The sequence below is a fragment of the Rhinolophus hipposideros genome, assembly GCF_964194185.1.
Source record: "Rhinolophus hipposideros genome assembly, chromosome: 8".
NCBI lineage: Eukaryota > Metazoa > Chordata > Mammalia > Chiroptera > Rhinolophidae > Rhinolophus > Rhinolophus hipposideros.
In genome coordinates this window covers 91,362,665-92,290,164 of record NC_138054.1, presented here as the reverse complement: position 1 = coordinate 92,290,164, position 927,500 = coordinate 91,362,665, and the positions used below count along the sequence as shown (strand labels likewise).

At 52.1% G+C, this 927,500-nt stretch overlaps 22 protein-coding genes and 1 pseudogene across 60 annotated transcripts in view; 10 read left to right on the top strand and 13 right to left on the bottom strand.

Moving 5' to 3' along the window:
- Window positions 1-32,831: 32,831 nt before the first annotated feature.
- Window positions 32,832-139,835, bottom strand: NPHP4 (nephrocystin 4). Of its 4 annotated transcripts, none has more exons than XM_081057247.1 (30): window positions 139,626-139,835; window positions 135,196-135,368; window positions 131,263-131,415; window positions 123,070-123,248; window positions 122,317-122,381; window positions 119,682-119,837; window positions 114,168-114,304; window positions 112,033-112,214; window positions 111,176-111,302; window positions 93,290-93,472; window positions 85,287-85,404; window positions 67,958-68,019; window positions 66,034-66,141; window positions 64,609-64,760; window positions 64,257-64,448; window positions 63,610-63,797; window positions 60,535-60,695; window positions 56,199-56,379; window positions 50,619-50,744; window positions 47,733-47,944; window positions 44,279-44,505; window positions 43,974-44,145; window positions 43,092-43,175; window positions 37,660-37,816; window positions 37,049-37,134; window positions 36,408-36,493; window positions 35,327-35,498; window positions 34,336-34,515; window positions 33,925-34,068; window positions 32,832-33,317 (listed from the first exon to the last, which is right to left on the bottom strand). In XM_081057247.1, exons 1-30 carry the CDS (start codon window positions 139,828-139,830, stop codon window positions 33,177-33,179), a joined length of 4,509 nt encoding a protein of 1,502 aa, XP_080913373.1. In that variant the 5' UTR covers window positions 139,831-139,835; the 3' UTR covers window positions 32,832-33,176. The 4 variants fall into 4 exon arrangements, with proteins under 4 accessions (XP_080913373.1, XP_080913374.1, XP_080913376.1 ...); XM_081057248.1 differs by having other exon boundaries at window positions 47,733-47,941; XM_081057250.1 differs by having other exon boundaries at window positions 47,733-47,941; window positions 64,609-64,757.
- LOC308500939 (ATP synthase subunit g, mitochondrial-like) lies at window positions 87,656-89,862 on the bottom strand (annotated as a pseudogene). The gene is made up of 2 exons: window positions 89,782-89,862; window positions 87,656-87,961 (listed from the first exon to the last, which is right to left on the bottom strand). The product of its transcript is annotated as an ATP synthase subunit g, mitochondrial-like (transcript).
- A 1,141-nt stretch (window positions 139,836-140,976) lies between the features above and the next one.
- Window positions 140,977-225,368, top strand: KCNAB2 (potassium voltage-gated channel subfamily A regulatory beta subunit 2). Of its 2 annotated transcripts, none has more exons than XM_081057251.1 (16): window positions 140,977-141,129; window positions 175,129-175,257; window positions 176,398-176,439; window positions 199,372-199,415; window positions 200,098-200,135; window positions 206,124-206,203; window positions 208,817-208,861; window positions 211,248-211,292; window positions 212,059-212,102; window positions 213,045-213,131; window positions 216,878-216,963; window positions 219,624-219,744; window positions 219,846-219,940; window positions 220,978-221,098; window positions 221,384-221,472; window positions 222,612-225,368. In XM_081057251.1, the coding sequence occupies exons 2-16, from the start codon at window positions 175,181-175,183 to the stop codon at window positions 222,699-222,701; spliced, it is 1,104 nt and encodes a 367-aa protein (XP_080913377.1). In that variant the 5' UTR covers window positions 140,977-141,129; window positions 175,129-175,180; the 3' UTR covers window positions 222,702-225,368. The 2 variants fall into 2 exon arrangements, with proteins under 2 accessions (XP_080913377.1, XP_080913378.1); XM_081057252.1 differs by lacking the exon at window positions 140,977-141,129 and adding an exon at window positions 154,495-154,626.
- Window positions 225,369-225,895: 527 nt separating this feature from the next.
- Window positions 225,896-288,936, bottom strand: CHD5 (chromodomain helicase DNA binding protein 5). Of its 2 annotated transcripts, XM_081056266.1 has the most exons (42): window positions 288,738-288,936; window positions 277,643-277,770; window positions 270,808-270,987; window positions 268,485-268,603; window positions 267,697-267,935; window positions 265,951-266,075; window positions 264,411-264,534; window positions 263,719-263,885; window positions 263,318-263,539; window positions 261,980-262,186; window positions 261,570-261,781; window positions 259,360-259,491; window positions 259,167-259,275; window positions 257,702-257,893; window positions 257,419-257,619; window positions 254,580-254,717; window positions 254,380-254,501; window positions 253,412-253,585; window positions 252,877-253,018; window positions 251,479-251,610; window positions 249,122-249,239; window positions 247,767-247,891; window positions 246,473-246,704; window positions 246,179-246,289; window positions 245,665-245,837; window positions 244,782-244,956; window positions 244,220-244,312; window positions 243,912-244,000; window positions 243,472-243,605; window positions 242,878-243,022; window positions 242,336-242,495; window positions 240,443-240,522; window positions 240,086-240,218; window positions 235,309-235,398; window positions 234,552-234,689; window positions 234,178-234,286; window positions 232,092-232,224; window positions 231,506-231,701; window positions 230,606-230,769; window positions 230,398-230,512; window positions 230,241-230,294; window positions 225,896-229,455 (listed from the first exon to the last, which is right to left on the bottom strand). In XM_081056266.1, exons 1-41 carry the CDS (start codon window positions 288,814-288,816, stop codon window positions 230,287-230,289), a joined length of 5,865 nt encoding a protein of 1,954 aa, XP_080912392.1. In that variant the 5' UTR covers window positions 288,817-288,936; the 3' UTR covers window positions 225,896-229,455; window positions 230,241-230,286. The 2 variants fall into 2 exon arrangements, with proteins under 2 accessions (XP_080912392.1, XP_080912393.1); XM_081056267.1 differs by lacking the exon at window positions 230,398-230,512.
- Window positions 288,937-293,315: 4,379 nt separating this feature from the next.
- Window positions 293,316-301,358, bottom strand: RPL22 (ribosomal protein L22). Its single transcript, XM_081054708.1, has 4 exons — window positions 301,327-301,358; window positions 299,313-299,417; window positions 297,281-297,405; window positions 293,316-295,244 (listed from the first exon to the last, which is right to left on the bottom strand). Exons 1-4 carry the CDS (start codon window positions 301,336-301,338, stop codon window positions 295,100-295,102), a joined length of 387 nt encoding a protein of 128 aa, XP_080910834.1. The 5' UTR covers window positions 301,339-301,358; the 3' UTR covers window positions 293,316-295,099.
- A 2,819-nt stretch (window positions 301,359-304,177) lies between these two features.
- RNF207 (ring finger protein 207) lies at window positions 304,178-317,078 on the top strand. Of its 2 annotated transcripts, none has more exons than XM_081054705.1 (19): window positions 304,178-304,767; window positions 304,928-305,205; window positions 305,865-305,997; window positions 307,191-307,335; window positions 307,429-307,510; window positions 307,586-307,661; window positions 307,754-307,879; window positions 308,298-308,344; window positions 308,598-308,670; window positions 308,752-308,820; window positions 309,246-309,314; window positions 309,391-309,488; window positions 310,137-310,323; window positions 310,492-310,677; window positions 310,948-310,999; window positions 311,319-311,436; window positions 315,398-315,478; window positions 316,330-316,463; window positions 316,637-317,078. In XM_081054705.1, exons 1-19 carry the CDS (start codon window positions 304,330-304,332, stop codon window positions 316,648-316,650), a joined length of 2,406 nt encoding a protein of 801 aa, XP_080910831.1. In that variant the 5' UTR covers window positions 304,178-304,329; the 3' UTR covers window positions 316,651-317,078. The 2 variants fall into 2 exon arrangements, with proteins under 2 accessions (XP_080910831.1, XP_080910832.1); XM_081054706.1 differs by having other exon boundaries at window positions 304,764-304,825.
- Window positions 317,079-317,554: 476 nt separating this feature from the next.
- Window positions 317,555-326,602, bottom strand: ICMT (isoprenylcysteine carboxyl methyltransferase). Its single transcript, XM_081054707.1, has 5 exons — window positions 326,282-326,602; window positions 325,388-325,476; window positions 323,956-324,125; window positions 322,977-323,194; window positions 317,555-320,899 (listed from the first exon to the last, which is right to left on the bottom strand). Exons 1-5 carry the CDS (start codon window positions 326,474-326,476, stop codon window positions 320,717-320,719), a joined length of 855 nt encoding a protein of 284 aa, XP_080910833.1. The 5' UTR covers window positions 326,477-326,602; the 3' UTR covers window positions 317,555-320,716.
- Window positions 326,603-333,816: 7,214 nt separating this feature from the next.
- HES3 (hes family bHLH transcription factor 3) lies at window positions 333,817-336,610 on the top strand. Its single transcript, XM_081056719.1, has 5 exons — window positions 333,817-333,906; window positions 334,218-334,368; window positions 334,487-334,582; window positions 334,685-334,766; window positions 335,174-336,610. Exons 2-5 carry the CDS (start codon window positions 334,309-334,311, stop codon window positions 335,545-335,547), a joined length of 612 nt encoding a protein of 203 aa, XP_080912845.1. The 5' UTR covers window positions 333,817-333,906; window positions 334,218-334,308; the 3' UTR covers window positions 335,548-336,610.
- Window positions 336,611-337,370: 760 nt separating this feature from the next.
- GPR153 (G protein-coupled receptor 153) lies at window positions 337,371-348,481 on the bottom strand. The gene is made up of 6 exons (XM_081056461.1): window positions 348,263-348,481; window positions 343,920-344,387; window positions 343,034-343,463; window positions 341,130-341,322; window positions 340,362-340,543; window positions 337,371-339,947 (listed from the first exon to the last, which is right to left on the bottom strand). The coding sequence occupies exons 2-6, from the start codon at window positions 344,273-344,275 to the stop codon at window positions 339,276-339,278; spliced, it is 1,833 nt and encodes a 610-aa protein (XP_080912587.1). The 5' UTR covers window positions 344,276-344,387; window positions 348,263-348,481; the 3' UTR covers window positions 337,371-339,275.
- Window positions 348,482-351,568: 3,087 nt separating this feature from the next.
- ACOT7 (acyl-CoA thioesterase 7) lies at window positions 351,569-443,372 on the bottom strand. Its single transcript, XM_081057353.1, has 9 exons — window positions 442,776-443,372; window positions 413,187-413,304; window positions 408,484-408,640; window positions 403,565-403,656; window positions 397,662-397,776; window positions 391,289-391,375; window positions 378,364-378,480; window positions 367,924-368,108; window positions 351,569-351,972 (listed from the first exon to the last, which is right to left on the bottom strand). The coding sequence occupies exons 1-9, from the start codon at window positions 442,934-442,936 to the stop codon at window positions 351,874-351,876; spliced, it is 1,131 nt and encodes a 376-aa protein (XP_080913479.1). The 5' UTR covers window positions 442,937-443,372; the 3' UTR covers window positions 351,569-351,873.
- Window positions 443,373-453,112: 9,740 nt separating this feature from the next.
- On the bottom strand, window positions 453,113-455,550 carry HES2 (hes family bHLH transcription factor 2). Its single transcript, XM_081055864.1, has 4 exons — window positions 455,388-455,550; window positions 455,197-455,292; window positions 454,830-454,929; window positions 453,113-454,755 (listed from the first exon to the last, which is right to left on the bottom strand). Exons 1-4 carry the CDS (start codon window positions 455,430-455,432, stop codon window positions 454,499-454,501), a joined length of 498 nt encoding a protein of 165 aa, XP_080911990.1. The 5' UTR covers window positions 455,433-455,550; the 3' UTR covers window positions 453,113-454,498.
- A 4,303-nt stretch (window positions 455,551-459,853) lies between these two features.
- Window positions 459,854-491,074, top strand: LOC308500878 (espin-like). Of its 2 annotated transcripts, XM_081056397.1 has the most exons (14): window positions 459,854-460,331; window positions 463,399-463,592; window positions 473,494-473,680; window positions 473,801-473,983; window positions 474,153-474,284; window positions 476,830-477,031; window positions 478,005-478,276; window positions 480,958-481,119; window positions 481,210-481,405; window positions 483,814-483,959; window positions 484,037-484,300; window positions 488,841-488,920; window positions 489,019-489,030; window positions 490,149-491,074. In XM_081056397.1, the coding sequence occupies exons 1-14, from the start codon at window positions 460,038-460,040 to the stop codon at window positions 490,294-490,296; spliced, it is 2,472 nt and encodes an 823-aa protein (XP_080912523.1). In that variant the 5' UTR covers window positions 459,854-460,037; the 3' UTR covers window positions 490,297-491,074. The 2 variants fall into 2 exon arrangements, with proteins under 2 accessions (XP_080912523.1, XP_080912522.1); XM_081056396.1 differs by having other exon boundaries at window positions 480,958-481,405.
- LOC308500938 (espin-like protein) lies at window positions 485,733-487,894 on the top strand (the record flags this gene model as incomplete). Its single annotated transcript, XM_081056437.1, has 2 exons — window positions 485,733-485,903; window positions 486,041-487,894. The coding sequence occupies 2 exons, from the start codon at window positions 485,733-485,735 to the stop codon at window positions 487,892-487,894; spliced, it is 2,025 nt and encodes a 674-aa protein (XP_080912563.1).
- A 214-nt stretch (window positions 491,075-491,288) lies between the features above and the next one.
- TNFRSF25 (TNF receptor superfamily member 25) lies at window positions 491,289-495,882 on the bottom strand (the record flags this gene model as incomplete). The annotated part of the gene is made up of 11 exons (XM_081058078.1): window positions 491,289-491,878; window positions 492,072-492,252; window positions 492,675-492,712; window positions 492,949-493,056; window positions 493,155-493,210; window positions 493,888-493,966; window positions 494,053-494,220; window positions 494,583-494,717; window positions 494,923-495,112; window positions 495,571-495,733; window positions 495,824-495,882. The coding sequence occupies 11 exons, from the start codon at window positions 495,880-495,882 to the stop codon at window positions 491,547-491,549; spliced, it is 1,509 nt and encodes a 502-aa protein (XP_080914204.1). The 3' UTR covers window positions 491,289-491,546.
- Window positions 495,883-496,345: 463 nt separating this feature from the next.
- Window positions 496,346-540,851, bottom strand: PLEKHG5 (pleckstrin homology and RhoGEF domain containing G5; the record flags this gene model as incomplete). 10 transcript variants are annotated; one of them, XM_081056580.1, is made up of 23 exons in its annotated part: window positions 540,650-540,851; window positions 522,290-522,367; window positions 521,023-521,099; window positions 506,337-506,466; window positions 505,278-505,380; window positions 504,815-504,875; window positions 504,380-504,471; window positions 503,784-503,920; window positions 503,371-503,516; window positions 502,585-502,779; window positions 502,319-502,507; window positions 501,921-502,016; window positions 501,229-501,279; window positions 500,895-501,044; window positions 500,446-500,556; window positions 500,158-500,307; window positions 499,934-500,071; window positions 499,674-499,793; window positions 498,879-499,011; window positions 498,672-498,787; window positions 498,382-498,578; window positions 497,140-497,907; window positions 496,346-496,870 (listed from the first exon to the last, which is right to left on the bottom strand). In XM_081056580.1, the coding sequence occupies exons 1-23, from the start codon at window positions 540,714-540,716 to the stop codon at window positions 496,861-496,863; spliced, it is 3,315 nt and encodes a 1,104-aa protein (XP_080912706.1). In that variant the 5' UTR covers window positions 540,717-540,851. The 10 variants fall into 10 exon arrangements, with proteins under 10 accessions (XP_080912706.1, XP_080912711.1, XP_080912710.1 ...); XM_081056585.1 differs by having other exon boundaries at window positions 503,371-503,438; XM_081056584.1 differs by lacking the exon at window positions 522,290-522,367.
- An 870-nt stretch (window positions 540,852-541,721) lies between these two features.
- On the bottom strand, window positions 541,722-559,680 carry NOL9 (nucleolar protein 9). 2 transcript variants are annotated; one of them, XM_081055420.1, is made up of 12 exons: window positions 559,258-559,680; window positions 558,241-558,460; window positions 557,730-557,857; window positions 555,654-555,789; window positions 555,457-555,553; window positions 554,827-554,924; window positions 550,196-550,357; window positions 549,688-549,985; window positions 549,217-549,328; window positions 547,430-547,607; window positions 545,945-546,078; window positions 541,722-545,313 (listed from the first exon to the last, which is right to left on the bottom strand). In XM_081055420.1, exons 1-12 carry the CDS (start codon window positions 559,633-559,635, stop codon window positions 545,164-545,166), a joined length of 2,091 nt encoding a protein of 696 aa, XP_080911546.1. In that variant the 5' UTR covers window positions 559,636-559,680; the 3' UTR covers window positions 541,722-545,163. The 2 variants fall into 2 exon arrangements, with proteins under 2 accessions (XP_080911546.1, XP_080911547.1); XM_081055421.1 differs by having other exon boundaries at window positions 542,027-545,313; window positions 555,457-555,550; window positions 559,258-559,660.
- TAS1R1 (taste 1 receptor member 1) lies at window positions 559,637-563,848 on the top strand (the record flags this gene model as incomplete). The annotated part of the gene is given in 9 exon segments (XM_081058077.1): window positions 559,637-559,766; window positions 563,004-563,126; window positions 563,129-563,190; window positions 563,192-563,214; window positions 563,216-563,259; window positions 563,262-563,622; window positions 563,624-563,736; window positions 563,739-563,761; window positions 563,765-563,848. Coding segments are annotated over 9 exon segments (963 nt in total).
- Window positions 563,849-564,326: 478 nt separating this feature from the next.
- On the top strand, window positions 564,327-571,511 carry ZBTB48 (zinc finger and BTB domain containing 48). Of its 3 annotated transcripts, none has more exons than XM_081056352.1 (11): window positions 564,327-564,383; window positions 564,998-565,688; window positions 566,185-566,426; window positions 568,361-568,472; window positions 569,064-569,156; window positions 569,440-569,526; window positions 569,681-569,835; window positions 570,248-570,384; window positions 570,456-570,620; window positions 570,970-571,058; window positions 571,155-571,511. In XM_081056352.1, the coding sequence occupies exons 2-11, from the start codon at window positions 565,005-565,007 to the stop codon at window positions 571,449-571,451; spliced, it is 2,061 nt and encodes a 686-aa protein (XP_080912478.1). In that variant the 5' UTR covers window positions 564,327-564,383; window positions 564,998-565,004; the 3' UTR covers window positions 571,452-571,511. The 3 variants fall into 3 exon arrangements, with proteins under 3 accessions (XP_080912478.1, XP_080912477.1, XP_080912479.1); XM_081056351.1 differs by having other exon boundaries at window positions 564,327-564,456; XM_081056353.1 differs by having other exon boundaries at window positions 564,362-564,456; window positions 565,002-565,688.
- Window positions 571,512-573,137: 1,626 nt separating this feature from the next.
- KLHL21 (kelch like family member 21) lies at window positions 573,138-584,325 on the bottom strand. The gene is made up of 4 exons (XM_081055419.1): window positions 583,206-584,325; window positions 580,692-581,097; window positions 577,538-577,610; window positions 573,138-576,320 (listed from the first exon to the last, which is right to left on the bottom strand). Exons 1-4 carry the CDS (start codon window positions 584,224-584,226, stop codon window positions 576,027-576,029), a joined length of 1,794 nt encoding a protein of 597 aa, XP_080911545.1. The 5' UTR covers window positions 584,227-584,325; the 3' UTR covers window positions 573,138-576,026.
- Window positions 584,326-592,038: 7,713 nt separating this feature from the next.
- On the top strand, window positions 592,039-599,692 carry PHF13 (PHD finger protein 13). Its single transcript, XM_081055794.1, has 4 exons — window positions 592,039-592,401; window positions 594,714-594,815; window positions 596,093-596,627; window positions 597,109-599,692. The coding sequence occupies exons 1-4, from the start codon at window positions 592,363-592,365 to the stop codon at window positions 597,333-597,335; spliced, it is 903 nt and encodes a 300-aa protein (XP_080911920.1). The 5' UTR covers window positions 592,039-592,362; the 3' UTR covers window positions 597,336-599,692.
- A 1,005-nt stretch (window positions 599,693-600,697) lies between these two features.
- On the top strand, window positions 600,698-608,165 carry THAP3 (THAP domain containing 3). Of its 2 annotated transcripts, none has more exons than XM_081055548.1 (5): window positions 600,698-600,837; window positions 604,059-604,251; window positions 606,619-606,698; window positions 607,061-607,165; window positions 607,466-608,165. In XM_081055548.1, exons 1-5 carry the CDS (start codon window positions 600,790-600,792, stop codon window positions 607,724-607,726), a joined length of 687 nt encoding a protein of 228 aa, XP_080911674.1. In that variant the 5' UTR covers window positions 600,698-600,789; the 3' UTR covers window positions 607,727-608,165. The 2 variants fall into 2 exon arrangements, with proteins under 2 accessions (XP_080911674.1, XP_080911673.1); XM_081055547.1 differs by having other exon boundaries at window positions 600,704-600,837; window positions 606,639-606,698; window positions 607,466-608,164.
- Window positions 608,166-608,523: 358 nt separating this feature from the next.
- On the bottom strand, window positions 608,524-667,618 carry DNAJC11 (DnaJ heat shock protein family (Hsp40) member C11). Its single transcript, XM_081055293.1, has 16 exons — window positions 667,516-667,618; window positions 646,508-646,637; window positions 644,368-644,441; window positions 638,328-638,429; window positions 627,016-627,144; window positions 626,023-626,145; window positions 625,015-625,088; window positions 621,647-621,836; window positions 620,967-621,052; window positions 620,544-620,660; window positions 613,516-613,671; window positions 611,914-611,983; window positions 611,359-611,416; window positions 611,078-611,220; window positions 610,309-610,438; window positions 608,524-609,917 (listed from the first exon to the last, which is right to left on the bottom strand). Exons 1-16 carry the CDS (start codon window positions 667,585-667,587, stop codon window positions 609,892-609,894), a joined length of 1,680 nt encoding a protein of 559 aa, XP_080911419.1. The 5' UTR covers window positions 667,588-667,618; the 3' UTR covers window positions 608,524-609,891.
- A 56,128-nt stretch (window positions 667,619-723,746) lies between these two features.
- The window catches only part of CAMTA1 (calmodulin binding transcription activator 1), an 807,730-nt gene continuing 603,976 nt past the window's right edge, over window positions 723,747-927,500 (top strand). For 14 of the 18 annotated variants that reach the window (XM_081054796.1, XM_081054795.1, XM_081054794.1 and 11 more), the window contains exons 1-3: window positions 723,769-723,884; window positions 751,031-751,100; window positions 756,118-756,236. In XM_081054796.1, the coding sequence (XP_080910922.1) occupies window positions 723,840-723,884; window positions 751,031-751,100; window positions 756,118-756,236 (234 nt within the window). In that variant the 5' untranslated portion in view covers window positions 723,769-723,839. Of the gene's footprint in view, window positions 723,885-751,030; window positions 751,101-756,117; window positions 756,237-797,319; window positions 797,603-927,500 lie in introns of those variants that run through there. The other 4 variants (XM_081054804.1, XM_081054811.1, XM_081054789.1 and 1 more) reach the window with 4 other exon arrangements.

Sequence of the window (927,500 nt, the reverse complement as noted above, 5' to 3'; positions counted from 1 at the left end):
GCAGAATCTTCCCTAGACAAAAATCACTTCTGCCTGTTCACTTCAAGAAAGCTGGAGAGACAATGAGCATAAGTAGTGTCTCTTCCTACACAAAGAGTATGCAGGTTGGTCTTTGCCCACCTAGAAATCATCTTTTCCTCTCTGGTAACAAAGCTGTTAACGAGGGAAGGGCCAGCATGTTCAGTACCATGGACAGAGCACCGGGTCGCCCATTGACCAAGTTGCCTAAAGGGGGAAAAAAAAATTTTTTTGGTTTTTTTTTTTTTTACAGGTGGTATTTTCTTTATTTAAATTTTTTTTTTTTTTCAGGAAGAGAGAAAATTTTAACCAGCTATCTGTCCACTTTCTTCCAGAAAGGGGGGAAAAAGTCGTAAGTTAAATCTGACTTAGACTATTTTTTTTTTATTTCAGTGCTTTAAACTGTAAGTCAACAAGTATTTTCTTAAAGGACCATGTAAATATTTTGGCTTTGCAGACATATGTTCTCTGTCAAAACTACTTAACTCTTCCTTGTAGCCCCAAAGCAGCCAAAGACTACATGTAAATTAATGGGTGTGGCTGTTCCATTAAAGCTGAATTTACAAAAGCAGGAAGATTTGTTCTGTGGGCTACGGTTTGCTAATGCCCACTTTTAAGTTAGCAGTGTCAAACCTATGGGAATTCTAGGGTGTCTAGAATTTTAGGGCCCTGATTGTGTAGCCAGGTCATAACTCAGCAGGAACCTACAGATTGTGTAGCCAGCTCATAACTCAGCAGGAACCTACTTTCCAGTAAGAAACCAGCTTTGCATCTCCTGATACTGAATGAGGACCTATCAGTAAAGTTTCCTTAGTTCATCCTGAGATTTGACCTTACGCTTTGCTTCCCAACCTTGACAATTAGAAGTAAGAACTGAAACAACGGAGAAGATTTGAGGTCCCAGGGAGCATCTCTTTACAGGTCACTCCTCTACCTTCTACTCAGGAGGTCTTCCTGGAGCCAGAAAGAGCCCCTGAAGGAGGGTCAGTACTCAGCTACTGGTCCCTCGCTAGCATCCCGGGGACGGAGCAGCACTGAGGCCCCCACCTTGCCTCAGAAATGGCACAGGTCTCAACAGAGGGTTGGTAAGGGAAACTGTGCTTTAGAAAATAAAACGGGGAAAACAAGGGAAGTGCAGGCAGAACTGGGCTGAAAAGCAGCTTTAGGAAGGCTCTACTGAATTGTAGATCTGAGTGCCTCGCCCATAATTAAACACTTTAGCAGCTAATTGGCTTCAGCAATTGTAAAAAAGACTAAGATTCAATTTCCACTCCCTTAAAATGCAATCTAGACAATTTATGAAGAGCAACCAAATATACTGCAGAGATGAACAGGCTTTTTTTTGGCCATAACCTTCACTAAAAGCACTTGGAGAGGTAAAAATATTCTTAAATCAAAAGGAATGCCATACTTAATAAAATGAAGGTTGGCATAATTAATTTAGTGGCTCCTTTATTATAAAGGACAAATAAAAGAGTTCTGTTTCCACCCATCAGGTTTCTTCCTAGACGAATCCATTTAGAATGGGCAATTATGAAATAAAGAAGGATCAAGCTGCTAAAGAGATCTCCAGACCCCATATTGAACCTCCCGCTATTCAGAAAATGCACATGACCTTGGCAGGAAACACAGCCCTTGAGGAGAGTGAGGCTGAGAGGAATGGCCTCAGGAGGACTGAAGAAAGGCAGGGCGAGAGGGACAGGGGTCTACAAAATCAAGTGCACAGCTGAGGTGGAAGTTTCTAGAAGAGGGACAAGGAGACCTATCAATAGGAGAGACAGAAGGCACTGAGGGAGACAGTGAGGGGTGAGGAGCCACCCTCCAGGAATCGCCACAGTTCTCCTATCAGTCACGATGAACACGCATGTATACAGCACGCCCGTGACACACTCGCACACACACAAACACCACAGAGGTGCACAGACACACATACAGACACACGCCTCACACAGTCGCCAACACACGTGAGCACACGGAGGCACACAGACACAGAACAGGCCAAAATACAAACATTCAGAGACACACACACACAGACATGCTTACATGCCGACACAAAGTACACCCAGCTGAAGACCAAGACAAATTTCCTTCCCAGGCCCAGGTTCAGCATCAAGGATGTCTCTCAAGGTGATTAGAAAAACTTGGCGTAAAGAAGAAGCAAACAGCGTTATCCACATCTTGCGAAGTGCTATGTTCTGAAGATGAGGAACTATGTATATGTCCCCAGCGCTCAGCTCATGGCCTGGCGCGGAGTAGGTGCTCAGTGTGTGCTGCAAGAAGTATAAATTGTCTATCGTTTCAGTCTAGAATCTAATGGCGGTAACCTAAAGCGCTGGCTCGTGACTCCCTCCCAGCCCTTCCACACAGAGCAGAGCGTTTGGGGGTGCCCTTCTGAGCTGACCGCTCCTCCCCACACACAGCCTTTCCGGGCAGGGTCAGCATGCCCCCTGCCTTGCTAGCATCTGGTTTCACGCCTTCCTTCTGCAGAAGCCAGCAAAGGACGTGGCCGAGCGTGTGGCCCACCTGCTGTTGACTCAGCTCCACCCCCCGCCCCCGAACTTGGCAACCTCAGGAAGGTTGCTCGGGCTCCCTTGCCCCCATTCCTGGTTGGTGACACGGGGAATTTGAGTGTTAGACGAGATGAACCCCATGAAGCTCTTGGGGATGTGTCTGCCAGTCACGCCGGACCTGCCTCCGAGACACATCCGGAATCCACGCTCTTCCCCCAGCTCCAGTCCATCACCCGCCTCGCACCTGCAGCGCCTCCCACCTGACGACCCCTCTGCCCTGGCCCCCCCTGTGGTGAGTCCGTGACTCGGCCACCACAGTGATGCCACAACCTCCAGCTCGTCTGTATTTCAGCCAGAGGAAAAGCACCCTGCGCCACAGCCCCACATGTTCTGCCACCATCATTCTGGTCTCACGCCAGCCTCCTCCTTTCCGTTCCCTGAACACAGCACGCAGGTGCCCCCCTGGGTCCATGCCAATGGCTGCTCTCTCTGCCTGGAATCTCCTCCTCAGACATCTGTAACCGATTTCCTATCCCTCTCACGTATTTGCTCAAAGGCCATCTTCCCGGAGCCCTGGCGTGGCCGCCACGCCGCATGCCCACCCTGGCACTAATATGCCCTCGGCTTTCCTTTCTCCCACAGCATCATCAGCTTCTCACCTGGTAGATCCCTCCCTGCTATCTTATATCAATCTGTCCTTTTTGTTCCCCGGTGTGTCCCAAGGCCTTAGAACAATGGCTGATAGATGGGAAGCACTCAGTGAGGACTGAGGGAATAGATGAATGAATGGTCGGTGGGTGAGAGGCCTCATCTGTGCGCTGTTCTCCGCAGGGCGCGCAAAGAGCCAGGGAGAAAACGGGGGTGCCCAGCACCTCCCCCATGAGGCCGTCTTTCTCTATCTTCACAACAGCTCTGTGCAGTAAGACAATCAGAGTTCTCCCCGTCTTAGGGGCTTGCCCAAGGCACTCAGTAAGTAGCGGAACAAGAACTCAATACCTCCACTGCAGACCCTGTGCACCATCATTAAGCCGCTCGGGAAAGGTCAAGGGGCCGTGAGCAGGCTCGGTCAATGCCAACAGCACCCCAAAATTACTGCAGTTAATAAAGACGCCCCTCCTTCTGAATCTACGTGGTTAAACTCATAACAAGCACCGTCTCGGAGCGGAGCGAAAGCAGAGGCGGGGATCTGAAGTTGGCTGAAAGCATCTGAAGGAACATTTAAATAATTCACCGATTCATTTCCCTCCATTCTTCACACACGCCTGAGCTTCAAGACGTATTGTTAAAAATTCATTATGAGCTCAAAGAAGAAGAAAAACCTAATCCCGGGAAACAGGAGATCCCTCTGTTTTGCTCTAAGCATGGATATTTTTTATGAAAACAAGCTGTGACCCAGGAGTGAGAGAGAGCCCTAGACTCCAAAGGGCACCTGTGGGGTTGGGGGGGGGGCCCTGGGGAACCTCCTCCTGCAGCACAGGATGAGGACGGGAAGGGGGGCTGGTGGTTTCACTCACCACGAGGAAGGGCCGCGTCCCCTCCTCTTCATGCTGTGGGGACAGCACACTGGAGGAAGCATGTTCATGTCACGTTTCCCGAAGGGGAAACACCTCCCTTTAAGCCAATGTCCTTGTCATTACCCTTGATCCACAGGCAGCCCGCTAGTTCTCCATCATAAGGCACCCTCCACTTAAAAGCCCTGTGGCCTTGGGCAGGTCACTTAACCTCTCTGAGCTTCTGTGTATTTCCCTGCTCTACTCAGAGGGTTGCTGGCAGGGTGCAAGGGAGCACCTCAGTCATCCTTCAACTTCCCGCAGGCTGACCAACACCCTTCTTTAACTTCTGGAACCCAGTTCCAGGCCTTCAGCTGCTTTCCTGTGACGGTTCCTCTATGGTTTCTCCGTGCTTCTTGCACATGCACCTACACTCACACACACACACACAGTCTCACGCCCATATACTCCCATGCCCATATCCACCTCTATAGACACACTCACACTCACACTTATACACGCTCTCACACACTTACACACCCATACACACTCACACACACACCCATACAGTCATATACAAACCCGTGTACACACTCACACATTGTCACATACACAATGCTCTCTCACACCCATACACACGCCCCCACACACACACACCCATATACACCCTCTCACACACTGTAACGTGCAGGTGTTTGCGCACACTCTAGCCTCTCCCCTCCAGAACGTGAAGCACCAGCCAGGTAAGAGGTTCGCCCTCCAACATGCCTACCAGATGTTTCTGCCTGAAGAGGACTGCAAAAGGTGATGCCTCCTTTCTAATTGTACATTTGCAAAGAATCTCCTCCCTCTGGGTAGCAGACTGACCTTAAGACAAATAAGGTGGTCTCTTGCCCAGCAGGGATGGAGCCCATTAGGAACCTGGAGAATCACGGCCACAGCATGTCCAGCCTGGTGAGGAAGGAAGAACCCACCTTCCTCCCAGCCGCTGACTCCATAAATACTCATTACCCATGTCTGGGACCAGGCGGTCAGCCACTGCTAATGACCCCCAACAGGATCAACAGACAATAGCACAGCGAGCCTGAGGGCTCAGAAACAGTGCCCTCAGCCATTTCAGAGCTATTACCACTTTCCAAAAGGCAAGGCTCCCTCCCGGGGGCGGCAGGTGCCTCTGGAACCCACAGAAGTCAGAAATCTCGTATAAGCAGAGCAGAAGGGAGGCACCTTCTGCCACTCCCAGATGATGTCTAACCGGGTCTGTCTGCTCCCAGCTTTGCACAGGTGCTTCACGACCATTTTAATAAGGAAGGCAGCTCGGGAGAGCTGGTGGGGTCCTCGCAACTAGAACCCCCTGAGGGAATCGTGACTCCATTTGCCTCCTCTGGGTCAAAGGGCGTGAAGACACCTTTTGCAGATTTGAGTTTGGGAAGTGACAATTTCTAAGTCAAGACCACATGAGAAGAGAAAGCAATTGTGCACAGCTCTGAGAAGACACCTTACCCAACCCTAAGTCTCGACTATCACCCCCAGGGATCTAAAGAGACAAACCCCGTGCCTGAGAATGAGGTCACTCCACTGGAAGTGCCCTCAGAAGACATTCTGAGATTGAGGTGATAGCGGGTATCGGTCGGATCAACTGGAGACCCGAAATTCAGCTTCATTGACTCCAAATGTGAAATAAGCTGAAAAGGCAGCCAGGAAAGGGACGGGCTTTAACCAAGAGCTAAAGTCTCCACTGGGAAAAACTAAATGTCAGATGAGCTGGGCGAGAACTCAGACGTCTGATGAACGCTCTTGCCCACAGTGGGGCTGTCCATGCCTCATCTAAGGTAATTCTTAGATCCCCACAGCAGATGCCATCCAGAAAGGGTTTCACCGGAATTCTCCAGAACCCTTTGATCCAGCACCTCCCCTCCCCTCGTGCCTTTGCATAGGCACCAAGGGTACACACGATTCTTTCCTCCAGAATACCTCCATGACATGTCCCGATTAGAAAAACAAGTATATCTGGCCTGATGACAAGAAGATACACCTGGAATCGGACCGGCGAACTCCAGCCCTCCCTCTACGGCCTGGGTAAACCCTGCTGAGCCCTCATGTTCTCATCTGTAAAATGGACAGATTAGTGCCCACTGCGCCTCAAGTTGTCCTGGAGATTAAATACAATTGATGTAAGACAGCCTTTACCACAGTGCCTGACCTGGTAATAAGTGCAAATAAATAAGAAGTATTTCAGTACAGTCAGCACTGCCCACAGCTTCTCAATCTGTATGAACAATGGTGATTGGAGAGGAGAGGTTTCTGGTTAACAGGATTCTCTGGCTAAGGCGACATCTCGGGCATTAGCATTGGCTGCTACAGCGATCACCACCAGCATCTCAGCATTCACATACCAACACTTCCTTCCCCTCTCGTGTCATAGTCCAAAGCAGGCCAGGTGGTCCCTTGGAGTCTCCTCCAAGCAGCAACTCAGCACTCCAGCCTCCTTTCATCTTGTCATAATGTCATCTTGATACTGGCCTCTGAGGTTGCCAAGGAGAAGGACAAGCATGCGCAGCCATGGGCAGGCCTGAAAGTGAAACACATCACTCCTGCCCTGGGCTAGAAGCCTTCCCAAGAACCCAGTCATGGACCCTAATCCAGCACAAGGGAAGCTGGGAACTGTAGGCACAAACTTGTGCACACAAGCTCTGTGTGCACAAGAGGAGGAAATGAATTAATTAATGATCAGGTCTGCCATCAAAGATCAAATAAAAAAATTCTTTTTGTTCAACCATTGTGTTTTTAAGGTTTTCTTTCCTTCTTTCTTGTTTCTCTTTTAATGCACATAGATGTCCTTTGGCTTTAGTAAGCGAAGTCTTCTGAATATAGTCCAGTCTTTCTCTGATGACTGCAGGGTCCTCATTCAAAACATCAACGGAGATTTTTGAGATTTGGTCTAGGAATATTAACAAGTGCACATTCTATAGAAAAATTGTTATGAAAACCTTGATAGAGACTGAGTTTGTTTTCTAGACATTTTCAAGAGGGGAGCAGTGGTTCATTTAAATGTTGTTGTTTTTCCGATCTAACTTGAACTTAGAAATTTTATATAGAAATCAGCTATATCGGGAACTGATTTTCCTCTTCAGAAAGCTAACCAGGAAGTCAGGTGGCCACAAAGAAGGGGTCACGCGTTGTGCCTGGAATGAGAGAGCACGGCATGGGTCACTGGCCAGCTCACCTGGACAGGTACCAGAACCTCTACACCTCGTTAAGGTGCAGATGTCTGAATGTCCTCCCTCATGACTGGAAACGAGGCCAAGGTAGCTCTACCAGTGACGGGGCTCGGCAAAGGCTGAGAGTCCACTAACGGTGTAGAAAGAAAACAGCCTCTGGAATTAGAAAGTCCTGGGTGTTGATCCGAGCTCTACCTCTTACAAGACACGCTCCCTGGGTGGAGGTACTTCCACATCTGAATCTGCTTTCCCATCCATGAAAGGGAGGTGACGCGCCCTCCCCCATGGGTCACTGAGACGAGTTAGCGAGACACTGAACGTGAGACAGTAAGTTCAGAGTCTGGCACACGGCAGGGGCACAGGCACCCGCGGCTTCTCCCATTGAGAAGAGTGATCTCCGCACGTTGCCACTGTCCACTGAAAACCAAGTTTCTAGCCTGGAAAATAAGGACTATAAAGTTGGTTTGCTTTTACCTGAAAATGTCCCAAAATGTCCATGATGAACAAGAAAGGGAAAAAGAAAGAGAGAGAGAGACATGGAAGGCTGCCATTTTTTCTCCAAATGCCTGTGAGGGGAATCACCATAAAGGCAGAACCACCCCAAATGACACTGATAAGCCAGTGGTGAGAAGGGGGGCACCTCTCAGCGCTCCAAAGCCAACCGCCCCCCAGAAAACCCCAACAGGCAGCGAAAAGCAACTCCCAGACCAGCTAAAACCGGGTGTCCCAAAGTGGTGTGAGGGGGTGTAGTGAAGGGCTGGGAGGAGGAGAGGTAGAGAGGAGGAGCTGAGCAAGTGTTCCCCTCCTTGCTGAGTGTTGGCTCTGGGGCACGTGCCCCCAAAGAGTGGGGCACCACAGGCCCAGGGGAGACCGGGGTGGGGAAGCCATGCCCACACCCTTCTCTGAGCCTTGACTCCCAACTGCTGTGCTGAGAGAGCTTGGGGGTCCAGAGAAGACCCCTGCCTGGTGAGAATGTGTCTTTAACAGCTCTCTCTCACCAGTGCCGCTCTCCCTTCTCAATGAGAGAGAGAGGAGGAGAGGAGGAGAAGAAAGAACAAAATAAAAGCTGCTCTCAGGTTAAAAAAAAGCCAGTATTTGCTACAGTTAAAAGCATTATTTTAGTCTCTTCTTTTTACAGTTCCCTTTTATTTTTGAAAAGTGGATTCTGGTGTTTCATTTAGGGCAATGATACACGTTTCCCTTTTGAAATGTATTTAGCTAAAAAGCCGAGTGCATTTAAAGAATAATAACAATAATAGGGTATAAGCATTAAGAGTATAAGGCAAAAACTGTGATGGTAAGAAATGATGGCGGTTTGAACCACGCTGCCTGGGGGAGGGTGTCCCCGCCTCTAGAGGACAGCAGATCTGACTGGTCAGAAGCCTGGTCACCTGTGGAGCCGCCCCTACCCACATGCCTTGTACCTGAGTATAAAATGGCTATAAATATTCCTCTAAGTATGAACCCCAGGTGTCTCTCCTGCTGACACTGGCAGATGAGGCTTTTCATCCCACCCAAGTGAAAAGGTCCGAGACTCGGGTTTCGGGGTTTGGGGAGAAGACGGAGGTGTGTACACTGCCAGCCCAGCTGCCCAGAGCAGCAGCAGCTAAGAAAGCGGCTGTCTGCTCCCTTTGCCTCCTTCAGGCGTCTTCCTGGGGGCTTTGCAGGGAAGAAGGAACTGGACAAAGCAGAACGCCGGGGTCCAAGCTCCCTAACCAACAACACATTGTCCTAATCACTCCCCTTCCCCCACTTTTTACACTATGTGACGGGCCCTGCATTAGCTGCTTCTGGGTATTTCTCAGTTAAGCACGTCCACATTCTCCAAAACTGGTTCAGGGGAACATGGGTTGCCATGCACAGGTTCAACTCAGTTGGAAAATTGACCAGGGAAGAAGAAAGCTGAGCACAGCCCATCACCCGCCAACATTTTCCTTCATCAGCCGGCTGGTCAGAACTTGCTCCCCTGCGCCATCATAAGTGGAGGCTCATCAGAACCAGGGATACTACCTCTGCCCAGGAGCCACCATGCATGACGCCCACCCACACAGCACATCCCAATATCATGTCCCTTCTCTCCCAGGTGACAGCAAACCCAGGAGCCCCACGGCAGGGGCACAGCCGCCCGGTCATCTTACGGGATTTTTTCCTCTCTGTCCATAAGATGGGCAGGAATTTCATACATGCACTAAAAAGGTATCCCAGACTTGGGAGAAGGAAATACGATGACCTGGGCTTTGCTGATCTCCTGCCTGCGCGTTTTCTAAGTCTGCCTGAGTGTCAGGTTCTCTGCCTCCCTAACTGCACAATGGCGAAGATCCCAGACATTCTGCAGGCAGCCCTGTGACGTAAGGGGTTTTAACCTGTAGGAACCGGCCAGGAGTGATGGTTTTATAGCCCAGGGAAGAAGACGGCCCACAGGTTATGCTTTTACTGCCCTCCTAGGCCATTAACCAGTTTTGAATCGAACTTAGCAAGCTGATTTCAGCTTGTCTCTCCCCATCGACTTATAAACCCTTGCTCCTGACTTGCTCTTCAAATCAGCTACTTTTAACTTCCTGCTGGTTCATTAATTCATGCATCACTGAACTAAATGAAACTTTAACATGGTTTCACCATCTATTTGTACGAGAAGTCTGTTTTAAGCAACATATTGATGTAGACCATTACTTGTAAGGACAGATATGGCTAATAATAATAATAATAAAATAATAATAAACAAAAATTAACATTTATTAAATGCATGCTCTCTACCAGGCAATGGGTTTGCTGCTTTGTAAGTATTACCACTGAAATCTTCATAAAAGCTCTGTAATGTGTGTAATACAATTTTGCCCATTTTACAGATTAAAAACAGCAATGAAATAACTTTCCTAAGATCACGCCTCCAGCGGAGACACGCTAGGATTCAAAACCAGGCAGTATGGGGCTCCTGCAAAAAAAATAGGTAAATAAATAAAAGAGTGAAGATGCGTTTGACACGGCACAAGTGAGGAAATCCTTTATCCCATGACGATTTTGCAAACTTGACAATTCACAGAAGCATGCAGTGGATACGAGAAACTCCAAGTGGTCATGGATGAGCCGCCGCCAAGATGCTGTTGCCAGCCTGGCTCGAACTGGATGTCTTACGATCAGTCACAAGTTTCAGTGGCCAACTGTCCCCTGCTCTGACAGGGTGGGAGATAAGGGCAATATGGCGTGTAGTCCATGCCGTTGTTAGGAAATGCAATGTCCGAGGACTTACTGGGTGTGTGGCTGATGTGGTGTCCTGGCTCCCTCTACCTGGTACACCATCTTCCAGAATGGACTATGGACGCTGGAACGCTAAACACTACATTTCCCAGCAACCCTTGCAGCTGAGTGCCGGGTGCAGGGTAGGTTCCGCCAATCAAGAGCACTCAGGTGGGACTCAGTTCAGAACTGTGGGCTCCCTTGGCTGCAGGGCAGCTCCTTGGCCAGTCAGTTCTGTGCTGTCACTATAAAAGTCTTTCCTGGGAACTTAGCCTTGAGTTTCTTCAGGCCTCCTCGTGATTCCTTAAATCATTTGAATCCCTGTACACTTCCACTAACTGGAATAGATCTTTTCTCTTCCACTGAAAGCTGAGCCTCACAGAAATCGGTACCAGGAGTGAAATCTGGGATTGGTTATCTGACCCGACTACAGCTAACGGGAGCCAAGGGTTGACGAGGAGGGAGCCCGTGGGAGTGGGTCCATGGTACGCACAGGTGAAGCTATTGCCCTAGATGTCAGAGCGGTGGCACTGTCCTCCTAGAGGCCAGGGGGCATGGTGACCCCAATGAGCCGCACAGCCAGAACGTATACCAGCATGGCTTACCTCACAGAGTCAACTGATCACAGCGCCCCTGGGGCTGAAATAGGTGGCCCGCCTGCTATGGTCCTGCTCCATCTGTATAACCAAAAACCACATAAAATCTTTGAGGTGTGACTTGAGGCACCAGGATAGTCACAGCTCCTGATCCAATCCCCAGAGTCAGCTCATGGACCCTGAGCGCTTTGAAAGAAGAAGAGGCCAGGTTCCCCCAGGCACCAGCACTGAACTCTCCCCTGTATCTGCCAGCCATTGCCACATAACAAAGCAACCAAAACCTAGTGGCTTCAGACATTTATTACTGCTCGTGAGTGGGTAGGTCAGCTGGGAAGTTCTGCTTAACTAACCCGGGCTCAGCTCATCATGACAGGCCTCTCCCACGTGGGGAGGCACGTCAGCCGGGCCGGGCTGTCTCTGCTCCACATGCTCTCTGCTCCCCCCACGAGTAAACGAGGGCTCGTTCTTATGGAGGAAGCAGGCTTCCAAGGGAAAGAACAGAAGCAGCCAAGGCCTCTGGAGGCCTTGGCTCAGAGCTGGCACAATGTCATTTACTCTACATTCTGTTGATCGATGGGAGTCCCAAGGCCACCCAGATTCAAGGACAAATAGTCTCCACCTCTTGATGGGAGGAGCTACAATGGGGTGTGGATACAGGAAATAATAGCGGGCATTTTTACAAATGACCTCCTGCAGCCTCCGTCACGTGTGCCTGAGGTCAATCTTCCTCCTCGCCTGTCCCAAAGGGACCTCTGGCCACTGGCCAGTGCGCTGCCCACAGAGGAGGGAATATTCAGACCTTTGGGGTTGTTAGACACTGGCTTTGAGCTAATGCTCATTCCTGAGACCCTGGATCCACTGTGGCCCCAGTCAGAGTGGGGACTTTTCGAGTCAGATCATGTTGGGACTTGAGCCTGAGTCATGTCTTGGGGGGCTTGAGGGGCTCTCGAACCACATTGGTTCCTAAATGTATGGTTGGAAGACACGAGCTCTGAGACTGGCGCAACCTGTGCAGCAGGAGTCATTCTGGAGGAAGGGCAGGGAGAAGCCTCTGAGACTATCCTTTCTACCAAAATAGCAAGTGAAAGCAACCCTGCCTCCTTGGGGGAGATTCAGGTCCCATGTCACCATCAGAGACTTGGGAGAGTCTTCCCACATCCCCGTGAAGCTCACCTGCCTGAGCCACGAGGGGACAGGTGGGTCTGGAGAGTGATTGGGATCATCACACTTGCTCAGGTGGTGACTCCAATCAAAGCCACAGCCCAGACGTGGTCTCCTTGCTGAGCACTGATACTCGGCTGTGATCTGGGAGGTGCTTTTTTTCCTCTGTCACATTTAGATACACTTTGCTAACCCTGACAAAGGCAGCCACACAATTCCATTGTCATACCTGGAGCCATGTCAGCTCTCTGTCTCAGAGTCCCAAGCCCATCCATCGGGGCCTTGCTTCCCCCGGCATCCCACAACACCACTGCATTGAGGAACCCATGTGACAAGACCTTGGAGCAAGAAGTCTTGGGCAGACACTCTGCTACCTTACTAAGACCCAGGGGTGCAAGAATGTAGGAGACAAACCTCTTGAAAATTCAGGGACCTGATCTGGGGTATGTGTGGATATCCCCTCCAAAGGTGGGCAGACAAGGTTGCTACACCTTGCAATGCATCAGAAAAACAGAGGCACCAGTCTCCCTCTCTGACCCGGAAGCCATCGTCTGCCCCTCTGAGAGGGGCCCAGAGTGGCCAAGGGCTCGCTGGCTGATCTGGACACAGTACGAGCAGCTTTGCCTCTGGGCACTTACGATTTCAGAGGTCCAGCAGGGCTCAAAGTTTCTGTGGCAGATGGGAGGCTCCATAGGGAATTACAGTGCCTGCCCCCTGCATTTTGAAGCAAAGTCCCAGCCTCATCAGCAAGCAACGATCTGCTTTAGAGACACAGTACGGCCATTCTAGCAGACCTAACAGGGGCTGTGCCTCTAGTCCCGGGTCCCTAAGGAGCACCAGGGACCCAGTGTAACGAGATGGGATCCAGTCTCCCAGCCCACACCCAGGGCCATGCCTAAGGAGTACGTACACAGGACGTCGTCAGGAGGTGACTCCCGCACCAGCACACCTACTCCAGTGGCTCAGCCACCTCTCCCTCCAGCCACTCCTACCCCAGGGGTCTCCCTATGACCAGCTGGACGAGGAATAAGGGGCGCAAGCCTGGTTTTCAGCCTCTGCACAAATGCTGACACCAGCCAAAGGCAGATGCCATCACCACACAGCCCCACCCTGGGGAGGCCCTGAAGTACAGAGCAAAGGGGAAGTCTTGCCAGTGGGCAGAACCCCAGTGGCACAGCTGATTCTCTGCTGGGTCCTGGAAGGAGCCATGAGAGCACATGTGCACAGCAAACTGGGAGGAATGTCTAATGGTTTGGCCCAGCGGGTACAGCTTAGGGAGAACAAGGCTGGGGAATGTGGGGGCCAGGCCTCCCAGAACGGGCTCAGAGTGGATGGATAGCTGGTCCCCGCAGCAGACAGACAAGCTGTCCCTTTCTGAGGACGTCACAGAGCCTCTTTCCCCTCCAGCCCCTTGCTCCGGGGGCTGTGGACACAGACGCGTGGGGGCAGGAGTGGAGCCTACAGCGGGAGCTCAGGGACCTGCTGTGCCCTCCCCAGGGCAGGTCTGGCTGCCCCTCCAAGTGCAGCAGAGGTGTCAGTGGAGCCCCACAGGAGCCCACGCCCTGGGAGAGCCAGGCCCTTTCCAGTCGCCGGAACAGATGTTTATCCAAAACCCAGGCTTGCTTTCCTTCTGCTCGTCTGTAGAATCGTTGACTGCCTTCCCCGGTATGCCACACAGCAATGCTTCTGGCAAAGGAACTCATCTCACAGACAAAGAAGGCAGGCAGTGGCTTGAAGCCTGGCATTCACTGGGCTTACCCTGCATCCATCACCCACAACTGTGGAGCGAGGTAGAAAGACCTCATAAAGACTAGTTTTCACGCCAGGTGGAAGCCAGTGACAGGGGAGGTTAAGTGCTGTCTCGTCGGGAGCAGTGTGTCCTCTGAACTAGCAAACTCAGGGAACGAACACCCGGTCAGGAAAGCAAGGGGTGTACACACCCCAAGACTATTTATAAAATTGTTGACTCTTGCTTCTCTTCTCCACAGCCTGCCCCTGTGCCAGTGTAGAGGGCTCACGGCCCAAGGGAAGACATAACCAGAAGGCACAGCAACTCACCTAACGGCATGAAGCTACCACCTGACCTTTGGGGGCTAATTGTGCCACTGAATCAACCAAGAAAATGTTGGCTGGTGTACTCAAGCCTGAAAATCCAGGGAAAGAGGGCTGCTCACTTCAGTGGGGTGGAGGGAGAGGCCAGATCCCACAGACCTAGGGGGATGTGACCGGTACTCCAATGCCTCACGTGAGAGAACTGACAAAGTCTCCGGTAACCCCCTGCGGGTGGGATCTCCAAGAGCGCACACCCAACGGGGAGAACGCCGTGAGTCACTCCTCCGGTTACAAGCCCAGCCCGCTGAGAACACAGAATAAGCAGCAGAAGACGGAGGCGGCCACCACCAACTGGACGGCCCCAGGCCAGCTGCACACACGAGGACTCTGTCCTGGATTTGCTTCCCCCTCCCTTGGCGCCCCTACTTTAAGTCGGGTGTGTGGTAGGCAGTTGGTTGTAGAACTGGGAGCATGGTGATGGGTGGGATGGGGTCCTCCTTTCTGGGAAGGATGAGTGTGTTTTTTTTTTTGTTTTTTTTTTAATTAATTTTATTGGGGTGACAATTGTTAGTAAATTTACATAGATTTCAGGTGTACAATTCTGTATTACATCGTCTATAAATCCCATTGTGTGTTCACCACCCAGAGTCAGTTCTCCTTCCATCACCATATATTTGATCCCCTTTACCCTCATCACCCACCCCCCACCCCCTTACCCTCTGGTAACCACTAAATTATTGTCTGTGTCTATGAGTTTTTGTTTCTCATTTGTTTGTCTTGTTCTTTTTGGTTTATATACCACATATCAGTGAAATCATAGGGTTCTCTGCTTTTTCTGTCTGACTTGTTTCACTTAGCATTATTCTCTCGAGATCCATCCATGTTGTCACAAATGTTCCTATATCATCTTTCCTTAACGCCGAATAGTATTCCATTGTGTATATGTACCACAACTTCTTTATCCATTCATCTATCGAAGGACATTTTGGTTGTTTCCATGTCTTGGCCACCGTAAATAAAGCTGCAATGAACATTGGCGTACACGTGTCTCTATAGAGAAATGCTTTTATATTTTTGGGGTAGATACCCAGGAGAGCGATTGCTGGGTCACATGATAGTTCTATTCGTAATTTCTTGAGGAACCTCCACGCTGCCTTCCATAGCGGCTGCACCAGTCTGCATGGATGAGTGTGTTTTTACGAGGGCTGTGCAGGGCAGCCGGTGGCCGGGTTGTTGTTTAGGAGTTGAAGTCTGGGGAGGAATTGGGTTGGGAACATTGACTGCAAAGAGTGGACCATGACTCCCCTGTGCCTGGGCCTGAAGGTGTCTGCTCCAGAAGACAATGGTCGGTGAAACTACATCTCCCAGACTCCTTTGCAGCCCAGGCCCCAAGTTTAGTTTAGGGTCTGTAGGGAGCGGGCTGTAGGTTGACAAGGGCCTAGCAGCCTGCAAGGGCATTCCCATGGGAAGCCTCGACTCAACATCTTCCCAGAAAGTACAAGGTAAGACTAATGCAGCCACAGACGTACAAACTTTCCAATACACAAAACAAAATGTTCTACAGATACCTGCTTGTTCTGCTAATACTTGTTTGTATAGACAACAGTTCTCAGATGGTTTGTAAACTGTATGTGAAAAAAAGACCGCACCACTGCTCCACCATCCGTGGACGGTGGACGTCCCGATCCCAGCTTTCCTGTCTCGGCGTCTTTCCTCAATCTCCTCACTCCTGCCCCTCAGGCCGAGCCCTCCTGGCAGCTCAGGCTGCGGCAAGTTTGGCAAGTTTCTACCATCAATGGGATGCGTTCCTGCCAGGCAAGGGACTCGGACCTGAGATCTGGGGATGGAGTGGGGTGATATCTACTTGCTGGTGTCTCTCAGAACGGGGAGCTCTGTGCTTCTGGGGCCTGTGGTTGTAGGCGGAGGGGGGCTCCTGGTTCAACAAAAACAACTGCCTGACCATGTCTCAAAGCTCTGAGTGGAGTTTGCTTCTCTGCCCTCCCAGTAGTTTACGAAGCCATTTAATACCCTGTAATCAACTGCTTTCTGCGAAACTCCCAGAGTAAAATCTGTCCCCGGCAGCTGGACCTGATGGATGTGCTGGCATCTTTTTGTGCTAATTTACTGCTTAGAAATCGAAGGGGTATGATAATAAACTGAAGAGGCATGGAAAAGGCAGGTATAGAAATGGATTTAGGCCATTTAACTCGCATTTCCCCACTGAGACCCCCTTTCCTTGGGTTCTCTATAGATTCAATGGTAAATCATCGGCTTGAAAAAGAGACACAGACACACAGAGAATAGCTTTAAAGAAGACACCTTTGAGCCCTTGAGACACATGATTTTGGATGTCAGATTCACAAGTCAGGTCAGAGGCTAAATTGGGAAGTAAGTAAAGTGGTTCTTCCTGCTGTCCCCCCACCCTACCCCCAGCACCAGCCACAGGTGCCCTGGGACCTGCCTCTCTGAACCAAGCTCACTCTATACTTAATCACGGTCACTCTCTCTCTGCAGCCCTTTCCAGACTCTGCAGGGCTGGGCAGGAGCCCAAGTCCCAGAGAACAATGGCAAGAAAATACCAGCGCTCATGGTGCCTGACGAGAGCTATTCTGACACCCTTTGGAACAACAGGATAGTTCCCTCAATGCCTCGAGGCCTTTCCTCCAAATGACAGTGATTTCCTTAGATGGTGGATCCTGGCTGAATTAAGGACCTTCTCAGTCGGATAAAAACACAACTCCAACTTGGTCAGTCATCATGGGGACTTTTTTGGCTCACATAACTGGCAATTCCAGGGCACATCTGAGAAGGCTGGTACTGGCACTGAAAGGATGTCATCGGGACTCAGTTTCCCTCCCATTTTTCAGCCTGCCCCCTGCTCCCTGCCCTCACTGGCTTTATCCCCAGGAGGCTCACCCCTTGGACCAGCCCCTGATGCTGTAAGCCTACATTCCACGAGCTTCTAGATCAGAGCAAAGAAATTTTCTCTTTCCAAAAATAATGCTAGCAAGAGTTTCAGTATTGAAGCTTCTTGAATCAACTTGGGTCATACCTCCAATTATTTTGGAGATTCCCAAAGGAAACTTCCCAATGGCTAGGCTGGGTGCCATTCCTGCTCTAGAACAAGGTTATGTAGCAGGGAAGGGTGTCCAGGCTACACGACACACACAGCCTGAGTGAAGGAAGGTAATCTTCCCACTAAAAGAAAAAAGAAACAGAAGGGGGAAAGACGCCAGACAAAAATCAACAGATATGTCCCTGGCTGGCTGAGGGGGACCGTCATCCTTCCAAAGGGACTACAGAGAGCCAGATGGTCACATCCTATGAAGTAAGGGCAGAGCGGTGAGGGCAGGACGAGGTCCCAGAGCACGAGGTAGCCTGGGTGGCCGCTGGGCGCGGGGCTGGACCTCTGCAGCGCAGTGCACACCTTCTTCCAGCCCGTAAATCAGACACACTGTTAGCTGCTTGAAATGAACACCACAGAGCCCGCTCAACTGTTAACATGGCATTAAATAAAAGCCACAGATGGGCATCGTGTTCCCAGCAAGAAGAATTCCTCATCCTTCCCAGGCAAAGAGGGCCTCACTGACGTGCTGGTGGGAGGGCCTCTATTTGGGCTTCTCTTCCCAGGATGGAGGGGGCTGAGCACTCAGTTATCCCTCCTCTTCGAGGAGCTTGAGCATCACAGCCCAGGAAACGTGCCCGCGCAGGGCAGCGCTGGCCACGAGGCGGCCTGTTGGGCACTCGCTGTCCAAGGCTGCCGTTGTGCCTCCCTTCTTGAGAGTTCCCACGAGTCAACCCTCAAGGTAAGAGAAATGGTGGTGGAAATGCTGCTTGGAGAAATCCCACAGCAAATTATTTTGTGCTGTGAGAAGTCACCCTATTTGTATTTGTGGAAAGCATTTATTCTTCCAAGCGGGACTCCTTTTATTATAAAAATCATCATTCCCAAGTAATCTTGCCTTTTGTCCATCACAAAGAACTTTTATGCCATTTGAAGCTCAGAGAAGTCCTATCTGGTAAATGGTAGCAGTGGTGGTGACGGTGACATGGTCCGGTTAGGGTTAGGTGACAGGGAGGTGGTGGGTGGCATGCGGGAGGTAATGCCTGGAGGACAGGCGGTAATGGTGGCCATGATAATGTTAATCCCGTTTTGCTGACAATGAATGTGACTTGAGATTCTTCAATCTCAAAATGTTTTGTTCAGAAGAGATGGAAAGGTGTCTTTCCTCTACTCCAGCAAACACCCAGGCGGGGCTGCTCTGGTGGTGTTTAAACCATTAGGCACCGCATTTCACGTGAGCCAAGCATTCTGAGCCTCCTGAGTAGCTGAAATGTGTGAGACCATGTGTTTGGTCCTCCTGGGAACTCACCCTTGGAACCGAGCCGCCCTGCTGTGAGGACACTCTGAGCATTCACATCTATGCCGGGAGGGGTTGCAAGCACAGCAGGGCGTTTTAATCTGCTCTGTATGGCAATCAGAAGCTCCTTGAATGTCCTGGAAGCGTCTGCAAAAGTGGGTGAAAGTGTGTTTCTAGGACAGGAGTCCACATGTGTTACTTAGTTACCTATCACAATATAATAAATCATCCAAATTGGACAGCAAAAGACATGTTATCTCACAGTTTCTGAGGGTCAGGAATCTGGGAGTGGCTTAGCTGAGCAGTTCTGGCTCAGAATCTGTCATGAGGTGAGGTCAAGCTGTTACCTGGGGCTGCAGACCTCGGAAGGCTAGCCTGGAGCTGGAGGACCCCGTTCCAAAATGGCACACTCACATGGTTGTGAGCAGGAGGCCTCCATTCCTCGCTGGCTTTTGGCAGGAGCCCTAGTTTTGCACCATATGGGTCGGCTTGAGTGTGGGACTGCTTGAGTGTCCTCACAGCGTGGCAGCTGGCTTCTCCCAGAGCAAGTGATGCAAGAGAATACAAGGCAAAAGCTGTAATGATCTTTCTGACCCAGCCTCAGATATCACATTTCTGAAGTATCCCATCGTTTACACAGGTCGGCTCTATTCAGTGTGAGACGGGACCACACAAGGGCATGAATATCAGGCAGCCAACTCAGAGGCTGGCTACCATAGCTTTCACCATTCGCAAAGAAGTCCTGACACTGCCCCCCAAACGGGTTAAGAACCTCTGAGTTCTCCTTCAAATCCGGAGTTACAAGGGTCTATTGCTACAGACAAGTCCCTCTGCTTCCCTTAGAAATGGAACCAACAGGGAAACTGACAGTGGCCAGAAATAGAATAGTGCATTCCCTCCTGAACTGTCCCAACTGTCAAGCCCCGCGTTTAGAAGCCACTGCCCACTCCTTCTTACCCACGCCCAGCTGGTCAGTTTCCCCAACCAGCCCAGGCCTGAGTCCTGCCCAGTGTGGACACCACAAAGCAGTATCCCAGGCTGTGAGCCCACACGATGAGGTAGAGGTGTGGAGGGGCCCTGAGGCTGGGGGCACCTGGCAATCACCGACTGGTAAGCTCCATGGGGCAGGACCTCTCCTCTGCCATGTGCCCTGCACCCAGTGCCCAGAGCAGCAGCGGACACAGAGAACACATTCAGACATCACCCTGGGGAACAGGAGGGCGGCTGTGGGAAAGGATGGGTCCCAGAGCAGACGGCGCGCATGCTGCCAGGACGCTGCAGGTAACTGGCACGTGCTATGTGGAGAGGCCTCAGGACCTGGCCGACCCTGCTTCCCCACCAGGGCATGTCTGCTCAGAATCCCAAGGCTCCCACCATGCAGGGGTTGTGAAGGGACAGCTGGCTGGCGTAGTGGAGAGCTCAGAGGACAGCGGGGACCTCCTCCAGGCAGGAATCACCTGAATGTCTGGGAAATGCCACTCAAAGAGACAAACGTCTTTGCAAAGAGGAGCCAGGAGGGTTTCCACAATGACAGAATTCCCGAGGGAGGCAGTCAGGAAAGGCAGCCATGGAAAGGCAGCCTGGCATGCTGCTGTGCCCGGCTCCCTGGCTGGTATTGTGAGAGTCGGGTGGTCCAAGCCTCAGGGAGCCCTGAGCCCCGAGTCTGTGCCTGGCCAGGGCCACGTGCTCCTCTGTTCAGTCGAGGGCTCACTCCTTCTCCCAGACCCCTCACCTGTCGGTTCTGTAGAGACCCACCTGCACCCGTCTGCTCAAAGGGGCGTCGGACCAGGCTCTGGCTGGGCCACGACTGGAGAAACGAGAAGTAAAGCCAAGGAAGAAAAGGAAGCCACGAGGCCTCTGGGTCCCTGAGCCTCATCCAGCATGGGGTCCCCTCCCCCTCAGCAGGGCCACTCCCCTGCAGCCTCCCATCAGCTCCGTGCCCCTGTGCCCCCACCGCAGCCCATTTCAGCTGCCTCTCTCAGCTCCTCCCTGAAGGCTCTGAAGCAAAGCCTCGGCTTACCTGGCACCAGGGCGTCTTCCTGTGGGCCAGCTTCAGAGCCCGTCCTCTGGTTTGTACAGACCCTCCAAGGCCCCGGAGGGGGGGCAGCCCCAGCTGTGTGAAGCCCCCTTTCTAGAAGGACCTGTTCTTCCCCCTTCTCCACCCACTTGGGGGAGACTCTAAACGGCCCCTCCCCTTCCTCCCAGGCAGGGCGCTGAGTGGAGGGTCCTGTGACACTGACAAGGCCCGTGGGTGCTGTGTGCTCAGGTGCTGTTTCTTAGAGAAAGCAGGGCTTCGAGCCCCAGCTGACAGCCTGACCCAGGGGAGTGAGATTCCCCTCTGAGCCTCGTTCCATGTTTCATTTTCCCCCAGGCTGGAGCCTGCCTGGGGCCCAAAAAGCTAAGTCTGGCCCCACACCTTCCCAGCACCAGGGCTAAAACCCCACAGAAAATCAATCCGCTTCCTGAATTGAAGGCGGCAGCTCTGTTCTCCCCACCCCCTCCTCCCTCCTCATCCCACTCATGGGCATCAGAATCACCGGTGGGGGGAAGGGGTGAGGGTGTGCCAAGGCTGTGGTGGCCGCCAAGCTGGAGGTGGGAATGCCCTGGACCCCTGGCCCAGCCTCACCTCCATCTCTCTCCCTTCCTTCTAGCACCTTCCAGGAACTGTCTGCCCAAACCACTCAGCAGAGGCTCAGGTCAGGGCTCCCCCTGTCCTGGGTGGGGCACCAAGGCCCACCAGCCATCCAAGAACTGAGGTGATATATAGACTGAATATGTCCCCCAAAATCCTTATGCTGAAGCCCTGACCCCCAAGGTGATGGTATTAGGAGGTGGGGCCTCTGGGAGGTGATGAGGTCATGTGGGTGGGGCCCTCAGGAAGGGGATCAGCGCCCTTAGAGAAGGGGCCCCAGAGAGCTCCCTCCCCCTTCTGCCCTGTGAGGACACAGCAAGAAGACGCCATCTGAGGACCAGGAAGCGGGTCCTCACCAGACACCGAATCAGCCCGAGCCCGCATCTTACATCCCCAGTCTCCGGAAATGGGAGCAGTGAAAGCTCCCCGCACGCCCCCACCCCGGTCTCTGGGGTTCTGTTACTACAGCCCGACCGAGACGGGTGAGGGAGCGAGAGGTGTCCCTTCCAATTGACGTGTTCCGTGTATAGGGTCATCCTTTATTCTGGAACGTGTCCCTCCTAAATTTAAGGGCTTAGATGTTCTTTATTTTATGAAATGATGGTGATAATAGTAGTTCAGGTTTAGAAGGCATTGTTTTAATGCTCTTACTTGGCAAATAAAAAATGTGCAATTCTAAATTAATTCTGATTTTTTAAATTATTTTTTTACTGACCCATAAAATCCAGGGGGTGAAACTTCTCAGCCCAAGAATGACCCACACAGAGGCCTTCAGTGGGGACCCTGAGGCCTTGTTATCTTGTTCCCTTGCTTAATCCTTGGCTACTAAAATGCAAAATCATGAAGCCGGGACCGGATGGCGCCCTTACTGCCAGGTGGCGTGAAGGTGAGGGGGAGCTGTGCTTTATAATTTCCATGAGCTGAGCTCAACTTATAGCAATAAAAATAAAATTAGAAAAAGTCTCTTCAGAGGCAAGCTAGTGTCAAAGCCAGCACGATATTTTATTACGTCTGAACCACTAACGTGCCTCTTTGCACCCTCGGGCCCTCTGAGGAGAGGAGATGGACGCTGGGGGGCCGGGCTAGGCGTGGCCAGGGGGACCATACCGGGGGCTGTGAGCACTGGCTGAGCACTTGGGGCTGCGTCCCTGGGCAGAGATGCTGGGCACAGACAGTACATGGGGACAGCTCAGCTCCTGAGCCTGGCAGACTCCCCTCCCACCCTTCCTGGGGGCAGGGCATGGGGACGTCCCATCTGTGAATTTGTGTGATCTCATCAGAATCCAGTTTTGCTCCCAATGTAGAGAAAATAGAATAATAAGATAGGTAAGCAGTGAGCAGTGTCATTAGGGGGGACATCTTCCTCTGCCAGCCTGAGCAGAACAAAGATCACCCTCGCTCCTCCCAGGCCAGTGCCAGTGGGCGACCCCTTCTTCCCTCCATCAAGCTGGCTGATCCCGGGATACGCAGCTGGCATGTGTCGTGGGTCTGACCATGGGACATCACAGCCAGGACCTGAGTGGTCAGGTCACACCCCAAAGCTCTAAGGCATCTTGCGGCTAAAAAGTGGCCCCTCGACTGAGACACAAACTTGCAGCAATGGCCCAGAGCACTCAGACTGTAGAACAGAAGCTCTCCCGAGCTCTCAGCATGGCCCCTGGCAGGAACAGGTGGGCCCTCCTGCTCAGAGGACAGCACAAGGCCAGGGGCCCTGGGCCTGGGGGCAGCTCCGGGAAGGGCTATGCTGGGCATGGCCAGAAGGGGGTCTGGGCTGATGCCACTGGTGGAGGGAGCTCCCTGCCTGGACAGTGCCCCCCCCGGCCCCCTCCCCGGCATCGGTGAAGTCAGTAGACCAGGGTTCGCTGCCCCCCACAGTAGTCAGGACTGTGCGGGCCCCTGGGAGTGAGACAGGCCCTGCTCTCCTAGCTCCCAGGCCCAGGAAAGGGCAGGAGGTAACTGAGTGTAGGTGGCACCTGACAGGGAGGTTGGCTCTTCCTAATACGCTCACTGGCTCATTCACTTCCTACAGGTGGAGAACCTGGTGGGTGTCAGATGAGCCCCTGCCCCCCCCCCGGATCAGGGCTGGCTGCCCTGAGTGAGCTCCGCGGGCCCCAGGGCCCCACCCGGAAAGGCGTTGCTGAAGGCAAGATGCACTCAGGGGTCTCGCTTGGCTCCTCTCCTGCACAGAAAGTCTCCTGGCCTGCAGCGGCTTTCAACCCAGCTTCCGTCCAGTGCTCATTAACTGGCATATGTGTTTATGGGGAAAAAAAGGCCTCCCTAATTAAAGCTGTCACATTGTCGCTTTATGAATCTCGCCCAGGCTGAATGCAGCCAGGGCCTTAACTGCCTGTTACGCCAGCCTACACCATCCCAGGAAGCCCAAGTGTGGCCGGACGGCCTCTGCCCCGACTCGGGGGCAGCTGAGCCCCCTAGATTAGCCCCCTTCCCTGCTCCAGGCTCCTGTAGAGTGGGGGTCCTTACACCCTACCCCGCTGGGCCCCAAACAACCTGTGAGCCCAAGACTGGGCAGGACCTGCTGTTTTCTCCTCGTGAGTTCTGGGGAGCCTCACACTGTGTCCCCACAAATGTTGGGTGAGTGATTAGCTCACCTGGCCTCTCCGCCTCAGTGTCCTTTCCTGCCCACCCACCCACTCACCATTCTCACCCCTTACAGCTCCGATCAGGCTCTTCTCCTCCAGGAAGACCCCTGCCCCTAATCCCTGCTCCAAGGTCCCCCAGCCCCCAGGCTCATGGCTCCATGTTGAGGGGGCGTGTTTCTCCCACTGCCCGTGAGCCACTTGGAGCAGCGGCCTGTCTTGCTGTCCCCCAGCCCCCAGCACAGAGCACCCCTCAGGCACACTGGGCCTTTGCCCCGAGTGACTGTGGCCGAAAGCAGCATTGCTGGCGTGTTCTCCAAACCAGAGACCCCAAGGCAGGCGTTCTCAGCAGCCCCACACAGCTGCGTCACTACTTAGCCGGCCTCGGGGTTCAAGGGTCTTTCTAAAACATTCTAGAAACCCAATCTTGACTCTGATGTTGGGACTCGAGGGGCTCAGCACACAAGCCCTGCGGTGCGTTGGGTTGTCGCTGAAGCTCTTGCCTCCCTCCCTGCGGCAGACTCGGCGGCGTGCCCTTTGCCCTGTGGCTTTGCGGGGCCTCCCACCCGGCCAACAGGGGACACCGCCCGCCCCAGCAACAGCTGGCTTGTTCACCGACTTGGTCAGCGGAATATGAGCAGGTGTGCCATGAGATGAGCTACAAAGTGTGTTGCTGCCATCCCTGAAAGAGGCCCTGGGGGCTGCTGGTCCCCAAGTGACCGTGACCTGCAGCCTGAAGCAGAGCCCCACCACTGTGACCACAGAACAGTGAGCAGAAAAGAAACGTTGCTGTTGTAAGCCACTGCGTTTGGGGGTGTTGTCAGCATTATTGTTACAGGAAACTGCCTAATGTACCCCCCTTTTATCCACCATGCTCTGAATTGAGGTAAAGGAAGTATGGGACTGAGGGAGACTAAGGTCAGGTTTCTGCTGATGAAGGTGACTTCATAGCCAGTGGCTCAGGTGGGTGGCAGCAAGGGCGTCCTAACAGTCCCCAGACTTAGGTAGGATTGCCTCCCTGTCACAGGTAAGGGTGTGAAGACCAGAGCACGGGCTCACTGCAGGCTGGCAAGTCCCAAAGAGGGGGCCGTGGGGGCAAGCGAAGCCGCACAGACTCAGGGCTCTTCCCAAAGACCCAGGGCTCTTCCCAAACTCTCCAACCAGGGGTTCTTGCCACCTTCCTGGGGAACCCCCACCCCCACTTCCAACCCCCGCAGAGGAATTGGAAACAGGACCCTCTGCTTAGTTTGCAGGAACCGGTGCAAAATGAAAACACTGAGCCCCTTGTTAAAAATTATTAAGAATTTCAAGACAGCAACAGCAGAGCATTTCAGCAGGTGTGGGGTATTCCCAAGCACAGGGCCCCACGTGACATGCCCACAAAGCCAGCTGTGGGGGGAGAAGTGTCCCTACCGCCATGGTCTTGACGACTGGCTGACTTTCTGCAGAGCGGGTCTCAGAACCACAGGCCCTCAGAGGCCGGGGCGGGTTCAGCTGACCTGGGGGTCGATCCCTGGCCGGGAAAGCAATGGAGCTGCTCCGGTCTCCCAGGCCAGATGGGCATCTTCCAAGGACGGGGCCCAGGAAGTCACTAGCTAACACCTCCTGCAGGTGCTGGGACCCTGCTCAGCTCCGGCCTCCACCTGCCAAAGGCCACTGGCATCGGGGGGCAGCACCCCTCCCATACACCACCCGCCACCTCCAGCCCGGCACACGGCAGACAGCTCAGCAGAATCCCACCCAGGACACCCGGAAGTCCCTGGTGGGGTGGCCCCTGACCCAAGTCAGCCTCCTGGTCCAAGCTGACAAACCCCAAGGCCCAGAAGGGACAGATCATTGCCCAGCCCCCAACATGGCAGCGACTTCCTTAGCTACTGTGCCTAGGAAACCTTCATATCTGGAGTGAGTGCCTGGAAATTTGTTTCCAATCACGTTGAACCTCCACGTGACTCTGCCGCTCCGTCAAACTCTGGTCCCTGCACCAGCACTTGTGCCCTCACAGAAACCTAGTGGCTCTGCAGCCCAAAACATGACACGGACCCAACCCAGGACGTTTCTGGCTCACAGCAGCTAAGGAAAGACCAGGGCTCATCCATAGTCCTTAAGAAATATTAGTATTCTAGGCAAATTATTCAGTTAATCTCCTTTAATAACTCTGTGTAGGGCCCTTGATAGACCATAGTCTTTACAGTATTCATTCCAGAAATATTAGCTGTCACTTTCTATCCAAGTGAAGCAACAGCGAGGCACCCAGCATGGGCTCTGAAGGGGGTGCCTGTCCGTCAGCTTAATATGCCATAAAGAGAGGTAACGTAAACCTCCCCGAGCTTGCAGAGGGCTTTGGGGTGCAGAAAAGAGCGGCGTCCAAGGCGGGAGAGAGAGCAGCCCCTTCCTGTCCAGTGTGGCCCCCTCTAAGTGTACCTGGGGGCCACCTCACCCCCCAGGCCACCTTCTGCCTGACACCCAGGGAGCCCAGGGCTTGCCTCCGTCTGCACGCTGACCTCAGGGACTGTAACTGAGGAGTGGGACCCATTGTGCTCCAGGGACAAGGAGGTGGGACAGTGCGTTGGGACGATGGACACTGCCGGGCACACTGGAGGTCCCAGACACAGTGATTGATGGATGAATGGACCACTGACACCGCCCCCTGGGAGGGCCGCAAATACCTACTTGCTGGCCGAGAGGACCGCGTGCCCAGGGGATCTGCAGGTGCTGAGACGTGCCCCATCCTCACACCTGCCCCCCTCCATCCTAAAGCCCACTGTCCCTCTCAGCCGCAGCCCCCCAGCCCCAGGACTGGCTGTTACAGCTGAAGCCCAGGCCCTGTGGGAGCCCAGAGGGCCCAGGAGAGGTTCTGGGGGAGGGAAGCGTTCCCTGGGACTCGGGGCTCCTCTGACCCAGGCACCCCTCAGGGTGTTGACTTCATCTCTCCTCCAGGCCATGCTGCTCATGGAAATAAACTGCTTCCAGCAGTGTCTGTTTCCAAATCATCACCGATTTTTGTCTGTTTTCCCAGCTCCCTGCCAAGCGGTTTACTGCGGGCAATGGATGGAACTCTCTCTGCACAAACCGCCTCTTCAAAGCAGGACCCTGGCTGGGGCACCCAATGGCTTCAGGGAGGGGCCGATGGGGTGCATGGAGGTCTCTCCCTGTACTCCCCGAGGAGACAGCGCCCGACGTGGAACCCCACAAGATGAGCAGTGTGGTGAAACGTGGCTGGCCACCCACGGTGGGCCTCCAGGCATGGCGAGAGGCTCCTTTGCTCTGCCCGACTTCCCATGGACCAGCTCAGACCTGGCTTTGCCTTAGGGTCCGGAGAGCTAGAGGGGCCCACGTGGCATTGCCAGCAAATGTGTCCTAACCAGTAAGGTTTTGACCGTGTGTGGAGCTCGGCACACCCCCACTAGCAGGAAGAGCCTCCGAATCCATTGCCCGTCCACCGGACTTGAGGGCAGTGACCCCACCACGTTCAGGCCACACCAGACATGGACCGGCTCGAACTACTGCTCAAGGCAGGCCACTGACTGTTCCCTGCCTCTCTCTCCTTCTTGTCTCGTTCTTTGTAAAAGTCTCAGCGCACACCTCCGAAAATTAAACTGAAACTGCTACATTCAGATTGTTGGGGGTCAGAGTTGCAGACACCCCGGCCCTGCACACTGGGAGAAAAACAGGTCATTACGGAAACATAATGGTTGTTTTCCCCAATCTCTTAGAACCGGAGGCAACAACTTTTAAAGGCACCTTAATTTATTTCTAAATAGAGACAAACATTGCATTAAATCATTATCAGACACGAGAAAGCCAACCAGCTAATCTGGTTTTCAATTGCCTCCATTTAGTTAAAAGTAGCTTTCAACAGAGGTGGGAGGAGGAAGAGCAGGAAGGGAGGAGAGCACTAATACTAAAAAACACCCTTGATAGAAATGATAAGGTTCCCTTTGACTACCCTGCGTCTGTGTGCACAGAGGCAGCAGCTCGCAGCGTCCCACCGAGGGCCGCTTTCTCATCAATCACCTGGTTCGAGCGGATGCCAGCTGGACCTGGGGCTGACGGCCACCAAGTCAGAAGTAAAACCAAAACACTGGCCCAAGGCTAGGGCATCGGCTCAGCACACTTTTGGGTCCACAAGGCAGGGAGAAGGCCCCTCTCTGGCAACCCCGAGTGCACAGCATACCTGACCTCGGCTTCGGGCCCCAGCAGCAGGGCCCTGAGACGCCCAGGCCTCAGCCACCGTACTGGCTTTTATTTAACATCGAAAATTTATCAGAAAAGAAATCTCTGTTCTTTGTGAGAAGAGAAAAAGAAAGGGAGGGAAGAGGGGAGGAAAGAAACTGCTCAGAATGGCAACAAGTTTTAAAAAGCACAAGCCCCCATCTTGGGCCTGATTCTCACTCCCCCGAGGGGCTTCAAATCCTTATGTGGGCCCAGGACAGGGCTTTGTGCCCCAGAGTGACCAGAACGCCACTGTCCTGCTAGGGGAGAAGACCTAGGGGAGGGATGGGAATAAGGGGCAGAGGGAAAAAACGTGTGTCGAGAAGCTGCTTTTCTGACTTAAAGCACAGACACCCCCACTGGCAGAGCCCAGCTTCACCAGCCCCGTGGGCAGCATGGTCCTGCTGGCAGTGCACAGCCCAAATGAGCACTGGGCCAGGTCACTGAAGAGGGGCAGGTCACTAATTCGGCCCCTGGTCCTGGTCCACCCCAGCCCATCAGCCCCTCACCACCCCAAGAATGAAGCCTGAAGCCCACGAGGCCTGTGACCCGGCCAGGCCCCTCCGCTCCCAGCTCTTCCTGTCCAATCCACCCTCTGTCCAAGTGGCACCTCCTCAGGGAGGCCTCGGCCCCCTCCCTAAACAGACCCCCTTCTCCAGGCCCTTCCCCTGCTTCCCCTCTTCACAGACTGCATAACAACCTGAATGTGATGGGCCCATTCTTACTCTCTGGGCGCCACTAGGAGGTCAGTTCCTGGGGCAGTGACCGTGTCTGTCTCATGGCACTAGATGTCCTTGCCTCGACACAGTACCCAGCAGAGGGGCACCCAAAAGTCTAGGTCAGATGGATCAATGAATGAATGAGTGGTGAATAAGTGAATATGTGAAGTTCTTCTGCTGATCAAACCTCTCCTGCCCCAGGCCGGGCCTCTGCTTCCTGTGTGCCCGACGTCCTGGGCTCCAGGCAGTGTGCTGCCCGCAGGCCCGCCCTGGCACTGTGGTGCCACCTGCACCTCCTCCGACGGGGGCAGGGGAGCCATTGTCACTTGGTGCTGCACTTCCCTCCTCCACACATGGGGGACAGTACCCACCAGGGGCTGTGCAGGGGTGTGCACCCAGCCTGTAGGGGACGGTGGCGTGTCACGACAGCACACGTCCCGGAGCAACGTCAGGACAACTTGCCCGGCTTTTTACCCAAGCACTCAGAGCAGAAGAGCCCAAATGGCCCCCATGAGTTTTTGTCTTTAGACCAGGCATGAGGTAAGGAACCCCTGGGGCTTCGCCTCAGTGCAGGGGCAACGGGACTCCCCACGGAGCTGCCTCTAGGGGGAAAGCGCCAGCGCCTTGAAAGCATCTGGAAGTAGGAGATGGAGGTGAAAGGGTCCCATGCTTCCCCTCCCTCGTGTGTGTCCCCCCCACCCCATCTCGGCCAGGACAGCCAGCAGGAAGGCCTCCCGAACCTGCATCCCTTTACAAGGCGCCCGAGCGGCACGGGTGGCTTTGCAAAGCACTGCGGGTCCAGAAGAGAGCCACGCTGGGGGAGTGGGTCAGCGCTGCGCCTGCCTCCCTCCGTGAACACATGACAATTACAACTGAATTACAGAACAGTCACCCAGGAGAACCATCTGGAGGCCGGCTGAACAGAAGCCCCCGAAGGATATAAAGAAGCCACATCAAGACTGGGAGGAGGGGCAGAGGCGCAAACGGTCCCGAACCCGCGTGTGGTAAATGGAAACCAGCACAGGCATCTCGGCCACGGAGTTTTCCCGGGGCAGCGAGGGACCCCAGGCCCCACACCGACCTCCCCAGCCTGGAGTACTGGTGCCGGAAGGGGAGGCCCCACAGCATCTGACTGAAAAACAGCGAGGATTCCAACCATCCGGTGGGACAGGAGGCGCGGGAACCCCGGCGTCCTCGTAAAGGGCCGGCGCACAGACTCCCTCACTCGCAGGCGCTCACCTTGGGCTCTGACGGAGGGACGCTGCCTCGTGGGACATCGGAGGCACACAGGGGGCAGACTGAGGTGTGTGACTTCGGGGCAGAACTAGAGGGACAGTCCCCATTCTCCCTGGGTGAGCCCTCCTCCACGCAGCCGGCAGGCAGGCGCCATGTTTCCTGTGTTGAGCCCGCCCCCAACGGCCAAACCTGAATCTGATTGGCCTGGTGAGCTCCACTGCTCCACGCTGCTGACTCCCTGAGACCCTGCCTCACCCAGCTGCCAACTGCATGAGGCTTTACCGGTGGCTGAACCTTAAGGGAGCCGGCAGGCGGCAGCAGGCCGCGGGATGTCCGGGCTTTTTGCAGAGCTCCCTCAGGCCCAGTACTGGTGGCAGCCATCCTGTTTATTGCATGGCCTCTCCTACACGCCTCCAGGGTTAGCACAGGCAGCAAACCACCACAGATCACTTTGTAGCTTCTACCAAGTAGTCCCTGACCGGTCACAGGCAGTGGGTGACCTGGGCATGCACCACAGCCCCTCCCAAGAGGCCCCAGAACCAACATACTTGGGGGTTAGCTTCAGACCACAGCAGAGCACTGCCCAATTAGCCCCACACTGGCACACCCAAAGGGAGGTCTCAAGAGGCCCCAGAGCCCATTGCGGTGAATCCCACATGGGGGTAAGCCGCCTGTAAGCTATGGATGTTGCCAAACCCCACAGCCAATCAGCCTCAGGATCAACTCCACCCACTCACATGCCAATAGCCATCAAGGCTCAACTATAACAGGAGGGCACACACAACCCACACAAGGGACACTGCTGGAGCAACTGGAACAGGTGACCAGGGAGACTGTGCGAGGGCCCCACAGGACACCTATTACATAAGGCCACCCGGTAAAAACTGGGGACACAGCAGATCTACCTAATACATAGAAACACAAAGAAGCAACCAGAATGAGGAAACAAAGAAATATGTCCCAAATGAAAGAAAAGGAGAAAACTCCAAAGTAGAACTAAGCAAAATGGAGGAAAGCAACCTACCAGGGACAGAGTGCAAAACACTGGTTACAAGGATGCTCAAGGAACTTAGTGAGAACTTCAAAAAAGAGATAGCAAGTATAATAAAAGGACACAGAATCCATAAAAAATAACATCAGAAGTGAAGACTATGCAATATGGAAGACAAGGTAGCAGAAAACACCCAATCAGAACAGCAAAGGGAAAAAAGAATTTTTAAAAATGAGGACAGTTTAAGAGGCCTCTGGGACAATATCAAGCGTTAACAACATTCACATCATACATGTAGGGGCACCAGAAGGAGAAGAGAGAGCAAGGGATTGAGAACCTACTTGAAGAAATAGGGACTGAAAACTTCCTAACCTTGAGAAGGGAATAGACACACAAGCCCAGGAAGCACAGAGAGTCCCAAACAGGATGAACCCAAACAGGCCCACACCAAGACACATTATAATTAAAATGGCAAAAGTTAAAGGCAAAGGGAGAATCCTAAAAGCAGCAAGAGAAAGGCAACTAGTAACTTATAAGGGAGCTCCCATAAGACTGTCAACTGATTCCTCAGCAGGAACTTTGCAGGCCAGAAGGGATGGGCACAAAAAATTCAACGTGATGAAAAGCAAGGAACTACAACCAGGACTGCTCTCCCCAGCAAGGGCTACCATTTAAAATCGAAGGACAGATAAAGAGCTTCCCAGACAAGAAAAAGCTAACGGAGTTCATCACTACCAAACCAGTATTACAAGGAATGTTAGAGGGACTTCTTTAAAATTGAAAAAAAAAAACAACACCAAAAATATGAATAATAAAATGGCATAACTATCAACAATTACATGTACTTTAAATAAAAATAAAATGAATTAAATGATCCATTTAAAAACAGACGGTGTCTAAATAGATTAAGAAAATAAAACTGTTACATATGCTGCCTACAAGAGACTCACCTCAGATTGAAAGATACACACAGACGGAAAGTAAAGGGACGAGAAAAACTTATTTCATGAAAATGGAAAAAAAAAAAAAGCCCGGGTAGCAGAACTTATACCAGCTCCACCCTGGTGCCCGGTGCCGGAGATACCCTCCCGCCTCAGGCTTCCTTCCAGGGCCAGTCTGGCTTCCCCCTCATGTCCCAAGGCTGACGACCCCTCTGCTGCTGTCTTCTACCCCTGGATCAGGAAGGCATTGAATGCTGGCCACCGGGGCTCACGCTCCCCCCTTTTCTTTTTATTCTAATTTCCAACAGACTGAGATAAAGTTTTTAGTTATAAGACATCATGATGCTGTCTCCTGGGTTACCGCCCATGGCCGAGTTCTGATCGGCCCACTGCTCAGCATCTCTACCAGCAACACGGCAACAAAGATTGCTGGGTGTCCCCCCCAAACCTGCTCACACCCTGCTCAGCGATACCATCCCAAGTTATCTGGACACATGACCACCCAAAAGAAGAACGACATTTCCCAGGCCCCTTGGAGCTAGCTGTGGCCACGTGACGAGCTTCTGGTCCGGATGTCCCCATCCTCATACCTGGAACCTATGACTATGTCACTTAACATGGGAAAGGGGACTTTGCAGATGGGATTCAGTTACAGACCTTGAGAAGGAGCGGCTATCCTGGATCTCCCTGGTGGGAACAGAACCAGAAGGAGATCTGACTACAGAAGCAGAGCTCATAGTCTCTCCTCCCCACCCCCACCCCATCAGGCCTATCCCTCAGCCACGCTGTCCTCAAGGGAAATCCAGGCTTGTGCTGTAGACAACGGAGAAAACAGCAGAAAATACTCACGAAAACTATCAAAAGAGCAAACGTGTCCATGTTTAGTGTTTCATACATAATTTTTAAAAAGATATAATACCAATAGAAAACATTGCATAGCAAATAATGTGTTTGTACAAAATCCAGTAAGAAACATAATTCTATCATTTAAGATGACTCATAAAAAACATTTTGCGAAAAGCAAATCAAAACATCACAGACAGTGACAGTCTCTCGTGTGCAACAGAGCTCAACAGGCTTTACGCATCCTGAGGACGCCTGGGGCCGCGGCTTGGCTGGACTGGGGCCTCGGTGGGCCCGTCGGGGCTCAGGTGATGTCCTCCCCCCTTAGCCAGGCTGCAGGGCCGCCCCTCGAGGCCGCTCCTTTACTGGTAGATGACCTTCACGCAAAACGTTTCCTCATTTTTGTCTTCGTGGTCGTTGATGTAAATCAGGACCTCCTTCTCCCCAGCTCTCCGACTGGGTGCAAACCGCAGGCCGATGGTGTAGGTCTCTCCTCCCCCGACCTGCACACAAGCACCACAATCCTAGAGCCCACCCCAGCCGCTCCTCTCCCTCCCAGTAACTTCTATGCACAAGGCATGTGTTTTCTCAAGCGCAGCAGGTCACTCGGCTGACAGAGAACCTTCAGCCTGGGGCTCCTGCTCAATCCCTGGGGCAGGTGGGAGCGGGCAGCGCCCTGTCAAGACTGGCAGACTGGGCACACTGAGGCTCCGAGCCCCATTTCCCCATGTTACCTGCTGTCCCCACATTCTCGGGAGACGCTCGCTCCCCACCTGCAGCAACACCCTCCACAAACTGACAGCCTGTGATCTGCCACTCTTTCCTTAAAATGTTCACAATGGACAAAGGGCAGATTTGTGTGGCAGTTCTGGGTGCTATAGAGAAATCGCAGGGAAGGCCCTCTCACCCCCAAAATGGGGCCTACACATGGAGGGTCCCCGAGTCCGAGGCAGAGGAGCTGAACACAGGGTGGCCCCTCCCCGTGGAGCACGGCTCCGGAGCGCGGGAAGGCTCGGCTCGCCGGCAGGATCCCTGAGGACTGCCCATCACTGGATGGAACGGCTCCCAGCACCCTGCCAGCCCCTGCCCCCGGGAAGCACCGCCCCGCACCTGGAAGGTGTCCTCCTTGAACTGCAGCAGATCAGGGTGGTCGCTGTGCAGGTGGTAGGTCCTCCGGGAGGGGTAGGGGTTGGTGTAGGTGATACGCTTGTTCGCGCCCTTGCCCTCCCCCACAGCCAGTGTGATCTCAAAGGCCTGTGGGGGGAGGGCAGCGGTCAGCCTGGGCTCCTTCTCCAGGCGCTTCCTGAGCCCGCTCCGGACGTGGGGCCCCAGGCACTGGACATCGCCATAACCAGGACAGACGAGCCCTCTGAGCTCCTGGAGGATAAGCTCACAGCACAGGAGCAACCCCACCCCGACCCGGCCAGAGAAGACGGGAGGGGGACCCGGGTCGGGGAGCAGATGACAATCAGGTGACTCACCACCCGTACCACGGGGCCCACCCACAGGGCCCCTCCAGACCTTGGAAATGAGAGGCAGGCGGCAGGAGAGGCACACGAGCCACGAGGCCACCCGCTCGTGACGATCCACGTCCACCACGCTGAGGTGGACAAAGCGGCTGCCCGCCCTGAGGGGCCTCACGCCCACGTGCAGGTCCTGCACCCCGTGGGGAGGCAGCACGAACACTCCTTTGGGGTCCGTCTTCAAGAAGAACAGAGGAGGAGGCAGGTGAAGGTGCAGCCCCTCCCATGGGGCCAGAGAGGGGTGTCCTGGCGCCTTGACCCACGGGACCAAGACAACCCAGGGCAGCAGCTGCTCAAGGGTGACAACCCGTGTGGCCAGCATGAGGTCACAGGGGCTGGAGTGAAACGCCAGATCTGAAGCCAGAGCCAAGCTGTGTGCCACAGCGTGTCACGGTCTGTCACTGTCGCGGTCTGTGTCACCATCTGGGTCACCGTGTTACGGTGTGTGTCAGGCTGTGTGTCACCATCTGGGTCACCGTGTTGGTCTGTGTCACTGTGTTATGGTCTGTGCCATGGTCGGTCCCCATCCGATCAGTGTCATGGGGTGTGTCATGGTCTGTGTCACCGCCTGTCACCGTGTCAGTCTGTGTCACTATCTGCGTCGGGCAACTTCCCCTCCCATGTGACGACGACCCCCTAAGTGCCAGCGCTGCCTCAGCAGAGGGAGTTTAACGAGTTCTGGCTCTAAGCGCCGGCCGCTGGCAGGGAGTCTGGAGGGCCTCGTGCGGGTGGGTAATTGTGGCTGCGTTAATTCCAAAGTTACTATTAATATTTATCTTCCAACAATTCTAAAAATTGGCCTTCGGGATTTATATGTCACTCATCTCACGACAGCACCTCTAATAAGGGAGATTTGAATGAAGACTCTGCCAAAAACTGCTGTCATCCTGAACGTCCTGCGAGCCTATCAGGACCAACACTGAGCCGTCCCTGGGTGGGGTGAGGACGGGGAGGACCAAAGTGACCCGAAAGGACCCAGAAAGCCATACCGTCAGCTCCTGGGGGTGCGAGGTGAAAGCTCTCACGTTCCTAAGTATCTGTGTCCCCCGAAGGACAAGGGACAGGTGGGTCTGCTGGCCGGTGACACAGGAGACGTCCACACGCTGCAGGGAGTGGAGGTGGACCTGCCATATCTGGATGGGCGTCGCCAGCCAGCGATCCCTGCGAGACAGAAGCCACTGGCAGCATCGAGGAGGATGGCAGTTCTGACCCATGAGCCAGGGAGAGGCAGGGGCCGGGGACCCAGGGGCACAGCTGCGCCACTTCTGCAGCCGTCTCCCACACTAAGCACAAGGCGCTCGGGGGGGACTGGAGCTTAGGTATCACTTCAGCCCTGCACCGGGACACCGGGAATGAGTGACAAGGTAGGCTTTGGCCTGAAATGCACCCTGGGCCAGCTTAAATCCCAAACCAGGTCTGAGGCAAGGGCTGTGGGCAGCACGGCATGGAAGAGAAGGAAGGTAGACTTGGAGGTCACACAGGCCGGGCTTTTTGCAAGGTGGGCTCAGTGACGCGTCCCGCAGGTAGTGCTGAGGACTCTGCACTGCGTGTCCGCCCATGACGGGCACCGAGGTAGGCCAGGCCTGCACATCACCCCCCACCTCCCACCAGCTCTAAAGGCTCCCAAAGGGCTGGGGGACACCACAGCAAGGGTGAGACAAGGGGAGTGAACCCGGGTTATTTCCACCGGGTGAGGGACGCAAAGGGGCGAGTCAACAGTCTTCAGCATCAAAGGACATTGACTGCACTTTCCCTCTGCCCTGGGAGGGGCCGGGGCTTAAATTCCCTCAGATTCAAGGAGGAAACTGCTATGACAGGCGTCCTAGCACTGTTCTGGGGCAGAAGCTCCTTGGTGGAGTCCCGATGCGGCATCCCTCAGGCCGCTGGCCTGCTCGGAGCAGAGGGCACCCTTTGCCAGGCCCCTGCCAGCCCTACGGTGTCCCCTCACACCGCAAAAGGCTCGATCATTGCCCCGGCCGTGAGACAGAACCAGGACTGGCCCATTTCAATGCCCCTGGCTGCCTGCTCACCTCCCCCCACGGCTCCAGACGGCCAGGCTGCCATACTCACGTGTAAATGATGACAAAGAAGTCTTTGATCTCCGGGCTGCGACCACTGGCCACCTTCAGGAACACGTCCCTCGGCTCCCCAGGGCCCTGCCAGACAGGGGGGTGTATCACTCGAACGCTGCCCGCCTCCCCCACTCTGCCCTCTGCTCCCTAAGTTCCGACAAAACGAAAACACGCATGAACCAGGCCCCCGACACATTGCTAACTTTCTGTCCTAGTCAGAATTCACTTTTTTTTTTTTCACTGCAAAAGAGAAAATCATTAACTTCTTGATTTTATATGGAGGTCAATAATTATATTCTTCATGAGACTGTAACCAGTTTCCTAACCAGTCATAATACAATTACGGCCGTTCTTTCCACAATGGCAATTAACAAGTGCCTCAATTACCACTCTCACTTCACTCATTTTGCCTCATGCTTTTTTTTAATTTAAAATTCAGATAATCAACTAACTGATCTGCTGGCAGAAAAAATGAAAACTCATTCATGACGCTCTCACAAAGGTGCAAAGCAGTCCTGCAGCACCTTAGACAGAGACCACTGAGCTGAAACCCACCACGAGGACGCTCCGGAGACCGGGACGCAGGGACGGGGGCACCGTGCTGCAAAGGACTGGCCTGAGGCACAGCTGAGCACTCACCACGTTCTGGGTCTCACAGATGACATTCGGGTCACTACAGCGGACGTGGAGCGGGGGGGCCTCGCCAGGCATTCCCACGGGAGCACCTGGAGTGGGAAGTACCAAAACTATCATCTTTCCCGATCGGCCTGGGCCGGAACAGGGGCTAAGCTGACGGGGACGCCCATGCCGGCAGGGACACTGGTGCTTCATGCTTGGCCACCATCTGGGGACTCAGCCACCTCCTGGGGGCTCATCCAAAGGGAGTCGCCAAAACGTACGCGCAAGTGCTACTTAGCAAGGTGCCAGACATGGAAGATGTTGCTTTGTTCTAAACGCACAAAATAGAAAAAAGTGTTGGCAGGGGAGGAAGTGGTGTCACCGGGCATGAACTCCGGGCTGTGGATCTTAGGAGAGTGCACTCAGCCGGCCATGGTCACACCCTGCCATCTCAGAGGAAGCAAGAAGGTGGCCATTTCAAATGAAAAGGGCAGGTGGTAGAATTTACAGACGTGTCACGTGTTGTTGGAGTAAGAGCATCACGAGACGACATAATGACGACCCTTGGGGAAAAACCTTTTCCCATCTGTTGAGCCCACAAAATGCCAGCCCCGGGGACAGATGGGACCTGCCTGGCAGCGTGTGCCAGGGAGGCAGGCGGATGGCCTTCTTCAGGAAGGTGAGCTCTGGGTGATAGAAGCGGAAGACCTGGTCCACCACGTGGGGCTGGGGCTCCACCGTCAGGCGCAGCACGGCGAGGGGCTTGCCACCGCTGGCCCGAAACAAGACCTGCCGACAGAGCAGACGGGGTGGCGTCAGGACACACAGGCTGGCGGGCAGCTGCATGCAGCAGGCCTCCTTACAGACAGGGACGGGGGTCTCTGCAGCGCACTCGCCTCCCATGACACGGAAGGACTGGCACGGTCAGAAATGGGGGACAGTCTGCAGCAGCAGGTGCCCACACGGAGGGGACGGCACCCAGCACAGGGTCCGCACGTGGACGTGTGTCCCTTCCGTGGGTATTAGGTGTGGCTGCTGCTACTGCTATTTCTCCTAAGTGAAGCACACACCTCGAATACCAGTGGAAAAGGTTTGCAGCCCAACATCAAATACTACTTCAGCCATTATTCCACCTTTCAACACGCCTGCGGTGTGCGTGCTGGGGGGTCGTTCCAGAGGACCTGGCATGAACCTCACCAGATCCTCGTGGGTGGAACGGAGCACGTTAGCTCTTTGATTCCAGGCGGTAAAATGAGGCTGTGCCTAAACCAAGGGGCTAGAAATACAAACTCCCTTTTGTAAACAAGGTACGTACTAAAAAGCCGATTGGTCCAAAGACGTCCTAGTTTGGACGCTGGTAGACTGGGAATCTACTCCACGACCCAGTCTGGCCCAGTGAGCCCTCCAGGCCCAGGAACGAGGATGGCACGCAGCCGTACCCTGAGGCCAGGGCACTGTCCCCTGTCCACATAAGACCTGGTCCACAGACAAACGCTCCACATGTGAAGGACATTCTTCTTTGGTAAGTTTTATTATGAAATCTTTTAGGTGTACGTATATAAGACGATACGTGTGTAAAACGACGTTTAGCTCACAAATTATAAGAGGACAGCCACCCAGGAGCCCAGGACCCCACTTGGAACAGGCACACCGCCCACAGCTGGGCTCCCACGCCCTCCAGCCGACTCTGACACACCCCTCCTGAACTCCGTGCTCACCGTCCCCCTGCTTTTCTTTGCCATTTCCCCACCTTTGTCTTCAAGCAACACTGTGGTTTTGCCTTTTGGAGCTCCGTCTGAAGCCATCCCACACGAGTCTATTCCCTCACCTGATGTCCCAACTCAACCCCACGTCCTGGCTCGGAGAGAAGCCCCCACGCCCGCTCCCACGTTCCCATCACCTGTGCCCTGACACCCTTGCCAGAATTTTCCCGCTACGCTGAGACTTCAATTCTAAAATGATCGACTGTTTCTTCAGCTGCTGTGCCCAGTGACCGGGGTCTGTGCCCCAGGCCCGTCCCGCCCGGCTCGGCTCCCAGGCCCCTGCAGACCCCCTTTCGGCTCCACCAGCCGCTCCTGGAGGCTCTGACCATGGCGGATGGCCAGTCGGGAGTCGGGGTTGAGGGGACGCTCCAGCCTGTGTGCTCCGCTCCCGTCAGCCCACCGGCCATCGTCCCAGCAGGGGCAGCTCCTCCTCAGAGGGGCCGTCTGCACCTGAACAGCACAGACGCAGCCTCAAGGCTCCCGGGCGGACCCTGCATCAGCCCAGCCGGGGACGCCCTCCTCGGAGGCCTGAGCTCAGGCCCACGGCCCCTCCTCTAAGCCTCTAAGTCATGGTTCCCTGCTCTGTTCCCTGCTCTGTCCCTGGTGCCCCGGGATGGGCGTGGCAGGCAGTGGCTTCCCATGTCTCCACCTCCTAAAACCTGGAGCTCATTTGACTCTTCCGGCCACCTGGTTAACAACATCACGCCTAGTTAACAATCCCTGATACCAAGTTCTCCGTTCTCTCTTCTGTCTCCCAAGTGCTGGTCTCCCAGGGGACTCAGGCTGAGAGAGCAGCTGGGGGAGGCCAAGCTGCAGGCACAAAACACATTTTCTTCTCTACAGTTTCACAGGCACAACTGCCTAATTCCTGATGACGCCCCACGGCTCTCTCCTCTCGGCTTGGTTTTCTCCACTGCATGACGACTGCCCACGTCACGCTTCATGTGTTTGGCACAGTCAGTCTCTCCACCAGAATGGAAGGCAATTTGGCTGCCTGTTCCCTGCGGGGTCCCAGGGCTGCACACAGGAGCCCCACCTGCTGTCCCAGCAGCCGAGGGTCCAGGAAGCAAGCACCCAGCAAAGCCGTCTGCACCTCAGACCCACAGAACCTGTGACTGGGAGAGCCCACTGGGCTGAAACTTCTAGAACTTAGAGCGGACGTGAGCAGCTCCACGGGCACCGCTGAGGCAGCAGTGCTGCCTCTGAGAACTTGCAAATGTAACTGGGACTCTCAGACTGAGCTTTTACATGGATCTCTGCAGTTTTCCGACATTAAGACGGAAAGAATGGACATTCGTAGTCAGCCAAAGCTTTAAAAACAGTCTATCAGTGCAAAATGGGCCTTTTGGAGAGGGATTTAGCAAAACTGAACATGTATAAGACTAGTCACAACAGCAAAAGGCTGGACACAACCGTAGAGCCCATTCATGGGGAGGCACATCCGTCCACATGACAGGGGCTCTGACCGAAGAGTAAACGAGCACGAGCTCCGTGTGCTGTCAGGGGGTGTCGGGACCCACATTCACACGCTACACACAGAGACAGACATACACACCCAACACAGAGACACACACACACACACACACACACACACACACACAGACACACAGATACACACACACGGGGGGGGGGAGGGACAGGAAAGGAAGGAGGATCTTTCTACAAATACCTCATTTTATAGTTTGATTTTGGACTCATGTAAACGTGTTCAGTTAGTTTAAAACAAATTTTTCTATGTAGTAAAAACAAATGAAACAAACAAATCTGCCTATATGTCAAGTTGATGATGTAACTACCCAGAGAAGAATTCTTGAAGTGAATGTGAAACAGGACAAAAAGAAACACTCAGAAATCTTAGACTACAACGTCCTGTTTGTGGCTGGTACTGAAATTCGCACCTCACACACACACATCTAACAGCCAGCGTGGCCAGCGGCATCAGGGCCACACCAGTGTGGTCAGTAGTCAGTTACGGACCGGGGGACTGAGGAAGTAAGTAAATATGTTGACAATAACAGAGCCGGGCTTCTCACCTCCAGTAACAGGCATGACAAACATGAGGCAAAGGGCAGCTAGGTAAGGCCCACGATGTCACACGGCTGTTGGGAGCCCCTGTGTTAATCCGTGGTCTTGAATACATATGGATAGTCTGCGCACATGTGTGTTACACACAGACACATGCGCCATAGCTCTCTCAGCTAAGACCCCAAGAGCTCTGAGCACACCCAGCGCCCACATTTGGGTTTCTAAATGCCATTCTCCACCAAGAGGAACCTCAGAGAAATGGCCGATTCCAGGGCTGGAGTGAGGAAAGCCTAAGGTGACTCTGGGACTTCCTGTTTGCCAGGCAGTAAGGAGGTGCTCCAAGAATGACAGGGCCATGTCAAAAGGACACAGGAGCCTGCCTGAAGCAGCTGCCACCGGTCAGTGTGGGGCAAACGAGCAGCGAAACAATGACAGCAACAAGTTATAACCCACTGAATAAAACAGGAATTCATGTCCATAAGGTACAAAAGTAAGTCAAATAAACGAATGGGATGCAGGCAGAGCTCTACCTTACTTAGAATACCAGCTAACACGAGTGGAAGGAGTGATGACATCTGAACGTCACCAACCACCGGCAACCACCATGCTAAGCACCCATGCCAGGGGGTTCCTAGAGGCTGCTAAGCAAGGGGGCGGGCGGTGTCTGATGAGGAACACAGTATTTACATGGCCTCAGTCTCTTCCGGCAAAGTACTTTCTCGTTCCTTTCTGATTCTCAAATACGAAATGCCTCTTCCTTAACTTTACAGCGCAGAAGCCTGGCAGACACCTTCTTTAACTAGGTAAGAGTTAGTATCTCCAGAAACAGAGCAATCAACACTGCGTCCCTCCCATTAAGAGGTTCTGAGAAGAACACAGCAAAACCTCTGCCATCTTCCTGCCCAGAATGTTCTGCCCAACTTGAACCTACTCCCCAGCAAACATGGGACAAACCCAAACTGACGGACTTTCTGTGAGGTCACGGCCTGCACACTTCAAAGTACCACGGCCATGACAGGCGAGGATGGCCTGGGCGGGACGCCAGCAGGAGGAGAAGAGAGTTGGGACCCCTCTCGCCCTTGAACCTGAGTGCGGAAGTGGTCCCGTATCAGGACGTTTGGTGATATGCAAATGGGGCCTGATGAGACACGTATCAGTTCCCCGATTTTCGTGGTTCTACTGTGGTTATGGCGGGGTCCATCCCTATATTCAGGACCATGAGCTCTAAGTTTCATGTCGTCAACTTATTATCAAATGGTTCAGAGAAAATACGGATAAATATAGAGAGAATGATAAGGCAGCTGTACAATGTCAACAACTAGGAAATCTGGGGGAATAATGTATGGAATTCTTTGCACTATTCTTGTAATGTTTCTTTTTTTGTTTGTTTGTTTTTTGAGATTATTTCAAAGCAAAACGTTTGGTAAGAAATGCACAGGAGCTAACTTGAAAGGGACGGCAGTGGCCAGAGAGGGGCACTTTGTCACAGACGAGAAACCCAGCGAATAACAACTGGGCATCCATAATGAGATGCCAAAACGGCCCAGCTTTGGAGGTTGCCAGGGCACCGCTGGATATTTTAAAAATCAATGACTAAAGAGCAAGAATCCAGCACTTACCCCAACTCTCTAGCATAAGGCATGTTTCAGGGCAGCCAAACCGCTGATGGGGGAGAATCTGATTTATAGGAGCATCACAGCTGAGAAGTACAGGAACGTGAGAGAAGTCAAGTTCACCATTTTCCACCCCGATGGGAGGATGGCTGTGGACAGCGACCCTCAAGTGATCAGGTCATGCCACATGAACAGCCAGGCACCCTCCCTCGCGTCTGCAGGGCACAGGGATCGGCCCACCGAGGTCGGCCCCTGGCAGTCGGCCCCTGCTCAGCGACTGCAGAGACAGAGGGTGAGGACAGCAGCACGTTTAGGGCGGTGCAGTGGGCTGGGGTGGCTAGCTTCACACCCAGCGTGCCCAAGGGCTGTGCACTGGGCAGGGGCGGGGAGACATTTCCATGTTCGACACCCACCTGGCGCCATACCAGCATCTGGCTGAAGCTGTCACTGTCCTGTTAAGACATGAAATGTCCACCTCCAAGGGCCGGGCTCCCAGCCCCGAGCCTTCCCTCCAGGAGGCACAAAGAAGCGCTGAGGGGCCAGGGCCAAGCAGCCTGGGAACTGGACTCCTGACACACCTCACTCGATCCCTTCAGGACACAGTCGCACCACCAGACCTCGTGTGTGCCCAGGATCGGAAGTCGGGCATCTTCTGCCCCCTACCTTGGCGTGTCTGGTGGGCATCATGCTGGACCTCCCCGGCGATCCGGTGTCCGTGTCGTCCTCAGGTCTCAGCACAGCAGAGGCCTATGGGAAGCCAATCAGCACTGGGTGTCACGGGACAGAGTCCTGGGAGGACAGGCACTTCTTTCTACCTGCAGGACCTTCCGCCTGCAAGAACAGCTGCCACCCTGCATCTCATTTACCCTCACAGTGACCCTCTGGGCAGCTACTTGTAACCAGCCTCACTGCCCCCAAGAGGCCTCGGAGGCTGTGGGAGCTGTGAAGGGACGTCCTGCACACTAAGCCAGCCCGGCCTGAGCCAAAGGCCTGCTGTCCCTACGACCTCTCGTCCCCAAGCGCATCTCAGAGCCGGCAGGGAAACCTTGAGCCTCTAGATCCCTTAAGCCATTTCAGGGATCACCATTACCCACAGAACTGACCTCAAAGGTCGTTCCAGAAACAGAAACACATGCCTGTGCCCTCCCGCATCTCTCATACACACACACACACACACACACACACACACACACACACACACACACACACGCGAGGAAACCGCAGTCCTTGCATTTCCCTGGAGAGTGACAGAAGCTAAGGAAGTCAGCCTGACAGTTCTTCTGAGGTCTAAGAGGCCCTTTTACCAACTTTAGTAAAGAGATTCAGAGACGACCTAGCCATTCATGACGCCCACGACGTCTGCAGGAGACCTGAAGCATCGGGCCCACCACACACTGCGCAGGTGGAGGGCCGTGAGGACAAGTGGGGCACGTGACAGCCCGAAGGCTAATCGGTTGGCCACCACATGGGGAGGCATCTGTAAAACGGGTGGAGACGCCCCAGGTCCCCAGCGCTGTGTCCCCGGCTGACACGCAGCAGACCCACCTGCACGGCAGAGAAGGTCTGGTACTTGAAGGGGACATGGGCGGTCTCCCGAGGGCGCAGGAAGAGCTGGGGGGCGAGGCCGCCCCGCACGTGGAACATGTCCTCCTCCACGGGCGTGTGCAGGTTGGCCGCGTCCTTGAAGTGTCTCCACTCCTGACTGTCCAGGACGAGGCTGCAGGGAGGGCGGACGCAGCGCAGAGGCCAACGTGCTTCCCGCGGCGAGCCCCACCCGCTCGCTGGGAGCCGGAGCCCGGGATGGGAGCACCTCGGCTTTCGGCAAACCCGTCCCCGCCCTGGCCCCGCACCTCAGCTCTGGGGTGTCCACCTCAATGGTCACTGTGTGCTGCGTGTTGTGAGGGTTCCTGAGCACGAACTCGAAGAACTCGGCGGTGCCCAGCGTGGCGTAGATGGTGTGCTCCGTGGTGATGGCCAGGCTGAGCGCGCTGGCGATGCTCTGGGCCTTTGTTCGCTCCCGGTAGGCGGCAATGACCTGCAGGTCCCTGGCGTGCTGTGCACGGACGCCCTGCTGAGCCTGTGGGACACGAGCACCCAGCCCGGGCCACAGTCCTGGGGTGTGGGCCTCCAATGCTGTCCTCTGGTCAGTCTCCCACCCCCGCACCCTACACACCAAGTTTCTGGAATACCACCACCCCCTTCCTCGACACGTGGGCTGGGTGGGGCTGGCTGGCGTCTAGCGCCAGCGAACAGAATAGGGCACGCCTGTCTCTCCACGTGGGGTTCTGCAGGCACTCCTGGCTTGTCTCTGCCCCATAGCTGGGAGACAAGGCCTACCCTGCAAGCTCTTAAGCAACTACAGCCAACAGCCAACTACTGCCAGCCTTCCCCACAGCTGCCAGGCTGGCACCAGGTGCAGTGGGGAATTAAAAGCAGAGGTTCCCAACAAAAGAGAAAAGAACGGCCTGGAAAATAGAGCAGGTGCCCAGCTCGCCAGCCAGGCCCTCAGTGTGGTGGCAGGAGCCCCGTCTATGAGCAGAGCCCCTGGGAGGTAACGTGTCCAGCCCTGGTTGACCTCAAGCTGGGTCAGGGGGCAGACAACTGCCTTGGTGGGATTTGGACACAAGTCCCTCGTCCATCTCCTTCCTCACATGCCCTGTGACTCAGTGGGCCTAGCCATCCCAGACGTGTTTTAGACGCTGGAGATTGGCTTGTTTTCCTTGTGAGCCCATCGGAAACTGGTCTGCAAGATCTAAGAACTAGAAGGGCAGCCCCTAGGCTGGGGGGTCAGCCAGGCCCAGCGCTGAGGACCTTCGAACACTGAGGAGGCCTGGACATCAGAAGGAAAGGGGCATACAATGCCTTCGGACTTCAACTCAAAAAGTGAGGACGAAATTTGATTTCTGACTTACATTGCTTTGGACATTGTCTTTGACCTTCCCCTAGCAAGGGGACTGAAGCCGAGCCTTTCATTTCTCCCTGGGATTTGAAAATGGGAGGGTGGTCATGTGCACATTCAAGGCTTCCCTCTGTGGACATTTTATTAGAGCGTCTCAGTGGAGTGGGTCCTTTGACAGGCTGTGCTGGACAACATGGCCAGACACAATGCGAATGAGAAGCAGGACAGAGACGGCTTTGCCACCTGGAAATGGACTCCCGGATAACCATGGTCCAGACGGTGAAAAGCAATGGGTAGAGACACATGGCCCTGGACTTGTTAGGCCATAACTGCTGGCCCTCTCCTGCCTCCTCCCAGACCACAGACAAGGTAGGTGGTTAGTCCCACACCCCTGGCCTCCCTCCACCCCAAGAAAGATGGGGCAACTTATCTGAAAGAAAGTTCCAGAGCTTGAACCAGGCAGGCACAGCTCTGGCCTCCCTCTTCCCTTCCCATCTTCCTGAAGATGGCATTGGGCTCACACTGCTTGGCCAGCTGGTCAGGTTTCCTGGGATTTCTGTCACTTGAGGCCCCCACAGAACAATTCGCACAAGTAGCTAACCTGCCAGCCCTGCTTCCCAGGCCCAGGGTCCAGCCCCAGAGCAGGAGCTCAGACCAAGGCCTGCCTGGGCCAGCAGCTTCCCATGCACAGCAGCTGATGCTGACCAATGGCGGTCACTAGGGCCAGCCACTGCCCCGACAGCGGACAAAGGTGAAGCTGAGCGACCCTCACGAGAGGCCTGTGACTGTCCCAAAGCACAGCAGGAACATAAACACAGGCATCGGCCCCACACTCTGTGCTCCTGGCCCCTGGGCCAAGTCACCTTCCCCAAGGAGCCCTGAGACACGTGGCCTCCCTCAAGTCCATAAGAACTGCCGTAAGAACGGCTCGGGGAGGGAGAGGAAGCCGGACGCCAGGCTGGCTGTCCCCTGCTCCCAGTGCGTGACCCCCAGCGTGGACACTTCACCACGAAGCCATGCACTCGGCTGGCTCAGCACCGGAGCTCCACCGCGTTCCCCGGCCTCCCGACCAAAGGACCCACTGACTTCACAGAATTCTCATCTTTCTTCGAAAGCAGGATGTAAAAGCTCTAAAGGGATAGAAACTACCACATATTTGATAAATCGAGTTACTTTCATCTCAAAATTTTCTAGGGCTACTGACCCAGGAAATCATTAGAATTTAGTAGAAAATGCTCTTGTATTTAGAAATCCAATTACTTCTCAATTCACTGCTGTATTCAAGATGAGGTTTCTGAGCTGTAGACTTCTCTCTCAGAACACATTAAGTAAGAGGAAAGGAGCAAAGTAAGAATAATAATACTGCTAACAACAACACTGGCAGCCTTCCTGACTAAGGACTTGCCATGTGCCCAGCCCAACCACTGAGGCAGGGTCTCCTGAGTCCCCAGGCGACGCTGACAGTCGGCTCCAGGGGCCCCACCCTCAGCAGCTACACAGCCGGGAGCACTGTACACTGGGGCCCGGGGAGAAGGCCCGTCCCAACCACGGCCCCACTAGCCTCCCTTCAATCCGTCCCCACAGCCACAGCGGCTCCTCTGCGGCCAGACTCTGCCCACCGACCCCACTCGTCCCACCTGGGCCCATGCTCTCGCATGTCCTCTCCTTTGCCCGTTAGACTAACAGTCTCTGCTGGTTCATTTATTTCTGCCTCCCTTTCTACACTCCACACCTGAGGGCAGGAGCCCTTCCCCACCCACTGTGACCCGAGGGCCACACACACTAGGGGGGCAACAGGTGACCACTGACCACTGGCACAGGCTTTGCCCCTGAGGAAGGGACATCATCTGTTCAGACACCTGCCTTAATGTAAAGGGTGGTCTTGAAAGCTCTCCCTCAAGGCCCCTTGGCTTCTTTATTCTGTAAACCCAGAAGGTACAACCCTTCTCTCCTATTTCTAAGTTGCAAAATATTACAGACTCATATTTAGATTTTCAGCCCAAATTGGGAATTTTTCTGGTCAGAATGATGCCTCTAACAGCCCAGGATATAGAAGCCGGTCATAGCTTTACTTTACTCCTGAAACCTTACGGACTCTCAGAATTCCCTGCAGAGCTTTCTTAAAGACTGGGGTCCCAGGACCCCCCCCAAACCCACTGGAAACAGAATCTCCAGGGGTGGCGCCCAAGACTTGCTTTTCATCAAAAGCTCTCCAGGTCATTCTGACTCGAAAACTTCTCTTGGGGGCTGAAAAGTCCAGTTCTCTTACATTCCCCAAGTAGGATTTGGGAGGACGCGAGGACCACACAGGAGAAGAGGAGAGACGGGGTTCAGGCTGCTCCCACTCAGTGACCCCTGGTCCCACTCGGAGCCTGGGGAAAGCGCAGAGAGGACAGAGCACCCACCAGCAGCCCGGCCCTGTGGCAGCCGAGCCCTCCTCCGGACTCCTGCAGGCGCACGGCCCTCATCCGCTCCAGCTTACGCCTGCGCACGGCGTCCGCCTCCGGGCCGGATCCCTGGCGCCCCTTGGCCCCCAGCCGCGAGTGGGTGAAGAGCATGGCAGCCAGCTCGCTGTCCACGTCGGCCAGCTTCTGCGCCTGGACCACATTTTTCACTGCTAGAAGGTTCAAAGCGGAAGCAGAGGTTAAAGTGTGGAGATCTGTTTTCTAAGCAGACGTGGCAAGTGGCTACGAGTCTCCCAGAGCCACCTGACCCAGCGAGGGGCACAAAGTGTGCTGCTCTTTTCTGCATATTCTAAGGTTCTGATGAAGGTGCTATTTATATAACCTGGTCTCCACAGCGCTCCTTCTTTACCAGCCTCTCACTAAAAGGAATTCAGATCTTGGTCCTTAGACCAAATTTATTATAATAATACACCACCAGGTGATTTTCCAGGGGAAAAGGTCAGTGCTCCAGCTCAGGCTCCCAAGGTGCCCCAGGGCCCAGTGACAGCCTCCCCAGCACAGGTGACTCTGCTCCCACGCAGTCCCTCCCGAAGCCCCACTCTGAGCTCTCAGGAACACCGTCCTTCATGTCCTCAAACACACCCTGGGTGGGGGTGTCACGTGCCCCAAGCTCAGACTGGGATCCAGGGGCTCTGACAGTTGTGCTGCTGGGCCAGAGACCCCGGGCCCGTCACAGCAGACAGAGTTCAGACCAGGCCTGGCTCCCGAGCTCACAGCCTCCACTCTGCACCCAGCTGCCTGCAGGTGTCCTGGGCCCCCAGGGACCGTCTCCTGGGAGGGGCTCTATTCAAACCCTGGACGCACACAAAAGCCCTGTAGCAGACAAACAGAAGCTGAAATGGGCCAGGCAGGCAGAAGAGCTGCGTTTTCTGCTTCCGTCAGTGGCTGCACCAGTGACAAAGCCACGCATGGCCCATGCCACATCACAAGCTGACCTGTAAGATTCCCAAAGAACCACACAACTCAGCACAGGCAGGCACGGAAGAGAGAGAGCACCGCAACTTAGGACCAGGCCCTTGTTCTCAGGCACCCCCAGAACCCCTGGGAAATCAGCACCAGCCTGAATTCAGCCGGCCTGGTACCTACTCTGTCCTCGCATCTGCAGTCTCCTAGGGCAGTGCTCCACAGGGTCGTAAGGCACTCTCCCCCTGCTCACCCATCTCTTCCTCCATCTTCGCAAGTAAACAAGTGCTGTTTCCAGGTTCCCTGCCACCACTCTATTTTAAAGCCATTAAGTGCTTTCTGATGCCATGAGTTCGTGTGGACATCTTAACTGGCCGCCCAGACAGAGCATTTCCCGTGTCACTGGGGAGCAGGAGTGCGGGGTGGGAGGTCCAGTCTGGATGGGTTGCAGAGCCAGGCCCACAGTCCCCAGGGGAGGGGCCTGGGGAGGAGCCAAGCAAGGCTGGGGGTTAGTCTACGATCACAAGATCATACGTTCAGCTGCATCACCCAACAAACGACTCCCGGCTCTGAAGTAACCAGAAACACAACTCCAGAGTGACTGTGGGGCCACACTGCTGAGCCAGGAAGCACTTAGAACCTTTGTAAAACTGCACAACTTCCTACCTCCACAACCTCGCCCCGTGGGGGACACAGGCCTTCCGATGGAGCACCTGTCCTCCAGAGGCCCGTGACTCCCTCAGCAAGCCCTCACTGCTGACCACTCCCCCGCTGCCTGGCGGAACCCCTGACCCACCGGGCCACACGCTTCACGAACACTCTTAGCCTCGGTCCTGGAGTACAGGACTCCTCACTCTGACTCTCCATCCACTCTCGGTGGCCAAAGGGACCAGCTGGGGATGGAGGAGCACTGGCCTCAAAGCAAGAAATGCACATTCCAGTTCAAATTCACTCCCCTTAACCACACAACCGGCCAAGTCACCTGGCCTCTCTTGCCTCGGTTTCCTGAACATTAACATGAGAAAGCTGGCCCAGACAGACTCAGCCTGCCTGGATCATGGTCACATCTGAGCGTACAGGGCCCCCTCCCCAAGAGAACGTGCAAGGACCCACAAACTACTGGCTAGAGTTTCAGGGGACTCGTGGGACCCTAGAGTCCTTCCAAGATGGAACCAAAGGCCTCCCAGGTCCAACCAACCACAGCCCTGGGACTCTCTTCCGGAGCACAGGTTCAAGGTCAACAAAGTCGGATGGCGGCAACATAGGAAGCTGGTGACATTGTGGGGTTCATTGCAATGTGTGGGGTTCACTGCAACGTGTGGGGTTCACTGCAACGTGGAGGGGGGCGCTACTTAACGGGCACTTCCCACTTTTCATTCCAATGACAAGTATTTTACAGTCAGGTCCGTGTGTCATTTTAAGGGGACAGGAAAACTTCCCTGCTGTGAAAAATATTTCCACCAAGGCCAGGTCTCTATTTCCCAAGCTTCATAATTAGTTTATTCCTCCCTTTCCCAACACGGGGAGTTTCAAATTTGTTTTTACAAATCAGTCTGTGTTCAACCTGACCTTCTCTTCATTCCCTCTTCCCCTGCAGAAGAGGAGCTAACCAAAACCAAATGCCACTCATAGGACTGTCATTTCTCTACAAAACAGCAGCACAGGTGGCTTCCACAGAGCCCGGGCTAGAGCACCTGATGGCCGTGGTGAATCGAGGTGGCCCCAACTCCACTGGCAGCCACCGCTCCGCCCTCAGTTCCGGGGGGGCGTGGACACCACCACACATGCTCACACGCATGCACGTGCGCACACACACATACACCCACAGCCTCCCCCCATCGGTTTGCTCCATCCCACCCCCACGCCAGTCACACCCAGCAGGACCCACCCACTCACAGGGGCAGCGTCCTGCCTGTCACTCACGTCTCAGGCCCCCACGCGTAAGTAGGCTGCCTCCCTCGAAGTGGCTGGCTCCGTCATTCGAGATGACCCGCGACCTGGATGGCGGCAGCGACCTGGAATCTCTCACTCTCTGTTCACACAAGTGACCTAAATTAAAAGCAGAAGACATTAAGACACTAATAGCAAACGAGTGTGATGAGACACATCCGTCTGCTTACGAGGAGGTCCGGCTTTCACGGCCCAGCCACACCTCACCGCGGGCATCCCCACCTTCCACTGTTGTCCGAACGTGCAGCAGAGGGGTGCCGGGTGAGAGCGTATGCCTCTGCTCCTCCCTTCTCTCTAGGCTCCCATCCCCTCCTTCCCGGCCCTGCTTCCCAGCGGAATTAAAGCTGGGTCCTCAGTGTGCGCCTCACTTATCCTTGTGTCTGCCCAGCAGCAGCACCACGTGCCCCGGTTCTCACACCCCAGGCTCGACCTTCTGAACGCCACGCTGTTGAAGGAGGGCCTGTGTGCACCTGTGCTGACGTCTGGCTCCAAATGCACCTGAGGGCACAAGAGCCCCCACAACCTGGACTCTTCTCACGCTGTTTCCACAGAGAAGCCTTTGAAGGGAGGAGACGCCCCCGCAGATGGATTCACGCCCAGAGCCAGAAGCACTGGCGCGCGTGCCCAGGGCTGAGCGGAGGCAGCGCCCGCGGACCGGCCAGCAGCTGAGTGTCCCGGGGGGAACAGGAAGTGTTTCCACAGAAATGCTTCTCCAGAGGACGGCATCCTACCTTGGTGCCCACGGCCTCTCCGCGTGGACTTGGCTTCCACCTTGAGATGAGACAACACACAGCTAAGGAAGTCGCATTCCGGAATGAACCACACAAGTTGCACGCTGCTCATTTCCTGTTCCCGCAGGCAGGGGCATCCTGGCGAGCCTGCTGGGGGCTGCCAGAAGTGCCCGGTTCACCGTTCCTGCTCAGCTCAGCCTCTTCTGCTTCCTCAGACCTACCTGCCGCTCCTGGCCTCATGTCAGGTGTAGCACCTGCCGGCAGGCTGCAGTTTGCCAGGGCAAGCTCAGTGCTGGGCCGGCAGCACACTCACCTGCCCGCAGGTGTGCTCTCTGTCTTCTCGGTGACAAAGGTGGTATTTTTGTGCCCAGTTGCCTGAAAGAAATGTCCCTCTCGAGACCGGTCTGAGCCGAGGCTGCACAGGGAGTGCCATCCTTCCAAGGGAGGTTAGGTTGGACGGTCTCTGAGCTGCTCCAAATGGGCTGCCCTCTCCAGACCCCAGGGGACAGCAGCCGGGTCCTGCAACTGCAGCAGGAGGCCGTCCCCCAAAGCCTAGTGAGGACAAAGGCCCAATCTGGGGGTGCGGAAAGGCCCGGTTCAGAAGCAGCAGGCTGAAATCATCTGTGGCCAAGCGGTAGCCATTTGTCTGACATGGTTTCAAGGCTGGTGACAGATACACAGAGAGCGGTGAGGGTTCTCCTCTCCGAGAACATCCATGCTCGTTGTCCGTAAATTCCTTCAGTTGTCTTCAGTGTTTTCTGAGCCTCAGCTCGTGCTGGCCTTCCTGCCACAGAAGACTGTCTTGTCACCTGTCTTGTCACCTGCCCTGCGTTAGGCTCTCAGCTCAGAAAGCAGCCCTGGCCAACGCTGCACTGTCAGTGGCCTCCCGCCTCCTCTCTCAGGGCCATCACCACCGGCAGCGGCAGGAGCCTGTTCAGAGCCGCCCCCGAGGCCCGGGCCTGAACGCTGGCTCCAGTCCCCTGCCCAGAACAAGCTGAGAAGCCAGCCTGGAGCCCACTTCTGCCTGCCTGGCGCCCATGCCACCACGCCTGGACACCAGATGGCAGGCAGGGCTGCGTCTTCCCACCCGGCCAGTGAGTTCCCCACTTCCTCTGCCAAGGCCAGTGACAGGCCACCAGGTCTCCCTGGGGGAGCCTCAGCGCCAGTCCCCTGCAGTTGCGCCCCTCCCCTCCTGCTGTTCCATCTCAGTCTGGTCACATGCAGTGGACCTGCCTGCCCCATCTGCAGGTCTGCTCGCCTTACGAAGACACGACCGCTGCTTCCCCTCGCCACGTCGCCCAAGCGCCGCGACGCTCCCACTTCAGGCTCACGTCTCCTGGTGAACACCTACGCTTGCCACCATCACCTCTCCCTCTGGCCCTGCCTCTGAATCAGAACCACCAGAAACCCTCCTCTGCCCCACACGCCACCCACCCACAGAGGCCCCCATTCTCTGCCAAAGGGTTCTCCCTCTTCCCCTGTGGACTGAGGCTGGTAAGTCTTCGGCCAAAACACATTCTTCTTGTCCCCATGGGACCTATTTTTGACCCCTGCCAGCAGCTCATCGTCATCGGATTGCGAAGCTCGTCCCAAAGGAAAAGAACCAGGTGTCAACACCCAGACTCATGGATGAGCTGCTTGAACACCTGAAGTCCGAGAAAGAGCTCTGAGGCCCACTGGGCTCCAAGACTTGCTCATCAATCCATCCATGAATCTTCCCACCAACCTGCTAGGTCACTGTGGTCACTGCTGGGACAAACATGGAAACAAGGAAGAACCAGCAGAGTCCTTGAGGAGCCCCAGATCCCTAAGTGAGACAGAAGAGCAAACAAGCAGGACGGAGAAGGGACAGAAAGCCTGGCCCAGCAGAGAAGGGACAGCAGCCAGCCTGCTCCAGGGCCCAGAAGCCAGCCAGAACTGCCCCGGGTCTCTCGCACCTCCCTGCTTGCCACGTGGGAGGGGCATGACACGCCCCTAACCCAGGCCCTCCGTTTCTGCCAGCAGCTCAGAGGCTATCTGGGCTCCTGGCTCTGCACTGTTTCTCCCACATCAGGAGGCCTGCATGGGCACATAGGTCTTGGCAAGCTCTCCGCCTAGTCCCCAGGACCCAGAGCCCAGTCACCGGGCAGGTAGGTATGTGCCACCCGCACTCGCTGTGGGCACGATGGCTTCATGCCACACCGAGGGAAGCTGGAATCTCCTGTAACTCGTCCATCCTCTTAATCCAACGGCTAGGGGTCCCTGCTAGGCAGGTGAAGCCACCTTTGGTCCCTACATCTAACTGAAAGGAGCACCAGCCTATTTTAAGCGTCTGAGAGACACGCAGAAACCAAGGTGAGGCTCTGGTCCAGACACTGCAGCGAGGCAGGTGACCGGCGTCCTTGGAGCTTGGGCTCTCAGGACTGACAACCATCACTGCAGCCTGTGGGACCAGAAGGACCACGTGGTCCCCTGCCAGACAGACAAGGGGCGTCCCCAGGTTTCATGACCATCTCTTTCTGCATTTGTATTCAGAGTCCCAGTTTGCTTAGAAGGGACAGTAAACTAGACAAGCTGAGTTTACGTGCACAATGACTCTTGGCCCTGTGGGGCCCTGTGGGGGCAAGGAGGCTGCATTTATTCGGGGTGCCACTGGCATCTGAAAGTGCTGCGGGTCTCGTCCCCTTTGGTGAGACTGAAGGTTACAGCTGGGACCAACACACCTGCTAAGGGAGCTGAAACCCTTCAGACACGCAGGGCTCCTGACGCAGCCACACACCTGTCCCACACTCCGCCGTGGAAGCAGAGCATGGCACCACTGTCTGACCCCAAGCCCTGGAGTCATGGTCTACACCAGCTGGTCCTCCTTCAACCCTGAGAGCAAGGGTCCCTGACCGTGAGCCAGGGTCGGGGCCACCCTGCCGCCCCCAGGGAGGACCCTAGGGAGGGCTGCACATACAAGTGACAGTGCAGCTCCCAGCCGAACCATGCTCACACAGCGCAGCCAGGGTCAGTGGGAGAACAGAACAGAAAATAACTCAGGTCCTGCGACGTCCGCATGACGGAAGACCACTGAAAGAGCTGCAAGGAGGCTGTCGAGAGCGTCAAAGAGCTTGTCTCAGCCAAGAAGCCACCAAGCACGAGGACGGCCCTCTCCCACGGAGAGTCACAGGAGACCTGGGGCAGACCCGCCTCCCGTGGCCTCCCAGCTGGTCACGCACCCTGAAGGCAGAAGGCAGGGAGCGCTGTCCAGGCCGCACTGGGCACGGTGACGCTGGCCCGTACTGCTTGTCACCCTCAGGGCTCACACAGCCACCACCCAATCTGCTGGCCTGCGCCTGCTGCTCGGTGCATACCAACCCGTTTTATAAAGAAACAAAAGCCACAACACTTTTGTTTTTCAAGAAACGCAGAATTTACAGGGGAAACCGCAGTGCGGCCGCACCGGGACGGCGTGGGGCATGCGGCGTGTGTCCTTTGGTAATCGCTCCCCTGCACACGTGCGGCACCGCCTCTCAAGCTGGGTATCTCAGACTCTCGTACCCATGAGCTTATCTCTCCCTTGCAGGCAAAGTATGAAAATGACAATTTAAGATAACATATAATGGCGCTAATCTTTCTTCTGAAGATAAGATTTTAACACACAGAGTCACTGCACATTTGTGGGCTGGTGAATTAAATACAAAAATAACCAACACACTCTCAAAAGCAGAATGCTTCCTGCAACTTCCTCAGTCCTATGAGCTTTTGAATAATGCCTGCTTCTCACACGTGGCTCATTTATTTCTCCAGAACCTAATTGAGTTTTGCAGTTTCCATATTGTCTACTTTCCAGGCTGCCTCGGATCCCGCATTTGTAAACAAGCAGGCAGAAACCTCAAACCCGACGTAATGAGCTGTGTGCGCTCCTGCTGCCCCAGCTCTGCCCGCCTCCGTGCTGTGGCCCATGGGACTCCTGAGCCTTTAAACTCAGGCTGGGTTCTGAGGAACGGAAAATCCCGATTAAGCGACAGAGGTCTGTGTGCGTCCCACCCAGACAGACACGGCCCCACAGCCCTCTGACGGCTTGGTTTTGTCCAGCTTTCAGTTTTGCCCAGAAGAGTTCCAGTCCCTCCACAGCCGCGTCAAAGGAGACTGTGGCTTTGTCACGGGCCCACAGGAGCTCGCACTGGCCCTCGGCCCCGAGGCGGCCTCAGTCACGCCTCCAGGATGTCCACCCCAGCCATAGGCAGCCCAGGCCCTGCCCACCCTGCACGCGGGAGGAGAAGGACCAGGGCCTCTCGAGCAGTAACTGAGGACACCGTGTGACAAACGGTCAAGGCTCTCAGCTCTAACAAGTGTGCTTCTCTGCTCCCCTCCCCTTCTCTGTTCCCCAGAGAAGCACACTTGTTAGAGCTGAGAGCCTTGACCCCAGGCTGTATGGAAGCTCAGGAATCTCTCTTTTCTCTCCTCTGTAATGAGGCAGTTCTGTGGGCTGATACTACCAAAGTAAACCTCTCCTGAAACCGGTCCCTTCCTTGAGGATTGTCACAGTGGTGCCCCAGGGACAGCACCAAGAAGCAAAACGTGGGCAAGACCTAGGCAACTAATGATCCCAAATCCTGATCAGAAATCAGAAACACCAAACAAGTGGTGCCAGGACAGACTCAGTGGTCAAGTACAGGTGCCCAGTGGTCAAGGGCAGACTCAGTGGTCAAGCTACTAAGAGTTTGTCTGAATTCCTATGAGTATGTGAGGCCCACAGTGCAGCCACTGCCCTGAGGGAGCTCATGCTCCAGCTGGGAGGATACGTGGCTGCCCAGGAAACGACATGAGACCAGACAAAGCCACCGGGCACTCTTACCCACGTTGGCCAAGGTCAGGTGCAGCCGGCCCTTCACCACCGTGTGGACGCCGATGGGCTTGACGCTGCCAAATCTGGTCACGTCCCCACTCACCACCATCGCCTCCTGTTCATATTCGGTTGCCACGACCTCGAGCTCATGCGCGACCTGCACGGCTGGCCGCCCCTGGCGGAGGAGGTGCTGCGGAGAGAAGGGTGCCAATCAGGGCGGCCGAGGCAGAGCCCACCTTCTTCTGAAAACCTGGGTCCTGGATGCAGGGTCTTTTCCACAATTCTTTAATGACGTGCATCCCAATTCACACACTGAGTGAATACCAGGGATGCAGAAATGGGCCTGGGAGCGGCCCTCGTGGGGTCTCCTCTGTAGGGAGACAGATGAGATAGAGCGACAGAACAAGGCAGGGGACACTGGGAAGAGCCCATCTCTGGGTCAGTGAGAGTTCCAAGGTCTGAGCCGGACCTTCCTATGGAGAGGGAAGGCTGGGGGCCACTCCAGGCCCGGGGTACAGAGTGCAGAGCCCCTTACCCCAGGGGCTGGGAGCAGAGGGCTTCAGTATGGCTGAAAGATGGGCCACAGGGTCAGAGGAGGGGCTGTGAGACGGCTGGAGCCAAATGGCCAGGATCTCCACAGGCCTGGGCTGGTCAGAGCGGGGCGAGAGCAGACCCACGCAGTGTCAGGACTTTGCTGACCACGGTTTTCTCGGCTAATCTAGGTTAGCCCGTCAGTCCTCTGCGAGAGCCAAGGGCTACTGAGACCCACAAAGGAATGACGGAACCACAGGTCACCTCCGGGCCCAGGCGGGCCCCTCTTCCTGTGAGGCCTTGGGAAAGTCACCTGACTTCTCAACTAGTGCTTCTTGCATAACCAGAGCGTGGGACCACATTACGTCTACATCCTGGGTTTTGGAATGCTTGCACTGCCACAGCAGCGACAGTGCCTGGCCCAGGAGTGGAGGTGCCCAGACGTGACCCCTGCTCGTGGGTCCAGGCCCAGGCCTTTCAGCTGCCTTAGGCCCTGCTCGTGTAGCAGCGCTTGCCCACATTCCCACATAACCGTACCAAGTTCATGGTTCAGAGCCTCAGCAGCTGGACTACACACAGACCTCCTCTGGAGAACGGCCGATCAATGCAAGAAGGGACCCCCAGCCATGCCAGGAAGCAAAGAAACACCCAAACAGGTATTGCTTCTCACCTGGGACACCGCAAAGATTTGTTTAGAGCTACGAGGTATGATCAAACAATACGGTAAATGTTTAAATAAAAAAATTTATTACAGTAAAAGACACACTGCCATTAACCCCCCCCCCAAAATCCTCCCCCTGCTTCGAGCACGAACCCCATCGTCCTGCCACTTTCTCAAGCAGTTCTGGACGTCCTCTTATGTGCGTATCTTTAGTTGTGCTGTCGTGGCTGCCTGCATGCCCTGAATCAATCGAAAATATTTACCTTTCATGGTGATTTTGACTTTGGGGAAGAACCAGAAGTCACATGGTGCCAGACCAGGTGAGTAAGGTGGCTGAGGACACACCATAATGTTTTTATTCAAAAGAAACTGCCGTACCAGAAGTGATGTGTGACAAGGACCCTTTCCATTGTGATCAAAACGTACAGTGAAAGCTGCTGCCCAGTGCCAGCCAACGAGAAGGCAGGGAGCTTCAACGTGGGAAGTGGCGCATCGAACCTCAGGAACAGTGTGTGACAAGTGTCAACTTGTTCAGTGCAGTCAGTCGGTGTGAGCTGCGGTTGAGAGAAGCGGTATTTTAGTGGGCCATCAATCACCTTCCATCATGACCACGCTCCGCGTCACACATCGCTTCTGGTGCAGCAATTTCTGTCAGATAAAGACATTATGGTGTGTTCTCAGCCACCTTGCTCATCAGATCTGGCACCGCGGGACTTCTGGCTCTTCCCCAAAGTCAAAATGACCATGAAAGGTAAACGTTTTGAATGGATTCAGGACATCGAGGCAGCCATAACAGCGCAACTAAAGATACTCACGAAAGAGGACTTGCAGAACTTGCTTCAGAAAGTGGCGAGAACAATGGGATACGTGTGTTAGAAGCAGGGGAGTGTGGGTCGGGGTATTTTGAGGGAGATTAATGGCAATGTGTCTTTTACTGTAGTAAGTTGTTGGTTTTTATTTAAACAGTCACCGTGTCGGTTGACCAGACCTCATACCACCTCGTGAAGGCTCGGGAATGGGAGGCAGCAAGGCCCTCACCTCGGCTCCCCGGAGGAGCAGCCTCGCCAACAGCAGCTCTGATGCTGAGGCTGTCACGTCGGCACCTCTGACCCAGAAACGACGCGTCTGAGGAGTTGGCACAGTTCCGAGTCAGAACTGTGCTGAAAGCCTGGCTCTGCTACTGTTACTGTGACCCCAGGCTTGGGCTGAGGACACAGTCAGTGAAGCGGAGGAGCAATCCGGCGTGGGTGGCACCAGCACTGTGACCCTATCGAGGTGACACTGTCGTCACCCTCAGGAAACGAGCTGCAGATGTGAGCAAATGTAACATCAAGATGTTCCCGCAAAGATTGTAACAGGGAAAGAGCACCTGAGTGTCCACTAGCAGGGGACAGGTGAAATGAGCTATGAGGCACCGACGTGAGGCAGAAAATAAGTCTGTCCGAGGCTAAAGATAATACCTTAACTATCTCTGGATCAGGGATGACAAGGGATTGTCTTTTCTTAGATAAATTATCCCTCTTTTCTATGTAAATTTTATATTAAGGAATATTTTACTGTTAAAAAGTAAAATTTAATTTTAATTTACCCAAGTCTGTGCCAACAGACTTAACAGTGTTTGCTTAAGATCTCCTCGTCGAGGAAGAGATCAACTAGCTCCACCTCCAGGTGTGGCAGCTCACAAGGGACACGAGGGCTCAGCTGAGATGAGCAGGGCTGAGGGTCCCAAAGGCTCCACAGCAGGGGCTCCCCTCTGCCCTCCCAGTACCCCCTGCACTGCCACCGGCATCCCTGGGTCCATCTGTCCACTTTCCTCATCCCTCCCTCCACCCATTTACCTCTTCCCTCCCTCCATTCATTCATTCATTCACCTCATCCCTCTGTCTGTTCGTTCTCGGCCATGCAGTGCCCACTGTGGCTTAGGACCATGCAAGAGATGGTCCTTGCATCCCATTCCCACCCTCCAGGACATCACCGGTCAGTGAGGGAGACAAGCAGTAGACTCAATGACCCCCTGGGGCCTGAGCCATGGCCCGGGCGGGGACTGAGGGACCAGGATGAGCTGACACTGCTATCCTCCACACGTGTGGGCCCCCACCCCGGCCATATGCACACTGCCACCCCGAATCCTCCCAATGCCCTCAGGGGTGGACATGAGTCCTGGGGGGCGGAGGAATACAGCCCAGGTCAGCCATCAGGTAGGGAGGGAGGGCGAGGAGGCAGTGGCCCGAAGAGGAGGACACGGTGTCGGCGGTGGGGGACCACACACGCAGCCTGGCCATCACGGTACAGGAGCCATGAGCTCGTCATGGTGAAGGGGTGCTGGGGAGCAAGGAGGAGGAGCTCGGACCTGTAGGTCTCGGAGATGACGCTGCTGTTGAGCGGGCTAGGCTAAGGCAGGGAAACTGAGGTGGGGGCGCGGGGGTCTCGGCTGACGTCCAGAAGGAAAACAGCCACATGGGACTGAAGACTGGATGAAAGTGAGAGACTCAGGAGCGGCCGGCACGGTGCTGTCTCCTCTCCACCCCACCCACGGCTGGGAGCAAGACTCTCAGGCCCTCACACTGCGTGGCCAGTGGAAGTGGCCCCAGTCCCTGGCCCAGGAGCTGCCATGTCAACTCTCCATTGACCGTCTGGGACCCCGGTCACGGAACAGAGAAGGTCTGGAGAGACCCCAGGGAAGAACCGCATGAACACGTGCACTTAGGCGCCAGTATGAGGGGAAGGGGCAGTTCAGCTGGAGGAAGAACTCAGCCTAACTCTAACTGGAAGTAGAAAAGCACAGCTCATCACCAACGGGCATAAAGTCACATTTTCACACCCCAACCCCTTCCTTCCACACTGACGATATCCAGCCAGGTCCTCAGGTAATGAGGCCAACCTGGCGCTGCTCTCAGGGACCTCACAGCCTCCACATCGATGGGGCAGAAGGTGACATTACCTGGGCAGTCTGTGAAAATATGACCCAGCATCACAGAATGTAGATTCCATGAAAACTGTTTCCTTTTAGGAAGGAGACCGCTCGGCAGCGTTTTGAATTTATGAACTGGAAGCCGACCACCGTCCAGCTGGACAACGGCCAGCACCACGAACAGACAACCTTCTTGGAGGACAGTCCCCCCCAAGCCGTGCTCGGCCTGCACAGCCTGCTACCTTCATCTGAACGGCGGCAGATCCGATGAGAAGCAATGAGTCCCCGTCCCAGACGTCAACCTGCAGCGTCTGCACGGCCAGGTAGCGGCTGAACCAGCGCCTCTCGCCGGGCTTCAGGAATCCGGGGTCTACCAGGTACCTCATCTGGAAGCCGGGAGAGCCTGTCCGAAGAAGCCCCAAATGAGCCCAAAGGCAGCTGGAGGCATTTATCATCTTCACACTCTGAAGAGATTTCTGCTCTGGTCACAATTGCTAATTTCTGCTTCCATCATAGCTCCAGTTCAATAAACACATTCGTTAAAAACAGCATAAAACATCCAAATTAACAAAATGAAGAGTGGTGTTCAGAAGACTACATGTCTTTCCAACATACACGACAAACTCCTCCCAAAATAAGATGTATGGTTTCCACCAGTCCCTGGGAAACAGTCCACACTGGGCAGGAAGAACAAGGCCCTGACAGGCTGGCCAGGGAGTTTGTTCTGCTGGGTGCACAGGATTTAAGGAGAAATTAGGCAACATCTCCTGTCAAAACTGAGATTCCATACTCACACATGCAGAGCTCAGCACACGCCACCGAGGGGGCCCAGATCCCCCCACCCCACGCCCCAAACATGCTGCAGGAGAACATCCTCCATCCATCCCGGCCACAGGCTCCCAGGCAAGAACAGCTCATGGGCTGCAGGGTTTGGGGAAAGGAACAGGGCCTGAGGTGCTCACCCCTTCCCCTGTCTCTTCTTTTCACATTTGCCCGCAGGAAGAGAGGGCGCTAGGGTCCCCAGCTCTGCCCCACGGTCCGAGGCTGGCCACTGCTGTCCGGCCTACTCTGCCTGCAGCAGTCAGCCTGGGGGTGAGAGCGAGCAAGCACGTGTGGCTCTCAGAGGGACCCCATTCCCACAACAGCTCTGACTCTCTGGACTGAGTGTGACCTTCTGACCTTGGACAGGGAAAGGGGCAGTACCTTCTGTACCCATGATGCCTCACGCCTAACTAGTTGGCTCACCCTTCCTGTGGCTTCTTTGTTGTCTCAGCATTTCTGCTCATTTTTAAATTCCTCTTTTCTACTTTTATTGGGTTTGTTCTGTTTTTTTTCATCAAACCTCTTGAGTTGAACAATTAGATCAGCATTTTAGAAGATATTCTCCTCTCCCAATATACACATTTAAAGCTGTAAATCTCCCTGTAATTGCCATTTTACTTGTATCTCATTAGCTTTGATATGCAATGTTATTTTGTCTTTCAGTTTTCAACAGTCATTTCTATTTTGATTTCTTAATTTACCTGTGGAATAATTAGAAATATGTTTTAAAATTCAAAAATACTCAGCAGTCTGGACCCTTCTGGGGGGAGGCAGTGATATTAATAGAATTCTGTCCCTGTGGCATGATAAGCAGAGACCACCATACAGTCAGACTTGATGTAGAGTTTTTTCGGTCTAAGGTGACACCTGCTTGGTGGTCCAACATGTATATATTTGAATGAGTAGTTTTTATAAGTTTCAAAGTATGCTTGAAAATAACGCATGTTCTCTAAATTTGTGATACCGGTTTTTATAAGATCACCTTTTTAAATTGTATTTTGTAATATAATATCTACTAAGTTTTTCTCCTTGATCTATCAGTTTACTGAGACAGGCTTGTCAAAATCTCCTATGATTGTAGGTTTGTCAATTTCCTTATAAAGTCTGTCGATTTTTGCTTTATATTTCAAGGTTGCGTTTATTAGTTCACAGATTAAGAACTGTTTCTTTTCCTAGTGGCTTATTCCCTTGACTGTTATTTAATAAGCTTCTTTATCCCAGCACTGCATTGGCCTTTTGTCTGACGTTACTATTGTTAAACTACTCACTTAACATTTTGATATGTCTTTTTGCACCTGTTACTTTCTCTCAAAAGGCAACAGAGGTTCAGATCCCAGCTCTGTCCCTTAGAAGGCACGTGACTGGACAAAGATGGGACAACTGACCATCTGAAAAAACAACAATATATTTGGTATGTTTCGATCCACTGCAGTTTAAATCCATTAGTTTATAATGATACCAGAAAAGAAAAGGGGGGGAAAAAGCCACTAGACCCATCATGAAAAGATGCTGGGAAATGTCTCATTATTTTGAAAATTAGTAAACAAAAGTGAAGAATCCAGCATTATGCTACCTTTGCTATATGACAGCACCTCAAGGTAACCAGGAAGGTGGGGAGGGGAAGTGTTTCTTTATGGAGGATTCCAGCTGAAAAACAAAGGAGGTGTTCCAGAACTAAAACGTCACCATAGTGCAACTTCGCATGACAGAATCACTCTAAGTGGCAGCCCTGATGGCCACTGACGCAGCGTAATAGAAGTAACAGGGCGTTGTGCCACTGCAGAACTGGTGTGTACACCGCCGGCCGCAGAAAATCCTTGCTCCAAACAAAAAGCACACATCAGATCACGCGCTGAGCTCTAACTACCAATTTACAGGGAAACGGGAGGGAGGGACACCGTTGATTTCACCACTAGGGTGTAAAACCAAAGTGCAGACTGTGGGAAGCTCGAGGGGACAAGCAACGTGGTTACTTCAACAAATAAAATGAAAAACGGGGCTGGGGATGGGATGGCAGCTACAGAGAGAGAGAGAAGAGAGAGAGAGAGAGAGAGAGAGAGAGAGAGAGAGAGAGAGAGAGAGAGAGACGTGAGAGTCCTCATTCCATCGCGTGGACCTTCTGAAGTTATTGGGAAAATTGTAGTATTGGCTAGGCATTTGATATTAAGGAATTATTATTAATTTTGAGGTGAGATAATATTATTGAGTTTAAGTTTCTCAGAAAAGACTTAGGTTTTCAAGCTATACATAAGGAAATGCTTACAGATGACACTATATGCTGTCTGGGCTGGGCTTCAAAATAAGCCTGGTTTGGAAAGAGGTCTGGGTGGGGATACAGCAGGTAACTGTGGGAGCTCACTGGCAGCGGCTGGTTCATTCCAGTGTTCTCTCAAATCCTGTATATGTTTGAAAATGTTCCTCGTACAATATTGAACAAGGAAACTGACAAAGCTTAGCACCGGATTCCTCAGGGTCACCAGCGGCACAGCTCTCACCAGCATCAAAGGAGCCGTCCTTATCTATCAGAACCAGGATGTGTGACACGTGGCCAGCGCTGGTCTGCCCAGTCTCGTCCAGCTTGACCAGCTGCAGTCGCGGTGTTGTCGTGGGCGGGAAGCGGTAGAACTGGAAGGTGAAATACACAGTCTGGGGCCACGGCGTTCCCTGGCGGTCCTGGGGCACCCTGAGTGCAACAAAGCTCTGAATGAATCAGGTACCCACAGCAGCGAGCCGGGCTTCCGGGACCCACTTGCACGGGGGCCATGGGTAAGACACGGCCTCCTTCACCCACACAGACAGCTCTCCTGTGACCTCGGGGAGCCCGCCAGACATCAACCCACTTGAGGTGTGGCTGGAGACCCTGCTCTCAGAGCCACACCCATTCCTGAGAGCTGGCCAACGACATACTGTGCCCGTTTTTATTAAGGACCACAGACAATGGGGCAAAGCAGGCTGTATAGCATTTAGAAATGGCTGTGAATGGGGCCGAGCCAAACCAAAGTAAAAACAGATGGCATCCCTTAATCTAACGAGCCTGAACATAGAGCGTGCTGCCAAGTCAGAACCACACAGGACTTTTTCTTCAATGCAAGAAACGAAAAAGCCAGGTAAAGAGTAACAGACAGAAGATTCAAGAATTTACCTGCTAAAGGCAAGAAACTGTAGCACTATTTCGTTGCTTTGCAGACAATCTGATTCTTCCTTTTGAGGGTTGAATTTCACAGGATCTGTAGGACTTACAGCCTCGACTGGTTGCTTACTGGCATCCAGAATCTCAGGAAAGCCGGAGGACTGCAGAAGCACCATTGAGGCTCGCGAGAGCTTACTTCCAGAGCTGAGACAGAAAGACGTCCTCAGCCAGCCTGCTCCGGGAGAGGCCGGGCAGAGAAGCGGGGCCTGGAAACCCACCTCTCTGGGGAAAGCCTGCTGTTCAGAGAGCCAAACGGTCTTGGTCACACAGCACTGCCCGGGGCCCCCCTAGGCCCACCCCTCACCTCCGGGTCTGGGCTCCCACGACAATCGGTGCATGCACCGGTGCAAAAGGCAGCTCCTGCAAATGTTCGGCGAACGACGTTCCCGGGACCGAGGACGTCTGGCTCAGGTCTGCTTCCAGGTGAGAGATCCTGCCCTCCGAGGGGAGCTCCTGCTGAACAACACGAGGCCCCACGTGAGGCCAGCAAGGACCCCCACCTGCAACCCGGGCGCTCGGGTGTGGGGGCTCCTCAATAACCCACTGTCAGCGTTAGCAAATGAAAACACAGGACGCTCCGCTGCCTTCTCACGGCAGGAAAACAATGACTGGTTCTAGAATAAATACGTCCCGCGTAATACTTAGCTTACACTAAAAAGTCATCGTTTACCTGAAATACTGTTTATCTGGGCATCCTGTATTTTATGTTGATTTGAAAAGAAAAGCAACGAGGAAGGAATCGTCCATTTTACGAACAACTCAGTGGGAAGACAGGTGATGTCTGAAAAGGTGAATTAACTTCAAAACCATGTTTATGAAAAAGGAAGATGAAACCTCCTTCAACACTGCAAGACAGACTGTGCTACCGAGCCCCTGGCTGGTGTGTACAGACGCCTCTCTTGTCCCCATGGCACGCGTACTACGCCTTCCACTGTCCTCCAAGGCAGGAAATAAATGCATGTCTAAATGAAGAGCTTGTTTGGGCATCCAGGACGCTCTCTTTCAAGCTTGTTTCCCGCCCTTCCTGTTTTAGTTCTAAAGGAACAGCTCGTAAGCGGAGGCCACCCCAACACGTGTCTCAGATGCCAATAAGAGACGCAAGCTCTTCATGAAGCCACGGACCCCAGTTACATTCTAGAATAAGCACTTCAGGGCACCGTGAGTGCCTGCAAACAAGTAATTACATGGAGGTACTTTTCCTCCATGGACTTCCAGCACAAGACTGGAGCTGAACCACTTTGCAGGGGAACCAGAATGCTTTTGAGGTCAAACTCTGTGTGGATTCCCCAAGGTCAGTGGAAACACAGGCCTATGTGGGGCCATCGGCTTCACTGGAACCCAGGACAGTGGGCCGCACTGATTCTCCTTCACCTGCTGACAGCAAGGAGAGGGTCCTGCAGAGCTGGCGGCTTGGATCAGCTTCTATTTTAATCTCTGTGGAAACTTAGTTTCTCCTCCATGTGCAGAGAGCTAACTAAGGGAAGTTCTACTTTGTTTCTCAGACAGAGCAAAAGCGTAAATCAAGGAGCTCCCGGACCAAACGCTCCTTGGGCACCAAGACAGAATGGTGGCAAATTTCTGATGCCTGGAAGGTCCCCATGCGCGTATCGCAGAGAACCCACGGTGGTCTCGGTCACCTAACCAATGACCAGTGTGCTCATAAAGCCGAAAGACTTCACGGAAGTCAGAAATCTGGGGCGATGCCTGGAGGGACGTGGGGTGCACTCACCACTTGGGCCCAGGAGGGATCAGAGCCGTCGGGCTGCTGTGAAGGCAGTTTGGCCGAGTGGCGCCAAGCTGGGGACTGTGGGGAAGCTGCCAGCTGGGAAAGTGACAACTGAAGGGAAGAAATCTTGGGTGAGACGATGAAAGGCACCCCAATGATGTCACGAAGGCCCTCCCACCCATGCTGGCACACTCATTGAAGGACGGAGGACTCTGGATGCAGCCAAAGACAGCAGAGAGGTCTGCCATCCCCTGGTCAAGCTGGTCTGGACCCCAAACTGCTTCTGATTTCCTTTATTTGAATTATCGAGAGAGACGATTCTGTGGTCTCTCCTAGATTGCAGTATCTGAGTAAAAATATTAAGAAGGAGAAGCAAGAGGAGGAGGGTAGAGGGCCAGGGAAGCCAAGCTCCCTGCCACTCACAGGCGGGAGGGCTGGCTGGTCTTCAGCCCTCTGTGGGTCTCACCTCCATCCCTGGACTGACCGTCTCCCAGACCCCGTCCGGTTCTAACCACCTGTGCTCCTATGACATGGGCCAGCCGGCGTGGGCTCTGGGAACACTCAGCTGGGGAAGGACTCTCCAGTCTGTCCCTTCATTACCATGTGACTGTGGGCAAGTCACCTAACCTTGTGTGCCTCGGTCTCCTCACCTGTAAAATGGGGATGATAATCGTACCTAAATCCAGGACTATCATGAGAATTAACTGCAAAGGGCCTGGCATGGTACCCGGCACATGGTAAACCTTCTGTGCATGTTACAAACTTGGAAAATGGACGCTGCTATGAAAGGACGGTGTGGAAGGATGCAGGGCCCACGATCCACGACTGTGGGTCCATCTCTCAGACTGTAGGCTCTGTTTATAACACACATTATAAATAGGACATCTGCTGCCAACAATGGCAGCTGGCCCAAGGCAGGTGCTGGTACAGAGGACTCAGTATGTGAAGAGGGGTCCAAAGGACTGGTGAGGGGGTGCTGGTAGCAATGGGGGATCCCGGCAGCATCTTCAGGAGGCAGAAAGGCTCTTTAGAGACTGTGTGGTTCCCCGTGGAAACTGCTGGAGGGAAAATGCTGGGATAAGCTGTTACTAAACATGTTTCCACAGGGGAATACATCTCTTCTGGTCCCGTTTCCAAGCTGCACGGCACACATTAAAGCTGCTTCTTGGGGACAGCCTTTGATACTGAATTATTCAACTTTTCTAGAAAGTCAGTTTCCAGGGTGATGCTAGCAGACGACGTCATCAGGGGGACAAGCCAATTGTGACCTTGTTCAAATTCATTCCAGAGTGGCAGCAGTGGCAGCCAGCCAACGGCCAAGCAGCCCAGACCCTCCCTTCCCACACAGGGACCCTGAATGTGGACACGTCAGCTCTCTGACAGGTAGTGGACAATGAGCCAGGTCTCTGCTGCGGCCCTGTGTCCACCAGCACCTGCTCCTGGTACCCAAGGAAGCCAGGGCCCGGCTCCCTGGGCAGCAGTGACTGCCAGGTGCCCTGTCCTGGCAGAGGGGGTTGGGAGAGGAGTGGGTGGAGACCACACCTCGGTGTCTCAGAAAGACAACAAAGGTAGTTCAGTCCTGATGCTTCTCAACCCTTAGACAAAACACTAGGGAGAATGCATCATTTTTAAAAGTGGGGAAAAGTGCCTTTCATGGCAGCCTCGAAAGTCACTAACCATCTCGGGAAGCCACCGTCCTGGAAGCAAGCGGTGCTTCGAGCAGCATGTTAGGAACCGAATGCACAAAGGACGGGAGGGATACTAGGACACCTGCCCCCCCCCTCTGGCTCCTGGGACCCTTCCCAGCCCCAGGAAAGCAAACAAGACATCAACTGTCCTTAGAGATGCAAAGAGAATGTCCCTGCACCCAGAGCCTTTACAAAATTGGTTTTGGAATTCTCAAAAGGCCCATTGAGCCTGGACTTACCCCTGGTCCCACAGGCGAGTCCTGGGGGGCAACGTGCCCCTGGGGTGGTGGCACTGGCGGGCCTGGGAGGAAGCATAGGGACAAGAGGGGCCATCAGCCTCAGAGGGGCCGGGCCACGTGGAGGCCCAGCACACCAGGGCCTGACACGTGTCTTCCTGAGGTGGTGAGCAGTGCTGCCACCCAGCACTGGGCTGTAGTGGCCATGTAACCCCAGTGCTTAGTGGTTTGAGAGGACTCAGGTGTGCGTGACACACAGCAAGGGCAGATCCCCAGTCGCTGTCGCTGCCTCTGAGAAGAGAACCCGAGCTCAATCTGCTGCGGCTCCGGCTCGCCCCTCACTTTGCAGGGCCCCATCTCTCTGGCTGTGCAGTCTAAGTGTGGGCCTAACGAGACGTGCGTGTGGGACACTCCAAGTTCTCACGTGCTTACCCCATGGCTTTTCCGTCTTTACATCTGCTCAGACACCGTGCCTTCAAAGAGTGGGGCTCTGACATCTGCCTGGGCTGGTGCTTTCCTGGCTGGGGCCCACTTGCCATTTCGTTAAATAAGAAACTTCTAAACAGACCCGCGTGGCAGACGCCGCTGGCCAGGCTGCATGGAACTCTGCTTCTCCGATCACTCACACCCCTGCTAATGCCCGCTAAGCCAGCCCGGCCTGAGTCCTCCTCCGTCCAGGTGTGGCCACGTGGGACCAGGAGTCCAGCCCAGTCCTTCACGGGCTCCTCCTCAGACAGGCTAAGGGCGGCCTCTGGCCTTGGTTCCCGCAGGGTCCTGGTGCCCATGTGCAACGAGCAGCCTCTGCCTCGATGAAGCCACCTGTCAAGCATGGGCCCCACACAGGTCCAGGGAGGGGGTGGACTGCCTGCACCCCGATCCCCAGGCCTGTGGAAACACCATGGCTGAGCAGCCCCCAGGGCCCCGGGCCCCTGGCCCCCGCACAGGAGCCCCAGGCATCGCTCGAGCCTGCGGTGCCTCCCCAACGCTCCGCACTAGGCTTGGGCGTCGGGCACCCTTCGCGTCCCATCATGTCACACGTACTACACAGCTTCTGCCTTCACTCACCAACGTCACTACTCCAGGCAACAGTGCAGCCGCCCCAGCCTGACCCCGGGCCCATCCTCACGGGGCCCCCTGTGCCCACCCGAAGGCCCAGGTGTGACTGGGCACGTGCCTGCCCTAGGTGACCCGCCTGGACTCCCTGAGGACCAGAGCCTATGCTCAGGCCTTGGGGCCCTGTCCTGCCTCGTTCATCACAGTTCTACTCACAGAGACCAGACTGTCCACGGTGTGACCACCCCCCGCTACTGAACTTCAGGACGGCCTGGACCCCTGAGAAACCGCAGCCCACCCCGGGCGGCCACGCCTGCCTCCTGCGACCCTCACGGGGCCCTGGCCGCTGGCCCGTGGCTCTCCCTCCCTCCTCTGTGGCACCTGAGCCAGAGAACAGACAGGCACCAGCGAACGTGCGCCAAGCCGATGAGCCTGTCATACTCCATGCAGCTCCGAGTCCCCAGGGCGCACCGTGCAGGCTGAGTTCTCAGCACCTGCTGACCCGCCAAGTGCCCAGCGGGGCCGACACCAGAGACACTGAACCGTCAGCAGAGAATGCCGGCACCTCCCTGTGCAGCTCTGTTCAGCATAAAGTGAAAATCACAGCAGCAACGCCTGCGTCCACCACGGAGGGACTGAACACACGAAGTGCACCCTGAACCCGGCCCTGCTGTACCCTGGGGCCCACGGCCACCAAAGCCCCTGCCAGCTGCTAGAGTCTACCTGGAGAAGGCGCTGCAGGTTCATTCCAGGCTGAAGGACTGGGCAGAAAGGGGTGAGGGGGCAAGGACAGGAAGGGGGACAGACAGAGCTCCCCCTCAGGTGGTCCAACCTGTCCCACCCCAGCCCCTTCCTAAGAAGCCAGGAACCCGCGACACTCTAGTCCCAGGAGCCTTCGGGTTTTGAAATGAGCTCACGGCCGGGGTGGGGGACGTGGGGTGCAAGCTCTGCCTCCCAGGAAAGATGTGATCTCACTAGGAGCAAAACCCAGATGAGGATTCTGCTGCCCCAACTCTCCTGGAACTGCGTGCCTCTCCCAGACACTTCCATAGCTCGGCAGCCACTCACTGTCCCCAACCAACCCCTCCCCCGAAGTGGTCTACAAGATGAAACAGAAGAGCAGCAGCAGAGTCTGCTTTGTTCTACTGTAAATGGAGACTGAAAACTCCACAGGCTGATTTTGGTAACGAGGAAAAAATTGCAGGGAATGGCTCCATTTTCCTCTGCTAAGAGAAACCTGGGCTTAGAGCCAGAGCCTCCGCGTGTCGTCGGGATGAGTAAAATCTGAATGGAAAGCTGTGGAAAGTTAAGCCATCGAAGCACATTAAAACTTCTCACCTTCTCCAAGTGGGGTGTTGTACAGTATGTTTTAAGGTAATGCTTTACATCATGACCTATGCAATCTTCCTAGAGCATAAAAGCACCAAAAATAAAGCTTTGGTAGTGATTAAAAAGATGCCTGCTGGCGATCCAAGAGCCACGTCGGCCCAATTCCACACACACCAGGGAGGCACGGACTGAGAGAAAGTACACCCAAACCACAGCATAACTCAGGTTCGGATCTTTTTGTTTTAATGTTCCAGATGGTAATCGTTGGCTGCTTCTCAACCTACACCACCTAATTGTCACTCCCAAAGAACATCAGGTCCTCCAGAGACCACCGATTTTAATTCCTCCAAGAGTCTCCCAAAAGCCAGGATGAGGGTGGGTGCCTAGGAAGCCCAACTTCTGCCACAGAGCATGACTGGGGCAACACGCATGTGTGCAAAAAACACATGTGTAATAACATCTGTGGTGTGCAAAGACTCACACAAATGTCCGCGGCTGTACTAGGTCGTGTGCATAAACATCTGTGGCTGCACCGCGGAAAACAGCAACCCATCAGAATGATACAAGCTCCTGGAACGGAAGCTCTGAAATAAAAGCTGGCTCACCCACGTGGGGAACATGGAAGCAATGAAGAAGGGGCGGGTCGACTGCTGGGTCCTGACACGGAAAGGCTGCCAAGGCAAGTTACACAGTAGAGAAAGCAAGGCACGAAACAACCACATAATGCAATCCCATCTGCGTTAAAGAAAGAAGAAAGAAAACTGCACGTGGATGCGAGTATGCAGGTAAATTCACTGAAATTCACGGAGGGGTAAGGGCTACAGCGTCACCCTTTGTACGGGTGAGTCAGCGTGTATTCAGGTATTACTAACTGTGGAATGAAAATCATTTCAGTTTCACGATCACTAAAGGTGTGTCTTCAAGTCCTGCCAGAACTTGCAAGCTCTCCTGGCTGGACCAGTGACACCAGTCATCAGCACTGAGAAATGAGCTTTCCAGGGCATGTAGCTATTGACTCCAGGGGCTGCTCCCCAGATGGAGCCCCTTTGCTCACACCCCTCTGCCCACCCCCCTCCGCGCTCACCCCTCAGCTCACCTCCCCTCCGTGCTCACCCCTCTGCCCACACCCCCTCCACCCACACCCCTCAGCTCACCCCCCCCTCCGCCCACACCCCTCCTCTGGGCTCCTTCCTGGAGGAACATCAGTGTTGCCGAGCCACCACAGGGCTCTGGTTTCAGGTAAATAACCTGGAAGTTAAAAAGAATACAGAAACTCAGAAAGGACAGCTCTGCAGGGGCGCTGGGGGCAGCTCTGGGGCCCCAGGCTCCCTGGAATAGGTATCACAAAGGCTCAGTCTCGAGTCGTCAACAAGAACAGTGCAAGGGACTAAGTCAGTGGTTCCCAGTCCACCAGAGCGAACTGCAATGCCGACAGAGTACATACCAATGGCTTGAGACAAAGGAGAAAGTTCCATTTTCCAACTGTGGCAGGTGTGGCCTCCTGTCTGAAAATTAATTTCCCTGACACTCTATTACTCCCCAGTCAGTCTCCACTCACTGGAAATCCTGGTCAACAAAAGCTCGACTGTCTCCAACTCAAACACCCCACACTTAAAGGCCCTTTTAAGGCAAGCAAGGCCGGGGCTTGCAGGCTGCCCAGCACCCGGGCTGTCCAGGTCCTACAGGGTCAGAAGAAGACCGGCTCCTCCTGCTTTCCCTGCATCCTGCAAATCTGAAGTGCCTTCTATACTCTAGGAAAGGGGGACTACTTTTCAAGTCAGACAGCATTTTTGGTGAGTCACAGAAAGACACAAAAATAAGTAGACAGGTCAATGAAAGATGGGGCAATCATCCTCCCGCTGGAGAGAGCAAAGGTCTGCCAGCACCCTTTCTGGAAACACTGGCGGGGGTCCCTGCAGCAGGAACCACCTTCCTGCAATCTCAGGAGTGGCCTGTGTAGGCCTGTGTAGATTGAAGCACTTTATCCCAAAATGCAAGCTGTCTTCCTGGGAATGTGTGTGTTTGAACATAGCTGTGCATTAATTCTGTGGGGAGACTGAGGAAAGGAGAGGCAGCAGGCAAGGCACGGCGAGGGGCGTTCAGAGTAAAACGCTCCCCTGTGGAACACACCTGCCATGTGTAACTGGAGGGTCAGCTGGGAGGACGGCTGTTGCTTAGTAACCTGCGGCAGCTTGGGCCAAGGCAGGGAAGGGCCAGGCCCTGGACCAGGAGGGAGGGGCTCTGGCGATGTTACAGGATAGGAGCCAACAGCTGGCCCCAAAAGGCCAGGGAAAGGAAGGGGTCGTCACGGCTCAAGACACAGTAGGTGTGATTTCAAGAAAGATGGTGAAAAACAGCCATCCTCATCAGACCTTGAAAGTGAAAAATTAATCAGTATTTACTGGTACTCCAGACACTAAGAATTCGTAAGGCAAACCCATTTGAAAGGCCCTCATTCCTACTGACCTGGGAGTAAAAAGTCATTCTCCCTACGATTCTGATCACAGGAATGAGGGAAATGAGCGAAATCTAGGAAGAGAGAAAGGGACAGCTGGATGCGGGAGTGGGCTGGGGTCTCCGTGCTGAAGTTCAGAGCCCAGGCACAGGGGCTGCCCCATCCTGGTTAATGGCCCGGGAGGCCTGGGAGTAAGTGCCGTGCTATGTGTGCCCAGAGCCCCAGGCTGGGTCACCTTCAAGGGCCGGGCTCAGAACATCACATCCCTCAATCAGCCTTTGTCACTAACGATCCAGCACGACGAGCCATCAGATGCCTTTAAAGGTGCAAGCTAACTTGCGTTTCCCCACTGCTGCCTAATTTCCTGGATGGCAAGGATGCTGCCTGTCGGAGAGGACATTCCCACCAGTGTCCACAGCACAGAAGGTCACAGCCACGTCAAGAATCTAATGTGATATATTCTGGGAAACACCATGATTACACATTTCCAATGACCCCTTCCACGTGGCTGTTTTTAAACCTATTAAGCAAACAACGAAATTCTGACAACCACCACAACATTCAACAGCAAAATATGGGTCAGGGAAATTCCAAGTTACAAAAAATAAAGACTGAGTGCCCTCTAGTGGCTCCCGGCACACTTTCATGGATGGTGATGGATGGACCTTTGCTCCCTTGTCATTTTATAGGAGAAATAAAAAGGATAATTCATAACAGAAAGCCAAAGTACCTCCCTTAAAGTGACAGCCGCATGTCATTAAGATTTCCAAAGGACCCATATAAGTTGGTAAAATATTGAAGTAAGAAAAGTTTCCATCATAAGTTAAACACCAGTGGATACTTAAGTCTCTTATTCTGGGTCTCGGGAGGCAGTGTCTTCAAATGCTCGGAAGCTGGGATGAGGGCGACCACATTCATGTTATGTGAAGGCAGCCATGAATCCAAACTAAATAAACCCAATGAGATCAGGTTCCATCTATGCGGATCTGCTGGCCCCAAACGGCAGCTGAAAAGCAGATGGCGCTGCTGCCGAGTGTCTGCACAGAGTTCAATCCCTGATCCTTCCAGCCACCAAAGGACCTGCTGCTGCCAGCCAAGGAGGTGATGGTGAGTCTTCCAGTAAAGAACTAACAGCGTGTACCCAACAGCTCTGACCTTAAGACGTCACACCAACTCGGTGCACCCACGAAAGGGAGAATGACACCCTCAGCCAGTCCTCCAGAGACAGGCTGATCTCAGCGGGAGCAGAGCCGAGCTGCCCCTGTGAGGAGGCCCCTGGCAGCGCCCCCCGAATCTCTGCCCGTCTCCCAGCTGTAGGTCGGGGTGGAGTTCCCGGAGGAAAAGCGCCACTCACAGTTCATCCTTTGCACACAGCATAGCAGTGGCAGGAACGACTAATGTCTACTCATTTGAAGATCTCGAAATACAGGACAAGCTGGTCCAAGCTGGGACGTGACCAGCAGTGGAAGCAGCAGCATGGGGAAGGCTGGGACTGGCCATCAGGACACAGGCCCTGGATGCCGGGCGGCCACGTCACCAGTGTAGCCCCCCCGAGTCCACACGCTCCTCCGAGAGCAGCACCCGCGGGTTCCCGCTGGGGACTGACCTCCCAGCCCCAGCCATGCGGTCAGGGTGGGTGACCCACCCCCACACCAAGACAGGGTGTGTGACCAGGGGCGACCTCATGGCCCTGTCCTCATGGCCTTCTTACCGGGTTCCAGCAGGTGACGCAGCAGAGTGAGGAATTTTATTGGAACAAGTGAATAAAAGACGTCCTTTCTGCTGGGATGCCTAAGCCTGAAGATAAGTGTGGAGCCCCTGGGCCACCACGTGAAGAAGCCTTTCCAGAAAGAAGTCAACACAGAGCTGGAGGGCAAGCGGACGGGGTGCGGGAGGGAGACGGACACGGAGTTTTCATGATGCAGCCAGGCCTCCTATCGGCTCGACCGCCGGGCTTTCCCGTCCCACGAGCCCACAAAGTCCTGCTCTTGTTTCAGACCTGGGTTCCTGCCCCGTGTGTGTAAGAGTCCCCACTACTCAACAATCACGGCTGAAAGCTGTACGCTGGGCCAGGACTCTGGGGCAACAGAACGGTGAACAGACACAGGCCCCGCTGGTGAGACGTTCCTACGAGAGACCTGCACCTCTCACCTTCTGGAGCAGAAATAGGACATTTCCCGGCCCTGCAACCAGGTGGGACCACCTGGCTCACTGTAGCCCAGGAGCTGGGACAAGCAATGTGTGTCACCTCTGCTCCAGAACATTTAACTGAGGGCACACAGTCTCTCGAGGTCTCCCTTTCTTTCCGGCACAGAGGCAAGCAATACTCAAGATGACAACTGCCATCATGTGACTACAATGAGCAGAACTGCCACCAATCCGCAATGAACGTATAGCAAGAGTAGGGAACAAACCTTTTTGTTTAAGCCAGTGAGACTGGGGAATTATCTGTTACAAATAGCAAACCTGACTCATACACTCCAGGAGCAGTAGGGGAAGGAAGATATGTGGAAAACAAACAATAACACAAAATAAACAGCAGCCCCCACCAAGGCTGTGGGATGTGGGAGAGAAGGCTCTGCCAGAGATAAGACATCTGAGCTGGGCTTTAAAGAAGAGTCCAAGTTTCCATGTGAAAGAGCAACAAAAGTTTAAGATACATTTTTAAATGTGGGAATATCTTTAAAATACTTCCAAGACTTTTTATTATTCGACAGATAAATTGAAAACACACTAAGCATTCAACTTTTTTAGAACTTGAAAAAATTAAGAGGATGAAATGAATAACGATAAAAACATATAAAATTAAATTTTAATTAATTAAAATTAAAGATACAATTAGAAACTTAAAGACAAAGAACAAGAGAAGCAATAAGTAAAACTAATAACGAATTCTTTGAAGAGAATAATGAAATATAAAAACTTGGATAAGCCTAAGCAAGAAAAGGAGAGACCCACCAAACATCAGGGATGAAGGAGGGAATCTAGTCATAGATACAAATTGGAATTTTTCTGCTTTTTCTTTTTTGTTTTTATCCTTTCTTCACCCTTCCCACCCAGCCCTTCACGGTGCTTCCATCCAGCAACGATCAAAATGGTCTCTGTGTCTATGAGTCTGTTTCTCTTTTGTTTGTTTGTTTATAGTGTATCTTAGATTCCACATATAAGTGAAATCATATGGTATTTGTCCTTCCCTGACTTATTTCACCTTCTAGGTCCACCTTCTGTTGTTGCAGATGTCCAAAACAAATTAGAATTCTTAAATTAGACACCATTTTATCCCAATGTCTTTATGGACTAAATGAAACTGACCATTTTGCTAAAGAACAGTTAGTTAACACAAGATGAGGTAGAAAACCCAAATAGATCAGTAACCATAAACAGAAATTTAATGGTTGTCAATTGCCTTCAAAAGACACCAAGTTCCTGATGGTTTTATGGGTAAGTTTTATCGGACCTACAACAGGCCCTGCCTTTTGGTTAAACAATTTTAAAGCACAGAAAAAGACTGGAGAGCTTCCTAACTTGTGACAGGTAATCTTGTGTCAACTTGACCGATCACAGGTGCCAGGCACCTGGGTAACCGTTACTCTGGGTGAGTCGTTATCTGTGAGGGTGTTTCCTCGATGGGTGACTTGGGAAAGCTGGCCCTCCCCAGACCTGCTGAGGGAACAAGGAAGGAAAAGTGTGCCCTTCCTGTCTGACTGCCCCGCTGGGCCCTGGTCTTCTCCTGCCTGTGGTCTCCTGGTGCCCAGGCCTTCACACCTGGACTGGAATCTACATCACAGGCACCGCAGCTCCCAGATGGCACCACGCCACCGACTGTCCTGGGTCTCCAGCTGGCAGGACTGTGGGACTTCTCAGCCTCCATAACTGTGTGAGCCAATTTCGTATAATAAATCTCTTCCGATATGTATATCCCATCGACCTGTTTCTCTAGAGAACCCTGACTAAACACGCATTTTACAAAACTAGCATGCTCTTAATACCAAGACCTGATAAACACATGACAAAAAGAAAGCTATAGATCAGGAATCTGCGTATCATGACCCACCGGTCCAATTCGGCCCACAACCTGTGTTTGTAAATAAAGTTTTATTGGAACACAGCCACGCTCATTTGTTCACATGTCATCTATGGCTTCACAATACACCAGCAAAGATGAGTAGTTGCGACAGAGGTCATCTGGCCCATGAAGCCTAAAATGTTTGCTATCTGGTCTTAAAGTCAGCTGACCTCTGCCACAGACAAACCTCTTTTGTGAACTAGAAACAGAAATCCTGAACACAAGTTAACCTAATCAAGGCAGGCATAACTGAAGTTCCATACTAGGCATTCTCTAGCCGACTTTTTCCAATAGACTTTAGTTTTTAGAGCAGTTTTATGTTCACAGTAATATCGAGGAGAACGTACAGAGATTTCCCATGTACCCCTCATATGCCCAGCTTCCCCCACTTTCAACATCCCATACCAGAGTGGGGCATTGTTCCTTTTGCTGCCTAAAATATTTGGTAATTTATTCGTTTATGGTCTCTTTCCAAAATGTGCGCTCCATGACGACAGGAGCCTAAAAAGCACCTGGCACATCACAGACTGTCAGTATTTGCCGGATGGATGAGGGAGGGGTGGGGGAGAGGGGGTGTTATGGGGTAGACACTGCTCGCTGCGCCATTTGTCATGCAGGGTGGCCTGTGGGGTCTCTAGTCCTGCTCCCCACATAAGAACGCAGGACATGGTGAGGCCAAAAAGGAACACCCAGGGAGCCATAGGTAGGGGAGTCACACCACTATAGTCTCCCTGGAGGCTGAAACCTGCTGTCCGCTTCTCTGCTGCCGACCAACCGACTCACCAACCAGTGTAGCCGCTGCAGGTATATCAGTGGCTAATTAGCTAACTGGTTACAGCTAACAGCCAACTAGCCACAGCTGACGGCCATCTACTACCCGGGCCAGCACCTTTCCACGTGAGGCCGAGAGCCTGGAAACTGCTCTCTGGGACTATGTCCCCACAGGGGAGCCCTCTGAGAAGACAGTCCCGTAAGCACCTCCAGAATGGCTAATGTAACATGGCAGGAGCAGAGCCACCACAGCTCTCTGGGCTCAGGGAGAACCCACTTCCCCTGGACAGTGTCACAGGCACGGGTTTGCACATCAAGGACTTTGGGGTGAAAAGAATCTCCGTGGAGGACTGCTACCTTTATCCTGCCCTGCCGTCACCTTGTCTCTCGTAAGAGTTTGCGTCTGTGTTGAACTAAATCAGTGCTTGAAAGGAGCATGTTTACGTGGCTACCGCCCCCGCCCATACTGCCAGAGGGATACCATGGTGACAAGGTTACAGACGCCCGTAGCAACCACGATGGATTTGCCCCGGGCCAGGCAGTCCTGAGCATTCTGACCAGTCTTCACTCACTCAATCCTCCCTACAGCCCTGGACGTCCTCCACCCATTTTTCTTTCTGGTTGTTTATCTACTTCTTATTGACCAGGAGGAGCTCTTTGGATAATCTTTCTTTCTAATCTAATTCCTTCAATTCATTTTTAATGGTTCTGTTTTGCAAGTATCTTTCAGTCTGAGGTTTATCTTTTAACTTTGTGTATGGAATCTGGTGGGGACAGAGTCCGGGAGAGCAGTTTCCAGGCTCTCGGCCTCACGTGGAAAGGTGCTGGCTCGGTTATTAGATGGCCATCAGCTGTGATCAGATGGCCATCCACTGTGGCTGGGTGGCCATCAGCTGTTACCCGTTAGCCATTAGCCACTAATATAACTGCTGTGGCTACACTAGGGAGTTGGTTGGCAGAGAAGCGGATGGTGGATTGCAGATGAAACGGTTAGCAAGAGTGGTTAGCAAGCGCGGATTGCAGCTAGTAAGTGTGGTTAGCGAGCAGATTGTGGATTGCGGATCGTGTGGATCCTACTTCCCGTGTCTCCCCTGGCCACCAGGGAGACTGGGGTGCAGGAAGACCCCTCGTTGGGGTACAGGCGGAGGTTTGCTTTTGTGTCTCGACCAGCCCATCGAGACTATAGTGGTATGACTCCCCTATCTATGGCTCCGTTGTTGTTCCTTTTTGGCCTCACCATGTCCTGCGTTCCTGTGTGGGTACAGAGAGCTGAGACCCTGCATTACAAACCTTCTCTCACACACGCAAGTTTCATATTTTAGCACAACCGTATTTCTCAACCTTCTCCTTTCGCTTTCTGCTTCGTCTGTCTTGCTAAAGAAAGCCTTCCTAACCCCAAGGTCATAAAAACAGTGCCCCAATGTTTTCCAAAGAGCTCACAAGTTTTGCTTTTCACAGTTAGATGTTTAAGCCATCCCATCTTGCGGCTAAGGAAACGGAAGGGCAGAGACATTGAGCGACTGGTCTGAGATTTCCAATCAGCAAGTCTGAATTCATAAACACACACACCTGTGCTCAGTTACTCACACATCACCATGTTGTACATACCCCTTTAGAACTTGCTGTTCTCACGCAATGTACTGTCGTGGGGCGTTACGCACAGCGCTACGTAAAGATCTAGTTCACGCATTTAACTGCTTATCTAGCATTCCGTTGTCCAAATAAATCGGCTTACTTACCCATTCCCCGATGCTTCTGTACCTCCCCTACTAGAAGCACAATTGTCGTGAAATGAACATCCTCGTAGGGGTCCCCTGTATGTATGAACTAGCTGTCCTCTGCAACTGGCATCTAGAAATGGCATTGCTGGGTTGAAGGGTATTAACTAAATATTACGAAATTTCTCTTCGAAGCAGCTGCCTGTTTCCATCGTGCTAAGAGTTTTCCCAAAAACTCATTAACCTTCGCTAGATTTTTCCAATTGAGGGGGATAAAATTATTTCTTTTCCATTCATTTTATTTTGCATTTCTCTGATTACTGGTAAAACTGAGCACCTTTTCATATATTTATTGGGTATCCTGCCCATTTTTCTTCCCTGATGTTCATTAGTTCTTATTGATTTGGAGCAGCTCTTTCTATCATCTTTCCTCTCGCCATGAAATTAGGATCTCATTTTATATTTTACATATGGGCAGCCATTCCAGCCCTACTAATGGATGGGTCCACCCTTGCTCCTTGTAGTAGACGAAATAATGCTGCACCCCAAAACATCCACATCCAAGGAAAGTAAGGTTGCTCGTCAGCTGACAAAGATGGGGAGATGTCCTGGGTGACCTGGGCGGGCCCAACACAATCACCAGAGTCCTTATAAGTGAAAGGGAAGCAAGGGCTCAGAGCCGGAGAGAGATTTGGAAACGCTACACTGCCGCCGTGGAGACGCAAGGAGGAGCCAAGGATGCAGGCGGCCCGGAGCAGCTGGCAGAGGCCAGGAAACCCAGAGCCCCCAGAAGGAACAGCCCTGCCCACACCTGGATGTGAGCCCCTAAGACCATTTAGGACTTCTGACCTCCAGAACTGTATGCCAGTAAGTTCATGATGTTTTAAGCCATTCAGTTGGTGGGCATTTGTTATAACAGTAACAGGAAACTAATCCACTGCATCTGAACACCACGCTGTTCCAGTCACCATGACTTTATGGCAAGTTTACAAATCAGGAAAGAGAAAGCCTCTTCTTCAAAATTGTCCTGGCTATTCTTGACTACTCATATGTAATTTTTTAATTAAAGCAAGAAGATATATCTTAAAAGAAAATAAATGCAGGGCACGAGGGAGACACGGTCCAGGCAGAGCACATGGGCCAGGAGTCCGGCCACGAGAACTCACGACGCGGTTAGTGAGATGGCAGCAGCAGGAAGCAGCTGGGAAAGGTTTCCAAACCACTGCACTGCCAGCACTGGGGGTGGGTGATTTCAATAGCCCACAAGTCCTTCACAGCAGCAACGGCTTCTGCGTCTGGCCACGATGGGGCAATAGTCCCCGGATTTATTCTCCCATCCGAAACCAATTTTTTAAAAACTGAACAAATATATAAAGCAATGGTCACCAAGACACTGGAATTCAGGCAACAAAGAGTGGTCCTGAGCAACAGCAAACAAAAGAGGTGAGCATGGCAACGGGCGTTTCTTGAGTCTGCAGGTCGCGGTGCAGGGCGAGGAGACCCAGACAGAGCGCGGTGAACCCTGATTTGAGAAGACAGAACCGAGAGCCCAAGGAGACCAAGGAAGCTGCAATTTACAGGGCCAAGCGCCAGGATGAGGTGCACACAGAGAGGGCTCCTGTCACTTATGTCCCTCTAGGATTCGGCAGGTTACTGATCAGGAAACCACCCAAGGCCGGGAAAGAGCCACCTGAACAGTACTTTGTGCTCACACGGGGCTAGGAATCAGCCAACTGGTAAACCTCATAATTCAAGGGCCATCGGGCAGAGTACTCAAAGAGTCTTGTCACATCATGGGGAATAATTAGGCCTAGACTAAATGCACTTCTGATCCCATCTAACAAATCTCAAGGGCAAGACCTGAAAGGATCAAATTCCTGAGCTCCAGAGCATTTATCACATACCAAAATATTCAGCACCCAGTAGGAGAAAGTTCACAATACCTGGAATCCAATAAAAAATTAGCAGGCATGCAAAGAAGCAGGAAAATACAACCCAAATTAGGACAAAACTCAATCAATCAAAATGGACCCAGAACTGATGGAGGTACTAGAATTAGCAAACAAGGATATTGTAATAGTTGTAAGTATTTCCTATGTTCAGAATTAGAGGAAATGCTGAACATACTGAGTCAACACATGGAAAATATAAAAAAGACCCAGGCAGCCTTTGTGCAGATGAAAACTACCATATCTGAGAAGAAAAACACACCAGATGGGATTGATGACAGCCCAGACACTGCAGACAAGATGAGTGAACATGAAGACGCAGCGGTGGAAACCACCTAAAATAGAACAATCAAAGAGAGGTGAACGGAGTATGGGTGAGCTGTGGGACAACTGATACATGTGGAATTCGGGGCCCCAAAAGAGGAGAGAGAGAAAGGAAGACGGAAGAAAATATTTGAAGAAATAATGATCAAAATTTTTCCAATTTTTCCAACATGAAAACCATAAACCCAGAGATCCAAGAATTCTGCTCAGTGAACCCCAAGCAAAAAATGAGTTCAAGGACAATTCTGGGAAGTGGAGGCAAAAGCCCCTCAAATCCCCTCATGAAAACAGACAGGACAAACCCGGAAAGCAAAAGCAAAAGCCCACAGACCACACCCCAGCTGATCCAGGACAAAAGAAGCCAAGGATAGGGTCATCCCATCATAGTTTATAATTGATATGACTAGAAGGTTTACCAACACAACTAGCTGTACGTCTCCAGTGCCGTAACCACATCATAAATTAAACATCTGAAAGTTCCGTTCCAGAAAAGGTAATTACATTTTCTCCTTAGAGCTAGCTCTACAGGTTCCTTCTCTAAGATAGTGGTCTATTCAGCCTCTTCAATAAATGGTGCTGGCAGAATTGGATAGCTACATGCAAAAGAATGAAACTGGACTGCTATCTGTCACCATGTACCAAAATTAATTCAAAATGGATCAAAGACTTAAGCATAAGACCTGACACAATAAACTGCATTGAAGAAAACATAGGTACTAAACTTATGGACCTTGGGTTCAAAGAGCATTTTATGAATTTGACTCCAAAGGCAATGGAAGTAAAAACTAAAATAAACAAATGGGATTATATGAAACTGAAAAGCTTCTGCACAGCAAAAGAAACTATTGACAAAATAATGAGGCAACCAACTGAATGGGAGAAGATTTTCGCAAACAGTTCCTCTGATAAGGGGCTAATATCCAAAATATACAAGGAACTCATGAAACTCAACAACAAAAAAACAAACAACCCAATTGAAAAATGGACAGAGGACCTGAAGAGACATTTCTCCAAAGAGGACATACAAATGGCAAATAGACATATGAAAAAATGCTCCACATCGCTAATCATCAGAGAAATGCAAATCAAAACCACAATGAGATATCACCTCACCCCAGTCAGAATGGCTTTCATCAACAAAACAAATAGTAACAAGTGTTGGAGAGGCTGTGGAGAAAAAGGAACTCTCATACACTGTTGGTGGGAATGCAGACTGGTGCAGCCGCTATGGAAGGCAGTGTGGAGGTTCCTCAAGAAATTACGAATAGAATTACCATATGACCCAGCAATCGCTCTCCTGGGTATCTACCCCCAAAATATAAAAGCATTTCTCTATAGAGACACGTGTACGCCAATGTTCATTGCAGCTTTGTTTACGGTGGCCAAGACATGGAAACAACCAAAATGTCCTTCGATAGATGAATGGATAAAGAAGTTGTGGTACATATACACAATGGAATACTATTCGGCGTTAAGGAAAGATGATATAGGAACATTTGTGACAACATGGATGGATCTCGAGAGAATAATGCTAAGTGAAACAAGTCAGACAGAAAAAGCAGAGAACCCTATGATTTCACTGATATGTGGTATATAAACCAAAAAGAACAAGACAAACAAATGAGAAACAAAAACTCATAGACACAGACAATAATTTAGTGGTTACCAGAGGGTAAGGGGGCGGGGGGTGGGTGATGAGGGTAAAGGGGATCAAATATATGGTGATGGAAGGAGAACTGACTCTGGGTGGTGAACACACAATGGGATTTATAGACGATGTAATACAGAATTGTACACCTGAAATCTATGTAAATTTACTAACAATTGTCACCCCAATAAAATTAATTAAAAAAAAAAAAAAAAAAAAAGATAGTGGTCTATTTCCACAGACACAGGTAAACTATGTTTATCACGTTTCACTAGTGTCTTTTTAAGTAACTTAATCAGGAACCAGAGTAATCCTGTTCATTTTAAATCACAAAATATGCCTATTTTCATAATCTAGGACACTATCCTTCTTTCACATTTATGTTTCCCAGAGATTGATATTTGTTTTATTCTTACAATGTAAATAGATGTCAAGATGTCAAAAAAGGAAAGATACTAGATTGAAAACGGGATGGGTTAGAAATAAATTTGGCCCTTGGTTTGGCATTTTTTAAACTATGTATTCTATCCCATCAATGCGTTCAACTTTATCAAATAAAATTGGAAATTTACTCTAAACTGACTGACAGAAAAATGCATGCCTACCACCCACCACCGCGAGGGACTCTAGCAGATATTCTGGCAATTTCTCAAGGACAAGCGCTGCTGTACATTTCAGTACCACGTACGTATGGTGGTTTTTAATGCACACATCGGTGGTAAGCACATGTCCTGAGAACAGGCTGGTAAGTGCAATGCACAAAAACTGAAAGAACAAAACAGTTAAAACCATCAGATGTACTGCTTTTTTGAAAGGACTATTAGGTGTTGGTACCTGAATGTTTTTAGATATCAAGTGTGCTGCTTCCACCAACTGCAAAATTAAATGCAACAAGACCAGTTTTCATAAACTATAATCTCAGCTCATAAGAAAATCACTCCCATGGGGGGAGGGGGGTTCACGGTGTGAGGGATGTAAACATAACATAACATAACATAACATAACATAACATAACATAAATAAAATAAATAAAAATAAAAATAAAAATAAAAAAAAGAAAATCACTCCCAAATGAGACTCGCTGGTGTGTCTGCACCAGCAGGACCGACAGGGAGACCCCGCATCATCTGCCACGGGAAAGCCATCAGGAGGGGGACACCTACAGAGCTCCCCTCTACTGGCTTATACGTTTGTTCATTCCCTACCTTTCTAACTTTCTAAGAGTCTAACCACTGTGATCTACAACATTCTTTCAGCTGGCGAGATCTCGAGAAGCTTCGAGCCAAGGGTTCCATGCTCATTCACAGTGAACTTCTCCAACACTCCCTTTTAACTTCCGCGCCCCTTTTCACCATGGGTGGAATTCACCATCAGGACGTTGGCTTGCTGGTCCTTAGGCACACACAAGGAGGCCCCAAACACAAGGTACTGGCCTCGGCAGAAGGTGCTGAGCCAGCCCAACACGAAGCTGAGGTGGGAGTCACTCCTTAGCCACCGACATGTACGTGGCTGCATGCCCACCCACAGGAAGGACATGACTCCACTGGTAACCTTACTCCTTTTCTTAAAGCCACATCCTGAGATCACAGACTCCCTACTCTTGGACAGGGATTCAAGGGAGTGGAAAGCATTTCTGAAAAACAACCAACTCATGGCTACATTCGTAACGCAAAATAGAGCTGGCAGTCTGTGGCTTTCAGCCAATTTCTAATTTCCTGAGCCCCATGTTTGCAGGACAGCCATGTGAAGGACCCGTTAGGTGTCATGAACAGAACCTTCCCCGGCCCTCTGTCCGGGAGCTGCAAGTACCTGGGCTGGCCAATGACGACTGCCGGGTCGTGCGTCAGCACCACCCAATGCTCCACCCCACAGAAGGAAAAACACTCGACCAAGTGATTCGAATTCAAGCAATCTGTGTCGCTTCTGTGATGAATGCTTTGTACGGACTCAGCACTTTCCCTCAGGAACAGATGGAAGCCGTGCTGTGTGACTGAAAGCCAGCTTTCTGCAAACACTTACTTGAAGGGGACGTGGGTGTCTTCCTGGAGGGCCGCCTCTCTGCCTTGGGGCTGCTGCTGTGCCCTTCAGGGCTCAGTGAGTACTGGAAGTGGACTGTCCCTGACTCCACCTGCTTCACCTGCAATTGAACACAGCGAGCGCAGTGAGGGTCTTCCATCAGAATGTTCATCCAGGAACAACGCACCCAGCTCCACACGTCTACGTCGAGTCAGGGATTTCTGAAGCCATGAGTAATTTTCTGAGCAGAAAACAGCTGGCTGTGGCGTTAAAACCCTGGAAGACCACATTACCACAGAACAGCCCTTACGCAAGTAGGAATCACAACATTTCTCTAGTTTTGGATGTGCTTTCCTTAATTAACTACTGTGTAAAACTCACTTTTAAAATTCTGGTGTACAGTAACCACCACCTCAGTCGGGGCACAGGATAGCTCCAGCTCCCCAAACACTCCCTCATGCGGTCCCCGTGTGCAATCACCGAGCTGTTCTCTGTCCCTGCAGCCTGGTCTTCTCGAGAACGTCATCTACCTGGCATCGTATGGTTATATAAGTGTCTTTTGAGACTGGCTTCTTTCAATCAACACAATGCTGATGAGATTCATCCAGGTCATAATACATAGCAACAGTTCGTTCCTTTTTATTGCTGAGTAGTATTCTACTTTTGATGTCCTGCTGTTTATCTATCCACCCATTTAAGAACATCTGGGCTGCTTCCAGCTCCTGCAATTATAAAGAGAACTGCTGCACATATTTCTGTGGGAGTGTAAGTTTTTATTTCTGTAAGTTTCATTTCCCTAAGAAGAGTATTGCTGCATCATATGGTACGCATATATTTAATTTTATAGGAAACTGCCAAGCTGTGATTTACTTCTGCACTCTATTCTATTCCATTAATCTATGTGCCATTCCGCCACCCACAGCACTTTATATTATCACAGCTTTGCTGTAACTTAAAACTGTGCAATAGGATTCCTCCAATTTTACTGTTCTTTTCAAAATTGTTTTGACTCTTCTAATTCTTCTCCCTTCCTATGTAAGGTTTAGAATCAGCTTGTCTATACCTACAAAAAAAAATTAAAAATCCTGCTTGGATTTTGATTAAAATTGCATTGTCTATTGATCAATTAGGGAAGAATTTCTATCTTTGTTGAGTCTTCAAATCCATAAAGACGTTATGCCTCTCTGCTTATTTAGGTCTTTGATTTCACCAAAGAGAAACCACAATGAGTACAAATGACATGCAGCTAAAGGAATGTTTTATTATATTGTAGTCATCATCCAGATCTGTATATATTTTGTTAGATTTATTTCATTGAGGGAAGGCCTCTGAAATAACACTGTTTTTTTTTAAATTTTGCTTTCTAACTTTTCATTGCTACTATACAGAAGTATGGTTGATTTTTTTTCATATTTGACCCCCTCTTGTATCCTGCAACCTTGATAAACTCAAGGTTTTTTGTAGCTCCCTTGCAGTTTTCTGCGTACACAAGCATGTTGTCTGCATGTAGAGACAGTTTTGTTTCTTCCTTTCCAATCCGTATGTCTTTTATTTTCTTTTCTTCCCTTATTGCACTGGCTAGAACTTACAGTACAATGCTGAACGAGATTTTGAATGCTATGAGTGGACATCCTTCACTTGTTCCTGATCTTAAGTGGAAAGCATTCAATTCTTCCTCATTAAGTATGATGTTAAAGGGATTTTGTAGATGCCCTTGATCAGATTGAGGAAATGCTCTTCTACTGCTAACCTGCTCAGCTTTTGTCACAAATGGATGTTAAATTTTGTCAAATGCTTTTTCTGCATCTATTGCTATGATCACATGGTTTTCCTTCTTTAGGCTGTTACTGTGGTGAATTACATTTATTGATTTTCAAAAAGAAAATAGCTTCACATTCCTGGGATAAACCCCTACTTGGTCATGGTGTATTGTTTTTTTCCACATTGTTGGGTTCAATTTGCTAGTATTTTGCTGAGTATTTTTCATCTGTGTGCATGAGGAATACGTGTACACAGTTTTCTTTTACTGGTTCTGACACTAGGGTAATATAGGTCTCATTATATGAATTGGGAATTGTTCCTATCTCTGTTATTTTCTGGAAGAGGTTACATAAAATTGGTATTATTTCTTCTTTAAATGTTTAGTAGACTTCATAGTGAATAGGCCTGGACATTTCTTTTTCAAAAGTTTTTTAACTATGAATTCAATTTCTATAATAATTACAGGACTACTCAGGTTATCTACTTTTGCTTGGGTGATTTTTTTTTTTTTTTTACTTTGACACATTTTATTCAAATACCAGTCTGATCACACATGGTCCAAGTACATTCAAATAATAAACCCCAAAGAAACAGATGTTAACGATTGGTCTTCAAACCTTATAGCCAATGACGCCACGCTTGCCTATGATCTCGCTGACATAAAACCACATCCACGTCTCAGTGGCCACCAAACCATTCAGCGGAGCTTCCTTAACTATGAGCTGTTTGAAGCCACCAGTCTGAGCACTACTGACTATTATTTTCACGCTCTGAACAGCTGTAGGGGTCTCAGCAGGGGTTGGAGGAACCAGCTCAACCTCGGCACAGTGCCAAAATGTGGCCAATCGAGTGAGTCTCCGAGTAAGTCACAGCAGCACTTACCAACACAGGGCCTTCTCTGTGACATTACGGACAAACTAGACCATGGTTCTAAGATGGAAAGTCCGTGGCCTCAAACAGCCAGCCGAATGTCGAGCTTGGGTGATTTTTGATAGTTTGTTGTTTAGGATGAATTGATCCATTTCATCTAAATTGTCAAATTTATGGGCACAGAGTTGTTCATGGTATTCCCTTAATATCCTTTTAATAGCTGCGTGGTCTATAGTGACATCCCTTCTTTCATTTCATATTAGTAGTTGTGTCCTCCTTTTTCCGTCTTGCTAGAGGTTTATCAATTCTATTGATCTTTTCAGAGAATCAGTTTTGGGTTTCACTGGTTTTCTCCATTTTTTCTCTACTGTTTTTCTGTTCTCAATTTCACTGGTTTCTGCTTTTATCTTTATTATTGACTTTTTTCTGCTTGCTTTAGGTTTATTTTGCTCTTCTTTTTCCAGTTTCTAAAGGTGGAAGATTAGATTATTGATTTGAGACCTTTCTGTTGTAATATAAGCACTTAATGCTACAAATTCCCACGTAAGCACATTTTAGCTGCTTCCTACAAATTTTGGTATGTTGTATTTTCATTTTTGTTCAGCTCAAAATATCATCTATTTCTTCCTTTAGGTTTCCACTTTGACTGTGGAATACTTAGAAGTGTATTGTTTCCTTTCCAAATGTTTGTAATTTTTATGTTATCTTTTTTACTGATTTCTACTTTAATTCCATTACGATCACAGAACATACCTTGTATAATTTCAATTCTTTTAAAATTGTCAAAGTTTGTGTTATGACCCGGGATATGGTCTATTTTGGTGAATGTTCCATGTGCACTAGAAAAGAATGTGTATTCTGCTGGTGGTGGGTGGAGTGTTTCATAAATGTCTTTTAGATGCAGATGGTCCGTGACGACGTTCAGCTCTTCTATGTTCTTAGTGATTTTCTATCCATGTGTAACACAGTTTACCCCAAGAGGACTGCAGAAGCCTCAGATTACCACTGTGAATTTGTCTATGTCTCCTTTCAGTTCTAGTAGTTTCGGCTTGGTGTGTTTTGAAGCTCTGTCAATCTTAGATCGACATATACCCTTTTAGGGTTATATGTCTGCTTGGTGAACTGACTCTTGTCACATGTAATATCTTCTTAACTCCTGGAAATGTCCTTTGCTCCAAAGTCTATTTGGTCCGGTATTAATATGGCCACCCTGGTTATCTTCCTATTAGTGTTTACATGGAATGTTTCCATTCTTTCACTTTGAACCTGCCTGCAATTTCTGTCTTTAAATTGGTGTGTTTAGACTATTTACATTTTATGTAATTATTGGTATTTTTAGATTCAGGACTACCATTTTATTATCTGTTCCTTCTGTTTTTCATTTCTGTTTCCCCTCTCCTGTCTTCTTTTCAATTATTCCATTTTGTCTATCAGGTTTTTCACTATTTCTTTGTATTGTATTTTTAGTGATTGCTCTGGGTTACAATATATATTTGACTTTTCACAAGTCTGCTCACAAATGATAGCTTATTACTTCAAGTGGAATGTAGAAAACATATCACCATATAGGTCTCTTTACTCTCCTTTATATTGTAGTTATGTTACCTATTATACCTAAATACCTTACAAATCCTATCACCTATAATTTTTGCTTCAACCATCAAACATAGTTTAAAGAACTCAAGAGGAGGAGAATACTGTATTAGGTTTATCATTTCTATTGTGCTTTCTTCATTCCTAATGTGCAAGTTTTCAACTGGTATCACTTCTCTTCAGTCTGAAAAAATTCCTTTAACAATTCTTTCAGAGCATGTCTACTAACAATAAATTCCCAGTGTTAGTTCATCTGAGAATGTCTTTGTTTTACCTTGTGGATACGGAATACTGAGTTCTGGAGTCTTTCTGCTACTGCTTTTAAAATGCTGTTGCATTTCCTTCTAGCCTCCATGGTTTCCGCTGAGGAATCCAGAGTCACAGTTACTGTTTCTCTGTAAGTAATGCATAATTTTTCTATGGCTATTTTCAATTATTTTTCTTTGCATTTATTTTTCAGCAGTTTGATTATCATGTGTCTGGGTGTAAATTTCTTTATTTAGCTCTAGGGTCACTGAACCTCTTCAATCTGTAGGTTTATGCCTTTTGCCAAACCTGGGAAGTTTTCAGCCATTATTTCTTCAAATATTTTGTATGCACTATACTCTTTCTCCTCTACTGGGACTCTGGTGACACAGATGTTAGCCTGTGTACTGTCCCACAGGTCCCCTAGACTTCGTCCATTGTCTCCCACCCATGTTTCTCTCTGTGGTTCAGATTGGATAAAGTCTATTGATTTATCTTCAAGTTCACTGACTCTTTCTTCTGTCATCTCCATTTTGATATTGACCCCATTTAGCGAATTTGTTTATTTTGGCGATTTTACTTTTCAGTTCTAAAATTTCAATCTGCTCTTCTTTATCTCTTTGCTGAGACGTTCTATCTTTCCATTTGTTTCAAAAGTGTTCCCTCTTACATAGTGGAGCATTTTTATAATGCCTGCTTTAAAATCTTTGTCTGATAATTCCAACATTTGCATCATCTCACTGCTGTCTTTTCCACACAAGCTGGGATTTTCCTGGTTCTTGGTATGTCAATTAAGTTTAGATTATATTATGGACATTTTGAATATTATATTATGAGACTCTGAGTCATATTTAAATCCTATGAAGAATGTTGATATTTTGTTTACTCAGGAATCAACCCAGTTGGGTTCAGGCCACAGTTTCCAATCAGCCTTCTGTGGGCAGTGGTTTCAATGTCAATTTTATTTTCAAAGCCTGTGCTATGCTTTCAGATTTCTCCTGCATGTGACTCACCCAGGGGGCCACTTTGGGATTGGGTGGCAATCTATCCCACAGGTCAGTTCTCTAAGCCTTTGGTATGCTGTTTAGGGTGAGATTCAGGGGTAGGAGTGCACTTTGGGGGTTAACCCAGAATTTCTAAAACAATTTCATTGAACAGCTTTCTAAGCTCCTTCATCTCCACAACCTCCCTAGTACTTTCCAGTTCCCTGGGGCCCCCGTTTCAATCCTCCAACCAGACCCCACTGTGTTGCACACTTCTGGAGACTATACTTGAATCCAAGGCCAAGCAGTGGCAGGACAGAGTGCTTTTTTTAAAACATTCAGGAGTGTACAAAAGAGCTAAAAAACTCATCTATGATTATTGGAAGTCAACATATAATGTCGAAAATTGATAAACCAAGAAATAGCAGTAGAAGCACAATATTTAGGAAGCAACGTAAATACCGTAAGTCACAGCTAAGAGTTGAAAGTAGCTGCCTCTAGAGATATAATATTTTTGAAAAGACAACGGTTTGCTCAAGGGAAAAAAATACAGGAGTTGTTTAAGAAAGGAAACATAATATAATATACTACCTACTTACCTTCACAGTAAATAACATGGAAATAATCATAACACAAACCCCAAAATTTATTAGCCAAAAATTGTGGGATTTACTCAGTCAAAAATCTGGTCTGTTTATAATATTTATACTTTTCTTTGATGAATATCTGCCACTCGCACTCAACTCTAAGTTCCAGGGGGTCAGGGACACCTTTCCTAGAATATGTATGGGTGCTCAATAAAAACTCATTAAATGAATGAATCAGATAAAGAATTAACTGGGGAAGGGGCACAGAATAAGCACGCCTTGGTTTCCAACCTATCCGACTTGGTAGATGATGGCACTGTTATATAAGGTAAGAAATACTGGAAGATGCAAACTAGAGCTTTTAGAGTGTGCAGAGTCACTCGAGTTTGTGACCAGTTTTAGTTCACAATTTAATTCACCACTGTTTAGAGTAGTGGTCCTCAGCTAGGGGCACTTTTGCCCGACGGGAGACATTTGGCAATGAATACTGACATTGTGATCTGTCACAACTCGGGGCGAGGGGGGGGGGGTGCTACTGACATCTAGTGGGTAAGCCCAGGGCTGCTGCTGACCTCCCCAGGACAGCCTCACAGCAAAGAATTTTCTGGCCCAAAATGTCAACAGTGCTTGCTGATGATGAGAAACTCTGATTAGAAGTGACCATCCTTGTGAAGAATGACAGTATTTGACTATGTGTGTCCTTCAGGCAATCAAACCTTCAAAGGCTTATGCCCCAATATCATTTACATACCTAAAAAAATGAATGAAATGTAGTGGCCTGGGAATCATAAAATTAATCATAATTTATTATGATTAGATCATATTTATTTAACAAAATTAAATAAATACTTAGAGATATACATAGATGGACAGAGAGAGAATGAATGAAAGACTGGTAATGGCTGTAGGCTTTCTACTGGCAATTTTATTACAAGGGCTCAAACCAGACCATGTGGGAATGCAGCAAAATGTGGTCCCATCACGAGACATTCTACATAATAAGAAAAGCTGCACGATCAGCTGCTCCCTTATTCAGGTCCCCAACGCATTGTCCAAATCATAAATAGCAACACTGAAAACAATGTCCATTGCTAGAGTCAGCACACAAGTGACATGCTGAAGTAACAGGTATGGTCCCTTTACCTAAGAAAAATGAGACAACTGAGTCCGAACATGTTCCTGTTTGCCTGCTGAGATAGGCCGGGCATATTTCAGGGATGGAAGCAGTAGAATCAAACCACATACATAGACAGAAACTCTGCCCCGACACATCAGACACATCGAGGACTACAGATATCAGCAGGGCACAGGCATCACACGGAGTCAGTGGCACCCTGGGTCACCGCTACACATCCTGCAAGGCCACCAGCAACACTTCAACTGGCCCTGCCCCACCTTTCTTTGCTTTCTGGACGGGGGTTCAGAGAACATTCCATTTCAAAAGTGGATTTTTTAAAATCCTGCTGTGGCCCCACCTCTCTGCACACAGCTGGAGAGAGCCCAGGTCCAGCGGGCATGAGTGACAAGTCACAAAGATGGGCCAGGGCTGGACGCTGACCACCTGACTCCCTCCACAGCACTCAGGCCACACAAGGCCCATCCTCCAGTGCACCAAATGTTTCAAGAGCCCTTTTTAAAAGACACATCAGCACAGAAGTGGATCTCATTGCTAAGTGTGGACACATAAGAGTCACAGGCCCTGCAGGTCACCAGGAGAGACTGACACGTGAACAGGGATGTTATAAGACCCGAAATAAAGCTGGTCTCTGTGAGTTCCCAGCTAAACGTGTGACTCAGCAATCACACATATTTTAAGGGCAGATCCGTGACATGAACAAATTCTGCTCATGAGACATCTGTAAACACATCTGTCAACTGGTGAAAGCATATAAACTTTTCTACAGTGTATGAACATGCCGGATACTCCCGGCACAACAATCATACTTAGGAACTCTGAACAACTTACCTCTGCGGAGCTCGAGCTGGCTGGGGGCACCTTGTAGACCAGACAGCGCGAGGGGTTGGGCCGGATCCCCCCCTGCAGAGGTAACACCACCTTCCCAGAGCTGGCTTCCAGCGGCGGGCTCCAAACGGCCCAGCGAACCATGTGCATACAGGCCAAGCTGGACGAGGAGGGGACGGGAGCTGCCTAGAACGGAAACAAAGCACAGGAGGGCGTGCGTTATCATCAAACCTACCCGGTCAGGAATCCATGGTGCTTTCATCATGAAGTATAACTGGAGAGGAGGGCGGTGAGGCAGGCGACCATCACTTGCATTTTACAAAAACAGGACAGCATCGCACTGATGGCACAAGGCACAAGGTAGCTGGCCTCCCGATCCGACTCCCCACTGGCTTAGCTGCACCCCTCCCCCATACGGAGGATTCTGAACCATGGGGATGACATGGGAGGAAAAACAGCCGGAAGGTGGGAAGTGCCCAAAGGGACCATGAGCACAGCCTCTCACTTCCTAATGCTCTCTTCATGGGGATCAGGGGGGCCCCCGCCCCCGCTGGGATGAGAAAAGCAAAAGAATGGGGTGCACCGTCAGTGTCTCTGGGCAGCAGAGGGTGCATGCAAGGGGCTGCTCCATCCCTCTCGACCACTGGCGGCGTGTCCCCAGGCAGCCCTACCAAGTGCGGGCCGTGGTCACAGGGAGGGCAAACAGCCTGCCAGGAGGGCCCCACATCTGTGGCCCATGCCCTGCCTCCGAGGGTGAAGCACGCCGCCCCAAGGGAGGGGGGCCAGGGGACCCGCTGACTCCGGCTGCGTCAGCACAGGAAGGCATGGCTCCCACAGTGTGGCTGGGCGTCCGACACACCTGCTGATCTGGCTGGACACAGGGAACCGCCTGCCATTGTCACAGCCAGCAGTTGACTGCCCTCAGGTCCAAGGCAGGTGGCCACTCGCACAGAGGACTCGGACACAGGCAGCTCATGGCTGCTCCTGGGCGTGAGTGGGTCCCAATATAGAAAAGGAAACACCTGCTTCACCCAGGCCAGTCTTCCCAGACCGTTCCTTACCGAATGAGGTTATAGCCTGTTCTAGCCTTTATACCCACGTGGGAAACATCCAGAATCAGCATGTGGTTTTGAATTGACCCCGCCTCCCCGAGTCCCCGCTGTAACTGGACCTCAGACCACCTGCAGATCCTTTACTGGAGCCGAAGTTCAGATCACAGGTGAAGCTAGGGCCATATTGCTGCCCGTCATGGGATAGCAGAGATTTGGGTTCCTGTCAATTTCATGAGGAAAAGACCCACGTCCTGGAAGGACAAGCAAAGAATTGGTGAAGTACGAGGCCCCAGTATGTGACCTTGAGCATCTGCCAAAGACAAAGACAGTGTCAGCCTTTGCCCTTCCAGTGGCAGCGGCCACAGTGGACCCAGAAAGAGGTGATTATAGATCCACTGTTTTTAAAAAAAATAAAGGTTTCATAAATGCAGTAGGAAAGCTGGCTGCTAAAGAAACTATAAGGACTCGGCGATACCTGGACTACTTTGTAAACAGTCATCTATAAAAGCCAGGAGGTTATTACGGGATCAAAACAAAATAAAGTACGCATCCAAGTGTTCATGCTGTTTGTGTTCCTTCTGCTTTAATTTTTCAAATTAGGCGATTCTGATACCTAATTTTCCAATTTCACAGTTCCTTGTGGTTTTTACTTCTCAATCAATACGGCTCTCTCCTGTGTGAAATATCTATCCGTTACACACTACCCGCTCTCCCTCCCTTTTGTTTTGAACAGCCCAACAAGAAGAGATGGCTAGTGAGTTATTGATCGCTCCTCCACGAAGACTTCAGTGGGCCAATTAGGGCCTGGTGGCCAATTGTCAGTCTGCATCCTCCCCCAAGCAGCCAGGGTGACACCCGCAGGCACACACCTCCCCAACCAGCCCCTTCCCCAGCTCCTAGGAGAAGGCCAGGCGCGTCCAGCATGCAGGGAGAGTACGAGCGACCCACTATTTGGCCAACGGGACAAAGGTCCTCCTAGGAGGGAATTCCAGTGGCTAAGACCACATCTGGTTCTTTATAATAATGCCTTAACCTGCCAAACTGGGCTTGATTTTCATGCCAACTGAAAAGAAAAGAAAAAAACCACACTGACTTGGTCCCTTTGAGGCTTTTCATTGTAATCCCAAACAATATACAAAAGGCCAAAGGCCTACACCTGGATTAGGAGCCAGGTTTGTCATGGAACAGAAGTGCCACACGACATTAATGAGGCAAAGCACAAACAGAAAACTGACACCTGACCCCTAAGAGCGCTACAACCCAGGGTCCCTGTGGTGAGCTGAATGGTGGCCCCAAAAAGACACGTCCACAGCCTAATCCCTGGACTCTGTGACTGTGGGCTCATTTGGAAAAGGGTCCACACAGACGAAACTGAATTATTCGTAAGTACTAATTGCCTAGGGCGCCCCTAAATCCAACGACAAGTGTCCTAGTAAGAGCAGGACAGAGACAGAGGGAAGGCCACGTGCAGAGGCAGGAAGAGGCTGGAGTGATGGCGGCCACAAGCCAAGGGACGCCGGCAGCCACTAGAAACTGGAAGGGGAAGGAGGGTCCTGCCTAGAGCCTCTGGAGGGAGCATGGCCCTGGCCAGCAGAACTGGGTTGGGAGTTGTGGCCTCCAGAACTGTGCAAGAATAAGTGTCTCTTGTTTTAAGCCCCACTGTTCATGGCAATTTGTTCTGGCAGCCCCAGGATACAGATGAAGTCCCCTTGGCTTCTATCCTCAGACCAATTCGAAACTCACTTAGGGGCAGGAAAAAAACTTCATTTTAATCATGAGATTGATTTTCTTCAGATTTGCAGTGAGAACTTTTCCCTCCTGCCCAGGGCCCGACGCCAGCCGCCTGGGCCCAATCCACAACCACTCTGGGCACTGCAGCCCCAATGCCCAGAAACACACTGCAGAGGTGACAGTGGCACCTACTGAGGCCACCACCAGAGACAGACCAGGCCCAAAGGACAAACCCTGGATAGGGACAACCATCCTGGGGCACTTCGCTGGACACACATGGGGAAAAAAATAACTGGGGTGTCAAAACATCTCCAAATGTCCCCGATATCGCACAGATCACACACAAAAATAAATAAGTTAGCAGATACAAAAAGACACATTACTGATGAAGGGAGGGCAGGGAGGTGTGAGGCCCCAGAAAAGGGCAGCTGAGGCCCCAGCCGGGCACAGGCATGTTCCATATTCACACGTGTCCTTTACGTGCACTGCTCACGTGACCCTCACCACGGCCGGGGACGCCAGCCACCGAGGGCCTGTAGCCGAATGCGGAGGGTGGCACAGCCCATGTGTAGCCAGTGGCTCTGGATACTCAGAGCCGGACACGGGACACAGGCAGAGGCAGGATTCTCCTCAGGTGGCTCGTTTCCTGGCTTCTCCTTAAAAGGACGTTGGGTTCTTGGCCACTGAGGTGAACTGCCTGAACCCCACCGAGGGGAAGAGATAGGAGAGTAACGGGCACCCAGGGTCCCAGCAAAATCACTGGGCAAAGCAGAGGTTCACTCCTTCCAGAAATGGATCCAATATCTGCCGACGCCTTTTCCAGATTAGACACACAGCAGCGTCGGCAGCTGCTGCAGGCTAATTTGCTCCATGCACATTCACAGTGGAAAAGGAAACCTAACAACACGTAATTCAAGTTTCACGTGCCCCTCTATGACACCTGTGCCGCGTCCTTTACAAGCAAAGTAATCATCTGACGGGCAATATTTTCATCCTGTTCTACCGAGTAAAGTAATTATTTTTAAACATGTACATGAGCAATGAAAAACAAAGGAGGATGGTTTAAAAAACTTCTGTAACCAGTATAACTCTTCGTGCTGGCCAAAGGGCTCATAACACTGTGGCCTTCTTTGCACCAAAGGTGCCGACTTGACTGATTGAAAGCAGCAGTGGTGAAAGCCTCGTGCGCCTGGCGCTGTGACCGGCGGAGGGGGCAGCATGTGGGTGCCCCCACCCTTTGGAGGCGGAGTCTGGATCCCCGCAGCCGGTGTCTGGGCTCCCCAGGGCCTGCGCACCTGCTTCCTCTGGAGACCCTGCCCCTTGCCTGGTTCTGCTTCCCCCGTCCGCGAGTGGGTCCTGCAGAGCCTTGCCCACGGGGCTCCGGCGTGGGGGCTGGGCGTCCTTTCCTGCGGGCACTGCCCGTCCTCTCCATGGGGAATTCCATGCCCGGGAACAGTGAGAGTCCAGGGCAGGGATGCATGTGGAGCCAGTCCTCGTCTCGCCACGAGGGCGTCCCCAGGGGCCTTTGGAGAAAGCGGCTCTCCCATTGGGAGTCACCACCCGGGGGAAGCAGTAAACCTGAAACAACCCAAAGCCACAGCCCGCCCGCCCTCCATGGCCCCGAGAAGTCTGGGCACCACAGGACAGAGCAGAGCTACAGACAAAGGCGCATGGGGAAGAGAGGAACAGGCAGGCGGAGGTCGTGGAGGGGACTCAAAGGTACCAGACGTGAAAGAGAAAGTCAACCAGCTGGACTTAAATTCAGGACCTTTTGCTCATCAAAAGACAGTGCTACCATTGGGACAACCATTAAGGACACACAGATGGGCTCTCTGCTTGTTTCTTATAACTGCATATAAACCTGTAATTACCTTAAAATAAAGCTTAATTTAAAAAACAGTGTGTGGCATATGATAAGAGCTATACAAAGTGCTGTTAAAAAATTTTTAAATGACTATCCACACACAAAAAAATTCCTACAATGTTAGAAGATGTAATGGAAAAGAAAATCCCATTTACAATAGCAGCACAAAAATTAAATATCTATGAATAAACTTAATGAGTACTGTCCGACTGTTTAAAATCTACATTTCAAAAATACAAAAGGAAATCACTCTTGAAAGACACAAAAATAGACTGGAACAAATGGAAAGACATCCCTTGTTCTTGGTTAGGACATAACAACATACTTAAGATGTCAAATCTCTCTAAATTAACTTATAAATTTAATGCACTCCAAATAAAAATGCCAATAGGCTTTCTGGAGCTAGACCGGTTGATACTGGAAAACCAAACCAGCAAGGAAAGCTCCACAAGCAAGGAAAGGGGGGCTATAAGGCTCCACCAGGCCTGCCGGGTGGTCCACACACTGCAGAGACTCCTGGCATTGGAACAAACAGAGCAGCCCACAGAGAGAATAAAGGTCTACAGTCAGATACAACTGTAAACAGAGATCGAGTGTGTGATAAAGGGGTGTCTTAAATCACTGTGGCATACGAGGACGTTCTAGTAAGTGGTATTGGGCCAACTGGACAGCCATTGGAAAAGGATAAAATTAGATCCATTCCTCACACGACAAACAAGAGACCTAAACATAAAAGATGAAACTATTCGAGGACTGGGAGAACACAAGGAGGAAGTCCTCTGCATAAGTAAAGAAAGACTTTTTAACTACAACTCAAAACCCAGACGCAACGAAAGACAAGACTGATACATCTGACTACATTACAAAACGTTTTCAAATTACCATGGGCTATAAACTGAATGTTTCTGATGCCCCAAAATTCTTTTTTTTCTTTTTTTCATCAGTTTGGCTCAAATGATTCCCCCAAATTCTTATGTTGAAGCTCTAACTCCCATAATGCCATGGTACTTGAAGGTGGGGTCTCTGGGAGGTGATTAGGGTTAGATGAAGTCATGAGGGTGAGGCCCCACAATGGGATTAGTGACCTTATAAGAAGTAGAGAAAGCGATTTCCCTCTCTACACACACACACACACACACACACACACACACACACACAACCAAGGAAAGGTCATGTGAAGACACAGCCAGAAGGCGGCGTCTACAAGCCAGGAAGCAGGCCCTCACCATTAACCAAATCTGTGTCACCCTGATCTTGGACTGTCCAACCTTCAGAACTGAGAGAAATCAATGTCTGTTGCTAAGTTACCCAGTACATGGTATTTTGTTACAGCAGCCTGAGCTATAAGATACGTGGCCCAAAATGGAGGGGCAGGGAATAAAATGTCAAATGACCAAACTAGGAGAAAATACCCACAGTATACAGCACAGAAAAAGAGCAAATGCCCTTAAAAAATGAAAACTTCTTAACATATGATGAAAAATGGCAAAACTTCCTAGAAAGAGCCAAATACCTCACAAACATGAAAGCATGTTCAACTTCACTTAAAATCAGAGAAACGCAAATGAAAACTATACTGTGACACCATTTCTCACCCATCAGACTAGCAGAGTTCAAAAGCCTGACGATGTAAACTACAGTCAGCCGGAGGGGTAGCCAGCCCCTCATACATTGCCAGTGGGACTAAAATACCACACAGCCCCTCTGGGGAAATCAGACAACATCTAACAAAATGATGTTTGCACCCTTCCTTCCAGCACGTCCACATCTAGGGACTCACCCTGAAGACTCACCTCCCACAATACAAACGTGCTCACACATGAGATCACACAGCTGAGAGAGGAATGCGGAGGCGCCCTGCGGACTGGCAGGTCAGGCCGCGGAGATGTACAAAAACGCCCGTGTGTCACCTGCTCCCTTCGTGCACGAAGGAGAACTAAGAAAACACACACATCGTCACAAACGCAAGCGGGAAGGATGGCTGGGAGCGACAGCACTGGTTCCCACCCAGGCCCGGGGCAGTGGACAGGACAGTGGAAAGGACACGGAGGGTGCGATACTTTTCTCACATCACCTTTCGGAAGAATTCTGATTTTTAAAAGCATATGAGTGTTCTATCTATTTAAAAAATAACATTCTATCAATAAGGATGGGGAGGGGAAATAACTATAAAACTGAACGCAAACAGAAATGCACAGAGTAACCACGCTGAAGGGGCCCAAGCCAGGAGACTTGGGAAAAGCCTCCCTAACGATTCCCTTCGGGCATGGCCACAAACGAACCCCGAACTCTTTGGCATATTTACTCTCGTAGCGGTATGGAGGCAGCAATTCCGACATTATGTGCTCCAGGGCTGGGTGAATGAGTACGTGTGCTGAGGGGCCCGGGAGCCAAGGTTCTCTCTGCGGGAGGAGACACGTACAAACGTGGATGGTGAGGCACGGAGAGCCTGCCAGCATGGGCTAGGATCAAAGGATCCGTGAGAACTCAACTTCTGAGCCATGTGTGCACATGGAGGGGGGTGTGTATGTGTGTGTGTGTGTGTGTGTGTGTGTTTGCATGTGCATACATGTAATTTATGTTTCCACATGTAAAATTTCACGGCTCTGTCCACTGAAGGGGCTTAGACAGACCTAGAGCCCAGGTCTGGATTCTAACACCACCTCCCCTCCGCCCCCACCTCAACAAGAACCAGGATTCATCAAAAACAAGGAAAGTCTGAGAAACTGTCACAGCCCAGAGGAGCCTAAGGAGACATGACGACTAAATGTAATGTGGCGTCCTGATGGGTTCCCAGAACAGAAAAGGACATTAGGTAAGGAAATTTGAATAAAGTACGGGTTTCAGTTAGTAATAATATATCAATATTGGTTCATTAGTCATGACAAATGTACCATACTAATGAGGTTACTACCAGGGGAAACTGGGTGTGGGTATATCTGTACTAGCTTCACAGTTTTTATGTAAGTATAAAACTTGTCTAAAATAAAAAGTCGATTTAGGGAAATGTTGGTTCCAGGGCTGGAACAAAGAAGGTGCAAGATGAGCCTGGAGCAGAAAGTAAGAAAACGCTCAAAAACCAAACAAGATGGAGGATGTCACCTGAAGGGCCTCTGGCCGAATCTGGGACAATTTAAGCAACAAAAAATTAGGGCAGTAAGTTTACAATAGGGACCTGGGGGTCCTCACCAACATGGGCTCAATGGCCAAATCAGTCAGTCAGTCCGGTCATGGGGGGGAAGGGGCGGGTCCTGGACTCAGAATGCTGCATGGAGGGAACGCTGGAGTTGGAGGTCACCCCTCATAAATGCCAGGGGACATTCAGACGGGGAGGAGGTAAATGCATGGCGTAAGGGGTCTCCCCACGGACTGCAGATTAGCTGCAGGCAGGAAACTACTAACTCTGCAGTGGTGACATCACACAACACCTGAGCAGATGATCCAAGTTAGTAAGACAAAGGTGCAGATGGACACGGCAGACCTCCAGGTGTGAGACGCTCACGTACACGACCTCACTTAGCGTTCCCGCCAGGGCTGCATAGCCTGGCTCCATCAGGGAAGACACGTCAGCAAACCAAAATAAAGAGCATTCCACTCAAAGCAGGTTTTAAAGGAGGGGGGATGATACTATTAAAAAAATAAAAGCACAGATGACAAAGAAAGGCAGAGGAACATTTGCAGACTAGAGGAGACCAGAGACGTAGAACCGGACAGGACATATGACCCTGCGCATACCGCGTTTCCCCGAAAATAAGACCTAGCCGACAATCAGCTCTAATGCGTCATTTGGAGCAAAAATTAATATAAGACCCGGTCTTATACTGTATTATATAAGACCCAGTCTTTTGGAGCAAAAATTATATTAATTTTTGCTCCAAAAGATGCATTAGAGCTGACTGTCCAGCTAGGTCTTATTTTGGGGGAAACAGGGTCTGACCCTGTACAGGCCAGAAATGCTGGAAAGGACAGGCTGGATCGATGGGCAGAACTGGAGTACGGATGGGAGACTGAGGTACATTCAACACTGAATGAACTGAGGTTGATCACTGTGCTGTGGTCACATGAGGGAACATCCTTTTTCTCAAGAAATACACACTGAGCATTGAGGGGTCAAGGGCCATGATGTCTGCAACTTATTCTCAACTTGTTCAGAAAGAATGTGTGTGAATCTACACACAACACAGGAAAGGGGGGAGGGAGAAAACATGAACAAGGAGTGCACATTTTAAAAAATGGGGCAAATGTGGACCATGCGTGAGTCTGGAACATCAAGGAATGCATATGAACACACATTCACACCCACCAGAATGGCTAACATTGAAAAGACGGACAACACCAAAAGCTGGGCAGGATGGGGAGCGGCCGTGACTCTCAAACAGCGCTGGTTTCACTCCTTCGGAAGCTGGCACTTTTCAGAAAGACAGCCTACATCTACCTATGACCCAACAACCTGCTCCTGGTATTTACCAAACAGAAATGAAAATATATGTGCACAAAAAGATTTGCCCAAGAACGTTTAGAGCAGCTTTACTCTTTAACTGGAAAAGTCCACCAACAGGAAAATGAAGAAACTCATGTGACTGAAAGACAATGAATATAAACATCAAAGAAGCCCAATGAATTCCGAGTAAGATGAACCCAAAGAGACCCTATATTATAATCAAACTTCCAAAAGACAAAGAGAGACCCTTGAAAGCAACAAGACGGAAGTAAATAGTCACAAGTGAGGGGTCCTCACTCACATCATGAGCAGATTCATCAGAACTTTGGAAGCCAGAGGCAACAGACCGATATACTCACAGTACCAAAAGGAAAAAACTGTCAGCCAAGAATCCTGTATCAGGCAAAACTGTCCTTCAAGAGTGAGGGAGAAATCAAGACATTCCTAGATAAGCAAAAGCTGAGGGAACTCATAGCCCAGCACCAGCCCTGCCCCACAAGAAATGCTTAAGGGAGTCCTGCAAGGTGAAACAAAAGGACACTGGAGAGTAACTCAAAATCATGTCAATAAATAAAGATCTCAATGAAGGTAAACAAAGGGGCAATTATAAAAGCTAATATTGTAACAATATTTTTGTAGTTTGTGACTACACAAAACACGTTTTGTTTTCTACATGGTTTTTAAAAATTAATATATTTAAAGAAAAAAATTTTGGTGCAAAACTAGTATTATCGTAACTTTGGTTTGTAAGTCCAAATCTTGTTTCCTACAATAATTTAAGAGAGTAATACATTTTAAACAATTATTAGTTTATGTTTTAGCACACACACTGTATGAAGATGTAATTTTATGACATCAATAACCAAAAGGAGTGGGGACAGAGCTAGAAAGGAACAAAGTTTTTGTATGTTATTGACATTAAGCCAGTATAAATTCAAATTAGTGTTATAACTTTAGGATGTGCATGCACAATTGGCCATAAAATATACACAAAAGGAAATGAGAAAGGAATTTAAACATTTGATACAAAAAAATCAACTACACACAAAAGACAGTAGTACAAAAAACGAAGGACAAAAAATCTGCAAGGCATACAGAAAACACCACAATGACAGAAGTAAGTCCCTCCTCAACAGTAACTACTTTAAATGCAAATGGGTTAAGCTGTCTAATCAAAAGACGGAGATTGGCAGAATGGATAAAATATGTGATCCAACTACATGCTGCCTATAAGAGACTCTATTTGAGATCCAAAGACACAAACAAGGTGAAAATGAATGGATGGGGGGAAAAAATCCATGCAAATAGTAACCAAAAGAGAGCAGCAGTGGCTACATTAATATCAGACAAAATAGACTTTAAGTCAGAAAAGGTTAAAACAAAGAAGAACATTATGTATCAATAAAAGGCTCAATACAGCAAGAAGATACTATATATAACTACATGTAGTTATATATATATAGTTATATATATAGATAACTATAAACATTTACATACCTAAAGAGACCATCAAAATATATGAAGCAAAAACTGACAGAATTGAAGGGAGAAATATACAGTCCTACAATGGTTGGAGAGTTCAAACCCCACTCACAATGATGGACAAAACAACCAGACAGAAGATAAGTAAGGAAATAGAGAACTTAAACTACACAATAAACCAACTAGTTGATATAACAGACATACACAGAACACTCCACCAAACCGCAAGGGACACATTATTCTCAAGTGCACATGGGACATTTTCTAGGATAGACCACGTATTAGGCAACAAAATTAATCATAAATAGATTTTAAAAGACGGATATTACACGAAGTATCTTCTCTGACCAGGATGAAGTTAGAAATCAGTAACAAAGGCAAACTGGAAAATACATCAAACTGTGGAAATTAAACAACACAATTTTAAACAGCCAGTGTATCAAAGAAGAAATTACAAAGAAAATCAGAAAATACTTAGAAATAGATGAAAACAAAAACACAACATACCAAAACTTACAGGACACAGCAAAAGTGGTGCTAAGGGGGAAATTTATAGCTATAAAAGCTTACATTAAAAAACAAGAAAGATCTCAAATCAACAACCTAATGAAACAACTTAAGGAACCAGAAAAAGAACTAACTAAACTTAAAGCTAGCAAATAATAAAGATTAGAGCAGAGATAAATGAAATAGAGAAGAGAAAACAACAAAGAACTTCAGTAACACCAAAAGTTGGTTCTTCAAAAACATCAACAAAATTGGACTAAGGAAAAAAAGTGAGAAGACTCAAATTACTAAAATCAGAAATGAAAGTGAAAACATTACTACTGATTCTACAGAAATAAAATAAGTATGATAAGAGAGTAATATGACACCAACTAATTAGTACAATTAATTAGTACACCAACTAATGTATGGATACCTAGATGAAATGGACAAATTCCTAGAAACACAAAACCTACCAAGACTAAATCACAAAAAAATAGGAAATCTGATCCGACACATAACTGGTCAGCACACTCAATCAGTAATCAAAAATCTCCCAACAAAGAAATGCCCTAGACCTGATAGTTTCACTGGTGAAGTCTGCCAAACTTTTAAAAAAGAACTAAGACCCATCCTTCTCAAACTTTTCCATAAAAACAAAGAGGAAGGAACACTTCCTAACTCATTCTATGGGGTCAGCATAACTCTGATACCAAAGCCAGACAAAGACACCACAAAGAAACTACAGACCAATATCCTCTATGAATATAAATGCAAAAATACTCAACAAAATACTAACAAAAAGAATTCAGCAGCATACCGTGTTTCATTGAAAATAAGACCTAACTGGAAAATAAGCCCTAGCATGATTTTTCAGGAGGGCATCCCCTGAACATAAGCCCTAATGTGTCTTTTGGAGGAAAATTTAATATAAGACCTGGTCTTATTTTCGGGGAAACACGATATTAAAATGATTATATACCACGACCAAAAGGAGTTTATTCCTGGATGCAAGGATGGTTCAACATATGAAACTTGATCAGTGTAATATGCCACATCAACAGAATAAAGGGAAAAAACACATGATCTTCTCAAGTGGTGCAGAAAAAGAATTTGACAAAATTCAACACCCTTTTGTGATAAAAACAATCAACAAATTAGGACTAAAAGGAAACTACCTCAACATAATAAAAGCAATATATGAAAAACCCACATGCAAATATCATACTCAGTGAAAGACTAAAAGCTCTTCCTCTCAGGTAAGGAAGAAAGTAAGCATGCCACTTTCACCACTTCTATTCGTCATGGTACTGGAAGAATTAACTCAACCAAAGAGGTGAAAGACTTAACTTATACAATGGAAACTACAGATATTGCTGAAAGAAATTAAATAAAACACAAATAAATGGAAACACATCCCATGTTCATGGATTGGAAGGCCTCATACTATTAAAATGATGTCAATACTACCCAAAGCAATCTACAGATTCAGTGCAATGCCTATCAAAATCCCAATGATGTATACTGCAGAAATAGGAAAACCCATCCTAAAATTCATATGGAATCTGAAGGGCCACGAATAACCAAACACTCTTGGAAAAGAAGAACAAAACTGGAAGATTCATGCTTCCTGATTTCAAAACTTACTACAAAGCTACAATAATCAAAACAGTGTGGTTTTTGCATAAAGACAGACATATAGACCCATGGAATAGAATAGAGACCCCAGAAATAAACAATCAAATGATTTTCAACAAGGGTATCTACACAATTCAATGAGCAAAGGAGAGTCTTCTCAACAAATGATGCTGGGATAACTGGATCTCCACAAACAAAGAATGAAGTTGGGCCCTTACCTATCACTATATACAAAAATTAACTCAAAATGGATCAAGTACCTAAATATAAGGCCTAAAACAATAAAACTCTTAGAAGAAAATATAGGACCAAGCTTCATGACATTGGATTTGGCAATACGTTCTAGGATATGATGCCAAAAGGCACATGTAACAAAAGAAAAAATTGGATTTCATGAAAATTTTAAAATATTCAAAAGATACTATCAACAGAGTAAAAAGGCAACTCACAGAATGGAAGAAAATATTTGCAAACCATATATCTAGACCTAATAAGAGACTAATATCCAGAATGTATAGAGAACGCCTAAAACTCGATGACAAAGAAACAAAGCAACCTGACTTAAAAAAAAAAAAGAACTTAAATAGACATTTCTCCAAAGAAGATAGCGGAATGGCCAATAAGCACATGAAAAGATGCTCAACATCACTAATCATAATTATCAAAACTACAATGAGATACCCCATCAGGATAGCTAATCAAAAATACTATTAAAAACAAACAAGCAAAACAAACAAACAGTGAGTGTTGACAAGTATGTGGAGAAATTAGAACTCTGTGCACTGTTGGTGGGAATGTAAAATAGTGCAGCTGCTGTGCAAAATGGTATGGTGTTTCCTTAAAAAAGTTAAAAATAGAATTATCGTATGATTCAGTAATTCCACTTCTGGGTGTCACCAAAAAACTGAAAGCACGGTCTTAAACAGATAGTTGTATACCCACGTTCGTATCACCATTATTCACAATGGCTAAAACACGGAAGCAACACAAGTCATCAATGGATGAATGGATAAACAAAATGCGGTGCACTCCTACAATGGAACATTATTCAGCCTTAAGAAGGAAGGGAATGCTCCAATATGCTACAACATGGAAAAACCTCGAGGACGTTATGCTCAGTGAAATAAGCCAGTCACCAAAGGACAAATACTGTGCGATTCCACATACATGGGTCACTGAGAGTAAGACAGAAAGTGTGTGGAGGTTGCCAGGGGCTACGGGCAGGTACACGGGGAGTGAGTGTTTAACAGGCACAGACTTTCAGTTGTACGAGAGGAAAAGAGCTCTGGGGATGGATTAGTGGTCACGGCTGCACAACAATGTGAATGTATTTAATACACTGAACTGGACAGTTAAAACGGGTTAAGATGTTAAGTTTTATGTTATGTGTATTTTACCTCAAGAAAAAAGACATCAAAAACAAGTAAGTCAGAATGCCACTGAGCTATACACTTGAAAATCGGTTTAGGTTATATGAATTGCTCCTCAATAAATACAACATTTTTTAAAAGAAGAATCAAAACAACCATTTTTTAAAATGGAGTGAGTCAATATCTTTCCTAAAACCACAAAGGAAACCCAACGTTGGAACACAGTAAAAGATTCAGCCCCAGGTTCTCCCTTCTTTCCAGCCCCCAGTGTGAAGTGTTCGCATCCACGTGTGACAGTCCACCCCTCCACGGGCCCTGCCTGCTTGGGGACGGGGGTGGGCAAACCCCAGGCTGCAGCAGACACAGCTGTGGCTGATCCGTGCATGGGGCTGCACGGTGACGCGCTGGGACACGCTCTGCGTTCCCGGGGACGAGTCACGGTTATTTCGAAAGATCACCAGAACATCCTCAAGACGTCTTAATTTCCAAGTTCTACGAAGTTTAGGTTTATATAATTTTCAGAATAATTCAAGGCATGGTACTTTTGTTCCAAGTACAGAGATTCAAAACATGGAGCTCTGATGTGTCCTGGGCACCCAGACCAGCTCTTCGCACATGGTAAGCACTCAAATCTGTTGTGTGACCCTGTTTTGTTCAAAGAATAATGGCAAGTACATAAATAATCAATCTTTCCCCCTAGCGATTTGGGAGAGGGTTATTTTGCTGCGTGAGTCCCACAAAAAGACTGTTTTGACTGCTGGCGGTCTGGGTTGCGGGAGGTGGGGGAGGGTCTGCACTTATTTTGACTTTCAAATGCAGCAAAGGACACTGGGTCTGGCTATTTTTACAGCTGCCTTCACTGCAAGTTGCTCTCTTAGGTTCTAGGGAGGTTCTGCTTTATAGACTTGATTCAATCAGAAAAGCGTTTGCAGAGCCCACGCTTGCACAGCTCACAGCATTTCCAAATGGGCTGCACTGTCCCCACATCGTCAAATTTCTGGAAAGGAAGTTCTCTGGATGGAAAGAACTACTTCCTTTGGCTCTCCAAGGACAACCCAAAGACAAATTACAAAGGCTTTGGTCGTTCTGCCTAACTAAAAAGACGCAAACATTGCACAACAGATTAAAAACAAGGAGTGTGCTTGCCTCCTCAAAACTTTTTTCTAGGTTGTTCCTAATACTCCTAATTCCTAATATTGTTCCTAATACTCCTAATTAGGATTGTTCCAAAATACTCAGGACCAAGAAAATCCCCTCAGACTCACGTACCAGGGTACAAACTGTATACACTATGAGCGCAGATGGCCGCTCACGATCTAAACAAACCACTTAAAGATGAACAGTTTCACAAAGCAACCGAGGAGGCCAAGGCTTTAGCTCCTGGTCACAAGGCTGAACAAAGTTACGCAATGGCCGGAAGCCTGGCCCATTTTGGTCCCTCAAGCTTAAGCCATGAAGAAGCAGAGACGTAAGGGGCCAGGTCAGGCCAGCTGCAGAACAGGCCAGCTGCCCAGCTCATGGACGAAGACTTTGTTTAGGAATCATGGTCCACAGAAATGTATATTTTCTGACTTCTCTATTTTTGACAAACACTTAAAGCAATGTACACCCAGGTTGACTGGATAGTGGATGATATTGAGAAATTCATTTTCATTTTTTAGGTGTGAGGATGGTATGACAGTGATGTTTTTCTTTTTAAGCCCCTACGTTTTGGAGATAACATACTGACCTACCCACAGGTGAAATGATGCGATGTCCAGGATAAGCTCTAAACTATTCTGGGAGGAAGGAGGATGGAGAGAAAGAACTGAGACGAAACCCACCATGAGCTGGGAACTTCTGAGGTTGGCGATGGGTACACTGGGTTCCTCAGATGTTTCTCCCTAGCATCACACTGGAAATGTTCCATAGTAAAACAAGTTTTTAAAACGGAATGTACATGCCAAAATGTTTACAGTAATCATGCAATTGTGGTAAGAATTTGCTTCAAAATAAGCAAAATGGGTTGTGGGGGAGGGTTTCAACAACAGGACTGTACACGAAGTTGAAAAGCACTGAAGCTCCATGGGCGGGGGGGGGGGGGGGGGGAGGGAACGTGCATTTTACTATCTCCAGTCTGCTTTTGTTTATATTGAAATTTCTATCATATAAAGTTTTTTTTAAAGGACAGAAAAGGGAGAAAGAAATTTGCAGTTCGGATGCAGTTAGAGATGTTCCACAAGCATGCTGAGTGTGAGCTGCCCCTCCCTGACCTTGCAGGAGGCCCCTGAGAGTTGGGGGGAGGGGGGGCGACGAGAGCCCACACCACCCCTGGCATTGCTGTTTTCTCTGCCAACATCTCAACTTGCTGGTAATGGGGATGTTCGATCAGGTGTCACCCGCTGGTGCCTGACCCCTTTCCTTGTTCCACCCGGCAAGGAATCTGGGTGGAAAATCATTTCACACTGGAACATGTCCTTTCCAGATTACACTGAGGAAAGTATGCTCGAAGACAGTAAGATGGAACCCAGTGTTCTGTGTTAAGATAAACCTCCACATCAAAGAGGATGAGCTATTATTACACAGCCACATTCCAAAAGCTCCGTGAAGCACGCAGAAACCAACCGCCACTGGTGAAGCATTTCAATGAAGAATTATTAAAAAAAATGATAAAGTGTCACCCAAGACATATCAGTTTCAGCATGCGGGCTTTATCATCGCAAATTATAATTAAGGTGTGGAGGGGACATTAGCTAAATGTACGTGAGGAACGGAGGGCTGTGTGGGGCTCCCGCCGAGGTGCCAGGCCCTCCGAAGCCCCACAACCCCCAGAAGACAGCCAGGGTGCGGGACCTGAGCCCACACCTCTTCCCCCGGGCTCAGCGCGCAGCTCCAGACACCCCACAGCCCTGGTGATGGGCCACACCTGGCCCAGAGTGCCTGCCCCACACAGCCAGGTGCATTCATGCACAGTGACGTTTCAGATGACATTTCTGGTAATAAAGGAAAACCAAAGTGACATCAGAATGACGGTGGCTGTGGGTTCCGCCATAATCAGAAAACCTGCCTGGCCACCTAGTGTTCACCTACTAGGACTCAGTCACACCGACCTGCGGTGTGGACGGCGGAGAACTCCGCTCGCTGCTCCCGGAGTAGATGGGAAAATTCAGTGGCCTCTGCGCCCAACACCCCGTTGCCCTTCCCAGGCTCCCCCCGACACCACTCTCAGCCCTTCTGCTCTTCCCTCGGCCACACATCAACACTGGCAGACTGACCACCACGGAAGGTGTCTTATGGACCATTTTCCAATTTATAATTGACTTGTTGATGTCTCCTCTTCCAAACAGAAAAATAAATCTTAAGAACAGCATGACTGGGGTTTTCCAAAGAATCTACATCAATGATGTCCATGCATTATATTTCTTCCAACTGAATCCTATGAATTCTCACTCTTACGTATGCTACAGCCACCTAGCAGGCTCACTGTAAGAAAGCATTCATCACTTGTGCAGATGGAGTCAAGACCTACGATGCTTAATATCAGATGAAAAATGCATTAAAGTGGCCTCGTTTTTCAAAATAATTATCAGTTGGATGCTATCACGATGCGTGCCTACTGAAATCCTTATGACCCTCAGCCAGCAGGATGTACTCTTACCCGGAAGACGGGAAATGATTATAACAAACACTGTCACTAGGAAGAAGTGTTTTCTAGAATCATATTCCACACTTGTTATTCATCTCGCTAATATAATTACGCTGCATTTAATGGGAAAACGTTAATGGCAACTATTAGTTGGTGAGCCCCCCACCAAGTGGGACCTGAACCGACACGGTGGCACTTACGCTGCCATCCACTCCGGAAGGGCTGTTAAACACGTACTCCAGCTGGAAGACGATGGCGAACACAGGGTGACGGACCATCTCGGGGAGTCGGAGGCGGCTTCGCAAAACGAGAGCCTGGCTTCCGGAGCTGGGTCAAGGACACAAAGCGGGGGCCCGTCAGGCAGTGGCTCACACTGCCCATGCCCACCTCTACCACCGGCACGGCAGGCACTGGGCATGGCTATGCAGCAAGTCCCCCTTCTTGGGCAACACCACTGAGCTCGTCTGCGCTTGGGCCCCAAGGTAATTCCCCAAACCAGAGCCTTTTCAGGTGCCACAATCAATACTTTTCCCCAATTGCTAGGGCTTGTGTCAGTCAGCAGGATGGAATGTCCACCTAGGTCTCCAGAAAGGCCCCACCTCCAGGGCCAGCCTCTGCCCAGCTGTCCCTGTGGCGCCCTGAGGAGATGTCTCTGGTAGGCATAGGGATGCCTGGGAGGCATAGGGATGAGCAGAGCAGCAGGACCTAGTGCCCGATGGTTCTCCATTGTATGACAAACAGAGCACAGGGCTCATCTGGAAGAAGGCATGCCAGGGTGCCCACAGACCCTAAGCAGCTGTGGCTGGAGTTAATGTTAACCCCAAAATGGTCACAGCACAGAAACAGGATTTTTCCAACCTCACAACACTGGGGTGTACTCCTAACAGCGGCACCGCAGCCAGAGGAGACAAGGGAGCCAGGGAAGAGCCCCGCCCAGATGGGGGAGTGCACAGCTCACGGGCAAGAAAGACCTCGTGTCGCTTGGGTCCCCGGTGACGTGCCCACTCACACCTCCTGACTCTATGGGGGCCAGTACTCGGGACCCTGGGGAGAATACCTGGCCTTCGAAGAGGAGACAACTTTCCTGCTGAAACTGGCGGAGCGCGTCAAGGCCACCTCCATCTCAGGTACCAGCACCACAACCTGTGGTCTCTGCACGAAGCCCAGACCGTTGTGCACGCCCACGTGCAGGCGCCGCTCCAGGACCTCCAGGGCACCAGCGTCCAGCGGGCTGCCCGCCTAGAGAAAGCACACATCAGACAGAACCGGGTCCTGGGCAGAGGGGAAGGGAGCTCGCCGGCTAAGTTCCCAGCGGAGGGGAGACTGTAACAGCAGTTTCAGACCCTTCCGGATCCCATGGTGCTTAGTGAGAATGAGTCCCAGCTAAGGCCAGGCAAGTCAAGCAGCCTTAGGGCATGTCTTGGGGAGTCTGGGGTTTGCTCACACAGCACGGTCTTCTCAGAGCCGTCACCCAGTGCACCCCCGCAGAGGCCTGGTCACCACACGCCTGCCCTAGGCTTCCAAGGCACGTTCTCAAGAGGCAGCAAACTAGCAGCCAGGGACCTCGGCTCCTCCCACAGGACCCAGGGCTCAGGGTGCAGCCCTGCTCCCCACAGCGGGAGGCAATGACGGAGGCACCTGAGGACAGCAGGCGGGCTTCACCACCTCTGCCCTCTGCAGCTCTCAGACACTTGGGGCAGAACGGGCAGCAGGACGAGGGGGCATATTCAGGCAGTAAGTCAGAAACCAATAAAGACGGAATCTGCCCCAAAGTGATCACAGGATATTAAAGTGTTTCATCTTAACAAAAAACTGTGCAGGCACTCTAACAAATGAGCAAAGACTTTCCTCCGGGCTATTCCTGTTTATTAAATTATGTGATCGTTGCAAAATGATCCCTGAATTTTCAAGTTTTCTTCATTGCCCATTAATCAAGCCGAACGGACCTGAATTCAGCCTATTAGTCCTTGAGTAATGAAAATAAAGCGGTGGAGATGACTGAGTATCTGCCAGTTGAATAGGACTAAAATTACAAAGACAGTAAAAGTACATAATAAAGTCATTTTATGGGAACGTATAAAATTCAACAATGATACTCTTAAAGCCTCTCTACCTGCATACAATCCACTCTGAGCAACAAGGGAACAGCAGGAACTACACCAGAAAATGGATGTTGCCATTTCAGTCCTCTTCTCTGCTTTGTGTTTCTATGTCATGTGAGACCACATTATGTGAAACTACCCATTTTCAAGAATGGGTAGAAAGAAAAAAACAATCCATCTCATTCGTGTGTCTGTGTGTGTAATTAACAATTTGCTAACTGTACAGACACCTACGATGGGCACCAAATAACTGACTCATTCAATCTCACCTCAAATAAATATTAAAGACCTAACGTATGTTGACACTGTTTTACGCACATTAGGTGCAGCGCTGAACCAAACCACATGTCCATCCTCCAGGTGCAAACACACCAAGAGGGACCAACAACAAACCCGTCCACCCGTAAGGAAAGGAGGGCTCCCAGTGAGGGCCAAGCCCCTGGAGAGACTCAGCGGCTGCTGCCCAGAGAGGGTCTGCTGGGGAGGAGGGAGGGCGCCGCCTGAGCAGCAGGCAGGGTGCCCCGCAGGGCAGGCAGGAGTGCACGGACCTGGACGAAGATGGTACAGGAAAGTGAGCTACGTATTCAACGGCCCCAGGTGGGAGGGGAGTCGGCACGTCTACCAAGTGCTCCACACACCGGCTTTAGTTGAAGAGTTTATAACAAAGGAACGTGTTCACACAGGGGCTGCACCTGACAGCTTCAGAGGGAGCGCCTTTCCCAGAAAACTGCTTTCATGGGGTAACATGATTGTGACTTCTAGTCATCTCCTTGGAATGAGCCGAATATCCTCAAAATGTCCTTTGTAAATGTATTTTATGGGTTTCCCTATGCTCATTTGGTGACGTAACTTCATTTTAAATGAGGACTGTTTCAAGATGTATCAAAATTAATATTAATTAATGTCTCAGGATCACACGACCTTCGTCACCATCAAAGCTAACATAACAGGCTAGCGTGTCCCTCTTCAGCCACAAAGAGGGAAAAGACAGGACCAGGGGCTGGACCGCCCACCTCGGCAGCACCAGAGACGCGGCCCTGCCGCTGGCATCGCCACTATGCAGATTAAGTTCTGTGACGGGAGACAGTACCTCCCGGAAGCGATCGCTGATAAGGAGTTCCAGAAGCTCTTCCTCAAATTTCTCCAGGGAAGGATACAGCGTGAAGAATAAATCATCCAAGTACCACGTGGCCGGCTTCTGAAGTCGAGGCTTTCGAAGGGCATCACCTGAAACAACCAGAGCGCTCAGGTGGGTTATTCATGGAAATGCAACCACCAGGCATGTCCGATGGCTCTCACCACCCAAGGTCCAGGCCGTGGTGACGGGACCTGCAGGCAGAGAAGAAAGCGCGGGCACCCCACTCAGACCAGACACTAAATCAGAACCCATCTTGTTTCAAGCCCAGACGCTGAACTGATTCAACAAATGCAACGTTTCATTTGAGGTCCAAAATTTACCCCAAACTTCCTCCAGGAACCAATTTTACAATCGGCGCACGGATTGCAGAATACAGAGTAACATCCGTCCCCTTCGGCTCGGCTCCCCTTATCACTTCCTCTCTGGGAAGAACACAGTCAATCATGCTGTTTCTCATTTGATTGCATTTACCTACAGCCACCTGGAAACATGAAGGAACCCTCATGAGCACGTTAAGGCAAAAACACAGTCTGGGTGGCCACCCCAGGAGAAAGTCCCTGTCCTGCTCGAGAAGCGTCCCCAGACAGAGGGGAACAATAGCTCCTGGCATCCAGCTCAGGGCCCAGTGTGGAGCAAGTGCATGAAAACTCTCACTGCGAGGGGAGAATCCACCTGTTTGGAGAGGCCTGCTCCTCAGGCTGCGGGCAGAGGCCAGCACAGGAGGAAGCCGGCAGAGCCAGCCGCTTCCCGAAAACACAGCCCTGTGGGGACCGCATGTCCCCATCACTGGAACCTGGTTCTGGTCCTCTGTTTCTTTTTGAGTTTTTATGATTTTTTAAATATTTAGGTTCAAGGTCTTCGATTTGAAAAGCCAATTTCAAAGTTAAAAAAAGAACACAATTGACATAAGACTCAGCGATGGTGAAACTGCTGTGAGGAGAACACACCACTTCCTGGCCAGAAGGTTTTAGGTCAGAACAGCTAAAAGGCAGTTTTGTCTTTTGCCTTCCTATGTATTGAGAGCCTTAAAAATATCCATATCTACCTTCTACCCCAGTAATTCCACTGTGGAACCTATTCAGCAAAATAAGCAAAGCATTCATTGGAACATTATTTATAATAGAGAAAAATCAGAAACAAGCAAATGTTCCAAAATAGGGAAATTTAAGTAAGCCGTTCATCCATATAAAATGAGAACAAAAATCATATCATTAAAGATTATTTAATGATTGAAAAAGAATCATGATACCGTAGAAGAAAAGCATTTAAAACTGTGTATTAGTCCATTTGATACCAATTTTATTTAAAAACATATTACGTGTTTTTACATATTACATGTACACGTGTGTACCTGCAGGCAGTAATCACAGATTATTTCTTTCTTTCTCCATGGTTTTCTGCATCTTCCCTATCACAGACATGCATTAGGTTTGATGCTTCTAAGTAAGTTTACGTATTCCTTTCATAACTTTTTTCTTTTTTTTTTCATAAATTTTTTAAAAAGTGCTTACAGCAGGCCAGCTGATGGATCAGAACCAATCAAAGGTGCAGGCAGCACTATTCAGAATCGCCAAGAAGTGGAACCAACCCAAGTATCCATCAATCATGAACAGATAACAAAGGGTGGTCCATCTACACAACGAAATATTATTCGGCCTCAGAAAGGAAGGAGCTCCTGACACACAGATGAACCTTGAAGACGTTATGTGAAGTGAAACATTCCGGTCACTAAAGGACAGATACTGGACAATCCCACTTACATGAGGTCCCCAGAGTCATCAAGTTCAGAGACAGAAAGTAGAAGGGTGGGTGCCAGGGACTGGGGGTCGGGGAGAAATGAGGAGCGAGTGTTTAATGGGGACAGCTTCAGCTCACAAGAGGAAAAGCCATCCAAAGCCCCTGAGTGACGGGTCCCTGCGAACACGATATGGAGCTGGAACTCGCACCAGGTCTCCCCAGAGGCTCCACCGCTCCTGGAGCTGGGCCAGTTCACAGTGCACCCCTACAGCGCACCCCGAGCAGACGCTTCTGTGGATGTCGGCCCGGTTCAGGAGCGTTCTCAGGTGTCCGGGAGACGCTCCACTTTGCACCAGAGCTGACGGTGCTGTGAGAAGTGGGCCTGGACCCCTGTACCTCCCTGAGCAGCACCAGGACGCCCGGCTCAGGACTCTGTTCAGAGCCTTCCATTCTAGGAAACGGGCTTCTGGCTGACATGTGTGACTCAGCTTCCACGGCACCCGGTCACTTCATGCGAGGTTCCACTGCAGGCTGGGCGGCTGGAGCCTTCTCCCGCAAGACCTGCAGGGCCCAGAACTCTTTCTGGTCCCCCTTCACCGATAACATAGGTTACAGGCAGAGCACAAGGATGGGGGTCTGACGGACACACAGGTGTGTGACGCCGAGAGTGGCCAAGGAGCCCCAGCGCGGAGGCGTGCTCCGAGCCAGGGTGCGGGACCCCTCCTTGAAAGAAGCAGCTGCGTGAGCCACAGCACGGGACAATGACCAGGTGGCGGTGTGGGGGCTCACTGTCCAGGAGGCTCAGAAGTGAGTGAAGAACAGAGGGCGTGTGAGAGGGAGGCGGATGGACCTCCCACTTGCAAGGAAAATATCCTATGGAATCAACATTTCCAAACTGGAATGATTCTGAGCTTCCCTCTAAAAAGCTGCTCGAGGAGAAAGGACTGCTTCCTTCTGGGGAGTGACAAAGAGCTGCCGGAATGACAAGAATTAAGAACTGTCATTTCTAGTCATTCCCGAGTGAAAAATTACTCTTAGGAATTCAATCCTCACACACAAGAGTGAGAGTCAAACCAGGGGACGAGAAGAAGGTCTGTGGGCTGTACGGATGTCAGCGTCCTGGTTGTGACCTTGTACTGCAGTCTGGGGACACTGGGCAAAGGGTACATGGGACCTCTCTATGTTATTTACTAAAACCACAGGCAATCACGACCTCAGTGAGAATTTCAACTAAAAACAACTCCATCCTTCTATATTGCGGCATTTTACAAATGAACAAATAGCCAGCTCCTACTACAGCATCACCACAAAGGCAAACCCTCTACAAATTCATCAGATAACTTGCCAGGAAGTCAGTCCAGTTCCGCTTTGGCTCTTCCAGGGTTATAAAATACTATCCAGCAAAGAGGGAGTCACAAAAGCCCACAGGTAACAGCCCCGAAAGCAGCTGGGTGCCTGCAAGGCTGCGAGGTACACTTTCCATGTGGCATCTCGTGCAGAAGCGCAGGCTGAGCAAAACGAGTTCCCTCTCTTCTCAGGATAGTCACCAGGGGACTCGGGGAGAAGCTGTGCTGGTCCAGTCTCCCAGAAGAGGGAGCGGGGCTCCCTCCCGCCCTCCAGAACGCACTCAGGCTGGGCTTCCAGAATCCCTGCTCATTAGTTTTTAAATGGCATAAATTGTTGTCCGTTTCTGCAGTTTTACAGGTACCACCTGCCTCTGTGACGTTTGGCACAGTGGGGCCAAACAGAGGCCAGCAGGGTTCAGACCTCTCCTGAAAACATGACCTTTAAGGATAGGAGCTGGAATCGTGCTCCTTTACATCGAAACTCCACTCTGTAACACGGCCCCTGGGCTCCCCAGTCTGACGTGAGATACTAAAAACCAAACACAGAAGCCATCTCGGCATCTAAGTTTGCTCTACGGTAAAGACACGGGAGCTCCCGGCTAAGCTTCAGAATTTCAATGTTTCATCTGCAGTTGTGCTGACACAAGTCACAAAGTGATGGCTACTGTCAGGCCCCAAGAACATTCTGTGTCGGCACCCAGGGTCCCCGGTCAGAAAGACTGACAGAGGCTGACGTGAGCAGGGGAGCATGGAGTGTCTTCATCAGCATCCAGCACAGCGGTGCTTACGTGCCCCCGACCAACGGGGCCCCGGCCAGGGGCGGGGGCCACAGCCGAGCTGTCAGCCCCAGGTTTTCACGTCCTCTTAACTCAATCCCAACACATGACCATGAGGCTCTCTCCCTGTAACTCTAGCCCTTCTTCCCTCTCGCGAGAACGCGGGTAAATTATAGAGAGTAATGAGCCTTCCGATGGGGGCTCCATGGGCGTTTAAGCTCGGTGACCCACGGCAAATCCAAACCTGGGGTCCTCCTGCTCATCGTTCATCACTTCTCATGTATCGTCTGTTCTCTGGGGACCTCGTGATGGTGCCGACCACTGGGGACCGGTCCCAGAAATGCAGGCGCTCAGATAACAACGTCTGCATCCCAGCACGGACCAGAACACCTATGCCCTGCACAGGGACAGCACGCTGAGACCTCGTGCTGGAGCCGGGCTACGGCCTTTTCCTCAGGGTCTGGGCCAAACAGCCCATCACAGCTTGGCAGCCCCACTGCGTAACCCAATGCCGAGTCTGCTCTCCCCAGAACGAATCAGGGAGTCACTCCACCCGAGACAAGAGGTTCCAGCAGTGCCAGGACGGGAGGGCTGGTGTGGTCCCTTCTCCTGGATTTCTCCAGACAGCCAGACAAAAAGCCTCCAAAAGTGCCCAGAAAGAGCACAAGGCCCAGGTCACGAGGCCCGTCAGCAGGACCCTGGACCGACTCCTGCTGTGATCTCAGCTGTGAGGGGCTGCCCAACCACCACGGGAGAAACATCTTCTGAAACACCAAGATAGAGCCCCGGCCTTTCATGCGAATTTCAGTTTTCAAAAGTAATCCAGCACCGCACACCCGCGTTCACAACAGTCAAAAGGTGGAAACCCAAGTGCCCACTGATGATGATGGATAAACAGCGTGTGGTCCAGCCACACAGTGGAACATGACTCAGCCCTGAAAAGGAAGGACATTGGGACACAGGGGTGAACCTTGAGGACATCACGCCTGTGCAACACGCCAGTCAGAGGACAAGCACTGTGATTCCACGCCTGTGAAGTACCCAGAACAGTTATATTCAGCGACAGAGAGAGAGAGGATGGTGGTGCCAGGGGCCGAGGGTGGTGAAATGGGGTGTCAGGGTTTAACGGGACAGGGTTTCAGTCGGGGAAGATGGAAACGTCCTGAGGACGGATGGTGGTGACGGCTGCATAACAGAGTGAATCTACTTAATGCCACCGAACTGCACACGTGAAAATGGGGAAGATGGTACATTTTACGTGGCACCTATTTTACCACAATTGAAAACAACACTCAAACCACTGATGTGGTGGCCCAGTAAGGGAAAGACCTAGCGACAGTGGTTTTCCTGGCCACACTCATCAAAATAGCAACTAGTTCTCTTATTTCCCCAGGAAGACAGAAGGGACTGGGGGACCGTGAGGGAGGGGAGGCACAGCTCAGGGAGGGATGACAACCAGGCCGCCCCCCCCCCGCCCCTAGCCAGGTGCTGGCTGAAAGGTGCTGGCCACAGCCACTGGCACTCACCCCTTGGAGCCCAATTCCTGTGAGGTCTGACCGTGAACTGCCTGGGACTCATCAAGAAGAGAGAAACAAAGCAGCCCTTACCCGTTTCTCCGTGAGCTGGAAGGAGGCCAGGTATGTGCTGAAGACCAGACACCAGAAGGTTCTCCGGCAGGAGGTGGAAGACAGGCTCCAGAAGCGGGTGTGGCCTCAGGGTGAACTGCAGGCTGCAGCTCTCAATGAGGGTCATGTGTTTGTTTTCTGGGGGAGAAAACACCTTATGTGACAGCTGAGACCAAAGGCACCTTTAGTCAAGGCAGCCAATAAACTGAGAAACTTAGACATAAACACCACAAGCAGGAAACATTTTCCTAGGGAGACAGGGAATTACTGTTAGTTCAAGCCAAAAAGTGGAAAAAAAAAAATCAATCCTTAATAATTCTCTCTGGTAAAACTGCAAGGAAAGAGATGCTTGTTTTTAATACAACGTAACAAAATCTCTCAGGCAGCCCAGAGCGGAGAAGCCCAGGCATCCTCGCCAGTGATCAGAGGCAGGATGGAAGGCGCTCTAGCCAGGAGCTTGCCTCTCTCGGCCTCAACACTTGCTTCCATGGAACCCCACAAAGCAGCAGGACCAGGCACTGGGGGGCCAGGGCCTCGAGTTGGGGGCTGTTCTGGGCAGTGGCGATGACACAACACGCCGATATCCATAACACATGGGAGGACGGGATCCAAAGCCCAAAAGAGGTTCAGGTAACGCATTGGGAAAAGCAGAAGAAGGGCGAGGTCCTGGAGGAAGTGACAAGTGGGAGGAGCTCAGACACAGAGCCCAGGGGAAGGTGGAGGGAACGGTTCCATCCACGGGACCTGGGGCACAGGAAGGGGCACACACCACAATCACAGGGCCTAGGGTTGAGAGTGACGAGACATGCCCTCTGCACATTCCTACCAAATGGGCGTTCTCGCCTGGGCTTGATTTCCTCCAGTGACAGGGACCTCAATACCTCCTGAGGCCAGCTACACGATTTCTTAAGAAAAGAGCTAAATACGATTCACTTGATTCGCTAGAAAAAGAAGTTAATGAAAACTGTAGTTTTAATGCCTAACCACTCCAAGCATGGGATCTGCTTACTTTAAAATTTAAGATGTCCTGCAAGGCACTCTCCCACGTAGCCGGCTGGAGAGCAAATTGTCCCACCTCTGTGGAGGGCATACAGGAGAAATACCACAGAACTGACTGCAGAGCCCGGGGCCCAGCAATCCCACTTCCAGGCATTTACCCCGGACTCGCTCGCACATGTGCAAAAGGCCGACGATGTCCAGTGAGGCCAAGCTTGCAAGCTTCATTCTCACAGAAAGAAACTCCCAAGTGTCCACTGTGCGGACTGAATCCGTCACGCACAGCAATTCTACCAAATACCACACAGCCGTGAAAAACATGAGGGGACTTCTATGCACTGATGTGAAACATCCCCAAGACAAGTCATTGCAGGACAAAACCAATGTCTGGGACGAGTCACAAGGGCAAAAGTTAGACTGGGGACATGTGCAAATGCTTCTGTGTTTGGCAAAAGTCCCTGGAGGGACCCACAGGAATCAGAGGTCACTTGGGGTGAGTGGCAGGGGCTCAGAAAGGAGACCTCACTCTGCACCTTTTTATACTTTTGGAATTCTGAACCACGTAAATCTCTGCCCATTCAAAAAAGCACCCATCCATTGTGCCAACCGAGGAGACGAGCTCACAGCACAGCCCACGGCCGGGCCTCCTCGGCCTCCTTGTGCTCACGCACAGCCTGCCATGGACATTCCGAAAGTGCCCAAGAATGACAGACATGCTGTGCACGATCCTAAGGACACCTCAGGGGGGAGCATGCTGGCAAATTAATGATTAAACTCAACTGAGAAACGACCTAAAAGCCAATCTTGATCAATAAAATTAAGTTTCTGACTGACTGTTCCCCTCTCAAAATTCCGTGGGGAGTTGTGGGGTGGGGTTGATTTGACTGTAACACGGGCTACATGGCAAATACGAAATCCCTGTCACAGAATCCAGGCAATCTCGAAGAGACGGAAAGTCACGCTCCCAAACAGACACACACCCACCCACCCAGTCAGCACCGATCTCCGCCCTGGGCCTCCGAAATGGCCTGTGGGCCCACCCACCCCCACTTCCACTGGTGGCCCTCCTGTCCGTCTTCCCCTCAGCCACAGCCAGAGTGGGCCGGCCACACAGCCCTCCCAGCTGGTGCCCTCCAGACAAGCACCCCGGCTGCTCTAAAGCAGGCCCCTCGGCCAAGACGGGAGCCCAGAGCTTCCACCATGTGGCGGTGCTCCTAGAGATCCTTCTTCAGCGAGGCACAGCCGGGAGGCCTGGCCGAGTCCGAGATGACCCATGGACTTCATGGTCCGCGGGTTTCTGTGACAGCCGGTGCCCAGTGCTGGACAGCAACCACCTCATTGGTGCAGAGCTGTCACCCTGGAGGTGAGGAGGCCAACAGCCCTCCCAGCAGGCGGCTCCCACGGGCCATACCTCTCCCGCTGTCACAGAGCAGTGCCACCTGTCAGGCACGTGTGTTTCAGCTCTTTAAATGATGTCAGAAACTCAAGCCCATGATAGAGTTTGCCTAAATCAATTAACTAAACGGGTACTGTTCACAAGACAGAAGTGAACGTGGATACTGCTCAGGAGAGTCGTAAGGTGCACGAGAGGCGCCGAGGACGGCCAGGCCCGGTCCCTTACGTTCAATGGGCTCCTGGAGCAGCGGGTGCAGCAGGGCCCTGGGGGTGCCGTGGTACAGTCTCAACCTGCAAAACAAGACCCAGGGACACACGTCACCTCTAGGCATCTTTCTTCAGCCACTGAACCAGCTCCTCTTCTCAAAAGGAAAGCGTGTGGGGCCCCCAACCACCATCACACGTACTAGAGCTTTCTAAATGCTACCCAATCTGGTCCTCTGCAGGAACAGAGACCGCTGGGGGAAGCGTCGGCCGTCCATGCCTGTGCTTCTGGCCAAGCACCTCCAGCACACGCACAGCACCGTACTAATGTAGCTCGAGAACCTAGGCCCTCGGGAGTATCGCCAGGGAAATCTCTCACGCTCCATAATATCCCAAGAAAGACAACGTTTGAGCAATCTCCAGTGCTTATCAACCAGGGACGATTCTGTCCCGCAGGGGACATTCGGTCGTGTCTGGAGACATTGTCACGGTGGGGGAAATGCCGCTGGCATCTAGTAGGCAGAGGCCAGGGACACTGCTATATTACCCGACACTCACAGGATGGCCCCACAGCCTATCCTGCCCCAAATGCCTCGGCTTACTTAGAAGACTGAGGAAGCAAACCCAATTCCAACTTGAAGCGAAAATATCCCCTATACACAATAACGTACGCTGACAAGTGTAAAGCTTTCTATTATGGTCAAATGAGCAGAAAACTCCACACAGAAAAATGCTGGAAAAGCCCGAGGACGGAGAGAATCAGGCAGGCACCTACCGTCTGTCCTCGGAGGCGGAGGTAGAGGTGGGAGATTCCGGTTTGCTGCTGAAGAGCCGAAGAATTCCAAACCCACAGGACAAGGTTTGGAGGGTCCCATCCCTTTTCCTGCCTTCAGCAACCACTTCCACCACAGCCACGATAGCAGGGTGGGTTAAGGAGGTGTGAAAATACACAGGCTGGAAAACAGAAATCACACACCAGGTGACGGACTGGATGGTCACAACCTGTAGCGCAGGAAACAGAACAGGACACAGCTGCACTCCCCCTGCACCCCTGGACCATCGCCATAGGAACGCCACAAACACTCCGTGTGGAGCACCGCACCCCTTCCAGGACGCCTACGAGACAACAGGCGCAGGGAAAACCCTCCCTCAGCGTCGCAGCTTCTCATCCCAGAGCGCCTACCAACCAGGAGCGACCGTTGCTTCTGCCCCAGGCATTTCCCATCTACAAAAATGCCAACGGATGCCGAGCCCTCTAGAGCAGAAGCTGAGTGGCCCCACGCTACCCTCACCACCAGGCAGGACCCCAGGTAAATAAGGTACAGACAGGCCACGTCCAAGGCAAACATCTGCTGAGCCATTTACATAACGCTTGCTGTACGGAAACGTCAACCACAGCCCGCCAATATTGACTCTGGGCCCTGGTCTTTCTATGCAACTATTATTTAGTCGCATCTGAACTAATTTTGTTTAAGCAGGATCCTTACATAATTATCCCCAGTTCAGAGCCCACCTAACATCGTGTTATGACAAAAACTGCCTTGAGATCATTTTCCTACAAGATTTTTTGGGACCCAAGCCAAGCAGATGATATTTAAATTGTTCTTGAGAGGTTTTCCACATGTGACCTTTACATTCCCTAACATGCAAAAGGCAGCCCTGGGCTCTCACCAGAGGAGGGCGACGAGAAAGACAACACAGGTGAGTCGAATCCATCTCGTGGGAATGAAAGCACCTTCACTCTGCTGCTGTTTTTCTATTTCAATGCAGTTGCTTTTATTTAAAACTAGTAAACACCACATACAGAGGAGACAGAGATGGAGGTGTGCAAATTGACAGGAAACAAGCGACTACAGGGGCTCAGCTGTGGCTCTGGACTCGGAGTGGTCCTGGAACCCGGAACTCGGAGTGGTCTGTGCTGGGAGCAAAACTCAGGTGTAGAGTCACCAGCTGAGCACAAAGACCACCCCTGCCTCAAGGCAGGAAGAGGTAAGGCAGGGCCAGGTGGGGCTGCTGCAAGGTGATTTAAACTTGGAATAATCCCTGTTAACGAGTCATTACCATGGTGTCACCCAGAAAACGTTTACTGTAATCACAGACTGTCAGCCCAGGATAATAGAGAGACACATTAAAACATCAGCCATGAGATATAAATCGTTATTCTATTATCTTTTATTGCAAAATGATGAAATAATGACCACTTACAGCTGACAGGTGGTTGGACCAAGGGAGAATTATGTTTCCGTATCCGGGACTCAAGACTGCTTTTAAAGCCCCACTGCGAAGCCAAGTTTGTCATTGTCTCACCTTTCGTATCTATACCTGCGCATGTGGGTTTAGGAGCACTTCTCACTTGCGCACGTGGGTTTAGGAGCACTTCCCACTCTTCCTTTCAGCAGGGAAACAAACATTTTAAACTCTGATGGAAGCAAACAATCATCCCCACAGTTTAGAGGTCACCTTGAAAGTGGTGTACCCGCACGCAGTGGGACGGGCTGCTTTGGCTTGTCCCAAGAACAAATTACGGCTCTTGCCTCTCCCTTTCCTTTACCACCAAAAACAATTATTCTGAGACAAAACAAGCACAGCAGACTCCCATCCATGTTTATCTCCAGAGACTGCACTCTACGCGGGAGGGACAGACACTGGACGTGGTGTATGGAAAGGGGACACGAGGTCAGGCGGCTGTGATCCTGTTAAGTGCTGAACAGCGAGGCTGCTAAACATCACTTATGACCATCCAGGTGGGAACAGCACCATGCTAACGAATTCCTAAAGACCTGGAAAATTCAGCCCTCAAGGAGTTCCAAGTTCAAAGGTAAGGGCTCGGTTAGTGTCGGGACAGAGCCAGGAGAGCAGTTTCCAGGCTCTCTGCCTCACGTGGAAAGCTGCTGGCTCGGTTATTAGATGGCCATCAGCTGTGATCAGATGGCCATCTGCTGTGGCTGGGTGGCCGTCAGCTATAACCGGTTAGCCATTAGCCACTAATATAGCTGCCTTGGCTACGCCAGGGAGTTGGTTGGCAGAGAAGCGGATGGTGGATTGCGGCTAGCAAGTGGGGTTAGCAAGCGTGGATGGCAGATTGCGGATCGTGTGGATCCTACTTCCTGTGTCGTCCAGCGCCAGTGAGATGGGGGTGCAGGAAGACCCCCTGTTGGGGTACTGGCGATGTTTGCTTTTGTGTCTCTACCAGCGGCCAGCGAGAATATAGTGGTACGACTCCCCTATCTGTGGCTCCATTGGTGTTCTTTTCTGGCCTCACCATTTCCTGCGGGGAGAGTGTGGGGAGCGGGAGCTGAGTCCGTGAATGACAGTTAGGCAGCTACAAAATACAAACTCGGCTCAAGACCGAAAGCTGGAAGGTCTTGGGGAGGTAAAAGCCACCCGGGGATGAAAATAACGGGACTGCACAGCACCCATCCTCCGTCACCTGACAGAGAGTCCCCAGGAGGCGCACCTAGAACCCAGGTGCCATTCCCACCTTACAGCAGACACATCTGCTGCGCCAGAAATCTCCATCATGCTCAGCTGAGCAAAACCTGCAAACAAGCCCTTGAGTCTGAGGACAGTTAATTAATGTCACACTGTACACTCGGGTAGGAAAATCCTATCCATCAACTGAAATTACATGATTAAAAGTTTGAGTCAAGCCCATCAAATTACCAGCAAGAGAGGGCCACGTGAGAAAGAAGAGTGGGGCTCTCCCCGCACATCGCATCTAACTTATCTACATTTGACAAGTTTCCGCCCTGACAGGATGAACAGATTAATAAATCACTGAAATGCCCTGTCTTAATGCCTTCATCTTCAAAACCACAGGCACCATTTTATGGCAGGGCCAAGTTTCCATTTTTCACTCACACGACAGAATCAAAAGTGGGCCTGTGATGATGTGCCCTTATGGAGGGGATCAGCCCTACGTTCCCAGCTGCACTGCCACTTGACCTGCCCTAAGTGACACATGGCTCTTCCGTCCCAAGCAGGAGACAAAGCTGGGCCACCAGGCCAGGAATGAGAGGGGCAGAAACTAAGCTAGTCCCTTCCAGAGAATTTTTTAAAATAAACCTTTAGTAGAATATCTTCAGGAAGGCAGAGGATTCACAAATACTTCCCACCGCTTCTATCTGCCAGCTCACCCTGCCCCTTGCAGCTCAGGGCGGTTTCCTGGACACAACCCGTCCCGCGACTGAATGCTCCCAACACGGTGGACTCTGCTACTCCAAACTCCTCTGGGAAGTGCAAAATCTCTAATTCCAGGAGCTCCTCCTCATCTGGGTGGAGCCCATCCTTATCCACACACAACACCACCACTACGAACAGAGACCCCCCCCCGAGAGAATTATCTGGGCCAAAACGCCAGTGATGCCAAGGCTAAGAAAGCCTCACCTGGGGTGACAAGGGAAACTTCAACCGGGGCTGAAATGATCACACACCACCTTATCCATCTTGGCGTCTCCAGCTCCTGACCAGAACCTGACCCAGAGCAGACACCCAGCCAATGTTTGCTGAATAAGCACCTACTGCTAACTGGGTGCCCGTTGGGGAAAAACATACTATTTAATACTCACGTGACCCTTAAGAGGTGCGTACTGTTAGTCCTCCTGCACAGATGATTGAATCCAGAGTCAAGGGTTTAATACGTGGCCTGAAATCCCACAGCAATAAGTGATAGAACAGGACTTTAGCCCATATCCATCTTATATCAATCAGATCCTACAACCACAGCCAACGCTAGTCCCACGCCGGCCAAAGAACAATTCCTCGGTTTACTTAGAAAAATAAGTGAGCAGACCCAATGATAACTCGAAGGAAAAATGTCCACTGGTACACGTCAGGAACACACAGCCACACACTTGGACAGACTGAAAGCTTTCTAGTGTCCCCAAACGGTAGGCAGTTAAATCACCACACGGCTAAGTGCCACCACTGGCACATCACAGAGAGGTATCATTTCTCCTTCTAGAAACCACTTCTGTCATCCCCCCATTTCTGGCTCAGAGTCCCCCGCAGTGGCTTCCGCTGAGCTGGAGAAGAAAGGCCCTTGCTCAGAGGGACACGGCTGAGCAGATGGGCTCTCTCCCGCTTTCCTGCCTCTGGCGTCTGCGATCACACCTAGGGCAGCATAAAGACGGTGTGACAGAAGGCGCAGAGGGCAGGGACTGCTCGGGGCGTCTGGACGGATTCCTGGAGTTCCACTGATGCTCCTTCAGCACTCACCTTTCAGGGGGAAATTACATCGCGCTCAAACGAGGAAGGGCATTCAAGGCGGTGTCTCACAGCTTCCAGGAAAGGGAAGCAATCCAATTACCTCTGTGGCACACAGAGCAGCTGACCTACCTGTTACCTTAGCAACACCTGGGCTGAGGTGAGCTCTGGGAGGAACGACTCCCTGGTCTGGGTTCCGCTGCCTGGGGAGAACCACCAGGATTCCTGCCCAGCTGCTCTCATAAAATAAAGCGGGAAAAATGAGCCTGTCACCGAAAGGCTGAGCAGGGTTCATTAAGGATGGAATTTAAGGGAGAATCATGTTCATTTCAGAAAGAAAATGTAAAAGCTGCACGGTATTTTGGTCTACCGCATTATTTTTTAAAAGATCCTTTTTGAGAGGCTGAACCATGAGCCGTCTCCGTGGGAGTGAAAGGCAGGGCCCCCCAGAAGGGAAGGTCTGGAAGGAGAGCCCTGATCTGACTGAGAGTGGCCTGGGGCTGACCACTGCGCCCGCCAGCAGAGCTCAGGAGCCCGACGCCAGGGAACCTGAGTCTGGGGCCAGGAATTCATCATTTACAGAAACGCACCCAGCTCAGGTTCAAGGCAAGACTTCTTTTTTGAAAGTCTTTCCTCAGGACCTCGTTGGCAACGTAATGAAATAACAACTTCTTCCAGGGCTGTGCATCACATCAACAAATCAGTACAAACCCAGAGCACACAAGGACGATTTATTCATCCACGTTTAGCGGGACAGTCACACAGAATCCAAACGAGGTCCCCTGTTCCTGGCAGCCAGCCGCCTCAAAGCAGCTCACCCCCACGCCACTGCCGATTGGTAAAGCCAGGGAAACACAGGCAATGAGTAAAATCAGAAAGCGATCACCACCAAATTTCTGAACCACCTCTGCTAAGGGCAGACTGTATTTATCCGTTTCCACACGTGTGTGGGCAGAGCAGCCCCTCAGCATGACGCAGCCACCAGGGAGAGCTCCACACTGCGACAGCACGTGCACGTGCCAACTCGTGACACGCGCACACACGGCGAGGGGGACGCTCCTCAGCTAACTGAACTTAAACAAAACCTATTTTTCTGTATTCTGACCGTCAAGGAAATGAGAGGGGAGTGCTGGGCTCAGAGGGCGGCGGGCTCGTTCCTGGGGCATCACTGGCCTCTGCTGCTCGCCGAGGGCATAGCAGCCGGAGCATAGCTGCCTCCCTAAGTGATTCTGGACTCTGCCATTGCCATCACCTCCCACCCAGAAAGGCTCTATTTACCCCACACTGACCTGGCTGCATGCTTCAGCTCAGCAACTCCAAGACTGAAGGGGGCAGATTTTTCCAGAAACTTTAAGAATGGTGGTCCTCACTAACCCACCATCCCGTCCCCACACCCAGCTCAGCAGGAGACAAAGGATGAGAGCGGCTGAGGCTGAGCTGGAGCAGTGCTCGGCTCCACACTTGGAACACGGCACCGGGTCTCGGTTTTCCTAACTCAGACCCGCACTGCGAGCTCAGGGCCCCACACAGCGTCCAGGATGCAGTGACAGCATGTGCGGCCACAGAAGGCTCCCAGGCACGGATGCCAAAGCCTGGACAGTCCAGGAGGAGGGGCGGCACGCTGAAGGCGTTCTCACAATGCACGGCTATTCTGCAGGGATCGCCAGAGCCAAGTGCACCAGCGCAGACGGCAGGCCCTGCGCTCGCGGCCTGTGGGCTGTGACGACCACAGTGACAAGGCCCGGCCCCAGCCACTCTGAGGGGGAGGGCGCAGACGGGGCAAAGACAGTCTGTACTGACTGCAGAACAGTCCCATCCGGCAACATGCCCACGGGGACACTGCAGGCCCCTCTGACACACGGGGCTACACGGTGCCTGTGGACATCACTGCGGTCACAGTCCAGGCTGTGGGACCAGCCTGACCAAGCCCACCACTCACACCGCACACATGTCCCTGTGACCGGCTGGATTACTCTAAGGAGGGGACATAATAATACCGACCTCAGGAGGACAATTCTGAGGACAAATGACATAGATGAGCTTCCGTGCCAATGCCTGGCCTGCTGGAACTCCACAGTGGGGGACAGGCATGTCACACCTTCATCAGTCACTGTCACAATACTGGGCTTCCTTGGGCCTGACTGTCCACAGGAGAAGAGCCAAGCAGCTGGCCCTAGAAGACCCCAGAAGGCCAGCCCCCAAGGCAGTGCAAGCTGAGCCCAGGCCAGGTTACCAGCGACAGCAGGGCCACGCCGCTCCTGACACAGGCAACGAATGGCCTGTGCTGAGACAGCACTGTAAGGAGTTGCCCAGTCACACACGTGACTTACAACGCAAACCTTTCTGATAAGACTGACCAGAGACCTTCAAGAAGCATTTGCACAAGCTGTCTGACAACCTTAGTATCAGACACATTTTTAGTGCCCAGGACACACACTTTCCCACAGCTTACTTTAATCTTCCCGACCTCCACGGGTATCATCTCCGCCTCCTACCGTGTTAAGTTAGGGCACCCGTCAGCATCAACCCACATGAGCCCCACAGCCCTCACCCGGGGAGACAGACAAACGCAGAGGGCAGCACTGCTCAGCCAGCTGCCCGCAGCTTCAGAGCTGGGCCAGGACAGTCCCCAGCAAACAGGGGCACTAGGACTGTGGTTATGCACGGTGCCATCTCCAAGGATGGCGAGGGTCCTCCCCACCTTCGTTATTCACTGTACTAACCGTCAAAATACCAGGCTTCCGTGGGCCTCACTCTGTACTCACGAGAAAGAGACCAGCACAGCCAGGGCCTCTCAACACCTGGGACCATCGCGCAAGGCTGCACCGTGCACACATGCTGTGTCAGGATGCCCACCCCACCCCCAGGCTCTTCTCCTCGCAGCTTGCCTCCTTCACCTGCCACCTGCCTGTACACCCGTAAGGCCGCCCTCTCTTTCTTCTCCAGTTTAGATGTCAGCTCCCTAGACAGCCCCCCCCCCCATATCACCCGCCTAAAGCAGGTTCTCGGCCTTCTCTGGGACAGCAGCGTACGGGTCTCCTTCCGAGAATGTGTCACCCCCTGCAGTTACTCTGCTACTGCTTTTTAGTGAGGCTCCCAGCGGATCACAAGTCCTGTGCAGTGAGTACCATGCCCAGGTCACCCACCATCAGCACCCAGCGCCAAGCCCAATGGCTGGCAGACAGCAGACCCAGAACAAACATTTGTGGGTCTGGTGCAGCCGAACAGGATGGAAAATACCCATCTGCAGGGTGGCCAAGCACAGAGCTCCATGGGCCGGATGGCGCTATTGACCAATGGCAATGCAACAGCCTGCTCTGGGGGCAGAAGGCATAGGTCTGAGTCCGTGCTCTGCCACCTGCCACCTGGCAGCTCACTTTACTTCTAAGCCTCAATTTGCTCTTCTTCCAAGAAAAGAAACTAAAAGGAGGTGTGGGAGGAAAACTGGGGCAATCGAATGAGATCAATAATTTCCTAGCTTTGTTCCAAGTGCCCCAAGGTTCCTCGAAGGTGACAGACCCTAAGTGTACCCCTCCACCCACTGCTCCAACAGAGCCTCAAACTCTCACCTGTTTAGGACACTTGGCTTCCGCACACGATTGCTTGGAAATGCAGAGCCCACGCTAAGACCAGCTCTGCGATGACGGGGTCTGCTGCTCAGTGGCATTCCTGGGGTCTGAGAGGCACTGGTCGTATCCCCAGGTCAGGCTGTACCCTGCACGCCCCACAGCCCCGCACACCTGCTCTCCGTCATCATGCCCACCTCATTAAAGACGATCCTCGATGGCTGCCTTGGGAGGGGCTCCACAGGCCTCCCCGTGGTCTTCCACGTCCTCCCGAAGAAATGTCGGTAGGTGACATCAAAGAGAGACATGCGAAGATGGCACCCCACCTCCGACAGCACTTCCAGCACTCCCTAGGAGACAGAAGGGATCAGCTCTGAAGGGTTCTCAATGTTATGAGCCATCCCCACAAGTGCCGGTGGACCGTTCTGGTAAAACTGGCCATGCAGCATCCATCCCCCGTTCAGGTATCAATATCCTTGATAACTGAACTCTCACTCAGGACACTGAAGTCCCCCAGCACAGACACAAGCCTAAGACTCACCCAGAGCCATGGGGACACAAGAGGCGGGGGCTGCAGAGACACACGCATCCGACACCATGTGGAGCCAAGAAGGAAGTCCAGGAGACACCACATGAGACCCTGGATCAAGCCACACCTGAAGCCTATCCTATGGCTTTGTCTGATGTGAGTTAATAAATCACCTCTAGCTTAAGCTCTTTTTGATGGGTATTTTTAGCATGTACAACCAAATGAATCCGTCCTGATATAACCACAAACTCTAAATTCTCAACTTGCCAGAATTATTTCGGGGTGATATTAGCAAAGGAACATTTCTGAGGACTGAAAAATCATGGCTCCAAAGATGGCAAGGCAAACGGAGACCACAGAGACCTGCCCTTGTCCCAGAGCTGCACACCTGCAGTGAGGTTCTGCTTTGGTCTTTAATGCTTTTGCTACTGGTGCAACGGGCAATGAATTTATTGGCACGTAAGTTATTCATAACATCCACTGATTAAATTTTTACTGTCTGTAGAATATGTAGTGAAGCTCTTTGTTTCCTTCCTAATATTGGTAATCTTTGTTTTCCCTTTTCTTGTGATCAATCTTCCTAGGGGTTTATCAATGTTATTAATCTTTTCAAAACACCAACTTCCAGCTTTTCTCTGTTATTTGTCCTTTACTTTAGATTTCTGTCCATATATTTACTACTTCCTACTTCTAATTTCTTTGTGTTTCATTTGGTCTTTCTATCTGGATTCTTAAGGAGGAAGCAGAGGTCATTGATTTTATACCCTTTTTCTTTGCAATTATAGCCACATAAAGCTATAATTTTAGTCCTCACAGGACTGCTTTAGCTGCATACCACAAATTGATATGTTCTTCCATTACACAATTCAAATTATTTTATCATTTCTCTATTAATTTTTTTGACCCATGGGCTAGTTAGCAGTATGTTAATTTCATACTATTTGAATACGTTCTAGTTATCTTATTGCTATTGATTTCTAATTTAATAACATGTTAGTCAGTGAACATACTCTGTCTATTTTCAATCCTTTTAAACTTATTGAGTCTTATTTTTGTGGTCTATCTCAGGGAATGTTCCACGTGCCCTTGAGAAGAATGTGTGGTCTATTTGCTGGGTATAGTGTTTTCGAGATGACAGTTAGGTCCAAATCCTTGTGATGTTTTTGTCCATTTATCAGTTATTGAAAGAAGAGAATTAAAAGTCTCCAATTATGATGGTGACCTGAATGTAGTTCCCTTTAGTTCTACACTTTTGCTTCACGTATTTGGAAGCTGTGTTATTGGGTGCTGTACACAAGACTTATCACAGCAGGCCTGTTATGTTCTGAAAGGCTGGCCCACAAAGCTGGCCCTTGGCTGGAGTTTGGGAACTTACATTTCGGGAGGGTTCCCAGCACCCTAACTGATAAGCAAGGCTCACTGTGCTAAACTGTTTGTACAAGTGATTTATGCCAAACATCTGCTTCCCTTCTAGGAACCCGGACTTTTGATACGTACTAAGCAGAAAGCGCCTACATGACCAATCCCCCCAAAAAAACTCCGATTTTTTTTAGAGACCCAGGGCACTGAGTCTCTAACGAGCTTCCTCTGTTGGCAGCATTTCACATGTGTCGTCACAACTCATTGCTGGAAAATTCAGTGCATCCTGTGGGACCCCTCGGGCAGAGGACCCTGGACGCTCGTGCCCGTTGCCCCCGACTTACCCTGCAGGTACCCTTCCCTCAGCTGAGCTTGCTCTGTATCCTGTCACCATAATAAGTCTCTCCTGTGAGGATGGCTATATGCTGAGTCATGTTGAGTCCTGCCAGCAAATCACCAAACCTTGGAGTGGCCTTGGGGACCCCAACACAGATGCATACACATTTAGAACGGTCATGTCTTCCAGATTAGATCCTCATTATGAAGTGCCCCTTCATCTCGGGTAATACCCTTCACCTTGACATCTATTTTGTCTGATATCAGTACAGCCACAAAGCTTCCTTATGCCTAGTGTTTACGCAGCGTATCTTCTTTCCATCCTTTTGCTTTCATGCATATAGCTTACATCTTTATGTTTAAAGTGTGCTTTTGTGTAAGCAACCTAGGATTGGGTATTACATAACCCTTAACATGACTTTGGATCAGGATTTCCACTTGTAGGAATTATTCTACAGACATATGTGTACACGGAAACAAATGATCGTAAATGAAGTTATTCACTTTGGAGTGTCTACAATAGCAAATGACTAGAAAGAGCCTGAAGGTTCACCCATAAGGGCCTGGGTAGATAAACGGTGGTTCATACATCCAAAGACATACTACGATGTCTTAAGAAAGAGTAAGAAATTCCTCATGTAATGACATGAACAAGCTATAACGCATACTAAGAATATTTTTCACAGTGAAGTAATACAGGCATATTTATTTGTTCTATTTCCTTCGGAATTCTGGGAAGTTGTACAAAAAACAGGTAACGCTGGCGGTATCTAGGGGGGGACAGTGGGGGCTTTGGGGACTCTGGGATGACGCACTTTCCTGTGTGCCTTTGTGAATTTTGAGCCACGGGAATTACCTTTCCAAAAACAAATAAATAAAACAAAATGGGAAAACACATTTTCCTGCATAAAATTCCTAGGGACCAGGAGACGGCTGTCCGCTACCTTGAGCTGCCAGGGGGCGGGGGCCGCTGGAGGCAGTCTCTGTGGGTCGGAGTCCCCGCTGGCCCGCCAGAGCTGTGTCACTCTGGGGACTCCACGTGTCTCAGATTCCATCCCCTCCTCTGCGAAAGAGGTGATGACGGTCCCTATTTCACAGCACGGTTGTGACAATGAGGCGAATTCGTACAAGTGCCAGGAAGTGAGGCTGTAAGAGCAGAAGCCACCGCAGGACCTCACGAAGCAGCAGATGCGCAGCGGGCACTGTCACGGCAAAGGGCCTGCACCGTGTGGGGGTGAGCAGTTCAACAACAGTACGTTCTTCACACACCCAGCGCTCCAGCACTTGGCGTGCCCACAGAATGGCTCTGCCACCGCAGGGGAGGGCCGTCTTGCCCAGCCAGACCGACTAGGCAGCCGCGTGTCTACACCGGCAGGCCTGGACATCCCCACGGGCCACTGGGCCTCACTAGGACACTCCATCACATGCGATCCTGTGGGCAGCCCAGGTGCCCTACCGGCTGAAGGCACAGATGGGTGCAGAGCCACAGAACCAGGGCCTGAGTGTGCCAGAGGCTGTGGTACGCCCAAGCACAGGGCTTCTGCCGGGCTGCCCCAGGCTCTGCCCCTGCAGTTCTAACTGCCAGGCCGAAAGCAGGCAGGGCTAAGCAGTGCACAAGGCCACCTCTTGCAAACAACCTGTCTCAGAAATACTCCCGGAAATCAGATTACCAGGGTTTTAAAACTGTTCCACTGTGGGCAGAAAGGGTCCTTAGTGTCAAAAGTGCTGACCAAGTCGCTGAGTCATGTATTCTCTTTGCTGATGAGCCACTTGGCCTCTGAATACGGCTAAAGCCCAAGGTAATGGGTACAGCGATGAGACAAATAAATAAGCAAAATCAATAACCTCCCAGCTAGCGGAGAGCAGGAACAACGTGTGTTTGACAATAAACAGCAAATTTCTTTACCTGCTTAATGAGTGGCCCATCCAGCCTCTTCAGGACACACTGAAACGCTGTTGATTCCTTTGAAGGCTGGCGTGCTCTCTGTGGGTGGGGGGGGACCAGCACGTTTTCATCGAAAACCCTCTGCCAGTCATGCATTCTGCGGGTCTGAGGGTCACTTGGGCCTCTAGGATCACCTGCACCATTTGTGTTCGAATAAATAAAAACGGTGTAAGGACCACAGTGCTCAGAGCAATTCTGCAAGTCTCCTACTTCCCACTGACTCCCAGAGGAACCACCATCCCCGAAACCCATCCCTGCAATCCCACACGCCAAACCCCAGTGCAGGAGACTGGCACCCATACCACCTTCTCCTGGTACACATGCCTGTCTCGCTCCAGAGACCCTCTCTGCCCCTCCTCCGCCCAGAAGCCAACCAGAGCACGACCGTCCTGGCCCCCGTGACTGGTTTGGGGATACACATGCAGGGCTGCTCTGTGCAGTGGTGGAGGTGCAGCCCTGCGGCCTTGGGGACTGGGACTGTCTTAGAAGGAACTGGGGAACGTGTTCCTGTCAAAGCTATTGAGATGCAAATCTCAGAGCTTCTGCTGGTTCTGTGGAGGGGGAAACACTCTTTCCTACAGCCCGTGGAGCAGAGGTCATGAGCTTGAAGCTGCCACGGCCCACTGCGGGAGCATTTACCTTGAGACATAAAACGCAGGCAGAACAAAAACCAGAGCAGGAGCACAGTGTCATCAAGTGGACCCTAGTCACCCAGGACAGTCGTGAAATGTCTTATTCCTGAAGCCAGCTGGGAACAGGTTTTGAGTGTTACAGGCTTCTAGGAGACCTGGCTCACTGAGGATGTCATCTGCCTCCCAGCCAGACAGGCATCTAAACCTTCTCGAGACTCTTTTCAGCTGACACAGAATCTTAAGATCTTGGCTTTGATAAGAGGCCGGATTCTATACACTAAAATGACAAGCATGGAGAAAAGGCAGCGGTTTGGTCTCCTAACACTGCAGTTTTCTAAATGTGGTCCCCAAGCCCCTGCGGTTCCCCCAGGGTTTTCAAGGGCTCCACAAGGTCAAAGCTATTTTCATAATATCCAGGTGAAAGTGCCTTTCTCACTGTGTTGCCATTTGCACTGATGGAGCAAGAGCAGTGACGGGCGAAGCTGTGGGGGCCTCAGCACAACCCGGGACCATCCTGAAGCACCCAGCCCTGAAGGCCGTCCTGTGTCCTTCACCACTCAGGGCTTCACTTCAGAATGTCCTTCATGAGACTGTGAGAACTATGAATTCTATTCCATCTCAGCCCTTGAGTATATGCATTTTTTAATAATCTGTGATAGACCAGGAAATACCAAAAAAAAAAAGAAAGAAAGAGAGAGAGAAACCTGCTGGGAAATGAAGGGCAGTGGTCACCTCCAGCGGGGTAAGCCCTGCTGTGACAATTTGGACTGCAAGCTGAACTAGCTGCTTTGGTCGCATAGCACCACCATTTTTACTAAAAAGGACGGCTGAGAAAAACACTTACCCAGATTTGTACTTGGCAGATCTCCCTCCAACATGAACAAAATGAGCCTGTCACTTCAAGGAAGATGTGTAATAAAAATCAAGCTTTCCGGCAAAAATTAGAATTGGAAAAACCTGTATCTTCCATCAAGCCTGGCAACTTCATACTTCTCCAACACATGTCTGATGAGACAGGCCAGTAACGAAAGTGATCTTTTGAAATTGTATGATTAAATGTGTCAATACTTGGAAGATCTGCATAACTCAGAACGAGTATTTCGCAACTGAACAATGCATAATGATACAAACTCGTGAAGGAGGGAAAAAATGTATTCAGATGCAAGGCAGACCAACTGACTTGAATGTAACAAAGGGTAACAGAGCATGAAAGGCTCCTGGGCAGATTGTTTCAACACTGCATTTGTATCACTCACAGATGTGATCAGTGTTAAGAACCCCGGGGTGAGGACATTATCCTGGATTATCCAGGTGGGCCTGATATAGTCAGAAGGGTCCTTAGAAGAGAGAGGCAGGAGGCGTGCGAGGAAAGGTGACTATGGAACCAAGGAAAGATGTGAGGATGGAGGAAGGGGCCACAAGCCAATAAATGCCGGCAGTCTCTAGCCACTGGAAAACACAAGGAAATGGATTGTGTCCTAGAGCCTCCAGAAGAAACCAGCCCTGCCCACACCTGACTCCAGCCCACTTGAGACCGATTCTGACCTCTGGCCTCCAGTACTGGAAGAGAACAAATGTGTGTAAGCCACCCGGTTTGTGGTCATTTGTTACAGAAGCCACGGAACTCATACAGGTGTCCACACCTATAAGCAGAAGAGGCCTGACCAATACCCAGCGGGACATCCACCTGGCCAGGAGGGCTTCTGGGGGGCTCCAGGGTCCAGCCCAAGTCCACGTGGGAAGCCCGTGCTTCTCTCGGTCAAGGCAAATGCCACCTGTCCTGTACTCATCTGCTCACTGGCCAACTGCTTACACAAGGGAGCTTACATTCCTGTGTCCCTGGCACATGGCTCTTCCACCAGAACTCAATATTCACAAAAGCAAATGAAAGTTTCCATAAAGTTGACTCCCACGCATTTTTTCCCCAGAGAAATTTGTTTGCCCGTTGACTTTTGTTATAAAGTTGGAATATTTATTCATACGAAGTGAGCGCCATAAGGGAGTGAGAGGGCCATCTGTACAGAGGAAGTGTGTCCTGCCTCGGAGGCCCTGGCAGAGCACAAATCACACCCTGAGAGCCCTCTGGAAGGAAGCGCACATGTCCCCCCACCCCTATCCCCCACCCCCATCCAGGACGGCGCCTCCTATAATTATGGCCGCTCCAAACCTTGCGGATTCGCCCAACTCCTGACCCAGAACCTCTTTCCTCCCTTCCCAGTGACTGTGGGACCCAATACCACACTGGGCCAGTAGATGTTACTGAAGAACCTCACAGGGGAAACGAGGGCATGGCTCCGGGCTGTACCAGTCAGACACAAGCTGGGAAGAAGGAACGGCCACCCAAAATCAAACCACTGAGCTGGGCAGGTGGAGGCAGTCTCAGTGGGTGCTGGAGGGAGAGGTGACACCTGAGACACAGGCTCCCGGAGGTGAGAGCCAGGTAGCCGCAGGGGCTGTGACACCCAGAGCTCTTCCTTTTCCCCAAACGCCACCAAGCAGCTGCCACCTGGCCCTCCCTTGTTTCCACCTCTACTCTGCCCCTGCTTCAGCTCCTCAGACACCATGCGCCCCCCCCCACCCTCTAGCCAGACACACACACACCCTTGGGTACTTCCTACCTGTCCTTCAGGAGTCAGAGCAAATGCCACGTCCTCAGGGTGAGCACCCCACCCCTCACCAGGGGCACCCCCACGTGGGATCCTGTCACAGAAGTCACCACACTGCGCAGTTACAGTTGTGCTACATGCCCGAGCGGCGTGAGGTCAGGTAGTAAACAGCTGTTTGATGACTAAGTAAATCCATACATCATGCAGCGGAGGAAGGGGAGAGGGCCCTTTGGGACTAGATGAACGATAGAGAGAAACGGGGAGGGTTCTGTGCTTTGAGCCCAGAAAGGGGTGTAAGGGGCTGGGGCAGGACCATGGCAGAAAATGTGCCCACTTCTGTCGAGCTCCCTTGTGAGCCAGGCACCCACAACACCTTCCTATGTGTTATTCCAACAACTCTGTGAGATAAGTACCATCATCATCCCCATCGTACAGTGAGGAAAGGGAGACTCAGAGGTGGAATGGGCAGGCCAAGGTCACACAACCAGCCGTGACTAACCTCAAAGCCACTATGAGCATGCCTGCCCCTGCTACCCCTCCAAAGCCAGGAGGGGCAAAGGGACAGGAGGCCCCAGAGGGAGGGGCCGGAGTGCTGGCCGACGGCTCCCCTCTCTCCTCTGACTGCCGGAAAGTCTCCTACCCTCCCTGCATCCTCCCTGCATGGGCTTCTCACCTACACAATGAGGGGCTGTGAGGTTTCCTTGAGGTCTTAGGTGCTGCACACCTATCCAGCAAGTGTTTACCAAGCACCTGTTCTGTTCCAGAACACACGACGGTGAAGACTGGCCAATGCCCTGTCTTCAAGAATCTCAAGATCCAGTGGGAGAGAAAGACAAGCGGCGAGTGTGAGCAGCACAGAGACGACAAGCCTGACCCAGCCTCTTCTCTGGGGGGGCCTGAAAGTGGGGGTGAGGGAAAGAGGAGGGAACCAGGAGCTGAAGAGGTGAGCTGCGCGCAGTCTCTCAAAGGGAAAGGGAGCGACAGGAGCCCTGAGGAGTGATCCAGGCACAGCAAAGCTTCCTTTCCAGAAATGAACAAGACCTTCAACGCCTGAGACCCAAAAGTTTTGCAGAGCTTTTGGGGGAGTGAGTGGAGGTCTAATCGAGCACTGCCTGGAACTCCCTCATTCAAGAAATAGTGTCTAAGTACGTACCACGTGCCAGGACCTGGAGAACCCAGGCTGAGCACAGCAGCCAAGCTCTCCGCCTCCATGGACTGTGTCTGGAGGAGGCAGAAGGACGGATACAGGCCAGCAGGCACAGCCGTGGTTGTGACCTGTGGAAATGGTAGAGAGGAGCGGAGGGTGCGGCGAGCTGTGACTGGAGAGCGGGGGCAGCACCCGGCTGGCCCTCCACCATCCTCTGAAGTACTCCTTCTCTAACCGCACAAGCGTGAGGCCGGAGTTCCTTCACATGCTTCAACCGAACTGGACAGTGCCACTGTGAAGGGAGGAGTGGAGCCGAGAACACAGCCGTCTCGTACGGAGACAGGCCCTGGAGACACGTGCACGGCTGGGCCGCGGAAGGGCCGGCGCGGGGGCTTGGAACCGCTCAGGAGCGCCGCCGGCTGGACGGCGGAGGCTGAAGGCGGGAGCCCGTCCAGAGCGCAGCCTCCTGCGCGGGCCAGCGAGCCTGACATCGTCCTGGGGGCGGCGCTGCGACAGGCCAGCAGGGCCAGCTGGGGACAGGATCCAACAGGGGCCGGGCACCCAGCAGGAGTCCCCCGCACAAGTCTGGTCGGGGAGAGGCGGCGGGACGCCGAGCGGAGCAGGGCCAACGCCGGGGTCTCGGCAAAGCCCGCGTCGGCCCCGCGCTCGCCCGAAGCCAGCGGGTGTAACAGGAGCTGGAGGCCCAGCAGGACGCGAGGGACTCGCAGTCCGGGCCAAACCAAGTGTCACGGCGGGGGGTGAAATGCGACTAACGTGGCCACAGCCCTGCGCCTCGCCCGGCCGCCAGGCCCTGCAGGCACCGCGTCCCCGCAGAGCGACGTACGGAGCATCCTTACCCTGAGCGCGAGAACCCCGCCCGCTCTGCTGCCCTCGCGTCCCGAAGCCGCGTCCAGCCCCCCCCGCGCCGCCAGCCAACGTGGTTCCGTCCGCCGCAAGCGGCGTTACCTAGGAGACCGGCCCGTCGCGCCCGCGCCAACCCCGGATTTACGAGGCCCACGCTGTCGACGAAGTGCCCCACGACGGACCCAGAGCCGCGGCAGCTGGCCGATGCCTACCGGAGCCGCAGGGCTAGCGGACCGAGCCCCGGCTAAAGGGCGCCCCGGCTGCTGCCGCCGCAGGAGGAGGCTCGCAAGGCGGCGCGGCGCGCCCTCGGGCCGAGAACCCACGCCGCGTCACCGTTTTCGGCAGGGCCGCGGGACCAATCAGAGCCCAAGTCAGGGAGCTCCGCTCCGCCAGCCCCAGCCAATCAGCGCGGCGGTGGGCCCGTCTGATTTGCATCCCGGCGGCCACTCAGCCAATGGGAATGTGATTGACATGAAGGCCAGCCAATGATGACCTAGGAGAGGCGTGGCCCCGGGTGTCCCACGAGGTGAAGATGCTGCGGGCGGAACCTGGCCGAGCGAGCGGGATTCGGGGGCGCTAAAGTCGCTGGGGCAAGGCGGGAAGGAAGATCCGGAGCAGGGCACAGGATTCGGAGCTGGACCCCCAGGTGAGTGCAGGGGGAGACCCCGGCGGGCCGCGCTGTCCGGTGCTGTGCACTGGGAGAGCGGCGGCGGGGACCCGCCAGGCCCGCGCTGATTCCCCATCTCCTCTTCCCCAGCGCGTCCCCGCGCCCGCCTCCGTCCTCACCTCCTCTCCAGCCGGCTGGCTCACCTCCGTCCCCAACATCTCCCTTCCCCCAACCCGTCCTCCTCTGCCTGCCTCATCGGCATCCCGCCCGAACCCCCATCCCCGACCCCTGCCCCCAAACTTCATCCCTCCCCCGTCCTTGTGCCTCTCTGCCCGGCCTCGAACCCCTCGGCTTCCCGCAGCTTCTCCTCCCCCTGCCCCTAGTCCTCCTCCCCATCCCATCTCCTGGCCGCTGCGCAACCCCCTCGGAGCGCTGCTGGTCCCGGTTCTCCCCATCGCTGCTCCTTTTTGCTCCTGAAGGCTCCCCCTGCCTCTCCCTCCTGGTCCCCATCCCCATCTTCTCACCCATTCTGCTCTCAGGTCCTCCGGTCTCTCTCCCCGTGGGCGCTCTCTCCGTCTTGCCCCACTGCCCAGGACCCTGGCACTCCAATCCTACACCAGCTACCTACACCCCTCCTCCCCGGTGCCCCTACCCCATCTTCTGCTTCTCTTCTCTTCCCACCTCCCTACCTGCTGCTGCTCCCACAAGGAACGCAGCGACCCAATGGTTGCCCTGCTGTCTGCTGCAGTAGCAGCAGCCAGTGTACTTGCCCACCTTCCCGCCCAGGCTCACCGGACTCTGCTCTTGGCATCAGTCCTGGAGGCTCCTGTGGGGGCTACACTTTGCCTAGAGCGTGGGGGGGGGGCTCCAGGTAGGAAGTCCCTTAGCACCCTTTCCTGCCTTGCTCCCTGGCCACCCTCTCCCTCCCCACTCCACCCCCACTTTCCTGCTTAGCCTCACTTTGTGATTCAGCATTTTTGGGGCTGGTAACTTTCTTTGCTTCCTGGTATGATAGGGGCCAGGCTGTGGGGCTGCAGGCTGGGGGTCTTGATCCTACACCACCTAAGGAAACAGACTGGAGCGGCCTGGGTGGGGAGCAGGGTGGAGAGTGGAGACCCGCTGGTGGAGGCTGCCTCTTCCTCCCTTTCATTTGTCTGCCCTGTGTTGAACCACATCCCGGGGGAGATGACATAAGTAATAGCTCTTGGGGAAATGGGCTATTAGCATTTATGGAAATTAATACGTCCGCATCCGGGGAGCAGGAACACCAACTTCAGGCCACAGCTGTCCCACTGTCTGCTGTTTCAGGATTTCTTCTCTCTCTGCAACTTGTCCTCCCCCTCAAAACAACTCCAGCCCCCTTCCAATGGCAAAAGCAAGCCCCAGCTCTGCTGAGAACTGCATTGAGGCCCCATGTTGCAGGGCTTGGGGACGTGCGTGTGGAGAGTCCCATCTGCCTTCCTGATTGTTGCTTGGCAAACGCATCTACCTGCAGAGTCCAGGCTCACATGCCCCCTGTGCCCTCGCAGTGGGGGCCCCCGAGAGCATTGCCCCCCCCCAGGTCATGTCTATAGGGATGCCCTCCAAGTCCATACCCGGCCTCAGTGTGGCACCGAGTGGGTCTGGGCTGGCGCACATTCCTGCTTCAAAGGCAGCCTGCTGGAGGCTTCCCATAAAAAACCCAGGTCCGGCTCCTTGTGCCTCCTCTCTGCTGTCTGGGTCCACAGATACTGTGGGCACTGCTCAGAGCCTGGGGACTGAGCCAGGCCCCCGGGGACGTGAAAAGTGTGGAACCTGGTCTCAAGCTCAAAACCCTTTTGAGTCTGGATGTGGAGCCTGGATGGGAAGAAGTGGGCACAGAAGTGATTGCGTTCACACCACAGGAGGTGTGGCAAGATGGAACACCGCTTCTTGTCGTGGGCACGGGGAGACCAGAGGGGCAGCCAGCTCTGGGTGCGGCTTTATACCATGGGCTTTCTCGCTTTCCTTTTTCAGTGATCTTCTACACCCCAAATGATTCAGGAGGAAGTGAGAGTTTTGATTTGGCAGTTTCCGGGAGGGGCGGCGAGGGAGGGGCCTCCTCTGGACTTGCCTGTTTGTTGGAGCTGGGTCTGTGGCAAATGGGCAGCAGGCGTGTAGCGTGTGGCGTAGGAAGGCCCTGCTGTTAGAACATCGGGGAACGGGTTTCATTTGTGGAGACTCTGGCTGGAAGCAGTGTGTCTTTAGTCCTTGACTAAATTCTCAGTGACCTTCACGTCACCAAAGGTCCCAGAGCCAGAGAGAGCAGTGTCCTGAGGTTCCTGAATAACAGGGCAGAAGAGCGGCAGCTGTAGGAGTATTCAGGGAGGACTGCCTCTGAGGGTGTGTAGGACCAGAGACCCCACGCCTCCCTCCACCCCCCTCCCAGCAGCTGGGGGTCTCGCCTCATAGAGCTGCAAGGGTCTTGGCCACCTGCCTTCTCAGAGGAGTCATCGGAAGCCCAGGGGCAGTGACTTCTCCAAGGTCACTCAGAGGCAGGGGTGGGGCCAGGGTAGACCTGTCCCTTCCCGCTAGTTGCAGCCGTCACTTTGGCCCTCCCACTTGGGGGAAGCCAGCCAGCCCCTGTGGACATGCCCAACCTTGGCCGTCCTGTGGGAAGGCCCCTTTGGAGGTGTTGCAGTGCCCTGGGGTGCGTCTGAGTCACTGGGAGGGCTGTTGGGAGCAGGAGATGCTGCCAACCACAGAGAATTCTGGCAACACCTTCCTGCCCAGCCTGGGTGGCCCCCAGAGTGAGGACATTTGTTCCGAGAAGTCCAAGAGATAGCAGGGCCCCAGCCACTGAGCGGGATGAAGGGGAGAAGGGACTCTGTCCATGTTCGACCTGCACTTTCTACTTTGCTTTGAGGTGGGTCTTGTAAATACCACGGCGAGGTGGGCCGGTTAGCCTGGATGAGGGGGAGACTGAGGCAGTGGGCAGTGGAGAGGCCGACCCCACCTCCTGGCTCTTGCAGAAACCTTGATTCTGTTCCTGCTGTATCTGGACTCTGAGGCAGGTGCCCCCTCTTTGTAAATGCTTACCCCTCCCCCATGGATGTGTCTCCTCAGACTCGCAGGAGGGTCAGGGTTCAATCCCTGTTCCTGAGGACGCGAACACCTTCCTTTTTCATTGAATAGGAGCCCCCAGCACACTCAGCCCCCCATTCACTGCATGCTGCCTTTCTTTGGGGCGACTGTGAAAAGATGTGGTCCTTGGCTCAGACAGTTCAGGGGAGTAAAAGGGAGCAGGGCCTCCCCTGGAGAGGGCACAGCCTGGGCCACGTGGGAATGTCACCCACCTGGTCGTCCTGTCACTGCAGGGGTAGCTTGAGGCTTTCTGTTCCGTCTGTCCATGGCAGGTACCAGAGTCTCCCTGCCGAGTGGATATGAACAGGGCTGTTTCTTCTTACCCTCTGCCACATCCCATGGGGCTCAGAGAGCCAGACTTCCTCCCTCTGTATCCAGGGATGAGCTCTGGGCCCAGCACCCCTAGCCTGAGCTTGCCCTGTGCCCGCTGTCTAGCTCATAGCCTGGAGGGCGGGGTCTCATAAGGCCACGCCCTGCTTTACCAAACGGCCATGTGGTTACCTAGTGAGGGGGGCATGGGTGCCAGCTTGTGCGTGTCCCTCCTCACAGAGTCAACCCCCAATTCCTGTCTCACCCACATCGCTGCCTTCCTGAGTTCCTTTTTGCAGGCAGCCCCTCTTCCCTCTTACTCTACCACACAGGCCCTTGCAGAACCGACTGTCTCAGTGCCATGCAGGGTGCAGATAAAATAGGACTGGGGAAAGGGAAACAGCCGAGAGGGGGTGAGACCATCTCACTCGGCCGAACATGCATGCTGCAGACCCTGTTAGTGCATTTTCCCCACCGAGACCTTGAGCCCTGCCTGCTGAGCAGTTGAGATCCATGATCGAACTCAAGGCTGGAAGCCAGGTATACGCTTTCCTTCTCAGATCCTTGCACCGGGTTCGAAGAGAAACCAACCATCTATTCATGATTGGGCTGGCTTCCCCAGTAAGCAAGCAACATCTTGGGCCCCCGTAAACAACGCGTCTTGTCCACCGGGCCCTCTGTCACCGGCGTGGCCTGTGGCCCCTGGTGCACAGTTAGCTCTCTGTGTCTGGCTCTCTCCCTCTCCGCCACTTGGCTCCATTCTTCAGTCTTCCTTTTTCTGGATCGGTGACATGAAGTGACTCGCGTCGACACATAGGGACAATCCCTGTCAGATATGGGCACTCAGTAAATGTCACTGAGTCTGTGACCTCCATTCATAGATTGAGCCCAAACCATTGCCTACCTGGAGCCCAGGTGGCTCCCAGGAAACTTCAAGTACAGTGGCTTGATTCCCTTTCTGAGGCATTTCATGATCCCACTCGGAACTCCTAGAAAGGGGACATCCATGGAGGGAGAGTGGAGGGCCTGTTGCCATCTGTCTGTAGAGAACAGCCTCCCTGTGAGTGGAGGGACACCCCTCGCCCTGTCCTCCCTTACCTCAGGCCTCCTGGAGGGCCGGGCGAGCCTGCCAGTCGCCCTCTGCACACCTGCGCGTCTGCCCAGCGGCCCCTGGGCACTGAAGGGCTGCAGAGCCCCACTCTGAGCACGCCCACTCCCCTTCACCACGACATGTTTTCCTGTTCCATCGCTTGGCAGGTGTTTGATCTTTCAGAGCCAACTGCCACCCTGATGTCCACAAGCTGTCAAATGCAGCTCAGGGCAGAAGGATCTAGAGTTCTTCCGGGGAGCCTTGCCCTCCTGAGCCGGGGAGCCTTGCGCTCCGTAGCGGCAGGCCCTGTCTAGGAACTGCTCTTCCCGGCTCTTCTAGATAGAGGAGAAGCAGAAATAATAAAAATGCGTGGACAAGGAGACTCTGATGAATCTGTGCATTAAAAAATAAATTAGAATTTAAACACTGTTTAGAACCTACAAATCCTGATGATGGGTGAAGGCCTTTGAGGCAGACGATGAGCAGGACCCACCTATCTACCTCCAGGGACCAAGAGCCAGAAAGAGGATGGAGTGACCACACCTAGAACGCAGATAAGCTCTGCTGATGGAGAAGGAGAGATGGGGGAGGGGGTATGACATCTGACTGAGCCCTTGAAAGAAGGCAGGGTTGTGATAGCGGAGCTGGGAAAGGACCGTCTGGGAGAGGACCCTGCACGGGCATAACCACGAAAGGAGGATGGGATGGGCTGGACAGTGGCCGAGGCCCAGGGGAAAGCACAAGCGGGCCGTGAATGTGACAGTCATTGAGACTGAGCAGAAACAGGTCCTGGGAGACCAAACATTGGGCCCCTGGGGGCTTTGGAACAGGTCAGTGCCGTGTCCGTGCCAGGATGGAGAAAGTGGAATGTTTCCATAGTGAGGGACAAGAACTGGTGGGCCGTGGGGAGACCATGTGCGCGTCCTGAAGGCAGGGCCCGTTGTCCGTTTCACTCGCTGCTGGAGCCCCAGCGACTCACGCAGAGTGGGACCCCACAAATATGTCTTGAGTGGAGACTAGGAAGGAGGCATGGAGGCAAAGCCGCTGTGGAGCTGGGCCACGATGGGATGTAGGAGGTGAGAGGAGAGTCCAGCCCCCCACCCCCCAGGCGGCGTGGCTGGGTGCACACAGGCTATACCTGGAAGCCCCGTGCTGGGCCTGCCTCCCTGGGTCTGAGGGCCGTGCTCCGGCCAGTCGTGTCCACAGGCATTGAGAGGATAGGCCTGGGGTTCAAATGAGAGGTGATTGCCAAGCACCCACTAGTGACAGCTCTGACAGCAGACAAGGTCACTGGGAACTGGGGCCTAGAGGGAAGGGGGCAGAAGACAGAGCCAGGAGCAGCCACGAGTGCAGGATTTGAGAGGGAAGGTGAAGGTCAAAACAGACAGGAGGAAACTGGATTATCCTGGGGCCTGGGAGGAGAGGAAATAGAGGATGGGTCCGGTGTCCACTGCACCGGTGGGCACGCTGCTGGGGAGGCAGTCTATGCTGAGGGGAGGAAAGGCTGGGCTCCCAGGTATAGCTGGCATGGCCACAGAGGCACTCTCTTAGTAAAAGGGGCACCTGCCGTCTCATCCTCCCAGTAAGAGGGCACCTGCCGTCTCACCCTCCAGTAACAGGGGCACCTGCGTCTCACTCTCCAGTAACAGGTGCACATGCCGTTTTGGCCCTCCTCTGTGTCAGCTTGTTCACCCCTCACTGTCCATGGGCAAAGAGGTCCCCATTTTACTGGTGCAGAAACAGGCGCTGGAAAGCGAAATGACTGCCCTAAGGTCACAGAGAGCTTACAAGGATGAGCCAGGATCCGAACCCAGGCTGTTTGGCACCAAAGCCCCCTCTCTTAACGTTTGTGCTCTGCTGTCCAAATGGCTCTTGAGAAATCTGACAGTAAGAAACACAGGAAGCTGAGAGAATTGCTATGCACTCGAGGGGGTCGCAGGTTCTTGGGAAGAAAGGTCATTTTTCTGGGTAACTGGGCCTATCGCCAGCATGCCCGGTCTGTTCTTTTGTAGACAATTTCTGTGGTGCGTGATTGTTTCCTGCCCTAATGGGGATTTTTCTGGGGACACCTGTGAAATACGGGGTCAGGGCTCATCCTTCCAGCTTCACTGATGGGTCAGCATGTGTTGTGATTGCAAAGAGTATAAAAACGGGGGATGTGTTGGGACGGAGGGGAGTGGTGCCTGAAAACAGCCCCCCGGAGGGTCCTGGTCCAGCTCAGCGAGCGCCTTCCCTCACCAGCCGCTGGTCCAAGGGTTCCAAGGCCACACTTTGAGAAACACTTCCCAGCTGTTTGAGGTCATGGGTGAACTTTCCCACGTCCTCTTCTCCTTAAAGCGGCACATGAGGAAACGCGTTTTGATGGCTGACAGCCCTGACGGGGAGGGCTTCACCGCGCTTTCTTCAGTTCTCTGGAACAGAGAAGGCTGCGTTCTGCTGAAAGAAAGGACCTGCTGCTTTTGTCGGCTTTGAATCTCAAACTGAGTGCGTGGTGACATGCTATTGTTAGCAGCGCCCAGTCCTCTTGGAAGGAGGTTTGGCTGGGGTGCTGACTCTCCCGTGTCGTGTGGAGGACGTGAGGAGGCAGCCGGTGGCATGTTACCCGCCCTCTGGGATCCTCTTCCCACCCCCTGCTCAGTGGCTGTCTCACCCCCCAGGGGGTATTGCCTTTCCCTCTCTGTGAGGAGAAGGTATTTTTAGTCACCCAGGCCAGGAGGTGTTCAGGTGTCAGGGACAGGAAGCCTGGAGCCATTTCTGTCCCTTTGCTCCTGCAGAGGATGAACAATGCCGAAATAAGCATTGCAAATCCCAAGCAAAAATCTCCACCTTTCAGCTGGCCAAGCCTCCAGGACACAGGGCATTCAGGGCAGCTCCCGTGGGACATGGACCCACTGTCCTAACAAAAGGACCTATTCAGATGGGACGTCAGCCATCCTGGGCCCCATGGTGTCTGTAGAAGACACGTGCTCCCGACCCTTTGTGCAAGTGGGGACCGTGCACTCCTTCCCTCACTGACCAAGAAGCAGGGGTGGGATCAGAGCAGTGGAGACATGGGGTCTAGCACAGGGAGGTGCCACTCGGGCAGCAGAAGTGTCTGCAGGCCCAGCGGGCAGGACGGGCCAGTGTCGTCCTATGTGTTCAGGAAAAAGGGAGACGAGGCTGGGGCCAGGCCCAAAACCAGGTGGGGCTGTGTACAAAAGGCGCCGACATAGCTTGGGGTATTGGAGGGACCGCAGGGACAGGGACATCGGTCTGAGTGAGGATCTTTGGGAAGCTGCTCATCTTTAGAAGATGCCTCCTGCCCCCTCTGTGGGGCTGAGCTGGGTCATCTGTCCAGGGTCGGGGGAGGGAAGCTGACCGAGTCCCTTGAGGCACCCAGCCATGGTTCCCTCAGGAAGTCCTGAGCTGCTCCAACTGCCATCGTCACCACCATGCCCCCAAACACACACACGCACATACACACGCACACACGCACACACAGCCCGTGTGCCTGGCAGGGTATCTGCCCCCGCCTCACCCAGGTTTTGGCAGAGCCCACTGGTGTGTCGCTGGGCAGGATGTGGAGGAGAAGGTTTCTCCCCATCCTCCCGCAGCCTGGTAACCATGGTAACCCTGGGAGCTGCTGGAGGCGCCCAGCCACCTGCTGGGCTGTATGGGTGCTGAGCTTTAACAGTGGACCCCTGGATAGCGGCCTGGGGAAGGTGTAGTCCCAGGCACTCACCCAGCACTCTGCAAGCTAGGTGTCAAAGGCCAGGGGACCCTGACCCTGCAGGCCCTCGAGATGAGAAGGCACGTGTCCCCAGGCTCAGGCAGAATCCCTGCCCTCTAAAGCAGCCCAGAGCAGGTGGGCATTGAACCAATATGGGGCTTTATCTCATCTGGTGTTGCGGGGCTAAGGTCCTGAGCTCCTCCAGCCTGCGGGCCTCAGGAAAGCCCCTTAGCCTTCTCATTCTTGGACGCCGTTTAGTCCAGCCTCCTCGTTTTAGGGAGAGGGAGACTGAGGCTCCAGGAGGAATCGTACTTGTTGGCAGAGCTGGAGTCACTGTGGCCCAGTGGGGTCCTGCTGACCGCTGTCCTGTGTTCACTCCCAACTTCCTCACCAGTGTCCTGCAGGTCTCAGCAAGCACGCGCCGCAGTGGTCATTGTAGCTGACATCCAGGCCCTCCTAGACAGTGTGTGCCATGAGGACGGGGCATGTCTGTCCCACCTCCTCTGTACCTCAGCTCAGCCCTCGGCAGGCACACGGCAGGAGCAAACTCTCAGCAACAGTCAGAAATGATGGACTCTCTCAGCAGGCGGAGTCACATGGGACACAGCACATGTAGGGCCCATCCACCCAGCTAGAGCCACTGTCTGCAGAGCTGGGAAGGGGTGTGGGGCCCTAACCCCAGCTTGGGCAGCTTCCACCCGACTCAGGACGATCAAAGAACAGAACCCCCAGGCAGAAACCAAATTTTGTGCCAAACCCTGTTCCGTGCATCAGAGCACCTTTTGGGGTCCACCACACACATTGTGCCCCCCAACCTAGGCCTCCCCCTTCCTAAGCCAGACAGCCTGTGCCGGGTCCTTCAGGGAGACGTACTGGGGAATTTTGTTGGTGCCAGAGGCAGGACCACCATGAAATGCTACAGGCATCAGCCTGCCTCAGGCCAGAGGTTCACTCACCTGTCCCAGGCCAGCCTCACAGACTCCAGAGTGCCCACAGTCCTTTGAGAGCCAGCACACTACAAGCTTCGGACAGATGACCTCACCCCCAGCTCCCTGGGGATGTTGCTGTCCAGGGCTCAGAGCTGTGGGGAGAGGTAAATGATACAGTCCTGATGAGTCCGCAGGTTCTCTGTGGGGCTTGACTCAGGAATGAGGTCCGGTGGCCCTGTGGCTGTCCTCTGCCGGGACTGCTCTCCCACTTCGCCTTCTGTCTGCATGTCCCTCCCAGGAATCTTCAGGGGCCCCACTTGGAGGAGCTGGGCTGCAATGCACCTGCCACCTCATGAGCTGTAGGTCCTGAAGCTGAAGCCATGCAACCAAGCCTAGGATCTGCGGGGACAGGCAAAGGCCTTCCCCACCACGGGGCTCCTGATTTCATCTTTCCCAGTCTGGCCATTCTGCTGATGGCCCTTAATGCCCCTAGGGCACACTCCTGCCACACCCTGAACAGCAGGCAATGTTCCAGGGAGGGCAGAGTAGCCCTGGCCTCTGGAACATGGCATCCAGCCAGGAATGGCAGCAGGCGGGAACAGTCCCTGCAGCTGAGACAAAGCCAGGTGCACCGAGCCTGTGTGCTGAGGCAGCTGTGGTCCTTGGGCTGGCATCAGGCTGATGGCCACAGGCTCCTAGCCACCTGGCATCTGGACACATCCTGCCCCTCAGCCTCCCTGAACAGACCGCATGCCAGTCCCGGAAGCCAGGACGCTCGCTGCTCATGTTTTCACAGCCAAGTCACTTAATTATGTGGAGATAGTTCCTCCGAACTGCAGAAACTATCCAGGGCATCCAGATGGAGTGGTCCCAGGTGGCAGAGAAGGCCGTGGCCCACGAGCAGATTTCCAGGGGAGAGGGGAGCATCCAAGGGGAAGGCTGAGCTGCTGAAAGCCTTTGCCCCACTGCAGGAATGGGCAGGCACTTCATCTGAAGCTGGAAGATGATGACGATGATGGTGGTGATGGTGACAGCAATGACTACCATTGTTTGTATCAGCAGCTGCCATTTGTCACGGTTCTGCTCTTTGGCAGGCCCCTGCCAGGACCTTGCAAGCATCACTGCTCATGCCCCAGCCACCCAGAGTTGGTTCCATGATGATCTGTGTTTCCAGGGTGAGAACAGGTGTGAGCTTCACTTCTGGCCACACGGCTACCAGAGGGCAGAGCTAGCATGTGACTGCCAGAGACTCCCGACCCGCGTCCTAGACCACCTCATTAGCGGGGCAGATGGTCACCCTTAGCCTCACTCCTGGAGTAGGGTCAACAGGACGCCTGGGGAGGGGAAGCCATGTGGGGCGCAGCCCGGCCCCCAGCTGGCCGCCCTGCTCAGCTCAGTGCCGGCAGAGCCTCCCGTGGGCTTCCTCATGCTACCGAGGGGGTCTTCCTGTGCCTACCTGCCACACACGGGCCTCCCCTGAGTCTGAGGCAGGAGCCATGTGGTTCAGAGGAGGGACTCTCCCTCTCACCGGAGGCCTTCCTGTTCTGTCAGCAGATGTGGGTGCTCTCTGCTTTCCCCACTGGACATTACAGCACGAGCACCAGGCCAAACAGGTGGGCAGTCACCGTGAGTGACCGCATTATATCCTGTTGTTTTTCCGTAATTCGCCGAAACAGTATTTCCTTAGAGATTGAGCGTCTGTTCACTCTTCCCAGCAAGTCTGTAGTGAACTTTCGTGTGTGTGTCTAGGTTTGTTGCCTCTCTTGCACCGTCCCATAGTAGGATTTCTGGACCCCAGCTTAGGGGCCTTTCCTACCGACCAGATGTACCACGTGCCCCAGCAGCAGCAGCGTCTCATGGAGTAGTGGTTTCATGGCAGCCTCCCCAGCAAGGAGTATCTGCAGATAGAATCCTGTTTTTCCTGTTAATTATATGACTGCGAAGGTGCAGTGCCTGCTGCTTCCCTTTTGCATATACTTTAATTCAGCAGCGCCTTTCATGGATGTGGAGTAAAGCTGGTGTTGCTGCATGGGCAGGCTGTGAAGCTTTCCTGACCATCACGTGGCCCTGGGACGTAATCCTCTTTGGGACCATTTGTTCCTTATTCTTACAGGGGAGCCCCACAAGCCAGTCACTGGTGCTAACGGAGGGAGCAGCAGACATTTCCATGCCCCTCACCCCAAGGTGTGGAACTGAGCCAGGGCTAGAGACCCCAGGCCCAGGCCCCCAGCCAAGGGTCACTTCCCCCGAGAGAAGGCCGCTTCTCTGCTTCCCATACAGCCCGCTACGGTTAGAGGTTTAAAAGGTTAGGTGGGTATGCTAGTCTCCGGGACTGGCAGAACAAAGTCCCACAGACGGGGCGGCTCAAAATAGCCATATTTATTCTCTCACGGGTCTGAGGCCAAAGGTCCAAAATCAAGGTGTGGACAGGTTGGTTCCTCCTGGGGGCTCTGAGGGAGAATCGGCCCGGCCTCTCCCCGCTCCCGGCATTCGCCAGCGATCCTCGGCATTCCTCGGCTTATAGATACATCTCTCCGATCTCTGCCTCTGTCCTCACATTGCCTATCTTTCGGTATCTGTGTCCTCACTAATAACTTAACCTGTCATTGAATTCAGGACCCGCCCTAATCCAGGATGACCGCACTGCAGGATCCTCACCTTAATAACACTGACCACAACCCCTCTAGCTCATTAGGTCATATTCACAGGTGCCGGGAATTAGACTTTGGCGTATCTCTTGGGGTGGGGGGGACATAATTCAACGCACTTCAGTGGGTGTCTGCCACCGACGCCCACCCCTTACCCCAGTGCCCCTCTGGAGGCTTCTGTGGCTTTCTTTCTAGTCAGCTGATTCTTGCCCCCGTGGCCAGTGCCCCATCAGGTGTTGCTGGTCAAGGGCTGAGCGGGCGAGAGGGTGGAGCAGATATGGGTCCAGGTGGGTCTTGTTGGGTCACTTTGCCAGAACGCCAGCTGTGACACCTGGAGCCGGGGCTTTGCGCTCACATAAAGAGGAGTGGGGCTGAGTGGGGGCCTCCTCTGGCCACACTTGAGGGCACTTGCAGGCAGAGCCCCCTCCTTGCTCAGCAATGGGCTTAACAGCCTGGGGAGGCCGCGGGCAGCCCGGGTCTGCCACCTGTTCCTGGAGCTCACCTGAGGGTAACAAAGCAAGCAGGTCCCGCTGGGGGTGAGGGGTAAACCCCCTGTCAGGATGCCAGGCTGTGCCGCCCCCGGGAAGGTGGGTTTGTGCTGTGGACATCAGGGAGCCCCAGACCCTTCAGACGTGCTGCTGGTGCTTTTGGCTGCCCTCTGTAACTGGAACCAGGGTCTGTCCCCCAGCTTCTTCCAAAGGTCCTATGGAAATCCTCTGAAGTGCAAGGATAGGAGCACTGCCATGTGTGGGGACACTGGAGACAGCCAGCCTCATGCTGTGCCAGGCACTGTGCTAGGCACAGGGGAGGGGCCCTGGCTAAACACAGGACCAGAGTGTCCCCGCGTGGGGCTGGCCAGGAGTGCGCTGCTTCCATTGCCCACAGCCCAACCAGCCCCTCTGATGTTGCCACAGAAATGCGCATCAGCCAGGAGACAGCCCCCCACTCCCCGAGCAGGCTTCACTGCCCAGTCACTCACGCCACCTCCCCACCCCCACCCCTGGTCTGGGTTCATTCAGGACTCTGGAGAGGGAGAGACCCAACCACACCTGAGGGAAAGCCCTGTCCAGGGAACGTGGCCACTTCGTGTGGAGAAACCGTCTCTGAAATGGCCCATCTAGGAAACCCCAGAATGCCGGCCGGCCTCTCTTCTCCCATTGTGGGGCTGAAGTGGTTAAAACCCGCTCCTCTGTCCAGGAAGCGAGGAAAGCAGCTTGGCGCCTGGCCATCTGTCCATCCCCTGAGAGCTGGGGCCGCCTCTGCTGCCTCCCGTATCAGCTGCACCCGACTGCTGCGTCAGGCTTTGAGACGCAGTAATCACCTTCAAGGGCTGCTTGCTGCCTCTGCACCCGCTGAACTCTCTGGATTTCTTCTTACCTTGGCTCTGTTTAAAAGATTTCAGTCTGGCTCTGAGAGGAGACGCAGCATTTCTTTATTCCTCCCTATTGCGGACACCCCCAAAGGGGTGGGCTAAACCAGGCCCTCCCCACAGACACTGCATCACTGTAGTTCTTACTGCTGCAGGAAGGGGAGGGAGCGTTCCACAGCCTCCCCCCACCCGCCATCTCTCGCTGTTTCTGACGCTCCAGGCAGGTACTCAAGCCACTGCAGCTGTAGTTGCAGACCCCGAGGGTGGGAGATGCGGCCGCTGTGATGGTGATGGCAGCCGCAGCGAGCCCTCGGCTCAGTGTGGCCTGCAGGTGCTGCCTGGAGACCTCTGGGGTTGCATGGCCGCCCCCCAGGGAGCTGGTGAGTGGGGGGGGGGGTCAGGAGCCACTGCCTCACCGGGTTCCTCTCATTGGCACCATTGGGGGGGAAATCTTAGAGGTGGGCCATTAAAACCTGCAGGCTGCTTTCTACTTGGTGTGAAGGGCAGGGCTTGGTTTTCATAAAGGAAACGCCCCTGCATCAATGTGGGTAGTGAGTGGGCCGCAGACTGCTTGGCTGATAGAAGGATGGAGGGGCCTGTGTGTGTGCACACACCTTCAGATGCACAACTCCGCGTAGACCCCCCATCGGAACTTGTCACCAGGACCAGCCTGGACCGCGCCATCCTGCGGGGAAGGAACCCTGCCAAGTTTTCACCAAAGGGGACGTAAAATTGGTTTTAAAGGAAAGAAAGAACTGAGTGTTGACCTGGAATTCACTTTTGCCCTGGGGTTCCTTCTGCTGTGGAGTCTCTGCACCTTCTGGAATTCCTGGGGATGAGATTAGAGGCCTGCAGGTTACAGGGGCTCTTTCTCACACCCTGGGCTCGTTCTGTCTCTCTCTCTCTCTCTTTCTCTCTCTCTCTCTCTCTCTCTCTCTCTCTCTCTCTCTCTCTCTCTCTCTCTCTCTCTCTGTCTTTAGCAAGTATTCCCACACTTCAGGCTTTGACCTTTCATCCTAGGATTTGGGTCAGATGTGCACATGACCCGTCGTGCTTCTCAGTTTGTATTTTTCTTTTAGGTGGTTAAACTTTTCGTGAGTAAGCTTATTTTGAAATGAAACTGAACACCCTGTAATAAAGACAAACCCAGCATTACCTGTCATAATTCTAAGGTAACCGAAAAAACAAGTAGCTAACTAGATTCAAGGACCATCTCAGGTGTGACTGGGGTGTGCAGACTTTGAAATCCCTGCCTTAATGAATCCAGGATGAACCCTCAGCTAATTTTCTGGGGATTGGGGAGTGTGCTGCCTGCCCCTCCCCCTCCAGACAACCCTAGCCTCCCCCCCCCCTCAGTTGACAGGTGGAATGCCTGGTAGAGGGTTATTCCCATCCCTGCTTAGGTGACTATAAGCGGGGCAGGATGGCAGCCCTGTATATATCCCCCAGTGGGATTTAGGCTGGGGTAGTGTAATTGGGGACGGAGTGACCATGGCCTGGGGTGGCATTCAGATGTTGAAGATTTAAACCAGAAAGGTGTAGGGCGCATTCTTCTGCAGAAACCGTCATGGAAGTCGGGGACAAATGGATGAGGTCACCTAAAAGTATTGTTGGCTTTGCATTGGGCAGACCTACCCCAGCTCTTTGCTTCTTCGAGTTGTGTGACTGCAGGCAGGAATTTAGAAGCTGTACCTGACAGGTGTTAGAAATGGACAGCGCCAACCTCTCCCTGCTATGCTGTCGCCCACCGCAGGGTAACCACTGTGAGTAGGAGGGGGTGACCCGTCCGGGCCTGGGAAATGGCCTCTGCATTGAACCGTGAGGCTGGTGAACTCCCAGCCAATGGGAACATGCAGCACCTCTTCCCCCACACCAACAGGTAGAGCAAGGGCGGGGGCTGCCATGGGCACAGGAGTGTGAGGGAGCGTGACGGAAAAGACGTCAGGTGTGAGGGGAAGCTGGGAAGTGGACAGGTCAGCTGTGAATGGTTCCGCCAAGCCGAGGTACTCGGACCCTGATGCTGGAGGCCCCAGGCAGCCACTGAGGGCTGTAGAGTCAGGCATGACCTGGTAGGTCTGAGGCTGACAAATAGGAATGGGACTCTCGTGACAGGTGGACCCCCTGAGACCAGCAGCGGAGGTCGGCAAAAGAGGGTTGTTCCAGGGCTAGCCATGTGGACGGAGCTAACAGGTAGCCAAAGTCTGGCCTGGAGCTCAGAGCAGAGGAGTGGGCAGTTCTGGGGCTCATAGGTATGAAGGTGAGAACCTGTCGTGCAGGGTGTCATGCAGGGTCTCAGCTCCCGCTCCCCACATAAGAACGCAGCACATGGTGAGGCCAAAAGGAACACCCGCGGAGCCACAGGTAGGGGAGTCATACCACTATGTTCTCGCTGGCAGCTGGGTTGGAGACAGAGGAAGCAGGAGCCACATGATCCGCAACCTGCCTCCGCTTCTCTACCAACCAACCAACCCCACTTGCTAACTGCAGTCCGCGCTTGCTAACTCAGCCACCATCTTGCTAGCCCCCCATTTTGCTGCTAGCGTAGCCACAGCAGTAATATTAGTGGCCAGTGGCTCACTGGTTACAGCTGACGGCCAACTAGCCACAGCTGATGGCCATCTAATCACCGTTGATGGCCATTTACTACCCGAGTGAGCACCTTTCCACGTGAGGGCGAGAGCCTGGAAACGGCACTCCTGGTTCTGTCCCCACAGAACCAAAGCTCAGAGAGAGGCCGAAGAATTGCCCTTGAGGGTCGCTCAGGGGGGCACAATTCCAAGAGCAGACACTTAAGGCAAGAGTGCTTGGAGATGGAGGTAGAGAGGGAGAAGTGATGTGTGTGTCGGTGGGTGGCTATGCCTGTGTCTATACGCCTGGCCACCCCTGCCCATGAGAGACTTCTGGTTCCGTGCATGCTTCATAAGCAGGGCATCGTCCTAGTGGGGACTCCAGAGCTGGAGGAGACTGCTGGCTTGAGCCACACCCCGAGATCCCGCGGTGAGCCCTTGCGGGCTGCCTCTTCCACCACGAAACCCTTGGGGGAGGCTGCCCCCGCTGCAGGACCACCTCTTTCTCCCTGGGGGAAGCAGAGGGGTGATGAACGCATTCAGCCTCCCACCACGCTGCTTGGCTCAGCATTGCCTGCGGTCTGTGTTAACTAGAAGGAAAGTGCAACCTGTCCTGAGCCGGCGTCACATACCTCCATGCATTCAGCCAAAGCCCTGTCCTGGGCACGAGGGGTCCTGCAGGGAGCGAGACAGTCTCAGCCACTACCCTCTGGGGCTCACTGTCTGGTTGGGGAAAGCCAGGTGAACAGTCGCCACAGGTTGAGGTGGGCGCTCCACAGCAAATGTATGTGCTGACCCGATAGACAGGACACTTTGGAGAGAGCTCTCCAGGACGGCCTTTCTGGGAAGGTGACATTTGATCAGTGACATAAAGGAAGAGTGTTCCAGGCAGAGGGACCCCAGGAAGAGTGTTCCAGGGAGGAGGAGGAGCCCGGAGGAGGACACCACCAGCCTCCCACCTGGATGTGCAATGGGCATTTCAGACCAGAGGCAGCCATTGCCCGGCTCCAGGGCTCCCCCAGCCTACTGCACCCAACCATCCCCCCATCTCAGGAACTGGCAACTGCTCTCCAGAAACCTGCACCCTGTCTTCCCTTAACACCCACATCCACCTGCCAGCAGACACTTTGGTCTCCCCCTCCCAACTCCACCAGTCACGGCCCAGGCCACCAGCTAGCACCTGGGCCATGGCATGGTCTCCTAACGAGACCCCTGCCCCTGGGCCCCAGTTGTTCCCCTGGGCCGCCCGGAGATCTAGGACCGCATCGGTGAGCTCACCCGCTTAGGAGGAGGCCTTTCCAGCTCCTTCTCTGCTGGTGGCAGCAGAGGGCTGTGGTTCAGAAAATGGACTCCCAGGACTGCCGCCTACGCACACGCCTAGCCTGTTTCCTTAGCTGTCAGTGGGTAGCAATAAATAATGCCAACTTCTCCGGTTTGGGGGAGAGGATTAAGTGAGTGAGTTCACGTGAAAACACTTATTCCTAGCGCCTCACACACCTGGGACTTGTTACCAGCAGCTTGGACTGGCCCAGGGCTGCTGCTCAGCTGGGCGCCTTGCACCTCCTCAGCCCACAGCACTAGGACACTCAGATGTCCCTCGACCCCCAAGCCCTCAAAGGCCAGCTTCGGGGCAGGACCCTGAAGGCCCAGCGTGTGTCCCAAGACTGGACAGGTCACCACGTGCAGGAGAGCAAGAGCATTTCTGTCCTGCAGTTTTCACAGCAGAGACTGAGGGCCAGGGGGAGAGGGCAAGTGGCCCCACCTTGGACGGCGCTCTCCAGGGGCCGTGGCTCGTTGGCACTGACCATGAGGCAACACAAACAGGGCTGGGAAATACTACACTTATTTCATTCCACTGCAGGAGCGAGAAAAAGGACATAGAGTGTGGGGACAAAGCCCCAAAAAGCAGTTTCCAGGCTCTCGGCCTCACATAGAAAGGTGCTGGCTCGGGTATTAAATGGCCATCAACTGTGATCAGATGGCCAGCAGCTGTGGCTAGTTGGCCATCAGCTGTAACCCGTAAGCCATTGGCCACTAATATAACTGCTGTGGCTACGCTAGCAGAGAGATGGTGGCTGGCAAGCCCGGACTGCTGTTAGGCAGATTATGCAGATCCTGCTTCCTGTGTCTCCAGCCCAGCCGCCAGCGAGGATATATTGGTTTGACTCCCCTATCTGTGGCTCCGTGGGTGTTCCTTTTTGGCCTCACCATGTCCTGCGTTCTTATGTGGGGAGCAGGACCAGAGACCCCGCCAGACGGCCCGCACAACAAATGGCGCAGCGAGCAGGGTCCCCCGCACGACACATGGCGTAGTCGGCAGGATACGGTGCTGGCCAGAGCTCTCCGAAGGGCAGTGGAGCAGTTTGTGCGTATGAAAGCTCAGTCTCAGGAAGACCAGGAGGAGCAGCTGCCGGAGAGCTCGATCCCCGTGGAGGGGTGGGAAGATGTGGATGGTTCCCCAACCAGCAGAGGCCGGAGAAAGCGAAGGTTGTTGCCACCCTGTGGGCTGGGAACTGCTTACTGACGCAGCCTGGATGCGGGACTTGGCTGCGGGACTTGTCCCAGGAGGAAACGCTTGCTGAGTCCTCCTTGGGAGATGAGGGTGAGGTCAAGGTCGTCCCTCACCCCCAGGACAGCCCTGGAGAATGACTATGGACTATGAGGAATTGCCTTCCATCCCTGATTTAATGGACGCTTGACTGTTTGGGAACAGACCACCATGTAGTGGGACTGGCGGATGTTTGCTTTTGTGTCTTGACTGGCCGCCATTGAGAATATGTAAGCACCTTGATGTGAGTCGTTGTTGTTCCAGCACAGTACCCCGAGAGGCCCAGAGAGAGTGGCAGTGCCCTGAGAGGCTCTGGCTGAGCCCAGGAAGTCTGGCTGTGTCCAGAGAGAGTGGCAGTGCCCTGAGAAACTCTGGCTGTGCCCGAGGAGACAGGTAGTACCCTAAGAAGCCCAGGAAGTCTGGTTGTGCCCAGAAGTACTGGTGGTGCCTTGAGAAACCTTGGCTGTGCCCGGAGGGATTGGTGGTACCCTAAGAAGCCCAGGAAGTCTGGCTGTGCCCAGAGAGAGTGGCAGTGCCCTGAGAAACCCTGGCTGTGCCCGGGGAGACTGGTGGTACCCTAAGAAGCCCAGGAAGTCTGGCTGTGCCCAGAAGTACTGGTGGTGCCCTGAGAAACCCTGGCTGTGCTCAGAGAGCCTGGCTGTGTCCAGGATATTGCATTCACCTCCAGGCTCCTCGCACAGGGACCCTCGCGGAAGACACTTGTCACGTAGATTGTGAGGCAAGACCCTGTAGGGGTGGAGTGTGGGGACAAAGCCCCAAAAAGCAGTTTCCAGGCTCTCGGCCTCACATAGAAAGGTGCTGGCTCGGGTAGTAAATGGCCATCAATTGTGATCAGATGGCCAGCAGCTGTGGCTAGTTGGCCGTCAGCTGTGACCCGTGAGCCATTGGCCACTAATATAACAGCTGTGGCTGCGCTAGCAGAGAGAATGGGGGCTAGCAAGAAGATGGTGGCTGGCAAGCGCGGACTGCTGTTAGGCACATTATGTAGATCCTGCTTCCTGTGTCTCCAGCCCAGCCGCCAGCGAGAATATATTGGTGTGACTCCCCTATCTATGGCTCCGTGGGTGTTCCTGTTTGGCCTCACCATGTCCTGCGTTCTTATGTGGGGAGCGGGACCAGAGACCTCGCCAGACGGCCCGCACGACAAATGGCGCAGCGAGCAGGGTACCCCACACGACATAGAGTCTGTATGAGCAACCCAAATCAAAAATAAATGAAGCAAAAACAGTAACCAAAAATAGTCCGGCATCAGAAGCAGCAGTCTCATCCCTCAGCCAGCTGTCCCCGGCTAGTGGTATCGCAGAGAGCAGAGCGGCTGGGAGGATGGCTTTCAGTGTTTACTCCGGAATAGATTAATCAGGCCATGATAAATCAGAATTACTGGCAAAGAAAAAGCTGGTTAATGAGGACTCGGGACACACAGGGTCTTCTCTCCTTCCCTGACACCCCCCTCCTCACAGCTCCCCCCGGCAGTGGGACCAGGGACTCTGCCAGCATGCAACACGGGGTTGTCTTTGACCTGGGGCTCCCCTTCCTCACACACTGTCCCCAAAAGGACAGGACCCCAGCTCCCTGCAGAAGGAGCTGTGAGTGCTGTAGCCATTGTGAGGATCTGGACTTCTGTCTTAATTTCAAAGATGGATGTCCCCCTTTTTCTTAATGTCATAGATCAGGTCCGCAAACTGTGGCCCGCCAGCCAAATCTGACTCCCCACCTGTTTTTGTGAATAAAATTTTGTCGGCACATAGCCTCCCTCTTCAGTTGACATTGTCTCTACTGCTTTGACACAGCAGAGATGAAGAGTTGTGGCCGATAAAGCCTAAAAGATTGACTGTGGCCCTTTGCTGCACAAGCTTGCAGTCCCCTCCCATAGGTGTGTTTATCCTGTGCTCGAGCGTCCTAGGGAAGTACCCAGCCCACATAAAGACAGCTACTAACGATGGGGATTTTTTGTTTGGTGGCGTTTCATGTGCTCGTGTTGATTTGGGGCTTTAGAGAGATTATTTTAAAAGGAAAAGAGTCTGCAATAATTAGGTTTCTCTTATGTAAGGACATCTTTTCAGCGGGGACATTGAGTCACGCGATTAGCCTCCCCGAAAGGGAGACGCGTGACTGACACCCACCTGCCACCTGTGTACAACTGCAGCTGTCAGAACTAACGGGGCCCCGATGACTCCCAGGACCCCCGCTGACTCCCCGTATGAGCAACCTTCCCTACTCTGCTCCCCATTCAGCTGAGGGGGAGGAGCAGATGGGACCCCACAGAGCAGGGCTGGGTAGGGACGGGAGGGTCCTCCCTCTTGAGGGTCCCTTTCCCTGTGACATGTAAGCTCTCACACCCACACCCCCGGGTTCCATGACTCATAGTGGAGCCATTTCAAAACTTCAGGGTTGTGACAGCACATCCACTCCCTCCGGTGCCACAGGCCTTCAGGGGAAGGGAACCTTCCATTAACCATGGAGCCAAGTCCTGAATTCAATCAGGTGTTTTTAGCCTCTCTTGAATGCTTGGAAAATTTGTATAACATGTCACCATGGAGGTGTCTCCCAGAAAAAAAATGCAGGGAGCTTTTCAACCTGGAAGTCTTGCCTTTGTATGAAGGCTCCAGGAGACCTCTCACGCACAGGACGTAACTGGGGTGGGAGCCGTAGGGGTGGCGGTGGCAATGCTGAGCCTGCATCAACAATAAATCGTGCCGGACACCGGCGTTTGCCTCCCGCCCCCATAGTGAAGTTTCGAGTGGGGGTGGGCAAAATGCCACAGACCAGACAGCAGCCGAGGCCAGTCTGCCTTTTGGTGTCAGTTATTCAGGTGGGTTAGCATGTCCTGTCCCCGAGAGCAGGCTGTGAGCTCGTGACATGTGAGCTCCGAATCCCGGGGTTGGCTTCAAAGTCGTTAAAACCACCTGAGGTCCGCCCGAACGGAAGAGGAACAAAACCCCAGAGATAGACAGCGTGTATCTGGGAGCCCGGTGCTGGATGCTGCGTGGGGTGACACTCAGCTGAAGCACCGCACAGAGAGAGCTAGGGTCCTCGAAGGGCCCAGGAAACAAGCGTGGGCAGTGGGGGCAGGGAGGTGTGTGTGAAGCGGATGGGTGTCTGAGGCCCTCTCCCTGCAGGAATGAGGTGACAGAGGGAGTATTGTCCTAGGGCAGGGCCTGGCAAGTTCCCCCTGCAGAGAACCAGAGGGTACGTGTGTGGTTAGGCTTGCGGGCAAAGCAGTCTCTGTCTGTCACAGCTCCTCAGCTCTGCCAGTTGCCCGAAAGCAGTAAGTGGTGTGGACTGAATGCTTGTGTCCCCCACAATTCATATACTGAAACCCTAATTCCCAATGGGATGGTGTTAGGAGGTGGGGCCTTTGGGAGGTGATTAGGGTTAGATGAGGTCATGAGGGTGGGGCCCATGATGGGATCAGTGCCTTTTTATAAGAAGAGGAAGAAACCAGAGCTCACTGTCCACCATGTGAGGACATAGCAAGTTGGTGGCCGTCTTCAAGGCAGGAAGCGGGCTCTCTTTAGACACCCAGTCTGCTGGCACCTTGATCTTGGATGTCCAGCCTCCAGAACTGGGAAGGTAAATGTCCGCTCTTCAAGCCCTGTATCTGTGGCGTTTTGTTATGGCAACCTGAGCTGACCAAGACAAGTGAGGGTTGGTCTGTGCCAGTGAGGCTCTATGTGTGGACACTGAAATGTGAATTCTATAGTTTTCACAGGCCACGAAATCTTCCTTTCTATTTCTCCCACTCAACATGAAAACCATTCTTAGCTCAGGGCCATGCAGACAGGACAGGCTGGACCAGGCCTGAGAGCCATGGCAGTTTGGCCAGCCCAGTCCCAGAGTGAGGAGGGAGGCCGCCTGGCGTCGCTCACTGCTGACCACGACAGGAGATACTACTCTCGGTCTGGGCACCTCCAGACAAAACCAAAACACCTGGGAAGGAGGTGACCTGGGTGTTGTTCCAGAAAGAGGCCACACTGAGGATGGCTACTCAAGTGCCAGACGCTGAGTCAGACCCTCGAGCATCAAATCCCTGCTCTGCCACTTGCCAGCCGGCTGACCTCGGCCTTGGCATCCTCGTGGGCACAGACACCTGGCCGCCTTTAAGGTTGCATAAGAGTTCCGTGTGACAGCCATGTGAAGCGTGTTGCATGACTTTGCCCAAATTGTCACTTAAGTTGGAAACCTTGTGTGGAAGCTTCAGAAGAAACAACAGTGTTCACGGTCTGTGGGGTGAGCGTCAGATGTCCTCAGATTCTCAAACGAAGACCGTGCAACAGAGAGATTGGTTTACTTGTCTCCAGAGAGTGGAAGTAGGCCCGCCGGATAGAAGTTACAAGGGAGCTCATTTTACATCCACATAAGAGAACCTTTTTTGTGATTTCGGTTGTCCCCAGGGGAATGATCTGCTCAGCATCTCCCCAGGTGGAGATGTGCAGACCCCCAGCATGAGAATCTTGCAAAGGGAGCCAGCGTTTGGACCCAGACTGGCTCTCTGCTTCTCACACTGGAGAGTCCAGGACACGTGAACTCAGTTCTTGTGCTACACTCGGGGACATGCCCCCCACCCCCACCCTGGGTCCCGGCCCAAAGGAACAAGAATTACATCGAGGCAGATTCATTCAGTACTTGCTGCTTAAGTTGTAAAAATATCTGGAAGCGCTGTGAGGTCCGCACTTAGCAGGAGGAGATTTTTGGTGGTTCCCAGCCTGGCCTGGTACACACTCGTGTTCTGTGGCTGAGCTGGGTGGGGGACAGCACGACACAAGGCTATTGCTGCAGCAGGCCACCCCCCACGGGCCTCGTGCTGCCTCCTCCCATCCTCTGCTCTGGCCTGAGATGCACCCCCCCAGCATCACTTCTGCTGAAATGGAGGCAGAGTTGGATCGGCAGCCTCCTCCGTGAGGAAGTACGTGCCAGATGTCTGTCCCTCTCCATCAGGAAACAAAACTTTCCTGGACGCCCCACCCACCAGGACTCTGCTGAGAGACTGTGCCCCAGGCCACACCGGCTGGAAGATAAGGCTCATGGGTGGCCACTGGGCCGGTCACCAGCTCTCTGCCATGTTTGCTGGTCTGGCTGAAATCTCTGGTCCAGATGTATTGAGGCAGAAGGGGAGCTGCGTGTTGACCACATGAGGCGTTTCTAACTTTGCCAGCCAGCATTTAACAACCACCTGCCCTCCTGGCCCACGTAAGTTTTGGAAAGAGTTAGCGGACACCTGAAGAAACACAATTTACGTTCAGGGGCCAGGACTGAAGCTGCGGGTTGAGGGTGGGCTCCCCGTGGCTAATGCCGTAGGCAGCCGGCGAGGTTGTAGGTCTTGGTCTGAGATGCTTAACTGTTACCTGCTGCTGGGGGAATCTGTGATGTGAGGACACACAGGGTCACGGCAACGTCTCCTGCTGGCGGGTGGAGGCGGGTACCTGTCCTGAGCCAGGCTGAGGGAACTTGCAGGGCAGGAGTGGGGGGTCGCCGTAGGGGTGGAGGTAAGAACCCCAGTCTGGAGCCTGACCCACCAGTTCTGTCCCAGTTCTGCCGCTGATGGGCTGCGTGGCTGTGGGGAGTATGGAGTATCCGTGGGCCTTGATTGTCTCATCTGTAAAAGTGCCCTTGCCTGCGAGGGTTAAAGGTGGAGAGGGCTAGGAGGGGCTCGGCTGTGGGGGTCCCCCCACTGCCCCCCATGGTCTCTCTTTTCTTCCATTTTCCCAATTGCGCTTCTTACCTCCTCTCCCTTCTTTTTTCTCCCTCCTGTGCACCTCTCGATGCCTCTGCTTTCTTCAATCGGTTACAAATGGGTACTGAGCACCTCAAACTATTCACTTCTCCCTTCTCTTCCTCTTTGTGCCCCCACCACCCCATCGGGCTGCACAACAGCACCCCCCACCCCCATCAATGATCGATGACAGGCGCCAAGCTGGCTGACTTCCCACAGGAGCTTCAGAGCCCCCGTCACAGATGGGGGCAGATGGAATGTTCCGTTGTCATCCCTTTGCCTCACACGCCCCCAGGAGACCCCCCCAGGAAGGAAGGAAGGGCAGAGCAGGGAGAAGCTACAGAGGAAGAAGGAAACCTCCCCACTAAGGGGCCCCCTCACCTGCGCAGCCACCCCACCCCATGTCCACTTGCACCTCCTACGTCCCAGTGCAGGGCCTGGGAATGGGACTTGGGTGAGGCAGAGCCCTGTCTGGGCTCGCTGTCCAGTTGGGGGGCATCTTAGCTGTGCCCAGCTCAGAGCACAGCTTTGGAGTCAGCCAGTCCTGGGTTGGAATCCTAGCCCGACCTCTCTGACCCTCAGTGTCGTCATCTGTAGACTTGGGGGAGCAGCAGCACCACTCCCTGGGCGGTGGGGACAGCCCTGGCGTGAAGCCAGCTCAGTGATCAGGAACTCTAACATCACTAGGACTAGCTGGTAGCTGCGGTCCCTGCCCCCCTCCCTCTCTGAGGATGCCCCCCCACCCCAGGCTGCTGCACCGCCGGAGGCTGGGTGCCTGGGGCCCTCTTCCGGGCTCCCGGGACAGGAGGCCACACCCCAGCTCTCTGGGGCCATGGCTTACTGAGCGCCCTCCACTCTCTGGCACTTGCTGCCCCCAACTTCCTCGTCAACGCTGTGGTCCCTTGGCCGTTCGCCTTCTACCAAAATGGTCTTGTCGCTGGCCGTTCTGATCCAGGAGCAGGTACGAGGGGTGTTTCAGGGACCCTGTTTCCCGAGATGGGTTCTGTGCTTGAGGGGATGACGGCACCCCAGCTCCCTGAGCAGGGCTTGAGTGCTCCCCTAACATCCAGGGTTTATAGACCAGCAGCCCCCTAGGCTGCTCACCCCCAGAGGACTGGCTGAAGCCAGGTGGGAACTGCCCCGCAGACGCCTGCTGGACCCGGGCAGAGCCTGCGTGGCCGCCTGCGACTGCCTATGGCTGCCTGTTGGCAGAGCAACTGCAGGTATCCTTTCTGCAAGGAGACATTGCAGGCCCCGCACGGCCCAGTGACTAGGCAGTGGGTGGGCGGGAGGCAGCAGCCTGGCAGCCAGCAGAGGTGTCTGACCATGACACAGTTCTGCCACTGGAGCTGCTGGCTTCTGCTTTCATCCCTGGGGCACAGAGGCGCCTGGAGATCAACAGCACTGCAGGGCCACCTCTGTCCCCACAGTGGGGGAGCGGGAGGAGGGGTGGAGGGTGCCAGCTGCCAAGCAGCCCGAGGGATCCCTGCCCATCTGCTGTCCCCAGGAACCCCTGGCCTGGGATTTCCCATCCCCAAGTGGAAAGCAGTTTCCCAGGACAAGAAGTGAGGGTCCCTGCCTTAAAAACAAAATGAATGCCCCCCCCTTCCTCTCCGCTGCAGGGCTGAGTGTAGAGCAAGTGGCAGGGCAGCTAGAGGACCCTTGGAAGCCCTTCCCTGTCCTGCTCTTGTGTCCTGGGAGGATGGCCTGCAGCCCCAGGACCACAGCACGACCTCCCATGGGCACCATGGGGGTGGGGAGAGGCAGTGGGGGAGGGGCAGGGAGCTCCCTGGTGCCTCAAGGGCTCCTCCCTGCCCAGAAAAGCCAGGTGTGTCTCCTCAGCATCTCCTCCCTCCCCCCTCCCCCCAGCTCTTCACCAGTGGGCCCCAGCAGGATGTTGGTGCAGGGTGTGGTCACAGTGGGAGACCAGGGTAACTGGAGGAGACAGTGGGGCAGAGGCTGGGTGCTCTGGCACATTTGCCAAGTGAATGCCTGACAGCCCTATGCCCTGGGCACTGGGAATGGTTATGGGGATGGCAGAGCACGTGTGGGCTTCCATTTCCCACGTCTTGCCCTGACTAAAGCGCTGAGGTCCCCTCTGCCTGGCACCAGGTGAGGGCTCTGCTTGGTATCCTTCCACATGGGGCTGCTGGGATCAGGGTGGAGCTGGGGGAGCCACGGCCAGCAGACGAGGCCCCCACCTTGTGGTCTGAGTCTCTGTTCCCTCTCAGGGAGAGAGGGCGGCTGTTCCCAACACTGGGGCCTTTGGCCACTGACCCCCGGGGGACGGACACCCCCCGCCCCCCCGCCATCGCTGTGCACAGCCCTGGCGTTGGCATAGCCGGGGGGCCACAGCAAGGCTTCTGCTTCTGTTGGGAGGCATCCAGACCAGAGGTGCATGAGAAAGGGGTGTAGTCTGGGTGGGCTGTGTAAGGGATTTCAGCGTCGCTTTGGGAAAGTTGGAATTCTTTGGCCGTGACTTTTTTTATTTTGTTTTATTGGGGAATATTGGGGAACAGTGTGTTTCTCCAGGGCCCATCAGCTCCAAGTCGTTGTCCTTCAGTCTAGTTGTGGAGGGCGCAGCTCCGCTCCAAGTCCAGTCGCCGTTTTCAATCTTTAGTTGCAGGGAGCACAGCCCACCATCCCATGCGGGAACTGAACCGGCAACCTTGTTGTTGAGAGCTCGCGCTCTAACCACCTGAGCCATCCGGCTGCCCGTTTACTTTTTTTTAATTGTGACATTAATAGATGTGAACAGAGCCTCTCCCTGCAGCAGTCAGACCTGGGCTCTGTGCTGGGTTAACTTGTTTGTAATCAGGGGATGGCCATTTGAATGTTGCTTTGAAAAGATTGAAATTTTCAGTGTGTGACTTCGTTAAGAAATTCTTACTGGGGCTCCGTGGTCCAGACTCATCGGCTGTTCTGACCACGGGAGGTCCATGCTGTTTACTGTCAGGCTGGTGGGTCACCATACTCCTCAGCTCCCCTGGCTCGGGACTCAGGAGCTTAGAAGAAAGACAGGTCTCTCTGTGGCAAAGAGCAGGGTCTTGGTTGTAACACCCACCCCTGGTGACGCTGGCACCGTTCACTCTTGCCCCATCTGAATTTGAGCCGGAGCTGAGGGTGCTACTTGGGAACTCGGCAGTTGACCCTTCCCACAACTGGGCCCCCGATGACTCCACAGGCAGAACCGATACCCCACGTGCATTCACACTCAACCACCGCCTTCGTCAGTGGCTCAGTCTTTGCCCCAGTCTTGCTCATAGGAGAGGAGTGGGTCCTGTCTCAGGGCGCCTGGCTTCTGGGGGAGAGAGGAAGGGTGTGTTGTGCAAGCACCCTTGCGGATCTGTGTGGTTTCGAGCAGTTATACCTCTTCCTGTCTCTTCGAGACACAGTCACCCCTCTGGCTCCTGCAGGCTGTGGCCATAAAAGGCGGAGGGTCTGTGCCATGCGGTAGTCATAGCAGTACTTCTGGGCTGTGGCAGGAGGGATTTCAAGGCTGCGAGAAGCAACATGCAAAGTAACATCAGCTCAGAAAGCAGGGGCTGGAGGCCTCGCTCTGAGCCCTGAGTCTTCCCCAGGGGTCACTGTCGTCTGTGACACCCAGGCAGCACCAGCCTCTGCTCTCTGCTTCCCCTCTCCCCCCATCCGCATCAGTGATCACTGAGCACCTTCATTGTGGCAGGTGCTGCTCTGGGACCTGGGGTCCATCTGTGATCGAAAGAGACAAACTCCTGCCCTGGAGGGCTGATACCCCAGTGGTCTCAGGGCTCATTGTGAGGGGGAGTAACGGTGGGGAACAATCCAGTCCTGACCTCCAGGATAGCCCCAGTGGCCCCATCTCCTGGTCTTACTCCCCCATCGTATTAGAGTTGATCTTTGCAACCAATAAAACAAAACTTCTGATACTTATGATAGTCACAAAAGCCATCGCAACTTCTCTCTCTCGATTGCTCGCTCTGGGGAAAGCCAGCTGTCTTGACGTGAGAGATCCAGGTGGCCAGAAATAGCCACATGCATGAGACGACTAAGAAGCGGGGCCCGGGGCCCCAGTCCAGCCTTCAGATGAGATGCAGCCGCTGCCGACATCCTGACTGCAGTGTTAGGAGGAACCCTGAGCCAGAGCCACCAGCCCAATCAATCCCGATTCTTCACTCTCCAGAACCTTTATAACAAAGGTTCTCTGTTTTAAGCTGCTAACCCTTGTCACGTGGCAACAGACAACTCAGACCAGGTTGTCATTCTTCAGACCTCAGCTATTGAGTGGCAAGCCTCCTGGAAACTTGAGCTTCCAGGACGATGCAGACTTTGGATGTGCAGCCACAGAGGGTCTAAGAAGCACAGGTCCCCTGTGACACAGTCATACCTATGTGCGATGGTCACCTCCATAAGCATTAAACCAGTTTCGATGGAAGTGGGAAAGACGAGCGGCCTTCTGCGAGCAAACAGAGGCAGCAAAGGCACAGCAGATGTTGTAGCAAGTCTGAGGACCTTAAGGAGTGAGCTCCTGGAAGGTAAGGCCACTGCCAGGAAGTAGGCCACCTCGGGGACACATCTGTGCAGGGACAGCTTTGTAAGCTTTTTGCACATGGTGCAAAGGTTCCAGAAGAGCTGTGATCAGCAGCTTTCCCAGAAGCCCTGCCAGGCCTTGGACGGCCACTTCCCTCCACGAGGGCCAGGCTCAGGCCCAGCCCAGCCCCCACTTCGCCCCCACCTGTTAGCACATGGATCCTTGCCCACACAACTCCTGATATCATTTCACAGATGGAAAAAACCGACATTAGGGAAGATTGAGAGATTTGCCCAAGTTCATATACCAATAATACTCTAACCCTGGGCAAGGTGTGAACCCAGACTGAGCCTCACCACCCTCCCCAGCACCTGGAAGGGTCTCCTTGGGTCACCCAAAGAGGGTGGAATTATGTCATCCACCCAGCCCAAGAAGAAGATAGAAGACGTGTGTGTGCAGTGGGTTCTGGCAAGATTTCCACTTAGAAACAGTTACCTCTTCAGTGCTCAAAGTGCTAACTTTGGATCAAGACATCTCGCTAAATGAAGGTTCCTGCCACCCAAGTTCTTCTGAGCTCCAGCATCTACTGTGGAGAGATGAACGCATCTCCTTCTCCAGTCACTGGAGGTAGCTCCCGCCACTCACCGGAGTTACGATTTTACATAACAAGGATGACCCCGGAGATTGAAGCCCAGAACCTGCTCCCCGGAGCACTGAAGTGAGAAGTCTGTTCCCGTCCTGCAGGACAGTAGTCCTGGAGGCAGGCCACCACAGTGACCTTTCACTTACCACGCATTGCTCGGTCGGCTGGCGGCACGTCCCAGTCTAGGCTGGGTGGCTCTGGCACGTGCAGCCCTTTGGACCAGTGGGGTGTTCTGGGACACGTTTCTCCATGGTGATGGCAGAGTTTCCAGGCTAGTGTCCCATGGCCGAGGCTAGGGCTGGCACATCATCATTCTGCTCGCACTCCATTGGTGTGTGTGTGCGTGTGTGTGCGTGCGTGAGTGTGCGTGTGTGTGCGTGTGTGGGGGGGAGATGCAGTAAAGTCACCCAGCAAAGGATGTGGATACTGGGAGAAGTAAGGGCTCGGGGCCCACAATTCAATCTCCTGTGCCCTCATACCCTCCTATGCAAATCAGATGCCAGCTCAGTCACCCAGGAACATCTGGGTGACCAGCACTGTCCCCAACGAGGCCCAATGAGAAAGTGTCTTCTCTTATTTTGTGTCTCCATCCTGGACTCGCAGGCTCAGGTTTGACCTTGGTGGTCTTTGATTTACAGTGCACGTTTATTTTGTTCTCTGTCCGAATACACAGAATTCTTCCCATCTCGTGCAAGTGCCTCTGGTGGGGGGGGGGGGAAGAAGGAAGGAAGGAAGGAGGGAGGGGGAAGGGATGCAGAGTGAGAAGGAGAGAGAGAGAGGGAGGGAGAGAAAGGGAAAGAGACAGAGGGAGGGAGGGAGGGAGGGAGAGAGGGAAAGAAGGAGGGAGAAGGAAAGAGAGGGAAGGAAGAAGGGAGGAAGAGGGAGAGAGAACACCACTAGTAGCTGTGACTGGGACACCCCCGGGCATATTTCCCCCACAATAATATAGTCATTTATCTTTAGCTCCAGCAGAGAAATTGAAGGTCATCTAGGCCAGGCCCCATGTTGCAGGCGAGGAAACGAAGGCTCAAGGAGAGAGAGGGCTCTTGTGTCTGGTCAAGGGTGCCTCGCCTTGGTACATGGTGACCCAGGACTTTCTGCATGGATCACCTGGTTGATTCTGCTGCTTTCCCTCTACGTGTGTATAAATGAGTTTGTCCGTGTTAACATCATGCCATGGGTCCTGTTTTCCAGAAGGCGGCCACCCAGCGTCCAATGGCCAATCCCAGGACCCAGAGTTACACAGAAGGTCCCCGTGTAACTCCAGTCAGTCCCTGGAGTCTAAACAGGGAGGCCTTGCCAGGGCTGCAGTCTGAGACCTCCAGGAATTCTTTTTGTGTTTCTGTTTAACTCACTTCCTGTCCTCTCCCGTCCTCTGCTCTCAGAGCTCTAACTGGCAGCATACTGGCCTTTCTGGAAAAACTGAAGCTGAGAAAACACCCACAGTGAGAGGGTGCAGGGGACTGGATACGTCCACAAAGCCCAGAACCCTCCCCGAAATGACTGGTTGATTATGAAGGAGGAAACGTGCCATGTCAAGGCGGAAGCCACCTCAACCAAATGACTGGAGCCTGACTCTGCCCGTGAAGGATATACATGTGCCTGGGTGCCCACAGAGGACACAGCCTCACCCAAAAGGCTTAGCCAAATCGAATCGTGAGGCAGCAGACAAATCTGAAATGTGGGGCCGTCTGCAAGATAAATGGCCTCAGCTTTTTAAAATGTGTCCTGAAAAAACAAAAACAAAAACATGGTGGGGAGCTAGATAAGAGGAAAGTGGGGGAAATAACCAATGCCGTTCATGAACCTTGAGTGGACCCTGGGTTATTTTAAAGCTATAAAATATATTTTTGGCATAGGGGAAATTTGAATATAGGCTACATGTCAGGTGACATTGAATAAGCACCTTAGGTGTGCCCTGGCGTGATGAAGGACAGAGCTGTTATTCTCAGAAGAGGCATGCTGCATTGTGGAGGGGGGAAGCCCCTGAGAGGGCAACTTTCAATGACTCCAGAAAAAATGCGTGTGTGTGTGTGTGTGTGTGTAAGTATGAATGTGTGAAAGAGTGTGAGTGTGTGTAGAGACTGAGACTGAGGGAGGAAGGACAGAGGAGAGAAAGGAGGGGAGGGGAGAGAGAATGCATGTAAATGAGGCAAAATGTAGACCATTGGTGAATAGAATGAAGAATATAGGGGTGTTTGTTGCTGTTCTGATTTTTTACAACTTCTCTGACGTGTGAAAATGTTTCAGAACAGTAAGTTGGGGAGAAGAAAGACAGTGCGCACAGACGGAGCCTCCTGACCTTTGGGGTGCCCTGGCGTCACCATCAGCTCACCTTGTAAAGGGTGAGAGCTGGGACTTACTCAACAGCTTTCCTCCTGGGCTCAGCATTTTCGTGTCTTACTTCTCTTTGCTCCCGGGAGAAGGTCTGGGCAGGCTTTCTGAGTGCTGCCTGCTTCATTTTCTCCAAGTATAGATTGGGGTGTTTGCTCAAGGTCACACACAGACCAGGTACAAGTGCAGGAGACGGAGGGACCCAGGCTTCGGACCCCAAGTCAGCTGTCTCTCCGGAAGCTGCGAGAGGGTGCGGGGTGCACGTCTCTCCCAGTGCCTAAGATTGGCAGCATCCCGCTAGCATGTCATTTCCTCCGTGATTGGCCACTGGATGGATGCCGTTGCTCCTGATTGGACGGTGGCGGCTGCAGAGCCCAGAGGTGGGCTCTGGGCCAGAAGCTGGCCGCTGGTTCGGAGGAAGCCTGACCTTCAGAGTCCAAGCTAGGTAGGGGGGAGGAGTAGGCCAGGTGGCCTCCCCAGGGACGCCTTGCTAAGTGCAGCAGGTGCTACCAGTTGTCCCTGCACCTGTAGTTGCCCTGAGCACCCCCCTGGACAGAGAGGGCGTTGCACCCTCCAGAGAAGTCTGCCCTTGTCCCTGGTGGAGGCGGAGTCCCCACACCCCGCCCCTCCCCTGTGCTTGCTCTGGGTGAGCCTTCAGCAGGCTAAGCCTCAGAGTCAGTCATTCACTCACTCATTCAGCAAGTATTTGAGTGTTTAGGAGGGAAACACGATAACAAATGAGACAGTAAGTGAAGTATGAGGTATATTAGACGGTGACCAGTGCTAGGGAGAAAAATTCTGCAGGGAAGGGACTAGAGGAGTGTGTGGGAGAAAGGGCTTGCAGTTTCAGGTAAGGTATCTGGGAAAGACTCCAGGAGAAGGCAGCCTTTGTATAAGGAGGCAAAGTTGGGGGCAGGGGGCCCTCAGGTGGGTCTCAGTGGTCAAAGAGCGCAGGTGGAAAAAGCAGGTGCAAAAGCCCTGAGGTTGCGGGTGGCAGGTTAGCTCAGTTGGTTAGAGCCTGGTGATGGTAGCACCAAGGTTGCTGGTTCAATCCCCGCATGGACCACCGTGAGCTGCGCCCTTCTTAAAAAAAAAAAAGAAAAAAAACGTCCTGAGGTTGGAGTGTCTGCAGGTTTATGGGACCCCCAAGGAGCCAGTGTGTGGGAGTGGGGTGAGCAAGGGGGAGGCAGGGGATGATGTCCCACGGATCATGGGCAGGTGGGGTGGGGCACAAGGCCACTGTTGAGATTTGGGCTTTCACTCTGGGTGGATTGGGAAACCATCGGAAGGTTTTAAGCAAAGTAATGACATCATCTGATTTATGTTCTAGAAGGTTCACTCTGGCTCCTGTAAAGTAGATGGTAAAGGGTAAAGGTGGAAGCCTCACAAGGCAGGAGACACATCACACAGCTGTGTGTGTGTGTGTGTGTGTGTGTGACTGGAGGGAAGGGGGAACCTGCGAGAGAGAAGGAGGTGGCCCAGACCCACAGGGATCACCGCAAGAAGCTCGGGATTCTGGGTGTTTCTAAAGATGAATAGTGATGGATATTTTACTGAGCTGGGAACAGCAGTGGGAAGAACCGGCTGCGGACACGATCAGGAGCTGAGCGTGATCTGTTGCCGCCTAAAATATTACCTCAAACTTAAAACAACTTTTATTACCTCAGTTTCTTCTGTGGGTCAGAAGTTGGGGCACAGCTTTCCTGGGTGGTGCCTCTGGCCTCACAAGGCAGCGATTAAGGTTTTGGTGGGACTGGGCTCTTATTGGAAGGTTTCACTGGGGAGGGATCCCCTCCAAGCTCCCTGGTGGTGTGAAGAATTCCTTCTTGTGGGTTGTTGGCCAGAGGCCACCGTCAGTCCCTTGCCACGAGGGGCTCTCTAACATGGCAGCTTGCTTCATCAAGAAGCTTCATCAAGAACCAGCAATTGAGAGAGTCTGATAGCAAGACAGAAGGCACGGTCTACGTCGCCTAATCACGGAAGTGACATCCCGTCACCTGTGCCACATTCTGGTGTTCGAAGCCAGTCACTAGGTCTAGTGTACGCTCAGGGGGAGAGGGTTACACAAGGGTGTTGGGTCCCAGGAGCTGGGGTCATGGGGTGTCTGAAAAGCTGCTTCCTTAAAGCTCAGCAGTGGCACCATCGGCTGGAGTAGGGGTCAGGGAAGGTGAGGCAGCAAGGATGCCCTGGGTGACAGTGACACCACCTCCTGGGATGGGAAGACAGTCCAGAGTACCAAGTCCACAGATGCCCTCTCGGACCATTTCTGCAGAGTTTGGGCAATGAAAAAATGCTCTGACAGCCTCAGAAAAGCAGCCATGGGGGTGGACCACCGCGGAGCATTGCGGGGATGGAGAGATGGAAATCCTTCACAATCCTTGGACCTGACCGTCAGCCTCATCCAAGCACCCATGGTTCGGTCTGTCTGTGCAATAAGGGACATGCTGATGCCCCCACAAACTGGGCCTTCACCCTCACAGAGCCTCCTGGCCAAACCTGACTGGTCTTTCTTAACCACCTCCCCTCCTCTTTTGCTTTTCTTCCAGAATCTTCCGTCTGTGAAGAAGAGAGCAGGTCAGGACGAGTGAGGCCGGCTCCATGTATCCAGAATCAACCACGGGCTCCCCAGCTCGGCTCTCCCTGCGGCAGACGGGCTCCCCCGGCATGATCTACAGGTGACCCCCAGCCCCAGGCCTCCCCAGAGTCACCCCGCCTCTGGGAGGGATCCCCGAGGCCACTGTGTTTCCTCCCCTGGACCCAGAGGACACTGAGGTGCAGCGGGGGTGCGTTTTCTCCAAGGAAAGGGACGGAAGCCTTTAAGACCAAAATGGGAAAGAAAAATCCAGGATTTTCTGGGTAGGATGGAGCCAGGATTAGACTGCCACCTCTCCTGGAATAATTCAGGAGTGGAATAATTTAGGAGAGGTGGGAGTCTAATTCCACGGAAGCCCAAGAGTGGGGGCGGGGTGTCCTTCCTGGCCTCTGTTTCTCTCATCTTACACATTGAGGCTCCCGGAGCCCCCTGTGGCCCCTCCAGCTCCCCCAACAGCCTGAGTGAGGCTCAAAGCCTTGCAGGCCTGTGGGGAACCGTGTCTGCCCATCTTCAAACGCCGGGGAGGACAGGGGTGGCCAGGTGCTCACTAGGCACCCTGGACCTCCTCCTTGAAGAGGCCAGCTCTGGGTCTTTCTGTTTGCTTGCGTCGCAGTTGGACCCAGGCAGACAGGCAGGAGGCACTGGGTGAGAGCTGCTGGCACCCCCACCGGAGCACAGAGCCCAGCTGGCAGTCACCAAGGGCTGGGGCCCAGGTGGAACCCTGGGGGCCCATCAGTGCTTGAGCGATTGGACCTTTCTAGATAATTGTCGGGGCCTGAGCCTCGGCGAGTATCCATGGAAACCACAGGGAAAAGGGGTGTGCCCCCTTCATCAAGGTCCTAAAACGCACAGTCACATGAAGATTTGCCAGTGAGTGGGATGACAGGCACTTCTTGGTTTGAGGATTTTCAGCTGTTGTTCTCAAGCATATTTCATTAAAATCCAAACAGATTGTCCCCCAGGGTTTCCCTCCTGTCTTCAGTTCCCACTCTGCTGTCCCAACAGAATGGGCGTCTGCCTCCTTGCGCCACTGGGTGGCGCTTCTGCCGAGCACTTGGGACCCAGCGAGCATCCTCCCCGCCAGCCCTGAGCAGAGCGGGGTGGGGCTGGGGCTGTGGGGTGTCGCTGGTGGTTCTGGCTGGCACCTCCCTGTGGTTAATGCCAATTGTGGACTCTCTTTCTTCTCTCCCTCCTTTTCTCTCTCCTCCGTTGCTGTCCGCAGTACTCGGTATGGGAGTCCCAAAAGACAGCTCCAGTTTTACAGGTAACGAGCCCTCCATTTCCCTAAATCCACAAGCTAAAGGCAGGGGAGTGGGTGGGAGGGCTGTGTGCCCAGGTTGGGTGTGCTGGTGGTTTCTCAGGAGCAAAAGCCCCCCGACGAAGTCCAGGCTCCGGTTTTCTCTGGGCACCCACCCATGAGGCATCTGTAATGTCCCGATGAAAAAAACGTGACGTTGGGTTCATTGTGCTGATCTTCTAGAATTTGCTTTGATTGGAGCAAAGGGACTTGTGATACCTGCTTCGCTCTCGCAGGCTCTACCTTTGAGCCCCCTCCTCAGGCAGCGGTTTGTGCCTCTTGGGTTCTCAGAGTCAAAGACACTGTGGCCCATCCGTTCTCCCCATTTCCTTGGATGTGAACTGATGTGTATGCAGCCTGCCGCGCTCTCAGGGTAACCCAAAGCCAGCCTCACCTGGGGGGTGCGGCTCCAATGTGACCTGGACGGGGTCGGGGAGACGTGCTAGCGTCTTTCTGATGCCTAGCCCTGCTTGGCGAGAGGTTGTGTCCCTGCGAGATGACATGGTGTCCAGGGAACAGACAAGTCAGTCAGCGGCGTCCTCTCGGGCTGTCCCTTCCTCCCTCTAGGCGGCCTCTTCCTAACCTATACTGTAGGGGGTACCCCACGAGGACACATGCTTCCCGGAAAGTCTCTAACTCTAGGAGTTTACTTTGGCATTTTCTTCCTGTCGGCAAAATGTCAGGGGATGGAACTTGCAGGTGAGCTCCGCCAGCCTTGGGACTCTGTGGGGACTCGGCGTGGCTCTCGGGGGCAGGGTCCTGTGTCTCCTGCGCATCTTGGCATTCAGGCCTGGCAGGTGTCGCTCTCCGGCGTCGCGCACCCACCACTGATGGGGCCGTGGGGCAGTTACTGGCACCTCTGACGTGACCATGGGCCTGGGTCCTCAGGCTAATTTTGCCAGCACTTCAGTGTCTCACTTCTTACAGAGGGCTCGAGAGAGATGACTGAGTCTTTCATTCCACTCAAATTTTTGCTCGGTAAGGTTTTTCCTGAAATAGATCTGAATGTGGGCTTGCAAATGCGTTCGTTGGGTAAAATGGTCATCCCTGTGCATGTATGCAATGGTATGTAACATGTCACTGCAAACGTGTGACACTCATCCCAGCAGGATCTGAGCAGTGAAACCCAACTTGCACTTGGACTGCGTCCTCACATATCCCGAGCCCACCTCACTCCCGGAAGGAAAGGAATGAGGTGAGACAAACAGGCAGAAAAGTCCAGGCCCAGCCCGGCCCGCTGAGAGGGCGTGGCCTGGGAGAGGGGCCGTGGAAGTTGTGGGGTGTAACCAAGTTGAAGCGAGACTGTGTTCCACGCCGCTCGCCGGCCCTTGGAACGCCACGGATCCAATGTCTTGTCCACCCCTCTGGGGCCCCTCTGGATGAGAATCCGGTCTCCACCAGGCCTTCCTGCCCTGAGGACAAGTTCTGTTGGAGAAGTGCATTCCCACGTCCCTCTCTGCCTCTCAGCTCCCTCTCAGCTCCCCATGCAATGCCACAGGCTCTGGCTGCCCTGCCTTTGGATCTCCAGGGTGGTGGCTTCACACTCGGTGTCTCTTGTGGGGCCCCTGATGATGACCTCTAAGGGGGTGGGATCTTTGTCCAGCATCCAGGGTGCCACTCCCAGTGGGGCGTCCTTGTCACCCAGGCGCTGACATGGCTCTCAGAGGGTGAAGTCAGCAGTGTGGAGCCTCTCCTATAACAGGGCAAAGGTTTTCCAGGCGTGCCCCGCCCTCAGGCAGGATGTGACCGGTGGATCTGACAGACAGGAAGGGAGCTAAGACCCGGTACCCATCAGCTGTTACGCAGAATGCCACCTAACAAACAGCCCCCAAAACTCAGTGCTGTACAGCAAGGAGCATTCATTTCTCGCTTATATGTCAGTGGTTGACCAGAGTCAGTTCATCCAGGCTGGGCTCAAGGCAGCACTGGGGCTTTCAGCTGGACCTTGATGTCTCGACAGGATTTAACACAGAAATCAGGAGGAACGTTCCAGGAGATACAACAGCCTGAGAACAGGAAGTGGTATTTACACAGACGGGCCATCAGGGCCATCGAGGTGGACGGGGGTCTGATGAGGGAGGGCCTGATGCTAAGCTAAGGAGCTTGGGCTGCACGGAGTGGACACTGGGGAGCCATCGGTGGAGTTTGAGCAGGGCAGCGATCAGGATGCCCGGTCTCAGGGAGTAAGATGGAGGACAGAGGCTGGATGTGGAGACCAGGAGAGATGAAGGGCTGGCCCCCAGGGACCACAGGAAGAGGGAGTGAAGGGTGCAGGGCACAGGAACCATGGACCAGGGTGCCAGGACCATGTCCCCAGGCTTGTCAACCAACAGGCACTGAGGGGGACGTTGTGCTGACAGAGAGGAGCAGTGACCCAGGTGGTCATGCTGATGACCACCACCCAACAGTGAGGGCCAGGGCCACCTCCAGCCAAGGGGGACATGAGACATAACGGGCGTGGGCCTTTGAGAGAAAACGTCCCATTTCCATCACTCAGGCCTTTCCAAATAATAACGACTGCCTGTCACCTCCAGTCCTCTCCTGGCCTCGCATTGTGTGTGCTTTCTACTCTGGGCCTGGGGCGGTGATTCCTCCCTACCCCTGGTGGCGGGGGGCAGCCACCTGTTTTCAGGTTTATTGTGGGGTAAACAGCTCAGCCTCCACCCAAAATCCCACATGCACTGGCCTTTTTAGCTGGAAGGTAATGTCATGCTGACACTTTGGAGCATCCTGGGGTAACCCAAAGTGCCCCTGGGGTCATGACCTTGGAAAGAGGGCTCAGCACAGCCTCACCCCAGAGCTCAGCCTCAAAGCATTTCCCAAACCCTGGGTCAGGGCATGTACTGTGAGGAAGGGTCCCTGCACCCCTACCTGGGGGGAGGGGCAGAGGTGTCAGCAGGCTTCCGGAAACTTCCAGCCATTTATAGGTACTGGGTACCAATCTGGGACACATCCCCAGTGGGAGGGAGGAAGGGTTTCTGTCTACGTGTGCTTAGGGAAGGTCTCCTCAGACTCCAACCCCTTCATGTGGGTGATGGTCACATGGGGACCCCGGCTCCCCCACCACAGACATTAAGGAACATGGGGGGGTGGGAGCTGCAAGCTCGGGTCCCATCCTGAAATAACAAACAGCCCGGCCTGCCCCTCTCCACCTGTGGTTCCCAGGGTCGTGTCCCTGGCACTGGGGCAGTGGAGGGCAGGGAGTGGGCCCGAGGGAATGGCAGGACCCCGGCCAGTGCCCCTGCCTAGCCCAGTGCCAGTCGGCTGGGCCAGATGCACCACGGATCTGCATTTCCAGGGCTTTTAGGGGCATAGCTCTCGTGAATAATTCAGCCTCTTTCACGGAGATGAAACGGCCCTAATAGGACTAATGGACTTGCTGCCTCCAAGCCCGACCCCTGGGGGACTCTTCCATTCACCAGCTGCCTCTGACGCTCGCAGTGACACTCCCTAATGAAAACACTGCTGCACCAGCTCCTTAGAGCGGCTGGTGAACCCTAATAAACTGGACTGTGTCCTTTTGAACGAGCAGACTCCAGGAAGGCAGGTGAGTGGCCCCTTCAGCTCCTGGAGTTAGTGGCAGCACTTTCTTTGGGGGTGCCACTTGTGGACCAGTGTCCGGGGAGTGGAATAACAGAGGGACTGTATTTGGGGGTGCATTTGGCTGATCGGAAATTAGACCCTCTGTATTTGTTTTGAAGCGGAAAACCTCCCCACATGCCGGCCCTGCCTAGCTGTGAGATGAGCGCTGGGGGAAGGAGGGTGGGCTTCCTGCCGCTCCCTCTGCTTGCTCCCAGGCCTGCAGCTGTGAGCTGCCTTCCCGTCCAGGGAGGCCTAGGCATCCAGCTCGCTTCTTGTCGGGCTCACCAGTGAGATTCGGCATTTTCCGTTTTCCCAGGAATGGCAGCAGGACGTTTGGTGGCTGTCTGGAAACATGCGGGCCTGAGCAGGCCGGGCTGCATGGTTGGGCCTTGGCTAGCTGACTGTTGTCGGACAAAACTAATTTCGTTTCTGCCCTAATGCTTGCCGTGCATTGTAGAGCTGAGCTCCAGAACGAAGCCGCTTGCAGCATTCCCCCTTTCAGGAACTTTGGCTGGTGTCCTCCGATATTGAGAGGAATGCCGCTGTTTAAAAGAGACATTCGGGCTTCCTCCCAAACCTCCTGGTTTGGTGGCTTTCCGTAAACAGACCACAGTTCAGAAATTCCAGGTGAAGCGTCTTCAGGGAGGTCGTACTGCCCATGGACTTGATGAGGTGCACGGCTTCCTTTCCTCTTCCCTTGTCTCCTGCTCCTTTGCAGTGAATTCCCCCAGGCCCCTGGCCTCCACGAGAACAAATCTGCAAGTGGGAAGAACCTGTAGGGGCTGCGTAATTAGCAATGGCTAGTGGGGAGGAGAGGGCTGATTTTTCTTGATATGGGGGGTGGGGGAGCAGGGCGTATGGAGGAGGGAGAGGTTGGGAGGAGCGGTGGGGGGCTGGCAGGAGCCCCAAGGATGGGCTTGCCCTCCCTTCTCCCGGAGCATCTTCCTGGGGCCCCTTGGTCCAAGGACCCGGCCCTGCTCCAGGTGCCTTCAGAGGAAGCGGGCTGCTCCGTCCTCTCCTGCTGGCAGCACTGGCACCATCAGGGTCCCTTGTGCCATGTTTGTCCTTCCTCCTTCGTGGACCTTAGGGGGGAATCGTGTCCCAGCTCCTGCAGTTCTCCCTGGCTGTGTGTGGCCCTCCACAGACCCCCTCAGGGCGCCAGGTCCTCACCCCTCCACCCTTGGCCAGGGACCACCATGCTCGCCCACACCCCACTTCTCCCAGCAGCCCCTGGCCCCAGCCTGCTCAGCACCACAGGACATTCACAGCAGGAGACTCTGGGCTCCCTCCACACAGGCCTGCTCCCAAAGCTGCAATAAGGAAGGGTCACAGACAGGGGAGACCCTGGACCCCACAGAGAGGCCACACCCCAGCCTGCACCCATCTCATTAGGAACATATGTGCCCTGCAGGACCAGGGCTAGTATTAATGTCTGCATTTCCTCCTAGTGAGGATTTCCTAGTCATCCTGGTACCTGACGGCTCCCTCGTGTCATTCAAGGACATGTTGAAGTCTCCAGAGGCCTGCCCTGCCAGCCAGCTCCTGTCCATTTGTCTCCACGCCACTTATTACTGGTGTCATATCCCACACCTTGTTGCTGGCGGCTGCCTCCCCATACAGGGCACGCTTCATCTGCAGCACTAGCCCCTGCCCAGCTGTCCAGACTGGGCCCAGGCAGCCCGTTGCAGCCTGTGTAAGAGGCCTCTGCTCATCCCACTTCACCAACATGGAGACTGAGGCCTAGAGCAGCCAGGTGCCTGCCTGGGTCACACTGAGGCGGTGACAGACAGGGCTGCTCCTGTCCAGAAGCTGGGCACTTAGCCACACTAAATTTCCAGAGCCAAACCAAACCAGAGTGCTTTTTTGTGGGTAATGTCTTGAAAGCTAATGGCTATTGATCTTGGCCCGGCTGGGCCTGCCTGGGCCCGAATGCCGGAGACGGGCTCTGTGTTTTGGGAAGAACCCCTGCAGCTGGCCTGCTGGTCTTCTCCCTGAACACGGACCCCAGGGAAGACAGGACTGGCCTGCTTTCACCCCACACAGGGCTGGCAGCAGACCACACAGCCGCATCTGAAGCAGCTGCCTGCCGTTGTCCTGCATGCACTTGGTGTTGGGGAGGGAAGGACGGAGCGGGTGCTGCCATCTTTCCTAAGACAAACCCTCACCCTGGAGCCCCAGGCCCCTCTCCTGCCCCCAGAGTGATTCTCCTGGAAGGTGGGGGTTTTCGTGCCAGGGGCATCACTGTTTCTTTTCGCATCCATCAGAGACCTCAGTCCAAACCTTTGGGGCGAGAGGTCCTGGGCCCCACTGATCTGAGCCAGGGGAATGAAAGTCCTGGCCTGGAAGCCCCACCCACCCTCTGCACAGAGCCTGGGCCTGAGTCAGGGAGCCAGCCCAGCCCCAAGAGGTGCTGTGGGGCACTGCCAAGGACACACCCAGTCAGCGCTGGGCACTGAGCGGGCAGTGGTGACAGCACACAGGAGAACTGCCGCCCTAGACCCGACCTTCAGGCAGCTCAAACGCAGCAAACAACATGATTAGAGAAGACGCTAGCATGTTAGATGATGACAGTGCCATGGAGAAAATTGCAGCAGAAAAAGGGGATATGAAGTGTCCGGTGGGGGTGGAGAGCTCTCTCAGGGAAGGGGCTGGCCTGGGGCGACTCCAGTGCCACCTCCACCCTCAGGGACTGAGCAGCAGCCCCCAGAGCTGCCTCGCTCCCCCTCTACCCTCCCAGCCCTGCCCAGCGAAAACTGCACTTGTCCTCTCTTGAGGGCACCTGGAGAGGGGACAGTGCTGGTTGCCCCACCTCCCACGGCTGGGCGCCAGGGACCCACTCCGCAGCTGACCCAGCTGGAACGGCAACTCCCCAGCTCCGCGTCTCTCCTTGGTGACGGTGAGGACGCTGTGCCCACTGTGCTGGCGTCGGGGCTAGGGCAGAGGGCTGTGGTCAGGTGCAGGGGAGGTGTCCCTGGAGTGTAGGCCACCCCGACCCCTGTGACCGTGTCCTTGTTGCCGCTTAAGGATGCCGCCGGGAGTGTAGACTACCCCGACCCCGGTGACCGTGTCCTTGTTGCCGCTTAAGGATGCCGCCGGGAGTGTAGACTACCCCGACCCCGGTGACCGTGTCCTTGTTGCCGCTTAAGGATGCCGCCGGCTCTGGACGCGCAGGCGTAATGCACCCTGCACTCATTCACTCACTGCGCCGGAATTCACACGAATGGCCGTGTTCTGTACACATGCCTGTCCCCTTGCCTTTACCCACTCTCTCGTAGGACTCCTTGTGTGTCAGTGCACATGGAGACGTCTCCCTCTTGAAGGCGGCACAGATTTCCATTATCCAATGGACTGTCGTTTACATCACCCGCTTCCCTGTTGATGGACGTTTATGTTGTTTTCAGGTTCCAAGGGAGCGTTGCCATCATTTAGCGTGACTACTAGCCATGGTTCTTAACGTTTAAGCTTTGACATTTCCCTTCTAAACCTATGCTGCCTGTCACTGCCCCTTAAGTGCAAGAATGCGTGGATTGTGACATACTCAGTGATCACAGAGCGTGAGGCCCAGAGAGCTCTGCTGGTGCAATGGGGCTTTCTGCGAGCCGAGAGTGTGTGGGGGGATGGCATCCGCTTTACAAGGCTTGTGAACAAATATGGCCTTCCTGTGGAGGGCCCCCCAGCTCATGGGCATGATCACGCTGGAGTTTGCTTCAACGTCAGCCGTGCTCATGCTGCTTCCAGGGCAGGTCTCTTGCCCTGATCTTCCCCGAAGACACCTCCAGAGGGTGCCATGCCACTGTGTCTTCTGCTCCGGGGCTCACGCTCTCTGCATGCTCTCCATACCCCTATTTTCATTTGGGGCACCTTCAGCTCTCCTGCCTGGAGTGCAGCTTTGCCTATGCTTGACCCGCAATACGGGGAGGCAGACAGGGGAGCTTAGCAAGAGTCCCCAGCCAGTGCAGCCTTGAGGACCCAGACTCTCACGCCAAGAGGTATTACCAGGGGCCACGCCGCATCCCCAGGCACCAGCGCCCCCTTGGTGGCCGCTCTTGTTGGAGGATGTGTCTCGTCATCCCCTCCACCCCGGGGCCAGCGTCCAGCCTGGGCACCGGGGACAACAGCACGCTCTCTAACCCGTCACCACTCGGCGTTTCCCGTCTGGACAGCGGCGGCTCCCAGGCCAGACGGTACCATGTTGTCCATGACGTACAGCGAGAGCCTGAGGAGCGTGAGCAGCCGGTGTCACTCTGACTGGGCCCTGCACCCAGTCCGTCAGCCCGACACGCTGGAGCTGCAGCGGCTGTGGGAGGTACGGGCGGCCGCCCAGGCCAGGAACATGGAGCGCTTCCTCTGCATGCACGGCCTCTCCCTGGACGGCTGCACCTCCCGGCGCACCGGCATGAAGTACCGGTAAGGGCCGCGTGGGGTGAGGCGGGGCAGGAAGTACACTGGGCACATGGCAGGAGGCAGGTCCTGCAGGGGGCTGCCGCCGGGAAGCCCCGATAACAACTTTACTGTGCGTTGAGGTACATATTTTGTGTTTGAAAATTCCAGCCCCATAGAATCGTATAAAAGAAGAAACTGGAAGTCTGCATAGGCCTATCCCCCACGGGTCAGCACTGTTCAGTTTGGTACATTCTCCCGGGGAGCGGGGCGCTATGTGGTTTCTTGGGAAAAACTGCAGCAGGGATGGATGTGCTCTTTCATTTGTCTTCTTGCAGTGTCATTGGGACAAAGTAATTATTAGGGGTTGATGACACATGAATTAGTAAAAAAGCTCAATTCATTGACAAATCCATCTTGGCACCAGAAACCCAGGGTGGGTCCTGGGGGCAAAGATGTGCTCCCCTCCTTTCAGTCCCTATATCGGGCTGTCCTCTGTCCTTGCGGGAAGGGGTCTTCAACAGGTGGCCTCTGTTGTAACTGTGGTACCAAAGGCTGTGGATTAAATGTCCCCTGTGTTCTCCAGATGACAGGCATCTAGGCCGGGCTGTATGGAACTTTAGAAGGACATTCTGATGAGCTTGCTGGTCTTTGAAATCAGCGTCTGGGGCGGCTCTCTGGCTGACCCACTTTCTCCTCTGAAACTCTTAGAAAGTGGCCAGAGCCCCAGAGTGCGTGTGTTCATTTGTAATTTGCATGTATGCAGCTTTGTCCTGTACCTCCCAGGGACAAGTCCTTACAGAGCCAGTCAGCCAGAGAGGATCCTCGCTGCCCAGTCTGTGTGCTGTTGCCAGATTTAGCAAATTAAAATACAGGATCCCCAGTTGAATTTCAAATAAACAACTATTTTTTTATTATTATTATTATTTTAGTATAAGTATGTCATGTCGTATTTGGAACATACTTCTACTAAAAACTTATTCGTTGTTTACCTGAAGTTCAGATTTAACTGGGTGTTCTATATTTGATGTAACACCCAAATCTTTAGTTCCCACCGGACACCGTCCCAGGGGTTGTCTTGCTGGTCTCTGGAGAGCAGAGCAGAGACCGGCCCTGTTGCTTTAACAATTTCTCCTATGAAGGATGTGTTGGGGCCTTCTGCTCATTATTTGAACAAGTGGTTGTGGTTTCAAGAAACAAAACACTTCTGCGGTGTGTCCATTAGATGGCAGAATTCTGAAGGCTTTGTGTTCTGAATCCAGCTGTAAGGGAAGGACAGAGTGACGGTCAGCTAGTCTGGCCCCAAGAGCTCCTAATTCTGATGGAAATTTTTCAAGAGGGAGATGAGACTGTATTTTTGTATTTTTCTGGCTAGTTATTGATCCTTTTCATTAATTCAGCAAATGCTCATGGAGGGTCTACTTGGCTCCCGGCAACTAGCTAGGTGCTGCATGGATTAGGAGGACAGGGTCCCCACCCTCTTGGATTGGACGTTACATCCTAGTAGAGGAGGCAGAGAAAAAGCCAGTAAACACCTAAGCAGTAAAGGGAGGCCAGGGACAGCGGAGACGCGAACCATCGGAAGGGTCTGAAAGATGTGGGGAAGAACCTTCCAGGCCCAGGGGACAGGGGCACATTTGAGGAAAGGAGAGAAGGTCCGGGAGCTGGCCCAGAGAGAGGAAGCAAGAGAAATAGGATGAGGCAGGATGGCCAGAGCTTGTCCTGCGCCCCCTGGGAAGACCCTAGCTCCCTCCATTGTGGATACAACCTGCGATGGGGGGTGCACCAGAGTGAATCGTGTCCCCCAAACTTTCATGAACCTCAGAATGTAACCTTATTTGGAAATGTTGTCATTGAAGATGCAATTAGTTAAGATGAGGTCACACTGGAGTAGGGGAACCTTAGACTGGCGTCCTCATAAGAAAGCCATGTGAAGACACACAAGGAAGAGGCCATGTGATGACGGTGGAGACAGACTGGAGTGATAAGAACAGAAGCCAATGGGTGCTGGCAGCCCCCGAAATTGGGAGAGGTGGGAAGGACCCTCCCCTAGAGTCCTCAGAGGAAGCACGGCCCCTGCGAAACCTCGATCTGAGACTCTGGCCTCCAGAACTGGGAGAGAATCGATTTCTGTTGTTTGAAGCCCCTCGGTTTGCGGCACTTTGTTATGGAAACCCCAAGAAACTAACATAGGCAGGCAGACAGGGACAAATCTCTTATTTGCCTGGCACCCCAAGGAAAATCTGCCGCATGTGAAACGTGCTGAACTAACTGTGGGGCTGAAGGACCCTGGGAAACTTGCTGCCTGAGGCATGGAGTTGACAGAAAAACCACCCACGCCTGTAGCATTTGATGAACCAAAGGTTGTCACATCCCTGGGGCCCTGTCTTTATCTGGCGGATTTCATCTTCCTGCATCCAGGGGACGTTGCCACGACTAACCCCACCAGTTATTAAAGATCCCAGATAAATGCCGTCCCGCAGTTAACGCTCCCCGTCAGCAGCTGGGCCAGGACCCACTTAAACTCGGGCTTAAATATTCATATAAAAAAGATAACACCTCTAGCTAAGTGCTGCTCGGTCGGCTCTGGCATTTAATCAGGGCGCCTGCAGCCTGGGAAAAGCTTGCTTGTTAACTTCCCCCAGTTTCTTTCAACTGTCTTCAATTCTTGCGATTTAAAGTAAACGCACTGAATTTTTAAGGCCGCACAGTCTCCGTGTGAGCTGCCTCTCCCCAGGGCCACCTGGCCATAATGATAGAGGGCCCAGACATGTGGCCGCAGAAGGGGCAGCAGCTGCGGCCGCAGAACGCTGGAAGCTGTGGCCTGGGCCCCCGCAGTGCCCACGGACACCAGACCTTGGCTCTGCGTATTCCTCCTCTGCTCCCCCATGGCTCCGGGAATGAACCCAAACTCCCCACCAGGCCCTGCGTGGCCTAGGCCCGCCTCTGATTCTGGCTTGGACCCCTGTCCCTCCCAGTCAGGATGCTCCAATGTGCCAACCGCATTCCATCCTCAGGGTCTGTTCCCTCGCATATTCTGTTCCCTCTGCCTGGAAGATACATCCCCCCCCGATTTCCATGCAGTTGTCTCACTCCCGTCATTGACACCTGAGTTCTCGAAGAGGTTTTCCTGGCCACCCAATTTGAATAAATGCCTCATGAGTCATTTCCAGGCCCTGTCCTGTCTCGTTGTCATTCTCACCCCTCCCACTGTGTCTCTCACCTTGGCTTTGCCCCTCTGCACCCCACTGAGAGCAGGGCCTTTGTTCCCAGCACCTAGAACATTCCAAGCCTCTGCAAGTACTGGTGGATGGCATTGAGTGATCTTGATCTTAATGTACTTTCCCGAATATTCCCTTGTGAAATGTGTCTCCTCCTGGTGCTTCCTGGACAGCAGAACTGGAAACTGCATCTGATCCTCTCCCGCAGCCCAGACGGGGCAGGGAGCCCTGGCCAGTGAGCCCTGGCCGTGAGCTTCCAGCAGGGCAAGGAGGCCTGCGTGGGCTCTTACCACAAGTTGAGAAGACCACGAGGCAGGGTCTGATTTGTGGTCAAGTCTTTTGAACAGGCTCTACCGTGTTGCTCGGTTATTCACAGGAGATCCCTTCCAGCTAGAACGTCATGGAAGAGCTGGGAACTTGGGTGTGTCTTAAAGGACGGTGGGAAAGAGAACACTGTGGCAGGAGGAGAGGCAGGAAAGGAACAGCAGAGGCCAAAGAGAGATGGTGGCAGTGGACCAGTGTAAGTAAGAGGCTACGCAGGGACGGGTCCACCTGAGAACAGGTCCTGGACCAGGGTCCTGAGGCCACCTTGATAAAGGATTGTACCACAAACGGTGGCTGAAAACAACAGAAATGATTCTCTCCCAGTCTGGAGGCCAGAAGACTGATCCAGGTGTGGGCAGGGCCACGCACCCTCTCGAGGCTCTAGGGGCGGATTCTTCCTGCCTCTTCCAGCTTCTGAAGGAGGCACCCCGGCCCCTCCCCAGTTTGTGGCGGTGCAGACACCCCTGGCACTCCTTGGTTTGTAGACTCCAGTCCCCGCCTCCATCTTCACGTGGCTGTTTTCCCTCTGTGTGTGTCTGTCTGTCTCCAAATGTCTCTCTTTAGAAGGACAGCGGTCCTTGAATTAGGGCTCATCCTACTCCCATATGACCTCATCTTAATTACATCTACAAAGACCCCATTTCCAAATAAGGTCACAGCCACCTTTTCAGGCCAGTAGCTCTGGACCTGACTGGGATGTGTGCTCCTGAAAGAAGCCACAGCCACAGCCCTCTGCCCCTGAGGGGTCTTCCTTCAGCTCTTACCTACCAGATGACACCTCCTCCAGAAAGGCCACCGGTCTGATGCCCTTTGCTCTTAGAAAGTTCAGTGGCTGAGGACCTCCTGTCCCACTGCTCCACTGCGCAGCCCCCAACTCTCCAGCATCTGCTCTTCCTCCTTGGGCAGGAAGTGACCTTTGGGTGCAGCCCTGCTCCGTTCAGCAGTCAGGGCAGCCTGCCAGGTACGGGGCAGTACTGGCCTCTGCAGGGCACAGCCATTCATCCTCACTCTTGAGTTGCCGCTTCAGCCTGTGCTTTTAAAGTCGTCTATAAAACTTCTGCGGGCCTGAAGCCTCCCTGGGCCTCATTCTGTGCAGGGAGAGTGTCCGTTCCCTCCCACGGAGAGCCTTTCCCCATCTTGGGGAAGGACCTGGCTAGGCCCAGCTTTCCTGTCTCTCCAAGCCATCCTAGAGGAGGTGGGGTGGGAGGTGGGTCCCAGGCAGCTGGCTGGAAGGCCCTGTTCCAGGAAGCTCTCTGCAGTGGCAGTCTGTGGACACACAGCAGAGCTGATAATTGGGGTGGCCGCGTATCTGGTTAATCACAGCAGGAGCCAACTGCTGGCTGTAACTACAGCAGGTACTAGGGAGGCAGGAAAAGAACCCAAAAGTCGGTTGTGGATCCGTGAACAGTCCATGCTCAATGCTTCTTCCTGAAGCCCACTTCACCCTCCTGTCCATCTAAGCACATTTGAAAGGAGAGACCCTTTTGGAGTGACATTTGACTGGGGCAAGCTCAGGTCAAGGTTTTAAGGTTTCAGCTTCCTACTCTTGTCAATTCTTGTGAACTTTCTAAGACTATAAGGAATCATGACCCCTTTTTGGGACAAGTGGAAAGTGACAGACTGGCCGGCCTTTAACACCCCACCTGCCCACCTTCTCCGCTTTGCAGTTCTCTCCTGGAATCAGCATGTTTGTCCAGGATTCCCCAGGACAGTTCTGAGGTCAGGTGTCCATTCCCATGGTCCCCACAACACGCCCCAATAGGATGGGTGCTGGGATTCCGTCCCAAGCGCTAGGACAGTGAAGTCTTGACTCCTGCTGATGTTTAGGGGAACCAGCAAAGGGTTCCCAGCCCCCTGCTGTCACTGGGGAGGGTGTGGCCGGTGGCACTGGAGAAGAGAGGTTACTGGTGCTTGGGGGCTGGCTTCACAGCCCGCAGGTCCCATCTGATGAGTTCAAAGGCAGAGAAACGGGAAGGGCACTCCCACAGGAAACAGTAAGAGTGAAGTCCCAGAGGCTTTTCCGGTAGATGACTTTTTTTTTATTGGAAGCAGCCTTATTGAGAGATAATTCACGTACCACACAGCCATTTAAAGTGTATAATTCAGTCGTGTTAGTATACCATAGAGTTGTGCAGAAGTCGTCACAATCCATTTTAGAACATTTCCATCACCCCAAAAAGAAACCCTGCACCCACATTAGCTCCCCCGTGTCCCCCGCCCCCAGCCCCTGGCAACCACCCGTCTACTTTCTGTCTCTATGGATTTGCCTGCTCTGAACATCCCATGTAAATGGAGTCCTGTGCTCTGTGGCCTTCTGTGACTGGCTTCTCACTCAGCACCGTGTTTGCAGGTCCATCTGTGCTGCAGCCTGTGTCGTCGGTACTGCGTTCCTTTGTGTGGCTGAGTAACATTCCACTCTGTGGATGGACCTCGTTTTGTTTAGCCATTTGTCAGTTGATGGACGTTTGGGTGGTTTCCACTTTTTCCGCTATTGTGATTAATGCTACTGTGGGCATCTGTGTTCAAGTTTTTGTGTGGGTGTGTGTTTTCAGCTCTCTGGGCACAGACCTAGGAGTGGAATTGCTGGGTCGTGCAATAAGGCAGGAGACTAAGTCTTTGTGGCTCTCACTTAACTCGGTGGCGCTTGGAGCACACGACGTGGGGGAGAGCAGCCCCTGAGAACCAGTAAGATGCCAGCTCTGTGAGATCCGAGAGTTTGCCAGAGCACAGGGAGATGTGTAAGAAAGAACAAAGTAGGAGATTCCCACATCCCCGGGCCAGGTGCATAAACACTGGAAGCTCTTGATGAAAATACAGCTTCCCAGGCCCAGCCCCTGAATGGCTGATTCCGTTGGTCTGGGTGGGGCCCAGGAATCTGCATTTGTAACACGCTCTCTGGTGCCCTGGTACGATGTTGAGCAACTCTGCCTGGGACTATGAGCTCCGTGAGCCCTGGGGAGGGGCTGGAGGCAGAGTCGGCCGTCTCCGGCCTCTTCAGCAGGCCAGTGGTTTCCCTGAACACTGGAGCCCCTTGTCCTCAAGTGGCAGGATCCAGCTCATGGAGGGTCGGGCCGCTGGTGAGTCGGGTCAGCATTGCAGACCGCCCTCCCACCTTCCCATCGCTGCCACCAGGGGGCTCACGGAGGCTCAGGGACCGAGGCCGGCCAAGCCCCAAGGCTGACATGGTCAGGTGGAAGAGGTAGGCAGAGCTGGGCCTGTGGGTCCCAGGGGCTCCCGCTGGCCTCTGTAAGTGGCATCTGTGACCTACCAGGGCCCCCTTGGCAAAGGCCCCAGCTCTGCCCTTCCAGACCCTGTGTCCCGAGGTCACCCTCAGGAAGTAGCTCCTGCAGCCAAGTCAGACTGCTGTTTGTGGGGAAGTTGATAGGGGTACACTTACTTGGGGGCACGGGGAGAATCTCGCACATGGGCCTACACTGACTCCCACCCCCAGAAAGCCATTCCTTTATGCTGGGGGGCCATGGACGCACGTGCTACCTGTGAGCATTTCCCGAGGACCAGACCCCACGTGAGCACTTTGCAGGTGTGACCTAACCGTGCCTTTGACCTGGACTGTGGTCTGAGCAGACCCTGAGGATTGAGGCTCAGAGTGGAAGTTGCTGCCCAGCTCACGAGCAGGGAGCCCAAGAGCCAACAAGATTTCCTTCCTAACTTCTGTGTCAAAAACAGAGGGCCGGGCTGAGAGCAACTTCAACCACCATCTGTTGTGCGAAGTTCTGGATGGATTCTTCTCTTGGTCCTGCCGGAGCAGAGGGTGGACAGCCAGCGGGTGTGGAAGGCCCCTGCAGGTCCCAGCTGGCAGGGACAGAGTGGCTCCTCTGGCCACGTCCCTCTTTTTGTCAGTGGAGGCCTAGAGGCCCAGAGAGGGCAGGACACCCACACAGGGAATGAACAGCGGAGCCTGAGCTAGACCGCTGACCACCTGCTTCCTGCTTTCTCAGCCCCTCCTAAAGGGCAAGAAAGGACCCAAAGGCAGCTTTGGCCAGGGGCCCCCTGAAGGTCAAGAGTGGCATGTTGGGGTCAGAGTGCAATACCAGCCCCTCCTGCTAACGGGGATCTTTCTGGGTTTCAGGGAACCCCAGAGCCATGAGTGTGGGAAAGCAGGATGAGACTGGGGTGGGGGGGGTCTTCACTCATTCATTCATTCATCCCTCCATCCATGCATTCATTCATTCCAGAAGTATTTATTGAGTGTCTGCTATGACCTAGTAAGTTCTGTGTAAGTGCTGGAACCGCCCAGGTCTCTGGTCCCTGACCCCCGGGTTCCTTTCCTCAGGCCATCTGTGTCACTGTCATCTAAATAGTGGCCTTTTGTCCTCCACATTTATGGTGATTTGGCTTCTCCTTGTGCCAAGCCCCAGTGGAAGCCCCACTTTCCTGGGTGAGAATCACGAGCGGATAGAGTTGGCAGGGGCTGCTGCCTGCGAGCTGAGCCGTCTGCCGGCTACACTGCCTGCCTGGCTCGGTGCTGGCCCAGTGGCTGTCAGTGCCGCGCCCCCCACCCCCACCCCCAGCATCCCCCCTCATTAATGATGAGTCACCGGGGGCCTCCTGCTCCTCTCACCGGTTACCTAATTGACTCGGTGGGAGTCCCAACAGCCCACAGTGTGACACCAGGAGTCACACTCCAGGCTCCCTCGGAGAGACTCAGGGAAGCCTGGAGACACAGCTGCTCCCCGAGCTGCCAGGCCGCTGCCCCAGGAGAGCAGCCCCAGCTCAGCCCCCAGGCCGCTGCCCCGACGGAGGGGCCGTCCCTCCTCCTTCTCCCGTCAGAGGCCACGGTGTTGCTCATTGGTCAGGAGTAGCTGGTAGCCCAGCCCTGCTGGACACTGCTGGGCTGGGGGCCGGGCAGCCAGAGCCAGACCAGCGTGGGGGCAGAGGAGGGACCCCCAGAGACAAGGAAGATGTGAATGGGACAGCAAATGGCACCGCCACATGGTCTCCGCGTCCTCTGTGATACGGTCTTTACTCACACGCTTCTGGAAATTTGATTCCCTTCCCTGGGAGGCTGCACAGGCATTTTCTCCGTCATCTCCGTCGTCGTCGTTGCCTTCGGGAACCGTCGCTCCTGAAGGAAGGCCTCGCAGCTCCTTGGCTCCTAGGATAAAGCCTTGTGGGGGCGGAGAAGGGCTTCCAGGGGCAGATGACTTCGAAACCCAGAAGGAGAGGGGACGCGGCCTGGCACTGAGTGTCAGCCCGACCTCAGCATGCAGGTGTCCTTCGCGTGCTCGGAGCACGGCCTCAAGGGCCGGGGCCCTGACGAGCGGCTGGGACGGCCGGCGGCCAGCAGCCCCAGCCTGGCCACCCGCGGCCGCTTCCGCACTGTGGCCATGGTGGCCCGGAGCCTGGGACAGCTGTCAGCACAGAGCCACCCGAGCACTGGTGACGCCAGCGTGAAGCAGCCGGGGATGAAATATAGGTACGAGGCTCGGTGGCTTTGTGGTGCAGGGGGCTCCCCGAGCCGATCTGGGGGAGCTGGTAAATCTGCAGATCCCTTCAGACTTGGGTGGTTCGCAAGCTGAGAGGCTGGGGAGGGGGGTGCTTTTTCTCACCTTAGTAGACTGAGGAGAAATAAAATCGAGGCTCAGGGTCAGCCCCAAGTTTTTTCATGACGGTAGGGACAGAAGGTGCATGATGGCTCCTCTTCCTTCTGCCCGTTTGTTTCTGTTCCGAGGTGGGGGGTGGGGGGTTACAATAGCCAAGTCCCCCACGTTGGACTCTGTGATGATTTCTCTTCCTGGGGACCCCGGGCATTGGCTACAGACCCCCTGCCCTACCCCTGGACACACAGGGCCCCAGAAGCTGCCCTGTGGGTAGTCGTCTGTTGTCTTTGCAGTTAGGCCACGATGACAAGCATTGGTCTGATAGTCAGGGACCATTGGGGGAACCATGGCATGGAATTAATTCCCCCCTCCCCAACCTGAGCCAGAACCCAGGCGCCAGTTCCTCTAGGCGGGACAGACACTCCACAGGCCACAGAGCCACATCTGGAGTCTCCCGCTGATGGCTCAGCCCCAGGGTGATGATGACACAGGCTGTCCTATGTGCCTCTGCCTGGGCTCAGTCCCCCAGGGCTGCAGGTTGTCTTGCTGTGACTTGTATGTGGAGAGAGTGCAAAGCTCGAGTGTAAGGTGCAGGGACCCTCCTGCTACCCCTTGCACTCCCACCCCACTGCCCCACCCAGGGCCCTGCTCAGATGCTCAGCAGATGTACCAGGTGGAAAAGGAGGGTCCAGCTTTGTACAAAGGGCCCCTGGGGCAGGGGCAGGGGGCACCCTGCTGGAGGTCTGGCCTTTCTTATCCCCCATGAGTCTCTCTGCGCCCAGAGCCCCTTGTTGCTTCAAGAACATTGTTCCTGGGAGAAGGGGGTCCTTACAACAAACTGCCTGCGTAAACTGGAAAAGCTAGGTTAGGTTTCTGGTTCCCGGGTTTCCCAGGAAAGTGTTCCCAAGTCTTCTCTCTGTGACTCAGTCACATGGCTACCAGCCTCTGAAAAGGCCACAGACATTTCTAGTTGTATTTGAGGAGACTGGTTAACAGCTGGTGTTTGGTGGCAACTCAAAAGTGAGAGAATTCTGACAACCGAGACGCATAGCTCAAACCTCCCCAAAACCAAAGCCCCAAAGTAGGACCTCATGGAAAGAACCGAGTCGTAAGTCCCATGCCTCCTCCAGAATTCTGGAATAACTGAGTCCTGGGGCGAGGTTTGGCATTCTGTAATGAACCTCGGGGGTCAAAAGGTTTTGTCCTATCCTCTAAGCTCAGCGAGGACAATGCAGCATGGAATTAGCTATTCTGGAATCTCTGGGGATTTGTATCTTTTAAGTGGGGATCAAAAGCTACTGTGTTTCCCCGAAAATAAGACCTAACCGGAAAATAAGCCCTGGCATGATTTTTCAGGGTGACATCCCCTGAACATAAGCCCTAATGCGTCTTTTGGAGCAAAACTTAGTATAAGACCCGGTCTTATTTTCAGGGAAACACGGTAGGAGTAAACACTTTTTTAGTTTGATACCTGGTCCCTGCTACGATTTTTAAGTCAATCCTAGGATCCTCAAAGGAGTTCATACAAGAGACCATTTCTAAAACTGTAAAGTACCGTGTCAGTGGAAAGCGTGGCTGTTAACGTGCTTTCCCTCCTGAGATCCTAAGACCCACTGAGGAGTAGATCGCAAAGAGCCTGATAACAGTGTGTGCCCAGGATGACTGTGTGTGCATCTGTGTGTGTGCACATACGTGTGTGCATGCGTGCGTGTGTGACGCATGCTGGAGGCCGGAGGGCGAGACCGACGATAAGGAGCGACACTCGTTGGACTGGAGGGGTTTGCAGTCTGAGGACCTGGGTTCAGATCCCAGCCCCAGCACTTCCTAACTGCTAGCCCTTGTGTGTCCTTACATGTGGCTGGGCCAGGAGGGCTTCACTTGGGATGTGGGAAGGGGAGGTGGGTTCATACCCCGGAAGGATGTTTCATACCAGCTGAGATGGATGTCAGAATCCAAACCCCCGGGTGCCCTTGCTGAGCGGGGGGGGGGGGTTCCTGCTCATGGGTACCTGCCTCACAGACCCTTGCCCCAGGGGGTTGCTCCATAATGACTGTCCCAGGGCCATAGCCAGGATGCTGGTGGAGGCTGCAGGGGGCCTGATCTCAGTCTGTGCCCCCCCATCTCCTTAGGAAGCTGGCCCCTCCCAGCGGTGCCCTTCAGGGCCAGGCGGCGGCCTCCAGCCACACCTGTCAGTGTTAAGGGAACTAAAGGTGTGTGGCCAGCCCCAGGCTGCCACATTCTTGCCGGAGGGACTAAGAGGTGCTCAGTGTGAGGGGAGCTGGGAGACCAAGCACAGTGAGTAAAGGGAGGAGCCAGCATTGGGTCCCCAGGTCTGCTCCAGGGTCTGGGCCTCTCACCCAGAGTTACACCCTCGGGACCCTGCCACTGCCAGCTGCAATCTAAAGAAGAAATCCTGGAAACCCAGGCCCGTGCTTAGGGAGCCTGGAATCTGGGAGCAGCACAGACCTGTAAACAGGTAGTCACCCCACAGTGACCGCAAAGCATCCTGGTCCCTTCTTCGTCAAACCAGATCATCAACGCCATGTTTCTTTCCATCACTTGATCAGATTTTTGTCCTCAATCCAGATGGCTGCAGTGAAAGGCCCTGAACTATTTTAAAGGATCTGTAATTGCCCAGAGTGTGAGGTGCAGTGTTTGGGGGTGAGTGAGGGGGGCTGCTTGACGGGCCTCTCAGAGCTTTTCTTGGCAAAGGTTAAACCTGCAAGTCCTCATTAGAGGGTTTCCAGACCCTAGAAGAGACATGAGTCAAATTAACGAAGACTAACGTTATTTGGGTGTAGAGATTTAGCCAACTATTTTATCGTTGTGTCAGGTTCTAATTAGGGGAGAAAAGTCTGTAGGAAGTGCCTTTGGCCTCTTGAAAGTTTCGAATGGCAGCGAGTGTGTCACCAGCCGCGGTCCAGACCAGGCTGTGATTTCTTGAGAGCCCCACCCCCACTGAACAGCATATCTCTAAAGGTTTTAGCCCGGAGACACCCTGTCCTTTCTCATTCATTCTCTTGAGGCCTGGCAGTGGATGGCAGAACTAATACTGTCATTTTAATGGGGAAACAGCTCGAGCGGGGGAATTGAGGCATCACGCGGTGCCCTAGTTTTGTTAAATCATTCCTGTTGGGCAGTGGGTGGAGAAGCAGCTAGTCAGCCAGGCGCCCTGGGTCCTGCCCTGGCTTGGGAGGAAATGCAGCCCATTCTGGTGGTGAGAGGCCGCGTGCATTTTCAGCCACAGACACATACGAGTTCACCCTGGCGTTCTGTTGTCACCACTAGTCTACTGCCAAATCCACTCGTCCCCTGAGCACGTAGCACGTCCTGGCACTTGGTTCCACACTGATGAAAGGGAAAATGCAGGAGGACACTCAAAAGCCTGGCCTTCCTCAGTGCCTGGCCAGGAAATTGATTCCCCATGGTCCAACATGGGGGTGGTTGTGCAGGAGGGAGGCTCAGCCCTACTCCAGCACCTGGACTTATCTAGACCAGGTGCCCTATGGCTCTGCGAACACCTGGGCGTCGCAAACGAGGTTCTGAGGGCTTTTGTGTTTGAGCACATGTTCACAGAGTGGTCTGTTTTAGTCCCCAGAACAGTTAAGATCCACTGATCAGAAAGAACATGCAGTCCTTTTGCTTCATTACCAGACTGCTTATGAGCAATGTTCTGATTTCTCGTCACAGGTACTTTCTAGGTAGCGTGGGAAAAATTACCTCAACTGCTAAGTACACCTGGCCTGATGTGAGTGGATAGGTGATGAGTCAGGCCTGCCTTTCCAGCCGTCGCAAACGAGGTTCTTCTAGGCTGGAGCATATAAGCCATGCTGCGGCATCTTAACGATTATTTCACCGACTTACAGGGGAAAAGACGAGGGCAGACTTCCTCGTGTTCCCTTTTTCACACCGTGATATGTAAAGCCTTTTGTATCTGTCTGTTGTTTTTCATATGAGGAGCCAGGCCTCTGTCCTGTCTGTGCTGCCTCTCGGAGTGACACCCGGCACGTGTGTTATGTCATCCTCACGGCCACCCCGAGAGGTGCCCTGGTGAGCCCTTTTTGCCGATGAGCACAGGGGAGCCCCGGCTCTTACCTTACCTGACCTGCGCAGGGGCACACAGGCTGCACCAGGATTTGCACTCCGGCCTCTGAACCTCTGCCTTGCCTCTCCCCGCCCCAAAGAGAAATCAGCTGCTATTGCATCCTCATTTAGGAGGGTCCCCTTCAGTCCTGTAAGGACAGTGAGCTGGCAGCTGGGCTGCTTTGAATGGGAAATTCGACAAGAAAGCCTGGTAATTTCAACCTACCTTAAGTTCGGTAACACATCAAACAGTGTTCAAACTGCTTCCAAGTTTAGTCCGCCCTCCCCCCACCACCGACAGCCTGTGATATGGGTGGGGTCCAAGGGTCTTGTACCCAGGGAAACTAAGGCTGCAGAAGGTCAGAGTGGGCCTGTATCAGAGAGCAGCCGCTCGGGCTCGCGCCCCACACCTCCTTCCCAGGGGACTGGGTTTGGGTAGAGGAACTGAGGACACATTACCCACTAAAGTTAAAAGTGGGGTAGCACAGGGAAACAGTGGGGGGCCCTTGGGGAAGGAGGCTGGGGTTCTCCCTCTGTGTCTCGCAGCAGTCTGACTTCCCACTGCCTAGAAGGATATCACACCCGGGCTGGTCCCAGGACTAGGTTGCCAGCAGGGATCCCAGGAGGGAAATGGAGTCCAACACGAAAAGTCAGCGCCCAGCTATGGCTGGGACACCCGCCCTGCCACTTATCAACTTCACCATCTGGGCAGCTCACATCCTGTGTCACCAGAAAATGCGGGGTGGGAGGCATGCCACCGTGGCTGGGAGTATGCTTCCCAAGCCAGCTGCTGGGTGGAACCCAGCTCCTCCACTCCTGGACATGTTTAGTGTGTTCTTCCATAAAGTGGGAATCACAGTATCAGGAAAAGGCAGGTGCCAGCCCCACCTGCTGTCGGGGGACTGGTGACAGGATACTTGAGGGCCACCCGGCCTGCTGTTGCCCCCCAAGCTCCCAGCCAGCCTGTGTCAGGATGGACTGGCCTCCCAGGGCTCAGCGGGGCGCTGCCACCCTCCATGACCCCCTGAGGACATTAGTGATGGCCCCTGGCCCATTCATGGGGACCTGGCATGTGCCTCATGGAGGGGCGCTTCAGTGGGCCCATGACAGAGCCCTGGGCAGCCTGTATGCTAGAAGGGAGTCTGGATCTCCCCCTACTGAGTGGCCCCGGCTCAGGGCTCGGCTCACGGCTCAGCCCAGGGCAGGAACCAGCACCCCACGATGGAGCTCTTGTCTCCCCCCTTTCCCACTACTGAGGGACAAGTCCCTGGGTCACGTGGCCCGTGAAGTGGGACTAACTTCTGCTCAGCTTCTCAGACAGCAGTAAAGATACACAAAATCACAAATGTGACACTAAAGAAACGGAAAGAGGAATTTGTTATAGGAGGACGTCCCGTCGCCGGTACCATAGGCCTGAGTCAGTTTGTTTCAGCCTGTGAGATACGACGTGTCCATTTCATCATTCTCTCCCTGAGGTGGTCCTCCAGCATTGTCACCAGCATGGCCTGTCCCAACAGTGCGGCGAATCCCTGGTGTGTGTGTGGAGGGGGGACAATTGGCCCTGGACCCTCAGGGACAAGAGAGCAGCAGGCCTTCCCCTGAACGTCCCTCTTGCTTTCAGAGCCTCCAAACGAGCATTAGCTGGGATGGGGAGCTCTGGGGGCTGGCACTGGGAGCAGTGGAGGGCCCAAGCCGGCTGGCAGGTCCTGCACTGGCTGCTGAGAACTCACACAGCGTTTTGTTTTCAGGAACCTGGGCAAGTCGGGCCTGCGGGTGTCCTGCCTGGGGCTTGGTGAGTATGGAGGCCCCTTGGTCCAGTGCCCCCCAAGGAAGCAGGGGACTGTGGGAGGGCTGGGCAAGAACTGAAGGGGGCCCCCCCAGGGGACAGGGAGGGAGCAGCACCCAGAACTAGGATGTCTGTCAATCTGTCTGTTGCCATGGTAACCAGGAAGCAAGGGGGATGGCAAAGAGAGGGAGGGGGACAGAGATGCGGGCTTTTTCCTCTTTTCCAAGGTGTGAGCTCCATTCCAAAATCACGCTGTCCCTCCTCCTCTACAATGCACACCATATCTGTTCCACACACACACACACACACACGCACACACGCACGCACGCACACACACGCCATGTGGCAAACACGAAGACAAGGCCGTCAGACCTTCCCCATTTTCGGGGAGACGCCCCTTGTCCTGCTCCCTGCGGCCTGTCCCTGGAACGGGAGCCGCAACCAGCGTTTCAAAGCCCTTCGGCCTGCTGCCTGCTCTGGGCACATCCTGTCCCCTTGGTTTGGTGGCCCCAAGAGAGGGACACTTGCCCTAAGGCCAGGTATCCACACATGCCAAGAACATGTTCACCACAGAGCAGAGCCTGTGGCTGTTGCCCTGTACCCCAGCCTCAGGTCCCAGCACCCAGGGAGGGGACATGTGGGCTTCCTGGGGAGGTCCTCTGACTTGAGCCTGTGTGTCTCCTTCCAGGAACATGGGTGACCTTCGGAGGCCAGATCACCGACGAGGTAAGACAGGGCTCTCTCATTCCCCCAGACCCCAAGAAGGGCAGCCCCCGCCAAGCACGTGGTGACGGCGCTGAGTGCCCCAGTGGGTCTGTGCCCTGCAGCTGCCTCGGCTCCCCTCTTCCTGGCCTTGTGGGAGCCCCAGCAGCCAGACCACACTTAGCAGCCGGGTGCCTTGGGGCTTCAGCAAGTCTCCTCAAGTCCCAGCACCTCGGGTTGGTCCTCTGCAGTGGTCCAGGAACATTCAGGGAGGGCAGGTTTTCCAAATTATAAAGCCCCGTGCCTCTGTAAGCTGCTGCTACGGAGCATGCCCATGCGAATTTGCAACTTCAGTAACTGTCTGCTGAGGCGGCTGAGAGAGCAAGTTCCGCAGACTCTGCTCCCAGCTGAGGCCTGAGCAGATTTACGTCTCCCCAGGCTCCTGCTGCACAGCCCCCAGGGCTGGCGTCAGTTGTGTGCACTAGCGTCATGACACACACTTGCTGGGGCGGCTCTCTTCACAACTGAGATGCTTGTGTCCCTGGGTCTGTCCCGGAGAGCGCTGTGTGCGTTCCTAGAACAGTGGCATTTGCTCGGCGACCTCTGGATGTCTGCACAAGAAGCCATGTTCACATTTGTCCTACTTACTGTTGCGTTAAAAATTAATACGTGAGTTCATTTGAGACCCTGTTAAGCTGTGGTTGCTCGGTTAGTTTTCAAAGGAAAAGCTTTGCTTCGGTCACGATCTAAATGCATTTAGTTTGTGTTTCTGTTCCTTTTTCTTGTTATGATGGCATGGGTTCGAGAATTCTTGGGCCTTGCTTTGAGGGGTTGGGGCTGGGCTGTCTCGGGGTGAAGGCGGCAGTGTTTAAGGCGCAAGGGACCAGCCGATTGGTCCCAAGCACTGAGACTGGAAGCGGGAGCCCCAACACCCACCAGGACGTGGTCACCCGGAGGGGTCGAGTCTGACTCGCCTGTTTCCCTCTCCATGTAGTCACTAAATTCATACACGGGAGAATTCTGGGAGGGCGTGACTTCATTTCCACACAGCACTGGCTACACTGCATGTGGTGTCCTTGTGGGAAAGACGGAGAGAAGTGGCGGATGGCGACCATCCAATTAGGTGACCTTTTCACCAGCAGATCATCGTCCCCAGAGGGTATTGATTAGTGATCTGATGGCAGCCCCGGCTGCCTCTGCCATGTCCCCGTCAGGGACACAGCGACATGTATGGAAACATTAGAAGTCGTTTTCAGGTGACGCAAAGCTGGGAGGACAGCAGATACAATAGATGACAGATTCAGGACTCTAAAAGGTCTTGGCGGGTGCAAATGATTGAGTTTAGGAGCAAGCCGAATTTTCACTTACAGGTAGTGCCCCAAGCAATCAGTATGTGTAGGATAAGGGGCCCAACTCGCCACGTTCAGATGAAGAATGCCTGCGTTTTAGTCTTCAGCTGGCTGCCTGCTGGGCCTGAGCCAACCGGGTTGGTGCCACGAGGAAGCCAGAACTATCCCAGGCTCAGAGGGACATGAGTGCTGCCCAACCCCAGGGAAGCCCCACGGCCCCACTGGGCATTCCAGACAGGAAGCCCCGTCTAGAGCGCCGTGTTCCTTGTTAAGCCTATGTCCAAAGGAAGGCAACATGCCCAGGAATCCAGAGTTACCTCTTGTGTGCCAAACACTGTGCGCAGGTGCCAGGGAGGTACAGAAACAAGCCGCTGTTGGATTTACTGTGGCACATGGGTGTTCCATGGTGGGACGCTGCAAATGTCAGCGCGAGAGAGCCAGCGGGCCAAATGTGGCCCCCCACCTATTATTTTTTTTCTTTTTAGCTTTTTCTTTTTTATTAGCTATTTGAAACATAAGATTTGCCATTTGAACCATTTTTACTATGGTTAAAACACGCATAACATAAAATTTACCATGCTAACCATTTCTAAGTGTACAGGTCAGTGACATTAAGTACATTCATTTGCTATGCGACCATCACCACGGTCCATTTCCAGAATTTTTCATCACTCTGTACCCATTAAGCAACAACTCCCCAGCCCCTGGTTAACCTCTAATGTAGTCTCTGACTCTGAATTCCACAGCCAGTTTTTGTAAATAAAGTTTTATTGGCAGGCACCATACCTACTCACCTTCATATTGTCTGTGGCTGCTTGCACGACACAAAGCAGACTTGAGTATCGGCCAGAGAGACCATCTGGCCCGCACAGCCTAGAATATTTACCTTCTAGGCCTTTACAGAAAAGGTTTGCCGTTCCCTGTCCTGCGGGGTCTCAGCAGCTGTCACCTGTAGGGCTGTCATCCCAGGCAGGGAGGCCCCAGTGGGCCGGGCGAAGAGGAACCAGCCACAGAGGAAGCAGACAATGTTAGTAAAACTCAGATCACACGGCCAGGTCTCAGAGCTGCCCTAGTCAGAGTCAGGTTCCCCCCTCAGGTTTAGTGCCCCTTCTGTGACCTCACAGGGCTGCTCAGGTGGAAGGAGGAGAAGGCCTCTCTGGGGTGATAGAGCGGAGAGAGGAGTGGCCAGGGGCAGTGAGGAGGCGGTTGCAGCAGTTGGTCTAGGAACCACCGGAGCCAGCTGGAAGACAGGATCCACTCGACTCATGCCTGCTGAGCAGCTACCGAGTGCTGGGTCCCAGGTCCCTGCCCCCAGGCTGCTCTCTCTGGTGAGGGGGACAGACAGCAAGCTCGTCTTATCCCTGAGGGTTCAACGTGCCATGGAGGGTGCATTCGTGTCCTGTGGGTGCTGTAACAAGTGACCACCAACGGCGTGGTCTAGAAACACCAGAGATTTGTTCTCTCACAGTGTGGAGTCCAGAAGTCTAAAATCAGTATCAGCGGCTGAGAGCAAGGTGAGGGCAAAGCCACACTCGCCGTGGAGGCTCCTGGGAGGAATGCCTTTTGCCTCTTCGGCCATGCTCACGTGTGGACACACCAGTCCAGCCCCAGTGGTCACACCCCCTTCTGTTCCTCCTGTGCAAATCTCCCCCTGCCTCTCTCTCGTAAAGACACGTGTGATGATGGCATTTAGGACCCACTTAGGTGATCCAGGATAATCTCCCCCTCTTGATACCCTAAATTTAATCGGTCCTGCTGGGGACTTTGGCTTTGACCATCCATGGCATGGAAGCCACTGGGGGCTTTTAGCAAAGAAGAAATTTGACCCTAAAAGGCTCACTGGCTGTTACATGTGAGGAGGCCACTCAGAGGGCTGCTTCTCAAACTAACATGTGCAGGACCCCGTGGAGATTTGCCGAGTCTGACGTGGCAGGTCCGGACAGAGCCTGATGCATTTCTCATGCTGACGTTGCTGGTCCCTGGGCCACACTTGGCCGGGGGGAGCGGGGGGAGAGGAGGAGAGGAGACAGGGAGAGGGGCAGCGAGTTGTGGGTCTACAGCAAAAACCCAGCTGAAGGACGCCCTAGCTTGGACCGGGTGGGCAGAGTGGATGTGGCAGGAGTGCTCAGACGCTGGATCGGTTTGCAAGGGGAAGCAGACAGGACTGGCTGAAGGTTTCCGTGCCAGATTGAGAGAAAGGTGACTGAGTGAGGAGGCCTAGGTGTGTGACCTGGGCCCAGGTGGGCAAGACTGCAGGTACAGCAGGCATACACTGGTCCCTCTGCCTGCAACGCCCCCTCCTCCACCCACTCTCCCCCAGCCTGCCTGATGATCTCCTGATTGCCTGTCAAAACTCAGCCCTGTAAATCCTGTCACATGCTACAGCATGAGTGAACCTTGAGGGTATCATGCCAAGTGAAATAAGTAAGCCAGTCACAGAAGGACAAGTACTGTATGATTCCATTCGTGTGAGCTCCTCAGTGGAGTCAGATGCGTAGAGACTGAAAGTAGACTGGTGGGTGTCAGGGGCTGGGGGTGGTGCAATGGGGTGTTAGTGTTTACGGGGACAGGGTTTCAGTCGGGGAAGATAAAAGAGTTCTGGAAATGGATGGTGGGGCTGCTTGCACAACAGCGTGAATCTACTTAATGCCACAGAACTGCACACGTGAAAATGGTTAAAATGATCATTTTACGTATATTTTATCACCGTTTTTCATTTTTTAATACATTTAAAAAAAAAAAAAACCACGTAATGCAGGAGGTCTCCGTGACCTGACATGGACTGATTTCCAGGTTGTATTGTAAGTGACAAAAACAAAGTGCAGAATCCTGTAGCACGCTTCCCTCGGTGTAAGAAACTATGCGTGTGTCTGAAATACAACAAGAGGAGCCTTGCCCTGAGTCACCTCTGCCCAGAGCCCTCCCCAGGAGACAGCTTGCTCCCTGAAGCGTCTGTACGGCCCCATCAGGGTAGGGTCCGGCGGCCTGGTGGGACGTATCGGGAAAAGTTGGGATGAAGACAGAACCCATCAAGGAACCTCGTGTGCCTGGAGCACCAAAGACAAGAAAGGGGCCCTAGGGTAGAGGGAGATGCGCGGGAGGGGTGCAGCAGCAGGAGGAGGGCGTGGGGGCAGGAGAACGTGTACGATACACTTGACACACTTACACTAGAGCTGCAGAGTCCAGAGAACTCCTCCAGCAATGGCATTACCATGCCCTGGCCTTGGATTCAGGCGGCGGCAGCTAACTGCTCAGGATCTGAAATCTTTAGGGTTCATCGCAGACATTAGAAAACCAGATGCCCTCCCCCCCAAAAAAGAAAGAATCCTGGATTTCTCGCTTCTCTTAAAAAAACCAAAAGATGTGGTCGCACCTGACCGCCTTCCCTCGGGCAGCGTGTGAGCCCCTCATCCACCCCACTGATCCCCACCGGCCACCAACCTCGCTCTCCATACCTGTCTGGTGGGGGGAGCTTCTAAGTTTGGAATTGGGAGAAGCTCTGTGAAGCTTCTGTCCTGCAGCTTTTTAGGGTTTAAGTATCGTTCACCGCACCCTGCGCTAGCTGGGGAGGGGGCTTGGTGCTCTGAGCTGAGCTTGGAGAAGTGGGGGATGGGGGAGTTTGGATCCGTGACACTCAGAGGGACACCTGCCCTGTCCAGAGTGCCAGGAGAATTCGGGGGCCCCTTCTCTACTACCTCTTGGAGGGGGCTGTCAGTTGTAGGCTGTCTTCCCCCGATCCTTTCTCTTCACCCCCATTACCAGTTGGAGGCTAGTCGTCAGCCCCTGCCTGCAAGGCATTGGAGAACCGGGCCAAAGCCAGAGTGCTAGCTGAGGATGGCCGTTTCTCCATCTGCAAACAATAATAATATCGTTTTCATGCCATTGCTGGGAAGGATTCAGTGGGCTACGGCATCACAGGATGCATTCTAGCCGTAGCTTTAAAATATTCATTCTGCCATGATCTTGTGCACTCCTGCTGTGGGCTGTTCCTTTCCCCAGTCGGCCATGACAAAGCCCTACAGCTGAGTGCCTTAGAAACCAGAAATTTATTCTCTCACAGTCCTGGATGCCAGAAATCCAAAATCAAGGTGTCAGGAGGGCTGCGTTCCCACCCAGACCCTGAAGGGGTCCGTTCCATTCCTCAGCCCCCGCTCTGCTGGGAGCCGGTGATCCTGGGCAGACTTGGCGTGTAGACACGCCACCCCCGTTCTGCTCCATCTCCACATGGCGTCTTCCTTGTATGTCTGCGTCTGTTCTTATAAGGACACCCCTCCTAGTGGATTTAGGGTCCACCCCAAAGCAGTGTGACCTCGACTTAAATAAACTGATGACATCTGCAAAGCCCCATGTGCGCATAAGATCACATCCTAAAGCTCTGGGTAGACCTGAACTTGAAAAGACACTAATCCAGCACAGGTGCAAAGCCTGCCCAGAGGACCCAACAGATGGAGTCCCTGCTCGACAGAAACTCACAGTCCCTAGGCTGTTTCTTCATTCGTTTTGTTTTCTTTCTTCTTTTTTCTCTACGGGTCTGTTCCTGAGTGCTGCCTCCATGCCCGTCCATCCTGTGGCAGAAGAGGACGAGGGGAGCCCCAATACAGGCACTGCCCCCAGGCTGGTAGGACAGTGCCACCTGAGAGCTGCCCCGGTTGTCTCGTTTCAGATGGCGGAGCAGCTAATGACCTTGGCCTACGACAATGGCATCAACCTCTTCGATACCGCGGAAGTCTACGCGGCGGGCAAGTACGTGTCTTTTCTCGTGGGAAAGAGCCAGACGAGCCACTGCTCCCCTGGGAAGAGCCTGTGGCTCTGCTTCCCCAGACACTTCACGCCTCCCACTCTGCCCACTTTTCTCAATTCTGAATGGCCCGAGGGCGTGTTGTTTTCATGGGGCCAGAATCGCAGCACACTTAGACACTGGTCACTTGCCAAACTCCCCATGTGTCCACGCACCGAAATGACCTCAGCCTCTCTGGTGCCAAAGAAGCTGTGTGGGGCCACGATTAAGCTGTCATCCGGGGCTCTCCTGCTGTGCCCGTGACCTGTGGCCAGCACCACACACTGGACATTTTCACGTCTTAATGGTGCGATTAGGGCGGCAGAGAATCAGGGCCTCTGGAGCTGGGGAGAGTGGGGTCCCGTGAGCCGAGCCGAGCTCTGTAAAAAGCACTTCATATTTGGCAGTGAACTTTCCTACTCAATTATGTAAAAGCCCTCTTCAGCCAAGGCTGCTGGCTTCAGTTTTAAAGACGGGCTGTAATCAAATCATCCACTCTCCTGCATCAGGTTTCCAAAAGTCAGCTTTGTTTGTGAAGTCATTTGTTGGCTCTCTTTCCTCCTCCCTCTGGCCCCTCCTGCCTGGAGCGAGCCACATTCCCTTCAGCTGGGCTGGAAGCAGCCTGGCCTGCTATGCACCCAGGCCACAGGGCAAGCACCTGCCATGCTAGGCTCCGGGTTAGTGCCTGCAGCCTGCAGTGGGGCCCAAATCAGGAAACCCAGCTGGGCCTCTGCTCAAGTCCTGACCCAGGGTCTGAGGATCGGACAGCCCTGGGGGTCTCCACTGGGACCCCTAAATTTCCTCTAACCGACTTCAGCAGCCCTCTGCCCCTCCTGACGCCACAGCCCCTCCCAACGCCTCCAAACTGGCAGCCGCTTCCCATGAAAGTGAACCGCTTTCTGGTCAGACGAGCTAGCCAAAGGTCCGAGGTGGAGAAGCCCAGTGCAAAGGCACAGGAGCCCTCCCCCGTCTCGTTCTGAGCACCGCAGCCTGTGCCTTACCATTGCACCCACGTGCGGGAGGCAGCCCTGTGCAGCTCGCTGTGCAGGGGCCCGCACGCTCCATTTCACGGCAGCCACACTCTCGGTGTCTCTTTCTTCACTACCCCCTGATTAAGGGGCACCCAGGGCTGGTATACTAGGGCAAGCACACTGGGTCCCGGGGAGCCTCAGTGCGTCTTGGAATCCCCTTGCCAGAAACCGAGAACTTGGGGAGAGGCCTCGTGGGTTGTTGCCCCTGGAGCCCACTGCCCTCATCCTGCCCTCCACTCCTCTCCGGACACTGAATCTGCCTACTCGCCCATCAATGCCTCGTGCCAGCAGTCGCCCACCCGGGGAAGCTGGGTACTATATGCCAAGGGACAGGCAGGGAGAGGCTGCACGCGGCAAAGGGCTGCCGGGTAGCTCCAGCGGTGATAGGCCAGGTGCTGTCCCTTTCAATAAGCAGGGTACCAACCACATAACTTGCTGAGTCCCCCTGCTTCTCATGCTAATGTGAATTTGGGCGCTTCCCAGAGAGCTGCAGGATTTGTGCCCCCTTGGACAGGTGCCAGCCTCACCAACCCCACAGCCACAAGAATCCACGGCCACCAGCAACAGGCGGTGGTTACCTCTGTCTACAGTTCCTGTAACCCCAGGACCACGGCTTACTTTTCTCTCTTCTTCCTTTCCTGATCCTTTGTCCCACAAGTGAGGGACCAAGGAATGAAAGGAAGAGGCCCAGGGCTGAGTGAATCTGTGCATCTTGACCAAAAATGAAGAGCATTCAGAATGTATTCTAAACAGCTTGCAAATTAGAGCCTGTTGTCTCTGAGTGGATGACTCAGGCGCTTATATAATTGAATGTGGTACTGAGTGTGGCTCATTCTCTCTCCCTTGTTCTCGCTCAGAAACATTTTGCTACAAGCAAAAAGTTCTTAAAAGTTAAAACGTTAAAAAATTAAAAATCCAGCACTGCAGTGCCAAATGAGGCTGGAACAGCTCACCTGTGACTCTGGCTGGCCCGATTTTGGTGCAGGGCCCTGAGTGGGGCCAAACAGGACAGACAGCGGTCAGCATGGTGTCTGTCTGTCTGTTGTTCAAAAGCAAGAAGCAAGAGGAGCACACGCGTACACACGCACACCCTCTGCTGCAGATTCAGCCCCTGCCCCTGAAGACAGGTTCATTGTCTCTGAAAACAGATGAATAATTTACCTTTTAAAAAACATACTTCTCTGGAAACTTCGCCCACATGATGCTGCATTTTCCCCGGTGAGTTTGCCGCCAGCCGGGGAGATGGGGTGCTACGGTCCAGCTGAGCAGGACGTGGGCTCCTTCCTCCTCTGAGAGCCGGACCCACTGCTGCTTGGACAATGCCTGTGGGGACATGTGCCCACGGCGAGCTCCGTGAGCGAGTAGCACAGCTGCTCCCAGGCTCGCTGTCTCAAGTGAGCTGCCTGAGCCACGGCGGGCATTGACAGCCTGGCTCTCTGGCCCCAGGGGCACCTTCACAGAGGGGCCAAGTGGCCGATTGTCACGGTGGAGTGAGGTTTGATGTTTCTGTTACGCTGTAATGAAATCTCCTGTCTGTCTCTTTTGCAGGGCGGAAGTTGTTTTAGGGAACATCATTAAGAAGAAGGGATGGAGGTAATGACTGCTCTCTGTGTGGTTGGTGTCCAGGGTGCACACACAGGAAGAGCCTGGAGAAGGCCAGGGGGAAGGGAGGGCTCCGTGAGGGCAGATGCGTTCTGGGGTCTGGGATGGGGTGGGCAGGTAGCCCAGGGCAAGCGCTGGCTTGGGTCCCGGTTGCTGTCCTTTCCTGTTTGCCAGGAGAGTGTCCGGGGTTTGCTTCGTCGGCCCTTGTCCAGCCTGCCCATCTTCCTAAGGCCTGGAAGTCCCAGAATATGTCTCATTGGGAAGGGAAGACTGTCCCAGAATGGAGGTAGCCCCATGCAGGCGTGCGGCCCCTGGGAGCCAGGGGCTGTGAGGAGGTGAGGGAGCTTCCACTGAGTCAGTCGCCAAGTCAGGCGCACGCTTCAGTTCTCCAAGTCAGGAGGCATCTCCGTGAGAATGAGTCAAGTGGAGGCCCTGGCCCCCCAGCTCGGCCCCTCCACCTCTCACCTAGCTTGTTTGCAGGGGTGTAGAGGGCCAGGTCCCAGGCTGCAAAGCTGACTTAGGCCAGAAAGAGCTGGACGTGAGAACTCCCCAGATGGCCCCCGTACGGCAGAAGTGCTGCCAAGAAGAGAGGGACTCAGGGTCCTTCCCAGGGGCTGGAATCCACCGTTCTGCCCTGTCCACAGGACTTGGCAAGTGTCTCACCTCTCTGGAGCTTATGTCCCCACCTCCCTGGTAGGGCTGTCCTGAGGCTCCAATGGCCCAAGTCTGTAAAACACCCGCCCAGCCCAGAGCCGGACGTGTCACACTCACCAGGGAAGGGGCAGCTTTTAGGACACCCCCGTGTCCCTCTGGGCTGACCCCCTGGGACGCAGGTCAGGAGCCTGCTGTCCCTTGTCAGGCCGTTCCCACCCTCCTCGGACCGCCAGGCTGAGCGCTTGCTTGCACTTTGGGGCCCCCTAGCCCCAGCCCCCAGCTTCCTCTGAAGTGGCAGACACACCCTGGGCCCAACTGTCTTTATTTTCAGGAGCACTAGAAGCTGTTATAAAGCTGGGCTGCCCCCCCCCCGCTCCCCCCCAGGCCCCTAGCAAATGCCATTCAGCATCAGGCCTCCACATGGGTGAAATACACCCCTCCTCTTGCCCCACCGAAGTTGTTTCTTCCTGGCTCTAATGACGCCAAAATAAATCCCTCCTCACTCCCTAATTAAAGTAAATCGTGTGTATGAGCAAGTCCTCTGATTAAGTCAGGTGAATACACAGGGACCCTTATATTAGGTCATTCCTCCTGCCTGGAGGTGACCCCAGCTGCCTGTGCTTGTGGCCCTGAGCTGTTTCCTGAGCAGCTGGGGTGGGGGGCAGGGGGAGGGACCCCCAACCACGGGGGTCATTCTCACCCCCTCCCTTGGGAAGGGTCAAGGTCAAATGTAGCCAGGAACAGCCGTCATTATCCCCCCCCCCCCGTACACCCCCTCCAAGAGAGAGAGTCATGGGGTCTGCATTTGTCTCGTGGATTTAAAGCAGGAGAACTGAGTCTCTGCACTTCCCCTCCCACCCCCCGTCTCTCAGATGCCCCAGCCCAGACCCCCCCTCAGCACCGCTGAGCTCCCCTCACAATCCAGGCCTTACCCCCACCCCAACCTCTCCCTCACTCAGTAGGCCCCCCAGCTCCCTGCCTGCTGTCCACACAATTTTCTGAAACACTGCCTCCTTCCATCTTTTGCTCCTGTCACCCACCAGAGCCCCGGTGTGGCCTCCACTTGACCTTCACCAGTCTCTGCCCGACCACTCCCTCAATCTGTTTCATATATGCTGAGCCCCATCCCCTGAGACCCCCCTCTACCTAATGCTGAATGCACCTCCTCCTCCGGGTTCATCTGTCAGACCCCCACTGCCAGACTTACAGTTACATGGTTAGTTACCGTGTTTCCCCGAAAATAAGACCTACCCGGAAAATAAGCTTCGGTTAATTAAGATCGTCAGCCACACGGACGCATTTAATACATTATAACAATGTTCCAGAGACGATGACATGACTATATTTGAATACATGTAGATTGTTGTACATGAAAAACATAAGACATCCCCTGAAACTACGCCCTAATGCGTCTTTTGGAGTAAAAAGTAATATAAGACCCGGTCTTATTCTCGGGGACACATGGTAGTTGCCTCCATGGAATGATGGTTAGTTTGGTTAGTTACTTGCATCTGTGAGTTGTCTCCTGACTCCACGGGAACCCCAGGACCCAGGCTCAGCACACTGCGAACATCAAATAATAGAGAGGTGCCCCATTTCACAGCCGTGCTCCCACATGAGGAGGGTATTAGGACCCCTGTATGAGAGCGGAAGACGGTCAGAGGGAAGACGGGACCCCTGAGGGGCCACGCCCAGTAACACCCCCGTTCTCTTCTGTCTACAGAAGATCCAGCCTGGTCATCACCACGAAGATCTTCTGGGGAGGAAAGTAGGTGCAGCCGTGGGTGATGCTGTCGGCGGGGAGGTCAGGTCCAGCGGCCACAGCCCCACCTCCTGCAGACACCTCTGATTTAGGAGGCTTCTGGCTGGGGGGAGGACGGTCGTCCTGGGGGAACAGAGGGTGCAGGGGCCTGTCCTGGACAGACCGGCCATGGCTGGGAGCCCAGTGCAGTTTCTTGTCCCCTGGTGCCCGCAGCGGGAGTGGGCTGGCCTTTGTGCCACTGTCTGTCCTGGCCGGTGCCCATCTCTGTTAAAGGACATCAAGTTCCAAAAAAGCTGTTTCAGCTGAGTTTGTCTTCTACTCAAACCCTATTTAATTTTTAATTTTTCTTTCCTGGGTTTGTCATTTTCTCTGATGACATCTTAAAAATTCTGCGACACAGAAAATTCTTGAACTGTCCAAACCACTGCACCTTCCCTGGGCCTCAGAACAGCCCTGCCGGGCTCCAGCTGCCTGGTCCCATATTCTCTCTAGGGCTGGACAAAATTGGCTTCCTAGAAATTATAAATATGTTTCATTCTTAAACTCAAAAAAGAAAATCCAAGCCAAGCAGAAGAACACACTGAAAACCAGAAGCGTCCCCCCACCCCCCCAGGCCTCCTCCCGCCCAGCCTGCATGAGCACGCCCCTGCAGCCTCGTGCTTTTGTCCCCAGAGTGTGTGCTGACCTCCTTCGCTTTGCCTAAGGTCGCATCACAAACATTTTCCCCAAAACCACTTTTAGCATCACTCATGCTGTCGGCCTGTGTTTTCAGAGCGGAGACTGAGCGAGGTCTTTCCAGGAAGCACATCATTGAAGGTGAGGGGGGCTCTGGCCCCATGTGGACCCCTCAACCCACGCCATCCTCCCTGGGTGCAAAGGCGAACAAAGCAGTGCCCTCACCCCCACCAGTGATAGGGCGCAGGGTCCCCAGCCGGGGACCCCCGGAGCTCTGCTCCGACCTTCTCCTCCCACCCAGGCTCACACGGGGGACACTCTATGTCATGAGGGAGGGGGCAGGGGTATGGGCAGGGCAGGGCAGTGTCACCCAGTGTCCTGGGGAGGACACAGACAGGCCTGGGTTTCCCTCCAGTGCTGACTGGGTGACCGTGAGGGACATCACTTCCGCAAGCCTCTGCGGCAGCATCTGTAGAATGGGCGTAGGAGAGCACCCACCTCTGGGGCACTGGGATCCTGGAAGACGCCTGGTGAGGGTGGGTCTCAGATCCACAGCGCAGGGCTCAGCACACAGGAGCGCGGGGAGAGGCGTCAGCTTATTCTGTGTTTTTACTGTCCCGGCCTCTTCTATCCATGTTCATTTTCGTCAAGGTAATACACTCCCTGCACTAACTGAGGTGCTTAGGGGGCCTTGCCGCCCACCCCTCCCCGTCCCCCAGCGCCAACTCTCCACACAGAGCTCTGCTCTGTACTGGTTCATGCTGGTGCGTTTCAGACACCGTCGGCCTTGGGTATGACAGACACTACATCCAGCCCTCCCAGTCATCCCGGGGCCACCAGGAAGCCGAGGAGGGCTCCCTTTTCATTCAGTCTCAGGACATTCGGCTTATGTATTCCCCCCAGTCTTCCTGAACGGGCAGAACCCTTTTTGGTGGTGTGCCCCCACTCCTATCCCGGCTTTCCGCGACCCCACGTGGCACGTGCTCCGGGTGCCAGGGGCCGCATGCCTTTCATCACTGGCTCAGGAGATGGCCCAGTAAAGTGTGTGAAGATGGTGACAGTCCCTCCTGACTCCTCCCCCAGGTCTGAAGGCCTCCCTGGAGCGGCTGCAGCTGGAATACGTGGATGTGGTGTTTGCCAACCGCCCAGACCCCAATACGCCCATGGAAGGTAGGTACTCTACCATCTGACTGGGCCTGGTGCCGCCCCCAGCAGGTGCTGAGCCTGAGACTGATGGCCGCCGGCACAGGCCTCTAGGCTGGGCCCCCAGGCCAGCAGTCAGAAGAGGCCAGGCCCGGTGGGAAGGAAAGGCCAGGCCTTCCTGGTGGGGGGCGGGGCTGGGCAGGCGGGGAGGGCCTGAGCTCAGCCTCTGACTGTCCTCCCCTGCCCCCCAGGTGTGCCCTGGCCCCTCGTGGCTGAGTCCCCACCCTTGCTCTGGGTCAACACCCAGTTCGGCGTCCTGGGTTTAGAACGGCTGGAATGTTCTCTCAGCTGTTAATATTCTGTGGCTAAATGAAGTCACAGTTGGATGACTCAGTTGCAACTTCTTCCTTCCTTTCCATCACTTTGCACTGGGAGGTTACGGGTCTTTTGTTCTGGGGGGTGCACTACTAACTCGGCACAGAAAAGGACGGCAGTTTTGGTTTCTTAGGCCCTAGTTATTCTTCTGACTTCATCTCCATCCTCAGTCTCCCCCGACTTCCTGCCTCAGGCATCTTCTCGTTTGTGCTTTCCTGCTTTGGGGACTTGGAAAATTAAGTTGTGTTCAAATTAATTTTTTCATGTGTTTATATGTATACACCATTGCACGTGCGTGTGTGTGTCGTGTGTGTGTGTGTGTGTGTGTGTTTTTATTTTTTTTAACAAAACGAGTATTCTGCGAGAAGTGATTTGTGCCTCCCTGCCGTGCCCTTTGTCATCCCATGCCTGACCGTGCTCCCACAGCTATAAACTCTGGTCTCTTTAAATCTTTCTTTTGTCACCAGGGGACCCATTTAGTTCTTCCAAGTCCAGGACATTCATCATAGAAGGTACACAGTACCCTCGGCCCGACTATTGACTTCTGTGTCCAAGCTGCATTTTATGAGACAGTGATTTTATTTACACGACTCTCCCCCTGATAACAAACTTCTCCATAAAATGCATAAGGGAAAAATAAGTGCCCTATGAGAACATCTTGCAAGTGAAGGAAAAGGCCTCCCGCCCAGGCCACGCTGTCATCTCATCCCTCCCGTCTGTCCTCCCGTGTGCATGTTCCTGCCCCGCCTGGCATTGCTGTGATCCTCGGGGGGCCGGCCGGCTGTCTGCCGGGGCCTCCTCTTGAGTTGGGGATGCTGTGGTCAGCGCCTGAAACCTTGACCCTGGATGGAGTGGGAGAGGGCTGGGGGAGACCCAGTTCCCACTGGAGCGAACACATTGGGGACCCCAGCCCATGTGGCCCCAACAAGTTGTGGCTTCTCTGTAGTTCATGTTTGCCAAGCTCCTGCCCCACCCAGAAGCAGTAAACCCCAGTGTGAGCCGCCCCCTCCATGGCCCACTGGTTCTGCCATGAGCATCTTGGCTGGGTGGTACTCACGTCCCCCAGGCGGGCCGGGCCACCTGCCATGCTCACCCCTTGCCGTGTGGCCTGACCTCTCCACTGAAATGGAATCATTCTCACCCTTGAAGAATACCTACGTGAGCCAGGGAGACTCAGGACCTGGGCAGCCTCTGCCCCTGCTTGTCTCTACCCACCCCTAAGCTAAGGGCACCCAGAGCCCCACCCCACAGGCAGGCCTAGGTCTCCCTGGGCCTGGGCTGTGTTCCATGTTGGCAGGGCTTCTGCCTGCCAACTGGCACTGCCACCTGACCCCTCCCATGTATTATTTGTGACATGGCAGGAGATACCATGGGGTTTGGCAGCAGCTGCAAGGATGTGGTCCCCCTGCTTCTGTCCAGCAGCATTAAATATTGAGGCGAAGGACAGTTGTCCTTGTTTCTGGGGCCACTGACATCACGCTTGGGCAGAAGTGCAAAGTGCTCCTGTGTGGGCCCCACACCCAGCCTGCCACTGCCTGGGACCCTCGGGGAACCCCGGAGCCTTTGCACAGGACCCCCTTCCCTCAGAGACCAGCCACAGGTTCTGGAAGGGCCCGCCCATGGCCTTGTCCCCCAAGCACCGTGCACTTCCTTCTCTGCATGAGAGGGGCACTGCCGTGCGCTGTGTGGTTTCCCCGTGAGGAGAGAGCGGTGCCAGGGAGCCAGGCTGGTGAACGGGGTGTCCTCTGGCTTCCCTCTCTCCAGCATGTAGACCTGAGCCTTGGCTGAAAAGAATCGGGCAGTGTCGCTGCATGGTCGCAGGTGCCCCCAAGAGTGTTTCTAAAGAACCCAACAAGGAGAGCCCGGCTGGGAGCTTGGGTTCAGGGTCTGGATGTGGGCAGATATCTTCCCGGGACCCTCCGGCCTCTCCAACCAGGTGCTATCCTCCTTCACGTCAAATGGCGTTGGCAGTTAAAGCAGTGGCCCATTAGTGGTCCCAGCAGAGTTCAGGCTCACCTGCCAGCCAGCCCTCCTCCCTGAGATGGGCAGAGAGGAGCCACGTCCTTGACCTTGGAAGGAAGGAGAGGGCAGGGCGTGGCTTGCAGGCATGGAAGTCCAGTTGTGATTTTTTTTTAGGGGTTCTGGGGAAACCCTCTGAGACCACCACCCCAGAAGCCCCAGCTACCTTAGCTTTCTACTAAGAGGGGACCTCGGGCAAGATCAGTGTCATGCTTTGTTTTAGAAACACTTGTTCTTCAACTCTACTTCCCACGCTGCCTTGGGCAGCCGAACTTGCAAGCACTGTATGGGGCCTGGGAGAAACCTGGGCAAGCAGTCCTCCCCCGCAAAGCTAAGGGCATTGGACATTTAAAAATTTGAGGCCAAGTGCTGTTTGAAAACCCACAACATCCCCATGAGGCTGAAACAGCCTAGGAAGGAACTATACCTGGCAGATTTTTATTTCTCAAAACCTTTTCTTGAGTGCTAGGGAGAATCTACTATGTTAGGTGGGGGAGGGTCCCTTCTCTCCTACTTAAAAGGAAGGCCTGGGGTTTCAGCCATTTACTTCTTAGGACATTGCGATTCTCAACTGCCCAGTATTCAGGTTGTTTCCAGAGCACGTGGAGACTGAGCCTATTGTCCTGGGGGCGGAAACCACCACCGTCTCGTGCTGGGGGCCCACTCTAGCCCAGGGCGGGACTGACTTGAGAAGCTGGGGCCTGGCCCAAACGGGGCTGTCCACGTCTCCTTTGGGCTCTCCTTTGGGACACATGGGGAGCTCCAGCCTGCAGCCCCCACTCTGGGACCACCCAGGGCCCCACGCCATGCCCTTTGTCCCTACAGATGCCATCATCACCTCTGCCTTCAGTTCTCCAGATCCCACTGAGAATTGGGAATGGCCCGAAGTAGCAGGCCAGAAACAGCAAAAATTGTGTTTACTTCCTGTTGCCTTCCGCTAATCTGATTGGAACCTTACTCTGTATCTGGTTCTTCCTGAGGCTCAGGGTCCCTGATTCTTCCCCAACTAGAGAACTGCCCCGTTCTAGAGTCTAGAATCACATACTTTGGTCTCCCCTGCCCTCATCCCTCTAACCTGCCACAGAAACATCCCAGTCCATCCATAACCCATTTTTCAAATACTCCATAAGACCTGTAACTATTCGGGGAAGTGGTTTTCAAGACCAACTTCTAGGGTGGAGGTTCACTTTTTTCTGCCGTCCCGGAGATTCCCCTGCCACACCCGACTTCGGAGCCAGGAAGTACACTGCTTGCAAGCCGTCTCCGCAGCACCCCTCCCCTGCTCCCGGCGCCCCGCCTGTATTTGCAGAATGTCCCCAGGCTGGGCCCTGTGCCCCTGGCCGCCCTCCCACCTGCGGTTTCCCCTTCTCTCATGACAGAGACCGTTCGCGCCATGACGCACGTCATCAACCAGGGGATGGCCATGTACTGGGGCACGTCACGCTGGAGTTCCATGGAGATCATGGTATGGTGACTTCTTACTGTGTGTGCGTCCCGAGCGTGTGCTCCCTGTCCCCACTCTGTTGCTCCCGGGGCTCTGGCAGATCCAGAGCCATTGGTCATAATTACACCGATGACTGTGACGTCTGGTAGTCATGGCCGCAGGCCTCGCAGACAGGGGAGTCTTCGCTTCAGGCCTGGGTGGGATTTGTCTGTGTTGACAGGAGGCGTCACCTCTCTGAGCCTCACTTTCCCCACCTAGAACACAAGACCACTAGGCTGACCGCCCCCTCATGAGGCTGTTCTGAAACTACCTGAGAGCAGGTGTGAGCTCTTAGCAGAGGTCCTGGAGCTCAGGTGACAGCGATGGCGGGCCCTCCCGCTGAGCTCTCGTGGTCTTCCAGGTGCTGTTAGATTCAAAGGCTTCCTGTGGACTAACTCCCACTTAATCCTCACAGCGCCTGTGAGGTAAGTGCTGCTGTCATCCTGGTTTTCAGATGTGCATGTTGAAGCACAGAGAGGTTACACGCCCAAGGTCACACAGTTCATTCTGAGATGAGTGCCCAGCCGTGCGGCTCAGAGTCTGGGCAGCCTCGGAATGTGAGCAGCTGTTGGGACCCCGGGTGTCCATCTCATAATCCATGATGTTTCCTCCTCACCTACACTTTCAGGAAAGTGTCCCCTTCATTGTCATTTCCCTCCACGGGAGCCATTTGAGGCCGAGGGCAGCAGATGCTTCTTGCTGTTTCTGGAGTACCCCAGAAGGGTCAGCAGAGTGGCTGTGTGCTCCTCAGAGGCAGGCACCTGAGGGGAGAATGGAGGGCAGAGGCCAGGGGACTGCCCCCTCCCAGTGTCCCCTCTGAGGCTGACCACCACCACCCTTGCTGCCAGGACCCCTCTCAGCTTTAGCCCTTACTGCTCCCCCTCCCAGAATTCCCATATCTCAGTACCCCTGGAAGGGGGTTTCTCCTCTAATGAGTCCCTGATTTCCACTTCATCAAAGAAATTAAGCAGTATCTTCAAGTTAAACACACCCTAGCTGAGGCGACCCATTAGCTCACTTGGTTGGAGCTCAGAGGTCTGAACAGCAGGGTTGCCAGTTCAATCCCCACATGGGCCACTGTGAACTGCGCCCTTCACAACTAGGTTGAAACAACCACTGGGCTTGGAGTTGATGGAAAAACACTTAAAATAAATAAAAAGTTGTGCTCGCTTCGGCAGCACATATACTAAAATAAATAAAAAGTTGAAATTAAAAAAAAAACTACCCTAGCAGTCCCTGGCACTAATCGGCTTTGGCATTTGTGGCATTAATGAGCATTTGGCATCTTTCTGAAGCTGCCTGGAGCCAGCAGCATCTTCTCCCCATTTCACACCCATTTCACAGATGTGAAAGCTGAGTCTATAGCTAAAGGGAAAAGGGCCTCCCAGGTTGGCAGACAGGGCTTTCCCAGGGGTCTGTCTGCCAACATCAGCCCTGGCTCACACCCATCTGGTCTGTGGAGTGGAGGCATGAGCACCAAGTCCCAGAAATGGACTGATGCCAGCCACTCTCCCTCCTGACCTAGCCTTTCCTGCTGCTGCCATGGTCCTGGGTCCAGGGCCCTGGAGTGACCATCATGATAAAGGCAGTAACTGCACAGGTGACAGACACTGAATGCCCACCCATGTAGGCACCGCCTGTCCAGGGCTGTAAACACTGTTGGCTCATTTGACCCTCACAACAGATGGGGAAACTGAGGCACAGAGGGGTGAGCCCCTTGCACAAAATCTCCCAGCAGGGCTAGCCCAGTGGCTCAGGCGGTTGGAACGCCATGCTCCTAACTCTGAAGGCCGCCGGTTCGATTCCCACATGGGCCAGTGAACTGCGCCCTCTACAGCTAAGATTGTGAACAACAGCTCTCCCTGGAGCTGGGCTGCCCTGAACAGCCAGAGGTTGGTGTGGGCTGCCATGTGCTGCCATGAGTGGCCGGCAGCCAGCGTGAGTGGCCGGCAAGCAGCGTGAGCTGCCATGGGCTACTGTGTGCTGCCATGAGTGGCCAGCAGCCAGCGTGAGTGGCCGGCAAGCAGCGTGAGTGGCCGGCAGCCAGCGTGAGTGGCCGGCAAGCAGCGTGAGCTGCCATGGGCTACTGTGTGCTGCCATGAGTGGCCAGCAGCCAGCGTGAGTGGCCGGCAAGCAGCGTGAGTGGCCAGCAGCCAGCGTGAGCTGCCATGGGCTACTGTGTGCTGCCATGAGTGGCCGGCAGCCAGTGTGAGTGGCTGGCAGCCGGTGACAGCTTCTGTGAGCTGCTGTGAGCAGCCAACTGACGACCTAATGCTTCAGCCGAGGGGGGGCACAAGGCTCGTAACACCAGCCTGGGCCAGGGAGCTGTGTCCTACACAACTAGACTGAGAAACAACGGCTTGAACCGGAGTGGAGCGGGGGAGAAGCGGAAGAAGGGGGGGGGAAGCCTCCCAGCTAAAAAATGCCAAACCGAGGTCTCACTACTGGGTGTGCTCCCCCCTCAGTCCCTTCAGCCTCGGGGTCTGACAGCCCACCCCCTTTTTCCAGGCTCCCAGGAAAGCTGTGAGAAGGGGGCGGGGCAGGTGGGCCCTCTCCCTCTGTGTCTCCCTGCTGCGCGCGCACGCAGTGCCCCCAGACCTGCTGACAGTCAGAGCCCATCAAGCCCCCCCTCGCACCCACAGGAGGCCTACTCTGTGGCCCGGCAGTTCAACCTGATCCCGCCCATCTGCGAGCAAGCAGAGTACCACATGTTCCAGCGCGAGAAGGTGGAGGTGCAGCTGCCGGAGCTCTTCCACAAGATAGGTGGGCTCCTCGGCCCGCCCCACCCCACCCTGCACAGCCCTCTCCCCACCCCCCGCCCCCCAGGGCCCAGGGCTTGACCTCCACGGGCTTTCCTCTCTCAGGAGTGGGTGCCATGACCTGGTCCCCTCTGGCCTGCGGCATCGTTTCTGGAAAGTACGACGGTGGCGTCCCACCCTACTCCAGAGCCTCCTTGAAGGTAAAGGAGTGGCTGGGGGAGGGGCGGGGACGGGCAGGGGACAGGCATTTTGGATAGGTGGGGTCTTTGGGCAGGCTGCCTGGACGCTGGTGCGAGGCCCCTGTCTGCTGGATGCTTCCAGGCTGTGGGAACTTGGAGCCCCTGCTGGGCTGAGGCCATCCCAGGGGACATGCCCCAGGACAGGCCTCTGCACTCCGAGCGCCACCACCTCCCCACCCCAGTTCAGTATTCACAACCTTGGCTGGGTCCACACGTGCCATTTGGGATGTGGGGTGCTCCTCCCTCCATACACACACACACACACTTAGTCACACACATACACACACGCTCACACACACTCTGGCCCGTCACTGAGGGCTCTGGGCTGAGCTCAGGGCCAGGGGCTGCAGACCTTCTTCAGTTGTCACTCAAAGGTGACTCCCCGGGACAAGCCCCACACACACACACACACACACTTCTGGAGAGGGGACTCAGAGAGAGTCCCCAGAATGCAGGGTTTGGGGGACGAGGAGCAGGCAGGTAAAGGCCTGCCCAGGCCAGGGCAGGTCCAGCACTGGAACCCCCGCCCCAGGTTTGAGGTCAGGATTGGCTGTCTCCCCCCACTCCTCCCCTCCCCTGAAAGCAAGGTCAGGTTGCCCCTGGGAGACACTGCAACCGCAGGGGTGGAGGCAGGGAGACGACCCCCGGTCCCCACCCCAGGTCTGGGCCAAAGGCAGCAGCAGCCCTCCCAGGGACGCCAGGCCTCCTGGGAGAAGGGAAGTCAGCGTGTCCACCTCCTTGTGCTGCCTCAGGGGCCCTGCCTCAGACTCCAGGGTCAGAGTGCAGCAGGTCTCACCCTTTCAACTCTGCCCACAGCCTGCCATGTTTAGGTTGGGGGAGTGCTGGGGGCAGGGGCGGTGCTGCCTTTAAGTGCAGGTGAGAGCTGCTGTTTGGGGAGAAGGATCTGGAAGGCGCACAAGTCATCAGCCAGGGCATACAGAGGTCCAGGTGACCCACCCTCACCTGTGGGCTGCGCTCTCTCCCCCACCCCCAACCAGGGCTACCAGTGGCTGAAGGACAAGATCCTGAGTGAGGAGGGCCGACGCCAGCAGGCCAAGCTGAAGGAGCTGCAGGCCATCGCAGAGCGCCTGGGCTGCACCCTCCCGCAGCTGGCCATAGGTAACAGGGCTGGGGGGATCCCTGGTGCCTGGGCCACCCCCTCGATCAGCCAGCTATGGGCATGGGGTCCCTGAGCACTTGGGCCACCTCTCCACACGGGGGCAGTTTGGGCCAGGTCTCCCCCAGCACCCCTGAGCACTAGGCTTGCCAGGCTCCTCCTAGGCAGCCCCAGCTCCCATAACAAGAGGCCAGGTATCTCTGGACCAGTGAGGGGCAGGGCAGAACCAGAAGGAACCCTGCAGTGGGTATGCCTGCCTCACCTGTGGTCTTGCTGCCCCCCCCCAGCCTGGTGCCTGAGGAACGAGGGTGTCAGCTCCGTGCTCCTGGGCGCTTCTAGCACAGACCAGCTAATGGAGAACATTGGAGCAATACAGGTGAGCGCCAGCCCCCCAAGGCCCTTGAGCAGAGGTCAGGAGTCCTTGATGGGACCCCCATTTGTCCAGCACATATTTGTTGAGCACTTACTGCGTGCCAAGCACTGTCCTCGGCACTTGGGCTCCATCGGTGAGCCACCAAAGAGCACCCCCGGAAGAGCTGGCATTCTAGCCGGAACAGACAGTAAACGCTGAATTCAAGAATTAAGGGAATTAGAGTATTTGTCAAATAAGCACTATGGAAAAACACTAGAGCAAGGTCAGGGTGTCTGGCGGGGCAGAGGGGAGGTAGAGCCGTGGGCCCAGGGTGAAGGGGCTCTCAGGCTGGGCTTGGGGAGAAAGAGACGTGAGCAAAGGCTTGGAGGATGAGGACTGGGCCATGCAAACACTTGGGGAAGAACGTTCCAGGCAGTGGGACAGCCGATGGAAGATCCAAGGTAGGCGCAAGCCCAGGGGCCAGCAGGGGGGTGGGGCAGGAGCTGAGTGGATCCCACAGGACACTGCACACTGTCTGAGGACTTCGGTGACGATTGAGAGTGAGATGGGTGCTCTGTGATGCTGACGGCGTGGTCTGACTTGGGTTTTCAACGCATTCCCCTCTGGCTGCTGTGGAGGGAAACTGGGCGGCAGAAGCAGAGGCAGAGAGATGTGCTGGGAAGCCACAGTGGGGGAGTGAGTGGGGGAGGGGGAGATGGGAGGGGTCCATGCATCCGGGATGTTTGGAAGGTAGGCCAGAGGGACTGGCTGAAAACTGGATGTGAGGCTGAAGGGGCGCGAGTCAGAGATGGCGCCTGGGGTTTTGTCACCTGGTAGGGTGAGGTAGGAAAGGCTGGGAAAACCAGTGTAGGGGTGTGGAAATCAGGCTCCTGGCCCTGCAGTCTGCATTGGATGCCTTCCCGAAGGTTCTAAAGCATTCTGGAGTTTGAGGGGCAGAGTATAAACCAGGGCAGGTTTCCTCTCTGCTCCAAACCTTCTGGAATGAAAAGGCACTGTGGCCCCCATCTGCTTCAGCTGGAGCTCTATGCAACGGGCAGGAGCGGCCTGGACCAGCGGGGCTGCCCGAACGTCACCCTCCTGCCTCCTGAGCAGGCTGGGCCAGTCTTGGTGGGGTTCTGATTCGCTCTCGTCTTCCCACACAGGTCCTTCCCAAGTTGTCATCTTCCATCATCCACGAGATCGATAGTATTTTGGGCAATAAACCCTACAGCAAAAAGGACTACCGGTCCTAAGAAGCCCCGCCGCTGGCCCGGACACTTTCCTTCCCCTCCTAGTCTTTCTGTTCGCTGGTCGCTTAAGCTGTTCTGAAGCCAAGAGTGTGGTTTGCATCAAAAAGAAAACAAGGCACCAAGATAATGTCATTGGGAAAACTGTCTCAAAAGTCATTGCAACACACCATCCACTGCTTCCAGGGACCCATGTGGCTTCCGGGTACCCATATCGTGGCGGGGACATTGATTATTAGGACGATAAAGTGGTCCCACCCAAGCCTGCAGCCTCTGCTCATCCTCCAAGAAGAAACCACCACGTTTTCTCCCAGCTGCAACCCTTCTCGGAGACTCCTCAAGTCCAGGCCAGGCCAGACCAGTTGGGCTCTGGCAGCAGGCAGGGCTGGCCGCTCCTCTGCCAAGAGCCCCCGCCTGGTGTTGGTCTTTCCGTGGCCGCCTCTGCAGGGCCTGGACGTTGGGGGTCTCCCTCTGGCCAGGGGCTCCAGGTACTTTCCAATGGGCCTGACCTCAGATGCTTCCCCCACCCCTTTTCCACAGCCACCTGCCCCAGGGGGTTTCTGGGGCCTCCCATGCTGTACCTTGACCCCTACCTCCTCCCTTGCTGGCAGGGGCAGGGATCCAGGGGGACTGGCTCTGCAATTTGGGACCCACAGAAAGTTTGGGGATCTGATTTCAAGCTCATCACCCCACCGTCATGCTCCCTGCACAATGAGCCCCATACCAGGGCAGACCAGAGCACTTGTCAGGGGGCCTCGTGGAGCGGGCTCCAGCCCAGGTCCCTCCAGGGCCCCACCTGCCCTCCCTGCCGGGACCCCAGTCTGCTGCCCCATGCATGCCCCAGAAGGCCCTGAGGTCATGCATGCTTAGCTGGACTGTGGCCTCTGACCACTCTCGAGAGAGGTTGGTGTCTGTTCTGCCTGGGGTGGTGGCATTGGGTCTGCAGGGAGAACGTGCTTAGATATTTCCAGTGAGGGAGGGTCCCTGGGGTTGTCTGTACTGTGTGCCCAGGGCTGGGAGGCCTGACACCCAACAGCACCCCCCACAATGTGGGAACACATCCCAGGAGCCTCTCCTTAGAGAGGTGCCCCCGCAAGGCCTCAAATCAGGCAAGGCTGGGGTGTTCCGTCTTGGGCTGCTAAATGTCAATGAGCCCAGAGCTTGTGACCTGGACAGATGGGCCCTGGGACCCTCCCACACCCTGTGAAAAGTGGGGATGGCTAGAGTTGGTCATTCCCTTTCACAGCCTGGAACAGATTGGAGACAGGGAGGAAGGGCAGGACAGAACTGTCAGCTTCTTTGCAGCCCCAGCCTGTCGGGGGGAGGTCTGCAGCCAGGAGCCCCATTCCAAGGTCCTGAGAGGTACCCCAGCCTCTGCTGGCTATGTGGGGGGCAGGAGCCAGGCTCTACAGCTGTGCCAACCCACTCGGGGGGGCCCAGTGCCGGCCAGCCTTACCTGGGTGCCTCACACCCTCACACTCACCCTGGAAGGTGGGCACAATTGGTCCTGCTTTCATAGAAGCTGCTGTTACCAGAAGCTTCCCCTGTCATTCTCGAAGGCTCCCATCAGTCCTGGCTGGGCTGAGGCCTGGAACAGCAGCTTTGAGAAAGCCACAAAGGCAAGGCGAGGACAGCCTTCTCCACTCCTGACCTTTGTGCTGGCCTGGAGTCTAGAACCTTCCCCCTCCTCATAGGCCAGGCCCTTGGGGGTCCTCTCCACCCAGTCTCCTGCAGGCTTCGCCCTGTGGGTGTGGGCAGGGGGCAACACCTGTCCTAGCAGAGGTGCCCAGCCAGCGGCCACTCCCCGTCACCCGGGGTGGAGGAGTCCTGCCCTGAGGACAGGGCCCTGCCCTGGGCACTTTGTCCGGTCCACGCAGTGGGCCGAATCGCCTCCCCCTCCTGGGGAGACTGGCTGGGCCCTCTCCACACCTGCCCCCAGACCAAGCACTGTTGGAACAGGGACCAGGACTTGTAGTGGGGCCCGAGGTGGGGGCTGTGCCCCCAGGAGCCACAGCCAGGAAGGCCGAGCCCCTGTTGGCTGCATGTTTGCCCAACAGGGAGAAAAGGGCCCCCAAGGCTGAGCGCAGCCAAGGCAGAAATGGCCAGTGCCAGGACCCAGCTGCCTTGGCCCCGAGGGTCTGTCCTAGTCTCCTACACCCACTGCAGGGAAGACAGGCTCTGCTTCCTGGCGGAGGGTCCCTTGACTTAGGAGGGGGCTGGAGTAGGGCAGAGGATGTTGGATGGATGGCCAAGGGCAGTCAGAGCCTGAAAAGAGCTGGGCAGCGGCAGGCCTGAAAGGGCCAGGGCCTACCCCCAGCCTCTCCCGGTCCCCTTGAAGCAGAATTTGCCCCATGGGTCCCTCAGGAGTGCCCTACACAGGAAGTAGGCCTGGTCTGGGGACAGGGCTGGGATCATTCTTTCTTATTAATGACACACGGAGCCCCCACCATTTCTCAGCCCACATCTGTGGTAAAATCCAAGGAGCGACGCAGGACTTGATCTGTTTTCTGTTCTCTTCCAGTCATGTAAATAATGTGCTGCTTTCTCTCCCTTTTTTAAATGACTGTGGTTCCTCAGCTAACGGCACTCACTCTGTCTCTCGAGGCGAGACTGCCATACGTCTTGCGCTTCCGTATTTATGGAATGACAAAATAAAACCCAAGCCCGAAGGGTCCTGGGCTTTCTGCTCCTCTCATTTCCAGGGCACACCGTGCTCTAGGTCAGGACTGGGGGGAGGGCAGTGGGGGAAGCAGGGAGAAGGCTGCCACCATTCAGAGGCCCCCGAATCCTGACCCTGGAGCCAATAGTGGGTTGGGAGAAATGGGCCCTGGAGGAGAGGCAGAGATTGAGGACGGCGACCCCCTCGTTTCTCCATTCGGAATGGAGGTGCCCCCAACACACTCTGGTTGCTGGGAAGCTGCTATGCCCTCTGTGGACAGAGGTTGGGGTCCGAGGAGGGCTGCTGGCTGTCCCTGGGGGGTCCGTGTTTGATGCGATGGGGTGTGAGTTCAAGGGTGCAGGTAGGAAGGGCAGGCACCATCCCTACACAACCCTTCCTGGGTTGTCACTCCTCCCCAGCAAGCCCCTCAGCCCGATGCGGCTAGGTCTCGGTGAGAGGTGGCTTTCGGTGACACCCCACGTCCTGCCCCCCGCCCTCACCCCCTTCCTAGATCAGTGAGAATCTCAGGAAAACACCTTAATTCAGTCCTTTCCCAAAGGATTTATTAAAACACAGAAAACCAAGACATACACACAGAGTACAAAGTGAAGGGGATGGTGTCAGCGACAGTCTCTGTCTTAGGTCCCACAGGTCTTCCCGAGGGCCCCACAGGTCACTACTTACAGGAGCTCAGCTTCCAAAGCTCCAGCCCCACCCCCAGCAGGAACCCTCCCTGCTGGGACCCTCCCACTGGCTGGAAGTGTTCCCAGCCAAGATCTTGGCTGACCTGGGGCTGTCACAAGGCAAGTGACCTGGCCCCACAGCTGGGCCACATGCCACCTGGATGCCGGCCTGCACCCTAATAGCCCCATTCTGATGCATGGGAAATGGGACCCTTCCCTCATCTCCAGGCTCGGGGCTCAGGCTCCTATCTCGATGTCAGGGGTTCAGGACACACGCACACACCCAACGGGCCCTTTCTGGGTTATCACACCTAAAAAAATACTTTGCTTAAAAAAAATCTGAAAACAAAGGAAAAAATCCAAAACACAACACCAATGACTTTGGGCTGATATACCACAACCTGTAAACTTCCGGAAATAGAAAATGGGGCTGGAGTCGGCTCCCTCGACGGAGGGCACAGGCGGAGGGTACAGGCCGTGGGGGGGCCCTAGACCATGGCCACGCCAAGACCTCAGCCCCTGCATCCCGCCCAAGGCCCTTCCCCTGCCACCATGCTCCGGGCTGCCTGCTCCCACGTCCCTGAGCCCACCCTCTACACAAGAGCCCTGGGACCCACACCTGCGAACAGGACAACAGGTGTTCCTGGGGCAAGCCCCCGACCTGGGCAGGGGACCCCCAGAGGGTCCTGCCCTGGAAGGGGCCCCAACAAGCAGGAGGGTGGTGCCTGCACCAGCTGTGGTATCAGCAGGACCTCGGTCATCATTTGTAGAGAACAAAGAGCTTCTGAAGGTGGCTTGCAGGGCGGGTCTCTTCACACAGAATCTTGGGATGTGCTTCCGTGTGCGAGTGTCTGTTGAGCGTCCCACATGCCCTCTGGATACGGTCCATCCAACCCAAACTCCCCTCGTCCGTCACCTGGGAGCCCAGCCCGTGATGCTTTCGGAGACCGGAGCCCAAAGGTGGTTCAACAGAAAGCCTACTTGGCACTGGCCTAAATAATAAGGTGGCCGCAAACAAAACTGCAGGCGGGCACTTTGGGGTTCTGCTTGCACACGACAACCCTCACTCTGCCAGCAGCGAAAACCAAAGCTAGCCTGAAGATGCCCAAGATAGTGAACACCCCCACCCACCGCTTTTGGGGGGAGATAACTTATAACTAAGAAGAAAACATTCTTAAGATTCTTTTGCCTCTCCCAAACCAGTCAACCAGAAACCGGCTCCTCACTGTGTCCACAGCACACCGTCCTGGGCGTCCGGGGTGCTGGTCATGGAGAGCAGAACGCATCCTGGGACCAGCAGTACCAGGGGCCAGGCCGTCTGGGGGTGCCTGGCTCTGGCATGGTGAGAAGGGCAAAGGGGAGCCTGGCAAGGCCTGGGACGGGCATGGGGACGTTAGGGACAAAGGAAGGCTCCCTGGGGAGGATGGGCTGAAAGGGGAGGGACAATGGGCCTCTGGGTTGGAGCAGTGGAGAATCAGACCCTGTCCTACTGCTGCATGCCTCCCAGCCTGACACTTGAGACCATCCACTGTGGCCAGGGAAGGCTGGCACTGTTCCCAACAAGGCCAAACACAGGGCTGACAGCCGTCTGGGAGGGCAGCTTCTCAGGGCCCTGGGGGCAGGTGGTCTCGTGGCTGTCACCTCGCCTGTGGTCTGAGCCAGGAGCCTTCGCAGGGAGGCACTGACGAGGACACACGTGCACGTGAACCACAGGACTGGAATGACCCCACCCCTCCCGGAAGGCGGGTCAGCCGCTGCTGCATGCGTGTCCTAGAAACTTGCACGCCACTGCCAAGACACTCCCCGTTCTACCCACACACAATTGCGGGGCTCGGTTGGCCTTGGAGATTTTGATCAAGATAGAGTGTGGGGCTGCCAAGATGGAAGGGGCCTTGGGGGCCCAGCCCTCCAGGATTCAGAAAGAGCCATTTACAGATGAGGAGATCCGGGGCTCTATGAGGGCCGGCCAATCGCCCAACTGTCCCAAGATGAACCACCAAATCCTGGCTCCAATCCTGGCCCGGGGAGCTGAGCCCAGGCCCCTCTTAGCACCTCCAACCCCAGACCCAGCTTGCCTGTCACAAACAGGATTCTTACCCAGGGCACACACCCCGCCCCCCAGGAAGCCCAAGGCTCGGAAATCCCTTCCAGGCTGAGCTGGAGCCAGAGGGAGCATTGGACATGGGCCCAGGCCTGGCCCACTCTCCCCACCCCCACACCTGGGGCCGTTACAGGGCACCACCAGCTGGGTGGAGGGGCGCCAAGACCATGTTCCTGGCCAGACAGCCGACAGGAAGCCTGCGGTGCTGTGGCAGGGAGTTATGGAGAGGCCATCAGGTCCAGTCCCCTGCCTCCAAGCAGAGCTCCCCACAAGGCACAGCGAGGGCAGCTATGGCCTTGCCCTGGGTGGGTGGCAAGTGCCTAGACAGGCCTCACCACTGACAGGAGGGCAAGGAGAAGTCCAGGCTCCAGGGGGTGGCCTGCTTACTCCATGTCTGCAGCCCATGAGACCACGCGAGGCAGGGTGTATGAGGTGGGTGTGATGGACATCCCAGGGCACCGGGCAGGGCCAGGGGCTTCTGGGCCATCTTCAGTGCTGCTGTGACCTCTCTGCTGAGATGCTAACTACCACCTGTTCATAATCCCACCTGGAGGAGGCCGAGATGAAGGCCTCACAGCCCCTGGGCCACCACACACGCAGGCCTCGTGCCCCACTCCCGGGAGCACACCTAGGCCTGCCACAGGCCCTACGCTGGTGCCAACAGAGCCCCCTCCCCAAGGAGACCGCACATACCTGGTGACTCCAGCCCTGGCAGGAAGGGGGTGGAATAAACACTCTGCTCTGAGTCAGGCATCAGCCAGGTCTCCACCATTGTGCCAGGCAGCTGCTCTGCCCCACCCCGCCTGGCCCTGGGGGGCCCCATGCGTCCAGGGGGCAGAGCAGAGGGCGGTCAGGCAGTGCACACGGGACTGGGTGATGGGGGCACAGCGAGGGCTACGGGGCAGATGCTGCATCCTCCCTGCTGGCCGCGGGCATGAGCAGCAGCAGGGCTTCCAGGAGCTTCCCTCCCGTAGGAGCACGTGCACAGACGGAGGTGGCACTGCAGGTCAGTCTCCTCCGCACATCACTCAACTTTATCAAGACGAACTTGTTCAAGTCTTCAATAGGAAAGTGCAAAAGATGGACAAATAAATGAAATCTCCTCTAAGAAGTCGTTCTGGCAAAGGTGGCCCGGGGCACATCTCGTGCTGTGGGTGTGACGCTGTGTGGAACACTTGGGTTATGATGAGGTGGCACTTCCGGGCTCCGGCCCTGTCCCCCAGGTGATGGCATTCCCTTTCCGTCTCAAGGTGGCAGCAACTCCTAAAAAGGCTTTTCTCTCTTGTGGGGGTCAGGCAAGTGACCCAGCAGGCGTGGCTGCAAGAAGCAGATCACGGTGATGCTGGTGGGTGGTCAGGTCTCCCCTGGGGGAGCACCCCACACCCTGGAGCCTCCCCACCCACTGCCTGTCACAGGCAGCTGCAATCAGAGGGGGATCCCTAGCCATGCCCGCCCAGCCCCACCCAGAGTGCAGGAGGGCACCCTAGAAGTGGCAGCCTGCGGGGCAGCCATTCTGCAAACCACCTCCGCTCCTGTACCTGCACCCTAAAGTGCCAGACTGGGCTTGGTGGCGGCCAGGGTGAACTGGCAGTTCCTCAGAAATAAGCTCCCCGCTCCTAGCTAGTAACACTTACCGCCCTCAACCCTGAGCCAACCCTCCTGGTCCTAGGCAGGGACTGGGGTAAGACAAGAGGTGATATCCTGGGGTACCGCACCCCCCTAGCAGGACACGCAGGCAGGACAGTGGAGACAGGGGTCCCAGCTGGGAGTGATGGCCTCTGACTCACTGCCACAGACACACGTGTCCACGGAGGAGCATGCCCAAGTGCACCCGCCCTTCGTGTCCCATTTCCCAGCCTCGCAGGGAAGTATCTGGAAGCCTGGGAAGACGTGCTGGCCCCGAGACGTCCCCAGGGCAGCGGGGGCCGGGGCAAGGGGCTCCAGGAAAGTGCGTGAGACCCTCGGAGCCCAAGAAGGCAGTGATGACCCCAACGCTCAGGAGCACAAATCCATCGCGGGGACCAGGGCTGCTTCTGATTAGGCCTGACCTGCAGAGCCACGGGAGGGACAAGGGACAGCGGAGCAGCCACAAGTGGCCTCACCTCAGCTGGAAATGAGCGCTGCAACAGAGGGACGTCGCGGGGACGGCTAGATATCTGTCAGAAACAGAGAAAACCTCGGCTTGCCGGGGGTGGCGATGGGCAGGAGGGGCCCGCGCGGTGCCCCTGTACATGCTGCCCGGAGCAGGCGGGCACCTACCGGTCACATAGGGCCCCAGGGGCATCTGGTTGTAGTTGACAATCCCTCCCGGTCCAGGGCCCCGGAAGTTGGGCCCAAAGTTGTTGTTGTACATCTGGGAGGAGCCGAAAGACCCCTGGAGGCAAGGACTCAGGTTGAAAGGTCGCAGTCCCACACCCGGTCCCAAGCCCCGGGGTCTCAGGCTCCCGGCCCGCAGGCAGAAGCTGACCTGCTGGATGGTGGGGTCACCGGCTCTGTTGGTCAGTCGGCTGAGGATGCTGCGCTCCGACATCTGGAGGCGGGCGGCCACCGGGGGAATGCGGGACAGCATGGAGGGCAGGCGCGTCACATCGGCCTTCATGTCACTCAGCAGCTCCTCCAGCTGGTTCAAGACTGTGGGGGAAGGGCACGGGAGGGGAGCGGCTGTGACGGGCTGGTGCTTATTTACCAGGGGGTGTTACTGCTCTCTCCAGGCAGCAGACACCAGGAGGCGCTCCTCACCGGCCCGAGAAGCCACCTGGGAGAAGAATCGGGTTTCCCAAAGCACTTCTCCTAGGCGCCTGCCGGCTGCAGAAATGAGGGCCAGAAATTCGAAGCCAACGCTGGACTTCCCTCCAGGCCCTCAGTCAGCCTCCTGGCTCGCAGGGAGGCCTGCAGCCCCTGCCCCCCACTGGGGACAGGGTGGGGGGCTCACAGGCAGAGCTGCCTCGGGAAACATCTCCCACACAGAGCAGGGCCAGGAAGGCCATGAGGCCCTCCCCCCAACCAGCCTTGGGGCTTTCTGAAGATTTGGAGCACAGGGGTCAAAGGTCTGAATCGGGAAGTCTTGGGTGATGCCTTCACCTCCCTGAGTTTCAAAGTCCCCATCTTGAAAACGGGATAATAAACCTCCCCACTTAAGGACATCACCGGGATTACAGTGATCATGCATTTAAGGCACGCAGTCAGGGCTTGAGGGAATGGACTACAGACTGTCCCATCCTGGCCAGGAGGCTCCGGCCTCCAGGCTGCCATCTGTCTCCAGTCCTAGGCCCCCATCAGCGCCCTCATCTACGGCCAAGGAACCCCTGGGCAGGAGGAGGGCAGCAGGATGGCAGGAGGGCCAGATTTGGGGAGCGGGGTGACTCACCTTTGTGCAGGACGGCGTTGGCCGGCTTGTTCCCAGCGAGGGACTCCTTGGACAAGTGCTGGTGGCTCTCGGCAAGGCACTCCACCTCGGCTAGGCGGGCATTGAGGGCCATGGCTGGGTGGTTGGGGTCCTGGGTCATGTTGAGGTATGCGGCCCTCCGGAGCTGCTCCTCTATGACCAGTGCCTGCTCCAGCAGCTGGAGGGCGGGGGTGACTGAGTGTTGGTCCCCTTCTCCACCACCCTCCCCCCAGGCCAGGGCTCTGGGCAGAAAGAGAAGAAAGGAGACGTTCCCACCCACAAGGCCATCGTCATCTGATCCTGGCCACCTCTTGAGCACTCACCAAGCTGGATTCTCTGCACCTATCACCCAGGGCACCAACACTCGCCCAGTGGGGTCGGTCGGACCCAGTGCAAGGACCCAGCACCCGGTTTGCTGACTGACTAAATTGCTCCCCTGTGTGGACAGCCTGGCCCGCTCCCAGATACAGGCGGAGGGGGTCGCTGCTCACTAGCTCCTTTGCCCCAGGTCCTCGTGTATCCTGTCCCTCTTGCAGCCCCCGCCCCCAAAGGCCTACCATGGACTGACCTTGAACCTGCGGGCCAGGAACTTGTTCTTCATCTCCAGGTAGTTGCCCTTGTGGGTCTCAGACTTGAACGGCTCGTTGAGGATCACGTACCTCGGGTCATTCTGGATGTCCTGCCAGCGAGCGTAGCCATGCCTGCGTGGGCACCGTTAAGGGCAAACCTGGCCAGGAGCAGGAGGCGGGGGCAGGGACAGTGTGTGTTCAGGATCCTGACAGTGTTTTCTCAGGCAACTCGTTAACCTTGGCTCCAGGATGAGTGTGGTGATAATGTGTGACAACTAGTGGACACTAACAGGCTTCCCCCGGGCCGGAGGCTTCACAGCATGAACTCCTTTACCCACAGTCAAGTCCTAACCTCAATGCCTGTGACAGACCTCATTCGGAATAGGGTCTTTGCAAGTGCACTCGAGTTAAGAAAGGGTCATACTGGGGGCGGCCGGATGGCTCAGGTGGTTAGAGCACGAATGCTTAACAACAGGGTTGCGGGTTCGATTCCCGCATGGGATGGTGGGCTGCACCCTCCAAACTAGATTGAAAACAACGAGCTGCCGCTGAGCTGCCGGAGGGGCAGACGGATGACTCAGCTGGTTAGAGGCAAGCTTTTTACAACAAGGTTGCCGGTTCAATTCCCACAGGGGATGGTGGGCTGCGCCCCCCACAACTAGATTGAAAACGGTGACTGGACTTGGAGCTGAGCTGCATCCTCCGCAACTAGATTGAAGGACAGCGACTTGGAGCTGATGGGTCCTAGAGAAACACTGTTCCCCAATATTCCCCAATAAAAAATAAAAAAAGTCCTTTGCTTTGTTTAAAAAAAACAAATGGTCCTACTGGTTAGGGCAGGCGCTGATCCAGTGATGAGTATCCTTCTGAGGGGAAATTTGGTCACAGACACCAGGAAGAAGGCCATGTGAAACGGAGACAGAGATTGGGGTGATGCAGCTATAAGGGAAGGGACCCAAGGACGAATGGCCACCACCAGAAGCTGGGGAGAAGCAAGGAAGGATCCTTCCCTAAAGCTTCCAGAGGGAACAGGAGACACAATACAATGATGCTGCCCAAGGTCCCACAGTTATGAGAGGCAGAGTCAGGATGTGAACCCAGGCTCTCTACCTTAGTCTCCATGACAGCATCAGGAAACTCTGGCCCACAGCCTGCTTTTGTAAATAAAGTTTTATTGGAACACAGCCCGGTACTGTCTGGGGCTATTTTTGCTACCACAGCAGAGTGGAGTGGTCACTCTGCAAACCCTAAAACATTCATTCTCTGGCCCCTCGCAGGAATGGTCTACCAACCCCTGTCCACAAAACCCTGCCTCTCGTTACAACAGGCAGCCCCCCTCAAGGCTGTCATGAAGGCCAACCTTGCTGGGGGGCTCTCCTGAGTTAACTGTGTGGCCCTCTCCTTGCCTCTGGGAGGTCTGTGCTCAAATGTCACCTGCTCTGACCATCATACTGGAAACGCAACCCCCGCCCCCAAAGCTCCCTGTGCCTCGTCCCTGCTTTATCACGTCCCATTGAACCTTCATTTTGCTAACTTCTGGTGCTCACCATCTACCCCCCATAGGATGGGAACTCCAGGTAGACCAGGACTGGGGGCTGTTTAGTTCACAGCTGCGCCCTCCATGCCTGGCACAGGGGGCTGATCGATAAAGACTGAAGATTGAATGAGTGAGTGAGTGAATGAAGGAAGGAAGGAATGAAAGCCCTTGTAAATAGTGAAGCACCCGTGAGGGGGTCATTACTGGGAGGAGGTGAGGTTTGTGTCGTGTAGGAGGAGGGAGCATTTGCTGTGGAGCCAGGTGGATGGGTTGTGACTTATTAGCCGTGTGTTCCTGGGCGAGTCACTTGGCCTCCCTGAGCATTCGTTTCCTCCTCTGTATAACGGGGATCATAGCGGTGCCCCTTCTGGAAAGCTGCTGTGAGGATGGAGTGAGTACTGAGTGTAAAGGGACAAGCTGCTGCCATTGTCATCATCACCAGGAAAGGGTCCTGGGCACCTCACCCCACACGCCCCACGTCCCTGCCTCCCTGAGATGCACAGAGAAACAGGCCAGAGTCCTGCCCAGCCTGGCTTGGCCAAGGATACGTCACAATGCCTGCCAGCAACCAGTAGTCATGGCGCCGGTGCCAGATGTCGTAGATTTTCCCCGAGGTCACAGCGGCACGTTCCTCATTCTGCCACAGTGTGTGCAGCTCTAGGAAGCCACCAAGGGGAGCAGAATGAGGTGCCCCAGTTCCTCCCAGAGGTGGGCCTAGCAAGCCTCTTCCTCACTACCTGCCATCTGCCCACCCCTGGAGGCTCAGTTCTAGTGTCATAGGAAAGGTTATACAGTGGATGTTTATCAACCATTCACACTTTAGTATAAAACGACCACCTGCCCAGACTCCCAGGACCCCCACAGACAGGAAGCCTGTGACCCCAGCCACCCCAGCTCTCGGCCCACCAGCACACCCCAATACCTGTGAAGCCCCCATCTGCGATGTTGAACATGAATTTGAACTTCCCATTCTTATCTTCCTTCTTCCCCTCTTCATCTTCCTCTTTGTCACCATTTTGCTGCGTTTCAATGGGCTCCTTCTCTTCAGCTTTGGTATCATCTGTGGCAGGACAGACCCATATTCATTCATCCATCCAAAAGGCACTGTCCAGGGGCCTCTCTCTGCCAAGTGCTGGGGACCCCAAGACAAGCAGGAAACACATCTCCCCATCTTCCAGGGGCTAACTGCCAACAGGTATTTTAAACAGACACCCGAGTAACCCCCTCTCTCCGTCTGCGTAGGCAGAGCTGGCTCCAGCTCAGGTTCCCCTTCCCCACCAAGTAAGGAACACTGGGAACAAGGGGAGAGCACTGTGAAAAGTGCAGCTTAAGTTCAAGGAAGGTAGATTTCGGGGTCTGATTGGAGGATGGTCATTCCAGAACATTCCAGCACCTAGAGGTACACAAGGCTTCCAGCTGAGCCCCAAATGCTCCAGGCCAAGCTCTACGGCCAGCTCTCCTTCCTCCTAGAAGTGACTGGGGCCACAGGAGGGGCAGGACAGGGACGGGGGTCTGTCCCCTAAAGGGCTGCTGAGTCTAGATTCCCACCCACTAGCTCCAATCAGGGCCTAGGGCCGAGGAGATGGTGCCCAGGAGACTGCAGAAGGCCCAACATGGTCCAGATGGCACCCCCGAGAAACCAAGGGACACAGGACAGAGCACACGCAAGAGCCCCAAACCTGGCCTGAAATCGCTGTCATCCCCTCTGCTGTGAATCAAGCTTAGCTCCAGCTTGTCCAGAATTTTCTCCTTCTCTGGAAACATCTCTTCTGCAAGACGAAGGGTATTTATGAGGTTGGGAGGGGTCCCAGAAGGGCAGAGGGGACTCCGGGCTGGTGGTTTTCCAACTCTGCCTTAGCTATGCACAGAACACTACCCATCATTTTACTCGAGAGTCCAACATGTGCCATCAAGGAGAGCACCTCCACCACCCATCATCGCCTTACCTCTTCTCTTTCACCCCCATTTCAGCAGCACCCAAACTCCTCAAGGCACCGTCTCAAAATCCTCCCTACCATAATGATAACCAGAGCACTGGAAGTTCTGGCAACGTGGTAGGCCTCTGTTAACACAGAACCCTTCTTCCAAATACCCAGAAATGTCAGGCAAACTCTATCACACTGAACACACGCACGTGTGAGCTCCCAAGAAGAAAAGGAAAACTGTCAGGTGCCACAAATTAAGGGAAAGTAAAAGCTCAAGAAGCAGAAGCCAGGGCCCGGGCAGGGCAGAATGGATATGAGAAAGAGGCCTGGGGGGTTCGGCTGTGTCTCGACACCCAGACAGGAAGGAGGAGGCCTCGAGCCCCAGAGACACAGACAACTGGAATTAAACCAACACCCTCCAACCACTGAGCTCTCTGCGAGAGAAAGTTCTGCCCACCAGTCCAAGGCCACGCAGAGGAGCCTGGCTCCCATGTGGAATCTAGGGGCATGACGTCTCCAATGAGGGCTCCAAACCCAACACAAAGGTCATGCGGGCTGTGGAATCTGAGCAGTCCCCACCACGAGCAGAGAGAGTGCCATAAACACTGGTCCCAGCCCAGCAAAACCACCAGTGAGACTGGTGGGCCCAGGGCTCCTGGAAACCGGGGGGGAGGGGAGAGCATTCCCATTACCCAGGTGACATGGGATCCCATCACAAGAAAAACAAGACTCAGGACTGTAGACGAGCTGGATTCTACTCCTGTGAGCACGCCATGTGTGGGGCACAGAGGACTTTACAATTATCTGTGTGGCCCTGACATCATCACGCCAGCCCTTTAAAAGCAGGGTTTTCTCATACCGGTCACAGAAAAAGACGTCAGATTCAAAGCATGAGGGCAGTTGGCGTACCATTCCTGGCTTGAAGATGGAGTGGGCCCATAGCAAGGAATATAGGCAGCTTCTAGGTGCAGAGAACAGCCCTTAGCTGACAGCCAGACAGGAAATGAGGCCTCAATCCTCCGACCCCAAGGAGTTGAAGTCAACCAACAACAAGAATAGGCTCGGAAGTCAATTTTCCCTCCAGCCTCCAGACGAGAACTTGATTTCAGTCTTACAAGACCCTTAGCGGAGAATCCAGCCATCCCACACCCGGCTTCTGACTCACAAATCTCTGAACTAACAAATGGGTGTTGTTTTACACTGCTAAATTTGTAATATTTTGGTTAGCAGCCATAGAAAATAAGACAGATGGGTAGATTAAAAACAGCTAGATAAAGAAAGTGCAAACTGAAGCTAGATCTGAAGATGACTCCAAAAGCCTTACAGAGAGAGAGGGAATGAAAAAAGAAGCACAAGCCGTGAAAGACACATCAGCCCCTTTTGCTAACTTTTACCTGCTTTCTTTTCTTCAGTGCATTTGGAGCCTGTTGTCAAACAAGACATACTTCTGTTTATTGTTGTTTGCCCGTCTCCCCACTAGAATCCAATTCCATGTGATGGCTTTGCTCTTTGGGTTCATTTTTGTGCCCCCAAAGCCTAGGACAGCACCCAACACACAGCAGGCCTTCCATAAACATGGGCTGGATGAATGAATGAAGGAATCGATGAGTAATAGGAATGCCAGGAAAAAACAATGGGACAAAGCAATATTCAAAGAGCAATGGACTGAGAATCTGCCTGTCATCGATGAAAGACAATAATAAGAATCACAGTGGCAAGCAGGATAAAAACAAAATTCATTTCAGTGAGAGTGCACATCACCAAAGACAAACAGACTATCTTACAAGCGGTCTTTCAACTAATATAAAATAATATTGAATGTCAACTATAATTGAAAAACAAATAAATAAAAATACCTAAATTTTAAAAAAAGTGGTCTTTCAATGTTAGAAAAGATAGAAAAGGCAGATTTCCTAAAGGAGCAACAATTACCCTCAGAGCAGTCCTTCACAGCAGTGTAATAGAAGCCAGAATAGGAATAACATTTTCAGTGGGGAGGGGATAACCCTATCCCACCTCGAATTTTGCTAACTATTACTCAAGAGTAAAGGAAAAATAACACACAATGAGAAAATCTGCCCTTCACAGAAATTTGCTGAAAGCATCAAGGGTGTACTTTAGGAAGAAGGACATTGAACAAAGCAATGATGAACAAATTAGCAAACACAAAACTGCTAAGAATGTGGGAAGATCTCAATAAGGATTAAAGATTTAGGAATAAGCATAATAACAAATTTAGGGAATTAAAACAAATTGAAATGAAAACACTGGGCAACAGCACTTGGAAGAAGGGAAGAAGGAAAGGAAATGGGTTAGAACTGAAGTTGTCTGCAGTCCTGACAGTATTCAGAAGGGATACATGCAAAAAAATCACAATTATAAAATAGAATTGACTATAAACTTTCCAAAGGAGTTGAGGGGGAAAAAGGGTAAATATAAAGAAAATTTGATCAATCCAAGAGATGGCAGGAAAAGGGTGGGGGGGGGAAGAAAAGGCAAGGGTAATAATATAAAGCACAAAATAAGACAGTAAAAATTTATCCAAATATTCAGCTATTACAATAAATGTAAAGAGATTAAACTTGCCAGCTAAAAAGCAGAGATTCTATGATTAAAAATAACAAACAGTTTAAAAGAGATATACCTATAACATTATTACATAGATTATAGGTGAAGGAATGAAAGAAAATACTTGCAAATCATATCTCTGATAAGATACATGTATCTATAAAGAACTCTTACAACTCAAAACTGAAAAGACAAATAGTCTAATTAAAAAATGGGCAAAGGATCTGAAAAGACATTTTTCCGACAAAGATATACACAAATGGCCAATAAGCACATGAAAAGATATTCAACATTTTTATGCATAAGGGAAATACAAATCAAAACCACAATGAGATACCACTTCCCAACCATTAGGATGGTTATAATCAAAAAGACAGATAATAAGTGTTGGCGAGAATGTTGAGAAATTGGAACCTCACACATTGCTGGTGAGAATATAAAACTGCTCTAGTGCAGCTGCGATAGAAAACAATCAAAATATTAAACATAGAGTCACCATACAATCCACCAATCCCACTTCTAGGTATATACCCAAAGAACTGAAACCTATGTCCACACAAAAACATGTACATAAATGTTCACAGAAGCATTACTCACAATAGCCAAAAACTCAGAAACAACCCTAATGTCCATCAGCTGACAAATGGATAAACAAAATGTGGTATAGCCATACCATAGAAGGTTATTCCACCATAAAAAGAAATGAAGTACCAATGCATGCCACACCATGGATGAACCTTGAAAACATTATACTAAGGGAGAGGAGCCAGATACAGAAGGGCATATATTTTACAATTCCATCTGTATGAAATGTCCAGAATAAGCAAATCCATAGAGACAGAAAGTAGATTACTGTTTCCAGGGGTTGGCAGGAGGAGGAAATGGAGAATGACTGCTAGTGGGTACGGGGTTTCTTTTGGGAGTGATAGAAATGTTCTAAAATTCATTTTGCTGATGGTTACACAACTCTGTGAATATACTAAAAACAATTGAATGGTACATTTTAAATGGGTCAAGTATATGGTATGTGAATTATATAATAATAAAGTTAATGTAACATAATATAATACAATACAATGCAATATTATATATATACATATGTGTATATATATATATGTATGTATGTGTGTGTATATATATATATATATATATATATATATATATATATATACTTTTTTAACTATAGGGCTAGAAACAGATATACTGAGTGTATACCAAACAAAAGTAAGATTAATCCAAATCAGCCTAAATAAACCTTAAAGTAAGAAGTATCAGGAGGGATAAGAAGGTCATTACATAATAATTAGAGGCACACTTCATCAGAAAAATATAACAATCCTGAACCAATATGCACCTAATAACCTAGTCTCAAACAATATGAAGCAAAATCTGGCTTCACAAGGAGAATGAGACTAACGCACAACCACAGTGAGAGAGTTTAGCCCAAGTCTCTCAGACGTGACTGAACAATGCAAAATGAGTCAGTATATAAAAAATTTGAACGACATAATTAACAAGCATTATCTAACGACCATATTTGGAACCTTACGTACATTTAGAACCTTACACCCCAAAATTAGAGAACAGGTGTCCTTTTAAGCACACGTGAGCATTTACAAAATCTGACCACATTAAGCCAGAAAGCAGGTTTCGACAATATCATACAGCAACAGTCTCATACAGACTCACGTTTCCAGACCACAACGGAAACTGAGTTAGAAATCACTAAGAAAAAGAAAGCCCACTAACCCCCAAACTGTGTACCTCGGAAAAGTAACAGTGGAGAGCTGAGTCCCTGGCTCTCCCCTCATCCTGGGGCCTCTGGTGCTAGGACAGAGCAGTGCACAGTCCCCGACTCGGCCAGGGGGAGATGGAATGAGGCACAGCCTGGCCAGCCTTCCCTGGCCCAGGGCTGAGGAGGGCAGAGACTACATTTGGGTGGGTGCCCAAGGAAAGCCCGCACCTTTTGGCAACTGCTCTGGGGAAAGCTGGGCCTTCTCCATTTCCTGCAGTCGCTCCTCTCGGGCCCTCTCCTTGCCTTCTGAGCTCTCGTGCTTGTCCTCACCTTCCACTCTGTCCAGGGCAGTTGGCAGGACCTACGGAAGACAGGCTAGGGGAGTTGCAGAGCCTGGGGCCTCAATAGGAATGAAAGGCAGGGAACCGGCACTGGGCTGGGAACCCACTCTCCTGGTTCCCATCGTTGCTCCCAATCTGTATCCCCAGACCCAGAGGTCTTAACTTGAAGCCAGAAGTTCTGGGTGAGACCTAAGAAGGCCCCCAGATCCAACCCCCACCCCACATCCACCAGCATCTTCCAGACCTGGATTTCTGGGGGCTTCTTTGGCTTCTGCACCCCCAGCTCCTTCTCATCCATGTACCCCAGCTGGGTTTCCATTTTGTCTGAAAGATCAAGGGAGAGGTGAGACAGTTGGGCTCAGGCAGGGAGCAGGGAGAGGGCAGGAAGTCGATGCCAGAGAGGACAGGTAGGGTCTGGCCTTCAGGAGGCCCCGTCTGGGCCAGGCACCTCCAGGAGAAGGACAGAACCCCCAGGTGAGCCAGAGACCCGACGCAACGCCTGCAATGTGGGGATCCTTGGAGGACCTTGGGCCCAGTGAGGCCAAAGCGAGGGCCGACAGGACAAGGCTGGACACCCAGGGGCTCCCGTCTGGAAGCGAGATGGGTGCAGGCCTGGACTGGGAGCCAGGATCCCGGGTGAGCCCGACTTTCAGGCCAGCTGATTGGCCACGTGTCTCCTCCACCCCAAACCAGTTCCCAACACACTGCCAAGTGCCAATGACTCATGTGCTCCAAGTAGCCCTGAAGGTGGGCACTACCTCACCCATATCACAGAGAAGAAAACTGGGCCTACAGGGTATGACTTGCCCAAGGTTACACAGGGAGGGCCGGGAAGCAGAGTGCCCACCTCCAGAGGGCACACTGTGCCCAGAAGCAGGATGTCCTCCGAGGCTCCAAACCTCTCAGGGCGTCACGAGTCACCTGGGGGAGGTAGGTCTGCCCCAGCCAGAGAGGTCCTTTGCCCATGTAAATACATGGATCGCTAATAAGCCACTAACCCAATTAAAGATGGGCAAAAGATTTGAAAAGACCTTTCTCCAAAGATGTATGAATGGCCCTTTGTATATTGGAAGATGTTCGCTGCCTCCGCCTTCAGAAAAATGCAAAGCCAGACCACAATGAGAACCACTTCCTACCCACTAAGATGGCCTGAAGCCAAAAGTCAAGATCACAAGTGCTGGAGAAGATGTGGAGAAACTGGAACGCTCAGACACTGAGACAGTAAAATGGTGTGGTCACCGTGAAAACCAGTTTGGCAGTTCCTCAAAAAGTTATACCGTGTGACCCAGCAATGCCACTTCTCACTACCGACCCAAGAGAGAAAAACACCCACGTCCACATAAAAACTTGAACACCAATGTTCATTGCAACGTTATTCACAAGAGCCAGAAAGAAGAAACAACCCCAAACCCATCGGCTGATGAATGGATGAACAAAATGTGGTATACACACAAAGCGGAATGTTGCTCAGCCATAAAAAGGAATGCAGCACTGACGCACACTACAACACGGACGGACCTTGAAAACATGGTGCTGAGTAACAGAAGCCAGTCACAAAGACCAGCTACCACGTTTCCCCGAAAATAAGACCTAACCGGAAAATGAGCCCTAGCATGATTTTCAGGAGGACATCCCTTGAACATAAGCCCTAATGTATCTTTTGGAGCAAAAATTAATGTAAGACCCGGTCTTATTTTCAGGGAGACACGGTATTGTATGATTTCATTTACATGAAATGCCCAGAACAGACAAATTCGTAGACACAGAAAGTAGATTAGTGGTTGCCAGAGCCTTGGGGGCTGGGGGGAGGAGATATGGGGAGTGACCGCTAACAGGTACATGTGTCTTTGGGGGGTGATGAAAATGTTCTGGAATTAGAAGCAATGGCAGCACATTCCTGTGAATATCCTAGAAACCACCAATAGTACACTTTTAAAGACTGAATGTTATGTTCCTGACTAATATCTCAAAGCTGTCATTGAAAAGAAAAAGTCTCAGCAGAGCAGCACTTCTGCAGGCAGAAGCTCCAGGGGAAAGGGAGTCTGTCCTTTGCGGGGTGTGCAGAGGACTGAGGGTCTCCTAGGGCCTTGCCGCCTCCCATGACCCAGGTGCCAGCCCCACTTTTCCGAGTCCAGACCTGGCAGGCCCAGTGGGGTGGGCAAGAGGTGAGCAGGGCTGGCAGGCACTGGCGTGTTAGGATCCGAGGAGATGACCTCGCCTGGCTTCTTGCCCTCGGGTCCCTCAGGAATCAAATCCGGGGTGCTATACTTCCCATTGACGTGCTCAAACTCCTGAACCTAGTCCGTTGGGAGAGCAGGAGGGAGGAAAGTGGTCACAGTTCAGCTGTGAGGGCCTCAGAGCTGCCAGTGGGACTGGGGGTGTCCCAGGCTTGGCGTAGATGCCACCTCTGCATGAGGCTGGCCAAGCCAGATGTACTTTTGACCCCACCCCAATCCGTTTCCCTGTGTCCTCTGCTTTGTGGCCCGTCCTCCTGGCCTCCAGCCCCTTCCCGCCAATCCCCATCCAGAGAGGCATTGGGGGCCGGTCCCTCTGGCCTGGCTCAGACCCTGGGCAGCTGTGTGGCCCAGCACTTGTCCTCTGCCCACTGACCCCCTGCAGGAGCACGCCAGGGCCGTGGGAATCTGCCAGGGAGGGCCCAGATAAGGCCGACTCACCCACCTTCTTCCTAACTAGTGACATGACTCCGATGCGAGTGAGCACGTGCTGCCGCGAGAGGCCCTCCCGGGGCACGCCATCCGCGAAGGTCTCCGCGCCATCAGCCCCCGGCTCACACAGGTGCCGCATGAAGAGGGACACATAGGCTCTGGGGTGGGGGGGACTGGGGCTCAGGGAGTGGGGGGGCAAGGACCCTCTATGAGGGCTGGTAGGACCCCCGGGGACCTCCTGGCTGGGATTCTCCTCCATCACCTGCCTCCCAACCAAGTCTGCTGCGTGAGATTCCCAGAGACGGACAGAGGGGCCTCCCCTGGCAGGGGAACCTCTTAGGACAGCCTTTGCCCTGGGTAACCCAGATCCTTTTTGCCCCCGTTCACACCAGCTGCCCTGGCAGAGGTGGCTACTCAGCGTTCTCTGTAAATCAGCCCTGCCCAGGCCTGGACCCCAGCCCCCAAGGACCAGATGGCAGTGAATTCTCCGGACGCCCGTAGCCTGGTGGGAGTAGAAACACTGCCCGTTGTGCTGGCTCGCCCAGCTGGAGCCTGCCCACTCCGGGGTGGGCAGCCACACCCTGGGCCACCAACTCAGCCCCTTTACCTAAATTCCTTCTCGCTCTTTCCTCGAAGGTCCCGCACCAGCCAGTGGGAGTTGAAGGCGTCCTGGGGGGGCATGCCCCAGCGCATGATGGCATTCAGAAAAGCCTTCCGTTGTCGGGCATTGAAGCCCAGCACCTGAGCAGGGCAGGGAGTGGGGTGGGGGGCAGAGAACTCAGGGATAAGGGGAGGAGGCAGGGAGGGGACACGGAGAGGGCAGGCGCCTCCAGCTGGGACAGGACACAGAAGGTGGCACCCAGACCCCAGGTCTGTCTCAGCCCCACCTCTACCTGGCATGTGACCCTGGGCAGGACCCAGCCCTCCCGCCTCCTGACTGCTCTCCATACCCCAGGGGTAGCAGCAGGGGTGAGCTCTCTGCTCTGAGAGGGGACAAGATAAAGCAGGAAAGGGGAGGTGGAATGTGTGGGTGCAGCTGGGCCCCACCTCGATGTTGCCACCAACGCGGGCAAGAAGAGGTGGCAGGGGCTTGTCCCTGTCACTCTTCAGCTGCCTCCTGGATTGTCGCCGACCACCTGGGGAGCAGTCCCGCCACAGCCTTTCAGAGGGGCCCAGAGCATCCTGCCCCCATCCCATCCACCAACCCCCCAGGACAGTGGGACCCCTCAAGACGATCTCCGAAGCTGCCCTCGAACCTGTCCTGATGCCCCCGGGGGGGGGGTACCCCCGCTGGCCATTAGCTCCCCAACACATGGCCTGGGCCCCAGCCCACGGTCACCAGCGCTGAGACTCACTCTGCCCTTCGGGCCTTTCCTCAAAGTCTTCGTCCTCATCCTCAGAGCCAATGGAATATTCAGACTGATTGTCCGAGAGCTCGTCCTGCCACTCTGGGGGGCCCGGCAGAGGGGTGCAGAATGAGTTGTGCATGCAGAAGCCCACCCGAGGCCTCCACACTCTGGGCCACGCCCAGGCCCTACACCCCAGCCCCAAAGCAGTGACAATGGAAATGGCCACCACGTACTTCTTCCCGTGAGCTCACTTAGTAATCCCAACAACCTGACACTGTTTCCCAAGGCGTTAGACTACCTCATCCGTGTCTACAGAGGGGGAAACTGAGGCTTGCGCAAGGTCGCACCCTGGCAGTGAAGTCACTGGACCACTGCCCACCTTGTCCCCCAAACACCCAACACCCCACACCTGTCCCCAAGCCCCCCTTCGCCAGGAAACCTCCCAGCTCAGGCCGTTCCCCCACAGCTCCTGCTGGCCTGGCCCAGAGCTTCCTGCCGTGGGATGCCCTCCCCACCAGGCCTCGCCCCCTGGCAGCACGCAGCCCCCCCCCCCAGCCTGCACACTCACCCTGGTCCTCCTGGGAGGCGTCGTTGTAGTTGACCTGCTTGCGGATGCGCTTGCCCTTGCCCAGGTTGCGGGCCAGGTCCTCCTGCTGCTGCTCGTAGTGATGCCGGAGCAGCTTCTCCCAGTAGTCGGGGTCCACGTTCTCCTCCTGCTTGATGATCTCCCGCTCCACCTCCTCCTGGGGCACAGAAACCACAGGACTCAGCAATGCGGGGCCAACTGGTGGGCATCTCTTCCCCCAGGGAAGCCTCATGCTAATTCCACCACACCTCACCTTCTAGGGGCTCAAGAACGAACTGAAAAGCCTGCCTATTCCAGGAAGCCTTCCCTGGTCACCCAGTGCCAGCTGCCTTCCTCTTCCTGGCCCTGTCCCATTCATTCATTCATTCATTCATTCACTCCCCAAGTACATCCTGGCCTTGTGCCAGGCGCTGGGGTGACCTGAGTGTAATAAGCCCCACCCCTGCCTTCAGGTGACTCCGGTTTCAAAAGAAGAACTGGCACGCAAAAGATCAATTAGCACCCAGGGTCTGCGTGGAGGGTGGTGGAAGCTGAGGAGGAAGTGGAGAAGGCCCCCTGGGAGAGACTCCTGGCTTTGGGGACAATGGGGGGGTTGGGGGTGGAAAAGGAAAAAGGTGCAGTGGGTGGAGCGCAGGCGTGTCCAGGAAGAGGGAGTGGGGGGGGGGCCTGATGAAGGCCCTGAGGCACAGGGGTGGTGGGGGGCACTGGGCAAGGCTGGGAAGGGCTGGAACGCCAGACCCCTGGGCAGGGCTGTACGCAGGAGGATCAGGGGATTGGTGTGGGGGCGGGGCGGGGGGGCGGGGCCGCGTGGGGCGGGGCGGGGCGGGGGCGGGGCCGTGGGGGCGGGGCGGGGCCCAGGGCTTACCACGCCGTCCTCCTCGCGCACCACGTACTGCGCCACTTTGAAGGAGCTCAAGTACTCGTTCATGTTCTGCAGCTCCGTGTCGTCCGTGGCATCCTGATTCCGATCCAGCAGCTTGGAGATGGCCGCGTCGTCATAGTGGATCACACTGCTGTCCTCCACGTCCTTGTTGTCACCTGGGGGCAGAGAGGGTGCCGAGTGGGGGGACAGACGGGGGCGGAGGGTGTGCCCAGGTGGGGCCGCGGGGTCCCACCGGGACAGACTACTGACCATGGTTCTTCCCAGTCACTGACAGGGGCTGCAGCAGAGAAGCATGGTGACCAGAGTGCGGAAGCCACACTGTGACAACCCCACTGCCCACCCACGGCAGTCCACCGGCAAGCAAGTGGGAGTCCAGAGGGGCTGGGCAAGGAAGCCCAAAAAACACAAACGGGCGAAGCAGAGTGAGGGGAACCCCTTCCTCTCCAGGGGCAGCCGCCAAAGCACAGGAGGAGCTGGGGGCTGGATTGGCCCCTACCTGGCGGGGTGCTGCCATGCTTTTTCTTCATGCTGGCAGCCAGCGCGCCCCCTTTGGAGGACTGGACATCAGGGATGGGCGTGATGGGCCTCTGGCCCTGGGACATCATACCTGTAAGGCAGAGGTGGAGGGGCCGCAGGGCTGGGGGCAGCACCGAGGCACCACCCTGGCCCTGCCCACCCTGGCCAGGAGTCAGGGAGGGAGGAGCAGACGAGAGAGGCTGGGGCTGGGGCAGGCCCTGGGATGGGGGTGTCTCAGCAGCTCCCCCGCATTCCTCTGGCCCTGGACACCCACCCTCCACGTCATCCTTGAAGAGCTCCTCTGTGCCAAACTTGAGGATGTCGTCCAGCTCCTGCTTGGTCATGGAGCCCGACTTGGAGCCGAGGCCAGGCCGTACCACCAGGTGCGTGAGCATCATCTTGCGCTTGGCCACCTGCGTGATGCGCTCCTCCACTGAGGCCCGTGTCACGAAGCGGTAAATCATCACCTTCTTGTTCTGCCCGATGCGGTGGGCTCGGCTGAAGGCCTGGAGGTGACCTGCAGCTCAGCACTCAGGGCTCCACCGAGGGCTGGGGAGCAGGGCCAGGCACCACGTGGGGGGGGCGCGTGCCAGTGTGCTCGTGAGCGTGTTCTGCGTGGGACTGGCCAGAGACTGTGTGCAGACGGGCACGCAGCAGGCTCGCTGTGCTCACTTCCTGACTGTGTGTAGTCTCGTGTGGGCCTGGGCTCCTGTGCAGGTGTGCAGGGGGTTGTGAGGGGCAGTGGGCTGGATGTAACTAAGCCACCTGGGACTCACGGTGGTGATGGGCAGACGGGGGCTGCAGCTCCCTGGGAGTGAGCCAGTCATGGGGCTGCAAGCCCACGTGTTGTAGACACACAGCCACCATGCGAGGGCAGCGAGGCCCGGAAGCTGCCCTGCGTGACGAGGACAGGCCTGAGGCCCTCTGCATTGGGTCCCCGCATGATGTGACTCAGTGTAATTATCTGTGTGGGTGACTGTGCATAGACACACACCTGGCATGAGATACATTTGTGTGCCCCTAAGAGTGTAAGTGTTCAGTGTGTGTGTGTGTGTGTGTGTGTGTCCCTGTCCCTAGTGGGGTGGCCAGGGGACATCAGAGTGTATCTCTGCTCCCACAACATCTAGCCCCCCAATCTTCCCATCCTCCCTCATCAGCTTCATTTGCCCCTCCTCCATCTCTCCCTCTCCCAAGCCTCCAACAGGCCTTGTCCCCCCACTCTGTTCTCCTTGTCCCCTCCCAAACTGCCCCCCTCCAGTGTCTCAGGACTGACTCCCTCATCCTGCCCCCCTCCATAGCCTTGGTCCTGAGGGTGATGGGACAGACACCAGATTGCTGTGTGTCCTTGGACACATCCCCTGCCCTCTCTGGGCCTGTTTCCTCCTTTGTACAATGAGGAGCTAGAGGGGCAGGCAAAGCCTCCACTCACCTCCCAATACCCATCTTGGGGTTGAGAATCCCCAGGGCTGGCCCAGGAGAAGGTGAAGTTCTGAGACATTGGGCAGGGGAGGCCCACAGAACTAGGGGAGGTGAGGAGCCCAGGGGGGTTTGGTGTCAGAGCCACAGACCTGGATGTCATTGTGCGGATTCCAGTCTGAGTCGTAGATGATAACTGTGTCTGCCGTGGCCAGGTTGATGCCCAGGCCGCCCGCCCGAGTTGACAGGAGGAAGCAGAACTGCTGGGCCCCAGGGGCTGAAGAAGAGAGGTGGGTAAGGGACAAACCCAGAGAGACGGGGGTGGGGAGAGGTGGACGGCAGACAGGAAGGCAGGAGGGGAGACAAGTGAAAAGCAGGGGTGTGAACTGTAACCCCATTACAGACAAGGGCCAAACCTGCACTCAGTGAAGCCAGAGGGGGCCTGAGTCCAGTGTGGGGACAGCAGCCCACCTGAGCCCCACTTAGCCAGCTGGGCTCTAAGCCCTGACCCAACAGGAAGAGCCAGAATGAGAAGGAAGTCAACTTCCTAAGGCCAGATGAGCAAAAACCACATTGCAGTCAGTAAATACGGACAGAGCCCCTGATGAGGTCCTGGAGACCTCGGTCCTCTGAGCCCTCCCAGCTCCCCCAGCCCATGATGCTGTCAAGGCGGCCAAGACCACTCAGGGTCACAGCTCCAGGGCCCGGGCTGCCCCACAGCAATTCTGACTGGTTTTGAGGCCCATCAGGGCCCTTCGTTAAGTGACCTGGGACTGACCACAGCACCCACTAGAGCTACAAACAGGTCCCGATCTGCCCAAAGCTTCAGCCATTCCCGCTTGCATGTGTGGCCGGGGCCATGTCTAGACGTGTTGTACTTGTTTTACATCTGACATAAGTGGGCAACAGAAATTGCTGCTTGGGGCGTTTGGGCAGTGGGGCCCCAGCCCTGTTCTGAGGGTGGATGCCAGGAAAAGGCCACGAGCCCCAGGGAAAGAGCCCGGGGCTAACTGCTGCAAATGTGCCACTGAAGAGGCACCGGTCCAGCTGACACTTCCCCACTGCACATGCTTCCTTCACTAAGAGCTCGCTGCTGGCCTCTCCACTCTCAAAGAGCAGACTGGCAAGTGTGGGAGTGTAGCCTTGCCTCTTCCTCTCTCAGTCCTCTAGTCCTACAGGGAGCTCGCGCTCAGCTCTGTCCTACACTGCTTGTTACTAGTGGTTTATCTGGTGTCAATATTAGAAGCCCACAGGAGCCAGCCAGCCAGCCCCTTGGCACCAGCTTCATTAGTAACAGAGGTGATACCTTCCTTCCCCTCTGCCTTTCTCCTTGTGCTTCAGTTCTGAGCAGGTGTTATTACCTGGGCCCCTTAGCGCCCTGCTGGCCCTCTGAAGGTTCCATGGAATGAACTCCTTTTAGCATAAAACTAAGGGGCAGCTTTTAGGACCTAAGCACGGTCCGCTTTCATGAGGTCCCATGCAAGAACCCCTCGGTAAGGCGTGATACCATTGAATCTGTCGATCGCCTCTTGCCGGAGGCCTCCTGTGATGCCACCATCAATCCGCTCGTACTTGTAGCCCTCATACTCCAGGAAGTCCTCGAGGAGGTCCAACATCTTGGTCATCTGCAAGAGACATGGTTTGCCTGAGGGGCTGCCAAAGAGCAAGGCACCCCCCCCAACCAGGGCCATGGGCAGGGACCTCACGACAGGTGGGGGAGGACAGAGCAGCCTGCTGAGTGAGGAGACAGATGGGCCCCAGGCAGACCTGATGGGCTCTCTGGGGAAGAACACAGCCTCCAACCGTGACCCGTAGAAGCCCTCACTCCATCCCCCACACCAGCCCCACAGCCATCTGCCTAAAACACAACTCTGAGCATCAGCCTCACTGCTCTTACCTCACAGAATAAAATCTCAACCCCTCACCCTGGCATTCCAGGTTGGCAGGACTTGGTGCCCAATCCATCTGGGCTTCACTTCTGAATGTTTCCTTCATACTCCCCAGTCATTCCAAATTACCTGGACTCTCTTCCTGGAATGCCCACCCCCGTACCATCTAGAGAACTCAAACAGCACCACCTTTGTGAAGTCTTCCTTGATTTCACTCCTCCCTATGAGAAAGGCAACCCCCTCTGCTCCCATAATCCTGTATATTTCCTTTCATTCTTGAGAGATAGTTTAGCTGGATATAAAATTATCAGTAGCCATTTTCCTGCAGCATGTGGACGATTTTGCAATTGTCTCCTGCCACCTATTATTGCTGATAACAGTGACTGTCACTCCTTTGTAGGGAAGAGGTCTGAACTGCTGCAGCTTCGCTGTGATGTGCCGAGGAGCTCGTTTACTTATATTTATACTTCTCTTGCATGGTATTCCAGAGTGCACTTCAGATCTGAGAGCTCATGTCTTTCCAAGGTCTGCAAACTCTCATTGAATCTGACTTCATCATTTTCTGTTTTTTCTGCAATTCCTATTAGATGGCTGTTGGAGCCTCTCAGAGTGTCCTCCATGCTTCTGCTCATTTTCATCTTTGTCTCTCTATGCTGTACTCTGGGGAAATTCCTCAGTGCCGTGTTCCCATTCATCCATGTTCTCTTCAACAGTGTTGAGAGTTTATCCACTCTGTTGAAAATGCTTTATTTCAGTTCCATGCAGATCGTTTTCCTATCCAACTATTCTTGTTTCATTTCCTCCTGCTTGTGTTTGATTTCTTCTTGATTTATGGGCATTACTCCATTATTTCGAGTATCCTAAGCATGTTTATATAGTCTTTTTCTATTATTCATTTCATTTGGGTTCTACTTAATGTTTTGTGGGATGTCTTTACATTCGGTTTTGCCACGAGTTTTGGAATTGGGTTTGTAGGGTCCTTTTGGATGGGAGGGTTCTGTCTGCGACTTTCCCTCTGTGCTTATGTCTAGGGGTTGTACAGTTCCCTCTACTCCATCCCTCGAGGCCTCAGCCCAGAATCATGTCTTATGTTGGAAAAGGGGTTGGAGGCACTGTGGATCCCGTCTTTAGGCCAGCCAACAGTCTCAGCCTTGGTCAGCTTTCCCCAGATTCCTTGGCTGCTACAGGCCCAGGGTGGGCTCAGGGCTGCTGGCGGCAGCAGCTGTTTCCAGTTGTGCACACAGGAGCCACATGCCAGCCTCTGGCTTTGAGCCAGTCCCCCCCATAAGGAAGCATTGTTAGCACCAGGACCCTACAAGACCGTCAACTGTGACCTCTGTCACAGAGCTGACCACAGGGTCAGATAACTATCTCTTTACCCTGACTCCCACAGGAACTATGAGTGTCTTGAGGACAGGGACATGCTTCCTCCCGTGCCCAGCACAGAGCCTGATGCATGAAGGGACGAAGGAACACTGAGTGCACAGATGTACAAACCTTAAAGGCTGCTGGCCATGCCTCTGACCAACCAAATGCAATGCTGGAAACGCAAACAGCAGGACTGGGCTGGAGAGAGGGCCGCCGGGAGCTGCCCCCACCTGCAGGCCCCTCCCAAACCAACTCCAGAGCCCTATGTTCATGAGAAGCCAGGCTGCAGAGGTGAGGGGTGGGGCTATCATACCAGCCAGGACACGAACGCAGGCTCTGCATTGCTTCAGGAGCACACCAGAAGGGGCAGGTGGTTTGTATAACCACTGTGGCCTGAGTGCCTTGAGCTTGGCACCCAGCCAGCTTTCCTTGGCTGTGTCATGCCAGGGCACAGAGGAATGACCTGACATGCAACACACAAGGGAACAGCACCAGCCCTGAGGGGCTGCCAGCAGGTGGTGCCCTCGGCCACCAGGGGCAGTAGGCCCTCTGCGGGGGGTGGAATTGGAGCTGGGAGAGGCCAGGCAGCCACCTGGCGGTAACTCACCTGGGAGAAGATGAGCACACGATGTCCTTCATCCCGCAGCTTTTTGAGCATCTTCTGGAGCAGCATTAGCTTCCCTGAAGACTTGACCAGGGAGTTGCCGTCATAGGAGCCATTGGGCAAGACAGGGGCCTCCTGTACACAGGGCAGAAGGTGGGGGATGGGGTGCACCCTCTTCTCCACGGCTCTGCACCAAAGAGGCCCCCTAGGAACGGACAAGGGCTGTGATGGGCTGAGCACCACGCCCACGCCCGGGTCAGGCCAGGCTCAGCAGGGGCAGATGTGCCCAGGTCACACGCACCCAGCACCACGGTCCCAGGCAGGGCTCACACTTGCCGGCCCTGCCCTGTCTCCCTGCTGCTGGCACTCCACCAAGACCAGAGACATCAGTGACTGACAACTGACACAACGAGCATTCTGCTAAGCCAGCTTTCCCAGTAGGAATGTGGCCTGGTCTCTGCAGTCACTGTAGGCCCCATCCAAACAAGGCTGACCCCTGAACCCCAGTTGGGTAGAACGTCAGTGAGAAGGCCTCCACCATGCCAGAGCTGTGAGAGCAATGTGGGCTGACCCAGAGCACGGCCTCCCACCCCTGACTCTGCACTGGCCTTTTTGTTGAGGGCAGGGGTAAACTGTGGAGGGTTTAAATCAGAACCAGAATAGCAGAGATGACAATGACGATGGCTAACGTTTCCTGAGAACTGATGTGCCAGGCTCTCTGTGAGGGCACTTTATGTGCACCACCTCATCTGGTCCTCACGCTTCCAGGTAGGTGCTATTATTGTCCCATTTTATAGAGGAAAAACTGAGGCTCAGAGAGGATTTAACTTTCCTGAGACCACAGGGCTAGAGCTCGGTGTGTAACCCAGGGTCCATTCTCTCCCCCAGAGCTACACATCAGAATCACCTGGGGGCCCACCTAGGCCTTCCCGATTCCCTTGGTGATTGAGTGCAGCCAGGTCCCTGTCCCCTCAGAACCCTGGCCTGGGAGGACCTTGAGATGACCCACTGCCCCCATTACGTTATGGGTCACAAGGAGGAGCAACAGAAGGAGAGATCCTGCCTAAGCAGTGGACAGAAGCAGGCTTTCAGAAACTTCTGGAACAATGGGGACCTGCATCACCTCCAGGTTCTCATACTCAGGAAGGACTAAGGCCTGACGACCTGAGCACCTGCCACAGCAGCCAGGGGCACCACGGCAGCCAAGGACACTTTACCACGATGGCCACAGGGATCCTTCCATCGCAGCCACGGGACCTCCCACGGCAGCCACGGGACCTACCACAGCAGCCACGGGTCCTCCCACGGCAGCCACAGGTCCTTCCACGGCAGCCACTGGACGAACCACAGGTCCCCTCCCAAGGCAGCCATGGGACCTCCCACAGCAGCCACGGGACCTACCACGGCAGCCACCGGGAAGAGGTAGGGATGGTTGCAACACTTCTTCAGGTCCATCATGATATTGAGTAGCGACACCTGGTTCCCGCCCCCCTTGGAGTTCAGCGCCTCGAAGTTCCGCGTGAGGATGAACTTGTAGTACTTCCTGCAGCAGGGCACCGAGGAGAGGCAGCTGCACACGCCCAGCCCACACCAGCCTCTTCAGGGAGGCTGGGGGCTGGGGGCCAAGCACCCATTTACAGAGAGAGACAAGGGCAGCCCTGAGAGGTGAAGCCACAGGCCTAGAGTCACCCAACAAGTTGCTGGGGACACTGGGAGAACTCAGGCAGCCCAAGACCCTGGTCATTGAAATGGGAAAAAAGGCCTCAAGAAGGAAGTGTGTGCAAAAGGGCCTCAGCAAGGCTGAAGAGCCCTCCACCCACCTGGGAAATGGCCCCGGAAGGCCAGGGGCTCTCTGGGGAAGGGGGGCCGAGGAGACAAGCCCAGGGAGGATGCGCAGCTGCTCCAGGGCAGGCCCCCCAGGCCGAGCCCCACTCACTTCTGCATCTGACTCAGCTCCACGCGGACGATGAGCTCGGTCTTGGCCGGCATGTTCTTGAACACATCAGCCTTGAGCCGCCGCAGCATGTGCGGCCCCAGCAGGTCGTGCAGCTTCTTGATCTGGTCTTCCTTGGAGATGTCAGCAAACTCCTCCAGGAAGCCCTCCAGGTTGCTGCAACAAAGAGCTGGGATGAGAGACCGAAGCAGGAGACGGGAGCAGGACAAAGCCCCTCTGCAGGGAAAGTCGGGATTGTGGTGAGGGAGCGGCCAGCCAGCCCCCTGCCACCTGCCAGAGGGTCACAGGAAAAACAGGGGCTCTGAGGCTAGGTCCCTGCCCTGGGTATCCTTTCAGTCTCCATCTCTGCCTGTGTCACCCACACATCACAGCTCTCAGCCACATACAATAACATCCTAGCCACAAAGCCATCCTAGACATGAGCTCTTGGATGCACTCACCCATTTTACAGGTAAGAAAACTGAGGCTGATGGGTGCCCAAGGCTCTATGGCCCAGACTGCCCTCCAATCTACATATCCTGATTCCAAAATCAGCAATCCCACCTGAAACCCCCATTCTGAGCAGGAAAATGGGGGTTAGGTGAAGACAAGGAGGTCAGGGAAGGAGATTCCGCTGACCAACACTCAGTCTTTGTCCCCCTCTTTTGCCCATGTGGTCACTTTAGGTCTTTGTGGAGGGAAAGAAATGAGCCAGGGGCGTGAGCACAGCGACAGGAGCCCTGGAGGACCTCAGAGGTCATCTAGGGCAGAGCTAAGGAAAAATCAGGATTTTTCTAGAGTTCTCTGCCTGTGCGGGTGCCGTGTCCCCTCCACGCAGGTCATTTGAGGTAGGCACCGCTAACACTCCCATTTTACTGATGAGAAATCCAGGCCCAGCGAGATCTCCGCGGATGGACCCTGGCCACCTGCTGCCCTGCCGCCCACTTTCTCGGCCAGACCCACTGGCTCACTTGAACCGCTCTGGAGTCAGGAAGTTGAGGAGATGGAACAGCTCCTCCAGGTTGTTCTGCAGGGGCGTCCCCGTCAGCAGCAGCTTGTAATCGATCTTGTAGCTGTTCAAGACCCTGAAGAACTTAGGGGAGAACAGAGGCCGTGAGGGGGCGCAGTGGCAGGCCGCGCGAGACGCTCGGGCCCAGTCAGCACCGCCTACCTTGGACTGGTTGTTCTTGAGCCGGTGGGCCTCGTCCACCACGAGGCAGGCCCACTCGATGGAGCCCAGGATGGCCTGGTCAATGGTGATGAGCTCGTAGGACGTGAGCAGGACATGGAATTTGATCTGCACTTCTTTCTGGAGGAAAAGAGGCGCCTTTGGGGACAGAGCTGGGAGGCAAGCGGGTCAAGGTCTCCAGAGACAGAGGTGAGGACACATGGACAGGAACCCCCAGGGACCCCAGGGAGCCCCTGCGACTGAGAAGACACTGGCCAATGAACAGAGGGTTCGCCGAGGCCCAGAGCACTCACCATCCCCGAGAGAGGTGCTGCTGAGAATGGAGCTACCGCCATCATCACACTCAGAACGGCAAGAGTGGCCATGTACGAAACGGGCTGCATGGGGCAGGTCCTGTGCCTCGACCTCACTTACACTTCTCTCATGCTCACAAGCCAGTCCAGCTATGTTGTCACTGTCCCCAGCTACAGCTCATGCAGTCTCGGGCTGGATAACTTCCCCAGGTCCCCATGGCCCACAAATGGCAGAGCCAGGATTCAAATAGAGAAGGGGACCTCACACTTAGGGCTTAGTGCTCTGCAGTTCTGATTTGAAATTCTTAATAATGTTACTGTTGAATCTGTTTTGTAAGACAAGGCCCGTGGAACAATGGTGTGTGTGCCGGGAGCATGGAGCACAGGCTCCCACACCCTGGGGCAGTTCCTCAGCTCCTTTCCCAACGAGCGAACACTGCCGCCCCTGCCAGGGCTGGGCATGGGGGAGGGGGTACTCACCCCGCAAGCATCCCCCAACTGAGGAAACATAACATCAGCAAATAAAAAAATAGCACGGCAGGTCAAGAGAGAGACCACAGAAGGAAAAAGCCATTTCCTGTATTTCATTCTGCACTGGGCCTCACATATGATGGAGTCCGTCCTGGCCAAATGAACAACCCCGTAGGAAGGGATAAGAGACGGGTAGAGGGGAGCCTCGGGGCACAAGCTTTGCCTAGAGGCGGTGCCTGGGTTGGCCCTGCCCTTTTGAGCCAGACCTTGGTCAAGTTAACTAATCTCCAGCCTCAGTCTTTTCACCTGTAAAAAGGGAGCAATGCCATCCACAGGAGGAATGCTGTGAGGATTAACAGAGCTAAGTCTATTCCTCAAAAAATTACATGGAGAATTACCATACGTTCCAGCAATTATGGCATAGACCCAAAGGAAGTGAAAACAGGGAACTGAACGAATATTTGCACACCCGTGTTCATAGTATTATCCACAATAGCCAAAAGGTGGAGACAACCCGATGTCCACAGGCAGAGGGATGGATAAATGACACATGGTCTATTCGTACAAAGGAATATTATTCGGCCTTAAAAAGGAAAGAGATTCTGACACATGCGACAACATAGATTAACCTTGAGGACATTATGCTCAGTGAAATAAGCCAGTCACAAAAGAACAAATACTGTGTGACTCCACTCACATGAGGTATTCAGAGTAGTAAAATGCACAGAGACAGGGAGCAGAATGGAAGCTGCCAGGGGTTGGGGGAGGGGAGTGAGTGTTTAATGGGGACAGAGTTTTAGTTTTGCAAGATAAAAGGGTGCTGGAGATGGATGGATGGTGGTGGTTGTACAACGGTGTGAATGTACTTAATGCCCCTGAATTGTACACTTGAAAATGGTTAAGATGGTCAATTTTATGTTTATGTGTATTTTACCACAAGTTTTAAAAATAAATAAGAGCTGTGTCTGCGGAGTATCCAGCCTACGGCAGGACCCCAGTGTGAGCTCAGCAAAGTTCTGTGACTAACTGTCCCACAATCACCTCTGGGATCACTAAATCACCCCCTCATTCAAAATTCACGGGCATCTCTGGGGCCATGACTGTTCTGAGCCAGTGGAGAAACTGAGTAAGAAACTCCGAGGAGCCCAGGAGATGACCCACCACCCACCAGCCCCTGTACTGCAGAGAGCTTGAGCACTATTCACGAGGGCCTGCCGCGGCCAGGCGCTGTCTGGAGTGCTTCTCAAAGTGTGGTCCAGGGACCAGAAGTGTCTGGGACTTTGTGCAGTCTCAGGCCCCCCACTGGAGCTGCTGGACCGGAAGCTGCCCTTCAGCAAGGCCTCTGTGAGCCGTGGGCACAGGAAGTCTGGGAGGGCCTCCTCATTCACCACTCCACGGCGCTGCACAGTGGATCGCTTATGTCCACTTTACTGAGAAGACGGAGGCACAGAGTGACTTGCCAGAGGTCACACAGCTGGTGTACAAGGTGGAACCATGTCCCTCCAAAATTCGTATCTACCCAGAACTTCAGAATGGGAACTTATTTGGAGCTAGGGTCTTTGCAGGTGTAATCAGTTAAGATGAGGTCACAATGGAGTAGGATGGGCCCTAAAATCCAATGACTGGTGTCTTCCTGAGACACAGACACAAAGGGGAGATGGCCATGTGACAGTCAAGGCACAGCGTGAGGGATGCCACAAGCCCAGGAATGCCTGCAGCCCCAGAGGCTGGAAGAGGCAGGAAGGATGGATCCTCCCTTGGAGTCCTCAGAGAGAGCGTGACCCTGCAACACCTTGATTTCAAACTTGGTTCCAGAACTCGGAGAGAGTGAGTTTCTGCTGTTTTACACCCCTTTTTACACCTCCAGTCTGTGGTGCTTTGTTTCAGCAGCCCCAGGACTCAGACACAGCTTGTAACCCTGCCAGCCACTGGCCCCCACAGTCGCCAGAGCAGAGCGACCCTAAGGGAGGGCTTCCCGATGGAACCTCAGGGCCCTGTGTCCACGGGACAGACCGGGCACCTCCCCAGGGTCCTCCCCCGGGAAGAGGGCTGCTCACCTTCATGCGGAACACCTTCTTCCCACTGCGAATAGCGCTGTCCTCGAAGGAAAACTCATTCTCCCGGATCACAGAGCGGCTCTCCTTGTCCCCCGTGTAGGTGACCACATAGAAGTCGGGCGCCCACATCTCAAACTCACGTTCCCAGTTGATAATGGTGGACAGGGGCGCACTGACCAGGTAGGGACCCTTGGAGTGCCCCTGGAGAGGGAGACAGATGCCGTGAGGCTGCCTGCCCAAGGCCAGGGCCGGCCCCCCTCCCCACCACCCACCCAGCCCGCACCTCCTTGTACAGGGAGTAGAGGAAGACGATGGTCTGCACCGTCTTGCCCAGACCCATCTCATCAGCCAGGATGGTGTCAGTGCCCTGGGCCCAGGAGAAGCGTAGCCAGTTGAGGCCCTCCAGCTGGTATGGGTGCAGCGTGCCACCAGTGGAGTCGATGTACCACGGCTGCTTGTCAAACTTGACCGTGGGCTGCCGGGAAGGCAAAGGTTCAGACACACCCTGAATCGTGGGCCACCGGAGCCCAGCCTCCCATCTGCACACAGTTCCTTCTGCCTGGAATAGTCTTCCCACTTCTCTCATTCCTGCTAATTTAATCATCCTTCAGGTCTCAGCTGGAACGCCTCTTCCTCCAGGAAGCCCTCCCTGACTCCTAGCCTGGCTTAGATGTTCCCACTGTGTGCTACCGTGGCAGCCCAGTGCTACTTCTATCTGGGCAGTTTCGCAATTTTTAGGTTCTCTGACTTTGAGCCCAGGTTACCGGCACTATGCTGGTCCTGCTCAAAACTGCTCCTTCTGAGTCCCATACAGTGCCTGGGATACAGGAGGCATTTAGTCAGCACTTGTTCGATTCACACCTAGGGTGCTTCCTCTGCTTGACCCAGAACATCACCCTCCTTACTTTTTTTATCCTGCAGCTCAAGGCCACCTCCCCCATGAAGTTCTCCTGATATCCAGACCCATTCCACTGCCCTGGCATCCCACAGTCCCAGGCCAAACCCCCATGTTCTGTATGTACACGCCATGGTCCCTGGGAGATGGGCACTTCTCGAAACAGGGCCAGGGCCCTCGTCCCCGCAGGGCCAGCCCAGGATCGGATGCTGGCAGACACCCCAGAGAGGTTTGCTAAATGAATAAAAGTCAACCTTCCACTCTAACGAGTGCAAAACTCCCAGGGGCAAATTGGGGGTCTCCTCGCAGTGAACAGGTAAGAATGATGCGTGATTCACATAACAGCTGTGGTGCTCCTGAAGTTAGAGAGGCTTTTTGATTTAAACCCTGGTAATTAGCTCATCTAAAGTAATGTAAATTCATGAGCGAGTAGAGACTATTTGCGCCCTCTCCCCCAGTCTGAGCAAGAATAACCCACATTTCAAACTAATAAATAAATTAAAAAAAAAAAAAAAAAAAAAAAAAAAAAAAGAATAACCCACATTTCAACTCGCACAGGAAGCCAAGGCCTCAATCCCCTAAGAGCGGCCCCTTTTCCTGAGGCTGGGGGACCAAGACCCCAGGGTATGAGCTCTGCCCTGCAGGGAAGAGCTGGCCTGTCATCCTTGTCCCATCAGGTGCCACTGGCATTTGTGGTCTGGACAGCAGGGCCCCTGGCAAGTCCCCGACTGCACAGGCCATGAAGGCCCAAAGTAGAGTCTGCTGGAGAACATAACTGGCCCCGCAGCCAAGCCTAGGGTGACAGGCGTTGGTGGCCCTACCATGCTGCCCTGCCCCCCAGCCCCTTGCTCACATCCACAATCGGTGTGTCCGGTGGCTTCTCCTGTTTATCATCCTTGAGCTTCTTGCCCTTCTTGACCAGCCTCTTGGGCAGCCTGGCGTCCTCACCCAGCATCAGCTCCCTGGGGAAGGGCATGGGGTGCAGGTGAGCAAAGCTCAGGCTGCAGGAGGCGTGCCCCGGGGAGCGGCCCGGCCCAGCGGCCCACCTGTGGCCCCAGTAGGCTTGCTTCAGGTTGTCGTAGCAGGGAATGTCGATGTCGTCCATCTCCCAGGTGCACTGGTCATAGGGCAGGTCTTTCCACTTAATCAGGTAGTGCACATCCCCCTTTTTGTCGAAGCTGCAACACAGCAGACACAGGGGAGAGGGGGGCGGGTCACTCGGGCGGCAGCCATGGTGAAGAGTCCAGGAAACGCAACTTGCAAGGTGCAAACCCCCCACTCCCACTGTTCCCCGGAACCCTGGCCCCAGGCAGGAGGGCACAGAAGGGCAGAGAGAGGAGGCGGCTTGTCCCCGGCCACACAGCTAGTGAGAGGGAGGGAGGGAGGGAGCGCCATGGAGGCTGTGCTCACGGAGGAGCAGAGCCAGCGTCCACCCGGTTCGCATCCTGTCATGGGGTGTGGACGCCAAAACTCTGAACTTCTGAGTTGCACAGTTCTCTCCCCTGACCAGGGGCCTTTGTTTTCTAATTAAGAAGTCAAAGGCCTAGAGTGGTGCCCACCCTGGCAGGGCAGTCTCCACAAAGCACCCAAGGACAGGATTCCTGCAGGTGGAGCGCCCTCTTCGGGCACCCCCGGAGACACAGGGGCCTGAGGACCAAGCCGGCAGCACGGCGGCAGCCAGCGAGCTCCAGAGAAGCACCGTGCACTGCAGCTGGATTCTGGATGCTGGGAGGGGCCTGGGGCCTCCCACCCAACCAGAGTTCATCGGGACCAAGCCCAGGGCCGGGAATGTGGCTCCCGAAATGGCAGTGGCAGCGACAAGCCTGGGGACCATTAAGAGAAAGACCAATCCCCAGTCACCATGGAAATTGATGGATTTTTTTTTCTCAATAAATAATTGGTTGTTACTCATATCTCGTTCTGGTAAAAATTTGGGGGTGCAGGAGAGGAGGTAGAATTCACCTGCCTTGCTTTTGAGGCAGGGAGAAAAACTGCCATTTTAACATGAAGTTTAATAAAAGTAAAAATCTGTGCATCAGTCCAATGGGAGGCTTGCGTTCCCATAGGAACTGACCTCCGTTTTAAGGGTCATTCTCAGTGAGGGCTCCGGATGGGAAGAGGGGATGTTTCACAGTCGAGGGGGCAGCGTTTTCAAATTCTCCCGCCCCTCTGGCCCCTCTGACGGAAGGAAGCCTGCAGTAGCAAGCATTGGCACGTTCCCTTAGCCCCCACAACAGCCTTGCAGGGTGCTCTCATTATCCCACTTAACATGACAAACACAGAGGCACAGAGCCCAGAACGTGGTAGCCAGATTTGGAATCTGAGCGCTGGCTCAGGTTCCTAACCTCTGCTCCACCCAGCTGCTGCCTGAGGATGTCTGTGGTCTGCCGGAGCCCTAAGTCCCTCCAAGACAGCGCCCACGTGTCCAGAGGTGGCAAGTTCAAGGTCCAGAGCCTGCAACTATGCAGCAGGTGCCCAGGGCCCCACCCTGCACCCACCTGTTGGCCCCCACCAGTTCTCTAGCACCTGCGCTCCCACCACCCACCAAACCAAAGCCAGACTCTCAGAATGCATGGGCCTCCTGCCTCGGCCCCTTCCTCAGCCTTCTTCACCCTCCGATCACTGTTCCCTGGGGACTTTCCAGATTGCTCAACAAAGAGTTGTCACAGGGGTGCTTGGGTTTGGAGCAGTGGTCAAGGAAGCAAGTCCTGCCATCAGACAGCACTGGGTTCAAATCAAGCCTCTACCACCTCTTGGCTGTGTGACTTTAGGCAAGTGGCTTAAACTTGCTGTGCCTGCTCTTGAATCCATAAAACAGAGGCAGAAATAAAGCACCCACCTCTTGGGATAGACAGTGCTCAGTGCTGCTGGCTGTTGTTATAAAAGAAGGACAAATAGGACCCTCCAACAGGTATCAAGCACTAAGTTCGGCAGGAGCCCAGGAGCACCGGGTGTGGAACCACTGAGTGGCCCACCTTGTGCTAGTTTCACAAGCCCATCATTCATTTGCACCTTCGTATTTGTGACTCTGGAACTCTTCTCCCACCACAAATGTGACGTGCGTGCTTGCGTGTGTATGACAACCCTCCAGGTAGACAGTCAAATTGCCGACCGTGGGGGCCCTCGGCCTCTTCCTGCTGCCCCCACTGCACCCTCCGTGGCCCTGGGCCCATTCCACAGAGCCACGGAGCGGCCTGTCCCAGCTGCAGGCACCACCTCCAGTGGGGCTCAGGGCCACCCCCCGCCAGGAACTCACCTGTGGTTCAGGATACGGTGGATCATCATCCACTCGGGCTTGATGCCGTAGCGGTAGAAGCGCTCCTCCATCTTGGCATAGAGAGGGTCCTTGCTCTTCCTCTTCTCACTCTTGCTGTCCTCGTCACCGGAGCCGTAGTCGAAGGGCGGTGGTTCGTCCATATCATTCTTTCTTTGGTAGTTGCGATACATCACCGTGTGGTACAGCTCCAGCTGCTCCCGGAGGGGGTGAGGTTACGAGAGGGAGATGGGCTGTGGCTCGCGTGACCCCTGACCCAGCTTCCCCCAAACTCTAGCCAGGCTCCCAGGCAGGACAGTCCTCACCTTCAGCCTCCCCCTCCCCAACTCGCAACAATGTCCCTCACTCAGGGGCTGAGCCTTAGCACAGCCACACCTGCCCAGGTGCCTCACCTGTAGCTCCTTCACCCAGGAGCAGTGCCAGTAGGAGAGCCCAGCCCACTTGACAAAAAACTCCCTCTCCGGGAGGCCCTCGAGGGGCTTGGGTGGGGGGAGGCTGGGCTCCACTTCGGGTCCTGACAGCCCTACGAGGAAGGGGGCCGGGGGCTCCGTCCACCGCCAATGCAGGATCCGCTGGACTTTGCCCTTCAGTGGGGGACACTGTGGACAGAGGAGAGTCCCCAAGTTCAGGGCTTAGCCCCAGGGCCCCACCTTGAGGCTCCCATGACAGCAGGCAGGGAGCCGCACTGCTCTCCCAGTCAGACGGCAGCGCTGTGACTCTGTGACACGGCCCTGTCCTCAGGAGCCCGCGTGTGCTCTGCACACAGGAGATGGGCAATGAGGGTCTGCACGTGAGCACACACGTGCGCACACATGCACACATGCATACATGTGCACACATACACATGTGCACATGCACACACACGCACACTCACACACACACGCGCGCACAAGTGCATACACACAACAGAAACCCAGATACACGCGGGTAACCAAGGACTGGCCCAGAGCACAGCCCGGGACCCAGAGGTGGGGGTATCCAGCACTGGGGGGGCCTAGGGGATACCTCAGAGCATGGGGGCGCCAGTGCAGGGTGCTCTCCTCTCCCTGCAGAAACTGAGGCCCCAGCCCCAGGGGACTCCTACCCTCCCACCACCCCCAGCCCTGCGACAGGAGCCAGGTCCAGAGTGGGTCTGAGTGGACAGTTCTGCCGTTGTGTGGCCTTAGGCAAGTCACTTTAGCTCCCTGAGCTAAGGTTTTCTCATCTAAAAACGGTACTAACAAAAGGACTGATACTTGCAAACTCAGTACGGGTTCAGGGATGCCCGGTAAACAGTGGCAGTGTTGGTTGGTGAGGATTGTCACCACCTGTCTCTTTTCATAAAGGCTCCTTTTTCAGGTTTCGGGTGAGAAAACTGCATCTGAGTCTTTAGGGAATTGTGAGCAGAGCAGGTCTGGGGGAGGCAGTGGGCGGGACTCCGGACGAGGGGGGAGCTGTGGCGGGCGGTGGGCGGGGCTCAGACCACGGCTAGTGGCTGGCAGGGCGGGGCCGCGAGGGGCGTGGCTTGGTGGGGCCTGAAGCGTCGCAGGTGGGCCCTCGTGGGCGGGGTGGCACTGGGGGGCGTGGCCTGGCGTGTGGTGGGCCAGGCCTGTGGGTCGGGCGGGGCCTGGGCTGGCGGAGGCGGGGCCTTGGTGAGCAGGGTCCTGCCAGGCAGGGACAGGCCTGGCCGTGATGGGCGGGGCCTGGCCGGCGGGGCGGGGCGTTCGGCGCGGGGCGGGCAGAACACTCACAGTACAGCGCGGGCAGAGCCATTCACCGTTTGGGATCTCGGGCAGTGGCGGGTTGAGGCAGTGCAGGTGGTAGGAGGAGGGGCAGGCGTCGCAGCAGAGCAACTCGCCACCGTCCTTGCACACTCGGCAGAACTCCATGTGGTCGTCCTCCTCTTCCTCGCAGCCGCCCTCCTCCTCCTCCTCTTCCTCGTCCTTCGGCTCCCACTGAACCCCCTCCTTCTCCTGGAGAGAGGAGTACAGATGGAGGCACCCTGCACCCAGGGCCAGGGGCCTGGACCACCAGGAAGGGACTCCCTCCGTCCCACTCAGCACCCCCCACGTCTGCCCCAACATGACCCGCACAGGTGTACAGGCAGCCAGGCACAGGCCGCACCCCACCCAGGTCTCTGCCAAGGGCTTACACAGTGGGGACAGCTCCACTTGCCCTCGGGAGCCTTCTCCAGCTCTGGGTCCAGGCAGACGAGGTGGTAGGCCCGCGGGCAGGTGTCACACAGGATGATTTCCCCTCCCTGCTGGCACACCTCACAGTAGTCCTGGTGGTCAGTCTCATAGCCATCACCATCATCAGCTGGGGAGGGGCAGAGGCAGCCATGCACGCCTTGTCTCCACTCCCAATGCCCAACCAATCTCCACCCCAGGCTGCACGGGCACGTAGTAGCTGCTTAATAGATGTTGGATGAATGGATGGTGGGTAGACACACAGGGTGAACGAATGTCAAAGGTAATGGCTAAGGGAGTAAAGGCGTGAAGAGATGGATAAAAGTAAAGTAGGAAAGGAGGAGGGATGGAGACAGGGAGGATGGGTAAGGGAATAGGGATGAGGGGATAGATGATGGCTAGAGGAGTGGATGATTGAATGGGTGGATGGTGGACGAGGTTACGAAGCACTGCCTTCTGCCCTCTCTGCTGGTGCCAATGCCCTGCGGTGGCTCACACCACAGCTCTGGAATTTAGCCTCCCTGGACCGGGACCCTCCCCTCCTGACAGCAGACCAGGGTGGCTGAGGAAGCACGGGGGACTGCCTGGCTGAGGCCAGGAGCGGCTGCGGCATAAGGATGGTGGCCGTGGGAACCCTGCACACAGGAAGTCCTACCCCTCTTCTTCTTGCGTCTCCTCTTGCTCTTCTTCCCTAGGGCGGCAGAACACTCGGAGCGCACAGAGGCGCTGTGGATGCTGGCGCTGTCGAAGTCTGACTCTTCCCGGTCATCTTCCTCGCTCTGCAGGGGGTGGGGAGGGCCCTGTGAGCCCAGAGCCTGCCCTGGGAGCTCATCCCAAGGGCTTCCCTGGCCTGGGCAGAGAGGGTGTGGGGCAGGGCACGGTGCTTGCCGTGGTTCATCTTCTCTCCACCTAGCCAGAAACCCACCAGGCCAACCTGATGTCCCACCACTGTCCCCAAGCCCTGCTCTCCAGCCCTCACACAGTTCCCACATTTTCTACCTCAGTACCTCTCCCTAGGCCACGACCTCCGCCCTGCCAAACTCCAAACTTCTACACATCCCTCAAGAGGAAACCCTAAGGACACCACCCCCAAGAAGCCTTCCCAGATCCCTGCTTAACAGAACCTGTTGCACAGCCTGTGTGCCAGGTCTGGCCTGTCCCATCTGCCTGTCGCTGGCTCTCTCCCAGTGTACTTGCCCAAACCCCTTGCAGACTGTAAGCCTCTGGAGCAGGGTGGACCATGGCTGAGCAGAGAGCCTAGACAATTAGTGTGTGCTCAACAAATATTTGCTGGGCTGACCTGGACCACCAACTCCAGGCTGGGCCACACCTGCTGCTCTATGCTCCCCTCCAGCTAAACTCAAGACCTGTCACTTGCCTCAACCAAGGGACAGAGAAATGGCTTCCATTTCTGACCCTCTACAGGGCTGGGAGAAGGTGAGGTAAACAGGTACCCTGTACAAGTGGGGGGTATGAATGTCACCCCTATGGAGAAGCGATAAAAAGTGCTCCTGAGGTGGGTTCCCTTAGGGTCAATCTGAACCTGGTGCCAGAGCTGGCCCTGGAGGGGTCAGGGCTCCAGCCCAGTCTCATCCTGCCTACATGCCACCTTCCTGGGGTCCAGCCTCCCAGCAGACATGGGCGTCCAGGCCCCATTAGGACTCTGAAGGGCCCTCTGGCCCTCCCATCTGCTGCCCAGATGGAGTGGCAGCTAGGGACAGCAGAGCTAGGACTGAGCCCCCAGATCAGCCGGGTGGGTTCCACATCCAGAGTCCAAGCTGCAAGGGCTCTGGGGAGGATTCAGTCTGAACCCCTCACCAATTAGGTTGGGAAACTCAGGCCCAGCAGGCCTGCATGGAGCGTGGGAGGAGAGATGGGGGAGAGGCGGGACCTGCCCCCAGGCCAGGTCAGGAAAACCAACAGCCCGGCTTTCTTCCCACAGTCACCCCGACCTTCACATGGCACGCACACGCATCAACACACATGCTTCTCAGGCCTGGTCCCGTACACACACCCACAGACACGCTTAAGTGCATGGGGTCTCGCTGTCTCACAGCCACTCATACTCACATACCCTCTCATACTCCAACGTACTCTAACACTCACACTCACATGTACACTCACTACACGCCCAGGCTCACACTCTCACATGCTCACACACATGCCCACACTCGCACACACACGCACACGCTCACCGAGGAGCCTTTCTTCCTCTTGTTGCTGACCCCTCCGAAGCGGAACTTGAGCCCGGCCACCTTTTTCCCCTTGCCCTTTTTCTTGGCGTCCTTGGAGCCCTTGATCTTCTTTCTCACTCCAGGCCCTGGAAGGTCACATGGAATAAGCAACACGGCTGCTCACTGCGGCCACGATTCACTCAACCATCGGGGTAGCTCGACAAGGACAGGGTGGGTTCTACCCCCGCCCTTTTCAGAGAAGGCGGAGGCTCAGAGAGGTCAAGTTCTATTTACAGTTACACAGCATGTCGGGCCCATGGGGGTGCGGGGCGACAATAATCCAGGCTCAGGCTCTGCCCTGACCACCACACTGCCCCTCTTCTGTTATACAAACAGCAGAAACACTGGTCATCTTGGGAACAGCCCTGCCCTGTCCCCTCTCCCAGGATAGGAGCTATCCCTGATGGAGCCATGGCTAGCTAGCAGGGCCACCAAGGGCACAGCCACCCACCTGTGGGCCACACCTGTGCCCTGGAGGGATGTTCGGAGCCAGGAAGCCCTTCCCCTAGTTGTCAGCCTCTGGGTTATCCCCAGGCCCAGGCAATGCTGGCACTACTCGAGACCACCCCCGTCTCTGCCAATTCCCCTGGGAAATGCTGGCTCCCCAGTAGGCAGTAGGGTGGAGGCTGTTTTTATGGCCCTGGCCACAGAACAATTAGCCACCTGAGGAGTAATGACCCCCCATCAGCCTCTGCCACTGGGCTTAGCAGGGAAGCTGGGGGCTGGAGGCAAGTGGCCATACCCCGGGCTCTCCAACAGCATCTGTTTGCACAGAGGTGGGGCTGGGGGCCCAGCTGTAACCTTGGCGCCACCACGGAAAATCTATTTCAATTTTTCAGGCACTGAATAGGCAGCCCACGGAATCAATAGCTCAGCTGCTGGAGCCAGAGAGGAAACGAGAAAGCCAGGGCAGAGGCCAGCAAGGGACCCGAGCAGAAGCAGGCTCTCACCCCTGTCACTCTACCCACCGGCCCTGCAGGGACCTGGCAAAAGGGCACATTGTCCCAGAAACCAAAGCTCCTTAGGACTGAAACAAGGGGTCCCTAAGCCCCCATCAGAATCCAATCAGCGTACCCAGAAAGGCTGAGCTGCCGACCCCACCACCACTGAGAGCCCTGGAGAGGTTAACATCCCTACCTGCAGTGAGGCCAGAAACCCTCCACCCAGGAGAGGTCCCTCCCCCGGGACTTCAAGTCACAGAGCGCCACTGCTGTCCCTATTATCCCCATCAAGACACCCGCCACTGAGTCCAACTTTGCGGGTTGGACTCCTTCCGGGCCTCCCCAGAAACCGGCCTTGCCCACGCCCCTGCACGACTGTTACCCCAAGGGCCCCGTGCTCAGGCAAGAGGGGTCACAGGCTAACCCTGGCCCCTTCTCCCTGGAGATGGTGCAGCCCCAAACTCAAGAGACTTCCCTCAGCCTGGGGCTCCCCTCTCCTCTCCTCCATGCCCAAGTCGGAGGGGGACAGGGCAAGCCCCCCAGAGCTCTGAGCACCATCTCCTCCACTTATCCCCCAGCCCTGCAAGAGAGAGGCAGGACAGAAGCTATGAAACTGCTGCAATGTAGCCGAGAAAGCCATGTGGGTCAAGGTCAGCTAAGGGTCTAGGTCCTTGAGAGACTGTCCCAGCTGCCCAGCTGCCCGAGGCCACAGGACCAAGGCAGGCCCCTGCCAGCAGGGCTGGGTGCCCAACCACCGCAGCCTTACCCTTGCCCTCCTTGGTCTTGGCCTTGCGAATGGGCACGGGCTGGGGTGCCTGCTGGGGGCTGACGGCCAGTGGAGGGGCGATGGTAACTGTCTCCACAGCCGCAGCCACTGCCGCAGCGGCTGCCGCCGCTGAGCTGCCCTTGAAGGGGTTGTTGGCGCTGAACTCCCGCCACTTGGCGCCCAGGACAGTCATCATTTTGGACATGGGAATCTTCGGGTTCTTCTTGGCAATGAGTGGCCTGTGTAGGGGGAGAGGTGGGAGGTGAGAGCAGTGCCATGGAGGGGATGAGACCCCCCACGTGACCCCGCAGGGCCCACCCCTTCTTCTCCCACACCTGGAATAGGTAGCACCAGCCCCATGCTCCAGGTTGGGAAACCCAGGCAGAAAGGGGGGGCAGGGGAGAGGACAAAGGTGAGAGAGCAGTCCACCCCTAAAATGCTCCTGAGTCCCTGTTTATGGGGTTGGCAATCTTCTAATTAATGGGGTTTCCAGACCCTGCAAGACCTAAGGGGCCAGAGCAAGGGGCCTGCAGCAGGCATCAGTATCTTCCAGAGCTGAGAGGGGCGTGGGGGCTTAAAGCTCCCTGAGACTGACTGGGACCTCCAGCCCCAGGCATAGGACAAACGAGGGAGGCAGGGCCATCTGCTAACACGGAAGGGGTCCCACCATCCTGCCAGCTCTGCCCAGGGTCACACTCAGCCTGACCGCCACACCTCACCCCAGAAGCCGGGCTCTGTCCCTCTGACCACACGTGGACACACAGCTGTGGCCGCTGGCCGCAGCTCACCTGAGGAACTGGCTGAAGGCCTTGTAGTTGGTCAGCGTGTGGTAGTCGGCCTCCGAGAACAGATAGTCCACGTCATCCAGGCCCCACTCGGCCATGAGCTGCCCTGAGGACTTGGGCTCCTGCAGAGACATGGGCGGGAGGTAGGATGGGAGGTGGGGTGGTTCTAACCTACACCCCTATCCCCAGGGCCCCTACCCAGGAGGCCTGGGAACAAGGGGAAGGGGAGCGGTCATGCCTGCCACCTAACGAGAGCAGCTCTCAGCCACCGCTGAAACACCCACTGATCAGCATGGCTCAGATGCCAGTTTATGAGGAGGTGCAGGGCCAAGTGGGGGCCTTGGGAGGGGGGCAAGAATAGTCACAGTGTCTCTCTCCGGGAGGAATGTTTGGGGAATCTGAGCACTGGGACAGAACAGTGGCCTGGAGATGGGTTTTGGAGGCACATGTCCCCAGGGAGCCAGCAGGTTCAAGGCTGCCTGAGGCATGTGGGGGACAACAGAGACCATCCCAGACGTCCCCGGTACAGACACACATGGACCCCGTATAAAAGGACAGGCCACTGCCTCGTTCCAGGGCCAGCCAGGTGTGCCCTGGCCAGGGTAAGGACCTGGCACAACCCCAAGAGGGTCCCTCAGCTACTGTTTCACCTTCTGGATGGGACACTGAGGCCCAGGGAGGCGTGTGACTTCCCAGGGGCACAGAGTGAGCTTGTCAGACAGTCAGCCTGGGTGTCAGATCTCAGAACAGGCCCGAGCTGGCTGGGATGGGGTGGGGGTGGGGGTGCTAGACTCTGGAGCCAGACAGACGCCGGTTCTATTCCAGGCTCTGCCACATACCTGCAGTGAGAGGTGGACAAGCTACTTCACCTCTCTACGCCTTAATTTCCCCATCGATAAAATGGGGAAAACAGCACCTGCCTCACCAGAGGGAACGAGTCAGCACTGGAGCTTGGAAGCACAGGGCCTTGATTTCCCACTTGTTCCGGACCGCTGCTCCAGCCCCACCCACTGATCCTTTCAGCCAATCAGCACGTGCCACTCCAGGCAGCAGTCCCTGATCAAGATGGGCATGTGACTCGAGCCAGTCCAGTCAAGGGACCCGCTGGGTCTCCACGTGGACAACCAGAACCCAGGCCTGCTTCCTGCCTGCTGGAGGCAGCAGTGGGTGACCAAGAAGCCCTGAGCTGCTGCTACGCCCATTCTCCCACCTGCCCAGAGCTCTGCACCTCCTGTTCTCTGTGACATTTCGGAGGTGCTCCTATGTGGGACCCCCTCCCGCGGCTGAACTGCCCCCATGACACACAGCCATTCCTGGAGGCACATCGGGCCTCCACTCGGCTCCCACCAGGAAGCAGAGCAGCATGTGAGTGAGCGTGAGCGGCTGACATTGTTACAAAATAACCCTGAATCACTCTTTCAACTGCTGTCAGCCCCACAGCTATTATCAGTCACAGATGACGCATAACACAACTGCCGACTAGTGACATCCCTCTGGGTGCTGGGACAGCACGGGGACTTCCTAACATCAGTCGCTGCCAGTCACCATTTCTGCCTCAGTCACTGTATTAATATTTACAGAGCACTTATCCTTAAATCCAGTCCAGCCCAAACTGAGCCTGGGTGCCCCAGTGGAAGGACGAAGGGAGCAGGCTAGTCCTGGGTGACTCGCGGTCCTGTGCCCTGCTCAAGCGCCATCCACAGGCCTTACCCTGGGCCCCCTCCCTGAGGAGCCCCGATGGTGCGGCCTCAGAGGCTTCTTCACATCACGCCCCATAGGCTTGGAGAGGACGCTTTGCCCAGGGGAGCTGTGGGCCCCTCGCTACAGCTTTCCTGGTCGTGCTCCTGTGAGCAGAATGTCAGAACCCGCGCCCAGTAACAAAGTTCCTCTCCTGCTCTGAGTGGGGCTGCCCAGCCTTCTTGCTGGCAAAGGTTTGAGTTGCTGGGGTATTTGCCCAAACTGCTCCAAGCAAGAGATGCATGACACGAAACTTGAGCTCAGACATCACTCTCTTCAGAAGAGTGTCGTGCCCCATTGCGGAGTTGAGATCCAGATGGCAGACCACACATCAAAGAGGCTGCACACCTTCCTCCCCACACTCCCAGCTCTGTCCGTCATTATTTCAAATGTGGCTACAGTGTTTCGCACAAACATACGTTCAACCTCCACATGTACACACACACACACACACACACACACACACACACACACCCATCGGGCCCTGACCGCCGCCCATGGGAAAGGATGGTCTGGCCCTTTCACTCAGGGCTCCCTGGCTCGGCTGTCCCAGCGGCTGTGCCCTCCCTCCAGCCGCCTCCGTCGTTACCTTTAGGCACCCATCGTCATTCTCATCCTCGTCATCGCCCTTCTTTTTTCGCTTGGCTTTTTTCTCCTTCTTGTCCTTGAGTTTCTTCTTCTTCTTTTTGTTAGGGGAGTAGTCACTGCCCTCACTCTCCGACTTCTCTTCCAAGTCCTCCTCATTTTCCGACAGCTCATCGTGGCTCCCCTGGAAAAGAAAGGCGGACAGTGAGAGCAACAGGGGCCCGAAGAAAGCCTGAGCCTTGGGCAGCAGGACTGCCCTGAGAACAGCCTCCTGGCACGGTCAGCCACACCTCCTGGATCGTGTAGCGTCCCGGTGCTCACAGCTCAGCACCAACTCCGGGGTTGCCCCAAGCCAGCAGGGTCAGGGGTCTTGCCCCAGTGACCTGTCGCCGCAGTGAGGGTACCCGGGGGAGGCCTCTGTGAAGTTAGGCTTCTCCACCAGGCCAGCTCAGTGCAGCCTGCTGGACGGCCCTGGGCTGAGGCGCAGGCTCTGCTCCAATCAGAGTCAGGTTTCTGTGGACTTGAGGATTTTAACAAGTGGTACACGATGGCACTTGGGCCCAGGAGCTCAAAGCAGAGGACGTGACGTCCAGAGCGAGCCAAAAAGCAAAGTGCATGGAAACACCACGGGAGCCGCTGGCTCTCTGCTGGGTCTGCATTTGAGGGAATCGCATGTGTGGAGCGCAACCGGTAATAATGTCGGGTGTACAGCCCAGCTTTATCCGCCTGTGGGCTCTCCAGAGGCTGCTATGCAGCAGCACGTCTTCCCTGCCCACCCCGGCCCCTACATCTCAACACAAGACTAGGTCATTTAGGCAGCTTTTAAGCTTGGCTTCCTTGATTTAGTTTCCCCTTCGACACAGGCACAAAATGCCCATTTATATGGAGATAAGGGTGGTTACAGCCAGAGCATCCCCACTAGAAGGCACTGCCCCTGGAGAAAGCTGTTTATTCTCAGCCTTTCAAGATGCTAGTGGACTGGTAAGGCCCTTCCCAGCCCCTCCTGGCTAGGTCTGGTCTGCAGGGAGACAGGCTGGGTGCTGACACTCCAGTTACCAGCAGGCTTCTCATCTTCCTGCTGGCTGTTTACTGTTTTCAAGGTGGGCATAAAAGACATGGAGAGAGAACTGGAGAGATGAAAAATGAGCTCGGGAAACAGCAATGGGGGAGAGAGGCAAAAGAGAATGTGGGGAGGGAGAAAGGGGAGGAAGAGAGAAGGAAAGGGAAAGGAAGGAGGGAGGGAGGAAGAAAGGGAGGAGGAAGGGAGAAAGGGGAGGGAGGGAGGGAAAAGAAAGGGAGGGAAGAGAAGAGAGGAGGAGGGAAACAGGAGGAAGGGAAGGGAGCAGGTGGGAGAAAGGAGGAGGAGGGCAGCAAGGGCAGTGAGAGCAGTGGGATGTCGGGAGGACCTTGGGAGGCCCCCAGCCCGATCTCTGCTCTGCCCTTTGCCTCCGCACGGTAAGTAGGGAGGCTCTCCCTGAGATCCAACTGGGAAGGGGCCCACCCACAGGCTCCCGCACTTCCTGACTCCTGGATGCTCAGCTCCCTGTTCCCTCTTCCTTTTGTGCCCACTAGGCCACTGGGTCAGAGTGCTGGCTGGCATAAAAGGGCCTCTGTGCCTTTCTGGAGCCATGGTGCTTCCCAGAATACTGACTGGCTACGCCGGGCCCCAGGGACAGTGCAGATCTGGCTGCTGCCACAGCCTGCGGGGAGCAGGACAGACTTACAGGCGCTCCTGCTCCCAGGGCTGGTGGCCACAGCTCCCAGCTCTGCCTTAGTCCTTTGGGGAGGCGGGGGTCAGACCGGGACACCCATCTCCCCTGAGGGTACAGGGGTCCACCAGCTTGGATAGACCATCCTTTGAGAGACCTGAGAGACCAGCTCCACCCCAGACTTCACCCCAGCCAAGGTAAGGATGGGAGGACGAGGCCACAAACTTCAGCACCAAGGACAGCGGCTGTGGCACAGATGGAGGTTGGGGGTCAGGACTGGCCCTCAGCTGCCTTGGGACCGACCCCACAAAGCAGACAGGGATGAGGAAGGAGGACCCAGGGTGGGTTCTGGGGATCCCTGGGGAGGCTGCAGGACAGAAGGCCTCAGGCTCTGACCCTTGCTAGCCTGGGAACTACGCAAGTCACCGCAGCACCCTGACCTCAGCTGCCTCACCTGCTACGTGGGGTGCCACAGAGGTGGTAAGAGTAGCAAAGGAGATCATGCAAGAGAAGGCCTTAAACATTTTGCAAATGGGAGCGTCCCAAATACCCACAACGATGACCCCAACTCTGCTTGGAAGCCAAAGATGGAGCCGGGGAGACAAACCGGAGGAAACTACCAGCCTCACGCCCCTCATTTCTACAAATCAGGACTGAGCTGAGCCAACTGCATGGAGGGTGCCTGCTGCTGGGCGACGACGACGGTGCAGATGACGCTGACAGGGGGCTGTTGTGGCCACACCTGAGGGGGAAGCAGGCACCGCCTCACCAAGTGTAGGAGAGGCCAAGAGCAGCCAGCACGGGCCCCAATGCAGGGACCAGAGGGAGCTGCATGGGAGGAGGGAGGAGGGGAAGGCGCCTGCAGCCGGTCTCATGTTAGTGTGTGCACAGTGCAGGGGGAGCAGGTCTGGCAGAAGATCCCAACACAGGCACTGCCAGGAGGGCTGGCCCGGCATCCACTCCAGGGCTCGGTGGGAGAACAAGAAGGCCAAAACCCTCCTTGAGAAATGAGCTAGGCCTTCTGCAGAGCCCCTCATTTCCAGGAAGGGGGAGACTATTCTCTCCGCTGTCACCCACACCGGGGCAAGCCCAGTCCAAGAGAAAGCTCTGATTCCCCAATTACCCCGAACCCCGTCTGTCCCCTGATCCTCTCTGTAGCCTGCCTTCTCCCTCCACCAAATGCAGCTCACACTCCCTGGGCGCACCCCCACCTGTGCCGCAATCTCATCCAAGCCCTGCTGCCCACACTGTAGGCTGCAGAACAGGTCTTTGGAGATTGGTTTCCCACTGGTACCATGTCTGTACCCATAGCACATTTCTGCATCCAGCTGTTTGGACACTTCTAGACCTGGGCCTCCTTTTTTCCCCAAAAATCTTTCCTTGCTGAGAAGGGATGAGGGGAAAGACAACCAATGGTTCTGAAAACAACTTGAGGAGGCCTGACCCATCAGTGGGACCTGAGGGGATACAGTGGCCAAAAGGGAAGGAATGACTGAGAAGCAGGGTAGTTCAGTATCTTGCAACTTATGGAGGTGGGTGCAAGCCAAGCCACACTCATGGGAGAAGACACAGGCACGAAACAATAACGCCCTAATAAAGACCTGAACCCACCTCAACCCCCACCCCAGCTACACCGTGGGCTCTGACCCTCAGGGACCTTTGACCTTGAGGCGATCCTTTGGGCTGTGGCAGCCTTGGGTGTGACTATGGGGAAAGCACCTGGTGAGAGAGAACCTTAGTGGCCTTGAAGTCCCCACCAGAATCCATCTGCAGAGCTGCTGTAACCACTACCCCCTGGGCTGTGCGTGCGAGCGGCTGGGGCAGGTACGAGGGGTCTCTGCCCTGAGGCCCAGACCCAGAGGACAGAGCATGCCACCAGTGCTGGCCTTGGGGACCTCAGTGGGTAGTCCCAGCCTGCCCTTCCTCCTCACAGCTCTGCAGATGCTTCTCCATCCAGGCCTCCCATCTCCTCCCTCTCCCTTCCCTCCATGCCCAGCACTCAGCGCACATCGCATTTTGAAAAAGGAGGCATTTAAACTCAAATGGAAGGAATCGGAGAGTTGGTCATTCTCGATTTGGGGTCCTTCAAGATTGAGAGGGAAAAAGAAAGAATGAAATATGAGCCTTCCCATTCACGACTGTTATAAACAGTTATAATTTAGCACTGAATAATTGGTTGCTATGGTAACCGCTGCAGTACAGGTTGAAATCATTTCTCCCTCCTGCGCTGGGTCTGACAAGGAGCTTCATCTACATATGCTCTGGTCAGAGTCCGGTTATTTTATGTAAATCAGGATCCGTGACTTGCTGCCTGTCCTCTTCCTCACCCCAAAACACCAAACCAAAACAAAAGACAAACTGCTGCATGGGTCCCACTGCCTAGGCCCCCTGCTGCCTCCGCCCAGTGCCTTGTCCTGGGGCCACCTGGGTGGAGATGGAGAGAAGCAAAGGGCTGAAACTCCCCTCTCCACACCTGAGGACCCCCAGCCCTCTGCAGCGGGCAGGGCAGGGCATGGCGGCCAGGATCCTGTCCCCCGGCTGCAGCTCGCTCCAGACCCTCTAAGATCTGACAGCTGGCTAAGCCAGGCTCTCAGAAATGCAGAGGAGGAGGCTGCAATGGTCCAGGAGTCACCTTGGGGGCCTGTCGGTCATCTGCAGGCTCCACCCCCTCGGAGAACCCCATACTGCACCTCAGTAGAGAGAGGAAGGAAAGAGGGTGAGGAAGTGAGGGGAGGGAGTGAGGAGAATGGAACAGGAGAGGGAGGGAAGGAAGGAGGGAGGGAAATGAGGAGGAAGAAGAAATGGAAAGAAGTGAGAAAGAGGGCTAGGGAGACAGGAGATGGCAAGAGATGGATAAGGCAGAGAAGCCCAGCTCAGGCCAATACAGTGAAGGAGACACAGAGACAGACAGACAAGAGCCAGAGAGAAGGCCCAGAGGCAAAAACGAAAGCAAACGTGTGTTCAGTTGGTCCAGAGGAAGAAGGGAGGGAGGAGACCTGGGAGATCATGGCGCTGGGTACGGGGGAGGCGAGCATCGGCTCCCGCACCCCTACACCCCCACTGCCAGACTCCCTTCACCCCAGGCGCCAGCCTACCACTGTCCAGACACTGCCCATCTCCAGCCCTCTTCCTGGCCAGGGCAGTGGAGAGGATCCTACTGTACCCTGTGCCCTGGGGGCAGGGAGATGAAGAGGGTGTTCGCACAGGCCCACACACTCTGGTGGCCCTTCACTTGGGAACTGGGGAGACCCAGCCTCAAGGAGGAGACGGCATGGCCTGTCCTAATCTAACCCCCAGCCCAGAAGCTGGGGGAGAGAAAACGGAGGAGTGGGGAGATGGATGCAGGAAGCCCTCGCCGCTAAGCCCCAGGACACCAGACTCCACCTCCAGGCCAATATCCACAGAGCCTCGGAGCTGGGGCGTGCGAGCAGTAGTGGCAGCAGAACATTTCACAGCCCCAACCAGGACGCCATTCCCTGTATCCCAGGACACTGCCAGCCCCGAGTCATCCATCCTCTGCCTACAAGGGCAGACCTGCAGGGCCAGGGTCTAGTGTCAGCAGGTGGGGAGTGAGTCGGGAATTCAGAGACCCATCCCCACCCCATGGCCAGGTGAGAAATGCTGACCCCCACCCGCATCAGGAGCACAGAGGCGGGATGTACTGCGCTGGCCCCAGCCTGCCAGAGAGGCAGACGCTGACACCTCCCAGCCCTGGGCCCTCACCACCACGGGGACGGGGACACAATCTAGGGCAGGCCCTGCCCTCCAGGCACGTCCAGGCTGATACCCTGATGTCTCCAACGCCTTACCCCACTGCCACCATGGCACCTCTCACATGAAAGCTCCCTGTTCGTCCACATCTGATCCCGCCCCCATAGAAACAAGCAGGGGAGATGGATGGACAGGAGGTGGCCCCCCTTCTGCAGACAGAAGTGAGGGTCAGACAGGTACAGGCAGTGGCTACAGAGACAGATTCTCGCCTGGCCACCTTCCTGGGCCCTCTGCCCGCAGAGGTCTCCTCTGCGCAAAGCTTTCCAGAGACCCCATCTCACTCAGGGGACAAGCGAGAAGCCCTCCTGGCCTTGAGTCACCCCAGCAGCCCCATCCTGAACACCTGTGCCCTCAGCCAGGGAGGTGCAGCCCCCTCCTCGCCTTAGCCAGTTAGGAGGCCCGGGTCTCAGGGCCACCGCGGGCCATCGCACGTCCCCTGGGTCTCCTCCCTGCAAGGCTAGGCCAGATGGGTCCCTGTCTGGACAAGGGAGGTGAAAAGGTTGGCGAACAGACAGCATGTCCCCTCGGGCAGGCTGGCTGGGGGAGGACCAGGCCTGAGGGGGCAGCTGGACATGGCGGATAGCGTCAGGGTCCAGATCTCGGCTGCGTCACTGTGTGACTCTGGGCAAGTCCATCTCTGAGCCTCCACTGCCTCATCTGTGAAGCGGGGTGCACACCACCACTTCCCCACAGGGCCGCCTGGACAGCTAGTGTACGGTGAGAAGGTGGGAGCCGTCCCGTCGTCCTACTATTGTCCCGCCCCCTCCAATTGCCTCTCACCCTCAGCTTACCCCCTGCCCGCTGCTGCTCATCATCCCACCCCTCCGACTCCCAGAGTTGATCGGAGAGTAAAGTGAGTCCGCCTGGGGGCATTCTGGAAGTGCGGCCACAGAGCTCACCCACGTTATCCATTGGAAGTGACCCATCCCCCACCAGGGCCTGTTTTCTCCCACTTTTATCGTTTTCATCAGGATTCCAACTCACAACAGACTGGAAGCAGCAAACCAGAAGGACACAGGCCTGCCAAAGAGGGGACAGGAGTGGACAGGAGACGGTGGACACAGTGCCAGCAGGAACATGGGTCCTCCAGTGAAGGGGTATGCTGGGGACCCCAGTTGTCATGGCTCACGACAGCCACGACCAATAGAAGGACTAATGACCCTTAAACATTCTGCTCAAGGAGACAGGACACTTGAGACTCATCTTGGAAGGGTGTTTGTACACACAGCTCAGCACCGTGGTTCTCACTCACTCGGGTCTCAGGACCCCCACCCTGGAGGGCCCGGGAGCCCAGGTCTTGCTCTGCAGGCCCGGGGAGCCACCATGGCCTCAGCGAAGCCCTTCCCCAGCCCCACACACCTCTTTCTTCTTCCGCTTCCCTTTGGACCTGTTCTCCTTGAGCTTCTTGGATTTCTTCTTCTTGGGAAGGCTCACAGGCTCCTCAGGGAAAAAGTCATCGAAGCCTTCAAGGCCACCATCTTCTTCTTCTGGAGGAATCAGAAGGGGAAAGGGTTACTCTGCCATGTCCCCCGGGGGAGACCCCCTCCCAGAGACATAGAGCGAGAGACGGGGCTCCTGGAACAGCCAGTTCCTCTGCCATCCAACCCTGCCAGGTCAGCCATCCTGCCTCCCCACCCCCACCCTCACCCTTCCTGCCCCCACTTTTAATCCCCAGCCCTCCCACCACTCCTTTTTACTCTGGACGGTTCCCCTGCCCAAGCCTCCTCCCAATTCCTCAAAGCCAACCCCTAGACCCAGTGAATGGAATCCCAGCTCTGGTGGGCTGTGTCTCATCCCTCACTTCTGGACCTCTCCTTTCCTCATCTGTAAAATGGGATGTTACTACCACCCACCCTGGTAGGACAGTGCTCAGGAAACATGCTCAGCCAAAGTGAGAGACTATTAGGAGGCCTTGTTGACATGGCTCCTGGGGAAGATGACAGCCCCATGGGACCACAAAGCGATCACCAGCTAGCCCAGGAGGGGCCCAGACCCATCTCTGCCCTCCAGAGGCCCATGGTGTGGCCGGGAGAAAACTCGTGAATGCATGATGACAAGGACACACAGGTCACACACCTCAGAACCACAGGGAGTTGAACAGTAAGTGACTGGGGATTTGGAGAAGAGACCAACAAAAAAGATGCCGGGACCCCCTAATGGGGAATCAAAGACCACACAGCCTCTCCCGCTCCATCCTGTACATGCAGCCACACAGGCACACACACGCCCAGTCACACCCACACAGGTACACATACCCAGTCACACCCACACAGGCACACACCCAGTCACACTCACACAGGCACACACCCAGTCACACCCACATAGGTACACACACAGCCAGCCACACCCACACAGGTACACACACCCAGCCACACCCACACAGGTACACACACACGCCCAGTCACACCCACACAGGTACACATACCCAGTCAAACCCACACAGGTACACACACCCAGCCACACCCACACAGGCACACACCCAGTCACACTCACACAGGCACACACCCAGTCACACCCACACAGGCACACACACACCCAGCCACACCCACACAGGTACACACACCCAGTCACACCCACACAGGCACACACCCAGTCACACCCACATAGGTACACACACAGCCAGCCACACCCACACAGGCACACACACCCAGTCACACCCACACAGGCACACACCCAGTCACACCCACACAGGCACACACACAGCCAGCCACACCCACACAGGTACACACACACCCAGTCACACCCACACAGGCACACACACAGCCAGCCACACACACACAGGCACACACACACACAGCCACACACACACACAGGCACACACACCCAGTCACACCCACACAGGCACACACCAAGTCACACCCACACAGGTACACACCCAGTCACACCCACACAGGCACACACCCAGTCACACCCACACAGGCACACACACAGCCAGCCACACCCACACAGGCACACACCCAGTCACACCCACACAGGCACACACCCAGTCACACCCACACAGGCACACACACAGCCAGCCACACCCACACAGGCACACACACCCAGTCACACCCACACAGGCACACACCCAGTCACACCCACATAGGTACACACACAGCCAGCCACACCCACACAGGTACACACCCAGCCACACCCACACAAGCACACATCCAGTCACCCCACACAGGCACACACCTCAGTCACACCCACACAGGCACACACCCAGCCACACCCACACAAGCACACATCCAGTCACCCCACACAGGCACACACCTCAGTCACACCCACACAGGTACACACCCAGCCACACCCTCACAGGCACACACCCAGCCACACCCACACAGGCACACACCCAGTCACACCCACACAGGCACACACCCAGTCACACCCACACAAGCACACACACCCAGTCACACCCACACAGGCACACACCCAGTCACACCCACACAGGTACACACCCAGCCACACCCACACAGGTACACACACCACAGTGACACCCACACAGGCACACACCCCAGTCACACCCACAGAGGCACACATACCCAGACACACCCACACAAGTACTCATACCCACACAGGCACACACCCAGTCACACCCACACAGGCACACACATCCCCCCAGCCATACCCACACAGGTACACACACACCCCATTCACACCCACACAGGCACACACACTCAGCCATACCCAAACAGGCACACACACCCAGTCACACCCACACAGGCACACACACCCCATTCACACCCACACAGGCACACACATCCCCCCAGTCACACCTACACAGGTACACACACCCGTCACACTCACACAGGAACACACACACCTTCCCCACCCACACAGGCACACGCAACCCCAGTCACACACCCACAGGCACAGGCACAGGATGACAAACACTCCAGCTGGGCACCCAGGAAGATGTGAAATTCCACAGAGATGCTGCCCACCATTCCTGAATCTCCTCACTCCTTCCTGAGTTTCAAATGCCGAGAGGCGAGCAGAGCAGGTGTGTGAGGTGGGATGTTATTGAAGAAGCAGCTGGCTGTGAGCATCTTGCCACCCCACAAAGGGGAGAGGGCCTGACATGTGGCCCCTTCCTTGGGGTCCCCTCCAGGGTGGCCATGGGCCTGTGGCCTTCCCACCCAGGGAGCAAGTGTTCAAGAAATCAGGATGAGAAAGGGAAGAGAGCCCTACATTACTGGGGACCACATGTGGGTCACAGAGGGGAGAGTAGGGTGGGTCCTCTTGGGGGAAAACACAGCAAGAAGACAAAGAAGACACTGCAACAACAAACCACCCAGAGTGGAGTTACATCCGTCCTCAAGGGCAAAGGAAGCTTCTGGAAGGAACAGCTGAACCTCCAAAGAGTCCCCAGAAGGGGCCCATGAGAGAGCTGGCGCTCCATGCCAGCTGCCCCCACCTCCCATAGTGCAACAGCCAGCTTGTCCTACCCCAACCCCCTCACTTCCCTCCATGTGCCCAGAGGGAAAAGAGGAGAGAGCCAACCAGGTTTTGGGGGGACATAACGGGGAGTTATATCCCCCACACACTGCAGGGCTGCCACCCGGGAGACCCTGAGAAGGGTGAGAAGTCCCAGGGCCACCAGGAGACTTTACCTAGGAAAGGATCAGGGCTTCCCAGTGAACCAAGTTTAAAGAGACAGGGCAGCCACCGCCACCCAGGAAGACTTTACCACAGTGGTTTTTGAATGTCTCAGACCCACACACCACAGATGCTGGGACACAAGTGTGCACACTCAGGGCACACCAACATCCAGCCCCCTGGTCTCCCCACGGGTCACTCCCCACCTGTCTGGGACCTCCTGCCCCTTCCCTAGTCCCACCCTGGGTCTCCTGGCTCCCATTGCCACACTCTGAAATCCAGCGAAAAGCACTGGTGACTCTGGTGGCCCCGTGGATGCCCCTCCCACACCCAAGGCCCCACAGGGCCAGTCCCCACACATACCACCCCCTCCCAGAGGAAGGTGGGGCTGCACCACTGTCTGGGCACTCCTCCGCACTGGGGAGCCCTCCAGGGTGGCCAGGAACCTGTGGGCTCCCCTCCCAGGGAGCAAGTGCCCTCCCTGTCTTGTGCAGCCCCCCAAGAGCCCACTCCCCATTCTGCTGGGCAGACAGACTTGGAGAGAAGCTGACTCCAGGTAGGACGGGCATCTGCCCGGGAGACAGTTGCCTGAGAGTGGACTGAGTGTTGGCCATCCCTGGGGGCCCGCTCGTCACTGCTAAGGTCAGGACCACGTGGAAGGCACAGCTGCTGGGGCTTTGGCTAGAGCTATGGCACACAGGGCCGGGCAGTAAGGGCTGGGCGATGTGGGCAGACCTCACCTAAGGAAAGCCAGGCTGAGGCTGCACAAATAACCCTGTCCTGCGCCCCTGAACCCTGACATGGGAGGGGCAGGAATTTGGGGGGCCAGTTGAAAATGTGCCCATGGACCCCCAGAGTTGTCCTGGAGTGGAGGAGTCTGGGCGGCAGTGATGGGGCTGGTGGGGAGCTGGGCTGGGGATCGATGCCCGTCCACACCTGCCCAAACCCCCAGCCACCCCCGCCCCCGCACCCGGGGAATGCCCAGCACCAGTTATATAACAGGTTCGGCCTGATGCAATCGCGAGGGGGCCTCACCGTCCTACCTCCTGCCTCCTCCTGCCCATGTCCCTGTCCCCCTCTGCAGGGCAGTCCCCAGACTGGGAAGGTCAGGCCAGCGCACGGTCACTCAGTGACCAGCAGAACACACGTGGCTATGCACAGGTGGCTGCAGGAGGTTCTAGAAGTAAGCCTGTCACCTGCCTGAGCTGTGCCCCGCCCTGCCTGGGAGGAGGGGGAACACTCTAACCCTAATCCACACCCAGAAGAGCCTCAGAGGATAAGGCCCCAAACCCTCTGCCCACAAGCAGACCCCGCCCTCCGTTCCTGAAGACCTCTCGGCCCCAAACCATCTGCCTGATGAAACCCCTCCTCCAGGAACGTTCCCAGGGCTGGCACACAAGGATGAGGACCCCACCTGCCCACTCCCATCTGAAAGGCTCTTTCTCTTCCCTCTGCTTCTGGTGGCCCTGAGGACACCCCAGGGCTGACTTTCTGTGACACTATCCCCCCAACCCCTTGATTCCCACTCACCTCTCCTCCCCTTCAGCACTGGGCCCTGAGCCTTTGAAAGCCAGACCTGGCGAGTCACATCCGAGCAACCCTTCCCATGCCCATCACCCCTCCTGAGCTCCGGCCTTGTGCCCCCTGCCTCAGAGCACACAGCCAGTGGTAAGGCGGGACCTGCCCACCCTGGGGTGAGTGTCCCAGGGAGAAGAGTCCTCAGGACTCCTTGCCCTGCCAGGTCCTGGCCCCTCCTGGCTGCCCTGCAGCCCTCTGGCCAGCCTGGTAGCCTGCCCTTCCGCACCAGCCTGCCCTGCAGTCAAGGCTCCATTGATCTAAGACAAGCTATAATTAGGACCCATTAGCCTTGTTATCTCTGCTACCTGCTGGGCCCCCAGGTCAGAGCAGGCCTGCGGAGGAGGCAAAGGGAAGGGGGGGACAGGCAGGGGGACCAGTAGGGACAGAGTTTGCAGGGGCGAAGAGAGGTACTGCGTTTTCCTAAATTCACCCCCAGCCCCTTGCCACCTCCCTGCACAGGCTGCAGCCCAGGGCACCCCTCGGTCTTGCAGGCTGCAGCCCAGGCGAGCTGGGTGGGCCTTTCTCAGGGTAACACATTATAACAGTGGAAGTTCCTATGTACTACTTGCGACGCACAAAGCAGGTAGCGTATGTGGATTTATATGAAGTCATACAGCGACCTGGGAGGTAGTACTACTGTTATCCCATGTACAGATGGGGAAACTGAGGCTCAGAGGATCTCCTCACTTGCCCACATCTCAGTTTCACAGCTGGCAGGTGGTAGAGCCAAGATGGACCTTAGGCAGGTGGTTTCCACGAGTGGTCCCCGCTGCTGCCCCTCCTTCCAGGCATAGGACTCTCCCAGAATTCAGACTTTCCCCACATTTACTATATTTAAACTTAAACAGCATGGCCTATGTGCCAAGCTCAGGGCCGTGCCCTGGGAACCCTGAGGTGACTCAGGCCAGCCCCTGGTCTGCGAGGTCATACGGGGTCCCTCGGGGACATGAGGGCTCGTCCACCACAAGTCCCCATGCTTACCCCACAGGTTATGCTCTGCCCAGCTCCTCCTCGCTCCTCTGGGAGGGGCAGCAGCAGAGCCCAGCCCACAGGGCCCTGGGCAAGAATGCAGCCCCCCAGGGAGCTTTGAAAACACAGAGTCATCAGAGTAAAAGACAAACATGGTTGTGGAGAGAAAAGTTAGGTCATCTGATTTGGAGTGGTCAAAGGATTTGGAGGTGGTGAGCCAGGGGCCAGAGAGACCAGCAAACCTGCCGGCGATGGGGACGAAGTTCAGTGTCCACCACCTTCTCTCCTCTCTCTGGGACTGGGGAGAGGGGCTTCTTCCATTCCCCACCCCCAGCCCAGCACCAAGCACAAGACCACTAGGTGGCTGGCAGGGGTAGGGGGGGACAGGCATAGGGGAGCACAGACTTCCGCCCACAACCCTCCCCAGCATGGTCACCCCCCTCCCTGAGCCCACTTCATCCTTAAAATGGGCCTGATGCTGCCTTTCTCACAGGTGACGGAGAACTTGAAACTGGGAGTGAAAAGTACCAACAAGACGCCCAGTGTGCTTGGTAATAGCAGGCAGATCTAGGGAGGCCCCAAGAGGATGCGGATGGCAGGTAGCGAAGGGCTCGGTGGCAGAAGGTGAGGGTCTCTGGTTCAGGCACTGCTGGGCCAAGAGTTCTCAGGGCCACCCTAAGGCTGGCCAAGGAGGGGGTGCCAAGACTAAGGTTCCCATCAGACCTTGGAGTGCCCCCCCACATCACAGGCGCCCTGCTGAAAATGGGGGGCTGTACTCCCACCCAACAGAGAATTAATAATTTATTAATTTATGACATTTAACAAAACCCAGACATCACCTCATTGGCATCTCATCAAAGAAAGCATCAGCCCTGAGCACTCGGGGCAGGCGGGCGGGCAGGAAAAGGGAGGTAGAAGAGGTGGGTGGGGAGTGACGATGGGGAAGGATGGGGACCCAGGTCAGGCAAGGAGAGGCCCCCATTCAAACCCAGAGAACTGGTAGGGAGGAGGAGGAACAAGAGGAGATGGTGACACACTAGGAGGGCCAGGGAGAGACAGGGACAAAAGAGGGAAACAGAGGGACAGCCAGAAAGAGAGAAGCAGAGGCAAGGACTTGGGGAAAACAGGCAGGCAGATTATGAGACATACTGGGACAGAGTGAAAGAAAGAGACAGAGAGAGGTAAATAAGGACAGAGAAAAAGAGATAAAGCAGAAAGTCTCAAAAGTTATCTGTAAAAGCCCCAGAAAGTTATACGCCACACACTGTATTTAGTACCTGGCTCAGAGAAGATACTCCAGAAATCTATGTTGGGTGGGTGGGTAGATGGACGGATGGATGGATGGATGGACGGATGGGTAGGATGGATGGATGGGTGTGTAGATGGATGGTTGGATGATAGAGAGTGGGTAGTATGGATGGATGGATGGATGGACAGAGGAATGGTGAATGGGTTGGATGGATGGATGGATGGTGGGTGGTGAGAGGATGGTTGGTTGGTTTTATGGTTGGATGGGTAGATGTTTGGTGGGAGGGTGGATACATGGGTGGGTGGATTAATAGGTGGGTAAACGATGGAATCAACTGATGAAATGATAGACGGATCTTAGTCTCTGATCAACGTAAAGTGAGGTGACTCTCCCCCAGGCCAAGCCACTGGGCAAACTGTGCTGGTCACTTTGCCCCCCTCCTCCCAGCAGAGTATTAAATACCATCAGGCTCCCTGAGAGCTCCCCAAACCTAGCTTCCCCAACAGGGAGGAGGGGACGAGCTACGAAGGCATGGGCCTTGGGAACCATGTCTATCACTCCCTCCTCAGCTCAAGGAAGCGTAAGATGTTCACGTGGCTGGGGCCAGTCCTCTGCATGTGGGGGCACAGGACACCAGGGCTCTCTGAGGTCAACATGGTCACACTGCCCGGACAGGGGAGAGGCTTGACTCACCAGCTCTGGGAAACCCACCTTTGGCTGTGTGTGAGTGAGGAAGGGCTGGGTCAACCAGGCAGGGAACTTCTGAGGAAAAGGCCCAGGTGCCACGCCCCACCCTCCTGCCCTCCCTCCCTCCCGCCCCACCATGGGTCTCACAGTCCCAGCCCTTCTCCAGCCCAGTCTCCCAAGTCCCCCAGCTTACTGGATGAGGGTATAAGTCTCGGAAGCATTTCCTTGGGAAAGGCAGGCAAACTGCCCCCCTTGGATGGTGCTAATAGTAACAGTCACAGTTTCTTGGGCACCTATTATGTGCTGGGCACTGTGACCTAAATGTTCCATGTCCTCCATCTCGCCCATCCTCATAATAACCCTCTGTGATGTAGCCATTTCACAAGTGGGGACACTGAGACCAAGGCGCTGGGGGGACTTCCCAGGTCAGGCAGCCACCAAGCAGAACCACCAGCACCCATCTGACCCAAGCGCTCATGGGCCTACCCTTCTGAACCCCCAGGAGAATTTGGCAGCTGCCGGTCCAAGAGCCAGAGGCAGGTACCCACCCTGCCCTCCTCCTGGAAGCAGGCTCACCGACCTGCCTCTACACGAGAGAGCTGGTCGGGCAAAGTCCTGTGTGGGAAGCAAGAACAGTGCTGAGGGGGAGGTGGGAGACGGGCAGAGTGAAAAGAAAGTGAAGTTGACAAGTAACAAGTCCAACTGCTACAGAGCCAAAAATTAGCATGCCAGCGCCCAACACGCTAACTCCTCCAGCCACAGACTGCGGTGTTTTAGAACCCACTGGCTCTAGGTCCACACGGGCCACGGCCACGGGCTCAGGCTGAGGGCTGCAGAACGGCTGCAATGAAGGGCTAGAGGATCTGCTGAGGTCGCCTCAGGAGTGACCGAGGCCTGGGCTGAGGCTGTCATTGCGTCCAGGGGTCAGGGGGGACCTAGGACTCCCAACCCTCAGACACTGAGCTCCACAGTGCCAGGTGCTGGGCACGGCTGGTGACCAAGGGAGTCACACTGTGTCAGGGAGCCCACTGACACAGAAGTAAGCTGGTGACGGACTTTCAGGGAGTAGAAAGTGCTGCCAAGAAATTAAAGCATGAAAATGGGTCTGAGTGCAACAGAGGTGAGGCCTCACTTGAGCCCAGAGGTCAAGGAGGGCTTCCCAGTGGTGACACTGAGCTGGACCTAAATGACAGGACGGAGGCGGAGGAAAGAGCAGGGGAGGCAGAGGTCATAGCCAGGGCTCAAGGGCAGGATGCAATTTAGGGGACTCCAGAAGCAGCGAGGCCAGTGTGACTGTAGAATGTGAACTGGGGGAGTGTGGGGGGTGGAACAGAATAGGGGCTTCACAAGCGATCCAAGCTGTGGGGTGTGGGCTCTGATTGTGTCACCCTGGCAGGTGGTCAGTGAGGACTGGGTAGGAAGCTCTGGAGTGGACCAGCAGGAGGAGACAGTGGCTTGAACTGGGGACGTGGAGAGGAGCTGGGAGCCTGGGGAAGCCCAGGATATGCTCCAGAGGTAGAGCATATGGTCTTGCTGAAGGAGCGGCTGCAGTCGCCAGGCCACCAGGGCCAAAGCAGAACCGCTCCTCTGTAGGGCTTTGAGGGAGCTCCTAGAGGCTCTGGGGACAACCCCCACCCCACCCCTGGAGCAATGGGTGGAAGAAGGGGACAGAGGGAGGATAAGTGGTGGGCAGGTGACTGAGTGAGCCCAGAGTGAGTTGGGTGCCCACCAGCCTGAGGGCACTTCCCGGGGCTCCTCCCCACCCCACCCCCCATGCTCCACACCCTGACACAACCAAGGAATGGCAGAGTATTCCGCAGTGGGAGACAGGGGACACCATCGGAGGAGCGGTGAAGTCCTGGAAATAAACCTATTAATGCATGTCCAGCTGTCCACTGCCCCTATCAGTGCCACAAAGGGGCCACGCCCAGAGCACCACCAAGAACCACTTACTGAGGAAGCCTGCGAACCGCTCTCCAATGAGCCAGCCTCCTGGGAAAAAAACAGCCATGGTTTCCACACCTGTGCTGGGCCTCTGTGTTCCCTTCCAGAAAATGGGCCTAGTTCCCTGGACCCAGATGTAACAGTCAACTATTGTCCAAGCGACCCCGCCCATGTGGGCCACCTCGCCCCACTGCTCTCACCCCAGCAGGCACTTTGCAAAGTTGGCCAGACTGTCTGAAGGGTAGGGTGAGGCCAGGCTCCTGGAGAGACCCCAGCCATAGTGTCAAAGCAAGCAAACAAGTGGGGAGGGGGCGGAGGCCCCCCCATCAGGCATGGCCACCTGGTGGGAATCCCCTCAGTAGGAAGACACAGATCAGCCGGGGAGCTGCTGCCTGCTGGGGTCCCCTCCTCTCACCTCCTACACATAGGAGTTGGGGTGCCAATTTGTGGAATATCCTTCCCCGCAGGGAAAGGCACTCCTGGGGCAGACAGCACACTGCTGGGCCGGCGGGGCCCCTGGACCTCCCACAAGTCTCTTGGGAGCCCAGCAGGGGCCAGAGACTTGGTGCAGGACACTAAGAAGTAACAGTCCCCCAGAAGGGAGGGAGGGAGGCTGGTTGACAGAGTGAGGCCCTGCCCAGCTGTGTCAGGAGGGGACCCGTCCCAAACAGACGGTGAGCAGTTAACTAAAGGATGATCTTGTCCTGCGAGGTTACCCTGACGCACGCGCTGGGTGCTGAGAGGGGCGGCACGGGCAGGGGCGGTGGCCGGGGCGGCAGGCCCTCGGCCGGAGCAGAGTGGGCTGGGCCGCCACTGCCCCCGAGATCGGGGTCTGGAGGCGGCGGCGAAGGCGCCCCAGGACGACGCCCGCGGCCCGCAAAGTGCTGAGGGGAAGCGGTCACAGCACCCAGCGGCCGGGGGACCGGCGAGCCCCAGCCCGGAGCCCTGGCTGGCCCTAAAGGAAGCCACCAAGCCAGGGCACTTGCCGGGTCCCCAAGCATGGCCGTTGGAGCCCCGCTCCAGGCCCCACCCAGCCCGCACCGGGGCTGCGTTGGGCCGGGGCCCAGGGCCCGAGCTCCCGGGACGCAAGAGGCGCGAGGTGCGGGGGCAAAGCTCGGGGTGTCCGCGCCTGCAGCCGAGCTCGATGCCCGCGCCCTTCAAGGGCACGCGGGCTGACCCGGCGGCGCCGCGCCCCTCCCCGTCCGGGGCGCCCAGCGCGGCCCACCCCCGCCGGTGGTGCCCTGCCCGCCAGGCCCGGTGGCCCCAGCCGTACCCCGCCCTGGCCGCCCACGCCCGCGCCCTTGGCCGCGGCGCCAGCAGGGCGGGAAGGCGGCCCCAGCGCAGCGCCCCCCGCGCGCCGCCAGCAACGCCGGCGCGGTCCGGCCCCCGGGCCCCAGCGGCCCCCTGGCCCCGAGGCGCCCGGCCCGGCGCGGCCGGCACCCAGCTCACCTGACATCTCGTCCTCGTTCTCCATCTCGTCCGCAAACAGCCGCGGCAGCTCCTCCTCGGTGCCCAGTGGGCCCCGCATGCCCGGCGCGGGGGGAGGGGAGGTGGGCGCCCCCCTCCCGCCGGGCGCGGTGCCAGCCTTAACCCGTGAGCTGCCGGACTGGTGCGCGCGGCGGGCGAGGCGGCCTCGGCGAGAAGATGGCGGCCGCCTGCCCCCCACCCCCCCAAGCCCACCCCCTGTCCCGACCCCCTCCTCTAGGCTGTTTCCACTCGGCTCCCGCAAAGCCGGGGCCGCTCCGCCCCCCGCGCCCCGCAGTCGGAGTCCGCAGCCTGCCGAGGGTGGCGGCGGCAGCGCCCGCGGCACGGCTGCACAGCGGGGGGGCGGCACACATGCCCGGATTGTGACGTCCAGTCTGGTTGCTGTGGCAACCCCATCCCATCGTTCCGGCAGCGCGACTAGTTAACAGCGGAGAACAAGTTGGGAGACTAGTCCCGAGCCGCCGGGGGCAGCGTGGGGGCAGGGTGGGGGCAGGGGGAGCCGTCGAGGCGCCCTCGCGCCCGGGGACCCGACGGCCGGGCGGGCAGCGGGCCTCCGGCGAGCTGGGCCCCGTGGGAGGCGGGGAAAGCCGCCCGCGAGCACCCCGGGCAGGGCCCGCTGCCTCTCCCACCCGGGAGGCGTGCGGCCCCGGGCTCCTCGCCCGCCGTCTGCTCCCACGCAGCGGGACCCTCGCCTCTCCGCACACAGCCCCGGCCTCTACACGCCCCTTCCGAAAGAGGGTTGGAAGAAAAATGCGTTCCGCCCTTGGGGAAGTGCCGCTCTGGGGACAGCGGGGTCTGATGCCTCCAGAAGAGCCGTGCAGGCTGGCTCCTCCCTGACCCCATCGCACCCCGCGCCCACCACCCCCGTGCCCGCTGCCAAAACGCCCCTCCAGGCTGGGCTCCGACGCCTGGGGGTGCTCGGGATCTACATTCTGTGCCCGAAACTCCCGCTCAGAAGCGACACCTGTCGCGGAGAGCGAAGGAGCCGCCGCTACCAGCCCTCGGTTGTTAAAGGTGAAGATGGAGGCCAAAGCCCTCGGGAGCAAGGCTGGAATTTTAAGTGAGCGCAGCCAAGCCACTCTCGCAGCAGCAAATCTTAAGGCTACGCTCACACGCGAAAGTTTCCGTGGCGGGCAGGATGGCCAGCTCTCTTAACCTACCATGGCCAGTAAAGCAAGCGCACCCACACCTCAGTGCGTCTGCGGGAACCCACTGGGGCCCCACGTCGCTGCCAGAGACCCACAGGACCTGCCTGACTTGGGAAGTCAAAAACAGAGGGCGTGGCGATCTTGTCTGTAGCACCAACCCGTGGTCTTGGCTGAGCACTGGTGCGCCCCATCCAGGCAGGCATTCACCAGCATCCTGCCACACTGACATCGCCAGGACTCCTGTCCTGGGGCCTTTGGGGAACCAGGAGAGTTGTGCCTGCGCAGGGACAGCACCCTGTGCAAGATCTCCTGGGGAGGTGGCCACAACCTAAGCAGTGGTGAGAATAAGCAGCGTCCAAGCTGAACCCTGGAGGTGATGGATGGCGGGGGTCAGGGGGTGCTGGAAAAATATGTAGCCAATTTCCCCTCCCCCTTCCCATCCAAATTAATTGCCAGCGAGCCCCAAACAAAAGCTTCTCTTCATTCATCCTTGAGCATGGGCAGGTCTGTACAGCCCCCTGGATCAGTGTGGGGCACTGGGAACCCCTTGTCCTCCCAGGTCACTTTAAACCACACGAGAGACTGAAGGAGCCCGGAGCAGATGGCCTGCAAGGGCCAAGGAAAAGGCATCAGGGCGGTGGGCTTCTGCTGGTCCAAGGCTGGGTGTCACATCGCTGGGCATCTGGCCGAGGGGGCCCGGGATTACTGGTCTTCTAGCTGGCCTGCATTTTCCCTGACAAGGCTGCCTTGCACTTTCAGGACCTGTTAACCATCCAGGAAAAAAACCCTAAGCACCATCAAACATGCCCACCACCCATTACCAGCCCTGCCCAGCCCCTCCCAGCTGGCAGGATGAGGTCAGGACACTTCCACGGGTTCCCGTACCACTTTAGAGAAACTGACTTACTGTATGGCCCATCACCAGAATGCCCCCACACACACACCACATACACACACCACACACACCACATACACACACACCCCCCCACACACACACACACTACATACGCACACACACCACATATACACACACACACACACAACACCACCACCACCACCATTAAACTTGGCTCCAATTCCAAGGCCAGGCTGAGAAAGTAAAGACATCGTTCAAGACTGAACAGTTCCAACTGCTCCACTTGGCAAAAATTCGAGTTGACGCTCATCATTCGTGATCCTCTCCCCCATCGAGTTCTTGCCCATGCTGCTGCTAGGTAACATTACTGAATGACCAAAAGCAAAACAAAACAAAAAGTGGAGTGGCAGAAACAAATGGATTTTTGACTAGAAATCTCCAGTGATATTTAAAAGGGGAGCTCTTGTTATTGTTGAACTGTGTGCGTTTTAATGACAATGGACCAAAAATGCCTGAAGTTAAAAGCAATCCCTCAAAAAGTGAAAGTTCAATAAACTGCAATTCTGAGAACAAGGAGTTAAGTAATTAAGGTTACAGTTTCAGGAGACAAGGTTCTCGTGTGTGCTGATCACAGAGCTTCTAATCACCTCAGTGATAATTCAAAAATCAAAACATATTGTTAAAATATATTAGTTGCAAAAGCCCCAAGGGAAAATGTTTTTCCGAGAGGAGAGCTGCAATAGGTAGTATCTCAGACACAAACCCTATTCTGTCTCTGAATTGCTCCTACAGGGCCAAGTCCTGCGAGGACCGTTCCTTCAGCAGCAGATCCCAGCATGGCCATCTCATGGCCCTATGACACTGGGCCTCTCAAGGGCAGTGAAGTTCTTGTTCCTGCGCCCCTCCCAGCCAGTCAAGCAGGTCACAGCTCTGACTGGGCCTCCTCAAAGGTGGCTGAGACTGTCACTGGCAGGATAGCCGTATCCCATGAAACGAAGGGTTGAGTGCCCATGTACCGAGACCTCACTTGTACTTGAAGCTTGTTTCTCAAGAGTCTTGCCCCCCTGGAATCCAAATCACTTGGGGCTGCTGGGGAGGGGCAGGGAGCTTGTCAGAAAGGCAGACTCCTGGACACAGCCCTGAACCTGAGGAAGCCTTAAATGAAAGCATAGTATGGTTCTAGCAATGGTATCAGCACAGCCTTTACATTTCAGCTTAGCCTGAAATAGCCTAGGAAAGAGAATGTGGAGTCTCCAATCCTCCCAGAGGTAGGAAAATGTCTGGATTACAAATTCTTAGGTTTTTGTTCCCTGAGATAAGCACCCTTAGGGCATCATCTAAAAGGCAGAGTCCCCGCTTCCTTCAGCACCGCCTCCTTGCTGGGACCAGAACTGTTCCTTACCTTCCAGAAAGAACCCACCACCAGTTCACTTCCCCAGAGAAGAGGCTCTTTACCAGGACTCAGCCACCGCCTGCAGCAGCTCTCCGTCGAGGCGGCTTCTGACCCCAGCCAGCCCTGTGCTCTGTCCAAGGTGTCACCAAGGGGAGGTCTGTCTCCATGGTACTGCCAAATCTGTCGTCTCCTCAGGGACTCCCATCCTAGTTGTGTGCCCCCCCCCTCACAAGGAGGGGCCAGCGCCCGGCTATGCCTCCAACATGTGATAAGCTTGGGAGGTGAGTCAGGAAGGACCACGGCAGTAAGAGGAAGGAAATGGATGTGGGCCACTGAAGCCAAGTTCCAGGCTCGCCTGAGGTCATCAGTGACTTGACCAGGGGACCATTCTAGCCTCACTGAGGTCCTGCTCACCTTCCAAGAAATCAAGTGTCCCCGAAAAAAGGCTTGAAGTCCAAATACATAGTTCAGACCTATGTATTTCAACTCTTGGCTCTTCCTGGAGAGCTAGGAGCACACCACCACTCAGAAAAGAAAGGCACTTGCACGACTGTCAAAGTCACGGGGAGGGGGGTCACCGAGGCTTTTGAAAGGAAAACAAGATAGTAAACCTTCAATCAGAGCCAGTGTTGCTCAAGCCAAGGCAGACGTGGTGTTGGTAACCAGAGTCCACTGAGAACGACTGTGCCAACTTCCTATTTCCCTTCTTTTATGATCTTAAATCCCAGCTTAAAACTCCCCATGACCCAGTCCGTTCCTGTGCCTCGAATATTTCAGATCGGATAGGTGAGTCATGAGGCGAGAGATACAAAGGAAATCGGTCTAAAATGTGGCTCAGGCACAGCTGGTGCAATGGGTGTAATGGAATTCAGGTTCACACTATTATCGCCCCATCAGAAAAAGTCATTTGTTAGCAAGATCTGAAGAAATTCTACACCGAGAGTTCAGTTCTGTCAACTGCGGAATCTCACTGAGGCACAGCGAGGTAACTAAAGGAAATGGGACGGAAGGACTTTATCTTCTCAAGATTAATGAAGACCAAGGTCATTGTCAGTACAGGAATTAATCAGTGAGGGCAAACAAAATTTTTGTTGCTAAACAGATTAACATCCTTTAAAAAAAACAAAAGCCTTGCACAATAACAGTAGCCAAGTGTTAGCCACTTTAATATAAAATGTGATCAAAACTCAATTACAAGAGTTCAAAAAGCATAGAAAAACCAATTAAGTCTCAATTTTATTACAAGGTTTAAAATCTGGGAGTGGTTTTAAAAAAAATGTATATGCTAATCTCAGCCCAGGGTTAATATTTTACAGCCACACTAAGAATTACTACAGGGGAACATCAATGTAACAAACAAGTAAAATTTGCAAAGGCAAGTCATAAACTTAGTAACAGTAACTAATCATGGTTAAGGGCCCGGCAGAAAGCCACTGATGCCTCAGTTATTTGAAAAGAAACCCTGCCTTCTATGAGGGCGGAGAAACGTGTAAACAATTCTGCTCCAGGAAATTTGCATAGAAATAGAAAATGCTAGAGCCTTTACCACAGATGAAATTGCCAAGCCTCACTCAACACTCAATTCGATCCAAGGAGCACCAAATGTTACATTGGAGCCAAGGCAGGGCTCGAACCATTTCATTTCCAGCTATGCATCGAGCAGAGCGCACATTTCAGGTGTGGAAATTAGCTGTAGACCAGCTCCTTAAAACATGAATTTTCTACAACGTAATTTTAAGACGACGCAGACATTTCCACAGAATTGTTTAAAAGATTTTACAAGGACACCCTAAGGCATCAGGGTCTCTTTCCAAAGCCACTCGCAAACTCTTCGCAAACTCTTCGTGTTGTTAGCAACAATTCCATCTTTACAGCCTCTTAGATAACCTTCCGCAGATCTCTAGCCCCTGCGCACAGGGCAACAAAATCCCAAGATGAGACATCATGTTCATTTTCCGCCCCCAAATCATGCAGAACATTTGCGGTTTGGTCCTGCTTAATGTCAGTTTGTAGAATACTTGACATTTAATCCAGTCACGGCCTAAATGGCCTGGAAGCGACTATTCCCTGGGCATCTCAATACTCCTTTCAGCCTGAACTGTCCCCGAATCACGTCCTTCATGCCTGGCCCCTGTGAAGAGACTCAGCTCTGGGGAGCAAAGAATTCCCACCCAGGACACACACACATGCTGACTTCTGGGCGCTCTAGAATCCTCACCTCCAGCTCCCCCTGCTGGAGACCAAAGTGACAGTCTGTTGGCAAGTCTTGGAGAAAGGAGCACTGACAAATTCATTTTTGTGCACTTTAAATTTAAAACCTGGGACTTTTACAGTCGCTCTCCAAACCCTTTCCGGGGGGCAGTAGAATATGCAGCGACGCCAAAGGACCACACCTTATTTCTAGAGAAAGAAAACAGATTAACATACATGATAATTATGGGCATCAAGAGTAATTTGTAATCAAACACTGAAAAGACAAATGCCCTAGGACCCTGCATTTTTATCGACGCTGCCGTTTCCCCACAAGAGAACCTCAGAAAGAAGTCTCTGGTTTTGCTTTCACTGAATCAGGCGTCTCCACACTCGCACTCCTGAATCTGAGAAAAGCACCAGATAGAACTGTCACTTTTTAAAGTAAAACAGTGACTAACTGAAGCTCACGTCTCCACACCCTTAATCCAGCTGCTCGATGTCACACATGGTCGTCAGTTCCCTCACAGGAGACTGACTCTTCTAGTTTGGTATTACTATCAGGAGAACTGAAAGTTTCAAGCAGAGAAAAAGTCTAATTACAAAGAAGGGAGTGGCAGCCCAAATGAAGCCCGTTTACTACGATTTCCAATTTTCTGCAGAGATACAAGGAAAACCACCAATTTGGTTCCCATGTTTTATTCAAGAACTGATACAGAACAATCCAGAGTAAGGAGTCTTAATCCTCATCTTCCTCCTCTTCTTCGTCCTGGTTAATCTGGAAGTAACGCAATTCGTAACTTTCTTTGCTGTTAGCAACTACACGCAACCAATCACGGAGATTGTTCTTCTTCAAATACTTTTTGGTGAGATATTTCAAATACCTGCAGAGAAAGAACACTTGAGAACTCCACTAGACACACGGCCTTCTTGCATTTGGAAACACTGTAACTTTTATGAAACCCTTGCATTCAAAAATCAAGCTGTTTCCCACCTTTCAAAATTGGCAAAGATAAGGCAAATACACTCAGCCAATGGTCTAACAAGAAAACATAGCCACAGTTCATCTAAACTGGCAATAAAAATGAGAACAGGTTAAGCTGTAAGAGTTGTCCATGAAACAATAGCAAACACCTAGAAAACCGTTTTCAGTGACCACTAGAGAAAGAGCCCGGTGGTTGTTTGACAATTAAGCACACGACCATGATCCCTTTCGTTGAGGAAGCAATGGGCTCCCGGCACTCCCTCCCCCATGTCACTCACTGCCTCAGACCTCCTACCTCCTTTCCAGGTTGTTCAGCTTATGGGGATTGCTCCTTGGGGCTCTTATATACACACTCTCATTCTGCGGTGGGACAGGTGCCTCCCCGCCCCCTGGCTCCAGCTCTGCACAGAGGGCACATTTCTCCTCTGGCCTGGCTACTCCAGCATCTTCCCAAAGCCATAAAGAGAAGACGAGGGAATAGAGTGCCAAGCAAACCCACTGCTGGGCAGGTAACCTTTCCAAACCTCAGGTTCTCCCTCTAACAACCGGCCTCATGACACTTACCATCCCTTCAGACCGTTAGGACTGAATGAGACGCACAAGCAAACTGGCTTATCAGCCAGGACCCAAATGTCCGCGGACCAACCAAGTCACACGTCCAAGAAGTGAACACAACCGTGCAACAGTGTTACTTATGCCAACCAAGCAACCTTCCCAAAGAATATGAAGATCTCAGTTCAATTTTACCCACTTTTCCCTACATAAAAATAAATCAATTCAGTCGCTCCATCTAAAACGTTTTTTTCATTTATTATTTCTATCATATTGTATTCAGATGAGATGGGTTGACAATTTTCATAATAGAATGTTGAAGGAAAGCTAGGTGAACAGCTGCAGAAGTTCAGAGGCCAGCAAGAAAAAGTTCATTAGGAACATCTTAAATGTTTCAAAAAAATAAAACTTATCATCAAGATAGGAAAGCTGTAATAGAAGATTAAGGCTCCTTTCTTTCTCTACTGGGTAAAGAAGAGAAAATTTGTGAAAACGGAAGTAGGCTGTGTCAGGAGAGTCTCTGGAAAACGAGGAAACGGGTCACAGGAAGATTACAGAACCTTCCCCAAGGGCTCTGCGAAAGCCCACGAGTTTGACATTTTGTACTCCCTGGAGTCCCTCCCCATAGGTGCACTGACCTATCTAACTGCCTGCTGCACACATGAAATAACAGCCAGGCAGGAGTCCTTCACTCAAGCCTTCAAGTCCTCTCCGGACTGATCTCATTAAAAGTAAAAGCGAAGCTGAACTATAACCAGTCGGTCCTAACACACCTTCAGATTTCCCACTATTTGATTCAGTTTGATTAAAAGCGCCTAAGAAGATTCCAGGCTCTGGGCTAGAAGCTAGGTATAAATATGCCCAATTCTTTAGTGACTTGTAAAATGTTTTAACCTCATCCTCACAACCAAAAGTGTGTAACACAGCAGGGCAAGTGAATCAATGTGCCTCAGAACAGGAAAATGACCCCCAGAAATAAAATGGAACGGCTTCCGTCTAAACGGAAATTTCAGATTCCTCATGATTCTAGTAACACAGGGAAAACAAATAATAGAATTAAAATGGAACGTTGTCACTGTCATCTAGAGGCAGTAGAAGCAATAGCTTCATTTTGAAGAATGCAATCTAAGCAAGTTTTTACTGCTTGAAATACTTTGGCCTATGAAAAAGAAATGTTCTAAAACTATCAAAAGTTGAATCCTTGTACCTAGGGTAACAACATTCATTCATTCCCTCACTGCCCCCTCGTACTGGGCACCGTTCCAGAAATTACCAGATGCAAGCACAAAGCAAAGCCCAGGCAGCAAAATCATGGCTGTCCTGGGTGAGGGTGCGCATCTCAGCACTGGGACACCGGCAGCTGATACTCATCCCTCCCCGTACCTTTTGGAAAAAGGCACCTCAGAAGTGACCGTGATCTTGCTCTTGCTCCTTTCAATGGTTACAACCCCTCCACCGAGATTCCCAGCTTTTCCATTCACTTTGATTCGCTCCTGAAGAAACTGCTCCTGTAAAAATCGTCAAAGGGACCAATTAGTGAAGTGACAAGTTCACCTGTCTCACCAACAGAATATTTCCATACTCCTTACACTGAACAAATGTAGTTCAAATGTTCAATCTTAAAAAAAAAAAGACAGCAAATCTTTAGCTATGATTATAGGTCTAAAAACTAGGAACAGCAATTGGAAAATGGCACGATTTGGCTTTATGAAAACAAAATCCTAGCAGGAACATACTTGACTGCTCCACACGAGGTCAAATGTGCCTCGACATGAAGGTCTGACTCGTGGGTCAAAGGTAAAGAGAAGACAGGAAACCCAGGGCCAAACAGCTAGAAGCTTGGTACAGCCAACCAAGGTTGCAAGCAACTTCTAAACCTAAGGGGTATAAAGCACTGTCCTCAGTACAACCAGAAAAAAGAAAGCCTTCACCCTAGTTAAGAAGCAAACACAGTGACTAAAATAATTATCATCCACTCGGGGGCCCTGTGCATGGTGCAGGGCCAGCAGCCCAGGAGCCCAGAGGCGAACACCTGGCAAAGCGCTGTGGCCGCCTGGGCTGCTCATTCATCTCTGTGGGCCTCAGGGGTCTCTGTCCAAAAAGGAGGACACTTCAGTTTTCTTTCTATCCCAATGATTTGAAGTCTCTCCCTTTCAGCTCCACACTCCTAGAACCCTCTATTTAAAACCTCCAACAAGGATTTGGTCAGAAATCTTGACTTTTCTACCATCTGTGGGATTATAACTATTTAAAAAAAAAAAAGAAATCTTGACTTTTGCACCTTAACACTCATAAAAGTTTTCTATCCTAAAAAGATTTCTAGAAGGAAAGACAATCACATGTACAGATGAGTGTAGAGGAAGGGAAGAGGTAACAATGGACAGCGCCACAAAACACAAACGGAAGGAGTCACAGAGTTGAGGAGTGGAAAGAAGCCACAGAGAAAAGCAAGAAGTCACTGCATAGAAAAGGAATTAAGGAGCCAAATGAGGGACCTCGTACAGGACAGGGACACAAACGGCACCTCCACAAGGGCAGTAAACTACAAGAGGTTACCCGCATTGCATTCTGTGTAATAATCAATGGCCAGAAGCCGAGCTACTTTTTTTATTTGAAAATTATTCTTGTTGTAGTGATATTATCTTGCCAACAGTTGACCTCTGAAGACTGAAGAACAAATGTAAATTTAGAAGGCTTCTGTACAACGAGAAGCCTGAATTCCCCAAGCGTGGTTATCAGAGAGGAAAAGAGTGAAATGCCAAAACCAAGGTGCAGAGTCAAAATGTGGCAATGAGGCTGCTTTTTCTAAATTTAAGTGAAACAGAGGAATACCGGGGAATGAGCAGACATAAGGGCAAAAAAAGTCAGTACAGAGCAAGGTCTGAAAAAACCAAGCTCCAATTACAAGTCAGCATGCAGGACACTTGAACACAAACGCTGCAGCTGTGACGCTTAGTAACGTGGAAAGCTCGAGGAGGTGCTGCCATCTGCCCAGGGCTCTCCAGGCCAGCAGTCGGGCCCAGGCCGGAGGCAGCCCCTTGTCCACGGGCACCAGGACCCATCGCGGATGTGTTAACACACCAAAGTGCAAACGGGATGCGGGGGCTCAGCATGTTTGCCTGTTTCCTGGTAACTTCTAAGTCATTTTCTGGACACTTAAAAGAGGAAAAGAAGGTAGTTCTCTAGCACCAATGTGCTAAAGCACCACTCGTGTTTTCCTCACACCTGTTGTTACACACGAGAGAACTCAAGACTGAGAAACAAGTAACTAGACCACAGTCCAGACAGAGTTCGACACAGAGCCAGAACTGCCGAGTTGCCTATGAGCCCAAAGTAGAAACGTGTTCCAGTGTTTGCTCAGCAACATCTCAAAAGGTTCATTACTGTCCTGAGTGGCATCAAGGGTGTAACTTACAAAATTGGCAGCATCCATGATTCCATCTTCTACTGGATGGGTGCAGTCAAGGGTAAACTTCAGAACCTGCTTCTTTTTTTTGCCTCCCTTAGCCACAAGCTTTTTCTAAGAAAGTATACAAACAGAGATGAAAGCATAACCAGTCTCCCCTACACCCCCCCAAAAAATTAAAAGCACCAAAACGGAGATGTAAAAGTCCATACAAATATGAAATCCATGGAATTGTGTTCCCCTGCAAGGGCTCCAAGAGCCCTGCTCTGCCCGAGAATAGAGGTGGGAAAATACCTGGGTTCATGACCCTCGGAAAGGGAAATCATTCCAGCACTTTTTTTTAAACGCGTCTAAAACTGTATCATTCAAGCAGTGAAAATACACGGTTAATATGTCTTGAGTAGAAAAACTGAATTTTGGACATAGCATTCAACTTTAAAACGAAAACCTTTTGCATTGTTTCATTTTGCTACTCCACCATCATGGCTGGAAAGCGGAAGTCATCGAATCACTCTGGCACCCTTGGAACCATTTACACTCTGCTGCCTCCTCCACCTCTGTGAGCACGAAGGTCTGTTAGCTTACGAACCACCATACCAGGAACTTTCCTATTTATTTGCCACAAAATTTCCAAAACGAAAGTTTCAAGGAATGCGCGTTTTATTCCAGGATCCGGGCACAGGCATACACGTGCCTGGCGCACCTAAACCAGTCTTAATCTGCAAGCAACACTTGTCCTAACTCTCGGGACTCGGGTCCTTGATCCGGCTTCGCTGTTCTGCCTCAGTGCGTCTCACCTGCTTCTCTCAGACCCGCACATCTTCGCGGCTGGAACAACGGTGAAGCTGAAACTTGGATTTTAACTACAAAACTACCGTCAACTATTTCTGGCCTTTTGACTAAATCGAGCCTATGAATTAGTAGCTTCAAACCTCAGCTGGCGTGTCTCCTACAAGGTCCCCTGACTCTCACAAAGCTTAATCTTCTCCCTCTACACACTCCAACACCATCAAAAGAAGCAGCGTCTGTACGAGCACAGCCTACTTACCTGTACCTCCCCCTGAAACACCTGCAAACGCTAAGGCCTTTCCGAGAACACCTCTTAGCGCCCCTCCTGTACGTGTACAAGAACTTCACCTACGACTCGTGCTCCTTGGGCCAGCTTTGCAAACCTCCAGCTACTGCAGGAACCGCGGACGTTTTTCTCTCGGAGACGTCCCTCCCCGTTGCAAGCCAAGGGCTGCTGTAGCCTCCAGCCCGGGGACGTACACCAGCGAGTCAAGGACCTGCTCGCCACGCGCTCGGGACCCCCCGTCCCGCTTTTAAACCAAGCACGGAAAGGCGCGGATGCACTCAAAGCCCACCCAGGAGCACGAGCCGGTGCACCAGCCCGTGAACGGGGTGCCCGGCGCCAGGGGAGGCAGGGAAGCACGTTCCCCAGGCCGGGCGGGCGGGGACCCGAGGCCGCCGCCGGGAAGCGCAGGAGCCGCGCGCCAAGGCCGGGACGCGGGCGCCCCGGGGACCTCACTGGCCCCGCGCACGCGACAGGACCTCAGCCTCGAGCCCCTCTCCGAAACCGGACCGTCCACCCACGGACAGGCCCACCGGCCCCCGAGCGCTGGCCACCGGCGTCCGGACGCGCGCGTCCCACGGGCGGCAGGTCCCCTTCCCCTTCCCCGCTCTGCGCCCGGGTCGCCAGGCCGAGACCCTGGCTGCCGCACGCCCGCCGGGCCGCCCAGGCCGGACCCCGACAGTGCAGCTCCGCGCGGGCCGCAGCCAGGGGCCCGAGCCGGCGCCCCGGCCTCTCAAAGGCGCGGATCTCGCACTCCGGCCCCAGGCCGCGGCCTCCTCCGCCCACAACGTGCCGAGCCCGGCGGCGGCCCGGGCCCGATCCGGCCGGCGTGCCAGCCCAGCCCCGGGCGGACGCTGCAGAGTGCCGCCCCGCGCGAGCCGGGCAAGAGCCAGGCGGGCGAGGACCACGTGCACGTCGCGGAGCCGAGGCCTCACGCGGAGCCATACTAACCACGGGAGCCATGGCGCTAGCCGAGACAGAAAAGGAGGGGCGCGCACTGCGCAGACGCAAAGAGTCCCCAGCGCGCAGAGCACGTAGGGCCTCAGGCCGTACAATCGCTCGGCCACGCCCCTCGGTCGCGAGCGTCTCGCCCGGTGCCGGACGATCGGGGATCGATTGGTTTTCCCTGCTTGCAAATCACATCCTGTCTCCGGCGTGGAGGGTGATGGAGAGGAAAGACGCCGGGCGGCCTGAGTCACTTCGCAGGATGGGAGTGAGGGAGCCGGAGCGCACTGGCCCGGAGGAAAACAAAGGCGTGCGCTCCGCTTTTGAAAGGCACGTAAAGAACCAGAAAGAAAGTCATTAAACCATAAATTGCCAGCTGATAAGATGGAGTCAAACCCTCTAACTCGGGGCGGTGAGGCCCGCCTGGCCCCGGGGTCCTCGTGCCCGACGCGGCTTGGGCTTCTCTGCGCCTAATTCTCCGCCAGGCGGTGCCCGGAGGCCGCGCCGCAGCCCTTGGAGGCTCCAGTGCGACCCCGCGACCCCAGAGCCACGCTGCGCACCCGCCCACCCCGGCTTCCCGGCGCGCGCCTCCTCCTGTGTCTCCCGCGCCGCGCGGACGGGGCCGCCTGGGGACCCGGCTCCCACGCAGTGGGATCCGCCGCGTGACATTCCGCGTCTCTCGCAGAACGTGCGCCCGGGACGTGTGCTGCTGGCCCCTGGCCCTGACCTACGCTGAGGACGGAGGGTCTTCCTCCCCAGGCCTGCCATCGACGGCCCTGGGACCGGAAAAGAATTCGGGGACGTTCCCAGTGACAGCCACCGCGGCTGGAGAGTGGGCGACAGCACAGCCACCCTGTCCACAGCTGGGGACCGGTTCTGACGACAGGCTGCTCGCGGGCCCCTCTGCCTGTTGGAATTGGGGTTAATTTCCTGGGGGCTATTTCTCGGACTGGGGCGCCCCAGGAGCCCCGCTTCTTAGTCCCCATGAACTTGCCCATCTGCTGCTCACAGCCCACCCGCCCGAGTGACACGTCTTTCTTTCAACCCTACAGGACAGGCCCGTTTGTTTGTTAGTTTGTTTTGGGGGGTTGTTTGTTTTGGGGGGGGTTGTTTTTTTCCTAGCCGTAGCCTGTCTTTTAAAAAGAAATTCAGCCATGGAAGCTCGAGCTTTTGTTTAACAACGGGAATACTTGCCATCCACCGTCACCCTCCTACCCTGACCCATTACACTCCAGCGCCCTGCACTGCAAGCACCCAGCCACCGCCGCTGCCTTTACCTGGCTGTCATGTGCTCTCCCAGCCAAAGCCCAGTCCGGCCTACAGTGGTTGCAGGAAACACCCCGCTGACCGGCTAGGTTTGAAGTCAGGCCGACTGCACCAGGTGACCAATCTCCACGCCCTCCCTCCTGTTCCAGACTGTGAACCAGTCTCTGCTTTGCCAGCTGCTCCGGGTTAGGTTCTCTCAATAGGGTCTAGAGGGGACACTGCAGGCTGCAAGAGAGAGAAGAGACTTTTCCCTGTTTGCTTCCTGCTTGTTTCTGTTCTGTCAGGTGTCACCCCTCTTGCTGCTTCATCTGGGTAGTGGCAGTTGGAACATTCCAGAAGCAGCATTTGAATCCAGTTTGTACTGATTCCCAATCTTTCTACCCCTGCCCCTTGGCATGACCCAGGCTCGTGCCTTTATGACTCCCCAAATCTGTGCGTGCAGCCTCAACCCCTCCCTGGGCGCCCGACTCACAGCCAGTGGCCTCCTGACATCTCCCCTCGCACCCACGACCCCACTCTCACCCTCCCCACGCCCACCCTGAGTCCCTTCATCTCCACCCACATTGGCCTTCTTTTCTTTCCTCTAAATTTCTTCTGGGACCTTGTATTTGTGTTCCCTCTGCTTTGAACTCTTCCTGGATTTTCTTGTGTCTGATTTCTTCTCCTCCTCCAGGGTCTCAGGCTCAGTGCCCCTCTCTACCCACGGCTATTTAGGGTGCCTTCTGCTCCACCCCTTCCTAGCTGCCCTTTATCACCTCATCCTGATTATTTTCTTTGGGAGCATTTGACACAGTCGGCCATTGCTGTACCTGTTTATGTGTGTACCTGGTTAATCCTGGCTGGTGTGTTCCTTCTACGTGTATGGCCCGTGGCTGGTGCTCAATAAATCCTATTCAAATAGATGAAGACAGGAATGGATGAATTAAACAAGTCTGAGTATCAGGAAGAACACGCCTCCCTCCCACAGCCCCTCCAGAGGGAAACTAATGTGTCATTCATTTATAAAGCACCCACCTGGCTTTGTACAGCAGCTTTACCACGTACTAGGACAGCATTTTCTACCTCCTAAGGTTGTTGTCAGGATTGGATGAGTTAATTCAAGTAAAAGAACTGTGAGTAGTACTTTGGCCCATAAACATTAGCCTTTGTTGTTACTGTTACCATGACTTGCAGCACAAGTGGAACCAGGGTTCGGGAGGACCCTTACAAGAACAGTAGTTTCACTTCCTTTCTTCCCCCTGGCAAACACTTGCACATTCTTCAAAGCCCAGGTGGAATATTATCTCCCCGTTTGTTTCCGGTTAGTCAGACTTGATTGAGTACCTTCTGTGGGTCAGGCTCTGGGCTTGGCTCTTTGATTTCAAGAGGGGCAAGGACAGGGGCTGTTTTCCCAGAGCTCAGATGATGTGTGGAACAAGGCAGATAATACCCTAGATAACGACCTCGGGATGGAGGGCACTCTGGAGAAACTCATACTGGGGTAAACAAGCTTTCTCCAGGCCGAGAACAGCAGATGGGGGGCCCACTGGAAAGGCTCTGAGCTTCTTTCCTACCCTCCCACCCAAACCTACCGTTCGTGGGCACTCTCCTGATGAAGAGGGGAGGCCTACTTATTTGGAAGCCTGGTTTGTGCATTTCACTTCATGCAAGTGTCACCTCATCTCTGAGAACCCCGCCCTTTTTACCCGAGCTCGGAGGCTCCGAGAAGCCAAGAGCCCCCAACCAGCCAAAGCGAGGCCCTGGATGACAAGCCCTGTCACTGCCTCTCCCCAGCACTGGGGTGTCTGCGGAGGGGCGTCCACTGCTTTTTGTCGCCCGCAAGTGGCCATTGAGGACACGGGGCCGCGCGGACCCACTCGAGTGCCCGCTCAAGTTCCGTGGGTGCAGGCCCCGACGCTGCTGCGGCTGCCTACTTGGGGCTCTGTCATCCCGGGCGGGGTTCAGTCCGAGCCTCCGGAGCCAGCCGGGCGCCCTCCTTCGCAGTTGCAGCGTTCCTGCTTCTCCTCCTCCCAGACTGGGGATGGAGTGGCCGTGACAGGAACCCGCCGCGAGGCAGCGGGTGGCCTAAGGCTGGTGGCACCGGCACCGCGCCTGATCAAGATGCGGCCCAGCGAGGAAGGGGTGTCGCCTACGGGTCACCCAGAGGACACTGGGAGGAGAATTCCTGGGGTGGGAGAGAAGGTTGGTTGGAGAGGTGAAGATAGGGCGAGGCTGGCAGTTGGGCAGGAAGCTTTGCCGGGTCCGTGGCCTGACCTAGGACCACCGCGGGGTGCGGGAGAGGCCGGGAGCGCGGGTGCCAGTCCCGCCCTCCGCACCCTCACTGCCCATTCTCCTGCCCCAGGCGCTCCAAGACCCAGCCCTCGGCCCCTGCTGCTCCCCGTTTCGTGGCCGCAGGACGCCTCGCCGCCGTCCTAAGCTGTCCCCGCAGATGTCAGGAGCTATCTTTGCGCCCCTGGAGGGCCCAGGCGCCCTGGACGCTGCGAGTGGCCACCCGCTCGTGTGCCCGCTGTGCCACGCGCAGTACGAGAAGCCGTGCCTGCTTGACTGCTTCCACCACTTCTGCGCCGGGTGCCTACGCGGCCGCGCCGCCGACGGTCGCCTCTCCTGCCCGCTGTGCCAGTGAGTGCCTCAAAGCCCCAAAGACGCCTCCCCCCTGGAGGGGAGACTGGCTCCGCCTGGGCAGGGACCTCAGTGCAGGGAGGGCAAGGCTCTGACTCGCAGCACAGGCGGTGGGGGAGGCTTCACCCAGCCCGAACTTAGCGCGACGATGCGCAGGCTCCGCCCATTTTCCAGGTCTGGCTAACTGAGGCCTGGGGTTACTGGTCCAACGCCTCCTACAGAAAGTCAGGGGGCAAGGGTGGGGCTAGAGCGTAAGTGATGTCGGAACTTAGTGCTACTGCACAGCGTCAGGACACTCCCAGTAACTCACTTGGGGATCCCTGAAGTCTTAGGTCGGCATAAGGGGGTGATGTTGGCTCAAGTTAGGGGAGTGGCACGGCCATTAATTTGCCCAATGCAATGAGAGGGGCTTGAGGGCAGGCTTCTGCTTTGTCACACCAAGTCGCCAACCACATGACCTCCCAGGACTTGCCCAGGACTGGGCAGGGGGAGGGATAGGGTCAGAGTGAGCACTGGCTGCGGTATTTATAGCAGATGCCAGCCTGTTGGGCACCCCACCCCCCACCCTATTTTTAGTTCCCGCCTGGAATGTGGAGGTGGGAATGGGTAGGGAGCCATGGGGAAGGGGCATCTGGATGTTGGCTGCAGCTTCTCCGCAGACACCAGACGGTGGTGAAGGGCCCCAGCGGGCTTCCTCCGGTGGACCGGCTGCTGCAGTTCCTCGTGGACAGCTCAGGGGAGGGCCTGGAGGTGGTGCGCTGTGCCAACTGTGACCTGGAGTGCAGCAAGCAGGCAGGGGCACCTGGGGGGCGGCAAGGGGTCCAGGTCACAGGGTCGTGATGCTGGCAGAATGTACCCAACATGTCCTCAGAGGATCAATCATCAGTGGATCCGCCAATACCTTCCTAGGGTACCCTGAATTCCAAACGTGGCCCCATTGTATAAATGGGGAAACTGAGGTCCAGAATGAGAGACTTGAGCCAGTAGCCAGATAGTGGCTGAGGTTAAGTCCATTTGATTTGAGGAGGGCTTACTGGCCCCAACTCAGAGTGGAGTTATGAACTGGCATAGGAAAGGAGGTCCATTGCACAGAACTAGGCCATCCCCTGAGCTGCCTGGGTAGCAGTGGGCCATACCCACTGCTGCCTGGGTAGCTGTGAGCTGCTGCCTACAGCCCTAAGGGAACTGAGGACAGTGTGCTGTTGGGGCAGAGTGACCCTGCCCCTGAGTCTAGGAAAGACTAAGGAATGGAGGCCAGGCTTCAGGCCTTGCTGTCAAGGGCAGTCAGGACTCTGGCCAGTGGAGGCTGAACTGATTCCCAATTCCGGGAGGATGTCCATGCGGGAACAAAAGGTTGGGGGTGCTGGGCAAACAGGGACATGCAGCACTGCAGCAGAGGTGACTAGCTGGAGGTAGGGAGAGCAGGGGAGGAAAGGACCTTGAATGCCAGTAAGGTTGGGGGTCTGCTTTTATAGCCATGGCTGGGGTCAGTGTCATGCCCTGGACTCTCAGCCCTGGGTCTGGCCTGGGAAAGGAAACTGCAAGCCCTTACTCCCTTTCCCCTCCCAGCCCGATTTGGCCACCATGTGGCCAGGGTGGGCAGCCATTTGGCTACTGTGGAGGGTGTCAAGGAGGGCTTGAGAGATCTTCACTCACACACACACACACACACACACACACACACACACACACACACATTTTTGTTTGCAGGTACAATGTTTTGCAAATGCAGCTTCTGTCCTCCTCCCAACCCCACGTAACTGTCTCTCCCAGCCCCTTCCAAATACCTGCTCTTACTGCCCCTTACCTGCACCTCTCACCTACTCTCTGCGCCCTGGGTATGTTATTAGAGCGTGGGGATTACACGAAGGGGCTACACTGAGCCCAGTACCTGCGCCAGGCCGTGACTGACGCACTTAGGGACACGTGGGGACTGCCGTTCCCGCGCGGGCAGTGGTGGGGCTGAGCCTGCGCTGCGCCCGCAGGGTGCGGAGACCACGTACTTCTGCAACACGTGCGGGCAGCCGCTTTGTGCGCGCTGCCGCGACGAGACGCACCGGGCTCGCATGTTCGCGCGCCACGACATCGTGGCCCTGGGCCAGCGCAGCCGTGATGTGCTGCAGAAGTGCAGTGAGTGCAGCGTGCCGGGTGGGGGCCGCGCCGGGGCGGGGGTGGGGACCAGGGCGGGCGCGGCCGCAGCCCTCACCGCCGCCCCTTCCGCAGCGCTGCATGCTGAGCCCTACCTCATGTTCTCCACCGAGAAGAAGTCGCTGCTGTGCATTGGCTGCTTCCGGGACATGCAAGGGTGCGTAGCGGAGGGAGCCCGGGGCGAGGGTGCCGAGGAGGAGCGGAGCCGGGCTCACCCGTGGGCTCCCTGCAGAGAGAGCCGGGCCCACTGCGTGGATCTCGAGTCGGCCTACGTGCAGGGCTGCGAGCGGCTGGAGCAGGCGGTGCTGGTGAGCGAAGGGCGCCCCGCCAGCGCGCCGGGGTGGGGGCCGGGGCGGCTTCGGGGATGCGTGCCGGCAGGCTGAGGCTGCCTTTTCCCCAGGACGTGAAGGCCCTGCAGGTGGCCACTCGGGAGGCCATCGCGCTGCTGCAGGCCATGGTGGAGGAGGTGCGGCGCAGCGCGGCCGAGGAGGAGGCCGCCATCCACGCGCTGTTCAGCAGCATGCAGGTGAGACTGGACAGTTACAGGCTGAGCAGCCTCCTCCCCCAGGGCCAGGTGCCCACGACATAGGGCAGGCCCCCGGAGCCCTTGTGGAGCTGCCAGTGCCAGGGCAGCAGGCTTGGAACTGCCTTCCAGGAGTTAGTCAGTGTTCCAGGAGAGTTCCAGAAGGGAGGCCAGGGCCTGTGCCAGCTGGTGTTGGTGCTGGGGGGTGATCCGGGAAGACTTCCCCCAGGAAGTGATCTTGAAGCTGAGAGCACTGGGGCTCTCAGGCAGGGGGATGCAGGAAGGTCGGCCAGGAAGGCCCCTGACTCAGCTAGTGGGCTGGCAGGTTGGAGAGAGAGCCCACGTAACCAGCGTGTGGCTAGGGCCCAGGGAGTGGGAGAGGGCTGGCCATGCGCCGTCAGTGGCAGACTGTCCCTCCCAGGACAAACTGGCAGAGAGGAAAGCGCTGCTGCTGCAGGCTGTGCAGAGGTGAGTGGCAGTGGGGTCTCCATCCCTGCCCACTGATCTCCATGTACTTGGATTACAGCCTGGACCTGGATAGGTACCGCCCCACCCTGGGGAGCCAAACATCCAGATGTCCACCTGGTGAGGAGGGCAAGGGATCCCGGGCACAGGGAGGGGCAGAAAAGGGTACACCAAGCTGGTGGGGCGATGCAGTGGCCTGGTCCTGAGGCCCCTGGGGGGGTGGGCAGCCCAATGAGGCTGCCGGCCCCTCCCCCAGCCAGTATGAGGAGAAGGATAAGGCTTTCAAGGAGCAGCTGTCCCACTTGGCCACCCTGCTACCCACCCTGCAGGTAAGGGCTGCTGGGGTGGGGCTGGGCACCCAGCCCACAGGGCCCCTCCGGGCCAGGCACTGAGCAGTGTCCCCCCTGCAGGTTCACCTGGTCATCTGCTCCTCCTTCCTCAGTTTGGCCAACAAGGCCGAGTTCTTGGACCTGGGCTACGTGAGTCCCCCCAACTCCTGTGGCGTCTCCCGGCTGTCACCTCTGGGCTTGGCAGCCTGTCACCTGGAGGCTGACCAAGGGGCCTGTGGGTTTACCTTCTTCCCCTCCTTCACACCATCATCTCTAAGCCATTTAGGGGCCCCCTGAGTCCCTTTTAAAAGGACAGGGAAACCTGCAAGGGAGCATAAGCCTCCGTTCCCCCAAAGTATGGAGTGTCTACTGGAGTCCAGCCTCCCCAACCTTTCCTATGGATTTTGGACAGGGGTGGGGTGTGTGGGGGGTTCCCAGCCAGTCCCAGGGAAAGGCTGAAGCCTCCAACGGACGCCAGGTAAAGTGCTAAAGGTACACTTGCCCTCAGACCACCGCCTCACTGTCACCACCCCCACCGGCCTGAGCGCCCCCCTTCCCTGTCCGCTCTGCCACAGGAGCTGATGGAGAGGCTGCAGGGCATCGCCAAGCGACCGCATCGCCTCCGACCGGCTCAGAGCAGCAAGGTGAGCAGGCGCCGAGTGGGCCGGGAGCGGGGCCGCGGGGCCTGGAGGCCGCATCGCGACCTGTTCTGCCTCCCAGATCGCCTGTGACCACCGCGCTGAGTTCGCGCGCTGCCTGGAGCCGCTGCTGATGCTGGGTCAGCGCCGGGCGGCCGGAGCGGGCGGCGGGACCAACATGTGAGCAGCAAGGTCCTGTCAGGGTTGGGGGCCACCAGGCGCCAGAGGCCCCGACAGGCAGTGCGTTGCCCTTCCCAGTTCGCTGAGTCTCAGCGCTGACAATGTCAACAGGGAGGGGAAGTGTGCCTGCTGGGAAGCAGCCGTCCGGGGTGCCCCAAATCCGAAGCCTGGGCACACCTGGCCCAGAGTCTGCTCAAGGGAAGATAGGGAGGACTCCGGGGCTGCCCCCAACCACATCGCTCCCCTGGCCAGGGCGCCTCGGCACTAAAGGGAAGGGGCAGCAGGCGGTGGGCTCTGACTTCTGGCCCGAGTCTGCAGAGCCCCAGACCGGGAGGAGTTAGGAGAAATGCACGTGCCAAGGGCCCAGGGCCCAGCGTGTTTGAGGATCCATGGCATTTCCTCAGGACCAGTCCTGATGAAATCCTGATGGACTGTATTCTACACATTGGCATCACCCTGGGGGCTTTAAAAAAGACAGTGTCCATGTTGGTTTTGGGTGCAACCTGCATCAGACTTTCTCCAAGTTCCCATGGTGGTTCTGGGGTGCAGTGTGGGGTAAGAGGGCTGAGAGAGCACTGGGAGGCTGGGGGAGGGGAAGGCCCTCCCACCCCCATCCCCCATCTGCATCCACACTGGCTCTCTCCCCAGGCTGGCAGGGGTCTCAGGCCCCAAGGTGCTGATGGGGACCAGCTGCCCTTCCCCAGTGGGGAAAATGTTGGGATCGCCGGTCCAGAAGCCCACGCCACACCGGTCCATCAGCACCAAGGTGTTGCTGGCAGAGGGCGAGGATACGCCTTTTGCAGAACACTGCCGCCACTATGAGGGCTCCTACCGGGTAAGGGGGACCGGGGAGCTGTGTGCTGGGAAAGACCCCACACCTTCCTCACCAAGGGGCAGTGGCCAAATCTAGTCCTGGCCACCCTGGAGGCCGGCCCTCCCCTGAGGCCCCAGCGGGGAACACAGCCTGCAGGAACCATAGGCACTCCCAGGGTCCCTCTCACAGTACCTGCAGGCGGAGATGCAGAGCCTGAAGGACCAGGTCCAGGAGTTGCACCGGGACCTCACCAAGCACCACTCACTCATCAAGGCCGAGATCATGGGAGACATCCTGCAGAAGTCTCTGCAAGTAGACGCACAGATTGCCTCGGAGCTGGCTTCCGTGGAGGGGCTGAGAGCAGTCTTCCAGGAGGTAGCCCCTTCTGACCACCTGACTCCCCTTCAGCCCACCTGGCAGCATACACATGGGTTACCCCAAGACAACAAGGGGGAGAAAGAGAACCTTGGCCAGTGCCCCATGAAGCCCTGCAGTGGCAGGCTCTGGAATTTGGATCTTTGCTGCCTGGAACCACGGGAACTGGCTGGGATGCCATGTAGCCCTGAGTAACTAGAGGACAAAAATGCCACCAATAGAAATTCCAATGAATACCTCATGCGATGTCCAATTTACTTTCTCTTTCAGATGTGGGAAGAATCCTATCAGCGGGTGGCTAATGAGCAGGAGATTTATGAAGGTTTCAGGCAACCGCTGCTGGGTGCACCCCCGTCCTGGAGCTAACCCACATACAAGCAGGGGCAGGAAGGCAGTTACCCACTAACCAGATACAAACCTCCACACTCTTCCCCTCAGCCCTGGACTTTGCCTCACAGCTGCTTACTGGCCCCAAAACGATGCATCTGAGGTCAGGATTCAGTGAGTAGAATGCCCTCACAAGTCTAACTTCACTCTAATTAAAGAGGTAATTATTGAAATAGCTGGAGTATTGAGATGGCATGAGGCTTGTAAGAATCTAAAGCCAACAAGACCCAACACTCTGGCTTTTGTCCCCACAGCCCAGCTCCATGACCTTCTCCAGCTGAAGCAGGAGAATGCCTACTTGACCACCATCACCAAGCAGATCACGCCCTATGTCCGCTCCATTGCCAAGGTGAAGGAGCGGCTAGAGCCTAGGTGAGACCAGAGGGCGTCCCCAGGGGAGCCAAGACATTTCAGAATGTGTGTGGAAAAGGTGCCATACATGTATTCAGAAGAGCCCCTTTTGGAAGTCGGTGGGCCAGGTCATGAGGGTTTAATCAGGGCACCTGGGCAGACCAAGTGCTGGACATCTGTGAAAACACTGAATGAGTGGGCTGAGTTTCTGCTTCTAGGCACACAATTGCCCACCTCTAGTAGGTGGAAATAGAAGACACCTCTTGGGAGTATCATGAGGGTTTTTAGCTGATCCAGGCAGCAGAACACACAGGGTAAAGCAGAACTTCCTCAGTGCATGGTAAAGTCAAGTCTAGACAAGGACCTGGACCAGGCTCTCAGTACCACACATGGGCATCAAAAGGTATTAGTGGCAGAGGGATGTTGGTGCCAGGTCCTCAGTGTGCCTGTCTCTTGAGTCACTCAGCCCCAAGGTGGGCTAGTAATCCTGTAGGTTTGGTGCACAGCAGTCATCCTGGGCTCTCCCTCCACCACCCTCCTGGGGACTATATTTGCCTTATTCCTGTCAGATCTCCTGTTTCCTATGCCCCATGCTGCCTCTTTCATGGTGTGGTGGAGTCCATCCCTCAATAGCTCCTTGAAAAAGGGTGCACAGGAGGTATGTTTTGGACAGCACACATCTGAAATGTCCATTCTGCCTCCACACTTGACTGATAGTTTTGCTGGGTATCAAATTCTAGATTGAAATTCTAGATTGGAGATTATTTTCCTTTGAAGACATCATTCTGTTGTCTTCTAGCTTCTGGGGTTGTCTTTGAGAAGTTTGAACACATTCTGATTCCTAATTCTTGTAATGTGACCTACTGATTCTTTTTAGAAGCTTGTGGAATCTTCTCTGCTCCTAGTGTTCTGAAATTTCACATTAGAAAGGGCCATCCATAGGTTGGGTACCATTCAATCTGGAAATTCATGTCCTTCATTTGGGCACCTTTTTTTTCTTAAACTTGTTAATTGATTTCTCTCTGATTTGCCTTTCCTTTTTAGTTCTGCTTTCAATCTCTATGTCTTTTTGATGTACTTTCTTTGGCAGTTTCCTCACTTATCTTCCATCCATTCTATTGAGTTCATTTTTTAAAAAATTTTATTGGGAAATATTGGAGAACAGTGCATTTCTCCAGGGCCCATCAGCTCCAAATCCAGTCGCTGTTTTCAATCTTTAGTTGCAGCCCATCATCCCATGCAGAAATTGAACCAGCACCCTTGTTGCTAAGAGCTTGCACTCTAACCGAGCCATTAGGCCAACCCCTATTGAGTTCATTTTTGAAGAAAATTTCATAGAGCTCTTTTTAAATTTAAAAATTGTTAATCTCCAGTTTTTAAAATTTTAATTGTTTTTAATTTCCAAGAACTCTTTTTTTTCTTTTCTTTTTTTTACACAGCCTTCTGTTGTTTCATAGACATGATGTCTTACCTGAGGCTGATAGGTGTTTGTTTTGTGTTTTAATCTCCTCCCTTAAGTCTGTTCCCTCCAAGTTACCCTTTGTTTAGCTTTCTGTCTTCCATGTTAAAGACTTTTCTCAGATACCAAGAAAACGTTGATTATCTGCTCACTTTCGGATGGGGGGGTAAACTGGAAGCTCTGAGCACATGGATGGTACTTCACTATAGGGGTCTGGGTGGGCAGAGTGTTTTGTTTTCTTGAATGCCCCAATGTCAGGTCTCTTCCCAGTTTCCTTCCTGGATGGTCACTGTGTGGAGCACTTGTATGCACACCTCGTTTTCTGGTTTTTAGTAGTTCTCCCCTGAGAATTTACCCTTTCAGAAACAAACCCTTCAGACTCCTGTGGGGTGGCGGAAGGACAGCTGCTCAGGGGTAAGGATCTTGACTATCACTGTCCTCCCTGTGTCAGTCTCACCCTCTCTGTTGCTGCCAGTTCCTGGGCCCCTGAGGATTCTGTGGAATGAACCTGGTGGGACCTGAGCTTGTCCTGCTGTGCACTTTGAATGAAAGTTTCTTGGGTCTGCCAAGTTAGCTACCAAGAGCCTGCATACTCTCCAGCTTCCAAAAGTGTGGGGTTATCCTTTCTTGTTCTCAACATGGAGAGGATTTTTTCCCCCTTGTTCTTCTGGTCCCTTTTTCTAGAGTTTTAGTGAGTTTGGGGAAGAAGGGAAATTAGTGTGTGTGTGTGTGTGTGTGTGTGTGTGTGTGTGTGTGTGTGTGGTCGCCACATTAATCCAGAACTGCCAGGTCACCTGGTAAGTGGCTATTTCAACGTGTCACACTGAGAAGTTAAACTTGCACAATTTTAATCAAATCCCTGTGTACCTAGGACTAGTGTGTTTCCTCCTAAGCTGACATTCAGAGTAGTTTATTCCAGATATTCTGTGATTCTATTTATAAAACCTCAAAACCAGGTGGAGCTAACCTCTAGTGTTAGCAGTTGGGATGGTGATGGATTACCCTGGGGGGCTCTGGGTGGAGGTGACACTCTGGGTGCTGCCTGCCCAGCTTGTTCATGCTGTGCACACATATGAAGCTGCCCTCTCATTTGCAGGCTTTCCCCTCTGTGTGCTCTGCTTCAGTGAGAGTGTGGCTTCCAGTAGTGTGCTCCTTGAGGGGTAATACGGGGGGCAGAGCCGCATCTCTGCAGGGAAATGGCATCAGTGATTAGCTCAGCAAAAGGAAAGGAGCCCCGGCTGCAGCCCCACTGCTGGAGGTTTGGGGTGAGGGAGGCCGACTCTACCTACCTTCATTTCCCAGGTGTCTGGAGTTGCTGCCTCTGCTCCCTCCTCCCCTCCCCCTGCTGGCAGCCCACTCCAACCCCAGCCACCAAATCTGCTCATGTTCCCATCATTAATGACCTTTTGGCCACATCCCTTGGCCTCTCAGCCGCACTCATGAGAGTGGACCGGTCTGTCGTGTTCACGCTCTTCTCTTGCTTCTGAGACCCCCACACTCCCGGGTTCCCTCCTGCCTCTCCAGCCATTCCCTTTGTCTCTGGCTGGCTCTGCCTCCCCGGCCCAATGCCCAAATGTTAAGGGGCTTCCTTCAGGGGCTTCACCCAGTCCCCTGGCTTTAAATCCCCAAGGCAATGCAGAGGACCCCAGTCCTTCTCCCGAGCTCCAGACTCATTTCCAACCGCCCCTTCCTGGGCTCTCTGCTCGGCTGTCTCACGGGCACCTCACATCCCACAATGGCAGAACTCGATTTCCTCTCCCTGATCACACTAATCCCATTTTCTCTCAGTAAATGTCACCAGTCACCCAGGTGCTCAAGTAAAAAGCCTGGAGCACATCCTGGATTCCTTTCTTCCCCTCACCGTATGTCCAACCCACCCCCAAGACCTGCTGACTCCATTGTCTCAATCTACTTGCTCTGTCTCCATTGCTGCCCCCAATTCAAGCCGCCGTTACCGCCCCCCAACCCCCCTGCCCTCCCGTATGTCACACAGCCAGTGGTCATTTTGAAGCCTATACTTCCCATCACACTGAGTCCTGACAGCCCTTTCGGGGCCCTCCTTGCCCACCTGGGACCACGCTGGTCCCTCACCACAGCCCAGGCACAGAGCCTTTCAGTTCCCCACAGGAGCTAGCCTGGCTCCCACTTCCCAGCCTCTTGCCTGACATGTTCTTCCTCCAGACTGTCCCATGGGTCCTGGTTACTCAGGTCTCAGCTGCAGTGCCGTCAGAGGCCTTCCCAAACCACCCTACTGAAAGCAGGTCTCCGCTCACTGTCACTCCCTGCCACCGGGCCCTGCTGTGCCCCCTTCCTGACCTTGGTGGTCTCCCCGACCACAGTGCAGGGGCTGGCCTCTCTTATCCACTACCACAGCCCTGGCCTCGGTAACTGCTGGAGGACCACAGCCCTAGGCGGGCCCTCGAGCGTTTGCTCAGATTTGCTTTTGTGCAGAGTTGGCTTCGGGACACAGTGGGCTGGCTCTGCTGCGTGGCAGCCTCCCAGGACCTGCTCGCTCCCACACAGGTTCCAGGTACCTGTGGATGAAGACTCCCAGCACCTACAGAACACCTACGATGGCAGCGTGGATGGCGAGACCCAGGCCAGGTAAAGCACGTCTTTCCAACCTGAGCGGGGAAACGATTTCATCTCAGAGACACATGCAGACAACACAGATTGACCCCCAGTTTTCTTTTGCCCTTTGGTCCCGGCTCACCGCTGGCAGCTTGGCCCTCACTGGTAAGATACGGGGACAGAGAGGTTCGTCATCTGGGCAGTACTTCATAGGTGCCAGACGTGACTTTGACAGACCTGACCCACATTTTATAACCATCAATGGCGTGCTTGCTGCCTGCACCACTGACAACACCGACAGCTGCTGGCTGGCACCACGTGACTCAAATTCACTTCAATGAGCAAAAGTGACTGAGGATTATGTCTCTGTGTGAGAGCATTACTAGTCATTGGAGCCACAGTGTTTGCCAAAATACTTGCCAGAGGGAGCAAAGCACGTGCCATATCAGACACGTGACTGTCACAGGCTGGCCCTTCAGTACTGCACTCTCAGTAAAATGTGTTAGTCACGGGCAGACAGCGGAGCTGGAGGGCCTGCGCAGCCCTGCCGCTGTGGTCAGTGAGGGGACATGACCTGGTCCCACGCGCACTGCTCCCTCCCCCACCGCACCCCCCACTTGGCTCAGATGCTTCAGGGGAGTCAGTGTCAACTCAAAGCTCCCTGTCACCACAAGCTGCTGAAATGGCCTGCACTACAGTTCGGGCAACTCAGTATCAGAAATGAGAAAACCACCCTTAAGGAGACCATACGGTTCTGGTGGTCACCTGGTGCCTTCCGAAAGGCCTTCTGCTCCGAAACCCTTGGCCCGGGTGGATTTTAGTGCTGGGACAGTGACAGGGGGGAATGTCGTGGAGTGGAAGAGCTCATGTTCATGTTCCTTTAGGAATGATCCAGTAAGTGTCACGGAAAAGAGAGAGACCTCAGAGCCAAGAGGAAGCAGCCGGGCTCTGAACAGCCTCACAGAAGAGCCTCCAGTGAACAACAAAGACCCTCACAGACCCAAACAGAAAAGCGGAGGTGACGCCCCCCCACGGAGGGAGCGCCCCGCGTAGCAAACGGGGCTGGTCTGTGGCGTCGCATTTTACAACATGCACATCAAGACTGGGGCGTTAAGAAAAGGGCTGTTCCTGACATGATTTTTTAAAAGGGTAATCGTTTCCTAGCAGTAAAACCCAGGAACTCTCTGCCAGGTGCTTCCCGGTGACAGGGGCCAACGTCCCAGTCCACATGGAAACTGTTACACGAGGGAACTCGCAGCGTCAAGCCCCTCCGTCGCCCAGCAGCTCCCCATGCCTGTGCGTGGCCTGTGCCCAGATGATCTGCCTGCCTGTCAGGACGAGCCTCTCTGACTTGAGATAACAAGACTCCACCCACCTCTGTGATACACCTGCACCTGCCCTGCCCGTTTCTCCGGAACCACAGCCCCACTGGAAAGTTCCACCCCATCATCTGAGCAAGGACCTGTGCTCCAGCTTTCTCCCTTCACGGCCAGGACTGAGCTCAGAAAGCAAAGGGAGAGCATCTGGCAGCACGCATGACAGGAAACGGTCCCCTTCACACCTCCACTACTTTTCCAGCCTGCTGTCACTCTCCTGGGTTCCTTCCATTGATTATTAAAGTACGGTTCAGCCACTTCTCTCTCGTCGTTTTCCACTCCTACACAGCACCCTTTTAATCAAGTGGAACTTAGTAAATGCTTTTTAAAAATTAACCTGAATGACCTAAAATGTACAGTTATGGAGGCAAAATGATGCCCAGTCCCACTTTCAGCAAGTATCCACCTTGATTCAGTGGTTCAAACAGCAAATGGGTCCTCCTTACCGGTGCAGCAACCCGCGAGCGTGTCACACGGCGCCACGCCACGGCCCTGCTCTTGACGTTCCCACTGCCGAGGCCTCACAGCTTCGGCAGGAACCTGCCGCGCGTGCTGATGTCCCGATAGGCATGTTCACGCCTGAGGAAGCCTGCCCACTGGTGAGAGGGAGGAATGCAGAACTGCATCGGACGGGCAAAACACATCTGGCTTTACGCTGCAGCTTCTGGACGTTTCATACCTGGAAGGGGCATGACCTTAGAGTTCCTAGGTTCCATGCACTCACACTATTATTCGTAGTGAAGTCAAGTCATTTTATTTAAGAATTGGAAAGAGTATCAGTATCTGTGAAAGAAAATCCAATTTAAAATATTTAAATAAACATTTCTGCATGTAAAAAGAAGAGTAGAATAATTACTCCATTAAGGTCCTCTCCTAGCTATAGACGGCTTCCCGAGAGCAAGTGCTTGGGACCCCTCCTGAGGGCCGGTCTTCCAGGCCCAGGGCAGGCGTCAAGCTGTCATAGCAGGGCAGAGAGCAAGGCTCTCCCACCATGCTGGCCATGCCAAGGCTGCCTAACCTCACCAGGTCACTACAGAAGCTAACTCGGTGGGACAGCACAACTACCTAAGGCAGTAAGAAAGTGCAGAGAAGGGACGCGCTAATGTACCTATGAGAGGGACGGCTACCAAAATGAGCTGTGGCCAAGGCCCTCCGAGCCTCGTCTATTAACACAATGTATTGGCTTAGGAATATTTCCCCTATCATGTCATCACCAAGAGTGTGAAACGGATGGAAGGGATTCATCAAGTTTACGTTTAGGCTCAAAAAGAGATTCACACCCGTGCCAGACCGTGGGGTATGCTGCCTTTTGCTTTCTGCCAGGCTCATCCCACTCCCTGCCCTGTAAAATGTTTCATTTTATACCGCTTCAAAGCAGCTTTGTTCTGTGCAGTGCCTGTGTGCCACTTAAGAATTTCCACTTTAAAACCTGCAGTGGAAAACAAAATCTCCTGACAGTTTCTTAATTTGAGGGAACTGGGGACGTGGCCTTTACCCAAAAGGCTTTTGGGAATAACAGGAAGCGTGTACCTCATTAACCTGATTCTCTGCCGTGCACACTGTCACTACTAAATTTATACAGTTAAAAATCATCTGAAGATCTCAGGACTAGATGAAAGTCAATCACTTGCCAAGCCCTGCCCTAAATAGTTCATCTTTTATCCATAAGTAACTGCTGACTTCCGCCCTGGGATTACAAATGGGGGGGGGGGTGAATGTTCTCACCACCCCCGCCCACAGAATTGCTCTTTAAAGTGGAGCAGAACACCTAGAGCCCAGGTGGCGAGCCCCAGGTGGCCCAGCCACCCAACACTAAGGCCTACCTTCTGTGCGCCTGGCCCTGCAGGCAGGTGGAGGAAGGTCAAATTCAACACCTTTGACTTCCCACCTGCAAAGCCAGGGCCGTCACCAGCTGCTCGCACCTATTAAAAACACAACTTCACTGCCCCCAGGAATGTCATTAAAGCCGAGGCGTACAGCAAGAAAGAAGTTGCCGTCAAGCACCCGGGGATGGGGGGGGGGCTGCCAATCCCCAGCCACCCCCTTCCACTCTGCAGTCCTACTCAGTGGCGTGTACTTAGCTATGGTGGTCTGCATACATTTAGAACCAATCCGACTGGAGTTCGCCACGTAAGTGCATGCTGACAGCCCGCTGGGCGTGGTCACGCCCCAGGAAGCCGCTGCCCAGGGCTGTGGCAGTGGCCTCGGCCAGTCTGACTGCACCACCCTCCTGGGCGCTGCCGCTCGGGTCTCTCCTTCTCACACCAGCAAGCGTCATGCCAGAAATCAATAAAACCGTAAAGCTCTTTGGTACATACAATAAAGAAAAAATGAATTAGGCCATGAACTCTAGAAATTAGTACTATTTTGCGTTGGTGAAATGCTCTTTTGAACACACGTTTCCAGTATCTGGTACAGTTAACCAAATGTTCACTTTTGTGTAACTCTCATACAGTATAGATTTCATGTATGTCAACTCTCATCTACATGTTAAAAACGTTTGACATCGTTCTTCTAAGTCTTCACAACACCCCTGTGAGGTAGGTGGTATTGACCCCATTCTACAGATGGGGAGGTCTAGGCACAGAAAGGTGACGTGGCTCCTGGAAAGCCGCGTGGCGTGGCGCGGCGTGGCAGCAGAGCTGTGCTCCGGCCAGGGCCTCCCGCTGCGGTCACATTCACACACCCTCAGTGCCACCGCAGACTGCATGGAAAGGTTCCACACTGAGACCTAGTTCCCATCCAGTCCAAAATTAAACACGGGTCTTTACAGTGTGTCTGTTTGACTCAAAGCCGACCACTCTCCCCAAATGTGAAAAACAAAAATATGACTAATTCTCACTTGGGATTATTTGCTCTATTTAAGACCTTCGTGAGTCGATTTGCTTGAATTTTGTAGTTGTGAATGCTCTCAAAGCCCTCTGGAAGACAGTTAGAAATGGCATCAGGGACGATGACGTTTTGAGAACAGAACACAGAAGTCAATAGTTAATAGATTTAAATCAATACATAAATCTATAGGCTATGGTTAAATGCTAAAATCCCCAATAAATGGAGAGCAGTATTTCTCAGTGTTGAACTGTGCCAGGCACAGAGCCTGTCACTGATGACAGACCCTCTTGGGAGAAGGGCAGGACCCCAGAAAAGCCACCGGGGCCTGCGGTCTCCCTGGCCCCGAGTGCCCTGGTAACACAAAGCCACTCAGCCAAATTGTTTGTGTGTCGATGCTTCCTTCCTGCCAATTAAAAGTTGGGGTTATAACCACCGAGTCCTCTTTGAATTTATATACTGCTATTTATAAAAAATAGATATGTAAATACGATTAAATAGAGGAAGGGCCAAAGTGCCTTCTAAGGAGGTGTCTTTAAAACTGTAGATGCTCATGCACTTTTTAAAGGCAGAAATGAGGAGGTTAAGCTGTGCTGTGGATGATTTCTGGTTTAAGATTGTGAATGTGTTTCTAACTCTAAAAAGCACTGATGCCCACAGCTCCCCTCCTGCTGACGAAGCCTTACTCAGGGAACGAGTCCGCCTCTCCTGAGGGGTCTTGGTTTCAGCCTAAACACACAGTGGCCTCGAAGGGATGCCATGTGACCTGGGCTCACAGCGGGCACTTCTGGAGGGCACTGATGAATATTGCTGTTGTTTGCTCCTTGTCCATCTTTACCCCACATCTCAACTTGATTCAGCCCACGACAGATTGCTCCGGGACGTTGGGGGGTGGGGTCCTCTGGTCCTACGGACTTCTGACCATTTGGTCTTGAGCGATATTCCCGAGGAGTACCGGGTGACATATAAATTGATTAAGGAGATGCACTCCGCAGAGTGGCCGACCAGAGGCAGGTCCGTCCTGGGTTGCACAGAGCGGGAGGGAGGCCCCTTGGCCCCCGGCCTGTCATAGCTCCACCTTGACTCCTTTGATGAAAGGCAGGCCGGTGGGTACCCGCTTCTTATACTCTAGGTACTCCTCTCCAAAAAAGTGAATTAATGAGACCTCCTCTTCTTCTGTCCGGTCGCGGAAGAACCGCCACACCGTCAGAGCGTAGCCAATGCCGCAGACAGGGTTGCACAGCACCACCTGCCAGGGGACAGAGTTGGGCAGGATCAGTGGGACCTCTGTGGGCTTGAGCGGCACCTGCTTCTGCCGAACCCCCCCAAAGGACTTCCTGCCAAGGGCCCCAGAGAGTCTCACAATTAGATTAGGGTCTTTGATCACCACCAAGGTGCCATTAAGTGAAATTGCACCATCGCTTTCACATTAGAACTAAACACTCGTCACTGGAGCTTTTTCTCATGCACTTGACTGTTGTTCCTCTTACCTGAAGGACATCTAAATATCAAAAGGAAACATCAACCTCCTGGATTCCAACCATCAGGTCGGGGTGACAGCAACTCCTGCTCCCACCCGTGCCGCGCATGCATTCAGTGCACACTGCCGACCCACAGGGCTCCCAGGCCGAGACTTCCTGTCCCTTCCACCCCACGCTGTCTGGTCCCTGCCTCTGGCCCTCACAGCCTGCCGCTGTGTACCCGACATACTGCTACCTCATCAAACCCCCCACCCCACAAAGCTCCAAGGCCTAACCCCGTCTCCCTGGCCTGGCGGAGAAGCAGCACCTCGGCCCACTTCCTCCAGCCTCCTCTTTCCCCAGGCCCAGCTGTATCCAGCTTGACTGCCTCTTGCCCCCCTTCTCATCCCACTTTCGAGAACATCTTGTCCACAGTCCTTCCAGGCCAAGAGCATCACTCAGCTCTTGGGGAGCTTCCTGTGCTGCTCGGAGAACCCACTAACCCACTCCCCAGACATGTGTCTCCCCCAAGTGGGTGACTTCCACCGAGAGAAGCCGGCACACCCCTTCAACTTCTTATCCTCACTACTGTTTAGTTCCCAGCACAGGCTCAGCCCTTTACAACCAACAAGCCATTCAACACCCACAGCAAACCTGGGGTGCCACTGCAGTGCCCACTTAAGTCGTGAGGAAAGGGAGGCTAATCAGTTAACCTTAGAGCCACGACTGGCCGGGTCAGCGACCCCAGAGCCTGTGCCCACAGAGCTGGCAGGTGCGTGCAGCTTCTCGGCATGCCCTATGGCAGGATTTCCCAATCGCAGGCCACAATCTTTTACTGAGCCATGAAATCAATCTGTGCATTACAAAGAATAAGATAGAAAATAGGCTGTTTTGTACACAGTGAAGGTACGTGTTGTTCCGGGAAAGACTTGTTCTGTTTTCACACACACGTGTGTGCTGGGTCACAGTGTGTGTAATTTGCCATAAATCTTTTGACCAAAGATGTAGGGTCAAAAAAATATAAAAACCCTTTGGTCCTTAGGTGTACAGGTAGCATTTATGGCAAATTACACGATTCAACTATAATCGATTTGTTCACAGGGAATACGATTGTGAATGAGGGACTCTTAAGTTTCAGAAAAGCAAGTTTTAAAATAAATGCTGTGCAGTAACCTGCCCCTACTACACCACTGGGGGGGAGGGGTCCCAGAGAGTCCCCACGGACCATGCATTTGGGATGTAATGCCTGGAGGCCCAGAATGCATTTTCCCCAAGAGGTGGTGAGTTTTCTAAGCTCTATGCATGTTCTCTGGCCACGTCCTCCTAGGACCAAGAGAACAGAACCAAGAGACAACTGTCAAGAAACAGGCTCAGGCTGCAGCTTCAGACAGAACAAACCTCTGTAGCTCCGGTGAAACCGAATGCATGACCTTGGCCTCATCACTAGCAGCTTCTAGTGAAAATCAGCTAAGCAAGCGGGCACTTGAGGGGCAGCCCCATCTCCGTCCTCACCCCACAGGGGCGCTCCAGATCGAAGTTAAAGAGGCAGAGAAGGGGTACGGTAGATGGGGTAACAGCACACAGAATCACCAAGAGCTTACAAATTTAAGACACCCAGATTTTAAGTACCTGGTAAAAAATGTTAAGGACTAAATCAGTCCTTTTGACTCTTATTTAGTTATCAATTGAAACATGACAGGGAGCACAGGTACCTATTTCAAGAGGGCCAACAACCTTGTGAACACACTGAAACCCACTGAACGGTACACTTTGAAATGGTGAATCTTGTGGCATGTGAATTATACGTCAATTAAAAACATGGAATACAAAATTTAAAGGAGATCAGCATAATGTCTGATACTATACCTGGGTGCCAATACTCCAGTAAAACCACCCAACGTAAGAAGGATGCCGGAACCAAGCGTACACTCCACTTGTCACCAGAGTATGGGTTTCGGATTTTTCATTCTGCACCACATGGTTGAAATTGGAACCAGCTGTAAACATGGCCGCTTTCCTCAAACATTCTCCAAAGACCACCATCAGCAGGCCGGTGGCACTGAGCCAGGTGATCTGCTTTAGTTCTGCGGGAGACATGGTGACAAATGGGAAGTGAAGACACTGGCTGTCGATTTCCCCCTCTGGATGCTGAAAATTAACCTATTTTCCAAAGACAGGTACGATAGAAACAATGCTAGTGGGCAATTAGAATTTGTTATCACATTAAAATTTAAGTACAAGCAAAACACCTTCCCCTAAGTTCTGCTGTGAATCCATTTACTTTAAAGTGCCAACAACCCCATTAGAGGGTCACAGCAGAGAAAGGATGGCTGTCAGTCCGTGGCCCCCTGCCAGATGCTCCTGTCTTTCCCTTGGGGACAAGGACAGCTAAGTGAAACAGAGAAGGACCGTGTTTCCCACCTGGGCCCTTTACTGAATTATGGGAACTACATAGATTTAACTTGGTGTGCAAAGTTCAACTTGAGAAGGTTCCCGATGCAGAAGGCTTTTGCTAATGAACTCTTCATATGAAATGTCTCAAGTCACAGGACATGAACAGATCCAAGTCTCCTCTGACTGTAAAATGAGGATTACAGCTATCAAAGGTAGGGACTTCCTATCAGATGGAGCACCATGTTATGCAAGGCTTACAGCCAAAGGTCATCGTGTCCTCAATTCAAAATCCAGAAGCGGAATTCACAAGCCCAGCTTAGTGAGGACAGAGGCCCTAAGGGGAAAATCACTCAAGGAGATTAGACTCGGGAGGTGAAGCCACATCACTGTCCTCGGGCCCCTGTGAAAGCCACCCAAATCCCCTCCGGAGGAAAGAGCAGGGCACACTGACCTGGCCAAAAGATATTTTCAAGTGTGAACTCTATCCAAGAAGAAAGAGCAGCTACTGTGTACTCCAGACTGTGATTCAGGAGAAAGGAGTCCAAAGACAGACTTTTGGGGTTGTTGACGGCTGTGACCAAGTATTCAGAATAGTGGAACAATGACAGGGAGCACATATACCTATTTAAGACAAAAAGAAAGAGAGGGAAGTTGGAGCAAGAGAGTCAGGCTAGCCCTAAGTCAAAATACAGATTTGGGTCTGCGGAACTGTCCCTGAATTCTAGAGGTCCTGCTGTCATCTGAGGGCACCCATATGGAGCATTATTCCTTCAGGTTTGCAGAAAGTGAGGTTTTAAAGGTACTACACTTTTTTTTTTTTAATTTTATTGGGGAACAGTGTGTTTCTCCAGGGCCCATCAGCTCCAAGTCGTTGGTGGAGGGCACAGCTCAGCTCCAAGTCCTGTTGCTGTTTTCAATCTTTAGTTGCAGGGGGCACAGCCCACCATCCCATGTGGGAATTGAACCGACAACCTAGTTGTTCAGAGCTCACACTCTAACCAGCTGAGCCATCCAGCCACCCCCACCAGGAGCTCAGCAGCAGCTCTTTGCCTTCAATCTAGTTGTGGAGGGCACAGCTCTGTGCCCATGTGAGAATCGGACCGGCAATCCTGTTGTTCAGAGCTCCCGCTATAACCAACTGAACCATCTGGACGCCACAGGGACTACACTTTTGAATGTCATAAACAAAAAACAAACGTAAGTTAGGAAGGCATTATGGGTCTTTCAGACTTTTAAAAATGACACTACACACAGTAAAACATGACAGAAGGAAATAGCAAACAAAAGCAGTGATGTATGTGAAATACAAAAATTCAAAAACCCGAAATAATCCCAGCCACAAAGGATTAGATGGCTCAGAGTGTTCATAATAGGAGATAAAGCTTTTTACCTTGAAGCCACTGGTTCAAATCCAGGTCAGGGACTAGAAGGCTCAAGGGACTCAAATCACAGTGTAGGGAAAAATCCTACACTGGCCGTGGGGGGTGCACTAGATGTGACCTGACAGAAATTAGAGATGGAAGAGGTCTGTGAAGAGGAGCCAGAGCCAGAGCCTTGGCCCTTCTTGTCACGGAGGAACTGTACCCTCTTCTGGGAAGGGCTCAGCACATTACTGTGTCACAGCAGCTGCAGCTTCGGGTGAGGACACCTGCGGGGAGGGTGTCAGGGAGACCTGTTTCTGCCTGCAACAGAAGCAACCCATGGGCACGAGTTGTCAAGGTCCGAAATGTGGGAATCTAGGTGGGAGACAGAGACCTCATTTCCACAGGATCCGAAACAGCCTTCAGCCAGAGATGAGACACAGAGATGATGAAATGCCACCACTGATCCCTCTGATCTGCCCACCCTAGGCTCAAACCCACTGTTCCCAAAGTACTTCTTACCAGCCAAAGTGATTCCAAGAAGACTGGCTAAAACTTAGCAGCACCCCACAGCCGAACACAAAGCCAAGGAAGCAAGCTCGGACGGCTATCTAAAAGGGACCCAAAAGAAACTCAGTTACCTGGCTATTCTGGGGGCACACATCCTACTTGCTGGGATAAGGAGGCCACTAGCAAGCATGCAATTTGCTCAGAGGTTAAGAGGGTGGTGAGGGACGGTGGCCTGGCTTCAAATCCCGCACTCACCACTCTCTGCCTGTGTGGCCTTGGGCAAGTTACTTAACCTCAGTGGACCTCGGTTTCCCCATCTACATAATGGGGATAACAGCAGTACCTACCTTTTAGAATGGCCCTGAGGGTTACCCCTGTAAAGCCCTTAAGAATAAACGCTACATAACTTTTAGCCGCCATTACGATTATTGTTGCTATTATTATTCGGGGCTGTGGGTAAGCTGCGTGAACCTAATTTATTGGCAGGATTCTCCCAAGTCCACGCAGCGAAATCTTGTCGGGGCGCCCGAGACTCTGAGCCCGGCCACCTCCACATACGTGCGGGGCCTGACTTGGCAGCAGGTAGGTGTCCACACCTTAAATTACATAAAAGAACTCGTAGGCTCGCTCATTCCCCTCCCCGCTCGCCTATGCCGCAGGTGCCGAACCACACCAACCGCAACCTCCCACCTGCTCCGCGGGGACGACGGGGCCCGCGCCCCACGCCCCCGAGCCTGGAGAGGCGGGGTCCCTCCTGTCACCTGAACTCACGGCTGAAGAACACGCCGGACGCAGGAGCCCGTCCCCGGCCCACCCCGACCCGGACCCCGGGGGCAGGGGCCCGCGCGCAGCGCCCGGCCCTCGCCCGACCCCGACCCCGGCCCCGGCCCCGGCCCCGGCCCGTACCTGGTAGCGCGGCGGCCGATAGAGCAGCAGCAGCAGCGCGTTGAGCCCGGCCACGTAGAGCGCCAGCCCGGTGCGGCCCTGCAGGCCGGCGCGCGTGAGCAGCGGCAGCGCGAGCACCGAGGCGCCCAGCAGGAAGGTGGCCAGGCTGAGGCGCGCCTCGGAGCCCGGCGGAGCCCGCGCCGCGCAGCCCGCCATGGCGCAGGGCGGCGGACCAGCGGGCGGCCGCGCCGGCTGTAGCCAGGGGAAACCCGCCCGCCACGCCTGCGCACTGAGCTGCCGACGCCGGCAGGAAGGAGCTGCCCGCCGCCCCTGAGCTCTCGCGATAGCACCGCGCCGCGGGGCTGGGACCGGACTTCGGCGGGAACGCCCCGCCCCGCGGCCCGGCCCCGCCCCGCCCCGCGGCCCCGCCCCGCCCCGCGGCCCCGCCCCGCCCCGCCCCGCGGCCCCGCCCCGCCCCGCGGCCCCGCCCCGCCCCGCCGGCCCCTCGGGGACCTCCTGACCTGACCCCGCAGCGGCCGGTGGGGCGGCCCCGCACGGCGCCTGGGTTCCAGGCGGAGACGTCCCTACTGCCGTCTGCCGGAAGTTGGTCCCAAACTCCAGAATGTCCACGATCGAAGAAATCATGTGAAATATCAAGAGACCCCAGCGTCGGCGGGCCCCGCGCGGTCCTCCACAAAACTGACATCCTTCGGCGCGCAGCCGTGAGCGGGACCTGTCCCATCCCCCACCCCGAGCGGTTCGCGCCGGGACCCAGCCCCGTGACCCCCCCCACCCGCGCCCTCCCGCGGCGGCGTCCCCGACTTCACGCTGGGAGCCCACGCCGCGCCGGCCGGGGTCCACTGCCCTTGGGGCACCCTAAAACCCAGCATTGGGCGTCCACGCAGCGGGAGCACCGCCCACTTCAGTTTCTTGGCCCATGGTGGAACCACTCAGGAAATGTGAGGTTTTTTAAAAGGCAGAATTCAAAACTTTACAGTGTGTGATCCTGACTTCACTTGGGAAAAACAAAATCATGTGTGAGCCTGGGAAAATGATTGAAATAGAAGCCAAAGTTATTTAACAGCGGTTATCTTCAGGGGGTAACACTCTGGACGACGTGATATGTTTTGTATTTTTTATATTGCCCACAATCAACATAGATTACTTTTATAATTCAGAAACTGTTCTTATTTTTTTAAAGGGTAATGCCCCCACCTGGGGAGCTACAGAGCAATGGTGGAGGAGAAAAGCAAGCCAGGAAATAACTAGAAAAAACTATGGTGGGGTGGGATTGAGGCAGGAGCCAAGTTAAGGATGGAGAGAGAGGGACACCAAGGAGAGACCGTGGGTGGGAGGGCCAGAGGGTTAGGAGACGCTGCAGCTAGGTTTGGGGGCCCTCGGGGACCCGCAGCCCGCCTGCCACTGAAAATGAGAGCAACGGTGTGTAAGGAAAGGGAGGGAGGGAAGGGACCGAATTTGCAGTCACAGGCAGGAGGCAGCAAATCTGAGGCAGGATAGGGGACAGCCCCCGGGGGAGGCTGGAGCCCAGAGTAGTGGGTCAGACAGCGCTGAGGCCAGGCCGGCTGTGAGCTACAGTTACACAGGTTCCACATCTGAGCCCCTGGCTGCCCCATTCTCCTTTGTCCCTGCAGGACCTGGCAGGAGGCCTGGTGTTTGGGTAGCTGGGCTCAGGGAAGGATGGAGAGCTTGGGCTGGAATCTGGGCCCCAGCGCTGTTGCAGTCCAGCTTTGTGACCTCGGGCAAATCAACTCTATGAGCCTCAGTTTCTATAAAATGGGGATCTTGATTTCACTGTCAGGTATAGATAACATTCTGTAGAGCCCAGTACCATGTTTAAATGGTGCTCAGAAGACATTTGCTAAACTCGGTTGTTGGTAATTGAAAGGAGATTTAAAAGTTTTTGTCGGTGCCTGCCGACGAGAAGAACAGTCCCTGAAGTGGGGAGTGAGGATTGAGAAAAAAGAAGAGAGACAAAGATGGGATCGGGAGGGCAGGCAATTCTAAGTAGACTGATGCAGTTCTAAGTAGAATGCCTCAGTTCTAAGTAGAATGCCTCAGCCCAAGTTTATTTTTGCAGCTTATATACTCTGGGCCTCAAAAAAGTAACAGAACTGTATGCAATCTAATAGTTACAATGAAGGTAATACACAAGGGCTTGTTTCCTGGCCAGCTCCGCATGTCCTGACCTTGTCAGTTTCTGTGTTCTCAAAGTAGCAAGTTGTGCCTTGCTGGGAGCACAAACCACTCAAGGAAGTCAAAGGTTCAACATTACACAAAACAACACCTGCTAGCACTTCAGCACGGTTTCCCACACGTTTTAAAATCTAAAGCCGCCCAGTTGCACTGCCATGTGGGAAGGAGGCCTGGGCATTCTGCTGAGCTCCTGCTTCTGCCCCAGTTTCTCAGTCTCCCACAGACTCAAGACTTCTCCCTCTGCACCAGGCCACGTCGGGGCCACTAGAGGGCACTCCTTGAATTGTTTATTTATTTGTTTGTTTGTTTGTTTATTTTAAGGAGGGCAGGGCTCACGGTGGCCCATGCGGGAATAGAACCTGCAACCTTGGTGTTATTAGCACCATGCTCTAAGCAACTGAGCTAACCGGCCACCCTCCACTCCTTTCATCTTTACTCCTGGGAGTGAGTCTGGTCCTGAAGCACAGAGCTACTCCCAGGAATCCCTGTGTCTGGCCTTGGGCTTCTGCTCTCCATGCTGACTTATGGCTCTGACCACCCTCTCCCACTGCGATCATCCCTGTTCTGGGGACACAGAGTAACGTAATCCAGCCTGAGCAATCCTCTCTCCTCTGACCATCACTTCCCCTTAGGCTCTACTAGTTCCGTCTTGGAGAAGGGAGAAAAAAAGGGCAGGCAGTCCCCTCCCAGATAGGGATAAACCAGAGGGAAGGAGAATTTTTAGGAGACACTAGAGTTGCTGGGTATATCAGGGCCCAGGGCTCATAGGCCAGTGATGGGAGGCAAAACCCAAGACGCACACACTGGCATAGACCCAGAGAAACATAGTAACACCGAGATACACACAGGCACACAGAAATAGTAATTCACTCAGAGGTGCAGACGGACACACACACGCTGGAAAGCAATCTGATCTGACAAATCCACTCTGCATCTAGTGTCATCCCAGTTTGTCATACTGTAGTACAGGGGAACAAGAAGCCGACAAAAATATAAGGAAATAAAAGAAAACTGCTCAGCCCTGGGATGCCTGGCTCGCTTTTCTTTTTTCTTTTCTTTTTTTTTTTTTTTTGTAAATAAGCATTTGAATGTGTTTTGTTCTAGGAGCTGCGAGGCAAGCACAAAGGGAGCCCTTTCTTATGCAGGAAGGTCCCTCTGCCGCCCCCCTCCCCCCTCATCCTGACATCCGCCCACCAGCTGAGGTGGCTTTCCATCCTGTGCTGAAGTCAGGATTCCTCCTGTCTAAAGAGTCCTAAGAACCATCTTGACTTTTCCAAGTTAAACTGCAGGCTAAGATGAAATTAGGCGTCCTTTTCTTAAACGGGGTTGCTTTATTGAGCAAGAGAGAATGGGGTAGGGGGCCTACTTCAGAGCAAGCAGGAATCAGGTGCAAGAATGGGCATTAGCGAAGCTCTCAGCCCACACCAGCTTCCCAGGAGAAAGCTTTGTTCCTCGTGCTCATTTCGGCAGCACAGATACTAAAATCAGAACGATACACAGATTAGCACGGCTCCTGCACAACGATAATACCCAGGTTCGTGAAGCATTCCATATTTAAAAAAAAAAGTTTGCTCCTCTCCAAGCTTGACTCCAAGCGGGGGAAAAAGTCCCAGAATCCGGCCTTTCCCTCTTCCCTGGTGGTGGGTCCCCAGTCAGTTGTTGTTAGAGTGGCCTTCTGGGCCCCTTGTCACTCACGTATCTTAGCCCGTCCAGTTCCCACGTGCAGGCCTGGAGGGGCCTGTCCAGGGTGGCTGCCGCTCTTCCCAGGAGGAACTACTGGTCCTCCAAAAGTTTTCTTTTCCCTCCCCTGGCCATTCTGAGTTCCAGGCATGAAAGCCTCCTCTCTCTGGTCTGGAAATGGGTAAATGACGCGTGATTTATGAGCACATCAACCCAAAAGTGCATAAGTCATATGTGCACAAAGTGGCCGGGTAAATATTTAAAGATTAGAGCCAGCTGGGGAGAAACACAAAAGGCTGGGACAAAAGGTGTCTCTCTGAATTCACTCTCCCCAAGCTGGGCCAGTCCGGTTCAGTGTTGATGCACTCACTGGAGTCCCAGCCTTTGTCTCCAGAGGACCCTTGGCTGACCGGCTATTTGGAGTCCCAACACAGCTAAAGAGAGTTAAACAATCGCAGCCTCTCCAACCCCATCTGGAGACAATTGGCTGAGTCATTCCAGGGCTCTTGCAGTGTCCCAATAGTTAATTACAGGAGCAATCTCTTCATTCCACTTTGAGATGCATCTTTTGAGAGAGAGATGGTGCATATCTCCCAACAGTCACCACACCCGCAGTGGCCTTCTGGGCACTCACTAGTGAGCGTTGCTTTAAATGCCTGGGGCTGCAGGAAGGAAGGGGCTCCCGTCTAGGGCTGAGAGGCTGCACAGGGCTGTCTCCTGGGACGGCTGGTGGACCGTCTAATAGGGCCCTCATTGCCACACCTGACTCGTTCTGTAGTGTTCTTTCTTTTGTCAAAGTCAAGAAAGCCAAAAGGGGAAAGGGAGGACAAAGGCACAAGTCACTTTGCGCCTTAAATCCCCCAACGTGAAGAAGCAGCAGGCTCTAACTAGTCCTGGAAGCCCCCAGAGCCCTCCGGCGGGCCGCGAGAGCAGCGCCGAGGGCCATTGGTTTGCTAATGCGCCAGAGTTGAAAGGCGCGGACGGCGGTTTATGGGAAGGGATCATAATCAGAGGACAAATTGCCCCACTGCTCTCGAGGCTCAAGAAGGCATTTGTTCCTTGAATAAGCAACTGGCGGCCTGGGTCTCCCCAGTATTCTGCCTGGACTTGGGCTCCTTTCCAGGCGTCCTGGGGACCCCAGATCCTAAAGATGGAAAAGGAGTCGGTGGCCTACATCCCAGGTTGCGTAAGTCCGGCTTCTGAGTTGATCCAGGCTCTTCGGAGAGCGCTTCGGTCCTGCTTTCTGTCAGATGACGCAGGGTGAATCGGCCGCCGTTCCCCCACCTCGGAAAACACGTCCCCCGCCCATGCGCCCCTTCCGAGCCAGGCTTGCCCGAGTATGCGTCGGACGCCCAGACACAGGACTGGCCACCGGCGTCGGGGAGGGGTGGAACTGGGTCCCCCGCCTGGGTCCCGGAGAAGGATCTTGGCGGAGATTTACGTACTACCTCCTCCAATGACCTCGCGACGCAAACATCTGCCTTTAACTTAGTGGGGGAAGTAGCTGCCCAGAAGAAGGAACCTAACTTGGGGTAAAGTGGGGGTGGGGTACACGAAGCTGTCTTCGAGCACGGGGAAAAGGGAGGATGGAACTTGCGTGGGACCGCTGTCAAACGTGAGTGCTGCGCGACCCTCCGCGGGCTTAAGGCGAGGTTGGTGGCGAGGTAGCCGCGCTAGGAGAGGGGAAGCTCGGAAAGTGAGTTGGGGAATCGGCCTAGGTGAGGAGAACCCGGTGAGAGGCCGTGCCGAGCGGGGGAGGGGAGCAGCGGGCGGTGCCGGGTGGGGACGCGGGGCGGCGGAGGCGGAGGCCCATGAAGTGGGCGGGGCCGGAGCTTGTTGTCTGCAAATCCCTCTCGGGCGGCCCGGGCCTCCCCTCCCGCCCCCAAAGCAGAACATTGCGAATTAGCGCGTTTTGCGGTCAATTTTCCACTGCTTAAGAAACACTAAACCACCCATGTCAGCCGTCCCCCCCAGTGCGGGGCGGGATCCCTGGGCACTGGCTGGAGAGGAGTGGAGGCCCAGGGCGCTGCGGGTGCGCGGGTGCGGGCGGGAGCAGCCTGTGGGCCCCTTGGTGGCGGCCTAACTCCGAGAGGGGGCGGCCCCCGCCCTCCCGCGGCGGGCCTCCAGAGCAGCGCCGAGGGCCGTTGGTTTCCTAATGCGCCCGAGTTGAAAGGCGCGTCGGCGGTTTATGGGAAGGGATCATAATCAGAGGACAAATTGCCCCGCTGCTCGGGAGGCTCAAGAGCGGGGGCGGGGGGGCGGGGAGGGGCGGCTGGACCGCCGGAGCGAGGCGCGCGCCCAGCCTCCGTGCAGATGTGCAGCAGCTGGAAGCCTGCGCTCAGCGGGGCGCCCGGAGTTCGGCCCCGAGGGGGCGGGCGCGGGCGCGGCTTTGTGGGGTCGGCACAATGCCCTTAACACTCGGTTGCCCCCTTTGTGCGGGGCCGCGCCGCCCGTCCGCCCAGCGGCACCTTTGTTGTGCAGCGCCGCCGCCCCAAGCCCGAGCCGGCGCTCGCAGGCCGCTCGGCCGAGCCGGGCCCGGCGCTTCAAAGCTGCCCGGCGCGTGCCAGGGCCTGCCGTCCGGCCTCGGCCTGGGCCCGGCCCGCACCTGCCCCGCGGGCCCTGCGGCCGGGACAGAGGAGCACGCTGCTTGGTGCCTGGGAGCGCCGCTGCTGCCGCCCGGCCCTTCAGCATCCCGGGCGGGGGCGGGAGAGATGCTCTGGCTGGAGGGAACTGGGTGTTTCACCCAGAATTTAGCAACTTCCCCTCCCCTTGACGCTGCAAAGACCAGTTTGTTCATTCCTCCGCTGCAGGGCTCAACGACAGAACTGTTGCGTCCGTGCGATTTCCCCATCGCCCTCGCACGCAGCTGTGGGGGCCTTCAACTTTACAAACCCTGAAACTGAGACTATGAGAGCCCAGTAATGGGAGATGTGTAGGTTTGAACCCAGGGTCTCCCCTGGGCTGCAGCCTTGCTGTCAGTCTCGGTTACTGGAGTCCCATCCTTGGGGCCAAACCCGTGACTGCACCGGAGTCTTGCTGTGGGGCCTAGCCCGTCCTGAGGCAGTTTCCTCTTCCACTGAGCTCCCTGGGTCTCCAGCTACAGCTGGAATGATGAAAAGGGGTTGGGTTCCCGGACCTCCAAAGGTACAGAATGGTGCTCTCCCCAGATGATCAGTCGTCTTCCTCACACTCACCTCCCCATTTGTTGGGACCCAGAAAAGGCCAGTGGGAATCAACTCCCAGGCCTCAGAACCTGAGTTGTCCAGCCTGGAAACCCAGGACTGGAGGTGGGAAAGGCCTTTCTGACTCGCCTTGGGCCTGCTGCTGCTGCAGCTTGCCCCCACCCCCAGGTGGAAGAGTGTGGGTTGGGTGGTAACGGGGCCAGAGGGCATCTGAGCCCAGGCTGCACCCTGGCACACGAGCGCTCCCAGTCTCGAGGCCCTAGAGAGGAGTGGGCTGGCTGTGGTCCCGCGGGCGGGCTGCACGCTTTAATGGGACATATGTTATTGTGTGGCCCCTGCGGGCCCAGCCTGCGCCCGGCTTTGAGTGGCCACAGGCAGAAAATCGCTGCATTGTCCTGACATTAGGGCTACTAATGCAGCGTTGCCAGCGCGGCCAGAGCGTGAAGCTCTCAGAAAGGCCTCACTGGTGGGTTCTCCCAGGCTCCTCATCTTCATCAGGCCCGCAGAGATCCAGGACTCTGTCCCAGTCACTAGCGGGGCTCGAAGCTGGCTGGGCCCATGGAACGGCCTGTGAGTACCCCCTATAATGCTCGGAGACAAGAGTAGCAGGGATGAGGCAAGAGGATCTGGTGGTCAGGTCCAGAAACTGGGGACACTGGGACAGGACAAGGCATGGAAGTGACGGGCATATGAGGGGACCCCAGACTTGGGAAGTGGTGGGGGCAAAAGGGATAAAGGAAAGACTGGGAAGTAGAAGGTGTACCTTGGGAGGGAGGAGGGGTCCTGGAGGCAAGGCGGAAGCCTGGGCTATAGGAGGGGGTTGGGCAGAGGGAGATGGGGAATTTCCCCGTGTGACCCCCCTCTCGTCCCCTCCCCCTCAGGGTTCCTCGAGTCCAGCATCGCCTCATTGACATGTAAAGTAGGTGCCCCTATAAAGGCTGTGCCGCCTCCCGAGGGCACAGATACGACAGGATGGGCCCTGAGCCCCAGACCCAGGGCAGCTCTGGCGGTCCTGCCAGCAGATTCCGCAAGGTCTGAAGTTCTGAAGTGCTCAGAGTTGGGGGCCTGCCAGGCGGGGGGTGGGGTGGTGGAGTGGGGGCAAAGGGTGAGAGGGCTGTGGCCCTGCCTTGTGACAGTCGCTCATCCACAGATTTCCAAGCCGCTGATGGAAAAGAAGCGTCGGGCACGCATCAATGTGTCGCTGGAGCAGCTCAAGTCGTTGCTGGAGAAACACTATTCGCACCAGGTGAGACACAGGAATGTGGTGGTGGTGGTGCTGGCACGATCCCCAGCCTCACCTCCTCCGACCCGGGCTGCCCAGCTATGAGCCCTTTCCACGGATCCGCAGATCCGGAAACGCAAGTTAGAGAAGGCAGACATACTGGAGCTGAGCGTCAAGTACATGAAAAGCCTTCAGAACTCCATGCAAGGTAGAAGTGGGCCCTGGAGGGGGTGGGGCGAGGAGCTGGTTGGCTGTGGGAGGGTTTGTGGGGTCAGAGCCATGCACAGGAAGACAAGACCAGGGAAAGGAGGACGGATGGAGAAGAAAACTCGGGAGAAGTAGGCAGCTGGATGAGGAGGGGGGTCCTAATCGCTGGTGGGGGGAGGCAGCGAGGGTTCAGCAGGCTGTGGAGTTGTAATCCGAGTGGAAGAAGGTCTGGATCCCGGGGGAGACGTTCGGGTTACCTCCCTTTCCTTCCCTTCTTCTCCCCTTCCCCTCCACACTTCTCCCCTCCCTTTCTCTTCTCTACAACTCTCCCGTTCTCCTCCCCTCTTCCACTCTCCGTTTCCATCCACATTTCTCCCTCCCGCTCCCCTCCCCGCTCCGTCCCCCCAGGGCTCTGGCCGGTCCCCAGCAGAGCCGAGTACCCGTCGGGCTTCCGCGGCAGTCTGCCGGGCGTTAACCAGCTTCTGCGGCTCGGAGAGGCCAGTGGCGGCGGCCTGCGCTGCCCCCTGCCGCACGAATGCGCCGTTGGCAGCACCATGGACAGCGTCAGCCCCGGCCCGGAGGCGCCCGCGCGGCGCGGCCCCTGCGCCCCAGTCGTTTGGGCCTCGGATCCGGCCGCCGGCGAAGCGCGATCCTCGCCACCCCGGCTCCTCCTCCCCAGTGGTCTCCCCGGCCGGTCCACTAGCGTCCCGGCACCGCAGGTGGCGTCTCGCCAGAGGACCGAGAGCCCCGGGCCGGCGCAGCGCCTGTGGCGACCCTGGTGAGGCCCAGGCGGCGCTTCGGATTCAAGGGGACCCCCATCTGGTCGACGGGAGTAGAGACTGTTCTGAGCGCACCCGTGATGACGGCCAGGACCCCAAAAGTCCGACCTGGTCCCGGGTTGGGTTGGGCGGAAGGGTGCCGCGTGCCCGGGAATGCGGGGAAATACACGAGCGACGGTGGACCCGGGTCTGCGCGTCTAGGCATAATCCACCCCCTACCCCAGCCCCACCTACTCATGCTAGACCCACTCTCTCCTCCCACCTCTAGAGGGTCTGGGAGGGGGTGTCCCGAGCTGCGCTCCCTTTCCCAGGGCCCCGTCCCGTGCCCCCGCCCCGCAGCCGCGCCACGGTGGGAAGGTCGCAGTCGGCAGCGGCGCAGAGCAGACCCCTCGCAGCGAGGAGAATCGCTGCCCCGCCCCGGCCCATTCAGCGGGTTGGGGACGCCCGGTTCCCACCGGCACAAAGCACGCCGGGTCCCGCCCCGCGGGCGAGGGGCCCCCAGCCAACCCCCGCCATGTACCCTCAGGTCTTCCACGGATCCCCACCCCCTCTGCACGCGGCGCGGCCACCCTGCCGGAGCTCGCTGCAACACCCTCGGCTCCGAGAGGTGCCTCCCGGAGCTGCCCTTGCCCCCCGCCCACTCTGAGCTCTGGCCCCACCCACAGAGTTGCTCCGCCCACCCGACGCCCGGGCCCGCCCCGGACTCTTGAGGCGACTTTATGTACTGTCGCGCCAGCTTGAGGGTTACTGGAGTGAGCCGAGCTCCTTTCCTGGGAGAGTTCACCCCTTCCCACTCCGCAAAGACGCCGGCCTGGCACAACCTCCGCCTCCGGACCTCTAGGGCCGCCAGGGAGCTCATGACTCTCGAAAGCCTTTGGAGCGCTCGGCACCTGCTTGTTTATTCGTCCGAAAATGAGGTCATTGCTGTGACTGGACTCTAGCTGGGAGGTCCCGGCACACGAGGGGCAGCCTGGGGCGTGGGGAACGGGGATCTCGCCGAGAGCAGGAAGAAATTTTGGCACTTCCACCAGCTTAAAATTCAGAATAAAGACATTGTGAACCTGTGAAATGGGTATAAAGAGACTAGGAAGCTTCTACTTCCAACCAGGATGCCTACTTCTATGCATCTTTGAACTACAAATGCCAACTTTCTACAAAACATTTCTCGTTTTGGCCTGCCCGTCTTGCCCGTGTGCTAAACCTGTCCTGGTCAAACCACGGGGAGAGGGTGGCCCGGCTCCCCGACTCCACCCAGCGGGCTCTACGGAGCAGGGGCAAGGGCAGGGGTCCGGTCTGTCCCGGGGCGGCCGGTGGGGCCTCGGCTTCCCGCAGTGCTAGGTGTTCAGTCGCGGTGATAGGGCCGCGGCCCTAATACTTCTTCCGGCCACCAGGTGGCGATCCCGCACTGCAGACCCAGGAATTGGCCTCCAAATTCTAACCTAGGACAGCAAGCTGGTCACCGGGCACAGCAGGTCCCGCGGTCCTAGGTCCTGCTCCAACTCCCCTGCCCTTCTCGCTCTCCAGAATGAACCTCACTGGGGCTAGCGGTCCCTGATGCCATCCCCGGGGTAGGGGCTGCCACCTGCCCTCATAGGGTTTCTTCTGCTAGTATTAGGGCCCTGGTGTCCACTCCACCTCTCCAGGCCGGTCACACTCTGCATGAGGCTGCAGCACGTGGGAGAAGAATGGGGCAAGACGGACGCAAAGGAATGACGCACTGCAGAGGAATTCAGGACCCAGAGGGAGAAACATTTAGGGTCAGCTGACCAGGGGTGTTGTTAGATTCTAGAAAGGCGTTTCCATGAAACCAGCCTAGAAATACTAGCTGCAAATCATAGTATGTTTTTATTGGATTCTGTACAGAAAGAAATGTTTAGTTCTCAAAAAACTACAAACGGATCCCTGGCTTTGGGCTGGGTGGTCTGAAGACAGGACTCCCCACTACGCCCAGGGTCAAGCTGCTTATCAATGCAGCAAATAGGCTTGGAGGCTGCGCAAGGTGAGAGGGGGCCCCAGGCCTCAGGGTCCTCCCTCTTTATTTTTGTAAAAACCATGACTGGAGGGACTTCGGGGTACCATGTCCCCCCTGCAAGTATTGCCATTGGATATGAAATACAGAGTGAAAACCCAAGGTGACAAATGGGCCAGCTTGAGGGGGGACAGTGGCTAGCTGATGACCTCATGACATGCTGGTCCTTGAAGGCACAGCAGCACTGGCCAGAGCTCGACTGCAGCCCCCTGACTTGTTCACCTGCGGCCAGCTCATCCCTCAGATTACCTCACAGCCAGGGACTGCAGGCCTCCAAAGCAGAGATGGAGCTAGGCAGTCCATTCTCCCTGTTCCCAGTGGCCTCTTCTGGGGCTGGGACACAGTCTGGGGGGTGAGGAGAACAGTTTGGCCACTGGAGGGGCAGAGGCAGTGCTGCAATTCCAGGTGGCAGAGCAGGAGGGGACAGAGTGCAGGCCCTCGACCCACTCCTGCTTCACGTTTAGGGGCCACTGCATGGAGGCACGGCCCAGGATGAGACAATCTCTGCACGTGTCCCTGTCCCTCCATCTCAAGGGTACAGCTGTTCCCTGGGCGTCTCCTTAGCCTGTGTCTAGAGGCTTCCCCCACAGAAGACCCAGCAGGCCCCTCCCCAGGGCCTATGCCAAAGGCCAAGCCTGCAAGGGGTCTGCCAGGAGGGAGAGCAGAGAAAAGCCCTGCCCACAGGGTAGGGGAGGACTCTTGCCAGAACCCAAGCCTTCAAGCCAGAACCTGGAAGGCTTTAAGCCAGGATTCCTTCCTGACTGATCTCGGGGTGGGGGGGGCATGAGGTGGGGACGGGCACCAGCATAAGGAAGCCCACTCTCCCTTTGCTTCAGTCCTTCCTACCATGTACCCATATCTTCATGGTGGGAGTCACAGAGGTGGCCCACAGACAGTGATGGAGTGATGAGAGTGGGGACACTAACAGTGGTCAAGGTGGGTGTGGTGCCATGGTGATGATGCAAAAGTGTTGTGCTTTAGCTGCGGTGTCCATCGAGTTCCCAAGGGGGCCAGGGGCACTGAGAGTGGGCGGCCTCAGGCCTGGGGCCACACCAGGCCACACGCTGAAGACATATCCAGAAAGGACCCACGGAGGGTCCTAGACTACCTCTCATGTCCATGCCACTCAGTGGCCAGGGCACATGGACCAGCAGACTTCTTCAAACAGTCCTGAGAGCTAACATGGTCACCTGCTTGTCACAGATGGGGACACCGAGGCAGAACCGGTCAGCAGGGAGACCTGCTCTGAGCTTGTTTGGGCCCTGAAGTCCCCTGCACTTAGAGACCCTCTGTACCCCACCTCCTGAGGTGAGACAGTTCTAGTGCAGAGTGGAGAGCCGGGTGTGGTCCAGTGGCTTCCCTCCTGCAGAGCCGCGCTTTGCTCCGTCTGGTGGTGGCCCTGTCGTCAGGCTGACCACCATCCCGTGTCCCAACCCAGCTACCCCGGGGCTGGGCACATGCAGAGCCCACCTTTCCCCAGGCGCTGCCTCTCTCTGCCCCAGAGATGAAGTGCCCAGCCTGTGGTCCAGAGCAGCAGTGGCCTCTACAGGCAACGCCCACTGCCTGGAGGCAACGATGCGGCGCCCTGCCTCCCGGGGAGAGCGGGCACACGTCCGGGCGCCGATGGCGGGCTCAGTGAGGCCCTGTGCCGGCCCGGCTGGGACGGCTGGCATCTTTGGTGCTTCGGCCCCACGGGCGGCCCCTAGGTCGCCGAGCCCAGTGAGTCCGAGTGCAGCGTGACGTAGCCCGAGGACTCGGACGGCGAGCTCAGGAAGCTGCTGGTGCTGCCGCCGCCCGCTGCATGAAAGCCCCCGGACTCGGCCCACGACGCGCTGAGGCCGGTGCGCAGAGGGCCGGCGTGTCCCTGCGTGGCGGGGCGCGGCCCGGGGCTGCGCTGCGAGCCGGGGCCGCCAGGGGGCGCCGCGTGCTCGCCCCGCGGGGCGCGGTCAGGAGCGGGCGAGGCGCGCGCGGGGAAGGGCAGCGGCGGGGCCGGCGCGCGGCGCAGGGCCTGCGGCTCGCGCTCGAAGGCCGTCAGCGCGAAGGCGTCAGGCAGCAGCGAGGCCGAGGCGCAGCGGCCGCCAGGCCCCGAGCGGCGGCGCGGGCTGCTGGGGGGCGAGTCACGGGCGCCGCACTGGCCGCCATCCAGGGCCGGGGGGCGCAGCGACAGTAGGCTCTCGGCCGAGCGGCGGCGCGCGCGGAATGGGGGCGCGTCCTCCGCGAAGGCCCGCAGGCTGTCGTGGCCCCGGTCGGGCCCGGCGGGCAGCACCAGGGCAGCCAGGTCCTCACCTGAGACCCAGCGTGGCAGGAAGGTGGGCAGCGGGACGGCAGCCCACACGTCCGCATCGTCGTGCGAGAAGCGTCGTGTGGGCGGGACCTGTCAGGACCGACGGGGTTAACCTGGGCTGTCCTTCTGGAAAATAGGGACCCACGGCTCCCTACACCGGACAAAGCAGCCCATGGGTCAGGGACCACACCTGGGGCAAGGCACCCCGGTTCTCTTTAGGGCAAGTGATAATCTCTCCGAACCCCTCGGTGTTGTCATTTGTACCTTGGGTCATTTGGGGAGAAGACCCTTTGAGTGGGGTGCCGAGCCCCAGGAAAACAACACAGGTGCGGACGGACCACTCTCCCAGAGCACAAGGGAACATGGCGACAGGGACGGGGGTGCCCCCCTTTGCAGGCTGCAGACCCGGGGCCACCCCCTGTGGCTGTGGCAGGCACGAGATGCCCTTGGGAGGTCAGCATGCCCCGCCAACCCCACATTCCGACAGCAGGCTCCGGGCCCTACCTGCAGGTACTGCATCTTGTCCTCCTGCAAGGGCCGCAGCGGGTAGAATGGGGGCAGGCCCCCCTCCAGGGAGAACTCATAGTTGGCCATCCTGTCCAGGGCCACAAATTCACCCCCACAGCTGTAGTCGAGCGAGCGCTCCAGCACCAGGTCCGGAGGCATGCCGCCCTCCAGGCTGGAATCTGCAGGGTTGGACAGACGCTTAGGGCCACAGAAACGTGGGGGCATCCAAGCGTGAGTGAAGGGACCCCCACAGGCTCAGCTGGGGCAGAGGGCTGGTTAGTGGGAAAGAAGGGCAGGGTCCTGGGTTCAAATTCCGACTCTACCACTTTTCAGCTGTGGGACTGGGGAAGTCATACACTGAACAAGTCCCCTCGTCAGTGGGGGTGGACCTGAGATCGCCTCATGAGCTTTGGGGGACTAAATACTCACAAGGGGCTGACAGTGCCCGGCACGTAGCAGGGTAACACTGTCCTTGCTGGGGGACATAGGACCTGGGCAGGCAGGAGACACTGGGGACCCCTAAGGTTGGAAACTTGGAACACATGCAGCCTGGCGTCCCCAGCAACTGCCTGGGGCAGGCAAGCAGGATAGAGGGTGCCCCATGATACACTTAGGTCCCTTAGAGGTTCAAGGACTTGGGGGGGCATTACAGGGGGTGTCTGGCAGTTGAGAATGGGATCCCTTCAGTGCCACGGGGTAGTCAGCCAACAGCCGTTATCCCAATGACTCAAGTGGCCTCACCCAGATGCCACTCGGTATCCTCACCATCGTCCGAATCCTCCTCGTTGGCCATGAGGGCCATGCACTTCTCCCAGATGGCCTTGAGGTCGGCACGGTATCGGTCACAGGCCCACAGGAATATGGGCAGCAGGAGGGCCTGGGTCACCGAGCACCACAACACACACAGTGCCATCCAGGGCGCTGAGGTGTCTGCCCGCAGGCTGCTGAAGCTCACCACCTGTGGACACAGTGGTCAGCCTGGCACCTGGCAGGACCCCCGTCACACAGCTCCCCCTCCCAGCCCCAGTTCTCTCTTCTGGATGGCAGGTCTGACTGCCCACCGGCAGACAGAGCTCTAGGTTCTAAGGCAAGAGAGAGCCAGAGTGTGAGGGGAGAAGGCCCTGCCCACTGAGAGCTGCTGGCTGCCAAGATAAGCAGTCACAGCCCTGTGTGAGCACAGCCCTTCGCAGTGTACCAGGTAGTACTGGGTGTGCATTTCCTCACGTGACCCTCATGACCGCCCGAGGACAGAAGAAGGGGCATGGATTATCACCCTCATTTTGGGAAGAGGAAACTGAAGCTTCGAGAACCAAGTCAGAAGCCTCTCAGTTCAGGGACCTTTCTGCCCTTCCTGCTCCTCCATGGCCAGTGGCCTCCTTGGCCCGACCCTACTCTGGGGGTCTAGGCCTCGGACCCCAGAGGAGGAGGATCAGAGCAGTTTCTGAGATCAGAGGGTCCTGCCAGGCAGTCTTTGTGTCACTGCCAAGGGTGCCTTGTTCGTCCTCTCCCATTCCCCCATCCAGAGTGATATTTAACTATCCCCCCATCAAAGAGGAAGTGGGCATGATGCAGACATCATGTTGGTTCTGTTATGTGAGTGAGCTGCGTGCTCCTCAGAAAGTCCCTCTCTGGGGCTCAGTTTCTTCATCTGTGAAATGGGCAAAGAACACTCCACAGGCTGAGACAAAGATTCCAGACCCTGTACCAGGCCTGCTGCAGAGTGGGCTCCCGAAACGGTACCCCTTTCCTACCGTGAAGAGAAGCTGCGGGTGCCCTTACCCACTACTGCCTCTGCCATTTCACACATGCTCCTTCCCCTCATCAGCATAGAGGACCCTGTACCCAGGGGGCACCGGGCCCACTAAGCGTGGTAGCAGGTCACCAGGGGCTGCATCCAAAGTGTGTGCCCTGACTATGAGGTTGCCACCCCACCTATCACCTTCTTGAGCTCATGTTGTACAATGTTGAGGGACACAGCCCTGTCCAGCTACTTGGTCCTTGCCCCTACACCTCTACCTGTTCTGCTCCACACCCTTCAGGGGGCTAGGCTGGAGCCCCAGGGGTGGGAAGACTTGGCTACTGGATCTAGACTTCATTCTCGGGCCAGACCTGGGTCCAGCCTCACTGGCAGGATACCAGGTAGCCTCGCTGGACATTGGACCTTTGTTGGCAGGCCTTCCTCAGGCCAGCCCTCACCTTGCCTTTCCTGAGCCCCTGGGATCAAGTCCAACTGTCTTTGAATGTCTACATTCAAAGCCTGCCCTGCCTCCCAATTCGGCAGCAAAGCCGATTCTGCCATAACAAAGTCCTGCTCTGTCCATCCTAGGACCTGGACCCACCGGGAAGCCTGTGGGCATGTTACCCCACTTTCCATTCCCTCTGCATCGAATGGGCCTCATTCAGGTGAGGAAAAGTTCCCCCGCAGTGTGGCAAAAAGACCCTGGGCTATGCAGTCACCTGAGGGTTCAAGCCCCACCACGCTGCCCAGACTTTAGGTGGGTCATCTTCTCTGAATCTTGGTTTCCAAGCCTGTAAAATGGGGATGCTAATGTGCCCCCTAAAGGACTGGGTGTGAGGATTCACGGCCTGATGTCTGCAGTGTGCCCACCCCATGTCTGTTCGAGCCCACACCTCCCCACAGCCTCCCCCCAACCAACAGGCTCACCCACCAGCACGGGGAAGCCCATGAGGCAGTCGTAGATGACGACGATGGTGGCCACCAAGCCTGTGATCTGCAGCGAGGTCTTGGCGGGCTCAGAGCCATCGATGGAAGAGCGGCGCTTGCCCTGCGCGTCCTCCACCACGATGGTGGGCACAGTGAAGGCGCGGCGGTCAGCGCGGTGTCCCACCTGTGCAGCCAGTGTCTGGAAGAGGGCGATGGCCGTGCAGACCACGCCCATGGCCACGCTGCCGCCCACCAGCAGCAGGAAGCAGACGCCAAAGCCCAGGCCAATCTCAGCCACGATGAAGCGGCAGCCGTGGGCGTAGAAACGCTCGCTCGTGTCATGCCAGCCGACAGCAGGCAGGGCCGACAGGGTGAACGACACCATCCAGATGCCCATGACCGTGTGCACCGCCTGCTTCTTGGCATTGCTCAGACTGACACGGGGTGGAGAGAGGACAGAAGGACCCAATGTCACTCTCAGGGTCTCCCCAGACCCCCGGGTACCTGCACAGGATCCCCAACTGCCCTGGCCCCCAGTATATCCTAAGCACGACACAACCAGCATGGTGGGGTTTGTCCCTCGCACAGGGGCCACTCGTGCACAGTGTCACACATCCCTCTTACCAAGCATGTGTGTACTGGACACGGCACACCCAAGCACCCCTACATGGCCATGGCCCCCGCAGCCCGGAGCAGCCCCTCCTGAGTCCCCCTGACCGTCCCCAGCACAACACAGGTGTGGCACCCCACACGGGGCACGGCCACCACATGGAGGGCATTGTGCACACAGGTACACATACACCAGGTGTCTTCATGTTCACGCCCACAGGTGCCCGTCTCCAAGAACCCCAGACACTCAAGTGCACATGTACACACGCCCGGGAGCTCACCGATAGTTGACGGGCCAGCGGACCATCCACATGCGGTGGTAGGAGAGGGAAGTGACGGAGAAGCAGGTGGCCAGGGTGAGGGTGTAGAAGGTGGAGACGAAGACCTTGCAGAGGCCCTCGTTCCACTCGTAGTCGGGGCGCTGTCGCCGCAGTTGTACCACGGCGTAGGTGGCAATGGGCACTGCCACATTGAGCATGTGGGTGGCTGCGAGCATGCACAGCAGGAACTCCAGTGGCTTCCACTTCTTCTGCTTGGCACCCACACTGAGGATGCCCCAGGCGTTGGCCAGCAGGGAGAGGCCTCCGCACGCCAGCCAGCCCACCGCGCTGCCAGGCAGCCGCCGCTCATCACTCATGGTGCAGACGGGAGCTGGCGGGCGGCTGGGGCATCGTCCTTAGAGTCAGGCCTCGGCTCGGAGCAGCAGCCCTCACACCTGGTAGCCCAGGGACAGCAGGGACAACGAACATCTGCAGGGGGGGAGAAGCCAATGAGTGCTCAGCAACTCCCTCTGGCCACAGCATCAGGGCTCCTGGGAGAGGAAGACGGAGGGGACCCCCAGTATGCCATTTGCTGTCTGGTCCTGGCTTGGGCTGGGCTGCTTCTCCCTCCTCTCCCCTCTGTGGCCTCTTGCCCATGTCACTGGAACCCCAGGGGACATACACAGAGGTGCCTAATAAGTGCATGTTCCCACACTTCTACCCACTCCTGGTCAAGGCCTGGAGTCTGGGCTTCCTTCCAGGCTCGCCGTGTCCTCAGGGAACCAGCCAGGCTGGGCCCCGATGGGCATCTTGCCCCAGTGTGCCCTGGTCCTCTCTCCAGCAAACGTCCCAAATCTTTCCACAGTCCTCACGAGGCTTCTCCACTGCACATTGGAGGCCCTCAACTTCATTTGTCCCACTGCATTTGGCCAAATGAGGATGTGCCTGGGAGGATGAGTCCCCTAAACCTCCCCTGTGAGGGAGGAGGGATCTGGGGACCACTTTCAGGCCCAACCTGGGAAAGGGCAGCCTGCTTTGCCCAGCTCAGCCTCCAGCTGGCCTTCCACATCCAGGCACAGCTGGAAGGTCCCAGAACTACCACACACTGGGGTTCAAACTAAGCTCCAGCATTCTAGCTGTGTGGTTCGAGCAAAGTCCTATACTCATGTTCTCTTCCTCCAAGGAGGCTGGACTGGACAGGCAAGCCATCTCTTAAGCCCTGGGTCAGGTCTTGCACACAGTGGGTGGTCGGTGTTATGTGCGGACGCGTTGGGCAGCATGGGTCTGTAGATAGCCCAGGCACCAGACCTCGACCCAAGGAGGAACTGCCGACGGCCTGTGGACATGAGCCTGGGACACAGGATGGTAGGCAGGATGTGTTGGGGAGTTGCCCCATCCTGCCTGAGGGCTGGGCAGTGAGTCCCTCCCTCCTCCTTCCCAGCTAGGCAGCACTCAGCTGCCTCCCTGTGGGGAGTGCTGGCCAGTCCTTCTGATGTGAGGCTCCCGCAGGACCCTCTGGCCGCAGCCTGGAGCAGGCCGTGTGGGGAGAAGCACACATTAAGTGAAGGCCCACTATGTGTTCCGCCTCCACTTGGCCCTTTTCACTGGGAGCCTGTTTAATATCACTGGCTACACTTCTCCTGCCCCTGTACCAAACACAGCCTTATGGGTGCCTACTGTACCAAACACAGCCACGTGATCCCCAGGGACTGTTTCCAGCTTGGGATGGACAGGCCACTGTAGGACCCTGGCGCTCAGAGCACAGGAAGCAACACTTCCCAGCATGCTGCCAGGCACCTGTGCTTGTCTTGTCTGAAGTTCTTTTGGCCCCCCTCCTCCCCCAACACCGAGGGACCTCTGAGGGATGTGTCTCATTTATCTTGGTGGCTCTGCTTCAGGCCTGCCCAGACCCCTGCCCCAGGGGAGGAGCTCATTCTGGACCACAATAGTGCCCCTTAAGGGCCTCCTAAGGAGCTTGGGGGGCTTCTGGGGCAGCGAATTTCTTCCCAAACAGGCAGCTTCTGCTTGCACAGCAGCCTTTCCTTCCCCACCCCAGACCCTCCACTGGTCATTCTGGTGTCTAGCAAACCTCTTGACCTCAGTATACAGAGGCCACACAGTGTGGGGTAAGAGCCGCTAGACTCTAACTCCAGCCTCGGACCAGTTCCTTGACTCAGCTGGGCCTCAGTTTTCTTCTCTGTAAGCTGGACACGATAGTACCTACCTTGAAAAGCATTGTGGGCAGTTAATAAGCTATGTCAGAGAAAGTGCTTAGAATGGAACCGGGCACACAGTAAGCGCTCAGTGGATGCTTGCCATGTCTGTACTCAAGCCCTCCCAGCCCACTGACGTATACTGTCTGCCTCTAAGACACTGAGCTTAGAGGTGTGGGTGAACCTCAGACCTGCCAGCGGACAGCCCAGCTTTGGGGATGGGGAGGCCAAAGGGCTGCACCAAGCCCCGTGGAGTGCCTGGCAGCCTGATGGGGGTCCAGAGCAGGCGGTGTGTGGGTGCTGCTGTGGGCCAGAGGCTGCAGATACCAGTGGTGTTTGCATTACCAAATAGGAAACTGGATTCAGCATGCACCTGGGTGGCCAGCATCTTTTTTCACGTGCACTGGGCCGTCACCTCAGCCGTCAGACTGGGGGGCCTTCCCTCAGATGCCCAAGCAGGCTCTGTCTGTCCTGTGACCCTGGGCCCAGCAGCCCAGCCCCAGCCCCCCCAGCTCCTGGTGCAGGGGGGTGGAGAAGGAGCCACAGGCTACCATGGGCACAGCCTTTCCCAGTGCCAGTTCTCCCCTCATCTAACCTAATGGGCCTCATTGCAGGGCAAGGCTTTGGGTCTGTGAGCAGGGGAACATGCCCTGTGGGTAGAGGGAAGAACAGGCACACTCCCCCCAGTTAGCATCCCCACTGTTTTGCGTGCCGCATAGTATCACCACCTCCATTTTTAAAGATGGTCAAGCAGAGGCAGAGAGAGGTAAAACCATTTACCCAAGCTATTATGTGTAGGAGCCAGGGTCCAAACTTTGCCTGACATAAAAATCCTGGCCTTCCAAACTCCGAAATGCACAGGAACAGGAATTTTTGGGGTTTGTTTCTTGAGTTAAGGTGGTCTTTCTGAGCCTCCTACCTCTGCAGGGTGGGCCCTACTGCCCCTCACTACAGATGGGAACACTGAGGCTTGGAGCCCCGTGCAGCACGGGGAGGCAGCGTGAGGGCTGCGTTTGGGGCCTGGGACCCCTGAGTGTGGTGGTCCTGGGATGGGAGAAGAATGTCAGTCACTGGGGTGAGGGTGGGGAGTGGATACCAAGGTCTCTAAATTCGGAAAGAGAAGGGGCTGGCTCTGTGGGAACATGGAGTTTCCCTTCCTCCAGGTTGGTGACCAGAGACCCATAGATCACACACATGTTCTTTGTTCTTTCTTCACAGGAAGCAGGGGACACTTGGGGACAGACTCCAGGCTGGGCTCTGGCCAGTGGGATCCGCACCCAGGGTGTTACCACCCCTAGCTGGTAAGTTTCTCCTGCATCGCACTCACACTGTCCCCACAGCATTTCAAGATGGAGCTTCTCCCTTCCCCCCAACTCGGAGATTGTTCCTTCCCCCCACCCCCACCTCCCAGCAAGTCGCAGGGCAGCCTGCAGGTGTGACAGGCCTGGGACCCATGGGTCCAGAAGACTCCCTCGGCGGGGTCTGCGGGCGGGCCTGGGCGTGACGTCAGGGCCCCCCAGCCAATGAGGCCGCGTGGCCCCAGGGCTCTATTGCGCAACAAAAGAGGACCCAGAACTTGAAAGGATTCCCCGGGCTCGGTCCCCCGCCCCCGGCAGCTGTCCGCCCGCGCCGCTGAGAACCGGTGCCGCCGTGCCCGGCCTGAGCGCCGCCCAGGGTGGGGCTCGCAGCGCGGAGCCTCCAATCTCCGTCACGCCCCCTACCTCCGCGGCCCCTGCTCCTCGCGCTCAGAATCCCCCCGCCAGACCCGGCGCGCCCCTGCCTGCAGGTCTAACCCCAGCGGGGCCTCCATCCCTGCCCAGCGCCGAGGACTCGTCAAAGCGGGACCGCGGTTCCCGGACGCCCCCCTCCCGCGCCACGCTGGGCAGGGCTGGGTCCGGCCATCCCCGCCCTCTGCAAGTGAGCCCCCCGGGCGGCGCTGCAGGGCCTGGAGGCTCGGGGGACGGAGAAAGGGCCCAGCCTCGGGGAAGTTACCCTGAAGGTGTCCAAGTTGCGGGCGCTGCGCAGCCCTCGGCGGTGCCCGCGATCCCTGGACACTGCGGACAGCCCCTCCCCGCCCAGAGTCCTCCCGCGGGGCTCCTTGCTCGGGGTCCTCCCGCCCAACCGCGCCCGGGCCAGGGCGGCGTGGCTCACCGTGCGCTCGGGAGCCTGGGGCTCCTGCTCGCGGCTCCAGCCTCCAGCTGCTGTGGCTCCCGCGTCCCCGGGTCGAGCGCGGGCCGCCGGGAACAGCGAGGACCACTGGCGGCGGAGCGGCCCGCGGGCCGGAGCATCCTGGCGGCGGCCGCCTGTGGCCGGCGCGTTCCGCTCGGCTCGGCCCTGCCTCCCTGCCTTCTCTCGCTGCCCGCGCACCGCCGCCGCCGCGCTCGGCTCCCGCCGCTGGGCAGGCTGCGCTCGGCGGCCGGGGGCGGGGGGCGGAGCAGGGCGCGTGCTTCCGCGGGGCCTGCGCGCCGCCCCTCGGTCCGCTCCGCCCCGCCCCTGGGAGGCGCGGCCCGCCGCGGCCGTCGGTCTGTCCAGGTGGCTTACGGGTCCGCGGTCCGCGCCGCACCTGTGGAGGCGCGCCCTCCCCACACCCGGCCGCGGGGCTGAAGCCGCCCTGGGGAGGGCGGAGCCTCTTGGGACTCCTGGACCACGCCGCGGGCCCTCGCCGCCCTCTTGGGTCGGTCCACACTCCTGACGCCGCCTTCGAACCTCCTGGGGACCACCCAGGCCTGGAGCTAAGAGGGCCTGGGACAGAAATGGACAGTGAGAACGCAGGGCCAGGAGTGGGGGGCTCAGGGAGGCCTTCCTGGAGGAAGCCACATCTAAGGTGAACATAGGGGCGGGGCGTGGAGAGGAGCTGGTCGGAGGCCTGAGAACGTGCAGCTTCTAGGAACTGCTGCGTAGTTCAGGGAGCGGGGCAGGGAGCGGCGGCGTTGGGCCAGCCATGGAGGGTTCACTCATCCTCGGGCATCGGAAGCCCACTACAAGAATCAGATGAATAAAGACCCCGGCCTGCTAGGTGGTTGCCTCTTCCCAGCAGGGCTCAGAAATGTTCTCTGAAGCTGGGACCACGCCCACGCAGCTAGGAGAGGCCAGGACCTGCAACCTACTGTTTCCCGGAAAATAAGACCTGGCCGGACAGTCAGCTCTAATGCATCGTTTGGAGCAAAAATTAATATATAAGACCCGGTCTTATATTAAATTTTTGCTCCAAAAGGCGCACTAGAGCTGACTGTCCGGCTAGGTCTTATTTTCGCGGAGACACTCCCTCCCCTCCCTTTGTCAGGAGCTCCCCACCCCCAGTAGCACTCTTGGGGGGAATGCAGGCTGTCATCCATAGGCTGGAGGACATCTGGGGGAAACCCATTAGTCCCTTTGATGGGGCCCCTGGAAACCCCTCCAGTCATGAGAGAGGCCACTGACGTCTTGGCGTCCTGTCCAGGCAGAGGATCCTGTGTGTCTCTTCTAGGAAGCCTATGACCATGCACAGCCTGGGCATAAGGCCTCTGAAGTCACTCTGGACTGCGGGCATGGCACCATCTTGCCCATGCAGCTGGGAAGTACCCCTGAGTGGGCAGCCCTGTGGAGGAATGTGGACACCTGCCCAGGACCAAACCCAACCAAAGGCAGCCAGTGCCTCCTGCCCTGCTCCACAGCCCGCTCCTGCCTATACCGGCGCCACACCCCAGGAGCAGCTGGGGAGTTTGGAGAAGGTTTTAGGGAGACCAGGGTGGGCCTGCAGTCAGTCCTGAGCCAGAGTGAAGGTGTTTACATAGAAAGTCTCCACAATGAAGCGGGGCTGGCGAATGGGGAGCCATGCACTCTGTATGTGGCTTCTCGGAAGTCACAGAGCCCCTAGTGAGCCCTCTGTGGACAGGCCAGCTGGTTGCCCAGGTGGCCCTGGTTATAAATAGCCCACCAGCGGTGGGACGGTGACACAGAGAGGATGATAATCAAGTATGGCATTTCTAAGGCAAACCCGGGCAATTCAGCCATTCAGAGCCTTGGGCCACACTGCTACCCAGCTGGCCCCTGCCCCAGGCCTGGGGCCCCAGGAGAGCCTCCACCAGCCCTGCTCTTCCACTGCAGCCTGTACTAGTGCCCTGGGGGCAGACTGGAGATGGGCCTCCAACAACCGCTCCACTAAGTGCTTTGCTAGCCTAGGCTCCTCCCAGCTGCCCTGGGAGGTGGGTTTTAGGTACATACATAACTTGCCCAGAGCCACACAGATGAGTGGCCAAACCAAGAATGAATAGAGAGTCTGAGGCCAGGGCCCACCTTCTTATGAAGGATATAGGTGCCCTGGGGGCCTGCCTCCCTCAGGAAGTCCCCCAGGGCTCAGGTGCTACTGGGGGCCGGTGTGGCAGTCTCTGGTTTCACAGATATTGGTTTGGCTGGTCCAGGCTGGGCCGTCTGCTTGGGGAGGACTCATCGTTCCCAGCCCAAGGCACCCCCCATCTTATGGTTGGCGCAGGGTGTGGGTGGAGCTAGGGAGGCCCTCGGGCTGAGGGACAGGGTGGGGTTGCTGTGGCCTCCAGTGGGAGCGTGTCCCCTCCCCCTGCTCCCAGGCAGGAAATAACCCCGTCAGCTGGGACTGGGGCCCGAGACAGATTCCGAAGCTCTTGGCGGGTGTTTCTGCACATCTGGAGCTGCGCTCCCTCTGGGCCTAGGGAGCTGCGCATGAGGCTGCAGCTGTTGGCAGCCCGTCTCCACCTCCAGGCTTTGGGGATGAGCCTGAGAGGAACGTTGGTAGAGGGGTCTTGCTCAGCTGTGGGTAGGGTCCGGGGGCTGGCCCCTGCGGTGGCCTTGGCAGCACATCTGCCCTGACGCTGCTGGACCAGATGCAGACAGTGACACGTATGCACACTGGGTGTGCACGCACACAAACGCACACACACACGGCCTCACAGATCCACCCACACATTGCCCCTCAGACTCCACCCCACAAGCCATCCCTACAAGCCCCCTGCCCAAACGGCTGGGGCAATTTCCATGTCAGGCACCAGCTGGGAGGCTCCTTCCCATAGAACCCCTGCCTCTTGCTCCTGAGAGCCCAGGTGAGGGTGGGTGCGTCCAGTGAGAAGAGGCCACATGCGGGGCTGTAGCTCCATCAGCTGAGTTCAGCGCCTTCGGCACCTGCCCGACTCCCCTCATGCACCCCCTCTATGGGAAGGCTACACAAAGCTCAGAGCTGCCGTTCTGCACCAGCCAGACAGGGCAAGTGCGGCGCTGTGTAGGGCCGCGGGGTCCGGGCATGGAACCAGGGCCCCAGGGGGAAGGGGCGCTCTCTCCAGTGAGCAAGTCATCAGGCAAACACGAGTGGGTGTTGCTGTGCCTGAGGTTCTGGGATACCACAGGTACGGGCAGTCAGGGCAGGGGTGGAAAGGGCGGGCCCAGAAGGAAGACAGGTGCGCCAGTCCATGGGAGCTCCCCAAGACAAAAGACCACGTAGGACGGAGGTCCAGCCAAACAGCAGCTTTATTAGTAATGCTGGAGTCTTCACATACCGTACAGTGAACGTGGAATACTCTCCAGGCTCCAGGGAATGCCTCCAGGGATCGGGGACAATACTGTGTAGCACTTACACACTGAAATGATATAAAGCTTTGGTGTACAGGTTTTCAGGAGAGTACAGGTTAATACTGCGAGACACATACTGCACACAACACCAGCTCTCAACGTAAATTGGGTTTTTGGCGAAGGGGGTAACTTCTAAGTGATGAGACGCTGGGGCTGCTCCAGGCCCAGTAGTAGGAGGTGGGCGTCTAGGGCTGCGGCTCGGCTTGGCCCTGTCGTTTGGCCTTCATTTGCAGGTACCGCCCTTTGCCTTCCTCAAAGCGCTTCTTCTCGTCCTCGGTCTCGGGCTGTGGGTCACACACAGGAAGAGGCAGGTTAGACCCATGCAGGACCTGGGACTGTCTAGGTGCCAGCCCCAAGCCCCAACTTCCGGACAGGCCTGTCTGCCAGCTGAGACGCCTGGAGGGGCCAGGGCACCTCCCATGGCACAGCTCCACTGAGGGGACACCAGGAAGGAGCCCCTGAAGGGTTGCAGGGAGGCAGCCAACAGGGAACTGGCCGAGCTCTGTGGGTACCCCCACTTCACCTTTCACAGCCGTGGAATCCCACTCCCGGTGTCTCTTTGGTAATGAACTTCAGCTGGAAATGTAGTTCACGTGAAATGTGGGAGGGAAGACCTACAGCAGAGCTGAGTGGGGAAGGAAAAGAGGGACCCTGTCGGGGAACCCCATATTTGCTCCCCTCCCAGGAATGCCAGCTGCTCATGGTCTCTGCCCCAAAGGACAGTGGGGACAGACACTGTACTGGCCATGTGACCTTGAGAAAGCCACTTCACTGTACCAGGAGCAACAGCGACCGCTTTTTGGGTGGGGAGCCCTGGACAGAACGGATGCCCAGGAAGTGGCACCTTGAGTCCTGTCACCCCTTCTCTGCTGCTTCCTTCCTCTGAGCAACTAGAGTAGCTGGGTCACCATACTGAGGGGGTGTAGCCAACTGACCAGCAGAGATTTGGCCAAAGGTGGGGTTTTGCCCAGGATGGCCCTGGTTCATGCCTGCTTGGGGGTAGTATGACGGGGCCCCCTTTCACTCTCAAGAGTGGCCTGGCCTGGCTGCCAAGTGGCGTGGCCCCAGGGCAGAGGTCACCGCAGCAGAATCAGTCATTCCCGAGGCCCATCCTGTCCTGCCACAGAGCTCTCTTGCCCACTGGGCCGGAAATTCAGGTTTAAAGAGCCGTGCAAATTCTTCTGGGATGACATTTCCTTGCGACACTTTGAGGGTGTCTGAAAACTGAAGAAATGGGGCAGCTGCCCTTCATCCACAATGACACCAGGCCCCAGCAGCTATTTTTAGGCCCAAGTGTTTTACAGACAAATGGGATATTGGCCAAAGAGAGAACAGAGCCGGAGGATGGAATGTCAGGTTAGACCCAATGTTCCTCCCTTTCAGCCTTCTCAGAAATTGTTCTCCAAATGTCACCAGGTGTAAACCGTCAAAACCTTGCGGCTTGGAGCCAATGGAACACTCAGGTATTTAAAGGACAGTGATGGTGCTCCTTACAGGGGTTCCGGTTCCCATCTGACCAGTCTTCGAAGCACACGTGGAAAATGGTGGCTTTATCAAGACATGGTACTGAAGAAGGCCCTCCTGTTGCTCTGGTTTCATCTCTGGCTGACTTTTTTAAAAAAATAAAATTGGAGGCTATGCAATTTGACCTGAAACAGCCCAGAGAAAATGAAACGTTCCAATTTTAAGCAGGCAGTTCTAAGGGGGGCAAAATCCCTGAGCTTCCTGGGGCCTGGCGGACTCGGAGCCCGGCCCTTGGTGCTGAAGGCACCCCATGAGGATAAGGCCACGTCATGCTGGGCACCGCTGAAGGCTTCTATGCACATCCAGGCAGAAGGCGCTAGAACAGGACTGTTCAAACCCGGGAATCTGGAAATGCAGATTCTGGTCCAGTGGGTCTCGGGGTGGGGAGCTGAGACTTAATTATAACAAACGTGCAGGTGTGCGATGCTGCTGGCCCAGAGACCACTTTGAGCGGCAGGGCCCCGGACCCTGTCTAACCATCCTTGCCCCAAATGGGGGATGGCCGATGTGGCCATAATGCAGGGTCAAGGCCACCAGGCGAAGACAGCAGGGCCTTCTCCTCTCCCTCCCTGTGGAACTTGTTTGGTGTGGCCGAGGAGACTTGTGGCTCCCCTTCAACCACAGCAGTTAGAGGCCACAGCTCAGCAGAGTGGCCCTTCTGGGGTCCCCACTGTGGGCAGTGCATGTGGGGTCCCGGAGCTGAAAAATGGGGTGTCAGGGCCTGGTGGGAGCTGGCTGAGAGCAGGAGAAGGGGAGATGGTGGGCTGGACCCCATGCTAAGGTTCCTCCTGGCTCTGAGAGCCCAGCCCCTCTCTGCTTGGGGTTCTGGAGCAGGCTGGCCCTCCCTCTAGCTGGTGGAGTTTCCATCCCTGGGGCAGGGAAAGAAGGCAAGAGGCTTGGAAAGAAAAGGACTTCTCAAAAAGCAAGAGTGTGTGCCCAGCCTGCTGGCAGGACCGCAGCACTGAGGGGACAACCGCCTGGGCCCTCTGCCGAGCCCACTGGAGCCAGGTCCAGTCTAATGAGAGGGGACTTCCTGTTTCTCCAGCCCACTGGCGTTTCTGCAAACTGGCAGACGTGGCATTCCAGCAAGGAACTTGGTCCCCAAGTGCCTGGGTCACCAGCCAAATGCTCTTGTGGCTCAAGGGAGCTGGGAGGGCTCCAGGAGTGGTGGCAAATGGCCCTGTGGAGCAGATGGCATGAGCTTGGGAGCCGTTATCAGGGCTGCCCTGGACAGCGGGCAGGGATGACCCATCTGAGGCCAGGTTCCTGGGGAGAAGACCGCTGGCACTGGGGCTGAGAAGGGCTGCTGGGCCCAGGACAGACCCAGGGAGCAGCCCCACCCACTGCAGCCATCGCTCTGTCCATTTGTCCGTCTGCCTATCTATCCACCTGTCTGTACCATTCACTTTGCTTCTTTCCCTTGAGGATGTGTACCGCTGTTCACTGGAGTGAACAGAACTCACTGCAAACCTGCAGCAGGTTTCCCCAACTCCAAAAGGGAGGTGAAGCTTTTCTGATAGTTTGTAGCCACACTGGTTTGGGAACCTACATGCTAACTGGTCTCTCACCAGAAACAATGCCCACTGGGTCAAGGTTCTGAAAAATCTTGAAGTAAAATAAATCTGTTTAACTATGTCTAATCCGGGCTTTCCTAAACTGATTGGTCACGGACTCCCTTCCCTAAGGAACCCCATCTGGGGTTTGACCGAATGGGAAGTGCTATCCACATTCTCCTGCCATCAGCTTGGTGAGTATGATCTCAGAGCTACTAGGCCTGACAGCCCTGGGAGATACCTGGACGGGGCAGTGGCCCGCGGAGCACGGGTGGCCTTCCTGGGACCACCACACTACATGCCTTTCTTGGAGTGGCCTCTTCATTCTGCCCCCAACCGGCCCAGCCTCCCCTCCGGGCCAGTGGCTTCACCGCTTACCAGTCATGGGTCCCCCACAGACTCACCTACATTCCTCTTCAGAAAAATAGGCCCATATCCACCCACCCCACAGGGTTGCTGTGAGGACCACCGTCCTAGTTGTCCCCACTCCACACCAGTCAGTAAAAGCTAACACAGAGAGAAAACAGCTGGCACAAAGGCGCACCTCCCGGGTGAGCACATTACGTGACACGTCCAGAACACGCAAGTTCAGAGAGCAGATCAGTGGTTGCTAGGGGTGCAGGAGGGCTGCAGCTGAGGGGTGCAGCATTTCTCTTGTGACAAAAATGTTCTAAAATTGATGGGTGCACAACTTGTGAATATACCCAAACCCCCCGATTGCACATGTGAACCGCAGAACTGTACGGCACGCAATTCTATTAATATCTCAATAAAAGTGTTCCAAACCAAGAACACCACAAGGCATGTGCTCTTCACAGTCCACAGAACGTCAGAGGGAGGGTCGGCGTGGCAGTGCCCACTCAAAGCCTGGCGCATGAGGGCAGCAGGGCACAGGCAACGCTCGCTGAGTAAAACCGCCGTGCACTGTGAGGCCGAGCCTGCATTCCCTCCCTCTCCACATGCACGCAGCACATCAGGCACATGCCCTGTTTTAGACACTGGGACCCAGCTCCAGGGAGCTGACCTAGCTGACAACACATCAACAACTAGGCAGATTACGCTGACATAGAAAATGACAACAGTGTGGACCAAAGGTGAAGTAGCACAGCGTGAGGGGGTCCAGAGGGCCAGGTGCCCACAGAGTTCCTGGGCAGGTCCTGTCCACAGGGGGTCCCAGGGTGCTGTCAACAGCAAATGGCAGAACCAGGCCCAGCAGGAGACCAAGCCACCCCAAGGAATGGCCGCTTTGGAAAGCAGCAGAGGGCAGCGTCTCAAGAACAGCTCAGTGCAGACCCTCGGGCAGTTCCTTTCACCCCGTGCCTCAGTTTCCTCATCTGTAAAGGGGGAAGAGCCTGTCCCTCCCAGGTCTATGTGGATTCAAGGAGCAGGGAGAGCACCCATGCCATCCCCAACTGGAGGCCTCAGCGGGTGGTGGCCCCCGTTAGCTGGCAGGTGACCTGCCATCGGGGCGGTGGTCAACCTGGGTGACCCTCTAGCTCCCTTCGAACTCCTGGCTCAGGAAGCCCCGACTCTCGGCCATGTCCCAGCACAAGAAAAATGCTGCATTTGTAAGAGCCTGACTCTGGGAATGCTGGTCCTGCAGCAGATGCGAGGAGGAAGGCTGGAGCCGAGGGCCCGCTGGCCAGAGGCCAGTCCACTAGCAAGAATAAGCCAATGACAAAGAGTCCATAGCTCTTAGATACACACTGAGATTCGTCGAGGCGACAATGTGATCCGACATTTGCTTCCAATGAGCCTGGGTGGGGAGACGGGCAAGGCTGGCCTGCGTTGGTAACTACATGGAAGTTCTTTCTTCTCTTTACTTTCGCATGTATTTGAACTTTCTATACTTATTAAAAAAGGAAAACTGACTAGACCAGTGAGGGGCCCCACCCCTCCCCAGGCACAAAGGCCATAACCTTTGGGAGTGGAGTAGGCTGTGAGCGTTCCAGTGGGAACAGCAGGGTCTGGAAGCTGGGGTAGCAGTGCTGGGTCTGGTGGAGGGCCAGGTCTGGGGGTAAGCGAGGTGCCCGCTGTTAGGGCCAGATACCTCCCTCGCCTCCCTCCTTCCACCTGTTCCTGAAGTGCAGCTGTGACAATTCAGTCTAGCAGAGCTTTCCTGAGCTCATCCTCCAGTTAGGCCTGAAGCCCTGCCCTCCACCACATGACCCCAACCGACTGCAGCCACCCACCCTCAGCACCAGCGGGCCATCAGGAGTCCCACACACGGGCACCAAAGGCTGTGGAAGCTTCTCCCACTGGTTCAGCCATCGTGGGACCCGAGGAGGGGCAGAGGCCCAGTGCAGGCCCAGCAATTCCTGTCTACGCGGCTGGCACCAAACACAGTCAATTCTCGTGTCTGCTGGGTGGAGGGGACCGCGGGTGCCCAGCCCTGGGCCTCATGGCCATTCTGATGAGCTCAATATTTGCAGCTAAGTCGTGTGCCAGGATGTGCCCTCAGAACCAGTGCTGTCTGGGGATCATGGGGAGGTAGCTGGCCACCTGGGCAGCACGGCCAAGACACTGGCGAGGCCTGGGTGGCAGGAGCCAGTCCGGGGCTCATCTCTCTCCTTGTCTCGGGATGGTGGTGAATGTTCCAGGCTCCACGGGGCCCCACCAGGCCTCGGAGCAGGATGCAGTCGATGTCAGGGCATTGAGCACCCACCCACGAGTGCTGCCACCCGAGATTCTGATGGCCTTCCTCCCCTGGCTGCCCCGGAAGGTGTCCAGCCAGTGCACAGGTCTCTGAGGATGGTCAAGGGCAGTGAGGTCCTTGCGGCCGCCCCTAAGGGAAATGGGAGCAAACAGGCGGGCAGTGAGGCGTCTGCTCTTTGGTAGCAGAGTCCCTGACTGCTGGCTGGGGGACGCTCGGCGCCCTGATAAGCAGCCCTGCTGGCCAAGTGACTAAGGGGCCATCACTTCCCTGCTGGGTGTGGAGTTGACAATGAGACAGATGGCTCCCTGCACACGGCCCAGCTGCCGCCTCCTCGCAGCCCGTCTCCCTCCATCAGGCAAAGTAAATAAATACATAAGTTGTTGGCTGTTGCTGTTTTTAATGGAGGATTGGGGGCGGCGGGAGAAGGAAAAAACGCCTCTGTGGGAAATCACATTTTCTTCCAAGTGCTTAAGGCTACTGGCAGGAAGGACTGGGGACCCCCGAGAGGTGCCTCCCAGCAGTTTGAGCATGTGTCCACAACCTTAGGGGGCTCAGGTCTTGGGGGGCTCCCCGTGCACACACCAGGGAGAAAAGAGGAGGTGACAGCAAAGGGGATTGCAGTTAGCTCCGGAACACAGACTGGGTCACAGGGATCTGGCTGTGTGGCCTCAGGTACGCTGCCCACCTTCCCAGGGTCAGTTCCTCCTATGTGTAAAATGGGGACTCAAGGTGACATGGCCAAGTGCTTTCTGCAGCGCCTGCACAGGCGGGTCTCTCTCTCTCTCTCTGGTGCTCATATTACAAAGAGCCTCTGAGACCAAGTGCGCTGTGTCCGACCCACAGCACTGCCCGGGGAGGAGGGTGGATGGCTCTGAGGCTCATCTTAAGGTGGCCCTTGGAGCATCATACTCGGCCATGGGGACGGGGGTGACAGCAAGTCGAAAGCACCCTTACCACTCTGCTCAGGGAGCCCCGCTGGCTGCAGGGGCCTCCAATCTGCCTCTTCTCCGTCCTCTTGCTCTTCCTGCCAACTGCTGTCTTCTGGGCTCCCTTCCACTGGAGAAGCCTGTGGCTTTCAGAGCCTGACAGTACACACCAAATGTTTTCCATTTTCCATTTTCTGTGCTTTGAGAATACACATTTGGTACTTGGCACAAAGGGTGAGTGACTAAGTTCCACCCTTGGTAAAATCAATAGCTTGTCCTTTTTGTAATTAATGAATGTCTGGTGCAGAGGTTTCTAGTGGTGATGTAACAACTTCCTGTGAGCCTGAGGGACGCAGACCTTCTTAATTAGGAAGCCACGCAGCGCACTCTCTCCTGTCTTCAGAATGGGAGACAAGCGGGATCTTGGGACAATCACATAGGCAATTAAGATGTCTTCTCATTGCTGGAGCCACTCAGCATGGCCAGGCAAGGACGAGCTCGGCATCCAGGACCCCCAGGCTCGCAAGCAGCTGTGGCCCCACCGTGCAGCTCCACACGTGGACCCCGAACTCAGTGGGGCTGAGCCGGGACCTGCAAAGCCCTCTCCCTGGGGACGGCCAAGGCCCTGACCATCCTGCCTGCTCTCCGTGGCTGCAGGCCTGGACTCATGAGCCCCTCTGATGTGCCTCCACGGGGTCTCACTGAGGCAGCCTCCACGGGATGCAGCCGGTTGTCTCCAATAACCTGACTGCTGTGGAGTCATAGACACAGGGGCTCCCGCCACCTGCAGCACCAGCTCAGGCCCCAAATCACCGCCCTCGTGTGCGGCCGTGAAATCGCCCTGTGTAAGGACCCACAGCAGGCTGCGGAGCTTGCAGTCTGCCCAGGGAAAGGCAGCCAGGGGTGACGGTCTCTGGTAGACGAGGGGAACCAGGACTTGGTCCCGTCTGGTGGGCCCCTCAGCAGGCCCTGCACCGGGCAACAACAGTAATAAAGGCTGTAAGTGCCACTGACGGAGTGCTCTCCATGGGCTGGGCCCGGGCCAGGCCGCGCAAGCTTACTGCGAGCCTCTGGCCCTGTGTGCGCTCCTCTATGTCGAGTCAAGTCTTTCCTGCCCTCTGTCTGAGGCCAGCACCATGCCTGGGACACAGTGGGGACCAGGGGGTCATTTGCTGAATGAACGAATGGTCAAACAAATGAAGATCAGAGCAAGAAAGCCTTAACTCCAAACTGGTGTGGGGTTTGCGGACACACATTTAGGCCTCACCTGTTCCCACTTCCCACAGATGGCACTGTGCCACCGAGAAGCAGCTGGTGCTTACATGCTCAGGGGTGGCCTTGTGTGCCACTTCAGGACACAGCAGGCAGGAGCCTGCTCTGCTGAGAAAGCCTCTCTGCACCCAACGACCCTCACAGGCCTCTCTCCCAATCCCCTAATTCACCTTCCACGGTGGCCGCAGTGGAATATGCATGCCCCAACTCCAGCTAGGACCCCCGCTTTCTGCTGTACCCCCTGCAGGGCCTGTCCAGGCTCCCCTCCTGCAGCTGGCTTCTTGGCAGCACTCAGAGTCAGATCTAACACTGGCCCCGAGAGCCGGCCTCCGGGTTTTCACGTACTGGAGAAATCAATATGGCAAGAGGTTACGTGGATTTGAAGACACAGCACGGAAGCCACAGGAAGCCGATATTCTATGCAGAGAACCTACCACTGTTTTAATGAGAATAGGTGTCATCGGTGCAAAGGGCCCTCTCTGCAGAGCCGGCTATTGAACTCTAACTGGGTGGCTTTCAAAGCACTGGCTGTCCAGCAGAGGCTCGTGTGGAGCTGTCAGGGGCACAATGGGTCTTCAAAAGACATCTGCAGATGGGACGAGTTAAGACGGTCCAAGGCAGAGTCTGGGCTCCCAGCAGAGCGGAGGTAAGATCCGGGCTGGTGGGGGCTGCATGTTCTCATCCACGCCCCATGGTACCCACACCCTGGTTCCAGGGGAGGTGGGACTCACAGGCCATTGGAAGTTCCCAGCATCAACCATTCAGGTGAGAGGAGCAGCTTCAGGATCCTGGCATTTTAACACCACAAGGCAGGCTCCCAGATTAGCATCCGAAACCAAGGCAGAGAGCAGAGCACTGGTCAAGACGCTTCCTGACTCCTCCAGTCCCTGACTCACTCCTGTGGACTGGCAGCAGCGGGGGCGGGGTGGCCCCGCCAGGAACAGACACATCAATCCTGCCACATTCCAGTACATCTGAATTTAAATTAGGGAACAATTAAAAAACCACTCTACCACACCGAGTGTCCAGGACACAGGCATGTACACCCAGGCCGTGGAGCCACCTGGGCTCCTGGGCCATGACAAGTCACGGTGGGGACCTGCTGTCCTCTATCCTGGGGGCGGGACATGGGTTCCCCTTGCCATGTCGAGTGTGTAGAACGGGCCTGGCTGTTGTCAGGAGAGGTGGTGGCTGCCTCAGCTGCTGATGGTTTATCTGGAGGAATGGGTCTCTTGGGAGGCCCCCAGGCCACTCCACACCAGGTGCCTGGGGTCAAGCTCCTGCGGAGTGGGGAGCTGACCACTGCTGAGAGCCTTGCCCCCGCGCTTCCTCTTCAGTGCAGAGGAGTGAGGAGCCTTCTAGTCAGAGCATCACTGAGATAGCGCCAAGAAGGACTGCAGGGAGCAGCCCCCAGCTCATGATGGTGCCAGTGGGGAAACTGAGGCCCAGCCAGGCCAGGGGCTCAGGGTCCTGCAATAGGTTCTTTTTTTTTTTTTTTTTTTTTAAAGATTTTATTGGGACAGGGGAACAGAACTTTATTGGGGAACAGTGTGTACTTCCAGGCCTTTTTTTCCAAGTCAAGTTGTTGTCCTTTCAATCTTAGTTGTGGAGGGTGCCGTTCAGCTTCAAGTTGTTGTCCTTTCAGTCTTAGTTGTGGAGGGCGCAGCTCAGCTCCAGGTCCAGTTGCAATTTTCTAGCTGCAGGGGGCACAGCCCACCATCCCTCGCGGGAGTCGAACCTGCAACCTTGTGGTTGAGAGGACGCATTCCAACCAACTGAGCCATCCGGGAGCTCAGCAGCACCTCAGCTCAAGGTGCCGTGTTCAATCTCAGTTTCAGGGGGCAGAGCCCACCATCCCTTGCGGGAGTCGAGGAATCGAACCGGCAACCTTGTGGTTGAGAGCCCACTGGCCCATGTGGGAATCGAACCAGCAGCCTTCGGAGTTAGGAGCACGGAGCTCTAACCGCCTGAGCCACCGGGCCGGCCCACAGTAGGTTCTTTAGACCAGAGGTGGCCACTTGATTTTGGGCACGTGACAGTCACCCCACGTGACAGTCGCCTGTCTGCAGCACAGGACCAGTCCCTGACTCCCGATGCCAGACAAAACAGCACAGGAGACGCGGTTGGCGTTCTGAAGACTCCAGCTCTCTGTGACCAGACTGGACTGTCACCATTATGGCACCTGGGACACCCACCCCGCCGGCCTCTCCCAGGAGACAGGGAATGGCCATGGAGTGCTGGCCTCGGTAGAAACCCAGGCCTCGTGAGTGGGCGCTCAGTAGCCAAGGTGATGACCAGCCCTTGGAGCTGCCCCGAGCCCTGGGTGCCATGCTCCAATGGGAGGACCTCACAGCTGACAAAGCACAAAAGTACACATCGTCACTGCCCTCCTGTGGGACCCGCTGACTCCGAGTGAGCCTGGGCCTAACAGGAGGGCGAGAAGGATGGCCGCATCCCCGATTTCCCCACTGCCTCCCATTTTAATCCAGAAAACACATTCTTGTCGTTTCAGCGTCTTGACGACTGGGCCTCTGGGCTGAGGCCCCTGCCCCAGTGTCTGCAAGTCAAGGTCTCAGCACCGGTCGGGCAGCCTCATGTTGCAGGTTGGGGTTTCTGCGAGCAAAGCAAACCTGCTTCCAAAAAGACTTCCCCGCTGCCCCCACATGTCGTGGCTGTGCAGTCTCGCCTCGGCTCCTTAGGTACAACATTCACTTTGCAAACGATCCTTGAAGCTGCAAGTTTAAAGCGCTTTCACAACCCGCCCCTGCCGAAGCTTCTGGGCTCCTCCCGTGTCCGCTATCCCACCCTGTATAGACACAAAGCGGGCACCTTTGTCCCCATGTGTCTCCCTGGGACCCGAAGGCTCAGAGGCTGCAGCAGCCACGTCTGAACTGGAGAACGGAAGGCAGGTGTTATGTCCAGGATGGCATTAGCTAGGTTTCAACAGACATAACTTGGTTCTCACGTTTCTGGAGAGAGAAAACACTTTGCTCACCCGAATTGGGGGGGAAAAAATCACCCATTGGAGATGCCAGGTCCCCAGGGAGCCATCGCGGTGGTTTCCCTGTGTCCCTCTGCACTGGCCACCTTCCGGGGCTTGTTCCCCACCCCTGAGATCAGAGGCCATGGCCACAGGGAGGCCTTTAGAGGGAGGCAGGGTGGCCAGCGGGGCCTGGCCCCAGGCTCCTCGATGGCCTCTCCTAATAATTAGCCTAGAAAGTGTTGGCAGCAGCCAGGGCGCGGTGTGCAGGCCACCCCCCTGCAACATGAAACATTCATCAAGAAATACTCCAACAGCAAGGCTGCTGTCTGCCATGTCAGCCAGCCCTGGGGATGGGAGCTAAAAATAGACGGAAGGTTGAAGAATCACTGACAAAAGGGGGAGGCAGGGAAGGGCGGAGGGCTGAGTCTCCACTGCTGGCACATGCACGCAGGCTGCGTGGAGCACGCGTGTGCTCTGAGACAGATGACACTCCTATCACTGGTCCCCAGGTCAGTGCCACGGAGGCCAGGCTGGAGCTGAAAGCCCCACTCTGGAGAATGGACTCATCCTCCCTGCCAGAGGCTATTTTTATCAACACTGAGCCCCAGGACACCTCAGTGAAGAATCAAAGAGCGCCTTTAATTGGTGAGAAACAGCGCCCAGGATAGACACCAGCCAGCAGGAAGGTGTGGGCACAACCGCTAGCCCCTCAAACCTGAGGGATCCGCTCACTCAGGCGTCATCCCTACATACCCCTGTGGGCCCCACCCACTGTACCCCAGCAGCTCCCCCTACACTTGAATCCCGCGCCAGGCCGCAGGTTTCTGGAAAGGGTACACAGATGGCCAGACCCCAGGACAGCTTCCAGGCTCTGTGAAGGTCATGGGTTCTCCTACAAAGGGCTCCTTGACTGCAGGCCACTATCCATGGGAGACCAGACCCCGGGGGCGCTGAGGTCTTCCTCCCAGAGCCCACAGACTGCTGACACCTCCTGGCTGTGGCACAGGTCTCCCTAGCTGGCTGAGTTCTGGGGTATGTGTGAGGGCAGCAGGGCCAGTCAGTGCCTTTAATAAAGGCCCATGCCAGCTGGGCTCCTGGGCAGCGGGTGTGCCTTACGACTTGGCTGGTACTGCAGACGCTGTCCATTTGCATTTACTCAGTAAGAGCCTTTCTAAAAAGAAGGTGTCCCGACTCCCTGGCTATCTATCTAGTCTTATGCCCCTCTGGGGAGTCCTGCAGGCCCCGCCGTCCCCCAGCTGACGGACAGAGGCTGGGTCCCGGTGCCTGGCCTGCCCTGTATCAGCTGGGCGGCCTCAGGTGCATGACTGCCCCCTTCTCTCCAGCCCTCCATGTCTGTGGTTCCTTTCACCTGGATGGTCCTGAGAAATGGCTCCCCGTTCTCCCAACTCTAAGGCTGATTGGAATATAGCCTTCTCACTGAGGCCCTCCTTAAAAGGAACCTATTTAAGCTGCAACTGCTCTCCCAGAAAATGCCGACACCCCCATCTCTTGCCTTCTCCCCTCGCCATCACCTAACATCCTCTATTTTCCCTACTTGTTTACTGCCTCTCTTCCTCGGGTAGGGCGTAAGCTCTAGTGAGGAAGGCGCTGGGAAAGATAGTTACCGAGCTGCTGATATAAACTAGCTCGTAGAATCCTCTCACTCAACCTTTGTGGTGCGTAGCATGGCTGATACAACTGTACAGATGAGGAAACTGAGGCACACAGGAAGCACCTGCCTGAGGTCATGTGACCAGGACTCAGGCAGTGGGAGGCCCGTTCCCACATATGGGCCAGCGCGTGCAGTGTCCACCACAGTGAGGGCAGAGAGGGACCCGTGGTTGCCGCTCTGGCTGTCCAGGTAGAGAGGTACAGATGGAGAGGTGAGGAAGCCTGTGACCGCTCCCAGACATCTCCTGAGCCCTGATCTGAGCCGGGCATTCTACGGCACGCCCCAGGCCAAAGCTGGACACTAAACTGATGCATGCGCACTAGCTGATCTCAGACGGTGCCACGTGTCTGCAGAGCGTGTGGTGACGGGAAAGAGTCGCCGGGTGGTGCTGAGGGAAGACTTCACCTCCAGTGGCTAGGGACAGCCTCCAAGGAGGAAAGGTCTACAACATAGTGGAAAGAGCTGGCTCCGTGACCATCTGAGGGAAGGTATCCAGGCAGTAGAGAAGGATGTGCAAAGGCCCTGAGGCGGGAATGAGTTTGGAATTGAGGAACAGAGGAGGCCAGCTTGGCTGGACCCTGTGCCACAGACACTGAGGAGCCACTGAGCAGTTTTGGTGGCAGAGGGAGTGAATCTGATTCTTTTAACAGACTCGATGTCTGCAGTGTAGAACTGCACCGAGGGCAGCAGGAATGGACAAGAGGGTACAGCCCAGGGCAGAGCAGGGATCCAGTGGGTGTGGGGCTGAGCAGGAGAGGAGCCAGCTGGGCTCCCAGACTCACCGAGGGAGGGAACACACGAGGAGAGGGAGTTTATCTTGGTGGGGGAGGTAAAGAGCTCAATTTCGGATAAATGGTGAGTGAGATGCGTGCGGAGACCCTCTGGAGAGAGGCAGAGCTGGTAACGTTGATGTAGGAGTGAGGGGATGAGGGACAGGGCGGGGAGGGCGCAGGTCGCGATCTGTCGGAGCCTCGTGCTTAGGGGGCTATGGGGCGGCCATCTGGACTCTGCAGTCCCATGTCAAGGGAGCACAGGCTTCACTGAGGCCCAGCGAGTTGTGCCAAAAGCAGGGAGAGGCCAGCGAGATAAAGACGGAATGTGTTCTTGGATGGGGCCACCCTGCCGGAGCTGGGAGGATGAGAGGGCTGGGGGGTGGAGAGGCCGAGATCAAGGGGTCCCGGGTGTGAAGGCTGAGGCTCCTCCAGCACGACAGAAGCCTTGCCGTCACGGTGGCCTCGGCCAGGACTGACAGCCACCCAGCCCCGCAGGGCCTCTGAGGCCCCTGGAGAAGGAGCGGGAGTGGGCAAGCAGCCCCCAGGAGGCACCTCGGAAGGCCCTCAGCTGTCACCGAGGAACAACACGCTTGGGCGGCCGGGCCGGCTGGCCTGGTGCTCGTCCTCAGCCACAGGAAGAAGCACGTGGAGGCCTCGTTACTGCATGTGTGATGAATGAGATCTTAAATGCATATGTTTATTTGTCACAGAGGTTTTCAGTACAAGCTTTTCTTTAGGAGGCACAGGATCTGTGTGGGGGGCAGACGCAGTGGGGGTAGCAGGGAGCCCTGCGGGGCGCTTCTGGAAGCAGGACTGGCACGGCCCCAGTCGCCGGCGCGGCCGCTTCCACAGAAGTGTCAGGTGCTGAAGACCCACCCTGCCCAGGCGGCTGTGCCCCCCGCTCCCTCACCCTACTCTGACTACAGCCCAGGGTTCTGGTTTGCTCCCCAGTGACAGACAGTCTGGTTGGAGGAGAAACCAGGAGCAGCCTGAACAGAGGCTTTCTCCACACCCAGCAACAGAAAGTCGTGTGCTGGACCCAAACCCAGGCCCTCATGACTAGCTTTGTGACCCTCCACAGGGCCTCAGCCTTGCTGCTCGGAGGGGTGCTCGCCTGTGTGACGGGGTAACAAGCAGGGGAGCCCCGACCCCAGGGGTGAGGTCAAGCTGGCTGAGAGAAGCAGGCAGAGGTCTCAGCCGGCGGGGGCTGGACATGCTCTGGGCAGGGCACCCACCCTGGCTGGCATTGCTAAGGACTTCGCGCAGCTTATTCTAAAACAATCATCAGCCTCAAGGGACATCTGGACGCTCGCTCGCTCCCTCCCTCCTTCCTTCTCTCCCTTCAGCACACAATCACAGAGTGTCTCCCAGCCAAGCATCATCACCACCCACCATCTTCCCTGGTCCCTGCCTTGAACTCTCAGCCACCTCTGGCTCCCACATGGGTGGTCAGCACAACAAGTTGGGATTCCAGCTCTGGGACCTGTCAACAATGCCACCTTGCCCTTCCTGGGGGCTCCTCCCACTCCGGGGGGCCATTTCACACCCAGCACACTCCCCCTGCCCCTCCAAGCACCCACACTGCTGCCTCCTCCCAGCTTGGCCGTGCACACAGTAGGGTGCACACACTTTTCAGAGAATGCCCACTAAACGTCAAGACTATTCCAGGCCTTAGTGACAATGAGGGGTGAACACATTCCAGGCTTCGGGCAGCTCAGTCCAGGGCGGGAGATGGACAACTGGCTAATGACTGGCTACCCTGAGTCAGGTGGGCAGGTATGAGATGAGAGGGTGACCGGAGGGCACTCTGGATGAGGGGTTAAGGGGCCCGTCTGAGGTGAGATCGGGCCCAGACCTGGGGATGAGGCTTCGGGCCTGAAGGTGGGACGGAAGAGGCTGGGTGGGTGGCAGGGCACACAAAGCCCCAAGGCCCGGCAGGAACCTGGATCTTATATATAAATGCACGAGGACCTGGAAGCTTTCAGTAGGGAAGTGACAAGTTGTAAACAGTTGGAAAAGAGACCACCTGGTGCTGTGACGAATGGAGTGTGTGTCTGTGAGAGCATGAAGCAGGGAGGCCAGGGAGGAAGCTGGTCCCAGGTGCCATGGAGAGGGGCAGTGACGCAAGTAGTGTGTGAGTTATCTGCCACCAGGACTGGGCAAGGTGGGCACGAGGCGGGTGGGAGCCCAGGACGTCTCCTGGGACTGTGGCCTGGAATACTGGGGGATCGCGGGGCGGGTGTCAGCAGCTGACATGGGGGCTGGGAAGAGCAAGAGGGAGGGAAATCACTAAATGCTCAGTGAACCCAACCTTTTGTTTACCAGGTTAAGAAAATGCTGGTGATGCCACATCCCCAGCCATCCTAGATTCCCCATCCCTGGCACCCACCTGAGACCTCTGATGTGGAGCCCCACACCGTGGCCTGGTGAGCCCTGCCTGGTGCCGTGACCCCTAGGCTCTAAGCCTGGGCCAGAGACCCCCAGCTCTGCTTGCCGTCTGTGAACAGCCAGGGCAGAGCCCCCCAGGGGCCCCAGGCAGGGGAAGGCCATGAGGCCCAGATGCCCAGCCCTGCAGCTCAGGAGTCAGGCGTGGTCCACACCAGCTGTCCGCCCTGGGGGTGCTCACCCCACTCCAGCATGTGTACAGTGTCAGGAGCCCCAAGGCACCACGCACACCCTTGAGACAGAATGCCAATGACAAGCTCAGAAAGGGTCTTTCCTCCCCTTCTGCTCAGTCCCACCCAGACGGTCTGAGAGTGGGGAGGGAGGGAGGGAGAGCCCCCACGTGTGACCTGCACCGCAGCCAAGGTCGCTGGTCCAGGATTCGCCTGCGCTGGGGATCACGTGACGCAGCGAGCGACGAGGGGGCTACTCACCACAAGTTGGGGCACGGGCAGCGACCTGCCCTCCTGGCTCAGGGACACGTAGGTGAAGAAGGCACTGGCGGCCCGGTAGCGCTTCTGCGAGTTGTCCACCACGGGGTCGGCGTCCACGAGGACCTCGATTTCCATGGACTTGTTACTCGTGAAGGTCATGCGCCCAGAGATGGTGATGACATACCCTGCAGAGGACAGACAGTGGGTGAGGGAGGCAGCCAGGCGAGGGGCCAGGCTGGGCGGGCAGGGCAGAGGCAGCGTGACTGGGGACGGGAGGACACCGGTTAGGCAGCACACAATGCTTTACTAACTACTGGGACACTCACACAAAACATTAGTACCCACGAATGTTTATCTGTCTAGTGAGCAGACACACTTTTATCATTCACGTAACAAAGTTAGAGTTGAAGGGACCTTGGTGGCTATCACCTAGCCCCGCCCAGCCCAAACGTGGGTCTCCATCCGCTGGGAGTGGCAGTGTTTGCTGGAAGAACGCGTCCAGTCACTCCTGCCCCTCGGGGCAAGCCCCCATCTGCTCGCGGGCAGGCCCAGTGGGAGCTGCCCACCCCATAGGTGAAGGCCGTCTGCCACCTGCACTGTCCACACTCGGCCTCACTTATTCCCACTGGACCCACACAGCTGCCCGGTTGTTCTCAGCACCACTAAAGAATCTTCTTTCACCTTCCTGGGCCCCTTCCCAGCTCCCTGGCTGCAACACTCCCGAAGCTCCTCTGATGGGCTCACGTGACTTGGTTGGGCCCAGATGTCACACTGACCATGGTCCTCCGTCCCCTGGACGTACTGTCTGCACTTCAGCTCATGCGGCCCCGTGCCCACTGGTCACCCCTCTGTCCTTGTGCGTCTTGTCAGGCCCTCCTTTCTCCCTGTCGGTGTCTCCTCCGGGCTGCGGACACCTGCCGTCCTGACACACCCGCGACCCTGCTCCTGTTCAGGCTCCAGGTGCTCACGTCTCCCCGCACCTGCCGTATCCCTTGTGGATTAAGACGAAGTCTCAGTCACACATTCCCTAACAGTCCTGCAGGTCCCTCTCTCCCTCAACCCGACCCGACCTCTCTGCACTCCCCACATCCTGGGGGTCACGAATGTCCACCCTGGCAGCTGCTTCTTGACCTAGAGCCTCTTTTCTGCCTTCACCCTCCAGGTGATGAGCTCTTCCCTCGACTGAACCCCTTCATCTCACAGAGCCCAGTGTTTCCCCTCTGTGCAGACACGAGCTGCCTCTTGAGGAACCACGGGGATGGTGTGAAATGAGCCAGGCGCCGAGCCCCATGGCTGTGGCGGGCGGCGTCCGGGACAGTCACTGTCATCACCAATGGTTTGTCCTGGGCATGAGGCAGCACTGAGCCTCGGGGGGCTTACAGGGCATGGACTGAAGCCTAGCTGTGCTCCACCAGCGTGTGGCCAGGACACCCCCTCCCTGCCCCCACCCAGCTCAAGGGACTCCCTGCCCAAGTCCCCATACGATGCTGGGACCTGCTCCCCGTAAACAGTGCTGGCCGCGGCGACCTTTTAACACCCCCAGGAGCCCCAGTGTCCTAGCTCCGTGGAGATAGGCCCCACAAGACATGTTTAGAGACCCTGGGAGATAGACAAGTTGGGGCAGCACAGTAACTGTTAGGGGTGAGTGTATGGGCAGGCCAGAAGCGGGAGCAGTTATTCTATGTTATAAAGTTCCAGAATGTTCCATGCCACATTCAACTTCATACTTACAGGGAGTGCTTCGTGTCGGATACAGCCATTTCTGGGGGGAGGAAGGCCATGTGGTCAGTGACAGGTGGCATTATGGGAGTGATAAGGGTACAGACACATGCGAAACATCCAGGGCACAACCTGGGGTCTCTACTGGTAATGGCCAGCACTAGGACTTGTCGGTTTCAAATTAGGTCCCAGCCCTCCCGATAACTCAATCAGGTTTCCGGCTTTGAAGCAACCTCCCGTGGCCGGAATCCCAATGTGAAAGCCTGTGACTTGTTAGAATAATGATGTTATCTCTGAAAGGTGAAAAGGCTGGGATTTAGGCTGTAACTGAAACTTTTCTGACTTCTAGGAAGGAATCTTTGTTATTTTGTACCCTAAGTGACACTGTTTTTGTTCTAGTGTCTAATGCTCTAGCTAACCTATTTCATTGTTAGAAATCGTTTCCGATTCAAATTCGGTGTTTCTTTGGATTTTTAACCTGGAAATATATCGTGAGTAGCCACGAGTTTGCCACAGCAGTTGGGGGTAGGGGGACTTACGTGGGGTCCAAGGCAAGGGAGTGTTTCTGGTCATCCTTCGAAACAAACGGTTGGTGTGCAAAGTCCCTGGACTTGCTGTCCACACAGCAGTGCCCCGAGGGTGGCCCCTTCCATGTTCCTTGCCACGGAATTCCTATGGGTTTCCCCTCGTGAGAAGGGCTTATCCCTGCTTCCTGGCTTGTGTTCCCTGAGTCTTACGGTCATGGGTGAGAGGAGTGCTGGCCGGGCGTTGGGGGCGGCCTGAGGCAGAGGGATATGCAGACCCTCAGGGACCACCCACTTGTCTTCTCACTCCTAGCTCATAGGATGAGACAGCGGGTGGCAAAAGGCGGAGCTCAGAAATGGCGGAAACCCTACGTGCCTGCCTGTGTCAGGTGCAATTAACTAGCTACTACAGCGGGTGCAACAACGGCCCCCAAAGACGTCCATGTCCCAATCCCCAGAACCTGTGAATTATGTGAGCTGACATGGCAAAGGGACTTCACAGATGTCATTAGGTTAAGAACCCTGAGATGGGAGATTAGTCTGGATTATCCAGGCGGGCCCAATGTCCTCACAAGCGTCCTCATACGTGGACGAGGGACGCAGGAGAGGGTCAGGGAGATGTGACAATGGAAGTGAGGTCAGAGAGATGCTAAGCATCTGACCTTGAAGACAGAAGAAGGGGCCACGACTCAGGAAGGGAGGCGGCCTCCGGAAGCTGGAAAAGGCCAGGAAACGCATTCTCCCTAAGAGCCCCTAGAAGGCGTCAGCCCTGCCCACACCTGGATTTTAGCCTGAGACCCATGTCAGACTTTTAACCTCCAGAACTGTGAGGTGACAAATTTGAGTTGTTTGAGCCACTAAGTGTTTGGTTAATTGTTACAGCAGCCATAGGAATGACCGAGGTGGAAGCTAAAGTGCAGGATTTTAACAGTTCCTTGTTATTCTGGGCTGTTACGAACAGTAAATCATAGTAACTTAAATCAGGAGTACAATACTTGTAGGAGCTCGGTGAATATTATTTTTAAAAAGTTCCAGGACACATTTCTACCACTGAACCTGACATTTCTGTTTCAAGGGGAGTGAGGGGTCCTATCACAGCAAAATCTCAAATTAAGTTCCAAGTAAAAACACCGGAGTCTCGGCGGCGACTCGGGCCAGGGTCCCGCAGCCACAGTTACACACCTGCTAGGTTCCCGATAGGGAGGATGTTTGGCGACATGTGTGGAAATCATTTAACTTGTTCCACCAAAGACCCAGTAAATCAGTACTTGCAGGTATTTTGTCAAAAAAGCATCCAACCAGAACGAAAGGTCAGGTTTGTGCTATGTTTTTAAAGTCCTGCCAGTCTCTCATTCGGTGGCTCCAACTATTTGATTCATCACTGAGTTTAGGAGTTGGCGCTGAAATCAAATTCCTGTGAATTCCACAGAAGAGCAGAGCCCTTGAGCACCCCTGAGAAGCCGGCCCTGTCCGGTGAATCCCAGCTCGGCCCCAAGGTTTGAAGAGGACTGTGGCAGAGGCTGTGTGCCCAGTGCTGACCGGGCTGGGGTGGAGTTACGGTGCCATGCGGAAGGGAGCGCTGGGGCACCAGGCACTGTGCCAAAGTGTGTCATAGGACCTCCAGGGGTTTAGGGGACTCCTGCCAGAGCACCCGCCGCCCAGCACCTGGGCAGCCATGCACAAACGCTGGGACACTGGGGACTGAGCCCACAGTCCAGAGGCCAGCCTGCCCTACGCTGCCCTGTTCCACCACTGCAGAACGCTCTGCGGTGGTGGGAAAGTTCTCTGTCTGCACTGCCGATACGATGCCGAGCCACGCGGGCTCCCAAGCATCTGCAATGTGGTGAGGGCAGCCAAGGAACGGCATCTCCCTTTCATTTACTTTTAATCCTGCAGGCAAAGCGGACATGACCAGAGTGTGGTGCTCCTGAGGGCAGAGGCTGGGGTGTCTGCCTCGGACCACCTGACTTCAGCCGGACAAGGGCCTGGGCTGAGGCCGAGGGGAGCGACACAGCAGGGCTGGGCGTTCCTTGGGGCTGGACGCCACTACCTGAGCACGCTTAGCGGTGTTTCCAAGCTACTGTAGAAGCCACAAGTTTCACACACAGCTGCGAGGAGAACAGCTGCCACTCGGGCAGTCCCACACAAGCACAGACATGGATCTGTGAGGATCCCGCTCATCACCCACAGAGGCCGATGCGAAGCAGTCAGGCCCTCGAAGCAGATGGCCGCGCTCTTCACACCGGGTGGCGAGAAGGGGCTAGAGCCAGAGCTCAGAGCACTGGCCCAGGAGTTGGTGGCCTGGTCTCCCCCGTGGATTAGCTCTGCCACACGGGCAGTTTCCAGATCAGAAGAACGGCACAGCAGTCTCAGGGGGCTGTGTGTGGGGTAAATCGTACAAAGCACGTTAGCACCATGCCCGGCACTCAACAGTGAGCAATATTAGTGAGTGAGAACGAAACAGACGAGGGTCCGCGTTGTAAACTAGAGACAGAAAATGTCTGTTTTTATATCATCGTTGAGCTGCTTGTAGTGGCACGACCCACGAGGCACATGCCCCACCCGACTCCCCTGGCAGACGGGCAGATTTCAGCAGCATGTCAGAGATTTGTCAAAGAAAACAGAAAACTAGAAAACTGCTCTTACTAAGGTTGAGAAGTTGCCAAGTATTTCAAACTTTTAAGAGCAGCTTAGCGTTTCAGCTCCAAAAAGCCGTGGCAGTGAAATTTCTTAAGAAAAGCACGGAAACAGTGAAATAGCTTTGGTATGTCTTATGTAACATACCCCAAAGCATTTTCTAGAACATTCCTCATTTTCCACCCTAACAGTCTGGCGAGAGACCACTTCACCACAAGAAAATTTCAGCTTTAGGTTTCCGCACCCAAAGCTTCCAAAACCATTGTATCAAAGGTAACTATCTTCCCCCTTCAATTTTTCTGAACAGTTGCCTTGGCATTTTAACATCTCAACTAAAAAAAAAAAAAAAGTCAGAAATGAAGCAAGTGACCTTAAAACCTTAAAACGTAGGCTCACATTTGAAAGCTTCTTGGGCTTGCCTGCATGCCGCTGGTGTCCCCAGCATGTGACATGACAGTGCGCCAATCACAACCCACCCGTCCCGCAGAGGGTGTTTAGAAGCCGGCGGGGCAGGTGTTTTCAGTGTCAGCACCTATTTTTCACGTCACAGGGTGACGCTGGGGTCTGACACGATCCAGTCTCATGGACAAAGTACTCCTCAGTGCACACGTGCTGAGGACCCCGTAAACCTGGCTGGAACCCCGGGTAGGAGGCGGAAGGGAACTTAGCAGACTTGGAGCACCAGGCGGGAGGGTTGGGGCTGAACTTGGCATGTCATGGGCGGCCATCTAGGCTGTGAGCAGAGAAATGACAGGTGCCCAGTGTTAAAGACTGGGAATGTGGGGTAGTGTGGAAACGGGGGGCAAGGTCCTGAGCGAGAGGCGGGCCCTCTGTGACCTAGGCAAGCAGTGATGGCGTCCTAGGCGTTCCTGGTTTGTCCACAGCAAACCCACTGCCCCTGCTAGAGAGCCGGGCAGCCAAAGGAGGGGAGCAGCTTCGCGCCCCCATGCAAACTGCCCGGTTGTGCTGTTGGGGTGGGTGCAGTGAGCCCTCCCTCTTCAGCACACACCCTTCGTGGCTGTCCTCTGACCTCGTGGGGCAATGTTTTCGCGGTGCAACACTGCGGGCATAGCTTCCTCACAGATTCCTGCGAGTGACAGGCAAGGCAGTAGCCTGGCGTTTGGCTGCTGTCATGCAAAGGACCAGCTTTCCAGAGTAAGAAGTGTTCCCCGAGCCTGAAGGGCGATAAACTTAAGCCTGCCCTGCCTCAGATCTGGAACAGCGGTCACCCCAAAGGTCTGGCTCCATTCCATCTGCTTTTCTCATGAAACAGCGCCAAAATGACTAAGTCAGAAAGTCACAATCCATCTGCTAAGACACCACCTGAGGTCGTTAGAATAATGGCCCCCCAAGATGCCCAGGTCCTAATGTGGGGGACCTATGGACTTAGCAGATGGGACCAAGTAAAGGACCTCGAGATGGGGGATGGTCCTGGATCATCTGGGCAGGCCCATGTCATCACAAGGGTCCTTATAAGAAGGAGGAGCGAGGTAGGAGGTCAGAGAAAGAGAGGATGATGGAAGCAGAGGTCACAGGAAGAGGCCAGGAGCTAAGGAATGTGGCTGCCTCCATGAGCTAGAAAAGTCAAGGCAGCAGGTTTTCCCCTGGAACCTCGGGGAGGGACGTAGCCCGTGGACCCTTTAGATTCCAGATCTCCAGAGCTGTGAGAATGAGTCCATGTTGTGTTAAGGCACTAGTTTGTGGAAATTAGTTACAGCAGCCATCGGAAACCCATACGCAGGTGGCACGTTTGGCTGGCAATACGTCTTAGTTTCTGGGCTCTCCCCCACTGCGTCAGACCAGGAGAAGCGGTGCTCGTGTTGGTGGGAGGGCGGGGTCCCCTAGGGCTGCGTGTCTGACAGATGGGGTGTGGCTGGGGTGCCGGGCAAGCGTTTCCCAGACAAGGTGGTGTAGGCGCCCGCATCGGGCCCGGAGCTGGCTGTGGTTGGCTGCAGCTCCGTGGCCACAGACTTAGGGTACCCACCGGCTGAGTCTGCCTACACGTGCCCAGGACCACCTGCCTACACTTTTTCCATGAAATACCGTCATTTAAAAAAATGCTCTTTATGCTGATTACTTTTCATACTCAACTCAGGAGTGAGTGACTTCAGAAAGAGGCGCGGCCCCTGGGTCCACACTGTTTTCCTGGCGTCGTCACTAAACATTTACTTCCCGGGCTGCTTGGTCCTGCTCATTCCAGGCACTGACCCTGTCGCCCTGCCTCGCACAGCCAAGTCACTGGTCCCTCTTCAGTGTCCCCAAGGGGGAAGCAAAGAGCCTTAGCTTTGTTCTGGGGGAACTGCTCTCTGTAGGCAGGGTCAGGGCCGCCCGCCACCCCCGCTATATGCCTGCCTGTCTCAAAACTGGGCTCCTCCCCTCTGTACCCCTGAGAGCCACTCCTTCTCTGGGCCGGGCCCTGACTGTACTGCTGGCTCTCACAAGGGAGGGGCTGACACCCAGGTCCGTGAGCACAGAGGCACAGAAGACACTTGACCAACCTAATGACTGAGAAAGTGAGCTTGTGTCTACAGAATTCAGCCGTAAGGAGAGAAGCCATTTGGAGTGGGTTGGACAGTGCCCCCCCATAAAAAGATAAGTCCATCCAGAAGCTCAGCACATGACCTTATTTGAAATGAGTGTCTTTGCAGATGTCCCTGAGTTAAGGATCTCGAGATGAGATCCTGCTGGATTATCCAGGTGGGCCCTGAATCCCGTGACAAGTGATGGAAGAAGAGAAGAGAGGAGGCCCATGAAGAGGGAGGCAGAAGTTGGGGTGATGCAGCCATAAACCAAGGGCCACCTGGGCTACCAGAGCTGGAAACAAGGAAACGTCCTCCTCTGTAACCCTGAAGGGAGCATGGCCCTGCGACAGGACCCGGAGAGAGGAAATGTCTGTTGTTTTAAGCCCCCAGTTTGTGGCCATTTGTTGCACAGCCTGGGGACACTCACACGTGGCTCTTCACAGCACTAAACTTTCCACTGCCCACACGCGGACACGCATGCTGGGGTTTGGCTCCTGCCAGAGGTCCCCGGAGCGCAGTGACGCTGCCTGAGCCCGCGGGTGGCGGCAGGTCTGGCCTTCTTGGCCCCTTCACATTAGAGCAGAACTGCAAGGCGACAGGAGAAGGCAGCTGCTCAGAGGCTGCGCCCTAGTGAGTCCCGCAGGTTTAAAGTGGTCTCCGCACGTTTGCATTAGTATCAACGTTCAATCGCCCCCAAGTTTCTGACACACCTGCACTGCCTGTTGTCAAGAACCTGGAGCCAGCGGGCCACCCCTCCCCAGCTCATCCAGCCTCGCTCTGTGTCCCCCAAGAAAGGAGCACAGGATGTGGGAGCAAAAGGAACCAGTGAAGCGGCAGTGCCTGCAGAGGCCTCTGGCCCCTGGAACCAGAGATAAAATGGGACAATTCCATTTCTGAAGCAGGCACAGCCTGTGTGCTGCCTGAACTGAGACCTCACCCCCGGAAATGACCTGCAGGCTCGCCTACAGAGCCACAGCACAGAGGCGAGAGCCGACAACTTGACACAGGGATATTCCTCTGGGAAACAACAAATAAGGTGTGACGGTATCCAATGGCTCCCGGGGGACACTGGCATAGAAATAGGCCACACTCTGTAACTGTCACTTTAGTTTGGCCCAAATTCCTCACACTCAAAACAAGACATGACCCGAGAAAACAGGCACAGCCCTTGCTCTTCTGGGTCCCCAGGCCAGCCGAGCATAAGGCCCTGGGATGGCCGTGCAGCCACCCCCACTCACTGCCTGAAGGAAACCAATCCACAGTGGGATCTCGGCCAGAAATCACAGCCCCGATCTCTGTGTTGGAATGAGAGGAACCTTTCAGAAGCGAAAGTCTTCGTAAAGCAGTTCCCCACACAGGTAGCCGGGCTCTTCCAGGTTGCTACGTTAATTCCTAGAAAAACCACTTTACTCCAGTTAGCGCTCATGGTCTCCCCTCAACCAGGAACCACCCACCAGGAACCAGCCATGCCCCTCCTGGGCTCTTCCTTGAAAGTGAATTCCGGTCATATGGGGCTGAGGGTGCAGTGGGGGTGGGGGTGGAGAATGGAGGGGCTTTCAATGGTTCTTCGCTTCTAACAAAAGTTGGCTGTCCATCTATGGGACCATCCCTCAAAGGCAAAGCACCGCTGCTGGCCAGGCTGACACCAAAGACAATGGCTGGCTATCTAGGAAGTCTAATTCTTTTCTTGGTTGGCATCTCTCAAAGGGAATCGGGAGATGCTGACCAGGGCAGTTTCCCCGGAAAGTCAGTGTGGAATTTGAAGCCGTATTTAACAGCGAAGCCATGATCATGGTAACTTATCCAGGGAGTCATTCTAGAAAAAGAGGCATGGAAACATGGCAAACAGGCACAATCCTTTCCCAAAAATTCACGCCAGCACCGCACACAACACCCAAAGCCCATGAAGGATGAGCCAGACGGACAAGGCTCAGATTCTGAAAGGGCACTGTGGTCCGCATCGTGGCAAACACCTACCCGTTAAGCAGGGATCTGAGAAGCAGAGGGGAGCAGGGCCACACACTGTCCTCTCCTTACCCCAAAAGCACCCTAGATCCAACTCGGGCAAGCTTAACTTGCTCTCGATGACACCAGGGAAGGGGGGTGACCTTCTACCCTTCTACTTTCAGGATGCTTTGTCACCAGCCGCAGGCATTCAGGTGCCAGGCGAGTCAGCAGGAGCAGCTGCAGGAGAGGGGATGGCGGCCAGGCTGGGCCTCGGCTGGACCCAGCGGGCCCTGGGTGAGGCCTTTGTAACTCCACTGCTTCTCAAGCCCCCGGCGAGGAGAGTCTAGCTTCCCTTTCCTCTACTTTGTCACCCACTACGACCAGGGACTGTTCTGACCCGATAGCTTTTTCCAGCAGACTGTTTTCACAGCGAGGCTTCTTCAGAATCAATACCAGGCTCTCCCCAATGAAATGCTACTTTCCAGGGGCTCAGGGCCTCGTCTCAGGAGACACAACACGACAGAAATTGCCACATGTTGGGAGGGGACACTCACTTTACACCTTCAGACCAGCAGAATCGTCTGACAAATGTGGGAGCTGTGCACGCACTTGCCGCAGAGGCAAAGGCACTGAGACCCCATGTGGCCTCCGGTGGGGCGCCGGGACTGGACTTCAGTGCGGGGAACACCAGCACACGCCATCACCGCCCCAGGTGGAGCATGCCAGCTGGCGGTTCCTCACTCCTTGCTTATCTGCTCCTCTCGGAGGGGAAGCAGCGACGCGAGGTCTGGTGGCGGTCGACGCTCACGGACTCCGTGCGGGAGGGGTCTCTGCCGGCTCCATTTGCGGGGCCTCTGCAGATAGTTTACGCTGCTCTTTAGCAGGATAAAGGTTCTGACTATATCGGAGCTACATATTTTACCAGATGAAAAAGTCAGAGCAACGAGCTCCAGCCTCAGGGAGCCTGTCCACAGGACAGAGCACAAGACTGGCAAATGGGCACACACCAGGGCGAACCTAAAGCAAATGGTGCAAGGGCCCCAAGCAGGCCACAGGCCACCCCCTCCCCTGCGACAGCGGCATTCTCTTACCTTTCCTGATCTTGTCGTGGAAGTTAATGGCGTCCACGGAAGCCGTAACTATGTTGGTCTTGCAGTGGCGTGCGGCCACAATTCCGGCTACCTCATCCATGAGCTTCATGGTGACACCTGCAGAGAAGGGGCACATGGCAGATCAGACAGGGGACATGGGGAAACTACTTCCTATTTTGGAAACAAGGCATAAAAAATAAAGCCCTCCCCCGACCCACCGCCAGGGGCCACACAGAGCTGGGGTTGGGGGTGGGAGGGTGTAATCCTGGCTTCCTCGGGAGCTTCCCAAAACTGATGTGACATTCCAGGGTGCTAACAGAATGATAATCCTTCTCCTAACCTCTAGATGGCTTATCCTGCCAGGCAAGTTTCGTTACAATACCCACTGGGGTGGCTGCACCCAAGTCAGATGGCACGGCATGTGTTAGTGACAACACAGCAGAGCCCTCACACTCGCTGGTGGGGATGGAAAATGGTGCAGCAGCTTTGGAAGCAGTCTGGAGTTTCTCAGAAGGCTAAACACAGAGTTACCACATGACCCAGCAATTTCTCTCCTAGGTGGACCCCCAGGAGAACTGACCACACGTATGTATGTGCACACAAACTCCTGTACGCAGAGTCACGACAGTACCCCTCACAACAGCCAGGAAGTGGAAACCCAAATGTCCATCAACCAAGCGATGGCTGGGCAGAGATCCATCCACACCATGGAATACTTGGCAATAAAAAGAGACAAAGCACAGACACACACTACAACACAGATGAACCTTGAAGACATTATGCTGAGTAAAAGAAGCCAGTCACGAAGCGCAGAGTGTATGATTTCATTTACATGAAATGTCCAGAACAGGCAAATCCATAGAGACGGAAAGTAGATTAATGGTTGCCAGAGGCTGGGGGATTAGAGGGAAATGGGGAGTGACTGCTAACGGGTATGGAGTTTCTCACAGTCTAAAATTGATTGTGGTGATGGTTGTGTAAGTCTGTGATTAGACTAAAAATCAATGACTTGTAAAAAAAAAAATCAATGCCTTGTAATGGGTGAACTATAAGGCGTGTGAATTACATCTCAATAAAGCAGCCTGACGGAAGGCAAAGTGCCTTTAAAACCTCCGGCCGCACAGGTTTGCTTTTGCTCACCCGCCTTTGTTTGATGGGATCCCAATACCTGCTAGTCCCTTAATCCCCATTCTTGCCCCCGTACAACACGTTATACTTATTTCATATTTAAAACTTAAACCATATCATTTATTAGGTTGAACTACGTGAAATTACCAATACTGAACCATTTTTGACCTATAAAAGCAGCAAAGAGACATTGATCAACTCAACTGCTACCAGAAATCTTACAAAGTCATGTAGACTCACCACAGAATGATTTCTAAAAATCCAGATAGGCAGGACACCAGGCTCACAGGGAATCATGGGGAGGGAAGGGGTTGCAGATGCACATGTCCATAGGGCCAGGCAGGTGACAAGGGCAAGGAGGATGGAGATGCCCCTCGAAAGGACAGCTGCTGCTGCGCCCCTCCCTGCAGCCCCAACCCCTGCCCGGGGACCAGTGTCTTACTTAGACGTTGGTGATTGATTAAAACTCTCTTTACTGTGTGGGGAAAACAGAGTGTAATGTAACTAGAAGAAGAACAGACGCTCCTTCTGCACTGGACCAGGGGCCTCACAAAGACAGCAGAAGACACTACTTCAGATGGAGAGAGGGCCTATCTGGGAGAGGCCCGGGGGCTCCATACACTCTTCTCTCCGCTCGTGTGTGCATTTGAACATTTCCAGAATAAAAAGCTTTGTGTTTTTACTAAATGAGTGTTCTTGATAAAAGAAATCATGCTTTCATTACCATCACTTTCTCTGATGGGAGGTCCTGCTGCCACATGAGGATAATGATAAAATGACCGATAGAGCAGGACACCAAGAACATTTGCCACATCAAAGCGCTTTCCGAGTCAGGTGCCCCGTCCTGCTCAGTCTATGCAGGAAGGTATCAGCACCCCCACTTTTTATGTAACAACAGGACTCAAAATCACATGGAGGCCAGTTCTAAAGAGAGTGCGAATGACATGCTGGGGAAACGGATCTTTTGAAAGGAAAGAATCAGAGGCACCAGGTTTATCCCCAGGTGACGTAGGCTGGGGGCAATGGAGGTTGGGGAGCCAGGCAGGGCAGCACGACTCCTGGCTTTAAGCAACTCGGGGATCAGAGACAAGGATCAGTCTGCTTTGTGAGGGGTCTCTGCTGGGCTACGTAGTTACTGGAAATGACCTCTGGCAGCCTTGCCTACGTCCACCACGAGGCCCTCCTGGCCTTTCTCACCAGCAAAGGGCCTCGGCCCGTCAGCTGAGCCCCTGGCCCATGACTAGAGAAGCAGTGACGCCATTGTTGGCAATGAACTACACACGAAGGACAGCAGCTGGTGCTTACCAAGGTCCAGGAGGCATTGCCCAAGTACACTGTGGAGCAGCCCAGGCTCGGAGGCCAGCCTGGAGCGAGGCAACTTTGTTCTGTTCTCTGATGTACCCATGATGTACCCAAGCACCCGCTCTGTGGTGGGTTCAAGTACTGAATGCAGGATGAACACATGAATGAATGAATGACTGTTGACCCTCCCTAGACAGCAGCCCTATGGGGTAGGCGCATTACCCCATTTTTCAAAGCAGGAACCGGAAGTAGAGACAGGAAGGCATCTGAAGGCACACGATTCGTTCAAGGTAGAGAGGGGACCAGCCCCTGACCATAGAGCACCAGAGGCCACCAGCGCTGCCTCGCGACCAAGAGCGACGAGACTGAGACTCCAAATGGGGTTCCTGAGATATGACTATGGAACAGAGTTCAAGAAGACCATGACAAGAGGTGGGGGTGGCAGTATAATCAGTGTGTAGGTGGGAAGGTCAGGGACCCAGTGCTGCCAGCGCAGGCCACCAGGGGGTGTCATCAACTGAGGGTGGTCTTGTTGGGGCAGGAAGGATAAGGAGGCGGGAAAGGAACGGTTTCAATTGGAATTAGTGTTTAGAACGCAGAAAGTACAATGAACTCCCTTCTACATGTCCCCCAAAGCAGAAGCTGTTAAGAATAAATGGAAGAAGTCGTAATCAGCTCCTTCACATTGGAGTTTTGCCTTATTTATCTGAAAAGCTGGAAGAGATTCCACAGGGACTTCACTGTTACTAACAATACTAGAGGACCCAAAGTGTGTGCCGCCAGCGTGGCCTCAGAGCCCAGGGCGGGCACGGGAGGGCACGAGCAGCTGGGCGAGCTTCTGATGCCACAAGCCCCCATCAGTCCTGGTCCAGGACCCCAAGCCACCTGTATCACGTGTGCCATGGAAGCCGGGACCAGGTGGGGACATGCCTTATTGTCCCTGTGTCCCCGACCAATTCTGAACCTGGGATACAGCACACAGTAAAGGGTTGCTGGGAAGAGGGCGGGAAGAAGGGAGGTAGATGACCAATACACCACACTCAACCCAAGAAAGCAGCTCCGAAAGCAAGTTGTCAGGCCCGTGTTTGGGCAACAATCTGGTTCAGTCACAGGTGAGGCCAGGAAAGGCCTGCTTATCCCAATCCACAGAAACCTAAAGCCAGGTGAGCTAGGTGACTCGTCTAATAACAAAATTGATATTCAAAACTATCTTGCTATGTCTGTTGGTAGTGACATTTAAAGAGACCCCCAATAGTCAACATACAAATGTGAGCTGGGAGACAGGGGAGGGCACTGTGATTAGCTGCGAACCTGACACAAAACACCGGCGTCACGAGGAAATACGACACTCATGGATTGAGCTCACGGACCTCCAGTGCCAGATAGGGGCGTGCTGGATCCCACCATGCACATCTATTAGCAGATTCTACCCCCAATCAGGGGTTTACCACAGGTGCTGGGGACAGCAGCAGGTGACAAGGAGTCCAAGCGCTCACCTGCAGGGCGCGGAGGTTGGGAAGAACTAGTCTGCTCCACAGGACAGGGCCTGGGGGGCTCCCACGAGGGTCCCTCAGACCATCTCGCCCACTTCCGTTCATCTGTACCTCCCGGGGAGGCCACGGTGGGGGTCAATGGGAAGAGATAGGACGGTAGATTTCAGGGTTCACTACGTGGACAATGTCCTGTCCAAAACTCCAGTGTTGACCTTGACGTGAGGGCTCCAGGCCCAGTGTTGTATGAGGGAAGCTGTGGGATCAGAGATGGAGGCAGGCACCTGTCCCGGAGAAGACAGGCCCTGTGGGAACCCTGCCGGCGACGCGCCTCCTGGAGTCTGTTGTCACAGACACACCTCTCGGTGCTGCTGCAGTCAACCTGGACACGGGAGGAACACTGTGGTCCTTCGGGGTCCCACGTGTAACGTGAATTCTGGTGGCTACAGAGAGGGAAGGGAACTGATTTCATTCAACCAAGAGTATAATAAAATGTTCATTTCCAGCCCTCTTCCCTCTTCCTCGTGAGGAACAAGCCTGAACCTTACCACTACGTGGGCTGGTTCTGAGACATTCTTGTTATCCCCTGCTACTAGAGAATGACAGGTCAAATGGCCTGCGCAGAATGAAGATAATGAAAAATCTACATAATTTCATCCCATCATGACGTGTTTGTAAAGACCGCTACAGTAACAGTTACCTACGACTGTGACATAACATATTACAATCAGTGTGCCAATGGAAAAACACATTTTGTTAAAAAAAACACACAAAAAAAACCAAAAGAAACGACAGAAATCCACCTGCCTGGTACATGACTGGTTTCCTCCTAACTTTGCCCGACTGTGCCCTCTGTCTGCCAGAGGAAGCCACCATCTCCCCTTTACTTTTTACACTTTAATTAAAAATATTAAGTATCCAAGTCCTCTCACCCCAATGCCTTTTTCCAGTTCCTACTGGAAAACCGCATCAATTTCTTCCCATTTAAGTACAGCAGGTGCTGCCGACACTGGGAAAATAACTGGCAGATCAGTCTGTCGTGAGCTGTCCTTATTACCCAAGATTCGCCCTGCATTATAAAATATGAGAATACAATTGTAGGATCTGCTGTCCCCGGATACTGCATTCATTTCAGGAATTATGGGAAGAAAAAAATAAGACTTGCTTGCCCCCTAGCAAACATATAGATAAACATCGGGTCCTAAAGATATTTTAGAATCTAACATTTAACTGCTTACAGGTGTTTTCTTTTTTTTTTTTTTTACATATCGACAACATGTTGACGAGCTTAAAAATAGAGGCTTGGCTTGACTTTCCCAGGTCAGACTGGCTGGCTGGGTCACGCTTGCCTACAGACCCGAAGCAGCAGCGAGCTGCTCAGAGCCCAGGGCTCTAACGCACTGTGGGCGGCGATTTGAAAAGCCCAATTTCTATATTTAATCCCAAGTGACGGAGTGTGGGTGCCAGCCTCCTGTATTAAGAAAAGGATAGAAGGTTCATCTTATTTTAACGAGCCCACCCTTTGGTAATGACAAGGGGTTATTCTAAGAGCCAGCTGAGTGACAGCCTCCCCAGACAGCCTGGTTCCAAACATACCCACGGGCATCTCTGTGAACTGGGACCAAAGGCAGCGGAATATTAATTGAGGTGTTTAATAAGGATTATTTTGGGCAATTACTGCATACTGTAGTAAAGATGATGGGTTTCTAACATCAAAATGTCAAAAGCGGGAGCTCTGGCGGAGGCCTCAGGCGCAGCTGGACAGGGGCTCCGGTGTGCTGTGGGCGTGGCCGACCCGGGGGCCAGGGAGGGCTGCCTGCCAGGTCATATCCCTGACATTATGCAGTAGGGAACTTGAGACGGTCACCATTATACCTGCCTGCTACTGCTGGAGACTCAGTGCTTTCCCTGTTTTCAACAAGAGCAAGGGAAGTAGGGCAGGCTAATTCCTGTCCCAATTGCCATGGGGTCCAAGGGAAAGGTGACAGGCGGCTGTGCAGATGCCTCCTCCACAACCCACTCTGGGGAGGGCAGGCCAGTGAGGGTTGTGGCACCGCCCAGACTCCATGCAAGGCAAGGTCACATCTTTAAAGGCCAAGAACCATTCCAGTGGGTGTCAGTTTCCTCAATGGAGTCTCGACTGAAGTCAGGTGAAGGCTAATATTTAAGGATTCTATGTTCATGATGTTGAACAGGAAAGATACTGTCAGGGGACATTGGCCATGTGTGTCCCTAATGATCACAGCTAAAGAGGAAGCAAAAGCAAATCACGTGGCACCCAAAACAGAAGACCCCAGTACATCTGTAAGGAAGGACATTCTCATGCTGGATGGCTGACCAGGTTTCCTCAAGCAACATGCTTCGACTTTCTGGAAGAGGGCGGACCCAGAACCACACGTGTTCCCCGCTGGAAGAGACTGCTAAGGACCAGCGAGGGTGGAGGATACCAGCTTCTCGGATGGGTGTCAGTGGGGTCCTCTCACCGGGAAGCATGGATCAAACACCGGCCAGGGAGGGGCGGGAGGGGCCGGGGTTTCAGGATTCTAACTGGACCCCTGGAGCCGTGGGGATGGACACGATGCTCTTAGGGCTGTCAGCTGCCGAGAATGACGTTTTTGCAGATTCTTAGAAGGTGAGAACTGGAAGGCCTGTGGCTGTCACAAACTGCCACTCAGCTTCAAACCAGCATCTGCTTGCTCACCTCGTGACCCCACAAGGCCAGAAGTTCCTCACACGTAGGAGACGTGCCTTACTTGTCTCTTTCTTCTTTCTCCCCGACCAAGGGCATGCCACAGCCTGCCACACCGTGGGAGTTCCGTTCAATGAGGCCACGAAGCTGGAAAGGAGCATCTGTGCCTCATTCCGTATGTTTCAGTGCAATCAAGTCCTCCTACAGGTGCAAAATACTGCTTTTTCACAACCACCCCACGAAAACAAGCATCTGGGCAGGGAGACTCATTCTACCCCTCGCCCCCAGATGTCCTCTGCTTGGGCCACCAGGCTGCTCTCTGCAGCTCTCTGTGCCACCTGCCGCCTTCCCCCCAGGGGCTTGCCATTTCTTCCTTCTGGCCCCTCCTTCAGGTCCTGGCTAAGCTGTGCAGGCCCCTTTGGGACCCCTGGGCAGCCACGTGTATCCCCTTGGCTGCTGGACATTTGTGTGGAGATTTGCTGTGAGAGGTCTGTCTCCTGACGTCTCCGGTGGGGCAGTGTCTGTGTTGTGCTCTGTGACGTCCTCGGTAAGTGTCACTGAGGGAGGGAGCCACCATCACATCCCGTGTTCCCTGCATGAGGCACACAACACGTTCTCGCACGCTCCTCTGGGTGGTGGCTAGCCCACCGTCACGCCATGTGGCGCTTCTGTGGTCCTTCTCACACAGGGACTGTCTCCACTCCTTCCAGCTCATTCATCCAGCACGCTGCATGTCCACTCTGGGCCAGGCCCTGTTCTCAGTGCTGGGGCTGCAGCAGTGAATAAAACAGACCAAAGTCCCCACTCTGTGAGCCTCCATTCTGGTGGGAGTGGCGAGCCAACAGGAGCAATATCCGTCCACGAGTGGGAAGTGCTTCGGAATGCAGGTAAGCAGGGTCGGGGTTTGGGGGGGCGACTTTACCCAGAGGCACCAGACACCTGAAGAGGCAGCTGTGCACGTGTCTAGGGGACTGCAACCCAGGTTGAAGGAACGGCAGCCCGGGAAGAGGGAACAGCAGATACAAAGCCTGCAGGCAAAAGTGTGCTCCATGCATCCGGGAGCATGAACCACGGAGGGGGAACACTGGAAGGAACGTGCTCGGGGGAGCTGCAGAGCTCGTGTCTGACAAATAGGAGAGGCCCGTCAGCAATGCCAGGGGAGGTCGCAACAAGGCGGCTGGAGCTATACACACATGAGCTATTGGCCTAGGGCAGAGGGAAACCCGAGGAGTTACAAAGCCGCGAGTGTGTGCAAGGACGGGGCGTCAGGCGCCAGATGCTTTCCTTAGAGCCAGGAGGGAGGGTCCCCGGGCCTAGGAAGGAGGCTGAGAGCAGGGCCCATGCCCAGTCTCAGCCACAGCAGGTCAGAGGCGACCCTGGAAGCATTTGCAGCAGGTTCCAGAGATGGCAGGGACAGGAAAAGCAGTGGGCAGACAGCTGTCCAAGGTGCTGAGCAGAAGGGGGAGTGCAGACGCAGGAGCAAAGGTGGGGCCGGGGAGACCTCTCTGTCCAGGCAGAGAAGACTGGCGTCCAGCTGGTGCCCCTGGGGGCCGTGTCTGCCTGGACACATGTGAAAGTGGAGACCTAGGGACCTAACTCTTACTAACCCACTTTCTTTCCCAACGCAAGTGAACCACTGAGCTGGCAGCCCTGGGGGTCAGCAAGACCATCCCGGCACAGCCGGCACCCCCCTAGAACCTCCCAGACGCTGAGGGCTGGGGGGGTCCTACCTAATTGATGAACTTATCTGTAGGCTCGCGACAGCGCAGGACAGAAAACAACTCATCCTGGCGACTTATTTTCCAAAACGACAGCTGGTCAACACTCAGGAAAATCGAGAGAAATACTAGGTCCACAGGCCACCGTCCCATTGAAGATGCCCACTGCCGCCCAAGCTTGGGAAGACGCCTGAGCGGGATATTAACATGTCAGTGTCCATGGCGGAGGTCACAGAGGCCACGGGGCTGGGTGAGGAGGGGTGTGTGTGTGAAAATATGGAGCGAGGGAGGAGAAGGCCCAAGACAGCCCCTGGGGGAACCACCCTCAGGGGCAGGCGAGAGGAAAAATGGAGACATGCTCACCCACAGTGGGGTGAGGGGCACGCCAGCACACAGAGGCCCGAGCGCAGCACCTGAGTCTCACGCGGCCACTCTGATGCCACCACAGTGTGGGAGGATCGTGGTTTCAGAGAGGGTGGGGGCAGGACACGCAGGGAGGACTCCAGAGGTGGCAGGGCCAATGATGTAAAATGCTCTCAAGAGGTTGAGGGAATGGGGTGTGAGGACTTGGCTGCTGGACTTGTGGAGACAAAAGCACACTCTATGGGAGTTTCTGAGGGCCCTGGACCATCAGAACCACCAGGGCCCTCATCATTAGCAACAGGTCTCCAGGCCCAGCCCAGACCTGCTGCATCAAACCACCCGGAAGGGGCAGCCTAGAGCTGCGGAAGCCAGGCTGGAAACACAGCAAAAGGGACTCTTCTCGAGGGCAGTGGTTCTCCAAGTGTGGGCCCCAGACCAGTAGCATCAGCACCACCTGGGCGCTTGGTAGAAATGCAGGTTCTCGGGCCCCTCCCAGACCCATGAACACTGGGGTCCTCAGAAACAGTGGGGGTGGGGCCCAGCAATTAAGAGCAGTGGCGAGTGAACCTCAGCATGAAGCAGAAACACGACAGTGGGAGAAGTGGGGCAGATATATTACAAGCAAGAACCACCCAGAAACTGCAAACCAAACAACCTGTAATTCAGAAAAGCAGGTAAAGGAATGAAAAGTCAGCTGGAAGATCAAGATGGGCCCAGAGCTAGAGGCCAGGGTTAGTGAAGCTCAGGTTAGAGGGGTAGGCAGAGGTGTGTCAGGTGGAGGGGAGAACCCACAGTCCCCAGACTTGTGAACAAAAACTCCAGAAACTGGAGGGTGACGCAGTAATGCGTGTCTTGGGGGAGAGTGCCATTCCCAGCCAGGAACCGTTTCCCACATGCTGGTTCAGAAAAACCACCTTGCGTCCATGCCGGAGAACTTCCCCCCATTAGCTCTCCCTTTCTTCTACAATAACCCCAGGATTTAACAGACACATCTGCCTAGCTAGACACCCCTCCCCCCAGCACATGTGGCCACGTGGCTTTGCTGGGCCAACGAGAGGAGAGCACAGTGTGGCTGTGGTTTGCTGGGGTGCCCTCCACTGCCTTTCGGGCTGGAACCCTGACACAGTGACGTGTCACTGTGCACTACACACAGGGCAGCCCCCAGGGACGGCAGACAGGGCAGAGGGAGCCTGGGTCCCCAACACCAGGGAGCTGCCACATCAGCCCTGGACCTCTGACAAGTCCATCGTCGCCTAGGACATCATATTTGTCTTCCTTCTCGAAGCCACTGCTGACTGGGGCCCTCATCACAGCAGCTGAGCCTTTATCCTGGTTAATACATTTCCTGCCTCTTGTAGGGAGCCACTGGAGGACGTGTTCTGCCAAACTCAGCAAAGAGGTCCCAGGAGAGTGGCTGAGTGCAGGCACGGGAGTGAGCAGTGCAACTGGAGGGGGGCAGAGCAGGACTCTGCAGGGAAATGCTGGCACCGACAATCACCCGGCAGGCAAAACTGGACTGAGAAGCATGTTATACAGCTGCTGGAGGGCCGGGGAGACTTAGCTGGTGTTCAGGAGAGTGGGAAATGAGGCGATAATGAACGACTGTCGCAGCAAAACCACACAAGTGACTTAATCGTAGTACTCTACCCACCTGAGCACTGAGTGGTACTTGCCAAGGATAAGCCTGAAATTTACCACCTAAGAGACGTTTTGGAGCATTGCGTCGTGTATCAGAAGTAAAATGGCCAGAGCGGAGGCAGGACAAGGGGTAGCTGTTTTGTCAAAAGCCATCTGGACCACTGCCACAGAATGCTTTGCTTTAAAAGAATTTAAAAATAAAAAATAAACTGCCAAAGAAAACGCAAGGCTGCGCAAAGTTCAGAAGGGAGGAACTCCCTTTGGAGATGCCTGGGGTCTGCCCTGAGCGGGCCCTGAGCTAACTAACACCCAGGAAGCCTCCCTTTCCCAAGACCTGGCCACAGCCATCCGGACTTGGGGAGCGTGTTTCCTCATACTGGCTGGCTGGCCACGAGCAGGGACTGTCCCTCTCAGGCTGGGAAGCTCAGCTGGAAACAGCCGACAGAGGGCTGGGCAGGGAGAGTCCCAGAGGGAAGTAATTGGAGTGAAGAAGCTCTCAGGAAATCACAGAAAACAGGGCACGGGGGCAGTTTTCCAGACACACACACAGTACAGAATTACTGAATAAAAGCCCAATTAGCATGCACCTTGGCTCACTGTCTTCTGTGACTGGCATCCACTAAACTACAGTTTAGGGAAGACTTTCCATCAAATGACTGTTGCTGCCACTCCTGCCAACAGTATGCCCGCTGCGGGACACAGGAAACCCGTCCTGTTTCAGCACTGGGTCCTCACTTCGTTCATTCGCGCCTGCTTACTTACCAAGCACTGTAAGACATGAGGAGGTTTGGTACCAGGCTTCCCCCACCCCCAGTGGAGACACAAAACCCCTATCAAAATAGGCATTAATATTGTAAGGCCATTGTGCGCACATTAAAAAATGTGCCTGAGTCAAATGAAGCAGTGTAGGTTCTGTAAATGAACATGACACACTGGCGATTTCTAGGACATTCGAACACGTCTCTCACTCCTTGCATCTCACTGCCGCCTCAGCCGGTGAAGACAGAGACTGCAAAAACGTGGACTTCCCAGCAAGGAGACAGCCAGGATGGAAATGCTACATCTCGGCAAACTTCCACCGTTTGAACGAAACAAGCAGAAATTCTAGCATGGAGTTTCACAAACTGCAGGTAGAACGGAGCTCTAGGAGGCTCAAAGACAATCTTAGCAGTTACAGCAGCCTGCGCTTCTGATTGTTAGGCTCAGAAGAGCAGGCTGTCCCCACTTCCAGGAGGGAGACAAGGGCTGGTGAAGAGGAACAAGAAAGCTGATGAGACCACAGGTGCACGAGGCCACGGCTATTCTCAGGGCAGAGAGATACCCTGTCACAACATTCACGGGCCTGAAAGGTACTGTGTGTTATCACGCAGAGCTTTCCTTGGGTAGGACCCAAGGTAATCAGATCCAAGAGCATTATAACTAGCATTCAGTTGAAAGAAGAAAACACCCATGAAATTGAAAGAAGAAAATACACAAAAGAGGATTAGTTTAAAAAAAGAAACAAACTTTAAAAATGTATCTCAAATCAGGGTGCACTCTCTTATTGTGACAGGCCCAGAGCCCATTATCCCAAGCTTCTCAACCCGAATGTGATCTGTGCCACTCACTCCTGGAACAAACTTCTGCAAAATGCCTCTCTGACGCTGTGTGAGGCCCTGGAGCCAATGCAATGAGTACGATCGAGCCCTGCTCCTGAGGCACTCCCTGGTAGAAACATCAATGTAACCCTGCATAGAGTGGCACCATTGAACTGGGTTTTGAGGGATGAATAGAAGTTTTCTAAATGAAGGCAAAAGGAGAGCGTGGCATTCCAGGCAATTGGAAATGACAGTGCAAGTGAATGGTATTGTCCAAGTGCCTGTTATGCCTGGGGAATGAAGAACAGCTCAGCACAACCAGAGCAGCAGAGCCCAAGCTGCCAGCACCCGCACACCACCGTCACGACTTTAATGACCATCTGTACCACTTAACAACGTTCTCCCCTTATATTTTTCTTTCAATTGACTTGTTTTTTAAAGTTTACTTTAATTTCATGAGATAACATCCATTAATTTATGGGCTTGATACTACTTAAATTTTCCCTAAATCGCAAAAAAATAATTACATAGTATTAAAATAAAAGTGTCCCTCCATGAATCTGGAGCCAAGCCCTCTTGTGTTCCAATTGTTTTTCCTGAGCTAAGTAAGAGCCTGTGTTGTTTGAGCTAGCATCTGACCAAAGGAAAAAACAAATGCAAACATCAGCAGCAAAAAGTTTATACAATTAGCCACTCTGTTAGTGGGTCATGACATTACTCCCTGGGGATGTCAGCATCCCCCAACAGGCCCGGCCCACAGGCAGCCACTAAACACCTCGTGGCTGTAAATTCCCTGGCTGTAAGGGACACTGTATTAGGATAGTCTTCCATCTGACTTTCATTGTAATTTTGAGGAGCCAACAATGTTCCCGTAATTTATTATGCAACCTCTTGAAAGTTTAAATTTGTGCTTCATTGAACACAAGAGCCTAAAGTGGGTCGGAGAGCAGCATGACTTCCCAGGGCATTGACAAGGACCCAGTGCAAGGGAAGGGAACAGCGACCGTCACTTATCCTTACCTCCGTGCACAAAGCCATGCAGTGTACAGTCCGAAGGCCCCACCAGGTGAATCAGGCTGGACTGGCTGTAGCCGACTGTGTTGGGCTCTGGAACGGCAAAGGGGAGACATGAGGCCATGGGACACACCAATTCCACAGCTGAACGCTCTGACCATACTCAGACCCCGACGTTCGCATGGTCACCGAAGGCAGACCATCAGCTTAAATCTGTTTCTCTAAGGAAAACCATGGTCTCAAAACAGGCTCCAGCCGGTGAAGGGGAAGGCTTTTGAGGATTATCAGCCGCTTTGTCAGTGGGTCATGACATTACTCCCTGGAAACACCAGTGTCGCCAGCAAGGCCCTGCCCCAACCCACGGGCAGCCACTAAACACCTCGTGGCGATAAGGTCCCAGGCTTTGAGAGGCCCTCCGTTAGGGTATAGTCTTCTACCGGACTTTCATTCCTGATTTTATAAACAGGCACCAACATTATTCCAGCAATTTGTTATACAACCTACCGAAAGTTTCAACTTATGTTTCATTAAACACAATGGTACTGGAGACTCAGAACCGGATAAGACGCCACAGATTCAGCCTCCCTGGACCCCACTCTGGGACCCCTGCCAGCCCTCAGTCCCTGACGAGCCCAGGGAGACAGCCCCCAAAGGTGTGCGGCTTTTCCCTGCCACCAGCCAGCCCTCCCGTCCCCCATTCACCTTCAGGACAGTGAATCCCTCACTCAGTGCTGTTGCTGAAATGTCTGTAAGAGGCTGCACTTCAAATAAAAAGATGAACCTAAGCCCCGCCTCCAGGAGGCGGGTGTTATACCTGGACCCTGACTCTTCGAACAGACGTGGCAACACTGATCTAGGATCTTCTGAGCGAACCACATGCTGCGCACGCCCGTCTTCCCAACGCCTCTGGGCAGGGTGGCGTTCAGCTCATCTGTTTCCTGCCCGGACAAGGGGGCCCATGCCCGTCCCAGCAACACCCAGCTGCTCAGTAGGCTGGCCCACCGGGACACACCACAGATGGGGAAAGGTCCTTTCTGTATTTGGCCAGAGACTAATCAGAGCAAGAAGTGATGTTGCCTAACAGCCCGGGGATGGTGCCACGAGGGTGGTCCCGATCCAGAGGGTGGTAACTGGATCCCCTAGGCACCCACAGTCCCCTCAGAGACTTTGTCGGAAGCTCCCCCACTGGGATTTCAAACTGAGTGGCTGCCCGAAGGTCATGAAACAGGAGCGCTGGAGCTCAGGTGAGCAGAGGCCACTAAGTATTTACTTCCAAACTCAGACACCTTCTGCTTGCTTTCCAGCCTCCCAGCTCACGCCTGAAGTGCCACCTGCTCTGAGGCTCTGTAGACAGCACAGGGAGCCAGAACCACTGCTCCAGGACCCTGAAGAGCTCCCGGCCGGAAGGGCCGTAGGCAGCATCGGAAGCCACAGGGTGGGTCCAGCTCTGGAGAGGGGTCTCATTTGTATCTGTGGTCAGTTGCATCTCCGGGGATTCTGGCCGCCGGCCTGCTCTCTGCTTCCCTCACTGACCCACTGTGTGTGACTGTTGGAGGCAGGCTCCCTGCCAAGAGGTCCCTCGGGTCTGTCCCGGGCTCTGCCGGGAGGACCCTTGTGCAGGCGCGGGAAGCAGCAGCCTGTCATCGAGTCAGCAGCTGGTGGGCAGAGTGGAGAATTCCCACTCGAGAGGCCCCATTCTAGCGACTTCCCATCCAGCCTACCCGTCTGCATGTGGCCAAGTGGTCCTGGCACAGGGACAACTCTGTGCAAAGGGACGAGGGCCGCACAAAAGGCTTCTGGGAAAGGCTCTCGAGGTGTCCCCTAGGACTGCAGTCAGTACAGATGACCTGCAGGCTTTACCCAAGGGAGGGGGTGATCCTGCTGCCAGCTGCCACTCAGCGCAGGTCTCCCAGGATGCGGGGGAGGGGGGTGTGCAGAACAGCAGACGACCTGAGACCTACTGGGCCTCAGGGTAACATGACGAGCCCGACACGCTGCCTGGAATGAGAAGAAAGGCCTGGGAGATGTCCAGGACTCCACCCTCTCCAGTTCCCACTGTCACTCAGAGTGGACAAGACACACCTGAGATCCTTGTGCTGTGGGAGAGGCGGTGACTGTCCCAGCTGATCAGGGCACACCCAGGGCCACGCCTACAGTGGCCTCAGGCACCCAGACCCTGCCTGCTGAGATCGGGTTGAGGGGGGCAGCCCAAGGAGCCACGAAAGATGCCCCAACCATCAGAGAACCCCCCGCCAGCACTGCCAGCCCACAGCACCCCCAACTTCAAAGACTGTCTCCCTGGGGCCTATCCTACTGCAAAGCATGGGGGCCGAGAGCCACAAGGCCCGGAGGACCAAGGGTCCCCCACGCTGCTTTCATTGGCTTTGTGTCCCCCTCGTAAAAGACAGGGAAGCAACTATTTCATAGTAAGCATGGAATCTACACGCCTCAGATTTGGCCCAATCTCAGGAACTGCTTTGCCCAGTTAAGAGATTTGCATGTGGACAAGGACAAATTTTTTAAATTTCACATAATGGAACGTTACATATAAAAATCTTGGTCATGTCAAATATCTACTTATTCAAATGACAAGCAATTTGAAATAACAACCTAGTCAAAGCAACGCACCCACTGTTCTGTAGCAATGTTTAAAAATATCAATTAAGCCATGTCTAATAATTTAATGTCCCTAGAATTTGCACTGATGAGCTTTTACTAAGTGGAAGCACCAAAATTCTGATGGGGAAAAACTACAGCCATGAACCACAACCTCCCTGTTGGTCATGAACCATAACTCACTTGGGTCGGGACTGTCTATTGAGACCCAGATGTGTGAGCCTTCCTACTCTTTCCCCTTTCGAAGTCACCCCGAAAGCTACCTGTTATAGATGGGGAGCTACAAGACCAAAAGGGCCTGAATCCCACCACTGGAGAAGAGGTCCTGATTCGGACTTTATAAGAAATACACCTCTACTGAGTGACACGCTAGGGTTTTAGGGTTTAGCTGCTACCATGACCTTGACAAGCACAGTACATAACCTTTGAACCCGCAACTTCAAAATGACCTGAGTGGAGAACCTGAGTTAGGTCCTCAGGGCAGCAACGAGCAAGGTTCAGCAGGGCCATAAACAAACACAAAAACTCCCCTTTTCTGTTTTCAGCTAAGGAAACTGAGGCACAGAGAGGTTAAGTCCCCATCCCCAGACGCAGAGCTGGGATTCAGACCCGGCCACCTGACTTCAGAGCCTATTTTCCTTGCCCATCACCCGCTGCCTACAATGAACGTTGATGGGCGCAGGATGATGGGGCCTGCAGACCGTCCATGAGGGGCACTGGGCACTCTGCTGGCGGCTCGGGGCTGATCAGCCTGTGGGTGTCCAGCACTGGCTGACCCCAGGGAGGCGGGGCCCAGGCCCGGCTGCTCAGGAACCAGGCTGGGCAGACGTGCCAAGACCCCAGCTGCACTGGCAGGGGGACCAGACTTCAGAGTGAACAGTTTTAAACCCAAGGGCCGGGGCTGATTTTGTCACAAACCCAACAAAGCGGACAGTCAGTTATGGCCAAATAATCTCTACACTATTGAAGCTGGGTAACTGATGGCCGTGAATCGAAGAGTTCAAGGTAGTTGTATTTTCTCTTGTCAGGTGCAGAAATCAATAAGAAAAGCTGGTTTTTAAGGAACTCCCAGACTCTGAAAAGACACCTGAAGGATGAGGTTGCTCCCTTATGGGGTTTGCTAGGCAATAGCTACAGACGGCTGAAATCTGGTTCTGATTTCAAAACGAATGGAGAGCAGCAGATACAGAGGAACTTGTGGGTGGAGGGGGAGAAGAAGGGTCAGGGGATGGGGCCACACCAGGTTGTGGAGGGGGTGCTCCCATGGGAAGGGACTGGAATGTTAGGAAGACCCCCAGTGCCAAGTACACACTCAACTCTTCACTGTGAGCTGCCGTCCCCATTGATACAAGCACACCCATCAAATCTAGCCCCTGCCAAGCCATCACACAGGACATGGTGGCTCGTTCTAACTGAGCCCATCCCTGGTCTGATCACTGCTTGGAGAGAAGCAGCCCCACCCACCTTGCCAGGGTGATGCCGATTCTGCCAGGAAACTGAAGCCGGAAATGTAGAGGATGTTTAAAAACAGTAAAGGAAGAATGGAGAAGTGACTTCCTGAAGAAGTGTTGATAAGCCAGGCCCTAACCCAACCATCTGACAAACATGCATTTTTCATGGCACACAGAAAAGCGAAAAATAAAAGCCTGTAAAAATCTATCAAGAAATCTTAAAATTCAGAATGCCACCTTTCATTAACATCATTGGAGAATATAGATTCTGAAAAACATTATGGATCAGATTTATAATCAAACAGAGAAGGGCAGACAGAAAACAATCTTATGAGTGAAGGAATTTAAACTGATTGAAAACCATGAGTAATTTTAATTTCCTAGACAGTCGGTTAAAGGAATAAACCAGCACCTCACCTCACGGTTTCAAAGCCTGAGACCTGGCCTCGGCCCCCGCCCCAAGCACTTGCCCGAAATTAGAACGATTGTGGGTGGGTCCAAGCAGCCCTACATGCCACCCAGCTCCCCCTTCCCTGCTGCTGATGGGCTGACATTGTCTCGCCCCTCTGTCTCTTATGGATTTGGGGCCCACCTGGGTAATGCACCTCATCTCCAGATCCTTAATTTGATTTCATCTGCAAAGGCTCTTTCTGCAAATAAGGTCAGTCACGGGGTCCGGGGATTTGACGGGGATGTGTCTTCTGGGGGACCAGCCCACTCCAGCTTCTCTCTCCCAGGAACAACCTCAGCACCAAGTCTGCACCTTTCCTAAAATAACTCCGGTCCCTGTGTCACTCTGCAGGCCTCCATGCCCCTGGCAGACCTGCCTACTTGCCTTCCCTCGCGAAAGCAGGACCTGGGCTTGGGGTTTAGGGCCTGGATAAGCATGACTCATCAGAAGAGATGGCAGTCCTGTCTGGTGGCTTACTGTTATAACCTGATCGTCTATTTACATTTATGTTTGAAAGATACCACTTCACAGGGGTTTCATCAAAGCAGCAACATTCTTATTAATACTGGCAGGTAATTGCTTGTTCTTTTGTTTTTGAAAAGCAGATGTGCAAATAGAACAGAAACCAAGCTCCATCCACCCCACTGGCCTTTGCTTCGGGCACGTTGAGGTAGGGGCTTGGGAAGGATAAGGGAGAGCCGAGCACGAGGACATGCAGATCTGAAGCCTCCTGAGCAAACTGCGGAGATCCTGCCTGAGAAGTCAAGTGCACACGGCCAGACGGCGGAACTCAGACCCCAGAGAGCCCCTGCACACCTGCCGGGAATTCACCCGTTTTCCGCATGCCAAGTGTGGACCACAGCCAGGAAGGTATGGCGGGGGGCGGGGGGTGCATTAGCAGGACCAGGCAGAGCCCGGAGGGCGCAGAGCCCGGAGGGGCGGCTACTTAGGAGCAGCAACCCCAAGAGGAGAAGGGATTAATCGGGCAGGTACTCCGACAGCTGCCAAAGACTAAATCAGGACCCCAAACAGCACCCAAGTCTAGTCGCCCTGTGTAACTGGGCAGGGAACAGGGACACTCATCACAGGGGCTGCTGTCACACAGAGGCAGAGGCACAGAGCACGTTCTGGAGTCTTCTCCACACGGATGAAATTTGGTGACAGTGCGCAGAGGAGGGGTGACACACGGTACCAGAAGACCCACCATCCCCAGGGCTCGTCATGTCCCCTCGGCAACAGACACCCCCAGAAGCCCTGCCCTGACATGTGTCTGCACCAGGGAGCTCTCTGTAAGGACTCAGGGAAGAAAAGGCCTTTTGGCTTTTGGGTAGACACTTTGTTAAAGCCGGGCCACCCTGGACTTGAAGACAAAATGATGAAGGTCGGGAAGGATGTCACCCTAAAAGGCTGTGTGCCCGGCAGAGCTTTCTTGCCGGTCAGCGAAGTCGGTCTATTTACCAAGGCAACGACTGGGTGTGCAGGCCGGTGAAGGATATTCGGGAAAGCTGCTGCCGTTGGGTGGGTTTTTTATGAGATGGAAATCCCATCACAAACATGCTCCTGCGTGAACTTGGGGGAAAGACACAACCAAAGCCAAGTCTCCGTGAGCAGGTGTGTCTCTGCCTGGGCAGTGCAGCCCCGCCACACACGCCGCTTTAACGCACAGCCAGATGCGTGCTCCTCCCCACCGGCTGTACCGAGATCTCCAGGGACTTGCGCAATCCTGTCATCCTAGGGGCCTGTCCGGCTCACGGGCCCCAAGAGGCGGGGCGTTCATGGATGGACCACCTTTGTCATCTGCTGTTGGATGTCAGTCACCGGCCCGCCATCCCCGTAGCCCGCACCCCAGCCCGGCTCTTACCTGGGTTTAGGACGGGCTGGACAATGTCCCCGTTCCTCCACTTGGTCTCCATGCGCTCCAGCTTCTGGGCCTCGTAGCGCTTGCGGCCCTCCTCCTCCTGCTCCTGTCGGGAGTACTGTGGGGAGCAGACAGGGCTCAGCCCTCGGCACTGGGCTCCATCGCCACCCCTTCTCTCCCCTCCCTGGCGAGCAGCCCAACCCCCAGGCTCACGGCTCTCCTTTGTATAATGGGAATGATCCTTTTTCTGATAATATATATTTATTATGCATAATAAAAACACAGGTGAAAATCTCAGGTAATCGCCCCACCCCCACCTGAGATAACCTAGGTCAAATGTTTCATTTATATCCTTCCTGAAATTATTTTCATACCCGTGTGTATATAAAAAGTTCTACCGTGCTGTTTATGAAGTTTGAAAGTAAGAGTATTTCCTCCTCTCGCTGTATCAACATAATTTATGTGATGGATCCATTATAAACAGGCCTTTAGCTTGCTCCCAGTTTTCAACTATGAAAACAGTATCTCAGCCGCTCAATCATTTCACAACTGCCCCATTCCCTCCTAGGATTCGTGTCCCGAGAGAACAGGTTCCTGGAGTGCCCCCCCCCAACACCTGCAGCCTTGCTCTGCTGCCCCCCAGGCCAGTTGAATAGGTTACACGTTTGCAGGGAACGTGCAGCCAAAGCTATGAGAGTCCCTCTGAAGCTCTCCTAATGGATCACAGGGGTTTTGACCCAGGAAGTTAAAAATAAACACGAATATAAAACTTAGCACAAAAACTGAGGCTCCTGGGTCCTTTGGGCACAAAAGGGGAGGCTGGACCCTCCCGCACCCACTGTCTTCCAGCCCAGTAGGGAACCCCCCTCCAACCCCCACCGGAGCCCCTCAGAGAGGCCTCAGGCAGGTCCACGGGCCCTCACCCTCCCTGCTGACCACTGCCTGGCCACTCTCCTTTTGACTACTTGACTTCCACGCTTTCATTCACTCAACCAGCATTGCCGTGGAAGAGCCACCAAGCTCTGGGCCCCTCGTGCTCCCCTTTGCTCCCCGCTGAAAGCTCTCTGACTTAAGCAAATTTATTTCAGATAGCAATTTCAGATTTTCTTTCAAAAAACACTTTGAAACGTCTTGATTATCCTGCTCGTGGCTCTGCTCCAAATTTCCATGGTTTAATTATGATTCTCTCAGGTTTCAGAGCCCGTCTTGGAAGGAGGCTACAAAAGGAGCTGAGTGGTTTGTTCAAAAGAAACAAACCGTGGAGAGGAAGCTGCAGTAGACAAGTTAACCTCTTCCTGCATAAATACACGGCTTCCTAACGTTCCACCACACAAAGCAATGACTGTAAAAGTAGAGTTTGTGCTGTGTCTGTCTAGCAAAATTCATGGCTGAACTTAAGTGTCCACAAGAAACGCCATTTAAAGAGTTTTTTAAAAAGAGCTGACTCCCTGGTCTAATAAATCCTCGTGTGTGCACGCACTTGTCAGAGCCCTGCAGTCTCACAGGGACTGGCTGATGGAGGCCCCCCGTCCTGACACGAGCCACAAGGACAGAGAAATGCAGCCTCCTCACGAATGCTTCCCTGCCGGCTTCAAATCTGGGGACATAATCACTAGAACATTCTAGTGATGGACTGGCACCCAACTCTCACCGCAAGTGTTCATCAAACCTCACTGATTTGAAGCAGAAGACAGCTCAGCCCAAACGTCCAAGACGACAGTCTGTGCAAGCCTCTTAACTCAAGCACGTTTAGATGATGGGAAAAAACAAACTATCCATTCTCCAATGGCCACTCCAGCCTCTCCAAGGCTGCAGCTGCCCCTCCAGCCACTGCAGTGGTCTCATTTTTGCCTCAAGGGCCACTGAGATCCCTGTTCCCTGGGCAAGAAGGTGGAACAACGTGGCAAAATGACACTGCACAGGGTGGGCAGCTGGGCTTCTCCCAGGGAGAGGCACACAAGCAGTAAATCCATGCATGTGCACACGTGTGTCTGTGTGTGTATCTGAGAGAGAGGGAGAGAGGAGGGGGGGTTTGAGAGAGAAAGGAGGAGGGAGAAGGGGGAGAGAGAAGGGAGGAGAAAAAAGGAGAGAAAGGGGGAGGGGTATGTCTGAGTGTGAGGTGTGTGGGAGATATCTATACACACATGTGTGATAGCTACACGTATGAGAGAAGTGTCTGTTCATACCTATATGCATATGGGAGACATGTGATCTACATGTGTTTAACGTACACACACGTGAGGTAAGTGTGAGATACACACACGTAGAGAGAGAAGTGTGTGTTCTTAAATAAGTGGCAGCTCTCTGTACAGGGATGGCAGGACACAAGGAGGCCTTGTGGTCCATCTCCCAGCAGAGGACAGCACAGGCACACCTCACCTCGTTTCACCGCTTCACAAATGTCGCCTTTTTTATGCATTGAAGGCAAGACCCTCCACCAGCAAACTCCCTCTATTGCAGTGGTCTGGAAAGAGCCCGCAGTATCCCCAAGGTCTGCCTGTGAACGCCCTTTTGAGCTGGAGAAAGACGCTGAGCTTTCCAGGATCACACGGGGACTCCAGCTGGGCCGTGCCAAGGAAAACAGGCCCATATATCAAAACGACTGAAGGCTTCTACGTGGGCCTACCATGTGTGGGAAGGAGAAAGCTCAGATAAATATCACCAATGGCTGCAGCTGGGAGCTGTGTGGCTTCTCCCATCTGGAGCTCTCTGCTTCCTCTCCATGGAGCGGGGCCAATGGCCAAGTTGACATTAACGTCTTATAAAGCCCTGCTGAACAAAGGCAGTAAGTGGGAAAGCTACTGGCGGCTCCTGCAGGACGTGGGAGGGAGAGCAGTGGAGAGGGGCAGTGGGGAGAACTGCCCTGTCCCTATGGAGAGGGGATGGGAACTAGTGGAGCCTGATACCACCCCCGCTTCCACTGGCCAAAACCCAACAGAGCTCAATGGGCCCTCAGGAGCCAGAAGGAAGCAAAAGCTAATGTTCTGTCCAGGAATCGTCCTTGAGTGTCATGCCCTTTAGATGTACCAAAAGGCACTGAAGCCAGACATACGGCCCGCTAGAAATCTCTGAAGTTTGTAGCATCTGAAAATTCAATCAGTAAACTGTGTTTGAGCATTTACGTGTCATGTGGCTAATTTAACACCAAGGGCTTCACAGCAAAGATGAAAGTGAGGGTAGGTACGCTGGTAGTTTCTAAAGAGAACAGTCACTGTGCCACAGTCACTCCTGGTTCTTGGGTCTTAAAACCCCCAGTTAGTGCTACTTGAAAACGAGGCCATTTCCATGTGTAGAGCAGCAGAGAAAGAGGGCAGGCCCAGGCAGAAGGGGGAGGGGGGCAGAGGGAGTGGGGGCAGGGGGAGTTGCGGGGGTTGGGGGGCTGGACTGAAGCCGTGTTCTCGACTTGAGTGTCCGTCACCACTCCTGTCCACCCGGAACCTGTGCAGTGCCCTTATTTGGAACTAGGGTCTGTGCATCTGTGATTAGCTGATGTCATTCTGGGACCCTAAATCCAATGATTTTGTCTATATAAGGAAAGTCAGACACACAGACACACACACACACACACACACACACGGAAATGGTCATGTGACAATGGAGGTAGAGGTTGAAGTGACCGCAAGTCAAGGAATGCCTGGGATCACCAGGAGACACCACAATGGAAGCGGTAAGGAAGGGTCCACGCCCAGAGGCTTCCGAGGAGCGACACCTTCAGTTTGGACTTCTGGCCTCGACTGGGAGACAATAAACATCTGTTGTTTTGAGCCCCCAGCCGGTGGCTTCTGTCAGAGCAGCCCGGGGGAAATGCACAGGTGGGATGTATAGGAACCGTCCAGCTCACACCTGGCCCTGAGCACCCACCCGCTGCCCTCACGTGGAGTGGTGGGTTCCCCTGATGCTGACTGGGTGCTCTCATGGTACCCAAGGATGCACCCACCGGCCCGACCCAGGCCAAGGTCTAAGCGCCCTTCGGTTCAACAAGGAGCGGGCTCCTGTCACCAAGACTTTTTTAAGTCTGGACTACGTGGCAGCTAGCCACCCACTCGGGCCCTGACTGCCCTCTGGGGGGCCAGGCCCAGGGAGTGCCCCCCACAGGCTTCCATCTGCAGTGGTGCAGAAGTGAGTCCCCCATGGCCCTGGGTGGCCACAGGTGGAAGGCAAAGAAGCCTCCCACAGGTGGGAAGGGCCTGTACCTGGGAACCCCATGATCGGGGAAGGGGGAGGATCTGAGGAGGACAGGGACCTTCGGTGCCAGAAGCCCCCAGTTTCTCTGTGAGTTCTATAAGCAAAATGAGCAGGAACCAGTTCCTAACTGTCTGGTTCCCAGTTCTATTCTTTTCTAAAATGTGTTCACTATACATCTCCATGGTAGAGAAACAAATGCACCTCACAGGGGCAGATGCTGCTGGAGCCCCAATCTGTTTCCCTCCAAGAACTTTCTCCTCACAGGCATGAGAGCAGAGAGCAGAGGGCCTCCACAGAGGGGCCATTCACATGTGTCCTGGGGACATCTGGGGACTTGGGAGTTACAGGAGAAGGAGGTGAGGGAGTAACGCCTCCATCAGCCAAACGTTCACCCTCGCAGAGCCTGCCAGCCCAGGAGCTCCCAGGAATGAACACAAGGAAATCTCTTCATGCAAACATGCGTCTGTCCACAGCAAAACCAAAATGAGATTAAAAGGAAAAAGGCTGAAACCGAGATGTCCATTTCCTCAGGAGCCAAGAAAAGCTGAGAAGGGCAGTGGCTGGCTTGGGCCAGGCGACCTGGCATCCTGGCTCTCAGCATGTAAAGATTAGTAACAGAAACCTCATTTCAATTGGAGTTGGGAAGGCTCTCACACCTACCACTCATTGTCAATTACCCCAAACCAGAAGAGAAATACTTTCCATCTCCAACAGGAAGATGTCTTCTACTCTTACTACTCCAGCAGGAAGAAGGATGTTCTCCTTGCCTGGCAACCACTCAACCAATGAGAAGCCACGACACTTCGTATTCCCAGTGTCCCCCAATGGACTCTTTGTTTACAACATCCCCTCTGCACTCCCCCTTTCCTCTATAAAACAGCAGTCATCTCCTTTGTTCTTTAGACTTGTGGGTTGTTCACCAATTAGACCCAAATTGCAATTCTTTGTTGTTCCGGAATAACCATGTTGCTGGAAAAATATCTGGTTGGCTGGCTGTCTAAGGTCAACAGACCTCACTAAGCATGGTCCCGTCATCCGCCTTTCCTCTGGTACGTGAATATGATAAAGGGTCCTCCAGGAGGGGTGCCCATGGGGTCTGGGCCAACCTATACTCGCACCCCCAGCTTGAATTAAACCTACACTGAGGGCCGGCCCGGTGGCTCAGGTGGTTGGAGTGCGGTGCTCCTAACGCCTCAGGCCGCCGGTTGGATTCCCACATGGGCGAGTGAGCTGCGCCCTCTACAGCTAAGACTGTGAACAGCGGCTCTCCCTGGAGCTGGGCTGCCGTGAGCAGCCGGAGGTCAGCTGAGCTGCTGTGGGCTACAGTGAGTGGCTGGCTGGCAACCGTGAGTAGCCAGCAACCATCGTGAGCGGCTGGCAGCCAACAAGAGCTGCCGTGAGCTGCTGTGAGCAGCAGACCAACGACCGACTGCCTCAGCCGGGGGAGCACAAGGCTCATAATACCAGCATGGGCCAGGGAGCTGTGTCCTATAACTAGACTAAGAAACAAGGGCTTGAAAACTGGGGGCAGGGGCAAAACAACAACAAAAAACCCGCATTGAGACCCCAGACAGTGACGCGCCACCCCAGCCCCTGCTGTTAGTCTCCTGGGACGCCTCCCTAGCAGAACGATCACAAGAACGCCCACCAACGCCCACCGTCACAAGCGTGCCCAGCCTCTGCCATGTGCCCCCAGTGAGACACGGAAGGGGCCTCCTTACCACAACTGGAGGCACCTCCAGGACCTTGCCCACGTCCTTCAGCGACAGGGGCACGTACCACAGGGTGGCCTTGTTGGTCAGCTTTTTGGTACCTTCAGAGAAGAAAACCACATGAGTGATGTTCTAGGGAGAGAGGGCGGGGAAAGGGTGCGCCAGGAATCGGGCAGGTGGGCTGAACCGCTACGACCTGCGACTCCTGATACCCAAGGCCTTCTTTGGCCCTGAGGTGCAAGTGTGGGCCCCCCAGAAAGAGGACCCTCCTCCCCAAGTGCTTCCCCTGTCCAGAGGCTGCTGTGAGGACTTCAGACCATCCCGTTTAAGCCTGCGGACTCCCAGGTCCATCGGCTTTGTAGCACTTTCTAACACAGAGGGCTCACACCTGGGGGCACCCACACCAGGCATGCCCGTCTTCGCAGGTGTTTTGACAGAAGGGAAGTCTGATCATTAACACACCCTTCTGTAGAAGCCTCTGAGGAGCTGTCAGGTAGAGAAGGGCAATGGGGAGAGGCAGATGGGCCTCGGGTGAACCCCTCGCTCAGCCACCTCCCAAAGAGGGGAACAAAGCTGGCGCCGTGACACGCTGAGCTCAGGTCTCTACCAACAGATCCAGCCGACACTGATTTGGAGAACTCCTCGCTGAGAAACTCGAGGTCACAACACTGAGGGATCCACCCACCTGTCTAATGTTGCTGCTGAGAAGAGCGGCTCCCTGACAGGGCCATGACTCACGGACGTCAGGCTCAGTGGGACGTGAGGGCAGAGACCACACACACAACCCGAGAAGGGGCGGTGGCCAGGCCACAGGCCGGAGCACAGCTCTGCACACAGCCCGTCAAGGCCCATTTCTGCGGCCCTGGGGACTTCCTTAGCGCTCCCTCCTGTACTGTGGAAGGCGCCAGACCATACGTTTGGATTTGCTGCCGGCCTACTCAAAGTTCCAACCTAGAAGCCTCCAGATGGAGTGCCGAGAGACAGGCTGTGGGCTGGTGATTCCACTCTGGGCAGAATGACAGAAGACACTATCTTCCTTGGGGTACTGAGCCCGGCCTTGGGACAGAATGGGGCTGCTCCACCAGCCAAGAACCATGGGCCAAAAGAAACCACTTGGTCCACGCTGCTCATTTGTACAGGAGGAGCTGGAACCCAGAGAGGTCAAGGGGTCTGCCCAGGTTCACACAGCAAGTCAGTGCCATTCTGAGTATAGACCCAGGCCTCTGGGATCCCAGTAATTTCAGGGAAGTATCTGCAAGGATGCCTGTAAAAAGTTGCCTCTTCAACATGGAAGAGTCCCAAAGTGGAGGGGCACAGTGAAATGGGGAGATAGAGAGGAAGTGGGGGAGGTGGGGAGAAGCCCAGCAAACCCCTCCAGGATATCTCACTTCCTACCAGTTCCTTCTCAAGGTGAACCCAGTGCTTCAGTTTCCTCCCCTAAACACAGCCCCAAAGGCCAAGCCAAGTCCTGGGGGGTCAATTAGAAAGATGGCACCATCAAGACAACAGGCTTCCGCGCCTGGGAACCACAGGCAAATACAGGAAAATATTTTCACTGCACTTTGACTGAAAGTGAATCTGACAACCTGCTTTTGGGAATAAAGATTTCCTGTTTGACTCAGCTAGAGCCAGCCTGACAAGCTGGTTTCCATGGAAACCCCGAGTGGCCCTCCTCCAGACCTAAATGAACGCCATGCAGCAAATGAGGTAAAACATACTAATTGCGCTTTCTCCATCATTTAATAAAACCATCAAAAGACAACTGCAGCATTAAAAACATCTATTTTAAAATCTTAAGAGCTCCCTGCTATTTTCTGGAGCAACTCGCAGCAATCACGTCCTAGATAGCTTAATATTTTGACAGTTTCCAGAGATGAATGAGCCATCCAGAAGACAGAGGTTTGCTGGTTTGACTGCTGGTTTGTCTGCGTGTGCTCACTCAACTGTCTCCCGACAGGGGACACACCCCCATGGAAGGGGACACACGGAAAGGGGGACCCCTGCCTCCTGGGGTTCAGAAACACAGAGACGGCACGCAAACAGCTCCATGGCTCAGCCTTGTCGGGCTGTTTGCCCGCCGACCTCAGTCTCCCTGCCCCTAGCCAGCATACACTGACCCAAACATGCGAAGACAGAGAGATCACAGGTGCCCTGATGAGCCAGGGAGACGCAAAGATGAGAGAAAGAAAAGCCCTTCAGCAGGAGTTCTGGGGCAAGACGACCCAGTCGGGGAGAAAAGCCACGGCCCTCGGGACCCTAAGCTCACTGTCCACATCTGTGACATGAGGGAAGCCGGGGGGTCTGGCCCCATCTCAAAACGCTGAGCAGTGCCAGCCTGCCCTTGGCTTGTCCGAGCACATTTTCTCATCGGCACAATAGGATAACAGTGCCTACTCCACTGTCCCAAGGGTGGTCACCTGCAGCAGTGCGCCTCACGGCCGCTTCTCCGCTTTGCGGGGCAGTTTCTGGTTCTGTGCACCCATCTACAGGGAAGGAGCAAGGCCGAGAGCCGTGGTGGCCGGGGACGCTCAGGAGAGATGGACAACATCCACACCGGCAGGCCGGGGCCCACGGCTGTGGTGTCACCCTCTCCGCCCTTGCGCCAGCATGGACTCTGGGCAAGAGCCTCCTGCCTCTGTCCACTCCTACCAGCAGCGGGTCGGACCCTTTACAAAATCAGCGTGTCATTCTTGACAACACCCTCTGTCAGCTTCCCATCATCCTCCGTGTAGAAACCCAAACCTTCCTGAGAACCTCCCATTCCTCCATTCATCCCTTCGTTCACTCATCAACTCTTGGTTCTCCGTGTTATGAGCCAAGCTGCCAGGAAGAGGAAGATTTGATCGTTTCCCTCAGAAGTACATGCCCCAGCGTGGGGTTTCTCAGCCTCGGCACTATGGACCCCTGGGCCAGACCACTGCTCGTAGTGGGGCGTCCTGGGCACTAATGTGAGGAGTAGCACTCCTGGCCTCTGCTCACTGCAGGCCAGTAGCACTATCCCTATGGTGACCACCAAAAGCGTCCCCTTGAAAACCACCATGCTGGGGTCGAGCCAGGACCCCGGGTGTCGCCATCATGCAGCTGTGGAGAAATGCCTGGCGCATGTCTGAGGAGGTGACGTGGGCACCGAGCTTGGAGACAACGGGATCCCGCAGAGGGACCCAGTGAGGTGCACTGCACACCCCAGATGCCCCAACCTGAAGATGCAGGTGCACCCTCGACAGAGCAGGGTGGGAGGCAATGCAGAGCCCGGGTGGTCAGTAGGGGGCCTCTCTCACTACGCCCGCCTGTCAGGTATTCTCCTCAGAGGCAGCTCCCAGCTGCACCCCACCAGCAGACCTGCACGTTCCCTGGAGGTAAGGTTCAGACTGGCCCCCAGGGCTGCCCGCCCCTCCTCCAACAGGCAGGCATGTCCCAATCTGCCCCCAACCCCGCGCCCTCCACCGAGGGTGGAGGGAGGTGCATGCTCCTTCCCCCATTTCCCTGGGGCCTGACAGGGACTCAGGACCGAAGCAGGGAGGTGACCGGAAGCGCCAAGGAAGGCCTTCCTGGCTCCTCGCCTCTCCTCCCCACCCCCACTCTGTTTATGGGGCTTCCTCTCGGGCTTTGGCTTCTCACGTGCTGGAAAGGGGGCCTCGATGCTGGGAACCTGGAACGCTGGCCCCATCCCCATTGTCACTGACTCCCTGACACTGGAAAACCACGATGACGAAACAACGCTGCTGAAACTGCTATCGATAAGTGAGCGTAACCATCTAGAGAGACAGGGAACACAGCCACCTTCCTCTTCTGTCAGGAGGGGAAGCTCAGACCCAGCACAGCACAGGGGAGGAGGGCTGGGCCAGCTAGGGGTGGGCAAACCGTGGATGCCGGGGAGGACAACAGGGACCCCAAGGTCGAGGTGCGGCAACAATGCCCAGGCATGCGTGTCTGTGCCACAGCCTGAGCCCCACATCTGATGGCAGAGTTGCCCACTGCGTGCAGGGCTCAGACCAGACACACCGTACGGGCACGCTAACTGCTACCCCCCACCCAGGCCCTTGCTCAGCTGAACTGTTCACTGTGCTGTAGCCGCACCTGCTGAGATCACCAGAAAGCTCTGGATGAGTAACTGTGCTCCTAGCCCCTGGGGGAGAAGCCTGGAGCCCCCTACAGAGCACTGAGCATAGCACTCTATGTCAGCCACAGCTGAAGAGGGGTGTCGGGAGGAGGGTACAGACCCATCAGCGCCTTCCTCCAGAACCAGTGTGGACTCTCCCGTGCACAGGCTGGGTGGCCTGCGACAGAAAGGTGGGCAGCATAGGGACGAAGGGGCCTGCCTTCCTAGGCAGCAGCCGGTTATAAAAAGCAGCCAGTGCCAGTGGGAACCGGAGCCACACTCCCCTGCAGAGCCCAGTGGGAGGATGAAAAGGGGTTTCCATGGTTACCACGCCAAGGAAGAGAATATTTGGATCAAACTGGAGTCAAAGGTTCCCCCACTGAGCTTCCACCGAAGCCTGGTTTGTGGGCAGGGGCTGGGGCAGGCCTCCTGGGGGGCAGGGCAGCTCCACCCTGCAGGGCTGTGCAAGGAGGGCAGGGAGAGGCAGCAGAGGGGCCGGGCGCTGTGCCTTCCCAATCACTCCCACCCCTCTGCCCGGGACAAGCTGGAGGGAAGGCAGGATGAGGCAGTGGTTGTACGCTCAGGGCCAGAAGGCCAGTGCCTGAATCCTGCTCTGGGGCATGGTCTCGGGCTCACCGCTTAACCAGTCTGTGCTCCGTTTCCGTCTGCAGAACGAGGAGGACAGGAGTACAGGGAGGTCATTTGTGGCGAGCGTTAGGACCAGCCTCTCGAGCTGAGTCAGCCCTCAGTGCACATGAGACGGCTCCTGCCCTGTCATTGTTGTCACCACTGTTCCCACCGAGCTGGCGCGGGAGCATGCGCCCGTTACCTGTGAGGATGTTTTCAGACATCACGTGGACCTGGACTTCGACGGAGTGCTTGGAGGTGTAGGTGATCTCTGCGCTGACATGGGCCACCTCGCCAATGCACATGGGTGACAGGAAGTCGGTGCGCTCCACCCGGGCCAGGGCAGCCACGCAGCGCTCCTGCAAAGACCAGACACGGGTCAGCCCGGCCCCGCGAGCCTCCACCCTCGACATGCACCCCCAAAACTGCCTCCAGGTTTCTCCACTGTGAAAGTAACATAATTTATTGACACCACACAGTCCTAAATGCAAAACCTCAGGAAATGTAGAAATGCCCCACGGGAACCACGCCCCCAAGCTGTCGCTTACGTGATTCTGAGGGGTGGGATTACTGGCGGCTTTTCCTTTTATCTAATTTTTCTACAAAAGGCGAGCATTACTTGCATAATGAAAAGTGAAAAGAGACACACATACTCATTACGGAAAATAAGAAACACACTGAAGTAGACAGAGCAGAGAAAATCACTCCTCCCATCCAAAGATAACCACCGTTTCTATTTTGGGATCTTCCTTTCTGGGCTTTTTTCTCCAAGAATAGGGGTTCTACTGGTTCATTTGTTCCTTTGCCTGGATCCCTTTTTCGCAGCTTAGTCTTATATAGTTGTGCAAAAGCTAAATTGACACTTTCACAACCTGCTTTTTTTTCACTCAACAGGAGGAAAATAACCTGCCGCGTTATGACAAGCTCTTAGCAATCACGGTTCTTTTATTTAAATGTTATTTATCCTTCAACCAGGCAACCTATCCTCATGACTCCAAATTCAAGGGAAACAAAAGGGCCCCAGGTCTGCATCTCGGCACTTGTCCTGGTCACAGGGCGCCCTGGGCAACCGATGGGCACAGCCAGGGAGCACGTCACTGGGGTTTCCAGCTGCAGGGCCTCCACAGCCCACCCGGGAGCTCATCTGTCGGAGTGTGAGCGACTTCCTCGCTCCTTTCGTGACATTTTTTATGACTGCCTTTCCCAATACTCCATCGCAAAACCACTTCAGTGGCCAAACAGAATGGGGTGTTCTCACTGCAAACAGTTCTGTGACAGGCATCCTACTAAGACTGTCTTCAGTACCGGGGATTGTGTCCTGGGTGGAAAAGACAAACACTTTGACGTATGTTCCCAGGGTACTTCTCAGCGGGACAGTAAGTGCTTGACGTGACCTTGGTGCTTCCTGGCACCAGCCTCATTTTTCATCTGCCAACCAAATGACACCAAGGACACCTTGTGTTAGAGCCGAGACTGTGGATCCTCATTGCCAAACGGAGCACTTAGCCCTTTGATGACTTTCTGCCCGAAAGCAACTGTCTTTTTCAGGATGTTGGACTTCAGGGGTCTGAGGTGCTCCCTGGACCGGGCAGGGTGTGGGGAGCAGGAGACAGGGCTCTCAGCTGAGCCTGTCAGGCCCACTGACAGCCTGGGTGTTCGCTTTCCCAGTTAATCCTCCTCACAGCACCCCTTCCGCAGGGGTTGGAGATATCAGGCTTGTCAGCAACTGTCAGTTCGAGCCCTGCCATCCGCCACCTGCTGCCCCCATGGCACCAATGCACAGCTCTCCCACCTGCACCTGGTACCTGGCAAACATACCAATTCCCTGGCCAAGCCCACAGAACCTGCCTCTGTGAGGAACATCAGAGGACTTCCACCTTTCCCCCTCCCAGGTGACTCTCAGGCACACAGGGTCGGGGGCTCTGTGATAGTTTCTGTTCCTAAAAATGTCCCACCGTCAGGTCTCAGCGAGGCAGGTGATTAGGGTGACTGGGAAAGGTTCTGGGGCCAAGCTGTGCATTCGCGCTCCTATGGGCTTGTCCCCCTCCCCCAATACATACACAAGTCACCTACTGAGGCTAAAACAACACGGGGAATACCAAGCTTCACCTTTAAGTAAATGTACGTGGCTACAGCACCACCCACTGGCAGAAAGCTGGAAAGGCAGCTCAGTGAGCGGGGCAGGAATGAGACCAGCCTCTGGGCAGCTTCTGGGGATTATCCAAGCACCGCTGGTAGGACCAAAATGGAACTAAACCTGGTGTCTTTATTGGAGTGTTAAATCATGGTATGGACATGCCCACACACAGATACCATATATGTGTACATTAATATTTTTAACGGAAACAGCTTGTCTCTCCTCTGCATATCTGAGCCTGGGATGGACCTGAGCCTTTTATGGCTCCAAAGGGCTCCTTCGTTTGCAGTATTTACATAGTCAGGCACTGCGCTCTTTGTAAAATACAGACATAAATGGTAACAATGGCTGCTGCCAGGATTCAAGCGTGGAGAGGAGTGAAGATTAGGTGAGTGAACTAATGGGTCCAGAAACAGCTCTTATTACTACTCTTCTTTGGGTGCACGGGCCCCACACCACCCAGGCCACCCTTGGCTGATGCCAGCTTAAGAGGATGCAGTGACCTTTGGAAAGCCATCTCACTTCCCTAAGTGGAAACGCACTCAGCATGGTTGATATCACATTGAAAGCACATTAAACAGAAGCTCTCTATAGGGTGCCTATTCCAGACACATGCTTCCGGCAATCACAGAGACTGGAGGAAATGAGGGGGAGCCGTGCAGGTATCTGGGAAGAGCGGCCCAGGCAGAGGGAAGAGCCAGTGCAAAGGCCCTGGGGCAGGAGAGCTAATGTGGCCCAAGACAGTGCTGAGGAGGAAGAGAGAAGGACCGAGAGCTGGAGACGGACACGGGTGGGCAAGGTAGGGGCAGGACTAGTGTGGATTTAGGCTTTTACTCCACGTGAGATGAGACCCACTCCCATAGTGATGTGCTCTGGCTTCGTGGTTAAAGGGTCTCTCCGACTGCTGTTGGAGAACAGATGAGGGGAGCAGAGACCTGTTAGGAGGCTGTTAGTAATTGGCTTGAACTGGGTGGCAGTATAGCTGGTGAGTAAGGCTCGGATCTGGAAATACCCAGCAGAAGGAGTCAACAGGACTGGCCAGCAGTGTCCAGGGAGTGAGAGTTAAGAACAGGGTCTAGAGAGGCTCCAAGTTTTGAGCCTGAGCAACAGGCGGCTGCAGAAGTCACTTAATCAGGGAGAAGGAGACGACAGGAGAAGCCGGGGGGCGGGCCTGGGCTCATCAAAGTCAAGGGATTCACTAAGCATCCGGGTGGGGCAGAACCTCGGGGTTACATCATGCCGTTAAAGCCAGACTGCAAGAGGCCACTAAGGGGGTGTGGATGGGGGTGCCCCTGTCCTGCCCAGAGCCCCAGCAAAGCCCCTCAGGCCAGCATCCAGCCGCCTGGTGCTGCCTAGAGCTCACAGACCCCTCCTGAGCCCGGAACTTACATATTACTATCCCACCAGCCCGGAGGCATCACCAAGCCAACATGTTAATATTGTCCCTCTTGCACCCCCAGGCTCACTCCAGAGAAGAAGTGAGGAGAAGCCGGGGCTCAAAACATGGGTTCGAGGTCTGGATCCCCAGCCCAGACCAACAACCTACCTCCCCATGTAGCTTCAGGCGAGCATTCAACCTCTCTGTACCTCAGTTTCCTCATCTGTGCAATGGGGATAGCAAAAATAACCTCTGCCTCTTAGGGGTGGCATGAGGATTACGTAAGCAGTAGCACTTACAGCTTCGTCTTGCACTGGTCGCCCAAACCCCTCCTCCTCCCTCAGTCCCCAGTCCTGGGGCTTTTCCCTCCCAATGTCCAGCCTCTCTTGCCAGGTCCAAGGTCTTGCCTTGGACCCTCACTGTCTCTCTCTGAGACGGTCTACCAGGCACTTGGCCCCCACACCCCAACCCCACCCCAGCTCCAGCCCCCTCTCCAACCCCAGCCCATGCCCCCAGCCCCTGCCCCAGAAGCTCAGGCCGATCCTCCCCATGGCCACCAGAGGGCGCGCTCTGAACATGGCCCAGTTGGCGAGGAACTCCAGGATAAATCCAAACTCCTAGCAAAGCGGGGGGACTCCTCTGTATCACCAGTCCCACACGCCTTCTCTTAGCACAGCAGGTGGCTAGCTGAGGCCTCAGGTCCGGAGGCCATGGGCTTCCTGCTGGACCCAAGTTGGCAGCTGTGGTGCGTGGGAGACCAATCCCCTTCCCCTAGCACTCGAGAACAGCTTCTCTTGTGCTGGCCAGACTTCAAAGAAAATATCAGAGCCCATGGGGCTGGGAAAATGGCAGGAGGTGAAGGGCCATGCCCTGCAGCTGCCCCGAAGCCCTAAAACCAGAAAGCCCTGCTGCCCTCGTCCCCAGCGGTGAGCAGAGACATCATCCTGGGCACCCGTGCAGGCTGGCTGGGCTTCACAGGCGACAGTGCTAGCGCTTGCCCACGGCCACCCAGGGGTAGGGCAGGCAGGGGAGGAGAGGGGCCCAGGGCAATCTGATGCCCATGATAAACCGCCACCCACGCAGGCATGGCTCTGTGAGGGCCAGACTCCAGGAAGATTCTAGAAACCAAGATTATTCCAGAAAGGAGGTGGAGGTACTAAAAGGCAGCTATAGGCTGGCTCTCAGCTTAGTCTCTGGTAGTCCCCACCCCTCCTCAGGGATCCCAAAACCAAACACCATCCCAAGGGGTCCCGTGCAGGGCTAACTGGGTCACAGCTTCTGGAAGCCTCTAAAACCGAGGAGTTGGGGAGGGGAAGCCTCCTCCAGCCAATCTCGCTTCCTGAGCCAGCAGTGGTGAAGCGCTGTACCACTGAGGGTCCCCGACACTGACCCCATTCTGGCTGTTACAGTGCCGGGTGCTGATGATGGCCCCCGCTTCCTCGATCATCTTCAGGATGGTTCCTCCGTGGACATTGCCGGCCACATTGGCGTCATCTGGCCGCATGATCCTAGGCAGAGGAAAGAGAAGCAGCACAATGAACCTCTGGGAAGGACGTCACTCGTGAAGAGTGACAAGCCAGGGAGAGGACAAGGTCCTCCAAAGGGACCCATGGCTCCCAGAGGAAGAGAAAGAATTTCCCATGTGTTTGGTCCGGGTGGGGTGCTGATGTGACTGGCCAGACGAGGGGCTGCGGGGTCCTGTTCCCATGGGAGAGGAGGGCACAGAGGATGACCTGACCTTCCCCTGGAGCCTGGGCTGGGAGAGGGTGACCGTGGGGACCTTCGGCAAAGGCAGCAAGGTGCTGGCATGGCTGTGGGCTCTCCAAGGTCAAGGAGAACTAAAATGCCACATCATTTCCCCAAAGAGAAGAACTATGCCCTTGTCGCAGGCAGTCAGCACTAGGGAAGCTCCAAGAAGTCTCTGGAACCCCAACAAGCCAGTGTGGTGCTCCTGCCCTGGGCAGCCCCGCAGGGCCTGGAACTTTCCCAGACAACCACCTGGCTCATGAAATCTGCCTACACAAACCTCAGGCCCAGAGAGAGAGGTAACGAGCAATGACAGGCCACGGAGCTGGCCAACAGCACCCAGGACAGCACCCTCCACGGAGCTCCACTGTCCTCTGGGCCTCACGTCTCCTACTGGCTCCGTTCAGCAGCTCGGGGCCGTGAGGCTCAGGCTGGTCCTGGCTCCCGCTCTTACTAGCAGGGTGACCAGGGCAAGCTGCCCAAACTCGTTCCTCCACTTCCTTGTCTGTAACCCAGGTCTAACAGAAGCGCCAGTTTTTCCTCGGCAGGACTAAATCACACGAGATCATGCGGAGAGCCAGCTCAACAGCAGTGCCTGGCACAATAGCTGTTAAGTAAATGTTCATCAGTAGTAATTTCCCTCTTTCCTAATAGAACCAACCTACTCCAAGAAAGGGCCGGGAGATGCTATTTTCTTGGAAAATGAACACCGACATCCAGGGTAACTCACAGCTGCCAGTATCTGTCGCCCATGCCCAAAGGTCGCTGTTCATCTTGGGGGAGATTTGGCTGCAAAAGTCACAGCCCATTCAGGCCACCTGGCTTCTTGCCCTGCATCACTGGCTCAGGCGCAGCAGTGGCCGGCTCTGTGTTTCTCAGAGCACAGGAAAGAAGCTTCACTTGGCTTCTCAAATGGTCATTTAAAAATACTTTTGAATCAACTCAAAATGGATTAAAGACCTGAACGTAAGCCCTGAAACCACAAAGCTCCTGGAAGAAAACACAGGCAGTAAGCTCCCTGATGCTGGTCTCGGCGATGATTGGTTTGGATTTGACACCAAGAAGCGAAGGCAACGGAAGCAAAAATAAACCAATGGGACTCCAACAAACTCAAAAGCTTCTGCACAGCAAAGGAAACCATCAGCAAAACGAAAAGACAACCTATAGAATAGGAGAAAATATTTGCAAATCATATGTGATAAGGGGTTAATATTCAAAATATATAAAGAACTCATAAAACTCAACAGCAAAACAAACAATCCAATTTAAAAACGGGCAGAGAAACTAAAGAGACCTTTTTCCAAAGAAGACATACAAATGGCCAATAAGTACAGGGCTCCACTAATCATCAGGGAAAAGCAAATCAAATCCACAATGAGGTATCTCCTCACTCCTGTCAGAATGGCCATCATCCACAAATCAACAAACACGAGTTGGCGAGGCTGTGGAGAAAAGGGAACGCTTGTGTACTGCTGGTGGGATTGCAGATTGGTGCAGCCACTGTGGAAAACAGTATAGAGGTCCCTCAAAAAATTGAAAACAGAACTACCATGAGCCACAATGCCACTTCTGGCATTTATCGGAAGGAAATGAAATCGCTATCTCAAAGAGATATCTGCACCCCCATCTTCACTGCAGCATTATCCAGAATAGCCAAAATATGAAACAACTTAAGCAACCATCAATGGATGAATGGATAAAAATGTGGTGTATATATACAATGGAATATTACTCGGCCATGAAAAACAAGGAAATCCTACCATTTGCAACAATATGGATGGACCTTGAAGGCATTACGCTAAGTGAGGTAAGAAAGACAAATACTGCATTATCTCACTTATATGTGGAATCTAAAAAACCCCAAATCAAAGATACCGAGTGTAACAGACTGGTGGTTGCCAGAGGCGGGGCGCAATGGGTGAAGGGGGTCTTCAGACTTCCAGTTATAAAAGAAATGTGTCATGAGGATGTAATGTACCGCATGGCCACCACAGTTCACAATACTGAGCAGCTCTTAAAAGTTCTCATCACAAGAGAAAAAAACTAACTGTGACGTGATGGACATTAACTAAACTTCCTGTGATCATTAAAACAGACACATATATCAAATCGCGTCTACACCTGAGACTAATACCATGTTATATGTCAATTCCATCTCAATAGAACCGAAAAAAATATTTAAAATTCAGAAATATTTTTGAATTTTAAAAATGTAAGCTTATACTATTATGCTGGGTTTGTGTTTTTTAACTTTGAGTTGAGAGGTAGCCAAAGTAAATAACAAAACTACTATATCAACCTCTTATCCTTTGTATTTGCTTTCAACTTAGTAAGTAAAGAAGGCAGGCCAGTCCTCCCGGGGCACAGCTGCCGTGCAGGGGCTGTGCAGGCAGCGACAGGCCGGGGCTGGGGGGGAGCGCAGAGCCCCTGGGTTCCAGAGAGGTGAGGAAACAGGTCCGGCCTTTCCTAGGAGCACCAGAGCCTGCCTCTGTGGGAGCCTGATTTCCCTCTGTGGGCCTTGTTTGTCTGCCTGTAAAGTGGACTGTACAGGCCAGGTTGGCCCACGGCGCGGCTTGGGAGAGAAGTGCAGACAGAGGGGCCCAGGGAGAGGAGGACATGTTTATATCAGCTAAGTGGCAATGAGGAAGGGAAGAGAAGGACGCAGCCTTTGAGACAGGAGAATCGGGGGCCGTGCCTGAGACCTGAGACGGAGCCTGGAGCCCCCTTGCGACACAAGGGTTCCCCAGAGACCCCAAACCAACAACCACCAAGTGTCTCCAGGACCCTGGCACTCGGTGCTTTTCCAGGGGGACTAAATGCCAGGAGCTCCAGACTGCTCGCTCTCCAGCTGCAGGCTCACTGGGATGCTGGCTGTCCCCTAGCCGACCTGGTCACCCTGGGTCCTACACCAAGAAGTGTCCTAACTCCCCAAGTCCGCCGACCACCCAGGCACCCAACGCAGGCACAAACCTTCCCCCAGGACCTGAGGCCAACCCAGCACTCCGCAGTTACCGTAAAAGCAGAGGGGCCAGAGCCCCACTCACCCTTCCCCTCGGCCCCTCGGCCCCAAATCGGATGCCTCCACTGCAGCCGCAGGTTGATTCTTCCTTCATCCCACTGCCAAGCGATCCTCCAGCATCTGTCCTCCCTCCTTCCCTGCTTTCCTCCTTCCTTTCCAACAGCTCAGGAACGGCTGGGCAGGGCTGTCCTCCAGGACCCCACAAACTGCCCGGCCACTCTTCCAGGTCCTTCTTCCTCAACTCACGTTCCCCAGAGCACCCTGCCCGCAGCCCAGTCATCTCCAGGAAGGCAGGAGGGCAAGGGATGAGGGCAGCCAAAGCACATGGCCCCTCATTCAAGCTTTTCTTTTCCCATTTTAAATAAAGACACACATGTGAAAAGTGTTTTGCTTCCATATTTTCTATTAAAAAAGAAAAAAAAGAAAACGCAGCAACGGAGCAAGCACGATGCCCAGCAACCCGAACACGGGTCTCCTGGTCAGGGAGGCAGCGGGGTGCAGGGCCGGGGACCCCTGGGCATGAACGCTGACAGGGGCCTGGCAGACTGTAGCCATGCAGGAATGAATCCAGGTGCCAAAGCTTCTGGATTTTCAAGAGAACCGGGAGATCCAGAGTTTAATGTGAAATCTCCTGACACTGGAACGGCGGTGCCTGATTTAACTGATTCAAGACCATGAGGCAGCTCAGGTGGGTGGAGCAGGTGGTGGGTGTGACCTGGTCTTGGGGGAGCCATTTGCGACCAGTAGTCTCCCTCCCACCTCTCCCTGCGCCTTCACCCCGACCACCCTGTACTTCTACCCCCTCCTTAGACTCCAGAAACCAGGGAAAGACGAGGTTCATCTTGGGGAGGCCTCCCTACATCCAGCCCACTCCCACGCCGTCCTCTCACTGGCCAGTGGGGTTGCCACCTTCCCACCCCAGGCCCACACCCTGGGCGTTCTGACTCATCCTCACCCTCCTCACCCTCCCAGCCACGCAATGGCCCACAGCCCCTCCCCTTCCATGCCAGTTGCTCACGCCCCAGACCACAGGATGGCAGGCCAGGGCTGGGGCCCAAGGCTAACGGAAGTGGGCACCCCCTTCCCTGCACCCTCCTGGAGTAGATACCAGTCTGATGACAAGAACTCTAACGAGGCCACCAAACCCAGGTCAAGGAGTCAGTCCCAGAAGGGGCGGCCACCCCACTTAAACTTGAATACTTCCCAGAGGAAGTGACACCTGGGTTCTGAAGAGTGAGCAGGGCTGGGGCAGGGGCCAGGGGCATTCCAGGGAGGGGGGCAACTCAGGAGAAGGCCCCAAAGCCAGGAGAGCACAGTGAGTCCAGAGACAGGAGGCAGAGCCCCAAAGCTGGCCAGGGGCGCACGCCCATCCTAGGGCTGGGACAGAGTGGACAGGGAAGCCCTGGGAGACAGTGAGGCAGGCAGTGCGCAGGGAGGCTGCTCCCGGGGTGGGTGGAGAATGGGCTTCTACACTTACCTCTTGCTGCCTGGACCTACCTCACGCTCACCCTACTGCCCTAAAGAGTTACCGTCTTAAGCAGGAGTGGTTGTCAGACCTTCCAGGGCCCCTCCTATCTGGAGAAAAAAGATTCAAGTCCCTGGGGAGGCATCTGAAGTCCTCCGTGCTCTGCAACTCTCCTGCCTCGTCTCCCACTACCCGGGCGGGGTTCCGAGCTGCACCTGCCCAAACCAGGTCTGGAGGCCAGGACACCCGGGCCCTCCCACGGCCCTGCCTGTGCCCATCTGTCCCAGCAACACCCGACCCACCTCTGTGAAGAAAGGGGGTCATCTACGAATGGGGGAGCTCAAGTGGGTACAGTCTTACAGAGGGCAACGCCGAGCTGTCCACCAAAACTCCTCACGCACAGACGCGCTGACGGCAACGCCACGTGCAGGAATTTATCCTACAGATGTGCCCACCCACGCTTACACAAAAAAAATGTGTTCAAAATCCCTCGCTACAAAGCGGTTTAGAATGCAGAAGACTGGCCACGTCCCAAACGTCCGCCAATAAGGGACTAATTAGACTAAGTTATATCCACACCTGTGACAATGCACAGCCTTGAGCACGAGGGAGGACTAGAGACAAACGCCAAGCGCAGGACAATGGGGACCCAGTGACTACGTCTGCAGGGCCAGTGCCGGCCATCTCTGGAGGGAGACATGCGGAAGTGGAAGCTTCTGCTGACCCTGGGGAAGGGAACCGTCACTGAGATGCCTCCGAGCCTTTTGAATTTAAAACCACGTCAACCTGTTTAAATAGATCAACTGTCTTTAAAATTTCTTCAAAGCACAGCTCAAATGCATATCCTCAGCAAGGCCTTCCGGGATCTCACCTCATCAGAGCCACTGGCCCCTGGACTGGCCAGCACTCAGCCCCAGGCCGCCTGTGGCAGGGGCTTTGGGGTCCAGCGTACCCTCTCTGCTGGACAGCACCGTGGGCAGCGGGGCGGGAGACGCAGGGGAGTGGAGTGGGAGCGGAAAGGGCAGGCCGCGGCCAGCCTGAGGGCCAGAGGCCCCCGCGTCCCTGGTCCGTGTTCTGTGTGCCCGGTCTCGCAGCTGCCACCCCGAGGGCCAGCCCTGTGCTCCCTGGGGCCCACCTAAGGCCGAACCACTGTAGGCCCCACACTGAGACTGTACTGGATTGAACTGTGTCCCCCAAAGAGATATGTTGAAGCCCTAACCCCTGGGAAATTGATGGTGACCATATTTGGAAATAGGGTCTTTGCAAATGTAATCAAGATGAGATCGTTAGGGTGGGCTCCATTCCAGTATGACTGGTGTCCTGAGAAGAGGGAGATGTGGACACACAGCGGGAAGGCCAGATTACAGCAGAGGCAGAGACTAGAGTGATCATCTCTACCAGCCAGGAACCACAGGAACAGCCAGCAGCCCCCTGGAGCTGGAGGAGGCAGGAAGGCTCCTCCCCTGGAGCCTTCAGAGGGAGCACGGCCCTGCCGACACTGGGTTTGGGGGCTTGTGACCTCCAGACTGTGACAGCTTGCATTTCTGTTGTGTTAAGCCACCCAATTTGTGGTCATTTGTTATGGTGTCCCCAAAACTTCATACAGACAGTGCCTCCTGCAGCCCCTGCCTCGGGCGACTTTGCTCTACCCCAAAAGGCAGCATGAGTGGCATGGGCAAGCCCCACACGGCCTGCTATGGTGGCTCCAACCGGACCCTGGCTCAGCGCCAGCTCCCCAAACCCGGCAACCCTTGCTGGGCCCCTGTGGGCTTTGGTGGCAGCTCCACAGGTCTGACCCCTGCCTGCCTCTCCGCCACGCAGCATGGGGCCAGCATCTCTGATTCTGACAGGAAAATGTCAGCGCTAAAATTAAACACTGCTGCTGAGTTCCATGGTAACTAGGGGTGGGGGCCTTGTTTGCTTTATCCAGTGCAAGCTAAACACCCATCTGACGCAGGAGTGTGACGGTGACAGCAGCAAGCACAGCCAGTTTTCCATGACAGGTAAGTCCTCTCAAGGTTTCTGCCTGTGCCCCCCCAAGCTGGGGCCCCGCGGGGCAGCAGCTCTAAGAGGGTGCTGGAAGCTTCCTGGACCTGTCCTTTCTGAATTGGGCTCAAACCAGAAAGGCAACAACAGACCCTCCCCACCCGCATCGCTGTGGAGCTGCAGGTGGCAGGCGGGGCTTCCTTGGAGCCCAGCACAGGGAGCAGTGCCTTGGCGGGAGTACCAAGGAGGTGGCACCTGAAATGGGTTCTGAAGGACCGGACAGGCAGGAAGAAGAGCTGGGGGTGCCATTGCTGGTGGGAAAGGAGCTGCGGGCTTACCCCTGGGCGGGGGCGTACCAGGAGGACCCTATGGGAGGCAGGGCTCGTTCACACCAGGTAGCCTTGACCTCGGGGCCTGGAAGGCCAGGGTCAGGCACAGATGAATACCCCACCTCTCTATGGGGGAGCCTGACAAAAAGCAGCAATGCTTATCCTCTCCAATTTGCTGCCTAAGAAGGTTGTAGCAAAGTTCCTTCAATCCCGAAACCCCACCACATCCCCCAGAAGAGGCAGGGGTATGAGAGCTAGCTGGCCCAGGAAAAAGTCCCTGGGCCCTCCGAGACCCAGAGCTGGACAGGGGAATGCACGACAACCTCCACGTGCAGTCCAATGACCAGCACCCACTGACCCCAAGAACCCAGGGCTCTGGGCTGAGGCAGGAAGCCCAGTAGTGCTCAGCTCAACCACAGAAAACCCACCTGCGTGGCAAAAGCAAGACCAGAAAGAAAAGCAGGTGCCATCATCCTGGTGTCTCGCGTCAGGTGGGAGAGTGCCACCCCTAGCTGCCTAACTCTTCCCAGCACCAATGATCTGACCCTGCCAGGAGGCCAGGGGTCACCCGAAGGCTAGACTTCCTGTCCCGGCTTTGGTTAACCACCTAATGCCCAGGGTCAGCAAGAATTGGGCCAGGCAAGGGTGTCCCGACAGCATAAAGCCAGCCAGCATGCTGGACAGGCAGCCTCCCCTCTACCACCCCTTCACAGTGCCCCCACACGAGGGGTCCATGGCTGGAGGTACCTGCTCTGCTGAGAAGCGATGCCAGTGGGGACACCCCAGGTGCAGAGAGACAAGGGGGGCAGCTGCAGCTGGCATCAGCGAGTCAACCACCCTCCCCACCAAACACATCATCACAACTTCCAGGCATGCCTGGTCTAATGGGGAACACCCTGGTTTCCTTGCCAATCTAAAGAGTCTACAAGAAGCCAGCTGTCATAAAAACCTCATTTTGTAACTAATTATAAAGAAGTAAATCTCTGAGCCCTTTCCGCTGTCGTGCCATGAGATCAGGAAGTCACAGGGGCCACCTCTGAGAGACCTAAAGAGATAGGCAGAGAGGGCAACGCCCACCCAACCCTTCTGGTCTCAGCGAAGGCCTGGCCCCACACTGCAAGCCTTCCAGAGCTTTCTGAGAGGCAAATGGGTGAAGGATCACGGGCTAGAGTGCGACTCACAGGGAGCGGTCCCCTCAAACGCACAGCCCCTGCTTCCTGCTCAAAGGAGCTGACATCTGAAACTGTCCCCAAGGCCACCTCCCCAGGCTCTAAGGTCCAAGGGAAGACGTTGGGCAGTGCCACCAGCTCCACCAGCCTCAGCTCTCCTCCAGCCGACACCCCCGCCCCCACAACCACACACACCTTACTTCCTCTTCTCCTCTCAGGAGCACATGCTGCCACGAGCACCCCTGATTCCCTCCCAGACCTTCCTCTCCCAGGAAGGCCGGCACACTTCTCCCTCGCCCCCCGCCTCCCTTTCCACAGGTATTAGGAAGTCCAACAATCAGGTGGGTCCAGTACAGGGGAGAAGAGGCTGGACATGTTATGACCATGGTTGTGCCCCAACACCACCCCCACTCAGGGCCCCCTCCCTGGGAAGCCTGCAGCCAGCAATGAAACTGAAAGCCCCTAGCTACTGCTCTGGGCACAGACTCCGTCAATTAGGAGTGGTTACGGATAAATGAATGAAATTAGTCTGGGGCCCGCTCTATCGAGGCTGTCCTTCCAAAAAACGATGTCCTGGCTTGGCTCCGGGTCACTGCTCCACCTGGCCTGTGGGGCAGGGCTGGCAGGCATTGTTGTTAAGAGGTAAAGTTAGGACAGAGCACAAATTAGGCTGAGCATACACGGCCTGCCACTCTTGTTCAAACAGACCCTTTATCAGAGGTTAGCGTACTTCTGCTTTTTAAACGGCCCCCAGTCTGAGGAATTCCTTAAATACAGAGAAGTTATTATTAAAAGTGTAAGTGGGATTGCCGCAAGTCTTCCCACATTTATGTAAAAAGAGAAAGAAAATTCCAGATTAACCAACACCACAGTCCTAGTTCCACAGAGAGGCTGGTCCCACCCCAACCCAAACCCAAGCCCAGTCCTGGTCGGATTGGAAGGAAAGTGGCAAGGCTGCCCTGGGCTCTGCCAGTCCGGGGAGCAGAGGGTGCTTACTGCCTAGAAGCCAGGAAGGGGAGGGGACTCTGAGGGGGTAACGGGATTGCCAACCACACCCAAGGTGTCTACCTGAAGGGAAGTCAGGGCTGAGTGGGGCTGAAAACCTTCCCAAAGAGCCTTCTAAACCCACGCAGCCCGACAGGTCCCTTAGCCCCTCGGCTGCCCCCCACGAGTAGAAATGACCCATTTGCTGGCAGCCCCCTGGCTATTCCCATAGGGCAGGGCCAGCCGTCCTGCTCACCGCTGTGACCCTAGCACCTGGCTCCATGCTGGACACAGAGCAAAGCACCCTGAATACGAGTCAAGTTGGAGAGTGAGTTGGCAGAGGCCCCCACCCCGCCTTTGCCCACCCCCAGGTCAGCTGGGTGCTCGGGACCTGGGCACACCTGGCCAGTAGCATGACGGGGACAGAGGGCTGCCTCTTCCCCCGCCCAAAGAAGCCTAGTCCAGCTCCCCTGACCTGGACCAGGAGGCCAAAGATGCTGCCTCCGCGGACCACGCTGGACACAGACCACCACAATGGGCTCTGGTGAGCCCCCAACGGGCCACCTGCTGGATGTGGTCAAGTCCAGCTCTCACCTTCAGTGGAGGAAAGGCCCCCAAGGCCACAGGTCTACACACCTCGGCTCTTCCCAGCCTGGCGTACCCGCCCAGGACCTCTCCCGACACCCCGGCCCCAGCCATCCCAGAGTTTTCTCACAGCTCCCAACTCACTGCTTGGCCTTCTCCCTAGGACAGGCCTCCTCAGCTCGCTTCCTGAAGACTTTTAGGGACAAGCCTCGCCGAAGCATGAGCATGGTCTCTGCGGTGTCTGCCGGTCCCTGCCAAAGCCACAGCCAGATGGGACCAGAGAGCGGCCTTGGCCCTGAACCGGTGCCCTTTGTACTGGGCCCCTCCCTGCATCCGCACCTTCCTAAGCAACCCTGGCTTCTCACTCCCCTTGGCACCCTTGGCGCACCACCCACTCCAGCCCCACTATCACTCCAAATACTGCATGTGTGTGCCCTGACCTTTTAAAATCCTTTAAAATCACAGGTAATCAGAGTTGAAAGAGATTTTGGAAAAACTACCTGGTTCAAGCCCCAAGTTCCACCTGTGAGGAAAGCAGGAACAGAGACATAAGGAAGCTCACATGGGTTAGATCGGATACCAAAGAGCAGCACACGGGGGGTGGCAGGAAGGAAGGCCAGCCAGAGGGACATGCACCCTCCCCAGCTCACTGTGAAGCTCTGCTGTCCTTGCTGTCAAAACACCAACCAGGTGGTGCAATGAACTGGATTAAAATGACTCCCACACGTGCAGGAGGGCCAAGCAGAGCTTGCCCCACCAGCTTCTAAGTTTTAGAAAGACCGGCCTAAAATACCACAAGACCGGCGTAAAGACACACCAGTGCTCACTGGAGCAAAAGGCAGAACCCTCAATTGGATAAGAATTCTCTAAGTGAAGTCCACCAGCACCTGATCCTGAGGATCGTAACATGCAGAAAAGGAAACAAATCCATGACGGAAAAAACACCATCTAGAGAAAAGCTTTTAAACAAAATACAGAGATGAACACCAAAATAAGGCGTCATTAGAGGGGAGACACTTTTGAGATTTGGAACAATCCACAAACGAAAAGGTCAAGTGCTGAAGCATCTCGTCCCTGCGCCTGTCCCACACCTGCCCAAGCAGCAGGAGAACTACACCTGGGTTGTCCAGGACTAGAGACCAGTAGAAAGGCAGGAAGGGACACAGACAGGGGCCTAAAACTCAAAAGATCAATCAGCCTAACTGATCAGTGGGCGCTCAGACGAGAGAACGTGAGGGGAACTCTGAGTCCCTCCTCCTAGAGCGGGAAGCGAGTCGCTCTGCTCTACACAAGCTCACCTCCCCCGCCAGAGGAGGCTGGAAGGGGCCAAGACTTATACCCAGACCACCTGAGAACGCCCACAGGTAAGAAAACAAATGACCCAATTTTTTAAAATGGGCAGAAGACCTGAACAGATATGACCCCGAAAGGGGTTATATAGGGGGCAGACATGCACATGAAAAGACACTCAGCATCATTAGACATCAGGAAAATACGGATTAAACCCACAATGACTTGCCTCTACACACCATAGAATGACAGTTAAAAAGACTGACGGTACCAAGTGCTGGCGAGGATGAGGAGGAACTGGAAGCGTCCCCCGCTGCTGCTGGAAACGCACAACGCAGGACACTGTGGGAAAGAGTTCGGCAGCTCCCCAGTCAGTCCGGTGTAGCACGGACGGCTACACCGACCGTGCCGTCCCACACGGCCCTCCTGCATGTACCAGGGAAAGCCTATGTCCCGTCCCCACAAAGACCTGTACAGCTGACCCTTGGACAACGCAGGGGTTGGGGCGCCGACCCACCGGCAGTCTTATATCCATCCATGCACAACTGAAGTCAGCCCTCGCATCCGGGGCTTCCCGGGCGCGGACTGAAAACACTAGCAGACTGTCCACTGCGGTGTTCCTTGTGACAGCCTGAACGGGGAACAACTCAAATGCCACTCACACACGACTGGACAAAGTGTGCAACACTACGCAGTAATAAAAAGGAACACATACGACAGCATGGATGAGTCTCGAAATGACCATGCTGAGTGAAAAAAGAGGCTAGACAAAACGGAGCACATTCTGTGTTCCCATGTTTATAAAATTCTAGACAATGTAAGCTAATCGATAGCAATAGAAAGAGGCCAGGTGGCTGCCTGGGGTGAGGAGACCAGACAGGGAATTATTATGGGACAGGAAGGGACTCAACGACAAAGAGTGTTCATTACCTTGGTTATGGTGATGGCTTCACAGGCGCACATACGTCACATGTATCAAACTGCTCCCTTACATTTGAGCAGTTATATAAATCCTACCTCAGCGAAGCTCCCACTGTTGCCTGTCGTGAATCCCATGTTGTTGGCGAACGCCTTGGGTCTCTACTCTAGTCCTGCCCCTGGGAGACTTTACTGGAACTCAACCCATTTCTCCAAGAGGTGGCGGCAACTACAACAAAGTCCCCTCGGAACTAAGCAGGTCCCTGTGGGGGGCGTAGGGTGCCCAAGCACCCCAGCCACGAGCATTGTGCCCGAGACCCCCAGAAAAGGAGGGAGGAAAGCTGCCAGACTGCCCTGTGAGCTCCAGGTGTGCCCTCACTAAGAGCCCCACCTGCCCTGCATAGCCAGGCATCACTGTGGCACTGAGCAAAGGACTGGCAGTGAAGCCGCGGGTGGGCAGACGAGCAGGTCCTGAGTACTTGTCCAGAGGAGCTGAGTTACAGGCCGGTGGTCCACATAGTCATGCCGTGTCCTCACCTGGACGGGCTTCCAGACTTTCCTGGGCGTAAGGAAGACACCCCCTGCAGACACTGGGCCTGAAGGCCTGTGGGGAGAAGCCAGATGCGACCATAAGGGGTCACGGAGAGAGCAGAGCGACCCTCTCAGCCTCAAGAACCCTGGCCTCACTCAACACCCTGGGCGTCCAGCAGCCCGTTCTGTGGGCATCACCCACAGGTCACATCAGCAGGTGTCCCCAAGAGGTAGTGTGGAAATGCCCAGGGCCAGCTGGCCCAAGAAACCTGATCTGGGTCCTAGTCATGGCTCTGCCACACCTGCCATGTGCCCCTGTCATGCGGGGTTTCTGGTCCTGCTCCCACATAAGAATGCAGGATACGGTGAGGCCAAAAAGGAACACCCACGGAGCCATAGATAGGGGAGTCATACCACTATATTCTCGATGGCAGCTCGTCGAGACACAAAAACAAACATCCGCCAGTACCCCAACGAGGGGGTCTTCCTGCACCCCCATCTCGCCAGTGGCCGGGCGAGACACAGAAGTAGGATCAACATGACCTGCAATCCACAATCCGCACTTGCTAACCACTCTTGCTAACCGTGTCATCTGCAATCCGCCATCCGCTTCTCTGCCAACCAACCAACACTCCAACGCATCCACCGCAGTTATATTGGTGGCCAATGGCTAACTGGCACAGCTGATGGCCACCCAGCTCACGAGAAAGTTTCAGTCCAGTTCAAGTAATGTCCCAGGGGGTGTCCCTTGATGGCCACCTACTTCCTGGGCACAGCCAGGGTTTCTCAGGGTACCACCAATCTTTCTGGGCACAGCCAGGGTTCTCAGGGTACCGTGCTGGAACAATAGTGGCTCACAGCCAAGGTGCCCACACATTCTCTACGGCAGCCGGTCGAGGCACAGGAAACAAACATCCTCCTGCATCCCAACAAGGGGTCTTCCTGCACCCCAGTCTCCCTGGCGGCCGGGCGAGACACAGGAAGTGGGATCAACACAATCCGCTCTAGCTAACCGCACTTGCTAACCGTGTCATCTGCAATCCGCCATCCGCTTGTCTGCCAACCAACCCCCTAATGCAGTTATATCAGTGGCTAATGGCTAACGGGTAACAGCTGATGGCCACCCAGCCACAGCGGATGGCCATCCAACAACCAAGCCAGCACTTTCCACGTGAGGCCGAGAGCCTGGAAACTGCTCTCCAGGACTCTGTCCCCACAGCCCTTAAATCTGTCACTGCACCTGCAGGGTGTTTCTTCACCGGTGACACGGAGGCTGAACACAGAGCTGAGAGTTCCTTGCGCTGTCGCTCCTAACTTACAGGGCCTCCTAAACTCCTTGGATCTAGGAAAAGCCCCCGACATGGCTGAGCTCCTGGGCTGGGTCAGCTGAAGGAACCGACCAAGACACTGCTAAGAGAGCCAAGACATGAGCCACAGACTGGAGAAAATATTTACAAAACACAAACCTGATAAAGAATTTGTATCCGAAATATGCAAAGATCTCTTAAAACTCAACACACAACCCAATGTGAAAATGGGCAAAAGATCTGAACAGACACCAACCACATAAGGAAGACACAAAGATGACAAACAAGCACGAGAAGGCCCAGCACCGTATGGTCATTAGGGAATTGCAAATTCAAACCACCGTGCATCTGTCAGAACGGCCAAAATCCGGACACCGACACCAGCAAACGTGGGTGAGGATGTGGAGCAGCAGGAATCTTGTCATTGCTGATGAGGACGCACGTGGTGCGGCCATGTTGGAAGACCATCTGGCATTTCCTTAGAAAACTAAACATCCTCTTGATTATTTCTACTGGATTCTATATTCCATTCATCATATAGATAACTGTCAAAATTTAGTAGGTACACGTAGCAATTAAAGCAAAATCCAAGTGAAAAAAAATTGTCATTGGGTATGGCTGCAATAATGGTGATATGTCTCAGGTAACATGAGTCAGGTAGGCCACTGCAGGCTTGCTTGTGAGTGTCACCACCTCCAAGAGCCTGTATCTCGTGAGGCCCATGACAAGGTGAAGCCAGCCTGCCATCAAAGCAAGCACAGAATATCAATCACACGAGATCTGGTTTCCTGAGAAACTAGGCACCAAAGGGCACCAGAAAACAATTAAGCTGTTAAAGCTCTGACTTCCAAAATGACCACACCTGAGTTATTAACACAGCACCAGAACAGCAAGGAAACACACACAAAGAAAAGTGTCCCACTGACTGCAAACAATGACCACCACACTTGCTCATCCTATCAGTTACAAGGCTAAAGTTTCCACCTGCTAAGTGGAAACCCAAAAGGTAACATAACACTCAGCTGGCTCAAGAAGAGGCTGGAATGCAAAGCCTGGGGGCTTTTCAACAGCTGGGGAGAGGGGGCAGCGTCTATCTCCAGCATGCCCCCTGCCAGGAGCTGGGCTGTGTCAGGACATAGGTGGAGGGACCAGAAGCCACCCCCATGCGTTGTCCAGCCCCCTTTCCTTGAGTGACAGCAAACACACACACCGGTTGCCCTCCAGGCCCCACCAGACAGGAGCTGGGCACTGCAGGGCCCTTCTCCAGCCCCAGGGGGCAGGGCAGAGCTTACGGGCACGAGCCCAGCATTCGGGGCATCAGGGCACTCCCTTTCTGCTAGGCACTTACTGCTCAAAGAAGCTCTCAGCCTCAAGCCGAGGCTGGGACACACATCACACCTTAGACTTTTAATACCACCCTTTCATAAGCCAAAGGAAGCAACAGGCGTTTCCAGGGCCGCCGCTGGTTGGAGCAGGCTCCACCACCTTTCCTCCGTTTAGCAGTACCTGCCCCTCCCAGGGCAGGCGATAAGGTACAGCGGGGAGACCTGGCTTCCAGGGCTCACTCAGGCAAGTCACGCCTGACCCCAGTTTCCCCGTCTGTAAAACAAAAGGGATTCCTGTGCCCCCTCCCTGAGCATAGAATGAGGGTGCAGGGTGCAGATGGGAGGCACAGCAAGTCTTAGAACACGAGTGCTGCTTCAAGGCACACAGCTGCTCCCAGACAGCTGTTTGGTCGGGTACTCTACAGCTCAACCCATCAGAGGGTGAGAAAATGGGCTTTCTCCCAATATTTTAACTCCCAGTCTGAGAGCGACCTCCCCCGTTTGGATTAAAACTCAATTTTCCTAATATCTCTGAGGCCCATCAAATGTGCCTGCAGGGCCATGAGACGAGCGTATGACTGCTACCTGCAACCTCCCAACTCTTAACGTTTTAAACACGTCTTCCATGGCCACAGTCACCCCTGCTGACACCTAGCCTGCTGGCCCCTGGTCTGCCACAAGCCTGAGCCTCTGGGCCCTGAGGGCTGAAGGGGTTAATTTCACGGCACCAGGGGGTTTGGCCCTGGAAGGTCTCCAGTGGGCAGGCAGGCCAGCAAGAGCCTGCCACTTGCCATGGGACAGAGTGAAGTCACAGAACAACACTGAGAGGCAGAAAGGTCAGCAGAGGCAGGGTTGGTGTTCAGGGAGGGGGCTAGAAAGGCTACAGGGAGATGCAGACATCATGCACAGATCATACCCAGACCTCAAGAGGCATGGTCTCCTCCTGCAAGGGAACAACAGGTACGACGAGCAGTCCGTGTTCTGTAGGGCATGACTTTTACTGTCACTCCTGGACTCTGGTTTGTCTTCAGGGTCAGAGATAAATGATCCTCGGAAACAAGAATTCAAAGAAAGCAGAGCCGAGGCTGTCACGTAAGGGACAGGAGCCGTGAGTGAAAAGTCAGGAGGTTTGTGGTTTCAGCCCTCCACGTAACAGCCTGTGACCTTGACAAGTAACAGCCTCTCAGAACTTGTTTCTCAGTCTATAAAAAGGGGGTGTGTTCACATGCAATAAATAAATAAATGAGGTTGGATCCCTACCTCACACCAGCTACGAGGTGAACTCAAAATAGGTCCAAAACCCTAAATGCAAAAGCTGAAACTGTAAAACTCTTCCAAGAAAACAGGGGGGTAAATCCTTGTGACTTTGGATGTGACAGTTTCTTAGATATGACAATAAAAGTACAAGCAACAACAAAAGGATAAATTGGACATCAAAATTTACAGACTTTTGTACTTCAAAAGATAACATCAAAAGTGGAAAGACATCTTTGCAGCACACAAAAAAGTGGAAAGACTCTGATCTGAAGAAAAAAAAGTACTAATTCAAAAAGTTATATGACCCCTGTTCACTGCAGCATTGTTCCCAATAGCCAAGACATGGAAAAACCTCAATGTCCATCCATGAATTATTGGATAAAGAAAATGTGGTATATACACACAATTGAATCTCATTCAGCCATTAAAAAGAATGAAATCTTGCCATTTGCTACAACATAGATGGGCCTTGAGGGCATTATGCTAAGTAAAATAAGTCATAAAAGACAACCTGCGATCTCACTTATACGTGGAATCTTAAAAACAAAAATCCAAGTTCATAGAAAACAGATGGGTGGTTGCCAGAAGCAGAGGGTGGATGGGTGGGGGAGATGTGTCAAAGGAGTTAAAACGTACAAACTTCTGGTTATAAAATAATTAAGTCATAAGGATGTAATGTACAGTGTGGGGACGATAGTCAATAATACTGTATTGCATATTTGAAAGTTGCTAAGACAATAAAAATTCTCAACACAAGAAAAAAAATTGTAACACTGTATGGTGATGTTAACCAGACTTACTGTGGCCGTCATTTTGCAATACATACAAATATTGAAGCATTGCATTGTACTCCTGAAACTAATATGATGTTATACATTAATTATACCTCAAATTTTTAAAAAGTGAAAAGACAACTCCCTGATGGGAGAAAAATCTTTGCAAATCATGTATCTGAGAAGGGACTTCTCTGGCTGACCCTTGCTCGGGTATTCTTAGGTGACCAAGAATCTTTGTGGGGTTGCCCCCAGGTCAAATTCCCTCTTGGGCATAAAATAAAGCAGTGCTGAAGGCAGATACATGGCATTTGGTTCCTCCGGATACAGGTACGTAAGGGCTGGTTTCACCTAGAAGTTTGTCCAGACTCTACAGATCTCAAAATGAACATGGGAAATCGTGTCTCCCAGGCCAACAAGGCCCGCGACAGTCAGCATCATATTAAGACTAAGATGGCCGAGATGAGGACCCTTTGTATTTCTAAATGCATCTTTTTTCATGCATAATTAGAAAAAGCTGGCTACAAAATTAGGCAGAATGACTGAAAAGAAAAATATTAGAGATCATCTTAGAACTTAAAAAAGCCTTCTCTCCTAAGCTAAAATGAAACTATGTAAAAGAATTGGGATGAATGGGTCAACTTAGGACGTCATTTAGGTGTCAACCCTATTCTCTGAGATATTAAAAATGGCTGTCCTTATTTTAAAAGGTGGAAGGTCATTTAGAAGTTGACTTGTCAAGGACAGATATAAACTGTAAATGCCTCCAGGGCAAAATTGGGATCTAATTGTTCTTTCATAAACTAGTGAGTTTTTCTCAAGGCCCAAAAGTCTCTGTATCTATCCATGTATGTTTACTACGTACTCGTACGTTGTAAATGTGAGATAATTTTCTACTTCCAGATGGCATTATTAAAATTAATTAACAGGGAAGCACTTGTAAAGATTGGATATCCTAAAATTCTCAGAAATATAAAAACTAATTCAAATGCTTTTCAAGTTCAAATGATCTAAGATTAATACTTAAATAAAATCTCGCTTAAGTTTGTTGGTTTAAGTAAAACAGACACGTTTTTATTTTACCTGGGTTTACAAAAATAAGTTCATGTTAATAATTGACTTTGATGTCTATGAAAAAATGTTCCTAGAGGTTATAAAATGTCTTCATAAATTTGCCAAGCTAAAGAATGGTAATTATTACTTCTTAGTTTTCATTAGACATTGAGGTTTTAAGGGTTAAAATCTCATGTAGGAATATGTAGGAATAACTCTACGATGTTTCAGAAGGGCTCCAGGAACATCTCAAAAGATTTAAAACTCCATGGGAAGTGTCATAAAATAAGTGAGGAAAACTTCCAGGTATATTGTGTGGGTAAACAATGGTTGTAAATCAAGTGACTAATCGGGGCTGTGGGAAACCCAAGATGGCTGCTTGGTTCCTCTCTGGCTCCCCATTTCTCCGTTTTTCATTCCTTCATGCATCACAGCACATTTAAACTAGGCTTAGATGAAGGAAGTTATGAGCTGAAATTGTTGAAAAAAGACATCTTGGGCCGGCCTGGTGGCTCAGGTGGTTGGAGCGCCATGTTCCTAACGCCAAGGTCACCGGTTCGATTCCCACATGGGCCAGTGAGCTGCACCCCCTACAGCTAAGATTGTGAACAACAGCTCTCCCTGGAGCTGAGAGGCCGTGAGCAGCCGGAGGATGGTGTGGGCTGCTGTGTGCTGCCTCGAGCTACCATGTGCTGCCGTGGGCTGCCATGAGTGGCCGGCAGCCAGCGTGACCTGCTGTGTGCTGTCATGGGCTGCTGAGTGCTGCCGTGGGCTACCGTGTGCTGCCATGAGTGGCCGGTGGCCATCGTGAGTGGCCGGCAGCCGGCGAGAGCTGCCGTGAGCTGCTGTGAGCGGCTGACCAACGACTGGCTACCGACTGCCTCAGCCGGGGGGAGCGCAAGGCGAAAGAAAGGGGAGAAAAGACATCCTACACTATTGCCAGGGTTTGATAGAGTCACTTCGAGAAAATGCCAAGTTGGTAACCATTTCCTTTCACAGCAAGCTCCCAGAAGACGAACATTTTAAAGATCACTGACTGCCACCTGGATTTTGTTTTATTAGGAAGGACATAAAATAAAACTCTCCAACCTTGTTAGAAGGGACCTTATCAGGCACCTAACCACTAACGGACGCCCTTTAATCGCACATGAACTTCATTTCTTTAGCCCCCATTCTGCTTTAATCCAAGCTACCTTTGTTCACCCTGATAGAACTATATAACTCACTTGCATTCTTTCCACACATCCTCCTAGCTGTACTTATATTATATTGTATGTCCATTCCTTCTAATCATTAAGCCCTTAGGACACTGGGTTCTGGTCAACACCAAATTCACCTAAGAATAAAGCTTCATGAAAGAATCAAGTTTCAGGTCTGTCGACCATGACTGGGATCCAATAACAAAACCTCAAACAATGAGTGAGGGGTCAGGACAACCAAACTAACACCTCGGCCTCAGTTACGTTTCAGCTCCGGGACTCATGACAGCGGAACAGCCCCGCGGACTGCAGGCCCCTGGAAACTGGATGGAACAGTGCCATGACTGACACCAGGACCTGAAGCCATTGGTCCAGTGTCCCCTGACTTAGCCCTGACCAATCTGTAGAGCCCTCAACCCCAGCTCCCATAGCAACCATAACTGATGCTTTTTCCCTAATATAATGTAGCCACTAGAGGCCATCCGGGAGCCAGGTTTTTGAGAGCCCTGGCTCACCTGTCTTCCAGACTTAGCACCAACTCCCTGAATAAACCTTTACTTTCTTTGCTGCAAACTCCTGCTCCTCTCTCTTTTGATTGGATGCGCGCAGGCAAGCGGACCCTTTCGAGTCTGCGGTGACACCCTGTCTACAGACATCAAAGACTCCTTGAGGACGAGGAACCGCTGACAGTAGAGACAAGACATCAATCCCAAGACATCGACAAGACTTGTATATATATGTACAGATTGATACTGAATTCAGAACCCATTTTGTTTGTCTTATCTGTCTATTAATATTAGTCATAGTAATAGTTATACTTGTTATTTGGGTTTTTCTATATAGCTCTACTGTTTATGACTACTGAAGATAACTGTTCATACTCTTTTCATGGCTATGTAAATGTTATACTAGATACCAAATGCGGAAAAAAGAGAGAGAAGGCAACACTCATGAGATTTCACAGGACAGGAATGCCGACATAAGATATGTCCAAACCTGCAGAGAATTTTCATGAGTTTATTTGAGCCGAAATGATGACAATTGCTGGGAAGCAAAATCTCAACAGACTGAGAAAACATTCTGGAGAACAGCAGTTTTGCAGCTTATTTTATACATTAGAATCAAAGGAGGAGACGTAAAGAGGGTTACATGAAATCCAGTGACGGTAGATTAGGGAGGTGGGAAGAAAGCAAAGCAGGGAAATCCCTGGGATTGGATAAAAAGCAAAACTGAAAAACATACTGCTTTTACACTGGTGAGTACAGGACAGTTAGTAATTCACATTTACAGCACATAGAAATGGTATTCAGGGAACAAGATTGGTATTCAGGGAACGAGACCACAATGAGGGGTTCTGTAGTCTCTGTGCTCGGGTGGGAGGGTGTGCCCTCAGGGGTCCAGAAAAAGGAGATTACTCTGACATTCTAAGGGTATGTTATCCTAGATGCAAAAAGAAAACAGACAGGCTAACTTCAGCTAAATATTAACCTTTGTCAAGGAAGCTACAAGCCGAGGAGGTTAACTACCTGCCATGACCCACTTTTAGTTAGGAATCTTTATGTTCAGACCATCCCGTGTGGTTACTTTCTGTCTCTGAGTTTGTAGGGCCCGCCTTGCTGGCCTCCCCCGAGTTTGTCAGGTTTAGCATGTGGCCCCTTTTTTGTCCACAGGAATGATCCTTGGTTACACACACACACACACACACACACACACCCGCGATGAAGGCTGTAAGACCTGCTCTTCCTCTTGGGGAACAATTCAGCCTCAACTCAAATCGCATGGGTACAGTAGTGCCCCACCCCCAGTGGTCAACAAGATGACATCCATACTGACACTTTCCAGGAAGCAGCCTTCTGAGCACTGTGAGACCACACTGCCCGACCAAAAGGTTGGTCAATGCATCCTTTGGACTGATTTATGACCAAAAGGGAAAAGTATGGACGAAAAAGCGTTCTATGGAAAGTAATCTCAGAGGGTGACCTGATCAGAAATCCGTAACTGGGCAGGTCATGGTGGCAGTCATGCCCCAAGTATGTAACTTCTTTAGTGAAAGGTTTTAAGCCAGTCCTGTCCATTGTTATTGTGCATCTAAAGTAACATACCTTTGAAATGCCAGAATAACCCCCAAGCAGGTATAAACCCTCAAGAGAGCACAAAATCTTGGTAACTAGCTTCTAATCCAATCTCTGCCTGCCTTTTTCCCCACCTCCATGAAATTTTATGTTCCTTAATTTCAAATGTATAAAAGAAACAGTAAAACTGTTATTCTTTTGAGAGCTTCCTCTCTGGCATATGTTGTCAGTTTGGCTCAAATAAACTCTTTAAAAATTTCTCTATAGGTTTGGAGGTATCTTATGTCACCACAGAACTACCATAAGACCCAGCAATTCCATTCCTGGGTGAGCTGTTTTCACCTTTTTTTCTCACACCAACCAATTCTCTAACTCTCGCCATCAGCTGGGCGTCCTACAATTCCATGCAGTTTTGACATGGAAGCCCAGAGTTAGCGCAGAAACCACGATGAAGGGCTCAGCCCCACAAGACTGCCCCCACTTTGGACGCCAATCACAAGTCCCAGACCACCTGTACTTCTGAATAGCCAGCTTCAGGGGTCCCCACAACCTTCTCCTCCGGTTGGATAATTTGCTGGAACAGCTCACAGGGCTAAGAAAAACATTTAAGTTTATTGGTTTATTATAAAGGACACACAGGCTCAGGAACAGCCAAATGGGAGACGCACAGGGAAGGTATGGGGTGGGGAGGCATGGAGCCCCCACGCCATCGCCAGGCACACTGCCCTCCCAGTATCAACACATGTTCAGCAACCTGGGAGCTCTCCCAACTCCACTATTTAGGGTTTTTATTGAGGCTCCATTACGGAGGCAGTACTGATTAAACCACCGATGACAGACTCAACTTCCATTCCCTCTCCCCACCACACGGAGGCCAGGGGCACGACTGAAAGTTCCAACTCTCTAATCCTGCCCTGGCTACCAGTCCCCCATCCTTAGCTATCTAGAGGCTCCCAGGCATCAGCCATGTCATTCGCATACAAAAGACACTAGTATCACTGGGGAGATGACGTGGGGTTTAGGAGCTGGATGCTAGAACCCAGGGACAAAGACAAATACATATTTCTTACTATGCCACGCATACCCCCAAAAGAAATAAAAACGTATGTCCACACAAAAACTTTATGCGAATGTCATAGTAACTTTATGCGTAACAGCCAAAAGGTGGAAACACGGGAATGTCCATTAACTGATGAAGGGAAAAACAAATGTGGTCTATCCAGACCGTGGGAACCACCAAGGAAGCAGCGATTCACGCTACGACACAGGTGAACCTTGAAAACAGGCTTAAGGGAAAGAAGCTGGTCATGTGAAATGTCCAGAACAGGCAAATCTATAGAAAAGGAATATAGATTGGGGGCAGGGGGGTCACAACGAGGAGAAACAGCTAAACGGTATTTTCTTTTCCAGGTCATGAAAATGTCCTAAGATGAGTAGCAGTAATGTGTGCAATTCTGAATAGACTAAAGGCCACTGAACTGGATGAAGCAGGGGATGTGAATTGTATCTCAATAAAGCTGGGACAAAAGGGGGGAGTGTATACCCACTCAACAAAGTTTCTGTGAAGTTTTGAAGAAATAAAACATGTGAAACAGTCATTCGAGGACAGTACCCTCTGGCCCCAAACAAGCCAGCACAAAAATAACAGCTCAATTCCCCCCAGGGGAGAGCAGACACCCATACCCCCAGGCCATAACTGTTGGACTGCAGGGTTCCTCAAGCCCTCAAAGGTACCAGCTTCCCAGAACCCAGGGCCCCCAGGCCAGGAAGCCCACCTTTACCAACAAGCTGAGTGGGGTTCAATGGTCCCTGGGGGAAAACATGCCAGGTCCCCACTAACGATGTGGACACATGCAATCTGACAGAACAACAGAACATCCAGCACCCACTGTCCACTCGAGCCATTTCCAAGAAATCCTCAGTCACACGGCCCGAAGCCCTAGGACAGGCGGCCCAGGAGGCCTCACGTATCACTGTGGGCATAGCAGTGTCCTGCTCGCCCTACCTTCCAGAGACACAGGGTTCAGACCGCACAGCAGACATGGTTCCAACAGCCCAGACGGAAGCCCTGCGTCTCTCCCTTGGCCCGTTGGCCCGGACAGCTGCCTGTGGGGCCAGCCCACGGAGGCGGATAGCCAAGGCCAGCAGCGGTTTCATCCCTTGGTGAGAGGCCAGGCGGTCTTTCCAACTCCCACTTGCGTCTCCCCCAGAGTGCTCCCCACAGGAATGCAGAAGGTCTCGTCCCCAGGCCTCCTGCTGGGGAAGCCCCTCCCCACAGCAGTCCACAGTCTAGTGCTGCTACCAGTTTCTCCAAGGAAGTTTCTCCAAAACCGGCCAAGTGCTGCAAGGAATTCATGACTCAGCCCAAAGTCACACAGCCCGCCTCCTACGTAAGCAAATGAGACAGGAAGGCAAACAGGGCCTTAGCCATTCCCAGGGAGAGGAGGAAATGGGTGGGGCTGTGGACCTCCCACAGGCTAGACGAGGTGATTGATAAACAGTAACCTTTGGGTGGTTTTCTTTTTTGTAATGCAAGTGCCTGACTTAAGCTCTGATTGCCAAAGCATCAAGATGACTGTCTCAAATAAATACCGTGCCAGCCACCCTAGATAAAGAGCCAGGACGCACCTCCCCCATCGAGGCTCCTTTGTTTCAGAGATCTTGGTTAATTCTAATAACAGACCCTTTGTGTCACTCGTTTTTGTCTTCCTGCTCTTTCATTTCCCGCTGTTATGTTTTAAAGCCACCAATAAAGAGCGGTCCCATGAAACTCACCTATCCTAAACTCTAATAAAAGCAGAACCCCAGGCGCAAGCTCATGCATGGGCTCCCTCTCTCTTCCTCCCTCCCCCCACCACCCTCGACCTCACCGTGTGGCCCAGGTGTGATGGGTAATCTCCAGGTCCTGTAAGTAATAAGTTTCTAAGTTTCCTGATAGTTAGTGCTGAAGGGTATCTTGCAATCCTGAGAACCAAAAGGGCTAGTCCAGCCTCAGGGCTGGTTACTGAGAGGCTGAGACAGACACAAAACACCGGGCCCCTGTCAGGTAGGAGCAGCTTCACCTGGGCTAGAAAGACCTGTGCCAGCCAGCAGGTGTCAGGAGGGCTGGGAGGCTGCCAACTAGCACAAGGGTCCCAGGACAGCAGGGAGGCTGAGGAAAGAAGTCACAGCTCACAGCAGAAGGTTCCCATCCCTACTTCAGACAGTGGCTCTCAAGCTCCAGTGGGAGCAGGGGAGGGTGCAGATTCCTGCCCTGCCCGCCACCAAGATTCAGAAGCAGTAGGTCTGGGTGGGAGCTCAGGAGCCTGTTTTCCTTTTATTGTTTAATTGTGGAAAACATCAAAGGCTTACAAGAGTGGAAAAAAGGAAATAAACCCTGAAACCCACCAAACAGCTCCAAACTTAATATCAAGTCTGGTTCCTCCCGGCCCCACCCGACTTGCTTCCCCCCTCCCCACATGAGTTTGAAGGAAATGTCAGGTATCACAGCTTGACATCCATAAACACCTCAGCAGTCTCTATAAAACATAAAGGCTCCTTTTGAAAACAACCATCCCACCTAAAGTATAATACAAATCCCACCATTCACTATCAAGGGACAATTCAAGTTTCCCCAAATATCTCATAAATGTGTTAAAATCTGCATTTTGTTGATTTTCTACTGAAGTATAATTCGTGTGCAGAAAATCTGCATTTGTAACAAGTTTCCTCTGTTATTCAGATGTAGACAGTCCAAGGGTCAAGGGTAAAGTGAGCAGGCAGGGTGACCATTTATCCCCCTCCCCAGGACACCTCTGAGAGTGAGAGAGCCAAGTGGACAGGAGGTAACCCTGGCTCAGTACCCACCTGGAGAAACCCCGCCCTCAGGAGAAAGCAACTGTGACCTGATTGAAACCAGGGAGCTGGTCAGTTGCAGTGCCAAGCAAGCCAAGGGTGATGCCAAGCTGCCTGGCCCACTTACAGGGAGAGACTGGACAGTGGGTGAACACAGCCTCCCAAACACGGGCTCTCTGGGCTGCAAAGACTGAGCCTCGCCCACGGTCCCCAAGAAGGGAACCAGCACTGTGCAGCGTTTTGTGGAATATTCCAGAATACTAGCTCTAAATGTAGTTTCTGTAAATCAGATTCTATGTTTTCATTAATTCCATTATAAACCCAAAGACAGAGCCCTAAGGGGAAAAGAAACGCCAACCCCATGACATACTAAAATTCAGGTCCATTCCACTGATAGTCATTGGTATCTCTGTTAGGTGCCCGACACTTTTCTAGGCATTCGTGGTACAGCAGGTAAACAAAGCAATCCCTCACCTCAAGACACTGCCTAGATCTGCAGCTAAAAGCACAGCAAACAAAAGATAACCCTGTAGTCCTCACACACCTACCTACAAATAAAGGATTACAGGTTACTTACCCTGGGCCATGTCCATACCAAGGTCCACCGCCTTTAGCTCGGTGGTTTGAGAGCTGAGTACAGTCTGCAGAGAGCTCCCAAGCTTCCCTGGGGAAACCTGTCGCCGCAGAGACCTACCAGGAATTCAGGGTTTTGAATTCTTCTACATACAGGACTGTCCCAGAAGATCGCCACCAGACATGGAAGGCTATCTACATTTATATTTCAATAAATTTAAATAAATGTTTTTAAAAATTCAGTTTCTCTGAGCCACATTTCAAGCATCCAGTGGCCACTTGTGGTTAGTGGCCGCCATATCGGACAGTGCAGAAGTGGGGCATTTCCACCACGGCAGAAAGTTCTAGTGGACTGCGCCGCTCCACAACATCCTACTTTCCAACAACCTGTTACATGTCCTTCAACTGTCGGGGCTTCTACTAGGGGCCCACGCTGATGCCGTGATTATGCCACACAACTAAACGTCAACCAAAGCTTGCCCAAGCAGTGGAAAGATCACAGCAATGGGTCACCCAGCAGGGAATAATCCACAGGTTGCCTTCGGCTCCCTGGCTGGTCAAAGTTGCCTTGGACAAGTCTTTAACCTCTGAGAGCTTCATTTTCCTCATCCGTAAAATGACAGAGCTGGGATGGAGGCCTCTACGCGTCCTTCCGGGTCTGATATGTATCAGAATTCTGAGTCCAACAAGGACTAGACATTAATTAATATTACTCAAAATAAACCAAAGGAAAAATTCTTTTCTAAGACTTTAAACGCTGTCCCAAGAACCTGCATCTGTAGGGCTAGATCAAAAGGAGGGGACAGCGCCCCACGGTGGCCCAGCCGTCGAAAATTCCGGTTCTCAGAGACAAAGGGTTCTCTTCGTGAACTCAACATTTATAAAGGCCCTGTACCATGCCAAAGGTTTTAATCCTCACAGCAACCCTGAGACAGGCACTATTGTTATCTCCGATTCACAGGTAAGAAAACTGAGACCCAGTGAGATTATAAGGAACATGCCTAAAAGGACACACCTGCAAGAGGCAGAGCTGGGATTCGAACCCAGGGTGGCAGCGTCCTGAGTGTGCGTCCCACTTTTCAGATAAAAAGAGCTTTTACTTACAATGTGCCAGCCATTCTGCCAAGTACTAGATGCATTTTCTTTTCTTGAACACTCGGAACAACCCATGAGAAAATGGGGGCACAGAAGAGCTAGGCAGCCACGTGGCAGAGGCTGAATTCACACCCAGGCGTGAGACTACAAAGCTGGCTCTAACCACTGCCCTCCCCAGCCTTTAGAGCCCCAAGCCCTTCAACATCTCCTTCGGAACCCAAAGCATGTGACCACTCTTAATTGTCCAGGATGGTGGGGGTTTGGGCATCCTCTCCCTGCGGAACTGTGAAACCCCCTAAGGTAAGGACCAAATTTTCCAGGTCGGTGTCCCTCCTTCAGGGCACTTTCCTCCTTGGAAGCATCCAGTGAAACTTGTTAAATTCATGGGTTCCGCTGTCCTAGGCCAGGAGGCTCCTCTTTCAACACAGGGTGTCGGCTCAGATATCCTTAAAGGGCTCCCCACACTGGTGTGTCCACTCTTTCCCGTGTCCTGGGCTTTCACTGGACCAAGCCTTTGTGACCACAGCCCTCCCCACTTTGGCAGGCTCACCTCAGTCAGGTATGCTGCCCAAGCACCCCACACCCAAGGCAGTCGAGACAATATGCAATTGTGAATATGCAAGAGGCAGTCGGGAAAGCACAGTGAGCAAGAAAAGCCCACACATGTAGGCTTGTGCACATATGGAAGTGTCTAAAGCTATCCAAAAATCTATTAACTGTTAGAAGCTGGGGCTTTCAGATACTTATTTTTTAATTAAATTTATTGGGATAACATTGGTTAATAACATTATGTAAGTTTCAGGTGAGAAGCTGGTTTTTAAAAAGATAATATGTATAGCCTAGGTTTTCATCAGCCTGATGAAGTAAATAAAGGCCCAGCTTTCCACAAATAGACTGAAATCAGTATCTTCTTTTTTCGGAGTGCAGTGGAAAGAGCATGAGTCTGGAGACAGAAGACCTGGCAGTAGCTGCTCCCCAGGCTCTTGTGGCTGGATGACCTTACCACAGAGGCACTGGGTCTGCGGAAATTCAATTTCCTCCTCCACATATGGGGAGTGCTGGAGATCCTGGCCTCCTCCCAGGAAGTTGGACAAAACAAGTGCGATGAGACAGATACAGGCCTTCGCAAAGGGTCACCCAGCCATTAAGAGGCAGAGCCTGAAATAAGGACCTGATTCCAGGCCCCGCTCTCTCCAAATCAGTCACTTCTATTATTTTTGCCCCAGGAACTTGCTTGGAGTGTGTGTGTTTGGGGGTGGGGGGGGGGAGACAAGACAGCCAAGAACAAAGGGAATGGAGCAAAGCTCCCCCAAAGATTCCCCCTCTCTCTAGAAAAGTAACAACTGACCTTGAAGTCAGTAAAGGCCCTGGACTAGGCCAGAAGAGGGGGTGGGATCAGGGCACCCCACTGATCCAGCACTTACTCTTCCAGAGAGATGTTAACATCCACAGGAAACTAACCTGGCTTGGACCCAAGGTTAGTGTGATACCCAATGCACAAATTTGTGGAACTTGCCCCAAAACAGGAAGCAGCTGTCACTCTTAGCGGTGCACCAAGCAGGACAGGCCCTGTTGCAGGCCCCCAGTGCCTGTGCGGCCTTCCCAGCCTTGCCCTTACTTAGCTCAAGCTCAAATACCAGCGTGCCTGCTTCAGGTTCTGCCCAAGGGAATGAAGAGTAACCTTGAGGCTGCCCTCCATCCTCTGGTCGGAAATGAGCCAGTTCCCGATCTCCCGCTTCCTCTGGGGGCCTCCATCTACCTGGGACCCACGGAGAAAGGCAGGGGTGGTCTGCTGAGAACAACCAATTGCCCCCATTGTGTAAGATGCTCCCAGGCTCAGTGGACCATTCCCTCTTAGCAGTAAACTGTTAGAGAGGAAGGGTATTTTCTCTTCTTCGGGTTAACCCTGGTTTCCCCAAAAAGAACCTAGGCGGTGCACTGAAAGGGACTGTCCATCCGCAGCCCCCGCCCACTCGGGCACCCACGAGGGGTTCGCCGGGCTCCGGACGCCGACCAGCGGGCTGGTGACTTGCGCCCCACATCTCGGGGGATCCGGCTGACTTTGCACCACTACCCAGAAAACGACCCTGAATTCGGGGGCTCAGTGGGACCCGGGCTGGGGTCCCAGCGCGCCTGGGCCCGGGCGGGGCGGAGCTGGGCGGGGCGCAGGGGGCCGCACTCCGACCCCCGCCCGGAAAGGGCGTCGCGCCGAATCAGCGCGCAAACGGCCTGCGTGACCGCGGCGCCGCCCGGGGGATGCGCGGGAGGCCGGCCAGGACGCGCACGAGGAGGCCGCTGTGTCTGCGGCGCCCGAGGCGCACCCGGCCGCGGGCGGGCGGGGTCGGGAGCCGGCCGGCTGGCCGAAGACGATGGGCCTGGCCCGGGGCGGAGGCGGGGAGAGCGCGGAGGGGCAGGCCCGGGCCGTGACCCGGCGTTCCGGGCGTCCTCCGCGCTGCGCGCCCCTCTTACCGGCAGATCTGGATGGCGGACGGAGTCTCGGCGGCGGGGCCCGACATGCTGGCGGCAGCGGCGGCGGGCAGCTGAAGGAGAGCGCAGGTGTCTGGCGGGCCGGGCGCGGAATGAATGAGCCCGGGCGGCGCCATGGAGGGGGAGGGAGGGGGCGGAGCCATGGCGCTGGCGTGGCGGGGCCTCCGGGCCGGCAGCGAATCGGGTGCGGTCGCCGTGCACGCCCCGCCCCTCCTTCGTCCCGCCCCCTGGCGTCCGCCGGCTCCTTGGGCGTCGGGTTCTGGCCTTCGGGCGCCGCTTCTAGAAGGTTCGGCGGCGGTTGGGCGGCGCCAGAGGGGCGGCCGCGTGGGTCAGCCTCGCCCCGCGCGGCGTGGTTTGTGCGTGGCGTGCCCACCGCCGGCGCCTGCCCCCTCGCGGTCTCACGGTGCGCCCACCGGGCGGGAGAGGCCGGATGCGGAGGCCCTGTGGCCGTTGCGTGTCCAAAAGGCCTGCGGGAGTGAGCGTCGGGGTGTCGCCTTCTACAATCAGCCCCGAGAGGAAATTGGAGGCGGTTTCCTGTAAACGAGCGTTCGGTGGCGGAGCTGCCGTGTAGAGTTGTGCAGGGCGGCACGTGGGTGCACAAAACGGGAAGCCAGGAACTCTTAGGCCTTTGCAGCAAGTGCCTTTGCAGCAAGTGCCTTTGCAGCAAGTGCCTTTGCAGCAGCACCGGCCTAGATGGGCTGGAGAGAAGCAGGGAGCCGGGGTCTGTTGACACGGCCCGCGCTGCAAACATGGCAGAGGGAGCCCAGGACCGTAACAGTGCAAATATTACTGTGTCCTGGCTTCTCTAAAGAGGAAATGGTGCTCCCGGGTTAACCACTTGTATATGATTGCCAGTTGTTTTCTAACACCATCTCAGTGGGGGGACCCAATCCCTTAGCAGAACGACCATGAGTTATTTTTGCTATAGTGCTGATGGTTTTACACAATCTCTCCCCTTACAGTGTCTCACCTTCCCCTTTTACTTTTTTTCTATTTTCTCAAGCTATTGGGCCATTTCTATCCCTCTCTTTCAGCAAAACTTCTCAGAGCTGTTTATACGTACACCCTCTCTCCTCTTCCCTCCTCCCGTCCTCTTTCCAGCCCATTCCTTTCTGTTTTTATCTCTACTGCCCAATTATCAAGGTCACTAATTCCTTCCAAACTGCTAAACCCAATAATCCGTGTCAGAAGTCGTTTTACCTGTCTTCTCAACAGCAGACATTATCTCTCTCGAAACGTTGACTCTGCCTTCCGAGACATCACACACACCTGTTTTTCTAGCCACTCTGCTCAGCCTGCAGTGCTGTTCTGCCTCACCTCCTCCTCCTCAGAACTTTAGTTAGAGGAGACCCGAGCAGTGCTTGGACTGGAGGTCTCATCCTCTCTCATGACTTTAAGTCCCATCTAGTCAATAATTGCCACATAATCTGCAGCCCAGACCTCTCTAAATTTCAGGCTCATATGTGCTCTTTAGGCCGCTGCTCACTGGGGTTGTGTAATAGGCATCAAACGCTCTCCTCCATCCTCATAGTCCCCACAGAATTTGTTCCTCCTGCAGTCTTCCCACTTCAGTCACAATCCCTTCCTTCCAATGGCTTAAGCTAACCTATAGTCATCCTTGACAACTCCCCCTTTCTCTCACACCCCTCATCGAACCCATCAGCAAATGTTGCCAGCTCTACATTCAACGTAAGCCTAGAATGTGATCACTTCTCCAGCTGTGGCATTCAAGAATCTGCCCACACCTACCTCCATGTGTCGGGCTTCACCTACCGCTCTCCCTCTTGGTCACTGAACTCGCACCGCTCTGACCTCCCTGATGGTCCTTTAATATGCTGAGACCACTTGTCCCTAGGGACCCATGTGGCCCACCCTTTCACATCCTCAGTTCTCCACTCACCCTATCTAAAATTCTCCAACTCTCCCTAACCCCCTCCCTGGTTTGTTTTCTCTTAATTAGCACTCAATACCGTTTAACATATATTTTACTCATCTATCTATTGTGTCTCCACCAACTAGGATGTATGTTCCATGCAAGCAGGCATTTTTGACGGTATTGTATCCCAAGTTCCTAGAAGAGTGCATAGCTCATAATAGATGCTCAATAAATATTTTACAAATGATTGAATTAGTAGTGGTTTACCAACAGCAATGTATTTAACAACAGCAGATAATCTAATTCATTATATTTAATTTGTGCACTCTCTTTGGACTAGAAATATTATCCACAAGTTGTTTTAAAAACATATATTTTTAAGATAATATCTAATATTTATGGAAAGATACTGAAGAAACTGTTGACACCTTTGGAAAAAGGACTAGGGGTAAGGCCTTTACTTCTCATTTATATGTTTTTGTACAGTTACCATCTAACCATTCATCTACGTTATTATCTTTTCATGGTAATATAGAGTATCTGATATGAAGCGATAGGAACACTTATGTTGGGATTATAAATTGGTACAACCTGTTTGGAAAATAGTTAAAAATACTTACTAAAGTTGAAAATAGCCATATCCTTTACCCAGCAATACCACTTCTAGGTATTCACCCTATATATTGAGAATGAGTACACCCAGATACGCTTCAAAGAGGGTTCATAGCAACACTGTTTGTAATAACCCCAGACTGGAAATAACCCAAATGCCCATCAACAGTAGACTGGATCAGTAAATTATGGTATACTCTTCAATGCAGTACAAATACCCATGAAAACCAATGAAATTCATTTACAACAGGAAAGAATCACAATGAGGAAAAGATCCAAAAGGATACATACAGTGTCAAGCCATGCACAGAAATACCTAACATTCCATTTATGCTCTTATCAAAAAGACGAGATAAATGCTGGAGAGACATGGAGATAAGGGAACCCTTGTGCACTGTTGATAGGAATGTAAATGGGTACAGCCACTATGGAAAGCAGTATGGAGGCTCAAGAAATTACAAAGAGAACTACAATATGATCCCGCAATCCCGTTTCTGGGTACATGTCCAAAGGAAACAGACCTTTGTCTCCAAGAGATACCTGTCCTCCCATGTTCACTGTAGCATCATTCACAATAACCAAAATGGAGTATTATTCAGTTTAAAAATCCTATCATTTGTGACAACAGAGATGAACCCGGAGGGCATCATGCTAAGTGAAATAAGCCAGACAGAGAGACAAATACTGCATGGTGTCCCTTATACAGTATGTGGAATCTTAAAAAAAAAAAAAAAGTCAAACTCAAAGAAATCATAGAAAAGTGATTTCCAGGAGTAGGGGGTGGAGAGAATAAGGGGAGGTTGATAACAGGGTACAAACGTTCAGCTATAAGAGGAATAAGACCTGAGAATCTAATGTATAACTTGATGACTATGGTTGATAACACTGTATTGCTTAATTGAAATTTGCTAAGAATAAAATATTTGTTAGGAAAACGTAAGTAGATGGCAAATCTATAAAGAAAAACATGGAAATGATTATCACAAAAGTCATGATAGTGGGTCCCTCTCAGTGAGGGACAGGAGTATCATCAGGGTGAATCCCACGGGGTGGGGAGAACGGGGGAGTATGTTCCCTCTTGACTCAGGTGACCGTGTACAGGTTGATAATTTTTTTATATACAAGGCACATATGGGCATTACGCATTTTTGTTATATCTAGTTCACAACTTGAAAAACTGATGTACCTGGGAAGTGGGATTATGGACTTTTTTTTTTTCTATGTATTTTTAGGGAAGTAGCGAGCCTAGTGGTTACGGGCTTGGACTATGTAGTCCAATTCCCACACTCACATCGTTAACTATTTATTAGCTGTACAGCCTTGGGAAAATCACCTACTTATTCTGTGCCCAAGTTACTTTATCAGTAATGCTATCATAGGGTGGCGAGATAGGATAAATGTGGGAGAGAAGCAACAAGCATTCTAAAATATTAGCTATCAGTATACTGGTATTAATGTGGCCGCCCCAGCTTTCTTTCGACAAGTGTTAGTATTGTTTTTTTTGTTTTGTTTTAAGGTTCTCCAAAGAAACAGAACCAGTTGGAGATACATAGATATAGATGAAAAGAGAGATGGGTTTATTATGAGATTATCAAGAATTGGCTTACATGATTATGGAGGCTGAGGAGCGATCTGCCATCTGTGAGCTGCAGACCCAGGAAGACCAGTGTTGTGATTCCATCTAAATCCAAAAGCCTAAGAACCAAGGGAACCAACCGATGGTGCATATCCCAGTCCGAGGGCGACACCCACACTGGGGAGGGCCATCTACTGAGTCAAATGCTAACCTCACTGGGAAACACCCTCACAGACACCTCCAGAAATAATGTTTAATCTGGGCACGCCAGGGCCAGTCCAGTTGACACATGAAATTAACCATCATAGTCTTCTGTCTTTTTACTTTAACCTTTCTGTCTCTATATTTAAAGTGTGTTTCTTCACCAACTCACATTGGGGTTACTTACCATGGCAAATCAGGATAGAGGAAAATTTCAAGAACTCAATTAAGGTGGTTCATTTTCCAAATCATAGGATCCTCTCTAGGGATATTTGGTTTCCTTTCTTCCTCCATATCTTATTGGTTAGCAAGGCTTCACCATGTTCCTTCTAATTGACTTTTAGTTTCTTCTCCATTATCACCATCATCACTCTAGTCAGATTCTCATGGTCTCATCCCAGACTCTTCAGAGCTGCTCTAAACAAATTCAAATATTAAAAAAGAAAAAAAGTGGGCTAGGGTGGAATGAAGAAGTGGGCCCCACAGAAGAAAATAGAGACTGTTCCTTGTAGAATTGCATATAGTAGTAGCAACTTGCATTTTTATGCAGTCTGACAAGCTTTGCCTTCTACTTGGAGCATTTTGACCATTTATACATAGTGAAATTGTCAATTCATATGCTTGGTCTTAAATCTACCATTGGCTATTTGTTTTTCTATCTGTACCATCTCTCCTTTGCTCTTTTTTTCCCCCTCTTCTCCTGGCCTTTTTTGGAGTGTGTGTGTATGTTTAATAATGCCTCATCATCTCCATTCTACCTGTACTATGCCAACATGTGCCCTGTGGACTCCTAGAGGTCCCTGAGAGCCCTTAAGGGGGTGTCCACAGGATAAGAACTATTGTATAATTATACCAAAATGTTATTTGCCTTTTTCATTCTCATTGGCTCACAAATATACGGTGTTTTTCCAGAGGGTACATGATGTGTAGTGATACTATAGAATGAAATGAGTGACTATTTGGAAGATCGACGTAACTCAGGGAACCAATATTTTTCACGACTAATGTATGTTATATAATCACAGACAGGTAAAAGATTCATTCAAAATGCCAGCTAGATCAGTGGAGTTTAATGTAACAAAACATGAAAAAATAGTGCATCAATATGGTTTCAGAGTCTGCATTGCCACTGACCTTTCAGACAAAACCCTTGTTGAGTTTGGGAGTAGTTTCAAAGAAAAATAATGCACGATTTTCTGAAAAGACTATTAAAATACTCCTCCCTTTTCCGACTATATATTTATGAGGACAGATTTTCTTCACATACTTCAACCAAAACAACATATCACAACACACCGAGTGCAGAAGCAGCTATAACAACCCAGCTGCTTTCCATTAACAGACAGCAAAGAGATTTGCAAAGCTAGAAACAATGCCCCTCTTCCTTCAAATATTTTTGTTTCGGAAAATATATTTCTTATTGAAAATAAGTTGTATATGTTAATGTATAATGCATGTATTGTAATTTTTAATGAATTAGTAGTTTTTAAATTTGTTTTAATTTCTAACATAGTAAATATCAACGGATATAATCCACAGAGTTGATTCAAGAATGTCTTTTAGCAATGGTTAACTGCAATGGTATACAAAGTGTATTAGTTTCCTGGAGCTACCATAAGGAAGCTCTACAAAGCAGATAGCTCAACACAACAGAAATTTACTCTCTCACAGAGGCCAAAAGCCAAAATCAAGATATCAGCAGGGCTGTGCTCCCTCCAAGGCTCTAGGGAAGAATGCTTCCTGCCTCTGCCAGCTTCTGGTGACCCCACAGGTTCCTCGGTTTATAATCGCATCACTCTGACCTCTGTCTCCATCTTCACGTGAGCTCCTCTGTTTCCCTATGTGTCCTGTTTTATAAGGACACCAGTTATTGGATTTAGGGCCCACCCTACTCCAGTGTGACCTCATCTTCCCTTAATTACATCTGCAATGACCCTATTTCCCAATAAGGTCACAGTCTGAGGTTCCAGATGGACATGAAGTTTTAGGGGGACACTATTCAACCCACTACACCTGACATAGTAACAGAAAGTAACGCCCTAAATAGTGTGAAGTCAGCAAGTAAAGAAATATGGGGGAAAGAGACACTGGATGGAAAATAGAATGGCCTCTCCTCCACAGGACATGAGCCCCTGGGGTCTGCCGCGCCTCCCCTCCGTGCCTCTCGGCTAATAACTGGAGTTATTACATAGCCCAGCTGGAGCATGCTGGGCCTGGTAACGGAGGGCAGGGCCCACACCGCAAAGAAACTGCGGGTTCTAGGGAGAACACGTGGGACTGGATTCAGAGAATACTGAGCCAAAGAGAGTGGAAAATAGAGTTGGTTAAGGGAGAGTGCATTGCTTTGCTAGCATTGTCCAGGACACTGGACATACTGCCCTGGCGTTGAGATGGTGCAGTCATGCTGCTAAGATGGCTCCTAGCAGCACAGATGAGGTGATGGCCCACACTGAGCAAGGCCAACTGTGCTTCAAAAGCTCAGCGAAGGGGCCATGCTACAATGGACATGCTCTACAACGCTGCAAAACCCCCCAGATGGGTAGGTTTCTTGCGAGGACCTGATGGATACACCATTCACCAAATTAGTAAGAGAGGCATGGTGAAGGTGCACTAACATCAGTAACAAGCAAAGTGGTGGCCAACAGGAGATGCCATTGCAGGACCAGGATCACTGCCATCCTGGGAGGATGGACTCCAAACCAGCAGAGGCTCGGTGGCAGTGCTTAGCTGTCACAAGCCAGGAGATCAGAATTATTGTAACAAGTGGCAAAGACGGAGGCAGGCAGGGAGGCCTGACCCACAGAGAGCTATGCAGATGGCTGAAAGAACCCAGGGTTCCAGAGAGGCAAAATAGGCGGACAACCAGCAAGGGCACTGCTCGCCCTGTGCAATTAAAGGAAACAAAGACTGGACCATGGGAGACTGGGGCAGTGGCTCCAATAAAACATAATGACCCCTTGTGTGCTCTCCAGACCTGAGACAGTTTTGAGCTCCAGAACCCACTGACTGAAGGAAGGCGGAAACCCCAGGACCTTGAACCTGAAGCAAATGTATGGTAATGGTTTCCCCCAGCCTTCCCCACTGGAACCGGTGACACTTGTTTGGAAACTGTACCCTAGGAGAGGTGGAGTGTGCAAACACATGGAGGACCGTTGGACATGGGGGTCTGAGTTCACAGGGTCCTCGGACATCCAAAATGTCATCACATGTCCCTCTTAGAGTGGAGACATGGGAAAGTAGTAAATTAAGAGACATCTATTGTCCCACTATGCTTTCTTTGGGACTGAAGCACTGCCACACGTCTACCACTGCATAATTTTTTTTAAATCAGTATTAATTTTGAAATGGAAGGGTAATTCGTAACCATCAAATTAACAATATGTATATTAATAAGTTGCTAAAGTTATTATATTACTAACAAATTGTTTTTTTAGAAAACATGTAAGCCTCCAAAGTGCCCTCCACCAAGATAGTAAGTCAAAACCATCTGCATCCCAGAGTGGTAGAAATGGATGCCGCCCTTAAAAGATCTTCACATTATTGTGCAACCATTGACACCACCCATCTCCAGATCTCTTTTTATCTTGCAGAACTGGAAGTCTGTACCCGTGGAACACTAACTCCCCACTCCCTCCCGCCCCCCAGCCCCGAGCACCATCAGTCTCAGATGTGAGGTCTTTGCTGGAGCAGATTCACCTGATCTCAGAACACAGGATGAAGCTACTGACTCACTGAACCACACACTTAACAATGGTTAAGATGGGAAACATGATTTTACCACCAAAACATAAGTAAATAAAAAGACACCATGTCTGCAAGTGGGGCTACCACGTGAACATGTATTCATTTTCATACTAAGTCATGATTTTATATTAGTTTTCTTGCAGAGGGCCTCAAAATGTCCCCATACAACCAGCATCTGCCTCTGATTTCTGGGGTCTAGAATGGTTCTTCGTATTTTGAGGACTTTGTCCTGTGATCCCTGAGGTTTCTAACATACTGAACAGAAAGACAGGTGGCTCTCGGGCGCACCGCCCACAACAGAACCAGCAATGGGCATATGTTCAGCTTGGAATCTCCCTCCTTCACCCCCAAGGCCAGGGAACTCCTCATTCACAAGTGGGGTCCTTTGAGCAGACACCAGCCCTGCTCCCTGCTTCCCCCTAGTGGATCTCAGGTGACAAGACACCATGTATACACAAGGGGTGTGCCCTGTAGTGTGGTTCACACGCTCCTGAAATTATTCAAAGTTTTATTATAGCTGCTGTAAGTGCTTGCGGCTTTGCTAGGGCTTCAGAAAAACCCAGAACGAAACTAGTTGCTCACTGGGAACCCTCAGTAGGTGGCTGACTTCTCCACATCGCATGCCTAGGCAGCTCTCTGCAGGGCGGCCACCTCTCTGCAGGGCGGCCACCTCTCTGCAGGGCGGCCACCTGGCAGCACAGACACACACACACACTCTCTCTCACACATTCACACACTGAGCACCCCAGAGACCCAGCCACACGGGTAAGGGGTCCAGACAAGAGGTAAAGCCAAGGAAATAACACTGGGTGGGTTGCTTCTTCTCGGGAACAGCTAGAGCAGCCTGGCATATTTTAAAAAGATACAGCTTTGATATTTGGAGTAGGAAGTAGCTGCACATAATGGGAAGGCCCCCTCTATCCTGCCACCGTCTCCAGAGTGGTCCCCCCAGAGGACGATGGGGAGGGTCCTAGAGAGCCATAGATGTTCCCAGACTTGCCCCACAGGCTTTGTTTATTCTGTTGCTGTTCCAGATAGACCAGTGGGAAACTCAGCTGCAGAGCCTGGGCTTCCCAGGCGGAGCAGAGCAGTTAGGAAATGTTCGTTACAGGAGGCATCCTAGGCAAACTGCTCTTTTTCTTCCCTCATCGAAAAGAGATTTCACGTCTCTGTATTAACCGGTGCCAGGAAGATGGTGGGATTTAGCCCCAGCCTGAGTCTCCCAGACAGCTCAGTGCTCTGCTTGTCCTGGGATCACTGGACCATTTCACCCACAGGTTTGAGGGACACAGGGTCCCTCTCGCCAACCAAGCATGATAACCAAACAGAGTCAGAGGCAGCTGTGGGACCATTGCAGAAAGGGTATCGCAAGAACTGGCCACTAGGCACAATGTGGGCCTTCTTAAGGATCATGAGATGCCCCTCTGAGTGAGGTAGCCTCCCTCCCACACGGGAAAAGCCTGCACGGCCCTGTGCTCCCCTTTCGCCATCAGACAGCATTCTGGGAATACTGGGGGAGGTGGCAGGAGGAGGTGTCTGTAGGTGTCCTGTGGAGGAGGATGTTGGCATCCCTATTTCACAAGCGCAGCCCCAAGTGCCAGCCGAGACCTTCTGGGCAGCTCTTGCACATCCCTGCTGGGAAACTAGCTTCTCACCTCGGGCCCAAAACCTCACCCGTCTGGGCCTGTCTCAGCTTCCTGCCAGGGCCTGGCCGGCTGCCAGGCTCAGGTGCCCCAGAATGCCTGACCCTGTGAGTCACTGACCTATCTACATGCCACCTCCCTGGCTGCTTGCATTGTAGCCTGGTTGGGGTCAGGTCAATGACAACCACAGAGCTAAGGACCTGAAGCTTCTGCTAAGGACAGAAGCAAGAATTGGCAGACATGGCCGAACGGAGGAGAGGAGCCTCTGGATTGTCAGTTCTTACAGAGTTTAAACCTATTTTGAAAGGCCTTATTTACAGGGACAAGGAGCCAGCCCAGTGTATACCGGAAGTGCAGTCCTCGAGATAAGGGGGAAACTCCAACTCACATGCTGGGTGTGGGCTTGTGGGTTACCTGCCGCTCCTTCCCGCTTTGTTCCCGGCAGCTCAGCAGAGCAGTCACCAGCCTTCGAGTATTCTCAGAAACAGGAAAAAGTGAGCAGAAACTGCCTTCCCTGACCTCCAAACCCTCCCCCACTTTGGTCCTCCCAGGAGCGCAGGTGAAGCAGATATTCAAAGTGAATATCTAGCAGCCCAGGGGTGGGAGTTGAGGCAAAAGCCAGGCTGTCCGGGGTTTAGTACATCATGGTCTGGTCACATCACCCATTCATTAGCCCTCCGTGTTTATTGAGTACCTGTCGTGTGTCCAGTGCCTTGGACACACAGAGGTGCACTCAGCCCCAGCCTGCCCTCCAGGAGCTTACAGTCTTACCAGCTGGGCCCAGAAAGGAGGTAGACAGGACACCTTGGGGGGGGCTCATTCACCCTGTTGTCTTAACAGTGGCTTCTTCAGTAACACCCACAGCTTCCCCACATCCCGCCATCAAAATCAGTGCCAAAGTCATCATGTATTTGGTGATACTGTCCCCCTCCATCAGCTCTGTCCTCTTGTCCCTAGTGCACTGGTCCTTCACACAGGCTGTTGGACTAGGTGCTGGGGAGATGACTCCCACTCTTCTGAGAATGCCCAGCGAATCCTCATGAAATGGGAACACGACTGACAGGAGTGCTCCATCTTCTCTGGGGCACCCATGACTGGGATCTGCAGGACCCTTCCTAAGTCTTCACAGGCTCTCCTGGCTTCCAAGGGGAAAAAAGAAAAGTCTTAAGAACAAGTTGTATCCAGTAACTCATCCCAAAGAGTAGCAGGGAGCAGTTTGCAAGACAAAACGAGGAAAGGTGTTTCCTAGGTGTTTCCTGGTCCTTAACCTGCTGTCATCCTTTTTATTTCTGCTGCTGCATGACATGGGCCCTGCTCACCTCACATTGGCACTGTCTCTGTGCTGGGCCTCCTTGAGGCCACAGGGCAACCTCATTCTTCCTCACACCTAGTACATAGATCAGGTTAAATTAATGCTTGGGAAAATTAGTCCTCCCCAAGACCACTTAGCAAAGCCCCCACCCCCAGTGATACAGCCCTGGCTGCATCCAGTCCCTTTAATTGGAGGCTTTAGGCAGGAGAGCTCAGGAGTGGAAATGATGGCTCCCTGGCTTGCAGAGCCCCTCAGGTCATTGCTTCTGTGTGCCCAGAAGTTCCCAAGCAGAGCTGGCAAGGAGGCAGGCCCAAGAAGGGCTAGGGGGGCAGTGACCAGTCAGAGCAGATGGCTGGCTGCACCTGGCTCAGGTGAGCTCCTGGCCCAGCCCTTGGGCTGGTGCCAGCATTGGGACAGGTGTGTTGGCTGTGGCCAGCCCAATCCTAAAGCCACTACCAGTGGGGGTGGGGGGGCTTCATCGTCCCCTGCAGCCACCTGCCCCTTCTTCTCCAGCCCAGGTACCCCCAAGGTGGGAGTGAGGCAGGGCTTCTCCCCTTATGTCCTTAGCTGAGTCCCCCTGGCATTGAGTCCGCCACAAAAATCACCAACACCGGCTCCGGCCTGGCTGTGGGCGCTGGGCGGATCCCTCATGGTGGGAAGGCTGTCGCCACAAGAGCTTCCTCAGTCTGCCCAGCCTCCAGGTGCCTCGCGGTCAACAGGGTCGGTGGACCAGCCAGGGGGCTACCAAGGCCGCCAGAGGCCAGGGCTGCAGGCTGGTGCAGGCGGCAAGGGCAGGGGTGCGGGCGGCGGGGAAGGCGAGGGCGCGCCGCAGGAGTTCCCAGCGCGCCCGCCATCGGGGGTGGCGCCGGCTGCCCTCCGCCGCAGATGCTCCAGCAAGCGAGCGCTGACGGCGGGCTCCAGGACGCGGCAGGCGGGTACCACGCGGGTCAGGCGCGCCAGGCAGGCGCGGTAGCCCTCACGGTAGCTGTCCGAGGGCGCTGTGGGTGGAAAAGAGCATGAGGCGTGGGGTGCGGGGCGAGGAGCAGGGCTGGGTCCGGGCGGGGTCACTCACTGGGCGCTGTCCCGGGGCAGCAGGACGCAGGCAGCTCCTGCAGGAAGCGCACGGTCATTTCCAGGATGTCCGCCTTCTCCAGCTTCGAGTAGCGGGAACTCTGCTCCCGGCCGCAGAGAAATGGACAATCAAGACCGACATCCCGCCGGCTGCCCGAGCGCGGCACCCTTACCAGGAGCCCGGTGCCAGGCGCGCGGTGGCCGGTGGAGGGTTGGCTGCTCCCGGCCAGCCCCACGCGGGCTCAGCCTTGGGCGCCGCGTGGAGCCCCGTGGCCAGTTCCTGCGATCGTGGCAGCCCGGCCCGCCCGCCCTTCGCGCTCCGCGCCCCGAGAGCCCTAGCCCCGGCCGCCCCGTGCCCCGGCACTCACCTCTCTGCCGAGCAGCGGCAAGATGAGCCCCTTGAGCTGCCGCAGGCTCTCGTTGATGCGCGCGCGGCGGCGCTTCTCCAGCAGCGGCTTCAGGCTCTGCGGGCGGGTGCGGAGGCCGCGCGGTTACGCGTGTCGCAAACCAGGGCGCTACCGGGGCGCTCCGCCCGGAGTCCCCAGGCCCCCGCCCCTACCTTACGCAGCTCCGCCGGGTCCCCTGCTCTCCGAGGCAGCCCCATGCTCGACGGGGAAGCGGCGCCGCCGCCGGCTTGGCGAGTGGGAGACGTGTGCCTGCCAGACGCGGAGCGGAGACCGACACCCAGAGGGAGGTCGGGTGAGCGCGCGGCCAGAGCCCGCGCGGGTGGAGAGCGCGCCACGCCCGCAGCCCGACTTTAAGGCGGCGGCGTCGCCTCCCCGCCCCGCCCCGCCCCGCCCCGCGGAGTCAGGCCGCCTGCGGGTGCCACCTCCCGCCTTTGTTCCTGCAGGGGGTGGGGGCCGGAGGAGGCCCGCAGAGCCCCAGGGATCTCGCTCCGGACCTTTGTGTCCCATCTGCGGCGGGGTCGCGGGCCCGGGGCGCCCCTCGCGCACCCCCAGGGGTGGGTGTGGGCGCCATCACGGCCGTCGCTGCTCTGACCTGGCGGGCAGGAAACGTACGGGTGGGGCCAGGCCTCGCCTTGCTCAGCCTGCGGTCCTTCCTTGTCCAGCGCCGCCCTTCATTCATCCGCACTCAGAACTCCCCTCGGAACCCCACCCTGGACTCAGGCAGAGGACCCGGTGGCGGCAGGACTCCCCAGGCCCAGGACTCAAGGAGCTCCCACGTGGGTTTCTACCACCGGAAGGGACGCGCACTGCCAGTTGCTCTGCGGCAGACCGTCTGGGCAGAAAGGGGAAAACGAGGCCCAGGGAGAAATCTCAACTTGCTCAGGCTGTGGCCGCTGGGAATTGGCTAAGGCTGGACTAGGCCCCAGTCGCTGGGCTGCTTGGCCAGGGCTCTAGGACCCCACAGCGTCTCCTGGAAGCTCTTCGAGTTAGGGGTCATCTGGTTCCCTGTCCTCGGTTTTGAATGGGGAAACTGAGGCTCAGAGAAGACCAGGCAACTCACGAGCACTCGGAGCTCATTTTCATTTCAACTGGCTCCAGCTTCGGTTCCCACCCGCGGGACAAGCGGGGCGGTCCGCGTGCGGGCTCACCGCTGCTAGCCTTGGCCCCAGCGGCCGCCGGGCCCGCCTCCTCGCCGCGTGGCGGTTGCTGCAGCAAACTGGCTGGGCGTCCCCCGCCCATCTGCTCGGGGCCACCCTCCCCTAACCGGCTGGTGGGGCAACGGCCACCCTGGCGGACAGCACTGCGGACTGCCTGGCCGACCCACTTGTGGATGGGGGGTGGACCCACCCAGCCAGGCCTGAAGGACGCGCCGTGGGGCGGAGCCAAGAAAGCGCTGTCCAGGGTGCTGAACTGTTCCCCACCCCACCCCACCCCTCACCCCCCGCCCCGCAACTCGCCCCAAGTCCTCCCGCCGCGTGCTTCCCAGTCAGGGCCCTAGAAGACCAGCCTGCCCGTGAAGAAGGGGCTCCGAGCAGCCTGGGCGAGAGGCAGCTGGGGCCACCCGTCCCTGTCTGGCACGCAAAGGGCCAACTGGCCACCATTTATGGAGCACGTTCTGTGTGCAAAACGCAAGGCCTGGTGCTTTTCGGCCCCCACCTCTATTAACCCCCATAACAGTACTAATTATGAAGATGAATCATTCAATACATTTAGGCTAGCAGGGCCTCGGAGTGCCTGAGCTCCGGTCCCCTTTGCACCTTTGAGTCTAGGGTAACTATGGGCCAGCCCACTCCAAGGTAATTAATTTTTTAAGGGTTGGGGGGAAAGAACTTTAAGGATCACTTGCTGATGTCCCACTTGTCACCCCAGCCACACACACTGGCTCACTCAGTTCTGTGCCCACAAGCCCACCCTGCACCAACATCTGCATCCTTGCTGAAGTCCCTCATACTGACTCTTGGGGGAAGGAGCTGGGGAGGAAGGTTCCTCTTAGAACACCCCCTTCCATGCCTGTGGACCACCATCTAAAGACTTGAGGGCAGGGGAACAAACTCCCTTTTCAGTGCCAGTTACCCTAGATTTTTAAATTCTCTTCTCCATTCCCCTTCTGCTGTGAGGAATTGACCAGCTAACCTACCATTCCTTTCAATGGAAGGACCCTGGGGGTATGTGGTTGCTGTTTACCTGAAGGAAGGAGTCATTTATAACCTGGAGAACTTAGGCAAGACAACTGAGTGGGCAGGGTGTGGAGGTTCATGGTTTAGGGAAGTTGGGGGCACCTAGGATAAAGTGAGGATACACTCCACTCCTGGTCCATGCCCTTGGGTGGGGGGAGAGGTCTGAACAGACACTTTCTACATAACTGGCAGATGGCCTGAGCCCAGCAGAGGGATGACAGGAGTGAGAGACCCTAAGCTGACTTCTGGAGTGTAGGAGGCAGCGGGGGTGCAATGGGCAGAGGGAAATCAGGTGCAGAGGGAAGGAAAGCACAGCAGCGTCGGACAGTGTGACTTTTGCCCCCTCCCATTCGTGCCACCTCAAGCAAGATACATTAAAAACAAACTAACAAAAAAAAACCCTCCCGGTGCCTCAGTTTCCCCAGCTTTAAAATTGGGATACTGGTTGTACCTGACTCCTAGTATAATTGTGGGAATTAAATATGCCTGGTAAGCCATAGAACTTCCATAAATGTGTCTTTGCTGGTATGGGCTCCCTAAGGCTGCTGGGGGAGGACCTGGTGGAGTCGTGGAGCTCAGAAAGGCCAGAGAAAGTCTGGCTCTTTGTCTGAGTATGAACGGTGTCCTTTAAGGAGTCTCAGAAGATGATCAGCATGGACTGGTGTTCACACGTGACTTTTATGGAGATGTCCCCATCAGCAGAGGGAGGGGCTCAAGGACCTCTTGCCTTCCCTAATGCCATAGAAGCAGTGTGCGGCTCCCAAAATGACAAAACCATGTGACAGATGAGGGTGTCCAGGGCCAGGGAAGCCACCTTGGGAGTGAGTGTAGGACCTGAATTGCAGGACATGATTTTAGTCATGGAGGAGGCACAGGGCTTGCACAAGACAAGCCATTTCACCTCTTTGTCTCCGCAGCACCCCTGCCACTTGCAGGCTTCAGGGTGCGTCTGCTGTTGGGCTGCAGAAGGGCCGCTCCAATGGGCATCAAGAGCCAGCCAAAGTACAGAGGTGGCCAAGATAAGACTCATCCCTCCCCTTGTCTGCACACCACGCGGTAGGGGACCCAGATTTCAGTGGCCACAGGTCCCATGGAGGGAACAAGGCCGGTCTGGCCGGGTTTAAGTCACTGGAAACCCACTCTAATACGCAGGCACAGTAGCTCTGGTTTACAGGGTGCCTTGGAGCTCAGAAGGCCAACATGCATGGCGCCACCAGGTGGCAGCCCGGGGAATGGCATCTGAGGCAGCCATAGAGTCCTACACTAGGATTCCCACTGTTCCTGAAAGCGGCTTCACTGCAGCATTTCAGCGCTGCCCTGTGTGGGCCAGCTAGGCACTGGGTGAAAGAGCCCAGGGCCAGTCCTTCTTGGAGCTCCAGTGATAGAGTAGGGAGGGAGGGAGGGGGTAGGAAAGGAACGGCACAGACTGTTTCAAGGTCGCAGGATGTATTGACTGCCCTCCCACAGCTACGCAGCCCCCAGCTTCTGGCAGCTCTTCCTGTCCAGCCCGCTGTGTCTCCCTCCAGCTCCCAGGAAGGGCTTCCCACAACGCAGTCGGGGTGGTTGGTCCACGTGTGCTCTCCTGGCCTGCTGCCCTCCCAGGGCCTTCCTTTGTCCTCTGGGAGGGGTCCTGGCCCCCTTCTCCTGGTGACTGCTCTGGGGCATCTCCCCACCAACCTCCTTGTTTTCCTTTCTCTCCATGTGGCAGCCCCAGGCCCTCAAGCTCACAGCTAACTCCCCTCACTTCAGACAGCAGCTCTGAGTACTTCCTGAACTCACCCCCTCTAGACCAGCATTCCCTTCCTTTCCTCCTCTCCCTCCCTCCCTGCTGGAGGCTCTGAGGGCAGTTCTTGGGGCCTGAGGGTCTCAGGAGGTCTGAGAGCCCAGCACCTGTTGTACCCACTGGGGCCTAGACTCAGAGCCCCTGGGGACTGGTTAGGCCTGCTCCCGCTGGCCCCCTGCCTGGAATGCCGCTTCTTACCACCCAAAACACAGCCCAGGGCGCCTTCTCAGAGGGAGCCTGCCCTGACCACCCTCATAGCTTCCTATAACTCATTCCCTGTCACCCTGTATTCCTGCTCTAATGGTGCTTGTCACTTTCTGGAATTGAGATCATGTTTTGCTCGTTTGTGTCCCCAGCGCCTGGAACGCACGTAGTGGGCACCGGTTTGAAATGAATCTGTCCGCGGGCTCCGCACGCAGCGCCTGGGTGGCTCTCGAAATCAAGCCCGTTTGTCCGCTCTCTGGGGTCTCCATTTTTACGCGAGGTTAAGTTAGGAGAAAAGTCTCTCCGCGCACTTGCCTCTGTCGCCGGAGTCCCGGCCGCGGCGCCGCCATCCATCCCCGGGGCGGTGCGACGGGCGCGCTGGGCGGGACGGAGGCGGCGCGGGGGGCGGGCCCGAGGCTTAGTCCCGGTGCCCTGGGGGCCTGGGTCCAGAGCGCGGCGGAGGCGGAGCGGAGCGCGCGAGGCGGTGCGGAGCGGACACCCGGCGGACAGCCGCTCGCTCCGCCTCCCACCCGCAGGGCCCCGACGGCCGCGCCGCGCACTGCTCCCGGGCCCGAGGACAGGCGCATGGCGCCCCGGGGAGCGCGCTGAGCGTGGGGCGCGGCGCCGCGGGCGGTACGATGGCCCTCGAGCAGGCGCTGCAAGCGGCACGACAGGGCGAGCTAGACGTGCTGAAGTCCCTGCACGCCGCGGGCCTGCTGGGGCCCACGCTGCGCGACCCGCTGGACGCGCTGCCCGTGCACCACGCGGCCCGCGCCGGCAAGCTGCACTGTCTGCGCTTCCTGGTGCAGGAGGCCGCCCTGCCCGCCGCGGCCCGCGCGCGCAATGGCGCCACGGCCGCCCACGACGCCGCCGCCACTGGCCACCTCGCCTGCCTGCAGTGGCTTCTCTCGCAGGGCGGCTGCAGAGCGCAGGTGGGTCTGAGCTTCTCCCTGGCCGCCCTGGGCTTCCCTCCCCAGGAGAGTTCTGGCCCGGAACACCCCTGTCCCGCCGTGGCTCAAGGGTGGGTGGGGTTGGGCACCTCCCAACTGAGTCTGCTTTGGAGCTCCTTCCAAAGGGCTCTGGGTGAGATGGGCTCCAGGGTTGGGTGCTGGGGTAGATGCCCCCTCAAGCCCTGGCTACTGCCTAGAAGAGCACCCACGTGACCGGGAAGCAGAAGAGAATGGGGTTCAACTAGGCTAGTATTTAATATGTGGGTGGGGAGGCAAAGCACTGAGTCCTGGAGAGTGGGCCGGAGCTCTAAGGGCCTCCAGGATCAGGTCTGTGGGGTGGGGAGGTGGGCAAAGCCCTACAGCCCACCCCAGGCCGACATGAAGGTGTCCCTAAGGCTAGGGGCGTGGGGGCCGGGTGCTGGGCCTGGTAAATGGAGGCCGCCCAGGACCTGACCCGACTCCCAGATGGCAGCCCCTTCCGGCCTCCCACTGCCAAGTTGCTTCTCCAGCCCAGCCTGAATCTTCCTGACCCAAGACCCCATCTGGTCTCACTAAGTGGCCCCCAGGCTGGTGTAGCCTGGCCCCCCAGAGCTGGAGGAGGAGGCAGCTCAGGCCCTGATGTGCAGCTCTCCTGCTGGAAATAGAGCAGAGCACCCAACAGGTATTAGGCCTGGGGACTCAGCAGTTTCCCTGTCCTCCTGGAGCTGCTAGTCCACTGGGGCAACAGACAGCAAACCCACAGGCCAAAAAGTAAAGCAGGTGCCATTAGGTACTGTGGGCCATGCGATGGGGAATGTCAGGGAGCTGCTTGGGCAAAGTGGCCGGGGAAGGCCCCTCTGAGGAGTGACCTCTGCGGGGAGTCCTGGCTGATGAGAAGTGACTCACTGATGTTTAGATAGTTCAAGTACAGGGAACAAGACAGGCAAAGCCCCAAGGCATACACGTCCTTGTGGTGTTGCAGAGGCAGCAAGGAGGTATTTGGAGTGGGGTGAGGGTGGGAGAAGTCACCAGACCCAGGTCCCAGAGGGCCTCACAGGCTGGAGGTAGGAAATCAGAAGATATTCTGGTTGTTGGGGAAAGTCAGTGGAGGGAGGAATCAGAAGTGATTTTCTACTTAACAAGACCCCTGGGTTCACTGGATGTGGAAGGAGGCAGGGGCGGCTGAGCCCACTGGCTGTGCCCTAAGGATGCCAGGTCCCCGCCCCCTCTTTCGCCCTCAGGATGGCAAGGCCTCCCTTCCACCCTTCCTGGGAGATGGCCCAGCCCCTTATCTCCTGGCTGGCTCTGTTATCAGAGTTCCTGGCACATGGTCATGCCCACTCTTTTGGGAGGTGGCATGCCTCTGTGGTCCTGGTGTCCTGCCTTGGCTGGAAGCCTCTGTAACCATTGCAGAGGGGGAGGAAGAGCAGGCGGCCTTGTGCCCCGCTTATCAATTCTTCCACCTTCAGCCCAGCAGGCTTCGGTGCTGGGGTGGAAGTGTATGTGTGGGGGGGGGAGGTGACCTCGATCCTGCCCCTGCTTAGCCTGGAGAGATAAGCAGATTTAGGGCGCAGGCCACAGCATGTGAGGCTCCTGGGGTCTACACAGCTGTTGGAGCCTCAGGGACAGGCCAGAGCCCATAGGCCTGGGGTCCTCTTCTTACTGTCACCCCCACCCAGAAGCCAGAGCCAATGGGACCCCCTGGAGCTTCAGACCCCCAGTCCCCAAGGCCAGTGGGATTGAGGGCCTTTCTCAAGAGCTGGGCTCAGTCATGGTCCTGTCAGGGTCACCTTTAGCCAGCCCCGTCCCCTGGGCTCAGAGACAGATTGAACCAGGCTTCTGGTCCTACCTGGGCCTGGGTGTTCGGTATGGTCCCTGGCTTCCTGAGCTGTTTACACTCTGCCTCACGCTGTGCCCCCTGCCTCCTTCTCACAGCCAGCCTGCCTGCTGCCTGCCCCCATAGCCTGATACGACTTTACTGGTTGTGTCCTGGGCCTCGTACCCTCCGTCCACTCTTTGCCTTCTTTTCTCACAGGAGCCTCAGATGTTCTCCTACAGCTGCCTCAGCCACACCTGTCCCCCAGGGCCCTCTCTGGGCAGAGGGGCTTTACTTCCCTGATTCTAGTAAACCGTGCCCACCTCTCACTACTGCTCCAACCCTTCCCCGTGCTCTGGCCCAGCTCCCTGCCCCCTTCGCCATCCCAGGTGCTTGGCACTTGGAGCCCATTCTGTTCTAGCACCCGTGCGCACTCTCCCAAACTCACCATCCAGCCTCTGAGTCCCAACTTCTGGGTTCTCGGTGAGTCTCCTCCTTGCCCAAGTCACTTAAGCAGCACCCGCCAACCTCCTCCCATGGCACACACACACCTGAGTGTCCCTGGATGATGACACATTCAGCCCTTCTGGGCCAGACTGTCAGCCTGCCCCCTATGGAGTGCCTGGAAGGGGGGTCTTGCTCGAGCCCCTTCCAGGGGCTGCCTGTAGCCCACACCTACCACCGTTGGCTGACTGCCCAGGCCCTGCCCACTGCCTCTACAGGGCAAGAACACAGCCTGTTCCCCAGTGTGGGAGCAGGGAGTCTGCTGGGGGAGGCAGTTATCTGCACTGACATCGTGTTGACGAAGGTGTACCAAGCTGGAGGCCTCTTTCCATGTGGCACCTGGGGAGGAGGAGAGGGCGGGGGTAAGGGTTGGACACAGGGACGCCCCCACAATCCTGATGCCAGCCTGGTGCAGCTTCAGCAGCCCACCCTTCCTGGCCCAGCAGCTCTCATTTGCTCATTCAGGTGTTCCCGGAGCACCTGGGTAACAAGCATGGTGGCACTGGGCCAGAAGCTAAAACAATGACAAGGGTGCCGCGTCCTGAAAGCCTACTTTGTGGAGCACGTCACAGTCATGAGCTGCAGTTCTCAGAATGCCCACCATGGATGGCATGGTGGTCAGCTTATGGACTGAGGTTCAAAGGGGCAGTTAGGGGCCTGAGGATAGAACTGCACCAGTGGCTGGAGTGATGCAGGAAATGGCCTAAGCCAGAGATAAGACTTTAGGACTAATGGGCTCTCGTTCCACAGGACAAAGACAATTCTGGTGCCACAGTCCTGCATCTGGCTGCCCGCTTCGGCCACCCCGAGGTGGTGGACTGGCTGCTGCGTCACGGCGGTGGGGATCCCACGATGGCCACAGACACGGGCGCCCTGCCCGTCCACTATGCTGCCGCCAAAGGAGACTTTCCCTCCCTGAGGATTCTCATCAGGCACCACCCTGAGTAAGGACACCCCTCCTAGGGGGTTTCTGGGGGCGGTGGGCCCTGGGGATGCCTGAAGTGTGCCAGGCCCCTCCAGCACTCCAGGGGCGTGACCGTGTCTGTAGGAGCCATCACCATGGCAGGGAAGTGATGGCTCCTACACAAGTCGAGATTTCGCCCCTCCTGGCGGCTGCCCTCAGCCACTTGCCCCAGAGCCCTGCAAGCAGACACTCCCAGCACGCAGCTGCACCGGGGAGGCTGGGCACACAGGCCGAGGTCACTACTCCCCTCCAGGGTGCTCACCAGCCTGTGGCAGGTGGCTCCCGCTCGCTCTGGCCTGTGCTAATGTGCAAGACTATTCTAAATGGGGCGGGGGGGGTGAGAGATGGGAGCATCTCCTAGACCCCCAAGAAGCCCGTGGAGGAAGAGCATGGCAATTATCCAGGAGTGAAGGGAGCCCCCATACCCACACCCCACCTCTAGCCCCGCAGCCCCGTCGCCAGGAGCAGCTTATCATTTCCTGTGGCCCCTCAGCCCATTCCCACAATTGAGGCTCCCAGACCTCTGGGGGCATTTAGCCTGAGTGGCTGGCCTGAGAAAGCAGCTCCACAGGGTGGGGTGGGGGCATGTAGAAGAATGGGGCTCAATGCAGAGCAGGGGAGTCACGGGGGATCCTGGGGGAGGGACGGAACCAGGTCTTAGGTATAGCCGAAGGGAGCCAAGAGCCCTGGGGGAAAGCCGCCCAGACCCTGTCTGGAGTGGGACACCAGTGGCCTCTGGGACCTGATAGATGGTGGCTCTGACCAGTGACCGTTGTCGATCTAAGTGGGTGTGTAGGACATAAGTGGCAACAGACTAAGGAGGATAGCAGTCACCAGATGAGAGGTCCATTCACTGGCTTCACTCCTGAGGGGGCCTCAGGGCCACTGGCAACGAGGGAGCAGGCAGGAGGCCAGCCTGGCCCTGTGGCTGCGGCCGGCAGTTTCTCGGGCCCAGGCACACTGGTGTGGCAATAAGGCAGCCCTAAGACCCCGGGACGGCTGCCATCACCTCACTAAGCAAGGGGTCCCCTGGTTTGGTTAGCGGGAGACCAGCAGGTGTGTTTCCCACCCACCCCGCGGCCAGGGGTTCTCTTCACAGCCATCCCTGCCAGGGGCCACTTGGTACCACTTTCATGTGAATTCTCTGCTTCTGGACAAGCTAGAGCTTGGTTCAACTCCAAGTCAGTGGGTTCAGAGTGGGAGGCCCCCGAGACTCTCAAGAACAAGCTCCCAACCTGGTACCAGCAGCACCGCTGGGGGGCGTGATCCCAGACTCCCGAGTTAGACTCTTAGGGGTTGGGCTGGGGAGCAGCGCCTGTGACATGCCCCCACCCCCACCATGGCCATTCTCATGCTTCTGTTAACACGGAAGACCCAGAGGTCCTGAGAGGGGAGGGAAGGGCTGTGGTCACCCTCCTGCACCGGCCAGCCTTCCCCATCACACACAATGGGCCCCAAAAAGGTGGTGATGCCAACGTAGCCCAAAGAGTGTGAACTGAGGGGGCTCTGAGACCACCCTGGAAATGCTGATGAGGAAATGAGGTGGGAAGGGTGTGGGGGGAACCCCTGGCTGGCCCCTGAGCCCCTCCTCAGGGAGAAACCTGGGGCCTAGATAAGCCATGAGTCCCACTCTATGGACTGGGACCCCAGCCTTAGAAAGACTCTGGCCTTGGGGACCCTGGCCCCCCCCAGGTACTAGCCGTGATTGGGCCGAGTGTGGACTCTGGCCAGATGGCCTGGGCTGATGAGCTGCCAGCCCCTCCCAGAGGCCGCCATGAATCTCAGGGAGGTGGACAGCAGGTCCGTTCCTGCAGTGGTGTGTGACCTGGCTGATAAGGGGTCACTTTTGTGTGGTTGCCAGGTTGGACTCAGGCAGGAGGAGTGGCTGGGAATTGGGGTGGAGTCTGCTTGCAGGGGAGGTAGAAACCCCTGTCCACTTAGCCTGCTACTTTGGGGGTGGAGACTCCTCCTCCACAAGGCTGGAAGCCCCAGGGCAGGGCGCTGGGGAGGGGAGGCTGTGGGCTGCCCTAGGCTGCAGGGCACAATCAGAGGACCCAGGCAGCCTGGCTCCAGAGCCTGCCGCTCCCCATCACCCCTGCTCTCGTGAGCCATCCGGGCCTGCTGTGAAGCCTGTGAATTATTCACAAGGGCTCAGCTCTCCCTGGTGGGCGGGAGAGGGAGGAAGGGCTCCCAGCCCTACCAGTGGGAAACTCGATCCCACCCAGGAGGCAGTGGGTGGTGGCCTTGGGCCATGCCAATGACAAGCTGCTGGAGGAGAAGGGGAGCTGGGTGGCCTCAGGGGAGGGCTCCGCTATGTCAGGCTGCATATTGGGGTGTCAGAAAGGGCTTGAGACTGCAGGAACACCCTGCACTCACCTACCCACCCCTTCTCCAGTCTGTCCGGTCTATTGGGCAAATCCTTCCAGAGGCAGAGGAATTGCCACAGTGACCTTGGGGGCTACTGCCCCGTGGGGAGCCTCCATCTGATCTCCCTGCAGAAAGAGGGTCCCTAAGCTGGAGGCACAGAGGCTGGCGGGAGCTGGGTTGGGGCCATTTCGGACCCTGGGTGTAAGGAAAATGGAGTTGGGAGGGTCATCGCTCTTGGCCAGGAACACCAGTGGCTGGTGGAGGGGAACCAGTCAGGTCAAACTAAGAAGTGTGAGAGCAGGTAGCACTTAGAGCTCCTGACCATCCTGCTGGAAGGGTTCTGGGACCCAGGAAATATCTCCCCCTGCAGTAGGAGGGAAGCCTGGAGCTCAGCTGGGAGCCCTGGCATGAGCTTCAAGGCTGAGGCTGGGGAGAGTAGGGGGTGGGGCTCGGGGCTCTTCCTTCCCTGGAGGCCCCACGCTCTGCCAATCACAAAGAGCTGGAAAACCAGTCTGCCCAAAGATTTGTATCAACTCCAGCTCCCTGCAGGTGCCTTCTTTGCCCGAGGCCAACCCTGCCCCAGGACAGAGATTGGAAAGTGCCCTGGCCAGAAGTCAGGATAAACTCGGAACAGCTCCTACCTGCTGAGTGCTAACTGGAAGCATGGCACCAAGCAGTAGTCTGAGCGTTACAATCATCCTAGGTAGTACCTTTATAATCAACCCATTTTATAGATTGACTCATTCAACCGATGTTTATTGAGCATCTATTCTGTGCCAGACAATATTCTAAGTCCCAGGGACATGTGAATAAACCAAACAAATACCCCTGCTTCATGGAGCTGACAGACACAGAAAGGGTGTTTCAGAGAAGCAAGTTGAGTGACCGAGGTCCCCCGGTTCACTATGCGGCCTTAGTCAAACTGCACCCCTTCGCTGGGTCTGTCTCCCACTCTTGTTCCAGATCCTAATCCCTCAGAACCTTCCAAGTTTGCTGGAAATCCCTGTTTTCCTTCCTTAGTGCAAAGCTTCGTGGAGCCTAGCTGCTCCCATAGGCCAGCCGGAGGGGTTCAGGCACCCCGCAACCTTGAGCAGGAAAACTAGCTGCTCACCCCTTAGGAAACACCAGAGCCTATGGCTCAGCTCCCCCTTAGAAGACTGGAGTCTCTGTCTGGGCCTGGGGCTGCCCCCTCCCTGTCGGGAACCTGTTTCTGCCACAGGCTGCGGAGCCTCATTCATCCTCAGTGACCACGCCCCAGGTCTACCCTGGGTGTTTGTTAAGGTCACTTGGGCATCAGTGCCTGGGGAAGAACCTGAGCTGGCATGTCCACACGGGGGACCCTGGCCCGGGTGGATGCTCTGAGAAAGGAGGGACCTGGTGGAGTCAGGAGAAGCCCCTCTTCGTGGGGACAACCTTTACCTCCACCAGTAGCTCCTTGTCCTGTCAGGTCACCAGGGCGCCAGCTGCTCTCCAGCCGCAGCCCTTGCCCTCTTCCTGTCCGGCTCCCTCTGCCTTTGATAATGCCGGTGAGCTCGCTGGACCAGTCTCCCCGCTCACTGACAGGGAAGGCCACTTCCATACAATGGCACAGAGGCCCTTCTCCATCTGGTCCCCCACAGCTCACCTCCAGCTGCTCCCTTATCACCTACTCTGTCCCACCTGGCCTTGCTGCTCCAACAGGCCAGCGCCCTGTGGCCTTCGCACTGGCTGTTCCCTCCACTTGGAACTCTTCCCCAGAGAGCCTCTCTCCCCTTCAGGTCCTTGCTCCGGCTCCCCTTCTCAGCAAGGCCTGCCCTGAGCCTCCTTTAGATTGTAACTCGCCCCACAACACACACTTCCTCCCCGTCTTCCTGCCTTATATTACCTGGCATTACATTCTCTACGTCTCTGTGCATTCTCTTACCACCTATCTCCCTGACTAACGAGAGCAGACCTCGTCTTCCCCATCCTGTATGCCCAGTGCCTGACACATAGTAATATTTGTTGAATGAATGACGAGTCTGGAATCCTGGGTCTTGTACAGCTCTGCCTGCTGCTCACTGCATGTGACCTCAGACAGCACGCCCTTCCCAGCCTCCCTGGGCCCGTCTGACAGGTGCACCTAACCTGCTCTAGCAGCTGAAGCCAGGTGAGAGGAAGCATCATCACAAAGCTCCTGGCCTGGCTGCCCATCTGCCTCCCTCCCACATTGTTTCATTCAACAAGTAGCTACTGAGCACATCCTGGGTGCCCCCCACCCCATCAGTGCCAGGGATGTAGCAGGCCCTTGCAGCCTCACGGAGCTGACTTTCAGGGGATGAACAGGAGACAGACGGGGGACACCACCTCATTCAGAGAGGTTCTTGCTTATTTGCTCACGTGTGTGTTGGTTTGCCACCTGGCAGCCCCGGTGGGACTGAGTTCTGAGAGAGCCAGCTCCTGATGTTTTCACTGCTCTGCCTGTCCTGGCATGTGGCAGCCTTGTGATGTGTGTGCCCCTGGAATGAATGAAAAGTGCACAAGACAATTCAAGAGTGACCAGTGCTATAAGGTGACAATAGGGTCGTTTGGTAGAAAGTGATGAGGGTGTTCTTTAGATTGAAGCATTCAAGGAAGGTCTGTCTGAGGAGCTGAGAGCTGAATAAGAAGAGGGGCCAGCCGTACAAAGATCTGGCATGGGAGCATGGTGCCTAGAACGGTTCTAGAACCTTCCTCAGATCAGGTTGCATTTCTTCCTGAATGTGGGATCTTTTCAAGTAAGCCAGGAGGTGATTGGAGGACAAGAGAGGGAGAGCTGCCGAAGCTGCGTGACCTTCTGTTCAGAGCAGCCTTTCCCAACAATGAGATCGAATCCTTTTGGGTAGCAGCCCTTTTCTGTCCTCCCTTGGGGCAGAAATTATTGGCAATGGGAGGGGCACTGAAAACGCTGCTGGACCTGAGTCAGGTTTTGTGGGCAGATCACTCCTTGTTCCTTGTGGCAACAGTAACAATAAGCTGGCACCAACCTTGAACAGAGATTTCCAACGAACTCTTTCTAGCATCCCATGTTGCTAGGGAGCTACAGACTTACCGCGGGGTAGGTCAAGGGTCAAGAGTCTCCAAAGACCCCTACGGCTTGGGATCAAGGAGAACGGTGGCTGGTGTTCTTTACTGAAACCCGGACAGCAAGGTGGGGGGAGGGCTTGAGGTAGAAATGGAGAGGTCTGTTCTAGGCACAGAAATTTCGAGAAGCCTGGTCAACGCATAGACAGACGCGTGGGCCCATGTGGGGGCCGGATGCAGACTCCAGGTCCAAGCTGAAGAGATGTGTGGCATTGGGGCAAGGTGGCTTCTGACACTGGGAAGTAGATGACCTCACCAGGGGAGAATGCACTTAGAAAGGAGGCGCTAGCACACCCCGACATTTGGGGGGGTCTGTCGGGAGGGAGCTGAGGGTCCAGCACAGAACACTGAGGCTGCTGAGTCTTGTCTGGGAAGCTAGCAGGAGCAGGTGTTCAGGAGAGGGGGTGTGACACCTGTTAGGGAGTGGCCACATCAGAGGAGGATGGGAAAACCGCCAGGTTTGATAGCGTGGCCGGCCCAGAAGATGGGTGAGGGGGGTGGCAGGTCAGGAGGTGACAGCGGCACACACACAAAAAAAGCCAGACCCGCCTTCCCTCAGAGAAAACGTGAAACTTTGCAAAGCTTCCCCTTCCTTTCTCTCACAAGAGGCATGGAGAGGCTGGACAATTGTGATGCTCATTTGCCGTATGTGGAAACTGAGGCTCGGGAGGAAAGAACTCTCCAGGGCCCTGTGCAGGGAGCTGCAGAGTCAGGGTGGTGAGCAGAGGCTGAGCCCAGGGGCAGGGAGCCCCGAGGCAGTCACCATGGCTGGAACTTAATGGGCTGGAGCTGGGTGGGTCCCGAGACCAGAGGTCCCTCTCCTCTAGGCAGTGACTCGTGCTTGGATACCCCAGGCCAGCAGAGCCTCCCCCCAGAGGCACAGGGAGGAGGGATCCGAAGTACAACTACAACATGACACCAGGTGCATGCTCAGGGCTCTCCAAGTATGCCTCATGGATGAATATTGTCCTCAGTGGATGGATGGCTTTGAGAAGCCAAACAGACAAGAGGCAAGACCATGGTGCAGCTTGGGTAGGGGGTGCTCAGCCAATGTCCTTTTTTTTGTTTTTAAACACACTGGGGTACCAGTATCTCCTTTCACTTCTTTTTTTTTAAAGGGGAACAGGACTTTATTGGGGAACAGTGTGTATTTCCAGGACTTTTTTCCAAGTCAAGTTGTTGTCCTTACAATCTTAGTTGTGGAGGGCGCAGCTCAGCTCCAGGTCCAGTTGTCGTTTTCTAGTTGCAGGGGGCACAGCCCACCATCCCTTGCAGGAGTCAAACTGGCAACCTTGTAGTTGAAAGGACGCGCTCCAACCAACTGAGCCATCCGGGAGGCAGCTCAGCTCAAGGTGCCATGTTCAATCTTAGTTGCAGGGGACAGAGCCCACCATCCCTTGCGGGACTCGAGGAGTTGAACTGGCAACCTTGTGGTTGGAGCCCACTGGCCCATGTAGGAATCAAACCAGCAGCCTTCGGAGTTAGGAGCACGGAGCTCTAACCACCTGAGCCACCGGGCTGGCCCCCAATGTCCTTTTCACAGCCAGGTCCTTCTCTACCACTCTCTGATTAAGTGATCTTAGCCTTCTGTGCCTCAGTTTCCCCATCTATAAAAGGGAAGCAATGCTAACACCTACTCCATAAGGTCATTTTACAAGAATGAGATGAGAGAATGTGTATCATGCTCACCACAGTGCTTGGAACAGAGAGATTGTTCGATAAATGGCACCTGTTATCAGTATTATCAATTATTATTATCACTATTATAAATTCATATTTCCATCTAAATCCATTCATTTATTTCCTTATGCTCATCCACATTTTCATAATTCTTCCCGGAGAGCATGAGGATAGCCATCCTTCTTGCCTTCAGGCTGAGGTAGAAGAGGGTAACAAGGCTGGGACCCCCTTTCCCACCCTGGCGCATCATCGTATCTGCCCCGTGTCCTGGGGTTTCCCAGGCTGGAGCTGTGACTCCACGATGGGGGTCATGAGTGCCAAGGCTGAAATACTAATAGTAACGGTGATAAGCTGAAACATTTCTTAAGCACTTACCCTGTACTGGGGACTACCTGGGAGTGCCCACCAGTGTCCAGGCAGGAGGCTGTGGGCACAACCACGCCTCCTGCCTGGGTCCTGCTCTGTGACAGCTTCTCAGACTTTCTCAGACCTTCTCAGGCTGGCTGGGCACCCCTGGGTCATGGATACCTGCCAAGCAGGAGGTGCTGGGAGGGCAGGGCTCCTGGCAGATCTGGGGCCTGCACCTGGGTACATTCTTTTGGGCATGCCCAGGGAGAGCCCAATGGGCCCTGGGTGGTGGCCTCCTCCAGCCTTAGCCTCCAATCCCCAGGACCCCGTGCCTTGGTTACGGGGTGAATAATTCAGGCCACTGAGTGTCGGTCATGAAATATTGAACAGGCTGTTACTGACGCACCAGCATGTGAATGTGTGTGTGTGGGAGGGGGGGCGCCGCTGGCACTGGGGAGTGGAGGCCGGTGGCCCTGAGCCAGTGTTTTCCTGAGGAGAGGAGGGTCCATGGTCTTTGCCTCCGTATGCAGCACCGGCTCGTAGGCTCCACTCTGACCTTGACATGGGTGGGGTAACGGCGGGCATCCAGACATGGTCCGTATTCCTGCCCAACTGTGTGAAGTTCCAGGCTCAGCATTATCCCCAGCAAATGGCAGCTGTGCGTCTGGGGAGGGGCTGCCCACATCAGGAGGAAGAAGAGAGCATGGACTGGGTGCTTGGTGGGGGCCTGGGTCAGGGGTCAGGGTAGTGGACAGGGGCCAGGATTTTAGGGACAAGGAGAAGTCAGCTGGGAAGTTGGGGTGGTGAGAGGGAGGGGACAAGTCATGGTGGAGGTGACAAGAGGTTGAGTGAGAGGGCAGATAGAGGAGGAATGGGCGGCCCGGTGCCCGTGTTAATAGACAGAGGTGTTGGCAATTGGATGAGGGAGGGCGGAGGGAGTGGATGGAGCATGTGATTGATGAAGTGAGTGGATAGATGGCGGAGACAGATGGGTGAGAGGGTGTGAAGTTGCACAAAGAATTGCACTTCCTGGGGCACAGAAGGCTGATCCAACACGGTAGGACGCAGCACCTACCCTGAGTTTAGAGTCACTGGGGCAGCAGGCAGTGGGCAGCTCTTGGGTCTGAGCTTAGATTGTGGCTCCACCTTGTGGCTGACTCTGGTAACTGCACCCTGGGCTGTCTGCACCCGTTGTGAAGTCAGAAAAACTGAGGCTTAGCCACTGGCCAGGCCAGCTTCCCTATCTCCCAGCAGCACTCCATCTCATGGGGCTGGTTCCCTGTTTCCCAGTTAGGACCCTTCTGTGGGAGCTAGGGAACAGGGATGAGGGGCGGTGACAGCTCCACACTAGGCCCTAGGGAAGTCCCAGGGAGTGAAGGGACGGAATGCCCTCTCTTCACTCCCTGCATGCCTACTGTGTGCCAGGTGCTGTATCACACAGAAAGATGTGCACTCACATGCCACTTGCCAGCTGTGTGACTTTAGGCTTGTTGCAGCCCCTGAGCCTCAACTGCCCCTCTGCCAATGGGAATGACAGGAGGACCTAAGTCAGGGCATTCAGAGTGAATCTGCCTGCTAATATCACAGCACGCGGAAGTGCTTAGTAAGTGGTGGCCACGTGCAGGATGGCCACATTAAAAACAACTAGGATAGCCAATTGAATTTTAACTTCAGATAAACAACAAATCATGTTTCAGTATATCCTATGCAATATTTGGGATATACTTTAACTATGATTTGCTGTTTATCTGATTTTCAGGTTTAACTGGGCATCCCGTGTTTTGCTTGACAACCCTACCACTCTGTCCCCAGGGAACTCAGTCTTCTGGGGGAGGGAGGAGGCAAAATTAGTTATGGTCAACCAGGCATGACAGGTGTCCATGGAGAGGGCCCAAGGCAGTATGGGGCAGAGTCGAGAAAGGTCAGCTTTGCCTGGAAGAATGAGGGCAAGCAGGCATCTGTACTGTCTTAAAGAGGGAGAAGGAGGGAAGGGCATTCCAGAGGGGGGGGGAGGGCGGGACATGATCAAAGGCATAGAGTGCAGACAGCAGGTGTGGGTACTTAGTGTCAGTGTGGCTGGAAAGGAAGGGCCAGTCCAGGTCACCTGCCCTTGTAGACCTTGGTAAAAAGGTGGGCTATTTACTGAGGGCAAGGACTAGCCCAGTCAGATGTGAATTGTAGAAAGGAGGCTGCTGGGGGAGGGGGCAAGCCAGAGGGTCCCCCTGAGGGAGGCTGGCACAGGCCTGAGTGCAGAGGGACTCAGAAACACCTGGGCCTAGTGGCTAGGCCCTATCAGACCTACCCTGCCAGCCCCCCAGAGCTCCCCAAAAGCGGGCGAGGGGCACAAGCAGGCTTTTAGAGGGGGGCGGGTGCTGACAGCCTCAGTGAGTGCTTCCTGTCCGCAGGGGAGTGAATGCCCAAACCAAGAACGGTGCCACGCCCCTGTACCTGGCCTGCCAGGAGGGCCACCTAGAGGTGACGCAGTACCTGGTGCAGGAGTGCGGCGCGGACCCGCACATAAGCGCCCACGACGGCATGACCCCTCTGCACGCCGCGGCACAGATGGGCCACAGCCCGGTCATCGTGTGGCTGGTGAGCTCGGAGACAGGGCAGGGCTCGGGAGGGGACAAAGCCTGCAAGGGACGGGGGTGGGACCAGGAGGGACCTGGCGCCCAGCCCCAGTCCCTGTTTCCCTCGCTCCCTCCCGCCCAGGTGAGCTGCACCGACGTGAGCCTGTCCGAGCAGGACAAGGACGGCGCCACGGCCATGCACTTTGCGGCGAGCCGCGGCCACACCAAAGTGCTCAGCTGGCTACTGCTACACGGCGGCGAGATCTCGGCTGACCTCTGGGGCGGGACGCCGCTGCATGACGCGGCTGAAAACGGGGAGCTAGAGGTGAGGGCGGGGCGGGGGGCGGGGCCGGGCCGGGGGCGGGGCCGGGGCCGGGCCTTGGGCGGGAAGGGCGGCGCCACTCTCAGTAGAGCCGGGCCCTGGCGCTGGGGTCTGGGCTCGCGTCCCGGGGGCCCGGCTAGCTGCCAGGAGTGCTCACTGCGTGCCCCCGCAGTGCTGCCAGATCCTAGTAGTGAACGGCGCGGAGCTGGACGTCCGCGACCGCGATGGGTACACGGCCGCCGACCTCTCGAACTACAATGGCCACAGCCACTGCACCCGCTACCTGCGCACCGTGGAGAACCTGGTACCACCTGGGCGCTGCTCCCCGCGTTATCTCACCCCCCACCCCACCCCACCCTCCCTACATAGGTATGTGTTGTTACCCCTTTTACCACCGAAGAAGCTGAGATTCAAGGATGTGAAACCCCTTGCCTGAGGTCACACAAAGAGTAAGGGCCTTAGACCATTACCCCACATGACCTCTCAGCTCAGACCACTGACCAGTGAGGAGTGGAGGCAAAAAGACCAAGGGTAGGAGGACTAGCGTCATCCTGATGAGAACGAAGGCTCAGAGAAGTCACAAGGCATGCACTAATGGGAACAGCCCAGTTCATTTAGCTGACCACAGTCCACATGGACAGCTCATTTAATTCTCACCACCACCCTCTGAGGTAGGTACTGGTAGTGTCCCTATTTCACAGATGGATAAACTGAGTCTCGGGGAGACCCAAGGTCACACAGCTATTAAATGATGGAGCCCAGCGGCCTGGCCTGGAGCCACCTCTCTTGACCACTACACTATATGTTCACTCGTGGCTACTTCATAACTAGAAACGTGTGTTACTGTTTTTTAAACTATTTTGTTATGATTACACAGCCATGAAGTAACCCACTGCGACTTGCGCTCAGATGTGGGTGGCTCCAAGTTCAGGGTTCTGCCTCATCTGGTGCAATGCCTGCTTTGGGGCAAGAGGGAGGGCCCCACAGGGGCCTTCAGAAGGACAGTGAGAGGGGCTGCAAAATGAGGCCTGGAGAAGAGAAGGTGGGATGGCCCGCTGCCTAGAGTGCTGTTTGCCCTATCTGTGAGCACATGGGGGTACCCTGGTTCTGGGGACTCCAGAGCACAGCAAGGCCCAAGGGTCAGAGAGTGCACCTGGTCCAGAGGAGGAATTTCCCCCAGAAAGGGCCACCCAGAGAGAGTAGTGGTCCAACAGATAGTGAGCTCCCTGTCAACAGAGTATACAAGCAGGGGTAAATACCGTGAAGGGCATTTCTGCGCCAGAGGTAAATTCCTTCCAGCTGCGAGAGTCTGTGATTCTGTTGCGGGGGGGGGGGGGGAGGAGTGGCACAGAGTCCCAGTTCCCCCCTCCCCACCCCCATCCCCTCCTGACTAGCTGCCAGCAATAAGCACCATTCCTTGAAATCTGACTCTGGCAAGTACCCTGCCTAGTGCTTTATGGTGTAATCTCAGTTAATCTTCACAGTAAATTAATACTAAGAGTTGACACGTAGGAATTTATCATGCCCTGGCACTTCACTAACTTTTAAAGTCTTTTTCGTAACCTAGTGGAGCAAGCAGTACTGTTATACTTGAAGGAACTCAAGTACAGAAAGGATAAATGACTTGCCCAAGGTCATGTAGCTACCTAGTAAGCCAGGGAAGTAAAATTTGAAGTCATTGTCCCATGCTACAGAGCCCATGTCCCTAACCTCTGTTATCCACGTGGTCAGGCCTGGCACTCCCAGTGCCCACTGCTGTCAGCCAAGAAAACGTCTTCAGCTGCCGCTCCTCCAATCCCAGCTCCTATGGCTCCCCTTGGCTCATGGGGTGGGTGGCAGGGCTGGTCTCCGTGAACTGGGTGGAGTCCGGGCCCTGGCCCCTCACCCAGGCGAGCCCAGCAGCAGTGAAAGATCCTAGCCACAGAGAATGCTGGCCCAGAAAAGGCAAGCAGTCCCACAGAGCCCCTAATTGTGGGCCAATGAGCATGGCTGCCGAGCTGTTACCCGGTGCCAGGCCTGCCTTCCCCTCCCGGGGGGCCTGTGACACTTCTTGGGCAGGGAGGGGCCATGGTGCAGGGAGGAGCAGGCCTGGGCAGAAGCAGCGAGCGAGCAGGCTTGCCGGCAGCAGGGCCAGCATGGGCAACGTAAGCAGGGCCCCCACCCCAGCCCGCTCCCGTGCCAGGAGGGTCAGGCCTGTGGGCAGGGGCACTGACAGTGGTGGGGGATGGCTCACTTGGCAGCAGCCTCAGCTTGGGCTGCCCACCTAGTTCAGCTGGGCCACCCCAGGCCTCACCCTTTCCCCAAGGGCCCCTTCAGGACACAGGAACTGGGCTGGTGTTGGGATTTGCCCAGTTAGGCCAGGAGAGACAGGGCTTGCTAGCCAATTAATGGGGGATCAGTCTTGCCTGCAAGTTGTGGGGCCCTGCACCCCTCCCCTGCCCCCAGCTGCTTCAACTGTTCTTACCAGCTACAGAGCCAAGTCCCCTCCCTACAGAAACACTGGAGCCCAGGGCCTCTGCCCATCAATGAGGAAGGAATAGGCTGCTGCCATTCAGTTTTCCCCTTGGGGTCCAGCCAAGGGCCCCGTCTTCTGTCAGTTTCTCAACCCTCCTAAGCAGAGAGGGGCAGGGGTAGGAATTTCCCAGGAACCCGTGGTCCTACAACTGGGGGCTGGGCTTAAATCTTAGCCTTGGGAGAGCCTGAAAGACCCACTCATGATGGGGGAGGGAGCCCAGAAAGGGCAGTGGCTTGGCGGTCACACAGCGAGGGCACGCCTGAGCAAGACCCTGGCCCAGCGTGTGCTGGTCTTCGGTCTGGTTGTTCTCATGGCCTCCCCTCCTTCTGCTCAGAGCGTGGAGCACCGCGTGCTGTCCCGGGATCCATCTGCTGAGCTGGAAACCAAGCAGCCTGACTCAGGCATGTCCTCGCCCAATACCACCATGTCTGTCCAGCCGCTGAATTTTGACCTCAGCTCACCCACCAGCAGCCTCTCCAATTACGACTCATGCTCTTCTAGCCAGTCCAGTGTCAAGGGTCGGCGCCCCCCATGTGGTGAGTGGGCCAGGTGGGAAGAGGGAGGAGGAGGAACAGACTGGAGCCAGACCACTGGGTCCTGAGGGCCAGCCCCAGGCTCACCCTGCTCACAGCGGACACTAGAGACTGCCCAGGTCACAAGGAAGGGACCCTGGTTCTGGTGAGACACAGGTGACACACATGCTTGTGTGTGCCATCACAGACACAGAGTACATGTCCATCCACACATAGCCTTCCCGCTGACAAAACCCATGTGCCCTGCATATGATTCAATATCCTGTCATGCATGCACAGACGGCCCCCAGACCTACACACGCCTCCCCACATGCAAGAGTGCACACGTGTACATGTGTACACACAATATACATGTATGAACACACATGCAAAGCTATGCAGATACATGCACGTGCCTACACTACACAAAGGCACACAACTCTCCATTTCATACTCTAGGTATGCACACAAACACACCTCAAGTCCACAAATACAAACACATCCCTAAACACAAAGAAGCATGTGTACACAAATATATACAAATGCACAAACGCTCAGGCAGAAGCCTGACACGCATGCACACACTCTGACCACACCCCCAGAATGGGTGTCTGTCCACTTGCAATGCCTCCTTCATGCCACCAGGTGGTAGCCTTCAGAGGTGGCTGGGTGCCCTGCAGATTGGGTGTGGCCATCCATACTCCTGCCACCTGTCCGGAGGAGGGGCCCCTCCACCCTCCAGGTGGCCCTGCTCTGCAGGCACGCCCTGGAGCCCAAAGCCCCCTGGTGCTTTCCCTCCAAACTGGAGCCTGTGGTCTTTCACAAACAAGTGCAGGGCTGGGGGAGGGCAGGGCCAGGGCGAGGGTGGGGCCATACCAGGCTGTGCTGCGCCCGAGTCCGCCTCACCCCTAGGCAAGTTGTTTACAGGCAGTAGAGGGTCTCAGTCCTGGGGGACAGTGTCTCTGCAAACTCTCAAACCCAGCCTTCCTTCCCCCAGGGCTTCCCAGCACCAGAGCTGCAGATATCCAGAGCTACGTGGACATGCTGAGCCCAGAGCTGAGCCTGGCCCAAGACAAGCTGGAGAGAGCCACACCGCCACCGCCACCACCCAGCTTCCCTCCACCACCCCCACCCCCGGGCACCCAGCTGCCCCCACCCCCACCGGGCTACCCAGCTCCCAAGCCCCCTGTGGGGCTTCACGCAGCTGACATCTACATGCAGACCAAGAGCAAACTCCGCCATGTGGAGACCCAGGCCTTCAAGAAGGAGGTAGTGAGCCCCCACCGGACCTGGGATGATGGGGGGCAGTAGAAGCCAAGGACTGCCTTATTCATAGGCACAGGGCTGGGGGGTCCCTGGGCCAGAGGCCTGTTCAAGAGTCTACATTCCTGGCCAGCCCCATGGGGGCTCAAGGCTGGGCACTGGGGACAGGGAGATGAGAAAGATAAAGCCATTGGCATCTGGGGAACTAGGAACAGGGGCAGGGGAAGGGGAAGGAATATATACCCAGACAGCTGTGCCTCTCCGGGAGCTGGGTCCTTGCCATCTCTTGCACAGGGTGGCAGGGCAGTCATGGAGTCAGCAGAGAATACATGCAAACTGCCGGGGCACAGACCTACACATGCCTGCGGGCCCTGCGCTCAGGTGGAGAATGCCTCCCAAAGGGGGGTATCTTCCGGGTGGGAGATACAAGAGGTGTGGCTTGACGACTAGGGCCAGGAGGAGGGTGGAGGCAAGGCGAGAGCACTAGGCAGGACTTGGCACTCAGTCAGGGCTGAGGGAGCGAGCGGTGAGTGGAGGCTAACTTCCCAGTTTGGAGCTTGAGGTCCTGGGTGGATGGAAGGGCCAGGCCTGAGATGGGAGCCCTGGGGCAGAAGCAAGCCTGTGAGAAGAGGAGTGCAGTGTAGGCATGTTGAGTGCAAGGTGCCCAGGATGGCAGGGCCTCTGGGATCCTGTCTGAGGCTCTGGAGCAGGGGCAGGGACAGAGGGCTGATCTGGACAGCTCTGAGAGTCCTGGGCAGGGAGGCTCTGGGGTACTGGCCAACGGGACAGAGCAAGGCTGATCTGAGAGGTGGGGGGCAACCTGAGTATGGTAGTTGAATATGGGGTACAGTCCTCTAGGGGTCCTGTGGGGCCCCAAGCTTGTAGTTCTCTCTCAGGCCCAAGGCAAGCCACTCCAGGGCCAAGCTGAGTAACCAATTCGCTCAGGTGACCCAGGTCACAAGGCTACCAGGCGGAGGAGGGGAGGGAGGCGGCCTGCACAGCTTCTCCACCTGCACCCTTTCATGCCACCTCAGACCAAGCTCTCAGTCGGGTTCCCTTTCATCTCCACAAGGTGGGGACCCAGGAGAGGCACTCAGGGGCCTGAGGCCCTGGGGACTTGACTCCACCAAGCTTCTGGGCCCTGCTCAAAGCCACAGCACAGGTGGCCGACCTATGCCCCCTCCTCTCCGCTGAGCAAGAGCACCAGAACTCCGGGTCCCAGTGCCCTTCCCGGGTGTGTGCGTGCCAGACCGCAGACTCCCGACTGCTCCACAAAGGGCCCTTTGTATTCCCGCAGCGCCCCCAGCCCCCTGGCAGGGCTGCCTGACCGCCACTGGAGCAGGGTCGTGGTGTCTGCGCCTCAGGGCTGCAGGGGGCGCCTAGGGGGCGGGCTGGCCCAGAAAACAAATCCTGCGGTGTCCCGTTTCCTGCAACGTGAGCCGGGTCAGGTGGGGCCTGGAGGGTCCGGGGCCACCGCGGGGACGAATGGGCTGGAGGGTGGGGCAGGGCACAGCCCCCACCGGGTAACTCGGCCTTTGGCCCCGCTGCCTCCTGCCCTACTCTCCCAGGCTGGGCTTAGCGGGAGGCAGCTGCAATAGGGCAGGCGCAGCGCTGTCACCCGAGCCGCCTTGCCGCCCCTGAAACCCGAGGCCTGGGCGCGGGTGTCGGTGTCGCTTACGCGCATGGCGATGGTTTCCAGATGCGGGAAGGGAAGGGCAGGGGCGTGACCCGGAACCCAGGGGGGGCCAGATACGGGGAGCTTCACTGCTCACGGTCAAGCTCACATTCTGTCTCGGTGGATGGAGGGATGTGGAGGTGGGATGAAGGCCGTGGCGCTCAGTACCCAGCGGAGGAAGAAAAGCGCAGGGGGCGGGGCCACATCTGGCCGGCGGGGCAGGCGCAGTACAGCGACCAGGTGTGACAGAGCAGTTGGTGCCCTTGTGGCATCCCCCACTGCTGGGGGTATGGGGGGGTTGTTCAGCCCAGGATTGGCGGGCCTGGGTGATGTCAGGCCGACAGAGCTCATAGGCGCTCAAAGGCGCGGGCGGGCACGGGCTGGGCTGTAACCTGAGAGGAAGGATCAGGTAGCGCAGGTGTCGGGTCCATGCCGCCCCCGCCAGCAGGTGCACAGCGGGGGTCACCAGCACAGGTACAGGTAGGAGCAGTCCCGGCCCCGGGCTGGGCGGCTGAGAGCCCTGGGCAAGCAGGAGCCTCTTAGGTCACGGGCTCTCGAGAGGGCTCCCTCGGGGCCGGGATCCCCGCGAGAGGGCTCGGCGGAGACTTGGGGACCCGCGGGACGGTGTGGCAGCCGGGACTGGGGTGCAGCTGAGACTTTAGCGCTGGCTGAGCTGGGAGCTGCCCCTTCTCCGGCTCCCCCTGGCGTCTGGGCTGGGCCACCCCGCCCCTGGGCCCGCCCCTTCTAGCCTTAGTGGGGGCCTCTGCGCCCCTTGGCGCGTGCCCAGAACCTCTCCGTGTAGGGCCAACCGAGCCCGCCCTTCCACCGAAGCCCCCATGACCCTCGCCGCATCCCCGCTCTGAGACCGGAAGGTCTAGGAACACGGCTAGCTGCACCCTTCAACGGCCGCTGGCCGCGATCCCCCCGGGAAGGTGAAGAGCTGGGAGTGGGGCGGCGTGGGAGGCATAAGGGACAAGGGCCTGAAACCCACTCCCCCGCTGTCTTCCTGCAGCTGAGCTCCCACGACGGCCACAACGGGCTGCGGAGACAGGACTCTAGCCGCAAGCCCCGCGCCTTCAGCAAGCAGCCCAGCACGGGGGACTACTACCGCCAGCTGGGCCGCTGTCCCGGGGAGCCGCTGGCCGCACGCCCCGGCATGGCGCACAGCGAAGAGGTGTGTGCCCGCCAGTCCGCACCCGCCGGCCGCCCTGGACCCGGCCGGGCCGCCTGCTTCTCACTCGCTGGCCCCTCCGCTCCCCCACAGGCGGTGCTGCTCCCCGGGAACCATGTGCACAACGGCTGCGCCGCGGACCCCAAGGCGTCCAGGGAGCTGCCCCCACCGCCCCCGCCGCCGCCTCCCTTGCCCGAGGGCCTGAGCTCGCCGCCGCCGGCTCCGCCTTTGCCCTTTGAGGGCGCCGGCCCTGGCTGCGGGCAGCGTCGCTCCTCCTCCTCCACTGGCAGTGAGTAGGGCGCCGGGGGCGGCGCTAGCCCCGAAGTGGGAGGGAAACCTAGACAACGCCCCCTCCCCAGCTGCGACTGCCCAAGTGCTTCCTCTTTTCCTACTGTTCTTGGAGCCCCTCCCCCAGTGAGGACTTGACCCTAAGGGAAGACTCTGCTGGAGGAGAACTGAGCTGGGTGACCTGGGGCACGTCCCCTTCTCACTCGTCCTGCTTCCCATCCATTGGGGAAGGCCTCAGATCTGGTGGCTGGTATTTCTGATGAATTGGTGCTAGAGGGAAGCTCTAAGAAGCAGAGCTGGCTTCAGGGAGGCAGGGCTGCTGGCCAACCTCCCTGCAGGACGTCTATTCTGCGTTCCGTTCTTCCAAGCTCGCTACAGCCCTGAGCCCTTCTCAGAAGCATCAGGGACTCTTCCTAGCCAGATCTCTCCTGGGGAGGCCCCTAGGCCAGCCAGGGCTTGGCTTTGGGGACACGGCCAGTGACCCATCATGCCCTGCCCCTCCTGGTGACTTTCCTGATCATCCTTTTATAGAGCTAGCCTGGTGACCAGGATTCCCAGCAATCTCTTCTGTGATATGGGGCAGTCCACACACCAGGGCTTCTGGAAGGCCCAGGAGATGTTGCCTGGGTGCTGATGCTGGCAGGGGGATCCAGCCACTCGGTGCAGGGACGATGCTTATTGGCACCATCCAACGCTTCATCCCTGACTAGGAGAGCAAGGGCACTGTAGGGTCCAGGGCAGGGCCAGCCTGGGCTCCCTGGGGTTCCCAGGGAGCCCCAGCCCCTGCAGACCAGAACCATGGTAGCATGTCTACCACCAGCTGAGCCTCCGGAAAGGTCCCCAGCTCTGGGGTCAGCTTCTTCCCTCTGTAACTTGGAACAAGGGTGAAGCTAGGAGCAGAAGGAATATCGATTCCAGGCTTCTCCTGACACCCCTTCTCAGCAGAGCCTGGGCTGGGGGCCCTATCCCAACCCAATGCCAAGATTGAGGCCCTTGTTAGGGAGGCCAGGGCCTGTGGCAGCACTGTCCAGCCTTCAGGGGCACCAGCAAAGCTGGGAACTGGGTAGACAACCCTTTTGGAACTCCAGAACTGCCTGAGCCAGGGTCAAAAGGGCTGGAAAGTTCCGCCTCCCCTCTCCCCGCTCCTCTGCACACCCCTCCCCTCCTCCTGGCCTCCCTGGCCCTCTCTCACTGTCCCTGCTGTCCTAGCCTCACCCCGGCCCCCTCCCTCTGCTAACTCCACTGTCACTTCTCTCTTCTCGGTCCCTAGAAGTGAGAGTCCTGAGGCACAGGAAGAGTGAGTAGCTGCGTCAGCGGCTGCTGGCTGATGCGCAGGGGTGGGGGACAGGGCTGCTCAGGAAAAACAAGTCCCAAGGGGCACGGGACTTGAGGAAAGGGCAGGGCCAGGGGCAGGCAGCTGAGGGGTCCTCAATGCCACAGCAGGGCCTCCTGCCCCACACTTACCCTCTTAGCCCCACCACACCCACTTGCATGCATTCTGCACCTGGCTGATTGTGCTTGCCGGGCACTTTCGCATTTTCCCTCCTCCTGCTACTGTGCTCTGTGATCCCCAGCCTGGGAACCCAGAAGCTGCGGGCCTGTTTTATTCCTCTCACCCAGCCCTGACCCCATCCTCAGGCTCTAAGGACACCCCTCCCCACACCCCAGTCACTTCCGCCGCCGGCCTGGTCGAAAAATGCAAACTCTGCTCTGGGCATTTGCATGTTACCCACCTGACCCTTCTTCCGGGGTGCCCCCACCCCACATCCTTAGTAAGGGCTCTACTTTCCTGGGTCCCCCAGAGCTGAGCAGTGCTTTGCCATAAGTGTGCTCCAGGCTTGCCACCAGTGTGTCTGCACGGCTCGCGTCTGTCTGTGGGTTTGTGGTGGGGGGTGGGGTGGGGACTGGCTGGGTTGTAGCATCCAGGGTCCCCAGTCCCTATAACCCTGGAGCTTCAGGCGTCTCAGTCCAAGGGTCACTGGGCTTTGCTGATGCAGAGAGAGGGCCGAAGGGAGACTCCACCCTGGCCGGCCCAGCCAGGGAACCTGGGACAAAGGTCGGCTGGCTATTCCCAGGTAGTGTTTTGGAGCTGGGCGGACACATTCACTACAGTGCCCAGGGCCGGCCCAAGAGCCATCATGAAATCCCAGGGGGCTCTGGGCCCGGGCCCCACCTCCCGTGAGTAGGGCCAGTAGGGCTGGAAGAATGGTGGGACCCCAGCGGCTCTCCCAGAGCCTAGCCGCCCACGGCCCGGGTCTGGGTTGCTGCTGTCTGGGCCCAAGGGAAGGCTGCCCAAGGGAAGTCTCCCAGCCTGTTCTGACTTGGGGAGAGGGCAGCAAAGTGGCGGGTGGGGGCGGCAGGGACGCGGCCCCACCCCCGGCCAGCGCCTCCTTTTCTGCCTCCGTGTAGGCACCAAGTCTTTCAACATGATGTCCCCGACGGGTGACAACTCGGAGCTACTGGCTGAGATCAAGGCGGGCAAGAGTCTGAAGCCGACACCGCAGAGCAAGGGTCTGACCACGGTGTTCTCCGGCAGCGGGCAGCCGGCCACTCAGGTAGGCGGTCGGACAGGCGCCCCTCCCGGGCTCCCCGCGCCCCTTCCTGCGCTCAGCCCCGCCACTTCTTCCCACAGCCTGACTCACCACTGCCTCCAGCGTCGCCCGCACCGTCACGTGCCCGGAGCCCCACTCCGCCAGCTGCGGGACCCCAGCCACTGCTCAACGGCAGCTTGGCGCCAGCGCCTCCCGCCACTCCTGCGCCTGGCGTGCAGCTCGACGTGGAGGCGCTCATCCCTACGCACGACGAGCAGGGCCGGCCCATCCCCGAGTGGAAGCGCCAGGTGATGGTTCGCAAGCTGCAGCTGAAGATGCAGGAGGAGGAGGAGCAGAAGCGGAAGGTGGGCGGGGTGGGCCTTCCCAGAGAGCCCTGGTGTCTGCACCTGTATCCACAGCCCGTTCATTCCTCCCCATCACCCCAGCCTGTCCCAGGGGCCCTTCAACCTCAGGCAACTCCCATTACCTTTGAGGAAAAACAGGGTTGGACGACCTTCCTCTCCTGGGACTGGTCTTCTCCACCACCTCCACCCCCAGCAGCCTGGAATCTTTTCAAAATGCCTATTCTGACTGGGGAGCCCTGGTGGGACTGAGATTCTTCAACAAGCTCCTGGGTGAGGCTGACCATGCTGGTCCAGAAGCCACACTCGGAGTAGCCAAGAGGCTTTTGGTCACAGTCAGACTGGCCTGGGCTCTTTCCCTGCATCGCCACTTTCCAGCCACTGATACAGAGCCTCATCCAGCCTCAGTTTCCTATGTCAGTCAGACAGGTTCATCACTTGCTGGCAGGATGGTTTGCCATTGATCCATTCTCAACAAACATTTCCTGGGTGCTGTCCATGTGTCACACTCTGTTGTAGCCTCTGGGGATTCATGGAACATATCAGGACCTGCTCTGGAGGGGTCTGCAGGAGGGGGTGCAGGGGGTCAACCAACAAGCAAACACAAAACCTTCGTAGAGTGATCAGTGCCCCCACATAGCTGGGCCGCTACAATATGGGCAGCGCTGTGGTGTATGTGCAGAGGACTGGAGCACCCCCAAGCCCACCAGCCTGTTTGGGCTGAGGAAGGTGTTAGGGAAGGAGAAAGTGAGGTCTAAGGCAAACTTGGAAGATGAGCAAGAGGTGGATGGGAAGAGTGGGGTAAAGAGCAAGCAGACAGGACAGGGGAAGTCTGGGAGTCAGTGGGTGTGGCTGGGTGACTGGACTATGGGAGGGGCTGGAGCTGGGGAGGTCAGTGGGGGTCAAATCAAAGCCTGGCCTTGAAGAAAATGGACTTTCTCCTGGAGCAGTGGGGCGTCTGGGAGGGGGGTTAAGCTGGGAAGTGGCATCATCAGATTTGTATGTGGGGATTGCAGTGGGTCAGGATAAATTGGGAGGCCTGTAAGGAGGTGAGGGCAGCCGCCCACCTGGGAAAAGCCTGGCATTAAAGTAGCAACCTAGAGGTGAAAAAAAGAGGAATAAATGAGACCGTAAGAAGAGCCTGACAAGCCTAGATCTATAAATTGTGTTATTATTCCAGGGGTGAGAGAGGGTGGGAATAGGCGTGGAAGCCACAGCTTCAACCTCTTTAAGAGCCTCTCATTCAGCACTAAAACTGACATTGTGGCTAGAGAGAGCTTGGGCCACCGGGGAGCTTAAGAAGGGGTCATCGGTTTGAAGCAAGGAGAGGCCTTGCTGGGATCTGGCCTCAAAATCGCAGACCCTGAGTGAGGTGGGAGAGGGCCGCTGACCGCGTCGCAGCTTCAATGCCTTTTGCATGTTCTTGGGTGGTGTAATGTGCAACCAAGCCAGGCGTGAAGCGCCCGTCTGCCCGCCCTGCCTCTGCAACAGCGCCCAACGACCGGCTGTGTCCCCGCCAGCGACCAAAGTGGACACTACCCAGCGCCCGGAGCGGCTTCCTGGGCCGAAGCCTCGCCCCAGCGAAATCGCCCGCCGGCCAGGCGTGGCCGGTCCCTGCCAACTCAGCCCCGCGGAGCCATTACACCACCTGGGACATGCAAAGGGCGCCCCCCGGCGGCCCCTGCAGGAGCCGGGCCAGAGGGAGACCCGCCTCCCTCCCCTCTCTTGTCTTCCCCGCCTTAGCTGACGGCCGGCAGCTCGTGCTGCTACCCCCGCGAGGGCTGGAGGTACTCCCGCGAGCACAACGGCATCCTCGGGCCCTTCGGCGAGCTCATGACAGAGGCTGACGTACTCCGCATCGAGCAGCAAATCGAGAACCTGCAGGTGTTGTACAAGGCGCAGAGGCTGGAGGGGCGCCTGGAGCAGCTGGAGCTGGAACTGGAGCAGCTGCTGCCCATCTCTGCCGCTCTGTCGGCGCCGCGCTTCACCGTCGACCCGCGCCGCATGCACGGCCGCGCCGTCAGCCTGCCTGCCTGGTGTAGCAAGATCTCCACGCTGCTCAAGAACCTGGCCACGCTGCTGGCTGCACTGGGCGGCCGGCCCGCCCACCTGGCCGAGCTGCTGGCCGCCGACACCGGCCAGCTGCTGGCACCGCTGTCCGACGCGCCCTGGAGGCCGGGTCCGCTCTGTCTGGGTCGCTCGCACTCGCTCAGCTGGTGCCGTGAGGCCATAGAGCGCGAGATCCTCGAGTGCGGCGTCTCGGTGAAGCACCTCCGCGCCATCTACGAGCAGCGCGCCCAGGACTCCCCGCCCCCGCGCGGCCCGTGCCGAAAGCTCTCGCTGCCCGCCGGCACCCCAGGCTGCGAGCCCATTCTCGAGGAGGACTACGTGGCGGCCGGTCCTGGCGAGCCGAGCGCTGCTGTCGCCAACGGCCTGCAGCCGGCGCGGGAGTCCCTAGGCACGCTGGGCCCGCCGGAGGAACCAGGCCGCCAGGCGGCGCTGCCCGAGCCCGAGCCGCTGGCACGCAGGCCGCCGCCCCCCACCGAGCTGCGCGGTGTCCAAGACTACATCGACATGCGCAAGGAGCGCATCGTCTACCTCTTCCTGGAGCACTGGCGCAAGTGGGCCTTCGGCGGCCCTGGGCGCCAGGCCCAGGCGCGCCTGCGCAAACTGTTGCCCCGGGTGGTGGCCGCCGGCGCCGGCCCCGCCCCCGAGGCCCTGGACGCCGCGGACGACCCCCAGTCGCTGGAGGGCGACGGGCATGAAGAGCGGCTGCTGCGCCTGCTGAAGCAGCGGCAGGTGGTGGGCAAGCTGCTGGGCCACTGGCGGAGCTTGCTGCAGCAGGTGCCTGCGCACCAGCCCAGCGGCCCAGGCCTAGCGCACGGCCTGTACTGGCCTGAGCACTTCCTGCCGCCCCTGGATGGCGGCGCGCCCCCGCCCTACGACAGCCTCACGCTCGACCTCTTCATGCTCGGCTACTTCCAGCTGCTCGAGATGGGCCTGAGCCGCGAGGAGCGCAAGTTCCGCCACCTGCTGTGTTATGAGATGTTCGACCGGCTGGGCAGCCACCCGTGGGAGCTCATCCGCCTCTTCCACCGCGTGGTGCTTGAGGAGGTGGAGGCCGGCCGGCGTGGCTGGAGCGACGGCTTTGAGGACCTCAGGTGCCAGTTCTTTGGAGACAGCCCAGAGGCTAGGCCGACCTGGGAGGAAGATGCTGACAAGCAGCAAAAGGAGGAGGAGGAGGAGGAGGAGAAAGAGGAGGAAGAGGAGGAGGAGACGGGAGAAGCGAGGAAGCCGGACCAAGAGGCCGAACCAGCTCAGACTGAGGACTGGCCCGAGGGGCAGCCCGAGGCCCCGGCCCCTGCGCCACAGCCGCCACCCACTCCCCCGCCAGCCGCCCCTCCTCCGACGTTGGCTCCTCCAAGTTCCGAAGTCCCCACCGAAGACCCCTTGGAGCTGGTGTCTGAGATGGGAGAGTTCAGCAACGAGGACATCTGCCGCTACATCGACCGCAGCTTCTCCTTCTGGAAGGAGAAGGAGGCAGAGCTCTTTGACATAGAAGCAGCAGAATTCGGAATTGACCCTCAAGCATCTTAACCCCGGCCTGGATGCCCTCCAAAGGCCAGAAGCGGGCAGGAAGAACCCAGGACGGTGGCCTTAGAAAATCCAGAAAGCCAGGACCAGGCTGCTTCAGCCTTTGAGGTCCCATCATGGCTGGATGTGGGGAGTTGGCCGGGATAGGCTGGGCATGGCACAGGGCAAACCAGGTGTTCCCCTCTGGCCCTACAGCCTTACCTGGCTCTATGTGGAGCCAGGTGGAAGAAGCAGCCCCTCTAAGTGAGGGACTGAGGGTCCCCCTTGGGGCTGTGTGGCTCTCCCTCTTTGTTTTTTTTTACTGGAATTCACAGCTACCTCTTTGGCTGAGGTCAAGGGAGCCATGTGTGCAGTGTTCCGTGTGACATGTTCTCCTATGTAACATACAAGTAATAAAACTCTTTTCTGTAAGCTGCCTGTGTTGGATGCCCCGCACCACAAGTGTCATTGCAGCGCACAGTTGTAGAGCTGGTGCCGACTCCGTTTGGGAACAGAACAGGCATGGGCCAGAAGGTCCTTCACATTGGAACCAGGGTGCAGCCTGAGCTTCTCTGAGCTGGCAGGGTCTTTGGGGGCCCAAGTATGGGTGTGCCCAGAGATTCTGGGTCACAGGCCTGGGGCCATCTGGCCACGTGCCTCTGTACAGAATCTCATTCTCTGCTCTCCACCTACACCTCCTATACTCAGCGCTGACCTCTCTGGCACAGACTCTAGGACTTGGGCCTGAGTTATTGGGGAAGGGTTACAGGAGGTCTCCTCCAAGGCGGCTGTGACCATGGGCTTTCATCCATTTGCCCTCTAGAAGGGCATCAAAAGGGTCTCTTCCAGGAATCCCATCTGTGTCCTGCTGTCCCTGATTGGTGCAGGTCTCCCAGGTTGGGGGTACACCTCCTCTGGCGCCCTACCTCCCAGGCCATGCTGGCCCTGAAGCTTTGTACTTATGTTTCAGGAGGAGGAAGAGGAGGCCCGGCTGGCCAGCATGCCTGCCTGGAGGCGGGACCTCCTGCGGAAGAAGCTAGAAGAGGAGAGGTGAGCTGGAGGTCTGAAAGATTCAGGGCCTGGCGAGGTGTCTTGATTGTATCCCTGAAATGGTGGCGCCAACTAATGCTGTCTCTTTTTCCTTCTAGGGAGCAGAAGCGGTGAGTGTGGGGCTGGGCCTGACCTGCCTCCCCTCCCAGCACCCAGTCACAGAGGCTTGTCCTTTTGCCCGTTTATCCAGCCCCATCTTGAGCGCACAGCCTCTGTGTTCCCAGTAATGCCACCAGGCCCCTTTCCCCCAATAACTTAGCCCCTGTCCCTCAGAGTCTAGCTCTTTGCTGTAATAACTACGTCCCCAATTACCCAGCCCCCATCTCCCACTAACCTAGTCTTTCTGCTCTGCACTGAACCCAACCTCAGTATCAATAACCTTGGTCATCTTTTGCTCAAAACTTAGTTTCTACCCCCGGTAATCTAGCCCAGTGCTGATAGAAATATAATGCGAGCCACATATGTGATGTTAACCTTTCTACCAGCCAAGTTGAAAAAAAAAAGATATAGGGGAACTCAATTTTCATAGTGTATTTTATATAATCCAATGCGTCAAAATTCAATTATATATTTCAATAAGTATACCTTCAATTGAAATTACATATTTCAATATATAATCAATAGAAAAATTATTAATGAGATGTTCTACACCCTTTTTAAATCTAAGTCTTTGAGCTGCCATGTGTACCTTCTGCTGCAATACGTCTCAATCCCTACATTTCCAGTGCTCAACAGCCATCTGTGCTCAGGGGCTACCTTGTCAGCAGTGCAGATCTAGCCCCCAGGTTCTAATAATTTGTCCCTAATTACTGTCTCCGAATAATGTGGTCCCCCTGCTCCCCAGCAGCCCAAACCCAGTCCCCAGTAACTCAGGTCCTATCCCCCATAATCTCATCCCCTGCCCTCATAACCATCCTTCCTCACCTGCGGCCACACTGTGACTCAGCACCTGTTTCCAGTAACACCCCCAGCCAGTAGTAACCCAACCACAGTCTCTTGCCCACCCAGCTCTTATGAGTGCCCCCAGGGTTCCAGTCTGTCCCCAGGAATCCCAGCTGCCGGCCTCCTAAGCCAACCCTGTCTCTAGTCACCTAACCCTTCTGCCATTTATTAGTCCCTCTGTCCTAAGCAACCCAGCCCCTGCCCTCAGTAACCCAGTCTTTGCCACCGGGGAGCCTGGCCCACCCTCTCACCCTTGCCCGCGGTTCTGCCCCCACCCCATGCCTAGGAAAGAGGAGGAGCGACAGAAGCAGGAGGAGATGCAGCGGGAAAAAGAGCAGTCGGAGAAGCTGAGGACGCTGGGCTACGATGAGACCAAGCTGGCGCCCTGGCAGCGACAGATCATCCTGAAGAAGGGGGACATCGCTAAGTACTAGATGCCGCTTTCCTGCTGGCATCCTCGCGAGCTCTAGGGGGGAGCAGCCCCCCCGCCCCGGCCTGCCCGGCCCGGACGGAAGGGCTGGGAGTCGCGCCGCCCTCCCCTCCTAAGCTGGAACCCCTCCCTGACCCTCAAACCGGCCCTCGCATTCCCAGCCCGGGACCACGCTGGAGCGCGCCCACCGCTGCAGTCGCCCAGAAAAAGTGCCCAAGTCGTTGACGTAAAAGATGCTGCTTATTTGCATGCCTATTTACATATATTTGCATGTTCGTTGAATGTCTGCGTGTGCAGAGCTTTTCCCAGCCCCGTGGGTGGTGACTTTGTTTTCCCTCGGGGTGCGCGCCGGGCTTCAGCTCCCTCCCCCGCACCCCGGAACCCGCGTGGCTGGCGCTGGCGCATCCTGGGCGGAGGCAGGCCCCGCGCTCGGGGAAGGGGTTTTCCTTCCTCCCTGACCCAGATATGCGCCCGGGCTGCATTTCCCATCCCCGCCGAAGGTTTCCTCTCAGTCATTTGTTTACCAGAAACGATGAAAACTGCAAATTGCCCGTCGGGACGGAGTTGCCGGTCCCGGGGCCCCACCTCTGCCCCCACCTTCCTCCAGTGAAGTCTGCGCGCGCCGTTCCAAGCCAGGCCCCGAGCTCCCTGGACCCTTTCACTGCCCTGGTGGAGTGAGTGGAGGACAAGGGGCCCTGAACCTGTCTCCGGCTGCTGCCTTCCCGGTCCCCGCTGTCTCGCACCCGCACCCCCATTAAAGCTCTCGCAGTCGCCCGGGGCTCATGTTCACTCGTTCGCTGTCGCCGACTTCCTCTCCTCGGGGTAACTGAGCCACAGCAGAGAAGGAGCAGGCTTGGGCGCTAAGGGCCACTCTGGTCCCCACCGTGGGTCCCAGACCCTGGGTGGCAAGACTTCTGGCCCTTTCGACGCTCCCAGGAAACCAAGCCCAGGCCACTTAACACCTCAGCACCGCGGAAACACCAAGCATTTACTTTTCTCATAAATTTAATACCAAGGCCTCCACCAAACTCTGGCTGAGAAACAGCCGGGCAATCTCGTGACACCCTCCTGATGTTTATTGATACTTTGCCTTAACCCGACAAGGGGTGCGCAGGCGTGAGGCCGGCGGGCGCCTCTAAGCAGGGCCGTCCCAGGGGCTTAATAAGTGACATAAAATGTCTACACGCATAAGTAACGGTACTTAGGGCTTCGGTAAGGGCCACCAGAGCCTCCAGGTGGCGGATGGGCCCCGCGTCACGGGCTGCGCCGAAGGCGGCTGCGCAGGTCCTCGGCACAGCCGTCCAGCCCCATGCGCTCCAGGGCCGCGTAGATGGCGCTCAAGCCCGCGGGCTGCTGCTGGCGCCAGCGCTTGAGCATCTCGTACTGCTGGTCGCGGAAGCGGCCGACCTCCACCTCCACGGCCTCGATCTCGGCCTCGCGCAGCCCCAGCGTGCGCACGAACTCTTTCCAGCGCCGCGCGGGCACCGCATCCACCACGTCATAGAGCTGCGGACCTGGCTGGAGCATGACGGCTGCCGAGCCCATAGGGAGCCCCGCGGAAGGCGCGGGAGGCGGCGGCAGCAGGCCTGGGGGCGGGCCAGAGAGAGCCAATGGGAATGCGGGCTGCGGCCAAAGGGTAGAGGTGGGCACCCAGGCAGGGTGGTCCACCAGGTGAGTTAGGGGAAGGGAAGTGGGCAAGGGGCGCCTCAAGAAACCGTGGCTTTTCACCTTGGACTTAGGAGAATGGAGCCAAGGCCTCAGGCTACTGATGTCCCTTACCAAGAGCTCTGCTGGGCAGCTGGTCCCAGGACCATGGCACCTCCTGGCAGGGTACTTCCTGAATCTGAGGGGAACCAGAGGTCCAGCTATTGCCTACCAACTGGACGGTGCAGACCTTCTCACTGCTGCTGGGTGGCTCCAAAAGGGTGTGGGCACCATTTGGGGGTGAGAGGTGGGTGGCCTGGAAGCCAAGAGAGACCCCAGTAAGGCCCCTCTGCTGGGGTCTCTAGCCAGCAAATATCCCCAGTGCAGCCCCCCCATCCCCGCCCCCACCAGCCATGCTCTGTCACCTGGCCCAGCGAAAGAGCTATGTCCTCTGCCTGGGTACCCTGCCCCCGACCTCTCCACAGTGGCACTCAGCCCACTGAACCGTTAGCTTGTTGACCTTTCTGGATCCCAGCAGACTGAGAGTCGCTTGGGTGTAAGCACTGTGCTGCTCTCATTCAAATACTCAGCACATGTGTTCATGAGGTCCACTCCATGCCAGCTACCATGCCATGCACTGGGGACCGTGAGTTATAACAAGGTACAACCTCTCAGCTCCAGAAGGCTCAGGCCTAGGTGCTTGCTCACCCTCTTCCAGAACATTACTGAGATTCTTACCTGCAGCGGGGCCAGGGCCTCCGTCCCAGTTTCATCTGCTGAGACAAGAGAATCTAATCAGCAACCAGGCAGGTCTCCTGAACCTCGGTGCTGGTCCAGCTCCTCTTGGATTCCTCTGCACATACACCCCAGGACTCCCTCCCATAGTTCTCCCCCCACCCCATCAGGGCTGAATGGGCTCTGGGCTACCCATCCTGACCCCAGGCCCCTGGGAGTGTGGGTGTGTATGTGTGTGTGCGTGTGTGTGCGCGTGTATGTGCACACACGCGCTTACCGGGAGCCATGGGCTTGCGGGGCTGGCAGCGGCGGTATATGTAGGTCAGGGTGGCGCCAAGCAGGAGTGGGACCACCAGGCCTGCCAGAAGCACCTGGACCCAGAACACTGAAAAAGCAGCTGGTGGGTGGTGGGTGGTAGCCACCCCCCAACCTCCCCTTGGCTCATCCCAGCTCTCCCACTTGCGTTCCCAGCACACCACCTACTCTGCCTCCAGCCACAGACTGCCGCACAGGGCTCAGGACAGTCCCAGAAGGTGCTCCTGCAAGGGGAGGGACTGGGATGGGGGATGAGGGCCTACACAGCAGGAGGGGCTCCCCAGGACGGCCTGACATCTTCTCCATCCTGAAGGCCCTTCCTTCCCCAGGCCTCTTCCCTAGGAGCTTCACTCAACGCAAGAATGTTGCTGAAGTACTGCTGAAATATCACCTGTGTCCCCAGGAATATCAACGACCACTATTTATGGAGCTTCTTCTCGACCAAATTGAGAGTCACTAGGGTGTCAACTTCATAAGGACCAGGATTTGTCTATTTTGTTCCCTGTTGTATACCCAGCACCTGGAACAGTGTCTGGAAATGGTTGATATTCTGAGGCGGACCTACTAACAGCGTCCCCATGTTCAGATGGGGAAGTCACAGATCAGAGTGGTGAAGTAACTTGCCCACGATCCCCCCGAGAATCTCAGCCCAAGTTTTGAAACTATATCAATGTGAATTTCTGTAAGTGACAAATCCTATTCCTAATGTACAGCTGGAAGGATTACTAAAGGAATCCTTATTTGTCTGGCATAGGTGAATCCAGATTTCCTTTTACCACACAATGTTTGCCTGAAGCGGGGCCTACCCACCATAGGGCCTTGCCCCTGGTCCCTCCTCCTTGCCCCTGGACCCCAACTCTGTTCCCAGCCTCCCCCCAGCCCAGGGCAGCCAGGAAGTTACATGGGGCAGGACACACAACTGTTGCCATATTCGAAGAAGCCAGGCAGACAGGTCCCACAGTCGGTGTCTCTGCTGGAACCTGCAGTCCAACAGATGGTATGGGTCAAGAGAGGGAGGCAGGGGCCGGGGTGTGGGGGTAGATAGCTCATCTGGAGGGGTACTCACAGGGCACCCGTGTGTGGCGGTGCAGGGTCCCACAGTCTAGGCATGGGTGGCAGCGGAAGGGGGAGCCGCCAATGCAGTGTGTGACCAAGCACTCCACAAACCAGTCTGGCCTGCAGCCGCAGCGAGTGTCTGCCTCTGCTGAGCAGTTCTTCAGGGCTACCTGGGAGGCTGGCGGGGGATGCAGGGAGATGGGGAGAGCAGAGGTCATTAGGGGAAGATACCCCCATGGAGAGGTGGGGCAGATCTCCCAAAGAACAGAGACAGGATAGACCAGAAACGGGGCCAGCTCAAAGAGAGAAGCGCAGAATCACCACACACCAAAGTCTGAGTCCTATACAGGGACAGGAAAGTCACCAGGAAGAGAGGGTACAAAGGCATCTCAGGCAGGATCAGGGTGGAGGGGCCTGAGATGGGTGGGCAGAGGGCCCTCACACCCACAGGTGGGGCCCAAGCCAGCCACTTCCTTCAGAAAGACCCTGGCCACAGCCTGTCCTCAGGAACCCCCCACTGAGCAGTAGGCAGCCCCTCACCCTGCTCATCACAGGCCTGGCAGCGGGTACAGCTGGTCTCATGGTGGTTCTCCCTGGCCAGGAAGGTGCCCTGGGGGCACGGAAGGCAGCTGATGTTGCCACAAGGCTTTGTGCAGGGGGCCGTCAGATAGTGCCCTGTGGAACCCAGACTGGGGTCAGATAGTCAGAGGGCTCTGACCTTCCCCTCCCTCCCCTCCTATGTCTGGCTCCCTACTTCTCTTCCAGCCTCCCCTCACCCCATCCCTGACCTGCCTGCCAACTCTCCCCACCCCTGCTGGACCCCTGTCCTTGGTCTACCCTCACGTCCCCCCACACCCCTCCCACCCATTTGGCTACTCACCTGCTGGACAGCCCCTGCAACAGGACAGAGCATTCCTCTTCTCTGAGTTGTGGGCACAGTCACACGTGGGGCGGGGAGTGCTGCACTGGCCCTGGGTGCCCAGCAGCACGAGGAGGAGAGCCTGCGGGACAGGTGCTGCTGGTCCCCAGCGTGGCTGATCCACACTGGGGCCTCTCCCTGTCCAGTCTCCCTAACTTCAGAGACCCCAGCCTTTGCCCTCAGAGCAGTCCACTTCCCAGATTCTTCAGCTGAAGGGGTGCCCATGGTGAGGGTGAGCCTAACTTCCTAACCCCCTCTGCACAGGCTTGGAAGAAGCAAGAGGAAAGGCTCCTGCCAGCCCCTCTCCCACGGGTTACCCTCCAGCAGGGCAGAATCAGGCAGCTCCATCCCCACCCGTGCTTTTTCTAAGGTGTTGGAGGGTCCCGGATCTTTCTCTGCCCGGGGCCCCTGGATCCCTCCGCTCCCTGGCAGGGTGTTTCCTCTCAGCGGAAGGGTTCCGCCCCGGCTGAGTCTCTAACTAGGTCAGGGGTGGGGGGGTGGCCCAGCCCCCAGCGAAGCCGAGAGCAGACTCAGGAGGCCCCTTCCTTTGCCCCGCAGGGGAGCCAGGCCCAGATGAGGTTCCAGGCCGCTCCCCGCGCCTCGACTCACCGCAGCCACCACCGTGCAGCCCCGGGGCCAATGCTCCATGGCCCTGGCGCCGCTCTGGGCCCTCCGACAGGACAGGCGTGCACGGCTGGGGGCTTCCCCGCTCAGCCCGCTCTGCCCGCCACAGTTCCTGTCCGCCCCACCCCGCGCCACTGGGTAAGCCCGCCTCAGGAGTAAAGGTCAGGGCGGGGCCAGCAGGCGTCTGGAAGTGGAGCCCCCAGCCCGCTGGCTTGCCCCCCTGCGCACCTGGGCTCACCTGAGGCGGCCTTTGGGGAACAAGGTGTTCATAGCACAGCGCTGCTTCCTGGGTGCCATGCCTGGGTTCTAGCCCCAACCCTGAGACTACCGCTTGGAGACGAGATGACTTCCCTGCCCCTGGGCTTCAGAGTCAGGTAGCAGACCCATCCTCCCCAGACTGTGTGTGTGTGTGTGTGTGTGTGTGTGTGTGTGTGTGTGTGTGTGTGTGTGTCAGAGGCCCCCTCCCTGGAGGGGGAGTCCTAGGGAGCATTCCCACTACAGCCTGAGACACATCACCCACCCTGGCATAAGCTCACACCGGCAGCCCAGGGAAGGGCACTCTGAGGCACCTCTGGGGGGCTCTAATGGGTACGTCATGGCTTTGGCAGGGGACGGGGGTTGATCTCAGGTGCTGGTCAGGTGACCTCTGCTTCCCATGGTCTCCTCCGCTGGTGCCCCACTGTAGCTGGGGCAGGACAGCAGCTCAGTTGCACCTGAGTCCCGAAAGGGGTGGGTTCCAAAAGCAAAGGACTCTTTCCAGTGGAGTATATAGAAGTCTTTATAAAATAATCAAAAGCTCAATAAATATGCAACTTTACACAGAGCCCAACCCAAGCCTGGGGTGACCAGTGGAACTGGGAGGGAAGAGGGGGGTGAGGGCAGGGGAATGTCCCATTTGGGGTCAGATGAGGGTAGGGGTGCGCCCCCCCTGGAGACCAGCCCAGAGGATTGGAGCTGGTGACTTCAGGGAGTAGCAGGGAAGGGATCCTGCCTGGGCAGGTGTGTATGTGGGGGGAGGTTAGTGATGGTAGCCCCGGGGGGGGGAATATAGGGGGGAGGGATACTGCAGCCTGGGTCTCAGGCTCCGACAAGCCCTTTTCCACTTCCATCCAGTCTGGCAAAGTGCAATTGGCCCGGGGTGGTGGCAGGGGGTCCTGCCTGGCATTCCGGCTTGTGTATACACAAGGCAGTAGCTGGAACAGAGGCCGGCACGCCGCAGGAGGCATGCTGTCCGCTGTTCCGGGATCAGTGGCACCCTTGGGGGCCTCGCTCTGCTCAGACCTCCCTGCAGGGGAGGGGAGAGACAGTCCTTCCTTGGCTGATGCCGCTCAGAGGGGCTGTGGCCACCCTCTCCTCCCCACTGGGATTCTTAGGCCCCTTCACCACTGCTCACTGCATTCAGCCAGGCTCTGAGGCAGCCTCCCTCTCCCATGCACATGTCTACATGCCATCTGTTCCCAACCCTGACAGTGCCCCTACCCACTCCCGGGGCGCAGTGACCCCAATGCCAGCATGCTGGGCCACCTGCCCTCTATCCCAGGCCAGGCCACTCACGAGGCAGTGAGCGTGGAGTTGAGCAGCAGGGTGGTCCTGATTCGGTAGAGCTGGGCCAGCGTCAGCTTCCTGTGCTGGGCAGAGATCCCTGGGGGGAGCTCGGGCTGGACCCTGGGCAAGGCCCCGGAAGGCAGCTCTCTGCTCCTCCTGGCAGGTCCTTCAGGCTCCCCAGCCAGGCAATTGGTTCTGAACTCCATCTCTGATAGCTTGGGGCCACTGCCAGGGCTTGGTGCCCCCTGGCAATTCCAGCTGGGCCCCGCTTCCTGAGGGGAGCGCTGAGTCCTCGTGCCAGGGACTGTAGCAGTCAAGCAGAGTTCCGACAGGCTGCGGCTGGAGGCTAAGGGCACTCCATGGGCGGTAACCCCTGACAGCAGCTGGAGGAGGCTGGCCTCAGATTTGGACTTGAGCAAGTGAGGCAGATGGGGCAGCAGCTGGACAGGGGTGCGGCGGCGGAGGCGGGGCGAGGGTGGGGGTGAAGGGGCTGGTGGTAACTCTGGGGGCCGGGGTGCTGGCTCCATCATAGGAGCTGGGGTCACAAAATCTTGCAAGGAGGTGGGGGAGAGGGTGCCGTAGGCGGAGTCCATAGAGCAGGAGCGGCTGTCCACCGGGCCCAGGGGTAGCAGCTCGCTGGTGGGGGTGACAGATGAGGTGGTGGCACTGAGCGAGGTCTCGTCGGACTGGGAGCCGCCCTCGAACTCGGGAGAGGACAGTGTCTCCCCAGGCTCCACCACGACCATGGCCAGCGTCTCCGTGGACCCATCTGAGGCACTGTGGGGCCAGGAGGAGAGAGTTAGCCCCCACAAGAGAAACCCAGCCGGCCTGGTACCGCCTCGTGCTGGGCAACACAGAAGTCTACAGCCTCTTCCCTCCCAGAGCTTCAGGCTCAGAGATGGCAAAATGTGGCACACGGACCAGCTGCCCACAACACAGACATCAGTAATGGCATCTGTCACCATCACAGAGCTCTCTCCTGCTGCGTACAGTGTACGAGTCCTCAGCTCAGCGCAGCTCCAGGCAGCTACTAATGAATCAGAGTTGGCATTCAAGTTTAAAATCATTTGTCATCCCCATCTGGACTCTGGTGGGAGACAGAACCCACCCCCACCCCCTGCTGGGTTCACAACATGAAGCCATTCAGAGGAAGGTGTTGGGCTGGCACCTGCCCAGCACCGTGGCCTTGGGGTCAGGAGTCGGGGGCTGGAGTGCCTGCCCTGTCCGCTGTGTGGTCCCAGGCAAGCATACCAGTGCTGGGAGTCCAGGCTGTTGCTGCTTTTTCGCAGGATGGTGGGGGAGCTGGCAGCTGAAGTGCTACTCTCCCCACCTTCCTCTTCCTCGTCTTCCTCCTCATCCTCCTCCTGCTCATCTTCCTCCTCTTCCAGGCTCTGCAGGTGCTGCTGGCTGCCTGGGTGCTCCTGGGCACGAAGCTGCTGCAGCTGGTTCTGCAGGTGGGTCGGGGGTGCACAGGGGCAGAGTGGGCTGCAGCCGTCACCAGGTCTCCCTGACCGCCCACCTGCACACCACTGTGCTCTCACCTGGGCACTGTAAATAGCATCCACCCAGCCACGGCACAAAGCCTGGCCACTGGCCTGGAATGTGTAGGCCCCCACAGCACTGCGGAACTCGTTCAGGTAGATGAGGAGGAAGGAGCCTGGTTCAGAACGGTTCGAATCAGTGTTGGCTAAGACCACGGTCCCTGCCCATCACGCCCTGGCCCAGGAGCAGGGGCCCAGGCTCCTCACCAGGGTCCCGCAGTTCCCGGCACACGATCTTGTCCACCAGCAGAGGTGGCCTGATGACCTTCGTCCTCTCAGCCTTCTTCACGGCCTTGGTCACCAAGAGCAGGTCCGTGAAGAGGAAGCAATACACATCCATCTGAGTGGCAGGGGGAGCGGGAAAGGCCAGGGTCAGAGCCAGGGTCCTGGGGCCTCAGGCAGGGATCCTCAGCCTGCTGCCATAACACACTCTCCTGGGGATACTCAGACTTTGTCACACACCTCCTTTGCCCACCCCCCATGAGCCTGAGAGTAAAATTAAAATGAAGGGCAAGATGGTTTTCCTCCATCGAGCGACACGCTTGCGATTTATTTCAATTAAAATTGAAACTAAACAGGGAAAGGGTGGTAATTTTAAAATCATGATTTGCAGGCTCTGGGTTACATGGCACCTGAAGGATTAATAGCACAGCAGCAAGGGTCTGGGTGTCCCCTCCCTTCCACCAGGAGCTCATGTGGCACCAAGTGGGCAAGACCAACACCCCATGGGCTGTGACCACGCTGCTATGTTTGTAAAGAGCAAACTGCACGCAGACAATCATCCCTCATGTGGCCACAAGGTCACTATTCTTTATTATTTCTTCTTCAGTTTCTATTGTAGAGCACACGAGGTCACTAGTTCTTGAATAGCCACCCAACTGACTGGGCAGCTAAGAACCACCGGCTAGGGTCCAGGAGGTGCCCAGGAAGGGGTGGTCCAAACCTGCAGGGCAAGAGGGGGTAGGGCAGGGGCCCTGGGTGGGAGGTGGCCCCTGGAGTCACCTTGCTGTCCTTTCCCTCCTTCATCCTCAGGCTCCCCTCCAGCAGGAGCTGTCGTGTCTCCTCAGGGGAGGCGCCAGGGATGGGTGCTGTCAGATCCAGATGCAGAAATTCCTTTAGGAGCTGGGGGTTGGGGAGCAGTTGTGGGAGAGGTCAGGGTATGACTCCCCATCTCAGCTACGAGTCCCCAGGTGAGAGTCCAACCTAGACCGTGTCTACCAGTTTGGTCCTCGCTCCCCTCCCATCAGGGCCAGAATGCCCACCTTGTCCACCTCGTCGTTGCTGCCCTCCACCACCTCGTAGGCGTCGATGCGGCTCACCACTGCTGCCAGCCGCTGCCGCTCCTGTCGCTGCCGCATGCACGTGTTCACGTGGTGGATGAAGCGCTCCACGGAATCGATCTGGGGCAGAGGATGGTAGGTTCAGGCCCAGAGTCAGGGAGGGGCAGAGAGCCTCAGAGAGACCCCCACTGAACTGTCCCGGTTACCATGGTGACGATGGCCTCCTTGGCGTGTGGCTCCTCGGTCTTTCTCAACACCGACTTGAGCAGCAGTGGGTATTTGGTGAGCCGCTGGTGGGGCTTTGCCAGCATGTCGCTCAGCTTCAGCCGCTGGCACTGCTGGTGCTTCTCGGCCCACTGAGGCCGGAGACAGAGGCGGGGCTCAGGGCAGGTCCCACCCAGGGCCCCGCCCACTGCTAGGGCCTGCACACCTGCAGCCCAGGTGGGCCCACCGACCTCCACCCCTGCCCACCAGCCGGCAAGGCCAGCCCTCACCGTGACATAGGCCCGGAAGAGGTCATTGTCGCGCAGCAGGCCGCGCATGTACTCCATGCAGCCCTCCTCCTCCATGCAGTATCTGATGTAGGGTTTGAAGAGGGAGCCAAACTGGTGCAGGGCGGAACAAGCACACACCGGTTACCTGGTGCTCCCTGGGGGCCGGGCCCTCCACAAGTTCTTCCTGACTGCACTTTTGCCACCACCCCAGTGGTGGCAAGCTTATTATCCCTGTTTTCCACATGAGGAAACAGCCTCAGCGAAAGTGACCACCCTTGGCCAAGTAGCAAGGGTAGATGGCCAGGTGGTGTTCAAACGCCGGCGACCGACTCGGGATTCCTTGCCTCTGACCACTAGGGGTCCTGCAGGGCAGTTGGAGTGATGAGCAGATGGGATCAGCTCCCGAGCCCTGCCTCCCTGTCCCTGCCAGTGTGCGGCCCAGCCCGTACCATCTTGAAACCTTTGAGGAAGTCCGCCGGCTGCAGCAGCGCCCGCGTGCGCCGCGCCTTCTCTAGCACCGGCGCCATCACACTGCTCCAGAGCCCGCGGTGCAGCCGTGCGATCTCCGGGATGTTGCTGAACAGGCGCTCGGCTTCCACCTGGGGGGCGGGAGCTGCGCTCAACCCCGCCCCCATTCGGGCGCGCTCTTCAACCCCGCCCCCTGGAGCCAGGCGCCTTCTTCCAGCCCCGCCCCACCCACCTCCTCCCTAGCTTAAGCCCCTCCTTCATCCTCCCACCCTGTCGGCCAGGTCCAGGCCCCTCCAGTACCGACCCCCACCGCACCTCACACAGCAGCCCCGATTCTTGCAGGTTCAGGAGACAGCACAGGAACAGCTGTGGTGATAGGGGGAGCGCTGTAGCTGGGGGGGGGGGTGTCACAGTCCCGAGGCCTCACCCGGATTCTTAGGCTCTCCTCTACCCCCTAGCCCTCCCTGGAGGCCCTGAGGCACACTGGGACGGAGAGGTTCATCCTTTGAGAAAAGGTCCAGCCCCTATGGCCCACCTGGGAGGGAAGCTTGCAGCCAAGCCTGAAACACTAATGCACTTGGGCCCTGGCTCAACCTGTTTCAGCTCAGAGGGTGCCATTTTTGAACTCCCAAGCCCAGGACAGGTGCTCCCCCCAGGTCAAAGTTCCCCGCCCCCTCCAGTGCCTACCCACTCTATCTCCACTCGAGGGTGTGGGCTGCTGGGCACCTGGCACACAGCAGGTGCGTAGGAATAGTCCTTGATAGAGTGAAAGGATGAGGCCTGTGTTGATTCAGCTTAACCTGCCGAACATGCCAGAAGCCCCCTCCCAAGTGCTTGGGCCCTGGGAGTCAACTCCTCCCGGGGTGTGGCCCTTCTCTCAGTTTCCTTCCCCTCTTTGTTGCCTGGCACCTGTTCCTTCTGCAAAAGCCCCAACTGTGCTGAGGCACCCCAAGGAGGCCATAGGGGGCAGATGGGGTGGCTTCAGGCCAGTGTGGCCCCACACTCACGTTAGTGATCACCCGCAGTTTCTTAATGTAGGAGGCCTCTGTGTGCAGCAGCTCCCACACTGCTTCCTGCTGGTGGCACTGCCTCCGGGTCAGCTTCTGCGGGAAGGGCGGGGGTCAGCTAGGAGCCCAGAGTGTGCAGGGATGGCCAGGAAGGGGAAGGGTGAGCAACTTTGCATGTAACCTTCTTTCCCAGTGGAGATGAGGTCCCCCAAGTTCTGGGCACTGCATTTTCACCTTGCCTCAGTTTCCCCAATGTGGATTAATGATGACAGTAGCCTGGCAGGACTGTCCTGTGGAATTTCCTGCCACTGGGTCCTCAGAAGGGGCCCATCAAGTGGGAAGATAATGTCCTTTTTTCCCCAAGGAGGAGGAAGGGGAGGGCTGCGGGTGGCACCCACCTCATGCCCATCAATAAGCTCCCGCCAGCTGTCCTCCAGCCGCAGGCAGGCGTCCCCCTCTTCCTCCTCCTCCTCCCCATCCTCTTCCCATGAGTCTTGGTCGAAGCGTAGCCTCCGGGGCAGCCTGGGCAGCCCAAAGAGGCCGTAGGCGTGCAGCTTGCCCTCCAGCTGCTCCATCTTGTCCACCTCCTGGAAGGAGACCAGGGGCAGGGTCAGGGGTCAGGGCCAGCCAGCTGTCCTGCCCCAGGGCTTATGGGACCACATACCCGGCCGAAGGCACTGGTGCTGGGGCCGGAGCTGAAGAAGCCGCTGAAGCGACTGGCCGCCCTGTTCTTCCAGCTGTCGCTGCCACCACTGCTGCTGCTGGGCAGAGAGCAACTGGAAGGCGTGGGGGCCTCCTGCCCAGGGATGCTTGCCTCCCCCAGGAACTCTGACATGTTCTTCCGGCGGCGGCCGGGGGCCTGGCCGGGGAGGGGTAGTCAAGGCCAGGCTCACCCTCGCCCCCACAGCCCCACCCCACGGGATAAGAGGGTCTCTGCAGCCCACCCTGGGAGGCCACCTCTCCTGAGAACCACGTGCTCTGGGGGCTAGGAGATCCAGACACAGATATACCCAGACCGCCGCCCAGCCCCAAGCACGAAGCAGGTGGGGAGGAACACAGTCACACACACACACACACACACACACACACACACACTCAGAATCTCTTAGAAGCACAGCTCCAAGTGGATACACAACACACATTCATGCACACAGCCAGGGACACACAAAGTCTCACTCCCCATGCAACGTCTGCTTAGACACACACACACACACACACAACACACACACACACACACACACTTTCTCCCTGGGCACTAGCAGATTCTCGGAGACAAGACTCATCACCTTGGGGTACATTTGAATCCAGAGAGGGCCCCCTTTTCTCGGAGCCAGCTCCATTTTCCAGAAGGGGAGATTAAAGCGCCAAGAGGGAACAATGAGGGGCCCAGCTGACCGCCCCTCTGAGATCCCTTCCTATCCCCAGCCCTGACACAGCCCCTCCTTCTCACCAGGATATCCAGGCTCTCCCGGCGACTCTGGGGGTCCACACGCTCCAGGGCAGGGGGCCCGGTCCCAGCTGGCCGCAGGATTGGCAGACTCAGGGATTTGGAGTCCTTCACTCCCTGCTCCACCTTCCCCTCATCCCCCGGCTTGGCTGGGGTGGTATTAGGGGGCAAGGAGAGGTCCTCAACACCAGGACCAGTGGAAAAGGGCACCCCAGTCCTCTTCTCCCCCAAAGATCCAAACCAAGGCCTCGCTGCTCTCTCCCGAAGCCCCGCCCTGCCAGCACCGCCACCACCTCCCAGACACCAAAGACACCTGTATGGTAATGAGCCTGCTCAGGGCCATGGCCAGTAGGAACCTGAGCCTGGAAAGAAGCACCTATCTCCAGAAGGCCCAGCCTGCCCAGCCAGCTGCTCACCTTTGACCCGCAGGTAGTGGCCACCAAACCTGTAGGCTTCGAAAGTGAGGGACAGGGGCGTGTTGGACTGATCCAGGTAGATATCCACTTTGCCCAGTGCGATGCCCTTCCTTTCAAATATGGGCAACAGAACCTCCCTGCCCCAGGACAGGAGATGTGCCTGTTAGGGAGCAGTCCCACGAAACCCCATCCTATCTACAACCCCAGCTCCATCCCGCCTTCCCAATGGAAAAGGGAGACACCCACGAATCACACACAGGTATGTGCTCACACACACACCTGTCCACAGAGATGCACACACTCCTGCACGTGTCTACACACAAGCCACCACGCCCATGCCCTTTGCATTTACATCTGCACACTAGGCCTGACACTGTCCTAGGCCCTGGGACGAGGCCATGTGTCCAGGGTTGGAACACATAACTAGGTGCATAGGCTCTGACATGTTTCCTTCCACTGGTGTGAGCACCACATGTGTGGGTTTGCCCACAGGTGAAGGACACGCTCACAGGCCACCACACAGACACACAGTCATATCTGCAGAAGGCCGAACCTGCCCCCAACCCACTTCTGTACTCGGGCCCACCAAGCCCTACCCCAGCGACTTCTTCTTCATGGCTGGTACGATCTCGGTCTCAATATCCACATTCAGGTCAAATTTTAGGGTGAAGCACTCCTTGCTTGGGTCCTGAGAGGACATGGGTCTCAGCTTCTGCACCCCTTGGCCCCCCCTTCCACACCCAAGGGTCCAGGATGGGAACCCCAGCAGGATGTGAATGCAGGGACTCCCCAGCCCACCTCTGTCCCAAGGAGGCCCCCAGGGTCTCTCCTGCCTGAGGAAGGAGCTCCTGGAGCACCCTAAACCTGGCCAGGCTGGGCTGCAGAGCAGGGTGGCAAGGGAGGGACACACCAGGCCCCATGTCTGGTCCTCGAGTTCAGAGCAGACAGGCCCAGCCTTGGGGATGGAAAGGAAAGGGCCCAGGAGGGGAAGAGGCTGTCCGATCCCCTCTGCCAGCCTGGGGGCTCCTTACGTCTGTGTGTCTTCTCCTGGCTTTCTTCTTGGAGAGTTTCAGGCCTGTGCTTTTCCGGTCTCTGCAGGGTAGCCAGGGAGGGTAGAGGTTGGAGGTGTGGTGGGTCGTCACCCCAGTGGGATGTGAGTGGGCCCTGGCTGGCTGCCTACCCCACACTCACCCCAGGTGACCAGGTAACTCAGGTGCCTGCCCTCAGGCAGGCCAGGGCCCACAAGGGGCTGTGCGCCCTCTGGTGGCCGATACAGGAGTCACACCCAATGGTACCTAGCCAGGTGGCTTCTGATCCCAGAGGCCCGGGAGGCTGGCCCAGGCTAGTCGGCCTTTTCCAAGAACGAGGCAGCCACAGAAACAGGGAGAGGTCTCCAGTCAGTCCTTCTGAAGCCTCTGGTCCCTGCATCTCTGGTCTGAGCCCCAGCCTTGGGACCCCTCAGGTGTCTGCTCTGCCCACCTACCCCTCACCTACCCTTTGCCATCCACAGAGCTTTCCTCCTCCTCCTCCAAGTCCACTGCAGGGCTGGTACGTGGGGGGCATGACCGGGTGGACACGTTCCGGGCCAGGACGGAACCTGTGGAGTAAAGTGGGAGTGGAGTTGTGCCTGCTCCCTCCCTGGCCTTCCAACATGGTCATCTCTAGAGGGACGAGTGCCTGCTACCCATCCTGGGGTCCCCCTCCCCTTTGGTTAGCTAGGGCCCTTGGTTCTGTGAGGAAAGGGTCTCCGTCATTGCTTATCATCTACTTACCCCCCAGACTCAAAAAGACACAAGAGCTCTGAGCTGAAACTGCTAGTAATGCCCCGCTCCCGACATAAATGCACTTGCGGCCTCAGTTTCCCCTTCTACGAGGAATAAGGAAGCCAGCCTCTGGAACTGTTGCACGAAGGGACCAAAGTCCATGGCTCTTTGTCTCAAGCCTCCCCTCCCCCACCCATGACCATACCCAAAGTTCCAGGGGGCCCTGGCAGAGAGGGAGAGCCCTTTTGTGCTTCTGACCAGCTAAGACAGGAGACAAAGGGTTGGCATTTCTCGCCAGGCCCGGTTGTCTGTAAGCCACCCTAGCACAGCCAGTTGGCGGTGGGCCTGGGCCAGGTTCCTATTCAGCAGGAGGGGTTTCTTGTTTCCTGCTACAAGTTCCTCTGACCTGTCCACCCCTACCCCACTCCCACCCCCACTGCCTCTACTCCTGCCCAGAAGTCCCCTGCCCTGAGGACACGAATAAAAGGGCTTTCTCCATGCTGGCCGTGGTCCAGGGGCAGGGCCGCTGTGGGAGGTGCAGACCCAGCACCTGGTAGACAGGCCTGCTCTGGAGTTGGGGCACAGTCCCCAGCCTTTTCTCTTGTTAAAAAACTTGTGGAACAAAAGGGACTGAAACGTACTTGGGTTTCATCATTTACAGTCGACTCTTGTCCTTCTGATGGCCCTGTCACGGTTCCAGCAGTTACCAAGACACTGTGCCCCCAGACAAGGAGTCTGGAGCTACCTGGGAACTCCAGGGACCAGGCGGGGCACCCCCACCCATGCTCACCTTGGGGGGGCAGGTCAAAGCGGACGTGCCCATCATAATGCATGGTGCTGTGGAACTTGCTGTCACACGCCTCGCAGAGGTTGAGGGGTCCGCGGCGGTGCAGCTGCTGGCACTCGGCGTGGTGGCATACCTGTGTGGTGAAGGATGGGAAGGTGCCCATGCAGCTGCTTGGTGACATGGTCTCAGATCTACCATTTCGCCCAGTCCTATGCTCTCCCCTACCACCACGGATGACTTTCCCATCTTCTCCATACCCCAGCCTCCCACAGCTCACCCCTAACACTAACCTGCCGATTCTGCTTCCTACTTTTCTAGGGAAATGCGAGACATCAGAAGATGACGGTCGCTGAGCTCCCACCACATCACCCACCTGCCCAGGTGGAGGGGCGTGGCCCTGCTCCGACCTGAGGCCAGCCTTCCCACATCCACGCCCCTCCAGCAAGTGGGGGACACCGCTCAGCCTTTGCGCTTCTCCACTGCATCACTCCCACCGTCATGCCAACATATCGTCGCTCCATCACCAGCTACCTCTCCTTCCTTTTATGGCCGAACTCCAGAAAACAGGTCCCCACACTCACCACTTCCCAGTTCTCTCCTGTCACTACTATCTTTCCTGACTTTTTCTTTAAAAATATTTCAAACCTACAGATTTATGACTAGTGCAATGATATTCACACACTCTTACAGCTTCCCCAATCATTCACATTTTGCTACACTGGCTTTCTCATCTATTTTTTCATTACCCATCTCCCCGGTGCAAAAATGATGGTATTGTCTAGGAGCCATGAGTGTCCGCCTACAAAACCGAGTACAGATGTCACACCCGGGAAACTGATATACAGCCCACCTAGGGTCACATCTGCATTTTCCCGACTGTCTAAATAATGTCCTTTATAGATTTTCCCCCCCATCCATACAGGATCCAACCAGTTTGCACACATGCATTTGGTTGTATCTATTTATTCCTTTAAGAATAAATTACCCGATACTTTATCTTTTTTTCCTTCTATGGTCTTTCATGACATGGAGATTTCTGAAGCGTCCAAGCCAGCGGTCTGGCAGAAATCCCCTCCAAGTGGATCTATCTGGAGGACCTTGGGCAGTTTCAGGCTGAGTATTGGGGCAGGGACACGTGACAACTGATTGTCCTCAGTACGCCCACCATGCCAGATCATTCGGGGGACCTTGCTGTCCTTTGTAAAGTCCCTTTTCCTCTTTGTAATGAATAAGTCATCTGTGGGGTGATGCTGAGATATCCTATTCCCAGCATTGTCACATTCGGGGGCTGTAGCATTTGTTCAAGACTTTGGCCTAAATCAATTATTACTACGATGCTTGACCTGGAGGTTTCTGATTCTCCCAGTCTCTCTTACACCCTCTCCCATTAAGTTTTTGCCCCCTCTCCATCACACCAAACTCACTCTTCTAGGTCCCCAATGACCCCCATATTTTAAAGTCCATTCATCCTCTCTCACAGGACCCAGTATTTGAGGCTGATGGTCTCTTTGAAACCATTTCTTCCTCGGTCCCCATGACCCATGCTCTGCGGGTTCTCCTTCACCTCCCACCCCAGCTGTGGGGCCCTTCTCACTTTTCTCTATCTCCACCCTCTGGGGACTCAGCCAGTCTCATGACATGAAACACCTTCCCCGTGCTGAGGACTCCCGATCTCCAGTGGGAACCTCACGCAGGATGCTGGACTGCCCTTCTCCATTCTCCCAATTCTAACAAGCATCTCAAACCTAACACGTCTGCACACAAGCTCCTGATTTCTCTATGCGGCTCCGTCCACTGCAATTAATCCAATGCCTTCTAGTCATGTGGTGTTATGGATTGAATTGTATCCCTCAAAGACAGCTGAAGTCCTACCCCCAGCACCTGAGAATGTGACCTTATTTGGAAATCGGGTCAGAGCAGATGTCATTAGTTAAGATGAGGTCACACTGGAGTCTGTGATCATCGAGTGTAGAGTGTGGAGCTGTCATATGACTAGTGTCCGAATAAGACAAGAGACAGAGACATGGAGACATAGGGAGAAAACCATATGACAGAGGCAGCCATGATTGGAGTGATACATCTGGAAGCCAAGGAACGCCAAGGGCCACCAACAGCTGGGAGAGGCAGGAAGGCTCCTCCCACAGAGCCTTCAGAGGGAGCAGGGCCCTGCAGACACTTGGAGCTCCGACTTCTGGCCTCCAGAACTGGGAGACAATAAACTTCTGCTGCTCTAAAACCACCCAGTTGGTGTTAAACAATTACATTCGGCCAAAAGCCTTGGGGTCAGCTTTGATCTTTCTGTTACACCCCCACCCAGTCAGTCTGAAAATTCTGTTGGCTCCACCTTTAATATCTCTAGCTCAGCCTGGCCACACTCTCCAGCCCAGCACTGCCCCTTGGCCCCAGCGGGATTTCCTAACTGTCTCCTGCTTCTATCCTTCCCTTCCCTCCAGTCTGTTGTTTTTGACACCAGAGTGGACTCTCTTCAGAGAGGAGGCACGTGTACCTACCGTGTGTCCCGCCAATCAGGACTGGCCGGACCATCAGCTCCAATGTGTCCTTTGGAGCAAAACTTAATGTAAGACCTGGTCTTATTTTATAGATTGTATTAATTATATTATATTAATTATATTATATTAATTATATTACATATTCTATTTACATATTCTATTATGTTATATTACATTATATTATATTAAGACCGGTCTTATAGTAAAATAATACCGGGTCTTATATTAATTTTTGCTCCAAAAGACGCATTAGAGCGGATGGTCCGGCTAGGTCTTATTTGCGGGGAAACAGTACTCACAACCCTATAGTGGCTTTCCATGTCACTCTGAGTATGGTGACCTCAGGGGCCTCCTGTCCTGCATTCCATCCTGGCTCACTCTGCTCCCGGCACTGGCCTCCGGGCTGTTCTCTGGCATACACTTCAGGCGTACCCCCACTGCTGAGCCTTGGCTCTGCTAGTCCATTGGCCTGAAATGCTTTTCCCCAGATACTGAAATGACCAGCTCCCTCCCTTCTCGCAGGTCTTTACTCCAAAGTCACCTTCTCTCCTTCCAAGGTTTCAGCTCCTCCATGCTCCCCTCCCCTGTGCCCCCTTTCTTTCCTTGGCACTTTCCACAATCTAACATCTGTGAATTTCACCTGTTGCCCCCCACACACACACTTAGGCAGGCCTGCAAGGACAGCGACTCACTGCCCTATATCCAGTCCTATCCACTCAATAAATACTTGATTATTAGTTAGGGCAGTGAAGGGTTGCTGAAGAGTTTTTGGCTGGGGAGAACCCAACCAGAGATTTTCAAGATGACAGGCACGGTGAGGAAGGCCTGCACAGCAGAGAACATGACTGAAGGGAGGAGGAGGCTGAAAGGGTCTGATCCCCACTTATAATGTGGTCACCAATGTGCCTGGGGCCGCCCTAAGGGCTCCTCACCCCAGGAAGGTCCCTATTTTACAGAAGAAAAAAGTGAAGCTCAGAGAGGTTAAGTAACTTGTCTAAGGTCACACAGCCAGTGGAGTCAGGATCAAACCCAGCATGTGTAGCTCCAGATCCCAGATTTTCACCACATTCACATCATCTCTTGGGTGGCTGAGAAGGGGTAGTGGAATGGGGGAGGAGGGCCTCGGATTAGCTGGGGGTTATGGAGACAAGAGGAAATCAGTCATAGTTTGATGTTTTGGCTCTTGTGTCTCTCCACTCTTCCATCAGGTGGGATCAGACTGAAGAGGCCACTTGCTCTAGGGGGGCTGGGCCCCTGGCAGGCAGCTGTGGACATTATGGCCCAGATTCCCGATGGCAGGCTGAGTGCCAGGCGCCCCCCTCCTTCCACACCCTTTTCAAGTTGTCTTCATCGGTGTTCTCAGGCCTGAGGCAGGGGTGGGGGCCTCCCTTCAACCAGAGCAGCTGTTTCTGTCTACTTAAAGAAAGTGTACAAATTGCTCTCCTCAGCCTTGACTCTGCCCGCCTCCACCTCAAGTGCCCCAGGGCACTGCTGACAGAGGGGCTGGCTTTGCAGATTCTTGGACAACCCCCGTCCCCCCAGGTGCAAGCATCTTCTCTTGACAATGAATATGGGGAAGGCACCTGCCCTACTTCAGCCCTTCTTCCCAGGAGCCCCACAGTCTGCCAGCTCTGTAGCCCTCTTGCCCTCTGAGTCCAGCCTGGCAGTGACCTTGACACAGGTACCCCCTCTGACCCATCCCAGGCCTCTCAAGATTTCTCTGACAGTTTCATTTGCTGGTGCCAGGCTTGGCACTGGACGGTAGGGCTGCAGGCAAGGCCCTGGCCTCGTGGGTGGAGGGTGACATGGCAGAACACGCTAGATTGTAGGGGTCCTGTGGAGGGTCTCTGGGAGCCTTCCAGCCCAAGTACCTGATTCTGGGCCACCATCTTGTTTTTACACCAATCCAATATAGAGATGGCAGCTCCACTGGGAGGCTGTGGCTCGGTGGGCAGAGCCCCGTGCACTGTGTCTGCTTCTCCACCCCTTCTCCAACCTCTATTGCCAAACCACAGGGTCTCCCACAGCCCCCTCCAGGCGGGGGTCTCCCTAGCACTAAAGTGGGGTAGCCCCTTTCAACTTCTTTCAGACCCAGGAGCCCACTGCCCTCCTTTTTGCCGTCCACCATGCCAACCCCCTGAGGATAGCGGGGGAGGGGCAGCAGAGTCCAGAGACCAAAGTTCCCAGGACTCAACCCAAAGAAAGGAGAGCCCACTAGATGGTACAGCCAGGTCACACTGCAACTTGAAAGGCAGCCAATGGAGTAGAACTTTACAAATACAGAAGGGGCCCTTTGGGGAGCAGGGTCAAGGCCACTTCCCATGGGGATGGGTCACTAGAAGTGGCTTCCTCCCCACACCCAAGAACTAGGGCTCCAGGCAGGTGTAGGAGGCGTGTGGCAGGGCCTGGGCAGAGGAAGGAAAGGGGGAGGGGTAGCCAAGGGCAGGGCCTGGGACCCACAGGTGTGTCCCGAGGGCCTAAGGCAGCCCCAGACACAAAAGACCGCCTGGCCCCCTTGACGGCGGGGTGGGGTAAACATCTCAGGGCCCCAGGCCCCGCGGTGTTCCACCCGAGCAGGGGGCTCGGCCCCCGCGTGCCCCATCCCCACCGGGTTGCCCCCGCCCCGTACCTGGCCTTTCGCGTCGCGGGTGCAACCCCTCGCCCAGCAGGGCGCGGACTCCCGGGAGGGCATCCCGAGGCCGGGCCTGGAGGCCGCGCGGCGCCCGGAGACGCCGGGGCCCGTCCCCATGGCGGCCGGAGGAAGCGGCGGTCTGCGCCGCCCGCCGGACAAAGCGCGGAGCCCCGCTTCCTGCCATTGTGCTGCCGCGCCCGCCAGGCCCAGCGCCGGGACCCTGGGGGGGGGGCGGGGGAGCCGAGAACACCCGCCCCGCCCGCCGGTCCCGGCCCCGCCTCTGCCAGTCCCGGGCCTCCGAGCTGATCCCCAGGCCCCACCCTGGCGCCAAGGTTTCCCGCTCAGAGTGTACCCCCGGACCTGCTCCTCCTGGGGGAGCTCCCGGAATGCTGGTGGCAGAAGAGGGGGGATCAGGACAGGGACACATCCACGTCGGGTCCTTGGACCCTGCTCTCTCTCCAGCCTGAGGACACCCCTCTCTGTTGTGACCTTCAATTTTCCCCGCCCAGCCACACATCCGGCGCTCAGAGGTCCTCCTGAGGGTCATTGAGCGCCACCCCACCGCCCGAGACCCCCTCTCGGAGCCTGAGCCCGGGACCCTCCCCCCATACCCACACACACTGCCCAGGCCAGTACTGGAGGCCCAGGAGCCAGGGGACCACAGGTGGACGCAGCAGGGGGAAGGCGGATGCGCCAGGCGAAAGGGCAGAGAGGGTAGTCCTTTGGGAACCCCCAGGAGTGGCACCAGTCAGGAAATCCCCGCTTTCACCAGGTCCCTGCTGCTCCAGCTGGGTGCATCGCGTGCCCCACCGCCAGGGAGCGCTCATCGAAGCCCGAGAGGACGCCCACCAGGATGGGGTGTGGTGCTGGGGTCCCGCTGTAGGGTGTCAAAGCTCTTTTACACTCACTCATTCCTGGGAGGTGATGGTGGGCATTATTATCCCTGTTCATTGTATGGAGGATAAAGTGACATAAAACGTCCACAGGCAGGGCTGGAACCCAGACTTCTTCTGACTCAAGAGGTTCTGGAATGGCCTCCCTGGGACACTCTTCAGTACCCATTGAGTGAGGGGAACATGGTGTCATCAGCCCACCCACCCCTTAAACAGCTCCTCTGCAATCTGCTTCCACTGGGAAAGAGGGTGGTGGCAGTGGGGTCTCTGAAGATGGTTCTGAGGAGGGCAGCAGTTTCTTAGGGCCCAGGAGGTTCCAAAGGGCCACCCCTACCCCCAGAGCCTGAGTCATTTACTGTCCACACCACAGCAGCTCTTTTAAAAACTAAAACCCAATCATGTCACCCCCACCACCCTTAAAATTCTCCAGTGGCTTCGAATAAAATCCCAGCGTGGTCTGGCTCCTACCTCGCCTCCAGGCAGGTCCCCCAGGGTGGTCCATCATGCTGGCTTCCTTGCTCCCTACAACTCACCCAGCTCAGTGCCTGCAAGTCTGTGTTCTCTCCGGAACACCGTGTGCCCCTGATCTTCCAACGGCTGGCACTGGGCCCCAACCTAAATGCTACCTCCCCAGGGAGGCCTTCATCCTCCTCTCAAAATAAATAGTCCCTCACCTTCCACTCTCAAATCTCTTAAATTGAATTCTTTCCTCCTAAGCATTTATTTCCACCTGAAGTTATTTTACTTCTTTGTTCACTTATTGTCACTGTTCCTGCTAGAATAACCTCTCCAGAGGCCAGGGGCCTTGGCTGTTGGCCCACACTGCGTTCTCAACACTTAGAACAGTCTTGGCACACAGTAGGTGCTCAGGGTAGACTATTAATAGATGATGACTAGATTTAAAAAGGCAGAGGGAGGGTCTTCAAAGCAGAGAAGGCCACTGGGGCGGGGGAGGTCTCAGCCAGGATGTTCCTTCCTGCTGCCAATGGTCAACAAAGCCTCCCCCACTGCCTGACCACAGGTTCTCTCCTTCCTTCTGGCATCCATGACCTTGGACCTGCTGAGCAGGTCAGTTTCTATCTCAAATTTTGGTGGTCTGACTCGGTCCCCTTGCCTCTGCTGCCATCCCACAGTCTGACAGCTGAGCCTTCCCAAGTGCCAGCCTGTTTACTCTTCTCCAAGATCTGAAGGAGGTGATATTGTTACTATTCCCATTTAACAGACAAAGAAACCGAGGCTCCGAAAGGTTAAGTGAGTTGCCCCAAAGCCACCAGCTGGTAAGCGGGGAAACAGACCACTACCCATGTCTTAGGCACAGGGAGGCATGCGTTACATGAAGGCTGGCTAAGTGGCGATTTGAGCAGCAGGGCCTTGAGGTCCACCCCCTTGGGAACAGGGCAGATTCCAAAGGAGCTTACAGGGATCCCACTGGCCTGGGGTAACCAGGTCGCATCAAATGGAGACCACCGGGGCTGGGCCAGGGCAGAGCACTGGGGGTCACATGAGTAACCAGGCCCTGGCCATCTCTGAGTCATGCTGCTGCTTGGGTCCGCTAAGCCAGGGCCCTGCTGCCCCAGGGCCAAGAGAGCAGAGTTAAGGAGCCTGCAGGGTTAGGGAGGGAAGGAGGCCCCCACCTCTGCAGCAGGAGAGGGAGGAGCCCTCAGCAGCTTCCTGGTTCTTACCTCCTTTCTACGGGACAGAACTGAAATAGACCATGTGCTATAGCAGGCCCAAGAGGTCCCAGTCCCTGACTCCCTGGAGAAGGTGCCCCTCCCCAGCCCAGCCCCAGCTCATGAGTCAGGACCAGCTTGTTGAAACTGATACCCAGAAACCAGAGGCTGGGGCTGATGAATAATGGAGTCTCCAAGGCAGGAGTCCCCCTCTCGTTCCCACCACCACCACCTCTCCAGCCCCAGAAAAGCAGAGGCCTGGGGGCACCCCCACCCCCAAAATGGTTAGAGCCCCCTCCTGGTTTGTGGTGGGAGAAGGAGCTCCCGGTCTAGGAGAGACAGCAGGTCTGGGGCAAGGTCTGGGACCAGCTCCATGCTCTGCCCACAGCAAACAGGCCTGGAGTCAGGAGTTAGGGCTCCCTAGCCAGAGAGACACCCCTGGCCAAGGGCTTCCCACCTGGGCTAAATTCCCCTGGGAGCCTACAGGCCCCAAGGCCCCATCTGGCACCTTGGAAATCCAGGGGTGGAGGCTGCATGCGTGGGCAGGTTGGCCAGGGCCGGGCCAGTTCTGCCAGGCTGCTCTCCTTCCCACCGGCCCACCCAGCTCCTCCCTTCCCCTAGGCCTGAGCCTCACCCCTTGTCCTTTGGGTTCTGGGGCCCACCTGGATGCAGAGGCTGTCCTACAGCCCTGTCCTGGGCAGATAGCAGGGATATAGAGAAGCTGTCCACAGGCCAGCCCCACTGCACAGGCCCCAGACACCAGCAAGGCCCTTCCTCCCCAGGGAGCAGTCTGGCTGGGACCCAGTGCTGGGGAGAGAGGGAGAGGCTGTGGTCCATGACCTTCTCCTGCCCTGTCCCTATACAAATGTGTCTGATCCTGGAGCCCAGGACCCCAGCATTGCAGACAGCATCTTTTCCTGGCGCATCTTTCTCCAGCACCAGATAGAACCCTCCTAGGGAGGGAATGGGGGAGAGGACGTGTGCCCAGCCTGCAAAACACCTGCTTCTAGGGCCCACCTACCTCTGCCCTTAGCCACCTGTGCAAAGGGGGCACTGGCCAGTTCTGTATTATTTTCTATCTAGGGGTGGCTGCTGGGTCCTAATGTGTGCCTGGACCCTGGCCAAGGGGCGGAGGAACAGTAAAATTTGTCTAGAGCCCCCACTCCCCAAACCTGGGGAATGTTACTGGAGAACATGGAGAACCCTGGGCCCCCGTCTCCATTTCCTCGCCTTTGATCAAGGCCAGGGCCTCCTCTCCCGGGTTCCTCGGTGCTCCGCCTCTCCCCTCCCATCTCTCCCCTCCCGTCTCCCCCCTCCACTGCCTGAGGCACAGACTATCGCGCCCCCTGCCGGCCTCAAGACGACTTTCGGCCTGGGACGGACTCTCGGACGCTCAGATGGGGCAGGGTCCCCGAAGCCTCCTAACCACCCCGCGCCAAGTTCCTTCCAGGCAACAAACCTCACAGCAGGGCTCCTCACAGCCGTGTCTCGGAGCCGACTGTCCCCTAGAGTCACTGGGCCGGGGACGGGCGCTTGGGCCATTCCACACTCAAGTAAATGGAGGTAAAGCCACTGGCACCCGTCCATACCCACTCGCGGGCCTGGGATTGCGTGGGACTTTCTACTCCGGGTCCGTCCATTAATTTAGGGGGAGTCTTAGCGCCCAGACCCACCCCCGTCCGGACTCCAGCCCTGTCCGAACCCCAGGTTCCCCGGGAGACTCACCTAGGGACAGGGGTCTCCTCCCTTGTGGCTGGGGCTGGGGCCAAGACTGCCAAAGCCCCGAGGGGCGCGCTGGGCGCGGGGGCCCGAAGCCGCCGGGCCGGGCGGGCTCCGTGGATCTGCGCCCGCTGGGGCGCCGGGCGTAGGGGAATTACGGTAGGCCCGCGCGGGCGCTACCACCTGGGCGGCTGGGACGTACCATCCGTGCGCCAGGCTGGGCTGGGGGAGCGCCGGGTTTCCGGGAAGGGCCGGGGGCAGATCCAGCTGCCCCGCGTGTGGCAGGAAGCCCGGCCGGCGCTGCGGGGAGGAGGGGTGTAATGTAGGGTCCGGGCGGCGGGGAAAGGGGGGAGGTGGTCATCACTGTCCCCGAGGGGGCTGGCCCTTTACAGATCTCCGGAAAGTTCAAAGTCCCTAGTCTTTAACCTGGGCTTGAAGACAGGAGCTCGCCAGCCCTCGGCGAGGCCCCGCGGCGGGAAGCTTCCGTGGCCGGCGAGGGGGGCACCGGGGGTGCGGGCGGAGGGTCCCCAAGCCAGGCTCGCTTCCGCTCCATTGTAAGCGGCTGGATTCTGAACCGCGCCTCCACGGTGCCTGAGGAATGGGTCCGCCTGTCTCTGGGTCCCCCTTGTTTTCCCTGGCTCATGCATGGCATGGCTGAAAAGGGGGGCCTTTCCACTCTTTGGTGGCTCCCAGCTTCCCTCTCCCAGCAGCTGGAGATTAGAGCTAGGAACTGAGGGGTGCAGGGAGAATGTGAGGACACAGGGGTCCCAGGGAGGAGGCAGGCAACATGACCCCAAGCACACAGCCCTTTTCCCTTGAGGTGAGTGTGGTGACCTCTGCTACATCTTGGGCCACAGACCTCGGGGACCTCGGTTCAGGCCCACCTGCACTTTCCCAATTCTAGACCACCAGCCTCAGGTCCCACACCAGGCCCAGGCCTCCAGGCCACGGGAACCCCTCCTAGCAGGTACTGCCCTCCTTGGGTCTGGGTTCACACCAGGGCAGCCCATCCTGGCCAGGTCACATGTGCTGCGAACTCTGTCTCTGCCTCTTGGGCCAGGCACCCCAGGCCTTCACACATACACCCCCGCCGCTCCCCCACAACTACTTAGTCAAAATCCGAGTTGCACTTGCATAGCTTCTCTGGTCCTGCCCCTTTCTCCAGCTGCAGACTGGACTGCCACCTGTCTACAGCGGACCAGCATCTAAAAAGACCAGTAACCTCCTGAGGTCCCCAGAATCTGGCCCTTCTCGAGGGAACCCTGGCCTCCCACCTCTTCTCAGAGCATAGCCCAGGAGAATAGGTGACTCCCTTTCCCATTATTCACTACATCCTGCCCATTCTTCCTCCACAGGGATCTCAGATCCACCCCTTCCTCTGCCTGGTGTCCTCTGGTCTTCATTTGAGTACGCCTCCCCTAGACACACACACACACACACACACACACGCATCCCTGCCACCTCACAGCCATTGTTAAAAGGGAACTGAAAGGGAACTCTGAAGTCAGCAAAGCCAACCTCCACTCTCTCTGCTTGAATACTCCTAGGCAAGGGGTGCTCACTACCTACAGATCAGGGAGCAGCTTCAGCTGGTACAAATTCTTGCCCATACTGAACCCAAACTCACTTCCCTGCCAGTGCCATTGGGAGCCATGCAGAAAAAGTTCCTTTCCTCTTGACAGCTCCTTAGATCTGGGAGGCCTTCAGGACAGACAGACCTGGTTTGACCTGCCTTGGCAAGTCATTTCACCTCCCTGCTTCTCAGTGTCCTGTCTCTCAAATGGAGACGGGGTGGTCTCTACTGCAAAGCGGGGGTGTGAGGACTAGCTGAGGCCCCTGGGGTGAAGCACTAAAGCCGGACCTGGCGCACAGCAGGTGCTCAGTAAATGGTTGCTAGAACCATTACCTTTGTGGATGATGCCCTGAGAGGCCCATCTCCAGGATAAATACCCCGAGACTTCTGTCCCCTCAAATGTGGTAGCACAGTGGTGGCCCTTAGGGTCCATGTCCCCTTGTGACCTAGGGGGCCTGGAACAGACTGACCAGAGCGCCCAGCTCAACGGGGCCCAGACACAATCTGGCTGGTGGTTCCCTAGCAGGAGGGCAGGGACTCCCTCGACATCATCTCGGACCCTCCTGAGGGAGGGAACGAACACTTCCCCACAGACTCCAAGAGCTCCATGTGCCCTGGAAACAGGACAGATGTACCATAAACATGTGTCTGCTGGGCGGGGTTGGCTGGGGTCTGGGATGGAACCCTGGGTGGTCTCAGATCTCACAGAGGGGAAGAGGGTGCGCCCAAAGCCTGGGGCTTTCTCTCCTCTTCACGGTGGATGAACATGTGGTCACAGCTAGCATTCTCTTGAACACCTCTAGGTGTTTGTGCCAGTCTGTGCCAAGCATTCGCATACAAGCCCTCTTTTAATCTCATCCAGATGAGGAAACTGAGGCTCAGAGAGGTGTAGTGACTTGCCCAGGGTCATGCAGCTGGAAAGGGTTGGGCTTTGCCCCTGGAGCTCCCAGGTGGGCTCCCCTACACTTCTTCATCTTGGGGTCTCTGAGGCAGACAGCCGAGAGTCCTCACTTGACTGGGTGCTCCCCATCTAGCTCTGCCTCCCTCTCCCCATCCTCCAGGCCCTCCCTGCTCACTCAGCTTTCTTTCTTCTCAATACCTCGTTCCTCAGGATGCCAGTGATCTCCTCCAGGAAGCCTGTCCTGGTTACCACCCCCACCCCTAGTCTGAATTCCAGGGGCAGGAGGTAGGGGTGGGGTGGCTGATTCATCTCAGAAGCACCCAGTGCCCAGGAGAGGTTCAAAAAAAACCTCAAGGGTGGGCCCAGAAGTGGAAGGGTCCAGCCCTGTTGATAAATGGCCCTACCCCAGGGAAGCCTGGGGGCCAGTTTGGCAAAGCCAAGTCCTCACTTCCCTCCTCCTCCCAGCCGGGCAAGATTGTCAGCTCCAGGAAGGCAAGACCTTTGTTTCCTGGACATCACCAGGGTCTAGAACTGGGCCTGCCATGGCAGATGCTTAAAGCTGATTCGGTGAATGAATGACTAACGGCATGTCCTTCAGAAAGCTAACACGTCCTGCTAGCCGTTCCTAGAACGGCTGGAGAGGAGATGAAGAACAAGGCTCTTGATCTCACTCTAGGCAAGCTTTGCCAGTTACGCTGTGTGTTGTGGGCAAGGCCTTTCCCCTCTCTGAGCTTCAGTTTCCTTACATGTCATGTAGGAATGATAATGCTTTTCTCCTGAGGTTCTCAAGAGGGTTCAGTGAGGGCTTAGCCCCTCACCAGGCACATAAGTGTGTTCGATCGGTGGTGGCTGTCATCATCAACAATAAGGATATTCTTTGTTCCGCTTTCTCGCCAAACCCGGGTGTCATTCACCTTCTCTCACCCTCTCCTCCAGCCAGCTCATCCCCTTGGCAAGACCTGCCTCCCACGCCTTCTTTCCTGCCTCTACACTCCTGCCTATGGCAGTTCCCCCTTCCTGGACCACCCTCACCTTCTGCTCTGCCTACCCAAGTTTTCACTTCCACCAGAGGCGACCTTCTCCAGGATGTCCTCCCTGACCAGCCGTCCTACCTCTGAGCACTCAGGTATCCCCGTAACTGAAGGGACTCTGTGCCATTCCCAAGTGGGCGCTGCCAGTGACGGTGCCTGGGCTCTCCCCTCGCAGGCTGAGCAACAGTCTGGCTGCTGATACCACTGTCAGCCAGACAGGCCAGGGCTAGAGGTGGGACCTGGGGGCTGCAGAGGACCTACGCTTGCTCTGAAACCAGTTCTCACCCCACAGGCCTCACCTCTGCACAGGCCAGGCCCTCCCACTCCTGCCCCTGCCGGCAGCAGCTTGGGGGCCTGCCTCAGGAGCAGCTAGCTGCCCACAGGAGCCACTGGGACAGTGTGGCCTGGCCCCCCTTTGCCACCCCTCAGGATCAGGCAGAGGCCCCGAAGATTTGCAGGCCCCTGGCAGGTTGTATAGTGGGGGTAATGAGGTCAGTTGTTGCCAGGAGCCCCTATCTGGGGGAGAGGCAACCAGCCAAACCAGAGCCCCAATGCCAGGCACCATCCGTGCCAGCAGATTGTGTCTGAATCACAGCCACCCCCTTGCCCGGTGACCACGGCAACTGGAAGCCTCCCCCTTCTCTCCCCACCCCCAGAACAGTCCTCCATGTTCCCTCTAACTGTTCCTTCTAACTGTGGTCTTCCTGTGCAGAATATATGCCTGTGTCTGGGCGGAGGAGGATGGTAGGGGGAGCTGAGGATGGGTGGGATGCATTTTTAATCCGCAGCTGGCAGGGCTGAGCTACACAGTGTGAGGAACACAGGCTGTGGTAGTATACAGATCTGGGCTCTGGGTTCAAATTCCACCTTCACCATATCCTAGTGATATGTCCCTGGGTGAGCCACGACCTCTCTGAACCTCAGTTTCCCCATCTATAAATGGGAATATTGATAGATCTCAGAAGGCCAGAAGGAGGAGACACTGAGTCCTCAGAGCCTGAGCCTGACACAGAAGGTTGTGGCAGTTCTTACCATTGTCCTCAAATGTGTGCTGGGAGGAGCTGAACAAGGGTTCAAACCCTGCCTCGCTCTCTCGTGAGCTGTGTGGGGCCTCAGCCAAGTCACAGGAACTCTCTCAACCTTGGTATCTTCACCAGGAAAACAGGGCAATGATGCCTTCCCAGCAGAGCCCCCCCAAGCAGCGCATAAGGCACAGAAGGTGCGTGGCACGAAGCCCGCAGCCCGCGCGTCACAAGCAGAAGTGCCGTGTCGCCATTGATCATTATTCCTCTTGTTCTGCCTCATTCCCAGCTCCCAAGCCCTAGCACTCCAGAATGTTTGTCAGCACCAGGGCCACAATCACTGTGCGAAAGACCCAAAGTGTCCCCGATCCATGCCCAGGCCTGGTGTCGGAGGAAGGGTACCGGCTGGCCCTGGAACAGAACCTTGTGGGAGGCCCTTTCCCTTGTCTCAGCTTCCTCATCCATAACATGGGGCCACTTGTCACCTCAGGGCTGTTGCAAGGACTGCAGTGCAGAAGAGGGCTTTGGAACATCCCTGCATCCCCTACCTTTGCAGAGGTCCCCCCACTTTGCTGCTCCAGACAGTGCCAAGGGCTGACCCTCTGCCTCCGAAACGAGCCACCCAGGGGCCCTATCTACCCCTGAACCCAGATGGCACTGCTGAGCCTTTGCCGGGGCCTGTGGATATCCTGCCTTGATAGAGAGGGCGGTTAGACCCCGGAGCCCTCAGGTCCCTACCTTGGCTGCCCGCCCCTTGTCCATGCAGTCAGGGTTCTGACAGCGGAGTCCCTTCTCCTCGGCCAGGCTCCCGTCGTCTGCAGGGGAGAGGAGCAGAAGGTTATCAGTTGGGTGGGGCCTAGGGAAGGGTGCGCCCCAGGCAGGGGCACCCAGCCTCCCCCAGGGCCCCAGTAGCCTCCCCACCAGAGGATGGGTGGGGCCGGCTCCTCAAACCTCCCTTCAAAGGAGGTCAGTGTCCCTTTCTCTTTTAAATGCCAACTTATCTGCACGGGAATCTGTTTGCAGAGCCCTTTTCTTGTTGCTGTTCCCCAGGGAAATTGTCCAGATTCCACGGGGAGAAAACGTCTTTGGAAATAAGCTGCTCCCTTTCCTCGGTCCCACAAGTCTGGGGGGTGGGTAGCTCAGTGACCTTGTCGGGCCCCTGATTCCTGGGGGACCCTGCAGGAGTGCTGGGAACAGGGGGACTCCAGAGGTCCAAGATCCCTCGTCTCCCTGCCCTACACATCACTGCCCCTCTGTATGAACGCCCCTCAAAGGCCAAGGTGGTCCCTCTTACCCTCTGTCCATTTTTGACCCAGAATTTGACCCGCTCCAAGCTGCCTCTCTTTCTGGGGTGCAACAGCGGAGGGGGCAGGGAAGGGGCAAAGAGGCTGTCCGCCCCAGCCAGCATGCAGGGCCGGGGAAGGGGTGCTATTGCTGCCGGCCCCAACTTGGGGGCAGAGTTTGGACCCCCGCCGCCCTGATTCTGCGGCCCGCGTCCACCTCCCACTTCGGTCAGGCCTTCCCCAGAGGAGAGGAAGGACCGAGCCCCCTCCAGGGAGGAGAAGGAGCGGGCTCTGTGCTCTCCGCTCCCCGGCCCGCCCGCGGCGCCCCCCCTAGCCCCCCAGCCCGCCCCTTCCCCGAGCTGGCACCCAGGCGGCCCCGGCCCGGGCCGGTGGGCCTTGCTTGACGGGGTCCGGCCGGGCTCCCCCCCCAACCCCCGCACTCACCCATGGAGGAGGCGCCGGGCGGCCGGGTACGCGGGTAGCGTGGGGGGCGCCGTGGGCCCGCCCGGGGGAACACGACGGCGGCGGGGGAGGCCAGGGGCGCGGGGAGAGGCCTGAGCGCGACAGCCGCGAGACCCTCGGCGGCGGGAGGCGGGGCGGGGCAGGTGGGCGGCGGGAGGAGCAGGACCACGCGTGGCCCCGCCTGCGGGGGGCCGGACTTCGCTGCCGGCGCCCCGCCCCACCCCCCACCGGGCGCCTGCTGGGAACGCGCGACCCCCTACCTCGACGCTCCCCCGCAAATGTCGCGGGTGTGACCAAAGGCTGTCCCTTCGCTCTAACTCCCTCGGCCTCCCAGCCACCTTAAATGGAGACAAACACCTCTGTTTTTGATGTGGTAGGAGACGTTTTCTCAACCTCCTGGAAAGTGGGAATGAAGACATTTTAGACAACTTTGCTGTTTCTCCTGGTCCAAATGGTGCCATCTAAGTGGAAATGCAGGTTAGGACAGCTCCCCGCGCCTTCCATCGCCCACCCTTAGCAGATCCCTCGCCCCCCAATTTCGAAAGGCTGTCGTGGGTGGGGGTAAGGGCTCTATTCATAGGCGAGGGCTAGGTGGCTGCTGTTGTGTTGTCATTTCTGTGTTGGTTAGCATTTTTAACACTTTATGGAAGTATAAATAAGTACAGAAAAGTGCAGCTATCATGAGTCCACAGTTCATAAAACGTATTTTCACAACACAACCAGCACTCAGATGGAGAAGCAGGGCATCTCCAGTCCCCCTGCTGAAATGCCCCCCTTGGGGACTGCCAGCCACTCCCCACAAGCGTGGGGGGTCCTGACTTGTAACTGCATAGATTAGTTCTGCTTGGTCTTGTATTTTCCATCAGTACCATCGTACTAGGACAGCATTTTAATGGTCGCAAGACAATTTGCATTACAGAAACAGAACCTGGGGAGATGACCAAGACTTCCCCAAGGGGCAGAGGTCTCCTGAGCCCGCCTAGACCCCATTTCACCTGACGGTTGGTGCTGGAGATACTGTGTCTATGAGACCCAGGTATGGAAGATCCAGTGTGCAGCGGGGCCTGGATCCCTCTCCCAGAGACTCCCCAGCCCCTTCCCCACGGCCTCTCAGCCAGAGTAGAATGCCTGTTTTCCTGCACTGATCCCTTACAGGCTGGCTCTGGCGTGTCACAGGTGACCAGAACCCAGTCCCTGTCCTCAAGGAGTCTTGGCAGAGGGAACTGTGGTGGGCCCTAGGCCTTCTGGCTCTCTGGATTCCCTCAGCAAACACACACCCAGGGTCCCCTGAAGGCCCACCAGGTATCAAGCCTGGGCCGAGGCACTGGACGCACGTCAGTACCCTGTCAATCCTTGGGGAGCTCACTGTGGGGCCTGGCAAGCAGCGCGGCCCTTTGCAGGGTAGTATATCTGCAGCACAGCGGGGAGGGGCTCCTGGCGAGGAAGCTGAGTCTGGGAGCCTCTGCCCAGAGGGCTCCCAAGGTGTCCTGAGGCTTCTGGGCTGAGAGGGAGCAATGAATGGCACAGTGTCCTTCAGCCTCCTCTGTGTGCAGTGGGAACCTGGGGGCTCTGACGTCATTCTGAGGCCCCTCAGGCGGGTCCAGCCTCAGTCAGTTCACAGAATAGCACAGTTCTGAGTTCCCTCTTGGAATCTCGGCTTCCTCGCTGTCCAGAGGCATCTGTCCTGCCTGTAGCCTGGAAGCAGGGGCAGCTGAGGGGGGAGATGGCCTGATGGGGACCCTCCAGGGTCCCTGGGGTCAGCAGTCCTGCTGGCCCTGCCCCAGCCCTGCTGACTGAGGCTGGAGTGTGTGGCAGGGCTCTCCACCACAACCCCAGCAGCCCCCTCTGCCATCTGGGTTTCCACAGGGTCCTGGGCTCTCAGCCAGCTTTAGGGGGTTCCCATGCACCCTGCCAGGGGCTTCTCACACTCAACCAGACAAGGTCTGATGCTGTTTTCTCTAGGTCTCTGGGTTCTCTCAGCTCTGGGCCCAGGGTCAGGTCCTAATGCTCCCAAGACTTCTGGGTTCTGGCTCTTCATTCTGCAGGCTCTGGGCTCCTTCCTCCAGCAGGGGATTCTGGAACTGCCTTCCCACTCTCTAGGTCCCGCCATGACTGCTCCAGGCCACAACTGCTGCAGGGCCAGCCACCATGAGGTTATTGGTGTGTGGGTTCTGGGGGTTCTTCCAGCATGGGGGTTCTACCTGGCTAACCTCTCTGCCCTCTAACCCTGAGTTACAGCTCCCTCAAGGTACTCAGTCTGCTCTTTAGACACCCCTCTCTGGACCTCTTGGTGCCAGCTCCCCTGGCACCTAGCTTTCTGTGCACTCTGTGCTAAAGCAGCAACCTCCTGGGTCCCATAGGTGTGCTTTCCAGAGACTCCAAATACAGGAAAATTGGTGAGGACCCTGGCAGCTCTCAATGCCCGGAGAGAGGCCTCTGGAGACTGGGGACGTCTCCCACCACAGGCCTGCCACGAGCTCCCCTCTAGGCAAGCTGCCCAACTACAGCCCTGCAGAAAGGCTGGTTAGGGGGACATGTTGTACCACGTGATGACATACCCTAGGCATAGTTGATTTGGTCAGAGGTGGCACATTAGATTTGCTCTCTTCAGAACTTGAATTGAGATTGGCAACTCCTACTGGGCCCTGGAGCACTGAAATCATGGAAAGGCAGTCTGAGTGGGTACAGAGCCTCGGGATGGTTGGGGAACAAGAACGAGGGGACCCACAGAAGCAACTGGTCAGTGCAGAGGGCCCTAGAGCAAAGAGGGAGGGGAGAAGGTGGCTCTGTACCTGCCCTAGCTCTGCCCAAGGTCCCCACCCACTCTGACTTGAGTCAACCTAAGCCAGTGTCTGGCTGCTCGGCCTCGGCCAGACCCCAGGCAGACCTGCGACCCTGAACTTGCCACCACCTCCAGGGTGCCAGAGGCTGTCTCCCTGGGTCTGCAACAGCGCAGCTGTCCTCCTGGTTCCTCAGCTCCCACCGTCTGGGGAAAGCCAGGGCTGCCCCGCCAGGCAGACAAGCCCCACGCCAGCTCTCCCCCCAGCCTCTATCTTAGTCACAGGATGCTTGTGCCTCTCCCCCCACATGATCTCTACCACAACTGGCCGACAGGGCGCCTGGGCAGAAGCCGGCCTGCAGACATGTTTGGTTTGGCTGAGCACAATGCTTCAAAAGAATCTGAATCAATTGCCAACTTTGAAAAGTCAGATTTCACATAAAAATCCAGATTTCTGGCTTCTCTGGATAAACCAGAAGAGACTGGCAGCTCTGGAGCCATATTCCTGATGGCTCTAGTTTCTCAGCTGTGTCTGCCTTACCCTGGCACACACCCTTCCATTCTCCACGGTCCCCATCATGCCCGATCGCCTCACACCAGCCCCCTTACCCGGTTACCCACCGCGTCCCCGGGAGGGAACTCAACTTCTGACATCGGCCAGCCCTTCCTGGCTCTGTCCCCCCGACGCCTGCCACCTCCTCCATATTGCCATCCACTGACATCCTGCCAGCTCTCCAAGGCCCAAGTCAAATGCAGCAAACTCAGCAAGGCCCATCTATCCCAACATACCCGGATGGATCTCTCTCCCCTCCCGCCATCTTGATCCCACTGTCCTGGGAGGGACCCTTGAATTGACCTATTACTTTTCGCCTGTCTTCCCCACCAGGTTGCTCCCGGAACACTGCCGGTGCCATAGCTCTGCCTCACACGGGTTCTCCATACGCGGTCTCATTTCACAGCCTGACCCTCTGCAACGTCATCCAATCCCAAATGGACGCCACGGGCCACTGTCGCTACTGAGCACACGCAGTGAGGCCAGTCCAGATGGAGAGGGCTGTACACACACTGACTTATAAGACTTAGGGCAGAAACAAGAAAAAAGCACCGAACGTAAAATCTCATCGATGACTCTTTGCATAGACTGCATGTCAAAATGGTAATGTGTGGGATTATACATTGAGTTAAATAAAATACATTATTAAAATTAATTTCACCTGCTTGTTGTTTTTTAATGTGGTTACTAGAGAATTTTAAATGACGCAATCTATTTTGACGAATACATGAGCCTATCTATTGGATAGTACTGCTCTAAACAACGGGTGAGATGGAGGTGTAATCACTGTCCCACTTCACAGAAGAGAAAACTGAGGCTTAGAGGGTTGAACACCTTGCCCAAGATCGTGCCGCCAGCGAGCAATGAGGCTGGGACTTGATCCCAGGTCCATAAGGCTCCACGTCTGTGCTCCTAACCATGAGGCTACACTGCCCCCACAGTGCCTCCAAGAGCCTGGCATAGTTAGGAGCTTGGCACGCATGAAATGATCCCCTTATTGCTACATAAGTGCCTCCTTTCCCAGCTGGCCCCAGGCTGACACAAACGTAGAAGAAACCACCCTTGTTGTCATTCCTCAGGGATCCTCTCACCTGTGAGTCCACCTCCAATGAACCCTTTTGCCCGAAGAAGGCAGAGCTCCCTGCCCACCATCTCCCAACGCCCAGCCTGGCCATGCAAAGGCTGCCAGTCCCAGGAAGCATCTGGGGCCTTAAATGTCCCCTCCTACACCAACCTCGCCCTCCTGGGAGCGCGTCCATGCTTGGGCAGCTGCTGCAGGCTGTGCGAGGGCTGGGCCCCTCACCAGGGCAGCCTGCGGAAGGGCAGTTTGGCCCATACCTGGCCAAGAGCCAGAGGGACATGTTCTGGGCTAATGGCTGGCCCCAGGAACCACCCACCCGTCCCTACCCTGGACACTGCTCAGAGCATCACAGGTGGTCTGGGAAAGAAATGTGGTCCCCTTCCCAAAGGCCCATGGGGCATCTTGGGGTAGGACTGTCAGGTGGGGAGAAAGGAGCATGGACCACGGCCTCTGACTCTGTCCCTGCTGCAGACCAGAACCACCACTGGCATTGTCCACTGAGGCCTGGACCTCCCAACACCTGCCCTGCCCACCCACAGCCGTCAGGCGCACTAAGAAGAGTGGGAGGACACATTCAGAATTCCTTCCTGGGGCCAGAGAAACTGTCCACACAGTTCCTGCCTGCAGGCCTGGAGCCAGCTGGCCACTTTCTCTGGTTGAGGCTGTCATGGGCACCTGCCCATTTGCCCACCACAGGCTTCCTGCCAAGGCTCCTCAGAGGAACTGAGAGTGGTCAAGGGAGGAACAGGAGTTGGACTCCAGAAACGGGTTTGAGATTCCGATTCAGGACAGTCACGCTCTGGGCACGAGCCCCACCCCCATCACGGGGTTGGGCTGGCACCAGGGCTCACCACCCACCCTTGATGGGCCCAGGCCAGGAACCGGCTGGCTGCAGAGGACAAAACCCACACAGACAGCTGTGTGCCCAACTCACCCACCCAGCCTGCCTGAGCTCACCCCCAGGTCTGCTCACGTGCTGTGACCCACCCACTCTGTGGTGGGGCCTCTCTCCTAGCCGGGGTAGCGCGAGCACGGGGACACACAGGTGAGCAGGGCCTTGTTCTGTGTCCTGAGGCTGAGGGCCGGAGTTGTGTATCGGCGCCACTGCTCACAACCACTCTGGCTTTCCCTTCAGAGTAAAGGGGACACCGAGAATTGTCCCTGTCTCAAAGGGTGGGGCACGGAGAGGCCAGGAGCCAAGGCTTTCAATAGGCTTGGTATCGGGCAAGTCTCCTCTAAATGTTGGCTTCGGGGACACAGAGCTGGAAGCAGACGGTCACTGCTGTGGGTTGTGGAGCCCCCGAGGGGGCAGGGACTGTCCTGCCTGGGGAAGGCAGGGGGATGGGTGGGCTTCACAAAAGTCGCTCCAGAGCTGCGCTGAGTGGTGAGGACACCCCAGGCAGAGGGCCCAGCAAGAGCAAAGCTTGGGCTCCTCCCGATGACAGAGATGAAGGGAATAGCTGGAGCGCCCTGGGAGACCAGGGTTCACAGTCTGATTTGGGGTGGGACTGGTTAAAAGACCTCAGGTAAATCTCTGGCACTGTGGGGACCTCGGCCACCTTGCCTGCCTCACGTAGACAGAAGCCTGCCAGGTGAAGCAGTACAAGCACACAGGACCCCCACGGCCTGCCCCACAGGCACACTCCCCCTAACCCATCCTCTGCCTCCAGAATGGTGCTTCCCCACAGGCTGGCCTGCTACCACGCCTGCCTACCCCTGTGCCATCCCCCAGCCTCCCCTGCACCACCCTGGCCAGCGTCATGGCCTCTCCCTCACACAGTCCTGCCCTCCCACCTCTGAAGGTGCCCAGTGCTCCTGGGGCCCAGGTGGGCACTATGCCCACCGCCCCTCCAAGCAGCCACATTCCCCCATCCACTACAGCCAGTGGGACAGGAAACAGGAGGAGGCTTGTCACATAAGAGACACCTGTCATTGTCCCTTCTGGGAGCAGCATTTCTCACCGTGCTTTGTGGAACCCATGCCCCATGTGGTCCCATTCCACGGTGGACCCCAAACCCAGCCATCACTTTCCATCCCCTCTGGCCACAGGGAAGTGTCAGGGAAGGGCCACGCCAGGATGGAGAAGCTGCACCGGGAAGGGCTCCTGCTCCTTGGAGCCTGGGGCCTGATATGAGGTGAGCAGAGGAGGAGAAAACTAAGGCCTGGGGCCCCGCACCCTGCCGACCTGGCTTCTGTCACTGGCCCCGAAGGGTCCTGACAGAATTAGTCTCCAGGCCACTTATTAGTAGGGCTACAAAGAAATGACATCAATAAGAACAGCCTGCACAGCGTGTGTCCCTGCTTGTGCCACGTGTGTCACCACACTCGGTCCTCTCAGCCACCCCACAATGCCACTGGCATCGTTATCCCCAGTTACATGGCTTTCCTGGCATCTCACGTCTGTGAAATGGCCAGGGTGGCATTCAAACACAGGCCATGGGACTCAGCGATCCCACTCACGGTCCTGCCTTTCCAGGTTCTTGATCTCTCTGTGCTGTTTCCTCATCTGCGGTGGGGATAATGGGAGAAATGACACGTGTCCTTGAACATGAACATTCCAGAAGAACTCGTCCCACCACATGGCCCTAATCTTGGAGGCAGAGTCCAGGCCTAAAGCCCAGGACAGGCTACTGCTACCGCCAGCCCTAGCTGACCTGCCACAAGTCAGCCTGGCTGCCCCGAGGCCCCCAGGGCCCTGGTGTCCGGCCCCTCCCCCACCAGCAGTGCCCTCAGGAGCAGCTCTGGCCCCGCATTGCTGCTGAGTGAGTGATTGACAGTACCATGTGCCTGGTGATACGGCCACAGGGCACAGTCTCTGGCCAAAGGGAGGTGGCCAGGTAGACCAGGTGTTGCAGCCTCCAGACAGCCCTCCCGGGAAGGTGGGCCCACACCTACCCCCAAAGTCCTCGATGATGTCCAGGGTGGAGCTCCAGGAGAAACGCTCAACGGCCCCCAGCTCCAGCTCAGCCAGGTCACTGGGCAGGGCCTCCAGCTCATAGGTGCCCCGCTTCTTCCAGTAGAGAAACATGCTGAGGCCTAGGGAGGCCTCCCCGCCAGGCCCCTGCCCTCAGAGGCTGGGCAGCCCCAGGGCCCCAGGTCCCTGAGGCCTGGATTCAGTGGGTGCAGGGGCTGCAGGGACCCTGGGCTGGCCTTGGGCCGGCAAGCACGGCCTTCCCAGGGGAGGGGAGCATTCTGGGAGCGGCTGGGGGCCCTGGAGCTGACCAATGGCCAGGGCCCTGGCCCCACACAAAGCGCCTTTCTTCCCCTCCTACAGACATTTTACAAATTTCGACTTCCCGGCCCCCTTGGAGCCCCCACCGAGGGGATGGGCTGGCCGTCTGGGGACGACAGAGGCTCGGAAAAAAGTGCGATTGTTCCGTGGTCTCTTTGCTAAGATAAGTTTTCAGAGGAGAAAAATTTGCTGCCCCAGGAGCAATTCCAGCCCCCCCCCACCCTGACCTCTGACCCCAGCCCTCAGCTCTAGCTGGGCCCTGCAGGATTTCTCAATGAGGAGTGGAAGCACCCGTGGGGGGTGCCATGGGATGACCCCCAGAGCTGTTTTCAGCTGCCTGATTGGGCACCCTCCCCAGGAAGCTTAAGGCACGTCTCCCAGTTCTGCTGAGCAAAGGCTTGCAGAGGCCAGAGGGCAGGAGCTGCTGGCCAGGCCTTACCCTCAGGCTGCCAGGGAGGCACAGCGTCTGCCCTCTGGGCTCTCACCAACAGCTTCTCTCCTCCCTGGGCTGGCCACATTTCACCAAGCTGCCTACCCAGCCCTGCCTCCTTCTTTGAACTGTGCACCCACACCAACGGCAATGCCATGCAAGGAGCCCTGGGCAGGCCAAACCCAGGCAAAGAGCCTCTGGCAACATCACAGAGCTCCAGTGCCCCCTGCACAGTGGGCACAAGAGTGGGGTCGGAGGGCTGGGGTAGGGGCAGGGAGGCCAGAAAGGCTGGGGGTGGAGGAGCTGGGGGCGTGCAAGCTACCTACAAAAGAACCATAAGAAGAATTTTTAAAACCAGTTATACAGAAAATTGACTGAAAGTTAACAGACAATTTATTCCGAAGCCTTGTAAAACTTGTAAATTCTTATCTAGTTAGAAAATTAAAACGAAAACCTACGGCTGCCCTCGGGGGAGAGACCTCTGCCCTCGCATTCCGGAAAACTGTGCCTATCCAATCCTTTTGGTTCTCCCCACGGAGGTAGGATTGTCTCCACGGCACAAATGAGGAAACGGGCTCAGCTAATAAGGAGCAGAACATGGATTTGAACCCAGGAGTGTCTCGCTTCAAAGCCAACTTGGGGGCCTGAGCTGCCATCTGAGGGAGAAGGCTGGGTGGTCAGAGGGCAGTGGGTTGGTCCGGTGGAAATCGAGAAACGCCATATTGCAGAGCCTCTTCTGTCCGACCCTGCTGCGACCCACCCCCCACAGCCTGCCAGCGCCCCAGACGAGGTAGCCTGGAGCTAGCAGAGACGGCCACCCCACCTACACAATGCCTGGCAATAGACAGGCACGAGGCCAAGGCAGGGGGAGCTGGCAGCAGAAGTCTTTGCTTTCAGGTGGCAGGGGAGTCCCCCAGGGCTGTGGTGGGTGGGAGGGTGGTCGGGGTGGCTGTCCAGGCAGCCTGCACACCCCTAGTTGAGGGCTAAGGTGCCAAGAGGCAGCGGAGTAATTCAAACCATATGCCTGCCTGCCCTCCTCCTCCTCTGGCGTGGAGCCAGGGACGGACAAATGCTGGCCCCTTGGTCCATGATCACTGGCGCCCACGTGGCCTGGGCCTGAGCCCACAGGAGGCTGGGGGTGAGCTGGCTCGTGTTCACGGGCAAGTGGCCAGTGTGGGGGTGTCAGGCCGAGCTTGGGGAGTGAGACAATTCTTCCCCGACAGTCATGGCCAGTCCCAGTGCCCACCCAGCGGAGGCCAGGACTGTCCAGTGGGGAAAGTCGGGGAGCAGTCACCCAGCCCAGAGCCCGCTGCATCGGGGCCCAGCAGGGGCCACATTTGGTTATGGTTTCGGCACAGCCAGCCCCAACGCAGCCCCATTGGGGGGCGCAAATTTCTTCCTACCCTCAGCTTTGGAGTAAAGGCAAGGAGCCCTGCCCCCTGCATGCACCCACCTGCAGAGGCCCCACTCGGGCAGCTTCCGCTAAGGCCTACATGCTGCAAAGGATGACGCCCGGCTGTGCCCCTCCCTCCCCACTCTCCAGGCCCATGTGGTCTCATCCCTGGGTTCTCTCTGTCCCCAAATGTACCTCCTGCTTCCCACCTCCCTGCCTTTGCTCGTGCCAGTCCTGCTGCCTGGATGTCCTGCTGCCTGGATGTCCTCCTCTGGCTCCCCTGCGCCCACACTCCTTCTGTCCAGTCTAGAGGGCCCCCAGCCCCCGCCTCCCCTCCTTGCTCCCTGCAGACAAGGGCATGGGCAACTCCCCGGCTTCAGGGCAGGCCCCTCCAGGCTGGTAAAAGGGCCCTCCAGTGCTCCGGGGCGTCATGTCAGCCCCCAACACCCCGAGGTGGTCAGTGGCAAAGGCAGTGGACACCCTGGCCTTCACTGGATCTGGGGGAACCACAAAACTACACAGCTGGCAATGCGACTCACAGACATGGGGGTTCTGTAGCACCTCTGAGACAGCTGGGGCGCACATGGCTATCTTGCATGCGGCTGTGTCCCCAGCCCCAGGTGGGTGCAGAGTGATGACAGCTACACTTCCGTGGGCCAGAGGCCGTGCTGAGCTCAGCTCACACGTTATCTCCTTTAATCCTCATGTCAGCCCCATGAGGTGGGTGCTGTCACCCCATGACAGGGGTGCAGAAGCTGAGGCGAAGGAGCGGGGAGTAACTTGCCCAGGGCCACATGGAGCTCGCAGAGCATAAGCTGGAGACAACACAGCCTGGCCTCCCTGCCACAGTCACTGAAGGGTACAGATGGGCAGCCTGATGGACACGTGTAAGTCAGGGTGGTCCAAGCTAGAAGCCCCTCCTCCCACAGCACCAGGTCCTCGCTCGTCCCGAAATCTCCTGGCCTCTGGATGGGACAATCTGAGGGGAGCAAGGAGGCCAATGGCTGTGGCTCCTCTGGGACGCCCCTTGGGGCTGGGAGCCTCGGCCCCGGGCAGGGAGACCCCAGAGGTTGGCCTCTCATCCCCAACACCAAGCCTCCATTGGCTGGGGCTGCCTCACCCAGGGCCTGGCAAGAGCCTTGGACAAGGAGCGGGGGCCAAGCCGCTGCAAATGTCAGCTATTTCCTTGAGAGCGGAAGTGCCCCATGAGGGCTGGAGTAGGAGCCCTGAGAGGCCACTTGTTGAATAAAGGGATGAAAGGGGAAGAGGAGGGGGCGGCCTGAACTAGCCATCAACCCCCATGGCTGTGTTCCAGCAAGCCATGGCCTCCAGAGACCTTGGCCCTGATGGTACCTGCCCTGCCTGAGCCCCCAGACGCCCTTTCCCCTCACTCACCCTGGCTGACCCCTTTCTCACCCTTGCGGGGCCCTGCAGCATCCTGAGGGCCATTCCCTAAGGGTTCAGGGTCCTGGCTCGGCCTCACTGCTGGACAGCCTCAGGCACGACACTTCTGGAAGCCCCCGATTCCACGTCTGTGAAATAGGTTAAGGAGAGAGCCGCACACAATGCTGCCTCCATGAGATCCTTTTCACAGGGGCTAAGCAGGGAGCCTGGCAGAGAACAGGTGCTTGCCCCTGGGGATAAAGACCTGGGGGGTCCTTGCAGCCTGCCAAGGGGCCTGCCCCTCCCTACCCCATCCCAGGCAAGGTCTACCATGACCCTCTGTGGTCTCCTGAGACCCCCAGGAGCAGTGACCCCATCCTTTCCTCCTCTTTCCGATGTTTGGAGAGGCCTGTCTGGACCCCCAGGGCAGCCCAGGAGTGCCAGCTATGTGGGTGGGGGGATGGCTGGGGACAGAGCTGGTGCTGCCAGACTGTGCTCAGTGCCAGCCGCCCAGCTCGCGTGAGAAGCTGCCTCATGTGCTGGGCTGTGCTAAGTGCTCCCAGGTCGGGCTGCAGGAGATCAGCCAGCCAGCCAGCGGCCTGTTACGTAACCTGGAGGGGTCGGCCACTAGTCATCCCGGCCCTCCAGCTCTCTAGCATCTGCCAGTTGGCCAAGCCTGAGAGGAGATGTGTCCCACTGACCACCCCCCGCCCACCAGACCTCCAGCTCCCGATAATGAGAAGAATCTGCCCCCACCTGCCTGGGGTACCAGCCAAGGACCCTTCAGGACCACAGCCTCATGGTGGCCCCTGGTGGGGGGCATGGGGTGGGGTGGAGGCCAACCCTTGGCCAGTGGGCGGTGCCCCCAGGACTGGCACCTGCAGGAGGGGTGAACAGTGGGGTGACACAGAGCCTCCCCTGCAGAGTAAAGCATTCCAAAGACTGGACACGTGAGCCTGAAGCCTCAGCCGCCTTCGGGTCCATTAATTTGGAAGGTGCTGGTGCAAATCTGGGCTACAGCCACCTGGCCTCGAGCCAGCCTGAACCTTGAACCTCAACCAGGCCCCAGCCTGAGGACTTCTCCCCAGACACCGATTCACAGCCCATGGCGACGGTGGCCCATGGCCCACCGGAGTGGGCTGCACTCACCATGCAGGAGGGGGCTGACAGGCGACCCCCACACTCCTGTACTTTCCACACGGCCCTTTCTCCAACCCCTTGGGGCCTCTGGGGCTGGGACTGAGATGTCCACGCACAGCAGGGCCCTGATGGAGCTCGTGGAGGCAGGACGGAGGCAGCAGGACCTGGCAGTGGGTTTCTGCTCTGTTCCCAGCGTGGGCACTGCAGGCTGCTGCTCTGAAGCTCCCCCACAGCCGGGCTTCCCCAGCACTCAGTGTGAATGTGTGTGGCCCATCACCACAGCCTGGGGAGAGAGTGCCAGCACAGAAGGGGCTGAGCCCCTGCGGCCAGGGCAGGGAAAGCCTGTGCTGCTCTTGTCCCCTCAAAAGCAGAGGGACCCTGTCTCAGCCCTCTATGTCCAGCTCTGGCAGGGCACACAGTAGAGACATTACCATTGCCAAGTCCCCCTGTGCGCCAAGCCCTGGACCAAGAGCCTCTGAGGTGGATGTCCTTTACTTTGCCTAATGACCCTGTCACTGTTACGATCACCCCCATCTTACAGCACAGGAAGCTGAGGCCAGGGGACTAGAGACTGCCAAGTCAGCCAGGAGGTGGGGGAGGGGCTGCGTCGGTCTGCCCACCACCCTCCCTGCTACCCGCTGCTCCCTCCACAGTCAAGATATTTTAAGTTCCACGTGCCACCAGGATCATCAGTGGCCCTTCCTGCTCATAGCTGCTCAGAGCCCTGAGCTGAGCACATGGGCTCAGGTGAGCCCATCCCAGGGGACTGGAGTCCTGGGCTCCTCCCTTCCTCAGACACGCTCCTACTTCAGGACTCTGGGAGCCCTTTAGTCTTGGACAAACCTCCCTGACCTAAAGCCCACTAGCCACAGGCCTCAGAAAAGTGGGCTCCCCAGAGTGTGAGGGGGGCAGCCAGACAACAGACCCCTCAGACCCAGGTGGCGATGAGATGGGAGGTCCAGTCACTGTCCAGCGTTAGGGCCGACCATCGTCACCCACCCATCTACCCACCACAGACTGGGGACAAGCAGCCTGGGCCGGGCTTGCCATGGACCTGCTGCCCACGCCATTCTAAGCTCTGCCTCTAGAATGCCCCGACTCCAGCCCAGGCCACCACTGTCCTGCCTGGGCCCCTGCCTCACTCTTGCCCTTTGTAAGTTGCTCTCTAAAAGGCAGCCTGGCAACTGGGTTCAGATCCCAGCTCCAGCTCCTGCTAGCTGTGTTGCCTTGGGCAAGCTGTTTAGCCTCTCTGGGCCTCAGTGCCCTCATCTATACAGTGGGGTATTACCTCGAAGGGCTACCGCAAAGGGTTGCTGTGGGGATTAAATGAGTCGATTGGGAAAAGCGGCCTCACACTCACGGAGGGTGTGGGGGTGTGGGGAACAGCGATGCTCGATTCTCCTGGTTGGGGCTCCATGGCCAGTGGCTTATAATCACAAGAATGCAGTCACTGCTCTGACTGAAAACCTGCCATCCTCCCCGGCACGGCCATTTGGATCCTTTGGGACCCACCACCAGTCACTGCTCCTGGCGGATCAATGGGGCCGTCCCCCAGACACCGGGGCAAGGCCACCCCTGTGTCCTGGCTGTGTTGCAGGTGACACACTGGAATGCTGGAGTCTCGGCTCCATCTAGACTGGGAGCTCCATGAGGGCAATTACTGGCTTCATTCTCCCCCGAATGCAGACCCCGGCCTAGCCCGGCCCAGAGCAGGTGCCAGGGGAATGCCTGTGAACTTCAACTTGGATCAATTCACGATCAACTATGTCTTGCTGAGGCTGACTTTCGAATACCTCAAGGCTTGGTCCAGCTGGGCTTACCCATCTCAAAGGTAGAGGTGGTAGGGCTCACTGGCCTCCAAGAAAGACCCCTGGCCTGGAAGCTGAGCCTGGGGTCACAGCTGGCCACCCCCTGGGAGGGGCTGAGACCCCAGGCACTCTGTCAGGCTGGGGAGGGGGAAAGGGAGGAAATGCAGGCCTGTTTCCCTACTGCCGTCTGTGGCTGCGGCCTGATGGCCACATTCCAACCTCACTGCCGGCCGCTGGCCACTACAGACTTCTAAACCTGGCCAGACAGACCGAGAGGCTGGGCATTCTTGAGGGCCAAGTCTGTCCAAGGAACAAAGGCTTCTGGGCCAGGCTCCTGACCACAGAAGAGACAGGCCAGACTTCCAGCACAGCTGGGATTTCAAAATACCTAGCTCACTGTTGGAACACCAATCACAATGGTTGGAAACTATCATTACGTCCCCTTGGACCTCCCCAGCAAAGACCCCGGCTGCACCAGACAGGCCTTAGCTCTCTGTTGGCCCACAGAGGCCAAGAACCTCTCCTTCCCCCAAACCCAGGATGCAGGCCCAGCCTACTGAGGCCTTTTCTGGGCAGAGCAGCTGCTGGGTCTTGGGGTCTTGGCCTTGTAGCAGATGCTGGTCCTCAAGGTCCTGTCTGGGTCCCATTCATTTGCATCTCAAGAAAAACAAAGCAGGTAATGGACAGAGAGTGACTGTGTGTGTGCACGTGCACATACACATTAGTTTGGATACTCTCTGTGGAAGGTAATTTGCGTAGAGACTGGAATGATGAGAGGTAGCGAGCCATGCAATTATCTGGGGAAGAGCATCTCAGGCTGAGAATGCAGCAAGTGCAAAGGCCCTGGGGCCTATTTTGTGTTTGAGCTAATGTCACCAACCATTCCAGTTCACCCCCGACTGAAAGGATTCCTAGGACACCACACTTGCAGTTTTCAAACCAGGATGAGTTGGTTGAGTTTGATATCAAGAGAACCTCAAGGAAGGCGGGGTGGCTGGAGCAGGGTAACAAGGGGAGGATGTGAAGGCGGTGAGGTGACAGGCATGAGGTCCCGTAAGGGCCTGCGAGGACTTTGGCTTTTATTCTGAGTGAGACGGGAGCCACAGGAGGTTTCTCACAGAGGGGCGATGTCATCTGACTTAGTTGTTAAAAGGCTGCTCCCACAGAAGTGATCGTTTCTCAGGTGTTCAAAACACACCATTGTTTCGGATACACCCCCGGCTGCAGAACGAACGTGCTACATGCTCTGGACATTTAGGTCCTTCAATGGTGGATCAGCTAAATGAGACTACCCTTCCCGCAAGTACAGCCGGGAAAGATGAATGAAGAAAAAATGCTTTTTAATCTTAGAAACGTCAAACCAGCCAAAACGCAGAAGAGAAGGATGTAGGGCGTTACACTCAGGTGGTTTTGCCCTCAAAGGGTTCATGTGTTCTGAAGCGATGGAAGACTGCACTTCCCTTTTAATGGCCCTATGGGGCTCGGGGAATAAGCTCCGAGTCTTGGGAACCTCAGACTTGAATTTGAATTAAGGTCTTCCCCGAGTGGTAGCACCTCTAGGCATATAGCGGAAGCACATGAAAATCTTCTATCTCCCTACGTCTCAAGTTTTCCTTGCAAATAATTTTTAAAATACAATGTCCAACACACTAAGATAACTAGACACACAAGTACATAAGACCGCACGATTGAAAACCAACAGAAACATACCCAAGAAAACTTGAGATACTGGAATTATGAGACACAAACCCAAATACAACCTCTTCTGATCACAAAATAACTCTGAGTGGAACACACTGCTATTAATATCATCTCTTCTTTAAAGATAATGAAATGGAACCTCAGGAAGCTAGGGATTTTCCTAAGGTCACACGGCTAGTAAGCAGGAGAGCTCTGATTCAACCGAGGTCGCTTGTCTCCATCATCTTTGCTGTTAAAAACTGACCACATAAGAGGAACCTTCGAAGAAGAAACACTAACGAGAAAGAGAATTACGCATGGCATGCCCTGTAGGCCATCCACCCTCGGGAGTCCTAGAGGCACGATGTCAGAGGCTGCAGCTGCCCAAGCACCTCGGCCAATAGCCACAGCATTTCAGTAATGGGAGTGGACAAAGGAGAAGCGCCTGGGGACCATGGAAGGGGATACCTGCCCAGCCACCCACCCTCTTCTGTCAGGGACAGGCTCAAGGAAGGTGGTGACTAGACTGCACAGGGGGGGCCGAAATATCGCGCTGATGGGAGAATACCCGGCTTTCCGGATGACAGCAAGTCCACTCCCAGGAGTCTATTCTGAGACACCTTTTCACAAGGGCACAGGGGCATCATTTACAAGAGTGGGAAACTGGCAACCCCACTTGTGCACTCATAGAAGATGAGTTTAAAAAGGAAGGGATATCCACACCCGTCATAAAACCATTAAAAAGAATGAGGTAGAGAGTTTTATGCACTGGTAGTTTTTTAAATGGCCAGAATATAGTATTAAATGAAAACAGCGATTACAAAATTGCGTATTTTCCACCATTTCAAAAATTTTTACATATATACACATACTGTGTTTCCCTGAAGATAAGACCAGGTCTTATATTAATTTTTGCTCCAAAACACACATTAGGGCTTATGTTCACGGGATGTCATCCTAAAAAATCATGCTAGGGCTTATTTTCCGGTTAGGTCTTATTTTGGGGGAAACAACGGTATGTAGGTATGTATATTTGTGTGTATATTCAGAGAAAAAAATCTGAAATACACATGGAACTAATAGAAAATCAGAGGCCTTATACTGCATTATTTATGCACTGCTTGAACCTTTCATAATGAAACTGTGTTACTTGGATAAGCAGAACCCAGAGTGCACAGATGTACGTATATATTTTTACTTGTTTATACACTAATGAAGGGCTTGCCCGACCACCTTTCACCTGCATGATGGCAACCGCCTCCTGACACTTCGGCCTTTTATGTGACATGCTCTCCTCCTCCATCTTTCTGAATCCACTTTCCAAACTGCTCTCAATAAAGATTTTCCTAAAATGCAAGGCAGTTAATGCTCCCACCCTGCTGCAAAGGCTTCAACCGTCATCGTCCCAAGGATGCAGTCTGAATTCTGTGAGACGCTCTACCAGCCGCTCCGCCTTCCATACACCCATCCCACACCCATCCCACAGTTGTCCCCCTGGACGTCCCAGTCATGCTGCACAAATTGCTATTTCTAGTTCCTGTCATTCTTTCTTCCTGAAACGGCCTTTTGACTCCTACACCCCACTCTTCCCCCACTTTCCCACCCCGATTTTTTAACCCTACTGATTTCATTTTATCCTTTCAATGAGGACACTTCTTCAGAAAATTTCTAAGACTGGTGTTCTAAGAGGAATCTTTTAGGTATGAGCTCATCACCCCACAATCACTGTATTTTAACACCTGTCAAACTATTTCTTTACACACCCTTATCACTCATTAGTCAGGAAACTTCTAGAAGGATGGGACTTTATCTTGTTCACCATCATCTCCCAGCCCCTAGTACAATGCCTGAAAAAAGAGCTCAAGAAATATTTTTGGTGACTAAATGAGTGACTCTGACATTCATGCTTGTCAAATGAATAAGGGGCTTCAAGACACAGTCAGCCGGAGCAAAACAGGTGGCCGTTCTCTGCCATCCATGTGGCAGGTATGAACAGGGGACACTCCAGAAGGCCCGTAAACCCTCATTTCACCTGTTCCTGGAGGCGACCTCCCCTTCGGTGAGCGAGCAGTGATGGGCCTTGAATTAATGGGGTATCAGTCACTGGGGGCTCAGGGATTAAGGTGACACACCTGCTGGGGTGGACGGATGGCACACGTTCATTTCATCCTCTGGCCACTCCTAGCAGAGAGCCCAGCGTGCCAGGTAAGCGCTACTTGTGGAGTGGGCCAGACGAAGGAAGCCAGCCGTGCAGACCCCTTCCTGGAAGGGGATGGCCCTGCAATGGGGGGCCTGTGTGGGTGCTGGAGGAAGTCTCCATTGACTCACTGTCTGCTTCAGATACCTGTTTCGGGCCTGCCATGGGGAGGGGCACCGATGAAGGTGAGAATGGAGGTGCGTACTTGAGCACAGAGAGGTCAGTGGTCAACGTGTCCCCAGGCCATTCCTCTTTGGCTAGGGATGGGGTATTTCTGGCCAGGGCTCCGATTCTGGGGCGCTGGAAGGCTAGCTGACTCCACACACTATTCCTGACCCCCCACTCCTAAAATACATCACGGCACATGGCAGGGCGAACTTAACAATATTAAGGTTTAGGAGGAATCTCATGGCCCTTCTTGAAAGAGCTGCAAAGGCGAAGTTGGCAACCTGTCCCAGACTATACTTTCAATGGGGACACAACCTTAATGTACAGAATGTGAAAATTTGCAGGGTCTTGGGGTGCTCTCCCACCCCACCACGTACCAGAAGCCATCCCAGCCCCTTTCGGCAGCAGCCACTCATCTGCCCCCAGAGCAATTCTTAAGCATGCATCTTGCTTTCTTCTTTGGGGGTTGGATGGCTGAAACGGGAAGCATTCCTGCTCTGCCTGCTCGGAGGACAGGACATTATCTGCGCCCATGAACCAGGCCTGAGGGCTAAACCTTGCCAGGCCGGTTGACCGTGACATTTTATGCTTTCAGCTCATTACCTTACAGGTCAATGAGGAAAAGCGGCCCGCCTGCAGGAGGGGGTCTTCCAGGCTCTGGACTAATTCAGCAAGCATGGGGTCTTAGGGGTCCCTCCAAGACGCCCAAAATCTCACTCCTCACTCAGTGTCATCAACCCTCCCTTCTGGACAAAAGAGGAAGAAAACAGACTCACTGGTTCCTGGACGAAGGCTGAGCCAGCTGCAAGGTGGAGACCCGTACTTTGTCAGGACTGAATCCATGCTTGACCTCTGGGGTGGGAGCACCTTCCCTGGTCCTCGAGCCCTGTGCTAGAGCCACAGGTCTCCGTCCCTCTGCCCAGCTGCAGCCCCAATGCTGGAGGGCTTCTGCCTGACCCGGCCCGGGTCTTAGTTTCTCCAGCTGAATCCGTCTGCACAGAAAACCACGGAGCTCTCAGTCCAGCCAATTCGCTTCCCTCCAACGCAGGCCCCCTGGGCACTGTGTATTTTAACGTATGGACTTCGTGGCTGCGGTTTGCACCGTGCTTCCTTGCTGGTGGTTTTCTCCCCTTGGATTTTCCATTCCCAAGTACCCATTCGCTCCCTGGAACAGACTTCACACACTGCTGGCTGCCTTGGGTGGCTGCCTTCCCTCCTTTCCAGGAAAGCGACGCCACGAAGACCCTGGTGTCTCTACAGTCCCAACAGCCAGCAGCAGCCCTTCACATGGACTCCTTGGCCAGGAGGGAGGCCTGAAAGGATGGTGGCTTCTCCCTGCCGGTAGACATTCACAGGCGGGAGACTAAGTGGGTTCCAAAGCGTTAGAAAAATCCAAGCCACAGTCTAAGCCCCACAGCGGCATCAGGGCCAATCACCATGGCAACCCGTGGCTTCCCAGCCCAACACACTGTCTGCAGGCTGAACTGTTTGCTTACTCAGCTCCCAGCATTTCCAAATTGGATTTGCTGCCCCTCCACTCCAGTGCAGCTCCTTTCAGACTGCACCCCGCAGCCCACCCTCTGCCCTACTCTTTTCCTGGCAAAGCCTTGGAAAGCTTTAGCTTAGTAAAGCCTTTCTACAGAAGCCCTGAACATCATGTGGCCTCTTCCCCCTTACGGCAGATGGCCCCCATATTTATTTTAGCCACTGTTTGGCCTCTGCTTGTCAGCCAAGTCTCATTTCCTCAGCCAGGCCCAACGCTGGGAGTGAGGACCAGGGTTTAGCTCACACCGGCCGAGAGGCAGTTACAGGCACAGACCCCAGGAATTTTTTTTTCTTTTATTTTTACTTCTCTGGAAGCAAAATTTTTTCTCCTTCTAAAACACTCTCAAAAGACAGTCCAGAAAGAATATAGCATCCAATACTTACATACTTGGGCCCAAACAGAAAAATTAGAATAAACTGCCACTGTGCTCAATGCTGAAATGGCAGAAGGCACGGGCTGCTGGGGTTTCCTGTTTTCCCTGCTACGGCGCCCAGATTTCACTAACCCCCTTCTAACGTTTTATTTTCCCCACTGTTTCTGCCATAATTTCTCCTGAGCACTGAAATAATTTTCCGGAATAAAATGGTCTAATGAAACTACACAAATTCATGTTCTCCAAAATATTTAATGATACAGAGTTCATGTTGAGAAGAGCTGGACAGAAAATCGTACATATAGGACACCGATTTTGTAAAATATCACACACACGATTTAGAGAAATACCAGAGAAGACAGCATCACATTACGAGTGATTATCTAGGCGGTGGTGGACTTACGGGTCATCTACATGTGGGAACTGTTCGTACAAGTCGAAAAGCATTAAGGAGACGTTTAGGAAACACTCCCAGGGACTGGGAGCCAGGGGAAGCCGTGGGGACTACTTCCTTAGAGCTCTTTAGCCAATATTTGCCCCCCCCCCCCCCCTGCCAAAACAAAGAATGATTTTCCCACGGGCAGGACAGGTAAGATGGTTTCTGATTCCCACAATTAGTTTCTGCTTCCTCCCAAAGAGACTGAGGAATACAATCTTGGTTCCCGCCTTGTAGGAGTTTACAGTCTCACCAGAGACCGGCTGCACACTGAGGGTTACTGCTCTGCCCCTACAGCCGAGCCTCATGCACACTCACACGGGGACCCCGAGAGGAGAGCTTCCATCCCACCTTAAAGGGAACGGGCTGTCTCCCTCGGAATTACACCGCTAGCCAGGATCTGAACTCAGAGCTCTAACACCAAAGCCTGCTGTCTCACACACCACTCTGTTACATCTAAATCTAAAAATAATAAAAAGAAAAATCTACCAGGCAATTTTGTGAAAATTCACCATCTGGTACAACAAAAGGCACCCTGTACTCCTGTCACTTGGTGGGTAAGTAACCAGCCAGCAGAGGAGTCCCAGGGGCGGATGTGGGGGCCCTCAGCCCAGTCTGGGGCCCCACCACCTCGGCTGTCCTCTCCCGCAGGCCACTGCCAGATTTCGAGTTCTTAAAATCATAATCCAAAGCACCTGAAAGGCCAGCTCAACCGTCCCTGTTTTCTCAAACCTTCAGTTTCCTGGCCAGGGTCCCACAGGGCACACTGATTCCTGCCCCTCAGCCAAATAGAGGAGAGGAGGGAGCAACTGAACTGCCTGTTTACAAAATAAAATGGACCCTAGAATTTGAGCATCTTGTCATTTATTTTCACATCTATTTTTCTTACAAATGGATCTCTTTAAAAGAACTAAAAAATCACAAAATCGGCGACTAAAGATTTTCACGTTTTAAGTCATGTATTTCTTTAGTTTTCTTAAAATAAGCATGTACTAAGGAAATCACACACAGATTAAGAATAACTCCAGGGCCGGCCCGGTGGCTCAGGCGGTTGGAGCTCCGTGCTCCTAACTCCGAAGGCTGCCGGTTCGATTCCCACATGGGCCAGTGGGCTCTCAAAAAAAAAAAAGCATAACTCCAATGCAGAAACTCCTTACTGCCCATCCTTCATCCTGAACCACAAGTCTACAGAAATAACAAGCCCAAACCGTCGACACTGATGATCAAATGATGATCCTGGATTTAATGATGATCAAACCATCGACACTGGTGATCAAATAGACATGCGAGGTGAACGGCCTGTTGCCCTCTGACCAGCACACCTGGAGCCAGAGCCACGTGACCAGGATCTCTGAATCCCGAGAAAGGCCAATACAGGCTTCTTGGCCAATTGTAGCCAGTCTGGCGGTCTGACCAATGGCTGACAGCTCCCTCTAGTGGCGACGTTTTCTTTACAGATGAAGACTGAAGACCATCCTTAAGAGCCAGCAGGAAATTAGGCGAAAGGCCAGCTTGGATTTAATGAAAATGCAAATGACAGGGCAGCACTTTCATTCTGAGACTTGCTGCTAATGACCTATAGTGAATATTATTATAAAGATACAGGAACCGGGGAAGGAGACAAAAAGGTGACAGTGGCGGATTGTCTGTTAAAATCCTTTGCAAGACCAAGGCAGAAAAACATGTATGAGCTAAATTTAGATATAAATAAGAGGCAACTAAGAAGTTAGACATTAAGTGGTCTCTAGGGTGTCAAAATCGCCCTAGAGGGTGCCAAGGGGTCCTGTGCGAATCTGTAAGTCTGTAGCTCTACAAGATACTTTAAATGAATATAGGTATTAAAACCCACATTCTCATAACCAGCCTTCATGATCTGCCAGGGTGCTGCAATTCACAGTACCAGTTTGAGATGCTGCCTTAGAAACTCTCACCTTCTCAGATGCAGAAATGGACCCAGACTGATTTCCCAAAACCGCTTCCAACCACGGAGGATACAGAGTCATGACCACCAGGGAGAAGACGAATAGATTTCCGTTGTGTTTTCCCAGAGCCATCTGGGAGAATGACATTATCACCAGCCTCCGGTACCCCTAGCAGAAAGCGCTAAATGGCACAGTTGTCCACAGGTACAAGTTCAGGTCCAGCCACCTAAGGGCAAGAACAGGCCTTTTTCAGAACTGCTCTGCCAGTCCTTCCACACAGCTGAGTTTCCGGCGCAGCCCAGGATATGTCTTCAATCCCAGATGAGACGTCAATTAGGACAAATTCAGTTTTAAAGAGACCCCAGGAGAGGCTTCCTGGACTTGAGAGCAATTTTTTCATCATAAACCCATCGGGTTAAAAAAAAAAAAAAGAAAAAGGAGTCCAAACTTCCTCCTATTAAACTTCGATTAACTCTGAAGACCAAACATATCTTTAACACTTGATCCACAGGAACGGAGAGAACTTGGGTCGCATCACATGATCAAGGATGAGCATGACCCACCACTGGGGTCTCCCCGCCCATTCTGCCATCACTGGGCGAGGACCAAGGCGTGTCTCTACATCCTGTTAGACTTATAACCCTGCTAACCAACCTTCCTGCCTCCTGGGCCATTTCTGTGGCCCTGAGCTCCCCATTTTTATCCCGATTCCACCAACCAGGTCCTCAGAGAACTTTTTAAGGAATCGATTGTATCCTCTGTTTTAATGGAGCACCTTTTCCGTGACGCTTTCTCTCCCTTTAAAAAATAAAACATCAAGTGCGACTCACCATACAGCAGACTAAGGCAAAACTCTGGGTCACGTAGCTTTAAGAAGGGACTTACATTTACTATAAACACTTCCACAAGTTTTATAGGACACTGTTTGCTACGTAAGGGTGCCGTCTGCTGATGTCAGGCTGGAGACAAAGTCAAGCTTTCTGGTACAAAAGTACCTTCCCTTATTAAAAACATCAGTTTGTTTCTCGATAGAATTTAGGTCTTGGGTGTAGTTTCTCTTTACATGTTTCCTCAGTTTCTCTTAATCCAATTTTCCCTGATGCTCCAGGAAGTTTAAAATTATAATCTGTCGTGATGTAAGGTATCATCCCTTCAGGTCCATGCTGAAATGGAAACACAGAGAATACATGAAAACACTGCAAATGCAGCCAAATCTTTCTTCCCCAGAAGACAGTGTCAAAAGCGAGTCAGTGCATTCATTCCTCTCTCTTCAGAGCCTTGGCTCCCCTTCCCTCAAAAGGCCCACTTGAAGCACTAGCTCAGGCACAAAGGTAGGACTGCCTCCTTTCCGTCCAATTCAACGCACCGGAGAGCAGGAGAGTAGGTGAGGGCGAGTGTTTCTCTCTCAAACAAGAGGGCAGAGGAACACACACAGCCTTCCAGGCCACTCCCAGGTCCTGCAGTTTGGCTCTGGGACCACACAGGTGCCCTTGGCCAACATGACCTTCCCATGGGTGCACCCGAAGACCGTCCTCAGGAAGGTATAATCCTGGGGAGGCCTCATACTGAGACAATGGTCTCCCACGGGGCTCCTGACCACGAGTGACAGTGACTCACAGCCTTGCCTCATGCACCGTGCTGACACTCTGCCTTGCCTCATTCCAGCTCTAAGACAAAGTGTAAGTTCCCCAAACAATAACCTGTCCCGTGACTCTTGCCCCAATTTTAGGTCCTCTCTCTCTCCTATGTGCATGGCCATCTACCTCCAGGGCTGGCCCTGGGAGCCATACTCACCTGGTTCTTAAGGACACAGTGTGGGACGGAAATGGCTCCGACCAGCAGACAATTCACATTTCTTAGCTCTTCTGGGGGCACAGGGGTGAGGATGTGGTAAAGCCTCTTCTCCATATCAATCCCTCTACAGATTCCTGAAGACACACAAAAATTACCCTTTCTGGAAGACATCAAACCTTCCCCCGACTCTGAATTGCAGAATGGCTTTTCAAATAAGAGTTTCCATTTCAACTGGGGTTTGCTTTGAAAATACAAAGTACCAAGACATGGAGTATGTGAGCCCTTGAGACTTGGTACCTTCCTCTTCAGGAGTGAGGCACCAGAACGGTCTTCATGTGAAAGTGCTTGACTGTCTCACCTAAGGCACGCACAGGCCAGGGAAAAAACCCCCAGGGAAAAAGCCCCCAGGGAAAAAGACACAGGCCTGACTCAACCTTTCCCATCACCAATTCCTTCTTTATGGTCTGTGTGCAGTGAGAGAATTCTTAAGGGAATGCTTTTCATTCCCTTACAGTACAGTATTGTATAAACCAGAAATGTGTACTTTAGTATTTAAGGATGTTGCTGATTTGGGGTCACATTGGTCCATTCACTGACGTTTATGGACCTCAGTGAGCCAAGGGGCAATCCTATGAGCTGGGCTTGGTGACGGAGGCAGGGACAAAGCTGCTGGCACTGCAAGGCCCAGTGCAGATGCTGGCCCTGTGCTACAGGAAATGCCAGGATGTGACAAAACCATTTGTGCTCAGATCACTCCTGAGTGTGGGGAGTCTAGTGAAGGAGATTCTCCAGGGTCCAGTGCAGAAATGGCGGCGGCTCAGACCAGCACAGTGAGATGAGAGGGAGGGCCTGACAGATTGTGGAAACCCAAGCTAACTGACCTGCTAGTAGTGGGTTGGATGTGGAGAATGAAGGCAAGGAAGTTCCAAGGAGGACCCACGGGTGTGGCCTGAACCAGAGTGGATCTTTGAAGGACCATTCAAAGGCGTGTCTCTATATCCAAGGGAATAGGAGATGGTGTGGGGTGGGAGGAGGGGACTTGGGGAGAACATCAGGGTGTATGGACCCATCAGGACCCCACTTTTGGACCTAAGTCCTAGATACCAGTGGGATAGCCAAGCAGAGAAGTACACGGGTAACACAGGTATAGAACTCAGACACATGGTTGGACTACAGAGAGCCTATGGAGAGTCAGCATACGGATGGCTGTAGAGCCCCAGCAGTGGGTGAGATGGCCTAGAGAAAACCTGGCAAGTGAGAAGGCCGTGACCAGTCTTTTAAGAATCCTAGATTTAGAAGAGCCGGCAGGAGAAGCAGGGAAAGAGCTGCTTCCTTCCTGCCCTCCAGCCCGAGGCCCACCGTACTGAAGACAAGAGAAGCTCTCTGACCACTCCAACTGAGACAGCTCTGAGGTCAAGGCCAGCCATCTACAGCTGAAGAAGTAGATCGATTTCAGGTCTGCAGACATGCTTTACTCTCACTCACCAAACCCCAGACAATCGCAGATTGGAGTCTGGGCCAGCAGGATGGGCCCGTGTGCATGTCCTCTGACATCATCCAGGATCCTGCAGAGACCCACCCAGCTGGCATTCACAGCGCACAGTACATGGGTGGGAGCGACATCGGCGTGGGTAATGCGGAGTGCAACAGCATTGAAAGGGACCTGGAAAACAATGCACGTCTTCCTCTATTAATTCCACTTGAAAGACACTTTTAATTCTTATCAGCCGATTAGCCAGTTATCTAACATTCTATTTGCTGAACTGCCTACTGAAAAGTATCTCAACAGAATGGAAGCACAACCCAGCATGTGGTTAGTGTTTTACTGCTTTAATATAAAGAACCTAAGCAATTTACACAAAGTTCGTGTATACAGTCAACACCTGCTGGAAACCTAAACCTAATGCCTGAACGTTCTTGTGGAAAGAAACACTCGAGACACAAGTTTGGAGACAATCCTTAATGAGTTACAGTCGAGGGAGACTGTGAAAACCCCATTCTCCGAGAGGTTTCCTACTGTAAGAAAGTCCAAGTTCATTCAGTGAGCGAAAGCTTCCCTCCCTAATGAAACGTACTGAATTAAGAAAAAGGGATCACACGCCTGGAGCACAGGATAAATAACGACCTTAACATGTAACTTTCTGGGTAATTTCAAACTCCCAACGTCGAAAAGTATTTTGTTGTGTACTACTTAGATTTCAAAAACAAATTTGAAATAACAAAAGGCAGATTCAATTACTGGCAGGTAACTTTTAAATACAGTTACGAGTATGTCTAAGTAAGCAAAACTCCATTAAACAAACCGCCCGAGACTGTCCGGTGGAGACAACTCGAAAGCCTAGAGCCCATCTCATCGTCAGGCTTGGGAGACACAACCTTGCTGTCTGGATCCACTGGTCCTGCTGGGCACGTTCTCGGAACTGTGTTTCCACCTGACTGCCCAGGTTTCCGAGCTATACTAGCATCGCTCTCACAGGGCTGCCTCAAGGTCACCAAGCCAAGCCATATAACGTGCTTAGCAGAGCCCCTGGCACACAGCCAGGGCTTGTCTGCAAGGCCATACAGCAGGTGAATGCTCCGGGCTCTGGAGTCAGGGCACCTGGGCTCCAGTCCCAGCCCAAACTTTTACTACGCCCCTCTGGGCCCACTGACTCAATGCCCCCAGCCTCAGTGCTATCACTTGTACAATGCGGAGAATAACAGGGCCGTTGCGAGTAAAGGAGTAAACACAGGCTTAGAACAGGGCACAGCACAGAGTCAGCACTTAAGAACTGCTACCTGTTGCTGTTTTACTTTCATTATCCAGAATCCTAATATCAACGGGGTTTCAACCCCAAATAACGAAGAGCTTGGATCCCAAGATGTAAGTATTCTGGTGCTAGAATCTACTTTTGACAATAACATGAAATGCTTTGACAGTGCTACCTAGGGGCTAGATACCACCTCCTGCGTGTTGAACACCTGTTGACCCGCACAGCCAGGTATGGTACTGTCCCCACTCTACCGATGACAATCTGAATCACAAGCAGCTAGGAAGCAGAAGTGCGGGAGCCAGACTGCGGGGTTTAATCCCAGGGCCACCTCTGGGATTCGGCAGAACCTTCTTAACCAGCGTGGACGCAGTCGTGCCCCGCAGAGCACAGCACAGCAGGTAAGAGCAGGATTAAATCAGATGTTACAGTAGTTAGAGGAGCACTCAGCACACAGGAAGCCACAGAAATGTTTGCTAAATAAACAAAATAAAGATGATCCCAGCCCCAGGCTCAGGTTACCTGATAGGGTGTCAGACTTTGTAAGGCATAAAGTGGTTTCGGCACTGGGGGATGCAACTGGCCGAGGTAACCTAACACCGCCAAGTCACGAAGAATTTTGTTATGTGAGTCTCTGCAAAGTAAATCAGAACGAGGTGAGGAGAGATGTAACCTTACAGGCCCACCGCCCACTGAGAAGAGCACATCTGCCATTACACAGATTCGGTTCACACCTTAGTATCTGCAGATCCTGCCTTTCTATAAACCCAGTGAAAAAACATGAAGCGGAAGGACTCCTGCTAGTCAAAGCCCCTGGCGACCACAGCTGGAGGCCACTTCTAAATCGTTCCATTGGGACAATAACTGATCTCCTTCATACATAGCTGTGACAGATTTGAAAAGTTGAGGACTTATTCCTTCTAAAGAACTGAGGGCAGAAGGTCTTGTTAAAATGAAGAACACTGAATTCTCGAGCCATGATGGTGTATTTACCTATTTCTTGGAGTTTTTCTAAATGCAAAGTCCGACTTGACGCACATCAGCTTATGTCCAGTAAATAAAACTGGAGTCTCTTTTTCTTCATCAGCAAATTCAAAATACTCTGCAAATTCTGGCAGATGGAAACCCCTGTGTCTGATTTTAGACTTGCTTTTTGTGTACAAGCCGTCCATGTCATCTACATAGTCGGGGGTGAGGTTTGGCATGTATTTACTTCGGCCAGAACTGAACTGAACAACGTGACTGGGAGATAGCAGTCGGATCAGATCAATGAGAAGCAAAAGCCCTTTGTCTGTGAGGAAGGAGATCACATTAGCAGTTAGAGCACACAAACAAACAAACAAAAAAGTTCCTACAAGAAACTAGTATACTTATTCTGAGACAAAGAAACGATCAATAAGGAGAAATCTTCTAAAAACCGGGCTCCAGCACTAATGCCTAAAAGCCAAAAGCTGATTTACACTGCCCGTCCTGTCCTGCTGGTGGACCCCTGTGGGCTTACCTGTCACCCAGCCCATTGTGTTGACGATAAGAGGGGACTCTCTCTTGTAGGAGCTGAACACATACTTTATTATCTCAATGTAATTCTCATAGTCGTTTTTGCAAGTAGGTTTCCCATAATATACCATTTTCTGTGGTGTCCTCTGGTGGGTGAAAGGTGGTCCTAAGAAGATAGACATAAGAGCAATCAATCCGTGACTATTGAAAAGGTGGCGAGGTCAGCCATCATCACCAACAAAGATCCGCAGGAATCTGAGACCATCCTACCACCAGGATAAATGTACTCCTCTTTCTGGAAGTAGGGCATCACTTCTAAGTCTAATCATGAGAGACATTCTATAAATGTGCTCTTCAACATCGTCAAGGGCATAAAAGATAAGAAAAGCTGGAGGAACTGTTCCAGATTGAAGGAGACTAAAGATTTGTAACAATACACTGGGCCTACACGGATGATTGGGACAATGGACAAAATTCGAGTAACAGTACTGCAGCAATGCTACTATCCTGACTTTTGTGGCTGTATTGATTATGTAGCAGAATGTCCTTGTTTTTAGAAATACCCACTGAAATATTAAGGGGTTAAAAAAAAACGGGAAAAAATTAAATGGACTAGAGAAAATTTTAAAAATGGAACAACGAAACAAGGTAAAGAGCTTAAACAATTATTTTTGATAAAGCTGTTAAAACAATGCAAATATTTTAAGAATTCTTACTGAAAAAAAGTCTGTTAAATCCCTAACATACCTAGCAACCTAATTTACCATGTGCTTCGTCTAAAAGTCAACTAAACAAAAATCACACAATTATCTCAACAGATACGAAGAAAGCATTTGACAAAATCCAACATCCTTTCAGGATAAAATTATCACACAAACCAGGAACAGAAGGCAACTTCTTGAAGCTGACAAAGAGAGACTCTGAAAAACCCACAGCCAATATCATACTCAATGGTGAAAGACTGGATGCTTTCCCTCTACGATCAGAAACAAGAAAAAAAGGATATTTCCTTCTACTCTACATTGTACTAGAGGTCCGGCCAAAGCTATTAGACAAGAAAAAGAAATAAAAGGCATCCAGATTGGAAAGGAAGAGGTAAAACTATCTCTATTTGCAGCTGACATGATCTTATATATAAAAAAATCCCAAGGAATTTTCAGGAAGGCCACTAGAGCTAATAAGGAATTCAGCAAATTGCAGGGTGTAACATCAACACACAAAAACCAGTTAGGTTTCTATGTACAAGTAATAAACGATCTGAAAAGGAAATTAGGAAAGAATTCCATTTATAATAGCAGCTAAAATAGTTAAATCTTAGGAATAAATCTAACCTAAGATTTAGATTTAAGATTTACGGGAAAAGACTTACCGTAGACACCAAAAACCACACAACACTGCTTAAAGAAATTAAAGAGGACCTAAGACATTTTAAGGACATCCCGTGTTCATGGACAAGAAGACCTACTATTAAGATGTCCGTACTACCCAAAGCCATCTACAGATTCAACACAATCCCTATCAAAATTCTAAGTCTTTTGTGCAGAAATCAAAAAGCCAATTGTCAAATTGATATGGACTTGCAAGGGGTCCTGAAAGGCCAAAAACTTCTTGAAAAGGAATAAAGCTGGAGGAATCAACTTTGAACCTACAAGCTACAGTAATTAAGAGAGGTGGTACTGCCAGAAGGATAGAGCTATGGAATAAAATAGAGAGCCCAGGAAAAAATCCTTGCATAGACTCGTATGGCCAAATGATTTTTGACCAAGGTGCCAAGACCACTTAGTGAGGAAAGGACAGTCTTTTCAACAAATGGTGACTGGAAAACTGGACACCCACGTGTAACAGAATGAACCTTTCCTTATATCATACAGAAAAATTTATTCAAAAATGGATCAAATCAGAGACAACAGACCAAAACCCCAAGTCATGCGCCGAGGAGAGGACTGTGACATCCAGCTGCACCCGGAACCAAAGTCGTGTCACCACCCACCCCAGGAAACAAAGGACTGAGACATAACCAGAACTTGAAGACCGGACCCTTTCAGGAGCAAACGGTGCATTGTCCAGGAAGATCCGGTACACAAGCCCCTTACCTAAATGGCCAAGATACTCTAAACTCACCCCACCAGCGCTTCTGCACACTTGTTCCTCTAACCCCTTAAAAACCCGCCCCAAACCCTGGACCAGGGAGACTGATTTGAGTTTCTTCTCTGGTCTCCTTGTCTGGACTGCCTGACAAATAAATCCTTCTCTCTGCTGGGGAGGGAGGAATCAAAGACCTAAGTGTTAGAGCTGAAACTTACAAAACTCTTAGAAGAAAACATTACAGAAAATCTTTATGGCACTGGATTTGGCAACAACTTCATGGGTATGACACCGACAGCACAAACAATAAAAGAAAAAATAAATTGACTTTATAAAAATTAAGAATGTTTGTGCATCAAAGGGTATCAAGAAAATGAAGACACAAACCTACAGAATGGGAGAAAATATCTGCAAAGCATGTATCTGATAAGGGATTTAAATACGTACAAAGAACTCCTAAAACTCAACAAAAACAAATAACTCAATTCAAAAATGGGCGAAGGACCTAAATAGACATTTCTCCAAAGCAGACACACAAATGGCCAATAAGCACATGAAAAGATGTTCAACATCATCAGTCAGTAGAGAAATGCAAATCAAAACCAAAATGAGGTATCACTTCACATCGCATAGAATGGCTATAATCAAAAATAACAAGTATTGGTGACAACGTGGAGAAATTAGAACCTTTGTACATTTCTGACGGGAATGTAAATGGTACAGCTACTGTGAGAAAGTTTGGCAGTTTTTCAAAAGGTGAAACACGGAACAACTAAACGAGCCAGCAATTCTGCTCTGAAAGAACTGGCAGCAATGAACAGATACTTGCACACACTGCAGAGAAACACCATCAGAATAGCCACAAACCAGAAACCACCCAAGGGTTCATTAGCAGTCGAATGGATAAACAAAATGTGATATATCCATACAATGGAATAATATTCCGCCATAAAAGAAATGAAATTTTCATATATGCTACAATATGCCTACATTATGCTTGGTGAAAGAAGCCAGACACAGAAGGACAAATATGGTAGGATTTCACTTGTATGTGGTACCTAGAGCAGGCAAAGTCACAGGGAAGGCGAGTAGGACAGAGGTTCCTGGGCCTGGAGGGAAACTGAAAGGGAGGAATTATTGTTTATTGATACAGTAGCCCCCCTCATCTGTGGTTTCGCTTTCTCTGATTTCAGTTACCGCACAACTGTGGTCCAAAAATATTCAATGAAAAATTCCAGAAATAAACAATTCAGGGGTGGCCGGATGGCTCAGTTAGAGTGTGAGCTCAGAACAGGGTTGCCGATGCAATTCCCACATGGGCCAGTGGGAGCTGCGTCCCCTGCAACTAAGATTGAGAACAACGAGCTGCCGCTGAGCTTCCTGAGGGGCGGCCGGATGGCTCAGCTGGTTAGAGCGTGAGCTCTCAACAAGGTTGCCGGTTCAATTCCTGAATGGGATGGTGAGCTGTGCCCCCTGAAACTAAAGACTGAAAACGGCGAGTGATCTTGGGAGCTGAGCTGCACCCTCCACAACTAGACTGAAGGACAACGACTTGGAGCTGACGGGCCCTGGAAAAACACAGTTACCCAATACTCTCCAATAAAATTTATAAAAAACAAAAACAAAAAACAATTCATGTTTTGAATTGCACACTGTTCTGAGTAGCGTGATGAAATTTCACTCGGTCCCACGAATCACCCGTTGTCCACCGTATCCACGCTGCATAAGATACCCACCCATTAGTCAGTTATCAGACCAAGTGTCGTGGTATCGCAGTGCTTGCGTTCAAGTCCCCCCTATTTTACTTACTAATGACCCCAAAGCCCCAAGAGAAATGATGCTGGCAATTGGAATATACCGAAGAGAACCTGTCAACTTTATCAAAGGTATGGACGTGTGTATAGCAAAAGCAGTACACACAGGGTTCGGTACATCCTGGGTTTCAGGCATCCATTATGGGGCTGGGAAAGTGTCCCCCACAGGTAAGGGGGACTGCTGCACAGCATCTGTTTGGGACGATGAAAAGTTTTGTCTATAGGTAATGGTTCTACAACATTGGGAATGTATTGAATGCCACTGAATTGTTCACATATGAATGGTTAAAATTATAAATATCATGTTAGGCATATTTTCCCCTAAAGAAGAAAAAGCAACGTGAGATTCTGGTTTGGATTTTGAACCAGAAAAAGGGCATTAGAAGGATAACTGGTGACTTTTGAATACAATCTATAAACGATTTAAAAGTATTACATCAATGTTAATTTCCCAGTTTAAAACAGTATATAGGGTTAAAAAATGTTAACATTAGAGGTGTGCTTCTAATTTACATGTAACAACATGGACAGTAGCTCCAGGGAACCCTACAAAAATATCATAGGTTTTTTTTTCTTTTCTTAAATTTTGGAGGCTAGAGAAACAACTATAGGAAGACCACGAGTTTGGTAGGAGGACATTCACTTTTTATATTTTATATTCTTTGAATTTTTCGTTAAGTATCACTACTTTTTCATTTCAGAACACCAAGACATTTAAGAAATACATAATACATACCTAGAACTGGCTCTGTAATATTAAGTAAAGAAATGCAACCCGGAGGAGTAAATTCTGTCTGTCCCAGATCACATTCCAAATAGTCAACGCAGGAAATACTAAAAATTTAAAAGAAAGAAAACCTTAATTAGTTTTATGATGACGAAAGGGTAAATTAGATCTTAAACACTGTATGGGATACACTCATAATGCACCCCATGCAGGCTTTTAGGTGAAATGCTCAAGCAATATTTTTTTTTTAATGTTTTTTGAAGAGAAAATGTGATGCAGGCACAGTCACAGTGATAACCCGGCTACAACTTCGTCTTTCCTGAAATGTTATCTTTCAAAGACAGCAGGATTAAGCCCGACTCTGAATCTCTGGATACGGACAAATACAGATTCTGAGACCAACTGACTCCTCTCGAAAGCTCCCTGGGAGGCAAGGTCAGTACCCCCCGAGAGCACGTCCCCTCCCTCCAAAAGTGTAACAGACAATACCACCACTGCAGCTGAGCAGCGTGGCACAGAGTTGTAAATAGTCTCTACTTAGAAGTCGAGGGACATCCCCACCCAGTTTTGTAAGTCAAAGCTCCTACCTCACATCCCAAATCTAGCAATACGTCAAAACAAGAGTAAAACCACTCTCACCTGTTCAGTAACTGGTTAATCAGGTATCTATTGAACGTTGACTTTCCAACGTCCTGAGCTCCACAAATCAGAATGACAGGACAGCCATCTACTTCTTCTGGGGGTGAAACAAACATTGACCCTGGCATTAGCATCTTCCTTAGGACTCCTCCGAGGCTCTGACGGATAGCACTTGAATTTATCAATGTGTCACTCACCACAAGAATCGTTGACTAACTCTTCCAGGGCTGAAAGAACACTCTCAGTAAAATGAAGGGCATTTTTTTTCTTCTCTTTTTTAATGCCAACAGACCTCAAGGCAAAATATTCGGAGTTAATCTGGAAAGTCGGGCTCTGAAATGAACAATGTAAACCTTTAGAAAAGGTAGAAACAAATGCCCCCTTTTAATTTCGTTCTAAATTAATAAATCTCATACAGTTGTGAGATACAAAAGATAAATTTGATCCCTCCCATTTTGTCACCCTCCCCAGGCCCCAATCCAACCCTTTAGTACATCTTGTCACTCTCTTCCTAAAGTTATCCATGTCTGTTTCCACACCTTATGTTTACTTCCAAGCTGCCAGAATCTCTGCAGGGCGCTCCAAAGAAAATGTGTGGAAATTTAAGTGATTGCCACAAGAAAAACGCAATGGAAGAGCAAAGTTGCAGAGCAGGTTGGTGATTTGGAATAAAATCAAAGCAATCTCCGAAAACAAAACAAAAGACAAGAATATATGCTGACAAAGTTGAATGGATGTGAAAAACAGGTCCACAAAACCCAATGGTGTTCTAGCAGTAGTTAGTATCAGGAAACCAACAGAAAGCAACCCAAGGAATGGAAGAGCTCAGTCCCAGCGGAAGCAGGTAAGGTTCAGATGGAATACGGCCACTGTAAGGAAGCTGATCAAGGAAGAGACCCACCCATGATCACATTCTCATGCAATTCATCAACCCCAGGGATAAAGGCATCATAAAAAGAATCAACCTGGCACTGAGACTTCCTACCACCAACTCTGGATTCTAGAAAACAATGGAGCAGGCCTTCAGAGTTTTGACATTGGTCTCTTTGCTGCCCCCCCATCTAGACCTATTCTTGGGAGTGCCTCAGGCTCAGATCTTGAACCTTCCTATTTTTATCTGTTATCAACTCCCTTGGTGTTATTATCCCCCCTCAAGGCCTTTGGAACTCTCTGCTGGAGCCGAAAGCTCCCAAATTTACATTTCCAACCTCTTCTCTGAACTCGACTCTCCACATCTCCCACTGAACGTCTCATAGGCATCTCAAAGTTAACGTATCTGTAGCTCCTCCTATAGCTGCCTCATCTCAGTTAATGACGACTCCATGCACCTTGGCGTTTAGCCCAAAAAACCTGGTGTGAGTCCTTGATTCTTCTTAATACCTCCCATCTATATAGTCTGTCCAATAATCCTATGGATTAGACTGAATTCACTGGCTCACAGGAAACAATTATAGTAATGACATGACTTTAGGAAATAACATGGCCAGCAAAATTTAGAGGTGAGAAAAGAGATGGGAGAAAGTGTAAGTATTACTCATTCAGTTCAGATAAAACTTACACTATCTCAAGTTAATAAATCAAGATATGAAAATATGATTTAAAAAATGCCAAAAGGCATTTACCCATTGGTCCTTTTGCTGGAGAATGAAACTAACACTTTTCATGACATAGCTTTCTTTTTTTCCCCTCTTCTTCCGCTTCCCCCCACATTCCGGTTCAAGCCGTTACTTCTCAGTCTAGTTGTGTAGGACACTGCTCCCTGGCCCATGCTGGTATGAGCCTTGTGCTACCCCCCTTCCCCTCGCTGAGGCAGTCTGTCACCAGTCATCGATTGGACGCTCACAGCAGCTCTCGCCAGGCTGCCGGCCGCTCAGGCTGGCTGCCAGCCACTCACGCTGGTTGCCGGCCATTCACACTGGCCGCCGGCCACTCCTGGCAGCACACGGAAGCCCACGCCGACCTCTGGCTGCTCACAGCAGCCCAGCTCCACGGAGAGCCGCTGTTCACAATCTTAGCTGTAGAGGGCGCAGCTCACTCGCCCATGTGGGAATTGAACCGGCGACCTTGTTGTTATGGGGTCCAACCACCTGAGCCACCAGGCCGGCTGACATAGCTTTCTATACTGACTATTTTTACTGTACACATAAATTACACTCTGTATGACCTACAGCACAAGGAGAGACACTGCTCTTCCAAGGGAGCATCCTACATAATCATTTGAAATGACTGCTGGTGGAAGCAATTAGCAAAACTCTGAACGAAACCTGTTTTACCTCTTGTACAAAGATGTAAGATAAACCTGGATGGCTGATTATGAAGTTCACAGTAGAGGTTTTCAGATTTTCCAGCAGCACAATGGAACACAGAGGAGAAAAATTCTTCATCACCCAACATCTATCATCTGTAAAGAGGAAAACAAACTACCTTAGAAATAGTAACTCCATTCAATTCTATGCCCTTTTGCACTACCATTTCTCAGCTAAACTGTAAACTTTTTGAGAGTAGGAATTGAGTTTGAGAGTCTTTTTCAGGAGGCCACACTGCATAACAGGAACACACCCGGAAGGAGAGGTCAATCCAAGTTTTCCACATACTAGCTTGTGTGGCCTAGGGCAACTTTACTCACCTGCAAAATGGTGAACACAAGGGTTTCCCTCTGAGAACCCTTGTGAGGGTTTCAACAGATACAGTAAAGAATACAATGTCTAGGCCACAGTACATCATCTCAAAATTATTAGCCTTGTTATAGTACATCTTCAATAAATTACCCAGTCTTTTCATTACCCTGGTTAAGATGAGATCTGAGCAAAGTCCGGGCTTCCCTTTTCATCTCCTTCTTGCTTTTCTCAGGCATCGAGGAAGGAACTGCACGGATAGTGAGGCGGGTATGGGTATAGGTAGAGAAGACATCTCGGGAAGGTTGGCCTTGGCTAATGGTAAAACCAAACACCTGCACCTGGCCATAAAGGCACGTCACACGGCAGATCCCGCTAAAAGTAAAACACTAACAGAGAGAGAGGGGAAAAAAAGGAAGAAATAACGTTACGGATTCTGTAACTAATGACTGCAATTTTCTAAAACCTTCATTGCTATTCACGTACTTAAAGGTGGCAGATTTCTAAATAACAATGCACTGTATTAGCTGACGACCGGGTACTTCATACTTTTATGACCTAAGATCAGAGCCCATGGCAGCTACAGACACAGCTGGGAAACACTGACACGTGAAGAACATGGGGGGTCCCATGAGCTGGGCTCTGTTGCTCTCATGGCTCCCTGTCCTTAAAAGGCCCACTGCCTGCCAAGTCCCTGCGCTCCTGGGTTTCCACTTCCCTCCAGTATTGGAGGGGGACCTCCCGGGCCGGAATCCAAGTGAAGAGCAGGGGCTCTGCCAGCAGACTGCCCGGGTGTGAGTCCTAGCTCTGGCTCCTTACCTTCTGCAAGTTCCCTAAGCTCGGCCTCAGTCCCTTCCTCTGTAACAATTCATGGCACTAGCACTAACGACTTCATGTGAGCTGGGAGAGTTAAATGGGTTCACACACAAAACGCTCAGAACACGCAGAACCTGGCATGACGAAGCGCCCAGCAAATGCGACCTGTTACCCTCATCGTTACTAGTCAAGTCCCTGGATCTCATCATCAGCTTCGTTGTGACCCTGTGCTCAGCACGACCGCCACGCGGAATGCGCTCGACTCGCGGCCGGAGGACGAGAAGGGACACGGTCTTCTCCCGGCCCGAAACCACCGGGGCCGCGGCTCCCTGTCTCCGTCTCCCCGCCGGGCTGTCCCCGCGCCGCGCACCTGTTCGAGCGGCAGCAGTAGCAGAGCGCGGCCGGGGCCCACGGGCCGCAAGAGCCGGACGGGGAGGTTCGCGAAGCAACTCGGGGCGGAGACCTCGTCCGGGGTGGGCCGCGGGGCGGCGCTGGGGGCCGCGGTCTTGGTGCTCCCGGCCGCCGCCGCGCTCGACACCAGGCACCCGCTGTCCCGCCAGTCCGCGCCGGCCGCCTGGGCCTGCAGCAGCCGCCTCCGCAGGCGCCTTCGGCCGCACCAGCGCAGCAGAGTCCGCAGCCGGCGGCGGGGCCGGCGGCTGAGCATGAGCTGGGGCCGGGCCTTGCGGGCTCGCATCCACGTGGACCGGATGGACCCCCGCTTGCGCAGCAGCAGCAGCGTGTCCGCCATGATGGCCCCTGGCTCCCACCGCGCGAGAATCTCGCGAGACCCCGCCGCTCCGCCCCCCGGCCTGTGGCGCGGCCGACGGGAGCGGGCTGGGAGCCGTGGCGCCCTCTGCCGGCGGCCCAGGCTTTGCAGCCGTGCGTTCGCCCTCGGGGACTCTGTGGGCGGCGCTTCGGAGACCGCAGACCCGGCGGTCCCACCGAGGGCTTCATTTCTATTATGCAGAAGCCCACCCCTGCCTCCTCTAGAGGGAAAGCCTGATACTTCAGCTCAAGTCCAGGGCACCTCTCCGGAAATTCACTGGGATAGGTTTTGGTCCTGCAGGGAAAGCTCCAGGATTAGCGGTTTAAACAAAACCCGTTTATTCGCATACCTTCTGCATGCTGCTGCCTTTGGGCGGTAGGGAGCAAGTCTGCATAACAAGGCAAACCACGATGACTGACTAGCGGGGAGGTCCATTCAAAGCCATGTCTCATTTGGTAAACTGAGGCCCAGGTGAAAGGTTCTAAAACCGGCAGATCCCTGCTAGGCACCCTCCACACCCTGTCCTCAGGGCCCCCAGAGAAGCTGTGGTCCTGCCTCCCTCTGTCCCCCAAACCCCTCTCCAAAAAATCGCCAGGGTTCCCTTCGTGAGCCAGGTGAAGCCGCAGGGAGCAGAGCAAGGTTGGTCCAGGGGAAGGATTGGTAGGGGCTGCCTGGTCTGCATCTGTGCGTTCCCCCTGCCCCGTTCCTGAGTAGGACAGTGGACCGAGAAGCCAAGGCGGACAGCCTGGTTCTGACAACTGGGGCCAGTCCCACCCCTTTCCTAGGCATGAAGTTGGGAAGCATGTGGGCCGCTGCCATCTACTCTATTTAAACGCCTGACCTGGTCAGAGGGCACAGCTCGGCCATGCCGGGCACAGGATTGGTTAGCATATTACGCTGGGTGGCTCACCTGGTTGTCCTGTAGCTTTCCCTTTCCTGCTGCTGGACTTTCAGCTGCCCCAACATGGAGTCCTTTCCTGATTCAGCCTCCCTGAGGATTACCCCATTGCGGGCCTGTCCCTCTCCACACTTCACTGTCTGGGGGTGAGATACAGCCCCACAGCGACCCTCTGTGACGGGTGAATGAGAGCTCAGCAGAACTGTCATTTAGTGGGACCTGTGTCTCCAGGGTCCTCTGCCTGTCCTCCTCAGCCAGGGCCTTGCTGTTTCTGCCTCTGAGGTTGCCACCTGTAACTGCCTGCAGCCCCTTCTCAACCTACCGTCACCACTTCAAGCTCTGGCTGGGCCTTGCCTGGCATTTCAGTCCAGTTTCCGCTTTGTAATACATTCTTTTGTCCTGGCTATTAGAGTGTTTTTGTGTTATAATTCCATTCCAATTATTTCCTGGCTTTGTGGCATAACTAGACGGCAAGGATTAAGCAAGTGTGGCCTTTCTCCTTTTCCGTCTCCACTCCACTCCTCCCCAAGTTCAAACTCCTTGGTCCGCCAAATGCAGGGGAGCTTCTCCACAGGGAGGGCAGTGCAGACACAAAGCAGTAGATGCTTCAGGAGCTCAGCAAAGATAACCTAGGTTGGTGCCTTCATGAAGTCGACAGTCTAGGTAGAGAAAGCACTGCTTTTCTTGGAAAGAAGCTAGGTGCTTAGAGTCTGTGCAAATCATAGATTTGGGAGGCTAGAGGAAGCCATCAGGGGTCAGCAGCAGGATGCCTTAAACATGAAGCACACTGACAGCCAGCCTAGGAGGAAGGTTCTAGAAAGCCTGGCTCCTGAGGACCGGCCCAAAGTGCTACAGATGGAACCGGGGAAGAGAAAATCAGGGGGAGAGAGACATGAAAACTGGCTTCAGATAAATGAAGGGCTGACATGAGCAGGAGGCACTGAGCTTCCTCCGAGTGACTTAAGGACAGAAGTGATAGAAATGATGGAAGATTCTTCTAACAAGCAGAGAGGCTGGAAAGCAGACTGGGCTGGTTCTCTCTTCAAGCAGGGCTGACTCATGTCCCCAGCACAGCCCTGTTGGGGTCCAGCCAGCAGTTCCCAAAGTAGGCAATGAGGAACACAGGCTATCACCACATTCACAGGTGTCTGGGAAGAAGCACGAGTTAAATGAGGTTAAGCAGGTGTGGTGGTTAATTTTATGGTCAGTATGGCTAGGGCATGGTGCCCAGTTGTTTGATCAAACACCAGTTAGATATTGCTGTGAAGGTATTTCTAGATGTGGTTTGCCTTTAAATCAATAGACTGAGTAAAGCAGATAGCTCTCCATAATGTGGGTGGGCCTCATCCAATCAGTTGAAGACCTTAAGAGAAAAGATTGAGGTCCCCAGAAAAGGAAGGAATTTTGCCTCTGGACTCAAAACTGCAACATCAACTTTGTGGGGACTTCCAGCCTGCCCTGCAAACTTCAAACTTGCCAGCCCCCACAATCATGTGAGCCAGTTCCTTAAGATAAACCTCTTTCTCTGTGTGTTTCCTATTGGTTGTGTTTTTCTGGAGAACCCTGAGCAGTACAGCAGGTTTCTCTGCGACAGGACTTCATAATAGTTGCTGATAGTTAGGTACGGGTTGGAGGATATCTGCTACCAGCCTAAATTCTGATCAAGCAGAAAGAAATAACCAGTGGAAAGCCTCAGGCGTAGGTTTGCCCTTTATTAGAGAGCTCCCAACCCAACTCCCTACGGATGCAATCTTATCCTAAATCATCCAAATGGATGAGGCTATGTTCTCATTGTACCCTCCCATGCCATCTGTATAAAGTCCTTCTACTGTTTGTGCCAAAGATGCTGGCACCTCAAGCGACTTGGCCCAAATGCAAATACTAATGTGTCTGTAGCAGACAAAAAAGGAGCATGCTCCACCCAGAGATTCAAGGTCAAGATCAGAAAAGAAATTGAGGTAGCGAGGGCTTGGCTCAGAGCTGGACTTCAGGGGCCACATTCTTTCCTTTTATTATGCATCTCTTCTGTCCTCAGAGTCAATTCAGAAAACTCAGAGCAGCAGCAGCTCAGGAGGTAGATTTGGTTCGTGGATGTGCGGGAGAGATCAAAATGCCTTTTCTTGGGGGCTGGTTGCTCCCTTTGACCATAGCCTAACTGGCATGTGGGCAGAGCTACCAGGCTAAGGCCCTCCCTAGGGGCCTCTTGATTTGCAAACCAACCCCTTCTGGGACCATGAGCCATACAAGACTTATCTGCATATCTCCAGAATCTGTAATTCACATAGGCACCTTGAGGAAACACTTGGCCTTGGGCCCCACTCGTCTTACTGTGCCCGGCAGAACCCAACTTCTGTGGTACAGTTCTGCAACAACCTGTAGGCTTGCATGGCCTTTCTCCCTTTTCCTTCTCTGATTACCTGGCTCCAGGAGCCCTTTCTGCCTTCTCTTTCAGACCTCCACAGCTGGAAAACAGAGTGGGTGCCTGAGGGAAGCCAGACTTGGCATGCACCCATCTCTTGGGTGCTCCTAGTGGCTAAAGTGCTGCTGCTCCTACTGATGGCTTGGACTGCTGGCCTGTTGCCTGGCGCTTAGACACCCCTGTGGTGAGGTTGGCTGGGAGCAGGCTTTACTTCCTCACGTTGTGGCCTCTATGGCTTCTTTGGGGCCCACACTGCCCACGTGCTTGCTGTGCCAAAGTCTCTTTGCTCTCGGTTTGGCATCTTCCTGTCCTGCCTGACAATCCACTCCTACCAACTGGTCTTCATCTTCAGGTTTTTTGCCAAGGTATCCACCTTCCACAATGCCTGGGTCCAAAACCATGGAGCTGGCCTGTTTGTAGGGATCAGCTCAGTGGCCCAGCTATTTATCTGTCCAACTTGGCTTGTGGTGTGGACCCCCCTGCCCACTAGGGAATACCAGCACTTTCCTCAGCGGGTAGTGCTTGATGGTACAGAGGCCAACTCACTGGACTTCATGCTGCCTTTCGCCTGCGATGGTCTCTCAGTCAGCTCCTTTGCCTGCAGCTATGGGGGCAAGGGCCTGCCAGAGAACTACAAGGCCAAATGTGTCACCAAGCCTGCTCCTCAACTCCTGGATGGCCTTCCTCACCACTGCCAGTGTCTGCCAGGGCAAGTACCTGCCGGCTGTCAACGTGTTGGCCATGCTGAGCAGCCGTAGTGGCGGCTTCGCGGTTCTTTTCTCCCCAAGTGCTAGGTGACACTGTGCGGCCCAAGTCTCAGCACGTTGCCCTTCCAGGCCCTCATTTGGGGCTACACCAGGAGCTGCGGCTCCACCTGACCATTGGGTAGGGCAGGGCCCAACCGGGGTGGAGTGGACTTGAAGCCTCCCCAGCCCTGCGGAGCGAAAGTCGAGGGGGGCGCGCTGGGCCTGGACTCCTCACTCTTGGCTTGGGAAATGGAAGGACACGGAGGGGCCCAGCCCGGACTCCCGGCTGCGAAACAAGAGGTGACATATGCGTCTTGGTTGCGCTTCCTCTCTGGGCGAGGGGGAGGAGCTGATTCTTCTAGCCTGAGTGTTCTGCGACCCGCAAACCGCAGCCGGAACCTCGGGATTGCCACAGCAGGGAGAAGACCCGGCACCCAGCTTGGCGTTGCTAGGCAACTCCAGGAGGCGGGCCCAGCACCGAGAGAATTTGACATAGCCCCGCCCCCTCACATTTCATTGGCTGTTTTAGGCGTGACCCCGCCCCCAGATGTTGGAGGTGGAAGCCCAGGGCCTCTGAAGCGTCCCGCCCCGGCGGGCGCGCCCTGACGTCACGTCCGGCGGCGGCGACGGCGGCGTTCCGTACGGTCGGCCGGGCGCGTACGGCCCGGTTAGTTGCTTGGTGGGACTGGAGTCGATGCGTCCCGGAGCCGGTGGGGTCGGCGCAGGGCGGACCGGCCCCGGTGAGAAGATCGGGGAGTGCGGGGCGGGGGACGGAGGGCTGCGGGCCGCCGTGGGCGCTGACGGAGTACGACCGCGGCCGCCTTCCGCCCGGCCGCGCGGGACGTGTGGGCGGGGCTCCGCTCACCTGGCCGCAGCCGCCGCCCTGCCCTGCGCTGGGTCCTCACCGTGCTCGGCGGCTCACTTCGCCCTGGCCCGCCCCTTTTCCCCGCGAGCCGATTCCTTCCACCAGCGCCGCTTCACGGCCGAGTCTTATCTCCCGCCACGCTGTGCGTCCTGCCCGCGGCTCGTCCGTCCCCTGCGCCTCCGCCGCCCACTCCCTCCGGCCACCCGCACGTGGGCTGCTCACGGGGCCCTGGCCTGCAGGGGCTCCGGGCCATGCCCGCCTCGGCGTGCACGCTCCGGACGGGGTCCAAGCCCGCGAGTGATGGACGTGACCGAGTAGAGCCCGCCTCCCCTTCCCCTCTGCTCCGTCCAGGGCCTTTCTCCCGTGACCCTGGGTTGGGCTGGCCAGGTTGTCACTGTTGCCTTCCTCTCCTCCAGACAGACCATGGACAACGGCTCCTTTATCCAGCACAGCGTGAGGGTTCTGCAGGAGCTGAACAAGCAGCGGGAGAAGGGCCAGTACTGCGACGCCACCCTGGACGTGGGGGGCCTGGTGTTCAAGGCGCACTGGAGTGTCCTCGCTTGCTGCAGCCACTTCTTCCAGAGTCTCTATGGGGACGGCCCAGGAGGCAGCGTTGTCCTCCCTGCCGGCTTCGCTGAGATTTTTGGCCTCTTGTTGGACTTTTTCTACACCGGTCACCTTGCCCTCACGTCTGGGAACCGGGATCAGGTGCTCCTGGCCGCCAGGGAGCTGCGCGTGCCAGAGGCTGTGGAGCTGTGCCAGAGCTTCACGCCGAAAACCTCAGTGGGACCGGCGCCAAGTGGCCAGAGTGGGCTGGGGAAACCCGACCCCCAGGACGTGAACAGCCACCTCAAGCCGTTGGCAGGCTTGGAGGAAGAGGAAGTTTCGAGGACTGCGGGTCAGGTCCCTGCAGACCAGGAGCTGAGCGGCAGTCAGAGGCCCCAGCTTGGTCTCCCTGCTCAGAGCGAGAGCCCCTCCTTCCTGCGTGGGAAACTCAAGCCGGCTCTGAAGCTTTGTCCCCCAGAGGACAAGGAGCCTGAGGATGGCAAAGTGCCCCCAAGGCCCTTTGAGGCTGAAGGTGCCCAGCTCCAGGGCGGGAGTAATGAGGTACTGTGCCCAGGGTGCTGGAAATGAAGAGGCGGGAGTGGGGGAAGAGACTGACACTTTTCTGGCATAATGTGAACCCCAAGGTAGAAGCTATTACATGGTTTCGAAATAGGCTTTGGCCAAACGTAGGAAACTGGCTCCATCCTGCAGCCTTGGGCTGACTTTTCTGCGAGTCACAGCTGTCTGTGGTTGCCAGTTTCTTGGGGTGGAGTGGGCGGCCTCAAGGTTACAGGTGTTTCCCCCGGGTAGGGAAATCCAGCCAGACCTCTAGTTCCCCACATATAGAGCCACTGTCCTCTAACTGCAAGGTTTGGGTGCCGCCTGCCCTGGGATCCTGAAGGGAACAGTCACAGACAAAGGGAGTCATCTGGGGATGGGCCTGGGTTGGGCTTTGGGCTGGAAGTGGATGGAGCTGGCCGCCCTGCAGATCCACTCCAGAACCCTTGCTGATTAATTTGGTGACCTCGCCCCCCTCCTGCTGCCTCTTCTGCTCTAGTGGGAAGTGGTGGTTCAAGTTGAGGATGACGGGAATGGCGACTATGTTTCTGAGATGGAGCCTGTGTCCAGCAGGAGGACGTCCGGTGTACTCAGAAAGTCCTGTGCTGCCGAGCCAGCGCTGAGCGCAGGCTCCCTAGCAGCCGAGCCCCCTGAGAACAGAAAAGGTACAGCCGTGCCAGTTGAATGCCCCACATGTCATAAAAAGTTCCTCAGCAAATATTATCTAAAAGTCCACAACAGGTAAACATTCTGTTTTTCTATTTGCTTTTCCTGTCTGCCATTCCTGTGCTGGGGGAGGGGGCCTGTGCTCCCCCTTTCTGGGCCATGTAGGGCCAGGGGCGCCCTCTCAGACCCACCTTGTGCCTGGGGTTGGCACGCCTCTGACCATGAGGGAGTGAGAACCTAGCCTTGGTCCGATTCCTTCGTCCCCTCCTACGGGGAGCCTCTGGTGGGAGTGGGTTTGTGCACACCTTGTCAACAAGCTGCAATCACTGTGGACCTTGACCTCCCGCTGGTTTCTGCCAAGGGGATGAGAAGCCTGTGGCCCTGTGCTGTGGCTGAGGCCCCGCCATAGCTATTTCTGAAGGCCCAGAGTGTGGGCTTTGGGCCAAGAGGTTTCATCTTTAGGGTTGGTGCCGCCTGCATTTCTGGGGAAATGTTAGCCCCGGAGTGTCAGTGGAGCATAAAAGATCATTTGTCTAAAGCTGTAGCGTCCAGTAAGGAAATCAGATGCCACATGCAGCTATTTTAACTTCAAATAGAATCAGAATTAAATCCATTCAGTTCCTCATACACTCTAGACACATGTCCCTGGCTGCCGGGTTGGACAGCACTGACCCAGAGTCTCTGCGAGGCCTCGAGGGATGGCAGCTGGTGACTTGCCTTCCATTCCTGCCACTCCCTAGCCCAAGACATCACTGGTCCACCTGGTGCCATTTCTTGCCGAGCCAAGTTGGGCCACATGCAGTTTCTCACTGCAGCACTCTGGGACGCCACTGGTGACTGACTGGAGTTGGAGCTGGGAGGAGGGGAACCTGTTTGCTCTCCCTGCTTGGGGGCAGCTGCCACCAGAGAAGTCCTTGGAGAAGTCCCAGTGTGGGAAGCACCCTGAGATGGTCCACGTCTTCCTGGTCACTCCCCCAGTGTAAGACTCGGGTCTAGGCACTGCCCCATCCCCTCCTTGGGCTGCTGGCTGCCACATTGGCCCTAAGAACTAGGAGGGAATGGCCTCCTGAGGTCACTGGGCTGGGGGACGAGGACAGTCTGTAGCAGCAGAGGATGAGAGAAGCGTCTGATTAATGGCAGGCAGTTTAGCTTGTGAGAGCTCCTGGTGCCACTCACGGGCTCCGGGGTCAGGGTTCATTTAGTCCATTCATTCCACAAGCTGTCTGTCAAGCAGCTGACAAGACTCTTCCGGGTGCTTGGGAAACCTTAGCGAACACAGCAGAGGCCTTGGGGAGCTCGCCTTCCAGTGGGGCAACACAGACTGTCCACTACCAGATAAGTCACTTGACAGCAGGATGGAAGGCAGGAAGTGCCGCCAAAAAGAAAAAGGACAGCAGTGTCGAGGGTGCCGAGCTAGGGTTGCAATTCTATTTAAAGGAGATTTGAGCGGACTCCAAGGAGGTGAGGAAGTCCACCGAGTGGGTAGCTGGGGAGAAGGTTCGGGCTGAGAGGAGAGCTAGGGCAGAGGCTCTGGGGTGCAGGTGAGCTGGTGGTTTGGTGAGATCAAGGCATAGCGACGTGGAGAGTGAGGACAGCGAGGTAGGGGGCAGGCCCCCTGCACCCTCACAGGGCCGCAGGCCTTTTCTCAGGGTGGAATAGAGACCTGGGCGGGTTGTGAACAAACATGATGAGATCTGACTGAGCACCCATCTGGCTACTGAAGTTAAAAGCTGTAGGAGGGCTGGCTTAGAGTGGAGACGGGTAGGCTCAGGCCGGGGCTCGGGCGGGGGTGGCTGCATTTCGGGTAGCCGGAGGCGAGGAAAGATGGGCCAGGCCCGGGGGCGGCCCGTCAGGCCTGGAGCTGGGCCTGAAGTAGGGAGGAGGGTTTCCGGGCTCCCCTCCAGGTTCACCAGCCATGTGGTGAGCCACAGGGAGCCAGGGGGGCACTGGGTGAGGGCAAGGTGGGAAGTCCACTCAGACCCCACACTTGTAATGGCTTCTCCTGGCAGGAAGCACACTGGGGAGAAGCCCTTCGAGTGTCCCAAATGTGGGAAGTGTTACTTTCGCAAGGAGAACCTCCTGGAGCATGAAGCCCGGAATTGTATGAACCGCTCAGAACAGGTACTTGTGGGCAGTGGCACGCTAGCCTCTGTGTTCCTGCCATCTGGGAGGGTCCCCCAGGAGAGACTGTGTTAGATGGAGAGTAAACTCAAGAGAGCTGCAGGTTCCTTGCATGCCATCGACTTGGCTCCCTGGTATTACAGGTGGGGGGACACAGGTCACAAGAGCGGAAGGGACAGCCCAGGACGGACTTGGAGGGAGGCATTTGGGGTTTGCCTGCCCCGCCCCTGGACTTGGGGAAGTGGTACCTCAGAGGAAGGGTAGTTGCTGGGAAAGGCCACATGGCCACTCCCCCTGCCCCATGCACCCCCATGTGGTGCGGCCAGCCAAACCCTGCCCTTGTCTTTCTAGAGGCTGTTGCCAGGGGCAGGGGCTGCAGGTAAGGCCGATGGGCCCCTGCCTCCAGCCTGGCGTGGTGGGTTTGCTGTGGTCAGGGTCAGGGCAGGCAGGTTACGTGTTGCCCTCTCCCACCCTAGCGGCCCCCTCCTCGGGCAGGCTCCTCCCAGCAGCGAGTGGAAGCCCGGGCCGAGGCCGCCGTCGCAGGCAGAGGCCCCCGCTGATGGCAGCCCTGCTTGCCCCTCACACTGCCAGGTCTTCACGTGCTCCGTGTGTCAGGAGACCTTCCGCCGGAGGACGGAGCTGCGGGTGCACATGGTGTCGCACACAGGGGAGATGCCCTACAAGGTCAGGCTCGGCCTGCCCGAGGGTCCCTCCTGCCGAGCCCGGTCTGTGGGATGGTGTTCGGCGCCCCCTAGGAGCCCAGCTTTCCCCACCCACCCAGTGCCCCCAAACCTTTGTGCAGGGCCACTGGCCCCTTTTGGGCCCTCGTTTCTTTCCAGGGAGGGCAGGTTCAGCATCCCTGTGGGTATGCACGGGGGCCACCCGTCTTCTCAAGGGGGGCCCTGCCCTCGGGGGTGCCAAGGTTGTGGGCACAGGCTGCCTTGGTGACCATGGGCCTGTTTTCCAGTGCTCCTCCTGCTCCCAGCAGTTCATGCAGAAGAAGGACTTACAGAGTCACATGATCAAGCTGCACGGAGCCCCCAAACCCCACGCTGTAAGTGCCAGGCTGTGCCGAGGGCGGGGCGGGCACACACTGATGCTGGACTGGAGCTGGTGCAGAAGGCCAGGGGTGGGGGGAAGCTCCTAGAGCAGCCCCACCCTGCCTTGCCCTGGGCCTGCTCCCTCCATCTGGCCCCTCTGCCCTGCAGTGTCCCACCTGTGCCAAGTGCTTCCTGTCCCGAACGGAGCTGCAGCTGCATGAGGCTTTCAAGCACCGTGGGGAGAAGCTGTTTGTGTGTGAGGAGTGTGGGCACCGGGCCTCGAGCCGGAACGGTCTGCAGATGCACATCAAGGCCAAGCACAGGTGGGGGGTGGCCCGTCTTCCCCAGGGCCTGTCCTGCTGCTGGCCTGGAAGGCAGTTTGCTAGCACACGAAATGGTGCCCTCCACGCTGACTGTGGCGCCTCTCGCCTTTCTGGGTTGGGGGCATCTGGGGGGATGAGCACGTCTGCCAGGCAGAGGCTGGGGACCCAGCCTGGACCTAGTGCAGGCTAGAACAGGCCCTGGGCTGGAGCCGGTGCCCCTTTCCTGGTGCTTCCCAAGCCCTCCTTCCACCAGGCAGCTCATCAAAGCCTGGGCCCATCCCAGTGGTCAGGCACATTTTCTTTGGCTTTGCTGCTTCCTTGGCTCTGGAGCCAGTTGTGCTCCCAGCTTCAGCAGAGCGAGGATGCTGCTTCCCTTGTTGATGGCCTCTGCCTGTGTCCCCCACCCGGACAGGAACGAGAGGCCGTACGTCTGTGAGTTCTGCAGTCATGCCTTTACCCAGAAGGCCAATCTCAACATGCACCTGCGCACACACACGGGCGAGAAGCCTTTCCAGTGCCACCTCTGCGGCAAGACCTTCCGCACCCAAGGTGAGGCAGGCCCATCCCCTCCCAGTCCCAGGGCTGAGGCCTCCAGGCTGAGCCCTCGCTTGTCCCCACAGCCAGCCTGGACAAGCACAACCGCACCCACACTGGCGAGAGGCCCTTCAGCTGTGAGTTCTGCGAGCAGCGCTTCACCGAGAAGGGGCCCCTGCTGAGGCATGTGGCCAGCCGCCACCAGGAGGGCCGGCCCCACTTCTGCCAGATCTGTGGGAAGACCTTCAAAGGTACCTGGGCTGGCGGAGGCCCTCACCCCTCCCCCTTCCCTGGGTGGAACAGAGGGCAGGCCATCTCCATTCCTTGCCCACCAGAGTTGGGGAGTCTCCTCCAGTGGGTGAGGTCAGGTGCAGCAGTGGCTTTCCCATGCTCCTCCTTGGTGGGGACCTCTTCCATTCCCCACGGTTACCTGCTTGGACCAAAGGGGAGGTGGTGGAAGCTCCCCTGGGTCCTGTGCACTAGTGACCTCGGGGTGGCGCTGTACAGCCTGGCAGTTGCAAACCCAGAGGACCCCCACCTCGGCATGAGGCCCACTTGCCCACTACCGACTCTCCTAATGGGGGCTCTTTCTGCCTGCAGCTGTGGAGCAGCTGCGTGTGCACGTCCGAAGGCACAAGGGCGTAAGGAAGTTTGAGTGCACTGAGTGTGGCTACAAGTTCACCCGGCAGGTAAGCCTGCGGTCACCTCCTGCCCCCTGGGGCTCCCTTCCCTAGCCCCTCCCCCCAGGCTCCTCTCAGCACAGCCCTGAGCCCCCTCCCCCGCAGGCCCACCTGCGGAGGCACATGGAGATCCACGACCGGGTGGAGAACTACAACCCACGGCAGCGCAAGCTCCGGAACCTGGTCATCGAGGATGAGAAGATGGTGGTGGTGGCGCTCCAGCCGCCTGCTGAGCTGGAGGTGGGCTCGGCCGAGGTCATCGTGGAGTCCCTGGCCCAAGGGGGCCTGGCCTCCCAACTCCCTGGCCAGAGACTGTGTGCGGAGGAGAGCTTCGCAAGCCCGGGTGTCATGGAACCCTCGCTCCTTATCACAGCTGCCATTCCTGAGGACTGTGACACGTAGCCCCACCCACCTCAGCCCACTTGGCTCCCACCCTCAATAAATCACATGGCTTTGGACTAGATTGTTTCAGCCTGACTAATGGTCTGATCTCCAGTAACCTGGCCTCCAGATGTGCTGGTTCCCCACGGTGTCCCCTAGAAGAAACGGTGCCCCTCAGAGCTCAGCCAGCAGTTCCCCACCTTGTTGGGAGACATCACCAGAAGAACACTTGGGATGGATAGCTTTGGGGGCCAAGCCTCTGGCTTGGGAAGCTGTCACCTGTGTCCCATCCCTCATTCTATCAGGGTTTTAGAACCAAGAGCAGGGGTCAGACTCAGTAGCATTCCTATTTCATAGCTGGGGTGCTGCCAGCTAGTTGGGGTACAGTTCATTACTGAGCCTCCCAACTCCTTTATAGCCTGTGACGTGGAGCAGGTTACGGTTACTAACCACTTCATTTCCTCATCTTGTAGTGGAATTAGTAACAGCACAGGCTTCCCAAACTAACTGAGGGAGCGTGCTGTTCCAGTTCCCAATGCTGGATTACAAACCACCCCAGAACTTCCCTGGGGCTCGGGCTGCTCTGAAGATGGCCCACTTCTGAGCCTGGCAAGTTGGCACTGGCTGTGGGCCTGGGCCCCTCTCCACTGGTTGCTTGCATGCCCTCGCAGCATGGTGGCTGGGTGCCAAGAGCAAAAGCCCCAACAGGCCAAACCTGCAAGGCCTTTTTATGACCTAGCCCTGGAAGGCAGTGTCACCTCTGCCATGGTGTTGGTCCAGTGACCGAAAAACTCACTTTCCAGACTTCAGGGGAGGGAACGTCGACCAAAGCACTCAATGGAGTGTCAGAATCTGTGCCAGTTTACAATTGCCCCACCCACTCAGGGCTTGGCACAGTGGAACTCTGAAGGAGTGATGGTGATGGTCCTGACCCCAAGAGCTTGTCGGGCCAGACAAGTTCCACCCCAGGAGGGCGCCTGGAACACCAGCCCCAAGCTACGCAGTTTCTTCTGGAGTTTCAGGAGCACCACTACCTTCTATTTAGACCCAGAACCCACCAAACAGTCTTCCCTTTTATTCCTTGACTCCTGGGGAGCTCAGAGGTAATGACAGTTCAAGTGAAATGACGCAGCCCAGGTTGAGTGCTTCAGAGCAGTTTTGGCAAGGATATTACAAAGGCTAACTGTAGCCTCAAAATGCTCCCGTCCCAGCCCAGGCACCGGCCTCTTCCTTGGGTTCAGAGGGCCTACAGATGTGAGGGACATTTCTGAGCTTCCTGCCAGGGAGTCCACGGCCTCTTCCAGGACCCTCCATCCCCTGCCCCGAGTCCGAGGTTCATCCACTGCAGAGACAGGATCTCATCGCCCTGGAACCACACCGTCAGGAGAGGCTGGGGGAGTAAGTGCAGCGCCAACAGGTGGAGCCAAGAGGCCGGAATCAGCTTTGGACAAACCACCCGTGTTGCTCACGTCTTGGGCTTTGTCTCCTCTTTACTTCATACCTTGTAATGATTTAAGACGAGACGGGGCCTAAAGAGCGTTGCCCCAAGACGGTTAGCAGGAGCCCTGGGCGCTCCACTCTGCCTTATGACCCGCCCCTGCACAGCGACGCCCCCACTTCGTTCCTTGACACTTCTCTGCTCCCCTTGCCAGACATGTTTGGCCTCGGCCTGAAAGTCCCAAGACAGCAGCATAAAGGGAACGACATCAAGTGTATAGGAAACATTTTTATTTCAAAAAGTACCTATTGAAGGCATCCTAAAACCTTACAGGATTCTGGACACGTAAGCCTACAGAACAGACAAATAAATACGCAAACCGACCCCACCCTCGGGGGTTGGAACTGGGTGCTGGACACTGAGGGAGTGTGTCCGTTAGTACCTAAGTCTCTGAAGTCATATAAATAGAGAATACTTCCTAGGTCAGCATTAAATACTATCACTGAATTCTCATAACTTAATTTGTCTTATAGATAAAGGTGTGCACATCCAACACGCAGTCCCCACCCCCAGTGGCCCAGCCTCTGGCCCCACGTCAGTGCACAGACTTCTGTTAAATGGTGGCCCCTTGGCAGCACAGATCCCACGATGGGAAGCCAGGAGGGCAGGGAAGGGAGCAGACATTTCTGAAGGGCTGTCCCTGATGCTGGACGGCCAGCTGGAGCCTGTTGCCAAGGCTGCTGCCTTCCCTTCCCATCCTTAGTCTATCCAACCAAAGAGAGAGGCTGGGCGGCGGGGACCTGGAGAAGGACGCAAACCCAACCCTGTCTCTCCTTCCCTGGTCCATCATCTGGGCAGCCGCCAGACAGTGGGATGGTCTGTCCAATGGTGGCCGGTCAGGGAGAAGTAGCAAAAAGAAGAGCAGGAGCTCAGGACACTGGGCACCCAGCCACGAGGGAAGGCCAGACAAAGGCTGGTTTCATAAGAAAATCAACAGCGTTTGCAGCCCTGTCTCAACAACAAAGCTTTACATATCTTGCTGCCCAGGGGAAATCCTTGACCCTGACAGGGTCACAGCCATGCCTGTCTGGAGGGAGGAGGGGAGAGCTGTGGTGGCCACAGCTCACATCCTCTTTCCACTCCCTGTTTCACCCTCTTGGGTGCCGAGGGGGCCCTCTATGGAGACGGCCCCAAGTAAGGGTGCCAGGAGTCTCCATGAGACCAAGACTTACACCCTTCCTCTGGGAGGCCCTCCTGTCACAATTATCACAAAATCTGCGACATGTCCCCACACTAACTGGGCAATACACAGTCTCTCTGGCACTGAGCTTGGTGCTAGTATATAATCAGGGCTCAATCAATCCACACAGCCCAGCCCTGCCTGCTGTCCCCGTGCCACTGACAGGACACAAGCCATCACACTTGGGCAGCCTCTGCCTGCAAAGGAACCGAAGACAGCCACCCCACGGAGCTCGGACAACCTCTGGGTGGGCTCAGCCACAGCTGCCCCTGTGGAGAGGGAGCATTGAGGGCTAAGACCATGGCTGGGGAAAGAGGGGCAGGCGAACCCTGACTCACCCAGGAAGGATGAAGGCAAACCTGGGGGAGGGTCCGCAGGGAGCAGGAAGCAACAGTGTGGGGCAGCTGAGCACATGGTGCCCAGGCCCACAGGAGCCCCTGGCTGGCCCGACCCCTCCCCCACCTCCAACAGTGCCTGGCACACAGTGGGTGCTCAGGAATGACAATCCCAAGGGGATGGGAGGGGATGGCTGTGAGCTGTGGCCACTCCAGCAGGGTGTCCAGAGCACAATTTCTAACCTGGAGCAATGACATCACACACAGGTGGGCCCATCAAACAGCGTGAAGGCCACACTTCCTCCCCAGAACCATCATGCTGCCTGGCCATCTTAGTTCACCGGGAAAAGGCAACGCAGTGAACATTTGCTTTCAGTTTAGTATCTAACAAGGAAAACGCAGACACCTTTCTCTCTGGAAGGAAAACAAATTCAAGCAAAGGCTACTTTGGAGACTTTGAGGGGACAAGATCCCCCAATCCACAGAAACACTTACATTCCCCAGAGAAAATGGGCCCCTGAGCTGCAGGGTTTCCCTGGAACCCCTGCTCGTGAAGGGCTTAAGGCACCGCCCCCCCACACCCTGCAGAAAGCTTCCCCAGAGGCACTGCAACAGAAAAAAAACCAAATCAATCTGACCCTGGTTCCAGCTGCCTTCTTTTAAGGAAAGGCCAAACTGCATTTCAAACCTGCAACCAACCACTGAGGCCACCCTGCCCAGAGCTTGCTTTACAAGGAGCAGGCTTCTCGCTCACAGGCCAGCCAGTGAGTCTGCCCAGCTGGGCTTCAACCTTGTATTTGCAGGCGTCTGCCCTCTCTTGCCTCAGCCTGAGACAAGGTCCCAGAGGTCTCCAAGCCAGGGGGCAACACACCAGCAGGTGGGGTGGGTGGACAGGGACACCCAGTGCCTGCCTCAGCCCAGGTCCACTAGAGACAGCAAACACTTAGCAAGTCCCTCTAGGCCCCCAAGGCCACACTCCTGCCCACAGCCCTGCGTCCCCAAGTCTGAGCTCACCTCCTGGAAGCCCATCCCTCTGAGGGGTGTTTTGGCGTGAGACCTCCTTCTTCTGGGGAGCTGGCCAGCTGGGACATCCAGCACTGGACACAGAGTTTGGGACCCCACTGCAGCCACCTTCCGCCTGACCCCTGATGCTCTAAGACAGCTGGGCCATTCTCAGACTTCCAAGGGAGGACCCCGCCCCCTCCACTCACACCACAGAAGTGCCCCCCCCACCCCCCCGCGCCCAGGTGGAGCAAAGAGGAGCAGGTGGCAGCAGCAGGCGGGGTGCGTGCTGCACTGGTGAGGTGGGGTGGGGGCACAGCTGGGGTGACCTCTTGGAGCCAGACGTGCTGGCAGGGAGACACGTTGGCCCTTCCTGGACCAACAGAGGGGCACTTACAACTGGCTTTGGCCCCAGCAGCTGTGACCCAGGCTCTGGGTGTACAGGACTCTCCAGGAGTCAGACTCCGAGTCCGGGCTCTGCCTGGTGAGCCTAACCTGTCCTCGTGCACGGAGGAGGGGTTGCTGCCCCCCAAAAGGTGCTGGGTTACCTGCACCGAGGCCCTCCCTGGGCCAGGCCTGGGCTAGTGCAGTTCATGGGGGTTCTGGGGTGGCCGGGGCCGGCCCACATCCACGTCACTGCTGCCACTGTCCAGCTCAAAGCCATGCCCGCCTGAGGGTGTCTGGGGCATGAACTGGCGGAAGATGCTGACGCTGCCATGCCAGAAGGTGGGCTCCGGAAGCCGGCCCACCACGCTCCACGCCCGGGTCTCGGGGTCATAGGCCTCCACCACATCCGAGAGTTCAAACGTATTGTCGTACCCCCCCGACACGTAGAGCTTCCCTCCGAGGACGGCCAGGCTGCCCCCCACGTGCACCTGTGGGCCAAGGGGGACAGGTGAGTGGAGGCCAGAAGCGAGGGCAGAGCAGAGTCCCTGCAGCCCCTCTCCATGGAGAAGGTGCCCGGGACCCTTGGGAGGGGCTGCCTTGGCACTTCTGGAAGTGGTGCTGCGAGCCACCCTTGCATACTTTCCAGGACCGGCCCACGCCCTTCCTACACACCAGCTAGGAAAACGGGGCTCCACACCCAGAGGTCACATGCCACACCTGGTCCCTATGGTGGGCAGGGGGCTACAGAGGCACCAAGTCGCCCTGTGAGCAGCACCAGCCCTCTAAGGTGGGCACAAGTGTCCTCCCCATGTGTAAGATGGGGACACTGAGCCTCGTATGGCTGACCGCCACAGAGCTGGGACTTGACCCAAAGTCTGGGCTTGGAGCCATCAGGCTGGGCTATCCCATCTTTCCCGGATTTGCTATAATGAGCATGTATAACTCATTATGGGGAAAAACAGGAAGTTACATCTCCTACACGTGAAGAAGTTAAGCCGTGATGTTGTAAATTGTGCCACTTGCCATGCAGAGTTATCATGAGCAGGTCTGGAAATTTTAATAAAGACAGAAAAGATGCAGGTGGGTGCAGACATGTGTCGGGGACGAAGGAGACCACCCATGTGGCCAAATGCTGCCCAGCCTTCCCGGCTGCACCACGCCATCAGGCTCCGCACCTCTCTTGGCAACAAGCAGAGAGAAGAGACCCCAGGCAGGCAGCAGCAGCCATGTGTCCTATTCAGAGCACACAGCTGGTGCTGAATAAATGTGTCCCCAACGTCAGTCCCCAAAGACCTCCTGTCTGACTTCGTCCCCTCTGTTGTCTGCTTGTTCACTCTGCTCCAGCCACACTGAGCTGTGGGGGCTTGTTCCGAGAGCACCCTCGGCATGTCCTGCCCCGGGGCCTTTGCACTTGTTGTCTGCCTGTGGAACACTCTTCTCTAGTACGCTCTCCGCTTCATAGCAGCTACTCAACAAATACTGGTCCTAATGCAGGATCTCACTAAGCTGTGTGACCCTGGGATCTTACTTAAGGTCTTGGTGTCTCAGTAACAAACAGGACAACACCCGCCCTCTACGAAGTGAGAGAACACCAGGAAAGGGCTCAACCCAGGCCCTGCACACCAGGATGGTCTCCCAAACACTTAGGATGACGCCTGGGCCACAAAACAGGACCAGTCGCTGCTTCCATCACAGGTAAGCTTACCTGGTTCATAGATGGGATCTTGTCCCATTCGTTTTTCGTGGGGTTGTACACGTCCACCTCGGCAGAGTCATCCCTGTGGAGAGTAGGGGGAGATCAGGTCAGAGCAAGGATGGGAGAACCCTGGGTGTGAACGGCTAGAGAGGAGGGTCCTCCAAGCCCTTCGCCTTTGGGGACACCTTTGGGGCCATACGGCAGCCCACTAGCCAGTGAGACCTATCCCTATTCCTGACTTCAGGCCCTCACACCTATCTGGCCTGGGCTTCAAGGCCACAACCCAGCCTGCTCCCCAAACCCAAAGACCACGCCTTGAAGTGCTTAAACCCTTCCCCACAGCCCAGCACCAACGCGCTGCCCCCTCCCCTCGCTGTGGCCACACGGGCTTGCTTCAGATCTTAAACTTGTCAGGGTCCTGCCCACCACTCATCCTTCCGATGTGGACACGTGCCACCTCTTCAGGACAGCCTCCTGTGGCTGTGCGGTCCAGGCCTGCCCCCACCTGTGCCGCCTCCCCGTGTGCCCTGGCCACTGCTGTCACCACTGATGTCAGCCCCTCCAAATCCCATCCTGTTCACTGCTGCGTCCCCAGCACCTGGCAGGGTAAGCACAACTCCAGGAAGGAAGACACCAATGCTGTGCTTCCCTTCAACCTTGTCTGACACGCTCCTGATCCCTGCAATAAAGGGTTCAAAGACACTGCCTCCAAAACTGTAGTCATAAGGATCCCAGGTCAGGGGTCAGGGGAGGGGCCAGACAGGAAATATTTCAGGCTCCGCAGACGTTCCCCAACACGCAGTCCTAACACAAAAGGCAGCCTTAGGCACACATACACAAAGGGGTGGCTGCGTCCCAACAAAACCTTATTTATGGGTGCAGAAATTTGAATTGTGCACTTTTCACATGTGATAAAATGTTACTCGTTTGTTTTTTTTACCTCTAGCTCAAAATGTAAAAGCCATTCTTACGTTGGGGCCCCTATGATAATTAATACTGAGACCCATAGGGCTGCCTGCTACCCAGCAGGGACACATACGCTGTAGCCAGAAGGCGCCAGGCTGGAAAATGTTCCCAGCGCCTTCCTCTGCAGGGGTCAGGGCACCCCAGCCAAGGAGCCACCTTAACCGAGGACCAGGGCAGGGGGAAGACGGAGCAACGGGGTACTGCTTACAGCTCAGGACAGCAGCGAGAGGGTGAGACCTCCATGTAGCACTGGCTGCCTGCCTGGGATGGCACCTTTCGGCAGGAACGGTCCTGATGGGTGGCATTCCAAGGAGAGGGGGTTATATGGCTCATGAGGTATCAAAGTGCAAGAACAGGGTGGCTCTGGGACAAACACCGAGTGCATCAGACCCAGGACTTGCCCGCACTCTCAGCCAAGGCCAGGCCCCCACTACCCACCTGAAGGACAAAGGCGCTGCCTTCCTAGCAGCTCAGTTTTTCAGCCAGATGGGGGAGGGGCAGAGCTAAAACCGTCTTCCCTGGTGAACTCTTACAAAAGCTCACAGGGGGTGCAGGGGGCACCTAATGCTTCCATGTGGGGTGGTTTAGCAATGACAAGTGACAGGTCAGGAGGAGGAAAGTGTAGGGGCTCTCCGCAGCTGGCTGGACCTCAGACACCCTTGTTCTAGGACCACAGCGCGGGAGGGCATTCTCAAAGGCACCAGCCTTGAACTATGGCCCAGGGGCTGGCACGCTGGTAAACTGTATTTATAGCTGCCTCCACCCCCTCCTTGAAGACATCTACCATGACTTGGGGAGCTGGGCGAAGGGTCAGATGACGTGTGTAACAGGACCAGGAGCTAGCTGAGATCCCAGGGCTTTCTCAGAGCAGACCGCAGGTTCTTGGCACACGGCGAGACCTGGCCCCTTGGCCACTTGCAAGCTGCCACCTCTGTCCTAATGTGCTTATACAGGAAGCCTGGGAAGGAGCCTGGAGCCTGGGGGAGGGGCGGCTCAGATGGCTGGGGGTGGGGCGTGCTGAGAAGCAAAGTGCACAGGTCCTCTGAGAGGGAAAGGGAACAGGGGAGCGCTATTCATACCTTCCTGGCCCCACAGCTTCAGGCAGGCTCCAGGCCAGGGAGGGGAGGAGACACACACAGGCTGTGCTCCGCAGGCAGGAGCTCCGAGTTCCCCAGCTGCCCACTGGCCCATCAGGAGGGGGCATTTAGCTGTGACTAGTCATCAGGACCAGTGGATGCGCAGTGACCCAATGGCTGCCTGAAGGGCCACAGCCTGGCCCAGGGAGGCTGTGGTCAGGGACCTGGGACGGACGTCCTTGGTTCAACCCTTGTGCCACCACTTAAAGCCCGTGGCTGGAAGTCCCCTACCCCTCTAAGCCTCTGTTCTGTGGAACAGGGACGACAGTGGTGCCCATCTCATCAGACAGTCATAGAGATCAACCAGAAAAATGCCCACGAAACGGGCCACACAGCGCTCGGCAGGTCCAGGTCCCCAATGAGCTCTAACTACTGTCATCATTCCCACAGGTAGCTTTGGGCCTCAACACCAGCTCCTGCCCTGATGGGATCCTTGGACAACAGCATTCATTCAGTAAGCCCTGAGCCCTCCCTGTGCCAAGCCAGGTGGGAAGGGAATAGACAGAACCTGCGGAAATGCACTGGACACAAAAGTGTTGCTTTAAACAGGGAGCGGGACCGAACTCACCACCTGGTTTCTTGCCCAACTGCCTGAGCGTGGACACTCTGCTGGTGAGCAAAGGGCCCCCCTCTGACAAGGCCACAGCTTCCCCAAAAGCTCTCCTCTGGTCTTTTAAAGATTCAGAATCCCTCTTAGGTAGGACAGGTTCCTTCTGAAACAATGCTATGTGGGAACAGCCAGGGCCTTTAGTGGACCCTCCAGGTGGAAGTTCACCAAACGGACACATTTCATTTAGAGTCTATGAATCTCAAAAAAGTCCTCTGAAAGAATCTCACTTCACCACACTTGGGATCCCTTGGTTAAGAAAACCTAGAAGCCCATAGAAAGCTCTCTAAGAAGTGAGGCAGAAAGAAACAGCTGCTCCAAGTCAGAAAGACCCAGCTTTGGATCCGACTGGCCTCAGTTTCCTCATCTGTGTAATGGGGAGAACAGCAGCGATGTGCTTAGCACGGGGCCTGGTAAGAAAGATCACACGGTGGCCTTGGCCCCTGGGACTCACCTGATGAAATACATGAGTCCATTCAGAGTCACTGTCTTGGGGGCAAAGGACCAGGGAGGGAGCTGGCCACAGTCCACCAGCGACCACAGGTCCATGTCTGGGTGGTAGCACTGCATCACCATGGTCTCCTTGCCGGCCAGGGAGCCAATGGCATAGAGCTGGCCCCGGCATGCTGTGGTGGAGCAGTTGTCCATGGGGTAAGTCATGGGCTGCAGGGCCTCCCAGGAGTCGGTGGTGTGGTCATAGCGCTCCGTGCTGTCCGAGGCCACCACGTACAACAGCCCGTCCAGCACGCAGGAGCTGTGGTACTCGCGGGCCTTCAGCATGGGAGCCACCTCCGTCCACTCGTTCACGCTTGAGTTGTACCTCCACACACAGTCGTAGAGCCGCGAGCCATCAGACCCTCCTGCCGGGACATGTACAACGGACAGGTCAGCCCATGCCGACTTGGGGTGAGTCACCCACCTACGAGTCCCTGAACTTCTGAGAGGGCGTCTCCAGGGAAGGGATGAACCTCCCTGGACTTTGAGGTAAACACACGTCCTCTCTCACCAATGCCTCGGCCAGGGGCTCCATGCTGGGGCTAAGGCAATGCAGATGCCGCCCGCTGTCCACAAGGATGGCGGACCTTCACGCCATCAAAGCACTGTCAAATCTCTGCTGGCCAAGCAAAGGCCCTGGGGCTGCAATTTTAAGTAAACAGCAACCTCAGATGGACCATGGTGTCAGGTCTGAGTCAGTTCTCCCAGGGAGCCACAAAGCATGGGGGGGGGGGTGCACAGGGAATTGTTCACCAAATTCTAGGCTTCCTGGCCAGCACCTAACAAAGGCTGTGCCAGGAATAGCTGAGAGGAAATCTACTTCACTTTGCAGGCAAAAGACCCAACACAGAAAGTCATGCTGCCAGTGGACTTCTGGGCTCTGCTTCTTGATTTAGGTGCGGGTTCCTGACATGTTTTGTTTGGAAAAACTCATCAAATCATCCAAGTATACTATATACTCTTCTGTCTGTGTTTACTTCAAAAAGAGCTAAAAAATAAAAAACAGTGGTGCTGACTGTAATCATCCATTAAAGCAGGTCTACTCAGGACTTAGAATTCCCTCAGCAGGAAGGGAGCCCAGAACCCTGGGGTTGCATTCCCTACCCCGAAGCTGGCGCCACAGGCGGACCAGGCATGACATTCTATCCACCTCATGGCCCTGAGCTTTTTACGGGGAGAAAACAAGTTCGTGTCAAGTGCACTCTGTCTGCCTCCTTTCTATAGAACTGTCTATGGCAGCTGAGGCCGCTTGCTCACCCTGTGAAATTCCCTACAGGCAGCTGTCTGGAATGACCCAGCCACCTGTCTAAACCCAAAGGATTAGCTGTTAAGCTGAGACATTTAAGGGTGGGCAAAGTTGGGGCCCGTCTGACCAGTTTGGGGCAGGAGTTCCCTGGCCAGACTTGGTGGTGGGGGGCACGGTTCCCAAACACAGAGCCAACCTTAGATTGCAAAGAGTCTGATTCTGGGAGATGCCAGCAGAGGCTGGGCCTGAAGGTGAAGGCCAAGGAGGCCTGTCCTTAGGTCAGGATGCCTCCCACTCATCAGCTCAGAGCCCCACAGGAACACTCGAGCAAGTCTCAGAGGTGGCTTTCTCTGGAATGTGCCAGGCTGGCCCAGCCCTGAGCTTCACTGCCTGATAACAGCCCTTGGCAGGGCCTGAATGCACACTCAGGCTGCTTCTTTCCTTATATAGCCGTCACGGACACCGCCCCTGCTCACCCCATGGAAGGAGGCAGCCTTCTGTTTGAGCCAGGATTTAGCCTTAATAAAAAATGTGGGAGAAACCCAGGACTGGGGCTGGCTGGGACCCGCCCAGCATGACTCGGCAGTGTTTTGGGGCTTGGGCCAAGTAACTGGGAGAAAATCTCTTAGCATGTGACTATGTTTACAGTCACTGGGCTGGGAGCAGCCTAAACACCATGTGACCCACAGTGCATGGCCAAGGTGCAAGTCTAAGAGAACCAAGTCACCGGTGACAAAATGCAGGCGTCAGGAAGCCTGGGTGGCTCAGCTGGGAGGGAAAAATCCCTGGGAGTGGAGAATGGATGCCTCACAGTGCGTCAGCCCAGGACCTGTCCCTGGACCACCCTTAGGGAGAAAAGAAAGCACCGATTGTGTGGGGTGAACGCCCCAGTATCATCCAACCAAAAGGGGGGGCGGCACCTCCCCTGGCAAGGAGTGGGATACCCAGGCAGACCATAACGGGCGGGTTAGAGACCCACAATCGGCTACTTGTCCCCACTACACAAGGGGACAAAGTATCTTCTAGTTCCAAGGTAGCGATCCTAGAACGGTACGCACTGGCCAGCTTGGGGAAAAGGAAGCGACCGCTTGCACTCAGGTCGGGTCCTGGACTCCACGTTCTGTGGGCGAATCTGGCAGGTAGACCCAGGGGCGCAGGTGACTAACCCTAGAGACCCCTGCCTGAAGGGGCCGGCTGGCCTAGAGTCCTCTTGACCGGCCCACTCACCCGTCACGTAGATGTCGTTGCCCAACGCCACGATGCTGTAGCCCCCACCCAGGTGGTCGGGGAACTCGGCCAGGTAGCGCCACTGGCCCGTCTGCGGGTTGTAGCAGTCGACTGTGACCAGCTCGTCGCAGTCCTGGTCGCAGCCGCCCACGAGCACGAGGATCTCGGCGAGGCCGGTGGAGGGGCGCGGGCGCATGCGGGGACAGGGCCCGCGGTCGTGGCGGTCGTAGCGCGCCGCCTGGAAGTCGCGCGCCTCCCGCAGCAGGCGCAGGCAGGGCGGGCAGCGCGCCACCAGGGGCTCGGCCTCGACATGAGCCAGCAGGTAGAAGCGGCGCACGAAGGGCAGGCGCACGGCCTCGAGTAGCTGCGGCCAGTGCACCGCGCGGCGCGGCGGGTCGGCGCGCACCCAGCGCAGCGCCAGCTGGTAGGCGGCCTCCTCCTTGGGCACGCACAGCCCGTCGTCGCGCAGGTAGCGCAGCAGGCGCGCCAGCGGCAGCCGCTCCAGCTGCTCCGCGCCCAGCTCGCCCACGTGGCGCAGTATGAAGCGCTGCGCCGCGCTCGCCAGCCCCGCGCAGCTGAAGGCCTCGGCGAAGTCCTGCATGTCCAGGCAGTTGGCCAGGTCGAGCTGCTGCTGCAGAAAGGCGCCACACGCCTCCTTCACGGCCGGGAACTGCAGTAGGTCGGCGGCGCGCAAAAGCGGCTCGGCGTTGTCGCCGCTTACGGCCACGCGGCCCGTGTAGCTGAAGTCTAGCAGCAGCTGCAGCATGTCGGGCGGCACGCCGTGCAGGCGCACCCGCTCGGCGCGGCTCTCGCGCAGCTGCCCGGCGAACATGGCGCGGAAGTAGGGGCTGGCGGCTGCCAGCACGGCGCGGTGCGCCGGGAAGTCGCGCCCGCCCGCCGCCTCCAGGGTCACGTCCAGGAACTTGCGCTCCGCACGGAGCTGGCTCAGGCCGCGCAGCAGGCTCAGCGCGTGCGCGGGGTCCGAGAAAGGCAGCACGGCCAAGGGCGCCGGCCGCTCCATGGCGCCTTCGCTGCGGGGCGCTGGGTAGGGGCGCACGGTGCTCCGGGAGGCCGCGGCCGGGGCCAGCGGGAGAGACGCGGCGCGCCCGCTGCCGCCGCTATAAATACGTCCGGGCGCCGCGGCCTCCGGAGGGCTGGCCCGGGCGTGGGCGGGGCGCCGGCGGCACCGCCCCCTTAACCCCCGCGGGCCTGGCGCGGCCACCGGGCGCCGCTGGCTGGCTCGTCTCCCCTCGCGCGCGCCCGCCCCCGCGCTCCCGGCTGAGTCACCGCCGCCCGCGCTGCTCCCTCTCTCCGCCCTTCCGGGGCTTCCTGCAGCCTCCCGCCGACGCTCGGGCCGGGGACGGCGGGTGACAAGTGTTCTCAACGAGGGTCTGCAGTGCCGCGCTCCGGGAATGGGGGCCTCCGGGGCCTACCCACGACCCAGCCGGGCCCGGCTGCTGAACAAAACCGTGTTCAGTGGGGGCCAGCGCGGCGCCCCAAACCGAAGCCACCCTTTCGCGCCAGACTTCCCAACTGCGTCCGCCCCCGAGCTCCAGGGAGGCTCGGTACAGTGGCTTTTTTTTTTTTTTTTAATTCCACTAGTTCCACGGGTTGCTAGTGAACACTATCACGGAAAAGATTTCAAACATCAGGATTGTCATTCAGGAGCAAAGCGTGAACACGTATAAAGTTTTTAGGGGAGGTTTTTTCTTGGCGCATTTATAAGTGACACGGGGCCAGACGCCGGGAATCTGCTCCACTGTGTTCCTGCAGTAGTTTCAAACTTGACTAATTCGGTCATTACTTTCGTCAGCATAAGGCGCAGATGCAGTTTCCGATTCATGGGGACTCTCAGGCTCCAGAGCTGCCCTCGGAAGGGGGCAGGCCTGCTCTGGGGTCGGCCACACGGTCACCCCCACCTCTCCTCGCCCCCTCTCCTGGAGATGGAAGTGTGAAAGAAGCAAACTGAGGATAAGAGAAATTCCCAAGAATTACAAGTATACTATTAAACTGAAGAAAAAGCTTCAGCTCCAGAAAGTTATTTTGGGAAAAAGCAGTTTTTTTCCTCTTCCATGAGGGGATTTTAAGGGCCGGGACAGTGCGTTCAGCTCAAGGTCAGACGGGACTGCCTTAAAAACCAGGAAATGTGGCCGTTCGGAAATGTCAGTCACTTGTGGGGTGACAGTAAAGAAAGGAATCTGTCTTATTTTGGTTCTAATAGATATAATACCAGGACTGCACTTTCAACAAAATCATAAAAAAGAAAATCCCCTCACTTGGAAGCCATTTTTTCCTTTAGTTTAATGTATGCTTTGTTCAGTTGTAGAAAAGACCCTTATTTCGCCTCCTTTTGCAGTTGAAACCTGCGGTTTTATTATTGAATTGTTCCCCACCCCCACATCCTATGGGCTTCACAGACATTCCTGATGAACCCTCCAGCCCCAGGCGTGTCCCAGCCCAGGCCCAGCACGGGAGAGTTGCTGTCATTTCTTGGTTCCAGCCAAGTCTGCACAGCCTTTGCAGAAGACATCTTGTTTTTATTGCATCTCTGAAATGAGAACTGTAGGCTTTCTCTTCTCCCTGAATCTCTCATCATCCTGCCGTGAGAATGTATCTGGTTGAAATTTCAGCCTGGGAAGCACAGGCCTGAGTAAGAAAACAGTCAGGTACCCAGGCAGCTGCCTGTTGCCCATAGATGGGCTGTTCGCACAGCTATTAACTCCGGCAGCAGCATTCCTGGGCCCAGGAGCCCCGCCAATAGCTTCCTTGCACAGGCTTTGTGACAAGCCAGTCTGAGTAACCAGGAAGTGGGATGTTTGTAGGGAAAAGTACTCCAGTCCCTCTGGGTCAGAACTCCCCCACCTTGCATAAATCAAGTCTTTAACAAATCAATGTGTCTATAGTTAAGAACTGAGTCCAGTTTTGTGTACTCCTAACGGGGTGGTTACTTCAACAAATCATGTTTGATGGTTACTGTGAAGCCTTGAAGAATAATGTAGGTATTTATTGAAATGGAAAGGTGTTCATGTGATGGGGTCAAGTGAAAAATCTGATTACCCACAGTATGACTCAATTTGTTCTGTGTTCATATGCCTACAAAAAAATTGTAAATGTAACATTGCCTGTAGATGGTTACGTTTGTTGTTTTTGTTTGCCTGCATTTTCTTTCTGTACTAAACATAAACTGTGTATTGAAGAAAGAATACAAGTTCAAAATAAAAAATTCAGTTTATGAGAAAAAAACTATTATTAATATCTCAGATCTAACAGGCAAGCATTTGAAATGACATGTGTACATGTAAGTCAATAAATAAATGTAGTTAGAAAAGAAGCAGTAGATTTAGACCTATCATGTTTGGAATTTTGAATAGCCTACTATCCCAGGTGTGCTATTTAGTTCCTTTTTGTTCCATCTCCTGAGTTCCAAATGGGAATGTGAGAAATTCATCGAAGTATGACAATGTGACTGAAATAGTCAGCAAACTGAAGGGATTTACGCTTCTCGGATACCACCCAACACCCTGGACTGGTGGAAACACAATTGTTTGGTGAGGAAACTGTTAATTCTAGTCAAAGGCGATAGGATTTTTTGTTGTTGTTGTTGGTTTATTGAAAAATAATTGACACAAGCAATAGCTCGTGGGAAAATGTTTGTATTTAAAGATTAAACTTCAGCCATGAGTTTTATCTTTGGCTGTAAAAGAAGTTCACCTCATCTAAAATCACAAAAACCGTTTTTGCCTAAGTAACTTCTTCGTAACGTGACAAAAAATAGTACTATTTAATTTAAAACATTCAAACCACTTAATTTTGATATTTAAATTCTAATTTCACACAGACAGGGTAAGAGGTGACTGAGATAATTTTAAAAGTTGCTATTATTCTTCTTTTTCCCCCCGTGAGAATATCTGGGAACACATGCCTCAGCATTTAAGAGTCAAAAAGAGATTGTGCCTTTTTTTTTATTGGACACCTTGATTTTTTTCTGATTCTGGGCTCCTAAGGCATGGTTTGTAATGCACTTATTATATATACACTTTTTCTTTAAGGAATGTCACACTATTCTCTATTCATTAAGTGCATTATATGTAAACAAGATACTGTAAGAACACATTTAAACAGTGTTTGGTACAGTGTTAGCTATTAATATTTTCTCTCTATGAACCATAACACAAGAAATGCATTTGATTCTGCTATGCACAGGTTATTTTCCTCACTATATGAAAAGTTGACAATAGTTTAGAAATTGTTTATTAATGATTATAAATTATTCACACATATATGAATACAGTAGTCAAGGTACTAAAAGTTGAAATAATACGTTGGTGGGGAATTTTCATTTTTTTCCTTTCCTGAAAATGAAAGTGAGAAAGGCAGAAAACCGAGGATAGAAAAAGACCCGTAAGTATTTCTAAGAATATACTATTAAGCTAAACAAAAAGCTGAACTCCAGAAAATAATTCTGGGAAAAATAAACCCTTGGTTATGTTCGTACCTACACACAAGCATAGAGTTAATATGAGAGGCAGAAATCTTTCCTGAATGTTCCCCCAGATGAATGTAGTGCAGCCAGTGAGATTCAGGAAGGTGAAGCTATATTTGGTAACCCAATTAAAATAACTACATTCTCAAGTTACTTACTGAGAAACCATGGTATTCTTAGTATTTTTAAACTTGTCACAACCTGTGTTAATATTGCCTTTTTTCCTCCTCTTTCCTAAGTAACTATAACCATCTGAGAATTAGCATTCAGCAGCAGGTATAAATTTTTTTTTTAAGCAGAAAACAAAAAATCATAAACTCCAAGCATCTGGCTACTGCGGCTAATGCTGTTGCATTAATCATGGAATTCTAGATTTGTCCCCTGGAGCCCAGGAGCAGAAATAAACAACATATTGAACACACCTAAGCCTGTCATACAGAGAAAATCAACTGTCTTACCCCACAGCTACACATTTTGCTATTGAATTGGGTCAACTATTGGTGTTAGAGCCCTTTTTTGAGTCTAGGGGGTGGACGGTAAGTATTAATTTTACATCTCCTCCAAAGGGCGAAATGCCTAAGGGAAATCAAAGGAAGGAGTGACAAAGAAAGTTCTTCTCCGCAAAGTTTTCTATTTTGTTGGGGTGGCAGGCAGGGAGACAAGCAGGTAACACCAGGTAGTCCTCAGGACATCTCTGTACCAAGAAAGAACTATTTACTAAGAACTTCGTCAGAGGTGAGAGGGTGCCTTCGGAGGCACAGAATCCAAAACCTGATAATTATTCATGACAGAAGGACACCACCACCAACAACAAACACTGGAAGATGACATGAATGTCTATGTAGGAAATCCCAAAGAATCAAGGAAAAAAGAACAACTCCTGGAAGTAATACCTGATTATATCAGGATTGGAAACTTCAAAGTTAATATACAAAAGCCAACTGCTGTATTTTATATGTTAATGAACAATTGGAATTTAAAATATAAAACACAATATCATTTATATTAGCACCAAAAAATGTAATACATAGTTATAAATCTAATGAAATAGGTACACGATCTATATGAAAAAAACTACAAAACTCAGACGAATGGAATCAAAAGAATATCTACATAAATGGAGCATGGATTCTATCCTTGAACATGGATAGCAAGATTCAATATTGTCCATGCCATTTCTTTCCAAATTGGTATATACTCGTAGATCTGACACAGTCCCAATAAAAATCCCAAGAAGATTCTTGTGGATTTTGACAAGCCAATTCTAAAGCTGATGTGGAAAGGTAAAGACCAAGAATCACCAACATGACATTGAAAGAGAAGAACAAATTCAGAGGACTGACACCACCTCATAAAACACCGTCCTATAAAAGCTGTATTAGTTAAGACACAGTGATGTTGGTGAAAGAATAAATAGATCAGTGGAAGAAAACAGAGGGCACAGAAATAGGCCTACACAAATATAGTCAAACCGATCTTTGACAAAGGAGCAAAAGCCAGTCAATGGAAAAAGGATAGTCTTTCCAACAAATGGTTCTGGAACAACTGGACATTCACAGGCAAATTCATGAATCTAGACACAGACCTTATACCTTTCACAAAATATAACTTAAAATGGATCATGGACTTAAAATGTAAAAACCAAAATGATAAAACTTAGAACACTGGAGAAAATCGTGGTGACCTTGGGTTTGTAATGATACAACACCAAAACCAAGATAAATAAATGAGAAAATGATTAAGACTTCATTACAATTAAAAATTCCTATTCCCCGGGCTGGCCTGGTGGCTCAGGCGGTTAGAGCTCCATGCTCCTAACTCCGAAGGCTGCCGGGTTCGATTCCTACACGGGCCAGTGGGCTCTCAACCACAAGGTTGCCAGTTCAACTCCTTGAGTACCACAAGGGATGGTGGGCTCTGCTCCCTGCAACTAAGATTGAACACAGCACCTTGAGCTGAGCTGCTGCTGAGCTCCCTCTCAACCACAAGGTTGGCAGTTTGATTCCTCGACTCCAGCAAGGGATGGTGGGCTGTGCCTCCTGCAACTAGCATCGGCACTGGACCTGGAGCTGAGCTGCGCCCTCCACAACTAAGACTGAAAGGACAACAACTTGACTTGGAAAAAAGGCCTGGAAGTACACACTGTTCCCCAATAAAGTCCTGTTCCCTTTCTCCAATAAAATATTTAAAACAAAACAAAACAAAACAAAAAATTCCTACTCTGCAAGACACGTTAAGAGAATCAAAAGACAAGCCACAAACTTGGAGAAAAATATTTGCAAAACACACATGTAATAAGACTGGTGTACAAAATATAAAACAGACACTTAAAACTCAACATAAGAAAATGAACAACTGGATTGAAAAATGGGCAAAAGGTTATGGAAGAAGATATATAAATGGAAAACGAACCCAGGGAAAGGTGCTCTAAAACCAAAAAAAAAAAAAAAAACCCAAGAGAAAAACATTTCTTCAGGAATTATTTATTGGATACCCATTTTGAACAAAAGTGATGTCACATGACATGACACAATCCAAGTTTGGGATTTTCTTAAGGTGACTGAGTGGCCGCAGAATTCTAAACTGTGTCATCGTGCAGTCTGTTATCATTATGAACCAATTCTCGATTTCAGTTTCTTAATGGAGGAGGGTGTTCATGCATATTATGTGAAAAATTATACCATAGGTAATAACGATCAGTTAAAGGAAATTCCCTCTGCTTTCATTTCTTTTTGGTATTTACACCTTTAAACTCCCAACGGGATAATATCTTTCTTGGCCCTGTCTTATTCGGGCAAAACACATTGCTCCCGGAGAACCTGACCCTGGATAACATTGGCGAGGCTCAGGACATTTGCTCTGGCCGCAGTGGTCAGATAAATCTGGCCAAATCTGGCTGAATCACCTGAAGGATGTTTCCACAGGTCGAGTGCGGTATCTGTTTGTTATCATCTCTGGGGAGCCCTCCGATCTGCGAAGACATTGCTGAAATAACAACAAACAATAACGATAGTAAACTACCATTGATTGAGGCAAGCACTGCGCTCAAAATTTGGTAGTTTAGGAAACTGAGGCTCAGAAAAGTATTGCTAAGATAAACCCGGTGCCTTAACCACTCAATGTTTTCATCAGAATTATCGTGACCACCTGAACAGCAACCGCCAACCAACGTAACGTGCACTCCCGCGGAAATAATCTTATCCTTTTTGCGGTTCTGCCAGTCATTTTGATTTAGTCTGTCCAAGAGGCAGTTTTCTCACTTGAATTTAAAATTTTACATCCCTCCCGTTAACAGTTTTTGTCTTCTAACCTCGGACTGTTATTGAATCATCTGCATTTTGCAACTAGATTATTTTTCTTTCCAGGGGCCATTAAACAGGTCGGAGGACGTCAGGCCTCCTCCCGGCAGTATTTCCAACGAAATGTTCAGAGGCCACCAACCCTCAACAAGAAGTCGTCGAGTGCTCTTTACAAGGGTCCAACACTTAAACGTTGCAAACTCCTCAAATCTCAACAAACAGAGTCAATGACCATCACCCAACAGCCCTATCACGTTTCGTGGTTCACCCCACTATTATAATCCTGAGGAATAGACTCAGGATACAATTAGGGTGAGAAAACAGGGGCAGCCCCAAGGTTAGGCAAAGGGGGGAACCGGATTTAAAGCAAACATCTAAAACACGGATAACACGGGCAGTTTTCTAGATGCGGTAACCCGACACCTCACAGCGGATCCTACGGACACCGCGGGCGCCTCCGCCGAGCCCTCACCCTGCTGGGCCTCGGTCCCGCCGTCCCGGACCCCGGGGCAAGGAGGAACCCGCCACAAAACCCACAGCTGCGAAAACAAGTTCGCCACCCCGGCCCCACGCGCGAGGAGCCGAGCCGGGGCGGCCGCGAGGTCAGCGCCCGCTGCCCCCACTCTCGCCCGGGCAGCGGGGACCCTGGCCCCACAAAAGGGCACGAACCCCTAGTTCCAAAACGAGAAAGAGGAGGCGCTGGCCTCCGCCGCGCTCCGCGACCAGAGCCGTCAACCCCCGCCCCCACCCGCCGGGCGACCCCGGCTCGACCAATCACGCCGCCCCTCCCCCACCGCCGAGCCGGCGCGAGTCCCCTCGCAGCCCCCCGCTCCGGTGGCCTCGTCCCGGAGACTCCGCCTCCCCAGACCCCGCAGCCGCCGCGGAGCTCTATGGGGGTTGGAGTTCCCGAGACGGCCTTTCTGCACATCAGTGGCGGAGCTTGGGACTACGACTCCCACAATGATGCGCGCCCGCCCCTCTCCGTCGGCTTCCCGTCGCCCCAGACTACATTTCCCGACAGCCTTCACGGCTCTCCCGCCCTCCCTCCCGAGACACGAGCCGAACTGGGCGTCAGGTCGGGGAGCCGGTCGGGTTCCCGCTCGCCGCCGCCGCCGCCCCCCGCAGCGACTCTCCCGCCGCGCCGGCCGCGGGAACTGCATCGCCAACTCTGCTCCGCCTTGGAGCTGCCGGCCCGGGAGCACAGAGTCCGGGACGCGAAAGGCAGAGCCCCCCATCACCTCCAGCCGAGGCGACCCCTCCCGGGTCCGCCCCGGTCTTACGCGGCCGCCGGAGCCCCCAGCCCCGAGCGGCCTCACGGCTCGGGGCCCGCATCCCGGCCCCTGCACTCCTGCAGCCGCCGCCCCCCACCCTGAACATGGACTCCGACTCCTGCGCCGCCGCCTTCCACCCGGAGGTGAGTGAGAGCTGCGCTCGGATCGCCCCCGATCACCCCACCCCGGTGCTGCGCTCCCCGGAGCCGGACCCCCGCCACTCGATCGCCAGCCTCCCCTCCCCCAGCTTTCTGTCGTCGCCCCCACCCCGGCGCCCAACCCCGCCCCCCACTGGGGCCCGCGCCCGGTCCTGCCCGCCGGCCCTTGCCTCGGTGTCCCTGCCGCGGGCGTCGGCGCCCACTGCTCTCGGGCCTCGGTATCCCCAGGACCCGGCTGCGCCCCCGGCCCCTCCCCGCCTCGCTTCCCCCGTCCCCGCCCCCGGGGACCCGGTCGGAGCGCCGCCGCCCGGCGCTCCCGCTCCTCGGAGGAACCCCCTCCCCCCACCCGGGGGGCCCGCGGCCCCCCTCGGACTGCGCCTCCGGGCGCCCCCGCCCGCTCCCCTAATCCCTGGGGCCCGCTGGTCCGCGCCCCGCCCCCTGACTCCCGCGCGGCCTCCGCCCCCTCCGGCTCCGGGGAGCGTCGTCCTCCCGCGTTCCCACCCCTGCGGGGGCTGGAGTCGGTCCCCCCACCCCCGGCGAGGACGCCTACCCCTCCGGGGCCCCCGCCCCCGCCCGCGGGCCGTGCTCGCCCCGCCTTCCCCCCTCCTTCCGGGGTCGGCTCTCGGTTTCCCGGTCGGCGCCCCCGCCGCAGTGCCCGCTCCGCTCCCGAGGCCCGCAGGTCCGGGGTGCGGGTCCGGCCGCGGGAGGCGGTGCCGAGCGCGCCGTCCCGCCGCGCTGACGCCCCGGGGGTTCGCGGGCCCTGCGCTCCCCCGACCCCGAGCCTGCCGGTCTTCTCGCGCCCCCTCCCGCGCAGGATGGGCCCCGCACCTTCCGGGGCCGAGTATCGGCGGGGGGCGGCTTCCGCGGGCGGGCGGGGAGGGGGCCGCACCGCCATCTGCTTTTCCTAAAGGCGGCGGCGCGGCGGGCTGGGTGGGGGCGGTGCAAGTCCCTCCCCGCCCCGCGCCCGAGGGCGCCGCGGCTTTGCACTCGGCGGCCGGGCTCCTGACCCACTTCTGCACGTTCGCCGCCGAAATAAAAGTTCTTCCCGGGAGTTTGGGGGCCGAGGGCTGCGGTCCGCTCGCCACGGCCGGGGGGAGGGCGGCCCGTCGTTCCCCGGGGGCGGAGGCAGGACCTCTGGAGCGCCGAGTCCCGCGCCGAGCCCAGTGCTCCTCCAACTTGGCGAGCCCTTCGGGGTCCAGCGGCCGAGGGCTCGGGGGAGAAGGTGGCTTGTTGGAACTGAGAAAATAAGGTTTCCTCGGAAGGAAACCTGCAGGCAGCACGCCGGTGCCGCGCGGCTTTCTCGGCCCTGTCCTGGGGGGGCCCGGCCGTGCCGGGCTCCGCTCCGCTCCGGAGCCCACCCCCTTTCTTCCCCTGCTTTCACCCTAACGGGGCACTGGGCCCCGAGGCTCTGGAAATGTTAGCTGAGCACCTAAGGATGGGGGTAGGGTGAGTGCTAAGAGGCTTAAAGAAAACCTCAGTAACTATTAGTCGAATAAACTGAAATAAAGTACGGTTGCTTCGCTCAGTAGCAAAGAAAGGCTCTTTCTCCTTGAGCTGCTCTCCTCCTCAGGAGAAAATCCATTCTTGTTGAGGGCGTTTTTAGATTGGATGGGGACGGACACACAAGCCAGAAGCTCTAGTGTTTCATCTTCAATGTGCAAATACGACTACCTTAGCAGGAATGTTCCTGCGTTATTCTCCGAGTCAGGGGACATTTGGGGCACTGGCCGGCCCCCTGGATGTTGGAGCAGCGCCTCTGCAGGAGGAGACCTCCGTAGGAGGAGGAGGTCCTTACTGGCCTTGGCTGAGGAGGAATCAGGCAAGATTCAGCTCTAGGGCCTGAGTAAGCTCTGAAGGTTAAGAAGCAGTTGACTTTTGAAATCACTTAAAATGCTTTGGTTACAGCTGTAACAGCAGTTTTTTTCCAAAATAGAAATCCTGTAGCAAAAAAGTAATTATTAGAGCTCCTGATAGGCCTGCAGAAACAATAGATAATGTCAGAAAATGCCACTGAACTCTAAGATGTAGGCTTTTGGACCAGCTTTTATCTCCCGACCAGTTTCCCAGTATTCTTGGCATAACATCATGACACCACCTCTTTCAGCCTTCTAAAAACTGTTACTTCGTGGGAACTTAACCTTACCTTGTTTCTAGAGTGTTTGTAAATCTGGCAGTGTGTTTTTGAATGGTTGTCAGTAAAAGCTCCAGCTTGCTTAGTTTTGTTTCTGTGATTGTACCAACGAGTGACTCCTGTCAAACACACCCCTTTTTCTTGCCCTTTTCTCCCCTGCTAACAGGAGTACTCCCCCAGTTACAAGAGGCGGAGGACCGTGGAGGATTTCAACAAATTCTGCACTTTTGTCTTGGCCTATGCTGGCTACATCCCTTATCCGAAGGAGGTAATCTTCGGCGCTTTTGAAACCTTTCTTGCTGGCAGTGAAACCAGAGTGTCTGACAAGGCGGTGGGTCCAGAAGGGCTTGGTGTGAGATCTCAGACAGTAGCCGGGCAAAGGTCTTTCTTGGAAACTTAGATCAGCCTGAGAAGTGGTTGCTAAAACTCGGATAGGAAATGCAGGCTTGTCTAGGAACGTTTTAATAAACTTTCAAAGTTTACTTGAAAATAACAGTTTGCTATCTGCTTGTTCTTAATGGCCACTGCTTGGGTGCCTGCTATGGCCAGGCGCTGTTCTTGGCCCTTATAATGCTGTGAGGTAGGTGCTATTATTCACCCCCATTTTAAAGCTAAGGAAACGGGCATGGACCCCTGGTTCTGGGTCACAGACTAATGAGGGATGGAGTGTGGAGTTCCACCAGATGGTTGGCCACACTGCCCTGTCTGGCAAGCAGCGTCCATTGCAGTACATACCACATTACAGAATCTGCAGAGACTATGGCCTAAGTCCCACGTAGTTTAAGGGATTTTTTTTTTTCTTGCTGAGAAATGGGCAGAGCTGTGAACCACCAGCATTGCCATGGTGCTCACACTTCAGGGGCCTCCTCCATACTGAGTGAGGCTGACAAAGGACTCTGGTACTTACAGGAGGCCAGATCCCAGCATCAGCTTGTCCTTTGCACTGCTGTCCAGGTGGATCAGGCTTGGTTTCTGCTGCGCAGAATGTCGCCGCTCTTCGCAAATAAAATGCTTGAGTGGTCAGAAGGAACCATAGAGTTTAGCTCCCTGCTTTGGGGCAGTGATTACCTACTTTGATTCTGTAATATTTTGGGATAGCGCAGGTTTTTAAAAAAGAAGTGTCAGAAAATTCTCAAAACTCATTTAAATTCACTTAATTAAAAAATACATCCTGTGGGAGTACAACTGGAGGGAGATTTTACAGTCAGGGCAGGAGAAGCAGGTTTCCGAGGGCGTCTTCGCTCCTTTCACAGCGTTTGTGCACATCGATTAAGTTTCTGTCTGTGGGACAGCTGAGGGTTCAGCGAGGCCAGGAGGTTCCCTCTCCTGGGTTCATATTCTATCTGGGAGGTTGCACTAAAGTACAAACAGCACAGTTCCTAAAGGAGAATGCTGGTGAGAGCTGGGAAGCTTAGGTTACGAGCGTGCACGTCTGCAGGCCTGACGTGGCCCAGGGGTGCGGGGAGGCTCTGCTTGGGTCAGCTCTCGTCGCTGGGGACTGGTTGAAATCATCGGAACCTGCCACCTTTGCCTCTGTCCTTTCAGGAGCTCCCTTTGAGGAGCAGCCCCAGCCCTGCTAACAGCACCGCTGGTACCATTGACAGCGACGGCTGGGACACTGGCTTCACGGACATCTCATCCGCAGTGCCCTTGCCAGCCTCTGACCGCTGCTTTGGCCACCTGCAGCCCACCCTCCTGCAGCGAGCCAAGCCCAGTAATTTCCTGCTGGACAGAAAGAAGACCGACAAGCTGAAGAAGAAGAAGAAGAGGAAGCGAAGGGACAGTGACGTGGCCGTGAAGGAGGGGTACATGGGCAGCTTGCTGAAGCTGGAAGCCGCCGATCCGTATGTGGAGACCCCCACAAGTCCCACCCTGCAGGATAGCCCCCAGGCCTCTGGTGACCCCTGCTCGGGCTGGGACTCGGACACTCCTTCCAGTGGCTCTTGTGCCACTGTGTCACCTGATCAGGTCAAAGAAATAAAAACTGAAGGCAAACGGACTATCGTCCGGCAGGGAAAGCAAGTGGTGTTCCGGGACGAGGACAGCACGGGCAATGATGAGGACATAATGGTGGATTCAGGTGAGTGGTCTCTGAAGGACGGCCGTGCCGTTGGCCGGTGGTCTGCAGAGAGTGATTGTAAGCAGGAGTCTCAGAGCAGTCCCTTCCACGGAGTGTGACAGCAGCGTGTACCTCAGCACATCAAGGGAGAAAGGTGCAAGAAGGGGGGTGGATACTCAGATGTTTAGGAAGTGGATGGTGGCAGCGAGAGACAGCCGATTCCCAGACAGACCTGAAAACGTAAAAGCAGTGCAGCTCCTAAGCGCACATCTCACGGTGATTCCTGGGAACACACACTTCATTGCCTTTGGTCGTGCATTCACTGCATTTTCGAGGTAGGAGGCAGGAGCACCCTAAGTGGAATTGGAAATCGGCTTCGTTTGTGTTGAGGTTCAGGGTTCACGGCAGCTCAGCTGCTTTGTCTCATTGGCCAGAGGGATACCGATGGGGAGGGATCATGAGACGTTTTTCCCCCTCTTCTTATGTGTTTCTGTCCTTCCAGATGATGACTCCTGGGACCTTGTCACCTGCTTCTGCATGAAGCCATTCGCTGGCCGCCCGATGATAGAGTGTAACGAGTGCCATACCTGGATTCACCTGTCCTGTGCGAAAATCCGGAAGTCCAATGTTCCGGAAGTGTTTGTCTGCCAAAAGTGCCGGGACTCCAAGTTTGACATCCGCCGTTCCAACCGTTCCAGAATGGGCTCCCGGAAGCTATTTCTGGACTGACTGCTGGCGAGCAAGGAATCGGAAGGGACAATAGGCTTGTTGGCCTCTCTTAGTTGAGCACAGAACTCTCAGCTCTGGTGCGGGCAGACCCCTGCCATTCAGGTGCCTAAGCAAAAGGACAGGCTCTCCAAGGTGTAAACTGTCCATGGCCAGTGACTGAATAAAATCCTCGTTGGCCAAAGCTGCTGCTAGAGCTGTGTTCTCTGCAGTGGAGGTGGACTAAACACCCAAGTGTAGTGGGTTTGGTTCAGCTGAAAATGAGGGTATGTGGTAGTTGTGAATTCTTGCTGTCTTGTTAAATTCCTGCCGATTGGCACAAGTGCTAGCTGTTATTCCTACTTCCGCTGTGTTGGGGAGAGGTGTTCACTTTCCCCGGCCTGTTCACAAACAGCCATGCGTGCAAGCATTTTCTCGAGTGTAAGTCTTACCATAAGTGTCTGTACAGCAACCATCAAAGCTGCCCCTCCCTGAGTGGTCTCCTGTTCCCTGCCTTGCTGCTGCCTCTGTCTTCAGGGGTTGCCTGCTGGAGTCCTCTGGCCTCTGAAAGGAGCTTGGGGGCGATGGGCCAGCTAGTGATCTCTAGCTTTCCTTCTGTTCGTTAAAAGGGACAGTATGTGGCCCCTTTTCTGTGGAAAGGGTTGGTTGGGGGGTTGAGGTGGCCGTGTTCATAACTCAAGTTTTCCTGTTTTGCACGATGTAAAAAAATCCTGTCTTTTTGCACGTTAATAGCCAAAAGTATTGGCAGATTTCTGCCTGGGTGCCCTTTCTCTCCAGTTGGCATATGGGGGCCTGGGAATGCCCAGGCAAGCTGTTTTCAAGCGAGGGGGCACTTGGGTTCCCTCCTCGTCTCCTCACCTTATTCCAGTAGGAGCATAAAGATTAGGCAGTCCCAGGGGAATGGCGTTGCTCTATGTAATGGGGTGAAGGAAAAGTGGGAGGATGTTCTCTCCCACAGGTGTCCCCTCATACAGGCTGGCCCGCTAGTTCTGCTGGCCAAGGTTAGGACTTGAAGTCTTTTTTGTGTTTTTTTTGGAGTTGGTGAATGATAGGTACTATAGGCCTCCAGGTATATACCATTGAGCTGTGCAGTTTCTTAGATCTGGACTAGGAGACCCTTCCGGGACCAACTCGGGAGAAGCCAGGGAATTTGCACCTGAAGCCCTGCAGGGCAGAGTATCCTGGGACACTGGCTGTTCTGTGGCCCCAGGGCTGGATGGAGGGCTTCAGCTTTGTCCGAAATTGACATTGCTTTGTAGCAATTCAAGGACTCCTCCTCAAAAATGTTTTTTTTGTGTGTAATTCAATGGGTGTGTTTTCATAAACATTGTTGTAAAGCATGAAAAAGGAAGAATGTGCAAGTTAGTCCTCCTTGTTCACAGCAGGATGGACCCCGTCCCTGCGGGGGCTTCTCCGGCTTCTCCATGTGGCGTCCGTCCTTCTGCAGGGCCACCAGGTGGACGCCCTCCCCATTCTCGCTGAAGAAGCAAGTGTTTGAACCTTAATTGGCTCATCGGAGCCCATATTTTGTCCTAGTATCATTCATGCTTGACCAGTCAACTGCCTTTTTTTTGTTTAGTTTTTAATTCTGTTGCTTTTACTAACAAAAATAGAAGTAGTTTCTGAAACCCAGTTTATTGTGAAGATCCCCAAGAGAGAAGTTCTGCTGTAGAAAGAAATAGTAAGAAGCTGGCTTAGATACAACTTTCTCCCCAGACAACTGTCTGGCTCTGACTTGGGCAAACGTGCAGGAAAAGTTGGAGAGGAATTTGCCAAAGATTTGCCCCAGGACGTGGCCTGTCCAGTGTCTTCACGAGAATAGCCAAAGTTCCAAGGTGTTTTTCTTGTGTTGTTTTTTTTTTTAAAACCCACAAAGTTTTAAAAGTGCATTTAAGAATCCGTGTGATTTTATGGTGGAACTTGAGCTGCCTGTGCTGGCGGTGGCTGTATTGCTCTTCAGAAGGTTCAATGCCTGGTGACTCCTGGAAGGCTTTTGATACTCATCTCAATTTCTGTTTTTTCATTTCCTTTTTGTTCTTTTAACAGGTCTGTCCCTGTGGGTGGTGTCTAAGAAGTTCAGACACCTTGGTTTTTGTGTTGATTGAGCTAGGCAGCTGCAATCAGCTTTATGCAAATTAGGCATGGCCTACCTTGGCGCTCCCGGTTGGTGGCTAATGAGGTGAGGGGAGGGAAAGATGTCACCCCCTAAGTAGGCCCCTCCCATTGGCTTTGGCCAGGCCAGACACTTAACATCGTTTACATGGTTCTGTGTAATTATAAAGTTTATGTGTATAAAGCGAAGCTGTTTCTGTGAAACTGTATATTTTGTAAATAAAGATATTGCTACTTTGAGGTTGTCTAGCTTCAGGTGTTTGTGTTGTGTGCTGAAAGACAATTGTGTTTCTTCTACCTTCAAGTCCACCAAACCATGACTGCCTACAAGAAGACTTGAGAAGTAGGGGCGTCTGGGCGGCTCAGTTGGTTACAGCACAGTGCTCACAGCACCAGTGTCGCTGGTTTGATTCCCACGTGGGTCAGTGAGCTGAGCCCTCCACCATGAGATTGAAAACAATGACTTGGAGCTGATGGATCCTGGGAAAACACACTATTCTATTCCCCCCGACCAAAAACAAGCCTTGGGAAGTTAAAAGTCTGAGTTTGGTTTAGTAGGATGAAAAATGGCCACAGCCCTTGGTAGACTTTTCTAGTAAATCCTCCAGAAACAAACCACAGTATGATCAGAAAGGAATAGTTTTCATTTTCTTCAAATCGTGTAAGAGCTTTAAACCCCAGTGAGGGGCTAACCTGCTTTGTAAAACACCCTCCTCTGAGCTTCCATGGGCAGGATTGGAATGTCCTGGGCGCGCACATTGAGCCCCTCTACACCTGGGGCTTCGCAGTGCCTGTGCCTGCTCTGTCAATCAGCTGTCTGCCTAACTAACCTGGGACCAACTGGTACCTCTAGGACGTCCGCAGCCAAAACCGACGTGTTTGCACCTCCTATAACACTTCGAAAATACTAGCCAAGTTGGGCGTTGAGGCTTTCTCTGGTTTCAAGTTGTCTAAGGCTGTTGGTGGGTGTAAGATCGGGAGGCACCCAAACAAAGACGTGAGGCCGAAGGGCTTCCCCGAGCTCGGGTGAAACTCCGGGGTCCCTAAAACGCGCGACGGGATTACGGCGCGAGGTGATGGCAACGGAGCAGAGCCAAGCCCGCCTGCACCTCCCCGCGGTCCCGCCCCTCGCGCAGCCCCGCCAGGCCGCTGGCCCTGACTCGCCCCGCCGGGCCCGCCGCGCCCTGCAGACCACGCCCACCGGCCCCGCCCCAGCGGCCAGCCCCGCCCCCTGGCCTGGCCGAGCCCGCAGGCCCCGCGGCGCCCCGCAGGCTCCCGCCGCCATCTTTGTTAGGGGCAGCCGGGCCTGGGGGCTGGAGATGCCGAAGTCGTGCGCGGCCCGGCAATGCTGCAACCGCTACAGCAACCGCAGGAAGCAGCTCACATTCCACCGGTGAGGGGCGGGGGTGCTGGGGGGCGCGGGGTTCCGGCTGCCGAGCCCGACTCACCCCGGGCTAATTGGCCGCTGTCCCCGCCGGAGCCCGAGGCCTGGCGGGCCGGGCGGGGACGCCCGCGTCGCCGCCCGGCCGCCGCGGAGGCCGCAGGAAGTGCGGCCGAGCCCCTCGCGGAGGCGCGCGGCCTGGGGAGCTGCGCCGCCTCGGCCGGCCTGGGCGCCTGGGGAGACGATCGGAGAGGTTGAGTGAGCTGTCTGCGGGCGCACAGCCTCCTGCCCGCCAGCCGGTCGGGGAAGGCCGCGGGGCGGCCCCGATGCGCGCTCAGGTCCCCCACGTAGTGCCACCGAGCCCCTGGCACCCTCTGCAGTCGTTTGGGAGCAGTCCCTTCCGTGTTTCAGGGACTTTATCTCGTCCGCAGATGCAGCCGGGGCGGAGTGGGTGTTCACTGTTCGCCGGACGCAGGACTGATGGTGCCGCTGTCGGCTGTGCGGGGCGCCGGGCCCTCTGCCCAGCCCTGCGAGCCTCGCGTCGGGCAGGGCGGGTGCAGTGAAGGCGTGGGGGCGCCGGGGCGCCGGGGGAGCCGTCCGCACGCTGACCGCGCGCGTCTGGGGACGATGGCGCGGCGTGGGGGGCCCGTCCCTGCGCTCCCCGCAGGCCCAGGGTGCCGGGCGGCGCCTGTGCAGGGAACGGGTCCTGCCTGGAGAGCGTGTCTCGGGTGCCCGCCGAATGCTGCTCACTTGAGGGCTCCAGCCTCCGTCCATTTCTGTCCCCTTGAGAGCATCGCCCTAAAGCTGCTGCACGCATTGTCTCCACTTCCTCGCTTCCTATTACCGTTTCGAAGTAAATGTTTTCCTTTAAGTACATATAACGCGCATCCAGAAAAGTGCGTATATAAATGACAAGTACACGGCCCAGCCAGCCCAGTGGACACCCTGTGTGACTCCCAGAATTAGCACATCACTAGCCCCCAGGAAACCCCCAGCCTGTTCCCACGTCCCCAAGGGGTAACCCATATCCTGCCTCTGCCAGAGTGATTGCTCTGGCCTGTTTTGAACTTGACTTCACACACTATGTCCTTTTTTGTCTTTTGGTCACCATTTTGTCTGTATAGATGTAAGAAACTTCCACACCTGTAGAGAATTTTACAAGTTTGAGTCAGAGGATATGACTGCAAGCCAGATCTCAACAGGCTGTGAAAGATGCTTCAGAGAATGACAGTTTTGCAGTTTATTTGATGCATTTGAAAGTAAGGACGTAACATGAGAAAGATAACGGAGGTGGGAGAAAGCGAGGTGGGGATGGGATTACAGGAGAGTCAAGACTCTACAGTCTCTTGAGGTGGTTACCTTATTTCAAAGGGATAACCTAGAGGCACAGAAACAATGGGCAGGGCTGGCTTCAGACAAAGGTAAACCTTTCACCAAAGAAGTTACATACCTGGGGCGTGACCTGCCCAGTTAGGAGTTTATGATCAGGTGGCCCTGGAAGGTTACTTTCCATGGAGGCTCTCTTTTTGGTCCACATCTGTGAATCATCCCTGTAACACGCACGAGCACTTGCTTCCTTTTCACTGCTGCGTAGTATTCTATCGACTGCACACACTGGAATTGATTTGTTCTAGAATTGAAGGGCATTTGGGTGCAGCCTTTGTGGTTTGACCATCTCAGGCACATGGCTTGACGTTTCTGCCGGCATGAGTCTTCTTCCGGTGCATGCATCTGTATGTTTCAGGCAGATATAGACCCCGGGGGTAGTGGCCCCTCGTTCTCTCTCATTCTAATCAGATTCTTGCCTCCACCCACCACCCCCACAAAAGCGCGGTCAAGTCCCCGGTGGCGCTTACAGTGCCAAATGCAGTGGCCCATCGTCATCTGCACTGACTTGTGCAGCATTTGACACAACTGACCCCTGAGCCCTTGAGAGGCTCTCACTTGGCTTCTAGGACACCTCAGCCTCTTCCTTTGTCATGGTGTCCCTTGTCTGTCTCCTGGCTGGCTCCTCCTCATTTCCAACACGAGACGGTGGAGCACTTTGGGGCGAGGGCCATGGCCGTGGATCATCCCTGTACATACGTGCTCCCCAGGGCACTCATCACACTCAGGCCTTTACCACCCTTTACGCAGGGACAGCCCCCATTGATGTCCCCAGACATGTGTGTCCACCTGCCACTCCGCTTCAGCATGTGGACATCTAAAAGGCACCTCAGGGAGTGGCCGGTTGTTTCAGTGGTTAGAGCGCGGTGCTCTGAACAACAAGGTTGTCGGTTCGGTCCCCACACGGGCCACTGTGAGCTGCACCGTCCACAACTAGATTGAAAGAACTACTTGACTTGGAGCTGATGGGTCCTGGAAAAACATACTTAAAATAAATAAAAGTTTTTTTAAAAAGTAAAATAAAAAAGGCACCTCAAATGTAACATCTAACATATCAAACCTAACACCCGAGGCCCCAAACCTGCCCTTCCTACAGCCTCTTCCATTTTAATATGTGACACTTCTTCCTTCTCTCTTTATTTCATGGCCCCTGGGCAAACGTTATTTACGTGGCTTCTGAGCTGCCTGCTCATTACCTCCTCCTGCTGACCCCCTGGTCCCAGCCAGCACGTGCCCTCCTGCAGCAGCCATGGTGGGCTCTCATGTCTGTCTGCCCAGAGCCTCCGGGGACGCCCCCGTCTGCCTGACGCCCGCTCCTTCAGTCCCCACTCCTCCTCTTGCTTGGTCTCAGCCGAAGCTGCCTGACTGCTCCTCAAACGCGCCTGTCACACGCCTTTGCTCTTCCTTCTGATACCCACACAGTGCTGAAGTGTCACCTCTCAGGTGGCCTTCCCTGACCACGTGCCACTCTTGATTCCTACATAGTCTACGTCTGTTTGGTTTCCCGTCCGTGTTCCCGCTCTGGAACACGGCTCCATGAGGGCCGGACTGCCTTACTCCCACACCCCACGCGCCCAGAGCAGGCTCCTGAAGGAAGGCATGAATGCAGGCTCACCTGGTGCTAGAGCTTCGGAAACAGCTCTGGCCATGTTCACGGTGTCCTGTTTCCTACTGGATGCCGTAAAAAGCCTCGACAGAAGCCTCCAGAAGTTGGATGTGGTTTAACAGGTTGAGGTGACTGGGTTTTCCACGTTGTCCAGTACAACAGTGTGAGGTGGAAATCCCAGGAGACCGAAGGGCTGAGTCCAGCTTTGCGCCTTCCCTCACGTCACCTCCGTTGCCCCTAGGTTCCCGTTCAGCCGGCCCGAGCTGCTGAAGGCGTGGGTGCTGAATATCGGCCGGGGCAACTTCCAGCCCAAACAGCACACGGTCATCTGCTCGGAGCACTTCCGCCCCGAGTGCTTCAGCGCCTTTGGGAACCGCAAGAACCTCAAGCACAATGCCGTGCCCACGGTGTTCGCCTTTCAGGACTCCGCGCAGGTGAACACACCTCTGTCCTCCTCTTCACAGCTGGCAGGGGGTGGGGTGGCCTTTGCAGGGACAGCAGAGGCGGAGGCCGAGACCTACAGTGAGGCCAGCAGCTGTCAAGCCTCCGCGTTGGAGGCCATCCGACCCCGCTGGCCATGACCTTCGTTTTAGGGAGTTCGCAACTTAAAGCCACTGTAAAAATGAATCGGGCTTCACATTGACGTTGAAGCATCGACGGGCGAGTATGGCGAGAGCCCGGTCCTTGATGCGGTTCATGTTTGCTGGGTCTCCCGCGGCTCCAGGCCACACAGTGAAGGCCTTCCCAGGGGATGGCAGTGGCTGTGTGGCTTTCAGACCTTGTCTTCTTCCTAGTAGCCAGCAGGGCTTGGGAGAGTGTGTTCAGGAAGCCAGAGGCTGTGCCACTTCCATTGCTCAGGTCACCATTGTGCTGCTACTGTGTGCCACACATGCCACCTGAGAGCTCTGTCCAGGGCCCAGAAGGATGATGCAGGTGGAGCGCTGGAGGGAGGGTGGGGACAGCGTGGGCAGAGGCTGGCAGGTAGAAGGGACTTGGGCACACTTAGGAACAGCATCAGCTCAGGCGGGCTGCAGGGTCGCAGGGGCCAGCTGGTGGCAGGCTTGGACAGGCTGTGGCTTTCAGGTGAGGTCAGTGGGGCATGGTGTGGCTTTGGAAGGCTCCTCTGGCTGGAAGCCACTGTGGTGTCACAGGAGTGCAGCCATGGTGGCCTGAGCTGACAGTGGGCGCGGTGAGGAGAGGACTGAGTGGGTGGACTTTGCAGACCGGGCAGGCTGAGGGGGGGGTGGCCAGGGAGAGCAGAGCACGCTGAGCCCCTGGGGAATGGGCTTGCGATTCCCCGAGGAATTCGGTCCTGTGCATGTCGAGTTTGCCGTCCCAGTGGGACATGAAGTGGACGTGTCTTGGTGAGGGGACGTGCAGGTTTGGCTCAGGAGAGAGTTCATGGCTAATTGGATGCTGAAGCCAGGAGGGCGATACTCTCAGAATTCATAAATCCTAAAGGTGTACCAAGTTCTAGAGTGTGGGCCCCACAGTGGGGCAGCGGGTTGAACCTGGTAGTGGGGAAACAAACACAAGGCTGACGGACACCTGTGCCAGTTGGGTTTCGTGGGTAATGAGAGAAAAGGCATGAAGTAGGTGCTTCAAGCATATTTTTTGTTTTTTTTATATGGAAGGCCTTTTATTTTTAGTTTACATATATATAAACTTTGATCTTACTGTGATCTACCCTCAAACTTTTAAGTGTACAGTACAGCGTTATGACATGTAGGCACAATGTGCACAGGGCTCTTGAAGTTCATCATTGGGCTTAACTGAATTTTTTTAAGTTTTTTTTTTTTTTTTTATTGGGGAAGGGGAACAGGACTTTATTGGGGAACAGTGTGTACTTCCAGGACTTTTCCAAGTCAAATTGTTGTCCTTTCAGTCTTAGTTGTGGAGGGCGCAGCTCAGCTCCAGGTCCAGTTGCTAGTTGCAGGGGGCGCGGCCCACCATCGCTTGCAGGAGTCGAACCGGCAACCTTGTGGTTGAGAGAACACGCTCCAACCAACTGAGCCATCTGGGAGCTCAGTGGCAGCTCAGCTCAAGGTGCTGTATTCAATCTTAGTTGCAGGGGGCGGAGCCCACCATCCCTTGCGGGACTCGAGGAGTTGAACTGGCAACCTTGTGGTTGAGAGCCCACTGGCCCATGTGGGAATCGAACCTGGCAGCCTTCGGAGTTAGGAGCACGGAGCTCTAACCGCCTGAGCCACAGGGCCGGCCCTTAACTGAAATTTTAAGCTCACTGGTTAGCCACTCCCCACTCCCACCTCCCTCCATGCATGTTTGTTAAGAGAGTACACTTTGATCACTTTGTCCTGGAGAGATTGCAGTTTAACAACTGGGGGGTACAAATTGTAACCTGCTCCTTTGTGCCTGGGGTGGGGAGAAGTTGGTTCTGGCCGTGGCTCTGGCTTAGCTTGTGGATACCTGGAGACTGCAGGCTCTGAGTTGGATGTTTTCTACCATGTGGCTTCCACTCATTGAGCAAAACTTGAGTCACCTACTATGCAGTTAGAAGAATGCCAGGCTCTGGGGTGACACAAATTAGACAGGTTCCTGGCTTCATACGGACCTCTTCACCGTTCCTATGACATTCCCAAAGATTTGGGAACATCTTTGGAGAAAGAAGAGCGCCAGTGGGCAGGGAGTTGCGCTGGGCTGGGTTTCAGGGCCCGGTTTAATTGAACACACATGGGGCTCAGCATGGGGACAGACTCACGAGGCCTGGCACCTGGTGTGGGACTCTCAGGGGTACACATCTCTTACTTGCACCCCAATTGAGTCGAACCTTGCGTCCACAGCAGCTCCATGTCTCTTGCAGCTGGTGAGGGAGGACACAGACCCGGCTGGCGAGGGTGGAAATGCCGCCTCTGAGGACAAGGTGAGTCTGGACTGGAGGCCACTGCACTGAGCTGCGAGGTGGAGGCTGAGCTCAGTGGGGGCTGGCTGCTGGGGTCTGTGGGGCCGTCCTCACAGCCTAGGCTGTTGGAGTCTGTTCTCCAAGGAAAGGGAAAGCAGCAGCATCGTGCCTCCATCCTGTGGTTATCACGACTGGTAGTTGGTGCCTGATTTCTAAGGGTCCGGTCCTGGGCCCAGGGAGGGGGCTGGCTGTTCCTGCCAGTCCTCAGGATGCAGCCACCCCAGGGACAGAGTGACGGGATTGCTGGTGGGATGGACATGTAAGAGCTATGGGAGGACCTGGTGTCTGTGGCTCAGCTGCCTGCTTCTGCCTTTTGTTCCCAGGTCATCTCGGAGGCGGGGGCCCAGGAGCAAGGCCCAGGGAGGAAGATGGACACTGCTCTCCAAGCACTGCAGCTGCCCGCCAGCGCCGGAGGGCCTGGAGGACAGGTAAGGCGCCCGGCCGGGCATCAAAGGGCATGTGGGGGGGTTGCTCTCAGCACGAGGGCCTTTGCTTCAAACAAAAGAAAGAAAACCAATGCCCAAACCATGAGCACCAGGGGTGTGGCCTATTTCAGACCTTCCCAATAAAACATCCACAATTTGGGCAGGTTTGGATGTCAGCAGAGCTGCGGGAAGCGACCCTCGGGCCCCTGCCACCCAGACCCCTCTCCCGCAGAACAGCTCTGCCGCTGGTCCCTGGCTTTGGCCTCTGGGCACTGCTTACCTTCCACTCACCTGTGTCCTCAGGTCCTGCCACAGAGACCGGAAGCACCCGAAGCCCCTGGTCAGCCTGCCAAACCCCCACAACCTTCCGATCACAGCTATGCTCTCTTGGACTTAGATGCCCTAAAAAAAAAGCTCTTCCTGACCCTGAAGGAAAATGAAAAGCTGCGGAAGCGCGTGAAGGCCCAGAGGCGGCTGATGCAGAGGATGTGTGGCCGACTGCGAGCCCACAGAGCGGGGCCGCCGGGCCTCCGGGCCGGGCTGCGGCCTGAGCAGCAGAGCTGAGCCCGGCGGCCGGCCTCATCGGAGCCCTTGGGACGTGGACCTTTCAGTCCTGCTGCGGACACTGGGCAGCAGTGAGGCATGCCAGGCCAAGTGAGGAGCCCAAGGTGGCATCAGGCTGGGAGGGCGCGAGGCCGTGAGCACGACAAAGTTGGTTCTCCAGGAGATGGCAGCCCCAGCTGTCCTTTCAGCACAGCTGGGCGAGTATCCTTGGAAGCCCAGCATGAGGAGCTGTCCCAAGTCAGAGTGGCAGACACTCCCCCCGCCATGGGGAGGAAGCCCATTTCCTTATGGGGCAGCTGGGTCCAGGGAAGGACCTGGTGCGTGGGTCACTCCCACCCCGGCACGAGAGGGCGAGGATTGACTAGCGCGCCTGGACAGCCGGCTCTCCATAGACTGGCCTCCTTTGAGTGACAACATAATAAAGTATCTTCCTACACTGCCGGCTTCCCTGCTTTACTTAAAAATAAGCACTAATTCCAGGTTCTGGCCCGCATGCTTTGCTGCTGCTGAGAAGACTTCCTTCCTATTTCCTGCTGAAGAGCAGTCAGGGCTGGACCACGTTTGACTACAAAAAAAAAGGTGACTTTAGTTAAAAAGAGAAAATAAGAATTCTAGTCGGAGATTTCCTAACTCTGGACTCCCTTTCTCAGGCACGTGTCTCATGTAGAATACGGAACCACAGCTTCAAGTTAAGCCTCATGGTTTAAAATATGGTATAAGCAGAGAATAAGGGATGGGACGAGGCCCTAGGGGGCACTGCCCTTATTTTGTTCACTGCTAATAATGAACATAGAGATGCATTGAAACACTATCCCCAGCTTTCAGGAAAGGTTTATTGCGGTAAGAGTGCCTTCTGTACAGTCCATTTCAAGCAGAATGAAGAGGGAATTGGTAGCCACCAGCCGCGGAGGGACCAGGGCTGTGTCTGAAGTCAGACCCACTAATCGCATTGATTATTGCACAATTCACATTCGGAGCAGCAGCTCAGAAAAACTTTTTAAAAATGGAGATAAATATAGGATCGGACAACCTCAAGTGTTTTTTTTTTTAAAAAAAATCGGAGGAAGGAGGTTATTAGCGATTACACTGTCAGGTACCAATGTCAGGGAGTGAAGCCTGATTGTAGCAATAGCTGCAGGGGCCTGTCAGAACCAGCACCACCCAGGGCCTCTGCTCATTGGGTGACCGTACTGCAGTTAAGAGACCAGGCTGTTTGGAAGTATCCTGGCTCCCAGAATATTCTGCATCCAGCAGAGGCCAGTGAAGGCAGAGGGTCCTGGGAGCAGGCACCCAGAAAGGAGTCCCCTGTGGGGAGGGGGCCGGACCCGACAGGTGTGGGGAGCAGCAGCGCCACCTGCCGGCCTCGGAGCTCCCAGCGCTCGATTTGACTGAGGCTGCTGAGCTGGCTGCGTGGGGCGGGGCTGGTGAGAGGGACATCAGCCCTTTCCCACCAGGGTGTGGGGGTTGCTCCGGGAAGGTCGTGACCTGTGACAGGGATGGCCCTGGGACGGCAAGTTACACCACTGTCCCAAGCCAGGTGCCAGTGGAATGATTCGAGAAGTTCTGGGAGGGAAAAAAGACTAATTTCCAAAACCATTCGTTCTCAGATAAAAAGCAGATTTATAAACCCACACAATCCTCTCCAGATTCATACTTCAGCAGGAAAATGTGGTTCTCGGGAAGTTGATGGGACAGATCCTCTCTTGACTGGAGACCTCCGTTCCTGGGAATGCCTTCCTTTCCGTGTTCAGTGTGGATTCTAGAAAAGCAGTTCACAGTCCTGTGTGTGAGGGCAGGACGTTCCCTAATGACCTCAAGACAGACCGAAAAGTACTGCGGCTGCAGCCAGCTCGTGCTGAAGAGCCTGGGAGGGACCCAGGGGCAGCTGGGGCCCAGGGCCCTTCCCTCCAGGCACATGATCCTTGGGGAAATAGACACGGCTGTGCTGCAGTTCTGGTCCGGGTGGGGCTGCCTCAGCGCTACCCACAGCACCCGTGAGAGTGGGGTGTCTGTGTGTCCCTTCACATAATTGGTACAGTACCACCTTCTACAGGAATAATATAAAATAAACACATCTGATGTCTGGGTTTTTCCCTGCTTCCAAATTTGTAGACTCCCAGGAAAAGGCTTTTTGCAGCTTCTTTTAATCTGGTTTCTCTAGCAGTTTATCCATCTGTATCAATCCTGTGAGCTGTGAACGAAGAAGCAAATAGTGTATCTGTTAGAGGCAACTGTTTCCACGCCCTCTCCTTCACTCAGGGGTTCGGCAGACCAGGGGCTGCCGGCTGACAGCTGGTTCTGGAAGGGCAAGTAGCGGCTGGGTTGGCTTCACACCCAGCCGCCCGAGCTGCAGTTCCAAACAAAGAGCTCGCTCTAATTCCCCCAGGGACAGGCTGGCAGCCCCCTTTGGGCAGCATATCAGTACCCCGAATCATGACACCTAAGCCCACCTGGGAGCAGGCGGGTAACAGAGGGAAGACGGTTGTCACCCCCCACTCTGACGTCCCGGGTCCCCGCTGGTGGCTAAGCGCCCTTCCCGGTCTGTGCACAGGGCAGGGGACTTCAAAGGGGCAGCTACTCACACTGCTTTGGTATCCTAAGCGCCTCACTGTCCTGCGCCATCACCTGATGGAGGACACCTCGGAACTGGTAAAGCACTTTCAGGTTCTTCTCTTCACCCACACATGGGTCGTAGAACCCGGGCAGCCCAGCCTGCAACAAACACATTCTGATGTGACTCCTGTTTTCCCCAGCAGGACCACTGTCTGCTGCAACCTCCCGGTGCAGCAGGAACGGGCCTCGACTTTCCTTCAGAAGCTGCCCTCAAAAGATGCAAACGTTGCAGCTTGAGGAAAAAGAAACGCAAATTCAAACGAGTTGCCTATTTAGCCCCAGACGTCCCTCTGAATATAGACCCCTCCTCGCCATTCTGAATACGCCTGTCTTCACAGGAGCCCTACCCCACAGGGATTCTAGAAGACTCCGTCAGGCAGCCAGTCTCTGCCCGGAGCAGCCAACCTACACCTGAATTTGCCTTTATCAGCCCAGGCTCCAGCGTGAGCCTCAGATGCGCTACAGGTGACCTCACAGTCCTTCCGGAACAGGTAAAGACTAAGCAGCATGCAAGCTCCTCGCAGGCACGGTGTGTTTGGTACCCGGCATGCACAGTAGGTGCTGAGTGCGTGAAGTAAACGGCTCCCACATGGGTGTAAGCTGGGTGCTGCAGCCACACAGCGATTGCCGGCAACACTAAAGGACTCCACTGGGACGACCTGGCCTTTCCCAGGGCCGGCTGTCCCCAGTCCCCAGAGGCCATTCCCGTCTGACTCCTGTGGGCACGTGGCCCTGTACCTTGGAAGCCTCTGTCAGGATGAGCTTCGAGTCCTTCACCAGGCACTGCAGGGGCACGGTCACGTCTATCACCTTCACCTTCTCGCTCTTCTTGCTCTTGTCGTTGACAAACTTCCCGTACCAGGCGTTGACAATGATGAGCCCTGAGGACGGGCTCAGTCAGAGCAGGGGCGGGCCCAGGCCAGGCACCCTGGCCCCACGCAGCTGGGCTCAGGGCTGCTGTGCTCATTAGAGACCCACTGCCCCACACCCACCCGAACCGAGAGGCCACGCCCTCTCACCCATTCTGGATTCTTCTGCCTCGATTATCCTTCGGACAGATTCCTGCATCAACCGAACCTGCGAAGAACAAGGCAGCCACCGTCAGGGCCCTCACCGGGCTCTGCGTCTGCTCGGAGCCACGGCCATATGCCCGGTGCATTTCAGCCCTTGCCCTGCCCACTAGCCGTCATTTATCCTGGGTACCGCTGTTATCTCACGTCATGTAAAAACAATTCCAAGGGAAGGAAAAGGGGCAAAACGACCACTTTTTACAAAACCTTGTTATGCCTTTTGACGGAAGCTGACCTCGTCCTTAGGACAGGGACCGAAGCACCCAGTATTGCATCCCATTAGCCACAGAAAGACTAGAATGACCAGCGCCGTTGTTGGGGAAGAAAAGCCTGAGCCCTAAGCCCGGAGACCTGTGTGCAGGGTGAACGAGTCCCCGGGCCCCTGGTTAGGAACCATGGACTAGAAAAGGGGGGCAGTGCAGTCTGTTGTGCACGACACCGTGGGGGCACTCAGATCCACGCAGAGCAAAAGGGCTTCCGGTGGGTCGCTCACGCAGCACTTACAGCAGCTTCCGCCTCTTGTTTCTTCTGCAGAATGTCGGTGGCTGTGCTTTCCCTTTGCTTTTCCAATTCCCTTATGTGAGAAAAACACAAGCCACACATCAGCGTGGGGTTACCCCTCCTTGGACCTGTGCCCAGCAAACAGTCTGTGATCTTACTGCATTCTGACTTCCTAGAACGTTACGAAATATTTCCAAGACAATCTCGAGCAAATCTGTCACAGGCCTGTGTAGCTCTCCCGTTGTCCCTAGATGGCTCTCTCCCACCTCCTCACCAGAGCTTACAGGAAACCCACTGCCAGTCCCTTTGGAAAGAAGCCTGCAGCTGGCAGGAATGTCAGGTAAGTGGGAGGTCAGAGGAGAAGGTGAGAATCACAGGAGATGCCATCAATCTTCCAGGATTATTAGATAACACCCCTGGGAGGGATGACGCACATTATTTTAGATACGTAAATCTTTCCTTTTAGCAAAACACAGGGACAGGTCAGCATACACCTGTCCCGTCAGAGACTTAACACAGCACATCCTTTGTTTCAAGCCTCAAGCCTCTTGGGGAATTAGGACGGTAAACTCTCCGAGTCAAAGGCCAGAGGGGCCCGGAAGAGGAGATGCAGTCCCTCGGCCGGATTCCCGAACTCAATGATTTATGAAATTCAATCACTATAAAGTAACAAATCTAAACCATCTCTCAGACTTGATGTTATGCCCTAATGGCTTATCTACAAAAAACTAAAATAAATTTGTTTCTATGATAGCTTAGTCATAGTTAATGCATACCCCTTATGTAACAACTCTTGAATTCACTGCCAGGAAAAGAAATGGTTAGAATGAGAAAAGAGGAAACTTTTTAGGACCGGCCTGGTGGCTCAGGCGGTCAGAGCTCCATGCTCCTAACTCCGAAGGCTGCCGCTTGGATTCCCACATGGGCCAGTGGGCTCTCAACCACAAGGCTGCCAGTTCGACTTGAGTCCCGCAAGGGATGGTGGGCTCCACCCCGTGCAACTAAGATTGAACACGGCACCTTGAGCTGAGCTGCCGCTGAGCTCCCGGATGGCTCAGTTGGTTGGAATGCATCCTTTCAACCACAAGGTTGCCAGTTCGACTCCTGCAAGGGATGGTGGGCTGCGCCCCCTGCAACTAGCAACGGCAACTGAACCTGGAGCTGAAGGGCACCCTCCACAACTAAGACTGAAAGGACAACAACTTGACTTGGAAAAAAGTCCTGGAAGTACACACTGTTCCCCAATAAAGTCCTGTTCCCCTTCCCCAATAAAATCTGAAAAACAAACACCACAAACTTTATTTCTTGTGGCTTCAAGTCTCAACAATTTGGTAAACTCTATTCCTTTCTGAAAGTTGGACAAATGAAAATGAAAGAATGACAGTAGCAGTGGCACTAACGATGATGAACAGCGGACACTTACTCAGCACTTACCATAGACAAGATAACCACGCTCAGCACTGTACACGTACTAAATTTGTACTAAATTTGATTTTCCCAATAACCTTCTGGGGAAGGTTCTATTATCGTCCTCTCCATTTGAAAGACAAGGACACTGAGGCACAGAGCTGGTTAGTGATGTCCAGTGACATGTTTTAAACTCACTTCTCCTTCTGAGCCCTGAGGTACGGTTTGATGACCAGACGGTGCATGGCAAAGTAGGCCACGAGTGGCCCCACGGTGGCATAGAACACAGCGCTGGGAAGGAGCTGGTCCGTCAGGTGGATGGGGAAGAAGTAAGTCTGACTGGCTCTGTTTAACCTGAGAACAAACACAAAACAAACCATCCAAGATGAGCCAGGCTTCCAGGAAAGGGCGATGGGGGTCCCCGCCCCAGGAGGAGAGCATCCGAGACACACTCCACCAGTTAGAAGGAGTCCCAGAGGTGGCTTCTTGCTAGCCCGCTCCCCTTTGCTGGATCCCATTCCAAAGTTTAGCCGCTGGATTCAATGTATGTGACAGAAGAGAGGTCCCAGTACTTGCTGACCTCAAGGGCAAAGCAACAGACTAATGCTTGACCAGAGCAATGTGGCTAAGAAGACAGGAAGGGACACTCCTGCAGGTGTCCTGTAGACGGACGCACGCCCCAGTCCTCCATTTATCTGTTCAAAAGAAGTGTGTGAAGATTGCCAAAGTCAGCCCATTAAGGACGCTCTGCTTCCAGTAACGGCTGAGCAGCTCCTACTGGACCAATCATCCCACAGGTGACGAAGGTAAACTGGACAACAAACAGAGACTCGCAGGTACTGGGTGCACACTGGGTAGCAACTACAGGCAGGCGGATCTGAAAGGAGGGCCGACAATTAGGATGGAACTGCTGGTTTCCTGGGTTTTTGTGCGTTGGGTTTTGGTTTTTCGGTACAGAGCTTTTAGCCTAAGGGCAAGTCGCAGTCGGCACCAGATGGCTACAACTGGAATCCTCAGTCTATTAGACTGAAGTACCAGAGCTCAGAGTTTGGGGCAACCATAGTAGCTGGGAAGTGGGAGGTCCCCACAAATCAGGGAACAAAAAGGAAAGAGCCGTGGGGAGGCCCCAAGTTCTGTGTATAAATGTGGCATACATCTCTAGCTGGTCTCTTGTCTATTAGTGGCCCAGCTAAGGAGAAAATAATTGTGATGTGTTTTGGCTGCTGCCACGCAGGTGAGCCTGAGCTTGCAGTCTGACCTCTAACTACCTTCTAAAAGGCAAAATCAACACTGTTTGGAGAAACACAGTAGAATATAGAGTCTCTACAACGTATCATCCACAACACCCAGAATACGATACCTAGATACGAGAAAAAGATAACAGAGACAAACCGCAGACGACCCAGATGTTGGCACTAGCAGGTAAGGATTTTAAAGCAGCAATTTTAACAATGGTCAAAGACATCTAATATTCACTGTGTGGGCTTAATAGCATGGAGATAAGAAGAACCAGTGAACTTGTAGATAGATCAACAGAAATTATCCAGCACATAGAACAGAGAGAAAAAGGATTGAAGACAAAAGGCTAGAGCCTCAGAAATTGGTGGGAAAACATCAAGAGATTTAACATGTAAGTAATTGGGGTCCCATAAAAGAGAGAGAGAATGAAGCAGGAATACATATTTTAAGACTAATGGCTTAAAAATAACAAATTCGATGTAGGACATAAATTTACGGATGCAAGAAGTTTAGCAAACCCCAAGTAGCATAAATACAACAAAACCACATCTAGGTACAATGCAGTTAAATTGCTGGAAAAAAAAGGAAAAAAAAAGTTGAGTAGCTAGAAAAAAAAAAAGAGAAAATAAAAAAGACATTACATGCAGGACAATAATGATTCAAATGACCAATGACTCATCAGAAATAATGGAGGCCAGAAGATAGAACATCATCTTTAGAATTGTGATGGCAGGGCCGGCCCGGTAGCTCAGGCGGTTAGAGCTCCATGCTCCTAACTCCGAAGGCTGCCGGTTCGATTCCCACATGGGCCAGTGGGCTCTCAAAAAAAAAAAAAAAGAAAAGAAAAAAAAGAATTGTGGCGGCAAAAAAACCATTAACCCTGAATTCTATATCCAGTGACGATATCCTTCAATAATAAAAGCAACTCCAAAATTGATAAAGAACACTCAAAAGTCAAAAAAATAAGAAACCAAACAATCAAATAAGAATACAGACAAAAGATTTAAACAGACTTAACTGAAAAAGATATATGGATGGCAAACAAGCCCATGAAGAGATGCTCAATCTCCATAGATATTAGGGAAATTCAAATCAAAACCGTAATGGGATACACCTATCTGTGTGTTAAAATAGCCCCCCCCACAAAAAAATCCCAAACATACCAAAGGTTGGTGAGAATGTGGAGCAACTGGAACTCTCATATGCTGTTGGTGGGAAAATAAAATGAAACCATTTTGGAAAACAGATTGGTACTTTGTTACAAAGTTAAACACACACCTACCATGTGACTCAGCATGTTTGCCCAAGAGAAATCAAAACAATGTTCACACAAAACAGGTACTGAATGTCTATATTAGCTTTATCTGTAAATGTCAACAACTGAGGACGATGGAAATACCTATAAACTGATAAACAGCTAGCCTGTGAACGTGTACCCGGCATGACAGTAAGCAGCAACAAAAGGGAGCAGCACACTGCTGACGGGACGTGACGTGTGCAACACTATGGCTGCATCTGAAGGCATTATGCCCATGAAGGAAGCAAAGGCTTCAACTCTACGATTCCATTCACACGACACTTCGAAAAAGGCAAAAATGTAAGGAGCAAAAACAGATCAGTAGTTGCCAGAGCCTGGGAGACCACACAACGGGCATGAGGGAACTTGGGGGGGTGATGAAATTTGGGGGGGATGATGGAAATGTTCTACATCTTGATGGTGACAGTGGTTACGTGACTTATGTGATTGTCAAAACTCACAGAACTGTACAAAAAGGATGAATTTTAATTTATGTAGATTTTACCTCGATAAACCTGACTTTAAAAATTGTAGCAATGATAACAGCTTAGTTCCGGGGCAGGAATGCATGTAACTGAACTATTTTAGGTTAATACAAAAGGAAAAGAAAATGATACATATAGATAAAAGATAATAAATCAATAAACTATAAAAGCAGAATAGAGGAAAAATAAACATTTTCTGGTTGAAGAATACGGTCACTACTGGCAGACTTATACTATCTAAGAAAAGCTAAAAAAAGTTTTCAGTCCAAAGAATCTAACACCAGAAGGAAACTCAGATTTTTAGGAAGAAATATGGAACACTAGAAATGGAGGGGGAAAAAGTGGGTAAAAATAAGATTTTTACTCCCTTAATTTCTTTAACATGTATATGACTATTTAAAACCAAAATTACAACACTGTTGAGGGGATTATAATGTATGCAGATGGAGCATATGACAACTACAGCATAAAGGACATGGGGTGGGGGAAAATGACCCTAGAAGTTTACAAGGTTCTTCATTTTACATGAAATAATACAATATTAAATCTAAATAGATGATGGAAGGTTGTTAACAATGTACGCTGTAATCACTAGAGCTACCGTGTTTCCCCCAAAATAAGACCTACCTGGAAAATAAGCCCTAGCAGATTTTTCAGGATGACATCCCCTGAACATAAGCCCTAATGCGTCTTTTGGAGCAAACCTTACTATAAGACCCAGTCTTATTTTCAGGGAAACATGGTACTGCTAAGGAAAAAATAATGTAAAGGGGTGTAGCTAAAAAAATCAACAGAAAAATTAAAATGGAATGCTAAAAATACTCTGTTAATATAAAAGAATGCAGAAGATGGTTAGAGGACCAAAAAAATCAGAAGGATAACAGGCTTAAATCCAACCATACCAATAATTAAATATTAGTCAACTAAACACTTCAGTTCAAAAGCTGAGATTATGTGAATGAAGAATGGAAAACCAAGACCCAACTATATGCTATTTATGAGAGGCACTTTAAATATAAACACAGAAACGGATTCAACGTGAACAGAAAGCAGAAAACTAGAATTGCTATACTAATATCAGACAAAGTTGACTTTGAGACAAAGAGGGACACTTTATAATGATAAGAAGGTCAATGCATTAGGAAGATGATAATAAAAAATGTATGTGTCTAATAACAGAACTCATACACAAAGCAAATACACAAAGCAAAACTGACAAGGGAAGAAATGGAGAAATCACAATCACAGTCGGAGATTTTAACACTTCTCTCTCAGCAATTGATAGTACTCCCTAACAAAATCAGCGAAGTCATAGGAACTCTGATTTCTGACAAATGCTGTCTTGACCTAAGAGATATTTATAGAACACTACACCCAAAAAACTGCAGAATACACATTCTTTGCAAGTACACATGATACGTTCATCTATTATATGTTGGGCCATAAAACAAGTCTGAATATATTTAAAAAGACTGGAATCATACAGAATATGTTCTTTGACCAAAATGAAATTAATTAGAAATCAACATTCAGATATTTAGAAAAAAACCCCAAATATTTGGAAATTGAGCAATACATTTCTAAAAGTGAAATTAGAAAACAGGTTGATGATAATGACAATACAACATATCAAAATTTGTAGGACCAAGTAAAACAGTGCTTAAAGGGAAATACGTAGCCTTAAATGTTTATATTAGAAAAGAAGGTCTCAAGTTAATAAACTAAGGTTTGACCTTAACAAGCTAGAAAAAGAGCAAAGTAAAACAGAAATAAGTAGAAAGAGGAAATAAGGTCGACATCAACGAAATAGAAACAGATAAATAACAGAGAAAATTAACAAAGCCAAAATCTGGATCTTTGAAAAGTTAAGTACCCTAGGTAGAAAGAACACAAATTACCAACATTAGGAATGAAGAGAGGGATTGTCTGCAGATAACTACAGATATTAAAAGGATGAGAGTATATTAATGAGCGACTTTATGTTAAGAAATTTGACATTTAGGTGCAATGAACAAATTCCTTGAAAAATACAAATTAACCAAGCTGACATATAAAAGAGAAAGTTAGAAATGCTCTACATTTACAAAAGAAATTGAACTCATTAACCGAAACCTTCCTACAAAGAAAATTCAGGCTCAGTTGATTTCACTGGTGAATTCTATGAGGCCTAAGAAAGAACTAATACCAATATTACACAAATTCTTTCAGAAAACAGAGGAAGAAGGAACATTTCCTAACTCATTTTATCAAGCTGGCATAACTCATTCCCAAACCTGACAAAAACGCAGTAAGAAAGTTAAAGACAGCAACCCTTATAAACACAGTTGCAAAAATCCTTAGTAAGATATGAACTAACCAAATCAGGCAACACATGAAAAGCATTGTATGTCATGGTCAAGCGGGATTTTCCTCAGTAGTGTAAGCTTGATTTAACGTTCAGAACTTCACCTGATGCTTCAAATAAACAAATGTAAGAGTCGTTAGCAAAGCAAGCCGTGCTACTGCTGAACTCTGGTGCCTTCAGGCAAATCTCGGTTTATACTTTAGACCAACACCACGTGGGCAGTTCAGCCTGTTGACACCGGAAACTCCGCTGAACTGAAAATGTTTCTTTCTGAAGTGCCGGAGTGGCATTCTTGGGATGAGAATTCAATTCCGATTATGTCAGGTGACATCTGCACTGCAGACTGTCTGAAAACAGAAACTGAATTGCAGAGAACTATGCCCTATAATTCATCCCAAACTGAGGGGAAGGGAGGAAGGGATTAGAACACAGAAGATGGGACAGCACTCTGTATGCCCTTTAGAAAGCTCAGCTGTCCTCAAACCTTATCTGAGAGGAGATGGCTGATGCCAGCTCTGATCTCGGTGACCTGCTTTGCCTCTCATCTCCCAAACTGAGAAGCGATCACTGAGCTCCTGGCACAGCACCGGTGCTCGGCTGTGATCTAGGCGCCAGGAGCACCGATAGAAGCAGTTGCAATGCAGAAAAATCAACAGGGAGCTGGGAAAGGGACGGGTAGGGCAAGGTGAGGGGTCCCTATTTTACATAGGGCGATGAGGGATGGTTTTGGCAATTAGGTGACATGTGAGCAGAGACCTGAGGGAACCGAAGGGACCAACCATGTGGTTCTCTGGGGACTGGGCTTCCAAGAACAGCACAGAGGTCAGTATGGTGGGCATGGCTTGAGCATGGGGTGGCTGGGAGAAGGGGAGGTGAGGACAGCGAGGGGCCAGGTCACGCAGGGCTCGGAAGGACTGTGGCTTCTGCCCTGCGCTGTGGCAGTCACTGCAGGTTTGAAGCAGAAGGGTGACATCTGCTGACTCACAATTTAACAAGACTGCCCATGTGGAGCAGTGTCAGGCGGGGGGACGGAGATGGTCAGGACACTGTAGTCATTCAGACACGGGACGGGGTAGCAGTGAGGCAGTGAGAAAGGGTCAGGCTCAGGCCGCACTGTCAGGGCTGGTTCTACAGTCCGTTAGCGTGTGGCAAGAGTGACCAAGGCTAATGCCAAGGTTTTGGACAGACAACCGGAAGGATGGAGTTCTCACTTGCTGACATGGGGAAGGACGCAGGCAGAGCAGATTTTGGGGGGTATGCATGTTCGAGGGTGGGGGGAAGATCAGTTCTGTTTTAGACGGGTGACGTCTGAGATACTGTCACCTATCCAACCTGAGATTGAGAAAAGGAAGCTGGACATATGAGCTGGAGATCTGTGGGAAGGGCCAAGTGGGGCTCTCACTGGAAGTCATCCACGCACGAGGACATTGAAAGCCTCGAGGCTGTGAGACCCCTTGGGGAATGAGTCTAGACAGATAAGGACTGGGTCCTACACGAGGCCTCCGTTCAGGAGCAAGAGGCAGGCAGGTAAAAGCAGAGGCAGCGCTGAGGCTGGAAAGCAGGAAGGACCGTCACTGCAGCAGGGGAGAAAGGGAACGACCTGGCCCAGATGGTGTGACGCTCCCTGTGCAGGTGAGCACGCTGGGGCACGTGGTGTCGGGAATGGTGTGGGTGAGTACGCGTGCGTGCAGGGCCACCAGAGAAGGCCTTGGGTAGGAAGAGATGCAGGCGGGTTGGAGGACGAGCCAGTGGGGCACATGGAAGTTCTCGGAAAGCAGAGACGCAGACCTCACTAGCAGAAGGTGGGGCTAACAGACTCCCTGACCCTGGCTTACATGCCAAAGACAGAACAGTTACTTACTTGACTTTGAGAGAAACACCCTGTGGGACTCCGATGCTGACAGTTGCACCTAGAACGCTGTGGCTGGAGATTTTCCTCTCTGCTCCGTACTCCACCACCGTCCCAAAGAAGCCTGCCCTGCAGGGAGCAGGTCACAGTGAGCACGCAAGGGCCCTTAGCACCCGGATCCACTCAGAACAGAGGCGGGGGCCCCCCAGCCCCCAGGGAGTGGAGGCACGACTGACACTCTTGCTCCAGTTGCATCAGACTCTGAGTCCCCCCAGACCTGGGGCTGCACAGCAGCCAATCCCAGCGCCTCTCTACAGGGGACGCTCCAGGAACGTCACACACGAGATGACCGCGAGCACGCATCTTCCACCAACCGGCCCCACCATCACACCCTACAGGGGGGCAGGCTCCCGGGTGGGCCAGGCCAGGACTTACTTGAGGGACCCTTTCACACGAGTCTGATCGTCATCCTGGAATTTGTGCTGATAGCTGATGAGTGCGAAGGAGTGAGGGATTCCAAGCTGAGAAGACAGGGAGAAGCCATGGCTGGTAACCGTGACAGCCAAGTGGCTGGGCTCTGGCCCTGCATGGCTGCTGAGCAATCGTCATGGGCAGGTCTCTCAGACAGGGGCCAAGTCCTGGAGGCCGCACACGGAGTGGGAAAACGTACCCGAAACCAGTATGTAGATTGGGAGATTTTATATAAAACCCAGTTTTCTGCCTTATGAAAAAAAAAAATCTGCAACACCGAGCCTGCATTCCTACATGGCAGCAGCTGCCCTTTGAGGGGAGGCCTCTCTCAAGGCCTGTGTCCCTACCTGGGCAAAGTGCCATCTGAGTGTGCGACTCTGCTTTGGGGTCACCTTCCAAACAGGGCTGCCCCCACCCCGATTCCGTGGACTTCTCCCCCCAGAAGATGTAAAAGGCATTTTGCCTTAGGATGCCTGCAGCATAGCTGCCTCGGGGGCCTGAGAACAGCAGCATTTCAACACTCCTCAGTGAGTGGCTGGGACCTGTCCCTCGGAGCTGCCGCAGGTGCGCAGATCCAATCCGCGCAGGCTGACCAGCGGGAGGGCTGGAAGGGGTACACTGAGGGGCTGGCGGAGCTCGGTCACCTGCAGGGCCACGGTGAAGTGGCTGGTTTTGGTGTCCCGGACGATGCTCGTGTTCATGGCTGACTGGATCCCCCATCGCCACTGCAGGTAGCCCACGGTGTTCTTGTCCAGGTTCCGAGCCAGGACAGTGGTAAGGCCAGGACGGATGCCGCGGGACGAAAACTGCAGAGCACAGTTTGTCGTCACAAAGCTGGGGGGACACACAGACAGAAAGGATCTGGGTGACACCTGGCTCTCAGCTGTTCTCCCTGCTCAGATCACATCCATTCTCCCTGGGCTAGCTCCAGCATGGAAAGCAGGAGACCAGGCCTCTAGAGGGTGGCTGAGGGGGATGTTTCCAGCATCCCGCCTGCTAACCGCACTCCCCACCCCACCCCACCCCAAGTTCAGCTACCACTGAAGAGCACCGGTATGTCTGCATTCCCCAGCCATGGATCCAATCCTCCTGCAAGTCAGATCACCTGGGGAGGTTCCCAAAGTTGGCCGCACACCCGAACCACCCAGCTAATCTAAAAATTATGCCAGGTCGGCTCCCACCCCCAGGCATTCTGACTGTGGGGGAGAGGCGGGAATAGGCCTGGAGTGTTGAAAGCAAGCCAGGTGACTGCCTGTGCAGCAAAGCTTGAGGACCACTCACCCAGAGCCGACCGCACACCAATTAAGTCAGCACTTCCAGGTAGGGGCCCAGGCATTTAAAAGACCGCCCACATCCACAGCTGGGACTGTTGGCTGAAGGTACATGAAAAGCTAGTCCTCACTTAATGTCAACAGCTTCTGCGACTTTAAGTGTGACGATGTCTAACCGATTCTGATATAAACAGGAGTTAAGTTCCTGGGCATCTGAACACTTTATGAAACAGCCGAGGGCACGACCTTATGTAAGGAAGGACCTGCGGAGCAGTAAACCATTTCCCCTGAAAGGCCTCTGAAGCTTGTTTCCAGGGAGCCAGCCCCATCTTCTGGTTAAAAGGAGGCATTTCATTTTAATAACAAAGGAATTCACATCACTCGATTCAGGGTGTTCAAACATGAGCAAAGGACCAGCCTTCAGTGAACAGCCCAGCAGGCACACAATCGCCCTGATGTAGTTTCTCTCCTTCCTACTCCAGACATGTTGCTTTTGCCATTAAAATAGTAATAAATGTGGTAAGTCTGCACACATCCACTGACAAACTTCCAATAGCTTACCACGGCCCAATGCATTAACTCCTTACTCTCCTCTAGTTCACACTCGAGTCACACAGATAGCCCAGGCTACATTTTCTGCTTTGGTCACACTGGGCCCAGGGGAGCGAGCAGGAAGAAAGATATGTCACCCCTAGAATTTCAAGACAGAGGTACACAGTGACATTTAAGAGAGCCAAAGTGTACTGAATGAGACCCCCATTTAATCAAAGGAATAACATTTTGAATTTTTACCCAGCATGTCCTAGACAGACAGACAGGGAAAGCCCAGCAAGGCAGGCAGGCCCTTGGGGGACCGAGAGCATTCCAGCTGTCTGCCTTTCTCGGGCTCATTTCACACCAACCAACCCTCCAATCACTCGTCTGGATTTGCAAGTAGCCCGACCCCAGGCCCGGGGCGCCCTAGGAGTAGACACTGCACTCTCATAAACTGGCGTCCTCGACGAAATTCCGTTTCTACACCTGCAGAAGCTGAGAGGCAGCCCGCAAGCCAGGTGACCACTCAGCGGACAGACAGACACTGACGCCCAACCAGGACAAGGTGGTCAACAGTTTCCTCAACGAGGTATCTCCTCACCGCGTCCGATCTTCAGCGTGACCTGCTGTGCCGCATCAAGGGATCAATTCCCGGGCCCCCCCTAACAGGACCCGATCCAGGGGCCTGGGGGTGGGGGCAGCAATCGGTGCTTTGAGACGGCATCACAGGTGACAATCCCAAGCAGACAGGTTAGGACAACGCTGACACGTTGTGGGGACAGAGCCCCACAGAGCAGTTTCCAGGCTCTCAGCCTCATGTGGAAAGGTGCTGACTCGGTTATTGGATGGCCGTCAGCTGTGATCAGACAGCCATTCGCTGTGGATAGGTGGCCATCAGCTGTTGCCGGTTAGTCATTAGCCACTAATACAACTGCCGTGGTTGTGCTGGGGGGTTGGTTGGCAGAGAAGCAGCTGGCAGGTTGCGGCTAGCAAGTGCGATTGAGCCTACTTCCTGGGTCTCACCCGGCTGCCAGCGAGATGGGGGAGCAGGAAGACCCCTATTGGGGTACTGGTGGATGTTTGCTTTTGTGTCTCAACCATTGAGAATATAGTGGTGTGACTCCCCTATCTATGGCTCCGTGGGTGTTCCTTTTTGGCCTCACCGTATCCTGCATTCTTGTGTAGGGGATGGGAGCTGAGACCCTGCATGACAACGTATATAATACACTGCTCACCTGCTGTTCTGGTTAAAGGTATAATCCTGCTCCCCTTCCCAGGCCCGCTGAATCCCCGTCTGAGAGCAGAGGCTGGAGAAGCCGGGTTCTAACCAGCATGGGGAGCCCTGAGCACCCGTGTTCTGCCTGGGAGCACTGCTTTCTGGCCTCTGCTCAAGCTGCGCTCACCTTCACAAGCATGGTCCCCTCCTGTCCCTGATGCCATGAACTTTCTCACCACACTTCCCTTACTCTCTATGTAGCCGACTGACCTGCGAACCTGCACTTACTACCAGACCAGAGGGCAGGGGTCAGTCTTACCCTGCAGGACGTGGCAGGCACGCAGATACATTATCCGAATGGAAGTGAACTACCTTCACTTTCAAACACATCCCCCATCCTAGGACTCCTTGAGCTGTATTTTATCCCCAAGGAAAGCGGCTTTAGTTGACCTTCCACCCAATCCTTTTACCTGAGCCCACACAGGAACCCCCCAAATGGGAACAAGGACACCCGTCCCGTTGTTCTAGAAGGGACAGGGAGGTAAGTTCTAGGAGTGTGTCCTCACTGCCGGTGGATATTTAAAGCTCCAGCACGTCTACCAGGCAGTCTCATAAGTTGCCCACTCTGCCCCCTTTTCAGAGCTTCACAGTCTCAGGGCCAAAGAAATGATGCACTAGCTCATAAACATAAGACTGCCGACCAACGTCCCTCTGAAGGCTCCTTCCCTCGTCTCCAGGGTCCTCACAGCCCACGGTGACCAGGGAGGGCAGGAGCCTCGTCCCACAGAGGAGGAAACTGCACACCCAAGAGAAGCCCACACCCCCAGCCCAGTGCTCTCTGCATCAGGCTCCACACCACGACTGCGGGTCTGCCCTCGGTGACCCTGTAGGACAGACGGGCAACTCCAGATGACCTTGACAAAAAGAACACAGAGCTTCTGGCCTCCTAAATCCACAAAGACCATCAGAGGCTTTCTCTTGTGATATTTACCATCTTGGCGTGAGATTACGGAACAGCTTCAGACCAAACAGAGGCCCCTGCAGGTCCCCAGCTCCAAATTCTAACTGTTCAAAAAAGAAAAAGAAAAAGCGTTAGTGGTGTTTTATCTCACAGCAGCAATCCAGGTCCCAGGTAAGCACCTCTGGTTATAATCCCTTCATTTGATTCAAAGCCCTAGACAGGCCTTTGCCAGGGCTCCTGAAAGGAGGGGCTGGAAAGTTCTTACTGTTTCATCTCAACCTCTGCAAGAAGGATCCAAAGGAGATAGGTTCCAATGAGGCATGTTCCAGAAAGGTGCCCTTCCAAGGAAACACTGCTCACCCCCCAAGCTCAGGTCAGAAGGGGCGTCAACATGGCCCCATATGGACTGGCGCTAGTCATCTGTGGGCTCACGCCTCCCTGGCAGTGCCCACTTCTCTGCTCTGCTTCACTGGGCCCAGGTCTCACAGGTGACTAGAGATGGTTCTCAGGGGTCTGATGTGAATGAAACCCATCGGCGGTTCCACATTTGGAGCCTTGGACCAGCTGGTCCTGGCTGCCTCACTTACTAGTCTGGGTGACTTTCAAGGCAACTCTTCTATGTTAATTTGATGCAGCTCAATTTGCTCAGCAGCGCTGGCTGTGAAATGACTGCCAATCAGTGGGCCAGGGTGCCCTCTGAGTTGTGCAGGAAAAGGGAACAGTCTATCGGTTTTTGCTTAAAGGGAACAAAGAAGCTGAATTTCCAGGTTGAATTTCTGGAAGTTGGCATCTCTAGGGAAACTCTGTTGTTTTATCTTAACTGAGCTATTTGGTAGATGGAGAGGCTTCCTTCTCAGAGATGAGACTCATTTTTTTTCTCTTAGGAGGGAGTTAACTTATGCAGTTTGACATCGGTACCCTGTTACACAGTGATGAGGCCACCCTAGGTCATTTTGAGGGTTAGCTTTGAGTGCAAATGTTCAGAAACAAGGCTTTCCAATGGACAGACAACACGACGCCACCTGCTGACGTTCTTACCTCTCCCCATCCCTTTGCAGAAGTGACTCGTCTGAGCGCGAAGTTAATGGAACCCCCTCCATTCCCATTCTGGGTCGAGAGGCTTCCAGAGAGGATGGCTGTGTCTGTAGCTGTCAATGGTGCCTAGGAAGTGACATCTGCTGGTAATAAATGAGTCAAAGCAACAGGAAGTGCCCAGGACAGCAGCCTAATGAATACACATCAGTGCAGGTGTGTTGGGAAGCAGGCTTCCCTCCACTCAGTGGCTTCCCGTCTCTCCCGCCTGGCTGTGTGAACTGCGTGTGGCCGCCAAGGTAATGTTTTGCAAAAGTGTCAAATGGGCAAATTTCAAAAAAGCCAGGAGAAACCCAAGCTAAGTGTTGGTTCTCAGTGTAGCAACAGCTTTGGACGGCGCGGGGACTTTACGCTGTGCCCTCCAGGGCCGTCCATTGATTCTGGAAGGTCCGAGCGGGGCCAGTATTCCCAGTTAGGACATCGTGTTCTAGGCCGATGCACTTGCGCATAGACAAAGGGGTTGAGGAGGCAGAGACGTACTGTAACCCTCAGGAGCATGGCCTGGCATTGTCACTTCCAAATAGTGGGCAGAAAGATGACATTTTAGTGACCCCAGGGGTCAGCTGAATATTGTTTTCAGCCCAACAGAGTGTGCCTCAATACTAAGACCAGTTCTTGGAATTACCCATGGCGGTCTGCTTTCTCTCCTAAAATCACCATGACCTTGGGCTCTTAGACCATTCGCACTTCCTGACTGGAAAGCCCTGAGACCTTGGAAGCTAAACTCAGCACCCACCCCCGCTGCCAGCCAATGAGGCTAACATGTTGGCAAAGCAGTAACAAGGCTGTGACTGGAGCTCTTTTTAGTGGCTTATTGCATCCTTTCATAAATAAAGATGAGGAAAACCCGGAGAGGACTCTCCCAGCCCAGCTGCTCGGGGCGCTGTGCCTCGTTAAGCCGGGCCCTCCTGTGCTGGGGACGGCATCGGTGCCCCTTACCTCGATAGACTGGGATATGTGCATCTTGTTAATTTCAATCTGTGGAAAGCCACTTCCGGACATATCTTCATATTCCTCCTCATAGCGATCAAAAAGGTCGGTGGCATCAATGCCCACGCTGATGGTCCCCTGGGGCAGAAAAGCAAGCAGTCAGCACCAGGGATGGTGTTATGTGTAACGAAAGGCAATACACTACCCTTCAGCAGCTGGCGTGGTTCAATGGGTGCACGCAGGGCTCTGCAAAGGTCACGTTCAAACCACGCCACGCAGAGCACCACCGGCTCCTAGAGCCAGAAAGCCTGTCATGGCCGCAAATGACATGCCAAAGACGAGTGTTAGGAAAAGAAGTAAGATTAACGCATTTTGATTTTTAGAGACCAAACGACCCATTTCATGACTCTAAACAGATGGTCTCCGGGGTTAACACATGAATGCATAAACCTAGAAACTAGTTACACAGATTAAAGATTTTCCTTTAAATATGCTTACATCACAAAATGACCTTAAAAATGTTTAAAACATAAAACTAAAGAAATGCAAACAAAATTATGAACAAAAGGAGACAAAAATTTTCCCCCTGCTAAAATTAATTTGAGAATTAAATTTTGAGAAACAGAACACCATATTTTCTGAAGATACACTAGGTTAAAATTTTGCTGACAGACAAAAATGCTCCTTACTCAAAAAAAAAAAAAATCAAAGTTTATTACTTTCTTTTATTGTCATAAGACTTTCCAAATGAGCATATATCTTAATCCAACACATAAAACCATGACCACACCCATTTTATTATATTCTCTGCAACCCATTTTTAAAAACAACTTCATCAAGGTTTAATTTACATATTACAATATAAACTGCACCCATGTGAAGTGTGCAATTCAACGAACTTTGGCAAATGTGTACAGTTGTGAAACCACCTCCAAAATCACAATACTAAACACTTCTATCACCCCAAAAGTAGCTTGGGAGGGTGGGTTCTTCTCCCCGAGAAGGGGATATGTGAACAAAGATGTGTGAGGGTAAGGAGGGGTGAGCTGGTGGGTACCTGGGAGTGAGAAGAGCTGGGGTTGGAGCAGAGAGAGGGAGAAGGTAGATAAGGCTCTTAGAGGGGGTGTCATGAGTGGGTGATCATAGAGTGTTATGAGGGGTGGTTGTCAGGGATAATACCTTTAACCCTGTTGTTCTGGTTGGCACAGCAATAATCCCAGATTTCCATTTTTAAATGAAGAATTATCATCAATGATATTACCGTCACCAATAGTATTATCTTCGTCAACAGCTGCCTTAAGCTAAGACGCGGCATGGGTTTGGTGGACAGGCCTTCACACTGTACTGCTAACACCTGACACCGTCTGACGCTGTGGGGATGCACCGTGACTTTAGGAGATGACAAGGACATGCCATCAGTCTTCTGCCATCTCTTTTCCAGGTGAGATGTAAGCAGTCCTGCCCCTCCTAACACCTGCATGCAGGTGCGCGCTGAACCGGTGGGCGGCTGAGCGAACTCCTTCCAATGTCAGTCGGCGGGACAAGCATTAGACGCTGCTGCCCATTTGGCGCATTAAGCAGGTGGCTGGTGCCGTGGCCTGTGACATGGGCAAGGCTGCCAGGTCCATGGCAAACTCTAGGTGTATGTGAACAGGTGTGGGAACCAGAGGGGCCAGCCCGGCAGTAGGACGCTCGAGATTGGTCTGATCACTTGCCAGTTTTGCTCACCTGTCGAATGGTGTAAATCAGGGGCTGGCACTTTTTCTATGAGGGGCCGTTGTAAATGTTCTGGGTGTGTGGACCAGTCCCTGCTGCTCTAGGGGAATGCAGCCAGACGCCAGTGAACGATGGGGCCTGACTGTATTCCAGTAAAACTGTGGTCGTTGATCCTAATTTTCACGTCTCAAAATGTCATTCTTCTTTTGTTTCCGACCATTTAAAAATGTACAATCCATTCTGAGCTCATGGGTCATACAAAAATAGGCAGTGGCTCAAATCTGGCAACTCCTGACATAAACCTACACGACTTCTTTTTTTTTGGGGGGGGTGGGAAGGGGTAATGCTTTCTTTTTTGATGAACTCTTTAGGTAGCAATGAAATTAAACAGTGTAGGTTTAATGAAAATAAAAAAGTACTAAGTTTTCATTTTCTCAGAAAGTTGAACTTGTAACTTGATTAAAATGTTTTTCACCATCGACCATTCACAGCACTAATCCAAACATATGAAAATCAGGTCTTAGATGTGCTAAAGAAGCACCAGATTCTTCTCCAATAGTCAGCTATTCTTAAAAAAGAAACTATGCCCGAATGTGAGTGGCAGGTGTATTTACACATAACTGAAAAATGACTTCTCTAAATCAAATGGTAGTTCCTCTATGTTAATTTCACTCCTTTCGGTTTCCATTCTAAGGTTTGCAATGTGCAAATGAAAAATAGACAATAGCTGTTTATACGTTGGTTCTATTAGCAAAAGAACTTCACAACTGCTAATGATGCCAGTTTATCAGTGCCAATCAGATGCTTCAAACAGAAAATCAGTTAACCTTAATAATCATTTGATTTGTAGAAGGGGACACACCTGACATTATTATAAATGCTATTGTAAACTCAGCCAAAAAGTTCCACATTGAATGTAAAATTGTTTTTGTGGTGGTATTCAAATACCAATTTTGGTGAGAAGCGGCATCATGGTAAAAAATGTTCCCACTCAATCAAGAAGCCCACAGAGCAGAATATTCTATAGAAACAGCTACAGTGAAATAGTGCGTAACTGTGTTAGAACAAGCCGTGATGGTATACCTATGGAAAAGAAAGCTGTGGTTATAAACCTGAACAAATGCTTTTATATTCAGAGTAACGGAGTAATTATTTGTGAAGCTGATTCTGAATACATAAAAGAAAACCGCAGAGTGGCAGTGCGCTATAGACAGCGTATTAGGAATGTCTGAGCCTCTGGAGAGTTCCTTTTTAAATGAAGCACAACAGACCCTGCAGCTTTAAAAATATGTAAGAAATTGTAATCATTAAAAATAAAGCACGTAACCAAGAATACCCTGAAATTCATCTCGTGAGGAGGCAAAAACTGAACAAATAAAATGATAAGAGTTCAGTTTATTTCACTTTGAAATTCCATAATGGCATTTTGCAATATTTCAATTTTTGGTAAGAATCTTTTGGTGGAGCTGCCATTTTTAATTAGTTAAATTTATGCTCTGCTCTGGAATGGGATGACATTGAAAAGGCCTACAGTTCTGTGGCATCTAAATTTGATGAGGCATTCAAAAGATCACAAAGACAATTTATAAAAGATTTATCATAGAAACATACTCTGAACACATGCAGAAAGACAATGCCTCAGAAAATATGTGGGCCAAAATATATGTTCTAAAATGAAGAAACTGGGCCATCCCGGCGGCTCAGGTGCTGTGTTCCTAACCCCCGGGTCCCAGTTCGATTCCGACATGGGCCAGTGAGCTGCGCCCTCTACAGCTAAGATTGTGAACAACGGCAATCCCTGGAGCTGGGCTGCCCTGAGCAGACAGCAACCATGGACAGCAAGTGTGAGCGGCCATCAGGCGGAGGCCCTATGAGCAGCCACTGACAACCATCGACCGACTGCCTCAGTGGGACGGGGGTGGGGGGTGTGTGTAGGGGGGTGAGGTGGGGTGGGGACCACACGCAGGCTCATAATACCAGCATGGGCCAGGGAGCTGTGTCCTATAACTAGACTAAGAAACAACGGCTTGAACCAGAGTGGGGGGAGAAAGGGGGACAAAAAAAGTAAAAAAATAATAAATAAAATCAATAAATTTAGAATAGAGTATTTTCTCAATGAAGAATACTATGATGTACAGAGAAGAATCAATGAAATGTCAGAAATGTCAAATTTACTAAATATAAATGCAACTTTTGAGTCGGCTCGGTGGCTCAGGCAGTTGGAGCTCCGTGCTCCTGACTCCGAAGGCTGCTGGTTCGATTCCCACATGGGTCAGTGGGCTCTCAACCACAAGGTTGCCGGTTGGACTCCTCGAGTTCCCAAGGGACGGTGGGCTCTGCCCCCTGCAACTAGCAATGGCAACTGGACCCGAAGCTGAGCTGCGCCCTCCACAACTAAGATTGAAAGGACAACTTGACTTGGAAAAAAGTCCTGGAAGTACATACTGTTCCCCAATAAAGTCCTGTTCCCTTTTCCCAATAAAATCCTTAAAAAAAAAAAAAAGCAACTTTTATGAAGATGGAAAGCAATGTTACGAAAGGAAAAAAAAGGCTTTCAATATATATTCTTCAGAAAACCAGTGGTGACACAGTGTGGAAGTGAGAATCCCAAGGCCTGCTGGCGAGTCCTGCCTGCTGATTCCACACTGGCCTGACGACTTGCTTCTGTCCAACAGTGCAGTGGATGTGAGGGTGCAGATTTCACGGCTAGGTCACCGGAAGCCTTGCGGCATCTCCTAGGCCTCTGGAACATGCTTTCTGGGCAAGCTGGCTAATCAGTAGCAACCCCACTAGCCCGAGTCTGTTATGTTGTGAGGAAGCCCAATCTAGCGGGGGGACAGGCCCCCTGGGAGAGATGTAGGCCATCCTCAGCTGTACCAGCCACCCCAGCTGAGGCATCTGGGGGCACATAAGTACAGACGCCATGTGGAACATGGCGACCACTTGCCATGGACGGCGACCACACCCAGAAAGCCCAGGTGAGAACTGTCCAGCTGAGCCCAGTCCACCCACCGACCATGAGAGAAAACCCAATTGTTCTCGCAGCCACTATGTTTTGCTGTCAGCAATACATAACCAAATATCAGAGACAAATACCTAATAAACTCATTAATGTATATGAGTGTATGTCAAAAATCATGATTCTGCTTCTGCTACTTTTAATGTTCACATCAATGATTTTAAAAATCTGTTTTAATGTACAGTTTTTGAAGAAATATATTTTTGAAAGTAGTTTTGAGTAAACCTTTTAATAGGTTCTCCAATGTAATAAAACCAGTGTTGGTCAATAAATATTTCAAAATATCACATAATTTTAATTATTTTAAGCACCCCTTTTGTTCTCAGAAATGTTCTGGTTTGCAGATGAATTACGCGGTCACCTTGTCCACAGGCCACTCTAAGGGCGCTGGCTTACAATGAATGATGGCAAAGCCATCGGAGCTTTTCAAGCTGCATGGCCTGGTGTGACCTGAGTTTGGAGGCTCCCTTTGGCTGCAGTGTCGGGAACAGGAGGGAGGTGGTCAGGAGAGGCTGTTTCATACTCCACCAAGAGACACAGTGGTGACAACGGCAAAACTACTGATTTATGTACATGCATTTTGTAATTGGCCGCCTCATTCAACTCGTGAGTCCTGTTAGTTTTCGTTTGGTTCTTTAAAGACATACAAATGGAGGTAGCTCTTTCAATATTTCTATCTCTTATTATTTGTCTAATTGTGTTGGCTAAAACTTCCAGAAGAATGTAAAATACGGTTTTATTTCCTTTCCTTTTCTCATTTAAAAAGTTTTTAAATGATAAATATTTGTGTTAATGCCATACTTAAATCAACTGATTCACCAGAGGGTAGAGGCGCCTCCTTTAGGATTTTAACAATGCTGTTCCCGTCATCACTTTTTCAATAAGGTCAAAGTGACCGAACCCTCCAAGGAGCTGGTGACTTTTGAGACTTGACAGCCTTTGGTGCTGATCCAAGTTCACGGAAAAGGACTAACCGAGAAGGACCAAGGGTATATAGCACACTGCTGGGCTCAAGCACGAGGAAGTGGACTGTCCCAGGGAGTGACAGGGTGTCTCAGGGAGTGGCAGACTGTCCCACAGAGTGACAAACTGCCCCAGAGGATGATGGACTGTCCCAGGGAGTGATGGGCCATCCCAGGAAGTGACAGACTGTCCCATAGAGTGATGGACTGTCCCAGGGAGTGATGGGGCGTCCTAAGGAGTGACAGACCAGGTCGTTCTGAGTTTGCAAGAACATGTCTCTTAGTATTTCAGAGAGCAGTCTGGATGCCTACCTCCCGCTCTTCTTCCATGTCCAGGAAATAACCTGTTGGAAATGGAGTGATCACAGTACCAGAGCCAGACAGATTTCTTCTCTACTTGTCAAGCTGGGGTTTGGCTGCAACTTACAATTCATTTTCACTTTCAAGATAATACACTGTTATACAACGAGAAGCCACAGCTTTGAGAAAAATGAAAGTCAGATTTGAATTTCCATAGAGGATCCAAAGGGATCGAGGAAAAGAAAAAAGCTAACAGAACACTAACACTGGATAAATTAATGGGTTAGGTTTTTATCAACAACTTCTAATTGAACATATGCAAGTTCATGCCTTTTTATTATTAAATTGTTATTTAATCACATTTTTCAAATAAAAAGTTTACAAAGAAAAATACCTTGAGAAGTCTCTGCTATCAAGTCCAAATAATGAAATTTTTAAAGCATTTTATTTTTTCTAGAGCAGGGTTGTCAAACCTTTTCTGTAAAGGGTCAGATAGTATTTTAGGACTTGTGGGCAACTACTGTGTCGAAACTACTCACGTCTGAAGGTGCAGTGTGAAACACCCATAGGCAATATGTAAATGAATGAGTTTTGCTGGGTTCTAATAAAACTTTATTTACAGACATGGAAATTTGAATTTCATACCATTTTTAGGTATCACAAATTATTACCCTTCTTTTGATTTCTTAAAAACGATTACAAATATAATAAAACCCAGGTGGCAGGTCACACGGCTGGCTGACTCTTGTTTGGGGCACCTAACGCTGCTATCAGAGTATAAAACGACAACAGTGATGACAAATTCTCTATAGTCCTTTACACGCAATGATGACACTAATGAAAAATTGTCAGTGAGACAGCGAAAAGGTGCCGTTTCCATGGATCCCAGTGGCCCACCATGAGCAATGCTCCTTACATCCGGCCGAAATCATCTCCGGCTGTTGGTTCTGCTCTCTTGCTGCCAATCTTAAGTCACAAGTCAATTCAAGACCACCATTTCCCCACCCAGACTCCCCGTCTTAGCTAGTACATTCATCCCCTACATTCCAGTTCACTGGGTCTTTTAGAACCTTGGTTTTGTCCTTCTGCTTTGTGTTGCCTGGGAATGTGACAAACACATCTCCATTGACATCACTCGGGAATTCTGAGCATGCCAAGCCAGAGCCCTTCTCCCAGACAAGAGTCTCCTCACCAGGTTGGAGACGGTGCGTCAGTCGACCCCGTTTGAGCAGAATTTCCTCTCTGAATTATTTTCATGTTTGTGTTTCTGTATCTGGCCATAAGGATAATTTGAGAAATTTTTGTCAAGCGCAGTCTCAGTAGTAGCCAGTTACTAGCTAAAAATTCCACCAAGGGAGGCAATTGCGTTGCGGTGATGAGAAATGTGCTCACTTTACTACAGCTGCTGAGCCCCTGGGGGCTCTTGTGAGACCCTCGCTGGGCTCCTCCTATCTGAGATCAGAGTCAGTACCTGTTATCTCCAATGTTATGGAGGACCAAACCCAAACTAACCCACGTTTCTTGGAACAATTTGGTCCCAGCCACTCCCCCACCCCAACACCAGCCCCCAGGCTCAGCCCTGTATAAACAGTAGCTTTTAGTTCTGACATCTTATGAGTAAGTGATCATGCTGACAAGATGGGGTGGGGCAGTCCTCTAGCTCATACCCACACAAACAGCTTTCTCTGCAACTTCTACGCAGCCAGCCACCTCTTCTCTTCCCAAAGACTCCACTTTATGGAACAACACTAGCTCAGACTTGGTCCCTTTACCTTATGTGACAACTTTCAATTTCTTCCATTTCAATAGCAGCCCGTTTCTGCATACGGTAAACGGCCCTTCCTGCCATGGAGCACAACAAGCATATGGGTTCCAACAGCGTTTCTTCCGCACAATTTTCCTGCCAGCCAATTCGAGTCAGTTTATGACATCAGAACTGTTCCCACAGAACAGACTGAAGTCACGACCACAGGCTCATGCTGATGGCTACACTCAGCAGCCAAGGCAACCCAGACAAGCCTTTGAAAAACCCTTGGAAAATAATGCAGTAGTGTACTCATACACCTTTATGAAAACAATTTGGGATTTAAAAATCTTTTTATGGTTATGTCTTCCTTGATAGAGTATTTAATTTTCTTCTGATAGAGCTGAACTGTGTTTTTAAGCCAGTACTGGAACCACACTGATAAGATGGCCTATCCAAAATCAGAAATAAGGTCTTGCCAGGGAGTTTATTCCAACCTCTGTAATACCGAACAGACAATGGAGTGGTCCAGGAAATACTGTGACAATCTCCATGACCTTGTTACGTAACAAGGTCAAGAAAGAAAGCAGTCAACACCCTCAGAGACAGTGAAGCCCCCCAAACCATCCTCAGCTAGACACTGCCACACACGGGATCTGGACAAGTTCACTGAAAAGGCAGTAACAACGTCCCACAGCGCTGCCTGAGAGCTCATCTTCAAAGGCTCTGAAAGTGGCCGCCCACCACAGAGGGATAAGATTTATGGGTACTACCAAAGAAAGGAATTACAATAATCAATACGAAGTGAGCATGGCTTAGAGCAGCCCTACTGTATGATCTTAGTCTCTAAAAGGCAAGAAATGCAGATGGATTATGCCAATAAAACAGATCTTAAAGATGGAGGAAGGATGGCCAGGGCGGTCGCATTACATTCTGGTCACACACAATCCGCGAAGATGTGGATGGACATCATCGTCTGTCCAGCCACAGATTCCCTCCCCAACAGCAGCTCAGTGTACACGGCTCTGGAGGCCGCAGGACCCCTTCCAGCAGGAAACACAGAGGAATTGATTCCCACACAGCAAAGGCAGAAATCAGAGGCAATTAAACCACAGAATTTGGGTCTTTGGACCCCAAGCTGTGGGCCTTGGGCAAACCTCCCATTTCACACGGGGAGAAAGCGAGTGAAGGCTGAAGGGACATGACCCAGAGCACAGAACTGGGGGACCCAGGGCTCTACCTTGCTGCCTCCAGCCTATGTGTGTGCGTGCGTGTGTGCCAACAGGCCAGTGCTTCCCAAAGCTCTGGCCACACTGTGTAGCAGCACTGGGGCTCAGCCACAGGAGAAGGCTGACGGCGTTGTCAGAGGGCCATTTGCCAATCCCAGCTGACAGACCCCACCCAAATCCAGCCACTGCAGGCCAAGAAATTCCCTGACCAAGCCAAGTATTTTCCACTAAAACAAAACTAAATCCTTAACCTCACCTTGGTCTAGCACCACTTTGTATTCACTTAGCAGGCTTGTCTTTCTCTAATAAATTAACATCTGTCATTTTTTTAAGCATTTAACCACTGGGTATGATAGTGAGGACAGATATCCTCATTTTACAAACGAGAGAACTACACGTAGGTCAAATGGTTTGGTCTGAGTCATCGTCACTGTGTCAGAGTCGGGATTTCTAACCTACGATCTCCCCCACTCGACCTTTTTGCTCATTCTTGGTACACACATTCTACTGAAAAGTCCCTACCAACAAACTCTTATTGATGAAAACGGAGAGAAATAGCCATCCAAGTTTCAGATGGCAGTATCACAAACGCGACTCATCTGCAGATCCCCTACAAGCTGGGATCCTTTGTGGGAGTCCAGGTGACAGGCCAGGACTCAGCCCGATGGCCATCGGAAGCGTCCTTCTCCCTATGGTCTCCCTAAAAGAGGAAATTATTCCTTTTCTCTTAGGGTGAGGATGTTCCCAACCTTTCTGCTCATCTCGAAAAGCAAAACACTCGGAAATGGAATAAAAGATCCAACTCAAAACCTCTCTTCAAAATGCTACATAGCCAACATCTGGTTATCACTCAGCATTTGTGGTTAGAAAATGTCGTATTTATTTGGAAGCCGTTTATGGAAGTAGCAGAGTACTGGGAATTTTACAATAGCCCGCATGCCTGTGTGAAATGGTCACAGCTGTGCTCCCTCATTCCACAGAACATGGCCTGGAGACACATTTCCATAGAATCCCAATAAGCAATCACTGTGCACACCCAGATGGCTTATTTGATCACAGGACACAGAGGCTCAGGCTACTGTGATGTTCTTTTCCCCTTCACTGCTCTGAGGCAGCAAAACTCCAGCCAGACAGCAAAGATACCAGAGCCACAGCCTGCTCCTGCCAGGCGCCCACCCCCATCTGCCGACGCTGCCCTTTCAGCCCAGACCTGCCCCCAGTGCATTGGACCCCAGCCCCAGCCGCAGCCCCAAGCCGGAAGACCCAAGTCCGGAACCCCCTGGTTTGGGCACCTCGGATATTTTCAACTCTCCCAATTATCACACACTCCCTGAGCTGGTTCAGCCAGTGATTCAATTCTCTGCCTCCATCTGACCAAAAGAGAACTGTGCACTACTGAAGCCATCATCCGTTGGAGGGGCGGGTGGGTGGAAAGGAGAGGCTGGCATCTATGAATATACTCTGAAATGTAGGATTCAAATAGGTGGGCGTGTCCTGAATGTACCGTCCTTTAAATGCTGGAGGGGTCTTCCACTTGCTAGAATGTATTTGATCAGAAGTTCATATTCTCAAGCTTCCCATTTGGAAGCCAGCACGTGTTCTGTAGATTTTCAGGCTGCCTGCCCGGCCGCCCTGACACAGCCCAGCTGCTGAGTCCCCTTATTAAACACAGCTGAACAGGAGCACTGGACCAGGTTCATTAGCCGTTTGGTACCACTGGCATCCCAAACTGACTGAGATAGCCTATTTGCCACAGGGCTGGGGCCCGCACCCAGAACAAACTGCTTCCCCAGGAAATCAAATAAAAAAGATACCATACGCAGGGCTGAAAAGGAGCTCTCAGCCTCAGGAGCATGACTGGATTACAGGACTCAAACTCCAGCAGGGTCGGGACTGGGTTCCAGACGGTCACCTCATCACTGCCCAAACAGCCTGGCGACGGCTGTCCATGGCACCACTGTCCTGGGGGGATGAAGCACTGGCCCCGCGTCACGTCGTCTGGACACGTCCTAAACTTTCTGTATCATTCCAAATTCTGAGTGCTGCGAGGCATCCTGTGGCCTCAGCACGTGCTTGGGGGGCTGTCCCTCCCTGACACTGTCCTCTACCTGCTTTCCAATGTCAAGGGCTCGGGCAGCAGGAGCAGAGGAGAGGGTCAGAGAGTGAGCCCACGTTTGTGCCTGGGAAGTCTCCTCGGCTTCCAGGAAACACGTCGGATTCTTTGGCCTTCCCTCGATGTGGCTCAATTTTGCAAGCTACTACTTTTTCAAACCACAAGCACCCAATCATTCCGCACCTGCGCTCCGGTCACACAGCCCTGCGGGTCCCCATTGGGCTGACCCCTGACTCACCTTGGGATTGGTGCGCTGCTGCAGCCTCCGCTCTTCCCTCTCTCTCTGCAGCCGCTCAAACTCTTCTCTAATTTCAGCGGGCGTTCTCCTCCTTTCCACAACCTGTGGGCACAATCAAGAGAACAGTTAAGGACCCAGGAAGTGAGGAAAACACCCACAAGCACTGGTCGTTAACTTGTGTGCACATGTTGCCCAGGGCCGGTAATTCCTTTCCCCCGGGACTTTGAGCGATGTCAACGGGACCGGGATGAGTGTCCCCTCCAGACAGCTTCAGGCCCTGGCGAGGTGAGGTTCACCATCACAGCCACCCAGTTCTGGGCCCTGGTCAGTCCCAAGGTCATGGTCTCCAGAGAGACGTAGCAGTATTTCCTCCATTTAGTAACTTATCTCTGAGGCTGCAGGAATCTTACAAAGAGAACGACACCTTAACTCTCACAGTTAAGATTTCCTAACAAGCCCCAGGTAACAAGTGTTCAGCATCAAAACGAAGGCAAAGCTGTACCCAATGGCACTGCCACTTCTCCCGGTGTGCTACGCCAGCACGTCAGATGCCCTCTGAACACCCTCAAGTCTGGCGGTTTTTCAAACCATGACACTCTTCCCCCCACAATACGATATGAAGATCAGAATGTATGGTTATCAGTTACACTTCAGTATGAACACTACTCAGGGACCAAACAGCAGACCATGGTAACATGCAGGGTGTGACAATGATGTCACATCCACGAGAAAATAAGACACTCATCTTGGCCTTTCCTAGTTTATCATGAAAGGGAGACAATCTATTTGAGATTTCAGAGGCAGGGAAAGGCCACTGTGGACCTCAGGTGTCACATCCGGGAAAGAGGAAATGTACCATGTGATTTCTAAGGGTCCCCAATTCTAGGGCCTGGGAGAAACACAGAGGGTGGGAGCAGAACAGACACGACTGAAGCCATTAGATGGATGAGAGGGGAGAAAAGACGAAACAGCATCTCCTTGTATCCGTGGGAGAGGTACAGGGAAGTCTTGAGGCTGCTCAGAGAACATCTAAAAAAGGTAGAAGATGTGAGAAAAAGCTATCTTGGAAATCGCAAGCTTAAAAAAATTATTTTTAAAAATACATGCTTACAGCAAAAAAAAAAAAAAAATCAAAGCAGTACAGTAGGATATGAAGGAAAAAGTACAATTTTCCCTATACCACCCTCCCTCTTCTCACAGGCCAGAACTTTTTATATATCTTCCTAAAAATCTTCTATGAATATGTATGTATGTATATATTTTAACATAAATGAGGTCACAGGATAGGTTCTGTGCAACTTGATCTTATTATCCAGCAATATAGAAAAATAAATTCAAAAATTGGCTAGCCTATCCGAAACTACTTTTGAGAAATTTGTTCACTAAAGCTTTCAGGAAATACACAGGAAATAATGAAAACAACATTTTCTCCTCTAATAACCCAGTGTAAATCACTAAGTCCTGAAAAGGGGTAAGGTGGTTCTTTTCAAGGAAGTGTTAAAATAAAAACACTGTTAAAACCACCCACGAACTAAAAGTCCTTAAATGGCATGACAATGCCTGCTCTGTGACCTCACAAACACTTACTCGGTTAAACTGAACTGAGATGGCGAGCTCACTCTGCCAGTTCGTATAAACAGTGAGGGCATGTGCACCCATTTACGGCACTTTCCCTGCCCCAAGGTCACCGGCTGGGACAAAAAGCGATGTACAGCTTTTCAAAGCTTGTATTATCTTCTCAATCTGCTCTCAGCCTCTCCGTTCATCAAAAGAAAAAATAAAAGTGCCTTAGGGCAATGTAGGTAGTCAACTATTCCATTTCACCTTGAAGATGAAGAAAAATGGATTAAAATAGTTTAAAAGTTGTTCATGACTCTTAAACCCCAATTCGGTGGATCTGTGACTCTGGAACCACAACCTACTTGGACTCCTGCCAACGGTGACATAAGCGACTCATTACTAAGGAAGGAGGGTCTAGATGGGAAGCGCTTCTTCCATAAGGCCCAGAGTCACGGGCTGTTCTATCTGGATGAAAACTTTCACACTGAATATTCTATTCAGCGGGACGCTAATGTTAAGAACGTAGACTAAACAAAAGTTTATTAGCTCTAACTTTAACCAGTGACATACTCCATGAATATGCCCCCCTTTTTTTTTTAAATGAATAGATTTGTAAGACCCCAGGAATTAAAAGACTGGAAGGCACCAGGCCCCACAGAGACCAGAGCAGAACAAAATTTGTTTTCAGGACTTTCAGCTGCCTGACCTTGGCTGATTAAATTAATAGCTGCAAATTACTTTCTCTCTGCCACGCTCTGTGATAAGCTACAGAGGCAAATATTGCAAAGGTGATAAGTCATTCCATTTCTAGTTGTATTTTCAGGTTTGCAAATAGTTGGTGCATAATCAGAACTAACCGTAAAGTCAAGTGCTGCCCTCTCTGGAGCATGAAGAACTTGGCAGGACAGGGGACCTCACTCCAACTCCCGCAGGCCCCTGACACCTCTTATTATTTATGTTCTTCTTCACCCAGAGTACATTATGACAGAGAACAGAAGAACAGTAAGCCAGCGGCAAGTGCCTTTCTCAACCTCAGTAACCTTTAGATATAAGTATCTGGGAACACCGCATCCTAAACTGCATTACAGGTGGTAAAATCCCAGGCATTTTGAACGTTTTCATCAACAGTGTATCATATGCAGCCCATACAGTTAGCTCCTCTAACTGCAATCTAGCACCTGTACTGCTCTCCTTGCCCATCCACCAACTATCCCTGTGCCAGCCAGGAAGACCGACTGACCCTGTGGAAGAGGGGAACACAGGTCTCTGAAAGCGAGGTGGCCTGCTGGAAAGAGGATGGAAACCCAGCTCCCTGACATCACCTCTGACCCCAGGTAAGTCACTTCACCTTTCCAAGCGTCCGTTCCCTCCTAAGTGGGCGATTACACTACATGATGCCTGTGGTGTCGTCTGGTTTGAAGATTCTGGCTAGTCAACTTTGATTTTGGAATAATTTTAAAAAATTATTTAGAACAGTTGCAAAGATATCACAGGAAGTTCTTGTATACCTTTCACCCAGCTTCCCGTTATCATCTCACATGACCAAATGACAGCTGTCAAATCTAGAAACTGACATTAGTAGATTACTATTAACTAAACCCGGACTTTCTGGATTTCACTAGTTTTTCCACTAACATCCCAAGGCTGCATTTAGTCATCATGTCTCCTCTAATCCATGAGTGTCCAAGGCCCAGTTTTCATGACCTTGGGCACATTACAGCCCTTCATCAAGGTTGACTTTCTTAGACACTGTAAGACTGATGTCAGAGTCCCAGGGAAAAGTGGAATATGGATAATGGAAAGGACTGCAGACAAAAACGACACTGTGGGTGACTTGGCCCCGGGGGAGCTTCTCTAACTGATTTACCACTGGAGAGTGCTAGCTGAGTTACGTGGCTTTCATCCCACGTGCCACCTGTCACCACATTCAACACTGTCCAAGTAGTCACAGCTCACAGCTGGACTTTCGTCACCCTGAAGAAGAGACCGAGTTCATTTTCAACGTGGTTACCTGAATAAACACCGCTAACCCACTTCAAGAACCAAAATGGCCAGTCTTACACGTTGGGAATGGTTGTGTTACATTCCTTTGGAATCCTGCCAGAGAATGACAATCTCTTGAAGTTTAAAAAAAAAAAAAATCTGAAAATTTACCTAATCATTGAAAACAGGGCCAATACTTTATGCAATCTAAAGAAACTCCATTTCATCTTCAATGCCCACCAACAGAAAGGGGGTGCTCCCAGTGCTGGGGCGGGGAGCGGGCCATGTCTCTGGAGTCTCTGGCATCTCTGGATTAAAGGCGGATCAGACACTAAGGGTTTTAATAGTGACTGACCGGATGGTTAGACTAACAGACACGTGGTCAGTGGGGCAGAGGCTCTGACTGAAGTGTGAGAAGCCTCCTAGGAAACAGGCCGCCAGCTGGAGCTGTCCTTGGAGGAAGCAGGAAGCAGCTCCGTACGACACGTTCGGGCTCAGTGAGGCTTCTCCTTCAGTGTGGAGCATGGGCTCAGCTTTCCTATCGCATGTCAGGCACCGGTACCCACGTGGGTAACTATCTGGGGAGGTGTCTTCATGTAGTCTCCTTGAAGGCATTTTTATCTTCAGTGAAGGCTTAGTATCAATGCAAAAAAAAAAAAAAAAAAAGCAAAAAGCTAATTCTGATCGATGAGAACTTGATTTTCTTAAAGCACTTTACTAAAAAATATGAATATAAACACTCATCTAGTCACCATCTGTGACTGCATACATACTTTTAGAATCGCTACTGTGTGTGTGGTTTTGCTTTGTTTCTAATGGAGAGGTAATTCGGTTGGGCAATGGAAGCCATGCAGTATTTTGCCAGGAAGACGTTACCCACAAGAATTGGGATGACACTGCTGGGAATCAAACACCCAGACCGGGAAGTGGGGACATGTAAGAGAGGCCTATGGCTTTTCAGGGGCCTTGACTGCTGCTGTGCAAAACTGCAACCAACACACGTAGGTCTTCAATAAAAGGGATACTTTGAAGTAGTGTATAAAGTGTGAGCAGAAACTTAGTATATGTACAAGAGAATTTTGTTTTCTTTTCAGGATGAAAAATGCTCAACTCAATTAGACTTCCCATTTAGCTACAACAAACTAATTTGACGAGAAGCACTGCTATTTCCATCAAGCCAAAGGACAGAAACCAAATGTGCACTGGAGCCAGGCAGGGCACATGGACGAGTGAAGGGCCAGATGAAACACAGCAGGGAGTGATGGCGGCTGGGACAAGCTGCACAGCATGGCCCAGCCTCAGACTTAGGTGACTGTCGCCTCACGGGGGAATTCACATACAGTGTTGCCAGATCTTCTGATTTTTTAAGAGAAGATAGGAGGCTGGGTTTTTATGCAATCTCCCAAGTTTTAAACGTCAGCAACTACAATTATCGCGTGGCCAACCAAAACATGGCTATAGGCTGAATATGGCCCACAAGCCACCGATATTAAGCAGTAGCGGGAAGGACAACAGAACCCTGTTTCACTAATCTCTACTCCTTATCCAAAGGCGTTTAGAAGGTTTTCATACTAGAATCAGAAGAGATGGGCATATAGGTTTGAGATCAAATACGAAAAGAACTTCCAGGGAAATCTTACACATTGATGAAAAAAATAACTCAATGACAGTCAATTTAATGTTAACAGCCAACCAAAATTTCTTAGGCATCAGAACCAAGTTTCTTTAATGAAACTAAATGACCACACCTACACGTGTTTACAGCAATTTGGCGGTTTACAACCTATATTCATCTTCATTTTCCGGGTAATCACATGGAAGTACAAAGCAGCCAGGAGACTTGCCCAAGGCTCTAAGACTAGTTGGCGGCAGAGCGAAAGAAAACAGAATCTTCTGAATTTGAGTGATTGTTCTTACACGGCATGGCTGCCCGGGGTAACCTACTTCATAGATACTTGCTATCTACTATTTTGTTTTACTCCCTCTATTTGACAACGTTCTGATAGCTTAGTACATCTAGTCGTGCCGGAAGGGTCATTTTAAACAATGGAATCCAGTAGTTCTCAACTTTCCTCTGCTTCCATTTTGTTCACATTCCCAACAGAAACACTTCCTAAATGCAGTTCCTGGTAACGTAAGGTGGAGAGAGGAGCAGAGCTTGGAGGGTGGAAGGAAGCGTATGTGTAGACAGAACCTCATCCTTGCAGAAACTGTCTTCCATCAACCCTCCGCTGCTGACCTGCTCCCTCTCTCGGGTTAACAACTGCTAGTCTAGCCTGTGTGCTCCTCTTACTTTTCACTCGACAGGCTGGGAAATGGACGACAAGGTGGATGACTGACTGGCCCAGGCCCAGAACTCAATCTCTTCAACCAAACACAAGGCGAGGAGAGAACTAAACGTCTTCAAATAGTCTCAAAGATGTCGTCTCAGGTTGGGGGACTTGGGGGTGGCTGTTTAATGACCTTCCTGGGACACTGGATGCATGGTTTCTCTTACCTCCCATCCTTCCATTTCCAGTCCTCTCTTCCCATAAATATCATAGATGGCCCTGGTCTGGGGGTCACTAAGCACTGCAAACGAAAGATGAGACAGGTTTACAAGGTACAGAAGTCACTCTCCGGTCCCGACAACAGTATCGGTCAGCAACCCCCCCGCTTATTCTTCCCTGTCCCACCAGTCTCCCTAGAGATGCTTTTCTTTCCCTACGCGTGCGTCTTTCCTCCTCAACGCTTTTCAGAGCTAACCTAGGCCATGTTGAAAGGTGGCTCCAAAGGAGGAACACCAGATTTTCATGTCCAAGCCACTCTTAATTGTGAGTCACACCTTGTAGGAAGCTGCGCTGACCCTCGTGTCGCTCTAGAACAGTGGTTTTAAAAAGAATTTCATAAGCTTCCACCACAGGCTATAAAGTACCTCGGCTAGAAAGAGTTAATTCCAGTTTCTAAAGAAGCTTAATGTAAAACTAGGGACAGGCTGATACTAGAAAAATCTGACTTATTATTTATTCTGTAGAGTTTCACTAACTCCTAGGACAGTCTATGGTGTGTGGGGGTGTGTGTGTGTCCTTTTTATTTGTAAATCATTTTAAAAGACACAAACACCTGTCACTATGGCCATATCACCTGAGGTTCATCAGAAAAATATTTTTCAATGAGGCTGAGGGCTAGTCAAAGGATACCCGAACCAAGCTGAAATGCCAGTAAAGCTAACAGTCATTATCTTCCTCCTTTACTCTGCCAATTTCTGTTCAAGACCTTTGAATCTTTTCTCCCCTGAGACTTTCCATATATTTTTAGACCTAATTAAAAAATGATGTAACTGGTTCTATTCATATTCAAATCTAATGGGGAAGAAAGAAATGCTGACCACTGGAAAACATGGGCGCCAAACTTCTCACGTTAATCTCTAGGATTTAACAAGGACTTGATTCACTCCTTTACTTTAGCCCCACGTTAGGCTAATGCTGGGGCCAGAACTGCTGCAGTAGCATTTTCACAAGCACTGGTAGGGTTTTCTTGTTGCTTCTTTCCCAATCCCTAAAATAATCTACACCAGGTATTTGCGTAATTTAGACAATAATAAAATCAATGCGGCCATTTAGTCAACAGAATACAATAAAAGGAACAGGCTTTTGGTCAGAACCACCATATCAGTGGTCTGAATAGAGAGAAATTTGGTGCAGACACTAAGCCGACAGCACACATATATAAGCCACAGCCTGAGTTTTACTGCTCATTAAAATCTAACATTTTGGTAAAACTGTGAAGTGGAATACCGCATATGCTTTTATGCCTACACCGAGAGGTCTTTATTTTGTAAAGAAACACATGATCTAATGTTTGGTCTAATTAAGGAGAGAATCACGAAATGGCGCTGGAATAAATAACTTATTTTACTCGGTATTATTCTAGGAGTGATTTAATATTTAAAAATTGTTTATTCTTAAAATTGTGGCAAACTCTACGTAACATAAAACCTATCATTCTACCCATTTTTAAGTGTACAACTCGGTGGCATTAAGTCCATGCACAATGCTGTATACCCACCACCATTTCTCAAACAGAAACTGTAACTATTAATGACTTCAGTATTTTCTAAACAAATGTCACAAAATACTCTTTCTGAAATACATAAGATGGAGTTGTAAAAATCTGAATTACCTGATTCTATTTCCTGTTCGCCTTCTTAACACCATTTTCTTTCTTTTGTTAAAAACTTTCTTTAACTGAATGCTACAGTAGAGCCAATAAAATCACTTTCAGATGAAAAAAATGCTCTTGTATTTCCTCTCAAAGAAAGAGAACAAAGAAAGCCTGTCTGTAACGATCAGCCTTTTACCGCTAAGAGTTCCCTTTGGAAGAAAACTAGTCAATGATTTAAAACTTGAGTATTCCCCTGCAATTCAGACCCTGCTCTAACTTCACCTGTATCCTCATTTTCTACTTACTGGACACATATTGATTTCCAAAGCAAAATACTTCTCTTTCAAAGGACTCTGTCAGGAAAAAGTACTAAACTAGCTACCTCTTTTATACACCTCTAAGGACTCTCTTTTTCTATTCTCTACAAATCAAGTCTCTTAAAAATCAAATACCTGCTACCAGGGCATTTCTGTGAAGCCAAGCCCTCCACTGACCTTCATAAGCCTGGTGAACAAGGTTAAACAGTCGTTCCGCCTGTGATTTGAGCTCTGGGTCTCTGTGCTTGTCGGGATGGTAAAGCATACAAAGCCTCCGGTAGGCAGCTTTCAGCTCTTCAGAAGAGGCCTACAGAAAGAAAAATCCAATTAGAGAGCAATCAATGCTACTTAAATATTACCGTGCTCACAATCAGCCCTGAAATGGGAACCTGTCAGCCACTTTCCAACATGTTTGCTCTCGACACACAGGACATAATGAAGTTATGCTTTATTACTGCAATAAGCCCTCTTTTTTCCCACAGTTAATAAAGTGATCAATTATGTACATCAATAGCAACTGTGTTTTGCTGGGGAACGCTGCTATTAGATGGAATGAAAACTGTGTCTTTGTAGTGGTTCAATGGGGTCCGAGCTGAAACTGAAAACATCAGAGACCCGCTAAGTCTTTAACCAAGTTGAAGTAAATCATGCCAAGGTACTCTCTGTTCAGAAAGAAAAAGCTGCATATCATTAGAAACAAAGGCCATGCAATCATCAGTTCTCTGTCAAAGGAAACTCAATGGATACACATCCTTAAAAATCAAAGACAAATAAGTAAAATTGTAAAACCAACACACCTCTAACCCAAACTCTCCTTCTGAAAGGCAGCACGTGAAGCAGACAAAAAGGCTTCACTACTCTATAGTTAAAACAGAAGCCTCCTCCCAGACCCCCAAAGGCCCCTACCCAACGCATACATTCTCCAGTTCTCCTAACCAGTTACTTGGAGGGAAAAATATGAAGAGCACAGAGCACGACACAAAAGGTACAATGGACGCTGTGCGTCACAGAAGGGGAGAAGAAGACTGATGGGAAAAGCCCGGACCACTTTGCCTGCCTCACCAGTTAAGTTCTCAGAAAGACTTCCTCAGAGGCCAGGAACACTGGACGGTCCCTTCAGCTGGCCCCTCGGGCTGTTTTGGGGACGATATGTCTAGTTTTCCTCAGGGACCAGTTTGGTCTATCAGGGGTGATGCCGAATGGGCAGCTCTATCCAGATGATTTGTCAAGTAAAAACCATTTTATTCTTGGAGGTCACCCACCATTCTGAACACAAAGCACATTTCTGGGTCACTGACAACCTGCCCCAAGGGCCCGAAAAACCAGCCATCTGGACAGAGGAACGGGAGCAGGGCCCGGTGAGGATACTGAGGGCTGACAGTGCTCTAGGGTCGGGTCCCCCAACACAGGTCCACTAGGAGGACAGTCACAGCGACAGTCAGTCAAGGGATGTAGTTAACGGGGAAACGTTAAACTATGGTTTTCTATAATTTCCACAATTTTCCAGTAACTTCCAATTCCAGGACTTGAGTTTTTTTCACCGATGGGAAAAGGCAAAACTTTAGTAATAATTTTTGGCATGTCATTCAAATATTTTCTATTGGGAAATACTTGGAATAAGTTATTCAGATGCGAGAAAATCTGGAAATTTGTGCAGGTTTACCAGCAGTTTTAAACAAGGAATTCTGAAGCACTACAAGGAAGACAATGAATGTGACCGGAGAGCAGGCGGCCCGGGTGCCTCTCTGACTGGTTTCTTCGTCTGAGGAGTAGATGGTTGGGGAGACGACCCCTAAGAGCCTCCTAACTTTACATGATTCTGTTATTCGCAAGAGAAACAGCTGACCTGGGCCACTCAGCTGGTCCGTTAAGCCAGACATGGTGACCTTCACTGTCTGTTTAGACAGAGGCTCATCTGTACATACTGGTATTTGAAGCCAGCAGCTTCTTGAAGGTGTCCACTAACTATTTCCCTGGAAAAGGGTCAGGATCTTCCTGACTGAGCGTCCTTGTGCCTCCAAAAATGAGGTAGATGTCTGCCCTGTTCTAGCACTAGTCTTTCCTCCATCTTCTCTTTGGGAATTACACTGTTGAGTAATTTTTAGGTGACTGCCTTCCTCCTTTCTCTCCATCTGGTCACCTGAGTAATTTACTCTGTAGTAATAAACCAACCTTCAAGTTCAGTGGTTGAGAAGGCAGGCTTTGGAGTCAAATTGGTCTGTGTTTGGAGACCGGATCTGTCACTTCAAAGTTTTGTGCCTTTAGGGAAATGAGCCCTCTGACCCTCAGCTTTCTCATCTACAAAAGGGGACAGTAACAACTCCCAGGGGTGGTGTGAGAATGAAAGGAAATCGTGACTACAAAGTGCTTCATGTGGGACCTGACACTCAGCAAAAGCTTACAAATTGTAGCTTTTTTTCCTTTGTTTTCTTATCTTGAAGCAACAGTGGGCAGCAGTACTTCTCTCCCAGAGCAATTGCAAGGAGAAAATGAGATAATACACATACAAGTGCTTAGCGATGCCTGCATGCAGTGGGAATCTAATCACTTTAGCTAGCATTCTCACCACAATTCAATTTTTTTAAATTAAATTTTATTTTTTTATATTAGTTTCAGGTGTACAAAACATGATTAGGCATACACCCCTCCCCCTATCTACTACCCCCGACATCGTACATATCGTTACAATACCCACAGTTCAATTCCGATGCCCCTTCGGCAGCATGCTCACTGCGACAGGCCATTCAGGAAGGGTGCTGCCCAAGTGCAAGGATAGCAGCACGATTCCTTCATGAAGTCGCCCACGGTGGTGAAATGCACCGAGCTGCGTGCTCTCATCTACCCCGTGCTGCATGGCTATCCTATTTCAGTAAAACCACGAGACTTCATAGAGGCAACAGGCCTCAGCAGGTGCTTTGTCCTTTTCCTACCATAGGGTTCTTTCCCTGCCAGTGTCAACTAGGCCAATGCATTTCTTGCCACACTTATCAACATACAACCTATACCAAACCCTAATGTGTTAAGCAAATAAATAATAGTTAACTAATGGCAAATATATACATGTTCTCCAGGTAGGTTTAGTTATGAGATGACATAAAAGGGGTTTGTTCCTTCCTAAAGAGCCATTACAAATGATTTTCTTTCTGCAAAATTTAATGGTTCTTTCCAGCACCTCATAATAGTTACAAGTGTAGGATTAGATAGATTTGACGAACCTGGGTTAGACTGCTATTTCCTGGTTGTTAAAATTCAACTAAATGACAAGAAAGTAGAATCTCTAGTCTTTAATCACAGTAATAAATGGCTTAATGTGCTACCAATTAAGAACTGGAAACGAGAAGTTTCCTTTTTAATAAATACCACATCCACTTAAATGTTAGATTGGGCCTTTCATTGTAACTGAATAGCTAAGGTCACTAGTTCAGTATTGTCTAAATGATAAACTCTTTCATTATCATAAAAATATTGATATCATTTCAAAATGTATGGTATCATTAAAAGTGGTACCTAAGGTTACATACTGATTTCTAAAACTCCATAATAAAATTAAGAGATGTATTGTGTGTGAAAAGTTTCGTCCCCATCATCTGGTTATATTTTCACAAAAAAGTAAATACAAACGCACCCTTTATAGATCATAAATCCATATTGAAAAGGCCCTCTGTGACTTGACTGTAGAGTTTGGTGGTCTGTTAAAGTTGCTTGATAAGATGCTATGCAATATAAAATGTAATTCCTACAATAAGGTATGAGAAAGAAAGAAAATGCATACAGACTGAAAAGTAAAAGTTTATTTGTAGATGTCACCTATGTAGAATAAAGAATCTACAAAAAAATCTACTAAGTGATTTTATCAAGGTCATGCGATACAGGGTCAACATGCAAACATCAATTTATTTCTACATACTAAAAACTGAAATTTAAAAAGACAATACCATTTAGAGTATCATCAATAAACACAAGCTACTTAGAGATAAATTTAACAAGTATGTGGGAGACCTGTGTACTGTAAACTACGATACGCTGCTGACAGAAATGAAGGAGACTGAAAAGAATGGAGAGATAAACCATCTTCATGCATCAGAAGATTCAATATTATTAAGATGTGAAATTTTCCCGAAGTGATCTATAGATTCAAGGCAATCCAATCAAAATCTCAGCAGGCTTTTTTTTTTTTTTGGTAGAAATTAACAAGCCAATTCTAAAATCTGTGTGAAAAAATACCAAAGGATATGGAGCAAAAAGAAATTTTTCTTTCTCAGTTATTTTTAGCCAAGTAACTTTGGAAAAGAACTGGAGGACTCAGAATACTAGACTTTAAGACTTATGTGGCCATAGTAAACAGACAGCGTAGTACTGGTGAAAGCACAGACATAATAAATCAATGGAACAGAAGCAAGTCCTCCTTCTATGCGGTCGGTCGATTTTTGACAAAGGTGTCAAGGAAGTTCAATAGGGAAAAGATTGTCTTTTCATTAAATGATGTTAGAAGTGAACATCCATACACACACAAAAAATGAGATTAGGGCAGCCAGATGGCTCAGTTGGTTAGAGCGCCAGCTCTCAACAAGAAAGTTGCTGGTTCAATTCCCACATGGGACAGTGAGCTGTGCCCCCTGCAACTAAGACTGAAAACAGCAACTGGATTTGGAACTGAGCTGCGCCCTTCACAACTAGATTGAAGGACAGCGACTTGGAGCTGATGGGTCCTGGAGAAACACACTGTTCCCCAATATTACCCAATCAAATTAAAAATAATAATATTTGACCCTTACCTTCCATCATACACAAGGGAGAAATGAAGACTTTCCCAGATAACCAAAAGCTGAGGGAGTGTTACCACGAGATCTGACTTGCAAGGAATGCTCAAGGGAGTCCTGCAGGTTGACATGAAAGGGCACAGACGGTGTAGCACCGTCCCCTCCTTATCTGCGGTTCCACAATCAGCGGTTCAGTTACCCGCAGTATGAAAATATTAAATGAAAAACTCCAGAAGTAAATAATTCGTAAGGTTTAAATTGTGCTGTTCTGAGTAACGTGATGAAACCTCGAGCTTTCCCGCTCTATCCTGCCAGGGCCGTGACTCACACCTTTGCCCAGAGTCTCCACGCTTAGATGCTCCTTGCCCGTTAGCCAATGAGCAGTCATCTCACTGAGCAGATCGATGTCGCAGTATCACAGTGCTTGCTTGTGTCCAACTCACCATTATTTTACTTACTAATGGCCCCAAGGTCAGCGATTCAAATATGACAGAGAGAAGCCTCGAAGTGCTTCCATTAAGCGAAAAGGTAAAAGTTCTCAATAAGGAAAGAAAAAAGTCGTATGCTGAGGTTGCTAAGATCTGTGGTAAGAATGACTCTTGTGTGAAATTTTGGGGGAAAAAAGAAATTTATACTAATTTTGCTTTTTGTTTTTTTTAATACATTTTATTGGGGAACAGTGTGTTTCTCCAGGGCCCATCAGCTTCAAGTTGTTGTCCTTGAACAACTTGTAGGTGTGGAGGGCTCAGCTCACTGGCCCATGTGGGAATCAAACCGGCAATTGTGTTGGTCAGAGCTCTCGGTCTAACCAACTGAGCCATCCGGCCACCCCACTAATTTTGCTTTTGTACCTTAAACTGCAAAAGTGACAGCCACAGTGCATGAGAAGTGCTTAGTTAAGATGGAAAAGGCATTAAATTTGTGGGTGGAAGATGTGAATGGAAAATGTGTTCCGACTGATGGCAACACACTGCGCAGAAAATAGAGCTTCTATAAAGACTTTAGCAAGGTGTCTCCGGAAACGAGTGACACCAAGCCATTTACTGCAAGTGAGGGACGGTTACACAGATTGAGAAATAGGTTTGAACTGAAAAATATAAAAATCGCTGGAGACAGACCACATTCACATAACTTTTATTACAGTATATTGTTATAATTGTTCAAATTTATTATGCTATTGTTGTTAATCTCTGTGCCTAATTCATAAATTAAACTTTATCATAAGTATGTACTATGTTTTCCCGAAAATAAGACCTAGCTGTACAATCAGCTCTAATCCATCTTTTGGAGCAAAAATTAATATAAGGCCCGGTCTTATTTTACTATAAGAGCGGGTCTTATATAATATGATAAGATATATGATATGATACGACACAATATAATACCCGGTCTTATATAATATTATATAATATAAAACCAAGTCTTATATTAATTTTTGCTCCAAAAGACGCATTAGAGCTGATTGTCTGGCTAGGTCTTATTTTCGGGGAAATACGGTACGTATAGGAAAAAATATAGCATATACAGGGTTCAGTACTATCCGTGGTTTCAGGCACCACTGGTAGTCTTGGAATGCAGCCCCCGTGGATAAGGGGAGTTGGGGGGACTACTGTAACTCAAAGCTGTATGAAGAAATAAAAATCTCAGTAAGGCAAATACTTGGGCTTACAAGAGCTAGTATTATTGTAAAAACGGTTTGTAACACCACTTTCTGTTTTCTGCATGATTTAAGAGACTTAAATCATGCAGAAATATTAGTCTAAAAGCTGGTCTTATTGTAACTTTGGTCTGTGACTTCACATTTTGTTTTCTATATCATTTAAGAGACTGATGCATTATAAAAAACAAATATTAGTTTATTGTTTGGACACAATGTATAAAGATGTGATGATTCCATGACATCAAACGAAAGAGGTAAGACAGAACTGTAAAGGACAGGAGCTTTTTATGTTACTGAAGTTAAGCTGGTATAAACTCAAATTGGAGTATTATAACTTTAGGATGTTGAATGTAATTTAAGATGTTAAATGTAACCACAAAGAAAACAGTTATAAAATACATGAAAGGAAATGAGAATGGAATTGAAATGTTTCACTACAAAAAAATCAGCTAAACAGAAAGGACAGTAATGTGGGAAATGAGGGACAAAAAAGCTATAATGTACACAGCAAAGTGGCAGAAATAAGGGTCTCTAATCAGTAATTACTTTAAATGTCAATGGATTAGATTCTCCATTCAAAAGGCAGATACTAGCAGGATAGATTTTTAAAAATAACCTACTATATGCTATTTATGAGAGACCTGCTTTAGATCCAAAGATACAAATAATTTAAAAGTGAAAGGATGAAAAAAGACATTGCTTGCAAATAGTAACCAATGGCAGGATGGCTATACTAGTATCAGACCAAGTGGACAAATCAGAAAAGGTTACAAGATACAAAGGACATGATATATTAATAAAAGGTTCAATAGAGCAAGAATATGACAGTTTACATACCTAATGACAGACCATCAAAATATATGAAGCAGAAATGGACAGAATTGAAGGGAGAAATTGTATCACACTAATATTTGGAGACTTCGATATCCCACTTTCAATGGACAGAACCAGACAGAAGGTAAGAAAGGAAACAGGACTTGAACAACACGATAAATCAACTAAATCTAACAGACATATACAGAACACTCCACTCAACAACAACACACATATTCTTCTCAAGGGCACATGGGACATTATATTAAGACCGTACGTTAGGTCATAAATTAAGTCTCGGGGGCGGCCAGTTAGCTCAGTTGGTTAGAGCACAGCGCACTTAACAAGGTTGCTGGTTCGATCCCCGCATGGGCCACTGTGAGCTGCGCCCTCCACAACTAGACTGAAAGAACTACTTGATTTGGAACCGATGGGTCCTGGAAAAACACTTAAAATTAGTAAAAGTTTAAAATTAATTAAGTCTCAACAGGTTTAAAAATAAAGAAATCATACAAAGTACCTTCTCGAACTCATAATGGGATGAAGTTAGAAATCAGCAACAGAAGGAAAACAGAAAAATTCCCAAATCTGTGGAAAGTGAATTTCACGTTCTTAAACAACCAATGGATCAAAGAAGAAATCATAAGGAAAATTAGGAATTACTTAGAGACAAATGAAAAGAAACAAAACAGACCAAAACTTACGGGACACAGTGAAAGCAGTGCTAAAGGCAACATTATAGCCGTAAATGTCTACAGTAAAAAACTCTTAAGTATTGAAATCTTGAGAAAGATCTCAAATCAACAGCTTAACTTTACAACTTAATGAACTAGAAAAAAAGGAACAATTTAAACTCAGAGCTAGTAGAAGGAAATAATAAAGATTAGAGCAGAGATCAATGAAATCGAGAATAGGAAAATAGAGAAAACTAATGAAACCAAAAGTTGGTTCTTCAGACAGATCAACAAAAGTGACAAAACCTTAGCTAGACAGACTAAGGGAAGAAAGATTCAAATTTTTAAACTCAGAAATAAAAGTGGGATATCACTACTGACTCTATAGAAATGAAAAAGATTACATAAACAGTTTATAAATAAACTACTAGACTTCTAACCAAACCCAGCATTCACCCCCACTCTTCAGATGCAAGTACTTTCAAATCTTTTAGCATTTTTTCCTCATTTGTATTTCCAAATAATGATTATACAGTCAAGCTCTCCATTTCCTTGGTTTTCACATCCACGGATTCAGCCAACTGCGAATCACAAAATATGACTATGTAAATACAGTCCAAAGCCGAAAGAAACAGTATACGATGATTATCTTTCTTTGCTTGCACAACTTTTTATTTTTTCCTGGAGCTAACAACTGCCTCATTTTCTTTTTCTTCTTCTTTTCTTTGTTTTTTTTAGCCTCAGAATACAATTTTTCAGAAATCCTTTATGTCCACTACTCTTAACCATCACAGGCCTGCCTCATTTTCATTTGTTTTAGTTTCCTAGGTATCACAGGGCCTTCTTCAACTCCTTATAGTAAACTCCTTATAGTGAAGAGTTCTAATATTCCTCTCAATACAAAAATATCAATCCCATGTTTGTTTTCCCAAGAGGCACTCCTCTCAGAGCTCTCCACACTGCATCGGTCAGATGTTAGGCCCGCTGAACAAACTTCATCCTAGGATTTCCCATCTCTGTCTTCCAGCCTATCTCCTGGTTTGGTCCCCTTTTCTGTATCATATGCCTTTCTCTTTTTTGGTTTTCTTTATTTTGGTGGAGTTCAATCTCCAGTAGTTTCCTTTACAAAGGGTGGTTAGGAAGAAACATTTTTTTTTACACTGTGTATCTCTCGAAATGTTCTTATATCCTGGCTGTATACTTGATAGATAGTTGGCTGAGTATAGAATTGTAGCTTGGAAATAATTTTTCCTTTTCCTCAGGATTTTTACTGTATTGCTCCATTGTCTTCTAGCTTGTAGCACTACTGGTGACATATCTACCGTCATTCCGATTCCCAATCCTTTGTGACCTGTTTGGAAACTTTTAGGACTCCCTCTTTTTTTTTTTTTTTTTTTTTTTTTGTTGAGAGCCCACTGGCCCATGTGGGAATCGAACCCGCAGCCTTCGGAGTTAGGAGCACGGAGCTCTAACCGCCTGCGCCACCGGGCCGGCCCTAGGACTCCCTCTTTAAACCGTGATTTCCCTTAGCATGGGTCTTCCACCTAATCCTCCGAACTAGTCACTTGATTGGCTTTTTAAAAATAGTCTCGTATCTTTTAATTTTTGACAAATTTTCGCAGATTGTTTAATGTCTTCCCCTTTACTTTTATTTAATGTCTTAAGAATTGATATTCTAATTTTTAAGTTGTACTTTTGTAGATATCCTCATCTTTATCTTCCATTCCTTCTATAGTGTTTTTTTTAACTTATCTTTTAATTTCCAAGAGCTCCTTCTTTTTCTATTTCTTCTTAAAGCATAGCCTTGTTCTTATTTCTTACATGTCCTCTCTGAGGACCATCCAGTTTCAAACTCCCTGCACTGTCTGCTTTCTTCCAGTCTCCCTTTGCTGTCTGCATGGTCTCACAATTTCACGCCGGAGCCTTCCAACATGATGTTCTCTGGCAATCGATTTACAAGGAACAGTAAGATACCGCAGAAGCTCTGTATGTGTGAGCCACCCCTCTCACCTGATGAGCTTCTCTGGAAAATGACTGGGAGGGGACCTGGAAGTTTCCTGTGGTAGTCCTTCCTCTTTGATGGATTAGTTCCTTCAGGGAAGAGCCCAGAGAATAAATGGAAGGAGGAAGTATCTCCCTGCAGGGTGTGAACTCCCACATTTTCTCTGCTTTTTTTTTGGGGGGGGGGTTCCACTCTCTCCCTCCAAGTGTCTGTATGTGTGGCCAGGTTCTGAAGACTCTGGCTCACTTTCTCCAGGGAGTAAACCTCCTGCCTCCAGGATGGGCGGGCTAACGCATCTCATCAGCACTGAGAACTATCATTAAAAAGGAAAAAAAACCTTTGCCAATCCGGTAAACAAAAAAAGGGAACCATGTTTTTAACTTGCATTTGTTTGTCTCCTAGTGAGGGTGAACAATTTTCCATATATTGATTTGCATTTTAGATTTCTTCTTTTATGAATAATTTGTTTCCTTTGCACTGTTTTCCTATGTGGGTATTCATCTTTTTCTTTTTGATTTCCAAGAGTTCTTTGTATGTATTAGAAATATGAATCTTTTATCAAATAAATATATTGCTGGTTACTTTTGGGTCTTTTGTTTATGATTTTTATTTTTTTAGGTTTTAGGTTTTTTTCCTTTAATAAACACAGAAGTTTCTCATTTTTACAAAATCAAAGCTATCAATTGTGTCTTTTCTGATTTCTGCTGTGGCATCATGCTTAGAAAAGTCTCCTGACTCCAATTTCATCATATTTGCTTCCTTTAAATAATTAAGCAATTGAAGAAGTCGCTCTATTTTCATTTATTTAAATTCTAGTGAAGGAGACCCTCTCTGGAATTAATGTGACAGCATATATTCAGAGTACACTGCCACTCTGTTTTCATTTTCCATCTTCATTTAACAAAGTAACCTGAAGAACATCAGTATCTGAACCACGATTGTATTGGGCAGGACAGGCTGTCTGTGGTCCTACGAATCCCTGGGGCCCCATGTGAACCCGAGACCTTTTCAGGGGGTCCACAGGTCAAAACTACTTTCATAATAAAATGAAGCTGTTTTTTGCCTTTTCCTCATTTTCTCCTGTGTACAGTGGGCCACAGGACGCGTGATGACATCATTATTCCGATGGTTAATGGAATGTGTACTTGTGTATTATGCTTTCCAGAAATTTCTAAAATGGTAGTTTTAGGGTATAAAAATGAGTTTCAGAGATGAACTCAATTGGTGGTCAGTTCTTTGACTGTGTACCTACTAGTTCTCTTTCTTCATATTCGCTATGACATCTGTACAAAATAGATATAATATCTAAATCTGTAACTTCATTATTTTTCAGTACATGGCTATTTTGAACTCCTTAAGTCTTCCTTGTGCTTATACTGAAATACACGTACATTCTGTATCTTGTTTTACAACATTTTATCAATTACCCAGTTTTAATTTCTAATTATATATTGTTAGCTACAACCCATGTAAACAAAAGCTCTTTGGGGTCCTCAATAATTTAAAAATGTAAAGGGGTCCTGACATCAAAAAGTCTGAGAATTGCTAGGTTAGAGAATCCTGGGGTAAGACGCAATCCAAAAATTCTGAAGGTTCATTTCTCCCTCACTTTACACGTTCACCTCACGTCAGCAGGTAGTTGGCGTGGCAATGACCTCAGGCTCTAGGCTGACACAGCAGCCACCCTTTGGAACCACCGTCAGTCACCGAGGCAGAGGAAGAGCATGAGATCCTTGGGCTCACACTGGCATTTAAATGCCTCAGCCTGAGCATGACACCTTCCACTCATCACTGGCCGGACTAGTCACGGGGCCTCATTCAGCCACTAGGGGACCAGGACGTGCATTCCACCACGTGCGGGCAAGCGAAGAAGGAAGGCTCGGTATACTACGCTTGACCACAGCGATGCTCTTTAGCTCAACATTTTGAAGCCCCAACAGAGCACGCACAGAACGCACAGAACAACTTAATGACACCTCAGACTTACACTCACTTCAGGAACAGTAAAGCCACCAGGAAGCTACCATTTCGAGTTCAGACTTCCAGGCTTATCTTCTGGGGGTGCCAACAACATGGATACAAGGAGACACTTTGGTCAGCGTTGCTCAAGCAGTAGTTCGCCGTCATCAGAAATGTCTGGACGCTGATGGGAACCACTTTGAGCACCTCTTGTCATTGCAGAAGTCAAAGGTGACTTGTATTCATCGTTTGTTATCGGTATATATTGAGTATTATAATTTTAATACAGTTTCCCTTTCTTACAATGTGTATACATGTTTTTGGCACGCTCTGTATATTGCTGTATTTCAGAAACGAAGTCTCCACAAACTATATTCTATTGGATTTTGGGACGTTTGCCTAATTACCACAATTGAAGATTCATTACTGTCCATATGTTCAATGGCAATCTGATTGAAATAAACTGTATCAGCTAATAAAAACCTATACTTTTTTATGATACTTGGTACTCGTACTAAAATTAAAAGGAAAAACAGATTTCAGAGCTAATTAACACCGAGACAGCATGGGTGCTTTGTGCTGAGTAAGAGCTGTTTTCATGAAGAGAAAGGGTGTTCAAGATGATTTGGTGTCACAGAGTAGATAGTGATTATACTGAGACGAAGCCACTCACTTCTCAGGCACTAAAACGCAACCACTGAGCTGGACGTGGAAAAACGTCCTACTTGGTTTTGTGAAGGTTCCCACTACCGTCTGAAGCTCCGCACAATGAAACTGCACCCCGCACAGCGCCGCCATCTTCTGATGGCGTTTTCTCTGCTCAGCACAGCCTTCTACCCTTTCCGGTGACACGCGGCCCATCTTTGGCGGGTCTGAAAATAAGTCCCTGTACGTGGGGTTCATCGGCCAACTGTAACAGGCCCCAACGATGTACACGGGGTACAGTGCAGCGGGACTAGCTCATTCTGCCTGACCCATCTCTGCAAGGAGTATCTCAATAGAATGTCTATCGTGAAAATTCAGCTCTAACGAAAGAAAAAAACTGTAAAACAATAAATCGAATCGACCTGAAACTCACTGACTTTTACAAATATCACTGGTGCTACAGTAAAAGATGATTAAACAAGTAACGTTTTCCCACTGCAATAAAGAATCACGAGAGGAAGGCAATCAATACCTGCGAGACAGAAGGACAGGCCCAGTAGGGAGAGCCACGCTTTTGTCTCCCAGCTTTTTGTCCCCACAGGCCTTCGCTGGCTTGCCACGAGCGGAAAGCCATGTGTTTGAATTTGCTCTCTTCCTCTGGTGTCTGACTTTAAACCATTTTCAAATGTGAACATTTAGATTTTTCCACACTGATAGTTGATAAACTCGGCTTCCAACACATTCTTCCAGGAGGATTCGTTGCCAGAATTGCAACCCGAGTACAACGTCACCACCTCTCAATTCAACTCAGGGCCTGTGCGGAGTGCCACCCTGCTCTAAGCCTTACAGGAGGCACAAAAGACAGAGAATTAGTCCCTGCCCTCCAGAGATTATAAACGAGGTGCACGGGTTTCCCCTAAAAACCCACGCACACGGATTTGACTACACAGTATAAAAGAGAAATGCGGAAATAACTTCAGAGCCATCAGAATACCAGAGAGGGCGCAGGGTGTAAATGGGGACGCAAAAGGTCGATTTTGATTTGCGAAGGTGTCCAAGACAGGCTGCACCATCTCAGGGGAACAGGACACCTCAGGAGAGGAGTGTTCCGTAGGCAGGAAGGAGGCAAGACATTAATCTGGCCATCCAGCCACCGGCTCATTCATTCAGCAAACATCTGGTAAGTAGCACGCTGTGTGAGGGATGGAAAGCGACCCCACCACGATCTCGGACCACATAGCGCTTCCTTTGCAGGAGAAGAAGGCAGAGCATTACCACAAAGTAGGCAGAAAGTATGTAAAACATCTCATTTATAGGGACTTTTAAAAAGGAGCCAAGAGTTTGACCCTTGCCCAGTAAACAGCAGGCACGCACAAAAGGTTTCTGGGTAGGGAAATAATTAGGGAAAGAATGGGATCAGTATAGTTTGCTAATGGTGATTTGCTATAGCTTGACTGAAACTGACAAAAACCAAAACCAGAGCCCTGAAGACGACGAGAGCGACGTGCAGGGTTGGGATTACGTGGGCCCGGGCAGCAGCCTGGAAGTTGAGAAGGAAATGAAGGCATCAGAGAGAACTGGAGCGAGAGGATTTGTGGACGGGGTGATGGTCCATGGGACAATCCAAAGGAGCTCCATACTATATGGAGGAGAAAAACCAAAGAGCATTCCAGTTTGGGGCGGAGGCAAGGGTGAGGGAGAAACGGAGGCAGTCGGGCGTTGGGAGAAGCTGAATTTGAACACCCAAAGATAATGCCCACAGGCACACAGAGATGCAGGCCCAGGGAACCACGCTGCTGCGGGCCAGAGGACTCAGCATGAGCACCTGGCAGGGAGAAAAAGGAGAACCAAGAGAATCGCAGGGGATTTCAAGGTTGTCAGTGGTGTCACAAAACATTTGTACAGATTTACAGCTAACAAAATACTGCCACTGATGTTTCCTCATCTGATACTTTAATACTCACGAAACATCTTCAGGTGGGTATTAGAACCCCCATTTTGCAGATAAAAACAGTGAGGACAAAAAGATGACATGATTTGTCTAAGATGGAGAAGGAGTTTACCTGGGTATGAACCCCTCACCCAAACGCCGGCGAAATTCAGAACTGGTGTAGCCTGGCTACACCAGGCTTTGGCTCATAAAATGGATACCTTTACAAAGTGAAAGGCAAACTACAGAGAGAGACCAGATTTTTACAATACATCTGTCAGACAAAGGACTCATCCAAATTATGTGAAAGAACTCCAAGAAATCAATATGAGCATTCCTTATTAACTTTTATGCTCACGACGCTAATAAAAATATACTGGCATTTACTTTCCATAATATGTCCATTACTATGCTAAGCACCTATACGCATTCTTGCTTAATTCTCCTAACAGCCCTATGGCAATAAAATTATTGTCTGGATTTTACGGATAAAGAAACGGGCCCAGAGAGGTTACGTAACTTGCCCCAGATCAGGCTGCTAGAAAGTCAAACTCGAACACGCTTTCAAGGGCTTTGCTCTTTAAGCGCTGACCCCTTTCAGGCCCCATCCCCATCTTTGGCCTTTCTAAATAATCACCAACAAATGCTCCGAGGAGCCTCACATCCGGTGCTGGGCTAAGTGCTCTCAGCGGCCCTTCTCTAACACTCCTGAGGAACACCACACCCCTCCGGACTCCAGGGTCAAGGGTACACCCTACATGTCCTACGGTTTTGGAAGCTGGCCTCCTAGCGCCATTTTAAGACTCTTCACTTTGGAAAGGTTGGCCTAAGAGAGAAACAATCACCTCATGAATAAGTCAGAAAAGCAAAACAGGAGGATGTTGACTGAACAATTCCAAGTTTCTACAACTAAACGTTATTCAAAGGAATAACCTTTGAATCTTAAGTGAGTTCTTGGAAGGAAAAAACTTACAAAATCTACAGAGCCCATTACCCCCAAGATGAAATGTAGGTTCAGAAAGTAGTAGGCAATCAGTCACAACAGAACGCTAAACGTTAAAAAAGAAAAAAGCAGGGCCCACGTGGGGCAGGGGGCAGAGGACCCTGCCCTCCAGTGCCCATGTCTGTTGACCACAGCATGTTGAGGAATGGGCCCACGCTAGGAATTCTGATTCTGGCTCAGAGGTCATTCCAAGGGCTTAGAAAATATTTTCCTACCATAGTACAATTTTGTTTTCATTTCTCTTCCTAGTCATGTCCATATGTTTATTTGGTGCCCTTGAGACACAACTGTTTAAAAAATAATGCTAGCATCTTAGAGAAAGGAGCTCAAGTTCCTTTCTGGGTCAAAACTAATGGTTTGGATCCTATCTACACATTAGGTATTTGGCTTATTTTTCCCTAAAAGCCTGACCTTATACTTTCTCTCATCCATGTCCATCTGTCATATCCCGCCCACTCGTGCAGACTTCGGTTGCTGATGTCTGTTGGCATTTTATGACTGAGGAATGTTCTGGCTCCTGCAAGCCAGGAAGGGAACACTGTGCACCGATAGCACACCGTCCAAGAGCCAAGCAGGACCCCGCCATCAGGCCATCCTCTCGGACAAGGTTCCACTACAAGCTGCGAGCTGCTTCGTGGGAGTGAGGGCCTGTAGGATACATGGGCCGCAATATTCCCAATGGTCTTTTCATTTTGGAGGGTGCCTCCTTTCCAACATTTATCCTATTTTATTTATTCATCTCTGTTAGCTGTCTTAAATCCTTTCTTGAACAAGGTAGAATACGTAAAATTAAAATGAAAGTTTAGTAAAAAAATAAACACTAACATTCCACAGCCACGCAAAACATGCTGCTTGTATATGTCCCATTATTTTTTTCTCCATTGTTTTATGACTGAACTCACAGCACATATAAAAGCTTTCAATTGAATTCGCTTTAAGAAAGCAAAAACAGGAGGTATTTTGGTAGATAATGCAGAACTAGAGCATTAAAATTTCAAGAAGCGATTGTTTGAAATGCCCAAAGCAGAAAAGTAATAACTAGCTTATGGTTCATTAACGAAAACACATTGTTAAATGTAACCTCACGCGTGTGCTGATCCCATTATGAGAGGACACTGGAACTGGCTGGGCATCCGAACAGCTCCCTCCCTACCCAGAGGCAAGACCACTGGAAGCTTCTCTGGACCTGGCCTGGGCACCCTGGCCCCACCAGCAGTGCCGCTTTGTCCTCACGGACTGGCAGAACCTTTGCCTCTGAGCAGTCCTCCCCTCCCTGCCTGGCCCCTTCAAAGCTCACAGCTCAGAACTACATCTTTGGGTCCCACTCTGCCTTTACCACAAACGCTTTCTGGACTATTCCATGTACCTTACGCCCACACTTACCCCAAATTCTGGGAACCCTTCCCTTGCCCTCCAAGTCAAACTCATGACTTTGCAGGAAGCTGCGTGCAGAGAGATAAGTGTCTTTTGAAGAGAATAAACTTGGTATTTCGAACAGAAAGAGCAAAGCAAAGCTTTGGGACTTCATTACCTAATACTAGCCGTAAGTTCTGGCGCTATGTTTTTCATTAGCACAGCAGACGGGTAGCAAATTTGGCCAAGATGTGCATGCATGTCTTTTTAAAATAAGCAATGCCTCACGCTTATCAAAATTCAAGAAATAACAATAAATATTAACTGAATATCTACTTAGGCCACGCATTTTATATACGCCCTCACTACACTGGAATACTCCAACACACAAATCCTGGCTCACAGGAAGTGCTTAATACATGATTTATTACCTGTCACCTACATTTCCACAAGGAAAACACAGAAAGACGAAAGGTTAAACCACTAGCCTAGAGGCACAAACCCCCAGGAGAGTAGAACCGGATTCGCATACAGGACTCTGGCGGCAGTCAGCCCTACATTGCTTCCTCCTGTGCCCTCAGTAACTCCACGAAGTCCTGCGCAGATAATTAAACGGAGACCTTGAAGTGACTTGCTCAAGGTCACGCAAGCGACAGTGTGGGCTGAGACTCCCGCTCCTAATGAGCACACGCCTGAGCCTTTGTTCGCAGGACACTTTAGGAAAGGGGCCGTCTGGGTAAGTTAGGGTTTTGGACCCAAAGGCTTAACACTACTTACCCAGTGCTCACAGTTTAAGCAGGGCCACTGTCGTAAACACCAAGCCTTGAACATAATGCTGTAGATGGGTGCTCACTGAAGGAATGACCTTCTCAGACTCACCTGAACGAGCTCCAGAGGGACTGGGTGTGCACCTGGCTTAGCTGACCCCTTGGTACTCAATTTCCACAGATGGCCAACTCATCCTCACTGGGGGGCACTGGGTGACTTTGTTCCCCAGGTCAGTTCTGATGGTGAGAGTCACCCTTTCCTCCCATCTGCAGGTCAAACTTCAATGCTTAGCGCCACTCTGTGGTATGACCTACCGCCAGAAGAACCCAGACAACCAAAAATTATGGAAAGAACAGGGTGCCTTATACCAGGGAAGGAACGAAAATGCAGGGACTTTGGGGAAACTTTTTACTGGTAGGCGATGATGCTATTTTTATAACTGCTATGGAGATCCCAGAACACTAACCTCCATTCACGTATTGCAAGAAATAAACCGTTTTACTTAAGTTAATTTTTTACTTAACTGTGTTTTATTTTTCAAGTGTGTAAAATTTGAAAAGGACATTGGCTCCTTTAAGGCTAAATCGACTGGGACCAGAGATCTTAAAGCTAGCTGGTTTATAAACACTGTGGAATGATACGTGGAAAAATGAAACTCTTTCAAAGGTAATTCAACATTGATAGGGTAGGAATTAGCGTCGATTACTTAGGAATACATTAGGTTTAACATATACCAGTTAAAATGTCTATAACATATAAAAAGATCAAGAAAATTTCACTCAGATTAACTGTTCAGGAATCCTTTCTCCAAATACATTTTGGAAAATCATCTCAGAAGTCTCAGATCAGTTAGATTTTAGGCACCTGATGATACATCTGTGTACACAGGTGCCAATCAGGTTTCCGTGTGTCCAGGTAACGATAAATCATTCCTTCCCCTCAGTGTGTGGCAGGCAGACAAGGGCTCGACTCTGAAAACAGGAAATCCAGACCACTAGAGAGAGGACCATTAAAGATCACATAAGTCTTGTTCATAGCAGAATTTGGTGGTCCAGCTGCCTGCTTTCCTCTCTGGAATACAAGTTAAGGGCTATTTTAAAGTTTAAGACCTGGGAAGGGAGATGCTTAAGCTGATTTTTGACATTTCTAATTACTCCAATTGCTGCAATTACGTATTACTCTTGCAATTTTTAGATTTTTAAATAGAATTCCCTGGCTGTGTGTCAGGTTGCTTCCATTTGCGATTCCTAGGGGAAAGTCTCTGAACTTCCTGAACACTGAGAGGTTTGAAGATATTCTTTTGAAGGTAGTCCAAAATACTGGCGGGAAGAGCATCTCACCTCCTACGGTTATATTTGAATGGCTCCAAGCTGTAGAACCGACAGCAAACACATTAGCGGGTGTTATTATCTTCTTCCAACCACACGTGTAAGTATGAAGATTACTTCTACTTTTTCTCGAACTTTCCAACTAATTCATGTTGTTTTAACTCAGGCCGATTTCTGATTTCACAACAAACCCCATTAAATATCAAGTCCAGAGAGCACCTTCAGAACTGCTTTCATAGAATCCGCAGAGAGAAAAACATGCACAGCACATCTTTTATAGCGAGTTTGTTGACACAGGCAACACAGGTAAACAAGAGGACGTGTGTCATAGGGATTCCACCTATAGCTGTAAACATGGGACGTGCCTGTACTCATTGGGAGAACTAAAATGCTTCTTAAAGAAATGTTTTTTTGGTTCCCACCCATCAGTCCAATGACAATGACAGGCCCTCAGATTCCAGCTGTTTCAAGGTATACTTTTGACAAGAGTTTACCTAGGACTCTGGCCAAGCCTTTTATTATAGGTCTTTGGATTATTTGCAGTTGCTAAAGATTCAGTGACGCTAGTCAACGGGTCGGTTGTCTGCTCTATGACTGATAACCCAGACTGACTACTTACGAGTGATAAGGACGGCTGGTTTCAGAAGAGCTGGCTTCATTTACTGCTTTGCTTCTAAGAACTGGAGAAGACTTAGGGAATAACTAGCCGGACAGCTTCATTCAAAGGCAAAGAAACTAAAAGCCAGAGTGACCAACCCAAAGCCTACTGATGGTTAGTTACAAGAACCTCCAGCTGCCCTCTGCTAGCCTAACACGATTTGCAATTCCCAAAAATATCTCATGGGGACGTTTCCATAGTAAATAGCGGCTACCAGACTTGAGGCGTTCCTATGAGGGGTGCCCGAGAACACAGTCCCAGAAGCAGCAGCTCTGAGGTCTGAGGCCTGGGGCACTAGGGTGACAGCACGAGGCGGAGGTGCCGGGGGCACTAGGGTGACAGCACAAGGCGGAGGTGTCCGGGGCACTAGGTGACAGCACGAGGCGGAGGTGCCCAGGGCACTAGGTGACAGCACGAGGCGGAGGTGCCCAGGGCACTAGGTGACAGCACGAGGCGGAGGTGCCCGGGCTCCAGCGTCAGGCTGCCCGAGGCTGACTTCAGGCTCCTGCGCTTTTCAGCGGTGTCACTTTGGGCAAGTTCCCTAATCTCTCTTCGCCCGCTTCCTCGGCTCTCAACCCAGAAGCACCATCGCGCCACCTGAGGGTCGGCGTGAGACTCTGAGACAACCCCACGGGCACTGCTTCGGCACGTCGGCCCGGCACAAAGCAGGCACCCAGGAGGTCAGCTCCCATGAACCTCGTGCCCATCAACCCTGACCACGCGCACCCGACCAGCTTCGCCCAGCACAGCCGAGCCTGACTAGTTCCGGGCACTGGACACCCTGAGAGATGGCACGGGGGGTGCCCTGGCCGGGGTGCGACCCCCGAATGCAGCCGCGCGGAGATAAACGACCCACCTCTGACCCGACCTTGGAAACCTCCCTGACCTTCACGTTGAGCTCCACCGGCCGAGCCAACCAGGAGCCAACGGGGCCCCGCTCAGGGCGAGACTCCCTCTCGTTACGTTTTATGCGGAGCAGGATCGGGGTCCGGGCGCTCGGTGCGGGTCGGGGCGCGCGCGGCGGCCGCGCGGGGGGCTCCACGCCGCTTCCCGACCTGCAGCCTCCGCCCCGAGGCCGTGCGTCCGGGCGGCTCTTCCTGCGCTTTCCGACCGCCGCACACGTGCCCCGGGGCCGGGCTCGCTCCAGAGGCCGGACGTCCCCGCGGAGGCTCGGGGGCCGGAGAGGCGCCGGGGGGTCCCGGGTGGCTTTGACCTTGGTGCCTAAAACTCGGGTTCCCCTCCTGCCGGCCGGGGGCAGAGGCACAGCTGCTCGGCCGGGGCAGGTGAGAGCCGGCGGTGGCCCCGGGGCCGGGGGCCGGGGACCCCCACTCATCGCGCCCCCGGGACCCTGCTCCCTCCGGCGGGCGCGGGGCCCGGCCCCGTCTGGACGCCGCGCGTGCGGCGCGCTGGCCGCCGAGAGCAGGGGCACCGGGCGGCCGGGGCACCCGGAGCAGGGGTCCGGCGGTAGGGGCCGCCCGGGCGGCCGGCGGTCGCGCACCTCCGGCGGGGTCACGCGGCCTCCCCGCCGGCCGCGGCCGCCCGCGGCGGGAAAGGCACAGGCGCCGCTAGCCCGGCCCTCCCGAACGACCGGGCCCGGCCTCAGCCCCGACGGCGTCCCGCCGCAGGCCTCACCTCCCTGCGCACGTTCAACAACGAGTAATAGTCTTCATTGTCCAGCTCCTCCTCGCTCAAGGCCGTCGCCATCTTCGCAACCTTTCACCCCGCCAGGCCCGTCAGACCGTGCTCAAGAGGGAGCGGCGACGCTCGGCGCGGACCGCGCGGGCCGGCCCCGCGGCGCCACAGCGGCCCCTGGCGGCCCGGAGTCGCGCCGCAGCCGCCGGCGCCCTGCGCCCCCGCGCGGCCGAGGACGGGCTGCGGCGTCCGGGCCTCGCCACGTGCTGCCCGCCCACCTGAAGCCCAGCCCGGCCAGCCCGGGACTGTGCCGGGACTGGAAAGAAAGGCTTTGCAATCAAACCGGGGGCGTCACCCTCCGGGGGACTCGGAGACAGGCCTGTGCAGCAGCTCCCTGTCTCCCCTGCCGGCCCCCAGTGCGGAGGGTACCCCACCCCCAGAGAGCCCCACCCGGGGCCGCACACGGGTGGGAGGCTCCTCGGGGAGGCCTCTGGCTGACTCGTTTCTGCAGAGGAAACCTGTAGAATGGGATTTGTGGTCCCCGCCACTGTTCTTCGCCTTTTCTCTTGCTCACCCGGAACCCTGACCGGAGGACGGGCCTCGCTTGTTTTCGTTTTCTCTTATTGCCCCACATTTAGGAGCCCCCAGCCCTTTTTCCCTGCTGCTGAAATGACAAGGCAATATCCGTTTGGTTCCTAATACAATTGTCTCGGGCAGGCGCACGTGCCCACGGTTCCTATCCCAGAGCGGCTCTCTTGTACATTTCTACCTTACAATTTAGTGGTAGACTCTAATTGATTTCAACGTGGTGCCTGCTGTTTGGTGCATTATTAAAGATGTCTCGGTTACAGTCATCTAAATAATTTAAATGTCTTCAAAATGGTGCAGTTCTCAAGGCAGGATGGACAGCAGGGGTCCCATGTCCTTGCCACCTGTTTGGCTCACGCTGACCTGTACCCGTTCTCCATTACTTCTGAGGGCCGTTTGTTCTTCCTTAACTAGCCATCAGTGTAAAGCCATCCCTGATGCCCTTCCTAAAGCCCACAGGCCTCCTGGGACGCCCCAAGGGAAGCCCCAAACACCTGTCTGTCGATGTGAGAAGTTGATTTCTTTCTCTTCTCGGTTTTGGCCAGATGTGCGCCATCTGGGCCTGGGTATCGTGCCTTCCAAGTTGCCCAGCTCTCTTCTGCTCCTTTGGCACGAGACGCATAGGTGTGCTGTGATGGGTTATTGTTGAGTCAGTGCGCAACAGACTGTCAGCCCAGGTTGTAAATTAAGAGCTATTTCCTTAGCTGTGTGAGGCTTCCCCACAATAGCTTTCACAGACACTCATGTTCCATCAGCTATTCCAGCAGTTTTTTTTATGGTCTTTCCTTTTTTCTCCTTTGCAGAGCAGTGATTAGGGCTAAACTGCATGCTGACATTTGCTGGTCTTTAAGAATTTCTTACAGAGAAGCTGGGGGAAAAAACTACAGAGTTGAGACATTCCTTTTTTCCTTAGGTTTGTAGACATTAATTGGGCCATAATGCTCAGTTGGGTAGAGAGAGTTCTTTGCCATCTTTCCTCTGCTTAGGAAAACACTGCCTCTAGGAATTACATAAACGGAACACAACATATGTTTCAGAACGCCCAGGACTGTGTTTCCATGATTGAGAATGACCTGGTTTTTATCACCACTCAAACAAAATAAATAGTGACTCAGGGAAGCTCTGCATTTGTCCTCTCTTGGGCCCACGATATTTTGTACTGTGGGTACTTGGAGAGTGGTTGTGACAAATGGAAAATAAACTTAGATACACCAGAAGCCTGAGAACATATTTACCTCAGAGGTTGGTTCCCTTGGTTTCTCCCCTCCACAAACCTTAATCTATGATGGGCAAAATAATGGAAACCAGGAGCAGTACAAATTTATAAGGGAACACACACATCCAGCAAACTACTCAAGCCTGGGCAGCTGACAAAACTCAGTCACATTAACTCACTGCCTTGCACTTTTGTTTTCTTTTTACTGGGTAAAGCCAGAAAGGAATTTGTAACTTAGCTGTAAAGCAAAGCCTGATATACTTATGTAATGTATTTATATAACTATATATACCCGTGTGTATATATCTTATATAGGTACATATAAGTCATTCATTCTCTTATCATTAAACAATAAACGTAAGGACATTTATCTACCATCATTCATATTCACAATGACCCCAGAACCTTGGGCCTCCCAGCACAGCCACTCAGGAAGTTTCCTCTGTTTAATGGCTGGGGCTCTTCTTCTAACATGCAGAGTTAGGGTTGCTAGATACCCATGTATATTTGAGTTTCAGATAAACGATGAAATTTTTTTTAGTATATATATGTGCCATGCAATATTAGTATCCTTATAGTAATGATTATTCATTGTTTATTTGAAATTCAAATTTAACTGGGCAGCCTGTATTTTTATGTGCTGTGTCTGGTGACTCCAGCTGGAGACCCCTCAATCCTTCCCCTTTTCCTGAGTAGTACTCGTGAGAGAGGAGGTGAGCAGCCTGACCCAGACCCTTCTCCAGTTGGGGTGAATCCACACCCTTTGTTTATAATCCAGGAGGAAAAATCACCTACGTTCTTTTCAGTATTTTCTTTGTCGCTAAATCCAGATTGGGATTTCGTGCTTGTTTGCCATTCAAGCTTGTTCTCCCTTCCTTCCTGAACTCTGATAACCCTGTTAAGAAGAGCTGGGGGGTGGGGAGGTCGGGGTGATTCTTAGCTGAAGAAAAGAAAAGAGAATTTGCAGGTACTCAAGAATTAGATTTTCTTGATGTTGTCTCCTCCATTAGCATGTCAGTGACTTGTCACTGACCTTTTAAGACAAGATAATTGCAGAAGGCTTGAGTCATCCAGAGGGCCACACCTGCTTGTGCTGCTGAGCTAGCCACCCAGAGAGGCTGAAGAGCTGACCCCAGAGGCAGCCTGGCGGGTCAGAGGAGGCAGTAGAGCAGGCGTAGACCAGAGGCCTCTGGATTCACCAGCTTTAGACCTCGCCATCCCAAGAAAGCATGCATCTCCAAAATCTCCAATTCAGAGCTTCTGCCTTTGGCACTGAGCGTTTACCAGCAGTGTCATCCACCATCACGCCTGTGATACAGGTTTTCCCTGCTGTTTTTTGACTTTAGGTCCTTGGTCCTTCTGTGTTTATCCATCCTAATCCATCAGCTCCCAGCTGGGGTCCCGTTCCAATCTGCTTTTTCAGCCATTCAGTGATATCATAATCCTTTGACCTTTGGCTCTGTGCACCATATCCATTCCGGGTTTGGTTTGTGTCCCTTATCTCCCTTTCTACACTCCTCCCAGGCTGTCAAGGGTAGCTGGGCAAAGTCTTGGAAAATTCGAAGTTGATGCTTATCTGACTTCAATTGGAGCCCAGTGTTACTTGGCAGTCCTGTTATATTCACCTCTTATTAACGCCCTGTAAATCCTCCCACAGTGTCTCTCAGCTTCTTTTTAAGGTTGAAGACATTGTCCAGGAATGGGCATTGGCATTTTGGCAATTCACCAGAGAGAAATGGTTTCTGTTCTAGTGGAACTCACACTCCATAGGGAAAGGAGTTGGGGTGGAGTGGGGGCAGACAATAAACCAGTTAGTTAATAAACAAGATAATTGGGGGGAGGGGGGTTCACAGTGTGAGGGATATAAATGATGAACGTCTAAGTATTACCTTGTCTTGTACACCTGAAACTAAGAAAAAAATAAATAAATAAAAAATAAAATAAAAATAAAAAAATAAAATAAAATAAACAAGATAATTTCAGTGCTATGCGTATAAGTAAAATAACCCCCAATGATGTGACAGTGGGACATCTCACCTGGAGGGAGGTCACGTTAAGTTGGTTGGTTGTGGAAGAGCTAGCTACCTCAAGTGATAATTTTGAAATGAATGATGGGAAAGATCCAGTTTTGCAAGACTTAGAGGAAAAAGCTTCCGGTGCAGAGGCCTGCAGACAGGAGCAAGTTTGGTATGCTCCCGGAACAAGGAGCTGGTGCAGGTGGGGGAGCGCTGCCGGAAGAGATTTTGGAGAAACTCAGCCATGGCAGGTTCATGGCGGGCCTGAAAGGAGGTGGTCAGGAATTGAAATGTTATTCTGACCACAGTAGGGAACCACTGATGGATTTTAATCAGGGAAGTAACATAGTTTGACTTTTTTTCTCCAAAAGGATCATTCCAGGGAGCCCGGGTTAGAGGGAGCAAGAACGAAAGCATTCCCTTCAGCGCTACCCCATTAGAGGTAATTGCAGTGTTGCAGGGAAGAGAAGGTGGTGCCTTGGGGATGGTCACACATAATACATGTTGGACTGGAGTCAGCAGGAACTACTGACAGATTGGGTCTGGGGGATGGGGGAAAGAGGAATCAGGGGTTACTCCTGCATTTGGGCTTGAGCTACTAGGTAGTAAGGCCATTTATGGAGCTGAGGAAGGCTGGGGAACAGGCTGGCTTGGGAGAGGAGTAACCCAGAGTTCTGCTTTGAAGAAACAGAGCAAGGTCTTTGTTAGAACTGCACATGGAGAGAACACCTGCTGTTTCTGCTTCCTTCACTCACTCTTTCATTACTTGCAATCAGGTGCTCACCTCCATCATTTCCTTAAAATTTCCTCCTCAAAGTTTCCTATGACTTCTTGAACCCCAAATCTAATAGCATTTGTTTAATTGCCATCTGCCTGGACTCTAGGCAGTATTTCAGTGTTACCCACCTTTCCCGTTGTAACCTCTCCATCCTTCACGTTTTCTCTCTCTTAACTTCCATATTTCTCTGTATGGGTCCCCCTTTCATCTTCCTCCTGCTGGCATTCAGGACTGTTTGTGACCCGGGTTCACATATCTTTCAGCCTTCAGCCTTGTATCCTTTGACTTTTTTGCATGGAGTTTTGTTTCTAGCCAGGAAAATAAACCGAAATGATTCTCTGAACATTCCTTGAACTTCTTTGGTCTGCATTCTTTGCTGCCTCTCTGCGTTTCCACATAGGTCATTGACCTTCAGCCTAAAAAACACCCTGTGGAATTTCTTTGAGTGTGAGTCTGCTGTTGGAGAACTCTTGGCTTTTGCTTATCTGAAAATGTCTCTATCTACCTTCATTAATATTAAAGGATATTTTCTGAGGGCAGAGAAATTTAGTTTGGCAGTTAGTTTGTTTCTCAGCACTTTGGCAATATCATTTCACTTCCTTTAGACTTTTGGTATTGCTGTTGTAAAGTGATTTTCTTGTCTCTTTTGGAAACCCCAGTTACGCACATTAGAGCTTCTCGGTAGATCCTGTATGCTTTTCATTCTCTCTTTTCTATCTTACTTCTTTTTGTCTCTGTGGCTTCTTTTTGGATAGTTCACTATGATTCTCTTCCACTTCATTAATTCTCTCCTTTCCTAAATTTTTAAAATTACTTTATTGAGGTATAGTTTATCTACAATCTAATGCACATGTTTAAAGTGAACAAATTTATGTTTTGACACATGCATACACCAATGAATCCATTACTATAATTAAAATAATGAACATTTCTATCAACTCCCAAAGTTTCCTCATGCCCTTCTATAATCTCTCTCTTTAATCCAATCTCTAGGTAAACACCGATCCACTCTCTATCATTATAGGTTAGTTTGCATTTTCTAGAATTTTATGTGTGGGATCATCCAGCCTGCTTCACAAGTGTCATCCTGCCTCTGCTACACTACCACTGTAGGAAGACCCTTTTCTTCTCTCCAGTGTTGACACCCCTGCTTCCTGAGTGCCCTGTTTCCTACTTTTTTTTTTTAGTAGATTGTTTTGATGGAGCAAATCTTCCCACGTTTTTGTGAGAACTTGTATGCCCATCTCTCATCTTTATATTTGGTAACTAGTTTGCTAGGTAGATATTTTGGTTGGGCATAAAAGTCTAGTTCCCAAAAAATTTTCATCAGACTTTTGAAGGCATTGTTTTACCATCTTTAGTTCCCGGTATTACTAATCATGAGACTGATTCTATTCAAATTCCTGAGGCTTTGGAACTGTCTTGTTGATTGTTTTCCATTGTTTGGCAATACTGTTTTTATTCCCGGTGTTCTGAAATTCCATGATGATGTACCTTGTTTGAGTCTTTTTAAATTTATTATGCTGTACACTCTATGGGCTCTTATTAACTAGGAAACTTCTGTCCATCAGTTCTGGAGGAATTTATTTTACTGTGTTATAATTTAATTCCCTTGGTTTTCTTGGTTTGTTGTTCTTACTAGAACTCTGTTTATTGTGATGTTTGACCTCCTCAACTGATTGAACATTCTCCATTGTCTTTCTTCTTCTTCTCCTTCTCCTTCTCCTTCTCCTTCTCCTTCTCCTTCTCCTTCTCCTTCTCCTTCTCCTTCTTCTTCTTCTTCTCTCTCTCTTTTTTTTGTATTTGTAGTCTTTGTTGGAGATCTCAACTATGTTTACCATTCCTTTTATTGATTTAACAAAATGTGTAATAATTTAAAATTTTCCAGAATGCTTTCTTATTCTATGATTTTCTTCCTTATTTAAAATACTTTCATGGATGCAATATGTTCTTTCATATCTCTGAGGATTTGCTTAGATTTTATTGCACTCCCTCACTGTTTCTGTTCCTTCCTAGCTATATTTTTCCTGTTGTGTTTTGGCCTGTGTGTGTGTGTGTGTGTGTGTGTGAGAGAGAGAGAGAGAGAGAGAGAGAGAGAGAGAGAGAGAGAGAGAGAGAGAGAGAGAGAGAGAGACTTCCCTCATGATCCTTTGCTATCTATTCGTAGGAGCTCAATGTACATATTCAGGGCTAGTCGGATAGGCCTCTTGGCAAGTTGTCAAGTAAGGTCCTCTCATGTCAGACCTGTAGGGTCAGTTTTCCCTGAGAGGAATCCTTCTTTTTTCTGCCCAGAATAGGTTAAAGCCATGCAGGGAAGGGGTAGGGGATCGCATTTCAGTACCAAGACATTCACAACCTCTGGTGTCTAGCAATGCTCTGCTGTAGACTCCAAAGCTTTGTTTTGTTGTTGAGCCTCACCTGATAATAAACCTCCTGTAGGGGAGGGATGGTGTCGTTTCCTGGCTGGGTAGATTGGGGTGGGGGGGGGGCGATCGGGGCTCCAACCTTAAGTCTTCCTGACTTGGGGCAGATCAGCCTCTCTCTTTAGGAAGCACATGACTCTACAATTTGGTAAGCTGCCCACCTCCTTCCCCCATCCAATGGGAATCCTGAGATGAGACAAATGAAAGTGACTGTCACACAGGGTGGTTGAGTGCGGACCTGCCTTGACCACTGAGTCAGGCCAGGTTTGAAGTTTGAATTACTTGCCAATTAAAAGAAAAACCTCTGGGGGTTTTGTTGTTTTTCTTGTTTTGATTTGTTTTACTTCGTTTTTACGTGTGTTTTTAAAACAATAAGAAGTTTATTATCTAATAGAACAACAGTCCCAAAGCCAGGCGATTCTGGAAGTGGACAGGCCAGCCACTCAACCACATCATCAAGGAGGAAAGTTCTTTCCTTTCCTTGTTGCCTCCTTCCATTCTTGGGACTTGTGTCTGCTTAGAATGACTTGGTGGCTGCTGCAGGTCATTTAAAATATATATACACGAATATATCTATATCTATCTATCTATCTATGTATATATCTATAGATAAATAGATATATATATATAGATATATACTTTGGGTTTTTTTAAGATTTTATTGGGGAAGGGGAACAGGACTTTATTGGGGAACAGTCTGTACTTCCGGGAGTTTTCCAAGTCAAATTCTTGTTCTTTCAGTCTTAGTTATGGAGGGCGCAGCTCAGCTCCAGGTCCAGTTGCCACCATTAGTTGCAGGGGGCGCAGCTCACCATCTCTTGCAGGACTCAGGAATCAAACCGGCAACCTTGTGGTTGAGAGCCCACTGGCCCTTGTGGGAATCGAACCGGCAGCCTTTGACATTAGGAACACTGAGCTCCAACCGCCTGAGCCACCGGGCTGGCCCCACAAGTATGTTATCTTACAAAAATATCAGGAGTGTTTGGAGGAAGGGCCAAGGAGGAGGCGTTCAATAGGTACAGAGTTTCAGTTTTGTAAGATGGAAAGAGTTCTGGAGATTGGTTGCACAACAATGTACTTAGCACCCCTGAACTATATACTTAAAAATAGTTGAGATGATCATTTTTATATTATGGGTATTTTATCACAATTTAAAAAAAAATATGCTGGGAATCTTGACCTCTTAACTTTGGATGGCTTTTGAATCCAGAGACTTTACTCCTGATCTCACTGTCATCTAGAAAGCTGAGGGGTAAACAAAATTGTTACCCCTCGTGAGGGAATGAAAGTTCTGGAACTCAGCACAAGTCACCACTGCTTACGGCCACACCTGACGCAGTGAGGACTTGTAGCTTGCATGTCTGAATGTGTTTTCAACGTGAGGGAAACACAGATTCAGTTGTAGACAGCAGATGGCTGAGGCCTTCCTTCTTCAGTGTTAAAGCTAAAGACACTTCTAGAAAGGCCAGAACAGTGTTTCCCACCTCAGTGCTATTAACATTTGGTGCTGGATAAGGCCTTGTGAGGGGCACCCTGTGCAATATAGGGTACTTAGCACCATCCTGGCCTGGACCCACTAGAAGCCAGTAGTACCACTTCCCAACTGCGACAACCAAAAAGGTCTCCAAACATTGCCAAAAATCCCCTGGGAGACAAAATTGCCCCAGCTTGAGAACTGCTGGGCTAGAGGTGATGCCCAAATCCAGGGATCCCAACGCCGACTTCTTCTCCAACATTGGCCTGTACTGTGGACATTGAACAACATTTTCTAGCGTCTCGAGTAAAACGAATTGAAAAAGAATATGTAAGCTACTGCCATTCGTGGAATACTTAGTACATGCCAGACACTGTGTGGAGTGATTCATGATGTCATTTCATCTTTGCAACAACTCTCTGATGTTGTTATTAGTAGCCTCATTGTACAGATCAGGAAACCGGGTTTAGAGAAGTTAAGTGCTTGTCCCAGCTCGTGGGACAAGCTAGTAAATAGTGAAACCAGGATCCTCACACAGGTCTGTCTCCTTTTATGACTGTTATGACGTTTACTTGTTTTTTTCTCTTTCAGATTAATGTATACAATGATGTTTCAGAACACTTTTAGCCATATATGTGATCACGCCAGCTTCATTGTATAATCCCTTCAGATATGTGATGTGTGAAGATGTTATGAGTGGCCACAAAAACGGAGAATGTTTTATTGCCCACTCAACAGCTCCGGCTCCAAGATAAAGTCTCTGTGAATTAGGAGACAAGCACATGTCTGCACCCACAGCAAGGCCCGGCATCGATCCCCTAGCTAGTTGTAATAATACTCAAATGTCCCTTAACCAGCAGAGGGCAGACCTGTGTCCCAGTCGCCTAAAGTGGGCAAAGAAAATTGTGCTTGAAGGTTTGGAACAGAGAGGGGAAAGGTTTTCAGGAAAATGGCAGCTGCGTCACTTGTTTGTCACTTGTGGGACTGGTTTTTATATTTTTGTGGACAATGTCCTGTTCTTTAAAAAATGTATAACCTCCTTCCATGCAGGTAACAAGAAGTTAAAAGACCACCTTAGCTTTGCTTCCCTATTCCTGACTTTTCACTATTAAGCTGATTTTGGTCTGCAAGTATTATGGGAACAAAAAAGAGAACACTTCATAGTCAACTACCATCCAGAAGAAGAGGTTTTCCTTCGCACCCTCCTTTTTGGCAGGTTCTTAGGGGCTCAGTGCCATGACTGCGGTGTGGGGCCTTGAGCTCAGACCTCACCACTACTGAAGGCAGGACATTGAATCCAGAAGGTGATGGATTCAATAGGTTACAATAGGAGGGTCACACCCGTCTTCATCTCATGAAGAAGAAAGTTAGCCACAGAACCTGTAGCCAAAATTCTGTCCAGGCTGAAACTGACGAATTTACCCAAATCTTCCTTTTTACATGTATCTGCATGAAAATCCCAAGAAGGGTGACAAAAAAAACCTCCAAGTTTGTTAAGTTTCCAGGAGAAACAGACTTCCACTCGCTGCCTGGCCCTTCTGCCAGCTCTTCGTAACGACTTACGTGCCTGGCAGAACCATAGTAATCATGGGAAGCTATTTGGGCAGAGGCTTTCTCTGTCCTGTCCACGTGACCACTAGCATTTCTGTAGAGTCAAGTGTTTTCAAAACCTCTTCTGAGTGGGAGTGGCAGAGGATGGTAAGTATTAGAAGCATGTCTTTCCCCTTCTAACTCTTTTGTACTTCTCCCTCCCAAATGTACCTGCTTGTGTTTCAAGTTTAAATCTGTTGTTAAGCCTAGGACAATGGTCTTTGGGGAAAAATCCAAACAGATTCCATTTGTTTGATGCAAGAAGAGGAATGTTCCGAGTAATGAGTTCCCCCCAGAAACAGCTCCTGCCCCACTTCAATTTGTGGGTTTCAGGTGATATTAGAGTAATTAGTTCCCTGTGAACAATACCAAAGGACAAACATTTCAGGTTTGGAATCACTGTGGCAGTGCCTCAGATGCCATGCCATGCCTTGGTCTCAGAATGATAGGAACTGGGCATGCCATCTCTGAAATGGTCAAAGCTTCCAGACCCACAGGGCTGCCCATTCAGTGCTCAGCATGTGAAACTGTAGCTCCCAGGGCAAAGTCTCCTGTTATATGGATGCAGCGAGTGGAATAGTCCTCCCCAGAAGCTATATCCAAGTCCTAATCCCTGGCACCTGTGAATATGACCTTGTTTGGAAAAGGGGGTCTTTGCACATGTAATTAAGGCTCTCATGACGAGGTCATTCTGGATTTAGGGTGGGCCCTACATCCAACAATAGGTGTCCGTTTAAGAAAAAGGCAGAAGGAGATTTGAGACACAGACACATAGAGAAGGAAGGAGTCCATATGAGGATGGTGGCCACAAGCCAAGGAATGCTAGGAACTATCAGAAGCCAGCAGAGGCGAGAAAGGATTTCCCCCTAGAGTCTTCAGAAACAGTGTGGCTCTGCTGACACCCAGATTTCAAACACCCGGCCTCCCGAACTATGAGAGAATACATTTCTGGTGTGTGTGTGTGTGTGTGTGTTTTAAGCCACCCAATTTGTGGTAATTTGTCATGGCAGTCACGAGAAAATAATACCGTGGATGACTTCTTCCCCATCCCGTGCCTTCCTATGCTTGAGTTGTAACAGAGAGATCTCTACCGTTGACTGAAGAACACACTTTTTTTTCTTAAAAATCAAAGCGAAAAAATAAAGCAGTTTTTGGACAGGCCACCCAGCCAGCCTGGGGTCAGCTTGGGCTACTAATGCTCATCCTACATCCATCGAGACCATCACTCTTCCTGGCAGTAGCTCCAGGTACAACTCCTTGGATGTCCCCTTGGATGTCCTTCCCGCTGCCAGAAACTCACGTGGAAGCTCGTTTTGTTACTCCTACTCCTTTTTTACTCTGGTCAGAATCCTCATTTTGTGGCATCATAAATGGTTTCCATGGAAATGAAAGGTTGAGATACAAGTGTGCCAATGTGGGTGTGAACTTCAGAATTAAACAAGGGCTATTGTTTTGCCTGGGCGCTTCATTCATTCTGAAGATGTCACAGGCGATTTGGAAGGGATCTCCAAAACTTCCTGATTCGCTGTCACATTCCAGCCCACCTGGCCTACATGGAGCAACGTGGGGACACCCCAGGTGTTCTTCCTGCCCCTTGCTCTTCAGGCTTTCTCTTAGTTTTGGCCTGTGGGTATAGGTGTCAGCAGGTGAAATGAGGTTTGTTGTAAATAAGCAGAGTGCCCCCGGGGTAGGCTGTGGGTGAGACGGAAATTCTAGCAGGAGATATCACAACCAGAGGCTCTATGAATCGAAACTCCTCCTTGGGGGTTAGTGTATCTGAACAAGTAAACAGAAGAGGAAAAGCGGACCCAAGGCTACGGTATGTGTTTACCCTCGTGACCCTGAGGACAGGGCTGGGAGTTTGTACCTGCTTCCTGCCAGAACCAAGAGCACAGCCTCCCATGTGCACTGTCTTCTCCCAGATGGTATAGTCATAGGGAGAAGCAGACCATAACTAGTCCTCTCACTGGCTCCCAGTAACTGAGACGTGCACCTGGAGGGGGCCCCAGGTAAGGATTCTGAATCACTGTAACTCTGCACCCTTGCTTTACAGGAGATGCCACCTGTTAATTCTTACTTCAGAGTAGGTGGGGTGACTATATTATCCCCAAAACTGGAGTGCTTTGGGGAGTAAAAGGAACCACGGTTAATTATACCAGGAGCATAGGCACTACCTGGACTGTCCTTGGAAGAGAGGGCCATCTGGTAACCCTAGCGTTAGGCTAGCCTGTACCCAGCTCCACTACAGCTCTCAGTGTTGAAGTGCCCTAGAACTCAATGCTTTTATATCTTCTTATGTAAAGATATAATCTTCTCTTTTATATCTTACCTCTTTTATATCTTTTATATCTTACCTATTCTCTTCTATATCTTACCTATTCTCTAGACCAGGGCTCTCAATGGAATTTTCCATGATGATGGAAATTATCTATATCCGTGCTGTCCAATGCAGTAGCCACTAGTCAAGTGTGACTACTGAGTACTTGAAATGTGGCTGGTGTAGCTAAGGAGTTCGCGTTTAAATTTTATTTAATTTAAATGAGCAATACCATAAATTTCAGTGGCCACATGTAGCTAGTGGCCACATGGGACACCACAGACCTAGAAGATTTCAGCCAGTCTCATGGCCTTAAATACCACCTATAGACCCTGACCCCTAAATTTGTCCTGCTTCCCCAACCTCTCCCCTCAAACCCAAGTGGACCTGGATATCCAATCGCCCATTTGGTATCTTAACTTGGATATCGAATAGGCACTTTAAACTTAACATATTCAAAACCAGCCTTCTGGCCACAATAAGATTCTACTTCAAACCCATTATAATGACTATTATAAAACAAACAAACAGAAAATAACGAATGTTGGCAAGGATGTGGAGAAATCGGAAGGCTTGTGCATGTACAATGGTACAGCCGCTGTGGAAAATGGTAGGGCAATTCTTCAAAAACAAACAGAATTACCATATGATCCAGTCATTCTACTCCTAGGTAGAATTATCCAAAAGAATTAAAAGCAGGGACTCAAAACAGATTTTTGTACATCTATATTCACAGCAGCATTACTCACAATTGACAAAAGACGGAAGCATTGATGGATGGATGGATAAACACAAGGTGGGATATTCATATAGTGGAATATTCCTACATTTCAGTTAAGCCAGTGGTTCTCAACCAGAGGCGACAGTGCCCCCTCAGGGAGCATTTGGCAATATCTGGTGACATTTTTGGTTGTGACAAGGGGGAGGGGCATGTACTGGCATCTAGTCTTGCTAAATATCCTACAAGGCACAGAACAGCTCCCCCCAACAAATAATTATCAGGACAAAATGTCAGTGGTACTGAGGTTGCGAACCCCGACGTAACCTAATCACATGAGAAGTTATCTCGTCTACGTTAATACCAGCTAAGTTCCTTGAGGATAGTTTTAGGTTGAACTGTGTTCTCCAAACAGAGACACGTGGAAGTCTTCGCTTGCTGTGCTTCACAATGTGACTTTCTTTGGAGGTAGGGTCTTTATAGAGGTCATCAAGTTCAAAGGAGATCGTTAGGATGAGCCCCAAGCCAGTGTGACTGGTGTCCTCGTCAAAAGGGGAAATCCTGGACATGGACATGCACAAAGGGAAGACCATGTGAAGACACAGTGAGAAGATGACCATGTGACTGGAATGACGCAACTGCCAGCCAAGGACCCCCAAGGATTGCCGGCCTCCCCCAGAAGCTGGAAGAGGCGTGAAGGATCCTCCTGCTGACTCCCCAGGGAGAGCCTGGCCCTGCTGACACCTTGATTTCAGATTTCTGGCCTCCAGACTATGAGAGAATATATTTCTGTTGTTTTAAACCACCCAGTTTTTGGTACTTTGTTAGGGCAGCCCTAGGAAACTATTACAAGGGCAGAGCCCATGCTAAATCTAAATTTGATACTAACGGGTCTAGGCCCTATGACAATGTAACTCATTTCTTGGAAAAATGAGAGCTATTACCAGGATGGTGGTTAGATGCTCGTATGGGAGGAAAGATAAGGATATTTAGTCTTTGGGATGTTATGAAACTCACAACGTGGAGTCGGCCAAGATCACTTGTATAATAGATGTTCGAAGCCACCGGTGGCCAAAGCCTTTCATGGGAAAATTACCTCTGCACAAAGTGTTTTTTGCTAATATTAACTCTGGTTCTATTTCAGATCAATGGAAGCAAAAACCAGGAGATGCCATAAATCCCACTGAGCTTGCCATAGCTGCCAAATTATGCCCTGATAAAACTTTTGGTAGCTAATGATACAGCCGTTCTCCCAGCATGGATGAGGGTCCCAGCATGGATGAGGGTGGGAGAGGGCTTTCTGGACAGCAGCTGGCTCACAGTGGAGTGTTATCTGAAGGCTCTTGGGCTCTAAGGAAGGGTGACTTTGAATGTGATTCTTTTTTTTTTTTAAGATTTTATTGGGGAAGGGGAACAGGACTTTATTGGAGAACAGTATGCACTTCCAGGATTTTTTTTCAAAGTCAAGTTGTTGTCCTTTCAATCTTAGTTGTGGAGGGTGCCGTTCAGCTTCAAGTTGTCCTTTCAGTCTTAGTTGTGGAAGGCCCAGCTCAGCTCCAGGTCCAGTTGCCTTTGCTAGTTGCAGGGGGCACAGCCCACCATCCCTTGTGGGAGTCTAGGAATCGAACTGGCAACCTTGTGGTTGAGAGCCCACTGGCCCATGTGGGAATCGAACCGGCAGGCTTGGGAGTTAGGAGCATGGAGCTCTAACCGCCTGAGCCACCGGGCCGGCCCCATTATTTCTTAAAAAATAGTAATAATAATGAAGGTAATTTAAAACTAAACAAAGATCTGGATTTAAAGGTTACTTACTGTCCCAGGACCAAGATTAATGGTGGGTGGCAAGTTTTCGTGAGGATCTTCTGTAGCCCGATTAGCTGTGCTGGGATGGCAGAGAGATAATGTCTTTTCACATATAAAAGATCCTATTGATTTCCTGTTAGTATTATCCCGAAAGTGTGCAGTGCGTATCTATGGAGCAGAGACAATCTTCCATCAATTGCTTTATGGAAAGAGAATGGTTATTGTATCTCTTCCCATAAAATATAATCTCTTTTTCTCTTCCAAAAATCTACCCGGCCCTCTGGGAATTTCCAGTTGTAATCTGTGGAAGTGAATTGATTTCTTTCTTTCTTTTTTTCTTTTTTTTTTTTGCATGTGCCAGTATTTTTATTTTTGGCTTCTCTACATTTTTCTCATTGTTCTTTGGGGTCTCGCTTTTCTAGATTGTTATTTGGATTTGTCTGAAAATTCTTTTTAAGTAAGTGCCACTGACACATAAACACTTGATGGTGGGTGTCAGGTTTCTTGTGGCTTGCTCAGGAAAGTGCCCCTCCTGTAGGGGCTAGAGTTAGTGGGTGCCTAGCATTAGTGGGTGCCTAGCATTGGTGGGTGCCTAGCAGGGCATTGGAGACAATGAGATGTTGTCTAGTGCATCCGAACAGGATAAAAATGCAAAAAACCAAATCACGGAAGGAAGGAAGGAAGGAAGGAAGGGAAGGGAAGGGAAGGGAAGGGAAGGGAAGGGAAGGGAAGGGAAGGGAAGGGAAGGGAAGGGAAGGAAAGGAAAGGAAAGGAGGGAGGGAGGGAGGGAGGGAGGGAGGGAGGGAGGGAGGAAGGAAGGGAGGGAGGAAAGGAAGGAGGGAGGGAGGGAGGAAGGAAGGGAGGGCTGGCTCTTCCAGAGGACGAGGTTCTCAGCATTACCTCTGGGCGTTTCTTCAGGACCAAAGCCCTTCATATTTATACATCATGCTCTGAGAAGTGGCTTCCTAACCTCGTGAACTTGGCCTGGAAGACCCCAGCCATGCAGTCTTGCCCAGACCTCACTCATGGAGGTCTGCAAACTGCAGCACCAGCCACGAAGCCCGTTCTTGTGGATCTGCCTTTACCTCTTTACTCATGCAGACCCTCCCTCGATTCTCCCATCCCAAACCTACTCACCCTTCGAGGTGCAGCCCCTTCACAAAGCCCCTGCCACTCTTTCTGCCCTCTACACAGATTTCTCTCTTGGCCCTGAACTCCCATGGCACTTATGGTTGGCACCATCCCAACCTGCATTGGATTCCACCCACCTTTGATTCTCTGCTTATTGCACGTGTGCTGTTTCACAGCACGGTCACCGTCCCATGTCTTCATGGGACTCTGTGTCCACTTCGGCACTGACCAACCTGGAGCCAACCAACCTGGAACCAACCTGGCATACTGCCAGGTGTTTTTTTAAAAAAAGCATATGTGTATATATACGTATATACATATATATACGTGTGTGTATATATATATATATATATATATATATATATATATATATATATACGTGTGTGTGTGTGTGTGTGTGTGTGTGTGTGTGTGGAGGAGGGGCTGCTGACATCAGTCAAGGCAATTTCACCTCCCCCATCCTTGCTGATTCTTGGTCAAAGGATCCAAGATTGGGTAGGCACAGGGCATTCCTCTGTGCTGAGATTTGTCCAGGGACTGGTACATACATCAGTGCGATGTTGCCCAAGGGGAGACGTGTGGAGCACTGAAATGTCCTTGCTTTTAGGGCACAGCCATATATATATGTATATACGGATATACTTATATATATGTATATTTACATGTATATATATATATAAAATAAATATAAATCTCAATTTCATGGGAAGAAATGTGTATCCCCAAATTTGTATGTTGAAGTCCTAGCTTCCCACACCTAAGAATGTGACTGTATTTGGAGACAGCATCTTTTAAGAGGTAATTTTGTTAAAATGAGGTCATTATGGTGGGAGCTTATCCATTAAGAAGAGATTAGGACACACACACACACACACACACACACACTCACACACACACGGCCATGTGAAAATACAAGGAACAGACAGTCGTCTACAAGCCAAGAAGAGAGGCCTCAGAAACAATCAACCTGCCAACAACTTGATCTCAGTCTTCTAGCTTCCAGAACTGTGGGAAAATCAATTTCTGTTGTTTAAGCCACCAGTATGTGGTGCTTGTTATGGCAGCCCTAGCAGACTAATACAATCACTCGTTCAGAGCCCAGTGACATAAAACAGAGGCCAAATTTCTTAGCTTGATATTCAATGTCCTCTATGGCCTTATCCCATCCCACATTCCCAATCTATCTTCTTCCTTCCAGATTGAAGCCTTCTGTCCAACGCCCAGGCTCCCCCATCCCAGCTTCCTTCCCATCCCTGCCTCTTTGCCCTGGGTGCATTCTTTTCCTGGACAGCTCTCCCTTTCTCTTCCATCCATGCAGACCCAAACCAAGGCCAACCCGAGTCCAACTCTTCCCCAACGCTTCCGTCAGAGTTGATTGACTAGGACAGAGACTGGGGAGGTGGTGGTTATTGTGGATGGTGCAGTGGTTTTCAAACTGTGCTGCCCAGGACCCTCCTGCAGGGGCCACTGTATGGGGTGAGGGACAACAGCAGGGGAAAGAGCTCAGCCACTCCTGACCACACACCAAACAGAGCTGCCTGACTTTTTTCTGTGTCATTTGTTTGTTTTTCCATATATTATTTTAAAAAGGGTTCTGTGGGGGTGGAAATGATGCTGGAGAGTGCCACTGAAAATCCTATCCAGGATGTAATGACAACAAAATGTCCAAAAAAAGTCATAGGAAGCTAATGGTCCTTGCTCAGGAAACACTTAAGCAAACAAAGCCTGTAACGCTTTTATCTAGATTTCCTAGAACTGTACTCTTTGTGAGGGATAAACTCAATTATCAAAACTCATTGACTCCGAAAATGTAACTTCCATATACTACTGCCCACTCCAATTCAGCAGACAGGCAGCTGTTACGCTGTTAATGCAATCACTGCTTGTCGCGTTGTTAATCTTTTTTCTAAGTATGGAAGGATGGCAGTTTGGAGTCTCTGATACAGATGTGGACATTTGCCAGGTCACGTCTGGCCAGGGGTTTGCTGACCAGTGACTTCATGAAGAAATCAATTTCTGTTCCCTTCAGCTGACCTTAGGGCTGTCTTCTCAGGTTTGCTTTTCTCTATTGTAATATAAAAATTAAGTTTCAGTCTTTATGATTAATGCAGTGTTATTTCTTTCAGAAATTAACAGCCCGTCTTGTATGTTAGCGAGGTCTCAGTGAGGCAAAGAGGGGAAGATCTATAATTGCGTCCTCCGAGAATTCAGCTAAGGTCCTTCTCTAAAGTTTGGAGCAAATTTCCCTGGACCTTTTTGCTTCAGAGGCCTGGCCAGATTTCCCACCCAAAGGACTTAATGCTTTCTTAAACTAGCCTTTCAATATCAAATGTCAATCTGTGAATGTACAACAGATTTATGGAATGCCCCCGGGGTAGGTAAATTGGGGAAATGTGGCGAAACCTTTCTCTTAGAAATACACACGTTTTTCCTCATTCCCCAGTCTCCGCTGACCTGCCAACATACACACAGCTTTTGAATCTCAAATTCCTCGGTATTTTTAGAGAGAAAGGCAATTCCCTTGGAATCGAGGTGAGGTTATTTATTCTGACACAGATGGATGTTATATTGAGATGTGAACCCCCTTTCTTGTCTCTGAAGGTATAATTCTTTTTCTCATAAAATTCCATAACTAGATTCATAAGTCAGTATCATCTACTCTGATTATTCTGTTTCATCAGAGATGCCTGTGTCATAGATTTCCTATGTTTCTGATCAGTTACCATGGACATGGCTTTTGGTTGTCAAAGTCCTCAGCAGCTGCACGCTGTACATGTGTGGCTTCACCCACTCTAAGAACTAATCTGTGTAAAGATCTCAGGATAAACCTTGTTTGTTTTTAATTCTTTTTCATGGGAGTAGAAGGATTACAGATCCAGGGGAAACAGTGGGGAGGGGAACTGAAACAAATTTGCCATATGCTTGTTTATTATTAAACATTTCCATCTTATTCTCACTCCTAGCACAAATTTCGAATACAGTTTAAGCTTCGGAGACACTTCCTTTGAGGTGGCTGAGTGTTGGGGACCCCTTATGCATTTCCTTCCTCTACCTATGGTGCTCATCACATCACAGCATAATTACCTGTTTACCTGCTTGTCTTTCTTCTCCCTCCCCCTAAATCTCCTGTGAAGTCCTGGAGAGGAACCTCGGTTCACTGTCATCCCCACAGCCTGGTGGAGTGGCTAAGGGCACAGAGTTCTCAATGTGTGTTGAACAAATGAATCGCTATTTTCTTGTTTCTCTCCTTTTACTCAGCTGAACAATGCAGTTAAATCCCTGGTTTGAGACTGGGCTCTTCTGATTGCAAGAAAAAAACACTCAAGGAAGGGGGGTTGGGGAGAGCCGTGCCCAGGCAAGGAGCCAAGGAAGAGGTGGGCATGCAGACTTGGGAACCGTTCTGCCTCCAGGGCCACCCTCGAGACCTCAGGAGCAGGAGTGTGTGGGTTTTACTCTGGTGCTCTGTTGTCACCTCAAGCCAGCTGAGTCTCACTATTTCCTGCCCCCCTGTTTCTGACCTTTTAGTCAACATCTTTACTCTGTAGCTTTGGCTGACGCACCATTTCTTCTCCCTCATAACCCCCGTTGCATGAGGCCCACTGTGGCCTCTCTTCTTTCTATGCTGTCAAGTTTAGACGTCAGCTTTGAATGTTAACAGCACCAGGCCTATAGTTTCCTCCTTCCAGTGCCCACAGCAACAATCTGGTCCAGCTCATCTTTTTACACAGGGCAATGTGTAGTGAATGGAATGGCGGTCTCCTTGTCCAGGTACCTGAGGTCCAATTAAATACGGTTGACGGTCAATGTCATATGCTGGAAAACATGGCTTCCCACGGCAGCTTTCACCAAGGAATGTGGGCAGGTCATTGGGAGTTGTCTCTGCAACACCTTCATTGTGTAGCAGCAATGAATTTGGGGGAAAGAGACTAGACCTCAGTGTGGAGGAGAGGCTGCTGACATCAGTCAAGGCAATTTCACCTCCCCCATCCTTGCTGATTCTTGGTCAAAGGATCCAAGATTGGGTAGGCACAGGGCATTCCTCTGTGCTGAGATTTGTCCAGGGACTGGTACATACATCAGTGCGATGTTGCCCAAGGGGAGACGTGTGGAGCACTGAAATGTCCTTGCTTTTAAGGCACAGCCATGGAGGAAGGTGCTCTCTCCTCCTTGGCACATTGTTGTATGCAGTATTTGGGCCCAGAGCTATGGCTACCCAGAACGATGGCCGCTATTCTTGCTTCTGCCCCAAGGATGACATCACCGCCCAAGAGGGCAGAACTCAGAGCAAGTCAGGGAAACTGAGCCAGAGACAGTGGATTAGTAGGTCTGGAAGCCCCCCCTTCCTCTTGATCTCCAGTCATGTGATCCAATACATTTCCTGTTGCTTAAGCCAGTTTGTGGTGGGCGTGAGTGGGGTAAGAGGTAGGAGGGAAGGTGGGGAGTCTTCAGGCATGGGGGGCAATAGGTAGGTAGAATATGTGCGTCAAATGGTTAATTCTGAAAGTCGGCTGGAGCAGGCCCAGCTTCACAGGCGGGTGCCTAGGCAGCCACCCAGGGCCCTGGGCTTGTCTTAATGCTCTGCTGTTGCCATCTTGCAATTCCAAAATATTTTTAAATGATGGCCTGCATTTTTATCTTTCACCGTCCTCACAAACGATGTAGCCAGTCCTGGGCAGGTGATATCATGTATGGGAAAGGAGTTGTAACGTGTGAAACCCTATCCAAAGCATAGCTTATTATTATTATTATTATTATTATTATCATTATTTTACTTTTTTACAGGACTTTATTGGGGAACAGTGTGTACTTCCAGGATTTTTTTCCAAGTCAAGTTGTTATCCTTTCAATCTTAATTGTGGAGGGTGCCATTCAGCTTCAAGTTGTTGTCCTTTCAGTCTTAGTTGTGGAGTTGCCTTTGCTAGTTGCAGTGGGCGCTGCCCACCATCCCTTGCAGGAATCGAACTGGCAATCTTGTGGTTGAGAGCCCACTGGCCCATGTGGGAATCGAACCAGCAGCCTTCGGAGTTAGGAGCACAGAGCTCCAACCGCCTGAGCCACTGGGCTGGCCCCTGCTTATTATTATTTGTAAGCCTCTTGTTCCTCTCCACAGGGACCGAAGATATTGTGTGGACCTCCTATGTCGAGTGTCATGGGTCTTCTTGCCAGGAAAACTCCTGTACACACAATCCAACTGTCTGCTCCCTGAGCCCCAATAACCTGCATTGACCCTCTGGGCTCTGACGGGGGTATGTAGAGGGAGGTGGGGAATCATTGCTGATAGAAGTTTCTTTTGGGATGGCCGGAAGATTCAGTTGGTTAGAGCGAGCTCTCAACAAGGTTGTCGGTTGGATTCCCGCATGGGATGGTGGGCTGTACCCCCTGCAACTAAAGATTGAAAACGGTGACTAAACAATTGTCACCCCAATAAACTTTAATGAAAAAAAAAAAGAAAAGAAAACGATGACTAGACTTGGAGCTGAGCTGCGCCCTCCACAACTAGACTGAAGGATAATGACTTGGAGCTGTTGGGCCCTGGAGAAAAACACTGTCCCCCAATATTCTCCAATAAAAATTAGAGGGGAAAAAAGAAGTTTCTTTCCCATTTCCAGAAGTTTGGGGTAGCATATGGCCAAAGGAGGACTTTAATTGTTTGGTCCTTTAACAGCTAAACAAGCAAGCAAAGCAAACACACACACACAGTGTGTTTGCTGGGCCTGGATTAAATCTAGGCCCCTTCAGCAAGCTTCCTCAACCTTTCAGGGAACTATCTTACTATCTTCCACCCACGGGCCAAATTGTCCTACCTTTATCCTACGAGTGTGTGTGAGTGTGTCTCAGTGGAAAGAATGGCTGTCTGGTTCAGCCTGTCCTTTCATCGGCTAATGTTGTTACTGAGTGAACGTTACTTGGGAGATAATTAATGTGTCCCATTTTAGTGCAAAAATATACCTTGTCCCAGGTCACATGACAAATGTAACCATAAAAAGTTTAAAATGCTATTATTTCAAAATTTATTTTCTCATAAAAACTGGTTCCTGAAATGATCATAATTTGAATAACTTACTCCATAGTTATAATGCATTATGCTCTGGCACAGGTCCAGGTATGGCGATCCCGGAGCTGAGCGAAATCTCGGTCACAGTCAGGGCTCTGCAGCCATCGTCTCCATTAGCAAGTCCTTCCTGGGAGGCTCAGTTCTGTGTCGGTTTCATTCTGCATCAACCTGAAACCCAGGCTGCAGATCATTATTTTACACCCTTTCCTCCTGCCCCGAAAATGGCATTTCTTTGTGAAGTTACTGTAGAGGTGAAGAGATTTTTAAAAAGTGGACTTTAATTCTTAGGTAAAGAAACGGGCACGATGCCGGCTGAAATCCTCCAGGACGGAGGTCCCTTTTGTGTTTCATCAATGAATCTAAATCTTCACTTTGGGGATGTTGACGAAACAATGTGCAGCCTATAGAAGAGTAAGAGTTTGTTTGAGCCAAAATGTGGAGGACATGCCCAGAAGCAAGATCTCAACAGATTGAGAACATGCTCTGGAGAATGGCTGTTTTGCAGCTTATTTTATACATTTAGAATCAAAAGCAGAAACATAAGGAAGGTACATGAAATCCACTGGTGGCAGATTATGGAGGTGGGAGAAAGCAAAGTGGGAAATTTCTGGGATTGGATAAAAAGCAAAATGGAGAGACACACACTGCTGTTACATTGTGGGTACAGGATAGTTAATATTCAACAATTACAGCACATGGAGATGGTATGCAGGCAACAAGATAATGAGGGGTTCTGTGGTCTCGGGCTCTGATGCCAGTGGTTGTGCCTTCCAGGGGTCTGGAAAGAAAACGACTCTGACATTTCAAAGGTATATTATCTTAGATGCATGAGAACAACTGACACGTCTCGCTTAAGATAAAGACCGACCTGTGCTAAAAAAGCTACAGCCTTGGGATATGACTAGCCCAGTTAGGAATTTATGACCAGATCATCCTGTGTGGTTACTTTTGGTCACTGAGCTTGTCATGCATGCCCTGTGCCCCCCACCACATACTTGTCAGGTTTATTACTTAACTCCTTTTCCATTCGCACCCCATCTCCCCGCCCCTCCAAGCTTGTCTGACCTCAAAGTTATCAGAAGGGCTTGGAAGCAGGAAGTCCCTGGTCATCACTTAGTGATGAGCATTGGTCCCAGAAACTTTCAGAGCTCCTGGTGCAGGGGTGAGGGTGGCTTTGCAGCCTTATAGGACTGCAACTATGTTAACGACAGCAGCAACGCATGGTTGTCCCTGCGTTGCACTCTGATAACAGTTGCAGCTGAGCAGCACCAGGCACTGTCCTGGAAGCCGCAGGTATCCACTGTTTGATTAATCTTTGCAACCATTCTGTGGGAAAGTATACTCGTCTCCCATGACTGCTCTAACAAATTACCATAAATTCAGTGGCTTCAAACAACACCAATTTATTATCTGATCGTTCTGGAGGAAATGGGTCAGATGGGGTCAAAATCGAGGCGTGTGCAGAGTTGCGTTCCTGCTGGAGGCGATCGGGGGAGAATCCATTCCCTTGCCTTTCCAGTTTCTACAGGCTGCGCACATTCCTTGGCTTGTGGGCCCTTCCTCCATCTTCCAAGTCAGGAACGCAGCATCTCGGAATCTCTCTCTGACCAACGCTGTCATCATCACACACCTTGCCTGACTCTGGTCCTCCTATCTCCCTCTTATAAAGACTCTTGTGATTATATTGGGTCACCCAGATAATCCAGGCTTATCTTCCTAACTCAACATCTTTAATTTAATCACAGCTGCAAAGACCCTTCTGCCATGGAAGGTCACACAGTCTCAGGTTTGGGGGATATGTACCCCTCTTTGGGGGCCATTATTCTGTCCACCAGAAACGTAACATCATTAGTCACACTTTACAAATAAGGAAACTTGCCCAGGGTCACACGGCAGATGTGGAACACATGAGACTTGGTCCCTGGTGTGTCAGTCTCCCTAGCCTGCCCGTTTGGACCAGTGTGTATGCTTTCTGCAATGACACAGTTCCCCCTAGTAGTTAATAGGTGTCCGCACCTCCCCAAACCCCAGGGGTCCTGGGCAGTACCCACTGTGGCCAATACAAGTTCATGGGCAGTTGGCTCCAGCGATGAGGTTGCTTCGTTCCTGGTCCCCAGGCCAGCAGCACTGGCATACCTGGGACTTTATTAGAAAGGCAAATGCCCCCCCCCAGGCTTGCTGAGTCAGAACCTGCATCTCAGCCAGGTTCCCTGGCGATTCACGAGCACATTAAAGTTTGAGAAGGGCGGGTCTAGAGGACCATACTCCATCTGGGCTGCCTTCTCACCAGCCCTCCGCGGGTGTCTGGAGCTTTGACTCCAGCAACTTGGGAGAAGCAGAAGGGAAATGTCTATGTTGCTCTTTCTGTCTTAGCTCCTGCGAGTTGGCAGCGGAAAAGGCACCGCCTGGCAATGCTCCCTGAGCCCTGCAGCTGGGTGGGGGTGGCGACTCTGTGGCTGGCAGGCCTGAGGACCCCGTCAGTTCCTCCTGCTGCTACCTGTCTCCTGGCCAGAGGCTGGGCAGCTGTTTGGGGGCAGCGTTGAGCGCCTGGTCCCTCTTCTTGTGCACCAGCGAGAGGCAAGGGGAAGGTGTGAAATGAGTTTGACCTTGGTGTTTAGTCCCATCCCTCTCGGTCGGAAAGTGCTTCAACATGTTGTCCTGGTACGTTATGAGCGCTGTGGAGTTTTGGCAGAGTGGCTGATAAGTATTTTTAGTTCCTTCCTCCTTAATGTTTGCCAGAAAACCACAGTCATTACTCATGAGCAGGGCAAGTTTCCTCCCTCCCAGTCTCCAGAAGAGTCCAGGTTTGCCCTCAGATGCGCACGGAGGGCCCCTGCCCTGGGCTTCTGAGACACCTCTGAACTCAGCATAACACTGTCATGTACAACAAAGCACAACAGCCATATTTCTGAATAGAATACGCCCTAAGCTTTCTTCAAAATTAATTTTTAAGACTGTAGGAAAATATACACAACATAAAATTTACCATTTTAACCATTTTTACGTGTGCAGTTTGGTAGAATTAAGTACATTCACGTTGTCGTGCGGCCGTCACCACCATCCATCCCCAGAACTTTTTCACCTTCCCAAACTGAAACGCTGTTCCTTTCAACACTAACCCCACATCCACTTGCCCCCAGCCCCTGACACCCACCATTCCACTTTCTGTCTCTATGAATGTGACTTCTCTAGGTCTCTCATCTGAGTGGACTCATGCAGCGTTTGCCCTTTTGTGACTGGCGTGTCTCACTTAGCATAATGTTTCCAAGGTTCATCCATGTCGTAGCATCTTAAGCTTTTTAAAGAAATCATGCATCTAATTGATAAAAGTAATGCTGAATTAAAGCACGACTCCATTTTCTGTTTTAGGCGAATCCTTTCTGATGAGTCCTCACATACGTCTGCTAAGGTAGGCCAGCCTCTGCTTCCCAAAAAAGGCATAGCAAACGAAGAGCGTGCCAGATGCAGACCAGCCCTCTGCTCCTTCAGGACTAGTCTGGGGAAAGCTGGCTTGGCACCATCAGCCCAGGAGAATGAAGTATACAGGCTTCGGGATTAGACATTTATCTACAAATGCCAAGATGCCAATTACCTCTGCCAAGGGGAAAGTGCCTGCATCCTCACCGCCTTCAGTTCTGGTTCCCCGTGTGGGTCTTATTGTTAATGGCAGTACCTTCCAGACCACAAGGGATGAGGCTCCCTCCGAAAAATCTCGCAGTTGGCGGAGGGAAAATGGACCTAAGGATCTAGTTCAGTAAACACAGGGTTCTTTTGTGATGCACTTTCCAAGTGAAGCACACACTTTGGGATTAATTAAACTCTTTTCTTGCTGCCTGCCAGTGTAACCTTTCTTTTATGCTTCTTAGGGGGGCACACAATGTAAAAAGTCAAATCTATTATGTTCATGACTTGGAGGGAAAGATCTGGGGCACAATTACCTTACACATTGTTTTGTATTTATTTATTTTTTTAATTTTCTGAGGATTGGATCAGATGGAGAGCTCTCTGAGCTGGGTGTTAGCTAAAAACAGACTCAACCCAGAAGAGTGATTTGGAATTAAAGCCACAGAGACCACCGATGACCGTGTGAACCCCAGTTTCTTGGCACACTTGGGGGCGACACTAAGGAGGTACTTGAAAGTTGAGTGCTGACCGTTCAAGTGGTAGCCCACGCTCCCGTTCCAATCTCACTGTGATTTTGAGTGCATGACATTGAATTAATTTTACAGTTAATTCTTTTCACCATTCCTCTTCTGACAGTGTCATTTTCTGATCTCTCAGCTGGTTGGCAAAAATCTGTTATCAGTCATTGCCCATGCGCCAGTCCAGATAGGGTCATCTGGCCACAGCAGCATAGGAGGCAGCAAGGAGCAGCAGCAGGCACAGAGCTGAGACAAGATTTCAGTGTGAAGACAGTTTCCTGGAAGAAGCTTGGTCCAGAAGCTCCATCTCCGAGTCTCATGAGTCCCCTTCAAAGTTTCCCTTTCCCTGACCTTGATCTCCAGGAGTTTTGAACAACAAAAACAAAAAAAAGCTTGCATTTTTAAGAAAACAAAAATAAAAACTTTATATCAAAGTAACACACAGTAAGAAATACAAAAGTAGAAAAGAGATAATATTGCAAAGTAGCATTTTCACTCCAGCCCTCTCCTAAAAGCGACTTTAACTGCTCCTTTCTTTAATTCTGCTCGCGCCTCCTGGACTGAGCTGTGATTATACCTGTAGTGTTTGGTTTATCTATTTTGGGCACTATCTTTTGGCTCTTAAGTAGAAAGATAAGGATTTAGCTCACTTATCCCAGCCCTCCCCCTTTGCCCTTGTTGGAAATAAAGGAAGCCTCATATAAAATGAAACGAGGAGGCCCTGAAGGGGGCGCTCGCTCGCTGCCCCCAAACTGGAGGAAGGCAGGGTTTCTCCTCACCCCGCAAAACAACTCCACCTTTGTCTGTCCTCTTTTTGCTTTATAAAAGCAAGCTCTGTTCTTCGGACTTGTCTATAGTTTGCTATACCTTTGCTTGTCCCAAATTGCAATTCCTCTGTTATTCCCTAATAAACCCATTTTGCTGGCACTTTTTTTTTTTTAAGGTCAATATACCGTTTTCTCTTTCATTTTTATAACTGTTTTATTGAGCTAGAAGTCATATACCACATTTTCACCCTGTCAAAGTGTACAATTCAGTGATTTTTAAAAAAAAAAAGTATATTCACAATGTTTTGCAGCTATGTCTAAATTTAGTGTGCACCATTCTCGAAATCCAGGACATTTTCTTCCTCCCCCCACCCCCCATCCCCCCAAAAGTCCATTAGTTGTCAGTCCTCATTCTTTCCTCTTCCCAACCTCCAGGCAACGACTAATTTCCCTACATCTTCACCAACACTTGTTATTTGTCTGTCTTTTGTCTTTAGTCATCCATCCCCTGGAGGTGAAGTGGTTCCTGATTGTGGCTTTTGACTTGCATTTCCCTAATTACTAATGATCTTGAGCATCTTTTCATGAGCTTATTGGTCATTTATAGATCTTCTTTGGAGAAATGTCTTTGCAAGTCCTTTGTCTTTTTCAATCGGATTTCTTGTTTATTGTTGAGGTATAAGCGTTCTTTATATATATATTCTAGATACTAGATCCTTATCAGATGTATAATAGGCAAATATTTTCTCCCATTCTCTGGGTAGTCATTTCACTCAAGTGTCCTTTAAATCACAAGTTTTAGATTTTGACAAAGTCCAATTAATCTATTTTTCCTTTTGTTGCTGATGCTTTTGGCTTTATATCTAAGAAACCATTGCCTAATCCAAGGTCAAGGATTTACTTTATGTTTTCTTTTTTTAAGATTTTCGTAGTCTTAGCTTTTATATTTTGGTCTCTGACAGGGATTACACTGCGGACTAGTTTGGGAAGTCGCCATCTTAATATTAACGATTCCAGTCAATGAATGGGATTTGTGTATTTAACTCTTTTTAAATATTTTCCAATAATATGTTGTAGTTTTCAGTTTTTGATGTTGTAAATGGAACTGTTTTCTTAATTTCATTTTTAGATTGTTCATTGCTAGTGTATAAAAATATAGTTGATTTTTATATATTGATTTTGTATCTTTCAGCCCTGTTGAACTCATTTATTAGTTCTAATAGTGTGCGCGCGTGTGTGTGTGTGTATTCCCTAGGATTTTCCAAGATCATGTCATCTGTGAATATGTTACCAGAGAATGGGCCTTCTTCGGCGCAGTGTCCAGCTTCTTGGCATCTGGAGCAAAGAATTAAACAAGATACCGAAGTAAAATAGTGAAAGAGCAGTTTAGTAGAAGAAAAAGTACACTCCAAAGGGTTTGGAGCTAGCACTGAGCAAAGGCAAGGCTCAAGAGACTCAAAAGAGCTGGCAGGCAACGACTTGGAGTTTTTATTCCTTTTTGTGCCTAGAGTGGGCTGTTCCTTTCCCCGGCATGGGACCTCTTGATTGACATCTGTGATTGACAAGAGGCTATTACCTCATCTTTTTAGACTGTGCATGTTCCTTCCCAGAATTCAATCACTTCCGGGCGTAAGTATAATATTATAATGATGGTATAATGAGGCCCAGGTGAAATGAAGGTCGTTGTGGCCTTTCCTACGTAGGTGTGAGTGACTGGTTTAATCTAGATGGGTATTTTGTACCTCTGTTTCCTCATACGGGTAGATAATTACAATGAAAAGGGGAAGTTTTGGGCAGAGACAGGAGGTCTTCTGGGCTATTGCATCCTTTGGGTTGTGTTGGATGTGCAGGAATGCAGAGAGCCAATGCTTGTCTCTAACTGCCTGCCTTGTTTTCCCCTTGAGAGGTGAGCCCCATAAAATCTCTAGGGGAAGTTGAGGGACAGAAGGTCTTTTCTTCTGTATCTGCTTCCTGCTGGGCAAGGACCTAGAGCTGTCCCTACCTATTGGGGGATTCATGAACTCTCATCCTATCTGATCTTAGATGAGAGGCAGTGGTCTCAAGATCCATCTGGAAGACCAAGTCGGCTTCTTTGGTTGGGACTAGCAATCTTGTTGGGGTATCTGTATCCCCAAGTCCCCTGAATGAGGAAAAATAGATCTTAATTAATAAGTTTAAAAGTGTTGGCTTAATGAGCAGAGCTCAAAGCTATTGATGTGGGGTGGTTACGTGATGGAAAATCCATCTGCTGTTATGGAGCCTGTGGCCATTCAACTGGTCACTCAGGTAGTGCCAGTTGTCCAGGAGCTGGGCCCAGAACGGGTTGGAGAGAATATTAGACTTCAATGATTACAATCAACAATTATTATAAATCACAAATTTTAGGGTAGTTACTTAAAGCAGGGGGTTGTGAAGTAGGAATATTTTTCTGTGAGTCCCCAAATGATGTAGATGATGTTGGATCTGCCTGCAGTTTCTGGGTGTAGGCTGGGACTGGGTCTCATGAAGCCGAAGAATGGACCCACGGACCTGGGAGAGGTAAGGAGTTGTAAAGGATGATAGTTTATTAGAGGCAGGAGAAGAAGTTACAGTTCCCAAGCGGGAGGGCGTCCCGAATGGGGGTGCCCAGTGACTGAGGCAAAAGCTCTTACTTTTTTATACCTTCCCTTGTCTGCTAGGGAAGGGGCCTGGAGCCTTCTAATGGAATTCATCTATCAGGTTTGTCTGTTTGCCCATCCGGAGGGATTAACTGAAATAACCCATTCCTGTCTATCAGATCTGCTCTGTTGTCCGGCCAGAAGGGATTTGAGATTATTTATTAACCTCAAGGCATATTCTCATGTCCCTGTCCTGGAGTGAAGGAGACATTCCAGGACTTGGAGTTTCAGGATACGGCTGCTTTGTGTTTATTCCACCAGGGACCCACCTGTCTGCCTAGCAACAAGCTAACTAACCTGTCCCAGTAGGAGATAAGAAAGTGGGGGAAAATAAAACCTAAGACAAAGAAAACTTAAAATCTCTATAGGAAAGAAAACACAAAGTTTTTTAGTGTGGGGGAGGGACTACTCGCTTGGCCCACAACATTTCCCCCCTGTTGCATATCTTATGTAGATTTAAGTTGGAGCCTGGAGTGGATCCCATACAGATGCAAAAACCTGTCCCAAGTCACAAGGCCAGCCCTGGGGTGAAGTAAATAGAAGCTACGAAACTGGTCTGCATAGTAAATGTATAGGAAGCAGAATCCTGCAAAGGCAAGAAAAGAAAAGAAAGCTTTCAAAAAGACCAGAGATCCAAATAAAAAGGGAACTTAAAATCTCCATAGTAAGCGGTCCGTCCCATATCATTTATATAAAAAATAGTTTGACTTTCCCTTTTCCCATCTAAATACCTTTTTTTACTTCTTGCCTAATCGTCTTGGCTAGAACGTCCAGCACAATGTTGAACAGAAGTGGTGAGAGTGGCTATCCTGGTCTTACTCCCAATTTTAGGGGGAGGGTATTCAGTCTTTCACTAGTAAGTATAATGTTAACTGTAGGATTTCCATAGGTGACTTTATCAGGGTGAAGAAGTTCCCTTTCATTCCTAGCTTGTTAGGAGCTTTTAATATAAAAGAGTGTTGGATTTTGTCAAATGCTTTCTCTGTGTCTATTGAGATGATTATGTAGTTTTTGTCCTTTATTCTGTTAACGTGGGATATTACATTGATTTTTCATATGTTAAACCAACATTGCATTGCTGGGATAAATCCCACGTAGTCACATAATCCTTTTTATATGTTGATGAAATTGATTTGTTAATATTTCACTGAGAAGTTTTTTGATTACTAATTCAGTCTCTTTACTTGCTATAAATCAATCCTTATTTTTTATTTCTCCTTGAGTCCCTTCTTGAGTTTTCCCTCTGCTCTTAATTTTTGATATTTACATGATTTTTAATTCTTCTATTCATCATTTCCCCAACTTTATATACAGGGATTATCTCGATTTCTTGTACATCAGTCATCCACAATTTCATTTCATCCTTCACTTTGTCAGCTAAAGATATACACACCCCAATTTTTCCTCCCCACTTCCCTGTGATAATATCTATTATTTACACTTTAACAACTTCAAGGTTGATAACACTTGTATTCTGTCCTGACAACACAACCAAGTCTCTCAAGTTCTGTCTACAATTTAAATTGAAAAGTTAATAACTAATGGATGGCTTTACATTATAAGACACCACCAGGAGTATCCCAGGCCTGGTCCAAGAGTGAACTGTGTTATTTTTCCAAATGAAAAAATAAATAAATAAAAATTTAAAAATTATTGTATTTCATTAAGTACTTAAAACTATGACACATTTTGTTTGCTTCGTTTTTGGACCATTATTTCTTGTACAGTTATTTTTCCTAGAAGGTCTAATTGCCTTTCTTTTTCTCTTGTGTATTTATTTATTCTTGTATGTGTGACTTACCTTAATGTTATTCTCAATTCTTTTTCAAGAGCTCCATTATTCTATCTACTTTCACCAGAGAGCTTCCTCCTGGAATTCCCGGCTTTTCTGCTCCAAACTAGATGTCTTCTTGCTAGATTTCCAGCAGCTTTTGAAAGTAGTTTTCTGTGCTCTGTTGGTACTAATCACTTAGTCTTTGCTATTTTCTTGGCCAGGTTATCCCAGCTCTTCTGAGCTCTGGCTTGTCGTTCCTCCCTAGTTAGTCTTTTTCTGAATCATTTCTTCTTCTGGTTTTTCTTCCTATTATCATGGAACTTTGCTTTACCTCAGTGTTCCTGTCTCTGACAGGAAAAGCCGAGATCATTCTAGAATATAACTTTAGCAGAATTTAGAAGGCAATGAGGGTCTATTGAAAATCTGTCTCAAAATGCCCAGGAGAAAGGTGTGACACAAAATCAAGGAATTGATTTCATTCTTAATTTCTTGTGACTTCTCCCTGGTTTTGACTAATTATCCATCCTGCAGGCTAGATTAACTTTTGAATTTAATATCGTTGTATAGCTTTCAATCAGAAAAAGGGATAATCAAGGTTAAAATTGTTATAAAATGAAGTCATAGGTTTGCTTTCCTCCTCAAATGGAGATGTTAACAATTTACTTCTTTAACATTAAAGTTAATCCAAACATTGATAAGTCTATCAGCAAGTTTTTGAGGCACATAATTTAATGCATAATCCTTGCTGAGTCCTTCTGAAACAACAGGCTGCCTCCTTCAGTGGGAAGAATTTGTATTTGAATCAGGTGCTTCATTGGACATTTTTTGGTTAAAGTCAACACATTTTTTTAGAATGGGAAAACAAATTGGATGTGCAAATCTTCTTTGTAAGAAGAGGGAAAAATCATTTTATTATAAACACTAAATCAAGAAATCAAGCTTTTATACCTATGAGCTTTAGGGGCAGGCTGAATGGATGCCCAGATTCTGACAGATCTCGTGATATCTCACTTTATATTTTGAAGCAAATGGCGGAGATTCAAGTTTTTAAATTAGCATGAAAAATTTAGGCCAGGCATTGATTGGGGTAAACTGAGGGTTGTCAAAATCATATGAAAACTGAGATATTTGGCATCACACGTTCTAAGAAGATTTTTGCCTTCATCAGCACAAACCTTTGGACAAACGTGACATCAGGCGTGCAAGTAACTACAAGAAAAATTGCCACCTCATAAAAAATGTTTTACTCATCTGTCGTCCCCTCATGTGGTAAATAAAGAAGAAAACCTTATCTTTTGCCATCTTCCCAGCTGACATAGTTAATATTTCTGGGCAAGAGGGTTAGTAGGTATATGTGAAGCAGAGTTAAGCAGATGCCATCCCAAAGGTAATACATATCACTGAGAACTTGAAATTGACACATCACAGGTTTCCCCTCTTAATTTATAGTGCAATAAAGGTGGTAATAAATGCAGATGCACTCCACCCTTGCAAAGAGTTACCATTTTTACGATTTTGACAAGTTCACACTCCTGGTTTTACCCTCACACTGTCCCGGGCTCAAGCATTTAATATTTAACAATCTGTATTCTATAAATAATAGATGTGCCTGTCTTCACAACTGAAGATCAGCAGCAGATTTTATTGTTGACAAGACTGATAATGTTCTCTCACCTCCTTAACTTTTTATGTTACTGTTAATTTTCCCTTTGTGGCTGAGAGTTGAGGGAGGGGTTTGGGTCATTCTTGAGAGAAATGGGCTGTAATAATCCGATTGGAACGGAGCACTAGGAGAAGCTTGGATGACTCTGACAATTTCAGCAGCTTGAGGTCACAGGCTCATGCAAATGCTGGTGCTAGAACACACCATGGCAACCATCACTGCTTTCCCATTACAGTGAGGCTACTGAAAGTCTCCATCCAGCAAATACTGGGCTCACGCCTACGAAGTGCAAAGATGATCCTGTGAGAGAGTTGTTGGTGATGGGAGTTGGCCAAGGTCATGTGGCTAATATTGGAGGAATGGATGAAATTCAATTCAATTCAATTCAATTCAATTCAATTCAATTCAATTCAATTCAATTCAATTCAATAAATTGTTCGAAACCATGGACAAACTGAGTCGGGGCTCTCAAAAAGTTTAGACCCTATGATTTTTCCCTACTGAAAATTCTACAAATGGACTTCTACTACATTTATCATATAACCCAAATTCCTCATGAAGGCCAACAAGTCCCCTTGAGGTCTTGCTACTTCCTTCCCCGTCTTGTGGTCATATCAGCTTCTTAAACCAAGCACATATCATTTTCAGGGCCATTGTACAGGCTGTTCTCAGTGCCTGATACACATTTCCCCGACATAACCCCACAGCTCCAGCTCAAACAGCACCCCCACCCACCATCCCATGTACCTAGCAAAGCCATCACTATCCTATTTCCCTGCTTCATCAACTGCAGAGCGCTTGTCACGTAGGACACCATCTTGTTTGTTTGCTCTTTTGTCGTCCATCTCCTCTACTTTCTAAGGACAGGACGTTTTCTCTGTGCTCTCCCAACACCATATCCTTAGGGTCAAGAACAGGGCCTGAGCTGGCACAGAAACACAAATATTTGTGGGATCAATGAATGAGTAAAGAGGGAGGTAATTGTTCTGAAAGCAATCACAGTACTATGGGAGGGTTATGCCCACGAGGTCTTCCAGGCCTATCCTGGTCAACCCTCTCCTGGTGAAGTGGCCCCAGTGTCCTCCCATGGACGTGATCTTGTCTTTGTTGTCCCCAGCACGTATATGACATTTTATGAATGCTCATAATGCAACCGTTTATTTATTACAATGGTTAATTTTATGCGTTAACTTGACTGGACCACGGGGTCCACAGATTGAACGTTATTGTTGGGAGTGTCTGTGAGGTTGTTTCCCAGTGAGGCTACCATTTGAATTGGTGGACTTGGTGACATAGATGGCCCTCCAAAATGTGGGTGGGCATCATCCAGTCTATTGAGGACCTGAATAGAACGAAAGGCGGAGAGAGGAAGAATTCATCTCTTTTGGCTTCCTGCCTGTCTGCTTCAGTTGGGACATCTTATCTCATCTTCTGCAACCCTCACACTGGGATTTCCACCATTGGCTCCCCTGGTTCTCAGGCCTTTGGACTGAATTACACCACCAGCTTTCCTGGGTCTCCAAAGAGAGAGTTTCTGGGAGGTCAGTGAATAAACAAAAGGTAGTCGAATGAATGGAGTTGAGTGTTTGGAATTTGTATAAAACATTCCTTCTCAGAAATCACGAACATATCTTTGTCAGCTCTAGTTGGATCTGTCTTTTACTCTATAGTTTCCTCCTTGCTTTCTGAACCCAGAAAGACGCAGCCTGGTCTTACTAGTTTAGCATGATGGGTTAAATAGGCTTTGTAAACACAAACCAGGAAATAACATAGAAAAAAATAAACAAGCAGCATGTTTTTTGGAAGTCTCCACCCACTGAGGGCTTCAGGGCTTGCTTGCTTAATTCCGACACCCTCAAACAAGGGTAGGACAATTTAAAATCAGAATGACTGGCTAGACAAATACTGCAGCAGAGCAGTAAATGATAAGGAGCAAAGAGCAGTTGGCGTGACTTCCATTTCTAGCGTCTCTTGCATTTTCATAAAAATCTTTGCAGATATTCTTTGACAGTCATAACACTTCATGACGTGCCCCGGCAGGTACTATGCACATGTTCAGATGAAGAGACCAAAGCTCACACAAGCTGTATGACTGCCCAGTGCTGCCGCGTAACTTTGGCAGAGGAGGCAGGACAAGAGTCCAGGCCTGAACTTTGGTCCAGCATTTTCCATCCCAACAGTAAAGTGTGTGCTCCCAGGGTCGAGCCCGGACAGGGTGGGCATCTCTGGAAATGCTCCGCCCCCCCAACCCCCGCCCCGGGCACCTCTCTTGCCTGGCCCCCATTCTGGCTCTAACATTATGTGCCCACAAAGGGGGTGTGCTAGGAGAGGGGAATATGTCCCGCTCTGGAAATCATCATTATTTTAGGCCCTGGGTGGCTCCTTGCCTTTGTCCCTCTGTGTGGGCAGCCTCTTCTGTTTAAGTTCATGCCCCTTTTCCACCCTGCATCCAGGAGCAGACTCGGTTTATCCCCCCATGAGGGAGGGCTCTGGCAGAGGTGTTCCATCCCCTTCCCAGAGCCTGTCATTATAACTCAGGATGATTTTTGCCCGGAGAAAGTGGCCTCTGAAGAATGTCAGTGCTCTCGTCACTGACTCCCTGTGTTCACTGGGGGTAAGTAGCCTCTCTATCTGATCCAGGGTTTCCAGCTCTGGAAGGTAGGGAAAAGCTTGGTGATGTGTGTCATTGGGCTGATAAAAAAATATACACGCAATCAACGCTGACTCAGCACCCACTGCTCAGATGAGATTCCTGGCATAGCCTTTTCCCTTCGAATCCCAAGAACCTAGCAATGAATGGCAAGGCAGTCACATTAGATGGGGACCACCAGCCCGTGGACGGTGAGAAGGAATAAGTCCATGTTTCTGAATACGTATGTGGTCAGCTTGGTGGTGTCTCATGAAGCATACAGGTGGATGGCTGTTAAGAACTCAAACTTTTATTACAAAAAACAAAAAGGCCCGAGTTTTCGTGCATTTCAAACTGTAAAGCAGGCTTGCTTAGAAGAAGGGGTTCCCGGATACCCATTTAGAAATAGTGATCCATGAAAAGACACCACGCCAAAAGAACAGTTGGTTTTTATCTCGATCACACAAACATTGAAAAAGTGAGCCTCATGTTTAACGAGTGTCTAAAAAAAAACAACAACACTTGGCATTTTTATCACCATTTGCAGAGAAACTTTGTAACTGGCCCAAGAGTGAAAGGGTTTCAGTATCACCATTCTTCCCATTAGAAATCGCATAAATCATCTGGTTGTGTTATGCTCCCTAGAGCGACTGGCCACATATGTGTGTCATTGGTTGAGAGCCCAGGACGAGAGGCTTGGACCGCTGCTTTCACATGTGCATATTCAGTAAGCAGAGCCGACCTACAAACTAAGGAAGTACTAGACAGGGTGTCTCGGAGCTCAAGGTGTGCAAAAGATCCCTTCGCACCCCAAGCCTCTAACTTTCTAAATTTAATCCGCCAGAAGGGAGGGATTAAAGGGAGTGGATGCTAGAATCTGGGGCAGGCAAGCTGAGGGGACCACCTGAACGAGCTGTTCAACCCAGATTGCCGGCCTCTTCTTCTGATTCAGTAGGTGTGGAGTGGGACCCCGCAGTCCACACATGTAACACTTCCGCAGATAATGCTGGTGTAGCTAATCCTGGGACTCCCAATTTGAGAACCCCTGATCTAGATGTATATCCCCCCAGAAAAGGGTGTGCGTCACTCACTTTGGTACAGACCCCCTCTGATACACCTGATCCCTTGGTCTTCTGCAGGTAGACAGGTATTTATAGAACTGTTTGCATTTAACAAAGGAAAGCTGAAATCCACGCTTCGTTCTTTCCTGGCACCTACACCACGCCGACACTGGCGCCTGATACTCAAGAAATGATAGGCTTATGTTTTGGCTGCATCCGGTTCTCTAATAAAAGGCACTGGCTACTCCACTATCCACAATCACCAGGTTTATTCTCAATCTGCTGGTGGCAGAAGACATGGGAAGCAAATTCTTCATTCTGAGCTTTGTGACGTGACAGAAACCCCAAGTTCACATCTCCTGAGTGGAGCTGGGAGCGGGGCGCTGGGAAGGAGTGAGCATGCCCATGGAGAGAACTGGCCCAGAACGATGCCAGTTACATCCTCCCCCACCAACACGCTTCCCTTCTTGGAATCGTTCTTGACTCTTCCCTTTTTCCTGCACACACCACAGGCAATCCGCCAGCAGGTCCCCACTGCTCTGCCTTCAACATTGATCCAGAGCCTGCCACCTTCTCACCACCCCCACTGCTGTCACTCTAGTGTAACCCACCATCACCTCTTGCCATGATGGTTCAATCGCTTTGTAACGGGTCTTGTTGCTTTTCCCCTTGCCACACCCCCACCCCAACTGTCTATTCTTCACCTTGTGGCCAGATTGATGATTCCAGCCCATAGGTCAGACCATGCCACTCCTATCCCCTCTGATGGCTTCTAATTGCTCTCAGAATGAGAGCTGAAGTCCTCCTCAGATCTGCTGAGTCTTTCCTTTAAGTGGTGAGCACATCTCCCACTGTGTTCTGTGCTCACTCAGCTACGGTAGTTTAGTATCCTTGCTCTTCCTACAATCCACAAGGAAAGTGCATGCCTCAGGGCCTTTGCACTGGCTCTTCCACCTGCTTGGGATACTCTTCCCAGATACCCAGGGCTCTCCCTCACCTGCTCAAATATCACCTGAGGGCTGTTTTCCTTGACTGCCCTTTTTGAAATTGCAATTCCATCCCTCACTCTTGCTGCCCTCATTTCCTTTTCCTGCACTCACCAGTATCTGAAATATGTACTTAACTTTTCAACTTTATTATCTATCTCCCACTACGAGAATATTAAAAGCTACAAGAACAGGAATGTGCGTGTGTTTTGCTTACAGGGCCTGCCACGTAGTAAGTTCTGATAAACATTGAATGAAATCTGATGTCAAGTGTAAAGGTGGGTGGGCTAAGGAATGAGAGGACCATATGGGAGGTAAGATCTGCGAATTGGAGCTGATAGAAAACACACTCATTGGGCTCAGCAGCAAGAGGCCCACCAGCAATGAGTTGCTCCTGGGCTCTGAGAACCCATAGGTGATGTGCTGTGAAATCTGTCCCTCTCTGTATGTTCTCTTTTCTCCTCCCCTTCCTCAGGTAGGTAACTGCCTCTGCATTTTGTTGTCTCTGACAAACCTGGGACTGGAAGGCTTCAGGGGTAGCTGCTTCGGAAAGCCTAAGAAAAGCCTAAGAAAACCCTTAAGAAAACTGAAGAATGTTCACAACGGAGGTGAAAAGGAGGAGCAGAGAGTCTTGGAAGAAGGAAGAGTGTCCCCTGGGAGTGGGCAGGGGCACCTGCCCCAATGTCTTGGCTCTGGCATGATCCTGAGACCCAGACGTGACTATGGCTAACAGTGTGCGCCCCAGCCTTGAGCTGCCACTGAACCTTTCTCCTGCCTTGTGTAGCCACCTGTGCCAGTCTTCCCTTCCTTCCCTTCCTTCTGTCATTCCTTAACTGCCCTTTGGCCTCCACAGAAACTGTGCTCATCAAAATGTCTAGTCATTTCCAGGGTTGATTCATATTAGTCCTCTAACTTGATTTTTAAAACATGTGGTAAACTATATATGACATGAAATTTATCATTTTAACCATTTTTGAGTGTACAATTCAGTGGCATTAAATACATTCACATTGTTATACCATCACATCAGCCATCTCCCAAATTGAAACTCTGTCCCCATTGAACACTAACTCCCCATTTTCCCCCTCCCCCATCCCTTGGCACCCTCCATTCTGCTTTCTGTCCCTATAAGTTGGACTCCTCTAGGTAACTCATATTAGTGGAATCACACAGCATTTGTCCTTTTGTGACTGGCTTATTTGGAACTTAGCATCATGTTTTCTTCATGTTGTAGCATTATAAGAATTTCATTCCTCTTTACAGCTGAATACTATTCCATTGTATGAATATATCACATTTTATTTATCCATTCATTCATCAGTGGACATTTGGCTTGCTTTTATCTATTGGCTACTGCAAATGACACTGTTATGAACGGGGGTGCACAAATATCTATGTGAGTCCCTGCTTTTAAGCCTTCTGAGTATAGAACTGAAAGTAGAATTGCTGGTAATTTTGTGTTTAATTTGTGAGGAATCACCGTACTATTTTCCACAGCGGTGACACCATTTCACACCCCCACCAGCAGTGCACGAGGGGTGCAATGCTTCCACATAGTTGCCAACACTTGTTTTTCCTCTTTTTTTTTTCTTTCTCTCTTGGTAACAGTTATCCTAGTGGGTGTGAGTTGGTTCTAACTTGACTTTTCTGTGACATTTAACTCTATGGACACTTCCTTCTCAAAACCGTCTTTCCTCCTTTCCTCCACTTTCTGGGTTTTCTTTTCAACTTTTCTCTCTCTTTCTTTTCTTCTTCTTTTTTTCTTTTTCTGAGTCTCCAACCACCTCATCAATGTTAGCACTGTCCAGGGCTGCTTCCAAGGTCTCTCACTCTATATACTCATATACTCCATATACTCATATACTCATATACTCCGTATACTCATATATTCTGCTGTAACTTTATTGATATCCTGACTTCACCTCCTGCTTAGATGGTGTGGACTCTCAAATCTATATTCCTAATCCAGACTATTTTCCTGAGTTCTGACTTTTATGTCCAACTATCTACCAAAAACAGGAGTTAAAGAGAGGAATGTTAAAAGAGAGGGAGATCCAAGATGGTGGAGTAGATAAACATTCTGCTTGCCTCCCTCTGTGAACACATGAAAATTACAACTAAATTATAGAACAATCAATCTGAAGAACCATTCTGAAGTCTGGCTGAACAGGTTTTATAAGTAAGGTTATAAAGAAGAAGCCAAAGGGCTGGCCCAGTGGCTCAGGCAGTTAGAGCTCCATGCTCCTAACTCCGAAGGCTGCCAGTTAGATTTCCACATGGGCCAGTGGGCTCTCAACCACAAGGTTGCCAGTTCAACTCCTCGAGTCGCGCAAGGGATGGTGGACTCCACCCCCTGCAGCTAAGATTGAACCCAGCACCTTGTGCTGAGCTGCCTCCCGGATGGCTTAGTTGGTTGGAGCACGTCCTCTCAACCACAAGGTTGCTGGTTCGACACCCGCTAGGGAGGGTGGGCTGCGCCCCCTGCAACTAACAACGGCAACTGGACCAGGAGCTGAGCTACACCCTCCACAACTAAGATTGAAAGGACAACAACTTGACTTGGAAAAAAGTCCTGGAAGTACACACTGCTCCCCAATAAAGTCCTGTTCCCCTTTCCCAATAAAATCTTAAAAAAAAAAAAGAAAAAAAGAAGAAGTAGCCATGTTGAGACGGGTAGGAGGGGTGGAGACATGAAAAGGGCTTGCCCCAAATCTCTGTGCGGGAGATGAGAATCAGGAGGGATATCTCGGCTGCGTTGGTTCCCCCTGGAGAGGCAAAAGGCCCCAGCCCCACACTGGCCACCCCAGCCCAGAGTACTGGTGCCAGGAAGAGGAGCCCCCAAAACATCTGACTGAAAACCAGTGGGGATTCTGACCGTCTGGGTGGGATTGAAGACGGCGAGAAACCCTGGCGTCTTCTTAAGCAGCCTGCGCACAGACTCACTCGCTTGCAGGCACTCACCTTGCACTCCCGTGGAGGGAGGGTGACTTGAGGGGGTGTCAGAGACATAATGTTGGGGGGTCAGACAGATATGTGAGATCTGTGCACGAGGACTGGAGGGACAGTTCTCATTTTCCCTGTGTGGGGCCCTTCTCCAGTACAGCCATCAGGCAGACGCCATCTTTCCTGTGTTGAGCGTGCCCCCTATGATTACTGTCAAATCTGAATCTGATTGGCCTAGTGAGCTCTGTTGCTCTTCCCTGCTGACTCACTGGGAACCCACCCTACCCAACTCTCCCAATGTGAAGGCACCTTCTCCTCGAGCAACCAGTCCCACCTGCACAGCACTCTTTCTTGGAAAACTGATGGAGTCCATGTGCTACAAGCCGGCACTGAATGACCTTGCTATGCTCTGAGGCTTACGCTGAGTAGCTCCAGGCTCAGCACTGGCAACAAACCAGAATCTACATTAACCTGGTGACCACAATTCTTCCCACTCTAGTGACTCCCTGAGATCCTGCCTCACCCAACTTGCATACTGCCCCAGGCTTAATCGGTGGCTGAACCTTAAGGAAACTGGCAGGTGGCAGCAGGCCTCTGGGTGTCCTGGCTTTTTGTGGAGCTATCCCAGGCCCAGTATTGGTGGCAGACGTCCTCAGTTCACAGTACGGCCTCCCTCACCTGCCTCTAGGTTTAGCAGAGGCAGTGAACAACCATGGATCACTTTGTGGCTCATACCATGCTGTCCCCAGCCGGGGACAGGCAGTGGGTGACTTGGGTCTGCATTGGAGCTCCTCCCAAGGGGCTTCAGACCAACATATTTGGAGGTTGGCTTTGGACCACAGCAGAGCACCACCCAAGTAGCTCCACAAGCAGCACACACAAAGTATGGTCTCAAGAGGCATCAGAGCCCACTGAGGTGAATCCCACACGGGGGTTAAGCCCCCTGTACAGCAGCCTGCAAGCTGTGGACATGGCCAAATCTCACAGCCAATCAGTGGGAGGGTCAATTCTACCCAATCATGTGACAATAGCAGTCAATAACAAGAGGGCACATACAAAGCAGACAAGGGACACTCCTGGAGCACCTGGAGCAAGTGAACAGGGAGACTGGGCCAGGGCCCCATAGGGCACCTACTACATAAGACCACCTGGCAAGACTGGGAGACACAGCAGCCCTACTTAATACACAGAAACTAACAGAAAGGTAGCCAAAATGAGGAAACAAAGAAATATGTCCCAAATGAAAGAACAGGAGAAAACTCCAAAATAGAACTAAGTGAAATGAGGAAAGCAACCTACCAGAGACAGAGTGCAAAACACTGGTTACAAGAATGCTCAAGGAACTTAGTGAGAACTTCAACAAAGAGATAGCAAGCATGAAAAAGGACATAGAAACCATAAAAAATGAACCAGTTAGAAATGAAGAATATGCAATATGGAAGACAAGGTAGCAGAAAACTTCCAATTGGAACAGCAAAAAGAAAAAAAGAATCCAAAAAAGTGAGGATTGTCTATGGGACAACATCGATAGTAACAACACTGGCATCAGGGGTACCAGAAGAGAGAAAGCAAGGAACTGAGAACCTCTTTGAAGGAATAATGACTGAAAACTGTCCTAACCTGGCAAAGGAAGTAGACACACAAGTCCAGGAAGTGTAGAGAGTCCCAAACAAGATGAACCCAAACAGGCTCACACAAAAACACATTATAATTAAAATGGCAAAGGTTAAAGACAAAGAGAAAATCCTAAAAGCGCCAAGAGAAAGGCAAGCAGTAACTTATAAGGGAGTTCCCGTAAGATTGTCAGCTGATTTCTCAACAGAAACTTTGCAGACCAGAAGCAATTGGCACAAAATATTTAACGTGATTAAAAGCAAGGACTGACAATGAAGATTACTCTACCAAGCAAAGCTATCATTTAGAAATGAAGCACAGATAAGGGCTTCCCAGACAAGAAAAAGCTAAAGGAATTCATCACCACCAAACCAGTATTACAAAGAATGTTAGAGGGATTCCTTTAAGATGGAAACAAAAAATAGATCAAAATTATGAATAATAAAATGGCCATAGTTACATATCTATCAACAATTACTTTCAATGTAAATTGATTAAATGCTCCACTCAAAAGAAACAGGAGGGCTAAAAGGATAAGAAAACAAAACCCTTACATATACTGGCTACAAGAGACTCACTTCAGATTGAAAGACACACACAAACAGAAAGTAAAGGGATGGAAAAAGATATTTCATGAAAATGGAAACAAAACACACACACACACACACAAAAACTGGGATAGCAGTACTTATACCAGACAAAATAGACTTTAAAACTAAGGCTATAAGAAGAGACAAAGAAGGACCCAGTAATCCCACTTCTGGGTATTTATCTAAAGAAATCCAAATGCTATTTCGAGGGGACGTGCACATCCATATGTTCATTGCAGCATTGTTTACAGTGGCCAAAGTGTGGAGGCAGCGTGGGTGTCCACTGATGGATGAATGTATAAAAAGTACGAGCTACATATATACAATGGAATATTGCTCAGCTGTGGAAAGGAATTTGTTCTTGCCATCTGCAGTAGCATGAATGGAACTGGAAGGTACTGGGCTGAGTGGAGTGTGAGACAGAGAAAAACAGATGCAGTGTGATTTTGCTTATATGTGGAATCTAAAGAACAAAATAAACAAAGAAAACAGAAACAAACTCATAGATACAGAGAACATATCGATGGTTGCTAGATGGAAGGGGTGTTTGGGGGGTGAGTGGAAAGGGGAAGAGATTAAGAAGTATAAATTGGTTGTTACACAGTACTCATTTGGATGTAGGGCATAGCATAAGGAATATAGTCAATAATATTGTAATAATTATTTACGGCGTCATATTGGTACTAGATTTGTTGGGGTGATAGATTGGAGGGGATTGGAGGCGGGGTGAAAAATGTGAAGGATTAAGAAGTACAAATTGGTAGTTACAAAATAGGCATGGGGATGTAATGTACAGTATAGGGAATATAGTCAATAATATTGTGACAGCGTGGTACAATATCATCAGATGGTTGCTGGACTTACCATGGTGATCGCTTCTTTAGGTGTATAAATGTTAAAAGACTACGGTGTACACCTGAAACTAATATAATATTGTATGTTAGCTGTATTTTAATAAAAATCTTCAACAAATAAAATAAATTGAAAAAATAAAATCTGGAGTTAGAAAAACATTTGAAAAAGCTAATGTTTTTGTAAGGCACTGGGATGAGGCGTTTGTAAGTACTCGGTCATTTCAACTTTGTTTTTAATCATTTGACACTCTTGCCAACCCTATTATTAATCCCATATTGCCATTTAGGCTTGGAGAAGTAGCTTGCTCGAGGTCACCTTATTTCAACATCCATCTTTTCACCACGCCGCTATGTATAGGACCATTACCTGCTCTTTCAAACCCCTTAGAGCAAACTCTTCTCACCCTGAGTTGCAATTACAAGTATGTGTTTTTGTCTCTGTCTATCAGTAGACTAGAATGTATAAGCACAGGGACAAAGCTTTTCATTTTTAAGTTTTATTAACTTCTTTACTCACAGGTCAAGCATATGCTTGGTCCCTCCCCAATTAGTGCTTGTTTAACACAGGAACTCACGAGTGAGTGAACTGCATGCATCTCGTACTACCTTTATCCATCACCTAAGACCGTGGTCCCTGTTTCACATACACAAGGAGGCTGCCACTACAGAAATCAATATGATTCAATTTTTGTCATCTTAGAACTAAAATTTTATGATTAAATGTTACTTGTAGGGAGAATCTCACAGGATGTGAGATGAGATGCATTTTTTTCTTTTTCTGGACAAGGGCAGAAAGGGTAGAGAAATCATTTGCAGATGCCAAGAAGAGTAGGAAGTTAAACTTTCAATTTCACTATTAAATAGCTCCATCTATTTAATAATTATTGTCCAGTAGTTTTTTGTTTTTCTTCCATTATTTGAATAGTAATAATGAATGAATTTAAAAATCAGTGCTGCTGCTTTAAAAAAAATACATTTTAAAGAATAGGTACATATGTACTACAAAAAAAAATTAGATAGGATGGCAGGGTTTACGAGGAGAAGTCTCCTTCCCACCCCTCTCTCCTGGCCCCCCAGCTCTTTATCTCAGGGGTAACTCCCTGTTACATGTTTCCTGTGTATCCCTCCAAATGCATTTATAAATATCCCCCAACCCCCATTAAAAAAAACAAGCACTTGGATTTTTTTCACTTTGTAATATATCTTGGCAGTTGCTTTGTATCAGCACATACAGAGCACCCTCATACATCTTCATGGGCATAACCAGCAGTGCTTCAACTTTTCTGCCGAAGTTTCTCCCCGGGATGCGCAGAAACACTAGGCTGCAGAAAGGACATGCTTGATTTGAAATTTTATTTGCATTTCACACCAATTTTCCATCCTGCTTCCTAATGCATCTGTGCTTATGATAATGTAACGATCGTATTTTAGAACACACACTCTAGAAAAATGGATTTTGTGTATTCTAATATTTACAAACCTCTGCAGGGACATGTACCGCGGTTTAACACGGAAGCATGACACTGTGGGAGCATTACAGTGCTTTTGTGAGGCCGGCATGGCAGGAATTATGAAGTCCCTTCTGAAGAGGAGGTGACAGGTATCCAGCAATGCGAGTTACTTGCTCCAAGTGACATAACCTGTGTCTGCACGGCCCGAAGGGCAGCAGAACCTGCAAATCGGTCACACTGCTTCTCAGGGTATAGAGGAAAGAAGCCAGAAAACTGGGCTCTTAAAAGACAGAATGCAGCAGGCTTTCCTTAAAGGGGTATTTGCATAATAGATTTTGCTGAGAGTGGGATGACAGACCCGGAAAACGTAGCTTTGGTCAACGTGGCAGAAGATGGGGGCAGTGCTTTTGTGTTAATAAGCACAGAGTGCTGAATTTTAGTGTGAGAATAGTCTGTCCAAGTTATGAGCTGAACCGTGTCTCCCCAAAACTCGTGTGTTGAAACCTTAACCCCGGGGACCTCGGAATGTGATTGTATTTGGAGACAGGGCCCTGAAAGAGGTGATTCTGTTAAAATGAGATCATTAGGGTGGGCCCTATTCCAATGTGGCTGATGTCCTTTAAAAAGAGGCAATTTGGACCCAGAGAGAGACACCATGAATGCTTGTGTTCAGAGGAAAGATCATGTGAGGACAAAGCGAGGAGCCGAGGCTTCAGGACAAACCAGATCTGCCGACACCTTGATCTCAGAGTTCCAGCCTCCAGCACTGTGAGAAAATACATTTCTGTTGTTTAAACTGTCCTTCCCTGACCATCTGTGGTACTTTGTTATGGCAGCCTGAGCAAATTAATGCAGTATCCACCCAAGGGCTACCTGTGAGTTTCCTGCACCAACAATCTGGTTCCTTTGTGTAGGGCTGGGCTGAGCATTTGTTCATTTGTTTGTTCATTCATTCATTCAGTATTTATTGCACATTGTCATGTGCTGTTCCAATCTAGGCAGTAGGCACGCAGCAGTACCTGTGAGAGAGTCCCTGTTACAAAGCTACTATCTGATACCCCACCTCCTAAATGACCCGAGTGACACACTACAAATATTTACCCGGGCAAAAGGAGAAAGAAGAGACATTGAATGTAAATTAAATGGCCCAAATCACGATTTATTGATGGCTCCAAATGTTTGCCTGTTTTGTTGTTTGTTTCTTTGTTTTGCTTTTTAAATATAAGCTTCTCTTGTAGATTGCCTTGCTGAACATGGACCTGTGAGGAAATGAAACGGAGGGGGGTTACAATCACGCTTCAAATTACAAAGGTGTTTCAAAGAGCCAGGCACAGTCAGATTGGAGGTTGCCAGCTCTGACAAGGGCTCAGAGTTCCTGATTTCCTCCTGTGTGTTTGTGATTCCAGAGACAACCTAGACTCTGAGAAGAGCCTGGTTTCTACCAGTGCTGTTAGGGATTGGTTCCCCTCTTGGCACGGACGACCTTTGAGGGGTAAGACTGAATGGCCAACACGTGGGTTGCCTTCTCTCCCATACAGCAGCCCCACCAGTTTCCCAGGCCAGGAAGATGCTGGAGTCGAGGCGAATCCCAGCCATGACTCATCCACCTCCCTCGCTTTGCTCTTGAAATGTGCTCTCCGGACTTTTCCAGGCGAGCCTGAGTGGCTCATTGCAGACACCCATTATTAAAGTGCCTTTCACGCTTCTGAATTCCCTCCAGAACTAGCAGTCATGGCAAACACCAAACACGGGCAGGGGATTCTTCCCAGAGAGAGACATCCATCATTACTGTGCCCAAACCAACCTCCATCTCCAGGGCAGGAACGACTTCAAATGCCAATGGGAAGAGGGAGCCAACAGGTATTTTTCAAGAGGCTCTATCCATTGGAGAATCGAAAAGAAAATATCCCCTTTGAGCATTTAGTCACACACATCAAAGGAAACAACAGTTTCAATCTTCATTTGCATCGTACAGGCATTAGATGTGGTCCAGTTACACTGAGCTCCGCTTGAAAAGGCAGGAAGTGCCAGTACTTTTCAAGCTTTGACGGAGACAGAGAGAAAATGCAGCCAGGCAAATAATATATCACCCTGCCAAGGCATTTTCCATTTTTAAAAGGACAGAACAATTTTACATTATTTCTGGAGCCTCTTTGCAGCAAATACCCCTTGACATTTGTTCTAGCACCCTGTCTGGCTGGCCTAAAAGCGCTCCGCTGGTCCCAGACTGCTGCTCCTGGGAGGTGGGGACCACAGTCTGCCTTTTGGTCTTGAGGTTCCAGATGTGAGAAGGGCAACTGGCCCAGTTTTTGAGCACAGGCAGACGGAGGATGGCTCTGCAGAAGGGGCCAATTAAGATACCACCCTGGTGGAACGAACACGGTGTTCCAGGTCATCACCCAGGCCTCAGAGCCACCAGAATGCAAATGCAAAGGAGGGTTTGGGGTTTCTCACGGAAGTCCCTAGGCTGCCCAAGGGGATTCAGAGATAAAAACAATGCGGTCTGTTTGCACTCCATGGGGATGCCTCTTGGGAAAGCGGAAAAAGGCCACCAATTCTAGAATAATTAGCACAAATGACTTCTAGTTAGGGTGACAAATGAACACGTTTCTGCAGATCTGGAGACTTAAGGTTGGGTTATTTGGTAAAATTCTGCCAACTCCTCTTTCTAAGTCTATGGTCTTCTCCTTGCCAAGTGTGAGGTCTTTTGTTAGAGGGCGAGCTGTGGTTTTATTGTTTCTAGTCCTCAGCCCTGGCTGGCCTGAAAAATCTCAGGGTGCTGAATGATTAATTCCAACCTGCCCTAGAAAACGTTAGTCAGCTGGCAAAAGGAAATAGCCCAACACGAAAGCAAAAAGAGCAAATTGACTTTATCTGTGAGTGATTATATTTGACAAGATGGAAAAGAAAGAAATCTTTGGTCACTGAAGAAAACTGTGCTTTGAGAAATCCTTGCGTGAGTCTTAAGGCTTGACTTTACAGAGTTTGAATTAAAATGAAAATAATGCCAGCCCCACCCCCAAATAAGGAGCTGAATGGCTGAACTGCATTTGCATATGTTTACTATGGCAGAGTCTTAGAAATCGGATCAGGAATTCCAGGTCTACTCCAGAGCAGCGCTTTCACGAACTAGCAAATTCTCTTTCAAGAAACCCATTTTTGAATTGCTATTGACTACTAAAATTTTAATTTTCCCTTTAAGTATTGTCACACACAGTCTCATTCTTTGTGGGTGGGAGAGTGAGGCAGATGGGACTCTCCTCCAATAAAAAAGAAGAGCCAGTTTTCATTCTGGAAGGGGGGAAATGATCAAGACTGTTAAAATTATTCTTCTGATTTCACATTTATCTCGTACTCACAGCATCACAGTTTGCTTAGAATTGGAAGGAACACGTGGCAGCAGGAAAACAAACTGTTTTGACTCAATCTGTGATTCAAATTTTACTGCTTACATTTTTTTCCTTCACTAATTAAAAACAAAATTAACCTCCTTTTGAAAATTCTGGACTCTTTTTACATTTCAAACAATCTTCTCTCAAATCTTCACATGGCTAACTCCCTCACTTTCTTCCAGGGTTTGTCCAAACATCAATTTCCTAATGACGTTTACACTGACCATTGCTATTTCAAATGCATCTCCCTGGTATTCTCGATCCCCTTGGACCTACTCCAATTCTAATTTTTTTTCCATACCACTTATGGCCTTCTCACAGATTACAGAATTTCTTTAATCATGTTTATTGCCCCCAACTAGAAGATAAGCATCAAGAGATCTGTGTTTTGGTCAGCGATGTACTTTAATTGCACAAAGCAGTTGGTGCTTAATAAATGTTGAATGACAATGTCAGGAAAAACTGTTTGAGATTTGGAACCAAGCAAGAGTGTCTTTACAGGCAAGTGCTGGTCATTGTCTAGTGGACCCTCGGGGAGGATGGGGTCCTATAGGACAGAACACCTCTAACTGCCTTTCTATGGACTCAATAGAAAGCAGAAAACAGAGTAATGCAAATGATTCTTGTGCATAGATGCAGCTGATTTTTCCCCTATAGAAAAAAAATAAGGCCTAACATGACATTTTATTGCCCAATAGGTATGAACCAATTTTGCATCTTTAGCAAGCTTTCCTGCTTACCTAGAAATATGCCTCTGTACTTCAAATTCTCCTTTGAGAATTTCTGTTCAACATCTTACTAGTACTCTCACTAATTAAGAGCTAAAGAAAAGTCTTGAAACACACTCACTTTATATTTGTATGAGAGTCATGATTTTTTTAAAATGATTTGGAAAATTATGGTTGAGTAAAAAAGTGAATTACTCTTGCTCTTCTAGGAAATCTTATCCAGTCCCATGGTTTTAGATACCATTGAATGCAGACTGGTCCCAAGTTTGTATCTCTGGCCACTCATCTCTGTGCCTCAGATGTGTATCTCCACTTGGATATCTGATGGGACATTTCAGAAGATTGTAGTGACGTGGCCACAAGCCAAGGAATGCAGGCTGCCACTAGGAACTGGAAAAGATGAGGAGTGGATTGTCCATGAAGCCTCCAGAGAGAGAACAGCCCTGCTAGCACCTTGATTTTGGCCCAATGAATCTGATTTTGGATTTCCGGCCTCCAGAACCGTAAGAGAATACATTTCTTTTGTTTTAAGTTCCGAAGGTAATTTGTTACAGCAGCCCCAGGAAATGAACACGTCTCGTTTAAGCCACCATCAAGTCTTCACGACTGTAATAATCTAACAAGTTTCTTTGCTTCCTCTCTTGCCCTTTGTAGTCTATTCTTCATATCAGGGCACAGCGATCCTTTTAAAACACCATACAGATTACACTCGCAGCTCAGTACTCCCTCAGCTCAATAACTTGAGGGCTTTTTAGGACACACAGAATAAAATCTAAAGATTTCACCATGGAATTCACAGTCCTATGAGATCTGGCCTTAGGTTCCTCTTCAGATTCATGTCTCAGTGCTCTTTCTGTTTGGCCTCATTGTAGTTCTTACAACACACTGAGTGTGCATTGGCCCCAGGGCTTTTGCACATGCTGTTTCCTCTGCTAGAGTGTTCCCTGCCCACACCCCAAACTGCATAGCTCACTCCCACTTCCTTCAGGTCTCAGACAGGACTTCCCTGACACGACCTATTTAAAACAGCACCCTCATCACTCCACTCTCTCCTCCTGCTTAATTTTTCTTCAAATATTTATCAAATATCATATATCTGTTTGTCTTTTTCACTTTCATGTCAGCCCCACGAGGACAGGGAGTTTGGTCTGTTTTGTTCGCTGCTGTATCCCCAACACCAGGAACCAGCAACTGGTCCATCGTAGGCACCCAGTAAATACCTGTTGGATGAAAGCACATGGTAAAAAAATTAAACCATATCAAATGAAGACTAAGCCTCATTTTTTTCTGCTCCACCCTCAAAGGTAACTATAGGTAACAGTTCAATTTCTTGTTTTTCTTTCAGAAATTTTTTCTGTATGTACTATATATACAATATACAATATCTATATATACAATAAATGCTGTATCGATATACATATGAGAATACTATACATTATGCCCTGTGCCTTACATTTTTCAGTTTAACATTTAAGTTGGGGAAACTGCCATACCAGCACACATCGATTTACCCGCATCTTTTTAATTTCTGTGCAATATCCCACAGCTGAATACTTACAAATAATGTGGACACCTCATTTGAGATATGGAAAAGCTAATGACAATTAGATGCCTCTGAGCCTACACTGTTTTCATTTATTCATTAGATGGTAGCGGGCTGATTTTTTTTTCGGGGGGGTACTCCTCAGGGAACGTCAAAGACATCAGCAGCTTTTTCCTTCAGGTGTTTTGACAGGTCATTTAACTTTCTAAAACTAAACAAAGTTTCCTTGGAAGATGGAGAGTCGAAATAAAATGCATTGGAAAGGACTGAGGCAAATAAGTAAGAAAAAGAGAACAAAACTTATGAGCGCTCCAAATGATCTCACCAATTGGCGGTGGCCAGGGGGTGACTCGAGCAAACTTATCTCCATTTAGCCTCCTGGGACCACCTCCACTGATGTCTCTCCGGGTCCCAGGAAGCAGAGGTGGTGTCCTGCTCTCCTAAATTTGTTAACTTCAGGAATCATGAAGTTCTTTGCATACCAGGAAAGCCTCATCTCTTTAACACTTTCCCTCTTTAGACAATAAGCCATTTCTTTGGTCCTGAGTTCAAATTCAATAAAAAAAAAAAGATTGTATTAGGCTGTAATACCAGAAGTCTTAAGAGGGAGGGGAAAGACTCCGGTTTTAAAGGGAAAGTCCAGTAAAAACAAGATTGACTCTTCAAGTAGGGTATGCAGGTGAGACACATTCCATCAAAGGTGTTCAGCTGTAACTCCAAGTCTTCTTGGAGTTCAAGGGCACTCAGGTTTGTTTCATGCAATAGCTGAACAATGTGGAAAGGTTTTATAACGATAACTAATGTTTGAACAACCTCTCTTGAAACCCCTGTCACAAAGGATAATGTTCTATGCTGCATTTTAACACTAAAAGGAAAACAAAACCGCCAGGAGTGGTGTGGTCAGTCCTTGGACCTACTGTCCATTCTGACTTGGCTGTAGTTCTGTACATATTGAACAAATGAAACGACTTATTCATTTCAGAATTTCAACAGACTCCTGGTGCACAAATCGGGTCTTTTATGTTCAAATTATATCTCAACTGAGCTGAAATTCAGCCCTAGTGGGCCCAAATATCTCATTATATTTGGAGTGTCTGACAAGGCTTTAGTCTTGCATACTAAGAGCAGACGTTCTGAGGTAATAACGGCTGACATAAGTGCTGGATGGAGGCAGGTAGGGTGCAGACAGGAGGAAAGATGAGGGTGTGCAGAATATAGGGAGTACAGGAATATCTAGTCTACGGTTCATTCTAACACTGCTCAAGTTTTCATTGTTTTTTCTTGAAAAGGCAAGGGGATACAGGATCTCTCCGTATTATTTCTTACAACTGACTGTGAGTCTACAATTATCTCAAAATAAGAACAATAATTAAAGAAAGGACAAGGAGAGAAAGTTTTTGGAAGTAGAACTTTGGGGTATCTTTATGTTGCACAATATAGCTTTTCACAGCTAAGGAAGGCAGAGAGGGACAATTTGTTTCTTTCGAGTCCTGTGTTGGGTGGAAGTGAGAGTGGTTACCAGCTCCCTTTGACAAGTCTGTAAGCCTCTAAAATGGGTTCAGTCCATGCTTTTTTCTCTCAGTGCAGTAATATGGAGCTTCACTAACTCCCAATTTATGGAAGCAAGTTCAACCACTTTTATTAACATCAGCACCAGTAATGATAAACAGTGACTTTAATGATTTCAGAAAGCTGATCAGGAAGAAAGCTCTTTTACAAATATTTTTTGAAGTTGAAAAGTAACAGTTTAGCATTTTCGTTATTCACCTATCTCCATCTATTCCTGGACAGTAGCATTCTTCCCCTGAAGAACATTCAGGCTCAAATGGGCAAGGATGCAGGGGGTGGGGTATCCAGCACATCTGTGTCTGCTGATTCCTTTCCTTTCTATATGGGCTCATTCAAGAACCTAGGCTGCTCCCCTTACTGGAAATGCCCACGTCTTGGTTACGCTCTAAGCAAAGACAAACACCAGCTATTATGGACTGAACATTTTGTGTCCTCCTCACATTCCCATGTTGAAATGCTACCCCGCCCCCACGTGATGGTATTAGGAGGCGGAGCCTTTGGGAGATGACTAGCATTAGATGAGGTCATGAAAGTGGGGCCCGGGATGGGATTAGTGCCCTAATAAGAGTCAGGAGAGAGCTCATTTCCCTTCTCTGTTCCTGGACGTCTGAGGATACACCCTGATCTCAGACTCCTACTTCCCAACACTGTGGGAAATACATTTCTGTTGTCATAAGCCAACCCAGTCTAGGATACTTTGTTATACCGTAGCAGTACAAATGTAGCACTCCAAACTACCACACCAGCCAATCAGCCCTCCAAACATCCTCTAGCCCAGATTCTCAAACTCATTGATCTCAGGATCCCTTTAAACTCATAAGAATGCTGGAGAACCCCAAAGAGCTTTTGTTTATGTGGTTTATTTATCTATAGTTTACTGTAAAGAAATTTAAAAGTGTTCATTAAAAAATAAACCCATTACATGATATACATACTTTTAGAACTAAAAATTTCAAAACAAAGAATTTGTGATGAGTGGCATTGTTTTACAGTTTTGCTAATCTCTTTAATTTCTCCCTTAACAGAAGACTGCTGTATTCTCCTGTTTGCGTCTTTCAGTCTCTTTTGACATCACATATTGTGTAGCCCCTGGAAAGCTCCACTGTATACACATGAGAGATTGACATAGTATTATTAGGCAAATAGTTTTGGCCTTCTGGATCCACAGAAAGTGTCTTGCGGATCCCTCCGTGACCCCAAGGTCCCCAGGCTGCACTTTGAGTACTGCCCTGGCAGCCTGCATCTAAGGTGCTTTCCATGGTTATGGTGACGCTTCCTTGGGGCTCAGGTGATATTCATTACCTTCATGTGTCCCCACTACACCTGATCTACTGTTGTTTACGTGTGTTAACCCCTGCTAGGCCGTGAGCTCTTTGGAGGAAGACATTCAACTTTATTCACCTTTAATTCTCAGAATCTAACACAATGCCTGGTCTCTAGTAGGCACCGGATACAATTATTTTTTAGTTTAAATACATGTTTTAATTATGAAAGATATATACTTATGACAGTATTATAGAAAATAGACAAGAAAAATCACTCATAATCGCCCAAATGGGTGTCGTATTTTATCAGTCGTTTTACAAAATGCCATTTTTAGACCTAGAATCATACCATCTACAATAAATGAACACCATAAATTTGAATACCTTTTTTCTCCCCACCGAAGCAAGTAAGCTATTCTTTCTGTTTCCGATGTCTGTGACTACTATGTTCCATTGTGGTGACATAACACTGTTTACTTACTAAATACCCAACATTAGCACGTTTGGGATGCTTCGTTTTTTGTTGTAATAAATACCGTGATCCTGTGAAGAATACCTTCACACATATAGCTTTTTTGGCATTAAGTGTTATTTCCTTAGACTAGATTCCCAGAAGTAAGATTACTGGGTCAAAGGATGCAGACATTTTTTTTATGGTTTTTAATACATACTGTAAAATTGCTTTTCAAAGGGTTATACTAATTTTCAATGCCACCAGCACTTTTAAGAATGTTTCACCATACATATCGTGAACATAGGTACTATTAAGAATGCTAATCGATAAAATATTGTACCCTAGTTGTTAAAATTTTGTATTTTTTGCGGCTCATAAAATTAAAGTTTGTGGAAAAATGATTGTATAACACAAAACGTTCTTTCAGGAATCTTTATTTCTGGATAACTTAAGAAATTTTTGCTTGTGAAGACTAGAAAAAGAACACGTTAAGATTGGCACGGAATTCACTTTGACAGCCAATCTGGATGCCAAAATATTCCAAGGAGGACCTCTCGCTAATTCTGCTAGTTGTCATCAACGATAGCAAAGGGAAAAATAAAATGTAGAAGAATGAAATGTTCTCCCTGCAAACCTTGCAGGACCCACGTAGATCTGCTTTTCTCGCAACTTTTTTCCCTTTTCTTTAAACTTTGAGAGTTCAGCCCTGTCCTTTGTTTCTGGTATGACCTGCCCATGTGCACAATTCCTGAATTTCGCTGGGTGGGGGCATTTCGTCTTTACCATCTCCTGTGGCGTCACGCTTCTCTGTACAGTGTGTGCTGGTCCACTAGGTGTGGATGGGTTTCCAGAAAAGCTGCAGCGTGTGTCTGTCCCCCGTAGAGTGGATGCTAACCTGTTTCTAGGCTCTGTCGGACTGACCCCCAGCTAGTGGAGCCACCTCGCACGGAGCGGGAGTGCAGGGGACCATGGAACATTGGCTTGAAAAGAGCACGAACGCGAGCCCAGGATTGCAAGCAACTTGGCTCGCCTCGCCCTCGGAGCAGGCACGCCGAGGTCTAACGTTTCTCCGATTTTGCTCAGCGGCCTCATCCTGGGACAGGCGTTTTATGAGTCATCGGCTCTGTGGGTCACATGGCCAACGTGACCAAAATAAAGTTTCAACATTTTAAGCCGCTAGAAAGGGGGACAACGGAGCACACAGGGGACGGGGAGCGGGAGGCGGGCACCGGCAGGTACGGGCGGGCTGGGCACCCGCTCTTGGGGCCGCAGCAGCGTGGGCCGAGGGAGTGGGGCGCCGGTGGCGGGGGGAGGGGAAGGGGAGGGGAAGGGGCGGGGCCTGGCAGGAGACGCGCCCCTCCCGCTACCGCCGGCAGCGGCGCCCGGACTCCGGGGCCGACCGGTTCCGAAGAGCTGCGCACGGCCGACCACAGCCCCGAGGCACTCTGGTCCCCCCTGTCTCCTGGCTGCGGCAGGCGGCGGGATCCCGGAGATCTGGCCGCGTCCTCACTGCCACCAGGACCCCCACGCGCCGGCAGCGGCTTCCCCGGGAACGTCCTTCAGCCCCGGGAGCACGCGGGAAAAGCCCCAGCGTGCCAATGAGCGAGCGCCTTCCTCCTGACGGTCACGCTCGGGGGCGGGGCTTCCCTTCGCCGCTCCCGAGTTCCGGGAACCCCCTTTGATTGGTCTGGACGGCCTGGGAAACACTGTAGTAAAGCCCAATCATAACGCCACATCTCGGCCTCGAGGAAATATTCCGTGTGGGCTCATTCCTAATTGGGCAGTTCCTTCGGGCTCTGGCCACTGGGAAGCTTTGTTTAGGTCTGGAAGGCGGGCTTTCCTGGGAGTGGGTGGGGAGGGGGCGTTGATTCTTGACCAATCCTTACATTCCGTTGGGTGGTGACCAGCCAATGGGCCTGATGGATAGGACGCTCCTCCCGGAGAGTAGTGAGACCCCTGGTGCGGGGCGATTGGTGGCGGGAGCGATGAGTGGCAGCCGCCTGGCCCAACGGGCGCAGTGCGTGGGCCGTGGGGCGGGGCCAGGGCGGGTGCGCGGCGGCGGCGGGGTGGCTGGGCCGGCGGCGGCGGCGGTACGAGGCGCGCGCTCGGGGTCCCGGTCGCGAGGAGGAGGAGGATGTGGCGCGCGGAGGGGAAATGGCTGCCGAAAACAAGCCGGAAGGTAAGAGCCGGAGCGTGAGGGCCGGGGGCGGCGCGGTGGGCAGCGGGACCCGGCCCCGCCGGACATCCCGGGCATCGGCGGCGCCGGGCGGGAGCGCGGGGGCGCGGCGGCGGCGGCGGCGGGCGGCGGGCGCCCCGGCCGGGGAGGGGGCGGCGGGTGGGGGGGGGCGGAGCGCAGCCGGGTCCTGAGGTGACTCGCGGGGCGGCGGAGCGCGGCGCCGCACACCCCTACCCGGGGGCGGGTTGGGGCCGGAGGGGCGGGGGGCCGGCGGGCGGGGGCCGGGCCCAGCGAGGAGGAGGAGTCGGCGGAGGGAGGGCCGGCGCCTCCCCCACCCGGACCGGGCATCCCCGCCGCTCCCGGGCCCTCGGCGCGGCCCCCGCTCCCCGCCCCCCACGCCGGCCGGGTGGGGGCCGCGGGGCGGAAAGTTTATCCGTCTCGGTCCCCCTCCGGCCCCGCGCCCCACTGCCCGGGCCGGTCCCCGTCGGGGCATGGCGGGCGCTCACCCTCGCCGCCCCTGGCTCTCGGGCGGCAGGGCCAGGCGGACTGTCCAGCGTCACCCTCGAGCTCCGTGGGCGCCTCCCAGAGCCGGCCGGGTCCCCGCGCTTCTCCCCACCAGGGGGACCCCCTCCTGCTGAGCGTCCCCGGGCAGCAGGGCCTCGTGTGACCCCTCCCCCTTCCCTTCCTGGGAGGGGGCCTGCGTACATCCCCGCCCCTGGCAGCCCTTCCCATCCTACTCTTGCCCTTGTACCCCTTGCAGCCGGGAGGGTGGGGTCTCCGTTTCTATGGCAAGTGAGGATCTCCATACTCCCTTGCCCTTTACCTTCTGTGACCCTGATGCTTCTTTGGCAGAGGGGTCCGTCTCATCCTCTCATCTTCTGGGGAATCTTTTGGGGCCTCTGCACACCATCTATTGACCCTTTTGCCAGGACAAGGGGACTCGGGCTACCCATGTTCCTTTTCCCTCACCCAGTGGATAGTGGGGGCCTGTGCAGCGCTGAAGTCATTTCTAAATGGGAAAGCAGATACTTCGCAGAGATTATGCACACTCTCCGCACACTTTCTTGGGTTAGGGTGAGCTCATTTCCTGAATACCCTTTGAGTTGCCCTCTTTTTCTTAGGGAGGAACTGAACATGCCAGGGCACCTTTCCCCGTTTGTCTGTCTCCCTGAAAAATGTTCTCTGTCCTCCGAGTTCCTTGTGTGGGTGAGGGTGGGTGCCCCATCAGATGTAGGGCAGGGCTTCCATGGTGCCTCCTACTGGAGTAAGAAGGGGCCACGAGGATCACTCCGAATGTCTGAGCAAAACCAGGGTATAATTTTGCTTCCAGGTTTGCTCTTGCCCCTTAGGTGGGGGCATGGTTCACCCGTTGACACCACCCGACCAGGAAGAGGGTCATGCTCCCTTGTTTTTTGGTGTTCTAATTACTGCCTTCGGTGCAGTGAGAACCAGACTTTGTGCACCCAACATTCAAGAGTCTTTGAACCTTCCCTGGAAATAAACTTCCCATTTCTTTTTTAGGAGAACTCCTATTCTCCTTATGGCTCCTGTTTCCCAGTCAGCCATATTTAGGGAGCCTGTTACCTTGACTTTTTCTAATTTTCTTAAATTGTATTCATGTTGGCTGGGTAAGAAGAAGCCATATGCCTTTCCATCCAGAAAAGGGAGTGTAGACACCCATGTCGCCCACATGCCTTTCGGGAAGGGGTTGCTAGTGTGCTCCCTGTACTAGAACCTTCCTTTGGCCCTGGGGTCGTCCCTTGTGGGATCCAAACATTTCTTTCCATCTTGTAGCTTTCAGGTGAAGGGAAAATTTGGATGCTTTCTATTTTTTGCTTCTCTGGTTCTGTTTCGGCAAAAAAGATTATCATGATTTTCTACGTGTTTGTTTATATATATACATATACACACACGTAGGTACATGTTCATAGGTTACATCACATACATTACGTATGTACAGAAATTTGCAAGGGTTAGACGAATATACATTTTGGGTGTATGTGGGGACCGTGATGTATAAGGATATAGATATATGTATATATTAATGTTCAGGCTTAAAGGAATCAGAGGACTCATTGATAAATGGCCAGTTTTTGCCACTCTTTCATTTGTCATTTGTACTGTACTGAATAAGCAGAATGACATCCTGAATGTTCACCAAGTCCCTGAGTACATGAAGTGTAGAGGGCCGACAAGCACCATAACTTAGGCTTTCTGAATCGGGGGTGGTATTCTCGGCTTGATTCTTCATAGGGTTAAAAGTTTTCATCTTGATTTCACTGCTGCCGAGTAGGGGAAAGAGATTTCATGTATTTGGGGCAAACGATAGGAGTGGGTGAGAAGAATATGTGTTTCTGTGACAGAACTAGAAATGAACGGCCGTAAATATGTCGCTGTTTTATTTTGGCCATTGAAGTAATTGAGAGAGGTTGTGCACATTAGGAAGGGGTACCTTTGGAGTGGCCTGTGACACTTCATGAAAAATGGGAGGGATTATTCTCCAGGTTTTCCCTGAGTGTCACAGTGTGTATATTTGGCTAATTGCCCTGGGCTCCTGGGCAGGGGCAAGATGTGAGCCTCCTCTGGTTCCTTCACTTCCTTCCCTCACGGAGCTTGGAATGGTTGCTAGCTGCTGTCACTTACTTTTGGACTGGCTTGCTTTCGAGCCTCATCCTCCCCAGCGAGCTCTGTCAGAGCATTTGGACCTTTAAGCACTTTTCTAGCAAGGAGACTATCCACCTGGGTTACTGAGAAAGGATACAAGGTTATCTGGAGCACTGGTCAGCATTAGGCTGACTTCCGGGCTCTGTCATTCAGTTAATATTGAATTCTCCAATGGGTTTAATACCCATTGCCCGAAAGTAGCACTTTTGACCTCAGTTTGCTTTTTTATTTTTTTTTTTAAGTTTTTATATTGTTTTTATTCTGTCTGTATCTATACCCAGCTTGAGGGAATGGTGTATTATTAGGGTGTAGTATTACTGACGCTTGGAAAACGAGAGGTGACTACCTGTATATATTGGCATTTTCCCAGTAGAGACGTCACTAACAGTGGTGGGTCCTTGCCTGCCCGCCTCCATCCCACCGACTGCCTTTTGGAGTTTTCCGTGCTAACCGGATGCTCCATGGAACAGGCATGGAAGGACGTGGTAAAGGTTAGAAGAGCACGGCTGAGGTTAGTGTGTCAAGTTAGGCTCTTGGCTTTGCGTTTAATACAGTTGTGCTTTCTGTGTCACCCGTCCCCACAGATTATCGGAGGTCAGTGTTTTCCTCTTACTCTTCCGGTGAACTGTGTTCTCGTGTAGGTGGCTTCTCTTAATGACCTTTCTGTTTTGTCTTTCTGTTAGACCATCACTGTCTCCTTCTTCACCCCTTACCCCTCTGCTTTTTGGACAAGGTTGGGGGACCCCCTGGGACATCGCTTCCCATGTCTTCTCAAAGACCTGACTTATCCTGCGTCTGGGAAATGTTGGGTTTCTTCATCTGTTTGTTCGGTGGATTCCGAATGTTGACATGTACACAGCAACCTCTACTCAAGGTCAGATCGGGTCAGGTTTTCCTTTTCAAAAGAGTGGGGCTGCTCTTTGAGACATTTCCACATTACATATCCTGCTTATCCAGGGCATTGCTTTTCTTTACTTTTTAGGCTTTCCTTCTGAAATATCCCATTTTTTTGAGTTGGTGGCATTATTTTAGTTCTCTGTTTATGATGGGTGTAACCCATGTACTGGTGGGATTATAATGCTATCGAACCGATTCTGAGGGGGCCCATTTTCCCCCACTCCTCAGATTCTGCGGGAAGACCTTTGTGTGTGCACTTACACGTCTCTGTAATTTCCTTATGCAAAAAGCACCGGAAGGTGATCCTCGTATCCTCTCCTCCTCGGTCGGAGAGAATGTGCCTGTTGCCTCCTTGGTAGGGTCCTTGAATTTATTTTGGAGAAAAGTTGTCTTGACATCTGTGTTTCCATTCATTCTGGAGACCTTCACTGAGCTTCTGTTATGTGCGGGGACCTGGGAGGGTGGGGGGGGGTTGTTATGGGACTTTGCTTGAGACCACAGGACTCTTGTTAGCTTTTTAGTATGAATGACATTTCAGTGTATCTTGTGCTTGCCTCTTTATATGTTCTTGTAAAGAATTCTTTTCGGAATTTTAATTGTTTGGATTATCATCTCACAAAAGTATAGTACTATCCCATTGAGCTTCCCCCCATCCCTGCAGGAGTGGGGATGGTGGGGAGGGTGGAGGGGAGACCCGGAGAGGCAGTGAGCTTTCCTTTAGACTGTGTGTGTGTATGTGTGTGTGTGTGTGTACATGTACTCAGAGAAAAGTAAAATCAACTTTCTTTTTTAATGTCTAGGCATAACTTTTAGGGTCATTTAGCTATATGGTTGGTTGGAATTCTTGTTTAATATTTGAATATCTAGCAGCACGCTAGGTATTGTATAGAATATAAAACCAAATGCATCCTTTACAGAAATAAGTGGGAGAAAAATAATTTTCTCGTGTGATTAACTGGTATGTTTCACATTATCAGATAGTAAAAACTATATGAGCTGCTATTACATTTTCGTTGCCAGGAAGTATTATATCTAAATTTAATACCTAATTATAGTGACCATTCTTAGGCTAGGTATCTGTTGTAATTCCACCGCTTTTGTTTATTATGAGACTTTTAATACTTTATACTTTTCAATGGTACTGTCATTTGTCTTTTCTTCTTTTTGGTAAATAGTCTCAGATTATTTTTGGATGTAGGCATGGTATGCATGATGATGACAATAATGGTAAAGAATTAGCCTGAAATGCACTGTTTCTTTCTTTTCTGTGTTAAATTAGATTTCCCCTCCACAATGCCTGTAGGAACCAATTCTTCTAGTAGTTCACTCTTAAGAAGAACTCTTGTGTAGGATTGTTGTAGTATGTGGTTTGGCAGTGTCTTTTATTCATGTGAACATGTGACTGAATATTTCTTGTGGTGATAGGCAATATGTATTTCTTTTGTATTTCAATTATAACAGATCATCTTCTAAAATGTTCTCAGTCTTCTCGAATCACTTACGATGCCCCTTTTTTGGATGTTGTAGATACCTTAAATACTACCTCCCTTTCTTGCCCACAAAAAGAGGTTTCTTTATTGCTCTTGCCATCATTATTATAAAGAGGTATTTGTAGCTCTACTGTATTCATAACCTATCATTCAGTAGAGAGGGGGTGCCCATTATTCCTTTTGTCCTGTAGTAAGAGGCACTGGTACTTCTTGTGTCTCTAAGGATAGGATGATAGAATGGGGCTTAAGCCATAAGGCAAAGGGTAATAGTCATGTTTGTAACTGGATAATGTTCCCGGGTGAAACTCCGTGTCCTTCAGGTGTCTGGGCCTTTCCGTGTAGGATTTTGGAACTTTGTTTTTGCTGCATTTAGCCATCCTTCTGTCTCTTTGGCTTGATAACAGTAAATTTCTCTGGGCAGGGCCAACAAGTATACTACTCTTTTGGGGCTTTCATTCACAACAACCTGCGGGGTCTTCTGATGTTACTTTGCCTATTACAGTATTATCTTTAGTTTTTGGTGTGTTTGAGTCAGAAGTGTTCCCGCTCTCTTCTTTGTCCATATAACATGAGGAAGAGTACAGGGTAGTCACTCTCTTCAGGTTACAGTGTGTGTAATCTCTCTTTTCTTTCTGTTTTGAGTGCCTAATCAGGTTCGAGAGATAGGTTGATCAGACACTATCAGATCTGTTGTATTTCGTGCCATCAGTGGGTGTTGTGTCCATAAATCTTGAGATTAAGATGTGTTAAGAGGGGCTTGTAAACATAGATGGTCTTCCATCCATGATGTTTGTCACGTATTTGTAAGGAGAGTGCTTTTCTGTATAGATGGACAATGGACAGCAGTCCCTGACTCTTTGTAAGGCGGGACAGAGTACAGGGTGGTTTTCCGTTTCCTTTTCCCCGTCAGTATGCTGGCTGTGTGTATGTAAGGTTGTATGGCATCTTTCTGCTTTGAACGCCATTGCTCGTAGCAGGGCATGGGCCTCCTGGTGTAAAGGTTGGTAATGCTTCCTGAGTATTTTTTAGCTCATTACCCTGGAGCTATATGTACCCCACGGCAACGAGAGGCCAAGTGTCAGCCACGTGACTTCCCTTTTCATTCTTGTTTTAGATGATTGTTCATTTACTTTCAACTGATTGACATATCATATTTTTTAAGTGGTTCTTCTACATTATCCCCAATGTTTTGCTTATTCTTGGTAGGGTTGCATGTTCTCTTACACATGAGTCCTTTGCTCACATTTTGTTTTAGTTTTCAGATTAGGCAGGCCTTTTAAGTCATGCGCACTGTCCCTTCCTGAGACTGTTAGTGGAGGGCGGTTGCGAGGGGATGTGCTGGGTTGGGGTTCTGCTCCTCGCTTTGCTCTGCAGTGTGACTTCGGAGTTCCAAGTGCACGAGTGACATGTCTGGAAACAAATGTTTGGGACGGAGTTCTTAACAGTTTGAAACCTGTACTACCTGGAGACTCAATTTAAGTGGCATTATTCTCACCACTAATCTCACTTCCTGATGTCATCCCCAAATCTCTTCTCCATCTTGTCTCTCTCTTTCTCTGTCTCAAAAATCTCAAAGCAACAATCATGACAAAATCCCAACAAAGCAAACCAGGAAGGCCAGCACTGACTGCTCTGCTCTCCTGCACAGCCACCAGCTTTGGACATGCTGCTGATTTGATACTTTTTGTACCTACAGTCTTCAGTGGGTTGACATGTGAAAAGTCTTTTGGGACACAGAGCAGTCATTTAACAGACCATGCACTCTCTCTTCCATTTTTTCTTACCAATCACCACAAGGTAAGATTATGTATTCAGTCACTTACAGAGACACTTGCAAAGCCAATCACTTTTTCTCCTGTGTTCCCACCTAATCATTGGAAGGAATGCTGCAGTTTGTCTTCTCATAATAATAGTAAAATACTGTGTCCCTACTTCTGTGTTCGGCAACTGTGAGGAAACGGGGAGCTCACTCCCAGTGACGGCGGTTTGACAAGCCAGAACCCGGACTTTCTGTAGCCTGTGCATTATCGGGGACGTGATTTGTTAAATTGAGTGTCTATGACAAGCGATAAAACAGATCTTGAGGTTTATGTAACCGTTTTTACAGTATAAGTTTAATAAGATCTATCTGTTAGAGTAGAATGAAGCTCACATACAACCGGAGGTACTCCTGCAACTAAAAAAAATAAGGAACAAAAGAATAAACCAAAGTCTTTCTAGTTTTGAAAAACAGATACTATCTTTTTTCCCCACATCAGAATTGGTTAGATTGCCAGGAAGCATTTCTGAAGGTATACTAACATGATCAAGCATCAATCGTTTTAAAACTTAGATTTGGTTTTTAATCCTTGTCTGAAAAGTATTTTTGAGGATGCCCCATTGGTTTTCCGGGGACTTCGACAGCAAACCATTATGAAGTGATAAAAAAAAAATTGGTATGGAGTATGAAATTATCAAATAGAAAGATAAAAAGATGCCATGCTGAAGAAATTACCCATTGATCGTTAAAACTCATCTCAAAGTGATGACTGGAAGTGTTAATGCAGGTATGCTGAGGAAAAATGGGATGCTGACGGCCTTACCACGTTGAAATCGGCACGTAGACCCCGTTGTACAAAGAACACTCCCCAAGACGGGGTGCTTAGAAGATAAAGAAGTTGATGAGATTGGTTATTTTAAAATGTTAAGTGTTTTTCCTCTTTTTAAAAAGTAATTGAAATAAAATAACCCTTCTTAGTGAAGAAAATGTAAACTTTAATGGAAGTTCAGCAGAATGAAACATTTAAAAAAGTGAAGATTGCAGATACGGGTTTTTTATTGTGAATCCACAAGGGGGTAGTGATGTTCTATCAAAGATATTTCTGGTGGAAATGTGAGATGGTCTCTTTTAACACTGCAGATTACAGATAACAGCGGTCTGTTTGCATTTTAACTTAATAAGATCTGCTTTTGAAAATGTCTATTGGCAAAATTGTTTATCGCTTAAATTTTTGAAACATCCATTTTGGGCTGATGGCTATTTTAAGCCTATGAATGGTGAAGAAGAAAGACCGTCCTTGTAGTTTCGTGCTTTGGAGAGGTTACCAAGGACCTGAGGGTCACTTATTTTCCAAGAGCGTAAAAATGTTAGAATCTGGGAATCAGTTACTTAAGTAACTTGTGTCTCAACTTTACAGAAGTTTGTATTACTGGTTGGATTTTCAGTTTTGCCGAGAGACGAACAACGTGAAAAATCCACACCACTAGCTGCTTTTAATAGTTCTGAGTAAATCAGATTTTTATAATCTCTTTTTTATTAGTTTATTACATCATTAGATAAAAAGCAGTTTTTCTCTTTCACATAAAAATTCCAATAGTTGTCTTGAGGTCTGAGCCCCACCCACTTATACTCAGAATTAAATTTGGGGGTGGTATGGCAAGGCCAGGTAGTTTTCACTGAAGAACTAAAACCAGCTATATTGTGTTCTCTTTTTTGAATGAGGTGGCACATGGTGGGAGAAGGATTTAAGATGGGGATGGGACTGGGTTCTACTTATTTAGTGACAACTAACCATATCTTTAAAAATATTGCTTTTAACAATAATATAAAATAGTTCCATGGTGTAGACGTTATGCTCTTGTGTAGCATATACTTAGTACTTAATTTTTCCTTTTTGGTCCAGGGAAAAGGTTGTTAATCTCTCTCTCCTCTCCCTCTCTCCCCCTTTTCCTCTCCTCCCCTCCCCCGCCTCGTTCCTCCCTCCCCTTCCCTTGGTCTGAGCAAGGGCTTCTTCTGTTTTATCTTCTTTACTAAATGACGGTGACTTAACACCCCAGAAGGTAACACCTCTTCTTCACAGACTACCCTCAGCTCTGCTGGGAGCTGCACTACGCATGACGTCAGCATTTTCATTCATAAATTTGATTTTTCTGAATCTCTTCTTGTTTTGTGTTCCTGAGCTGACTTCTGGCGCTCACACAAATCAGTTTACCATCAGTCAGCCCATAAATCAGTGATAAAAGGTAAAACAAAAGATAAGATCCTAGAGTTGTTTTGATAGAGCTAGAGTTGCTCGTGCTGATTTGGACAAGGTTTCTGGTGAAACAGATTGAAATCTGAAAGCAGTCAGTTTAATTATCCCATGATTTTGTGGATTGAGCTGTGTTGGGGGCCATACTGACACTGCATTTTTGTTCTCCCACGAAGTTCAAAGTGCGAGGCAGTAGCTCCTTTGTTCAAAGGCGCATTTCTGTTGTCATTTGACTAAATTGGGGCATTCTGCTTTCTTTCCAAGAGGTTAGGCCTGGAGATTATACTGTTATACTCATGTTCCTTTTGGAATGCATGTGGATTTTTTTTTTTTTTAGGGGGGCATTCTTTTGCTCTAGAAATACTTTAAATGACTTTGTTTGACACTTATTTTCAGTGTGTTGTAGTTACTGTAGTCAGTTGCATAGCAGCTTTTCTGTTGGAGTTAGGTTTCCTCTCCCCTCAGTTGTACACTCTTGTAGCTGTTGACTCCAGTTTCTCCTCCAGGGAGGTCACGGCTTGGACTGTGGTGCTGCCTGAGAGCAGTTCTGGAAGAAATCTTACTTGGAGTTTTCCTCTGCAGGGCCAAGTTGGAGGCTGGGCCTCCGGCGAGTGGCGTCTTTCGAGCCTCCTGTAGTTGATGAATGGTGAGCTTTACGACAGTTCATTTTCTCTGCTTTCATGGGGTTTGTTGACTTTCTAGATATTTAATTGCCAAGAAACATTTAGAAATAAAATATATTGTATTTAGAAATCATTTTCGCTCAGTTACAATTTGTGGTGAGAGTAGATGATTCAAACTGCAGGCACTTTGATTGACACCCACTGTTACTCCTGAGATGACTTGAAACCTCATGACGACTCAGAGATACCGTGTCCTCCCGCCCGTAAATGAAATGAGAGCTCTGTGTTCCTTTAGTTGAAGTGAGTTGTCTGATGGGGAACAGACATGTGTGGTCTGTTGTTTGGCTTTCTCCTTTACGTAGATGCTCTAAGAAGAAAAATAAGAGCAAGGAGGCATGAATGAGCATGTGAAGATTTAAATGACATTTAATGTTTTCTCTAAGAACTAAATCGTTGTTAAATTATTTAAATGTAATTTCTAGGAAGGATTCTAATGATAAGTACTATTGAAGAAAGGAGTATTTAAAGGTGGAGGGTCTCTGTAAACACTCCCTAATTTTCAAAACCCTGCACCGCTGAGGGATTTATGAAAAGTTACGGGTCTGGATAATCAGATTTCAAAACAGTGGGCAGACTGGCTGTATTGTCAGCATTACCATTTGTCGCAGCCTGCAGCAAACAGTGCTGGCGAGTCCTCTGGCCATGAAGACGCAGGTCTCCTCTCTGGCCTTTAGACCAAGCCCCCTGTGAGTCCCAGCTCGGGCTCTTCTCTTTCAGTCACCAGGAACTCGGCTGACCAGGACCAAGGACTCCAGCTGTCCTTGCTGTCAGTCTCTACAGAGGCCAGGGACTAGCAACCTCTCCTTGCCTCCGCAACTTTCTCTTCCTTACCAGATACTGTCTCATCACTCTTTATTCTGGCACAGCTTCTCAGTTTGCTTTTCCCAGACCTTTGCTCTTGTGTAACGAGTTAGTCAGTAATAATTTGGAGGGACTCATGTGTTGGGTAAAGGGTTGTCCTAGTGATGACCTCTAAAGTTCCTTCCCATTCTGACTTACGATTATAAAAAAATGAAGTGGGCTGTATGGAATTGCGCTTTCTGTCTTACTTTGCTGGTATGCAGCTGTTCTGTATAACTGTCTTTTCTTCTGAGGTACTTGCTCCAGGTCAAGAATTAATGTGTTGGCTCAAGCCGTGTAGGAGGGATCTGACCCACAGTCACCGAAGTGCCTCCTTTCTGATGTACGGAGAGGGCCTGATTTTTAGATCTGTCTAACACTGAGAGTGATTGCTTTAAAAAATGTAAAAATTGTTCAAAAGATGTGCAGCATAAAAACGTTCATTCTGCTTAGTTATTCCCTAGACACATTTAAGCTCTTTTCCCTGATATGGATGGAAGTTCATACTTTTGGAAACATAAAGACTTAAATAACATGATTATGGGTGGAAAAGTGTCTGCTAACCTCAGACTTTTTATGTTTAAGGTAGTATTATTTATATTCATTTAGTTGGATTTTTCTGGAGTTGATTAATGTAACTGTTATTAAAATGTATCGATTGCTAGTAATTCAGTAAATAACTTCCTATTAAGAAACTCGAGGGGATTGGGGAGTTTCCGTGGGTCCACTGTAATTGATCACATAGGGTCTACACTTGGGCGAACTCCCTGGGCTGCTGCTGCTGCACGCCTGGCATTTGGGAGAGGCCTTGAATATAATTTATTTTTTGAAGCTTACTTTCATATTTAAAGCTACTGAGGGGCAAGTTAATGTTCCCGGTGTTCTTGCCAACATTCTCTGCCGTATCCTTTCCGTCTGCTGTTATGAAAGGCGCTGGCTGAATTATTTGCTTTGACAGAGCTCCTGATGGAGGTCTCTTCCTTGTTTAATTTTATTGATAGAGGCTATTGTGCTTAAAAAGAAAGCTGTAACAAGCAGAAGGTGGTGAGTGGGTACTCAGCATTTTGAAGTGCTTGTCTTTCTTCCTAGGGGTCCTCCAGAAATTGATCATAGATTACTTGACCAAATTCAAGGCCCAGAGATTTATTCCAGGCGTTCTGGGAGGCGAGCAACATCAGTCTTTCTCTCCTGAATCTGATTTTTCTGCATCTGACCCGTGGCTGCCTGTATGGGTGTCTTCTGATGCAAATCTGGTGATAGTGGCAACCTTTCCAACGCGGCTGAATATCCCTGACAGCTGTTATCTGTCCTCTCCAGGTATTTTTAGTCTCCAGCCTCATGTCTAGAGGAACGGAGGATGCATTTAGCTGCTCTGGTGCCGTTCCAAGTTATTGCGAGTGTTCTCCGCTCCTTTCTGCACCAGCCTACCACAGCGCCACCTCTCATGAGGTGCTCTGCCCTTGTCACCTGGTGGAAAAGCGTAGACAGAAGTCACTGGTTTAGTAAGAATGAAAGTCATGATTTTCAGAATGCTTATAGAAATGAAGTGGTCAGTGGTGGTGGTGCACAGCAGCAAACGGACTTAACACTCTAAACTCTGTACTCCAACAAGATTAAAATGGCCAGTTTTATGTTATGGATATTTTACCACAAATTAAAGAACCCTTCAGATGGATTCAAAACAGAATGAAAAAAAAGTAGCTATGAGGTCCTCACAGTAAATATATGGCATTATTTTCATTACCCCAAGGAGGGTGGTTGGTTGTGCCTTAAATAGTGTCAAAATCTCTATCACACACACGCCCCTCTGCCTAAATACATGGTGGTAATGAGGCTCTGAGGGTCATTTACACGGAACATGGACACTAGGACTCCTGATGTCAGGGAGCGTCAGCAAGTCCTGTTGGAGCTGGGGCAGTTTCGTTGCAAGGCACACAGGCACTCAGGTTAAGTGGAGGTGGGTTTTGTACAAGAGACCAGAAGCAATCTCAGCCTCCCAGGACTGAAACGGAAGTGCCGCTGGACAGTCTGGGAGCCGGACCTGGAGAGTCTGGAGTAGGGCTTTCCTCTGGAGACCTGGGGCCGAGCCGGGATCTCCTGGGATGCCAAGGCCCCGTCTCTGCTGTCCTCATTACTGCTGTTTCCTCCTGTTCTCTTTGCAGGTGAGATTGTTTTCGTTCACATGTTCTTCCTTGCTCCCCCATAACTTGCATGTAATGTGGCCTGCCATGGCCCTGCCACGGCCCCCACCAAGGCCCCTGTCACGCCCCCGCCATGGACCCCATCACGGCCCCTGTCACGGCCCCCGTCTCAGCCCCCGTCACGGACCCCATCACGGCCCCAGTCACGGCTCCAGTCAGGGCTCCAGTCATGGACCCCGTCATGGTCCCCGCCACGGCTCCTGTCACGGCCCCAGTCATGGCCCCTGTCATGGCTCCAGCCATGGCCCCTGTCATGCCGCCCTGTGGCCCCTGCCACGTACCCCTTCATGGCTCCAATCATGGTCCACGTCATGGCCCCTGCATGCCTCATATTTCTAGTACTCACCATCATCTGACGCTAGGCTCTATGACTCGTGTTTCAAATACTCAGGACAGAGAATCCGACTGATTCCTCCTAGCCGGTTGCCTTGTTTCCATAGGCCAGGTGTTTACCCTGGTCCAGTCGTCTGTAAGGAGGGGGAGCTAGGCTGACTGAGGAGGGGGTTAGGGCGACTGTAAGGAGGGGTGTTAGGAGGGCTGTAAAGAGGGGTGGCTAGGATCTGTTGGTCTGGTAAATTAGAGGGGTTTGGGTAAAGGAGACGGTGTGAGAAAGGGACTCTATCTAGCAGGGGGTCCCGGCACCTCCAACTGTGTCCATCAAGCTAGGTGAAAGAAAGAATATTAACTGCACAGTGGATTTCTTTGTTCAGTGCCATAGTGAATAAACTTTCTGCAGAGAAAATGTTCACTGCAGCGTGGGTGGGTGTGGAGTAAGTCAGAGGTGGGCGTAGTAACCGTCCCCAGGCTCATTCTCTGAGCTGTTGCATCAGGCAGAACCCAGCGGAGCCAGGTGGTCCGTGCAGGCTTTGCCCCGTGTGTGTTCTCAGGTAGAACCAAGCAGTTGGGGGATGTCAGTGTCGTCTGAAGTTTTCCATGGTTCAGATGCTTGGGTGGGCCTGTCGCTTTTCCCTTGTGGACCACTGAACTTGAAAGATTGGGGATGGGCATCCTGGTTCCAAAGGGAGACACTCCCTCGGTTGGGGGTGTGTGGGGGGAAGGAAACTGAAAACGTGGCCACCTGTACGCACATTCATTGGTTTTTCCTTGGTGTATCTTTCCTGACTCTAATCTCTGGTTTTTCTTGGTTTCTCATGGTAGGAGGAGGAAAGAGAATTACAGGAGACAGGTGAAGACTGAGAACAGTCGTTTGGAGGTACTATGTAAAAGGGCTGAGAGCCGCACACCATTGAGTTCTCAGGACACTCAGCTGCTTCCTAATCAGTTTCAGAGAGATGACCTTGAGTATATTCACAAAGCAACACTTACTATGCTCTGCTTGACAAAAGAGGAAAGTAATGTTTTGAAAAAAACCACAACCATCAAAGTACTTTTTAGTAGTTAAAGGGATTTGATTCCTTTTTCAGTAACAACTTCATTGAGACAAAGTTCATATACCATACAACTCACCCCTTTAAATAGTACATTACTGGTGTTAGTTTGTTACACAGTTGTACCACTGTCCCCACTATCTAATTCCAGAACATCTTCACTCCAAAAAGAAACCTCTGTCCATTAGTAGTCCCTCTCCCTCCCCTCAGCTCTAGGCAAGCAGTAATCTCCTTTGTGTCTCTGTGGATTTGCCTGTTCTGGACATTTCATAGCAGTGAAATCACACAATGTGTGGCCTTTTGTGTCCGCCTTCTTTCCCTTAGCATAATGTTTTCAAGGTCCATCCATGCTGTGGTGTGTGTCAGCACTTCATTCCTTTTATGGGGGAATAACACTCTATTGTATAGATAGATCACATTTTATTTATCTGTTCTTCACCAGTTGATGGACATTTGCATTATTTTCACCTTTTGGCTATTATGAATAATGCTGCTATGAGCATTGTGTACAGGTCTTTGTGTGGACATATGTTTTTAGTTGTGGGTATTACCTGGAGTTATGTGGTAACTGTTTAACTGAGGAACTGCCAGACTGTTTGGCCAGAGGGGCTGCATCACATCACACTTCTGCCAGCAATGGTTCTAATTTCTCCACCTCCTTCTGACACTTGTTACTATTTGCCTTTTTGAATCTAGCCATTCTTGTGGATGTGTAGTGGTATCTTACTGTGTTTTTGATTTGCATTTCCTTAATGGCTGCTGATGTTGAACATCTTTTCATGTGATTATTGGTCATTTGTATGTCTGCTCTGGAGAAATGCCTATTCAAGTCCTCTGCCCATTTTCGAATTATTTTTTGTTGTTGAGTCGTAGGAGTTTTTGTGTGTATAGTGCCTTATCCGATGTATGATTTGTACATTTTCTCCTATTCTGTGGATTGTCTTTTTGTTTTTTTGATAGTGTCTTCTGAAGCACAAAAGTTTTAAATTTCAATAAAATTTCAGTTTATCTGTTTTTTCTTTTGTGGTGTGTGCTTTTGGTGTTGTAATTAAGAAATCATTGCCTAATCCAAGGTCATGAGGATTTATCTCTATGTTTTCTTGTAAGAATTTAATAGTTTTAGCTCTTATATTTATGTCTCTGGTTCATTTTGAGTTCGTTTTTGTATATGTCGTGAGGTAGCCTTCCAGCATCATTCTTTTGCTTGTGGATATCCAGTTGTCCTAGCACCATTTGTTGAAAAGACCTTTCTTTTCCCATCAAAGTATCTTGGCACCCTTGGCAAAAATGAGTGGACCCAAAATATGTGGGCTTGCTTTTGGAGTCGTTATTCTCTTCCATTGATCTGTGTCTCCCTTATGCCAGTGCCACGCTGTCTTGGTTACTGTACTGTAGCTTTGTAGTAAGGTTTGAAATTGGGAAGTGTCTGCCCAACTCTGTTATTTTTCAAGATTGTTTTGGCTATTCAAGTACCCAAGCATCTTGCCTTAAAAAATTGTTTTCCTTTATTGCTACAATAGGCTGCCTTGGTGAAACACTAATTCACTGTTAGGCTGGGATTGGACTTTCCCGAGTTCTAAGGGAGCGAATAGCTAATTCATACAGCCTGTAGGTTGGCTTATTGTGGTATGTGTTCTTTTGATGTGATATCTTGCTGATACCTTGAATGGTTAGGAAAAATGTGGTATTCTGGTTAATACTCATTCTGATTAAGAGAATTAACAGATTCCATGTGTGAACATTTAATTATCAAAGACTTAGAATATGCCACAATAAAATTGTGACATTAAAATTTATATAATAATAGTTATTCTTATTGGAGATGGCAGAAGATATTTTAGGATCTGTAGTCCTGTGGAGGCCGCGTGAATATCAGTTGTTATTTCACTCTTAAGTCAGTTCATTTATTCAACAAATAATAGTAAAGTGCCAGGTACAGAGGACGGCAGACATAGTCCCGTCCTCATGGAGCTAATGGGGGCACTGACGTTAACCAAGGTGCCACGTGAAATCACAGCCGATACAGTGCTATGAGGAGAAACGTGCTCTGAAAGGAAGTACAGTGTATCATAAAGGGATTTGACTCATCTGAGGCTGAAGGAGGCTTCCTGGGCTGAGCTCTAAAGGGAAGTGGGAATTAATTGAGGGAAAAATGAGGGAAAGAAGTCCCAGGTAATTGGATAGCTGGTTAGTGGGATGCGCTGGGATACTCTGATTACATTCTGGCTGTTTACAGCTTTTGAGAAAGAGTGTCTGAAGGCTTGACTCTGGTCTTTACCCCTTAAGTGCCTCGTGACTTTAAGCAAGTAACTTAACATTTCTGAGCTTATTTACTTGAGATGAATAAAACATGAAAACATACAGAAGTCTAAGCTTTGGATTGATGGTATTAGGTTGGTGAAAAAGCAATTGTGGTTTAAAAGGTTAAAAACAATAGCAAAAACCGCAATTATTTTTGCACCAACCTCATATCATAGCTCAAAAAACATTATTTTTTGTGTGACCTTCCATGTTTGGTTAGGAATGCAATGCTGCTAAATTGAAAATTTTCTGAACTTTTTCCCCAGTCTTTGAGATTAACTTGCTTCGGTTCCTACGTACTCTAGAAGTCTCCAGTCTGCAGGGTAGCAGATACGGATGTAATTGCTTCATGCTATCAGCAGGCACTGGGAGGAACTGGGAAGACTTCCTGAAGGAGGCATGCTTTGCCATGGCTTCACTGACAGGCAGCCATGGTGGTTGGAGGAGAAATTCCAGGCAGAGGAAATGGAGCAAAGGCACAGAGCCAGGAGAGTACAGGGAGTGGCTGGGATTCTGGGTGCACGTGTGTAGGTGAGCCTGGAAAAGTAGGTAGGGGTCAGGTTGTAGGGGCTTGGAGCATGGAGTACAGTCTCTGTTCTGGGAGAAGCTTGCTTTGTGTGTGTGTGTGTGTGTGTGTGTGTGTGTGTAGCAGAGGAGTGGGAGTGAGTAAAAGCCGGTTCTCATTGCGGTGCTTATAAGGGCCAGTGCTTACTTCTCCGGTCGCCAGAATGTTTGGTTCTTGTAGATGCTGACCTCCGGGCGCCATGCTTTCTCTCCGTGCCAGGCCTCGCACGTTGCCACCGCCTTGGCTTAGAAGGTGTCCTTTCCTCCCAAACGCCTGCGCACATACTCGCATCACTTTGCTTTGCCGACTCTCCTGTCCTCTGGGGTTCCACTTAACTGAGACTGTTTCTAAAGGCTTTCTTGCTCTTCCTCTCTCTTTGATTGGATTGTGTGCCCTTCCTGTGTGCACCCAGAGTACTGTGTGGTTTTCCTGCTCCCGGCACATTAGTTTGTATTCAAATTGCTTGTTCACGTCTCTTTCTCCCTCAATTAGATGTGCATCTTTAGAGGTCAGAGACGGGAGTACGTGGCACCTTGGATGGGCTTTATCATGGTGGTTGGTTGAATGAATGAATGAGCACAGAGGACGAACTGGGATTGGGAAAATAGCCCCCTTCAAGAGTGTCTGCAGCAATGGGTTGGAGAAAGGAGCTAGTGTGACCGAGTTACTGTGTGCGTGTGAGAGTCACAATTTTGTGACTGATAGGCAGTAGGCCGTGAGGCATGAGAAGAGTGGAAGGCGACTCAACAACTGGAGTTAGGTGAGGCCGTTAACTGAGGCAGGGAATCCAGGAAGAGGGGACTGGGGAGGCTGGATACAAAAGGATTGCTTCTAACTGGGCAGTTGAATTGCATTGGGGAGGGGTAATTGGGGGAGCCTTCGCATGCTCATGCACTGTGCCACTGGAACTGTGGCTCAGAGAGCGGGGAGTTTTCACATGGCGCACCTGTTGTTTTCTTTTTCCTTCATTGAACTTTCAGAGGAGAAGGGAGCCCTGGAAATGGAGTCCATCAGAGGTCAGCCTCCTCTGCAAAGGGCAGGTGGACACGGGCGGTGAGCAGAGCTGGAGGGGCTGATAGAGATAAGCTGGCACAGCCTCTGGTAGAATATAGAAGCTTCGGGAAAGTAGGGACTTCATCTGTCTTCCTCATCGCTGCGTCTCTCTGACCAGAACAGTGTCTGTTGGTTAAAAGAATGAATGAATCAATTCAAAAGAATTAGAAGTAGACGGTACAGTAGTGAGTGAAATTGTACGGGGAGAAGCGACGGGACTTGACTGCAGAAGTGTGGTGACTGCTTCCATTGAAGTGTCACCAGAGGGGAGAGTACCCATGAGGACAGACAGTGGTCAGAGAAGTGACAGAACGAGAGGGTTCTGCGTGCAGTCAGGGATGCTGAGTGCAGAACGCTGCAAGCAGGCATCAGTGGGGTGCTGCGGAGGGTCGGCGGAGAATGAAGATGAAGGAAAAGGCAATGACTTTGTCAATTTGATAGTGATTGAGAGAATGAGAAAGGCAGTGAGAGGGAATTCAAGGATTTTGTGGTAAATGCAGAATGCGGGTAAAAATCATAGTGAAATAATCGATCAAGTCCAGGTTGAGAAAAGAAATCCCTGGGACCTGATGGACCGGGTGTACTAGTTGTACACCCATTGCTGCTGTAACAAATTACCACCAACTTAGTGGCTTTGCCCCGAACTCGTGTACCACCTGGCCCTGCGGGTCAGGAGTTCAGGCGGGGCTTTGCGAGGTCTGCTGCCTCAGGGCCTCACAAGCCTGCAGTCAGGCGCTGGCCGGGCAGGAGTCTAATTTGACGGCTTGGCTGGGGAAGGATCCTCTTCCAAGGTCACGTAGTTTGAAGGATTCCTTCTTGTGGGCTGTTGGCCAGAGGCCACCCTCAGTTCCTGGCCATCTGGGACTCTCCAACATGGCAGCTTGCTTCATCAGAGCCAGCAAGGGAGAGAGTCTGCTGGCAAGACAGAAGGCACGGGACTACGTCTCGTAATCACGGAAGTGACGTCCTGTCGCCTGTGCCACATTCTGGTGTTAGAAGCCAGTCACTCTGTCCGGCACTCACTCCAAGAGAGGGGATTACACAAAGCTGTATGTTAACCAGGAGCTGGGGGTCCTGGAGCAGGGGGTCCCGCCATGAAGCTTGTCTACCACAGTTGGGAGGGTGATAGCACTAGAAGGCAGTAGAGCTGTTCTTTAGAAAGACGCCCTTCGGATGCGTGTGGCAGGGAGCTGTAGAGGACAGTGGTGGAGGTGGAGTCCTGGGGAAGTTCAGATCCAGTCCTGCAGGCGCTGCTGAGCCCTCTCAGGAAGCCGCGCCGCCCTCCCCACCTCCTAACGAGGGCATAGGTGCCTGTCCTGTGAGACGCCCTAAGGACTGTTATAATTGCCAGTGATAAACCCTTCTGCGCTGCTCAGGTTGAATCATTTACCAGCAGATTCCTGGCCAGTGGAGGTATCTGTGCTGCTTGCACAGACGTTGAGTGTCCAGCGAGGTGATGCACATGGAAGGACGCATTTTACAGGCTGTAACGTGATACGCAGACAAATGGTATTGACTGTGCCCCCCTCCCCATGTTCAGTAGAACACACACAGACTTTAACCTACATTTTCCTTGTTAACTTGGGTTCATTATGTTGTACCTAAGTCACTGAACTAGGCTTTCTTTAATATTGTGATATTTTTAGGGCCTTTTGAGTAGAATGTTTGCTTTTATGATAAATGACCTCAAACTGCTGTGCCTTTCAGTTTCAATAAAAACTGTATATCCAGTTTTTATTGTTTAAAAAAAATTCTTGCTATTCCTTGTCACTCTTTTGCTTCTACCTGTCACTTTCTGGCTATCTTTTCCCCTCTTCTTCGTTGCTTCTGATCCTCTCTGGGCTTGGCAATGTGATAATGCAGCTTATTAGAACCCTGAGTAGTTAGTAGTAATCAAGCCGGGAGTACGGATCGGAGAGCCCTTCTCACAGTGAAGTATGCGAGCTTTTGTGGGTGAACTTTGTGAAAATCTCTTTTGGCCTCCGAGTGTGTCTTGGCTCCCGTCCTGGTTCTGGCTGTGTGTGGATTAGGTGAGGTTCCCACGGAGCCAAGTTCCGATCGCAGAGCGTGGCTGCCATTTTCTTGGCGCATGCCTCATTGCTCTGTTATGATAAAGTGTCATGCTCTCCTTTCGTTTCCATGAAGTGGTAGTTTTTTGGGCAGCAGCAAGTAGTGATAGGTAATGGGTGGTCTGTGGTTCATGGACCAGTGTTGGAGAAGCAAGGGAAACCTTCCCGCCAGATCAGCACCCAGATGTCCGCAGTTGTCTTGCCGGCCTTTCTGTAGGATGTGGAACCCCCGGCTTCCATGACTAGATGGTCTTTGATATTCCCTCAGGGTCGGCTCAGGGCTCTGGCGTTTCTGTCAGAGCAGCCTGTGTACTTCTTCTGTGCAAACGTCTGCCTCGTTTCTTGGTGAACAAGCACCCGCATTATTAGGGGGCGGGCCCGTGTCCTCGTGGAGACAGCCCAGGAGCAGCATGGGGAGACCCTCCGGGCCTTGCCCGGCTCTCCCGGCCTGTGCAAACATCTGCCCGGGCCTTGGGTCGGTCTCCTTTCTGTGATCTCATGCTGTCTGCTCTGCTACCCGTGGGGAGCACAGTAAGATTTTATACGTGAACATGCTTGTTATAGGTACATTATCAAATAGAATGCCTGCTTTGTTGGGTTGATTTTGTTGATATTTTACTGTGCTCTGTCTTTGAGGAGTTTAAAAAATTATCATCAGTACTAGTAATGATAAGTGCTAGTAAAACAATGTGATTTTAAATTCTGTATAGTTTTTTTCTGTGTTCTACTGGAATCTATTTGTACAAATGTGGACATTTAATCAGCGCTCTTTCATTATTTTCAGAATATTGAGTATATGGCTTCTTAGCCAAATTAAATTTATGAAAATTCTGATGATACCGTGATGCATATCTAGAAAGAATAATTTTTTTCATTCTGAAATCACTTTGAATATGCTGTACATGAAGTTAGTAATGGTGAATCAATTAATGGGATTTCTCAGGTCATAAATCAGCCTTGATACATTGTAGTGTCACTTCCTGTGTAAGCGTCTTAGAACTTCAGCAGCTTTGTGGTCTCTTTTAGCTACTTGTTTGCTTTTGAACTCAATTCTAGGTGTTGAACTCAATTTGAGAGCCTAAAACGGTTTGTGCCCCAATTACTTTAGAGGCCTGTGCTTCCCTTTATTTTTGAGCCTGCCTTAGTAGTAGAAGCCGGCCACCTATCAGACATTCCTCCTTTTAACTTGGGTACATGCTTTAATTTTGTCTCTATCCCATAGGGGCTTGGTGAAGGTTGTTATAGTTGCACTTATGGTATATTTTGAACTTCTTGAAAAGGGGTAAAATGTGAGCAGAAAATATTTCTGTGCTGTACCATGTAATTTTCCCCCACTAACCATTGTGGCTCAGAAAGAGGATAAAGTGACCTGTGTTTAGGGGCACATGTTGGTTTCCCAGTCATTGAGGTCATTACCCCGTTTTATAGAGGGTCTCCAGGGCGTGGCCTCTGATAGACCCTGCACTGCTTTTTGTCTAGCAGGACGTGCTGGAGTTGGTTCTGTCGGTGTCTGTGAACGCTGGGGAGGGTTTTTCCCCCCTTAGTTCTTAGTGGGTCTAACATAGCTTTTGTCTTATCGCTCGATTGTTCAGGGCAGCCTTAGAAGAGGAAGGGAAGTTCCTAAAAGGACTGATGGCCTTTAGTAAATTTCACCATCACCATGGCGAGAGATGGGACCACTCTTTTCCTTTCCGTGAACTTCTGGGAATGTTGTTAAACCATGAAGGGAAAAAAATATTTTTTGAGTTTCTTTTGTTAGCCAGCTGTTAAGTACTGGAGATACCTGGACGAAAAGCCAGACAGACATCCCTTTAAGGATGCCCTTGTTATATAGTCTTATTTATTTTTTAAATTAAAGTTTATTGGGGTGACAGTTGTTAGTAAAGTTAGATAGATTTCAGGCGTACAATTCTGTATTACATCACATTGTGTGCTCACCACCGGAGTCAATTCCCTCTCCATCACCATATATTTGATGTTAAAATCGTATTTTGAATATGTTAGAAAAATATTTATCGGAGAAGAAAACCTACTCGATTGGTTTTAGCTACTGAATGGCCTTAGGAATTAAAGGTGGAGTTGTAGGTCAACAGAAGACAATTCTGAAAGGAATGACTCTTCTGTAATTAAAAACAAAAACAAAACAAAACAACACAATTACAAATGGCATTGTCTCAGACTGCTAGCTGATCACGAAATCCATCTCTTCCTGGGCACGTAGCCAGACTGCATTTCCCAGCCTCCCTTGCAATTAGGTGTGGCTTATGGCCAAATTCTAGCCAATGGAGCGAGAGCAGAGAAGTGTGCCACTTGCAGGCCTGGCCCGTAAAACCCTCCAGGCACAGTTGCTTGTGTCCTGTCCCTCTGCTGGCTGGTGACTTGGGAAGGCTCTTGCCGCGGGTGCCAGAGCTGCTGCTCGGAGGAGAACTCTCTACTGATCGGGCACAGCTCTTTTGGACTTGACATGAGCAAGAAGTAAATATTTGTGGTATTTGAGCCATGATGTGGTGTGTCCTGAGTTAGGCTCCCTAACTGATCTGGGCATGGTGCCTGGAACGCTAAGCACAACCGGTGAGTTTAGTGAAGGTGCTAAGAATTTCAGACTCTGCCTAATTTTGATTATTTATATGTCATGTTATATGTATTGACCAGTGAATTTTAAGAGTCAGTTTCAGTCATGGAAAATATATGACACTTTTTTTTTAATGCATCACTTCTAATTGATACAAGTGGTTTATCGCATTCAGTGTGGCCTCTCCGTGTCTGATTTAATAAGCTCTGTGGGTCCCAGGTAGCTTTAAAGGGACTCGGTGGAGATTTAAACATTCTCAGTCCGTATTTCAGAGAACTGTACACACAGTTTGCGTCATGCTACTTCTCTCTTCCAAAGCCTGCAATCACTTCTTGTTACATAGCATTTTGTTTCCTTTATTCCAACATCCCAGAACCATACGCATTGTCTAAGGAGTGTGGCTGTGTCACGCCCTGACCTAGGGTCTCGAAAGGAGACGGAAATGAATGAAAGAGGCTGTCGCTCCACAGAGTTTGTGCTTGGCACACAGGGAGTCTCTGGCTTTCCAGGCTGCTGCTGTCTGCCCTCCTGTTAGCCGTCAGGAAATCCCGAGCTATGTCTTTTCAGTCTTTAGTGTTGCCTCCAACTTGATAGTGTACTTTTTGAAGGCAGGGGATCTATTTTATAGAGTGTCTCTGTCTCCTCTCTCAGCCACTTCTGGAGACACTGGGCACTGTATTAATTGTGTAACCGTCCCTGTGGTTTCTTTTAATGACCTTGCTTGGCTACTCTGGTATAGTTTTGCACTTGAGGCCGAGGAACGTTAGGACTTTCAGACCCTCTAGTTCCTGATATTCACCACGTGGCCCCGAATCATGGCATGAGTTTTACGTGGAGGCTTCATAAAGGCCCGGGCCAGGCCCCACTCCCACCCGGGGGTCAGAACCTGCTTCTTCACCAGGTCCGCCGATGACCTGTGTGCACGTTGCAGTGGGAGACGCACTGTTCAAGGTCAGCCTCCCATTTTCCTCTGGAGAAAACCGGGGAAGTTCGAGTTGCCCAGAGTCACCCTGCTGTTTATTCCAGCGGTGCTCGTCCTTGGATGCATCTGGAGATCGCTTGAGAATCTTTAAAAAAACCCCCGATGCCTGGGTCCTACTCCCACATATTCTGACTCAACTGTTCAGGGTTGTAGCCTGGGCATCAGAAGTTAAAAAATCTCCCCAGATGACTGATGTGCAGCCGGGCTGAGAGCGCGCATCTGGTTACGGAGAGATTTCTTGCTCCAGTCTAGTAGTCCTTCCCCCACATGTGGATGTACGATCAGAAACAGTGCTTTCCCTCCCTGGTTCTCACCAGCGTGCACCGCCTGCTTTGCTTTCCTTCACAGCATTTATCCCACTTACCACCCGCCTCTCCCACTGGCAGGTACCCCACAAGGGTAGGACCTGTTCTGTCTCGTACACTGCCGCCCCGGCTCCTAGGACAGGGTCTGGCCCATGGTAGGTACTCCTTTAACGATTGTAGGACAAAGAGAAGGCGTTACGATAAAGAGAGATGTGCCTTGGAGAGGCTGCTGAGATGGCGCCAGCGGGCCTAGCTTCATCAGTGGAAGGCTCCTGAAGGTCGAGAGGTCCGAGGTAAAATTAAGAGTCAGCCGGCAGGGCTGTGGGAGGACTGAAACCCAGACACGTCTGCCATTGGAGCTTGTGCTTTGCCTGCTCTGTGCATTGTGCTGTGGAGGGAGAGGTCAGCTGTTTGCCCCAGACTTCTCAGCAGGGGGTGGTGGACCTGGGATACCGGACTCCAGCTCTTCCAGTCCAGGGGTCCTCCCTCTACTGCAGAGCTCCCTCTGGCTCAGTGTGGGAAACAGATCTCGAGGGGCCCAGGGAAAGGACCCAGTTCAGAGTCTGGCCTGTGGTTATTTATTTAATACTCTGTTTCCCCGAAAATAAGACCTAGCCGGACAATCAGCTCTAATGCGGCTTTTGGAGCAAAAGTTAATATAAGACCCGATCTTATCTTACTATAACACTGGGTCTCATCTAACATAAGACCCCGTCTTATTTTATTATAACACTGGGTCTTATCTAACATAAGACCGGGTCTTACATTAATTTTTGCTTCAAACGATGCATTAGAGCTGATTGTCCGGGTAGGTCTTATTTTCGGGGAAACACGGTATACAAGTCACCTGAGTTTCTGTGCTATAGGCTTATTTGCTTTGAGGACCTGGTTATTTTGGGGATAGAATGAGTTTTGATTTCACTCTCAACTTATGTGAGCTTCTGTCCTGGTTAACTATTAAGACTTTATTTATGATGCCAGTGCTGTACACAAATCATGGTTGGTTGGTCGTTCATATTTGTTACGTGTGTTATTTTTGGTGTTTAATTCTTCTGATTTCTTGTTGGTATATTTTACCACTAATTTACCTGTCATCAAACTTTGAAGTCAGAGGTAAAAGTGCTTGTTTGTTGTGAAGCCATTTATTAGTGTGTCTCACTGCACATTAGTCATTTTAAAAACTTGATATGAAGACCCTTGTTAAGATGTCTTGATAAGTGGTAAACTTACGCTATCTTTTTTTGGTAATAGGAAGCCAGAAAATGTTAAGCCTTGACATTCTTTTTAACATGAAATTTCCAGTTTCTCTTCAGAAGCCGCACTGAGATGAGATGTTGCATTGATATGGTTTGAAGGCTGTTGCTGGCGGCTCTTGCACGTGATACAGGAAGTGAGGGTACCTCTGACTTTACGTGAGCCGCGTTTTAACGTGCTGTAATTCCACGCTTGCAGTCATGGGAAGACGCTACTGTTGGATACGTAGGTTCTGCCATTTGCCCCTGGTGCGTAGGGAGAGCCTTCAGGTCCAGATGCTGCTATCACAGGTCGTGAATGAGTAGGTAGTGTTAGTGATTCAACAAATGGAAGGATGGCAGAAATCCTGGAACAAGGATTTTCCAGAAACAGAAAATAAATCATTAGGGGAGCTGATGGTTATCCTGGTAGCTAGGAGTCACGTTGTGGAGAAGGACTCATTAGTCTGTGGTGAAACACGGGACCGTGGATGTGAGAGAAACATTAAAAACGCATGGCAGTAAAGTTTAGTCAGATTTCAACACTCTTTTTGGCGCAAAAAATTCAGGCCAGCCTCAGTTTGCTCTTAGAAAATGTTAACATTGTTAAAGATTGTCCTTATTGACCATGGTAACAGTAGCTAGCATTTTATATTTGTGTGGTACTTGGAATTTAAAGCACCACTGTGCACATTATCTCATTTAATTCTCCCAACAGCCGTCTGCACTAGGAGAGAGAGATACCATCTCCACTTTTGTTGATGAGGTAATGCAGACATTAAGTTACTTTCCTCAGGACAGCTAGGAAGCGAGAGAACTGAGCTTTTTCTATTTTAAACATAAAACATTGAGGTGGTTGTTGAACTTGTAAATAATCGTTGGTTTTCTAAGTAAATATGTGGTTTATAATGCAGGGTGAATAATCTAAACATTTATTTAATACTGAAACCAAATGCAAAGGATATTCTTAGGACTGAAAATAATTGGCTGGCAAGACTCACCGAAAGTGTCATTTTAAAAGTCGATCATTGTGTAGGTTTTTGTATGAAAAGTTTCATTTGACTTACGTGTAGCAGCCTGAGAGCAGAGACCTGGTCTTCCATCTTCTCCCTGACCTACTATACCTGCCGTACTGTTAGTTGGCACTCAATAGATGCTTTTGAATGAGTTGGGTGTTGGGCTTACTTTTGGGAAATGGGTAATGTCTTTGAATGTGGACCGACCTGCAAAATGAATATGGCATTGATTCATCTTAGTAAAAATTTACCGTGTGCACAGTACATATGCTCCCTGTAAAAAAAAATTATACAAGTAGTGCATGTTCCCAGCATCTATCCTTTTCTTCACACACATGTATTTTAAATTTTGAAATACCCTTGATTAAGCCTACAGGAAAATTGTAGGTGTAGTGCAAAGACCGTTTTTCTCCCGAACTATGTGAGAATAAGTTGCCGGTATGTTTCATCACCCTCCAATACTTTTATATTTCCTACAAACAAGAGTATTCTTCTCCATAAGCACAATATAAAAATCAAAATCAGGAAATGAACTCAGAGGCGTTTGTACAGTCTAACCCTCAGCTGCTTTGCCAGTTGTGCCAGCTGACCCAGTGGTAACCTGTGTAGAAGAAGGTCCAGCCAGAACCCTGGGTCGTACTCAACTGTCTCTTCCGTTTCCTTCAATAGACAACAGTTCTCAGTCCTTCCACTTTCATGACCTTGACACTCTTGAAAAGAGTGCAGGCCAGTCATTTTGTAGAATGTTCCTCCATTGGGGTTTGTCTGATGTTTCCTCATGATTAGATCCTGGTTGCGCATCTTTGGCAGGAAGACCACAGAAGAGCCACTATATATCTTTTTCAAAGATTAGTTTTACATTTTATTTTCTGTTTCCTTAGAGCGTTTCCCAAAGTGTATTCTGCGGAACTAGCACCTACTGTGTTCTCAACACCGTGCCACCTCTAGAAGGTAGGATTTGAAAAGCTTTTGACTTACAGGAAGGGGTGGGCTTGGCAGTGAGAGTATTTCCACCATTACAGTGCAGTGCAATTAGCCTGGGATCGGGATGTAGAAGGCCTGGGTTCTGCCTTTAATTTGCTGTGTGATCTTAGATGAGTTACTTAATCCTACTGGGGGTAGCAAAATTATACTCCCCACATAAAGTTTCTGTGAGGATTGAAAAAGGGAAAGAGTTTAACCACATGGAAAATTCCGAGCACCGTGCAAATGTTAGACAGCAAGACAATGCCATAATTCTAGTGTCAAATTCCAGGTGACAGAGTAGGAGTCATGTGGGAAAAGCCACGGGTCATGTTTGAATCTCATTTGAGCCACTTACTAGCTGTGGGTCTTGGGCAAGTTAGTCTGAACCTCTGGTTCTTCATCTGTAAAATGGGGGTAATTGTGCCCTGAAGGGGATGTGAGGATAATTGAGAGAGTCCGTGTAAAATCCTGTCTGGTTGCCTGCTAGAGGGTCCCGCAGCTGTTTACTCCCCCAGAAGTGGCAGAGAATGAATTGAGTTGATCAGATTGAAATTGAATGCAGCCAAGCAGCGGAAGGTGCCCCCGACCCAAGTGGAATAGCCAGCTGCAAGGCTTCTACGCCCTCACTTATCCTCCCCGCCCACATATTTTTAGATTGAAAATGTGAATGCAGATAAATAGAAGTTTATTGAACCTGAGTAATGAGTTGACAAACCAGGGCCAGAGATTTGGTAACAGGATTGTCAGGAGAAGGACAAATCTGGGCCACCTAAAAATAGAAAGGGCGACATTTGATGATCACACGCTCTAAGAGGAAAGGGTTTGTTAAATAGCAAAACTAGTTATGCTTTTCTACTAAAAAATGTTATTTATTTATTTTTTTTTTAACCTTTACAATTATTTTGGATAATTACAACTGAGTTTAATTCATTTTGGAGAATCTCTTTGGAAAAGAATGAAGAGAGAAATCATATCAATGCTTGGCACGTTGCTGGTGCTTAATTAATATTTATTTTGGAGGAATAGCGATTTGAGGGTCTTCCGTTAGTCCTGGCAGATTTGCTGCTGTGAGCACTGCTGCCTTGGATATAACAATATGTGGGTATGTTTTCCTGAATCACTTCCTATCCTACTAATTAAATCTAAGCACATAATAATTAGAGCTAAATGGAAAATTGTAGAGCTTCCTTTTAATTTTACCACTCCAAGTTCTTGATCAAATATATTCCCAATAAGATTTAGCAATTTGATGCACTGTTATACCAACTTATTTTGAATAGTTTGGTCTAGAGGTTGAGAGATTAATCATAATCAACTTGATTGAATAGCAGTGTTTGTAATTATTCACAGAACCAAAATTATTTAATTTTTATTAATTATGGATCAAAATAAAATGGATGTAGCATTTCCAGGTTAGAGTTAATATAGTTATAATTCACTTTGCAGAAGTCAACTGTGTGTTCCAAGGAAGAGGTCAAATACATTTCTTTGGATTTAAAAAAAGGATTTGGCAATGCGAATCTCAATTTTTAGAAATAAAACATGTAAACGAAAACTCTACCTTTTGCCTGATCAAGTGAATGAACATTTTTGCACATTTTAGAAATTTTTAGTTAAATTATACTGTGTCTCTAAAATTATTATTTGGAAAGTATTTGAAGGTTGACCGGACAGGGTGGTTCATTTTCCTAGAATCACAGCTTTCTGCCAAGCAAGTCATCTGTCAATTTCAGGAGCTTTACTGGTTCTTTTTATTGTGAAGGAGGTTAGAATATTATTTTGTAAAGTCACACATCATACATACGTATTGTGCTGGATAATGATAAAGGAATGTTTTCCTGTATTTGGTTGACACTTCCATCTTGCAGTGTCAGAATTTAACTATTTGCATTAAATACTGCGAGGCCTTTGATACCTTACTTTTGCTGTTAACCCAAGATACAATTGCAATCCTTGTACTGAGACAAGGAATAAAAACTGGCTCATGCATGTATCTGATTATTATGTCATTTATAGTTATTCCTAAAACATGATAAAGCAGCCTTTAGTTAAAAAACACAGTTTTATACAGTATAGCCATGTGAGCAGTTCCTTTCCAACGTAAGCGAAGTTACTTTTTATCATCACACTTTAACTGGAAAAACTGAAATTTGAATATAAGAGTTTTAACATTTTGCCTATTTGAGTTCCTAATATTCTTTTCTCAGTATTAAAACTGCCATCTTCATAATGCACAGTGGGAAAATTTATCCATTGTTATGTTTCTTAAAAACATCCAATTTATATTCAGCATGAACCTAAGATTCTGGAAGCACCACAGTTAAAAAACTGATTAAGGGGAACTCATTGGCCTGTCATCCTCCTTTTCCTTTTGAACCCATGGCTGTACAGCCCCATAAAGTGCTATATTTAGAAACTTGATTGAGACGATGCTTACACAGCCTTTCTCCTTTCCCTCAAAAAGCCTTCAGGCCGGTTCACTACTGCCTGCTTTGGTATCAGAGTGGAAGACGGAAGCCTTTTCTACAGCAGTTACTGGTGCTGTTGAGAAGACTTCTTCCCTCTCCTTTTCTCCCTCCTCCTCCCTCCTCCTCCCTCCTCCTCTCTCTCCCTCCCTTTCTCTGTCTCCCTTCCTCTCCCTCTGCCTCTCCCCCCTTCTATTCCTCCCTCTCTCTTCTCCTCCCTCCCTCTCTCTCCTTTTCTCTCTCTCCCCCCCACACACGTGTACACATTCAGGACTAGACATACATGTGGTACATGTGCCTTGTATGCCACAGGACAGCTGATTCCTCAAGGAGGCTAAAAGGACAGATAGACCTCAGGTTGTGATCACAAACAAAAGTAGACTCTCAGGCTTAATAATCTGTAATTATTGCTCAAATTTATGTTTTAAACAGCTTCCTCAGAGATGTGACTAGTCACACACAATTCAGGGTAAGCCCATTGAGCACCAGCATGGTACTGTTTTCATAAAAGGCACCCTGTAAATGGTGAATGTTTGAATTGAGTATAGATTTTAGAATTCCACCACTACTTTCACAATTGTACACATCATGGGAGATTTTGAAAAATGAGAATCAAACGCTTTAGGGGAAGAGAGAAGGGAAGGGAGGTAGAGGCTCTGTGATTTGGTATTCTGCTTTAAAGTTTTATGGCCCGTGGTCCCTCCCTCCGTCCCTCCCTCTGGAGGACGAAGTGCAGGGAGCATAAGCACATACAATTACAAGGGTTTTATAGTGTGTAATTAATACAGAACTTTCTGTGAACTTTCTCTTCGTTGAACACTGTTTTTGGTTTCATAGCAAGATTTTTTAAAAGTTTCATTTTATTTTGCTATTAGATTAAAATTTTGGATTCTAAAAAGCAGTCAGTTTTGAGGCTTTTCAAGTTTTTATGCTGCTTATAGAAATAGAGGATGGGCATTATAATTCAATTGGTTGTGTAGTTCATGGACCAAAAAAGATTTAGTACGCTAAAACTCTCTTAAGTTCCTCCCTATAAAATATTTCCATGTGATGTAGTAAATTTTTTTAGACTTTATTTTTATGCCCAGTATTTTCCTGTTAAGATCTTTTCCTTGAAAAGAAATGTATAAATCAGATGAAAAATGTTTGGAGAGGATTTTATTGTGACTGTAGAAAATATTTTTTATTCTTTTCTGTTTTTCACATGTTCAAAAAATAGGCTATGCTAAACAACATTATAATAAATGACTGGGAAAATATATTGTTGTATTTTCACTTTTAATGTTATTAGCCAATCCCTGTGTGCCTACACAAGGCTGGTTAATTGTAAGGTATTTTAAGTCATTGAATGACAGTTCTGTAGGTACTTGTGATGGAGGAGAATTAGAGATTATCAAATTTCTCCTTGATCTGGGCAAACTGAAAATATTAAGTAACTTACCCAAGGTCACACACTTCGAAAGGAGCAGAACTGAGCCAGAATCCTGGACTCTTAATTTGGAATGGAGTTCAGTGTTTTTATTACATACACCTTATTAATATCAGAATAAGTTATTTCAACTGTAACTTGCTGGAGCAAATTCAGTCTTTAGGATTTAATGTGTTGCTCCCTAGTAGCTGGTTATGCAGTGCGCCCTTTGGATATTGGGGCCTCCAGTTAGCATTAAAAAAATTGGTGTGGGTAATTTGAAACGTTGACCTAACTGGGCCAGAATGGCAAGAAATTTTGAGCTAGGCAAAGAGATTTTGTTACAGGAATGAAACAGGAAGTGATAATTCAAGTAAACAAATGAAGTAATACGTAAAGGAAATGATCTCTTCTAGAAAGTATCAGGGAGACCAGTTATCGGGTAGTGAGACATACCATCTAGTCTGGAAGTAATGGACTTGTCTTTCTCCAATTTAGAAGAGCTACATTTTGATGAAATACATTAACAATATAAGTATGGATATGTAAATCAAGTTAATTAAAATGCTATATTTTTAGACTTAGGCTAGAAAGGCCAGCCTCTGTGTTATGTAGCTAACTAAGTGCAGGTTTGAATTCCTTATAAGATTTGTAATTTGCTTTTGAAAGGAAAAGTCTTATTTGCATTCTAGGGGATGAATTAGTAGTAGTTTATGAATAAAATAGTCCTATTTTATTACAAGTCTTTTTCCCAAAAAACTTAAAACTTTTCCAACTGGTTAATAGAAGATTTCTGGGTTTTGTAAGGTTAAATCATTTTGCAATTTTGATTTGCTTCCTGGAAACCTGGTGAAAGAACCTTTAAAAGTAACGTTCTGGTTATGGGCAGCCGCTGGGGTACTCCTGCCCACTTGCTTGTATGGAGCAGAAGCTCGGTCTCCTGTTCGAGCCTCTTGCCCATCATGCCGCCATCTCTCCGATGAGGGTTTAAAGAGTATTGTTCACTAAGGAATGGTGCTCTGTCTCCCGGCGACTGACTAACTGAGCTGCCATTTCTGCCCTCGCCAGTATACTTAACAGGAGGTTTGCTCCATTATTTTCTCTGAACCTATTGTTTTCTTCTTTATAGATGATCATGGGAACAGCAATAGTAGTCATGTAAAAATCTTTTTACCGAAAAAGCTGCTTGAATGTCTGCCGAAATGTTCAAGTTTACCCAAAGAGAGGCACCGCTGGAACACTAATGAGGTAGAGACATTTCTATTCTTAGGGGTGTAATTTCTGGAAGGGCAAACTTCTTAGGTCATTTTGCACAATACTACTTTATATTAGCTTTAAATTCAAAATGTTGCACTAGGAAGTTGTAAATGAGAAGAATATTGAATTTGGATTTGACAGAAACCAACATGTTTCTTGAACTCTCTCTGATCTGCTTGGCTTGCGTTGAAAACTATAAAATGTGCACGCTGACTGACTTACTAAGGGAGCATGAGTTCCTGTATCTGCGTTTTCTTGCATTTTGGCATCTTGCACTTGGTGGGTAATTCTGCCTGCATCTCCTTTAAACGTTAGTACCTATGTTGTCATGAATTAGTAAAGAGACAGCCCCAGTGCCCACAGAATGTGTAGTGTCTTGAAGGGTGAAGTTTCTGTAGAATTGGGGAGGGCAGGCTTCTTACTCGCGCAGCTCTTAGTTCTCTCTGATGGAGAAAGTTTGCATGGAGAATTAACTAGTTTGCTATAATGATAGGAATATTTTTAAGAATGAAGGCTGTGTAGTAGAGTGTATATTTAGCATCTAATTAGAAGGTTGATGAAGTAGATGAATTTGATGAAGTAGAATGAGTAAACTTTTATGGATGGTTGTATGATAGTTTTCTATTTTTATTTTTGGTAAATCTTAATCTGGGAGTCATAACACTAGGGGTGGATTGCTTTGTTGTTTTTCTTATTTTGAAATCTGAATATTTGAATTTAGGGTAATACACGTTTAGTGTGTAATAGGAAAATCACTTTGGGCATTATATTACTTTAATTCAAATGGCTTGCGGTTACTGGTTTTGCATAGTTGGTCTAAATCAATTTGTGTTGCTGCTTCAACATTTACTTCCAAGTTTAGTTAAATACAATACCTTACCCTGTGTCTTGGCACTCAGTTTGTTAAAAGACACAAAGAAAAAACAGTGCTGCAAATTTATCCTTATTTTTTTAAGATTGTTTTGCTCTAACTTCTTGATTTAGAAGGCTTTTGTTTTGAGTTGGAAGAGGTTATATGGATGAAAATCTCTTTACTTACCCTCAGTTTACAGATTCAAATACTAGAACCTCATAGCTTTGTTACCTTAGCTCAAATTTGAATTTCTCTTAAGGTATGTATATTTTGATTACTTGCATAAATTATATTCTCCCTTCAGACAGAATGCTTTTGCTTGTCAAATATTAGCTAGCTTAGAGACCTTTTGTTTTAAACTATTTCAAACATTTTAGACATGAAAACAAAGTAAATATGCTGAAAATTAGTCTTAATCATGAATTGTTAGTCTGTTAGCAAATAGTGTAATTTGAGAGCCATTCAGGAGGTCACAATGAGGTCATGAATTATTTAAAAACTCGGTATGTTTCTCTGTATTCCCTGAAACCTGGGTTTGATACCATAGTATTACATATTAGCTCTAGTATACTTATAAATGTAACAAAACACATAATAGGTATGTACTTTTTTCAAGATTATATGTTATATGAAATTGGCAATTTATTTTAATTATGATTTGAAGTTATATTGGAAACCGGCAATGGCTGAATCAGTTAAAATCAGTGGTCTTAAGAATCTTACAAATCTGGAAGTAACAGTGTCAGAAATTTATTTGGTAGATTATTTAGATGATTGGTTTCAAAACTTTTTTGGTTTGGAGCTTTTGAGCACAGGCCTTCAACTTTCCCATTTTATTTACCTCTAAATTATTTACATGTTCCACTTTCACGTTTTAGCTGCATTGTAAACCACCCAGTAAAGAATATTTATAGAGGATGAGATGAAAAGGAAAACAGAAGTTGTGGTGTATTTTCTCCCAGGACCCCAGTACACACAGCCCGGCGGGAACCACTCGCTTAGACCACCTATTGCTCAAGTCCCCAAGTCCAAAGAGAGGAAACTGCACCCCTGTCTGACCATGACTGGTGAAGCTGGGGTCCGAGGAAGGTGCGTTGTTGTGCACCTGGGACCCAGGTGAGGAGTGTGTCCTGGAGGGCACGAGGCAGGCCTGCGACTCCCTCTCTCTGGTGGCCCTCCCCTGTGTGCTTAGTGATTTGGCAGCTCCACGCTGAGGAACCCTCATTGGAGGGAACTGAATTGGAGGGTTGGCCCATATTTCTGGGTAGAGGACATTGGCTTTTTGTCGTGTTTATTTTTGGCTTTCGGAAAAATAGGGGAATCTTAGAGTGACAGCACAAGACTCAGATTATTAGTTGTTAATTCTGTAGTGTTTGTGGTGATGGTAACTGTCATTTTTTTAAATTGGCTTGGATAGCGGAGAAACAAACCACCAGTACTCAGATTAAAGTGCCTCCTTCTCCAGTCTAGCTGGGCATTGTCATTTTGCCACGTTCTTCAGCCTGCCATCCATGTTGTCACTAAATCCTGAAGGAAACCCACCCTGGTGGACTTTCTGTCACAGGCCTTGGTGGTCCTGTGGGGGGGCAGAGCACCTGTAGTCGGGATCGCCCAGGAAACCCCTTGAGTTGCTCTTAAAGTGTAGCCATACTGCCGTCATTAAGGGCCCACTGTCCCTCTGCAGCTGGATAGATGGCCGTTTTGGTGGGGGACCACTCGGAGTGGTCGCTTGTGTTCAGGAGCCTTATTGTACAAAAGGACGTTTCTGGAGCTCTCTGTCATTGGGACGAGGCGCTGTCACTGAGAGGCATGTGGGCACAAGAGCAGTGGAGAGCACAGCTGACTCGTGTTTTCCGTCTCACTCTGCACAGCACTTGTTCTCGATGGGGTTGCTTGTTCGATGTCAACTGTCATCTCTGTCCGTGTCCCAGGTTCTCTCTCTCGCTCGCTCTCTGCCTTGTGTGTGCAGTTGGATTCCTGGGTATAATGTGACTCCTGGGTACTTTGGAGAAATTCTTTTACTCAGACCTGTGTTATAGTGTTTGTGATTATTTGAGAAAACCCAATGTTGACGCTGTGTGTGTATGTTGAGAGAGGGAGAGTGTCATTGTGCCCGATCAGCTGCTGCCATTTACGGAGCACCGTCCTTTGCTGGGCACTGGGCACTGGATGTAATTATTTCTAAGCCTTACAACAGTATTAAAAGATGTGTACTCTTTCCTTTTACAGATGAGAGAGCGTTGGTAAAAAGTGGGTAATTTGGTCAAGATAGCACACTTGATAGGGCCTGTCGCTCTGAGCTTAATTTCTTCCATGTTGCTTATTAATTCTTAGGAATATTCGTTCTGTTGTGTGTTGTCTCGGCTTTTAATCAAAGCCCCATGGCCACATTACTCTACTTGGCAAAGCTATCCTATGATTTAGTTTTGGATTAAAAAGAGTTAATATAGGATTAGTATTTTGGATTCTTATGCTAATATGTGGTGAAGCTGATCGTGGGGCCTAGTTCAGCTACTTTCAACTTTTTCTAACCCATTGGAATAGGTAAGATCTCCTGCCCTTCTTGAATGCTATTTGCAATTGCAAAATAAACATACTAAAAACAAATCAATTTTAGAATATGCTTTCTCCACCACACACACCCTTCCCCCAGGTTCTGAAGACTTTAAAGGAAATGATGATGGTGCTGACAGTAATTATGGTGGCCGACATTTATTGGACATCCGGTTGTATGCTAGGCACTCTGGGGTACTCTACGTGAGCAATCACATTTACTTCTTGGATTACTTCTGTGAGGCACGTTATGTCATTATCCTCATACTACAGATGAGGAAATTTGAGTGGTGGAATCAGCCGACAGCCTGATTTTGGAGCCTTGACTCTCTACTCTTCTGTCCCAAAGAATGATTTCAAACAGACTTTCCCAAGATCTTGGAGCTATTTTAGTGATTTCGAATCCTTTTGTTTTATAGAATTGTTTGGCTTCTTTGTTTATTTGCATTTTCAAGTATTACACATACACTTAATGTATTTTTTTTTAATTTAAATTTATTTATTGGGGCACTTAATGTATTTTTGCATGAAGATTTTTTTATTTTTTAATAGCAAACACTTGTTTCTTAGGGAAGTAGTTTCGAGTCTTAATAATGAATATTAATATATGGGCTCTGGATAATGAAGAAGATATATTAAAAGTAGAAATTTTGTATGTACCTCTGGGTAACTGGAGGGTTAGGCTTAATTTTTATATCCAGAGAGAAAGAATGTATTAAACACAGAGCACATTTGTCAAAGAACCGACTCTTATTTCATATTTCATAATCAGTTTGGTATTCACATCTTCATTAGGTGAACTATTACAGGGTTTCTGCATTTTAAGTTAATATTTTTAAGGCCCAGAGCCAGAAATAATTATGCTAATGCAACTTTCTGATTGTGCAAATGACTTCATAATTACACATATTACTACTCCATGTATGTTGTGGGGACTGAAATTTCTTCTGTTTAGTCATTAATTAGCTGCTTGACTTAAAATAGCACTCCGTTGTGCAGTCCGCAGGTTGGGGCTACCACTGTGTTCTTCCAAAGGCACACGAAGGGAGCAGCATGGACCGTTGGTGATGCAAATATGCTCCTTAAACGCTTTCAGATCAGCTCCTTCCTTACACGTGTGCTACTGTTTCTGAGCTGTTAATGCTCCTTCATTTGTTTGTTTTTCATCCAATAAAAAGTTCCTCTAGAGTAAGCAAACAAAATAGAAATCTAGTTTGTACTGATCTTAAAGCTGCATCAAAGGTTTTCAGCTGGTGGCAGCTTCGGAGATTTTCGTATTAAGTGTGCTGTTTTAATGGTAAAAGTGTCTGTGTTGAGAGCAGGGCCGGTACAGACTGTTCCGTTTGCAGCCACACCGCAGAACCCGAAGAAGAAAGGCCCCCAGACTGTAATGCTTTTTATAGGGAGAGAATTACCGTTTTAAGTCCCGAATACTTTTTATTTTCCAATTTTTGATATTCAGGTAAGGAAAATGGACTTTTAAGACTGAGAATTATGATGTTATATTTCATTTCAGTTATTTTAATGAGAAGCCACCTTTTAAAAGTTTCTTTAATCATATTTTTTTGGGTAGGCATATTTTTGAGTGTTTTTGTAATTAAAAATTTTCTCGTTATATATTTATAACGGTTGGTTATAAAGGTTTAGGGTTGTAATTTTTCAACGGTTGGTTTTCCTGCTGTATTTGTATGTTTTCTTTTTGCAGTGTAGACCCACATTTTTGGGGGATCAAACTCCCAAAATGTGAGCTGAACTGAAATGCCTGTTACACTCTTGATTATGAAGGTGAGAGACAGATTGCGGCCTACCTGACTCAGTCAGTAGTTGCTGACCCTGAGGTCGGGCTGTGGTTAGCTTTTGGCAGTGCCCACGGTTGGAATGGTCCAGATTATTCCCAGTCCAGGCAGGGCTCTTCTGGCTGAATTGCAAGTAGGAAAATGCAGATATGAACACAGAGCAAGTTGGAAGTGTGACACCCTTTGATTTTTGAATGTAGTTTATGGTACCAAATTTCTAATTAAACGTGATAATTGTGTAGCAGTGGGGTTCCCTGGAATTCTTCTGTTTAACCTAAGCGAGCTAAATGGCTACCACAATCCAAGTGAGCGCGTGCCCGATTATCAGACCGCCTGTTTCAGTTCAGCACGGTAGTGGCAGGGGTAGGTTGGGTGTATTGGAGTGCTGGGGGCGGAATATCTTTCCACATCAGTGAGGCAAGGACAGGTGAGGATGGAGCAGTATGGGCAGGTTTGGCTCTGTGGAATGGGGAGAGAAGCAAGTCTTACCTGCAGAGAGTAGAGTAATCTTCATAAAATTTGAATCAGATGCTAAAGAACTTTTCCTTCAAAGGCAGAAGGTTCCTGTGGACCCACCTCAGTTGTGACCTAAACTTTTTATATATTACTTTTAATATACATATAAGTTTATAATACTTTATAAAATTTTATACTTTTGTATATAACATTATAATACTTCAAAATGTAGCGCTTAGAAGAATACTTGGCCCATAGTGAGTGTTCAGTAAATATTTGTGGAATGGATGAAATACGTAAAAACACAAAACACTCAGTATAAATTTCTTAATTCTTGGAGTTCTTCTGTAAATATAAAACTCAAATAGATGCATACATTACATAAAAAGAAACCACAAAACTAATAAAATCTATATTAACAAATTAAATGTAATGGATGATACATTTTTTTTTGAAGTTTATTTTTTATTTTTTTTGAAAGATTTTATTGGGGAAGGGGAACAGGACTTTATTGGGGTACAGTGTGTACTTCCAGGACTTTTTTCCCAAGTCAAGTTGTTGTTCTTTCAATCTTAGTTGTGGAGGGCGCAGCTCAGCTCCAGGTCCAGTTGCCTTTGCTAGTTGCAGGGGGCGCAGCCCACCATCCCTTGTGGGAGTCGAACCAGCAACCTTGTGGTTGAGAGAGGATGCGCTCCAACTAACTGAACCATCGGGGAGCTCAGCGGCAGCTCAACTCAAGGTTCTGTGTTCAATTTTAGTTGCAGGGGGCGCTGCCCACCATCCCTTGCGCGATTTGGAGGCGTTGAACCGGCAACCTTGTGGTTGAGAGCCTACTGGCCCATAAGGGAATGAAACCGACAGCCTTCGGAGTTAGGAGCACAGAGCTCCAACCGCCTGAGCCACCGGGCTGGCCCAATGGATGATATTTTGTCCAAACTAAATTGTCTCTTACAACATGAACATAATAGTGACTGTTCGCAGGCAGGGTCTTTTGAATTTGGCATGGGGCACTGTGATGAGACCTGCAATTATCCACCCCCCTCCCCCACTGAACTATTCAGAAACCGGTTTTTTGCTCAGCAAGCATTTCTCGAAGTCTGCTGTTAGGCCTTGGCACAAATATATCATTTAGTTTTAAGTTCACTTCTGGGTTTTGTCATTAGTCCAAGAACAACTTAAGTGACACTACTGAGTACCCAGGTAGTTGTAATCACAGATCACACATTTGAGCAGTGAACTTGTATGTTAGCCTATATTTGTTAGAGGTTTTACTTTTTCAGATTATAAATTAAAATGGGAAATTCAGACTTCCTTAGTGAACCCAAGGATCACTGATACCTTGGAAAGGATACAGAACTGGCTGTCAGAAACAGGTGTAGTCTTGGCTCTGCCACCAGACAGCTGAGCGTTAGGTAAGACACCTGGCTGGCCTCTTTTGAGTCTTTGATGGTTGTGCTAAGAGACCTCTGATGATTTGCCTTCAGCCCATTCTCCAGTTGTGGCTAGGTCATGGTGGCTTTTGGGATTATTTGGGAGTGCAGGACCTGCAGGGAGGCTTCGGTCTATCTTGGGACTTTATTTTTTTTACTGTTAATCATCCTTTTATTTATACATTTGAAGTGTACAATCTAGTGGTCTTTAGTACGTACACAAAGTTGGGAGACCATCACCACCATCTAATTCCACAACGTTTTCATCACCCAGAGGCTAGGGGTGTTTGGTCCCTCTGGACTTGGTGGAGTTGGCTCTCTTGGGGGCTCTAAGTCAGGGGCTCCAGGTTCTTCTTTGGTACCTTCTCCAAGTCTCTGTACCTGTCTAGCACTGGAGGTGAACTGTGAATAGAGTGTTCTTTTGCCCAGGTCTTGCCATATAGTGACATTTCCTGAGATTGTTTTAAGAAAATGTTTAAGAAAGTGTAAATGAGGATCCAGTTTGAGCCCTTTTCTAAGTTGGATGAAGAGAGCTTGAGTAGAGTTTTCAGATGCATTCACACTGTACACTCTCCGGACTCTTTATCGATGGGCTACGTGGAGCTAAAAGACCCTGCTCTTTTCCCTGCTGGTGGGAAACTTCTGTGGTGGTGACTTTCCCGCAGGACATGCTGAGCCCTGCTGATGGGTCAGCGAGATGGACAAGGGAAGAATGAGTACACGAAGGCTGGCGTTCCTTGGCGTAGTGGTTTTCAAGGTGAACTGGCCCCTGGACGGCTTGTTAAAACCCAGATCGCTGGGCTCCACCCCAGAACCTCTGCTCCAGTGGGCCTGGGGTGAAGTCTGAGAATGTGCATTTCTACCAAGTTCCAGTGAAACCCACCCAGAGGAAGAATCCCAGCTTCCTGGAAGGATATTCTAATTAACCTCACTTGACTGCAGTCTCAGCTTTGAGTTTTAAGGGTTCTTTGTATATCTTGGATAACAGCCCTTTATGAGATGTGTCTTTTGCAAATATTTTCTCCCAGTCTGTGGCTTGTCTTGTCATGCTCTTGATACTGTCTTTCACAGAGCAGAAATTTTTAATTTTAATTAAGTCTAGCTTATCAATTCTTTCTTCCATGGATCGTGCCTTTGGTCTTGTCATTAGTCCAAGAACAACTTAAGTGACACTACGAGTGTCACTCAAGGTCATCAAGGATTTCTTCTGTTATTTTCTAGGAGTTTTATAGTTTTCCATTTTACATGTAGGTCTGTGATTTATTTTGAGGTGATTTTGGTGAAGGATGTAAGGTCTGTGTCTAGACTCATTGTTTTGCCTGTGGATGTCCAGTTGTTCCATTTGTTGAAGAGACTCCATTGTGTTACCTTTGCGCCTTCATCAAAGATCAGTTGACTGTATTTATGTGGGTCTGTTTCTGGGCTCTCTGTTCTCTTCCACTGATGGACCTGTCTGTTCCTTCACCAGTACCACCCTGTCCTGGTTACTGTAGCTTTGTAGTAAGTCTCGGAGTCGGGTAGTGTCAGTCCTCTGACTCGGTTCTTCTTCAATATTGAGTTGGCTGTTCTGGGTCTTTTGCCTCTTCATGCAAACTTGACAGTCAGTTTGTTGATACCCACAAAACAACTTGCTGGGATTTTGATTGGGATTGTGTTGAATCCATAGACCAAATTGAGAAGGACCAACATCTTGGCCATCTCGAGTCTTCCTATCCAGGAAAATGGGTTGTCTCTCTGTATATTGAGTTATTTGATTTCCTTCATCAGTTTTGTAGTTTTCATCATGGACATATTTTGTGAGATTTAATATCTAATCATTTCATTTTTGGTAGGGGAGGTACTAATGTAAAGAGTATTTAAAAATTCAAATTCTACTTGTTCATTAATGGTATATAGGATGACAATACACTTTTGTGTATTAACCACCTATAATTGCTTATTAGTTCCAGGAGTTTTCAGAGACCCAAGTCTTTTGAAAAAGGAGAGATGTTCGTTGAATGTGTGGCCCATGCCTGAAGTGTGGGTAACACTGCAGGGATGGGGGAAGTCCCGACACAGAGGCCAGTCCGAGGTGTTCTTTGTGGGGCAGGAGCTATCAGAGAAGCTGCCCAGGAGGGAGCCTGTCTTGTTGGAAGCTGGGGTTCTGATTTAGAAGGGCTACAAAAGGCTGCTTTTCAGAGAGAAGGGGAAAAAAAAACACTTAACTATATTTACCTTTTTAAAAATTAAGGAAGAGTTGGAAAAAAATGGAAAATACCATCTGCTTTCCATTTCTGAGAAAGGATACATTAAAATGGCTTGAAATTAAGCAGGATCTATAAAATTGAGGTCAGAATCTAGTCATTTCGCATTTTCCTGACGTGTCTTTAAACTATGTAGCGACATTACCGCTCTTCCCGGCATCAGAAGACAATTGTTAATGTGTATGGTAAAATTTTATTTTGTGTTTGCACTGTTGAACAAAACTTAGACTTCCTGACTCTGATTGTTTTAAGAATCACTTTTGTTAAATGCTTTAATTATTATTAATCAAAATTTTTATATTTCGGCATTTTTCAGTAATTTTTAACAATCCATTCCTCAAGCAATTCAGAGAACCTGCTGTGATGATTATGTATTTTTTGTTTCATAAATGAGGCTAGTGAGACCTACGAGTTTGGGAATTAGCATTTATCATCATCTGATGTACTGTGTGATTCCCTTCTTTTTCCAGTGTGTTGTGTGGTTGCCCCGCTAGATTGGAAGGTCAAGGTGGACAGGAGTCCACATCTGCTCTGTTTGCTGATGGATCCTGGGAGCTTAGAACAGTACCTGGCACGTGGCGGGCACTCGGTGACTGTTCACTGAATGACCGAGTAAGGGACTGAGCAGCAGGTATCATTTAGGTCTGCTACTCAAGTGATAACTGCTACTCAAGTGGCTGCTGATACTTTGTCTCTGAGTCACACAGCCCGGCTTGGCGGGCCAGTCATTGGGTGTGGAGTCCTTGCGGTGTGGAGGAGAGGGGCAAACTGTGTCTCCCCGCATGCGCCCAGGTTCCTAAACCAAGCACACTCCGTTGTTGATCTCAAACTCAGCTGTCAGGTAGGTCAGTCCTGTGTATGGTGGGAGTGGGGGAGGCAGGCAGCCAAGAGTGTCCTCTGGGGAGGGGCCCTGGTGTGGAGACGGGAAGCCGGGGAGAGGGAGAACCCCCAGCCCCCCAGTTCACTCAGTACAGCACAGGGAGAAAGATGGCCGAGTCACCCCAAAGCCTATCCTCAGCAAGGAACAGCTGACTGTTTTGGTAGTTGTCTCTTGAGACAATTTTCTGTGCTGATGTGGCCCTGTCTTTTATTTATTCATGGACTCAGAATAGGTGTACTGTGCATGGAGTTCTGTAATCCGGCTTTTCTCTCAATACGCTGTGTATGTCTTTGGCCTTTTTTGACAGTGACCCATAGCATCTTGTTTGTTGACTCCATATTGGTTGTGCAGTGAATTTCATGCCGGCAGTTCAGCATTTAGCAGTAATTTTGAGGGTCTGATATGTGCCAGGCACAGGTTGAGGGTTATGAGGATACCAAACAGACAAGTTCTTGTTCTCATGGAGCTGATACTTCGGAAGGAAGGACAACACACAAGCAAACAAGTAGGTAAGAACTTCAGAGTTCCGAGAAGAAAATAGAACAAGGTACTGAGGTGTGAGTACTTTAGGTGGGCTGGTTGTAGAAGGCCTTTCTTAGGAAGTGGCATCTGAGCTGAGGTCCAGATGATAAAAGGGGGCTAGCCACTGGAGGGCCTAGGGGGAGGAACTTTTCGGCAGAGGGAATAGCAAGTGCAAAGGCCCTGAGGCAGGAATGCACTTGGATTGAGGAACAGTAATTAATCACGGAGCTAGGTAAGGCGGGCAGGGGCTAGATCCCGAAGTGCCTTGCAGGCGTAAAGACTTGGAATCTCAGCTTAAGAGTAATAGGAAGTCTGTGGAGGATGAGCTGTCAGGAAGTGAGTGACATGATAGGGATTTTGAATTTTCAAGGCCTTTCCCTGGTTGCTCTGTAACTGATAGGGAAAGCAGAGAGGCCAGTCAGGAGGCTGTTGCAGTACTTGGTGGTCTTGGTAAGAGATGATGCCAGTACATGTAAATCCTTATTAGGGTGGAGATAACTTTGGTGCGGGGGCGCTGTTCTTCCTACTGCAGAGGGAATAATCAGAGGTTGCTGAGAAGTTGAGTACATTGAGGATGGAGACTTCACCCTTGGATTTGGGCACCTGTAGGCTCTTAGTAACCATGATGAACGGTTTCTGCAGAGAGTTGGGTGCAGAGGTCCGTTTGGAGTAGATTGAAAAGCCAATGAGGTGAGGATGTGGGGCGGTAAATATTAATGGTTCTTGATGGAAAGTAAATGTGGCACGAGTTACACACGAGAAGCGCCGAGTAGAGCTCTAAGAGAGTGAAATGGGAGCCCTGACGTAGCACAGAGGTTCAGGGGAGACCTCTAAGTGAGGGGCGTGAGGATGGCGTCTACTGGGATAGGTTACCTGAATGAAGAAGCTAGAGTGAAAGCAAGCAGTAGTTTACAGAGGCGGAGATGTCTGAAGAAAGAATTCACACGGTTACTTTGAAACAAGCAGCAGAACCCACCGATGAGTCTTCTTCTTGCCCCGGGTCAGTGGGCAGACCACTGTCAGCGTCACGTTGGATGCCCTCACTGGCCAACCATGCTGAAGTCAGCATAGAATAGCCAACCCGCTGTGGTCTGGCCACGACTCAGTGCCCTGGTGGAGACTGCATCCTGTACGTGGCACAGAGAACTGCAGTCCTTTCCTGCCTCACTTCCTCTCTGTACTTCATTACGTTTTAATAGCATTCATACTCAACAGTAGTTATTGAACACTAGATTCTGGGCAAGACAGGGTGAACCAGACAAATCCCCGCCCCGTGGAGCTTGCATTCTGGATGCCCATCGCACGACTCTTACCCCTCGGAGGTAAGGCATCCAGTGTTCGCGGTCCACTCTCTCCTGGGGCTCCCAGGGACTCTAACCAGCTGTTGGACCCTCAGTTGACCTCATTACTGTGGCCACCTGCTGGAGCTGACCAGTGTTTCCAGCTGTTGGCAGAGCCCTGCTCCTGACCCACGATTACCCCGCACTTCTATAGCTAATTACCGAATGACTGCTCGTGCCCTTCCTTAGCGAGGTCTTCACTGAACCTGCGTCTGCAGGAGATCCTCTTTTCTGTTCTTTTTAACCAGCTTAAATGCCAGAGTTCCCAGTACATGAGCGCTCCCTTCCAAATATGTGGACTCCCTTGCCCTTCTCTCCTCCTGTCATACCCAGCTGACAAATGCAATCCTGGGTGAACCCCATCTCTTGGCTTTTCATGCTCACACCCACACAGCCCAGTGCTGCGGGAGAAAAACAAGATAACAGACATGTATCTCTCTGTAAATTCTTTTTTTTTTTTTAAATGTCACTTGTTTCACCTAATATGATGCCAATTTTTTTTTTTAAATTTTTTATTGGGGAACTGTGTGTTTCTCCAGGGCCCATCAGCTCCAAGTCCTTGTCCTCCAGTCTAGTTGTGGAGGGCGCAGCTCAGCTCCAAGTCCAGTCACCATTTCCAATCTTTAGTTGCAGGGGGCGCAGCCCACCGTCCCATGCAGGAATTGAACCGGCAACCTTGTTGTTGAGAGCTCGCGCTCTAACCAACTGAGAGCCATTCGGCCGCCCCTCGGGCAGCTCAGCGGCAGCTCGTTGTTTTCAATCTAGTTATGGAGGGCGCAGCTCACTGGCCCCTGTGGGAATCGAACCAGCAACCCTGTTGTTCAGAGCTCGCCCTCTAACCAACTGAGCCATCCGGCCGCTCCCTCTCTGTAAATTCTTGATCGCTAGCCTCGAGTGGGCAGTTTTCTAAGATTCTGTACTCACCCGGCCTGTCCTGACTCTGGGACCTCGCTGTCCTTCCTGCATCTTCCGTGCTAGACCACCCCCTTTACCACCAGCACCACCCTGCCTCTGAGCCGCTGAGCTCACGTCACGTGGAGAAGGGAAGCCCACGGGCGCTTCAGCTCTCCCCACGCTGAGTGTGAGCATGTCTTCCCTGCTTGTCTCCAAGGCCCGTCTGTTCACAGGAGCTGGATCCCGACCCCGCGCTGCGCTCAGGTCTGCAGTCCGCAGTCGTCTTGGGTTCGCCTGCATCAGAACCCCTCCGTTCCTCCCACTTCATTCCGATTAACGAACACAGGTCCTCTGGCTACATCTCGAGCAGAAAACAACCACCCTCCCTCACCATCAATAGCTCCGTTTTTAAAATCTTCAACATCAAAACTTCTCAAGAAATAATCCACATGTTTCCTCTACTTTCGCACTTTCCAGTTACTCTTCAGTTTTCTCATGCCACCTTTTTCAACATTAGACCAATTGCCAAACCCAGTGGACACTCTGTCGCCTCTTAACAGTTTTCAGCATAATTGCCCCTTGGACCTGGGACACTCTTCTTGGTGATACTGCCGTCTTCAGGGCGTTCCTCCTACTCTGGGGCACCTCCTCTCAATCAGACCTTCATTCTCAGTCCAGCCTTTCAAGGCTGCAGTTCCTCAGGGCTTGCGTCCCGCAGTGTCGCTTTTCACACAAGACACACTCTTTTTTTTTAAAAGATTTTATTGGGGAAGGGGAACAGGACTTTATTGGGGAACAGTGTGTACTTCCAGGACTTTTTTCCAAGTCAAGTTGTTGTCCTTTCAGTCTTAGTTGTGGAGGGCGCAGCTCAGCTCCAGGTCCAGTTGCCGTTACTAGTTGCAGGGGGCACAGCCCACCATCCCTTGCGGGAGTTGAACCGGCAGCCTTGTGGTTGAGAGCCCACACTCCAACCAACTGAGCCATCCGGGAGCTCAGCGGCAGCTCAGCTCAAGGTGCCGTGTTCAATTTTAGTTGCAGGGGTCAAAGCCTACCATCCCTTGTGGGACTCCAGGAATTGAACTGGCAACCTTGTGGTTGAGAGCCCACTGGCCCAGGTGGGCATTGAACCAGCAGCCTTCGGAGTTAGGAGCAGGGAGCTCCAACCGCCTGAGCCCCCGGGCCGGCCCCATCACACGCTCTTGAAGTGATCTCATCGACCCATGTAGCTCAGACCCCATGTCTGTGTCCCAAGTTTAGCCTGACTTCTCCTCAGACACTCACACACAGAGATGCTTTCTCCGATAAGCCATCCCTAACTGAACTCTGATTCTGTCCCCAGACCTGCCACCCTGCAATTGTCTCATTTTTCTTTGTCTCCCGCCACCGAGTCTCCCTCTGCCTGTCTCTGTCACCGGTCGCTTGGGTCCTTTTGCGGTGCAGAGAAGATGCCGTGGATGCCATCTCAGACTCCTGTCTTAATTGAAACGCATCTATACGGGGTCACAGAGGCCAGTTCTGTTGAAACAGTTATGCAAACGTTAACAACACAGGTTTGTGACATGACGCTGTAAACACTACAGATCTCGTGGTGGGTCTGGAACTGCTGTGAAGAAATGATAGACACAAATGATACTTCATATTTTAGCGTCGGTAATTGGCATCAAAAAAACGCTGAGATGTCAAAGTCACTGGTAGTGCCTGTGTTGCTGAGGTTTGCTGTGTGTATTCACAATTAAACAAAATAGTACATTTCAGTTGGAGGGTAATGAAATAAAGATGTAGTTCTTTTCTCTTCCAAGTTCATGGGCCCCCCGTGCTGTCTTCACCGTAGTCCTTCCAGTTCCCTGTCACCACTGCTCTCCCGGGCCCCACCAGAGCCTTCTGTGTGACTTGCTTGCCTCTGCTCTGGACCGCCTTTAGTTCATTCTCCCCGCAGCAGCCAGATTTTTCTTCTTAAAACAGTAAAATGCGAATCAAATCCTGTTTTCCCCAGCTTCACGCTCTTCTTCTGCTTTCCACTGATTTCTCAGTATACATTTAAACACGTTAAGATAGCCGACGCGTCCCTGCTCAGTCTGGCCCCGCCTGCCTCTGGCCTCCTCTCAGGCCCTCATTGCCCTTTCCCTGAGCTCCAGCCAAGCTGCTCTTCCAGGCCTTCCATTGTGCTTCGTTCTTCCCACCACAGGATCATGAAACATGCAGTTTCCATGGTTTGTCACACGATAACCTATTGCTGCCATATTACCAGAAGCCTGGTGGCTTTAAACACCATACATTTACTGTCTCGTAGTTTTGGGGGAGTGGTGTCCAGGCACGACTGAGCTGGTCCCTCTGCTTTAAGGTCTCCCCTCAGGGAGACCTGCAGCCAGGGTGTCTGTTGGCCGGGGCCGGGGTCTGAGGGCTTAATTGCAGAAGAACCCTCTTCCTAGCTGACGGGGTTGTGGCAGCTTTCAGGTCCTGGTAAACTGTTTACCAGTTTACCAGTTTACCAGCGGGCCTCAGTTTCTCGCTGGTTATCAGCTGAAGACGGCCATTTAGCGCCTTGTTACCTGGGTCTTCCCAACATGGCTACTTGGCTCAAAGACAGCAAGGGGGAGGGGTTGTAGCAAGAAGGCTGCTACAGTTTAATGTGATGTAATTACAAGCGTATTCACCAGCGTCCCATGACTTGGCCACGTTCTGATGGTTGAGAATCAACTCACAAGTCCCATCCACACTTGGGAGGGACTTCCACGGGAGGCTAGGATCATGACAGTGGGCTTAGAGTCGTCAGCCCCCTCCCACCCCACCCTCTACCCCACCCATCTATAGTTGTGTGTCCTTGAAAGAATACAAATGCCTCACACACAAAGTGCCCTGTGGACACGCTGCGTCTGCCTCTTAACAAACTTACAGTCTCCCAGATGGTGATGAGTTCCCAGGTGGTGGGGTGAAACAAGGGGAGCAAATGACTTTCTCAGATGTCTTCTCATGCTGCCTCGTCTGTCTTTCATTCATTTGCCGATCATTTCCCAAGTTTCCACCATGTGAGAAATGCTGGGGTTAGAAATGGCATGGACAGGTTTGCAGTTTAGAGCTGTGTGTTTCTCAGTTGAATACTAGTTTTTGAAGTGGAATGCCTGGCAATTTTAAAACTTAGATGAAATTTTAATAGCAGTTGAACGAATTTTTTCAAGCATAAACTTCTGGGGCACCGAAATTTGTAAACAGAGAAATTTGTAAACAGAGAAAAGTGGAGATGATCTGGTTGAAACTGGGGAGTGGGGCCAAACTGCCTGCCTCTGGGCTTCTGGCGTCCTCCAGATGCAGCCACCACAGTGAGTGCTGGGGACCCTGGGACAAAGGGCGGGTGCAGCAGCTCAGGAAATGCACCCAGAAAGGCGTTAGTTTCATACCACGTCCATTTCTTCTCTGGACCCGTGGCTCTCAAATGGGGCTGACCCTGTAAAGGGTATTTAGAAATAAGTGGGAGCACGTTTTGGGTGTCATGATGAGTGTGTCATCTTCTGTACAAAATCGTATGGTAGCCCTCACTCAGAAGCTTGGAGAAACCCATCCCTGCTCCCAGTCTAGTGCTCTGTTTTTACGTTGGTGGTTCTCACCTGTGGCTGGCTGCATGTTAGAATCAGGTTTTTGAACATACCAGGGCCTGGGCCCCACCCCGACCAATTAAATTGAGTTCTCTGGGGTGGGTCCCAGACTGGGATTTTTTAAGAGCGCCCTAGGAATTCTAAAGTGCAGGCAGGATTGAGAATCACCTCCTTAAATCTACTGTTGACTGCTTTCAGAAGAAGTCTGCATTGTAATTAAACGAATTGTGGTTGAAAGTAAGCAAAAGGAAGTCTGGAGGGGAACATTTGTAATAGACAAGAGGGCTTTATTAAATGTACAATTACATTATTAGAACACAGATCATGGGAACTGACTGACACTCTGAATTTGGATTAAATCTCATAAGCAGTGGATAACACTCAGAGTCTGCTATCTGTTAGGGAGAGGTGGTCCGTTTCTGTTTTTCCTGTAGCCTTCTTTATCCCTTTTTCCTTTTTAAATATTTCAGCCCAGTATGATGAAGCAAGCCATCTATTTGCAACACATTATTTTCTTCTTCCTGTAGTCTGTCTCCATCAATCAGCTATTCTTCTCCGTCCATATCTTAAGGTTCTTAGAGGTCAGTGCCATTTCCCACCCAATCCCAAAACATTGTGACAGCGAGCATTCCTGATAAAGTGCTTTTTCAGTTTGTAAAGACACCCTGTTTTACAAGATCAGTTCCTGAGAAACTCCAGATGTTAGAAAACTTGATATTGTTGGCTTAGTAGAGGAATGATCTGGAAAAATGATCATGAGGTTAGCGCAAACCTCAGGAGTTCTCAGAGTAGATGCTGGCTACTAATGGTCTCATAATTTTTTTCACTGTGGATTGTCTTATTAGTGTGAGAGTAATTTAGAGCCATCGTCATGAATTTCCAAATTTTCCCACTGTGCTGGTACGATCTGACACTGACATCATCCCCCAATGCCAACAAATTTAGTATGATTTTTAAAATATTTCACAAGTGTGTAGTGAAGATTAATCGCACTTTGTTTTCTACCTTTTACCAAAATAGTTCTTTTTCTCCAAGCCCACTCATTAACTTTCAGTTTTCTTACTGCTGGACTTTATTTTTTGCATTATTCATCTGTACCACTGAGTTATCTGCTTGTGAATTTCTGTAAATTGATGCCAGTCTTAATGGCCTAGCCCTCTATCTTTTCACTCTTTTCTGAGATTGCATTGGAAATGCAATTTAATCTTTAGTCAGGTCGACTTCTGTAATTTTTGAAATGTGAACTGGAACTGTTACATGTATGTATGTGTGTGTGCTGTGCGTGTGTGTGCTGTGCGTGTGTGTGCATGTTTCAGGTTTGTGTGTCTATGCCATGTCCTCTATATTAACGAAGACACAGAAAGCACTAACTAAATACAGAGTAAAAGACTGATACATTGGAATAAATTAAAAGAACTTCTGTTTTTCAAAAGACATCATCAAGTGAATGAAAAGTCAAGTCATAGTGAGACTGGCCAACAGAGGCCTATAATCAGGGTGTTTTGAGAAATCCTGCAAGTGACTTAAGAAAAAGACAGACAAGCCCAATAGCAAAACGGGCAAGAGACTGAACAGGCACTTCACAGATGGTCAGTAACCAAGGAGAGGTGCTGGACCTCACGAGTCATCAGGAAAAGGTGAAGTCGCGCCACAGCAAGTTGCCATTGTCCAGGCAAGTGACTGAAGGGATCGAGAGTGTCAGGCTGGCGAGGTGCAGAGCTGTGGGCACTGTGGGCTTCCCGGGCAGCGGCATTCGTGTTGGGTGGGGCTGGACACCAGGGGTCTCGGCACTTCCGTCCTGTGTGTTCCCAACAGAGCTCCGTGCACATGCTGCCAAAGAAACGTGCAGGAATGTTCTCGGGGTGTGACTCCACATTCCTCAAAACCAGAAACAGCCCAAATGCTCACTGGCAGCAGAAGGGAAAAATGAATAGTGACATATTCGTGTCATGTCAAACTACAGCCATGGAAAGGCATGCACTGATGCTGGATTCAGGCAACGAGTAACTCTGAAACGTGATGTGGCGTGAGAGAAACCAGTCTCCCAGACCTACGTAGCGTATGGTTCTGGGTCCAAGGTCAGAGCAGCTCAGAAACAGGAAAAACCCAGCTATGGGCTGGACGTCCAGAGCAGTTACCTTTGGAAAGTAGGCGGGTCTACTAGCGGGGCTTTTGGTGGGCCGGGGATGTTCTTTTTCCTGATCCTGGGGGTGATGCCATGTGTATAGACACACACATAAAATTTGTGCTCTTTTCTGTTTGTAGATAACATTTCCATAAAGTTCATTGAAATGGCATGGAGTGTAAACTAGGTTATGAAAGAGCAATGAGCAGCATACAGCTTTCTATAGCAGAATGGAGGGACCTCTCAAGATACGGTGACTGACTCTAGTTTTGTAAAGTTTGAAGAGTCAGTCAGCGACCTAATCCACCCTTTAGGGAAACTGATGTAGCTGGTGTGTATTGGTCGGGGGAGCAGAAGCACTGTGAGTACATGGAATTAGGGACTTATTTATTATGGGAGGAAGACCATATGCAACTGTGGGAAGAGCTGCAAAAATGGAGCCCAGGGGAGGAATTAGAGGGTCGGAGAAAGGTCACGCGCCACCTCTGGGCAGCCTGCAGGGTCCAGAAAGCTGGCATGATCAGATGCTCGATGGGGCGGACCACAAAGGAACCTGGGAAAATCTGTCACCTTTGCGAGCTACCGCTTTCATAGTTCTGCCACCCAGCATCTACTGGTAGGTAAGGGACGGACGTTTGGGGGGCTGTGGTGGTCCTTCTCTTGATCAGCAGGGCCAGCAGTTGGGGAACAAAGCTAGTCTTGGAAGAGGGGACATGTGGATAAACTGGGACCCTCTGGCACTTCGGTTTGTGCCTGTCACCAGCTCTAACTGCACAAGCCATCAGTGACTTTTCCCAAGTGACTTTTTCAATTCAGTCACTTGGCTGGACAATGGAATCCTGCTGTGGCGCGACTTCACCTTTTCTTGATGACTCGGAGGCCCAGCACCTCTCCCTGGTTACTGACCATCTGTGAAGTGCCTGTTCAGTCTCTTGCCCGTTTTGCTATTGGGCTTGTCTGTCTTTTTCTTACTCACTTGCAGGATTTCTCTTCTACCTTTAAATCTTGAGCAGACTATAAATCTTGGTCAGAGAAGGGGATCCTGCGCAATTGCAGCTTAACGAAATCGATAGAGGTCAAAACTATCACAGTAATGGTTGTACGACTGTGAATATCCTAAAGGTTCTCTGTGATAAGTGAATGATCTCTCAGTAAAGCTGTTGCTTAAACAAAGACTGCCACAAGTTGAAAACTCTAAAGAAAAGCAAGGAAATAAGTAGTACACAAGTCAGGTTATTGGTTACCTTTGGGAGAAGAGGGGGTGTGGAAAGGAGTTTCTGGAAGTTAGAGAACTTTTCCTTGTGATGGCTGGGAGTCCCACAGTGTTTGCTTTATCTTGCAGTCTCCTGTAAATGTGCACTGCAGACACACGAAAGGCATGGATTCGCGGTGTGTCGGTAGGTAGGCAGTGAAGTGTATGAAGTTGTGGGGCACAGTGTGCTGTAGTCTCCGTTTTCTAGCTTTCTAATGATTCGAAGATGTTAACATAACATAGGAAATTTAAACGCTCCTTTTTGAGATCTGCAGATTTCAGGGTGGCGATTGCTTGTCACAGTTTTTATCTGTGTACCTCCCAGCTGTCATTTCTAGGGAAGCTAGAGGGCAGTGACTGGGATCTGCTTGTTGTTAAAGTCTCGGAGTCTCCTGACAGGTCTGTGAGCAAGGTTTAAAAATCAGTGGGGTATTTCTATCACTTTTCACTGTCTATATTCCTGTCTGATTTTAAAATTTGAACTAAGATTTTTCTGTACTTAAAAGTATTAGGTGGTGCAAAAGTAATGGCCATTTTTACAATTATTTTTAACCTTTTAAACCACAATTACTTTTGCGTCAACCTAATAGATTTTACAGATTCATTGAAACATTCATGTTGAATCTGTTTTGATAATCTGAGAATTCAGCACATTCTCATCATCTAACCCTGAAAAATGCCCTTCTCTGTTCTCTGTCTACAGGAGCCACTTCTCATTTCAATGTGTGCTGTGGCTGTTTTTATTCACTTTGTAATGAGGAAGCAATTGCTCAAATAAAGAAAGATAAGGCAGCTTTCCTACCTGGGCCCGAGGTTGTACCCTAGTTAGGAAGGGGATGTGAAGGTTTCTACAAAAGTTCAAAAACAGTGTCTTGTACCATTTGTATGCAAAGACTGGAAACATTTTCCTGTAGTTCCGTAGTCTTTTAGCTTCTTTTGGTGTAGAACATACTAGGTTGGTGCAGTTATTTTTAACCTTTTAAACCGCAATTACTTTTGCACCAACCTAATGAATAGCCTGTTTTTTGAATGAGACAGTGTAACTTCCTAACTAACAGGAACCCCCACACTGTTGTTTCTATATGGGTTAAATTTATAATATAAAGCCTCATTGTTATTCCTTACAGTACCTCTGAACTATTACACTTCAGAGATACATTTGTTACATAATGAGGTTTTTATAATTTGAGTCAAATGTCACTCTTTATAGTTTTCCATTTAGAAATACATTTCTGATAATTTTTATAAACCAGTTTGTTAATTGAGCATTGTATCTGTTAATCTATTTGTTCAGTAACAATTTTGAGTGCCGACTGCCAGTCCCAAACCCTGGGGTAAGCCTGGCCATTTGGAAGTAAGTAAAAGGTGGTCACAGTCATGCAGGTGAAAAGTAATTGCAGTGTGGTATGATAAGGAATATAATGGAGTTATGAAGTATGTATGTACAAGAGAAATTTAAGGCGTGTAAGTGGTGGATGACACTGAATGACACAAATGACACTGAAGCTGTATTTTGAAGATGACTGGGAGTTTGCTAGGCAAAGAGAATCAGCCAGAAAACTTTACTTGCTGAAGGGACAGAAGGCGGCAGCGGTTCGACTTGCTCCAGTTGTTAGGTATGGCCGGTGTAGGGTGTGGGGAGGAAGCCAGATGAGTTCACGTCAGAATGTGTGTGGTGTGTGTGTGTGTGTGTGTGTGTGGTGTGTGGTGTGTGGTGTGTGTGTGTGTGTGTGTGTGTGTGTACGCGCGCACAGCAGCTAGAGCAGGAAGCCTCACATGCCGTGCTGGATTTATGTTTTTCCCTCGTAAGTCACAGCGATCAAATGAAAGATTTCAATCAGATTTTCATTTTACACAGTCACTTTGTGGACAGTGTAGAGAGTGGTTTGGAGGGAAGTTGAAATCTGTAGAGGGATCCAAATCAGAGATAATTAAGACCTTCTTTTAGGCAGTGGCGGCAGAGAAGGATGTGACCAGAGCTTGAATCAGTAGGATTTATCATGACCTCTAAGATGTGATGGCGAAGAAGAGAAATGACCGAGATTCTGGCTTGAATGATAGTGGTGCTGTAGATGATGAAATACAGAGAGGAAGTAGTTTCAGGAGACATTGAACTTCTGTTTGTATAGTCAAGCTTGACTGTGTGTATAGTCAAGCCAGTGGGACCTCTGCATAGAGGTCCTAGAAGGCAATTTGATAGAGACCTGGGAACTCCAGAGATAGCGTGAAGAAACCAACAATTTAGGTGAAATTGCCCAGGGAAAGTAAGGAGAATGAGAAAAGAGAGGTTCTAGAAATGAACTGTTTTCCCCATCCTCTACTGGAAAATGAGAGAGGATGAGGAGAATAGGAAGGAAACGGAGCATGTGAAGGAGACTCAGAAGGAATAGAACTGGCCGGTGGGTTACAGGAAACCAGGGGAGGACATCCTAGCAAAGAGAGTGGGCACTAGGGATCAGCAGTGCCCTCTGCTGATAAATTGCACTATGTAACTGTTAAAATAGTTTTTGATTTATATGTTATTAAGGTACTACCGTGTTTCCCTGAAAATAAGACCTAGCCGGACCAGCAGCTCTAATGCGTCTTTTGGAGCAAAAATTAATATAAGATCCAGTCTTATTTACTACAGGATAAGACCAGGTCTTATCTAACATAATGTAATATAAGACCAGGTCTTATATTAATTTTTGCTTCAAAAGACGCATTAGAGCTGAGTTTCCGGTTAGGTCTTATTTTCAGGGAAACATGTAGGAGGAGATAGGGTCTTACTTATTTAAATGGATTCGGAACAGTTGGCTTACCAATTAAAAAAATAAATTTAGGTCTTTATCTTATACCTTAAACCAAAATCTAAAAATTAAGTGCAAAATGTAGAATTACAAAAGTAGAAGAAGAGTCCATATTTGCATAGTATGTGTTTTTATCACGACACGATAATTAGCAGGAAAAGGCTGATAAATTGGACTGCATATAAATTCACCATTTCTATGTGATCAAAATACCATAAAATTAAAATGTAAATGGCAAACTGGGAGAAGTATTTGCCACATGATTGACAGACAAAGATTTAATATCCTTCATATGTAAAAGATCTATCAATAAAATGAGAACTACAGATTTGTGGTTAAGCATTGATGAGCAATTGGTTAAGCAGTTACTCATTGATGATGTAGTTATCTCCACTTCCTTCCAAAATTTTGATAAAATGATAAAGGAATCACAAAAGGTATAAACCTGGAAAAATAGAAAATATTTTTGGGGAAAATTTTTGTTAATGGTAGATTAAGTGGCCCTCTTTCCTTGCAAGTAGAAAAGCTGGACAAAATTTAAAACAAAATGTGTTTGAGTGTAATGGAGAGCTAACAAACAGTGAAGATTTGTGGGGCCAAGCTCTGGGGAAGGAGGGAAGCTCATAGAAGTTTTGCAGATCTGCTGATTCAAGAAGAGGGAGGCAAATGAGAAGCTGGAAAGCTGAACAGAGATTTTGATGGACTCAAGGAACGAGGATAGGGGACAAAAATTGGAGGAGGTAGAGGGGAGGGGCCCAGGAAAACTCCTTAGGCTCTGAGAAGAGGTCTGACAGTTGTTTATCCTAGGAGAATGGGTCATCTCTCAAAAGTACTTTAGTCCAACTTCAAATCCTCAGTCATTGGTTAGATCATGGTGATCTTGACAGAAGCAAATATAAATACTTCCTGGAAGCAGATACATCACCCAGAACCCAACATGATCTCTGCATTTATTTAGTGTCTCACACTCACCTGGTAGACGAGAGTTTAAGACAATTTGACTGAAAACCAAGGAAAACAACAGACAGTGGAAGTGGGTCACAGGGAGCTGGGTAATGAACTTATTACAAAAGGGTGATGTACAATTATTCCCTTATCCACAGGTGGTGCATTCCAGATCCCCCCCAGTGGAGGTCTGAAGTGCGGGTAGTACTGAGCCCTGTGTCCACTATGTCTTTCCTATACGTACAGACCTCTAATAATGTTTCATGTATAAATTAGGCAATTTCACAGATAGATTTGTTCTTGCTGTAGATTTTAGCAACCTCAGCATATGATTTTTTTTCTTATTAAGTCAAGAACCTTCACCTTTTAACCTGAACTACTTTACGGCTTCTCTGTGGCATATCTGAATAGCCAGCCATTATTAAGTAAAATAATGGTTATTTGCACACAAGCGCTGTTGTACCATGACAGTTGATCTGATAACTGAGTTGGCTATTAAGTTCCAAATGGGTGGGTATACAGGGTGGAAATGCTGGACAAAGGGGTGATTCTTGTCCCGGGTGTCACAGAGCAGGATGTCATGCTACTCAATATGGTGGACAATTTAAAATTTATAAATTGTTTATTTCTAGAATTTTTCATTCCATATTTTGGACCATAGTTGACCATGGGTAACTGAAACCACAGATGGGGGGGAGGGGTCTACTGTATATAATATGTTTAAAGAAATAAAAGACAAGATTAAGACTCAAGGGAACTGGGACTTTAGAATAAAGGAACCAAATGTACGTTCTAGAATTGAAGAACTATACGTGAATTGAGATTAAGATCTCAATTGATGGGGTTTGACAGTAGATTAGAAGTAATAAATTGAAAATAAATATTCAGAATGATGAAATATGGAGAGAAAAATGGATGGGAAATACATAAAAGAATGTAAGAGATGTGATATTCAGTGAAAATATTTATCAGATGTGAATTGGAATCTCAGGAAAGTAAGGTGGAATGGTGCAGAGGCAGTATTTGAAGAGTGGCTGAGAGTTGTCTATAACAGACAAAAGCACCAAATCACAGATTCAAGAAATAATACAGACCCCAAACTGGAAAGACAGAGTCAAATATAATCTCCCTGAAACACAAGATTGCTGAAAACCAGATAATAAGAAAATCTTAAAAGTGGTCAGAGAAAAATTACATATTGCATTTAAAAGAGCAATACGTAAGACTGACAGATAAATTCACAATAGAAGTAGTGGAAGTCAAAAAAGACAATGGAATAATATTTTCTTTCAAAGATTTTTTTTTTTTATTAGGGAAGGGGAAGAGGACTTTATTGGGGAACAGTGTGTACTTCCAGGACTTTTTTTTCCAAGTCAAGTTGAATGAAGTCATAATTGATCCTGTAGGTTTACCGGTAGGCTAGACAGGAGAGAGAACTAGTAAACTGAAAATAAAAGTATTAAAATGGAGTATAAAACGAAATGTGAACTAAATAGGACACTACACCCAATAACTCTAGACTATACATTCTTTTCATGTGAACATGGAGCATTTATCAAAATTGCTCTAAGGCAAACTTTTTTTTTTTAAATGAACTTTAATAAAAAGTATTTTTTTTTAAATTGGGGTATTAGGGAGCAAACTGTGTTTCTCCAGGGCCCATCAGCTCCAAGTGGTTGTCCTTCAATCTAGTTGTGGAGGGCGCAGCTCAACTCCAAGTTCAGTCGCTGTTTTATCGCCGTTTTCAATCTTTAGTTGCAGGGGGCGCAGCCCACCATCCCATGTAAGAATTGAACCGATAACCTTGTTGTTGAGAGCTTGCTCCCTAACCAACTGATCCATCAGTCCGCCCCTCTGGAAGCTCATTGGCAGCTGCCTTCAATCTAGTTGTGGAGGGCACAGCTCTCTGGCCCATGTGGGAATCGAATCAGCAACCCTGCTGTTCAGAACTTGCGCTCTAACCAGCTGAACCATCCGGCTGTCCTAAGAGAAATCTTTACAAATTTAAAAAGGTTGAAATGAGAGTATCAGACTTATTATAAAGATAGGCCCTTTGATAGATAATTGAATAAAGAAGATGTGGTGTATATACACAATGGAATACTGTTCTGCCATAAGAAAAGATGAAAGACTGCCGTTTGCAACGACATGGATGGATTTTGAGATTATAATACTAAGCGAAATAAGTCAGACAGAAAAAGTTGAGAACCATATGATTTCACTCATATGTGGAATATAAAACTGAAAGGAACAAAGGAGCAAGACAAACAAAAAAGCAAACTCATAGACGCAGACAACACTTTAGTGCTTATCAGAAGGTAAGGGGAAAGAGGGTCATGGTAGAAGACGGTAAAGGGGGTCAAATATATGGTGATGGAAGGAGAACTGACTCTGGGTGGTGAGCACACAACGTGATATATAGATGATGTATCACAGAATTGTATACTTGAAACCTATGTAATTTTACTAACCATTTTCACTCCAATAAATTTAATTAAAAAAAGATAGGTTTACATTTGAAAAATCAATCAGTATGAATTACTAAATTAATAGGGGAAAGTTGAAAAATAACATGATAATGTTAATACATGCAAAAATAGTTTTTAATAAAATTAAACATCAGTTCAAAATGAAATCCCTTAATATACCATGTTTCCCCGAAAATAAGACCTAACTGTAAAATAAGCCCTAGCATGATTTTTCAGGATGACATCCCCTGAACATAAGCCCTAGTGCGTCTTTTGGAGCAAAAATTAATATACACCCGGTCTTATTTTCAGAGAAGCACGGTATTATTAGTAAAAGTTAATGCCCTTAAATTGATAGAGGTTTCTTAGAAAAATCTTATAGCAAATATCATGTTTAATGGTAAGATGTTGAATATTTTCCTCCTGAGACTGAGGAATAAGTAATTTTCACATTTCCATGTCTATTGATTATTTTGCTAGAGGTCCTACCTAGTTCAGTAAGATAAGAAAAATAAAAGGTACAAGGATCAGAAAGAATGTGATTTTGTAGATGACTTGATTGTGTATGTAGAAAATCCAGAAATTTCCTTATAACTTATTACAATTAATAAATAGGGTTTCAAGATTCAAGATAACGCTGGACACAATCGCAATTTTGTATACCAACAACAAACAGAAAAAGTAATAATATCATTTGTAATAGTATAAACAGATTTTTTAGAGTAAATCTCACTTTAAAAATTGAAGGCATATACAAATGAGGAAACGGGAAAAAAATTGAAGGCATTAATACAGAAAAGAAACATTGAGAGAAGTTACAGATGTAAATAAAGAGGGGTATACCATGTTCATGGATTTGAAGACTCAATATTGTAAAATATTGCTTCTTCCCCAATTCATCTATACGTTTAATATAATACCGATCAAAATGCCAGTAGATTTTTTGTATGTATGGAACTTGACAAACCGGTATTAAAATGTACATGGAAATGTAAACAGCCAGGAATCCTAAAAATACTTTTGAAGAACTACAAACTGAGCAGATTTAGTATGCTGGGTAGCAAGGCATATATTAAAGGTATTATAATGAAAATAATGTGGTTTTAGTAAAAGGCTAGACAGGTGGACCAATCAACCAAAGTAGGCCAAACACAGACCTGTTCGTGTCTGGACACTTGATGTATTACAGAGGAGACGCTGCAGAGCAGAAGAGAAAGAACAGTCTTCTCAATAAATGGTGTTTAGTTAGTTAGATATTCATGCAGAAAGAAAAGAAATGTGACGCCTGCCTTATACCACACACACAAATTAATTCCAAATCTGCATCAATCTGGATCCAATCAGGTGAGAAATCCAAACAGTACATTGAAGGAAAGAAAAGGTTAACATGAAGAATTTTTAACTGTAAGAGGGAATTGAAGTAATGGGGTCTTAGCTAGTGAAAAGTGAAGAGAACTCTAAAGAAGAAGAATAGCAGACATACAGAGCAGCTGCTGCCTCTAGGCTGAGACAGAGGCCCATCCCCAAGACCTTGTCCTGAGGGCACGTGGTGGGGAAGTCACTGCTATGTCATGCGGGTGGAACCTGGTGGCAACCTGCCCTCAGGAACTTGCCCTGAGTCACTGGACTGTGCCTTGGAAAAGCTCTTCACGGGGAGATGCTCAGTGGAGGCACCCTGCCCCCAAAGCACCAGAGGTGGGGAGCTGGCAGGCTGCTTCTGCAGGCTGCTTCTGTGCCACAGTCCTGGAGGCCTGAGAAGCTGCGTGCACTGCAGGAGCTGGGCACGGGGGATACTGCACGTGCTGCGGGAGTCGAAGGCTGGGGGAGCCCCCGGGGTTATAGAAGGGGACGCTATGGAATAGCACACTTAAGTAAAAACACCTGGAAGGCTGTATATATCCAGATGTCACCATGGTAGAAGGGTTTTTTCCCTCCCTAACAAATAGGTTATGGTGTATCCCCCTTTCTTTGGATTCATTCACATTTACTTAGTGAGTGTTGTTACAGTTCTCTCTGTGCCAGACCATATACATAAGAGTGGACAGAGTTGATATGAACTTGTCTTTGCAGAGTTTGTAGTCTAGGAGCACAGCCAGTTGAGTTCCTTATTTCAAGCACTGTTTGAGTCCCTGGGGATATATATAGTGGTTAGTCGCCAAGTTTACCTGCAAAAGAAAGCAAATAATCATAAGAATAGGTATGTATTTACAGAATCATAGGAAGGGATATGAAGGGAAAATTCGGACTGCTACAAGAGAGGAGGATGGAATCTAGATGAGAACAAGAGAAAAGCTGTCCTAGGAAGTGATATTTTTATGACGTGAGGGATAAGGAGGAATTACCTTGACGAGATCAGTCATCAGAGAGGAAGGTGTTCTAGACGGAGGGTCGCTTGTGGGAAGGCTTTTCAGTGAAGAGCTCAGTGCATCTGAAGAAGAAGCAGAGTGGCTGGGAGGGTCGGAGGAGGCAGAGCGCAGGACCAGCGCGCACTACAGTAATCTGTAGCTTCTGGAAAGAAGCTTGGCTGTGAAGTGGAGAGCTGGGTGAGGGTATGGGTTGGAGGACGCTGAGCCTTGTTTTGCAGATGGGGTAGATGGGAGTCATTTTGTTGGGAGGGGGAACCATCCAGAGGAGGGGGAGGTGGATATTTGAGTGTCTCTATGGGAGGAGTGGGCTAAGCTTTTGAAACATACAAAACATAAGAAGCATCCCTGTCTAGAGGGAGCTTACATTCTGATGGGGAGACTGAAAATAAACAAAATAAGGAGCTAAGTGCATTATAAAAAGAAAAAGCATAGAGCCTATTCATGGGGAGATATAGGAGCTGAAGTGGGGGCACTGGGGTGTAGTTTAAGTGATGGTGGAACTGGTGGGTTTGATAGAATGCAGGATACAGCAAGGCAGAGAGTTTTGTTTTATTTACTGCTGCATCTCCAGGATTTGGAGTGGGGCCTGGCAACAGTAGGTGCTCAATAAGTAATTGTTATGTGAATGAATTAGTGGTTCAGGATCCCAGGGACCGGAAGGAATGAGTTGTGGAATGCCAGGTGTTCTCCTGGGTCTCTTCTTCACGCACACCACCACACTCAACATTTTTGCCACCAGAAGTGTGAGGGTTTCCTCTTTACCAAGCAGTTCTCTGCGACACCAGCTGGGTGTCCTACCATTTAACTCAGTTCTGGCACTGTCTACCTGGAGGCAGTGTCAGACCTCATAGGTGAAGGGCTCCGTGCCCACGAGACTGCCCCCACCTCACCTCGGGCCGATTGCAAGTGCAGGTTGTCACCTGTGCTTCTGACCCATTGGCTGTAAGTCAGAGGTTCCCGCGACCCCCTCCTCGGGTTCCATTAATTTGTTCGAGTGGCTCTCAGAACTCAGGGAAACACTTAATTACATTTATCAGTTTATTAAGGGCTGTGATGAAGGACACAGGTGAACAACCAGATGAAGAGACACATGCTGTGTTTCCCCGAAAATAAGACCTAGACAGTCAGCTCTAATGGGTCTTTTGGAGCAAAAATTAATATAAGACCCGGCCTTAATTTAACATTTTTTTTAATTTAACATATTTTAATGTATTAAAATAAGACCGGTCTTACATAATATAAGATTGGGTCTTATATTAATTTTTGCTCCGAAAGACTCATTAGAGCTGATTGTCTGGGTAGGTCTTATTTTCGGGGAAACACAGTAGTTCGAGGTCTGGGAGGGTCCGAAGCACAGGAGCTTCTGTCCTGTGGAGTTGGGGTGCGTCACTCTCTCTGCGTGGATGTGTTCTCCAACCTGCAGGTTCTGGAAGCTCTCCGAACCCCGTGCTGTTGGGATTTATGGAGGCTTCCTCGTGATCAGGTATTAACTCCATTTCCAGCCCCTCTCCTCTCTGGAGAATGAGGGGTGGGGCTGAAAATTCCAAGCTTCTAATGAGGGCTTGGTCTTCCTGGTGACCCCCTCCCATCAGGAGCCACCCAGGACCCCTCTCATAGTCCCCTCGTTACAACCAAAGATGCTCCTAGTGCTCTTGTCACTTAGGAATTTATAAGGGTTTTAGGAGCCCTATGTCAGGGATGGGTCAGAGACCAAACTTTGGAACAAAACATGCTCCTAGCAGTTAGGAAATTCACTAGGGTTTTAGGAGTCCTGTGTCAGGAACCCGGGCCAGAGACCAATACTATATATTTTCTGTTATCTCACGCTGAGGGACCAGAATGATCAGTTGGGCATGAAGACATATTGTAGGGAGGGTCTGCGTATTGTAGGGAGATTAGCACTGAATCCCCAATTCAAATTACAATTATACTTGCTTTTAAAGGAATTAACTATTCAACTATATTTTGAATTCTTGGAGTTAGAGTTAGCTTTGTGTCATGGCATTAGTTTTGTCCACTGTGTTTCTCAGTTGTATTGATATAATTTACAGGTCTCTTTATCCTTCAGGGCATTACCCAATTGAGAGGTGACTGTTTTTAGTAATTTAAAAATCAAATTGGAGTTACACATTATACATGGAAGTTCTTTTACAGCCTGTCTTGTTTAAGCATTATACTGCCTTAAAGTGGTGGCGGTGTGTGTCGGATGCGTTATGCTAATTAAAGCAGTTTAGCTGGAGTTTATCTGCAGTAGTTATGTTAAGTTTAAAGTTACACTCCTTGCAGCTCCTCCTCTTCTGATGGGTTAATTGGGCCAGTCCTGTAGTGAGTGTTTCATGTGGCCTTTGGTAAGTGTAGCCTCGTGATGGCTGTCTTGTTTGCCTGAAATCATACTGACACTTCATGACTCCTCTTTCCAATTCAGGTGTGCATGAAAAGATTGTTTTCTGTTTGCAGAGTCTCATGCATTTGTTGGAAGATTCCAGTGCCATATAAAACTGTCATAGCTCAAAAAGAATTAACTTTTTCTGACTGCTAAGTGTAGGGCCTTCCTTTGTGGAAGAAAATTTGATACAGATGTAAGTACATTCAGTCCCAGCTGGAAGTTGGCGTGTATTTGAAGGATGTCACCTGTTAATGAGGAAAAGGGAGCATACAAAATCACCCACATCTTTTTTGCCATGGGTAGTCTACACCCATAGAAATTGCTTCACTGTGTTTTTCTTAGAAAGGTATATATTTAATTATGAAAGGAATAAATGGTCATTGGAAAAATGCTACTTATATAGGAATGTAGAAATTAAAAATAAAAACTTTTTCTTAAAATTGTATACCCTGTGAGATAACCATTGTCCACAATTTGATTTTTATCTTGCTCTGGACTTTAAAAAAGAATGCATATATAAATTGTGTGTGAGTGTGTGTGTGTGTGTGTGTGTGTGTGTGTGTGTGTGTGTGGTGAGCGTATATATGTATGTATATGTGTGTGTTGAGTATACACCCCCCCCCCCACACACTTTGATTCTCACCCAGGCCACAGTCTGGTCATTTCCATGCCTGTGCATATGTGCGCATGGACGTAACTGCAGAGCGTGGATGTCCTTAAAAATTATAAACCAATCCCTTATTGATAATGGCCCCAGTATTTGTCCTTATAGTCAAGTGAGGCACTTCCCACCCTTGTTCACACATTTTTTTCACACTTCAGTTATTTTCTTAGAAGAGAGGCCTACCAATAGAGTTGCTCCTCAGAGAGTGTCAGTATTTGTCATTTGTCCTTTAGGCAGGTTGTACCAGTTTGTGCTCTCAAGAGCCGGATGTGAGTGTCCATGTCCCCAACCCTAACCAACACTAGGTGTTAGCAGGTGTTTAAACCTTTTCTCAGTCCAATAAGTGAAAAGTTATGTCTCCTTTTAATTTGCATTTCTTTGTATAGTCCGGAGATTTAGCATGTGTTGGCCACTTGTGTTACTTTTTTGAGTTGTCCGCTCATTGTTTTGCTCTTTTTTCCTAGTATTTCATCTCTCTTCTTTTTGATGTCTGCGTTTTTTTAAATGTATGTATAATTTTTTCTTTCTGGTCACCTATATTTTAATCTTAATTTCGTCAATTCATTATGTCCTCATGGCGGTCTTAGGAACGTGGTTAGCTATTCTCCCTAGATTTTCTCTTTTTGATTATTTATCCTTAGATGTTTAATACAGATAAAATATTTTTTATATATGGGCAGGATGAGGTAGAGCTCTAATTTCATTTTCTCCCCCAAATAGATGCTTATTATTGAATCATTTATCTTTTCCTAACTGATTTGAAATGTTGCCTTGTGCTGAATTTCCACAAATATGTGATTCCTTTATCTGGATGTTCTCCCGTCATCGATCTGTTTATTCTTTGCTATGTTGTTTCTTCTTTTTCCCCTCTCACATGCTGATTTCATTTTTGTCAATCTAACGTTTTGTGAAGAGAAACTGTTGCTCCGATTTTTGTCTTTAAAGATCTGTCAGAAGGGAGTGTGACTTGGAGATGGAGGTGTGTTTGTTTCTCGCGCTGACCTGTTACTAGTTTTTAAAGTTGAGATCACAGTCTTGTTTTTTTCTTTTGGCAACAGAAGTTGTGAGTTGATGAAGAAAACTAATTAAAGCAACTTCGTTTGCCACTGAAAATAGAATTGACGTGATCTCTAAGCTTTTCATCTACAGCCGCTGTGCCCCAGCTCTTCTCATGTCTTAGAACTCAGAACACATAAGAATATTTATGGGGCATACGGGGCTAATGGGTGAGTACTTTTGAGGTCAGGGACCACTGGTCACTGGTCTGGGTGGCTCAGGCCCCTTCACAGAGCGTGAGGGGATGAACGTCTGTGACCCGTGTGTCGCATGTCACCAGGGACGCGTTTGGGAAGTGCTGATCTAGGTTAAAGTACTCCAGCTTTATTATAGCTTGATATAGATTGCACATTTTGAGAGCCAAAGTTTTTTCTTTTTAATTGTGGAAAAATATATACAACATTTAACGTCTTAACCATTTTTAAGTACGTTTCTTGGGTATTAAGTAAATTCACATTGTTGTGAACTATTACCACCATCCATCTCCCGAATTCTTTTCATCTTGTAAAACGGAAACTCTGTCCCCATGCTCCTCCTGCCCCTCCCCCCAGTCCCAGGACAACCTCCATTCTACTCTTTGTCTCTCTGAATTTGACTACTCTGAGTACCTCATCTAAATGGAATCATACTGGTATCTGTCTCACTGTGACTGGCTTATTTCTCTTCACGCTGTTGTGCGTGTCAGAATGCCCTTCCTTTTTAAGGCCGAGTAACACTTCATTATATATAGACGTCGCTTTGTTTCTCCATCATCCATCCGTGGACGCCTGGGCTGCTTCCACCTTTGGTGTCGTGAATAGTGCTGCTGTGAACATGGGTGTACGATCTGAGAGCCAGATTTCTTGTAAGAAATCTGTTTTCTCCCCGGTTTTCAACTTCTTACTCAAACACTCCAGAGTCCTTTTCCGTGCTTGTTCTGTTGGATTTCTCAGACGTATTCCAGCTAGTTGACGCCACCTTCCCCTTGGACCTGGTTTTTTCCAGGCACTGGATTGCATGTTCCTTGTTGATCTCTAGCCGGCACCTGAAGGTGGGATTTCGTCAGGGCCTGAGACTAACCCTTCCCCTTCGTCTCTGTGGGACTGTTAAATGTGGGTCTTTCTCAGGAATCAGACGGAGGCCCTTCACTCCCTGATCTCCATTGTCTCTCTCGGTGACTGTCCCCACTTCCGTCCTTTCAGCCTGCAGAGGGCGTCTGAATTTGTGTGTTGAGCTCCATGCTCTGCAGAGCTCTACACCAGAGCTGCCTTCCTAGTCTGTCCGCTGGAGGGTCTGATGCGCAGCTCCTGCCCAGTGGGTCTCAATAAAGAGCTCCTCCCAGGTGCTGAGGTCAGACCTGGGGGGTAGAGTTCAAATGAACTGGTACAATTCGAATAGTTTTCGAGTCCCAGAAAAGTTGCTAGCATGTTGCAAAGAGTTCCTGTGTACCCCACACTGAGTTACCCTGGTAACAGTCCTGTGGTCCATTTTTCCCGGCCAATCAGCCAGCACTGACTCATGCATATCATCCAAACTCCTCACATTATTTAGATTTCCTTAGTTTCCCCCAATGTCCTTGTCAGTTCCAGGAACCCATGCAGGCTGTCATGTTACATTTAGTCGTCATGTCTCCTTAGGCTTCTCTGGGTTGTGACAGTTTCTCAGACTTTCCTTGTTTTTGTTGACCTTGACAGACCAGGTATTTGTATGATGTCCTTTATTTTGGGATTGTCTGCTGCTTTTCTCACGATTTGGCTAGAGTTTCAGGTTTTGGGAAGGAGAATCACAGAGGTAAAGTGCCCTTCGCATCACATCTGCTGTCAACATGACTTATCAGTGATGATGGTAACCTTGAACTCTTGGCTGCTGGGTAGTGTTAACAGGTTTCTGTGAAGTTGTTGCTTTTCCCTTAGAGGTCATTTGTGAAACCTTCTGCTTTTACTTCATATTGAATTCAAACCTACAGGTTTTATTCCCAAATAAATTCCATTGTGTCCAAATCGTTCTTTATGAAAGCCATCACTGCATCCAGGCCACTGCTTTGAGTGTGCTCCTGACTCCTGTCCCTGCTGTTCCCTTGCCCCCTCCCAACCCACGCCACGCAGGGGCCCGAGTGTCTTTTACAAACGCTGGTTGGATTATGGTCCTTTTTCTCAGACCGTTGAATGATGTCCCCTCAGATTTGACCATCCCCATGTTCCCCTTGCCCCCTGTTCCCACCACTGGCTTCTTTCCCCTTAGGTCCTTCTGCACACTCCAGCCCTCCCTGCCACATGGCCTTTTGCGTCATTTCTTCTCCCATGTCATCCTTCAGGTCTCAGCTAAATGTCACTTCCTCGGGGAAGCTCCCCCAGCCCCGAGACAGAGGTGATGTGACTCTTGCCATTTTTCCACAGTACCTGCACTTCTTCCCTCTGTTCACGGTGCTCAGACGTGTCCTGTGTCTGAGTGCTCGCCCGATGGCTGAGACAGACCAGGCTGAGACCCACCCTCTCTGCTCCTCACCTGCGGCCCAGGTGCCGGTACAGCCTACCCAGAGGCAGGTGCTCAGTATTTGCTCATGAACGGATTTGTCTTTTAATGGAATTAGTGAGTGGAACTGCAGCATGGAAAACAGTTACTCTTCCTTTTTTGTGCATACAAGCAGGCAAATAAATCCTTGAATGTATTTCTATTATTCCACTGATTTCAATCCCATGTGTCTCCTTTGAAATGTTGTGTAAGGTGCTGTGAGAGGTACAGCCGTGTACCTAGAAGTGTGTGTTCACCCTTGAGGGCGCAGCGTTCATTGTCTCGTTCCCCAGCCCCTTGTTGCTGTGTGTCCAGAGCCGTGGGCAGAGCACGGGGGTGGCTGCTGAGGCCTCGGAGCAGGGCCCCTAGCCCCAGTGGTGGAGCCGTGGAGTGGGACAGGTCTGGGCAGGTGTCGGTGGAATTCGAGCTCTGCTGTGTTTAACATTTATGTCTTGAACTTAACTTTTGTCCATCTGCAAAAATGGGGATGGCGGTGTCCCTCTTGTAAGCCTTGGAGAGAATCAGATAAGAAAACGAATGCAGGATGACCAGCTTCGCAGTCCTAGTAATCACGGAGCCGGAGCTTACTGCTTTTGAGGTCCTAGCTCTGTGCCGAGCCATTTCATTCCTTATTTTCATTTATTCTCTCAGCAATCCTGTGAGGTAGGGATGTTGTTATCTTCATGTTATAAACGAAGAAAGTGAAACTTAGAGGTTAAGCAGTTTGTCCAAGGCCATGGACGTAGGACGTGGTCTAGCTCTTTCTGGAGTCCAGAATCGCTGGGCGCGCTTTAGAGCCCAGAAAGGACTCCATGTTTCTTAGGGAGCCACTCTGCCTTTTGGGGTAGCTTTCCTCTTGTGGGTTTCAAGACTTTTAAGGCATCTATTGGCATTCAGAAAATTGTAATGGTCTTGGGACGGAAGACCAGCTTAAGCTGTTACCAGCTGGAATTTGTTTTTTACTTGACACCTTCCCAGCTTTGCCATCTGTGACTGGTGCCTGCAGGAGGCAGGCTGTGTGTGGGGACCAGACAATGGGCTTGGACCCACCAGGGCAGCTTTTCTTAAAGCGAGAATTGTGGATTGTTCTGGTCAGACTAATGGGAGGCGGGGAGGTTTACTGAAATGCATTGCAGGTTGTCTAGCCCCTCTTCCGATGTGTTAAACTGTAATCTTGTCCGGGCAGGACTTTGGAAACTATTTCTACAAATGACTTGGTTTAAGTAGGGGAGTCTTAGTCTGAAGTTTGAGCATCAGTGAATAGAGGAAATGGAAAATGTAGGAGTTTTAATGATCCCGACTGTAAGCAGGAAGGCAGTAGGGCAAATACAGTAAGCCCTGGGATGCAGGGTTAGTAAGCTTCAAAAGGACGAATGCAGAAACAAAGTCAGAGCGGGGTGAGTCTGTTTCCCTTTTGTTCTCTTTCTGATAAATTTGCATATGGGGGAATTCGGCATATATTGTATTGTTCTTTTTCCACAATGGGATAGTACCAGAAAGGAATGGGTATTGGCTATGACAAAGTTGACATAAGGTAAATTTCAAATGTGAAGAAAAAAATGTTAAGAATGTTTGGTGAATTTACGTATCATTTGCAAAGCTCGGAGGATGTCAGAAGCTGATTTCGAATAGTCTCTTCTTAGAGAGACTGTGTCAGATCGCCCAGATCTTTGATTTAGGAAATATGGTAATTTCAGGCTAGTGGCTAATAGGGAAGTTAGTCATCAAGTGTTTGAACTTTATAGTGTTTACGTATCTATGCGTTTATTTTGAACAGTGAGGATTCTTTTCTGCCCTCTAACTAGAAGACCAGCAGCGGGGTGTCCCACAGTTGGGACACAGGGAGGCTGCTGCTGTCACCCCCACGACTCTCCCGTCCTCTGCAGGGGCCACAGGGAGAGGGGAGTCCCTGCCTCGTGCCCGCCTCCCCATTCTCACAGAGCTCTTTTGAGGCACAGTTGGCGTGTAGTAAGTTGCATGTACTTCAGGTGAACGGCTGATGAGTGGGCCCACGCTCCACAGAGCCTCCACCATAACGACCCACCGACCTTTTGCATCACTCTTCCCTCCCTTCTGGCCTCCCTCCCTCCCTCCCACTCTCTTGGTCCTTTGTGAAGTCTTTGAAGCTGTTAGGGGGAAATTACATTGTTGAGGATAAAGTACCCTGGAAAGGTATTTCATTTGTAGTTTTCGCTTTTGTTTCCTTTTGGAGGACTACAGTGGAAACAATGTGATGATTGGAGGTACAGGTTGCTGTATCGATTATAGAAATTTTTGAGAAACAAATATCTGAGAACAGGCTATCTTTGAGAAGCTTGACAGAGGACATGTATTTTCAGCAAAGTTGGCAAGTGGTGGGGATGGCTCCTGTTGGGGGAGGGGGAAGAAAAAGGAGGCAATCGGGGCGGCTCTATGTGGGGGAGTCACAAACTTGAAAACCTAATGCTTTTATTGTCTTAGTTTTTCGGTAGATGGTATTTCTAACATGTTGGGAAAACCAGCATCAATAACTGAAGGAGAGACGTACTTCAAGTGTGTTTTATTCTAGTGAATTGATTGTCTGTTTTATTGACTGGCATGTTGATTGATTTATTTAGATTTATAGATTACAAAAAATGTTTTGCCCCATCATTGTAATAAACTTTTGGCTGGGCACCTCTCCTTTTAGTCTCTGAATACACCTGCTGAGGTTCGTTCCTGCTTCTGAAAGCATCATGTTGTTTAGTTAACAGCCATTCTGTAAAGAATCAGTAAAGTATATAGGGCTCTCTTTTCAGGAGTTTCTTCAACTGTCTCTTAGCGTCTCTGGCTCTGAATTTTCTTGGCTCTTTGTTTTCAGTTCTTTCTGATTTTCCGATGTGTTATGTTTTGCAACTAATATGCCCAAGGTGAAAATGGCAGCATTTCTATCATGATTTAACCTTGTTAGAAATGGTGTTCTTTGTTCTATGTTTACTTGAGAAATGAACCAATTCTCTGCTTATAAATGCTGGTGGGTCCTTGGCGCCAAAAAGAGAAATTAGAGTACAGATTGAGTGTTGGAAAACAGACCTGTGTAAAAAGTTGTCCAGACTTTGAGAGCTTAATAGGGGTGAGGATTTGCCTGGAAAAGTATTTTTTTGATTCTTTGCTAGAACTCTGGGTGACTTGATGGTCCTGCGAAAGAGAAACGTGGTGTGTTTCTTATTTCAGTGACGTAACTGACAGTGTGGGAGTGTAGTTTTCCAGTGTTAGATGGTAGTTATGTCCACAAAGTGTCGGGAGTTAGGCCTTTTGAGCATGTCGGGTTTGATTCAGTTATTGGTCATCATTGTGCAAGGGGATGATCCTGCAGCAGACTAGCCTTTCTTCCCCTTGATGTGAAAATGTCAGTTCTACCGGTTAGAATTTGTTTTGGGTTAATGAAACCCCTCCAGTCTTTGCAGGCACTGGTATTTGTCAAGTCACTGAGTTGGTAGTCAGCTAATGCCAGGGCCTGATCGAAGAAAAGGATGGCGTCTGGAGGGGGAAGAAGACTGATCGTTTTCGCTCCTGAGGCACTCTGGCTGGGGCTCAGGAAGGGGCCGAGGAGAATGTTTTGTATCCAAAGTTTTGGTGGGTGTGGGCCAGTCCTTTGGAAAAAAAATAAAAAGCTACTCGGGCCTCACAGCCTCTAAAGTTTGGAGCAGAACTGTCACTGCAACAGATTGGAGGTGAAGCAGGCAGTTGTCAGATAGTGTCTGTGGGAAATGTGTGTGTACCCCACACCCTGGCCTCAGCAGAGGGGCTCTGGCGGCAGCTGGCGGTGCCACCGAATGCGGTGCTCCCAGGTGGCCCCGTCCTCCTCCCCCTTTTGACTGCTTATTACACTGGATTCCAGGATCCTGGATATTAGGGACCTAGAAATCCTGGTAACCTTTCTCTTCTCCACTCCAGAGAGCAAACTCATCTGAAAAATGTTGGCTAAAATCCTCACAGATTTTCTTAAATCACCTAAAATTTGGACTAACATACTTTTGTGAGTTGTTGAATTTTAGAAATGATGTAGAAGACTTATTGAAAAGCTCTTAGGAGTATTTTATCCTCTGTTGTCAAGGAGAAATTACTTAATAAATACACGTGTCTTGGTAATAAAGGGGTACATAGAGTATTTGATCTGAATACATAGACTTTTTCTCATTTTTAATAGGAAATTTTTTGGTAAAACATAACTTGACTAATGTGATACTGCTGGCTGCTTGCCTTTTCTTACAAAGATGCTGAAGTGGTCTGAATAACAATGCTACTAAAAGAACATACGCATCGTTTTGATGGGGTATTGATTCCTTCTAGAGTGTGCAGAATTGCTTGCATGCCTCCCAGCAACAAATACATATGTGACAGACTTTATGGGAGATGAGCATTCCAGAGAAATGAAATGCTAGTTTACTTTTCAGCAGCTATGGAACTTCAAAGAAATCCCGCTTTTAGAAACGTGGCCCGAAGGCACTAACACTAACACACTTGTATGTAGTGCGTGAAGCTCTGCAAGTTATTTTTAACAAAACTGAATCAGGGGAAACAAACCTGATATTTACAGAGTTTGTTTACAGGCATACCTCGACGATATTGCGGATTCGGGTCTGGTATCTCAATAAAGCGAGTCGTAATCTTTTTGCTGGTGGAGGGCCTTGCCTTCAGTTTATAAAAAGAAAAGTGCAACATCGGTGAAACGCAATAAAACGAGGTATGACTGTGTTTATCAGTTGCCCTAAGCCTCCATTCTGTTCTTTTTAATAAAATCCTTTTGGGCAGTGGTCTGTATTTAAATCTATAGATTTTTTTTTTTTTGGAATTAGATTAGAGCAAGGTAAGCTCCAACATTAGGAATTGTAGGATGAAAGTGAACTGCTTAGGAGACTGGAAGAAGGAACGGTTTCTCAAACGAAGTTCTGTGTTGCTAGTTGTGCTCCCATTTACTCTCATAACCTGGGGAACTATTGTGTACCTTGCCTGTTAGGGCCTGCTCTCCAGTAAGCGCTAAGGAGTTGGGATTTGGGATCCTGGAATCGGAGTGCAGCCTGCCCAAGTCTAGTTGCAGGGAGGAGACTAAAGATTACTGCCATCACAATCGTGCCCATCTTACTTACTAGTGAAATGAGGATGGAAGTTCTTTACTGTGGCGATTAATGGTGATGCTTGCTGTTGCTGCAAAGTACGTTTGTCTTGGTGTGGTGGTAGCTGCATGTTGCTAAACAAAACCTTGGCTCTTTCTCTCCTTTTTAAAAACAGAAACTATTTTATTTCGTTAATGGGGAAGATGAATAAGTAATAATTGTTGAAGAAATGGAAACCTAACCTGTCAGATAGTTTGTTCCCTTGTAAGATAGTCCTCGTGTCAAGCTTCTTTTAATTCTGTGTAATTCCAGGAGAACTAGCAAGTTATTTTGCTTAAAATGTCTTTTTTCCCCTCTGTGCAGTGAGAGTAGAATGTGAGAACAGATCTTAATAGATATAGTTACACAGTTTATTTTATCATGTATCACTTTATTGCTGTCTTCTAGAACATTGTTATACTAAATGTTCCAATAATGGAAATTTTATGCAGCTACTTCAAATGAAACAAATTTGCAAAACTCAATTTTGGAACTCATTCCTTGAGGAGAGGAAAAAAAACTCACCACGCTGTGACCAAATTAGATTTCTGATATGTTGGCAACTTGTCAAATACTGTCATTTCCAGAAAACAGGGTGTGGGGTCCGGTGAAAGTGTCAGAACTTCTCAGTCACTTACAATTGGAGATATTATGGGTTTTAATATGATTGAACGGTTAATTTGTACAAAAATGTTGTTGGTAACAGGTAATTAAAATTTGGTTTTGTAACTTAAGTAAAAATGGCTCTACATGGAATCAGGAATGACTGTGTTCAATTTACAGGGGAGTCTTCTTTTCAAGAACTGAATTTTAAATTCTCGGAGATATTAGTTTTACTTACTGGAGCTCCTTTGTTTTGCAGAGATCATGATGCAGCCGTCCTTTTGGATTTCTTTTTAATAATGTGTGACCCTTCACCTTTGATCCCCTGACCTGCATTACCTTGGTAACCATTTCATTTTTTAATTTAATTTCATTTTTTAATTTTGGTGTACAAGCTGTAACATTTCATCTCTCAAAGTGTAACACGCTGATTTCTGCAAATAGAGATATCCCTTTGAGCGATAAATTTGCAAAATACTGTCTTCATTTTCTGTATTAAAATTCATTTCAGTTTTTAAAATAAAGTGTAATCTGTGTTTTCATCCTTTTAAAATTTTAGTTTAATGAGTGCTTTTCCCCTTACAGTAGATCTCCTTTTCTAGTCATGTTTTGCGAAAGATAAATTAACTTGTGGTTCACACAGAAACACACACACACACACACACACACAAAAACACACAACGCTCGCAGCGATCCACAGCCCCTCCCCCCATACCACTGCCCTCCCTTCCCACATGCACACACTCATCCTCACAACACCCCCCTTTTTTGCAGATTAACCTGCCTTTCTTTCAGAAATAGTGGCAATTTGAATGTATTACTCTTAGCTACCACATTCTACAACCTCAGATTACAAGTATTGTTGGGAGAAAAAGTTTAACCCTTTACTTCCATGTACGGGCTATAGAGGATAAAGTTAATTCATTTCCAAAATTCACCTTTCTCCCTCCGTTAACATTTTCTTTCTTTATTTGAGGCATAAGTTAAGAATAAACAACATTTTATTAACATGATCCAAAATGTCTTTTTGTCTCTGCTGAAACTTGGTCAGTCAGCTGTGATGGTCCATATACCAGGTTGCTTTATGCCATATGCTATTTCATGACTGCTTTTCAGACAATGCATTTTTTATTGTATTCTTCTTTTCAGGAAGTTCTTATTCCAAAGGAAAACAAACCAAAATCTAAAACCAAAAATCAAACGAGTTAATTCTCTGAACTGGCAAGATATTCCTAAGAAGTCATGTTCTTTAACAAAAACATCATGTGCAATCTCAGCGTGGCCACTGAAGCCCAGATTATTTTTAAATGTCTCATTATTTTATTCTCTAACATTTAATGTTGATGCTCTAATTGCATGCAGCTGAAGCTGCTAAATGAGCATTGAAATGGATTTAAGTTCTCTCTGAGCTTTGTTGATACCTATAAAAGTTTATGTCATTCATTAGAACCACAAATTAAAATTAGTTGTAGTGAGCTGTTCATTGGAGATTGGAGCTCTCATGTACTCGTCTTCAGGCTTACCAGCTCGTTTTTGTCTGTAATACTTATATACCTAGAAAACTGCCTCTGGCCTTTTGGGTGTCTTTTCACAGAATTGCAAGATATCAAGAGCTGAGAAATGCAAATAGGTAAAACATGCTATGATTACAAAGCCACAAAGTACATGGAATAAATGTCCCAATAGTTGAGAGCCACTTATTTGTCAGGCCTGGCCTTTTAAGGAGATTTTTTTAATGAAAATGCTTTCAGTGTTGTGTAGGAATGTTGTCCAGACCCCATCCTTTCTTAGTTCCACTGATGCCATATCCTTCCAGCACCCTAGGAGTGGTGTGCAGTTCGGAGTTTATTGAACAGAGACTCGCGGGCCTGGAAGGGCTGCGAGGTGGTCTGCTCCAGTCCTGCGTAAGCAGCGCTGTGTCCGCTGGGTGGGCCTGAGGCTGAGCTGGCCAACGGCCCGTAGAGAGTCACAGCTCTCTGTTGACAGAATCGGGGCCTCTGGACATCCCCCGTGAGCTCCCATGTCCTCTAGAGAGAGTCCAATACTTTATTTATAAGTCTAGTAGGAGCAGAAGAGAAATACTTTTGTTGTGATGTCTTATTTTGCAATCAGGTCGATGAGATTTTCTTTCAAGTTTTCTGCTTAGTACATTTGAAGATAACCTAATTTTTCGAAGAATGCTCATATGTGGGCACATGACTTATTTTTAGTTAAGAATGCTTATTTGGTTAGTATTTAGGCATTCTGGTAAGTGGTGAGCCACAGGGATGTAGTTTTGTAACCGTGGTTCAGTGAGAAAGCCTAGTCTGAGGGTCAGAAAAGCTGCTTTGGACTAGCAGGGTTTCTGGATATGCCATCGGCATCTTTTAAGGTATCACACAAAGCTAAAAAACTCACACAGAAAGGCTTCAGAAGTGTTAAAAACAGTGAATTAGTTGTTTGGCTTAACATACAGGAGTTCGTAGAACATTTCACGGGTTCTCCGTCAGTTGTATGCTATGTGAAGTGTGGCTATTGTGTGTCTCCTACTTGCTTCCTAGGGTTGTTGGCAGGATAAATGAAACACTGTATGGCAGAGACACTGGGAGCCCAGAAGAGAGGTGCTTTTGAACGTACACCTCGTCCTGTGGCTGTGCTGAGAGGCAGTGGTAGTGAATCCTGTGGGAACGGCCGGGGGCGGGGGCCCTGGCCTGGCTGCCCTGGGTCGAATCCCACCTCAACCCCTTGCAAGAGGTCTGACTCCTACCTAACCTCTCTGTGCTGCAGTTTCCTCCTCTTTGAAAATGGGGGTGGTAATAATAGTCCTTACTCTGAGGGTCGTGGTGAGTGTGAGGTGGGTTGATGTGTGTTATGTATTTAGAGCAGGGGCCGGTGTGCTGTGTGGCTGCGCTGGCCAGGCCAGACCCTGCACGGCAGGAGAGCGCCAGGAGGATGGGGCTTCCCACACAGTGGAATTCTGAGGGGAACCCACACCCTACAGAAAGCTGGAAAGCGTGTCCCTGTCAGTCTTCTAACCTTGTCTTGGAGACTCCTACGCACTTCTAGAGAGAGGAACTGGATGGCTTGTGGAACTCAGCACCTACCTCTAACACAGGTGCATAAAGTAAAATCTGGGTCCCTAACCTTTGAGGAAGAAAAGTTTAGGCAATGAAGAGCTGCTAAGGCCTTTGTCGATGGCTTCTTTTAGCTACTTTGGCTCTGGAGACAAGAGGAGAGAGCCCTGGGAGTGCCCATCTTTTGCCTAGTGGGTGCTTACCATTCGCATCTGGCCTCAGTCAGCTGTGTAGCTTCCCGGAGTCAGGACGTGTTTAACTGTTTAGAGATGAGGCGTCAGCTCCCGCCTCAGAGTGAGTGGGATGGAAATCCTGCTGTGTCACCTTCCAGGTGCTTTCCACACATCTTAATCATCTAAATTTTCCTGTGAGGTAGGAGGTGTGTTGACCCGGTTTAGTACCTGAGAACAGTGATGCTAACTAAACTCAGAGGGCGGTGCCCCTAGTAAGTGGCAGAACTGGGACGTAAATCCAGGTCCGGCCCTTCCGGCGCCCGTGGCCTCACGCTGACTGGCACGCCTGGCCGCACCCCTGACAAGAAGTGGTTCTGCCATTTGGTTGCAGGGGTGTCGGCTGTATTCACTGGCGTCCCTCAGCCGTCAGCACCCCTGACTCAGTAAGGCCTCCACGAGCCGCCGCCAGCACCACCACCACCAGGAAGGCCGCCATGCGTGTGTCACTGGTAGGGACTCCTTAGCAGTGGCTTCTGCAGTCTTGGCTGCACGTCCAGGGTCACTTGTACCACTGTAACCTATGGAACACTGGCTCTGTCCCAGGCTCAGATCGTGCTGTTCTGGCAGAAAACCATTGATAGATGGGTACAGAACATACGGGAAGTTTATGTTATAAAGAAGAAGAAAGTGTAAATAACTGGTGCTCCCAGGCCGTAGGCCAGTGCGGGGAAGGCCCAACCCGCACCTCCATGAATACAGTCTCTTGTAGGTGGGCACTCGGCCCGCACGGATAGCCAACTGGACGTTAGTCCGGAGCGAGATGGAGGCAGAGGGCCACACGGTCTTTCCCCTTCGCTCCTTGACCTTTCTTTTTTTACCCCTCTTTTGTGCATTTAGTTTTCTGTTCCCTCCTCCCCTCTTACTTCTCCTATCCTCCCTCTTTTTCTTTTTTTTTTTGATATCCTATCTAGCAGATGTTTATGGGTGTGTCTGTCATCAGACTTTAAAGTTCTTAACGTCCTCCCAGGAGCCTAGCACATAGTAGGTGTTCAAATGGACATTTCTTAATTTGTCTCAGTCCTTGTCTTTCAGAGGAGTGGGTACTACCCCTCATTAGCCTGAAAATTGTCAGATTGTGTTTGTGTCTATACCGATTTTGGTGGTTTATCGTGAAAATTTAGTGTGCAGGATTTAGTTAGTTTGAGAAATGCTGGGCTTCCTTGCTGAGTGGGTCCGAATGGCGGACAGTCGGGCAGACTTGCCTGGCCCAGAGGCACTTGTGTGAGGCCCTTCGTGTGCTTGCTGCGGAGTTTTTAGAGCCTGAAGACCCGAGGTCATGGGTTGGACCCCCTTTTGGTGATGAGGAAGCCACTCCTGAGGGAAAGCCCTTCCCCCAGTCCAGACTTGCTGCTCAGGTGCCACCTCCTCTTCTGTCACATTGCTGAGGGGAGCAGAGCCAAGGCTGTGGCAGTGGACATGTGTGAAATGAACTGTGCCACAAGAGGCGATGCACAAAGAGTCAAAGTAACCCTCCTTCACCATTTCTCCCTCTCACGTGGAGAAATTACCTACGGTCAGGGCGTTTGGATGGCGGTCAGCTGGCTGCCTCACGTGAGAATCCTGTCAGGTAGGCCGAGGCACTGGGCACGACCCGAGGACATGGTCCTGAGGAGACTAAGAAACCCGTGGAAGTATGGAAAGATGTTTGTCATTCTTCAGGGAGACTGCCCTGGCCAGAAAGGGAGTGATGGAAGGAGAGGGCAGCAGTAGGACTGCTGTCGGTAAGCAGTGGGAAACGTGTGTCTTCTTATCTATGGTTGCTGTGTCCCTGGAAAATGGTGGTGACCTTGGTGCTGTGACACGCCCGAGTCTTGGCATTTCGACCAGACTTAACACTTTTAGGTGCGTTCAGAAATGGACCATGTGGTGAACTTGGACTGTTCAGGCTTCTGTTGCCCAGCCACGTCTCGCTCTCGTGTGCTGACCCTTTTGGGTGTTGTACCCCTCTTAGCCCTTCAGTTTCCCAGAGAGAAGCCTGGATGGCCTTTTGCTCCTTTTGTAATGGTGGCATGAGGATGGCAGGGAAGGTTGGAGCCCTTGGCTGAGGCTGTTAGGCTCTGGCTCTTTCACCTGTTCTCGGCCTCGCGTGTAGTAGACACTCAGCAAACGCTCACTGTGCTGTCAGCCTCATCAGCACAGGTAATTAAGAACAGGAGCTGATAGACTGCACGTATCTGTAATTAAAGTTTTAATTAAAGAAACACCAGACCAGGCAGATGGTTCTTACCCCCACATCCTGTAAACCAAACAGCCATGGCTTCTCGCTCTCGCAGACAAGTGAAGCATTGAGCAGCTGCGCTGCGGAGGGGTCCCGGGGCAGAGGTCTTCTGTTAACCAGCCGTAATCTAATGTGGGCAGCGCTCTGGGTGATGCCAGAGCCAGGGGCAGTCACTGCACTTTGAAATGGAAATACTATACATCAGAGTTGCGTCCCACCCAGAGCTTTTAAGCCTCAAGCCAAGGGCATCACCACAGCCCAGCTGGTATATCACGAGGCACGTGGTTTTGTGCTGGATCACAAAAGCTGACAAAGTGTTATTTAGGATCATCAGCTAAATCCAGTGTTAGATTAGAGCGCTATCCGGATTGTTCAGGTCTCGCTGCCGTGTAGCAATGCAGTAGTGAGATGGGAGGTGTGGCTGTCCGGCCCATGCACGTCCTCTGTGCTGTCTGTGTCACTGTGACCTCAGTGACCTACCAAGTGCAGAATTTAAAAAACAGAACAACCACAGGGGATAAAAGGAAAAAAGCGCATCACTTCTTAAATCCCCGGCCTGGCCCGCGGGCCACTGCCCTTTGCTCTGCCGTTTGCTCTGCGGCATCGCTGGGCCAGAAGCCAGAACACCGCCACAGGGAAGGGGTAGGCAGGGCCGTCTCCCTGTGGCATCTGTGCCGGTTCACCTTGACCTCTGGGACTCACCCACTCCTTCAGCCCCAGTTTCTTGCCCTTCCTCATAATTGTGTACTTGTCCACACTCACGATTTCCTCGCCTTCAGTGCAGGAAGTAGGCAGTTCCACAACTGAATTACGTACTAGTTCGCATACGGGTGTTTTTAGCAGCTACATGTCACTCATTTATTTTCGGTTTGGTAGAACCAGTACCGAAGATGTGTATTTTTTATTTTGCAGTAAAACACCTTAGCTTAGAAGACTAGGAAAGTAGTTTCTACTTTGCTTACCTGTGGGTGACCCTATCATCCCTGTTTCTTTTAAAGGAAGTAGGGCTCTTCCTGGAAAGAGCCCATGTTACACTGGGACGCATATAGACCTTGTCACAAAGCGGTAGCACCCGGAAGTACTTGACCTCCCCTTGTCCACCCGTAAGTCCAAACTCAGTCACCCCTGCAGAAAGCCAAGTCCCCGGGATCTGTGCTGGGCTGTGAGTGATGGCTAGACAGACATGTTCTTACCACTTGTTTGCTTGGGGACAGCTTCCATTATTTGGTGACATGTTCTTTGTGTTTGGAAGAAGTCAATTAAATGTAAGCAACTTTGAGTCAATGGCCCTCTGTGCTTGTGTTCAGAGGGTATTCATTGTCAGGCTGTCGCTGAGCTGTGCTACGAGGTATGAAGTCGGCATTGTATGGGCGGAGTTTGAACCCGACTGGCTGTGAAGTCTGTGTCTCCTTTAATTCGGGTGGAGGCCTGAGCATGGAACCTTGGAGTATACAAGCCCGCTTTAGATTGTAGGAGGTTTCTTAGGAAGTGACAGTATTGCTACTTGGAGAATGGTGGTTATGCTTCACTTCAGGGCAGTAAATACAGTTGTTTCTCCAGAGAGAGACGCCGGCAAACAAACCCCCTGGAATCGGAGGTGTTTAATTTTCTCTTTCAGTGGTGGTTTTTAAGAAAGCTTTTGACTTCCTTGATATCTGGGAGGTGCTGGTGGAGTGTTCTCCCCACCCTCAAAGTGACTAAATTCAAACATTTACTCATTTGTTCAGTAATATTTGTCGATGACCTAGCAACGGGCACTGTCCCCGGTACCGGGAATAAAGCAGTAAACACAACAAGGCCATTCCCCTCAGCTTATTTTCTGTTGTGGGAAGGGGAATAAACAAGTGAAGAAGAAGTAATGTTAATTGAGTGGTTATAATGGCCAGTTAGATTTATTAACTCATTCCCTCCTCAGAAACACTCTGAAGAAGCAGGTGCTGTTAGAATCCTCCTCTCACAGAGGAGCTGCGGTACAGAGAGGGAACCATAACTTTCTCCGTGTCGCACAGCTAATGAGTGGTGCTGGTGGCATTCCTGCCCAGGTCACCTTCCTCCATATTTCATGCTCCTGAAACACTATGCTGTTTTGGTTTTCTTTTTAAAACGGCCTCGTCTGTGTATTTCTAAAGAAAGAAATGAGTGCCAGGTGATAGTAAGTGTGACATAGAACAATGAAGCCAGGTAAGCCGTTTAAAGGGCTTTAACTGTTAAAATTGTTTGAAGTGTGTGCACGCATGTGTGTACTGTTCAGATGGCGTGACTTGAACAGGTGTCTCTCCTGGGATGTGACAGCGACCCGTGCAGATATCTGGAGTAAGACTATTCCAAGCAGCGGGAACAGCAAAAGGCAGTGCCCCAAGGTCGGTGTGGGTTTGGCAGTGGCAGTGGCAGAGAAGCAGTGGGACTAGCCAGGAGGCCGGTGTGGTTGTGAGCTAGCCAGGAACCATGTCCCAGAGGGCCTTTGTCTAGGTCACGGGAAGGTCTTTGCTTTTACTGAATGCGCAGGAAAGTGACACGATGACAAGGATCTCTTCGAATGCAGTGCGGAGAGAATAGTGAAGGGCGGAGGTTGGCAAACTTCGGCCCAAGGGCAGCATTCAGCCTGCCGCCTCCTTTGGTGCAGCCAGCAACCTAAGAATGCTTTTTACATTTTTCAGTGGTTGGAAAAAAAAAAGATGCATAACATTTTGTGGCACATGAAAACTACATAATTTTAAAAGTCAGTGTCCATTTCGGTTCCACTTTTCTTGGAGTGGAGCCATGCTCATTTGCTTATGTATTGTCTGAGGCTGCTTTTGAGCTGCAACAGCCAGGTTGAGTAGTTGTGACAGACCATCTGGCCTGCAGAGCCTAACGTATTTATTATCTGGCCCTTTAAGAAAAAGCTGCTGATCCCTGGTTTAGGGGGATAGGATGGAAGCAGGGAGACCAGTGAGGAGACTTTCCAGGGGCTGATGGTGCTTGGCTCGGGGCATTAAGAAGTGGTCAGATGGTCAGGGCCTCAGTGGGCGAGCTGCCAGGCTGCATGCACCTGAGAGGAGCTAGGGACAGGTGGTTTTGCACCCATCAACTGGAAGAATGCACTTCCCTTGACTGAGGCTGGGAAGTCCGAGGGAGCCGCAGGTTGGGGAGAAAGGGTGAGGAGAAAGCACGAGTTGTGTTTTGCCAAGTGGAGGTGTTGAGTGGCAGTCACAGAGGCCGTGAGTCTGTACCTGAGGAGTGGGGCCTCGGCTTGCACTAGACTGTCCGGTGCTCTCAGCATACAGAAGGTTCTCAGAGCTCTCAGGTAGAAATCCTGTAGGGGTATGGATGGAGCGGGAAGTTCAGACATGTAGCAGGGGGTACTTGGTGTCAGGAGGCAGGAGGAGAAGGAATTCAAGGAGAATGAGAAGGAACAAGCAGAGAAGGGAAGCCTGGAGAGTGGGGTGCCCTGAGGATGTGAGTGGTCACGTGTGTTGGACGCTGCTGAAGGTCGGGTAAGGCCCAGGCTGAGAACTGGCAGGCCTGGCAGCACGGCGGTCGTGGGTGACTGCTGAGAGCTGTAAGCGAGAAATGGTGGGGACAACAGCCCGGTTCTAGCTGATTCAAGCAAAAGTGGGCAAATAGGAAGGGGAGCTGGTGCTTCCAAGGAATTCTGTTCTCTGCTGCCTGAGTGCAGACTAGGAGAGGCAGAGAGCTGGATTTAACGTGGGATTGGGGTTTTGCCAGGGGAGTACTACCCTGTTTCCCCGAAAATAAGACCTAGCCCGTCAGTCAACTCTAATGTGTCTTTTGGAGCAAAAATTAATATAAGACCCGGTCTTATAAGACCCGGTCTTATAGTAAAATGAGATCTGGTCTTATATTAATTTTTGCTCCAAAAGACACATCAGAGCTGATTGTCCGGCTAGGTCTTATTTTTGGGGAAACATGGTATGCGGGGGGGCAAAGGGGCTGAGCACTGATGTGATGATGGACCATGTGCTCTAAGCTGGCAGGGAGCTAAAGTGACACGAGCGGTCAGTGCGTTTAAGAACTTGGGTCCAGGACTTGCTGGAATTACGACAGTCAGAGTGCGATGCTCGAATTCGGTGTTGTGAAGGGTGCAGGCACGGTCAGCTGCAAGGCCTAGGGCAGTGCTGTCTGAGGGCAGCACAGTGTGAGCACAGGTGTGATTTTCAGTGTTCCAGGAGCCGTATTTTAAAACGTATAAAGAAATGAAATTAATTTTAATAATATATTTAGCTCATATCTAAAATATGTGAACATGTAATCAATATCAAATTGCAGTATTTTACATTTATTTTGTACTCAATCTTTAAAATCCAGTGTGGATTGTACATTTCCAGGACATCTTAATTCAGGCTAGACACATTTTAGGGGCTCAGTAGCTGCCATGCCGGACAGCGTAGGTTTTGGAATGACCATGGGGTGGGTCAAGGAACAGAGGCCGAGGTTTGTAAAGATTGTCTTTGTGGATCTGAAACCACCTGAGGACTCCTGATGAGAGCAGCAGGGTTGGAGAGGCTGGAAGGGAGGCCGTGGCTGTTGGAGGGGTCAGTGCCTCCGTGGCCACTGCTGTGACCTTCTCCCCACCAGGAGCATTGCCTGACTCCGGTCCTCTCAGCGCGTCTGTGAGGTTCTGAGCCATCCCTCTCGCCTTATTTCAGTTCTGCGTGGCACGTCCTTGGAGTCGTGGGTTGGGGCAAGAGTTCTGAGGCAGCAGTAAAATACCAGGATGCAAGGCCCTAGTTTTGACAGGATCTTCCCAAAATGGCAACTTTCACTTCAGTTTTCACTTTTATCCAGAAAGCCTCTCATTGACTCACTCATGAAAATGTTAACTCAGTGTGAGCAATTCATTACAGCCATTTTTTACCCCCAGGAAAGAAATCGCCTTTAGATTCTTATCTTTTTTTGTCATGCTTTTAGAGTCCTATCTATATTTTGGCATAATCCTTAAATTCTATTAGTTGCACTTAGCTCATTGCCCCTGTACCTAAACCCCTGCAGACGCAGCTTTCACGCAGCCCCGCTGACACTGGCACAGCTGACGAAACCTGCCTGCTCCCTCCCAGGCTTTTGCAAGGGCAGGCGCGGGGGGGGGGGGGGGAATTGACCTGCATCGTGTCTTTAAAAGTTAATAAAAATTGATGATGCAGTTGGAAAGCCATGTTTTAGTCTTGTAGGCCGGCCGGGAAAGGTCAACTGTGGGGAAAGGGTAAACAGGAACACCTACCTCAGCACACAGGTGCTCTTAGGAACGAGGAGCAAATGGGTACCCTGTTGTACTTTTGTCAAGTTTAAATTACTTTAGTTTTCCTTTAGCTTGTTTCCTGCTGTGTTAAGATTGACCAAAAAGTTCTCGAAAAACCGCCCCCAGCCACGGTATTTAGGAAGAGCCTGGTTTTGAGCTATGTCTTTAGGAACCTTATGTTCCTGGACAACTTCTGCGTTGATGGAGTAGTTGCTTGTTCATTGTGTGCGAGCTCCTGTGACAGGAATGCGGGATCTAGGATGGTAGCCTGTGTGTCTGCCACCGGACCAGAGTACCGTATTTTGCTGTGTATAATGTGCACCCACGTTTTTGGCCCAAACTTCAGGGGAAAAATCTTTCATTTTAATGTTTTGATTCATATTTTTATTTGCTTACATTTAGGTACTTGGTTTTTGTATTATAAAGTAATTTTGCATTTATTTTTTAACATCATGGTACAAGACATTTTATGTAACAAATAATTACAAAACACAAGAACAGATAGATACAAGGCACAAGAAATTTTATGTACTGGTAACAAATTTACGATATTTACGCATTATAGAAGGCCAAGAACTCTTCTTAGTTTCAAGTTCATTTTAAGTCCAGTGAAACTGATTATTGTATTCCAGGGAGGTTTTTTGCATACGGATATCATTATTGATTTCTAGTTACACTTTTGTATTCATAAGCTTAAATAAAAGAATTAAAAATATTTATATAGATATGGAATTAGTACTACCTGTGTATAATATGCATCCTTATTTTTCCCTCACAAATTTGGACAAAAACGTGCCCATTATACATTGCAAAATACGGTAACCCTTGAGCGCTCCTGGAGAATAGCTTGGTCACTAGCTGTGTGCCTCTCTCTTAAATATAACACCCTCCCACCATTGTATTCACAGGAAAGAAAACTTAATAAACACAACTTAGTAATAACGGAAGCTTACGCATTACATAAGTTTTCTTAAGCTCTCTTTATTCTAATTAAAGTTTCTCCATCTGATGGGGGAGTGTATGAATACTAAGAACGAGAAATGAGAAGAACCGTAATGGCTTTACTGCAGGTCCTTTTGAGGTTTTGCTCCCCACTAAACGGTGTTTTGCTTATCAAGTCACTACTTCCCAGACAAATGTCTATGACGAATGGGCTGGCCTGTACCCCAGCAAAAGAAGAGCTCTTTTATGATGCCCCTTGTAAATTGTAACATGTTATGTAAGAGAACCAAAGTAGTAGCTTTTTAAAAGCATTGTTAACCTAATTACTTAATTTGATACACGTACAATTCTCCTTTCTTTGAAAGTGAAGGCCAGTGTGTCGAGGCGTCTAGGACACTGAGCGTTTTGACATCTCTTCTTTTTTTTTTTTTTTTTTCATTTAGACCTGGGTCACTAGCATGCTTTTGTTACAATTTTTGCCTGAAAAAATCCGGAGTGTAACATTTAAAATTGTAATTGATACCAGTCAGAAATTTACTGCTGAAACTTGAACTTGAACCAGCTTTGCCACTCTGACCTTAACCAGATAGATGTGTGGCCTGCAGTGGGCAAGCCCTTGCCCCTCGTCCTCAGCGTGCATAGAACCCACATGCATGCCAGCTCTCTCTGCTGGTTCTGTGTGTCATCTGATTTGCCTTTACTAATTAAGTATTCATTAACCAGAAGTCTCTGGATGTAGGTGAAGGTAGAGAAACACCAAACCCTAAGGCCATTCATGGTCAAAGACACCACCCCCACCAGCCACATTTCACCTTCTCCCTGCCCAGCAGCCATTTCACCTTCCTCCTCCCCTCCCCAGAAACAGGCACTTAACACTTGTGTCCTGTCACACACGGGATTTTTCCTTCTCTACTGGCCTTTCCTCCCAGGTCTGCTCTATCGGGCAGGCCGACTTTCTAGAAGCCAGCCCGTGTCGTTTGTCCCATGCACCTTTTGTGCAGAGCCTGTCCTGTTGGTTCATTCTTATCATGGGCACTGCTTCCCACATCCCCGTGAGGACCCATGCCACGTCATTTTGTAATGTATCTCTTTATTGGTGTCCACTAAACTGGGAGCCCCTTGGGGGCAGGTGCTGGGCCTCACCCTTTCTGTTTCCTTAGAGCTCGACCCAGCGTCTCCCTGTGGTTGTGAGTGAATGAACGGGCGTGGGTGAAGAGGGGAAGGAGAATGTACCTTCAGGCCAAAAAAGTAAACTCAGTAACTGTTTGGGGGAAGAGCATAAATGCTGTTTCTATTTATGTAGGTCTAAAAATTTTGGTAGCAGAAAGCAAATGTACAAAGAATAACGGAAGACAAGTCAGAAGCTGTGTCTGATTCCACAGAGATGATCACATTTTATGTAAAGAAATGTAACATTTAATCTTCTTGAAATCATCAACTTATTGTTCTGGTATCTTCATTAACTACTTATTGAATAACTCCTAGGAAAATAAATCATAAATGTCTCGAGGACTTTACTTATAAGAAGCCCCACAGCTCTGTTTATAATGTGTCCTTTTAGTGCCATACTCGGGGCTTGTGAAGTTGACCTCTGAGCACTGGACACGTGCCTGGCTGTGTGGTTCTTTTCTCCTTACCCCGGTCCACTGGAATTCAGCAGCAATGCTTACATTCAGTCAGTTTGAGGTTTGGTTGGAAATCAGTCCCAAATTGGGAGAACAAATTAGCCTCCCCACCCACGTGCTCCCAACTTGCCCTGTAAGACTCATTAGCACAGTGTTTAGTGTTTTGCCCCAAATCACTCACTATATGGCTTCCCTCTAATAGTACTTAAGCAAGGGAAGTAAATGAGAGACAGAATAGAAAGATCTTCTAAGGCTTTCTTGCATTTTGGTGGTTTTTAGGGCTTCCGAAGAAGTTTATTAGGATATCAGTGAGGAAATTCTAGGCCTTTTTCTCATTCAGTATCCTTTGGAAATACTGTATTTTTCTAACCTGTGAAATTGACCTACCAAGTAACGATTGGAAGTGCTGGGAATTAAATTTAAGATGTCTATCTTCTTAGTCCTGTGCTTCAACTAAAAGTCTTCAGCATAGGATCCTCTTGAAGCATTGTGTTCTGTTATATCAATATGTACTTAGACACGTTCATCTGAATTAGAGAGCTGATTGTACATAATGAGTCCCTTGGGATGCTATGTTCGCAGAAAAACAAAAAAACTTTAGTTTGCTGAATATGCAGAGTCACTAAAAATTATTCTAAAATTAGTGTTCATTGAATATGAACCTTGATCATCTTTGAACCTTCGATTTTTAATTTGATCCTTTAAAAAGTTTGTGGTCTCATAAAGATACAAACTACAACCCAATACAAGTTATCCTGTAATGACTATAAAGAGACCGATTATAAAAGACCTAATTTTGAGTTACCGTATGGAAGTCGGTCGGATATTTAGGTATCTATGTATTTAATGCATGTGTGGGGGTAATACATATATACATGTAAAATTTATTTAATGTGTACTTCAGTTTGCCTTTAATCCAGATGTCTCCTCCTCTCTCTGCCTCTGGAAATGGGGCACGTTTTCTTCAGTTAAAAACAGAAATAGAAGCAATGGTCTTGATCCATTTTACACCTGTGTATTTCAGGCTCTCACCCCACACTTGTTCGTGGGCACAGCAAAAAGAGGGATGCACAGACCTGGAGCCGTGAGGGCTGACACATTGGAACGAAAGCTGGCAGAATTTGTAGGGAGAGCCTTGCCATCCTGCCAGCTTCATATCTGGCTTCCACACAATTCTATTAGTGAATTAATTGTACTCAAAACCTGAAATTAATTTGAACCGAATGTTACTAAAAATGAAATAGATGAAAGTCACTCGCTTCATCCAGAGTTATGAAGGAGATCCCGTGGCCTGATCTAAGGCCTGATCTAACTCTGGGAGAACAGGTTGCTGTCCACATGCCACCCGGTCACCGAGGCCTCTGACCAGCCTCACACCCAGATGCCTCTCGGTGCCTTTAGCCAGCTTCTTTCTTCATAAGAGCACTCACCCCCTCCTTCCCGCAATGACATACGAGTACTCACATTCAGGCTCCACCTGTCACCTATGAGAATGGAAACCTCCACGATAGCAGGGCCTCTGTCCTGCTCACCCTCGTGTCTCCAGCGCGTAGGACAGGGCCTGGCACACGTAGCGTCTCAGTAAACGCTGTCGAAGGATGGGTCAGCTAGCATTGATTGCATCCTGTCTGAATGTTTTCCTTTTCATTTGCCTTGCCTGTCACACTGGACTTTTTAAAATGATAAAGCAGTGGAATTTGGGGGTACACATCAAAATTTTGTTGTGATTGAAATGACCGACAGTCTGGGGACACTCTGCTTACGAGATGCAGAGTGTAGCAGGACGTGAGAATTACGAATTGCAGCCTCTCTGAGTGTTGCTGCATGGTGTGTCCTGACGAAGGAGAGGCATGACTCATGTCTCGGCCCTATTTTAATATCAAGGCTTCTACTGAGAGTTTAGAAAGAATCACCAGGAAATAAAAATAGGGAGATAGAAAATAGGCAGACATTTAAGTTTTTCCTTAATATTTGATAATTTAAAATAATAAATTAAAAACATAATAAATTTGGCCTCAGGTGAAAACATAACCCAAAATATTTTCCAAGATCGGGTAAATGGGCATTAACAAAGGTACAGGTTGGAATTAGTTCCTTAGGTAATACTAACAAAAGTACTTTTGTTACAGATTATCTTCATAGATGCCATAGTCATGCCATCCTTACTCTTTGTGTTGGTATAGGCCAGATACTGATATCATTCTTGAAAACCTTTGTGGTGTTACTATTTTTTAAAAATAAATACAAAGAGCAAAACCAAAACCAACGAGACAGTATCCTGTGATGTAGGTTGTTATCTCAAGGGGAGTTTATTTGTGGCACTAAGTTGTGACGAATTGTTTAAAGAACTGAAACTTTGCTTCAGGTATTGCGTATTTTGTCAGATTTGTTCATTCCAGTATAAACTTCGGTTATTTATTGCATACTGAAGAAATCAACTAAAACTAGAAAAAATAAAGGCCCATATTGCACTTGAATTTTATTTCACATAGAGAAGTTATCAGCATTTCTGATCAAATCAGTAAATATGTTTCAGTTTCTTTTAAATAAAGTGTGGAAAGCAAAGACCAGATTTTTATGTACCACAAAGCAAAACAAAAACAGCATAATGCATTTTTCATTAAATTTATTGCTGACCTTTTTTGATTTATCTTATCCAGCCGTGAAAGTGTAAGAAGTGTGAATTCTGAGGTGAAGAAGTAATTGCACAAGATGCTTAATGAGGAAGAACTCACAAATCTGCATTTGTAGTTTTGTGGACAAATGAATCAGGAGTGGAGGTTACAGATGTAAAGAAAAGTCCTTGATTGCATTCAAGAAATGCAAGGTTGGACTTTTTGCCAAAATATAGCATCTTAGAGCCTCTCAGAGAGATGCTGTATTAAATAAGTGTAATGTGCTCAGGATAGTAACCCAGGACGTAGTGAACACTAGTGAATGTTTGTTGGCTATTTATTCTTCCAGGGGTTTTAGTATGAAAGATCAAATAATGTTTTAATCATGCATAATAAACTATTCTGATTTTATTACAGTGGATGTCCACTTGTAACTCAACGAAGAGTGGTTTTTAAAAAAAAAAATTTTTTTATTGGGAAATATTGGGGGGCGGGCAGTGTGTTTCTCCAGGGCCCATCAGCTCCAAGTTGTTGTCCTTCAGTCTAGCTGTGGAGGGCGCAGCTCAGCTCCAAGTGCAGTCGCTGTTTTCATTCTTTAGTTGCAGGGGGCGCAGCCCACCATCCCATGCGGGAATTGAACCGGCAACCTTGTGGTGAGAGCTTGTGCTCTAACCAACTGAGCCATGAAGCCGCCCAAGAGTGGCTTTTTAAAGCAAGGAAGAAACTAAAATGTTTTCATGGTGCTCTTACATGTGTTCATGTAAAAAATGCTGGGACAGTTTATCCAGATGACAATCTCAGTGGCAAGATGCGGGAGCAAAATGTGTAGCTCTTAGTTTTATTTTCATAAATCTAAAAATTTGATTAACTTACTGTTTTTAGCACACCCTCGCCGCTCGCTGCATGTGTGTACTTCTAAGTTTTATGGAATTCAATTGAAATTTATGACCAACAAATGCTTAAAGCCACTGTCAAAATTACATACTTGGCACTTCATTGATTTGAAATCTAGTTTTCATTCAACATTCCTGCCGTTTAAAATGTGTGACAGGAGACGTTCAAGAGCGATTACATGAGTTAGTGCCCTCTGGTGGCGTGCACACGACATGAGGCAGAGAGGGATTGACCCCTGAGCCTTCGGATGGCTTTGCCAAAGAGGAGTGCCCTAGCCGTGGTTCTTCCTGAGAGCTTTTCTTTTTGGGAGGGGTTGAAAAGTCCCGTGGCAGTGGGTTTATGCCCATCTGTAATTTTACATTTCTCCTGCGATTGGTGCCTGTCTGTCTCCTCTCCCTGGTGCCAGGGCCTGGGGTTCACTAGTAACAGCTTTGCAGCGAGCCTTCCATAGCAGCTGAGGTTGGGGTGAATTTCTGGGGGCGAGAGTTTGCAGGTGAACTTGCTGTAAGAAGGTGTGCCAACGTTAAGGTTTTCCGTGGGGCCCAGGACACCCTCTTTAGAGGATGCATCTCTTAACTTGCCATTTCAGGGAGGGCGGGAGTGGGGAAACCATGTCACTTCCGGGATTGATGGCCTTTCCTGTGACTCACTGGTGAGTTTGAGATGCGCCCACCCTGTGGTGAGGTACTTGGTGGGCAGTTCCACCTTTGCCACTTTGGTCCCTCGGCCAGACTTGGTTACTCTTTGGGGTCAGGGAGACCAGGAAATGGATCCCACCTGCACATCTGGAAAGGTGGGAGCCTGGGAAAGTCGCTCTTTTAGGAATTTTGAAAGCTGTGAGATAGGTCTGCTGCTGCTGATTTTAACCTATGTCAAGAGAAGGTTGTAAGGTTGAAATGCGTCGGTACGGGAAAGATCTTAACACGTTGAACTACGCAAAGTGCTATTAAATACCGGGGGTGCCAAAAACATGTATACATGTTTTAAAAGATGGTCAACGTTGCTCCAGCAATAGTTTGCCGATGGGAACCACTTTGAGCACCTCTTGTAGTTGCAGAAGTCAAACGTGACTTGTATTCGTCTTTCGTTACCCGTATGTATTGAGTATTACAATTTTAATAATTTTTTCCTTACTTAAAATGTGTGGACATATTTTTGGCACCGTCTATACATGTTGATTCCCTTCACTTCCTCAGAAGTGAGGACCCCCCCCGCCCCTTTTTAATTGAAAATGTCATTTTAAAACACTTTATTTTGGAATAATTTTGTATTTACAGCGAAGCCGCAAAGATGGTACAAAGTTCCCGTACGGCCCCCCAACTAGCTCCTCTGCATGCCTCACTTTGACACTGTTGAGTTTTCTGATAACTTATTATATAATCTCTGTGAACTTGGATCAGATTTGGCTTTGCTAAGGCTGAAGGTTTGACGCGAGTACCTGGATTCTGCTGTCGATATGGCATTTGCTTCCAAGCCATCCTTCCATTTTCCCCTGGGTCCACGTCTGTGACATTTGACATTAGAATAACTTTCTTTGGTTTTCCAGGATCTTGACACCTAAATAGTTTCCCTGTTTGTGTAGTTAATGAGCCGTGCAGTTCTCATCAGTCTTTGAATCAGGCATTTCTGCAGTCTCATGGCTACTTCTCACGCCGTCAACTTTAAGTCAAGGTAGAAGCATGTGTGTTTTCAACCCCCGCAACCCCAAAACTCTTCTTATATTCAGAAATACAAAAAGAAACTTACTGGGCTTCCCAGTTAAAAGTCCACCGGCTATTTTTAATACACAGATACTCAGTTGTTATCATAGAAACAGAAAATAGTAGCAGCTCACATTGTAAAATGTATATGTACCTTTCCAGTTTAAGAAAATGATTTCCCAGACATAATCTTGTTTGGTTTCTTAATAACCCTGAGAAATAGGCAAGGGAGCTTTGTCACTCCCTTTTCATGTGTCCAGATGAAGTCAGGGAGGCCAAGGAGAGACCTGGTTGAGGCCACGTAGCAAGAGGTAGAACCCTATTGCATTGTTCTGTGCACCTGAAACAAACAAGAGTTAGAGCCCAAATGCAGTAGTCCTGCGCAGACGCAGGCTGAGGCCTCCCAGGCATGCCTCCCAGCACTCCTGCGATGAAGTGGCTTTGAAAAGGCCGCTTTCCCCTTTTAAACTGGCTGAATTCTACTCCAGTGATCATTTTCATGCTTTTAATACACAGGACAATTCTTTGATACCTAATTGCCAATTTATATATTTTGTTTCAGCCAGATCCTTACTGAATATCATGAGATCAGCATTATTAGGCTTGCTTTTACAGAATGTCACCATTCTGTGCCTTCAGGGGAAGTCATGGTCCCTGCTGGCACTGAGCACCCGCAGGCCCTGGCATGACTGAAGCCTCCTGAGGTGCCGTCCTGTTTGTGATCTCGGGGCTAACATGCTGTGCTGGAGAGAAACCTTAACATCAGAGACACACGACATCTGTACAAGAGCCGCTGAGACACTTGAGTGAGACGCTGTAGTCTGGAAAAGTGAGAAGTGGATCAGACAAGATAACAGAATGCCTTATTTAAACATTTAGATCTAATCAAACAGAAATGAGTGTCGTAAGGAAAATGTTTTTGCAAATATGGCGGGGGCAGATGCTTTTGTAGAGCTTCCAATACCTGTTTCTGTGGTTTAAAATGGAATTTTGTTGTCATGCTTGTTTGGTTTTGGTTGGCTCTCCTGTTCTAACAGCATCTCATTGAACCTTTCTGAAACCATGAGTTCAGAGACCCATGCGCTGGTGGTTGTAGTGGCAGTGAGTCCCAGACGGTTAAGGCTCACTGACCGCTTCCGCTGAGTTTGGTGGGTGTTTTGTTTTGAAATCAATGACATAGACGCGTCTACAAAGCCAAAGTCAAGTGTAAGAATGCAGATACGTTGTAATCTTTTGAAGTTCTAACAGTCTCTGTAAAGACCATTTTTGTTTTTTAAGCTGACGACGCATCCAGGTGTTGTCTGGGTCTAGCCTGGCACTGCGGAATCTGGAGCAGCACCCAGGGCACCTGCCTGCTGCTTTCCTGACGCCTCATCGTGGGTGGCTGCTGCCTGCCAGCACTCGCAGGCGTCTCGTAATGAAAAGCTTGGTTGCTGTTGTTTGGGTTGCTTTTAGGAAGTTATAAAGCATACAGACTGTCTGGCTGGACCGAGAAGTTGGATAACCTTTGATCTGAGATTGTCCCTGTTGCTGATTGCAGAATTCAAATTGAGGTTTTAGTTTCCCGTGCAGTTGTAGGGAGGTTTGTGTCAGAATTGGCTTATGTCCCATTGGGGATGCCCACGGGACTGAGCCTGAGAAAGACTAGATGGGACCCTCGGCTTCCGTTGGCTGCTGGGCTCAGCTGTGGCCACTTGAGAGATCATGATACCACTCCCCTGTCCCTGAGTGTTGGAGTCATGTGACCTGGGTCGCCTGTCTGAGAGGGAGGTGTTTTGTGTGTGTTTGCAGTTTACTGACACTGACTGGAAAAGAGATTACAATTTGGGTTGTAGAATTTACAGTAGTGGCCAAAAACACAAATGATCCACTTACCCAAACGTTTCTTCAGTTCACACATTTCTTTCAGCCATGGATGGGCTTTCTTTCCTTGTCTTTCTCCCTTCTATTTTCTTTACCCACCAGGTAGATTCACAGTGAAAAATAAAACAGTCTTCAGTATTTGCATGTTGAAAATTAAGGTCTGTGTTTGGAAGTGCCTTGGGGGGCACAAAGTTAAGTAGACGGAGAACTGGGGCAACTATGGATTTGGAGATTGGGTGTCACATAGGAATGAGCCTCTCTTTTTAATACCCAGCCGTCTGTCCTGGACTGAAATAGGCATTTGGAGTAGGTTTCGCATTTTAAGTTCAATTTTGAAAACCAACCATTCACTGTGAAATTGAAGTTGCTGGGAAGTTTGTTGTAGAGATGATGCCACCCTCTATTTCTGTGAACCCAATAAAATCCAGTAAAAATAGCAAGGAATGAAATTTAATTATGCCATACTGAATATTTCATGTGGAATTAAGGGGCAAGAGTTGCCTTTAAAAAGCCTTAGGTTTGGAAAGAATAAAGGCTTTGTAGATTCTTTGGAAGATGCTATAATTAAAAGATTTGCTCAAACCTATTTTTCCCTTTTTGAAGAGTTTAAAGGAATCCGTCCCTGTCTTCCTAAATTGATTACCTCTCAGATAGCAGCCCTGCCCGGCAGTGAGTGCGGGAAGCTGCCGCTGTGCTAATTTGACGGCTTCTTTCTGTTAGATGTAAAGCAGGTTTTTAATCTTCTGATTTAGATGTTTGGTAGGAAGTAAATGTTTGACTTGCTTTGGTTTCTGCTGAACCTGTATTTAAATCCACACAAACTGTTTGAATAAACTGAAAACATCACTGGACTAGCTATTTTAAACATTTCAGGATGTAAGAATGCTAAATGGGGTTCCCTTTTAAAAATAGAAATGGCTGCTGCAGTGCCGTAATTACTGCTAACTAGCACAACATTTTAAATGGTGACAAACTCAGGGTAGAAAAAGTATCTGTTTAAAAAGCCTGGTAAAAGGAAGCTGAATGCGCTCCATGTGGAGCAGCTGCTTCCTATGAGGGCCTGCCTTCGCACAGGCGAAAGTGAGGCTTTTCAGTCGGGAGAGCGAGGTCCTGGGAGGAGGTGAGTAACCAGGCAGCTTCTTATAGACCTGGGGAGCTGTCCCCGAGGCCGGAGGTGACTGACATTTCATTTTGAAGCACACTTGTAAGTATTCATTTCTAAATCTGCCCTTCAGTTTTGGAGAGGGTGCAGTGTCCCCTGTCTGCTGTTACAAGGTGTCTGGTGAGGGCTGAAGTGCAGTGTTGGTGAAAAGAGCATGGAAGAATATTTGTGCAAATGAAATTGAGGGTTGATGTACAAACTCAGCAGCATTTCACGCCAGGAGCGCAGGAGAGACCTGGGTTCTGCCCTTTCACATCCCAAACATGCAGTCCGTCGTTAAGTTCTTCTTCCAAGGTCTGTCCTACTTTGTACCTCCCGAGTCCGGGCCGCCTCAGTGTGTTTGCTGTGACATCTGTCACCTTTACCTGTGTGGATTCCTTGTCTCCAGTCCTGCTTTCTGTGCAGAGGCCGGGGTCGAGCTATTAAAATTGTCACCAGGATGAGGTCACTAGCTTGCTTGTACCCTACGATGACTGTCCATCATTTGGAGTAGTCTGTGGCCTGCGTGGTCTGGTCCCTGCTTCAGCTGTCACTTGCCACTATTGGCCCTTCTTTCTGGGCACACTGTCCCTTCCCAGTCCAGAGCACACCCACATGCTTCTGTTTTAGGTCAGCGGTTTCCTCCACGTGGGATGCTGGCCCTCCTCTTCCATCTTTGTTTGCGGGCTGCTTCATTCCTCAGGTATCACCTCAAACCTCATCTCAGAGAGGTCCTCCCGGACCACCCAGTCTATACCAGGTGTCAGTGTTTTTAAAAAAAATAGCATTTATTATTATTGCATAGACAATGTTCTCTTTTTCTTACCGCCCCCCCCCCCCCCCCCCGCCGCCCCCAGTGTGAGCTCTTTCAGGGCAGGGACCTTGTCTGTCCCCTCCCTCAGCTGTATTCCTAGCAGCTCGAGTGCCTGAAAGCGCACAGGTCAGCATAGATTAAGTGAACGTGGGAGAGGTACCCTGGGGACCAGCAGTGTCCAAGGGGAGCTCTGACCTGGTGTAACGGGGCACCTAGAAGGGCCAGCTGGACGTCCTTGTCCCCACATGGCTTCTGGAACTGTTTAGGAAACACTGCTGTTAGCTTCGCCTTTTGGCATTGGAAGGGGACGTTCGGGGATCTGCAGAAAGGCTGTGCTCACATGGAGTCAGCCTGTGTCCTGGGAGGGAGGGGCGCCCGCCAGGTTCTCCCGGCCCCCCCAGTGTTCTCTGCTCATAGTGGGAGAGCCCACCAGGGCCGGTCTGCCCCCTGTGGGCAGTGGGACCAGCACTGCCTCCCTTTTCCAAGACTGATTTGAATTTATTTGCATACAGGCTGAGAACCAGACCTCATCTTCTGTGGATTTTTTTTTTTTTTGAGCATGACGGGGACGCTTTCTATGCTTAATATTCATTTTGGAGTTGGAGAACAAATCTGCTAAGATGTCGATATTTGTGGAAAACTCTGGTGAGCAGCTTTTAGGTTCCTTGGTTTGCTCCTGGTGACGGGTCAGAGTTTTGGAGGAATGTGTAGGGGACTTTTCCACTGTTACCTAGAAAGTTGGTGAGGATGCTTGGAAGTAGTTATTGTTCCCTTCACGTTCAGCTTCCTCCGGGAAGAAAAGAAGCCCATTTCCAACTCGCTGAATCTCAAATGTATTATGCCACTCCAGGCTGTCTGTCGCCGCATTTGCTGGGTTGTAGAACTCAGGAGACCTGTCTGCTAAGCAAAAGCTCTGCTGTGCAACTTGCCATTTGGTTGCTGTCTTTGTCAGGACATTAGTGCAGCGGGTGGGTTGTACTGGTAAAAGCAGCAACTTCTTATTTACAGCGACGCGGAACTTTTGGGAACTGAGACCTAGGTGTAAAGCCCTTGAACTGGAGGATGGAGTGACTTTTCATTAAGCGTCAACTCATTGGACTAGATTTAAGAGACTCTCTCCCTTCTCGTGGGTGTCCGGTGCCTAATGCCGCCCAAGCCGACGTGCCTTCAGTGGCCTCACTGGCCTGACTAGAGAACAGGTTCGAGCTGGACGGAACAGAGGATGAGGGCAGGCAGAGTGCCAGAAGGGCCTGGCCTGTGCAGGCTTTAGATGTGTGACGTGAGGGTGAATAGATAGGCCTGGAAGATGGGTTTTGACCAGCTTCTGAAGGGTCTTGTACGTTGTTTTTCCAAGGTGAGCTGGTGCGTGTTTAGGGTCAGCTGGCCTCACGGAGGAGAGTTGGGAGTACATGTCAAATCGTCAGTTTCAATGAACCCGTCTTTCCTGGAAGCTGCTTTCCTCCATGACAACCACTGTGAGAAACCATCTACCATGCACCCCGAAATTGTGTCACTTTTCTCATTTGACCCTTTGGTTGGTTGCTTTTGAAGTTAACATACTGGCTTAGCCAACAGAATACTCAACATATTTGCACATCTGGCTGCCAGTGGCCCGCAGCCCTGGTGAGTATTTGGAGAGGACTGACTTTCCCACAGGACTGTTAGAAAGTAACGTGTGTGTGCTTGACATTGTGTTGACAGCACCACTGGTGTACAGGGTCGTTGTTACGGAATGGTTTGCAAGTGAAACAGACAGGGCCCTCTGACCCCACCTGGAGAAGGAGGTTGGCCCTTCTGGAGGGACACGCTGCTTGCGTTTCACCGGTGCCAAATGTTTGCCGAGGAACTTACTGGTGTTCATGTCTCTTCTTGCAGCCTTAAACGAGCCTAAATGATTTCCTGCCCACAGACTGCTTAGTTTTTTTGGTCTTACCCGCCTTTTCTTGTCTAAGACATTGGCAGCACTTTCTGGCTCAGTACCAGTCCATACCTTTCCTCTTCCCTGCAGACGTCATGTTTTGTTATGAGAAACCCTGCACCTCCGAAGTTGTTGCCTTGGAAAGTAGAGGTTCTAGTGGCTCAGTGGCTAAGCGACAGTTTCAGTTTCTTGTCGTGTGATTGGCTCACTAAATCTTTTTTAAAGTTGTCTGAGAAACATAAACATTTATTCCATTTTAGTGGCCCAGACTTAGAGAAAATTAGTTATTATGTGTACTTGACACGCTGCATCTAGTGCCCGGGCATTCCTCAGGTCGCAGTGATGGCAGGAGATGATACAGAGCCTAGTTTTCAGGCAGACAAGTTGTGAAGCTCACAGATGGTGCGATGACGGGCTCGTAGCTGGAACCGCTTTCTTGGGTGGAATTGGCTTGGGAGTTGGCCCCTCGGGGTGGTGCAGATGGTTCCCAGGGGGAGTTCAGGAAAGACACAGCAGAGAGAGCTTCCTGAGTCCCATCTCAGTGGAATCTCCTTTGCTTCAGCTGGCCCAGCTCGTCTGATCCTCCAAGGAGCTCATTGCATAGTGAACCTCCAAACAGACTCGTGGTGTGACACGGAGCCCGGGTTTGTTTTGTTGAACCGGTTACCTTTTTAGCGGAGAATTGGATGCTATAGACCCGCACCAGGGTGCACCTGCCTTCCGTGCCCTTCACGGGCCCGAGTGCCCCCCATGCTCGTGTGTACCTGTAGGGAAACCCAGGAAGATCCTGGGTCCGTGAGGTAATCTGTGCCTTGGGTGCTTCCCCGGGGTGGGGCAGGGTCTGGGGTCATCCCGGAAGTGTGCCCAGGCTGCTCACTCATCGCGAATGCTCTGTGGAAGACTAGCAGTGACTGCAGGGTGGTGGCTGAGAGCAGACCCCAGCCAGCGCATGCTGTTGCTTGTGTTTTCCTGGCGGATGGAGCCTGTTCTGGGAAGCAGCTCACTGCCTCACGTGAACAGGCTTTCTAAAATAAATGACTGCTTTCTTAATATTTTGAATCATTTTCTTCACATGTTTTGTAGCCGTGGTTTGAAAGCTTGCCAAATATATGCCTGTGCACAACTCCCTGTAGGACTGGATATACAACCAGACCAAACAGTGTGATTTAAGGTTGAACATAATTGGGAACTCAGCAGTCACTTGCCTTGCGTTTGATAGAATGGCAGCGAGTGCTCTAGAGTTACTTGTCCGTTAAAAAATTATATAGATCTCACACACAAACACAGTTTCACTTCCTCATAATAAAGCCTTGTCTGAAACCACTGGACAAAAACACTAGCGTGATAAATAATTCCTTGACTTCTTTCTGTCATGGAGGCAGTAATTAACTTCAAACGGATCCGAGCAGTCGATACCACAGATGTGACTGAGGACCGTAGTCAAATCATATAAGGTTGCAGGGCAAAAGTCAGATGGTGGCACAAATACATTTCAAACCCAAGCCCCTGTCGAGTCTTTCATCAGTTGACCTGCTTCCTGCTTCTGTGCTTCAGTGATTGAGCCATAAACTTGGGGCTGCCTCCCCGTTAAACCAGGGTCTTTGGAGTTTACATTTCAAACACTGACACGTGTTTGTTATTCTTGGATTGTTGGTTACCTGTAATTGAGACCTTTTCACGTGTGTCTTGTGCTGGTGGAAAAAACTGCTATTCTCAGCCTAACTCCCTGGAACACTCTAACAGATGAAATCAAGAGCTCTTTGAAAGTCACATGTGAAATCCAGGGTTTGTTTGCCAGGCCAAGAGAGCTTATACTACCAGGGGCTTATGGTAACCATCTGGATGTTAGGGGAGGGACGCCCTAAAACGTGCTTCAGCGCCTGGGGCGCTGGTGCTCCCAGGCCTGCATTGGAGGACAAGGAGCTGGTGTATGACAGGAATGACCGAAGCTGTGTCCGCGTTACCACAGCCCCAGAGTTCCAGATGGCAGTCTCCCATTGCCATGCAGTCAAGCAGCTTCCCATCATTTCTCGTAAGAACGATGCTCCAACAAGGAGAGAAAAGAAAACTCCGAGGTGAAAATGCTACCATCTCGACTTGTACAATTAAAATGAATTTTTTCCAAGTATTTTCCCTCCTGAAATGTTGGACACTTTATAGTCATGAAAAGCCTAATTTTTGGAGTTATCCAGAACTTAACCTTTATTTGCCAACAACATTATGCATTTACATATACATATATGCCACCTGAACGAAGGAGTGAATTCAGCAGGACCACGAGATACAAGGTGGGGCCGGCCCGGTGGCTCAGGCAGTTAGAGCTCCATGCTCCTAACTCCAAAGGCTGCCGGTTTGATTCCCACCTGGGCCAGTGGGCTCTCAACCACAAGGTTGTCAGTTTGATTCCTCGACTCCCTCAAGGGATGGTGGGCAGCGCCCCCTGCAACTAAAATTGAGCACGGCACCTTGAGCTGAGCTGCCTCCTGGAGGGCTCAGTTGGTTGCAGCGCGTCCTCTGAACCACAAGGTTGCCGGTTCGACTCCTGCAAGGAATGGTGGGCTGTGTCCCCTGCAACTAGCAACGGCAACTGGACTTGGAGCTGAGCTGCGCCCTCCACAACTAAGACTGAAAGGACAACAACTTGAAGCTGAACCGCACCTCCACAACTAAGATCAAAAGGACAACAACTTGACTTGGAAAAAAGGCCTGGAAGTACACACTGTTCTCTGATAAAGTCTTGTTCTCCTTCCCCAATTAAAAAAATAATAATAAAAGATACAAGGTTGTGTTTCTGTATTTTATCCAAAAGATGAAATTCAAACAGTGCTATTTACAGTAGTTTCAGAAACATCAAATACCTTAGAATAAAACTGAGTAAATCTTTGTACGACTTCTACACTGAAAACTACAACACATGCGGAGAGAAATGAGCCCTACGTAAATGGCGGGCTGGGCTATGGCTTGAGAGGTTTGGTGCTGTTAAGATGTCTATTTTCTCTAAATTGATTGATGAATTCAGTGTCATCATAGTCAAAATTTTAGACAAGCTTTTGGTAAAGTTTATATGGAAATGTAAAGGACCCAGAAAAACCAAATCAATTTTGAAAAAGAACAAAGTTAAAAGATTACATTGTCTGATTTTCAAGACTTCCTATGAAACCACAGTAATCATGACTATGTGGTGTTGGAAAAGGACAGACCCATAGATCAATGGGACAGAAAAGAGTCCAGAAAACGACCCACACATAGATGGTCAATTGAGTTTTGACAAAGTTGCAAAGATAGTTTAATGGAAAAGGATAGTCTTTTCAACAAATTGTAATGGAACAGTTGCATATCATGAACAATTGGATATCTCCCCCCAAAACATGAACCTCAACCCACACCCTCTACCATATACGATATTAACTCAAAATAGAACATAGACCTAAGTTTAGATTTGAAGACTGTGAAACTTCTAGAAGAAAACACAGGAGAAAGTTTTTGTGACCTTGGAATAAGCAAAGATTTCTTAGATACCAAAAGCACAATCCATAAGAGAAAAAAAATGGATTTCTGACTTCATTAAAATTTTATAATTCTGATCTTCCAAGGGTACTGTTAAGACAATGAACGGGGAAGCCACACTGTGAGGAAACTTTTGCAAGGCATATGTCTAATAAAGGATTTGTATCCAGAACATATGAAGAACTCTTAAAACTCAACATGAAAACCACCCACTTTAAAAATGGGCAAGAGATTTGAATAGACACTTTAAGATACACAGATGACAACTGAGCACACGAAAGATGTTCAACATCTTCAGTCATCAGGGAAACAACTAAAAACCACAATGAGATACCAGTATACTCCTAGAATGTCTTCAAAACAAAACAAAATCCTGATCATACCAGCACTCCTGCCATGCTGATGGGAATGCAGAATGGTACAAGCATTTTGGAAAGAAGGTTGACAGTTTCTTACAAATCTACACTTAAGAAAATCTTAAATCTGTACTATAGCAATCCCACTTCTAGGTACTTACCCAGGAGAATGAGAAGTTATGTTCATAGAAAAACTCTATGTTCATAGAGTTTACAGTGGCTTTATTCATGATTTCCAAGAGCTGAAATTCCAAATGTCATTCAGCTGGTGAATGAATCAACAACTTCATTGGACTTGCACAGCAATAAAGAGAAACAAACTGGTACAACATGTCTCTCACCATGCATTGAGCTTAGTGAAAAGAAGCCAGACTCAAAACAATGGCTGCCTTATGTGACATTCTGGAAAAGGTAAAATGGTGTGGCAGGAGATCAGTGGTGTCTGGTGGAGAAGAGAGGATGACAGAAGGACACAAGGGGATTTTTGGGGGTGGTAGAAATTTTCTGTACTTTGATGATTGTTGTGGTTACACAACCGTATATGTTTGTCAGAATGTATAGACCTGTACACTTTGAACAGATACTTCACGAAAGAAGATGTATATGAATGGCCATTAAACATGTGGAAAGGCGCTCAACGTCTTCTCTCATCAGGGAAATGCAAATTAAAACCCCAGTGAGATATCACCTATTGAAAGGGCAAAATTTCAAGATCAGATGTTGGTGAGAGTATGGAGCAACTGGTAGGTGCATTATAACTTCTTTGGAGACCTGTTTGGCCATTTTTATGAAATTGAACATCTAGGATATGATCCAGCAAGTCCACTCTTAAGTATTTACCTTAGAGAAACATGTTCACAGAAGACCTTGTACAAAAATGTGTATATTAGTATAAAGCCCAAAACTGGAAACAGCCCAAATAGCCATCACCTAAAAAATGGATAAATCATCCCAATGGAATACTACTGAGCAATAAAAAGAATGAATTGCTGATATAACCCAATGAATGGACCTTGAAAAGAAGTACTGTTCACCGTTGAACAATGCAGGGGTATGAATCCCCTGCGCAGTCAGAAACCTGCATATAACATTTGACTCCCCAAAATCTTAGGTTGTCTCTTGGTGTCTGGCGTGAATGCAGGGGGCTGGCTGCAGGTCACCCCGCCCCTCTGCAGATACCAAAACCCCAGAATGCTTGCTCCAGTCCCCTACATAAAACGGCATGTCGATCAGTGCATCCAGTTGGCCCTCTGACTCTGCGGGCTCCCAACCGCAGATCGTAAACAGTACAGGTGTTGCAGACAGCTCACGTGTACGCGGACACACACAGTACAAAGCTGTGTTGTTCCAGGGCCAGCTGTACATACTTTACAGAAGCTATCTGTGATGATCAAAAGGGGGTTTTTGAGGGCAGGGAGGGCAAGCTTTCTGGGTGATGGCAATGCACTGAATGCCATTTGGGTGTGTGATTACCTGGTCATATACGATCGTTAAAACTCATCAAACAGATTCAGATCTGTACATTTCATTGTATAGTAATTGTACTTTAATAAAAGTATCCTGAGAAAAGAGTCCTGTTTTTCAGCCGCTTATTCTGCTTGGTTGTGATTAGGTGCATTTTGTATATCCCATGTTTCTATATGGCCCACCTGGTTGACATTATCCAGTGTTCTACTGGGGCAAGAGGAGAGGCTCTGCTTCTGATGGCTTTGACACGCTTCAGAGCGTCAGAATATCAAAGGGACGGGTAAGTAACCATGGTTTTGACTCTGGATCCTGTAGGACCTGCCTTTGTTTATTCTTTGGCCAGTTCATCATTTATGGAACTTCAGTGTTGCAGAGAAGGAGGAGACTTTCCATGTGCCTACGGCATAGAGGCAACCCCTTCTAGAAGCTACTGTAACTGAATTCCATCCAGCCTTAGAGATGTAGCTGGGTGGGGGTGGGGCAGGGACTGGAAAAGAGGCTCTTGCTCAGCTCTCTTTCAACCCCGGGCTCCGGCTTTGGTTTTCTTTTCTCTCTGCACTTGTCCACGGGTCTGGCGTCGAACAGCACTGGTCTGTTGGCGCTCCCCAAATTATCTGCGAGGGATGCTTTGCTTTGAGTTCAAACTATGGGTGTCTGCTGTGTATTCTCTCTCCTTCTACTCACAAATGTGCGGTTGCTCTCATTTTATGGGATGTTTCTCTCAAACCTTTGCTGCTGCTATTTTCTCTGCATTTCCCTCCCATCTGCTCCTTAACCGCAGATGTTGGGAGTCTGCCTCCCCACCCCATTCAGTAGAAACTCCTGGTAGGGTTCACCAGGCACTCTGAGTTACCAAACTCCCTGGCCTGTTCTCAGCCCTCACCCTTCCTGGCTTCTGTGTGGTGGCTTTTGATGTCAGTCTTTTTTTCCTTGTCCTTCGTCCTCTGCCTTCGCTCCGATACCGTTCTCCCTCCTGGCTCATTTCACAGATCCTGTCTTTTCCTGGCTACCTTTTGACGTTGCCCCGCCTCCAATTTGTGCCCTGGGCCCCGTTTCCTAAGAGAACTCTGGCCTGTGTTCCTTCCTGGTGGCTTAGACTTCCGTTTCTACGCCCATGACACCTGCCTCTGTAACTTGAGGCCCTGCCCCTCACCTCAGTTTCAGGTGTGTGTCATATTGCATACTGAACGTCTGAACTCAGTCTCTCCAAAACCATACTCATTTCCCCCCACTGGTTCTTTCTCTGGGTCAGGCTTCTGAGGCCAGTGGCTCAGGCCCACAGCCCGGGGGCTGCCTCGATATCCTTGCGTGCTCCCTGGAGGCAGTGAAGAGCCACCTGCGAAATCCCTTATGTCCCCTCCTGTCTTCTCCATCCCTCCCACTTCCCCAGTGTGGGCCCTCGTGACCCCTGAACCACTTGGGGGTCTCCCTGCCTTGTTCCTCCTTTTTCAGTTACCCCGCTCGGCAGGATAAAGCCGAACTCCTTAGACCGGCCATGAAACAAACGCCTTGTCCGCACAGCGCCTGCCCCTCTGCCCCGCGCGGTGGGAGCAGCTGTAGTTGCAGTTATATGTCCTGCCCTGGCGTTATCCTCATCCTCCAGCACAATGGACTGTGGTTGTGTGGCCCTTACATGTTTCTCTGTTAGTAATTGTGACTGTCTACACACTGGGCTCCTGCCTGCACCTGTCACGGCGTGTTCTGGGGCCAGACTCCCGGCTGTGTGCACACAAGGTGCTGAATCGAGGGTTACTGAAGTACATCGTGCTGCTGGTTCCGCCCGATGGGGCACCAGCCACACGCTCCCTGGAAAGGCTGTTCCTGTCGGTGTTCCCACACGCTTCCCTGCTCCTCCAAGACGCCCACGGGATGTGGAGCTGGTGTTGCGTCTTCCCATCTGAATGTGTCCACTCTGCCCACGGAGCCCTCCAAGTTGCCCATGGTCTTGTCTGACAAGCTAGAAAGGACTACTCTGTGGTCCGGAAGCTTCCCAGTGTTGATGCTAAGGAAAGGATTCTCTGTTCGATGTCATGGGGATGTAGATGGCCCTGGCTATCTGATTGTCCCGGTTGTCCTCTTCCTAGGAGGGGGTGGGGCGAAGGATGGGGAGCAACCGGCTGCCTGCAATCTTTACTGGAGATGGGAGCGCCGGCCTCTAGCAGAGGAGTGAGTCTTCCAGGCCCAGTAAATGCCTTGTGTCTGGGCTCCGAATGCAGTTAGAGAGGCTGGGATGTTCATGTCGGAGCGGCTCCTCCCTCCTCATTCCTGGCCTTCAGTGAAGGGGCATGTGGAACCAGAGCAGAGGCTGATTCTAGACAGGTCCTACCCCACTGACATAGAAAACAGGGTGGCAGCAGGTGCTGCAGGCAGGGCCGGAGACGAGCCAGGGACTGCGGCCATGGGAACAGTGGAGTTGGGCGTTTTTAATTGATGGCTTTAATAATTACTGTTTAAGCAACAGAAGGCAAAGTGAGATTGTTTCAAAGGCAAATCAGAGCGGCACGAATTTGGAAGTTGGCTCAGAAATCTGTGCCTCCCCTCCCTGCTCTGTGGCTGTTATTTAAACATATTTTGTCTTTAATTTTCCCTCCCCCTCAGTTTTGAGTGTGGCAGTCTTTCCTTAAAGGGAGTGACAGAGGAAGGTGCCATATGAATATTTTCATACAGTTATTATTTGCCTGGGGCCAGTGCACGTTTCTCCAGTAAATCAAAATATGCATTTTGGCGAAGTTGAAAACGTGACTGCCCGAGCCACCGTGGGCAGCTGGGGAGGAGCGGTGCTGACCTGGCAGCTGCGTGGGTGGGCGGCCCTGCCAGCTTGTGACGCTGCCTCGCTGCTGTCTAGCAGGGTCCCTTGGCTCCCAAGAGGAAGTGGAGATCCGCCCTCACGATAGACAACGTTTTTTAGGCCTCAGTATTTAAATATTTCGGATTTGTCTGTTCTAATTGCTTTTCGGTTTGTTTGCTTTTTAAAAACCCGGTGTGTGGTTTCCACGGTGCCCTTGAGTTGGTGAAACAGTAGGAGTTACAGGGTGTGCTGGAGCCCAAGCAGCAGCGTCAACACTCACTGTTTGCTGAGTCGCCAGACATCTGGTCTCTGGGACGGATAAAGGGACATAGTCCTGACCTCTGGGAGCTCTCGCTGTAAGGAGACATGACAGACTAACTTGCTTCCTCAGCTGCTGCCCGCCCCGGCGGCCCCCCTCCCACCTTCCCAGGTCCCCAGGTTTCCGGGAGGGGTGCAGAGATTTTAAAGGACGAGAGTGAGTGGCTGCCTTGTGACTCAGGGACCCTTCCCAAGCTACGTGTGCTGCAGGGCGAGCTTCAAATGCAGGCCACCGAGGAGTCCTGTGCTTTGTCCCCCCGTCTGTGCCCTTCGTGAGACAGGCACCTCTGGGACTCCTGTGCCTGCTGCCACACAGCTTGCACCATTCCCTGGGTTGACAGTCCCTTCTCAGGGAGACATTGTAGAATGAGTTGAGCAGCAGGTTGCCTGCCATCCTTGGGGCTAGAGCCCCTCAGCCCTAGGTTGTGGCTCTGACTTTGTAGAGAGAGCCCCTGGAGGCTGATGATCACCCGCCCAGCCCTTCAGCTCTTGCCCCTGCCCCAGAGCCAGTGTGGTCCTTCGTAAACCTAGTTCAGATCCTGCCACACTTCTGGAAAAGTCTGGAGACTTCCCATGACCATCAGGCCTCAAACTCCCAGCTCCTCTGTGCACTGACTGTTCCTTCTGTCTGGGACCCCAGACAGTTCTCACCACGTCCCCTCCTCTGAGCTTTGCTCATACGCCTCTTCCTCAGGCTTCCCTCACTGGCCTGCCTGAAGACCACAGCCTTCCTCCTCTGCCTGCTGGCTTTCTTCTGCCGGTGTCTGTGTATCTGTCTCCCCTGGAGGCGGAGCCACAGGATGGAGGGGCTCTTCCTGGCTGCCGGCCTTGGGGCCTGGTGCAGTGGGTGCCCAGGGTTCAGCAAGGGCTCTCTCCGTGCTCTCACGCTGCTCTCTCACGCTGCTCTCCGTGGTGAGCGGGCTGGTGGCCTGGCCCAGTCTTGCTTTCTGCATGCAGCCCTTCTACCCACAGCTCATCTGTTTCCCAGCACAGAGACTCCGGTCTCTGCTCACTGAATGCTAACCTCGAATATTCAAGAAGGATATTTAAAGTAAAAGTTTAGTGCGCTTTTCCCAAGAAAAGCTTTTTTGTCAGTGACTTGGCGACTTGCTCACCTCTGCATTCTTCCCCACAAATTCAAGCCTCTTAGGACAGTAGCCCTGTCACCTTTTCTAGGTTGGGCACAGTTGGATTCATCGTCAGGAACCATAGTCCATTTTCATTTCATTTTCTTGGGGTAGAGCGTTGGGAAGGTGGACGTAAAATTAAAACAAAACAAAAAAAAATGCTCCTTGCTTCAACTTTGACAAAATACTGTTCACGAGGAACTGGGAGTACGGCGTTGGGACAGCAGACTGCAGATAGCTGGGATCTGCTGAAATGCCCATCGCTCCCCCGCCCCCCGTCCCTGCTCCCCACAGCAACACTTAGTGGGACAGCCTGTGCTGCTGGTCTCTGGAATGGGCACGTTTTCACCAGGAGTTGTTACTGACAGGTAAGTGTGCAATTCAATTTAGCCAGATTCCGGCATCTTTAGAATCACACTCGAGTATTGAGAAATCATTGCTGAACCTGCTCCATCAATTTAAATTTAATTAAAAGGCATTGAATCAAAGAGTAACATGGTAAAGTACAATAATAACCACACGCATCCGGGTCGTTCTACATCATAATCCTTTCTCCATTTTTCCAATGGAGGCAGGTAGGATTAAGCGGGCGGACTCGTCATGTTCTCTCTTCAGGAAAACAAGGATTTCCATGCCTTAGGAGAAAACTCAGTTTATTTGTGTGCTTTGGTTGTTTGAACTGTTTTTGATGTTGGCTGGGGGATCTTTGGACTGTTAATAATCTAGATGAAGTGGCACATGAAGTAAAGCCACCTAATATTGTATATTTGGAGAGTGAGTTTCTCAATTAATTGAAAATATATGTCTCCCTGTTCCAGCTGCACCTGGGAACAAAACTTACAGAGACACTTTTGAAGCAGTGTTGTAGTTGTTGCACTCTCGGGAACTCCCGAAAATGACACCTACGTGCCGCTGACCCCTTGCCGCGGCTTGGGCACCGGCACCCTGTGGAAATTCATAACCATACAAGGCCCATCTCGGAGCCGCTGGGCCATGGCTCCACTCCAGCAGGGCCCAGCCCTTAGGTGCATAGGATCTTCCCCCAAAGGCGGGCCGTGGAGCAGACCCAGAGCCGGTTGGACCGCGAAGGGGTGGGGCTCTACCTGCAGAGGCCTCGCTATCTGAGGGAAGGGTGTAGAGGTTCTAGGCGCCCAAGTTGCTGGTCAGGCTGGGGCCTGTCAATTCGCAGTGTGGGTCTAAGGGGAGCAGATGGGTGGCCCACAGGAGGGAGCCCCATAACAAGTCAACTGCTTCCTTGGGCTGAGCTCTCATCTCTAGTATGACCCAGGTAAATTAATCCTGGTGCACAAAAAGACTCGTGAAAACCACTCCTAAATGAACTTCTCAGGTCTTCGTCTTTCAGGCTCAGCTCTGAGAAAGGATGGCGACTCCTGGATGTCCCCCTCTGGTGTTAACCTAAAGCCAGGGAGGGGTTTCTGCTTCCACTTAAGCTGCTAGCCCCAAGGGCGCCCCTGCCAGGGTCAGACTCTGAGAAGCCAATCTTGGCCAGCTCACCAATCCCCACATCCATGGGCGTGAACAAGGAGCCGTCATGGAATCCTCAGGATCCTTTTGGCTTTTGGTTTTGGCTGTATATTGACTAGGCTGTGGGGTCTGGCATGGCCCCTTGCTGCGGGGGCCGGGGGGCTGCTTGGCGATCGAAGGGGTGCTTTATCTTCCTTCTGCTGGGTCGTAATTAAAGGTCACAATCCAGACGATTCCAGAGCCGCTATGTGCTGTCCCTCAGTGTCCTGAGTAGAAGAGAAGAGCTGTAATTTCTAAACATCAACATGGCAACTTCTTTCTCCTTTCTTGCTGAGTTTTCTTCTAGCTTATGCATGGGTAGAGTCCCCTGGGCAGCCCCAAACCTGTGTGTGTCTCTTGAGCCAGGCTGGGGCATAACTGCAAGGTTAGCCCTCTCTCCAGATATGTTTCTGCTACATGGGAGGCTTACAAGATTAAGCCAGCTCAATATATACATACACACATACATACATACGTATATATATTTAGAGAAATGCTGATGTTGTGTCTTGAGGGGAAAATGCTAATACTACGACTCGATGTGTGCTTGAGCTGTTGGAGACCAGCTCTGCATACCTCACGCCTCTGCAACATGTCCCGATTTGGGAAGGTCGCCATGTCCTTACAGCTCATCCTGTGCCTTCTGTGTTTACAGAGCGCAGCGAACAGGGTCAGGAACCCATGCTGAATAGGCAATGAGGAAATATTTAAAAGTGGAGGTGTGTTCTCCTGTCACCTGCCCAGTCTCTGTGGGCGTCCGTGATTGCTGTGGACCTGGCCCCTGGGCCGCCAGCCTGCCCAGCGTCAGAACCTTCTGCTGGGCAGGTTCTGTTTGTAATTGGTCAACAGTGAGGAAATTGAAGTGGTGGGAAGGCATGGGCCTAAAAGGGAGCCGTATGTCCCAACTTCCATCCTCCTGGATGTCATCCTGAATTGCTGTACGTCTGCTAATGAGGAGACGGCATTACCTTCGTTTGGAGCAGCTGCCTTAATTATAATACATCCTCTTGCACATCCCCTGTGCCTACGACTTCTGGCCAGCCAGCGTCCTTTGCTTTAAATTAACATGCCAAATTGGAATCGGGGAAGGTGTCCCTGGAGGCCACGTGCCCTCTGCTCCTTGATCGACTTTTGCTCAGGACCAGGAATGGCCGGCTGGCTCCATACAGCGGTCCTAGGAGGGAGTTTAGGGCCTCAGGAGGCCACTTGTATGCCAGTGGCCCATTAGAACAGAGAAGTCAGTGCCAGTTGCCATTTCCTTGGACTTCCCACTCCCCCGTGCCCTCACCAGGGGTGAGGAGGGGGAGCTGAGAGACCATCCTGCCGGTTGTCGGTTACTGTCCCTCCAGAGAGTGAGGCAATGACAAGTCTAAAGGCCAAGAAGCAGCCCCTCTGCAGTGTCTTCACCTGTGTGTTGTCATCTCCTAACTATTCTCAGGTGGACTAACAGAACGGTGGCCCGCTGCCTGAGGGCAGAGCCGGTCTAGAGCCCCAAGCCCTCCCACCAGGCACTGCCACGCTTCACCATGTCCCTGCCCCAGCAGCAGAGAGGGAGGCAGGCGGCGGGGTTTGTGGCCAGACCTGCTGAGTGCACTGCCCTGAGCCGATTTCATCATCTGGAAAATCGGAATACTGAGACGTCTCTAGGGTCTCGTGTGGAATGCACGTTATTTCTCTCTTCCGCGTTCGCCGCCTGCATGCTCCCTGCCCTGTGCCCAGCAGCGAGCTCCTTCCTGGTACACACTAGGTGCCTGGCACGCATTTGATGAGCAGAGGATTTGCACAGTGATAGGTGAAGATGCCGCACCCCTTCCCTGTCCTCCACAGTAACTGAAGGGGAACAGCTTCGATGGCCCAGATTTTCGGATCCCCTTATGGGGGGGTGGCTGGGCTGTGACAGGCCTGGAGGAGGAAGCAGGATGCGCCTGGTTTCAGAGGCGTCAGAAAGGCTTGGCCTCCTTCCTTTTTCTGCTCAGTTGCTTGGCTCTGGATCCCAGGTGAGCAAGTTTTGTAGGAGCTCCCCAGGAGGTCTTGCACTCCTGAGTTTAGGGGCCTGGGTAGCGGGAACCCTGAAGGTCAAGTCCTTTCCGACTGGTGGCTTCAGGATCTCCGCAGGCCAGTGGGGGAAGCAGGACTGCGTCCCCATTTGTTTCCTAGTGAGCCGTGAGTCCCAAGCAGTCACCAAGTGTGAAAATGGGTGTTGTGTTGCTAATGGGACACTAATGGAATATTAAAGTGCGTCTCTCTTCCTGTCAGCCTCCTGGGGGCCACCCGATCCTCTTGATGTTAGTCTATCTTTACATACAAGCCCCCGGGAATTAACATTTCTTAGTGCTTTTCTAAGAAACCTGGGTGCTTCTGCTGCTGTGATGGAGAAGTCCCTGTTGACCTTGGTGACTCTGGCTGGGTGAGGGCCTTGCCCTCAGCAGGGCTGCGGTACCTGGAGACGTCCCTGTGGCCGGTCCTCCCACTACCCTGTCCTCCAGGCTGACGCCTTCTCCCAACTCCCTCTGTCCACCTCTGTCTCCCTCTCAACAGAGACCTGACCTCCATTCGTGGGGATACTGTCATAGCCGCTCTGGATTGAGCCAGGCCTACTGCCCGTCGCTAGTCATGTGTCACAGAATCCTCCCACCTGCCCAGGTGGGCAGCTGGGGAGGCAGCGTGGGCTCGGTGGTTATGTGGCCTGCCCAGAGAAACAACTGCCAAGTCCCAGAGGCAGGATTTGAACCCACAGCCCATGTACACTGGCTCCTGGCTCAGAGCTGTCGCACTCGGCTGCCTTCCCAGCACCTTCCCCACCAGGTGTGACCGCCCCAGTGCCATTACCGTGAGCGAGGCACATTATCCATGCTTCCGTTCCCCACCATGCCATTGTTCCTCCTCCTGAGGGAGCACTCCTGGGGACAAAGGCCATGGCGGAGAGGGGCAGGTTTCCGGGGCCAGTTTCTCCTGCTGAGCTCTGGATCTGTGGTCTCACCTTCGCCCTGGCCTGGATGCTTGGGGAGGTTGGGTTAGTCATCACCCTGCACATCCTGTGAGGGCCACACAGCCGCTCAGGAGCTGCAGGGACCTTTCAGAGCCGCTTGCCTTTGGTGGGTCCCTGTCCCTCCAGTCATGTTGGGGTGCCCTCCCCTGCACAGCACTGCCATGCAATGGAGGCATTCTGCTTGACACCCAGGAGCTTTGGCCAGGCCCTGACCCCGCTTAGGGCGCCTCGTTCTGACTCCTTTCCTGCCCCAGCTGCCTGCAGCATAGACTCAGATAAGCTTCCTCTTGGAAGCTTCCACCAACACACTTCCCTGCCCCCAACTCTGCTCGCTTCTCCTACCCAGTGTTTTCAAGTTGCTTTATGGATGAGCATGTCTGTGTGATCCCCTAAAACTGGGCTGTGCTCCATGCTGGAGGCTGACCCGAGGACCGTGCAGGTGGGGGAGGCGGTGGGGGAGGGCCTGCAAGGCTCAGAGAGGAAGGCGGAGTAGGATGTTTGAGAGGTAGGGGTGGCAGCAGGCAAGGATGGACGTGGCGGCAAGTGCGTAGTCCATTTTGTCTGGGGCGTCCTGAGGGCCAAGGAGGGCCCCACTCACGTGGTATCACCCTGCCTTCGGAGTGCTGAGCATAATCATAACTGGTTATTTCCGGGGGGTTCTGTTTGATGCCCTTCTCCCCCAATTGAATGTAGGTTGCAAAAAGGCCGGGCCCATCTCTGGCTGTTTCAGTTGTATCTGGTGTTAGGACAGTGCCTGATATATTTAACAGGTACTGCACTGCTCTTGCATGGGTATGCACTTGAATTGAGGTGAAGTACATTCACACACACACACACACACACACACACACACACACACACACACACAGCTACAGAGTGCCCTAGCTAGTGGCCACCCGTGGTCATATATCTTGGCCTCTGACCAACGGGTAGGCTGCTCAGGTCCAGGTCCCAGGGAGGGGTGGCACACACGCATGGTTGGGTCACAGACCTTTTCCTCTGTTAGATGCAGCTAGCCTAGGCCTGGCTTGGAAAAGTTGGGGCATTTGGTTCAGCAGGTCTGAGGAAATGGGGAGCCCACATTAGCCAGGGACGTGTCAGGAACCACAAACTCCGGGGCACTGTTGTGCTTTCTCTCTGTCCCCAGGAACACATTCTTGTCTCCATCTCACCAGCTTTTTATTTTAATTTATGAGCCTGCTATAGCACCAATGAAGACATAGTGTCCCGCCTGCAGAAAACACAGCAGAATTCTAATTCTGTGCGAGTCAAAGGCATGCCATTGGCTGGAGCTGCTGCAGAAATAAGAAAGGCAGGCGCTGCAGCCCGGCTCCGGCCTCCCTGCCTCCTGGACTTGTTAGGGGGGGGCCACCTGACGGCCTTGGGCTTAATGAAGCCCTCTGATTTAGTTTTCAATTCATTATTGTTTTGAAGAAAGAAAAGCTGCTCTAATGGAAGCTTTTAAAATCCAGGAGCTTTGGATTCCTCTACTTTGTCAGGCAAAAGTGCATTCATTTAAGTAGTTTTATATATTAAAAAAATGCATGTACTTATGAAGGTTTCAAAAATTAGATTTTTCACTCCTTTTAGTCTAGGAACCTAAAAGCCAAACTTGGAGAATAATTTTTCTGGTCGGGTATGTGTATTCACCCAGCCAAGAAACAGCCATTTTATAAGGGCTCTGTGGATTTCTGCATTTCCTAATCTCTCTGTCCTGTGCTATGCGTTCTTTTCCTGCCGGGGCTCCTGAGTTGGGGGTCAGGGCAGGCTGCACAGGAAGGAGACAAGCCATCAGGTGGAAGGGTTTCAGAGGATCTAGATATACGTTGCTTTTCAAGACGGGGGAGACCAGTGCAGCCTGCAGGGAGAGGGCTGGGCCCAGGAAGTGGTCCGAAAGGAGAGGCTGCAAGAGGCAGGCCCAGGGGGCAGAGGGCAGAGCCTGGGGACAGGAGGAGGGGATGTGCTGCCGGTGGGCTGCCTGAGGTCCCTGCAGTGAATTGTGTGAGAAGCAGCAGTTGGCCCCTGGCCAGCTCCAGTTGTCACGCCCCGGGCGTGGTGGAGTCAGTGGAGTCAGTGGCACTAAGACCTGGAGCGGGCAGCCTGTCTCAGGCCAGGGTGGCCCCAGTGACCTCTCCCAGACCCTCCACCCTCCATCTAGGAACATGGTCCAGACTCTGGCCAGGCACTGACCCCCAGCTCTGTGGGGGCTGTGCATGTGGAGTCTTTGGATGTGCCCAGTGCTCTGTGGGTGCTGGCACTGGAGCCCCTGAGTCTCCGGGGCATGCCCTGTGCACACCATGCCTGCCCTCCTGGGCCCAGCTACCTCGGAGGCGGCTACGCTGCCTGGCAAGGGCGGAGAAGAGAGCCAGGCACTTTCTGGTGTTCCTCCTTTGCTTTTTCCTGCCCTGGGTGGGAATCCCAGGATGACAGACATCTCTGGGTCTCCCCCTGGCTGGACTGCATTCGGCTCCCCCACCTGTCAGCACAGAGCCCAGGCCTTTCCCAGGCATCACAGCGTAGAAAGCTCATCTGTTTTCCAAGAAAGGACGCTGAGAGCGATGGCCAGATTGAGTTAGGAGTGCCAGGAATCCAGCCCACGAGCAGCGTCGCCCAGTTCCTGTAAGGCCCGCCCTGCCTGCATTACAGCCGCGGGCCCGCGTTTCTGCAGGAAGCGGAGCCGTCCCCGTGGCATTTACAACAGCTCGATTTACAGACCCGCATGTCTGCTGCACACTTCACATCAATTCTCTCTCCTCCTTTAAACTTTTAAGCCTTTGCCTTATGAATGAGGCCACTGAATTTCTAGGTGCCCAGTGCTTTTATATGAACTTTTGTCTTTCTTCTTTTTCCAGTTTTTCCGTAAGCTTGTTCTGAACACCTGCTCTGTCTGAGACCTGAGGCAGGCTCCCCTGGTGTCCAGAGATGAACTTGTCACAGTTCTGGGCTTCAAGGAGTTTGCATTCAGGGGAGGGGTGGGAAGAAGCCGTTCTATGCAGGTATGCTCTCGCCTTGATGTACCACCGAGCACCAAGTAACGGACACGCATTCTGTGCCGACCCCGTGTGTGGTGCTAGCGCTGCTGTGAGGCCCGAGCTCACCTGGTGGGGAGGGGAGAGTCACAGGCCGCTGCCGGGGCCCACAGCAAAGCCCATGTGGCCTGGCTGGAGCAGGGGACATGTATGCCTCTGAGCAAGTGACGTTTGAGCTGAGGCCTGGAGGAGGAATGACAGTTAACCAGGTGGAGGGGACTGGGAGAGGGAAGTTGTTTCAGGCAGGGGGAGCTGCCCTGTGAAGATATGGCATCCTCACCCACATGGTGTGTCAAAGAAACTGCAGGAAGTCCAGAAAGTGTGCAGAGTGGGGAGTGAGGGTCAGGTCGCCCAGGATAGGGTGGGAGTTGTGGGCCCAGGCATCTGTGGGCTCGGCACGCTGTGGTGGCACCAGCGGGCCCAGGAGAGGGTGTGCTGGTGAGAAGTCTGGTGCTCGCAACAGAAGGCCAGGGTGGCAAGACTGCGACGAGAGCTGTTTAGAGATCATGAACTTGATGTTCTTAACATTAGTCTAGGTTACAATTGGACCAGAGTGTGGCAGTAGAGCTGGAGAGAAGTGACACTTTCTAGAAGTTAAGAAAAGGAATCTGGAGGACTTGGTCATCAATTGGACACGGGGTGAGGGCCAGAGGAGTCAAGGACAGCTCCAAGCTTTCTGTGTGGTGCAGGGGATGGGGGAGATGGCATTGACCGTGACACGGGACCCGGGGGGTGGTGGGTACAAAGACTGTGGTGGGAGGCCCCCAGGAGGCACCCATGTGCAGGAGGAGCCATGAGCGGAAAAGTCAGAATCGAGGAGGGCCTGGGAAATACAGGCTTGGGAGTAGATAGAAACCGCCCAGGGGAGAGGCAGCGTGGGAAGGGGAGAGCCGCAGAGAGCCCGCAAAAGGCCCAGCGTGTAAGGCAGACAGAGGCAGAACCACCAAGCAGAATGAGAAATGTCTGTGTCAAGGGGAACATTGCAGGCCCTCACTGGGGCAGACAATGGCAGTACCTCAGCAGGTGAAGACCGTGGGTACTGGGGGCGGACATTCAGGTCACTGGACCAGCATCACCCAGGCATTGAGGGAGGCGTCTGGTGTGCTGGGTCCGGGCTGGGTGGACGCTGTCAGACCCAGCACCTCGAGGGCCCCACCACCCGGGCCCTTGGGCTCTGCTCGCCTGCCTCTGACTTACCTGCTGTGGCATGCGATCATGAAGGCCTTTCCAGCCCTGTTTGCAAAGAATCGCACAGTTCTTAAATGGAGTGCAGGTCCGCAGCCCTGACACTGAAGAGACAAAACACGTTCGTTCGAGGAGAATCCTTTCACTCAGTCCTGCACCGGCTGCTTCTGAGAGTACTGAAGAGGAATAATATTTTCTTAATCTTAAAGAACTTTACCTTTATGCTTGACTGAAGAACAGAGCACATTTGTCCCGGGAGCCAATGGGAAGCTGGGGTTATGGTAATCTATGCAAAGGCCCCTCAGCTGCCCTGCATCCATCATCCCAAGTGACAGAATTTACATCATTAATCATCGGCAGTAATAGAAAAGTCATTGGAATAGAATGTTGTCACAGGATAAATGTCTCCCAATTGCATATAAATGTCTCGGCTTTACTGTACTGTTTGTGCTCGAGAAATACAGTGGCTTCCAAACGGTATTTATCCGGCATCAAGAAACCCTCACCACTAGCCCATCTAGCCTCGCGTGAAGAGGCCCAGACTTCCCCTCCGGCCTCAGGCCCAGGGGCATCGCCCACACCTTGTCTGCCCACACAGGAGTGGGCAGAGGGAGGGAGGCAGACGATGCCCCAAGAGTTGGAAAAAGTTGGAAAAAGCTCAAGTTCCAGCAATCCACCATGTCACCCGAGGTCATCTGTCATCCTGTGGCTGGAGGGATTAGCACCCTCCCTTCTCCAGAGCCCAGAGGAGAAAAGGACGTGACCTGGGCTCAGCCTCGCTGGCAGCCACAACGGCCTCAACTCCAGGTATAGCGGCTGCAAAACGGACGCGGGCTGCAGAGGCCAGGTGAGACCCAGCAGGCCAGAAGCCAAGAGCAGAACATTTCAAGGCCGGTTACCGTTTTGGAAATGAAGTCCACAGTGTTTTTTTGGCTGGCGTCTTTGTGTTCCGTGACCTGAAAACACTCTGTTTTTGGAAGTGCAGATCTGCTGACACCTTTTTCCGGAGGTTTGTGTGTTTCTCTCTGTGGCCAGCCGCCCTGCCTTGGGATGGGCCAGATGCTGCTGGAAGAGGCCGCGGCTCGGGAAGGCAAGACGTATTCTGCTGGGGTTTGAAGGAATTCGTTCTGTCTGAGCCTTAAGCTCTCCGTCCACTCAGTGGTCTTGGAGTCCTGAGGGCCCAGCAGGAGGCGTGGGCACCAGAAGCAGGGCAGGCATGCCAGAGGCCGAGGCAGGAGGCCGGCTCCCTTCACTGGAAGAGATTGCAGGAGCCTGTGAAGGAGCCACTCCACGTGATCGACAAGCTGTGTCAACCCGAGCCAGGTGTCTGAGCTGACAAACCAGGGCAGGGCTGCAGAGTGTGTGTGTGGGGAGAAGAGGCAGCGAACTCCCCCTTTCCTGTGGGTTAGTCCATAAGTCACGGCTTTGTAGTCGTGGAAGTGACCCAAGGCCAGCTAACCAGGCTGTTCCCTGAAGTTGGATGTCACAGGCTGGTAATTTTAAAAACTTTGATTTTAACCAAGTGGGGCCATAAAAGCCAGCTTCTATGTCATTATTTCATAAATGGAAAAATATTTTAACACCAACGATGTCAGAGGGACATAATTTCAAGGTAAAGAACATTACTTCAAATGGAATAAATTTAGCTTCATGGAGAATTCGTTCCATTGTACTTGTTGTTTTTGTTGTTTGTTTGTTTTTCCCTGTCACTTTTTAAAATGCTGGCAGAGATCTGTTCCCGATTCCCGGTGGTCTCATTTCCTCAGAGCACGAGGAGGCGAGGGGTCTGGCGAGGGCCCCACAGCCAGCGAGGCTGCGTCTCCTTCCAGCTCTTTCTGGCTTCGTGACAAAGCACCACTGACTTAGCCCAATCACTTATGACCATCTCTCCTGGTTCTGGGGAGTCTCTGTGCTGTCATAGCCAGATGGCAGGAGCCTGGGAACAAGGAGACCGCTGGCGCGGGGCAGCGGGGCTCCTGGGCCTTCCTTCCTGTGTGGCCCCAGAAGTGGGTGTCGAGAGAACGGTGGAAGCTATGGTGTCTTTGATGGACTCACGTGGTATCATCATCATTCAAGGGGAGGGGACGTGTTTTAGAACAGCCACCTGGCTCCCATGCTCCCCTGAGATCCAGGCTCTGATCTGGGGTGCCGGAACTCAGACACCCCGCCCCCACGTGAAACATAAATGAGGAAGCTCTCGGCGAAGGTCCCTGCTTGCACTTCTATGAAGTAGTAAATTTCATGGATAAAGTAGATTCCATCAAATAAGTATCAATTAAGCCCTTTTATGATCATAACCGAGATGATGAATTAAAGTCAATCCAGAGGAAAAAAACCAATAAAAGAACAGAGACTTCAGGTAGGCAGCCCTCAGCCCTGACTGTGTGCAGGCCACTGAGCTGGTACCGTGGGGTCCCGATGTGTGCAGAGGTGAGGGGGGTACAGGCCTGTGGCCCCTAATATCCGTGATAGATTGGGGGTGTCCTTGTGTCACCCCCAAGACTACGGTGTGGAAAGGAGTGAGGACCAGCCCTTACTAAGTCCCTTGGCTCAGTGTGGGCGAGCGGGCTGGCTGGCTTTTGTTCTCAGGAGCAGAGGTGCTCTGGGCTTGCCTCCATTTAAGGAGACTTAATGGAAGGATCTGGGCCATCCCATAGTTACGTGGCCAGGCCCTGGGGCGACGGCCATGACCCAGCCGCAGCCAGTGCTGGCAGCCCTCACAGTTCTCCGTCCTTAGGCCTGTCCTGTTCAGGGTCCGATGTGTGAAATGGAGGTGGGTAGATGGGCAGGGAACTAGGAAGGGTCTCGTATGCAAGTGCACGGTCTCGGGTTGCTTTCTGTGGTGACGAGTTGGCCAGCTGGGGTCGGAAGACCAGTGGGAGTGTCTGTCAGCCATCGGTTTCCTAAACCAGCTGGCCTTGCCCTTGGGTCTGGCCCATCGTCCTGCCTCCAGGGTGACCCAGGCTTCCAGATAACCAGCTAACTTCTCTCCTCTGCTCGCGTCCTAGCTTCTATGGAAAGCCTCCTTGAGCGTCCTTCGCCTCTGCTTCCACTGGCTGTCTGTTCTTCTCGTTTCACTCTTTGGGTGGCAGACACCCCAGGGAGTCTGATGCTTTGACACATCCGAGGGGAACCTTCTGGTTCCCTCCGAGTGACAAGCCCCATCCCCGGGAGGTCCTCCAGAGCTGGCCCTGCCATGTCACCTGCCCCTTCTCTGTGTTTCCTGATTCCTTGGGAAAATAGTGTGGGAGATTTTGTGAGTGTGCCCTGCTAATAGCCCCTTCTGAGAACGGTTCTTCCAGAGAGGTGGGGCTGTGTCCGAGGGCCCCGAGGAAGCTGCCAGACGCTCGTCAGCAGGCCTGCGGGAGGTGCCCGTTTGTGCATGGTGATTAAGAAGTGTGCCAGGCACACTTCTCAGTGTTAGCACAGAACAACAGGCAGGCACCCTTACCTTCCCCTGTGGACTGCCCAGAAGGCACGTTCTTTCTCTCTGAACCACTGATACCTACTGGGCTTGGTGGATAATTATTTATACCACAGTTCTTGCCAAAATAAGGGGGAAAACAGTTCCCCAAGGCATAGAACCCACCAGAAACAAGGACCCCTCCAAGGCTCTCAGGCAGGCTGGTCTGTGGCCTCAGGGCAGCTGGGGATGTTCACCGCCAGGAAATGAAGCTCACTGGGAATCGGTAACAGCTCAGCCAGGCCTGGGCATAAGGTGAGTAACCCATTCATGTGATAAGTGTTTATTTACCGTGTGCCAGGCACCATTCATTGACGGGACTGGGTGTAAATAGTGAACCCAAAGGGAAAAATGCCTGCTCTCCCAGAGCTTTCTTTCTAGCTGGGGAGACAGTCAGCAGAAACCAAGAAGGCGATGGTCAAAACCAGCTGCTGGGAGGGAGCAGGACAGCAAAGCCTGGCTGGGCTGTGACACTGGAGCAGCTGTCCCCTTCCCGGGCGCTCCACAGGGGTCACCGTTTGGCACAGGGCGCCCCTCCCTCGCCTGGCTTCTCCTCCACACCCTGGTGTTGGCGCTGCTTTTCTGATCTGGCTGCCTGTGAGGAGGGAGTATATATTTAGACTCTCTGTACTTTCCGTGGTAACAGTCGCTTTATTCCTGGTGAAGAATGAGGAAAATGGGTCAGCTGTATTTACTAAGAAGCGTGTTCCAGCTCCTTTTCCGAGGCTATTTATAAACTTAGAAAAATGCGAGCTCAGTTTTTCCATCTTATTGGCGGCCGGGGCGCCTATGATCCCCTTTGCATCACGATACGGGGGACCTAGCATGCGGACTCGAAACCCGTCAAGTAGGGCAGATAGAAATCTTGCAAATAGTGATTTTGATGAACGCTGGCAGCCTAAGTTTGCCTCTTGGTCTGGTTTCTCTGGGTGTTTTCTTCATGTGACACTGTCTAGCTTTCTTGTGTATGGGGGCGGGGTTGTACACATCAGAGCCTGGCCGTGCGGGGCCCCGGGGAAGGCGGGCTCCGGAGCCTGGGGTCTTGGGAAGCTCTTTGGGAACCTGCTCCTTCCACTCCTCAGTGGAATGGGGCCACGGGGTTGCTCCTGCTGGCCCGGCCACACCTCACTTTACCCTCGGTCTCTGGTGCCTTGCCCTGTGTCATGGCATTACACGTTCACTCGCATCACACCCCACATGCAGAGAAATTGTACCTCCTCTTTCTCTAAGTGGCCTGACCTTGCTTTCAAGAGAGGAGGGCTGGGTCCTGTATTTGAGGTGCAGGCTGGTGAGTTGAATCCAGGCTGTCAGCAGCCCCTTGAGGTAAGTCTGTCTCTGCCTGGCTGTTTTGGGTCCGTGTTCAGCCCTCTGAGCACCCCTGCCCTGCTGCCCTCTGCACCTTGAGGGATGCGGGCTGTGTCCTTGTGACCTGGTGGTAGCTGAGGGAGAAGGCCGCTGTGCTCGGTGACTCCTTCGGACCCTGTTGGGTGCCAGCTGCAGAGAGGCTGGACTGTTGAGCCTCAGGGGACTTCGGCTCCACTTAGACTCTGGGGGAGGAATTCTGCATAGATGGAGCCCAGGCCACTTTTGTTTTCTCGGTCTCCAAGGTCCCTTCCAAAGAGGTTCTCTCCATCTTGACTGTCAGAGGTCTCAGCCGTTCAGCCCCTTGGTCAAGGCTCTGGGACCCGCAGGCTTTAGGGCATGAAACGGCCCTCGTCTGATATGTCCACCAGGGGGCAGAGTGTGTGTGTGGGGGTGGTGGGGGGGGTGGGGGGGGTCGGGGTGGGGGTGGGCCTCTCCTCCTCTCACCCGCTCAACAACCTGGTTGGGGGGGCTTGCTTCTTCTCTGTGCCCCCGCCTCCTATGGGTGTCATGTCTGTGATAAAAGTACTACTAATAATGGCGATGGCACTCATCACTTAGTGACTCCTCTGTGCCAGGCAGTGTCTGTGCCCGCTGTTGTGTGAGCTGATTTCAACTTCCAAAGCCAAGAGGGTTGTGGGGGGATGAGACACATTGTTCAAAGTCAGTCCCTCAGGAGAGTACCTGGCAATCCAGGTGTGGGCTCCAGGTGACTTGTTACAGGTGATTACTCGCATCATCTCTGACCTACCTGGTCCGTGTGGGGAGGGGCCTTGGGCCAAGTCTCCCTCAGACAGGTTCTCAACTGTGTTGGTTCTTGGCACCCTGAGAGCCTCGGTGATGTTTTTCGTGACATTCCTTGGCTCAAAGAAATACCTAATAGTTCTGCTTTACATTAAGCAGTTAGATCCAAACACCTTAAGAAATATTTGAACCCTAACAACTTAATAGCCGCTGGAAAATATAACACATAATTTTTTATTTCATTCTTAAATAACCAAATGCCTTACTAATGGGATCCGTGCGCCCATTGGGCGCTGGACAGCTTTTCCAATCCAGGAATCAGGTTGGGAATCCATACTGGTTTTTGTGAGGTCCTTGCTTCTAATCTCGGTACCCACTGCAAACACGGCTTCGCAAGGATGTGACAGCCTCCAAAGGGATGTAGGCTGATGTAGTGGTGGAACTAAACTCCCCGCGCTAGTAGTTCCAGCCGAGTCCGACCGACAGTACTATTGCTCATCTCCCTCAATAAGTTAAATGCCCTGCAGGTCTCATGAGTTTGCTGAGGTTCCCCAGGGAACCTCAGTGCACAGTTCGGGAACCATGTTCCTAGAGCCTTGTGGCTTTCCCCTGGTTACCCAGGAAGCAGCTCATGAGTAGCCCTCAGACTCTCAAGACTCCCACGTCCTTCTCTGGAGGGTGGTTTGGGCAGGTGACAAGGATCCTGTATCCCACCTTCTTCCTCCCGCTCCTCCCCTCCCAGTCTCTCAGGACAGGAAGGGGTGGGCTCCACACTTGTCCTCCCTCTGCATCCTGTTCTGCCTGAGGCTGGAGTCTCACGTCCAGCCATCAGGGTGTTGGAAGGGCATTTTCACACTCATGGAATCCAGTGATCTGAATACTCCAGGATGCCGGTTCAGAAAACCTGCCCTCTCCACAAAATGCAGCCACGCTGTGACTGCGACAGAAATCACGCTTGCCATTCATAGCCGAGCGTTCCCTTCGCTGCTCTGTTGGGTGGGCTCTCCACCGGAAGTATGGAACCCTGTCACTTCCATGGGCAGGGAGCTCCCCAAACCACTAGATTTACATGACAGGGAATCTGGAAAGGTTTTGAAAACGCTGTGCCCACTGTGCAAGAGAGAGAACCAGGTGTTCTGTACCTTCCTGTTGAGCAGGTGTGCCTGTCTTAGGTACAGGCCGATTGTACACAGGGTAGGCAGGGCTGTGCCCTATTAAACAGGTGTGTGACCCCAGGGCCTTTGCTTCTGCTGCTCTGACTCTCACACAGCCCCCCCTCTTTACCGTTAGTCCCATCCGCCTTCCCCATCCTAACCCTCCTCCAGGAAAGAATTCATCACCTCCATCTCCCCCAGGAATATGCCCCGTGGGATGAGGGTCCACCTCCCGGGGTCACACGCTACCCGTCACCAGGATGGGGAGGAGGTGGACAGAAGCCAGCTGCCCCCATCTGTAGCGGGGGTGGCACCATGGGGTCCTCACTGTACACTTGCACCCTTAACTCACTGAAGGATGAACTGACCACTGCAAGTGACCGTCCACAAGTATGTGGCATGGACCCAGCTCAGACCACAGACCAGGAGTATGTGACATGAAACTTTCTCTCTCTCGACAACTGAATTTAATTTCTCTTTTAATCCTTCATCCCAACAGCCACAGGAAGATATCTGCATTTAATTCTGGGGTGTCTCAGTCAACTCAGAGCCTCCCCTGAGGCTCCCCTCCGGGGGTCTGTGGGTGTGTGAGGAGAGGGTGGACGTGAGGGATCTGGCCCTCAGTTACTGCCATTTCCTCAGGTCCCTGGCTGTCACCCCTTGAGGGTCACTGTACCATCGTTTTGTCCCCATGGAAGATCTCTCCAGGGCCAGGTCTTTCCCAGCTGCTTCTGTATCCCTTTTGGGGAGTAAGGGGTCTTCCGTCGCTCCCCACCCCAGCAGCTGTCTTGGCTTTGGGGCTCAGGCCCAATGCCTTCTTCTCCACTTGGAACAAGGCCCAGGCCCCTTCAGGAGCCACCGGTCACCAGGCCGGAGACGATGTGGACCCCGCCCCACGGGGCTTTGATTCTTTGCCCTGGCTCTGTGTCCCCCTTGCCCTGGACGTATATGCCCATCTGGTTAGAATAAAAGGCTACAGGAATGGGGGTGAAGAAAGGCCCCTCTTCACACCTGCATCGTGTTAAGCTGCTGCGGGTACAGGACCTGATAAGGGCTTTTGTGGGGAGACTTCTAGGGTGTCTGAGGGATGGGAAGGTGTGGACTGAGCACCCACTGTGAGCTTGCCCTGAATGTGTCTGGGGGCATGGGTCAGTAAGCACGAGCTGCTCAGGGTCCTAGTTTATTTGTTCCCTTGTGTATTTGTATTTATTCAAAACTTGCAGTTTAGAAGTAGTACATTTTCAATGAGGAGGAGTAAGGAAATACAGAAAAGCACATGGAGTCGGGCATTTAGAGGTCATTTAGAGGTCAGCACCTGCAGACCTCTACGTCTTCGTGTCTCTACAGATAGCTTAGAAATAAATTACTAGTGCTAATTTTCCACACTAAATGAGGCTCGCGCCTACTGAGTGCTTACAATGTGCCAGGAGTCGTTCTGAGGTCACACAGATACTAATGTATGAAGTCCTAACAACCCTACTGTATCCTCATTTTACAAGTGAGGAAATTGAGGCACAAAGTGTTCATACCATTTGCCTACAGTTAGTCAGCTGGGCAGCCTGGCTGTGTATTGGGTGTGTGTGTACACACATACTTATGGCCAAGACTGAGAACAATGAGCACGCCCACCAGTCAGGTTTTTGACCTAATTTCTTTCAGGAGAGTAACCATATCTTTCTGTGTGTCCTCAGGGCTCAGAACACCAATTTACTGAAGGGAGGGAGGGAGCGAGGGAGGGAAGGAGGGAGGGAGGGAGGGAGGGAGGGAGGGAGGGAGGGAGGGAGAGAGGGAGGAAGGGGAGGGAGGGAGGGAGGGAGGGAGGAAGGAAGGAAGGAAGGAAGGAAGGAAGGAAGGAAGGAAGGAGAGGGGAGGTTTTGAATTCTAATGCAAGCCTTTCTATCACTAGGGGGCAAGTTGCTGTTCCTTCTGTTGATTTGGTTTCTTCTTTTCCTGGCTCGTAGCGCCCTTACTACCCGGGCCTCCACACAGCTTCAGGGGTCTGTTTCTAGCAGCAGCCCTTATTGAGGCATAATCGACACATGATCATCGGCACATAATTAAACCATACAACTGGTGGGTTTGGGCACCGCCATCACCAAATCGAGAGAAGGAGCACAGCCAGCCCCCCGGAAGTGTCCCTGAGCCCCTTTCTACTTAACTCATTGCAGGCCCTCCCTTCCCCCTCCCCAGGCAACTGCTGTTCTGCTTTCCGTCACTGTAGGTAGTTTGCATTTTCTAGAGTTTTATATAAATGGAATTATACGTCCTCTACTTTTTATTTATTGATTGTTCGGTCTGCCTTCTTTGACTCTGCACAATTATTTTGTGACTCATCCATGTTGTGTATCAGTTCGTTTCATTTTATCCCTGAGGAGTGTTCCGTTGTGTGAGACTAGTTGACCAGTCACCTGCTGATGGACGTTTGGGTTCTTTCCAGTTTTTGACGATTTTAACTAAAACTGCTGTGGACATTTGTGTACAAGTCCTTCTCTGGACATACGCTTTCTTTTCTCTTGAGTGAATACCTAGGACTGGGAGGGCGGGTTCAGATGGAAACTGCCACCTCCAAATGGCGGCGCCATTGTACGTTCCCACCGGCAGGGCAGGAGTTTCAGTCGTCCACGCCCTCCCAGCCTTCCCGAGGGGCTTCCGTTTCAGTGGTAGCCATTCCAGTTAGTGGGTCGTGGTGTCTGGTGGAGGTTTGAATTTGCGTTTCCCTGATGGCTAATGATGTTCATGCATTTATCTGCCATCCCTACATCTTCCTGGTGAAATGTCTGTTCGAATCTTGTGTCCATTTACCAAAACTGGGTTGCTTGTGTTCTGACCAAGTTTTGAAAGTTCTTTATCTGTGTATCAGATAAAGTCCTTCAGCAGATAGGTGCTTCACAAAGATTTCCTTCCAGCCTGTGACGGCCCCTTTCATCCTCTTAACAGTATCTTTTGAAGAACAGAAGTTCATTTGGATGAAGTCCAACTTATTGATTTTTTTAAGTAGATCTTGGTTTTGGTGTCCTATCAAACAATCTTTGCCTAACCGAAGGTCACCGATGTTTTCTCCTATTTTTTTTTCCCCTCAAACTTTGCTCTCTAATCTATTTTGAGTTAATTTTTGTACATGGGGTGAGGTTCCTTTTATTTTTTCTTGCATGTGGATGTCCAGTTATTCCAGCACTATTTTTCGGAAAGCCTCTCCTTTCTCCACTGGGTTGCCTTTTGCAGTGCTGTAACACGCCGTTCGTCCATATGTATGAGGGTCTGTTTCTGGAGCCTGGTCTGTTTCATTGATCTGGTTGTCTGTCTTCCGGCCAGCACCCCGCCGCCTGGACTACTGTAGCTTGATAACAAGTCTTCAGTCCTTTGAATCAAAGTAGCACTGGCTCTTCAACTTCTCCTGTTTCAGCTGCTCCAGGTCCTTGGTGTTTCCATAGGGATTTTAGAATTGGCTCCTGTTTCTAAAACAAAGCCTGCTGAGATTTTGATTGGGCTTGAGCCCCACAGAGTGTTCTGTGTGGACCCTTTCTTCTGGCCCCTACACCCACGGCTGTGGGCTCAAATGAGCGCCTGGGTGGGAAAATGCCTGCAGTCGTAAAAGGAGAAGGTGTTAGTATTTACCAAGGGCTTTTGGAGACATTTTGCACTGACTACAGGGTGTCAGGATGTGATGTTTTTGGCTAACCTGGGGTTCCTGCTGAGGAATGCACACTGACAAATTCCAACATGCTTGTGGAAGTTTCCGTTGCTCCTTGCTCTTGGTCTTGGATCAAAGCTCAGCTAAGAAACCGCCTTCCTCTGGGAAAGTGCCCCCGAGGATTCTTCTTTAATCCACCCCTTCTTTAATCTGCCCTGTCACCTGCTTCAGGCTTAGCTGCTTAGCGCTTGAGGTTCCACAAGTGTGAATGCACGCCCACCCTGTGTGGAGCCTCAGGTGACCTTGCGAGTGGCCACCTGACAGGGATTTCCTTTCTAGAACATTCCTTTTAGGAGAGAGAAGACTTGGTAGGGTGGCCCTGCCCAGGCTGGCCGTGTGTCTGTGTATTCCTGGCCCACAGGTGAGCTGTGGAATCCCTCACCTCCTTCAAGCTGTGGCTTGAGCTCCCCCCACCCCAGGTGCTTTCCTTTTCTCTGCTTTCCCCATCCCCGCTCTTCAGTGAAGGTATTTTTCAGGGGACAGATTTTTTCAGGGAAAGGAAAGACTCTGAGGGAGAGTAGATGTGTCATTTCAGTGGGCTTTCCGAGGACTGCTCACTCGAGGCTGCCCCTGGGGAGAAGGAGCTGTTAAACTGTCAAAATAAAAAGTCAACCAAACTCCTTAGGCCAATCGAAAGCACTTAACTCAGACGACAGGCAGCAGAGGCAACAGATTTCCCTTCAATGTGTTATAGGGGAAAAAAGGCTGTTGGGGAATTTAAAGAATGGAGGAAAAGTTTTAAAATATTGGAATGTACCTAGTCCATAATACATTAAATTGAGGACTCATAAAAACACATAGTGGTGAAAATCTCCCCAAATAAGTTTTTATTCTAGAATTTGATGACAAATCTCCCGGAGCACTGGTTATCCCGTAGGTGTGGTATTCTGCAATACAACCCGAGGCATATATATTGTCAAATAATAAAGTATTATGAAACCAATCAGCTGTGAGCTCCCCACTTGGCAGTTTGGAAGTAAAACCCTTTCTCCTTTACAAGGCCAAGTAACTCTTAATTCTTCCCAGGAGATTTCACGTTAAAATGTGTTCACTGCCAGCTGACAAAAGAGGCGAGTCCAGATTTATTACCCTGGCACCTGGAGCAAAAAAATGACGGATGATGAAAATATATTTAATTATCATTCCATGCCACATCTCTGTCTGCTCCCGTCGCAGGGCTGCAGCTGTTGGCACACACTTTATTTTAAAGTCAATGTGCTTATCTGGAGCTCAGGCTGCTCTCTCTGAGTAAATTGACTCGTGGAAGGAAGGGGATGGCGGTCTCTCGATCCCGCTGAACAAACACAGATCTGTATTCTGTGCGCCTGCTTTAATTGTCTAATCGGCCTCACATCACAGCAGCTTTGGGATTTGGCTTTTGTAAAGAAAACATTTGCAAGAAGCAAACTTCTCCGTGGCCTTTCGGAGCCGAACGGAATGGTTTTCCTTCCTGGACTGGGAAGTGCCTGCTCACAGTGCATGCTCCCATGTCTGCCAGAAGCCTGGAAATCGCTGTTGGTTGTGTCTCAGAGGGGAGAATCCCTAGAGAGCCCCTGACAGGACCCTCTCCTTCGCCAAATGGGGACCCCACGGAGTCTAGAGGGCAGGCTCAGGGTCTCGGAGGGGAGCAGGTCTGGCACTGGAGCCCCGTGTCCTTGCTCGTAGCTGTGAGAGGTCCAGCGGCTGGGGTGATGAGCCTGAGCCGGAGGATGATCCCACAGAATTACCCTCCTATTTGTCTTCTGTTCGAACCTTCTGGAAAACAAACCCCTGGCAGAGCAGCAGCACTCCTACTTGGATGGAGTGTATCAGATTTCATGGCACGAAGGCCTCTGGTGTGGCTGCTGGGAGTCTGTGCTATTAGCCCACACCTAAGGTGATACAGTTTTCAACAAAAATAGCCCGGATAATAGGCAGTATCTAATGTGGCAATTTTCCCGCTGCATCTCTTCTTATCAGGAGAAGCCACTCAGTGTTTTGTAAGCGGTGGGATTTCGTACAAAGTGATGGAATTTCCACCGAAAGTAAAATGCAGTAACTGGCTTAGCAGTTGGGATGGAGGCAGAGACGATACGGAGTGTGTCTGACGGTGCCCGGCGTGGCCGATGGCCGGAGCAGAAGCCTGTGGACAGGGGCGGGGGGTGGGGGGATGAGGTTTCTGTGAATGCAAGCTGGCACAGGGAGGGGCGCAGTGCCTCTGACCTGCTCTTTGATGAATAAGGATGCCAGGTTGCATCTGCTGAGGCTGCAGACCCGAGGCCTGGGGGAGGAAGGAGAGCTCTGGCTTATGGATGTGCTTTCCGTGTATTGATCAGGTTTTGCCTGTGAACCAGAGTCTCTCCCCACCACCACCGCCATGGCCATCCCCGTCATCATCAACTTAGCCAGTGGTTATGGACCAGGCCCTTGGCTGAGTCTTTTAAATTCGTCATCTTGAACCCCACGAGGCAGATTCAGATAAGTGACAGAGCTAGGATTTGAAGCCAGGTCCTGGAGCCCATTCTCTCTCTCTCTCTCTCTCTCTCTCTCTCTCTCTCTCTCTCTTTTTATAAAACTTATTGAGGAATATTGGTTTTCTCCAGGGCCCATCAGCTCCAAGTCGTTGTCCTTCAGTCTAGTTGTGGAGGGCGCAGCTCAGCTCCAAGTCCCGTCGCCGTTTTCAATCTTTAGTTGCAGGGGGCACAGCCCACCATCCCATGTGGGAATCGAACCCGTAACCCTGTTGTTCAGAGGTCATGCTCTAACCAACTGAGCCATCCGGACTCCCCGAAGCCCACTCTCTTAATCACACCTTTCCATTTAGGAAATTTGAATATATACAGGTAACCCCTCCATAGCACGGCACTTCTATAACATGGTTTTGCTCTAACGGTTTGAGAATTAGAGAAATTCCTGAACAACACGGAGCATAATGAGAGCTTTTAAGCGCAAAAATTATCTCATTTGAAATTAGGGAAATCCCCAAACAACACGGAATGTAGTAAGAGCTTTTAAGAGTAAAAGATATCTCATTTGAAATTTTTCATTCCAGCGTGGATATCGTATCAGATTTACCTGTAGAATTTTATAATTTATTAGAATTTTAAATCCATTTTGTTCTGGAGTATTAAGTTCAGAGGATGAAGACATCTTGTCAAAAAGAAAACGCCCTTGGTTAATGGTGCTAAGTAGTGATGGCAAAAACATTACTTAATACATATTAATATGTTATACTTTTGGTGAAAATTGCTGTAATAAAGATATTTCTCTTAATTATACAAATATAATAGTATGTTTTTTTAGTTTTTGGAAACTAACCCCCTTTTTTGTACTAGGTCTTTGTTTCATATAACACGGATTCGCATAACACGGCATTGTTTAGGAACCTAACAACCGTGTTATACGGGGATTACTTTCATATATAATTTTATAGGATACAGGCAGAAGAGAGAAAGCTAATTCTGCTCTTTTCAAGAAAAAGTTTGAGGATGTCAACCATTTTAAATTTGAACACTGATGCTTGGGAATTTTTGTTCCCGTGTGGCTGACTGCACCCTGTCGGCTCTGGGGACTAGGGCTCCCGAGAGAAGGTTGTGGGGCAGGGCTGTGAGGGGACATGGAGGAGATACTGTGGGGTCCTGGCCCCAGGAACTTGGGAGAGTGCAGGCCGCGAGTAGGCAGCTCCAGGGGGAGGTGTGCCCTCGCCACTGTAGTGGGACAGAGACAGGGGCCTTGGAGGTTTGGCTGGTGGGCCTTGGGCACAGAAACGGAACCATTCTGTCCTCTCAGGTCTCCTAAGTGGTCACTGGTGTCCCTCACAAGCAGCATGGGCCCTGCCTCTGCTGTCTTCGTCCAGTTGGTGTTGCTGGTTTTCAGGTGACAAGTCGGAGCAGTGGGGCCTTACCAAGTGGCCCCCACTCTGATCCCACTGTGCCCTGGCCACACGGCCTCCAGGAGGCCTGACCTTTGTATTGCTGGCCTTTCATGACTTCCTCTGACACCCAGTGCCCTTGGGGGCCTCTGGGTTTGAGGCTGAGTGTCTCAGAACAGCTGCCAGCGGAACTTATGTGCCTGCTGTTTGCTGGGCGCTAGGGACCCAAGGTTTGGGAAAACTTGGGTTTGTGATGGCTCGCAGGACTGTTCCCCATGTTCACCTGTGCCATTACGAGGCCCCGGGGCCATTGGGACTTGAGGTAGCCAGAGAAGCAGGCATGTCCACGTGGATTCTGTCGAAGGTCTAGGAGGCAGGACAGTCATGACTTGCTCATCGGGTAACGATGGGCAAGAAATTAATACCGATTTTATTTCCGAATGAGGCTGATGACTCTCCTTTCCGCATTAATTTTTATTAAGCATTTTATGTATTATTCCACAACCACAGAGTATGCAGAGACAGTTTAGAACACATTATGGGTTGTGCGCTTTGTCATTATTATATGGCCCCAGTCCACAAAGTAGAAAAGAAAACAAACATGATTGTTTTCCAATAGAAGGAAATCACCATGGTGATGAGTGGACGGGCGTTGGAGCCACGGCACTGCCCATGTTCTGGGCACAGGACCCAGTAGAGCCCCAGGCACCAGCCTCCGGGCAGGGCGGCCTCTTGGCCTTGCGTCTCCTGCTGCGGCTTTGTTCAGCCCCTTCCTTCTGGCAAGTCCCTCCCTCTGAACCCTCAGCTGCCCAGCGTCACTGGACACGTCCCTCAGGTTCTTCTTGCTACTCAGAAAAAGCCTTCCTTACCTGCCCACTCCACTGGGAACCTGGTCATGCTGTCATAGCAGAATGTTTTGTTTTCATTACGGCACTTACTTATTCTCTGAGGGTTTTGACTTAGCACTTGTCTGCTCGCTCCCATGTGAGCTGCATGAGATCTGGGACCTTATCTGCTCATCCCGGTTTCTCTAGCAGCTAGAATAGTGCACAGCACATAGGAGGCATCGACAAATATTTATTGGATGAATGAATGAATGAATGTCTCCTCTCCCAGTGAGCTCCTAAAGGGCGGGCAGCTGCCCCACCTGGGCCACTCAGCCATGGCCTCCCCCACGTCTCTGGGGAGCCTTGAACTGTCAGTCCTGGAGGCCGGGGTGCTGGTGCTGGGCTCGGGGCTGTGGCCCAGTCAGCGGAAAGCAGAGATGGGCTTTGGGGGAGCCATGAGTCCAAGACAATTAACAATCCAAGGACTTGAGAGGCTGTAGAAATCAGGGGTTTGCTGGTGTGACGTAGACACGATGGGCAGGACAGAGAAGGCCGTGGCAGTTGTCCACTCTGCAAGTGTCCCCGTGGCCTTTGCCTCCTTCGTCACCCATGCTTCCTGGGCCAGGGCCAGGCCAGCACTAGCCCCACCTGCTCCAGGTGTGTGTGGGGCACCCTGACCCGTGGGCGTGTTGGTGTCTTTCTTTTTTGCGGAAGAGCCCATGTAGCTGGTATGAGCACAGCCCCCCATGCACGGTGAGTGTCCAACCCGCTCCTCCGTCTGTGCCTCTCCAGGCACATCTCCCCAGGGGGTGTCTCACAACTGTAGGGGGGCTCCCAGCAGCGACTCCTAAGTCAGCTTCAGTTGTTGTCCACGGCTACTGGGCACCATTGGGAGACCGTGGTGTCCCCATGAGAAAGAAGCCCAGCAGTCCCCAGGCAGTCTGGGATGGCACGCAGCCGCAGCTCTCCAGCAGCTTGACCCTGATCTGAGTTCCTCAGGTCAGACGCTGGCGTGGCCCTTCTTGAGCTAGAGAGTGCAGGGACTTGATGCCTTCCCCTGGCTCCTGCAGAAGTGGACCCCGTGGCACGGATTTGGGTGCAAGTGGTTTGTTTGGGAGGCAACCCAGCAGGCGTCTATGAGCAGTGACCGCTGTGGACCCAGAGATGGCAGGACCTCTCTAGAGTGGTTCCACTGGGGGTGACCACCCGGGGTTTCGATCCTCTAGTTCCCGTCTCTCATGGGCTGAGGGTTACCTGGGTGTTAGTGGCCCAGCACTTCTGAGCAATCCTGTAGGCCGACGGAGCCTGGCCGGACAGTGTGGTCAGTTGCTCAGAGCTACTTGCGGGTGACCTCTGGACGGTGGAGGCAATGCGGTGGGCCAGACCGCCCTGTAACCTGGCACCGCCAGGCAGTGCCCTGGATGGGCCAGGAGCCAGGAGTGGCAGGGCCACTCAGGCAGGGCCCCTCCAGGCGTGGTCAGGGCTTTCTCCAGGACTCCAGAGGACGAGGTGGGAGGCTTGCGTCTTGATAAATATGGCTAGCCACCAAAGAGCCTGAAAATGGGAGGACACATGGCAGCAGAAGTTGGCTTTGCTGGAACGGTGTGGACGAGGGGTGTGTGTGGGGCTCTGCTATCACCTCTGGCTGGGCGCGGGGTGGCTGGGGGGTGGAGGCCCAGTCCAACGGGGTGCGGTGCCCCTAGGGACTCCATAGCCTGAACACAGGCATACCTACCTCGTACCCTGATTCTCTTTTCACCTTTCCCCCCTAAATCTCATTTTATAAATAGTTTTTTGCATGTTACAAGTGCTGTTCACGGCGCTTGCACCCTCTGTCATAATTGGCCCATACAACACACCTTGTTCAGAACTATTAATCAACTGTGGCAAATTGCCCCAGCAATTTAAATAAAAAGTGTATAAATCAATTTAGTAATATTACAGTGACATTAGCCTTATATATGTACTTAGCAATTTCATGCAGGATTATAATGTTATAAAATATTCCTCTTCCTTTGGCTGGTCTCTAAACCCTGGAGTTAAAACTATGGGGTCTTTGTGTGACCAGCAGAGAAGGGAGTCAGCTCAGGAGGGTGAGTGCACCCTGCAGGCCAGGCTGTCCCCAGAGGCCCAATGACCTGGGGCTCCCCTTGCTCCCTGCCCCCCGGGTTCCAGTATGCCCAGCTGTTGCAGGGCTACACCCAGCAGGGTCTGTGTGTGCTGTCGGTGGGACTTAACCTGATGGCCTGGGCACTTCCTGACTCAGCGTGGTGTCAGTGGGCCAGATCAGGTCGGGGATGCCGCCAGTTCACACCAGGGCTGCCTGCTCTGTGCTGGGGGCCATGAGACTGTGCCTCGGGGCAGAGTGACCACAGTAATGCCGGGAGACTCAGCCCTCCCAACTCCCAGTAAGTTCTGAGGAGGGCCTCCAACGTGCCAGGTAATGTGCTGACCACTGCAGCCCTTATCCCTTGTCAAGGTCACAGTGACCGGTCTGTGGTGGGTCTGTCCTCATGTCGCTTCACCCACCCGCCAGCAGCACTTAACACGGCTGAGCCCACCTTCCTTCCTGGAACAGTCCACCTTGGGTTTCCTGGTTTCCTCCCACCTCAGTAACAGCTGCTTCCCTGTCTCCTCTGGAGGCCCCAGGGCTCAGTGGTTCCCTTCTCTCCTGCGACTCCCTTGGGGCTGCAACAGTCTGGGACATTGCTGCTCCCGACACGGATGGAAAGAGGCTACAGGCAGTGACACATGGTGACACCTGACTCCAGAGGGCAGGGAAGTGCGACCTTCATGTGCCGGAAATAGGAGGTGGACGCGGCTAATGACTTCCAACCTCCTCACTCATTTCCCACCTCCGCCCTCACCTCCTTGCGGTCTTGTCTCAACTCGGCAGCCAGAGTGATTTTTCAAAAATTATTTTTAATTGTGGTAAAACACACAACTCAAGTGTACCACTTGAACCATTTTGGAGTGTACATTTACACTGCAGCCATCACCACCATCCATCCATCTGCAGAACCCTATCCATCAGGCCAAACTGAATACTCACACGTCATCCCCCTCCCCCAGCCCCTGGCACCAGCATCTACTTTCTGTCTCTGTGGGTTTCACTCCTCGAGGTCCTCATATAAGTGGAGTCACTGTATTTGTCCTCTTGTGACTGGCTTATTTCACTTAGCACAATGTCCTCAAGGTTCAGCCGTGTTGTAGCAGTTGCCAGGATTTCCTTTCTTTTTAAGACTGAGTAGTAGTCCGCTGTGCGGATGGCCCACACTTGGCTTATCCATTCACCCACCGACGGACATTGGCTATTTCCGCCTTTTGGCCATGGTGAATACTGTTGTATGAACCTGGGTGTATAGATGAGAGTGGTTCTGTTAAAACACAGTCACCACCACAGTCCACTGCTCAGCCGTGGCCTTCCAGCTCCCTCACTGGAGAAGCCCGGCCCTCACGATGTGTTTGAGGGCCTCTGTGCCCTGCCTCACTCCCCTCATCTGCTCACTTCCTTACAGCCACGTGGCGCCCTCCTTGTTCCTTAGACACACTGGCTCACTCCCGCCTTAGCCTGTGCCTGTGCCTGTGCACAGCCTTGCCTGTGCCCTCTGCCCTCTGCCCGGGACGCCATGCTCCTCCATCTCCCTCAAGACTTTGTTTCAGTGACCGCACCTGCCCTGGACACCCCAGGTAACTTGTGTCATACGCCCTCCTCTGCACCTCAAATACTCCTGACCTGGTTCTCCTTTTCAGAATGGCATTTATCACCTTCTAGCATACTACTGTGTAATTTACTTTTTTGTCATGTTTATTATCTGTCTCCTGGAGGGCAGAGCTCCTCTCTATTGTGTTCATTAATGTTTGCTGAGCACCGAGAACAGTACTTGGTACATAATAGGTACTCAATAAATACTTGTTGAATGAATACATGATTCTGTTTTGTAACAGCTTTATTGTGATATAATTCATATCATATGCAATTCGTCCATTAAATGTGCAATTCAGTGGGTTTAGTATGTTCACAGAGTTGTGTAGCCCTTGGCACAAACTAGTTTTGAACATTTCCCTAACCCCCCAAAAGAAACCCTGTGGCTGTCACTCCCCAGTCTCTCCATCACCAGGCAACCATCAATCTGTTTTCTGTCACTGTCGATTATCCTACTGTGGACATTTCCTGACAATGGAATCATATATGGTCTTGTGTCTGGCTTCTTTCCCTCAGCAAGGATTTCAGCGTTCATCCATGTTGTGGCGTGTGTCAGTACTTCATTACTTTTATGACTGGTAACACTCCATTATGTAGCTGGATCACATTTTGTTTATCCGTTCATTAACTGATGGACCATTCGGTCATTTCCACTTTTTGGCTACTATGAATAATGCTGCTGTGCACATTTGTGCATAATCCCTTTGGTGTGCACATGCGTTTTCCTTTCTCTGGGGCATGTATCTAGAGAAAGGAAAGAGTGGAATTGCTGGGTTGTAGGTGACTATGGTTCACCCTTTGAGGACCTGCCAGACTGTTCTCCACAGCGGCATTATTGTACACCCCCGCCCCCCAGCTGTGCATCAGAGTTCCAGTTTCTCCACATCCTCACCCAAATTGTCTGTCTTTTTTGATTCTAGCCATTCTCCTAAGGGGTGTGAGGTTGTGCTGTCTCCTTGTGGTTTTGCTTTACGTTTCCCTGACTAATGATTTTGAGCATCTTCCATGTGTTTATTTGTATATCTTCCATTGCTTATGTTTTTTTGAGAAATGACAATTATGATCTTTAGCCCATTTTTAAGTCGAGTTGCTTGTCTTTTTATAATTGAGTCTATGCGTTCTTTATATATTCTAGATACAAGTTTCTTATCAGATATACGATTTGATACAACTTTGATTCTGTGGTTTGTCTTTTCACTTTCTTTTTTTTTTGTCTTTTCACTTTCTTGATTGTGTTTTCTGAAACATAAAAGTTTTAAATTTTTATGTTTCAAATAATAAAGTTCAATTTATGACTTTTTAAATTGTCTTTGGTTGCTTGTGCTTTTGATGTCAGACATCAGAAACCACTGTCAAATACAAATTCACAAAGATTTATCCTCATGTTTTCTTCTAATAGTTTTGTAGTTTTAGCTCTTGCTTAGGTCTTAGGTCCATTTTGAATTATTTTTGTATATGGTGTGAGGTAGGGATCCAGTGTCATTCTTCTGTGGATATCCAGTTGTCCCGGGACTATTTGTTGAAAAGACTATTTATTCCCCTATTGACTGTTGCACCTTAAATGTGAGCGTTTATTTCTGAACTCTCCATTCTATTTCATTGACCTACATATCTATCTTCATGCTGGTAACACACTGTCTTGATTACTATACCTTTGTAGTAAATTTTGAAATTCAGAAGTGTTAGACTTTCAGCTTTTGTCTATTTGGCTATTCTGGGTTCTATGGATTTCGATATGAATTTTAGAATCAGCTTGTCAATTTTGATAGAGATTGTGTTGAATTTGTAAATCATTTTGGGGGAATATTGTCATTTTAACACTGTTAAGTTTTTCTGACGCATGAGCATGGGATGTCTTTCCATGTATTTAGATCTTCTTTAATTTCTTTCAACAATGTTTTATAGTTTTCAGAGTATAAGTTTTGCACTACTTTTGTTAAGTCTAGTCCTAAATATTCTATCCTTTTTTGAGCTATTACAAATAGAATTGTTTTCTTAATTTCATTTTTGGACTTGTTCATTGCAAGTGTGTAGAAATGTAATTGATTTTTGTATGTTGATTTTGTATCCTGTAACCTTGCTGAACTTGTTTATTAGGTCTACTAGAGGGGTGTGTGTGTGTGTGTGTGTTTCTTAGGATTTTCTATATATAAGATCATCACATCTGTGAATACAGATACATAGTTTTACTTCTTCCTTTCCAATCTGGATACCTTTTATTTTCTTGCCTAATTGCCCTGGCTAGAACCCCAAATACAATGTTGAATGGAAGAAATAAATGCAACTTTTAAAAAGATTTTTATTCAAATATAGCTAACATAAAATATTATAATAATTTCAGGTGTAAACCATAGTTATTGAAAATTTATATACCTAAAAAAAGTGATTACCATGATAAGTCCATTAATCATCTGACACTATACCCTGCTGTCCCAGTATTATTGAGTCTATTCCCCATGCTGTACATTATATTCCCATGATTTGTTTTATACCTGGAGATTTGAACCTCTTATTCCTCTTCACCTTCCTCACCCCCCTAATTTTTCAGTTACAGTTGACATTCAGTAGTATATTAATTTGAGGCATACAGCTTAGTGGTTAGACATGTATATAATTTAAGAAGTGATCCCACTGACTAATCTAGTACCCACCTGGCACTATACGTAGTTATTACCATATTATTGACTATATTCCTTATGCTTTACTTTACATCCCCATGACTTTTTTGCAACTACCAATTTGTGCTTCTTAATCCCTTCCCCTTTTTTGTCCACCCCTTTAACCCTCCCTCCCATCTGGCAACCATCAAAATGTTCTCCGTATCTATGAGTGTGTTTCTGTTTATTTTGTTCCTTAGATTCCGCATATAAGTGAATTAACATTGCATCCATCTTTTTCTGTCTGACTTACTCCACTCAGCACAATTCCCTCCAGGTCCATCCATGTTGTTGCAGATGGCAAGAACCCCTCCGTTCCCTGGATCAGCAATATTCCACTGTATACATGTACCACCTCCTCTTTATCCTTCATCCATTGACAGATACCCGGGTTGCCTCCACATCTTGGCCATTGTAAACAGTGCTGCAGTGAACATATGGATGCGCACGTCCCCTTGAGGTAGTGTTTGGGTTTGTTTGGATAAATACCCAGAAGTATTTATTACTGGGATTACTAGGTCCTTCTTCGTCCCTTGTTATAGCCTTTGTTTTAAAATCTATTTTGTCTGTTATAAGTATTGCTACCTTTGCTTTTTTGTGTGATTGTTGTTTTTATTTCCATTTTCATGAAATATCTTTTTCCTATCCCTTTGAACCTCTGCGTGTGTTTCACTATGAAGTGAGTCTCTTGTAAGCAGGACATGTAAAGGTCTTTGTTTGTTATCCATTCAGCCCTCCTATCTTTTGATTGGAGCACTTAGTCCATTTACATTTAAAGTAATTGTTGATAGATATGTAGTTAATTGCCATTTTATTATTCATGTTTTTTTATCTTTTTCTTTTTTCCTCTTAAAGAAGTCCCTCTAAGATTCCTTGTAGTACTAGTTGAACTCATTTAGCTTTTTCTTGTCTGGGAAGCTCTTTATCTGTCCTTCGATTCTAAATGATAGCTTTGCTGGGTAATCTTGGTTGTAGGTCCTTGTTTTTCATCACTTTGAATATTTCCTGCCAACCCCTTCTGGCCTGCAAAGTTTCTGTTGACAAATCATCTGACAGTCTTATGGGAGCTCCCTTGTAGGTAACTAACTGCTTTTCTCTTTCTGCTTTTAAGATTGTCTCTTTGTCTTTAACCTTTGGCATTTTAATTATGCTGTGTCTTGGTGTGGGCCTCTTTTGGTTCATCTTGTTTGGGACTCTCTGCGCTTCTGGGTTTGTATATATATTTCCTTCACCAGGTTAGGGGAGCTTTCCATCATTATTTCTTCAAATAGGTTTTCAATTCCTTGCTCTCTCTCTTCTCCTTCTGGTACTCCTATGATGTGAATGTTGGTATGTTTGATGTTGTCCCAGAGGCCCCTTAAACTATTCTCATTTTTGGGGGTTCTTTTTCTTTTTTGCTGTTTTGTTTGGGTGTTTTCTGCTTTCTTATCTTCTAAATCACTGATTCGATCCTCTGCTTCATCTAATCAACTGTTGATTCCCTCTTCATGAGGGAATACATGAAGAAAGTTATTCTTCATTTCATTTATGTCTGACTGGCTCTTTTTTATGTTTTCTGTCTCTTTGTTGAAGTTCTCCCTGAGATCATTGAGCCTCCTTACAATCAGAGTTTGGAACTCTGCATCTGGTGGATTGCTTCTCTCCACTTTGTTTAGTTCTTATTTTGGAGCTTTGTTCTACTCTTTCAATTGGGACGTGTTTTTTTGTCTCCTCATTTTGGCTGCCTCCCTGTGCTTGTGTCTATGTATTAGGTAGGGCTGCTGTGCCTCCTGGTCTTAGTAGAGTTGCTTTATGTAGTAGGTGTCCTGTGGGGCCCACTGGCACAGTGTCCCTGGTCACAGGGATGTGTGCTCCAGGTGTGTCCCTTGTGTGGATCATGTGCCTCCTGTTGTGGTTGAACATTGGGTGCTGTTTGCACATTGGTGGGAGGGACTGACCCTTGTGTTCATTGGTTGTGAGGACTGGCTGTGACTACAGTGGAGGAGCTGTGGTTCATGGGCTGACCCTACAGAGCAGGATGCACTTTAGCAGAGCTCTGATGCCTGTCCAGTGTGCCCTTTGGATGTGTCGTCCTTGGTGGTGGCAGGATGATGCTCCGGCTTGGTTTGAATCTGGACACAGGGCATACCAGCCCCGGGGCCTCATGGAATGGGATCTGCTGCAGGCCAAGTTCCCCTTTTTGTGGCTCATGCTGCCTGTGCCCTGCCTGTGGACATGTGACATGAACTACAAACTCACCTGCAGATGGCCACCACCCGTGCTGGGCTTTGAGGTACCTCAAAAGGCCACGCTGTGGACTGAGGCTGGCTGTGGCTAATAACAGACTTAGGGCTGCTCAGCCAGAGGTATGGGACAGGCTGAAGCCAGATGCTGCTTGTTTGGATTTTGTGAACCTTTGAGAGATTTTTGGAAAGTCCACAGCATGAGCCAAGGCAGGCCATTAGTATGGAAAATCTACTAAAAGTAGCTTGAGTGGGCCCAAACGTTCGGTGGGGTGCGGCCTCAAGGAATCTCTGAGTGAGGTGGAGTGAACAGTGTTAGCCACATTGATGCTGAGAGTGGGGAGGGCTGAACAAAGAAACAATGGCTTCTCTCAGCTCCTCTGTCCATGAGAAAGCTTCTTCTCCAGCCCTCACTCTAAAGCCAGACAACCCAGTTCCTCTCCGTATGTCTCTGGTGCCATCGAGCTGCTGCCCCAGCAGTGGAGTTCAGAGTGAGTGGGTCCATCAGTGAGTAAGTTATGCACGGGCCCTTTAAGACGAGTACCTGGAACTCCAGCCACCCTCTGTCTCACTCAGACACAATTTCTGCTGGTTTTCACAGCCAGAAATTATGGGGACTTTCTCTCCGGCACCGGAACTGTGGGCTGGGGAGCCTGGTGTGGGGCGGGGACCCCTCACTCCTCCAGGGCGGAACCTCCACAGCTGAGATGTCCCTCCTGATTTTTAATGGTCATGTGCAGGTGTGGGACCAGCCCCTCTGCATCTCTGCCCCTCCTACCAGTCTCAAGGAGGCTTCTTCTGTGTGTTCGTAGTTGTAGGGCTTCTGTTCAGCTAGACTTCAGGCAGTTCTCAGTGATGGTTGTTCTGTAGTTTAGTTGTAATTTTGAGGTGGTCGTGAGAGAAGGGAAGCATAGTCTTTACCTACTCTGCCATCTTGACTGGAAATCTCAGGAATAAATGAATTTAATTAATTCTTACATTATTCCAATACAGTAATTATTGTTTTTATTCCCATTTGACAGGTAGGAAAACTAAGGCTTAGAGAAATTAATTAAGTTGTTTGAGGATACACAGCTGGCACGTGACAGAGCTGTGGGGCCAGCCCAAAACTGCTACCTATAGTTTACTTGTTAGAGTGCTTTCTCTCTGAGCTTTACCATCTCTATATTTGGTGGTCACTTCGTAGAGAGACCAAGGCCAACCTGGGTGATGATATTCACAGGGTTTAATGACAAGTTCTGAAAGTCTTCTGAGGAGCAGTCCGCTCCTTTCTATGTGGCTACCCAACCCCCCCATGCACACACCCCATACATACATGTGTAAGGAAGGGAGCAAAATGGAAATTGTAACCCTTGTACATTCCACTGAAGGCTTCCTCCTCCAGTACCTCATTCCATCCTCTAGCAACCATGTCAGATGAAAGGGATAAGTCTTATTGTCCCCATTTTATTGATGAGGAACTGGTGCTCAGAAAGCTTCAGTGACTTGCCTGGCGTCTGGGAAATGTTGGAAGGTAAAGCCGGGATGGGATGTTCTGTGGATTGAATATTTTCCAGACAGTGTGCTGGACCCTCTACATACCACCTTGTACTTAGTCCTCACTCAACATCACTGTCCCTTTGCTACTGCACAGAAAACTGATGGCTGCTCTGGGCTCAGCCACTGGCCATTGCCTCTTGGATGCTGAGTGGTGGTTCCACGCACGCAGCTCATACATGGCAGGATGTCCCCTCAAACCCAGGCGTTTGGCCCCCAACTGCACCTGCTGTCCCAGTACCATGAGGCCTGAGATGATTAAGGAAATTCATTAAAGGGAAACAAAAATGGAAAAAGAGCAGTCCCCAGAAGGCCAGCCTTGCCCGGTTCTGTTTCTCTCTGAGATGTGTCATTCTCCCACTTCGGTTTAGCAGCTGCGTAGAGAGGCTGGGTAATCTTCCAGGGAAAAGCAGAGACCTGTTCTTGCAAACTCCTGCCTTTTCCGAGAGAAGTCTGACTAATCTGTTAGAACGGATGGTTAATTGAAATGGGTCAAGTCATTCCTGTTTCAGCCCCACACCTGGGTGTTCCCTGGGGGCAGTGGGTGAGGGGAGGGGTGGTAACGGGCTGGTGCCTGGCAGCTGTGAGGGTCTGCACTGCTGGATCTCAGTTCCCGGGAGCTGGGGCCAGATGCCACGTGGGAACTGCAGCTCTGCCGCTAACATCATGGTTGATTCCGTTCGGATGTTCAGGGCAGTGCCAGATGCCATTGGGACAGACATATGCAGGGTGGTTCCCTTTTTACAGACCTCATGGGTGATGCTGTGGGTGAGAGTTCTGGGAGGACGATGCTGGCCTCTTTATGACTTTCCTGTTCCATTCCAAGAGCCAGTATTTTGCTCCAAGATGAGAAAGATCCCTGAAGGCAGGGACAGAGTTGACAATGCCGAGAAGTGCTGTGGACAGGCTGCTGGAGGAAATCGCCCATGGAGCCTGCCCTCAGCGCTCGGTCTGGAGACGTAGAGTGGAGCAGAACCCGGGCACTGGAGGCGGTCCCCAGGCAGATTGCCCTCTGTATGACCTTCAGCACAGGGTTTAGCAGTTTCGATCCTCAGTTTTCTCATCTTAGAGCTCACTTCGTCCAAGTTCATTTTTTGAAAAAAGGTACCGAATTTTGGAATCAGCCCAATGCTACAGAACGAGTAAGTGGCAGAAGGGCAGGGCGGTGACATGTATTGATTGCCACAGTATGCCAGGTACTTCTGTGTCCATCACCTCATCCGGTCCTCACATGCAGACTCAGAAGGCTGGCTGTCCCCATTTGACAGGAAAGGACACAGAGACTCAGTGGGTGGGTCCTTCTGCCACGACCAACAGCAAAACCATGGCAAAGGCAGACAGGGATTCACGTGAGCCTGACCAGGCCCTGCGGGTCCTGCACGCCCGAGGATGGATGGGTCCTTGGACCTTCCACTCTGCACGCTGGCTCTCAGCACAGCCCCAGGCCATTGCCTCTTGGATGCGGAGCAGAGCTCTCATCTGCCCAGGGGTGGGGCAGTGTCAGCTGGATGAGCCTGGGGAGGAGGGCAATGAGCAAGGGCCGGTCTTCTGCTCCCAAACTCCCCCACACGCTCTTCCTTGCACACAAGCTTCATTGCTGAGAGAAGCCTGGGGCCGTGGAGGCCATCAGCTCCTGTGACATCTTGCCAGACTCCTATCCTGACAGGGTATTATGTGTTATATGTTTAAATTACAGATGGGGTATTCCCTTGGTATCTAGGGCTGAGAGCTTTGGGACTCTGATGGTGAAACAGGAATCCACGTGCCTTCTGTGCCAGGCTCCTTCCAAACTGCATGGCAGAATGGACTGTGCAGACAGTGGCCCCCAAGCCGCAGTGACTTGAAACAGCAGCAGGTGATTTCTCCCCGCTGCCTCAGGCTCACTGCAGGTGGGTAGGGGCTGGGCTCACTGTGGCCTCTCAGGGACCTGGCCGATGGAGCAGCCTCCATCCCTGAGCCAGAAGGAAAGCGAGAATCCTGGGGGCCTTGACCTGGTTATTAAATGCTCCAGCCGAAGTGATATGTTACTTTGCAGTTCACTGGCCAGAACTAGTCCCCTGCTGCCCCCAACGAGGGTGGGAAAGAGGGAGAGTAGGTCCTTGCAGCACTGAGGACAGCCGCAGGGAGGCTAAGCGGGGCAGGGCTCTCTGAGGAGGGGAGGGCTTCCCTGTCAGGGCGTCCAGCCTCCTGCAGGGGAGTGCGTTGTCTCCCTGAGGCAGAGGCTGCAGACGGGCCTGGCCTTCGCTCGTCCTGGAGCAGGAGGAGGGCTGCGCAGTCAACTCCATCTTCCTTGGAGTTTTCAGTGGGGAGTTGCACACAACCTTTCTGTGGGTGATTTGGGTTAGCCATCCTGAAAGGGCCCAAAGGTGGGAGACATGCTTTTCTGTGGGGTCAAGCAGTGGAGGGGCTCACGAGAGACAGCGAAGACCCGAGTGTGACGGCTGCCTGTGGGGGAGGCTGCAAGGCTGGGATCTGGACCAGATGGGCTCCATGCATCCATCCACACGTCTGTCCATCCGTCCATCCATCCGTTACTGAATGCTTGCTTTGCATCTTACTGTGTGCCTTTTGGTAAGTCACTTAATCTCTCTGAGCCTTGGCTTTCTCATTTCTGTAGTTTGGGAATTAGTCCCAATGTCACAAGCGATATTGTGAGGATTAAATGTGATACGTGTGGGAAGTCTCTGGTGTTGGCCTGGCACATACTGGATGGAGTGGATTCCAGCTGAAGGAACAAAGGTCTCAGTATTGTTTTCTGTATAATGGGTGTTATAAAAAGCATCTTTATCTCATGGGACTATTGGGAATACACAGAGAGACAGTCTCTGTAAAGCCCCAGCCTAGCGCACGCACTTGGGAGACCTCAGTGTCGTCCTGGTGTTCACAGGTGGCTCTCCGGAGGGGATGTTCTCCCTTCTCCTTTCAAGTTGGGCTCAGCTCACCACAGCGCTCGTGGAGCAGTCCCTGGGTCCTGTCCTTTCACACCGAGGCTGGAGCAGAGAGCCTCGCCCTGTCCTGGGACATGCCCCTTCTTCTGCTGTCAGCCTGGAGAGGTCCAGCGTGAGTGAGGGTGCCGTGCTAACTGGGGGCTGCTGGACACATGTGAAACATGCCATGCAAACTGGGGGGTGCTGGACACATGTGAAACATGCCGTGCAAACTGTGGGTTGCTGGACACATGTGAAACATGCCATGCAAACTGGTGGGTGCTGGACACGTGAAACATGCCGTGCAAACTGGGGGGTGCTGGACACGTGAAACATGCCGTGCAAACTGGGGGCTGCTGGACACATGTGAAACATGCCGTGCCAACTGGTGGGTGCTGGACACATGTGAAACATGCCATGTAAACTGGGGGGTGCTGGACACATGTGAAACATGCCGTGCAAACTGGGGGGTGCTGGACACGTGAAACATGCCATGCAAACTGTGGGATGCTGGACACATGTGAAACATGCCATGCAAACTGGTGGGTGCTGGACACATGTGAAGCATGCCATGCAAACTGTGAGGTGCCCATGGCAGTGAGGTTTCCATTGTCTGTGTTGGGCCTGGCTTCTCCACTCCTGCAGTAAGCCCCTTGCTGCTCCCGTGAGCCACAGCCTAACCCCCGTCACCCACCCGGCCGGCCTGCCCAGTGGGTCCCCACCTGCCAGCCTGCTGTCTGCACCCTCTGGTGCCTTCCATCTCCGGTCACAGTCGTACAGCAAAGGAAAACATTACATTGGGCTCTTCAGATGTTTCTGGCATCAAATGGGATAAAATGATGACGTTTTCTTTGGGAAGAAATAATACTTAAATATTTAATTTATTTTATCACAACCAATCCTATTTATAAAAATAATTATTAATTGCAGGGAATGTAGAGAATATGAAAAAGAATTAAGAGAAAAATGGGGATCAGCCCTAGATCTCACCACCCAGAGGTCATAAGCGTCACGGTCTGATTCCTTCCAGCCCTTCTCTGTCTACTTAGGCACGCATTTCTTTTGTTTTACTTCATAAAATTGGGGTCGTGATTTTTGGTAGCTTACTTTCTAATTTAACAACATTTTGGGAGCATTTGTCCTAGTCATTGAATATTCTTCACCAACGTGATTTTTAACATTGGCCTAATAGCCGATGTTGCGCTGTCCTGTCCCATCATTGGCTCCACATCGCTGTTCGAGCTTTGAGGAATTCGGCTCAGTCAGAGAGAGAGAAAGATTCTAGAAACTGTAGAGAGAGCATTCTCCCTTTGCCATGCGTGTCCCTGGCCCTTACAGGCTGTGCAGACCTGGAAGAACAGGGAGGGGACAGAGTCCAACCCTGGGAGCTCGACCAAGACCACAGTGGTCTGTGTTGTGTGACTCCGTGTCCTCTGTCCCCGACCCTGCTTGCAGCCCCTCCCTCGGGCCAGCCCTCAGCTTTGGGGTGGGGGGGGGGCGGGTGCTCTCACCATCACACGCTGAGGCTGTGGCTTCCAAGACCCATATGCCTGGAGCACCAGGTCCACCCAGCGACAACTCCTTCCGGGCTCGTGGTGCTGGGCCGTGCCCACAGGGAGCCAGCCTACCCCGGAAGGTTCCGTCTTCCTGACTGTGGGATCCACTTCTCTTCCCTCCTCGTCACCCCCTTGTGCCCAGAGTCTGCTTTGATTGAGGAACTCTCTAATACAAGGTGGAAGAAACCCAAGGGTATGAAAGTCACTGCACTTTATAGCCTTTTAAGGGCCTTTTAAAAACAATGTTCATTCAATTTTTTTCTTTTTTTATGAGCTTTTGGGTACACACAGCACATAATCCCACATAAAGTGGCTGAGCATTATACTGGCGTAAAAACCCAGCGCTGATGTGAAGGCCCGTGAAGCTATGACCTGGCCTGCGGGGGCGAAGCGCCAGGTCTGCGGTCCTGCGAGGTCCTGGGTTCCAGGGCCAGGCTCCTCCTCGCTGACCCCGAGGGCAGCGCTCCATGGCTGGGTCCTCTGGGCGGGAGGCTCAGACCCTTCCTGGGGAATAATGCTGACGTGGCTCCAGCCGTGACCTCCAGAGTCAGCTACACACGCCGTTTTTCCCGGTCCATTTTCTTGTCACGTTGTGAGAAAAGAAGCCGGGCCCATGTTGTGGCTTTTTTAATGTCACCCCTGGATGGTGGCTTGATGACTGACCAGTCCACAGGATAGGAAGGGGTGACAACTGTATGCAGAAGTGCTGAGTGCTGTGTAGGGAGGTGGGCGCCCTCTTGGTCACTGGACTGCAGGCAGTGGGTGGGGGCACCCCGCCTGTGCTGTGCTCAATGCAAGTTAGAGCGCGGCCTACTGCTCAGGGCCTGTGGTGGTGGGGGGCGTGGCCGGGGCGTGGCCGGAGGCGTGGCCGGGCGTGGCTGGGAAGCTCCTGTTTATTTGTCCTCATAACCACAACTCTTCTATTTACTCTCATAAGCCCGAGTGCTGTCCCACGAGTATTTCATTATCCAAAGGATCTCTCAGATCACCTCTCGAACCCCAGAATTGCACACAATTATTCTGCCAGATCTTGAAATCTGAGCTTTGCTTTGCAGAATAGGAACAAGATGCTCGGATCTAGGACAGAGCAGTCCATTGGTGGGAACTCCACCAATGAGACATAAGAGAGGTTAAGTCGCTTCCCCAGGGCCGCACAGGAGACAGGCCCTGAGCTCGGAGCAGCCTGGCTCCGAGCCCAAGCCCGTTAGGAGCATAAGCCCCTTTAAAAGCGCAGCCGAGCCCGGGCCGCTGGGTTGGCGCCTGGAGCGCCAGCGGGTGCTGTTTCCAAGCTCGATGGGGCTGGCTGGGCCTGTGCCACCTCCTTGGACACCTCCCTGCCCTCCTTGCCTGTGGCGGGGGGCTGGTGGGGAGCAGGGCCCACTGGCCTCCAGCCCTCCCCTTCTTGTGACCGACCACCTGACCGTACCCAGCGTGCGCCTGCTTTCCAGGTCGCTGTCTCCGTTGCTCTTCAGCCCGTGGCCTTTATTCTCCTTCATCAGAAGGGCTTCGTGTTTATTGATCGTTGTCTCCGGACCTTCCGTTTTCCTCTGCAGCTCCGGCAGTCTGGAAACGAGTCTTCCAGGCTCATTAGCCACTGTATTCCGAACATCATCCACCCTTTCCCTCATCAGCCCAACTGATCATGGCCGGGGGCTTCGAGTGGGCAGTGCCAGGGGCTGTCGGAAGGCCTGCAGGACTACTCCAGTGGATTATGGCAACAGCGACTATGAGATGACACCAGGCACCACCTCGCCTGTCACCTCCACTCTTCCTCTGCCCTGTGCCTTCACAAACTAGGGGCCTGATGTGGTCTCTGGGAGGGGCCGCTACGTATTTCTGGCCCAAAGTCCAGGTCCACAGGTGGCACCTGGGGTGGGGCCAGGGCTTTGGGGTCAGTTAGACCTGGGTGGAAGCCTGGCCTTTTGGCCCCGGACCAGCTGTTTCACTTTTTCACTGGGGACAGGAAGAGCTCCTGAGGCTGCTGCTGCCATGTGTGTTGGCACTGAAGGTGCCACATTATGGTCCTTGTGGCTGTGGAGTGGGACCTGGTTTTCCCAGGGCCCTGCCTGGACCACATCTGCGTCCCTTCGCTCCCCATCTGGTTGGTGGGTCACTGAGCCCCACTGAGCTCTGGCTGGAGCCTGGGGCTCCCTGTTTTGCTGCCTGTGGGGAAGATGCAGTTTGGAATGGGTGGGGCTTGGCCAGGTCTGGGATCTGACCTCCGTCCTGCCCCATGGCCAGGGGAGAAGACTGAAATCACTCAGAGAAGTTATCTCCACTAGGTCCCTCTGTGCAAATACATAATCTTCCCGGCGACAGCTGGGCGGGTGGCCCACGTGTCTGAGGAAGCGGGCCTTGGGCCGAATCCAGGGTTCGCTCAGCTCCTTTGCAGCAGTGCTTTCCAGTGCTTCCTGCTTGAGAAGGTGCTGCAGCATGGCCTCATCTGGGACCCACAGCCCATCTTTTCCACTGGACAGATATGTCCTGGGCATCTACTCTGTTCCAGGCACGCTGTGTGGGGTTCCGCACTCCGCAAGTCCAGAACCATCCAGGGCTCCTGCCGCATTCTGGCCCTGGCAGCCCTACAATGCCCCCAGCCCCTAGGAGGAATTTGGGAGGTTGGCGATACTCCACCCCTCAACTCTGCCGGGTGCTTACTCAGTTTCATACCATGTGCTTGAAGTTCACGGTCAACCTGGGGGTCTGTGTGGGCTGCGTGGGCCTTCCCAGGGTCCCAGGTGTCACCCCTCGCTATGGCCTGCCTGATCCATGGTTTGTTAGCACTTCCTTTGGCTGGCTCTCCTCCCTCTCTTGTTTACCATTTGCTGTTAACAACAGTAATTACAGTATAGTTGTGAGATGAAAACATGACTAAATTATGACACTGCGTGTGTAACAATCTCTTAAAACTGACTCAGAAGGCAACAGCTGCACAATTAGGCTATAAATTCTCTTAAATGAACTTGTTGGTGCCAACGGTACCTGTGTGGCAGTGTTGTGCGAGAGATAACGAGGCTTAATGGGCTTGGAGAGGGAGCACAAGGATGGCCGGGTAAAGAAGGAAACTTTGCTCTTTGTCAGAAACCACTTGTTCTCTTATAGAAACAAAGGGCTTAGTGTTGGCCCATTAACTCCCTCTGTCTGGTGAGGCCTCTGGTGGCACGTCATTGTCTGACAAACTGACATCAGGGATTCTCTCCTGCCTTGAGGTGTGGCCTTCACTGCCAGCAAGAGTCTGAGTGGGATTCAGTAATTAGTAAGTGGCAGCCGGGCGGGCATGTTGTTGGTGGGGACCCAGGTGAGTGCCTGCGGTCTTCCTAGATGGGCTAGCAGGGTCTGCCACTCACTCTTACGCTTAACAACACACCGAGGGATGCAGTCCCTGAGGAAGGGCATCTTGGATGAGGGTCTGGGGCTGGAAAACCATGTGATTCAGTGGGGGTGATGGAGGCGTGCTTCCCACCTGCTACCTGGAAGGTAGCCTTGTATGTCACAAATCTAAGAAGGAGGAAGACTGATAGGTTGTTAAGGATGTTTTTGCCTCACCCCACCCCACACTGACTAAGGTTGGCAGCCCGACTCAGTGATGCTTTCACGGGAGGCCCTGCTATCTGTCTGCAGATCGGCTCTCAGCAGCATATCCGCTTGCTAGTGCTGCTATAACAAATCACCACAGACTTGAGGGCTTAAAACAACACAAACGTATTACTGTATAGGTCTGAAGTCAGCAGTCTGACATGGGGCTCACTGGGAAAGTTAGGGTGTCTGCAGGGCAGCTTCGAGAGGCCGCCTGTGCTCCTTGGCTCGTCGCCCCTTCCTCGGTCTCCAAGGCCAGCAATGGCGGCTGGAGCCCTTTTCACGTATCTATCTCTGACCTTCTCTCTTCTGCGTCTTTCTTTCTTGCCCATTCATAAGGACTGGTGTGATGACATTGTACGCCCAGATGACCTCAAGGTTGGCTGGTTAGCAGCCTTCATTGCCCCTGCAATCTTAACGCCCTTTGCCATGTAACGTAACACACTCACCGGTTCTGAGGAGTCTAGGGAGAACATTTTTAGGAGGACGTTCTTCTCCCCACCAGAGGCAGGTGGAGACAGAGCCTCGGGCCAGCTGACCATTGTAACCTGTGAGCTGTACACAGGCGGGGCTGAGACTTGAGGAAAGATTGCTGAGAAGGTAATTCGGGAAATCAGAGAGAGCAGGAAGTGTGGCTGGATCAACAGCCTGGCCTGTGTGTACAGGGAACAGCTTACGTTCTCTAGGAACCTGTCAGAGATGGTGTGGATGCGCGTGAACAAAACCCAGCAGCAGATGTGCCCACAGTGGCACAGATGCCGAACCTTCCTGAATGAAAGCTTCAGTGGCAACCTGTCCCTCCTAGACCACCTCCCTTGAGAAGGTGCCCACCAAGAAGCTGACCTTAAAAGATTCAGCTCAGCATTAATAATTTTCAAAATAAGTGACTCGTACACAACCCTGGGGCCCAGACGTTGCACAGACCTGTTGGCAGGAGCCATGGCACGGCCTCTGATGACTTTCATCCGCAGCCTCAGACCAATGGGCTGCCTCCTCCCTCTCCCATGCCCGCCTGGCCAGGAGGCAGCCGGCCCCTCCTCTCGGGTGACTTCCGTGATGATTTGCAGGCATCTCCCTGGACCTGTCCACACAACAGATTTCTGGAGCATGTCCTCAGGGACCTCCAGCTTTAGGCCTATTACTGAAGTCTGTCACCCAGAAAATCTGTTGACGGAACCGTTCTCTCTGAACTGCAAGCAAATTGGGAAATTTGAATGTGATGCAATAAGCTTGCAGTAAAACCGAGCCTCCAAGAAGAACCTGAAGCGCGTCTCTTCCCAGCCCTTGTCCACCGCACCGCTGCAGCTTCCGAGCTGTCAGCCTCCGGGGTGGCCACATACAGTATTTATTTTTTTTAATTAAGCTGCGTGGCTGTGTGCTCCCACTCCACAGATGTATACAGCCCAGCCTTATAAGTTGTTGAAAGTTTTTATTTTTTTTTTAGCGGATAGTAAAATTAAGCAGTTATTAGTATTCACGAAAAATGCTCGTGGCAGGCTTCGCACACGTAATGAGAAGCCACCTGCAGTTCAAAGCAGTACTTGATAATGCTGTAATTAGATTTGAGATGCAAAAAAGCTCATTAAAATTAAATAACATATTTGTCACTGTTTTAAGAGGTACAGATTGCCTAGAACCATGCTGGTCTCTTGACCTTGAGTATTTTGGCGGAGTCCTTGCTGCCAACGATTGGAAAATAACATCAGCAATTCTGCAGAGAGTCCTGAAAACGTGTTCATCCTTGGTTCAGTTTGTGTTGAAAAAAATTATATAGATATCCAGGGGAAATCACAGGTTTGTACACAGCGTGTTCTGGGAGAAAAGGGTGACCATAATCCTCTCTGAACCGGCAGTTCAAATAACGCCAATGGGAGATGAGTGTGGGTATGGGGGAGGCTGGGGTGGGCGGGGGGTGCCCCGCCAGACGTGCGGGACACCATGATGGGGTGTGCAGGGTCTGCCTCAGCCACCACTGCTCCCCACGCTAGCCCCGGCCTGGATGAAGCCACTAGCTCAGGGTGGTACAGGGCTACTGAGAGTCAGGCTGTTAGCAACACCAGGGCCTGTGAGGTGTGTGCCAGACTCCCAGAAGGTCACAGCCTCGTTGGGGAGACAAGGCACGGAGAAGTCAGGTGCCAGGACAGTATGTATTAATAAAAGCAGCTAGTGTTTACAGAGTGCATCCTGCATACCAGGCCTGCTTAGTGAGCCCCCACAGTCTGTGGGATGGCCCCGATTGGCGCCTCTTCCTAGAGGACAGTGGGCACTGGCCTGGAGTCCCGGAGTCAGCATGTAGCAGAGCCAGGATTCAGATCCAGGGTGGGCCTCCCGCAGACCCTCTGCATGGATCACGGAGCAGAGACGTGGGGTGGGAGGAGGTACACAGGAACCCACCAGATATCACCGAGTGCCCACTGTTGGGCTGCTCATGCTTGAAAAGCTTCATATGTATGAGTCATTTCATCCCCATAGCAACCTTGTTACTCCCATTTTTCAGATTCGGAAAGTGAGGCATAAGAAATGAAAGAACCAGCCTGAGGTCACCAGATAGCTGGTGACAGAGCTGACACTCATCTCTGCCCTCAACTGACACTCTGTGTATCTTTCTCTCTTGAAATCTGTAAAGCATTTTACAAAGGAAGGATGTAATTTAAAGGGTATCATGATTATTTTTATTCTTGGAGGAAGAAAATGCAAATTGCATTCAAAGAGCAGAGACCAGGGGAGTTTGCTTGGAACAGGGAGCTCTTATCTGGAGGTGAATGGACAGCGGACAGTGGGGAAAAAACAGCAGGTTGTAATCAGAGGCCCAGCGTGGTCTCCAGGGAAGAGTCTGGGTTCCCATTGCCTGGGGGAGCTGAGGCCTCGTCTGTCCTCTAGGCAGGGAGCCTGTGGGAAGCCAGTCTGTAGCTGACGGCCCCTCCTTTGGGCTGTTGGATTGATTTTCGAGGCTGACTCTCTTGGCACTGGGTCCAGATTTAGTTCTGTGGAGAGCTCGTCTTTCAAAGTCCAGCTCAAATGTCACCTCCTCTGCAAAGACTCCTCCAACCCCCGAAGCGAAATTCATCACCTTTCCTCTCTGCTCCCACAGTACCGCTCATGCCTCCAGAATAGGCTTATCACATCGGACTCCAATTTATGTGTTTACAAGTCTCTCCCCAGCTAACGGGAACTTCTCCAGGCAGGTCCCCTGCCACTCTGCCTTTGTGTCCTTCTGCCTGGGGCAGTGCTGGGTATGCAGTAGGTGCTCAATAAATGATGACGGCTAGGTGACAAAATTTGATTTAGTTCCGTGGACCCTTCCAGAGCACTTAGTAGGGGCAGGTCTTGTCCTGAAACCTTTACGTAGTAGAGGAATGTAATTAGTCTTCACTACAAACCATGAGATCATTTCTGTTGTTCTCCATTTTACAGGTGGGGAAACTGAGGCCTAGAGAGGTTAGGTAAGTTCTGCATATCATACAGCTGGCACATGGCTAGAACATGGATTTCAAACTCAGGCATTCTGGGCTGGACACATCTGCTCACAGCAATCTTACAGATAAGCCCATTCCGACTATGAGTAGTGGTTCTTACGAGGGGAATCTCTGCAATTCATTATTTGCCCCCCCTTTTTTTCTTGTCTAAATTTGGGAAGGTTAGGAAAAAGGTGTTTGGGCTGCGATGCAGTTAAGGTTTATTTGCTGTGAGTCCCCGAAACCAGCTCTGGCTAAATGAAGCAGAAGTGGATTCTGTTGTAAGGATAAGTACTTACAGAAGGGACACCCTGGGAAGGCCCAGCAGACGCAGGCGGCAGGAACTGACGGGGTCTTGCTGGGATGTGCTCTCCTTCAATTCTCATGTCACCCCCTGTCCCCATTCAGCTTCCTCGGCCTGGTGGCCCATCACCGTCATGACTGTGTGGTGAAGAGGGGGAGAAGCAAACAAAATCGCTGTTAGGACTGCCATGGGGAAAGAGTGCAAACTGGGCAAGAAAAGATCTGCCGCTGTGAGTCCCTGTTCTTCAGGTGCTTTTGGTGGGTCCATGCTACCCTCTGTGGTCACCCCTTGTGGTCTTGGGGGCCGAGGGGCCCAAGGGCCCAGGCCTCAGAGTCATGTTTCCTTGAGACAGCACTCTGGAGTTGGGGGAGAGCGGAGAGGGGTTCTTCCTGAAAGGACTATGCACTGGCAGTGAGCTTGCCTAGGTTTTTAACATTTTGAAGGGTTGAGTGTATTGATCCAACCCCGTTCATTCTCAGGCTCCAGAGGATGTGAATACCACAGGGCCAGCCAGCCTCGCCTGGAGGTGTGGGAACTGGGCTGCAAAGGAGAATTAGACCGGGTCCTTCTCAGTGGGATGTGCCAGCCTCTAAAATAGGGGGAGATGGGGTCTGGCTGGGTGTCCCAGGAGAGATGGGTGGACCGAGTGGACCTTTCCCGGTTTGTTGCAGGTTGTTGCCCAGGTTCAGAGCCTTTTCCAGGGGTGGGAGAGAGCGGGTGGCTGTGCTTCGCTTCCCAGCAGCCAGTCCGAGGCCTTCGAGGATGGGAATCATCTTGCCTGTTCTGTCAGATCCCAGCCCCCAGCCTCAGGTGCCCCCCCCCCCCCACTGTCCCACTAACTTGCTTCCCCTCACCCTGCCCTGGGAGCCGGCTGTGTGTCCGGGCGTCCAGGTACCAGAGCACAGCGCTTGCTGATCTGATGGCCTTTTTATTTCTTTACACAAGTGTGCTTGGAGTGTCTGCTGTGTTGGGCACGCAATGCCGTGGGAACAAGGCAGACAGGGTCCCTGCTCAGAGACAAATGGGTACCAGGTCTCCCCCACTGTCTGCCTGGCTGAGATGCCCGCCCTTCCCAACCCCTCCTTTGAGCCCATCTCACTTCAACCATCAAGGTCAGCTCGCCCTTGCTGAGACGTTCGCCTGGACGTGAGCGCCCTACATCTCAGGCTGAGGAGGGGGTGCGGAGGGAGTCTGGCCCCTCCTTGCGGGTCCCACCCTTTTCCTCTCCTTCTGCCCCTCCTGTCAGGCCCCTCCCCCGCCCCGCCCCCGTCCCGCCCCCTCTGGCCCCGCCCTTCCTGCCCCACTCCCAGTCCCGCCATCCGCGCAGCGCCAGCGCCCCCGCCCCCCCAAGCCTGGCGCCCCCGGCAGGAGCCAGCTTGATTTATAAGGCCGTCTGAGCGGTGACCTATAAACCCTGTTCTTCGGAGGGTGCCTGTTCTTGGATTAAATGCCTCTGAAAGGAGCCTCTGCCCAGAAGTGTCATGTAGAATGTTTCCGCTGACGGAGAACATGACCTTTAAAACCCTAAGTAAAGGAATCAGAGCTGCCAGCAGGAGGAGAAGGGGGCAAGGGGGGGGGGGCGCCTGGACTGCGCACCACCTACCTGCGGGGCCTACAGCCCTCCCCCAAGCCTGACCCGCTCTGGGAGCTGCGGTTCCCAGCCCGGTGTAGGGACCAGAGCCCAGAGCGCTGGGGGTGTCCTCCCCAGGCCTGCAGCCCAGTCCGAGCCCTTTGCGGACAGGACTTAGCGACTGTCCCCTGACCCTGTTCTTGCGGGAGTGAGTGGGAGCACCCCTCATCACGGTCCAGGTTCTGATGGCTTAGTGGGGGAAAGGGCCCTATGGGGGATGCTGGGCAGCTCATGAAGGCTGCCGCAGCCTGCTTCATCGCTGAGCTTATGAGAGCTCAGACCCAGACTACGCTGGTGGGGGTGCGGCGTCCTGGGAGCCCTGGGCGTCTCTTCGCCATCAACCTGGAGGACTGTCATTGAGCCTGGGAGAGCTGTTGTACCTCGGTACTACATTTCATCGGAAACCTGGGGTCTTGGTGGCTTGGGTAGAAAATGTCCTCCCCAGAGGCTCCCCAGAGCCTCCCAGAGGCTGCTGTCCTCTGATGTTGGATGCTGGAGTGTGTGCACTCTTGGCAGCGGCCCCTCCGTGAGTCCACACAGGTACTTTACACTAAAGAGCCTACATTTTCTCACTGTCCTGCCCTTACAGGCAAGTGGTCCTAAACGGAAAGGTGCCTGACTCATTCATTTCTTTCCGCATTTCTGTGAGACAAGTTTGCAGCACTGTTCTGCTTTGGTGGTTGGGTTCTCCTCTCCAAGGGGCCTTTTGGTGGAAGCAGTTTGTGTGTGTTGCTGGTAGGATGCCACTAGGAATTCTCTGGAAGGAGGATCAGGAGGTTTCTCTGCAGAGATGAGTCAGCTGTGGGCCTTTGTGGCTGGAAAGCAGGGGACTGTTTTCTATCATGACATGCTCTGTAAGGGCTGGGGAGAGGAGGCTGGGCCGGCTGGGGAAAGAGCTGTCTTGTGTTGGAGGGGTTTGAGGCCTTCCTCCAAGGATCTCAGAGCTGCAGGTGGAGATTTAGCGGTGTTAGCACCCAGAGAGGGTGGGTCTTGGAGACCTGCTCGGTCCTCTCTTTCCTGGGTGCATGGTGCTGGGATGAAGCGAGGCAGGTTTCTGCACCAAGGCACAGAGAGGCAGGTGCCACTGGGAGGGCCTGGCCGGGCCCTTTCTTGGGGCATGTATGGGATGTATGATACTTCGGGAAAAACAGTATGATGTGTATGTTTGTGTATGCAGACGCGTGTGCTCATGGCACACATGTGCATGCTTGCATATGTGTGTTCCAGTGCCTGTGTGTGCTTCTATGTGCACATTTGTGTGCCCTCATGCGAGTGTGGTGTGTGAGCGTGTATGGCACCAAGCCGGGTCTAACCTGGGGAGCAGAGGCGCTCTGTTCTCATAAATAAGGCTGAGTTTTATATTCCCGGTTGATCAAGGAGTGCGACCAGCAGACCAAAGGTAATGCATTTCAGCTGCCTGTTGGGGAAGGTAAATGTGGTTTATAAGCCCCTCTGGCTCAGAGCCGGTTGGGCAGTGGTGACAGCTGAAGCAAGGCGACTGGAGATGGAAGGAAGGGACAGGTTGGTGATTGTGTGCCCTGATTTCTCTAAAGGAAAAGAAATGACGTGCTGCCTGTTAGCTAATCCACACCGAGGAGAAAGTCCTGACAACAAGTAAAGAAAACTTAGCTGGCAATAAAATAAGGGACTTTTTATGGCGGTTTTTATGGGAACATTTTCACTTTGGGAGTTATTAGAGTTAGTGTCGGTTGTGACAAAAGCCGCATTTGCATATTGCCCGTGATGGAGACTGGATGGAGGCCGAATGCGGCATTAACTGCGTATCAGAGGCCCTTTCAGAAGCCAAACAGGATGACATTTATTGCAAGCTCGATGCCGCGTGTCTGGCATTAGTTACTGCTTGTTGCGTCCTGTGGAATGTAGATTTTTCAGTCTTGGGATCTTTCTGGGATTCTCAGCAACAACTTCCTGTCTCAAGAGCTTTTGGAGGGTAGGGTGGGGAGGGTCGGGAGGGGGGCGGAGGGCTTTGCAGGAGGGGGGAGGGGAAGGCTTTGCAGGCTGCCCGAGGGGAGACTGCGGGTCTAAGAGTCAGGCCCTACACTAGGAGACACAGGAATTTCTCCAAACACTGTTTTTGCTTTTTTAAAAAATTGAGCTATAATTCACACACCATAGAATCCATCCATTTAAAGTATACAAATCAGTGGTGTATTTAGTATATACCACTTTAGTATATTCACAGAACTGTGCAGCCATTTTGTCACCACCAAAAGAAACCCTCTATCCCTTAGCTATCACCACCAATCCCCTTGTCCCTTCCAGCCCTAAATGACCACTAATCCCCCCTCTGTCTCTATGGGTTTGCCTACTCTGGACATTTGATGTCTATGGAATATATAATGTGGCCTTTGGAGTCTGGCTTTTCCCTCAGCATGATGTCTTCAAGGTTCTTCTGGGTTGTAGCATGCATACATCGAGTACTTCTTCCCTTTTTCTGGCTGAGGTATATTCCATTGACCACGTTTTTACGTTTTTATCAGTTGATTTCCCCTACTTTCAAAACCTATTTCCTTTCTTATTTTCAAAGATACTCATGAAAAAATTATGGTTGAGCCCATTAGAACAAAGCCGAGCTTTTCTAATGGAAAGTGGAGTTCTGGGTGGAGGAAGAAGCAGAGATGTGGCAAGGGCTGGCTGGGTGGTGGGCCCTGGAATGACATTTCCTTTGGAAGAGACAGAGCTGATTCTTTGTCAGCCTGTCTGGCTGAGGGGCGCAGTGGGAGGTCAGCTGCCTTTGACCCCAGAGGCGATGTGGGGGTCCTGGGGGACTTTGTTGTTTGCTATTCAGAGCGCTTTCTATACTGAAGGGACCCTCAGCCTGTATGTGTGAGGGTTCACTGGGGGATGTCAGTGGGGCAAGGGCTCTGGAGCAGCTTGGATTGGGGCTGCGAGCTGCTGCCTTGGCACCTCCTCCCACCAGCTCTAGCTGTACCCACAGGGCGGACCCATTTTGAAGGTCTGGGCGGAGCTGGCTGAGGAGGGGCCCCAATTATGCATTCATAGGTGGTCTGTCTAATGCTGAGCACCGAGGGCAACCACAGGGAGGCACCATGGGTGTCTGCCTGGCCCAGGTTTGGGGAGGGTCTTTGGGCAGGGTATAAAGTCAGAATGTCCTTTATTTTCCTCTCCCAGAAAATCCGGAGGATCCCTCAGTGACTCAGCTCTTAGTCTTAATTATGCTGCTATGTAAATATTTCTGAGGTCTCTTGGTTTTCTCAGTTGGCATTATATCACCGTTAATAACTAGAGGGCACCTTATAAATATGCAAACTAATAATAATGCATTAACTCAAAGAACATCGATAAATTTCCAAACTGAGCCTGAAGCATTAGGCAGCTGGTTCCCTTTGCTGCTGAGACTGTCCCCCCACCCTGCCCCAATGGAATCCAATAATTCTCTCAGCTCACTCTGCCCCAGATGACACCCTCAGGAGCAGCCGGCTACCCCCTCCGTGTGCCTAGGGAACTGCACTTTTTGTGGTTCTGGGCGTGTTCTCCAGGATCTAGAATTCCCCCGAGGAAGAGGGCTGTGCCATGTGCAGGCGTGGCCCCTGCTTCTGTCTGCGCTGGGGCAAGATCAGAAATAAAGGCTGGGGGGAGGTCAGGGTGGACCCCGAGTTCCCGTCTTAGCTCCCCACATGAACGTGGCCTTGGAAAGGCATGTCAGCTTCTTCACCTGAAATTCATTAATTTGACAAATATTACTGCGTACTTACTGTGTACCCACTGCGTGCCAGATGCTGTACTGGGCAGTGCATACAGTCCTTGCGAGCTTGGAGCTGATGGTCTGGGGGGAGACAGACAAGCCAGCAGGCAGCGATAATGCTCGTGATCAAAGTGCGTCTGGGAAGCATAGGGGTGTGGCTGGAGCACCTGTTTAGGGCATGTAATCCGGGCCTCGGGGGTCAGGGAGCAGTCCTGGAGGGAGTGCTGTCTAAGTAGAGACCTAAGGATGAATTGGAGACACGCTGGCAAAAGGAGTCTGATGGACAGAATGGAGGTGGGGGTGCGGCACAGGGAAGAGCATGTCAGGCAGGGGGAACAGAATGTGCGGTGGCTCTGAAGAGAGAATTCTGGACGCAGTGTGGAGCAAGTGGAGGAGAGGTGTGAGATGGGCTGTACAGGTAAGCGGGTGTCTGTGTCTAGAGTCTTGTCTGTCTGGCCATGTTGGGGGCCATTTTATTAAAGAGTTTAGATTTTGTCCTCAACGAGAGAAGAGCCACTGAGGAGGCCCCTGTTCCTGGCTGATCTACGTAAGTGTATCAAATAGGGGGGGGGAAATGGCAGCCGAGGTATATGGGGGTCCTTGTTCGGCCACTGTGAGCATCTACATGGTGGCTAAACCAGCCTCCTCATCCGTTGCCAAGTACACCGTCTCCGCAGCCTGAGCTGCGCTAATTAGGCAGCTTCTGAACAGGATGTAGGTTACGGGTCTGAGCAGGAAAGAGGTGGTGTTTGTGGTCTGTGGAGGTGCCAACGGGATGCATGTAACCTGAGGGGAGCCAGACTGGGGTGGGGACATGGCAGAAGTGAGGTGGGAGAGGTAGGGAAAGTGCCAGTTGAGTCCTGGACTCCAGTCGCTATGCTGCTACTTATCTGTAACCTAGTCATTCTCCACACCTGAAAACAGACCAGTCACACCTGCTTTGGGACTGTGCTGAGGCTGCCTGATGTGCTGGATATAAGTGGTACCCACATGAGACAAGCTTTTCTTTTTCTTTTAATGTTTAAGAAACAAAAATACATCCTCAAGACCTTTCCCCAGCCACCCAGTCCTGTACATGGAGGCAAGCAACGTTCCCAGTTCCTAGTGTAACACTGTAGTCACTTCAACTGGATATGTTTCTGCGTGTGTGTGTGTAAATGTATATAATATTTATGTATGTAAACATATGTATTCTCTTTCCCAGTTATGCTTGTGTTGTATCTACTTTATCTGTCATTCTGTTTTCTCTTGATTCTCTTTTAACGGTCTATGATTGCTATTTCATAACTGCTTGTTTTTGTCCACCGTTACCTGTGTGTCCATTTTGGGGCATTCAGCAATGTCTTTTCCTCTTCGTGCTGCTTTCAGTTTGGCCTTTATTTCTGTTGTGGGCTTTCTTTTTCTTTTTCTTTTCTTTTTTTTTTCTTCAATATCTCTGCTCCTTTTCTATGCTCTTTAGGTGTAGTGAGACTGTTTATTTGGGATTTTTCTTGGTTCTTGAGGTAGGCCTGCATAGGTGCTGTATCCAATAATTTTGAGAAGTTGTGTTTTGATTTTCATTTGTTTCAATATAGTTTTTGATTTTTTGTTTGATTTTCTTTGTTCCTTGATTGTTTATTAGTATGTTGTTTAGTCTCCACATATATGTGTTTTTTCTAGTTTTCTTCCTGAAGTTGATTTCTAGTTTCGTTCCATTGTGGTCGGAAAGAGTCTTGATATCAATCTTCTTGAATTTGTTGAGGCTTGCATTGTGGCCTAATATATGTCGTATCATGGAGAATGTTCTACGTGCACTTGAAAAAAAGTGTATTCTGCAGTTTTTGGATGAAATGTTCTAAAAATTTCTGTTAAGTCAATCTTACCTAACGTGCCAATTTAAGGCAGTCATTTCCTTATTAATGTCAACTAACTGAAAAAAATAAATAATTAAATAAAGTGTATTATTGTGTTACTGTAGATTTCTCCCTTTATGCCCATTAATAATTGCTTTATATATTTAGGTGCTCCTATGTTGGGTGCATTGATTTTTATCACTGTTATAGTCTCTTCTCGGCTTGACCCCTTTTTAATTATGTAATGTCCTTCTTTGTCTTTTTATTTTTTTTTTACATTTTTGTTTTAAAGCCTGTCTTTTCTGATACAAGTATTGCTACTCTAGCATTATTTTCATTTCTATTTGCATGGGTAATCTCTTTCCATCACTTCAGTTTCAGTCTGTATGTGTTTTTCGATTGGAAATGAATCTCTTGTAAAGGTCATGTTTTTTAATCCATTCAGCCACCCTATATCTTTTTATTAGCGCATTTAAACCATTTACATTTAAAGTGATTATTGATAAGTATGTATTAAATTTATCGCCATTTTCTTAATAGTTTTTAGGTTGTTCTTATTGTTCTCTGTTACTTTGTTCCTTTCTTTTTCTCTTGATCTCTTCCCTTGTGGTTTGCTATTTTTCTTTAGTGTTTTGTTTTTCTTTCTGCAGTTCTGATTGGTTGATTTCCATTAGTCTGTTTTCCAGGTCCCTCATCCATTCTTTTTGTGTTAGCTAATGTGCTGTTGAGTCCTTCTAATTTTTTTTTAATTTCAGTTATTCTTTAGGTCTGGGTGGTTCTGTCTTCTACTTTTCAACTCTTTGTTAAAGTTCTCCCTACGTTCTGCTATTCCACTCTCAAGTTTGGTGAACATCCTTCTGACTGTTTCTTTGAATTCTTTATCAGGCAAATTACCTATTTCCATTTCCTTAGGGTTTTTTCTTCCCGTGGGGATTTTTCTTGTTCCTTCATTTGAGAGGTATTCTTCTATTCATTTTGTGTGTCTTTCTATGTTTGTTTCTATGAATTAGACAAAATAGTTGTCTCTTCCAATCTTGGAGAAGTAGCCTGACATAGAAGCTGGCTTTGTGCATGCCATGTGTGCCAGGAGGTTTTGGCAGCTGTTAGGAACCGAGCAGGTACTTAAGGTGCCACAGCACACAGCACCACCCACCGAGTTGGAGCAGCAGCTCTGGGAGGGGGGAGGCCAGGTGTGTGTCGTGATGCCCTGGGGACCCTGCCTGTTTCTTTTGTCAGGGCCAAAAGGCTCTTGGGTGATGGGTCCCACGTGTCCCGGGACACACTGCAGCGACCTTGCAGGCAGGCCAGAGCCCCCGGGGAGAGCCCCGCCCACCGTGTCAGGTGGAGGGAGACGCACACACTAGTGCTCACAGGCCCCTCCAAGCCCGGAGGCTTCCGGCAGGCCTCGCAGAGCTCCCGCTGCTCTCCAGTCTCTGTCCACAGTCTCTCTCTGGTTTGTTGCACGGGAAGCGGTCCTGTGCAGAGACCTCTGTGGGGCTCTGCGTGCTGGTGGTGGTGGGAAGCTGCGCGGCGTGGAGCATGCGCTCGGGGCGCCTGGCAGTAGCCGTTCCAGCTGCGGCAGCTCTGGCAGGGAGGCCAGGTGGTGTGGTGACGCCCAGGCGGCGTACCTGAGGACTCGCCGAGGGGATCCTGCAGGTAGGCCACAGCCCCCAAAGCGCGCCCGCCGCCCTGCCCTGTGGAGGCGGAGGGGCCAGGAACAGTGGTGCTCACCGAGTCCTGCAGCTCGCGGGGCTCCCTTGGCTCCCCAGGTCCTCCGTTTGGTGTCTTGCTTTGTTGGTTTGTTGTCAGAAGCTGTGCGTTCAAGCTCCGTCTCTCACAGGAGTAACTGCTGCCTATATTCATGTATTGGTTTTGCCCACGGGAGGGGACGAGAGGGCGTCCTGCTCACCTTGGACGTCTGCGAGGCGAGCTGCTGGGTGCAGACGGGACAGACGGGCTCCTTCTGCTCCGGGCACTTTTCCTGCCTCAGCATCCTCACCCACAACACGGGGCCTACCTTTGGGTGTCTCTGACGGCTGAGCCCAGCGGGAAAGTGCACTCTTTCAGTCTTTCCGTGTTCACGGGACAAAGGGTGGATGGGCGCTTACTGGCCTTAGAAGCCACTTAGGCTCACAGTTTAGACTTTATCGCTTTCCTCCGCATTAGCTGTGGACCATAGTTAGCTCGATTTTAACATTTTATTTTGATGTCATAAAATTACAGGAGGTTGCCAAGATGGTAGAGGCCCATTTACCCTCTGCCCAGCACCCCCAGTGGCTTCATCTTACCTCCCTGTAGTAGGATGTTACAACCCGGAACCCTACGCAGACACAACCTGTGGGTGTGTGTGTGTCTATCTCCCCCAGGTCACAACTGCAGATTTGCTTAACCTCCGCCACAGTCAAGATTGAGACCTGTCTCCCACCACCGTTCCTTGTCAACCTGCCCTCCCTCCACTGTCTCAAACCCCAGTCAACCACTAGTTTGTTCCCCATCTCCATGAGTTTATTTTCAGTTGTGAATTTATTTTTTATTAAAATATATGATAATCTTCCAGAAATTTAGGAAATGAAAATATTTCCATTATTTGCACACGGAAACAGCCACCATTGCCATGTAGGTGTACATCTTCTATGCATTTTTTGTACATATGAATAAGTTTTATGTATTTGCATATTTTGTGTCCTGCTTTTTCTGTCTGACACACCGTGGGTGAACGTGCTGGATGGAGCATATATGGAGGCGCTAATAGCATTCCAGGAAGTGGAATCGTGTGGCAGCGGTGGGGGTGTGGCAGGAGGGTGGGGTGCGCAGAGACCAGGCCTTGGTGATGAGGCGATGGGGGCCTCCTTCAGCCGTGCCTGCCGTCCTCCTGAAGGCCCTGAATTCCCTTTGCTTTCCAGAGTGGCCTGGCTCCATCACCCAGCTGCTGGCTCCCATGTCATCCTAGGACTGTCAACGAGCATAAAGCAGGATAGCGCAAACCTTGAAAGTAATTAATAGAGCGAGCACAGAAGTTCCTGCAGAGGAAGAGCACACAATGGGCCCTCTCCCTTTCCTCCCCCTCCTCACTGAGTAATCACACGTGGGTGTCTGCAGTGGGGGGATTTATAGCAGTGCCTCTTCTGCTGGAGTGTCAAAATTTCTTCTTTGTGGCACTACACTTATAAAAAGGTAATCAAATAGCAGAATGTGCAATTGTATTCGAGTCACTCTGCTGCAGCTTTAATTAGGATTACAAATAAGTAGAAAGTAGAAAAGTTGAAATTGTAATATCCGAATTTGTAAGCACATCAGCAGAGGGGTTCTGTGCCTCCCACCCTCACCACGAACTTGGACTTGTCTCTTACGTACGCAGTGGCAGAAGCGCCTTCTGCATAGATTTCTAACTGAGGGATAGATCTACAGGCAGGCTTTTATTAAAAGGCGTTTAATAACTTTTAAATCTTCGTTGCATTAGAGCCGACTTGGTGCAGGATAATGGTGTCTGTGGTGGGAGAAAAACACTCATGACCATTCTCGACACATCTTATTTGGTAAGTGGTGGGGATAGATTTCCTGCTCTCTGAAGAAGAAAGGAAAGGAAGAGGACTGGGCTCTGCTGAAGGAGGTGGGCTCGTCCACAGGGGCTCTGGAGTCTCAGAACCGTGTCATCACGTGTGACTTTGCGCATTCTGCTGTTAGCGTGCCCCTCGGCCTCCTGGTGGAGCTGGCGGCTGGGACTGGCTGTGGGCAGGAGGTGGGTCGTCTTGGCGCCGCCTGCACCGGGAAGGGCTCTGCAGAGAGAGCTCAGACCTGGCTCTGTACTTGACATTGTTGAGAGGAAGAAGAGTAGGAGGCACAGCTTGAGGGCTCCAGAAGGAGCACTTGGTCGGGGGTCTCCCTTGCCTCCTTGCTCCCTCCCAACAAGGAGCATGCACAGAAAGGGCCTTGTACGGAGAAGGAGGGGACCGTGCTGTTGCTCCGAAGGGGAGAGAACTTGGTTTCCAGCGTGGCTAAAGAGTGTAAGTTTCTGAAAATGGCAGGGAAGAATAATAAGTAACTTCAAGTCCAGTGTGTGCTCTCAATGCCACACCTAGTCGTCTGTCTTTAATAAAGGCAAAAGAGCATCGTTAAAGACATTTACTCATGCGTGTGAGTACATGTATGTTAATTTGACGTTGGACAGCGTTTGAATTTTCCCTTTTTCTGCATTTGGAGCAAGGTTCCTTGTTGAGGAAGCACGTTCCTATGCCAGTGTCGACCATGAGCCTTTATCCATTCCGTCCAATTCTGAGTGTGCACTGTGGGCAGACTGCTCTTTTCAGGCGATAGTGGGGTGGCTCACGGGGAAGCATGGTCTCTGCCCTCGCTGAGCTGATATTCTAAGGACGGTGCTGTCGAGGGGAAGAGGGAGGTCCTACCCAGCGATCTCAGGGACTGGCGACTGGCCAGGGAAATCTTGATTGGGGGGGCTGCCTTAGTCCATCCAGGCTTCTGTAAGAAAATACCATACATAGACTGGGGGGCTTATAAAGAACAGACATTTATTTCTCACAGTTCTGAAGGCTGGGAAGTTGTTCTCAGGCCCCTTTTATAAGGGCACTGATCCCATTCATGAGGGTCCCGCTCTCATGACCTAATTACGTACCAAAGGTCCCACCTTCTAACCCCATTGAGGATTAGGATTTCAATATGTGAATTTTGGGGACATGGTGGAGGGAAGTGAAGGTGGGGGTAGACTTTATTCTTTGAATCCACACACAGCCTGAACCTAATCTGTTGCTGATGTTGGGCAGGTTGTGGTCTCCTCGGCTGCAAACCACACTGAGCTATAGAGCTGGACCCTGGCAACTGCTCGTGAGTGTTGCCAATTCCTGTGGCCATAAGAGTGAACGAGGGTCCCCCCTCCTCTTCTGCTGTGGCTGGTGGGAGGTCCAAGCCAGCCACATTCAGGATGTCTCCCCCGGGAGTGGGCGACCTTTACATCTTCAAATCTCAGAGCCAAATGAACTCCGCCCGTCAGGACCAGCTTGCCTGGGAGGCCCATGGTGAAATGTCTCCAAATCTACCTCGAAGCTGTGGCTGATTTTTTGGTAGGGTTCTCATTGTTTAAAATTTGACCTGGAATCGCTTTCAGGTCTGAAGAAAGCCAGAAGCTGGAGCTTTTCGGGCCCCCAACACAGCACGTGGAGCAGCTTGGGACCCGGGACACGGCCGCTTGGGTTGGGCTGTTCTGATGGGGAGCTTGTTTGTCATGTATGTTGTTCTTGGTGCCAGGAGCCGCAGTGTCTCAGGAGAGGAACCCCAAGAGGTGGCGCCAAGGGAGCAGAAGGGGAAATAGGAGCCGAGAATCCAATTTTTCACCAACTAACAAAACAATACAGTTGTGTATTCCCATAATATCCCTTCAGTTTCTTGGGGTCTGGAGTCGCGTCTATTTTTAAAAATACTCTGACCAATAGCTCTGCTTTATGCAGACCAACTGGAGGGTCACTGGCTTGCAGATTTGATGTAAAATAAACTCTAAACGGGGTGGCACACAGCACGGCGTCCAGCAATCATAGGCAAGCAGTTTTTCTTAAACAAGCCAAGCGCATGATGGATACGATGGCTGTGTTGGGCCTGTCTGGGAATGAAGGGCTTTCATGAACTGAGGAACGGGGTGGCAGCGGGGAGATGGGAAGCGCATCTGACGTCTTCCTGTCTGCTCCTTTCTGGCTGCCACCCGGAGGCCCGCTTGGAACCCCCAGGGCAGGCCCCTGAGAGGGGGGCTTTGAGGAGGCTGGACTCCTTGCACACCACTGCGTGTCCTGGAGAATCATCTAGGCGTCAGGACTGTGGTTTCTTGGCGCTTTGGAATTGGGCACAGAAGGTGTCAGTTTGGCACAGAAGTGCTGTGTTTGGCAGCTTTGTTTGAAGCAGGACTGGGGTGAGCTATGGGCCACATTAAGCCTTCCTCAGTCTCTCGTGGGTTTAGCGCTCTACCCTCTATCACCTTGAACCTATTTGTTTTTGGAAAATGTTCTCCTACTGAGAGTCACTGCCACTGGCCTGTGCCCTGCCGACAGGGCCCCCAGCCACAGGCTATCCTCAGGATTGACTTAATCTTCTCAGATTTCAATGTCATTAATCGGTAAATCCTGATTGAGCCACTCATCTGTATTCAGATAAAAGCTCTTTAAGCGTCACAAGGCTCTCGTTCATTCATTTACAATAGGGTGTCCACTCTCTCCTGCTGTCAGCCTTTTTTCTTGAGTCTTCTGTCGGTCGCTCCACGTCTGTCTGTCCCAGGGTTTTTGCAGCATCTCCAGGATTCTTTTAAGCTCCTTTTTTTTTCCCTTCCTCATTTCCCCTGGATCCCCCAAGCAGCAGGAACTTTTGAGAGACCACGCTTTTCTGTCTGCCCCAGTTTTCTGGTCATGTCTCAAAAACTAAAACATCAGTTGTCTCCCACTTTAGGAATTGTGCTTGGCTGGTGAGGTGGTTATGAATTAGTCGTCTTCAAGAATCCCCCTCAGGGGCCGGCCGGGTGGCGCAGGTGGTTAGAGCTCTATGCTCCTAACTCCGAAGGCTGCCGGTTCGATTCCCACATGGGCCAGTGGGCTCTCAAAAAAACAAAAACAAATTTAAAAAAAAAAAAAAAAAAAAAAAAAAAAAAAAAGAATCCCCCTCAGTATCAGTTTGGAACTGTCCCAAGGTTCTGCCGGGAGTGCAGGGACTGTTATGTGTCTTTGTTTAAATCAAAGGAAATGCAGTTCAAGGCCCATCTGCCACAAGGAGAGGTTGGTCCCGTTGGGAGATCCCCCACCCATGGGTTGTGGAGTCCTCCAGGGTCGGGTGTGACTGCCGTGGCTTGCCCAGCTCTGCTGAGGCCATTGGGGTTGGGGGACCCCTGTGGTGGCTCCACTCCTCGCCAAGCAGGGTCACTGCCAACCTTCCTTAGGTGCCTGGTCTTCACAGGCCTCCACTCCCTTCTGAGGTCCTGCTCACTCAGCATCAAGCTCAGGTCCCTGCTCCTGAGACCCTCCACCTGGGTCCTCTCCAGACCGTGGGAGAGCCAGCGTCCCAGGGTCAGGCCTCCTCTGGGGCAGACCCCAGCCCTCTCCCATGTCAGGACTCATCTGGGTGGAGACTTTGGGGAGGTAAAGGCCTCTGTCCAGGGACATTCCTTCAGGGCAAACGACTTCTCCCAGCTCTCCAACCTGAGGGAGTTATTTACTTCTCCATGGGGGTAAGTAACAAAAAGTCATCCATTCATCCAACAAAGATTGAGTACTTTTTGGAATAAGTAAAAGGCTTGCTGTCTTCCTGGGAGAAGGGGAAAATACCTTTCTTTCATTTCTGATGAGTTCACAAGATACAGGTTAATTTTTCAACAAATTATCTTGCCAAATTAAATTCTCAGTAAATCACCCTGCCACACACATGGCTCTTCTATGAAGGAGGTGCCATCACTGTTTTCTAGGGGACACTGTGGGGCAGAGAGGAAGTGGCTGCCTGGAGCCAGTCGCAGTCCGTGGGGCTGGAAGCCGAGCCCAGCAATCTCTCCAGCCACCCCTGGCAGTGTGAGCTTTGGGGCTGGGGAGAAGTACAGAACCTTGTTCCTGTCCTTTAGGGTCTTCGATCTCCTCAAAAGGAGCGAGAGGGAGACCCGCCGAGTTCAGCAAAAACATTAAGGACCAGGAGAATGGTACTGTCTCCTGGGCAGGAGAATCACTGCGCAGTGACTGTCCTTTTGCTTGCTTTTCTGTTTGTTGTTGTTACTTGCTTTTCATTAGACTCTGGGCACCTTGGAGGCAGAGGCTGTATCTTGTTTTCCCTTGAACTCCTGGTCGGTGTACCGTCATCATAGTTTGATTGATGAATGAATGAATGAATGAGTGAGTGAATGAATGAATGCAATAGGAATTCGAGGGCCTGGGCCTTGAAGGATGGGTATTCTTGGAATGGAAAGAGAAACACCAGTTCAGGCCGATGGGGGAGCATGGTGGGAGAAAAGGGAGGCAGACCCTGATGAGACCATAAAACAGCTTTATTGAGATACAATTCACATAGAGTGCAATTCACAATTTAAGATATACAATCCAGTGGTTTTAGGTATAGCCACAGAGTTGTGCACCCATCACTGCCATCAACTGTAGAACGTTTCCATCCCTCCAAGAAGCCTCACGTGCCTTAGCTGTCATCCTCCCAGGCCCCACTCGCCCAGGCCCTGGCAACCACTAGTCTGTTTTCTGTCTCTATGGATTTTTCTTCTTTAAACATTTCATATTAGTGGAATCCTACAACGTGTGACCTTTTGTGCCTGGTTTCTTTCACTTAGCATAACGTTTTCAAGGTTCCTCCATGTCATGGCATGTGCCTGGCTTCCGTCCTTTCTGTGGCTGAGCGATATTCCACGGCAAGGGTATAGACTGGGGCATCTGATCGCGGCTCAAGTTAGGTGGCGGCCCCTGAACGGACGCTGTTTGAGCAGGAACTGGGTCTAATCAACTGGAGCTTTGGAAAGCGCAGTCGACAGCTGGATCGAAGGAAACGGAGGCGTCTGGAGGCAGGGATGGAGGCTTGCTTGGGTTTCTTGGTAGGAAGTGATGAGGTCAGAACTGGGGAACAAAGAGAAACAAGAATGGGCAGGATATTGAGAAGGACATGTCAGCAGGACCTTCCATGGGGCCTGTGAGGGGCCTCGGAGCGAGACGTGGCCAAGAAATGTGCGGTGACTGACGAGAAGGAGACAGAATTTTCCATGTGCGCCGTACCTTTTGGGGTGATGGCAGACTTACTGTTTAGTCGGCTGCAGGGCTCTGGAGGGAGACGAGGGCTCCGTCTTTAAGCACCTGCCTTTGAGAGAGAGCAGATCCAGCTGAGAGGCAGGCCCTTGGAACAAGTAGCACGTCTGTGATCCATGCTAAGTGCTTAGGAGGACGTGAGCACAGGCAGGATGGTCCAGGAGGGCTTTCCGGGGGGCAGGAGGCAAGCTCTCCCTGAAGGATGGGTGAGCCGTGCTTGGGCGGAGAGGAGGGAGGGGATCTGCTGGATCCAGTATGGCGGGGCAGGGGCAGGGGCAGGGGCTGGGCGAGGCGGCGTGGGCCTGGCCCTAGGCTGGGACCCACTCCCTGCAGAGCACGTGGGAGCACCATGAGGGTGGGCAGGCAACGTGGTATTAGCACAAATAAACAGCGCGCTCTGTCCACCCCGTGTCCGCTTCAGCTTGTCACCTCACTCTTCACAGCAGCCTGCAGGGTAGATTTGGTTATTATTACTACTCTACAGATGCGGAAACCAAGATTTGGGGCAATTAGGTGCTTATCCTACGTCACAGATCGGAAAATTGCTGAACCTGGGTTCTTAGACGAAAGGCAATACTAGTTAGTCATGTTTTAGACTGGACAGACTTTCTCTTCCAGTGAGTCGAGGAAGCTTCTAGCTACGAGACTTCACTTGAAGCCACACAAATGGAGGGCTGGGCATTTGGGATACAAAGCTGGGTCACACACAGGTGTCCTGACAGTGGAGAAGGGACACTCACACACGTCACCTGCCCAGCCTGGCCACCTCTGCACCTTGCTGGAAACACTTGTTGAATGGGTGTACAAATGCATCACCAGGACCACATTCAGCTCTGCCACTTGGGAGAGTGGGCGTCCGAGCAAAGACCTGGGAGGGAGAAAGCACGGGGTGCGACCCCTGTGATAGTGTGTGTAGCTGGAGGAGGTCGCAAGAGGGCAGCATGGGGGACATGGGGAGGTGCTGCAGGAAGAAGCAGTGAGAGACGTGTGGCAGAGCAGCGCCTGTCTCCCCTGAGGAAGCTTCCTGAACCCTCCTTGCCCTCTGCGCACCAGTCCCAGCACAGTAGGGCTTCCCAGGAACCCCCACCTGCTCTGTCACCTCCCCAGGTCCTAGCCGCCGTGCAGTCAGGGCCATTGCATTCTGCGTGGAGGCGCTGACGGGTCTCCAGCAGCTCCAGAGGAAGAGAGCTGTCTAAACTGCGGGTCCTGGGGAGGGGGCTCCGGAAGAGGGGCCCTCGCCATGCGCCAGCATTTTGCAGCCTTCTGGAACAGAGCAGCTTTTAGAATTCCAAGCCACAATTTGTATTCAAATGAAGGTCATTTGAAAGGTGTAACATAGTAAACAGCCATTATTTCATTTTGATGGTGGCACTAAAATTATAGTGTTGGTTGAATTATTTTAGTGTAGGACCATTACCATCTCCCTAAAACACTTAGAGGGGTTCTTAGAACGCTGCTACAATCCTAAAATTAGAAGAAAATTAAAAATCACCAAGCTGTGGTGGTAGCAGTGTAATTTGGGGGAGAGGACCCGGGGGGCGTGGGGTGCTTGCTCTGCCCGTCAGTTCACGGTCACAGTGCTTTCCTCGCACAATACAGCTGTGAGAAGGGCCCACTAAGTGCACGGGAAGAAGTGGGATAGCGGATGCTTTCAACTGTGGGACATGGGGGAACCCCCCCCATTAAGGTCATTAGAATCCCACCACTGGGACTCGACTCTTTGGGCTTTCCTTCCAGAGAGGAACGGCCTTGAGGGGAGCCCTTTGGAGACGCAGCTCGCTGACCCTCCCTCTGCCCCTTCTGATGGGTTTGCTGGGAGCACCGTTGGAGAAGCAGGAGTCCCTGGGCTCACTCACAGTTGGCGTAGGGCTTGCCCCTTGGGGCCTGCAGTTGGGTGGGATCAAGGCCAGGCGCGGACTTCTCAGCTACTATTCTGCTCCCACCAGACATGCAGAAGCCTTGCTCTCCTGCCCCCGGCCTGGGCTCCTCTCTGGCCAGCCAGGGGTGGACGAGGCAGTAGGTCGGCTGAAGGGATGGGGCCGCTTTGAGGCCTTCTCACGTCGCAGCCAGTGGTGCTGGTGGCACAGGACTCACAGGCATGAGCACGTGGAAGGGTAGACCCGGGACAGACCTGACATCTCCTCCTCCATGTGCCCATCCGAAACCGAGGCCCGAGACACATGTGCTCCTGGGAGGAGACAGCCTAGAGCCCTGGTCTCCTCCTGTCACTGGGTACGCGTTTGAAATGTCTGGCCCCGTTGAAGTCGCTTATGGGCGGTTGTCTGCAGAATTCAGAGTCCTTTGGCTTTCGGAGGAGTCGCACAGTACGTTTGCCGGCTCAATCTCCGCGGCTCTCAGAGCAACACCCTGTACGCAAGTACAGTGTTTCTGCAGCAGAGCATATGCGTATCCACGCTACGTGGGGTGAATACGGGCAAGAAATCACGTCAGTTCAGATTAAGTCTTGCCACCACATGGTGCCAAATGTAGGAAGAAAACTAGATTTCCTGAGCTTTTTGGATTTCAGAATTTCCAGTAAAGGATGTGGCCACGTCTCGTAGTGACACGTTCTCCTTGAGGAAAAGTTGAAGTGTTAAAAAACAAAAACAAAACAAGACCAAAACAACCTTTAAAAGAAGATGGCAATTGCACCCACTTTTAACCAATTTCTAGACTTTTGTACGTATTTTTCCCTAATTGGGTTCTTACTCTGTACAGTTTCGTATTCTCCTTTTTTCCCATTTGGTTTTACATAATATAAACACTTTTCTATGTTTCTGAAAACTTAAGCCTTTTTGATGGTCACACAGTGTTAGAAGCTGGGCATCTTGGCTCTCCGCCCAGAGCCCTTCTCACTGCAGCACACATGGCTGCTCCACCAGCGTGTCGACCACCCACCGAGCACCCTTCCGGAACATTCTGGAGCATCTGGGAGTCCCCTGGGAATGGCCGGGCTGAGGCCTCCAGGAAGTGATGGGGGTGGGGGAACAGGGAATCAGGGTGGGGGATGGGGGCAGTGTTCTGGGGCAGGGCTCAGGGGCGGCTTCCAGAATGTTTCTCTAGCCCACAGGCAACTGGGAGTCCCATTAACTTGGAAAATGAGGGCGGGTTCTGGACTGGTGCTCTGCGTTTGTCTGCACGTGTGGAGGGTGGAAGGAGGGGGCAGAGTGGGGTCTTCACCAGGCTGCCCCCCTGGGAAGGTGGGACAGCCTCTGGAGCAGGTGTTTCCTGCCGCATTGCACACGCAGAAGCCCCTTGTTTGCTCCCTCACTGTCCCAGTGCTTCTCCCATGAGCCAGTGTCTTTCCCCAGTTGCAGCCAGTATCACCCTGGCATCACCCTCTGTTTCTAGAGAGGTGGCAGAGGGACTCCAGTCCTTGGTCCTGTGAGGACCCCCTGCGCCTCCCCGTCACCTGCGGGGTTCTTCCTCCAGCTGTTGGCGCTGTGGCTCTGGGTGGCATGCTGCCCTGGGAGGGCCAGGAAAGGCGAGGCGGCTGGGTGGTGCCTTCGCTGCCTCCAGTGCAGCTCTGTGTGCCTGGCCATGACTGGTCCTGGTTGGCAGGCCTCCGGGAGGGGGCATTTCACACCGTGAGACCTTGAAGGCCTTTCTGGGTGGGGAAGCCTCTGAGCTGCCCTGTTCATACTTTTCCTGATGGTTCATCCTCCCCAACTCTGCCTGGGGATTGGGAACAGCCTGCAGGGCTCCCAGAATGTGCCGGTGTGGATGCTGTGTGCTGTCGTTCGCTGTGTTACTCCTCTGAGAAGGCTTGTGAATTCCAGAAAGAAACCCTAGTGTGTGTTGGGAAACCTGCATCCTGGAAACCTTTCCTATCTTGATGTCCTTAGAAAATATATTTCCTTTCAAAAAGAGCTACTTTTTAAGCCCTGTGTAACCCCCTCAGCCTCACCCCATCCTTCCCTCCACCACATTCCAGCTCTACTGGCCACCTTTCGGTTCCCAAGGCACTGACACTGTTCCAGCCTCAGGCCTGTGGTACTCACTCTCCCTCCCTCTGCCCCCTCCCGATCTGCTTGCTACCTTTTATGAAGTCTCAGCGTGAATCTCAATACGCCCAACCTACCAGGCACCCTGAGTGATCTGCCATCACACTGTGCTTTTCTCTCAGATTACTTACCGTAACTTGCCTTTATATATTTATTTCAGCGTTTTATTGTATTTCATATTTATCTTTTCTACAAAGCTTCAGGGAAGCAGGTTTCATAAATGATTTGTTCACTGCTGTAGCCTAGTGCTTGGCACATGTTTGGGACTCAACAAACAGATCTATTGACTAGATGGGTGGGAGGATGGATGGGAGGATGGATGGATGGATGGATGGATACTTGGGTGGATGGGTAGAGGCATGGATGGCAATACCAAGTATTTCTGGGGTATTCCATGAAAATTAAGCTAAGCATCTCAAAATGTCACTAGGCCCATCCTACATTAGCCAACTGTATTCTGACTCTTGTCAGAAGTTACAGAAGAACACTCCCGCCAGCTTGAAGAAGAAGGAGACTTCCTGTGAAGATATAGGAATCCTCACAGGGAGAAGTAGGCTCAGGTAGAAGCTGGAGCAGGGAGCCGGGGGCCACCCATGCTCTTGGTCGTCTCCTGCCTTCCTGCACATCACCGTGTTTTCTCTCAGCGCACAGGGAGGGGAGGGTGGTTCTGTCCTCACGGCAAGAAACGGTACCCTCAGGCCTGAGTTTACACTCATCCAGGCAGCCACACGAGGAGGGGAGTGGCAGGCCCTCGAATCCAGTCCCCAACTCCTGGGGAAGAGAGCGTGGAGTCACCTGCTGCTTGGGGACCAGGGTCACATATTCAGACTGCTGGGCACACCCCTGTGATGCATTGTGGGGTCACCTTCCAGAGAAAGGATCATTGTATCTGCTGTACCGGTTTTCCGCAGGCTACCCTGTGGGTCTTCCTCCAGCTTTGGCTAACGTGCCTACATTCCATTTGATGGCCGTCTGGCCTGATGCCTGTCAGCTCCCGGCCTGGAAGCTGCCCGGATTTGAGGTTCTGCCTCCGTCACACACCCAGGAAACCTGCCTGTTTGGAGCTGTGCGCACAGGGGCGTGGGGCTGCCCTGCCAGAGCTGAGATCAGCTGCAGCCAGAGTTCTAGCGGACCCCTCCCTGTGAAGGCTTCTGGGGGTTTGCCCAAGGGGGACAGCCTGGGTGTGTCACACAGCCACCCTGACACAGGAAGGAATATTCCCCTGGCCTTTCAGACGAGCGAGTGCTGCTCTCCTTAATCTGCTTTTGCAACAGGCAGTGTGCTGCCATTTCAGAATAGAAATTTTCTCCATGAAAAGAAAGAAACCTCTTTATGCACTTTTACAATGCAGAATCTAATTTAGGTTTCAATAAGGGAAGGAACCATTATATCACCCTACTTCAGTGCTCCTTGTCATTACGTTATATTTTTAAAAATACTTTCATTGGGGGCCCGATATACACTTACAATCTCTCTGCATTTATTTTCTTTTAAGAACACATGTAATAAAACTCAAAGTTAATAGCATGAAAATAATTTCTACAATAACAGTTGTAGCAAATCTCAGAATTGCCAGGGTGAAGGTGGCTAGACAGAGTGAGGCAATTACGTCTATTATTAGCGGTGCACGGGAAGGATTGATGTACAGTGGGCTACGTGGGAGCAGAAGCCTTCAGACGTGAACTCCATTTTAATCGTGAAATTCTCATAGATTATAACTCCCTTCATTAACATTTTCACACATCGCTGACTAACAAATGAGGAGCGAGGCCGTCTGCACGCTCAGATTTGCGGGTGCTTTCTGCACCTCAGTGACTGGGCAGGACCTTCATCCTCAACCTCTGATGGGAGGGGGGATTAACTCTTCCGGGGCTGCCCTGTTTCCTTCAGGGGTGGGAGAACCTTCTGGAATCACAGGCTTTGCTCTTTCGGACTTTGAAGGGGTGGCTCCTGGCGCTGTCTCTGCATTGCCCTGTTGGCACCTGCAGGTGGCAATCAGAGGATGGTGGGGCTGAGGGATGGGCCAGGAGAGGACTCTGCCACACGGCACCCTGCAGGGTGTCCTCCTCCTGCGATTCCCAGCTCGGGTGACTGAGCCACAGGTCGGGCGGGCGCCCTGTGAGCAGCAGGGCCTGGTTGTTTGATGGAAAGCCTAGGTCTCCTCTTAGCAAGAGTAGAGTGGCCTTCTGTCCCCAGCTTAGGCAGGGGGCACAGCCGAAGATGTGACAGAGGGAGTCCTGGGGAGGGCTCACCAGGCAGAGCGGGTCCTCGAGAGAAGGTGGTGGACGCTGGGCAGGTTCAGGGTGGAATGACTGCCCAGGCACAGCCTTGCCCTGGGGAGGCTGGGTGTTGTACAAAGGACTTGGGCATCATGGGGCCTGCTTGGAGGGAATTATCATCTCAAGAGAAAATGTGAAGGAAGCGACAGTGTTCTTAGGTCCTTTACTAGCACTTGTCAGTGGGTACATATAGCCGTGAGAGTGGGTGTTGGGCATTCCGAGCAATGCCATCTGTGGTTACCCCATTAATCAGGGGAGGCTTCTGGGAAGAGTATGCAAGTACTGGGACTCCATTAGGTAGTTTCTGGTGTGTTGTCTGTACCTGGCATCATGTGGTTAGAAGAACGCTGAAGATGGGGGTTCACGCTGGGTGAAACCGCCACCCGCCGCGTTCAGAGCCGTGGGCGTGAGTTTTCAGCCAATCTACCTGCCGAAGTACTCTGCTGCTTTCTGTTGGGACAGAAACCCTTGGTGACTCAGGGGCCAATATTTTATCTGGCTCTTGGGCAGATTTTGCGATTTCACTGGGCTCCCTACGGCTCCTGAGACCCCTGGGGTCAGTTCACTCCAGGGTTCCTTTGTGTGTCTCTGACTCGGGGCCAGCACTTTGGTAAACTTTTCTGAGGTGATCTGATCCACATGCTCTCAGCCCTGTCTGCGTGTTGTCATACCTGGGGGACCCTCAGAGAGTTTATTTGAAATGGTTTGGGTTGGGGCTCAGGCTCTCCAGATGAATCTAATATTCAATCCAGGTTCGGGACACCATTCAGGCAGGTGACCTGGCCTTCAGGCCAATTAGCTGGAAGAATGTAGGTCTGACCAGAACACACAATTAAGCTGTGGACAAACGGGGATGCATTAGTCCCTCCCTCCTCCTCTCTCTCCTTCGACGACCTGCAGGTATTCGTGGTGAACTGGTGCCAAGTGGGCCACACAGCAAAGGGCCTCCTTGCCCTTGGTCCCAGGAATCCAGCTTTCCCTCCTTCCCTTGCTCCTTCCTTCCTAGCCTGTGTCTTGTAGCACCCACCCAGCCTCCTGGTCCCAGCAGGCCTCTTCAGCAGCGAGAGCTGGCTGCTGTAACCTTCCGTCCCTCCTGTAACTTGGGGCTCAGCGGCTCCGTTTGACTCCAGCAAAGCACCATCAGTAGGGGCTGCTCTGCCTGCCATCCCTCCTCCCCGGGAACATTATCCCTGAACTCAAATCGATAGGCCCAGGACATGCTTGGAATCTAGAGGCTAATCTTTCACAAGTTCCACTTTCTGGTCAGAGTTTTGGTGGTTACAGGGCTGGGCGGGGTGGGGGAATGGGAGTGCGGGCCTGGGCAGGGTCTCCGCGCGGCCTCTCGGGGTGCTGTGTAGGATGGCACCGAGGGGAGAAGAGGGCCTGGGATGCTGCACAGGGCGCCGTCCTGCATCCTGGCTCCCCATCAAGTGGAAAGGAGTGCAGGAGCCAAACCTAATGAAAACCCAGCCTCATTTTGCATAATCAGGCGCTACTGAAATGATCCTTTCAGTTCTGCACGCTGCAAATTAACAATCTGACTTATACACAATAAAAACCGGAGTATTGTACCAAGCGATACTTCTTAGGTGGTGGGTACACAGATGGAAATTCATTTAGTGAATGACAAGTCCCCGAATGGGTCCTACACTTCTTGTAATTACCCTGCAAAGAACCCCAATAGAAACTGAAAAAAGCTTTTTGTATTCCCCCACCTATGCTTCATGGCAGCCAGCTTTCTCCATGCTTAGGGCTGCGTTGTCGGAAATGAGTGTCTTTATGTGAAGAGTTCTTTGGGGCCTGGCAAAAAGGTAGGGCTGGGCCGAATGCAAATCAGCCAACTCCATTCCCCCCACCCCCTGATTCGGAAAAGAGCGTCATTTGCGAAGACTTTGGTGCTACACAAAATGGGACTTAAATGGTATCGTGAAGAGTTTGAACCCAGGGCCCTGCCGCCGTGGGTCGTGTGGATGGCTGCCCGAGGGATCTGTGAGGCCTTGAAAGATTTTCAAGGAAAGATTTTCCAATGGGGAGGCCACCCGAACCATTCCACGGGGCCAGATGTGGCTTTCTCTGTGACAAGGTGGGAGGGGCAGGAGGACAGGGTGGAGGTGCCTTGGACCAGAGCGGAGCCAAGGACCACCGCTCAGGAGAGCCATCTCCCGCCTCACAGCTTCATGGGTCTGATACCGAGCGAGCCATCGGGGCTGGGCCTCTTCCCAGGGGACAGTTGCATGGAAGGGCATTAGGAACGGCTGTGGCCTCCACCAAGAGTGCCACACTCGATAAGTATCACAAGCTGTTCCATATTTATTATGGGCAACAATTTGACTAACGGAGAATTTAGATTAATAACATTCAGGCTGGAGAAGTAATTTCCTTTGAGAAAGCGATTTACATGCACTCTGCCAGAAAGAGCCGTCACCGCTCTCTTGTTGTGTCAGCTCAAATAATGAAGTTGAAAATAACATGGAAGGTTAATAGGTCCAACTTATCTCCTTAGAACTGAAAAGGAAGATGTACAGTGTGGAAGCTGTTTTGCATATTTCCTCTGGGAATTGAACGGTTTTCCCCCCAAACAAGATTTATGAGTATCCCTGGATCAGATGTCTGCTCTGTTACTGCCCCTCGGCGAGGCAGTCAACCTCCTCATTGGGGTGGGTGCCCTGAGGCTTTACAAAGAACCTCCCCCTATCAGGGCCTGGGTGCTGCTGCTGCTGGGAACCTGGACAGGAGAACTATCGGTTTTGACTCTGGAAGAAAGACCACATCATTTCTGTGTTAACTACTAAAAGAGGTTTAAACATTTTCACCAATGGATATTTTAAAATATTTTTAAAAAATGTATTTTGTCATCGTTGACTGCCCCTCTAGCCTGGTGGTCTGGCACTGGGCTTGAAGAATATAGGGACACAGCTGGACTGGAGCAAAGGAGAGGGCAGGGGTAGAGTGGCCATATATATGGCTTCTGGATTCCAGGCAAGAGATGAATGGGGAGGGCCCTTTAGCTCTGTGTCGGCCTCTTACGGAGCCTTCCAGAAAGTCACACCAGCCACTCTGCCAACATCTCAGGGGCCACCTCTGTCTGCAAAGGGGTTGGGACAGTCATCTTTTACTTAGTACTTTCCCGCCCGTGATACATCAGTGTGTGTTGTTTAGAAAGAAGGGAGAGCGGGTATTGGTAGGCCACCAGCAGTCTTGAGCAAAAATGCTTAGTGCGTTTATTTCTAACCTTTCTTGTCTTCCGTTAAATGCATGCAAACTATAACATTCCCTTTGAATATTGCTTAACCTGAGTCCCATGATTTCCCCCACCCCAACTTTGTATTATGAGAAATCCCAAGCCTAAAGAAAAGTTGGAAGAATTGTAGCTGACATCCTTATATCCATAGGTTTAACATTTCGCTTGATCACATATCTGTTCATGTATGTACTTATCAGTCCACCTTAGTTTTTGATACATTTTCACAGTAAATTGCAGATAGCAACACATTCAACCCCTAAGCATTTCAGAATGCGTATTGTGAACTGCTTATTTACTTTTTAAGGTAAAATTTATGTGTAGTGAAATGCAAAATTTTATGTGTCCCATTTTATGAGTTCTGACAAATGTGTACACTCATGTAATCCAAAGTCCTATTAAGATACAGATGTTTCCATCATCCCAAGATGTTCTCTTTTGGTTCTTCCCGGTCACCTTCCACAGGCAATCACTCTACTAACTTTTTTTTTTTTTTTTAACCATAGATTATTTTTGCCAGTTTTAGAAGTTCATATAAATGAATTCATATGATATGTAAGGCTTCCTTCACTCGGCGTGTTTTTGAGACTTACTTATGTTATTGCAAGTATTAGTAGTTTTTCTCTTTTTATTGATGAGGCGTATTATACTGTATGAATGTCCCAGAGCTTGTATATCCATTCATTAATGGATGTCTGGTGCCTTTCCAATTTTTGGCGATTATGAATAAAACTGCAGTGAATATTTCATGCAAATCTTTTTGGGGAACTTTTTAAAAAAAATCTCTTGAGTAAATGTCTAGGAGAGAATTGTTGGATGCTATCTTTTTTCTTTTAGAAGAAACTGGCAGACCTTTTTCCTAAAGTGATCGCACCATTTCGCATCTCTACCAAAGATGTGTGATGGTTCCAGTTGCTCTACATACTTGTCAACATTTAATGTTGCCAGTCTTTTTAATTTCAGCCATTCTGGTGGGTGAATAGTGAACCTCACTGTGGTTTTAATTTGCATTTCCCTGATGACTAACCATTCATATTCATATTCATTCATACATCTTCTTTTATGGAGTGTTTGTTCCAATTCTTTTTCTATTAAAAAATTTTGGATTATCTTTTTATTATTGGTTTGTAGAAGTACTTTATAAAGTATGGATACAAGTCCTTTGTCTTCTCAATGTTTTGTAAATATTTTCCCCAAAGGTGTTCTGCTCATTCATTTTTATAATGTTGTCTTTTCAGGGGCAGATTTTTAAATTTTGCTGAAGTTTATCACTTTTACCCTTTCATAGTTATTGCTTTCTGCATCCTCTCTAAGAAATCGTTGCTTACTGTCTCATTTTGAAGATATTCTCCTATGTTTTCGCCTGGAAGATTTATAGTTTTAGCCTTTACATGTAGGTCTATTATCCATCTTAAAATAGCTTTTTTGTATGGTGTAAGGTAGGAGACAGTTATTTTCCATGTTGATGTCCAGTTGTGTGTCAGCACCATTTGTTGAAGACTTTCCTTTCCTCATTGGATTGCGTTGGCACCTTTGTTTAAATTAATTTACCATTAAGTGTGGGTTTATTCTGGACTCTTTTCTTTTCCACTAATCTGTTTGTTTCTCCTGCTCTCCTGGTGTCACTACCTCTCCATCTTGATGGGTTTAACTTTGTAGTAAATCTTGAAGTCCTCCAGCTTTCTTCTTTTTAAAAATAGCTTGGGCTATTCTATTTCCTTTGTATTTTCATATAAATTTTAAAGTCAGTTTGTCGATTGCTGCAAAAAAACCCTGCAGATATTTTTAATGGGATGGTGCTAAAGATATAGACCAATTTGCGGACAATTGCCATCTTTAAAATACCAAGTTGTCCAATCCACACATACGGTACATATGTCCATTTATTTAGATCTTCTTTAATTTCCCTCAGCATTGTTTTATAGTTTTCAGTGTAGAGCTTTTGCACATCATTTGTTAAATTTATTCCTAGGTGTTTTATGCTTTTTGGACACTATTGTTAAAATCTCCAATTAACATAATGGATTTGTTCTTTTCTCTCTTTATATCTGTCAGTTTTTGTTGCTTGTAATTTAAGCTGCATTATCGAGCACATTTACATTTATGATTCTGTCTCCCTAATTAATTATCCCATTTATTATTATGAACGTCTCTCTTTCTGGTAACACTCTGTATTTTGAAGACTATCTAGCCACCCCAGACATCTCATGCTTATGTTTGCATGGTATATCTTTTGCATCTGTTACTTTCATTGTCTTCATGTTTAAAGTATGTTTCTTGTAGACAGCATATAGTTGGTTCATCCATCGACAGTCTGTGCTGTTTAATTGGAATGTTTAGTCTATTCACATTTAATGTAATGTTGTTATGGTTGGATTTAGGTCTACCATGTTGATATTTGTTTTCTGTTTGTCTCATCTTTTTTTTATTGCTCTTTTGGTTAAATAGTTTTAAAAGAATTTTATTTTAATTTCTCCATTGGCTTTTTAGCCCTGCTCTTTGCATGTTTTGCATGTTTTTTGGTGGTGGCACTAGGGAATATAATATATATTCTCAACTTTTCACAGCCTACATACAGTTAATATTTGTACCACTTCATGTAAATTGTGAGATGCTTGCAACTATATAGTTTATCTTCACTCCATAACATACTTTTATATATATATTACATCTATAATATGCAATCAGCCCCATAATGCAATTTACTTCTTTTGTTTTTGCTTTAAACAGATGTCTTTGAGGAAAATGATATCTTTTATAATTACTCAACTTTCTAAGGATTTTCGTGCCTTTCTGAAATCAGAGTTCCTATTTGTTTTATTTCCCTCAGCCCGAAGAATTTCATTTGGTTTTTTCATAGGGAATATTTTCTGGTGGTGATTTTTTTATATTTCATTTTTCTGAATATGTGTCTTATTTGTCTTCATTACTGATGGATATTTTTATTGGGTATAGAATTATTGGTTGACAGGTTTTCCTTTTAGCACATTAAAAATGATATTCTCTCTTCTGTTCTCTTGTTTTTGATAAGAAGTTATTCAGTATTTACTTATTCATCGTTTTTTGTGTGATGTGTTGTTTGTCTCTGGCTGCCTGCAGGATCTTCTCTTTCTCTTTGGTCTTACGCACTTTGACCATGAAGTGCTTAGGTATTTTTTGCTTTGTTCTGTGGATTTTGTTTGGGGTTTGCTCGGCTTCTTGAATCTGAACATCTGTGTCTTCCCACACATTTTGGAAAATTGTGCCCATTATTTCTTCAAGTATTTTTTTCTGCCCTATTTTCGTTCTCATCTGCTGGACTCTCATTGTACATATATTTGGTCTTGCATTATTTTTTCACAAATTACTGAGGGTTCTTCACTTTTTAAATGTATTTTTGCTTTTCAGATAAATCAGGGTTTATTAATCTCAGCACGACTGACATTTAGGGTCAGATCGTTGTTTGTTGTTTATGGGAGGCATTTTCTGTGCCTTGTAGGATGTTCAGCAGCAGCCCTGGCCTCTACCATTAGATTCCAGTAGCATAACCCCCCAATGGTGCCAACGGAAAATGTCTCCCGGCATTTCCAAATGCCCCTTGGGGGACACAAGTCCACCGCAGTTAAGAATCACTGATCTAAATCAACAAAAATGACCTAGTCTTCAAGTGCACTTTCTTCTGTTATCTCCAGTCTAGTGAACATATTTCAGATATTTCATTTTTTAGTTATAGAATTTTCATTTGGTTCTTTTTTGTAGTTTCTGTCTCTCTGCTGAGATGATTTATCTGTTCATTCACCAGAAACATATTTTCTGTTACTCACTTGAGCATAGTTGTAACAGTTCCTTTAAAATATCTGTCTTCTAATTTTAAATTGTTTTAAAATGCAGGTCTATTCTTGTTCGGGTCTGGTGCGACCAACAGATCAGGAGACAATTGCCATTGAATATATAGTTTGTTACTTTGAGTTCCCAAGAAGTGGGGGCACAGCATGTCATATTGGGCCAGGTGGGGAATCACCAGGATGTTCAGGAGGCCGAGGGAGAGAGAATAAATGTGGGTAAGAGCCTCCGTTGTGGTTTCTGTAGGAAGGGCAAGGCAAGGCAGGGTAAGCATGGATAGGATTGGCTAGTTTGAACGGCTTTAGCAGGCTTTGGGGTGTAGGGGCCCTCCCTACTTGTGTGGTACCTGGCCCTGAGGTGATTAGGGCAGGAGGATAGTGGTCTGCACGTGGAAGCTCTGTGGGAGCCCAGTGAGGACATGACTGGGGTTCGGGCTTCAGATTGGTTGGTGTGCATATGAAAGGTGCACTCCTGGGCAAGGTGTTTGCTGTCTCCACCAATTAGCTAATCCTAGGAGGGGCAGTCCCTTCCGGGGTCAGCAAGGCCCCAAGATGTCAAAGCATCAGAATAAAAAGACTTGCTTAGTACGAACATTGTGTCATGTCAGAGTCTGCCTCCATGGATTGCCTTTTCTCTTGAGTATGGTTCACGTATTCCTGCTTGTATACTTCGTCATTTTGACATACAGCGATTTTACGAGGTGTTCTAAGTATTGTAGAGTTTCCCTTAAGGTTTTTCCTTTAACAAGGACCAATAGAATGTTTTTTGGTTCCCAAATATTTGGATTTGCGAGTGACCCTTTTGTTAATATTTTTAAATTTTATTATATTATGGTCTCAAACATGGTTTCTTTGATATCGATTCTTTGGCATTTACTGAATCTTCCTTTATGGCCTAGTGCATGTTTAACTTTTGTGAATGATCTATGTGTGCTCAAAAAACGTGTATTCTCTGTTGGGTGAATCCTCCCAATACTTACTAGTTCAACCTTAATAAATCTCTTTGTTTTTTGCTTTTTGTGTGTTTGAGCTGTCAGTTTCCAAGAGGGTTGTGTTTTAAGTCTCCAATCAAATTTCTTGATTAATCTCGTTATTTCTTTTTGTAGCTCCGTCAGTTGTTACTCTGCATTTTTTTGCGGGGGGTGGGGTGAAGGGGAACAGGACTTTATTGGGGAACAGTATGTACTTCCTGGTCTTTTTCCAAGTCAAGTTGTCATCCTTTCAATCTTAGTTGTGGAGGGCGCAGCTCAGCTCCAGGTCCATTTGCTGTTGTTAGTTGCAGGGGGCGCAGCCCACCATCCCTTGCGGGACTGGAGGAATCGAACCGGCAACCTTGTGGTTGAGAGCCCACTGGCCCATGTGGGAATCGAACCGGCAGCCTTCGGAGTTAGGAGCACGGAGCTCCAACCGCCTGAGCCACCGGGCCGGCCCCACTCTCCATTTTTTTGAGGCCAAATTTTTTGGTGTATGTGTTTCATGATCATTATAGCTTCTTGAGTTATTGTCCCTTCCAGAAGCATCTAATGTGCTCTGTCTCTCTTCTCTGGCCTTTGGCACTCCTGCATCTTTTCTATGTGATGCTTTTACATCTTTCTTTAATTCTGGGAAATGTTGGTTGTTATTTCTTCATTGTTTTCCCCCTCCATTATGTCTCTGTCCTTCGGGGCTCCTAGAATATGGGTGTTGACAGGTCCACTTCTGTTCTCTAGTTTTTTAAACCATATTTTCCACCTCTTTATTCTTTCTTGATGCTTTCCGGGAAAGTTCCCTGATATGATCTTCCAGCTCACTAAATTGTTCTTTGGCTGTTTATTGAGTACTTTATTTTAGGAATAAAATACGATAAGTCTGCACCTCTGGCAGCCTTCGTCTGCCCTCATTTGTGTCCAGTGGAAGGCTCGGAGGGAGGCCTGGAGCACTGTGTGCACTTGCCACAGGCCCCACCTCTCCCCATGCGCCACACGTCCTGCCATCACCAGCTTCTGCCCCTCATCCTCAGTCACCACAAGGAGCCCCGACTCCCAGGACCTGTCCCCGGTGAGACCTTTCCTTGGGAATCCACTTCCATCCTCTTGCCTTCTATGGTGCGCCTATCACCATCTCGTACACAACTGCATTTCATTTCTTTCTCTTATTTATTTTCTGTCTCTTCTGCCAGAATGGAAGGGCCAGGAAGGCAGCGCTTTCTGTCTGTTTTGTTCTCTGATATGTAGTTGAGGCTTAAGCTGAGTGAATCAATGATTCATTTATTTCATGTGTTATTATCATTTCTTTTAAGAGCTGCCTTTTAGTGGACATCTTTGTGCCAGAAACATTGCTGGAGTCTTTACATTCATGGTATTATTTAAATATTCATTCCTGTGTCTTTTTTGTTGTGGTAAAATATAGTACATAATATGAGATTTACCATTTTAACCGTTGTTAAGTGGACCATTCACTGGCATTCAGCACATTCGCGTTGTCGTGCCGCCCTCACCTCCATCCACCTCCAGAACTTTTTCACCTTCCCAAACTGAAACTCTGTCCCCATTAAACAAAGCTTTTATCAGTTTTAAACCTAGTATTTCCAGCTGGTTCTTCTTTACAACTGCCTGGTCCTGCTTTATAGTCCCAGTATCGTCCCTTATTTCCTTGAGGATATTTATTTGCTTCGTTTGAACTCTTGTTGTTTTTTTGTGTATTAATCCTGCTTCGTTGACAGATACAGGGGTCTCCTCTCTTTCTCTTTGGGTGGCTGCTCTCCGAGAGGTCTCGTTATGGTTCCCTGGGAGCCCCAGGAGTGACCTCGGGGAGGCGGTGCCTCGACCTGCCCTTGGCTTCTTCAAGGAGAGTTTTGGAGAATGGCTGGCGGCAGGGGTGTTTCTCGGGTGGAGGACATGGTGATATTGACGTGTGGGCTCACTCCTTCCCTGAGCTCAGGTGCCCCCTGCTCGCATCCTGGCCTTGGCAGCGTATTTGCTAAGAGCTGCCAGCCTTTGCTACAGGCCCCTCGCTGATGGAGAGGAGTGCTCGGGGGATACCCTGCGGCCCGTTCCCACTGTTACAGACACCCAGTTTGCCAGGCTCTGTCACCACAGCTGGTACTGTGTGCAGGGCTGGGGCTTCTGCTCTTTTGCTCTACTTGCTCTAGAGACCGATGGGAAGTGACTGTCTGGGGCAAGATGGAGTTGAGACGTGGGCCATCGGCAAGCTTCCTTGTGGCTCTGCCCACTGTGGACGTGACTCCTGCCCCACCTTCCAGGCCTGCAGACCCTGCAGGGACACAATCATCTTTCTTTTCCCCGAGACTTCTCCCAGTTTCTGCCTCTTGTTCAGGGCGTCTGTGAAACGTGGAGAGCCAGCTCACTTCCTGTGAGCTGCCTGTCTTTGAAGGTCTTTGCTCTGAAGGTCACTGGTGTGGGGGGTTGGGGTGGGGGTTGGCTTCAAATGGCCGTGCTTGGGTGGAAGTTGCGAAGGAAGGACAGTGCCGATTTGAGGAGCATGTCTGGTTGGAGGGACCTGGAGAGCACGCAGTAGGACAGTCAGGAAGTCTCTCCAAATCCCGTGGAGTAGGCCAGGCCTAAGGGAGCGGAGGGGTCGGCCGGGGGACGTAGGTCCCTTCTTTGGGGTCTCTGCCCCTGGGCTTCAAGGTTCTGAGTTATGTGGCTTCTCGTGGCTCTGACCTCGGGTGTTTGACCCTTTTACTATATGTGTTTACTTTCCAACCCAGTTTCTCCACTTTCCTGCCCTCACCTGTCAGCCTCCCCCAGTTCCACTTTCTCTCTGTGCCTAATGGGATGCCGATGAGCCCAGTTCACAGCAAAGTGGTCAGGCTGGGTTCAGAAAGAGACTTTGTGGGAAGCCAGAGACACGTTGTCAGAGAATACCAGTGTCTTTGGCAGGAAGGGACTCGAGGTGGCAGGTCTCATTGATCTCAGATTATTTTATACGTGGCTCACTAATTACTCATCTAAGGAACCCAGATTCTATACCGTTAGGAAACCCCACAATTTGTTTTGGCTGCCCACTTAATTATGTAGTTAGTTTGTTGTTACATTGGCCATTGCTTTCAGTTTTAAGGACGTGACTATTGGAGCAATAGTGTTGGGGGAAATTTGATTGGCAGTTCTTACTTACCATGAAAGCCCGCGTCTTTGCAGCGCGCCCGAACACCTCATCTTGCTGACCTCTCCACTCCACGAGAGCCGGATTTTGTCTTTCGTGCACTGCTGTCTTTCCCAGCTCCTCAGACAAACACATACTTGCCGAATGAACAAATGACAGTCGATCAACTCGACGTCTGAATCAATCCCTTCTCTTAGCTCCATCCTGAGCCTGAATATTTTCAAGGCTGGAGAGCCCAGCACTTGGACCTGCCTGCCATTTCTGAGTGCTATAAATGGTCAGGAAGTTCTTCTGTCTGTTGAGCTGAAATGATTCCCCTTGAATGTACATTAGTCCTGCTTTTGCCCTCCAAAGCCTCAGAAGCAACTTTGAATCCATCTCACCCATGACAGCAGTTCTGCTGTTGGAGACAGTGTCCCGGGCTCCCAGGACGTCTCCCACAAGCACATGTCCCCATTCTTTCCATCTGCTTCATAGAACTTGAGGTTGGTATTCTTCTCCATCTTAATTACCCTCTTCGGAGTGAGCTCTTGTTTTCAGTACTGCTTGGAAACCTAGGAGCCAAACCAACCCCAAACCAAAAATGAGCTGCTTTTTCTTGACATTATTCTCACGTTAATGCAGCCAAGTTAGTGCCTTTTGAGTCTGTGCTCAACCAAAACCCTTTCCCAGAGGACTGTTCTCCCCCCGCCCCCCAACCCTGGACTGCAACCAAGAAAGGCTTTGAGCTTGGGTGCTGGTTCTTGGCTGCTCAGCACGATGGGAAATAGAGGAGATGCTGGGCTGGGGGTCAGGAGACCCCCCCACGTTATGGGCTGGTGATAATGACCGAACGAAATAGCCGAGTGTGAAAGTGCTTTAAAGCTGTAAAGACTCCCGGGGCTGCCTATTATTACAGTGGAGCTGGTTTATTCTATCATAAACCCATTGCGGGCTGTTTGAATTGCATCTGAGCCATCAGAATATCAGCCTCCGTCTCAGTGTTGTTACTCACGGGATTTTACAAGGATACTTTCTATGACCTTACTGAAGCCATTGTGGAAATGCCCTCAGGATGGGCTGAGGGCAAAGCCCGGGGCATGCCGTCGAAGGCCTCCCCCTGGGTGCCTGGGGTCTGTTATTCCGCACTTCCTAGTTCAGTTACTCCACCTGCCATGAAGCTCCCGGGCCGTACTGCCGTCCCGCCCGCCAGGGTGTAGCTGTTTCACAAGGACAACCTGGGGACTTTGCTCGCTGCCCTGCCGGAATCCAGAGGCACTGGGATGCCCAGGAGAGTCCTATCCAAAAGGGACATGTGATGGCGTGTCATGACTCACTGGTGCTGCTGGGTTGGCTCTGGCCACAGCTTCTTTCCGAGTGCTCCCAAACCTGTAAGCCCTGCATTTCGCCACAGACGGCAAAACACGCTAGTCACAGCAGCTCCTCGAAGGCACGTGGTAAAGACCACGTGGTGTCTCCAGCTCAGGCTGTCTCCACCTGGGCACTGTTGGCATCTTGAGCTGGATAATCTTTGCTCTGTGTGCGTGTGTGCGTGTGCATGTGTGCGTGTGCACGTGTGCGTGTGTGTGCGTGTGTGCGTGCGAGTGTGTGTGCGTGTGTGCGAGCACACGCACTGGAGGATGTGTAACAGCGTCCCTGCTCTCCACCCACTAGGTAGATGCCAGTAGCACGCATCTCCACCTGTGACATTAAAAAATGTCTCCAGACATTGCCAAATGCCCCTTGGGGGGAAATTGTGCCGGTTGAGAACCGTTGGTCTAACTGGAGGAGAGACGGGCAGAAATGTTTAGAACGATGAAACCCGCCACCACCACTAAGGTTTCCGAACTTGGCTCAGAATAACACAGGTTTGCTGTCCTCATTGCGTTTTGCAAAGGTTAGTATGACAGTGCGTTTGTGTGCTTTGATTTTGCTGTCAACACAGAGTAATGGGGTCCAGAAGCATGTTTGGTGACTGAGGGTGCAGGGTCAGGGGACATGGGCCTGGGATTAATACTGGAGCATAGATATCTGCTTAAGTGGGTGGGCCGCATGCGAACCACTGCAGTTAGACTTTGCCTATCGCAAAGGAGCTTTGTGGTCCGGGGCGGCAAAACCAAATAAAGGGGGATCTTCTAAATTCTCTGCTTTTAAGTAATCCTCGTCAGGTAGGTTGGTGATCAGGGGTGGCCACACAGTTAGGTACTTTGTTTAGAAGTTGTTGTTTCCATTAGAAAGAGCAATGATTTTCACGTCCCAGCAAGAATCAACCCATGTTAGCACAGGCTGAGAATAATGGAAATCACCAACTTTGCAGAAGTAGCTGGTTTATGCCCCAGGAGGTAACAGAAGTTGTGAGAGGTGAGTCAAAGCCTGTCATCGCACATCCAACCCGAGATTATTCATCACTATTATTTTTACTTTGAAAAGTAACTCCCCCAAGGGGCTGGGCTGTGCTTGGCCTCTCAAAGGTAGATTCCCCTTAAAGTGTAAGCTGTTTTGAGCTGATCTGAGCACAAGAACGTGTGCAGTCACAGCAAATGATTTCCCAGCTTTCCTTGAAATAGAAAATAGCCCAGCATGCTTAGGAAGTGGAAATTATGGTGGACGCTACATTATTTTCTGGATGGATCGCCTTACAAACTAAAGTCCCGTTGTCCAGTTAATGGTGAAAAATTGCCTATTTAAAGAGAATAATTGCCAAGAAGTAGAGAGGCCAAGTCTGGTTTTTTCCCCCAAAAAATGGGGTGGTGGTGGTGGTTCGGCATCAATTGCATTTGGACTTCCATATGAGACAGCTGGGACCTCAGCTGGAGAACTTGGGCCAGGGAACCAGGAAGTGGGTAGAGAAGGGGAGGCAGCTGCCCTAGATTTGGCCAGTCAGCTGGGCAGAGCTCCCGTGGTCCCATGTTACTTCTAGAATGTTCTCACACTCCCATAGAGACTTCAGAAATGGGTTAATTTTGTTTGCCTTATCGAAAAATTGTCAGTCTTTTTCTTGTGATATCAAGCATATACACAAAAAAGTGCACCAAACAACACTGCAGATCAGTAAAAGTAAGAAAACCATCAAATTTAAGAATCTAACATGCCAACAGCTTCTGAAGCCCCCTCCCCTAGTCTCTGCATCCTTTTAAAAGACAGTCACTATCTTGACTTCCAACACCATTCTTTAGTTTTGCCTGTTTGTTAATAATGTTTTGAGTTGGAAAAGTTTTAAACCTAAGAGAAGTTGCAAGAGGAATGTGATGAGCACCTGTCCATCTCACCTGCATGGGGCCCAGTGTAACCATTTTGCCACATCTCCTTTTTGCACCGAGAAACTCTTAGATGCCAGCCTTGCTAGGCTGTTGGGGCATAAGATTGCACTCAGGCCGGTCTTCCAGACAGGACTCCATTTGCTGAGACCTGATGTTCTGGCGTAGAATTAACAGAGTCTGATAAGGACAGCTGCCGTGGGCAGTGAGAAGCACAGACGGGGTGGGCGTCTCCGGGGGCAGAGTCTGAGAGTGGACAGCTGTCGAGACAGTGGGGTAAGAGAGAAATGCTGGCAAAAGGAAGTTTGCCAGGGTGGAGTCGGATAGGCAGCTGCACCTAGCTTCAGGTTAGCTTTTTCTTATATAGGAAACGGGGAGTCGGTCAGGCAGGTTTGAGGGCTGACATTGCTTCCTGGGGTCTGGACTGTTTTAAGATAAAGTTCTCTCCAGACTCCAGACTCGGACTAGGCCACCACAGCCTGGGACTTTGTGTCACCAGTAAAAACTGCAAGGGACTTGTGAATTGGATTCCGGTGTCTGGGTGCCTGAGGATTAAGAAATTGTTCTTGTCCAAGTTAGGATTTTGTTAATTAATAAGGTATGGGTAGCCTTGAGAAAGGGAACAAAAGTTAATCATTGAGGGAGAAACAAAGAGAAAACCGTATCAAGTGAATCAAACTACAAAGTAGTCTAATTATGTTATTGATTTACCGAATTTCACCCTCACACCTGAGTAATGCCAAGTGCCCATTTGAAGACTTCTGGAAAGAAGAAGAGGATGGGGTTCTTTGGACCCTCCAGTGGGTCCTGAGTCAGGTATCTGGGAAAACAACCTGTTAACTCATCAATGAATTAATTCATTAAATTCTCCTGCCCTGTTTCATCCCACCCCTTCCTTCTCCCTTTCTTCTCCCCACCAACAAATGCTATCAATGGTGGCTTAGCTAGATTTGGAGAAAGGCTGGAAATTGCTTCTTAGACCCACCCACAGTATTTGGGAAATTTCCAGGTTTAAATCCAATCTTGCTTTGAGCAGTGGGATGTCTTCTGCTTCTCCTAACTCTGTCCTTACAACCATGCATAGTAAGATCTGGTGAGCGAAGAGATTTTTAAGAATAGAGTTTACTTTTTCCTGTTATAAACTAATACATGCTTAATACAGAAAATTCAGAAAGTATGGAAAAGTAGAAAGAAGAAAAAAATTGGTGGTATTATACAGCATGTGACATTGGTTGTAGAAATCCTATTGCATGGGAAGTGACAGGCTTGATTCCTTTTTATGGTTTATTTGATGAGGAGACAAAACCAAACCCTGTACTCCTCTTGGAATCAGCCTGAGGCCCAGGAATAGAAAATTAGCTTAGTAATTAGAAGGAAAATGATATGGCCGAGAAGAGGCTCACCATCCCTGAGGGAAGCTCGCAGCCAGTTGGGGGCTCTGGTGGGGACGATGGTCTCCAGAGTGCGATTGGGCGGGAGGGCTCCTTGCCCGGCTGCTGGTGCGGGGCACTGGCCATGACAAGCGCGGGGCACTGGCCGTGACAAGCGCGGGGCACCTGTCGCGGAGGACTGCACCCTCACACGTCTCCATCTGAGCCGCGGAGTCTCCTTCCTGCCTCCCCCATGGGGACAATACCGTTTCTCCTTCAGCCTCTATGATATCAGTGTTGGAAGTGTTGTACAGCTTTTACATTTTGTCCTCTGGTCGGAGGACTTACTTATTTACTGTGGTTTACATCCTATTTGCTTCCAGGAAGGATCCGTGATGGCCTTTAGTGAAATGCACATTTTCAACAAGGCTGCCAGACAGAAGTGTAAGATAAAACCCCAATATTCATAACATGGTCCTAACTGGCTTTCCGTCTAGCTACATGGGCCCTGGTGATTGGGCTCCGGTGGGGTGCTCAGTTGGTTCTTTGGAAGGAAACAGGCCAACTCTGAGAAGAGGGCCTCTGTGTCACTAAGGCATTCGTGCAGCTGATGGCACAGGAAGCACGTGAGCATTTCCTGGGGTCCTCCCCGAATGGACGCTGAGGCCGAATGGAAGAGGGGTCTGAACATGGGGACCTCCACTAGGGATACCCCGGCTCGAGTGTATGTGGCAAGCAGGCTTGTGTTGGAACCTTGGCTGTGCTGTCGGAACAAGCCCTGAAGAGCCTCCCGGGGAGTCCCACTTCCCACAAAGGAGTTCAAGCTCCTTGGATGCCTTTCATAGTCCTAATGGTGGGGACTCGGTTTCCTTTCCTGCCTTTGGCTCTAACCCACCCCTCCCCCCACCCCAAAGTCCTTGCACATAGTAGGTACTTATGGGTTATTAACTGAATTGACCTAGGAAACACCCAGAGTTTGTGAGGCCTGACAAAGAGCTTAGTGCACAGAGTCCTGAGTGCAGACAGACATTCCGAATGGACAAAGCGGGGCCCGGGTGGGCGTCCGTATGCAGCAGGGGAAAGGAGAGGTGTCAGGGAGCCTGGGGGCCCACCTCCGTCTCTGTGTTTCTCTGGCTTCGGGGTTTGAGAAACGGGGCGAGGGAGGGGCTTGGTCCGTGCTGTCCTGGGAGTCTAGGCACTGGAAGCGTTTGGAAAAGGAAAGTCCCCCCCTCTTTTTAAATGGGTGCCAAGACTGTGTTTTTATTTTTTGAATTTTTGTTTTCAGTTACAGTTGACATATGATATCAGTTTCAGGTGTATAACATAGGAATGAGACATTTATATAACCTTTAATTCCTGACTGGGGCCTCAGATTTACTCCATTGAACTTTTCCTAGAACCACATGGGGGTACACAGCGATTCCGGCGCAGGAACACAGTGAGTGCAGAAATGAGAGGAGCCAAAGTTACCTGGGAGCTGGAGCCATCAGCAAGGTGTGAGCCGGTCCTGATGGTGACAGAAGGCCGTGGGGACACACGTGGTCCCAGTGGCTCGCACAGAGCATGTGCTGCGAACAGAGAACCAGGAGGGAGGATCCAGACCGCCCAGAGACCAGCTTGGCTCTGTGTGGGGGGGGGGCCTGGGGGGAGGGGGAGACCTGCCTGGCTCAGCCAGAGGGTCCTGGGAGGAGGGAGGAGATGGGTCTGGCCGGGTGGGTGAGCCCAGGTGGCGGGCCTTGAGCACCCCTCAGAGACCCCCATCCAGTGACCAGTGGGCACGCACTAAACCTCCCTCATCCCCGCCCCCCATTAAACAGAACCGGTAGAATGGTTACAAGTTAATGGCTTAGTCTTGATTGTTTAACTTTCATAAGGCATTGGCACCTCCTGCGAGTTGCTCTGAAAGGAACTGGATTTCTAACAAATGCAAACTGTAAAACATCCATTTAAGATGATTATTTCCTATTATCAAGTACAGAAGGAATTCGCTTTGTGCTCACTTACAGTAGAACTCATAATTATCTGAGCTAATATTTAGTGAATGAAATAACTAACCTACTTTAAATGCTTTAAGTGACCTAAGGATAAATGTTATGGTTTAGTGCTGGGAAGCAACTAAGGGAAATAAACAGACGCTTTAGACTCTCCTAGATGAGGCGCCCATGGGCTGCACACCTTTCTGCCCCTCACCTGGCTCAGCAGGGGCCGCTCATCCAGGACCCTTTGCGTGGGAATTTGGGGTTACGTTCGCTTTGCTGTGGTTCTGCCTTTTCCCATAGGCAGCAATTCACGGGTGGGAGAGCAAGGAGACGGGTGGGTCACTGTAGGCCACATGACCTTGGTTAAGGTCGCGGCCCTCAGGGTCAGCCTCCCCATCCTCAGAAGGGCTGTGGCAGGCCCCACTCTGCAGGGTGCTGTGGGGCGTCCATGTACAACCTGGCTCCGGCCCTGGCCCACACACTGTACAGGTGCCCGCAGCCCTGATGGTCCTCCCCTGGGCCCTCTGCTCTCAGGCCGGCGTGGGAGGTGGGAGTCAGGCCTGGCCTGCGTCCCCCTGGGCCCGTGGGGTGGGGGTTGTGGGGCTGAGGGGGGCTGGGGCAGGAGGGAGCGTGGAAGCTCTGCTTGTCTCTTTGGGGTAAGCAGATCTGTCTGCAGGGACAGGCCAGAGTTTGTGGGTGTGTGTGCAAGCCATGGAGGGGGAGGGGGATGGGGAGGGGGAGGGGAGGGAGAGGGGGAGGGAGAGGGGGAGGGGGAGAGGGAGAAGGAGAGAAACTGTTTAACTGAAACCTGCGCTTCCCTTTCCCTGTGCCCATGAGCCCGCCTCCCTGCCAAGCCACCAGCTGGTCTCTGAAGTTACCTGGTGGCTTGGTAAAGACGCAGATGGGGACCTCGCCCCTGGGGTTTAGACGATCAGTCCTGTTTGAGGGCCCAGTTAGCAGTGAGCTCAGCCTCAGGGCAGGACGGGCACGTTTGCTCCTCAGTACCATGCAGCTGGTCCCCGGACTCCTGGGGCTTCTTTAGCTGCAGTGCTGGGGGCCCGGGGACATCTGCTGTGGCTCTGAGGGGCCAGGACTCAGGTAGCTGCTTTTCCTCACCCACTTTTCCCTTCCCTCCCAATCGGTTTCCTGAAGAGAGGCGCTCAAGGTTGGGTCAGAGAGTGGGCTCCCTGGGGTGGGGCCCCGTGATGGGCAGGCAGGCGCCCCGGTGCCCAGTCCTCGTAGGGGCTGTTTGCTTCCAGCTCAGGTTCCCGCTTGGTGGCCCAAAGAAAGCCGCTCTCCACGCCGCAGCCTCCTGCCGAGGGGCCGTCTGAGTGCCTTCTGCCTCCTCGCTTCCTCTCAATGCCATCTGCACTGCCCAGGCTGCCAGTCCTGGTTGTTACTGGTCCCCTGGAGGTGATGGGCCCAGAAAGGGTCGAGGGTCACGATGCGGCTGCTGCGCCCCAACCTGCAGATCCAGGAAGCTAAGAGGGCAGGTGCAAGCCACCATGGCTGTCCCCAGTGCTACCCAGAGCCTGGCCCCCTGATACAGGCTGAATCACCAGCTTGCCTCTCGGCCAAGACACAGGGCACCGAGCAGCTAGTCTGTGCACAGCTTCTGAGCCAGCTTGACTGATGAGGCTGTGGATTTGGGGCCCCAGAGCCCCCGGTCCAGGTCATCTGTGCTGAGGAGCCCTCTGCCACTGCACTGGGGGGCTGCTCTTCCCGCTGTCCTCATCCTGGGGCTCTAGCCCACTTTCCTCAGGGAGCCCCCCCTTGAGGAGCAGGCCTCTGGGCCTGGGGTGGGGACTCGAGGGCACTGCCCCTTGGAGGTGCTGGGGCGCGTCTAGGGACCTGGGCCAGTGTGGACAGCGTGGAGCCCGGCTCCCGCACTGGCTGGGCTCTGAGACTTCTGCCCCCTGTGGGCACGGGTCCTCACCTATGACCACGAAGCATTGGCTTGCAGGATGTTGCTCCCTGGAGCCTCCGGGATCTGGGGAAAGCTGAAGGCCGGAGGAGGGAGGGGACCTGACTGAAGACGCTGCAGGGAGTGTGAGAATTCGCCCGCGTCCGGCTCCCACCCCCATGCTCCTTGCTTGGCGTCCAGCTTTCGCCTGCATGTTGCCCGAGCTCAGCTGTGTTTGCAACCATGGGAATGGGCTCAGGAGCTTCCTCCATGAGCCTCTGGACACACCAGGTTGGGTCAGCCCTGAGCGTGCCAGGAGACCTTTTCTGGAAACAGCCTCCTGCTTGCTGGGTTCTGTTGGCATAGCTGTCGGCCAAATGGCCTTTGGGGTCCAAAAGACCCGAGTGCAAATCTCAAATCTACCATTTGCCAGCTGTGTGGTGTGAGGCCACTTCAAGATCTGCAAAATGCAAAAAATACTTGGCTAGGAGCCCACAAGACCTTGCACGGAAGCCTCATAGAATGGGACCTGGCATTCGAATGGATGCCCTTCCCGTGTTAGCTATGACTCGCTCACGCAGCAGCCTTCGTTTTTGCACGTTTCCGGGTGGTCACATTTCTTGCCCACAGCTTCTCACACTGGGTGGTGGAGCAAGCACCCAGCGAGCTCTCGGGTGGCACCTGTGACCTGGGCGAGGGCTGAGCTTGGCGCCATGTGGACGTCTGGTCCCAGGTGTGGGTGCCGACAGAGGACGGTGTCTGCTGTCCAGTGCTGATCGTTGGGGCAAGTGTCCCAGCAGCTGTCCTCGCAGACACCTCCTGCTTTGTCACACCCTGCCGTGTGTGGGCATTCGGTACTGATTTCTGTCCTGCCCTGTCACGTCAGAAGGAAGCCACTGCAGACTGTGTGGCTGCTCTTGTGAATGCTGTGGTCGAATGGGTGATCAGCCCTCCAGTGTGGGTGTTACTTTGCCCCCAAATCCCTTCTGCTGCTGTGTGTGGCCCTTAGAATAAGCTTCCGGGCCCCTCACTGTGGCCTGCAAGGCCCGCCACCCCCCATCTTCCTACCACTGTTTCTGGCCTCTTTCTCTGTCGCTTTGTTCTGCAGATGTTTCCTCAATGCTTTAACCACAGGTTGGTCCCTTGTCATCATTTGGGCCTCAGCTCTCTCTTCATGTCCTCAGGAGGCCTCCCTGGTTCTCTGTCACTGCTTGTTTCCTTCATGACATTTAGCTCAGTTTAGAGCTGTTTTGTTTTCTCTTCCTTTCCTTTTTGGTGCGTTTCCCCACTGGAAGGTAAGCTCCGCGAGGTGGGAGGTGCCATGCGTCCTGTCACTAGCGGCTGGCAGGTGGAGGCACTCACTGATACGTGTTGTCTGTGACCTTGCCCTTACCAACAGTGACACCTCCTCCCAAGTTCCCTGATGCTGTGAGGGCATCTTCCTGTCCTCATCCCCTTGCTCACTTCACTCCCTCTTTGATTAAATGCCACTTACTCCGTTCGTTCTGATTCTGGTTCCCTTCTCACTTCATTGTGCTTACTTGGTAAAACCACAGCCTAGTTAAGTCAGCTCTTAGCTAGGCGCCCCCCACACCCCCATGCAGCTGGGTGTGGCTGGAGACGGGGCAGCCTGCGGACCCCACAGCCCGGGACGCTGCCCAGTGGCTCCTTGTGGTCCCCTGTCCTTCTCCCACTCTCCCAGGCCACCTTGTGCCTGTTCTCGAGCCCCCAGTGCTTCTCCTGCCCTATCTCGGCGGACGACCTTGCTAAGCAGAGATCGTAATGGAGGACTTTCTCGGGCTCCTGCTGCCAGCTCCCGCCTGCCCACACCTGTGCTGCCAATGGACTTCTCTGGGCCCAGGCCCGGTTCTCACTGCTGTCCTTCATCCTGGTCTCCCGCCTTCCCAAGCGGCTATTTTTCTTTCTTTCCTGGATCTTCCCATCAGCACACAAACATGCCATGATTTCTCCCATCTTAAAAATATCCCTCACGATGTGGGGAAATGGGAACCCTTGTGCACTGTTGATGGGAATGTAAAATGGTGCAGCTGCTGTGGAAAACAGTATGACTGTTCCTCGAAAGATTAAAAATAGAATTACCATATGATCCCACAATTCCGTTTCTGGGTATAACCAAAAAAACTGAACACGGGTCTCAAAGAACATTTGTGCGTCTGTGTTCATAGCAGCGTTAGTCACAGTGGCCAAAAGGTGGGAATAACCCAAGTATCCATGGATGGGGGAACAGGTAGGCGAAGTGTGGTCCATCCATGCAGTGGAATATTACTCAGCCTTAAAGAGGAAGGGGATTCTGACTCATGGGTGAACCTAAGGACATGAAGCTCAGTGGAACCAGCCAGTCACAAAAGGACAAATACTGTGTGGTTCTGTGTATCTGAAGGACGTAGGGGCGTCACATCCACCCGGAGAAAGTAGATGGTGGTGCCAGAGGCCGGGGGAGGGAGAATGGGAGTGAGTGTTCAGTGGTGACACTTTCAGTTTTAGAAAGAGCTCTGGGGATGGGTGGTGGTGTCAGTGGTGACAACCGTGAATGTGCTTAGTGCCCCTGAGCTGTACACTTAAAATGGTGAGCATGGTCGGTTGTATGTTATGTGTATTTTCCCACAATAAACCACATTTACCCAGTAATCTACTGAAATTTGGAAAGTTTAGGAAGTTATAAAGAAGAAAATAAAAGTCACCTATAGAAACACGCCCTCCCTGACCTCATGCCCCTCCCCCAGCTACAGCCCGTTTCTCTCCTGCTCTTTCCCGGTGACACTGGGAGAGCGTAGCCAGTGCCCCCAGAGGCCGCCACGTGGCCTCTGTGTCGTTACCCCGTGGTCACTTAGTCCTCGCCTTAACTCCCCCCAGCCACGGCTTCCCCTCGCACTGCTTTCTGCTCCTGCCACGCTGGCTGTCACCTGGGACCCCGGAGCTTTCCTCTCCCTCCTCGGGTACCTCCTCCTTCCCCTGACTCTAAGTTTTGTAGTGCTCTTGGCTCTGTCCTTGGTTCCCTGTCTTTGCCACTCACACCTAGTCTTATGTTTCTGAATATAACCCCGTCCTGGGTGTGTGGCCTGGGCTTCTCTCCTGAACTGTACACTCGCCTGTCCAACCTCCTGCCTCTTGGATTCCTCACTGTGCGACAACGCCCAGCTCCTCTCCTCTCTCCCCGGATCTGATCCCTGACTGGCTTTCCCGTCTCAGGTAATGCCAGCTGCCTCCTTCTGGTGTCTCAGGCCAGAAGCCTGGAGACCATCTTGGTGTCTTCTTTCTCTTTCTGTCTCCACGTAGCTGTTCCGTCAACAAACCTGTTGTCTCTGCCTTCACATGTATCTTGGATGTCACCCCATTATACACCGGTCTCCAGCGTGTTTCACCTGGATAGTTGCAGCCCCTCCTACCTGGTCCTACACTCTGCCTTTGTTCTCCAGACTTTCCTTGACCTGCAGCCAGAGCCAGCCTGCCAGTGAGGGTCAGCTCGGACCACAGCCCACCGAGCATCTGGTGGCTCCCACCTCACCGGCCGTGAAGGGCAGAGTCCTTCCATTACCCCCAGGCCTGAGGCTCCCCCACCCCACGCCCCCACATCCTCCACTTGTCCTTCTCGGCCTCCATTCCTGTTCAGGCCCCTCCCGCCCTCTGCTCCAGACACACTGGCCTCCGTGCTCTCTTTCCGCCTTGGGGTGGCCGAGCCAACCTCGGCTGTTTGTGTTTGCTGCCCTTTCTTTTCCTCCTGGAAATGCCCTTCCCCTCTTCTTGCATTGCCAGCTCCCGCTTTTTAAAGTTGTAACACGTAGTCATGTTTCATTATCTGAAAAATGGAGGAAATATGGCCCGAGAGCCCATGAGACTGTGTGTGGAAGGCTCACCGGATGGGACCTGGCTCAGAACAGGTGCTTTCTGTGGAACTCTTACCATTGCTTCTCCCCCAAGTGTCACCTGCCCAGGGAGCCCTTTCCTGGCCACCGGTGACAGTGTCCCCCTCCCCTCGGACACTGCCCATCTCCCCCATGTTTTATCTCTCTCCATAGCACTGTCACTACCTAATAGACCAGATGATGCTGGAAGCTTCTTTCTTTCTTTCTCCCCCTTAGAACGGAACTCCCGTGAGCACAGGAATTACTGTCCCTTTTCCATCACTGTGTCCCCAGCACCCAGATCACTGGCTCACACATCACAGGTGCTTGATGAATATTTGAATCGTCTGTTGGACTGATGAATGGGACGTCACTCCTCTCCCCCACCTGACAGAGTGAGCGTCTGAGCAGAAATAGGGGAATTCAATGCGTTTCGGGACACCAGCAGACGTTTTGGTGGCTCTCCAGCACAGCCTTGAATGAAATTGTCTTTTAAAGAAAGTTGGCACAATATACATAACATAAAATCCACCATTTTAACCACTTTTACCTCTTCAGTGGCATTAAGCACATTCACACTGTTGTGAAACCATCGTCACCATTCATTTCTTCATCACCACAAACTGAAACTTTGTCCCCATTAAGCAAGGACTCCTCATGCCATCCTGCCCCCAGCCCCTGGCACCCACCATTCTACTTTCTGTCTCTATGCCTGTCTGTTCCAGGGACCTCATGTGAGTGGGGTCAAACTGTATTTGTCCTTTTGGGTCTGGCCGATTTCACTGAATGTAATGTCTTCAAGGTTCATCCGTGTTGTAACGTGTCAGAATGTCCTGTTCAAGGCTGAGTAATATTCCAATATACGTATAGACCACCTTTTCTTTATCCATTCCTCCCTTGATGAGCAGTTTGGGTTATTTCCACCTTTGGCTATTATGAATAATTCTGCTATGAACATGGTTCTAGAAATATCTGTTTGAGTCCCCACTTTGATTCTTTTGAGTTTGTACCCAGCAGTGCGATTGCTGGTCACGTGGTGGTTTTGTTTAGTTTTTCGAGCATTTGCCATACTGTCCACAGTGGCTGCAGCATTTCACATTCCTACTGAAAGCGTCCAAGGGTTCGTTTCTCTACATCCTCGCCAGCAGTGGAGATTTTCTGTTTGTTCATCCCAGTGGGGCTGCGGTGGTGTCTCACTGCGGTTCTGATGTGCATTTCCCTGATGATTAGTGATGCTGAGCGTCTTTCCATGGGCTTGTTGGCCACCTGTCTGTCTGCTTTGGAGACATGTCTATTCAGTCTTTTGCTCATTTTTGAACTGTTTTTTTTTTGTTGTTGTTGCTGTTGAGTTGGATGAGGTTGTGAATGACCCTGGTTTGCCTGTGAGGCCTAAGGAAGTTGCATTTTATCCTGGGGAGAATGGTGAGGTGACAGGCTTCTGAGCCCAGGAGTGACATGTCTGATTTGGTTTTAGAATGCTCACCTGGGTGATATTGTGCAGGACGGACTGGGCAGGGAGAGACGAAGCAGGGACGGGCTTTAGGGGGTGGGCAGGAAGGACCTGGCTGAGAACACGGAGCTGACGAAGGAGGATGAGTTGGGGCCATGTCCACGTAGTCACCGGGCCTGGGTGTGGCGTGGAGGAGAGAGCCAAGACAGAGGCTTCCTGGACACCCTGTACTCTTTCCCACAATGCCGTGGTCCTGGCGGCATCGCAGTGATGCCAGCTGCATACCTACCCCTCCAGTAAGTCACCAGGACTAGTTTCGGTACCTTGTCTCATTCATAATGGCCCCAGAGGTCGGCCAGCTGTCCTCACCTCAGTGTGCAAAGTGTGGCTCAGAGGTGTTCTGCTCCTGGCTGCAGGTAACAGGAGGTCAGGATGGAAGCAGAACACCTCTGACTGCGTGTCACTGTCATACTGATACAATATTTGGGGGGGTACCTGTCTCACCGTCTCCCAAGTGTGGATATGGCCCTGTACGGTGAGCTGGTTCTTCGTATGTCTTTCAACTCTGAGCTTCCAGGAGCTGGCAGATTTTCCTTTGTGTCTTGGCTCTACTCTTCCAGTCCCGGAACCACCCACAACACAGCGCTCCTCGGGACTCTTCTTTAAAGCCCAAACCACAAGCAGGGCCTGAAAGCATCCCCCAAAGTCAGAGACTCCGACGCTGGGCTCCGCAGCTGCCGCCAGACACGAGGCGGGGATCTGGAATATAGAAACCCGCACATTTGCTTGTCCTAAAAATACAGCTCTTAAAATAGACCGGTCTGCGTGGGAGGGGGAGCCTGCCCATCCTGCGCGTTCTGAGGGGCCGCTCCACGCAGGAAAGGGGCTTGTGGGGGTGGCGTGCCCTCTGGGTAGGTGTGTCCTTGGGAGAGGCCAGCACCCTGTCCCCCTGGGGGAGCAGAGGCACTGGCTTTCCTGGCAGGCACATGCTGGGGGTGGCCCCATCCAGCCCCTGGTCTCCACACCCCATTATCTGCTGCATGCATGCGCATATGGAGATCTAAATTGAAGCGGAGCCTTGGGCTAGGCCTTGGAAAAGCTGCAAACAACAGTTTGTGTTTGGGGTGTGAGGCTATAAATAGCCCAGGAGGCCTGAGGGGGTTGGAGATTCAGTCAACTGTGAACGAGCTGGAGACAGGCTCCTTTTCCGGGATCCCCAGGCCCTCTAGAAATGTGAGCTCATCTTGGCTCCCTGTGCCAGCTCTGCCCCTTGACACACTGCAGTGACAGTGGGCAGCTGCAGGGACTGGCCCTTCGGTAACGAAAGCCGGAGTAGACGTTTTAATGCCATAGGATCGTGTGTGAGATCCCTTCCCTGGTCACAGCCTCCAGCTATTTCTAGTAACTCAGCATTTGACTGGCTTCCAAAAAGGAGCCATTTTCTCTTTGTTGCCACGTCTAGGCTCCAGTAAGAGGTGAGACTGGCCAGGTTGGGTGAGCTGGAGCAGGTTAGTGCTCTGTGTGACGTCTGTGACCTTTGGAGTCACATCTGGGCATCTTACTCTGGGACCTGTGCACAGTGTGAGAACCCCAGTGCATCCAGGGGAGAGGGCCCCAGGGCTCCCAGGGGAGAGGGCCCCAGGGCTCCCAGGGGAGAGGGGCCCAGTGCATCCAGGGGAGAGGGCCCCAGGGCTCCCAGGGGAGAGGGGCCCAGTGCATCCAGGGGAGAGGGGCCAGTGCATCCAGGGGAGAGGGCCCCAGGGCATCCAGGGGAGAGGGCCCCAGGGCATCCAGGGGAGAGGGCCCCAGTGCATCCAGGGGAGAGGGCCCCAGGGCTCCCAGGGGAGAGGGCCCCAGTGCATCCAGGGGAGAGGGCCCCAGGGCTCCCAGGGGAGAGGGCCCCAGGGCTCCCAGGGGAGAGGGGCCCAGTGCATCCAGGGGAGAGGGCCCCCATGCACCCAGGGGAGAGGGCCCCAGGGCTCCCAGGGGAGAGGGCCCCAGTGCATCCAGGGGAGAGGGCCCCAGGGCTCCCAGGGGAGAGGGGCCCAGTGCATCCAGGGGAGAGGGCCCCAGGGCATCCAGGGGAGAGGGCCCCAGGGCATCCAGGGGAGAGGGCCCCAGGGCTCCCAGGGGAGAGGGCCCCAGGGCTCCCAGGGGAGAGGGGCCCAGTGCATCCAGGGGAGAGGGCCCCAGGGCATCCAGGGGAGAGGGCCCCAGGGCTTCCAGGGGAGAGGGCCCCGGGGCATTCAGGGGTGAGGGCCCCTGTGCATCCAGGGGAGAGGGCCCCCATGCACCCAGGGGAGAGGGCCCCGGGGCACCCAGGGGTGAGGGCCCCTGTGCATCCAGGGGTGAGCGTCAGGGAGATCAGGACTGTCTGGAAATTGTTTGCATGTTTCTCTTTCTGGAGAAGAGCCTGGAGCTTTCTTTTCAGTCTTAAAGGCTCCCTGAGTCAACAACCACCAGCTAGATGATCTGTGAATTTCTTTCTAGCTCTGCTGGTAATATTATATCTCTGATCCTGTTATTCCAAGGGAAGAAAGTTGGAACTTTCTAGGATAGAATTCACTCTCAGAGCAGAGGCCAGGAATGTGGAAGTTTCTGTTCCTAGGGTTTGCCAGGTGGTCGGGCTGCTCGGCACTTGGCAGATGTCTGACCTCGCAGAGCGGCACTCGTCTCCTGAGCCCGTGAGCACAGCCTGGTTGCTGGATTGAGTGGAGCAGTTAAAGGCGATGCCCGCAGAATGGCGTGGCCGCCGCGCTCTGACCGCCGCCCTCACTTCCCCTTCAGCGCGCCTGCAACGCGTTCCCACCTGGCACCTTTGCTCCCTCGTTCTCTCTGCCTGAAACGTCCCACTGACCCCGTGCCCCAGTGCAGGCAGCCTCGGGGTCTGATCAGACGTCTTCTGATGGGGCTGCAGCTCAGCCTCGTCTGCCCCTCCTCTGAGTGCCTGTCACTGTCCGATTTACTCCATTTTTAAAAATTTCGTTTTAAAAATCATACTGTAAGGTTGGTGTTTCCTTTTGGTGTGTGCAGTTCCATGAACTTTAGCCCCTGTCACCAGAACAGCTCCGTCACCCCCATCACCCCCAAATGCCCTGGTGCCGTCCCTTGGGGTTTCCCCTGTCCCCGCCTAGCCCCCCAGTCACTGAGCTCTCCATCCTCAGTCTGGTCTTTTCGAGAACGTCATATTGAGCCTGGCTTCTTCACTCAGCGTCACCCCTGAGACTCATCCGAGGGTGTGTGGCAGTAGTTGGCTCCTCTTGGATGCCGGGTGGGAGACCACTCCCTTAGCGCTTTGTCTGCACCCCCTTTTGGTGAATGTCACCGTCTTTTGTGCAGCTCCTGTGTCATTGGAGCAGGAGGGCAGGGTCAGTGTCAGATTCATTTTCATAACCTTCCAAGCGCTATATGAATTGTGGGCACTTGGCTGTTGAATGGATGAGTGAATCACCCACAGCAAATGACATGATAGTGAAATTAATTTGACAAAACTTTGGTATTTCCTCTGTTGTAAAAAAGTCTCTAATAAACCTAGCTGTCAATTTCCTGAATCAAAAGCAATTAATTTCCGCCTGCATTCTGTTGGTAGGACAGAGCGGAGAGAGAAATCAAGGTAACCTGACAACAGGGGCTTCTTTCCACCTGCGTACCCACCTCC

What these genes read in the sequence shown, in the direction of transcription:
- NPHP4 (XM_081057247.1), bottom strand. Translation starts at nt 139,830, where the DNA reads ATGGTGGAGGGCCAGCCGGGTGCTGCCCCCGCTCTCCAGTCACAGCTC. An exon ending in CGAGGATCGTCTTTAATGAG is followed by an intron (nt 123,249 to 131,262) that starts GTGGGCATGATG and finishes TCTGTTTTCCAG; the next exon opens with CCTGTGTATTTTCACACCTC. An exon ending in GCTCCAGGAGCCCATTGAAC is followed by an intron (nt 119,838 to 122,316) that starts GTAAGGGACCGG and finishes TTTCTCCCCCAG; the next exon opens with AAAACAAACACATGACCCTC.
- KCNAB2 (XM_081057251.1), top strand. Translation starts at nt 175,181, where the DNA reads ATGTATCCAGAATCAACCACGGGCTCCCCAGCTCGGCTCTCCCTGCGG. An exon ending in CAGGAAGCACATCATTGAAG is followed by an intron (nt 212,103 to 213,044) that starts GTGAGGGGGGCT and finishes CTCCTCCCCCAG; the next exon opens with GTCTGAAGGCCTCCCTGGAG. An exon ending in GGAGTTCCATGGAGATCATG is followed by an intron (nt 216,964 to 219,623) that starts GTATGGTGACTT and finishes TCGCACCCACAG; the next exon opens with GAGGCCTACTCTGTGGCCCG.
- CHD5 (XM_081056266.1), bottom strand. Translation starts at nt 288,816, where the DNA reads ATGCGGGGCCCACTGGGCACCGAGGAGGAGCTGCCGCGGCTGTTTGCG. An exon ending in GGCTCTGCCCGCGCTGTACT is followed by an intron (nt 262,187 to 263,317) that starts GTGAGTGTTCTG and finishes CTCTGTCCACAG; the next exon opens with TGTCCCCCACTGAAGGGCAA. An exon ending in ATCCGCACAATGACATCCAG is followed by an intron (nt 246,705 to 247,766) that starts GTCTGTGGCTCT and finishes GGTCACCTCCAG; the next exon opens with GCCTTCAGCCGAGCCCACCG.
- RPL22 (XM_081054708.1), bottom strand. An exon ending in TCATGGATGCTGCCAATTTT is followed by an intron (nt 297,406 to 299,312) that starts GTAAGTTACACC and finishes CGATTTTTACAG; the next exon opens with GAGCAGTTTCTTCAGGAGCG. An exon ending in GAGGTGCCTTTTTCCAAAAG is followed by an intron (nt 295,245 to 297,280) that starts GTACGGGGAGGG and finishes CTTTCTCTGCAG; the next exon opens with GTATTTGAAATATCTCACCA.
- RNF207 (XM_081054705.1), top strand. Translation starts at nt 304,330, where the DNA reads ATGACAAGCCCTGTCACTGCCTCTCCCCAGCACTGGGGTGTCTGCGGA. An exon ending in CTCTCCTGCCCGCTGTGCCA is followed by an intron (nt 305,206 to 305,864) that starts GTGAGTGCCTCA and finishes GCTTCTCCGCAG; the next exon opens with ACACCAGACGGTGGTGAAGG. An exon ending in ACCTGGAGTGCAGCAAGCAG is followed by an intron (nt 305,998 to 307,190) that starts GCAGGGGCACCT and finishes CTGCGCCCGCAG; the next exon opens with GGTGCGGAGACCACGTACTT.
- ICMT (XM_081054707.1), bottom strand. Translation starts at nt 326,476, where the DNA reads ATGGCGGGCTGCGCGGCGCGGGCTCCGCCGGGCTCCGAGGCGCGCCTC. An exon ending in ATCGGCCGCCGCGCTACCAG is followed by an intron (nt 325,477 to 326,281) that starts GTACGGGCCGGG and finishes GGTCCCTTTTAG; the next exon opens with ATAGCCGTCCGAGCTTGCTT. An exon ending in ACTGGAGTATTGGCACCCAG is followed by an intron (nt 320,900 to 322,976) that starts GTATAGTATCAG and finishes GTCCCCTGGCAG; the next exon opens with GTGGTGCTGTGCAACCCTGT.
- HES3 (XM_081056719.1), top strand. Translation starts at nt 334,309, where the DNA reads ATGGGCCCTGAGCCCCAGACCCAGGGCAGCTCTGGCGGTCCTGCCAGC. An exon ending in CTGCCAGCAGATTCCGCAAG is followed by an intron (nt 334,369 to 334,486) that starts GTCTGAAGTTCT and finishes GCTCATCCACAG; the next exon opens with ATTTCCAAGCCGCTGATGGA. An exon ending in AGAAACACTATTCGCACCAG is followed by an intron (nt 334,583 to 334,684) that starts GTGAGACACAGG and finishes ACGGATCCGCAG; the next exon opens with ATCCGGAAACGCAAGTTAGA.
- GPR153 (XM_081056461.1), bottom strand. Translation starts at nt 344,275, where the DNA reads ATGAGTGATGAGCGGCGGCTGCCTGGCAGCGCGGTGGGCTGGCTGGCG. An exon ending in CGCTGGCCCGTCAACTATCG is followed by an intron (nt 343,464 to 343,919) that starts GTGAGCTCCCGG and finishes ACCCCGTGTCAG; the next exon opens with TCTGAGCAATGCCAAGAAGC. An exon ending in TCATGGGCTTCCCCGTGCTG is followed by an intron (nt 341,323 to 343,033) that starts GTGGGTGAGCCT and finishes CTGTGTCCACAG; the next exon opens with GTGGTGAGCTTCAGCAGCCT.
- ACOT7 (XM_081057353.1), bottom strand. Translation starts at nt 442,936, where the DNA reads ATGGCTCCGCCCCCTCCCTCCCCCTCCATGGCGCCGCCCGGGCTCATT. An exon ending in GTCTGAAAACATCCTCACAG is followed by an intron (nt 403,657 to 408,483) that starts GTAACGGGCGCA and finishes TCTTCTCTGAAG; the next exon opens with GTACCAAAAAGCTGACCAAC. An exon ending in CCACGACAAGATCAGGAAAG is followed by an intron (nt 368,109 to 378,363) that starts GTAAGAGAATGC and finishes TGTCCTCTGCAG; the next exon opens with GGTATGTCATCACCATCTCT.
- HES2 (XM_081055864.1), bottom strand. Translation starts at nt 455,432, where the DNA reads ATGGGGCTGCCTCGGAGAGCAGGGGACCCGGCGGAGCTGCGTAAG. An exon ending in ACCCGGCGGAGCTGCGTAAG is followed by an intron (nt 455,293 to 455,387) that starts GTAGGGGCGGGG and finishes ACCCGCCCGCAG; the next exon opens with AGCCTGAAGCCGCTGCTGGA. An exon ending in TGCCGCTGCTCGGCAGAGAG is followed by an intron (nt 454,930 to 455,196) that starts GTGAGTGCCGGG and finishes GGCCGGGAGCAG; the next exon opens with AGTTCCCGCTACTCGAAGCT.
- LOC308500878 (XM_081056396.1), top strand. Translation starts at nt 460,038, where the DNA reads ATGGCCCTCGAGCAGGCGCTGCAAGCGGCACGACAGGGCGAGCTAGAC. An exon ending in GCGGGCAGCCGGCCACTCAG is followed by an intron (nt 483,960 to 484,036) that starts GTAGGCGGTCGG and finishes TTCTTCCCACAG; the next exon opens with CCTGACTCACCACTGCCTCC. An exon ending in AGGAGGAGCAGAAGCGGAAG is followed by an intron (nt 484,301 to 488,840) that starts GTGGGCGGGGTG and finishes CTTATGTTTCAG; the next exon opens with GAGGAGGAAGAGGAGGCCCG.
- NOL9 (XM_081055420.1), bottom strand. Translation starts at nt 559,635, where the DNA reads ATGGCGGACACGCTGCTGCTGCTGCGCAAGCGGGGGTCCATCCGGTCC. An exon ending in AAAGTCTGACACCCTATCAG is followed by an intron (nt 547,608 to 549,216) that starts GTAACCTGAGCC and finishes ATTGTTTTCCAG; the next exon opens with GTCCCTTTCAATGCTGTTGC. An exon ending in CTGCGATTGTCTGGGGTTTG is followed by an intron (nt 546,079 to 547,429) that starts GTGAGTGAGAGT and finishes GTGTGTCTTCAG; the next exon opens with GAATCTGTAGAGGGATTGAT.
- ZBTB48 (XM_081056352.1), top strand. Translation starts at nt 565,005, where the DNA reads ATGGACAACGGCTCCTTTATCCAGCACAGCGTGAGGGTTCTGCAGGAG. An exon ending in GTATGAACCGCTCAGAACAG is followed by an intron (nt 568,473 to 569,063) that starts GTACTTGTGGGC and finishes TCACACTGCCAG; the next exon opens with GTCTTCACGTGCTCCGTGTG. An exon ending in CAGGGGAGATGCCCTACAAG is followed by an intron (nt 569,157 to 569,439) that starts GTCAGGCTCGGC and finishes CCTGTTTTCCAG; the next exon opens with TGCTCCTCCTGCTCCCAGCA.
- KLHL21 (XM_081055419.1), bottom strand. Translation starts at nt 584,226, where the DNA reads ATGGAGCGGCCGGCGCCCTTGGCCGTGCTGCCTTTCTCGGACCCCGCG. An exon ending in CAACGACATCTACGTGACGG is followed by an intron (nt 581,098 to 583,205) that starts GTGAGTGGGCCG and finishes ATGTCCCGGCAG; the next exon opens with GAGGGTCTGATGGCTCGCGG. An exon ending in AGATCCCATCTATGAACCAG is followed by an intron (nt 576,321 to 577,537) that starts GTAAGCTTACCT and finishes CTTGGCCCACAG; the next exon opens with GTGCACGTGGGGGGCAGCCT.
- PHF13 (XM_081055794.1), top strand. Translation starts at nt 592,363, where the DNA reads ATGGACTCCGACTCCTGCGCCGCCGCCTTCCACCCGGAG. An exon ending in CCGCCGCCTTCCACCCGGAG is followed by an intron (nt 592,402 to 594,713) that starts GTGAGTGAGAGC and finishes CCCTGCTAACAG; the next exon opens with GAGTACTCCCCCAGTTACAA. An exon ending in GGACATAATGGTGGATTCAG is followed by an intron (nt 596,628 to 597,108) that starts GTGAGTGGTCTC and finishes CTGTCCTTCCAG; the next exon opens with ATGATGACTCCTGGGACCTT.
- THAP3 (XM_081055547.1), top strand. Translation starts at nt 600,764, where the DNA reads ATGCCGAAGTCGTGCGCGGCCCGGCAATGCTGCAACCGCTACAGCAAC. An exon ending in CCTTTCAGGACTCCGCGCAG is followed by an intron (nt 604,252 to 606,638) that starts GTGAACACACCT and finishes TGTCTCTTGCAG; the next exon opens with CTGGTGAGGGAGGACACAGA. An exon ending in ATGCCGCCTCTGAGGACAAG is followed by an intron (nt 606,699 to 607,060) that starts GTGAGTCTGGAC and finishes TTTTGTTCCCAG; the next exon opens with GTCATCTCGGAGGCGGGGGC.
- DNAJC11 (XM_081055293.1), bottom strand. Translation starts at nt 667,587, where the DNA reads ATGGCGACGGCCTTGAGCGAGGAGGAGCTGGACAATGAAGACTATTAC. An exon ending in TGTTCACCAGGCTTATGAAG is followed by an intron (nt 644,442 to 646,507) that starts GTCAGTGGAGGG and finishes TTTCGTTTGCAG; the next exon opens with TGCTTAGTGACCCCCAGACC. An exon ending in AGCAGCGCACCAATCCCAAG is followed by an intron (nt 627,145 to 638,327) that starts GTGAGTCAGGGG and finishes TTTCTGCCCCAG; the next exon opens with GGGACCATCAGCGTGGGCAT.